General features: G+C 37.3%; 1 protein-coding gene and 2 long non-coding RNA genes across 6 annotated transcripts; 2 read left to right on the forward strand and 1 right to left on the reverse strand.

The window, feature by feature from the left end:
- Nucleotides 1-228,855: 228,855 nt before the first annotated feature.
- PCDH9 (protocadherin 9) lies at nt 228,856-950,142 on the forward strand. 3 transcript variants are annotated; one of them, XM_061367782.1, is made up of 4 exons: nt 228,856-229,441; nt 230,685-233,854; nt 699,426-699,627; nt 949,512-950,142. In XM_061367782.1, the coding sequence occupies exons 2-4, from the start codon at nt 230,819-230,821 to the stop codon at nt 949,883-949,885; spliced, it is 3,612 nt and encodes a 1,203-aa protein (XP_061223766.1). In that variant the 5' UTR covers nt 228,856-229,441; nt 230,685-230,818; the 3' UTR covers nt 949,886-950,142. The 3 variants fall into 3 exon arrangements, with proteins under 3 accessions (XP_061223766.1, XP_061223767.1, XP_061223768.1); XM_061367783.1 differs by having other exon boundaries at nt 699,558-699,627; XM_061367784.1 differs by lacking the exons at nt 699,426-699,627; nt 949,512-950,142 and adding an exon at nt 417,896-419,347.
- Nucleotides 244,331-249,971, forward strand: LOC133220031 (uncharacterized). Its single transcript, XR_009727628.1, has 2 exons — nt 244,331-246,848; nt 247,422-249,971. It is a non-coding gene; the product is annotated as an uncharacterized LOC133220031 (long non-coding RNA).
- On the reverse strand, nt 867,897-877,020 carry LOC133219992 (uncharacterized). 2 transcript variants are annotated; one of them, XR_009727614.1, is made up of 3 exons: nt 876,935-877,020; nt 870,513-870,592; nt 867,897-868,734 (listed from the first exon to the last, which is right to left on the reverse strand). It is a non-coding gene; the product is annotated as an uncharacterized LOC133219992 (long non-coding RNA). The 2 variants fall into 2 exon arrangements; XR_009727613.1 differs by lacking the exon at nt 876,935-877,020 and adding an exon at nt 871,161-871,259.
- Nucleotides 950,143-1,153,433: the final 203,291 nt, after the last annotated feature.

The following is a 1,153,433-nucleotide window of genomic DNA, read 5'->3' on the forward strand; positions in this document are numbered from 1 at the left end:
CTCCAAACATCAGTAATAGCAGTTTCAACGGAAAAATGGAAATCCTGTTCTGATCTTCATCAGAATGGTATGGTTTTGGTTAGTCTTTCTAACCCAGTTTATTTATCTGTGTGTGTATGTACCTATATATATGCATACATATAGAGATGCGTCTGTGTTTTCTAATTATAGAATCATAGAATAGAATCATAGAATAGTTAGGGTTGGAAAGGACCTTAAGATCATGAAGTTCCAACCCCCCTGCCATGGGCAGGGACACCTCCCACTAAACTATATCTCCCAATGCCTCATCCAACATGGCCTTGAACACTGCCAGGGATGGAGCATTCACAACCTCCCTGGGCAACCTATTCCAGTGCCTCACCACCCTAACAGGAAAGAATTTCCTCCTTATATCCAATCTAAAATTCCCCTGTTTAAGTTTTAACCCATGGTTCATTCTGTGCTTGTAAAGGAACATCTGAATCTCTCAGAAAGAAGACTCCCTTTCTTTTCTAATTATTACTGTGCTGTTCATGGGAAAATGAAAACCAACAACAAACAAAAAAAAACCAACCAACCAAAAACAAAACCCACAAAAACCCAAAACCCCAAAAAACCCCAAAGCAAGAAAGCAAACAAACAAACCAAACAACAAAAAAACCACCACAAACACACCAAACCAAACAAAACAAAACAAAACCTACCAACCAAACAAAAAAAAAAAGACACCTTTACACAGTGATATTTTCTACTTATTTCCTGAGGTATTTCAAACCACTTCAGAAACAGTGAAATCTACTGCCACTGAACCACACTGACCTCTGAAAGGCAGGGAACTGCCTTGAAATCCACACTTACTTGTTCAATGGTTGATTTTGGAAGATAAAATATTGTCCAGGACATTAAGAAATGACCGATAATGTCAAAGGGTCTGAAGTAAACATGTTGGGCAGATTATACATCTATTATAAACAACATGCTGAAAATAACCTGCAAAAAGATTTACCTGTTTGTACTTAAAAATGAAATTATAAGAAAATGTTTTAGAAGCTTGTTTGAATAAGGTTTAATGAAACAGAAAAACCTTAAACTATGAGCTAATCAAGTATCTATATCTGTTTAATAAAAAAGCTTCCTTGGCTTTCATTTTGTGGAATGAATAACACAAAAATTTGAGCAAAATTAGGCTTGACTATTCAGACTAATTTCCACTTTTCTGATATTTACTGTTTCATTGATTCAAACTAACTTTTATGAAAAGCAGCCCTCTGGTAGAAAGAAGTGAAAACTGAAAATTGCTCCAGTAAGAATAAATTGTTCTTGAAAGGCAAAGTTTGAAAACAATAAAACTGAGGTTATCTATTATTTTGTGTTGTTTTTCAGAGTTTGAGAGAGTCATTTTATGAAATAAAACAAAGAACTCAAGCAAGGAAAGAGATGAACAGAAAACTTTTGTGTTCAGCATTCTTTTTTTCAGGGAAAAAAAAAGTAAGAATTTTATCATTTTCTTTTACCAAACTTATCTCCTTTCTTGTCAGCTCTTCCATTAAGAACATGAATTGTCAACCTGGTGTTTTCTGCCTTTGTTCAAGAGTAAAATTTTGAGGAAGGAAACCTTGTGGCAAAAGGCCTCACTGGCTTCAAGCAGTACATTTGATTTCACTTCATAATCCTCACAAATATAAGGAACTTCAGCTAGTTTTTTTCACAGGACAAAGGTCAGAAGGGCTTAAGTTTTGACATGAAAATAATAAATTTAAGAGATTTGGAGTTTAAAAAGCAAGGTATTTGGAGAAATATAAAAGGAAAACCAAACCAGTCTTTAATTTCAAAGAACACAATAATTGCACTTTTTTTTGTTGAGCAGTGGGATGATGTTGGTAAGAGGGATATACTCAAGTAATATTATAATTCAACAGATAATGCAATGAACAATCATTGCTGTGCCATGCATACTGTTACATAGTGGCACCAAAACATGAGGTGTCTAGACCCATGAAAGAAAGTTCTGGGCTTGAAAATATTATCAAGGGTCCAGGCTTGACAGATACTGGTGGATGAGGAGTTTTGTAGTAAGCACTCTACTTTCTTTTCTACTGCTAGAAATTCAGTTAACTCCACAAGTTGTAAAAGACCCATGCACAATTTTACATTACAGTAATTTAGCTAGCATTGGACAAGAATGTTACAAGTAAATTTTTTCCTAGTGAAATTCAGCAGAAACTGAAATATAACTATATTAGCAGAAGCATCCTGACATTCAGAAACCTTTATAGAAATAATTTCCTCAATTTCTTTGCCACCACTAGCTACCCACCACACATACCTTGCCTTGCACATCTGTGCTGCAAATAACTGTGGTTTGCAGAACACTAATAAAACTCAGGATGAAGAGCAAATTCAATTCCAGAGTAGGACTAAAATAAGAAACACCTCAGCATCCTTCATTTTGCTTAGATCCAGCAGACATAGACAAATTCTAAGATCAGGGATTATACCAATACTTTAAGCCTCACACAACCAATGGAATATTATAGCAGAGCACCAGTTTCATTATAATTATGAGCAGGGAGGGCTTGCACTTTAAAAAATAAGTTAAATACTCTAAAAATCTGCATCCTTAGAGTATCTTGAAATTTGTTATGCATGTCAAGTCATGTTTGCTGTTTATATCTGGGGCAAATATAAATAAGAAGCAGTGAATTTATATCAAGACGGTTACTCATATACATAATACACACATAACTATATACATGCAGTTATCAAACTACATTACGTATATATATAATTTGTTATATATAGAAAGTTATGTATTAAATAAATACAGATATCAAAACTATGTAAAAGTTCATATAATCCTAATAAATTTCCCCAGTAAAACTCATTTTGTCAACATTTATTGTCACTAATATAACGCACCTGATCTCCACTTTGGGGTGTACTCCTGAAGAATGCAAGATCGCATGTAACAAACAGTCCTTTGCCAGAGAATTAAAGTAAATGCGTCTTATAAACCCTAATAGGGCTTAGTTAATAGGCAAGTTTCTCCTGCTTGTCACTGTTGACAAGCAAAAAGATCTCTCTGCATCACCATTCAAAATATGTAGTACTTACTCAAAAGATAACCCAGGTGGAACCCATATATTTAAATCCCCATGCTTAACAGAAGCTACAGAAAAGAAATTCTTTGGACTTTGTACTCTGACCATTGCTGTGGCCAGGGTGGAATGATACTGTGGAAATATGGAGACATTACAAGCTAACTGAATTACTTACTCAAGGCACCAGTGAGTACATACTACAAAATATTAAGCCTTCATATCAGTTCACATTTTGGGAAAATATTAGATGTTACATCTAGTTCACACAAAAAGAGATGTATCGAGCATATATGCCTTTAGAAACAAAATAACTGCTTTTTCCTAACAAAGAAAATCTGATTTTGAATTGCAAAAACCTAATCCAATCATTTAATTCCAAATGCTAACAAACAGCTTAAATTTCCACTGTGATAAAACACTGTTATGCCATAATGACACCTTGTACTCAATAAAGTGACATTATTAAAAATTACATAAGCAACTACTGAATTCAGTCCACATTAGTAAAGTGGTCCATATAGATAACAATAGAAGTATTTAAGAGCTTATGGACTAATGTTTCAGAGGTTTTTAATAAGTCATGGTTTAACCCCAGCCAGCAACTCAGTACCACGCAGCAGCACACTCATCCCCTCCCCGCTTCCCCCTCCCAGGCAGGATGGGGAGGAAAATCAAAAGAATGTAAACCCCATGATTTAAGAACAGTTTAACAACTAAAGTACAGTATAATACTACTTACTACTACTAATAATAAGGAAAATAATAAGGGGAGAGAATACAAAACTAAAAGGGGAAAGGAAAAAAAAGGTACATTACATTGCATAAACACAAGTAATGAACAACATAATTGCTCACCACCCGCTGACCGATATCCAGCCTGACTCAAGCAGAAATCAGTCCCTTCTAGGTAACTCCTCCCAGTTTCTATACTGGGCATGATGTGCTGTGGTACAGAATCCCCTTTGGTTAGTTTGGGTCAGGGGTCCTGTCTCTGCTCCCTCCTGGCCTCTTGTGCCCCTCCTCACTGATAGTGCATGAGAGACTGAGAAGTCCTTGATCAGAGTAAGTGCTACTTAGCAACAACTAAAACCTTGGTGTGTTATCAGCATTATTCTCAGACTAAAATTGAAAACATAAACTGCACCAGCTACTGGGTAGAATATTAACTCTATCCCAGCCAAAATCAGGACACCACGGGAAAATAATTAATTACTACTGCAGCAAAGTAACCCTAGGTCTTTGCCATCAGGAAAATCTGAAAGAAAAAAATCCTGAATCTGCGTTTGAATGGACAAATTCTTTTCATTAAAGATCTCCTAATTTAATTTAATTCTCACTAGCAGTTCTTAGCCTGCAAATTGCAATCACCCTACCTTGTAAAATTAAAAAATGGGCTAAGCATACATTCATGAAAAAGAAAATATAGATCAAGGGTTTGACTGTTTATTTTCCTTCCTGTTTTGCAGCATAAAGACAGTGAAACTTCTATGCAGAACTCTTTGGGTTTCTCTGGATTAAAACAGTGTGCAAAATGCACTTATCTGTAGCAAAAGCAGAAATTTATTTTCTGAACACATATCCAGTGGTGCAGAGGCCTCCAGGGCACCACCTAAACTGGAGAACTTGGCTGGTCCTTCTAGGCTTACCCCTCAAGACTGTTTCTCATCTCCCATATCAGATTTGACTGTGCACCATTCCTCTCCTCCCTGTAGGCTGACTTAATCTTCAGTTTATACAATGAAGAGACAAAGACAGAGAGCACACCACAAGTCATTTAGATATAGTTTTGTGTTTATTATGCAATCAAATTCTTCAATCATACTGAGACATTAATTAGTGTTTCGCTTAAGCAAGAGCAAACCAAGCATATTATTACAGCTAATGTAATAGTCTCAATATCTAATTTAATGTAGTACAGCGTACACCTGTCCGTAGGTAAATATAAGATCAGAGAGTGAGATCAAGGATTGGATCCCCAAGTAATTCTTATTGGCTAATTGCTAACTTGCTCTCTCAGCCTGTTTTGGATGACTCTAGCTAGGTCTCTACCATATATCTCTAAGTCAAAGTTCTGTGCTGAGATGACAGCAGGGCCTTTGCCTAAAGGTAACATACAAAAGACTGTAATACTCATTTCTTTTTTATTTAGCAGCTAAGACATAGCAAACGAATAATACTGTTCATATAGTATTATATATGATGGCTTGGCTTCGAGAGCGAAGATTTTGGAAGGGCTTTAATCACGCTTACTACAAGCACAATGATGTGGGATATGCAAATCTGGTTGGAAAAAAGGGTGCTTAGGCAATCAGGGAGTGTCTGACCAGGATTGTCATCTCCTGCGCTGTCTTGAGCTATCCATGCGCTGGTCCGCCCACACGCAAGGTTGGATCTGCAGCTTCCCATGCATCCTGGCGCCTACCGTTTCTACCCTTGCCTGTCCATTACAGACAAGTGAGAGTGAGCCCTTCCAGCCTGCACAGTGGATTTTTTAGGTGAGGCGCAGCTTGCTCAGAGCTGGCCCCACTCTTTACACCTGAGGTTTAACTGCCATGGTCTAGCTAGCTAGGACAGAGACAGCAAAGTCCACAGGTCGTAGGTTTTGTAAGAGTGTCCTTCTCTTCAAAGGAAGACCGTACAAGGCTAGACGAGCTCCATCAGTCCAGGTTTGAAGATAGGAGTTTTCCTTCTCCCATGTGGAAGGCCTGTCTTCACTAACGAAGATTCAGGAAGTTCTTTAACCCACGCATTCTGACCAAGACTGTCATTTCCTGGGTCAATCTCAAGCAACTGATGATGCAACAGCACAACATTGCTATGTCTAGGCGAGATTCTGACTTAGAGGTGCTCAGTCATAAGCCCGTAGATGGTAGCCTCGTGCCAGCAGCTCCTCAGCCAAGTGTATGCACCAAGGGCCTTCAATTCCTCTCGTACTGAACAGGATTACTATTGCAAGAACACATCATCAGTAGGGCTAAACTAACCTGTCTCATGATGGTCTAAGCCCAGTTCATGTTCCTTATTAGGGGGTGAACAATCCAACGCTTGGTGAATTCTGCTTCACAATGATAGGAAGGGAGTATATATTATACTCCATGCAGAGAGAATACATGTCTCTACATGGAGTAACCCTTAACAAATAAACAAAAATGGGTGTGTATCTGCCAAATATACAGGAGAAAAAGAGGGAAGAAGCGTGGGAGGAAGGAGGGAAGAGAAGGAAAAGAGGAAAGAAGGAAAGGAAAATGAAAGGGAATGAGAAGAGGAAAAGGAGAAGGAAAAATGAAAAAGAAAGAAAAAAAAAGTACTGAAGAAGAAAGGAAAAAAGGAATAAAATATAAAAACAAAAAATTAAGAAAGAAAAAGGAAAAAAGGAACAAGGAAAAAGAAAAAGGGAAAAGGAAAAAAACAAAGGATAAATAAGAATAAAAAGGGGAAAGAAATAGGGGGAAGGGAAAGGAGAAAAGGATATGGAAGATAAAATTGAAAGGGAAGGGGAAGAAGGAAAGAGAAGGAATATATAAATTAATAATTTAGTTCAAAATAAATTGAATTAAGGGGGTTTGTTGTTTGTTTTGTTTTGCTGGGTTTTTTTTCCAAAAAAACCCATCAAATTAATTTAAGGTATAGTTAACTTTTATTGCTTACAGTATCATTTTATACTCAATACAAATATTATAAACTGGAAATTAATAAAGCTCAGCATCAGAATTCAACTCAAATATTTTTACCCATAGAAAGCTCTTTCTTCAATAGTTCCTCCAGACTAAGTATTCATTACCATATTTATTGTGTTTGAACTTATTTTTATGTAATATATGCTTTCCAAAACTTTGCTTGTGATATGTAAACCAAAAAAATGATACAGCTCATAAAGAGAAATGGAAATGCTTCTTACCAATGAGCATTAAAGTGCAGTTGCAGATAATGAACTTTCCAGGGTAGTTTTTTTTTTGTTGTTGTTGGGTTTTATTTGTTGTGTGTTTAGGTTTTGTTTGTTTTGTTTTGTTTTAAACAAGGATTGTTTCTCTAGCAATTTTCTAAAATTACAATTAAAATATAAAATTAAAAAAACCTCAGATATCTATTATTATTTCAATTTAGATATGTTTTTAAATAAATCTTTATTAACAAGTATTCGAGCATCAGTTCTGGGAGCTTTAGGTGTCTAGACTCTTTGAAAATTCTCTGAAGTGTAGACACACATAAGATATGAATCTAAAATTCTTACACAATGAGTTGTAGTCACTGGAGCCTGTACAACTATCCTCATCTAAAATTGGACAAGTCTGACTAAATGCAGTTGGCCAAAACCAAGCATTACTGCCATTTTCAGCACCCTAGATTATATAAGATATCTACTCAGTGCTGTGAGATGTGGTGCAGAATCTCTGGAAGATTTACATTGTACTTAAGTGATGGCCAGCCTCCAGGCAAAGCAGCCAACATGACAAATCTCATATGACATTAGAAACCTATGCATTAACAAGTAATTACACCATGGTGTTTGGTCACTTATAGTTAAGTTTTGCAATCTGAAAAGGCATACCTGCTAGAGGCTCCCTTCACCTGCTTATTTACAAGCATCTCATCATTAACAAGACTGTCGGACTTCCAAGACATCTGAAGGTGCTGAGAGCTGCCACTCAGGACCTCTGGAATACCAAGCTACTTAAGGGTGGCAGCTCTGAATAATGCTCAAGCTAGTGCTGAGGTACTCAGGACGCTCTACATAGTCATGACCACATTGTTATAAGATGACCGTTCAAAAATTTAGACTTTAGACATGTAGCAGCAGCAGCTTCAAAAAGTAAAGCAGTTGACCCAAGTGCTGTGGTAACTACAGCTTAGTAGTTTACCTTCAGAATTTAGATTTTTTTGTTAGATGTTTCCCAGTTCCCAGAAATAAGAACTGGAAAACTTACATGCTGAAGTGTAGGATTCACAAGACTCTGTGTGGTGTACTGGGAGGTGAATGAAAGAAAGGGGACTCAAAGAAAAAGGCCAAATGGACTAAAACAGACTGTGTATCCCACTTAAATGCATGCAGGACACTGCCTTCAAGCACAGCCCGCCATAGACCAGGTGCTACTTTCAGCAGCACCCATATTCAGGAATCACACCAGACTAAGCACAGCCAGCCACATCCCCTCCTCCTCTTGGGCTGGCAGAGGCACAAGGTCAGTAATGCAGCTCACACACTACAGTCCCCAGTTTCATGTGCACATCCACGTTTGTGGATCCCCCAAGTACCAGCACAACCCCTCTGCTCCCCAGCATCACTGCCCACATCCCAGCCCCCCTTGCCTGACCCATAGGTCCCTTACTCTCCAGCTGGTCCAGCTGGGTGCTCACTGCACACATGCAGCACTCACACACTCATCCCAGAGGCAACTCACACTCACTGGTCCCCTCAGATACCAACACAGACCCTCCACCAGCCTGATAACCCTGCCCAAACCCAGAGCCTTCTACTTGCTGGCTGATGCAGCTTGGAGTTTGCCAGTGAATCCACATGCACACACACGCCGAGAGTTTGAGGAAGGCACAGGCACTGATTCTCAGCAGCCTGGCCACACAGACTGTCACCCATGGCTCCAATCCCTCACTCAACCTGTTCTCTCCAGCAGCTGTATTTTGGGACACTCACTGCTCCCGCCTCAATGGGTGGAGGTTAAAGACCACACTGGCTCCAGCAGTTGACACCACTGACTTATGGTAAGGCAACCCTAAGTGAATCTGTGTTCCTTGAAGAGCTAGTTGTCAAGAGATATTCTGGAGCATGCGACCTCATCCAGCAAGGAGTCCTAAAAGTATGTCTAATTTCCCAAGGTGTCAGCAATGACCAGTGACAGAGGCAGAGCCCTGAGCATGTCTTCAGCTAATGAAGGCTTAAGAGCATTGTCTAGTCTCTAGTCTCTCCCTCTCCTCCTCTACTCTCTCTGTTCCCGTTTCTCTGTCTCTAATGCCAATATTAGTGGGGTCCCCATCTAAAATTTCTTAAAAGCATTCTGTATAAAAAGCTTACTTCCTATAATACCATACAAATTTTCATCTGCAACTAAAATAAGTATGTCAGTGTATTAATCACTAAGCTATCCTTTTTCTTTTTTTTTTTTTTTGACATTACTAATCCAATGCCACTTATCCTAAGCAGGTGAATATTACTGGATTTTTCTCAAGAAATATCATCCCACCTAATAAAATGACCCAATAAAAAAAATTTAAGGGGGAAGGGAAGAGGAGGGAGATAGCTCCATCACTTCAAGAGAAAAAGAAAGTAAGTTCTGACAATTTTTAGGTTAATAGAGGTACAGTATACCATAATATAATAAAGATTTACAGGCAGACTCCACAGTTATATTTCTGTCAACAGTTTTATAAATGACTCAGCAGTCTTCAATTCCATTTCCAAACTACAATCCATATTTAGAGGTTTGAACTTGAAAGAATATGTTACAGAATTTTAATAATCACGGGATAGTTCTGTTAAAAAAATGCAAACAGATATTAGATAACAAATTGTATGAAAATAACACTGCACCACTGATGTTACTGTCATTATTCCTGTACTGAAATATATATATCTGCAACATACTTGTTAAATCCACAAAACTCACAGGGGAATGTGAAGAAAAAAAAAAAAAGTGCAGTTTGAAATCCCAGACTGATCTCAATTACATATGTGAATTAGTTTTCCCTTAAATGACTTCTAGCGCTAGTAGCTCCTATTGATAGATATATATGACTAGTTTTAGGAAATATACAATAGTCTCCTCTTCACACAAGTATTTATTTTTGTTCCTTTTTTTTTTTACCATGTTTATTTTTATCCATAACTTGACTAGAAACTGAGTTGAATATGGAAGCAGATAAAATAAAGATTACAGAAACTTGGATGAAATCAATACATTTGATCTATTGCAAGGGTAATTTATGTACAAACTGGGAAAAGTATCATATCTTTTTTGTTTCTTGGAATAAAATATTTATTCATATAAACCTAGAAACATTAAAGATGTATACAATAGGATGAAAACAGTACCAGATCAATAATACATTTGGGGGGGGAAGGAGGGAGTGAAACAAAGGGAGAAAAAGCCCCAAACAAAACCAAACTCAACAAATTTACAGTTTACAGTATTCGGAATTCTGTTGGTTTGAAAAAAAAATAAAGCAAATATATATGTATATTCTTACTCTGCACAGATTCTTCATTGAAGTAACTGAGAACAGCATTACTAAATAGAGCTACACCCAGGCATCCCAAAAAAATTTTTATATAACAGTTGAAAAAGAATCAAGCCCTGTCCTAGTTCAGAAGTGTAGGCAAGACTGGAGGTGTACCAGCTCATCAAATCCCACAGCTTTCCTGATGTTTGTATGGAGGAAGTTGCCTTCAGCACGTATGAGAGCTGTACAAAATGACATCTAGACTAAACTCCCCATAAGCACCACTTGCACTTAGACCACTGAGAATACACCTTAGTTCTCAAGAGTTGTGATCCCTCTATCTAAAGCACAAAATGTGCGCCATGCAAGAAGATGTGTCTCTGACTGATTTTGGAAAGCAGGATCAAACTGCAACCCTTCCTCATTGCATGTGGCATTTTTTGTTCTGAAAAGGCATCCATTTTCTAACATTGGTCTCCATGAATTCACTTAGGCAGCCTGAATTTAGAATCATATTTGAACTGGAAATGCAGAATTTTGCCCAAAGATTCCAGTAATGTTGCCACATATTTCTACAAGTGGTAAACAATTTTGAAACTGTGAGGCCTTCAGACAGGAAAGAAAAAAAGAAGTTTGTTAAAAGGGCTACATGGTGGGTGGAATTTGGCTGAAGATGAATAGATGGGGTTTTCAATACACGAAGGTACAATACAATTATATCAGAGTTCCATTTTGCATGTGGTGGAGCAGGAGTTTCCTACAGGGTGTCATATAGCCAATAAAATGTAATATGGTTGGCAATTTGTCATTGTTAATAACTCAGCTGCTTACCAGACCTTGGCAGTTTTGCTGACATTATTCTGTGTTTTCCAACAAGAAATCTGATAGCTTATATTCACATTTTCTTATTTTCATTTCTCTCTCATTTTTCTATATTAACTTAATTTTGAATAAAATATTGATTCATTGTGGCTTAATAATAATGATAATTGTGGCTTCCTGCTTGTATTTTCCAGTTTTTCTGCTTGAAGAGTCTAACTCCACCTGGGTTAAGAAAAGCTAAACACATACGCAATAGTAGCATCACAGAATCACAGAATGATGAAGGCTGGAAGTTGTTGCTGGAGATCTAGCAAGTTCAGCTAGATGAGGTTGCCCAGAGCCATGTCCAGTCAGGTTTTATATGTCTCCAAAGGTGGAGTCTCCACAACCTCTCTGAGCAACCAGTTCCAGTGTTTGACCACCCTTACATAAGAAAAAAGTAATTCCTGTGTTTTAACCCTGTTCACCTGTTTGTTTATTTATTTCTCGTGTTTCCTTTTCATGTTTAAGCTTAGTCAGAATGAATTTGTTTGCCCATCCAGGTATCTTCTTGTCTTTGTCTGAGTTTCTTCTCGTCAGGATGGATTCTTCCTGATCCAGCTGCCCCCACACCAAATTTTTCCTTGACATACCTGTAGGAATTCTTCCTAACAGGTTTCTGAACAAGCCAAAGTCTTACAACATCCAGGGCTGACAACCTATTTGCCTTGTTCCCTTCTCTATGGATTATGAAAATCTTCTCATGACAGGTACAGTCAAGGCTTCCAACTACTGTCATGTTTCCAACCTATTTTCTGACCTGTGTTTCCTTGTTAGTAAATACGAGGTCAAGTAGAATGACTCCCCTCATTGCCTTCTTGACCACCTGTGTCAGACAGTTGTCATCAGCGTGCCCCAGAAACCTTCTGTATTGCTTGTGTCCTGTTGGGTTGTCTCTCCAGCAGATACAAGGATTGTTGAAGCCCTTCATGACAGCTGGTGCTTATGAACAGGAGGTTTCTGGTCATATGAAGAAGGTCTTATCCACCTTTGCTTAGTGCTCAGATGCTCTGTAGCAGACACCAACAACAGCATGTGCTCTTGTCCCTAGACAGAGCCACTTGCATTCCTGAGATTTGCTATTTTTTGTATCCAGTCAGAATCTGCTGTCTTTTCCCAATCACATTCTTAATTTGATTTGCGATTGCCCCCAGAAGGATTAATTTCATAACTTTCCTAAGTACTGAAGGAAGATTGATGGGCCTATAGCTTCCCGGATCCTCCTATAAGCTCTTCTTGTAGATGGGTGACACTTGCCTTCTTTTAGTCTTCTGGGACATCCCCCAGTCTCCACATTTTCTCAAAGATTATGGAGAGTGGCCTCACAATAATGTCAGCTCTCTTCCCACTCTTGGGTGGATGTTGTCAGGACCTATCAAATTGTAGGGGTCAAGCTCCTGTAATAAGTCACATACCACCTCTTCCTTCATTGATGGTGGGTCTTTGTTTACATCAACATGTTTTTTTCTTCCCAAGGCCTGGCGTCCAACAGTGCTAGTAAAGACAGAGGTGAAGAAAGTATTGAGACCCTCTACCTTTTTAGTATTGTTGTTAATAAACGACAAATAACATGCTCTTGTCAGTTCTTCAGCATCCTTGAGGAGACGGTGATGCCTCAGAAATCTTTTTTTATTAGAAAAAGATTTTGTATTGACATACCTGTGGAGTTATCAATATCAGCTTCAAGAATGTGATTGCAATGTGTCACACATCTAAACAAAACTGCTGTCCAAAATGCATTATATGATACCACTACAAATAACTTTTAGGTTAACCCAACAAAGAAAATTCTTGGTGGGGTCAAAAAGATCTTGTTATTCTATACCATGCGAGCTGTCTTTGGAGCCTTTCTTCATTTTGGGGGTTTTGGTTCTTATTAGCCTCTGTGGGCTTTTGTCACAGTACTGAAGAGTACAAAAAGTGTAACACTGTAAAGCATTATAAACAATGTGAGGAGCGTGACAAATTTAGGTTAATAACTGTCAGCTTGTGAATAGTATCTTGGCTTTCTGGATATCCTGGTATATCTCAACGTCTATTTTGAATATAACTTTAGAGTAGCTAAATTAGTTCAGCATTCATTTTGAAAGTGGAAATGGGATTCATATGCAAAATCTTAAGTACCTGAAGTTAGAGGTCTAAATCTCAGGTAACCACCTCATCTCCAATTGCAGTCAATAAAAAGAAAAGAGAATATACAGATTGAGTGCATATAAACATAAATGAGCATATATGGTTTCTGTCTTATTCTGAAATTTGTGTCTAAATTGCTTAGAAAATCTTTTTTTTCAGGGGATATATTTAGCTGCTCAAGCATATTCATCTACTACCATATGAAATTTTGTATGCATCTAAGGCATCTATGACACTTGGAAAAACTCACATACAAGGTATAGGAAAGCTGCACCTTCTGGATCAGTAGCTAAAAGTCAGATAGAATAATCAATGGCAGCTAAATAATGCTGAAAATCAAGAAAAGTTGAAGCCCTCATTATAGGGGAATGATAGCCAGAGTGCAAAATCCTATTGCACCAACTAGGTGTCACACCTAACATCCAGAGCAAGGAAGAAAGCTTGGGAACATTTACTAGCATGGGGATTTTGACAGAAGAATAATTATTGAGAAAATAGGATTGAATCAGGTTGCAGAAACAGAAAAACTACAAAACCTTTCTAGACAGAAGTCACAGTTTATTTACCAGAAGCATCTGAATTTCTGTTATTTATTTTCAGAACAGCATCCTCGCCAGAGAAAATTTGTAAACAATAATCAGTCTTGGTACTGTATATGAATGGAAAATGTGGAAGCAACATCAGTGGTTAACTGGATTTACTAAAATAATTTTAGAAAACCAGATGCTTTTCTTATTAAATAAGCATTTTCTAGGGTGTTTTTTTTTTTTTTTTTAACCTTTTATGAAACTTTAGCAGGATTTAGTGATATGCAAAATTTGAAATTTTTCTAATATCACTCCTATGGCTAAATGTATCTTAGATATATAGAATTTTTGAATACCATTTTAAGTACCTGAAAGTTTAAAATATTTTCACCAGTTGCCTTCAAATATGAAACAAATTTAAAATATATAATACTTTTCTTGTGTAAAATTTTAATGAGACTGAACTTAATGCTCATTTTATAATAACAGCGTAGCATTAACTATTCATTTCTTAGATAATTAGTCTATTCTAAGCAAAATTGTAATGGACTATACACTTTGTCTTTATTCTTTTTTACAGGAGAAAATACAGATGAGCACTGCTTATGTTCATTTTCTAAAAACTAGCACAATTATTCTCATTAATGCTATAAAAAGTTCCTCAGTTGAGCTGTTCCCTTTGATTGTGGTTACGTAGGGACACTCAGGAAAATAAATTCAAACTAAGACTGTGGATGTAAAATCAACTACTTAGAGCATATTAAGCTCATATTGAAAGGAATTTAATTTACCTGAATTTATGAAGTGGCCTAAGTTATCTAGTATAAGAAAAAAATTACAAAATTATTGAGGGTGGTTTAATTAATTTACCTGAAAATTAATTTGTTTGGGATTTTTTTTCTGAAAGATCCCAAGTGCACAAGCCTTTAAAGTTTAAGAAAACCAATATTTGATACAAAATACTTCAGAAGTCTCAGGTACCTATGTCTGTCTGTGTAAATCTGCAGAGATACATGTCTGTGTTTAGATATGAAGTAGAAATCTAAGCATTTGTTTACAGTTATTAAATATTAAATACAAGATGGCAAACTACTAAACTGTGAAAGTTTTATTTGATTCTATTAAACACAAATCATTCTAAGGAACAGACACACAGTTCAGGCAATGACTAGTTAGCAATTTCTTCCCATGAACATTTATTTGCATTGTTTCTAAAACAGCAAGAAAACTACAGCACATCCTGCTGAACTATGTAACGTTTCATTTGTATCTTCTGTCACTCTAAAGATGTAAAGAAATTGCTTCAGGGTGCACTATAACACTGACAGCTTTTTGCGTAGCAAGCAAGTTTGAATATTTCAGTATACAAGAATAGCACTCACTGTATATTAGTAAATCAAAACGTAAGTACCACAATTTTATTACAGAAAACTATGTTTCAGGTTTCTTTGATTTTTATAGTCTTCCTTTTCACCCTTAGCATGTCAGCTGCACAAAAATCTTGTCTCCTAATCTCTTCTCAGTCCTGCATTCTGAAAAAAAGAGGATGACTTATCAGTTTCACTAGCAGAGACAGAGATGTGATCATTGCACTCAGCACTTGTCAGACCATACCTGGAGTACTGTGCCTACTTCTGGCCCCCCAGTTGTAAAAAAACACAACAGACTGGAGAATTTTCAAAGGAAGGCCACAAAGATAATCAAAGGACTGGCAAACCTGTCCTGTGAGGAAAGGTTGAAACAGTTAGGTCTCCTCCCTGAAGAAGAGAACCCTCAAGGGACCTCATCACAGTATTCCGGTCCTTAAAGGACAGTTGCAAAGATGGAGGCTGCCTTCACATGTAGTCACATGAAGGAGCAGTGAGTAAAAGTTGCTACAGGAGATGTTTAATCTTGAAATAAGAAAGAAATAATTTACAGTAAGAATAATAAGTCAATGGAACAACCTTCTCAGGGACATGGTAGAGATCCTAGCATTGGAAGTTTTCAAGATGCAATTGGACAGGGTGCTAGATAAACTCACTGAGGCTTTCTTTCCCACAAAAGGCTGAAGCAGATGATCTTTCAAGGTCCCTTCCAGACTGGGCTGTTCTGCGATTCTATGCTTCACTGTGATTTCAAAATTCTTCCTATGTTCTACATAGGAGACAGATTTTGAATTATGCATTATACTAATATATTTTGACACTTAAAGTGGATACCAACCAGGGCCACAAATATTTTAAATCTGTTTCTAAATATTGCATTTATTGTACATCTTTCTTCACTGTTCCTTAATATAGTTCCCACATATAGAAGTGGGAACAATTCCATTTAACCTACTTTCATTAGATAACACTAAATATTTTGTTGTTGATGCTGTTTGTTGTGAAACTGATGCCACTGTTCCTAAATGTATTTGTACTTTTCCTGTAAACATGCTAAAGAGATAATTGCACAACACCCATGATACACGGCATCTGAAAGAAGGCATCAAACCAAAATATTTTCCTATTATATTTATCTTCTATCTCAAATTTAATACATTCACAACATTGTTTTTAAATGATGTTACTGGAGTCTTCAGAATTCATTATCACTTTTTATTTCTCTGTATGTAGTCCTTTAAAGCAAATGTTGTTTGGGAGCTGAAATATATTTTAATTGCATATAATTAAATATACTAGTATTTTATTTATATTTAAAACTCTTTGTAATGTGTTTTAGATGTAGCATTTTCTCATTTTAAATAACTTGCTGATTTTAGCTCCAATTTTGAATGCAATTTGAACGTTATTTTCTTTAAACAGGCATTCCAGGCTTTGTTTTACTTCAGATTTTTAAGTTAAGTTTATTAGATGGAAATGCTGGGTCTCATCTGTCTTACTTAGAAAAACACTGACCCTGCAGTCTTAGTCTAAATTTCCTATTCCGCCTTTAGCAATTAGTCATTAATAGTACAGAAGATTTAACACATAATTTTTATGACTGAATACTCATAACACAGTATTCAAGTAATTTTCACAATTCTTAAAAAAAAATTGAATTGTTGATGATTATTTTCTGAAAATTGAAGATTTTAGCCAGCTTCAGTAAGTGTATATGTAAGTTTGTAAATATTTATGTGGTCTTATACCCAACAGTGCATACAGACATAGCAAAATCACAGTCTGACTTCCACTTCAAGGAGGGGTGCCAGGAAAGTTGTATCACTACATTTCTGTTGAGCAGAAGACACGTAGAGAGATCACAGAGATACAAAATCCGCCAGAATATTGCAGTCAGTATTCTGTGCAGGTTCATCCCATTAACATGGCTGCTATTATATAAGTTCAATGTCAGATAGAGGAAATGTAAAAAAATTAAACCACAGAATAAGTGCATCTGATCAGTGTGGCTATAGGATGCCTAAAACTTTTTAAAGAAATAGCAAAGGATAGAATTATAAAGACATATGTGTCTTAATATTTGAGAGCTTGCCTGATTTCCATCTGCTAGCCTAGAAAGATGTGGCTTTTCCAAAGTTAATGTGTCATAATTCTCATAATTTTATTAATGGTTAGGATGCTCCAGGAGTACATAGAGAGCTTATTATGTGGTACTGAAAAGTGACTCTATTAGGTATATGGACTGTATTTGGAATTTTGACTGAAATATACAATCCAGACAAATAATTTCATCCTTTCAATAGATAAAGGAGGCCTATAGGAAAGATGGAGATGATAGACTTTTTACCAAGGCCTGTAGTGACAGGACAAGGGGCAATGGTTTTGTACTGAAAGCACAACCCCTTGGGTGGCATTGTTTAGTGGGAGGTGTCCCTGCCCATGGGAGGGGGGTTGGAACTAGATGATCCTAAGGTCCTTTCCAAACCTAACTGTTCTATGATTCTATATCCTTAGCTGTATCACTCATCTCTTCAAAACTCCATTCCCTGTTTTCTCTACACTTAAATCAAGGTGCTTAGCCTCTAAATGTCTTGCCTCTTGCTCTGTTTGTGCTCTTAATCATTGTTATTACCTTGAATCCAGTCTACAACAGATCATTCTCAATTGCTTGCTATCAATTTTTTTAAGAAACATTCTCTTACGATTGAATTGAGAGATGCTCCCCAAATACTTCTGAAAAAATCTCTCTTTATTATTCCCTGATCTTCTGTAAAAAGTCTTGAAAACAGCTAGGCTGCAGGTTTGATTATATCACAGGCTGACTTAATACAGTCCCTCAAATTAACCTCTCTGTGTGAAACCAAGTGGTAAGATTCATCTTGGATTTTGATGAAGAAATCGTAAGACAATTAAGCATACTTTAGCTCTTGTTTGTACAGTATCTAGTCCACTGTGGGCTAAAATAATAAAGAAAAAGCAATACTAAAGAAAAAATATCACAACAAGAAGTACAGATTTCATATTCATATGAAATTCATATTACTATAAAAAAGTTGTAATTTTGGAAAGATGCTACCTTATAATTTGAATATTAGACTGCAGGATATTCCAGTTGCTTGGAATAAGGAACTGATTTAAATTTCAGTATCTCTCCTGCAAAATAGTATGCTTCTCACCAAATCTTATTATCGGATGTTTTGCCAAAATGAGTCAATACAGGGACGGAAAACAAACAAGGGTACATTTAATTGGCACTATAATTTATAAATATTTTTGACTATGGACATTGCAAGTTATGAAACTTCACAACTGAAAGCAGATTCACTTTTTTGCTGGGAAAGGTACAGAAAAGCATGATACTTACACCAGCAGAAAAGGCATCAAAAATACAGTATTCCAATTAATTCTCATAAACTAACAAAGCAAAATATTTAGCAAAATTTATTCATTGTGTTGACTTTACAAACAAGGGCAAATTTCTTCCAAGGAACAATATTCTGTTACAACTTCAGTTAAAGCTGAAGGTTTCTCAGTTTCTTAGTTACCTTTTCTTTTATTGCACTCAAGTGTCCCCAGACAAAATTAATGAAAATACTGAAAGGACAGCATTACTTACATGTTGCTGCTGAAAACTTGACAGGTAATAAGGAAGCCATCTAATATAATAAGAGGAATTTTTGTCTGTAATCTGTCCATCAATGGAGACAATAAACATCCTTTTAATCCATCTTTCCACATTTTCAATCATAAAACATTGCATTCTTTATTTAATTCTTTTTGTAGCATAACAGTATGTTAAATTTTGTTTTATCTTTGCTACTTACAAGTTCTATAGAATCTAGACTTCTTTTTAATTCAGCTTTCAAGACACAGCCAGAGACTCCAAGCTGTGAGAATGTCGAAGTCGTCTTTTGCAATTCTTTTCCTCACAGAACAAAAAAAAAAAAAAATGCTGTCATGGCAATTTTGTATTTATTCATGCTGCAATTTACATCTGAAACACTCAAAACAGTGCTCAAGAGAATTAGTTTGAAAATTATATCAAGTTATACCATGCAACAGCATAATGAGTGTGAATGAGATACAATGGTAAAGGATAAAAACAGGTTGTTGATTTTTTTGCACATTTTTGTGGTTTTTTTCTTTAATTTCAACTCATTCTTTTGAATCAGACAACAAAAATGAAACAGCAGACAGCTTTGCTTTTACAGAACTTATGACACACGTAGGTAAAATTTTATACTGACTATAAAAAAGACAATGCAATGTATTGTCTAACTTAGGAACATCCTACATGCAGTTTGAACACAAAATATTCGTACATCATTTATGTTTTGATTACACTCTAACTGCTGACAAGGTACTGCATTTATGAATAATGCAAAGAAACTGAAAGAACAGGCTTTTTATATTCCATTCTGAGCCTCTGTTTTTCACCCAAAGTGATTTAACAATGTAAAACACATGTCATTGATGGAATATGATTAGAAATACATTGTGTTCTTGACAGTTAATTATTCCTGTGTGCTTTACTGATGCAGTCATAGCAACTGTAAAGCTAAGTGTCAGGTATCTCTGAAAATACAGGACCACAATCATTTTAGTAACACCTAGTACTTCTAACTCTATCTGAATAATGTTTTGCTATTTAAAAAAATAATAAGACAAGAAAATTAAAATATAACTCTGTGGAATTTCTGTTGATCAATTTATTAAGCATTGGGGGGGGGGGGGGAAGCAATCACAGTAGAAAAACATTTAAAAGCACTGTTTTCCATACTCAATTAATTAGAAAACAAACAAAACTCCTTAAGAACCCATGTACCCCCACCTGCACAGTGAAGCTTAAAACTCTGAAAATTTGTTGCATTTTTAATTGAAATGCATTGCATGATTAAGCTTGATTTATGAAGAGTCTAATATCTGTTCTTTTTTCATTTCCTTTTGCTGAAAATATTCTTAATCATCTTTTTAACTAATACTAGAAAAAAAACAACCCTCACATTGTCACAGTTACAGTAGGATCCCAGAGAGCCTTGGTCCAGCGTAAGAAAAACTCTCCTACTGACAAATATTCCATATTGGGCTACAATTAGCCCCCTTCAATGAATAATATCTGGATGTTAAAGGATTATTTGTTTCAGGTTACTTAAGGAGTTACTATAAGTTATATATTTTATATATATATAACTTATATATAATGTTATATATATTATAATGTTATATACATTCACAAACGAGATAATCCTCATTAAGATTTAATGAGAATGTTGTTTAATTTAGTCACTAACTGTAAGGAGTATGGTTGTCAATGACTTTTTTTTTCCACCATTTAATTAGGGTAGAAGTCTATTCAGACCTTTATTCTATAACTCAAACACCACCAAGATGTGAGTATAATATTCAGAGTTGGTTATAGCTAGAAGAATTTCCTTTTTTAAAAAATTATACCAAAACCAGAAGCAATATGCCTTGTGTAAAATGGGAAAGTACTGTACACAGACTATACCAGCACACTAAGACTTAGGTACGTTGGTATGACACTAGACATTCAACTGAAAAAATGGTGATAGTTTACTTTATTTTTTTTTTACTTGATCAGTTTTTAAGAGTATGTTAAGATGAAACATACTCTGCAATGCATATGTCTTAGACTTTAGGAGAATTCTAGACCACATTTTCAAGTATAGATCTCTGCACTGTAGATTCGACATGATTCTGCTGATGACGTCTTCCCACAAATTATTTTATTACTTCCAGTATTCTTAAAGATGGAGACTGTGTGTTGCTGGTTTATTATGTTCATATACCATGGTGACATACTGAAATATTCAAATATTCAGATTCAAACTGCTTTATTTTAGATTTAGACTTGGCAGTGCGAGGCTAATGGTTGGACTTGATGATCTTAAATGTCTTTTCCAATCTAAATAATTCTGTGATTCTGCATACTTTTGAAGAGGTTCTCCCTCCTCCCTTTCTTCCTCCTTCTCCTCCCTAACCTCTGCCCTCACAATAACCAGCAAAAGAGGCTTAATTTCCTGTTTCTACATATTGCTTAAAATAGTTCCGAGTTGTTTGTTTGGGAATGAAGAAAATCAGACACAACTCATGGGAAAGCAGAGGAGTGTACTTTAGACCTTTATTACAGCTTGAAAAAAATCAGCTTTCAGTTGGACTGTGTCAACACTTTGAAAACTGTTCTTGACTCAAGAAGAACACAGAATACTTTGCAGCCAAGGTGCAAGGAAATCAGGAGGGAGGATGGGACTGTCAGTGATGGCTCTATGAAAAATGTTTCTCTTAAGAATTACATACATGTTATTTACCTTTTTCAAATGGCAAACAGAGGTCTTCTTGATCAAATTCACTGAGAGTCCCAGACTTTTTTCTTCTCTATAACCTCCCAAGTCTTGCTGCAAGGAGAATACCTACCTTGGAAAGATGTTTAAATAGATCTTGCTCTTCCCCAAAAAAGCAGGCAGGAAAATGCCTAACCTTATTTTGTGCCTTTTATAAACTTTGAGGTATATTGTAGCGGTGTCGTGGTTTAAGCCCAGCCGGTAACTCAGAACCACACAGCCATTCACTCACTCCCAGCCTTCTTCCCCTGCCTGCTCCCAGAGGGATGGGGAGGAGAATCGAAAGAATGTAACTCCCAGAGGTTGAGCAGTCCAGTAACTAAGTTATAACACAAAACCACTACTGCTACCACCAAAAAAATAATGATAAGGGAAATAATAAGGAGAGAGAATATGAAACTAAAAGGGGAAAGGAAAACAGTAAGCACAAGTGATGCACAACACAACCGCTCAGCACCCACCAACCTATACCCAGCCTGACCTGAGCAGCAATCTGGGTCTCTGGGTAACTCCCCCTAGTTTATATACTGGGAATGATGTGCTGTGGTATGGAATACTCTTTTGGGTAGTTTGGGTCAGGTTTCCTGTCTCTGTTTTCACCCAGCTTCCTGTGTCTCTCCTCACTGACAGAGCGTAAGAGACTGAAAAGTCCTTGGTCAGAGTAAGCATTTCTTAGAAACAAATAAAACATCGGTGTGTTATAAGTGTTGTTCTCAGACCAAAGTTGAAAACACAACACTGCACCAGCTACTAAGGAGAAAAATTACTGTTAGAGCTGAATCCAGGACAAGCGGTAACTTTTAAAAATATATTTTTAACTATTGTTTATTTTCTGTTTCAAACAGGATATTAGGTCTTGTCAGAAAATCTTTGACAATATACTACAGTGTGGAAAGTAGCCATCCAAAAAGAGTCTGCTGAATCTCAATAAAATTTACTTTCAAGCATGAAGGCTTTTTCTAATCTTATGCACCCATTACTGATAGAAATATAAAATCTACAAAATGAAGAGAAGGGAAAAGAAGCTAAGTTTTCTCTTATTTGAAAAATAAAAATTCAGTTCCCTGACAAAACAGGAACTTTGATACATGTACAGTATATGGAAATTGTTTTAACAAGTGTGGTTTTATCTCATGGGTAATCCTCTTTGAGACTATTCTAAACTGCTCTGGAATAACTTTTTTTTTTTTTTTTTTTTTTTTTATTTATTTAGTTTAGCTAAAGTCACACAATACAGCTGGTTACTGATCTCCAGTCAGGAGGACTTCTCCTGACCTATGATCACACCAATGTATTCCAGTTGAAAATGTTTAGAAAGCTGTTCTCAAGACTCAGCAAGGCTCAGTATCAGAATTTTCTACTTTTTTTAGACTATCAAATCTCTTGCAAGAATTGAATTTCATTTTCATGCAGTTCATCTTGTACATATTTTTTTCACTCAGCAGGGAAGACAGATGTATTTGAATAAGGGAGAGGTAAATACATGATTAAAATTATTTGGTTTCACATTTTTTAGATGTGAGTGCAGTTTATTTTACAGTTAGTTAGACTTCATGAAAACAGGTATTGTGTCTCTAAGATATGTCACATTGAAAAATCAGAAACAGATTACAGTAGTGGCATCCTCATCTGTTTTACTGTTCCTTTTGAGATTAAATGATCTGTCATTCTCATTTAGCATCCATCTGTTCCTTCAGAAGGGCAAGGACCTCACTTAGGTCCTGCTCTGTATATGATAGAGCCATGTGGATGGTTTGGACATCTTGTGGTGTCTCTAATGGCAGTAGATGCCTACATTTCAGCAACTGAAATGCAAATCAACCCCACAAGTAAGATTTAACTCAGAATGCAGACAGAAAACTAGTTTACTTGTCTAAACTGGTAGCCCAATTCTTTCCATATTAACATATTCCAGTCTTCAAAGAATCAATTATACTACTTGTCTTACACAGGAGTAATGGCTTCCTGGAATGAATACCTGAAATTTGTTGCAGAAAAAAAAAATACCTAATTAAGTTAGATAAATTAGGCACAAATAGGTTAAACTTCAGGAGATACAGGTGAGATGAGGCCAGTCATGTGTCTTTCTCTGCTGCTACAGCTTCTTTACCAGTGCACTTTTAGACAACAGAAGTGAATTTTGTTTATTTTTATACAATCATATATGTCATCAGATATTTATAACTTTTTAATATCTGTGATCAAAGTTTTTTTCCTCTTAGATTATCATCATTGGCATCAATTATCATACATTAAGACTTTAGATGACTTCTAGATTATATATGAGCTGTTTCAAACTCTTGACTTTGCTAAGGGACTGGAACTTCTACAGAAAGACTGATTTGGATGCTTAAATATCTTAGGTATTGTGTTTCCCAGTTCATTCTCTCACAGATACTGCATTTAGAAATAAATGTCTTCTTTGACATAGAGCCATGATGTTCCTCAATATTGGAATTATTGAATGTGAAGCAGTATTGGAATAATGCCATAGCAGAGAACGATTACATATCCCACTACTGAAAGATATGACTTGAATACAGAAAATTTCACTCACTTACTTATTTTATATATTGCAGTATGAGATAACAGAATAACTGTATTAAATTGTCTGAAAACAATCAAACAAAGAAAACAAACCAAACTAACCAATCAAACAAAAACAAACCGTTAAATTTTTTTAGTGCCCCAACTATGCAGCTCCTTCTGCAATATTACTTTTGGATTTTATTCTTCCTGAAAAAGAGTGACTGTAAATGATTCCTTTTCAAAGAGCTGTTTCTTCTACGTATCCATTTGCAAACTCGTGCAAACTCACGTATCTCAGCCTAGATACTGATTTTAGTAAGGGAAGAGGAACAGGGGAGGGAACTGACCTTAACATCTTTTTGGACTGAACAGACTCTTCAGGAAAGACACAGGAACAATGAGACTAGCAGAATACATGTCACTTTGGTTATAATCGAAACATGCGGTTGTACTAGTGATTCTCTGACCTTTCACTGTGGAAGGTCATTCTATGCCATATCATGAGAACTGGCAGAAGAAAGGACAGTTTCTTGTTTGAGAAGTGAATAAGTAGAATCTTCATCCACTGAAAAATAAAAGGAATCCCATAATGTAACATTTTTTTCAATCATTTTCTTTCACAACAGTAGAACCTTTTCTTCTGCATGAAGCTTTCAGAGAAAAACAGATTTTGTATATCATCTATTTCTGTTGAATTTAAATATGTTTAATGTTTTTGTTTTTTTTTAATTCTGATAGCTCTTTAACTAAAAGAAATAGGCCTTTTTCTTTGTTAAAGCCAAAAAGACCTTAAAAAAGGCCTTTTTGTCACAGGAAAATCATTAACCCACATATAATGTTTTACTTTCTCAGTCTAAAGCCAATTATACAATATATTTTCAATAGCAAACATAACACTGAAAGCAACGTAAATGGAAACCTGGTGTGATTTAAGAATGTTACTAGTAGGTCTGATCAGAAGTCCAGAAACTTGTTGAGCAACATTAATGTAGAAGATATTTAAGGGCAGATGTTAAGTATGAATAGAATTCTTGGTTTAAAAAAAAAAAAAAAAAGATTATAGATTTTCTGGAACAAAAGCTGAAGTCAGTTTCAGTTTGTTTAGGCAGGAGTAATGGAACAAGACTTTCTTTTGTGAACCTATTTATGCTTTGGGTCTCCACAGCATTCTGTGGTGTTTGGTTCCATGACTCAGCTGTGCTGTGAGGAAAAACATACTCTTTCTCCTTGTTTTAAACATAATGCTTGAGAATTTTATTTCATGTCTTCTCTTATCTTTCGGGGAAAATACTACACAATTTTATTTCTGAGCTTTTCAAACATCCTTTCTAGATCTCTATTTCTTCACAAATACTGTGTTCCAAATCCTAGCAGTTAGATTTCTCCCATACAGAAGTTATCATAAAGCTGACCTTCTTTTACCATTCTTTTTCTAGTTTTCTCTTTGAAGAGAGGATGACCAGAACTACACACATTTATGCTGCAGAGGTACCATGGATTCTTTGTACCATGATAATGGAGTTCAGAAAAAATAACACCTGTGTGGGAAAGATGGGGAGATTAAAGTTAATGAGTCCTCTTGATGAAGATCAAAGGATGGGTGCATGGAAAATGAAGCTAACAGAAAATGAACCCATAAAACAGTATGTTTCTCAAAAAAAAAAAAAAATTAAATTCCATTCTTTCATAAGATTTATAGGAAACATAAGGAAAAGACCACAAAAGGAATTATTTTTCCCTACTTTTCTGAAATTTCCTCAAGGAATCACAGCTGTTTGAGTTTAAAAAATTAAAGAAAATTTTAATGGTGAATAAATGGTATTTCACTTGGGGTGTGGGGGGGTGTTGTTTGTTTTTTTAGTTAATATGTATTACAGGTTTTTGCCTTCTTTTGAATTTTTAGTTAATGAAAGTCAAGATTGATTTAATGTTTTTGCACTATTTTTTCCATAGTTTTAACAAAGACTGTCTTCAACGATACAATACCTGTAAGAAATTTTACATTTCACTGCTTTCATAGTTATTGCTTTTACACTGTTGAGGAAATTTTTTATCTTAACTATATATGTCTTACCCTGATGTCTTACATGTTTGGTCAGACTTTCCAGGAACACTTGCTTTGGTCAGCCAGCTATATTATTGAAATTACGTTAATGAAGATTTAGATAAATTAAATAATATTTAAATGTGAAATTATGTAAGACCCATTCTTATCAAAATTATCCTTTGAGTAATGCATCATTGTCACAGGTCTTTGCTCTGATGAAATTAATCTGCAAAGCCACCTGTGTGACAGAATAATGATACATTAGTGTGATTCATCATTAGTGATTATCAACAACCAATGATGTATTAATATGCTGCTCCAAGGATGGCACTATCCAGAAAGAATGAACTTCTATAATTAAATTATGGCACAGAAGTCAATGACAAGGCCAAAGTACTAACCAGGCAATAGCAGATAGGAGCACCGGCACTAAATCAATTTCTCTAGGATTTTTGACTTGCTAGTGGCAGTTTTGCAACTTTGTTAATTGGGTCTCATTACCTTTGTGGAAAATTATATTTGTTCTGTTTTCTTCCCAAGGAGCATTTGACAGTATTCACGCTAATAAGTCTTCCAGTACATACAAGAGGTGAACATTCTTCACATAACAAAGTGCAAAGCCTCTTGCCAATAGCACTGCTATGCTTTTCTGTGAAGGTGTCAAACTAGGCATCTCTAAGAAATTCTGACAGTACCACATAAAATTAAGTTAATAGACACTTTCCAGCTTTGCCAGTTTTGGGTTTTTTTTTTAGTCCTTGTAATGGTCAGCAAAAATTAGAGAGCAGGAAGACAAAACATACTGGGTGAGTAGACTACTGAGACCAACCGATCATTTAAGCTTTAAGATTATGTCACAAAATTCAGTTCAGAATGACAGAATTATCACAACATAGAATTCCATTGTCCTCTACTTATATTAGAAAAAAGTCCTCTTGAAAACTGCTTCTACTACTCAACCACTTTCTTTTCATATTCCACTGACACAATAGACACCTGTATCCATTTTATAGAATCATAGAATCATAGAATAGTTAGGGTTGGAAAGGACCTTAAGATCATCAAGTTCCAACCCCCCTGCCATGGGCAGGGACACCTCGCACTAAACCATATCACCCAAGGCCTCGTCCAACCTGGCCTTGAACACTGCCAGGGATGGGGCATTCACAACCTCCTTGGGCAACCCATTCCAGTGCCTCACCAGCCTAACAGCAAAGAATTTCCTCCTTATATCCAATCTAAACTTCCTTTGTTTAAGTTTTAACCCATTACCCCTTGTCTTATCACTACAGTTCCTAAGAAGAGTCCCTCCTCAGCATCCCTATAGGCCCCCTTCAGATACTGGAAGGCTGCTATGAGGTCTGCATGCAGCCTTCTCTTCTCCAGGAAGCCTCCAGCCCCAACTTTCTCAGCCTATCTTCATACAGGAGGTGCTCCAGTCCCCTGATCATTCTTGTGGCCCTCCTCTGGACTTGTTCCAATAGTTCCATGTCCTTTTTATGTTGAGGACACCAGAACTCTACACAATACTCCAAGTGAGGTCTCACGAGAGCAGAGTAAAGGGGTAGGATCACCTCCTTCGACCTGCTGGTCACACTCCTTTTGATGCAGCCCAGGATATGGTTGGCTTTCTGGGCTGCAAACGCACACTGCCAGCTCACGTTCATTTGCTCATCAACCAGCACCCTCAAGTCCTTCTCCACAGAGCTGCTCTGAATCTCTTCTCTGCCCAGCCTGTAGCTGTGTCTGGGATTGCTCCAACCCAGGTGTAGGACCTTGCACTTGGCATGGTTAAACTTCATGAGGTTGGCATCCGCCCACCTCACAAGTGTGTCAAGGTCCCTCTGGATGGCATTCCTTCCCTCCAGTGTCCCTCAACCGAACCACACAGCTTGGTGTCATCAGCAAACTTGCTGAGAGTGCACTCAAACCCACTGTCCATGTCAGCGACGAAAATGTTAAACAAGACCGGTCCCAACACCAACCCCTGAGGGACACCACTCGTTACTGGTCTCCAGCTGGACGTTTAGCCATTGACCACAACTATTTGTGTGAGACCATCCAGCCAGTTCTTTATCCACGGAGTGGTCCGTCTATCGAATTGATGTCTCTCCAATATAGAGACAAGGATGTTGCGTAGAATCTTCCTTCCCATTTTAAGCTCTTCCTAATTCATATGTTTAGATCCTTGGATAGTGTCTGTAAAGAGGTGACAAGACAGATCCCTGGCACTGTTTTGCCCAAAAACATCATGTGCTTTGAGGACAGACCCACCACTCTTGGTGTCTAGCTTTTTTCTCTTTCAGCCCAGATGGATTAAAAGGTAAGGGCAGGACATGAAAGCATTTCCCAAGGCAACCCAAACTATAGAGTAAATATTTTGTAAATCTTCAGAATAGTAGTCTTCAGGTGGCCTTGGTTACTGACTGGAAGAGGAAGAGCCTGTTTCACTGTAGCAGTCAGCTCACAACCTGCAGAGACTTATGTACAGTACATTTAACTTAACCTGAAGTATGTTGGTCCATACTCCATGATTTCTCCTTAGTGAAGTCATGTTGGCTGCCACTAACAACCTCACTGGTTTTCATGTGCCTTAGCATGCCTTCCAGGAGAATCTGTTCCAAGATTTTGCCAGACACGGAGGTGAGACTGACTCGTCTGTAGTTCCCTGGGTCATCCATTTTCCCCTTCTTGAAAATGGGGGTTGTATTACTGTCTTGGTCTAAACCAAATCAGCCATAAATCAAGCAGTCGCTCTCTCACTCCTCCCCACCCCCCCCCCTCCCACCCCTTCTTGCCCTCCCCCTGCTCCCGGGGGAATGGGGAGGAGAATCAAAACAATGAAACTCTCATGGGTTGAGATAAGAACAGTTTAGTAACTAAGGTATAACACAAATCACTGCTGCTATCACCAATAATAAAAATGATAAGGGAAATAAGATAACAAGGGAAGAGAATACAATACCTTACCACCCGCCGATCAATAACTCCCCCCCACTCTGCCCGCCCAAACACCAACTGATACCAAGTCCAAACCCTCAGTCCCCTAGCCTTTCTGGGTAACTCTCAATTACATCCTGGCCATAACGTGCTGTGGGATGGAATACCTCTTTGGCTAGTTTGGGTCAGGTGTCCTGTCTCTGCTTCCTCCTGGCTTCTTCTCCTCCCTGGCAGAGCATGAGGCTCACAAAGTCCTTGGTCAGTCTAAACATTTGAGCACTAACTAAAAACATTGGTGTTATCAGCACTGTTCCCAGGCTGAAAGTCAAAAACGCAGTGCTGCACCAGCTACTAAGAAGGAGAAAAAATGACTGCTACTGCTGAACCCAGGACAATTACCCTTTTTCCAGTTGTCAGGAACTTCATCTGACTGCCATGATTTTTCAAACATGATGGATAGTGGCTTAGCAACTTCATTCACCAGCTCCTTCAGGACCTGCAGATGGATTTCATCAGGTCCCACGGACTTGTGCACGTCCAGATTCTTAAGATGGTCTCAAACCTAATGCTTTCCTGCTGTGGGCCTAAGGTCTTCATTATCACAGTTCCTGCATCTTCCTTCCAAGACCTGAGTGGCATGGGCAGAGCACCTGCCAGTGAAGACTGAGGCACAGAAGTCATTGAAAACCTCAGCCTTCTCCAAATTGAGGGTCCCCAATTCTCCTCTTTCCTTCAGTGGGAGCCCACATTCTCCCTAATCTGTCTTTTGTTTGCTATATGCCCATATAAGCCTTTCATGCTATCTTTGACATCCCTGACCAGACTCAATTCTAACTGGGTCTTAGCTTTCCTGAGATGGTCCCTAGCTTGCTGGACAATGTCCCTGTACTCTTCCCAGGCCACCTGCTCTCTCTTCCACCTTCTATAAGCTTCCTTTTTTTTGACTCCTTCAGATTCTGCTACCTTTATTTTTATTTTTTTGTTTGTTTTTGAGGCCTCATAAGCATAAGAAACTTTCTTGTTAGTCTTCTTCTTACTAAACCACCCCTACATCCAGCTACTGGATACCAAGAAGAAGAGATCCCTTTCAGCCCACTGTTCACACAGTTCTTCATCCAGCGCAGCATGTACCTCCTCATCCCACAGTTGAGCAGCTTGTCCAGAAGTCTACTGTGATGAACGGTATCAAAAGTCTTACTAAAATCCAGAAAAAAATCCACTTCTTGTCTGGTCATCAAACACCTTTCAATATCACTTGAATTATCAGAGTGCTCTGCTTCAAGTCCCTGATGGTTTTTTGAACCTCTGACCTCATCTTGACCTCTTTTCTTTTTTTCTTTTTTTTTTTTTTTTCCATTTATTTCGCTTGGATCTCACTTCCCTACCACCCTCATCTATGGAAGGCTTTGAATTTGACAATATTCTCAGGTGAAGCACTCTCCTTAGAAACTAAATAGAAACAATGGCCAGAGAAACAAGACAAGCCAACAAAACCCTCAAAATAAAATAAAATAAAATTAAAAAATGAAACAAATGCAATTGAGAGTTCTCTCAGCATTTAACTAGATCACCATGATTTTGGAACCACAACTTCTCCACACCATCAATATAACATTCACATTAATATGTCTAATATCATTTAATGAACTTATGTGTCATGAACATACAATGTTCAACACATAAGTTCATTTAATGAACATATGTGTTGCTTGAACCCCTTTAGGTTTTTAGGTTTTCTGGGGGGGGGGGATTATACCCATTTATATTTTTGGCCTCTACAACATTATGTGGTAATAAATTCAACAGTTTAATTATGTGTAGGGTGAAGAAGTACTTTTATTTTTTGAAACTTGCTGGTGTTTTAAAGTTCTCTGACCATCACATTGAAGGTGAACCATATTGTAGTCAGGAAGCGATGAGTCAGTGCTGAAATAAGTGCAAGATTAATGAAGACAGAAACGCATAGAGGAGTAAGTTGACTGGTTCCTCACAATTAACGGTTGGGTTTGGCAAAGGAAAACACCCTCACTCCTGGAATTTCTGCTAGAATTTATGAATTATTTTGGTAAAGAAATAATCCAAGAGCTGTAGCATCCAAAAGGGGAATACTGACTGATTTCACACACCTGCATCATTCAGATGGCATTTGACACTACAAAAGACACTACAAAAACTAAACCACTTTCTCAAATGTATGCAGTCTTCAGTTCTGTGTATTTATTTGGCTGAATATGGACATGTACAAGACAAACATCTACATCTGAACTAGTCACCTTCAGTTCTTTTTATAGTCAATGGAAAGTGAAAGAGAAACTTTTAGAGAGCCGTTGATTTCATCCTAGATTAGACATCCATATTTTATCAGATGAATCACATTCTAAAAGTGTCAGTTCTCCTACAGTCTCCTAAGACTTTTAGAGTCCTAGACAGACCACAAACTAAAGTACTAAAACTTTCTTAAAGCCAGCATTACTGTTGCTGAAAATGAAAGGTCATGTGGAGAATCTGCATTTACAGCCCTGATAAAATTTGTGATGAAAACTGACAAATATGGTCAGGATCAGGTTGATTGACACAGTACTCTTCCAACCACATAAGCTTGGAGGAATCAAAAAGCTGACGCTAGAGTACAACATTCATCAGATACATAATCAGGTGAATACCTATCTTGTGAAACACCTAATAAACAGAAAAGAGGATGAGTGATTAAACATTCTCATCTTCCAGGTAGAGACTAGCCTAAATAGGAAACCAGTTACCAAGGACATTCCAATTCTGAATGAAGTTGGTTTAATCTAGATGGATCACAGCTAATCTAGACGGATCACAGCTGTCAATGCAGACTCAAATTATAGAAAGATGACATTTTATACAAACTTATAACTTCTGCTTAGAAGCATGCCACTTCCTTTTTATGGAGAACCCTCCCTCTTGTTTTGCTGGCAAGATGAACATGGCAAGAGTGGATCAGAAAAAAGAAGTAGGAAGCCCGTTGAAAATTAATGAAAGTAAAAATGTTTATGGGAGTAGAAAGATACAAAATGAGAGAGAAAAATAGCATGGGCACAGGTTCTTGAATGTATGAGGGTTTTGTTAGTGGAAAATAGTTAAGTGTGCTATTGTACTTTCAGAGGAAAGGTGGAGAAAAAACAGACATGCAAGCAAGGGATAGTCAAAGAACATACATCCTTTGGTCTTTTCAGAGAGTTCTCTCTTAAGCCTATTATGTACCTTTTTTTTTTTTTTTTGGTGACAAGAAGCCTTGAGATGCCAGGAATTGCTTCCTTTCCTTCTTCCATGGAGAAATCCATTATTTCCAGATTACGTCAGACACACAGCAAGACTTACAGTCTGCATGATTGTTGTGGCTGAAAGGGATTCAAGAATGTCTTAAATTCCTCAGTCCATCCTGAGCAGATGAAAAATGTAAAGGTGTACTCATGTATACAGTCCTAAATCCTGATGTGGCCTTCAACTTTCTGCTAAGTATTAATCTGATCTTAAATATGCAGAGGCATTTACTTTCCCAAGTAAGATAGGAAGAGCTAAGCTCCTTCATTGTTCTTCCCAAAAGCTTTATGAGTTATTCTTTCTGCTTTGATTATGAAAGTACTTCTGTTGCATTATCTTGGCAGTGTAAATCACCATTCAAGGCACAATTTTTCAATAGTCTAAAAAAAAATAATTATACTATATGAATAAACCAGAAACAAAACAATAATGTCTACAGACTTCATATCTCACTTGTCCTGTCCTAATGAAGGAAACAAAATTAAAAGAACTATGAAATCTCATTGAGCTGGTCTGCTTTCCTCTAGGCTTTTTAAGATATTTCATCTTCAAAGGAATATAGAAGACACAAACAGCATGCACTTGAATTTAAATAGCAATGAATAATTCTTCATCTTCAGAGGGAATAATCCAAGTGATCCAGAATTTAAAGTCCAGATAAATGTATCAAATTAAATTAGAACAGAAACTCCTTAAAATATGGTTATTTTAGGTAAAATAATCTAAGCAGTGTAAACCAGATTATGACTTGGTTTTCAACAAAAAGGATCTAAACTGAAAAGGTAAAGATTGAAAGTGAAACTACAATATCTCAAGAACAAACTGACTTCTTTTTTTTTCAGGGACATATTCTGAGAGTCCAATTTTTCTTCATATAAAAGTTGGGACTTTGAAGGGAAATTGCATCTTTTCTCATTTATTTGAAATTGTCTTAGTTTTGAATATGATACCCTGTGAGAAAATTCATTGTGTTGATTCTTTTCCAATAGCAACTCTACTATTGACACATAATAAATGTAGAATAATATTTATTAAGTTTAGAACTGCCAAAACTATATTCATATTTATGTAAGATGAAAAATGGAGGAGAAATATCATAGGACTGATATTGTGAAAACTTTTTCAATACACAACTGTCATAGATGAAAAAGTGGGAAACAAACATCATAGTCATATTGTCACACTTTGTTAAGTACAGTTCATTCTTAATAGACTTAGCATCAGCAAACAGATTCCTGTTGAATGAAGTGTGACAAGATCAGCAGACCCTAGCAGAACAGATTCTGTTTTATTCCATGACATCTTGAACAGGCAAATTATAAAAAAGACCATTTAAAAATGGAAACTGTTGGAAAGAATACATGTGGTTAAGCTGTGGAGGTATCTGTGGAAGCTGAGGTTTGGAGTCTGAAGCATCTCAGCCAGCAGAATTCTACACATGAAGGGATACCAGTGAAAGAATTGAAGGGAAAGGCAAAATTGAGATATACTGTGCTCAAAAAGCAAAAAACAACAAAGATTTAGTGTTTGAGATTTAAACCTGTAAAGCCAGTATTGACAAGGTTAAATATAGGTGCTAATCCTTAAACTAGAATATTTGATTTTTTTAATATATTTCAATCTCTGTAGCCTCTGCAATATATAACAGTAGTCAAACAAATATTGGTATTCTCATCTAAATACCATGAAACTGAAAACTGTCCTCATGTTGATTCAAAGGGGAATCTTAATCTCCTTTAATACCCTACAGTAAATTTTGACCATACTTTATTATTACATCAGTAGATCAGTTTCATAGTGACAGGGGATGTTAAATATATAAACTGGAAATGTGAAGGATAAGAAATTTGTCTTTAAATATAACAACATTTCAAGCCAAAGTGCGTTCAAATTTACAATATGTTTTTATTTCTGTGTCTGTTGAAAGGACATGCGAACTGTGCAATTGTCATGGTTTTAGCCCATCCAGCAACCCAGAAACCACACAGCCATTCACTCACTCCCTCCCCTTCCTCCCCCCTCTCCCGGAGGGATGGGGGGCAGAATCGAAGGAAGGTAACTCCCACGGGTTCAGATAAGAACAGTCCAGTAACTAAGGTATAGCACAAACCACTACTGCTACCACCAATAATAGTAATGATAAGGGAAATAACAAGTGAAGAGAATACAACCGCTTACCACCCGCTGACCGATAGTCAGCCACACCGAGGAGTGATCTAACCCTTCTGGGTAACTGCCTCCAGTTTTTATAGTGGGCATGACGTGCTGTGGTATGGAATACCTCTTTGTCTAGTTTGGGTCATGTGTCCTGTCTCTGCTTCCTCCCGGCTTCCCCTCTTCCCTGACAGAGCATGAGACTCACAAAGTCCTTGGTCAGACTAAACATTACAGAGCAGCAATTAAAAACATTGTTGTTATCAGCGTGTTCCCAGGCTGAAAGTCAAAACAACAGCACTGCACCAGCTACTAAGAAGGAGAAAAATGACTGCTACTGCTGAACCCAGGACAGTATCCATCCCTTACTCCATACCATTCATGTCATGCTCAGATCACACATTTTCAATATACCATCAATCTTATCTCATATATATATATACACATACACACACACACATATGCGCAGATACCATTCCTTAGTGTATGGACCAATACTATAAAGCTTCTGAGTTCATCTGGTCCATGATGTCAGGCTCCACCTCTTGTAACAGTCTTTCAGAGCAGGAGAGGCTGTGTGCAGTGTTGTACCGTTGCCTGCTGATGATACCGCAGAACTCGGCTGGTTTCATCAAAGTTCATTCTTTGTTGGGATGATGGTCGGAGGGAAGTCAGGGTCAGTCGCTGGTGACCTGAAGACATCTAGTTGGTGGGCTATAAAAGTGCTACATAGCAGGCAACAGCATACAATTGAGTTCATTAGCTGGTTTCCCCAAAATCAATTCCCCTTGAGGCACACATTGGACTTCCCCATCTTCCCACGTTACCCACCAAGTATATCCAGGTCCCTGAGCAAAAACAATCCCACAAGTGGGTTTGCATTTACCTGAAGAAGGAATAACCCAGACTGTTTTCCCCAGCAAATTCTTTACATGCACCACAGGAACTTTTTCCCCTTCTACAGTATGTAAAAGTTCTGACTGTACTGGGCCAGCCCTGTTGGCAGATCCACTGGTGTTGACCAACCAGGTGGCTTTTGGTAAATGTGTATCCCAACATTTGGAAGTCCCACCACCCATTGCTCTCAGTGTAGTTTTTAACAGGCCGTTGTACTGTTGGATTTTCCCAGAGGCTGGTGCGTGGTAGGGGATGTGATATACCCACTTAATGCCGTGCTCTTTGGCCCAAATGTCTATAAGGTTGTTCCAGAAATGAGTCCCATTGTCTGACTCAATTCTCTTTGAGGTGCCGTGTTGCTACAAGGTTTTGTTTCTCAAGGCCCAGGATAGTGTTCCGGGCAGTGGTGTGGGGCCCGGTGTGTTTCCAGACATCCTATGGTTGCCTCCACTGTGATAAGCACATGGCGCTTGCCTTGGCAGGTTGGTGGGAGTGTGATATAGTCAGTCTGCCAGGCCTCCCCATATCAGCAGGCAGGTCTCAAGGGTACTCAAAAGCCATTCAAAACCTTCAGAACTCTCAAATGACGCTGTAAATGGTCTGGTGGGGGAGCTGGGAAGGTAAGGGAATGTCTCCTTCACAAGTTGACCACCCGAGAAAGATGAAAAAGATGTGTAATTGCTAAACACTTCTATTATATACCTCCCAAAGTATAGAGGTGGTGACCACACTGGGAACACAAGCCAGATCAGTTTCATGATCAATGATTCTATTGTATTACAAGTCATTACCATAAAGTACAATGAAACAAGAACCTTAGCCCAGTGTCCCCAGCCAATAAACACTATCACAGCAAATACTGGCTGTAAGTAAGGTATGACATGCTGAAACTGTGAGACCAAGAACAACAACATTGAGAGCCAATAAATCAGCATTATGAGTGACTATTAATCCAAAACAATGAATGCTTATCACAATTAGACATAGTACTGTCAGATTTGTCGTTATCTCAACCCTTTGTGCCCCATGTTGGGCACCAAAAAAGAACTGTCATGGTTTAAGACCAGCCGGCAACCCAGAAACCACACAGACATTCACTCACTCCCCCCCTTTCTTCCCCTACACTCCAGGAGGGATGGAGGGGAGAATTGAAAGAATGTAGCTCCCACGGGTTGAGATAAGAACAGTCCAGTATAATACAAACCACTGCTGTTACCACAAACAATAATAATGATGAGGGAAATAACAAGGGAAGAGAATACAACCGCTCACCACCAGCTGACCGCCAGCCAGCAGGACCCCTGCAGTGATCTAGCCCTTCTGGGTAACTGCCCCAGTTTTTATAGTGGGCATGACGTGCTGTCGTATGGAATACCTCTTTGTCTCGTTGGGTCAAGTGTCCTGTCTCTGCTTCTTCCCGGCTTACCCTCCTCCCTGGCAGAGCATGAGACTCACAAATCCTTGGTCAGACTAAACGTGACTTAGCAACAACTAAAACTATCGGTGTTATCAGCGCTGTTCCCAGGCTGAAAGTCAAAACAACAGCACTGCACCAGCTACTAAGAAGGAGAAAAATGATTGTTACTTCTGAACCCAGGACAGTAATGTAAAGAAAAGTGGAGAATGCTGTGGATATTTATGTTCTTTCAAAGCACACACTGTAACACAATTTTTACAATAAATTTATAATTTTCTGTAGTGTCAGTTCATACTTTCAATATCCCAAAGTTATCTCACCATAGTCTTTCTGGATCTCTTCCTAAATCTCCAGGCTAGTTAACAAGTCATCTGTCATTGTCTTCAATTATATGTATTGTACCTATCTAAAAAGGAGATGCAAGAAAGAAAGTTACTCTACCTTGATTTTGAATTTCATCTCAATTGACAGCAGTAAGTGAAAGCACAACCCAATAATCTCCAAACATTTTTGTCATTGTAAAAATACAATATCAGTAACAGTTAACAAATAGTTAATTGCAGTTAGACTGCAATTTCTGTGAATTTATCTTCAAAAGGCCTCTACTTACATAGGCTTTTACTGTGATGCTGGCTGTTCTCAGTTGCTTAGAGAGGTTGAGGTCAGCTCAAGTGGAAAGCTTCCAAGAAAAAGCTAGATGGTACAAGAAATAGTACTAGTGATTTAGTAGGCAATATTTTCTCCTCTGATTCAACACTGAAGCAGTGCCTCTGCTTTTAAGGGACACTCTGCAGTTGTAAAGCTGATATTTCAGATGAAAAATTAGTTATAAGAACTTGACTTCACTATTTCTGGTCAAATAAAGCACTACTGCAGATATTTATCTTGTCTTCCTTGCCAAGCTGTCTCCTGCAGAGTCACATTTTTGTTGCACACTCCTTTTTATATTTCATTTCAATAAGGGTGGAGGAGGTTTTGGGGATTTTTTGTTGTTGTTGTTTTTCACTTTATGACTTAAGCTGTTGAATATCAACTGGGTGAAGTTACTTTGCCCCTTGAAAGAGCTATCATGTTCGATATCCTTTTCAATGATGACATTTTTCTTATATAATTTTTACTGCTGTATGGGTATTGTAAAGCACTAGAACAATGTTCTTAGGGACAGTGTAGAATCTCTTTTATTGAAGGCTTTTCAGAACAAGTTAGACAGACTCTTGCCAGAGACAATATCAGTGCAACTGATCCCATTTCAGTACAGAATTGCACTGAATAGCGAGTGGTTTCTCATGTCCTTTCAAGACCTACATTTCTCTTATTCTCACTTTGAGAGTTGATTAGAAGTGCTTATTTAGTACTTTAAATAAAGTTGCCTCTATCCATGGGAAGTGTCAGGAATAGAACAAATAATACAAAATTAAAAATAAAAAAAAAATAAATTGAGGAGACTAGTCTTCAAGTGTTTCAAATGGTAAAAGCCTGAAATGAAAACAAGTATAATTGCAGAGGCTTTCAAGCAATTCCATACAGGTATGTCACTGAATTGATCTTTGAACCAGAAATACTGCTGACTTAAGAGGACAGTATAAATATATGGACCATCTACATGGTCAATTTTTTCCTGAGAAATAATTGTATTTTCTTCCTGCAATACTCCCTTAACATTTATCAAAACTCCAGAGGAAATAGGGAATAATACATCACAGCATCAGCCCTCAGGAATAAAGTTGATGCTGACAACAATAACCACATAAGCCACTGAAAATACACAAGAGTGCAATACTAATATTTCATTAACAAATAAAAGCAGTCAAATAGATTCCTAAGATAAATTCTGTACAAAGAACATTGGCCAATAAATTGTGTATTTTGCTCCAAAAACGAATGACACCAATGTAGTATAACATATATGCTTATATATGTGCAAAATATCCCCAATTTCTTATTTAATTTTGAGGTCAATATGTTTTTTGACAAGCTAAGTAGTGCCGCTTATTTCACCTCTTATTTTAAGTTTTGCAGTATTAGTTCATTTACTTAATAGTATTCCTAAATATATCTTACTAGTCCACTTAAAATGATTTATCTACTAAAAATTTATGTACAAGACAATATCTGGGGCAAGATCTAAAATGGACATAAATCAAAATTGTTTTATTAAATGACATGGCATGTGGCCAAATTCTGAGCTGGTGTGAAAGACCTCTGTTTCATGAAAATGAGCTCAACAAACCTGTGGAATGATTTGAAAAAGTTTCTCCAATATTTCAACAGACAGTAAAAGTGAATAAATCTTAGAGAAGCATGAGAATACAAGAACCTTGGAGAGGAATACAGATATATATATTTATTTAAAATATATCTAAAATATATACAGTGGGTCCATCTCGGATCTGGCTGGCTTTGGCTCTATCGGGCAGAGGGGAAGATTCTAGCAGCTTCTCACAGAAACTAACCCTGTAGTCACCCACACTACTAAAATCTTACTATGAAAACCAATACATACATATACATATCTCTCTCCAGTGACATGAGACAGAGAAATAAAAGGCAAAATTTAAACTGAAAGATAACTTACACAGGCTACCTTTGAGCATTATTGCTTGTAATGACAAAATCAAATTATTCAATAATTGTGAAATGGTAAGAATAGTCACAGTGGTCAAATTCTTTCAAATGGAATGGCTGCCTTCCTCCTTTTCAGCGCAAACAACAGAACACTTTGTATGTGTTTCAACTGATATTTTTTTTTTGTTTGTCTTCAAAGAGTATTCTGCAGAATAACTTTACATACAGAAAATGAATGGAAAAAACCCACCTGAATTCTGAGAGGAAATCAGTAAGTCAGTAACACAAACTGACCTTAACCTTAATGTCCAGTGAAAATTAACCCATGCATCTCAGTTTTATACACTGGAAAGCTATATAGCATATATAGAGAATAAGGAATACCTTTCCCCCCCCCAAAAAAAAAAAAGAAGCAAAACATAAAAAACCTGCTTATGATTAGAAGTGAGAGGCAGATTAAGTTAATTGAATGCTTTCCCTATCTGAAATTATTCACTGATCTATATAGGTGTTAAGACTTCTGGCAGCTGCCGCAAAATAAGGGTAGGATTAATCTGCCTTAGTTTCTAGTCATTCAGCTGTGCATGTATGTTTGAGATAGTCACTCCAGGCTTTTTCTTAGTCTGTGGAGAATGATCAGTATCTGCAGAGCCAAATCATCTCCCCTTAGGCATCTGAAAAAGTCCAAGTCACCCTTAGCTTGTTTCAATCTTCTATCTCTAAAAGGATAATCGATTGAGTTATAGACATAAGCTTTGTATACCTCGGCCTAGAACTGAAGAATAGCAAAACTAGTTGAAGACTAAGAAAAAAAAAAAAGACTGACTTAATTGCAAAGATTGTTGAGATTTGATGTTTTTTATAATAGCAAGCATGGGCACTATCAGAGTAAAAAAGCTTGCTCATAATTTCCTACCCCCTTACTTTTGCCCTTGGGCTGTAATCTGTCAAATGGATTTGCAGACAGTGTGACCCAAATGAAACATATCTGAAAATGCCACAATTTTATTTTAGGAAGAAAATAAATAAAAATATATTTTATATATTTTTCACTTTAAAAACATCATTAAGCTTTATTACATGCCAAAAATCTGCAGCTCCTAATTTAGCCTACAACCAGATAATATTTGCTTTTGAATTCAAGTATTTGGCAAAATATGTAGAGCCTTGAAAGGACACAATGAAAACTCCCAGACATTTTTAAAAATGAAATGTCTAGAACTAGCAGGGAGTTATCAATTTATGAGTTTTAAAGAAAAAAGGTAAGGGGAAAAAAGCCAACTTGTTTTAATTTACTTTGGGACTTTCTCCACAATCTCACAGTCAACACAAAGACATTAACTCACCTTCAGAATTTGTCTGGAAAAGATAAAGTCTTTGTGGTTTACCTGTAATATACCTTGCGTTCTTAGAACACTGCCTATTTGTCCTTCAGAAACGTAGAGCTTTGTTGATTGCTTCAAAAACATGAGATCTTGTGGTGCTACATATTTTTTATTGTTGTTTGAATCTGTAAATTCTTCCATTTAATTAGCAAACCTCAAGTATTTTTCAACTTTACATAGTTTTCTGATCATACTCTTACACCTCAGCTTTACTTTAAAAAATAAAAAAATAAGATCCATCCTCATCTTAGCCCTTGTTTCTAACTCTTCCTCCTCAAATGCTCTGTATACCCTTCTTGCCTTGCCATCTACTTTGTCTCTTCCAAATCCAAAAGTTCAGCCATATTTTACCCATTTTAGATGGCTAAAGCTTGGTTGCTGACTGCTCTTCAGGTGTGCTCACACATTTACTGTCTTTAATTTTCATTATTCTCATCATGAGGAAAGAAGTTTCTCTGATGTAGAAGTGGCAATACAAAGACAGGGATCCTGTAACACTCACAAGAGAAGTTTCACAGACTTTGATAACTTATGAATAAGTAATACTGAAGAGCTGGATTAACTTTCTCATTTAAAAAAAAATGTGTTAGCTTTTTTTTTTTTTTCTTACAAGAACTACATTGCACTGGCTCATGAAGCAATTTGGAACTAAACAGAAAAAATGTTGTCAATTTTTTTTTCAGTTAATACAGCTCTAATGGAAGATACTGCTTCCGGCACACTGCCTCCAAAATTCCATTAATGTGTTTGAAAAATCATTTTTCTTATTTTTTTCTCAGAACTAGTTTGATAGTGCTCTAGAAAGTAAAGTAAGCAAATAAATTGCCAAATCCTTTACATATGTCCTCATCTCTCAGATTATTTATTGCATTGTCTTGCATGTATCCTCTCTCTTTACCAGTCTGGCTTCTTTGGCAGCTGGAGAAGAAATTGTTACAGAAAGTACTATATATCAGCTTATATAAAGATGAAACCAAAATTTGATATTTTTTCTGAAGATGAAAAAATTAGCAACTGCTACAGAACATGTGAAAAAAAATAGTTTGCTATAATTAAAAATCAAGATGAAATTAATACAGATTTGAATAGGTGTAAAATACAAAATATAATGCAGCGATATGTTGTGGTTGGGCACTACAATAATTTGAGGAGCTCCACATGATAAGAGCCAAGAGGTGGGTAGAGGGGTGTTTATTGTTCCATTATTATTTCACTAAAATTACTTAGAGAATTGTTCAGTAGAAAATGTTTTACCTGGACATAGGGCACTCTAACTGTTGTCACCTTAAGCTATTTTGGGAAAATAATATGCTGTGAGGCAGTAGATTTATGGAATCCTGTTAGACATTTCTAATTGTCTTCAAGGTTGTTATAAAATTTTCAAACTAAATAAATGAAAGCCATCTAATTGAGCCACCATCCTGTTTTTAGTGATGTGTCTCAAGAGTCACAGTTCAATAGCTGAGGCCTAAATCCTTTACAGAAGAATTTTGCAAAATGGTATCAGACTTTGTTATTTTCATTAAGTTAAATTAAATTTGTTCCTTTCATTTAGACTACTACAAGTAGTCTAAGGAAATTCTAACGCAAAATTTGTACCAGGATTTATTATTTTCTTTGTCAAACTGCCCTATATTGACAAGTTATTAAAAAAGTGCAAATATTTTGAATGCTGCTAATTGAACCATATGATAAACTGGATGAATTATTATTTATTTGTTATGCATGTTCTGTAGAATGAATGGAATTTGAGGTTGTGGTAACACACTATCTGGGCTGTTACCTGATCAAATACCTACAAGGGAAATATGGGTATACTGGTTCTATCGAATGGTTCTTTACAGGACCTGCCCAGGAGCTGGCAGCTCAGCTGATGTGAGCAGCTGACTCACAGGGGTTGGAGCCAGGGGGAGAGGCACCAGCCCTGACTGGTTTAAAACCTGCCCCAGGGAGCGCAAGTGACCAGAGTGGGTAAAGGCAGTTTGTGCGGCAGTCCGAGCAGGATAGTGAGCACTCTCTGTATTACCAGGGCCTGGTCTGGAAGCTCTGCTCTGGCTGCCCTGGCAGTGGCCACCGTAGGCACACAGACAGAGCCGATGAGAAGGGAGGCTACAGTGCAGACTTCGGGGTGTAGAGAGTGCCTGCACTGGTCTGTGAGGAAAAGGTGCACAATGGGCAGGGCTGCACTCGGTGCTCCCTGGTGGAGGCTCTCCTGAAGCAGGTGGCTGAGCTGCAGGAACCTATTAATAGGCTACAAGATGTCAGGGTAGCTGAGAGGAAGCAGGAATGCTTGCTCCCTGCCCAAACTTTGCAGAGTCCTCAAGCTTCCCCTGTAGCTCATTGAGGAAAGAAGTGGGTCGTTAACCTGTGAAGCTGGGAATTCATGACAAAAAAAACCAACAACAAAGGGAGGAAAAGGACAATTAAAAACAAGGGACTTCCTCCTAAATCTGTTGTCCCCATGCAGAACCACTTTGCTCTCCTTCAGGGGGCTCATAAGGAAACGCACTTGTGCCAGAAACAGCCAGCTGATGCACTAATAAAGAAGATCTCTATTGGTGCTACTAGGAAAAAGCGGCGGGTCGTAGTAGTAGGGGATTCTACTTTGAAAGGGACGGAAGCACTTGTCTGTCAGCCTGACCCGGTCTCAAGGGAGGTGTGTTGCCTACTAGGGGCACGGATCAGGGATGTGGCAGAGAAGCTGCCTGCTCTAGTAAGCCCCACGGACTATTACCCACTTCTGGTGATACATGTGGCTGCTAGGGATATAGATAGTAGTAGCCTGGGGAACATAAAGAAGGACCACAGAGCCCTGGGAGAGGTGGTTAAGGGCTCTGGAGCTCAGATAGTCTTTTCGTCTATTCTCCAGGATACAGGGGAGGACCTAAAAAAACCTAGGAGGATTAGCCAGGTTAATAAATGGTTAAAAGGGTGGTGTCACAGTCAGGGGTTTGGGTGTCTTGAACATGGGACCCAAGTTTGTAAGCCAGGTGTAGGGGGGGCTGGTGGAGCTGGTCTTACAAGGGGAAGAGCAGTTTTGGTAGGAGGCTTGCCAGACTGGTCAAGGAGGCTTTAAACTAGATGTGTTGGGGGAAGGGGGCATCATTCCATCCCAACACACCCAGTCAGTTGACAGCACCTATAATAAATGCTCGGAGCAATGCAGAGATATTCCGGCTGCTCCAGCCAATGAGCCGGCTTCATTTGGAGCTCGGCTCAGATGCCTCTATGCAAATGCCCATAGCATGGGGAACACACAAGAAGAATTAGAGATGTGTGCACGTCTATGAGGGTATGATATAATAGGCATCACAGAAGCATGGTGGGATGGCTCCTATGACTGGAGTGTTGGAATGGAAGGTTACAGACTCTAGAAAAGACAGGCCTGGCAGGTGCGAAGGGGGAGTTGCCCTCTATGTTAGGGATAGGCTGGAGAGTATCGAGCTCTGTCTGCGGACGGGTGAGCAGTTAGCGGAGAGTTTGTGGGTCAGGGTTAAAGGGAAAACAGCGATGGGAGACATTACTGTGGGGATCTGTTACAGACCGCCTGATCAAGAGGAATCTGTGGATGAAGCACTCTATAGGCAGATAGGAAAAGCTTCATGCTCACAGACCCTCGTTCTCATGGGTGACTTCAACCACCCTGACATCTGTTGGAATGACGGTACGGCCCGGCACAAGCAATCCAGGAGGTTCCTCGATTGTGTGGAAGACAACTTCCTTCTGCAAGTAATAGAGGAACCGACAAGGAGAGGGGCCATGCTTGACCTCGTGCTCACCAACAGGGAAGGGCTCGTTGGAAATGTGGCACTGCAGGGCAGCCTTGGATGCAGCGACCACGAGATGGCTGAATTTGAGTTCCTTAGGACAGTGAGAAGAGAGTTCAGCAAGCTCACTGCCTTAGACTTCAAGGGAGCAGACTTTGGCCTCTTCAGGAACCTGCTTAGTAAGGTTCCATGGGATATAGCCGTAGAGGGCAGGGGGGCCCAGGTCTCTTGATTGGTCTTCAAGAATCACCTGCTGCAAGCTCAGGAGTGTTGCATCCCAACTAGAAGGAAGTGCAGCAGGAGAGCTAGGAGAGCTCCTTGGATGGATAAGGAGCTGGTGAGAAAAATTCAAATTTAAAAAGAGTCTTCTAGGAAGTGAAAGCAAGGACAGGCGGCCTGGGAAGAGTACAGGGATGTTGTCTGGGAAGCTAGGGACCAGGTTAGGAAAACTAAGGCCCAATTAGAATTAAACTTGGCTAGGGATATTAAGGATAACAGGAAGGGATTCTACAGGTATATAGCAAATAAAAAAACAGATTAGGGAGAACGTAGGACCCCTCAGGAAGCTCTCGGGTGAAATAGCTACCCAGGATTTGGAGAAGGCTGAGGTTCTGAATGACTTCTTTGCATCTGTCTTCTCTTGCAAAGGCTCTGACTGCACCACCCACATCTTGGGAGGCAGACGCAGGGAGTGTGGGAATGAAGACCTTGGGCCCACAGTAGGAGAAGAACTGGTTTGAGACCATCTTAAAAATCTGAACATGCACAAGTCCATGGGTCCTGATGAAATCCATCCGTGGGTCCTGAAGGAGCTGGCGAATGAAGTTGCTAAGCCGCTGTCCATCATATTTGAAAAATCATGGCAGTCAGGTGAGTTCCCAACGACTGGAAAAAGGGAAATATAAAAACCATTTTCAATAAGGGGAGAATGGATGACCCAGGGAATTACAGACCAGTCAGTCTCACCTCTTTGCCTGGCAAAAACTTGGATGAGATTCTCCTGGAAGGCATGCTAAGTCACATGAAAATCAGCAAGGTGCTTGGTGACAGCCACCGTGGCTTCACTAAGGGGAAATCCTGCCTGACCAATTTGGTGGCCTTTTATGATGGGGCTACAGAATTAATGGACAGGGGTAGAGCAGTTGATGTCATCTACCTGGATGTGTGTAAAGCATCTGACAGTCAAAACTCCAGTTAAACTCAGGGCTTCCAGTCCATCAGTCACTGTCATTTGAATGTATTCAACATATAGGTAAAGCTCTTGCTGTAGAGTCCATTTGAATGAGAATTGTGTACAAGGCCCAGTGAATCAGAACTGGTGTTTAGTATCAGACTAACTATGGGTTGGCATGACAAGAAAGAAAGAAAAATTACTATCTCGAGTTTCATAAAAGAGGAAAATCGATTAAGGCATAAGGTTTAGGTCACTAAGGATAAAGTAATCTGTTTTAAATCATGCAGAAGCAGAACTGTGAGAATGAAGAGTGGTTGAAGGTAGTGGCAAGCTAAAAGACTTGTGAGATAATTGCAGAATCACAGAATCATAGAATTCCAGAAAGGTTTGGGTTGGAATCGTGGAGATCACCTAATCCAATCCCCTCATGCCACCAGATCACAGGACCAGGCAACGGGGATGAGAGGCAACAGCATAAACTGAAACACAGGAAATTCCATGTGAACATAAGGAAGAACATTTTTACTGTGAGGGTGACTGAGCATTGGAATAGGTTGTCTGGAGAGGTTGTGAAGTCTCATTCCCTGAAGATATGCAAGAGCTGTCTGGACACAATCCTGAGTAATGTCTTGTAGGTGACCCAGCTTGAACAGAGAAAGTTGGGCTAGATCACCTCCAGTGGTCCCTTCCAAACTCTGTAACTTTGTGATTCAGTAAATACAAAAGAAGAGGGGAAAAAGAGAGGAGTGGAAAGTAAATTGCAATAATTCATAAAATTTTTGTTTTCTATGCAACAAATACAAAGGAAATCACTCTATAGCCAGTATTCCAGTAAACTCCGTTTTTGTTTTTCTTTTTCTCCTGCATTTACTTTTTCCTATCCAAAGTCAAATAAAACTTTCCAAAATGGCAAAAAAAAAAAAAAAAAAAATCAGTTATATCTGCAATAGTATGTTGACTAGATGTTTGACCCCATGTGGACAGTATTATTAATCACAGCAGTGAGAAACAGCATCACTGAGCTATTCAAAATTTTAATAAATTTCCCTGGAATTTATATACATTTGATTGATAGAAACTCTACAAGTCATGGCAGGAGTTACTGATGAAATCTCAAATAGGTTTTATTATCACATGCCCTTTTAGCTGCTGTTCTTGCATGCAAGGTAAGGAGATTAATACATTGGATTACAGGAATGTTTGAAAGCTGTTGATCACAAATTCTGCACTAAACTATATATTAGACAGGTTGACAGAAACCGTGTATTTTGCTACTGTTCTGGTAGAACTGTTTCTTACTCTCCTGTTCTAACCACTGTTCCACCCAGCACTGTTTACAATGTGTTCTGACATTGTCACATAAAACCCACAGTTATGCTCTCAGGCCTTAAGATCCAGTATGCATTTTCCTGCAATTTCAATGGGTTGCTTTGATTATGAAGTCAGGTGCAAAGTACTGGCCCAGTCTGTATGATTTCAGCCTCATATACTTGCGAGCATTAGAAACTGAGGGATGAAGAAAGTATGACCATAAGCCATGACCCCCAGGAAAACCGACAGAAAGGGTAAAAGCCTTTCATCAATTGCGTCCTTAGCCTCCACTTCAGTACTTCCTGAAGAATAAAAGCAAGGCAGCAGGAAACTTTTTTTTCCTATGCTTGTATAACACATAAAAGGGCGCCTATGCCTCAGAGATGCTATCTCAGTACTAGTAATGAATGATAAGAAAGGCAGAGAAACTGGGGCAGCATACTCCAGAGTCAAGAAAGCTAAGCATTATGTATTTTATCTAAAATCATGTCCTTCCTCTAATGAAATTACTCAAAAAGTCTCAGTATATAGCTCACAAAATGTGCACAGAAAGACCTAAAAGCCACTGAAATGGTGGGGGAAATCATAATTTTTCTGACGTATTTTACCCACTATGATCAGTAAGTCAGTGTTTTAAGAAACTATCTTTTCAGTAGGTATTAACCTTGTTTTGGCTAGTTCCATTTGTAAATGTAGTAGTGATCCCAAATACAGGTTATGGATATGAACCAAATACCCCAGTGCACTAAAAGCTTGACATATTAACTGATACAATCTGAATTTTTTATTAAAAATATAAAAATAATAAACTAAAATATATTAAATTCTATAGGTACGTAGCAAATAAAAAACAGACTAGGGACAGCGTAGGTCCCCTCTGGAAGCTATCGGGAGAATTGTCTACCCAGTATCTCAAGAAGGTTGAGGTTCTGAATGACTTCTTTGCTTCAGTCTTCACTGGCAAAGACTCTGACCACACCACCCAAGTCTTGGAAGACAGACACAGGGACTGTGAGAATGAAGACCGTAGGCCCACTGTAGGAAAGGATCTGGTTTGAGACCATCTTCAAAACCTGAACGTGCACAAGTCCATGGGTCCTGATGAAATCCATCCGTGGGTCTTGAAGGAGCTGGTGAATGAAGTTGCTAAGCCGCTGTCCATCATATTTGAAAAATCATGGCAGTCAGGTGAGTTCCCAAAGACTGGAAAAAGGGAAATATAAACACCATTTCCAAGAAGGGGAAATGGATGGCCCAGGGAACTACAGACCAGTCAGTCTCGCCTCTGTGCCTGGCAAAAACTTGGATGAGATTCTCCTGGAAGGCATGCTAAGTCACATTAAAATCAACAAGGTGCTTGGTGACAACCAGCATGGCTTCACTAAGGGGAAACCCTGCCTGGCCAATTTGGTGGCCTTCTGTGATGGGGCTACAGAATTAATGGACAGGGGCAGAGCTGTTGATGTCATCTACCTGGATTTGTGTAAGGTGTTCGACACTGTCCCACATAACCATACCAACTGCAAGGTCCTACACCTGACTTGGAGCAATCCCAGGCACAGCTACAGGTTGGGCAGAGAAGAGATTCAGAGCAGCCCTGCGGAGAAGAACCTGGGGGTGTTGGTTGATGAGAAAATGAACATGAGCCGGCATCAAAAGGAGCGTGACCACCACGTCAAAGAAGGTATCCCACCCCTCTACTGTGCTCTCGTGAGACCTCACTTGGAGCATTGTGTACAGTTCTGGTGTCCTTAACATAAAAAGGACATGGATCTGTTGGAACAAGTCCAGAGGTGGGCCAAAAGAATGATCAGGGGACTGGAGCACCTCCCATATAAAGACAGGCTGAGAAAGTTGGGGCTGTTCAGCCTGGAGAAGAGAAGGCTGAGTGGAGACCTCATAGCAGCCTTCCAGTATCTGAAGGGGGGTTATAAGGATGCTGGGGATGGACTCTTCATTAGGGACTGTAGTGACAGGAAAAGGGGTAATGGGTTCGAACTTAAACAGGGGAAGTTTAGATTGGATATGAGGATGAAATTCTTTGCTGTTAGGGTGGTGAGGCACTGAAATGGATTGCCCAGGGAGTCTGTGAATGCTCCATCACTAGCAGTGTTCAAGACCGGGTTGGACGAGGCCTTGGGTGACATGGTTTAGTGTGAGGTGTCCCTGCCCATGGCAGGGGGGTTAGAACAGATGATCTTAAGGTCCTTTCCAACCTTAACTGTTCTATGATTCGAAATCAACTAAAACACGAAGAAGAAAAAACTTAGCTTTTTTTATTTGGACTCTACTTTTGATAGACATTATTTCTCCACTACTTCTTTAAGAAAAAGATTTATGAGTATGCATCTCATATCTTTATATTGATGCTCAGAGGTAAATTTACAGTTTATTTAACCTCTTCTAGTTCTCATTGCTGCTAGAAAGGTCACTTCAAATACTTTTTGAATTGTGCCCATGTTGAAATTTTATTGAGGCTATAGTTTGTCAAAGCAATTCAGCATTTACACAGTGCAGAGGAAATGCAAGCTGTTTATTGTTTTTATTTTTATAATATGTAGGAGAACATGACTAAATCCATATCCATATGTCAAAACTATAAAAGTAATGTTGGAAAGACACCACGGGATGGAAAATATCTGGAAATATACCAAGGTAAATACAGGTAACTTATAATTAGCTGTGAAAATTAAAAACCATTCAGGAAACCTCATCCAAGAAGCCACTCTGATTCTTTGGAACACTCAAGATGTTATTTTGTCCCCTTTTGTTAACTTTTTTTCATTGAATCCAAGGAACTCACAGTTTCACTATTTCAAACACAGTTAAAAGCCCTTGGAATATTTCTTCCACAAAGTCATAAGAACTACACCCTTCTGATTAAAAACAAAATAAAAATAATGTATTGAATTCTGACAACCATGTAACTTTCAGTAGAAGTCACTGAAAGACCTATGTAATGCTGCAGATAGCTGCTGTATTCAGCTAAATAAATTTGTAATATCGCTTGGATAGGGGACAGAGGAAAGAAAGGAAGGTGAAAGAAAGACAAGCTTTGCATCCAGTAGATCTGGCTTTGCTGAAAGAAAGTTTCAAAGCTGTTTTTAAATCTGTATCTACATAAGTAGGTTTCTCTCGAGCATTTCCAAACCTTTATGTTGAAATGGGTTGAATATCATTATGCTGGAATAGCATTTGCAAAACATTTTCCTTGCTATCCTAGACCAAACAACTTTTCTGCATAAAAATGATCCTTTTTCATGAAAAGTGTAGATGCTTTTGCTTGATCATATCTTAGCATAATCAACCTTGATGTAAATCTAGTCTACCTCTCAAAGGAGAGTGTTATACCGAATAAAGAATGGCATAGACCCTGGTTTCCATTGCACAGTTTAAAAAATAATGGTAAAGAAAATTATACAGAACTGTGCTGTTTAGGCAGACTTTTAATGAATAGAAGTGATTGATAGGATTTTCTACAAACAAACAGCCACATAGAAGCAATAAAATGGAAAAGAGGATTCATAGAATAGCATTATGCTAATCCCAGGAAACTAATTCTAGTGATGTACTACAACAGCCGCTGTATACATTCCATTCACTCAAAAACAAGAAAATATACTGCAGAGGCCACTCAAAAGTTTAGTGTTGCCTTTTGTACCTGCAGTGCTATACAGCAAATCAATGTAATATGTGTTTCTAGTGCCAATATTAGGATTAAAAAGCTGTATAAGCTTTCCAGCACCACGGTTTAACCACAGCCAGAAACTGAGGTTGGGGGATGGGGGAGAAAAGCAGAAGAGTAAAAGTGAGAAAACTCATGGGTTGAGATAAAGACAGTTTAATAGGTAAAGCAAGCACAAGCAAACTAAAACAAGGAATTTACCACTTCCCATGTGAACACCACTCAGACAGGTGTTCAGCCATGTCCAGGAAAGCTCCATCAGATGTAATGGCTACTTGGGAAGAAAAAGTACCATCACTGTGAATGTGCCCTCCCTTTCTTCTTCTTCCCTCAACTTTACATACTGAGTACAGCATCATATATGGAATGTCCTTTTGGTCAATTGGAATCAGCTGTCCAAGCTGTGTGCCTTCCCAGCAACTTGTGCACCCCAGCCTGCTTGCTGATAGGGTAGGGTGAGAGGCAGAAAAAGCCTTGATGCTGCACAAGCACTGCTTAGTAGTTAAAACATGTGTTATCAACATTGTTTAGGTCACAATTTCAAAACATAGCCCCATACCAGCTGCCATGAAGAAAATTAAATCTATCCTAGCTAAAACCAATATAACTAATTCCAAGAAGAGGTGGGCAATCAGATTCTCTTAATTCATGGAGAGTAGTATGGCATGTGTCTTTCTTAATCTACAATTTTAAACCTAATGGAACTTTCTTTCAGCAGCATAGTATAAAACAATCCATAGTTGCAATACATAGTTCTATGTGAGCACAACTTCCTGCATCCTCCTCTATTTGTCTTTCCCCCAAATCTTACTTTTCCTCTCTCTTCCTTTTCCTCTACTACACATACTAAAAACTTTTGAGCTGTAGAAAATTTGCCACATTCCAATTTTAAAAACTATAAAAAGAAAAAAAGAATAGACAGAGTTTTCATTAAAAGTTTTGCAATATATGGCATTTGTACAAATCTCCATTATGTATGCAATTTTACTATAATGTACATCTTTGCCTTAAGCAGATCTATTCTGTTACAACAATTACACATTGTTTGATGTTATAGTGCAATAACATAATGTTTTAAATTGATTAGACAGTTTAACTATCACTCTCTGCTCTTGTCTAATGGCAATTGTTGTGGAGATGCATGATTGACACAACCGGTGGTGACATACCACAGCAGAGAACGTGGGCCTGGAGGGGGAGCAAACAAAAGCTGCTTGTCAAAAAACCCATGATCAAAGTAACCAGAGATTACAGGCACTTCTGTTAAAAGAAAAACAGGAAAAAAAAAGAAATGCACACACATAAAGAGGTCTGCAGTTAGAATTTGCATATGCAAAACATAGCAGAGAAAAAATTAGTTTTTAATGTCATGTTTCTCTACAGCCCTATGTGGTAGAGCAAACTCCTTGTGTGGTACTTATCTGTATAGTGCATGCAATTATGAAACTGAGTATCTTAATTATTAATGGGTTCTTATTCCTCCACATCTGTGAAACATCTGTCTTCTTATACGTCATGTGTGGCTAACACAAAGAGGCCAAGCAAATTCTTCAGATAATATTATCTTGTCAATAGCATATAAAGTGCCATTAAAATACTTAGTCTTTTATTAATAGCAGTAAAAAACTATGCAATGAAGGTCTTGTAAGTTGTGAGATGCTTCATAAACAAATAAACAAAAAAAAACAAAATAATTTTTAAGGTTTGAAAATCCGTCAGATTAGAAAGTACAGAAGGTACATGGACTGTTTGAAGGATCCAGGTACAGAAACAAATAAATAATATGTTAAGGAATAAAGGGATTATTCCCCAGCAGTGGCTGTGCAATAACTAATGCTAATTACATATTAACATATTTTAAAGTTAAAATGGACCTCTATCATCAACTGGCCTTGCATGCAATACCATTTACGCAGATCCTCATACTCTGAAATCTCCCCTCCAGCTGAGGATGGTTTAACTTTGGATGTTTACTGTTGTCAACAGCTATACATGAACGGGCAGTCTGGAATCATTTTGCAGCTAACAGAGAAAACAAGGGTCTCTAAAGGTCCAGTTCACCTGACCTTTGTGTTTTGCTAAAAATTCTTGTAATAAAAATCTGCTTAAATTTAGTGAAATTAGTCTTGTCCTTCATGTGTCTTTGTTTCAATCACATGGATGACCAGTATCTTGTAAAAATTCTTTACTGTTTTTTTGTCAGTATAAATGACAAAACTGTTACAGGCAATATATTTTTGACAAATATTAGATTTCAAAAGTGTTACTTGATCCTGAAAGAAATACTAAAAGGAATAAAATACAGAAAGTTTCTTTTGCAGTTTCATTGCACTTTTCTTACTTAATTTTTGTGTTGGATGTGTATTTTCCTGACTTTAACTTCTAGTCATGGAATCTTCTTTGGCTTTCTTGTGAGATTAATCTTCTTTCCTGGAGTTTATTTTTAATCCTCTTTACAGTACTGAACTATATCTTCATCACTATTCCTTGCTTTGTGGGCTTTGTTTTTTTTGTTTGGCTTGGGTTTGATTGGCTAGATGGTTTTGTTTGGTTTTTATTTGTGGCTCTTTTTTTTTTTTTTCAGAGCTTTTTGATATGGTTATCATAGGCTTTGCCTGTGCAGTTTTGTGGTGGAGAAAAGTTAGGTAGGCAGTTAAAATGTTTTGCTAATTTCTGTAGTCTATAATTTAAAGTCCTTTTGTTGAGATAATATTCTTTGGGAACATATTCAAACAGGTAGATCTGCAGGTGTCCTAAGGTGCCTACAATTTTTTTCTATAAGTTTGGAATCACAAATTTATTTATGGTGAATAAAGAGTTTCCAAAGCAATAGTAAGAATCAAGAGATGTTCAGGAAGGGAAATTTGGATTTTTGTTTCTCAGAAATATTATGTACTTTCCCTTAGATTATCATTGCCTAAAATACCAAGCACATATCTTGAATGGCAGATGAGATATCTTGTGTCCTTTTCCTGTCATCTGATGACCAGAAAAGGGTCCTAGGAAATGGAAGAGGTAGACAAACCCCTAAAATTCTCTCCCAGATAACTGGATTACTGTATAATGAAGTGGTGAATAATTATATTTTCATTAGAAATTTGTATTGATGCTCTGTTGTATACACTTGCCCTTGCATACCGACAATGGTCAGAGCCTACCATAAGGTCTTTGAGAAATCTAAAAAATCAAAATACTTACTCCAAGTTCCTCTTCACATTTAGGCACCACAACAGCAGTAAGCTACTCACCCTGATCAAGACCATTTAGAAGCAAACCTTGGGCCACCTAGTGAATTCTACTAGGGTTTTTTCAGTATGCTTTTGGGTTCTTTAGTATCTACATTACATTTAATTTCCAGGTTTTGTCTTTTTTTGTGGCACCTTAAAATATATGCACATCCACTTCCCAAAAGATTTTGAGAACTAGAATTGTAATAGTCTAACGCTAATCATGGTCTTTCTTTAAACCCATATAATGGTGATGGGAAACCAATTTGTGTCAGGCAAACTCTATTTCAAGCTCCACAAAGGCTGGATAGACAAAATGGTTTAATAATTTCTAGTTTCTAATGTCTTGTATTAAACTGAATTGCACTGGCAAAATATTCATATCAAAACACTTATGCTAATGAAAGAAATTAGTTCCAAGCCTTTAATTTTTATAGTATAATTGCTAAATGGCAAAGAATGGAGAATTTACATATCAGTCAGTTAAAGCATGAAGGACTCCATGTTCTTAAATTAAAGAATAATACCTTCATTTTTATAGTAACTTGAATATCAAGAGATGTAATAAATAGTAGTGATTCTTTCAAAATAATTCATGCAATAAAGTTGCAGATAAGACATCATTATACTGAAGTAAAAAATATCCAAAATCCTGGCATGGATGCAAATTGCAAATCAAATTAAGTAAATTAAGTTCCCCTGTTTTGTTTGGGGTTTTCTTGCTTGTTTGTGGGGTTGTTTTTTTTTTGTGGGTTTTTTTTTTTTTTTGAATAGTCATAAAATCATAGAATGGTTTGGGTTGGAAGAAATGTTAAAGATTATCAAGTTCCAACCACCCTGCCGTGGGCAGGGACACCTTCTACTAGAGGAGGTTGCTCAAAGCCCCATCCAACTTGGTCTTGAACACTTCCAGGGATTTGGCATCCACAGCTTCTCTGGGAAACCTGTTCCAATGTCTCACCACCCTCACAGTGAAGACCTTCTTCCTTTAACTTAATCTCCCCTCTTTCAGTAAAAGTCCTCACCCCCTGTCCAATCTCTACGGGCCCTTGTAAAAAGCCCCTCTCCAGACTTCTTGTAGGGCCCTTTTAGGTACTGGAAGGCTGCTATAAGGACTCCCCAGGAGACCTTGTTCTGATCATCTTTGTAGCCCTACTCTGGACTCACTTGACGAGGTCCATGTCCCTCTTATGTTGGGGGCCCCAGAGCTGGATGCAGAACTAAAGGTGTGATCTCATGAGAGCAGTGTAGAGGTGCTGAATTACCTCCCTCAGCCAGCTGGGCATGGTCCTTTTGATGCAGCCCAGGATATGGTTGGCTTTCTGGGCTGTGAGTGCACACTGTCAGCTGATGCTGAGCTTCTCATCAATCAACACATCCCAGTCTTTCACCTCAGGGATGCTCTCAATCCAGCCTCTTCACAACCTATAGCTGTGCTTCGGATTGCCCCAACCCAGGTGCAGGGCCTTGCACTTGGCCTTGTTTAACTTCATGAGGTTTGCATGGGCCCACTTCTCAAGCCTGTCAAGGTCCCTCTGATGGCATCCCTTCCCTCCAGTACGTTGACTGCATCACTCAGTTTGGTGTCATCGGCAAATTTGCTGAGGGCGCACTCAATCCCACTGTCCATGTCACTGAGAAAGATGTTGAACATCTCAATCCCTGCACCAACCCCTGAGGAGCAACACTTGACAAAAATCTCCACTTGGGGTTTGAGCCATTGACTACAACTCTCTACATGCATCCATGCACCCAATTCCTTATCTACCAAGTGGTCCATCCATCAAATCCATGCCTCTCCAATTTAGAAACAAGGATGTTACCCGTAACAGTGTCATATGCTTTGAACAAGTTCAGGTAAATGACATCAGTCACTCTTCCTTTATCTACCAACATTGTGGCCCCACCATAGAATGCCACAAAAGTTCTTAGGCACAGTTTGCCCTTACTAAAGCCATGTTGGCTGTCACCAGTCTTCCCCTTATTGTCCTCATGTGCTTTAGCATAGTTTCCAGGAGGATCTGCTCCATGACATTGCTGGCACAGAAGTGAGACTGACTGGCCTGTAATTTTCCCAGTCTTCCTTTTTCCCTTTTTTAAAAATGAGGCATATATTTCCCCTTTTCCAGTCAGCAGGAACTTCACCAGACTGCCATGACTTCTCAAGATAGATAACGGCTTGACAACTACATCCTCCAGTTTCCTCAGGACCTGTGGATGAATCTCATCAGGTCCCATGGATTTGTGCACTTTCAGCTCCCTTAAATGGTCTCAAAGCTGATCTTCTCCTCCAGCAGCTGGATCTTCATTTTTCCAGTCCTGCCTGTTGTGTTTTAAGCCCAGCTGCCAAGCAGCCCACTCACTCACTCCCCCACTACCTCCCCTCCCGCCACTCCCAGAGGGACAGGGAGGAGAATCAAAAGAATGTAACTCCCATGGGTTTAGATAAGAGCAGTCCAGCAACTAAGGTATAACACAAACCACTGCTGCTACCACCAATAATAATAATGATAAGGGAAATAACAAGGGAAAAGAATACAACTGTTCACCACGTGCCAACCGATACCCAGATCAACTCCTGCAATGATCTAGCCCTTCTGGGTAACTGCCTCCAGTTCTACATCCCGGGCATGACATACTGGGGTATGGAATACCTCTTTGGTTAGTTTGGGTCAGGTGTCCTGCCTCTGCTTCCTCCTGGCTTCCCCTCCTCCCTGGCAGAGCATGAGACTCAGAAAGTCCTTGGTCAGAGTAAACATTACTGAGCAACAACTAAAAACATTGGTGTTATCAGCGCTGTTCCCAGTTCGAAAGTCAAAAACACAGCATTGCACCAGCTACTAAGAAGGAGAAAAATGACTGCTACTGCTGAACCAAGGACACCTCATTTGCCTTCCGATTTGCCTTCTGCAGCTTGGGCAGTGCGGCTGAAGCTCTTGCCAGTGAAGACTGAGGAAAAGAAGTCGTTAAGTACTTTGGCCTTCTCCCTGTCCTGGGTGGCCAGTCTCCCATTTCCTTCCGGATGAGGCCCACATTTTCCCTTGCCTTCTTTTTATCCTCACTGTAGCTACAGAAGTTTTTTGATACCATAATGTCACTGCCCAGATTCAGTTCTATCAGGATTTCAGCTTTCCTAACCTGACACCTGCCTCTTCTGATAGTTTCTGTGTATTCTTCCCACGCTACCCACAGTTGCTTCCACCCTCTGTGGGCTTCCTTCTTGTGTCTAAGTTTGTTCAGGAGCTCTTTGTTCATCCATTCAGGCCTCCTGGCATTTTCACCTCATTTCCCCTGTCTTGGGATGCATCATTCCTCAGCTTGGAGGAGGTGACCCTTGAATATTAACCAGTTTCCTTGGGCCCCTCTTGCCTCCAGAGCTTTATCCCATGGCACTCCACCAAGCAGATCCCTCAAGTGACTGAAGCCAGCTCTTCTGAAGCCCAGGGTAGGGAGCTGCTTGCTGTACACTCCCCTTGGCTCCCTAAGAATCCCAAACTCTACCATATTTTTGATCACTGCTGCCAAGATGCCTTTGAGATTCACATTCGCCACCAGCGCCTCCCTGCTGGTGAGAACAAGATCTAGCATTCCAGGAACCTACTGAACTGATTGTGCCCTGCTGTGTTGTCCCTATAGCAGATATTGGATTGGTTATAATTAAAGATGTCATGAGCACCAGGGCTTGTAAAAGTGAGGTCACACCTCTCTGCCTATAGAGCTTATAAGAAATATCAACAGTGTCATTTATGTGATTTGGGCCATAGCAACATATAATACTGAGAATAAACTTTAAATGCAGATTGAATTTTCATCACCTACCAAGTACCTTCAGCCATATGCAGAATGATTATATTCTACAAGCACAAAGCTAGTTAGCTAGAAAATTCTCTTAACTAACTGAAAAAAAAATTTGTTACCCATTGCAGGTATTTAAATCTGAATAGATCTCATTTCAAAGATGAAATAACTCTATGGTTATGTCTCATTAGGATTGTCATGTATTATTCTTCTTTTTCATCCCTTTCCATTTACAAGCAAAATATTAGCAACTTCTACATATTTTCATATAGAGGAACCATATCAAGTTCACTTGCAACTGTTAAATGTCATCAGTGATCCCTTTGGAGGGAACAAAAGGGTAATTTGTATAAAGGGTAGTATCTCCCTGGATGTTGTTTTTATGACATGTCATGACCTTACAGAAAACCATAATTATCTTCAGGGAATAACTGTAATCTTTTGATTAATGCACTTTCACATTTTGGAACTGCTTGAGCGTTGGGCTCAGATTTAGATCTATTTTTCAGAAAAATAAATAATAAATAATTGTACTGAGTCTGAGGGATTAAAATCAGCTTAAATATAATATGCTAAGGATCAGAATAGAAGCTGCCTCTCCAGAAAATTTTAAATGGGCTTTTTTTCACTGAATTTCTTTGAATAGTAAGAAAAATCTTGCAAGAAAAGATATCTCTTATCATCACTTAAGATGACTGCAGAAACACTCAAGCGTATAAATTGAAGCATGAAAGTTTTTCGACAGATCTAAGAAATGGGCTGCATGTTGTCTCTTTGGTTAATGAAGTTATGTATGAAGGGAGTTGTTTTGGAATTTTTTGTTTTGGTGGGTTTTTTTTCTCAGGAAATGATCATTAGCAAATGCAGTCAATGTATTCTGTACCTCATCAATTCGTATGCAACATCACTAGCTGAAGTGAAAAAAAAGATAATGATTCTAGAAATCTCGAATTACTGTCATGCCACAGTCTTCTTATTCTCCTAGAAATGGAAACTTAATCAAACTCTAACGACAAGTTCCAGACACGGTAATAGAAGTAGTCTGAGTCATACTGGCAATGTGTTTTCTTCAAACAAAAATTTCAAAATCCTTTCTGCACAGCTTTCCTCCTGGAAATCCCCTGCTGTAATCAGCAGAAATATGCAGAGCCAGCTGTTAAAGCATGGTGTAGGCATCTCTTAATTACATCCTCTTTCTGTGGTTGCACACACTATTCTAGTAGGCTGTGAAATTCTTATATGCACACAGCTTCTATATTTACAAAATATAAGTAGCCACACATGAACATCAATGAGCATAGATTCTAATACTTAAAAATGTAACAAAATATAAATATTCATATATTGAATCACTTTTGCTTTTCAGATTGAAGAAATGGTATGTGGAATGAAGTCCTGGAAGGTGAAAGGATGGTCTTTTTGTAAAAAACATCCCTTTCTGTGTTCGTGTATTGTTTTAATTTTTAATTCTAATCCAGAGGTTTTCTTGTTGCAGGTTATAAATGTCTTCCTACAACACAGCCCTTGCCAAAATAGACAAATACAGTTCTATCAGTATGTAACAAGATAAACACTCATTTGCTAGAAAAATCTAAGAAATATAGTAATAAAATTATTTATTGCAGTTGTCTGGGTTTGTTTTGGGTTTTTTTTGGGTGGGGGGATGTTAGCTAAAATTCATGTCCTTCATGGAATTTCTGTAATTTCTGTACACCACAGAGACAGCTAATAAGAAGAATCAGAGTACATATTTTTATAATTTACAGGAACAATAAAGCTGAAATATCACACTGCAGCTGTACATTAGCAGACCATGTCTCCAAGACCTTTTGTTTTTCTTATTTATTATTTTTCTTTTTTATATCTCATTACACGATTAGCTTTTTTATGTAGTAAATTAAGATTCTATTACTTTTTTTAGTAGAACTATAACAACAGGTTTTCCCCAGCAAACTGAGAAACATTAGTCTTTAATAATGTCTATACAAATAAATAGGAAATGCCATAGGCCATTTTCTGACCCCCAAATGAGAACATAGCATTTTACCACACTTACTATATCATCAAAGTGTCTCCCTTTCCCCGAGAACCTATAATATGTAGGGATGTAGTTGGGTTTTATGCACAATTTTACATAATTGATTAGTGGTTAGAGCATGTGTTCAAGATGGAAAAACTAGATTCCATGTCCTCTTAAATGTAAATACTTCCTCTGGATTCAAATCTTTGTTTCTCCTTTCCCAAGAGAAGAACATAACCATCAGTCTGGAAAAGAAAGAACATTTATTGTCCACATTTGCTAAATCTGTATAGCCACACAAAGATTTGAAGGATTCTAAATCACACAGCGAAGGCAGAAGAGGGGACATGAACTGATAGCCAAAGAATTGGTCTGCTAATCTGGGAGCAAGAAAGTTCTTAAATCTGATTTCTGCTTTCACAACTGCTCTTACATATTTTCCATTTCATAAGACACAAATAAAATGAAAAAAAAAAAAAAAGGGCCACTTTCTCAGGTGAACAGTCCCATCAGTGTGTCAGTGGGTTAAATCAAGGAACTTTATATGCTTATGCTCTCTCATCCCATAAATCTTAAATTCTCAGCTGCAGTGTCAAAGCTCTATCAGAAAAGCGGGAGAAAGTTCCTTACCTTTCCACTGGTTAAAGTCACTCTCCTGGGAAAAGCAGGTTTGAGCTGCCTCAGGCTGAGGAAGCCGCAGAAATAGACCTGTTACATCTTGAGTGTCTGCTCTAGGCTATCATATGAAAGGTGGACGACACTGACACAGACATGCTTTAAAGGAGACAGTGGACAAAAAGAACCATTTCTCAACACAGAGGAAGGATGTCAACATAGAAGGAGAATTCTTCACCTGGTAATCCCCATCAAACTGCAAAGAGTGAAACACTGATGCTGTGTGGAAAGCACACAGACTATTTAGTGTGATTACTGTATTTATTACATTACTACAGTAATGAAGACATAATTTGATGGAGCCAAAATTATCCTAAATGCTGCTGAAGGCCTGTCTTTGCTCTGAAGAGTTTATTGTCTAATATTTTAAAAAAACCAAACATAAAAAGGATATGCTATTATACTTATTTCACTAGGAATGGGTCTAAGAAACTAAATATTCTTTTTCATGACAAGCAATTTCTGTTTCATAACCCTCAATGAAAACATTTTTTTTTTAAGTGATAAGCAAACTACATGAAAAGCCAAATCTTCTGAGTCCTGGGTTTGAAAGGCCTTCTTTATTCTCCAGTTATTATTCTCTAAATTGTTAGCATTATGAGTGTTGAAATTCTGCTTTTCATACTTCCATGAAATTGTTGAAGTACAAGCAAATGCATGACATGAACAAAATACGACCAACCTTCATGAGCAGGAACAGCAGTGATATTGCTATATCACTAAACAGTACTAAAAATGTGTGTGTAAAATGCTTATTTTACACTTGGCCCTGAACACTTACCATATGTAAGAAAAAATGTATCTCAAACCAAAGATTTTAAACATAGCTTATTACCCAAAGGAAATAAGCATACTAAAATCCTAATCTGATTGTGAAATTGCTTAGATTTTGTCAAACAGACCAACAATTCCTCTTAAATTTGGTATATCCATTTATGAAGGCCATAGCCATAAGTAACTGAAAAGGAAGCAACCATAATCAATATATGTGATTATGTATTTATATTCTAGACTGTAACAGTTTTAAATTCAAACAAATGTAAAGTTACAACTATGATGTTATTAAAGGCAGCCTGGCCAAATTATGAATGGTACAGTGTTTGTTAGCTTGTCTACACCTCCACCTCAGCATGAAACCTGGAAGTGCTGTGTGAGATGGCATACCTTATTTCATTTTGAAACTTCAAGAAAAAATTGTTGAAGAAATATTAAATATATAACTCTGATAAAAACATCTTCTGAACAGCAGGGGTTTTTAATATAAATCTGTCGTGGGTATTGAAGAAACTATTCAGTAGGCATCTTTCTCAGATAATTTCTTTTTACCCATTTCTGCACACCTTTATTCAAGCTCAGTATCTAACAATTGCTGAAGTTGACTTAGGAAGTAGAGTACTAGGTAAAGGCACCCCTCTATTCATGAAAATGAAAAAAAAAAAAAAGGAAAAGTGCAAAAGGCTGCAACTTCCACACAACTTAACATGATTTTTACGACAAGTATGAAGGTACAATGTAAAAATAAGGAAAAGGCTATGATTTTTGCAGGTCAGTTGGTTAATTTCAATGGATCACTAGCTGGAGATTGAGTTTTTGTAGACATGGTCAGCCAGTAAAGCAGACAGAACAAAAGACTACATGTCTGGCATGGTGATATCCCCTGGGCAGAAGCCATCAAACAAGAATAATGGCAATCATGAGTGCAGCAGGAGCTTAAATCAAACCCTAACAGCAATGTGTTAGGTGATCACCCCTATGGGATATTCCACAGATGTTTTCTGGCAAATCATCAGAGGTATCCTTCTTCTGAGGCCACTAATATCAGCTGGTCTTACACTCAGTTTGAAAAAGTCCAACTGACCAGCAGAAATTTGGTAGAGCTATAAGCAGTTAAATCGTGTCTTGCAAAAGTAGTAGGCAGCCTAAAAAACTGGCAGTACTACCATCCTCACATGTGACCTACATCTTCACAGGTATATATATATAAATGCAAATTCTTCTGTTTCATAAGAATTTAATGTTATATTTTTCTAAGAAATAAAAAAAAAATGGAAACCATAGATTTAATGTAATTTCTTTTATGTCTGCCATATTTGCTCAGTTCTGCACATGCATATGTAGAGGCAGTGAAGTATGTTGTCCAAAGTAAATGAGGCTTTTAATTAGAATCAGCTTCTCCTTTCCATTAATTTTGCTGATTCCAGGAGCAGACCTGTATCATTTCTAATACTCCAAATGAGTAATATAAACTGGGGAGGTACATCTTGTCTTCAGACAGCTACATTTTAGATGCTTGGGTTTTTTTTTAATGATTACATCTGAGTTCATGGTTTAGATTTCAGTTATGGTCATTGAAGAGAAAGATGCAGTTACAGTAGCATACTTAACTTTAATATAGGCTTATAAAATCACATCTCTTAACTGACCCCTGGAGAATTCTGTTTCTCTTCACAAATGATAAAGAGAGGTCAGTTCATTTGCGTTAATGACATTATCTGTATAGTAGATTTATATAATACTTTGTGATAAATTACACTCTAAATTGGGATAATTATATTTTCTCCTATTAGTAAGATAATGTTGTCCTTCATTCTAAAAACAGCCACTGCTATTCCTTCTTAGTTCAAAGTCTTTCCAAATATACTTCTCGTTGTTATTATTTTTAATAAAATACTACTCATTCATAAGGCACCATGTAATCTTTGTTCCCACCTTCATGTTCCAGGTAATATATCCCTAGTTTGTGCTTTTGTCTCTTAAGGGAGATCTTCTGCTCTTTTTTGCTTATCACTTCCACCCAGTACTTATTTGTGTCTTCAAATTCATTCTGAATTAACGATGAATTTACAGTCACATGATTATTCATCCAAATTCAGAAACTTAGCCAGCTGTTTGACAGCCAGTCACCCAGATCAGCTAATCTTAATTTAGTTATAGTTTCTAAACCTTATACACCTACTACTCTTTACCACAAAAAGCAGCCTATAAACAAATTAGTCAGAATTCAATGCTAATCTCTGCTTTCACAGAAAAAAAAAGAAATATCTTAGGATTTCATGACTATGATCTCCTTAGTTTCTTCCCTGCACAAAATAGCACTGCTACAGGGAAGGTAAAAGATGCTTTCTGTCTTTTCTCCACTGTACTGCTTTTAAGAACAGAGGGAGACAGATATCTGTCACAAAGAATTATTTGGTTGTTTGAAAATATCAGAGGCTCATGCTGTCAGTTTTCATATAGAGGAATCTGAAGTTTTAGGTATTTTAAAATGTGTATTAAGTTAGAAATGTGTCAGCACTTTGAGGTTCTTTATTCTAGTTTTGTTTTTCTGGAAGAGAAAAAAAAATCGTAATACTGCATCATCCACAAGTAGAGCATAAAACAGAAACAGCAGACTAGTTCTCCATTAAAGATTTAGCTGCGATTTCTGTAATTAATGATCAACAGGGTACTAAAAAATAATAATCAGAAATGCCAAATAAGTCTGCCTTATTTTTTTTAGTGTGATCTTAAGTAACTTGAGATTTAAAATGCTGATACCATTTATTTAAACAATCATGATGCTAGACATAAGTGGTCATGCTATTACAATTAAAAATACACATATAATTCATATACTGCATTTTAAATGTATTAAAGTTCCCTGACAGATAGACCTTAAAACATAACTAAATAGAAAATTATCATCAAATCAGCTGTTTCTACTGGACTGCTGTAGTAATCTGTGCTTTTCCCAGTGCTAGCCTACTTTTTATCAATTGTATTGAGAAAACATCAAAAATATTGCCAGAGACTTCTAAAATTGACAAAAGTAGTCAGAGTTGGAAGACTGTAAAATACAAATTACATAGGTAAACTGATAGAATCCTGCTTAGCTTTCCAAAGTTAGAAGATAGTGTCTTCCAAATCATCATACTGGATTGCAAATCATTAAACTGCCCATATCATTGTATTATCCTGTGTAGTCATTCTTGAATAGTCTTCTAATCTCTACCAGGCCAAAGAATACAACTTGACATTAATGGCCATCTCTTTCAAACCATCTGTATTATTTAATTTGTGATGTGTTCTCTTTTGATCACTACAGGAATCATTGTACCATTTCATTTCAAATGTTCCAAGTCTTTGGGTAATTGTTTCCTTAAAGTTTTTCACATTTGTTAAATAAAGACTCATAATATACACATCTGGAGTGATTTGACTGTGGGGCTTAGCAAATTTTTATATACATGTATTTTTATATGTGTGTGTGTGTGTGTGTGTGTATATATATATAAAACTTCCTTGGAAGTTACGAGGTAACAACTATGCCAGATGAATCCTGCTCATGAGTTTCTGAGATAAATCACTATGAAACATGAAATGCAACTTGATAAAACCTTTTCCCTTTAGCCCTTCACACTGTAATGAGAGCTTTCTTTGTCCTCAGAAGGTAACTAGAGATCTTCTGATTGGCCTATGCTTATTCCAGAATTCAGTATCCAGTATTTGACAGTAATGCTACTGGTAAGAGTTATATGATAATAGCCTGAACTTAATGATTACAAGTTAGAATTTCAGTTGTTTAAAACTGTGAAGATTTAGCAACTTGCACAACAGCAAAACAGAAATCAGTAGAGTTCACCATTATTTCCATAATGGATAATTTTGGAATCAAACCTCCGTATAAATTGTGAGCACCTAGTAAAACAGTTCTCTTAAAACAGTAAATGACTGAGTTTTTCTTGTTTGTCAAGGGAGAGGACAGGAGTGTTGAAAGGTTTACAGAAGAATATTGCATTCACCTAGCTTACAAATCTGAGTAAGGGATACTGATTCTCATTCTATATAATTATTTTAGTATATCAGAAGTCAAGATGTTACAGAAAATACTTCAGAAACTACACTGCATTACTGAATTTGGTTATTTTAAATTTAGAATGCTTTTTTTTTTGTTGTTGTTCCTTTGGACCTGCATCAAGATGTTTTTCATTATTTAATTTACATATTTTTAAAAATACTGCACGTTGGGGCAAAACTATAGAAGATTAAGCAAAATTATGAAACTTTAAAAATCAAAGTTCTTTTTAAGTAGCTGATCACGTATATAATTACCTGATACAATGCTTGTTTTTTTTTCATAAAAGAAAGCTTGTATTTTATTTGTGGATCATTTAGCAAAAGAGTATAAACCCATATATATATTTCAAGTGCATTATAAGTAGATAATGATTATTTCTACTGATCCACATTAGAAGAGTTTTATAATGGTCGCATTATAACTAGGAGAGAAATGACATTATATTTCTAGTTATTTAAATCATCTGAGTGTGGATAATTTTTAGGATGAAGTCTGAACAATTATATGAGTGGTATTTTTTCTCTGAGTTGTCTTAGTGTGAGGCTGTAGAATGTCCTTGGACAACCACCACTGAAATCACCAGCAGCGCCATTAAGTTAGGGAGACTATATAGCTTTGTTTGTAACATTAAAAGTAATGTTACCCATTAGCCATGTTGTATTCTATCGGGGGAAAATTGCTGAGAATGTGCCTCTAAAATCGCGCATTTTTCTCACATCCCCACAGAGTAAAAGCATATAAATTAACGTGGAGTTTTTTGGTTGTTATTTCACATACTAGATCATAGAATCATAGAATAGTTAGGGTTGGAAAGGACCTTAAGATCATCTAGTTCCAACCCACCTGACATGGACAGGGACACCACACACTAAACCATGCCACCTAAGGCTCCATCCAACCTGGCCTTGAACACTGTCAGGGATGTAGCATTCACAACCTCCTTGGGCAGCCCATTCTAGTGCTTTATCACCCTCACTGTAAAGAACTTCATCCTTATATCTAACCTGCTACAGTTTGAACACATTACCCCTTTCCCTATTACTACAGTCCCTACAGATGAAGTCCCGTATGAAGACAGGCTGAGAAAGTTGGGGTTGTTCAGCCTGGAGATGAGAAGGCTGCATGGAGACCTCATAGCAGCCTTCCAGTATCTGAAGGGGGCATATAAGGATGCTGGGGAGGGACTCTTCATCAGGGACTGTAGTGATAGGACAAGGGGTAACGGGTTAAAGCTTAAACAGGGGATGTTTAGATTTGGTATAAGGACGAAATTCTTTCCTGTTAGGGTGGTGACGCACTGGAATTAGTTGCTTAGGGAAGTTGTGAATGTTCCACCTCTGGCAGTGCTCAAGGCCAGGCTAGACAGAGCCTTGGGTGGCATGGTTTAGTGTCAGGTGTCCCTGCCCACGGCAGGGGGTTGGAACTAGATGTTCTTAAGGTCCGTTCCAACCCTGACTATTCTATGACTCTATGATTTTACAATTTTATATCTACAAAACGTATTTCTTATCCATATGTATACCTTGTATGGTTCTAACTCCTCCATTCTCCCTTAGTTTCTTTATGAAGATTGGGGAAGGCATAGGGAAAAACTACCTCAAAAATAATAGTGATGGAAATGAATTTAAAAAGGTGTTTCAAAATACTCTGAAAAGTTTTCATTGTGTGCAGCTATTCAAATGAATATCAGATCCAAGTGGTCTTTTGTGTTGGGTCTGAAATTTGGGCAAAATCTTTGTTTCTTCTTTTAATGCTAAAGTGAGGACATTAAAGCAAAGGAGTATAAGAAGCTGTTGACTATTGCTGCTTTGCTTCTTTCATTATTTACTATAGACTTTGTCATTAGCTTGTGTTCATTTACATGTCCACTAACAAATTTCTATATTTCTTTTTACCAGGCAAGGGATTATGTGTTTTGTCATCACCTCCTCAGACAGAAGAGTGCATAGTTTACTTGTTCCAGCTTTAGTTTACATTGAAATTAATGTTACACTTATAACAAAATGGTATGCTCTCCTACTGTGGAACACTGTAAGGCCAAGAGTGGCAAATTAGTTAGTATTAGCATATAGACCTTCTGTCAGGAAAAGAAGCATTTTAGTTGGATCTGGGCACTCAGCTGGGTCTGTCAACTTAAAGCTGCTGCTGGCCTCATTATCTCATTTGTCTTAGTTAGTCCAAATTGGCAGTTATGTCTTCATGGCAAATGTTTGTTTTTACAAATGAGCAATAGAGCAGTGATAGAAGACATAACATGAGGACTTCTTTTTCCTGAAATTGAATTGGAAAATGCTATAGCTGATGACTGTCTTCCCTGATTTTATTTCCAAGGCAGTTTTGAAAGCTATCCTCTTTTCTCACTTATACAATTGGATGTTGTATGTACAATTTATGGAAAGAGAGGTTATGAAGCTAGTGTTAAATACATTTCTCTCTCTTTCTGCTTTTTAAAAATAATGTCAAAATGTCTTGCAATGAAATATTTTGGAAACCATAACTTGACCAACAAAAAACATTGCCACGGTCATGATGATGTATGTACCCCCTATTTAACAGTGCCAACAAGAACAGGCAGGCAGGAAAGTTATACATCTTATTAAATAACATCACATTGCACTCTGGGCCACAAAATGACAATGATAGAATTTTCCAGTTAATCAGCATAGAAAGGCATTGCACAAAAGAGAGCTATAAAAGTTACATAATATGCTTTTTTTGCTTAGTGATATCTGGCACTGCAATCTCACTTCCAGTCATGTTCTGAAAATGATATTTCTAAAGCACATCTTAAATCCTAAGACCAATCTCCTGGCATAAGAAAAGTCCTTTCCCCTCTCTTTCAAATTTGCATCTCTCTTCAGAATGACAAGGTGCTTTAAAGAGGTTTTGACCCAACTTTCTGAACAATTATGCAAGAAAAATTAAAAATGATTATACAAATTAAAACTTATTTTAACTACATTTTTTCTGAAATAAATAATAATGTCAGGTTAGGTCTTTTTTCTTATGGTAAAAATTAATGTCATTGTATTGGCATTAGGGAAATAATTTATTTACCTTTTATAAAACACTTTTAATATTTTGTCATTTTTCACTTAAGAAATGCTCTGCTAAGAGCTAAATTGCACACTCCTGAATCAGCTTTAGTTCTGGTTTTCATCCAGGGAGTGTATAATATAAAATGCATATAGTGCTGTCTATACAGAGTTGTTCTTTCCAAGCAGAGTAGACTATGCTAATGAATTAGGCCATGTTCACACATTCCCATCATGGACCTATGAAATTCATTACTGCATAACTGAAAGATCTCAATGCAGGGAGGATCCTATTTCAGTTCAGCCTTCAGCCCATTGACAGTATAAGTTTTTGAAACTGAAGTGTTTACAACTGCCTTTCATGAAAGACTCAGTCTTATTGGGACTTACTGAGACATGCTGCCAGGTAATTTATACATCCACATCCTCCTTTAATGTGTATATAATGTGCCTAGTTTATAATAAAACTGAGGTTTAGGCTGAGCTAGATCCTTGGCTGTTCACAGGTGTCAGAAAGTTGGAATATCCTACCCTTTCCAATATCTCTTACTTCTCATACACTCGGATCACAACCTTATTTTCCTGACAGAAAGCAAACACTGAACTAGCATAAAAATTGGAATTTGTACCCTTGGAAAACATCGCATTGGAATATGTAAGCTCAAGTATTATAAGGATTTTGCTCATCAGAGCAGAAAAGCTAGCTGAAACAAAGGTTCTTACTGTAAAATTCAAAACCCAGGTCCTGCTACTTTTATTGCCCGTCCACTAATATTTTATTGGTCTTTACTTTAGACAAGTTCCAAGATTTTTATTTCTTTTATATTTCAATCTTTTCAGAACATTTCAGAATTTTGAGAGGTTTTTTCCTTCTTCATCAGCCTTTGAAATGTTTGTATCTTTATTGTTACTTTTTTTTTCCATTTATGCATCAAGAATGAGCTTCTTTTGATGTCACTGCACAGTGTTTGAAAAAGTAGTTTAAGGACTAATACTGAGTCATGCTCTGCCAACAGTCACTGATCTATGAGCTGTTAGCTCCTGAAGGCCTCTCCGGAGCCCCGTTCTTATTAAAGCAGTGTGGAAATGCTGTGTTTGCCATGGTCAGCGAATCCACACCCTCTCTTTGTTATAGCAATAATTTATTTACATTACTGCACAAAACAGTTGTTATAAATAAACCAATAATGTGTATGATTCACATGGCAATAAAGTATTGGATTCAAACTCCAAAAGTCATTTTCTTGAGTTCAGATATTAGATATGCTGGGTGGGGAGATTACTTTTTTCATTTTATTTTATGGTGCTGTGAGGTTCTATTTGTGCTTGCATGAACCAAAAATACTAATATGACACTATCCTTCAAATTTTATTTATTCACATTGTAGCCTTGTTATCAGGTAGGAGCTGACTGAGCTTCTCTCAGAAAGGAAGCTTTTGCGCTCCAAAAGCAAGTGAATGAAAGTAGTCACACAGAAAGTATTATTCCTATTATCTTCATCTTATGGTATATTATTTCAGTCACAAGAGAGAACAGCACTTCTAGACTATTAACAGATCTGCAAGTCTTCTATAAGTATTTACTTATCGTTGCTGAGATGGGACTTCAGTAAGAAACTAAAACTAAAAGCACAGCACAATATTTAAATTTAGCAGAATATTATCGCAGAATAAAATAGCAGATTTAAATTTCTACTTGTTCAGCATCCTGCCTAGTATGGACGTATCCAGTGCTCATTACTTCTTTAGGCAAATGCTTGAGCAATGAAGTGCACAATTCTTCTATACTTTGTTTCTAGTAATGTCTCTTTCTTAACTCTCTTACATGAGACCTGAAGTGTATGAGTTTACATTCTGTCTAAATTACTAGCTTCTAATTTTAATGGCACAGGTGTTCTTATCAGTGACAATTTCTGAATCTTGCCAAGCTCTTGGCTTTGGTGATACAATAATTCTTATCACATAAAGGTCCTTTCCTACGTAGTCAGCTCCAGTTCGAGTTGTTAGACTCTGTAGGTGTTCATATATGTATCTGTACATATTATTACTACTATTAATATTTTTGAAACATTGTTGGAAACAGAATGGAACCTTATGCTTTGTTTTAACCTTTCCCTAGGAGTCAACTATTGTAGTGCCTTGGCAATGGTACTTCAAAGCAAAACCACCTTCCCTCATTCCTGAAAGAAAGGCTTGCTTTTACACTCTCTGAACATATGTGTTGAAAGAGCAGCACAAATAAAGTAAATTAAAACAGTTATACAGATTCTGTTCAAGATGCCTCTGAAATAAAAATATTAACCTGTATGACTGAAATCTACTGTTCTTCATTGGACTGTTTTGAGAACTTTGGCAGCAAGTTCTGCAGGACAAAGGTTCATTTTGCAATACTTTTTAATTTTCAACTCTAATCTTTTACTTAACTTTTTAGTTAACTAAAATAGCCTTGAAGGCCTGAAACTTTTGTGTTCATGAAAACTTTTCTACACTAGTCACTTAACATCTACTAATTTGTCTCTATCTCAATAATCAATAAACTACAGCATCTGTAATTCATAAAATAGATTACAAAAATATTTTATCTGCTCATGAGCTGCAAGTTCTTATGGCAATCTCAAGACAAGAAGTATCTCACTTCTCCTCTGAGTCCAAGGAAATCAATGTAAATTTATATGAAATTAATTACTATTTGTGATAAAGATGTCAGAAAAATGTCTATGTGAAAATGATTGATCTCTCTGACTCTTAAGAAAGTGTTTCTTTTGCACATAATTTTGATGCACATAATTTTGTTGATCAGTTATGAAATGTTTTACAAATTAACCATCTGTGAAAGTGTTTGTCAGCACTTAAAACATAACAGTAAGCATTCTCACTCTTTAACATGGCTGGAAAAGTTTCAGTCTGGTTATTACATATGGTTTAAATTAGCTATGGAATAAAACATACATGAGACTCAAAACTGTCGTACGTGACATAACTGTGCTAACAGCATTTAAAGTTATGTTTTGGAAGAATAGAACTCCTTCAAAAGCTGTATTGAAGATACTTCTGATACAAAAATGTAACTTTAAAAAAAAACCTGGAGACTATCCAATATCAATAGTGAGTATTTTTACATTAGCAAACTCAAACTTCTGTAACTTTAAATTTTCCTAGTAGGAAAGGTCAGATATTCATGAATGTCTTCATACACCTATCCTTGAATATGTGAAAAACTCATACGAAAATCTGAGCCTGAATATCTAGTCCAATAGTGTCAGAGAAGCTTGCATATTCCTTTCTCATCAAAGGCAACAGTTGCCTTCTTGGTACTGCCATTAAACCCATCTATATCTGTTTCTGTACTGATTCTCCCTAAATTGTATCTTTTGACTCATATACCCTTATCGCTCTGAATATGTTCTTGGAATACTTCATCTAGATGGGGTCAGCTTGCTACTGCATTACTCAGAAAACTCAAAATCGATCCAGCAGTTTAATCTAACTACATATAGTACTGGTACACTTTTCCTCCTGAACTTTGCTTTTGGGGTGAGTTACCTAGATTCTCCTTTTCACAATCTGCTGGCTGCGTCTAGTCTTAATGGGATCTAGTATCTCAAAAGAAAAGAATCAGCAATTCCAGACCAGGGTAACCTTCTACAGTCTTCCTCTATCAAGTTCCAATTATGTGATAACTGTAACTATATAAATCTATTAAATGTAATTACCTGCAATATGAACAAGTTAGGTTTTTGCCATGATGATAGCACTTTTCATCCACCTCTAAATGGAAAGTAAAAAAACAGAGATAAAAATGAAATAATTAGTGGTGGTACCTCAGTACTTTGAGGTCAAAAATCTCTGGTTTCTAAAAAAGAAAACTCTTAAGATTTTTAGTTGTATCATTGACATGAACTGAATTAACAATGAATTAACAATGAAATAAAAATGCCTCAAGGAACAACCTTTTTTAAAAAAGTGTGCTGCTGTAGTCTTCGTCTTTAGTGTCTGACAATAGGGTCCTCAAGAAACAAACAGTCCTGAATACTAAACAACTGGCTAATGCTAAGTGTCCCTATGGTGATCATACGCACTGCTGCTGCTCTTGATGCTCATGGGCTTGTTCATGGCAATTAACTCCCTGCACTGAATGGGTACACATATTAGAAAAATTAGGAAGACAATATTCTTATCGTCTTCACGTGAATCCCTGTCTTTAAGCTACTGTATGACTCGTGGTCCGGTGGTTCAAGTCCTTGCACAGCTTTTACAATTCAATGAAACATTGACATTGGTTTAGGCTGTGTTTTTTATTTTAAGGCTGTATATCAGTTGTTTACTGTGCTTAGGCAACTTGGACAGGGAAAAAAGGGTGACGTTTTTAAACCCATGAAAATAGCTACATTGTAGGCATCTACATTTTTGCTACTCTTTATAATTGGTGGAGACAGCACTTCTAGATGTGAAAAATCTTTTCCAGTAATGGAGTTCTGAAAGAGGTCAGAGGAATAGGTTTTACACATGACTGTTTCTCTCTATTGTCTGTAAAGCAAGCATAGCCTGAGAGACAGGCTTCAGCACTTAAAAAATCAGGATTCTTCTGAAACATAGAGTTCAGGACAGAGTATTAGGCACTGCTAGGGCTGTAACCAGGGGACTGGCATATCTGCTTAAGGGTCTAAAGAGAGGTAATTGACATGATGAATTAATTGTAACAGCAGATCTGGAAAGCATAGAGTTAGAGGACTCAGCGAAGAGAAACCAGAGGCAGACGTCTCAAGCCTGTAAGTTTTTTGCCAATTATGAAGAATGCTTTATTCTTGGGCTGAGAATAAGAGTTCTCATCCTGTCTCTGCCACTAGTTTAATGGTTGGCAGTATCTGGTTTAGATATTGGTGCCACAGTTTCCTCAGATCAGAGCAGGGAAATTATAATGCTTTAAATAATTTTACAACTCATTGATGTGATAAAAAGAGTTACAAAAGTTTCTGGCTCTACAGACTGCTTTTTGTTCCACATTTGTCAGTAAAATTATGGAAGAGGCGACTCTGAACAGTACATATAAAATTACAGAAAATAAGTATCAGGATTGCTAAGGAGAGTAACAAGTAATAATAATATTAAAAAAACCCAAACCCACCAGTTACAGTAACTGACTAAGCCTGTTTTAAAATTATTTAAAATCCATTTTGGGGAAATAATCACACATAGACAGCCTGCTGTTTTGGCTTTTTAATCCCGTAGGTGTAAAATTGAAGTCCTTGCATTATTATGGCAGAACTATTTTAGGTAATTAGGGCAAAGCCTGTGTAAGATGTGCTAGACATAAAACATCCAGGATAAAGAATTAAACTGTGATCAAAATAGAATGTTATAAACTTTATAGAGTACAAGATGATTTTAAGTGGTGAACTACATTAGTTTTGAGCAGTTTTACGTTATGATTTATATGACTTTTCTCTAGCACTAATGCATCAGCATTTGTCGCCTTCAGTTTCTACTTTTTCCGCTTCCCTGTTCCTTATCCAACGCTATGAACACCATCAGCATTAATCCTCTGCACTGACTGTGAAGGCACTTTTGAATCTTGATTCACTCTTCAGATCTATCCAGAATCTAAACCTTGCTGTAGGTTATTGACAAGATTTCAAGCTGATATCTTCACTGTATACATTTAAATATTGCAAGGGTTGAATCCCATTCTTAAAAAGATTGTACTTGGGGGCTGGATTCAGCTTGTAAATTGTAATGTTGACTGTAGATAATTAAACTTAGTTGTCTCAGTATACAATTATAAATCTAGCTAGCTATTTATGTGAAGGGAGTTTAGAGAGCAATTCAATTCATTGGAAAATAGACAGTTATTTTTGTTAATCTGAAGTTTTCTAGTCTCTCTTTATTAACCCCCCCCCCCCCCCCAAATTACTCAATTCTGATATCTAAATATAGCTATACAGGATCTTCCTCTCCGGTACTCAGAAGCAGCTGTTTGTTTCATCTGTCTGTTAAAAAGTGTCAGGTATTTTTCTACAGAAGCTATATTGGCTGTCACCAGTCAGCCCCTTATTGTCCTTGTACACCTTAGCATAGTTTCCAGGAGGATCTGCTCCAAGATCTTGCCAGGCCCAGGGGTGAGACTGATGGGCCTGTAGTTTCCTGGCTCTTTCTTTTTTCCCCTGCCAAACATAGGGCTTGTATTTCCCCTTTTCCCATTAGTGGGAACTTCACCAGACTGCCATGACCTCTCAAATAAAATAGATATTGGCTTAGACATGTGAACCAACAGTTCCTTCAGGTTCCATGGACTTGTACAAATTCAGGTTCCTTAGATGGTCTCAAACCCGATCTTTTCCTATAGGGGGCAGTTTTTCACTATTCCAGTCTCTGTCTTTGCTTTCTGTGACTTGGGCAGTGTGGCTAGAGCACTTCTTGGTGAAAACCAGCTAAAATAAAAACATCGAGTACCTCAGACATCCCTTTATCCTGGGTAACCAGGTCTCCTGTGTCCTTCTGGAAGGGGCTCAAATTTTCCCTAATGTTTTTTTTTTTTACCCATAGAAGCTTTCTTATTCCTGGCCAGATTCAATTCTATAGAATCATAGAATCATAGAATAGTTAGGGTTGGAAAGGACCTTAAGATCACCTAGTTCCAACCCCCCTGCCATGAGCAGGGGCACCTCACACTAAATCACATCACCTAAGGTTCTGCCCAACCTGGTCTTAAACAGCACCAGGGATGAGGCATTCACAACTTCCCTGGGCAACCCATTCCAGTGCCTCACCACCCTAACAGTAAAGAACTTCAGGAATTCAGCTTTCTTAACTAGATACCTGGCTCCTCAGACAATTTCTCTGTATTCTTCCCAGGCTACCTGTGCTTTTTTCCATCATCTGTGGGCTTCCTTCTTGTGTCTAAATTTGTCCAGGAACTCCTTGTTCATCTATTCAGGCCTCCTGGCATTTTTGCCTCACTTCCCGTGTCTCGGGATGTATCACTCCTCAGCTTGGAGGAGGTGACCCTTGAATATTAACCAGTTTTCTTCGGCCCCTCTTGCCTCCAGAGCTTTATCCCATGGCACTCCACCAAGCAGATCCCTCAAGTGACTGAAGCCTGCTCTTCTGAAGCCCAGGGTAGGGAGCTGCTTGCTGTACACTCCACTTGGCTCCCTAAGAATCCCAAACTCTGCCATATTTTTGATCACTGCAGCCAAGATGCCTTTGAGATTCACATTCCCTACCAGCCCCTCCCTGTTGGTGAGAACAAGGTCTAGCATAGGCCCTCTCCTTGTTCATTATTCTATTGCTTGGAATAGGAATCAACTAATTCCAGGAACCTCCTGGACTACTTGTGCCCTGCTGTGCTGTCCCTCCAACTGTTATTGGCATGGTCCTCTATGAGTACCAGGACTTGTGAACATGAGGCCTGTCCTGCCTGTCTAGGGGCAGGAGGGCCTTATCCACTCGGTCTTCTTGGTCAGGTTACCTGTAGCAGATCCCCACTGAAATGTCACATGTCCTCTCTTCAATCCCATCCCCAGGTGGAGCTCCAGCCCAGTGAGGAGCCCCTCCAGCCACTCACTGCCAGAGGGTGTCACCACCTCCTCATCTCCTCTGCGTGTCCTTTCTGAAGGGTCTTGTATGCTTCCATTCCAATACTCCAGTCACAGAAGCTGTGGTAAAAATCCAGCCTCTTGTGGTTTAAATCAGCACCACACAGCCGCTCACCTTTCACCCTTCCTCCTCCCTGGGCAGGATGGGGAGGAGAATCAAAAGAATGTAAGTCCCACAGGTTGAGATAAGAACAGTCCAGTAACTAAAATATACTACTACTACTACTACTACTACTACTAATGTTAACGGAAATAACAAGGGGAGAGAATATAAAACAAAAAAGGGGAAGGGAAAAGAACAATAAACACAAGTGATGCAGTTGATCACCACCTGCCAACCAATACCCAGCCCAACCTGAGACTTCTGGGTGACTGCCCCCAGTTTATATGCTGGGCATGACATGCTGTGTTACAGAATACCGCTCTGGCTAGTTGGGGTCAGGTGTGCTGTCTCTGCTTCCTCCTGGTTTCTTGTGCCCCTCTTCACTGGCAGAGCATGAGACTGAAAAGTCCTTGATAGTGGTAACTGCTACCAAGCAACAACTAAATCATGGGTGTGTTATCAGCATTGTGCTCAAACTAAAGTCGAAACACATCACTGCACTAGCTACTACAAAGAAAATTAACTGCTACAGCTGAACACAGGACAGGAGCCATTCCAACAGTTTAGTACCAGACTTCAAAAAAGCTACGAGAGCTGATCTGAGGTTAGAGGTACATAACATCTCATTTGGCTCCTTACTCTCTCGGCCAAGGTATCTAGATGTCTGACTGAAGTAGACTGAATCTCCACTCATGTCGGTGCAGATTTTAAGCACTGGTTTTCTACACAATGAATAGAGCAAAATGGTTGCCTTACTGGAATAAATGATATCGTATGTTCCAGGATATCTAGCCAACTTCAATGACTGAATCATTAAACGTGTGTTGGGTTAAGATCAATGGCATCCTGGAATACCTATTTTATTTCTCTTGCTTATGAAAGGGCGCAAGATGAGTAATGAAAAGGCAGATACTGCAAAACAAATGTCTAAAGTTAGCTGATGTGCAATCTTCTTTGAGTTCCCATTTTTTCCTTTCTGCTCTTCACAGTGATTTGTATTACGTATTCACTAGCTTCTGACACAGTTCCTGCTTATTTTCTTTGATAAAGCTCCAAATCAGATATTTTCTTTCAAGTAATTTTTATGGAAATTTTCACATGATTTTGCTTTCCAATCACACTCCTAATTTATTTTGTAAATTTTCAAGTTATTCAGTGGTATTTTACAATGCAAACCCAGAAACTTTTTAATTAAAATATCTTTGCATGAAGGAGTTTAATCTTTTAAAGAGTGGATATACTTGTTGCTATCTCTTTGATCACTCTTACAATATGTGATGCTCATTCTGAATCAATAAGTATTTTTTGTGTCTTGTAAAGAATTATTACATTCATTTGAAAAGTTTTGGGATTTGTATTACACTAAATTATTTATTAGAGATCTAAAAGCTTGATGAAAATTATTTAATTCACTTAACTTATATAGACTTGATTACCTTATACAACACAATTTTGAATTATGGAAAAGGAAGAAGACTATTTCATACAATCCAGTTCCACCAGGGAATTATTTTTCATGAGTTAGAGGACAGGAAAGAAGGCAGATGTTGGCTTTGTGAGAAGATTCACTCTGGATTCTATCCTGAAAGACTACATACTTTTTTTCATCTCTGTGGTGGGTTGACCCTGACAGGACACCAGCTGCACTATCACTTCCCCTCCTCAACTGGACAGGGCAGAAAAACATGACAGAAGGCTCATAAGGTAAGGTAAGGACAGGAAGAGATTACTCAACAATTAGTGTCATGGGCAAAACAGACTCGGCATAAAATTAATTTGTTACCAGTCAAATCAGAGTAGAATAATGAGAAATAAAGCCAAATCTTTAAATCACCTTCTCTCCACCCCTCCCTTTTTCTTGGGCTTAAGTTCATTCCCAGTTTCTTTGGCCCTTTCCCCTGAGTGGCACAGGGGTGTGAGGGATGGGGAATTGGGACTGCGGTCAATTCATTGCATCTTTGCTGTTCCTTACTCCTTGCTCTCTTCCCCTGCTCCACTGTGGGGTTCCTCCCACAGCAGAAAGTCCTCCATGAACTGCTTCAATATGGGTCCTTCCCACAGGCTACAGTTTTTCATAAACTGCTCCAACATGTATCCCTTCTATGGGTGCAGTCCTTCAGGAACAGACTGCTCCAGTGCGATCCCCACAGGGCCACAAGTACTACCAGCAAACCTGTTCCAGCATGGGCTCCTCTGTCTTGACAGGACCACAGATTGGCTTCAATAAGAATGACACAGAGAGACATGACCCTTGCATACCAGATACTGTTCTGTTCAATCTCTGGCAGCAGTTCATAACAGAAGCTCCTAAAATTGTTCCTGAGGCAAAATAGTACATTTATAATCAGACAGTATGAAAACAAAGGAAGTGAAAACAGTCCTAACTTTCTGTGTTCTTCCTCTCTGCTGGAATGGTCATAGAGAATTAAGAGTAATCAACAGTTATCTTAGCATGGTAAGATAACTTCTATCTGAAGTTAGTAGAAGGAAACTCTAGCTCAGAGAAGAAACAGTCTGTGTCAGCATAGCTAAGTAAAAAATTCCTGCTTCTTTTTTCTCTCTTAATTTTTCCAATAAGAAGATATATTCTACTATTTTTTAAATAACATTGTATGTAACCTGTTTCATCCCTAATTTTATGACAGGACCTGTGAAACAAATACCCTGTTTCCTCGCAAATTATTCCACTGTATCCAGACAGACCTACTGAACCTCTACACAACCTGCAGCAAAGAATTAGAAAGGTAGAGTTGAGGAAAACATGGATTCTTTCAGTGTCCACTAGCAACCAGGCAGGAATCTTGACATGAAGAAAAGTTCTAAGGATCACACCAGGACACATGGAATACGTCATGTTCATCTTACCAGCTTTAGATGGGAGTTCCTTTTTATAGTAATGATAATATGAAGATATGCTGAGGGTATTTGTGATCTAAGGTTCTGAAAGCTAATGGAACTGATGCAAGACACAGTCATCTAAAACAAGAAATCAAATACCTTTAATTTATTTAAGAAAAACCTTTGCATTGTGCTCCAAAGTTAGGACCTATCATCTAGATTATCCAGATGCACCAAACACATTCTGTCACAATAGTATAGAGCTTGCCAAACACACATTCAGTAAATGGAAGTATTACAGTATTAATCCTTAGCATTTGCAGTTTTCACTTGTCAAGTTACATGAAGCTGTACATACCTTTCAGCTTAAAAAAAAAAATAAATAGGCTAATTAAATTTTCTGACTGCCGTTTATAAAATTTATGATGCCCTGGAGATCCTTCTATCCATAAATGAAGAAAGAACACACAGAATATTTGTAGCTGTGACTGATCCCCAAAATATGCCACATTATGAAAGATAAAATATTTTTCTGTTTCTAAACGTGAATATGTTAAACACCGTGACAAAATAATCAAGGTTAGAAGTGTAAGAAGCACATATACTATCCATACTATATGTATGACTTCAATGAAATATGGCATTAGAACATAACTATTTACAATGAATTGCACCCTAAATGAGGTTAGGTTGTAGGGACTTTCATAATGTCACCCTAAGTAAGGCAATAGGGACTGGATTTATCTCAAAGAAAGTGAGGTACCTTATTTTGGGTCATAATGAAGTTGGAAACCTAGTTCCTTCAGAACATAACTGACTTTACTGGGAGGGTGGTGAGGCACTGGAACAGGTTGTCCAAAAAAATGATAAATGGTCCATCCCTGGCAGTGTTCAAGGCAGGTTAGAACTAGACAATCTTAAGGTCCTTTCCAATCCTAACTATACTATGATTCTATGATCCCACGATTTTGTGATAAAATCACGAGGGTCTTATTCTAGACTCCGAACACAATTGACCAAATGGGATATCCATAGGAGTTAAGAGTAAATAAATACTGTAATTTACTGTCACTCAGTTTTGAAAGGGCAGTCTTCCAAAGCATCTCATATATATTTAGTATCAAGCTCTTAATTCACCCTTCTTTATGCATTTAGGATATTACCAATGATTACAGTCTTCTTTCATTGCAATAAAGTGCAAAAATCCCCACAGAAATGTCATGTGATCTATGAGTTCCTTTCAAAAACCTGATATCTGAATTAATGCTCACCCAGATTCAAGTACCACTTACTGAGTCAACAGCACGATTTCTTGTCAATATGCTAGCTTTTTTTATTGAGTTTTCCAAGAACATTCTAGTAGTGAGTAATTTTGATGTTAGCTAGCCTACATAACAGAAATGAAACAAGACAGAAGTGTTAAAGATGTGAGCCTTTAAAGCTGAGCACTGCTTCTTTGAAACCCTAACCAAAGTCTGAATTCCCATTTAGATGCTCTATTACAAAAAATATGTCCTGAACCAAACAGGAGACTGAATTAAAATCTGCACTGCTTAGGAGTCTAATGTTAATCCACAAAAAAAAATAAAATAATTTAAAAAGACCCCTAAAAAACCCACTGCTATTTATTCCAAGCCCATTTCTGTACCAGATCTGAGAAGTATAACTTCCCCCTCTTACAAACAAGTGGTTCTTCATGCAGCAGTTAGTTCCTGAGCTTCAGTGAAAGCTCTGAATTAGTAAAATGTTACCCTGTATGTACTGCTGGATCATGGCCAATCTTATCCACCACAGTCCACAGGTCCCAATATAAATGATATGACAATATTTCACATTAAAATAATCTCAAGTTTTGAGAAGGCACTGATTTTTTAGAAAATTTTTATCTGCATGAAGTATGAGCAGAGTTCTTCATTTTCATTTCAGTTGGAAACTAATAAATTCCACCAAGGAGCAGATGTCTTTCAGCCTGTGAGCATTTTCAATCCTAGAAAACTCATCAAATTCATGTATTTGAATATCACCAAGAGCGTAATCGGTCTGCTTTCCATCAGACATATCTGAACCTTTTGTTTTGACTAGTCAATAGGAATAAACAAGGAAATTTGGGTACAGAAGTCTCATCTATTGAAAATAACCATGAGGCAGACGTCTACTTAGGTACCTCTAAGCATCCCTTGCAAGTGAGGACAGAGTAAGTGGCAGCCCACCATGGGTATAGATCCTGAGGTTTATTTAAGAACCAAGCAGATTAGAGCTTTTACCCCACTTTTACTTACTCACACATTCACTCACTCCAGTGTTATGTTCAACAGGTCTTGATGTCACTTTGCTTCAGGGAGGTCACTGCTGGTCCAGGAAGGTTGGGCAGAAAGTCACGTTTGTTCTTGCCATGCTGCTGCTCAGTCACCAGCCTTGTGTATTACTGTCCAGCATCCCTGGCCATCGCCCAGCCTATGTCTTCACACAGCTCCCTGATCTCATCTTCCCCATCTTCCTAGATCTTTCTTTCAGCCAAGACCTTCACCCTCTGTCAGAGGCTGCTTCTTCCTAAATCTAATAGTCAGTGTGCAGAAGCACAGTATGTGATCAGCATGGTAATTCTATCTCATTTCATTGTCAACTGGAGGACTCACGACATGCCACTTCTGTTCGGTCCAAGGTCTAGCAAAATTTTCAAACACATGTACAGCCAATTATCTGCCATGTTAGCGTTCACATTTTAAGATGTTTTTTCACCTGTAGCAGGACCTTACAAGAAATATTAGGTGTTTCACTGTTTCAGATTATAATACACTATGAAAACTTGTAAAAGAAATGCAGTCTTCTGAGGTGATACCTCTATCTTCAGAATGGTTTTATTCTTATACATTTTTGCTCTGTCTCTGCAGTGTTGCCTCTGGCAGAACAGATATTATTTTCTAAAAACTGGATTTCATAATACAAGTATTTTCTGAGTGTTCATATTGTTTACCATCACTTTTTGCCTATGCCAGATGATGCAGCTATATACTTGTAACGAGACAATTTATCAAAGTGAAAACCATTAACTCATTTCAATATTTAATCACCAAATAAAAATTGACCAAGCAAAGCAGCAGTTAAAAAAAAAATAGTAAAAAAGTAAGTTACTTAGTTTCAATAAAATGCTTATATCTGGAAGCCAAGGCTGAGGCTGTAACTTGTACTGAACTGCTTAACCTTTTCATAAGAGCCCTGCAGGGCACTATTCTAACAATAATCATGAAGAATTGCAGTTACCAAGAGCTATAACTAAACCTGTGTGTTCAGGTTCAGGGGTTACACAGGAATGGTTTTATAATAAAACAAATGTCAGCTTAAGACCTATATATAAATTTAAATGCCATCATGACAAATTTACAAGATACTACAAAATACTTAATGACAGAGCAGCTGAATTTTACAAAATTCTATGTTACTAAAGCTAGAGTGTTCTGAATTCTAGACAAAAATCAGTACCATTTTGTCTCTTAATTTCTAGTTCATTTTGTCACATTCTAGCACCCCAAAGGTTCTGGATGCCAAGACACAAGTCATTATATGGCTGATTGCGCTAAGGGTGAAAAATTCTTCCTGCAGAAAACGCAGGTAATCCATGAAAGCAATACTGAAAACAAGGTTAGAGAAGGCTAACGGATGGTTAATTTATTTGATGAGGCTTAGTGCAGGTCAAATAGACTTGTGTATATTTGGTGATTATAATTTATCTGAAGCAGACAAGCATCTCTCTGATTGGGTTTTACCTTCTTAAGAAGAACTAATGGAGAATTTGTACTGTCCAGATTAGAATAAGATGTGCTTTCTGTATCCTGTGACCATGCACTGGAAATAAGTAGGATGATTTTAGTTGCAAGGTCACTTGAAACATCCAGCCAATACTAGGAAAGTTCAAGGAAACAGCTTTGCTTCTATGCTCTATACATTGCACAGCTACAGAATTCAGTATTCCTACTTCATTAGTCACATTTATAGACAAGGACACAACAAATATTTCTTCTTAAAACTGCCACATCCTTTCTTATTGAAAAAGAATCACAAATGATCAATCAACTTAACTGATATGTACACTAACAGCTGTGCTTGAATTCTTCCTCACTCCTGAGTTTTTGAAAACTTCCAGACTGGCCCTTCAAAAAAACAAAAATTAGTTTTAGTCACAGCTGTGTCATTTATTCCTTTTATACCTATATTTAGTGTTGATAATGCAGAGGGGTCTGGTAACCTTCAAGGGGTGGAGGAAAGCACATGTCTGATACTAGCAGTGTCTCTTCTTACAGAAAACTATAAAAATTGTGCCTTTTTATCATTTCTCTACAATTCAAATTACACTATTGAACAGGTAGTTTAGATGGCATAATTTTCAACTGAAATGGATTACCACTGTAAGCCAAACTGATTTTCACTTTGTAAACATATGTCACAAATATTTCACATTTTCAAGTGATGAGCATTTTTGGTGAATCATTTTAATGACAATTGATTATTACTAACATAAGCTGGACAAAATTAGTTTAGAAATGTTTAATGCAGGGCAATCAGAACTCTTAGTGTTATATTTTTTATACATCTTTTATTTTTCTAGTGTTATATTTTTATCTAGTAGTGTATAATTTATATTAGCTCCTGAATATATATATGGTGGTGGCACGAATGTTTACACCCTCTCTGCAAAACCCTCTTTTTTCCTCAAAGGAGTTTATTAGCCAACTGAGAAATTAAAGTCTACACTGTCAGCTGATAACGAGACAGAAACAGACCTTTGTGTTGAAGAAACAGATCTTTGTGCTGGACTATTCATTTGCTCTATTACATATATGCCTCATTCCTGTCTTGTTCATGCTATCAAGAGGTGTATTTTACATTTCAATTTTCAAGAGCTAATTGTTGGCAAAATATTTTAAAATCAATATTGTCTTGAGTGTTTCCACCTCTCTTCAATTCTTGGTGGCTTTGTTATTGTATTTTAAGAATTAGAAGGTGCAATACATTGGATGACACTGTCAGCCTTGTCAAATACATTCAGCTTTGAAGGGCATGCGTAACACTGCAGATTGAAATAGATTGAAACTCAATATTTTAGTATATAAGTGGATGGATTGGCTCAAATAAAGTAAGTGTTTCACACCTGAGACAAGCAAAATCTGTAAAAGGATTTTGTTCAACTGGGTCTTAATTTCATCCAATTTGATTTCTTAACACTTCCTTGGGAGAGGCATTTGTATGCGTCTCTTCACTTTCTGATGAATGGATATTGCATGGATAGAAACACCAAAAATACCCACAGAAAAAAAAACAAAAACAAAAACAGAAACAAAAAACAACACCCCCCCCCCCAAAAAAAACAAACCATAAGCACAGGCTTTATTAGACTGATTTCTGTGCAGTAACGTACAAAGAAAAACAGCAGCAGAAAACATTCTGTAGGTCTAAACTGACAACAGTGGTCAAAAAGCAGAATCACAAAATATCCCATACAAAAGCTGTGGCAAGCGTAAAAATGTATTCATATGGGGAAAAACAAAAAAGGAAAAAAAAAAAACGAAAAAGGAAACATTTCACAGCTCCACCCAGCAAAGTGATGATCAGTGTTTAAACCATGTTTAAATTCTAAATTAAGGACTTACATTAATGCTTAGTAAAATCCGATCTTTAAACCTTAGCTTCTTCTAAGCTCAAGTTCTTAAATGACACAAATTGTTTCATGTGAGAATTCTAATAACTGCAATTAAGAGTGAGCCTATTCACATGTAACCTCAAAAAAAAAAAAAAAAAGAACAAGAATAGTAAATCTAGAATCATAGACTCGGGTTGTAAAAGACCTTTAAGATCATCAAGTCCAATCATTATCCAGGACTGCAAACTCCACCACTAAACCATGTCACCAAGGGCCTTATGTACATGGTTTTTTGAACACTTTCAGGGATGGATTCCACCACTTCCCTGGGCAGTCTGTTCCAATGCCTGATCACCCTTTTGGTGTAGGAATTTTTCCTAATATTCACTCTAAACCTCCCCTGACACAGCTTGAGGCTGTTACCTCTTGTCTTATCACTTATTACTTGGAAGAAGAGACCAACCCTCATCTCACTATAACCTCTTTTCAGGTAATTGTAGAGAGCGATAAGGAGCCTTCTCTTCTCCAGACAAAATAATCCCAGTTGTCTCAGCCTTTTGTCATAAGACTTGCTCTCCAGACCCTTCCCCAGCTTTGCTGCCTTTCTTGGGACCCGCTCCAGCGCCTCAATGTCTCTCTTGTAGTGAGGGGCCCAGAACTGAACACAGGGTTCGAAGTGCAGCCTCACCAGTGCCAAGTACAGGGGATGATCACTGCCCTGGCCCTCCTGGACACATTATTGCTGATATAGGCAGGATGCCATTGGCCTTCTTGGCTGCCTGAGCACAGACTCATGTTCAGCTCCATCAACCAACACCCCCAGGTCCTTTTCCACTGAGCAGGTTTCCAGCCACTCTTCCCCAGGCCTGTAGCATTGAATGGGGTTGTTGTGGCCCAAATGCAGGACCCAGCACTTTGACTAGTTGAACTTTATATGACTGGCCGCAGCTTGTTGATCCAGCCTGTCCAGATTCACTTGCAGAGCTTTCCTGTCTTCCAGCAGATCAACACTCCCAGCCAACTTGGTGTCAACCACAAATTTACTGAGTGTGCACTCAATCCCTTCATCCTGATCATTAATGAAGATATTAAACACAGGCCCTAACACTGAGCCCTAAGGGATATCACTAGTGATTGGCTGCAAATTAAACGTGATACCATTTATCACCACATTTCGTGGTTAGCCATCCATCCAGTTTCCAACCCAGCAAAGAATACACCTACTCAGGCCACTGAGCTGCCAGTTTCTACAGGAGAACACCACGGAAGATAGTGTCAAATGCTTTACTAAACTCCAAATAGACAATGCCCACAGCCTTTCTCTCACAACCAGGTGGGTCACATCAGCCACCAGTCCACTGCTTGCAAACAGCAAACCTAGCCAGGCATTTCCCCTAGTTGGCTCACTCAGCAGCTGGGTTACAATTTTATCTTGCACACCTTCGAAGAACCTCCTGGATTGTTTCTTCTCTGCTGTGTTTTACTTCCAGCAGGCAGTTCTAGTCCCCCATGAGAGCAAAGGGCAAGTGATCATGAAATGTGTCCCAGTTGTTTGAGGAAAACTTCATCTGTAGCTTCATCCTGGCTGGGTGGTCTATAACAGATTTCCACCAGGATATCTGCTCAGTTGGCCTTCCCCCTGATCTTCACCCACAATCAGCCTTCTCACTTACAACACTGAGTTCAAGGCAGTTGATGTACTACTCCCTAACATGCAACACAACCCCACCACCTCTTTTTCTGTGCTTATCCCTTCTGAAGAGCCTGTAGCCATCCATTGCAGCACTCCAATCAGCTGAATCATTCAACCACATTTCTCTGATGGTGATTATGTCATGATTTCCCTGCTGCACAGTAGTTTCCAGCTCCTACTCATAATCACAGATTGTTCACTTTCTATGTAAAATTATTTTCATACTAGAATCATGTACCAATACATGATGTGAACTCACAATTTCATAAGTTTTCAATGAGCTGACAATGCCAGTGCTCTACCTTTGTTTCTACCAAACCAGAAAAGCTCTATATGAAAGAAATAGTTTTGCAAAAAGCCTCTTAAAATTAACCATGAGGGGAAAAATAACCCATTTTTGACATGGATTATGAATAGATTTTTCATTATTTATATTTCTATAAATTTGTTATTTTTAATTGTTTGATGGCCAATAAATGTGAACAGCTGCAGCCTGTGGATTGTTTCCCATAGCTACTCAAAATTTCCTGTATGTGATTAGTCACCACTGCTCTTGGTACAGTTGACTGTAAAAAGAACAGTAGAGAACAGCAAACAGCTAATAAAAAATACGTATGTCCATGTATAAATATCTTTTTTATATGAGTGCTTACAGGAAAAAAATGGTATTCTGAAGCATCCTTACAAGCAAAAATTTGTTTCTGTAAATATTTAGTTTGCAAATAAAAGCATCTTGAAAACAGTTAAAGCAAACACCCATCTGGAATGTAAACAAATACTTGTAAACATTGTTTTAATACAATACTTCCTATATGTTTGCATACATATCTTAGCATCTTATACTTTTTAAAATGCAGAGAAAAAAACCCAACCAAACAAACATATTAGCCATAGAGCTTTTAGACCAATTTTTATTTTTTTTTTTCCTTATTCAGTATATGTAATAGAACTAATGTTTCCTACAGGGGAGCCTTGATCTCTTGATCTGTTTTTTTTTTTTTTTCACTCATTATCCTCATGTTTTTAAAACCTGCATCAAATACATCATATCTCCCTGTGAATGTTATTGTTATATTCCCTGATTGTTGTCTTATGTAATATTGTAATACGTAATCAACTATCTTTTTTTTTTAATCGCAAAAGAAACCCTGTCATATATGCTGTAAGAAAGCAATTTCCTGAATGCATTGACCTTTCAACTGATATAACAGAATATAATCACTAGACATTCAAAATAGCAATGCGACTCAACATAGACAGGTAACAGTGAAATCTCAAGGGTTTCTTGCCTGAACAAGACCACAACGCTGTAGATAAAAGGGCAAATGTGCTTCATGTTTAGGGATGACCTTTAAGTCCCACAGCTGCCTATCGTACCTCTTGTTAATCAGCCCTATTTAATCTTTTTTTATGGGTGAAATTTGGGTTTCAGTCAGGTCCATCACCTCTGCGGCACAGGTCTTTTTGCTTTATTTTATCCTAATCCAGGCTCATAGTCACCTGCCTGATAAAAATGTTCAGGCTATGAAAAATACAATTTACTTTAAAAAAAGTTTCATATGAAATGTTAAAAAGAGGGAGAGTTTAATAATGTTTATTCTTTTGACTTTGTTTAATAGTAGGATTCATCCAACAGAATTTTAACTTCCTTAAGGTTCTAAGCATCTAACTAGCTGCTTGTGGACCAAATAGCCAACAGAGAACTGGCACTCCTAACTTATTCCAGACATTTTAGTACCTAACCAAAGATAAGGTAAAATAATGTCTCTCCCTTTTTGTACTGAGCATAGACAGCATCAGGCTCCCTCTCTCAAGAACTTAACAAGTAAGGAGAACTCTATAACAAGCCTTTAGCATGGGTCACTTTTGAGTGAAGAATTCAAGGTTTATAAAGTTTTGGTTTTAATACTGCCTCTTTTATTTGTAGTTAAAGTTTGTGTGTGGAAATTAAAGTCCAGCTGCATGATTTCCTTTGTCTGGACTGACAAAATTCAGTTTGTGAACCTTTGAAATCATATATACCTGTGTACAGACACTGAATGTACCTGGTAGGATCACGGTTCAGAATTAATCATGTCCCATAAAAACAGAGGAGATTGTTTAATGAAAAACAAAATTAAACCAAAACAAAGCAACTGATTGACTTAAGCAGTACTAAAGTCTATGAGGTTAAATTCCAAAACCATTGACCGGAAAAAATTTGGAAGCAGCCTAAGGAGGCTTGTTTGATGAAGGACTGGCGAATTTGATTCACTGGTGTCTGACATTGGTATCTGAAATGGGTTTGGGATTGTTTTCCAATCCTTAGCAGTCAAGTGTTCCCACCACTGAAAACCCTTGGCACTGACAAGAGAGGTGATGAGTGAATGCAAAAGGCAATTGAACAAACATTCTTATCCCATAAGTCAGCTCTTCTGGGCAATTCATAGATTTATTTTTTGCTCCAGTTGAATTTTTGATGTCATTCCTCCTTTTTACAGAATGAATTCTGGCAATCTAAATGAAACCTATTTACTCACTATTACCTACTGATTAGCTGACAAGCCCAACAAATTTGAGATGTACCGAAGTAATGTCCCACACCAGCTAAAAATACATGACACTTGCTAGCCTGAACAGCATTACCAAAATGTTCCTATTTGTAAAGAAACACAAGATAAGTGATGAAATTTGAGTTAGTTTCCCTTTTAATTGGGGGAAGATCTACAGTTTTGTGTATACAAATTACTCTTGTTAATCTACTTCTTTTTTCCCTCTCTGAAAAACTTTTCTAAAATAAGCAGTAATTTTCAGCATTTATAACATTCATTATCCCCTCTGCTTATCTTGTGTAGCAGGTTTGTGCTTTTTAAAAGGACATTTTTCTTCTTCGATTGCTGCTTACTTCTCACATGGTACCTTTACAGAGAAAATGTCATATTGTGAAGCCTCCAGGTAACCTCCACACACTGCTTTTTTTACCACAACTTTATTTTACAAAAGGGCTTTTTAACAGCAAACACAGTTCAAAACACTGAAGAGTTTGGAAACAAAAGTTCCACAGTAAAGAAAAATCAAACATTTCAAATAAATCAAGATTAAATCAAATCAAGCCAGCTTTAACAGCGGATTTTAAAGCCAGTGACTGGGCTTACCTGATAGCCAGCCACAGGTATGGCAGATCAAACGAATACAAAGCCGGTAGTGAACGGCAGAACCCTCTATACCTATAACAACCTATAACAACCAGATGTTATAAACAAAAAGATACTGACTCAGCTTCTGCCACCTTTATCCACCACTGTCAGCCACTTATTCCACAGGAGGTCTATCTTATTTCAGTGGCACTAAACTTAAAATAAGATGTAGATTTGGCAGAAATTGTTTTTTATCATGAATCAGATATATCACTTTTAGAAACTGTGGAGTACTGGAAGTTAATAAACTTATTCAAAATTCCAATTAAATATTAGAACAGCTAAATTGAAATCCAGTAAGCAGTTTCAAAATACACCAGCCTTAGCTACTTCCTTTTGCACAAAACACATGCTAGATAATCTTTAGAATACTATGTCTCATTCAACACTGTATTTATTCATGGGGAGAAAGGTTTCTAGCACAGTCATCAGGACAAGGAAAAAAAATTGATTTGAACTTGTACATTTGTTCTTATACTGTAAGTCATTTTGGCATTTATAAACTGATTCTTGTTCTCTAAATCTCAGCCAAAATGCCAAGCTAGTCATCAGCTAGCTATTTCCCTTTCATCCAAGTCTTCTGCCCACTGTTGAACCTGACACATTAGACAGTGTGGTGACATTCTACATACATACACAATCGTGGTTTATTGTTTTAGCTGCCAGCTAAGCATGGCTAGTTTTGCACAGAATAACACATCTGATTTATCAATTCAATCATAGCATATAAACTGTTCATCACAGCTGAAAGACATGAAGCTTCTTTTTAAGCTACCTCCACACCGTTGGCAGATAGCTGGCTCAAAATATTAAGTTCCATCTCTCTGATGCTAGTTTATAGTTTACAATCTCTCTTGGGTAGTCTAATGTTTTAAATTATCGTGATCAGGGTTTATATCACAAGAGAGAAGAGATAAGCCCACATTTCATTAATAAAATACTACTCAAATGTTCCCAGTGAATTCATCAGCCTCCCTAAAAGCTGTCAAACAATGAAAAATATCTAGAAATCTCTAGCCATACAAAAATTTAACACAGAACATGGGATTTTTCTTACTCAGCTTTATTAACATGAAAGTTAGGCATCTAACTTTGAGCTAGACATTCACTATTATGCTTGGTAATCTTCCATGCAAGTAAAAAAAGAGGGCTTAGAACTTAAACACCCAATTTTGCATATCAGAATGCACATAAGGATAAATATTTTCATCAGCTACTGATACCAATAGTTTTAGTAGGTATTGATGTCCATCTCACTGCAAGGTGATACCTCCAGTCTCATTTCAAAGTGCTGCTTCAGATTCTTCTCTGTGTCTTACAGGCGAAGCACATACACAAGTACTTTGTGGCATGATTTTTTAATTTTTTTCTCCCCAGCTAGGCACTGATATGTATAAAAGAAATTATTAAGTTCATTTTCAACTCATCTATATTCATTTATGTGTATGATTACTCCTCATACTCCCGCTCATCTGGTTAGTGCCCTAAAACAACAGAAGAATATATATGTCTTTACTGAGTATCAGGCACGATGGGTCTTTCCTTTCTGGTTTTGCTGTTCCTGTAATATTCTGAATCCTAACAAACCATTGTTTGTTCTTACTGACTTTTATAGTGACTTTATGATGGCTTGCTATGTGATTAGTGTAACTTCAGGAGAACAAAAATAATAAACTTCTTGCAGAAAATACTGTTAAATACCAGTATTTTTCCCAAAGCTTCTGCTCACTGGTGGCTCTTTTCAGTTCAATTTTCCAATGCAGATCATCTTCACAACAGCTGCACTAATAGCCAATGCTCCATGCCAGGTCTTATTTTCTGATCCACAGAACACATTAAATCATTTTTACTCACTAGTTTGCCAATTAGGTTTTTCCATTGGATGACTTTCTTCATCAATTAAAATTATTGGTGATCATCTAAAATCATTTCCCTAGTTCATTGCCACTATTTCTGTGCCACTATTAAAGCTGGCACATTATGCTTTTGCCAGCTGCCTTTAATCTGCCTATTGGTCTAAACAGACCAATGCTGATATTTAAGTTACAATGCTGGTCTCAGTCATGCACTCAGTAACATTTTGGAATCCACTCAAAATTTACCTTTTTGTTCCCTTTATTTCTTGTCCTTGTTGAGTCCTTGATTTCCCCACACCTTGGATCCTGTCTAGCATCTGCCACATTAACTAGATCAATCTCTTATCCCTTCTTGATTTTCACTGGCATGTTTTACTGTGTAATACAGAAACAAATCTAAAACTTCTTTCTTATAAATCTCACCTAGTCATTTCATAACATGAAAATCAGTATTACAAGTAAATACAAACAACCCAAAATCATTTCCCCTCATTTTTCTTTTTTTTATGAAGACAGTAATCAAAAAAAGATTGAGGCATAATCATAATGTTAGTTGAGTAAAACTGAAATGTATGTGACCAACCACTGAGAAATCTCTGTTAATGAATCATAGAATATGAATACATGGAAAGTGTTGCTCTAGCCCCATTGCTATGCATGTTTTTTGGTTGTTTTGGGGTTTGTTTTGGGGTTTTTTTCTGTTTTTTGTTGTTTTTTTTTGGGGGGGGGGCTTGTTTGTTTTTTTTTCTCAGTCACTTTCAATGTTTTTCCTATTTTAGCTTCCTTTTTTTTTTTTTTTCCTAATTCTTCTTTAGGATTGTTGTATTTTCTTTGTGCTTCAGGAATTTGCAGAAATCTTGTTCACTGCCTGAAATGCGAGAAAAGACAGAGGTATCATTAGGCTACTCAGCACTGAAAAAGCAATCAAGCAATGTTATTCATTACCCACTGCTTCTGAAATTCATGGTAAAACTATGCAAGAGTAAAAATTAAATGAGAGATTTAAAACTAACCTGATCCAAGTTGCTTTAAATTATTAAATAGTGATGATACCAAAGACACAGGATGGGTGTGCTTTGCAGTCTTGGGTCTGTTAAGTATGTGACCTGGAACCACCCCAGATGTGTGCCAGAAAGATACCTGTTTAGACGTTGTATCTCTGCACACTAAGTTTTCTTTTGGAAGGAAACTTGGGCATACAGAGAAAGAAACATGGTGTGTTCTAGTCTGGATGACTGGAAAAGCAGGGGCATGACAAGCCACATTTGCTCAGCAACCTAGACAGCAATTCTGAATGAAGAGCAAATAAATTTATCTAAACCCACTACCAAAGTTACAGGCATCTTTCTTTTACCTTGCCTGGGCTTCCAATCTTCTTTCCAAAAGAGAAGATAGTTAGCTCTGCCATTGAGCAAGATACCTTTTTCTAAAATATTACTATTTTCTAGACATGGATAGAAATATTCAGGGGTGTGAGTGGTGGTCTTTGGCTTCAGTGCAATTTATAGTTTCTTTACCCCACAGTTGAAACTGCTAACATTGCTTGCAAAGTGTGCAAGACCTGAAACTGATGATATTGCTTACAAAATCTATATGACTGAGCTGAAAGTATATTAAAACACAAATATTACTAGTATCAACTTTCATTTTCATTAGGAAAGCATTACTTTTAGTGTAGACTAGGAGTTGCTAATAGTAGCACCAATGAATAATCTGATTCAATTTAAAATATATATAAGAAGTCATTTATGAAAACCCTTATAATAAAATTTTTTAATGAAGTAGTTTAACTTCTCATGAAAGTGCTAACGTTTCTCTTTACTGCTTTCTACCATTTTTACATTTCAATGGCTTTGGGAAAAAAAGTAAAAATCAGGAATTTTTCCCCTTTTCCAATGACTACTTACTTCTCTGCTATTCCAAGTTTTGGAAAAGTACAGCATAAAAAGGGAAACATACTAAACAATATCAAAAATGAAAAACAAAAATCTACTATAGTAGTGGTACAACCAAGAATTTAGAATATTAAAAAAAAAAACAAACAACTAACAAAACAATCTATTTAAATCCTCTAAATAGCCATTTTTATTCACTGATTGAAAAAAATAATAATTTTTAAAGCGCTGTAGTCACAAACTTCTGTTACAGCCAAGAAACCAAGATGCAAAACTTTCTACATGTTTATAGGTCTAATTATAGGGGTTCATTGCCGCATTCTCAGATCTGGAAATTCATTTAGCAGTTTCAGTGAACCTTCCTCTATGACAATGACAAAGATCTTCCCCAAGTAAGACAGTTTTCTTTACTGGTGTCAAAGCAGGTTGGCTACATATTTTTCCAATTATTTTAATCAGAATCCTGTCAATTTCTGGTTCAACAAGACAGAGCTCACCATGAAACATATTTTATTTAAAAATAAGGTATATAAACAATACATCTCCTAAAGTAATGTCACTGTCTAGGGTAGCTGAAACTTCTTATTTTAAAAGAAACCTCGTAGTCAATTTTTGTGAACCCAATCATAAATTTAAGGTTAGACTGTAGTGGCTAACACGTATGTGCTAGACTGACCTTGGCTGGATGACAGGTACTCACCAAGCCACAATATTACACCCAATCCTCAACTGGAAAGCGAAAAAAAATACAACAAAAGGTTTGTAGGTTGAGATGGCAGGCAGAGATCACTCACCCATTACTGTCATTAACAGGACAGACTCAACTTGAAGAAATTACTTATTACTAATCACAAGTCTGAGTAGGGTAATGAAGATAAACCCAAACCTTAGAACATTGCACTTTCCAACACCTCCCTTCTTCCTGGGCTTAACTTCACTCCTAATTTCTCTACCTTCCCACCTTAGTGGCACAAGGGGATGTGGAATTCAGGCTGCAATCAGTTCATCACATATTGTCTCTGCAGCTCCTTCCTCCTCATTCACTTCCCTGCTCCAGTAGGGGGGGCCCTCCCACAGCAGACAGTACTCACTGAACTCCAACATGAGTCCTTCCCATGGGCTGCAGTTCTTCACCCTTCCATGGGGTGCAGTCCTTCAGGAACAGACTGCTCCAGTGTGGGGACCCCATGGGGTCACCCGTCCTGCCAGCAAACTTGATCTAGGGTGGGCTCCTCTTTCCATGGAGCCACAGGCCCTGCCAGGAGCCTCCTCCCATGGGGTCACAGCCAGAACTATTCTATTCTCCCCCCCAAAAAAATCTCCTTACTATGCTAAACAAAACACAACACATTACTTCAGAGCAGAAAAAAATTCATCCATGTTTCTACATAGAAAAATAAATGCCCTTATTTTTCACTGTAGCTGAACACCAGTAATGAAACATTACATCACTGGAAGCCTGGAGTGTGAGCTCTCAGACCATTGCCCAGGTATTGGACCCCCATTCAAAAAACTATATAAATGCTAAGTCATTCAACAATATAAGGCCTAAAAACAGTACTGCCTCAACAGTAACAAAATATGAAATATTGACTTATGTACTTCCTTTCAGTTTAGACTAAATGCAATGTAGAATTCACAGCAGCCATCCGGGTAATGCCCAATAGATCCCTAGGAAACAACAGTATATTCACAAAAAGAATTTGTCAGACTCCCCCTCCCCCCCGCAGCAGCTTTTACGGTTCAACAGAGCATACATTTTTTTATTACTCTCAGGGATTTAAAATTTCATGTTTCTTCAGGTGCTTGGGTGCTGAAGTGATGCTTTTAGACTTGGGTAAATGGATCACTGTTTCTCTTAATACAGTTCAGGATACACTCTTGCATCATACTTTCATGTTATACTCTTTGTAATGTCTGTATATCATTCTCTTAGCATTAGTTCAGTAAAATGTTTTGTGACCTTATACTCATTTTATGCTAGATTATTATTAGTTTTTCACAGATTCATAGAATCACATAATGGGTTGTGTTGGAAGGGACCTTCAAAGGTCATCTAGTCCCACTACCTGCAATGAGCAGGGACATCTTCAACTACATCAGATTGCTCACAGTCCTGTCCAGTCTGACCTCTAATGTTTCAGTGTTTTTGATATCTTCGATCCTATTTCTCCCCTCAGTGCCCTCATCTTCAGGTTAAACATTGTGCAAACAATGTGAAAGAAAGTAATAAGGTTCTCCATTATTGCTCACTTCAATTTTTCAACACATAAATAGGATTAATCTTTCCCAGGATGATAAAAACAGACCAGGAGTATCAATAATTCTAAAGAAGAAATAGAAATGAGAACTGGAGCAAGAACAGGAAAATTTTCACACCATGACAAAGCTATTGAGGTATTCTAAGAATAGTGAGAATTTATTCGGTTGCCTTGTCATGTTGCACTTTCTCAAAATGTAAGCATCATCAGCTGCCTGTTTAATTTTCTTGTAAATTTACTAAATTTGACTAGTTGATAATGTAGACAATACAGTTTCCAAGCATTTTTAAAATGGAAACTGGTTTAGAGATGATGTCTCAGAATATACTGTTAAGCTACTCTGGGAAAGGGGAGTCTGGTCCTAATATCACTGATCAATTCAAACACTGCATATACTTTTTAATGGCTCCCAAACCAAGATAAACCCTGACCTGTATCAATTGGGCAAACTTTATAAAATCAAAAATTCTGCTGTAAGTAGCTTAATAAGTGTGTGGCAATTTCACTTAGCAATCCCAGAATACTTAATAGTCACAGGCACAAATACTACCTGTTGCTACAATTTAGGATGTTCGGTCATTTTCTTTCCTATAGAACATACATAATGATAGAAGTTGACTGCAGGTCTAGATACCAGTAGTTTTAGTGTGAGAAAGGAAGTGATCTCGTTTATAAACCCATCTGTTCTGGTAGTAACAGAGCAAAAAAAAAAAAAAAAAGATGATAAACCAAGGTGGCTGATAGGGTGTTTAGGTCAGTGCAAAATAAACCCATGTATTTTCAAACCCAGAATATTTATTTATTTAAAAATACTAAAGGATATGTTTTGACTGTAGTCAATTAACACAAATAGAAACAAGTTGTCTGTTTGTGTGTGCGACTGACCAAGCAGATGATCTGCTATCTAGAATGCAAGCTCTGGGGCCTATTCTGGGAAAAAAGAGAACAAAAGAAAAAAGTTTAGATTTCATATTCTCTATCTTGGCAATGTGTTCATGGAGCAGATCCTCTTGGACACTATGCTAAGGTACATGGACGATTTGGGGTTGGCTGGAGACAGTCAACGTGGCTTCACTAAGGGCAAACATGGCTAAGAAATTTTGGTGGTCTTCTATGACAGGGTACACAGCCTTGGCGGATAGGGAAGAGCAACTGGCATCATCTACCTGGAATTGTCCAAGGCATTCGACACTGTCCCACATGACATCCCACTCTCTAAAATGGAAAGGCATGGCTTTTAGGATGGACCATTTAGAGGATAAGGATTTGGCTGGATGGACGCATGTAGAGAGTTGTAGTCAGTGGCTCAAGGTCTAAGTGGTGTTCCTCAGGGGGTGGTGTTGGGACTGCGTGGTTCAACATCTTTCTTGGCAACATGGACAGTGGGATTGAGTGTGCCCTCAGCAAGTTTGCCAATGACACCAAACTGTGCGTTGCAGTCAACACACTTAGGGGAAGGGATACCATCCAGAGGGACCTTGACAGGCTTGAAATGTGGGCCTATGAAAACCTCAATGAATTCAACAAGGCCAAGTGCAAGGTCCTACACATGGGTCAGGGAAATCCAAAGCACAGCTACAGACTGGGCAGAGAATGGGTTGACAACAAACCTGAAAAGAAGGACTTGGGAGACTTGGTTGATGAGAAACTGAAGTTTCTTGAGTTGCAAGGCTGGTTGCTTCTGACAGCTCTATTTCTGGAAGATGTGAATGATTTTCATGTTTTGATTAATTTAAGTGTGCACTTCTAGTAGACTGGAATAGTCAAGCACCCACACAACTACTCACCCTCTTTCTGGCCCCCACCCTGTCCAGCAGGAGAGGGAAAAAAGTATAAATAGGAAGAGCCAGAGAACTCACGGGTCAAAACAGAAATTACCCATTCTCCAGTTACTTTCATGGGCAAAAATTGATTTTTCTTGGGGAATTTAACTTTATTTGAGATGTCTAATTACTAGTTCGTATCTCAGGAAACAAAGACAAACGTTTAGACACTTAGGGAAAACACCTTTCTTCCCTTAACTTCAGTCCAAACACTCTGATGTCCCATTTGTAGCCTCTATTCTTGCTAACACCACAGATTACAACCTGTTTCTTAGGTAAGAAAACAGGCAGCTCAGGAGGTTGGGGTCAGGGCACAGCAGTTTCCTTCTGCTGCTCCTTGTTCCTTACTCTTTTTTTTCCCTTCCTCCTTCCCTTTTATTTATATTTTCTCTGCTCCAGCATGAGCTACCCAAGTGCTGTAACCACTCTAGGGGTGAACCTGCTTTGCCACAGATCACCACCTACTGCTCTCTCCTCTTGGTCCTCTCACTTGCCATTTTGTACTCTCTCTTGAATATGTTTTCACAGAAGGGCCATAACCCCTCCAGCTGATTCAGAGATACTGCCAACTTGACTGATGGGTTCACCTATGTCCTGTAGTGGGTCTGTTGTAGAGCCATCTGGAAACAGCTGTATCCAGAACGGGGCAGTACATGGCCTCTTCTCTCAGAAACCACCCTGACCCACCCTGGCTACCAAAATCTTGCCACAGACACCAAGTAATGCTTTATGGTAACCTTGTGTTAAACGACCTTGTGTATACACAATTAGATAAAATTATTTTTGCTTAGGCCATTAAAACCTCATGGCATGGAGTGATCATGATTTCTAGGGACAGAGAGAGAGGGTGAAAAAAGGAGAGGAGTGAATATCAGCTTTTGAGGAGGAAACTAAAGAGATAAAATTAACATTTCAATTCATTTATATAGGAAAATAAATCTTTTGATTACCTCAGTAATCTAATATTAAATCTTACTTTCTCAGGTCTATCTTTATTGTATCTTTTTCACAAATAAGAACACAGACCCACAAAAAAAAGCAACACAAACTGCTGGGATAAATCCAGATGTCCAAGTCCCGCCCTAGAAAACAAATCCCACAGATATCACCAAACAGTTCAGTCACATGATGCCTCTTAACAGTGAATAAAAAGAAAGGAACACTTTTTTTGAAGCAGATATTACCAACAATTTTAATGCCTGCCTTACAATGAAGTGAACCATGCCCTAGACTGCATTGACTATATCAATCAGAGTTTATTGACTGGGAAGTAACACCTGCATGAAAAGCTTGGATAGACACATCTAAATTATATACTTAGTGAGACAAATCCCACCTAAAGACTTAGAAATCATCAAGTAATGTATTAAATACTTTTTGGCTTCATTCCTCTTCTCTAAAAAAGTAAATTAAAGTAATTGTGAGAAGTGTCTTGTTTTCCTGATAGCTTTATATTACTGTACCTCCTAGTGCTTTTTCTTGAGTTTTTGGTTGTGTTTTGTTGTTGTGGGTTTTGTGGGGGATTTTTGGAGGGTTTTTTTGGTTTGGGTTTGTTGGTTTTTTTTTTCATTTTTACCAGGAGATTAGTAGCCTATGAAAAGCTAAAGCAAGGTATAGTATAGCAAGGCAATTTTTGATCTTTCAAGTAGAGTGACATATTTTTCACTGGAACCACTTATAAAAATCATTTTAGGTTGGTGTATATTTGCTAGATAGTTATAACAACAAATTAATTTGATTATTACTGCTGCTTACTCCTCTTTCTATATGCTTTGTTCCCCTTGTGGATTTCAATATATGCAAATGTCAGCCTATAATTTCTCTATGCACCATAAAACTAGTACCTTGTGATAGAATGCTAATTTAATTGAACTTACTTCAAAGTGGACGTTGAGTTGTCAGTCTAAACAAAGTTTCAATAAATCTTGTCTAAATCCTGTATACTTCCTTAAGAATAACCTTTGCAAGCTCAGAAACATCTCCATCAATTTATTTTTATAGGTTTAAACATCACAAGAGAACTCTTCGTACAAATACAAGTTGTCATGCTCCAACTCAACTATTATGTTCTTTGATTCAGTGTTTCCAAGAATATGGATGTTCTACAGTCAATGTGCATCTGCTACTGAGGTAGATGGCTAAAGAAAAGATTCTATTTCAAAACTAATTACTGTACCTGTTATTTGAACTGGGCCTCTACAAACCACTTATTTGAAAACAAAAAAAAATAGAGCACAAATTGGACTGTCATGTTGCAGGTTGACAGAAGAATAATTCCTCACTCTCCTGATATCATTTTCTAGGACTGATTGGCTGGCTTTATCATTAAAGTTTAACTGACTGACAGCACCAACTATTCAAGAGTCTTGGAAAGGTCAACCAGATGTATCAGGAATATGTATTTGCAATGGAACTTCTGCTTGAAAGGTGAATTAAAATAATGGAACTGTAAATAAGGAAGTGCAACAGAATATAAAGGAGAATTAAACTCTGAAAGACTCCTGAGAAGTTTCTTTAGTAGGACAGGAAAATTACTTGTATCTAAGATATCTGTACAAGGATTAATTTCCAGATTTTTCAAACTAAAACAAGCATCTGAAATATAGTGTTTATCTTTTCATTTTTCTGCCATACCAGCCATGAAATTTCCCTCCTATACTACACCAATAATTACAAGATTTTTCATGTTCAGTGCTATTGCCTAAAATAGAGAAACCTGTAAGAATGAGAGATTTCATTTCCAAACAATGAGACACAAATTCTCAGAATACATAGACTTCATAACTGAATGGGTACCATGCTGAAGCTGAAAGTTTCTACCTTAAAGAGCAGTACTTTCCACAGCATCCAGAAAGGCTGATATGAGAGGGACATTGGCAGCTTAGAGACACTTCAGAGATAAATAAACATCTCTGTATTTACAGTGACCCTCTAGCAACTAGATCAACATAAAATGAAATTAATAATTTTTTGGGGCTGTTTGGGTTTGTCCCCAGAGAAATACAGTGAAGATGAGCTGGAAGCAGATACCTGAGAAAGACTGAGCAATATAAAAGAGGAAATAATATTTAAGAAAAACACCCTAGGAAAGTGCATTAGTATCGCTATCACATAAAGTGATAAGTGATGAGTCAGCTCTGACAGGACTTGAATCTGTGATCAAAGGGGGCACATAAACAAAAATTATTAATGGCACAATTGAAGCAAGTACAAGTAAATCTAAGTATTTCCCCAAGGAGTTTACAAAAAAATAAAAACAAAAACCAACAACAGAATGTTAAATAACGAATATTCCAAAGCATCACAAAGACGCTATACTTGTGTACAAAATTTATTCTGTGAACACAAGACTGTTGATGGTTCAGACAGTAGTATCTTCATTGATTATTACTGTATCTTTGCACAGATATTTGAGGGTGACTGAAAAACAAATGAATATGTGAGTTCTAAAACCATGGTTATTATATGATATGATACGCAATCATATGCTATGCTATGCAATGGATATTACACTACATTATACTCACTATATTTGTTGTAGTTATTATATTATTTAACACCATGTATCTTTGTATGTGTGGCATTTTTACATCATATGTGGACCAATATGCAGAAAAGTTTTTTGCCTACCACTGCAAATTATTCTTGAAATCCTAAATATGTATATTGTTTCAATGCATCAAATACTGAAGACTAACAAAGCTACATTTAATTTCTACTAGGTTCTTATTAGATGACTGTAACCAAATGAAACTCTACTCAAGTCAATGCTTCAGGAGAGTGCAGTTTTGGATTACTTTAGTGGAAATCTGAATTTAATATGTTGATACACTTTTCATCAGTGCACTAAATATTGACACTACCTTACTCTGTCATAAACATCTAAACTTTTCTGGGTTATATATAGAGGTGACAGTCACATGTGACTGCAAAACAGAAATTTTTAGCTGTGTCTAACCAATGAAAACAAATGCTGTATCCCATTGACCCAGTGCCATCACTTTTCAGATGACTGCTCTCTTCTTGTCAGACTCTTTAGCCACCTTTCCAGTAATTCCAGGTCACTGCTATTTTTTTGTCTATTTATAGAAGTAAAATTAAAAATGTTACTTAATCAAAGTAATTAATATCACCTTAAGTAAAATTGCTGTGGGTGCTGCAATATACAGCTGCCTCATTATATAAAACAAGTAATATTTGTTTTAACTAAATACATTTCTGAGACTTCTTGGTGTGTATACCTGAAAGTTTTTAGCAAGTCCAAAGTTACTTTTCTCTTCTGATGATTTTTATTCATTGTAATGAATTATTAGACATTTTTCTTGACACCTACTCTTTTCCAGATTGTCTCCAACTGGTGCATAACTTTCTAGACTTTTTAGACATATGGTAACTAAAATGAGACAAAATACTAAATTGAAAACTTGCCAAGCCTGGGTATGTTAGCCAATTATTTCATCTATTTTATAGATCATGTTATTCATAGATCACAATATGATATTAAGAGAATTTTTGTTTTTTTTTTTTGCAAAAGCATAATTTTTTTCCCATGCACGTTCAGACTGTGATCCACAATAACTCCCTTATATTTTGTTGCAATATATGCCTTTTTTTTTCTATTAAATATCATTCCATGTTTTAGAGAAGAAATCACCAAGAATTAGATCTGCAGAGCTATGACACATACATACCACTAAAGTAACTAATAAAATTATTAAACTCTACCAGACCTAGGAGATACCATGCAGAATTCATTGTAAGAAGTCATCTGGTCCAACCCTCTGCTCAAGCAGGGACACCTACAGCAGAACCATGACCAGGCAGATTTTGAATATCTCCAAGGTGAGGGACTCGCAAGCTTTCTAGGCAACCTGTACCAGTGTTTGATCATGCTCACAGTTAAAAAGTGTTTGCCACCATTCAGAAGGAACCTCCTGTGTGTTTCAGGTTGTGCCCACTGTGTCTTTTTCTTCTGGTCCTGTAACTGGGCACCACTGAAATGACCTTGGCTCTGTCTTCTCCACATACTCCCTTCTGATACTTACATATATTAGTAATTCTCTTGAGGCTTCTCTTCTCTAGACTAGATAGTCCCAGCTCTTTCAGCCTTTCCTCACATGAGAGATGATTTATTTCATTAATTATCTGTGTGGCCCTTTGTTGCATTCTCCACAGCATGGCCATGTCTCTCTTGTACTCATGAGCCCAGAACTGGACACAGTATTCCAGATGTGACCTCACCAATGCTCAGCAGAGGGAAAGGATCATCTCCCTGAACCTCCAGGAACTACTTTGCCTAATGCTGCCCAGGACATTATTAACCTTCTTTGCTAGCACACTTCTGCCTCATGTTCAACTTGGGGTCTACCAGTCCTATTCTGCCAAGATGCTTTTCAGCTGGGTAGCCTCAGCATATATTGGTGCATAGGGTATTCCTCCTCATATGCAGAATTTTGTACTTCTTGTTGAACTTCATGACAGTCCCACAAGCCCGTTTCTCCAGCCTGTTGAAATCCCTCTGGATGGGAGCACGAGTCCCTGGTGTTTTCTTCACTCCTCCCAGTTTCATGTCATCAGCAAACTTGCTGAGGGTAGACTCTACCCGATCACCCAGATCATTAATGAAGATATTAAACAAGACTAGACCTAGCACTGATCCCTGAGGTACACTGCTAGCACCAACCTTCACACTGATCACTACACTCTGCGCCAATCCATTCAGCCAGTTTTCAATCGAGCTCACAATATGCTCACCAGCCCATACTTCAAGAGCTTCTTTATGAAGATCATGTGGAAGAAATTGTCAAAGGCCTTAATGCAGTCCAGGTAGAAAATAACCGATACTGTCAAATATATGGAAATTAAGGGGTTCTAAAAAAAGTGGTGGTTTACCTGTGTTAGATACTAAGTTATTACTTGTTCCATAAAAATACTGCATTCCACTGAATTTACAAATAAATTTTGGATTCTATTGGAAATCCTGCTTCATTTTCTATTTTTAAAGCCACTGGTATTTGTAGTGCTTTTGGGTTTTTAAACAGATGTCAAAGGAAAATGAAACACATTGCTGAATTAACAAAACTAACAGAAAAATATAATCTCAGATTGCATTTAAATGGTAAGCTAGCCATGCAGTGTACTTCATACAATTAAGAAAAAATAAGTACAAACTGTAATGGATTTGACCCTAAAATAGATACAAACGATTGCACAACAGGAGATAGTAATAGAGATCAAATATTTCAGAAAGTAACAGTTTTTGCATGTCTTATAAAATATATAAACGGTAGATCAACTAGGAAACAGCATTTGGACAGTATGTGCTTTGGTAGGGAAACAGTTGCAGCATATACATGTGATTCATTTACCAAAGGATTTCTGAATAACCTTGCAAATGGCAACACACAGTCCACTGAAAAATTATATCAGCTCTCCAGCTGTTTAATTTAGGATATGATAAATGGCATGCTGTTTGGATTTCTTTACAACTGGAAGGATTTAAAATCAAGCTGGTTATCTGTCTGCTCTTTCTGTAATTTCACAGGAAGGTTACCAGAGACTATTCAGTCTGGACTACTTGAAGAAAAGTTCATTGCTGTTGGAAATAAGTATCTGTGAAGTAATGTTTCATTTCAAACAGCAAGACAAATTGTTCTTTGTCATATACTTAAAATAATCACAGTAACACCTCTACAGAAAGGAGGTAATACGTGAGAATATGCAGTTAAGTGTGTTATGTGAAGTTATCCCTATGAAGCTTAGTGCATTCACGCATCAGGAACTACATGAAAGACATTTGAGAACTACGATGTCATTCTTCAACAACTGTTTTGCAATGGCAGGACTGATAAACAAATGGAGACTATAAGAAAATAAAGTCATGTCTTATAGTAAACAAAAGCATTTGTGCATTCTTGGGAATAGCAAACTGATTTTTTTTTCATAACTTTATAGCAATGTGCAGTAATCATGATTATATTTTACAAAAGCCTACAACATACAGTCTATCCATATCTCTAGTCAGTTAACACCAAGAAGGGCATAGACAACCTGAAAGCAGGATATCTTTGAAGAAATTATATATGGAAGAGAATCTGGATACACCATCTGTTAGAATGAGGGGAAGTTGCACATCCTAGATATCTATTTTAAACCAGAATGATATGAGGTTTTTCACATCGAGAAGTAAAACCATTTTGAAGGCGCTGGAGAATTCTCTTTCTACCTTTACTAAAAGCTTTGTTTAGAAGTGTCAATGTCTGTTTTCACACAATGACTGCACTTTAACCAAGCAAGAGCCAGCAGCTTGAATATTTATAGTCACCATCTAAAACAGAGTTAATGTTTAGTATCTTTTCATTACCAGCTGATAGATTCCAGATACTTTCACTCTCCACAGAGTTAGATGAGTCTATTTATGGGTATTGAGATGAATAACTGGGTGATATTTTATGCTATTTTCAGATCTATTTCAAAACATCTGAAATTCTTGCCAAACTAACAGAAAGGCACTTTCATAGGAATATGTCTCTGTTTGAAATGATTGATTCCTAGCACTAAACAAAAACACAGAGGAGGAAAAAATAATAGTGATCTATTATATGTCTACATTCTTTATATTTTTGTGATCCTTGTATAAGGAGTACAAGATAATTAATTCTTTGATCCTTGATGCTGACTGCAACAGAGCCCAAGAACTTAAGAAAGAGTTTCTACCAGAACTAACGATTATGACATAAAAAAAAGTGCAAAATTTCAGGAAAATTCTTATCTGCTCAATTAGAGCAGGTCATACTCTATTGCTGCAGGTGCTGCAAGAAGCATTACAGAACAGATCTGTTTCATATGCTCCAAAATCAGATGTCTTCATTGCTTAAATGTGACCAAGAAATAATAAAAACTGACTGCTAAGTGCAGTAGCAACCACAGCTGCATATCTGGATCTTACTCAAATCTCAGTCATACCTATGTAAATTAAAAACTTGTTCGAGGTTATCCCATTTAGAGTAATTCAAAACCAATGTAAGGTTAGAATTAGGCCAGTCATTAAAAAAAAAAAAAAAGGTAAAACTTATCTAGCAAGAGTATATCTTGCATAGACTTTTTTCTTTTCGTCTTGACTTGTTTCCTAAATATTAAAGATATGTTTGTGTAACATATATTAAATGCTGAATCTTTTGTTTGAAGCTCTCCAATCCTACAGCAGCCCCACCAGAACACATGCTTAGTTGCTCCTTTAAAACAGATTTGAGTATTCCACAGCACAAAATTATATGCATGGTCATTTAAGCTCAAAATGAGACTTGCAATGAAAAGACATTTTAGAGGTCAGATACAGACAAATACCTGAGCCAAATACCTGAGCCAGACAAAAAAAAAAAAAAAAAAAGTATTTCATTTCACCTGAAAAAGTATATTTATATTACACCTATGCTTCCACTCCTCCCTTGAACACCATGAAACAAAAAAACCTGCTCTTAATGAGCAGCATATGTTGGCAAATCTGCACCACTTCGCGTATCAATATAGCCCTTACAGTCATACCAGCTTCCAAAACATGTGGGAGAAATGATGCAGTGGTCTGTATTTCAAAGTATCCTTGCTCTATAATGATTTATATCAACTAAGCTCTGTGGTAATTGAAGACTCTTCTAATAAAAACATTGCGCAACTTCAGAGAGAGCATCAGCTCTCTTTGTAGCCATCATCCCCAAATTTCTGGGAGTCTTTTCAGGTGATATGTGCTGATTTAGTCATTCAACACATGCACACAGACAATATTCAAATGGAAAATAATTTTATCTCACCTCATTGACTCATTTGCTTAGCCCGTACCAGTCAAACAATCGATTGGTTTATTATTGAAGTGTACATATGGTAATAGTTGCAGTACAGTAGAATCTGAATTGTAGTAAGGTACCCTACAAAGGCTACAACTCATCCCTCAGGCTGGGGATTACAAGGATAGAGATTCTTATTATATGTAACAGTTCACAAATGATTCAGAACAGTGTTTAGAATTTGAGAAACAGAGAAAGTCACATCTTTTAAAAACATACAGATAGTATGCTTTTAGTTTACAGTTAGCATAGCTAGCTCCAGGAAGACAAATTCTGTTTTTCTAACATCAACTAAAGCTTAGCCATGTGCTTTCATTCAGGCTTCACCAACTGATTGCTATCTTTTCTGGAGTTAAAGCATTTGCTATAATTAATGCTGCCCCCAGGTAGTTGTAACTTTTACAACTAGCATTTACTCAGCATGTCATCATAGGTCTAACTGGCCATGACAGCAGCATGGGGTCACATTAATACAGATTAAATGGTCTTGAAAAAGTTCTTCAGTATTAAATTTCTCTCTCCAGCTATTTTCTCTTACAAATGTATCTGCTGTAGAATTAGGAAAAAATGAAAAGCACCACTAAGTGCAAATAATGTTTGTCATATTCCAACAGTTTTGAAATACCAAAGTGCTATTCATATTTATTCTTGTCTTTATTTCTTATGGATCAGACTTCATCTTTGAAGTCTTGTCAATTCATAATAAGGTTTTTTAATGTAGCATTTAAAGTGCCTGTGCTATACTACACCATATTTAAGTGGCTGCTCACACAGCCAAAACACCTGCTGAACTGTCTTATTTGTTTCAACAGTATGTACTTCATTATTCTTTCCAGTCCATCACATCTCATTTCAACCACAGCAATGTAAAATTAATAATGCTAACATTTTATTTGCAGTTTTTATTGTACCTAAATATACAAAGATGGGATAAAGCATCTTGTTTTCATCCCAGCTATTCCATGAAAACTGAAGAGATGGTGGGTATGTATACAGTTTTTGTGGCCTCCAAGAATAGCTGCAGAGGTTTGCACAAGCCAAAAAGAAAGACACAGTACAAATAGAGTACATCTGATCGAGACACAGCTGATGTCTATGAGTAGCTGTCACTATTGAAAGCTGTAATTTAAACCACACCCTAATTCTACTAATAATCTAATTTAGTATTCCTAAGCATCACTTTAAAAATTAGCAGCTAGAGTGCTTATTAAATAGTGATTTTTCATGGAAGTGGGATTTTACACTCTTACTAATCACTGCACCCCAGCACAAAATGGGACATTAAATCCACAGCAGTCATGTAGGCATCATTTCAGTAATGACTCATGCCATTGCTCTGGTGTTCTGACCTCACTGTGCCTTCCTAGATCAAGTCTGACATTATGACACCGATATCTTTAACACTAACAGCCCTCTTGAGACCAATTGAGCCAGCTTGAGATGATCTCAGAATATTCAGCGTCTTGAATAACTTCTGATTCATGAGGAGGGCACTTCCGACAGTCAAACACTCTCCTATTCAGGGAGCTCTAAGTCCCAGAGATGGTTAAAAAGTGAAAAAGGCAGTTAAATGCCAGAAAAGCTTCAGCCTTCCTTATATAACTCTTGGCCTGGTTAAGTTATGGTCCAATAGAGTATGTTATGGTCCAATAACATACTTGGTTAAGTTATGGTCCAAGTAAGTATGTTATGGTCCAATAGAGCAGTCACTCACAAATTCACAATGCTATGATTTTATGTTCTTTCCATGAGGTTAGGATAGCTTTGTTAGTTCAACTTAAAAAAAAGATAGGTGCCACTTAGGACATGCATTCATTGCATTGGTGGCCAGGCAGAAAATTCGAGTTTTGCAGCCTTCGTTGTATGTAACTTTAGGCCTTGACCAAAATGAAAGCTGCAGTGTACTTGCCCTTGTACTAATAATGAAGATATTACAACTGAAATATAGAAGTTAAAGCAGGGTAAAATAAAGAGGTTTTGGGTTTTGTTGTTTTTTTTTCTCCTTGCGGGCAGATAAAAAGGTACAAAGTAAATAGCAGAAGGTTGAAAAAGACTTTATCTCAGAGCCAGATACTCATTTTTACAAATCTTATACTAAATGAAACAAAAATGGGGCACAGGGGAGAATTCATCAGTACTCTGTTATAGAATATTCTTAGCTCATGGTGTTTAAAAGGGCCAAGAGGTTAGCACAGGCTTTTCCACTAGTTAGCTCTCTAGAACTTCAAATTATCGTATCACAATAATAAATTAAACCTCAGTTTTAAGTGCTCCTATGGGAATGGATGCTTGAAAGGATTATAATGAGTTTTGAAGACAGTGACCTCTTAGCCATCCATTTGAATCTAATTTGACTAAGTAATAGCAATAAACTGTTACAATCTGATGAATATTTAATGGCATAAATAAAATTACATGTGTATTGTTATTTTTGATTAATGATCTGATTCTCCTTGATTCTTGTAAAGAATTGTTATATATTCATATTACCATTTATATACAAATACATTTTAAAAGATAGGTCTGTTACATTCTAAATTAGACACAATATAGCACTGCCTCAGAAGACATATGAAGGCAAAGAGATGGTGATACACCAAAGAGAAATCTAGTTGTTTCTTCTATATACCAGTGTTTATAAGCAAGTGCTGTGTATGCTCTGCAACTGAGTAGTAAATTTGTAATCATTAACTCTTGCTTTTCCTTAAATTCTTTGAGTTAGCTACCTTCCTGGAATGTGAGAGAAGTAAAGAAAAAAATGAGACAGCTACTTATTCTCCCTTCACTTATTCATCGAACTGAAAACAAACCTTAAATTAAACCCAATGACTATGTTTACATTATGGACCATAATTAACTGTAGGTCCACTCTTGAAGAGGTTTCCTCTTGAGGATCAGAGGTTCCATCTGCTATATCACTGTCCTTTTTAAAAAGCATTTTTGCTTAGATGAGTTACTAAGCAAGCATTTAATCCATGTATTTATAGTTTTGACTGTGACAGTTAACAGAGACCTTCAAAGAATGGAAGTAATTATTGACCTACATCTTCTCACTATGAAATTTTAATACCAGTCACTGAGGTGATGAATAAAATCACAGGTCTATAAGGCTTATAAAAGTACTTCTGGGACCTGACTGGTGCTCCAAAAGATGTCTGCATAAGAAAACAAAGCAAATGAATGCTATTCCCAGAAATCTGAGTAGATGAAAGATTTCCAGATGCATCAAATCAGCTGAATCCTAAGGTCATGCCACGGCACTTTACAGAACCGTAGAATAATTAGTGTTAGAAAGGAGCTTAAGATCACCTAGTTCCAGCCCCCTTGCCATGGGCAGGGACACCTCACACTAGATCATGTCACCCACGGCCCTGTCCAACATGGCCTTGAACACTATCAGTAGTGGAGCATTTACCACTTCCCTGGGCAACCTATTCCAGTGCCTCACCACTTTCACAGTTATGAACTTCTTCCTTATATCTAATCTAAACTTGCCCGTTTAAGTTTTAACCCATTTAACCCTTGTCCTTTCTCTACACTCCCTGATGTGGAATCCCTCTCTGGCACCCTTGTAGGCCCCCTTCAGATACTGGAAGGCTGCTATGAGGTCTCCACGCAGCCTTCTCTTCTCTAAGCTGAACAGCCCCAACTTTCTCAGCCTATCTTAATGCAGGAGGTGCTCCAGTCCCCTGATCAAACTCGTGGCCCTTCCCTGGACTTGTTCCAACAGTTCCATGTCCTTTTTCTGTTGAGGACACCAGAACTGCAATACACCAAGTGAGGTCTCACGAGAGCAGAGTAAAGGGGCAGGATCACCTCCTTCGACCTGCTGGTCACACTCCTTTTGATGCACCCCAGGATATGGTTGGCTTTCTGGGCTGTGAGCGCACACTCCTGGCTCATTTTCAGTTTCTCATCAACCAACACCCCCAAGTCCTTCTCCGCAGGGCTGCTCTGAATCTCTTCTCTGCCTAACCTGTAGCTGTGCTTGGGATTGCTCCGACTCAGGTGCAAGACCTTGTACTTTGCCTTGTTGAACTTCATGAGGCTTGCACTGGCCCATCTTTCAAGCATGTCAAGCTCCCTCCGGATGGCATTCCATCCCTCCACTGTGTTGACCACAGCACATATCCAATTGTCATTGGCAAACTTGCTGAGGGTACACTCGATCTCACTGTCCCTTTTGATGATGAAGATGTTGAGCATGACTGGTCCCAACACCGACCCCTGGGGTACGCCACTCGCCACCAGTCTCCAGCTGGGCACTGAGCCATTGACTGCAACTCATACAGCCATACAGCCAGCTCTTTACCTACTGATTGGTCCATCCATCAAATTTATGTCCCTCCAGTTTAAACAAGGATGTCATATGGGACAGTGTCAAAAGCTTTGCACAGGTCCAGGTAGATGACATCAACTGCTCTGCGCCTGTCCATCAGTTCCGTAGCCCCATCATAGAAGACCACCAAATTAGTCAGGCAGGATTCCCCCTTAGTGAAGCCATGCTGGCTGTCAGCAAGCACCTTGTTTTTCATGTGCCTTCCAGGAGAATCTGCTCCAAGATTTTGCCAGGCACAGAGGTGAGATTGACTGGTCTGTACTTCCCCAGGTCTCCCATTTTCCCCTTCTTGAACATGGGGGTTCTTTAGTACTTTATTTACATAAACAGAAGAGTCTTAGGGATTTGCTCATACTTGTCACAAACAGAGAAAAAACATTAGTGCCTCGTTTTTCTGTATAGTATCTTTTTCAGAGATTAGAGCAGAATCATAGTACTTCACGTTCTACAGCATGCTAAGAATGAAATGTTGAACAGCAATGAATGAAACAGTATCTTGCACTGAGGTTTACTGTACTTCCAGTGCTATTGTACTCTGCCATATAACTTCATGTGTTTAAATATGTAACACTGAAAGAATGCTTAAAACTTTTTCATCTTTGCTACTGTCATTGTGTGCACCTTTAAAATGGGCATAAATATCCATGAGAATTATCACCGAATTTAGTGCAACACGAGAGACATCAGGAAACCTTATTTTTTTTCAGAAACTTCTAGATTTTACTTGAGCTCTGTTTGTATAGTTGATGATTTCTGCCTAATCTAATACCTTGACTTGCTCCTAAAGAACACGTTCCATTTTTTTTCAGTCAGTAAGATATAAAGGCGATTTGAAAAACAGTGTTAAAAAAATTATTAATAGTTAACATTTGAAGTGGAAGCTTAATAAGATTTTTATCTGCCTGTAACCAAAAGTCATGAAAAATAATGAAAGCACTGCACAAGATGTTTTCTAGTTGTTTCCAAAAGGTTATGTTACCACCCTTGTTTCAAAAATAGTGAAATATTGATCTAGAAAATCTGAATCTATCTTATCTTTACATTTAAGGTGGAAATATATGCATTTATAGTGGAAGATGTTTGCCAACCTAATTTAAAATCCAGTAATCCCAGAAATTGCCAGTAAGCAGCTTATGGTCAGTTTTAGCTGCCTACTTTTCTCTAGAATTAAAGTGAAGTTTTTCATACCTAACTTTAATAACAGATTTATCATCTTTATTTGAATATAATAGAACATAGTTGTTTAAATAATCCATGACATTTAGAACCAGCTATTATGAAACACTGGTTTTTAACATTTATGTATTACTGTAAGTTAAAGTATGACTGCAATGCAGTTGAAGCAAAAAGTCAGGTGCATGGTAAAAAAAATTCCCAAGCAGCTAACCTGCCATCATGGAACCTGCAAAGATGTATTTTTCATTACAGCAGACACACATCCTTAGTTTTCTGGTTATCACAACAGTTCTAAAGGGCTATGGTTCACTAACTTTTTTGAACAATTATGTAATGCTAAGCAGTACTATGAAAACACTTAAAAGAAGTAAGTAATAATTATTTCAATTTTTTAAATTCTTAGTTAGAACTTCTATCTCAGCTTTATTGGATAATTTTTCAGAGTAGCACTCTGAGGTTACTGATAGAAGCACAGAATTCCAGCATTAATTTTTACCATGAAGTATCCTTTCTTCTCTGCTATTGTAGGCATGCTGAGGATCAAAGCAGTTTTACTGTCATCATATACTTCCAATAACCAGAGCTTAATAATTTTTTGGTTTGTTTGTTTAGAATCAGCTAGGTTGGAAAAGACCTTTAAGATTATCAAGTACAACCATTACCCTAGGACTGACAAGTCCACCCCCAAGCCATGTCTACCACTAAGGGCCTTCTCTACACAGTTTTCAAACATTTCAGGGACAGCGATTTCACCACTGCTCTGGGAAGTCTGTTCCAATGCCTGATCACCCTCTTGGTGGAGAAATGTTTCCCAATACCCAGTCTAAACCTCCCCTGGCACAACTTGAGGCTGTTACCTCTTGTTACTTGGGAAAAGAGACCAGTCACCCACTTGTCCATCCTCCTTTCAGGTGTTTGTAGAGAGCGGTAAGATCCCCTCTGAGCCTTCTCTTCTCCAGACTAAACAACCCAGAAGCTGTGGCTTTCTCCAGGACTGCCTGGAGTCTCTGGTCATACTCTTTTACTTTCACTTCCCAGAACAAAACATCACCTGCACAGAAATTACCTGTCTTACGCAATAAAACAAACCTGTTGCATTTCACAGTGATATGCAACGAGTGCTGAACATCATGCAGTAGTCAGAGTAAATGGTACTTTTCAAGAAATTGTGCAGTGTGCATAAACAGGAGCTTCGTTCTTCTGTGGTGAAATGCTAAAACCTGGATGACAAACAAATTAGAAAATACCTGGCATCTGTCTTCTCTGAAAACATGTTTCCTTTTCTAGGTATTTGGTTGTTTTGAGACTACCTATAAGCATAAGTACATTACTATCTTTTTAATTTCTCCGTGATTTTGCATTTTTCCTACGGTTCAAAATCAGTAAAGAATATGAAGCAATTATACATTTTCTCTCCTATCTCTGATATCAAGATTAAAACAAAATGCTCTCTTTGAACTCTTATGGCATACTTTCCCACTATCTTCATCTGTGCTGTCTGCATTCTCAGTGGTGGTTTTGTTTTATTTCTGTTTATGTTGAAGTCAAGTGAGTGACCACAGGTAACCTAATTATTTGTGGTATAGTCTCTGGCAAAAATTAAAAATTACAGCTTCCGCTATACATTGGCCCATAAATTTATCTTACATACTTATATACATGGACAAAATAATCAGGTAAAAACCCAAATAATAGTCCTTCTTCATTTTTGTTACCTATAGATCTTTTTAACAGTCCTAATGTCATTATTTCTGTCACAACAGTGCCTTTTATGCCAATTTAAGTTAGTACAGTTCTCATGTATTTTTCAGCCATTCCTTCATTGCTGTAACATCTTATAATTCTTTTGAACCAATGATAATTTATCCACTTTGTCAATAATGCACCTTCTGTTTTGATACCTGCAGTCTCTTACTGTCAAGATCATTTCCTCTGTCTTTTCCCAAATGTTAAATGTTGACCTAGTCCTCTGCTGGATGAACTACAGTTTTGAATTTCCTGTCTCTTTCTGTTTTAATATCATTCTTCATAGCATATTCTCCAATAGTCTAAGAATCCTACCCATTCTCCACCACATTGGGTTTTGTTTGGGTGTCATGGTTTAAGCCCAGCCGGTAATTCTGTACCACGCAGTAGTTCACTCACTCCCCCTGCTTCTTCTGCCTCTCCTGGAGGGATGGGGAAGAGAATCAAAAGAATATAAATCCCATGGGTTGAGATAAGAAGCCCAGTAACTAAGGTATAGCAAAAACCACTACTGCTACCACCAATAATAATAATGATAAGGGAAATAACAAAGGAAGAGAATACAACCGCTCATCAGCCACCAACCGGTACCCAGACAGACTCGAGCAGTGATCTAACCCTTCTGGGTAACTGCCCCCAGTTTATATAGTGGGCATGACGTGCTGTGGTATGGAATACCCCTTTGGCTAGTTTGGGTAAGGTGTCCTGCCTCTGCTTCCTCCCAGCTTCCCCTCCTCCCTGGGAGAAGAGCATGAGACTCCAAAAGTCCTTGGTCAGCCTAAATATTTGAGCAGTAACTAAAAACATCGGTGTTATCAGCACTGTTCCCAGGCTGAATGTAAAAAACACAGCACTGCACCAGATACTAAGAAGGAGAAAAATTACTGCTAATGCTGAACCCAGGACAGTATTCACCCCTTATTCCATACCATTCCCGTCATGCTCTGATCCCTCTACTGGAGGGGCCCAGTAGACTAGGTACTTACCCATACTGTCCCACACACCCTGCCACTCATGGCTGTCCAGCCTCAAAGAAAATCTCTTGGTAGTCCTCCTATATCATTGTCTAATCCTAGACAAGACCCAAACACGACTCCACTTAACTTTCAAGATCAGACAAAATGGTTGTGGGAAAAACACACTCCATATGTGGGCCAGCATGGTGATCCCCATCACAATCTGTAGGCAGGTCTCAAGGGTAACCAAAGGCCATTCAAAACCTTCAGAACTCTCAAATGGGGCTGCTGTACTTGTCAATCGGGCTGGTGTAGCTGCTGTGCTTGAAGATGGAGTAGCTGCGCTGTCTAGTGTCGGAGTTTGAGTAGCTGCTATACTTGTCACTAGGGTGTGTGGGAATGTCTCCCTCATAGGCTGACCAACTGAGGAGGGGAAAAAAGATGTGTAATTGCTATACACTTCTATTACATACCTCCCAAAGTATAGAGGTGGTGACCACACAGGGAGCACAAGCCAGATCACTTTCATGATCAATGATTCTATTGCATTACAAGTTATTACCATAAAGTAAATGAAACAAGAACCGTAGCCCAAGGCCCCCAGCCAATGAACACTAACACAGCAAATACCGGCTGTAGGTAAAGTACGACATGTTGAAACTGTGAGATCAAGAGCAACAATTTTGAGAGCCAATAAATCAGCACTGTGACGAGTGGCTATTAATCCAAAACAATGAATGTTTATCACAAATATGATGTGACACACTCCAGTCAGATCTGTCGTTATCTCAGCCCTTCAGGCCCAACGTTGGGTGCCAGAAAGAACTGTCATGGTTTAAACCCAGCTGGTAATTCAGTACCACGCAGTAGTTCACTCACTCCCCCCCACTCCTGAAGGGATGGGGAGGAGAACCGAAAGAATATAAATCCCATGGGTTGAGACAAGAAGCCCAGTAACTAAGGTATAGCAAAAACCACTACTGCTATCAACAATAATGATAAGGGAAATAACAAGGGAAGAGAACACGACTGCTCACCAGCAGCCTACCAATACCCAGCCCAACCCAAGCAGTGAGCTAGCCCTTCCAGGTAATTGCCCCCAGTTTATATAGTAGGCATGACATGCTGTGGTATGGAATACCTCTTTGGTTAGTTTGGGTCAGGTGTCCTGTCTCTGCTTCCTTCCGGCTTCCCCTCCTCCCTGTCAGAGCATGAGACTCAGAAGGTACTTGATCAGAGTAAACATTACAGAGCAGCAACTAAAACCATTGGTGTTATCAGCACTGATCCCAGGCTGAAAGTCAAAAACACAGCACTACACCAGATACTAAGAAGGAGAAAAATGACTGCTACTGCTGAACCCAGGACATAGGGTAATTTCCTTTGCTTACCAAACCTGCTTATTTTGTTACCTACAGGGTTTTTTTGTCTTTTTTTTTTTTTTTTACTGTCTTTAAAAAAAAAAGTCATTGTATTTCTATTTTAGAATAGGGGATTCCAATTACTACCTCTAATTGCAAGATGAGATCCCATCCATAGATGCAGTACAAATTTCTCTCTGTTTTTATTTTAATAAACTCTGTTAAAAGAATCTTAGAATCTTTCTCTTTTACAGAAGCGCAGTACTTCTCATTTTTATAATAGTTACATAGTTAGCCTCCTCTGCTTGACTTAACTGAGCAGTACTAAAATTAGGTAATGCTTCAGAAATAGCTGCTTTAGAAATAAGACTGCCTCTAAATGTCTTCTTTTCTGCCATCACCCATTTATTACACATTTCATGTGAAGCTTAAATCTTCCACATTTCTAAATACTCTTGAGTCTAGTGAAATATTTCATGATTCCAGTCTTGTTTGGCAGTTCTCATTTAAAGTTTCTTTTTTCTTTTTTTTGGATGCTGTTCATTGTTCTGTAAACAGTGAAAAGTGAAGTGTCTGAGAGTGGTGGAGTAACCACTAGAGGGAAATCATAGGCAGTTACTATCTCAAGCTTCTTGGAACTCAGTTCATCTACCCTCTTCACTATAACCATGGGGAAAAGTACTTTTACCTAATAATCTACTAGTCTGAGCATGCACTCAGAGATTTTGTGAGGGGACTTAAGTCATTTCCATAAAGGCAAAGGTGGGTTGCAACCACTATTACACAGACCATTGTTCTTCTGTCATAATCATGTGGTATCATCTCTTCTGATGGTTATGAAACCAAGCATACAAGCACTGTAAGACCAGCTGGAGGAGTCTGATCAATAGTACATACAGCTGAGTGCAAAACAGACTGATCGTTTCTAATTTGCTCTCAGAACCTTTTTTGAGGACCTTCTAACTGTAGTTTGAAATGAAATTTTACAGTGGGACAAAAATTGTCTGTCTCAATAGGAAACAAATCTTAAATGCAAATTAATAAAGTCGTATTTTTCTGCCAATCAACCAACCAATTGACTGACTTAAACGTTCTCTTCATTTTGGAAGACTTGGAATACTTGGCTAACAGTATTGTCTCTCTCGCTTTTATTCATTAGTGTGACATCTGCTACATTTGACTATCTGCAAGTCATAACACTTTTCACCACTTCTGCATAATGTTTTTGGAACAATATGAAGCATCATTAGTGTATTTCAGTTCCCAACATTATTGTCTCATGTTGCTTTATTACCATAATAAACTTGTGAATCATAGTAACTAACACAGTAGGGCTCCCATAGTGAATTCATTTTCATAACCTCTTTTGGTATCATAAATGTAATCCAGAAAATTGTAAAGTCAGCAGTTCTATACAGCTTATTAATAAAGCACATTACAGGGATGCATTAAAGCCTCAACAGCTGTATTATAATGAAACACTCTACTTATAATTACAATTATGCTAACATTTAATAATAATTGGGCCTCTGTGTAGCTCATTTGCTCAATAGGAGATTGGGTCTTGTCAGAAGTAACCATTCCCTCAGCAGGCAACCTGGTTGCAAACATAACAGAGTTTAAACAGAGCAGGAAGTTAGTAATGGCATGAAAAGGGCAGATCTGCAGGTGGGGTTACCATCTGTGAGAAGGAAAATGTGAAATAATGAGATATATGGGTTTCTCTCTTCCTGGAGATCAACTATCCAAGGGCGAAAAGAGGAGAAATAAAGATAATGCATGACAGAAGGAACAAGGTAGAAAGGTGAAGAAATATCCCAACATGCACAGCTTGCTACCATTAACGATATATAGGACTACAATGTCAAGAGTAAACAACTAGTCACATATGTCCCCTTAATGCTACCATCTTTTTTTTCTGAGGTAGAAAATTAATTTGAGAAGACAAGGATTTTATTTTTTAATCCCAACTTTTAGTTCAAGGGTGCCAGCAGGGGTCTCGGAGACAGGCAGGCTATTGTCCATTACAGCTTCTTGGTCTCCAGCGAGAAAGACACAGCTACACTCTTATCTTATTCAAGAATTAAGCTACAAAGCTATTTTCACTGTCTAGAGTGTATATAGCTGTGTAGTCTGGAAACTCATGTTTCAGGTGGTAGCCGGTTATCCACAAGAAGCCAGCACTTCTTCAGTATGAAAAGGAGTGTTTTGCATCCAAGAATTTAAAGTAACAGAGAAAACTCAACTTTGTATGCCTCATTATTGCCATCCTTACAAAATTACCAGAAGCAGATGTAGTGCACAGTCTTCCATTGTGAGGTTAAGCTGCAGTTCCTATTGCTGTAGCAGCCCTTACCTAGATCAATGCTGCATCTGCTTTTGGACTCATGGTGGAAAGATGAAGAAGATTCCTGCTTCCAGCAGGGAGATCTTGACATGAGATTATCCTTTCCCCAGTATTATGAATAGGCTTGTTGCTTTTATTTTGTTCAGAAATATAAACAGTATTGTGAGCTCCTTCAGGCAATATGTGGAAATAGTGACTACACAAGCATACCCTCCTGTACTGCATTCTAAAATGACTGACCTGTTTAAGAAAGGTTTCTCATATCTTGTGGAAGAGTGACTGAGAGTCCCTGGAACATTATCAACTACTGGTCTACTGCTAATGGGACAAAAATATCCCTTCCACAGTTATTCTCCAAGGTATAGTAAATGTGGCCTGGTGAGAAGGTCTCATCTTCTCAGTGTGAGTGCATGGCATGGGAAGAGGAGTTTATCCCAAAACAGAATGTATCCGTTACAGAATCTTTCACTGCAGTTAAAGACATGTTGGCAAGGTGAAGTTAAAAAAAAAAAAAAAAAAAAAAAAAAGAAATAATTAAAATGGTGTTTTCTATTCCTAACTTTACCTTTTCTTCCTGCCAAATTTTCTTGGAAAGGAAGGTAAGAGAATGTAACTCTTGGAAGGGTCTGAAAGAGAATGAGGAATTAATGAGGGAGCTCAGAAGCTTTGAAGTACTTAATCTGAAGCATATAGAGGTTGGATCAGTGGAGCAGCATCAGGCATATAACTTGAAGTCAGGATTGTCCACCAGAGAAGCAAAAAGAAGAGCAATAATTTGCTTTAGCTTATGCATCTATTTTCAGCTAGAATGAATACTTGTTTGGAGGTATTTATTCCTCATCTTGGGGAGGTTTATAAACCTATCTTAGACTAATGCTCACCTGTCAAGGAGTACAAGAAATGAAACTCACTCCAGTCAAATTGTTGAAAAATGAAAAATGATAGAGGAAATAATCTCCAGGAAAGGAAAAAAATGCATGAAAAGTGATCTTCAGATACTGAAAAAGCAGAAATGGGACCATACACACCCAGTATTGATTCTTATATCAAACTTTCAATGAGATTGTGAATTAAATAATCTGAATGTCCTTATGTCAGTCCATGCCGGCCTAAAATAAGTGCCTTAACAACCTTAAGTGCCTTATCTATTTCTACTGGAATATTCAGAGCTAGAGAGATGTGGGGTCTTTATTTAGTGAACTGACTTAGGCACCTTTAAAAGATAAATCTATACTCCTACATGATGTTCCCACCTAGAACTAGAGTTGTGAAAACACAGTTGGTGGTTCCTCAGAATTACTCCCAAATGCTGTTCAATAAAACCCACAGTATGCCTTTCTTAGGGTATATGAATATCACGATTCAAAAAAGCATGCTGGTAATAGATTGCTTTGATGGAACTTTTGAGGCCATCAAAATATACTGTCAAGTATTTTAATTTCTATAAGAGGTGGATATAGTATAAGTGTCATACACCCATGTTGCTTTCAGTAGAAAATATTAACAATCAGTGTCATGCTAAGGAGTTCAGTAAACTGGCATACTTTGGATGAAATGAATGTTCACTGTACTTTTGTTTGCTTATAGGGAAATAAACTAAAAAAAAAAACCAAACAAACCCAAACCTTTTTCAGCTTTTCTCTAGAAAGAGGTATCTGGACTTATAAAATAGGAGAGAATAACTTATCTTCTATGGAGAAGTGAAGAATGGGGTTTGCTAATAGAGAAAAGCTTTCAAAATGTAATCCCTCTAAAATGCTGAATAGAACTGTATTTTTAGGTCTTACAAATGTGATCTTTGGTTTAACACTTAAGCATTCTTATCCTATCAGAGATACTTGTATTAAAAAAATAAGTATTAGGTTGATGTCAGGTTTTCTTTTACCATATAATATCTTCCTTCACAAACTGCCCTACCTAACTCTGTTAAGTGTGTCATATAGTATTCATAAAATCATAGTTTTTCTCATGTATCTTATGATGCACTAAAGTTGAACATATCCTGCTACTCAAGGCCTTGTACGGAGCTAAGCTCCTCATGAGAGATGCTCTCTAGACCTTTCCTCATTTTCATTGTGCTTCTAATTTGCAATTTCATCTGATTTAGGAAGACAATTAAAAACAAAACAAAACAAACAGAAATATTAAAATCAGATATTCTTTTCAAAAAGCATCAGAAAACACATTAGTAAAGCATACACATTAATATATATTTTAGTCAGTCAAATTATTTCTGTAACTAGTAGAATAATGTACATGTGATGTTACAGAATCATAGAATACCTCCAGTTCGAAGGGACCCATAAGGGTCCAACTCCCTGCTCCTCACAGTGTTATCTAAAAATAAACCATATGACTAAGAACATTGTCCAGATGATTCTTAAACTCTGATAAGGCTGGGTGCTGTGATCACTTCCCTTGGGATCCTGTTCCAGTGACTGACTACCCTCTCAGTGAAGAACTTTTTCCTAATGTCCTACCTGAACTTCCCCTGATGCAGCTTCATTTCATTTCCACATGTCCTGTTACTGGTCACCAGAGAGATAAGCACCTCGCCCTCTACTGCCCACCTTGAGGAAGCTGCAGACTGCAATGAGGTCACTCCTCAGCCTTCTTTTCTCCAAGCTGAACAAATGAAGTGATCTCAGTTGCACCTCCCAAGTCCTCAAGATCTTTGACCATCTTGGTTGTCCTCCTCTGGACAGACTTTAATAGTTTGATGACCTCTTACTGAGACACCTGAAAATGCACACAGTACTGCAGGTAGGGTGCAGGGTGCAGTGTGGGGTGGGACAATCAACTCCCTGAACTGGCTAGCTATGGTGTGCTTGATGCACCGCAAGAGAGATTGACCCTTTTGGCTGCCAGGGAACACTGTTGCCTTGCATTCAACTTGCCATCAACCCAAACACCCAGATATCTTTTCATACAGCTGGTCTTCAGTCTCTCATTCCCAAATTTGTAAGTATAACCAGGATTAACCCATCCTAAGTGGAGAATCTGTTGCTTGCTCTTCTTAAATTTCATATGGTTGGTGACTGCTTAGCTCTCTAGGCTATCCAGATCTCACTGTAAGGCTTCCCTGTCTTTCAGAAGTCCACAGCTCCTCCTAGTTTAGTATCAGCATGAAATTTACTTAATATACACTTGACTCCTGCATCCAGATAATGTATAAAAACATTATATATGTCTCTAAAACTGAGCCCTGGGGGGGCCACACTGGTGACTGACTGCCAGCCTGATGTAACTCCATTTACTATCACACTTTGAGCTGACCTGTCAGCCAATTGTTCACCCAATGTATCATGGATTTGCCTAGCTGGAGATTCTGCCCAGAAGGATACTGTGAGAGACAGTTTATATGAGAGACATCGATACATAGAATCATAGAATAGTTAGGGTTGGAAAGGACCTTAAGATCATCAAGTTCCAACCCCCCTGCCATGGGCAGGGACACCTCATACTAAACCATATCACCCAAGGCCTCGGCCAACCTGGCCTTGAACACTGCCAGGGATGGAGCATTCACAACCTCCATGGGCAACCCATTCCAGTGCCTCACCACCCTCACAGCAAAGAATTTCCTCCTTATATCCAATCTAAACTTCCCCTGTTTACGTTTTAACCCATTACCCCTTGTCCTACCACTGCAGTCCCTAATGAAGAGTCCATCCCCAGCATCCCTTTAGGCCCCATTCAGATACTGGAAGGCTACTATGAGGTCTCCATGCAGCCTTCTCTTCTCCAGGCTGAACAGCCCCAACTTTCTCAGCCGATTTTCATATGGGAAGCGCTCCAGTCCCCTGATCATTCTCGTGGCCGTCCTCTGGACTTGTTCCAACAGATCCATGTCCTTTTTATGTGGAGGACACCAGAACTGTACACAATACTCCAAGTGAGGTCTCACAAGAGCAGAGTAGAGGGGCAGGATCACCTCCTTTGACCTGCTAGTCACACGCCTTTTGATGCAGCCCAGGATACGGTTGGCTTTCTGGGCTGCAAGCACACACTGCCGGCTCATGTTCATTTTCTCATAGACCAACACCCCCAAGTCCTTCTCCACAGGGCTTCTCTGAATCTTGTCTGAATCTCTTCTCTGCCCAGCCTGTAGCTGTGTCTGGGATTGCTCCAACCCAGGTGTAGGACCTTGCACTTGGCATGGTTCAACTTCATGAGGTTGGCATCAGCCCACCTCACAAGCATGTCAAGGTCCCTCTGGATGGCATTCCTTTCCTCCAGCGTATCAACCGAACCACACAGTTTGGTGTCATCTGCAACCTTGCTGAGGGTGCACTCAATCCCACTGTCCATGTTAGCGACAAAGATGTTAAACAAGACTGGTCCCAACACTGATCTCTGAGGGACACCACTTGTTACTGGTCTCCAGCCGGATATTGAGCCATTCACGACAACTCTTTGTGTGCGGCCATCCAGCCAGTTCTTTATCCACTGAGTGGTCCATTCATCAAATTGATGTCTCTCAAATTTAGAGACAAGAATATCGTGTGGGACAATGTCAAACGCTTTTCACAAATCCAGGTAGATGACATCAACTGCTTTACCGCTGTCCATCAGTTCTGTAGCCCCATCATAGAAGGCCACCAAATTGGTCAGGCAGGATTTCCCCTCAGTGAAGCCATGCTGGCTGTCACCAAGCACCTTGTTGATTTTCATGTGCCTTAGCATGCCTTCCAGGAGAATCTGCTCCAAGATTTTGCCAGACACAGAGGTGAGACTGACTGGTCTGTAAGTCCCCAGGTCATCCATTTTCCTGTTCTTGAAAATGGGGGTTGTATTTCCCTTTTTCCAATCATCAGGAACTTCACCTGACTGCCATGATTTTTTGAATATGATGGCCAGCGGCTTAGCAACTTCATTTGCCAGCTTCTTCAGGACCCATGGATGGATTTCATCAGGACTCACGGACTTGTGCAAGTTCAGATTTTTAAGATGGTCTCGAACCAAGGTTCTTCATTCTCACAGTCCCTGCATCTGCCTTCCAAGACTTGGGTGGTGCGGTCAGAGCCTTTGCTAGAGAAGACCGAGGCAAATAAGTCATTCAGAACCTCAGCCTTCTCCATGAAATATACTATTGGATTACATGTTCTATATTCTCTTCATCTTGAGTATTTTCTCTAATGAATCAGTGAATGATGGGAATAGATCTGAGTAGGATTACATGAAACGGTATTTGGTGTAATTAAATTTAGTAAAGACAGGAAATATAGCTGTCGTACAAATGTCTTTCATCTGATAATAATCATTTATCTTCAGGTTTGAATGATTAAGCCTGATTTACCATAGCTGTAAGTGAGCTGTCATCTTTTGATTTTCAAGTATTAGGGAAATGCATTTGCAGATTTATATAACACTATGTGACTTTATTGATGGATTTATATATACTACAATGTTTAAATACATCCTTTAGCTTTCTAGACTTAAGCTGACTTGCTTTATATAAAACCCTTCTTTGAAATATGCCAGTGTTCAGTTTTGTTTGTTCACTCAGTAGATTTAGCATTCAAGAAAATATTTTCTTATTAGCTAGATTGCTTCACTTAGGGTGCTGTAATTCCATATCAGAAATCTCAATATTACTACATCACTGTTCACACTTTATTATTGATTATACAGTTTAGGGTCAGGATATGGCCCTTATGTTTTACATCTTCTTACTATGTTGCCAAGTATTTCACCGTTATGATTCACACATCTGCAATATGGTCAAATGCTTTTACTTGAGTCCATCAAAACTCAATATATTTTTATCCAGAACTGGTAATAGACTCCTCTGGCATTGCTTGAAGAAATGGAAAATTGTTAGCCAAATAAATAGCTTCTGGGTTATTTTATAGCTGAAAACAGCTGTCATCAAATTCTAAAAGGTTTCCTTTAATATTTCATAATCTCTTGGCAGTTCAACATATTGCAAAAAAAAAAAAAAGTAATACAAAGGGAAACAGTGTATGCATTCCACTACTCAGCTTTCATATTGAAAATTAAGCAAATTCTAGGAAAATTATCTACCAAATTATGCTGGATTTGAGGTTGTCATTCCATTGGATTTCAGGTTGTCATTCCATTACTTAAAACTCTGCAAGAACTGGTGTGCCCTCAGTGTCCTCACATTGCATAGAAACTTCACTCAATAGAAAGTTCACCCAGAGTAATTCAAACGCCTTCTGTTTAATTTTTGGAATAATGTAGTATTCAGTACATGTAAAGACATGAATGTTTAGGAAGGTAAAAAAATGAATATTATTTTAAATGTCTAGGTCACTAAATAATATATAAAACCAGTTTCTAGCTCGATTCTTTTTTCCTTTTTTTTAGTTCTTCATTTTTACAGAATATCTATGTTATTTCTATGTTACTAGAGACACCTGAATAACTGTTGATGAAATGGCTCTCACTTGTTTCTTCCTTTCACAGCTTGGAATGGAAATTGACTAATTAACCCTAGGTAACTTTGTAAATTAATATACATATTTTAAATTCAAAAAGCATATTACAGATACATTGCTGGAATATGTGCTAAATTAGTAGAAACTTTAGATTTGGGTTTTTTATATTGTACAGGAACTGTCACTATAGAAAATAAAAATTAAAAAAAAAAAGAATCAGGAAAAACTGTGAAGCACGTAAAGAGATATCATTTTCCTCCATATACCTTTTAATGCAAACAAGGTATAATGTGTAGGACTAGATTTTCATCACAAGGAGACTACCAATCGTGATATAGATCAGATGAAAGATGCACTAAATGTAATCAACACTTTGTGTAAAATAAGCTTCTAGTCAGTAGTATTTTATTACAGTTTGAAGGAATTCCACTGTTACAAATTAAAGGCTTTCAATAATAAAATCTTTCAATAGTATTTTTATCATAATTTTTGTGAATTTAAGTTGAAGGTTCATCTGCAATCTGAAAGTCACATTTTACAATATAGTGAACCACTATAATGATTCCTAACTGTCATTATTCCTGAATAGTAAAATACATTATTTTGAGATTATGAGTAGGAATAATTCATCAGTATATCAGTATTTTTTGGAAAAAAAACCCCATAAATATTATGTAAGGTTTGTTTTCATGAATTCTCTGTTAAAATAGTGTCTTCTAGAGAGAACATGGCTCTGTAAAAGAACTATGATTTCACTGGTCAACAGTTCCTGATAATGTATTTTTAACTTTCCTGTAATGTATTCAAAAGACTTCAACTAAATATATTTAACCATGCAACATTCCAATATCATTTATATACATTTTGCAAAATGCTCAGGATGACATTACATTTAGCAGGCTAAAGTATTAAAAATACATTAAGAACATCCCAAAATATAGAAAAAAAAAAGAGATTTCGTAATTTTAGGTGTTATACCTTTAGATAGCCAAAATTTTCCGCACAGTGTCTGAAAACAGAAACACCTAAATTTGATAGTTCTTTTGATCATTTAACAAAAGTATGCCTGTTTTTCAAGCATCGCAGGTTTCTCTTAAAATTCAGCAGAAGCATAGGTAAACTCATAACAGCATTGCATGATATGAATATATTACAATTATTATATTAACAGCCACTTTTGATTAAAAATTGAGGGTTTCCACTTCAGTGAGAATATGAATTCTCATAAAATATGCATACTTAAGTATGTAAGACCTAAAGAGCAATTTAACACTACAACAACACAGTCACCCTCTTACTTTTTGTGTTATGGAGATGTTCAAAAGACAAATTCAGAAATCTTTTAAGTAGATCTACTGTCATAATAAATGATCATGTTAATAGCAATTTTGTTTGGAATATGCTTTTTAAAGTTGCTTGTCTGCCTCACAGTACACTGTTCTCACAGCTTTTGAATTTTAATGTTTTATATTTAAAAAAGGTATTAAAAAGTAAATACACATAGATTGTTATTTATAGCAGTTTCATATTAATTCTTCTGCTTAATCAATGAGTATTAAAACTGGAAGTGGCAAAACAAGTTCACACTTCTTTCTTCTTCCAAAACACAAACAGTAAATCATAAACACACATAATTTCTGCTGTTATATATTGTAAAGGTTATGTTTATACTATGAGCTGTGAATTAGATTAATGAGTTTTCTCAGCACCATAAACCTCCTCCACCAAAACAGGAGCTAAATTGCAATAAATCACTGTTTATGCTCACGTATTTATGGGACAGCAAAGATTTAAAGTTCCTCTATAGGGAAAACTACCCCAACACAAAAAGAAAAAAAATTACAGCTTCTGCATTGTAAGGTGGATGAACAGGGGGAAAAGCATGAACATTGTTTTCTCTTCACTATAATAATGTAAATACTAATTTATTAAAAGCAATTTCTAGAGTAAAGCTTTTTTGCCAATGCTTCAGCCAAAGTGACAATATTCCAACCCCGTATGTTTCTTCTTTCTGTGCCAAAGTTAAATTATATAACCTTTTACATTATTCTTATAATATTTTTTTTGTCAAAAAATTATTTGTGATGGTATAAGTAAGCTGTATTCTTTATGATCTGCATACATTAAAATCTCCTTACATGAGCTTGAACAGTATTATTTACTTCTACACATTTACGTTAGTGCTTTCACATTACTGTGGCTGTGATTTCTAAATGTATTCTGCATAGAAAAGTGCTCAATTTTCTTCTTTTCTGCATTTTCTTATACCAGTCTTTCACTCCACATTTTCCTCAACTACCCAGAAAATTTTCTTCTATATGTCCAAAAGAACAGTCTTATTAAGCCTTCTTTAACTGTTTGGGGTTTTTTGTTTGGCTGGTTTTAATATGTAGTCTTAAAACAAAAACCCAAAGAAAACAATTGGAATTTTATGCAAATACACCTACTTTCAAATGTCTATAGCAAGTTTTTCTATTTATGGAGAAACACCTGAAATTACAACAAGAATGTTTTGTAGAGTTGCTATTTATTTCTTCCAACAGCTTCAAACAGAGGAGCAGTTCACTCCCCTGCCCAGGAATAAATCTTAGCCAGCACTTAAATGTAGTTAGCCACCACCCCTTTAGCATAAACACTTGCAGCTGGAAAACAACAATTCATACCATGAATTGTTAAACTGTGGAATCGATTTTTATAGAATACAGCAGATGGCAAAAATTTATAGAAAATACAAAAGTCATCTTATAAGTTAAAAAAAGATGTATGAAAAGGAAGCTTTGTTAAAGTGATATTTTGTGCTTCCTACATTAGAGCTTTCTGTTGCAACATTCTTCTCTAAAACATCCATTATTTGCTATCAGCAAAGTATGAAACTGCTCCTTAATTTACATAGTACCTTTTTTAATCATACAACGGTTCTTACAGCTCTTACCTTACATGCATATGCAGTTTTAATGTCTTCTTCATTTGCTAACCTTCAGTAAACAATCTGCTGCCACCTCAGATGAAAAACAGTAAAATGATGATAGTTACTGATTTTTTTTTATATAAGTGGGAAACTGAATGCAAGACCTTTACCTAGAAATAAGACTCCTAATTTTAAATTGATCAGCTAATAAAAAGTAAGGTTTGAAGGAAAAACTGTTTAGTTTGGATTTACATGCAGATGGTGGCACACAAAGGCATGATACTACAAAGGTGGATTTCATTTTCAAAACTTTGAGAACCACTGTGTTCATGGAAACATGTTGCTATGCTATAGATATTATCTTAGGTTTGTAGCTTCTGAGGGACTATCCATGTCTTTTACAGAAAATAAATTTCAAACCCTTAGAATCTATGCTTAATAAGAAGGAAATAATTTTATTGCCTAATGCAATACATTTCTGCTGCTCTTCTTTCATCCTTCAACTTCCTCAGCAAATTTACACATCACACTTATTTAAAAAGACTGGAAAACGGCACATTTTTAGTCAATGAAGAGATGTAAGACCTTCTGATCTCTCATGATGGTATACTTCAGGATGCTACAGTAATGATGTACAAGCCCCTATTCTTCACTCATGTAAAGGAAGTATTCACTCACTTTGTCACACATAGTTGTCTTCGCAGTGGGAGTCTACATGTAGTCAGGTGACTCCCACAGGAGGAACAGTAACTCTTTGATACAAAATGAAGAAACACAGGTGTTTCTTTTGACATATAGAGGGCTGAAATTAATTATGTCTATTCCAGAAGAAAAACGGCATGCTATGTAATCTCATTCAGTTCAAAATGAACAAATAAAGCAGAAAAAAAAAAAAAATCCCCAGTTAAATCACCATTCTCAAATGTTCTTACTCAGGTCACTAATTCAGACTAGTGTCTAGCACAGGTAGGTTTATGGCTATAGAGAAGGTCAGATAAAAGATTCTAGGGAGAGTTAGTTCCTTAGACACACTACAATAAGTCACTTAATTGCAATATTCATCACTCTTACTCAGGTAGGGGGAGGGGAACAGTTACTGCTAAGACCATGCATGTCAAAGAAAAAAAAAAAAAGGGGAACAGGGGAATATTTTCTGTTAAATAATTAATTATACTGTTGATGTGGTTCATCAGGATCATTATAAAAGGTTTATACTTCTTAACAGTTTTGAAATTAATTTTCTCCTTGGAGATAGCTGCCATACTAAAAGGCCATGTATGCAACTTGACATAAGAGTCAAATTTATGGGTCCCCATTTGTAGTGGGCAAATGACACTTCTTAAGCAGAGACCATCCTTATATTTTAAATCTATATAATATTGACAAAATGTTGCCACAGATGTCATATTTTCTATTCTACAGCTACCGTTCCCAGGTACATACAGCATGTGTTTGTTTCAGACTCAGTTTTCGTCAATGTTGCTGACAAACATCCATCTCCTCATTGCTTAATTAAGATACCTCTAAGTCATCTGTATATGCAATTATTCATCTCTGCAGTTTTTCTGTAAGAGTTAACCACCCAATATCTGGGCTTAGAATATGTCACAAAAAAGGGGGGGGGGGGGGGGGGGGTGGAAGGGAGAGATTTTCTTGACCCCTAGTGTTTGATCTGTTAAAACCGCTACTAAACTGTATCACTGAGGGCCTTGTCTACATGGTTTTTGAACACTTTCAGGGACGGTGACTCCACCACTTCCCTGGAAAGCCTGTTCCAATGCCTGAACAGCCTCTCACTGAAGAAATTTTTCCTAATACCCAATCTGAACCTCCCCTGGAGCAGGTTAAGGCCATTACTTCTTGTCCTATCACTTGTTACTTCGGAGAAGAGACCAACTCCCCACCTCACTACAACCTCCTTTCAGGCAGATTCCGTGCATGCCAACTGTCCTGAAAATGACAACTGCATTTAACCCTAAAAAAGTTTATATAATACTACAACTTCTGTTAGACCCCAGTGCTCTTTACTTTCTCCCCAGCTGATTTTCCCACAGCATCTAAAGGCTTGCAAATGCATCCATCTCATTGAAAACAAAATTTCAGGAACATTTATAGACTTAACAAATTTCCAAGCTGTGATTTTTTATTTTTTTTTATCCTGGGTTGAGCAATCAGTTATTGCATTTTCTGATACCAGAAGAAGCCTTAACTAAGGCTTCTACCAAAAGCTTTTCCAATTTTTTTTCCAGTTCTTAATTGTTTTGTGCACAAATGCTGACCTGATTCCTAATATTTTGGCTAAATAAAAAAAGAAGCATAAAATATAGTATAAATGTAACTGTACTGGCTGGTTTTGTGAAGATTTGTGTTCTTTCTCCAAGTAAAATACAAATTTAATTTTAATTAAATTGCTCAAAAAATGAGCAGTCTCTTCCATTATAAAGAAACCAAAGGAAAATACACTAATGGAGGGAAGAAAAACATAAAAGTTCTGTTTGTTGACTAAAATTTCATTAAGCTCCATGGTATTTTGCTTTACTTTGTTTGGTAATACTGCTGCTAAAGCTGCTATTAGTTGCATCAAGTAAAAACATGTTAGACTTTCTCCAGCATAACAAGACCTCATTTTACAGTTAAGGTCACATGCAGAAGTGTTAAAATAAAGAGTAATTTAATTTCCATGGTAACATATAGAGATCTATACTTGATATAACTTGTGTTATTTCAATGTAACTTAACATCATGACACTATTTTTCCTAGGTTTCTGCCCTTTAAAAATCATTACGCTCAGAAAATATCCTGCATCCATTTCTCATGAGGAAATAAATAATTTTACAAGACAAAAGTTTCTTCCCTTGTGCTTTTTTGTGTTTGCAAGTGTATCCCAGTTGCTATCTGGAGAAGTAGGTTGTTTCTCAGAGAATGGAAAACCACATACAATTTAAATGTCCAGATTGTCTCACCAGATAACTCAGCTATTACACTAAACCCTAGATGTTATCTGACATATTTTATTATGATTTATGGACAATGACTTGCAGCTTGGTATAATCTGAAATGTAATGTACTGATGTACTGATGGGTAAATAGGAGGAAGGATAAACAGTCACACGATGGCATTGCATATACAGAAGAGAAATTTCCCTCTAAATGATAGTGACTACTCCCTACATTATCCTTTAATACGTAAAAAAAATAAGGAACCTTGTAAAGTACTCTCTAGAGAATTGCAGTTGGCTCTGAAATCATTGATATCTTATTGGATGTCTAAAAAGGAAAGTTCCTCTTTTTTTGTCATTATAGTTATTTGCTATTTGGTGAATTAGTGCTATTAAGTCATGCATTAGCTTGAACTTGGTTATAAATCTCTTTCTGGTGCAAAATTTGTAAAAAGTTAAACAGTTACTGTAGTGAAACAATATGAAGCAGAGTCTGCCTAAATCATATTCAGTTCATGTACTAGAGGCTTTAATTACATAAAGTACGCTCAGAAGAAACATAACGTAGTGTTTACACCATAATCCTCTTTGTGAATGCTACGATAAGGAAGTGGTTTACAATGTGCATTGTATAAAAAGATAAGCAAGGCTGCTGCAGTGCTGCAGTCATCTTTGGCCAAGAGAGGAATTTTGTGACGTTGATTGTTACCAACAATGGCTTTTGAGTGGAATTGATTCCCTTAACTTATCATTTTCTTCTAGTGAAACTTCTGGAAATAGCAACACTTAGGACCTATGTAAGAAGCACTTTGATGGCATTAGATCGTCTTTCAGCTGGCATTTTTACTTTCACACCAGATATAATCTCTAGCTGATCACTATTTTGCTATTTTGAATTAACTGAGTCATCTAACTACTTGACAGAAAGATTTTTGACGTAAGTTCTGGAAGCTAGAGGATTTTATCTCTTTCAACATTTCTTCCTACAACTAAAACACTTTCTAGCTATGTCTTTCTGGATTGCCTGTTTTCCCATGGTGCACTTTCATCAGAGCTTTTTCAGGGCTTCTGTTGTGTTACTCACTTTATTTATCACACATTTATTCTGGAAAAGGAATTATTGAACAATTTGGCCTATGGTCAGACTACAAGAAGTATGATCAATTTATTGTAATGATTAACTTACTGTAGCCCCCTTAACTTAGAACTATCTGAAAGATTAGACTTTCCATCTAAGTTATTTAGCTCTCTCAGGAACCAGAGATAAACAAACATGAAAAGAAAGTTACTTATCCCCTTAATATAGGTGCCTAAATTGGATAATACATTATTGATGTGGCCCTATCTTCCCCCATTAACCAAATACATGGAAACAAATTAAACAATTTGGAGCTTTCTGTAGAGTGCACCTCAGCATCCTGTTCCAACAAGCTTCTTGTAAGTATAAAGCTGAACCAAAAGATGAACCAGATCTTGCTCTGAAACCAGACAAGAGGTAATAGCCTGAAGCTGCACCAGAGGAGGTTTAGACTGAATATTAGGAAAAAAATTTTCAGCGAGAGGGTGATCAGGCATTGGAACAGTCTGGCCAGGGCAGTGGTGGAATCACCATCTCTGAATTATTAAAAAAAACATGTAGATGAGGCCCTCAGTGACATGGTTTAGTGCTGGTCTTGGAGCCCTGGGGTAACGGTTGGACTTGATCTTAATAATCTTTTCCAACCTTATATTTTCATAGAGGTGACAAATGTCATAAATAATACAGATGGTAGATTTGGCATTTCAAGTATTCTGTTCCAGGCTTTTGTAAACTGTGGAATTCCTGCTGTTTTAAATAAGCACATAATGTAACAGAAAAATAAAATACAAAGAACATGAAATAATTGTACTAGCCTCCAGATTGAAGTTACAAATAACACTAAAGAGATAGAAAATACCTATGTATATCTATGAAAGGGGACTCTTAATTGTGACCTAGTTGTTTTTATTAGAGTTAATTAGGTCAGTGGAGCTGACCTAAATTTTTAATTAATAAATTGATTCCAAAGTAACACATGAAAATATTACCAGACTTCCATAAACCAGGCAGGATAATTACATTGCAGTACAAAACCAATTTGCAACCACTAACTTTTCATTTGAATAATTAGGTTCTTAGACAACAGTTTTAAACTACGCTGTAGCGTAACTACAGTGTAGATGGTACTGCTTTATGAAATGCTTATAAACATAAAACAGCAAGTATACTTTCTTTTTTCTCCCTCAAATTCTCTAGTCCAGACTATTTGGGAAAACATAACATATAAACACATAGGGGTTTTATACTGTTCCCATATATTACTAAATAGAAAACACAGATCATTTTATCAAGCAGAGGACATTACCAAAACTGTGGGTAAGTTTCCTAGATTTTTTTCTAATAATACCTTACAATTAGTATAGTTATTCTTTATACTTAATTTCTCTACTGTTATTTTAATTATTTTAATTATTTTAATTTTTATATTGCCTTAGAGAAGATGAGGTATTCCTAATAATTAGATGGCATTCTAATTGGCTTTGAATATTATAAATCAATCAGCAAGGTTCTTCCCTGGAAAAAAAAAAAAAAAGTAGACCTGATTAACTGTTTTATGTTCCCAAATGAATTCTGAACTCATTTAGGTTAAGTTACCACTAAGATAAAACAACTTTTTTTTATGCGTTATAATTTAAAAACTTGTTTTAAAGAAATTAACATAAGTAAAAAAATGTTTGCTAACATGAGTAAGAATGCTCATATTATACCATAACATCAGATCATTTTCTCTAGAGGAAAATTTTAAAATATGCAATGGCCGAGTAATCAGAAATCTCCTTTTATTAGCACTAGATCTGAAGCCAGATAATTCCCCGCTTCACCTACTCAGTCTCTGCTCCATCTAGTAAGGTCTACTGCAAGTTCTTACACAGTATGTAAAAGATAACACTTTATTATGTGATCTTTCTGCACAGGAGAAGCTATAGAATTCTGATTCTGCAATGCCTTATACAGGCTCATTATCTGGGAACTCCAAGTTCTCAAGTTTTTGAGCCTGATCTCTCAAATCCCATGACAGAAAACCTCTGCTGAAGTCCTGGAATTTTTAGAAGTACAGAATCTAATACTTAGATATGTATAAACTATCGCATTCATTTCAATACTACTTAGAAATATCTAATTTTTGTACCTCCTAAGATTTGCCCTGCACTATCTTCAGAAAGCTATAAGAGATGTTGCCTGCAATATTTTTGTAAGATAGAATCCAGAGATCAAGAACTCCAAATTCACAGACAAACTAACACGTACTCATCATCTTGTTTTGGTACAATAACTCTGCTAATAACTGAGATGTGTAATAAGATAGGAATTTATTTGGATAAATAATTATTTTTTACAGCAAGAAACAATGAATTCTGTATATGATATTCAATCAAATATATTCAATATGTGATATTCTATATCATGAAGCATGATACAGTTGATGAAGCAATAGGTTCTGAGTCAGGAGAGAAATGCTATGTCATAGGCTGGCTGTTACCATACATAAAACGTTGACGTCACTTCACTGCTCTGTGCCTTTCTTTCCTTGATTATAAACTGGAACTTGCTTGTGTGAACCACACTAAGGTATTTTGGTATCTTAATCATTTATAATGTCCATTAATACTTCCTGAGTTAGGGATATGGTTGTGTGTTAATTTGGGACCCTGGTCAAGAAAGAGCAACCATTTCTAGAATGAGGGCCTGCTCTAGCCTGCGCCCATCAATACCTTCCCACTTCTTCAGATTATCCTCCTGACACTCATAAATGTCACTGGTACAGTTAAAAGTTGTAATGCATAGTAATGCAGCAACAGGAATAACGATTTTTAGACATATGCTATGAGTGAAATCTACCCAAAGCTACTCAGACAAAATGAATCTTGAACTCCAGCTGACTAGTTTCAGCTCTTAAGATTGCTCCACCATCCACATGGGAAAAGAAACAAGCAATGACAGTTGTCATGGGCAAGCTTATCTGAGAGCACTAAGCTGGACTACACTGGCCCTGATTTAATGGTTTAGATCTGCACAGAAAGACATACAGAAACACATGAATAGTTAACAACACTACTTCCTTAAAGAGAGACTACAGTGTAATATCTATGTACAATTGCTTGCTTGGCTTAGCATATGGGGAAAGTGAAGGAGGTTGGCCTGAGGCTATGTGAAAGGCCATTGGGAGCTTATTCAAAACAGTAGTTACAGCATTAGTTCCTTGGAGGGAACTTGTTCATGGATGTCCAACATTACGCAGAAAGCTAAACGAGTGAGAAAAGCTGCATGTGGGGCCAGGTTGTCAGCCAGCCTCAAACCCCATCAAAAAGTCAGAGTGGGTGTCCTAGTCCACCAAATTTCTAGTGCCAGAGACAAAGGGACCAAAGGAGCGGGAGCCTTGGCTGGCATGAATGCATCTGCACATAGTGTATTCACTCTGTACAAATGTCCCAGGAATATTAGAAAATAAATTACTATACACCCACTATACCTATCCTGCTTAGTAAACAAATTTTAGATTTTATGTCTCTGAACAGTGTGGTTTGTCTTCATAGCCACACCACTCTGTTCCCATGTGATGGCATACTATTATGTGTTGCTGTGTACTTTAAGTAACACAACTGCACAGAAAGAAGCAACATGGAATTAAGTCCATATAACATATCAAAACTACAACCTCATGGAAACTCTCTGTAGAGGTAGACGAACACAATTTAGAGGCAGAGCAGAGTCTCCCAGTTCCCAAATAAAGGATATCTATCATCACTGAAACCAGGTCCTGGCATTGCTATCAGGAAGTTTGTCAGCACATATATTTATTACTTCTAAGTAAGCCCATAGTATAACTCCACTGTTGATGATAAGACCACAGGTTCTTTGTGGGATTTACTGAAATATACAGGCATAATGGGTTGACCCTGGCTAGACACCAGGTGCCCAGCAAAGACGCTCCATCATTCCTCATGCTAAGCTGGACAGGGGAGTCAAAATACAATGAAGGACATATGGGTCAAGATAAGGACGGGGAGAGATCATTCACCAAGTACCATCATGGGCAAACCGGACACAACTTGGGGAAAATTAATTTATTTCCAGTTGAATCAGGGTAGAATAATGAAAAATAAAGCCTAAATCTTAAAACACCTCCCTCCTATTCCTCCCTTCTTCCCAGCCATAACTTTACTCCTGATTTCTCTGCCTCCTCCCCTGAGCAGTTTAGGAGGACATGGAATGGGGGTTGCAGTCAATTCATCACACACTGTCTTTGCTGCTCCATCGTCCTCAGGAGGACAACTCCTTACACTCCTTCTCCAGTGTGGGGTCCCTCCACAGCAGACAGTCCTCACTGAACTTCTCCAACATGAGTCATTCCCATGGACTGCAGCTCTTCATGAACTACTCTAGCATCAGTCCCTTCCATGGGGTGCAGTCCTTCAGGAACAGACTGATACAGTGTGGGTCCCTGATGGGGTCACAAGTCCTGCAGCAAACCTGTTCCAGCATGGGCTCCTCTCTCCATGGAGCCATCGGTCCTGCCAAGAGCCTGCTCCAGTGCAAGGTTCCCTTGGGGTCACAGCCTCCTTTGGGCATCCTCTGCTATGGTGTGGGGTCCTCCAAGGGCTGCAGGAAGATATCTGCTCCACTCTGGCCCTCCATGGGCTGCACAGGGAGAGCCTGCCTCACTACAGGCTGCAGTGGAATATCTGCTCTGGCAACTGGAGTACGTCTCCCTCAATTTCTTCACTGACTCATGTGTCTGCAGAGCTCTTTTGCTCACATGTTCTCACTCATCTCTCCATCTGCAATTATGCAGCATGTTTTTCCCCTTCTTAACTATGTTATCCCAGAGCCATTACCACTGTCACTAACAGGCTCAGCCTTGGCCTGTGGTGGGTCCATCTTGGATCTGGCTGTTGTTGGCTCTATTGGACACAGTGGAAGCTTCTAGCAGCTTCTCACAGAAGCTACCCCTTCAACCCTCCACTACAAAAACCTTGCCATGAAAACATATGACAAAAGAACTATCATGATGTAGGCTTTTCCTTCAAATCTTGCCAACTTATTTTAATTGGGTTTCCTTAAGATAAGTATGTCCTTGGGGGAAGCAAACTTATGTGGTAGGATGCTTCCCTTCATAAATCTCACTATGCTTACTAGTATCATTTTCATACCTTCACCCTGACTTCTGACTACATTACTCCCCAGTTGCCTTTTTCAAGAACTTTAATTCATAACTCCTTAGTAACAGAAAACATCCCTAACCAACAACTAAATATGAAGTGGAGAATGAAATGTAAAAAGGTGAAAAGTAGAAGCAATGCTTTAAAAATCTAGCTGAATATATTATCTTTCTAGCAATGTTATCCTTCACTAGCTGTCCATCCTACTTCTGTAACAAGAAGTATAGTATTCAACAACTTTTCTTCTTTCCCATCCCTACATTGTCAACTACCATAGCTTTTTCTAAAAATTGTAATTTTAAAATTATTTTTATACCTTGTGCTCTCTTTACACTTTGGAGACAATAAAGTTGCAAATTTCTTTCTGCATGATGTATCAGCTCACACAGTATGAAAACACAAGGAATCATCTGCATTAATCTTGATGAAAACAAGAACTTCATCTTATCTGCCTGCACATACTAATTAAATCTATCAAAAATAAATGGAATAGAATGTAAATATGATGTGATAAGGTGCTATCATGGAGAATACTAACATGAAAACAAAGTGAGCGTTATTATAAGGGTAATAAAGGGCAATTTTGATGGGGAAAAATCTTACAAAATAGCTGAAGGTGTTCTTCCTAACCATGAACTACGTCTCTTGAGGCTTTAAGTAGCTGGCTCAGTATTAAGGTCAGTAAGTCATAGCACACATTGGAAAACAGACGTACAGAGCCTAGAGAAAGCAATCTTATTTCTACAGTTATGGGGTAAACTCTATGGGAAAAGTTTATAAATTATGGGAAAAGCAAGTAAATTGTGGACAATATTCATACAAGTTAAGCTTGCTTGCTTCTTCTTTTTCCTTTTTTTTTTTTTTTTTGCAGGAGTTTTTGCCATTCATAACCAACTCCTAACATTATTGTGAAAGAGCTCACAGATGCCAAGCTATGCTATGCCTTTCTTGGTAGTATGATCAGGAAATATGGGGTTCAGTGCAGAAATCCAGCCTACAAGATGTGGAGTGATATAGTGCCATCCAAAGAGGAATGAAGTGACAGAAAACCTTTCCCAAAAAGGACTTTAAAGGAACTGAATTACTTTGAAGTCGTAGCTGCTGTACAGGAACTGGGATATGCTAATGTTAATTTCCTTGCTAGTACCACCTCATTTGTCCCTGCAGTGTTGAACAGCAACTGCCAAAATCAATGCCCCTTTTCAGTCACTGACAAAAAGCTCTTTCTTGAGCCTGTTTGCAGAACAATGGACCAAGGAGGTCAGCAGCAATGAGAAGCTTAGAAACAACAGTGAGCTACTGAGTTTCTCCTTGTGTTGCCCTGAGACACTTTTCATGTCTCTCTGACATGATGGGCACATTTTAAAAATACATAGATAATTTAGAAATGATGCAAAGGATCCAGCTGACTTGGGTACCCATGTACTTTCCCTCAACAGTAAGAACCTGAGCCAACTGATTCACAGAACAATTCGCTATTGTCCTCTAACAAAAATATTTATTATCCCCAGTGACAATTTAAAACACATGCAAGTCTACATAAGAGTTCTAATTGCTGTGTTTGACAACAAATTTACAAAAAATAAGTCTTTATCTCAAGTATACAGGATCAAGCAAACAAAAACCCAAAACAACAAAAAATTTCAATACAAAACCACCACTGTTTTTAAAGAGAAACTTCAGCTTTTTTACATTATGCTTTACATACTATGGCATTATTTTGTACTTTGCAGAGTAAAAATTATTAAGGATTACCTTATCCATGGAACAATATATGCTACAAATGAAACATCAAAAGAATAGCCCTCTGTAGAAGATCATATTGTAATGCTTGCAAATACATTGCTGCAGCCTCAGATTTTTGCACCTATATCTTCATTTTACAGGCAAGGTTGATAATGACTGTGCATATAATATATTTTATTTGGATTTGTAGCAAGTCTTTGATCAAATTTTATGTGACAGGCCTCAGCTTAAAACTACAAGCTTCAGAGATTCAGATTAAGACAGAGAAAAGGATAAAGAACTAGTTAAAAAATAGACTAGTGATTATGTGGTGGAAAAAAATAACTTACTATGGTTTTATATGGGTCACATCTGAAAGTGTTAACATCTGCAGAATGTATGAGGTTAAGTAAGAACACCTAACTAACTGCCCATAAATGCAAGGATGACACAGAGTAAATTGAGAGGTGGGTGGCAGCTTCCCACAGGAGAGGTAGTATGAGGGGAGAAGGGGCACATAGGAAGCACAGTTGCCTCTTCTCAAGGTAATCTGGGTGGCACAGGTCCACTGTTGCCCTCAGGGGTGCTGGCAAGTACATTTGGCATCCTTAGTTTATGACTGGACAGCAGCTCATCAGTATGAAAAGCTGCTACCTCTGTATGTGCTTAAAACATTTGCTTTCCTGCTCACTTTCTCATGACATGCATCAATGGCATGGTCACTACTGCTGTCCCATGTGGTCTGCCACAAGGCAAGGAGGGAGATAAGGGTACGTTATGTCACTGAATTACCTCTTCTAGGTGAAAGTCCTTCAGGGAGCTGGATAAAGTCTGTGAATTTATGTTCCCAGTGCTCCCCAGGGGCTTCCTTTATATGGGGGGAAGGACTTGGCCACCACTGCTCCTGAACGCATGGAGGTCTCATCGGTCATTGTCACATGAGCTATGGTCTCTTGCTAGTTCTCTCTTGTCTCCTCCTGAGGTTTCCCTGGTTCAGGAAACTCCCCTGTGCACATCAGACTGCTGCACATGTACCATGCCGGCACTGGAGCTGTTCACCTCAGTGAGCTGGGTTTACTGCATTCAGAGAGCTTTGCATATATCAATTATTTTTTAAGAAAGCATGTTAACTTCATTTAAATTTTCCAGCACAACTACATAATAAATATAGGAATAAAGATGGACTACAGATCTTTGTAGGTGTCTACCAATTTGTCAGACTAAAATATGCCCATGCATGCTGCGTAGCTCAAGCACAGTCTCTCACCCAGCCAAGATGGTGTGCAATCTGCTACCTACAGATACTGTTCATTCACAGCAAACCTTCTGTGCCCTGAAAACCATTTACATGTGGTGGTGAGTAGGTCTTGGCCAGCTTCCAGACGCTCAGGCAGCTGCTCTTTCACTCCCCTCTCCTTAAAAGAACAGGTGGGAGAAAGGAAGATGAGAAAGCTCAAGAGTCAAAGGTAAAGACACAGAGATCACTTACCAATTACCATAATGGGCAAAACAGACTTGACTCAGGGAAGATTAATTTTTTAATGGGGCTGTTCAGCCTGGAGAAGAGAAGGTTGCATGGAGACCTCATAGCAGCCTTCCAGTATTTGAAGGGGGCCTACGAGGATGCTGGAGAGGGACTCTTCACTAGGGACTATAGTGATAGGACAAGGGTTAAATGGCTTAAAACTTAAACAGGGGAAGTTTAGATTGGATATAAGGAAGAAGTTCTTTACTATAAGTGTGGTGAGGCACTGGACTGGGTTGCCCAAGGAAGTTGTGAATGCTCCATCCCTGGCAGTGTTCAAGGCCAGGTTGGATGAGGCCTTGGGTAACATGGTTTAGTGTGAGTTGTCCCTGCCCATGGCAGGGGGATTGGAACTAGATGATCTTAAGGTCCTTTCCAACCTTAACCATTCTATGATTCTATGAATTTAAAGTATTGCCAACTACAGCAGAGTCCAGTGGTGAGAAACAAAGAGAAGTAAAAGTAAAACAGCACTGTCCCCCAGCTCTTTCTTCATAGGCTCAACTTCACAACTTCTCAACAAGGTGGGGTGGGGAATGGGAAATGGGAGTTGTGGTCAGTTCATGACACTTTGTCTGTGCTGCTCCTTACTCTTCATGCAGTTCCTCTGCTCCATTGTGGGGTCCCTCTCTCAGGATATAATTCTTTGCAAACTTCTCCACTGTTGGTGCTTCCCACTGCCTGCAATTCTCCATCATGAGTCCTTTCCATGGTGTGCAGTCCTTCAGGAACAGACTGCTCCCGTGTGGGTCCCATGAGGCCAAGGTTCCTGCCAGAAAACTTGCTACAGCAGGGACTCCTCTCCATGGGCTGCAACTTCTGCCAGGAGCCTCCTCTTGTGTGGTCTCACACAGGCTGCAATTTCCTTTAAGGTCACATCCACGTACTCCAGTGTGGGATTCTCCATGGCTGTAGGTAGATATCTGCTCCACTGTGAACTTCCATGGCTGAAGGTAGGTATCTGCTCCACTGCGAACCTCCATGGGCTACAGGCAGATATCCATTTCACCATGAACTGCGATGGGCTGGAGGGGCAAAGCCTGCCTCACCACAGGGTGCAGGGGAATCTCTGCTCCAGTGCTGTGGCAGGTGCATCTGGATGCATACTACTTTGTTCGTTCATCAAGGTTTAAATCTTGACACACTTTTAACCCTACCTGTTATGTGCCATTATTCATATAGTCCTTGTCTTAATCCAAATTATATCTAATAGTGAGATTTATTCACGAGCTACTATTCTTCTTCACACAAAGAAAAATTATTTTTATTGCTTTTTAGTCTCGTTGCTCATTAGTTCTTCCCTGTGAAAGCAGATGATACTTAAGAATTTAGCTTACTTTTCCTTTGTTGTTATCACGTGTTCCTCTTAATTAACTATCAGCCAAAACTGCACTGTCCCACTGTGCTTCTCAAATGTCTTTAGGTACATTTCTCTCTGCCTTACAATACTTGCACTTCCTGCAAACGATGTATTACAACTTCTCTTGGAGAACTATCCTCAGTTCTACTGAGGTTAATTAATTTATGTAAGTTTTCTCATAAACTGTTTCAGAATATATTCTTTCGGATTCCTTTTAATCATAGCGCAGATGCTTTCACCTCAGTTTCCATGTGATAAACATCATCAATGCTTTTAAAACTAAAGGAACAGCAATACACAGAGAACGAAAATTAGCACACTTAGGCCCAGTATCATAGAATCATAGAATAATTAGGGTTGGAAAGGACCTTAAGATCATCAAGTTCCAACCCCCGTGTCATGGGCAGGGACACCTCACTCTAAACCATATTACCCAAGGCCTCGTCCAACCTGGCCTTGAACACCGCCAAAGATGGAGCATTCACAACCTCCTTGGGCAACCTATTCCAGTGCCTCACGACCCTCACAGGAAAGAATTTCCTCCTACTATCTAACTGTTCTAGCACTGTCCATCAGTTCTGTAGCCCCATCATAGAAGGCCACCAAATTGATCATGCAGGATTTCCCCTTAGTGAAGCCATGCTGGCTGTCACCAAGCACCTTGTTGATTTTCATGTGCTTTAGCATGCCTTCCAGGAGAATCTGCTCCAAGATTTTGCCAGGCACAGAGGTGAGACTGACTGGTTTGTAATTCCCCAGGTCATCCATTTTCCTGTTTTTGAAAATGGGGGTTGTATTTCCCTTTTTCCAATCATCGGGAACTTCACCTGACTGCCATGATTTTTTGAATATGATGGCCAGTGGCTTAGCAACTTCATTTGCCAGCTCCTTCAGGACCCGTGGATGGATTTCATCAGGACCCATGGACTTGTGCACGTTCTATACTTATGTTATCGCACAGAAGCCTGAGACATTTTAATCAATCATATAATGGCTGACAGTGCCCATTCTGCTTTAAAAAATAGAAGAAACTGCAGAATGCTCAATAGCATAAGACACAGAGGAGTGTTGTATTTTTACAAATAACATAAATGGAGAAGGATCACAGTATCACAGTATGTCAGAGATTGGAAGGGACCTCAAAAGATCATCTAGTCCAATCCCCCTGCCGGAGCAGGAACACCTAGATAAGGTTACACAGGAACGTGTCCAGGCGGGTTTTGAATGTCTCCAGAGAAGGAGACTCCACAACCTCCCTGGGCAGCCTGTTCCAGTGTTCCGTCACCCTCACTGAGAAGAAGTTTCTTCTCAAGTTTAAGTGGAACCTCTTGTGTTCCAGTTTGTACCCATTTCCCCTTGTCCTATCATTGTTTGCCACTGAGAAGAGCCTGGCTCCATCCTCGTGACACTCCCCCTTTATATATTTATATACACTAATAAGGTCACCCCTCAATCTCCTCTTCTCCAAACTATAGAGACCCAGCTCCCTCAGTCTTTCCTCATAAGGGAGATGCTCCACTCCCTTAATCATCTTAGTTGCCCTGCGCTGGACTCTCTCCAGCAGGTCCCTGTCCTTCTTAAACTGAGGGGCCCAGAACTGGACACAATATTCCAGATGAGGTCTCACCAGGGCAGAGTAGAGGGGAAGGAGGACCTCTCTCGACCTACTAACCACCCCCCTTCTAATACACCCCAGGATGCCATTGGCCTTCTTGGCCACAAGGGCACAGTGTCGGCTCATGGTCACCCTGTCGTCCACCAGGACCCCCAGGTCCCTCTCCCCTACACTGCTCTCTAACAGGTCGTTCCCCAATCTATACTGGAACCTGGGGTTGTTCCTGCCCAGATGCAGGACTCTACACTTTCCCTTGTTATATTTCATCAAGTTATTCCCCGCCCAACTCTCCAGCCTGTCCAGGTCTCACTGGATGGCAGCGCAGCCTTCTGGCGTGTCGGCCACTCCTCCCAGCTTAGTGTCATCAGCAAACTTGCTGATAGTACACTCAATACCCTCATCTAAATCGTTGATGAATATATTAAATAATACTGGTCCCAGAACCGACCCTTGAGGCACTCCACTAGTTACAGGCCTCCAACTAGACTCCGCCCCATAGACTACAACTCTCTGGCTTCTCTCCTTCAGCCAGTTCACAGTCCACCTCACTACCCGATCATCCAGACCACACTTCCTCAATTTAGCCGCAAGGATGCTGTGGGAGACCGTGTCAAACGCTTTGGTGAAGTCAAGTTAGACCACATCCACCGCTCTGCCATCATCCATCCACCGTGTTATTTACTCATAAAAGGCTACGAGATTGGTCAAGCATGACTTCCCCTTGGTGAAGCCATCTTGACTGCCCCTCATAACCAACCCTCTTATCCTTGATATGCCTTAAGATGGCACCAAGGATAAGGTGTTCCATCACTTTCCCAGGAATGGAGGTGAGGCTAACCGGTCTATAGTTACCCGGGTCCTCCTTCTTGTCCTTTTTGAAGACAGGAGTGACATTTGCTTTCCTCCAGTCCTCAGGCACCTCTCTCATTTCCCAAGACTTGGTAAAGATGATGGAGAGCGGTCTAGCAATGACCTCCGCCAGTTCCCTCAGCACCCGCGGGTGCATCCCATCTGGACCCATGGATTTATGGATGTCCAGATTGCTCAACTGGTCTTTAACCCATTCCTCATCGACTAAGGCAGACCGCTCCGTTGACCTATCTTCATCCGAGGTCTCAGCGGTACAGGGCTCTTCAGGACTGCCTCCGGCAGAGTAGACAGAGACAAAGAAGGCATTCAGTAACTCTGCCATCTCTGTATCTTCTGTCACCAGGGCACCCGCCCCGTTCATCAGCGGGCCTACATTGCCTCTGGTGTTAGTTTTACCTGCCATGTATTTGAAAAAGCTCTTTCTGCTGTCCTTGACCCCTCTCGCCAGCTTTAATTCCAAGGATCTTCTTAATAAAACAATAATACTCTGAGAATATTGTTAGAGGTTTGATTAAACCTCTCCAACCCAGTAGGATAAATTGCATCCCTTATTAAAAATAGCAGAAATTATTATACATATTAGGGAAGCCTCCAAATTGAAACAAAATAATTGTAGTCACTTAGACACTTGAGATTTTTGGACAAAATACTTCTGGGATATAATCCTAAAATTACAGAGGTCAAAAAGAACTGGGAATGGTAAGATATCGAAAACAGTCAAAAATGGGGGGAGGAGAAGGAAAGAAGCAATCTCACCTTCAGATTAAGTGTGATTCTTTAAAAGGACTACAAAGATTTTAGGGAAAACGAATAAAGAAAGCATGTCTCAGTAAACCAGGAAACAGTAACTTGTAATTTCATTTCTCATATTATTCAGTAAGTCAATATTTTCAAAGGTTTTTAGAAATACCTTAAGAAAGCACTGGATGCTCTCAACATTTTCTCCTCTTAACTGCAATAACCTACAACGTCTCAAACCCTTTAGTGTCTCAAGTAAAAAGGGATAATATTAAAATTAAAAAAAAAATAAAAATCAGGTGATACAATTTCTTTTCCTGAACAGAATCCAAATGAGAATACTCTTGTAGCCTTTGCTTGGGTTTTCACTGGACTCCTTCCCTACCCATATTTACCAAAGTCAATGGAATGAGCACTAACAAGTTAAGGTTAACATTTATTTAGGGGCAGAAAAAAATGAGTTCTGAAGTATAGACACATATAAGCAGCACAGTGTGTTTTCATCCCAACAGAATCAGTAATAAGTGAGGGACAACTAAAACTTCAAACCAGAGCACAAGAACTTTTCAGAAATTTGTCCAGCAGTCCAAGCCTCTGCATGCGTCCTTCAGTCTTGCTCTCAGTCTAGAAAACATTCAGGTTCTCCATCACGCATAGCAGTTACTTCAGAAGACAAATGGCATCACTCTGAACACCCCTTCTTCTTTCTTCCCCAAGCTTTACAGGCTGAGCATGACACCACATCGTACGGGATATCCCTTTGGTCACTTGGGGTCAGCTGTCCTGGCTGTGTCCCCTCCCAGCTTCCTGTGCACACCCAGCCTACTTGTTGGTGGGGTGGTGTGAGAAGCAGAAAAGGCCTTGACTCTGTTTAATCACTGCTCAGCTACAACTGAAACATCACTTTGCTGTCAACACAGTTTTCAGCACAAATTCAAAATACAGCCCCATAACAGCTACTATGAAGAAAACTATCCCAGCCAAAATGAGCACACCAAGGAATCTGTGATCACCCATGTCTCTATTCCCACTTCTATTTTCAGACTGCAGCCTCAGTCACAGACAATAGCAATCACACACTTACTGTCTTACAATGTTACAGATTTGCAATAAAGGAATTTCTGATCCAATTACAAGTTAAGTAAAAATGTACTCGTCCACAAAAATAGTACAGTGCTTTGTCTCAAAGAGGAATATTGGATTGATAGTGACTAAATAACATATTTACACTTCCAATGTCAACATCTTTTTAATCTAGATGACTCTAGTAGCTCAGTAGTTTCTGACTAGAGATTTTAACTTGTTAATAGTGAATTAAAAGAACTTTTCTGAATAGTATCCAATGTAACTACCAAATAAACCTCCCAAAACTGAATGCTGTGTTTTATTTCCTGATAACAATTGTATTTTTAGAGATTTTATTTAGTTCCTTACAAGTGTAAATATCCTATGATAAATGTATTTACTTCAGTTTCTGAAATCTATAACCCTTGTTATGCTACCTCTTTTCGTTAGAGTTAATACCACTTTTATTGTCAATATTTAAATAGATGTGACTTTTTAAATGAAAAAATTATTTAGAAAACTTAAAATTCAGCAGATTGACAACAAACATGGTATGTTTTATTCAATACTTTTGTTTTATACCATCTTTATGCTAATGTCTTTTTATCGATCATGACTACTCTTCCAGATATAAAAGTAGTTACTGGCTAACCATGATCTTTTCCACTGAATTAATGAAGCTGGTCACACTACCTGCTGCGGTTAGACAATGACATTGAGCACCAGAGTGGCACTGTAAAGTGGCAAATTTTGTGTAAACAGAAGTTAATTTAAGAAGCTTCGAGATAAAATAATCCTTCATATTTTCCAGATCCCCAGCAAATACTATTTCAACAGCTCTACGCTATGCTTTCAAATATGGATGCACTTTCAGAGATATTTTTTTTTCCATGGTGATAAAGAAAATCTTAAAGATTACAATCCTTGGCTCAGAATATTAGAGAGCCTCTGAAATAAGAAAGTCAATGCTTATTAGAAAAAGTGCTGACAGAAGAGAGGAAAAGCAAGAAACTAAAGATAAGGGAAACAACAGGAGGTTGCTTGTTGAGCCTAGTGACCTTATTTGCTGCTCTTAATATGCTAGCAATTGTGCCAATCAAAGAAATAAAAGAAGAAAGAAGTTGTTTTAAATTCAATTTTTCAGCACAGTGGTTGGATATTGTTCGGTTTTTGTTTCCTGCATTGGTCTTCTGCACTTTCATTTTTTTCCCCTCAGGGTAATATTTTAAAATGCAACTTTTACACTGAAATGGAAAAAAAAAAAACAACCAAAACCAAAAATCCCACCGTGATTATACATCTCTAAGTTATTATTACTGACATATATGCAAACTGCTAACTAGTGCTGTGTGCCCTTCATTCAGCTTGCATTATTTCCTTGAGAAGCAGCACCAAAATTACTTGGGAAGAATGAAATACAGGCTTGAACTAGCCTCAGAGCTTATTAAATATTTAATAAATAATAAGAATCCATCAAAGGATGGACTTTACCTTACCTATGACGGCTGCAGGCAAGAACTGTTTTACAACTTGGCCTGAAAAGTGGTTCTCTATGAAAATGACATGAACATAAGAGGGAGGAAAGAGGAGAAACTATTCTATTGATAGCATTTAAATACAGAGTAATCTATGAATAGCTGACTTATTTGCTTTTACTTCTATTATGATGAGGCCCTAGGAGCTATGACTGCATAGTTATGTGCACTTATCTGTGAGTATGAGTTGAGTAATGGGGAAGGCTTTGATCCAGTTTCAGCTGAAATTTCATCCTTCCTGTTTGTGCTACCAACTGTACCAGTATCTGAAGAGTTTTAGTGTTGTTACTTCACATGTAAATAAGAAAGAATATGTAGTTCAGTTCTGCTTTTGGTGAAGCATACATATATTCAGCATTGAATATCATTACCTCTATCTTGAATAAGAAGCATAGAATTATGGAATGGTTTGGGTTGGAAGGGGCCTTTAAAGGTCATCTAGCCCAACCTCCCTGCAATATGCAGGAACATATTTAACCAGATCAGGTTGCTCAGAGCCCCATCTAACTTCACCTTGAGAATGTTTTCAGGGATGGGGCATCTACCACCTCTTTGGGGCAACCTGTTCCAGTGTTTCGCTACCCACATTGTAAAAAATTTCTTCCTTATTTCTATTCTGAATCCTCCCTCTTTTAGTTTAAAACATTACTCCTTGTCCTAGTGTAACAGGCCCTGCTAAAAAGTTTGTGTCCAAAAAAGCCTGGGTTTTGGTGAATATGCTAAACTTGGAGTTTCTTTCCCATAATTTCTGACCTTGTACAAATCTAGACTATCAATTAGAAGAGCCTCTTACCACTTTGGCAGCATTGGAAATGTTTCCTTTAAATATTTTTGTCTGGAGGGGGTAAAAATAAAAAAAGATATGAAAGTTTGCATCAAATTACCAACTTCAAAATAGCTTGAAGTAGTGGACAAAGTGAGTAAGAACTGTATCTTTGCTGGAAAAATCCTTGAAAATGAAGAAGATATCCAGGTGCATTAGTGCTTCACCCAGGGTCTCTGAGCAACAAGCACCAGTGAAGAAGAACACAAAAAAAGCAACCTTATGCTATACAATTACAGGTTCCATTGCATTTTTTCCCATTAAATCGAACAAAGTGTACTTTAATAAGGAAGACATTCTAGATTTCTGGCACTCTGCATATAATGCAGAAGACAGGGTATCAAACAGTGAAATTAAAAAAAAGATGTAATAAAATTTTTAATGTCGTAACTCTTTAAGAGGTGGAAGAAGTCATTTATTTCCTGTAAGAGCTAAGAAATCACCAAGTACTAGAAAGGGGTCTAAAAGATTCCTGAATTAAAATTAACCCTTAACAAAGTAGCCAAAAAATCATCAAGCAAATTAAAATATAATCAATAATTAAATCTATAGAAAGTATGGACATACTTTGACAAGACAGAAAATTCTAATTTAGTCCATGGAACGAGAAAAACTAAGTATCAGTGCATATCTATCATGCAAACCTCTCCAGTTGTTAGGCACTTCAGGATTAAAAAAAAAATTTCAGCCTGCTTCTGGTTTGAATCCAGAACCTTGGATAGACCACTGCTCAAAACAAAGACAGAATTCAGAAGACAAAATGCAAAACCAAGTTGCAGCCAGTGATAAACATTTACCTGAGAGGAGCTTGGTCTCTGTGACTAACTTTTAACAATTTTCTTAATTAGTCACCAGATAAAATGAGGTTTGATGATTTAAGTTGCCTAAAATAATTGGGGGGGGGGGACGAGAATTCAAATGCAAGAGCTGAAAAGCTGACAGTAACATCCAATAAGGGACAAAGAGTAGCCCTTTTTTACCATCACAGAGCTAGAAACGGTTGTAAACTTTTGGTGTGGGGAAGGACTGAGGGCAACCTAACCAGTTACACAAGCAGCAAAGTGTCTGTTAAGTACCCTGAGAGTTCATTAGCTATTGATCACTACATATGGCTCCCACTGGACCTGAATGCACTCTGAGACTTTCATAATGTGTGATATCCACTGGGGTGACTACAAAATAAGTTATATAAGCAGTTATGTTGCAGTTTTAGTGATATAGGTAACTTTCTAATGAAATAGGGAGTACTCAAATCTTTGGCAGAGTTTTCCAGATGTCTCTGCAGTATTTATATTGAAGGCAGAAAGATCCAGTATTCTCATGAACTTTTTCACCTTTTAAGTTGGAAAAGCGAATTTACATTTCTCCAAGGGTAAAAAGGCTTAAGCAGCTCCAGGTGAGAGAGAGTATACCATGGATCAGTTCAACTTGTCTTTACTAGACCTAGACTGTTCTCAGACAGATGCTGTCCATAATTGATTCCATTCTGATAGATAACTAGTTTAACAGGGTCCTAAGAGACCCAGAGGAATAAGGAATTCCTCAACAATGTTTAGAATTTTATGCTAAAAAATGTAACTGTCAATCTTGACAAGATGATGACAAAGTAAAATTATTGTGCTTTATCACAGGTTATGCCTTATACTGGTTTTATTTCTGCTAAAAATACATCATGGGTAGTGTTATGTTAAAAAGCAATGTACATTTTTCTGTGAGGTGCATTAATTAATGTATTTTTTGGTAAAGCAGTGAATTTAGTATGATGTCTGTTGTTTTCCTACCCAACAGCAAACAGCAAGTTAAACAGAAACTACTAACAACTGCAAGGTACTTAGCAGCGCTTTTGTGGGGTACAAAAAATGTTCTCTCAGCTATTCTACCTCAAATGCAGGAACTGACTCACTAAGCACAAATAATAGCTACAGAGACTGAGACCAAGAATATTAACACCTAGGCACATGATTTCGACTGATTTTCATGGGAGATATATACTTGAATGGTTCTTGGGACTGGGTCTGCTCAGCATACCCATAATTACATAAAAAACCCACATCAGTAGGTGGATATTTCACATCTGAAACTTGCATCCTAATAATTGATCCTGACCTCAAAATTATTTTTAAATCCCAGAAAACTAAATTAACCATTTATATTTAGACAAGTTTCTGCTGGAGAAACCAATATGCGAGACGGATTGGAACAGAACTATCCTTTGCAGCCTTCACTACATCCTGGGAAATTATACTCAGGTGACTATCATACTGAAAAAAAAAAAGAGATTACAATGAAGATCGAACATGCATTGTTTTAACCGGTTGCTCCTTCACTATGTTTCCCTGATAAAGCTGTTAGCAAAGACAGCCAGTAACATAAAGTCATATCCAGACAATTTTGGCAATCAGATTTAAAGGGAGAAAACAAAATAAAAACCAATAAAAATCAATGTTTAGTTTCTATTCCTTATACTAAATTTGGCAACAATTTCCAGCAACAAAGCAACAACATCTGAACAGATAATACATTTTGTATAAAAAGAGGATAACAGTAACAAAAAGATTCCAGTAAACGGAACATATATGTATTTCTAAAAACGTAAATGTAAGCAGTAAGGGCAGTACTGTCCCCTTCTATGCTATTTTTAGCTTTACAAAATAGCATCTCTCAAAGCCAAGAACAAAGATGTTTGCTGTTTTCCCTTTGTTTTAACCATACACCAAGGGCAGTCTTTGTTAGAGAAGCAGGAGTGGTGTAAAGAATAAATAATGAGTTTAGGAGGAAAGATTCACTGTGTACTTCCAGTAAAAGGAACTTATTCCGTCTTTCAGGACCTGATCCAAGACTTACTGAATTCAGTTTGATTCTTTACTCTCATTATTCAATACAGAATCAGCAGAGACAAAGTAAACAAGACACATCCTAGCAAGTTCCATTAAGAGCTACCATCTTGTCTAAGGAAATCAATGTAACTTCTGGATCTGTTTCTCTCCCATTGTAGCCACTGTGCAAAGAGTATTTTCTGCACCCCAGATTTAGACACTGAGAGCACTGATTTCATCTAGTCATCAGTGCACTAGTTCTCAAAATCCCTTCCTCCTGAGAAATCCCCAATACAGCTGAACTTCCCAACCTGCAGCCTTCCAACGTTTTCTGTACCTTTTTTTATCTGAGTTTCTGATCTCACAGAAAATGCAGAACTTCAGTGGACTCAGAAATATAACACCTAGATATGACAGTATCCAATTCCTTGGAATATGGCCCACTAAAACTTCTTACCTCATATTGCCCATTTATACCATGTTTGGCAACATCGTGTAAACAGGTAAGTAAATGCAGTGGGTTGACCATGGCCAGCAACCAAGCCCCCACCCAGTCATTCACTTAATTTCCCTTCAGTGGGATAAGCGAAAGAACCAGTATGGCAACAGTGAGAAAAACTCGAGACAAGAGGGAGAGCAAGAGGAAGAGGAGTGCTCACACCATCCGACTAATGGCAACTTGGCAAGACTATGCCCCGGTTTTACTGCTGAGCATGTCACATGGTATGGAATATCCTCTTGATCAGTTCAGGTCAGCTGCCATAGCTGTGTCCCATCCTTGCCTCTTGCCCATCCCTATTCTACATGCTGTGGGGGCAGAGTGAGAAACAGAGAAGGCCTTGATGGTGTGCAAGTACTGCTCAGCACTAGCTGGAAAACTGATGTCCTATCAACCACATGTTAACATAATCCTGTTTTATGTTTGAGAAAACATGTATCTAAGAAAACTATAGTCTGGTACTTTCAGATTCACCTGGAAGAGTTCTATTTCCCTTTCACAGGGCTATTTCTATATTTTAACATATAAAAAACTGAAACAATCTTATACTTGTCAACCTGTTTATTGATTATTGGACCTTGAATTCTATGTGCAAAATAGCATAGCTAAAGCACTGTTAGAAGGCACTGCTTCTACCTGCAGAAGCTGTATATCTGTTGTTTTAAGAATATGGTCATGGGGGATGCATGCTGATACTCAGACTGCACATTGTGGAAGTAATGTTTAACAGAAGAATCAAGAAAATTTGCTTTTAAGAGGCAAATCTATATAATCAAAGTCTACACGAACTGCAACTGGAACAGATATATCAGGTTTAATTTACTGCTGTATTTCAAGGTTAATCAAGTGTAGGGATCCATCTTTTCTTGTAATGAAGTAATCTGATAAAATATTTTGCTCATGAAGGCATAAGGGTCTTATCCTGAACTGAACTGTTGCTCAGAAGCAACAGAACTACAGCATGTTATTTTTTTTTCTTTCCCTTTGAGAATGTATGAAAGATCTGGGGACAGTCTAACTCTTAATTCTTGTCTAGGTAATGACCTCCTAAATAAGTTAATCAGCTTTCTTACCTACTAAAAGCATGCATGAGTAAAATGCAATTTTTGACACTAACACCTTGACATGAGGAATAATGTAAAGTGACTGATAGAACAACATATATAGCAATAAGCCACTAAGAAGATTCACTTTCTGGTTCTTGCAAATATGGGTTTAGATCATGTGCAGTTTCATTTCTTCAGCTACACTTTTTGGCACTATAAAAACTTCGGAAGTACAACTTCTACATCTTTGATAGCTAGTGATGCTGTTATGTTGTCTTTTGCTGCTAATTATCCAGCATAATTTTCCTGGTATATTGAAACTATTTACAACTTCCTATTAAACCCCTGCTTCCAGTTACTTGTTTTGTTATTTTTGGGTGCTGCATAACAGGAAAAACATTCAAAACGTTTACATACAGTAAACTTCATGAGTGGTTATCTGAAAGACTGTGTTCCTATCACAAAAGAGCTGACTGCTGCTGTGTTGAACCTTGACTGTACCTTGGCTTGGCTCTGAGGGGCACCACTAAGCTGCAGCTGGCACAGCTGGCAGCAGCACACCTGCTAAACTGAGCAGGCTAATGAGAAAATCTCACACCAGTATGCTTTTCTTTATGGTAGATATTACAGCTCTTCAGCAGGGGAAAAGTCCTTGTCCCTGTCTGGAAAATCCAAACTCTGTCTGTGGCTGCCACAAGCCTGTTCACTGCTTGCCCTGAAATGACAGCTGCAGTCAGCATGCAGCACTGCATACTGAAATCCTGAATGTATCTATCTGCCTTTCAAATACTCCTTTTTAATTATTTGTATATATTTTTCATAGAATTCTAAAATACAGGTGCGTAAACTAAAGCTAAAACTGTATGTCTCTCGCTACTCTACTTTCACAGGTACAAAATGAGTATTCCCCTCAGGTAGCAAGTATACAGCTGGTCACCACGGATTATGAAAACAGTCAGTCAATATTTGCTCACCTACATATGAGGAAGGGGAGAATGGTTAAAAACAAGATGACTCCAGCAGACTTTTCCATGCCAGTTGCTGATAGCTCTGAAGAGCCGTACACCAGCAAAGTCATACCATGTAAAGTGTCACAGACTCTGGAGAAAGTGGAGTTTTATAAAGAATCTGTATATTACGTATGAATATATTTAACAAAACAAGCACTTTATTAAATATGTATTGAATAAAATGTGTACTCATTTTTCATTTTCTGACAAACAACTACTAGTTAGTATTTTATTCTCATCAAGAATAGACTATGGATCTCTAAGATTTCAGTTAACAAATACTTGGGGTGTGATTATGTGATAAAAAGCTTCTCTGATGATTTTTTTCATATTAGGATACCCTAGGTATTAGCTATTTATGTAAGTTTTGCCTATGTTCCTCATTGTATATAATGATTTCTTATCATTAGTCCTGTATCTGGTATGTTATTAACTAACAAACTTTCCTCATATTGTCACAGAAAATTAACTAGCAGAACAATTTATGATCTTTACAGAAAATGAGACAACATAAGAACTTATGCATAGAAACTTTGAGTGATAGCTCTAGAAGAAAAGTAAATACGACTGTGTAAATAGAACAATCCAATATTTCCTTTCATGTAATTCAACCTAATAAAACAGGCTTTGTCTTTCTTTTATACTTTCCTATCATTAGAAAACTCTGAAGAGATAAGAATGTCTTACTGAAGGAAGTCAAAGTTTCACAGCCTCCAAGCTGCACTTTTTTTTTCCCCCAGATACTCTGTAAAGAGGTGAGGGAAAAGTACAGATTTAAAAGGTTCTTATTAAGATACATTAGCTGGCAATTATTGACTTCAGAATGTCATCCTCTAAAGCAATACTCTGAAATAACTTTGATGTCCTTCAACTTCTGTTTAAAATCTGAACAAGTGTTAAAAAGCTGATTATTAGTAATTCCGTAAAATAGATATTTATTTGAAAGTCATACTTTTCTTTCCACATCTCTTTGAACACTAACAAAACTTATTTAAAGTTAAAATATAGGTATTGGTAAGGCTTTTACCCCACAAAAAAAATTTCAGTTATAGTTTTAAACAAGAAGCCAGAAACTGGGTGACTTGTAAATAGTTACTCTAAACCTCTACCAAAAGAAAAAAAAAAAAAATCCCATGTATGTTGGAGTTCATGGAGTGCTCTGCTGCCTCAGACATTCTTCTTCCTAACCTTTTTAGGTATTTAAATACTAATAGTTTTGTGTCATATTTCAGGATATTTATTGCAAATGTAATAACCTGGACTGAAGAAGACATAGTTCTTGTATGTTTAGTATTCTCAAATTTGCTTTGAATCATTGTGAAAATCTCACTGTGGATGGAATGTAACTGTTCATAGACGTTCTCATACTTAGCAAGTTTTAGGACCTGACACCACCAACATGCAAATTGTACATCACTGTTTTTCACTAAACAGAAAGCTACCACAGCATTTTGTGTCTGCTTGAAAAGCTAAAGAGCAAACCAGCAATGATCATAGAATCATAGAATAATTAGGGTTGGAAAGGACCTTAAGATCATCAAGTTCCAACCCCCCTGCCATGGGCAGGGACACCTCGCTCTAAACCATATCACCCAAGGCCTCGGCCAACCTGGCCTTGAACACTGCCAAAGATGGAGCATTCACAACCTCCATGGGCAACCTATTCCAGTGCCTCACCACCCTTACAGGAAAGAATTTCCTCCTTATATCCAATCTAAACTTCCCCTGTTTAAGTTTGAACCCATTACCCCTCGTCCTATCACTACAGTCCCTAATGAAGAGTCCATCCCCAGCCTCCCTATAGGCCCCCTTCAGATACTGGAAGGCTGCTATGAGGTCTCCACGCAGCCTTCTCTTCTCCAGGCTGAACAGCCCCAACTTTCTCAGCCGATCTTCATATGGGAGGTGCTCCAGTCCCCTGATCATTCTCATGGCCCTCCTCTGGAATTGTTCCAACAGATCCATGTCCTTTTTATGTTGAGGACACCAAACTGCACGCAATACTCCAAGTGAGGTCTCACGAGAGCAGAATAAAGGGGCAGGATCACCTTTTTCGACCTTTATCATGTAAGCTGATAACCAAACAATGCCTACATCAAAGATCCAGGTTGGATGCAGACTGCAGGAGTTACCAAGTTAGATCAGTTATTTCAGTTACTTAATCAATTCGGTTCAACTACCCACGTAGTTAGAAAAAAATAAAACAAAACAAAGAAACAAACAATACAATACCACAAAACCCCCCAAAAATTAAATGATGTTTCAACCAAAGTTTTTACACATTTTTTTAATATATGGCACAGAACTGTCATTTTCTGACAAAGGTCACTACAAGCATATTGAGTTTATTGGTTTATTGAAACAGTGTCAGTGGCCATCTTAAGTGAGGGTCTTGGGAGAACTGCTCTGAACCTATGTCGTCTTGTACATATCTAGAGGAGGTCAACATTTTATGAACACCTTTGTTCACTCTCCTCTTTCATTTTCTGTAGCTTATACCTGAGGAGGACTGGGCACAAGTTAGGGAAGAACTTTATTGCTTACATTGCACCAGTACCTCCATCTGAATTCAGTCAGCATAATATAGTTACAAAACAAAGCAGAGAAAAAAAAAGAGTCATAACACAGTGATTCCTGAATCATCAAAAAGATGAAACTACTAATGGAAACATGCCAGCATTTTGAGAATACTAAAAGACTTCCAGGAAAGTTAAGTATTTTTAGAGCTGCTTTCCAAACTAGAAATAAACTTTGATCCTGAAAGGCTTGGGTGAAATAGATTAAGTTTTATTTGTAACTCAAGTTTTCCACCTCTCTGTAGGACAGCCTGAAAGGTTTGTTCCTACCTGAAACAGGACTTGTAAAGTTGTCTATGCTATGGTTAACTGAAGCTAAAAATAAGTATTTATTTCTTTTGTAAACGAGGGTTGGCCTTGCTCCAAGTGAACCAAAGTTTATTCAAAATTAAAATGGGCAATTAACAATGTCTTCTCCCTTATCCCATTATAGAAAACCTTTTATTTCCCAGAGAGAACAGAAGCTGCTTTGAAGAAAACACAGCATAGATGCAGTCATTTAATTGTAGGCTACGCACAATTGAAGCTGGAGCTAGTTCTGCTTACATTCATTCTCTAAGAGTGCGATGCAAGCTAAGAGAACAAATTTAAAGTGCTTCACCCAGGGTCACAAGGGAATAATAACAAAGCCACAGGTCAGGCTATTCAAGATACTGCTTTACAGCACTTGATATAAAAACCATATAAGAACAGAGAAGCTTAGTGCTTCAAAAGATGAGGCTGGTACTGGATACTCAGCTTTCAGCAGCTGTCTCGGAGAGGCTAAGTTTCATTGGGAACATGCCTATCACAGTGTGGTAATAACTCAGGATTGCTCCTGCTCATGAGCTTAAAAGCATACAGAAAGTGTTGAACAGCGATTGTCAGTGGGAGAAAATGAAAATCTAAATATTATTCTTCTGCATCGTAGTACATCCAGTAGGTGCATGTAATGCATCTGTATCTGCTATAACAGTACTTCAGGCTACTTCCCACTCAGCTATGCACTTTCCCATGAGAAGAGTGCAGCTTTGCTTTCTCTGTTGGTGACAGTACACACATTCCTTGCTATGTATGAGCCTATTAACAAATGGTGTCAGGAAAAATCTGGGCTGTATGGAAATCAATAACAAAGCTTTTCATTGATTACAGTGTAGCTGGATTTCACATTACAAACTAGAATTCTTACCCTTTAGCTTATTGCACGTCTTTTCATCGGTGTTCAGGAGCTGAAAGGATTGATCTCCTGACACCTTTTATTTTTTATTTATTTATGATGGAAAATCCTTTAATTAAAAGCCCTTCTTTGGCAAAGGAAGAATTGTGGAAACTTATTTATGAAATTAAATCTCTGTGTTTACTATTCATATACACCGTGGCTTACTGGAAGAGTACTTAGAACCTTTCTGAATGTATTAACATGTTAAATTAATTTCAAATCAGGCTGAGGACATGAAGCTACAAATACTTTCTTTGTCTTGCTTGCTTTAAGCATGTATAAAGAATATATGATGAACAGATAAAATTACAACCACCACTAAAATATATCTCTCCCTTTTACTGTGCAAAGTGTTTAATGCACAGAGGCCCAAACACTGCTTCATTCTTTAGAATAAAAGCCACAAATTTTCACATTTATTGTCGAACTGATGGTGTTAAAGTCACACACACAAAAAAATCTGGTTATTTAAACGCATTTTAAAACATCTGATCTGTTTGATAAAGAAGCAGTAGAACGCTACTGGACAACTAGTATTTAGGACTGTTTAGAAGCTGATTTGTTTCTTTCTTAGCATATTCTAATATTTCACTGAAGATGAAGTAATTCTAAATTTAAACAGAAATATAAACTTTTGATATGATCAGTCAAAAGAAGAGCCCAAATACATTCATCCTAGACCATCTAAAAGTGTTTCAAGTATTTTGATTTTTAAAAATCTTATTATTTCATGCTTTATTAACCAAAAAATACTTTTACCAAGAATAAAACTTTAAATTAAAATACATTCTACTCTGAAATCACAGGGTTTACGCCTTTATTGCTAGTGATAAGTCATTATGAAATATTTATATTCATAAATGCATTTAAAGTTAAGACTGCTCAATTTAAAATATTGGAGCCGAATATTTTTGAAAATTATTAGATAAGAAATTAAAAGGAGCCAGTCTTGATTACGGGCCTGATCCAAGACCAGGGTACTTCCACTGATTCAGCAGTAAGTGCCATCACACACTGGGATACCTTCTCAACTGATTCTGTCACCTACAACTTTAGATACCTGGTTTGGGTTGGCTACTCCAGACTGCCTTTGTAGTCAACTGACAGAAAAACAAAAATTAGGGTTTGATTTGTTTGACCACAGGTGATGTGATTTCTGCACAAATACCATAGGCCTTCAGTGCCTCATTAGAAAGGGCAATAGCCTTCACATCAGTGACCCACATGTGAAGGTGTGGACGGATGCACATTGGCAACAAATACCCTGCATTGAATACATGAGGCTCTGAAGACAGACAGATCTATTTTCTGAAATACTGAGGACAGACACCTAGGTTCTTAGAGCATTGCCTACCAACATATGATGCACTGAAGTGCAGAGCTGCACAAGGCATGCCTTCTATGCAGTGCTTCCCTCTGCTCCGAGATACACAAGGACAGAAAAGCCTGGCTGGTAGAGTACCATGGAATGAATACAGATCCCCAAAGGAGGTGACTCCTATTTGCAAACAGCCTGTTTTCATGTTTAATGTAATTTCTAGTTCATTACTAAGGTCTGGAGAAGAATTATGCAGATTTTGCTCACAGGTTGGTTTTTTTTGTTGTATTTTTTTGTTTGGACTTTTTTTTTTTTTTTTTTTAGGGGTAAGGGGGACATAGTACTTAGACCTGGTCAAAAATGAGATTGTTTTAAATGTACTAATAAGAAAGTAGGAAATTTGAGGGGATGGCAGAATTTCAGTGAGCTACACACACTTTCAGCCACATCAGTACAAAGATCTTAAATACATCATCTAATCTACCCAAAGATTTTATTATAGTTTTAACATTTACAGTAACAGGCACCTTTCACTCAAAACTTAAATAATCTTAGCCTTAATAGCTTTTCACTGCAACATGAATCATACTTTCCTTTACTCATCCCCAGCAATGGAAATGTGAATTTGAATTACTGGAATGAGAAAATTACAGGTAATTTCTATTTGTTGTAGCCCTTTTTCTACGATTTTGAGAGAAGATGGCCACAGTTTGTAGCCCTGGTAACCTGTTACAGGGCAGTGTAATACCCATTTGTTAAACCTTACCCAAGAAAATGCTTGTCCCTCTGGATTTTAGTTGGAGGGAAAAATAAAGAAAGAAAATGAGATTAACTCATCATTTGGGAATTTCCTTGTTGTTGTTGTTTAATTATTCAAGTAGCATTACAGAATGAAATATCATAAAGGGATTTCATTAATAACTGCTTCTGCTGGAGCTATTTTTAATTGACTCAATTGTAAAGAAAAAAAATGTTTCTGGAATTTTCACATGATAATGCATCTATCCATTTAAAAACACACTTGATTTCATCACATGCCTAATATTACCTATACAGGTTGTTATCTAGGAGCTGGTTAAACAGTTAGGGTTGTGGCAAATCCAGCCCAAACAGTGAGAATAACTGCATATGACCTGAAAAAAATACTTTCAATGACCCCTATTGTTTTATATGAAAGATCTGGATCATGAGTCTCTGTTCCCACTGTAGTAAACAGAAATCAAGTTCTTTAAAGCCTACAAGAGGTGCTTAGTAACTTCTAGCATCTTGTCCTTAATTAGCATCAGTTTACAGCTGAAACATTGGTCTGTTAACTTAAATTGATTTGATGTGATGGAACACACTGTGTTCTAAATGCTTTTTCCTAAATCACAGTCAATTAAATGAAAAGCTTGTGATGTGTTGGTGTGATATCAGTGCCCACAAGCTGTACGGTTTGTCTGTATCATATAAATGCTTTTTCATAAAGCAAAACATCAATCTCTGTACTCCTCTATGATATATCCTATGAATACCACTGTTGAAAGCATACCTATCCCCTCAAACATTCCCATTCTAATGACCACATTCTATTATCCACCTTTTTTCTCAAGCATGTTGTTCTGTCTGTGAATCTGGTGTACCTGTTACCCATTACCTCCCTGCATACATCCAATTTCACAGCCATTTTGCACAAAGTAGTGAATTTCATACTGAAAGTCCATTTACCACACATTTCTTCAGCTCTTAAATAAAACATTCTGTTGCCTAAGCAACTGTCACAACATTGAACTTTGCTAGGTAGAAGAAAATGCATGCACCTGCACAACACCATACTCGTTTTTCTTTCTCCAAGGTAGACAATCAAAACCAAAACCCCTTTGCAGATACACAGATTTGTCAAGACTATTTACTTCCACTCAGCCAGGTCTGGATTAAAATCACTGGATCCCATACATTTCTACATCTCCTAATCCTAGTTGCTGGCTGATCTTACATTCCAGAAAAATTTCCTGGATATACTTCTTCAATACAAAATCCAGTTAGATCCTCTTTATGTAATGGAACACCATATGGTCCTGCTGTTAACACTGTAAAACCTGTGTATCAGCCTCCTTGAGACATAGCTCTCTCTAAAAATCTGAGTTGGAAATTTTGGAGAAAAATTGCTGTGCTGCAGTATAGTCCAATTTCATAATAGCAATTTTCAGGGACAATGCACAGGAAAGGGAAGAACCACTGGCTCAGCTATGCAATTTCTCAAATATGCATTATATTTTCATATTTAAAAAAATAAAGCACAAGTCTATCTAAACCTAAACATCCCAGAAAGTATTTACCATTCCTGTTCTTTTAGCAACAAAGTGGATTCAAGATTCAGGCTGTATCTACGAGGTAAACAACACTATGGCCTACTTGAACTGCTCACCTGTCTATGGGAGAAGAAAATTTCCTGTTTGCACAGAGAACTTTCCCCTTCTAAAATAGCCCATGACTCCTTTTAATCCCCCGCACTTAGGCTGCAAATTTTCCAGCTCTAACATGAACATGCACCCTTTCAGCTTCCAAGCAGAGCTGTACAAAGCCAATGGCCCTGCTGCTAGGAAGCCCATTGATCCACTGGTGTAGAGCCATTAACAGTTGATGGCCCTTGATTGCTCTATCAAAACTTCTCAGCTATAGTCTTTTCACTATGTGTCAACCTCCTGCTTTAGAACGAATGCTCCAAGATGCCCTTAACGTTACCTTCAAAAAGAAGTACAAAACACAACAGGTATTCCTAAAAAAACAAATGGGAATTATATACTGACAGAGACATAACCTCAAACCCTCACCGCTTTTCTTGACAATTAAAAGAATGTCAATTAGTCCTTTCATCAATTAGAAGACTTTAAAATCTAACAAAGAGCAGAGCTTGAAATACTTCTACAAGTGTGAGAATGAAACAGAGCAGTACATCTCTGAGAAAATGCATTGATAATAGTGCTCTGACTTCACAGCAAAAAGAACGACCTCTTACTAGGGCTGATTTGAATGAAGGGCTATAAGAATCTTAAGCATTGCCAATCATGTGACTGAACTATCTTAAGGAGTCGAGTTCTATGTAAGAATCTTTAATGAGCTCAGCCGGACCCACTGTCTGGCACATTTCACATGATGATTTGCACACTAAATCGATGAGTAAATTCTTATAATAAATTACTGATTCATTTAATCCCATTTCACCCAGTCAGGCATATAATTACTCACAGTACTTTAAAAACACGGACTTGTTAAATTCCAAATAGGTATGTAATCATCGGTGCTTCTCAGATTAGTTTTAATCTCCTGACTAATAACATGTAGATTGATATTTCAACTCAAACAACCCCCTTCATTGAAAGTACGGAGCTATACTGAAACCACAAACGAATTTTATACTTTACCTTCTAAATAGATGCCAGATGCTCTGCTGGTGTCACCTGGTACAGCTCTATTAAAGGCAATGTCAATTTATACCAGCTGGTCCATGTGACTGCCTGTCTAGGTGAAAGTGAAATGTTGTTATTGTATAGAAAGTTCTTTCTTCTACTGATTTGATTCTTCTTTAGTGATTAGAGTCAGCTGCATATGTTGTTTTGGTTTAAAAATAAAATGTACAGTGTAATGTTGCCTTTATATTTGTCAAAAGAGCTACATTTCTAAACAATACCCAGAAAGGGACAGTTATTTCCCCCATGAGAAGGAGGGGCAGTTTTTCAACTGAGTTAAAAAGGCAAGTGAAAAAAAAAAACAACAAAACAACTGTGTGGGAGAGCGCAGGAAACTAGAAGGATTAAAACTCAAGAGCAGGAAAGCTCATGAAAAAAGAGCTTCAGTAACAGGAAAACTGCACTTACAGTGAGCTGCAATTTCAGATGTTTCCATACACATTTCTTTTCCCCCTCTGTGTTTTCAAGAATTACATGAGTATATACAATAGACCAGTCTATCCCAGTTCTACATATGAGGTTTGGTAGGTAGCTTCTTGTCATTGCTTTGCAGTTGTTATTTTCAAGCCTCTTTTATGTCTCTGATATGCAAATAACAGAGGCTCAAATGTTAAATTACCTACCAAATAACATGACAGTCTTTCTTCATTTTACCTTTCAAAACATTATTTTCTGGTCTTGCTTTCTTAAAGGCAAAAAAGCTCTTCCATTCAGTCAAGAAACAAGGCTCCAAACTAGGCAATGTAAAATAATGGGATGATCCTGAGATAAAACCAAGTCAAGAATTTAAACACATTTTTTAACAGCATTTTTATAAGCTGCAAGGTTTTCACAAAGCATAATTACAAATAGAAAAAAAATATATATATACAGCTAAATGATCTAAACAGTGGAATACTGCACTGAGACCAACCTTTCCTCAGACTCTAAAAGAGCTAAGTCTCCTTGGTAGAATTTTTCTTCCCTTTGCTTTTAAGATATTATTTACATACACATACTGAGATTTATGGTAATGCATTGTTAAGTGCTGTAGCCAGAAGAGTAAAATAAATGCATCTGTTACCTATTCATATAAAAAAATACCACAGGAGTGAATGCCAGCTAAGCAGAGAATCCCTATACCAGTGTGAGAAACCACTCCTGAAATAAGGACTGAATGCAAGGGAAAAAGCTTTCATAGTGTCAGCTGAAGGTGTGCTGGGACAACCTCTTGGAAAACACTCTCAGTAAGACTCTCAGTGGATAGTTCCACAAATGGAGGTAACAGAAATCACCAAGAACCGGTGGCACCACCACAGGCTGACATGCCTGTGGCTCCATATATTCCATATATATTCCATATATATAGTCACATATATATATACACACATGCACGCACTCCTGTGACTATATTCTGCACAAGAAATTCCTGAACAGTATATGCTGAAAAGTCATGTTCTCACAGGTGTTTTATACTGCTCTTTCTTTTTTTAAGTGAGCCCTGGACAACCCATTCTGCCCCAGAGAACTTTGTTTGGGTAACTAGGGAACAGAGACAGGCTAGTTAACAATTATCTCACAATTTGCCAGTAATTACTGCCTATGACATCAAGGTTTCCTTCTTGTCCTTGAGTAGTTCACATATCACAGCATGCTAGTAACTGGCAAATACTAAGGGCTTTCCTTTATAAATAGGGGAATGCAAACAAAGTCATAGGCAATATTAAATTGGAAATAATTAGCCATGGTGGAAAAACATAAACAAATCAAAACAAGTAAGGTCCAGCCACCTCTAAAAAAGATCATGAGACATACCTGAAGGCACTCAGCAAACCAACTGTCTGGACAGAAAAAGGAGACTAATACTTTATTCAGTTAAAAATAGCAGATGTACTTCAGGGGGCAGAAATCAACCACTTGATTTGGAATTTGGCTCAGCCACACCCTAGTTACATGACAGTAATATAGCTCTTCTGTGGCCACAAACAGGTGAACTTAAATCTTACAGCTCACAGATCTGTACTGGGATTACAGTATCTGCTTAAAATTTTTGTGGGTACTTTATAGTCTATTTCAGTGCTGAAATTGCAAAGCAACTTGAAGATCAGTACATTAAAATTTTATGAAAGTGGATCAAAAAGATTATATTAAAAGTTCTGGGAAATGCTTATTTGTACATTCAACATTACAATATAAATTACTGTAAGAGAGTTAAAAGATTCTAAACAAAGAGTATACTGAATGCCCAAAACCAATTAATTTCCCTATGTCATCACCTGTTCAGGAAGCATCTCCCCCTTGAGTTTTTATAAGTGTAGTTGACAACTAGTGAAATATTGCAGAACACAGGCCCACCTGTGCTCTTCCTCCTAAAATAATCAGACTTCAACTGAAGTTGCCAAATTTACATCCACACTGTCTAGAACAGGAACTGGACCTCAGATATCACAAAAGTTGTTAGAATTTTTTTTTTTTTTTTAAATAGTCTACTCTGAAGATCTGTAGATTTCTCAGTGGAGGAACTAAAAATCTACTGCTAGACAACTCTGACAAGTATATACAAGATGTTTTTCTGTTACCATGTATACCATGTATTGTACAATATAATGTAGTCCGTCATGCCTATGGCTCTCCTCAGCTTGCAATGGATAATGTTCTCTGTGGTCCTGATTATACAGCCTGCAGCCACTAACAGTTGCTGAACATGTTTTGGAAATTCAGTATTTGAGCCTTTCTTGCTCTCTGACAGACACTGAAAATGCTGTCTTTGGGGTGAGCTCATTTAATTAGAAGACTATGTAGATATATGTACCCAGTGGTACATATGTAGGTTTTCTTGAGGTTTTCTTAGAAACAGAGTATTTATTTCAGAAGAATCCATATGCACTTCTCAGCTGGAGGGACAGAGTGGCTCAAGCTTGGGGGATGATGAAATACTTGCAGAGAAGAGGCAGAGAGTTATGTTTTACAGATAGTTTGTTTTATGAAGTTTAACTGGGGGAACTATCTAACCTGACACTGTAAAATTTTGAAATGGGAGCATGTAATTAGGAAAATGATTCTACGATGCTATGAAACGTAATTAGATCTGCCTGATGTGAAAACTGCAGGAGTCACCATTTTCTGTAAGCAATTAGTGCACATATTGCTTCAAATATAAAGGAGTGCATACACTGTCTGCAATATACATTAATGATTATAATCTTCAAAATGGATGTCCAGACATTAATGGGGGAGTAAATAAAACTGTAACAGGTAGTTGTCATTGGTATGATGACTGAGGAGCTCCCATTTATGGGAGTGTTTTTTTAAATGTTATACTATACTAGAGTGCTTTTATTTTATACTGCTTCACCGAACTGAGGTGAAAATGATACATAGCTTTAAGGGATGGAGGTTATTTGTACCTGAGTGTGCAAACATTAAGGAAATCAGAATAAAAATAAAATACTTAATGAAGTATTTGTGCGAGAGCAGTTAGGTCTGCAAAGCAGTATTTTTGCTAGCATTAATAGGTCAACATTAATGATGTGTCCTCTGCTCCAGAATTAAGCTCTCTGCTGTGGGAATATATACTCCTCCCTGATAATGATTTTTTCCTCCTTGACTATAGATTGTGTTTTTTGGTCACTGCATAACAAATGCCTTTCGCCACTATAAATGTTATATGTCTACTTTAAGACATGCATGATGAGTGTGTTTTATAATATATATACATTTTTAAAGAGGAATATAATAAAAACAGTGATTGCTAATCAAGATAAGGGTAATTCATTTTTCAGCTCCTATTTATTAGTAAAAATATTGTGTCTCTTTTTAAAGCTCTTTTATGTACTTCAGAAAACTCAGAATACGTTTATTGCTTGAATTTTAAGTTATGATCAGAGTCATTTATTCTGAAGAACCCACATTTATATGAACTCTTCTACATGCATATTTTTGATGTAACTGCATGGGATTAAATTTTCATCTATGCATACTATTTATATAGAAACATTTATAAATATATTGAGAGAAATTCTGAATCTCTAAAAGCAAATAGATGAGAAAATAAATGACCTACAACTACCAGCCACCGAGTCGGTAATCAAATCTATAGCATCATGTCTTGAAAGAGAATCACAGGATAGCATATTAAATACTTCACATTATTTTATTTTCTCCCAGAGAGAATATGACTTTCCTGTGCAAAGCATTCAGACTGTAGTTTGTGTCCTGTGCTCTCAGCCCTTCAAATTGTTTAAGGCTTTAAAATTTAATCAAGGGATTTCTTAATGGAGGTGAAGGAAGACTAACATCAGAAATACATTTGACAAAAGGGTAACAAATTTCTACTTAATTATTTACAATGGCCCTATAGTGCTATGTAGAGACACAAAGTAGTCAGACTCCTGAGCTTCAAATCCAACAGTCTGGAAAGACAAGGGCATCAGTTCGTCCTCACATCATGCAAGCAGTTTTCAAGATTGAATCTTGTTGATCTTCATGAAATTACAAGTCTAGGATCTGATGCAGCATGCCAGTAATTTATGATCACAGGTCACTCCAAGCGGAATGTTTTCAGGGCACATCAAGCCTACTTGTCATTTGCATGCAACTCATTTTATCACTTAAGAGATATTTCTCATCAGACCACTGGGCAGACATTTGCAGTTCTGGCAGGCCTGCCTTTAAAAAAAAGATGACCTCTTTTCATCCCCACAACATTAAAACAAACATCAATGCAAGATGTAATATTAAAGCAATTAACCTATTATCTTCAGGTCAGGTGTTTTTTATTTTGCCATTTACAGAATGACAAACTCTTCCACTTGGCTGCTGCTGTTTGGACTGGGCCAGCTGTCTGTTCTTTCTAAATGCTGTTTCAGTTGATTGCGTTGACTATGAAGTGCCCTTCTTCCTGCCATTTGCGATTATTCCTAGTTAACTCTATAGCTGAGCAATTTCCCTACATTGCCTGCTCAAGGCAAAAAAAAAAAGAAAAAAAAAGGTAAATTATGTATCTATAATGTTGCACTGTTCTCACTTTGCAACTTTTTGGACAGGTTTTCTTTTCCAGAGGAATCTGTCATGTTCCTATGTACTAGGTGGAAAAAAAAAATAAATTCTTTGATATTGTTATTTCTGATGTTATACCACTCACAGGGATCACAGGGTTCCTATAAGAATAATAGCAATTTAGAAAAGAAAGGCAACATTTCTCAAGACATTTCAAAATTAAAAGCTAAATGATAGAGGCTCCATATAGACTTCATGGAGGAAGTTTAAATATTTGAATCATTCTGATTCTGGGGGGGGATGTGTGGAGAGGAATTTGCAACAGGAGTAGAATTTATTTGCACTTGCTTAGGCATCTTCAGTTTGTGTCTGTGCTAGTCATACTACGTTCCTTCATAAACAGTTCCAAAAGGGAATTTGTCCCACCCAATGATAGGCATATAAGTTACATCCGAGTAAGAGCCTCCTGAGGGTTCCCATTTCTGTCTAATGGGGGGAGAGAGGATGATTCACTCAGGTTCAGATATAGGATTGGTGGATCTCTGACATTATGACGGATGACTCCTGCATCACGTATATGTCTACTCTAGGTGCAGACTGCCAAGTGAGTAAAATCTTTGCTGTGGCTTTGTCTGGTTTACCTCATCAGCTTTCATGTTTCAGGTACTGTAATTAGACAAGTATCTCTCCCCACTTTCTGCTATTCCATGTAGTAAGGCAAACAGCTCAACCACACTTTCTGTCATGTCATCCTGTCATTAGTCTAAACAAAACAAGATGGGGAACAAAAAAATCTCCTTCCATACCACTACCGAAACCATCATACAGACATCATATATAATCCAGGTCATAGAATTTCCTCCAGAACATTTTCTGCAACATTCATAGGAGATGAAATGTGCAAAGACCATCCAAGGATGAATTGTCACTTATAGGAGTAATCCAAATTAGTCTTTCAAAAGCGTAAGGTTTGTTCACAGTTCATGTTTTTTGAGTGAAAGACCAGGTACACTTGGACAAAGAAGTTACTTCTAACCTCCAGCAAATGCAAATAGGTATTATAAGGAAACAATAAATAATCCTTGGTGTTATATTTTCCTAAAATATATGCGTATCAAGTTCTCAGCAACAGTACCAATTAGACTACTGCAAAATCGTGACATTTGATGTTGAAGCAGATAATAAGGGAACACAAGTGAAACCTTTTTAGGGGAGTGAGGAAACTGAACATGAGTCACAGCACCTGGAAGCATCCATTGACACTGTATGAGATTTGAATAAGAAACTGCATGAAGATTATAAAAATATAGTTTTTTAATGGATGCAGAAACTTGGGTGCTGCGGTGCCATACCTCTGTTTTACAGACTGTTAAATAATTTAGTAATGAATGTTAAAATTAGAACACGTTATGAAGGGCCATTAATATTGCATGAAGCATTGTTGAATTACATGGTATCAAAATTACATCTGTTACAGGGTGTTTCTTCAAGTAATGGTCAACTATGTTTATACACAGTCACTGCTTTTCTTAATTGTAAGTATTTTAGTGATGTTCTGGAGAGTGAAATCAACAGATGTTATATAGTATATAGCTCTCCAGATGGTGAACACTCCTGCTTTAATAGGCTAAATAAGCCCTTTTTATCATCAGTACCTAAACCATCAATAGAAAACTGTTGCTGGATTTTTTTTCCTTGCAACTATTAAGTTGGAAAAAACTTGTCATAATTTTTTCAGTGTGCCCTTATAAAGATGACAAATGCTGAAGTCTTAATCCTGTAAATTTCTACTTGATTATGGTACACATCTGATTTTTCTCTGAAGTTCCCCAGGAAAAGGTTTGGAGAGTGTGAAAACTATTGCTGTTGAAGAGATATAGGCCCTATTTCTTTCTGTACCTGACCAAGTGCCACCATATTTACCATTTAAACTATCATGCTTCTCTGTTCTCAGACAAAACCACAAGGCTTTGTGAAACAGCAGAGAATAAAACTATCCTCTTTGTTGTTAAGATACAGAAGAAAGATGTCTTAAACAGTAAATGACATTCTAGTAATATGATATACAGGATCATTCTATAAGGATGATACTGGCCAGCCTTTATTGCTACTACTTGATTGATTAAAATATTGATTAAAAGATCATTTTTCATATTCTTTTAGTGAATGCAGTCTTCATACAATGACATGAATTACTGAAACAGTATTTCAAGACACTAATAGACTCTTTAATTAGCATTTGGAAAGTAATAAAAGTTTTTGTATCTGACCCTTTTGGTTCAGAAAGGCACGACCCTTGGCACAGCACTGTTGCAAACAGCTACCACTAACTACTTTCCTTACTGAAGTCTAATTACAGAGATTCAGGTATCTGCCTTCCCAAATACAAGCCTATATTCATTTTGCTGCAATATTAATGTCAATCTCAGCACAGCCATGCAATATAACAACCCAGCTTGTTGTATTAATGAACTAAAGAGTTTAATGTTTAAAAATTTCTAAGAATTATATTCAAGCCCAGATATATTTTTGGTTGATATTTAGGTAACTTCAGTGTTTAGTCACTGCCTAACTACTTGGACCACCTTCTGCTTCTTTAAAGCTCACTGAATCAAGTTGACTTTGCAGGCTTCTAGCTAGTCAGTTAGCATGGATGCATACTGGTTTTTTTCTCCCACTCCTGCCTCAAAACACAAAGTCATATCTCCATTCTTCTGTCCCTTGATGGGTACTCTCCAGCCGAAATCTGTTATGTACCCATCTGTTTATTAACTAACAGCATTCTGCAAAAAGCATCTGTAAGCGAACCTAGATTTTTTAGAGACACCAACTAGCACTTTTGGAAAACAATTTCCATTTTCTGTGCCCCAGTCTCGACAGTGAATTCACTCTACCTTCTGCCTATTTTTACCTTCCTGACTGAGCAAATATTGATCTTTTCCTTTGCGCTTCTTGAGTGAATAGTGAATGTTCCTCTAATTTCATGTATTTTGTTTGTGCTCCAAAGTCTTTGCTGATACAATTATTGTGGTAATATATCGAAGACTTTCTAAAAGCTGTTTTGTTTCTCTTGTCTCTGACTGAATGCATACTGCGTATAAATCATTAAAGAATTGCAGTGCTAACAGCGGTCCAAATTTTGGAAACTAAACTGCCATCTTTGGGTTACTGCAAAGGTTCTTAACTGGTGCAAGAGGGGGTAAGGAAAAAACAGAATCACTTTTCTTTCTTTGTGATGCTACAATACTTGAGATTGACCCTGTCCCCATATTAAAAATTGAAGAGTTCCATAGTCCATTTCTTCTTGGTCTGATCTATGTGTGTGTACAAACATATACTAAGAGAAAAGCTGACTGCAGGCAACAAACAGAGTGTTCAGAGTTCAAATTCCTGCGCATGTTCCTTCAGTTGTTGCTGCCTGTCATTCTGCAGTTCGCAGTATGATGGTTCACAGTTACCGTCTTTAACTGGAAGGAGATATATACTATGCATTTTGGCAGCAGTAAAAGTTGGAGGGAGAAAAATGGTGGCCCTTTAGAGGTAGGGAGTGGAAACTTTCCAAGCATGATTCTGGTGCAGACAGGAGTTTTAGCAGTAACTTTCAAGAACATAAAAACAGGTGAAGAAAAGTACCAACACAGCTCATTTGCTATCAACTATATTGAGTCTTTTTGTCGGGTTTTTTTTTTTTTTTTTTAAACAGACCATTAAGAGTCACTGCATTCTTCAACAACCTGAAAGACTCAAACTTTAAGCGAGTGAGAAGGGGACAAACTTAAAAAATGTATTATTAATATTACAACCAGGTGTCCTGTTGATAAACAGGCATCTAAGACAGGTGGCTGCTGAAGATCAGCACTGTTTCTAACTTCAGGGATCAGACCATAAAAATAGCTGACTGTGGAAGAGTTAAATAGACAATAAGCTATAGTGAATACACTATGAGCTGTAGTTATATATAACGCAGCAAACTAATTACCATGGCAGGTAAATTACTGACAATCTCATGTCTTACACAAGTGTGTCAGAGTGTAGGTGAATTACCTGAAAAGGCCATTGAGGTATTGTAAGAGTCATTTTAGTTAAACCTTGCTGAAGGAGAGAGAAGATAGGCAGTGCATACTACAGATACTGACAAAACCCACTCTTACAGCTAAGCCACAATTCAGTGACATCCTGAGTGTGAAAACTTCCTCTACAGCATCTTAAAAGATCGTGTAGTCATATATCATATAGCTATCTATCATGCAGATTATACAATGATTATTATATTGCATTAAAAGCACCATAATCATGATACAAATAATCAAGCACTCCAATTTATTGTAACCCATACCAATATTCAGTGGTTCTAAATTGTAAGCCCCAAGAATAAGATATGATTTTCACACAGATTATTCACACAGCCAGGGTCCGGCATTTCCAAAGGAACCTCTTGTGGATGGGGTCTATGTAGTATAGAATATAACTGAAATAAAATATATGGGAGCTCCAAAGAGAAATAAAGATGTCTTAAACCATCTCTAGGCACAGGTATTTTTTACATGGAAAAAAAATGCAGTAAAGCTCCATCAAACACTGCATGGAATGGCCTTAATTTTAAGTCTTTTATGTTAAATTCTACATGGAAAATGCACCAGTAATGTGTGTACTCTTGTTTATTTAGAACAGGTCCATAGCATTCATTACCTTCCAAAGCATTATTTGCTGCTTTCTAGATTTGAATTAGTCTCTCAATCTTCCTCCAACAGAAATCTACCAGCTGTGACCGTCAGCAATTCCTCTTTTTAGTAATAACAAAACATGTAGTGCCATATCCAGAGCTAAATTAGTCTGGTGGGTTCAGAGATGGGAGTCAGCAAAATTAAAGAAGGAATAAATTACCTAAGAGCAGAATAACAAGGTTGACAACAAACCCACACTGAGAGTGCGTGGCACAGATAGCTGTACAGTGTAATCAGCATAAATCAAATAAATGCTGTACTTCTAGCTGAAGGGACTCCAAAATTTCTGTCTAAACAATATAAGTAAAAACTGCTTCTTAAAGTTTCTGAACTTTTTCTATTTTCTGACCAGTTATTAAGTAACAGTTATTATTAAAATTATCTCATATTTTAGAAAGCAGCTTATTCTTTTTGTTTCCATTAAGCTCAACTGATAAGTGCTTTGTATCCCTACAAGAAGAGATAACAGTTCATAAAAAATAAATGTGGTGTATTTAAGAGAGAATATGTTTTACACATCTCTCGCCACCTCAAAAAAGCTGTAGCTTCAGAGATGATGTCTTTACTGACAGAACTTACCTGAAAAACTATTTCTGTGACATGAAGACCTACTACTGACCACTGACTTGCAATTTCATAGACAGAAAGTTGATATATTGAGGACATTTGGTAGGAGACAGTAAAATGACAAACCTCACAAGTTGAGATACGGAGATCCCTTACTGATTACCACCGTAGGCAAAACAGACTTTGACTTGGAGAAAAATGATTTCATTTATTGCCAACTAAAATAGAGAAACAAAACAAAATTACACTAAAAACATATTAAGGATTTGATTTAAAACTGAGAAAGGAGCAGTGTGTCCATCGGTAACTCTGAGAGACACTGTGAGAAAGAGATGTTTTAAAAAACACACCCATGTTTCTCAGTTCCTTCAGCGGGATGGTAAATTTCTGTCGGTCTGATCCAGCAGCAAACAGCAATTCCCTTTACAAGACAGAGCTGTCTTGGACACTGCACTGAGGAGTAGAGTCAACACTTGGCTTCCTTCCTATTCATGCTTCACTTGATTCAGGAGGGCAGGCACACTGAAAAACATTTATCCCAGCTAGTTGTAGATACCTAACCAAATACTCTCCCCATCAGCTTTTCACAGTCAGTGGAGATATGAATCACAGCAGTTCTGGTCATTATTTAGCCACTTAAGTTAGGTGTCTACATTTAAATTAAATCAATTCAGGCCTGACAACCTGCATAAAAGTGGTCTCCCAAGGCCAAACTTCTGGCATAAAGTGTAGGACAAAAACTGTTTACTCCCATGGGCAATGTTTTTGTCTAAGACATTCAGATGTGTTACTAAACAAACGAGCGTGCATGTTATAAATATGGACCTGTCCCAGCTAAGAAAAGTGCTGGTGCCTCAGCCAAAAACTGAAAAATAACGCTCTTAATAGGTGACTTAAGGACAGATTCTTATTATACTTTGTCATGTTACGCAATTGAAAATACAGAATAACTCAGCTGGCTTTAGTAATCACAGCCCCAAAGTTCTTGACTTTCACTGATTTTCAACATAAATGTGGGCAATATTTAGTTCGTCGACATAATAGTGGCGTCTTTTACACAGTATCACAGTATCACAATATGTCAGAGATTGGAAGGGACCTCAAAAGATCATCTAGTCCGATCCCCCTGCCGGAGCAGGAACACCTAGATAAGGTTACACAGGAACGTGTCCAGGCAGGTTTTGAATGTCTCCAGAGAAGGAGACTCCACAACCTCCCTGGGCAGCCTGTTCCAGTGTTCTATCACCATCACTGAGTAGAAGTTTCTTCCCAAGTTTAAGTGGAACCTCTTGTGTTCCAGTTTGTACCCCTTGCCCCTTGTCCTATCATTGTTTGCCACTGAGAAGAGCCTGGCTCCATCCTCGTGACACTCCCCCTTTATATATTTATATACACTAATAAGGTCACCCCTCAATCTCCTCTTCTCCAAACTATAGAGACCCAGCTCCCTCAGTCTTTCCTCATAAGGGAGATGCTCCACTCCCTTAATCATCTTAGTTGCCCTGCGCTGGACTCTCTCCAGCAGGTCCCTGTCCTTCTTAAACTAGGACACAGAACTGGACACAATATTCCAGATGAGGTCTCACCAGGGCAGAGTAGAGGGGAAGGAGGACCTCTCTCAACCTACTAACCACCCCCCTTCCAATACACCCCAGGATACCATTGGCCTTCTTGGCCACAAGGGCACAGTGTCGGCTCATGGTCACCCTGTCATCCACTAAGACCCCCAGGGCCCTCTCCCCTACACTGTTCTCTAACAGGTTGTTCCCCAGCCTATACTGGAACCTGGGGTTGTTCCTGCCCAGATGCAGGACTCTACACTTTCCCTTGTTATATTTCATCAAGTTACTCCCTGCCCAACTCTCCAGCCTGTCCAGGTCTCACTGAATGGCAGCACAGCCTTCTGGCGTGTCGGCCACTCCTCCCAGCTTAGTGTCATCAGCAAACTTGCTGATAGTACACTCAATTCTTTTCTTGATAAACAGTAAGTGGCAATATCAGCATAGTGATAAACACAGACCTGCCTTGGCTAGTATTTTTGTCCCCATTTCTGAATACTCTTTCTGATTTTCTGAAATGGATGGTATTATGGAGTTGTGGTAGTCATTCCATGGCTAAGGTTGTAAGTACTTTCCATTATAAGCTCAATTTGGTCTTTACATCAATTTTAACATCAGACTGCTCTATTAGAAATTTCTTTTGTGTGGTGGTCTGAAAGATTTTTTCCCCCTAGAAATTTTGAGACTAATTGTACAAGGCATATTTGAGATTTGAGAAGATGTAAAATCAGTGGTAATTTGCATTTGTTACATTATCCTAATGTACTTCAGAAGAGCATATCTCCAAAACAGCATGTTGTAGAGACAGCAAATGTAGCTTACTCTCTTGTGTTCAGTGAGGAGTTTATGAGCTTTATGGGACTAGACAGAACTACCACGGCAGGGTTAGGGAAGAAGCAGAGCTTAAAAGGTTCACAGGAGCTGGGCTGCTGTCAGAGTTTTTTTTTAGGAGGTATTTGGCAAAAGCAGGCCTTCAGAACATCTTCCTGCCTAAGAACACTTTAAAAGATAGAATTAGGAATAAATCAAAATACGAGATTAAGATTTCTTTTACTAAAAATAACAAAATTCCCTTAAAAATCAGAGATGCCAATTTTCAGAGATGTCTCTCCGTTAGCTTAGAAAACACCTTATTAGAACATTCTGCAAGAAATGAGAAATGTGAAAGTCAGCAAAATCTAAAGATCAGAAACTTTACCTTTTTTATGTCAGGTACCAATACCTCGCTTACTTCTTTCTTCTACACTTGATCACCATCATGTAGCTTTCACATATAGTTTAAATACCATATATTGACCTAGATTTTTAGGTCATGATCACTTTACTAAGTAATAAAATAGAACTGCAAAAACATAATGTTAAAATAGAGGTACCATAAAGTACTGAAAAAAAAAAAATCACAAATTTAAGCAAAACCAAATCATACTTCTATGCTGTTCTATCCCCCTTTCTCTAGCTTATGAAGTACCCTCTGTAAAATTCTTAGAACACACACATATACATATAAATAAGAATTACATAAGATTAACTTTATAATCCCAGGTAATTGATATACGTTCTAATGTAAATCTCATTTTTCACATTTTGAGGTTAAGAAACATTGATTTAGAACAAGTGGCATTTTATAAGCCTGTAAACTGGGCAACAAAACATAGCCATTACAAGGTGAAGACCAAAGATGCCCTCCAACTTGCTTATAAATCAGAAGTTACAGTATTATACATACTGTTCTTCATATTAGTATTTTATATATCTTACTGCAGGTTTAATGCACTGTATTACATATAATTTTCAGTATCATTCATGGAACATATACTACAGAGCAGAGGCTAGTATGGAAGCTAATATGGTAGGCATGGAAAAGTAATTATTTCACCTAACTTCAGTCACCGTGTTCAAAGTAGTTGTCCCAAACTCCATCCCATGAAAACATGCAACATCTCCAGAAGGTAACTAATACCCTTTGAAGAGTCAAAGATGAAATTCAGTTACCTCAAAATAAGAATAATCTGTTTCAACTGTCCTAGGATACCTGAGACACCAAGATCTTGTTGGCAGACATGATCCCTTTGGAGACCACTTTGGAGCTATTGCTGAAAACAAAACTAAGCATATCAAGATATTTAAAATATTACTAGATTAAATGCTTGGGGAGTTGAATTCCATCCAGCTGTAATGTTTAAACTAAATAAAAAGCTTTCTTGGTGACTTAAATTAGCTAAGAGTATTGCCACCCACATGCAGAGACAGAAACACAAGCCTAATGGGTGGGTTTGCTAGTCATGCAACTTTTCTTTCTTTTAAATTGCATTACCTGGAGAGCAGTTACTACAGGTCTGACAATCTACACTGCAGATGCAGTACAGTTGTACTGTCACATAGATATAATGAAGGTATAATGGGTGACTTTTACACCAAGGAGAGCAAGCACAGAGTCCTTTGAGTCCTTAGCTTGTAAAAATACCATCATTTAACAAAATAACTAACTGCATTCTAAAAACATGCTTTTCAGTATCATTGACTTTAAGTATATGCTTGAACTTAGCAATTGACAAGCTTTTTCTGAATGAGAGTTTAAAAGATGAGGGATAAACAGAAGAGAGAGAAAAAGAGACCACTGGGAAAAAAATTAAGAAAGCTAAAAATATTTTCTCTTTCCTAGAGTAAAACATTTTATTGGAAATACATTATGATCTAAGTACAGTGATGCTCCTCTTACAATGAAAATTTATTCTTAAATGATTTAGCAATGGCAGTGTATGATGAATAAATTATACATGAAGATTACGTAAGGCAGCAGTACAGTGTCATTTCCACCTTTTCCTTTTTTTTTTTTAAGCGGAATTAAATGAGGGTTCTAACATTTGAAAAAGTTGTGAACAATCCAATAGCTCAAGTGCATAAATCCACTTTTATACAGTTAATTTAGCAGTTCTTTCCTATATCTATACTTGTGTTCTAATCAGAACTGGTACTGTTCTATGCATCATATGGATGGAGTCCTAAGAAGAATTTAAGATGCTACTTTTCTTGTGAAGATACAAATCTTGAGGTCTAGGAAGGCTCCTAGATTTTTTGCAGATTTTTGTGAAGTCTGAGGTGCTCTGAGTCAATTTTACCCATCTATTCTTCCTCTTCATGTGTAAATGATGCCATATCAATATTTGAATATAGTTACAGGAGTCTACACACTTAATGGACTACTGGAGCACTCAGTGCTAACCAGCTGATTTAGTTTACAAGTTTCTGGCACCATGAAAGAAATCTGTGCAGGGATTTGAAGTCCTATTTACAACTACCCTTCCAATTCAGTAATTCAGTAAACCATCTAACTCTTGTAGCTGAGTCATTTAAACACCAAATAAGTGATATGTAAGCTTCTTTGGTAGTCAGCTGATGACAACTGTGTTTTCAGTTAAGGGGATGCCCTGCATGCAAGTGTGAAAAATACATTTTTAAAAAATGCTTGTGTTCTTTAATGGTTGTCTAAATCAACATGGCAAATTTTGATCTGTAGCATCACTCACCTTTCTTCAAACAATTCTAATTATTATCTCCTACCAAAAGACTAACAAAGTGAACCCATCTCAGACCAATTTTTAATGACAGATCCTTTTAATGATTGCTATCCACAGTACACAGATTCTTTTTGTTAAGCTGACACAGAAAATTAGCTCTACCTTTCCTTCAAAAATCCTCTCCCACAAAGAAATGACACTGAATATCAGATAGGAGAATAGTAAATATATCCTCGGAAACTGTGATTCTTTCAAACAATGTGTATTTGATAGACATTAAAAACATTATTAAATCCTTCTCCTTTTGCTGTTTGTCATGACCAGATTAACATACTTAATTTTAGGTTTTGGTTTTGGTTTTGTTTTTTTTTTTTTTTGTCTGTGCACTAAATGAAACCAAAGAAAGGGAGAGTAGACGACTCTTTATTCAGAGACTAATAAGCTCAATAGGCCATAAGCCCTGTCTCAAATGAGCTATCATTTTTCACTTTTCTTAAACATCTGGGAGGCCTTAACAAATTTTTCCTGGGAAGGGAACTTGTTTCCCTATCCAAAGGAATTATATTATTTATATAATGTCTAAATAACAAGCCACTTGAAAAAAGAAAAAGTATAAACTGAGGAGCTTCTGTAATGTAAGTGCTACATGCAGGTTATACATGGTCATACAAAGCCCATGGTCAAAATTCTGCCTCTCCAATTTCCTCTGACTGCAGGAATCCTCGACATGGATAGAGATTCTGCTGCCGTTCTGAAGTACTGTATGGTTGAGAGTTCTGATCTTTTACTGTAAATCCTCACTTTGCAACATCATGCTAGAAAGTGGTCTGTTATATACAAGGTCATATAAAGCAGACATGCTGCAGACCCTGTACAGGACACTTATATACAGTTTGCAGGGTTTCTACTGAATTATTTCCAGGTCTTTTTCCATCCTATGACCCTATTGTTTGACCTACACATGACAGCATGTAAGATCAGTTCTAAAGGTTGTACATTTCATCTCTAATACCCAGAAAATAGCCTTTGTCCAAGTTTTCAGTCCTATCACTGCACCTGCACCATACTTCTGAAGAAGACAGTAAATTCAGAGGGCTGAAGGTTTGATGACTAGAGCTGAATCCGAGGAGAAAACCTGGCACTGACACCTAGGAATGTGAAATTCCATGTCTGAGAAGGGCAAGTTTCTAGAAAGCTGGCTATCCATGCTGATTAAAAAGCATTTTTACAATTAGACAAAGAACTCTGCTGCTCTACATTTCATTGCTATAGTCTGAACATTCACTTGGTTAAATAAAAAATAGTATTCCCATTTATTCCAGTGATTGTCAGACTAAGCTCCCAAGAGGACCCTTGTCCTACTCTTTAAAGACAGGGCAAACCCTCTCAGCAGCACACACTTCCAGTTACAGTTTTAAGAACACAATAGGCCTCATAGAAGTTACAAATCAAAGTTGTTTCCAGTTTGCCTTCTTCTGATATAGTTTAGTCTCAGAAATGATAATTGAGCCATATATAGCAGAGTGTTGATGAAAAGGAAATGCCACAGCAAGAATACAAAGGCTACCTGATACATGATGCCTCTCTGCCAAGGCACTTCTTGTGAAATACTGACTGGTACCTTGAGGAAATTAGTATGAATTATAGTCATGGGGAGCACAGAAAAAGAAAGACGTTAAACTTGTCATTCTTGCTTTAAAGGTTATTTCTAATCTTTCATTTAATCTCCCTAATGAGATGCTTGTTGTTACCCTAGACATACTTACCTGCTTCAACAGGTGACAAATTGAACCTCAAACTTCGATTAATAGAAGATAATAGCTAGAATCACAAAGAAGAAACCCAAGTGTTCAGAGAATTTAAAATGTTCAGGAGTGACCTATTCCCGAGTTTTAAATGTTAATTTTATTCAGTGGATTTTCAAAATAAAAGCATATATGCTCTAACATAAAGCATTACATGGATATTCAATAGCTTTACCAGTGAATATATGAGGATGTTAAGTTAGTCTATTTACAGTTTATGGGCTATGATTCATATTCAATACTAGTACTAAGTGTCAGATTGCAAACATCACTTTGAACCTGGGCCTTGCTCGTCTTCTGCTGACTTTCAGCTCAGCGCTGAGCTAAATCCCACAGGTGTTGTAATGAGAAGTACTTGCTTTTATCACAGAGCAGACAACAAGAGTCATTAAACTTTGATGACTTAAATGGGATAATGTTCAACAAAGAGATGCATGCAACCCAGAATATTTTTCTTTTAAGTTTGAGTGTGAAAGATAGCATTACTTGGTAACAAATTACTCTGCAAAGGCTTTGGTAACTTGTCTGAACTATGTGAAGTTGGTTGACAGTTATAGCAGAAAGGTTTACTGAGACACTCTTCTCTCCAGTATGGGTATGCTTCATAATAAACCTCAGAGTCCATGCTCACCAGTTATCCATAGGAAGGGACGTGATAAAAAAGAGCACAGGAGCTTTCTCTAGCCATCAACTTGACTTTCATCCACAACAACCAATGCATCAGTGATACAAGGCCATGCATCCAGGTCTCCTTCCATTATGTACATGAGAATGTCTTGTGGGTTAGTCATTTCACATATGGTCTTGTATGACTGGAGTGAAACAGACTGAAAAGAGAAAGGTCACCTGTTGAAATGCAAGGATATTTCATGTCCTGGAGGAAATACTCTGTGGCAGAAGAAAATCAAGAAGGGTTTTGGGCTCTTTTACAAACTTCTACCCAAAATCTAAGGATGCTCGCTAGTCATGATAAAACGCAGAGAAGCATGTGCAGGCATTTACTGGTTTACGTGATCTGGTACTTCATTAGCAGGGCATGACATGCTTCTATGTGTCTCTAAAGACTGACTATAAACCCAGAAGCTACTTGATGTCTTTTGTGGGAAAAGGTGTTTAAATTACACTGGAGTCTGAGCAGGAGTGATGACACCAAACAATGTTGCATCCTGCTTGTGAGAAGCAGTAATAGTGAGGGAGAGTGTGCCCTGAAAGGATGCCAGAGGCCACATCTACACTGCTAAATGCACCCACACCAAGGAGTGGACCCTGTCTGTGGACCAAGAGGTAGAGAATAGTGCTCTACACTGCTAAGCAACATATCATTAGATCAGACTGGCTATATCCACAATACATAGAAACCACTGCTGGACTGTCTCTGAGACTCATGTAGGTAAGATGTAAAAGACTTTTTTTCCCCCCTCCCTAGAAAAAATGAATAATGTGAGGATTCTACTGCAGCTCACCAAAGTGACCTTTTTACAGCATGAAAATGAGGCCATGTATTGCATGCATGCCCGGGGGTGTGTGGTTAGGGCATGTATGAAATGTTGGGATGATACCACGCGGAGGAAAAAAAGTGCTTCACTCTTGTCTACAATACCTTTAAAAAAAAAATAATCCTGGATATATTTGGGGGTCAGCTGCTCGATGCATTGTGAGCTTCAGCATGTATTACCATTCATGCAATCTGGAGTGGCAGGGGACCTACATGCTGGAGGGAACTTGGACCTGAAATTGATTAACACGAGAGACATACAGTGGGCAGTGAAGAAAAATACTCAAGCGAAGACAAGTTTAGGAGTGCATATTCCCCTGTGTATCTCAGGAAAATGTACCTGGGATAGGTAATAGCTAATTATCCTTTCAACATGTATCCTTTCAACATGTATCCTTTCCTTTGAATTCAGTCTTACTTAATACTAAGTGATTTTGTTTCCATGATGATATGAGGCAAAGTTTAATCCCACCATAGCAGGTACAAATCTTAAGAAGGGGAATAAGAATGCAAGGAAATGCTGATTAATAGCACTTAAAATGTTTTATACCGATGTACAAGAGCTTTCTGGATTTTTTTATTTTTTTTTAAACCTTGTAAAATTTCATGGCATAGTAATTATACTCTCTCCCCTTGCCTTGTCACCATATATTCAAACCCTCTCTCTTCAACTATCCATTAAGCACTTAGGTGGAAGATGACCTTCAAAATTAAAAATGTAGTTTGCTCTTTTTTAGTGTCTACACATTAGTACTGAATAGAGACATCCTCTTCTTACAGACATGCTCTGAACAATACAAAATTCCCATTGGTCAGCAGACACCCCTGATACTTCAATGCTTATCACTAAAATGAGATAATAAACCCCCTTCTTTTTTAAGGATGACACACTCCTCTGGCACTGTACCCTCTGTTGGTACCATATGATCAGATCAAAAGAAGTGTGAATTAGGGGAGTGTGGAAGAGCAAATGATTCACTGTGAATAATTTAATAACATTTAGCCTCTTTTCCATGTGTCAAGTGCCCACAAGTAGCTTAATACTTTCTCAACTACATTCATTACCTACAACTATTCACTAAGTATTTTCTCTCAGTAACATGGATTTAAAATTTTTCATTTGAACTGTTTATTCAAAGGCAGCTTGTTTTCCTTGATATACAAATTTTCTTTAGTGAATGGATAAATTCAAATGAAGTCAGGTATCTGGTGGAAAAATCTTAGGTTAAAAATCTGTAATTTGCTCTCTCAAATATTTGCTATGTGAGCAGTAAACATATTTCTAGTAGCAAGTTGTCACTAGAATGCCTGCAGGTATTGTAAGTACAACTAGAAGACATTTAATAGCTATACTCTGCTTCTTAAGTTAGTCTTGAATGGGAACCCAATTCTTCCCCCACCCCCTAGAAAACACCCCGAACCAAAGTAATAACAATATTAGAAGAAACAAGTCTGATATTAATTTCTCTCTTAAGCCAGTTTTCTTCTGTGTAGTCTTTTAAGGTTTTGGGACAAGTTGTGATGTCTCCTTATTTTCCCTTTCTTGAAAGTACTCAGACAGACACTGAGCAACCTTATCTATGAAAAACTATCTATAGCAGCATAGAGGTAAGCCTCACCCCTTGGCCAGGACATCTTGGAACAGTAGTTTTAGAAATGTAATCTGGCCTCTTTTTTACTAGCAAATGTGACAGCCCTTTGTCAGAGCTCTCATAAGCCCTCTCCCTTCTCATTCTGAAGTGCTTTATTTATTATAGATCTTATAGTTTTTCTCTAAAAGCTAGTTCAGCAGGTATGATCAAAACAGGTACTAAAGCAGTTCACCTGTTCTGTGCTCCTTGCAACATTTCATAATGGCAGTAAGGATTTCCATAGAAAGTTATTGAGATGTTACAGTGTTTACTAGTACCTACTGCTTTCCATCTTACTGTTTTTTTGCAACACGCAGAACCCATTGATTACTCATTTGCATTGTGCATGGACTCATTCAAGCATACACAAGGTTGAATTCCTCCAGCTGTTACTACTGTGCTTGACCATGAAGGAGAAACAGCTCATGCATGACCCTCCTTTCCACAACTGATGGCTGTGGCATGATTTTCCTTTAATATCATCTGCAAAGTGGACCCAAAGTTTATTTTACCCGAAGTGACAAATTCACTGTAGACCTAGATATGGATATCTGCAACTGATGGCCACAATGTTAGTAAAGGGGTAAGGGGTTTAGAGGGGTCGTTCCTTTAAAGCAACTGCTGCTGCCGCCTTATGCACTGACAAAGGCTCTGTTGCAGTTTCCTTTTTGTAGCTATATTAGCAACCTTTACATTGTTGAGACTTGGTCCCCTCTTTCTTTCATGCCTTTTATTTTATGATTAACATTTCAGTATCTTAAGAGATTTGCAGGCAGGTTATCACTGCAGCAGGACTCTCAATATGTTTTTATTCTTATATCCATACCCCTCAAAAACTGGAAATGCCTATCTTTAGACCAGCAGAACAGGCCTGGAAGTAACAACCAGGGTCAGCAAAAAGTCCAGGTCCCAAACAAGTCTGTAAGGACAAGAAACATTCAAGGTCAAGCTGGGAAGCCAGGGTCTGAATCAGATCTGGAGATGGAAAGAAGCATCAGACATAGACCAGCAATTTCTGGTCAGGTGTACAGGAAACAGGCAGGCCTGAGATCAGGCCAGAAAGTCTGTAGTATGCTGTATTTACTCTTTTATCACTAACGGTTTATTAGAGATTTACTCAAATGTTAATCATCAGGACGTATACTAGTGAAGTGGGAAATCCAAACAAATAGCTTGACCTCCAAGGACAATCTCTTTTTTTCTTATCATATGTCTAGCCATACTCTGTGGTAGCTACAATGAGAAAGAAAAGTGTGAACTTGCTCAACAACACATTTTTCATAACATATTCTTGTTCACAAGGCAAATACTGCAGGTCTTTTTCCCTGCTACCACCATGGTATTGCATTTTTTTCAGGTCTGTGTTTTGCCTGTTCCATAGTCATATTCTGTTATTTTTTTGCCTAAGTATCTTCAATATTATCCTGCTACTGACTATTCTGAAGCAAGGTCCCATCTTCCACTATCGCTGTAGTAAGGGGATATTACTCTGATTCTCATGCTGTCCCCAAAGTCATTTTTTATTGCAGTTACTGTGTTTTATAAACAACAGATGCTCCATGCCCCTTGTCCATCTTAAACAATTGCTGTCAAGATGTAGTATCAGAATAGGCCACCTTGGCAAAAAACAAACATAAAATCCCCCATTCCAAAGTCTGGACTATAGGTCACGCATTTCAGTGTTGACTGCTCTGGCTAGAGATGTGAAGACAACTCCAGCTCTTCTGCATTTTCTCTGGGTTTAAACAAACAGAGCTCCCAGAAGACTTGTAATTCTGGCAGAAGAATTCATTTAATTAATTATGCTTCAACTACACACAATCATGCATGTAGTCAGTAGGTAAGATTCATACCCATAGCAATGCAAAAGGACAGAAGAAAGCAAAATAAACCCTTATACTTTTGATCTTTCTTCCTTTAATTCATCCCAGAATTGTTTTGGCCATGAACTGAAATAAATAAATAAAAAATAAATAAAATAATAAAGCAAAATAAAATAAAAAGAATAAATCTCCAGCATTAAGAACAGCAGTTTTCTGTCTTTCACCATAGAAATTCAAGGGACTGTATTTGGTAATTACAGGTCAAGCTTTAAAAAGGGGTGCAAAGATAAATAAAGTTGCCTTACATCTAGTCTTAGTGACTTATCCTTAGATTCTGCTGGTACTGTGGAAATTGGTACCAGTTTAATTGTTAGTTTTTCCCAGACTTTGTTTTATGATTTTTATTCTCAGTGGAAATTTTAAAATATAATTGTTTTTCTGTTAAAAATCTATGCTCTGGTTATGTACTTTTCAGCACGTAGTTTGCAGACACTTGAAAATTCAAGAAAGTTAGCTAACAAAAGAAACCTGTTTTGTCAACAGTTTAATTCTGGACTTTGCATTTCCATTGTGAAAGTGTTCAATGGGCTGAAATTCATAAAGAATGATTGTCATTTTATTCCCGCAGTTCTATCTATTGCAGCTGAATCAAAAATTAGTTAAGAGTGCCATGGCCTCTGTTAAGTCTGGCAAATCTGATTAAGATAATCTTTTCTGGCTTCAGAAGGTATGAACCTATGAAATGACTTCTGTGTGGTATGTTGGGAAATTAGGACAGTTTAAACCTTGTGCCAGCAGAGTTTATTTTACATATAAACTCAACTTCCTATTTTTTTTTCTTCTTCTACTTCTTTTGTACAGATACATAGTTGTTAATTTCTTTTAAAGCATACAGGAGAAAGCCAATTTGCATGAGTTAGCATGCCAGGGACCCTGAGTACAATACAAGTCAAACAGGTCCAAAGTTACTTTAACTTACACCTTCTTCTGGCCTCCTGGCATAGTGACTGAACCAATTTACAGTCCTTTGCACATCAGCAGAATGAAAGCAAGTAGAAAAGATTCCAAGTGAGTTTAATGGGAAGGGCTCTAATTTAGAAGACCTTATGAATAATTTTTTTACTTTCCCCATATAAATTAATGGTGTGGAATGCCTATAATTCACCTATTCCATCCCCTACAGCACAGTAAATCTACCCTTGCCTTATGTGGGTCTGTCTTTGAGGAGGAAATAATGAAAAGTTGTCTTAGAAAGCACCTACTTGGTCAACAATTTGGGAGAAATTTCTGACTATGCAGGAGGGGACACATGTAACAGATTAATTTAGACATATAACTCAAAAGTAATTTGTTATTCAGGAATAAAATATACATAGCATTTAGAAACCCTTCTAATCTAATTTTGTTACACCATTCATAACAGAGATTGCACACAAAATTTATCCATGTCGAACCATTTCTAATTTTCTAACAACCAGGTGTCACAGTGAATTCACTTAGAAAATATTACTAAGATCTATTCACTTCTAAAATGTTTTACAATATGCTATTTTATAAAGCAAGAAGTGGTCATTGTGATCATCTATCCTCTGAAATGTCAGTCAGTTCTCTTACCATTATCTCTGTTATTCAAATGACCATTATTACGATCTAAGAAGAAGCTGAACTGTATAAGCTACTCCATGATTGCTGAGTGTACAGTGCAGTCCCAAAAACAACTCAACGATGTCCTGCTTCTGTATGCAATTCATACCAGTTCTTTCAGTTCAAGTGTGTTAACAGAAGCTTACACACAGCTGATGAACTCTCCAAATAACTGAATTAATTTTTCTCCAGTCACATAGCTCTGAATCCAATTTCTTATTTTCCAGTTTATCCAGTGTGCCCACAGTTTGGGCATACTAAAATAGAAGTTTGTTTGCTTGTTTCTAGTTTAGAAGCACCCACTTAACTTTCTAGCCAAAGTTATACAGATGGTTTATAGATTAGATCAGTCTTTCCATTATTTAATACTGTCAGTATTTATCAGTCATATTTTATTCCATATTGTAAAGGTAATGTCAGATAGATGCATGCAAAAAACAAAGACCTTATCTACACATGAGGTGGCTAGGTGCAGATCTCCATTCTCCAAGCCAAGATTAATGACAAGACTGCTTAAACATAGCCTCTCCTATAGCAGATTGGCTATATTCACATTCTGTGGTATCCCTCTGACCCCAAGGCATAACCACCACCACTACTTAAAGAAAACCAGATAAGTTATTTGAAGTAATGTGAAAAATGTTCTTCACAGTCACTTGAGACTTGTGGCTTAGTCAACAGCCACATCCAGTTTGGCCATCTTCTCCGTTCTTCCAAACATACTAGTCATCACTGGGCACTGTACTTTACTAATACAATGCAAAATATAAAAAAAAACCAAAACACTTTTATTTGCTGTGTAAGCAGGCTGGTACCTTCTTTTCAGTGAGTATCTATTAAGATCAAGATTATCATTGCAAGTATTTTTAACTGCAGCACAATCAGCAACTGCATCCATATGTTTCTTCTCATTCCAGTCTACAGCTACTGCTTATTACTAAAGAGATTTTAAAAACATTGACCATGTCTTCCAATGCTAAAAATTTACTGGAAGCTCTTAAAACTGTCAGGGTTTTTTTGCAGCACTTAAGTGTACTGCTCAGAGAAAGGTAAACAAAGGTAAACAAAACTACAAAGCTAAACATGTATTTGATATTAATTCAGTCTACACAACAGATGGCAACATGGATGCAAATAAAATGCTTGTCCTTTTATTATTATTATTAGTTAATATTTACATCACTGGAATGCCCAGATGCTTCAGTCAGGAGCAGAGGTCCATTATGCTAGACACTACACAAATACACACCGGAACATTTTGTTCCAGTATCGTCTTCCTCCTGATGCACACTAAACTCATTGATGACTCATTTGTATTGCCCAGAGAGTCATTCAAGCATACAGAGGGCTGATTTCCTCCAGCTGCTCTGAAAACTTTATAACCTAAGCAGCAAAGGAAGAAAACAAGCTTCCAATATGTAAAATTTCACATTTAAGTTTCAGCCTTGCATTTCTTCTAGCACAGATGTGTTGGAATACCCCTTCACTTTCTTGTTTCTCAGGTTCCCTCTTTCGTTTCCCACTGCTCCACTGTTCTACTCATTTTCTTAATCCCATCTCCTTCTCTTTGCTGCATTCTCCTTGCTTTTCCCCCACTGCTTTCAAGGCATATACTTTTCCCAGGACATCACCCTATATCCTCCAAGCGTGGTAAGACACTAGGAGCTATATAAAAATTACAAAGTGCATGGTGCATGGTATTCACTGGCTAACAAATACATCAGTAATTATTAGCTAAACTGGTGCATTTAATTTTAAAATTCAAAATGTTCCACTATTTTCAGTTAGTGTGATGTATTTTAGTTATGGCAATTAATATGCTGCCGTATTGTATATGATATAACTGATTATTATCATCAGTTCTCCAGAGAAAAGGCTGTTTGGCAGTAAGTTTTTATCTGAGGACTGATTCTACCAGGTAACAAGAACAAGTACCTGCAAATTCATCTTTGACCTCAGAAGGTGCATCATTCTGTCTCTCACAATTAAGTCCTAGAATAGTCTGAAACTAGATTTCAACAACTGCTCTCTGATTCTGTGGATGAGTATCAACTATATTGGTATACAAAATTTTTTCTCTCATATTTTTGTGCTTTCTCACCTCTTAGAAAAACTGACTTTTTTCAGAAGTCCACTATGTGTTTTGATGTTGAGGATCGATAAAGAAACCCACTAATTAGCTCACTTCAAATATAGTCGAAATCCAACTACCTGAAAATAATAGTTTCTAGGATTTTAAAATTCAAGTGGACCAACCTTTGTATGGAAATACGGTTGCAGCATAAACTACAATGTGCTGTAGTTTATGATGCAACAAATTTTTATTGTAAGTTAATCAGAAGTTTATGATATTATAAATAATGATTTTTAGGTTACAAAAATATTTTTAATACAAAAAATTATTCCTTTCCAAAATAAAAGCATTTAAAAATTCAATTAGTATTAAAGCAATATTATCAATATAATTCTGGTGTCTTACAAGAAAATTATGAACTGTGGAAAAAACTTAATTATCACTTAGATTTGGTGTTAAGAATCTGTACTTCCCAATGTAATGAAGTGTTTCTTACAAAATTTAAAATAAAATTAATCACATTTGCAGTCAGTCATCATTAGGATTCAGAGTTAACACCCATACTGCTACTTTATACCTCTTCAAAAATGTCACAGATGGTGATTTGTGCGTACAGTGTCCCAAAGCATTTATTTGATGAAATGTTAATTAGTTATATTGCTAGTAGCATCTTTCTTTAATAACTCTTGTGGCTAGAAGAAAAACTGATGACCAGTACAGCTTAGTGTATGCTTCTACTCCAAGATTAACTAAAAACCAGTATGTTTACGTTGAGTTTCTTTGGGAACTTTTGGCTAACATCAGGGGGCACTGAGGTCTACTAACTGTTATTACTGAGGTGACCCTTTGACTCCTACTTTTGTAGAGAATAAAAAACAATTTTAGTAATATCCAACCCAAGGATAACTAATTACGTACAATCCTCATGCACATACTCATGTGCAAGACTGGTAACACTGCCCCACTGTCCACAGTACTATTAATGTGCTGCACTATTACAGGAAATGAGAAGCACTACAATATTGCCACAAAGAAAACAAGAATATGCTGTTCTATACAAATACTTTGCTTTTACTGTTACTACATTTTGTCAGGGGCTACTGCTTTTAAAACAGTTCTGGTAGGATTATTTAGTTAGCTGCCTTTACCGCAAATCAAACTGAAATACTAAGCGAAGGTCTTGCCTGGCAAATTGGGGAGGGGTGTGTGTGGGGGGGATAAATGTATTAACTGCCTATGTTTCCTAAGTTGTAATTCCTAATTCTTTAGTAATAATTTTGATTTTTAAAAGTACAGGAAATAATGCAAAAATTAACCTAGAAGATAATGGGGGGGGGGGGAGGGGGGGGGAAGGCTGATCTACAATGGAGTGGCAAATAACAGAACAGTGTTATTTGTGAAAGTTGTCACCTCAGGTTGTTTCGATAACAAATACTGTCTCATGATTGTGAAGACATGTTGGTATTCAACTGTTATCCATCAGCTATCCTTCCTTGTATATACCACAGCTGATTGTCCAGTATTGGTAATACACATTTTGAACAAGACCATCTTTTGTCTTACACATGCTGTTCCAGAGAATCAAACAAAATTATTATTGCTCTGCTTGGCAAAGTTGCCTACGCGAAGTTTTTTGGCTTCAAATGAAGCACTTCCAACTTACCTGAATATCGGTTTATAATACCACCATCTTATTCAGGTCTAAAGTCATTATTATAGTATCAAGTTGGAGACTGTAAGTAGACACACAAGCAACACATGTCCTAATGAGCCAAACATTTCTCATTCGTTACAGAATAAAGCTCTGGATCAAACCACACCATGTAGCTCTAGTGGTACCAGTTACAGAGCAGGATTCTCTTGCCCAGTTCTTCAATTTACCTTCAAGTTTGATGCAAGCAACAATTCTTGAATACATTCCCAAGCCTTGATTTTTGTAATTAAATGTGAATGTGGTGGCCTGGTTGCACGAGAAATGTCTTAGAACTTGTGCTGTGAACTGCACATGTTCTCCAGAAGTCCGTAACACTAAAGAATTTTGGTAGCACAGTGAGAATGTTACAGTAATTGCAACTCTACAGTCAGGAGCCTATTATATATTTCAGAGCAATAATCTCACCTCTGTACAGCTGGCGTTTTTGGCAGTGGCACACGTCTCATCAGAAGCTCTTGCTCCCTAGCTCATGCCAACTGTGGTAATGCCATAACCCCTCACTGACAGCCTTGATGACTTTCCTTTATAGGCACTCCAATTGCACAAGGTAAAAAACAGGAATGACAAGAACACTGTGTAAGGTCACAAAAAAAAGATACTAGCAGTAAATCATAGGCTTCAAATGCCAATAAAACTAGAAATAATGAAAGCCACTGACAGCAGCTGTCAATATTAAAAAGTTATCTTTCATATTTTTTTTTAGAACTATTAAGTACGGTTTTAGAAAGTCAGACAAGCTTATTCTTGTGTTGCAGACAGTTGCAGCCTCTACAGCAAGGAGGTCAGGTTCTACTCTTGTTTATTCCAAGGACTCAAAACACTACTCCAGGTTGACATTGGAGGCAAAGAAGAAATAACATGACCCTTAAATGTTTGTATTAAAGACAGGACAATGAATTTCTTGTCAAAGACAGGACTTGCTTTCAACCTGTGTGTAGTTTAGCCTTATATTCTTATCATAGTTCCAGATGGTAGACATAAAAATATCACTCTTCTGAACTCCCCTATAATTTATTTTAACTTTATTACAAACCATGTGTAATTAACATTTATTTTACAGTACGGAAAAAGAACCTCAGACAATTTTCTCATGTATCTATCCTGTACTGAGCTTGATCTATAACACTGCTCTGTTTTTTTATTGACACCAATTCAAACAGATGAGTCACTACTACTTTAGCCTAATCTACATAAAAGAACAAAGTTTCCAACAGTATGAAAAAGTAGATGTAAGGCAGACTTATGTTGCTAGTATAGGTTAGAGTAATTTTCTTAGCTATTCTGGCACTCTTTTTGACAAAAAAAAAAAATGTTTTAATATATTTTGCTGCTGAAAAATGGAAGACACGATATAGACTGTTTTTGGTTACAGTAAGCCAAAATTTGCCATGTGTCACATTTGTCAAATAATGCTTATTAATCAAGTTAGTCTTGAGCTATTGGCTAATTCATCTGAAAATTCCTTAGCACCCACACATGATACAGCATTTTGTAAACTTGAGTCATTCGCTTAAACTCAGAAAATATTTATGGCAGTGTAAAACATTAAATAATTATCAGTCTAAGAAGATTCCAGGAATGAACGTTCAAACTCCTTGAATTTTAACAGATTACAAAAACATTAAGTCAAATAATTAACCTTCACATGACAAAAAAATGTCAGACAGAAGAACAACTCTTAAGTGTATCTGTTAAAGAGAATGAGCATGTAAAGCGAGCAAAAATGTAATCAGAAAAAAGAGGCACAGTTATTTCTATGCAGAAATATATTTTACATTGGATGTCATTTGGAGCACTTCTAGCCTTCAGTCTATGATTCACACTGCTTGGGCAGCATATGCCAATGTCACTGCAAATCCATTCCTTAGATTATAGTCTGAAATAAAACAGATTTTATATTATGGTCATAGCTTACTAACCCATGTTAAGCAATATGATGTAGTGACTCTGCACCGCCTTTCAGTTTGATGACTGGCTTGTCCTTCATTAAATAATGCCCTTGTAAAATTGCAAACCAAAAAATAAACTGTTTTAACCAAACAGATAGCCCTGTGATGTGAAACTACTGAAAAGATGTGATCTGGGGAAATCACAGTTCCTTGCTTAGTACATAATGCGCATGCCCTACAGCCTTCCCTAACTAGTACCTCCCAATTTCACTTAAATTGTAATGATTTCCTTTAAGGCCAATTACATTGCCTAAGAGCAATGCCTGCATAATAATGCTGCTTTGGCATGGTTCAGTGTAAAATGAGAGTAATAACTGTTTATTAATATGATAATTAACTGTTAATGCTTAGCAACCCAATTATATATGTTAAATAACTTACATTTTTGAGCCAAATTCCAGCAAAACGAATTCTACTAAAAATAATAAAAAACTATGACTATTATAGAAAAAGCACAGTTTCAGTTTGAAGTGCTAGATTTTGACTTCACTTACATTAACAAACTCTGAATTTCTACATACTGTGAACAAAAGCGGCTTTAAGGCCTTCCTTGTTTTAATAGGAAATGGTTCAGTGTTAGAATTTGGGGCTTATTTCAGGGGGTCCATGAATGAACTATGAGTACCATAAAAATCTATGTAAAAAAACTCTATAGGGTTATTTGAAAGAATTTAAAAAGGTAAGAACTCTTTTAGCAAGAGTCGTACGTTTCTTCAGTGCTGATCTTTGTAAATTTTATTATTACTTTTTCTTTCTTTGATGTAGCAAAAATAACTGCCTTGATAGTGAGTAAACATATGGAGAAATATAGCCCTGGCAAGGTCATGACTAGGAGCAATAAAATTTCAATGCCATTCTTCAAAAAGGTGGATTAAGAGATCCCATTAGGAGTCCTGCATACAATTCTCATGTCCCCAGCATAAGGAGGACACAGAATTGTTGAGGCCACGAGGATGATCAGGGGCTGGAGCATCTCCTATACAAAGACAGGCTGAAAAGGTTGGGCCTGTTCAGCCTGGAGAAGTGAAGGCTGTGTGGAGACCTCATAGCAGCCTTCCAGTATCTGAAGGGGGCCTATAAGGATACCGGAGAGGGACCCTTTATCAGGAACTGTAGTGACAGGACAAGGGGTAATGAGTTTAAACTTCAAGGGAGATTTAGGTTAGATATAAGGAAGAAATTCTTTACTGTGAGAGTGGTGAGGCACTGGAACAGGCTGCCCAAGGAATTTGTGAATGCCCCATCCCTGGAAGTGCTCAAGACCAGGTTGGGCAAGGCTATTTATTTATATATTATATATTTATATATAAGGCTATTTATTTATATATTATATATTTATATATATTTATTATGTTATTTGCCTAGACCTGCAACCTCTGCAACAAAAGCTGCATTTTCACCTCTGTGACTGGTAACTTTTTACAGTGTTCCTTCTCATTTCCTGACCATACAATGCTTAAAAATATTATAACTGCAACTTCCATTATCCCTGTTACATAGACTTCAGAACAAAAGCTCAGGAAATAATTCACCTTGGAATATCTACAAACGTGTAAGAATGAAGCTAGGCAACTCAAAGACAATGCCATATCATGGGATTCTGTTCTTTGGCAACCCTTCCAGAAAGCATTAGTTTTAGATGGAAGTGGACATTTTCCACCTTACTTTGTTTTCTACAGAATCTTCTTTTGCCCTATAGTTTTGAGGACTATTATTTTTTTTTTCCATGTTTGGTCTCACATTAAGACTCCATCCAGAATTTTTTATTAAACAATCTTTTTGCAACCCTGATAACCCCTAATAAAACTCAGTATGAATTTTCAAGTTGTTCCTTGCCCCAGCCCTTTCCTCTGCTCATCACTACTAAGTTTAATAAGAATATAATGTAAAAAAGTTTTATGTGATCCTTTTGATCGCCTTTGGATAGGACTTTCATGGTTCTGAAAATGGTATAACCTACCTCCTATCAGCTTCATTATCATAATCTGTAATTTCATTATTCAGGATAATACAGGTGGATTCAGTATTTCAAATAAGTTCTCCCTGTGCATTCAAATGTAAGTCATTGAAGGTTTTAGTAATTAACAACAAGCATTTGAATTTAAATTTGTTCCATAATGAAGACCAACTGTTATTTGCAGGATCGGGTCACACTAGCCAATACCACATAGGTGGCAGATAGACACTTGCTGAACCAGTACACTTTTTCTCTAGGAATCATTGGGATGCCAAGATGACGTAAACAGGGTGTCCTGGGTTTAGCAGTAGCAGTCATTTGTCTCTTTCTTGGTAGCTGGTGCAGCGCTGTGTTTTGACTTTCGGGCTGGGAACAGAGCTGATAACAATGATGTTTTGGTTTGGCCAAGGACTCTGTGAGCCTCATGCTCTGCCAGAGAGGAGGGGAAGCCAGGAGGAAGCAGAGACAGGACACCTGACCCAAACTGACCAAAGAGGTATTCCATACCACAGCACGTCATGCCCAGGGGGTTACCCAGAAGGACACGGGTTCTTCTGGGTGGGACTCGTTCTTTTTGGTGGGTGGTATCGTATTCTTTTCTGTTGTTATTTTCTCTTATCATTGTTGTCATTGGTGGTTGCGGTGGTGATTTGTGTTGTACATTGGTTGCTGGCCTGTTCTTATCTCAGCCCGTGGGAGTTTCATTCTTTCAATTCTCCTCCCCATCCCTCTGGGAGCGAGGAATGGGTGAGCCCCCGGGCGGGAGGGGGGAATGCGGGCCTCGACTGCTTCCAGCCCGGCACCACTCACTGGGAGTGAGTGCATGAGCTGTCTGGCTGGGTTTAAACCACGACACAGGGCATGATGAAGAATAACAGCAGTAGGTAATACAGGGGGTGATTCAGCATCCACTGTAGTGATCCAGAAGTTTTATACTAACTCAGCAGACACTAGACTGGACTTCACCATATAGACATTAATAATGCAAAAAATTAAAATAGATCGTAATAATGGTCATTTGAATCACAGAGATAATGGTAAGAGAACTGACTGACACAAAGTGTACTCTCAGATGTCTTATTAGTCCTACTCTTGAGAGTTTCATTTGTAAGAAATGAAAGATGCAAAGGACGAACACTGAAATTTGTGACCTTTCATCACAACTGGCATAAATCAACTGTAAAATGAAAGGGCATAACACTAGCACTCTGCATTCCCCACACTGAGAAGCCTCATTCATCTCCTGGAAGAGAAATGGATTATTGGCAAACTGAGGTGGCTGACAGTGTTCTGACTTGTTTGAGCCAGCTATTTCAGGGTGATTCATTAAGATCTATTAACACAAAATTTAAGATCCCTGACTTTTCACTTTTTATTTCAGAATTAGAAATTCTACTGCAGACAGGTCAATTAAACCCTGTATTATTACCAAGCTGAGAAAGTAAAAAAAAGACTTTTATTTTCCTTTAATTCATTTATGGATGGGGCAGGCCAATTATGCTAAGTACAAGTGTACTGCAATCAAAATTGGGAGATTCAGGAATCACTGGACTTAAGCGCATAGCTCTACAAAAAAATACATACACAGAATATATAGATGCATTAAATAATTCTGATTAGCATGTATCACAGTATGATTTGAATGTTTACCCCCTTCAGGGGATTTGTGCTTACATTCCTTCAGTTCTCTGTGACGAAAAGAGAGAAGATCATAGTTGCTTAGAGGAATCTAAAGCACTTAATGCAGCTCTGGTTGGTGCCTATACAACATGATGATCTGACTTGGCCCTAAGAGAGTTGCTCACAGACCCTAACTTAAGCATCTTCACAGACTGTTTTGCAGTTATTAGATATTATTAGATATAGCCTGAGAAAGATGATCTACAAAAGCGTTTTGCATTTGTTAAGGTGCTACATCAAGCTCGACAACAGAAAATATTCCACACGTGTTTCTGGATACAGACTTCCCTTCTCAGAGACAAAAAGCCTTTGCTGACCTCAAATCAGAGGCTAGGCCCCTTCCTATTAAGTTTGGGTGTGTAACTGAGGAGGCTTATATAATTTAGGAGTAAGTATCAGCAGTGCTCTCTGACTGCATATGCTACCTTAGTGGCTAAGTGCTCTCACCCAAACAGTGATGGACCTCTGCCAACTTTGCAACTTGCTCTGCAATTCACGTCTGCATTTTAGTCTGGGTGAATAAAACATTTGGCTTTCATATGTAGATAGATGACTATATCAAAAGGAATGAAGGACTCCTGGTGGCAGGTGGAGAAGAGGAGATGACTCAACAATCAGGTTTTGAATGTCCACTGCTTGGATATGGAGGAAATAGCCCTGCATTTCAGTGGACTGTCCATAGCTCTCCTCTCTGGGGATGTTCCATACACAGATGTGTTTTACGAATGCTGTGAACATGGCTGTGGTGCCAGGCTCACCCAAGCTGCCCATCTGCCACCAGCCTAGGTCATGATCAAGGCGAGTGCCAGTCACCTCACTCCCCAGGAGCCACTTCTGCTGAGCACATGTGGGCACCTATAAAACTTTACAGCTCAAAATTAAGACATCAAATTAGAGTAAACAAGTGATGAATTGTGTCCTTTTGGGACACATTTACACATATGGTGGAGTTTTTTTTCGGTGCTCACTCTTCCTCGTTTGCACCACATAAGTAGTTTCTTAATCTCTAGGAATAAAAACAAAACAAAACAAAACAAAACAAAACAAAAAAACCCAAACAACCACAAATGGATAAAAGTGGCTCTCCCATCCTTCAATCTCATTCTACCCAGTGGTCTAATGCTCTTTCTAGCAAAACCAAGAAAAGATTTGATTGTATTATTCACAGATCACTGGTCATGTAATGTTTTGTAACTTGTCTGTAAAGCACCACTGGAGCAATATAAATAAGGAGAAAGTAAAAATAAAAATCACTCAGTGGTTGATATAAACCTCTCACATTTTGTATTACTGAAAATCTTTTCTTGCTTCTTGGCTTTTTTTTTCCCCTAAAAAATAGTAAAAATGAAGAAAGGTTGGGATGTCGTATGTCAACCTCTCTAACAGATTTACTTGTTTAGCCAGTAATGCTGGACCCCACAACTATCCCAGACCATATTCTCTCTTGTTATTTACAGTGTTGCTGAAGCCTGTATACAGCAACTTGTAGAGTACAAAATGCAAGGCTGCTTGGCACTCCGCAGCTAAGTGAGACAAAAATATCATTGTATTCAGAAATTAATACTAAAACACACACACACACAAAAAGATATAGAACTCCCAGCTTAAAAAGAAAAAAATAAAATCACTGCTTTTATTTATTTTGCTCATAATGTTTTTCTGTCTTGGCAAGAGTTTTAGCACACAAAAATGCTGACATGATTAAAATCACTGACGGTTTAGAAAGTGTAAGAATACGAGCATTGTGAAGGAGAAGACTATAAGGCGACCTGGAGACATGGGGCAATAGGTTGCGGGAAAGGTATACAAAACCAAAAGGAAATACATGGAAATGGAAGGTAAAATTACTTAAAGGCTTACAAAGTACTAACCTTGCAAGAGATAAGTGTTTTTTTCCATAAATATACATCTACATTAACTCCATGTAAACAACAAAGATTAATACTGTGCCAATGTCCTTGTCTATTTCAGGCTGATGAAGGATTTTAGAACAATAAAAGCAGTCTGTTCCTCAGCTTTAGAAAGAAGAAGTGCAATGTACCTACTGAGGTAGAATAAAGAGAAGCCTACAGCACTAAAAAAAAAAAAAAAAAATCTTTTTTAGAGAAAATACTTCCAGTCTGCAAACTGGCAGAGCAGACTGTTAAACAAGTAAAAATCACTTTATAAATAAAAATATTCATGACAATGTGTGGCTATATTAAAAATTTTGAGATGTTAACAGTGTTCTCAACATCTGACTGCTGTTAATTTTGTGCCATCATTGTAAATCAGTTTTAAGCTCTTTCAAAAAAATAGATGCTATCATAGGTAACAGTGTGTGGAATAATTGTCTCTACACAGCTGAAATTGACTTTATCATCAATCACTGTCACATTTGAGCCGTAAATATTTGTACAATGTCACAGCAACACATTAGCATTATGTAACACTAAAGAGCTAAGGGTCACCAAACAGTTTTGAGACTTTATATTTAGAGCACAACTTTTTGATCACTTGGGGTCATTTGGTACTATTTTCTCCTTCTGATCCATCCATGAAAAACAGAAAATACATTTGATAGCTGCACCTGAATTAATCACACTTACTAGTCTTGCTTTAAAACCAGTGAAGAAACTTTCAGACCATCATTCACCTAATTTTAAAGTAAGCATGTAAAATAGGTCAGAAATATTGTCCCTTGAAAGGCTATATTTCTGTTCCTTGATTAGAAAAAGAGCCTGCAAAGGCTACATCACATACAGATGTTTCCACTGTAGTTTTCTAAAGCTAAGTGAGATTAATTCCACTAATACATTTTAAATCTTTATTTTTGTGTAAAAAGTTCTCATTACCTGTGTGCATAAGTAAAGGTAAAGCTTCTGTGAGCAGCAGGGTTCACTTTGCTTGTTTCATCAAATCTCCCAAGATTTTGCCAAAGCAGCACATAATATTCCAAATATATGTACACTGCATTGTATTTAACATTTTGGGTCTCAGTCAAAATGCTACTGTCTTCAAGGTAGTATTTTCAGCCAGGAATTAATTATTCATATCCTCAGAAAATGTTATAATAAGGAGGAACAGCTTATGTCACTTAACTTCAGACATCTAAAAGTTACAGATATAAGACTGAGCCAGTTAACCTAAGTTCCCTTGGTAGTCACTGGAAAGAAATTGGTACCTCCAAAGGGCAATCCATCTGACCTATCCTAGATACTGATATTAGGCTGAGATGAATCATTCCCTTGAGGTGCACATTGCTCTTCATTGACTATAAAAAAAGAATAGGGTGAGTTACTTTTTTTTTTTTTTTTTTTTTTTTAATGCGTAAACTAGGGCAGAAATGTTGGGCTACTTTGTACAGAAAGCTCCTAAGAATGTAATGGACCAAACTGAATTATGTTCAAAACAGTTTTTATAGGCTAAATTTACCTGCACTTTTAGAGTAATAAATTAATACTTCTGATACCGATGTCATACCCATAGAAAAGAGTAAAGTCAAACCCCTCCCCATATGTAGGAGACTTTCAATAAAGAGGCACAGGCTTAAAGCCAAATGCAGAACACAACCTACAGTGAATGCAGATTTGGAAGCTAGTCAGGGTTGGGTGGAGAGGAATGGTAGGTTTGGAAGAAACTGACTGGAATATAAGAGGAATAACAATTTTTTGCTCAATTAATTCACAAGAACTATCCTATACCAAATGTACACTTAGAATTTGTAATTGAAATTGTTCCTAAGATATGGAAATTGCTTTTAAAGTAGGAAAATGTATTTTGTCCTATCCTGAGTTTCCATTGCTTTAACTTGCCAAATTGGGCATGAAATGATTTAAAGCTTTTTGTCAGGGTTCTGTGGTCGTGTGGGATTTTTTCAATACTAACTTAAAATACAAACCTCTCATATTCATACTAAGTGCAAACAAAACAAAAGTGTTGTAAAACTTTTTTTGTTACCCCAGAAACAGAAAAAACAACTATCCTCATACGATAATATTTAAAAATCTATAATAAAGACTAATATATGGAGGGAAAAAAAGGAAGATTCCTTGCATTCTTCAGCTAGATACTATGTAAGGTCAGGTTGGAAGGGGCCCTGAGCAACCTCATCTAGCTGAAGGTGTCCCTGCTCATTGCAGGGGGGCTGGACTAGATGACCTTTCAATTTCCCTTCCAAACCATTCTATGATTTAATGATTTTGTAAGCTAGTATTTTCATATATGTGTATGACTTTCTGTAGAGCAAACGTATAGAATAGCTGTCCTGAAGTCAGTAGGAATATTTCCAAAGAAACTGGTTAGGGTCAGGCTTACAAATAGCTTTGCGTGTATCAAGGCTGTTTTGTACCCAGACTGTTGCACTATAGATGCTCTCTTCCCTCACTCGTTCTGTTCATGATAGTGACTCTTATTTACACAATGCAAATAGTGTATCTGACATTTTACTGGAGAAAGACAAAGCTTGCCTTGATCAGGTGTGGGCAGGAAAGAAGGGACATGCATGAGCACTGAGGAGTGGGAGAGCATTAGGATAAAAAAAAAAAAAGACCAGTCTGTGAGAAGTATCATCAACTGAAGTACAAGACTAGCATCATGAATACCTTGACATCTCAAAAACTTCATTATCACTGGTTTTAAAGCATATTTGACTACATTTAGAATCATGATATAACTGAGGTATCAACAACCCACACTGAAACATGTATTTATTTTTTTTTAATTCTGAGTTTATAAACAATTTCTCTGATGGAAAGTTACTACTCTTAAGTTGCTCTTGGAAACCTCATTAAATCATCTTTTTTAAACTGTATTATATAGGAACAACATCCTCACTTCTCTCCCAACAACCCACCCTAGCAAAGTAAGATACCAACAAATTTTTTATACTCTGTTGACCATAACTATGCTAGCAAAAGGTTACCCAGAGTAAGAGTATATGGTCTGATGCATTGATAAAAGACACTCAAGAAGACTTTAATCAAAACTTTGCATATAGAGACTACAGCAAAGACAGCATTATACTATAATTCTGAGAGCACCACAGGGACACTGAACTATGCATAATATGAAAGAGAGGATGCAAGACTCTATTTTTTCACTTTAGAGTTTATCAAACATTTTATCAATGCTAACTGAATGAGACTAGGAGTAAAATTTTCTATAGCAATAATCTTTTTTCATAATGGCTTTTCTAAAGTGTCCACAAGGGACACTAGAAGAAGGAGGCCAGGTCAGATAGCCACATGTCAGATTAGTTAATGGTGCAATAAGGAAGACAAAGATATGATCCAAAAGGTAGGAACTGAGCATAGAATTCCCATAGTTCAGACTGGTGCAGGAGCTCAACTTAGTAAGATAGAGAAAGCTGAAGGGAAAGAAGGATAAAGGTTATATTTGGAAAACATTGCAACGTTAGACAGTTTAGCATATAACTTTCAACATAGCATTGGTAAAGGCAAGTCCAGTCAGGAATATTTACCTAACTGAATGCATGCACATATATGCAGAATGTGCTTTTTTTCTTACACCAGATTTAATGAAAGAATTCATCAACAGCATTAGCACTTCCATTTTACAGATATCATTGCTTTTATGAATCTTTCTTTTACTTTTTACCTACGTACCATATTTACAGAACTGCCCATGGTCTCTCATACTGGATAAGCACACATGGGTCACAGACACAGGCTCCACACCTGGCTGAACTACTCAGCAGAAATGCAGCTGGACGTGGAAACCAATTCTGTTAAATTCAGCAGGTGTCCCCCAAAGTCAGTAGCTGGGAACTACTTACTTGATGCAGACCAGTTTCTGTAATTTCATCCTTCCTGTGCACCACTCATTCCAAGAAGCCTCACAAACAATCTCCTAAAATGGAGAAGGCTTAATGAGAAAATGAAGCCAATGTTCTGGATTAATGCCTTCCGAAGTCACAGGCTGTTAAGTAGATGCCCAGAACAATTTTCAGATATGCTCCCTGGTCATCAAAAGGTCCTTAGTACCTAAGAAATGACCTCAAGCATGATTATATTAATGCTTATTGTTAAATTACTGCTATTGCATCCAGCTTTTGAACAGAAAGTTGCCGCCAGTCAGCCTTAAAATAAGCTTAAAAATCCTCCTACCTATATGAATGTCAGTTAAAATGCTTATAATATTAGACGGCAAGTTTTGACTATGAAGTTAGAAAAACATTGGATGATGATGTACTGGTAAGCACAGGACATTATTATAATGATGGTATTTATTACCTAAAATGCTATGATATGCTATCAAACAGAAAAACTGAGGACAAGAGCTTAAGAAGGAAAGATTTGAAGTATATTCTTTTTTTAAATTATGTACTTTCTTAAATGTAATACATATTTCTCATGATCACTGTAGAGGAAGTTATTCTCTAAAGGAATCTGAATATGTAAGATCTGTTGGTTAGCAACTTGCTTACATTGGAGAAAATCTAAACATGAGGACTGGGTGGAAAAAAAGTAAGGAAAACAGTGTGAGAAGGGAATGAATTGGGTACGAAAGAGCAGAAAACTGGGGGCTATTAGTCTGGAACACTGCAGAGAGGCCACTGTTCCTGGCTAGGATATTTGCTGAGACTGCATATCACGTATTTATTTATTTCTGCTGATCTAGCCTTCTAAGTAATAAAGTGCTGCAAGGGCACAGACCAAGAACAGTAACTTAATAAATCTGAAATTAAGTCACAGCTACCATCTTACAGATAAATGGATAAAGAGTTACATATTCTACTGGCATAAATTAGGTGCAACATCATTGGAGTCAATGGAATTGTCTCATTTTACATCAGGAGAGAATTTGCTCTACAGCACAGCAATAGTTTTGGCAGTTACATCCCATTTTCAGCAATACCAAAGCTACAGAAAAATCCCATTTGCAGCTTATTGTTGATCTGTCTAGTAGTTCTGTCTAACAGCTGGAACGGTCCCCCAGGAATTAAAAAAGAAATCAATTTCCCTACTGGTGACATCTGAAGACAAAGGTATGGAATGAAATTCTGACACTATTTACACCTGGAAGTTTCACTGAGTTCAACAGCACAATTTAATGACATAGAAATTTGGTACATTGTTTCCTATAGTTGTCATTTATATGTCTCAATATCTGTGTAGTAATAAATACAGTAACTGCACAAATGTAGATTCTTTGACACCTTTAGCACCGACATTTCTAGCACATGAGCTACATCAATAAAGGAGTTACTACAACTTGTCCAGATTGAACATTTAAACAGGTTTATTCCTTAATGAAACTTCCATGTTGTTTTTTTCTTTAAGCATTTAGAAATTATGTTGCAACTTAGCAAGGATAATTTCACAAACTGCAGAATTTTACACCAACCCCAAAATGCTTCAAAAATTAATTTAAATACTTTTCTCTGCAGAGGCACTGCAATTCTTTCTTGCTCACATTTTGTTGTGTACTTTTTTCTTTCTTGTTATCATTTTTCCTTATTCATTCTGATGACTGGTCAAGTCTCTTATACTTGTCATCAGCATCACACAAAATGCTTTAATCCAGTAACTTAGTAGACTCCTATGACAGAGACTCTTAGAACTGAATCCTCACCTCTAACCTCAGCCTCCTTTGAGATGAGTACTCTATTACTACACTGAGAGTGGCTGGGACTTTTCTGTCGGCTTTCTTGTTCAGTTTTCGTTTGTCAGGTTTTGGGTAGCAGTGTGTAAAAGAGGTGTCTCAGGCTCTTACCTAAGAGAATTCTTGTGTCAGAGAAATAATGCCTTTTGAGGAAAGGGTTAAGGTCCTACCCTTCAGTATTTTCAGAAAGCCTATTTCATGTGAACCCTCTTCAGCTAGCAACTTTCTGTGACACCTCACTTTCCCCATGCACTGAAAAAGGAGAAAATATAGTTTGCCTGAAGAGCTCTCAGAAATTAGGTATTGCAGTACTTAAAATCTGTGGATCCCTATCAATCTCTGATGATCTGGGAAAGACAGAAATCATGCTGCATTTATATCCAGCACATCATGTGAATTCCAACACATTACTATAATTGCAGTTAGAGACACAGAGATGCAGATTCAGGATATCCATTTCTGATGTCCTCATATCCACATGGAGAGGTAATTGAAATCTCAGAGCTGTGCAGAATACACTTCCTCTTTATCAGTGACCAATATATGGTATTTTTAAGTATTAAAACATTTCATTTCCAGTCCTTCCCCAGTTAATGATGGTTTTCAAAGAACTTAATTCACCCTCTTTAAATGTGATAAAACCAGTGGAGTCTCACCAGGAATGTATTTGATTTGTTAAAAACAACAGCTTCTTTTATCTTTGTTTCATTCATATCAAAGAATTCAAACGCCTTTATAAACAAAGGAATGAGTTCAGATACTACTGAAACGCAATAATCCATAGGTGAAATGCAAATATCCTCTTAAAAAAAAAAAAAGAAAGAAAAAAGGAAAGAAAAGGAAAAAAAAAAAAAGAAAAAAGAAAAAAAAAAAGAAAAAAGAAAAAGAAAAGGAAAACCTCAGAATAAAACTATTCAGCACTGGTAGTAGAAAAAAATCTCTGAGGTGAGAGGAAGTGTCTTTAACTGAGGTTTTTCTGTTTGTTTTTCTAATTCCCCTGGACAGAGCAAACCAGCTTGTGTTTCAGGTTGAACTACAGCCAGAGTTTTAGAAAAGAGAAAAGCTGAATTAGGCCCTTAACACAAACAAATGTATGAGAAAGATGACCTACAAATCCACTGATCACTGTCTCAGCTAGTTGAGAGATGCTCTATGAGCCACTTATTTGGGTAGGGGCACGTACATATATGCAGGGAAAGAAAAGTCATCCTCACAATGGAAGGGTTTAAGTTATAAATAAAGCACATTTACAGCAGTAACATTAAACAGTTAACTGTAATTCACAGTTTTAAAAGCAGAAGTCATTTAGCTTGCTAATTACAATAACAACTGCAAAATTGAAGTATTCTTCAACTATTTATGAGGTACAAAAGACAAAGTGTGAAGATAAAGCATTAGAACATTTGAGATCTGACTATTTAGGGTTTTCTACTAAAACAGTCTCATCTGAGTCCAGTGGAGTCCCTCTGAAGGGACTTTAGAAGCACTTTTGGTCCTTCCTGCTTAGTCCTCATCTTGCATTACAATTTTAGATGCCGTTGAACCTTCATTTGATTGCTATAGCACATTGGCTGCGTGTTCAGCATATGAGAGGCGTCAACTGGATATTGCGAATTGAATTCTTACATACCTGCAGAAAGTTTGATTCAGTGAAGTAACAAGTCCTTCTGCAGGATGATAAGGTCACAAACCACAGATGTCTAAAATAATTCATCTGACCCCTTCTTTTCTGCAGGTATCACAATCATGAGAAAGTGAGCTGTGACTTATAACAGCTCCTGGTGAACCGTATCCAGGTCTGTTTCTTCATCCTTTCTTTTCTGAAATTCCCTGTTCCTCTTCCATTTTATCTACAGCTACGATTCTGTTTTCAATCAGAATATATTATACTATATAACCTAGCAGAAAAACTGCTGGTTCTGTGGTGGAATATATACATCTGGTCACACCCCTACAAATACACCAGGAATGATCCGCAACACAGTTTATGTTTATCAGGACTTTGAAAAATTCCTCGTATCTTTTGGCAGCAAGGGGGTTAAGGTTTCTTTCCAAGGAAACTTTAAAAGGGTCATTAATCTGTTTCAGAGGCGTATCCAGATAGGAAAAGCTAAGAAAGCTACCCTCTGTGTAAGGAAGCAGCAGTTAAATACACCAAGTAAAGGAACTTGAAGACACTTTTACATAAGGCTGATTTGAGTCGATCTCACAGGATTACAAGTTATATTAAAAAGCAGTGCAGGGAAATGAAAGTCAAGGCACAATGTCCATCAAAGTAGTGCAGCAACGTATACAAACAGCCCTTTGATAGCTATCAAGCATCGAATGACACTGTAATGGCACTGGCACTAAACATGATAAAATCCTGTAGTGGTCATCCACAGTCATATGTTAGGCAGTTTCATGCTAAGTGGCATTGTGCATGCTGTGCTATCCCTAGGAGAATGAAATTAACTCTGGAGGCTTGTTTTTGTTACTCCATGAAATATATTTTCAGGGGGAACATGTGATAAAAGCTACTCCTGCAACTAACTCTCTGGACAATACCCAAGAGTTGCTCTTCTGTGGAGCAAGTAAAGGACAGGAAAGAGTGAGATGGCAGATACTCCCTCTGTGTCTCCCAAGCTCTCAAGAGCACCTGGAAATCAGGTTTTGCACAATACATCTCCTGTTGCCTATCTGCTATCTTAGCATGTTTTTCTTAACAGCTGTTAGCTCTTGCGCCTCCAGAATAAAGACTATGATGAAATCTATCATAGGGAACAGTCCTTGTCCTTCCATTTTGCATCCTCATTGGTTAAACATTTTGGGTGGGAAGGGCTCCTCTGTTTGGAGTTCCTTTTCTGTTCTCTGTCCATCTCTTCTCTGCCCACCCCCCAGTATATCTACATGAATAAAATCCACATTAAATATGCAGTGGTGCTGCTAGCAGCCATATACTGGAGAACTTGCCACTAAATAATGTCATTTAGCTAATTAAGTTAGACTGCTAATAAAGCTAATGATAGAAACAATAGTTTTGGCAACAAGAGCCGGGAACTGTGGAGGAGAATGTGATTGCTGCTTGGATCATATTCACCTTTTAAAGTGCCATTTTGATGTAATAAAGCAAGCATTGCTTGGAGGGAAAAGAGAGTGCTTTCAGAGCTGCACAGATCAGTAATAAGTTCAGAATTGGCGGATTAAAAAGGCTGTTTAAGATTCTGGGTGCCTCTCATACCAAGCTCTGCATTCTTCAGAGTTCAGAAGCTTACAGCCAGCGTCTTCTGGAAATGTGTCACCTTTGGTTGCTATTGATCAGTAGCTACCTACTGTTGTGCTGGAGATTCAGCTCACCAGCAACAAAGTACTGCCATCGCCAAGGGTGCTACACAACAGTGCACACAGCCTTTTGATGACTAAAGTAAAGAAAAAGATATCTTTGAATAAGGTCAGAAATTACTCAGTGATAACATGTTTTCATGTTATATGTGAAATCATCACTGTGGCTCAATTGACAGGTGAGAGACTTCTCCAAAATACTCAGAAACAATCACATGGGCTATCTTGGGGTTTTAATACTTAAAAGAGGAGCTTCTTTCCCTTGTTTTAACTTTTACCAAACTGAACCCACACTATTTTACTTTGTTTTTATGCCCCAATCATTTGTGAAAAGTGACTTAATGTAGCAGCAAAATATTTTCAAAAGGCGGCCTTTTTAACGTAAAAAAGCAAATGTGCAGCAATTCTTATAAAAAAAAAAAAGAAATTATAACTATACAGTTAAATAGCTAAAGCCTGAGAAAAAAAAAAAAGAACTAAATTTATGATAGATGTGATGCACACAAATCTCCAAAGTCTACACCAGCACATCAACCCAGTTTACAGTTTACTCAAGCTGCGGACTTTCTGCCCAACTCCTTTCCTGGAAACCTGTGCACCACAAGCTCCAGAGCTGGGCTACAAGTGTTCAGCTGGTGGGGGAGATGATCTTCTACCGCATTGCGCGGTTTGTAGAGAAACTACAGGTCCTCCAAAGGTTGAAATGCGAAATAACCATTGCTTTTACTGTCCATTTCCCTAAAAGTGCGTCAGGAGGAGGAGGAATAAAAGTCTTGACAGGTTTTTCTAAAAGATAGGAAGGAAAAAAGAAAGCACAGACGTAGCTCACAATCCGCGGATCCAGCAACATCTTCTTGGTCAGCGGGGTGAAATCCTTTCAGTGGTTGCAGCCCTTTCAGTCCGGAAGCCCACCGTGCCGGACTCACACATCACAGCACAGCTGTCGTCCTCTTCATAGGGGCAGTGTCTCTCAAAGCCCTCCCGGAGGCACAGACTCATTCTCACGCCTGCACACCTGCCCTGAGCTTCCCTGGAATGTTCCAGGCAGGCCAGGGTCTGTGGTGAGCCCCAGGTGCTGTCACTCTGTGCCCCGAGGCACAGGGGGGTGCTGGCAGCCTCAGGATCAGTGCTGCTGTCTCCAGGGTTGGAAAGGACGTTAAGATCATCAAGTTCCAACCCCCCTGCCATGGGCAGGGACAACTAGCTCTAAACCATATCATCCAAGGCCTCGTCCAACCTGGCCTTGAACACTGCCAGGGATGGAGCATTCACAACCTTCTTGGGCAACCTATTCCAGTGCCTCACCACCCTAACAGGAAAGAACTTCCTCCTTATATCCAATCTAAACTTCCCCTGTTTAAGTTTGAACCCATTACCCCTTGTCCTATCACTACAGTCCCTAATGGGGAGTCCCTCCCCAGCACCCCTATAGGCCCCCTTCAGATACTGGAAGGCTGCTATGAGGTCTCCACGCAGTCTTCTCTTCTCCAGGCTGAACAGTCCCAACTTTCTCAGCCGATCTTCATATGGGAGGTGCTCCAGTCCCCTCATCATTCTTGTGGCCCTCCTCTGGACTTGTTCCAACAGATCCATGTCCTTTTTATGTTGAGGACACCAGAACTGCACACAATACTCCAAGTGAGGTCTCATGAGAGCAGAATAAAGGGGCAGGATCACCTCCTTCGACCTGCTAGTCACACTCCTTTTGATGCAGCCCAGGATACGGTTGGCTTTCTGGGCTGCAAGTGCACACTGCTGGCTCACGTTCATTTTCTCATTGACCAGTGCCCCCAAGTCTTTCTCCGCAGGGCTGCTCTGGATCTCTTCTCTGCCCAGCCTGTAGCTGTGCCTGGGATTGCTCCAACCCAGGTGTAGGACCTTGCACTTGGCATGGTTAAACTTCATGAGGTTGGCATCAGCCCACCTCACAAGCGTGTCAAGGTCCCTCTGGATGGCATTCCTTCCCTCCAGCGTATCAACTGAACCACAAAGCTTGGTGTCATCAGCGAACTTGCTGAGTGCTCACTCAATCCCACTGTCCATGTCAGAGACAAAGATGTTAAACAAGACCAGTTCCAACACCGATCCCCGAGGGACACCACTCGTTACTGGTCTCCAGCTGGACATTGAGCCATTGACCACAACTCTTTGTGTGCGGCCATCCAGCCAGTTCTTTATCCACCAAGTGGTCCATTCATCAAATTGATGTCTCTCCAATTTAGAGACAAGGATGTCATGTGGGACAGTGTCGAATGCTTTACACAAATCCAGGTAGATGACATCAGCTGCTCTACCGCTGTCCATCAGTTCTGTAGCCCCATCATAAAAGGCCACCAAATTGGTCAGGCAGGATTTTCCCTTAGTGAAGCCATGCTGGCTGTTACCAAGCACCTTGTTGTTTTTTATGTGCCTTAGCATGCCTTCCAGGAGAATCTGCTCCAAGATTTTGCCAGGCACAGAGGTGAGACTGACTGGTTTGTAATTCCCTAGGTCATCCATTTTCCCCTTCTTGAAAATGGTGTTTATATTTCCCTTTTTCCAGTCGTTGGGAACTGCACCTGACTGCCATGATTTTTCAAATATGATGGCCAGCGGCTTAGCAACTTCATTTGCCAGCTCCTTCAGGACCCATGGATGGATTTCATCAGGACCCATGGACTTGTGCACGTTCAGATTTTTAAGATGGTCTCGAACCAGTTCTTCTCCTACTGTGGGCCCAAGGTCTTCATTCTCACAGTCACTGCGTCTGCCTTCCAAGACCTGGGCGGTGCGGTCAGAGCCTTTGCTACAGAAGACGAAGGCAAAGAAGTCATTCAGAACCTCAGCCTTCTCCAAATCCTGTGTAGCTAGCTCACCCGAGAGCTTCCTGAGGGGGCCTACGTCCTCCCTAATCTTTTTTTTATTTATACCTGTAGAATCCCTTCCTGTTTTCTTTAATATCCCTAGCCAAGTTTAATTCTAACTGGGCCTTACCTTTCCTAACCTGGTCCCTAGCTTCCCGGACAACATCCCTGTACTCTTCCCAGGCCACCTGTCCTTGCTTCCACTTTCTATAAAGCTCTTTTTTCATTTGAATTTTCCTCAGGAGCTCCTTATCCATCCAAGGAGGTCTCCTGGCCCTCCTGCTGCACTTCCTTCTGGTTGGGATGCAACACTCCTGAGCTTGTAGCAGGTGATCCTTGAACACCAAGAGTCTTGAGCCCCCCTGCCCTCTACGGCTATATCCCATGGAACCTTACTAAGCAGGTTCCTGAAGAGTCCAAAGTCTGCTCTTTCGAAGTCCAGGGCAGTGAGCTTGCTGCACGCTCTTCTCACTGTTCTAAGGATCTCAAATTCAACCATCTCGTGGTCACTGCATCCAAGGCTGCCCTTCCCTGTTGGTGAGCACAAGGTCAAGCATGGTACCTCTCCTTGTTGGTTCCTCTATTACTTGCAGAAGGAAATTGTCTTCCACACAATTGAGGAACCTCCTGGATTGCTTGTGCCGGGCTGTACCGTCATTCCAACAGATGTCAGGGTGGTTGAAGTCACCCATGAAAACGAGGGCCTGAAGATCACGGCAAGAGTCTCTTCAGTCCTCTTGCAGGTGGTAGAAAGGTCCTTTTGAGACCATCAGTTACAATACTCAAGCAGAAGTTTCTCATGCTTTGAGTAAGCGTGACTTTTCTCCTTGAGGAGTCCCGTACAAACCTACCACAGGAGTGGTAAAGAGGGGTTGTAGAAAAAGCAATGGTGAAGTCACAAGAGAAGACACCACTACTACCAGATACACACACTAAAATGGTGTATAGATACTTTATCTCAGGCCAGAATTGCAATGGATTATCTTACCCATTGAATCATAGAATGACAGAATGGTTTGGGTTGGAAGGGACTTCAAAGCTCTTTTAATTCCAAGGCCCCTGCCACAGGAAGGGACACCTTCCACTGGACCAGATTATTGTGGGCTTTTCTGAAGGGTGTATCATCATGGACCTGATTCTCTTCTGTCTAAGTTTCTGCAGTTATTTCCCATGTGTTTTCCTCCAGCATTTACAAAAACCACATTCCATTTAGAATAATGTTAATTTAGTCACTATCTAACTGGTTATACTTTGGGAGGGGCAAAGTTACTGAAAGGCAGTATTTTTCTTTCCTATGAGCCTCATTTTTGTGATCACCGACTGAAAGTCTTCCTTTTACTTCTGTACGTTTTTCACTTTTATTCACTTTCCTAACTTTCCAATGACAATTAGGAATGGCTGGATAAAATCTATGTCATTGTCAAGCTATTAGTATATAATTAGTAAAGGTGTTTGTGCTTAAATCACACATCTGTGGAAGACCAGGGAGTTGGGGGTAAGGTTCTTAAAGTCTAAGTTCTGGTCTTAAACATATGCTGTGTATTTACTGAATTATTTACAAAACCTGGAAAGTTCTGCAGCCTGCTATTACAGGAGGCAATGTTTGGCAGGCTTAATAGAAAGATATGCCCTTCAGACTGCTCTCAGTTTGTCCTATCATGTCTTTTTCTATCTCCTGCCTTATAACATTCTCTATGCTGTGCAAACTGATACGAATTCATTCCTCAGTGGTCATACACAGAGGTTAATAAGCTCCCAGCAGCAGCTGACTTAGCACTAGAGAAGAAATACTCTCCCCTACCTCCAGTTCAGAAGCGTTACCTTCATATCCCCTTCCCTGCTTTGGGAAATGGTACTTACACTAAGTCTTTTTCCACACCAGTTCTTCTGGATATAGACTGACAATGCAGTAAGCTTTTCCTCTTGTCCTGTAACTGAGAGGCTGTGTGTTGTGCAAATTGCTGGTCAGTGTGACGTGACGCTGAGTCAGCCAGAGCCATTAGGTAAGGTGTACCAACATTGTTCTCTATGTAGAACCACAAAATAGGGCTTTCAGAGTTAAAAATAATCGTTCATTAGGTCAAAGTGTAGGACAAGCATGTTACAATAGAGAAAAAATAATATTCTGTAGGGGAAACAGCTTAATTTAAACTGCCTAAACACCACTCTCTGTCCGTCTTTCCTCGTGACCTTGTCCTCCGTTCAGCAGTTTTCACTTTGGATTGCAGCAGACTCCCCCTTACTATCTCAGAAAGTTTCCTTTTTGTCACTTCTGTGTCTGCGCTCTCTGCTTTCCCACAGTTCGCACGCCAGCTGCAGGCTCCCTGCCTGCTCCACCCTGTACTTGCCACAGGTTTTCCAGCAAAGCCTCAAAGCTCACTCTCAGAGATAACACCACCTCCCTCTCTATTCAAAGGGTGCAAAATCAGGACAAAACAAAGCAGCAGAGTTTGACCTTGCTGTCCAGCACAGCCTTTCAACAAAACACACTGTGCATGGAAACTGTGAACAAACAAATAACTCAGGCTGTGACAGGGTGGTGAACGGTAGGAAAGGCTGAAAGAATTTAAGAGATTATTGGAGGACAAGCAACTAATCCCCATATGTATTTCTCCCACATTTCTTACACTGTAAAATGTCATTCGCTTGTGTAGCCAGGAAGCAAGAGAACTTGCTTGTTTAAGAACAACAGATCAGGTAGGTACTGAGGATATTTATTACTCAGAAGGATTCCTTCTAAGGTGATAAAAGAACGTAGTTATCTGTACTGGCACAAACAGCAAGGTGTCTCTGCCTTGTAGTATTAGAGCCAAAATACGACACTTTCTGTGCCTGAAATTCATATTAATCTTTTTTTTTTTTTTTAATGCTCAGAAGACATGTACAAATCCCACCATAAAATAAATAGGGTTTTGCACTGAGTGCTGAGAATGTTAGAGGTTAAAAATGTTCTCTATCTCCTGCCTTATCCATGCCCTGCCATCTCTATATATTTTCATACATATGCAAGTTTATGCTATAAAATGTTCCTAGCAAGAGATTACTGTTAAAAGTGCTATGCATTATACCTGATAAAATGTTGAGATAAAATGGAATTACAAAAAGATGTGAAATACACTTTGGACAGTGTACAATGCTACGCTGGAAAATTTACCTCACAGGAAACTACGAAACCTGTAACCTAAAGCATGGCACCAATCAATCTATGAGGAAAACTAATATGCAGTATGCCTAGGTTTCATGCCTTCAGAAAGCATATTCACATGATAAGGCTTTTATAATTTCAATATACTGCACCAGAATGGAAAGAATAAAAAATAACTTGTCACCAGTTTGGAATGAGGTCTGTAGCAGTCTGCTGGAAAGGAAGCAGACCATAAATGGGGGAAAGGGAGCTCTCTAAATAGGCAAGGCTTTCTAAAAAAAAAAAACAAACACAAAACACACACACACACAAAAAAAAAAAAACACACAAAAAAAACCCAACAAACAAAAAAGAAAACAAAAAAGCCAAACAAAAAACCCAAACAGAACAACTGGAAGAATAAAGACAATTGCTATAGATTCTTTTTTTTCCCCTACATATTTTTTCAGTTATAATCCTCAAAAGTTTTGGAGACAGTGATTAATGTAAATGTTGAAATGTCCTCAATTTACCTTATTTTTATTTCCTTGCTCCTTGAAATTTGATAATATAAGCAATGTTGAAGATTTTTTTCCCACCTTTTCCATTCTTCCAGACCCTTTGGTTCCTTAAACAGTCATTGAAGCACCAAAAGAAATATTAAGCCCTGTAATCTTTGTAGTCTGCCACTCTTTCAACACTCAGTTTTTTTAAATTAAAGAATTCCTTCTTTCATTATTCTGAACTTTCATATGTGCAAAGTTAAGAATATAAAAATAAACCTTAACAGAAGTATAACTCAGCTGCTTTTAAAAATGTATATTTACATGTATATTTTGCTTGTGTCTTCTAGTTTGATCTTTACAGCACCGGAAGAACTGCAGTACACCATTTATTTATGGGTTTGGCTTTGTGCAAATGTTTCTCTGCTTTTCAATAAATTCTGCTCATACCATGTGAATACCTGTGGCCAAGACTATCCCCCTGGAGTGATACAGGATGCATTACTAAGCAACGTTTTTTGAGTTTGCTTTGGTTTTGTCTTTTTTGTTCTCTCCTGGAGTTCTTTTTGTTGTTTGCTGTTTACCATATGAATGCACAGAGAAGTTCCACCAGGGCTTTTCTGCACATAGCTATGCACACATCTATGTAAAGACTTCAGATTTCAGATAGCCCATGGAGAAGACCATGACATTTTTTAACTAACTTGGAGTCTAATGTCCAGAAGGAGAATCCCACCAGAAAGTGGGAGTAGAGATCTGAAGCATTTCTGCTCTCTATTACCATTACTCTTTAGGTGGATGGGTCTTCTACAGGCTTACTCCACAGCAGAAAATAATGAACATTTTTCCCTTAGTATGCACTTTGCATTTTTTGGAAAAGAAATCTGAGCACATAAACTAGATGAGAGCCAGGGAGCACTCCAGCAAGATCCCTTAACTAGGTGATCAGCTGTGAGGCCTTGAAGACACGCTAGATTATGCAGTCTTTGACCAACTGTTGCCACAACTTGTGGCTTGTCCGAATCACACCTAACTAAAGACAGAACACACATATAACAGAGCTCCTTGTATCACTGAAAAGCTAGTATGAACCTGAAGGTCTAAACGCGTATCTCTGTGCTTAAAATGATTGAAAACTATTAATGCACATATACGATCTAAAATTACCAACCCAAACAGCAGAAATGTAAACACTCTTATGTTCATAGATCCTGGTTGTACAAAGTGTTCCCAATACAGAATACTCTGACAAAAGCTAAAAAAACACAAAATCAAACCTTTTGTCATTTTCCTTAGAAAAGGAAGAAAAAAACAGAAAAAGAGAGTACAGACAACTTCTGAAGCCGCCGTTTGAGAATATGAAGCTACTCAGTTCCTTAAATCATATCATATCTTCCTGCCTTGCTCTTTTATTGAGACCCACATTTTTGTTGATGCCAGTATTGGGTATGACATGGCAGCAGTTTCAAATGGGTTTGCAGATGACCAGTACCAGTCAGAAAAGATAAGTTTCCAGATGTTTATGACAAAATGCATCTCTACAGACAAGGAAATCTTATATTGGTATGATACCAGCAGCTCCAAGGCAACCTTGACATAAATTTTCAGCAAAATATTCCTGTCATTGCTAGCTGTGCTATCCCATCAATTCAGTGTGATTATCTAGTCCAGTACCAGGAATCCACATTTAATAGATGGCTCCAGCAGCAATCCTCTGACACCATCAGCTAAAGCTTGTTCTCACAATCTTCTTTACCCTCATCTTTATTGCTGTCTGCAAGAGAGCTTCCCAGTTCCATGAATTAGCATGTAAGGGTAGGTATTTACTTCATAAACTCCTGCTGTTTCTCAGCTGTTTGTTGGTGTAATGTGGGATTTTCAATACACCATGTAATTAACATTACTAAGAAAGTAAAAACAGGAGCGAGAAGTGTTTGTTGTTGAAGTGTAGCAGAGAAAAATGTGATTTGTCAGGGTTGTTCTTTCTTACTGTTTTTAAATTGCACCATGTCTTTCCCAAAAATGCATTCATGAAAGACTATGGTATTTTTACTAGTCATCTCTACTCGTGAAAATGGAAATGCCTGGCTGCCCTCCAGAAAAATAAATTCCATGTGAACAGAAACCACCCCACAACACTCTTAACAGGGCAGCAGTGAAGATGATTACAAGACACGTATGCATGGGGATATAAACAGATATCCCTACATATTTTAATATAAACATTCATTTGTAATGAGCTAGCAAAACTAATCTGGGACAAAAGTCACATTCTGGGAAGCAATTAAAACAAGAATTTTGAGATTTCACACTCGGGGCAATTGTACCTGTGTGATTTTTTCCACTGAGCACAGAAACCATTTTTGCAAGCGCTAAAGCTGTTTGGTGGGGATGGTCTGAGACACTCTGGCAATGCCTTTCCCACTGAACTGTATTGTCCTCTAAGGGCACAGAGGTCAAGGCATTAAGCTACTGACAACTTGATGACTGTACAACTTCACTGTGATACTATGAAATAACAGCATGTATTACACGTAAATATTATATTGAGCTAGCAATTAAGCTTGAAAGTATGGTTGTATAACCACCAATTAAAAAATCCTGTTCTAATTATACCAAACTTACATAGATGCTGCTCTCTTTCTCTTTTTGTTTCCTAATTTATATTCTCTCACATGGTGTTGCTTTTGTTTCTGTTTCATTCTTGGCCTTCCTGACTACAGTCCTTTCCTGTCAGAATACTCCCACATCTTTTGCTGCTTAATGTTTCCTAAACGTCTATCATCTCTACAGCTAAACTGCATAAAGCATTACTTTTCTACCAAAAATATCTGCTGTGAGGGATCTCATTTTGCTATTTGATGCTTCTATGGACTGTTTCCATTTCCCCAGCTATCTTCAGATAGGGAGACCAGCTGTTTGTTTTTTTCGCTTCTTTCATTAGAGTTCACACTTTACCTCTAGAGATACCCTGCTAGAGCAACTGTCTTCCTACACCAAAACCCTCTGGAGATGTATAAACATTAGTGATCATGTTAGGAGTACTAACGTGCAGAAACTTGCCCATACTGCATGTGCTGCCTCTTGAGTTCTGCACAGGGAGCAGTCAGTCTTACAGTGTTCCTCCATCTGAAAATGAAAGAGTGGATGAAATAAGAAGGGTTCTGTGCAACTGCAGGAACATATTTGTTTTCTCTTTATAAACGCATTTACCAGGCAGACATCCAAATCCAGTGGAGTTCAGCCTGATGAAGCACTGGTCCCTGTGGAACCGTGGTTGCTGTCTCTTCAGGAAGAAGATCTGGATGCTGATGCACCCCCATCCATTTCTGCCCCTCCTAACTGGGTGCGTTGTCAGATCTGTGGTCTCTTCCTTACCTGCAAAAGTAAGGCATTTTGATGATGTGAATGGGTTAGAAATTGCATTTTTTTTGATATTTTATTTACTGTTCTTACTGTTTCTACTTTTACTTGATCACAATGAAGAGTGTTGTTACATCATCCTTGTCACCAAAGTTTATGAGAGACCCACTGAATAGAAGAAGCACCATCTGATGCTTTTCCTTTAGCTTCAACCCCGTGTTTCCAGCTTTTCTTGTCAGACAGTAATGTGCTGGATGCAGCAGTGTTTTTAATTACTTCAGTCACCATTCTAATACTATCATTACGCCCATAATATGCACCCATATAAATGCAAGCTTACTGTTGAACGCAAGTGATGCCAACCTTCAAAATGGATGGTCACTTTAATTATAACAGTGTTATAAAAGGAAAATTGCTTTTTAGCCAGTATTACCCTGTTAGAGATTTTATCTGTAACTAGTTAACTTGACAGCTTCATGGAAACTTCTGTATCATGTAACTGTCTTGTTTGATTTTATTTCCTATTACAGTTTGTAATTCATTTAATTAACATTATAGCCTTATTAAGCAATGGTATGTTTTTAATGCAACTCATTTGTAAAACAGGTATTAAGTTACATCGCAATGGACCCATTGCACTCAAGTTCTCTACAGATTGCACCCCTGCTTGACCCATGACTGAAATTAGATACAGCCTGAGATATTTAAATTCCTGCAAAATAATACGAAAAAACTGTGATAAGCAGGAGTGGATAACACTTGTAAGTCCTTCTTTGGCAAAGCAGGCATAGCAAAGAGTTGCGGGGTTTTTCTGTGGCCTAGTCAGATAAAAGTGCAACTTCCATTAAGGCAAACAGTAACACTTTTTCTAACAATTTGTTATTTACATACAGGTTTTTTTGTGGTTGGTTGATAACAGTTCTGGGGGGTTGGGGTTTTTTTTGGTTGGTTGGTTGCTGGCTTTTTTGGTTTTTTTTTTTTTTTTTTTTTTTTTTAGATTTTGGTGTTTTGGTTTTGTTTGGTTTGGTTTTGTTGTTCTTTTTTGTTTTAATAAAGATTTAAGCCCAGAAAGTGGTAGAGCTGAATTATAAAAGAAGTGACAGGAAGACCTGTATGACTCATCATCTGTTGATGGAATGAGGCTTTGTTAATTGTTGCCACTCACTGCATTTAAGGTTGGAAATAGAAGCCTCTTAGTAATGTCAAGTTGTCAATTTAAGATGACATTCAAAATGTTCCTCTCTTGAGTCCTTTCAAAGAGATTGTTTCCTACCATAGGTCCCATAGCATGGTTTGATGAGATAAAAATTGGTTGTTGGGTTTAGTTAGGTTTTAAAAGTATTGTTTATCAATTTCTTGGTGCAATTTTAATTACATTCTGTTAAGCACTAAAGGCATTTATTTAAATACGCACTGGTCAAAACTACATGATAGTACACATTATTCCCTTATTTTCTATTATGTTAATTTTGTATGATAGCTTGTTGCTTTAACTGAACTAAAACAAAGATTCCAGTAATAGTGCATGTTAGTTTAATTTTTTTACATGCCTGTGATTAAATAAACAGCCTCTAAGAATTCAAATATTTTGTTGTGACATTGTACTAGTCTTTCTGGTGTCCTGAAAACAGAGTGCTTTCAATAATACTTTTCTTTTTAATACAAAATTAGAACACAAAAAAAAAAAAAACCAAACAAAACACCAACCCCCCCCACAATTACTATCGCAACTGTCTAGCTTCATGATTTCAGTTTGTCAAAATCTTTGCAGTTGCAGATGACATGCAGTACTTAAAAATATCCTCTAGATGACACTGTTTACTGCATTTAGAAGATGTGCAGGCGTTTTCAAGAAATAGCTGTAAATTGAACGAAATACATTTAACAAGTACTTTTTAAGCCTAAGCCTGCTCTCTTGATGTCAGCGGCCAACATTTCAGTAGTTTCAGTGGAAACAAGAAGAGCTCCTATATTTATATATAAAACTAAACAAAAATCTTGTACTTTTCTTTCACAGAAAGGACTGATCTTTAAATACAGTTTTCATTGCATCCTAAGCTATAAAATGTAATATAGGAATGCTTCCTAATTACTGAAATGCCTTCTTACATACACACACACACTTAAGTATTCTAGATGGCTTTGTTTAAAACCGGCACTGTATAAATATTAATCCTTTTTTCCAACTATTCTTTGTTCCATAATCTACATTCATTGTAGCACAGTCAATTTGAGTTCATTAGATCAGTTACTGCTGTTTAGATGTAAATGTCTTCAAGAAGGATTAATTACTGCCTAATTCTGTTGGGGTTTTTTTTGTTTGTTTTTATAAAAAAAAAAAAGTCAGGATAATGAAGACATTTTCCGACATTTTTCTGATTAAAGCAAAACAAAACAAAACAACTCCTCATGTACCTCCATATAACACAGTTCACAGTAGATAAAATTTGGGAAAGCATCTGTATAAGTTTTGTGGTACTTGAGCTAGTAATTTAGGTTAGGTTGATGCCTAGGAAGCAATTTAGTGGTTGAAATGTCCATGCTCAAATAGTCTGTTCCCCACAGGGGCACCTTGGTGGCCTCTACAACAGGTGGGAAGAGTGAAACATTCCAGAGTGCTGTCCTTCAAGATGAATGAGGCCATTCTGTTCTTTAAACAAGTCAGAGAAGAAGGAACTGTGACTGACACATGTAGAGCACGTAGCTGTGCATGTTGCAGTAATATTTTGAAAAACTTTTCAATTCGCACGTCCTTACAGATTCTCTTAAAGAGTAAGAGAGCTTTGTTCAGAAAACTGAAAGTATCTGTTAGTAGGAATGCTTTTGAGCTACCTGTTATAGACCTCATAGAAGTGGTAAATGAACAGCCAAGAGCTCTTGAATCACAGGCTGGTAAACCCCGACAGTCCTTTAAGGAAGCAGGAGAGCCAAGAGCTTTTTCCTTCTGTCCTCTGTGATTTGAGCATGCACTGCCCTTCCATTAGCAGAGTATCTTAACCTGTAACTCACTGCTTATCTGTGGAGGGTCAGGCTTACTGACACTATACAGGGTTTTCTTAAATGATAGTTTCATGCAAGGAACACACACTTTTCATGGAGCAGGGAATGTGAGCCAAGACGCTCCCTCCAGTCTTACCAACTATGCTCCAGAGTCAGCACACACACACACAGCCTGTCCAACTAGGACTTTAACCATCTTACCAAAGAGCACACAGCACCATCAGGAGATGCAGCTGAGATATTCTTCCAGAAATTAGGAGCTGAGATACCAAGTCTGTAAACACAGTAAGTGATTGAATGCCTTCTGGGCTAAAGGAATATTAAAACCATTAAAACACAAATTTCATGGTTGTGCTTAAAAATAAGGTAGAATAAAATACATTATGCTTTACACAAAGCTTGATTTTGTAAGCATGCATGGCTTTATCCAGTAAGAAAAGAAAAAGTGTCTTATTTGTAGGTCCTGATAGGGCTTGATATATGTGTTGCTCAGACAGGCCAGGGCTAAAAGCCTTTTGAACAGTCACAAAAGTACAAGTTCAGCTTCTCAGAAATTTTAACTATGTAAATTGAGGCAAACTGTGGAGAAACTTCCTCCAGTTTGATGATATTTAAGTTCAGACTTTGAGGAATGTATTATGAGGCAGATGCCTATATTCTGTCCATAATATACTTTGGACAACTAAGATCTTTTTAAAACCGTTTTTTGAGTCTTTTTTTAACACCTATCTTCCTAGTAGTCTTAGAGTATTATGCAAGATTCGCTTCACATCAGAACAAGCAGTATCAGTGTTAATAAGGACAGAATTTGTGCCAGTACGCTTGAAATCAGAGCTGCTTTAGGCTATGTGGGAACACTGACATAATCATTTAAAATGAGTTCCAAGTGCCTTAAAACACATGTTCAAGCACAGCACATTTCTGATACAAGACCATTCCCCCCAACCTCCTGTTTACGGAGCCAAAACATATGAGCTTCTGAAACATAACCAGTTAGTTCAACTTCTGTATTGAAATTGAATACTCACATCCATTTAAAAAAATAATATGAAGAATTAAAGAGATTAATCTTTAGCCATAGAATGCTAAGTTTTGCTAAAAGCTTTTTTTTTTACCTTACAGCATTTTACAGTAGATGCTTCCAAGTGACAGGTAGGTGGTGCTTGCTGAAGAATACCTGGGTAGTTGTTCCATGGAGAAAGTGTGGGGCGGTAACCCACCACAGACCAAGGTAGGATAACAAACACTTCTATCAATGGAATGGGGATTTTCACACACAAAGACTCAGATTCAAGACCAAATACTTCATGGTCAAGAAAACTGAAGACTTACAACTCCACTGGTTCGTTCATAGTAGCATAGGTATGCGTACAGAGAAATATTCTTGCTATCCCATCTATAAAAAATGGGATCTCTAGGGCTAGCAGCGACAGTGTCTTCATTCACTTAAATGTAATCATGTTAATAAGAATTTCATAGTTTCCAGATCAAAAAAAAAAGTCTTATTTCTGGCAGTAATGAACGCATTTTATTGTGCTGAATACAACTGGCTACTTTCATTGTACATCCTGAAGTCCTCTGGCACTCACACTGTAAGAAAAAAAAATCCTCTTCAGTAAGACTCCCCACAATCTTCATTCAAGGATCAGCTGAACAATGTAAATCAAGCAACAGCTGAAGTTCACTTCTGAAATGACTGGTGTTCGGTATATGAAGCTCAATAAATTGTGCGGGTGTTTTGAGGGATTGACAGCAGTGCAGCAGTGGGAAAAAAAAAAAAAAAAGGCTTTGTAATTACTACTCCTCACTGGTTATGGTAATAGCATAGGCTATAGGTGGATCTGGTTTTACAGTGACTGCCATACTTTGTAATGCCTGAGAGTAAAGGAAATGAAATAAAATTACAATTTTTGTATTATAGCTTTGTGTATCTTCTTCCAGCATCACATGCATTTCATCTGAGCCTTAAATCCAAGAAAATCTGTAGGTTTCTTTTTTTTGCATAAACTTGCTGTCTTTGGTGATAAACAGTTACACAGATATGTATTGTACAGAAAAGAAGATTGTCTAAACAGGACTTTGAATAAACTTGAGTCACTGTTTTCCAAAATATTGTTTCTTGGAAAGAAGTATCCTCTCTTCATCACAGGCCTGAGGTTTGCAAGCATGGATATAAGATAATCAGCCAAAAGACCTTCAGTCTATCGAAGCTTTAAAAAGATAAAGGAAAAAGACAGAGATGTGAAAGGGAATCTAAACAGTGATCCCTGTAAATCCATCTGAAAACAACAACTTTCTGGCCTATGTCAGAACAAACTTTGCAAAGAAAAAATTGTCACTTCCAAGAGATTCCTAGTTTTGCATTTTTCCTATTCTAAGTCGTTCTCCCTCGGAGGGAGGATTTTCATTGTTTATGCAACCTGAACCTGCCCAGACCCAACTGCTGCACAGGGGGAGATGAGTGCCTTGTTAGGCTTTGCTCTGGACCACTGCGGCACCCTCCTGCCTCTGTTAGGTTTAAAAGAAATCTAATCTACCTGTCTAGACAAGGCTTTGCTCTAGTCTGATCCCTCTACTTGGTGTTGCTTGTGACATCCAGAAATTTGACAAGGAAAGCAATTATTGATCAGTCCGAGGTGTGTTTTGCTGTGATAGTTGTCTAAGCATGACTGAGTGATGCCCCGATAGATAGGTGCTTTCTTATTTCCTGAGGCATGTCATCCTCAAAGGAACAGAAACATTGATAAGGAAGAAGACAAAATTACTAACTTTGATGAAGTTTGTGTTGAAGTATCTGCTGCTTGTCAACACAGGAAGCAGAATCAGTGATTTATTAGTAATAAAAAAGAAAACCAGTGAAACTCTCTTACTCTTCTCCTAAACTGTTTTCTGACTATGAATGCCCAGTGACTTCTCATGAAGAGAAATTACTGCCCCATTATTTGTGTATTTTTACTTTGCTTAAGTTGTAACTTACCACATACATTATAACACATATATTGCTTTAAGACTTTGAGTAACTTCTGCCTGTTAAGGAACCTTGCCAGTAAAGTCACTGAATGGAGCAGTGAGTATTTATGGAGAAGTCAAATTGTGGTCATTTAGATTTTCTTTCTCTTGTTTAGAATCTAAGTATTTTTACAACATTGAAAAGAATGTAAATGAATGCAAAGATATTCGGTGACGTTTCCTATTCCCTGAACCCATACCAAACACAGACCTTTAATTTCTCCTGCAGAAAAGGACTTGGGGGTGCTGGTTGATGAGAAACTGAACTTAAGTCAGCAGTGTGTGCTCACAGTCCAGAGAGCCAACCATATCCAGGGCTGCATCAAAAGAAGCATGACCAGCAGGTTGAAGGATTTCCCCCCCCCCCCCCCACTCTTGTGAGACCTCATTTGGAGTATTGTGTACAGTTCTGGTGTCCTCAACATAAAAAGGACATGGAACTCTTGGAGCAAGTCCAGAGGAGGGCCACGAGGATGATGAGGGGACTGGAGCACCTCTCGTATGAAGACAGGCTGAGAAAGTTGGGACTGTTCAGCCTGGAGAAGTGAAGGCTGTGTGGAGACCTCATAGCAGCCCTCCAGTATCTGAAGGGGACCTACAAGGATACTGGAGAGGGCCTCTTCATCATGAACTGCAGTGACAGGACAAGGGGTAATGGGTTTAAACCTCAGGGGAGAATTAGGTTAGATATAAGGAAGAAGTTCTTCCCCTGGAATGGGTTGCCCAAGGCAGATGTGAATGCTCCATCCCTGACAGTGTTCAAGGCCAGATTGGATGGAGTCTTTGCTGACATGGTTTTGTGTGAGGCATCCCTGCCCATGGCAGGGGGGTTGAAACTAGATGATGTTAAGGTCCTTTCCAACCGTAACTATTCTGTGATTCCATAATTCTATGAATTTGCCCCCATTGTTTTAATGAGAGAAATTTCATTTGGATTAATCCTTTATTTCAGGCTCAGCTCTGTGTTGGCAGTCTGCAGAATTCTGACTTAGAATCATAGAATAGTTAGGATTGGAAAGGACCTTAAGATCATCAAGTTCCAATCCCCCTGCCATGGGCAGGGACACCTCACACTAAACCGTATCACCCAAGGCCTCGTCCAACCTGGCCTTGAACACTGCCATCGATGGAGCATTCACATCCTCCATGGGCAACCTATTCCAGTGCCTCACCACCCTAACAGGAAAGAATTTCCTCCTTATATCCAATCTAATCTTCCATATCAAGAGGAGCACTGAAAGGAATTAGCCTCCAGAAAGCCAAAATTACATCAAAGTACTTCCCTAGGACATGGTGGCATGTACAGCGTTGGGGTACTGCCACCCACAGGAAGAAGTCACATATCTTTTACTGCTTTTAACCTTGAAGAACAAAGCTTCTTTAGAATCACAGCCATGCTACTGGGGCATGCAAGAGCGATGCAATTCATGAATCTGTGATCTTCCCTTCAGTGCATATACATGGTAAATAGATGGGCATAATCTGATCAAGGAAAGGGTGTAGCTCTTGACATATTTCTACCATCAGAACACAGAATATACCAAACCCAAAATACAAAACCTCAAAACCATATATGCCTTGGTTTAACTGGAATTTTAAAAGTGAGTGTGTTAGAAATTAGAAGAACCTATCACAACAGCACAACACTTTCAGACATAAATTACTCATCTGTCTGCCTGCTTACCTGCAATTTAAAGAATGAAGCTATGTCTATGTCAAACAAGTATTCCCCCCCCCCCCCTCCCCCCCCGAGGACACAGAGTTTAATCAAGCTTCACTAATTTAGTAACCTTTTTGTAAATGGTGAGGCATAACTGACTTCAGAGTAGGACTGAAAAACAGAAGATATTTAGGTTCAAATCTGGATGTAAAGATGTCAATCTCACTAATGAAAGTTAGTATGAGTTTATATATTGATTTTAAATTGAGCATTTTCTATTTTCTGTGCAAGCAAGGAACAGGTCAGAAGTTGAAAGCAGAAAAGCAAAGTGAATGCCTGAAGGAGGTCTCATTCCATGCTTTAAGTCTCATTTTGATCCTGTCAACATTTCATCAGCATAACTCCATCAGTCAGATTTACATTACTGTTTTGATGGAAATGAAAATGATTTAGTAAAGCTTTCTTCAGACATTGTTTTGTCTGAAAACCTTTATACTTCCTTTATTTTCCTGTCTTTTTCCTTCTCCCATTTTTAAACAATAAAGCATCAATAAGACATCAGGTTATTTGCAGGTCTTGGAATATTTTCACTTTGCACGAAAGCACAGTGGTTGGAATCTGCCTCTATATTCTGATTCATCAGCTACTTTCATCATAATAAATAACATAAGGGTAGCAGAGAATGAAACATTTTTTTCTTTTTGTGCCACATGCAATTACATCTCTTTTAAGTGGTCTGATAATTGCATTTTAAATGGCACTTGTTTATTATTCTCTTTTTGCCATATCCAAATTGATTTTCATTGTTTTACTAAATACTAACTAAAGCCCTGTGAAGGAGAAAAAAGCCCCACACAGTTTCAAGCAAACAATTAAAGTCTGTAAGTTAATCTGTACCTTTACATAAACAGCAATAATTAATGGGAGTTCAGCACCTTGCTGTATTGTGCAGTGACAGGGATCAAACACTGGCACTGCAAAATGCCAGTTTTCAGCTTGTGCACTTACAGACCCTTCAGACCATGAACTGACATTTGCAATCTTTGTCAGACCACACAGGAAAAAAAAAAAAAAAAAAGTTAAATTTAGTTCTGCCATTCAAATGGAATGAAGGTCGTCACCTGCCCTGTTTGTGATTTGATTATCCAGGGACTGAGATTGTTTTCCTAAAGAAAGACACATTAAAAGGGCCTAATTCTGCAACTATTGCCCCATCTCAGCAGCTCAACTTGCTTAAATTATTCATCATTAACTGACTTAGCTATTGCTGTTTATTTAAGAGTGGAGATTAATATATAGTCCAGAACTGTTTGCTTAAGTGCTTTTCCTTTGCTAGAGCTCTCATAACCATTCTGAAAAACAAATATGTTTTGAAATTATGAGTATATTAAATAAATATAATTTATAATTCAATTACCTGGCTTTTTGAAATGCTGTAGTTATGTATGGTTTACATTACTCAAAATATTTTTATTGACTTCATTTAACTACTCATGTAAATAAAATTTCAGGTTCAATCCCTGTACCCAAGAGAAGAAGAAAACTCTGAAGCAAGCTCCTGAAATCCAAACTATTAGGTGTATAAAATCCAGACAAAAGCAGAATGCTTGTAAGGACAAACATGCTTGTAAGGATATACAGAAAACAAGCTCCATAATCCTCTTCATATGATGATCCCACCTTTGTGATGTTCTCGTCTCTTGTATTCATAGAATGCCTGAAGTTTTGGGGACTAAGAGGGTAATAAGCATATTTTTTTGTCCCAGTACTTCTTGTAAATGGATTTTTCTGAGGTTACCCTGAGACTGACTTGTGGCAGAAGCCTGAGTCAAGGACAGAGCAACGCCAGTGCTAGTCTGAGCAGAGCAAACATCTGTCCTGGGCTGGTGGACTACTTCATGCATTAAATACTATCCGTAACAGGGACAGTCCTCACTTCTTACCTGCCACACTGAACTCCAAAACTCTTCACGGGGACAGTAATATCAGGAACAACCTGAAGTATCTCAGCAGAACTGGCAACTTGGCCTTGAGTATTTCCTACAGATGGGACCAAGGCTGTATTTGCTAATGATTTAAGCAACATTTCAGACACAAGGCCTCCATGGATAATATTAAGGACTGCTAAATAGCTAGCATATAACCTGCTATTTGAACACACAAGGAAATGTTTATAAAGCATTTTTCACTATGCTGGACCAAAGGGTAGATGTGAGAGGTGCACCATAGGTCAGGTTCCAGCATTGCAGTGCGATGGCATGAAGAGCAAGCGCTCACTCATTAGCATATGAATCAGCTCTCCATAGAAAGTGGTAGAACTGCAGGAGAGGAAAAGCCATTTTGCTTTAATAATAACAGCCTGTAAGAGGCAATCCCAGGTACAAAATGATCAAGTGACCAGAGCCAGTTCAGTGAAGAATGACAGCATTTTATGCTCAACACTTCAAGATTAAAGTCTTTAGTTAGCTAAGCATAATGTGAATCAGTTTCATGTATAATGTATTGTGTGAGCCTGTACCCAGTATGATACAATGTAAGCAATTCCATTTAGTGCAATTTGACTATAGCTAGTACAGAATAATTGGAGTCGGTTTCTAGCATGCTAGAATTTGAATCAAATATGATATGGAAAAGAATTTGATACATAATAATATGGAGGCAAAGATAACAAGCAATGATGTGAATGGTTAGTATGCTGTAATACAGAAGTCCTTTCAATAGGTTATGATGTGATTAGGAGTCCAGTGTTCTTATATGCAGATGAAAGCCTAATACATCATGGTAAATAAAGGACTATTAAGGAACTGTATAAATAATAGTACATACCTGCATTTGAGGAAAGCACAACATCAAATACTGCAGTTTTCTCAAATGTAAAAGTGAGGGAGTAAACATTTACTGGAGAATTAAACATGGCTACTCAAGTGAATATGGGAAATGTTTCAGAGCAGTTCCTCGCATTTCAGGGGAGGGTAATGTGGCACTGGGTGATTCCAACTCCTCTTCAAAACCCCAGCCCTTTCTATTCATTTTCTCCCACTACTAGAAGCAGTTCTGACAGCTGTAGCCCCTTTGATACTCTGGGCCTCTATTTTACAATCTGCTGTGCAAATACTATGGTCTGAAGACCTACTCTTCCATAAGGTTAATAATGTATGATTAGTTAAAGAACTACAGCACTTTATAGCAAGTACATAAACATTAACATGGCAGATCCACACATAAACATCTTTGGCTTTGTAAATGTTAACATGGCAGATCCACACGTAAACATCTTCAGCTTTCTAAAACAACTTCAGAAAAATGCAAAAATATGCTACTGCTGTGACTGTGTTGGGTTTAAATCCAACAGCTGCTAGTTCACTAAAATCTCACTTTTCCCTCTTGCTAGCTTTTCATGAGGCTAACCCTGTGTACATGGGAAGGGCTCATTTATGAGCATGTGCTAATCAGTTCTGACTACAAGTTAAAGTCATCCCTGAGCAAACAGAAAACTATTCAGCTTAGTAATAAAGTTAAATAATTATTACCAGGGTATGTGATGTGACTACAATGTGACATTGAAATGACTATGGTGTGATTAGAATAAGAATGCTGTATGTCTGGGATGTTACTAGAATGAGGCTATAAAACGTCTGTGATGCCATACTGCTGTGATATGACTAGTGTCAGGAAAAATGTGTGCATTATTAACACATACATAAACATGCCATATTTCAGAAGCAGTCTGCATTACGCAGAATGCTAGTAGTTCTAATTATCTTCATTATTAATGGCTGTTCTGCTTTGGATTTTAAAAGACAAAAAGAATTGCATGCTTAATTCATTCACAGAATTCTTAAGTGGTTTGGTACTAAGGTTGCTTCTTCATGTCACTTGCTTGACTTTCAGTGCTGGGGTTCTAGCCATCCTTCCTGTATTACATAATGAACATTTTTCTTGAACTATTATTAGATTCAATTCCGTTTGCTACCATTACTTGATGTCATCAAAACCGGGATCAATTTTTCTGTGTGTGTCTGTAACAGGAGTCTTTTGGACACAAATACAAAGCACAGCAAAACTGAGAGTGTTTAATCTTTACACATCCTAGGATTACGGGATGTGTGAATTTTGCACATACACCATCTGCATCTGCTTGACGAGTGAGGATACGTACATTTATCACTGTGTACCTCACAATACCAAGCCATGCAAATTACTGACCTCTGACAGATAACTAGCAGCTTCCACCACAAGTGTGTCATATGTGCAGACGCATATGGGAGTCTGAAGGTAGAAACCTGCCTCTGAAAACATAAAATCTTGAAGGTAGAAACTCAGATCTTTTACTTGGCCAATGTGATTGGCTGAAAATGTGTATATTATCTGGATATAGCGCCGTGTACAGAAAAAGTCAAATGCCGACCTTATCTTTGTTTTTTGTATGCATGTATATTTGAAAGCAGCAACCAGCATGGCCATGTACCTGGACATACTGAATTGGGTAAGTACTGTGTCATGCAGCTCGGAAGTTCAAGCTGAGAAAAGCTAGCATTAAAAGCACAGTCAAACGAAAGTTCATTCATGCTTCAGATGATGTGAAAAAGGCACTACATATAATGCACTAGATATAATGCACTATAATCATCATCTTCTTGTCACACTTTTGAGGTCACTCATATTGCAATATATTGGCATTTTATTACACTGTCTTCCTGGTGTGTGATTCTTTGTGGCTAGCTGGGCAATTTACCTGTGTCATTTATGGGGAAGGCAAAACGATCACTTTTATTATTTATCAAACCGGAGGGAGAATGGTTTCCCCATTCAACGTTTAAGCAGACAAACCCCAAATCAGCAGAGCAGCTCCCCCCTCCTTCAGCGCGTATCTCGGCTGACCCTTCGGGAAGCAGAAGGAAGGTGTGCGGCCGTTAATGGGAGCCGAGACGGGGCTGGAGTCAGAGCCTTGTGAATTATAGATGAAAAGCCATGTATTAAACATAAGCTCGCACCGCGCGGAAGAGAGCCGGGACACGGTATTTCCTACGGCCCTGTGGGGCGCCGGGCGGCAGACCCGCGCCAGGTCGCGGAGGCTGCGCGGACAGCATAGCTCCGCTACGGCCCCGTTCTCCCGCGCAATGGGGACCCAGCAGGCTCCAGATCACACGCAGATCCCTCCAAAACCCCCACCACCAACCCCAACCTGCATCAAACCCTTACTTCCCGGGCCCCCCGGGGGTACTCGCAATCTCGACAACCCTTTGAGCCCACCGGGGTGGCAGCGGACCCTGGTGCGCTCCCCTTCCACGCTTCCCCCGTGGTCCGCGCGCTGCGGCCCTGACCGCGGAGCGCCCTCCCGCCAGATCGCCGCTACACCAACTCCACGTCCGCCTCCGCGTACACCCGCCCGCCTCTCCCCTGCCTCAGTTTCCGCGGCGCGGCGCCCCACGCTCCCCCGCACCCCTCCGCCGACCGCTGCGCCTCCGCGCCGCGCGCCAGCCCCCCACCGCCCGGCCGGCCCGGTGAGCGACGTCCCCGGCTGCCAATGGCAGGGCCGCGTTCCGCCCATGCCCCGCCTCTGGCAGTACGGGCCAGTGGGGTGCGGAGGGAGGGGCGTTCCGGTGTTGCTCACACCCTCCCTCTGGGCTTACTGAGAGTTATATCAAGAATTTCGGCTCAGAGAGAGGAGAGAGCGTGTGGCAGGGAGGGAGGGAGGGGGCGAGAGAGGCTGGGAGGGAGGAGGACGAGGAGGCGGCGGTGGGAGAGTGCCTCCCTTCCTCCCGTCACTAGAGCAACAACCTATTAGGATTTCATTTTTTTATATCTTTTTTTTTTTTTTCTTTCTAAATTCGTGGGCAACTGTCGCCCCAGAGATAAAGAGGGAGAAGAGAACCACCGCCAGACCAACTCTTGTCATTTCCAGTAAGAAGTTGCACGCTTCACGTAGCTGCCTCCTGCTCTGCTGAGAGGGGTATGGGAATTGCGTGCAGCGCAGAGTGGAAAATACCCCTGGTCTAAAGAAGTGCACCGGATTCTTTTTTTTTCTTTTTTTTTTTTTTTTTTTCCCCCTTTTTCCTCTCGCTGTTTGTTTGGGTTGTTGCGTGCGCGTCAAACACCCAAAGGATCGTCGTTTAACGGGAATAAAACGTGGGGAGGATGACTAACGACAGAACTGAGAATTCGTTCCCTGGAGTTGCTGCTTTGCCACCCCGAAGCAACACATAATCTCGAAGAGGAAGCTTTTGGCTGCTGCTGATTTCTCCAAAACTGGTGGTTTACCAGATGCATTGTGCCGTATCTGCTGGAACAGATCACTGCTTAGCCGCAGCAGAGCCTCAAAGGTAGACGACCAACGTAAGTGCGAAGTTACCCATACACTGAACTGCATTTCATTTAAAGAGAAAAAGCACCTCGCAGTATATTTATCTAGGGAAAGGATCGATGTTTCCTATTCAGTTGATGTTGGTGGCAAAATCTCACCTACTCGCTGTCTCTGCATCCCTACCTGCATCACGCTGCTGGAAGTAATCACAGGCATCAGCTACCGTGCAGCTTAATGCAGATAAGATTAGTGCTTAAGGGCTACCCGGTTCCTCCGAGCTGTAGGTGCTGGCAGCCTTGCACCCAGATAATTCGTGGTTAGCAGAGCATGCAAGCAGAAGTCTGTCTGTCGCTTTCTCTTTTTTTTTTTTTTTTTTTTTTAAATTTTATTTTTTTAATTTTTTCACGTGCATTATTAGTCTGCAGTATTTATGTGTGGCAGCTGCTAATAACATCCTGAAGGGAGATCAGTGTCAATGGGGAAAGGCTGCACCTTTTTCTTCCTCTCATCGTAAGAAAAGATAATCCCCCCCCACACACCCCCCCCCAACTGTAAGCATGCTGGCTGCTCCTAAGTTACATTTGGAATTTCCAGCCTCCTTATTTAGGCTGTGTTTAAAAGCAACCAGATAAAGTTTGAGGTTATTAAACAGAAAGAGAAGTATCCAACATCTGGAGGGGAAACACTGAGCTGAGAGTGTAAGAAACTGTAAGTCCTGTTATTGTCTCATCAGTTAACAGGGATATGAAGTAGCCAGTGACGACTGCTGCAGCAGCAGCATGTCCGGGTGGTTATTTCTCAGTACGATAGCTATAGAGAGGGATGTGAGGCACGAGAAGCAGAGAAAATCTGGTTAGTAAGAGCTAAAAAATACATGTGGAAGCAAACAACAAATTACATTTGGCAGCTGACATAGCAGTTAAAATCCAGAAGTATTGCGGGAAGATTTTTCACTTGCACCAAATGACTGGGTGGAGGAGGGTAGAGGGGAATGCACATTTATGGATTACACAGTGTGCTAAGAAATTATTCAGAAAGTACGTGTCAAAACAGTAGATACCCTCAAAACTGGAAGTAGTCATTTCCATCCTCGCTCTGTCCAAATGCAGCAGACGGGATATTGGTGCATTTGTCCAGGGGGATTGCTTGTAAAAGGGAGCAGTAGGAAAATGTACTGCTGCAAGTGTGCATTGCAAAAACAAGTATTACTTTGAGATTGTGGATTTATCACGCATAAAAAACCAATAATGCTGTTCTGTGTGGTTGTGTTGACAGTGCTGTCTCCAAATAAGAAATGAGATGTAATGCATCCTGCAGTCCATGCATGCCTCCTCTTGCAAATCGCGCATCATTCTTCTCTGGAAACCTTTAAGTCCTAAAATCCGGGCAAAGAGAATAAAAACATTATCATGGACCTGAGGGATTTTTACCTGTTGGCTGCTTTGATTGCCAGTTTGAGGCTGGATTCTGCTGTAGCTCAAGAACTTATTTACACTATTAGAGAGGAGCTGCCTGAAAACGTACCCATAGGGAACATACCAAAGGACCTGAACATTTCTCATATCAATGCTGCCACGGGGACCAGTGCCAGCCTTGTTTACAGACTGGTGTCTAAAGCAGGGGATGCGCCTCTGGTCAAAGTGTCCAGTAACACTGGGGAAATCTTTACGACATCTAACAGAATAGACAGAGAAAAACTTTGTGCTGGAGCTTCGTATGCAGAAGAAAATGAGTGTTTCTTTGAACTTGAAGTGGTGATTCTCCCCAATGACTTTTTTAGGCTGATCAAAATAAAAATCATTGTAAAGGATACAAATGACAATGCACCTATGTTTCCATCCCCTGTCATCAATATCTCCATCCCAGAAAACACTCTGATCAACAGTCGCTTTCCAATCCCATCAGCAACAGATCCTGACACAGGTTTCAACGGTGTGCAGCACTATGAGTTGTTAAATGGGCAGAGTGTGTTTGGGCTAGATATTGTAGAAACTCCAGAAGGAGAGAAATGGCCTCAGCTGATTGTGCAGCAGAACTTGGACAGAGAGCAAAAGGACACATACGTGATGAAAATCAAAGTGGAGGATGGAGGTACCCCTCAGAAATCCAGCACAGCCATCCTGCAAGTCACAGTAAGTGATGTCAATGATAACAGGCCGGTGTTTAAAGAGAGTCAAGTAGAGGTTCATATACCAGAGAATGCCCCTGTAGGCACCTCTGTAATTCAGCTTCATGCTACTGATGCAGATATAGGAAGCAATGCAGAAATCAGATACATTTTTGGTGCCCAAGTCGCCCCTGCAACCAAAAGATTTTTTGCTTTAAACAACACCACAGGGCTGATTACAGTTCAGAGGTCCTTAGATCGAGAAGAGACTGCTATTCACAAAGTGACAGTGCTGGCTAGTGATGGTAGCTCTACACCAGCTCGGGCCACTGTTACCATCAATGTCACTGATGTAAATGATAACCCTCCTAACATAGACCTCAGGTACATAATAAGTCCCATCAATGGCACAGTGTACTTATCTGAGAAAGATCCCATCAATACAAAGATTGCCCTAATTACAGTTTCAGATAAGGACACTGATGTGAATGGCAAAGTGATCTGTTTCATTGAGAGAGAGGTCCCCTTCCACTTGAAAGCCGTTTACGACAACCAGTACTTGTTAGAGACCTCTTCCTTGTTGGACTATGAGGGCACCAAAGAATTCAGCTTTAAAATTGTTGCTTCTGATTCTGGCAAGCCCAGTTTGAACCAGACTGCCCTGGTAAGAGTTAAACTGGAGGATGAAAATGACAATCCTCCGATTTTCAGCCAGCCTGTAATTGAGCTGTCAGTTTCTGAAAACAACCGGCGTGGTCTATACTTAACAACTATTAGTGCCACAGATGAAGACAGTGGGAAAAATGCAGACATTGTGTATCAGCTTGGCCCTAATGCCTCCTTTTTTGATCTGGATCGAAAGACAGGAGTTTTGACAGCCTCCAGAGTTTTTGACAGAGAAGAGCAGGAGCGTTTCATTTTCACTGTTACAGCCCGAGACAATGGCACCCCTCCTTTGCAGAGTCAAGCAGCTGTAATTGTTACTGTGTTGGACGAAAATGACAACAGTCCCAAATTCACTCATAACCACTTCCAGTTTTTTGTATCGGAGAACTTACCAAAGTACAGCACAGTGGGGGTGATCACAGTGACTGATGCAGATGCTGGGGAAAATAAAGCAGTGACCCTTTCCATCCTGAATGACAATGAAAACTTTGTGCTGGATCCATACTCTGGAGTTATAAAGTCCAATGTTTCATTTGATCGAGAACAACAGAGCTCCTACACTTTTGATGTTAAGGCAGTGGATGGAGGGCAACCTCCTCGCTCTTCTACGGCAAAAGTAACCATAAACGTGATGGATGTTAATGATAACAGCCCCGTTGTCATCTACCCACCTTCTAACACTTCTTTTAAGCTAGTGCCACTCTCAGCAATTCCAGGATCTGTGGTAGCCGAAGTCTTTGCTGTGGATATAGACACTGGCATGAACGCTGAGCTTAAATACACAATTGTAAGTGGAAATAACAAGGGTTTGTTTCGGATTGATCCAGTGACAGGTAATATCACTCTGGAAGAAAAACCGACTCCTAATGATGTGGGGCTGCATCGCTTAGTTGTCAACATAAGTGATTTGGGTTATCCCAAATCCCTGCATACTCTTGTGCTTGTGTTCTTGTACGTAAATGATACTGCTGGAAATGCCTCTTATATTTATGACTTGATACGCAGGACTATGGAAACACCTTTGGACCGTAATATTGGGGACAGTAGCCAACCCTACCAAAATGAGGACTATCTCACAATCATGATCGCCATTGTGGCGGGTGCCATGGTTGTCATAGTGGTGATATTTGTCACTGTTCTTGTTCGCTGTCGCCATGCATCCAGATTCAAAGCCGCCCAGAGGAGCAAGCAAGGTGCTGAGTGGATGTCTCCCAATCAGGAGAACAAGCAAAACAAGAAAAAGAAAAGGAAGAAAAGGAAATCTCCGAAGAGCTCTCTTCTGAACTTTGTGACCATTGAGGAGTCCAAACCTGATGATGCAGTACATGAACCTATCAATGGGACAATAAGCCTTCCAGCGGAGCTGGAGGAGCAAAGTATAGGAAGATTTGATTGGGGCACAGCACCACCAACAACCTTTAAGCCTAACAGTCCTGATCTTGCCAAGCATTACAAATCTGCCTCTCCGCAGTCTGCTTTTCATCTCAAACCTGACACTCCAGTTTCAGTGAAAAAGCACCATGTGATTCAGGAACTCCCGTTGGACAACACCTTTGTTGGTGGTTGTGACACCCTTTCCAAACGCTCTTCCACTAGTTCAGATCACTTCAGTGCCTCAGAGTGCAGTTCCCAAGGAGGCTTCAAGACAAAGGGCCCCTTACACACCAGACAGGTAAACGAGCACTTTTACTGGTCTATAAGTACTGCATACAAGTGCCCAATCAACCAGTATTAAAAGTGCCCCTGTGTTGTGGTTTGGTTTTTGTTTGTTTCAGTCTAATTTCACTTAGTTACATCATGGGGGGAACAAAAAAAGCCCAACAAAATAAAACCAACCAACAAAAAAAACCGACCGCTTTATCATTTACCTGGGGCTTAACCATGCATTTGTGCAATGCCTCTGATACTTTGAGTTTTGAAGAATGCTAATTGTAAAAGGACTATTATGCATGCGCACGTACATGTGCTTATGCAAAACTGAAAAATAAAAAAACTTTTTTTTTTCTCCCCAATATGTGACTTTCCAAATGTAAGAGCTATTAAAGAAGAAAAACTGTTTCCTTATATGCTAAATTTCAGTCAGAAAATCTGAGTGTTTCAAGATTGAAGGGATATGTACCTTCAGTTTCAAATTCCTAAGTGAGTTGGCTTGAGTTTCTTTTACAGTTCAAGCTGCTTTGGAATCTTGCTAAGTTAGTGTTACTAAAGGTGTTAAATATTTTTTCCCCCTAACAAAGACAGCCAAATCTCCAAGCTACTTCATCTATGAAGCACGTGGTTTGTTGGTAGGATATAACTAAGCCATACGGAAGTCTTCCTCTGTTTTGTGTTCAAAATGGTTTTGTTGTAATAGATGAAAGTTGGTATCTCATAGACAGTTTGTTGTATATTTTAAAAAATGGCCAAAGCATACTTTTGAAAGGAATGCATTCTCTGAATACATCTGAATTATGCAGGAAACAAAAAAAAAGCCCATTGTAAATATTTTCTCAGTAATGCGTAAACGATATGTCATACTTCATTTTAAACTGTGAAATACGCCATGTGAAGAGGGATTAGGAGTCTGAAAAACTCATATTTCAACTAAATCCAGCATTAGGTGTCTTTTTCTTTTTTTTCCCCTTCTCCTTAGGTCTAATAATTCCTTGCTAATAAAGATTTAAACGCGGTGCTGTCTAATTTATTTTGTTGGTGCTTGTCTCTTGGAGCTGGGTCGTAGTGCCGGCTCAGCCTGTAGATGGCGCTGAGGTACCACGTCGCCGGCGCTGGCCCGGTGCCAGCCCTGCAGTAGCTGGGGAATGGGGGATGGAAGGGGAAGGGAAAGGAAGGAGAAAGAAGGATCAAGCCAATATTACAGCCAAAGAGCCTTTTATTTAATGAGAGTTGCACTGGAGCGGCCAGTAGTTAAGTTTGTGTGTTTGCAAGGCAGCATCCTCAGAGCTTCGCTTTGGCTTCCACTGACTTTGTAGGTGTTAGGAGCCACGTTCATATTCCCCTGGTGCTGTATCCTCCAAGTGATGGTGATTTGTCTGAATTTATTAGGGATATGAATCCTAGCGAATCAAGTGAGATGCATTTAGGCTTGACTTTGCAAAAGGATTTTGACAGTATCCAAGCTTAGGGTAAAGTCATCCTCTTGCTGTTGCATTAGCCTTATCTGAGATGAATGTGACGTTCCCAGAACTGTGTCTTGACTTTGGGTTGTCTGTAAGGTGTCACACTAACAAGAAGCTAAGAATAAAACAAGCACTTTTAAGGCAGTTCTTCTAAAGTAACTGCTCTAAAACAACTTGTACTTACAGTGAGACATTGAAAACATTGCAGTAGATTCTCATGAAACCTTAACCTTTCTAAAGGTTTTAAGGGTAGAGTCCCAGAGCCATTTTCAGGCTGTTGCACAGCACCTTACACATACTGTCCGCATACGTTAAAAAAGAAGAACCAATTTAAAAAGAAAACCCAACAAATTTATAGAAGAGCTCTGCATAACCTGTGGATAATCAGATGAAGCTTTCTCCCCAGTTTTAGTTACAAAATGTTAACACCCACAACCCACACTTTCCTTTTCTGTTCTGAAAGCTTTAATTAGCTTTCCAAACTCTATTAGGAATCTCAAGCTTAATCCCCCACAACATTTACAGGCAGTTTAGACCCAAAAAATTATTTACCTGGAAGAATGTATACATTCCGCACAGTGTAATTGTATGGGGGGGTGGGGGTGGGGGATGGGGTGAAGAAGAGGGGAGGAAAGCTAAACAAAAAGTACTAATAGTATTCTCAGTTTTACCTGTGTTAATTACATTAACATGTCCATGGTTTCAGTTTAATAATAGTGTTAGTTATCTTACCTGTATATGGACCTGATTCAAATTCCACTGAAGTTTTACAGAATTCTTTTTGAAGTCAGCAGATACTCGTGATTTGTAACACTCCCTGCGAAAACTTGCATGTTACTGAAAATACAACTCTTTCTTAGGTAGACACTTATCTTGACTGAGCTTCTGTATTTTTATTCCATGGGGAAAGGAGATAGTGTCCTCCCCCACCCAGTGAGGAGAGTTACAGGACATAACGTTTTTCTTCCCTCTTGTCACTTTTGGCTGGAGGAGTATAGCCAGCAATGGTAATAGTCATTAACAGCCTTCTTATTATTCTGTCTATAACTCCTGAAATTAGGTTTCATTTTAGCTAATATTCAGTTATCACAGACTTAAAAATCTTACTGAATAGTAGTGTGTGCTAGTGCCATAGTGTCTGAAAAACATTTCTTAAAATTCCTTTAGGAAGAGATGCTTAGTTGTGTGCCACTATACTGTTTTCTTGAGATTTTGTGTAATTAATTTATCTGTATTTAATGTTAGAAGTTGAATTAAATTACCTGTATATTCAACAAGTTTTCTTTATGTGTTTAGCAAAGAGTGCGGGAATTGTGGAGGATGTTAAGATAGGGAAAGAAGAAACATAGGGTTAACATATATCTAAGAAATACTAGCATCCTCCATTTTTGCTTGCAGTTTCTTTCAGTCCAAGGTAAATACACATGCAATGTATCTTGCAGATACATTAATACTAATAGAGAGCTGAGACCTAAGTCAACACTTGGACTTCATTCAAGCAAAATCCTGTCACTTTTAGTGGGAGGTTGGCCCTAGAGAAATCTATTTAAGAACTGGGTCTTCAGTCAAAAAGCTTTTAGAATTCAGAAATAGATATTTCAATACAGATTTCCTAGTTGGGTGTTTTGGGGGGAATTTTTTTTTTTTTTTTTTTTGCTGGGCAATTTCTGTGCAATTGTCTATAAATTTAGTGGAAATTCTGTGGTTAAGTCTTCATATGTCACTTTCAATTGCACAGGCTGATGCTTCACAAGTACCCAGCATAAAAACCAAAGCCGCCTTCAAGTGCCTATCTTGCAGTAAACCTGGTGGATGCTCTGAAAAGAGCATTTTTGAATACTTGAACTTGGGATTGTTCTAAATGCTAATTCACATAATTAGGAGTATGGAAAGGATGTTGCACACCACCAGCTTGTATAGCTAAGCTTCCAAAATCAGTGTTATGACTCATAAAGAATACTGAAATCTATGCAGGCTTCTCAATCAGTGTTCTTTTCAGTATTTGATTGAACTTTAAGATGCATTTGAAATTAGTAAGTCACTACACTAAACAGCTACATAGAAATACAGTAGAAGACAACATGTTGTATTCTTCTGTGTGAAAGACCTTTTATAAAAAGCAAATAAACAGACAAAAATTCTGACTCAATGTCATTAGATTAACAATGGATTAAATGATAGAAGAAATTAGGCCCAATTTACTGTGGTTATCCCAGTGTTAAATTTTAACAACTTCATTTAATCAAATTCAAAGTACAGCAGTGAACAAGTAACACACACACACAGAGAAATATCAATGATTTATGAGCAAAACCTTCAGTCTTCATTCCTAATCAAATAGCATTTAGGCATGTGCTTATTAACTTTAGTTTTAAGTGATAGGACTGAAGCATATCCTTAAAGTCCAAATGACTTCAGATGTTGTCTTCAAGGAAGACAGTCATAAGCACACTCTTAAGCACTTTTCTGAATCAAGATGATAGCTTACAAATTTGGGAGATGTTCAGTAGATTCAGGAAAGCTAAATATATATTAACACTGTCCTCTTACTTCTGTGCTCTGATGTCAGAAATTAAGGATTTGGGGCTTGATTGACACATTAATTGCATTTCAGAGTAAGGTATATTTTTAATCATATAATCAATAACATAACCTCTGTGGAGCTTGCTTTACTCCTTTTTCAGTCAATGGACTTCTTGCCTGATCAAGGAATGAGTAGCCGGCTCCCAGTGATCAACGCACATCACTTAAGCTTCCTGTGGCAAACGTAACTGATGTTGTCCTACTGTGTAGTTTTTAAATTTATAACTTTGGGGTTTATGTAAGAGAAAAGACAAGCCGAAAACATTAATGTCTCTTAATTTGATAGAGTGGCAATTTCAAGGTGCATAAGTTGATGGAAATCTGCATTGGAACAGCAATGCAGAGCCTACGCCACCTGCAAATATTAAAATTCTGTAACCATAGCAGTCCGTAATTCCGTGTGTGGTATTATTTTTAGTGGCCTTGTTTTACCACTTAGTAGATTAAGAAAAAAAAAAGACTCTGTTGTTTCTTTTTTATGCTTAGTTTGTTTTATGTGTTAGCATGGATATTAGTTTTGGGTGAGAACTGGTCACCCAGAAAAACTTCTGCATGTGAAATCCAGCTGTTTTCTAGTTTTGTATATTTGTATATCTATACTAAAATATTAGCAATGGTGAAAATGTGCAGTGTGTTTTTCTATCCTTGTGTAACTGAAAAATAGGTTAGCATCTTTTGCTCAACTGTCTAAAGAAATTCATCTTTGAGCTGAGACCAAGCATGGAAAATTTCAGCTGAAAAGAAGAATTTTTCAGAAAGTTAAGAGCATGTGAAAACTGGGGGTTGTAATGGAAATCTGACTATAACCCTAAGCTATAATACTGCTTTCAGTTGTGACAGGAGAAATACTAAGCTAGAGCAAGGAATATTTTGTGTCTACAGAAAAAGATAGTAAAAGCTTAGCATGCTTCATTTCTCTTTAAATATTTCCCATGCAAAAGATTTTTATCAGAATCACATTCTATCCTGAATGTGCAAAGCCAGAGTTTCACAAAGGCTAGTAAATTTGTGCCCCACACAGGAGTGAGAACTGGATCTTGAGAGTTTAAGGCTATTTGAATTTTGTGATAATGTTTTTTTGTATATAGAAACAAGGGAGGATGTTTTTAGTTTCCATTTCAAATTTTCACTTCCAAAGAATCTATTCTTCTAACACAGCAAAACTGTATCAGGCACACTTTATTGACAGCAATTTTATTGTAGCTAGAGGCTTACAGTAAGCTGTTTATTGCTGTTCCCGAACTTGGTTGACAGCAATTGGGGAATTAATTTTCTTGCCCCTGATGTGCTTTCTTGGGTATAAACAGCAGATGTTAAAGGTACAAAAACTGTGACCCATTTACATTCAGCAGCTCTTTAATGGGCACACTCTACCTGTCTGAAATGCAGGTTTCAAGTCGTAAGTAAGAATGCTTCATCAGTTCTAGGATTCTTGGTTTTGCAGTAGAACTGCTCATTCATACATATTCTGTACAAGACAGATGCATAATACCTAATGGACCAATCCTCATCTAGGCAAATTCAGTTCAAGAATACCTGAGTTTAAGTCTCATTTATTTCAGGATATGCTGTATCTTCTTGCACTGCCATTTAATTGCACTGGACATACAGAATAAAATTGACAAAATGGACATACGATGTCGTGAAAGATCTAACAGGAACAACAGGTGATACCTGAATTTTGTTATCACTTCTCCCATGAAATATGGTTATCTCTAAAATCTATACTGGGAAGTTGTCTCAGTTGCTACTCAAGTACAGCCATCTCACATGCGTTCTATAATTTTCGAGTCTTTGCTGAAGGAAAACCAAACACAAACGAAGTCATGTGTTACTTTTTTCTTTTATTATTGCTTTGACTTTCCCGTCTGTGGTGAAAGGTATGTAAAGAGATTTATCTCAATAGACTGATGTGAACATTTAATCAGTTCATTTCTGGTTTACATAAGATGACATTCCATTGACTGAAAAAAGATTTCCCAAGCTGTACATAAGAAAGATCCTGCAATATTTTACTGAAGTATGGGGTGAAGGGGCTTCTGTTCATTTCCATTTGTGTCTTTTAGGAAGACATTTATAACATAAGGGGCTTTAGCTTCTTGCCTAACTGAGATTTTAAAGGCGTGTCTAGATGCAAAATATGTATCATCTTAACTGTTCTTTTATAACTAAACATTCATACAAAAGAAGTTCCTTCTAAAATGTTTGCAATAATTTTTTTTTGTAGTGGGTTGTGTTCTACTGAGCTATAAACACTCTCTGGAAACAGAGCTAGTCATATCTGACAAAATACACCTTAAATTCGTACTAGTGCGCTATTACATTGGTACTGCAATTCCGAAAACTTCAAATAAATAAATAAATGAGATGATTATTTTGCATAACAGCACTGTTGTAGCCATACAAAACCATTTGTAGATTAGTACTGAAGGATTCAGATAATTTTGATATTAAAGTCATATTGATCTTACTAAAAAAATCTGGACTTTCAAATCTTTGAAAGATTTGGCATGCATTATCAATTTAGTTTTCAGTTCTTGTGAGTATCATGAATCATGCATGATAATACAGAGAAAGTTGGTTAAATATCTGATTTGTAGACATACTACAGTGTCTAAATTGTACCAGTCCCAAAAGTTACCCATTTTTTGTTTTTTTCCTGTTTCTTTTGCAGCTAGTGAAGTGTAAGGAGATTTGTTTTAAAGTCTTGGCATGGGTTGTCCTGCATCTTCTGTTGCACAGAGGGAAAATTGTGTAATTCAGCGTTTGTCAGGATTTGTTGGTGTGTAGTGTCTGTAGTTTTCTATGAGCTGATGTGTAGTTTTGCCATTTCTTTTGTAAAATGCCACACTGATTTTTTTGTGCACAAATATTATTATTTGAAAGTTGTTCTGGAATATGCACACATTGCCACAAGAGAAATACAAGAAGCCCTTTTTTTAGAGTAGCATTTGAAGCTAAATCCAAAACCATGGTAAATCTGATTTACACCATACGCATCTCTTCCTGATGCTAACTTCTTCATAAGAGTAATAGGATAATGTTGAGATAGCATTTCCAAAATCTAAAAATATGTAAAATTAATTTGGAGTCAAGTGAATTAAAAATAATTTTATTCTGAGATGAATTTGATAAAATGCAGAGGATAAAATGCAGAGGATCAGCTGTCAGATTTTTCTTCTTTCATTTGTTTCTTCTCCCACATTTGCAGAAGCAAGATCTAGGTAGCATTTTAAAACAGCAACCTCTCCCCACTCCAAAAACATTAAATCAGATATTCTCATTGGCTGATACCTGAAAGAGAATTGCTATTGATATTGGCTTGTAAAGTACCTAGTAGCCTCAGACTGATTCTCATCCATTCCCCCTCATTCCTTCCAGACAAATTCTTACATACAACTACTTTTATTTGTAATTTTGTAGGATATTCTTAGTAACTCCTAGGCTTTCATGTGTTATTAGTAAAGAAACTCTGTGACTGCTTTTCTCAGTTGCTAAAAATCGTTAAATAACTGCCTGTACAATATTTTTAATCAAATGAGCTATTTTAGCCTATGCCTGCTATGGTCATATAGCCTTTAAAACATGGCGGGGGAATAAGAGGAAGACCATTCATTTGTGAATGATATTTGCCAACATTACATACAGCCTCTTGTAGATTGGTAGCTATCAGTAATCTCTCTCTTAAATGGCTAAACTCAATAAATGTAAATACCTGTCTCATAATCTATGCTCCTTCAAAATACATAAGGTTATGGAGGCAATTGTGTTTCTGGTATAAAGGCATCTATAGGATGCATGTGTTTCTATATGTGACCTGTGTATCAGGTTATTATAGGGATTATTCACTCATATTCCTTAAGAGAAATAAAGAATTTGCTATTGAACTTAATGACAAAATACTTTCAACACTGAGGTTTATGCGAGTCGCTACCTTCTCCTTACCAGTATTTTTTGGAAGAAAGTTTTAACAAGCTTGGTTTTACAGGAAGGGGTGCAGGAGCTCCAAAAGAGGGTGCAGACTCATGAATTTAAATTAAAGAAATTGCTTCCTTCCTGTGTAGAATAAGATTCAAAGCCTGAGAGGAACTGATATTTAACATCTGGTTTTAGTAGCTTTCCATTCAGTTGGGTAGGTATTAGCAGTACTGTTGTTATGCCAGTCCCTCTCTTTATAAGCACATAATGAATATATCTGAACGTTATGGTTCCTTCAGGTGCCCAACTTCTGACTGAGGATCCAGTCTAATTTCTGGAAATGATGTTCACAAAAACTATACCTGATTCTTCTTGACACTAGGGTGGGATTCATCTTGTCAGTTCTAATCTGCTTCCCTGGGTTCATGACTTACTGCACCCTAAAGAAAATATGCTGGTTTAAACTGATTACCAAAGCTGATGGATACAGTTGGGTGAGATGCATCCCACATCAGTGAAGAGTATGATCCAGTGTGATCCATAATCTTCACTTTACCAGTGAAAAGCATGATCCAGTCCAGTTTTCTTACTGAGGTCAAGAGAAGGGTTTTAAGAGTGTGTATTTCTTTAAGTAAAGGTGTTATTTGAGTAGTATATGTGCATACAAAAATGTATAATGTGCACAGTTGCCTTTGGGAAGGTCTTTTTTAGATTATGGCTCAAATTCAAAGGCTCCTGAATCAGCAGAAAGACTTACTGACTTTTTGATAAATCATTATCTGGCCATTTGTGCAGCTATTTTAGGAAGATGGTGCAATGAAATACCTTTTTTTTTTTTTTTTTTTTGCTTTGGTACTGTTCTGAGTATATCTGTTTTTCCTCGGTGCTGCATGCTCCTCTGTACCTCATTCTGTGAAAGTCAATAGGGAAAAAAGGAAGTTGTAAACTTCTGGTCTCTATCCTCCGTCATATCTAGCCATTCACATTATACTGTAAAAATGCTTCTTTTACCTCTCTGGTTTAGATATGTGTCTCTAGCAGCATGAATTTTCAGTCACTTGTCAGATTATTTTACTTTCACCATTTCAAAAATGCAGGTCAAAATATCAGTGAAGTGCTAGTGTTACCAGTAAGAGAATTTTAAATTGCCTTCAGCTTGTGACAACAGTACCCTGAAACACAAATCCCGCTGAAGTCTCTGGCATCCAGAGCAGCAGGAGGTAGACTCTGCACCAATAGCAAAGTCCTAGTCATTGCCCATATTTTTAACAGCTGCCAGATAAATAAGGAAAAGAAATCTGCATCTAAGGACAGTAAACCTTGCCTGATGAAATGTAATGTCTCCCCTGTACAGGACATGGGCTTTCCTATTTGAAATTTCATCAGTTTTGTTTCAGACAGCTGTAACATCTGTCAAACATTTCAGTTTGAAATGAATGCCTGATTATTTTTTTTTTGCCTTTGTATGCTACAAGAGCACCAGGTTGTCAATCAGGAGAAATACAAAATGAAACGAGCAAGATAGGTGATCTGCTACTGATTGGCATTTTATTTTTATTTTACAACCCTTTTTTTCTTCCTCAAACTGGAGTGACTTAAAAATGGCAATGCTTGTCTATACTGTGGAATTGGATGAGAAACATGGATATAGTGAAGGAAAGCTACCCTTGGTTCACTCCGATCCTGTTTGGTTCAACTTCTGATGACTATCCTTTTGAGAGTAATGGTACAATCCAGGTGGACAGTGAAGCTGTAGGTGACTAGTGGTATGAATTGTGTGAATGTCAATCTCATGTAAGTGATATGAAAATATATTGTATGAATGAGATTTAAATAAATGCACTTACTTTTGCTTTCTTCTTAGCTATGGAATTAATACATTGCAACAAACCTCATGCAGTTTGTAATACTTAACAGGTAGAGTGTGAACACTTCTGGGTGGGCTGTGTAGGCTTTCAGAGTGCCTCCAGGAAAAGGAGTGGTCCAGAAGCTTCAGCAAGTAATTTGTATTTCCTACTAATTTTGTGGCTTAATTTTTTTTTTTTTTTGCCTTTTTTTTTTTTTTTGTCCTTTTTAATCTGCTTCTCCTGATTACAAATCAGAACTTTTTTTCTTAATAAGGTTTTTCAAATTCTGGGCTAAGAAATTGTCAAATGGAAGGTGGTTTTCAAGATACTTAAGAAGCTGATACACTTCTGTGGTTTTGTGATGTGTCTATTGATAGCATACCTGCTGAATGTCCCTGGATTTCTCTATTACTCATATTTGCTCAAATCTAGGCTTTGGCCACCTTCTGTGCTTTAACAGTTGATTAAGAAATATTCTAATCCATCACAGGGTACCAAGAAACTAATGGCCTGTGGAGTATTTTAGTCTTCAGGCTTCCACTATAAATTATATAAAAAATCATAGTTACTTGGCTGATGCTTAAACATCTTTTTCTTTTATGAGGAGCTGTCACTGTCCTTTCTTATTTCTCTTTTTAATCTCATCTTTCATTCTCTGAGCACTTCTACACACATATTAGCTGAGATTTCCCCTCACAGGAATACTGCCACAGTAGAGAAGTGGCACATTTGTGTATGATCTGCTGTAGCACACCAAACTTATAACCACACACTCCTGTAGGTAAGGACTTCTAATGAACCAACAGGCTTCATTAAGATTCAAAGGTCTGAAGCATTTAGAAGTACGTCTGGATGGAAGCATAATACAGGAAGTAAACCACATCTAAACTAGATAGATACTTGCTTTGACTTATTCCAGCAGATTTTAAAGAATCAGAATAAATTATAGTTGTTAATACAAATCTGAGAAGATCCATTCCTGCAACATGAAACACACATTTTCCCTCTGTATCTCAGTGTTATACTACAATTGGGTTGCAAAACCAAGCTGAAAGTTTGGCAGGGGAGAAAATAGGGCCTACTTTCATCACTGTGGTTTTGCAGAGATGTTGGCTGGGACAGCTTCTTCTCGTTGTAACTAGAACTGAGGGAGTCAATATATCTGGCCCTAAGCAATACAAATATACAGAATGTCAGTGATCCTTGAGTCTGCTTTTTTAAAGCAGCATGCCTGAGCACTTTTCAGCAGAGTGGTTTCATAGATGGTGCAGATCAGTTGCAGACAAAGTACTTCTTGTTGCCATTTATGGTTTTTATCTGTCATAAATATGTCACAGAAGTAACTCCTGATTTCAGAACTTTCATTCTTTGGATTGGTGGTGACCACATTAAAAAACATTTTGTATTCACTAGCTTCCACTTGGTGTTTTTTAACATTTTCATGTCCTAGTGCTGAATACAAGCACGTATTCAGTGCTCTTGAAGTTCATTTTGGGAATCCTCTAGCTCCTGAAGAGTGTTATATCTTGCTTCCTTCTGTCCACAGTAAATACAGTTGAGGATCGGGAGAGCCCTTTGCAGTGTGTGCTACTTCTTGCTACAGCTCATAACATTTGGAGTCTGATAGAGATGCTGTGATAGCACCTTCAATTAAAAGCCACAAGCCACATAACAAAGAGAATCCTTAAGACTGCTTAGCATTAGGCCATTGCCTTGACTAGAATTACCAGAACAAGAATAAATTTGCTATGTTAGTTTAATTGTGATCTGTTGCCCATGAGACCTTAGACCTGGCAGAAAGCTTTAGGTAAAATATCAAGGGGCTTTTTCTGAGATTGCTTTAATATTATATGTCTGTTAGAAAACACTAACACAATTCTATTCCAGTTTAAAAGCCTTAAGCTTTTGCTACCTGTTTTGGGCTTTCATTACTTTTACATGTATACAGTTACACAGATAATGAGGAACTCGCAAAATCTGCATATCACTGCATGTAACATCGCTCTGCAACTATTTACCACCTCATTAGTTTTTTCAATAGCAGAGATAAGTTAGCATGCTGTCATGAAATCTGAACTGCTGTCACATCCAGATGAAGCTTATAAACCACGGCATAATAACTTTCACAAAGTGCATTAAATCTTGCACCAGAAGATGCAATCTTGCAAACGCAAGAAAAAAAAAGATGTATTACTTTTTCTATATGTGAAGCAAATTTGTATGGTATTTTCTCCTGTAAATTTGCTGCTCTTGGAAATCTTTTAAAACACAAAAGGAGAAATTTAGGTTTTGTATTATTCTGCACAACTCAAATCGACTGAGCTAGATGATCTCATTTACATTTGGACTGTGCTGTACACACCTAACTTTTTAAGAACGCATGTTTTCTCATTTTTGTTAAAGGTTCTGTCCTCACTAAAAAATAAAAAATAAAAAAAAAGAGGTTTGTTTTACATCAAGATTACTATGGCGAGGTATCTGTCTAAGTGTAAAATCCTTGTGGAGACAAGCAGCAGGTATTAGATACCTTGATGTAGCTGGTTGAGGTCAGCCCTAACAATACATCTGGGGTTCATCTCAGCTGGCTATGTACAGGTGAAACTACAATATCTTATCATTAGCAGGATTTTATACTGCACTACCGACTTCCGTGTAAAATCATGTTACACTGCCTTGCAATGTAAAGATGCCTTTGAGGATATGAATTACATGTGTACTTATTCTAGGTCCTTTGACACTTCTAAAGTGATGCAAAGTGAATCTCTGCCCTACTGGCTGGCAAAACCATACGATTTGGTCCCATAACTGAATTAAAGTCCTTGCTAGGCTTTCACATATATCCCTGGTGATACTAGCAGTGATACCCATAATAGTTCCTGCCAGGCTTGCGTTACTCTCTGGTATAGTTCCAATGCATTTTCATACCTTCTTCAATGTTGGTGCTTCTGTTTTGCAAACTATGCGTGATAGCATCAAAGACTGCAGCTGCATACAGTGGTTATAGCTGTCATCCCCCCAAAGTGGAGTAATATGAAGCATTAAAAATCAAACACTAATTCAACACAGGCCATGAAGTCATGGTAGTGATAGTACAGATGTGCCTATATTCAACTTTTGCTTCAGTAAACCACAGCATTGTGGAGAAAACATGATCAAAATAAAACATTTAATTCACACTCTACTCCATGTTGACAATAAAAGAGTAGAATAGTGTCATGGTTTAAACCCAGTCAGGCAGCTTGTTCACTCACTCTCCCCCTTCTTTCCCTCCCCCTATTCCTGGAGGGACGGAGAGGAGAATCAAAAAGAATGCAACTCCCACGGTTTGAGATAAGAACAGTTTAGTAACTAAGGTATAACACAAATCACTGCTGCTACCACCAATAATAACAATGATAAAGGAAATAACAAGGGAAGAGAATACAACACTGTAGCACCTGCCGACTGATAACTCGCCCCCCCAGCCCGAGCAAGCACTGACCCATACTTTGTCCAACCCCACAGTCCACTGAACTAGCCCTTCTGGGTAACTCTTCGTTACCTCCTGGGCATGATGTGCTGTGGTATGGAATACCTCTTTGGTCAGTTTGGGTCAGGTGTCCTGTCTCTGCTTCCTCCTGGCTTTCCCTCCTCCCTGGCAGAGCATGAGGCTCAGAAAGTTCTTGGTCAGACTAAAAGATCAGCGTTACCAGCTCTGTTCCCAGGCTGAAAGTCAAAACACAACGCTGCACCAGCTAATAAGAAGGAGAAAATTGACTGCTACTGCTGAACTCAGGACAAATAGGAACAAATACCACTTACTTTGCAAGCAAGGTGAGCAGTCCTGAGCATGACTTGCTTTCTTCATTTTCTTTTTGTGCTGTAATTTGAGTCTGCCCACTCTTGAGAACACACTTTTCAGTGTATGTGAGCCACCTTGATTAAAGCATCTCCTGGAATTATCCATTGGTGTGTCAACTGAAGGGTTACCATTCCTTTAAAGCCACATTTAAGATGTACTGTTTATTTTAGGTAAGCAATCTGGGTAAATGGTTGTTTTATACTTCTTGAAATGTTCCTCATATCCTGCAGAGATGCTTCACCCATCTAAGAATCCCATCATTTTCAATATTCTTTTTGTTTCTTCTTATTTTCCCCTACAAACTTACCTGCAAGACCACATATTTGATTCAGTCAGTAGTTACTCAGTGGGAGACATTTCCCGTTCACATGTGATACCTCCTGGCTGCTGCTTCCAATTATGCCATATGCTGGAAAGCGGAGCTGTTGAAGTATTGGAGTTAATGTTACAAACTAGTTAAGAGGGTAGCAGTGTGTCTCATGAAGGGTTCTGGACAATGTCTGATTTCTGCCATAAGCAAAACCTGACAAATCCTGCTTTGTTTTGCTGCTTTTTCAGGTGGTAAAGAGCTAGAAATACATTCATTATATTGTGAAATCACAACCTTCGAGATTTTGCTGAATCTGCCCTACAGCTATTTATCACATGATTGCAGGGAATGAAAATAACATTTTTCCTTCTACTTGGAATATGCTGCTAACCTTGAGGCAAGATAGTGCATAATTTTATGTGTGCCTAGTCTTGCTGTTATATATAGACTGTTTGGGGATGAAACAGTGTTATCATTTCCCAGAATTTAACACTCATGCTTTACCAGAGCCAAGATTTCATATACTTAGGTTCTTGGCTGTGACAGTGACCAGGGATCCCAAGTCTGAGTCACATTTACCCTAATAACCATTTTATAGCATGGAAAAAGGGCAGGAAGATGATAATTTCATTTACTCCCAAGTTAAATTTTTATTGTTGATGTTAGAGCTGCATGTAGTAACCTCTGAGTAAAGGCTATCTGAGCCCAATTCTGATTTCACATACCTTAATTTTGTATTTGTGAAATTGCAGCTATTTCACTGATATTTTTGCTTGTAATCAAGAGTTGAATCTGTCTCCTCCTGTCTGTGCGATAATCCCTCTTTTTCTCCTCCCACAACAACAGGCAGCAGGAGACTCAGAGATCTCTAAGACACTTTTTTTCCTTTCCTGAGGCACCAATCCTTCTCTTGCAGCTTCTTGAGTAATCTCTGTGTTTTTTTCAGTATGAAGCATTAATTCATTTTAAATAGCAAGAATTAGGGAAGCTGGATCTTAGTCCCTCTCCACAGTTGCCAGATTTAACCATCACATTAGCTGTCTGATGCTTTTATAAGCACAGCTCTACTGTCGCTGTATACCTAGTGCGTAGCTCTGACTTCTTGGTTTACTTTGTCCACAGGGTGACCTGCAGCAAGTAGTTTTAAGCACATTGAAATAATTTCTGTGTGGACACTTTCATGGCGTACTTTTGAGCAACTTATGCAGGTAGACAACATTTCATAGTATTATCTGAAGATCAACATTACTGGAATGCAATTTCCAAGCTTTATAAATTGTGTTTCAGTTTTTAATATCTGTGATTCTTCAACATCTTAAGAACAGCAGGGCATCATGAAATTTATAGAAAAAAAAAAAGAGGCATATGCTGAGGAAAACAGTTGAATATGCAAATCAGATGACATCCACAGTTTTAAGGAATATAATACTTCTGAGTGTAATTGTTAGGATTATCTGTGACCTTAACAGGAACTTGTACAGTTATAAAATAGATGTCATTATTTTCTGAGCACAGGGTACAAAAGAATCACATTTGTAGTTCATGGATCTGTATTTTTTTGAGGTAGCTTAACAGAACGGTGGGATTCATTATACATAATCCAAACCCACTGGAGCTTCAGATTATGCTGTTCCAACTTGCTGTCTGAGTTTTCTTAAGGGGATTTCTAGTTGATTAAAGCTTGATAAAAACAAACATCAGAAAGGGAGAAGTTTGTTTTTACTCTCTTCTGGATCGCGGTAGTTGTAAAAAAAAATAGGTATGAAAGCAGCAATCCTCTTTTGCAGGCTTAGCTGATGCAAAAAACTAACGATAAATTCTGCAGGACATACTTGGGCAAAACGCCCATTTGTTTTATTGAGAATTTTGCCTGATTAAGACCTGTTTTCCCCTTATCTCTGAGTTTCTTGGACAAACTGTGTTGACTCTGATCCAGTAAAGCAGAGCAAGCTTCTTAATCTGGCACATTAAATAAAAGCTCAGCTGGGAAAGGAATACAGTATTTAGTCTTTGCATTTCAATTGATTTGAAAATTCTCATTGTAAGCTTAGGCTGTGAGAATCACCTGCAAGCAATGTAACATCATTTACAAAGTCAGGTGATAGATGCTTGGATTGAATACAAGTGTATGATGGGACACCTCCTTCCTTTTAATAAACACAAAAATAAATAAATTCAGACTTCGTTATTCAGTTCTTTCAAGAAGCTCTGTTCTGACTTCAGCATCCCTGCTGTTTCAAGTCATGGACCTTTCTTTTAACATGGACAGAGTATTATGCTAATCTGCATGCTGGGCAAAAACCCAGTTGAGAGTAGCTGAAAGTCTAAAAGAAGTTTCACTTTTGACCGCATCCCTGTTTTGAACCAAGATTGCTAATGTAGAAAGCCTTGCTACCTCTAGAGGTGTGGAGAGGGTCTTGCACCTCTTTCTTAAAACTGCTGTCCTTTTTTCCTTTCATTTTACTTCCTTTTCTCTGGGGAAATTGCTCATAATCTTACCAGTGTAATAACAAAAAGAGTTGTACTGTTTATTTCTAAAGCAAACAAGCATTTTTTTCCCACTTGTACTGAGACTCTAATCTCTGATAAAAACCTGAAAAGAAATCACCAACTGTTCTGTAACTCTTCAAGAAATAACCATTGAATACACACACTATGGTTCAAAAGTCAGTAAGTACATAAAACTTCAGCAACAAAAATCTAGCTCAGTCATAAACAAGTAACTGATGCAAGTACTAACATAAGTATTTTTGATGTTAATACATAAATTACGAAATACACATACAGTGTCAGTAATCCCATGAGTGGTTTAGTGTATCGTCTTATCATATGGTGAATGAGGGGAGGCTGAATTTACACTGAATGCTTGTAACCTAATTTATCTCTCAGGAATACTGAAAATACGGAGTTTAATATGCAGAAGTACTTGTTAAGAAGCTCACCAAAACAATATGGTGGGCCTAGGCTAAGATTGTACCAGAAGGTCCGTCCTTCACTTCTCTAAATCGTTAAGAAGAAACAGATAGCAGCCTTCCAGTATCTGAAGGGGGCCTATAGGGATGCTGGGGAGGGACTCTTCATTAGGGACTGTAGTGATAGGAGAAGGGGTAATGGGTTAAAACTCAAACAGGGGAAGTTCAGATTGGATATAAGGAGGGAATTCTTTGCTGTTAGGGTGGTGAGGCATTGGAATAGGTTTCCCAGGGTGGTTGTGAATGCTCCATCCCTGGTGGTGTTCAAGGCCAGGCTGGACGAGGCCTTGGGTGATATGGTTTAGAGTGAGGTGTCCCTGCCCATGACACGGGGGTTGGAACTTGATAATCTTAAGGTCCTTTCCAACCCTAACTATTCTATGATTCTATGATTCTATAAATGGGAAGTGAGAAATAACATAATCTAACCAATCTGCACTTTGTCAGAGTCACTGTAGGTTACCTGAGGTTTCTTGCCTACAGTTTATGTAGGTATTTGACACAATACTGAAGAGCTGACCATTGTAATTGTGAATATGTTTTGCTGGAAAGCAGTAGTCTTAGTAGGTTCAGAGAAGTTTTTCTCATTGGGCTAGTTGCATAGTGCTTCTCAGGGTCAACCAGCAGGGTGAACCAGTTGGTTGCATCAGTACTGGCACCAACCCCCATTTGGAAACTGCAATAGTTCCCAGAGAGAGGAAGCAGGAAGAAATAGATACTTGCTTCCTTCACAGTTTTTACTGCATCCCCTGAAGCCCTCTGTTCATGATTCCTGTTGATCTTTGAAGTGCATGAAGTTTTCTTTTGGGGCTTGGGAGCTATCACTTTTTAGAACTTTGTTGACAAAAGTTTCTTAATTCCTGCTCTTTTTTTTTTTGCTGAGGCTGCAGGCTTAGATTTCCATCTCTTTAAGTCACTTTGGCTTCTTTTCCTGTTGGCTAACCAAAGGTAACAAGAGTATTCTTACTTTTTAATCTCTTTCTTGCTCTGACTGCAGGCTTACGGTTTTTCACCTTTGCTTTATTTCACAGGAGAATGAGCAGATACTCCCACAGAGTAACCATTATGAAGTGAATCATACATCCTTTGCATGTTATTGGCTTGTGGTGTTTTAGCAGCAGTTAGTATTAACTATGTAGGCTTAATTAATATATTTCATTTCAGAATCTTAAACTATAAAGCTTTCCTGTTTGCTAAAATAATCCCTTTAATTCTGTATGAATGCCAGCTATTTAAACAGAACAGGCCAGAATACTTACATGGCATATAGCGATGCATCGCTCCTAAAAAAAAAAAAAAAAAAAAAAATTTGCTTAAGGAAATGTAAATGTTTTAGGCTATAAAAATATCATTATTGCTATTTCAGTAGAGGGTAAACTAAAGTATAGAGAAACAACATCTTAAGAACATTGTTCTTAAAGCCAAGAATAGAACATAAGGACTACATTACATGCAGTGCCCCTTATTCAGAATAGTTGTTGAGTTAGATATAAAATTTTGATGTTTTCATGGAGGACAACGTACCAGTTTTAGAAAGCTGAGAATGCCAATACAACATCAGCAGTTATTTGCATAGTATTGTCAGGGACAACTATTCTGGAGACAATTCAGTGAATCAGAGCTGTTTGATTAATCAAATCAAGTCTCTGTTGTAGCAATGCAAAGAGGTTATGTCTGCTGGCAGTCTGATTTGAAATCAAATGTTTATGGATTAATGAACACAAGACAATTGCTCCTAAGCCTCTTTTTAAGCAAAATCTTAGGTCTTTAGAAATGTGGATAAGCAGGGAATGATTAGCTGGGTCTGACAGCACAAGTGAGAATCTATCCCCTGAAACATACACTTTTTACAATTAAAGAAAATCAAAGCAATTAAAAGCATCTAAAATTTAGCAAAGAACAAAATCTACAACTTGTGTTTGTTATTTTGTTAACATATGGTAATGTAAGCAAATTGTAATCATAGTTACATTGCATTCTAATTGAACAATAAATTTAACAGAGCTGTGTCATTTCATATCAACTAAGTGTATCCCGCAACTGCTTTCTAAAAGGCAGTCCAGGCTTCATCTTCAGATGGCCTTTGCACTTTAATGTGCTGAAAAAAAATTTAAATCATTCTTTCTTAGCAGTTGTTGTTCATTACATTATCTTTAAAAACTGTGAATAATGGGCATATTATAAAAGGCAATGTGTAATCCATTTGAGCACAAAAGAAAGTTCTTCTGCTTTTATAGGAATTGACTCAGAAATAATTCAGGTACGGTTTTGTGTTCCCTTTGGTCTTTTTCTTCATTGAGAAGGCTCTCTGCTTTGGTTTAATACTAAATTAGTTATATCAAATGCCACCTTTGTTTCTGCCCCCACTGAGCTTAACAGTTAATTTTCCAAGCTAGAATAAAGAAATCTTTGATTTCATATTTTATCCCATCCCCATGGTGCAAGTACACCAATAAGAAGCATATAGTTCTTACTCAGTTAAGAGAATAGGGGCACTTCTGAAGAAAATTTGCTGGCTTATATACACTGCATAAAAAAATCATCAATTAAAAATAGAAACAGCTGGAAATTAACATCTTCCTCTTGTTGAAGGTGAATATTAAACTGCTCCCTGATTTGACTTTCCCTTTATTTGCTTTAAGAAGACCATTACTGTTTGCAACAACCCTCTTACTTGCTAATGTAACAGCAGTAGCATTATCAGCTTGGGCTTGTTTTTGGAAACCTTGACTGAGCGTTAACGTTTGATCTGCAAGTAGCTGCACTTTTTCTGTGCACGAGGTAGTGTAATCCTAAAGTCATAGTGGGATGAAATTTTTATCAGAACTGTTTAGGTTTAGCAGAAGACTTGCATTAAAATCTGTAGGAATTTTACAATTGATACTAAGTGCTTTTGAGAAGCCTACCCGTTTGCCTCATGTTGAACTCGTAAGGTTCACCTAACTAAATCCTAAGGGTGTTTGCCTGATACTTCACCTGAAAGGTGATCTAATTTGGAGGTTAGAACATTTTAAATGGATGTGATGACAGTAGTTAATCTGAAAAAAAAAAAAAAAAAAAAAAAACAAGATATCAGCCACAGTGTCTTAAAAGTGTAACAAGTAGGTGCTGTTTTGTACAGGGGGAAACTCCATGAAGTGGCCACTTTACTCAAGTTTCATCGTACATCATGATCTCATGATTCTCTTAGTGTGTAATAGTGTTTTATATTTTTTAGGTGCTTATTTTAGTTCTATTAATTTTGCTTGTTTGTTTTTGTTACTTTAGTTAGTTTAGTTGCATTAATTTAGCAAGGATTAAAATAATTCAGTCAAGGAGAATATGATGTCAGTCATCAAGTTGCCTTGTCAGTATGAATGTGCATGCATAGGTATGTGTACAGATATACACGTGCTTGTTTGTGCAGGATTATATATACTTACTGAAATATACTGAGGATTCTACCTTAAAGACACGGTGCTAGCCAACGGTACATTATTCATGTTTCCTAAAGAACATGCACTGGTCTATAGTAAATAGCTAAAGACTCATAGGAAGGAAGTTCAAATTAGTTTTCAACACTTTAAGAAAGACCAGCATTACCTCTTTTATGACTAACCCAGAACTGCCTTACATTTTTTAATTGAGAAATGAACAGAGTCTTCAGGTAGCAGGGGAAAATCTCTTTGTTTATGAAAACACCTGAGGATCAAATTTAATGACCTGAAGATCTATTTTACAGGGTAAAACCAGATGCCAACCATTACAATGAACCATCTGAAAATCTAGTGCAATTGAATTCCAAATCCCTGTGAATCTTATCCTGGAAACCTATGGCGTATAAACATAAGAGATGGATATATTCTGCAGGAGTATCTTTAGACAAAAGCATGATAGAAGACAGAAGAAATGAACAGTTTGTAACTGCCAGGCTCCTCCTTAGCAAGCACTTCCATGACTGTATCCCTTCTGCTTACAGTCTGAATGAGAATTAATCCAGCTAGGGTTTCATTATGGCATCATCTAACGTGATAGGAAAAAGTTTTTAACTGCAAGAGATCACGAGGTAGCTCCATATAAATATTGCTTACTTCATTTGGGTTTACTTGCATTTTACTCTTTGTCCCTTGATGTGGAAGTCTTCAGGATTTCAACTGTATTGGTTCTGTAGGAGCTGGGCAGGTATTTTCGAAAATTCAGTCAGGGAAACACATGCTGGTACTGAGAGTGGGCTGTCAGCTCCCATGTGCAGGGGCGTGGCTCTGTTGCACTGTCCTAGAAGATAGGATTGTTGTCATCAGCATGGCTTCTGCAGTTGGTGGCACAGTTGGGTGCTGCCTGTGCTGGTAAGGCCTGTCCTGAACATCTCCTTCGGCAAAGTCTGTGTGTAAATGTAGTTTGGTCTAATGCTGAGCAGCAGTGCAGACTGGTGTGTCTTGTTTTGAAGTACATGGTAACTACTACTAGTGTGACCTTTAGAGAGCTGTTAGGGTCAGAATTAGACACCCAAAACTTCTTTTTTAGTTAGATTTCTCTATCAGATATTGAACGTATATCTTTGCTCAGCATACATTAAGATCTCTTAATCGAATTGCATTTAGCCTTTTATTTTCATGTAAGAAATTGCATTTTGCTAGGTGTTCTACCATAAGAGTATCCTGCTGTCTTGAACAGTGTTGCAAGGACACATGGCTGGTATTACTGGCAGATCATTTCTGTATCATATTTAATATTATAAATGTTGAAATTCAACAGTGAAATCTCAACTATTTTTAAAACTAGTCATATAAAATAATTCCAGTTAGCCTTTCAGTATAGAATGTGTGAAGTTTGGATTAGGCTTCCATAGTCCCATCAAGCTTAAGTATGATTCTTCTGCACATGTTTTCCCTGTGTTATACTCTGTATACATAAAAAAAAAAAAAACAAAACTAGCACAGTCACCTGCATCCATGGGTAAGTCAAGTATGATTCATATAACAGTATGATAAGAAATGTAAGTGGTGCGTGGCAAGTATGTAGATCATGTAATCATACTCACAACTGCTGGTCTATTAGATCTTGCTGGATTTCTGAAAGGTGAAATGGTAATACTTCCAAAAGACAAGTCAGATCTGAGAAATAAAATGTTACAACTTTTAATATCTGATATAACTAAGAAGATATTTATTTTAAAATTTCCTCTATTTTGTGGATGATTGTGAAGCTTTGGCTGTTTCATTTTGTTTGGGGATTATTTTTTTTTTATGTGATTTATTTGCATATTTATTTCCCTTTTTTTTCAGGATTAAAATATCTAAAGATTTAGTCAGCGCTTTTCTTAAAGTGTGGTTGGATATGTCACTGAATACAGACCTTAGCACAACTAATAAGTAAACAAGCTTTTTTGTAGAGGCCTCACTAGATAATCAATCACAAATCCTGACTGTGAGCTTGTAGTTGTTACTTTTTCAGGTCAGTAGAATTAAACCAAGTTTACAGGTTCAAATTAATCAAACTGATGAAAGACTGGGGTTTGTTTATTTGTTAGTTTTCAAAACAAACCCAAAAAGCTGAATTTGACTTCTGCCTCTATAGTGAAAAGAAAAAAGGGATACACATACTTGGGATAGAAACCATGATTGTGTGTGCATTTGTGCACTTTCATATGAAAGAGAGAGAAGATCCAGACAAACATTATTTTGCAGTGTAAAAATGTTGAATTAAAAAGATAAATGCTGGTGTTTATAGAGAATCTTGTATTTAACAAGAGCAGCCCTGAAAAGAAATGCTACCAGTAATCCCTCTTTAAGTGACTAAAGTGGAAGAAAGCCAAGTTGTTCAGTTGCACAATAGTTGCAATCATGTGGGAGAGTTCCCAGTTGGGAGTTGGAGACTGAAAACCTGACATGCATAAGTGAATGAAGCTCCCCTATGTGATGTGTTGATTTAAAATTTTTTCTTCCTCCTTAAAAATACAGCTGTGCTTCTGCCTTTGTCTGGGTACAGAGGAGGCGACACTGTAAGACACAAAATTAGTTTAAAATTGACATTTGGATGTCGGTGATAATTTCTCCTGATATTATGGCTACTGGTTGTGATTGTGACAAGCAGGCTTGATCCAAGCGGGCACTGTAAGAGCCAAATTTAATAGACTACCATTGTAATTTTCTGCCTTGCGGATGGCAGAGACTTCCCAATGTTCCTTCACCACAACAATCAGGGATTACTAAATAACAAGTCCACAGGACTGGGGGAGGATTGAAAGGATTAATGGAGTATGACAAAATTGCACCTGAGGGGGAAAATCTGTAGGGGTTTTTGTATGGTGATGTGGTACATCAGGCAAATTGGCAATTGCCACTGATCTTTACACATGCATGTCTTCAAATAAACTGTGTGAAAGTCAAGCAGATGCAACTATGTGGCTAAGGCTGTCATAAACATTTATATCATCAACTGCATAAATCATTTAATATTATCATTTTAAGTGTTTCAATTATCAACTATATTAAACATCAGTGGATTGTAGGCACTGTACTAAATCATTTTTTTACTCCACTTTAACCTCTTATCCTGCTAAACTAAATCCTAAAAAAAGATTAAAAATGGTGGTTAGTCCAACCGTTCTCTTCAAAGATAATTAAGGAATACAGTTCCTGTTTAGGAAGAGTGCTTCCAAGCTTTAGAAATTTTAAAAAAAAAAAAAAAAAGGTGTTTGTGTGTGTGTATCTATCTATCTATCTATCTATCTATCTATCTATCTATCTAAATAGGTTTGTAGTCTGCATTCTTGTGCTGACCTGATGTTAAAATAACCCCCTTCTATCCCTTTGGAAAATACCCTTTCAAAACAATAATAACAATCATAGCCCCAAGTTCCTATTAACCTGTTTTTAATAAACTGTTTGCCACTATGAAACATTAGCAGTTTGTTATCAGATACGTAGTTTCTTTTCACACTGGTCTTTATGTAGTTCTGCATAAGAGAGAGAAAGTTAAAGAGGAAAAATCACAAACACATTTATAAGTTGCTATCTGGGGTCATCTCTCATTTATTGTGAATTGTTTAAGGAAACGCTTCTTCAGCAGCATTGACTGAAGGTCATGTTGTTATTTAGACTTTTGACTACTGGAACAGCAAACGATTCATTAATTCCATTAACCATTCTTTCTGCACACTGGGAAAAGCAAATGTAATTGTCAACTATTCTGACTGTATACTTAAGCTGTCAAGGATCCTGGAAGGCTTCAGTTATCCTCTTTGAAGGTATCAAAGGAAGGGGTGGGCTATTTTGTGTCTTTAAAACAGAAATAGGGAAAAAATGTGCCACATAACATAAGCTAAAAGATTTCTTTTTAACCTAAAATGACACCCTAATACAGAAACACTGGGCAAGTTTCTGACTGGTAAAGCTTCTGGTTATCATTACTATTTTTTATTTTTTTTTTTAAGAAGTATTCAGATACAGCCTGTCAGCATGCCATTAGTGTTGTCTCTAAACCTGACTTGTCTGCAGGAGCCATGCCAGGGACTTCTCCTTTCCCTTCCCTTTTCATTCCCAAGGCAATCCGTAGGTATCACCCTGTATGATGTTGCATGTTGTGGACAGGAGAGTGTAGCATGACCGAAGTCAGTGGGAATGCTGCACTCTTCTTCCACAGACATTAGGCAAAATTGGGGTACATATTTTTATAGCTTTTTACCATGAATTTACCGGTGGGTTAGTGGACAGCAAAAATGAAAAACATCAGGTGGACTGGCAAAATTACTGGCATTTCTTCCTGCTGTTAACAGAGATGACAGCTGAAAGCTGAGTCTAGTACATTTAGCATGAAAAAGCAAAGAGTGTCCAGGATTAGTAGCTCAGCCAAAAGTAGATTGCATCTGAATTGGAGTGTCTGCCCTCTAAGTGGTCACTGCTGTTAGGTATTTTCAGAGAGACAGTAAAATTTTTCACCATAGAAGAGATGGCTATATTGAAAAGACAGTGGGTCTCTTTGTTCCAAGAGACTTCATTTTAACTATGGTGAAGAAGTCCGGCAAACATAGGCAAGCAAATCTATGTACAGGGGATTTAAGTCTACCCTACCTGTGTGAGTAAAAGAAATAGCATGCTCTGTTCCAGAGATCTTAATATCCCAGACATTCTTGGTGGTTACAAATCCACCATTGGTTATTACACACTTTAGAATATTCCTTTTATTTAGGCAATAATGAATGCAAAGTCGTCTTGTCCCTTGCAATGCTTTGAGCCGTTCAGATAACACATTGCGAAGTGGTTGGACACAAATCACATAACCCTACTGTGCTCTGTTTGAAAGGAAAGTACAAGTTTTAATTCATTATTGGCTAGCTAATTTTCTGGTATCCTTTTCCCACAGTTTTGAGTGACAGTCCCACACCCCTAATGCATGGTTTGTTTAATTGTGGTGCTGAAAACTTGACTTTCTTCTTAAAGATATAATTTTACATCCTGGTTGTAAAATAATTAATAGTTTGCTGCTTACTCTTTGATCCTGAAAAAGGAAGCACATTCTGCATACTTCGCAAGATATAACTTTGTCACTGTGTGATGATTTTTCTCTAAAATATAAAGAACTGTGGAAAAGGAGGTCCATCTGTTGGGAACAGTTTCGCTCTGTGTGTGATATAATGTAATGAGTGATCATAAATGTAAAACATTGATGTGACAGTTTCCTATATAATGATTATGCAGTAGTTAGTAGCCACAGTATACTATATTACTCCTGTTAATGTATTTTGGAGGTGGACGCTATGGATTCATAATATGGTTTAACCTGTATAAGTAGTATCACTCCATCTGAGGGATACTTTTCCCGTAGGGTGAGAGTTATGCATTTACAGTGTTGATTTTTTGAATCTTATGAGCCACTACAGAGTGGAAAATATTTAAGGATAGCAGTGTATGTACTTCTATATGTTACTGAGTGTTAAAATAAGCAATTGATTGTTACATAAACTAATATATATATAATGCATTATATTTATGCAAAGAAGAGCTGCAAAAATCAGGTGAAGTGTTTCACTTTTATTGTAGTAATAGGCACCATTGCTATGTATTTATCTATGCATAGTTTAGGAGAGAAGAAGATGCTGTCAATGATTCTGTAATATTTTCTTCATGTAGTGGCCATTGAGTTGAATAAGAATTCACTGGTATGTATAGTAATGAATCTTTAAAACTATCATTTCAAATCAGTGTTGGGCACTGCAAGCAAACAGGTGTCCTTTAAAAAATGGACCTTTGTACACTTTGAGTAAAGAACTACCTGAAAAGGATATAAAGTAGTTGTACATTCAAAATGTATTAAATTCCATTTTTCTTTGCTATATTTTGTAAAACATTTTTGTTGTAAACAGTATGCATCTTACACATGTCAAATCAAAACTCTTTATTTTAAAGATATATACCTAATGTAATTGGAAGCTTATTGCACTCTCATGCAATGTATATATTGTGACTTCAAAAAGTCTGTACTGAACTTTGCTTAAACTACTAGTATGTGGATTTCTTTCAAATTTATTTTTAATTAATGATATTAAGGATATGATCCTTTCTAAATGTACTTTAAAATTCACAATAAAGTTTCAGAAGTTGTTTTGTACAATGTTGAGGCTTTGTGTTGAATTTTCTTGTTGAAATCTTTTAAAACTGGTATCTTGAATAAGTTCCACATTCCTCAAGTACATGTAAATCTGTGTTTAACACCATCAAGATTTAAATCAGGTGTGCCATATCACAAAATACGGTTGTCCTTTTATTTAAGAGCCATTTTAGTTAAATTAGGGGTTGCTGCTCCATTGAACACAGTGTCTCCTGGCACTTCTGTAATTTCTTCTGGCAGTTCAGCCTAGGTTCAAGAAACTCTCTGTATTGGACTGGAAGAGTGAGATAATATATACTCTATTTTGTATGTCAGCTCAATCCAGGACACAGTACTGAATGAGTTGGATGAAACTGTGGGGTAAACGTAGAGAAGAACATGTTTATTTTAGAATATCTAAAAATCTGGTTTATAGCTCCCAGTCAAAACAAAAAATGACTGCGCCAATATTGGAGAAAGATGCAGTGGTACAACGTAGAGTCAAATCTATTGCAAGCTTTCATTTTTATTCTGTATGTCTTTTGGTTTTAATACTATTTTTTAATTAGGTGGTTCAGTGGTTACTGAGGTAAAAATGTTTGTGGCCTTAATGGGGAATTTGCCTAAGTAAATAGGCAATCAAGCTCTGTAGAGCTTAGAATAACAATTATTTTGCATGTCTGTCCTTCCCCATCTGGGAAAAAAGTGACAATTGTTTTGCCCAGAAATGGAAGTTTCTATTTAACTATACGTTTAGCAGTGACTGAAGAGGTTAAACAAGGGGATGGCGTAATTTTTCTTTTGAGGATAAAATAGTCTATTCCCCATGAAATTCACTACCACTTAGCTGTTTTTTAACCAAGAGAGGGTTAGGCTTTTAATGTTACAGAAGAAATTTTAAGAATTGAGCCTTGTCCCATTGCTGTCTCTATGAAAATTGCTGGTGGCACAGTTACAGCTCATTTGTATACACGTTTGACAACCCAATATGGCATACCTGTCTTACCATGAAATTGTATTTTTTCAAGATTTCTGTGTTTCATAGAAAACAGATATAGCTTGATAGTTCCCATTCAGAAATCCCAATATAGCTCCTTAACTATGGCTAGCTAGATTTTTGCACATTAAAAATGTCATTCTGATGTCAAGCAAACCTGATTTGAGAATGAGCTAGAAATCTGTATGTCTTTCAAAATCCCTTCTTTTACTTGTCTGTTTAAATAGATAAAACTCTTTGAGAAATTATTTCCCACTGAAGAGCTTCAGCTAAGGTCCAAGGCAAAATTAGACCTAATTATCTTAATGGCAGATAATACTCAGCTGAATACCTCAGAAATGTCTTAAATTTAATGGTGCTATTCCTACAGAAAAACAGATCTTTCTTTCTGAGTGACTCCTTCATAAAAGACTGAAGAACAGTTTTGAATTGTCTTCAAAAAGGAATCTGAAATTCAGGCTCTAAAGAGAACCCTCAGATCTCTAAAGAGATTAATAGTTTCACCATACTTTGCTAATCTTCTTTTAAGTCTTTAATAACGTTTATCTTATTAAAAATCTGCAGTAAGGCTAACTCAACACTCAATTACGGTGAAGCACTGATACTCCAAATGAGAGAACCATTTTCATTCTTAATTTTGGAAATGGGAATGGATGTTCAAGTATTCTCATGTGAGGAAACACTGATGACCAAAAAGAGTTAGGATCATGCACTATTCTTGCAAATATAGCCAGAGACCAGAAGGAGTACACCAACATGATTGCACATCAAAATAAACAAAACACTCATAGCCATCAGGAACGGAAGTAGGTGCATTGTCTGTTGCCTGGTTTGATGCTAGTAATTGCCTGCTTGGCTTGCTGGCATTTGAGACGCGTAATTGTCTCTTGACGTATGACTTTCTGTCTTTTTGCTAAGGATCACATCTTCACCTTCTCCATTATGAATTATGATTTTTTTCTTTTACTACAATACTAATGCCAAAGTTAAATGATTAGACTAAATTTATACCCCAATTGTGTAACCCAGGCTCATATTACCTGACAGCTAAATCTGCAAGTGCCCCTGTTAGTTTCAGTATTGCACAGTGTACTCTTGCACTATTTTGCTTGTTCAAAAATCCCCTCAGCATGCAAGGGGTTGTGTCACCCAGTGCTGAACAGGTGCATTACTCTGAGCAGAATCTGACTTTAGCCAAGGTTGGGGGTCCCTGCATTTTAAACCAATTTTAAAACAATTTTATATCTGTGACAGAAAAATTATTCCTGGTGCACATAAGCAGAAGTCCCATCCTGAGTTTCATTTTATATAGTTTTATAATACTGCAGTATCTTGGTAAAATGGTTGTAAAAACAAAGGTGTAGTCAGGGTATGCTAACTTTCCTCGGGTAGACTTTTTGTGTTTGGATTTTTCGTTAGAGCTATATGTAAGACTGATGAGCACCAGTTTCTAAGCCAGTTATTCGTACTGCATACCGTTACACCAACAGAAACATTGTCTAGCTTAATAAGATCCAGCTTCTGGCAAAAAAAAAAAAAAAAGAAAAAAAATATTGGAGCCATGTGTAGCAGGAAGTGGGGTAAGATGAACTAAAATCTTTTCACTGATAGCCATCATCAAAGGAAAAAAAGAAAAACATAGTTTATTATGAACCCAGGGGAACAATTTAATTTAGTTTTTGAACATAGATAAACTAAAAAACAATACCCTACAGAGAGAGCTCTAAATTAAATGTTATTTTGATTTTATGAACGTTACATTTTTTTTTAGTTGTTGCAGGTTTTCATTTATCAAGTGATATGATCAATCCATGAAGTTAGATGTTAAAAGGTGTTTAGCAGTCAGTCTCACCTAGTTATTTCTATACTCATGTATGTATTTCAATTTTGTTTTCTTAATAGTAGTAATCATTTTGATGATGAATTTGCAGGAAGTGATCCAGCATTTTTAATTTGCAGGTTTCTTGAAGAAAGCCAGTGTTGAAATACCTGATAAGAGCCTGCTTCATAAGAAATGGAATAAAATGTTCTTGTCTGAAAAAGGCTTCATCTCCATTTTTGATGGGGAGCAGATCTGCTGGAAGAACTTGTTCGATTTCCTTTTTGCATATTCACCTTGCATTGATACCAACCGTTTTCTTGCTTGCAACATGAAGCAGGGTCTTGTCACAGCACTGCAAAGGGAAAACACATAGTGGGCTTGGCATTCCCTGACAAAATGCTTTCATTAGAACTTTAAAATGTAAATATATGGAGAACGCATGTCATATCCCATCACACAACTTCACAGCTATTGTAATCATTGCCACTAGTATGTGGCAGAGTTCTTTTTATAGCTTGCTTCCCTTCCAAATATAACTATATACAGCAAGTTATATTTGGGAGTGAATGTTTTGCCAACCTTAGCTAATCAATAGGAATCTGAGCTCCAGCTCCATTAGATCATTAACAGTTCAAATTAGTAACGAATGGTTAACAGATTTTTAGCACCGCAATTTTTCTCCCCCCAAGTTCTTTCTCAAACTTCTTTGCAGTGCTATTTTCAGGTCACTTCTCAATGTCTTATCAAAAGGAGTGGGTGGATGAGAATTCAGATACATGAGAAATGTTAAATGGAAATTGTTCAGTACTGCTTTGACTATGGCCAGAAAAATATGTTAACTAAAAACAGCAGAGAACATAATCCTTTTCTGAATCCAAATGGCTATGACAGTTCCTACAGTTAGGAGGCATGGGACATGCTTTAACCAGTTACAAAGCTATTTAGATGCCTAGAAAATATAATGTAGAAATATTATACTAGTGAATCTAATTCCAAAAGTGTCACATCATTCCTCCTTTTGCTTGTAATTTCTTTTAATATTAAACACTTGAAATACGATCTATCATTTGGAACATATGTTAATTACAAAATAAGAGCTTATTTTTCTGTCAGAAACATTACTTTTTTTGTCTCCTAGTACAGAGCAATATGCTGAACAATGGCATTATCAGTGTTTTGGAAAGCTTATTTTGCTCCAGCTTCTTCAAACTAGCCTTTCCAAATGCATGTTCAGAGATCACAGAGACAAATCTTGTTTCATGCCAGAAAATCATACATTTCTTAGTAAGAGAGAGTGACCACAGGGGCCAGTAGCAGAACCTGTCTTTTAGGATATGTTTTTGTTGCAAACAGGAGTGTCACTGCTTTGTCCTTTGTGGGAGATAGGAGTGAAAGGAGCTGCAGTTATGTGTATTTCAATGACAGGGCTAGGAAGCATCAGTTTGCAGCCAGTACACTTGGTATTTATCTCCATGTGTACTCTTAAACCATGGTTCTAAACCAATTATTTTTGCAATTTCTGTGCTTCTTTTTATAGAAGTCTCTCATAGGAGACTTACGGCTCTATGGTGACATACTTGCATAACATAGGGATACAGCAAGAAAGCTTTGACAGGTAAAGTCTCCATGCTTCTTTGTGTTTTTATGCTTTATTTTGAAAAGTATTTTGACATGGCTTTTTTTTTTTTTTTTTGTGGGCTTGTTTTGTTGGTTTGGGATTTTTTTTTTTATTTTTTTTTTTAGTTTTTCTCTTCTCTTCTGCTAACCCAGTCTTTCCAGACTTGCAAAATTATTGGGCTTTTTTCCCTTACCAATTAATATTCTTATTCAGAGAGTCTCTTCTGCTGATACAGCTTTTTTTCAGGATGACACAGTGTTGTCTTGTTAGAGGCAAACCTAAAGACATACCTTTAAAAATGAAAATAGTATATTACTGTTCTGACCCTAACACTATACAAATACCATTGTAAACACCTTTGCTATAGACCATGACAAGAAATTAGGTACTCTGTCTTTGTAAGTGTGACCAGAATGTCAAGCTACAGTAGAAATAAATGGGAAATCAGCATTATTTAAAAGAAAAAATAACTGCTCTCATATCCAAAAATAGGTGTTGCCAAAAGCAAATATTCCACTTAAGGCTTCAAGCCTTCTTTAAACAGAACTATTTTTAGGATTTTAAGAAAAACAATAACAAAAATATTTAGAATTATCAATCAAAATACAAACTTCAATAAAAATACTTTTAAACCCCCCTTAAATATATATTTTTTTAAATAACTGGTGGCACAAAATTGGAATGGTTTCTGAGAAATAAATGCTGTCCGCTAGTATTATCACCTCCTTGCTTCTGTAATTATCTCGCCTTAAATTCCTCTGACTGAATGATTGAATCACCTAGACACACTTTATAGTTAGTGGAGAGAAACAAACAATTTGGGGTTTGATTGATCTCATTTCATCCTGAAGTAGGTGCCCCAAATCAGTCCTATGAATTTAGATGTTAAGTAGCTCACGTGTAGACATGGACCCTGTAGAGATTTAAAGCTAGATGAAGTCAGGTTTTTCAGACCTCTTATTTCTTTGAGTGTTGTGTCTAAGTATTTCCAACCTCAATATTTGTCCGTCCAAGGCTTATATAAAAAAAGTCATTACTTGAAACATGTAAGGAATAAAATTAAATGAAGCTGAATGTTTTCAGTGATGGCAGGCTGAAGTTTTGATAGTCATTGTGACTGCAGTATCGTAACAAAAGCATAAGTGATGATCCTAGAATTTCAGTTATTCTTTAACTATAAGGTAAAGTAATATTTTATGCCAGTTGACCACTTAATGACAAGTGATTTATATGATGGTCATTACTTTGAAGTGGGTGAAGGAGTTAATTCTTAGGCCATTTCTAAGACCAAGTCCTCTAACCATCAACTACTTCTTTGACCTAAGTTTTAGTTGGAGAAAAAAAAAGCTGAAAAGCATCTCTTTTACCTTTGTTACCTGCAGCCATTGTCTTGCAGTGTCTGACTCATGTTTAGCTTACTCTGTAAATTGGTATTTTTCTAATGGCCAGCCCAGAAAACAGATCTGAATGACAGGCTAGAATTCTTTATTTCTTATGCATCATCACCAATTATATATGAGTCAGACTAAATTGCTCAATCAGGTGTATGTGTTTTTTTTTATTCTCTGAGGAATTTGCACCTCTGTAGGGCTTTCCTCACAGATTTCATTTACTTTTTTTGAATGGGCAGGTTTTGCTTTGTCATTAAACCCTAGATACTGCGACTGGGATGGATGAAGCTGTATTGAAATAATTCTGGAGTTTTCTTCCAAATTTCACCTTACTGGCTCCACAGGGTATGGTTTTTTATCTGTGAACCACAGTGGCAGAACAGTCTTGCCCAATCCCCATCTCCGTAACATCTTAAGGCACCTAACACCTTAGGTCTAGCTGGATTTTGTCACGTGTCAGGGATGCCTGGGACAGGACTACCTTGGTTCTTTTATTGCTCTTAGTATTATAGCTTCAAATCCACTGCTTCCATTCTTTTTGTCTCCAGGGTGAAGAAGAGGATTTTAGCTTTCGATGGCAGCAATAACCATAATGCTAAAAGAAAAAAAGAAAGAAGAGAAAAACAATTTCAAGCATAAATTATGAGAGATCATCAAGCTTATGGATATTCATTTTCAAATACCTATAGATTTTCAATAAATGCACTAGCAAAATGTTTATTTCACAGTAGGATATGATCAACAGTCTGGAATTTATAAAAGACTCTGAGCTCTGAATCCATTCTATTTTTTTTCCAGCTGTTATGCCTTTGGGAGTAGTGGAGCAGTCTGGAAAAGACTGCAACAGATGAATCCAGAGACTCCTTTAGGAACATAGCAATGAGCAAAATATATCAGCATTTCTATACTGACAATATGCAGTAGGTGATATTTTTCAAAACTCGGTTACTCACACAGTATTAAAAAGACATACAAAAGCTTATTGTGCCCATGGGGCTTGGGAGTCAAATTATTTCTCTCAGTTAGTTCGCATCCATAAGTTAAGGACTGTATGCTGGATGTTAGCGTTGTTGGTATAATAAAGTCTCATAAAAGAGAAATATATAAAACTAGATCCATTACCATGGAAATAGTGAAAGGTCATTTCCATGGAAACCATGGGAAGCTCTCATACTATAATTTTGAAGAAGCCTGTCTTTGAAGCTGCAATGCATTTATACACTGAGCTTTGTTTTAAATTAAATCTATACATGTAAAGTGATAGACATTTTGAAAATTCTAACTTAGTACACCCATTTGCTGGAAAAGGAATGAATATAAAAGCCAGACATGTTATTCATTTTGGCTAAGGGGAAGCTGTTTGGTATGTTTTTGTTCTTGTGTTGTAAATACCTGAGCTTTCTTACTGAGAACAGTAACCTTTAAAGATTCAGGACTAAGGTTTCTGTTTTCCAAGGTTTCATTTTCTGTCTAAGCCTGATGACAAACTTCATCCTCAAGTGTATATATACATATGTACTTTCCAGTATATATGTATATATTTGTAATTTGAGAACTCATTTAGGCACAGTGATAAGGAAATTTGCAAGAACCTAACTTTATGAAGGTACTCTATAAATAGCACAAAGATCAGGGTTCTGTAGAAATGTCTGTGAAATACTCTACAAGCTAATTTACCCTATTTTTTTGTTTCTTATCATCCATTAGCACAATATGTTTAGATTTTTATTTATACAGTTCTGTAGGTAGTTATTTTCAGAGACTTTTGAATTGCATTTCTTAATAATTAAATAGACAATCAACCTATAGAGGTTGTAAAAAAAACTTTATATGAATAAGTAATCCAATAATTCTGTGATTTTTTTCATAATGAATGATAATTTACTGTTTCTCTAATGCAAGAATGGAAAGGTAGATGGAAAAAGAACACTAAGGTTCTTAAAGTGTTTTTTTTTATGATACTGAAACACACATATGCCTGCCTTCAGAGTGGATTTCCAAACAAATATGAAGTTTGTTTATAAAATCTTTAAAAGTTTGCTAAACTTGCTTTTTATTTTAAAAAGTAATTCAACTTCTGTATCCTTGAGCACTGGAGGTTAAGAATCTTTACTTAAAATAATTTACATAAAAACATAATGAAGGCTGGAGCCAGACTACTTTCTTTTTCTCTTATCTCATCAGAATCACTGAAGCAAAAGTCAGGGCATCTGCTTTTACATACCTGCTTTAGATTTGAGACAGCAGTATGCTTTCAGACATCCTACTCCCCTGAGTTGCCTATGAAGTAAATGGAAAGAGTGATATCTAATGTTAAGGTAGACTCTCCAGTACAGGTCCTGCCCACACAAATATTTAGGAGTCTATGCCCCATTAAAATCTTTGGAGCGCAGTCACTTAAATGTCTCCCCCAGTCAGATTATGCAGTTACTTGGTTACAGAGGAAACCTGGTACTGTAGCCTGCGTCTCCCTTTATCTTAGAAATAACAGTAGTTATAGGGCTGTGGCTGCACTTTTCTAGAAGACCCTCTGGGTGCTGTCTATATTTTTTTCTTGTCAGGATTTCACAATGCTCTCCAAACTTTAAACCTTTCATCTTTATATGTCTGAGGGAGTTAAGGATCAAAAGTATAAAGCTAGCATTTCTAAGTTTCCACTAATTTGATGAAGGTTTATTAGTACTCATTTTGAAAATGCTTGGGCCTGACTTCAGTCTAAGAGTCTAGGACAGGGTGTTCTTGCTCAAAATAGTGTCTGCTAGCATCTACATTAACTGAAAATCAATTTAAGTTGTTCATCAGAAGATTTTTACAATTTGCAAGTGGGAAAGAAGAGGTGATATATTTTGATGCACTGGCTGCTATGAATGACGTTTTCCTGATCTGACATCCTGACTTTCAAGGTGCTGGCAAACTGAAAGACATAAATGAAAACTCTGTGAGTTTTCTGCATTATCTGTCATGTCAAGGGGAGAGCCTCGGTTGACATCATCATGCAGTTTGTCACAAAATATAATACAGCCATGCACTTCAGACTTTGAAATTGGAGACTTTTCAATCAAAACATTTAAATTTTTTAAAAGTCATGTTCAGTCAGGCAATTGCAGTGCCAGGAACCAGCTGGTGCCATTAAATACTCCAAATGCATAGAACATTGATTTTTTTTGTTGTTGTTTTTTGTTGTTGTTGTTCGTTTTTGTCATTATATGCATGTATGTAACTCCATCTGGGAAAGCAAGTACTTGAACTCACTCAGAGCATGTGTTTCATTCATACAAATTTAGTTCAGTTATACTCTCCAGGGTACCTCATCTTTTCAGTCTGTCCCAGATTGGTCAGATGAAGAGGTGTGGGTGCTGTTACGTAGAAAATCCACTTTGCTCTTTGGCCTCACTGCTGCTAATCTCCTTTGCTTAGCAAAGATACAGATCTTGATAGCAGAAGATATTTTAGGCATGAGACCACCACAATGCCTCTGCTGAGTGATATTTAGGTTGGGAATTTTAACAAGTTCTACTCACATCTCATCTTTATTCACTTGTCTTAGTTTCGTGTATGATATAGAAGTCTCCTTTTATTTTTTAATTAGTTGAGTTGTCAGTGCAATATTATGGTATCTGTCAGAAACTGTCCTGCTCTACAAATTTTCTGGAAATCAAACCAAAATATTTTAAGAAGTAAGTCATCAGCAGGTAAAAATCAGTCTATCTTTTTGTACTGGCTTTGGCTGGGATAGTGTTAATTTTCTTCCTAGTAGCGAATACAGTGCTGTGTTTTCAAATTTAGCCTGAGGACAATGCTGATAACACACCAATGTTTTAGTTGTTGCTCAGTAGCACTTATCCTGTTCATGGACTCTTCAGTTTCCCATGCTCTGCCAGTGAGGAGGGGCACAAGAAGGCAGAAACAGAGACAGGACACCTGACCTAAACTAGCCAAAGGGATATTCATACCACAGCACATCATGCCCAGTATATAAACTGGGGGAGTTACCTGGAAGGGCAGATTGATGCTCAAGTCAGGCTGTATATTGGTCAGTGGGTGGTGAGCAATTGTATTGTGCATCGTGAGGGGTTTTTTGGGGTGGGCTTTATTCCTTCGTACCACTCTTTATTATTGTAATTGCTGTTGTTATTAGTATCATTGTCATCATGACTACCACCATCATCAGTCATATTTTACTTTTATTTCTGTGAATAAACTGTTCTTATTTCCACTCATGGGTTTTTACATTTTTTCTGATTCTCCTTCCCATCCCAGTGGGGAGTGGGGGTTAGTGAGTGAGCAATTGCATGATACTTAGTTGCCAGCTGGCAACCACAAGACTTTCCTATCCCAGATCTTTTGCCTTAAGTCTTGCTTCTCTAGTCGTTCCCACTGGGAAGTTATGTTCAAAGTTATAATTTTTTGGCAGGAAAGTTCCAAACTACATTTAACAAAAGCGCATGTATACTTTTTAATTTATTTAATTCATTTTACCATGTACTGTTGCCAAGGAACTCTAGTTACCTGGGATGTTTTCTTCACATTTGGCCAGATTCAGAATAAAGTCAAGGGAAGACTTGGAGAAGTTTCAGTGGGTTTTGGAAGAAACTTGTTTTATTAGTATACCACTAGAAATATCATAAAGTAGTATTTATAAGGGTTTCCACTGACATGTATCAGTCCTAAGGCAAATATTACAGTTAGAGCATTTCAGTTCGTATTTGTTGCCTGTGAAAATAGCTTTGAAGTAAATTGAAGAGTAGTAAGTAGGTGAGAAGAGACACACTAATGAGCATTTTTACAGGATTCCCTTTGTGTCCATGAACCAGCTTTTAAATATACAGATTTTGTTTATTTTTTCTTATTTTATGCAAATTATTATTATTGCTACATCACATTTGGCTACTTTCAACCTTCCCCGCTTCAACCTCCTACTTGTTTTTTTTTTTCCAATTAGCTTTTTAGAAGACTAAATTTAGTACAGTGAGTCATAAGCTAGCAATGGTCAGTTGGCCCAAACCTCCCCTGGCTTTTACCGTTTTGACTGCTGCAAAAGTAGTATTCTTCCATATTTCCCAGCCATTCAAATAAAGAATGAAACAGGACCTGATTCACTTTACTTCACTTGCTGAGCCTAATCCACATCTTCTGCAGATTTTCTCAGTGACAATATTAATACCATGATATGCTTTTCACCTTTTGTATTTGGAAGTACAAGATCTGTTCCTTTGTTTATTAATTTTTTAAAGGATATTATTAATAAATGCATAAAAATGGCTCTGTGTTTCTAAAATAGTAATTTGCAACAAAGGAAGTAGGATATGTCATTTGATATCATTATAACTGATGGTATTTAATTGACATTTTTGAGATTAAAAGAAAAGGAAAATAGTTTTAAATTATTAAAATGGGTCAAATGGTAATTTGGTGTCTTGAGCTGAAGAATAAGAACCAGAACAGTATTTCTTTGTGTATTTCCTATTCTTGATGATTTGAAAGTAGGAAATTGGAAAATATCAGTTTGATTTCTTTAGAGGATATTTATCTGCTGAAAGGTCAAAGAAAAGGTTATCCTGAGATGACATTTTTGAGTATTATATGAAAAGAGGGATGATAAAGATTGTAGAAGGAGATGCAAGGAATGAAAAAGCTTTATAAAAGCAGCAAAAGAGAAATTACCCACCATTTCAAATTTCCAGGAGAATATATGCTAAAATGTCAGAAGACGAAAATTTAATTATCAATTTATCAGTAAAAGAGCTGACATACACCATCACCCGTAATTATTATTGCCTGGTTTAGTATATTGGTTACAGACACTGTTTATGTAGACAATAACTTCAAGAGCATATTATCACAGTCAGATCCCATGTGCCCTGCTCTCTGCATTTGCAGAATATCTTACAACACTGAAGCCAATTCTACAGACAATCACTTTTAGCAAATTAAAGAAAGTTGTGTGTATATGTGTTCCAAGATCAATTCCCCAGTTGAGAAGTAACTCAGGAAACCAGAGACAGAATTTTGAGTATGTCAGGTGGTAAAAAAAAAATTGTAGGAAGACGCAGCTGGCAGAGAATTTTAAACTAAAAACTGCCCTCGGTCTGTTTTGTATCATATGAATGTCAGAAGTTCTATAATTAGAGTGGAGATCACAGAATATTGGCCTTGAAACACAGAAGTTTATCAGTGTTTTTGAGTGGAGGGCATAATGAAACCAACAAAACTGTGGTCATGCCAACAGGAATAAAATGTAGCTTCATCCATTCTCAATATAATTTATCAATTGTATTCATAATTTTTTCCTAATTATAATAAATATACATCAGGTGCATTTAAAGGCTAGCAGAAGTGAAAACCCATATTATATTCACAAAGAGCCAAAGAATCTCAAGCAATTTCCTCTATCTCAAAATGTGACACTGATATCCTGATAGGTGCAGGAGAAGGGCAGAAGTGAGAGCACCCAACAGTAGAGCCGCCGTTCATCCTGGGCACGTGAAAAGCAAAGTGACATGAATTTGAGCTGCCTACTATGCAGCTGAGTGAGCTGAGGTCAAGAAAAAGGGACCAGGAATTGTTTCTCATCACCTATAGTATCTTTGTAGGGCACAGGAAAGGATCAGAACCAAAGTGATTGTTTATTAGTGCATGTAGTTACTGTCGCTAGACAGACCAAAATTTATCTTTACACAGTTGTCTGACATACTCTACTGCCCAAGATCTGACTGAAGTATAAACATGTATGCAAAATAAAAATCTACCAGCATTTCAAAGTTACCTGTTAGTGGACAGTCATAACATTGTCTGTGAAGATACAGTTCTTGCTGCACTGCCGGCACTAAAGGAAGTATTATTAAGCATAAGACCATCATATCCTCAATAATAATACAAAGTATAAGACCAACTCCTTCCCTCACTGAAAAATCTGCTGAAGTTAATAAAACCATACCAAGGTAAATTTGGCTTCTCTTGTCCTTTCACAATATGTAAATATTGGATACGCAATGAGTTGTTACAGGATCCTAAGAATAAACTTCTGCCAATGACTACTTTCAGGTCTTTTACAAGTCACTAGCATTGCTGTGCTTGAATTATACAGTGCAGTATTTATTTTATTTAATGCTTGGTATAGTTTAGTGTCCTGGGTTCTGCTTGAATTACGACATTTAGTTCTTCCTTTAAATATAAAAAACAGAATAAGAACCATTTGAAAGTTTTACTTGTGGGGTATCCCCTAATCTTTATACCTATTTCCACTTTAAGGTTTTTTTTAAAGTCCTTTAAATTTTTATATTCTTGTAATAATCCATTTATTTACAAGGTTTTCCAGTTTTGGCATTACTGACAAAGTGGCTAAACATGGAGTAAATTAGCAAACCATACCTTATTTTTACATCATACATCCTTTTGTGTAATAACCTTATATATTATAACACCCTTTTAAAATCTGTGTGGGTGTGTGTGCAAGTATTTTATAATTTAAATAAGGTGATAAATCTGGTGTGGCTTTACATTTTCTCTATCCAGGTAAGTGATTTGCTTACCTTTTTGTTTCAAAAAGTTGTTAAATTGTTACATAGTTTTCTGTGACTTCATCCCATAAGGTTCCAGCTCATCTGAATAACCGTGCAGTTTTACTGTGCAGGCTTTATCTCTATTTTATAAATACTGAAGACTTTAAAGCCACTTTTTTTTTTCATTGTTTTTATTTGCAAAATAAAGCAACAACTGTTATGTTCCCACTTATAATAATAGGGATTTTGTAAATGATTGCTTTGGGATCTGGCATACTGGTGTAACACATTTATCTGCATCATGCAAATGGAATTCAGAATCCTCCCAGAGTTTGTTGGATCCATGTCCAATCCAAATTACACAGTGCTATCATATAGTTGTAACTAACTACACTGGAGTCACTAACTTTGTGAAGCACTGAGCTGATAACTGCACCAAGAGCTAACATATTTTTGTAAATAAGCATTAGAATTACTGTGTTGAGGACTTTTTACATCCTTCTTGATATTGGTTTTAATTTCCATCACTCCAAGTTGCACACAGATATTTTAGAGAGATGAGATTGCTGGTAATATGATCAGAAATATGACTCTGAAAAACCTGTGAAGTCCTGTACTTCCTCACAATGACTTTCCTGTCAGTGCAGGTAGGAAGTCAAAAAATGCTTTTCTAATTGCTAGCTCTGGGTATGTTATATCTGAAAATCCATGTTTCTGACTTTCATATTTAGCTTACTAATAAAAATTCTGCAGTTCAGATTTAGATAAATCGTTTTGCTGATGATGAATAAGGTAGAACAGAAAGCCAGCTCACTTGTAAATGACGTGTAATTTTGATAATGGTAAAAACTTGGTATTTATTGTTAAAGGAGACTTGCATGATTTTTAGAATAGCTGGGCAGATAGATCCTTCTGAGGGGGGGAGGTTAAGAATTTGTCAAACAGTGAAGTTCTTGGGTTTACTTTTGAATAGTCAATGTGAAAGACCTGAGCTTAAGTCTACTGGAAAGATCCTCTCTATTTTTAGCAGGCTTTGAGTGTTGGACTGATTACAGATTATAATTCACTTATTTCTCAGTTCTTGTAAATCCATTTATGAGAGTTTGTAAGGTTGTGCATGTACCATTGTTGGGGCTGTTCAGCCTGGAGAAGAGAGAGCTGCGCGGAGACCACATAGCAGCCTTCCAGTATCTGAATGGAATGCTGGGGAGGGACTCTTCATTAGGGACTGTAGTGACAGGACAAGGGGTAATGGGTTAAAACTTAAACAGGGGAAGTTTAAATTGGATATAAGGAAGAAATTCTTTACTGTGAGGGTGATGAGGCACTGGAATGGGTGCCCAGTGAAGCGGTGAATGCTCCATCCGTGGTGGTGTTCAAGGCCAGGTTGGACAGATCTTTAGGTGATATGGTTTAGTGTGAGATATCCATGCCCAGGGAAAGGGGGTTGAAACTAGATGATCTTAAGGTCCTTTGAACCCTAACTATTCTATGATTCTATGACCTTAATACGCTGCTGAGACCAGACATTTTGAGGCTTTCCTCCATCGTACTGATTCTGACTATGCAGATGTCAAGACCAGTTACCACCTGGCCTTGCCTTTTTCAGCTTTGGAAACATCTTTATCGTATTTTCAACTTAGTATTTTATTATTCTGTGAAAAAATGCTTTTTGAAATTAAATTTGCTAATTAAAGCACAAGATATTTTATGCCCTCAAGGAGAGGAACTTTGAATTGAGTGTACAAGGAAGGTATTGAAAGGCAAAATGCTCCTTATAAATAAATGTCTATGCTTCAAAAATAGTTTGATGGAATCAAACACTTCTTTGAAACAAAGCTCGAATATGCATTTGGTACAACAATTTCTAATGGTCAGAGTCCATGACACCAGGCCATGGGTGTCATGAGGCATCCCTTTACCCATTTCTTAGCAGTTTATAACAACTGGTACTGTGTAAGTCAAATCCATCAGAGAACACCTTTATCTGTCCTGCCATTGCAGAGCTCCCTAAGGTCTCTGGAGAGACACGAGGAGAGATGTTTATTATGGGCTTCATTTATTGAAGAAAACAGCTCTTGCATTTAGTGGGAGGATCACAGAGGCACAGTGAATCTCAGAGAAGTCCCTCAGCTCTAGGTTTTAAATCTCCCAAGCTTGCTTGTTCTTTTATTTGTCTGTCGTTGTGCACAGAACAGCATGACCAGTGTTTGCCTCCCGAGTCACAGCTGCCAGCAGGGGATAAGTGAGAGGCCCAGAACATCAGAGGGGAGGATTTTTATATAGGTCCAGCCTGCCTGAAGTTTATGCAGAAGGAACTTCTATTAGAGATGTATAAAAATGTTAAAAGGGAGGATAGCTTGTCATCTAACGCAGAATTGCCTTAACCTCTGCCTTGCTGTCTTTCTGCCTTGCAGAGCAAGGGATTCTCTGCCCTCCTCCAGCTTTGCTGAATTTTCTTTAAATGAAGCTGAGCTGATGGGGAATCTGGTTAAGTGTTAAAACAGGTCAGGTCTGTGTCCCAGTGGGCAGCTGAGGAGCTGAGGAGCTTTCTGCTCAGCATGGACAGTGAGGGCAGTTGCAGTCACAGTCCCAGCCCCTTCAGTAGTCTTGCCTCAGACTTGTTTCTCCATCTGTGTTCAGACTTCTCTGAAAATGCAACCCCCCCACTCCCTTATCCCCTCTGTATCTTGCCTTTCCTTCTTCACCAATGGTCACTACAGATTTTGCAGCAATTACCAGCATGCATCATTCGCACTACACACTTCAGTTTCTTGGGAGTGGCACACCTTTGAATGCATATCCCAGGAGGCTGGGGGGTACACAGTTCCAGTCTCCAGAAAGGTATAATTCACTTCTCCTTAGTCACTCAGTGACTGCAGTGGGCTCTTATCATCCCTCTTGGACACCCATCAGTGTAAATAAGCAGCAATCTCTTTGCTCCCCTACGATACCCTGATTACTGCCGTGGTGTGCAAGGAACAGAGAAAAGCCCTCATGCGATCTCATAAATACTTCAGATGCAGCTTAGCTTTTGCTTCTTCAAATAACCAAACATTATGTGTATAAAAATACGTTTGTATTTTTTCTCTAATATGCTAATTTATGTAAGCATGCAAAATTCAACTCAGAGATTGTATCACCTGTTTATTGCCCCACCATGTTCAGGGTGGGCTTCATCCCACCTAACCCCAATTGTTTACAACTTAGATACTGTATCTGAGCCCTGTATATATTTGTAGAGAAACAGAGAATACAGGGTCACAAGCCATTCGTTGTTTTAAACAGCACAAGATGACCTACAATTCCTTATTTTGCTCCACTGCCTAAGCATACTAATGCTGTAGCATACTAATATTTCTTGCAGGATCAGATTATTTGGATTTGATCTGTTTGATCAGAGAAGGAGCTGGTTCAGTGTAACATATGTATGTCATAACACATTCCCTGAGGGAATGTTAATTGCTTTTATAGAAACAAGTTTAAAGTTGGTTTGGTGTTTTTTTTAAAAAAGGTGTTTGTAATCTAGAGCAGCTATGTTGTATGGATACATTTTGCTTTATAGCATGCACGATGCTTAAAACTATGCTACTACAGTGTTTTTATAGCCAAGCACAAGCTTTTCCTCAAATTGAATCACTTTTTTGTATCTATTTATTTCATTTCAAGCGTGTTTATCTCTTTCATACCTGTGTGTTTTACTTGCCTATGGTTTCTTTCTCACTGTTTTATCTACCAGTCTAATCTGTCCAACCTATTTTAGGCATTTATAACAGGCTTATCACTACAGTATCTAGGTATTAAATGCTTCAGTGCATTTCTGAAGGCTTTCATTTTACTTAAATGCCTTTGAACACACTTATGAAGTGTTATTAATTAGAATCAGCAGCCCAGTACAACTTCAGGTACTAATTAGGCATTGCCCTTCCATAAATTTTTTATAACTTTCCTACACACAGAAGGTTTTAGCTAACTCAGTAATTTGGAGATGGAGAAAACGATTGTATGTGCTTTTGTCAATCTATACCATATACACAAAGGATATGACCTGATTAGGTTAGAGCTTTTCCATAGCAAGCAAACAGAAATCTTAAGAATAAAGTTCTGTGTTTCCAATTATGTATACTTAGGTAAATTCTGTCTTTGGATTCCTTCATGGAGGATTTAACGAAGACAGTGAACTTTAAAAGCAGTCATCCAATTACAATTTAATTCTAACATTTTGTTTTCTTTTATGTTTGGTAGGGTTTAAAGGGTTGGTTTGTTTGTTTATCTTTCTCTTTTACCTCATAGAATTAACATTTAATCAACATTTCCTTCTTCAAAACAGTATGACTGTATTTATACAAGTCCTGTAATTTTCAAGATGAAAACTCAATAGTGGATTGGTAAATATAATGTCCAGCCTTTATGTGAGTATGACAAATTGTTCCATGCTTCAGGTATTATGTCAGCATTCCTAACACAAAGCCCCATTAGCAAAAATTGAAATACTTTAAACATCTCAGAAAAGATCTTACTGGGTATTGAAAGTTAGGCTATTACTGGAAACTAACAGCTGTCCTTATGTCACTGAAAAGGGAAACTTCCTTTGAACTTCTGCAACAGCTAGAGCTGCAGAGCTTGGATGTGCCTTTTGCTACTCGTTGACCGTATGAGTTACTGGAAGCATAATGCTGTTGGGCAAGGTTGTCTTACCCTTAATCTTACCTCTTGAGCTATATCTGAATCCTTTCCCCAGAGGTTCAGTGTCAGGGTTGTTACTAGTGATCCACTAGCTGTAATCACACTTTCCTGGCTTTCGCACCAAGATAAAGAATGGATAATGGTTTCTCCTGGTTGTTTTTGGATACAAAAGGAAGTCAACTGTGAGAGACTTCAGTTACATACATAAATGCTTTCTTTGGCATTTTTTTAATGTGGTGGAAGTATTTGCAGGACACTTAAACAGATCATATGCAGTTAAGAAAATAAATTGACTGAATGTTATAAACTCAGTGGGGAAAAATACAATACATGCTAAATGTGATCTGCTTTAAGTCTGATTCCACACTAATGGGCTGGAAGAAAAATTCCTGTCTTCCGTGCTGTAAATTTTGAACTGCATTTTTTTAACTGAAATTGTTATGCTGGGAATGAAAATTGGATGTTAGGTAGAGTAAATGTGAGGCTATTTATGAGATGGGGCTAGAATAGATTTGCTTAACTTAAACAATAATCTTTTATTTGCACCGCATTAATCTTTACACCAAAACTCTATTTCTGCCTTGCTTATTTCTTTTCTAGTATGAGCACTCGATATTGTTTCTCCGAAATAAGTCTGTGAAAACCTGAACCAGCTTGCTACATTTGGGCAACATTCAGTTTCTTACAACCCATTTTATGACCATTTTTGTTTTTTGAAATAGGCCCTCTACTCCATGCACCTCATAAAATCAGACAAAAGTGAATTTATTCTATGATTAAAATTGCAGCTAGTATAGTTTAGCCTCTTGACAGAAGTTTAAAATGAACAAGTATTTAAAAATATTTTATTTTCCATTACTTAAGGTGCCTAAAAAGAACAAGTAGATGTGATCAGTTTATTCTCTTTCATGTATCAACATTACAGTGAAGGATATCCCAGCATTTAAGCTGAAGCAAAAAAATCCTTCGTAACAGTAACACTTACTGGTCTTGAAAATCAAAGGAGATTCTTACCGCTGTTTTCGACTAAGAGATCAAGAAATGAGCTTGCATGACATTTAAACTTTGCTTAGATTTTGGCTAGAAATTCAGCACCAGCATTTGTTAGGGATGGACCCACACTGTTTGCAGAGGCCAGATCAAATGACAGTCTTTGTTAAAACTATGCATAAAATTAATTTATGAATCTCTGAGGGAAGTGGTAGTGTACATGAACACAACTGCAGAGCAACATGCGAGTTATAAAGATGACTGTCTCCAGAAAGTTTTGTCTCAGCAGGCTGACTTCTTTACCTGAAAATAAAAGAATCATAGAAAGGCAGCACAGTGATTTATGAAATACAACAGGAACTGAATCTCAGATCTCAGAAATCTGCACATAACCTCTGCATGTCTACAGCTATCCCTGAAGTCATGATGCTGAATCCTAAAGAGCTAGGAAAGAAAGCAAGCTTTTGTCAGAAGTGGAGCCTTTGCAGTTCTTCAGGAAGGAAGCTTTTGTTCAGCTCAGTGCAGTGAGTTGCAGCTCAGCAGAACTTTTTGTACCTTTTTTTTTTGGCTGACATTGGACTTCAGCTGTGATAGATACCTTTTCAATGGATCTTTGCTGAACGAAATGAAAGGTTGAGACAGAGCAAATATTTTTATGAGGTCCTTGGGGAAGTGGAATCCCTGGAGCAAAAGAAGTGATGATCATAAATTCATGTATTAATCTGACATTCACAGTTCACCTGAAATCTGAACTTTAGAGGACATACAGGTTACATTTAGTACATGGAGTGTCATGACTACAGCATCTCCTCATTACTTCCAGTACAGCACACCATGTACACAGCAATCTAAGTGAATCACAGCTTCTTAGTGGGATTCCTATGAAATCCCCACTCTTCTCTTAAATCATATCAGAACGAATTCACCTGCCAGCAGACCACTGTCATTCATACACAGAGACTTACATGAAGTAGTGATCTGCAAGTCTGAACTGGGCATGTATCAGCCACTGTACAATGTACTGTGTGTGCTCCCAGTTGTGTTGTTTGACACCAAAGGACATATTACTGCTTCTGATGCTCAGAATACATACCAGTGTACAAAGAAATGCTGTTTGTGTCAATGTGTGCATTTAATGTATTTTGGTATGTATGTATGTATGGTATGTATTTTGGTTTGTATGCATACACTTCTGATAAAATTCAACATTGTTGCTATGCTTTAAGAGCAAATGTAAATTAGCTATAGAAAATGAAAAAATCATCACATTATGTAAACTGTAAACTTAGAAATACCAAACACATTTCCAGAAGAGTATAATTGTATGCGCTTTTTAAATATGCGGAAACTTCTCTCACTTTACTGAAAAGTAGTGTTGGTTGATGACAACAGGCATACAATACAATTTGAGGAAAATTAATTCTCTGGGGGTGAAAATTATATGTCTAATCAGTGAGAAAGTTTTCTTTCTTAAAACTGATTGCTTTATTTATTCAGTTTAGTAGAGCAAGCCTTTATTGTGCAAATTGCATGCAAGTTGTGTTATGCCTTTTTTTATTCCACACAGGTTTATCCTGTTTTTTTTTTTTTCAGAAAATAAATTTCCTAAAAAAAAAAAGAAAAATTATTCTCCATTTACTTTGTTCCACCATACTAGTAGTTTCTCTTGAGTTGACCTTTTAGTTTCAGTTGAAAGAATAAACCTTCTTTCATTTAAGAAAGCCATCTCAATTTTTAAGGTATCTAATGTGAAAAATAGTTTTGCAGCTCAATCGACATCCATCTAAGCATTGCAGGGTTGCTTTCCTTAAAGCGTGGATGAAATTCATTATGTGTTAATGGCAAATATGTTAGAAATATATGGGTTCAGTGTTCTGTGCTTTGTTAATGGGAAAGTTAGTTTTTTCCAGATCTCACCAGGGATCAGTGAGGGTAACATGGATAAGCATCCTATCTGAAACACACATTTTTATCCTCTCCATTCTGACTACTTTGCTCATCATAGCCCTTGTGAAAAGATGTTTGCAAAATTTGAAATGAACATGACTGAAAAAGATTCCTTTCCTTCTCTGTGTAGTAAATACCAGAAATTCATACCAACATAATTTTGTTTTATTCCCTGTAGGTCTAGCTGACCACTGATGTAATAGATACATTACTTAGGAAAAACCTTTCACCCTCTTTTGTGTTTTTTTTTCTTTAAAATTGATTAAAAACCAGGTTTTTGTTTGTGATTACAGGAAGAATACACATTTTTCAGAGTCTCACTGGAACTCTAAAACTTTCTGATGTCAATTGATTTAAAAAACTCCAGCCAGTTCTCTGTTTATCTTGTACAATATATAGAAGAAACAACTTATAATGCCATTCCTACTGTCATACTTTTACCCAGCCCACCATCCACATAACTCTAGCATGAGAATTTAATGACCAGAACTCCTGGATGAAAAGCAGTAGCAGTTAGACTCCTGTTATGTCTCTCAGACAACACCAAGATAATGTAGTATTTCTTGGTTGATATCATCCTAAAAATGTGCCTTGGATGGATATTTTTTTAAAGTTATATTTTCCTGTACAATCTGTTCCATCTAGTTCAGTACGAAGAAAGGTAATTTATCATTCTGCAGACTGATTTTATAAGATGGCATGGGTTGGCTCCTATGAAGTTAAAATTACTGCAGTGTCTGCAAATACTAGCACCTGGGAGTGATGGCCTTGCAGTGATCTCATGCCTAGTGAATCAGAATTTCTAGAATTCTCCAAAGAACACTCATCTTCCAGTCCTCTCCCCAGAAACCTGAGCCTCAAAAGGCAGTACCCTGCTGCCAAGGCAGTAGCTATGTTTGGACAACTGGTCCAAAACAGACCCAGAGGCATAGCGCCATTGCATCTTGATAGATAAAAGGTCACATCTGCTGTTCTGGACAATCACTGTGAGGTTTCCACTTCCTCAGACAGAAAGACTGTCCTACAAAATGCCCAGGTTCTCTCTGTCCCGTGTGCTGTCTAGAAAGGAGGGAGCATGACAGTGATAAAGCTGACTCTCTTAACGCCTGAAAAGATCTGTCATCCTCATTGTTTGGCAAAAGGAAGAGAATAAATGGTGTTATGTGATTAACGGTGGTTATGAAACATCTAAAAGATCCTTCTCCCTAGATTTTCCTGTTATCCAGTGGGAATTAGAAATGGTTGTTCACAGAGCTTTTCCTTTTATGGCAGTAAAACCATCACACATTTTGTTTCCGAACAATTTTGGCTTGTGTCGAATGTGAAGCTGGCTCAGAAACAGCCTGTGAAAGAGAGAAAAGTAAGACTCTTAGCTCCAGTAAGTGCCTGAACACTCTTTCTCATTAACTTGGCATGAGTATGATGGTATTTCAACTTGACATTGACAGGAAAATTTCAATGGCTGGACAGTAATCTCTCTGATAAAGCCATTGTCTTAATAGGGAACAAGGCTCTTTTACAGGGCAGCCTCTTTATAGCAATTACAGTAAAAATTAACCTTTTTGAAGTTAAGTTTCTGTTTGAGGGGCCAAAACAAGGACTGAAAGCAAGGATTAATTTCCCAGCAACAATCTAAAAGCTTTTCTTTTCAAATTAAAATTAAGCTCAGACAGAATTTTATTAGAGATATTTAAACGCACGTGAAAATACCAGTCTTTTAATTTTGCTGATTAGGCTCTGCTTCATATATGAACACAGAGTCTTACATGTGGAAACAACCCTTTCCAAACCTCTGGAAAATGAAAGGCAAAATAAAGAAGAAACTAATACAGAAAATAAGTCTTTTTAGACTGTGACAAGCTTGAATTTTGAGGAATAGACCTTGACAAGAGTTGCCTCATTATGCTTGGTATATTTTGGCTGGTAGTTTGAATATAACACTCTTTCTAAGTACACTGCATAAAAACACAGCTTTGTATGGGTTAGAATGTTTGTTCTGTGGTTCTCTGTATATTTCTTACTTTTGCATTAGTTACCATTTTTTTTTTCCAAAATATGCGTGCAAGTCCTTTCATCTGTTTCTGCTTCTTCCTGCTTTGCTTCCTTCACTTTGGTTGCAAGCATTTGACATCAGCCTTCGTGATCTATGTTACTATACTAAAGCAGTGCCATAATGTGCTATCATCTTGAAGTTGAGGCATTATATATTAAAATGACTCCTAAATCATATATTCCATGTTAAGAATAATCATGGGGAATAAAATTTCTGTCATAACTTGTAACTAATGTAACTAATGTGCAAAAGACTTGCCCAGTACTGTCAGACAGGAAGTGATATCCACAGTGAAAGTCCATCATATTCAGTTTATCAGTTTGCAGTCCTTTCAGCTATATTTTTTCATTTGAACATTTATTATAGTTGCTGTACATTCACCCACTTATTTAGGTTTCAATCTTCTCTGTGAATGTATGATCTTAAACCTTTTATTAACCTGAAGATAAATCCCCTTTTAAAGAGTGCTTCCCCCCCTCCCCCCCCATTAGCATCAGGGCTAATAGCCTTTTTTTTTGCTGTTTTAGATGAATGCAAATTGGTTTTGTTTGTACATGATGGCAAATTAGGACTTCTGCCAGTTCCCTTCATTGTTTGAGAAATTCCAGACAGCTAGAAAGTAGTAGTTCCTTAATGCATGTTTAGTATTGTAAGTCTCCTATTGATGGTGCATTAATAGTTGTCATCAGAAGTATCATCTAAAAATCTTGGTGTCAGCAATGTTATGCCAAATGGCTGTCTCCTTGTGAACAGATTACAGAGAGAGGTGAAGAAAGATAGATGATTGTTTTAGGCCCTTGTTCTTCATTTAAAGGAAAAGAGGAGTGAGACTGTCACTTTAAATAATAGTTTTCTACTTCAAGAGATAGTTCGTTAGTTGTCCTTTCTTCATATTATGCCGAAGTTGATTTTTGTGTACTGGAGATAATGAATGTAATGTGGGAGCCTGATACATATTCATAATTTTGCTCTAAGGCTAAAATGCTTTCCTTGTAAATTCATCTAGCTACAGATTTTGTGAGCACCAAAAGCAACTACTTCACCCCATCAGTTTGGTCTAAAAAAGAATAGCATTCAACTCCTTGTTCTATATTTATTGTTCTAACAGGGAACAAGAAGAACTTCTGCTGAGACACCAGTGCAAGAACCAAAATTAGGAGGCTTTTATTCAATTCTGTTTGACAAAGCTGGACACTTTTTTTTTTTTTCAATCTGCAATGTAGTAAATTCATGTACCTATCAGAAACAATTCATAGAGCTCTCCAGTGTTAAACTGTGGAAAAAATTAAATCTAGGCAAATTCAGAAAAAGAACAATATGATTTCCATTTGCAAAGACAGACATGAGACATAAGACTCAGGAAAGAAAGATGTTTTTTCAAGTTGGTGTTTCTATTACCTCTTTTATCACTATATAACACCTAGAGACAAGAATCCATTGATTGGGTTCTGTACAAAGATAAAAAAGATGTGCCCTGCCTCCAACACTTTATATATAACACAAAATTAGAATTTGTATAAAATCAAAGAGACAGTGGGAAATTAAAAAAAAAAAAAGAGGAGTTATTTCATAGTAAAGGACAAATACAAATTAATATATATATTTTTAAAAAGAATGGACTAGCTTTCTAAGTGAGTAGATAGGAGGCATTTCACAAGCTTGATACACATATAGAGAGGTATTTATTTGAAACTGAATCGAAGACAAACTGGGCTCAGGGGTGCATCAGAGACAGGTCAGACTCAATCTGGAAGAAAAAATTATATTAAGGAGGAAGCTCAGTTATAAAAGTTCTTGAACACTAAAAATAATAATTTCTATGACAAAGTAGACAACACAGAAGAGACAATCTTTAAAATAAATGCAAAATATGATGAAAGCATCTGGCCAAATCAATTATCATTTGCATAAGTATTTTTTAGGACTGCTAGTATGTCAAGATCGCAGTTGTTGAGGCAAGGGGGGACTATGAAAACGTGAGATGGGGAGAAGCTGTATGATAATTTTTTTCTATGTGCTTCGAAAGATATGATGTACAGATGTTGGACTGAAACTATCCTAATTCATGGAGCTGCGTACATTAATAACTTAGTGGTCACCGATTCACTACTCAACAGACAGAAGCACCTCCAAAGCATCACCAGGCAGGCAAAGTAAATGAGATGTTTCATTTTTTAGGGATTCATGGTTGGGTTGTTTGATTATGTTTTTTTTGTTTGTTTGTTGTGGTTGTTTTTTTTTTTTTTTGCTATACAAGGCAATTTAATGACTACCCCAAGTTATACACAACTTGCCATAACATGCAGAATGAATCTTACCAATAGTTGGACGGTAAATGTAGATTTTCACTGCAGTACTACCAAAAGGCTTCACACTATGTTAAAATCTTGTTGTGCAGTTGCTGTAAAATAGAGCACCTTGTACAAAGAGTCTGGTATCTTTCTGTGCATGCATCATGCATCTTACTTGGAGATCTCTGAAGCACGACTCTTATGGACCAGAGGAAGAAACTTTATGAACTGAACCTCAAAGATCTTTTGAAATGTTTTAAGATGGATGAATTGTGAGCAAAGATGTTTATAGACCTTCTTTCTTCTCCGTTTGATGCTATACATTTCAGGAACTGTTTTTCTGTTTGGGAATGTAGCTAATGTGAAGTGCAGCAAAACAATTTGCATTAAATATATTTGTATAACATATCAGATGAAATATATAATTAAAATTATATAATCGTAGAATCGTAAAATAGTTAGGGTTGGAAAGGACCTAAAGATCATCTAGTTCCAACCACCCTGCCATGGGCAGGGACACCTCACACTAAACCATGCCACACAAGGCTCTGTCCAGCCTGGTGTTGAACACTGCCAGGGATGGAGCATTCACAACTTCCTTGGGCAACCCATCCCAGTGCCTCACTACCTCACAGTAAAGAACTTCTTCCTTATATCCAACCTAAACTTCCCCTGTTTAAGTTTTAACCCATTACCCCTTCTCCTATCACTACAGTCCCTAATGAAGAGTCCATCCCCAGCATCCTTATAGGCCCTCTTCAGATACTAGATGGCTGCTATGAGGTCTCCATGCAGCCTTCTCTTCTCCAGGCTGAACAGCCCCAACTTTCTCAGCCTGTCTTCATACAGGAGATGCTCCAGACCCCTGATCATCCTTGTGGCCCTCCTCTGGGCTTGTTCCAACAGTTCCATGTCCTTTTTATGTTGAGGACACCAGAACCATACATAATGCTGAAAGTGAAGTCTCACGACAGCAGAGTAGAGAGGCAGGATCACCTCCTTTGACTTGCTGGTCAAGCTCCTCTTGATTCAACCCAGCATACAGTTGGTTTTCTGGGCTGTGAGCGCATACTGAATCCGGCTCATGTTCATTTTCTCATTGACCAAAACCCCCAAGTCCTTCTCCGCAGGGCTGCTCTGGATCTCTTCTCTGCCCAACCTGTAGCTGTGTCTGGGATTGCCCCAACCCAGGTATAGGACCTTGTACTTGTCATGGTTAAACTTCATAAGGTTGGCATAAGCCCACCTCAGAAGCCTGTGAAGGTCCCTCTGGATGACATTCCTTACCTCCAGCATATCAACCAAAACACACAGCTTGGTGCCATTGGCAAATTTGCTGAGGGATCACTCAATCCCACTGTCCATGTCACCAACAAAGATGTTGAACAAGACCGGTCCCAACACCGATCCCTGAGGGACACCACTCGTTACAGGTCTCCAGCTGGACATTGAGCCATTGACCACAACTCTTTGTGTGCGACCATCCAGCCAGTTCTTTATTCACCGAGTGGTCCACCTATCAAATTGATGTCTCTCCAATTTAGGGACAACATTGCATTTTTACATATTTACCACTGTCGTGGTTTAAACCTAGTCAGCCACACAGTTTCTACTATCCCCCCCCCTTTCTTTCCTTCCCCCCAGCCCCTCCTCACTCCTGGAGGGACGGGGGTGAGAATCGAAAGAATGTAACTCCCACCGGTTGAGATAAGAACAGTCCAGTAACTAAGGTATAACACAAACCACTACTGCTGCCACCAATAATAATAATGATAAGGGAAATAACAAGGGAAGAGAATACGATGCCATCCACCGAAACGAGTCCAACTGAGAAGAGAGTGCCCTTCTGGGTAACTCCCAGTTACCTCACCAGGCATGACGTGTGTGGTATGGAATACCTCTTTGGTCAGTTTGGGTCAGGTGTCCTGTCTCTGCTTCCTCCCGGCTTCCCCTCCTCCCTGGCAGAGCGTGAGACTCATGAAGTCCTATGGCCAGTCTAAACATTTGGGCAGTAACTAAAATCATCAGTGTTATCAGCACTGTTCCCAGGCCAAAAGTCAAAACACAGCACTGCACCAGCTACTAAGAAGGAAAAAAAAAGACTGCTACTGCTGAACCCATGACAACCGTGAAAAAATTATAGTGAGAAAATTGTTTTAAAAGTACTTTAACTGATTTTTCTTTTATTTAATGAGTGCTACCAGGCTAGAGCTGGTGCATGCAGACTTAATATCTTTATTTGTCTTTTTTTTTTTAATGTGTTCTAAACAGTTTTAGAGTGTCTAAGTACTTATAACTAAATAAGAATTTAATACATGTGGAAAGAACATATTTCTAAGTATATACAACGGCAAAACCCTGTTTTTACACAAATTTTTAATTTATTTTTTTTCCTGATTGAACACAAAAATATTTGCTATGGGGAATTCAAATTTTTATATTTAATTGTTTTACTGTTTTATTAAATTAAGCTCTGGACAAAGTAGTTTCCTATGCAGCATTGGACTTCTAAATTCGCTTACTGCTGTGTAAGAAAGAAATTGTATCACCTAGATCTGTATCTCAGGAAAGGACTCTCCAGGGGCAGAGCTACTATGTGATGTTGAAGAATGGATGTACCATCTCAGTGACATCAGAAATGTGGTTAGAAGCTGTTGTTGCCCTACCACTGTACTATCTCATTATGACAGCTTGAATTTAACTGTTGTTCCTACCTTTTGTGAAATGGGAAGTTGTCTTTTCCTCTGAGCTAGCAAGCTTGCTGGATTAAGTGTTTTGGCCAAAGTAGCCAAAGTAGAAATCTGTAGCTATAATAGAAGATAAACACATGCCTCCTTAAGTCTATTAAGTTTCCTATCAAATCAGATCATTAAAAAAACCCAACACATACATGATTTTTGCTTGGTTTTCATTAAGACAAGTGTCTCCGTGGTGCACATAGAAAAAATATTTTGACTCTGCTGAAGTTGGAGTTATATGTCTCATAATTCCTAGAACCTAGTAGCAGTAATACAATTTTGAGAGTGGTTAATTTACGAGGAACGTTTCTACTTGGTGTAATAACTATGAAAAGTAAGTCTTTCCTAACTATTAAGTAACTGGAAAGAGGAGCAGAGGGCCTCCTGTACTTCTGGAAACCCTTACAATTAATCTAAGAGGAAACAGACATACATCTTCATCTGTTTGTCATTCTTGTGGTTTGGGTTTTTTTGGTTTGATTTTGTTGGGTATTTTTTTTTTGTTGTTTGTTTTTGTCTTCTTTTTTTTTTTCTGTTTTTGCCATTTAAAGTTATCATCTGGTTTTCTATGTCAGTTTTAAAAACATTATTTCAATTCCTGGTTGGCTTCTCTGCTCTTAACAAACCTTCCCACCCAACACATTACCATCTCAACATACTTTCTGCCTGGACACCCATTGCAAGGTCTTCTCCTCATGGCAGGATGCATTGCAAATGATCTGTTCCCTCAAGTATCTTTGTGCACTAGGGCTTTTTTTCCTGCAAACACTTTTTGTTTTTTAAGCAAATTCTTGTTGGTATGAAGAGGATCTGCTTGTGCCAAGGTAGAAATTAGAATTGGATTTGACTTTGAGTGTCCATCTGAAGTAGGCAATTTGAAGCTTTGCTTCTATTCATCAGCTGTACTGGCCATCCATCAGTATTCAGAAAATATTGTAGACATTAACCTCTGTTGCTTTACTTACATCTATACTAATGAAAATTCCTGCAAAAATCACAGGAAAAACTATCACTGGTAAATTTGTGATAGGGGAGCTTTCAATTCAGTGCCTCTAATAAATCCAATAATATAAGAAATTAAAAAAAAAAAGTCTTTTCTGTGCAGATGCTGTAATGCAAATAGGATAGTTACCATGAGCTATTGCAGCCATTGTCAAAAGCCCTTTAAAAAAAGATTAGATCATTTCATTGTTGTACCATTTTCAGTTGGCAAATTACAACTTTATTTTATGAGGCCTATTTAATATACAAATCTTACTGGAACTTGAAGGAGTGAAGTAATAGTTGTGATGATTTAATATTGGAAGTGTTTGGATAAACAGATGGTAGTTGCAATGGATCTGAGTTGTCACCTGAGATTGTATAACATGATTTATCATTTCACTGAAGAAGTGAAAATAGAAGTTTACAATATATTTCCATATGTAGTTTTGTCATTGTTTTCTTCAGTAAATTATACTCCCCTATATAACAGAAACAAGAACTTTATTTTGTCCTAAGGACATATAAGATTTATGGAAAACAATTATTTTCTAGGTAGAAGAACTGATATTATTTGCTCATTCACTTTGATACAGGGAGGTACAGTTATGATCTTCATGTACTTATTTATATTTAATGCATTTTGTTGCTTCTTGGTGTTCTGGAATTGCCAGAGTAACTGCATTTGTGAAAACTTGCAGTAAATTTAATTTCCATTTGCAAGTTAATAAAACCACTCTAAGAAAATTGCTCTCTGCCAGCCTATTCTAACGATCATGGTGACTAGACAGGTCATGTCTCTTAGGTTCTGAAATCAGAGAGAGACAAGAAAGGATTCTGGTAGGAAAGTATAGTTTGTGCATAAGTGGTTTTGAATACATGGTTTTTGCATAGATTTCTCAGAGAACTTTTCCAAACTTTGTTATGAAAATTTAATGGCTTGTTTAGCAAAGATTTTCTGTTTCAGTGGTCATGAGTCAGATAGCTATTTTCTGTGCTCAAAGCAGCAGTTTGTCTGACATCGGGGATTTTTGTTTCCAGAATGCATGATCACAAAGAGTGCTGCAGACAAATGAACGCTCAGTCACTTTCCATCCTCCCGTACAGTGTGTGGAGCAGCACAAGGGCAAGGTTGCGCCTTATTTTCCTCATTCACTCAGGCCTGTAGCCTTTTTGTCAAGGGCACTGAAGTACATCCAATTTTTATTTTCTGATGCAGTTTCCTGCTGACTGAGATCTAGGTCAAAACCTTGTGACCTTACTCCACGTGCAGCCTTTCTGCTTCTCAGCAGCAGTGCTGTCTGATGATTGCACCAAGAGCTCGTAGATCAGCCACTGAGAGGCTAGTGGCACCAAATGGTTTTGGCTGTGCCTGAGACCATTGCTATAAACCTTTCTTATCCAAGAGCTCAAGAGTTAATTTGCTGTCTGTTTAAGCACATCATATTCCTCCATGAATGCTGAGGTATTTCAGCAGTGATCCAGCATTATCTCCTAGAAAAGGAAAATACCTTTCTGGGGTCACAGCAGAGGTCTTGCTTCTGGCAGTGGATGGCAGCAAGTGTCAAAGGAATGGTGTGACAGCGGGCAGATCACAGAGGTGACCTGAGGTAGGCGGTTATTTATTTCTTGCTGCTCCATTCACAGCAGTTAGCATTTAGTACAGGTAGGAATCAAACCTCCTTCGTTTGATAGCAGGAGAAGAGGGAGTTAACGCAAAGTAATGGGAAGTGGAACATGAATCAAGTAGGAGAAATATAGCTTGAGTATCAGAGAAACTACTTAGTGGTAAGCTGTATTACAGAATCAGGCAGCTTCCCAAGGAGAAATGACAGATTTGTATTGCTTGTGGCATTTAAAAGTGAGCTATGCACAGCACATGAAATGCGTTAAGAGGGATCTCACCATCTCTAGCAGAATGACAGATTAGATGAACTCCAGATACAAATGTGCTGCTACTCAGGAGAAGATTTAAATAATTTCCACAATAGCTTAAATAAACACAACAGAAATAAAATGAATTAACTTTTCTTTGAGACTGTAAAAAGTTTTGATTTTTGTTCCTGTTCTTCTTGAAGAAACTGCCTTCGTTCTGTGAACTACAGTTTTGCATATACAGTATTTGCGTGCACATAATAACACTTATTCAGTGTTATAAAGGTCATACAATAATCTGCATTGAATTACATACTGCAAGATGTACTTAAAATGCATATTTGTTTTTATAGCACTGGGTGACTGAAAATATCTTGCTTCCATTTTTTTAAACAAAACTAAATTAGTATGTACTGAATTCTAGCTAATGCAAACAAGATCTTATACCGACCCTAGCTCCATGGAGCTATCTTACTGTTCAGTCTAAATAACTATATCAGCCTGGGCTTTCATTTTAACCAGTTGAATGCATCTGCCTTGTGTCTTTTAATGAATACTTTGTCCAGAATGTCATGCACCCTCTCGTAAACTCAATTCTCCACAGTCTGAAGCATTTACTTTTAAAAATATTTAATATGCAGCTCCCAGCTAACATACATAGTGAATCTCTATGTGAAGGTATCAAGTGGAAATAAGGCACATAAAAACTTTGAGAGATAACAGAATTTTGACACTGAAGGCAGTTAAAAGCTCTAGGCACTTAGGTAACTAAATTTTTATATGAGGGAAGAAAGAGACTTAGGCATTCAGAAAATGAAGTCAGAGTGCTGTGCCAGGTGTTTCAGCTGTAGGAAAGCTTAAAGCATGGAAGGAGCAATGTAGCAGCAAAGCAGACCTGTTGAATAATTCATCACTGTCTTACATACTTCTCCTGCTGTACCATTATTTAGGAAAGAATATTATATTTTTATTGATTATAGCACTTGCTGACACATTTTATTTGCTGGGAGGTGTGTGTGCATGCTTTGTATTTCCGACACTTTCGCCACCACCAGAGAAACTTATGTATGAGCTCGATTAAAATTTAAGAGGCTGGATGTTATACATACACATGCATGCACACACATACTCAGCATTTATCCCTAAGACTCCTAGTTTGGTGAGGGAAAGCTTGTTTTATGTGTCAGAGGAACATCTTCCCACAGATAGTGTTTTCGAAGTGATGAAAAACATTTCTTAAGGGTGTACAAGCAGCTTTGCCTTTTTACCGTAACACCGCTGGGAAAACGGTTCGTTCATTATACCAACCTGCCACCCTGCAGCATCACAGGAGCATGTGGGAAAGGACCCAGAAGCATCCTCTGCTGCAAGAGCTGGCCCTGCTGTGCCGTGATCATGAACAGCCCCACTTACACAAACCAAACCCCAAGGGTGCCCTTTACTTAGGCTGCTGCAGTTGCTGATACAAATAAACTTTTGCCTGTAGTTGGGTAAAGGCCAGAGAAATTTGATGTCTGCTGCAGCTAGTACATGTTATTTGAACAATGGAATGAAATCCTGTTCCTTTCATGCTTGAAAACAAATATAGAGAGATATATATGCATGCATGTCTAGATATAGAGAGAATTGGATAGGTACATAGAATATGGATAGAAGCATATACAAATTATATATGTACACAACCCTGGAACTGTTCAAGGACAGGATGAAAGGGGCTTTAAGCAACCTGGTCTAGTGGAAGGTGTTCCTGCCACATCAGGGGGATTGGAACTAGATGATCTTTAAAGTCTTTTCCAATCTAAACCAATCTATGATTCTATAATAGATATAGGGCATCATTTATGCTTTCAGATTTATATTGGAGCATTGAGAGAATGAAGCATATTTTCCTCAGTTGAAGAAAGAGGAAGGGAAGAAACAAACAAAAATTGTTTTTCTGATTTGTTTTTTGTTTGTTTGTTTGTGGAAAATCTGGTATAGATGAAAAAGTTATAGTGGCAAAACCTGTATTTTCTATAAACAGCACTGAGAAGATCTCAAGTGGCTGTGGTGAGCTTTCTCTCAAATGTTGAGTTTGTAGGGGATCCCATCCCAAATTCTGAGCAGCTTTGAAGTCTCACAGAGAATAAATTGCTTGTGCACTAGAGGAAACCCTTTCCTTACCTCTTTTTTGCACGTCCAAATCCATAAATAGCAAACCAAACCCCCCCCCAAAAGCAAAATCACAAAAAAACACCCCAACCTAAAACCAATAGAAAACCACAAAACCCAACAAAACCCACTATCAACAACAAAAAAGAATCCCCAAAGCCCCACAAAGGCAAAAAAAAAAAAAAAAAACAAACAAAAACAAAACAAAAAAAAAACCCCAACAACTATAAGCAGAAGGCAAGGGACCCTGAATGCTTTACTAAACAAATAATAAGGTTCTTTCCCCATTTTGAAAACGAACTTGGTGGAAATGAAATTCAAAGTGTGATACTGATCTGTTGAAGCAAATGGCTGCCCTCTCAACAATTTTGAGAGTCAGGGCTCTTTCCTAATGACCAGTTTTCTCAGGTAACTGTGATTAGATTTCTAAGTATTTGTTCAATAAATGTTTGCATCTGCTCAGATTTTGGAAGAGGCAGTTCATATTTAGCAGGTCCAGAAGCTTGGCAGATTACATGAGCTCCCAACACATCAGTCATATACACACAGCATATACTTACTTGATGTATACAAACTAGTTTTTCAGATTTTGGATGGTTTTAGTTCTCTAAATACTAAATGAGGACTGCTCACTAAAATATTCAGTAATATGACTAGCAAGTATTACTTTCAGGCTTGTTTGCTTGTTTTAATCCCCTTCTCTCTCTCTTTCCTTTTTTGCCAAGAGGAGAATTAGACAGACAGGTAATATTTGGTTTTGTAGTTGTGTTATTTTACTCCTTAAAAGGCAAGACGGAAGGAAAGCAGTGTGCTTGGAAGGGAAGATTTTAAATAGATTTCTTGTGGTTTGTGTTTGTAGGTAGCTCTGTATGGATATTTGATCAATAGCTGAATAGAAATTTGTGAATATAATTTCACAAAACCATTCTTCAAAATGCTTTGCCTTTGCTATGGCAAGAATGGATGAATGCTGCAGATTTAGAAATATGTTCTTCAAGGCTCTGATTCTTCTGCATTAAAGACATCTCTTACTTCCACTATTCAGTTATTGTGCTTTACCTAGAAATCCATACATAGATTTAGTGTTTTGACTTGGCAGATTTAGTCAGTGTTTTGATTCTTGATAGCTAGTTAAAATAAAAAGCAGTAAATCTCTGAAACATAACAAGTATGTTAAAAGGTATGACTTAATTATTTATTGTCTATGGCTTTTGGTATGTCTGATTAATTTTCCTGATAAGTGCCAAAAAAATAGGAATGCAATGTATCTTTTACAAAATGTTCAGCAAAACTCACAATAATATGGTAGTGATTAGTGCAGAGCAATGCTTACAGCAGTCGTATAGTGCCAGTGATTATACTTCAGATCCCCTATGAAAACAAGCTGTTCCTGATGTGCTCCTCTAAAGCAGGACAAAATGTTCTCCATTAGTCTGTTGCTACTTATCATCTTTCTCTACGTCACGTCTTAATTTTTCTCCCATGCCATCTGCAGAAAAACATGTCTCTCAACCTTCTAGTTCCTGAGATGGCAATATTCAGAGCTGTAACAGGAATAAAGCCATGTGAAAAGAGAATCTTGTCATAGTGGTGTTGTAAAGGCTTTTATAAATATACAGATAAAAAACAAAGTTGTCAGCACTGTTTTCTTTTCCTCAATAAAAGTAATTGTACCGTTATTCATATATAAAGACAAATATAAATTTTCATATAAAATTAAAATATTAATCATATTCTGTGATTTCAATCTATTTTTGCTGCCAAACTCTACAAATGTTTACATCTTCAATCTTGGCCTTCTTCATTACGTTTTAGAGCAATGTGAGAACAGAATGCATTTTTGGGCCAGCTGAATGTATCTTTTACGTCTCTAGAAATTAAAGTATTTCATAAAGAATTACATATAAAAAGGTTCTCATTATGAAACGTGTTTTTGTGTGTGTATATGCTTTTTATATTTCGCAAAGAGGACTACTACTAGGTAGGGAGCACTGTGGACCAATCTGACAACCTGCTTGTGCTGCCTTGCCAGCACATACTCTGCAGAAGAATGCTGATGAGATAAGCCTGGATCTAGGTGTTCTGCTGGACTTACACCACATTGATGAACATCCCACCATTCCTGGCTGTCCTAGAGGCTGCCTTGCACATTTTCATCCGCTTTTATAGCAGGTGAAGAAAGAACAGGAGTGTGTTTCTGCGGTGTGGCAGTGCTGGAACCAGTGCTCTCAGGACTGGTTGGTGATGAATGGGGAGTGGGAGCAGTGCAGGAAGGACTTGAGTACTACACCTAAATTTTCAGAAAGAGGAGCACTTACGACTTAGTGACACAGTGAATGGTGGCAGTTTTCTATAGCATACGTTGCTTCCTGACATGATAATGCCATCTGTGCGCTAAAAACTAATGCTGCTCAGTTACACTGAACAACTTGGCTTAAGAAGCTCAAGGTATTATTCCATCTATGAGAAACAGGTCTGGTTTGAAAAAGATTAGAGGCCTTAGTGGAGCTCAAAACCGTACTCTGTAATATACTGACAAAGTTGAAGCTTCTCAGCGAGTTATAACTGTCATGACTGTAAGGAAGCACCTATGGACAGAGTCAAGGCAGATTGAAAACTCTGAATGTCTTTGCTGAGTTAAGAGAGTTCAAAAAATAATGGGAGATGCAACTAAGGGTCTTATGACAGGCTGAGACATGGTATGATGTGAACTTTTGTTGAAGTCAGTGACAATTGGTGCAGCTGAGCATTAAAGGAATTTCTTGCTCACCAGGCATCCATGTGGCATGTGGCAAATCCCTGAGACTTTTAACATGTATAGTGCTCTTCTTTGGCTCTTTTTCCTATTTCAGGCATGCTATCTTTCTCCTTCCCATGCACCTTTAGTTTTCTTTTTACAGTGAGTTTCTTCTTTTGCTTAAGAGTGAATATTTGATTAGCAGCTACTCAAACACTATCCAACTTCCACTCCAGGTAGCAAGAGTCTTTTCTTTCTTTTTTTTTTCTTTTCTTTTTGTGTGTCTTTCACACTGGCTTTTTATCCTGGGTGTTTTTATCAACGCTTCATTTTTGCAACTCTCACTGGCATCACCATTTTCTTTTTTCCTGTTCCAGTTTACTTTCTATTCTATATTTCATTCAGTACTGAGAAGGGAGATTGGCAGGTAATTTATTCCAAAAATTAAAGAATTGGAAACAAAGGGCTTTATAGAACTGGATAGAATTTCTTATTGCTGAAAGTGTGATCTTTTAAAATTAATTGAAATACCTGCAGTACTGCACTACCTGAAGAACCCCAAGTATCACAGGGGTTGTGAAATAGCTTATCCTAAAGCAGAATCACAAGTGACTTATAGCCAATTGGTGTTATAGCTGATTGGAATCTGTGACACTTCTGTGAAAAAGATGTCCCTCTCTCTGGGATTAACTAGCCTTAAATTACATTTACAGTGTGAATATAGCTGCTGTTGCAATACGATACTGCCTTTCATATTCTGCAAGGTACTATGTCATGTACTATATTATACATCTTGGGTTTAAAGATTTTTCTGTTTTCCATTTTACAGTTAAGAACTGAGGCACACACTGCTTCCATGGCTTGCTCAGGGTAACACATGGAAGTCTGTTTCAGAGCAAGGACTTGAATTTCAATCTTGTGAGTCAGTGCTTTAGCACTCAAACAGTTGCTACTCTGACACCTCTCTAGTAATCAAAGACCAAAAAGTGAAGGGTAAAACGTGTATGGTATATCAGTCTCTATGTTGAACAAGAAACTGAGAGAAAGAATTAACCTAAAAAAACCACACCCTTCTTAAATGTTCTTATTCTATTGAAACTGGGGCACTTGTGCACCCAGGGATTCAAGATTCATGGATTTAGGACAGCAAACACGAAGGTGCTTGGTTGTACATCGTAGTGGTGGAACAACTCCTTAAGGATAATGGAGTCTTAGAGATTTGCTCATTGCACTGTTCAGGCATTTTACATTAGAAAGTTGTTAAGTAAAGAAAAAGAAAAGAAGAATAATGGAAGTGAATTCCCCCTCCTCCCCTGAAATATGTTTAAGTTAAATTTTAGGGTAAATGTAAGATTTATTCTGCATTATTCTTGTGGAAACAAGATCCCTAAGACTGCTTAAATGAGAGGTTGCAGGTAGGCTCAGAACAAATACCTAAAACTTGTTGTGGTATACATTCACAGTACAGATGAGACTGATCAATTTAGACATCTTTCATTATTTATGCAAATATTTTATTCTACATTTGTTTTAATGTTATTTGTGTTTGCTGTACATAAACCAGGTAGAGTTGTGTATCTGAATAACAGCTCTCTGCAGTTTACCATGTAAGTGTGCCTCTGAACATGATGGATAATGAATGCATCAGAGAAAATATGGTTGGCAATAATACTGTCTAATTAATTTCACATCAGTACAAGTATACATGGAAACATATACATGGACATGTACCTTCACAGATATGATTCCCACACAAGAACAGTAGAACCATATAGGAAAAATGTTACAGCTTTAAATTCCACTCTCTTATAATAAAATAGACATGGCTAGACCCCTGGTATTAATCATGGATATCCAGAATGCAAGGTCTGTGGGTGCTGACTCAAATGCAGATCACATCCAAAAGGGACACTTGGTTATGCAGTAAAACAAGCATGACTGACCCTAGGATACCATGTGTGTTTGAAAAGTTTTGAGAAAAAGTGGCCATACCTGAAGAGTTAAAGTTAATATGCTTAATATTCACTGTCTGATAATTTTGCATGTATTGACAGGTCTAATTACAATAGTCAAATTATTTTTCTGTAGCCATGTATATACATGCAGCCTGGATGCATTAGCTTGGTAGCAGGCTTCAGTGAGTGAAAAACAGTGAATAGCATATACCTGTATATACTCTGTATATATGTGTTTAGTTTTGAAAGGGGAAAGTATTAGTCAATTTCAGACATTGAGATGTTTCCTGTAATCCTATTGTTTTGCGTAGTGGTATTTCTTTTTCAGAGGTATCCTCTATTTCTCTGTTTTCCTACCTATCTCATGTTATAAAAGGCACCAGTATTAGCAACATATATTGCTGAATATTTTCTATGTACTTATGGCTACTTGCAAATATTAATATCTATTAAAATCCTTATTAAAAACTTATTATTTGTGCATAAGTGCACATGCATGTTCATATAGAAACACAGTATATATCTTTCTCCTTCCTTTCTTTCTTCCTTCCTGCCTTCCTTTCTTCCTTTCTTTAGACATAACTGCCTGCAGATTGGTCTCCGGTCTTGCTGTTCAGCAGGGACATCAATCATTTTGAAGCTGAAGAGATTTTCAGGAAAATGCTTGGGTCTTTTCATATTGAAAGAAGCTTGATTTAATCAGAGATTTGAAAACTTCTTTTACCTGTCCATGGAATCTATGAATTTGACTGCCCTTATGTTGTCACTGTAAAATAAAAGCAGAAAAAGGTCTGTGAAAAAGGCACTCCTTCAGTTTTGCTTTTTTATTGATAAAGCAGCTTGAATGGCACAGCATGACTTCAGATACTAAGGGTACATAGCTCTAAGAAGTATATTGTTAATTTTATCATCTCAGACAGAGCTGGGCCTGGAATTCATTATTCTGTTTTGGCAGTGGAGCAGAGAATTAGGCTGCGGCTGGCCTCTGCATCTGCATTTAGCCCCGCAAAAACACTCAGGACTTCATATTTGAAGTTAGCTGAAGGATGATACTCTCAGCCTAAAGGAAGCAGAAGGTGTTTTTTACTTTTGTGAATTTGTTTTGCTCACTTTTCTTCTGAATGTGATAGAATCAAATGAGGCAATCTCAGGAGCTTTCTAAGTTCTGTGACATGGTTTATCTAAAGTTTATCTAAGAACATACTTAGGGAAACATACCTGGTTTTATCCAGCAAACATTAAATTCATGTGCTGTTTGAAAAGACAGAGGTTCTAACTAATTCTGTAGAGGTGACATGATATGACATCTGGCTGTACTTTTAAGTTGCCTAATTCAATGTTAATGTGTAGTTTTGAGAAATCCTTCTACTGTTGACTTCTACATGCCTTTCTTCTTTTCTGACTGAACTCTTCCTGAGTGAGATACTTTTCCAAACTAGCATAAAGTCCTTCAGAAAAATAGTTACGGAACCTTTAAAATGAAGTCAAAACAGGATCCTGTCCAGCTAAATAGTGTTTTTCCTGTTATTGTACATTATCGCATTCTTGTTCTGTTTCTGTTGTGTTTCCAGACTCAAAACTCCTGGGATGAAAAAGCTTGTTTTGCTGTTACTGCTTCTTAAAAGTAAAAAGAGAGAGGAGAGGAAAAAAATGTAGCTTACAGTGAGCAATGATGACTCATAATATTCACTGGTCTATTAAAAAAATCATCCCTCTGTGATTCCAGATTTGGGCAGACTGGTGCTATTAAGATTGAAATCTTACAATCATTTAATTTGTGGGATAACACAACATTTAATAGAAGTCTTATCCTTATTGCATTGAAGCCAGTTCACACTCTCAATGACTGCTGCGTGAACAGGATCAGCTTTTATGCAATCTACAACTCCTGCAGTGTTTGTGGCTTTTTTAAAAAAAAAAGAATGTTTACCTCTCTGATAAAACCAAAATGGAATTAATTCTCCTGCTTCTTTTCTGAGACAGTAGTGGCGATAAATCATGACTGTTACTGAAATTCTATTTAAAAGACAGTGACTACCAGCACTTTAATATTTCAGTTATCACAGAATTTCTGGGTTCATAAAAAAGCAAGTATACGTGCTGTGCTCCTTAAGTCAATGAGAACTTTGCACTGATTTTGAGGGAAGCAAGATGTAGGCCCAAGTGAGATAGCTTGGACTGTACATGATAGTCATCAATGATAAATATTGACTTCTTTCATGGCAAGTACTAAAGATTACTTTCCTTATTTTACAAGTGACAAAAATCAAAGCTGAGAAGTTAATCACCTTGTGTTCAGACACAGGTGAAGAACACGGAAGAACTCAGAGGGTCAGGGAGCTCTTGACAGTCAACTCTGAACTGAATCTTCCAGAACTTTGGAAGATACAGCAGGCAGCAGATGAGAAAGGAGGCATATACTGACTGAAGGTACAGGGAAGTGCATGGAGATTCTTAGTGTATCAAGTGAAGCATGGACTAAAAAAAGGCCAAGAATCATTTCCATGCATTCAAACTGCAGAATATGCTGTTCCTAATGAAAGTATGGAAGAGCCCTTTCAAAGTCAGGACTTTAAAGGTGTGGGACCCCTGGCTGGGGATCCTGATCTTCACATTCACTACTTGATGAAGTTTGACAAGGTCATGCTTTCTTGACTGGCACAGTGAGAAGTAAAATTGAAATGTGTACATACAGAAGCACCAAGTGAGCCTGCCTGTCTAGTATACTGTGTTCAGGGAGGCTGAGATTCTTAGCCAGGTTTCTCTAGGTGAGAAAGAGCTGAATGAGCAGGTTAGTGACCCTTTTAACCTTAGAACATAAAACCTTTTGTACTGATAAACTTTTCCAGAAGGCTTCCCAAGGAATAAGAGTATTTCTTTAGTATTAAATGGTAACTAGCAGGATGCACAGCCCAAGGGAGAGGACTTTGTTAGCCTGTTGCCTAGAACAATTTCACTGTCTTGAGTTTTTACAGAAGGGAAAAGAGGAAAGAAATAGTGGCTATAGGAGCTACAAGTTGTACAAGCTAAATTTATATGTTTCAGATTTCTGTTTTTCTTTCATGAAGATTCTAGCTTACAGTAAAAATTATCAAGTTAAAATGGGTGATAAAAGATTACTTACACAGAGCTAGAAAGAACAAGGTGTGTTTATGTTGTATTCCTCATGACACATGTATCATCCTGTTACCTAGGAGAGGAAGGCACGTATGTCAGGTATAGAAATTAGAAAGAGGTGGGAAATGTCTATAATTGGTCCCTAAGTGTCTGTGAAAAGAGGTGTTTCAAACAAGGAAAGTGATCTTGTTAGGCAGTGGTTTTGCCTCTTCGTTGATAAAGTAGAAAAAATACTGGGAGAAGTTACTATTCTTTTGCAAAAAAAAAAAAATATGTCTGAATGTACAGTCATACAGCCATAAAGGAGTGTGATATGCATTTCATATATATATATGCATCCATGCATAACTACTTATAAATTCTCAGTATCACTAAGAGCTACTGGGCTGCTGAGGACTTATGTTAAAAAGATAGACTGGCATTTAAATGCTGATCTCAACTTTCCACTAGGGACCACTAAAAAGTCTTTCAGTAGAAAAGGCTGGGATCAGCAAAACATGAAATCATTATAGCTGCAGACTTTCTAGACTTGCTTTGTATTAAGCTTTTGAAAGGGACATTTGTTTAAGGATAAGATAGTTTTATCTTGCCTTGATGCTTAGTCTTCTTCTATGGCAGAATCCCCATGTTTTCACAGCAAGGTCACTCAGCAAAGGACTGGGGCATATACCTCCAAACTGAGAACTGACATGTGCTACTACAATCTGACTCTTAAAGGATGTCTACACTAGGAAACCTGGAAGTCTGTGTCTTGATACTATTGTTGCGTACACCATAATTTATCAAAACAGACCTGTCTTAAAATGGATTTAACACAGGTGAGGGGAAGCCAAGTGAGAGTTTACCAGGGTAAGTGCCTTAGGGAATATGCCAGCTTTTTCATTCTTCACTACTACAGGTAAAGTCAAGTTAATATTGTCCACTGTTGTGGATTTGATATGACTTTTTTATCTTGTTAGGGTCTTTTTGAATTCCATTATAAATTGGGTCATACAATGATGTTATCAATTCTTTGTGGCAGCTAAGTGAGGTGCTAACATGAAGTGACCTGCAGCACCAGGGTGACCTTCTATGAAATACATGAGTACATAGCTCTAGAGAGGAAGAAATGTCTGCCCACCCTTAATTCAGTTATGGGAAAAATAAAGTACCCATGTTTGGGGTAGTTAGCTTTTTTATTTGTACAATATAAAATGTCATTGAAGAATTACATGGGAGCACAAAAGGGATCCCATACAAAGTACTCCTGTGGAAATTTGAATAACAAATTGTAGATTATTTGGGCTTTACCTGTGAGTTGTTTTATCCTCCAGCTGCAATCAGGTCATTGGGAAGATTTGCAGACCTTGGTGGTCCATATAGTCTGCAACATCTAGAAGACAGAGACAGTTGGTAAGGTGATCTAGGATTTGCAGACATAAAAGACATTCAGAAAAGCTATAGCATAAAAGTGAATACTGTTTAGACTAAGTTTCCCCCTTCCCACTCCTAGCGTGTATTTTTGGAGTTAAAAAAACTTCTTTGTCCTAACTTCTTGCTGCCCACCCTTTCACCTCTCAAGATATAACTCCTCATTTTCTCACTTCATTTCTTCATAGTTATTGAAGAGGTAGCACATTCCAACAAACTTTCTTTTTTTATATTTTTTTTATTTATTCATCCCTTCTATTAATCTCTACTATTTGTATTAGACATCAAGTTCTTTAAAACAGGGATTTTCTCTTGGTACCTTACTAGGAACAGGACTAGGAATTCAACATGTTGAGAGTGTAAGAGATGAGCTTAAATTTAGTTGCTGGTTTAATACCTGCATGTATTAAAAATAGCAGCATAGATGTTGATTGTTTAAGCTGTTCAGTGAGGCATGCCATATATCTGAGTCTATAATTTGGCATCTGGGTTATAGAAACTGTTCACACTAGAAGATTTTCTTATAATCCAAGGATAAATGACATAAGGAGTGTCTTTTCCTAGAAATGAAGGGTGGCCAAGGAAACAAGCTTTGAAATCCTTAATCTTTTCCCCTTTTTTATAATGAGTCCACTGAAGTATTCATATACCTGATGGATGCTGAACAGGAACACTGTAACAGAAAGTGCACTACTTGGTAATACAAATGCTTAGATGTAGATCACATCTCCTGAGACTCTGAATTTTAGCTGTGTGTAGGTGGAATGTAACAAAACAATGTCCATGTAGTTTGTGCACTAGTGTATAATTAGCCAAGCTTTCCTTTTTATTTTTGGTCTTTAACATGTGATAGGTAATGTTCTGTACATAAAAATGAGACAAAGTGCTTTCTACAATTCTTTCAGAGTATTTCCATTTATAGAGATGTCAGAAAGCTTTTTTGTTATAATTCTGAGGAACATGAATATCTGAGCCTCTGAACTGATTAACATCTCATGCATGCAAATCTAACACAAAAGAATCTATTTACAGCTTGACTTCACAGCAGATTGCTACCATATTAGCAAGCACCTTTAAGTAGTTTGAAAAAAGTGATGATTTGTTATTTCCTTTGGGCTGTGTATCTCTGACTTGCATATGACTGTTTTTTTCTTTTTAATGATGTCCTCATCATCACCACCACCGCGACCAAAAAAAAAATTAAATAAATTAATAGTTTCTCCCTATCTTGTTGATGGATAATATACACAAAAATCATTTAAAATGTGGCTTGGAAACTGATTACTTCAGTCTATCTGTGTTTGTCTTTAAGTTTTTACAGATGGCTGGAAGACAACCCATAGAATCTTAATTCAAATTAGAATTTCAATATGAATATGACTGAGTATGAATAGTATGTGTAACCAAATACATCAGAATAAATTACTAAAGAAAACTGTTTTTCAAAGATTTTTAAAACAAATTTCTATTTAGCTGTCTCTGCTGTACATTCAGTATCAGTTTAATACTGGATCAATTCTATTTCTGCTGTATAGGTAAAATGTATGTGCATTCATTAGCTTACAGACGAAATAAAAGGAAAGCTGAATGAGCATTGAGACTATTTTACAGTCTCACACCTAGGAATGGTTATTTTGGGTCAAGGATATTGTGAAGGAGAGAGCAAGCAAGGACAAATAAGAAAGCTTGCTCATTGCTTCTGTGTTGTGAGTGTTCTAAGTTTGTCTGTTTTCAAGGAATTCAATCCATGTCAAAAGCAGAGCTGAATGAATAAAAGCATGTCTGGGAAAAGGGTGCCAGTTCCTTAGATGATGTAAGGTATCATGTTTGCACGGACATCTATTAAGCTACTGGTTGCAATATACAGTGTTCTGGGAAACACACACAATTGTATATTATGCATACGTATATCTTTGTGCTAAGGTATTTATATTAATGGAGAGGAAGAGAAAGAGGGAATCAGATAAATGTTTGCATTCGTAATGGGCATGGAGAGGAAAACTACTCAAAAGCAACACAAAAATATTTTTATAGTTAAATATAGCCTTAGAAGTGGGAAAATAAAGACTACTAAATGTTTCATAATAAAGTTGTAATGTAGAAGAAATTTCACAGTGAAATAGAAGGAAGATTAGTTTTAAGTCTCCACTCTCAACTTTTATGAGCTGCTTCCAAGCTGTCCAAAACAATATGATGTGAGGAATTCTTTGGTGCAAGAGTACCTAAGCTAAAACCAATGCCGCTCTTGAAAAGTCTGCTTACTCTTACTGATATGAAAATGATACTACAAAGAAAAAAACAAAAAAATGGAAGGAAAATATGTATCACAAAACACGTATCATCATCATCCTTCAGATGGTCATCATCCTTCAGATGATGATGGATGTGTATGTCCTTGTGTATCACCATTATGCCACTGACACAGTTGTGGTTTGGTGGTTGGTGTTGAGAACACCCAAATGGCAAAGTAGAGGTTTGCAATGATGTAGTGGTATGGTGCTGTGAGCATAAGATGATGTATTACTAAAATAAATTAATACAGCACAAATGGTGCAATATTTAAGTTCTAGGACTGATTCCTAGTGTAACTAAATGGAATACAGTGACAGTGCATGGTTGGATATTTAACTTACTGTTTTATTGGTCTGCCACACCATATAGGAGCCTTAGTCTGGAGGTGGATGCAGTTGCATTAAATGTCATCCAAGCACTCTTAAGGCCACACCTGAAGTACTGTATCCAGTTTTGGGCTCCCCAGTACAAGAGAGGCATGAATATTGAGTCCAGGGGAAGGACTACTAAGATAATGAGGGTGACTGAGCGTCTCTACTGTAAAGAAAGGCTGAGAGAACTAGAACTTCTCAGTTTGGAGAAAACAAGTCTTGGGGGGATCATACTAATGTGAATAGTACCTGAGGGTGCAAAGAAGAGGGAGCCGGGATCTTTTCAGTGGTATCCAGTGACAGAAAAACAGGCAATAGGCAAAAACTGAAGCAGGAAGTTCCTCGTAAACATGATGAAACACTTTCACTGTGAGGGTGACAGAGCACTGACGCAGGCTGCCCAGGGAGGTTGGAGATATTCAAAAGCTGTCAGGACATGGTCCTGAGCAACCATCTCTAGGTATCCCTGCTTCAGCAGGGATGTTGGATTAAATGACCTCCAGACCTCCCTTCCAACCTCAGCCATTTTATGACTCTTGGCAGCTAACTGGTGAATTTTTGAAGGTTAAGAGTTTGCTTTATGGTGCTGGATTCTTGCCACAGCATAAAATGCAAGGGCTATGCTAGGTATCCATCTGAATTTATCTATTAGAGGACTTTTTAAAACTGAAGGCAAATAAATGATTGTTTAATGCTAACGTGAGAATTAGTCATAACACTTTATGCACAGTGGAAATTATACTTGTGCAAATAGAAGTTTAAAGGATATATCTGTGCTAACTAACATGTTTGTTCCTTTTATGATAGAAGAAATGAACCAGGTAAAAATGAAAGCTAAAATTGGAGGCTTCACTTGAAAGAAAAACGTTGCAAGACTGGGAGGGAGCCAGTGTTTCTAAGAAGGATGTGAAATAGCCAGAACTGAAACTGAAGCTAACCTGTGCTTGGATTTGACCTTGCCATTCCTCTTTACTTAAGAGGTCTATTTCCAGTAGATAATTCCACTGAGACCATTCTGTGATAATAAGAAAATATAAAAACATTGTGTCCTGGAAAATGGTCATGTGTGAGATTTTACTCCCCCCACTCCTCCCATACTTCTACCCTTGAAGTTCCTTAAATTACAAAGTATTAAGAGTAGGATGGAAAGAGCAATCAGAGGGAGCAAAGCTTGTGTGAGAGGCTGACATCACAGCTCTTTCAGGTATCTCTTGAAGAGACTGAATATGGAAGGGAAGAGCAGGTGTTCATTTGAAATAAGGTCACCAACGAATAGAATACCAGACAGTTTTACTAAAATTGGGTCTGACTCATTTTGGAACAGTATGAAACTTCTTTTTTTTTTTTTTTTTTTTTTCCCTCCCCTCAGAAGGACCAGTTCTCAAAAGGATTTTTCTCCAATGAGCTGGTTGGTCAATCCGCTTTTAGAACATCGTATGAAGGGACAAGGAGTTGGGAAGTGTTGTCATTAAACCATTCAAGTTTTCATCATAAAATCTTTGCTCTTATCATGAGAGTAGTAAAGGTTTGTTAGCATAACAAAATGGTGCTCAAATATTTTGTCTTTTCAGTTCTATTATATTCTGTTCTACCACACTTCAATCTATTGTATGCCTACAGAGCGCTATAAATGTATCAGAATATAGTTTGAGGTTTATCATTGTCAAAACATAATGTGGCTGTGATTAGTACAATAAATGATGAAAACACTGAAACCCAGTAAATATTACCAAATCCTTAACACAATTCCAAATTTAGATGTTCTAGTTGTTTACAAAATGAAACTGTGTGTTTATTGTCATATGCAAGAATGATGCTAAGCAATTTCTAACATGAACAGACCTTAATGATCTGAGATTTAACAAAGAAGGATATATTAGGCTGCCTTTTAAAAAATAATTTCTTCTCTGTGCCCATCTGAAAATTATAGCTATTAATCAGTCCGACATTTTGAGTAACCTAAACACTGAATTTAGTCAGGGAACTGAGAAAATACACTAGAGCATGGGAGGTAAAAGAATTTGGACACCTTGTGGTACAGACAAAATTGATTCGGAGAGTTTGGAGTTGTGAATAAGCAGTTTCCTGTGTGGTCCTACTTCTGAATTCTTATCACTCATATCTCCTGATTTAGTTTGCTGGCCTCTCATTCTTAATCCTTGTTCTCAGTAAAGTCCTTCAAGATGCTTAGAATAGGGTGTTTGTTTTGTTTTTTTTTGTTTGTTTACTCTAGCCTAGTAAAGCTCAAATAACTGTTTCTTATGTTGACCTGGCCCTTTATTTACCTCTTGTGCTCATAGTTTTTATTTTTTAGATGTGTCTTCTGTTTCAGAAAATTGACTAATGCTTATTTAGCAGAGCAACAGTTAATGAAGCATTTCAAAGCAATGTTGTTTTTTTTTAATTTTGGCAGTATCAGATGACATGTTAAACAGCTCTTTAAAAATCTTGGTGTCACCTTTACTGACATTACTTCTAGCTAGTCTTTTTTTATCACTTGTTTCAAAATGAAGAAAGACCTCCTTTGAAGAACTTCAGAATTGGAACAGTAGGGATAGTAGGGAATCCATGTCTCTGCATTATTCTGCAAATCCTAATTATAAAAAAGAAAATGCTAACTCCTTTGACATCTTGATGTTTTACATTAAGACCACTTTTACATATCAATTTTACAATGATTTACATTCCACCCTCAATTTTGATTTTTCTAAAGCATGTAAATTAGCTACTAATACAGTTATGCTATATCTATGAATATTTTCAGTTTTGTTGCTTCATATTCAGTTACTGATAAATTATAAAGGTGATCATCCTAAGTATGATGTCTTTTACTTCTGATTAGAAAATGCAGCTGTATGGTTCCACTCAGATGAGATTAATATCTATATATTGTGCTAAGGAATTTTCTTGCTAGCATGTAATGAGATCTGTTGAATTTAAAAGTAAGTCATTCATAAGGTTTCAATGAGATTTCTGATTATACCCATATTGAAGGTTAATTTGCCTTATACAAATACTAGACACTATTCTTATTAAAGATGAAATTCCATTTTTAGCTATTAAAATATCTCAAATGTTCCATCTTAATTTAAAATTTTTAAACTATTGCTACCTTAACTGATAATCAGTAATTCCATTACCTGTGTGAACCAACAAATGGCAAACCAGCATTTCATGACTTTTAATTTACAAAAATGCAAAAAAGTGGGATGATATAACATTTGACTCTATTTACGTTTGTCTTTGAGAAGGTTGACTCAGAAGATGAAAGTGGATTTGTCAAAAATCTTTTGTCTCTCGTGGAATTCACTTAGAGAATAAAAGAATTTAGCTTGAACCAAGGTAAAATCCTAAACTATTGCAATAAATTATGAGGGTGCCTTGGCTTTAGAGGTGACCATTAATTTATCCTGGTTGCCTACACAAAAAATTCCTGAGAACCATGAGTGTAATTCATTTACATTGTGATAACACCTTAATCAGAATTAATGTGTGGTTCGTATGGTTTTCTCCATATTTTATACTTTGACATTTCCCTTAAATCTCTTTGGTTTTATCAGTCAACCTATGTGGCTTGAGATATTTTCCTAACAGTGTCTAGTTTTGTTATGAATTTAGTCTAAAATTTCAAGCATGATTTATCATCTTTAATTCTTCTATTTGTCTTTGCTATTATATTTCAGTCAGTCATGTCCTCAGCTTGTCTGTCAGGTCTATGGACTTTGGTTTCTATAGGGAGGTATGGACTGTTTAGTTAGAAAAAACATTCAGCTGTATGCCAAAAGCTGCAGTTATTACTTAGAATTAACAATGTTGGAAGTGCAGTGGTTGGGGCTTTTTCAGTACTTATTTTGGTTCTGTTTGAAGGCACAGAGCCAAAATTGGAAACAATATGAAAAGCTATAGTTCTATTGATGTCAGTATATTCAGTCCTCTAACTCTGAGGCTACACTGGCCCATTGCCTATGCATTTTAACTTTCAGAGGATCTGATCCCAGAGCAATAGACATAGAAAGCATTTGCCTGTCAGTCTTTCAATTACTTTAGAGTCAGTATAGTATATTCTTCTATAGCTGTAATTAGGGTTCTCAAGGGATAGTCAAGACACAGAGCTTTCCTTTCAGACAATGCTTGTTGCCTCAGGGGGGAACAGTAAACATGCAGATATTCTTAGACAGCCACTGCCACTCACAATAGCTGTTCCTAGATGTATAGGATCATAATGCTGAGGAATTGTATGGTTTGTTGTAAGGATTTTTTTTATATAGATGCCAGCAGCCTCAAACTACAAACTAGTCCAAAGACTGTATTCATTTATTAAACTAGTATCAATAGCTCATTGAAATGGTAAAGAGAGTCTCAATAGGTTCACAAATGTGCATACATTGCAAAATTAATTTCAAAGTTAGCCTTATCTGCCTGGCATTTCTCTTTAAATAAACAGGTTTAGATTGGTAGCTCCAGACGGAAGGTAAGATGTGGATTCTGCTGAAGATTCGCTTCTCCTGGGTCAGAACTTGCCCACACACTGGACAAGCCACCAAAAAATGCCACCCAAAAACTGATGGCCCTATGGTGCTTTTCTACATTCTCCCCAAGGATCAGCCATGACTCACTAGGAACAAATGGTGGAACATCTTAGCACAAAGAATGGTGGGATGTGTCCTCATCAAATACAGCTGACAGCAGAAACAAAAGACTCAAATATTAATGGAATCACTTTGCTGTAGGATGCTCGCATGCAAGCAAGGTGGGCCTGGATGCTTGGTCTTGGGTGCCAGTCCTTCAGCTCGCTGGCTTCTGCAGATAAGACTTTGGTGCCAGAATGGGCTGCCCTCTCCATCTCCCTCTGCATGTGATAGTATGACCTAGCTACAGGAATCAGAGATAGAAATGTAAATGGTCTGTTGTTCCTTGTCATAGGCAACTGCTGTTCAGAAAGGAGAAAAGAGGGTTCTAAAGTGGAGGCAAAAGTGCATTCCTATTATAATGTCATTTGTTTAAATATCAGGATCACTGAAAGGGTATTTTATTCATTTTCTTGCTTTTGAAAAATTAAAGTAATATGCCTGAGAGTTTCACCTCAATGATTGCAGTATAGAAAGTGAGGAAAAAGACGTCAGCTGTTGGTTGTTGCTTTTCTCATTACATTATATATATGAAAATGAAGCTGTCTGTGATCAACAATTTGTGTTGTTTATTGCTTTCATCCAGTTTTGGAAAATCCATTTTTTTTTAAATTAGTGTTGAAACCCAAGAATCCTTGATTCTGTCAGAATGTAAGCAAATCAGAAGAATTCATAATGAAATTTTTATGACTCCTGGTTCTGAAGGTACCTTGAGTACTGCTGCTAAGGCATTCTTTCAGGCAGTATAATGGTTATTAGTGCAATAGATTCTTTATCCAGTACATTTTGTTTAAGGTCTTTGTTCTTTTAATAAAGATAAGAATCTGAGAGACTGATTACTTGCATAGTCTCGGGTGGAAATTGCTAAATGGAAGACAGTTTTCAGAGTTGTGTTTGAATGGGTTTGGACTCCTGTCACAGAAGTCTACACCTTTTCCATTCACAGAAATCCCACAGAAGCAGTGATCTCAGTAACTTAAACTCCTTAAAAATACTTGAATGACTCTGTTTTCAGGTTTGCCCTAAGATTTTACTGTGATCAACCAAGCCTCTGTGTGACTAGAGTGAAGGAAGAGTGGAAGGCCTCTTGCATCTTTTCTTCAAAGGAGTACATCTTCCTCTTCATGTGACTTTATGTGCATGTCTTTGTGTTCAGGCCAGATATGGTTTGAGGATGAATGCAAAGGAAAGAGGGATTGTCTGGAAGACCCATGTGGTCTACATTTATAAAAATGATGACAGAAATGAGGACAGATGTGAAAAAGGGCCCAGGTATTTTTAGGGATTCATAATTGTTCTACACATTCCTTCTGTATATATCTGTGAATGAATAAGTGGAGAATGAGGTTTTGAATATTCAGTTGCAATTCTTCCAGTGTAAACATGCATCTGTGATTTGTCCACTATTCTTCTGCAGAAGCAAAGGAAGTAAAGAAAGAAGAATAAGTTAAATGTTTGTTGTGAAAAATAATGAGCATAATACAGTTCTTTTCCAAATCTAGGTATGTAGTGCTGCATTCAACATCCTTGTTTGAAAGATGAACTTTGGAACAGGAGAAGTCATTGTGATCCAGAGCTGAAAGGCAAGGGAGATCAAATTAGGGACTCCTAAAAGAAATATAACTATCAGTTATCAAAATTTATCTGCATTGTTTAAGCCCAGAAGATAAAATTAACTCAGTCCTGACTGTTAGAAACATAGTGGATGGAATTAAGCTCAATTATTCTTATTTTCTGATATATTTTTAACCGCTGAGGACAGGTTTTTAGTTAATAAGCACTTCGCTCCCAAGACCTCTTCTCTACATCATGTAAGTCACTGGAGGATGGAAGTATGTGCTGTAGGAAAGAAACTAGGCTTATTACACTCATTGCTTATAAATTGTTTGGAGTATCTAGATGAATGTCTCATGCTCTTTAAAGCAAGGAAGGAGACTCCCAGTTGTAGGGTTTTTTTTTGTTATTTAACTGCTAAACAATTAAATAAATGAATTCTATATTTGTCTCTCAATTTTACTGTCAGACAGCACTCATCTGCCCCTGACAAAGAAGAAGTAGAGTGATTTTAAAGATTTCACTTCTGAAATAGGACTTAAACTATGTACAATCAATAGTGCGCCTGCAAAGTTCAGGAGCCTTATTGATTGCACATAGTTTAAGTCCCATTTCAGAAGTTTCTCAGAATTACTTTGTAAAGTATTTATGAACTCCTCTGGAACTAAAATACATAGAACTTGGACTAAATGTATCCTTTATTTTTGAATACCAATTTAAAGTACTTGGTTAAAAAAAATGAAAGAAAAAAATCTCTCATATCAAAAGAATTTTAATTTTTTAGTAGATGTTAGTTTTGATGATGAGTTTCTTCTGTTGTTTTTAATATGAAAATTAAGTGTTGAAATTATATCTTGAACGTATATAATTTAGATAACACCAGAACTTAAAGTAGTTAACCAGTCCCTTAGCTTTCAAGGAAAGTTTGGTTTTGGTGCATTGATTTGCCCCTCTCTTTCAGGCATTACTGAATGCTTCAGTGCTGTAAAGCTGTATTTTTCTCCACGTCTGTTCTCTCTAAACTGTGCTCTTGGGCCACTCATTGTGAGTGTGCATAACTAACTTCCTTCACTTTGGTACAAATAAACTACTTTGCTCCCCCAAGTCAATAGCTATGTAACTCCATGTCTTCTCCTCATATTTTTTCTGATTGATGATCAGAGGGCAGAAGCACTTCTTCTATGAAGACAGGCTGAGAGAGTTGGGCTTGTTCAGCCTGGAGAAGAAAAGGCTTCAGGGAGACCTTAGAGTAACCTTCCAATACCTAAAGGGGACCTACAGGACAGCTGGATTGGGACTTTTTACAAGGGCATGTAGTAATAGGACAAGGGGAAATGGCTTTAAACTGAAAAAGGGAGATTTAGATTAGATATTAGCAATAAATTATTTACTATGAGGGTGGTGAGACACTGGAATAGGTTGTCCAGAGGAGTTCTGGCTGCCCTATCTCCAGAAGTGCTCTAGGCCAGTCTGGATGGGGCTTTGAGCAGTCTGGACTAGTGGAGGGTGTCCCTGCCTATGGAAAGTGGGTGGAACTAGATGAACTTGTAGGTCCCTTCCAACCTGAACTATTCTATGGTTCTATGATGCTATGACTGCACATTTGTTTCACCCAGAAAATAACCATCTTTGTACACTTATCTTCTCACATATATTTTCGTTTTGTTTTCCTGAGTCTCAAGCCACATATATAATTTTTTTTTCTCAGAAACCATCTCCCAGACAGAACTAGTTTCTTTAACGGTTGCCCCTTTCAAGGTGACCCACTGCAGACAAAATCAGTGACTTTAATTTGTCTTTACCTTCCCCAGGCAAAGCAGAGATCACAATTCAGTAGTCTGCTGGCAGGAAAAACAAACAGTGACAACCTGAAGCACTTCAGAGAGCATTCAGTGTGTAAAAATAACCAAGTTCATATTTATTTTGTTTGCCTTTTGGTTTTAGAACGTTTTGAGTCCACCTGGGTGATATTTTTTCAAACTCTTCCCTGCAAATAGGGAGCTGCATGTATATTTTATTTACAAGCCACATGGCCTTCTTCCCTCAAAATGATCATGCATTCTTATGGCAAAAAGCCAAAAAGCCCAGAAAAAGCTACAAAATATATGATATATCCTGAAAGCTAATCCAAAGCAATTTTGAAATGAGTAACAGCCCTTGGCCTTAGTATTCTTTCCCTTTATTGAGAAGGGAATAAAAGAGAGGGGGCATATTTGCAGTCTTTTGTCATTTAATTCTCACTTCTGCTTCAACAAGGTGAGACAAAGGACAATTTATCACAACAAACAATCTGTTTCTAGAAAAGGAAGCTTTACTTAGTTCAATCAGTCTTCTATCCAAAACAGAAATAGAAGTTCCCCTGTGCAAATATCCTCATTGTATTACTCTTTTTTCTTTTTGTTACTTCAGAATTGAGCCTGAAATAAATGTGGTGTGAGAGAGCATAGAGTAACAGAGGACCACTATATGTTTACTGTAAATGGAAGAAAATTCTAGAGAAAAGACTCTCTACTTTCCTGTTGCAGGTAAAACTGAAGCTGAGAGTTGCAGTGTTTGCAGTGATGCTACCTCTGGCATTGCAGAATGGGGAATGGGAGGGAGTATGACATGACAGAGAAGCAAAATAATTTGAAATCCCTTTAGACAGCAGAAGCTATGAAAGCCAGCTTGCTTAACAGGATGGAACTATACAGACATTTCAAGTTGTGCAGCCCTCTAGTGTTTTAAGATCAAATATTGTGAATAGTAGAACAGTAGAACCTAACAGCTTTTCGCCAGCTAAGGGAGCTTTCTGCTGAGCCAAACAACTTTTGCATTTTCATTATTAGCTGAAGTGTAGCAATAAAGAGATCTGATTCAAGTAGATTACTTGCGTCATCTGTTTGCATGTATGTTACTTATTTGGAACAAGTTCCAAGTTCCAGCAGCTTTTATAATCAATGCAGCAGCTCACTGAAGAAGACACACTTTGTGCAGACAGATTTTGTCATTTATTCTGTCAGTCACACAGTTGCCAGATATGGTATATCACATAAGATCTCTTTCTATTATGGTGCTTTACTATAAACCTGAATTTCATTGCATTTTATTCAAAGCAATAGAATTGTGCTCTTTTACTTTAAATATGAATTTGATCCATTGGTCTAATTTGGTCCATTCTATTTCATCAGCCACTTCATGTACCAACTTTCTGACGCAAAATATTTCTATAAGGTGCCTGTATGCACGTTGTGGAAATTTAACAAAAGATAATACAACAATCTCACCACCACCACCACCAGAAAGCCCACAGAATGCAGAATTTTACCTACTTAAAAGCACACAATGGAAACAATAAAACAGTTAAGAAAACTGGCATGACAACGTTTTCTTTTTTGCCTCAGAATGGAAAGGACATATACTCAAGACAGAGCCTCTAGCTCTGAGTGCAATATTTAAAGCTCTGTGTATAGTTAGGGTATTGTGTGCTTTAAATAAATCTGAACTGAAAAATAAACAGAAGTATATTTATAGGTAACAAATTAAAAAGTTATAACTTAATGCAAATTCACAAGTAATGAAAAATTAGTGTAATTACCTAAATACACACACAGAGAGAGTAATTTCCTGTGTTTAAAAATTTCTTTGGAATCTTTGTCTTTGTAGAATAACTTTGAGTTCCTAAATTTGAAAGGTTTTTTTACGTAAACTATCTAAGTGTTGAATCCATAGCCACTGTTTTAGTCTCATATGGCACAGTAGCAAGTTATATATGAAAAAGATTGATAAACTAATCCACTAAGACTGCTTTGTTTCAAACATTTATTTGTAAAGCTGTGGTTGAAAAACATTTTATACATCATACTACTGTGAGTAAAAAAGAGATGCTGAAAGTGCTAAGGAGAGAAAAAACAAAGCAGCTTTGACTTTTCTCTAAGTTGAGCTAAGAAAACAGAACCTTCTCAAGCTCCACAGCCTGTCTGTGTGTGTTGGCTCTGTGCGTGAGGTGTTTTATCTGTGATGCTGGTAACCTAATAGCAAACATCACAAAAGCTGTACCAAAAAAATAGAAATAAAATTGTTCACAGGGCATACGTAATCACCCAGAGCAACAGAGGGGATTGTTCTAGGAGAATGACAAAGTTTCTTCTGGTATATACTGATTTGTCACATCCCTTGGGAAATAGATACATCAATGCATTTGCCACCTTATGTGCAATAAAATACCCTTCCAGCCAGAGAAACAAATAAATGCTTCCTTCCTCCTTCTCTCTGCAGATAATAAGCAAAACTGAAGTAAAACTCACTTTTCATCTCCCAGCAATCCCTCAAATAAGCAGCAGTGTCCTGTAATTTGATTTGATTAAAAACTACCCTCTATTCCTTTATGCAGAATGTCAACTCTAAGCTTATGGGATAAGGATTTTGAGTTAGGGTGTTTTTTTTACATGGGCAAGGTTTCTCCTGATTTTACACACAGCGCAATCTAAAACCAGGCACAGTGGATCTGAAGCTGTTGTGTGACCTGTGTATGTGGTTTTGCGCCTCTGCACAGTGTACACAGCACGCGCAGCCCATATTGCAGGGTGTAGTCACACACTAGCAAGCAGCATATTCATTTTTTATTCACTGCAGAGGGTACTCCTCAAGTGAGTGTCCAGCAGAGCTACAAATTCAACTTTATATTCCGACATAATCCTCTGTAGTGGAATCTGCTGTAGCTCTGGACAAACAGCACCCTTGTCTTGGTCTGGGCCATCTGTCTCTTGGACTTTATTACTCCTGGCATAGAGGAATTTGTGCAAAGTTTGTGAGTTTCTCAGCATTGCAACTGTTTTATTCTTATACAAGAGCACATGTCAGTGCTGTCTCAGTGAGTATAGGTAACTGAGTTCAGCCAGTTCTTTAGGTGTGCTTTACAGGAAGTGTCTAGCTGTGCTGAGGTTACCTCAGTTAGATCATTTCCATATTGCTCTGTTTAGAGAAACTTGGGGAATTTGGTGCATGCAACTTAAGCAAAAGACACTATTTTTTTATTATTATTTCATTTTTTTGGGCTTTTGCAGTCATTGGCAGTCCTAACAAAACATATGTAATATAGTCTGAAAAATTGTGTTCTCTATAAAACATTTGTTATGAAGGATCAATCTGAGCTTCGAAAGGTTCAAGTATTCCCTTGATCAGAAAAGTGTAAATAACAGCCATTTTGTTGTATGTCTAAATTAAAAAAAAATAAAAAACAAGAAGAACTGGAAGAGCTGGAAGAGAACTGTTCTGTTTGTTGCCAGTCATCTATTCTTATGTTCCCTTTTGTTTTGTTTTTTTGTTTTTTTTGTTTTTTTTTTTTTCACAAGTAACTTCTGTTTCTTTTTGGAAATGTAGTTCAGTTCATCTGTAAAGAGAGGGGGAAAAATCATAAATACCTCTTTTATTCAGGAGATAAATTTTGCTCTTCCTGCTATGACTTCTTATTTGACAGTGTCTTAGTTCAGAGTGTCACGTCTTGAAGGTTCTACAGTCATTTTGGACTTTTGAAATCTCTTCATGAATACTTAATTCTGCATTTGTAGAAGAGTCTGTGCTGGAGAGATCTGTAGTACTGTTCAATCTGTTGGCGCTAGTTCTCAGTGCAGGTTGTGCAAGGCTGCAGAATAAATTAGCATTATTTTGAAACATTGTTTGTCCATCAGAATGTCACCCCTTCAAATCCTTGCATGAAACACACAAAATAGCATCAGATGCAGACAGTGATGTGTGTTCCACTGTGGGTCTCCCAGTTATCGTCATGAAGCTCTCTTGCATGCATTGATGTTTGTGAGAAGAACAGTGCTGCTTCTGAATGCATGTGTGTGATCATGGCATTTATTTTCATTTCTTTGTTCCTCTAAAAAGAGAGTGACTGGGTAGGATAGAGGTAGCTTTGGTTTCTTTTGTAGGGTTGATCCGAGAGCATGTAGCATGAGGCAGCAGGAACCTGCAGCATGGACAGAATGCAGGGAGCTGGGGAAGAATGCAGAGAGCACATGTGCTGCAGAAGTTCATATGTAATGGAAAGTGAACTTTTGAGAGACCCAGAGGCTACTGCACCAAGTGTAATGCAACCCAGATTGAGTCATTTGGTCTGAAACAAAGCCTAGATAGAAGGAATTGCTTTCAAGCATATGATTTAGGATGCACTGGAGGGAACATTCTTTATAATCCTGATTTATTTCTGTTGGTTTACTTAGCTGATTTTGAGTTTTCTCCAGTAAAAAATATTTGGTCTAGTCTTAGATCATATACAAAATTGCTTTAATGATTAAAAACCTGTTGGAGTTTTCACAGTACTCCTTACAGAGAAAGGGACTACCATTTCAATGTAAGTAAAGGGAGTACATCAAAGGTCTGGCTGCCTTTGGCTCTTGTCACAACAGATTGAATTTTTCAGATCAGAAATGCATATTTGTTTTTTTTTTTTTGAAACAACCTTCCTGAATTGCTTGCTTAAAAAATGGGTTCTGTAATCATTGAGCTATCAGGGTTGGCCAGATGTAAATCAAGAATAGCATAACCTTTGCCATGGAATTTTTTTCCTTTTCTCCTCCCCTGTTTTGCTTTTAACTATTTAGAATTTTTCTAAAAGAAGAAGAAGAAAAAAAAAAACCCAAACCCAACAAACCAACAAAACAAAACAAAAAAGGACAAAAAAAAAAAAAACAAACAAACCCCAAACCACCCCAAAAAATCTAAACAAACACCAAAAACTAGTTAACATGCAAGGTACTGCTTTTTGTGTCTGTTAGAAGTTGTTCCTTGGAGACCCTAATCTACTTCTGGAAACTGTAAAACAAAAGCAGTAAAGAACAAAAAAAAAAAATTGTATTAAATTATTTCCTCTTTTTCATAACTTCCAACAGAATTAACTTGTTTGAGCTACACGTATATGGCATCCTTAATGTACTGAATGCCATGCTGTTCAGGCAAACCAGAACCCATAATAAAACAGTTCAATTAGACAAAACGCTTAACCACTTTACCCTTAAGTGTAAATTGATATGTGAACTGAACTCAGTGGAATTTTTCCACTGAGCTCAGTTGTGCTGGAATAGAGAAGATGTCACTGGTTTATGTCCATGTCTTAAAAGTGAGAGGATTTGGCACATGCTGCAGCAATTCTGGAAAACATTGCCTCTCACCCTCTTTTTTTACTTTTGAATTTCCTGAGGGTCCTAATTAGCAAAGTTAGTAAGAAAAGCAGTCACAGTCTATTGGTGTCCCTAATGTACTTTCAGTAGAAGGGAGGCGAACTTCTTGCCTGTTTCTGATACTCAGTATATAGGCTCCAATGCCTGGTTTGGATAAGAAACTTCTGTTTTCTTTCAATATTTCTGCAATAATAAATTCTTTGCCAGAAAACTTCATTTTCTAAATTTCATACTGAGTTATGATGTCTTTACAACAATGTCTTTCTTGGGAGGGTAAAAGTTAGGTGGCTTTGTGTTCACAAATATTCTCTTGGGTCTCAAGTAAACAACTAGGTTCTTAGCCAGAGCACCTGAGAGACACAGAAACCAATATATTTGCACAAAATGCTGGCTATGTATACCTATAAAATAACAGTTAATGAGCAGAGTTCAAATATAACCTTGGGGTTGGCTCTGTAAGAATGGCTTGTTTAAAATAATAATAAACAGTTCTTACTTTGGCATTTATTTGAGTAGATTTAAAAGCTTTTTAGAGGAGGTAACCTTGACTAACCATGTTTTACAGATGGGAAGAGAAGGATGCAGCTCTCCTAACTTTGCTGAACAAACCAATAGCAAAGTTACAATTAGAAATTCAGGGTTTCAGGCTGCCTGTCAGGGCCATCTATGGAAGGTCCCACTTATAGGCAATAATATAAAATGAAAGTTGTCTCAGTGCTTATTCTGGATGGACTATTATTAGTGTTGTGTATTTACAGAGGTTTGGGTCCTTTGAAATTTACACACAGGAGTTACAGTTTGCAATAGCTGCATAATGTAACACCAGCAACACTAAAACAAATGCAAATGGCTGGAAATTAATGGGGTTTATGCCAAAGGCACTTGGGTGGCAGACTTTGGCTTTTGTTTGTTTCATTAATCATTGAAAGAGACGGGGGGAAAGCCCAGCATGGAAGAAGGCAGAAAATTGGCAGTTATCAATAATATTGATATCAATATCAATAATAACGGATAAAGAGCAATTGGCAGAAATTCTGAAGGACTGTGAGCAGACCTCTAGGAGTGTGAGGGAAGAAGTCAAAGTCACAGACAGAGGGGAAGTACATTGACACAGCAGCATTATTTGAGTAACATGAGGGAGGAGGTCAGAATGGAACTGTGATGTGGACACTCTGGTTTTACTCAAACTAAGATTGAAAAGCTAAATGCAGCAACTAGAATTTTCCTAATAAATCTGTGTGGTATTCCTGGCTAATTTTTACATGAATGAGAGTAGATCCCATGGTCAATGTTTTCCATGCAATTTTTACCTAAATCAGTGATAAATTTAAGTTTAGTTATGATAATTTTTCTGTACAGAGCAAGAAGAGCACACATCAGGGCACCCCTGCCCCAAAACCAAACAGTGAGGAAGTGACCTCTAGCAGATTGGATAAAACAGTGATTCTAATTTTATAGTCAAACGGGGGGCTGAGTGTGAATCTAACGAGTCAGATTCAGAGTATTGGGTGCAACACAGTGTGCAGCCAATTGCTGGCAGCCCTCTGGGCTGCATCTCGTGAGGGGAAGATCAAGCACTCAGCAGTGGAAGAGATGATTTACTATGGAGGCTTAAAGCTGTATTCAGTTTAGGCTCCATTTAACCTTCAGGACCTTTGTGAAGACAAGAGACACAGAAAAGAAGGAGTGAATAAAGAGAGAAGGGAAGGGAAGGATAACTGAGTCAAAAGTGGATATAGGAGAAAATGAGTAGGACATTGGAGGATGAAGTGGGGAAGGATGGCAAAAGGAAGAGAGGGGGACCCTTTTGCACTAGGGGAGAAATGCAGAAGCTTCGTTTTAGAAGTTTTCCACCCAGCAATATCTCAGGCCCACAATAAAGATTTTGTTATTCATCCTGTTTCAGTAGTACTAAAGCCTGAGTATAGCGTCTGGGCTTGAGCCCACCCTGATGCACAGCGTCCATGTGGTGAGCAGCAGGTGAAGGTGGCTGCCCCTCCAGCACCTTTCCCTTCCTGGTGCAGGCAGTTTGCCCCAGGCTGCAGGCACAGGGAAGGGGGAATGTGAGCACAGGCATGATGAGGCTGTGAACCAAGGGGGGCTGGGGCTCAGAGTGGGTTCTGTGCTGGAGCAGCAGTGAGCCAGGGCTCTTGACCTGGTGGGATGCTGGAGCACTTCTTAGAGTTACCATTCAAAAGTGGAAAGGAAGCAGAAATGGCTACTAGTGAGTGACTCAGCGGAGCTCCGTCCTTTCTCCCAGCTCAGGAGCTGTCATATTTTTAGCTGTCTTCATTATTTTGCTGCTTTCCGCTAGATGGGCGTTTTCATTTTTTATTTGTTTTAATTCTGCTTTTTGAAACAAGGCGAGAACATGGGCTATTTGAGGTCACTGTATTTAAAGGCTTTATTTTCATTATTGTTCTCTCTTTTAGTACTTTGAATTCTTCAGGCCTTAATAATATTGTTTGGCTTTTTGACTTCTGTTGTACATGGAACAAATGGTTTTATTGAACTGTCTGAAATACTTTCCACATCTTTTTCTGAATGGGCACACTTAATTTAGAACCCATTTGTACACAAGGCCAATTCAAATTATTTCATGCAGTGTGTATTGCCTCTTGTATACGCTGAGTTTTATCTCTTGAGTTTCTTAAAATGCATAACTTTGTTCAGCTTTTCTGAAGTTCTCCCTGGCCTTCTCTAATCTTGAATAACCTGAGCCACTTTCAATGTGAGTTTTAAAAGTTCCATTAATACTTTAAATGGTTTTTAATTTTTTGTTTTGTTTTGGGATTGGCAAGGTAGTATCAGAGGTACATTGAGAATACCTTTGTTCAGCAAAGCTGCAGTAATTGCTTCTGTCTCTTGTAGTTTGAAGAAAATGAAATAAAGTGAAATACCCATTCATAACAAGAAAATGTAAAGTCAAATAGGCACAAAGTTTTTAATATTTAATTTTCCACATTATAAAGCAGGCTCTTCTTCTCCACTTTCCCATAAATGCAGAAATGGATAGGATTAATTAAATATTAAACCATTATTCTTCCTAAAATAAAAGTCCTTGTTGGTCACGTTTGATATAGTATATTCCCAAGGTGATCTTTCCCCCATCAGAAGTTCCCCATCAGTTGTTTTAAAAAATAATTAATAATAAAGAAGTAAATATTTTGTTATCATATTGCTCTGATCTTTTTACTGAAGGAGAAAGGAGTATTTTATGGTAAATCTTCCTTTCATTAAATAATTGACTGGAGGACTGATTCCATAATGGAAATGTGTGGCATTCAGTACAGGCACTGATTTAGAAATGAGACAGTGAATCTGTGGAAGTAAAAAGGTTTCCAGGTACTTAGGCTCTAAGGAAGAAGCATATTTACTTTATAGACTGCCTTCTAGAAAAAAGGAGGAGCAGGGAATGAAACTAACAGAATATAGCCACTAGCATTTTTAGCTAATGCTATGCAGTGTCAAGGAGGTGCTATTTTGTATCTGTGAGATATTGCTATGGGCTGACAGAATAAGAAAACAGAAACATATGAAGTAAACTGAAGAAAGCAAAAATATGCCATCCAGGAAAAAAAATAAACCAGAGAATTCCATGGTGTTTTTTTTTTTTTGTTTTTTTTTTTTTTTTGGGGGGGGGGTTGATTTTTTTTTTTTAATAAAAGTAAGTCATGCTTGCTTAAATTACTTAAGGATTGCATTTTGCTATTATGAGGGTATGAACGCAACTATTGCATTTTCTATGTCCTGTATTCTTTAATTTATTCCTATTACTAACTTTGTTATTTTGCAGAGTGTGCTTAGGCTAAATGGATAGCTCTGGTCCACATTTCAACCATAATAGCACTGAATAAAAATGATGGTTACCAACATGTTTACACAAATTAATGGGAAAAAATAAATAGTCTTTATAGACCTACAAAATTAGGGAATGGGTGGGGTGGTAAGAGAAGGAGATATGTCCATGTAATAATTTCCTGAGGCAATACTGGTAAATAATGTAGTGTCAGGAACTCTCTGGGTTTAGGGAGATATACAGTTTAAGACATAGTTAAATATTTACCTATTCCCTTTATTACTCCGTGGAAACTTGGAGGACTTCTGATCTTTTAACTGAGACTTTACCTACTCTCTTTTGAGCAGTAGTTATACAATCTGTAGTACTTTATTTTAATTTCCCAGTGGTATATTTACTACCTTAGATCATAGTTAACAGCACAGTGAGTCCCAGAGAAGGAAAAGGAAGGCCTACTATCACTCAGATGTATAAAACCTTCTCTCAGGTGACATTCACCAGTATCTTTCTAAAATTAAACTCAAAAGAGAGTGAACAAATGAGACAAACTTGGGGTGCAAATGTCAGTGGGAGAGGAAGTGAAAAGCAGAGAATGGACCAATCACTGCTGTGACTACAAGAATTGAACCTGAGGTAGGGTCTTTCTAGCTCCCAACTGCCATAACTTTGATTAACCTTGCAGTGTTTCAGCACAAGGTCACGCTATCCCGTTGACACTTTTCTTTTGAGATGTCAGTCACATTTCAATGACTTTCTGGTGTGGGCTTGTAAGTCCTGTCTCTACATTGACTTTGAATGAGGCAGGTTGCTTATGAATGCAGCTAGAAGTGTCACTCAGATATTCTTGCATTGTGTTATCTTTGATTGACTTGTCTGGAGTGGTGAAAAATTCAGAGTATCTAACTGCCCCTGTTTTGACAGTGAGAACACTCTGTATTTTTATATTTTTATTTTTATTTATTTTTATTTTATTTTTAAATTCCTGTGACTCTTTCACCCTTCTGATGATAATGAGATTTGGAACCGCTTCTTTCTTTACAATGTTAACAAGCACAGGAGAGTCCTATCCTGCAGGTGTAACATCTTAGCATTTCTGTCTGGAGTTTAGGTTCTCACCGCATGAAAAGCATAAGCTTCATTAATGGAAGATAATACGTTAATGATAGTAGAAAAAGCACCAGTTCAGGAAAGAGCATTAAAGAAATTCCTATTGGTTTAGTCTTCAAGATAGCTTTTACTTTATGTCTGGCTGGTGTAATTCCTAAGAGTTAGGCCTAAAGCCATTTAAAAAGGGCCAGCAGGAAGAAAGAAAAATCATTTCTAGTTTTTCAATGTTTATTATTAGCAACATAGACTGTAGCTGTTTTGTGCAAGTTTCGCTGTGTAGTAGAAGGCTGTGTCCCAGAACAGTGATTTTTCCAAGGCTGTGTTATTCAATAAACTGATTTATAACATATGACTCCAGTTATAATCCAAGAGTTTCTCCATTTATTTTAAACAGAATAAATATTTCTCTGCTGTAGCCACTTGAGGTTTATAATCTTGTTTTCAGGATTGCCCTGGCTCACATAAACAGACTTACCTCCTTCCAGTGCTAAAAGAAAATGCAGGATCTGTGGTGGAGGAGGAGAAAATTCTGTAATATAAAATAGTTCATATCTGTTTCATAGTGTTTTATAAATCTGGTTCCCAGGCAGTAGAGGAAAATGAATAAGAAGAAGTTTTGGTTTTTTTCAAGCTACTACTACTGCTTTTTTTCTCAGCTGAATGGAAAGAAGTGTATAAAAACAGCTAGTGCTAGAAACTAGATGTAAAACAATAGCAAACAAAAAACTCTTTAACAAGCATAATCTGTTGTCAGTGAAAGGCAAAGACATCATTAAATTCACAACAGTGCTTATTTATGTAATGTGAGTCATGGAGGAAGCAGTCATGCTGAGATGTGAGAAAGGAATCAGGGGCTGTATCCTGAACATTGCCATGCCAGTCTTGCATGCATGTCCACCTTCGAGGCCAAATCTTGGGTAGATCTGTGGCCACTCATGTAGTGCAGGAAGACTGCCATGTCTGGGATGGAATCCACAAAATCTACTTCGATGAGAAGAGAGCTATTTAAGCAAGTTTACAGCAGGGAGAATTCAGCATCTTATGAATCATGCATGGATTCAGGAGCAGGAATGAAAATACCCCACCGTAGCTCATACTCTGATGGTTATGGCACTTCGCTTGACTATAGAAGTTGGAATACTCTTGAAAGGCAATTGAACTTTATCCTCCCACATGTTACATCAGTGCTTGAACCACTGGAAAATTGGGACCAGTGGTCCTTCCTGCAGCTAAGCCTCATTTTTTAAGTGGTACTTACAGTGGAACTCTGTGTAGACCTTGATCTGCTACAGGTACATGAGAGTGCATGTAAGATTAAGCCTTCAGGAAAGAGGCAGAAGAACATAGAATCATAGAATGGTTTGTGTTGGAAGGGACCTGCAAGGTCATCTAGTTCCAACCCCTGTGCAATGGGTAGGGACAGATTCCACTAGACCAGGTTGCTCAAAGCCCTGTCCAAACTGGCCTTGAACACTTCCAGGGATGGGGCAGGCACACTTTCTGTGGACAACCTATTCCAGTGCCCCATCACCCTCATAATAAAGAATTTATTGCTAATATCTAATCTAAATCTACCTTTTTTTTCCGTTTAAAGTCCTTACCCCTTATCCTATCACTACTTGCTTTTATAAAAGGTCCCTCTCCAGATGTCCTGTAGACCCCCTTTAGGTACTGGAAGGTTGTTCAAAGGTCTTCCTGGAGCTTTCCCTTCTCCAGGCTGAATTCGCTCCAACATATATAGCTCTTTCTTATGTTGGGGGCACCAGAACTGAATGCAGGGGTCTAATGAGAGTGGGAGAGAGGGGACAATCACCTCCCTTGACTTGCTGGGAACTCTTGATGAAGCCCAGGATATGGTTAATTTTCTGGGGTGCAAGTGCATGTTGCTGTGTCACATTGAGCTTCTCATCTAACAATACCCCCAAGTCCTTCTTCTCAGGGTTGCTCTTAACCCATTCTCCACCCAGCCTGTATTTGTGCTTGGGTTTGCCCTTACCCATGTGTAGAACCTTGCAGCTGGCCTTGTTGAACTTCATGAGGTTGTCATTGGTCCACCTGTCAAGCATGTCAAGCATGTCCCTCTGGATGTCATCCCTTCCCTCCAACATGTCAACCACAGCACATAGCTTGGTGTTACTGGCAAATTTACTGAGGGTGCACTCAGTCGCATTGTCCATGTCACCAACAAAGATGCTAAAACAACGCCAGTAGCAATACCAGCTGTGGAGAATTGACACTTGTCACCAGTGTCCACTTGGATATCGAGCCGTTGATGGCAATTCTCTGCATGCAACCATCCAGCCAATTCCTTATCCACCAGGTGATCCATCTGTCAAACCAATGTCTCTCCTACTTAGAGACAAGGGTGTTGTAGGAGACAGTGTCAAATGCTTTGCACATGTCCAGATAGATATCAGTTGCTCTTCCCTAATCCACCAAGTCTGTAACCCCATCATAGAAGGTCATCAGATTTATCTGACATGATTTGCCCTTAGTGAAGCTGTATGCCTTATAATAGTTTGCAGGAGGATCTGCTCCAAGATCTTTCAATGTACAGAGGTGAAACTGATTAACCTGAAATTCCTCAGGTCTTTCTTTTTTTCTTTTTCAAAAATGAGGGATGTGTTCCGCTTTTCCTGTCAGTGAGAACTTCATTGGACTGCCACAACTTCTCAAATATGATTGATTGCTAGTGGCTTAGTGGCTTAGTGGCTTAGTGGCTTAGTAATGCTCCATGCCAGTTCCTTCAGGACCTGTGCATGCATCTCATCAGGTCCCAAGGACTTGTGCACCTTCAGGTTCCTTTGATGGTCTCAAACCTGATCTCTGCCTGGCATGGGGCATCCCTTGTCTCACTTCATAGAGGATGCCCCTGCAGCCCTCCAGTATCAAAGCTTTGGCACATACACCCAACACATCAACATATGGCACCTGAGAAAGGTAGGTAGTAAAAAATTAAGTAGTAGAAATGTTCACAGATACTGCAGAAACTGGGTTTTCATGATTGTTGTTTTTTTCTTAGCTACCTATAAGGAAATTATCCAAATTCTGTCTCAAGATCAGGGGAATACTAGCCTGAATTTGTAAGAAATAAGAAGACACTGTATTAATTAATGTGCCTTAAATTTACTTTAAAATACTGAGCTAATAATTCAAATTTTCTACCCAGAAGTTCCTCTTCCCTTTCTCTCTATATTTTCTCTAATATTTATTACAGGAAGCTCATGAATCTTAATTAATGCTTGAAACAGCTTTGAGAACTCTGGGAGAACCAGTAAGTTCAAATTTGTCCAAAACCTAGTATTTTGAGTGGAAATGCCACCTTCTTGTAAAACACATTGCAAGCAGATGTTATATTTTAGTATGTGTCGCTTAATGGTACCAAGCTTAACCTTAGCATCCTTTCCTTATGGCTTGCACACAGAGAAAAGACACTGATCTATGAAAATGTAATAGGTACATATGGACATTAGCCCATCGGCTGGCTTGGCATCATGGTTTTTAAATGAAAAAGCAGGTAGATGTATTCACAGATACCTAGATGCCCTTGCTAGCAATTATTTTTTATGATTATTCCATTTCCATGAAATTTCTTAATACTCTGATACCTCTTCAAACATTTGTGGAAATAATGTTAGCGTGTTTTCCTTGCAAGTACCTTATTTTGATTTTTGATTTTTTTTTTTTATATAACATACCGCATGTAACATTAGTGCAAAAAAAGTCTAGTCATGCGTATGTGTGCATTTGATGTGTGTAGTGTAACATGCATAATATAATGAAAGCATTCTTTCAACAGCAACATTATGGCCACCCCAGTGACAGGAGATAATATGCTCGAGAAGAGACCTTTTTAAACCATACTGAACCTTCATGCAATGCTGACTTCAATCTTCATTCACCTGTCTTGAAATGTAGCAGAGCAATGAGAAAAAAAAAAAAAAAGAAAAAAAATGTATTTCCCAATGAATAGCCATGAGCAAAAAGACAGAAAACTGTGATGCGACTTGAGATATCACACAGGGGCCTTTGTCTAACTGCTTAGGTCTGTGTATTATCACAATAAATGGCTGTGGAAATCCATTTAGTTATCTTTCTGAAAGAGGTGTTCAGGACCAATTTTCTAATGTCACCATCTAATTTGTGCTTTAATATTCGATAGCTACTCAACCTTATCTGCCTGTATTTTAATGCGGTCACTGAAGAGATTTAAGGTATGTAAGCAGGCAGAATCCCTCTGTAAGCCTGTGAAGGCACATAACTTCTCTTAATTGCTAAGTTAAGTTTCTCCTAAAAGCCACTTAACATTCTTTAAGATGTTGGATTTGTCAGATTCTCATGATGTAGGTGTACATAAGTTAGGCTGAGTGCTAAAGATTGCACTTCACTAGCATAGAATCATAGAATAGTTAGGGTTGGAAAGGACCTTAAGATCATCTATTTCCAACCCCGCTGCCATGGACAGGAACACCTCCCACTAAACCATCTCACCCAAGGCTTTGTCCAAGCTGGCCTTGAACACTGACAGGGATGGAGCGTTCACAACCTCTCTGGGCAACCCATTCCAGTGCCTCACCACCCTAACAGGAAAGAATTTCCTCCTTATATTCAAGTACATAGTAAAAACTATAGCATATTCAAGTACATAGTGAAGACTAAGTGGAGAAAAGAAATGAAAGGAGGGACTAGATTTTTATATTAGTCTTTGAGTGGCAACACAAGATTGCATTTTTATTTATTAGAAAGAATTTTGAAAGACTCCAACTTTTTAGAATTGTACAGGAGCTTTAGCTTATATCAGGATGAAAAGAAAGATACTAGAAGGCATCTGTTTATCCAGTATGTTTTGCTCTTTGCAGGTCCCCACTTTTTGGCAGTTTGACTAAGTGTCTGTGTTTAAGCCACTTGTGTCAGGATATCACCTTCAAGTCTGTCAGATTTGGTATCATTAGGATGTCTTCTCTAATATTTTGCCAGCAGGGCTTTATATCTGTAGCTATGGGACTTCACAACTGTACCACAAATAAACAGTTGCAAGGTGGTCTGCAATTCTGGGATAATGACAACAAATACTTTCTAATCACTTTGGAAATAAGTGAATTTTTTATTTTATTTTATTGGTTTAATGATTGTACCTGACAGTATGCAAGTGCCCTTTGACCACTGGCTGTCATCTCTGAGTTCATAACTCTGGAGCATTAGCCTGCTTTTCCAACCACCTCTTATTTGTCCCCTTTTTTGGATGCAGGAGTGATGTAGTAATGGAATAATACTATTAGGTTAAGCTTTTCTTAGTTTAATTCCACTTCACTGTATAGGTCCCATAACTTGTGGATGAAAATCTCTCTGGAATAGTAGGAAACACTCGTCATTTTGATTCCTATCACAAAAAATAGCTTCTGCCCAGTTCACAGTATGTGCCCTAACCTGTTAAATGAAACAGCAACAATTATTTGTGCACAGTACCAGATTTGGTAGGTGTGATCCAAGAGTGCTTACTACCCAAACTTATCTAGCGAGCCTCCTTAGTGAATCTGGGTGGACTAGAGAAAGAAGCATTCAGCCCTGAGAAGGCAAGGGGAATGGATTTCATGCCTAGATTTGACATGTGGCTGAATTATCGAAGCTTCATGGTCACCACACATCCTCTGCGCTTCAATTGCAGACTGTGTGAGTACTCAGCCAATGTTAACTGAAGTGTAATTAGACATGATCCGTTGATGCAGCTCAGATCATGTGTGTTATGTCTTTATACTAAGGTCACTTTACAGTGCAAGTAAGACAACTGAGATAAACAACAAATACGATTTGAAATAGAAGGCTTTTTAGATTAGATATTTAGGAACTCTTCAGTGGCAAAGATGATTAAACAGCAGAACTCTTTTGTTATATTGCTGTCACTGTGGAGCTGGAAGATATGAACATGTTAAACATAGTGAGAATTGTTTTCTTATGGGAAGAGGTTACTTCCAGTTCTAGGGCTAAGAGGCCCAGAAGAGAATCTGCTTGCCCTAACCCATTTAGAAGAAGTTATATGGTAAGCCTGGGGTGGAAGTGGGAGCCTAATTTTTTCCCTTTCATTTGAACAGAATCTTTTGTCTATAGGTTTTATTCACAATTTTTTAATTTTTTTTTTGCAACCTATCTGACAAGTATTAGTATTTCTATCCCATTACACATAATTATGTCTTATTTATATTGGTTACTTAGAGGTTATACATTCAGATTCTGAGCTAGGATGGTTTTGCTAGAATTGTGGTTGCCGGAAGAACAGTGAGACCAAGATATGTATCTTGTTTGAGCTCCTTCATTTAATCTTGAAGGGAAATAAAATTATTTGCCTCTGATTTAAAAAAAAAATGTTCAGTGCTTTGGGCAGCAGCTGTTGTTCCTACCTCTGTATGCACATGTGCCTCTGGAAAGAATATCTGTGGAGAAGTACCTTTTTCTAGAAGTCCTGGAGATGACTCTGGCTGGAGTTTCAGTGCTATAATCACTTGTGGATTAATTTTTGCAATGCATTTACCCTGGGGCAAATATGGTTTTAATTTCAACAGTATTTGCTTTTTATTAATTTCACTTCATTGTATATTTTCACTTTAATTTCATTTGGGCTTCTTTTCCTACAGAAAAGTTGTGCAGAAATTAGAAAAATAAATTAAAAAGAATCACTGACACACTAGGAGACACACAGCTCAATAACTCATTAAGTTTTAGATTTGCTTATTACATATATTCTCAATTTTTGCTCACAACGTGCAAAGTGCAAACTCCGTCTCTCTTTTGATATATTTTACCATTGGTAAAATGTATTACATATTTTCCTTGCGCAGGATATATTGTCTATTGAGATCTATGAAAATAAACACAATAAAAATTCCAATGAATTGTTACTGTGCATAGCAAGTGGTTGCTTTTAAAGTCTCACTGTTTTAGATGCATTAATTGTAAAAGCTACAGAGTTTAATATTTTTTGAGAAAAAAAAAGTTAGTAACTTGTTTGAATTATTCATGTTTTGAAAATGGCCTCTATGACAGCTATTTTCATAAGTCATTTTTACTGCAAGTTTAGCACATACCAAAACTCCCACTGAATTGAGAAATTAGGATAGTTATGATTTTATCTAAAGTATTTTCATCCTTTCTTTTAAAGAAATAGCTTCCTGTTTGTGTTTCATATAACATGAATGGGGAGCTACAGACCTATGAGATCATGTAATGCTTTTCCTAAATTCATCTGTAACATTTTCCCTTTCTTAGCATTAAGAGGATAGTTTTATAAGTAAAAGATTTTTGATCTCCTTTTCTCTCCAGTGCAGGGAAAACCTAGACCCCAAGTGAATGATATTTCCATAATACATGAGAAAACTACTAGGAAAAAGAGCAATATTAAACCTGAGATAATTGCTCTGATTTTGGTCTGTAGAAGGAGAGAGTGAGGAACTGAAAGCTGTCTCACTCTCCTGTCTCTCTTCTCCCTTCTTGAACCACGTGGCAATAATTAGGTAAAGAGTCTTGAGCACCTTGGGGTCAAAGAGGGAGAAAGAACTGAGGGGCAAGATTTATTCTCTTCTGAGACCCAAGTTACCTGATGCCTGCAGATTAGACTGGATCTTAGTTCATGCTTCTCACAGCCTGAATTGAAACACTTAAGTTAGCAGCTGGAACCCTAATATCTTCCTTGGAAGAATGACACTAGATCCATATTTATTCAGCACCTTTATAAGAATTTCATTTATGCAATCAAAAAGGATATCTTACTTACAGCTTGATGCTCTTGCAGCACCAATGTTTTTATCCCTGAGTACAGCCAAATTAATAATTTCTTGATATATGCCACTTTGTATTGCTCTTTCCTGACCAAATAAGCTGGCTTAAATATGTCGCTTGTACTACACTTGGATGCTGACCCTAGTAAATTGTGGTGACATCCAGAAAATTACTCATTAGGAAGAGGTATTTAGAATAAATAAGGTGTAGATTGAAGGAGCAAATGTGCTATAAACCTCATTTTTTAATGTGTTTGACTTAAATTACAGTGTAGGTTCTGGTCCATCTTCATTTTGATATTGCTTTCACATTAAAAGGAATTTGAACAAAATATACATCCACCTAGCAGGATATTGTGAATATAGGCTTGCCTTTGAGAGACCCCGGGCTTTAAAGAAAAGTAATAAAAACATGTTTGCCCTAATGAAAGGATTTTTTTTTTAACAAAAGAAAACCCTTAATTTCTAATGAAAAACTGCTAAACACACACACACATGAAAAAAAAAACAAAGAACAAAACAAGCCAGAAAAAGAAAATAATGTGCCATATGGCAATTATGCCAAAAAGATTGAATTTATTACCAAATTAAACTGTTGGCTTGTGCATTTCACAGTTTCCTCCATTCTCAACTAGTGTGTTTTTAGAGGCTTTCTGTAGGGTTAGTTGCCCAGACTTCTGCAAAAACAACAGTTTGTTCTTATTGCAGGAGGTGTTAGGAAATCAAATTCAATTGGAGCCCCAAATGAAATAACAGACTGGTTTTGTCCCAGCTGCATGACACATGCCAAGAGCTGATTTTTTTCAGTGCAGATATTTAAAGAAATGAATACAGAATGCTATTTGTTCTCCTGTTGAATGACTTATGCTTATTGTGTTTTTCATACTTCAATGTGTTATTTAATATTTCAGCAAAGTCACTGTTTGCTTTCACCTCAGTAAAAATGTTTTTACATGTCACATTTTCTTTTAATAAATGATCTTTTAAAGGAAAAAAAAAAAAAAAGAAGCAAGAATCTATCCAAAACTTGAGTTTGATCACTGAATAATGTTTGTGTGTGACAGACGTATTGTATCAGTGGTAGCCAGATGATAGCCATAATGGCTTATAACAGCTTCGGCTGTGACATGTTTCATTGTTACATGTTGTTTTATTGAATGACAAAAACCCCCCATCTATGGGATTTCAGAGTGATTCAGTCACTGGCATTACAGAAATTTCTTCTAATGTTCCCTGGTCTCTCAGAGCCTCGTAATGAATACTCGCATCCCAACATGCTTTTGAACCTTTAAAAATATGTGTTTAATATCTGAACTTCTCTGCCATCAACTTCCTTTATAATCTACAGTTTTAATTAGGTAACATTATGGAATGTATTTCCCTTCCCCCCCCCCCCCCCAACTGCAGCTGTTCAACTATGAAAGTGGACATTTGCATTAATACCTCAGATAAGATTTGCAGAACCCTGAAGTTGTAAGGTTGTGATGCAGTTAGCATGCATTTAGCATGCATATTTAGACAACATGCATATAGGCTGTGTTCAAATTACATGTAAACCGACATTTTTATTTTTTTTGTGCAGGCACCTGCTGGATGAATGTTCTTAGTGTGTTCAGCAGTGCTTACTGCTTTCAAATTCTATTGCCAAAAAGAGGGTGAAGGGATAAATTTGAAGACGTGAGATCCCCTCGCTTCCACTTGGGCATGCAATGTGACTGTCACAACTAAGTTGGCAGAGATCCTTGAGATATGAAAGGGAATTCTTCAGCAAGGACAATGGTTTTTTTATTTGGCAGTAGGAAAAGATGCAAGGGAGTACAATTAAGCTCCATACTCTCATGCTGAATGGCTTAATTCTGTTATGTTTGTTCACAAATATTTCACTCCTGTTCCTGTGACTAGCATGGGGAAGAATACAGCAAAATGAGTCTACAAAAGCTCTCTTCACGAGGACAACTTACTTATCTCTAACCTGACAAATCCACTAACAGCTGATGTTAGTGTATTCAGCCCTTTCTGAACACACTTGCACAGTTTGTTCATCAGGTTGGTTCTGTGAAAAGAACTCACCCTTGAATCTCTCCTGTCTCTCAAGACTCTCCTAATTTGCCGTCTTTGGCATTTAATGTCAAGGAAATAGTATAATGTGAATTTGTGAAATATATTTTCAGCAAGTTCATGCTGATATAGAATTTCCCTGAGAGGCAACATTAATAATGGCTTGGCACAACACATTTGCTGGAGTGGGTTTGATGCCTTGATTGAGTTTCTGTGGTGCGTTTGTTGTTGCTTTGGGGAACATGCGGATATTGGGTTCAACAGACCATAGAATTTTGAATTAACCTCTCTTTTTCTCTTCATGAATATAATGGCTTTGCAATCTGTTCTTACTTTGGCCTTTTATTTAAGGGAAAAAGAGAAGCTTTGATTTTTAAAAAATATGCCATTTTTGAGAGCATTGTGAGGAAAAATAACTATACATAAGGAAACATTGATTCATAAGAATATCTTAGGCTACTTTCCCACAAGACTTTCCTACACTGATTCTCTATAGAATATTCAGTTTAGCTCTAATGTGCAAAAGATGAAAACTATTAGCACTGAGTTCAAATATGGCAGCTCCAGTTAAATCCTTTGTTTAGGAAAAGCCTATGATGACTTTGAAGGGTCTTGTTAAACCCTGTCAGAGGTCTTATTTTAGGTTATTTCTTTTTTCCTGGGAGTTCTAATTGAATAATGCAGTTTCACAAGGTGAAGACTGAAAAAAAAAAAGGAGAAATTAAAAAGAAATGAAAATTAAAAAAATAGCTTGTGATATTATTGCCATTTAAGTTTTCAGTTTTATTTTCAGGTATACCTAATATGAACTGTTTTTCAAGTTTAGTAGTCCAACTCTACCTTAACAGCAAGCCAACAGTATATTCCTGAATGTTCGTTCCATCTCAGTGCTGGCCATGATTATGAAGAATTAATAAAGCTGTTTCATACTTTAGCAGTTTGTTTCCTGAGATCCTCATTCAAAGTTGTGTGGGTTTTAGAGAGTGAGTTAAATTAAGGAAAATTAAATTAACCTTTGGCACAATCTGTCTGGTATACCGTATTTGCAGTAAATAATTTGGGTGAAATTTATTTGCTCTAGGTATTAGCTGAAATGATGCTGACCATGTTTAGCTCTCAAGAAAGTGGTGTTTAAGACTTTTAACATGCCTTCTTTTTCTTCCTCTCCCCCAACAGAAGGGCTCTAAAGTGTCAGATTCCTCCTTTTGTTTATAAAACACTACAGAAAGCATAAAAAGGCTTTCAGTGGCTATTATAAGCACTACAATTTTTTCGAAATTTTTTACTTCACACTATTTTAGCTCCATTTTTGAGAAAAATGAGAGAGGAAAGCAAGAATTAGATAAATAGGTCTCTGCAACAAGACAAGCTCAAAGTAATGTAAGCATAAGATGAAGCTGGAGGAGTAGCGGTCACTGTTTTATTATCAACCGGCTTAACATTCCTGCTCTTCTTGCACTTGCTTTTGCCCCTACCAGCTCCATGTCTTAAAGTCAGAATTAATTGTTGACTGCACCTGATTTTCTGAATGGTCAGCACTTGTTACTCTAAGTAGGGTACAGACAACTTCGAATCTCAGCAATTCTGAAAAAAACTAAGAAACTTTTCTTAAACACTGCCTTTCCATTATTTTGCCCTCTACTGGGCTCAACTATATAGTGACAAAGGAAAACTTTAGGAAAAGTTGTCATGATAATGCCAATCCCACACAGCTGCACTCGATTTGGTAATCTAACATCTTGCACAACACAAAATGTGGGCAGTTTTGGTAACAGAAGATCATGTTGCTATTTTACACTGAAATAGAAGCACTTAGCTTGTCACCATATGGAGCAAAAGTAATTACTAAGGATGAAAGGAAAGGCAAGACAATTAGCACGCTTCTTGTTTGTCAAGAAGCAGCCTTCTACATCTCAGAATGGGGTAATTCAGGTTTCATGGTGAGGATTTTTTGGGAATGCACCAGAAGAAGTGATTTGAAAGATTTATTCATTTATTGCAATGACAAATGGAGTGGGAACCTGTTCGGAGGCTTGCTTTATACTCAATTGCTTCTTGTAACTGATTCATTTATCAGATATTTGACTAGGAGAAACTCAGTATAGTATTATATTGATGCATATCAGTGTAGAACAAAATATGTTGAATTTCATAGGCTTGCCGACACAACAGAGCTAATTATAAGCTCTATCTTAAATATCAGGTATTTTATTTTATAGGATTTGCCACCTATTGAACATGATTTTTATGTAGTAGTCTTATGGCATGGTAATTTATAATTTTAACTATAAGGAAGTTTATAGAAACAATGTAAAGATGTTGCTCCTAATTTCCTGTTTTCTCTCATGTTATTTCTGTCAAGGATACAAGATGGGCTATCCTTGCCTCAGCAGAATATTAAAAAGTGAATGTGCTCTAGAGCATATTTTTACATGTTCTCTCACCTAGATTCATCAAGACCAGTTCATCTACATAGGAGTATCCAAGTTTACAGTCACATTATTCCTTCACTTGTTTTCTTCTTCAGGGAAGATTCGGCTCTTAAAGTAATAAAGAAAATTATCTCAGCAAAAGTCCCAGCAGAAGAGTTTGTAACTGGCCTCACAGAGACAATAGGTTAGCTGCCTGAAGTCCTCATGGTGTATAATAGTTATTTTGATGCAACTCTAAGAATTAGGGTCTCTGTTAAACTCTTTGATACCACAGGTTCTTCAATCCTGAATGAAAAAGAAAAAAATCCTCAATGTGAAATGAAAGTCTTTTTTTAGTTGGGCTGAAGTCTACTCTTTTTGCCCCACTCAGGAAATGCCCTGGCATTTTCTCCATCCTCTCAGGTACATTGCTTCATTCTAGGAAGGAGTAGGGATAAAGAATCTGGGGATAATAAGAAATCAGGAATCCAGTGAATATCTTTACCTATTTCAGAAATTTCCACATCGCATTTGTAGGATTTATAGTTATATTTTTCTGAATAATACTTTCTAATTTTGAGGTAGTGAATAGTCAAGCCATGTGTTTAGACAACTATGCTATTTTACTTTGTTTCCCTTTTGTTACAGTCCTTTTTATTAAATGTAAGATTTGCATGGTATTCGCCTGTGAATGTTTCATATATGTAAAAACAATGAGGAAAATGAGACAGAAGTTAACTTTTCTGAGCCTTTCTTATCAGGCACAACATTTTAATAAATTTTATGGAGCACAGTTTTAAAATGTTATCTGCTAGTTATGAAATTATTGATATATTCTGAAAGCAGATGCTATACAGATATGTTAGAAATTAAGAATGTGATGATAACCTTTAATAAAAAATACAAAACTTGACTGGAAAAAGTCAGAAATGTTGTTGTATGCAATTTATGTTCTGAAATGGCTTGCTGTACCATCGTGTATCAATCCTGTTTAACCCATTTGTACGCCTGCATATGTGTACAGCTATTACTTATGCAGTTGTTATAATACTGGAGTTATGACAAGAAAATTAAGCCAGGGAGGATAGGCTAAACACACACACAAAAGGGTTATTTTGTAGACCTGGGTGATGTAACTGTTGGTATGCTAGTTGCCAGCAGAGCCACAGTATATTTTTTGTTTGACTTGCATGGGAATAGCGGCAACTTGTCCAAGGCTCGTGGGTTTTTTTTCCTTTGTATTTCAAAGATAGCAGTCCTAATTAAGATTTGTGTGATGACTTTAGCTGAATTTATTTCACTTAGTCAAAGCCTTTAAATTTCTTAATAGTGCTGTTTATAGTGTGCTAATTTGAGTTAATTTTACTGCACTAGATGATACACTGATTTAGAAATGCATGCAATAATCCAAGTTTGAGTGGAAGGAGACCTTTCTTGCTTTCTTCTTGTAAGCACGTATTGCCTGCTCTGACCTGCAATTCATGTAATAAATCATTTTTAATGCTGGTACAGGTGTCCTTTTGAGTTTAAGTATGCTTTCCGTTCATATTGCCTGCTATATTTTTTTTCTGATGTATGGCTCATTATCACATTATTCTGTGTGCAAGTATTTTTATAGCATCAGCTTTTGTAGCTGTTTGTAGTTTCATATCTGAATTTCCTATACTCGTTTTTGAGTTTTGTATTCAAACTGTATGTAGGAGATTTGAAGTACTGTACTTGAATCATTCTTGCAATTTTTCAGGGAAATTTGAATCTGTCTCAACCTGATTTATTCTCCAGTCTGAAAATAGATGGTCTGATCAAGTAATGGTTGAGAAAGTAGCAAAGAATTCCGGAGTTCTCTATAATTTCAGATATAGATAGCTACCTATGGCATTGCAGCAGTGAGGGCTTGACTCTGCAGAAAATGATTTATAGTAGTTCTTAAACATACAGGTAGTATTTCTGGCAGGCTGTTTGAAAAGAACTACAAGACTTTCTTTAAGAAAAAGAATATTTTTTTCTTCCAATTTGAACTGAAAAAAAAAAAAAATCACAAAAAATATTATGGTTAATGATCCTGTCCCTTCCGAGGCAAGATCAGCTATACCTAAGTCATTCATCGTGGATGTTTGTTTCTTTGACACCAAACTGTGGGAACGCCCAAGCTTACTTAGAAACCCCATTTTAGTGTTTCAGTAATCTTTCGTATTATTAGAAATTTTTTCAGCACCTTGCTAGAATCAAATTTCATTAATTCTTTATCATGGACAGACATTCTTCTTCAGAGCTACCTTTTATATATTAAACGATTGCTATCATCTTCATATTCAGCCTCCTCCTCTCTAGCTTTAACTATCTCAGTTGTTAAATCTCAGATCTTTCCATGCTTGTCATACTCTTGGTAGTTCTCCTTTGGACTTTTTCCTCTTGGTTCACCTCTCTTCAAACTTCCCAAAACAGGACGGAAACTATCTACCTCAGGTTTTTGCGAAACTGCAGCAAAGCAGATTTATCTTTTGTATCTTGTAGGTAGTTTTCAGTTTTATATATCCAAGGATATGTTTCTTGCAACAGGAAGACACTTCTGATTTATTTCCACATTGGATCTCCAGATCCTTCCCTGAGAAACCTCTACACACTCAGCTTTTCTATATCTTTCATTTGTACAGATTTGTTCCTGCATTTTAGAATTTTGTATTGTAATTGACCTTCAAACACACTGTCAGGCCCAATTACATGTCTTTTTTAAATGCATTAAGCACTCTCTCCATCAGTCACGTCATTATTAAAACTTTAAACAGTCCTGATAGAGGAAAAAAATAATAAAATAAATCAATTTTTAGCAATAGATTAGTCACGATTGCACTGTACGTACAGTTATCTAATCAGTTTTGCACCCACACTATATTAGTACCACTTACACAAGCTTTCCCTTTTTTTCTTTTTTATATGTTTGAGAATTCTCTGTAAGGAAAGAGATATATAGTAACCTTGCTTGCAACTCACCTCTCTACAAGGTCTGTTACCATTTTAGGGAGAGAATTAATTCTGTTGACATGATTTGTTCTTAAAGGATTGACTAATTCTTAACTAATCGATTTTACCTGTTCCTTACATCCTTTTCATATTTCCAGCTGCTTGCAAATTATGTTGTTCCTTTGTTCCAGTACTTTTCTGAGACTTAATATCTGATGGAAACATTTGTTGTTCTTAAGCTCCTGCTTCCTTATTTTTTTTAAAGATAGTTATTGTGTTTTCATTTTTTCTGTTTAATTGGTACCTCATGTGTCTTTCAAAGACTGCTTTTCTGATGGCAACATAGTTCTGAGATGGCTTTACCAGTTCTCTAAATGCCCTAGAGGGAATTTTGTCAGGTACATCTGTTCTGAAAACCAATTTACTTAAGTACTCTTTAACCTTTTCTGTCTGTATTTTTAATTGAAAACATTCCTTTGTTGTTTGCATTAATTATGATAGTCACCTCCTCATTGTTGACTTTTTTAATTAAAATGAATGCAAAAAAGGCATTAAATGCTTTGGCCTTCACTGTGTCATCTGTCAGTAACTTTTTTTCTCTATTGGATAGCAAAACACTTTTCTTTGTCCTTCTCCTAGTCTGAGTAGATTTGGTTTGATTAGTGAAGGAGATGAATATTTTAATTATGATGTTTTATCCTCCCAGTATGTCAGTCTAAATTTCCACAGAAGGGATTTTTGTTTTTCATTGACCTTCCTGTGTCCACGTTCATGCCAAAAGTCAAATTTCTGCTATTCCTGAAAAGTTTTAAACATATAAATGCAAATTATTAAAAAAAAAAAAGAAAATACAAAGTTCAAGCCAAAATCAGGAAAAGTGAAACTCCAGAGACATTTTTGTTTGCTGAGTGATACATTCAGCCCATCATTATTCACACACAATGAAAGTGAACACTTCAGCAACTGGAAATCACTATGGCATGATCAGTCAGAGGTTTTGATGGTGTTAACATTCCCAATTCTCTAGTTACTACAGAGGACTTTTGATATGCTGGAATTCATCTAGCAATTTTCAGTCATTACTGTTCTACCATGAGAGATGAGAATATCAGGAAACATGATATCAGCATGAAAGTATTAAAAAGAAACAATGATAAAAATACCACAATCTTATCTCTTTCAAAATTAACTTGAACTGATTCTCCTTCATTTGTTTAAATCTCGTGATTTGTTAGTATCATCCCTTTCCTGATATTGTTTAAAAAAATAAATGCTGAGCAGATATTTTTGTTTGTATCCAGTGACAAGACATGTGAGAACAATTCAAACCTGTGCCAGGGGAGGTTCAGATTGGACATCAGGAAGCATTTCTTCACTAGAAGGGTGATCAAACACTGGAACAGGCTTCCTACAGAGGTGGTTGATGCCTTAGGCCATCTGCAATTGAATTAATACAGATCTTACTAAACAGTATGTTACCGTAAATATGTTTCTTTTTCTCACATTGTCACTCTGTGGCAAGTTCTCAGAATTTACATTAAAATCTTACCAGTAGAATTAAAAATAAACAAAAATGGATTTAGTAATAGCTGTGACAACACTTGCAGCATCTGTTTGACCTTCTAGAAACAACTGTTCCTTATGGAACAGTAGCACCACTACAAGGTGGCTGAAGATGGTTTAAAGCAGTAGAGTGAGGACACTCAGGGAATATTCATGAAGAGAGTCCTTCAAAAATTTTTTTACCACCCCAAGCACAATGAGCTTTTAGTGTTGTATGTGCAATTTGCAGGCTGCCTATGAGCTGAAGAATGGGAAGGTTGACAACCAAGAGAATATGTTCCTGAATCCTTTTTACTCCAGATGAGATGAGAGTATTGAACATGGTGATACGGTCTCCGTAACTATTCATATTTACTATTAGTCACTGGAAGAGGAGCTTCCTGACTAGAGGGCTCTGAGATTTACAGTGCTGAAAATGCATTAAATCTGCCCTGGGAAACTTAAAGGAAGACTCCACAACTACAGGAGAGATTGGGTTTTCTGAGTGCATATAGGAGAGAAATTACTGAGGAAGAATATACATAAGAGTTAAGTTTAATCTTTCAGCTTACAATATATGTTCTTCAGGATGAATATATCAAGCCTTTTATTAGAAATATAAGTGAAAGGACATAGAGCATCAGACACCCATGTCAAATACTCTGTTATCAGGTCACAGGAGATTTCAGGATGTTTTTGTTGTAACTAGACAACTTCAAAGAAAACCTTGCCCTTTGTTATAATACAGATTGTCAGTGATGCCAGGGCTGCTAATGTACCATGAGCACTTAAAGACAATTTACTAAAGCTCTGATAACTAAATTTCATGCCAAAGATACCTAAATTATTTGTGAGATTTTAACAGCCTAAAATGTAGCTACAATATTTCCTAAGGAATTGAAAACGTGAGATTTTATTTTACAGTAACAATACATTTATTCTAAGAGGGGGGAAAAACTAATTCAGCAGTATCTAAATCGCAGAATGTTATTGCCACCAGGGTGGGGCTTTATTTTGTTTTATTTTGTTGGTTGAATCCTATTAACTGCTTGCTTTTGCTTGGTTAGGTATGTAAGATGCTAACTTGCTGTAGGCAGCACAGCAAGTGAAACAAGTGAAACACTGTTACAGCCTAGGGCACTGAACATCCATGCTGTTTACTAGCATCATCACACAAGTAATTTTGAGTGTAGGTGATATTAACTTATCATAGTCCCACATATCACAAAGATGAAATCAGTCTCCCCAAGCAAATCCTGAAAGAGTTGACAACATATGATAGAGTATGTGTGTTGTAGCTTTTATAATTATGTTCATCAAATGCCATTTTGAATAGCTTACAAAGCAAAAAAAAAAAAAAAAAAAAAAAAAAACCAAAAAAACCTAATAATAAAATAACCCTCAGTTTATTTCACTTTCTGGTTTATTTCAGAAAGCATACTGTATTAATCCTCCATTGTTGTCAGATTTACAACATTCTTTCATTATGTTCCAGAAAATTTCTAACTTTTCCACTAAATCTAAGACCTGAGTGGAGGCAACAGTCCCATCAGCCTCATGATTACTGAAGACAATCTACCCACCTAAACAAGGTCTCAGAGTTAATTGTTTATTTGGAGGCAATGTAGCATAAGAAGACATTTTGCAAATCCTTCACTCTTCTTAAAACTTGCTTGTCTCTACACTCCCAGGTCCTGTTCACCTAACATCCATCCCCAGAGCAGTTACATTACAACAGAATTTCTTAAATTTAACATAATTTGTTTCTTTTGCTGCTGGAGGCTTTTCGGTTTCATTAGTCTCTTTTTTATGTTGTAACTTTCCAAGTAATTCTGATTAAGAAATAAAATGAACCAAACTGCATGTACAATTACATTAGATATTGAACATGCTATGTGCTGAATTATCAGTGCATAGATCATCATCTTAAGAAGATTTTATTTTCATAGGCCAGAACTTAGAGAAGTAAACTACGACACTTTGAATGGTGAAGCAGTAGGATCTGCTACCCGTATTGAGAAAGCCTGCCTCTTACTGATTTTATTTTTCTTGGAGAAAAATAGTAAGAAAAATGGATTCTAGAATAAATTTAATTTACAGATGTTTCCTTTGCTGCATAAAAGCATCTATTTTTAACTGTTAAAAAGCTGGTCTTCTTATCCATATTACTAAAAGAGAACACTCTGCTGTTAAATTGCAGCTAAATCTCTGGTATAACTATTTTTATGGAGGTAAAAGACAGCTAGATGTATTGGAAATGAGAGAATATTTCTTTCTTTGTGTGTTGATACAAAGGACTCATTAAATCAGGCTTGCAGGCACTGCAGAAGGATAGACATTTCAGAGATCTTCAACCTCTTAGGAACTTTGGAAGTTAATGAGCCATCCCACAGTTATTATTTTGTGTTTTATCAGGGGTTTGCTCTGGGCTTTTATTTGATTTTCAGATTGTAGTGTGATCTCCTGTGTGTGAGTGCTGGATGACATCAGCTCCAGAAAAGCTGTGTTTTCCAGTAATGATGGGCTATACCAAGATCTTTTAATGCTATTTGAATCTTTTATGATCCTCCAAATATCCCAACACTGTTAAAAATTTCAGACAAGAATCAATAAGACTTTGTGGAGATCTTGAGTCATTTTGGCCATGGTGAATTTTGTAGCACTAGGATCTGCCAGGTGTACTGGGACCTCTAAATATTCTGGTATACAGCACTCAGGTGACCTCTGGTCCCATGCTTGTCTCAAAAGTCATACCTTTCTGAGTCATAATATCAGGATGAAGGGCAACCAGTTAATATGGAGAGGACATAACTGCCTCCACTTCCTCACCTTTGTCCCTGACAGTATCAAGAGGCTAGTGTGGTAGCACAGCTTCAAATCTGGAGAAGCAAATGAAGAACAGGAAGAAAGGGAAGAAAAGGGCACAACCTCTCCTGTATGGTGATATTACTAAATGATCACACTTGAATAATTTTTGTGTCATTTGGGGCCATTCATTGATGCTACTCTCTGTTTGTTTCTCCCTCTGAGATAGTCAGAAATACTTAAGAAGAAAAAAGAAACACCCAAAGAAACAAAAGAGACTTCTACTGAATGTCAGAAGACTACCAGAATAGTGTTCTAAAAAAAACCTTCTGTTAAAGAACTATGTCAGAAGGTATTTAAACATCTGACAAACAGGAACCCACTCCCTCTAAGGCTTAGTAAGGACACCACTACAGTCATTGGTGTTACACAATTAGTGTGGCTTGATTTATCCAAACTGCTTATGTAGACTTGTAAAGCACAGTGGTAGTATCACCATTAGAAATGATGATTTTCCTTGCTCATGTTATGTGTTTGAACTAGCAGGTCTACGTCAGAGAAAACTGAACTTCATTCCTGGATTAAATCAGATCCTTTAGACATAACACTTAGAAGTCACAATGAATCTTTTCATATCCTTCTGTGAGCTTTTGATCAGAAACTCAGAGTCGATTTTCTTCAGCTATAAGCATCCTTTTGGAGAATTTCAAACAAAACTCAAAAGTATTCCTCTTCACACATTCTTTCTACTACAGTGCAAAAGCCTGGCCTTTATTCAGAGACTTGTATTCAAATTTCTTGTTTGACTGGTTTTGATTACTTAAACAAAACCAGAAAAACAGAACAACCATGCTTTTTCTGAAAACATATTTCTCTTTCGAGGTAAAATGAGTACTGGAGTTCATTATCTTTTGAACCTAAGTAAGAAGCTAAAGAATGAGTCAGTTGAGTGAGCATTTTTATTTTTTTCTGGGGGCTGTTGGAGGCTGTGTAAGGAGGTGAGGAACTAAAAAGATGTTTGTTTTATAGCAATCAGGCCTTCTCATGCTGACATGCAGTGTTTTTCCACTCCAGTTGACATGGTTAGACATCCTCTGACATCCTGGGGGATATAAATCAGAGACTGAGAATTTTAGACTTTTTCCTCTCTGGAGATATGTTCCTGGTATTTTAATGATTATTTATCTTTCCCAACTGCATATTTGCTTACATGCATGTAGGTTTAAATATGTATAAATATATAACACCTCTCAAGTCTTCAGAAGACAACAAACTTTAGCCTCTATAGCTTGTTATCATTTTCCTATACATTTTCCAGAGGTGTACTAGGAACAGCCTGCTGTACAGCTGTTCTTCTCCAGCTGAACAGGTTCATAGAGAATGAAGAGCTTAAAGCAATTTGTAGGCAATGAAGCAAAAAAGAAAAATCCACAAAAAAGCAGCTGATGTTAGCAGCTTTTAAAGAGACTGAAAGAAAGCTGAAAGAATGGGGAGTCAAATGTAGAACAGAAAGAGAACATGATTTTTGAAGAAATCTGAATTACTATTTTTCAAAACCAAGGAGAAGCTACAGTGCTTACCTTATAAGCCACACTTTATCCTTTCATGCTTCTTACTGCTTGCTGAACAATATCTATGCTTAGAATATGCAGACATTAATCTAACTCTTTACCTGTGTTGCACGAATAGCTAGGAGCTGGAGACTGGCAGACAAAGTTTCGTGTTATAGCTGTGTCACTGACACACATCTAGGCTTCAGTCAGGGAAGTGGTTATAATGTGTTAAATTTTAAGTATATGGTTAAATCCCGCTACTTGCAGTAATATTTCTCTGGAATGAAACCTGCATATTAAACTCTGCAAACCAATCTTGCAATGCCTGTTTCCCTATTTGTAGTTGGGGAATAATCCCACCTAGTTCCTATATGTGTTTTGTAGAGTAATTCAGGGCATTTATACATCATGCTAAGCAAAACTCTTAACGTGAGAGAATTGTGGTTTATTACTATATTTCATTAGCATTAATAGGAATTGTTATGTGTGTGTATTTCAAAGAGATAAACCTCTAAATTTTCATGGCATTACACAATACTGAGAATTTTAAAGGGAAGACTGTCAGTATTAATTGCCATTAAATCAATATCGCAGAGTCTAGTTCAGCTCCTTAGCTCACATCAAATCACATGGACATTACTTCAAGAAATCCTTTAGTGGCTTATTTTTTTCTAGTTATTTACTTGAATGTAAAATGAGTGTGAGATAGTAACAATAAAAGCTATTTATTGATATAAAGTTTACTTTCCAGAGGGGCCTATGAACTAAGGAAAGCAAGGTTGAGATGGGAAAACCTATGGACAAGATGTAAAAGTACCTGTGAGAATGCTAGATATTTTTATTTAGATGTTTTCATACAGATATTGTTTAGAAAGAAAATAAATACTTCCTGCTGTACAGATAATCTGATAAATCATTGAAGAACAAAAAAAAAAGAAACAACCTGTGAGAGGAAGAATGAAAAAAAAACCACTTCAAAATGTTGTGGCTACTGCAATTTTTAAAACACACATCAGTGACTTTTAATTCCCCATAAGAGTATGTTAGATATTCGTGAGGTATGTAATAGATGTGATGCAGTGTCCTGGTACAGAGGGACCCATTATTATATTGCATTGGTTCCTTTATTACCTGAGGGTTAACAGAGGCAATTGAACAAGATGTCAAACTTACTTTTAACCTTTGGTCTTAGAAGAAGCTAAATGAAGGGTTTAAGTGTATTTTAAGTTATTATCCTCAGAATCACGTCTTGCTGTCTCTGTTTGCAACCGGTGAATGTGAAAGTTACCCAATTTGTAGTGTCAGCCTTTTATATTGCATTCCACTTGGACCTGTTGTTTTCACCACAGGTCCCTTCACGTTTTTTTCTCTGCTTTGTGTGACAAGCTATAGGTTGTGTCAGATAACTTTAACATGATTTCTGCTTAGGACAGAAAAAAATGTAAAAAAAAAGTTTCACTTTTGAATGATCGTAAAAAAGCACAAGACTGGCATATTTTTTTGAAACATACAAAGGTCATAGATCAGACAGAGTGCAGCAGCCATTGTTAGAATGAGGTATAGAGTGTTCTTAAATACTGGAGGAAAAAAAACCCTAGAGAAAATGGCAGAATATTCTTCTATTGCAGAAGTATTCTGGGTGTATGTTAGTATCTGCAATGTTGCTAAAGCTTGCTCCTAACTGAGCTTCAGATATAAACTGTGGAGGTCAGACACAGGGTAAACCAGTCTAAATCATGCCTCTGCTTTAAAGGCAGCACAAGTACTATGGGCCAGGAGAGCAGGAAAATTAATTTTACTATAAATTTGGAACGGAATCAAAACTATGTATTTTCTCCCACTTTCCCACCTGCATCCACTTCTTACAGTCTCCAGTCATCACATGTGAAAAGTAATGATGGAGGCTGATGGAGCAGGGACTACAGTGCTGATAGCTCTCTTCTCTGAGACATTTGTGTTTCACAGTAAGATATGAATGTGAGGATGTTAGTGTCCCTTAAAAACAAAAATAAGAGAGAATAATGTGGAGAAAAATAATGTGGAAGACATTTTTTTAGCAGCTTTAAGGTTTAAGGAGAAGCTTCAGAATCCATTATTATAAATCAAGGACACTTATTCTGTGTTGGGTAAAAAGAATACATAAGATCCTCCTATAACTTTGACATTAGAAAGCACTGAAGGTGGTCATAGCACTAACAAATAAATATTTCACTATTTCTAATTGCTTAATTCAAATTCATATTTCAGTGTTTAGATTCATTATTTTATTTTCCTTAGCTAATAGTTGGTTTGGAATGATGAAGGATGGAAAGTGCTGACCTCTCTCCACACTGATGGTCATTAATTGTCCTAGTGTTTACTCCATACACATAATTCTGCCTATAGTTTTGTTTAAGTAACGCCAGCTCAGCAACAAAGACAATTGTTTCGCGAGAACAGCTCTTTATTTTACTGCTGAGGGTTCTCTGTGTTTAGTGACTCCATCTTGGGAATCCACCTAATTTCTTGTCTGCAATGACCTTTATGCTTATAATGTTTCATCAGTTTCCAAGCAGTCAGTTGGAGGTGAATGCAGTAGTATTAATATATTTATCATCAATTCATGTAACCTGAACATAATTTGTTATCCCCTCCCAGTCCTTTTCTCTTTTAAGCTCCGCTGTAATGGATTTTGTTGAAATCTAGGGGAAGTATTAGGTTCATTGTTTTTCAGACAGATGTGAGGTTTTATGATTTTAGGCTTCTATTGTAAATGTATTAGTTTGCCCTTTCTATCTTTGTATGCTATTTTTTCCCCACTAGTAGTTTGAACTCATCTAATATCTGTTGATTGCATTAAGTCACTGTTTCATCCTTAATACTAAAATGGGTAATACAGTATTCTGTTTTTTCTTAATGTTTTTCATCTACAGATTACAGATTGCAGAGAGTACTTTACAAAGGAGTTCAACACTTTTAGCCACAGTTTACGTGCTGGGAAAGTGAGATACAGGAAGAGAAATGACTTGCCCCCATATTAAACTGAGAAAGCTAAGATAGAACTAGGGATAGAGGTCGCATTTCCTAACAGTCATTACTTTCTTCTCTTTACAAATTATTTATGTTAGCATGCTCCAATGCAGATAAAGAAAGAAGAACAGTTTAAACGATTCCCTTTCCTTAATTTTGTCTCTCAGTAGGATAGAGTATCCTTACTTATTTCTAAGGAAGTCAGCGGCAGGGTATTTTAAAAATAATATTATATTTGCATAGATTTCTCCAAATATTAATACACACTGGACAATAACCAGTGTTTTAACTTTGTTTTCATTTGGGTCTGTTTTTTTGCTTTTTAATGGGGTAAAGATGAACTGGAATAAGGCCTTTGCTATGCAGGCCTATCTGAGAATGTACCTTGTGTATTGTCTTAATAACATTTTACAGCACGAAAAAGAAAAATAAAAAGGACATTTTAAAATCAGCTACAAAAAAATAACACCTCTGTTGGATGTGGCAGCACCTCTGAAACATTATCTTATATAACTAAGCCTTTAAAAAAATATAATTTCAGTTTTTAAAAGCCAGTCATTTTACTATAGATATTTAAATGCATTAGTGCCATGTTGTCTCTGTGATATACGATGGTAGTCAAAGTTTAACAAGAGAATACATACCAAAACACAATTCGTGTTTGAAACAGAATAAGGTTTTGGTAATAATTTAGTGAAATTACATTTAGTTCACTAAAAGGTTATTTATATGGGGACTTACTGGAAAATTACTCTGTAAAAACAAATTTAAAGTGAATTAGTTAAACCTAATTAAGTCCCTGTATAGATGTTAATCCAGAATAAAAATTGCCTTGATTTGGTTTAACTTAACTCCCTTCCAAATGAATTACAACTACCAGAGATTTAATGTAGTTTAAATAATCTACTTTAAAAATTAAATGCAGAATAATTTTGCTGCATGTCTCTGTGTAGACAAGGTCTTCAGGAGAAATCTGTCTGTCTGAACCTTTCCCAGATGTTAACATAGATGTAGACATTAACTGCATTGTGAAGGTAGTCCAAAGTCTTGCAAAAGGTATTCAATCACTTTGAATTCAGAAATGATCTTTTAGAAAATGACAAGATACAGACAAATAAGCTGTTCAAATGTATGAACTTCTGATAGGAGGAAAGAAGTATCTTCTGATGATGCCTGCTTTCAGTAACCAGGGAAAGTCTAGACTTCAGCTTTAGGTTAATTTTCAGTGAGGTGAACATGACTTCCTCCCCTGAGAAAGAATAAATTGGATAGGGTCATCCTCTATAGGATGATAACAACTTAGAACTTGTTTGGTAGTTATCTGTCGTCTGTTTAGAACGATAGCTTCCTTATTGTGAGATGCCTATTTGGTACATCTTGGTAATAATCCTGGATAACTAATAAAGTATTTCTATGGTTCTTTGACTATGTGTTTTTTAAAAAGCTAGCATTTCTTTCAGAATTTTAGTGTGTCACCACATACCACAGTTTCTGAGTGACAAATTACTTATGCAGATGTAAGGCTAGATAGATTGCTAAAGAAAAATAACACCCATTTCTTCCGTAGCTGTGCAGTGCGTAAATAAGCATGGAAGCATAGAGAAACATAAAGGCATGGTCAAAATGAATTTTGAAAGAACTCTCCCATGAATGAGCTTCTTAGTGTTTAAAAATGAAGCTTCTTATGGGCAGGGAGACTTTCATAGATTTTGTGTAGATTATTTCATTAACTCTTTTAGAGCACTGTAGGTACCTTCTTCCTGTCATAGTTTTACTCTGCCAGTCGTGCAAGATGTTGCATGATTCCAATACATTCCCTGCGGTTGTAGTGGATTGTATTTTTTTTCACAAAGGACTTAGGAACCAGTATGATTTCAGGTTAAAATATATTGATCAGTGGTAGATTATCTCTGCTTACTTAAAGCAACAAAAAGAATGATGCTTTCTCTAAGACCTTAGCTTGACGAACTTCCCAGTACATTGGAGATGTTACAGTGTTATCAGAACCACTGTAAATTAAAAATATGAGGCGGGGGAGGGGAATTGCTAACAGAAGCAGTGGTAGTTCTGTGTATACAGTAACTACACAATGATTCCAGATACAGGTGATTTCATTTTCAAAACATCAGCAGTATTATTGTTCTTTTGAATTGATCTTCTCATGGTACAGTTTAAAAGCTGGATTTGTTTCTCTTCACTTGCTTAGTAATAAAATCAGCAGACAACAAACTTCCAATTGCTATAATGAGATGTGTCACAGAAATGTTCATTTCAACACTACTAACTTTACACACTGATTGTACTATTGGATTTTGAAAGAAGACGGAAAACCAAAATATGGTACAGTAATAGAAGGAGAAAACAGAATGATTTTGAGAACTGAGAACTACCTAGTAATAACCTTCACATTTCACCTTTATGTGAAATAAACCACAAAACTGTAATGAAAGCCATTACTGGTGCACAAATGTACTTCACACATATGGATCAACTCTTGAGTAACTGAAAAAAGTTATAATGGGAAAACTCAGAGTTAAACTGTGCAACTGCAGAAATGCAAACATAAAATTGACCCTTTCAGAAGGGGTCAGCCCCTGGCAGTATGAACCCCGCAAAACGTGCCCTGCAGAGGTACCTCCTCCATGACCCTCAGGCACAAGTCCCCATCCTCTGCTCAATCTGATTTTTGTGAGCTGTTGCTGTTTGAAACATCCACAGAAAACAAACCATACTGAAACAAAGTGAATAGTTTTTTTTAATGGCTGTGCAAGCTATATACGCTTTTCGGGGGTCAGATGAACACTGGTATTTGCAGATGAGCAGGAGTGGGAAAACCTGCCCTGAGTGAAGGCGGAAAGGCCATAGGGCAGTTTAAGCTGCCTTTGAGTATAATTAAACCTTGAGTTTTGGTACAAATGTGAAAACGTTTGTTGTTTGTATAGATAGGAATTTTTATTGTTCTTACATGATCATGCAATACATCTGAAGAGATATATGTACTTATTTCACACTTGTAACTTCAGAGTTGAAAAGATATCCCTTGGGGTTTGGGGTTTGTTTTGTTTTGTTTTAGTTTTTACTTTTGTTTTAGTTCAGCATCTACAGTAAATATCTCTTTGCTAAATATTTTCTGAAACCACTTAATTATTAAGGCATAAATTAGATTATTTAAGAGCAGAACATTGTTTATAAAAGTGCACTTGTCAGTGTCCAGTTTGTAAAAAGAAATAATCCTACCATAACAGTAGTCCCTTGAGAAGACCTTACCTTCCTGATACCATCCATGTTTCTTGTGGTTCAGAACACTTGTTAAGCTGAAGGGAAGAAAAGTGCATGACATTTAGACTTGTTGTAACATAAACTATTTCTTATCTCTCCCCTCAGTCCCTATCCTCTGCCTCCCTTCTGTCTTCATTTACAACCTCACTATCCCTCCTGCCTCCTGGGACCATAACCTTAGCATAATCTTTGTTCTTTTTGCTTCTGTCTGCATATCTAAGACAAACTGTTTCTACTTCTGTTTTCCTAAGTCACAAAAAATATCCACAGTTCCTCTCTGCTTCACAATTCCCATATTAGCCATCCCATGGGGCTAAACTCACAGGTGATACTACCAGTTCTACCTGGTAGTCCTAGTCTGGATGGGTTTTTTTCTGTCATAAAGTGGGTATTGTCCCATCTGGTTGTAGAACTGAATTCCTTTTTTTTCTTTTCTTTTTCCCAAAAGACAACCCAAGAGATATTTAATTATGCCAAAATGCACTGTCCTTCCAACCTGGACTGGTTTTATCAACATCTCAAATATTCACCAGCCATTCTCACACTTGTTAACATAATTCATTATTTTCATGTTAACTAGACATTTGTCGATACAGGTTTTAATTTTTCAAATACCCAAATGAGCAAAAAGTTCTTTGTCAGGATTTTCCCAGAAGTACTTCTATCTTGGAAGAGCAGTCCAACTTGCACTTGAGATTTTAGATTTACAAACTAAGCATTCTTGTACTAAATCCCATGGGGGTCCAGTCTGGATAGGTGCTCTGCAAGGGAGTTTAACACACACAGATGGCAGTGAGTTTAGCTGCAAGTAGTCATGACCACAGCCACTTTCACTGAAAATGCATTTAGAAAATAAAGCGGTGCTGTCTTTCTTTCAGAGAATTTGCCAAAAGTGGCAGACTTGGGAAGACCTGAATGATGCTAACTTCCTTTATGGGTTTCACCCTCAATTCTGTTGCTTCACTTCTTCAAAAGAATAAGAATCACAGAATCACAGAATCCCAAGGGTTGGAAGGGACCTCAAGAGATGATCTGGTCCAAGCCCCCTGCAAGAGCAGGGTAACCTAGAGTACATCACACAGGAACTTGTCCAGGCGGGCCTTGAATATCTCCAATGTGGGAGACTCCACAGCCCCCCTGGGCAAACTGTTCCAGTGCTCTGTCACTCTCACAGTAAAGAAGTTCTTCCTGATGTTAACGTGGAACCTTCTATGCTCCAGTTTACACCCACTGCCCCTTGTCCTATCACTGGATATCACTGAAAAAGAACAACAATATTTGCATATTTTGCAGAGTGTTTTAAGATCTTCTGTAAAGAGAACTGTTTAAAAAGATATATGGATTTTAAAAGAAGTTTTCGAGTGTCCATAATTTTGCATTAGTAGTTCTGTATTAATAGTTTTGAAGTTCAAATTAAAGCTGTTATAAATGGCACCACTTAGATATGCCTTGTATGTTCCTAACTTTGTAATCACCAAGCAAATGCAGTAGTTAGATATCTTATGGCAATTCTATGTGGGAGAACAACTAAAAGTATGAAGTTAATGCAGCTAAATTAAGGACCATTAAGCTTCTATATGGAAAATTTTATTGAGAAGTAGAGTGCTTAAGGGAGGATTAAACTACAAAAAATAAAGGCATTTTAATTCAGAATGAGAACATCTACATATAGTTTAATGTGTTTTAATTTCTCTGCATTAACTTCATAGTTTTAGTTGATTCATTTTAACCTTCCCAACTGCAGGCAGTCCCAAGTGATACTATTATTTCACAAAAGTACATCTTTGGAAATCTTCTCTTTAAAATTTTATACTCTTCTACCCCACTCCTTGCAACTAACTAGTGAAAATTCTTGATTAAAAAATAAAAAGAAAAATAATAGTATGCATTATGTCATCAACTGATTATGGCAGCAGACAGGATCATTGAAGTGAGAAACTTTATCATATTAAAAGAAATATATAAGCTAAAAATAAATATTTTACAAGTAGAGGTTGAAACCTTAAGCAGAAATCAAAAGTTCAAGAATGATGGACACAATGGAAAATCAGAGAACAGCAAAAGACCAAGATATTAAGAGGCATCACATACCTGCCTGCTGAAACTGAATGTTCATACCAGATGATTATGGCTGAAGTAAAAATACAGATGTTTGTGTGTGTTTGGCACAGCCCATGGAAAAGCAGCACATGAAGCTGTGCTAGGCCAAAGCTGGGATTCATCCTGTCACTCCATGCAACTTGTTCCCAAAGGAACATTTATCTTATTTCTATGGAATCTCCTCAAGCTTTACTAACTTTTAAGGAATTCAGCCTGGCTTCTTGGTTGTCATTTTATCATCTCTTAATCAGAAATATCAGCTCTATGTAAAGAAGTATGTAAAACTGACAAATAAAACATCCCATATCTTATATTCTGTAGTCAATATAAAGTTTTTCTCAGTCATTAACTTAAGAATTCTGCAACCTTTTCAGCCTTAATAAGGTTGCACCATGGACATGAGTATTAATAATTCTGTCCACTGGAATGAACACTGGGTTAGTATTTAAATAATTAAATTTTGGTCCTATTTTTAAGTGTCTTCCAAAGATTAGATTTCCAATTTATTCCCTTCCTCAGCATTACTTGTAAAAGTTTATGGAAATGAACAGAAGTGTGGTCATGTCTACTGGCACAGTAGGTAGTTCCAGTTACATTCTTTACTGACATTCATGTTATATTGATTATAAAACTCAATTAAATGGAAAAACAAACATAATGCTGGCAAAATACGAAGACATCAATATCTCACGTAGAAAGTAAGCAGAGTATTTTCTGACTATAAAAGTTGTCAAATCTGTGAATGACAAAAACCCTGCTGGTAGTTGTTGCTGGTTTTAGGTCTTAAAGGACCTTGCTAACATCATTTTAATGTATTGGAATGCTATTGATTTTTAAAAATAATAGCCTATACAGTTAAGAAGATTAGAAAAATCAAATCTTCTGTAGTTACTAGAGAAGTTTCTTATCACAAAGTATTGATATGGTTGATGCTAAGTAGATTTATTTATGTAACTTTTTCAATTTTTTAAATATTTAATTAGATATTAACAGAAGGCAGTAGGGATTAATATTTGACAGCAGCACAGCATTTCAGTTCAGCATCACATAATTAAACCTCTGTGAAGATCTTTAAAAAGGTGTTCTGCTACAAGGGGAGAAGCACAACAGTCTTCATATAGATATGCCAAATCCTGTGCATTTACTTTATCGTGAGTCACAGTGGATGGCCAGTCCCGGGGCTAGTGCTTTTTCTTGCTCATCAGTGCTTTTTGTTGTCAGAGTTTGTAGACCTGCTTTCTCCATTCAGACAAATCAATGCTTCGTTCCATCTCCCTTTCTTTTCCCTACTGTTGACCGTTTCTCTTGTTGGTTTGCTTTCGCCATTTCTGGGTGAGCAGCTTATGAGAAATAAACCACTGAGGCACATCAAACCTTATAAGAAGGCCAGGGCAGTAATTCAGTGGCTGAGTTTTTTCCAATCCATTCTCTTAAAGTGTCTTGTTTAAAAGTAAACAACAGAAATGAAACCTTACAATGCCTCTTGTTGGTATTTAACAAAACTATAGAAAGACCTTTTTCCTTAATAATGCCAGTGACATGCATTTTGTTTATCTTCCTAATTATTTATTTATAGTTGACATGAAAATGCTTCCCACTAGACATCACTAACTGCACAAAACCCAGTTGTGTATTGCTTTTGTGAGACTTTTGTTATTATAGCATGATTAAAATAGCACATTAATTATGCATCCTGCTATAAAAGTGGATATAGCAGAAGAAATAAATACATATTAATAATACATTAGTTGTTAATCTGTATATTTGTCATTTGAATGAGATGCAAACTACCACATCTTTAGTTCATGAAGACCACCACTCCTCTGTCTTTAGGTCCACTTACATCACATTACCATGAAGGGCAATTTTTTGTAAAAGGTCACTTTGTGCTATGAATCAGTAGTCCTAAGATTACAAAGCCAAAAAAGCTATATTACAAAGTGAAAATTTTACCTGACTGTGAGATATGGTGGCAGCATAATAACCAGGTCGTCCACTAGGCTGGACCATGTGCAGTCAACTTTTAATCATTGAAAGTGATAGAATTCATGGTCATTACAAAGGAAACATCCTTCTGAGCCAGTAAGAGTGATTCTGACTTTCTAATCATGGGCGTCCTTGTACTGCTGGAAAGGAAACTTATACTAAAGGAAAACCAGATAAAGTTTGTTGAATTGATGAAAAATGTTGTAGACATGGGTATTTAAAAACCAGGAGGTCTTCTGAAGTACATCAAGTGATTGGATTGCCTTAACACAAGACAGTAAGGCTGTGTGTGGATAGCTCAAATGTGAGGAAGTTGCACCTATTTAGCAGTAACGCAAGAGGTTCCTAAATCTTTGCACGTCAAGCTGTCACTTAGTTAAAGGACAAAACCAACAGATTAAGAAATAAAATTGAAGCCAATTAATTGCAGTAAAGTTTTATTAAAGGAAATAATTTGCTTTCTTTTTGGCTCAAGCTAGAATAAAAATTAGTTTATTTAATGTATGAGCTGCTTGGCAAAATTTGCACTAGGAAATTAAATGTGCCTGGGACTGTTCATGCCAGTGAGGTCAACTGTCATGGAGTGACCCATGTCCATACTATTAAAATTTGGTAGTCTACAAAAGAAGTGAGTGCAAGCAAATTGACTGTGGAGAATCCTGTTAACTCCTAAAGCTTGCCTAAAACGTATTTTGGGAGAGGCCTAGCTTGAGGAATTTTTGTGTAATTTAATAGGTGGTTGAGTTTCAATCCCTTGGTACATTTGCTAGCTCTGATTATTTTCCTGGTAGTGGTAGTGGTGTTGAGTGAATGCCCAGAATACAGAGCTGTTCAAAGATATATTTTCATTCAAGATCTTAGTTCCATCATTAAATGGCACATGTATGGTTTCTGTATTGCTAAGTGGTTTTAGATATATTTTAATTCTTGGGCTAATGCATGTGAAGGAGATAGATATTAGATACTTATGCTGAGGCTAAGTTAAAAATAAACATAAAATCTTACGTTTATTAAATAAAAATAAATATTAAACAAACATAAAACATTATGAATATGTTTTCAAATTGTCTTAATATTGAACAAACAGAAAACTTCACCATGGGTATGCAGTTTTAAAAGTTCTTTGATTAACTTTATGTAAAAGTTGAGTTAGCCAAGACAGATTAAATTAATTAATATTAATAATAGTAATAGCAATACAAGGACAACAATCATAATATGTAGCTCTTACTCGATATTTTCACTTATACAACTAGAAGTGCATGAAGAAAACATTGATTTGTGTACTGTGAAAGTGCAACACAGTCAAGTGGACTGTCATGACCAGAATCACCTTTAAGGTCATAAACAGTATCAGGAATAGAAGGAATAGAATGTAGGTCTCTCGAATCCCACACTAAAATGCTGTTCACTGTTGTGACACCTGTGGTTCAGGACATAGGTTTAAATTATTTCTAGTAAATTCTGAAGAAGGTACTGAGCAATGTTACATGGACAAAGCATCTTTAAGTGTAGATATTCGGAACAGTATGTGAGTTTTTATTACTTAAAAAAGGGCTTTCTCTATTCCTGCCTCTCCTTTCTTGTATTTTCATATCTGCTTAGTTATCTTTGATAGAAGACAGAAAAGATCATGCAGTCAAGAAAGCTGTCTGCCAAAAGACAGATTCACCTGTCTAGAAACCCTTCCTGATAAATATTTTATACAAGTTTTTGAAAAACTGCCAGTGGTAGAAAATAATGGTCTCTTTTTATGTAATGTTTTTAGTGTTTCATTATCCTTACTCTTGAAAAGTAGGTGTTAAATTTTTTTTTGTCTTAATGTTTAAGCAACATTTCCTTTGCTTTGAGTCCACATGATCTTCTTCATAATTGGCTCTCTGCCTTCCCTTTTATAACAACTCTTGATACATTTGGAAATTATTAGTGATCTTATGTATGGAAAAAACTGACTATTGAGTATAACAAAGAGTGGATCTGTTCCTTTTTTCACCATTATTTGCAAACCTTTCCATCACTTTCATTAGAATACTCAGGAAATATCTTAGTATTTTGAGTTGAAAATATTGTTATCTATCTTATTCCCTTCTAAAAACACTCTGGTCACTACAGTGTAGACCCCTGTAATAAGAGAGACGAAAACACATGAATACTGTTGAATACAAGCTCACAAACAAAACAAAAACAAGTTGAAAAACCCCATACATTGGTGTTGTAACCGTTTGGGTGTTTTACTGTTGAAGTTCCTTAATTTTAAAACAATGTTTCACAATTATATATTCACTGTTTGCTTTGTTTTTTAAAAACCCTACAGTGGTTTCTGTGAGAGGAAATGAAATGATCTGGCTGGCTGCTGAATGCTTGGCTGCTTTAGGGCACTTAGCTATTTGTATGAGGTTTTTCCCTTCTTTATTATTTTCTTTTCCTTTCCTTTCCTTTTTTTTTTTTTTTTAAAGGCAAATCATAAATAATTATACTCCAAAAACTTGATACCAGAGTATTTCTATAAGAATCATGTCCTGCTATTTGCTAACTTTATGTAACAACAGTTCATTCATTCAACTAGCTTAAAAGAGGTTCTTTGGCAGTGCTGTGTTTTTCATAAATGCGTACAAATCCTTCTGTTTAAAGCACTAGGTTTTCTTATCTTCTCCAAATCTAATGGTGGTGTAGCTGACAGAGCTTTAAAGAATCAAACAATATAAGAAGAGTTATCCCTTAATTCCCACATTGTTAGGGAGATGTTTTGCTTGTTTAACTCTTTACTTGTGTTTACTTTGGTTAATGTTTATATTTGTAATTAAAGCCCCTCCCACTTTTTCTGAAAGTTGTTGATTATGCTTCACTTATCCATCAAGATTGGTTAACTGTAGAGGGGAAAAAAGTTACACTCCTATTGGCGTAGGAGAGGAAGTTGAAGCCATTTCCCTGGGGCTTTATAGCACTCTTTTAGTTCCAAAAATCTGTAGATGTCCTTCAGTTAGACCATTTCTTTAGAGCTATCAACAAGAATTGCTCTCCGTATATACAGCCATTTTAAGATGTGGGCAAATGAGCAAAGGAAAACAATATGTGTCTCAAACAGACTTGAAACCTCTCTCTAATTTCAAATGGAAAGTGTTCCAGTAGTATCTCAAGACAGGGCAACTTTGGTAAATCTTTTCAAAATCCAGTTTGAGGGGAAGTTCTGTGGCACCTCTTTAAAATTTGCTCAGATGACTATGCTGAAAGCAGAAGTCTGCAAAAAAATCTGTAGGGCCTGGATAGACTAATTAAAAATTCTTTGTAAAGCTAGAGGAAGATGGACTGGAGTTTGACAGGCTTCCTGCCTTATGCATTGGTTTGAATTATATGATAATTGTTTTATAATTGAGACAAGGAGCAGCAACATAACCTTCAGGAGTTGAAGATTAGGTGGGGTCATATATGGGATATGAACTTAAGGAATATAATTTCCTGAGGATTTGGGGTGGTTGTTGGTCTTTCTCCTTGCTCTGCAGCAAATTAGATTTCTTTCTTGATAACATTTGTGGCTTCTAGGTTTTTTTGTGCCTGGTAAGGTCGTAGACATTTTTGGCTGGGCTTCATCATTACATGTACACATATATATGCAGACACACATGTGCACACTCTCAGTGCCTAGGAACCACAGAAAAGATGCCCAGTTGGTGTAGTGATAATATAAAAATGCTATATAAGTGAAAATACTGTTTTGTGGTTTCTTCATACTAATGCTTTGACCATATGCCAAAGCACTGCAAGTCAACCCTGAGATATAAACAAATTCTGGATGGAAAAAGGAAGGGGAAAAAACTGACAATGTAACACTGAAGTGAGATGAATTTTATTCTGAGAGGTGCTAGCATCCAAGAAAGGAAACAACAGTGCAATATTCCTCTTTCATTTTCCGTTCTTGCTTGTTATCTTTCTGCTTGCTTGGAATCCCTTTTTATGAGTGGGATATGCTCTGATAAAGGAAGCAATGATACGTGAAGTCATGCTGTGACAAAGCATCAATGCCCTCAGTTACCCTTACTGTACTTTCACACTGTTAATAGTTTAACTAAAAAGACTCACTCTTCAGAGCTCACCTTTGTGCTTTCTGCAGTAGTGCCATACTTGAAGAGTGAAAGCCCCTGGTAATGCACTGCAAAATATTTGGTAATTCTCATATCATCACTCTAAACAGATTCATCTTACTATTTCCTATTGTGTAGAAAGGTTAAATGACTTGTTTCAGCTCAAATAATAGGTAAGTTGGTGGGGATCAGGAATTCATATATTTATTTGGGTACTTAGCTTCCATGAAATGTCTTTATAACATTAGCAGACATAAAAAAATATCTCTGAATATTTGGCAATCGAGGCAAATTACCAGACTGTGAAAACTAGTTTATAATTTTTTATATAATCAATGCACTTATCTATATAAAAATGTTTATTTTCTTTATGCTAATACTGAGTTTTCTTTTTCTGTTTCCTTCTCTTCTTTCCCTTGGTCTGTTGTTTTGTTGTTGTTGGTTTTTTCCCCCTCAAAATTCTTTCATCCCTTTAGTGAGGATCTGCTCCTAAGTACTTTGCTTTCAACAAGAGACTGTCTTTCTGTAGCAGACGCCAGTTCCATTCAGTGGGAATGTAAACAGAAAGTACCTATGGCAAATGATTCATTCCCCACAGAGACCATACGCTGTACCTAAAAAATGTCTGCACTTAAAAGGGTGGATCCTATCCCCAGCTCAGGTTTGCAAATCAAAGTGCCAGAACGGGTGCCAGGAGCATGTTTTGTCTTGAACTTCATGAATAAGCTAAGGTGTGATGAGGAATGCAATGTCCATTGACATTACCTGTGTTCTGACTATTTACAGAACAGAGGAGCAAGCTTCAGTCCTCAGCGTAATCATTTCCCCCAATACCTGATTTAATATAGGACTCATTTCTACTTACACTATGTCTTCCTTCTGAGAAGTTCACACTCTACAAACATAAATTAATTAAGCTTTATACTCCCTATGTGCAGCATAGGTAGACTTAGGAATAGAGTAGTTTAACATTTTACTTCTGTGCCAGCTGGGAAATACCAGAAATCTAGTTTTCTTACTTTCCACGTGCCCTAGGGCACATTCAGTGAGTGCCTTAAATGCAAAGTTTTAAAAAGACAATGAGGAATGTGGTGTTGAGAGTGCCATTAGGCTTACAGTTTAAGACAAGGAGCCTTAACTGGAAGAGCCGGAGAGCATGTGGCAGTGAAGCAAAGGATGTTTCCTTGTGAAAAGGTGTATGCCTCGACATGCTTGTAAGGTGGGCTGATGCCAAACGCATGAAGTTTAACCATGATAAGTGCAAGGTTCTACACCTGGGTCAGAGCAATCCGAGGCACAGCTACAGGCTGGGCAGAGAAGAGATTCAGAGCAGCCCTGCAGAGAAGGACTTGAGGGTGCTGGTTAATGAGAAAATGAACATGAGCCGTCAGTGTGTGCTCACAGCCCAGAAAGCCGACCATATCCTGGGCTGCTTCAAAAGGAGCGTGACCAGCAGTTCAAAGGAGGTGATCCTGCCCCTCTACTCTGCTCTTGTGAGACCTCACTTGGAGTACTGTGTGCAATTCTGGTGCCCTCAACATAAAAAGGACATGGAACTGTTGGAACAAATCCAGAGGAGGGCCACGAGAATGATCAGGGGACTGGAGCACCTCCCATATGACGATAGGCTGGTAAAGTTGGGGCTGTTCAGCCTGGAGAAGAGAAGGCTGCGTGGAGACCTCATAGCGGCATTCCAGTATCTGAAGGGGGGCTATAAGGATGCTGGGGATGGGCTATTAATTAGCGACTGTAGTGACAGGACAAGGGGTAATGGGTTAAAACTTAAACAAGGGAAGTTTAGATCAGATATAAGGAAGAAATTCTTTCCTGTTAGGGTGGTGAGGCACTGGAATAGGTTGCCCAGGGAAGTTGTGAATGCTCCATCCCTAGCAGTGTTCAAGGCCAGGTTGGACGAAGCCTTAGGTGTTATAGTTTAGTATGAGGTGTCCCTGCCCATGGCAGGGGGGTTGGAACTAGGTGATCTTAAGGTCCTTTCCAACCCTAACTATTCTATGATTCTGTGATTCTAAATCCTGCTAAGGTAAACAACCTTTCCAGTGGTTCTTGAAGAGACTATCTGTTGTAGTGGCCTGTATGGTTCTACGTTGTTGCTTTCTCTCAACTCAAATCAAGTAAATTAGAGATGTATCTTCATTATGATGGTTTTCCTAAAATCAGGGTTGTGGCTGTGCGTAGTTATGGGTTTCCTGGTGGGGCTGAAATGGTGAGAGCGCTTCTATTTGACATCACCTGCTATGGCACATACTCCTGATGTATGTGACAGCCATAAACGACCTGGTCAGTCAGACTGGCACTGTGTATACCACCTGGTATGTGACATAGAACAGCCAGTTGAGCTTAGGAATCCTGTCTCCCAGTTCTGTTACTATAAAAATTGTCTAATAAATACTTTTTTTTTTCCCTTTGAAGCCCTGTATTTTTATGTGCAGCAACTTTTGGTTTTGTTTTCCAGAGTAGCAGCTCTGCACTGTATAAATTATTACCTCAGGCACTAGGACACTGTTGCTAAGAAAGCAAAAAGAGACTGTAAATGGGTGTGACAAAGAGAGGTTTTCTGCATTTTAAAAGTAATGGATAAAAGACAATTAAGGCCTAGCTTTTAAATCATAGGGCTAGGCCAATGTATATTGGGACTGCAAATTCGAATTGTTGCTTTATTTTTAAATGGCTGAATACCTATTGCAGCATCCATAACAACTGTTACTTTTCTAAAGCTGCATAACTTACTGCAGTGAAAAAAAATAGAATTTAATCTACCTAAAGAGAATATAGCTTGACATTTACCCACCATTAAGTATACATCCTAATCCCATGCTATCCATACATTTTGATTTACAAACAAATGACTCAATTAATGTCTCTTAAAGCCTTCTGGGAGGGAGAGCGGAGGACATGCACTGCTTGAGCAATGGTTGTTGGAGTCATTTTGATTAATTAAGCTTGGAATAGGCATAGTATTCCAGCGTGGGGGGTCCTTATGCCCTGGCAGTGCTTTCTCTTCTCCTTCTGGAAAGTGTTTGCTGCAGTAAGTCAGGCTGTTTACTAATCCCCAGGGGGAGGCTTTGGCGAAGCTACCGCCCAAGAAGTTAAAAGCTCCTCAGGTCACCCAATACCTAAGGGAACATGAGGTCCTTTCCTTCTTTTTGTGCCTACCCAGTATCCCCATACATACAGCTCTTTCCTCTAAAGTGCAAGGGGGCAGCAGAAGCTGGTTGGGTTTTTTTTGTTGGTTTGGTTTGGTTTGGTTTTTTTGGGTGTTTGTTTGTTTGTTTGTGGTTTTTTTCAATAAAACTGGGTAAAATCAAGTGATTTTATTGTTTTAGCCATTACAAGTCATCAGAGATTAAATTCCTAGGACTAGCATTGATCCTCATCTAGCATTTCAGAGCTAGAAACCACTGGTTTCTGAGTCAAAGAAATGGGCTCCAATCCTACTTTCTCTCACTTCCCAGGTGAAGCTGCCCATCTGCTTTTATGAGGCTTTTTAAAGCCTGACAAGCAGCAGAAAGTTGTTTGTTATTGTTTGCCAAAGTGTCTCCTCTACTGATGGCCAGTTTGATGCTCCAGTTGTCCAGTTATTTCTAAGTGATGTCTGTGTCTGTTCTCTTACTCCCTCCAGCTAGCAAAAGGAACATCCAGTGATGTGAAACCTGTCTTTAAAATCTCTAGTATGCATCTAGGACAGTTATCCAGGATTACAGAGTCCCATTGAATAGTACAGATCAGGTAATTATATCTAAATTGTTTTTGCAGTTCAGGTCTAGGCAGCACTTCGTGACAAGACTTTGAGGGAAAAAACTGAGTCACTCTACCATCAAATTCAGTTTACCCATCCAATATTACTATAAAAGCGATTGGACTTGTCAGCATGCTTTGTAGGGGTTCTGCCACTGGCATGGAGATCGCTGGCCTAAATCAGCATATGTAGAGTTTTAATATTAACTACTGCTTCTGTCACAGAATGAATCCTCCAAGGGAAGAAGGATTCGGAGAGGAAAGAAATACCTTTGAAGTCTTCTATTATCTATGTGAGCACTGGCAAACTCCTTGAACAACACAACAGGAATCTGTCTAGAATCCTTTGAGAATTCTAGTCATGGTTTTACTAAAACTATTTCTTTACACTTCCAGAGGTTCTGAGCAAGAGATTCCATGCAATACCTACCAGACAGCCTTCTAGTGCATGCAAACTCACTGACATAAATTGTTGTTAACTAAAAAGAAAAAAAAACAAACAAGAATATCACCTCCCATATGACGATAGGCTGAGAAAGTTGGGGCTGTTCAGCCTGGAGAAGAGAAGGCTGCGTGGAGACCTCATAGCAGCATTCCAGTATCTGAAGGGGTCATATAGGGATGCTGGGGATGGACTCTTCATTAGGGACTGTAGTGATAGGACGAGGGGTAATGGGTTCAAACTTAAACAGGGGAAGTTTAGATTGGATATAAGGAAGAAATTCTTTCCTGTTAGGGTGGTAAGGCACTGGAATAGGTTGCCCAGGGAGGTTGTGAATGCTCCATCCCTGGCAGTGTTCAAGGCCAGGTTGGACGAGGCCTTGGGTGATATAGAATCATAGAATAGTTAGGGTTGGAAAGGACCTTAAGATCATCAAGTTCCAACCCCCCTGCCATGGGCAGGGACACCTTGCTCTAAACCATATTACCCAAGGCCTTGTCCAACCTAGCCTTGAAGCGCAAGGTGTCCCTGCCCATGGCAGGGGGGTTGGAACTTGATGATCTTAAGGTCCTTTCCAACCCTAACTATTCTATTATTCTATGATCTTAGAGTTTGATTGCTTCAAGTTACTTCTGAGTTAAAGTTGCTGCAGTCTGGTCATCTCTGCTCAGTTTTCTGTTTTGGTAGGCGATAGTGTTAGGAGGAGATGCTTGCATTTGTCAGAAAGTAAATTTAGTGTTGTAACTATGCCATGCTGAGATGGACTCAAGCAGTACAAAATGAAAGGGTGAAACCAGGAAAACAAGACATTATGATGTCAAATTCCCAAACTGATTTTGAATTAGAAGCAGAAACTTGCTTTGTTTTATAACCATGATTCAATTGTACCACCCAGTCCCCACACCAAAGAAGATCATATTCATTCTGTTGAAATATGAAAAAATGGAAGTTCTTTTTGATTTTGTAAGAGGAAATAAAAGGACTGAAAGATTAATAATAGAATGTCACGGCATGCATGTAATCCAGATTTGAAGCTGAGGGCAGTCCTTTCAAGGACCTGAATGACATCTGTGTGTAATTTAATAAATTACTGTTATAACACAAGTGGAGAGGTTCTCAAACACATTGTTTTTGTGTTGATTGCTCAGTTCAATTACTGTAAACAAATAATGTAACATTATAATAGTCACTGAAATAAATCTAGCCTAAAAGGTTTGGAAAAAGGTTGGAAATATCAAAGCTACGTTCATCCATAATTCAATGATTTGATGCCTGACTCACCTAAAAATAAAAGGGCATCCTTCTATGAGTATATCAGTTACCAATTTCCAGAGCTTAATGACAACTTTTATCTGATGGTTCAAATAGATATTTTTTTCCAAAATAAAATTTAACATGCTACTATAGACATGTAAACACTTAGCAATAGGTAGAGATTAAATATATTAATTGGTAGGCTTTTCCTTCTATTTACAGGTACTTCCATAAACAGCAGGATTTAGAAAGGACAGATGAACTAAACTGTAATTTAAAACTAAACATTTTTGTTTGTTTGTTTTAATTTGAAATAACCAGGTGGTTCATTAGCTAATAAGCCAAGTTCCCCTGGAAAGTCGAAGTTCCACTTAACACAGTGCTCCAAAATAATCTTTTCCCATTCTTCTTTTCCCACAGACTAAAGCTGATGTTTGTTTTTAAAAGGTTTTATTTGCTCAGTAGATCTCCATGTGCCTGAATTTTCATGCTCTTTCACCCCAGAGTTTTCCTAAACCTCTTGCATAATTTGGTTACTTCATATCCCCAGCTTTTCCAGCAGCAGCAGCCGTCCATCATTCCCACAGGCTAGCTTTACCCAGAGCAATGCATTATGGCTGAGAGGACAGGATGCAGCTGCCTCTAAAAGCCTGTCAATGATGCTTCTTTTTAAGCCACTGAGAAATGCTAGCACAGCTGCATAGTGAGGTGGATTTACACTTTATACTTCCCCCCCCCCCCCCCCCCCCATATGAGGAATTTCTCAAGAGCTGTGTAGAATAATGAGTTAAACTGCTGATGCATGAAGGAAAATGAAGACACTGCCATATGCATAATGGACAGACCTGCATTTTTGATACAGTTTTTCTGCGTAGACATTGTCTAGGTCAGTTGCTGGGGTTATTCTTTACACGGAATTTGAGGAGATTCTTAACTTCAGATGTGACAGTCCTGGAATAGGAAGAAATTTAACTTTGTTAAATCTACAGCTTGTATCTTATTTTCTTTGAGCACTAAATTGCTTCAGTCTTGATGGCTCACACACTACCAGTAGACTGCAGCAAAGCAGTTAATTCTGGGCTCTAATTTATGAGTTATGATGCATTTTAACATCAGTGCAGAATTATTTTTATACAGAGCAGTAGCTGGTGGCCTTAGTGGCCAGTGTGCCCCCCCTTTCCCTGCACTCCTCTTTCCCCTGCAGGCTCCATTAGTTACTAGCTTCATCCAGACTGAGAAAAGCAAAAGGCAAAAGAGCAAGCCTGGCAAGGCTGCAAGCTGATGTTTCTTTGCCTGCTTGCTTCCACTTTTCCTTTTTCTGTTTATTAAAAGTGGTAGCTGTCATCCACATGGCAGCTGTGCCTGGCTGGAGGAGGCCAGCGAGGGCAGAGAAAGACCCAGGCAGTAATAGCAGCGAGAATGGATGCTGCAGGATGTTTGCTGCATTGTTTAAAAGTGCTGAATTAAAAACATATCTTAACATGCAAACAAAAACAAGTCTTTCTGTAATTTCCACATGGGCTGGTTACAAATGAATCAAATGTACCTTTGATGCCACAAAGGACGTCTGTCCAAATGACAGGAAAAGTAGGTGTATGATTTGGTACTGACTGACCTAATGAGTTGAACATTACCTGACTCAGATATGTAGAAGGAGGCTTAAGTTGCCCCTGCCCATATTTATTCAAAACTGAAGGCAGAGCTTCAAAACTGAATTCTGATCTTGAAAAAATAACAAATTACAGGCATGTGAGTGAGTTTTTTTTCAAGTAAATGCAAGCAAAAGATTGTTTTAAATTATCTTACTGCTACAACATTATTATTATATGGATTTCTGTTTATGAAGTTATGTTTAATACAATGTTTTTCAATATGCATAATGTTAATTTTTTTTGTGATTTGTGTTCTTGTGCTACTACTTGTGACTGAGAAAGTTGCCACCTTTAAATGGGATAACAATTTCATTAAAAAATCTCCTATTGCAGAGATCAAACCACTTGCCTTGTAAACAGGCTGGAGAAAACATTCTCAAGATGATTAAAAGGTCTTTGAAAACGTAATTCTAACAATCAAAACCAAATTAACTACCAGTTAACATGATTATGTGCATTAAAAAGTGACTATAAAGTGTGAAACCAGCAGCTTCATATGATGTAAGTTCATAAAAAGGAGACATCAAAGAAACCCACAACTATAAAATGTTGACAACATATTTGGAAAATTAACTTTAACGTTATACTGTAGGTGACTTGAATTAATTTAAAAATTATTTAAAAGAGTTGTTCTGACTTGATTTTAATGAAAACACTTGCTTTGGTGGCTTCAATAAACTGGGATTAGTTGGTAAGAAAACATGAAATGTCAGATGCTCCAGCATGATAGAAAATATCACCTTTCAAACACCCAGTGGAATTTCAGAGTAGCGACCAATCTGTTACTTTGCCAGTGCTGGGAAGTGATTGCTGCATTTCCAAATGTCATCAGAGTAGTTTGAGTCATGCCATGCACAAGGAAATTTCTGAATATTCTTATGAACTCTTTTAAACAACTGAGTTCCTCTGGCTTTGTCAATTCTCAAACCCTTTGTTTAAACACCCGTTAAAGTGAGCATTTTGGTCTAAAGGAGTTCAGTCACTTAAATCACAGATTATGTGGGTACCTACAGCACTTAGATGGGAATGGAATTCTGAAAACTCTTGATAGCTACAATTGTGTTGAAGTTTTTGTGTATCAAAATACCCACTGATAAAATCTCCAGCGCTGATGCATCAATATATGCAGCTGCTCTTGTACTGAAGCTTTTGGCTTGCCAAAAGCCCTGCCTTTTGCATGTGGTATTGGCTTCCTCTTTTCTTATCCTGATCCCCTTCCTATCAGCTGTCTTAGGTTAAGAAGACAGACTAAACCTCAACTCACCTGCCCAGACAGCATGCGACTAGAGCTGCTGAACAGGACACGGTGTGCATGCTTACATGGAGGGGGAGAAGCAGCAAGGACAGAAGACATTTCCCTTAACTTTGCTGAAGAATTAAAGACACGACTCCTACTCCTTTTGGAGCATTTGAATCCAGAAGGAGGAGGAAGTGTGCTAGGAGGCACTACAACCTCGTGTTAGGTGACATACTACCTGAGAGGTGGGATTTATTCATCCCTTTCCACTTCTGCATCTACTTGTTCAGGCTGCTAGCTTTTGCAGTGCTATTCTCAAGAACTTCAAGTGCAAGAAGAACCTGACAATGTAACAAAGATCTACCCAGTCCTTCAACTGGGGGCCAGATAGATATGTCACTTCTGAGTATTGAAAAGGCTTAGTCCTTCTTTTCTTTTATCCTGAGCTAACTGGCACTATGACTATGCAAGCCGTGACTCACTGCTGTTACTAGAGGTGGAGTTAGACCAGTATAATAAGAGAAAGCATATCCTTCACCCTTAAGCCTCATGTGAAAAAGGCAGATTTTACTTGCACGTGAGTGAAAAAAAACCAGTGTCCCTTTCATGGAACAGCTTTGCATGTTGTTCTGGCAATGTTATATCAGAGAGTGAACCTGCTAAGAAAGCACTGGATAGGATTTGTTGGGGCAGCTGACTTACAGAACTACCCGGCTTTAAGGGAAAAAGTTAAATTTCTCAGCTTTGTAACACATGATTCCCAGAAGCAGACAGTACTAGGAAAAAGGCTCAAGTTTCATATACAGCAGTATTAATTTTGGATTGCTCTTTTTATTAATAAATTAGGTGCTCAGTAGGGTGAAGGTTTTTCTTCTGTCAAGAAGCTGGCATATACTTTTGTTTGGAACAGATTAGAAATGTGATTTCACAGAGGAAATGTAATCTCATCTTAAATATTTACAGAATGCTAATTTTATGCTTATACATTGGCAGAAAAACAGAATAGCATTAATTAGTCTGAATTATTTTCCAACAGAAACATGTTCTCTCCCTTTGGCTAGGAGTATATTAGTAAAAAACCCAACATTAGAGCCCATTATTTGGCCCTCAGATAATGCAACACAGTTTGCATCCAAATGGTTAAATTCTTCACAGTTCTTCAACCCTACTCCAAAAGAGGATGGCCTGCTTTGTACTGCCAGGTGGAAATTGCTACTGCTTTCTCTGATTTCACATGAAACACTTAAGCACTACCTAAGAGATGCTATTTGGCATTACTAAAAGAGTACTGATAATGTGTGCCAATGTTTGACCCCTTGTGTTTTATATTATAACTATAGAGAGAACCTGTGGCAAATGCCTTAAAGCCAGCACACAGGGCTAATACTAAAGGAACAGCTAAATACTCTTGAACCCAGAACCTCCTTCACTGACTGCCTACATAAATATTAGACAAAATAGGGCATTATATCATACTTTTAACTTAAAAGACTCTCCAAGTATCGAGGTGGGTTACACAAGAGGCTGTGGAATGCCTACTTCTGCAAGTTTTAAAGTACAGGTTAGGCAGATATCTACCAGGCATCCTGCCTGATGTTAGGGAGATGGAGAAACTGATGTCCCGAGGTTCTAACAGCGGTAGCTTTCTTTAATGTTGTGAAGTTGGTATGCTTCTTTGCTGGAAGTAATGACATGTGTGGAAAAAAAAATTTGTAAGTCTCTCATGTACTGAGTAAGCAGTTCTTAGGGTTTTTGTGCTCAGTGGCATGGACTCACAAAATAGTGATTTTTGGTTTGATTTTTTTTTTTTTAATCTCAGAAATACTGCTGTTGCAAGAGATCCCTTCGTATATTCTGATACTGAGACTTGCTCTATATCTGTAGCCGTGAATACAGATTAATTTTTAAATAACGAAAAAGAAATTTAGAACTTCATGTGCACATTTTTCTTTGATGACTGAAGTCTGCCCCAAAAGAATACTTCTTATTCACATAAAATTCTTAAAAAGATAAAATGGTTGATGGATCCCTTAAAAGGAAAAGCCATATAAACATTTGAGCTCATGCATATTTGATATAAATGTTTCTGATCCATAAATTAAAATTTCTTAATCTCTTATTTCTTCCTACTTGCCCTCCCCTACACCCACACATAGGCTTTCACAGAGGATTGTCTCAGGATACACAATACTAGGAATCAAAATTGTTGCTCTCCCCTTCAAAACTATCAGTATTTTGGGGTATGGTTAATATGAAATAAGTTACATTTTTTGGTTAACCAACATGATTTATGTTTTCCTGTTTCAAGAAATATTTCTTTAAAACTCAGTTGTAGGTTCAGTGAAAAAAACATCCTCCTGGAATCCTAAGCACCAAAATCTTATCTAAAATCAGCATTAAAAGGGAACTTCAATTTTTGTGTTAGTTAAACATCTGATACATTTTATTGCAGTTTTTCTTTTGTGAGCATAAAATGTTAGAAGCTTCTCAGATGGTGTTTAGTGTTCATAATGCATTTGTCTGGGCAGATGTTCCTGTAAAATTACCAAATCATTCAAAGTTATAAATATAGTTCAAATAAAGCTTGTTTCATCTATGTGAAGAAGACCGATCCCTTCCTCTCCAGACTTCCTAGAACACAAACATTATTACCGCAGTTTAATGGATACCACTGTTGTATGTGGATTGCAACTGCTGGTTCTCCCTGCTTTTTTGTTCCTTGGTATGTTTATTTATAGAGGAGTTATGAGACTCTGATTTAAGTTAGAAAAGGCTGTCCCCTTGGGCTTTAAAAGTGACTGACCCCAATCAGCAGGTCTTCTTGTCAGTGATGCTGGAATCTCTTCATGAGTGAGTGGAAAGTAGTTTTCTGTCAAGTTGAGTTAGGATTGTTTTTTTTCTTTTCTTTTTTTTTTTTTTTTTCTCCAACATAGACAGTCTCTGGGTTTATGTACACTGTGATTCCTGTACTGCCTTAAAGATACAAAGAAGAAAACCTCTGCTTGAAATAGACTATTACAGCTAAATTTTGGTTCAATGGAGTTGTCACGTAAGAGCTTTCTATGCATCAAGAGATACATTTCTCTAACAGCGAGTCCTGTCAGGGACCCTTGAAAAGTAGAAACTTATGATTGAGTTTCTCATCACAGTCCAGTCTACTTTATCTTCTGCCTCTGCAGTTTGAAGCTAACCTTAATTGTGTCTTTGCACAATATGCTGTAGAGGTGATATGTAAGGCTACACAAGTAGAAAGCAGAGATGTGTCTGATGATGCTGTGGTTGGATAAAGGAGTAAAGAACATGCCTTTGAAGAGGGACATTTTCTTCATTTTTCAGTGAAGCAGCTGAAAAAAAAGGGCAAAAAAATCCAATAACCCACCACCCCCAAAAGAAGAAATAAAAAATCCCAAACAAATAAAAAACCCCTTCAGTTTCCTACACTGTAGAAACTGGAATTGTTTCCAATTAAGAAATGCAAATTTAAGGTTGTGGTTTTCTTTTTTTATTTATCTGTTAAATAATTTTTAAAAAACATGTATTTTAGTTGAGGGGCCTGGATCCATGCTTGACAAGTCATTATTATCTGTTTCTGAGAGTGTTTTATAATCTCCTTTCAGCATTCCTTCTGTAACAAAATCCATTTTCCATTGCAATATTTTTCTCAGTATGATGGTCTGGCATTGACCCTTCATATTTGGCAGAACCAAGCAGATACAGTTCTCAAGTAGCCATTTTATTTCTGGATGTTACTGGCTATTGTTCCTTTCATTGTTCCAGTTGTGAATGACTTAACTCCTGTCATTTTCCCACACTAGCTTCTGCTTTAGAAGGGAAAAAATAAAAGAAAAAAAAAGAGAGAGAGAGAGAGAAAAGGAAATGACTGAGGGAGAGTGATATTTTTAACACTTACTTTTGATGGTCAGATAATTTATTGAAATGCTGTTCTTGGCAACATGGTTTCAACTGCAGTTCAAGCCTGGCCTCATCCCTGAGTCAGAGACTGGATCTGATTAGAACAGAGGGGTTTTGCCTAAAACCTTCTCACAGTTCTGACTGCATCAGCTACAATCATAGTTTCCTTTTTCTGAAGTTTTTGAAGACTGTTGTCAGACTTGGCTGTTAGTCTCAAGTGCTCCAAGACGAATGGTGTTCTGTTGTAGAAGTGCCAAGTGTTATTAATTATTAGTAAAAGTATTTAATTAGGTACCACCTTGCTGGTAGCGATTATCTAAGGGGCAGTCTCTGAGGTGGTTGGTATGTAAGTGATTTGAAGCTTTTTTTTTCAGGGTTTTGGCCCGTTGTTACCAGGAATTTTGCTGCCGTATTGAAAAGCCAAAATGCTACAGTATGTCAGACATTTGCTTTTGTTTCCTGCACATCTCGAAGCAACTGCTTCTCTCTCCCTTTGTCTGCTACATTTTGACATGCTTACAGTGAAGTTTGATTGAATATCTGATTAACATCACATAAGAAGCATTTTTGCCCAGTTTTCTGACGAGATGCTGAACCAGTCCAAATCCCTTGAGTCTTATGCAGGAGGTAATCCCACGATCCAATGTCAGCATAATCCCCCCAAGACAGCTTAAATATTTGTAGTTCTTTCTTAAATCAAGAAATCCCTTGCGGTTTATACCAATCCCAATTTAAAAAATGACTTGACCTGAAAACCCTGGAGGGATGTTTGAATGAGGTTGTCTTGCCTCTGGTTTCTTGGCCAACTTGCTCCAATAAGATATGAATAAGATACACAAGTTCATAATTTATAACATGATATGAAAATTATGCATTCAGGGAAAGGCAAGGGGGAAAAATGAGGGATGGCAATGGTGGTAGAGACAGCATTTATTGTGATTACTAAAAAGGGGCCTTAGTGGGCTGGGATTATTGTACTTTAAGTGAAATTGATTTTGTTCATGATTTGATTTTAATCTAGTTTAGATGAATCAAATTCTACAAGGAGCAGATATTTAATTTAGTACATTAGGATGAAAAGGACATCAGTTCAGAGAAGTTTAATGCATATGATGTGATAAAAGCAGTATCTGATTATGAGAGGGTTTTTTATAGTAATTCCTTGTTATTTCATTACTTCTTGGATATTTTTTTTTCTCTCCACATAATATTTTTTATTAAATCGAGCCAAGATTCTAGTCTCCTTAATGATATTTAGGCCTATTGTCTGAGAAAAAAAATAATAATACTAAAAATTGGAAGAATACAGGGAGGCGGACAGAATTCCGGACTTATCACACTGATTTTTGCTAGAGATCTACTATTGGAACAAACAGAAGATACTCACTTGTCTCCAGGGCACATGCTGCAGGCGAGTTCCTTTGCACTTGGAGTCTTAGCTGTCTTCTTACAAACTGCAGTTGTAAACACAGAGCCTGTAGAAACCAATCTCCTGCAATTTTCCAGTCTACTGTTCTCTAATCTAGGGGAGGTGGAATGCTTTGCAATTTGGAAGAAGTTGGTTGCTGTTGAAGGGAGGTCTCCTGCACTTTAGCAGTTATGACCAGATGGATCTATTTTCTTAGGTTAACACCAGAGCTGGGAAAGCTATCCATGCTGAGAATGCAAAGTTCAGCTGATGTGTGTGTATATATGCATATGCGTATGTGTATATATATGTATATCTCTGGTTTTGCTTATAGAAAAATTAATGTGAAAATATGCCTATTACTTTCTTCCCTGACATCTAATTACTAGTGGCCTCTTCTTGCAAGAAGGAAATAATGTGGGTTCACTGGCTTCCTTGCAACTTTTTAGCACTGGTGAATCAGAGAATAAGTTTTCTCACTGAGGAGCGTTTTCTGTTTGGATGTTTCATGAACAAACACTTTATATGCTGGGAAAATATTTGCTCTGATGGAAGGGCCTTTCTATCACCATCTACATTTACAAAGATTGGCGTGGGTCACAGTAATCTACATGGGAATATAATGAAAATGAATAACAAAGGCGGATTCAATCACAGATGCAGAGCAGGAGTTGGCAGAAAAGCATTTTTAATACATCAGTCTGAGAATCCTTGGTTATATGTCACCTTGCTGTGCTTGCTTGTTTTAAAACAAATTAAGGGTACTTTGGCCATCTTTGTAAAAAATGTAATTAAGATTTTTCATTTGCTGAAATGTTTCTCAGAAAACAAAATGGAAGGATGAGGAAGAAGAAAAAAAGAAAAGGCTGTATGGGTATGACAGTCTGTGTCCAGAGGATGGGACCATCCCTTTCAATGCTTAAATTTAATCATGTATTTCAGGCAAAACTAGAATCCCCTTCAACTCCCCCTTCCATATAATAAGTTGTTCCAATTTAAAACCAATTTAGTTAAACTGGGACACTGGTAGATAATTGTCAGATGCCTCTTATTTGGAGGGAGAATTCACTCTAGAGACATCTCTGGAGATGGGTTTATAAATGAAATTAAGATTTTAAAAGAAGAGTGCACACTATCTGTAGAGAATGCATTGGGTTTCCCCCTTGTTATACTGTTTTAGTGTCTAATGCCCTAGTCCAAGAGCTGTGGTCATTGTGGTTCCCCATCAGAGACTGAGAGCCACCATATAAGCCATTTAAAGGACACGTGAAAAATGTGGTCTGGCATGAGAGAGAAACACTGTCTCCCTTTCTGGTTTGGAGGCTTGGCTCCTTCTCCAATATCCAGTAAATAACACTTTGTGAGAGCCTGAAAAATCAGCACACTAGATATTTTATGGTTTAGTATCCGTTACAGACACTGTGCCAATGAGTAAATGTATTATTTCTGTTCGTAAATACTTGTGTGTTGTAGGTAACAACTGTTCTAGCTTGTTTTAGCTTGTTGGTTTAAAGTATAATTTCTTTATTCATCTAGATTGTTTTCTGTTGTTGACTAATTGATATTAGCAAATAAGGCTATATTGTTTTGGCTTACCTGAGGTTTTAATGAAGTATTATTTTGTGGTTCACCTGAGGTTTGAATGAAGTAGGGTCAGACAAGGTAAGTGATAGAGCCCTGACTTTGCTCTGTGCCTAATCTGCAACAACTGTAGTTTCACTCCATCTCTTTCTTTTTCCTTGAGATGCTGGGAGTAATGAGAATTTTGTTGTCATTACTGACAATAAGTCCTGTACTGAGATTGCATCAGTTCATTTAGCAAGAGCTTTTCAGGGATCTCCTGGCAGGAACTGATTTCCTTTTTTTGGTCCTTCCATTTTGTGGATTCAATCCCCAGAAAAGCAGTCTTCAATGAAAGAGGTTCTACTTTTATATATATATTCAAAATTACTAGAACATGTTATGCTAGGGAATCCAAGTTTCTTTATAGAATCATAGGATCATAGAATAGTTAGGGTTGGAAAGGACCTTCAAACCATCTAGTTCCAACCCCCCTGCCATGGGCAGGGGCACCTCACACTAAACCATGTCACCCAAGGCTCTGTCTAACCTGGCCTTGAACTCTGCCAGGGATGGAGCATTCACAACTTCCCTGAGCAACCCATTCCAGTGCCTCACCACCCTAACAGGAAAGAATTTCTTCCTTATATCCAATCTAAACTTCCCCTGTTTAAGTTTGAACCCATTACCCCTTGTCCCATCACTACAGTCATGGGACACTAATGAAGAGTCCCTCCCCAGCATCCCTATAGGCCCCCTTCAGATGCTGGAAGGCTGCTATGAGGACTCCATGAAACTTTCTCTTCTCCAGGCTGAACAACCCCAACTTTCTCAGCCTGTCTTCATATGGGAGGTGCTGCAGTCCCCTGATCATGGTCATGGCCCTCGTCTGGACTTGTTCCAATAGTTCCATGTCCTTTTTATGTTGAGGACAGCAGAACTGTATAAAATACTCCAAGTGAGGTATTATATGTTATATGCAAGTGTATTTTAAATTTGCTGAATGCTTTGCACATTTTATTTCCCATTGCAATGCTGTATCTAGTATGTCTTTAGGAAGAAAATGGTAGAAAGGAGCAAAGTAAGCATGCAAATCTAGACATTGCATTGATGAGATAAAATAATCTGCCGTAATTGAAAGCCTGAGCATATTCTTATTTTTATAGTATCATATTTCCTAGCTCTTACTAGGCTTTAAACTGCCTGAAACCATGAAAGGCTATATTCAATGTCACAGATGTGTGCAGGAGAATGCAAACGGGTTGACATGTACTTGTCAGTGTCAGCTGAGAAAAGAGCTGGCAGGGATTGTTGGTGAAACAATGAAGGAGGTGGTGTCTCTGGGACAATAGCATTAGCTGGCAGAGCAGATGGACTGCTAGCTTGGGAGGTCTAACTAATCCTCTATCAGAACAAAGAACAAGAGTTTATGCTTTACTTGGCTAAACTCCACTGAAGTGAAACAGAAATGTGGATGTATCAGGAATCCTGAGTTAGGGCCATCAAGTGCAATCATTTTGCCTGTAAACAGCCTGTAAAATCTGTTTGAAATGTTGCAGAACGAGTGTATGTATCAGCACAGGAATTCATTACTGTTAAGGAAATCCAGAAATTTTTGCCATAAGAGCAAACTCTTATAGGTGAAATGGTAACATAATTTCTTGAATGAAGGGCCTTTCACTAGGAGACTGTCTTCAGTTCTTTATAACTTTGCCAAAATTCTCTGACATTTTCCCTTGCCAAGATCTGCATAGGCTCAGATTTTTTTTAATATCTAGAGGCAAAATATATGACTAAAATAAAATTAAAACACAAGGAACCCTCTTGTAACTATTTACTAGAGGAAATTCAGGCCCCCTCTACTTTTGAAAATGAACCTGGAAATGGTAAGAACGTATCTTTTGCTCTTTCTTTGGGAAAACCACACACGTTTAGTCCACTCATACACATTTAAAAATGTGTTGGTTTGCCCTGGCTCAGTAGCAACGTTAGCATTTGGCAGTTAAAGTCTGTGATTTGTGTCTGAATTGAGCTTGCTTTATCTCTCAGAAATCACTGGTGTGACCTGACTGCACATGAACCATCCCTAAATATCTATATCCATGTATATTAGGGTCAGCAGCTCTTTTTCTTTTTTTTCAGTATGGTGTTTGCAGAGGCCTTTTGGTCTCCACAGGGAGATTCTCTTCCATACTTTCAGTATTTGTCCACTTCATGTCCAAACGGAACTGGGAATTGCAGTCTGGCTTGGCTGCAGTGAGTTGAGGAGCAGACATGTAAAAGGTAATAGGGGACTTGGAAGGAAGAGATAACTTGCTGAGCAGGGAGATGGCAGGAGATGCTTGAGAGGCACAGGGTGGCCCATGGGTGCTGCTGACTGCAGCTGCAAGTAGGCAGGAATGTGAAAACTGGAGGTAAGAACAAAGGTGACAAATGATACTGGCTAGTTAAGCAGGGTTTATGAATCCAGGAGAGCAGTAGCAGAGACTGGACAGGAACACCACTGAAGAAAATATATGTAGACAGGGTGATGAGAAGCTCAGAGCTGGAAAAGAACTATGAATTAGAAGCTCAGAGTTAGAAAATATTAATGAGGGCTAATTGGAAGGCTAGAAGCTTACTTCTGTAGGATCACTTTGATGGTGAGAAAGCCAGCTAGGCTCCCTGTACCAGATATGCTGTTGCACTCCCCACTGTCTGGAAAGGAAATTTAGGAAAGAGAACTTTTTTTATGCCTGAAGTTGGCCTGGCGACACATGACTTAAATGAAGATTTCCTTGCTGTGCATTTCTTATTATCTGTGAGACAGCCTGCCATGCACTGACCGGTGTGCAAAATGTCTTGCACTTGCCCCAGCAGCTGAGGCTGAGGGGTATCTGTTCAGAGCACTTGCCCCAGCAGCTGAGGCTGAGGGGTATCTGTTCAGAGACTGTGGGTGGCTGTACAGTGCCAACCACTGGAAAAAGCAAGACCCTGCAGCTCTGAAAGTTATTTCACACCTCTCTGGTTTCAGCAGATGCACATGGGCTTTCCTTTGTGAAATATGCTCAGGAATGCTACCAAATATTGCACAGTGAAGTTGTGCAGCTAAATCTGTTGATATTTTAAAAGAACTAAAAAGCTATAGTGGGAGAATCAAGAACTCTTGAGGAAGTCAGTATTTTGATATCAAGTCATGTTTGAACAACATGCTGGAAAGGGTGTATGGTGTATTCACTAAATAGTGAGCATAAAATAAGCACAGATTAGCTGCTGTTTAACAAGCAGTGCCGCATCTGTGCATTCAGTGAGAAGAAACAGGAGATGTCATTTACAATATTTATGTACAGAGAGGGGAAAAGCAAACAAAGCAATTCTGGCATTCCCTAATTTCTGGCTACCTGATTTTGTGGTGTTAACAGTCTGATGTATTATTTCAGCAGTGCAGCGTTCACTAATGTTCAGGCTAGGCCTACCTACTCATTTTCCTTATTTCAGAAAGCTCTTTAAAATAACCCCATATACCTATCACAAAAATCCATGTATGCTGGGAAGGGGTTAAATAACACAACCCTTTTTTCTGTCTGCTTTGTTAATCTGGACACTGTGTTAGATTCACAATTGCCTATGAGGTCATCTACCTCATAGAAGCTCAGAAGAATTTTCAGTGATGCTCATTTGTAGTAATACCTGTTGGGGGAAAGAAAGAGTTTGTGCAATTACAGCTTCTCCTATAGCTATTGCTTATCTGAGTCTGCCTCCGAGTCAGGAAGCCTTTTCTGGATTGAGCAGTGCAGTGAAGAATGACTCTGCTGCCAACAGAATGGAAACTCAAAACAAGATTGAGTTTAAATCCACAGCTGGGACTTGAACACTTGGCACCAAGGATCATAAGGTCATTGCAGTAAGACAGGGGACATTCATGCGTGGTGTGTAAGAAACACACAGGCTTGCCAGTCCTCACTGCAGATTTTCACTCTCTGGTATATGTGTGCTGTACAGTAGATACCCATCTTTTCAACCTGAATAAAATTCCAAACCTCTGTATGAATTTTTTATTGTTTATGGCCAGACAAAAATATTTACTTGCACTTTATTTATTAGAGTTGTCACTTCCAGCACAATGGAAAATGGATTTTCATATTCTTTTTGACGAATAAAAGATATAAAATGTCCTATGAAATACAATTACATTGCTCAGGATATCAAAACTCACATAACTGAAAGCAGTCGTTCTTTCCTTTTTTGTGAAACATTGTTTGAGATTTTTTTATATCTATTAATGCCCTGCACATTCAAGATTACTTGGCCACTAAAGTTACTAATAATATTAAATTAAAAAAAAAAAACCCAAAACAACCCAGACAAACAAGGGTTGTTTGCAAAGGTAAAGCTATAGTAATGGATAGCTACAGTCTCATAGATTTTCTTTTTTGCTGTTTATTTCAGGTTAGGTGTGTTACTTTGCATAATTCTTGATAAACTCAAATGACCAAAAGAGAAAGTGCTTCTTTTTAAAGAGCCACTGTGACCTCTGAAACTAGAAGCGCATATTAATCTTACAGCCAATAATCCTGCCTGAAAAATACATAAAATGCATTTTAATAGAATCAGGGGTAATAATTTCTAGCTGTGAAGGAAAGGTGAAAGCTTTGCTGAGACAGAAGGCAGAAACCGGTCTGGCTTCAAGGACTTAGAGTACAGCTTGGTACAGTACAGGGAAACAGGCACAGGAGCAGATTTGGGAATTGGTAGAGGACTGAGTTTTCAGCAATAGAGTTGTCTGGTGAGAATTTATTAATGGAAAAAAACCCAAATATTTAGTTGACATGATTTAAAAGCTCTTTATAATTTTTGTAGTTACTAATGCACTAATCTTCTAGACACTGGACATATTTTATCTGTCTTCTGATAAGTACAACAAATTTGTCAGAGATTAGATGTAGGTACTTTATATGGTAGATAAACTGTACCTTTAGACATAACAATCCTCACAGAACTATTGAACTCCCTATGCTTTGAAAAACAGAGTTTGCGTGGAATAACTGAAATGCTGAACTACATATGCTATATAAAACCTAACTTTTGCTTTCAAATTATGATTGATAGTTTTTTATGGTAAATGAAGAATAGCTAGGAGCTAATAATCCAAATATTGCACACCAAAGATTGACTAAATGTATGAAGAAAACCATAAGCCCTAGAAAAGGAGGAGCTGAAACCTCTATCATTTTATTTAAATAGCCTCTAACACCCTTAAAGAAAGGAATCCAGATTTGGGAATCCTATGGTTTGAGAAAATCCTCAGTTTGAACTTAATGAAAAACAAACCGTTTCGCAATTCGCCTAACTAAGTAAATAAATAAATAAATAAATAAATGAATGAATGAATGAAAGAATGAATGAATAAATGAATAAATGTTTCAGGAGTGCTGGAACATAGAGTTTTGAATTTAAATAGGCTCCCTGAAGTTGCTCAGTGAAGCTGGCATTCTTGACAGACCATTTACTTCTGTTTAATGATCACCTACTTTGGGTTTTAGGATCTGTGACTCTGATAGGAATCGTGATACTTGAGGCTGCCCCCACTGCAGAATGAGAGATAAATACACTGAGATTTGGACTTCTCAGCGTTTTCAGTCTCCAGGCTCCTTCACAGAGGACCCTGGCATGACTAAATGCCCTGATGGGAGCCCTTAAAACTCTTTTGGTTTCATCAGCAGTTCATCTATTGCAGTAAACATAGGCCCAAATATTTTTTGAGATCAGTGAGTACACAGTCGGAGGAACCCCTCGGGGAAGCTGAATGGAACTTGCCCTAATAGGAAAAATGTCACATTTCAGTGACTTTTTTTTTCCTGTTTGCGGTAGTGTCTTCGTTACTTTCCTGGACAAAGCTTCCATCTAGTCCAAGACTATTCAAACTTTAATTTACACTGAAATGTTGTTGAATGACAAATCCAGAGTTTCTTTATTCGGATGAAGTTTTTCTGGCCATGCTATGGTCTCTCTTTTTTTTTCCTTTTTTTTTTTTTTGTTTTACTTTTCCCCTTGGCAGGACAGCTTTTCTGGCTGTGGCTTTTCTTGCTTGTCAAAATGGTGATTAAAGACTCACAACTCAAATACTGATTTACTGTTGAAAGGTCACACTCCCCTTTTTCAATTAAGTGGTTTAGCCATTCCTTATCACTGGATGTGATCATGTCTATGTAAGTTTCCCACCCTGCTTCCACTTAGATCTGTGTTGCATCACTCACTGACAACAAAGAACCCTCTAAATAAATAACTCAATTTAACCTTCACTTTGCACAGTGGTCTTACAAAATGTGCTTTGTTATTTTAAGGATTGCTCTGCCAAGTGAATAGCACCCCAAATTTTCATATGTAAGTCTTAAGGCTAGAAATATGGAGTCTTGTTTACTTGACACTACATTTACCTTGGCAAAATGAAGATCAGGTTCTTAAAATATGATAGGACAATAACCATTTAGCTCCAACCTTCTAACCTTTCATTCTGGCTTTCCACCTTTATGTATTAGCCACAGTGCTTTCTTTCATTCTGATTTATTTTTATTGTACTTTCCCAGCAGGCTTGCAATAACGCTGCTTTCTGTGGCTTCTGTGTGCAAAACACACACTCTTGCAGTAATCCAAAGTTTGTTTATTCCATTTGAGGAGCAAGCATATTTCAAGTGAAGTACCATGATGGCTAATTCTCTTCACAGTTTTATCTTACATCAGGTTGCAAATTGTCTTTCACCACTATTGGAAGCAGAAGTAAACTATGACAGAAGAGTATCAATATATGAAAGAATCCATTAACTGTTTGTGGCTGTGATTTTTCTCGTCTATGATGTGCACATTTCAATATATATTCTGCTGAACAAACCCATAGCTCATGCACACAAATCATTTTCAGATGGTTTCACTCATGCAGAATACTTTTGTCTGCTAAAACCATTGTGGAATTATGCTGCTGACATTTCAGCCATTGAAAGAGGCCTTTATTTGCTCTAATAAGGCAGCTGAGACTGTCAGCTTTTTCTATGGAGTGAAATTTCTACGGGATTTATGGTGGCTTCTCCTTCAAGAGGAACTAGGAGAGAAGAAAAGCTTGCCACTGTATGAACTGTTTGGGTTGTGTTTGAGACCATGAGGATTGGTGCTAAGGACACTGGCTCAGGGTGGATAGTTGGTGTGGCTTTGACCAGACAGTACAAGCAGGGTAGTTTCAAAAAATTTTCAAACATTGGCTTTATACATCCCAGGTTTGTCCTGTGAGTACAACAGTCTCAACAACATAGTTATACTATATATATATACACATATATATATACAGTATAACTGTTGTCTCAACAACAGGTATACTTCATTTGGCAGCGCTGTAGGGACTTTCATGACCATTGGCAGGATACACTCTCTAGATGGTATTTAGCCATTGTGTGGAATAGGCTTCTTTTTGGTGCTCTTCTGGGGTTTGAGGTAAAAGGCTCTTCACAGCCCCTTTCCCTTCTGGAGCAGTGCATCTGTACAGCACATGGCAGGATTTGCTAGGTCTCAAGCTCCTGGGTACTGTGAAAGTGCTGGATGGTACGAAGAAGGAAAGAAAGTATTACGGTGCTGAATTCCCCCAAATACCTAATCTCCTGTTTGCATCACTTTGAGTCAAGTTTTTACAGTTCTCAAAAGAACAAAGTCTGGTAAAGTTTTCAATTAAAATAGACAGCAAGGTAGTATACTAGCAGGAGTTGTGTTTTGTTGTGGTTTTTTTTTTTTTGTTACTGAGAAGGAAAATGCAAAAGTGATGTATATGAAAATCAGATCTCAGTGTATAGCGTATGTAGTACTGCAAGACTTACCATGTAATATGTGTTTCTACTTGTCAGAGACTGGATATTTAGGTGCAGATGATTTTATATTTAAAACGAGACAATCTGCCAAAGTCATTACTTTAGTATCTTTTAGTAGATACACTCCCTCTTCAAATCAATAAAATACCCATCCTCAGCTTTCACTAAGCATGAACCAAATGTCACCATTTCCAAGAACTCTGCTGCAAGATTGCAGTATGTAGCTGCCTTCTGCTTATGCACGAGTAAGCTTGTGATAAATTCACTTTAAACCATAGTTTCTTCTTCTTCCTTGGCTCCTCACCCTCCTTTCCTTTTTTTCCCCTTGCTTGTAAGGATTTAATTTTCACTAGCTTTTCAAAAGCATAGTTATACTTGCTGCATATAAATACTCAGTGGAGATCAGAAGAGAAGACAGAGAAAGTAATTTTTAGAATTCTAAAAAGAATTGGAAATGTAAACGGAAAGTGCCAACAGGCTTGGAAGTGTGTGGGTTGGATCACTGATTTCCACTAGGGTAGGTTTCATTCAAGGGGAAAATGTGGTTAAATTAGACACACTTAGGTAATGAATTACTTGCATATCTCTAATGAGCACGTCAGATTACCTACTATTAGAATTCTAGTGCACCCAACCTAAATTTGGATGGGGTACTGCCTACACAATGCTCAATTTCAGGAAAAGGAACTTCATTTACTTTTTAGTCTACAGGCATTTCATTTGACTTAAGATGTTGTGTGCCTTAATCTAAAAAGCTGTCAGCTTATGTAGGAATTAACTGTACATAAACACAGAAAATACAGCCTAGATTATGTGGAGAGTCCTTGCTGTTTGTGTTAAATTGTGATTCCCTGACTTCCCATGAGGCAACTTTAGGAGACTGAAATAGCAACATCCCCAGTAACTTTTAGCATGCTCTGCTTGCTGGTCTGTGTTTGGAAAAGAACAGAATAGTTCTATACATCAGTACATGCTGATTTTAAAGTTGTCAGGGCATTAATTTATGATTTTGTTTAACCTTTGGTAGAAGGTATGGAGTGTAGATTGGCAATGAAATCACAGATACAGAGTTTACATTATTTTAAGTTATGAAGATATTTTGACACAAGCTGTATTCCTGTTAGCATGGCTTAAACAAAAAGAAAATGCCTTTAGATCTTCAAGGTGAAATTCTTGCGATCTGATCACACATTCCCTGTAGTCGATGAAAAGACTCTTGTCTTGCAAACAGACTTCATATTGGACAGAAAACCTTCTCCTTCAAAGCTCTTCCCAGCTCTGCAGCCACATATTTTTATAGATTGATTTTTCTTCATTTCTCTCTCCTACAGTGTCTGTTACTGTTCTCTATTTTGTCCTAAAACCTTTCTCCTTCTGGGTTTTTCTTCTGGATCTCACTATTAACTTTGTAGACTTCTATTCAGATCACTGTCTTTTGTCTTCATTCAAATACTATTCAAAACTCATCCCTTTTATGGAGCCTTTAGGGAGAACGCACCGACTTAAAGAAATCTGAAATGCAAATAATATACTTGGCAAATATACAATATAGTTAATCACTTTCACTGGAAAACTATGGTTTTCCAGCATTTTTAAGAATATTCTTATTTCCCGTGTGTTTTTTCCATATGCCACTTTTTTTTTTCATTCCCCAGTAGTTTTATTGTTCATTTTTGTAAAAGAACTTCTGCATTTGGTTCACTATAAGTAACATTTTAAAATTTTTACACAAAGTTTCTGACCTTATTTCCTTATAATGTGTATGAGTCACACATGGCGCTAATATTTCTAAGTATATAGAAACACATTCGATCTTATGCTTAAAAATCCTCTGCTGCTGAGGTACTGTCATACTTTGTTTTTATCAAACCATCATATTTTAAAAACACATATGTAAATTTACATGAATGTCTGACCGAGGTCAGAAGTAAAATACATGTTAACATTGCAAACATTCATAAATTGTCCTGTAATATTTTCTGATTTTTGAACATTTGTTCTATGTTGCTCCATGAAAGCAAAATAAAAATTTTCCGTTACTTGCTAGGAATGTTGCTGAAGGGTTGATTAGAAGAGCACTGACAGGTGGATAGGAATGCATTTTAGACCTCTCTTAATATGCAAAAGATGAATAAACTAGTTGAAGATAAAATGTTTTTCTAGCCTTCTTGTATGCTTTAAAATATATGTCAACACTTCCCTGTCTGTGTCAGGTCATAAGTGACATTTGAACAGTAATTTTTGTTCGTATGTGGCATATCTAGGCTGTCTCTGGATTCCCCCCCCAAGCCTACAAACCCAGAACAGCTCTGCAATATGCCATTTCCAAAGCCCTTTGTGTTGCCACTAGAAGCGAATATACAAGAGATTCTTTGTTATATAGAATCACTATTGTGTCTTGTTTGCAAGAACTTTTGCATTTATATAATGATGATTTTATTAGAAACAAAGATTGCCATCATCCTTTTAATGCTAAAATGTTTCAAATATATTTTTTCTATTATCATCAGAATAATACCATCCCAGATTTTCAATGTTTTAACAAATCCTGTTATATGTTAGATATTGTTTTATACCTTGAGATATCACCACAAGAAAGAAATAGTTTCTAATTTGCACTAAGATCCTTTTTTGTTTATAATGCTTTAATATTAAGTAAGTCTTTTCCACTAATATATTGCAATCAAAGTTAAAAGTAATAAACATAAAAAAATCAAATCTAGAAATATTTGAAATGACAGACTCAGACCTTCTTCAGCTGGTTTAGAACTCAGTGTTAAATACAAAGGGGTAATTATGAATCTGCTTACTGATAACTATGATTATCACAAATGAAAAGAATAATTGTTATATTTGATTTGCATATGGGTCCTCACAAAACAGCTTGTTATCTCAGGACCCATGTGCAAAGCAAATATAACTGTGTAGTTATTCTAATAAGGCCTACTCCAGCAACTTTATTCATTATCAAATATGTGAAACCACTTACCTATGAAGAAAATATAATGAGATGAAAAAGTAGGGCTGTTTGGCGTAAGATAATATTAAATGCAAGACATTCACATGATGTTCTCTTCAAGATCAGAAACTTGGTTATTGGATACGTTTCAACAGGAGGTCTGTTTTTTTATTTTTGTCTTGAGAGATGTTTCTCTTTACAGTTGACATCAAGCTTTCACATCAAACCTTCACATGTATAAACAAGATCAAAAGTTTTGAAAAACTTTAAATTCCTCAGTCAGCATCTCTTTTTATGAGCTCAGTCATAATGTTACTGTACACAGCGTGGCATGCCTGTTTTCCCTCATTTCTTTTAGTTATTTTTCATAACCATGTGAAAACATTACTGGTGTTGCAACCTGAGAAATGCAACAGCAACGGAAAATGGGGTAAAAGAATAGTCTAGATCAAAACGCCTGTGTGTAAAGATATAACTTTCATGGATTGATAAGGAACAGACAAAATGATTGGAATTGTCATAACCTGCTGCTTTTCAGTTCTCAAAATGATGTGTTTTTTAAGTTAAAGAACAGTGATCATCATGTGTAAACCTGCATCTTCGATAATCTATGCAAAATCAAACCTTGAGGCAGGGGGATCAGCAGCAGGGGTGCTCCTGGGAGGAAAAGGAAGTGGGCTGTAAGGGATTGACATGAAAAATAGTAAGGAAGGGGAGTTTTCATGCTAAATTCTTCTTGCAAAATCACATATTGCTACTTTGCAGAATCCCTCATTACATTTTGGTTTACTTTTTTTATAGATAACCACAAGATCAGAAAATTTAAAAAATCAGTAAACTTTTACAAATTCTATGATGTTTTCTGAAAACAATGTGGTCTATTCTGTCATTGAAGAGCCATCTTTTTTGCTGGTGTTAGCCAGTATGGTTTCATCAACCTTATGGAGTCACTGGTAGCATCAGAAACAGTGGAATTCCACTGATTTACATCAACTAAAACTGGATTTCAAACTGAATTCCTTAGGTTTGTTTTCCTTCATCTTGCTTTAATCTGTACAGAGACTGTTTTAAGTACCCTTTCATATTCTTGCCTGTGACTGTCACATTTGTCTGACCTCAAATAGTTAAAGTTGACATCCAAATAGGAATTTCTTAGTGCACAAGGCATCGTGATATGCATGTAGGCATTGTCTGTTTTTGTTTTACTAACTTGCTGTATAGTTCATCTAATTTCTTCTAGTTGAGCTCAAAGTCTTGTATCGGGAGCTGTAGCTATCAGTGGAAGTAAATGAGTTGCCACTAGTTACAACACTTTTTTTTTGCCCCTTCAGCAGCAGTAGTCAGGAAGCCTGGGACACGATAAAAAAAAAAAAAATCAAAATAATTGGATGTAAGAAATCTGAAGGTACAGCAGAGACATTTTTTTTCTTTTTTTTTTTTTTTTGCAGGTAACTGTAGAATTTGAATAATTTAACCTTTAAAATGTTGTTTATTCTGTTGTGATCAAGAGGAAAAAATGTCACTCCTTTCTTTTGCTGATGCCATTTACAGGGTATGATTAGAGATGCATGGTGTAGGTGCTTGTATACAAGGAGCCTTCATCTCAGTAAGGAGCTTTGCTGTGTGAAACAAATCAACCAGAACAATTAAAAAAAGAAGAAAGGAAAATTGCACTTGGATTTACCTTGTGTCACTCCGGCAATTACAAGGTGAAGAGTTTAGCTTGTGAAACCAGATAAGAAAAATCTGGCATAACTAAGATGATCTTTTAAATTTATCACCAGAATCATGACCCTTTCTTTACTTTGTTAAATAGGTATTTGTGGTCAGCCCATCTCTTGTTCTCTGGAATTGATTGCTGCCTGGGCACTACATGGGACAGTGGCTCCCTCTGGGCTGGGGCTGGCAGCGGGGGATCTCTCCATGGGGTTGGCAGGGCAGGGCCCCCATTCCAAAGCCATGAGCCGGACAGGTAGGAGACAGCAGGGGCAGCCCCAGGCCTGGGTATTGGGCACCTCCCTGAGGGCTGCCTGAGGCAAGCTGGGAGTCAGTCCAAGGTCTGGGTTAGAGGGAGGAGAACTGGGTGCAGTCAGGACTCTTGATGTAAATCGCAATGATGAGTGGTGGCACCTGCTGTTCACAGCATGTTGTGCCCCATTTGTGCATCCTTCCCTGTGTGCGCAGTGATGCACGCCATTGAAATAGCAGTTGGAGGTGACTAAAAATATATTGGGATGACTGGTTCCACATGCTATAAATTAGTCTGGTTTACATTTTGCAGTCCTCTGAAGTTGAAAAGTCATTATTCTCTTGCCTTTTGCTTAAGGAGATGCACTTCAGACTATCGTCTGTCACACTGCAGTGGTATGTGCTGCCTGGTACTCATCATTGTGGGGCTGGGATAATCTTTACTACAAAGACCCCTTATTCATTGAGTTATACCCATATGTGCTTTGACAGCACTACTTCATCACTGGTGTGGAGATGGTGGTGTGGAGATGCTATTCTGAGAAAACCAGCAGAAATCTGTTCATGCAAGAGTGCAAATAAATCATGGAAGAACTTTGTATTAGAACTTGTGCACTTTAAAGCACCGCTGATAGGCTCTGAAAAAATGGCCTTCCAACGTGTTATCCTTGTGCCTTTCAGAAAAAAAATTATGTGTTTTCTGGAACATATTGCTTCACCATGTCTAAAATATATTTTGTTACATTCTATGCCACTGCAGATAGTCCATTGAAACTACTTTGCTTGCCTTATGAAGCATGGCCTGTAGCATGCCTCGGGGCATGGCACTTGTGGGGCTCAAGTGATAGCTAAGTTACTGTATATGTACTGTATAGTTGCTTAAACTTACTTCAACATAAAACAACACATTTACACATTAGACAAGCACAAAAGGGTCCATGTGGAACTACTTTCACTTGAGGCAAAGTGTCCTTGTAGAGGTTTGAAATGTGAGATGAATTTTATCATTTTAAATTGCACAAATAAGCAAAAAAAGTAAGCTAATCTGGCTTTTTGTGTTTGGGTGGGCTTTTGGGGTTTTTTGGGTTCTTTTTTTTTCCTGTTTCAAGGCAGTCAAGGGGAAGGTTTTCCCTTTTTTCTCAGATTATTTTTTGAGGGGGGGAACAGCAGGAGAGCTTAGCCAAATTATCTTTTCCTTAAGGGTGTAAGCCAATTTCCAAAGTAATATAAAATATAATAAAGAATGTGGGAGAGGAAGCCTCTCAAATCTGACTTAGTATGTGTGATGAGTAAACTTACTTTGTGCTTTATTATGTGGAGCTTTTCGTTTAGAGGAGCAGAAAGTGAGAAAAGAAATAATTGTGTTAAGTTTATGGTCTATCGGAAAATTCCTATGCATTTCTTTTTCCCCGGGAAAGCCCACTGGACATACCAGTTGTGTATATGAATGTATTTCCAGATGAATCTTACAGGCTTGTATCATTTGAATCCTACTTAAAGCACTGGCATATTCAGAGGGGTAGAGCAGTGTGGCATTTTAGCCCTTTACCTTACATTTTTTTGGGCAGGCTTGCTGTTTCTGGGAGTTTTTAGAGTCTTTTTCGCATTTTACGATCCAGTTATTTTCATTCAAAATTGTATTTTTCCCTGAGGAGCTTTCCAAGAGATGCTCACCAAAACATAGTAAACAATTTGAATTACGTGTATTTGGTGATTCAGGTGAAAGTGTCATCAATGTACACTGAAAGATCTGAGAAGACTGTGCTTCATGAACAGTAGCAGTAATTCAGAGACCAAAATCTGGTCCTTTGAACTTGCAACACACTATGACTTGCAGAGGAGTAAAACTGAAGTCTCTCCGTGGAAGGCATTGGAACTACATCTGAGAACAAAGCCACTACATCCCAGTAACCATACTATGCTGCATGTAAAATGCCTGCTGAAACAGCTGAGGATTCTTCTTTTCACTGTGTCTATGAAAGCTTTGGCAGTTGATTTTTCAGACCTACAGTGTCTGAGTTTCATGGAGAGCTCAGGACTGCTTAACAAGGGGTGGTCTCTACAGCTTCCTTGGCCTGAATAGACAGGGCAATCTGCAAATCAGCCTCTAGTATATAGTTCACTACATGTTAAGCCCCCATTTTAATTTACAGTTCATAATATAGTTTCTTTGGCAGGGATTCATAAATATCTATTTCATCTGTACGACTGCTGCATGATAATAGTTTTCTCTGGTGCTACCTCTATCTCCACAAAGCATGCCTCTTAGGACATGCAGAATTCAGCAGTAGGACTATCACCTAATGCCAGTCCTCACAGATGCCTAGCATTACTGAAAATATGCTGGTACCTTACATTGCTATGCAGGTCCATGGTCATTAAAATTTTATAAACCCTGCCATCTGCACCAAAGAGGAATTGAGAGCCTTAGCAGACGATGATCATGTATTTTATCAGAATCTTGTGAAAGGGAAAAAAACAGCAAGTTCAGAGCAGGAAGGAACCAGAATAACATTCCCTTTAATTTAAATATAATATAATGTCTAAACCCTTGAAATTCACATTTATCTACTGTGGTTCATTTTAACTTTTTCCCCATAGTGGCTCAGTGTCCCATGGTTGCGCATCAGTTCAAACCAGCTGCACATGATGTAATTTTCATGTTTCTCCTGCAAGGCAGATATTCATCAAAGCATGCAACAGACAGCTAATGCAAAAGGCATCAAGCTATAGATTATAACATTGATTTATCAGGGGTCAGACTGTCAGATTAGTAGGTTTAGAGGCTAGGCCACCTGTGCTTCCTAGCACTGATGAAGACAGAAGCTGGCAGGCAGATAATGAGGCAAAGTATTCTTCAGGTAAAACAATCAAGAACTTTAATTAAAAAAAGAATAATAATAAAAAGAATTAGCTAAGTTATTTATTGCCCAAGTTCTTTTGGTTTCTTGTTAGCAAAGGATCAAATGAAAGAAGTTTGGCCTGCTTGTGGTTTTACCAGGATTCTTTTTTATTATCATAGAATCATAGAATGGGTTAGGTGGGAAAGGACCTTGAGATTATCCATTTGCAATCCTCCTGCCATGAGCAGGACACCTTCCACAGGACCAAGTTGCTTAAAGGCCTGTTCTTAATATTTTGCTTGTGTATGTACAGTTTCATTTCCTCTTAAAAAGAGATTAGAGAAAGAACATTACAAAATTAATTAATTCTTAAATATATATGAAATATTTAGGAAATGCTTATTCTGGATTAACTAGGAACTAGAGGAACATTCTGAAATTCAGCAAAAGTAAGTGCAAAGTCCTGCATCTGGGGAGGAATAACCCCATGCACCACTACATGGCTGACCTCCCAGAAAGTTGCTCTGTGAAAACAGATCTGGGAGTTCTGATGGACAAGAACTGTACATGAACCAGCAATGTGTCCTTGTGGCCAAGAAAGCCAATGGTATCCTAGTGTGCATTAAGAACATTGCCAGCAGGCCAAGAGAGGTAATTCTACCTCTCTACTCAGCCCTGGTAAGGCCACACCATGAGTGCTGGGTCCAGTTCTGGGCTCCCCAGTACAAGGGAGACATGGAGATCCTGCAGCAAGCCCAGCAAAGGGCTATTAGAATGGTTAAGAGTATGGAGCATCTCTCATATGAGGAAAGGCTGAAGGAGCTGGGCCTGTTCAACCTAGACAAAAGAAGGCTTGGGGAGTCTGAACAATGTGTATAAGCATCTGAAAGGAAAACCTCAGAGAGGATGAGGACAGACTCTTAGCGGTGCCAGTTGACAGGACATGAACAGGCATAAACTGAAACCCAGGAAGTTCTCCCTGAACATAAGGAAGAACTTCTTTCCTGTGAGAATGACTGAGCATCAGAACAGGTTTCCCAGAGAGGTTGTGGAGTCTCCTTCCCTGGAGATATTCAAGAAGCATATGGATACAGTCCTGACTAATGTTCTCTAGGTGACTCCGCTTGAGCAGGTATGTTGGATAAGATGACCCCCAGTGATCCCTTCCAACCTCAACAATTCTGTGATTCTGTGAAATATATGAAAATGTTGAATGAGAGCTAATTTTTCCTAAGTGATAATCCTTTCTTTTCTTTTTTTTTCTTTTTTTTTTTTTTCATTCTGAATACATATGGGGTGACTAGTATACAGAAACTACACCTAGTTTCCATTGAAGACAAAACGACTCTAAGTTTCTCAACACATCTTGAATTAGTCTCTAGTTCCAGAGAACGAGTACTCAGAATGTTCTACTTTGAATTCACAGCCTGCTGGCAAACTTCACATTCACTGGTTTTCCCCTAGAGAGAGTTACGGTCCATAAATAGAAGTTTCTTGATGGTAATCTGTATTTAGGCAAATAAAATATTCTTCCTTATAAGGGAGAAAATACATATTCCTTTACAAGGGCCTTGTAGGGATAGGACAAGGCGGTTTGGCTTTAAACTAGAAAAGGGTAGACTTAGATTAGATATTAAGGAGAGGTTCTTTACTGTGTGGTTGGTGAGGCATTGGGATAGATTGCCCAAGAAGTTGTGGATGCCCCATCCCTGGAAGCGCTGAAAGCCAGGTTGAAGCTTTGAGCAACCTAATCTTAGTGGAAGGTGCTCCTGATCATGGCAGGGGGGTTGGAGGTACATGATCCTTAAGGTCCCTTCCAACCCAAACCATTGTATGATTTTATGAAAGACAGATACAGATCTACTGCACCTAAAAAGTGTTTCCATTCTCATATTTCATGCATACACGAGCTATTCCAGGGTTAGACGGACTTCAAAGATTAATTAATTCAGGAAAGACAAATCCCAATTTTCCTAGAAGACTGGCATCTAACTGTTCTTGCTTTAAAAGCTAAAGTGGGGACTTTTTTTCTGTAAAGCATTAGGACTAGTGCCAAACACTTCAAAGGTACTTAAAAGAAGCACAAGTGTTTTCATTCTTTAATGAAATTAAGGAGAAAAAAAAGTATTTTCTTAATGAGAAGTAATGTTTAGCCATAGAATTAACAACAGTAAGTATTGCATGAGTATTTTTTCAGGATTTCTTCATGCTCTGTAATATACTACTGGCTTTAGATCAGACGGCTAGCTAGCAAGTTCTTACCTTACCTTCATAAATGTACATATTATCACAGTGATTTTATTTCACTTATGAGTTAAAAGTGCTAGGGTTTTTTTCTAGGTCTTAGCTTATCTTTTCTCTCTTTTTTTTTTTTTTTTCTTTTTTTTGTTTTATAGATGAGTGCACCTCTGTTTATTTCTATGTCAGACTAGCTTTGTGTCCTGGTTTTGTCTGGCATAATTTTCTTCCTACTAGCTGGTGCAGTGCTGTGCTTTCGACTTTAGTTTGAAAACAATGCTGTTAGCACACCGATGTTATTGTTGCTATGTAATGCTAACCCTGATCAAGGACTTTTCAGTCTCTCATGCTCTGCCAGTGAGGAGGGGAACGGGAAGCCAGGGGAAAGCAGAGACAGAACACCTAACCCCTGGGAAGCCAGGGGAAAGCAGAGACAGAACACCTAACCCAAACAAGCCAAAGGGGTATTCCATACCACAGCACACCATTTCCACCATATAAACCGGGGAGCATCACCCAGAAAGGGTCTATTGGTGCTCCAGGATGGGCTGGACATCAGTCAGCACTTGGGAAGCAATGGTATTGTACATCACTTGTGTTTCTTAGTTTTATTTCTCTGTCTCTTTTTCCTTTTGTCATCATCATTATTACTATAATTATTGTTATTATAGTTTGCTTTATTTCAGTTATTGAACTGTTCTTTCCTCAACCCCTGACTTTTACCATTTTCAGGTAATTTTTCTCCTCCCTGTCCCACAAGGTGTGGGGGAAGTAAATAAGCATCTACTTGGTACTTAGTTGCTGGTTCAGGTTAAACCCCGACACTTTGTTAAACTGAACTACTTGTTTATATTGGCTTGCCCCAAGATATTTTAGTTAAGCAAAAATTTATGTCATGGAGGACATGGCACTACAGTGAGCAAATGCTGGGAAGCTACAGAGAAGCAAATACATGTTGATGTTCAAAAAACTATCTGTCCTATCAAAACAAGTTTCTATTCTGAGCTATGTGGTTTCTTCCTTTCCTAATGTTTTATAAGTGGGTGATTCTGTGTGCATGAGAGTTACTCACACTTTTACGATTCTCTCGAAGCTGTCGATAGAGAATGCAAATATCAAAAGGACGGTGGAGCCACCATCTGTGAAAAAGGGAACTGCTTCTTTCAGTGTGAAAATCTCCATAGCTTCATCTTTGTCCACCTTCTACAGCAAACACCCTCCAAGAAATGAGGGTGGCAGATAGAGCAAAGGCTTGAAAAGCTTTGGAGGAACTGGTAGGCTTCTATGAGGGTCTGCTTCTGGTATCATTATTGCAGACCACTGAAATAATCTGTATGAGTTCAAATGCATTAAAAATAAATAATCAAGGGATTCTGCATGAGAGATTTCTGTTTAATTTTCGTCTTTTACTGTACTTTGGATGATCTATCTTTTCATAGGGATAGTAATCATCTAGGTGAGTATTGAGTCACCTACTGAAAGTAAGAAGTTGCTCTTATCTGTTAAAAAAATATCTGCTCTCCTTCCTAAATATGAAAAAAATAGTTCTACCATATGCCTACTTTCTATAAAAATCAGCTAGATAATGATACCTCTGCTCTCTGGTTAGTATTTGTTGACAGAGTTGCTATCGAGTGATTTAAATCTAAAATTTGCAAATATTTTGTCACTGTCAAGGTTATTCTCCAAATATTTGGAACATTATTTTTCTTGCTTGTGCTTGTAGGAATGTTTTATATAGCCATAGCTGAGGTCTGCTTCCCTACCAAAAAAAAGATATGCCATATTTTTTGAACGCATATAACCTTTTGAAACTTTTAACTTGATGTAATCTGTTTGGACTTGCTTTCATGGATCTAGGAAAGGGGAGTTCTGTGATCTTGGTTCTCCTTTTTTCCTTAGTATCAGACTGTAGCTAAAGCCTTCATAAGGCTCTTCAAAGAAAGTACTAGAAGAATTTTTATTATGAGTATTAGCTAAATGACTTGGTTTTAATTTGTTTCATTTTCAAAACCAACAAAAAATATTTCTCTGGAATATTTTGTAAATCAAGCCAACACAAACGATCAATTAATAAAATCCCTGAGCCAGTCTGATTCAGATGACAGGCATAAGTTTGGTTTCATACACTAAAAGTTGCATTAAAGTGTAAGTAAATGAGACCACAGCTTTCTCTGTGTTCTAGGAAACTTGGCAACCTTCACTAGGGACATTTCTACCAGCTATAATAATCGTATTATTATTATTATTTCTTGCATTCCCTTAGCTGTGTGAAACGTGATGAGTAAGAACAGTCTCATAATGTATATTGAATGTCCAAGTATTAATCTACTCAAACAATATTTACCATTCACTTAGCACTTTTCATTTCTTTAAACATTAAAGCACTTTTAAAAGTCTGAGCAGGTCTGTATTTTTTCCAGTTTACTTATGGAGAAAACCACGCAGAGCATGGCAAAGTGGCTTTCCCGAGTCATGACTTCAGAATGGTGAAATGACTCGGGCACTCATGCTCCCAGGGTTGGAATAGGGGACAGTCTTGGCCAATTTCTCAAACCATGGTTGTGCCTGCTATTTCTGTGAAAGCACATTCTGTGTAAATGCCTCTCTAGATTTTTTTTTCTCTGAAAATAACAGCTTCTTCCAAGCTTGTTCTATCTCTCAGCTTTTTTGTCTCTACCCATCTTCGCGACTTTTCTGGGCCTGAAAAATACATGCAAACAAATCAACCATTGAAGATTTCTAGGGCTGAATACGAGGTTTTCTTGCTCATCCTCTTGACTGTGGCATACATTCAGTCTTAGGAAAAGGTGTTTGTGGGGAAGTCTAGTTCAGCACTTCAGCTTTACCAAGGTAGTACTTCATTTTTATCTCTTTCAGCCAGTACTGCAGCAGGAGTTTTCCAGGGGGCTGGGACAGTGTTTTGCACAAGATAAGATATTATAGTGCACACACACTGATTCTTAAAAAGTGTGCTTTCTAGCATACGATGTTGATAGCACAGCAAGTAAACAACAATAGCTACCTCTCTGGCATATGCTTCCACAGCTATTGCTAAGGGACACTGCCATCCAAAACCTTTTCTTTGCACATCTGGGCTTGGGCACTGTGATTTATGGTCCAGGACTGCAGTTTCAGCTAGTCTCCTTTGAACAAAATTTTGCTTTTAAAAAGACCAGTCTCTGCTTTGTTTATTGATATAAAAAAAAAAAAAAAACAACAAACGAGTTTTCCACTAGATTTGTAAAGTTCCAAATGCTTTTGTTTCAGTGACAAATACTTCTTCCACTGAGTCCTTTTACATGTCAGGGTGGAACCATCCCCAGGCTGATTTAAAGGCAAGAGACAGAAATGGGCCACTCCAGGCTTCCTGTAAACAGTTCAGAGGAGAACAATGTTCTAACAGTTCCATGCGGTTTTCAGAGATGGCTGATTTGCTGGATTGCTGAGTCATTGGCAAGCTGTCGCGTGAATGAGACAATAATTTCTTTCAATTAGAAACTCATAGGGCAGTAATATCCTTCAAATAAGAACAGTAAAGTGAAAATTTGGCTCCATTTTTGGAGGCAGATTCCTCTGCTGCAGTAAACAGCAGATGATGCAACTATGCATCTACCTGCAGACATCAAACTTCTTTCCTTCTTTTCTTTTTCTTTCTTCCTTTCAGCATTTCCTAACTATTTTTTCCAAATTCATTTTACTGTTGGCTGACTCTCACTGGTTACCATAGCAACAACCTCTGGTAGCAGCAAGTCTGGGATACCCTATGTGAGCATCTTCACATTTGAGCCTTGCCAAGGCTAGCTATTAATCCAGGGTTATATATTGGCTCAACACTGTAAGATTGCTCTATTTTTCCCTTTTAGTTGGCTGTCAGTATGCTTTTCCTGAGTTGGTTACTTCTCTTTCTTCATGTATCTGCTGGACAATCTGGTGTACATTTTCAATTTTTGATCTTTCCATGCTGGTTATTTTGAAGGACTGCTTGGCTTAAATATCTTTTAACAAGATAATGTGCAACAAGGTTGCATTAAAGAATCTTCTTATCAGTATGGTTTTTAATGAAAAATAATGATTTGAGGTAATATTGTTCTTTGGACAAATATCCACATTTTGTTAGAACAAATTTCACTTGCAAGCTGTTTAAATGCTTTGCATGGTGTAACAACTTTTAGTTTTTATTAGGGTAAGGGGAAAGAAATATATTTAATGGTAGAGTGTTTGGAGACAGGCAGTTATCATGGAGTAGATGTAAATGATGCAGTACTTAATATCAGGTGTAGAAGAGTATAACAGTCTTTAAAATTTTTTAAACCCCCATATTCTCACCATAAAACAACCCCTAATAGCAGTTGAAACCTTCCTGTAAAGCAGAAGTATCAAAGTGGTTAAAAGTACTTGGTTGGGAAATGAAAGTTGAAAGATAAATCTGCAGTGCAGTGATTGGTTTGATTTGCTGAATAAATTGCTATGTTCAAATTCAATTTGTATCAATAAGCAAAGCACTGTACACCTGCAGACCCTGTCACACCTGGTATCCAAAACTCAGTTATCTTAAACTATCTTTTTACTGTTGTCAATAGTTAAAGCAAAAAAAAAACAAACCCAAAACTGTAAACCACCCCACGAAAAAAAGCAACTACTAAACTTACAGTATTTTTCATTTTTATTCCATATACATGAAAAAAAAAAAAAAAAGAAAGAAAAAAAGTAATGTTTCTTTGGGGTATTTCCTTAAAGAAACACAATACTTCTTATAAATATATGGAATATTGCAGTATTCTCAATGGATTATTTTAAAAGTAGCCAAGGGGTACTGTTCATTCAGTAGAAGGATTTCTCTTTATTAAACCTGACTGAAAGCTAGAAGCATAATATGCTGTCTCCTTAATACAGTGGAAATTGCACTTTGGTAATTTGCAGCTATGATGTAAAATGGGTAAATGTGAAGGCTTTTACATTTGCACCCAGGCAATCGATGTTTATCACTGTCTGCAATCCCTGTAGCTTTTCAGGACTGAGAATAGGTGTTTTCTAGGGAGTGCTTTTCTAGTTTTTTGTTTTAGTTTATTTCATTGTTTTGGTCTTAAAACCCCTTTGCACATGTACTGAAATGAGCAATTCATTCAAAATATGAGCTTTCTATTTTTTTGTTTGGGTATTGGTTTTAGGTTTTTTAGGGTTTTTAGGGTTTTTTTTGTGTTTTGTTTGTTTGTTTTTGTTTGTTTTTTCTGTTTGCAAAAATCCCTGCAGCTTTCTTTAGAAGTTTGAGTTCAAACTGCTGTGATGGGAATTTTCAGGAGAAACAGGACTGAACTCTTATAAATGATTGATGTAGATTGATAAAGAAAGGGGAAGGATGGATCTTGAGAGGAAGTATAATGGCTCCAAGGTGTAAGGTTAGTAAATTTTCGGGGAATTCCTCAGGTATTTAGAAAGTTGCAAACCTGACTGAGAGGTGTATGAGCTTAATGTTTTCTATAAGGGAATTCCATTTATTTCTAGGAGAAGAGAAAGAGTGTAAAATAATTATTTGTTTGAGAGAGTAAGTAGGATGAGTTGATGCTCAACACCATTTGTCCTGACACTTTGTGCTGCTACACTCATACCTGATTCTAGTGGCAATCCTGCAGATTCTGTTTCTTATTGAAGACATACATCTTTTTGTGCAGCCCAGCACTAAACACAAGCTTTGAAATGCTGCTTATTAATTACAGTTCACATTTTTGAGCTTGGAGTCAGGCTACTTCTTAAAAAATGCCTGTTTGGCAAATCTCAAAAAGCATTTTTGGCAGTTGCAACCCAAAAAGACTTATGGACAGTTCTATAAACTTGTTTTCAGACTTCCTTAATGTTAGTTTAACACTCTAATATTTAATCAAAGTGTTTGATATTTAAATATTAAACATTGCCATGTTCTTCTGGACACTTAATATTAATATTAAACAAATATTAAAAGAGAGTGAACATAGTGAGCATCTTGTTTAATTATTGTTAATGGTCCAGGCAAATTCCAAGACTAAAATACCAGCAGTTATAACACATCAAAAGGAAGTGTGATTCTATTTATTCTTCGTGACAGGTATTTTCAACAGGTGAACTTAAAATGTCAGGATGAAAATGATGCTCATTTTTGATGACTGACAAAAAGAAGGTCTCCTTCCTAATATAGACAGGAGTGCCAGTCTGAATTCATAAGGATATTATCGATTTGGACTATATATCAGTGAGTATTCTAATTTTTAAGAAATTTTTAAAACATGTAGTTTTTACCCTGCACGTAATGGGTTGATAGTCTCAAAAATACCCAGAATATTATAGAATCATAGAATCATAGAATAGTTAGGGTTGGAAAGGACCTTAAGATCATCAAGTTCCAACCCCCCTGCCATGGGCAGGGACACCTCATACTAAACCATATCACCCAAGGCCTCGTCCAACCTGGCCTTGAACACTGCCAGGGATGGAGCATTCACAACCTCCTTGGGCAACCTATTCCAGTGCCTCACCACCCTAACAGGAAAGAATTTCCTCCTTATATCCAATTTAAACTTTCCCTGTTGAAGTTTTAACCCATTACCCCTTGTCCTATCACTACAGTCCCTAATGAAGAGTCCCTCCCCATCATCCCTATAGGCCCCCTTCAGATACTGGAATGCTGCTATGAGGTCTCCACGCAGCCTTCTCTTCTCCAGGCTGAACAGCCCCAACTTTACCAGCCTATCTTCATATGGGAGGTGCTCCAGTCCCCTGATCATCCTCATGGCCCTCCTCTGGACTTGTTCCAACAGTTCCATGTCCTTTTTATGTTGAGGACACCAGAACTGCACACAGTACTCCAAGTGAGGTCTCACGAGGGCAGAGTAGAGGGGCAGGATCACCTCCTTCGACCTGCTGGTCATGCTCCTTTTGATGCAGCCCAGGATATGGTTGGCTTACTGGGCTGCAAGTGCACACTGCCGGCTCATGTTCATTTTCTAATCAACCAGCACCCCCAAGTCCTCCGCAGGGCTGCTCTGAATCTCTTCTTTGCTCAACCTGTAGCTGTGCCTGGGATTGCTCCGACCCAGGTGTAGGACCTTGCACTTTTCATGGTTAAAATTCATGAGGTTGGCATCAGCCCACCTCACAAGTGTGGCAAGGTCCCTCTGGATGTAAAATTAGTCTTAGAAATTTGTACTTCCATGCAAAAAAAAAAAAATTTTAAAGGCCACATATAACTACTTTGATTTACTGGATCTTCCATGTTAGTGAGGGGGAAAGGAGTGAACAAAACAGATTGGTTTTCAGTTGTGAAAGAAATCTAGAAGGCAATCAAAAAAACAAAACAAAACAAAACAAAAAGGCAGAGGAAAGGCCTTTGAGGTGGGTCTGTCCAATCTGTTAAAATGGGTTAAATTAAGTTCTTTAACCTCAATCTCTAACTTTGTTCATAGACTTAGTTAAATTGGTGATTAGGCTAGCTCACCATATTTCCTCCAGACTACACAGAAGGCACAATTAAACACTCTTTTGTGTAGTCGCTGCTGGAAACTGTAGAATTGTGCCACAAAGTGGCTGCAGCAGAATATGTACCTATCCACCTGAGGAAAAATAAGGTATTTTTAAAATATAAGTTCAGAGGCCAGTGAATTTATTGGCTGCAGCTGTGAAGGTGAATGGCTAAAACCAGGAGCAGTGGACATGGCCATTTGGCTGTGAAGACAACAACAACAAAAAAAAAAAAAAAAAAAAAAAGGAAAGAAAAAAAAAGCAAAACTCTTTTAGTGTTCTAGGGATTTTTTATGCTGAGTTTGGTTTTTTTTTCTGGTAATGTTTATTTCTGAGCATGAAAGCTGTATTTTGTATCCAGTTTTTATACAAAGTCAGATGTCCTGACATTCACTGTAAGTAAACAGAATTGTGTAAAGGAAATATTTGGTGACTCCCTTGTTTCACCTAACAGAAATAACAAGCAAGTTCTCTAGTAATGGTAAAACATTAAAAATAAAATATGCATGACAATATTAATTGCTGCAGTATATTAAAACATAGATGGATAGCTGTATCTGTGTCATGCTTCAAAAGCATGATCTTCTTTTACATTGTTTCTAATACATGGTTTTGTTAGAAACACCATGGATATTCAGCACTTGCGGTATAAAGAGAAGTTTGCCTGAGTTCCTGTCAAATCTCTGTTCATTTATAGAAATCTTTAGGACACTTTAGCCAAAAGGAATTTGGTCTTACGGTGCCAGCATGTGCTGCCAGCTTTTATTGTTCTACTATACCTATGTTCTTCAGGGACAGGATGTTCTCTGTCTTCCTCTACTTTTAGGGGCCTTTGCCTGTTTCAGCTGAGTTAATGAAGGTGAGAAATCTCTTCCTACGCATCTTTATTGGCTCTCAGGCTTTGGAGTGAAGGAGTCCTGAGTTTTGATTTCTTGTTGTTTTTAGAGCAAGCAGACAAGAAGTATTGACTTATTGAACAAAAGATATCAGACTTAGATGATGATGCAAATGATGATTCAGAAGAGGGTTTAAATGAAATGCCAATAAATATGATCACAGGTCATACCTACTCAGCTGTTTCTTGATCAGTTGGCATAGCTCTGTATGCATTTAGTACCCAAATCCATTAAGCACTTTGTTTGCAATGAAGACAGCTAAACTGTAGAAGCCAAATGCCTGAACCAAATTTAGCATGCTAGTCATGCAAATATTCTTTGGTGTACAGAAACATCTTCCTAGGGCTGTGGCTTCTTGATAGGTAGGTAAAGAGCTACAAGTCAAGAAGAAATTGAGAGGATATTCAAGGATCTTTCTGTTTTTCTTGTTTGTGAGGGAAAGGATAAATAATGAATAACAGTAAAATAAGTCTAGCAATAAGAGGCGAGTGCCTTTTTTTTTTTTTTTTTTGCCAAGAGATGAACATTTGCTTCATTCACACATCATAAGTCTGCAGCTTGTTGTGTTTTCTAGTCTTCCAGTACAGGCCCCTCAAGCACACTCACACTACTTGTTCTTGGAAATATATTGAAATAATGACTGTAATTCAGGCAGAGGAGAGGGGAAAAGGGAGGAACTTCTAATTTGTACTGGCTAGGTAAGTACTGTTCATGAGCTTGCATTTGCTTGCTCTTTGCTAAGATTCTCTTTTTGCTGGTATTTCATTTTCCCAAGGTGCTACTGTGTGTGTGCTGCTTTTTATTTTAAACCAAATAGAGCCATGTCCATTCCAGGGAGTTTATGAGGAACAACTCTTGCAACCTGATTTGCTACTGTCTTTCTTAAACACTAACAGATAAAAATAGTAGTATTCACATTGCCAGGAAAAAAAAAATAATCAAAACCCCAAGCATTAATGTAAGAGTTTGCTCATTAACCCTCTTGGACAATAAAAGCTGCATCAGTTCTTGCAGAGACTGGGATATGTGGTGCTGGAGGGAGTTTACCTAAGATTTCAACATGTCTGGTCAGTGAATTGGTGAGCTTTCTGTGGTGGATGGCTTATAGTATGAGAGGAATGTATTTGCTTTCTCACAGCTTTTGGATTTGGGAATGGGTGCAGATGTTGGCCTTCCTCTAAATTCTGCTCCCCTAGAGAGCTCGTATTGCTGCTGTGCAAAACTCCACCTGCACTTTCTTTATCACAGGAATTTTGAGATGGAATCACCTGGTAATTCTCATTCACTTCCAAAGAGCTCATTTGCAACACACAGTCGTTTTAGGTACTTGACAATGATTTGATTGGTTATTATTTTGTTTCAATCACACCATATATTGCATGTTACAGCAAATTGAAAAGATTTTATAAACACCTGTTCCAAACTGTGGGCTTATGAGTTAAATTTAGATAAAATATGTTTTTAACCATGATTTTTTGTCACTTGTGGTCTTTTTTCTTCTTGCATCTTAACGGGATTTCCTCCTCCCCCCCCCCCCCCTTAATTTGCATTGTTGGGTTCTTTCACAATTCCTGTTAAATACATAGGATTTTAATAGAAATCATGAAATAGAGATGAATTAATTTTTTATGAGCATTAGAGATCTCAGGTGATGCCCACCTGATTTTTCTTTTACACTATGTTATTTTTAGTTTTAATTTTATTTAATTCTATTTCTTTAATTGCCAGATAACATTATTTCCAGTAAGTGATGAAGGCAGTGGGTCCCACTGGTGACCATTACATGCCACTTGTGCCTAGTCTGCATTCTAATCTATTACTAGCAAGTGATGTTTTAGGTTAATTTATATTAAAATGTAATTGTATTTTGAAATGTGTAGTCCAGTAAGATATGCCACTGTAGAGAATGTAGGGGCTTACAAAATCCCACGCTTCAAAAATAAAGGGAAAAGCTTTCCAAATTCTTTTCAAGCAACTCTTTGCAGAGTGTGAGTGAACTACGTACACATCAAGAAAGCGGCGTATGATAGACATCAAGGAAAACCTGGAACATTTCTGGGTTTTTTTCATCAGATAGTTTGAAAATGTCAGATAAAGGGTATGTTGTTCTTTTCATTTTAACTAGAAAATTCTCAGCAATACCTAGGTAGCAGGAGGAAAATATTCATGGGTTATGTTATAGTCACAGTTTCTTTCATTTCCCAAAATGCACAGCTGCTGTGCCATTTTAAGATTTAGAAGTCACTGCATTTACGTTTTAACGATCAATGGCAGCTGTTGATCTCAGTCATTAATGAGATTTTGACTGCATCTGCGTTTAAACCGTGTATATTCTGCAAGAGAGAGAGTATACTTGGAAAATGAGATTTCTGTCTTGGTAATAATGAAGAGTTTTACATGCTTGAGCTAAGAGGGTTCAATCCTCTGCTCTACCCTGTGGAAGGTTACACAGTACAAACTTTCTGTTAAATGAGAAGGGGCAGAAGAAGAACTCTTGTTGGGATTTCAAATAGAGCCCCTTTGTCTACAGGCATATAGAAAACGGCCCTTAAGTGAAGGTACCTGCCACTGCCATGGTAAGAGTAAAGTAGTAGGAAAGTCTCCTCAAAGTGAATTGTGATTTCATAGCTCACTTATTTAAATGCTATCTATTACTTCCTTTGAGGGCAGCAGAGTACCTTGATAATGACAGACTGAGTGCATACAGTGTCACTTGGGGGATGTTTAATATAATGTCATAGATATTTGGGTATAGTTAAACTTTTTAAAAATTGCAAATAATGACCTTCTCAAACATTGTCCAAATTGTAATTCTGTTCCATAAAAATCACTCCTTATAATCGAGTTTTCTTGTATTATTATTTTTAAGGTTGTGAAAATAATTTTCTGTATCAGTAATAACTTGCTTACAGGTTAGTAGAGAAAAATATAAATCTTTTTCAAGCTACAGAGTGAATTTCTAAAAGGGTTTGCCAGCTTCACACTGCCTTCTCTTATGTATGTGATGCGCGGATAGACTCTACAACTCATTAAAAGTTGTAAAGTAGGTATGCTTTTTATTCAGCACTGAGACGCATGGGGATAATTCCTCAAAGTCATGCGTGCCTCAGTGTTGTTTCCCTCTACATTATAAGGTTGCTCCATACGCCTATACATATCCTATCCCCTCTTCGTATTACAATGAGATAGAAGGTCCTTTGCGCCTGCGCAGTGCCCCCTCTTGTCATGGGCAGGGGTCTCAAGATGAAGTAAATGAGTCTTCCTCCTATGGGTAGGGGTCTTCAAGATGAAGCAAATGAGTCTTCCTCTTCTTGAACTTTTCACCTTTTAGTTCTCACGTATGGCCTTAGGGCTTGGTCCCAGCCATAAACCATCTGCTTCTCCCCCTTAACAGTAGATTCAGTCGTCTGCTTTTCCTTATCAATAGCTGCTTATCAGTAGAATCAGGCCTCTGCTTTTCCTTGTCAATAGAACCAGGTGTCTGCTTTTCCTTATCAATAGTTAGTGCCTTTGTTCTGCTTAGTAGGCATGATAGGTACAGACAATACGTTTGTTTAAGCAAGCAAATTCCTTTAACCCCCTGTACAACCCCCTTGTACAACCCCCCTGTACAACTCCCCTGTACAACCCCCCTGTACATTGGTCAACCCTCTGTATCATATGCATTTTATTAGCCTTTCTATCCTTTCAACTCAGAGACTTCTGTTTACTTCAAATGCTTGGAAATTCCTTTGGTTAATTTCTCCTTTCCAATAGACTAAATGAAATACCCCAAATTCCAAAATTACAAGTTGGGGAATATGTGCAAAATTAGAAGTTGGGGAATATGTGCAAAAAAAAACCAGAGTGAACCATGATAAGCTCTTGCAGAAGTGCTATGATGTTATATTTAGTCCTATTGAACAAGGAGTAGTTACAGAGGCTTCACTGGGTCCTTAGTATAAAGCTGTATCTTTTTCAGGCAGTTGGTAATTAGAGGCTAAACAGGCCAATTACTTTTGCAAAGCCTGAAGTACTATCCATTAGTACATGTGAGAAGTAGCTGGGAAGAGCTATAGGAAGATACTGACATGTAATTGTTTGCAGAACGCTGGAACCAGTCTACTATTTCAAATATCTCACTCTCATAAAGACTAAATCTGTAAATTTCTCCAAATATTAAGTAGAGAAGTAGCAACTCAGCAAAGTCCAAATCAACTAAATACTATCTTTCTTTCAGACAATATATACCTGCTACTGCTTCCTGGTAAGGCAGAGGCAGCCATAACCACCACTTTAGAAAAAAATTTGTTAAAACATACAAAGTCACAAATAATGGTTGCTTTATAGGTTATTAATAATTTGGAGTTAACTGTGTCAGAATTTGGCTGGCATGGACCTTTTAGGAACAGATACTATTCTAATTTGGGGAGAGAAATTAAGGACAATGAGAGATAATGTTAAGGTTGACAAGAGCAATAACATCTTTTTGCCATCTCTTTCAAAAATTATCCACTGCTGATTAAGATCATTTCTTCGTTCCATTTGTCCTATACAAATTTTCAATTTGGCCAAATGCCAGTTCTCAGTTCTTCAGCATCATCACCTCATTTGCAGTGGACAGCTTATACTTTGGCTCTTGACATTCTATGTTGCAATTGAAGTCTGTTGACACTAAATCTTGTCACTTGGGCACTACAGAACTTAATAACTAGTGAGAATTAAATAATTTCATACAAATAACTACAACTGTAGCAGACTCATTCCCTTGGAGAATTTATGACTATGTGATTGTGAGTCTCAGTCCATTACGAGATTGGGAAGAGGACAAAATATCCATAGCCCAAATGTACCTTACCTCAAAAATACAGATGTTGAAAAATTCAGACTGTAACATGTTTAAGACTTTTGCCATCTCTACTTCTTCATCCTATGTCAGAAGTTCATAGAATCATGCAGGTTGGAAAGGACATTTAAGATCAGGTAGTGTCATACCTACATGTCATCCAGGGATGGTGATACCACCACTTTCCTGGAAAGCCTGTTCCAATGCCTTTACCTTCTCTGTAAAGAATTTTTTTCTAATATCCAGCCTAAACCTTCCCTCGCACAACTTGAGGGCATTTCCTCTTGTCCTTTGGCTTGTAATTTAGGAGAAGAAACTGACACCCACCTTGCTACAACCTCGTTTCAAGTAGTTGTAGAGAGCGATAAAGTCTCCCTTGAGCCTCTTTTCCTCCAGGATAAACAACCCCAGTTGCCTCAGCTGCTTCTCGTAAGACTTGTGCTCTAAATGCTACACCAGCTTTGTTGCCCTTTTCTGGATCCGATCCAGCACCTCAATGTCTTTCTTGTAGTGAGGGACCCAGAACTGAACACAGTATCTGAGGTGCGGTCTCACCAGTGCTGAGTACAGGGGGATGATCACATTGCTAGCTCTGCTGGCCACACTATTTCTGATACAAGCCAGGATACTGTCCTGGGTTTGACTGTAACAGTTATTTTTCTCCTTCTTAGTAGCTAGTGCAGTGCTGTGCTTTCAACTTTAGTCTGAGAACAATGCTGATAATACACTGAAGTTTTTAGTTCTTGCTAAATAATGCTTACCCCAATCAAGGACTTTTCAGTCTCATGCTCTGCAAGTGAGGAGGGGCATAGGAGGCCAGGAAGAAGCAGAGGTAGGACACCTGATCCAAACTAGCCAAAGGGGTATGCCATACCACAGCACATCATGCCCTGTATATAAACTGGAGAAGTCACCCAGAAGGTCCAAACCACTGCTCAGGTCAGGCTGGGTATCAGCCAGCTGGTAGTGGAGCAATTGTATTGTGCATCACTTGTGCTAATTGTTTTCTTTTTTTACTTTCTCCTTTAGTTTTATATTCTCTCCCTTGTTATTTCCCTTATCATTATTATTATTAGTGGTAGTGGTAGTAATAGTGGTTTTATATTATACTTTAGTTAGTGGACTGTTCATATCTCCGCCCATGGGATTTACATTCTTTTGTTTCTCCTCTCCATTCCCTCCAGGAGCCGGGTGGAAGAAGGGAGGGGAGTGAGTGAGCAGCTGCATGGTTCTGAGTTACCAGCTATGCTTAAACCATGACAGTCCTGCTTGGCTGCCTGGGTACAAGCTGGCTCATATTAGTCATCTGTCAAACAACACTCACAGGTCCTTTTCGGCCAGGCAAGTTTCCATCTACTCTTCCCCAAGCCTGTAGCATTGCGTAGGGTTGTTATGACCCAAGTGCAGGACGCAGCACGTTGCCCTGTCGGACTTCATACCACTGGCCACAGCCCATCAATCCATCCTGTCCAAATTCTTCTGCAGAACCTTTATACCCTCAGGGAGGTGAACACTCCAGTCCAACTTTGTGTCTTCTGCAAATTTACTGAGAGTGCACTTGATCCCTTCATCCAGATCATTGGTAAAGACATCAAACAGATCTAAGCCCAATACTGAGTCCAGGGGAACAGCACTTGTGATCGTCAGCCAACAAGATTTAACTCTACTCACCAGCACTATTTGGGTCCAGCCATGCAGCCTTCTTTTACCCAGTAAAGCATATATCCTTTCAAGGGGTGATCAGCCTGATTTTCCAGGAGAATCCTGTGGGAAATGGTGTCAATGACTTCAGTCAAAGACTGAAATCCAGGTAGGCAACATCCACAGCCTTTCCCTAAGGTGACCACTAAGCAGGTCACTTTGTCATAGAAGGAGATAGGATGAATCAAGCAGAACCTGCTTTTCACAAGCCCATGATGACTGGGCTTGATCACCTGGTTGTGATGTACATGCCACATGGTGATACTCAATATGATCTGCTTCATAACCTTCCCTGGCACCAAGGTCAGACTGATAATAGTGTAATTCCCCAAATCCTCCTTCTGGTCATTCTTGTAGATGGATGTCATGTTTACTAACCTCCAGTCAACTGGTACCTCCTCAGTTAGCCGGACTGCTGATAAATGACTGCAAGTAGCTTGGCAAGCACTTCTGCCAGCTCCCTCAGTATCCTTGGGTGGACCCCATCTGGCCCTGTAGACTTGTCTGTGTCTAAGTGGTGTAGGAAGTTGCTGATCATATACCCTTGGATATGGGGGCTTTGTTCTTCTTCCCTTCCCTGTCTTCCAGCTCAGGAAGACAACTGGAAAGACTCAGGTAAAAAAGGCATTGAGTAACTCAGAAGTCGCACTTAAAAGTCACAGAAGCCTCTTGTAATAATGGTGTCCACTTGCATCCTCTTCTGGTAACATAATGGCTGCTTTGTACTTTGAGATCTTTTAGAAGAAATGAGTGAGCTAAAAAAAATGTTCTTATGTCTGAACACTGACAGTTTTGGAGATCAAGAGATTAGAGAAATGAAGAATAATAGTTCAAGAGATAGTTTTGGTTACCATGAACTGAAAATCCAATGAATTTAATCAACTAATTAAAAGAATGATCCAGAATGTCTATTTCAGCAGTGGTTCAACAAAGTCATATTGCCCCAAAGATTGTTTTGGTTTGGTTTTTTTTTTGTAATTCCTATTACTAGCAATGATAATATCAGGGGAAAGGAATAAGCAAGCAAGAAAACAAACATCCTATGTGGTAATTTTCCACTGCATAACATAAGATGACCACTCTGTAATGCCCCCTCTAAACTTAGAAAACTGACCTTCCTGGTTAAACAACTAATGGCTAAAAGCAAAATCATTATTTCAGATCTCATCTTACAAATGCCTTACACATGTCAGTAGTAAATATAATGAAATTAACTATATGGGTTGCACACCTGGGCCCTTGGACTCTTAGTACTCCTGAGTACAGGATGATTTTGAGACATGAGTAGTTTTGTGGAAGTCATTACAAATCTGATATTACCTACATTTTAATACTGGAAAATTTTGGTTTTCATTCTGTATCAGGCAGAAGATGTGTACAAAGGAAATAGTAATAGATCATATTTTATTACCCAGAATTAAATTTCTGCTGGGCCAGTAGAAGCAGAGGATTTGTTATTATCTTTGCTACTGCTGGGACCATATGGTTTATTTTAGAATTAAAAAAAAAATAAAAAAAATAAAAAAGGTTACATGAATAAACCATATATTTATATTAAGTATAAGTTCCATTTACAAGCACACTTGAATATTAGCTATGTTTAGACTTATATCAAGTATGGTTAAGCATTTCCAACTGTTAACCACTTTCATGGAAATGTATCTTATGTTCTGATGAAAACTGCAAAATAAAAAAGCTGTCCTTTAACATTAGTATCTTCCAATCACACCATTCTTGATTGAAATGTCTGAGAAAAAGGAGCTTTTCAGCCTTAGGAAAATCAATTCAGAACCATTAATTATAGCTTAATCTCCTGTACTGGGGGTGGGGGGGAAAATCAGTTTTGGATTGAGGATAAAGTGTAGCGTATATCAAATCCCAAACTATGTGTAGAGAAAGCTATGAGCAAAAGAAAGTGTTCTGCATAGAATTGAATATGATTGTGTATATTATATAGATGAAGCTGTAATAGACTGGAGAGCATAAAATTCAGTAGGCCTTTGTTTCAATATGCCTAAGTTTCACCTGTGCTACTTAAGCCTAACTTGTAATTGGGTGACATTTCCAGGTCTTCGAGGTTCACTTTTAAAAAGTGCTGAGTGAGGCCTTGCAACATTTCTCCCACTCACTTTTTTTGTAATTTAAAACAAGCATGAATTCCTGTTTCTGTTTTAAGAAGGCATTTGCCGTAATGGAAGCAGATGTGATATACTTCCCAAAATTCATTTCAAATATACAGTGACACCAAGCAAAACAGTGTGCCCTTCTTCCAGCTGAGATGCTAAAATCTATCCCATTCATATTTCATTCCACCACAATTCTACATAATCTAATTGGATCTGAACTTCTAATATGAGAAGAGGATTTTAATGTTAAGAGAAGTATATTTATTTGTCCATACCAGGCACAATAGGTAACAGAGTAACACATACCTGATATGAGGTATAGGAAAAAAAGCACAATACATTGTTTAGATTTAATATGCAAAACAAGAAGACAGTATGCATTTGTGTAACATGAATGAGGTAATGTGGGGAACCTAATTTTACATAGCCATAAAGGAATACTGTATCTTTTAATATTTGATTGACATTTATGCTGCTTTCCTAGGAAATGGAAACTAGTCGGAATAGTTTTCAGTAATTGTATAGATTTTTCATATTAAAGTAATATTTTAATTCAAGCCGTTCTTTCTAGCTGATGACAAAATTTGGAACAGAGGACTTGAAAAGGTAAGCAAGTGTCCTGGTTTAACCCCAGCTGGCAATTAAGCACCACACAGCTGCTTATTCTTTCTGTCTTGGTGGGATGGGGAGAAGAATTGGAAGAGAAAAAGTAAGAAAATTTGTGGGTTGAAATAAAGACAGTTTTACAGGTAAATCAAAAGTCATGCATGCAAGCAAAACAAAGAAAGGAATTAATTCACAATTTCTCATGGGGAGGCAGGTGTTCAGCCGTCTCCAGGAAAGCAGGGTTCTATCACGCATAACAATTACCTGAGAAGACAAACACCATCATTCCAAACATCCTTCTCCAATGTTCTTCTTACCCCAGCTTTATATGCTGGGCATGACACCATATGATATACGATATCCCTTTGGTCAACTGGGGTCAGCTGTCCCAGATGTGTCCTCTCCCAGCTTCTTGTGCACCCCCAGCCTACTTGCTGGTGGAATGGTGTGAGAAGCAGAAAAGGCCTTTTAAACACTGCTCAGCAGTAATCAAGACATACCTATGTTATCAGCAGTGTTTTCAACACAAATCCTGCCAAAACAAAGACAGCTGGCAGACTTGACAAGGTAACATGGGCATCTAGGTGAAAACTTTTTGTTGCAAACCACTGATCATTTAGCTAAATCTGCTCTTCCCAATTCTTTCACAATATGAAATATCGAGAAAGAAGCGAACTTTAAGTGGTTGTTAATAAAAAATTAAATGGCCAAAATATAGCTGTAATACAGTATTTATGCAGCATTAGGGTGTATTTTTTGTATTTGTGTAGTACTTAATAAAAATATTGTACACTCTTTTCCCAGTAGATGGCTTTAAAACTAAAGGTATTTCATTGTTTCATGATACTGGAATTGTTATCAATGCAAATTAAGTCTCAATAAAAATGTAAAAGGTGAAGAACAATACACATACCAATTATTTTGAGCTCATGTTTGTTAATACTCATAGGCTGGAAACACCTTTCACATTCCGCACAGTCTGAGGGGGATAAAGAAAGACTACAGGGTCTTGGGGCGGATGGTGAAAGACTCTGGGGCTCAAGTGATCTTCTCTTCACTCCTTCCATCTTCTATTGATGATGTGGAACTGAATGGGAAAATTCAGTCCATAAACGATTGGCTTCGAGGCTGGTGCTGCAGGCAGGGCTTTGGCTTCTTTGATAACGGCTGGTTTTATAGGGCACCAGTCTGGACATTGGCATGTGGGAAAGGTTTACGCACAGAGGCAAAAGGATGCTGGGGCACAAATTAGCAGGGCTCATTTGGAGAGCTTTAAACTAGATTCGAAGGGGGATGGGGTTGTAGCTGGGCTTGCCTCAGTGGGACAGCGCTCCAGAATTGATGAAGACTGGGAGGCCTCCTGTAATCCTAGGGTGAAATCGGTGTGCTCAGCTTGCTCCCTGAAATGTCTGTACACCAATGCGCGCAGCATGGGAAATAAGCAGGAGGAGCTAGAAACCTGTGTTAAATCAGGAGATTATGTCCTGGTGGCAATTACAGAGACATGGTGGGACAGCTCACATGACTGGAATATAGTCATGGAGGGCTATGCTCTTTTCAGGAAAGACAGGCCAGCCAGGCAGGGTGGTGGGGTTGCTCTTTATGTGCGAGAGCAGCTACAATGCGTTGAGTTCTGTCCGGGGACAGATGATGAGCGAGTCGAGAGTCTGTGGGTGAGAATTAAGGGGCAGGCTGGCAGGGGCGATGCTGTTGTGGGGGTCTGTTACAGGCCACCGGATCAGGGTGAGGAAGTTGACGAGGCCTTCTACAGGCAGCTGAGAGCGGCCTCACAGTCACAGGCCGTGGTCGTCGTGGGGGATTTTAACTTCCCTGATGTTTGCTGGAAGGACTACTCGGCAACCCAGCCGCAGTCCAGGAGGTTCCTCCAGTGTATGGATTATAACTTCCTCATGCAAATGGTGGATGAGCCAACCAGGAGAGGTGTGCTGCTGGATCTTATCCTCACTAACAAGGAGGGTCTGATCGAAGCAGTGAAGGTTGAGGGCTGCCTTGGTTGCAGCGACCAGGAGATGGTAGAATTCAGGATCTTGTGTGGTAGGGTCAGTAGAATAGCAAGTAGAATCGCAACCCTGGACTTTAGCAGGGCAAACTTTGGCCTCTTCAAGCAATTGCTAGGGGAAATCCCATGGGCTAGGCTGCTTGAAGGTAAAGGGGCCCAAGATAGTTGGTTGACGTTCAAGGACTGCTTTTTCCGAGCTAGAGATCAGAACATCCCGACACGTAGGAAGTCAAGGAAGAGGGTCAGGAGACCTGCGTGGCTAAATAGGGAATTGATGGGTATGCTCAAGTGGAAGAGAAGAGTTTACAGGTCATGGAAGGAAGGGCTGGCCACTTGGGAAGAATATAAGGCTGCTGCTAGAGGATGTAGGAAAGCTGCTAGGATGACTAAGGCCTCCTTGGAATTAAAGCTGGCGAGAGGGGTCAAGGACAACAGAAAGAGCTTTTTCAAATACATGGCAGATAAAACTAACACCAGAGGCAATGTAGGCCTGCTGATGAACGGGACGGGTGCCCTGGTGACAGAAGATACAGAGATGGCAGAGTTACTGAATGCCTTCTTTGTCTCTGTCTACTCTGCCGGAGGCAGTCCTGAAGAGCCCTGTACCGCTGAGACCTCAGATGAAGATAGGTCAACGGAGCGGTCTGCCTTAGTCGATGAGGAATGGGTTAAAGACCAGTTGAGCAATCTGGATATCCATAAATCCATGGGTCCAGATGGGATGCACCCGCGGGTGCTGAGGGAACTGGCTGAGGTCATTGCTAGACCGCTCTCCATCATCTTTACCAAGTCTTGGGAAACGGGAGAGGTGCCTGAGGACTGGAGGAAAGCAAATGTCACTCCTGTCTTCAAAAAGGGCAAGAAGGAGGACCCGGGTAACTATAGACCGGTCAGCCTCACCTCCATTCCTGGGAAAGTGATGGAACACCTTATCCTTGGTGCTATCTTAAGGCATATCAAGGATAAGAGGGTTATGAGGGGCAGTCAACATGGCTTCACCAAGGGGAAGTCATGCTTGACCAATCTCATAGCCTTTTATGAGGAAATAACACGGTGGATGGATGATGGCAGAGCAGTGGATGTGGTCTACCTTGACTTCAGCAAAGCGTTTGACACAGTCTCCCACAGCATCCTTGCAGCTAAATTGAGGAAGTGTGGTCTGGATGATCGGGTAGTGAGGTGGACTGTGAACTGGCTGAAGGAGAGAAGCCAGACAGTTGTAGCCTATGGGGCAGAGTCTAGTTGGAGGCCTGTATCTAGTGGAGTGCCTCAAGGGTCGGTACTGGGACCAGTATTATTTAATATATTCATCAATGATTTAGATGAGGGAATTGAGTGTACTATCAGCAAGTTTGCTGATGACACTAAGCTGGGAGGAGTGGCCGACACGCCAGAAGGCTGTGCTGCCATCCAGCGAGACCTGGACAGGCTGGAGAGTTGGGCAGGGAATAACTTGATGAAATATAACAAGGGAAAGTGTAGAGTCCTGCATCTGGGCAGGAACAACCCCAGGTTCCAGTATAGATTGGGGAATGACCTGTTAGAGAGCAGTGTAGGAGAGAGGGACCTGGGGGTCCTGGTGGACGACAGGGTGACCATGAGCCGACACTGTGCCCTTGTGGCCAAGAAAGCCAATGGCATCCTGGGTTGTATTGGAAGGGGGGTGGTTAGTAGGTTGAGGAGGTCCTCCTTCCCCTTTACTCAGCCCTGGTGAGACCTCATCTGGAATATTGTGTGAAGTTCTGGGCCCCTCAGTTTAAGAAGGACAGGGACCTGCTGGAGAGAGTCCAGCGCAGGGCAACTAAGATGATTAAGGGAGTGGAGCATCTCCCTTATGAGGAAAGACTGAGGGAGCTGGGTCTCTATAGTTTGGAGAAGAGGAGACTGAGGGGTGACCTTATTAGTGTATAGAAATATATAAAGGGGGAGTGTCACGAGGATGGAGCCAAGCTCTTCTCAGTGGCAAACAATGATAGGACAAGGGGCAATGGGTACAAACTGGAACACAAGAGGTTCCACTTAAACTTGAGAAGAAACTTCTTCTCAGTGAGGGTGACGGAACACTGGAACAGGCTGCCCAGGGAGGTTGTGGAGTCTCCTTCTCTGGAGACATTCAAAACCCACCTGGACACGTTCCTGTGTAACCTTATCTAGGTGTTCCTGCTCCGGCAGGGAGATTGGACTAGATGATCTTTTGAGGTCCCTTCCAATCTCTACCGTACTGTGATACTGTGATTCCTGTGAGACCAACAGTATTACAACTTTTTATTATCCCATGTAATATAGTATCCATTTCTTCTAGGTTTTTCAAATTAAATTCCTTGTTGTTGATAATCAGCTCCTCCTCTTTTATTATTGAATATTGTACTACAGTAGCATATTTATGCCAGAATGTGTTCAGTTCATGTTCTGTAGGCTGGATTCAGCCTAAAACCAGTCTTGCAGAATAACTGTAAACCGTCAGATAAATTTAAACCACATGGTGAGTGCAGTGCAGATACCTGAAAAGGCAGCACTGACAAGAATGTGTAATCCACATGGTGCTTTGTAGTGCTGTGCACGATACACCAGCTTAAGATGGCAAGGGTAGAACATATACTTTTTATGTTACTTTAATATTTCCTTTCCCAGAAAAACTGAGAAAATAATGATGGGACCATCTCTGATTAGTGAGATATGCATCTGACACTTGAGAAAAATAAACAGTTGGAAAGCAGAAGCAATTAATGGAATTACAGAACAGCCTAGGTTGGAAGGGACCTAAAAGGTTACCTGGGCCAATATTTTGTTGGGGAAAAAGGAGCCTTGATGAGATTGCCTAGTACTCTGTCCAACTGTATCTTGAAAACCTCTGGTGATAGAAGTTATTAGGGAAGGAGGAAGACAAAGCACACCACATCCTTCTTTGTAGTAGCTAGTCCCATCTTAACTAGAGTTGGGGCTGCCCATTTTGTCTCAAGCATTATCCCTGGGTCAGAAATCTTCACTGTCTCTCTACAGTGTCCATTTCATGAGCACTGTCTGAATTCAGCTTTTCTTCAGAGCAGTTACAGCCCTCCAGTGTTTTGTTCACCCAGCTATCCCTACAGAGGCAGATGATCTATGTGCCCACACCCTCAATATGTTCACTTACTTTCTAGTTGCGCTCAGACCCCTATAGAACTTACCAAGTTTTGTAGTGGGTAGGTGTCACATGAAAGCAATGGTAGGAGTTAATTGAACCTGTATAAAGGTAACAGTATGGCTTATCTCCCTGCTATCTGTTTTAATAGATTCTGTTGAATGAGGCTTCTGACAAGTGAGTTGAATCTGAATCTTTAAAAATTGTAGGTGATTTTAATGCTACATAATTAAATTGGCTTTTAGTATAATACCAATAATAATAAATACACTACTACCATTTTCCTGCAAAACCTCTACCAGATACTTAAAATACTTAAAAGTTTTCTTCTCCCCACCCCCTGGCTTTGAGAAAGTAATCAGATTAATTACAGTGGAAGGAAGAATTATTTGAGAATACTGTTCAAAATCAAAATCCTTATTCTATCAAGTATCTTTCACACTCTCTTTTTGATTCAGTTTTCAGCTAATGCACCTGACTCGAGGAGAAGGTTTTTCATGCATGTGCCTATAATTATTTACTTGCACTGAAAGTCTTTGTATAGGAAAGAGCTGGGCAAAGGAAAGCTAACGAATTAGAAAAGTTTAAGAACAAAAGGAGGAAGAAGAACGTCTTATCTCTCTGAGCAGCAAGACAGGCAAAAAGGGAAAAAATATGGTAAGAAAAGTGGAGAATAAGAAGAATAAGCTGCAAACTGTTTCATTTGGAGACACTGCATACGTTTTCCAGCTGCAGGATGTGAAGCAAGATGTCAATAGCATAGCTGAAGGTTAAGGTAGGGCTTGAAGAAAATTGGGACACATGGAATCAATTGCATAGCTGTCACAGCAAAAATATATTTGGTTCTGCACCTAGAAATATCACAGTTGCTCCAAACACATGCACAATGCTATATAGCTTACAGCAATGGTTATACTAATCGACAATCGGTGGCAAATCCAGTTGTTAACTATAATGGATTGGAGTGCAATACAGTAGAACATAGGACAACTATTCTGCAAAAGGGAAGACCAAAGTCCTAATACTAGGATTTCATAGAAGATACTAAGATGCTAGTGTAGTACTAAGATAATAGTAAATGGAACAAAATGGTGATTCATTATTACAGTCTCCCTCCAAGACTGCCCAGATGTCTGCAGAGAAAATGCAAACAAAATAAACAGGGCAAAGAACAAAATAATCAAATAGCCAGACATGGAAAAAAACATTTCCAGGGAACTTTTATCCAAATTCTTTCTTAAAGTATTGTCTCTTGAATCATGGAACATAGCACATAACCTCTCTTTCAAAACTTTTTGTTAGGCTGCGTAAGATTCCCAAGAATATAAAAAGTAGTATGTGCCAAGTCCTTCATTGAATCTTGGTGAGGTCTTGACATCAGTGATATCCTGTGGCATTGAGTTCTATAATCTAATTATGTGCTGCATTAGAAAGTATGTCCTTTTATCAGATTTGGAACTGATGCTTTCACTTAGTGTCTTTTTGTTCTTGAATTACAAGATGCAGGACTACAGAAGCTCCTGATCTATTTTCTCTTTGCCACTTGCCATTTTTATACTTTCATCATATCCCTCTTTATTCATCTTTTTTTCTAAGGTTAATAATTCTGGGGTTTTTTTTCAGTCTTTTCACATGAAGGCTTCTCTATGCACCTAATTATCACAATCGCTCTTCTCTGAATACCTTCTAATTCAGTAATATCCTTTTTGTGATGGGGTGACCAGTACTTCACACTGTTCCAGAGGAAGGAAAATTATCGATTCATAGAATGACATTATATTTTCTTTCTTATTCCGCAACTCATTTCTTATGCATGTTAACATTTTACTTGCTTTTTTTGACTGCAGCCGCAAATCAAGCAGGGCTTTTCATTGAGCTGTCTGCAGTGAGGCATTTTTTCCTAAGGTGTTTCCAGGTGTTTTTTCCTAAGTTGCACTTTTAATTGAGACCTGTGGTAAAGGGAATGATTTTTTTTTTACAGGCTAGTTTGGGGTGGTTTTTATTGTCATAGTTTTGGTTGGCTGGTTGGTTTGATTTGTTTCTTTGTTGGTCTGGTTTGGTTTGTTTCTTCCCTCAGCAATGTGCATTACTTTGCATTTAAATAAATGATTTTCACTTATTTTAAGATGGCACATCCATCCAGCTTGGTCACTTACCTCTTTCCTCTGAAGTTTCCCATCTTCTCCAGACTTGATGAACAGAATTTTTTTTTGACTGATCAGCAAATTTTGACACATTGCTGTTCACTTTGTTTTTTCACATTAATTAATATATTTTGAACACCTGGTCCTTGTATGGTGCCTTGAAGCACCCTGCTGTTATCTTTTCACTCTAATGAAATTTGACAATTTATTTGCATTTTGTTTATCTTCAAGAAGTTTTGTTTCATTTTGCATCCCATCCCAAAATTACTTAGTCTCTGACTGCAGTGAGGACTGAGTCAGTCTCTTGAGAGGAACCCTGCTCTTGCCACATTTATCCAGTTACTCTAACAAGGTTAAGGGCCAGATAACCTCACAATTAAATCTAAATCTTTGAGAGACAACTCTGCTCTTTGTGACCACAAGTATGGAAATTAAGAACAGATGATGGAAAAGCAAGTTAATTCATTCAGTATGTTGGACAGATGTCTTCAAAATTAAGATGGGAGCAAGCGTTCAGCATAGCAGTTCTCAACACTGTCTTGGTCATAATCCTAAAACCCAGGAATATAATCAGTCTAAATAGACAGGATTTTAAGAGTCTACTTCTCATAACTAAGATTTTCTGTGAAGATAAGGCTAAAAAGGAAACTAGTGGTAAAGTCTGGGCAGCTGTTAATTTTTCAGACTTCCTTTCAAAATCTGATATGAATCAAGGTATTTTAAGATTTAGAATTCCCAAAGTTCTTGTGGAAAAGGGGAAAGGCAAACTTATTTTGAGGCTTTGCATGTCCTGACATCCCCTAGGCCTGCTTATTTCCTGGTATCTCTCTTTCTTTCTCTCAAGTGTTCTCCATCCTCTCCCTGAGTCTATGTCTGCTTCAACCCTGACTGCCTACAGTATGCAACAGACTCCACCACCTTTCTTCACAAAGAAGACTGCTTGCACAGAAAAAGGCTCCTCCGACTGCTTGGGACACCTTGCACAGATGCATACCCCTGCCTTGAATTCAGAATGGACACTAAAAGAGATCCTGAATATATTGGTCGAAATGTGATCAGTCACCTGCAACTCAGACACTACCTGTTTGGTAAAGGAACTAAAAGGACAACTTGAACTTCTTGTGATCCTCACAAAGTTTTACCTGAAGGAAATACAGTATTTTCCATACCATAGTCCACCTAACCCTAAACCAAACTATTCTGGGTGGAATAGAGGTTGAAAACAGGTATCAAATCTTTCTTTTCTGAACGTGCCTATCAAAATGCTAGTAAATCCTCTACAACTAATACTGGAGCCTAATAAGACCTGAGGGCAGAACATGGAATATAACCTATGTCTATCTGTGGACCAATTATACATACATATATTTATGCACACATATATTTCTGTCTGTCTATATGACTATATACACTATATATATTCTTATTTCTTGAGCAAGCTATTTTGATATAGTCACATGGTGCTGAATTATGACAGTGAAACTTACCACAGTCACCTTTTTTTCACCCATATCAACACAAAAATTATCAGTATTATAATAATAGCACAATAAAAAATATAAGCAGAGTTTCTTATTTAAAGAAAGAATGGGAAGAAAACTTGGTGCTTTTCACTGAATTTTAGAAGGCTCTAAAATACCACATTGCTTGTGCAGCACAAGAAAGTGACAGGGATAAAACAGAAATTGTACAGTCCCACCTATTAATCAACATAATGTTATATTAATAAAACCTTTTCATCAAATATAAGAACAGAAACTGTACTGTGTTCTACTTAGTAAATTTAGAGGAGAAAAAACATGTATACCAAAAATATGAGCTCACTGCAGTGAACAATTCAAAGCCGAATGTTTTTCAAAATATATTTGCAAAGTAAGCAGCAACCTAATAAAACTTTATGTGTGTAGAGTTTGCCAGCCAAACCTAAGAAGATGACTTAGCATTAAGTGATTGTAGGCTGAGTTTTCCAGAAACAATGCATGTAGAAAACAGTAAGAATACTGTGCCTGCTGCTGGCTTCATACTGAAAATATCCATGCTTTGCATTTGCGGTGGGTCAATATACCTCTTGAATGTGTGTGTATTCAGATAGCATTAGAAGATAAATATATACCTTTTTAATGGTGCATTGCCATTTGGGAGAATATCACAGAATGCTTATCAACATCTCTAGGAGGTTCTCATTCATTAAATGGAACCTGTAGCCCACTTTATTTCATGTAAACCCACCATGATAAAATGTATCAGTAAATAAGAATTAAAATGCTGTCTGAAATAAATCTGTATCCTGATAATATTCGAGTGCAGAATTGGCATATTTTTTCACAAGATTTTTTTTTTTCTGTCATCTTCTCTAGAACCTATACAAAAGTTAATAGATTTATCAGTGCTTTACAGGTGGGCTTCTCGGTTCTCTGCTTCCCTTAAAACACTGTGCATCCACCTGTGTTTCCCAGACACATTGGAACCCATAAGAGATGCTTCATTTTTCAATGAAATGTTTTAATAACTTCCCTCCCTCCATCCTCTTAGTCTCTGTTAATGAATTCTTCTTGGGGAACAGTATCACTGGTTATAATTTTAATGTACAGGATAGTAAGAGAAGTAACACAGTCGAAATAAGATGTGAAGGGTTATATTGACTAATATACCTGTTTGTTTGGAACGTGCTGTTTCACATCCTTAAATCTGTGAAAAGAAGTCCATCATGAGAGTTTCTGTAACCACTGGGAGCAGGCTTGGGTGGTGTTTTAGTACCTCTGCATTTCATCAAAATCATAATGATTTTTTCTTTACACTAAGCAAACTAATAGGATTATAATGCAAAAATGGCAACCTTTCTGAATTTTAGCTGCTTTTCTTTTTTTGCCCCACTCCGTAAGGTTCACAGCTGTAAAGAAGCGTCTGTGTAAGAAAGAGTCTTACTCAGCTATCCTAACCTTAACCAAGAACTGGGACAATGTATCGTTGATACCCTTACTGTGGATTTTCCACATATATACAATCATAGAGATATAAACATGCAGTTGTTCTATTCAGTCCTTACAAATTCACTTGAAAGTAAAAATTGTACCAGTAAAAGTCAATAGGATTTTTCTTTTTACTTCAGTGGAACTCAGATTTCATCCAAATGTGACAGATAGATATAGTGGAAAAACTGTTTTTTATGAACACTCTCCTATCGCCTGTGATTTCACTTTTTTAGGTGTTTTTTTTTTTTTTTCTGATGGCACTCTATTTTTCAAATACATTGACTTTTTCCTGACACTTTTAATTATACTTGTCTGTGTAAGACAAACTGTGATCCTCAAACCATCCAGTGAAAATTCTCAAAGCAGAGTTATGTATGGTTCCCAGAAGGAAACAACTGAAAAAGCTAAAGTTAGATGGACAGATACATTCATTATTTTATTAACTTCAAATATTTTTTTTCCCTACCAATTCCACTTTCAGAAATGGAAAATCTATCAAATCAAGTATTTGACAGGTAATGTACAAAATATCATGCCATTTATCTGTCAGAGAAGAAAATACTCTCCTGACTGAATCTTACTTCTTTGTCTTCATACTTACACAGATTTCACAAGACGCTTAAGCCTTGACTATGCACAAGATATGCAATACTATTAATCCATATTATTATATTAGTGTATTGTTAGCAACATGTGAACATCAGCAGGTGTTAATGTTGTCCACTCCTAGAGTAGATTGCCTTTGTAAGCATAAATAACAGAGTGCTTCCTTTAAATTTTTCAAATTGATATGGACCCAGGGCTGAATTAGAGGAAATATTTAAGCTTTTCTTGTCAAAATTAAATATAGTGTTGCAAGTTCTTAGGATATATTCCCAAACTCTTATTGACCATTCATTGTGAAAGCATATCAAAAAAGAGTACATTAAAATTCAAGATGTTCTAGTTTGAAGTATTAAAAGTATTTATATTTTTAGTTTTGTAAGAAGGATGCTTCCCTACGAATACTATCTTTATTTTATAGATGAGTCTTTATTGTGTAACTTCACAGAAGTTAACTGCCTTTTTATTTAATAGCAATGGCAGTTGTCATCGCTTCACTCTCTAATTTGGTTTTCACTGTTCATCTTGTTTTTGTTGAATTTCAGATCTCACTCATTTTGAATAGTGAAATCAGATTGGCTTTTAACTTTTAGGTTCCCTTTCATATTCCATTGAGCAGGTGTAACACAGTGCCACTGTCATGGACAGCCACTCATGCAATAGTAAGTTAGGGCTACAGAAGCAGGGAGGGAGAGGTGAATAGCCCAAAACAGCAAATTAATGGAGTTCCACTGTCTTTTTCCTTAAAATATAAAAATATATTCATTCAATTAACATCTTTCATAATGTCAAATATTCAAGGTACTGGAAATTTTTGTCCCAGACTTAATTTAGCATATCAATTTAAAGATTTAGAGTACAGCCAGAAGTGTTGACAATAGTATCAATATTGCATCTTAGCTTGCTATTGTACAATATATATTTTTCTCACCAAAAGAAAAACAAACAAACAAACCCACAAGCCTGAAAAACTGTAGTACATAGTGCTACAGTACTTCAGTTACAAAGGGAATGACTGGTAAAGAAACATTTTAATCCTGTGCCTGTCAAAGAAGAATTTTAATGAAGCAGTAGATAGTTTGTGTGCAAACTTCTCTGAACTGCCTTGTAATTTTTAGTCAAATGTTTGAAGTTTGTCCATAACATAAGAAACGTGAGGTTTAAAATAGGGTGTGTTATATAAGTTCTTCCCACCTCCCAGGAAATGGTAAATCCAAGTAAGTAACTCTATTATAACTGTCAGACTGTATGCCTTTATGCAGATACAATTTAAAATACTTTTACTTAAATCCACTTGGTCAGATCTTGCATCTTTCCATACCCTTGCGGTTCTCTCTATATGGTCAATTCCTAGTAATTACAGTGGTAGACAGCAGATCTGATTAGGAAAGAAAAACAATTATGTGTTCAGTAAATCTAAGTCCACTAGTTTTAATTAAACTTCTGATAAATAGCATTAATAGCAATTGCTAGATGTATTTTTTTTTTGTAAGTTTAAAGACCCATGGCTAGAAATGCTTTATTTTTTTCAAAATCATTCTTTGTATGTCTGTTAACTAAATATCTTCCTGTACACTTTATATGGCATCATCTATGAGCTCACCAACATGTTTCCTTTTAATGAATGTTCTAATGTAATACCATAGTCTTTTCCCTACCACTAGTACACAGCACACTGGTTTTTTAGTCTGTGGACAGTCCATATTCAATTATACATTGTTTTCACCTTGCCTCTATAAGTTTTGTCTAAATTACATTGTCCTTATTTTGCAACTGAGGTAGAAAAGATTGTTTTTTTCCTATTCTGTCTCTCATCACCTTATTACATTTAACACTCTTTAACTAAATGAATTGATACGTATGTTGATCTCAAGCCTTTTTTTATGGCTTGGTTGAAGTGGAGGCTTTCAGAAGCTGGTCTTGAATACCTGGCTTGCTGCTCTCAATATGCTGAATTAGGATGCGTAATTTATGGCTGACTTAATTAGTTAACATATGTGGAAACAAATAGTTTTAACTTTAAAGCTTGATATAAAAGAATTTAGTAATTCTTAGATCCTTAATTTGTGTGGGAGATGATAAACTAAACAAGACAGAGGACGTACCAGGAAATCATTCGGCCATTTACAGTATAAACTTTTCTGCGTCCCAGAAGATTGAAAGAAAAGCATGAGTGGAGCACTTACTTGCATCTCATCTTGAGACAACAACAAAGTAGTTGTCTATGGAAGATTGTTTAGCCAATCAGCAATCCAGTGTTAACAAAATGTATGATCTTGTCCCCTTGGTAACTGTTGTGTTTAGCACAACAGAAAATGTGTTGCTCTAATCATTGCTCTAATTGGCACCTTTGTTGACAGTTTCAGAAGAAAGGTCAAGATGGTTAGGCATTGGACTATCTACTGCCTTACTCACAGCTGCAGCCTCCTTGGCTAAATGCTGCAATTTATTGAGCTGCCATGTGCTCTTAAAATTCTACTAATGTTTTAGCAAATTCCATGGGTAAATACCATATGCATTTAATCTTTTTATTTTCTTTTTTTCCTCTTATGCTTTTGTTCAGATAGTGTTCTTACTGTGTTAAATCTAGGTGAGAAAAAAAGGAAAGCGAGGTGCTATGTTAGTAAGAAAATATATGCAACCAAAACACTTCATAAAATCACTTACTGTTGACAAGCAGGGTTTTATACAGCGGAATATTAACACCACCTAGGCAAAGCTACTTTGGGTATTTGAAGAAAGTACATATTAGAACACCTAAGTTTAAAAATGTCTATTCCATATATAGTCATATTCTATGAGGCAGACACTCCTAAAGGGTGATTCAGAGCCCTAAATTAGTTGACTAAAGTTAGACAGTGTGAATACCTCCCACAGCAGCAATATGTTGCAGAGGGACAGAAAGGAGATGAGTGAAAGGAGAAAGGGAGGAACAGAGTGGTAAGGACTATAAATTAAGTAAGTCTATAGTGAACTTTGGAAACTGTTAGAAATGTATTTTTTTTTACAAAAGAGAGATCAGTTTGATTGGTATAGCACATACTCCAAACTGAGTAGCATCTTCACAGGTAACAGCAATAATAGTGTGTGACACCTTCAACTGTGTTTTTCCATACATACATTTATTATGTTTGTATTACAGTTGTTTCTGGAGTCCCCAATCAATAGTGGAAGACTAAAGTACATATATAAATATTTCCTGCTTCAAAGAGTTTATAAGAAAAATAGTATTCATGGGTGAAGAATAGGAAGGCAAAGGGGTGAAAGAAGAGTGAAATTACCTGCCAAAAGTCACCAAGGATAGTAATTCTTACTATAGCATGGACTGTAATCTATAATCCCCTTGATTCCTGTGTGTCAAAGCATTTATAATACACACAACTTTTGGGAATTTGTCTGTTCAAAAAATGCTTGCTTTGAGTAAAAGAGAAAGTTTTTATACTCCCACGTAATGGTACCAAACAGTATAATTTATGTTCATAAAAGTAGGGTGGAGCTCTTGAAAACACAGTATTTATGGCTTTTCTGGTTTTGATTAAAATAATTCATTTCAGTTGCAGGCACCTTTTTAAAGAGAAATCAAGAATTCTGCATTCATCTGTCTGTAAATTTATTAGCTCATTAGTCACTGTACAAGTGGATGGCAAATCTCAATTTTTCATCCTCAAAACCAAATTTTACTGAAGGGCAGACAACCTACACGTCACAAACTTTTGATCTTTCAATTTGTATTTAACATCATTTTAGAAGTCTTTTTGGCATTTAATGGGACTGCCAAAGAGCTTTCTACTCATGCATGGACATATATGCACACACATACTAATACTTTGTATCTATCCATTTGTGTATCTACCTATCCATCTCTTAAGTAAGTTGTGTAGGGTAAAAACATTTGACGTGTAATCATCTATTGAGAGCCATATATTGCTGAGAAATTTTCCATTAGACACCTTCATTATTATGCACAAGATAAAGTATTGTGGTTAGGGGTGAAATGGGAAGCAAATTCTTCTATTAAAATTGGTAAAGCCATTATTTCACTTGCTGTTCTCTTTGATGGACTTTCACTTTGCTGTTTCACCGTAAATTGGCTCAGTAGCTAAACTATTGACAGTTCATATCCTTAGTTTTGCTAAAACTAATGTGTGAGTCATAGGTCGCAGATTCACTGGTTCCATTTTTAAGTACTGATAGTGCAGACAGTCTGATATCAATCTGTATCTAGTGAATACCCTTTCAGAAGTACACTTTACTCGAGTAGAGCAATACATTCTTAACGGTATGTGGATTTCCTAAGTTGCATTGTATTTGAGATTTTGGTGTACATTTGGCCTTGACCAACTGTTGTAGAAATAATCGTACTATATATATTATACTGTGGATGTAATCAAGTATCCTATGCTTGGTGTTATAAGTCTGTTTGATCTTATTGGACAAAAGGCTTCACCTGGGTACTAACAGAGAAATTCAAATTTCAGCTTTCATTCTTTCATCTGGTAACAGAGAAGAAAAATTTAGGGAAGTTATCTTCTGCCTGAAAATATTGAAATGAATTTATATGGCCATTTATCCTTTTCAACAAGAATATTTGATCTTTTGGTTGGCCATAGAAAATGTGCAGACTGTATTTGATATCTGATAGCTATAGGTTTTTTAGACAGACTCATATTTTGCCTCAGTAGAGAGAAATTGAACTAACACATGTTATAGTGTTACATATTTAGCAATGTGAGCTTTATAACTACCGAATATTGAGATTTTTAAAGTTCTAGAAAAAGTGCTAAATGTTAAAGCACTAGAAAAAGATTAAGATGCACTTCTTATTGTAACTATCACTTTGTAGTCCTTCCCTTGCCTAACTTCCCATACTTTTTTGTCAGTTTAATAGAGTATTCAGATAAATTGAATTGAGAGTGTATCCTTGGGTAACAACTGCTGCAATCAGTCACTTTTTCTTTGTTCTGGACTAAAGAGATAAGCTCTTTCATTCCACCACTATCAAATTTCTCTTCACTCTGGAGCAGGAGCCAGACACTATGAATATATCTGTAGCATTGGACATATCAGTCCTGCAAATTTCCAAGTCAGGGAGCACATTCCCAACAGGATGCAAAGTTTATATTTTGGCAACAGGAGGGCATCTGCCATATCCCACTTCTCAGTGTCCTGATAAACCTGGAAGTTTCCAAATCAGCTTCTCTTCTTGGATCCAGTTCTGTAGACTTCAGAAAAGTCCACTAATGTCTAAGTTATCTTAGCAGAATGAAAGAGAAGAAAAGGACATTTCTGTTTCATACCTTTTCCTTCACATTTTGAATACCAAAATAAAATTTCCATATCAATATGCAGTTTCTGGTTTTGATGAATAAAGTCCTCCTAATTTCCATCAGCTATGGGACTCAGAAGTGGGATGGCAAGTGTCATGTAGTTAAATCAAGAGTATCATGTAGTTGGAACTTATAAAAACAATTGTGGGCTTTGTTTTGTTATCACTTTCCTTTTTATTGTTTACATGCTGGGAATTTGCTTCCTGGGTTTCTGGAAAAATACCAGGCTCAAAGGAAGTTCCTCTTCCTTTTTACCTTCTCGTTCAAATGCTCTTGTGCATTCAGCAGGAGGATGCCAGCTGCGTGAATTGAAAAAGCACAAACTGCAGAAGACATTTTCAGAATAACACCATGCTCTCTGTGGCTTTGCATGTTGCATATTGGAACCTGTTGTTCTTATGCTGGCTGACAGCATAACATGTGGCAATGTGAGATGGACAGCTACTGAATACCAATATTTTAAAGTCATGGGATGGGATAAAAAGCGTGCTAAGTATGTGGGGTTTTTTTATTATTATTCACAAGTGGGGGGAAGGGTATTTTTCTGGCAGGTCTAACAGTTGTTTACAATAAGTTTAGCATCTATAAATATATTGCACAGCTCAATCGTGCTGTGAAATCCTTTCATTGCTTTAGTGGTAGGGTTGAGCTGTCCTGCCTTACATAAGCCAAATGTTTTTGAAATGGAGATGCTTGCAGAAATCTTAGGATGTCTCTGGAGGGATGTGCCAGGGCAGAGGCACGCTGGTTTTGGCTAAAGAACTTGTAACCATTTTTCCTAGCCAAATTATATATTCCTAATGACAGCAGTTCTACAGGGAAATGCAAGTGAACGTGCTGTAGATAACTGCAGGGGAGGGAAAGAATATATCCTCGCCTTGCCTTTGTTTTCAAAGTCTAGCCTTAGAAAATTAAAGGGCAGGAGAAAAATAAATTATTAACACTACTTATGAAATTTTAAACATACAAACGTATCCTGAAATATAGTAGCAAGAGGGTGATAAACCCACACCCTTTCCATTTTTTTTCAACAGTGGACACGTTTGTGCAAGAGCACTCAAGAACAGCTTCTTACTGCAGGTGCTTTTCCCATTTTGGGAGTTCACTGCCCTTGTTTTGTTAGCCTCAGCATTTTGAAAGTGTTGGCTCACCCGCAGTGCTTGCAAATATATCACTGTCCATGCTGCCTTTGCTCTTTGTATTTACTGGTGTCTTATGCTTCAGGGTTTCAGATGCCCTTGAGAAGCTGTGACCATTTTTTACATCTGAAAGACTGCCAATTCATTTATTAAGACGGAGTGAGGCCTGGATAAATTTATTCTATCTAACATTTAATAAAACATTAAATTAAAAATGTGACTTACACTGTGACATACTCAGCACTATCCTTCCAAGGTTTATATTTGAGTGTTGCAGGGCCCCACTCTCCAGAAGGTAACATGCTATCAATCTAGCACTGAGGTGACAAGTGATGTTTTCCTGTGGTGGTTGTTTAATAATTAATTTTTCATTGCTAGTGTGTTCAATGAATAGATTGCAACATTTAAGACCAGTTTAATAGGTTTATAGGTTCCTTATAAATTCTGATAATGATAATAGTTAATAAGAAAATAATGAATTTGCGCACAAAGATCTCAATATCAATCAAGCAAATTAAATCTGGCCTATGCCTAAGCTGTGGCTGCTGGGGTGGATTTGGTCTTTTGTTTGTTTAGGGGTTTTTTAACTATAATATGTATCCTGTGTGGATAAGTCTATCTGGTGATTTGTTGAATTTCTTAATGTTTCACTTGTCATATTAATTTACGTTTTCAATCTGAGGACGTGGCAAGCATATGAAGTGGCACATTAAATCAATATTGTATCGCAGACAATGTCTCTGAAGACATTGCCATTTTGTAGTGGAATGCAGTAATAGGAATAATGAAATCGTGTTTTGATCTTTCTACATATGTTATTACAATGCTGTTTACTCATTTAAAAAACCACACATCTCTGCTTGTAAAGGTGATCCCTTGCACAGGGCTTTGTCACATACTCAAAATGTAAGTAAAAAAAATAAAAATAAGAGAGTCTAGATGGGGAAGTCTCACCAGTTACTACTAGGATTTGAGAACATCAGCCTTATGAAGAGGGAGTCTGTTTCTTAATGGGCATTTGCTTGTCATTTAGAATAGATAGTTGTTGGTCCCATTAGAGTCCCTCATAGAGATAACCTCATTAAAAAAGTTGATAAAGGAGGAAGGTACATTTGGTTTAACTACTTTCTTTATGTCTTATCCAGGACCTGATTTTCCACTTATTTTCAAACTTTTCTATATAATCACTTGAACTGGGGTGATTTTGTCATTTCACAGCCAACTCTAGAGCTCTTTGTTATTGAACACACAGTACACTCAAAAGGGATTCAAAGCACTGTTATTCATTCCTGGCTCTGCAGCTATCTTACTGAGCATCCATTCACTTCATTATCCATTTTCTACACCTGTAAATTATGAATCAAACTCACGACCTCAGCAAAATATTTGGATTAAAAATGCTGGATAAGAGCAGATTATGTGAGATACAAAACAGTAGGAAATTAGGGCGTTTATTTTTCCAGAACTTTAGGATCTGACTTGAGATGTTTTTTCAGCAGTTCTTTTTTTTTAAACGTAAGTCTGCTTAGACAGGTCCAAAATCTGTGGTAAAACCTGAAAAGCATGGGTGGAAAAAAAAAACCCAAAACAACCCAAACATGACAACCGCATCTATTAATATATAAGAAATAAACCTTAGGAAAACCTACATATCTAAACCAGCTCCTGGGAACCAATAATTTGTGTGACACATCAATGCATTTCTTTGGCCTTCCTCATTTTTGCCATAAACCAAGGCTACCATGTCTCAAGCTTGAAGGCAAGGAAAAAACAGTGAGGTTGCAAGCAATAATTGTCTGGGCAGGAGTTACTTGTGGCTGCTGCTCTAGTTTATCTGCTGAATAACTTTTAGAGAGCATAGTCTGGATACCCATATGTAAGTAAAGGAAAGAAGAAAAGAGCTTGGTAAATGCAGCTGTTGTGGTTATTGCAGATAAAAAGATATGCAGCTGGAAAATTATGTTGTACTACTGAAGAGCAGAATTAAGGTGGGAGGATGTTGTAGCAAAATGTAGGAAAAAACATGGGCATGGGGGTATCATAAGATGATAAAAAGAGTTGAAGGGCTGATAAACCTCCCTTGCTACAAAAGAGTTAATTATTTAAGCCTTGATTCATGGGGACTTCATGTATTTAGAACAAATACTACTTGTCATTGATTGGTAATAGCCTGTTTCCTGTTTTGGAAGTAGCTGATTAATACTAACTATCAATGGCAATATGTATCCTGACAAAAGTAGATATTTCACTACTGTGCTGCAAACTGGGTTTGCCATACTGCAATTCATCAGTGCCATGTACCATTATTACAGTATCTGCCATTTTCAAATTTGAACACACAATAACTACTTATCCTGTGGCAAGAGATCACTGCTGACCTATTTCTGCACACTGAAGTTGCTAGTCAGTTACTGGCAGTGACCTTTTTCTCCCAGTGGTGAATGGTCATCAGTGAGAAGCAATGGGCACTGATCAGTGGATGCAAATTGCACTTAACTGCCTAGCAGCTCACTAGCAGGGTATATTCTGTATAGAATATATTATCTGGGGGCAAGGAGCTGCAGAAAGTGGTTACTGGTTCCTGCCAGCTATAGGTCTCTAATTAGTTTCAGCAGTGACTTTGTGATTCACAGCAGATGATGAGCAGTGCTAGTTTACTAGTGGAGTATGTAGTGGGTTCAGATAAGAAGCCTGGGGCTGAGGAGATAGGAAATGTAGTAGGAAAATGGAATTATTGTGGCTAGAATGGAATCAGGTAGCAATTTTTCTTTTTTTCCTTTTTTTTTTTTTTTTAAGATGATGAAATAAACAGGCTAGTTAAGATTTTGAAATAGGAAAAGAAAGGAGGTAGGAAGAGGGATTACAGCATAGACATCTTAGGTTGAAATTTTAAGTGGCTCTCCCTTTCATTTTGCTCATGCACTCTCATTTAATTTAACATGTCTTGATATTGCTGTGGCTGAAATACACTTAACATTTATTCTCTGAAGACCCATGCAATTTCAGTGAAGTCATTGCTGAAACACAGTGGGAGATTCAAACTCAGTGCGTGTCTACAGAGCAGTCACTAAATCCCAAGAAATGCTATTTTCTAAAGAATGGAAGGAGCAGTGGTGAGTGGCCTGACTGAAGATAAGCATCCAGAATAGACATGATAATGAGATATCTCCTTGATGTACAATAAGTGCATAGAAAAAATGGCAACAGCAAACCTATGAAATTTGAACTATTTACGGGAAAATCAGAACTTTTAGCAACTATTCTCTCTCCCAGAAACTGCAAGAAACATTATTAAAAGAAGAATCTTCCTGATGGCTCCATATAGGCAAATGGGAGATCATAGTAATTTGTTTAGCATTTCTTTTTTGACTTCTATTTATGAGGTTAGCAATAACACTGCAGTGATGCAGAATATGTGCAAATGTTTTCATGAATTAGTAGCACTTTAAAATTTATCCTGATCCTACAGAAGACAGGCATTTATCACAGTATTCCTTATTACTGAAGAGAATTTTATTTGGTGAGTAAGATATCTTTTTTGTAGCCCCAAATAAATTTTGAAGAAGGGATGAGGAAACAGTTGTATTTCCTTACCTGTTAGAACTGAAATGAGGTAACTCAGAAGAAATCAGCAAGGTGTGAGTTTTATTTATATTGTACACTCAGTTTATTCCCGTTCCCTAGATATAGATTCATGGAATGGTTCAGGTTGGAAAGAACCTTAAGATCATCTAGTTCCAGCCCAGCTGCTATGGACAGGGATGCCTAACAATAGACCATGTCACCCAAAGCTCTGTCCAATCTGTCCTTGAACACTGCGAGGGATGGACCATTCACCACTTCTTTGGGCAACCTGTTCCAGTGCCTCAGCACCCTCACAGTAAAGAACTTCTTCCTCATATCTAACCTGAACATCCCCTGTTCAACTTTAAACCCATTCCCCTTCTTCTATCACTACAATATGTGCAATTAACATTAGCTGTTACAGTATGGTTGCCTTTAATTCTTATTCTCTTGGAGCTAGTTACTTTAGTGAATCTGGGAGTGACAAATCCCATTCCTTGCACTCTGCCCAACACTTAGATCTGTGCAGGAAACCTTTGCTGCTACTGACTGAGAGTCCTTCTTAGCCTATCCAAAGTACATCTTTCCCTTAATGCTCTCAGCCTCATATAATTTTACTTTCTCCAAGTTGATGTTAATATTCAGTCATTTAGGGCATGGAGTCTTATGTCTCCGTAAATGCCTCCTATGGTTAGACATGCTATTTAAAAGACTGGGCTTGTTGTTAGCAAAGTAGGGTATGTAATGTCTCCATTCTATTCTAGAGATTATGAAAAGTACCATTTCAGATATATAGCATTGTAACATTTGAAAAATGCTGACTTGTTAAAGATAACTTTGCACATTTTAGCAGAGAATGCTTTGAGGACATTTGCTTTAGAAAAACATCAGATTTTGGGCAGAATAAATAGTTCTTCTAGCTCCATCAAAATTATTACTTACATGCTAGCATCACTTTCAGAGGACTCTGAAGGTGTTTAAATGCCCACATAATAAAACTGATGTGTGTTATTGGTGCACCACTTTAAACTAGGGATCAACATAACACTTTCTTTTTCAACAATAAATTTGCAAATAAGATATAACAGTTAGTTAGGGTTTTTTTCACTGGCTGGATTCATTGATTTTCAGGCCATGCCACAGAGGATCAGAGTGGTATTCCATCAGTGTCCTTTTTTAACAGTAAACCATGTCAGGGGGAAATTAAGGGAACTACACAAAGCTCCAAAATGGAAATGTAGGAACATTTCCACTGAGCCTGTTTCTATCCCACATTTCTAGCAGCAGAATTATGCACTGCAATATGAGAGTTTATTTTCATACAAAAAGAAATATATACTGTCCAGTGTAGCAGTTGATGGTCTTGTTATAAATATCCACACCTCCTTTGAATCCTCCTTAGCTTCAGTGATTTGAAGGAATGTGATAAAACATGCTTCTGACACCAACTTCTCTTCTTTTGGGAATGAGCTACTCATTATCACGAGAAGGTGTTCACCATGGTCTGGCTCTGACAGACCTGATCAAGTACCTTTCTACCAGAAGTGGCTAGCCTCTTATTCGCTGGGATAGAAAAAAATGTGCTTCTCCCTCTTCACTCTATTAATAGTGTTTAGATACTAATGGATTGGTCATGTGAAATTGAATTCATACCTGCTGACAGCTACCCGGTCAGGCTTGATTCAGTCAGCCATATAGATCATTTATAGACCATGGACAGATTCAGGGAAATGCTCCTTCAAAAATAAGTAAGGAAGTATGGTATGAACTCTGTATATATCCACATCAGACTTATAACAGGTGGGTTGAAGTAAAAGTAATTTAGAAAAAAGATTGGTGTACATTGCAGGAATATGCAGATTGATGAACTAATAAGGACAGAAGGCCAGATCCTCAGGGTGCTGTAAATCATCATCACTTAGCTGAAGTTACTGAAGCTATGCTGATTTACAACACCTACAGAATTGATCCAGTAGCAAATTCTTAGTGATAATGTTGGTGTTTTCTCCTGGTAACAGAACTGCAGGCATGAGGGATGACAGTTGGTTTGTGGGGCAAGTTTAGAACAGAATATAGAGAAAAGACAACATGCATATTTACAGCATGTGGGGAACTTAAGGCTGGAGAAGACCTTCTGGAGTTTCTGTGTTCAGTTCCCTTTTTCTGTTGCAAGCAGTGACATCTTATCATCCCATTCAATTTTTTTTTTCTTAGAAAGGAAGTAGTTAGTCAAGGCAGAATGATATTTTAAGCACAGCTTTACTCTGAAAAACAGATTGAATAGAACTTTTATCACATGCTGCCCTCTGGTTTCTTTTATGATCACTTTGACATCTTTCATTTGAAGAAAAGAAAGAAATGTTATATTAGAAGTAGAATTGTGTTTTGTTTCAGATTTTTTATTCTTTGCTGTTGTGCTTTTTTGTTGTTGTGGGTTTTGGGGTTTTTTTTGTGTTTGTTTTTTCTCCTCCTTAATGCTATTGTTAGCCTTGTAAAGCTAGGGGAGTTGTGGAAAAACAAAGTGGGTGGTCTTCTATTTAATCCATTTTTCAGAATCTCAACAATGTTCTCTTTCAGAGCACATTTTTGTAAAGGCTGCAGAACCCATATACACTGCCTGTGTTGCTAGAACTGGTAGCCTTGAGGAACATGGTATGAATGTGCTAGAGATTTGATCCTGCTTTGTACTGCAGTATGGAGCTGCACTTAATTTACCCTCTGAATTATCTGTTAATCTGGGAACGTCCAGCCACCCCAGTCCACTGTGCTGTGTCTACGGAGTGAGGAATTTTGTCTGCCAGTTCTTTAATGCTGGCAGTAATATATGAAGCCAGAAGGACAACAGCTTGGCTTACAAGTAGCATGCTGAGTCTGCAAGGACTAGATGGATTGAAAGACTGTCCCTTGACTTGTAAATTAGAATATTTGCTAGTGAATCCTGTGGCATACTGAAAATGCAAAAGCTTTGTATGATGTTGTTAATGATTCTAATTTACAGAATAGGATTACACTTTAGGTGAACACAAGTTTTTTATTCAGAAGTTCTGAATAAACTGGTATTTTTTTACTAGCAATGAAGTACAACTTCAGCTCCAAAACCATTTGATATTGTGTGTTGCTATATTTACTTAGAGCTTTTTACTTGCTTGAGACAGTTACTACAGCACTGCATATGTAGTGATGTCATGTGGGGTAGGGGGGAGATGTGAGAGAAGAGAAAGGAGGACTTTTTTGTTTTCCAAAATGCAACTCCTGATGATAACTGATAGAGGATATAGCATGCATAAGCATTTGGTGTTCATTTCCTAAACTCAGTCTGGTTGATTTGATTTGATTTGATCAAAGTTTCCTTATCTCCAGAGAAGAATGAAAATTATCATTTTGCTGAGAAATCTTTTATGATATTTCTAGGTAGGTTTTTTGTTTGTTTGTTTTAGTTTGTTTGTTTGTTTGTTTCCTGGCTAGCTTTGAGAGCCTCTGGGGTATCTTTTCCTGACGTTTACCAAATTTAGTTAAGGTACTATTAAACCTCTTCAAAGAAACATATACAGAAATTGACTGCTATATGACACTAATAAAAGTTATCAAGCTTATCATCCTTCCAAAACCCTATGTTCTTATTTTCGTCATCAAGTACAGCATATTGTGAATGGGAGCTACTTTATTTATTCAAATTAAATTGTTTTGAAACAACAACAATAAGAAAATACTTCTGTGGAATACTTTACTGTAAAGCTATATTTACTCCATCTAGTTAAAAACTGGGTCTCCAGCAGAAGAGTAGTTATTGGCTGTTTAAGGTTTGGAGATAAAGTGTACTGACATTAAAGATAGCATCCCTGTGGTAAATAGGTTAAAATATCTTCATATTTAACTGCTGAGTTTGTTTGTTTGTTTGGTATTTTTTTTGAAGGGGAAGATGTTTTTGTTGTTAGTTTCTTGTTTTTTTTTGTGACAATAGGCTGAGGAAATGAGGTCATGAGGGTGTTCAGAGCAGTAACCGCTATATCAAGAGTTTTAGACAGGGCGCTGTGTAATATGCAGGAATAACAAAAATTCAGGTGATATTTTAAATATTGGTAGTAGTACACATGTTCATTGGCTCAGTATTCCTGAAGAGGGTGCACCAGAGCAGATAAACTAATCTATGTATTTGGGAAAGCGGCAATGTGAAGGAGCTTCAGAGGTATATGAGCTAATTTTATAAAGTGCTACTTCCATTATCAGACATTTGCATTCTTTACCAGAAAAAAGTTAGTTGAGGAATAAATTGGATAGTTTTTTAAAGAGATTGCATATATGAAAATACAATTTGAATCTAAATTTTGGAATCTGTTCACTAGCTGTACAGTTTAACTAATGGAAAATGGAATATGAAAATCGCCAGCAACAGAAACACCCAATAGTTATTTTAGGATACTGCCCAATAAGGGGCACTTTTTAGACTTATACTATGCAGTTAAAGTGGTTAATTGAACCAAATTGACTACACCAAGGCAAATGAAATTAAATTGGTAAACTTGACTATTGCATAGATATGTGAATAGACTCATTATTATACACTGAAACTCCCTTTTCATAGCACATTGCACTAATATTAAGCTGTCCTAGACTTCAGGGTGATGTACAAATTGTGTTCAAATCCTGTTTAGTACCCACCAGGGAGAGTTTGTCTGTGGAGGTGTCTCTGTCTGTGGCTTATACTGTGCAAGACAGCAGTGGAAATGGATCAGCTGTACTTCTGTATGATATAGAAGTTTTGATACTATAAATACCAACCGGTTTTTGGAACAACAAAATTCACATACATATGCAGAACCTTAGGTGCTTGTTCCAGTTATTCTGTGATTATCTTGATAAAAAAATAAAAATTTAATTAGCCGATATAAAACCAGTGCTACAAATGTGCTTAGAAACATTGAGAAAAATAGGCAAGTGGGTCAAAATCCCCAAAGAATTAAAGTCGGATAACAAAAAAAAAAAAAAAAAAAAAAATTCAGTTCATTGACTTTACATCTTACTAGAATATAATCTTGTAGATCTGTGAATTTAGTACCATGTTTAGTGGGAGATTTAAAACAAGTTATGTGATGGAGTCACTGTAGTAAATTATATTAAAAGCACTATAAAGATATAAAGAAAAATAAAAATCTGGAAGAGTCTTTAAATTAAATTTCCATTAAAAAGCCTTTATGATAATATTTCTGGGGTTTTATTTGTCTTTTTTTTTTTTTCTTTTTTTTTTTGCAATTCACCAAAGTATATTTCTTTGAAAAGGTAGCAAATAGGCACTCGAGATAAAGATTTGTCTTGCATTGGTCTGATTTTTGTACTTTTGTTCAGATGAGTATCTTTAAAGATGGTTTACCCCTTCACTGGGAGTAGCTGAACATTGAGTAGGAGGAGGGAAGGATGAGGAAAGTGAAAACGAAGAAAGAGATTTGCCACGCAACAGACACCTGGCGTCTGCTGGGTAGAGCAGGGAACAGAGGTGTGGCCAAGTTGTAGGAACGATGGAGGGAAAGGTTGCTCTGCTTTTTTCCTGTTTGTTTTCTTCTCTAAGGGTCAGTCACTTCTACAGAGATTTTTGCAATATGCCAAGCTCTTGCAAAATAGCTAACCTGAGAGGAAAGCATGAGGAAGAGACAGAGCAGGCAAGAGAGAGATTTGTCTGTGGCCTTTTTCTGTTATGTGTTTTTTCCAGTCAATGTATGTTTTTCCAATTGTTTTCTAACACAGCCCACTCTAGAGAAAATAAGGAAAAAAAAAAAAAAGAGAAAAAGAAAAAGAAGAAGCCTTATTTAGCATTTAGGTTCTGAATGACTTCTTTGCCTCGGTCTTCTCTAGCAAAGGCTTTGACCGCACCACCCATGTCTTGGAAGGCAGACGCGTGGACTGTGAGAATGGGGACCTTGGGCCCACTGTAGGAGAGGAATTGGTTCAAGACCATCTTAAAAATCTGAACGTGCACAAGTCCAAGGGTCCTGATGAAATCCATCCATGGGTCCTGAAGGAGCTGGCAAATTAAGTTGCTAAGCCGCTGACCATCATATTTGAAAAATCATGGCAGTCAGGTGAAGTTCCCAACGACTGGAAAAAGGGAAATATAACCCCCATTTTCAGGAAGGGGAAAATGGATGACCTAGGGAATTACAGACCAGTCAGTCTCACCTCTGTGCCTGGCAAAATCTTGGAGCAGATCCTCCTGGAAGGCATGCTAAGGCACATGAAAAACAACAAGGTGCTTGGTGACAGCCAGCATGGCTTCACTAAGGGGGAATCCTGCCTGAGCAATTTGGTGGCCTTCTATGATGGGGCTACAGAACTGATGGACAGCGGTAAAGCAGTTGATGTCATCTACCTGGACTTGTGTAAAGCGTTTGACACTGTCCCACACGACATTCTTGTCTTTAAATTGGAGAGACATCAATTTGATGAATGGACCACTTGGTGGATAAAGAACTGGCTGGATGGCCACACACAAAGAGTTGTGGTCATTGGCCCAATATCCAGCTGGAGATCAGTTATGAGTGGTGTCCCTCAGGGATCGGTGTTGGGACTGGTCTTGTTTAACATCTTCGTCACTGACGTGGACAGTGGGATTGAGTGGCCCTCAGCAAGTTTGCAGATGACACCAAGCTGTGTGGTTCGGTTGATACACTGGAGGGAAGGTATGCCATCCAGAGGGACCTTGACATGCTTGTGAGCCTTGACATGCTTGTGAGGTGGGCTGATGACAACCTCATGAAGTTTAACTATGCCAAGTGCAAGGTCCTACACCTGGGTCAGAGCAATCCCAGGCACAGCTACAGGCTGGGCAGAGAAGAGATTCAGAGCAGCCCTGCGGAGAAGGACTTGGGGGTGCTGGTCGATGAGAAAATGAACATAAGCCGGCTTCAGTGTGCGCTTGCAGCCCAGAAAGCCAACCGTATCCTGGGCTGCATGAAAAGGAGTGTGACCAGCAGGTCTAAGGAGGTGATTCTGCTCTCGTGAGACCTCACTTGGAGTATTGTGTACAGTTCTGGTGTTCTCAACATAAAAAGGACATGGATCTGTTGGAACAAGTCCAGAGGAGGGACACGAGAATGATCAGAGGACTGGAGCACCTCCCATATGAAGATCGGCTGAGAAAGTTGGGGCTGTTCAGCTTGGAGAAGGCTGCGTGGAGACCTCATGGCAGCCTTCCAGTATCTGAAGTGGGCATACAGGGATGCTGGGGGTGGACTCTTCATTAGGGACTATAGTGGTAGGACAAGGGGTAATGGGTTAAAACTTAAACAGGGGAAGTTTAGATTGGATATAAGGAGGAAAGTCTTTCCTGTTAGGGTGGTGAGGCACTGGAATAGGTTGCCCAGGGAGGTTGTGAATGCTTTATCCCTGGCAGTGTTCAAAGCTAGGTTGGACGGGGCCTTGGGTAATATGGTTTAGGGCAAGGTGTCCCTGCCCATGGCAGGGGTGTTGGAACTTGATGGTCTTAAGGTCCTTTCCAACCCTAACTATTCTATGATTCTATGACTGCATGTAGAGGTCACTTGAAGGAAAAGGAATGGGCAGGCTTAATTCCAAACTGTTAATGACCAAAGTCTAGTCATAGTAAAAAAACCCCTAGAAGACAAATGCAAAGAAAAATCCAGATGGCACAGCCTTGGGAACTTTTAGCCTGATTACAAACAGTATGGATAGATTACTTTGATAGTTACCAAGACATCAGCCACCACATTTGGTGACTTACTCTCTTCCTTACTCTCAAATGGGTTTATTGTAGATGTAGGTGGAGAAGGGGGCCAGATTTACTGCCACTGCCAGTGTTCTGGTGGATTGCATGTTTCCCCCAGGGAACTGACCACTTAAGGATTTCTTTTCTTTCCTAAATAGAGTTTCACCTGACACTTTGGGACGGTGGGTTGGGATGGTGTCAGGATATTATCCTGGAACTTCTCATCAAAATCCAAATCCTACGTTGGACAGTTTGGTGCTATGTACAGTGCATGGGTTAATTGGGAGCAACAGCCATGTTTGGTGACATAACCAAGCATGATAATTTGGAACATGTCTTCAGCATGTGGCGTTCAGTATTTTCACAGCATACATGCAGCAGTTTTGAAGTAACTGTGTAATGCACTTTGGAAAGAGTGACTGTATAGCCGCTCAGTAAGGAAATATTTAGGATAATGACAGCTACAGGTGAGTTACTGGGTCCAAAACTGCTTCTGATGAAACCTTAAGATATGGCAAAGTAAGGGTAGATGAATATCTTAAGTCTGTAAAGTCAGCATGCATATGGATGCCTGTCTTTCCGTCTTTCCATAAATGATGAATTTAGGGTAGTTTTCTCAGAGTTATTCCTTCACTGGAACTGTCCTTTTTAAGTCTGAAATAAAACAGAAAAATACCAAATTCTCTGTACCTTTCTATGCACTCCAGTCAGTTCATAAGGGCAGGCTACTCTTTGAGAGGGATTTGAAGTAACAACAGGGTTATTTATCTCAGGTATCTATCTACATGATTTCTAAAGCACTAAATTTAAAGTAGATTTTCTGAATTTTATTAGAAACGTAATTTTGTCTTCATTTAGATATAGATTTGTAATTAATGGGAATGAAAATGCAGGATAATTTTATATAATCTCCAGCTGGACAATGCAGGGAGTTGGGTAGGGGAGGACATATTCTTCATTTTTTGTGCAAAGTCCCGAATAGGTTCGTGGCTTGAAGCCTTTTCTTGGCATCTATGAACAACAATTTTCATTCCCTATGATTAGGACTGAATTTGATATGAGGTCAGCAGCTGATTCACTAACTTGTTTGACCTCCTTTCAGCATCTTATTTCAATACTGAATCCTGTCTTTTTTTTTATCTTTTGCACTATCAGATGAATTCACATCTCTGTTATGCTTAGAGGCTCTTCTGCTACTTTGTGGTTTCATTTAATCAACAGTACTCCGTTTTATATATGTCTGTAAATAAATATGTATATCTACAAAAAATAAAATTATTTCTCATGTGACATAATACTTTATGTATTAACTGGCATTTTGTCCCTAGAAGGTAAAGATAGTGTTTCCCATGGTAAAGCCAAGCTCAGGTCTCACAAATGTCTCTTATGGTGTGCCTGCATCTATGCTAAATTGCTTGATAGTTGCAAGGGATCCAGAACCTTTCTTGCAGTCTCTGTGCAGACTCAACCCTGTAAGAGAATTGTGACAAACTTGAAAGTTATGTCTTAAAGAAAATTTGTCACATTGACTTTGTATTTGAATTCTGGATAAGTAAGAGAGCATGTTTGTTTGCTTGCTTTTCTGCATTTTTTTTTTTAATATTTTTGGAAGATTGGAAAGAAATTTTTAAATGGTTGACAGCATCAAGAAAATATGGCACTTTACCAGTGAGCCTAGATTTCATACTTTTTTTTCCTGGATGTCATAAAATTTTTGACCAAAGCTACATGTAAATAAGTATTACAGGTCTTGTTCTTCCAGTTTACTTTCTTTAGTTTGTGATGCTTAGAAGTGTGATGCTATGCATATAAGGATTTTACTTTGGATATTCAAAGTCTTGATTGCCTGGGCAGATTTTTGCTCTGTAAAATGAGTCTTGCTGAAGTCAATAGGACTACTTGTATGAAGGCAATTGTCATGTTGTTTTTATTTTTTTTTAATTACAAATATATTATAGCATTAATGAATATAATTTAGGTTATTGAACCTGTTAATTCTTTGGGTGAGCTCAGAAAAAGGGCACATTGGGCTGAATGAAAAGTTGTAAAACTTTAAAATAATCAATAAACCAATTAATGTATCAACTGTATACAGCAGTGCAGTAATACTAATCATACAGCAGTCTTTAAGGTTTACTCTAGATGATTAATAAGATATTACTGTTCTTTTTTGTTTGTGCTGCTAATTCTTTATAAAATAAATTGACGTGAGAGTAGTGGAAGGTAAGCACAAGTTTCTTCGAATTGTTCTGCTTGAATAAATTGCTTCTTAATAGGTCCTAGCTTAAAAAACAACAACAAATATAAACACTGAAAATACTGTAATTTAAGAGATTGCTCCAGCTTCTTAAATCACAATTTGTTTAGGAAATTAAATGCCTATTATAATATTCTAAGTGCTATCAATGGAATTAAGTGAGGTTTTTATCTTCAGTAAATGACAAGCTGTGTAGCAGACTATGCCACACCCTGCAGTTTGTCTCCCCCTCTGTTTTAAGATTAAGAGCCTCAAGTATCATTAACAATCAAGGCAGGCTTTGCTACAGGAACAGTATCATTACAAATAAGTAACTTAACACTCTGTGCACGTTAATACACAGCACAAATCCTAGCACTGACTTGCTAGCACTAAAACCCATTAGAACACTGGCCCCGAAAGGGGCACATCACTGAAAATGTACTAATTATCAGTCAGGCTCTTCAGAAAGGTTTTGGGTCAATGCCAGGCATTATTAAGATTTTCAATAAGCTTAAGGCTGAGTTTTATGTTTGGTTCTCTGAAAGAAACTTGTAGGTAGAGAATTTGTTTGATGTGTGTGTAAATTGAAACCGCATAGAGTTATAGAAGTTTCTGTGTTAAAATAGAATCCCCATTTAGCGAGTTCCAATGTACTACTGGGATAAGAAGTGCTAGCATACTGTGGCATCTCTGAAACCTATATTCAGCCTGTGCTTGGGTCTTGAACCTGGCCCAGCTTATATCACCATTGTTACTTGCATGCCCTTTGTCAGAAAGCTGAAAAGCAGTCAGCATAAAATAATAAATAAGTAAATGTTTATACCAATGTCATGGCTGGCGCACTGCAGACTGTCTGGGGAGGGGAGCTTGTCGGTGAAAAATGGACAATGTGTGAATTTATGGTTCTGTCAAGGCATTTTCATGGCTAAGGGAATGAGTATAGTGGTTATTGACCAGCAGAGAATTTATATCTAGGATTGACTATCGTTGTTGAGTACAATGGATTGTTTCTCACGCGTCTCATAAATACTATGCAGCTTTTCATTCAAACTGATGAGTATACCAAAAAGTTGTATTTTGTGCTTTCCCTCTGCATGATGTTGAAACAGTGATGACATCTTGCCATCTTCTGCTGCTTTTACATGTATGAGGCCTGAGAGATAAAAGAAGATAAACAGCTGTAGAAGGGCCTACTAGTTTTTTTTTTTTTCTTCTTTTTAAAGCAGTCAGAAGCCATCTGTTATAGGATGTGTACTGACACTGTCTCTCATCTCTGGCTGAGTGAGTGGTGGGACTGAGTTCTCCACACTTTGGCATCTCAAGATGAAAATGTTCCAGTAAAGTGGTAGGAATTGAAGTTTCAACTAAGTAAATGGGACATTCATTGGCTTCAATGCAACTTAATTATTTTTACAGTGCAGGATAGCCTGACAGGGTCTTTAAAGCACATATTCCTTCAAATAAGCAGAGAAAAATTGGCCTATAACTTTTTAGTCATGTATGAACTGATAAAAGCAGCCACTTATGGTCAGGTAAACTCATGCTCCCTAACATGAATAATCCATCATTTACCCTTTCAGTTAGAGGACTGTAGTCCTCCACTACTGTTCCTTTTAGCTGTATTCATGGGAGCAGGTGAGAATAGAAAGAGACAGGGCATGCTTCAAATAGTCGTAAAAATTCAGTGTAGGCTTTTCCAGTCGACATTTTTAATTTGTGAGCATCTTACTACCTGGCGGAAAATGTGGACCACAAAAACTGTAGCTTTCATGGATTAGTGGTGAAATTATATGTCACTGCTAGATATCTGGAGCTTCTCCTGGTGTGACTGGCCCTCTGTCCTCTTAAAAGCCAGGGTAATATTAACTCCTTTTCTCTGCTAACATCCTCAGACCCAGATCTACCTTCCCACTTACTGCTTGTCTAACAGCTGCATACTGTGGTGGGCCATCTCCATGGAGATACACCAGCTTAAATAAACATTCCCAATTAGCTTGAAGTGAGTCAGCTTTACTAATGTTAGCAGCACAGCCATGAGCACCACAGTGGGAGCTATTTGCTGAAGTGCTTACTCAGCATCTGCTAGATGGGGCAGTCTTAAATGGACTGGCATAATAGATACACTGTTATGTAAAAATGTGAGTGGTATCAATTGTGGTATAGTTTATACCACAGTGGTAGTATGGCTTGTGGGAATTTGCACCTCAGAATGCACTGGAAGATGTGCAGAGATTTTGCAGGTGATTGGGTTTGGGTTTTTTTTTGTGGGTTTTGTTTGATTGGGGTTTCTTGGCTTTGTTTTCTTTGCTTTTCCCTTCAGCTTCATTCTCACTCAGAACAAAGACATACCCATTCTTAGTATGTAAAGCTGTATCCTGTTGTGTTTCTCTCAGGAACAAAATTCCTTTCTAACAATTTCTAATTCTTTGCCTGTATTACTGTACCAATGAAAGTACTGTGTATGTTTATGTTAGAAGGCATTCTTCTTGATAATAAAACCAAGTTTGATTAAAGAAGGCCTGAAGTGGATAAAGAAATAGGGCCTTTTTTTCTTAGTGCTTTCTTCTAATTTATTTTAGTATTCTTCAGGTGTATCTTAACTGCTGCATATTAATTTGGATTTTTTTTTTACATACTTCTTTTTGAAGGTAGTTTGTAGTTGCACTTGCAGTAGATCACCAATCAACACTAAAATGTTTTCCCTGAATTTTGAATTATTAATTTTGGGGCTAATAAATATTTGGATTTGCTTTGGTTTGAATTATTTTTTCCTGCTGTTTGAGGAAAATACAGTTAAGGTTGAAGCAAGATCTTTTTTGCTTAATAAAGGGAGAAGAGTGCATTCAATGTTTAGTCTCAGAGTCTCAGAAATGAATTCATTGAAAAGGAGACTAAACTAGTGTTTCAGTGATAAGGCATCATGCTTCCACATAGAAGACTTTTTTATATATTATTGTTTACTCAAATTTATGTCTTTTTCTTCATGTTTTGGGGTAGCTGTTACTAAGAACACATACTGTAATTTTGTCATGAGTGGTCATGCAATTTCCTTACAAGAGAAAAGCAACAATATATTGGTATAACAAAGTTCAATGGTAAATGCAACAGTGGTGTAACGAGATTTGATGCCAAGGTACATTCGATTATTTACTACATAAAGGATAGGGTCAGACAAAACTGTCACGGAGACCCTCGCACTGAGCCATGGGGTTCAGAAAGGACCCTTTTGCTTTCTAAACTCCTTAGTGCAGCTGGATCTACTCATAGTTCCAGCCTTGCTCAGCGGTTTATATCGAAGAGATTATATGTGCACAGTCAATCACTTTATATCACGTAGCTGCTGAAACCTATCCAGGAGTTCATGCACCAAGCACCTGCTGTCCCATGGCAAAGGATCATGCTAATAGAGATTCTGCAGAGGTGCAGGGTGAAACTATTTCTGAATGAATGTTCAATGTTGGCTGTGCAAGGCACTTTCATATTTGGATTTAGGATTTGGCTTTATTATATTTTCACTCAAAAAGAGAACTTAATTGTAGCTGAACCATAATACTTCACCAGGCTTTGCTTGCTATAGCCTGCCAAACACAGTTCCCTTGGGAACAGCAAACTTCTCTCAAATGCTTCTGAACAGATAAGGTTTCTTTTCCTTGACCTATGAATTTGATCCCAATTGACAGAGGGACACCAATGATACTCTTGCCCTTGATCCATCTGGAAGCAAATCCTGCCGCTATAAAACTGGTAGTCTTAGGCAATGTATACACACAGAAAGGCTCAAATAAAAGTCATCACTGACCTTGTTTGATTATTTTAGCATGATCTTTTGTCATCCATTATGAAACTGGTATCAAATGCAGAGTAGTGCTGAAAGCAAAACGTCTGTCATAGACAACCAAGGGGATGAGTGTCCAGTGATGATTATCAGTAAAAAAGCTTCATCTTGCTAATGTGATATGGAGTTAAATATGCCCAAGATTCCATATATCTGAGTGACAAGGAGGCTGTGCCATCCTTTATGAGCCTCATAGTTTATGAATTGGTATGCTTTGGCCCAGTGTAGTACTTCCTTGCTAGTGCAGTGTAAATTTTGTTTTTAATCCCCTGGATTCTATCCATGTGTCTAAAATACATCCCATAAGCTCTGTGAGACCTTACATCCAGTATTTTGAATAATCAAGTAGGATTTCTTGACTAATACTTCATTTGTAAGAGCATCCATGCATGGTTCTGTGGTCAGAATTGTGTTGATAGCATACAAATTTCTGAAGAGAAGAAAGATCATGTGTTCATGATTTGTACAGGAAAATGATTCTCCTGATATTTACCTGTTGATTGAATGTTTGTGTGTTTGTTTGTTGTTTGTTTCCCAATCGAATAGGTTGTCAATTTAGAGGAGGCTGCAAGTATGTGTATTTTTAAAAGTATAATATATCTGCTCAAACGTCTAGACGTTTGATGTTGTGCTGTTGCATCATCAGTCGCTCGAGATTGACCCAGGGGGGATGACAGTCTTGTTCAGAATGTGTGGGTTAAAGACCTTCCTGAATCTTCATTAGCGAAGACAAGCCATCCTCATAGGAGAAAGAAAACTCCTATCTTCAAACCCAGGCTGATGGAGCTCATCTAGCCTTGTATGGTCTTCCACCGAAGAGAAGGACACTCTTACAAAACCCTTGCTGTCACTGTCCTATCTCGCTAGGCCGTACCAGTTAAACCTCAGGTGTAAAGGGTGGGGCCAGTTCTGCACAAGCTGTGCCTCACCTAAAAAATCCACTGTGCAGGCTGGAAGGGCTCACTCTCACTTGTCTGTAATGGACAGGCGAGGGTTGAAACAGCAGGTGACAAGGTGCATAGGATGATGCAGATCCAGCCTTGCATGTGGGCGGACCAGTGCATGGGTAGCTCGAGATTGCCTCAGGAGATGACAGTCCTGGTTGGAAACTTCCTGACTGGCTAAGCAGCCTTTTTTTCAAACAGATTTGTCTACCCCACATGCCCTTGGTCATCATGCTTGTAGTAAGTGTGGGTAAAGCTCTTCTCAAATCTTCACTCATGAAGCCAAGCTAACAATCAATCAATAGATCTGATGTTGTGTCACTCATAAAAAGGATATGCTGAAAAAGCACTGGGCTGAGATCTGGTTTTCAGTCTCTAATTTCTTTAAAGATTTTTAATAACCCTTGGTAACTCACTTATCTCTGCAGTTAATTCCACATATGTGAAATAAAAGAGATTCTTTTTCTATTTTTTCTATTCCTTGCATATTTCACTATTAAGGTTTATGACAGAAATATTTTTTGAAACATGTTTCTATTGAACAAATTGAGCTAGCTGTATCTTATCTGGGTTTTTCAGTTAATCCTCTAACTTAGTCAAAGGAGGATATTAAAAATAAGAATTAGTCCCTTTTCACTGTTGTGAAACACAAAGGAAAAGTAGTCTTTTAAGACAAGTAGGAATTATTATAATTATTTTCTTTTTTATTTTCTTTTTTTTAAGGAAACCTTTATTCTTGCATCAGGATGAGAACAAATCTTATTCTTTTTTTTTTTTTTCTTGCCAAAATCAAACCCACTTTTCTATTTGTATCCATTGATCAGTTTGAGTTTTTTGCACATAAAAGAATATTGCTTACTAAGATTGTGTATCTGCATTATATAGAACAACATATACATTTTTAATGCCTTGCATTCAAATTCTAGCTTAGACTATTTTTATATCTCTACTTACTACGAAAATAATATGCCATATCATACAGTGGCTGATCCAGTCTCTGATGTCCGGTGAAGAAAGTTAACATCTAATGGCACAATCAACAACAATGTTGTATCTTTCAGAACGGCAATCTTATCCTTAGATCTAAAGTTTGTCTTCACAGGACTTGATATAAAATAGTGCACTGTATTTCAGTCCTGGACCATATTGTTACTAAAATGAGTATTTAGGCAGCTTAGTAATGACTAAGAGAAAAGCAAAGACCTAGCATGTTGTCCCAAATGTAGCAAGTAAGTCCCTAAATAATCAAATATTGTGGTAAGATCTGGGAATAACTAAAGATCTCTAAAATGAAGGTTCTGCCACAGCTATGTAACATGGACACTTTCAGGGTTAGACAGCATCTGGGAAGGTATTTTTTAAATTGTAGTTTTGTACACAGACACTTAACTTTTTGTATAAAAATGTACTTTCTTTACCTGTGAAGGTTTCAAAACCCACTTCAACTTCAAGAATAGTCTGCAAATAAGAATTTTAACTCCAACATACATTTTCTATTGCCTTTGAACATGCAGTGTGTCTGAGCAAAAATGCTTTTGGTGACTTTAACTGTTGGAATTAAGCCAAAGTAGGGTTTGGATTACTATATAATTTCTTGATATTAGTCTGATAGCCAAAAAAAAAATGCAAGACCCAAACTTTCTAAGATCTTTATTACATCCTATCTGGTAATAGCATACATATATATGTTTTAATTTCTAAATCTTGGTGCATGCAAAATTGGAATTTGATAATCTTGTATGACAAGCATCTATTCTGTATGCTCAGTGATCAACATTATTACTGCTGTGCCTGCAAAAATTATTATTTATGCTACTATTATTTTAAAATAAACATTATGGAACAGAATAGTTCAGTTGGAAGAGACTCACAACGATAATCTAGTTCAACTGCCTGCTGGACTCGGCTCTCTGATATAACTCATGCTGACATAGAGAGAACTGGGTAAATACTTAAAATAGGTAAAAATCTTTATTTAAAAGGTAACTATTAATACAGTTATAGAGATCATATATGTGTGGATGGTATTTCCAAATAATGAATTTCATACTAACTCAAAATTTAGAGCATCTCCAGATGCAAGGCCAAATTGCACAAACAACTTCAAGCTAATTGGAAAAGTCCCACAGCAAATTGTTTACCTTGCACAGATCACTTAGCTACTCAGCTAAAGGTAATGAAATACTTTTTGGCACATGCTGATATAAAGATTCCCTAAAGTTAGGCAAAGGTTTGAAAACTAGATCTAGACTTCTTTTTTTATGATTTTTTTTTTTTTTTTGGGTAATTGCCAGCATCTCAAGTTTTCTATTGTTTGTTACAGGAGATCAGTCTTTGGCTTGCAATTATTCTGATTTCATGTGTATTACAACCTCCCAACACATGTCGGAGACTGCAAGTTCAGTATCACCATCAGCAACATCAGAGCCCTTTTTACTTTCAATTTCTTTTTCTTATAGTAACTGCTATGTATCTGAATACTGAGTCTTTTATCTCTGGCAACATTTGAGATAACATAATATCGTGTCAAAAGGAAGTGGGAAATTTTAGAACAAGCTTCTAAGTCCTGGTTCACCAGGTGCCTAAGTCATTATCTGTCCACCGTAATGGAAAACGGAGTTGTGGACATGGAGGATAGACATGCTGGTGCATGCTGAAAAGCTGTAGAATCACAGAAGCTCTAGTTCCTGGTCCCTAGATGAGAAGTTACATGGCTTTATAACTATACAACTGCACTTTTTGGTTTGTGTCTTATTTCAATCTGATTTAAGAATCTGACATATATCAGAGATGTGATTTTTATTCAGCATCAATGGTCTCCCACACATGGCCAACCTTAAAGCAGCTATTACACTGGTTTGATGGACAGGAACACAATAGGAAAACTTAGGTTAGCTTGGAATTTGCAATTAAATAGTACATCAGCTAACTTTAAGGCCAGTGACATTAACCCAGTGCTGTATTAAGAGGAGTGACTTAAAAAAATATGTGATATCTTGTTTCAAATTGTTTCCCCAGTGTCCAAGATCATCTTCTCAGTGGGTAGAATTTGAGTCCCCAGACAGTTTGTCATTATTAAATCTCATGGAAACTATTGAAACTACTATTTTTTTTTTTTAAATACGTTATCCTGCAAAATTTAGCTGTGCTCTGTTTTATCATTACTATATTTTAGTTTGGTTTTGTTGGGGGTTTTTTTAGTTTTTTTGTTTTTTTTTTTTTTACTGATATACTCTATTGTTTTTCAGTTACTCTATAGATGATGGATTTCAAAACTTTTTTTTTTAATTAAAACTTAGTATTGTTCTTTGGAGTGTTAATTAATGCTTCAGTCCCTGTGTCCTCTCTACCATGTATAGTCTGAGATTTATATTTGAAATACAACAGTTGAAAGTATTGCTATGGGGCTCATACCATGCTGCCTGCTCCTCCTCTCTCTGTGGGAAGTCTGGGTTAGGCGTCAGGCTTGTCTCACACATGCACAAATTATCATTCAGAACAAGAACACAATGAGTTGCTGTTGCTCTTTTTTTTTAATTTTTTTTTTTTTTTTACCTTTGTTTCTTTGCTTTCCTTGATTCTTATAGTTAGCCTTTCAACAGCTTTTTTTAGGTATCTTAACTATTTTCTTTGAGTTTTAAGCCCTCACCTTAAAGACTGGTACTGCAAAACAGCATATTAGAAAGAATTCAAGACACAATTAGATATCGGAATGCTTGGAACAGAGATGAGGTATAGTTTTATTGACTTTAGTAGAATTTAATATTGCCAACAAAAGTAGCATGCAAACGTATTTTAGCACATAAAATTTTATTCCAAAAAAGGTGTGCTTTCACAATATGTATTGAGTAGTATGTAAAACTGTCAACTATTAGTGAATATTTTAAAGTTGTCATATATTTTGAATTTTCTACTGCTGATGAAATGAGATAATTGATGAGGCAATTTGTGGCACAGTGCAAATATATAGCATTCATCAGATAAAAATGGTTGCTGAGGAATTATACCATATTTAGTAGCATTAACTTTATTTGCCCTTTACATAATGGCATAAAAATGCTTCTGGAATGAAAATGGGTCTTTCCTTGAAATATATCCTCCATTAATACTGCTTGTAATTTCTGTTATGTATCACCAATTATACCCTGGCACTTTGCCTATCATAGTGGATATGCTGTTACAGTTGCAAAACTGTTTCATCTAGAAGACCTGGTGGCCTGGAACAGTGCATTATATTTACAGCACAGAGAGAGAATCTAGGGAGAAACGCAATTTTCCAGAAATTCTTGCTAATGGAGGTTGGATGCCTACCAGAAATGATGCTAAGGAGATCTGAGGTAAGAGAGACAGAGAGAGAGAGACCTTCTGCTCAGTTGCCACTCAAGCTGTAACCTGCTATGACAGTTGTCAACACTGCCCTTTCTGATTTCTCCCAGTTGTAATCCATCTATTATAAGCACTTCAAAAAGATGCCTGCTGGGGAATCCAGAGGAGAGTCACTGCAGGAGTCTGGTTAACAGATTCAGTCAAAAGTATCTTTGCCCCCTGCTATGAGCAATAATTTAACAAGCATTTCACAACAACAGTATCAAAATAGGTAAGCCACTTGCTTCCAGTATGGGGAACAGGTGAGAAGAGTGGGCTTCCAAATGCATCCTGTGTTTCTGCAGCTGGGATCTGGGCTGCTATCTTTTTGCCTTGTAACAGTGAGCAGAGAACAGAAGTTAAAAGTTTGACCTGCTTTACAGGATGCATAATGTTTGAAAGCAGGCAAACACTGCAAGGTTTTCTTACTGGCTCCCCCAAGGCAGCATATATACATATATATATATATGTATACACATATTTTCTCTTTGAAAGAGATGTGAAAAGGACTGTTTCTAAGCAGTTTTTGAAGGAAAGATGCATATTAATAAACCAATAGGCAAAGGGTAACATAAAAATATCAAAACTGTTTTGTGGAACATCAGATAAAAACGAGTGGAATAAACAGGTACAAGTCCTTTAGAGTGTGGGAGAGGTGTTTAAATAAAGTTAGCAGTTCTACTTACAGAATGGTTTAGTGTGAGGTGTCCCTGCCCTTGGCAGGGGTGTTGGAACTAGATAATCTTAAGGTCTTTTCCAACCCTAACTATTCTTTGATTCTATTCTATGATAGCTGAATGGCTTACTCTGGTTAAGGGAGAAGATCCATGTGCCCTCTTACCAGCACAACCTCTTGCAACTCCATTTTGTTACAGCTGAAAAAAATATATACACAAAGAATTACAAAACATTCTTCAGAAAAAAAGCAATTTCATGTCTGAGAACAGCTGAGTATGACTGTCTGTGGTACTTGTTTGGGGGAGCAATGTTGGTCCTTCATTTAAAAAGACACTTCTGAAAAGTACATTTTAACTTCAGTTGAAGCAGTGGAACTTTACAGAGCAGTAATTTTCCAAATATTGTGCGATAGTTGTACAAATTCAGGTAAAACAACTAAATTACTTCTAAAAGAAATTCACGAAATGCACATGCGCATCAGCAGAATCACCCAGTGGAGTACCAAGAAAATAGCATTGCCTGATGAAGGGCTTTGTCACTTTGCAGTGAGAAGTTATTTGCTTCCAGAAGTTGTTATTTATTTACACATTTAGTTAACTGTCTAAAATATGCACACATGTCAACTCCTGGCACACATTTCGCAGGCACAGACTTAATAATTTAACTTTTGAGCCACAAAATTATCCCTGTATTAACATCCTATATGCTCATTATAAACCAGTGCCTGTTCTTCCAGATTATTCACTAGAGTGTACAAAATCTGTTGTTCTATGATCCTAATGTAGTTTATTTTCAAAGAGAAACTCTAGGAGGACATCACCTCTTATCACTAGTATGTAGCAAGCTGTTACTGATATCAAATTAGAAGTCATTAAAACACAGTATTGGAGATACTAGTCCATTATTAAAGTCAGGTTATGCCAGTGCATTTCTGTCAATGAAGGAGGTGAATAGTTCACTCAGGATTACTAGTGCAGTTGTTCATAATTAGCCTACAGGATGTTGAAAGTCAGTTCGTTACATCTTCAGAGTATTTATGTCCCAGGGGCCTGAAAATTCAGTTTAACATAGCAAATAATGGACCTTCCTATTATATTCACCTTGTTTGTTTCCTGTTTTCTGTTTTTCTTCCAGTGAAGAATGAAATCTCTAGTTACTTAACAAAAAGCCTCTCTTAAGACAAAACAGCATTACTGAAATGAATTTGATCAATCTCATTTTCTCACTTTTTCTAGGCCCTACTATGACTTTTCAGCTTCACAGAGAACAGACAGCTGTCTTTGTAGCTTGCAGGAGTGTGGGTATCATTGAGGTCTAGATAACATTAATGTGACTGGGAGTTAATTTGCTTGTCTACGTGCTCTGCATTGTGGGGTGCATCTTTAGGTTCAACAGTGGTGCTGGAAAAGCTGTCTGCCTTCAGAGCTGGGTAGTATGAATAAGAGGAGATAAGAGGATTCACAGCCAGAGTAATTTCTAACTGATGCTGTTAAACCTTGATTTAGGATATTTCTGCACAGCTTGGCCCATGCTCACAAAATGAAACTGGTGGACTGTGCTGAGATCATAGGCAGTGATTAAATATTTATAGTTAACCATAGTATACTATGGTATTGCTGCTGCCCAGAGGCAAAGCATTGTAGTGCAGATTCAGTATAGCTGCTGCAAGAACTCTAAAACAAAAGGGGACCTAGAGTCTCTTCTGCAGTACTGGCTCCTGGCTGTTCTCAAAACTACATGTATTACTGCTCTATTCTTCTTTATTTTAGTCAAATTCCATTTTAGAATGGAAAAGTAAGTGGAAACTGCTAACAATGCTTCAAAACCGGCAGCTTCCATCCTTTGTCATCTGCTTAAAGTTTACTCTCATGTATGTTAGGTTACTCTGTTTTTGTAAACTGGTTCATGCCATTAAATTCTGTAACCGTAATGCAAGTATGTATCTGCATTCAATTGCTCAGTTGCAAGATAGGTAGATTAATTAGAATGACTGCTTGTGGAAGGCCACCATTTGTCAATGAAAGGGGTGTAGACATCTGGATTTTAAATGCATTCCTGTCATAGCTGTGATCCCTTCAGGTGTGCACATGACAATCATGTTTAATGGGGGGGGGTGTCTTTTTTGGTTTTTAAGTTATTATAAGAAATGATTTCTTGACTGCCAGCAGCAGCTGGTTTTATTCAAAAGTTCTATGTTTTGCTTTGTTTGTATTTATTTGCATACAAGAGACTACTGTTTGCATAATAAGACCACTTTTCATTTAAGTCCCTGTATGCCTGATCGCACACACATCGCAACGTGTTAGTTTTTTTATGCTATGTTGGGATCCAGTTCAGCTTTCTGTCTTGGAAAGTGTTGACTTGTATTCACTGTATCTGAAGAAAATAGTAGGGTCATAGCAACATGCTTTTGATGGTAAGTGTTGTAATTGTTATGCTGTGAATTTCCTGATGCTGGCAAGTTGGTGGTAGAGGGAGAGAGAAAGGGACTTAAAAGATGTAGATAATCACATCTCCATTATGCACATGTAGCAGTTCAGATAAACAAGTGCTAGCTTACTGCAGCAAAAGGCATTGAGGAAAGAAAAATGGTTGTCTGCTAAAGTCTCTTAGAGGTGGAAATTCTAAGACGAGTTCCTGTTTTAGTCTGCATTTACTGATACCACATTGGAATTATACTTTTAAAATCACTTGTAAGCATGTATACGATGTGCTTAAAGAAGAATTTTATGATGAAATTCCATAACCTGAGATATAATTAGCTAGTGCCATGCTTGGGCCTAATAATAGATGTGATTTTAAAAGAAGTACCTGCTGGGAAAGCAACTACTGGATGTGTAATTATGCATCAGTAAGTTCTTAATTCACATGCAGCCGAATATGTCTAAAAGCTGAGCCTGACCTTTTCTCTGAAAAGGATTGGGGATTTCAGATGGTTTCTTTTAGGAAAACATGGTCTGATTGGCCCCTATATCAGATGAATGGCACCATCTCATGAAAGAAGTACTGATGCTATCTTTTCTGGTATTTTTATTTTCTATGGAATTTAGTTGCCCTAAGAATTCCTTGAGTGGCAGTGATGTTTCACAAGCACCTGATTCAGATCAGCATTTGGAAAAGGGAAAAAGTACATAGGTGTTGGCAAAAAAATAAAAATAAAGGCAATTTAAGGCAGCATCTTGTTTTAATGCAGCGTTTTTAAAACAGACATGACCTTTAAAAGTTGTATTGTCTTTTTGTTAACTTATGACAGAATCTATAAAAGCCTGATTTGTCACAGCACAGTGTCATTCGTTGAGAATAACTGGAACTGCTTGGTGTTGCTTATCTTGCGCTTTTTTATCTTTCTTATTTCTTTCTGATAGTGTGTTTACCTTTTTGTTCAATATAAAGACACGTTAAGGTTTATCCACTGGGAGGAAAAGTGAAGAAGACATGTAAAACCACACCTATATGAACACAGCATGTCAGAAAAGCAGATGTTCATATGAGAAGAGGGTTAATGTCTCTTTTTTAGTACCTGAGGGATAGGAAAAAGAGAGATGGAGCAATGCATAGAAAAATAAATGAGGGCCTTTACTGATAATGCTGCTGCAAAACATGGGTGTGGCTCAAGTGTTAGGGCAGGGGATTGGGAATTAGGACTCTGGAGACTTATATAAGAGTTTCTTCAGTTCACTTATCGTTGACCTTAGGTGACTTTTTTGAAGCTTGAGTAGATAACATGGGATCGTTTGTTTTGTGGATGTGGAAGGAAATGATGGCTTGAAAAATGCTTTGAAATTGTCAGGTGGAGCCAAGTGACTCTTAGTGGAGGCGGTTGGCAACATTTTTATACTTGTGTTCTGCTGAGAAATGGCAAAGGGCAGGTAAAAAGTAACGTCTTTCAAACCTGACTTTCACTGCCTTGTAATGTGTGGAATCGTTTACTGTGGTGTAAAGTGAGTGTAAAAATGCTACTGAACTAGAAGAAAACAGCATTTTATGCTCATTTTATCCAGATACAGATCAGGACACGATGATCAAGACAGTAGAAAATCAGGCTTTCGTGGTAGATATAGAATAACCATTCTATATAGGGTATGCTGCTATGCCTGCAAATCCCCCTGAGAAACCTTCTATCTCCTCAAAGAAGGCATTTCTCATTGATAGTTTCTAAGCTATTGGATAACAACTTGTGCTCTTTCTGTACAGTCCACCTCAGTGATGGCTTGAGACCTCATCCTGAAGGTGGAGCAGGAGAATATGTCATAATTTAAGAGCTAACAGTTCCCAAATTAGCACAGGTTATGAATCTGACTTATTGCCTCCTCCTAGGTGTGCACTGTATCTGGTGGAAAGGCTAATCTGTTCATCTATGATGTGCTATGATGAACAGTAAACCTGTGCTTTCCATTTCTTGCAGAGCTCAAGACTCTCTTCTCCAGGCAAAATGACTATGAAAATATGGCCTGACAGAAGAGGCAGTGCTTTCATGCATCCCCTTCATTGCATAATGATGTGGGAATAAACTAGTTGCATTCTGTTATCAGATAGAATCTGTAAGTCAGTTTGGTCTCTATAACATGGCTGGAAACAGGCCCAGAGAAGTGAATGGATACAGAGTTAGCAGAGTCTAGAAAAGAAACCATTTTTTCAAATATTAGTCCAGGAAGGGAGGAGGCGAAAGGAGGTGTGGTCTGGTTGGTTGGTTGGTTTGGAGTGGTTCAGTCGGTTGGTTGGATGGTTATGCGGTTTGGTGGTGTTTTTTGTTCAGTTTGGTTTGATTTTGGTTTGTGGTGGTGTTTTTTTTCTTTTGTGATTGTAACATACTCTCTATGTGTAGTGATCTTCTATAAATTGGAAAGACATGGCTTCAAATATGTGGAAAATTGCCTATGGCATGAAGTTTTAATTGTCCAGTAGCATTATCAAATAGCATCTGAGATTTTGTAAGTTAAGTTGGGCGAATTCCCTTGAAACTCCTTCAGTATAAGAGGTTGTTAAAGACAAACTGTGTCTTAACCTAACGTCATAGTGCAGTCTTCAGATAATGCAAATTTCAAAAGCTTTCCAGGTGTATTTCAACCCAATAGTCAACATTTAGAGCAGATGCCTATTCTATAATTGATTGTGGTGGGTTTTGGTTTTTTGTTTTGTTTTGTTTTTTTTACATGACAAGTAGTAGAACTGTGTTGGGAGAAAGAAAGATGATGGACACTTGATCAAAGCACTGATATTTACATGAGTCTTCTCTGTGAAGGACTCTTTGAAGTTACTCTGTTTGCTAATTCATTCACTACTTTCCTTAGAAGACAGCTTTGAGAGTGGCAGTATTTTATTTCTTGGCGAACAATATTTTGTTGGGTTATGACTGGGTGTCAAACATGATAGTGTCCCAGCCCTGGAGGTCAGATTTCTTTGGCTGATAGCTGACTGTGGTTGACTGCTTTCTGCTGTGATTCTGTGAACCATATCAGTATTGATCAGAATAAAACTGCGTTCATGTCTGTGATCTCTGACTGTGCTGTAGAATAACTTTACTTCACCCAAATTGTGCTTGGGTGCTTTGCCAAAAAAGTTTTTCTGTTTTTTTTAAATCACACTTTTCATAGAATCATTGTAGAATCAGAATGGTTTGGATTGGAAGGGACCTTAAAGATCATCTGGCCCCAACCCCCCTGCCATTGGCAAGGACAACTTCCAATAGACCCAGTTTCTCAAGGCCCTATCCAGCCTGGCCTTGAACACTTGCAGGGATAAGGCATGATATCTGCATTGATATTTTGTATATGTATGATATTTTGTATGATAACTGGTGATATAGTCTATGTTATTTGCATAAATGGGCAGCATTTTCTCCTCACTAGTAGGCTGGGGGTGGGCAAGATCTTGGGAGGGTACACAGCCAGGACAGCTGACCCAAACTGACTGAAGGGATGTTCCATACTTCCATACTCTATGACATTGGCTCAGCAATAAAAACTTAGGGCAAAGAGGAGAGGGGAGGGGAATTTGTTATTATGACATTTGTCTTCCAGAGCAACCACTATGTATACTGAAGCCCTACTTCCTAGGAAGTGGCTGGACATCACCTGCTGATGGGAAGTAGAGAATAAGTCTTTTGGGTTTTTTTTTGCTTCCTCATGAAGCTTTTGCTTTGTTGAAATACCTTTATCTCGACCCATGAGGTTTCTTCCATCTTATGTTCTCCCCCCATGTGCTGCTGAGGATGGCGGTGACAGAGTGGCTTGGTGGGTAGCTGGTGTCCAGGTCAACACACTACAGTTATCAGTGGGTGCCCAGTTGTCCACACTCTGTAAGGATGTTTTGAAAAATTCTGTTGAAAGGAAACGATTGCACTTGCAGGCATGTGTTTTAGTGTCTTTGGAAAGATACATATGCCAAAATGACCTGTTCTGAGTATTGGCATGGAGAGAGTGGACAAAAATAATGTTAGTGAGTGTAAATCCCCACAGTACAATGCTTAGGGAGCACAAAGCAATGTTTAAGGAGATGTTTCAGGAGTCATCTCACTCTCTGGAGTAGCAGGTTAACCAGTGAAAGCTGGAGTCAGGTTTGCAGGTGATCAGTGAAGCTTTCTGGCTGTGAGTAAAAGGAGTTCATGGTGTCATATTTTCACTTACCGGAGTTCCAGTATTACTCCCTGGGCTGGAACTGCACAGCTTTTTAGTGTCAGATAGTGAGATGGCTTGAATATGAAAACGTGCTCCTGAGGAAATTGAAAATTTGGATAGTGAGATCTCCTCAGATGGAAAATCGTGGTCAGTAGCTACAAGGATGTTTAGAAATCACCTGTGCCATGTTTAATGAATCTCTCTGAGATCTCTGCCTGAGAAGAAGAGAGAATTACCCAAAATAGGAAGCAGAGGAGCCAGGGCAAACCTACTTTAGTTATTCAGATAAAGCTTTCTGACTAATTTATTTTATTTTTTCAACAGCTGTAAAGGAACAGTTTGGGGATCTACTAGACCAATTAAAATGCATGCGTGTACACATGTAATCTGTATTCTAATGGTGTATGGTTAGCTGTGTTATGAGCAAATTCTTTTTCTTTGATTTCTTTTTCTTTTTAAGAAAGTCTGGGAGATATGACCCAGATGAGCTTTACTTGTTTATTAAAAAAAGAAAAAAAAGAGAAGATACCTATTTAAAACAAGCATTATGATATATAAAAAATAACCAACTTAGGAAATGGGGTCAGTTATTTAAAGGTGAGATAATGTATAAATAGATACAGGACTTGATATAAAATTGCAAAGATAGACAAAACACTGTCCTTACTCAAGCATCATCAGTCTCTAAACAAATTATAAGTTTTTCTTGGTTCTCTATTGAAAAATGCTGTTCTTTGCTAAGCTGTGTGCTACATGGTTTACAGCTCACAGATAATAGCAGCATCCTTCTTGCTGTAGAGCAGAAATCTGTTTTTTACAGCCCCAAGTAAAGCAAAGGGCAATTATAGGCAGCAGTAAAACAGGCAAGAGTGGTCATTTTTTCCAACAAGAATGACTTTTTAACTTTATATTGGTAAAAAATACACTTTCATCTAATACTAATGCTTGAAGGTTGTGTTTGGTTGTTGTTGGTTTTGTTTTTTTTTTTTTGGCCAGTAGACAGAAGGGGATTATAAATGAATGTCAATGAAACTATTACAGGTCATTATTAACATCTCCATGACAATGTATTATTGTAACTGTACTGTATATACACTGGCTTTGTTTCAAAAGCTTTGCCTTTGTAGAGGTGTAATGATCTGTGCATGTTGCTAGTGGAGAATCTTATCCTTAGGTATGCAGTGCATTTAACAAGAAGTGAAATACTCAGTTATGCACGTGGACATGACACAAGTACATCTCTTTTTTTATATATGGGGTTCTTTAATGAGACGTACAAAATGTCACTGTTTTCTTTTCTGCTTTAAAAGTGATAGTGAGGGGATCTTGCCTCCCTGTATTTCTTCACTCTTTATTTATTTTGTTTTCTTCTAAGGGTAGTAAGCTAGGAGATGCATACTGCCTATCATGCTGTGTTTTCAGTTGTCACTTTGTCGTGATCTCTAGACAGTATGGTCAGATGAAGAGCGTATGCCAAATGAGCCAGACAGAAGGAAGCTGGTCGAATGAATTAAAAACAGAAGAAATAGATAAATATTCCACACTTGTAAAATGGTTGTCTTTACTCTCTCAACCTTCTTTATTGCTTTTCTTCTCCTCACATACATATTTCTTTTGAGCTAGCAGGTATACTACACAATATCAGTTTTCATTGTTATCTGTTAAGATTTTTTCCTAAATCTTAGAAATATCAGTATATTCATAACTTTATTATTTTACATGTTAAGATTTTTTTGAATATTTTTTCAATTTTAGCAAAAAAAATATTTCATTTGTGCTTTTTGTCACTTGAGTAAAAGATATGCTCAAAGATTCCTTAATTATTTAGTCTGAAAATCTCTCACTTTTTCAGAGAGGCATATGTATTCCTATCTAAACATTTTAGCTACATCATGCTAGGAAAAATGTATTATACATCAACAACAACAACAAAAAAATCTCTGACTCTGCATAGTACAGAAGCATGCATAGTAAAGCATAGTAAGGCATGTAAAGCATGTAAAGCATGTATAGAAGCATGGATAGTAAAGTATGTAAAGATGAAACTGAAATTTAAAATATAGCCACCCACATATATATTTTTCAATTATTTTTTTCCTTTCCTCAATAATTATGGTACCAAAGCACCTTCAACTTTTACTGAATTTACAAAATGACAGAATTTGATATCTGTCACCCAAGCCTTGCTGTGAATGCCACCTTATATGGTAGTGTGTATTTTGTTGCACAATTAGCATCCCTGGTCATTCTCTCAGATCCACAGGGCAACTTAAATGCACTTATGCCAATGCCCACAGCATTGGCAAAAACCAGAAGGAACTGGAAGCCATTGTGCAGCAAGGAAATCATGACATAATCACCATCATGGAAATGTGGTGGAATGATTTGCATGATTTGCAACAGCCATGTTGCAATGGATGGCTATAGGCTTTTCAGAGGGAATAAGCAAGTTAACAAAGGTGGTGGGGTTGCATTGCATGTCAGGAAGTACATCAGCTGACTTGAACTCAATGTTCTGAGTGAGAAGGCTGAATGTTTGTGGAAGGTAATCTGGTATTGAAACAGGCTTCCCAGGGGAAGTGGTGGAATCACCATCCCTGGAAATGTTCAAAAACTGTGTTGATGAGGTATTCAGTGGCATAGTTTAATGGTGATTTTGGCAGTCCTGGGGTAATGGTTGGACTTGATGATCTTAAAGATCTTTTCCAACCTAGCTGATTCTATGATTCTAGGTCATATATCTGAACACACTGACAGAATTTCTTCACAAGGAGTTAAATTAAGTATCTCAATTTTGAAAGTATACAATGATCAGCTTCCCATCAGAGAGAATAGCCTAATTATAATATTTTCACATAGTTTACATAAGTAAAACATTAACAGCAGGAGTATAACTCACAATCTGCACTCACTAAGGGTTAAACACATGTCCAGACAAGATTAAGGTTATCCCCAAATGCTCCTATTGCAAGTGGGCTTCTGCCTCTCATCCTCCATAGTCTGCTCCCCCTACTACAATGACTCCTTCTGCCATGATTAATATTTTAGTTTTAGTAAGTAGGTTATCTTAAGTGCTGGTTGTAAAGAAAATTGTATATTTTTAAGATAAGGTGTTTATAAAGTCTAAAACATTGCATAGTTCTAGCAGTTGTTTGTTGGGTTCTTTTTTCTTTCTTTAAATATAATTAATTTATTTCTCAGAGCATAAATTACATTCTGTACTATAGAAGTACAGAAGAAAACATATGATATATGTTGCTTACAATCCTTGCAAGTGTGATGCCACTATCTTGTCAAAGAGAAACCTTCCTTATAAACAGGATTTCATTCCTACTGCTTTCCTTCCTGAATTGTGGTTTGACATGTTTATTCTCCCTTCTGGATTAGAGTTAGATTTTACATAAAATGAAACAGATTTATATTTATAGGTTAAATGAAGATAGGCCTATCTGGAGTTTCAAATTTTAAGATTAGTCAGGATGAATAACCAGCAGAATCTGCTTCTGTTTTTATTTTAGCAGTACTACAAAGGAGAGTAACAATTCATTTTGAAACTACAGCACTAAAGTATCTTTAAAGTTCATATTTTATTTTATTTGACAAAAGTAGAAGACTGCTTTGCTTGTAAGCTCATGTCATCTTTTGTTTTCTCTTATAGAGCAGAAACCTAAGTGGTTAAACATCACTAGTTGCTACAGTTCATTGTTTTTTTATGAACAGTGGAATGAAACTTTTGCCTGCCTTGAATGTAGGACACTAAGACTCTGCACTGTAAATCTTAGACCAACAGCATTCAAACATCCTGTTATAAATTGAGCTGTATCATCATTAGAAGATGAGTCTAGCATCTATTTATGAGATTTATGGAGACACAGGAGTATGGCAGAAGTCCTAAAGTGCTCAGTTTCCTCAGGTGAGAGGAGGATGCGTTTCAAGCAGGCTGTCATCTCCCCACCAGTTAATGTAAATGCCATTTATTTTAGATTCCACTGCTACAATAATTGGTTCCTTTGTCATTATAATGTAGACACTTTTAAAGATAACAATTTTATCTGAAGAGGTTATCATTCAGGAAACTTTACTAATTTCTAAAATTTTTAAGAGATGCATGTTTCACTATGGAATTGAAGAAAATTGAGAAGTGTGTTCTGAGGAGTTCTTAGTAAAAACTGAGAAGTTTTTACTGGAATCTGCCACTTCATACAAAATCCACACATTGTGCTGTTCACAGTTATGTAAACGTGAGTGCCCAGAATGTGGTCTGGGGAATTCAGGAGTGTAGCAAAAATTATTTTCTCTCCAGTCATGTTTGCCTCAGTTTGACCTTTGTTGTTTCAGCAAGTTTTGAAATCACAGAAACTTAGTCTGAGGAAAAAGGAGAAGGTAGAAGAGCAAAAATTTGAGTGAGATAGGAGATAAATAAGTCACAAGAAATAAAAATAATAGAACATATTAAATATTTATAAGAATTTCTTAATTGTCATACATTCACTCTTTCACAGACTTCCCTGTAAACAGCTCTTGATGTGTTAAAAACTTGGAAATGTGCATTCATTAACTTGCTTGTCCTCATAATGGGACACAGGTGAAATTTCTCAAAGGCAAAAGTCATGAAGGTTTGAATAGTTTTTCAGGTGTTGCTGGTAGCAGAAACTCCGCTGAGGTAGAAAAATAGAAGTTATGACTGTTCCTACAGTATGACAAGGTGCTTGCACTTGCAATGTATACTTGTATTTATTCTTTACCAATTTATCTCTTCTTTAGAGCAGTCAGTTTTCAAACTTCTTTTCTTACTTATTAACTTAATTAATTTAACTACATTAAGTACATTTCAAAACACGGCTTTGAAGCTAGAGATGTTTTAGTTGTCTGTGGAAGTCAGAAGCTGAAGGAGTACTGAATATTAAATAGTCAATGTAGTGCTTTTCTGGCATACTGGAGCTAGAAGTGTTACTCTTGTCTTCCTTGTGAAATGTTAATAATCTACAATTAGTACATGACATCTTTTTGTCACTTTTTACTTTTTAAGTAAAGACAGAACTGGTCTGTGTGGGGATATCATTTTTCAGTGAAGGTTCATGTATGAGTGATGAGAACTTTCGAAACAGAAGTTTAAATAAAACAGTTTAAAACCTGAAATATGTATTCAGCTGATAGCCTATGCTGGTAAATAGACTTTTTTTTTTTTTTAAATATACTTAATTCATTTCTCAGAGGATAAACTAAATTCTCTACTATAGAAATATAGAAGAAAACTGGTGCTTTTAGATGGATTGCTAATTAATTTTTAACATGCAACTACCCATGCAGTATTATGGTTAAGGTTCCCCAGATAAACTGCCCAAGTTCCTTTTAAAGTGAAAGGTGGTATTTCATTTACTGTGATGTAATAAATAAATAAATAAGCAACCCTCCCACCTTTTTTTCCTTGTCTGGAATCCTGTTCCTGACATAAGAATCCAGTAACAATAAAAGGTGATATTTCAGTATTCATGTAAACTGTTTTACAGGGAAAGACTAGTATGAATACTTGGGAAAAGGAGTCCAAGCAACAGTGGATAGAAAAGCCATAAATTCTATAAAGAAAAAGTGAGGAAAGCTTTTATATTGCTGTGCTCTCTCATCTGTTACTCTCCACCCTTCTTAGGGCAGGATGTCAGAATGATTTATTTCTAGAAATTCATGGTTAGTAGATTGAGATTCTTCAAGATAAAGATAGATTCTTTTTGGAACAGTTACACTTAAATCTTCAACCGTAGGCTTGTAATCAAATTCACATCGATGGGAGCTGGAGAAAATACCTCTTCAGATAGTAATGCTTTTCACTGTTTCTAAAATAAAAAGAAAAAAAATCAGAAATGTTAACCTGTTCCATAACAAAACTGCATGCTCTGGTTCAGGAGCTTCAGTCACCTTGATTTCTTGAAGAGCACAAAGTATGTGACTGAGCTATTGCTGGGGTAGAGTCTTAGCTCCAGCTGCTTCAGGAGATGAACTGTATGTTCTTATGAATTTTTATCTAAAATATCTTTTTCCCTCTTTAGCTGTTAGCTACTTTCCAAGAAATACATCTGCTTTTTTACCACACTTAAAGCTTGTGAGGCTTCATTTGGTGTTAACCAGTAAGATCTCTTAGACAAATAACCAGCTTTTACTGTAGTAAATTCTATGAGAATAATTATTTTCGTTCTGGAAGGGGAAACAGTATCTTCAGTGTACATCATCTTTGTCTGTTAGTTGTAAAGAAACTGTTATACATTAGAAATTCATGACTGCAGGAATTTTCCACTTTTTTCTGCTGAAGATAATTAGAATTCATGTAACTAGACCTACAGTGAAAACAGCATAAAGTCTGAATAACGCAGGTTTTCTTTTACAATAACAACACTGTTGCATGTAAAAAAATTGATGTCTCATTTTAGCATTAGAAAGCAGAAAATAACTACCAAGTATTAATGTTCCCAAAGGCCTGTCAGTAATGGTTTCTAATAAAGCAAATGACCCTGTATATAGACCCATAATTTCACTTTGCATATTAGGCAGTGAATGGGAAGTGTTAGCTTGGAAGGATTTATTGCTCAGCAGTTCACATGTTAAGCACAGGTAAGGATTTGATTAAACTGCTTAAATCAATGTTTCCCAAAGCCAGTAACTTCTTTAGCTCTTCTGCATGGTTTTCTGGAAGTTTGGGCATTATAGTTGCAAAAAGATTGCTTCTGACATCAGTGTCCTTCATACTGGAGCACTGTCAAAACAGGTATATACATAAACACAAGAAAAAGCTGAAATATATCACTTCCTGAACATACTGTTGGGCATGCTCAATCTGGCTGTTCTGAGCAAAGCTCAGGGCAGTTATACAGCAGATGTAGTGAGTGTGGGAGGTGAATCTATACCATTTGAATTATTTATTTATTTTTGTTTTAAATAACTTTCAGTGGGGCTTGAAATATGTTGCTCAGATTTGCAGCAAGTAGGAGAAATTAATCTTATTCATATTAATTTACATTCAGCTTTCATATTTTGAAGAGCATTGTTGCTCTGTACATGCTAAATGATGGTGGAAGTGTAAAAAACAAAGAGGAAGTAGCCTTTGTTACATTCAATTTCTGAACTGATTTTGTAACTTTCCTGTGTCTTTGACTCACGTATTTACAGCATGGCTGCTTGAGGATTTACATTCATTATCATGCTGATTAGACAACAAAAAGGAAGGATTGAATTAGCATAATTGTCATATACCATCCACATATTTATTATCCCTGACTGAAGTGAGGATAGAAACCTGTTTTTCATCAATAATAGAGGAGGAACTTGTTTTAGATTTCTATCTGAACTGCTTCTGACTGTTCACACTCAACTGGGAAACTTTTTGTCGCACAGAACTTGACCTTGTCACTTGAGCATGTTGTCTTTAACGTCTGCTCCAGGAAAAACATCTTAACATTTTTATAGTCAGGTTTAATAGCCATCAGAGAGATAAAATTCTAAGACTAACTCATCTTGACAGAAACTTTTGAACATTTGCTAAACATATTTTGATTAGGAAGCCAGTTCTTTCCTCTCTAGAAGGGTAATAATAATTAACAATATATGTAGAGATTAAACGAACTTTGGCAGCATAAGCAGTGTCTCCAATCCCAATTTAAAACATCTCTAATAGGGAAATGCTTTAGTTTGCACCTGAGAAAGCCTAAGAAGTGTGGGTCCTTATCTCAGGCCTGTAGAGGTACATGTGGGAACACTAGACTTTTGGATTTCTGAATGCCAAAACACTCTTCTAATCTGTGCCTTGATCTTTTTGTGCCTCAGTTTACAGGTCTGTAGTATCAGTAGCAGTAACAGCTCTGGGTTGTTTTGAAGCATAGTTAAGGAGGCACAGAAAGGAAAGATGACTCATTACTAGACAGGATCTCTGTGCCCTACTTAACATGTAAAGAAACAACCTGTGTTCTGTCTTGGATTTGATGACTTGGGAACTGCAATGGCAAAAATAGCCTGCCTTAGGTGATTCTGTTCCTGACTCTCCAGTACAGACCCTTCTCTACTGCAGACCCTCACTTCCATTTCCCTTCCTACCTCAGTTGTATCCAGGCAAAAATAGTTGAGCCACCTGGTGGCATATCTGCAAGAATCAATTTTCATTTCCCACCAGCACATGAGCATCCGCTCGTAAGGTGAGTCAGTGAAACCAGCTGCTCTTCTGTTTGAAGCAGTGCATGAATTACAAAGCATTACTGCTGTGCTGTGAAATGGGGGGAGCGGGTTCATATAAGTATAAATAATGTCCATTTTGCAAGCAGTGCTACTGTAGTTAGCAAAAAGTCATATCAAAGTGCAATAGAGCTATCCGTATCACTGATTTTGCTGCCTATGAATTGTGCTTTACTCAGTAAGAATGGAGAGTATGCTACAGCCACCCGTCAGCAGCCTGCTACTGCACACAAGAGTAGCTGGCAGAGGTAGTATTCATCTGTGAAAACATCTGTGTAATTAAGCTCCATTGTGAAGAGACGAGAGTTCAGATGACAGCAGAAAGCTTCAAATATTCCCTTAGATACAGAGATTTGATAATCGCATGGTTTTCCCAGACTTGGCTACGTAACTCAGTAGGCATGATGAATTAATAGGTATGTATGCCAAATGCATTAAGAACTGTTATACTGAAGTTAAAATAGAGAGAGAAAAAAGTAATCTCTTTAACAGATACTTTCTTGAAAATATACATCATCCTTATCTTCTCTTGAAATTATGTTGAATTATGTTGAACTATATTGAATTATGTGGCTTTCTACTTTTTGTTCTGAGTTGCAATTAAAAAAGGAAATATATTATTTGTTGTATAAAATAAGGATTTCATTAAAATAATACCATTTAATCTTACAAATTAGTGTTCTCAAGTAAAAAAAAAATATTCCAGCTGCACTAATAACTTGTAGGTGGTGCATACTCTCACTATATCTGTATTAAGTGAAGTGTCAGTGTGGTGTGCATAAGATGAGAATACCAATGTGTATGATGTGTGATTTCAATATGTTGGGTTTTGCAGAATATAATTTCCTATAAAATGCCTACAGATGTTTTAAAAGAAACATGATTCTCAGAACACATGCTTTAATGAAGATTAAAAGTGCATACAGCTGTTTGATCTTGCTTTTACTTTTCCTTTTAAATAACATTTATATTTTAAGGAATCGTGAAAGTCATGCATTAAAGTTTAAGCTGAGCTTAATATTAACTGAGAGTTGTTGTTTTCTTTAAAAAGAAAACAAAACCAGAAACACACACAAAAAAACAACCCAAACCCAACCAACCCCCCAGATTTTTGTCTAAAATAATGAATTTTAACTCTCTTATAATGTATCATATTCAGCTGGGAAGTTAGTGAACAGATGTGAGATGAGTTTTGTGCTACTCTGAAGTTTTGCTGGGAACTTTCAATAGAAGCACATTTAGGAGAAAGGCTACATAATTATTCATTTTGTGCCTTTTTTTTTTTCCTAACATATTGCAATGATATTATTCATGTTACAATTCAATTTCTACTATTTACATTTTAACCTCAGAATATAGTCAATTTTGCTACTGAAAAGAGAACTGTGTAGTGTTCCAGTAACTCATCTGCTAGCATAGTTGCTTGATTTTGATGAATGGACCCAGTCTAAAGGATTCTCTACTATGATGTGTGATACCTCAAACAAACAGAAATGTGTTTTTCATCAGCAGATTGGAAGGAATCATTTATATTGTCACATATAAATGACTTGTTATTGAATGTTGTGTTTACTCTGTTACATTGAGCTGCTCATTTGAAGTATGTAGGGAGAACTTACTGGGTAAAAGCTGTTGTTCAGCTAGATAAGGATATCCCCAAATATGTAAAGCAGATCAATCCTGTGTGACTTTATAGTGTTTGTTGGTTGGTTTGTTTTGTTTGTTTTTTGTTTTTCTCTTTTTTATGGAAATGACAGTTCTGTTTCTACCAGCATTCTGAGTGGTGTTGAAAACTAAGAACAGTGGCCTGTCTTTTAACATTACATGTTAAGTCAGTATTGAAACTTAGATATTTTTACATGCACAACAGGCAAATACCTGTGGTTTCTACTTTATATAAACGTCAGAATAAATATCTGAACTCAGAGATATTTATAAATTAGCAATGTTGAGGATCATTTTTTTTTTTTTAATAAAGGCTTATCTTGACCCAGGAAATATCTTTATAATGTAAAAATGTTTGTGTCTGTATTTCTTTTGTCAGTGGAAGAAAAGCCTGATGTACGCAAACAGTATTCCTTGTGCAACTAATTAATTTCCTATTCTTTGTATGAGGTAGAATTTCTTAAAAACATGCACACACACTCATCTGATTTGCATTTCATTTTGATACTTGCATAAAGATTTTCTAGGCTTTCTGATCTTGTACATATTTCATTTTCCTCAGATTCTGAGAAGGTATTGTACTGAGGGAGTCAACTGTCACAATGCCCGCAATTAATGATAAAACTTCCCTTGTCATTCTTTCTCTGCATTGCTGCAGACATTTACGAGTAAAGTAGAACATAGTGTACTTGGGCTTCGGATGCAAAATCCGTCACTTCACTTTTTCTTCCAGGGAGAAGACATGTAGTTGAAGGGACAGAGCAGGACAACTGATGTCACTAAAAAAGTCACAGAAAACTTGTTTCTTTCTTTTTCTCTCTCATGTTAATTTATTTTTAGATGTGGTTTGGTTTTTTTTGTTTAGTTATTTGGTTGGTTTTTTTTAATTATAATATTTGCTCATAATTAGCAGAAGCGTTTGTATTATTGTAGTTTGAGACCACTTAGGTTTTTTTTTTTTTTAATGGGACAGTGTGAATGAGCCTTCACACACATCTAGATACTACAAACTGATGTCAACATAGCATCACAATACAGTTGGCTAAACAATGCTAAAAGCAGGCTCATAATGTTTGGGGAGGTTGTTAAATATTTGCTTGAAGATCCTGTACAGCAAGGCGGTGCATTTCCTCAACATTTCCTCGTATAAAAATGAAGAAATTTTTTAGGATTGATCTGATTGATGCTAGTGTGGTGTGTATGTTCTGCGCTTCACAGAAAAGCTCTGAACAACCCCTGTGCAGAGAACATTTTTTATTAATACAATGTTTAGAGCTCTCTGTAATGACTTTTGCACTGGTCATGTTGTCTCATACCAGTCTTAAAGTTCCACATCCAAAATCCAGTGAAGTTAGTAAAATACTTTCTTCTGCTTAAGGAAATTTTTTAATTAGTATACTCTGATTTTAATGCTGCTTCTAGGGTTAAAATTTAAGCCTCTAAACCAATACTTCAAAAATATCTAGAAAGCCTTTAAGGTGACAAGAGCTTTCTTAGATTCTAGCAGCTATCATGGCTTACAGTTAATTAGCACTGGCTTTCAGATTTGCAGTGAAGAAAATAAAATTAATCTTCTGATTCAAGGTAAAGAGTACATGGACACAGTATATTATAACTGTGCTGTATTCTGATTCTCTGCTGTAAATGATAACAATGGCCAGTAGAAGGACCTTTCCCAACAGTAGAGTATGTTTTTGGTACAACATGATTTTATTTAGAACTAATTCAGTAACATACAGTCCTCTATGAGGGAAGTTTTTTACCTTTAAAAAAGAGGGACTGTGTCTTAATGATTTTGCAATTGTGTGATGGTGCTGAGACCTATCACGACAAAAGGAAAGAACTGTTACTAGAAGCAGAGTATGACTTGGCAAAAGATTCATTTTTGGTAGATTTAACAGATTTCTTAACTGAAATCTTGACAAATGCTGGCTCTATGATATTACTAACGTAGCCTAATAGGTACCTGGGTGTGTTATACAGGCTGTGAGGTAAAAGAACTATGACAGAAGGATGCCTGTAAGCAAATAACACCACTGAGACATATATTTTCTGGGAAAAAAAAAATACTGTTCTGCAAAATACAGGTTGTGACATACACAGTGGCCAGCTTTCGCACATAACAATCACGTTCAGTATAAGTAGAGGACAAGGTGTTAATAGCTGATGAATCAGACTTCTCCACATTCCAACAGTTCAGGATACTAGGATATAACATTTTAAAATTGTTTATTTCTAAACATTTTATAACATTTTATAAAATCCAGAATATAACATACCACATTCAGATTGCATACTATAAGTCTAAATTTATATTGAATAAATATGTAGGGGCCATCATGGATGATGATCAGACTTGATCTGTTGAACTGACTATCTACTAGTGGAAATAATACCCAAGTACCAATACCTAGCATTTTCAGTGTATTGTCTAGCCATATAATCCTGTTAGAAAATTAAGCAGTTGCATTTAAAAGATGTTCCTACTTCATGGTTGTTTTGTGCATTTTTAGAAAAGCTTCTGTGGAACCCTGTTTTTATCTGCATTAAATTCTGTTGTATTTTTCCCACCAGAGCATTGTTTGCCAGTTGGTTACTACTGCAGATTTGGTAGAACTATCAATCAGAAACACTGTAAAAAGGGGAAATAAAAAGCAAACAACACAGCAGAACTGCATGTGTACAAAACCTATGGCCTTTTTTGTACTGTTGAAAGGATACCTATCAGAATGCCCTCATTTGTTTGGATGCAACTGAGCTTCAAAAGGGCAAGGCAAGCATGGTGTTTTCAGGAGTCTTAATTTATTGTGTGACACAGTTCAAAAACCAGCAGCTAAATGTGAAAACAGAATGCATTTTGGGGTCAGCTCAATGCATCTTTACTTTCTCTAGAAATGAAAATTTATTTATTTTTTTCATACTCTTAACCTTCCACACTTGAGATTCTGTGGCATCAGAGCAGAGTGGAGAGCCTTTTCTGACCGATGTGCCAGGATGCTTTCTGCTTGACTGCAGTAGCTCAGCACTTCAAAAACCTGGACAGATGGGGTGCCATCTCATGAGAGGTAGCGTGCTGTTGGGCTACAAAGGAGTTAAGAGTTGAAGGTGTATCCAGTTGACATACCAGTTGTGCTGCTAGCTTGTGTTACAGCAAATGAGAAGATGAGGGCACAAACAAGAAAACAACAACAACAACAAAAAAAAAAGGTATGCCTGTTTTGTTCTGTCTCTCAAATCTTTATACTGACAGTTTTAAGAGGTAGGAAAAGGTTTGAGTAGACCTTTACTTCTTCCATTGTCCTACTCTCTCTGTCTGGTCCTACACTTTCTGAGTGCAAATGTCCAAACTAATACAGAAAGAACTTTCTCAGTCCTGAATATCTGAGAATCTCTTCCATTTCTGTGTTTTCGTTACTATTCCTATAAAATTCTAATGTAGTTTCCTGTTTATGGGACCTTTAGTGAAACATAAGCTGTGTTTCCTATACTTGGTTCATTCTTTCTGTACTATTCACCAGCACAGCTTTTTCCTCTTTTTAAAGCATTCATATAGAAACTAATCGGCTGCATACAAATGGATCTGCAGTGATGTACCTTCTGCTTGCAAACAGCATAAGGCAACCAAACTTCTGAGAGAGATCAAAGAGTTAGGTTACACAGGTAACGGTGTGCACTGGAGACAGAGCAGCTGCTCCAGTCTTTTGAACTTTTATTTACCTCCTCCCCCTTCACAAGCATGGTATCATGGCAGCAGTTTTTCCCAGCCATTGGAGCCTGCATTCTTTCCCAAAATATTATCAGATCTCTGGTATAAGAGCTATGGCATATGCTTGTACTGAATAATTGCAGTTAAGCATGTTTAGAGCTTAAGCAGGTTAAAGTACTGAGGCTTGAGGTTAACTCCAAATGAAGTCCCTGGAAGTGGGTAGTGTTCCTGTATGCGGAAATGGCTCACTGTTCATTTGCTCAGCTAAAAAAAAATAAATCACTTCTTCCATTCATACCCTGGTATAATAGTTCTGAGTTGTCTGAAGGAAAAGTTATTAAAAAATACCACTTTTTATTATAAGAACTTCACTTTCTTGCCTTGCTTGCAATTTGGAAAAAAAACTGGGAAGCTGTTTGCTCTTTCCTGAGAGACTTGTACCTACAGCACAGTCCAGTGGCCCTCTTCTGATATTGGGCAGTGCACACAGCTGATTGTGACTGGAAATGAAGATGACTCTTTCTCTTCTGTCACGTTAAATTCTAGGACTGGCATTTAAAAAGCCCTTTTGAATGAGTAGCTTCAAATTGATCCAGTTTGTTGGAAAGCTTGAGGCCCACTGAATTGAAAAATAGCATTTGGATTGGAAAAAAAATGATAGATTTCAAGTCACCATGCAAGCTTTGTGAGACTGGATTTTGCATTACAGCAGTCATTTAGAATGTGCAACTTGCTTGCTTCAGCATTCTTTTAATTTAGCAACTTTTCCCCCACTAAACTTAGAAAAGTATTCCTCTATGCATGTATATATACATGTCTCTGTGTGTGCATGTGGATGTTCGTAACAGTTATGTGTAGAAATAGTAATTTGAAATGCCTCCTAATGCTGAAAAAGAGTTAAAAGCTATTCAGTGCATTTTCTGAGCATGTTGCGCTTGTGGATACTATGTATTATGGATGTTTTTGCAGTATGTGGTAAAAACCCATGGTTATAAACCAAAATGCTGAATTATTAGATTTGTAGATAATCGATTCCTGTGGATTACAAATGTATTAAGACATTATGAATTTATCAGCTGTTAATAAATACATAAATTATTAATAGTGTCATGTGGACACACAGTATGATAATTTCTTTTCTAACTTTACTATTTTCCCTTTCTGGAAATCTTGTGACTAGAATCTTGCAGATTTTTTCTAATTGTAACATCATGAATCAGCGATTAGCCTTCTGTTTGCAGAAAAACTTCAAGCTGTGCACTAAAAAATTAGATGTGGAAGTTTTTCAGTAAGGCTGCACAATGCATTTATTCTCTTTTTTGAAGAAAATGTCTAGGTATGACAAGGACAGTTAAAGCTTACTGCTTAAGCATTAATTTGAAGTCCATATTTCCATGTGTCGTCCATTTCTCTAGAGTTTGCTGGTTTTGATTAGAGGTTAACAAAAGGATTTGGAAAATTCCATTCTTCAAGTGTCCATAGTACTGATCACAGTCATACACCTAAATATTTGTTGTCCATCTTCCCTGTCTTTCTGTTCCTCCCCAGAAGAGGTTGCCTGCTGAGAAAGCAGTCTCAGGCCATAATGACAGCTTGAACTGCTTTAAGGGATTGTAAGAAGTTTTCACAGTTCAAACAGTGGACAGTTTACAAGCTAGTGAACGATTTGACTATGTGGATAGATATGTGCCAGAGTTCAAGGCTGTGACCTGCTGCTGTTCAGATTACTAGGATAAATGTAGCCACTGGGACCAGGATTAGCAATTTAATTAGAACACCGTGTAAAATTCATGTCATTTGCTGAACCTGTATCATTATACATCTGTTATATCACAATTAAAGGAAAAGGAAAGTCAAGTAGTATTTATGTAAACAATATAATTAGAATTCTATAGTTTTGTGGGTGTCACATCATAACCTTCAGGTTTTATAATTTGCATGTCTTGCCTGTGTTTAATCACAGCAACGTATTCCAGGATGAAATGCTCTTATGGAAAACAGTAACAATTTGGCACTGTCATGTATTACAGTTTTACATCATAAAAACTAAACAAACTCAGAAAATTTGCAGACATTTAGAGAAGAGCAAGGATATCAATCATCATAATACGTAATGCTAGCAAGAGTAATAGTGGGGATAAAAGTCCTTATTTCAAAGTTTAAGCTAACTCCTCACTATTAAAAATTAGAATAAAAATATGATAGAGGTGAGATGATCTAAAAGGTGCCTAATTGTGTACAACTGGCTTATTCTGCATGATACTGGTAACAGCTGGGAACAAGATACTGGATTTAAATGACGCATCCATTTGCCTGAAATTTTCTGGTAGTTTGTTAAATTCTAGACTGGAACTGTATTTTGTTTTCTGAGGTAGGCCCGTACATTTTATAGCCTACAGACTGCTGCTGTAGGTAACTGTTAAATACAAAGGCTATCCAGACTTCCAGCTGCTAATGACAGACAAAGATTTTGCCTGTCCTCAAACAGTACAGTGACACTTGGTCCACAGGGATCCTTGTACAGAAGGGAGACACATAGTAAGACCATGGGGAAGAAATAGTTGTGTCAAAGAAATAGTTTACTGCGGCTGCAGAAGTTGTATTCTTTCAAATATTTTAACTGTAATTGCTTTGCACTTTTTGCATTTATAGCTGCAATATGCCTGAGAAGCTGATCAAGGGAATGAGTTGGAATCTTGTGACATTTGTTGGCTATACTTAAATAGAATAATTTGCTCCTAGAGGAAAAGTGTCATACTTACAATTTGATATTTTTCTTTTCAAAATGAAAGAAGCCTTTGGCATAAAATTTATTCAGGGTCACATTTCACCCATAACCTTTTTCTTTTTTTTCTTTTTCAGACCTGTACCTAGTTACACTTTAATATTTGCAGTCTCTCTAGATTGTCAACATCACTGTATAATAACCAACTTATTATAGAAAGCAGCAAATGCCATGCTGCCAATCACTTGTCCATCACACTAACAGGTACACTGCCATTGTCAGTGTCAGGCTGAATGCTTGGGATCAGTTAGACAGGTGAAGTAATTTACTCATCTTGTAGTGGCAGAAGGGGACACCTTATCAAGGAAAAGAGAGAAGCATCTTCCCTTGGTGCATTTGTTATGTGGCTATATAACTTGGATTTATAGTCTCTGTGTAGAAACCGGTGCACAGACTGAATTTTACTCTAAAGGTGGGGGGAGTTCTTTTAGATATTGTGAAAGAATATTTGTTTTTCCTTTCTGTTCACTTTATCCACTGTCATTCTCACCCTCTCCCTCTACCCCATCTTGAACCCTTTACTATTATCAATTTAGCAGACTGCTAGACACTAAATCCTTAAAAGATCTGTCTGTCTGTTGGACTAAAAAGAAAACCAGACCCCAAACTTCACTGAGAATGGTCAATTCCGTGCACTTAAATATTTCCTACTGCCATTGTTTTTGCAGTGTTTGGAAGAGTCCAGAGCATGCTTTACTGTTTCATCTGAAGTAGAATGAAAGTCAGAGTTATTGTAGCACTACTGATGTCAGTCTTTACCCATCCTGGTCTCTGTAGTCATGACAGCTGCTGGTTAATACCTGAAAGTTTCTGGGGGCAGTGGGGAAAGAAGTTGCTTTATTTACTTGTCTTTCTCTTACTATCAGTGTGCTGCACAAATTTTCCAGTATCATCTGTGACCTCCTGACTTGAGCTTTAAACAGGAGAGCTAAGCCTGGTGTGTTTGTGCTTTTAGCTTCTGACTGAAACCATCCGTGGTCATGTACAATCAGTAATTGCTCAGGCCAGGGAATAGGGCTATTACTTATAACAGGGATCTATGAGTCTTCAAAGTAGGAGCAGTAGAGGCAGCCTCAGACTAAATAGTGAAAAGGAAGAACTCATGGCAACAGTTTTGAAACCTCACTTTTATTGCAGCACAGAGGGCAGTGTCTGGTTGATAGATAAGATAGACCAGAGGTTAATTTTAATTTATTCACAGAAGAATTGGCAGGAGTATATGTATGCTCGCACTAGAAAATCTGGGGTTTAAGCAAACTTTAGCTTGCTAAAGTGTCAATTTTCTTTAGGATACAGCTAATAATAGGCTTGACCTACGGTTGACAAGGGAGTTCATGATGCATTGACTCTCATAATCTGCAATTCCATCATCTAGATATGTAGTTCATCAATTCTTGTAAACATCACTGCTTTCCCTTCTCTTCTCTACCAAAATGTAATGGACAGTGCTAAAACTTCAGATGGCCTTGGGCACAGTATCACATTATACCTAATCTGATGTAATTACAGGCTGCTGCCAACAAGTATGCTCCCAGCCCTTATGTCCTTGTGCTTCCTGTTGCTTATCTTGTATCCCTTAAAAGGAAGAAAAAAAGCTGTTTTCCACTAATCGAAAGAACCAACTATCTTCTAGCTGCAGGAGTGCTGCGAAATGAAAGGGACTAGGATTATCTTTTTCAGTGGCAGGCAGCAATTAGGTGGAGGGTGAAACTGTACCTGTGCAATCCTTTCCAGCTCTGCATGCAACCCTATGGCTAGACACCCAGAACTTCCCTCTGTTTAATTTGCTGTTATTCCCTATAAAGTGATATAGGCCCATTACCATCATGTAGGATTCTTCTGAGGATTTTTGACAGCACTGTAATGTTATCTCTGTTTAAGTAGTAAGATGTTTTAAAAATATATATTTTTTTTATGTCATTTATAAAATTCAGAGTCATTGACAAGAGTAAAGGAGATGATCCAGAGTTTTTTTCTTTCAGGCTACTCTTTGAAATTCAAGTTGCTATACAGGAAAAAGGAGGCCATTTTGCATAGATGGAAAAATGAAACAAAAGCCAAAAAATGTTGAAAATAGCTCTTATAGTGGACACTTAAAGAAAATATTTGGTTTTCTCTTAAAACCATTTTGTATTTCAAGTTGATATTCTTGCACTGCATAAGAAACTGGGCTCAGAAACAGATCAAGGTCAGGCCCTGAAAATGAGTCTTAGGCTTTAGCTACGCAATGCCCCAAGGCTGGATGCATATATGGACTGGTCACATTCTGACTCTCCAACAAGAGCAACCTTCATACTCTAACATTTTCCTCTTTGTAATCCCTTTCTTCTGAGAGAAAGGACGCATCAGTGTGTACCCTGAGTGGATGCTTATCTGTATGATAATTTTGCAAAGGGGGGCCCTAAGGCATACTTAAAAGCATGCAGACATAAAATGCCTATCAGCGTTGGGACTTTTGTTTGTGCATCAAGAAAACCAGAAGCCAGGTGATCCCCAGCTCCAGGTGGTTTGTGCAACAGGGCTGTCAACATGGAACTGAAGTTCAGTTCTACTACACAAGGCTGAGAAACAGGAGAAACTTGGTTTTGTTTAAATGACATTTTGACAAAATAGATGTTTTAGCACTTCTGTTTGAGAAAGTATTTGAACTGAAGCACTAAGAATGCCCTCTAAAGGTTTAGCTCAGGAAAAAAATACTGCTATTTATTAGTAATAAAATGTTCTACAACAAAATTACTACAAATATTTTAATTAGATAAGGAACCTCTGCAATGGCAAAGACTGAAGATTTAGATTTGGAGTCTCCTGTACATATTTTCCTCAGTCATTTGAATGGATATTGTAAAGTTTAGTTCAGCTATCACAGCTATATTAACTTTCTTTTCATCTTCAGAGGTAGTTTTGAAGGTAAATTATGCTATTCACTGACAATAAGCATTCTAGTGTTCTTTGCTGCTTGCAGTTCTTTCTATAAATGAAAACTGTCTCTAAAGCTGGCAGTCCAGCTCTTTGCATGACAGCTAAATTCTCCTTTTCTCTCTCAAACTTACAGTTCAGTTTCGCAAAAGAACCCCACACCACACCATCTCTTTTTCAATGCCTTTTAAATATTTCTTCTATTTCTGCTATGTAGTACAATCTAGAAGGAGCACAGTCTTTCACCAGTTTCCCACCCAGTGATACAGTTTTGTCTGAACTGTAAAAAAAGCTTTCAGATCTGGTGTGTAAAGCTAAGTGTCTGCACCCATACTGAATTGAATAAAAATTGCAGTTAAATATACCCACATGGATTCAAGAGCTGAGCTGTTAAGTGTCAGGTCTGAAAATGTTGGTCTCTGTGCTCTGTATCAGTGAGGGGGAGAAGGAAAGGATAACATTAAGGAAAAATAGTGAGGATTTTTTTTCTTTTTCTATTTTTTTATCAGAATTCCTTATGATGCTGTCATCAAAGTGTGCATGTGGGCGAGTTTCTTTAGAAAAACTGAATTCCTTAACTACACGCTGCTGCTTCAGTAGCAAAGCTGCACTGTAAAATGCTAGGAAGTTCTTCTTCACCAGGTTGCTTTTATGTGTTCATAAAAGCTCTAGTAATAACTTTATTTTTTGAGCTCAGTACACATTGTGAGATTCAGGTGGTGCTTACCACAGTTCAGGGGAGCTGTATATATCTTGACATGTTCAGGGACTGTTTTAGTGTGTGGATTTTGTTTTATTTGTTTGATAGAGCAACGAATAGGGACACCAAATTTCAAAGGGTTCCTGTTTTAAAGAGTGAGTACCTTTTCCTACATGGAAATTTATACTCAGAAATATCTCTGGCATGATAGGGAAAGTAAAACACTTAGCATGTAAATGTTCTGATGCAGATATACCCTGAAAACTTAATATGGTGGTTAAAGTACAGAAGGCTGAAATTTTGCTTATATAGCTAAGATTGTTACAAAGTTGAAACTCCACAGGCCAAGTCCAGAGAGGATCATGTACTCACCTCATGTACATGTGGTGCTTCATTTTTGAACAAATTTTTCAATAACTTGCCATTTGAATGTTATCACATGAAGAAACACACAGGGGATTTCTCATTTTCTATTGGTAACTTGAGGTGCCATGCTGGGAACTGCATGTGGAAAAGCACTTGTTTCCTTTTTATTTGTTTATTTATTTATTTAAGAACTCAGCTCCCTGCTCTTAGAATATGTTTTAAAAGAGATGTCTCAGTTCCAGTTTTTTGGGGAATGCTTGTATTGCTGCCAGCTTACATGTCCCACTGGGAGCCACTGTGGAGCAGGGATTACCTTGAATAGGTTTTAGCAGATTAAACAAGCCACCAAAAAAGCTTGTCTTCATTTTTTAATTCCTCTCTCTACAACTAACACGGTAGACAGAAGGGGGCGAATTACAATTTAGTATGTCAGCCATAACCAGCCTGTATCTCAAGAGGTTTTCTTTTTTTCCAACTTTACCAACATATGAGTAAAGTATCATCTGAAACTCTTAAAGATAATAGCAAATATATATATGATACCAAGCCTGTAGGAACATTCAGATTTTGCTAAGTTCCTGCACTGTGGCTACATTGTAACTTTGCATTTCCATTCTCAGGCAAATGTTCTCTTCTGTTTTGCCTCTGCTTTCTGGGACAGAAAGGCATTTAAATTTTGAAGCTGTTTATACTGACACAAATCAGGTACACTAAACAAGATATTTGCTAAACAATGGATTTTACTTGCTTTCACACTGAAGTAAAAGTCCTTTGATTTCATTGGGAGCAAAAGAGTAAAGCTTATGCTGGCTGTGGTTCTGTAGATGCCATTGTGATTCCTGCTCATTTGTCTCCAAGGGCTGTTGAAGTCAGTTGATGTTTTTTCATTTGTTGATCAATGAGTTTCAAAACTGAGAAAATGTTGTGCATATGTACTTGAAGCACACCTTCACCTGGTGTAGAGAAATATAATCCATATTGTCTCTCATGGTGTACAGCCACAGATCATTGCTGAGTTTCTATCCATAATTGTTGCTCTGTGTGAATAAAGCAGAAGTGGCAGAGTGTCTTTGAAATGCTACTTGGAGAGTAAAAGTAAAATTTTATTTGAAAGATAGGCCACATGCAAAAGATTTTATCTTGTTAAATTGTTGTCTCACATCCTATCTGTATATAACTGCAGGCATTTTTACCACATAATAATATTACCTTCACTGTTCTAGCTGATTCCCTGTTAGAATCTGTAATCAGTTTCACATTTGTCTCCAACAGAAATCTCTTCTTCAGCAACTCCAGCTATTAAAGGGGAAGTGACGGATCTTGCTTCAGTGATGTGTGATTGCAAATTAATTATACGATACAAATTTGTATTGTTGAAGGCACCATAGGATTACTTGCATTTCCCCCCTAAGTTAACCAAGGATGGGTTTCTTCTGTTTCTTCCACAAGCTTTATGAACAGATTATTAATGAAAAAAAAAATCCTAAGCCTTTCAGAAAAAAATATTATTCAACTAATAAAAATATTTCCTGTTTCAGAAGAAGTAAAATGCTTAACGTGCATGGTTAAGGTCTAGTTAAAGATTCTCACAAATTTTTTTGCAAACAAAAAGCAATCATTTAATGCTTTCTAATCCTGAATTACTATAACAAGTGCCCAGCAAACAATATCAGTTTCTCTCAACCTTTGTATTTGTGCACTCCACATATTTTATAATAACATTCCTTATGCTGTTGTTAGTGATATATTTTAAGAAGAACAATGCTAAAGTATGATTGCTAGTTAAGCCTGAGCTTGGGAAAAGGAGAAAACCATTTAACTGCCCCCAAACCTTGGCCTAAGATTCTGAAAATTTTGCTTTAAAAAAAGTTCCTTCATCTTATTTGGAAATTAAATTACTCTCTACAGGAGTATAGTTTATTGTGGATGAATGATAATGGGGTTAATGCTCATATACAAAGCATGACACTGTAAATCACATAATTCTTGAAATGCAGTTACAGTCAAAAGGTAACTGTGAAAATGACAGTGTGAAGTTCCATATTTATTCTTTCTCGATGACTTTCCAATTAAATCTGTTGGGCTTGCAACTCAAAAAATATTTTTTCTAACTGCCAGCTGTTCAAACTGAGCAAAAGATCTTAAAGCTGTCTCTCATCTTTTACCCACAGAATAGAATTTACTTATTGAAACTTCCTTTTAGGTGATGGATGAGGCAGAATTGGACCTAGCTAGCTCTTCCATGTGGTAGCTGGAGTGACATTTCAAGTGAATTGCAATCAAGTATGAAAACTTTGCTACATGAGGAAACAGGCACAACTCTGTAAATACAAGCTGTTATGTGAACTGGAAATATGTCATTTTTCCATCTTACATTATGTCTGTACATACCAAAGCAAATGCAGGTATATTATCTTTCCCTTATAAGGAGAGAAAATACAAGGTAGGTAGGAAGTTGGGTTACCCAAAACCACAAAGACTTCACATAATCTAATATATATCACTTTAAGACTGATTTGCTTATCTCTATGGCTAGTGATAAGCAAATATTTTACCTTTCTGAGTAGCTGCCTTACAAGATAGAGCAGCTGTAAGTTGAAGGTTTGGCAAATGGTACTTGCTTGTCTGGGAAGTGTATCTTTAAACTCATTTTTATAAGCACTGGTGTCTTTTATATCACTTTCCCTTTCCAGTCCTTATTAGTTTTCCCCCCAAACCAAAACCATACCATATCAATTTCTTTCACCTTTTCTTTCCCAGAGTAGTCAAAGCCTCCAGGTCTGAGTATGACTAGAATTATGGAATTCTGTAGTCTTAACAAGCTGGTACAGTGTCCATCATGTCTTGTAGGCTCCTTTTCTCTCTGTCACTTATCTTCTTTTCCAGGTAGCACAACTGGACCAGTATTTGATTCAGTAAAACATAAAAATTTAAAATAAAACTTTAAGTCCATACTTTTCCTAAATATTTTCCTTGGCAGAAGCTTCATTACACAATAAATGAGTCTTTTGGAAACAGCCAACTGCTTCGTATGAACCAAGCTCCTGTTCCTTCATTGCTTTTGGGAAAGAACAATGAAAATTCACTGCTACTGGCCACATCAACCTGAATGAAAGCCAAATAGGAAAACTGAAAATGATTGTCAAGTTCATCATGTCTATTACAATAGAGGCAAATTAGAGTTATCTGCAGCAGCAGAAGTAGCAGCAGATTGCATTATAAATCATCATATCATTGACAGTCAATTACATTCAAAACTTTTCAAGCATGAGGCAGCGGCAATGTTTATCTACTAACAAACTTATTCAAGCCAGAAAAGAGAGTGTGGATGCATGAGGATAATTTCTTGGGGATCTGAAGTGTTGTGTTAAAAAAAAGGAATTTCAGCAAAAACGTATTTCATGAAGGATAGAAAGGATGAAGCCTGGTTTGTTGCAAAACTACATCTTTAAACCCATTCTGCCTTTCTTCTTCCACTGCAGTAAATCCACTTTTGCCTGTTGTCTGGAGGAGTCCTCCAGTAATGTCAACTTCTCTTCAGTCTTCTCTGCTTCTTTACCACTTCTGCTTTCACAGTACTTCCAGGTCCCTTCTGAGTTTCCAGCATTTGCCTCCTTCCCTTGTCCTTTTGTTTGTTTGGTTGTTTGTTTTTCAATTTAAAGTTCATTTCTAGTTTGTCTCCTTGTCCTGGGTTCAGCAGTAGCAGTCATTTTTCTCCTTCTTGGTAGCTGGTGCAGTGCTGTGTTTTGACTTTCAGCTGGGAACAGAGCTGAAAAACAATGATGTTTTGGTTTGGCCAAGGACTTTGTGGGCCTCATGCTCTGCCAGGGAGGAGGAAAGCCGGGAGGAAGCAGAGACAGGACACCTGACCCAAACTGACCAAAGAGGTATTCCATACCACAGCACGTCATGCCCTGGATGTAACTGGGAGAGTGACCCGGAAGGGAGAGAGAGGGGACTGCAGGGTTGGAGGAGGTATCGGTCAGTGCTTGGTCGGGCTGGGGGGGGCAAGTTATCGGTCACCAGGTGATGGGGTGTTGTATTCTCTTCCCTTGTTATTTCCTTTATCATTACTATTATTGGTGGTAGCAGTAGTGATTTGTGTTATACCTTAGTTACTAAACTGTTCTTATCTCAACCCGTGGGAGTTGCATTTCTTTTTGATTCTCCTCTCCATTCCCCCAGGAGTAGGGGGAGGGCAAGAAGGGGGGGAGTGGGTAACAAGCTGTCTGGCTGTGGGTTAAACCACGACACTCCTTCAGGAACAATGAACTTTCTGTAAGTGATTCAAAGTAAATAATCTTGCATTTTGAGGAATCAGTGACTCACGTAATGCATGATGTGATTTTAATTAAAATAAATTCTAATCAAATAGATTGCATAAAAATCGGTATTAGTTAAAAGAAAAGTCCTGACAGTATTTTACCAACCAGTGTAATATACAAACTCTGAGAATTGGACTGTAGTCTCAGAATTAAATGCATTTTTTTCTCTACTGGAAGTTGCAATGCTTATATTTTTTGTCTGTTTCTGTGGGCACCAGGAAAAGCACATTGCAGGAGCAAAAACTTCAGGCCCTGAGCGGGGGTCTGTGATTTTGCTGTAGTACAAAAGAAGGGGAGACGTTTTCAGCAAGCATAGAAAACCCTGAAGCAGTAACAGCATGTAATGCAGGTTTAGTATTGATCTTATATTCACATGCCTGTATGGGGTGGGAAAGGTTGCTGGGGTTTGGTAAGGTCTTCATGTTTATTTTTTGTAACTGAATCTGAATAAAACTCCAGAGGCTCTCTTACAATCAAGTCTCCATATTTTCGAAGTGATTTGAGAAAACTATCATGTAATAAAGCAATGAATTGCTCTAACATTAAACTGGGTAAAGAGTTGAGGTTTCTGTTGTTTTGCAGAATAAATATTTCATTTTTAATAAGAAATAAGAGACTTCAGGTCTGAGGTCTTCCTACAAGAGCTCTCCTTTGTGCTCTGAGTGCCCCTGTGTCCATCCCACTAGTCATCTGACTCCAATCATACTGCATGGAGACAAGCTGTGATTCATTCTCACTCCTAGTCGTAAAACACCAAGTAATTTTTATCATTAGACACCAAGCCCTTGGTGTACCTAAGAGGAGCATGAAGGTGAAGGAACAACAATTGCCACACACGTCTGCTCATTCTTAGTTTTGCCACACCTGAGAAATTATCTGTGGGTCTCTCTAAGTAGCTAGCTGAAGTGGTAAACTTAGCACTTCTTGTATCATTAAAAGAAAAATAGAGGTAACTACAGAAGGTGGTTTACATGTTAGGTGGATTAAATCATGCTGAGAATCTAAAACAAAAACTGAGTTAACGTAGTTAACATAGTTAGTTGCCTGAAGGATGAACCTGGGTCAGTTACTGAGATGAGTAGCTCGAGAGGATGCCTTCAACACCAGAGCTGGGGGAAGCTCAACGTCCAGGAGCCTCAACTTAGAGCAGTGAGAGCTACTGAGGAACCCACAAGTCCTCAACAGGACCTGCTCAGGAGCCAGCAGCTCAGCTGACTCGAGCAGCTGACTCACAGGGGACGGAGCCAGGAGGAGCGGCATCAGCCCTGACTGGTTAAAAACCTGCCCCAGAAAACGTGAGCTACCAGGAGTGAGGCGGATACAGCAGATTGAGGCAGTTTGCGTGGGCAAGTGAGTGGAATGGTGAGCTGTATTAACAGGGCCCAGTCTGGGAGCTCTGCTCTGGCTGCCCCGGCGGTGGCCAGCGTAGGCACCCAGACAGAGCCGATGAGAGGGGAGGCTGCAGTGCAGAGCTCGGAGTGTAGAGAGTGACTCCACTGCTCTGGTGAGGGAAAAGTGCACAATGGGCAGGGCTGCACTCGGTACTCCCTGGTGGAGGTCCTCCTGCAGCTGAGGAACTCTGTCAATAGGATAAAAGATCTCAGAGAAGCTGAGAGGAAGCAGGACTGCTTGTTCCAGGCCCAAACTGTGCAGGAGCCTCAAGCGTCTGCTGTACCTCATGGAGAGGAGAAGGAGGCTGCTAAGCCAGGAAGCTGGGAAATAGTAACAAACAAACAAAAAAAAAAAAAACAAAAAAAAACCCCACAACAAAAAAAGGAGTAAGAGGAAGATTAAAAACAAGGGACTTCCTCCTAAACCTGTTGTGCCTACCCAGAACTGCTTTGCTGTCCTGCATGGTCTAATGAAGAAACAACTTGCACCAGAAACAACCAGCTAGTGCAGTGGTAAAGATCTCTACTGGTGCTGCCAGGAAAAAGCAGTGGGTTGTAGCAGGAGGGGACTCTACTTTGAAAGCAACAGAGGCGCCCGTCTCTGGGTCTGACCCAGTCTCAAGGGAGGTGTGTTGCCTATCAGGGGCACGGATCAAGGATGTTGCACAGAGGCTGCCTGCTCTAGTAAGTTCTACGGACTATTACCCAATTCTAGTGATACATGTGAGTGCTAGATATAGATAACAGTAGTCCAGAGAACATAAAAAAGGGCTACAGAGCCCTGGGGGAGGTGGATAGGGGCTCTGGAGCTCAGACTGTCTTTTCATCAATTCTCCAGGATAAAGGGGAGGACCTTAAAAAGGCTAGGAGGATTGCCCAGCTTAATAAATGCTTAGAATGGTGGTGCCATAGTCACGAGTTTGGATGTCTTGAACATGGGACTCAATTTAGTAGGATAGGTCTACTTGGGGGTTGGTGGAGCTGGTCTAAGGGAGAAGATTTGTTTTGGTAGAAGGCTTGCCAGACTGGTCAAGGATAACTTAAACTAGATGTGTTGGGGTAGGGGAGAATCATTCCATCCCAACACACCCAGTCACTTGCCAGCACCTATAATAAATGCTCGGAGCAATGTAGAGATATTCCAGCTGCTCCAGCCAATGAGCCAGCATCATATAGGGCTCAGCTCAGATGCCTCTATGCAAATGCCCGTAGCATGGGGAACAAACAAGAGGAATTAGAGATGTGTGAATGTCTAAGGGGGTTAGATATAATAGGCATCAGATTGGTGGGATTCCTCCTATGACTGGAGTGTTGGAATGGAAGGTTACAGGCTCTTTAGAAAAGACAAGCCTTACAGACGGGGAGGGGGAGTTGCTATTTGTGTTAGGGAAAGGCTGGAGAGTATGGAACTCTGTCTGGGGACAGGTGAGCAGTTAACAGAGAGTTTGTGGATCAGGGTTAAAGGGAGAACAGCAATGGGAGACATTACTGTGAGGATCTGTTACAGTCCACCTGATCAAGAGGAATCTGTGGATGAAGCGCTCTATAGACAGATAGGACCAGCCTCATGCTCACAGGCCCTTGTTCTCATGGGGGACTTCAACCACCCTGATATCTGTTGGAGGGATGGCATGGACCGGCACCATCAATCCAGCAAGTTCCATGATTGTGTGGAAGACAACTTTCTTCTGCAAGTAACAGAGGAGCTGACAAGGAGAGGTGCCATGCTTGACCTTGTGCTCACCAACAGGGAAGGGCTGTTTGGAAATGTGATGCTGCAGGGCAACCTTGGTTGCAGCGATCATAAGATGGTCGAATTTGAGATCCTCAGGACAGTGAGAAGAGTGTGCAGCAAGCTTACTGCCCTGGACTTCAAGATATTGGCCTCCTCAGGAACCTGCTTAGTAAGGTTCCATGGGATATAGCCCTGGAGGGCAGGGGGGCCCAGGACTGTTGGCTGATATTCAAGGATGAGCTACTGCAAGCTCAGGAGTGTGGCACCCCAAGTAGAAGGAAGTGCAGCAGGAGGGCCTGGCAGCTCCTTGGATGGATAAAGAGCTGCTGAGAAAACTTTGAAGGAAGAAAGAGGCTTATAAAAGGTGGAGGCAAGGACAGGCAGCCTGTGAAGAATACCGGGATGTTGTCTGGGAAGCTAGGGACCAGGTTAGGAAAGCTAAGGCCCAGTTAGAATTAAACTTGGCTAGGGATGTTAAAGATAATAGGAAGGGATTCTATAGGTACGTAGTGAATAAAAGACAGACTAGGGACAATGGAGGCCCCCTCTTGAAGCTCTCAGGAGAACTGGCTACACAGGATTTGGAGAAGGCTGAGGTTCTTAATGAGTTCTTTGACTCAGTCTTCACTGGCAAATGCTGTGACCACACCACCGAAGTCTTGGGATGCAGACACAGGGACTGTGAGAATGAAGACCCTAGGCCCATTGTAGGAGAGGGTCTGGTTCCAGACCATCTTCAGAACCTAAACGTACACAAGTCCATGGGACCTGGTGAAATCCATCCGCAGGTCCTGAAGGAGCTGGCAAATTAATTTGCTAAGGCACTGGCCACCATATTTGAAAAATCATGGCAGTCAGGTAAAGTTCCTGATGACTGGAAAAAGGGAAATATAGCTCCCATTTTCAAGGAGAAAATGGATGACCCAGGGAAACTGAATGTGAGCAGGAGGTGTGCACTCGCAGCCCAGAAAGCCAGCCGTATCCTGGGCTGCATCAAAAGGAGTGTGACCAGCAGGTCGAAGGAGGTGATCCTGCCCCTTTGCTCTTGTGTGACCTCACTTGGAGTACAGGACATGGAACTGTTGGGACAATTCCAGAGGAGGGCCACGAGGATGATCAGGGGGCTGGAGCACCTCCCATATGAAGACAGGCTGAGAAAGTTGGGACTGTTCAGCCTGGAAAAAAGAAGGCTGTGTGGAGACCTCATAGCACCCTTCCAGTATCTGAAGCGGGGCTATAGGGATGCTGGAGATGGACTATTCATTAGGGACTGTAGTGACAGAACAAGGTGTAATGGGTTAAAACTTAAACAGGGGAAGTTTATATTGGATATAAGGAAGAAATTATTTCCTGTTAGGGTGGTGAGGCACACTGGAACAGGTTGCCCAGTGAAGTTGTGAATACTTCACCTCTTGTGGTGTTCAAGGCCAGGTTGGACAGAGCCTTGGGTGAGATGGTGTAGTGGGAGGTGTCCCTGCCCATGGCAGAGGGGTTGGAGCTAAATGATATTAAGGTCCTTTCCTACCCTAACTATTCTATGATTCTACTAAGGGTAAGGTGAGAATGAGCACAAATAGAAATAGTTATATCAGCATTATTTTAGAGCGCTAATACATTACCTGAAGAGGTATGGAAAGAAAGGCTTATGCATAACGGTGATATCAAGTGTGTGTGCGATTTTGCATGTCTGGAAATAGTAAAAAATTCTCCTAGCTGTTTGAGTATCAGGGAAGTAAGGAATAAAAATGCAGGTACTTTGGGTGGTATTCAGATGTCTCAACATAGTTGTGTCATGCAGTCTTGGATGCCCAAGCATGCCACGAGTATGATTCTTATGTAGAATGGTGTAGTTGACCTAGTAGTCCTGTGCTTTATCTGCTCTATGACACAGCAAATATATCATAATCTGCCATGTCAGGGTACCTCTCGGGCTTTTTATATGGCATTAGTTTGGTTCGGGTAACTGAATCTCACCAATCTTTGGATTGTTTCCACATTAATAAATGCCAACTAAAAATATAAAAAAAATATAAAAAATAAATTATGCAGTCAGTGTAGTTGTTTGCTTTTGTTTTAGTAGATGTTTCATTCAGTATGGCCTGAAACCTACATTTTTGTAGGTTGGAAAAGTTTAGCATATTTTCAAAGATTTTCAGTTTTAGTAAGTACTTCATACAAATCCAACTGTAAATCTTTATTTATCCATCTTCTCTGCCTCTTTTAGCTTTTTATGAAACACTCTTGCACCCACTACTGAAATACAGAGTACTAAATTTAGTATGTAAGTAGTTTTGAAGAGGATTATGTTCCATACTCTTACCATATTAAGAAACTTTGGTGTTTGGCTTGCTTGTTTGCTTTAAATGTTCTTGACAGCTGAGGTATGGAAAAAAAATCTTTTCTGTGTGCTTGTTCTGAAATTTTTTGGACTTACATTATCCACTAGCCATAAATAAGCCCTATTGAACCATGTTATTTTACATTTGCTTTCACAAATTTCACATACTGAGCTCTGCTGTGTGCTTTATTCCTAAGGAATAGGCCATGGTTATATCTCTGTAGGTAATATTCTGAGAATTATTTACACCAGAAGGACTTGATTATGTTTACAAACATATATTTCAGTAACCATCATGAATAAAATACTAGATTTCAAATTATGTTTTTGATTACTTGAAATTGAAAGTTATTACCATTTTGTTATCAGAAATACAAAAGCAAACTTGTGATAGGAACATTATTTAAGATCAAGAATAGTTATTTGAACTCAGCAGCATAAAAGTCTGTTCAAATCACAGTTTGTTGTGGTTTGGGTGTTTGTTTTTTTTCCTTTTAAATCCATTATTCAATTTCATTAATCTTTTGGGATATTTTTTCAGTGTTTTTCTTTTTAGCTCTGCTTAGAAAAAATAAATAACATCAAGTTTTTCACCTGTACTGAGCTACATGATCCTTCTAGTATTGACTGAAATTAGCAGGATACTTACCTTGCTTAATGCTGTGTGTGACCCCGTATTTTAAATACTAGAATTGCTTTTGGAAACCTAATTTTCTTCTTACTATTTTTAAATGTTTAGTTTGATTTAATGTTCCTAGCAGACACAGGCAGGGCTTTTACAAAGCAGTTCTGACATATTGTTAAGTAACATCTGAATTGTAGGAACTCATTTGATACTTCGTTCTTGCCCTTTTATTGCAGTGTATATACTTTGAACTTGGGATTGTGTTCAAACTCTTGAACATATCAAGCCCTGAAGCCCATCCCATTTCAAATTAATGCATCCTGAATTTCAGCCTTATCACAAGACTGAGTATTATAACAGTATCTTTCCTACAGTTGCAGACCCTCAATGTCCATCTTTACTAAATGCAGTATGATCCAATTCCTGTGTTTCCAAGGAAAAGTAAAAAAAAATAAAATCTTGTTTTGTAAAGTGATGCCATCTTTGTGGGTTCATTTTGGATTTCTTGGTGGATTGTTGTCATGGTGGGGTGGGGATAACTACTTGTCCTTATTTTTAACTGCTTCCCAGTGGGAAACATCTTATCTGTAAAAAGCCCAATTACAAGCTACAGGGATTGCATATATTCTCAGAAGTCTGTAGTGTACAGACAAGATGTGTAATTTCTGTAACACATTTTGGATCTACACCTTCTTTCTATTATTTCTTAGGAAGGAAATGCTGGACTGTCAAATCATGCTACATGTTTTAATTTTTGATAGGAAAAGCGAATGTGTTTATACAAGGTCACTCAGCTCCTGTAAGAAAGGTTATTAATGTGAGAAATTATTTGCTGAGGTAAACCACCTCTGTTAGACAGAAAAATTCATCATTTGAGTCTTGTTTAGGCATGTACAAAATACACTGTACCTGTTAAAAATTCAAGGGAATTAATGTTTTATCCAAAATATTTTCAGACTATCCTAATAGTAAGGCTGGAGATCCATGAGAACTGGTTGACACAAACAGTTCCCCCAACGTGATCCAAGGTTTAGGTTGCCAGATGTCAGCTACTGTATGCTGACACATAGTTGAGTGTGCAGTGACCCCACAGAATGTATTTACCCTCCTCCTGTTCACAAAGGAGTAAGACCAGGCTTGCAGTTAGTTAATGTGAAGTAGGTAACAAGAAATTGTACCTTATAAAACAAATTATTTGCCTTTTAATAATGCAAGATTTCCAGTATACTTATGACTTTTGTTTTTGTTTTCCTTTAAATAAATTTGCCTTTCATGTTGTGATTGCATTTTAAAACACTTTGTAGTTTGTCTGGTACCCAAGTCAGTCATCTAGAATCCCATTATATTAGTATTCGTCTTGTTACATATATTTGTTCTCTGTACTTTTAAGGAAAACAGTGTTGTTGGGTTTTTTTCCCCAGTTGCTAATAAGTATTAATACTGTGTTTCCCAGGACTCCTAAATTCAAATTGCAAGTGAAGCTTGTTCAGGAGGGTGGTCACAGAATAGGATGCCAGCTGTGTCTACTTATCAAACGTTTTTTCCTTTAGATAATACAGTACCAGTACTTATACTGATCATGTTTTTTGAATGCTCAGCCATTAAAATTGAAAGGGGAGAAGGTTATTCTGTGACACATGGGATTTCCTAAAAAAGTGGAAAATTTTTGCAAGTTAAAGAGACTGGTAAGATAGGCTGTGGGGTAACATTCTGATATTCTGAAGGCCTGAGTTTATTAGTATGAGCATGACAAATGTTTCTGACCCTTTCCAACTAAGACTCAGATTTTAAACATGTTTGAATAAACATATTTTGAATATATGTTGAAACCTGCCTTTCACTCTTCTTCCTCTCAGAAATGAAAATGCCTATCAGTAGAATGAGTACAATCGACTTCGACAAATTTAAAGAATAGATACATAGGCTCCTTGAGGAAGATCATTTGAGGTATATTGAGAACAGGGGACATAGACTCTGGTAGAAATACAGCTACAAGCTGTTCTAAGACAGCAAAAGGGACAGGAAACACAATATAATACCATTTTGACTGCACCAGAAGCTCTTTGATAACCTGAACCAGAAATAATAATATAAAAATGGAAGAAAGGTATAAATAACTAGACATAAGAATGGAAAAAACCCACTGGAAATAAAGATAAACTGTATTAGTGCAAAATGAAAGAAGATCTGAGAAGATCTAGCTAATCAGGTGTTAGTCAGAAATGAAACATGAATTTACAATGTGATCCTGTAAAATATATGAACATGATTCCTGTGTACAAGATGTGGAAAATAATTATTCAGGTCAGCGCTTCTTAGCCCATGTCTAATATGTTGTTTAGTCTTGGTCGTCATGTTTTAAGGAAGAGCTGAGCAAGATAAAGTCCAAAAAAATAAGATTGATGAGGGGTTTTTAAGACATAACCTGTAGAGAAATGTTGATAGAATTTGTTTTATTTAATCTAGATAAAAGAAGACTCAGAGAAAGTATGAGGTCTCCGCTATGCAAAAATTTGTTGTAAGCAGGACAATGATCAATTGCTTTTTCTTGGCTACTGGATGAAAGAAAAATAAATTGGGTTAATCTACGGATTAAGGTTAGAGCAAAAGACATAAAAGGTTATCAGGCCTGGAATCTACTGGAATAAATTAACCACAGATATTTTTTTCCTGGAGTTTTCAAGTTTGACAAATGTCTGACAAATGAGTCAAGTACACTGGCTTTTCTTCATTTTATTCAGTTGAAGTAGATGCTCTGTGAGATCTCATTTCCCATTACAAATAATAGTATGGATTTATAAAATTTATGTTTATTGTACAAGGTAGGATTTTTTTTATTTTTGTGTCTCAGTTTCTTATCTTTAAAATACAATAATAATTTTTTCTACATTTGGTAATATTAGTGGGAGTATATGTACATAAAATATGAGATTGCTCATGTACTCTGACAATGGAAGCCATATACATTTACACTGTAGAGTGATAGACAGCTACTCTATGAAGTCATTTTGAAAACTGACATCTTTTTGTCTCAGTTCCTTGCTCTCTGTTTCTGGGAGATTGGAAGATACAGTGGCTTCACGGAGTTGTAAAAGAAGTATCTAACCTCAATTGTGCCCCTTGGGACCCCTTGGACAATTTTTGGAGAAGTTTTATTTGCATATTTCAAATCAACTCTTTGGCAAGTATTGGAAAATTTCCCAGCTGCCAAATTTGACAGCCACAATTCTGGCAGCTGTTAGTCTTGAAGAGGAAAGAGGGAAAAAAGAAAAAAGAATAGCTTTGGTATTTTTGTAGATCTTGGGTGACATTTAATATTACCTGCTGAATATAATAAAAAAAAAAAAAAAAGCATGAATGAGAAGGAGAGAAAAGGGTTCCAACTCATAGAGCAGATAACAGTATTTTAGTATTTTAAAGCAACTCCATGACTATTTCATTTCTTCACAGTTCCACTTTCAGCTTGTTAAATTGGAAGTTGAAATAAGAAATTACAGGCTGAAGGAATGGGGTTAAAAATAAATCCTCAAGTGGGCTGGCAACTGCAACTTCTTGAGGAAAAGTAATTCAGCTAACGTCAGTTTTCTGTTCTAATTTTCGCAAGAAAATGTCTGGTGCTGTTAAGTATTTCCCCAAAGGGAAGTTACTTTAATATAAAGGTAATAATATATAATAATGATTATATAGAATAATTTTTTGTTGTTCTTTGAAGGACTTAGACACAAAACTTTATGAAAGAGACACTGGTTTGTATACTGTATGTCTATTTGCAGTATTTGATTATACTTCTAAATGATAAACCAGACTTAAAATTTTCAATTTACTGTAGTGTGGTTTTTAAAGAGAGATCATGATGTGGCTTGGCAGTGGTTTTTGTAAGAGGTGTATTTTCACTCTCTAGAAGACTACAGTCTTCTGAATACAAAACTGATGTTATAAGAAGTTTTGCTTGAGTAGAAACCGCGTAATTTGACCCTCAGGTCAAATTAGATTGTCTCTTGTATTGAAGTATCATGAATAGTATTAATCTGTATTTGTCTTTTGTTTTCTGCTATATGTTATCATGATGCATTACCATTATAATAACAAATAGCCTGTCAACACATTTACTGGACCGCAACCCTCTTGGGATAATCACCGAATTTGCATCAAGACTGCAATGATTAGTGTTTCTGATTATGATAATCAAATAACTAATTAGCTATCATGTTTCAGAAAAGACATAAAATTAAAAAAGTTTTCAGAATATGTAAAGACTGAAGGTTTTTTGTCTATTTCTGCTTGGTTTTGTTTTGGCTTTGTTGTTGTTTTTTTTTGTTGTTGTTGTTTTGTTGTGTTTTGTTTTGTTTTCCAGAAGGCTTAGAGCATGTAGAACGAAACAGAATTTGCTAATTTTTATTGAAAAAGGAGCTGAGTTGTTTCTCACTCTGTCCTGCTATATAAAGACCTGTATGCATGTTCCTTCCCAATATTTTTGAGCAGAGCTGATTAAAAAAATATGGTGAAACTACAACTGGACTGTGTAACAGAAGATAACACATTTTGTTTCTGGGGTTTGTATGTTTCTTTTCTCTTTCTTTTATGTTTTGTGCCTTTTTGTGGTTTTGTTTTGTTTGGGTTTTTTTTTTGTGAATTTTCAGAAGTGTTAAAGTCTGATTAGACGTCAGTGTAAAGGCAGAGAGAGATCTCATCTTCACAGATTGCCTCACAGCGGTGCTGCATTGTGGGGCTGAGATGGTGTTCTCACCTTTACGTGTGCTTTCTCTTTTTGTATTTGTACATGATGAAAGTTTTTTTCAGTTTTCTTTCAGGTTTCCTGCCTTCAGAAGTGAGAGTCTGACTAGATTTTCTGGGGTTTCTTTTTTCTGTTTTGTTTTGCTTAATGGTATAACAGAGAAAAAAGGCAACACAAGGAATGCTGGAGTTTGTTAAAGGATTCATTACATGCAGTTTGAGTTCCTTGCTCATTCTCAGAACTCTTGTTGTATCCAGATACTTGTAATTGCATTGTTTCCATGCTGTCCTTCATCTGCGCTCATTTTAAATGTCACAGAGAGAGCTGGTGACATTATGCTAATTTGTAATGGATTCCGGTGTTACATTGCCCCATTTTTTTGACCTCAGCAAAGAGCACTTGCTGAGAAGAACAGAGGATGATTACCTCCCCTCTGAGCATGAACTAGCTGCTATGGCTACATGACCTTGGATTTAAAGAGTAAACTCTAAAATAGCTGTGCAGAGGTTGTACAGGTTTTGTGCCTAAAACAAAGAAAGGATTTCAAAGAGAATTTTTTTTCCCTTCTGTGGCAGAATCTATAGATTCTTCCTTATACAATATATGTCTCATTCAGAAATTCCCGCATCGAAGCTTGTGAGATCAGTTTTCAATGGGTGTGAAAGGGTATGTGGCTCACATACATTTAGGATATACTGTTTAAGAGGTACCAACCTTTAATGGGGAATTAAATGAAAGATTAGATATTGCAGTTTATTATGAGTTTGTGGCTAGAGTTAGATTGTACCTGTATCAAGATAAAAATCTTGCCTGAAAGACTGCTGTGGTTTGATCCTCCTGCGGCCTAAATGCAGGAATTATTGAGCTCCCAACAACAAAAAGACTCTCAAAGCAGCCCCTGAAACTATATAAATTCTATACTGCTATAATATAAAAAAAAAATGGTGGCAGGATCAAAGGCATAGTTCAGCCATTACTCCTCCTTTTAAAAGAGAACTGAACAGGGTCATGTGAGAGGACCCTGTGAATGGTGGAATTGAAGGAAAATTTCAATCTCCCTTTGAAAATACACTGGCATTAATATGATTTTGAAGAGCATGAATAAGAAAGTATACAGTCAAAGCACTGCTGCAGGAGCAGGTTTTTGGCCTTTTTTATGTCAGCTACAATTATACTGGAGCTCCAAATAAGAGGTGAGTAAAGCCTGAGGACGTGATTCTGCATTCATTCCTCATTCAAAACTCCCCCTCACGCTCAGTAGGAGTATAAGGGGGAGTTTTGTGTTATGCGATACTGCTTCAGTACTTTATTCTGGTTCACAGTGAAAGATACATCCATTGTGCGACTTCCTTATTTCTCCTGAATCAAATAAATCAAAACTAAAAAGCAAAACCCAGCAAGCAGATTATAATTCCGTTTTGGAAAAATAATCTGGCTTTCTCCAGATGTGTCTGGTACTTTGATTTTAAAAGATTAGGTACTTCACACTTGGCGAAAGTCAAAAGCTATTGAAGTCTGTCCCAGGGATAACTCATATTTTAATGTAATAACTTTAATTTTGTGTCTTGACACTTGTTATTTTATTTCCTCTTGATGATTATCAGATTGTTAATGACTGTGTACTGAAATCTCTAAGACTATCAATGATGTGATGGATTAGATATTTTTTCTGTCAGCAGAATAGAAAAAGTAAAATTGTGCTGTGAACAGATGCAGAATGAATGTCACTTTAGGTTACTGTAGCATTTTTTCTTCCATCTTAAAGACAGATTTTATTTGTTCTTGAGCGGACAGACCTTAGCTCTCGTACCCCTTTGAGCTTCATAGATTTTAAAATTTCAGAGCAGTTTAGACTGTTCTGTGGATTGAAATGAGGGGAAAGAACCGTTATCTTAGCAAAAAGACCCAAGATTTTCTGTCACACTGAATGTCTTCCTGTCTTCATATTTAGTATCTTTTTTTCCACCCTTGTAATGCAAGCTTGCTTGTAACTGTTTGTTCTGCTAAATTTGCAGAGAAGAAAGCTTGACAGTAAAGAAAGATTATTTTAATGTTCATTACATTGTAATGTTATAGCCCAGGTTCATGAATCACCTTATTTCAAAACGCCATATTTATCCTGATCTTATCACACTCATATGTTCTAAGATCCAAATAAAGAATATGTTCTGTATCGAAAATCTAAAATGAACTCTTGTGTGGGTGTGCATATGTATTTGTGTAGGTAATGAACAGGGGAGTTGTTTTGTGTGCTCAGAACATCTCAATTTTAAGACCAGAATACATTATTAAAATCTACTAAAGTAAGTCATATTTCTGTTAGATTTTTTTTTCCCATAAATTTCTAAACTTATTTAAAGGAAAACTGTAGTTTAAATTTTTTGCTTACATGTGCAATAATATATATATAACAGCTGCTGAAATGCATCTGCTTTTGAGTGGGTAGTGGTGGGAGTTTAGAAAGGTATTTTCCTTTTAAATTGCTTTACAATTTTTATAATGAGAGGTAAGTTTGATCTCTGCGCTAAAATACAGCAGTTTCCATATTTAGACAGGCAATCACTTATTTTAATCAGATACCAGTATTACAATTTTGTACTTCACCTGTTTCAGAAATAAATTTCTGTTAAAATATACTGTACGGGAGGTTAGGGATTTTTTAGAACTGCAGTAAAGTCATATTTCATATTAAATACTTAAAAGGAGTTAATTCTGAAGTGTAAAGATAAATTCATAAAATTGTACAATATGAATGGTATGTTAACTATACTTACAACGCTTCACTACTTTAGTAGAGTCAGTCTACTTAGCACCAAATGGAATGAGTTCCTTTAGCTATTAATGAAAATATCTGGCGTATTCTTTCTAAGGAAGTCTTTGGACCAAAATGACATTTATATTCATCTGATTCTAAAGTTTCAAATGCCTACATTTCTTGTCTCAACTTATTTAAAACATAATGCTGAGGAAATTAGGGTGGCCTGTAATGCAAATCTGTAGATCCAGTACAGCATGTTATCTTATTGCAACTTGAAACCTTTCATTGTGTTTTCCTTCTATGGAATAATTTTTTTTTTGCAAGACTATAACTGTATGTGAAAAAAAGTAGCAAGCCAAATCCCATTACTGTTCAAGGTATATTTTGATGAGAATTTTTCTTAAATGCATATCCATAGAAACTTGGTCATAACAAGGGTATAATATTCAAATATAATGGTTGCGAACCCTTTATACCTGAGAAGCAGGCACAGGGCATCTGAAAAGTGTGATTCATACCAATGTTTCTGCTTTTCTTCTGTTCTGAGAATAATGATTTGAAATAGCATCTGTTTTTGATATAGTAAGAAGGAGAGATGGACAGTAATTGAATGTGAATAATTGCAGATGGACTTTGAAATGCAGGATTGGCTTTTCTAAGTGCAAGGTTTTGCTTACCATTCTCCAATCACTTGTTTTTCTGCATTTTTTTCCTTGGCACACTTAATGTTTTGTTGAATTTTAGCTGAACTATTATCACTTGTATATTACAGATCATTTACTAGGAACCTGCTGGGTTACTTTCAGAAAGGGTGCTGTTCTTTGGTTCTTAATTAAATCACCAACAATTCAATTGTAATTGTACATTTAATGTATTATTTGCAAAACCTCGCCGTATTATTTTCAATGGGTAACTAAAATAGTGGTTTATTTTATATTTCTGCAGTGTGATGGCTGTTACATGTACAACAAACACAGTTAAACTTGAGTCATTTCTAACTAAAGTATTACCTAATATACTACTGATTTTTTTTCTCTTTTCTCACTCACTAAAAAAATAATTAAAAGTAGCTCTGGTTTAAGAGTAATTTTTTCTAATATATTTAGGTGTGTTTAATTATGAACATATGCTGTGGAGCTAAATGTTTCAAATGTATTCTGATTGGAATACAAAATACAGTGGAAAAGCCAGTCAGTATTTGATATCCCTATGTCTCAATTCAATTTTACTATCACAGTTTCAAAGTTAAAGGAGCAGAATTATTTTTATCATGGCACATATCCCTGACTCAGTCCTCCTCTAGTGCTGGTTGTTGCTTTCCACTGTGAACACTGTCCCTCTTCCCAGAGGCCTGGAGGCCCTTGCTGGTGAAGAATTGGGCAAAGAAAGCAATGAGCACCTCAGCCTTGCTTGTGGCTGCTGTCAGTAAAAAACCTGCGCTATTCAGTAACAATCCCACATTTCCTTGTTCACCCTTTTGCTATCAGCATGGTAGGGCAATTCTTGTTGCCCTTTATGTCCATCACAGGTGTCAGGTTTAGATGGGCTTTTGCTCTCTCAACACCAGCCCCTTGTGCCCTAGAAGTGTTTCTAAATTGCCTCTTTTGTAACTCCTTCCTGCTTCCACCTCTTGTAAATTGCTTTCTTTTACACTGGAGGAATACAGTGCTGTACAACTGTATAAAGTTTTGCAATATTTAATAATACAAGTTTATGATAATAAATGTATTTATTTGGGATGGGGTTCTGCTGGTAAAATTGCTTTAGGCCAAAAAGTAAAAACAAACTTTGACTGACATTTGGTTGCTTGGCTTCACTTCACTTGGTGATAAATTCTTTCAGATCCCTTTCCAAACAAATAGACTACTTATTTTTAAATGTCCTTTAGTGATATGCAATTTAAAAACACCAGTTATTTTTGCATAATGGAACAAATAATTTTTCATGATAACAGGTACAGTTGCAAGTTTGACAGGTTTAATTGTAAGGAAAATGTATGCTATTCTGTGATTCATCCTATTTCTGTCAGTGTATCTTCTTTCTGAAGACTACCCTTCCAGCTTTAAGAAAACCTTGAATGCTGGTTTTAACACAGTGTTAAGCATCTTTCCAGAATGTGAAATAACGAACTTGCTAGTACAAAAAAAAAAAAAAAAAAAAAGGGAACTCACTGCCAGCAAACACTGAGTTTACTCCTGTACACCTAGCAATTCTTGAAACTGCAGTTTCTGTTGGTCGAGACATGCAGAGGAACATTCAGTAGACCCTCTGACAACTTCCTTAAATCATTGTGGCTTACATGATTGCAAGAAATTTTTTTTTCTTCCACCCAACAATAATTTCATAGCCTTAAGGATTTATAGATGTTTGTGCACAATTAATGCTCCTCTGAGTTCCAAGGCATCGATACAGTTCTTAATATGACAATATTCTACAGACCATATGTGCAGATATGTAACACTACTAGTATATGATGCTAAAAATAAATTACAGCTTTGAAAATATTCTGCCTCTTGGGCTATTATTATGCTCTGATATTGGCAACGATGTAAGTCAGAGCATGTTTACTTGTATTTGTTTATTTAGTGTTATGGTCCAATAGCCTTTTGTGGTATACTTCAATCTTTGTCTTAGTAACTGTGTGCTTACTGAGATTGGTTGGGATGTATTCCAAGTGTATTTAATATGAATCAAACTTTACTGAGTGTGCCTCAGGCATAGTGGATAAAAGTCTGTATCTTTCTACAGATAAACACATAACCTGAGAACTTCGTAAGAGTTGTTACTGAGAAAAGTTGTTGAATAACCAAAATGGAAATCACAGTCTTCCAACTTAAGGTTTCAGTCCTTCAAAAATGTAAAAGTCAGTTATGTGATTTGCAGGAGTAAGTTGGCTATTGATATTAGTATGATCATTTTCAGGTGTTAAACTATATAAATAACATGCTTACGGGCTGGTGTGTGTGCATGTGTATATTTATATGGAAAAAAAACATAAACAGTTGTTTGATTCACTTCCTATTCCCACGACAGAAAGCTCTATTTTGATCTCAATTTAATTTTGAAGAGATTTCCCACTTTGTTTTATAAGGAACTAGGGGTATATTCCTTACCTATTCACTTCACCCCGTGTTCTTGAAACTCTGTTTCTTCACGAAAGGAAGAAATACATTTCCTGCAGGGCTTTTAAATTTAGACCATGAAGGTCTTAATGAGTGAGTAGAAACCAGTGGTACTTGAAGAAAATAAATAAATAAAACATGGTTTAGTGAGGAATAACTGGTGCAGCTGAGAGAGTGCTGAGTCCTGATGCCAGTTGGTATTTTAATGCATCCTGCAGCATAAATATAAGACTCCTGCCTCCTCAATTATAATGAACACATTTTATAACGGTTCTACTGTTCTTTTGTGAGCAATGTTGATTTTGTAAGAAGGGTAGGTGGAGCAACTAACAATGTACACTGCTATTGCTTTCCAGCAGCATAGTGGCACTTTTCTTAACCAAAAAATGTTCAATTATTAGTGTAATTGATGTGGAATATGTTTTCAATATTCAAGTAAGTGAATATCATTCTCTGTTTCATGACTTGGACTGTTATTAGCTTCTACCATTCACAGGAAATTACATCCTAAAATCTCAATAGATAGCATGTAGATGCTGTAAAAGTTACTGAGATGAGTTAATGCTATGTGGGGAGTACAGATTGTCCCTGTTTGAATATAGATCAAATATAGTACAGATTGTCCCTGATTGAATACAGATCGAATATAGCATTTGGAAATTTTTTTGCCAATCATTGAAAATGGTCATTACATAATTAAAATTAAAGAAATGCCTTCCTGGATTAAATTACTTTTTTTTTTTTATAAGGAAACTAATTAGTGATCTTAAAATAACAATGAATTTCAAAGTTGAGTAAACCCTTGCAGAAAAGTGGTAGCAAGGATCATTAAGTACAATCAAATTTAAGCTCTTCTACTTTTCTTTCAATCATTATCAGCACCTTTTTCTCCCAAAAGTGCTTGGTTCTGGTACTGACAAGAAAATCTCTGAAATTGGTTAGAGAAATTGTTCTTTGTATTAAGCTATTTTTAATTACTTACTAGGTATAATAGTTAATCCTGAGATACAAAGCATAGAGCTCTGTAATTTTTTTTTTTTTTTTCTGGTTTTGCATATAATATTTTCTTATTTAAGGAGAGTTTGGAAACACAAGCTGACTGCATAAACTGTGTCAAATATCTCATTCCATGAGACAGACAAAATCTGTCTGACGTTACAAGGGGTAGTTTTGCATAATTCAATGAAATTGGAAATAGTATTTGATAATAAGAATAAAGGTCAAAAGCATGGGAGGGAAAAATGTCTTCCTTTTATAAACAAAAAGCAAAAGTACATTATGTGCCAAATATCATGCATCATTGGATAGGTGAATGAATTTTGTAGGATCTGACAAGTTCCCAGCACTATCTAATGGTATTTTAAAACCTCATATTTTATTGTGACTGTTCAGAAATACTGCTTGTTACAGTTTAGCAGCTCCTTCAGAGAAATTACATGGTCTTCAGGAAAATGAGCAGTTATAACAGGCAAGAATACTTGCTTGTGCTATTGAGGCCTCTGAATTCATTCTGTCTCTCATAAAATAGGAAAGCAGCATCATTTCAAAGTAAAACATTTAGTTTTACAATAATGCCGTAAAAGCACACTTTAGTCATGACAAAGGAGAACCTACCGGTCCTACTCAGTGACCTTTAATGCAAAGCAATACCCTACTGGAGCTGGTAAATCATTTTCAAGTGTATTTATCATTATGGTGTATTCTTACCTTACTGTAGCTATTCTTAAAAATTCTCTATCACAAGAAAAAAAATATGCTGCAAAACCCATGAAGACTGATAAAAAGTAGGTAGACTGGTGATCAAGATACCATTTTAGGAGAAATTTGATCTGTGTCTGGCACAGGCTTGTTTGTTCTAAATGAGAGGGGATTTTTACGGTGTCCTTTCTTTTGATCTCCAAAGTCTTTCCTGCAGTTTTTAACTGAGAATAAGAATTGTTTATAAATTTGCCACAAACTAGTGGGGAGGATATAAGTTCTAACTGTGTTCTCTTCAATGCTGAGTCACATTTCTGTTGATGCATGCTGAGTTCTGGTCTCCCAATAATTTGGACCACTGTAGGGTCAAAACTGTCATCTTGATCTTGTGTTCTGCCTGTTGTGACAGGCCATGACCCAACTATATATTATGTCTCATATTTTTGAGATTCATATTTTTTGTGGATTTAAAGATTGCTGCCATCTGAATAAAGTCAGTAATTGATGTAAATAGGTCATCAAATGTTGATAGGTTTTGGATGGAGAACAAAGCCTTGCCATTTCAGCAAGATAGAAATAGGAAGGAACAGAATAGGTGAGATGTTTAGGTTTATGTATTCACTCATTTTCTTGGGAATCAGGCAGTAACATTTTGTATTGGTGTAAGAATTGTAACATATAGCAGTGTATATAGTAAATAACAATAAGCTAGTTGGACTGTTTTAAAGACACATAATTTCCTAGTTACTTGGCATTGAAGAATTTATGTATGGTCGGTATATAGTAATTGTCGTGCTTTAAACCCAGCCAGACAGCTTGTGCAGTCAGTCAAAACACAGCACTGGACCAGCTACCAAGAAAGAGAAAAAATGACTGCTACTGCTAAACCCAGGACAGTAATACAGGACTAGGCAGAACTCTAACGGAGATCCATAGTTGAAGCTGAGTTTTTATGAACAATTCAGCTTTCTCATGTAAAATTATAGGGCTTTCTGACTTACAGATAAGTTCCGTGATTTCTGTGCCTTGCTTTGTTTGAGCACTTGATGTTATCTTTTTCTGCAGCGAAGCTTGTTATTGGTAATCACCTTGAGCTGTGAGTAGCTGACTAGTTTTTCACAATCATTTGGCAGTCAAATTCAGTGCAACTCACCCTAGGAAAGCTGACAGTATTTTTCTCGCAACTGTGCATAAAATCCCTATGTGATAATTTCTCACTTACAGAAGACTGGAAAAAGATATTATGAGATATTTTTCTAGGGAGTCTTCATGTTTGTGTCACTGACTTTCACCTTGATCACTTGGAGTGTTCTCTTTTATGTTGCTGTTTCCTCATTAAATTTGTTGCCATTTTCAGCTATCCGTTTTTTGTGTTTATTTTTTCTTTGTGTGTTTGGGATTGTTTTTTTATGATGTTTCTGTACGCTATTGATTTATTAATACTGGATACATAAAACTAAACAGGGGGAAAATATTTTACACTAATGCCATAGGTAAAAAAGTCCTGACAACATGCTGCAGAAATACTGCTTTTCAGTCAAACAGTTCAAAGTAGACATTAAATTAGATTTAGATTTATTAGATTCCATAGTTGGAAATTTCTTGCAGAGGTAGCTAGCTTAGTGCTTTTTTATTTTATTTCCATTTTATTGAGGTTTTAGGTTTTGTTGTTTTGTTTTTCTATTTAGCTCAGTAATCTGATTTCCTGAATGCTTTGACAAATGACCACTGAACATGTCCAGGTTAGCTCCACATTACATGATCATGATTACAGACACACTGGGCTCACAGAACTTGTCATTGAAAGAATGGGATAGTCTTCATTTAGGCAATAATTTTAAATGTTTACTTAGACTATACAGTTTATTGGCATGTGCAATATTGGTCTTTCATAACATCTCCCAACATTAGCAGATTTGCCAGCAGTAACAAAATCAGTCATCTCATAAGGATGCTGGGGAGGGACTCTTCATTAGGGACTGTAGTGATAGGACAAGGGGTAGTGGGTTCAAACTTAAACAGGGGAAGTTTAGATTGGATATAAGGAAGAAGTTCTTTAATGTGAGGGTGGTGAAGCACTGGAACGGGTTGCGCAAGGAAGTTTTGAATGCTCCATCCCTGGTGGTGTTCAAGGCCAGGTTGGACCGAGCCTTGGGTGACATGGTTTAGTGTGTGGTGTCCCTGCCCATTGCGGGGGGGTTGGAAGTAGATTATCTTAAGGTCCTTTACAACACTAACTATTCTATTATTCTATGATTCTATAAAATATTACTGTTACCTTTTCTTGGTGGTCTTATGTCATTTGATTAAAGACTTGTCCTTGAATTCTAAGTGCTTCCCAAATCTCAGTCAGTGGTTATTTATTTAACACAAGATAGGACAAAAGGGAATGGCTTTAAACTGAAAAAAAACCCCTGTTGATTTAGATTAGATATTAGGAAAAAACTTCTTCATTGTGAGGATACTAAGACAATAAAATAGGTTGACCAGAGAAGCTATGGCTTCCGCATCCCTGGAAGTATTCAAGCCAGGTTGGTTGGGATTTTTGAGCAACTTGGTCTCCTGGAAGGTGTCCCAGCCCATGGCAAGGGAGTGGAACTAGATTATATTTGCGATCCCTTACAAAGCAAAGCATTCTATATTTCTATGAAGATGGAGGCATCTTCATTTAGCTTTTTTTTTCTCATCAGAGAAACTACTAATGTAATGGGTTTACTTAATCTATAAAGGTGTCAGAGGAAGGCCATTCTTATCTATTATTTCCTCAACTTCAAATGTGTTGCAACAAACCCCTAAGTTTCAAATTTAGTGAGGCAATAGTGTAAAACACCATAATCCAACCATAAAGAGAACCTTTTTCAGCAGCCTTGGAATCTCAGGAGATATGGTTGAATTTAATTTCTCAGGTTTTTTCACTTACTTTAATCCAGTAGTTCAGCCTTAGTTTGTCATTTGGCATTTTCATTGTCTTACCACAAAAGGTTGTTGCTTTTATGCAGCTCTTTTGGTCCACAAAAGACATTCAAACAGGAAGGGCTGGAAACCTGGAGATACAAAATTGCAGCACAAACCTGAAAGTATGTCTTCTGAATCCCCTGGACTAATTTGAGCTTCTAGAGTTTGTCTATGCATACATGTCCAAAAGTAGTTTATCTCTGCAACCAGGATTTTTTAGAAATGCTTAACTGGGCATTACACAGATCATACAGATAGATCATTATGGTGACCTCAGCAATGGCAGCAAAGCAATGGGATGAGCAATACGTTATAGATTATTTTGGGGATTGGGTTTGTCACCATTGCAGTTACAGGATTATGAGGGGCACAGTTTGAGGATAGATTAACCTTCCCCCCTCCCTCCCATGTTGGAGGAAGAATAAATATATATAAGTAAATAACAGCCCATACACCAAGGGTGATATCTCAGGTTGATCTTATGCCTCAGTCCAACAATATGGTTTCAGCATATATATGCATGCCTGATCAAGTAGGCATTAGTTCAGCTATGGAAATGTTTGGTTCATTTTGAGCTGAACCCTCATCCTTTGGCAGCTTGGGTAGACCAGTCTAGAAGCTTGATTGATAGGAAACACAAAAGGACATCTTTTTGTGTGTATTTCGCATTTGATTTGTATGTGTGTTAAATGGTCACTGGTTTGGAATTTCTAGAAAAATTAAGGTCTGTTTCTGTTTACTCACAAGCCTGAAGTTCATTCTATGAAATACAGATTATAAACCACACATGCACATGCAAAAACTCCCTGAAAATTTGAAAAAAATTCCTCTGCCCTCAGAAGTTAGTCTTTTCTTGTATTTTCTCACGTTTGTACAACAATACATTAGTGCAGTTCTCTTATCCGCTACATTATTAAATATTAAATATTTATTACATTATTAAATATTCTTCTCAGCAAACCCTATTTGGCAACAGATTCTATTGCATGCTAAAATAAAAACCAGTATGGAGCAGCATATGAACACAATATATCTGTAAGTGTGAATTAGGAACCTTTAAACTGTGTTTGTTGCTTTGCCATTTATGGAAATATATATAGAGATCGTGTTTTAATTGATGACACTTCTTGCTTCTCTTACATGCTTATACAGTGAATAAAGTATATGAAAATGGATTTCTAAGGGGACCTGTCTTATAATAAAATACAATGTTTTACAATAATGTCCAATAAAAATATATGTTTCCTTTTTCATTTTCTTTCCAACTCAAAGTTATACAAGTCTATTTAATATACTTTTTGATCTTTTCTTGAGAAATAAAACTCCAAATATCCCAAATATGGGATATTTGCCTTTTCCTGGTATTTTTTCTAGGCAATAGTAATTACAGATTAAACGTTTAACTTCTTTAATATTGATTTCTTTTTAGTTTGCAGTTGGGTATATATCATTAAACACCATGCCTTAGAAAAAATGTGTGAATATTTATTATTATTGGTTTATTTTAAAATAATTACTTCCATGGAGGTTTTTCTTCTTCATTTTTTAAAGAAAACATTGTATTGATCTTCTGTTTTGTACAAACTTTTAACAAAATTAATTTTGTAGTAAAAGCAAACTTTAATTGTTATTTATCTCCACCAGATAAGCAAGGAGTCTGCTGATCAGGATAATCACCAGCTGGAGTTAAGAATTCATTTTGAATTCCATCTCCTTGAATCCCTGTACCGAAACATGACTTAGAGATTTTCTCGGGGGGAAATAAAGCTAATAAAAAAAAATCACCCTACTAGTATTTCCAGTGAAATAGATGACACTGTCTAAATTGATATACATGGGATACTTCCAGTTTGGAGAACATTTTACTGTATCTCATTTCTCTCAAATGACAGGACCTCAGTAGCTGCACATACAGTATTCCATGAGACCAGCACACATTTTACAGCCTCAATACAGTGAATCTTTCTGTGAGTGAAGATGACTTCTGTGTTTGAAGGTGGCTAAATCCGTTCCTTATGTTTGGAAGAAATAGGAGACATAGAGGAATTGAAACTAGATCATTATAAACACAGAGGGAACTCTATGTAAGTTTAAGCACTTATGTAAAGGTTTGCCATAATGGGGCATAATCAGGTGAGTCAAACAAAGTGTGGAGATTATAAAATTAAAAATACAACATCAAAAGAGTTCAGAATTCATCCTGTGAACTCCAGAAGTGCTTTAATTCTTTTTGTAATGTCAGGTGTTCTGCTGCTTATCTAAGAATGTACTTTTAATTAGGGATCACATCACTGTAGTAGCTGGGCAAATCACAAGTATTTGAAAATAGAAATCCTTGCAGATTTATAGAATAATGTTTATTTTCAGGAAGCTTAAAGGTATGTGAAAGCAGGTAGAAAATTAATGTAGTTCTGTTTACATCTCCAAACGGAATTTGAATGCAGTGTAAAACTGGTTGCAAAATGGGGAAAAAAATACTATTATACTCCCCTTGCACCCTTTAAATGGGATTCTTTATTTCCTTTAATGGATATTTCTAAAGCTTCCTCTTCTTCTCCTGTTCACAGATTACATTATATATTTATGCTCCTTGCTCCTGTTTTTGTCAGAACAATTGCATTTTTGGTTTTCCAGTACTTGTTCCTTGGTTCAGCCCATGTCCTCTGGCAGTTGCCACAACAATCTGTGTATTTTCAGAAGATTTAAAAACACAGTTGTGGTGTTTCTTCCATAACTGCTGCCTCATTCTACTGAATTTAAAAAAGGCACTTTAGAAATATGATGAGCAAATATTTTACTTTTCCCCATCACAACACATACTTTATCACTGAAGATATGAATGAATGCATGAAAACTTATGTTAACTAAAATAATTAATCTCAGTATCCGTCTCTTTTGATTAATCTATTAACATGTATAAGAATGGCAAGGCAGAACTGTGGCCAGTAGTTGATCTAGACTATTAGGTGGCCTTCAGTAATAAGAAAAAGAAACAAGCGGAACCCTGGAAGATCTAGAAGGTCAGGACAAACATATTATGTATGTATCACCTGTATTTGTTTACGTAGAGATTTTTGTTTCTCTGGGTTTTATTTAACCATTTAAATCTGTGGTTTAAGTGCCTGATGGATCAGGGGCTCTATTTTATTTTTGTATACTGTGGATCTTGGTGGACTTCCATTCTGCATTTACATGTGGAAAAAGATTTAATTTTCTTGTTTTGCTTTTCTGTGCATTTAGACGTACCAAGTCTTATGTTACATTTCACTGAATTCAGCTGACAGCTAAAATAAAATATTTTTTTCTTTGCTATTTCTGTATTTCTGAATTGTTAATTTTCATCTGGGAGGTAAAATGCATGCACTTCATTTGTTTTCTGAGGCACTTTTATGAATAACAACAGGGCAGTATATCCTGAGAGTATGTAACATCATATAATAAGGTGTTTGTTTTTTTTTTTTTTTTGACAAAGCTTTTACATTGGCTATTTGATAACTATTTTGAAATAGAAGACAAAATATAAAATAATTTTATACTGTCCATGTTAGGGAAACATTTTGAACTCAAAGTGTGTAACATTAGGTAAAATACTCCACATTCCCCAAAGGCAGTGATCTTAATTAAAATCCCACTGAAAGTCACATTAGGCTGTGTTTCAGTGGAAGTAGCTGTTCCTTGTCACTGTCTTTGATGCTTCAGGGAAAGTAATTTTACCAAGTCATCCACTGTGCAGTGTATGAGTGTCTCTGATAAGACTTCTTCCTTGTACGGATAAAATAAAAAAAATCCATGTCAGATGGAAATCAAAGTTTCCAAAGGATTGATGGAAAGAGATTTTAATGAGTGCAAATTTCAAGTTTTACCTTCTTAAATTTAGCAGAAAGGGCAAGCATGAAATCCCTGGGTGCAGATATCTGGGACAGATTTTTGGAAATAAAGAGATTTAAAAAATGTTTAAATGAAAATCATTTTGATGAAAGATAAAAATATTTTTTCCTATATTTTTATGTGGAAATGTTGAGGTAATTAAATATATGCTTGTACCTTCATGAAACTGGATGATAACCACATTCCAATTGCCTCTCAATAATAAGCATAAAACTTAATTGCTTCTATTCAAGTAGCTATTTCTTCTAATTTAAAACAAATAAAAAATCCCACCAACAAGAACAGGGTAACTGAAGACACTGCCAAGTTGACTGATTAAAGTCAGTTGACTGTTTAAAAGTAGAAAACCCAAACAAATGCAAAATATTTCTGGGAGATAAGGAAATTTAACCTACATTTCTTTTTTTTTTTTTTAGTATGAAATCACACAAGATATTCTGAAAGCAAATGTTAATTTTGTCAGTGATCAATTACAGGATCAATAAGGAAATAAACCCCTTTAATAGGTAGTTCTGCTGCATCCATGTTTTTTAATATAAAACACATCTTTTTACTAGTTCTATTTTGATATTTTCCTGTTCAACCCAGTCCAATTTTCTTTGCTAAAAATTGTGTACTTGTGTATACAAATGAAAATAAAGGTATCTGTTCTTTCTTCATGTAACTGTATCAAATGAAAAATGAGTAATAAAATCAAAGGAGAGAAATAAATGGGAAGCTTATTTATCACAGCAGTTGGGTTCCATAGCTGCCAATTCCAAACCTGAGATTTGCTGCTTTCAAGTATTTACTCTGAAATAAAAAAGTGATTAAGAAACAAATGGGGGAAAAGAGTTTAAAAAAAATTGCTGCAATGAGAAAACCTATTTGGAGCAGGGTATATGCTCTACTGAAGTAGAAGGTGGCTGTTTTTGATATTCTGGAATTATTTTTTTTTTTTTCCTGTAAGTATTGTGTAGAAAACACATAGGCTTAGCACAGTTTTCAGAAGTCAGCAATAAAGATGCCCCTTTCTTACATGAACTTGGGCAACAGCTATGCCTGTTTTGTGAATAAAGGACTTCATATATAGTGAGGGTTTGAAAAAACTCTACATGACACAGGCATATTCTTTTCCCAGGTGTGATTTGAAATAAGAGCCATTTTGTACTCAGCTGCACGAAGCTAAAACTGGCAATGGAGAATCTTCATCCTTGGAGAGTCCCAACACTTGACTAGACAAAACCCTGAGCAACCTGGTCTTGCTCTAAAGGTAGTCTCTGCTTTGACTGGTTAGAATATATGATTTCCTGAGTTCTAAATTATTTTACAGTTCTAAAATGTACGGTATTTCAGTATTTGTCATAAAGGCTGTGTTCAGATTGCATCTTCCTTATGTGACAGCACCAGGCCTGCACTAATGGCCATAGCTAAATATTGTGCTTTTGCTCTGGCAGTTCAGATGTCGAAAACCGATTGAAATTAAATAAGGCAGCTCTCCATGGATATCCCAGAACCTTCTTCTTTATGGTGACTTAATCAAAGATTTACTTTCATTTCTTGTTCCCCTCTACATTTTTATCTTCTTAAAAAAAAATTTCCTTCAGCCACAGCTTGTCATTTTGACTTGACTTTGGCTTCAGCTAATTACAAGTGCTTGTAGTCCTCAGTGTATACATAGTAAGCTTTGGTGGGGAAGTTAAGAAAAAATTTGTATGCACTTAGCTGTTATTTATTAGAAATATTATTGGGGGGGCGGGGTCGGGGAGAGAGAGATTTATACTCTTACAGGATAGTTTCCAAAAACTGTGATCACAAAAATAACGCCAATTACAGGTCTATTTGCCTCTCTTTCTACAAATAAATTAGTCTATCCCACCTTTGCATTTTGTGTCTTGTTTTGCTGACACAACTGTGAAATGTTAGCAAAGGAGCTAACTGGAAGAGACAAAGCACATGCATAGAAAGGGTGTTAGTAGGTATGAAACACTGGCAGAGCCTGACCTTCCACTTTCTACTACCCATACTGCACCATCTTTCCTTAGCCATAAAACGATGCTTTGCCAGCCGCCCAAATGAGGAACCAAACGTGACAGCTGAGTGGATGGTGTTGACATTGGCAGCAGACTTGATGGACGGCACCAAACCTTGCCGCGGCCTCTCTCCTGCTAATTAGCTGTTCGAAAGAACTCTGTGTGCCACAGGCACATTCTTATCAGAAAAGGACATCTTTGCTGTTCACCCTGACAGCTGTGATGCAGCTGTTCATGGAGTGAATTGAGCACGGAGGGGGAGGGTGATAGGTGAGGGGGAAGATTTAGAACAAGTGACAGCTCCAGTATCTTGCACTGAAGCCATCCTGAGCTATAACAAACACCCAGAATGGAGAAGTGGGAAGATGGGAATCAAAATTTATAAAATGGGAAGGTAGGTTAGGCATGAAATAAGAGGAGGAGTGAGAGGAAGAGAACACAACTGCCCCATGAGAGTTCTGTAATGCAACTGGAGCAGTATGCTCTTGTGATTAATGCAGGCTGGAGGATTTAACATACAAAAGTTTGCGATTTCTATACGTTTTGTGCATGTCTGTAGATAGTAATGGGGGTTGGTGCCATGAAGTCCCACAAGTGAACAAGATGGGGAGCAGCATGGGCTTGAATAATTTCTTGAGGTGCTATAGATCTGATGGCTTTAGAGACAGACTGAGGGGAAAAAAAAAAGTACTTGCTCTGAGTGATTATGGATGGGGAATAAGAAAGTCTGAGAAAGTGATCCTACTCTTTAAAAAAACACAACCTACCTGACACAGAAACTCTAAATGGTAAAATACATTGTTATAACTTTCTTATTCAAGCTTGTGAAATGTAGTCTATTGACACTTTTGAAGACATGTCAAACTTAGTTAAATGTTAACTTGATGGTACAGAATTAAAGGTATGGATTTAAGGATGTAGAAAATTAATTTGAAACAGTGACATTTTAACTGGTGTACTTTTGCTAGTTCCCATTAAGTTTTATCTTCTGGTAGTTTATTTTTTAAAGGAGAGAGTGAGACCAGACTTGAATCTTTTCAGACTTGAATCTTTTCAGACTTGAATCTTTTGGGATGATAAACTATCAGTTTTAAACTTACTTACTGTTTTATAATAGAACTTGAGAGGGCCAATAGGATGCATGCTTTGCAATTAATTTTTCCGTTTGAAATTAGTTTGCAATTTTTCAAAGAGTTGATCTCATTTAGAAGGTAAAAAATTAGTTTAGATTAAATAAGTGAAACAAGGTTGACAGCCACATTCCCTTCCCCAGAACTCATACTAAACACATTTTAATGCTGTGCATAAAAGAAAAAGTTATTACAACATCAGTTGATTTTCCTCTATGTTTTCTAGAAACAGAAAGATTAAGACAAATATTTTGCTTGCAATATATCTGTACAATGCAAAGGAGTGTTAGCTTGCCTGGGAAAACTTGCTTGTAAAAAGCTTCTGGTATAATTTTACAATTGAGTGGATTAGTTAGCGATAGCATTGAGATTTGGGATGTTCCTGCAAACTAATTCTTTGTAAGGTTTTCTCTTTTTACTGCTGATTACCTATGGGGTTTACTACAGGCAGCTTCTCTTTTCTCTACTGACATACAGACAAAATAGCTAACAGTATGCTGCTGTCAGTAGCCAAAAATGTCCCAACGCAAATGTTTCTATTGTTACAGCAAAGAAACCACACATACGCTTATACGCATCATCAGTGCTTTATTTTTACATTTACTACCATGCTTACTAGTACCTCTTATCATGCACATCTTTAGTTGGCCCAAAAAAAGTAACATATAAACTTAGATTATATATCAAAGATTATTTTGAGCATTTATACGTATATACAAAACCAAAACAAAATGCTTAGAGAAGAGAGAAGTTGAACATATACTTCAGGGATTTTGTTCATCAAAAAAATACGGGTTCTTGGTCTACCTTATAGCAAGACTGCTCCTGTAATTTTTATTTGTGTGTTTATAATGTATTCTGTACCATATTTACAGAGACATACAATGTCTTACAGTGACATTTTATTTTTGCTCCTGACTTGTAAGGTAATCCCAGTTATCATACTGAAAACTTTAGATAGTCTTCATAAATATTTGATGTGCCCCCATAACCTGAAGTTTATCTTTCAGATGTTATAGCAGTCTAATGACAAATGAGTAATACATTTTTAGTGAAAGTGATTATACTCAGTAAAAAAAATAAGTAATTTAGGTGTTTAAATAATTTGTCCATTATTTCTAGTATTTTGTTATGTTTTTTTTTTTTTATTCTTAAAGAATGCAGCTTGCTATTTACAAATGAGTGACTGTTCATATTTCTCCCACCAATACTTTTTAAAATTGTACAAGATCAGTGGTATTGAATGTTTAGGTTTTGGCATCTGTTCTGTGTAAATGATCACACCTTAATAGCTTTATTAGTAAAATTTATACCAATATCTGTTCACAATGGATTTAAGTGGTCATTGTGCAACTTGAGATTTGAAAAATGCTTAATTTTATGTATTTTCCAGATTTGGCAGTAAGATTTAGGGGTATGCATGTATTATCATGCTGCTACTACTTCTGGTGTTCTGAATTGTTGGAGTTTGCCATTGCACAGAAAATTGGTATTTTCATACAAGGATTTGTTTTGTAACTCTGTATTACTGGTCCAGTTCACTGAAATTGGAGAATTTTTGCATCTAATTATTTTTGCTATGGCTATTTTTTAATTTTTTTTTTCTGTGGGAAAAATTGTTTTATATTCATCTATTTTTCAGTTGGTGATATAATGCAAATTTGTGGCTTGTGCATGGATGGCCACAGCTGAACCTTTGCACACTGTACTGTATCAACAACATAAAATTAGATTTACTGTTTTTAATGGGTAGTTCTTGTACATGAGATAATAATACATTTCACTTTTATTTAGCTTATGAAGAAGCCAAGACAGTATTGGTAGGTTCTTCAGAGGTATACCTTCACATATCTTGTGAACTGTGGATGTGTTTGATATTGATCAAACTTAGAAGCTGGGAATGTTAACTAAATCAGATAAATAAATAAATAAATAAAACAAGCCAGCTTTAAGGTTTAGGTAGAGTTGGGCCCAGAAGGTGGATACAAACTTCGAGTCATAAAAAGATGATTTAGAACAATATTTAGGGTTAATGTGTTTAATAGTCTTGTTGCATGAGATCATGAGCTGTGTGGCAAAAATAGGAGGTTGGGAATTTTCAGCCTTGTTATACCATGTAAGTAATAAACCAGTGAGCTGAAAGGAGTATGACAGTTTCATTCTGTTTCTACTACCAAAATCTGTTGTTTCTTTACTGCTGATGTGATTGAAGGGCAGCAGAAAAACACCCTTCTAGATACTGGCTATTAGCCATATTTAGGAAGAACAAATACATCAGTACAAAACCCAGAAATCTGGTTTTTTTTATTTAACATTCTTATAGTATGAGGTTTTTTTTTAATCTTCCATCTTTTTATTGGAGGTATTATGATAATCCACAAACCACTGATGTCTACCACAGTCATACACTTTCAGATTTCTTGTCTCTCTGAAATTAAAATGGTGCCTCTGAATGCTGCAGATACAATCATTTTGATGGCATGTCTATGAGTTTCAGAGATGAACAGGAAGTTGTCCAGAGAAGCACAGATTTTCATCTAATATATCAGATAAAGTCAGTGTTCATTTCGAAGTCATATGTATTTTCAGTGTAGCTAATATATATATATTAGGAATGCAGTTCCCAGAAGCACTAAAATGCCTTTTTTTTTCTAAATAACTTTGTAAGAGGTAATAAGTTGCAGAGGGAAGTTTCTGTGTCTTTTTCAGGAAGGGACTTTCCATGTTTGGTTTCTCTTCATGTGTTTTCCTTTGTCTTCCTTGTGCTCTTATTTGCTCTCAGTCTCTCACGTCACTCTGCACTATTCCTGTCACACCTGTTGTGTGTGATGTTAGATGCTTACATGCTTGCTCACTCTCGCACTCCCTTAAGCACACTCACACAGACTTTCATGTACTGTCTTGCATGTGCTGTCACTCAGTGTGTTGCTTGCTCATTCTTGCACTCTCACTTTCTTGCTCACTTTCTCTGGCTTTCTCTTCCTCTCTCTCTCTCATGTGCATCCTTCCATCCACACTCTTACTTTCCCACTTTCTCTTGTGTGCACTCTTTGTCTTATGCTCATTCCCTATCTCCCTCATCCCTTTGTATTCTCATTCACTTTCTTGCTCCTGTGCACTGTCTCTCTCTCTGTTTCTTTTGTTCTCTGACTCCTCTCAAACTTATTGTATCTTATCTTTTCTACTGTAAATATGTCCTTTTGTTACCTAGCATGCGGTCAGGGATTAGCGGCACAAGATAGTTTGATCACCAGGGATAACTTAACTGAATTCACAAGCACGATTTTTTTCCCTTTAGGGTGTGTCATGTCGTCGTCCTGTCCCGTCGTTCCCTCCCGCCCCCCTTCCTTCCACCCCCTCCTTCTTTCAATCACATCATTGCTTGGAGGCAAGAGAGTATGGAGAGAGGGGAGAGAAGCTCATTTAGCAACCCTGGTAGACATAGGCATCACAGTACCAATCAATCAACACACATGCTTTCCCACTGAGACTCCCCTGTGACCTTGAGGAGTGTGACAAATGACTTAGAGGACAGAACAGACAGAAGGTTTGTGATAAACCAAAAAAATATGTTCTTCTGGGTGATAAAGAAAAATAAAAATGAAGAGTGAGGGTAGAGAGATATTTGGTTTGAACAGGACTTGATAAATTCTGTTACTACCTTTTCCTGTACTGGTTGTGGTTAGAAGAGTTTATTGTCACGGTAATCAAGACTTCTTCAATAAACCTCACTGCAGTGTTTACAGCACTTTTTTGTTCAGTACTGCAGTACTTTATGGCTCTGAGCCCTCAGCTGTGGCTGGAGGTTGTAGCAGTTACTGATAACAGATTCCAGAGGCAACGTATCAAATTCATGTTGAGGGAAAACAATTGGCAGAGTGAATCACTTAACCTGGATTGACTTGACTCATTCTGAAATCTGCAGCACGTTAACTCAGTCATAAGAAAGTTATTATTAATCACAACTGTTTGATACATTAATAAGTGTAGCAATTTACAGTCCGACTGTGGATACACTGTCAGCAGAATTAAAAAAAATAATTTTTACATACGTAGTAATTTTTTTATTTTTTTAATAGAGCAGTTGGTGTCAGCCATCTTTATATATCTATTATGTATCTAGTGTACTATGGGAGAAAGGGTGCATTTTCTTGCACCCATCAATGTGTCCTCAATTACAGATTCCTACCCCTCCTACTTTTCTCTAGCTCTAGTTTCTCTGACCCTTATCAACATGACTATCTGTATTCCTCCCACATCAAGAACCTAGAAATAACAATTGCTATTACATATTTCAGCCAGCCAAACCACTGATACTTGTGGTTCTATACTTAGATTTCTCTTCCTTGCAACTCAATTAAAAAAAAAAGTAGTGACCTTCTTGTTGAAAAACAGCCCGCCAGATATACATCAGAGGTCAGTAATGCTTGTTCACCACAACTGTCATTGTATTCAAATCCACATAGGACATAAACCTGTATTTCTAATCTCTTTATCAGAGTTTAGAAAACTATTTCCATTCTAACTTCCCTTACTTGTTCAGGGAAAAAGAAGTTTATTGTAAAAAGAATTTGAGACTATATTTTATGACAGGGTACACTTTCCAATGGAACAAAAGGTATTTTAGTTCATTAAGATCAGTTATCAGTCCTAGTAAACCAAAGGCTAAGTGAAAGGAGGTGGCATGTGTTAGGGGAAGCAGGCAGTAAAGTCTCATCATCCTTCTAATGATACTGAAGATGGTCAGATTTACTGGTAAAATGCACAGATCTCCCTTGTAGCAGCCATAACCCAGTATATGTCTGTTTTACAGTGCCAGATTTGCAAATCAGAAAAAACAACAGATTACTTTGTGGAGAGTTGAAATAATTTAGAGAAAGGTAATCCACTTTAAGGAGGAGTGAATGACAATCACTATAAAGTGACTAGAAAATTACAGGAGAAAGTAATCTGTTACTGTTTCAAAAAACTTGTGTTAAATTTACCAACAAGGGATGTTCTATCAGAGAGCAGCAGATACATATCAGGAAAAAAATTCAGGAAGCTGATTGTTCCTGGGTCTTTTAATGAGGTCAGTAACCCAGTCTTCTAGAAGAATTAATTTCTTCAGTGTCTTGCTGAATATAATTCTGTTTTGAAAGTGTTACGCTCTTGTCCATCAACAGATTTAGCCTTACTTTTCATTCAGGTAAAGACAAATTAGTACTGTGTAACTTTGTTGCTCATTCATCCTCCAGTTTGCTCTAATGAGGGCCTTCAGAGTGGATCTGACAGTGGAAAATGACAGACAAGTAGGATTACAGATTAGTCCAATTAAAAAAAAAAAAAAAAAAAAAGTAGAGACAGGTTTAGGCTGTAAGCCATTAATTATAAATTGTATTCAGTAGATGCTATGCTTTGTTAATATGAGTAACTCTTCAGAAATGTAGACATTAAGACTCTAGCTGTCTATCCAATAGAAGTTTCAAATTGAAGGTATTTTACCTGAAATTATTAAATGTCATTTAATAATAAAATAAAATAAAATAAATAAATAACTAAATAAATAAATAACATAAATAAATACAATAAAATAAAATAAAAGAGCTTCTGCTTTTCCAAGAAAGCTGGTTTTTGGGGGTTTCCTTGTATTTTTGTTTTGCCTTTTTTTTTTCATTTGTGGGTTTGTTTTCCACACTGGATATCATGTTGAAATGTTGTCCATTAATTTATTTTAGTTGGATCAAGTCTGTGTCTACCAAAAGTATTTAAAAAATAAAAAAAAATAAATTTTTGAAAGCATCTTCAAGGACAGGGAAACATGAGTGTCTGGGTATTTTTATTAGTTTGGGAACACAAGTCATGTAGCTATGTGTCTCAAGGAGATAAGGAAAATAGAACAGAGGCTTGGACCCAGGTCATTAAAGCCCTAAGATAACACTTTAATCACTGTACCTTTGGAAGAAGATTATTAATGCAAGTGTTTTCATCTTTTGCTTTTAAAAGTCAGTTTTCTCATAAAATAGCAATACACCTCAGTGGAGAATTTCTGCAGCTTCTGCCTGAATTTAATACAAATTAAATAATAGGTTCTTTGTGTTATCAATGCCAAAAGCTTTCAGACTGCCTTATGTTTTGGTTTATCCCTAAAAAGAAAGGTTAACACATTTGAGAACAGAGTACATATCTCCTTATAAAATTTGTATTTATATAGCAGAAATATAGATCCATTTGTCTCATTCAACTTACTGTTGAAGGAAGGAAATACTAGAGGCCAAATTTTGAGACACCTATATAGTCTATTTAATGTAAACACACCGTTTCAAAGGGTGAATGCAAAGTCTGCATTTGGCTTTAAAACTAACAGTAATTCTGGGAATTTTTAATTATGCTTTTAATTGAAAATAAACAGGTGGGTTTTTTTTTTTTCTTTTTAGTGAGGGGGTAAAACAGAAGTTGTGAGAGGAAAGCACAGGTAAACCAGTGCTTAATAGACTAATCCTGTTCTTAGTGCTGTTGAACAAAACTGCATGCAAATCCATTTGCACAGATAAACTTCACTGTAGCGAGATTTAGTTCATAAGAACATTATGAATCACAGTGATGCAATGTTTATTAGAGTGTGGTATTTTAGGTACAATCTAATTTTGTCTGTCAGTTATGCTTCTCAATAGCTTTAAAATTGTGAAAACCTGCTATATGTGGCAACATAGAACCAAAGCAAACAAAAACAGTCACGATTTCTGGTATCAGAAATCAGACTCTGTGTTTTTCTTTTTTCCCTCCAGTAAAAAGGTCCAGTGACAAGGGATTCTGTTTGGTGCTTACTAACATTTAAATTATTATTAAGCTAGAATTACAATGGCTAGGTAAGGGTAAACGGGCAAATAAGGAAGAACAGAGAAAGAATAAGCCAATGTATTACCCAGTCAATGCTGATATTGATTCTGAATAGAATTTATTAAAATAGGTGATCAGAAGGAAGGATGTACTGGTGTCAGTGCCAGTAAATTTAAATTTTAGATATCAGTTATCTTGTTAATAACAGATTAAAAAAAACAAACACAACAAACATAAAGGTTTGTGATCTGTACGTTCATGAGTCAAACCTATAAGAAAGAAAAGAAAGACTCTCAAACTGAATGACATTAATCTTATTTTGCAGGCACTGGGCCCATGCCGTATCATTTCATTACCAGGGTATGCTGAGCAGCCTGGAATCAGCAAGAACTACAGGCAGTGCAAGCTGATGACAAGCATTTTATCATGGCCCTAAACATATTAAATTTTTACCTATAAATTTTATCAACAGTATCTGCATGGTTGGATAGCAATACCCCCCTTCTTTCTTCACCCGCATCCCTGTTCTCTTTTGCTCTGCAAATACAACTTGTACTTGACTGTTCTGAAAACAAATTTTAAAAATCAATAAGTGAAAATACATCTACAGTTTAGAGCTTACTTGTCCAATAATTATCATTCATGCTACCTTCTGTATTTACTGAAAATGGGAAAAGAAAGCTACAGCATGAGAAGGGTAGCAATAGAAGAACCTCATTAGGTTTTGTGACAGTCTCCAGAAGATTTCTTCCTAAAACTAATGGCTTATCCCAGCCGAATAATTTTCAGTTGAAGACCTCGTTCCCAGATATTTTGCCTTTATAGAATACTGATAAAGAAATAAAAGGTATAAAGCTAAAGAAAAATAAAGCTGGCTCTTATGTTTAAAGGGCCAACACAGAAGTATACTGGAGTATACAATGAATTTTTTAATTAAATTCTCCTGAGGATAAAAACCAGGAGAAAACCTAATCCTCTGGATTACTAGGTGATATCCCAGTAATCAACACAGACAAAAAGGGAACATAAAACTGTGAAACAGAGGGAGCAGATGATCATTTTGGTTTAGTCTGGAAAAGGGCTGGACTTTCTGAGCAGTACTCTGACTAACTGTAGTAGCATTTTTAACTATAAGAGAAAGAAAGGTGGGTATTTGGGAACTCTCAAGGCATAACAACCCTGAGGCTGGTTAAAGGCTGATTAGTTTCAGAAGTGAAGACTGTAGAGTAGCTGAGGGAAATCCTAATTTTATTAATAATGAATTTTGTTCTTACATAGTTCTATAATACAGTTCATCATTGGAAATACGTTTTTAAACAAATACGATCAAGTTATGGCTGGTAGCAAATACCAACTGAGTGGTCTGCTGGGGAAGAAGACCACACTCACAGACATGTTGACTGCTAAAGCTATGATCTCCAATATCCTGATGTGACTCAGGAAAACCTGAAAACTCAGTACATTGCTCCTCCACTAAGCTGTATAAACTTGCTTTGAAGCTTGTAGTACAAGAATCCAGGGGTCAAGAAATAGGTAGGGATCATAATTATGGAAGGAACTCATTGGTCATGTAGACATTCAGAGATTAAGGAAGGAAAATGCTTCAAGATCCTAAAGAAGTTTTTAACAGGTGTGTACAGCTTCTCCTTTTTCTTGCTCTCATCCTTTATAAGGAATTAATCCTCTCCTCTACCTGGTATTTCTGGTTCCTATATTTACTGTTATAAAAAAATAACAAAACCTGCTTGCCTGTGAGGGAGTAAGGACTGATAAGCAGTGACAATTGGAAAAATTAGTAGGTACACTTGGAATTTGCTTAGGAAAATACCTTCTAGTTTGAGGAAAAGCTATTTTACAGTAGGCCTGGAAATATGGCTAAGACATCAGAAAGATAATACCTACACTATATTAATGTAATAATTTCTTACAGTCAGAAGTAAAAAAGTTGCATTGTTAATGGAAAAAAGAACCCCAAAAGAATATTAATATTTTTATTTAAATAACATATTTATTATCAATTTTGTTGGGTTTTTTTTGTGTGTAATATAATATAGCTTTTTTACTAAATTTTATGGGTACAGCTCATCCTGTGCATATTGCAAAGCCTGATGTAGGGGACATCTGTACAGGTTGTTTTGCAAAAACTTCAGGAAATAGCAGCTGCCATTACAAGTCTTACAAGTGAGCAAATTGTTTTTGAAGGAAAGTAGGGAACCTATCTACCTTCTAATATGGTTTTCATCATTGTGGTATCTGAGTTGTTTCATACAAGTAAAGATAACAGTAAAGGTTTTTCTCTTTCTTCCTTCACTTGTGGAAAAAATGCAGCAATTATGGGACACCTATCACAACAAATAATTCATTATTAAAGCAGTACCTGTTCAACGAGTTTGTCAGACATTGTATCAAGCCCAATGTGGCTTCATCACATTTGTCTCTATGCAGAAAGTTTAGCATGCAAAGGCTAGTGTAAATAGGGAAGGAATAATCTGTTCTCGGTGTCCAGGGTGGATACAAGAAGTAATTAGCTTAACTTGCAGCATTGAACACTCAGGTTAAAACATTCTTCCATAATAGTAGCGAAATATCATCATCTGAAAATAGATTATCTGGAGAGACAGAACACTTGTTATCACTGGAGGTTTATTAGGGGCAGAGTTGATAAATATCAGTTAAGAACACCACTGACAGTTTGTCATGTCCTGGAGCAGGAAACAAGGGGATGGTGTCCTGCGATTCATTCTACTCTTTTAATTTCAGCTTCATGGCCAAACTACCTCAGAAGAAGAGGCAGCAGAATTTAAAAGACTTTTTCTTTCATAAAAATGTTTTGTGTTTTCCTTTCACCTATGGCATATTGATAAATACCTGAGCTGTGTCCTTATCCTAATCTTCAAAGCATCAAGGAAAAATTTCTTTCATTAGAGCCCAAGACAAGCAAACTTTCTGAAAAAGTAGGTGAAAGTTTCAGGCAAATGGAAGGTGCTTTAACTGAGACAGTGGCCAGGGCAAAAGGAAAAATTATGTAATTCTATCTAATAATTTATTTGTTAGCCTTTTTTCAGAGCCAGGTAAGATCTTTATTCCATATGCCCTTTGATTTTGCTGGAATGCTTTTCTGTTGAAAAACAGATGCAGTCTCCTGTGTTCACCATCTTGTATTGAACTCGACATATATAAAACTGCAGTTAGTAATATAGAAAACAAATGAAAAAAAATATTTTAATAAGAAAACTCTTAAGAAAGTGAAACCAATTACTTGGTTAAAGACTATTTAAAAAAATAATGCATATGAGAAAATATTTTCACATTCTAAGGTGTGAAAAACCTAAGTCTACTTTAGGCTAGCCTGATCTTTGTCATTCATTCAACCTCTTCCTAAACTCATCTGTCCTTCCTTCTTTCTCGTTTCTTTATTAATATACTGGCCCAGCATTCATTTCTCCTTTCTGTTATTTCTGTAATTTTCAAAAGGCAAATTAAATCTGGTGCATGACAGCCTTATGTGACAGTTCAGTAGCTTCACAATTCGTACAAATATTCCAAGTCTATTGCTGTCATAAGTGATGCTCTTCTGTGTGACTTTCAGAGAGCAAAAGCTTTTTATAGGCAGCTGTGCTAGTTGTCCCAGTTTCAGTTCTTCAAGTGAGCACAGTGGAAGAATTCTGTTCCGGTATGCCAAAACTCCACAAGAAATCAACTCAGGCTCATCATGGATTTTACACCTCCTGATGTTGTGCAATCCAAAGTAACTTTTCAATTTCCACATGTTTCTGCTGTGCCTTTTGTCTCAGAACTTGTTTGATTTACAAAAAATTGGGGTTTGATGCCTTCAAAGCAAGGCATCTAAATGTGTCTGCAGTTGAATGAATTTCTCATTATTATCTCACATTTCCTTCTTTTTTCTTAGCAACAGCTTCTTTTTTTTCCCCTATGTTACTGACGTTAACATTCTAATAATTACATATTTTTAAATAAAATACTAGTGTTAGATTTTTGAGGACAATTTCAGTTTCCCCTGTTTTTATTGCTTTGTAGTGATACAATTATCTGTATGCCATTTTTAAATATACAAAGCTACCTGTCAAATATAATCTGTAATTTGTCGTGCTCATTGGTATTCTCATCAATGTCATTTGATGATCTATAAGGACGTATTATTTCATGGTATAATACAGCATTAAACATACGAAACTCTTTTTCCACTCTCCAAGTGCTGTTGTTTTCACTGCCAATGAAGCACTTTGAATTGTGGAAAGGAAAGATGAAGTTATGGAAACAAAGTACAAGAGATGGTGGCACACCAAATCATCATCTCGCAGGCTGTCAACCATCCATATTTTACCTGAAAATTCAGGAAATGTTGACTTCTCTCTCCCTCTCTGTGAAACTAATCTTTAGATTAAAATAATTATTTTTAGGTCATAAGTCCTAAACCACCTGTTATCAGACTTCGTTAATTTATTAATAATTCTGCTCCCCTTCTATACCACCCTGCCTTCAATATCCCCTTTCCCCAGAAAAATAAAACACAGAAGTGCAAATTACAGTATATGAACTACAAGCCTTCTGTCAGTATGATTATGTGGTATTTTCAGTTTAACTATCTATCTATCTAGCTAGCTAGCTAGATAAATTGCTACCTAGCTATCTATCATGTATCTATCCATCCTTATACATCCATATCCTGGAGTATCTAAAATAGTAGTATAAGATACTGACAGTGTTAGATGGTGAAAGATGCCATATAGACACAACAAGCACTTTTATTGGCCTTCAAACATGACTTAAAAGATGGTTACCATCTACCTGTCATACAGCAGTGACTGAATTTCTATTACCTATTTTTATCCTTTCTGAATTATACCTTTTTAAAAACCGTAGTGATAATAATATAAAAATATAATAATAATAAGTAGTAGTAGTACTAGTAGTAGTAATTAATAATAATAATATGCAGGAGTCTTGACATGACCTGTTGCAATCTCTGGAGTTTTTCAATATCCCTACTGATCCAATCTCAACAATCTTGAGAAAAGGAGAACAGTAACATGTAGCTATTGTGCTTCTAATGTATGCAGTTTGCCTTATTTACTATAAGATGCACATTCCACCTGACATCACCCACCAAATTCGAATTCTTTCTAGCAGGGTTGTTGTTCATCCAAACACTTTCCAGCCTGCATGGGGTTATTTCTTAGAGCTTTGTATTTTCCTCTGTTGAGTATCATAAGTTTTCTGTTGGTCCAGTCCTCAATTTTATCCAGGTTCTGCTGGATCAAGTCTCTTCCATTTGTCACATCAAACACTTGCCCAACATTAGTGCCATCTTCAAATTTGTTGAGGGTGTAATGTGTGGCATAGTCGAGTCCTTAAATAAAGTTTTTGAAAAACATGGGAACAGATAGCCAGCACTAGGGTAATCTGCTTGTGACCAGCTGTTAGCTAGATGTCCTGCCTTTTGTTTCACAGCAGTGCAACCAACTTTTGTCCCACCTACCAATCCTTTTTTCTAGGACATGCATCTTCAGCTTTCATTTGAAGAAAATGTGGGTTGCTAAATCTACAGGCTTACTAAAGTCAAGATAGGTTACATCCACTGTTCTTTGATACCATATATTTCATCGGAGGTATTAGATTGCTCAAGCATGGCTTACTATTGGAAAATCCATGTTGCACATTCCTGATTACTTTCTTTTCCTCATATGCTTCAAAAAGGATTCAAAGGAGACATATCCCATGATGTGTCTATATCCAGGGACCTAGCTGAAGCTCATATAATTATTCTCTGTGTCATTCTTCCTTGCCTTGGGTGAATGTAACGATAGCATTTTTACAGCCATCAGGGACCTCATCTAATTGCCATGCAAGTTATTGACAACAGACTATAGTCACATCAGCCAGCTCTTACAGAAATCTCAGGAGGATTGTGTCAGGTCTTATGGATTTGGATACATCCAACTTGTCAATATTGTCTATAAACTTTTATTAGGTTTTTTTTTTTTTTGCATGAGTAATACATCATTTCTTGCCTGTTAATTATGTCATAACTTCCCCTTCTTTTGAATTTGATAAAACTCATTTTTTTTCTGTTGTGAGGTAAATTGTTCTTAGCAATTCATTTTCACACTCAAACTGTTCTCTTGAATGCTATTGGAACTAATGTTCTGGATTCAAGGAACTGTCTCTACTACAGAGCATTGCATGAAAAAATTATGTCATACTTGTGATTTTTTTCATGTGTAGGGTCTCCTTCTGTTATATTATTGTTATGTCTTTCTTTCTTTCCCCCTCCCACCCAAAGACTGTTGTCTTTTGTCATCCTGCTTGTAGCACTGGAACTTCAACCTAGGCTGAGAACTCAAGGTTCTGCAGTAACCCAAACACTGTTAATAGATCATATTGGCTTGGATTATTAGGTCATTGTTCTCAAACCTTATATATTTTCTGAAAATTAAATGTTTATATTCTTCCACTATTTTCTTATTTTCGAAGTCAGTCAAACGACAGGCAGCGTTGGTTAGCCTGAAGTAGTCTGCAGCGTATTCTTTGCCCTGCTCCATTACAATTAATAATTTGCTAGGACACATGCTAGAAATTACTTCTTTTGCCTCATAGATATGCAAACATATGGTAGTGCATTTTAAAAAGTACACTTCTAATTCTGAAAATTTCTCAGAAAAACGTGGTTTGACACATTCACATCTGAACTTTGAACCCTTCCAGTGATGATTCCCAAAGTGTAGATTACCAAGTATTGCATTTCATATGTAAAATATGATTAACACAGTTGATATTTATAGTAAATTGTCTCATCAAATGCTTTGCAAAGTTTGTTACAGTTTGCAATGAGGAATTTTGTAAACACTTCCAAACCTCAGTTGCTTTTTTCCTCCTCTTACATTTCTGTTGAAGTATAGACTAGTACTTCATTTATAGTTAGATGGAATAAAGATACTTCTGCCATCAAGACTTTCACCATCTCATCTATGGTAGTTCCAACCCCCCTGCCTTGGGCAGGGACACCTCACACTAAACCATGTCACCCAAGGCTCTGTCCAACCTGTCCTTGAACACCACCAGGGATGGAACATTCACAGCTTCCCTGGGCAGCCCATTCCAGTGCCTCACCACCCTTACAGTAAAGAATTTCCTCCTTATATCCAATCTAAACTTCCCCTGTTTAAGCTTTAACCCATTACCCCTTGTCCTATCACTACAGTCCCTACTGAAAAGTCCCTCCCCAGCATCCTTACAGGTCCCCTTCAGATACTGAAAGGCTGCTATGAAGTCTATAAGCAGATTTCCTCGATGTCTGATGAGACAGAACATAATACAAAGAGAAATCGAAAACTGAGTAGGTTCGTTTCACTGGGACAAAAAGGGAATTCGTACAAGGGGGGCATGAAAAAAGTTAGAACCCAAACTTATTAGAATAAGTATAGTGCATACTAATATAAATAAAAAATCACCCAGAATATCTCATAATTTCATCCTTTCTTTACCACTCCCTCTACCCCCATATTCCTTATAGGAACCCTTGACAGCCATGGCAAAACTTTCATTCTGGCCAGCACTTGGACATTTTCAGTGTATTTCAGCATTGCTGGCATCTTTCCTAAAAGTGAAAATTGTGACATTTTTATAACAAGACAAAAATAAAAGAGGAAAAAAGTGTCCTATTCACCCATTTCTCTGTGTGGAGGTTTCAGATTTGTGGTTTTAATGCAATTAATCAAAGACCAAATGCATTTGTATTCTCTGAACAATTCAGGAATACTTTCATATATTCTCAGTGTAGCAGTGTGAAATGGTGCAGGATGCCAGTGGTAATAGTTCTGGGAAAGCTATCTTTCATGCTAGGACAGTTCTTACGGGTTTTGTTTTAGATGATGGATTGCAAGTTCTCAGCCATTTGCAAGCCACGGGCTTTACATGCGCTGTCGACATTATCGAATTTCTCACACAGTTTGAAAACTACAGCATTTTAATTGGGAGGAATGCCAGACCTTCCTGCCATGTCACTGTAGAAAGGTTATTAGACTCCGAAAAATAACCTTCCCACTTCAGAAAAATAAAAACATACCATGCAAATGTTTTTACCTTAGTAATCAATGAGGCTGAAAGGTGAGTTGGCACACATTCAAGTGCAAAATATCAAACAGTGAACCCTGTGCTACAAGGAACTCTTTTTAAATTCAGCGACTTGGAAGATACTGAATATCTGTGGGCTTAGTTAGTCTAACAACGGTGTCAGCCTCCCTAGAACTGCCATAGAAAATACTTTCTCCTTTGAGGCTAGTTTCAGCGTATGATGGAGATTACTGGTTTTGTTTCAGTAAGAGAAGGGAACAGAACAAGGGAACTGGCCCTTTGTACAGCAGAAACTCTAAGATTAGATTAGCGAAGTTCGTCAAAAGGCACAATAAAAAAAACCAGAACACCTCAGTAAGAAATAAATGCTTAATGGCCTTGACTCTGTGAAATGCCTTAAGATAGCAGCATGTAGGATTTCAAAATAAAATAGGGTCTCTATTTGCATTGACACTGCCTTTTCCAGTGTTGGAAAATATTGTCTTTTTCAGTGGTTGGACAGTTACTTTTAGAATGGCAATGTATACATATTTTATACAATGTTTAGGCATAACTACTGATTTACGCGTTTGTAGGTAATGAATTTAACTTCACAGGCTGCTGCTCATGTTCTAACTCCCCACTTCTAATCCCTGTTCTGAGGACATACCTTCAACAAGTTATTTTCACACCCACTTTTGGAAAAGCCAAAGCTTATTTTAGTTGAGCCAGAACATATGTGAGGGTCTCTGGAAATGTGAAATTAGTCTTTAAATGTTTGTTTTTAAGGTACATTTATTATTTGACTATAGATTAGTTTCTAGGGTATGTTCAGTATTTGTCAAACAAATGTTTATGGTGTTTATTAAGACGTCAGTTTAATAACTGTGTAGGTAATAAGGCTGACACTGAATTAGGGAGATTGAGTAAAAATGAGATTGAAGCACATCTGGAAAAGTTTCATGTTTTGCGTCTTCAGGTAAATAATACCTACTATTGTAAAATCTGGCCTTTTAATTAAAAAAATATTTAAAATAAATGTCTAAATCAGAAGCTTTGACAGCTGTTTTCAGGTGCAGTTTGAAGTTTTATAAGACTTACAGAAATGTACATACCCTGTAAGTTCAGCTGTAGGATTGTTTTGATACAAATTTCTGTAAAGAAAGACTATAGTATGCCTCCAACTCCATGCACTTACTTGAAGTGGTTACTGATCCTGTTCAGTAAATATTCAAGGCAAACAGTTTAAATCTGTGGTGTTTCAGTTAAGTAAATTTTCTAGAAGTACACTTCCAATAATCATCAGGGGTGGACCACTGAAAGAAAAAATAATGACTTTTTGTTCCTGAAGGTTCTTTGTCATGTTTTGCTTGAATCGGGATTAGTGTTAAAAGGTTCATCTATTGCTTTCATAGAGACATATTTTCATTTTAATTCTTTGTGATTTTTCTCAATTATGTGTCATCTGGTAGACCTGAAGAGAGAGCAGTTATAGTTTACTATGAACACTTTTTTTGGTTCTTTTCTTTAAATGCAATATAGGTACATTTTATGGTCTTTATTGTGGGAGATGTGTGATGAATCTTTAATAGATCCCAAAGGAACAGCAAAGAGAGTTCTTTGGCAGGTGCTCCTGACCAAATCTTCTGGTTCTGGGGCTACTTCCTTTTTTAAAGAGCTTGTTTTCCTAAGTTTTAAAAAGTCTAGATCCCCTTGTGGAATGGTAGCATAGCTTCCAATACTGTAAATCATCAGATAATTATTCCAGATAGTGAAAAAGTACTGGTGTTATCTGGGTGTATAATAAATCTAGTTCTAATGGGAATTCATGTTTGTCTCATGCTCTTCTAGTTCAGGAGAATACAGAATGAGATACAGGTCCTGTTATATAATATTCAAGCTTTCTCTTTGATCTTTTAACATCAGTTTTGACCACACTACTGCCAAAAAAGCAAGTCGTGTTCTTTTGCCTGTCTCCAGCTATCCCCGCCACCTCTCTTCTGTCAGCACTACTGACTGCTCACCTGTTCTGGGAAAAAAATAATAATTTGGGAAGGCAGGTCTAGTTTTTAGTCAGCTTAAAGGACTGACATAACTGGTGAGCTGTGTGGTTTAAGTATTGACGTAGCAAAGGATATATGCCTGGCAAAAGGGAAGAAGTTGAGGACTCTTTGGTGGCAGTGTGGGCTGAGATTACACAAATCTCAATGCAAGTTTGCAGAATGAAAAAACTTTCATAAAAAATCTTTGGGTGGAATTTGTGAGTGTTTGCTAAACTCCAGAGTTTAGCAAATGGCAACTGCTTAATTCTGTTGATATGTGCCACTTGTTACTTGTGTTTTCAATATTATTGTTATCTGAAGATTTCTATTAGAATAAGTCAGTTAAGCAGTCAGGCATGGTTTTCTCTATATATATCAAAGTATGCTGATTCAGTTCTTGATTCACTGGTATGTAGAAATTTGCAAGAGAAAACTAAGATTTTGCTTTAAGGTCTGAAAATGATGAAGCTCAATTTTTCTGGTGAAGTCAACAGAAGGAAGAATGGAAATTCTTTCTCATACTCTTGATACCTTCTGGTGGTTGTTGGCTTTCAGAGAAGCCTGGTTGTCATGGGAGACACAGTGGGAAATGTAGTGTTTTGAGCTAAGGATATTCTGTAGCATCTATCTGTTGAACTCTGTAATAGTGACATTATCACTGTATAACAGAATACTAAATATCAACTGGACTTCTTAAATCATTGTATGTTTGGTTTTTTTTTGTTACTAAATACTTAAAGATTAATACTAAAGAGTGAAATGTGCAGTTTGAGTCACTAAGTAGTAGCCATTATTAAGGACAGAATTAGAAACAGGCAAATAAAAAATACATACTCTTGAACCTCACAGTTTCCTGTATAAGCCAATTCAGCTTTAGCTGATTTTTTTCTACTCGTATGATCACTTTTATCAGTTGTTGCAGAAATTATCCTGCATAAGCATGAGATATTGAAAAAACCTGTGGGTTTCTAAACATCTATCAGACTGATTTTCATCAGACTGATTTTCAAATAATCAGAAGCTGGGAGAAAGCCTGAGGGATGCTTGCTTATCTGTTGCTTTTCATAGTGACAGCATGAATTGTTTGCTGTAAATTTGGGGTTTGGATCTGTTTTCTGAAATGAAGAACTGTCTGTTCTTTTTTTTCTATAGAAGAATAGCTATTGCTGCATAATGTATGCACACAAGAAGTTACACATTTATTTCAGACCTGTGAAGGAATAAATCTGCTGTAGATCCACATAACTGAGTGTTCTTGAGTTTGTACTCAAACCATTTCACAAAAGTCGCCAAGATGGTTGGAGACAAGATACTGAGTCAGGCATGAGTATGGCTGTGCCTTTGGAGGCTATCAGATCCAACAACCTGTCATGTGGAATATTTAAATATTTATAGCTATTGTGGGGTTTTCTTGTGTTGGTTGTTTTTGTTTGTTTATTTGTTTTTAACTTTCTTCTCTTTTGTTTTCCTTCTAGTTGGGCATACTGATGGAGAAACATGATGAGGTGGGGTTGTGTTAGTCATGGCACCCAGTTATGTTGCACATGCCTGAATCTTGAAGCTAGAGAGTTCTCCTAATTTCTGCAATTCTGAAAAAGCCTGTCAGACTCTGTTGTAATTAGGATCATAGTACTTACTATAGATTATGTAATTTCATGCTTAAGCAGTAAGTGATGTTGCCTTGAAAACCACACTAGAAAAATTTAAAAGTGAGAGGGTCATCATCTTTTGTACCTGAACTTCACAGAGGATTTAAAAAAATCAGGCAGCTTTAATGTGGATCATTAGCTCAAATTGTGAAGTCTTGCTTTCAACCATTGAGGCTTTCCTCCAATCACCAACATATTGGAGGGCAGGAATTTTATTTCCTCCTCCTACTTATCCAAGTACAGATGAATAAGTAATATATATATATATATAAAAGAGAGAAAACATAGGTTGACCTGCTTCATATAACACTTCAAATAAAAGCTATGTGGATGAAAAAAAAAAATCTTATATACTTGTTGATTAGAATTTTTTGGGAGTAAAACAATTAGTTGAGTTATCCATACAATTAATTGGAAAAACTGCAGCAAATGCTTTTTAGTAAAGCATGCTAGATAAAATTTATGCAATTAAAAAAGTTAATCTGTACACTTATTTTCCCTGTCTTTAATGTCTAACATGATTTTCACAGTTCCTTTCAGACCTCATCAAATTATTTTCTTTTAGCATGTTTGTATTTTAAGTTACAGATTTTAAAAAGAAACTGCTTTATTTTCCTAAATTCAGGATTTAGAAGAGTCTATGCAAGGAGACATAAGAGCTGTGTCATAACACTAACTGCAATCTACCTTTGCAAAATCTGACAGAAGTGATTATCATGGTAAAATGGATTCTAAATTCATTGGAGTGCTAATATTTTCTTAAGACAATATTGAATTTCATGAAAATAATAAAAAAGTTATGTTGGATTTCAGAGTTAATAAAATCGTCAAATATGTTGCTGTGTTATCAGCTGCTATATTACATCAGAGGATTCTGTATCACATAAGGGAATACTGGATTTGCAATAGGACACTAAATGTCAATGTAATATAAAATTTGCACAACTGGTTTTTTTTTAAGTTGTTAATATAATAGACTAATCAAGTGAATGATTTTTACATTTTGCCAGTGTCGTGGTTTAACCCTAGCCAGACAGCCTGTTCACCCACTCCTCACCCTCTTCTTGCCCTCCCCCTACTCCTGGAAGGACGGAGAGGAGAATCAGAAAGAATGCAACTCCCATGGGTTGAGATAAGAAAAGTTTAGTAACTAAGGTATAACACAAATCACTGCTGCTACCACCAATAATAGTAATGATAAAGGAAATATCAAGGGAAGAGAATACAACACCTCATCACCAGCCGACCACTAACTCACCCCCAGCCCAACCAAGCACCGACCCATACCTCCTCCAACCCTGCAGTCCACCTAGCCCTTCCGGGTAACCCCCAGTTGCATCCTGGGCATGACGCGCTGTGGTATGGATTACCTCTTTGGTCAGTTTCGGTCAGGTGTCCTGTCTTTGCTTCCTCCCGGCTTCCCTCCTCTCTGGCAGAGCATGAGGCTCACAAAGTCCTTGGCCAAACCAAAACATCATTTTTATCAGCTCTGTTCCCAGTCCTAAAGTCAAAACACAGCACTGCACCAGCTACCAAGAAAGAGAAAAATGACTGCTACTGCTAAACCCAGGACATTATCCACCGCTTATTCCATACCATTCAGGTCATGCTCAGATCTCACATTTTCAATATACCATCACTCTTAACTAAGTGCATTCTCATCGTAGTGCATGGGCCAGTCCCTATAAAGCTGCTGCGTCCATCTGGTCCATAATGTCAGAGTCCATCTCTTGTAACAGTCTTTCAGAGCACGAGATGCTGTGTGCAGTGTTCACACTTGTGAATAACCTGGGCAATAGCGTCCATTACGAAGTCCACCCCTCGATCATGAGTCCATCTCTATGTTGCATCTCTGCTCTGACAGCCTTAAGGGTCATGGGCCCATCAAGCTCAAAATAATTCACTTTTATGTTGCCAATCTAAGTCCATCTGAGCCACTTCAATCTTAGCAGCTTTATCCACTTGTTGGTTGTTCTGGTGTTCCTCAGTGGCCCGACTCTTGGGTACATGGGCATCTACATGACGTACCTTCACCACCAGGTTCTGCACCCGGGCAGCAATATCTTTCCACAGTGCAGCAGGACAGATAGGTTTACCTCTACGTTGCCAGTTACTCTGCTTCCATTGCTGCAACCACCCCCACAGGGCATTTGCCACCATCCATGAGTCAGTATAGAGATAAAGTACTGGCCGCTTTTCTCGTTCAGCAATGTTCAGGGCCAGCTGGATGGCTTTCACCTCGGCAAACTGACTCGATTCACCCTCTCCTTCAGCAGTTTCTGCAACTTGTCATCGAGGATTCCATACAGCTGCCTTCCATCTCCAATGTTTTCCCACAATACAGCAGGACCCATCAGTAAACAAGGCATACTGCTTTTCACTTTCTGACAGCTGATTATATGGTGGGGCCTCTTTAGCATGCATCACCTTCTCCTCTGGTGACATTCCGAAATCTTTGCCCTCTGGCCACTCCATGATGACTTCTAGAATGCCTGGACCACTGGGATTTCCTATTCGAGCTTGTTGTGTAATTACTGCAGCCCATTTACCCCATGTAGCATCAGTTGCATGATGCGTAGAGGAGACCCTGCCTTTGAACATCCAGCCCAGCACAGGCAACCGGGGTGCCAGGAGGAGCTGTGCTTCTGTGCCAATCACTTCCGAAGCAGCTCGAACCCCTTCATAGGCTGCCAGTATCTCTTTCTCAGTTGGGGTATAGCTTGCCTCAGATCCTTTGTATCCCCAACTCTAAAAACCAGGGGTCGACCTCGAGTCTCCCCTGGAACTTTCTGCCAGAGGCTCCAGGTAGGGCCATTCTCCCCATATTTATACTTCAGCCATCGTCCTCCATACCAAAGACTTTTTAACCGTTTGGCTTGTTTAATTGCAGCTTTTACCCACCACCATTTTGTCTGATCTCAAAAGTTAAGCAGAGTCAGGTTTGGGCCTTATCTGGGGTTAGACGACGATATGGGGAGGCCTGGCAGATTGACTATATCACACTGCCACCAACCCACCACGGTAAGCGCCATGTGCTTACCATGGTGGAAGCAACCACGGGATGGCTGGAAATGTATGCTGTGCCCCACACCACTGCCCAGAACACTATCCTGGGCCTTGAGAAACACATTTTGTGGTGACATGGCACCACAGCAGGGTGGGACGGACATGGCCGTGGACTGGTATCTGGCCGTCCGGCTGCTCCTCACCATCCTGGCCCTCGCCCTCGCCTCCATCTGCGTGAGTCTGGGAGTGTGGTGTGGCAGCTCAGTGGCTGCCTGGCCTGGGTCCTGCCCTGGTGTGGGGTGGTTAAAACTAGCTCATACTGTCCCACATGCCCTGCTACTCATGGCTGTCCAGCCTTGGGGGAAACCTCTTTGGTCAGTTTCGGTCAGGTGTCCTGTCTCTGCTTCCTCCTGGCTTCCCTCCTCTCTGGCAGAGCATGAGGCTCACAAAGTCCTTGGCCAAACCAAAGCATCATTTTTATCATCTCTGTTCCCAGTCCTAAAGTCAAAACACAGCACTGCACCAGCTACCAAGAAAGAGAAAAATGACTGCTACTGCTAAACCCAGGACATTATGTAGCTTAAGAATAATGAATTGGCTCATCTTGGCTGCTTAAATTGAAACTGAGGCACAGAACAGTTTCATCCTGGTCAGTCCTAGTTCTACATCATTGTCTTAAGCAAAGGAAGGGAAAGGAAGACTCATACATTATGTCTCTGTATTTTCATGTGGTATTTTCATACTATAGAAATGAAAGATGTAATAGATATCTGATTTTCACAGTCTAAGGAATCCTTAGATAGTGAGGATCCTGAAGGATTTTTTTTCTCCTTTCTAAGTGGAATACTTCACTATAGGAGGGATGACTTAATGATGGCCCTGAATTGAAGGACTAAAATTGTTGCTCATTTTATCATAGTATTACTAGCTGTTAAGCATCAGCCATTTAAAATGTAAAAATATTAAATGAAATCAAAACAAGACAAGCAGCAGTAAAATTTCAACTCAGCCCCCAAAGTGGAAACAGATGATTGATCCATCTAGGTAAGGGTAACAGAATGTTATTTGTCAAAGAAAGGATCTGTTTAGGATGGCTCACCCTTCTTTTCCATTCCCTTGGTTTACCAAGCAAGACATAAAATTTAAAACTCAGAAACTATGAGTTTTGTTTCTCAAGATTATGACTTCGGTAAAATGATAGTGAAGGTATTGGTAAGTGAGAACATATAAAATACTTAATACAGTCATGTAACATGAATTTTTCTTCAGAGGAACTGTGTAGATTACACCCATGAATGTAAACTTCAATTAATAATAGCCATAGCTAAGATTGTTTGTGCTTTTGAAGAAAATCCCAGAATCCACCATTACAACAACTATCCAGCACTGCCCCCCAAACCCACACTTTCATTATATACTTGCTTGAAGTAACCAAACTAAAACTTTGGACTGAAATATTCCACGAAAAATATTGACTACAGACATAAAGACATTTCAAGAACACCGAGTTTAAATGGTTCCACTGTTTCTAAAACAGGAGATTAGAAAAAAATCTGGTTTCCATCTCTATATAATTTAATCTGACGAAACAGACTTTAATCTAACCTCATATGTGTCATTCAACATGGTCTAGGGCAAGGCGTCCCTGCCAATGGCAGAGGAGTAGGAACAGGATGATCTTAAGGTCCATTCCAACCCTAACTATTCTATAATTCTATGATTCTATATCATAGTGTTAAGGATACCTATTGTCTTATTAAGCTAACAGTTCCATGCAAAATGGAAAGTGAATCAAATCAGCCAAATGACTGATGGTATGGAAAATGTCTTTGAAAAGTTATGATAAGATTCCTCTTGCTGGACTTGTCAACAGAAAATGATAGACACAGAAGTTCGAACACTTGCACTGGACTCCATCTATAAAAAAAGGAGTGGCATTTTCAGAGGGCAGATTAGTATAATGCAAATTGGGAGACATTATGGGAGACATTACTGTGGGGATCTGTTATAGACCACCTGATCAGGAGGAATCTGCGGATGAAGCACTCTATAGGCAGATAGGAAAAGCCTCACTCTCACAGGCCCTCGTTCTCATGGGTGACTTCAACCACCCTGACATCTGTTGGAATGACGGTACGGCCCGGCACAAGCAATCCAGGAGGTTCCTCGATTGTGTGGAAGACAACTTTCTTCTGCAAGTAATAGAGGAACCGACAAGGAATGGTGCCATGCTTGACCTTGTGCTCACCAACAGGGAAGGGCTTGTTGGAAATGTGGCACTGCAGGGCAGCCTTGGATGCAGCAACCACGAGTTGGTTGAATTTGAGATCCTTAGGACAGTGAGAAGAGTGTGCAGCAAGCTCACTGCCCTGGACTTCGAAAGAGCAGACTTTGGACTCTTCAGGAACCTGCTTAGTAAAGTTCCATGGGATATAGCCCTAGAGGGCAGGGGGGCTCAAGACTCTTGGTTGTTCTTCAAGGATCACCTGCTACAAGCTCAGGAGTATTGCATCCCAACCAGAAGGAAGTGCAGCAGGAGGGCCAGGAGACCTCCTTGGATGGATAAGGAGCTCCTGAGGAAAATTCAAATGAAAAAAGAGTTTTATAGAAAGGGGAAGCTTGGACAGGCGGCCTGGGAAGAGTACAAGGATGTTGTCCAGGAGTGCAGGGGCCGGGTTAGGAAAGCTAAGGCCCAGTTTGAAATAAACTTGGCTAGGGATATTAAGGATAACAGGAAGGGATTCTACAGGTACATAGCAAATAAAAAACAGATTAAGGAGAACGTGGGCCCCCCTCAGGAAGCTCTCGGGTGAACTAACTACACAGGATTTGGAGAAGTCTGAGGTTCTGAATGACTTCTTTGCCTCTGTCTTCTGTAGCAAAGGCTCTGACCTCACCACCCAACTCTTGGAAGGCAGACACAGGCACTGTGAGAATGAAGACCTTGGGCCCACTGTAGGAGAGGAATTGGTTCGAGACCATCTTAAAAATCTGAACATGGACAAGTCCATGGGTCCTGATGAAATCCATCCATGGGTCCTGAAGGAGCTGGCAAATTAAGTTGCTAAGCCGCTGGCCATCATATTTGAAAAATTGTGGCAGTCAGGTGAAGTTTCCGACGACTGGAAAAAGGGAAATATAACCCCCATTTTCAAGAAGGGGAAAATGGATGACCCAGGGAATTACAGACCAGTCAGTCTCACCTCTGTGCCTGGCAAAATCTTGGAGCAGATTCTCCTGGAAGGCATGCTAAGGCACATGAAAAACAACAAGGTGCTTGGTGACAGCCAGCATGGCTTCATTAGGGGGAAATCCTGCCTGACCAATCTGGTGGCCTTTTATGATAGGGCTACAGAACTGATGGACAGTGGTAAAGCAGTTGATGTCATCTACCTGGATTTGTGTAAAGCGTTTAACACTGTCCCACACAACATTCTTGTCTCTAAATTGGAGAAACATCAATTTGATGAATGGACCACTCTGTGGATAAAGAACTGGCTGGATGGCCGCACACAAAGAGTTGTGGTCAACGGTTCGATGTCCGGCTGGAGACCTCAGGGACACCTTCCTTTGAAAATAAAAAGTATTCACTGCACTGTTAGAAATCTTCTAAAGAAAAAGTTCATTTGATGCTGTGGTACCTACAACCCTAGCCCAGCCCATCAGTAAATAAATACTATTAAACGTGCATTCCTGGCTAGCAGACAGACTTCTTTAGCAGAGATTCTTTTATTCATGCACTCCCTTTGAGCTAATGGAATAGTGACAACATGTTTTCTAAAGAAAACTTGTGTATGAAAAAATTGCTTAGACATGCATAATCTGTTTTCAAGAAGCTGTCAAGGACTTGTATTGATTTTTGATGGTATGTTATTAACATGCTTACAAAAATAATCTAAAGGCAGTAGAGCAGGGCTGTTTATATTATTTGTGGTAATATTACCATTACTAATTACATTATATAGTAATACTCACTGATACAAATCAAGGGCTGGCAATGTCAGGATTAGTGGGGGATGGTATAACAAGCCAAGATTTCGGACCTTTGAGTTTAGTTTGGCATTCTCTTGGAGAAAAATGCTTTTTTAATCTTACTCATTAACATGAGTGGGATATGTTTGCTATACAAATTACTGCAAAGACAGCATTATTTTGGTAACTTCTTTTTTCCCTTTAGGCTTGGCTTTTGTAGAATTAAGAAATCGTAAAGATTGAAGACTATATTGTTTATTTAAAAAAAATAGTCATTTTTGTTTACCTATGAGAAGCACAACAGGAAGGTGTCACTCCTTTTCTTAATACGGAGATAATAGATGACAATGGGATCAATACAGATCAGTAAAGACATCTTAGGGTATGAATAGCTCAGGGAATATCTTAAGGTATGACATTTTAGAGAAAAAAGGAAAAACCTGGGGAACTGCAGGCCAGTTGGTCTCACCTCTGTGCCTGGCAAGGTCTTGGAGCAGATCCTCCTGGAAACTATGCTAAGGCATATTGAAAATAAGGGAGTGATTTGTGACAGCCAGCATGAATTCACTAAGGGTAAATCACGCTTGACACATTTGATGGCTTTTCACAACAGTATCACAGTATCACAGTATCACAGTATGTTAGAGATTGGAAGGGACCTCAAAAGATCATCTAGTCCAATCCCCCTGCCGGAGCAGGAACACCTAGATAAGGTTACACAGGAACGTGTCCAGGCGGGTTTTGAATGTCTCCAAAGAAGGAGATTCCACAACCTCCCTGGGCAGCCTGTTCCAGTGTTCCGTCACCCTCACTGAGAAGAAGTTTCTTCTCAGGTTTAAGTGGAACCTCTTGTGTTCCAGTTTGTACCCATTGCCCCTTGTCCTATCATTGTTTGCCACTGAGAAGAGCCTGGCTCCATCCTCGTGACACTCCCCCTTTATATATTTATATACACTAATAAGGTCACCCCTCAGTCTCCTCTTCTCCAAACTATAGAGACCCAGCTCCCTCAGTCTTTCCTCATAAGGGAGATGCTCCACTCCCTTAATCATCTTAGTTGCCCTGCGCTGAACTCTCTCCAGCAGGTCCCTGTCCTTCTTAAACTGAGGGCCCAGAACTGGACACAATATTCTAGATGAGGTCTCACCAGGGCAGAGTAGAGGGGAAGGAGGACCTCTCTCGACCTACTAACCACCCCCCTTCTAATACAACCCAGGATGCCATTGGCCTTCTTGGCCACAAGGGCACAGTGTCGGCTCATGGTCACCCTGTCGTCCACCAGGACCCCCAGGTCCCTCTCCCCTACACTGCTCTCTAACAGGTCGTTCCCCAGCCTATACTGGAACCTGGGGTTGTTCCTGCCCAGATGCAGGACTCTACACTTTCCCTTGTTATATTTCATCAAGTTATTCCCCGCCCAACTCTCCAGCCTGTCCACGTCTCTCTGGATGGCAGCACAGCCTTCTGGCGTGTCGGCCACCCCTCCCAGCTTAGTGTCATCAGCAAACTTGCTGATAGTACACTCAATTCCCTCATCTAAATCATTGATGAATATATTAAATAATACTGGTCCCAGTACCGACCCTTGAGGCACTCCACTAGATACAGGCCTCCAACTAGACTCCGCCCCATAGACTACAACTCTCTGGCTTCTCTCCTTCAGCCAGTTCACAGTCCACCTCACTACCCGATCATCCAGACCACACTTCCTCAATTTAGCCGCAAGGATGCTGTGGGAGACCGTGTCAAACGCTTTGCTGAAGTCGAGGTAGACCACATCCACCGCTCTACCATCATCCATCCACCGTGTTATTTCCTCATAAAAGGCTACGAGATTGGTCAAGCACGACTTCCCCTTGGTGAAGCCATGTTGACTGCCCCTCATAACCCTCTTATCCTTGATACGCCTTAAGATGGCACCAAGGATAAGGTGTTCCATCACTTTCCCAGGAATGGAGGTGAGGCTCACCGGTCTATAGTTACCCGGGTCCTCCTTCTTGCCCTTTTTGAAGACAGGAGTGACATTTGCTTTCCTCCAGTCCTCAGGCACCTCTCCTGTTTCCCAAGACTTGGTAAAGATGATGGAGAGCGGTCTAGCAATGACCTCCGCCAGTTCCCTCAGCACCCGCGGGTGCATCCCGTCTGGACCCATGGATTTATGGATATCCATATTGCTCAACTGGTCTTTAACCCATTCCTCATCTACTAAGGCAGACCGCTCCGTTGACCTATCTTCATCCGGGGTCTCAGCGGTACAGGGCTCTTCAGGACTGCCTCCAGCAGAGTAGACAGAGACAAAGAATGCATTCAGTAACTCTGCCATCTCTGTATCTTCTGTCACCAGGGCACCCGTCCCGTTCATCAGCGGGCCTACATTGCCTCTGGTGTTAGTTTTACCTGCCATGTATTTGAAAAAGCTCTTTCTGCTGTCCTTGACCCCTCTCGCCAGCTTTAATTCCAAGGAGGCCTTAGTCATCCTAGCAGCTTTCCTACATCCTCTAGCAGCAGCCTTATATTCTTCCCAAGTGGCCAGCCCTTCTTTCCATGACCTGTAAACTCTCCTCTTCCACTTGAGCATACCGAGCAATTCCCTATTTAGCCACGCAGGTCTCCTGACCCTCTTCCTCGACTTCCTACGTGTCGGGACGCTCCGATCTTGAGCTCGGAAAAAGCAGTCCTTGAACGTCAACCAACTGTCTTGGGCCCCTTTACCTTCAAGCAGCCTAGCCCACTGGATTTCCCCTAGCAATCGCTTGAAGAGGCCAAAGTTTGCCCTGCTAAAGTCCAGGGTTGCGATTCTACTTGCTATTCTACTGACCCTACCACACAAGATCCTGAATTCTACCATCTCGTGGTCGCTGCAACCAAGGCAGCCCTCAACCTTCACTCCTTCAACCAGACCCTCCTTGTTAGTGAGGATGAGATCCAGCAGCGCACCTCTCCTGGTTGGCTCATCCACCATTTGCATGAGGAAGTTATCATCCATACACTGGAGGAACCTCCTGGACTGCGGCTGGGTTGCCGAGTAGTCCTTCCAGCAAACATCAGGGAAGTTAAAATCCCCCACGACGACCACGGCCTGTGACCGTGAGGCCGCTCTCAGCTGCCTGTAGAAGGCCTCGTCAACTTCCTCACCCTGATCCGGTGGCCTGTAACAGACCCCCACAACAGTATCGCCCCTGCCAGCCTGCCCCTTAATTCTCACCCACAGACTCTCGACTCGCTCATCATCTGTCCCCGGACAGAACTCAACGCATTGTAGCTGCTCTCGCACATAAAGAGCAACCCCACCACCCCGCCTGGCTGGCCTGTCTTTTCTGAAAAGAACATAGCCCTCCATGACTATATTCCAGTCATGTGAGCTGTCCCACCACGTCTCTGTAATTGCCACCAGATCAACAGGGTTACAGCTTGTTGGGTAAGGGAAGAACAAGTGATGTCATCAACATGGACTTATGCAAATCCTTTCATACTGCCCTGTGCAACATCCTTGTCTCTAAATTGGAGAGACGTTGACTTCACAGATGGACCACTTGGTGGGTAAGGACTTGGCTGGATAGTCACACTCAAAGAGTTGTGGTCAACAGATTAATGTCCATGCGGAAACCAGTGAGTGATGAATAGTGTCCCTAAGGGGTTGGTATTGGGACTGGCATAGTTCAATATCTTTGTCGGTGACCCTCAGCAAGTTTGCTGACAATGCTGCACCAGTATGTGGTGCAATCAAAATGCTGGAGGGAAGGGATGCCATCCAGAGGGACCTCTACAGGATCTGAGGTGTACTCATGTGCACCTCATGAAGTTTTTCAAGGCCAAGGGCAAGGTCCTGCACCTGGCTTGGAGAAATCCCAAGCACAAATCCGGGGGGGGGTGGGGGGGGGAATATGTTGAGAGTTGCCCTGAGAAGGACTTGGGTGCATTTGTCGACAAGAAACTCAACATGACCCGGCAAAGTGCATTTGCAGTCCAGGAAGTGAACAGTAACCTCAGCTACATCAGAAGAAGCATGACCAGCTGGTCAAGGGATGTGATTCTTTCCCTCTGCTCCACTCTCGTTAGATCCCACCTGGAGTACTGCATTTAGCTCTGGGGACCCCAACATAAGAAGGACATGAGCTTGTTGGAACAAGTCCAGAGGAGTGCCACAAAAATTATTAGAGCTGGAACACCTTGCCTATGAAGACAGACTGAGAGAGTTGGGGCTGTTCAGCTTACAGAAGAGGAGGCTCAGGGGAGACCTTATAGCATCTTTCCAGTACCTAAAGGGGGCCTACAAGAAACCTGGAGAGGGACTTTTTATTAGGGTCTGTAGAGTTAAGACAAAGGGAAATGGCTTTAAACTGAAAGAGGGTAGGTTTAGATTAGTTAACAGAAGGACATTCGTTACCACAGGATTGGTCAGGCTCTGGAAGAGGTGGCCTCAACCTGTTGATTCCACATCCCTGAAAATGTTCAAGGCCAGGTTGGATGGGGCTTTGAACAACTTTGTCTAGTGGAAGGTGTCACTGCTTATAGCAGGGGGATTGGAACCAGATGATCTTTCAGGTCCTTTCCAACTCAAACCATTCTATGATTCTAATCAGCCTTTCACAGATGAGGCAGGCAGCTGTGTTAATTGTATTATTAAGTATGAAATGGGTTAAAACTCTCAGCAACCCCTTCCTGTCATAATATTAACATCAGTATAAGAACTGGGTTAAGATATGTAACTTTCAAACAGAAGAAAAAATAAGATTAGACTTACTAGAAAGTAGGTATATGAATAATCGAATAGGAATGTCTGTAACAACGTAGGTTCTTTATGTCAATCTTGACAATTATTACTTTTTTTTTTAATTTTGTGAAGGGAAAAGTTACTAGCTGGGCTCCGTCAATCATATCCTAGGCATTGTAATCAGGATTACTTCTAAAGTTTCTTTCAAGCATTGCTTTGTTTCTTTGATATCCTGATGGTCTTCATTAGTATTACTTTGTCACTATTATTTATGGTGAAAAAAATAAACTCATCACAATAAACTCTCTCTGATTTTCTTCTGATTATTGTCAGAAGTTTACGTTTATTTTTTTTTAAATGGCATGAATAATTAACTGTACCACTCTTCCTCAACCAGAGGCTGCTTCTCTCTTCATAGCTTGTTCACTTCCTAACAGAGAATTGCCCTGCTACCTGTGCAAATCATTACCAGAAAGTCTCAGTGTATGTTTATTCTCAGCATGGCTTTGAGCTTATACTATTCACAGGTTTTGAATCAAAGCATAAAATTGGGAAAAAAAGTAGTACGTTGAGTCATAGTGCCAATTTGAAAGCTGAATCACATCTACCTTTGGGATTTTAGTAAAATGTAGCTTTGTATGACTAACAGTCTTCCCACCAAGACTAAAGTCCCCTTCTGAGGTGCAAAGGTTTGTCCTTTGCAACATAATATGCTGCTTTTTCAAGAAGAGAAAATGCAAGGTCAATTTTATTGCTTTAGAGAGATTCTATCTCACTTTTTTCTTTTATTTTTTGTGGGTGTTTTTTTGTTTATAGGATGCTGTCACTTAGCATTTAGAAATATCTGAAGAGTAAAATAGCATTCTTTTAGTCAGTTGCATATAGTTTGCTAATGTAGTGCTGCAGCTGCTGAAAGAATCTGTCCCCTAGATATTATAGTCTTTTCATATAAGTAACCCTTCTGTAGTTTCACCTGAAGAGATTTTCAGTTGTAAGAGGTGATATATAGACCTTTATCATCCTTTTTTTTCTTAGTGTATCAACAGACTAGGTGCAGTGCAATGAACAAAAGTGTAAAGAGCCAGTCAACTGTTGGTCAGGTAGTGGTTTGAATCCTAGATCTTTTTGACCTGAGACTTACCAGTAAGTATTCTACTTGTGGATTTTTGATAGATAAATCACATCTACTTTGAGCTAGATTGAAACCACCAACTTATTTCATGTAGGAGTAATCCACGCAAGCCTAAAGAGTGGTTGTCAATTTCTCAGGAACCACACATTATTCTTTGTCTTAAAATCATAGAATAGTTAGGGTTGGAAAGGACGTTAAGAACATCAAGTTCCAACCACCCTGCCATGGGCAGGGACACCTCACACTAAACCCTATCAACCAAGGCTCTGTCAGACCTGGCCTGGAACACTGCCAGGGATGGAGCATTCACAGCTTTCCTGGGCAGTCCATTCCAGTGCCTCACCACATAGTAAAGAACTTCCTCCTTATCTAAGCTAAACTTCCCCTGTTTAAGCTTTAACCCATTACCCCTTGTCCTATCACTACAGTCCCTAATGAAGAGTCCATCCCCAGAATCCTTATAAGCCTCCTTCAGATACTGGAAGGCTGCTAGGAGGTCTCCATGCAGCCTTCTCTTCTCCAGGCTGAACAGCCCCAACTTTCTCAGCCTAGTGAGAAAGTCCCCTGATCATTCTCGTGGCCCTCCTCTGGACTTGTTCCAAAAGTTACATGTCCTTTTTATGTTGAGAACACCAGAACTGCACACAATACTCCAAGTGAGGTCTCACGAGAGCAGAGTAGAGGGGCAGGATCACTTCCTTCAACCTGCTGGTCATGCTCATTTTGATGCAGCCAAGTATATGGTTGGCTTTCTGGGCTGCAAGCGCACACTGCCGGCTCATATCAAGTTTTTCATCGACCAACACCCCCAAGTCCTTCTCTGCAGCCCTGCTCTGAATCTCTTCTCTGCCCAGCCTGTAGCTGTGCCTGGGATTGCTCCAATCCAGGTGTAGGACCTTGCACTTGTCATGGTTAAACTTCATGAGGCTGGCATCAGCCCTCCTCACAAGTGTGTCAAGGTCCCTCTGGATGGTATTCCTTCCTTCCAGCATATCAACTGAACCGCACAGCTTGGTGTCATTGACAAACTTGTTGAGGGTGCACTCAATCCCTGCCCACGTCAGCGACCAAGATGTTGAGCAAGAACAGACCCAACACCGATCCCTGAGGGACACCACTCGTTACTGGTCTCCAGCTGGACATTGAGCCATTGACCACAACTCTTTGCGTGTGACTTCCCGCCAGTTCTTTATCCACCGAGTGGTCCATCCATCAAATTAATGTCTCTTCAATTTAGAAACAACGATGTCATGAAGGACAGTGTTGAACACTTTGCACAAGTCCAGGTAGATGACATCAACTGCTTTGCCCCTGTCCATCAGTTCCATAGCCCCATCGTAGAAGGCCACCAAATTTGCCACACAGAATTTCCCCTTAGTGAAGCCATGCTGGCCATCACCAAGCACCTTGTTGTTTCTCATGTGCCTTAAGATGGTCTCAAACCTGATCCTCTCCTACAGTGGGCCTAAGGTCTTCATTCATGTAGTCCCTTTATCTGCCTTCCAAGACCCACAGGAGGACCTCCACCATGGAGCACCAAGTGCAGCCCTGCCCATTTTGCACCTTTCCCTGACAAGATCAGTGCAGGCACTCTCTACACTCCGAGCTCTGTGTTGCAGCCTCCCCTCTCATCGGTTCTGTCTGGGTGCCTACGCTGCCCACAACGGGGGCAGCCAGAGCAGAGCTCCCAGACCTAGCCCTGGTCATGAGGCAAGCGTTCTGGTTCCCGTTCTGGTTCCCATTCTTGTTCCCGTTCCCGATCCCGATCCTGACCGCCTGCTCCTCCATCCTGTGACTGTAGCTAGTGCTCCATGGAGCAGGTTTTTAACCACTCAGGGCTGGTGCTGCTCCTCCTGGCTCCACCCCCTGTGAGTCAGCTGCTCGAGTAAGCTGAGCTGCTGGCTCCTGGGCAGGTCCTGTCAAGGACTTGAGGGTCCCTGGGTGGCTCTTGTCGCTCTGAGTTGAGTCTCCTGGAGGCTGAGCTTCATTCTGCTCCATTGTTGTAGGCGTCCTCTCTCGAGCTACTCACCTCAGCAATTGACCCAATTTACATGTTCTTACATGACCATGTCTTTCCTTTGCCCTTGGGATGAGTGTGGAAGTCTTCGTCATTGGATTATGTTGTCATTTTTTGTGGATTGCAATTAGATATCTATGTTCAAACTATGGAAAGTCTTTTGTTGAAATTATATATTCAGTACCGTACATGTGATAAAGTTTTATACCTTTCAAATGGTCTCACATCAGGAGATCAGCATTAATTAGACATCACATGGACAATGAATAGACAAAAGCAAGGAAATCACTGTAGAATATGAAAGATTAACCTCATGCTATGTTTGCACTCTCTTTACATCTCATTTTAACAGTAACTAGTCAAATACAAGAGACATTTAATAAAGGAGTATAGGACAAACACAGGGAATATAGGTCTGTGAGGCAATGATAACTAAGAGACATAACTAACAGTAAAATTTTGATAACAGTGTATTATACTGCAAGTGCAGAGGTTGCATGGGGGAATGCACATTCTTTAAGAATAGAAGTTGAATTATGAAGAGTCTTTCTGCTTTCTTCTGATGGAGGAGAATTTCTCTGTGATCTCCAAGCCATTCTCCTTACTAGATTTTCTGTGTTCTGTATTCACTGCTATCACCAGTACAGATAAATTTTAAAGTACTTAGGAAAAAAAAATGCACTTGGTTTCTTTATCTAACAAAATATTCATTTGTCTTTTTAAAACATAGTTAATTGCTAATACAGGAAAATAATTGTATGTCTTGTGAACGTTTCAGTTCTAACACTGACATTATATTCTTACTTTCATTCTTTTTAATAAATTACAATTTGCCTTTCAAGGTTTTATTTCTTCCTTTAGAAAGTGACTGTGCCTCTGTGGAGTTTTTTTGCTGGTGTTGGTTTTGGAAACTAGCAAAATTACTTCTCTTTGTAACTGATGTAGTTGCTGCTTTTACTTTCTGACGGTTTTTCCTTCTTCCATGGTGAGCAACCTTCACCAGTAGGTATTGTTTATTTAATATTTTTCTGTGTTTTTAAGTCCTGTAAATTACAGTATTTAAAAATAAAGGCAAGCTGTAGGCAAAAGAATGCTGAAGCCAATTTAAACCATGCCAGCTGGAAAGAGGAGAACCCAATGAGCTGGCAAGGGCTTATCTGGTGCTGCTTCTTCAACTGAATGTTTATTGTGGAGGTATTTTGTGTGTGTATTAGTGTGTCAAAGTGTAAATCAGTTCATCATCTTTATTCATCCTTGTTTCTGTCCTCTGCTAGATCTTTAATTTTTTCACAGAAATTAAAAGATCAGTAGTTCATTATACTTGAATTCATCATAAATGAAGGCAGTGTTGCAAAATCTTTACAGATATTACAACATCTTCACAGGAAGGTATAATCCTATGTAAGAATCCTTACAGAACTGGATCATTTCTAGACTGGATGCAAGTACAGTACACTCACAGGCTCTCTAAATGACCAATTAAATTCTGTGCTCTGTCATTTCTCTCATATATATACACTACTTCGCTGTTGAAGTGTAAAAATGAACAAAAGAAATTATCCTTGCTAAGGTCTATTAATGATCAGCCATAAAGAAGTCTCATACTGTTTCTTAGGACACTGTTATTAGTACTACCTGATCTGACAGGTTACAGTTTCATTTCTGTGTAAGAGCTTCCTATACTAATTCAGTGGGAGAAAATTGAGAATTGTGGTGCAGTAATGATGCTACTGTTTTACAGACAATAAGACAGTAAATTCTTTTGAAGGTTTGGTAGGTTTTTGGAAGGTCTTGGTAGGTTTTGTTGTGGTGTTGTTGGGTTTTTTTTATAGCTCTATCAGAATTATCATTTTCCTGAAATGAGTAACCAACAGTCTGTAAATCAAAGTGATTTATTAAAACATACAAATAAGGATTTAATTTTATACCTTTTAGGCAATATCAGGAATATGTTGCAGGTTGTGTGAGTCTGTGTGTGAGAAATGGGCCTTGAACCTCAGTCACTGAATGCCTTAGTTGCTGGGAGTGAGAGATGAGGCTGTTCAGAGTCTCTTATATTTTTGTCTATTAATTTCAGAGAGGTTTGCCTGATTAGAAAGTTTACGTACACACATTTCAGTTGTGTAATTCAGACAGCTTAACTTCCACAGGCACTATGCAACACATCTTTATGAAAGAGGCCAAAATTAAGTAATAGGAGTCCAGGTAACCAAAGTTCTTCAGAATCGAGGTTTTATTTGTGAAATTAAGCTAAGCTTTTGAGGATGACAGAGTACAGAGGCTTTATTTCTCAGGCAGAGTTATGATTTCTGGTGTCTGTACTTTTTTAATATACTAACCTAGCAGGACAGGAGAGCAAAAAATGAAGGAGTTTGATTAATGGAAGAAGCTTACAAAGAGCTAAGTTTGAGGACTGATCTTATAGCTCTTAGGCTGGGAAAAACGTCCCATTAATTTTAGTGGGAGTTTTGACTGCACAAGGACTTTCAAGATCAAGTGCTTTCTTGTTCATTAAAGGATAGAAGGTAATTAGAAATAAAGCACAGAAAAGATTTTCTATAGTACTGCTTTTGTCAGCTGAAAAAAAATCCGTATTATTGTAGGAGTTTTAGGCTAATCTCTCTCCCTTTCTTGCATAAAATGATGACACAGTAGATTTTCATTACACTCAGACGTCTGTGGTTCTATCTGTTTATTTTATTGGGATAAAGCAATTGGCAAGTTTTTTTCTGTGCTATATTCCTTGCTATTGGATTGCACTGTCATCTACGATGCTGACTTTGTCATTTCCCTCCTCCATCCAAACTGTTTAGCTCTAGATATTCCCACATTTTTGTTTGTAAATGTTGGATGATAAATGAAATAAAAAGCCAGTGTGCTTTTGGTTGAAGGATTTTGCCGATGTCAGCTCATGAAATAGAAGAACGGTAGGAAAGAAAAAGATAAAACTGTGCTAAGTTTTGCAGAAACAAACCTTGCATGTTTTACGATACCTTAAATTAGGTTGACTTTTGAACACCTTTTGGGGAAGAAACTATAGATACTTTAAGACCTCTTGAATCCAACCCTGACTTAAATCTATGACAGTAATGAGCCATTTCAGGAATCATGAATTTAGGTCATCAACTCATCAGAGTCCTTTCTACACTGACCTCAGGGACATTATCTCCTGTTAAGACTTCAAACCATTCTTTGTAATACTTAAAAATACACTTCATGTTACCCATTCCTTACAGCTACTTTATTTTCTTCCTCTCCCTACCACCCTCATCAAAATCTTTTTTGCCTCAGCCTCTAGCTGTAATTATTTGGGTAAAGAATATGGTCCAAGTTTAATTCCAGATGAAATTGCCACTGGCTGTAAGATTTAGAGCAGGAGCCACATTCTTTGCAACTTTCTACCATGTGCTGTTGGGTATAGGAAAGCTATAGAAGGGTGGAGAGGCAGAGAAGCTATTGTGAAGCTGTTGCTTCCCTTGTTCTCCTTGCTTGCCTTGCAGTACATAATGCTCTTAACCATTTCCAGAAGCAAGGGAAAGTGGGAAAGACGATTTTCCCTTCTGATGTGGCAGTAGTCAGCTTTTTGAGAAAGAAGCTATGTAGAAAAAAAGCATTGCATTTAACGATGCCATGCATTTGTCTTTTCAATCTGCAACTGTTATATGAATATTATTTCTGCTCATTTTATTTCAACAGTCTCCCTAAGCTTTCAACTAACAAGTATGATGTGGGTAATATTCATTGTTTCTTGTTATTGAAACTGCTCTTGTGATTCCTTTCCAATTATTTTCAGGAAACAATACTTATTATTTCTTCAAAGGTGACTTATTTTTGCAAAGGTGACTTTCTAACAAATAAGAACGTATTTGGTAATATGGAGTCTGCCTTTAAAAACCCATCACTTTTTCAAAGTGGATAAAATTGTGTAGTATACATCCTAAAGAGATCTTGATCCACAGGGACTCCTTTGATTTTTACCAGTTTAACTCTATTGCCTTTGGGTGTATTGCTTGTCATTTGTACTCATGTAAATGAGGAAATCATGTAAAATATCAGAGGAGATACAGGCAAATTTTAAAATGAGCATTCTCAGTTAAGCTATACCTATTAATCTCCATGGATTTTTGAAGTGCCTTTTCATTTAGAGTGTAAGACCCAGTACTAGTGTAAAGCATTTTGGTTTTTGTTGTTGTATTTTTTTTTTTTTTTCCTTTTTTAAATGAATTTTAGATGACAAAGAAGGGACTTCCTAAAGTTAGTTGGAAATGTGACTTCAGATACCAGAGGAGAATATTTTTGGTATATAAAATACTTTAGATGACTTTTTGCTTTCAAGGGGATTTCTTGAAAAAGCTGTCAGAACTGTGAAATAATTCTCCAAGAATACAGAACTTGTGTGAGATATCTAAGGTACCAGCTGGGGGTATTTTGAAAGAAACATGTGTTTTCAATTGTAAGTAAAAGTACTCACATGTGATGTAAAGTTTTCTGAGGATTTTGCTCACTATGCAGTGGTAAAGGAGTGGATAAACCACTCCGTACAGTATACTAATGTCCTTTCTGGATATGGTGCACAGAGTGCTTGTTTGCAATTTGGGCATATTACTCTACAAAGAATGGATTTGAAATTATCTGACTTTCCAGAAACATTCCCCTTAATGTAATTTGCTGTCTCTGGGAAGCTTTCTTTTCTCAAATAAAATAGAACAGTACAAAGGCCTGGTTCTGGTTTGATACCTGAATTTCTGACTGTCCTTCCAAATGCACGTGTTGCTGGCTTAGATTGCTCAGAATTGTTGCAGTCCTATTCTGCTGTCTGGTTGGATAACAAATTCAGTTCCCCTAGGAATAGTCAGTTTTGAAGGTTCTGCAAACTTGGTAACCTACTGAACTTTCCCTCGATAGTACTCTTGCAATCACGTAAACACAGGGTCCTTATGGCTCGAGTCCTTGGAGAAATGGTATTTTGGGATATCTGAGTATTATACTTAGGAGGGAACTGGAAGTACATAGTGCTATTTATATTCAGCAGTTAGTAACAGAGCATAAATATCTATTAATGCTCCCACATTAAACACAGTTTTAATTGCAGTTTTAAAGATCTGCTGGTTTTGTTTTTTAGAGTCTCAGGGTTGATTAATAATACCTAAATAAAAAACTTAATACTGCATTAAACTAAAAAAACCCCAAAAGTTTATTGTTATGAGACAGCTATTTCACTGGTGGTTCCCTAAACACAGCAATAAAAACCCATCTGAAAATCTGTTGCCTGGCTTCAGCAAAATGTTGTACAATCAGCCTTCAGAAAACAAATTGATGTTTCATGTACCATTTTAAATGTTACCATGCATATGTTTGGTAACACTAGGCTATGGCCTCTGAAGTTTGTGAACCCTCTTAAAAAGTTATTTATCTTCAGCAAAAATTTGCTCACATTTTGCTTTCTATATTACCAATATCGGGCCACTGGGGAGGTGGGTTGTCTGAAGATCTCTAGTAAGAATTACACATCTTTTTTATTTAAATATTATTGCATTTTAGGCACTGAATTTTGGAGATATGCCGAAGTACTTGTGGGAGATTTGGGTACCTGCCAAACCATGGGTGGTAAGATACCAGATCCACTGAAATAAATAAAATAAACATGCAATATTAAGACACGCATTTGGGCCCTGCTTTTGTTGAATTCCGTGGGCAAAACTCCTGTGAGGCTCTTAAGAAGTGCATTACTACAAATTTATGCGAGTGTGTTTTCATTCTTTTCAATATTGTCACACTGGTGTGAAGTTGAAGTGATGCCTATAATGAACTAGATGTGCATGGTAGCATCTGACGGGGGAAGAGAGAACTGCTCAGCGGAAGGTTCTAATAAGACCTTTTCTCTTCGCTTTACTCAGAGAAACAAGTGGCTAGCTATTGTCCATCAGAGGAATTCATGGTTCCCTACTGGGCCTACTGAATAATACCTTTCTCCAGGTACCCTCTTCTTAGTCTTGTTTAGTGGTTGCTCTGGAGTCCAACACAGTAAGCCAAGGAAAATAACAATGTCCTTTTGAGGACCATGTGGACTTCTCAGAAAATTAACCTGGCAGATGCTGTCTGTCCTCCACTTTCAGAGGCAGTAGTCAGAGAAGAACTAGGGTTCAATATTTTGCTTTCTAAAGCTCTACAGTGAGGAGAACCCATCGTCTATTTAGATGCACAGCTTCTTCTCGGTGCAGGACTCTATCAGTATCAGTGCTTTATTTTTGGTGTGAAATAAAGGACTGTCCACTTTCTGTGCCTTTTGAATAGAGTCTTTCCACAATTAATAACAGAAAGCTTCATGTAGAAGTTCAAAACTTCCAACTCTTTTAAAGTTTAAAAGTAATAAATTCAATTTAAATTTAGATGCATCTTAGGATATCACAGTATCACAGTATTCTAGAGATTGGAAGGGACCTCAAAAGATCATCTAGTCCAATCCCCCTGCCGGAGCAGGAACGCCTAGATAAGGTTACAATTATTTAGTTACTTTTGTTCAACTATCCAAACTGCGAGACTACAGTAAAATGTTGTTACATTTATAAGTCTTTCCTCAAAACTAAGCACTCTGTGGTACTTGCTTTAAACTACATCAGAAGAAGCAAATTCCTGGAAACAGGAGTTTTCAGTATCAAACTTTACATTTAAAACTGTATTTCTTATCTACTTACTTGGTAGTCTATTCTACTTCCATTCCACTCTACTCTACTCTACCCTACTCGACTCTACTCTACTCTGTTCTGTTCCGTTCACTAGAAATTCAGGTGTCTATATGAGTTATTATTTAAAGTAATGGAGAATGGTTAGACCACACTGGATTCAGGCAGTGGAGTAGTGTATGAGCCTAAACATGGTCTTTGGCTTGTAGCTCGGTTTTGGGATCTCTTTTTTTGTATCAGTACTAGAATGTAATGTTTTAGCAGAAGCTGTCACATGTAATATTTCATTAGATATTAATTGCAAAATAAAGAGTTCTGATGCAGTTTTATTTAAAGCTCTAAGAACAATATATATGTAATGCTTCATGGTCATGTCTTTTTTTTTTTTTTTGAGGGAAAGTATATTATTCTATATCTTATGTTGTAAAAGCTAGTCTTTCAAGAGTTACATATGTTACGGAAATCTTTTCCATGGAAGTTTTATGGTAATTGCTAGAAAGCGATACCTAAAGTAACTAAGCAGGAAGAAAGTTGCAGACTTTTAAGTTACTTTCTAGAAGGTTTGATGGAACTCTCTTAGCCTTTCCCTAAGAACTGTTGCTCTTTGTCAGACAAATCTTTTCAGCTAGGTGCAGTACTTCAAGAGAACTAAACAAATGGGTAAAGGATTCCCCATACCTGTTTTAGGTTTTTAAAAAGATGAAGATTTATTCTCCTTTCTCTACAAGATGATACTGGGCGTAGAAAATTTTGGGCTTTTTTTCTAGCTGACAACAGCAGACTGGATAATCAGTTTAGTTAAAGCTTCTTTTCCATGCATGTGAATGTTAGGCTTTGAAAAAATCCTCTAACCCTTTACTTATGGAAGGCATTTTGAGTGTTTTATTTTTATCACTTTAATATTAATAGTGTGAGCAATAACTAAGTTATGTTGATGGTCTGTAGAATGAATGAAGACTACTGATTTTGCAATGTATTGTTGAGTGTGAATAAAGATGTATTGTTTTCTTGGTTTAAGAAAAAACAAAACAGTTTAATTACCTGTGAGTACTTTGCTTATCTAGATAGCAATTACAGTCTCTTTCTAAAGAGTTCTTGGCAAAGCAAATTTCCATTAACATGGTATGTAATAGAATCTAGAAAACTCTCCTAAAACAAGTTTCAGGCCTAATGGATTTTCTGTTTCTCACAGTTAAATTCTAGTCATCACTTTTTATGCTGATGGTAACTGGACCTAAAGATTAGATGCAGAAGTATTTATGTGTCTGGTGTACCTGATTAAGCAGCAGATCAGACAGCACGATTTTGTGGGGGAACTGGACTGGGGTGGGATGGATGGAGAAATGGAAACACGGCACTCAGTGATGAATAATCTGAAATGTATTTAGCGTGTGGGAGGGATGGCAGCACGTGAATAGCAATTTGTATTTTAAGAAACCTATTTTGCAACATTGAGGTTTCTATCACTGTGGTTTCCCAACGCAAATGTATTACAGAAGTATGAAGCCAGAAACAATTATATGGTGGAGTTCAGCTAGTGCAGCTTTGTTTTCCATCTCATACCAGGTTAATTTAGTTATTTGCATATGGGCAGATGTCATGGTCCCATTTATCTGAACAATGCTTTTGGTTAGACTCTCTTGTGATGTGTGATCAAAATGATCCATTCTAGGGCTATAATGGTGCTTTGGCATCAATAACATTAGCATCTGTTCCTCTGGGGTGGAAACACCCCCTCCCACCCTAACACATGAGCAAACAAATCTGGGAATATGCATATATAAGAGGGAGAAAAGCTGCCTGGAATAATCAAAAGCATGAGGCAGATCTGTGAAGGATATATTGTAAGAATGAAGCTTATGACCGAGCTTGTCCTAAAGGAACAGAATCCTTCTTCGAGGGAGGAGAGATGCAGAGCTGCAGGAAGTGGTCTAGGGTTAAATGGAAGAATCTGATACTACTCACCTATCTCATCTGAGTCTGTTCCATACAAATTACTTGGTTTTCTGTTGTAGGTTGATCCTGGCTGGATGCCAGGTGCTCACCAAGCCACTCTATCACTTCCCCTCCTAAACCGGACAAGGAAGAAAATATAACAAAAGGCTTGAGGGTTAAGATAAGTACAGGGAGATCACTAAGCAATTACCATCATAGGGACATTATTGGGGAAATTAGTTTAATTTATTACCAATCAAATCAGAGTAGGATAAGGAGAAATAAACCCAAATTTTAAAACTGCCTTCTCCCACCCTTCCCTTGTTCTTGAACCTAATTGGACCTAACTTTACTCCTGATATCTCTTCCTCCTCCCCAAAGCAGCAAAGGGGGATGAGGAGTGGGGATTGTTGCCAGTTCATCACATGCTGTCTGGGCTGCTGTTTCCTCCTCAGGGGAGGCCTCACACTCTTACCCTGACCCAGTGTGGGTCGCTTCCATGGATGCAGTCCCTTAGGAACAGGCTGGTCCAGTGTGAGTCCCCCATAGGTTCACAAGACCCACCAGCAAACCTGCTCCAGTGCAGGCTTCCCATAGGGTCACAGCCTCTTTCAGGCATCCTTTTGCAAAGGCCTGGGGTCCTCCTTGGGCTGCAGGTGGGTATCTGCTCCACCATGAAACTCCATGGGCTTCAGGGACACAGCTGCCTCACCACAGTCTGCACCACAGGCTGCAGGGGAATCTCTTCTCTGGCAACTGGAGCAGCTCCTGCCCTCCTTCTTCACTGACCCTGGTGTCTGCAGAGCTGTTTCCATCATGTTATCACTCTTTTCTCTGGGTTCAGTTGCTCCTGTGCAGTAAGTTTCTTTCTTTTCTTAAATGCCTTATCCCAGAGGTGGTACTACAATCGCTAATGGGCTCTGCCTTGGACAGTGGTGCAGTCCCTTTTGGATCTGGCTGGCATTGGCACTACCAGACCTCATGAAAGCTTCTAGCAGCTTCTTACAAAAGCCACTTCTGTAGCTCCCCTGCTACCAAAATCTTGCCATGCAAAGCCAATGGATTTTCAAACAGTAGATAATTCAGGAATATTTTTCTTGTGTAAAAAGAACAAAAAGAAAAAAAAAAGAAAAGGAAATAACTGCTTCAGTCAGGATTCTGGGAACAGGAAAGCTCTGTACATTTTAGGTTTTGGAGTCTGCATGTATAGATATTGTTATTAATCCTGGCAGAAGTTTTCACAATATGTATTTTGTGCTGATCATAATTCTCTGGGCCTATTAGCTGATAAATGAAGTCTCTTAACTTGGATGTAGTTCAGAGATGTTGGACAAACTCTGATCTTCTTAGTAATTAGATTTTATTGTGACTTGTTTTCAAAAGTAAGTCACTTTTTAGTTTAGAATCATCATTAAAATTATTTGTGAAGCAGTTCATTTTCAAATGAATAAAAATAGATGCTGGTCAATGAGGTACTGCTTTCTCATATGTAGTTGAAGTGAAACTGAGCAACTTCAGGTTTTTATGAAAATAAATGTTTGCAAATATATCTTGAATTCATTTTTCTCCCTAATTAGTAGCATGCAACGTACCATTCTGATTTTTGATTCACCCCCTTGGTGCCTGTGTCTCCCCTTAGGGATCCCAGCTGTTTTCCTCTCCTGCTGTAACTGAAATCAAACTTGTTCCAGCCTGTAATTGATAGCCAATATAACCATCTAATGTTTTCTATGAGACAGATGCACAGCAGAAGCACATGAAGCAGCATATGGAAAACCAAGTACTTTATCGGGGTGAAGACAGATCCACTCTTTGTTTTGCTGTACAACAGTCCAGTATTTTAATCAACTAGTTCACCTACTTTTTAGTAAGTTGAGTATGAAATTCAAAGTATATATATGCTGTATTAATTGAAATTATTAGGACAAGTCTCTCTGCCTTTATGAGGGACTCTGCCTCCAGACTGCTTTTACCTATTATCCTCTTTGCTTACTCTTTTCTCTTGAGGTGTAAAGAAAAAGTATTCTAGTCTCTGTCTGAGTGTTATGACAGGTCTAATGGCTCATATGGGATTGTGCGTCGATATTCTCTCTCGCCCTTGTTTTGGCATCAAGTGCAAATCATAATCTTGTGTAAAGAGTGCAACGTTTTGTCTCCAGATGAAGAAATTTGCTAAGAATCTGCCATTGGAAGCAGGATGCTACTGTCTGTCAGTACTTCAATATATTCCTGGTTTTCTCTCTCTCTTAAATCGTATAATGTTTCCATTCTTTGGGAATAAAAGAGAATGTTCCTCAATCCTGTAGCTCTCTGTCTCACCCTCTGTATGTACTATGTAAGAGAAAAGAGCACCAGTCATGAAATTTTATATTTAAGTAATATATTAATATTTTAAAAGTGGGGTTTTAGTAGTTTGGTCAGGTTTTTTGTGTTTTGGGTTATTTGTGGGGGTTTGTTTGTTTGTTTGTTTTGCTTTGGTTTTGGTATTTTTGGGTTTGTTTCTTTGGGTTGTTTTGTTGTTTTTTTTTTTTCTCTTTGTTTGGAATCTACCCTACTTCCTACACTAGAAGGGTTATATAGTTTTAATAGATTTTTTTCTGCCTTTTGCTGTTAACAAAATATTCAGTAATTAAATGTAGAACTAAAGAGAAGTCATAAGTTAATGATAGCTTTGATGGCTGCTGGATTTCTTAAGATATATTTGAGGCATATTTTCTTAGCAGAAATAATGTAATAGTCCCCTGTGTGGATTTCCTATCTAGTTTTGGAAGGAGCCTCATGTGTTTCTTGTAGTGCTACTGATAGGTTTTTATCAGTACATCTGAGTCAGTCAGACTTAGGCTTTGAGCCATTGCAACTGCAACTATATCTGAGACTCGGCTTAAATCAAAAATCACACTTATTCTGTGCTGTTCTTGACTCTAAATATGGTTGCCCTGTGTAAAGTTCAGCAGGATTTCTCCTGGGATAGCAAAGTTCCTTTAGGTATATCTAAATAAATATTAGCTTTCTGGTGAGTACTTATAAAGAGATTTGGAGGAAAGCTAGTTATTCTGTAACTCCTTAGATTATACCTGGTTTCTCAGGGACTTGAAAAAAAAAAAAGAGGAGAAATTAACTTTGCACTGTTCTAAGTCACAGTGGAGATTATTCTCATTAAATATTTATCCATCATGGAGGAGGAAAAGAGTAATCAAATGGTGCTAATTTAAATGTCATCACCACAATTAGCAAAAACCATCCTTGCAATCCTTGCAATCAAATTTTATTGTGGTTTCCCAATCTACGTTCTGAAAATATCCTTCACTCGAGAATTTCCACCGTGAAGGAAGAGAGTACAACATGGGTTTGACTCAAGTTTTCTGAACTTTTTCCTCTTTCTCAGAATTCTATACATTTTCTGTGTTTCAGCGATGCCTTTATAAGATGTGCTGGGTTAATATGGGGTTGTCAGTTGTTTCCTGCAAATAGATTTGCCTCTAACTTGATAACCATCTACTCTGAAAGAATAATCTGAAACCACTACTCATACTTTCTGTGTGACCTTATTGAAGCCAATACAAGAGAGAGCAGAGGAGAAGATGGTGTGTTTTTTTAATTGTTTGTCATCATTGTTGTTTGTTGTAGGTTTTCTTAAGATTTGTTTGTTTATTTTGTGGAAATTAAGCTCATATACCTAGGAGGAGGGGGTTTTTATGTTATTACAAAATCAACTAATTTTAGACTTTCTCTGTCAGATTATTTATCTGATGCTATTTCTAATAGCATCATCAGAACAGTTTAAATAGTTAAAAATAGTTCTAATATTAGAATGTGCAAGATATAAATAGATTAGCTTTGATGTATGATTAGCTTTTTTGTGTATTACACAGAAAAAATTGATTTATGATCCACTGAAATATTATATAAAAATGAGAAGTACTAAATCTATTAAGGTTAGGCATGTGATTATTCTCAATACTTTTGCTATATGCATGGAGAACTGTTCTATTAGCATGGAGTAATCAAAGTTGGAATGGACCTACACAGGCCATTTGATACGATGTCTTACACAAAAAGGGCTAATTTCAGATAATTTTTTTCAGAGCCGTGCCCAGTCAAGTTTTGAATATCTCCAAGGCTTGCCATGGCTTCAGTGGGCAGCCTGTTCTAGTATTTGATTATCCTTGTCATATGTATCATGTATCAAATTAGAATTTTCCTTGTTGCAACTTGCCTCTGTTGCTTCTCATCCTATCACTGTGCAAAAAAAGTCTGTCTCCGTATATCCAGAGCCTCCCATTGAGTGGCTAAAACTGCGATAACTTTTGCATGTTGAGGGTGAGCACATGCTCGCAGAGGTCTACTTGATACTCTCCAGCCTGTGAGGCTCTGTCCAGTCTTCTACTACTGTATGTGCCTAGATGTGACTTCCAGACAGATTTGCTGAGTAGTGAGGCTTGCTGGACTGGCCTGCAGTTCCTGCAATGATCCTCCTTCTTCTCTTCAGAAATGGGCAATTTTTCCAGTCATCAGAAACATAACTCAATCACTCAGACCTTTGTAAGACCATAGGCAGTGTCCTTGCAATGACATTGTCTGGCTTCCTCAGCACTGTTGGGGGCATCCCATCTTGTTCTATGTCCAATTTACTTAACTGGTTTCTACCTTGATCTTCTACTGTGGGTAATTCTTCAGTCTCCCAGATCCTGGCATAGGCTCAGAGGACCTGGGAGGCTTGAGGCAGTCCTTACCAGTAGAAGCTGAGGCAAAGAAGGCATCTAGTACCTCAGATTTTTCCATTTCCTTTGACACTAGGTTTCCTATCACTTTGAGTGGTGATACCACATTTTCCTTCTTCCTTTTGCTGACAGTGTAACTTTCTTTTTATGCTTCACAGTCCTCACTAGTATCAATTCCAAGAGAGTATTGGCTTTTGTACTTTGGCTGAGCTCAGTCAGGATTTCTCCATTATCATACTGAGCTTATGCTGCGGCTATTTGACTTCCTGTGCATCATACTGGACTTTTCCTGAACCTTAAAGAAGTTGTCGCTGATGGTCAATCGGTTCTCCTGAGCTCCTTTATCCGCCAGGGTAGTCTCCCATTAGACCCCACTAAGCAAATCTCTGAAAGAGTTTAAATTTGCCTTTCTTAAGTCCAGTTGTTTTGTGTTTGTTTTTTTTTTTTTTTTAATTATTATTGTAGTTTAATTTTATTGGGGGGTGGGAGGCAAATGGGTCCAACTGAGTATCTCCATTGGTCAGTTTGTCAGTCACCTGTACACCTTTATCAAATAAATTGGTTCTTGATGCTTCAGAGAAATCTCTTGCAATTCTCCTGCTCCACCATTTTGCCCTTCTAGAAGGTGTTTGGGTTGTTCATATCTCACTTGAGAAACACCCTTGTGACTCTGACGCTTTCCCTGGTTTTCTAAAGGCTTCATTTCCTCTTCTTGATCAATCAGTCTTTCTCAGACACTCATCGCTGCACCCACCCTGATCTTGCCCCATCTGCTCTGGACTGGTTGGTCACCTCTTCCAGTACAAAGCTCCATGAAATCAAACTGTCCTTTTCCATAGAACACAACCTCTTCTCCCCACTTGCACCCCCAGCTGTGCTATATTTGCAAGGGAAATTACCTGTGTGTCAAGCTTGCTCTTGGGAACTTTTTCACTTTCTTTTATCCCTCCTCTAAGTCTCAGATCTTTTGTCTACCATCTCCAGATGTTGAAAGCCCCTTTCACTAGATTAGCAAGCTTCTCTGCAAGGCTGGGTCTTGCCCCACTTTATTAAACATACAGTGACATAAAAATATTTTCATACATATGTTTAATATATGTTTAACATGTACGTGCAAAATATCTATGCTTGTATTTAGTGTGTGACTATGCTTAAATATTGTAATGAAGTTCATGAAGAGAACAAATGCTTTGTATATATTGCTATGAGCTTGTGCACAGCAAGAGAAAGAGAATGTAAGAAACTTCTAGAAGTACTGGATAATTATCTTTTTGTTTGGGAGTATTGTATTTAGCTTTTTATCTCCGACATGATTTATTGGCACTCTTTCAGTCTGATTTTTCAAATGCTATCATGTGTTTTTGTTTTGGGTTTTTTTTTTAAATATCACTGATTTGTGAAACAGAAAGCAGTCTTATATATGCCTGGCCAATTTGATAGTGATGGTTTCTTCTCCTTTGTAAAAATATATTGTAACATTTTGGAAAAGCTGGTCCTTTATAGGGATTCAAAACGCAGGAGTTAAAGAGATACAACAATTTTCATGCCCTTTTCTTCCAGAACTATAATCATACATAAAATAAATTTTAAGAATCATCAGCATTTTTTATTATAAACACATTTGAAACATAGTGCTGCATTATGCTATCAGAAAAGACATTTTAAATACTCCTACAGATTCATTTTATTTAAAAGCTGTTTTTCTTGGGAAAAAAAGGAAAATATCACCTTCATGTATCTGAGTATTTTAAGGAAGATATATCTACTATTTAATGTTACTAAGATGCCAGTTGTTTTTTATTAAGGAGGGTTCCACAGAGGTTATCCAAGTGATATGTTTTTTTTCTGATAGTATATTTATATGAGAAGTCTCTTGGACATTCCTGTTTGTATACCATTGCTTAGGCTATTTTTTTTTTCTTAAACCAATAATTATCATTGTAGGTGACAGAAGTGAGGAAGTATGCATGAGAACAGATTTTCACAAGTTTTCTTCGTCTGTCCTATGCCTATTAAAATACATTTGTGTTTCATACTGAAGGAAATGCTTTTAGTTGTGTTTTCCCTTGAAGAAGGAGAGAATTTAAAAGAATATTATGTTCCATAATTGAAAGTTTTTCTGATCTAGTGTTAAGTGCAAAGGTGAAGTAGGATAAAAAAAGATACAATTGTGATTCCTAACATTAATTTTACTCTGTTAGTTGTTTTTTGGGGGGGAGAGAGGTGCATTTCCTTTGGTTGAAAATTATAGTGTCACATTTTTTTTTTCTGTTTATATTTACCTGATACACTGTTTCTTAGGTATCCTATCTTATAGCTTCTAAATGGGTAGTTTACAGTATTAGAGAGGCTGCAGCATTCTTCGTAGTACTATAAATATTAGTAGACTCTATGTTTAGACAACTGAATAAAGTCTTAGTGCTTCACTGCCTCAACTGGAACTTAAACACCTATATTGTGGACACCTAACTCGGGGTGTCCAAGCCTAGAGTTGAAGCACCAGTCTTAAAATTCATCCTTTTTTTGGTCTTGGTTTGTGGGTGTTTTTTTTGTTTGTTTGATTGTTTGCATTTGTTGTTGTTGTTTTTTCCAAATTATATCCAGTGAAATTATTAAAGAAACTTGGTAAAACTCTGCTAGCATATATTGAAGTGCTGCATTTTTTGTCCATCTTTTTTGTGCCATGTGATATCAGACCATGTCCTCAGCAAGACCTATAAGAAAACAGTTCACATGATTGTCACTGAGGACAGAATTTGATAAGCTTTCAAATGCAGAAATTGAACGAGGACATGAAATGTCAAAATAGGCTCAGGGTGAGGAAGTTGACGAGGCCTTCTACAGGCAGCTGAGAGCGGCCTCACAGTCACAGGCCGTGGTTGTCGTGGGGGATTTTAACTTCCCTGATGTTTGCTGGAAGGACTACTCGGCAACCCAGCTGCAGTCCAGGAGGTTCCTCCAGTGTATAGATGATAACTTCCTCATGCAAATGGTGGGTGAGCCAACCAGGAGAGGTGCGCTGCTGGATCTCATCCTCACTAACAAGGAGGGTCTGGTTGAAGGAGTGAAGGTTGAGGGCTGCCTTGGTTGCAGCGACCACGAGATGGTAGAATTCAGGATCTTGTGTGGTAGGGTCAGTAGAATAGCAAGTAGAATCGCAACCCTGGACTTTAGCAGGGCAAACTTTGGCCTCTAAAAGCAATTGCTAGGGGAAATCCAGTGGGCTAGGCTGCTTGAAGGTAAAGGGGCCCAAGACAGTTGGTTGACGTTCAAGGGCTGCTTTTTCCGAGCTCAAGATCGGAGCATCCAGACACGTAGGAAGTCAAGGAAGAGGGTCAGGAGACCTGCGTGGCTAAATAGGGAATTGCTCGGTATGCTCAAGTGGAAGAGGAGAGTTTACAGGTCATGGAAGGAAGGGCTGGCCACTTAGGAAGAATATAAGGCTGCTGCTAGAGGATGTAGGAAAGCTGCTAGGATGACTAAGGCTTCCTTGGAATTAAAGCTGGCGAGAGGGGTCAAGGACAGCAGAAAGAGCTTTTTCAAATACGTGGCAGGTAAAACTAACACCAGAGGCAATGTAGGCCCGCTGATGAACGTGACGGGTGCCCTGGTGACAGAAGATACAGAGATGGCAGAGTTACTAAATGCCTTCTTTGTCTCTGTCTACTCTGCCGGAGGCAGTCCTGAAGAGCCCTGTACCGCTGAGACCTCGGATGAAGATAGGTCAACGGAGCGGTCTGCCTTAGTAGATGAGGAATGGGTTAAAGACCAGTTGAGCAATCTGGACATCCAGAAATCCATGGGTCCAGATGGGATGCACCCGCGGGTGCTGAGGGAACTGGCTGAGGTCATTGCTAGACCGCTCTCCATCATCTTTACCAAGTCTTGGGAAACAGGAGAGGTGCCTGAGGACTGGAGGAAAGCAAATGTCACTCCTATCTTCAAAAAGGGCAAGAAGGAGGACCCGGGTAACTATAGACCGGTGAGCCTCACCTCCATTCCTGGGAAAGTGATGGAACACCTTATCCTTGGTGACATTTTAAGGCGTATCAAGGATAAGAGGGTTATGAGGGGCAGTCAACATGGCTTCACCAGGGGGAAGTCATGCTTGACCAATCTCGTAGCCTTTTATGAGGAAATAACACGGTGGGTGGATGATGGTAGAGCGGTGGATGTGGTCTACCTTGACTTCAGCAAAGCGTTTGACACGGTCTCCCACAGCATCCTCGCAGCTAAATTGAGGAAGTATGGTCTGGATGATCAGGTAGTGAGGTGGACTGTGAACTGGCTGAAGGAGAGAAGCCAGAGAGTTGTAGTCTATGGGGCGGAGTCTAGTTGGAGGCCTGTATCTAGTGGAGTGCCTCAAGGGTCGGTACTGGGACCAGTATTATTTAATATATTCATCAACGATTTAGATGAGGGAATTGAGTGTACTATCAGCAAGTTTGCTGATGACACTAAGCTGGGAGGAGTGGCCGACACGCCAGAAGGCTGTGCTGCCATCCAGAGAGACCTGGACAGGCTGGAGAGTTGGGTGGGGAATAATTTGATGAAATATAACAAGGGAAAGTGTAGAGTCCTGCATCTGGGCAGGAACAACCCCAGGTTCCAGTATAGATTGGGGAACGACCTGTTAGAGAGCAGTGTAGGGGAGAAGGACCTGGGGGTCCTGGTGGACGACAGGGTGACCATGAGCCGACACTGTGCCCTTGTGGCCAAGAAGGCCAATGGCATCCTGGGTTGTATTAGAAGGGGGGTGGTTAGTAGGTCGAGAGAGGTCCTCCTTCCCCTCTACTCTGCCCTGGTGAGACCTCATCTGGAATATTGTGTCCAGTTCTGGGCCCCTCAGTTTAAAAAGGACAGGGACCTGCTGGAGAGAGTCCAGCGCAGGGCAACTAAAATGATTAAGGGAGTGGAGCATCTCCCTTATGAGGAAAGACTGAGGGAGCTGGGTCTCTATAGTTTGGAGAAGAGGAGACTGAGGGGTGACCTTATTAGTGTATATAAATATATAAAGGGGGAGTGTCACGAGGATGGAGCCAGGGTCTTCTCAGTGGCAAACAATGAAAGGACAAGGGGTAATGGGTACAAATTGGAGCACAAGAGGTTCCACTTAAACCTGAGAAGAAACTTCTTCTCAGTGAGGGTGACGGAACACTGGAACAGGCTGCCCAGGGAGGTTGTGGAATCTCCTTCTTTGGAGACATTCAAAACCCGCCTGGACACGTTCCTGTGTAACCTTATCTAGGTGTTCCTGCTCCAGCAGGGGGATTGGACTAGATGATCTTTTGAGGTCCCTTCCAATCTCTAACATACTGTGATACTGTGATACTGTGAGGATGGAGCCAGGCTCTTCTCAGTGGCAAACAATGATAGGACAAGAGGAAATGGGTACAAACGGGAACACAAGAGGTTCCACTTAAACTTGAGAAGAAACTTCTTCTCAGTGAGGGTGACGGAACACTGGAACAGGCTGCCCAGGGAGGTTGTGGAATCTCCTTCTTTGGAGACATTGAAAACCCTCCTGGACACGTTCCTGTTTAACCTTATCTAGGTGTTCCTGCTCCGTCAGGGGGATTGGACTAGATGATCTTTTGAGGTCCCTTCCAATCTCTAACATACTGTGATACTGTGATACTGTGAGTGTCTTGTTGGGATAAACAGAAATGATACATAAAATGTAATTCAGCCCCATCTTTGTCAATGACTGAAGAAACATCGATAAGTATATGTTTATCCTGATTAAAGTCAGCGGACATTTGCCATTGACCTTCATAATGCTTCTGTATTTTGCCCACTCTATCTGACTGAACTGAAAGTTGGCCAAGTATGGAAAGTATGGCCAGAAATCTAGTCTGTTCTGGGTAAAAGCTCTGTTACTGTTCCCTTCATCAGGGTGAGATTCACAGACATTGCATAATAGTTTTAAGAAAATGTCCTCGTTTGTGATGATTCACCTGATTTGAGCAGAGTAGGATCAAACATTTGTAGTGAATTTAGTGGCCTCTGAGGATCCAAAATATGAATAAGAAAGAGGTTTCAAATATTTTTGCATGCATGATGTATCAGATTAATTGTTTCTAGTTTAGAATTAATGAGGCTTCATGGATAGGGATAAGAGTGGGTAAGCAGTCAGTGATCTCTGAAGGAAAGCAATGGAAAGTTATTCTGAAATGTTTCAACAGTGCTGATTCTTTTAAATCAATTTTCTGGGTTTAATACAGTTCCATTTTGAGCTGTCATATTTCTTACATATTGCAACACTGTAAATGCTCACATCCTGGACCTTCCTTTAGAAGATTGGGTATATACGGTTGGGTACATCAATGTAGCAATGAGGAAACAGCACAAAGTGAAATGGTTGTTACTGCATGTTCTTCAGCGTGACAATGTACTGCAGATCACATGGATTTATTACATGAGGGTTTCTTTCGCTTTGTTTGGTTTTCTCCCCCTTTTTTTTTCTTTTTTTTTCTTCTTCAGATGATCTCCACTGTGCTGTTTTTCTTTTTTTTTTTCTTTTGTTATGCCATTCCATTGTCAGAAGAAGCAAATCCACTAATAACTATGCTTCATTCACTAAATACTTCCTTAATATAGAGTAAAATAAATCGTTACATTTTGGTTCGTACTCCTGTTTCCTCTCCTCCCAAAAAAAAAAAACCTAACTACAGCAAACTTCTGTTAAGTTCAGAATTGGAGGCTTTACAAAGATTAAAGCTGCCAAGTACGCTTGCTAGCAGTTCATTTGTACACTTTTCAATTTACAGAACAGGCCCTCAGTCTCAGTTTTTAATTTGGTGCTTTAGATGAAATCCTATTTGGGGAAATCAATGAGAGGTTAACCAAATCCTAGGCAGCTGCAGTGGTTAGAAGTCAACAGCTTTGATTACATGCCAAACTGACATCTCAGTTGAGTTTTTCTGTTTTATTTATTCCTCATTCTCCAGCCTTTTGCCATATCATATCACATTATTATATTAAGCTTTGCTACTGGGATAGGCTTAACAGAGCTTTGCTTGTTACCTTATACTATAATTTTACAAAGTCGGAAGTATCAAATGAAAAAAGAAATATACAGCAAAACTTGATAGTTAAGATGGAATTTCTGACAAGATTCCAGCCACTGCGCCTGTCTGACACCCTTCACTGCTGCTGATTTCAATGAGGTGATTAAATTATGTCATAAGTGAAAGGTAAAAGGCCAAAAATAAATTTATATAACACAAAATGATACGTACAAAAATACATTATTCATACTCATGGCAATGTCCAAATTAGTTTTGGACAGTTCAAGTTTCTCACAAAATTTCATTACCTCCTTTCTGTTAAAAAGAACAATTTTAAATGCTCTTGATTAATTAATACAGTAGGTAAACTGAATGTTAGCAATGCAATTAAGAAATTAATGTTGTGTGGCCTAAATTTTCCTCTGCCACCTTACTAACAGATTTAAGTGGGGCTAAAGAAAAAAACTAAAAAAAGGACAATTTTCAGTTGTAATGTTATCATATATATAGCAGTGTGTATAAGTTATTATATATAGCGGTGTGTATAAGTTATTATTATATATATTGTCATTCATGTAAAAGCTAGTATGCTGAGATCAGTTAAGAAAGTGAGCAAAGTGTCCCAGACATTCACTAATGGGCCTGATAACAGAACCCAGGTTTTCTGTAAGTTTCACAGTGCCCATACCTATTATACCATGTAATTCCAGCCTCCAGATGCTGGTGGTACAGAAAACCAGGCATTTGTATACAGCATGTAACAGAATAGCTTTTATCAGTGTTACAGTGACAGAAAGCAAAGGCTAGTGGGACAAAAATTAGGTACTGAGATGCTGGGAGAAGGTGGAAACAATGAGTGCCTGCTTGTAGCAAAGATACTTCACTACTTACATGCAGGCCCCTGACATGTGCAGCACAATACTCATTGAAGCTATGGGTTATGAAATACAGCTTTGTGTTGAAGACAAACACCTTTGATAACACTGTTCCATTATGGGTACAACTAACATTAAAGGCTCTTTCAGGGAACCTCTTACATCATGCTTTTATTTTATTCCAGTTGGCTGAATCTTTCCTGCTGAAAGTAGGTCTGAAGGAAGAGTAGGTGTTTGATCTTGCTCTGATTAAAGTCAATGCAAAATTGGTTTTGAGTTTAACAGCATGAGTTCAGTCTATAGAGAGAAAGCATTTAAGCCCTTCCAGCACATTTAGAATATTTCCAATGTGAAATGAGAACTCAAAAAGTGAGAGCTTATACCATTTTTTACCTAAAATTCTTTTTTGCTACTCATTCGTTAAGCAACCAGAGAGTGCTTTGATATGCTGTTATTCACTGTAAGTTTGGAGTTTAATGGAATGGATAGCCAGGAGCAGTAAATGCTGTATTTCACACTGTACTTTAAATACTACCTCACTATTAATGCCCTTTAACAGAAGACCATACTATGGTTTTCAAATGGTGGCCTATAAACTGGTGGTGGCCCACTGTTTCAAATGTATGCAAAGGATAAAAGACTAAGAGGTAATTATAGTAACATTGAAGTTATTTATCATTGTCTGTGATTACAGCTGTCTCTGTCTTTTTCATATTGTTGACAAAGAATTTAAGAACTGAAATTAAGTACAGTATTGGCAAGAAGTTTTTCTTTGGTTTTGGGGGGTGGGGTTTCTGTTGTTTTTATCCATGAACATAACAAATCTGAGGTAATTTCTCTTGTCTAAAAATCACCTAGTAATTTTAAGCTACCTTTCACCGTATTTGTGGTTTTGTTATGTTGTGTTTTGTTTTGTTCTGTTTTGTTTTGTTTTTAATGACAACAGAATGTACATTCATGCAAGCAGAGAACTGCTTCTATTCATCAAAGTAGCAAGTGCTTGGCATGCAAATTTCGCTTTCATCTAAGGTTGGAAGTACAACTTAAATTTGGAAAGACTATAGAAACAATGAGAGCGCAATCCCAGATGAAGAGTGGTGCTTAAAGAGGCTACCATCTAAGCTGTAGAAGGCAATTCAAAGGAAAACCAAAGCAAATTACTTTATAAATTCATTGCAGGAAAGCCCATAAGTATGTAAGGTTTTTCAGGTAAAGTTTCTGTATTTAAAAATCTGTCAGTATGGATGCGCAGAGGAAACACCCAAATTGGCTGAACTAAATATCTTTCTTGTCAAACCTGTGAATTCCAAATATGTTTAGGCACAAAGTGGTCACCCCCATGAATGATTCCTGTAAGAAGATGCATCACCTAGTAAGTGGATTTTAAGAATATGTAGCATGTGCTGACTGGACTGAGTACAGCATGAACCTGTACCAGACATCACCATTTTGCTTGGAGATAGGTGAAAGCAGAGCCCATGTGCAATAAAGTACTCCAGCATGGTGGTGTACAGCATTCTACTGGGACAGAGCAGAGCACTGTCCAGGGAGGACATGACCTGTTGCATGAAGATCATACTGCACATCGTTTTACTTTGTATGTGACGAATTGTAGTTTTGAACCTATTGTATTTATTCAGTGAAACTGTATTGGACAATCTATCACAGATGCTTAGTGGCTTTTCTTGAAGCTAATGCAGTTCCTGTATGACAGGGAACCCAAGATTTGTGGTGTAAGAAAAGAGGGAGGGCTCAAACAAAACCAAAAGGAATCATGGCTGAGTGGCAGATTTTCAGTCATTTTGGCACCTGCGTGCTCTTCATTTTCTGGGTTCAGTTCCAGTACTGTTACTCGCCCAAAGATTCTAATGCAAAAGGAATTTTAAAGGAGAGGCATAGAATCCAGGGCAAAAATTCAGATTGTTAACCTTTAACTTACCTCCCATATTAAAAAGAAAAAAGACCCAACCAATGAAACACACACAAAACACACACACACACAGAGAAAAAAACACCAGAAAAGAAAAAAATAAACCCCCAACCCCCCCCAAACCAAGCAAACAAAAACCAGCAGCAGAAAGAAAAAGACAGTATTTTGCCAACAAATACACAGAAATTAAAGAAGTTAATTAAGTTTTAAACAAGTTAATTAAGTTTTAAACTGTAGTGTCACAGAAATATTTAGCTTAAGATTGGAGGTATGATCAAGTCCAGGAGGGAAAGATGCATCTACTGGGTGTTTCCTATTGATCAGCGTAGCTCTTCTCCATGACTATCTGCCTGTCCCATCACACAGCTGCAAATTCCATTCCAAGAACTTTAATTTATTACAGAATTTATGTGTACAGCTTCTTCATGAAGTCTGCCTCAACAATTGGTACCTACACAGCTGATGTCCTTTACAGGTCTTTACTGAGATCTATGGTATATTTAGAAACACATTTCTCATTTGTCAGATTACAGATTTCTTTTTTAATGCTACTTAAAGGTGCAGAGGCATGGTATCAGGAAGCTTTTGAATAAAACAAACTAAAAAATGAGAGAGGAACGCATGTGTTTGGTTTTTTTTTTTTTATTTATTTATTATTAAAGAGCCTAAAATCTCTGCAATGAGGATACTTCCAAGTATTTAATTCTTATTAATAAGCAATACTGATTATGAAATAAATTTGATAAGCTGAAATAAAGCACTAATCATTCTGAAGATTGTTTTACACTTCTATTGCAGTGACTACACTGGCATTTACAACTGATAGAAAATTACAAAGCACATGATACTGCCCCAAATCTTTATCCTAATACCACAACATTCAGAGGGCCTGAAATGACTGTCTGCAAACTACGTGCAACTTCTATTAGGTCAATGGCAATTTTTTACACACTCTGTAATGACACTTAGGTGTACAACTTCACTTCTGCATATACTTTGTTATATTGTATTATGTGATATTTCATTATTCTTTCCCTTGGAACTAGCTGCTTTCTTATTGTATTTGTACCTGTTATGCTGTGTGATCCACAAAGATTCTTTTGTCTTTGCTTCTGTGAGAAAAATATTAATCAGTTTATTGTGAAACCAAAATACAGCTCTGAAGATGCATTCTGAATTACAGGTGTTAATGATGTTAAGTTTACAAACACTGGAAGACATGTTGAGAAAATGACTGCTTGGGCTCTCTGAAACTAGTCATTGAACCCCAGAATATTAGTATGAAAACCATGGAAGCTTTATCATGACTTCTGTAGAATGTCATATTATGCCTGAAGAAAGATGGACAGCTGTAACTCATAAGCACTATAGGAACAGATAAATTGCAGGGTCAAATTTCACTCAGATGATTTTTATCTTATTTTTACCTCCACCTAAAGATTAAAAAATAATGAAATTAGATTTTCAAGCTTATGTATGAGTGTCTGTGAAGTCTAAGGGCCTTCTCAAAAGTATCCTTTTTTTCTCAGCATTTCTAAGTATAGAGTCTTTGTGGGAATATAAATGAAGATGAGTTAGGAGAGTAAAACTTCTGGGAATGGTGAACACCTGTAATTTTAAAGGAAAGGAATTCATGACCAATTTTGTTGCAAATTTTCATATGCAAAATTTAAACTCATACATCAGTTGTACAGAATAAATTTACAACAGCTCTATCAGCCTGGTCCCTCTTGAAAAACAGTCTGTAAAAATTATACCAGCTGCACACCGAGTGTCATCACAAAAGAATTATATTATATTTAATCCCTTAATACAAGGATGAGTAATGAAATAAGTAATCACCATCTGATACTTCTGCAAGTTTACATTAAATGAACCGACCTCCGTTTAAGTCCCAGAAAATAATTATTTTTCATGCCATTTTGTTAATTTTGGCAACTTCTGGCACTGCAAATGAATAAATTAAGGAACTCAAATATTCCTCAGTCCTTCACATCCCATTTCAGGAATGCTGAATCTGGTGCTTGTTCCACCTGTTTGAGGCTTGGCACAGGATCTGGGTAAGGACAGCTTTTCAATTCACTTGATGTGTCTGTCAGCTGATCTTAAATTAAAAGCAATCAAAGGAATTGCTTTGCAACTGGGTGATGTCTGAGCATGAAAGGAAGTTGCTTGCCATTTCAGGTATTCTATTCTGTATTATTCACAGGCTTTCTATATAGTAGATGTAAAGTTTCAGGGAGTGTTTGTTTTCTTCTTTTGTAAGTTCTTGAAGATAACTGAAGTGTTCCAGGAATGTACTTGTTTCTGGCACAAAGTCCAGCTTTTGAATGTGTCAGGTCAGCTAAATCTCAGCCTGAAAAATTAACTTAAAACAATAAATGGTAAATTCAGAGTAGCTGATTTTAATCCAGAGTTGCTGCCTTTGTTTCTCACGAGTGAGAGCTAGGTGTGGAAGTAGCAGAAAAACTGAACCGAGTCAAATATTAGCTAATGTAAAAATAAACATATAGTTTCACAAGATGTACTCCTATAGATTGTATGATAGAATTCCTGGTGTCATAGATGTTATTTGAGGTTTCTAATTTGTTAGTCATAGAAGTATAGAATGGTTTGGGTTGTAATGAACCTTCAAAGGTCTTCTAGTCCAATTGCACCTTCAAGTAGATCTAGTTGCTCAGAGCCCCATTCAGCCTGACCTTGAATGTTTCCTGGTATGGATCTTCAAATACCTCTCTGGCAACCTGCTCCAGTGTTTTACCATCCTCATAGTAAAAAATTTCTTCCTTATATCTGTTCTGAATCTACCCTCTATTAGTTTAAAACCATTGCGCCTTGTCCTATCTCAACAGGCCCTGCTAAAAAGGCTATTTCTTTATTATAAGCCCCCTTCCATTACTGAAAGGCTGCAATAAGGTCTGAAACTAGGTTAGACAAAGTTCTCAATAATGTCCTGTGGGAAATAATTTCTTTTAGAAGAAGAAGAGTTAAATGACTACATTTATTTATATATTATTCTGTGGTGCTTAAAATTAAAAATCTGTGTCTTACAGTTGAATCTCAGGCAAGAAGTGAAACTGTTGTGAGAACTAAAAACCATATCACATTTCATTCCAGGTCAGAATATTAACTGTCCCTTAAATAACTGTTTAGTAAATCACTCATTTCATTTTTTATTGTTCTTTTGATATGTTGCTTTCCAAAGCACTGTGTGTTACATGCTCAAGACGTTAAATATCTGCATAACAAAAAACTCAGGATTTCTTCAATTTGTTGAATGTCGCTTGTTCTTTCACACTGGTAAATGTCATCATGTATGTCCTTTGCTTTCAGGTCTGTGTTTAGGTTAACTGTAGCACTCATTCATATGTCTGTAAGGCAAATTTACGTCTTAACGTTGTGTCTAAATCTACCTGACTGATTTTTTTTGAGTAATATTTAGGCTAGTATTCAGAGGAGTAGCTTTACTTTTGAAACTGTTGTTCTGGTGTCACTCTTTTCATAAAAACAAACTTTCTGAAGTTCCAGTTACCTCTGTAGAGCTTTTATATATTCTGGCTTTTCTGGCTGTGACTCAAGACCCAATTAATAAGATTTCTTCCAATCTCTATTGCTACATGTGGCACAGATAAAGAGGTATCTTCCAAGCAAGATAAAATCTAGGCTGTGAAGGTCATCAAACATTAAAATCAACAACTTCAATTATTCTTCACACTTGTTCAGAGTTAAGTGTAGTGTAATCCTTGTAACTACCTCCTCTTAACAAGTGAGTCACACACACATTTTGTATCCCATGAAAGCTATGAGCATTCTTAAGTGTAGCTGAGACTGAAGCTACAATATGTATTTAGTTCAGCTGGACATCACCAGCATGACTAGTTTTTATATTGAATTAGTGCATAAGAGTTTTGCATGATTTCAGGAAAAAAAAAAAATGTTTATTTAGTAAAAACAAAAATTAAATCACTTGGTTTGGTTTTCTTTCAGTTTAGAAGTATTCTTTTAACGTATTGACCATGCCTGTAGTGTTATTTAAGAGTGTACGTGGTTAGCTATCCAGTTTTGACACTGAGTGGTTCATGGCAACACCATTTATGCCTAAAGCCTTCTGTGGCAGATCTGCACATAAAGAGATTATTGCAACTGTTTAGAAGACATCCAAAATGTAATATATAAATGTGGTTGATTAAGGGTCTAGTTTTGGAGGCTGGTTTTATTTGTTATACAAACACATTGTTATGCAACATGATAAATGGTTATTACTTCTTGAATAACACCTATATTAGACTATATTTCAATAATTAATACATGAAAGATTAAACATTAAGCATTTGATAATTTGTATTTAGCAGTTCTTTTTTTTTTTTTTTTTTTTAACCTTGTTGTTAATACAGCACTTAACCCATGTACATTTCATTTCACTTACAAGTTCAGATTTCCAGAGGTACTTATGCCTGGCCATTGACTGGAAAGGAAATTAGTCAACTAGTCATATACATTAAGTAAGAAAGGCTGAATACAGAAATTAGTAATTTTGCTCTTTTCCTGTCAGAGCATTCTCCCGTCATCCAGACCCTTCTGTTATACAGGGAACTGTAACATTTCCTTGACAATAAAAAGAAAGTAATTTTTGCAGAAGCCACAAGTGGAATTACTCCCATGCAGTAATGTGTTCAGCATCTTATAAGAAAGCCTCATTCCAAGCACACTAATTACCAAACAGATCATGTAAACATATTTGTCTGATTCCCTCAGTATAGCTGCAAATGCTAGTCCTCTATCTAAGCAGCTAGTGCTGGCCTAATGTATTGGCAGATGGCATGCCGATCCTTTTTCAGTACAGTTTGCCAGCTCACATGGCTACCACCCACTCCCTTCTTCTTTCCCCCACCTTACACCTCCTGCATCTTTTTGGTACCCTTGCATCTTCCCAGAGCTCTTGGAAGGTGGTATATTTAAAGAAAGGACAATTTCATGTTCCAGAAGAATTTGAAACTGTAGCCAGCTATGTTGTAGCTGGCATGCTGAAGTTTGCAGGAGCTTCTGTCTATAAAATATTCTGACTCTACATCGTAGTGATCTCTGTTGGAGACTTTGAGGGAAAGCTTGCAGTTCTGGTTCTATCAACTAAAAAAAAATAAAAATGACAAAACAAAACCTAACTAAAAAAAAAAAAATCTTTAAAGTACTTGAAGCTTAATGGAAAAAATATTTTTCTGGTACCACAAAAGACAGCTGCAAAGCTACTACTCTATCTTCTTTCTCCTGCACACCATGATTTAATCTAAGAATTTGTGCCCTCAACAGAAAATTTGGAAGACTCTTTTCAGGATGAAGGCTCTGGGAATAAAGGCTGTTTAATATCTGAAGTAAGAGTAACACTTTATTGTCCAAAAGTGGATATATAAAAATCTACAAAGAAAACATGGGCAAATAATGGGTGTCAATAACTTTTGTTATTCTCAGTTAAAACCATTAAAAAATAGGCTATATTTTTAAGAATATTTACCAGCTATTAAAAAACCTTTTGGGCATCTCTATCAAATGTAATGACAATTTTTATAGGCACAATAGGTTTGGTGCTTTTATGTTTTAGGTTATGGCACTTCTAAACTTCATCCGCTATTTTCATGAAAAAATGTATCATTACATGAAGGTAATTAGGTATCTGTCATTGCCAGATGCTGTTCCCTTCTAAACATGGTGACATTTCAGCATTGCGTTATGACTGGATTTTGAAAAGGGACTTACAATAGACCTTCTGTACACTCCTGCCTTATCATTAAGAACACTGCACCTAAGTAATTGTAGTTTTCTTCATGCCATTTGCAAGGAGTGCTGCTTGGGGTGGAAAACGGGACTCAGAGTTTTTGAGGAAAGCTGCTACTTTAAAGCTGGCACAAATTAAAGCTTCAGTTATGACTGAAAGTTGGCAGAGATACTCTATGGAGTAGTTTGCTCCAGCATGTCTATCACTGCATGACTGGCTTCATTATCGGCCAGCAAAACAATAAATGCGGTGAATTACTAATCATAGCAATAACCTTATCTTCCTTTATTTAGAAGTTTTCAGTGAATAGATGCAATAAATCATATGAAAAATGCTATGATCAATGCTTTGGTGAATTCCTGTGTTTAAATATAGGTTGCCTGACCAGGTGGGGCTTTTCATAGAGAAGAGCTTCTAACTTATTGCACTTCAGTGAAGATCTTGTAAGCTTGTTATATTTTCTGTGTCTGTGGAAGCAGAGATCAAAGAAATATTCTTCTTCATCTCTATGCTCCATTTGAAAAGTTGATGAGCTATAAAATATGTTTTTGCTTTGATTGGTCTGCATGGCAGTGTCTTAGCTGGGTATTTGCTTCATGTGACATCAACAATTCCTGTAGGCAATGTTTTAAATCCCAAAGACATTCTTTGAAATAAGATACCCAAAATGAAGGTGTTGTGTTTGCTGTGCTGTTTTGTTTTTCTTTGCGGCATGTAACTGAATAAAACATGGCAAACAGAAGACGGATGAGTGAGTAATACATCTATTGTCTCAGTATTTCCAGTCTTCATATATTGAATCCAAAAGACACTTAGTTCTGCTTGTATCAAATTATGATGTATCTCTGTCATTTTCTGGCAATATCTCCACTGATGTAAAACTGTTAACAATGTGTAGGGTTTGCATAGTAATATCTTCAAGAATAATTAACGACTTTCAGTTCAGTTGCTGATATTTGCTTTTTAAGCCTGTTTCTTTTTTTGAATGACTGTGGTGTAGTACTGTATTTTCACAGGTGCATAGACAGTAAAGTTAAATACCTAAAGAGAAAAGTCCTGTAAACTATGTGTAGTTGCCTGCACTGTGCACTCTCACATCTTGTAGTCACTGCTAGCTCTATGGGTTTCTAACCACTTTCTAATTGGAGCTGCTTCCTGAACAGCTTTTTCTCTTCATGATGCAGGTGAAATTCAGGCCTTCACCAGAACTCCAAACTGTGTCTTTTTTAGGCTAGGTGTTGAATCCGAGAGATCTTTCTTGTATATCACTGCAGTTATAAAAGTTATGTTACCCTACTTACAGATTTTCAGGTACTGCTGAAAAAGGAGTTAATGCATGAATTTGCTTTTAGTTCTCTCTTAAAACAACAACCATAGAAAAGCATAGTGAGTGCAGAAGTTTCACCACATAGTTTCACCAGGTCTGTCACAGGATGTTAAGTAATTTTATTGTTTGACATATCTTTATTAAAATGCAAATGTTGGCATTTTCCCAACCTGGCAAATCCTTTCCACTCAACAGTGTGAAGCAATAAAACACATAGAACTGTATTCAGAGAGAATGTAATATTGCCAGGGCAGTTTGCTAAAACCAGTAAAAATTCAAACTTGGATAAAGAAAAATTATCAGAAGATTCTAAAGGGAAAGAAATTAAAACATTATCTGGTTTTCAGTGTTGTCATACTCCTACCTCTATTACTTGACAACCAGTATTTTCTCAGTATTTTTACTGTTCAGTATTGACCTGCATGTTTTGCAACTGTACTTCAGAACAAAATTACTCAAATAATGTCCTAAACATTTTTGGCAACAGCTTACCAGTGTTCTGGCTCATATATACTTGAATATGGGCTACATAAACTGAAATAAATTGTACAGTTACACTGTGAGTAGTACAACTGAAGAAAAAGGGAAAACGTGTTAGTAAAAAGGAATGGTGTTGGACTAATAGGGTGTGCACTGAGGTATTCAACATGCTATATTGAAGGGAGTGTAGGGCTCATTGAATTACATTCTCTTTAATCAATTAATATCTCTGTTGTCAAAACATTTTTATTTATTTATTTTTTAATTCAGCTGACAGAATTGGCTTAATAGCATCTAACAAGCAGTTTACTATTAAAGAAATTTACTATTATTAAATAACTACACAAGTCAGACTATGACAAAAATGTAAAAAGTTATACAAGTTAAAGAATATCTAGCTAGTCTTGAAGAAATTAGATTGTATTTAGCTTAAGTAGAGACAGAGGAATAGTAACTGGTCAGAAGGTCTCTAATTTATAAAGGGGTGAGAAAGAAATAGAGGAAAGTACTTAATGCTTCTGAACCTGTGCATGTGGAGTACAGTACCACAAATGAATAGGAAATCAGTCCTCAGTCCGAGCATTGTGTGCTACTATAAGATATAAAGTAGTGCTAATTAATTATAAGTACGACTGGGCTAAATTGGTTGGCATGCGCTGCTGCAATTCATACAGAGGAGTCAAAATATTATTATAAGGCTGGAATCTACCAAAGCTGTTAAAATCTTAATGACAGAAAGGAAACATTAGAGCTGTTTTGTAGGATACATTTGTTACAAGGCATGCTGGACTGTTGTTTAAAAGAGGTTATAGACACACTCTGGCTTTGTTACTGACTTGTTTTAGAACCAGATATTTGTGGGATTTGCAGTCGCCAATACGTGTACTGTTGGACTCTGGTAAACTATTCTGAAAATGGAGACTGAATGGAAGGACTACTTTTTCTCATTAAGACCAAAAGGATGAAATGAGTAGAGTGTTGGCTGTGTTTCTCTTGGCAAAGAGACAAATAGGGTTCTTAAAGAGTTAGGATGATGTATATAAAAAAAAAAAAAAAAGAAATAACATTTTAACTAAACATGTAATATGCAAAAAGGATTACCCTGTATCTCCAGTGACTGCTTTTACATTTTTACAGCCAGGAAAGACAGATAAAGAGGCTGGTTTGAGGACTTTCACTCAGAATAAATAAGATGTTCATTTCAGTGGAAGGGCTAAACTTTCATAAGCAACAGCTTAATATTGAGGGTGAAATAAATCACTGCACTTTTAATGATCAGAAACTGGCAAATTAATAGAACTGTTGCAGGCTTCACCTAATAAAGAGAAGAACACTCTAATCATATCCACATAGAGTCCAAAACATTTAACAAATATTAAAAGTCTCAGCTGATTAGATTCTTTTAAAATGAGTTGTATGAGTACTGGATACTATATTTCATGCTTATTCCCACCTTCAGGAAAACAGCACATGCCTTTGAATAAATGTGCTGTTAAAAATCTTAGAAAATGGAATAATTCAGCATTAAGTGTTTTGATGAAGCAGTCTGATGGCATGATAACATCATTTAATTTCCATTTTCAGGACAGTGGTCATCGATATAGTCTACAAATATATGCATTTAAAGTAATAGTTGATGAGGTTGGCTCAATGTTTCAAGATCTCTCAAATAGAAATTCTATACAGAAATCTAAGACATTTATATTGTGACACAAAGCCAAGTGGTATGACTGGCAAGTTAATCTTCATTGTCATGGAAGATTACACTTGGATTACATAATGACTGGATATCTATAATCAGAACAAAACACATCTAAAACCCCACCTGTGTAAAATGTATAGTCTGATCATCACATGATAAGTCTTTAAAACACAGGGACTAATCAGGTATAGAAAAGTTATTTTATTAGGAGAAAAAATAAGTGATTAACAAGAAAATGGCTAAGAGAACCTAAGGAAAATAAAACCAAGACAATTAATATCTAATTGGCATTATTGATATCAAATCCTAAGAAATTTTTAAGGTATTTAAAGTGGAATTATGAAGTCACTAACTAGAATTTCAAGTCTTTCTCTACGGAAAAATACAACTGAGAATTCTTTTTCTCTCACTTTTATCAAGACTTCAGATTTTGATATTCCAAGCTTCATGTTTCTAACATGCGTGCATCTTTCAGAAGTTGACAGAACAACAGAATTAATCAAGACTGGTGTGCCTTTCTTTCAGCTAGTTCCTTATAATCCATCAAAAATGTTTTTATAAAGAATGAATTAGTCTAGAAGGAGTTCTAAAAAGCCGCAAGTGATAAGGACCAGGTGCTTGAACTACCAAAGTTTAAAAAACTATGCATATATACATAAAAATATCTACTTTTTGGACATATCATACCTTTGGCAATTTTATTAAATCAGTTATAAATTTATTAATCTCTTATAGTTCTTTAAATTTATTGCAAAGTAGTGATCCTTTATATTTACTGTTTTAGGACATGAACAAAACAAACTTCTGGTTTGGGTGTTGTAGTTCTTTTTTGAAGTCCACACCCATCTTCCTTATTTCATCTCTTACTCAGTTCCATTTTCCTCTATACTACCATCTTAGATTATAACACAAGAAAAGAAGTTACTCCTCAATATTACAGTTTTAAGGACAAAAAAAACCACCCCAAAACCAAACCAAAACTAAAGTAAAATTGCATTCCTGAATTTAGCTGTTAATTAACTCATTAGTGCATGTGTACTAATCATGCTTCCTCTTAAAGAGCCATATATACAGTGATTTTATTTTGTTATTTCTACTGCTATGTATTCTGTACAGAATTATGTAATATCTATTATATCTATTTCTGTTATGTCTATTTTTCATTTATACTGTACAAAATGATATCAGTGGGAGATTCCAGTGGAAGTTTCTGTCGTTATTCATGTTTGCAATTCAGATTTTTTCTTCTTCCTCCTCTGTGGTCACCCAAATAGCTACTGCCTATTCCTGTGACCCTTTTCTTCCCTTATAACTTTTTCTTAGTTATATTTTATGATATTTTCCTTGAAATTATTTTTTAATTTTTAATTCACACAAGTTTCTTTTTGTTCATCTCAGAGATATTAAGGCTTGTGTCATGAATATGTCTTCCACAAGAACAGAAAAAAAGTTTATCATTTTCCATTCGACTCATTTATAAGGATATTTGCAGGTATTTTTTATGCCTCCCTTTCTATAACTGAGCAGAAAGTTTGTGGATTGTTATAATAAAGTATATATTAGTCTCAAGAAACTGAGAAAAGTCAGCAGGAAGTATGGAACATTTCAGTGTTTTAGTGTGGAACGTTTTATCTGTACAGGAAGGCAATGAGCATTATTATGAAGGTTAAACAAGAATAAAACCTTAAAAAGAAACCCTCTCTTAGTCAGTATTTTCCCAGATGATAAAAAGAAAGCCAAAGAGATGAAATTGACAAATGTAGCATATAATGGTCCTTCTTGGAGCAGTACTACAGGGGCCTCATTAGTAGACATTTTAGTACAATCATTTTTACCCCTGTGGCTGTCACTTCAGACTATTCAGAAAAGGTGGCTGTAGGAGCTAATCACAGCAACGCCTTCCTCAATTTTATTTTCCTTGTAAAAATGAGGCACAAGAGAGCTAGTAAGTCTAATTGAAATCAGAATTATCATTGCTATAGATGCATGCTGTGTCTGTAGGTTATGTTTGTGCCAGTGAAAATTTTCCCTTTTCCCCATAAAGTTTGTGGGCTTTAGACTTAAACATAAAGTTGTGATAAAGTCAGTATGAGCACACATTTATTCTGTTGTTTTCAACAACATTTCCTTCTTCCTGAGAAGGAGTACAGTTGTTCATTTACGTTTAACATTACTAACTGTAGTTGATAAGGGGAAGGGCAGACTTCAAGGAGGTGTGCCATTTACATTGCATTTTAAAGTTTAATGGGCTCTCTCTGGCATGTAATTCCTTTTCCTTCAAAATTCCTCTATTTCTCATACAAAAATGACTGCAGTTTAATTGCCGCCTTGATGGACACTGCAGAATCTCCATTGCTCAAAAAATTGTGTAAGGCCAAGCAAAGTATTGTAAGTTTTTTTAAAGTGGGGGGAAAATTCCATTTTATTCAGCTTCAGAGATGTATCGTCCTGTAATGGTCCATCATGCAGACACTAGGGGAAAAAAACCCAAACACAACACCCCCTAAAGTTCCTGAAATTCCATTTCTCCCACCATTGAGTTTAAATGATAGTGAATCAGTAAATATTTAAAAATATTCACCCCTTCTTCTCTTGGAAAATTGGAATGCATTAGAAAGCAAAACAGAGAAAGAAAAATTGGTTTAGAAATTTTTGAGCTCCATTAAAAATGTCTTTTAATCTCTGCTCATGTCCTAGAACTTTCTTGTTTTGGAGGACCTTCTAGTTTTGAGGCACTGACACATCTACATCCTAAAAGGAGGGGAAAAAGAAGAATCCCATCTTACTGTATAAGTAACCGAAGAAATGTAAAGAAAATGCTTAAGAGTTTCTCTCTGAAAGAGGGTGATACTACAGGTCAAAATGAGTCTCTATGAAAACACAGGTTAGATAAATGAAACCTTGCTTTGTTTTTAGTACAGTATTGATAATTGTGAAAATGGAGACAAAGACCTTTCCACCCAGCATTTTGTGTGTTTAATCCAGTTTAACCTGTCTTCTAATATCTGAAAATGTAATTTAGAATTTACTTGCTGTTATTCTTTCTGAAATGAATTGTTAAATGCTGTCATGAAACTAAACATCGAAAGGTAAATAAAACCACATGATTGTTCTTTAAGTCTTAGAAACCAGAAAACTTTCAGTAATTTAATGAACTCTGATTTTCTGATATAAGGGTAAAAAAAACACTGTGGCACATGTTGTTGTTTAAGTCCAGCCAATAACTCAGAACCATGCAGCCGCTTGCTCACTCCCTCCCTTCTTCCCCCCACCCCGCTCCCACTGGAATGGGGAGAACTGAAAGAATGTAACTCCCATGGGTGGAGACAAGAACAGTCCAGTAACTAAGGTATAACACAAAACCACTGCTTCTTCCACCAATGATAATAGTGATAAAGAAACTAACAAGGGGGGAAAATATAAAACTAAAAGAGGAAAAGGAACAGAAAACAATAAACACAAATGATGCACAATCCAATTGCTCACTACCTGCCAACCAATACCCAGCCTGACCCGAGCAGCCATCTGGGCCTTCCAGGTAACTCCCGCCAGTTTCCATACAGGGCATGATGTGCTGTGGTATGGAATGCTTCTTTGGCTAGTTTGAGTTAGATGTTCTGTCTCTGCTTCCTCCTGGCTTCCTATGCCCCTCCTTCCTGGCAGAGGATGAGAGGCTGAAAAGTCCTTGATTGGGGTAAGCGCTACCAAGCAACACCTAAATTTTTGGTGTGTTACCAGCATTGTTTTCAGACTAAAGTCGAAAACACAGCACTGCACCAGCTACTAGGAAGAAGAAAAATAACCATTAATACTGAACCCAGGGCAGCACTGCAGTGAAGTGTCATTGCTATCAAACAAAGCTTGTTTTAAAAATATGAAAAAAAATTAAGGACAGAAATTCTAACAGTAGCGCCATGAGCAAAATGGATATTCACTGCACGTGGCTCTTGCTGAGCCTGACAGTTGAAGAGAAAGGGTGAAGCTTTTAATTGGTGAAAGTTGCTATCAGAACTATAACTAAACATGGGCTTTTTAGACATCACCTAAAATTGTAGAATCACAGAACAGTTGGGATTGGAAAGGACCTTAAGATTGTCTAGTTCCAATTCCCCTGCCATGTGGCTACTTTATCCATGATCTCTCCATCTTTGGTCAAGAAAACAAAATTCTGTTATGGAGTAATAGCTATGGTAGAGCAGAGTTTTTCTGAATGCTTCTATTTATCCAGAGTGCTATTGAGGCAACAATAAGCAGTGTGAAAGCAACTAGCTATAGATGGAAACTGTTTTTCAGCTTTAACTGAAGCAGGTTGTATTACATGTTTTTTGTGATACTGACTTTTGTGGAAGTGACCAGGAGTGATTAACCAAAGAGGTTATACTGACAGAGGTGAAATTAAGGTCAAAATAGGTACAATAAATCTCTATGTTTCATAAATATCTGAGTCCAAGCAGAGATATTCTTAGTGGTTTTGTTTGTAAGAAGCAGAAATTTTTGTTGTTTGTTGGGTTTTTTGTTTTTTTTTTTTTGTTTTTTTTGGGTTTTTTTTTGGGGGGGTGGGGGAATATAGTAGTGGTGAGTTACTAATGTTTTACATGTTTGGGGGAGCTAGGAGAAGTAATTCTAAAGCTGATGTCTATACAGATAAACACAGCTTCCAAAGAACCTGCTGTAATTGAGACATAGTTATTTGTGTGCCTAATCATCGAATCATTTCAGTTGCAAAAGACCTTTAAGATCATCAAGTCCAACTACTAACTCATCATTGCCAAGTCCACCACTAAACCATGTCCCTAAGTGCACCACATTTATATATCTTTTAAATACTTCCAGGAATGGTGACTCACCCACTTCCCCAAACTGTTCCAGTGCTTGACAACCCTTTTGGGGAAGAAATTTTTCCTAACTGGACAAGAGAATTTAGCTAACAGGAAATCACATAAATTTATTTATGAATTGTAGACTTCTTAACCTATCTACTATATAAGTAGAAACATTCTGTTACAAAAACACTTGGATAATTGCCTAACTACTTACTATGACTGAAGATTTCTGTCCTGATTTTGGCTGGAAGAGAGTTAATTTTCTTCACCATAGCTGGTGCAGTGCTGCGGTTTTGACTTTAGTCTGAGAACAATGCTGATAACACACCGATGTTTTAGTTGTTGCTGAATAGCGCTTACCCTGATTGAGGACTTTCCAGTCTCTAGTGTTCTACCAGTGAGGAGGAGCACAAGAAGCTGGGAGAGAGTAGAGACAGGACACCTGACCCAAAGTAGCCAAAGGGGTATTCCATACCATAGCATGTCATGATCAGCATATAAATTGGGGAATTGGCTGAGAGCCACTGATTACTGCTTGTGATGGGGTGGGTATTTGTCAGTGGTTGATGAGATATATTACTGTTCATCACTTGGTTTTTTTTTTGTTTTTACTCCTGTCTCTTCCCTATTATTATTACATATCTAAAACAATATAATACATATTATATATAATGCAATATATTTTATCATATACCTATTATATGTAACTTCAGTTATTGAACTGGGGGGGATAAGCAAGTGGCTGTGTGGCACTTAGCTGCTGGTTAGGGTTAAACCATGGCAATTTCTCAAGAAGTATAAAGCCAGAACTGATTGCCTAAAACTGGTATAAAGGTCTGTTCATGGTGTCAACTATATATCAACAGAATTGTAGTAACAAAATATTAAGAATGAAAAATTCAGTTCTAAGGCATAGGAGGAACAAGTGGGAGGGCTTTTGTTACTATTAAACTTCAACGATTTTAATAATTTTAAGCAATGTTTAAGTCAGAGTTAGAAATAGGAAAAGGTACTGTAAGCAAGATAAGTTGGTACTTGAGGAATGAGAAATGACAGTCAGACTTCTTGATCTCTTTTCACGTTGATATGTGACAAGTATCAGAAAATGATCCAAAAGTTGTAGGAATAGTCTATGTGTTGAAGAAGCTTTAGAGGTCACAGAGGGAGCTGGAATGAAGAAATGAACGCAGAAGCCTTCTAATACTGTTTCACTTCGATATTATGGATGATGATATCAATGCTGAACTGACTTTCTAGTCAGTTGTCTGGGTTTTGTGTCTGAAAAACTACAGAGCATTCAGACGAATTCGGTTCATTTATCTGCCTAATCAACTGTCTGATTCCTTCACTCTGTGCAGGCAAAATACCGTTTGTATTTTTTTCCATTTGAGATCTAAGCCTTGTAGCATGGAACACTTATTATCCTTCCATTCCTAATTCTTCTATGAAGATGGAGGTGGTGAGAAAAGTATTTGAAGCAATTCTGTTATGGATAATAAATTACATTTCCCACTGCCTCCTTCCCCTAAATCCTGCTGTCCATGTGCTAACCTGAAAGCATGAAAAATTAAGAAGTACCGTAATGCTGGTAGGAATTGTTTACAAATGTTTTTATAAGAAGAACCTACATCATTTACAGATATAAATCTGGTTTTTATTAAGTTGTTGTTCTTTACAGAATAATAGAAAATGCTAAAATGTCACTAGCATTATATTTCTGTATTATTTTTTTTACAGAAAATTTTGTGTTGTCATGTGAAGTTGCATTTATGTGTAGCAGAGTCATGTTAAAGATATGGGGCACAGATACTATGAGCATTTCGTTGGAGGAGCCGAATAGATTCTTCCCACATTCTTGTTCCAAAGCTACATTCACTGTCTCTTTGTGTGCTCATAATAATTTCTTATTGGAGGAATGTTCATGGAGCAGTTTGGGAATATTCTTTATCCTAGAAGTAGATATTTCTTCCCTTTCTCTTTCTTTAGTTTTAAGGCAAATAATGTTAATAAATTATGATTGTATCACAGAGCCATGAATATCAGGAAGGGCTCGGTACTTCACAGCAATCCCAGTTTGTTTCAGAGACTATGTAAGTAAGTTTTAAGAGTCATTCCCCAGCCTTTGGATAAACAATCACAGCATGTAACGTGTATTATTAATGATGCTCTCGTACACTGTCTCTCTGGGACAAAAAAGGAAAATTCTCAGTTGTCAGAATCACATAAAAGTGAAGGAATGGGGGACAGCAAAGGACAAAGAGCTACACTCCACACTACAACTCTATATTCTGTTAATGCAGATGTTGTCATTCATCTTTCAAGTCAATTACCCTGCTTGTGGCTTATGGGGAGAGCACACATATTAATATTTCCAATAAACCTGATTGTAGTCAGATGAAATTTCAAACAGTTTTCAAGCAGGAAAAGAAAGAAGGTCAAGAGAAATCGCCACTGCAACTTAACAAGCCCACTGATAGCCTCACCATTAGCATCGCTATTTCCAATAACTGTTCCAATGATGTAGAGCTAAATATCAGACATTATTTCACTGACTGAATAAGGAGAAAACTTATCATTTATATCTAGTTTTTTTTTTCATTTCTTTTAATACACTGAAAAGTTTGCTGCTAGAGCAAGTGGAGTATAGATTTTTAAAATTATTAAGTATGGGGGGGGCATGTTTGTGTAGTTCCTTTGTTCTTCTTCTATGCTTTTCTATATGCTAAAGCATTTATTCTGTAAAGTATTAATTGCAGGCCTGTCTCACAGAAGTGCTACTGTGTAGTATCAGAGGTATCCAGAAAGGAGGGACAACTGGGGGTAGGGATGGGGGTGGGAGAAGGAAGCTTTAACTATGTATATATGAATCAATCTATTCTGTAAAATGATCACCTAATAACCATTTTATTTTAGAACAGGAGAGATGTGAGAATCATATTCTCTGTCACTCTTGCTCTATTACTAAAAAGCATTTATGTTTCTACAAAATAGATGTGTGTGTATGTGTGTGTGTGTGTGTGTGTGTGTAAACATATGTAGTGACTTCAAGATGCCACAAGTGGTTGTTCATAGAAGGAGAAGTCATTTCAGGTCTAGATAAAGAAATAAATCCTAATACTTCCCTTATCTGATGTACATATATACATGTGTATACTTATATAGGCCACAAAAATAGGCATTGTTACCTTTGCTTTTGTTACCTTTTTCATGTCTTTCCAAGGTTATTACTTTGGAATAATTTATACAGAAAAGTGAGGAAAAATGCTGCAAAACCATGGAGCTTCCTAAAGACATTACCCTGTAAGAAAATAGCAGTCAGATAGAAAACAGTATATGTTTAATGTTGCTTCTTGCTCTACTGTGATGAGCTGTTAAGTATATAGAAAATTTTGTAAAAGTCCTGTAAAAATTTAGGATGTAAACATAACATTGCAACTGAATATAGGTAGGTAGATGAATATATGCAAGGAAGTTAAGAGAGTTGTGTGATGGGAATGTGATGGAAAAAGATTTCAAATCCGGCCAGCTTCAAGTTTCAAAAGCACTCCTGACTGGATTGACTGGATTCATTAACAATGTACATTGTAAGTTCTTAGCTCCTAATCACTAACAATCATCCATAACAATCCTAAATTAGGTGCATGTGTACAATGCCACTGAAGTGGTGCAAGTTTAGTTCATACTGGTAGCTATAATTCGTCAGTCCAAACAACAATTTCGGAGGGAAAGCCAGAACAGAGTCTGTACCTTCATTCCTATCCTTCCTTCCCCATAAAACACCATTGATGTTCTCTGCTCCTTTGCCTCCTCCCCAGAAAAAAATTGGGTGATCTCAGCTTCTCCTGATATTTATTTTTGGGATGAGGACTTATTCTGGTTTTGCATATTCTGCAGGATTATTTTGGTTCTATCAGACACACTGCCTGCCTGCTCTGCAGGATTATTTTGGTTATACCAGACATCATTCTTGCCTACTCTGCATCCTCAGTTCCTATCTTGCAGAGTTTAATACTTGCACATTTTTTATACACCCTGATTGTGCCATTATGTCACAACTCTATCCACTCCTTTGCAATTTAGGCAATTATTTATATATTAAAGCTGAGCTTCATTGCAAGATGTTACATTTTTACAACGTTTAGCTATGCTTATATACTGTACCTGTTTATGCTGTTTTAGTGTGCTTATGTCTGTAATGTCAATAAATAATTTTCTTGCCTAGTAAGCATCTAATTATTGCATGCAACAGGCTTTATTTTAGCTACAGCATGCCATGGTTTAAACCCAGCCAGTAACTCAGAACCACGCAGCCACTCGCTCAGTCCTCTCCTTCTTCCCCTCCCAGCTCCCGGAGGGATGGGGAGAAGAATTGAAAGAATGTAACTCCCACGGGTCAAGATAAGAACAGTCCAGTAACTAAGGTGTACACAAAACCACTACTGCTACCACCAATAATAATAATGATAAGGGAATTAACAGGGGGAGATAATATAAAACTAAAAGGGGAAAGGAAAAAAAACACCCAACAATAAATACAACTGATGCACAATCCAATTGCCAACCGATACCCAGCCCAACCTGTGCAGCTATCTGGACCTTCCAGGTAACTCCCCCCCCAGTTTATATACTGGGCATGATGTGCTATGATATGCAATACCCCTTTGGCTAGTTTGGGTCAGGTGTCCTGTCCCTGCTTCCTCCTGGCTTCCCATGCCCCTCCTCACTGGCAGAGCATGAGAGACTGAGAAGTCCTTGAATGGGACAAGTGCTACTGAGCAACTACTAGAATATTTGCATGTTACAAGCATTGTTCTCAGACTAAAGTCGAAAACACAGCACTGCACCAGCTACTAGGAAGAAAAATAACCATTACAGCTGAACCCAGGAGACAGTAAAACCAAGTCACAGTTTGGAGGTAAGAATATTTTAATGTACATTGAAATTCAGTCCCATACATGTATTAAACAAAGGTTTAATCTCTAATAAAGTAGCCAGGGTAGCCAGTTTTCCTCTGCTTTCCTGAAGTCCAGGGCAGTGAGCTTCCTGCACGCTCTTCTCACTGTCCTGAGGATCTCAAATTCGACCATCTCATGATCCCTGCAACCAAGGCTGCCCTTAAGTGCCACATTTCCAATGAGCCCTTCCCTGTTGGTAAGCATGAGGTCAAGCATGGCACCTCTCCTTGTTGTCTCCTCTATTACTTACAGAAGGAAGTTGTCTTTCACACAATCAAGGACCCTTCTTGACTGATTGTGCCAGGCTCTATTGTCCCTCCAACAGATACCAGGGTGGTTGAAGTCCCCCATGAGGACAAGGGCCTGCGAGCATGAGGCCGTTCCTATCTGTCTATAGAGTGCTTCATCCACAGAGTCCTCTTGATCAGGCAGTCTGTAACAGGTCCCCACAGTAATGTCCCCCATCGCTGTTCTTCCTTTAACCCTGACTCACAAACTCTCTATTGACTGATCACCTGCCCCAGACAGAGTTCCATACTCTCCAGCCTATCTGTAACATAAACAACAACTCCCCCTCCCCGCCTGCCGGGCCTGTCTTTTCTAAAGAGTCTGTAACCTTCCATTCCAAACTCCAGTCACAGGAGCCATCCCACCATGTTTCTGTGATGCCTATTACATCATGTCCCTGTAGACGTGCACACATCTCTAATTTCTCTTGTTTGTTCCCCATATTATGGATGAGCTCCAAATGAAGCCAGCTCATTGGCTGGAGCTGCTGAAATATCTCTACATTGGTCCAAGCATTTATCATAGGTGCTGGCAACTGACTGTGTGTGTTGGGATGGAATGATGCCCCCCTCCCCCAATACATCTAGTTTCAAACTCTCTTGACCAGCCTGGCAAGTCTCCTACCAATATGATAGTTATATTTACCAATAAGTATAATTATGTAATCATAATAGTTATGTTCATAACTACGTATAATTTGATACACTATTATATAAAATATTAGTTATAATAAATATTTAATATTATTAAATATATTAATATATATCATATTGACTATATATACAGAATATATGGATATATATATTTTAGGTATAGTATTTATAATTATTATTATTGCATCACATTTATTCCTTGTATCATAGAGGTCTGTCATATATTGGACAACTGGATTCATTGGAATAAAGGTAACAAATTCAACCAATTTCAGTGAAACCAAGACTTTAGGAAAGATTCTCAGTGCCATGTTGTCAGTGAAATTTCAAGGAAAAAGAAATTCTTGCTGCCCCTGAATGCTTTGTTCGTTTCTTAGACCAACATGTTGCAATTGTACATGCTTTGAGCAAATCTCAGTGCTCTGCAAGGTATAACATGAAAAATGGAAAGACACAATAATGGAATAGAAACATTTAACTTGTGGATTTTTTTAGGCTTATTGGCATAGAATTTTCTCCAGAAAGTAATATTATTCTCCAGAATATTATATCCTTAATTTTCTCCAGAAGTAATTTCAGTTTTAGAGAGAATAAAGTTGATTGTTCTACTGTGCCATGAGTCTATCCAGAAAACATATTCCTAAAACACATTTCCATGATTAAAAGGTAGAGGAGATGTGAAAAATAACATTTTGAACACTGGTTTTGGGAGATGTTTTAAAGTTTTCTTTCACTTGCAATAAATTCTTTCAGCTAATTTGAAGAATGTCTATAATTACATGTGTGAGAGTTGACTTTTTTGTGGTATTTTTCCTAGAAAAATAAGGTCACATCAAGTAGGAAGGACTTGTGAAATTGCTGTAAAATCTTTCCAGTTCATATTCAAGATTGCACGTTTGAGGAATCACAATTTTTCTACTTTCTTTGAGCAAAACAATTTGATATCTGCATTGAAGTACATTTTCAGTTAGTCTTTGTCTGGAGGGCAGTGGAGTGCTGTGAACGTTAAACGTTTTTTGGGTAAAACACTGAGTACATACCAAAGCTATTCCTGCTGGGAAAAGCATACATACTCTGAAGTTAAAATAGTCAGAACAGGTCCCCTACTTGATAACAGCCAAGTGCTGTAGTCAAATACAGCTATTGCAGCAGGATTCTATTGATTTATACTGGACAAAACTGGTGCTTTTATCAAACAGTTTTGTGGTTACTCAGCAGTCTACGTCAAGCCATAGGCAAAGATTTTCAGGAACTTCCTGGCATCCAGTGAGACAGAGAAAACTGGTTATTATACCAGGCAAATCTCTCAAATCACTTATCAGCATGCCTACCTCAGTCAGATGGAAAGCACATTCGCATTATTTGGATTATACTACAAGCTAGCACAGAGGAAAGATTAGGCCTCATAATTTTCCAGGTAGTGTTTAAAATCTTCTCCCCAGCCAAAGGATATAGCTGACAGTTCACACTCCAGAGTCAAGTTAATCTGTAACATTATCCACTCATTTTGCACTGAGCTGTCCCCAAAGCAGTTTGTAATATGCATATGAACTGAACCATTGTTGTGATCAAATTTTAAATACCCTTGTGAAATGGGAAAAAAGGAAAGATAAAATGAAATCCTGCTGCTCTGGTACTGAAGATTGACAGCTAAAGGAGAAGTATCGCTTCATTGAGTGCATGGATCTGACTACAGTGGCTGCATTAAGTTTCTGGTGGGACTTCCAGTCCCTCCTCTAATGCATGGCTAATAGATCTGAATTAACTCTGTAGAGGTAGGAGATGAAGCTTCCCTATTTCAGAATATTATGAAATTGCACTGGTGTGAAATTAGAGTAATAGTTGTCATAAATTTGTTTTGCACAAGGGTACTTGGTTAATATAGCTCATGAATGTAGCTTTGTACACAGTAGGTGTTTCACAATAGCTCACTACTGCAGCAGCAACAGTGCAAAACAATAGGATTATGTATTACATTTTCTGAATTTTATAGCTTTTAAAATTATTTCTTGCTTTGGGGATCACACATCTGTTTGCAAGTGAGAGGAGGAATGGAGTACAAGGAAAAATCTGCCGTTATGGCAGAAGGTAGAAACCAACACATCCTTATTCTGTCTTCTGCTGGCATAATGCCCTTTCCTAAAGTGGTTGACACTATAATTAATTATATCTATTTGTTTTATATTAGTGAAATTCACTCCTGACTTTACTGTGTGCTCAGAATTGATCTCATTGGTAAAACTGTGTAATTCACTTTAATAACCTCAACACCATCAGTATGCCATGAGATTAGTAAAAGCTTCCATATTTTATGACTGTCTTGTTAAACAGCGCTCTGTTAGTGTATTCTCTACTATACAGGGCAAATTAAAATTAGTAATCTATGGAATTTGTATTTTTGCTTGCTGGTAATATTTTAGCTCCTTATCTGACTTTGTAGCAGTTTACTCCTAATCATTGCCTTTACTATGGCTTATTCTTGAAAAATAAAAGTTAGATGAGAATTCTTTTTCTCTCTTTGCATTACATAGGTTTAGCCAAACACAAGTATTTAATCCAGGTTTCCCCACTGAGCAACAGAGGAATCTAAGATGTGCTTCCTCCAACTTTCCTAAATTATATTTAAAAGATTATTATGAAAAATTATGTCTCTATTATTTGACAGACTGTGTTTTAGGAGCATGTTGAACAATTCTGAGTCTGCAATTCAAGCAGAGAATTGATACCTGATATTTCTTTTGTGGAACCAGTGCTGGTTATTCAGTGTTAAGGTGATTTTATAACAGTTTCTTTTTTTCCCAAGACTTCACTGGAAATACAAACGTATTCAACTTTTGGTCCCGCAGGCTGCTTGTATAAACATTACATAAACAATTAAAAAAACCTTTATAATTTCTAGAAAAAGGATGCAAGCAGTGGTGTAGCTTCATGTAATAGTTTATTACATGATCTTATGCCTGGTGATATAAAATGTATGCTAAAGTCAATAAAAATATTTAGTATCAGTTTGCTTTGAACTGATAAATTAGTATTATCTATGACATGACTAATATGAATTGTTGCAAATTCTGAACCAAATCCAGATGCAGTTTCTAGAGGTAAAATTCTAGGATACTACTGAGTTTTCGTAATCATTAGAAATTAGGCTGAAAAAATACTGTTATCTAGTTGTGCAAACCCATTACTTTAGGATTCTCTAGCATGTGCCTCAATTGATTTACTCAACATTGTGGCAGTATTTTTTATGTTAATATTCATGTATTTTAGCTGGAAATTAATGTAATTATAAATTCTGACACAAGTATTATTCGCATAGCAAGTGGTCACAAAGAGTAATTCATTAATATTCAATGAAGTGTTAATTTGTACAGAGCCTAGAGCAGTTGTAAACTTTGTTTTGCCTTTAGATGAAAATTTGTTAGAGTGCAAATATAACTGTGTATAATTGTATTAATCAGTCCCAAAGAGTATTTGAGGTGGAAACATATATTGTAATTTTGGGGTTTGACCTACAGTGGCATAATATGAAATTGTTATCATGTCAGAGGATCGGTTTTCTAATATTCTTAATGTCCTCCTCTACAAATACAGTTAGAAGCAACTGGGTTATTTTGTGAAGACTGTTTGTTATTTGTTATCTGAGTTATAAATTCAGAAGGATTTTTACTATTTCCTGTTTGAAATATGGGGGAAAAAAAGAGAGGGAGAAGGACATAAAGAAGTAACTTTTGAGAGAGAGAATTAACTTTTGAGAGATATATTTTCAGAGCACCATTTGATCACTCTGAATTTTGGGGGTCTTTATTTGACTGTGAATATAAAACTTATTTTGCTTTTAAACAGGGTAATTCTGTATGCATCTATACAGCTGATAATGAACAGAGTTGCATGTCATATATTTATATTAACATGTATTTATGTACATGGTTTTATATTAAGCTTAAACTAACACACTAAGTGAAAGTGGCCAAGTGAGTCCCTGAAACTCATGATAAAATGGATTTCTTGACTTTCCATAGCTTCAATGGGAAATGTACAGTGTGAAGGAATGGTAAGCTAACATAAACCAAGCATGATACTTGAAAGAGTTCTCCTAACAACCTACTAAGGACCTGTATTATATGATTACAAAATACACAAAGATAATGTTGAACATGCTATGTATTGAAGATGTGTTGAACTTTTCCACTGCAGCTAATATTTACCTTTGTCTCATATCTTATAATTGTAGAATCAGAGGATCACTTAGGTTGGAAAAGACCTATTTGAGTCCAACCATTAATCTAATGCTGCAAAGTCCACCACTAAACCTTGTCCCTAAATGCCACACTTACACATCTTTTAAATACTTCCAGGGACTGCGCCTCAACTACTTCCATAGGTTGACTTTTTTAATGCTTGATAAATGAATGAATATGAAGAATTTTTTCCTAATATCCAAACTAAACTTCCCCTGGTGCAACCTGAGACCATTTCCTCTTGTGCTATATTGTTTCTGGATTGTCACGAGAAAATGGCAAATTAAGAGAGAGCAAAAGGCACATACACTGCAGAAATGTGGGTATCACCAAAAACAATTTGGGAAATAGGCAAGTAGGGATACCTGTAGTTCTCAGCAGTTCTTCCTGGAAGATTACTATCTGCTGAGAAGAAGAAAAGCCTGTATTGCTGTAGGGGGACATCATGGAAGTAGGTCAAATGCCCACAGGTGACTGACCAATATGGATATGTTAATGCACAGATCATTCTCATACATTTTCTTTCTGTTTTTTTAAGGGTTTGGATTTCTGGGTTTTAGTTGTTCGGGTTTTTGGTGCTGGTTTTTTTTTTTTGTTTGTTTGTTTTGTTGTTGTTGTTGTTGATTGGTTGTTCGGTTGTTGTTTGTTTTGGGGTTTTTTTTTGTTTTTTTTTGTTTTTTTCCTAAGTATCTTAATAGTAGTCTCCATACAGCTTGCTAGCCATCTGTCATTTAGAAGTCTTGGTAACAGACTACTTGCAGTATGTAAATCCCTGCTTGTTATTCACTCCAAGTAATCTATTACTTGACTTTTAAGTAGTAAAAGCTACATGCAGCATTTTCACATGAAAGGATAAGCTAAAGAAGCCTTGCTTGAAAATGATATTTCATGCTAGACCACTTAGAATACCAGACTTGGCAAACTAGGATTATTGTTTTTTGAAGCCATAAGAAAATGATAGGTTCAAAGGTTATTTTTATTATGTCAAGATATCTTGCAAAGGTAATTTCAATCACTGAACTGTTACAAATGTAGTTCTTTAATAGCTTGTGTAAAATCCAGCACTCCGATTAACTGGAGCAGCTCATTTAGAGAGAACTGATCAAAAGAGTGTAGGATTTTTTTGATAGAATAAACAATAGAAGCAGTGACGGAGTTTATGTACACTCTGGTGTTTAACAGCCATAAGCCCTTGGTTTCACGTGGAAGAAACAAAACAGCAAAATAATTGCAGTACAATCACAGATAAGAATCATGTTCTCAGATCCAAAGTGTACAGATTCCATTAAGTTTTCACTGTTAGCTGGTTTCAAGCTTTTTGATTCTGTATTCAAGATGGTAAAAATGCAGTTCTTAACCATTATTTTGGACACTCAGAGGTTTGTAGTGTTTTTTAAACCTAAAGATCTCATGTTGATTTAACACATAGGAAAACTTTGATCTTGTCTGACCATATCTCAACACCAGTTGTTTAGGGGATCTTTTGTACAGATATAGCACCCAAATCTCTTTTTCTGTCAATAAATGAGATTCCATTTGTCATCAGTTAGGCTATGCCTATCTGTTTTCATAGACTATTTGCCCCACAAGGTTTATCATAGGCACTTCAGTTTTGCATTTCCTTTTGTCACTCAAGCTAGGAAATTCTTTATTCTGATGATTTGAATCGGATTTCACCTATGGAAGACAGAGCTGTTTTTTACAGCTAACCTTTCAAACCTCTTCTGATATGTCCAGTTGAAAAAAAAAGTAGCTCTCATAGCACTATTAGTTAATTCAAACCTATCCCACTGGATATAACTCCTCCAACTAACAAAAAAAAAAAAAAAAAAAGAAAAGAAAAAAAAGATAAAACAGGAGGAACTCTGTGAAGCGGCACTACAGAAGTTGCATCATATTAACACTGTCATCTGTGTATCATGAAGTTCTTATCCCTAATCTTTTCCAGTGCCATTTGCTTACCTGCAAATTAATTGCATAATATTTTCAAACAAGTGTATGTCCTTGTCCTCTTTTCTTTTTCACAGCCAGTGAGTGTGACTGGTGAACAGTAGGTTTCCCCAGTCTACTTTCCAAACGAGAGACAAGTTTGACTTGGCAATGCTGCCAACAGCTAGAGCAGGCTGGGGGCACAGCTTAACTGACTGTCACTAATTGAAGGGAGAAGACTAATGGCTACATGTAATATTTCCACAGTAATGAGACCACTGCACTGACACTGCTGTGTTTCTCTGTGAGAGTCTAAAATGTTTTACAAGGATGGCAAGGCAGAACCACTCTCAACCCCCTCCACCCACACAGCCTAAATGTCATAATGTAGTGAACAAGCTGGCTTGGCTGAGGAATTTCAGGCTGCTTCTTTTCCAATTCAGAATGGGAAGAAAATTGGGCCTAGTGGAAAAACAGTGGCCAGATACAGCTCAATGCCAGGAGCGCTGCTTAACCAACATCTAATGAGAACCCCAAAAAATGTCTCCACACAGACCACAGTAATTACGGAGTCCTAGTGATGCCATGTTAACAGGATTGCTTAAATTACTTTTGAAGGTATGCTACACCGGTGACAGAGGCATGGTTTCACCAAGAAGTAGCTAATGCAGTAAATTTAGTGTGAAGAGGAAGAAAGGAAAAACCTGCCCCTATAGGTTCAGTGAACAAGGTAAAGGCTGGACAGCATCCACCAGCTCCCATCAAAGAAATGAACAGGTTACATATTCAGGAAACTGAAACAAATCACTACAATGTAGCAGGTGGGAGGGGAAGGTGGAATGGGAGGGGAGCAGAATTGTCTCTTTAGACTCTCCAAAAGGTCCTGTTCAAAAGCTTCAGTCTACACTGAGATTTACTGTATTTTTTTCTCAATTGTACACTATACTTTGGCTTAGAAATTAATTTTGTCAACATGAGCATGTTTACTGTTGCTTTCGGACTCTCTACCTAACTGGCTTGGCAGACAGGCAGTTCAAGCTATTGAAAAATATGGGACAGCTGCTCAATCTGCCTGCCTGCTTTATAAAAAGAAAGGAGGAGACTTCATCTGAAACTTTATAGCTGCTCAGGGCATTCTCACTAATCATTGTCCACCCTTACACATGTCCTGTTCTAAGAAAAGTAATGAAGAGGATAATAAGGTGTGAACGGTATATTATGATGCATGAGTTGTTAGAAAAAAATGAGGAGGTTGTGTTATTCCAGGTAATTTGGACAGGGTTATACATTTAGATATCTATCAGGAAGATATTCAGCTAGCAGAAAATTTACCTTTGTAATCTGTTCTCATTGTGTTCTTTTAGACCTGAAGACATTAATCTTTTAAGAACCAAGACATTACCATTAGAAATCCCTTGCCAGGATTCTAACATAGAAAAGTATTTGTAGTATTCATTTGGCCCTGCCTGGTCATAGAACTGATTGAGTACTAATTTCAGAACAGGGAGAAGTTGTAGCTGACATAAATGTTCCTTAATTAATGCCTTAACAGCAGAGAAAGTATGAAACAATGTTTATGTACCAAAGAATTGTGAAGGTCATATTGTTTGTAGAACAATTTCGATATCAGATCCCATAAGAGTACTTTAATGATATTATCTTCTCCAGTTGGTCCTTCTGCAAGACTTGAACCTGCTTCATATTTTAGGATTACATAGGTCCTCAATTGAGGCAAACTTTTGAACATACTTTAAATGCTATTCTAAAGGAAAATATTTTTCTTTCTCCTACTCCAGCTTAAAGGCCACCAGTTTATACATTTTCACACATCACTATTAAGATGTCAACCCTACATCAAAATCGATTATCTCTTCTGACTTTGGTCCTGTATTCTGTAAAAATAACCTTAGTTGCACTGGTCCATAAAAGACATATAATGTGGTCTGTGGCACAATTTATTTATTTATCTGTTTGTTTGTTTGTTTTTATGAGAAGTAAGGATTAATAAAATGTACTTTCTTGGAAAAATATTTTTAAAAATCTTTAACCCCATTTTTGTTAACTAATAGATAAATGAAAAACCTGCATTTTGTACTGTATGTATTTGTTATTAATCTGTTTGCCGTATTATCTGACTAAAAGCTTTATCAATGAAATTGAGTGAAATTTAGTGATGATGTTAGTCCTGTCTCTTGAGATTAGAAGTAATCTGCCTGTAGGTTTGGACATGGTACAAGGGCTGATGTTTATATGCAGGCAGTTTTCACTCAGTATACAACATACATACATTTGTTTGACAATTTTACACTGTAACACTTTAAAGAAGTGGTAGGATGCTACTGACAAAAAAATTTGCATGATGGATAGTTACTGAATACACGTACGATGAGGTATTCTCAGATTTAAGTTTCAAGGACACCTAGAATGAGCTGGAAGTGATGGGATACCCCTAGCTGTTTTTCAGTGTTCAGTTTTTCAGTGTTAATTCTAAAGAACTGTTAGAACCTCTGGAGGGGCTGGATGATAGTGGTGATTGTTATCCTAAAAAACAGATGGCAAAATGAGTGACACCCATAAATGTGCAGGCTGTGTTACTTTGCTGACAAGATGCTAAGCCCTTCTGGCACTAAAGTAAAAAGACAGGTGTTTCTGGCACAAAAAAGTAGTATTGAAACTATGCCTCAAGCCATGTGGAGAGTCAGAGCCAATTTTTCAAGTAAAAGTAACTAAAAATCTAAATTGGGGTATACATGTAACAGTACGACAGCTTCAGACCTTTCCTGTCGATAAATTTTTGATGAATTCTAGTGCCTGTCTCGTGTCTGTCTCATGCCTGTAGAATTAGCCGATCACCTTTCAAATAAAACTTTAATTTTCAAGGTTTGAATAGATAGTAGCTTTGCTGTGGAAACCTTGTGCAGCTCATTTCTAAACGAGTGAAATGGCAAGCAGTATTTTTTGACTTCTGTGATAACACCCTTTAAGTTTGGTATTAGAATCCCTGAACTACCTTTATGTCTGCCTTAAATATAGTATGAAGTTAATTAAGTGTTCACATACCACATATTATAATTGTAGTTAAAAATGTCAGGTTTAGAGATTCATGTGACCAATAGGGAAATCACAATGGTGTAAAACCCTATGTAATGAATATATTTACTTCAAGATCCATTATCACTTGGTCAACAGATTACTTTGTTTAAAAAGGCATTAAAGTTAATAGCATTTATCTGCTTGCTTGAATGTAGTAGTATTTTTAAAAAACCAATGAAAATAAAGCTTCAGTAATCGAGCACTACCAGATGGTAAAATCTCCAGTGCAGTTCTGTCTCAGAGATATTAGGTTTTTATCTTCATTTCTGCTTTCAAATTTAAACCACCTATTTATGTTTGTGTATGACAGGAAGCTGTTAAGTAATAAAAACTGACTTAGGTATTCACCAAAATAAAATCCAGTGGAACACATTTAAAAAAAAAAGAAAAGGTGAATAAATAAATAAATGGAAATCTGCCTTCTGCTTCTTGCCATTAAGTGAAATTAGTTACATCCAGTAAAAAGTTAAAAAGCTTTCTTGCATTTGTATAACAAGGCTTTTATGTATCCCCTGGTCTGCTTCTTGTTTTCAACAAGTACAGTGTACAGTACAGCATATAATCAGTGCAGAATATCCTGTTCCACTTCCCTCTTGTCTGTTACCTTCATTTAGTCAGTGTAGTTGTCTTCTTGGCAAATGGTCTCCTTGCACATTTAGGTTTGCACCAGCTGTATAATTATTATCGTGGTTGTGGTGAAAACTGTGTGTCCAGTCTCTATGTGATACTGACAGCAGGGACACTTCGGCAATGTATTGTATTATGCTAAGAGAATTAAATTAAATTGTGATTAGAAGGTATTGCTATTTCAATGGCAGGTACAGAGCATGCAGTGAATGATATGCTGGTGACCATTTGCACATCAAAATAAATCTCATTTTCTCATCCAATGTCAATTTAATAGAAAAGTGATATTTAACACAAAAAAGATTTATGGGTCCAAAAGAAGACAACAGAAGAGGAAGTATGGCTCCATTGTCTTCTGTTGGTATTACTAACCTAAGAGGTTAGTAATTCAAGACTGGGCCGTTTGGTTTGTTTGTGTTTTTTTTTTTGTTGTTTTTTTTTTTTTTTTTGTTTAGCTTCTATTTGAACAGCACTGGATTAAAATCTGGGGAGTAGGGACTAGAGCCCCAACTAGAGCAATTCTGCATTGTTGATTTTATAAGAATTTTCTGTAAAAAGAGTAAAGAATACTTATATTCTAGCCTGGTGATCAGGATGTCCTCCAGGACTACAGTATAAGCTGGAAGGACCAAGTTTCCTGTTTCTTGACTAACTCTCATAACCACACAATTACCATGCTGAAGACATCAGAATCACCTCAATTTTCTCATAGCCATGTTAAAACAAAACAATACAAAACAACAGAAGACAAACAAAACTTGATTTTTGCTAGGAATGACTGTAATTTAGTGCATCTCATCTACTGAAATTCAAGTGAATGAGTGTTCCAAGACAGAGTTTTATTTCCACAGCCAGAAGTTTACATATGCTGAAACTAACCTCCTTTTACTGCCATTACTAATACCAGTAAGTCTCTTTCCTGATTTTTTTTTTACATCTTTTGTTTTACTATTTATGTGCTCCTGTTACCCATAATAATGTTTCTGTTGAGTGTTTGAAGCATTATATTCTACCCATCTCATCACAGATTATTGTTCAGTTTGAACATGTTTGTTTCATTTGCTTCTTCAAGGAGTGCATATCAAACATTGATATGTTTGACAGATCACTATCCTTCTAGCTCTCAGAAAGTTTGTTTCCTAATAGTCCCCCAGCCAGTAAGTGTCAAAAAGGTAGTATTCCTCACAAAAAAAAGTTATTTCCTTTTCTTGTCTTATCATTTTTTCCTAACAACTACATGGAACAAGAGACTTGTTTCTCAGCCATCATCTCTTGTAAGACTGAGATCTTCATATGGATATCTTTTGGATTAACGTCAAATTTGAAGTGTTCTGTGATGCTATTCCTTTTTTAGTAGTTACAGACTTTCATCTGTATTATCATTCATGGTATTCCAAGACTAACTGGAGGGGAATTCAGCTTTTCAAAATGTGAATTTTTAATTTGACCTGAAAGAACACTGGAATGCTTCTTTATCTGTCTTCTGTACTTCAACTAATTGGGCTTGGTAGACCCAGCTCTTAGTGAACGTACTAATTACCTGTATGTCAAGACTTTGGTGTGAAATTAAGTCCTTCACTGTGTGAAAAGTCACACTGTCTATAGTACTACAAGTTTCTAAGACTTCAACCGAGTGTGTAAACTTTAAAGTATAAAGTCTAAAATTGTCCCTGAATTTTATTCTGAACAGATCTGTCAGAGATATTCATAAGTAGCAGTCATAAAACCATAAAATATTTTAGATTGGGTTATCTGGAGGTCCAAAGCTCAGCTCAAACTGAAACTGGACATTGTTCAGGATAAGGCCTCACAAGTGCTGAAAAGGACAGAATCCTACCCTCTTCAAACTGATTAGATTTTTGATAATACAGCCCATTATGTGTTGCAAGGCCACGCTGCCAAGATACATTAAACATATTTTCCATGAACTCCCCTCAGTGTATTTTTTTGCCATGCCACTTTCTATTTGATTGACCCCTGCTTGTACTGCTGCATGGGGTTTTTCCTTTCAGGGGCATGTCGTGGTTTAAGCCCATTCAGCCATGCAGCCCTTGCTCACTCCCCACCTTCCTCCCCCCTGCTCCCGGAGGGATGGGGAGGGGAACCAAAAGAATGTAACTCCCATGGGTTGAGATAAGAACAGTTCAGTAAGTAAGGTATAACACAAACCACTACTGCTACCATCAATAATAATAATGATAAGGGAAATAACAAGGGAATACAACCACTCACCACCCACCAACAGATACCCAGCCCAACCCCTGCAGTGATCTAGCCCTTCTGGGTAACTGCCCCCAGTTGTACATCCTAGGCATGACGTGCTGTGATATGAAATACCTCTTTGGCTAGTCTGGATCAGGTGTCCTGTCTCTGCTTCCCTTCGGCTACCCCTTCTCCCAGGCAGAACATGAGACTCACAAAGCCCTTGGTCAGAGTAAACATGACTTAGCAACAACTAAAAACATTGGTGTTATCAGCACTGTTCCCAGGCCAAAAGTCAAAAACACAGCACTGCACCAGCTACTAAGGAGAAAAATGACTGCTACTGCTGAATCCAGGACAGTATCCAGCCCTTATTCCATACCATTCACGTCATGCTTAGATCCCACATTTTCAATATATCATCACTCTTATCTCATATATATATATATATATCTCCACACACACACAGACAAAGAGATTATTCCTTAGTGCAAGGACCAATCTCTATGAAGCTGCTGAGTTCCACCTGGTTCATGATGTCAGACTCCATCTCTTGTAACAGTCTTTCAGAGCAGGAGAGGCTGTGTGCAGTGTTGGATCGTTACCTGCTGATGATACTGCAGAATTCGTCTCTTTCTATCATTCTTTGTTAGCATGATGGTTGGAAGGAAGTCAGAGCCAGTAGCTAGTGACCTGAAGACATCTAGTTGGTGGGCTATAAAAGTGCTACATAGCAGGCAACGGCATCAAAGAGGCTTTAACTACAAAACCACTACAGTTACCACCAATAATAATAATGCTAAGAGAAATAACAAGGGAAGAGAATACAACCGCTCACCACCTGTCAACTGATACCCAGCCTGACCCCTGCAATGATCTAGCCCTTCTGGGTAACTGCCCCCTGTTCTACATCCTGGGCATGACGTGCTGTGGTATGGAATATCTCTTTGGCTAGTCTGGATCAGGTGTCCTGTCTCTGCTTCCTCCCAGCTTTCCCTCCTCCCTGGCAGAGCATGAGACTCAGAAAGTCCTTGGTCAGACTAAGCATGATTTAGCAACAACTAAAAACATTGGTGTTATCAGCGTTGTTCCCAGGCTGAAAGTCAAAACCACAGCACTGCACCAGTTACTAAGAAGGAGAAAAAATGACTGTTACTGCTGAACCCAGGGTAGGGCCGGATTCCATGTTTGACATTGCTGCACTTCTCAAGGTACCTGTTGCTCATTAATCTGGCCTGTCAAGCTCCTTCTGAATAAAGGCCCATCCTAGCATGCAGAGCACTTGCCCCCGGCTTGGTCTCATCTGCATATTTGCAGAGGTGCACTCTGCCTCAGCTTATTAAAGATATCAGATGCAAAAGCAGCATTGCCCGCATTATCCAACCCTATTAACCAGTTGCCTATTGGTCTGTACATGTCTGATCACAACCCTTTGAACCTGGCAGTCCAAGAAATTTTTCCAGGCACTTGATAGTTCATCAATCCAAACCTTTTCTGACCAATTTATCTGTAAGGATACTGTGAATAACATTGTCAAAAGCCTTGCTATCATCACTGTACACCTTTTTCACCAAGACAGCCATCTCGTCACAGAAGACAAACAGGTTGGTCAAGAACATTTTGTCATTGGTAAATGCATGTAGGCTATTTCAGTCTCTTCCTCCTATTGTGTACGCCTGCATATGGCTTCCAGGATGATTTGCCAAGTAGTGAGACTATGTTGACAGGCCTGTAGTTCCCCTGATGATCTTCTCCCTCCTTGAAAATGGGCAGGAGGTATGACTTTTTTTTTAGTCAAGAACCCTGTCGTGAGTAGACTGCATAAACTTACAGAGGATTCTTGTTTCTTGTAAAGATGTGTATGTTAAACCTGAAACCCCAGTTGACTTTTATGCTCTGAAATGTACATGGGATTTTTTTTAATTGACTAGTATTAAAAAGAAATAAAAAGGTAATTCATATGCAATTGTTTTTGTTTAGAAAAGAAAGGCATTTTTTGTCTAAAATTCAGCTTTGAAGCATCTATTTTTTTTTAATTGGAAAACAGAGTCTTGGATTCATCTCACAGTTATTTAAACTTCCTCTGTAGTTATGGTAATGATGCAAGTGGATCTCTGGATAAATTCAAACAGGTTAGGTGGTGGTTTACTTCTGCGGCTGTGTATTTTTTCTCCAAAGTCTAACTAAGGATATTAGCCAAGTAGTTTACACTAGGTGTCTTAAGTTGTGACATCTAAAAGTAGATTAAATAAAGACTGAAGTTTATTTCATTTCACTGACCTTAGACTTTCTCTATTCTAAAGATATAAACTGCATTTTCTAACGTTTCTGTAGGAAGCAGCTATGCTTCATTAAGGGTAGGAATTTTATGGAAATTAATATTATTTTATAAGTAATTCCCAACTGCTATGTCAATGGGCAGTCTATACAGTAATTGATTGTGTTGTCAGTTAAATTTAAGTTTGGGGATGTCTGAGTTGAGCAAAATATAATTACTCAAAATGAAGTTTGCAAAGGTCACCAAGTCTAACACTGATAGTACTTTTATATGGGGAAATATTTCATGAGATTGTAAGCAATCCCCAGTGATCTGCATCTTTATTTTCTTTCTTAGCTGAAAGATGGTATGTTAGCATTACACTCCACTGCCATCATTCATTACTGAGAGTGTTATCACCTTGCAACTTTCTTTTAGACAAAGAACTAGATACCAGTGAAATATAACTTACCTCCTGGATTGCCATTATTTCCACTGAGTCTTCCACCCTAGTATTTGCTGATCTGCATGGTGTATATTTTAACGTCTGACTCCCTATGCAGATAAAATATATTCTCTTTAAATGTGTTTTGAATCTGTTAGTGATAAGACTATTAACCTACCATTTGTATTCCTCAATAAAAAAATAATGTATTTTTATAAATGTATGTTAGAATTTCATTGTCTTTACACACTATAAATTATTCTCAAATAAGTTACGCTAAAATCAACTTCAGAAATGAAAAATTCTAGTTGCATTTCATTGGATTATTCTGAAGAGTAGAACGAAGGCATTGCATATATTGACTAAAATGTTACCTTCGATTTATTTAAACAATGGAATAACACCTGTGTATCACTATTACCTCTTAAGGGATATAGATCATGACGTGCACAGACATTGTGTAGACGTTTATCTATGTCAATATTTCACCAAATAAATATACTAAGATATTGGTGATAGGCTGTGTCAATGGGCAGTCTATAGAGTAACTGATAGTTCTGTCAGAGAAATACAAATTTGGGATGTCTGAGTTGAACAAATCTATGTTACATTATTTTCTTCCTATTCATGTCTGCCTTCCTTTTTGTGTCTACGTTACTCCAGATATGTATACCTTTACTTAGAATCAGTATCAACTTGACAGCTACAACCTGTTCTTTTTTTTTTTTTTATTATTTTTATTTTTTTATTAAAAAGCCCAAACTATTTGTGGAATATTTTTGCCTTTTTGCCTGTTTTGACTGTTCTACAATGCCAGTCACACCATGATTCTTTTAAATTTAATGTCTGCTTCTTAAAGATGTTTTCCCTACTGTTCTAAGTTACATTGTAAAATGAATACTACTGTCTTTCATGTTCATTGTATCTTTTGGGATCCAGTAAAACATTTTTTCCCTTATCTGAATCTGATCCACCATTTAAAGGCATCTACTGTCTATATGATGTTAATTATGCAATGAGTATGTGGTATGCTCATCACAAAACCGAGTTTTTAGCATGGAAGACAAACTAGAATTTTGGATAATTAACATCTCTTATTCATAGCAGAGAAAGATCATAGCTCTTCAGAAGAATATATTATGAATAAAATATTTAGCACAAAGCTCTGCATAAAATTATGGTGCGATTTGCAGTGCATTAGGCCAGTCTGTTCCTGATTCACCCAAACACAACTGTCCCCAAGTCAGTGTATATGAAGTGATTGCAGAGGCACTTATGATACCTTATTTCTTCCCTCAATGACCCCAAACTTATAATAATAAAGATGAAGAAAAGGTTAGTGCTCTTAGCATAAAGATCACATTGTCTCTACAGCTTTCCACTCTTGCAGACAAGAGCACAGAGATCTGTAATGATCAGTTATACATGACCTCTTTTATTATTGTGTCATTTCCAAAACACAGTTTAGAACATTTGGCATCATGATAGTAAATTGGCATAGTATTCCAGGAAGTGATGAATACTGTAACCTGTTCAGTCAAGTATGATAATTAGTTAACTTTTTTAGGCATAAAATGTGAATTTATAATAAAACTGCTCAAAAGCATAATACCATTAAGTGTGTATAAAGCTATTTTTCTCTACTGATAGTTGCAGGATTTTTTTTTTTTTTTAACTGCTGCTCAGGTTGCCATTGTGCACAAACTGCTGCTCCATTTGTTCTGCCTTTGGATGGTCAAAAGTGTTATGTCATGCTTTTGGCTGATTTCAGTGAGTATTGTATGAGGTATACCAATTGAGTTAGTTAGATATTTGTAAGACTGTGTGTATTCTTAAGGGATAGAAAACAGTTATCATAGCTAATCTGTGTTCCCCTCTGCAAACCATTTTCTGCACACCAGAGACAAAATTTATGTTCTGAACTAATGAGTCCTTAAGAGATAGAGTCCTAATTCTAATTTCCAGTGCTGCTTTTTTATTCCTTTGTAATCTCAGTAACAATTTTAACACCTTGTCAGGCATTCAGGAACTTCCATCTGTGCAGCATAGTACATTTGTGAAATAAACCCATCTGTACAGCTGATTAAATGTTGGATGTAGTCCATGTTTTGTCTTTATCCTGAAAGAGACAGTACTGCTGCAGCAGTTGTTGCAGGGCCTGCTTATAGAGTGGAATGCACAAGACTAATGGAGCAAAATAGCTTTTAGTGTTTTCATTTGTATTTAATAATTGTTTAAAATAAAATCAGAACAAATAAAGTGTGACAAGTAAGACCGATTAAAAAGGCTGCAGAGTTCAAGTCTGCAGTTAGATGCAGGAAGCAAGACTAGAATTACTGTCATTTCAAGTATGTGTTAAACAGCAGGGTGAATTCAAGCAGATTGCAACTTCGTGTACTCTTCTTAATCCCCTGCAAACAAACATCTTCTAGGGTTTATGTGTGGTTTTCATTGGTGTGGTAGACAGTTTTCAGTTGCAGGCTTTTAGAAAAGTGCACGATTCCTTATCTGCAAAATTAGGTCAGTAGAATAACTGCATCTGACTATTTGATTTGCATCTATAATTGGTAATCAAAGATGCCACTTTTCATATTCCTGTTAATCTTTATGCCACCGCTAAAAGTTTTATGGATGCAAAGTTGTACCTTCAAAAGGTGTTTATAAAACCAAAACGAAACAACAAAAAAGCACCCAGCCAAATAGGTTACAAAAAATTTCAGATGAGAAGACATGGGTAGGGAGCAAATTATCCTCTCACATGGACATATGGAAAAGAAAAAGGAAGAGAAGGAGAAAGGGAGGGTAGTTTAAGAGTCAGAATGAGAATTTTTGTCTTGTAGTTTTTCAGTATCCTCAGGGCAATAGTTATCACGCAACTTTCTCCTCTAGCATAGAAATGCACACTTGCTTTTGGATATCAGGAGAGGTATAACAGAAGGTACTAGTTCCACACTGAACTAGGATAAAAGTAGCATAATGACATAGGTTCTGATATATGGATCTGTGAACTAATATTAATGCAAGCAAATAAATCTGCATCAGATGGCATATCACCATGCAAATATACAAGGTCATATTTTACTGGTGCAATGCCAATGACCTCTTTCCTCAACACTGCATAAATGTGTCTATGTTATGTTGCTAATTATTCTAAAGGTATTTCAGACAATGCTAGCTCTAGGATATTTGTCATGTGTTTGCTTGTGCTGTATAGGCAAGCTCATCAGTACTCTCTAAATGACAGGAGGTATAATACAGTGGTAAAGTAGTATTCATCATTGGATGCTCAATGTACTGCAAGACCCTTTAATCCTATTGTACCAATAAAGAATATTGCATGGTCTTATATATGAAAACACATCTAAACTTCCTGAGTTATGAGTTGGTGTCTTGCCCTTTATTCCAACATAAGTATAGAGTTCATGTCCATTCTATCTATCTGCAAGGTCTTCCAAAGCCTGTAGACTGAGAATTTTTTTCTGGTTACACAAGTGTAATTAAAAATAGAACACAACATTAGACATTTAGGTAAGAAATATGGAGGATTTTAGCTAGCTAAAGATGCCAGCAATATTGCACAAAATGCCAGTACTCATAAACTGGAACGCTACAGTCTCTTATACTGCTAAAAAGGAAGAGATGAGTAAGGGCTTCTTGCTTTTTTTTTTTCTAGGCATTTATAGTAATCAACAGAGAAACATGACCTTAATTACCATGTAGATGCGATAATTGTGTTTAGTACCCGCGTCATATATATGCAAAAACCAAAACAAGAGAAACACCAAACTTCAAAATCCAGAGTTATGCTAGAAAGGAGGGAAAATCCAGATGTTCCAATGAAAGTATACTATAAGTGGGGTTTATTCAAAGAATCAAGGTAATGAAATAATGAAATAGTAATACGAATCTCTTTAGGTGTTTTGAGGGGTGAAAAAATGTGGGTTTGATGCTCAGTTGTTGTTGAAGTTGAAAAGTGAAAACACATTTAATCCTGGGGTGGGAAACAGCAACTATAATTATACACTGCAGAATTTCTGCCCACTGAGTACTGTTTTGTTGAATATAGTTCACTTTTTGTGATAATAACAAATACGTCATTTGGTGAATTGTGAATTCCCTCAAGGAATTTATGATACAACCCTGGAGCTCAACAAATCCCAAGTGCTGGTGTCTAACTTAAACTAGATAAATGCAGTTGCTTCGTATTTAGGACAAGTGTTGCTAAAATATTTAAAAAATACTGTGTTTAGAATTTCAGTTTCAAGTTGTCCAGTTAAATTGTCTTGAATGCACTTTAAACTTTATTCCATATTTTCTTTCCCCCCAAGGGTATAGTTTAGTAATCTGTAGGTGAAAAATGATAGACATGGTTTTCCCTTTTCAAGCACATTTTTTGATTTACACATTGCTGAGCCATCAGCTTCAGCTGTAACATCTTTAACTTCTCATAGGTGCAGAGGGCGACTCATTCAGGTATAATCTAATAATTACCATTATTTGAGGAAGTTTTCCTTAAAGTCAACATACATGAGTGATGACTCATATTCTGGTTCCTTTAATAGACTAATATACAGAAATCTTTTTCATTGTGAACTGAATGACTAAAGGTGCTCCAGGGAAGTACTTTACTGAATACAACAGAAAGAGGTAATTTAAGCAATGTCAAACATAAATCCCCATTGTCTTTTCACACCAGAATGTTAATTTTAGGGATACGTGAGCCCACTGGAGTTTGTGTCAGTCTCAGGCAGCATACTATAGAGGTATAGCACAACTGAGGGAATAACTTTTAAGTTTGAAGAATGCTGACTTCAATATAATAATGGCAAATTCACCAGTGGTTTACACTGATGTAACATAGGATATCATTAGGGTTATGGATTGTATAATAAAGAGAAGAACTTGTCCCCAAGTTTTTGCATGAAAGATAAGAAAGGTAGTTTTGTATACGGTGTAATTTATTCAGTTCAGTGTCAAATTAAGCTGAATGTAAAAAAAAACTTCTGGGCATCACGTTTGCAATCAACTAAATTTAAAGGGCTAAAACTTAACATTTATGTTTGACTTCTTCAGTATACTTCCTGAGCAGACATCTTTTCCGGACAAAGTATTTGAGCAGCTGATCCAAACTCATTAATGCAACAGTATTTCAGCAAAAGTCATGCTGATAGCTATTGGTTCATTAGTGCCTGAATCCAGAAGGCATATAGAAATAGAATCAACTGACAATCTTGGCTTCAAATGTGATGCACTCACTTATAAATAGCTTAATGATGTTTTGGAGATTTTTGTCTGTGTTTTGAGAGATCAAGATTATATGGTTTTTTAATAAAATTTCTAATAGATCTGCTTTGTTACTGCATATTTATTTCTCACACCAACTTACAAGTTAGTTGCTGCTTATTAATGATGTGTTTATTGTTATCTTACTAAGTCACGATATTATGCAAACTTTATCACACAATTCCATTGACTAAAACTGACATCAGTAGTTATGCCAATTAATATATTGCTCCATGGTGTAGTTATAAAATGAAACTGTCCTAATAAAATGAAACTGTAAACGTTTTTTTGGAGGTAGAAAAAATCATGAACAAGAAAAGTTACAAAGTGCGCCAATCCAAATGGCAAAGTGTGAACATAGTCAGAGGCAGGAAGAATCCACAGAGAACTGCAGAAACCAAGAAATCTGCTAGTCTGTATGACATGATGACGGGATGCCATTGGTCTGAATGATTTCTTCCATCCCTATTTGATATTCATCCTAGATTCCTGTTACTAGATGGAGTTTAAAATATAGAATCATAGAATAGATAGAGTTGGAAAGGACCTTCAGATCATCAAGTTCCAACCCCTCTGCCATAGGCAGGGACACCTAGCTCTAAACCATATTACCCAAGGCCTCGTCCAACCTGGCCTTGAACACTGCCAGGGATGGAGCATTCACAACCTCCCTGGGCAACCCATTCCAGTGCCTCACCACCCTAACATGAAAGAATTTCCTCCTTATATCCAATCTAAACTTCCCCTGTTTAAGTTTGAACCCATTACACCTTGTTCTGTCACTACAGTCCCTAATGAATAGTCCATCTCCAGCATCATTATATGCACCCTTCAGATAATGGAAGGCTGCTATGAGGTCTCCATGCAGCCTTCTCTTCTCCAGGCTGAACAGCCCCAACTTTCTCAGCCAATCTTCATATGGGAGGTGCTCCAGTCCCCTGATCATTCTCGTGGCCCTTCTCTGGACTTGTTCCAACAGATCCATGTCCTTTTATGATGAGGACACCAGAATTGTACACAATACTCCAAGTGAGTTCTCACGAGAGCAGAGTAGAGGGGCAGGATCACCTCCTTCGACCTGCTGGTCACACTCCTTTTGATGCAGCCCAGGATACGGTTGGCTTTCTGGGCTGTGAGCACACACTGAAGCTGGCTCATGCTAATTTTCTCATCGATCAGCACCCCCAAGTGCTTCTCTGCAGGGCTGCTCTGAATCACTTCTCTGCCCAGCCTGTAGCTGTGTCTGGGATTGCTCTGACCCAGGTGTCGGACTTGCACTTGGCATGGTTAAACTTCATGAGGTTGGCATCAGCCCACCTCACAAGCATGTCAAGGTCCCTCTGGATGGCATTCCTTCCCTCCAGCGTATCAACCGAACCACACAGCTTGGTGTCATAGGCAAACTTGCTGAGGGCGCACTCAATCCCACTGTCCATGTCAGCGACGAAGCTGTTAAACAAGACCGGTCCCAGCACCGATCCCTGAGGGACACCACTCGTTACTGGTCTCCAGCCGGACATTGAGCCATTGACCACAACTCTTTGTGTGCGGCCCTCCAGCCAGTTCTTTACCCACCGAGTGGTCTTGACAAAGACTGGGACAAGATAAAAGGAATGTGAATAAATTACATAAAAGTAATCTTAGGCTTTATTATTATTATTATTATTACTATTATCCTAGAGTGGCTGCCGACCTCCTGAAAATATTTTAGCAAATCAAATAAATGGCCAAAGACCATAACATGTGTACTCAGAGAAGCACCTTGTAACGTATTTATAACCCACTGAAATACATATCTCAGAAACCGTCTTAAAACTTTTCTAAGGTAGATTTTTAGAGGTGATTAATTACACTGATTATTCTCTGGATTGCTACAGATATATAACTTGTTTTACATCAAAATTATATCACAGTAAATCCCATCCCATGTATACTGCATGGTACTTGAAAACATTTACAGAATTCAACTTTCTCATCGATTATATATAATCTGAAAAATAAAGACGATGAGTTAGTATTGAAATCAGTTATTTTGCGTGAAAATGAAATTTGTAATTGAAAAGAAATTGTATTTATTTTTTATGTTATAATTTAGGAAAGAGCATATTGTGTTTCTCAAAAATACGTAATTTCTTGCATCTTCAGGTGTTTCCTCCCCTGAAAGGGGATTAAAGTGTGGACTTTGACTACCTTTCCTGTGGTATTAGTAAAGATTTCCTACTCTGCTTTCCAAGTTGTCTAATGGACAAACAATTCCTCAGCTGGATGCCAAAGTTTCTATGACACTTGTAATATGGCATTAAGTTGTTTCTGTTTCAAATGGTTTAACTAAAATTAGTCCTTGGAGCAATGCTGAGGAGCAGTTATTCCTTGCAGCAGTTTACCAGGTCTTTAGCTTTTTCTTTTTCCTTTCCTTTCCTTTCCTTTCCTTTCCTTTCCTTTCCTTTCCTTTCCTTTCCTTTCCTTTCCTTTCCTTTCCTTTCCTTTCCTTTCCTTTCCTTTCCTTTCCTTTCCTTTCCTTTCCTTTCCTTTCCTTTCCTTTCCTTTCCTTTCCTTTCCTTTCCTTTCCTTTCCTTTCCTTTCCTTTCCTTTCCTTTCCTTTCCTTTCCTTTCCTTTCCTTTCCTTTCCTTTCCTTTCCTTTCCTTTCCTCTTCTCTTCTCTTCTCTTCTCTTCTCTTCTCTTCTCTTCTCTTCTCTTCTCTTCTCTTCTCTTCTCTTCTCTTCTCTTCTCTTCTCTTCTCTTCTCTTTTCTCTTTGATTTAGTGTAGTATTCTCAGGGTAGATTTCTCTTGAAAGACATGGTTCTACTGCAGAAGCTATTGTGGTGTACGGATGTGTTAGAATAACAGCTCATTTAAACTGTAATTACAGAGGGTGAAACTGTATTTGAACTACTAATGTGCAGAGTAGCTACATGTGGTTTATAGGTCAAAGTATAATAGTGTGAGCATTTTTTGACTGGTACAGATTGTAACCACAGTTGTCAACTTGGCTCCAAGAATCCCAAGCACTTGGGGAAAAATAATAATGTGTTTTTTAACGATGCCAGAGTACTTCAGGATATTGCTTCACCAAATATTAATTCTTCTGTGCAAGGTCCACTTTCCTCTTAGTGCTGCCCCCAATTAAAGCTTTAAGCACTTAACCTGTAGTTGCAAAAAAAAAAAAAAGCAGTTTATGATGGGTGTAATCTTACTCCCAGAGGTCTAATTATCTCAGTTGGTTCCCAATTAATCCATGAAGTTGTTAGGTCTTCCTTTTAATTAGATCTGTTCTTCTTGAAGAACAGTTTTATTTTTCATATTTCATTTTAGTATTTTTTCACTGGAACCCTGCAGGGTGGGAATTCTACTTTGAAATGTTCTAATTTGTTGATTGCTGGTTGATGCTTAATGAAGATGATGTTCTTTACCCACAGCTTTCATTAAAGTTCAGTTTGGAGATTGGAATGCAAGTCCTTTAAGCATGAAAATTTGTAAATACATATCAATTGAGCAAGTGAATACTTCCTTTGTTCTAAAATGTTCTAAAGCCATTCCTTAAAGTCTTGTGTTGTGTTTTTTTTGTTGTTTTGTTTTTTGTTTTTTGTTTTTCTGTTAAGGCACAATTATCTTTGGTCAAATCTCATTAAATTGAAATTTTACTGAATTTTCTGCATTTCACTCTGGTTTTGTGTTGTGGATTGCTTTCTTTCTTTCTCTATTTGGCTTTGGTCTGGTTTTGTATTTCACTAATGAATATATGTAAGAACATGCATACAGAAGAAATTGGCTATAAAGCCATATTTTCCTTCTCACTTTCACCTGCAGGGATCTACAGGTAGGAAGAGAAGCTTCATTAAGTAGTGACAAAAACATCCAGTAAGTGGAATATTTTCTCAAGACTGATGGGAATTTCATTTACCCCTCCACTTCTGTGTCAGCTCTTGTCCTGGGTTCAGCAGTACCAGTCGTTTTTTCTCCTTCTCAGTAGCTGGTGCAGTTCTGTGTTTTTTTGACTTTTGGCCCAGGAACAGCGTTGGTAACATTGATGTTTTTAGTTGTTGCTCAGTAATGTTTATTCTGACCAGGGACTTTGTGAGTCTCATGCTCTGCCAGGGAGGAGGGGAAGCAGGGAGGAAGCAGGGACAGAACACCTGACCCAAACTAACCAAAGGGGTATCCCATACCACAGCATGTCATGCCCAGGATGTAACTGAGAGTTACCCAGAAGGGATAGTTCACTGCTCGGTCGGGCTGGGTATCTATGGGTGGTATTGTATTATCTTTCCTTGTTATTTCCCTTATCATTATTATTATTGGTGGTAGCAGCAGTGATTTGTGTTATACCTTAGTTACTGGACTGTTCTTATCTCACCCTGTGGGAGTTACATTCTTTTGATTCTCCTCTCCGTCCCTCAGGGACCAGGGGATGAAAGAAAGGGCGGGAGTGAATGAGGGGGTTGCATTGGTTTATCTGACAGTGTCTTGTCCTTTGTTGTGTCGCAGTGATATTTCCTTGCTGTATTTCATAAAAAAAATCAGTTTACCCTCTGGAACTGTGACTCACTTCTAAGGAAAAAATGATCATCTGTGATCTTAACTGTGGAATTTAGCCAGTCAATGAGACTCAATTTCATGTATGTGTTACGACTGAAACATTCTCTTACCATGATGCACAAGCTGTGTTCTAAAATCTGCATCAGTTTGGTAGGTGTTTATTTTTGCATGAGTTTTACAGATAGTGAAATAACTGTCCATTCAGAATTCACTATACCATTTAAACATTACTTAATAATCAATTAGCATTCTTTATGCAAAAATAGTAAAGTTCAAAGTTCAAAAATAGTAAAGTTCAAAGAAGAAATCAATATTCAGGAAGACAGGAATGAAAATAATAACCAAAATAGAATCATAATTGTTGTTCATAGATTACATTCACCTCCTCAGACATGCTTTTTAATGGACTTACATAGGCTACATAAATAAGAATAAGAAATAATTGTTATAGAGAGAAGATACATTTTTCTACAGTAATTGGTGGTAGTGTAGTGTAGTAGTGAAGTAGTCATCATTTTATGTTTTTAGGAGGAAAAATATAAAAAAATACTGGTTTACCTTGTGCCTGGTTTTTAGAAACAAACAAAAATGTCTTTTTCTTTAATCAGAAATTAAGAACTTGAAAATAATTTTTAACTCCCTCAGATTTCATTGTAACCTTTTACACCAAAGCCTTTGCAGAGACCATTTATCAGGTGTTGTCCATATAGAGAAAGCGATGGCATGTAAGTGACTAGAGAGAACAGCAAGGAAGAGCCAAGAAATGTACATTTTTTTTCTTCTGACCCCTGACAGTAGTTAAAGGGTGGAAATCTGAAATATTGTTTCTGCTCTTCATGTTTTGTGTAGGGCTGTAACAGCTTCTATGACTTCCACAGAAATGGCAGTCATTCTAACAATGCCTGGCTAAGTCCGTAAAAGAGAAAGTGATCATAATCCTGATTTGAACAATCACCATGAAACACTATTTAAAAAAGTAAATTAAAAATGAAGTCCAGTGACTACACTTAGTATAGATAATTTTCTGCTGATGTGATTTGCCTTTCTGCTTTTTGCAACAATTGCTTTGTTCTTAAAAAGAAACCAACCAAGTAACAAAACAAAACAAAAAAGACAAAGATAACAAAACATCCTAAGACCTATTCAGCTCCCCATTTTGTTTTGTTTTATTTTGCTTGCTAGGGTTGTGTGGGTTTTTTAGGAGCTCAGGTTTGCTCTTTCCACAAGTTTGTAGGCTACATCTAATGTTATCAAGTATGGTGACACAATAAATCACCTTAGAGAGAGCACCTTATGCTGAGGTATTAAAATCTAGAATTTAGCTAGGTCTGTCTCTTGTCTGATCCTGTGCTGGACACCTGGGTACAGGAGCACATTTTACTATTGGCTGAATTCACCAGAAAACCAGTCTGTACAGTTCCAAACCTCCACGCCCTGTAAACCAAGGTTCAGTCAGAGATCACAATATGGATGTCCATTTCTAAAACTCACTCCTGATTTAACCCAAAATGCTCACGTAGATGAGCACCTAGACATGTGCAAATTTCAACTGATCTAAGTGTAATGTGGATTTCTGGCAGTCCAGACACATTTAGTATGGTTGAACTAACAGTGCCACATCATTAATTTTATTGAAAGCTTTATGTTACCTGATTTTCATGCTAATGTGTAGTTAGTTGAACATGCAACTAAAGTAACTTCTTAGTTTGTAAGGTGAATTTTTTTTAATAAACATTAAAAATAAAGATAAAAAATAAGATTTATGGGCAGATGGAACTGTGGCAGAAAATTGAATATTGTTGTAGCTACATTTTGAGGAATAAAAACATGATATCACACAGTGCATTGCTGTGAAATTGTATCTAAATTTTTAAATGGAAAAGATTGTGAAATTCCGCAACATTTTTTCTTGTTGAATTTCACATATGCTAGTGGCTGAACATGTTAAAAAACAACCATTAATGTGCACAACAGAGTTGTATGAATATTCTGCTAAACTCCCCAGATGTTAAATTTAATGTAACAAGGAGAATGAAGGAAGCAGAAAGCTGGTGTTATCATAGAGACTGCTGATACTAGACCTTGCTAATACCTAACCCATGGTATTTTGACATTGTGGGGAGACCTTCCATCCTCTTCATCTACTCTAATATTAAACTTTCACCATGTTATCTCAGGTCTTCAGGCTAGCATTAATAGAAAAGTATTTTAGGTAGTGCCGTTGATGTAAGAAGCAGGTGGCACAGGGGATGAAATAGGACCAGCTGTTATGCTTTCTGTCTCTGTTAGAAAGAATATCTTTACTGATACCTATGCAATTGGAAATACTGGGAAAAAATAGTTTGAATAAGCTTTGGAGTCTTCTAAGACAAATCACTGGGATTTGTTTCACACAAGCCTGGATGTAAAACTTGCCAGTAGATGACATGACCCTGCCCTTATGTTATCAGTGCTCCCCAAGTAAATGAAATGAGAAATCAAGTTCAGCCCCAGACCGTTGATCCATGAAAGTTAAGTACACTTCGGGGACAATGTGATAAAGCTGAAGATGTGGCTGTTGGCAGGTAGATTAAAAGGGAATGAAGAAAATAGCAATTTTGTATAACTAGAAGAATTTATACAAATATTTAAAAAACCCCAGATAACTTAAAAATATAATTTTGTGATGTAGATGATTTCTATTATGTGTGAAATTTTTAGGTTGATTTTTATTAAAATGGGGTTCCTAATTGTGAAGTTGAACCTCTGAAATTGCTCTAACAGACCTTTCTTCATTAGGCAGTAATTAGAAAGGCACCATTAGCATCTATGCTGTGAACTTTTCAGTGTAGTTCAGGACACATGGTAGTATAGGCAATTAAAACAAAAACATTTAAGTGGGTAAGAAAACTATTAAAGCCAATTCATTAAACCTGCATATTTTGGGGTCAGTGGTACAGAACATGCACATCAAAGCAGAAAAAGCTTGAGTTGCTAATGTGCCCCAAAGCACTGAAGTGAGCAGCATTGCAGATTGTGAATTTGAGAGGTAGGGCAGCCTTAGGGTACTGATTACATTGATGAGGATATGGTAATGACTTAAGCAGCTGTCAAGAGTTACAGAGACCAAAATCCACAAGGATGTGTGACTAAGTAACAGATGCCTTTAAAACTGTCTGTTTTGTTACTGTTCAGTAACTTACAGCAAAACTTTAATGAGGTGACCTCCACAGCATTTTGCACATAGATTAGGGATTTTTTTTCAGTTTTAAGAAGCCAGGTTTCTTACAGCAGTGGGTGAGCTTGGACAGTTCTGCCATGGGTGCCTTGCTTTTTCTTTATATTATTTTTTTTTACAGGTCATGGAAAGAAGGGTTGGCCACTTGGGAAGAATATAAGGCTGCTGCTAGAGGATGTAGGAAAGCAGCTAGGATGGCTAAGGCCTCCTCGGAATTAAAGCTGGCGAGAGGGGTCAAGGACAGCAGAAAGAGCTTTTTCAAATACATGGCAGGTAAAACTAACACCAGAGGCAATGTAGGCCCGCTGATGAACGGGACGGGTGCCCTGGTGACAGAAGATACAGAGATGGCAGAGTTACTGAATGACTTCTTTGTCTCTGTCTACTCTGCTGGAGGCAGTCCTGAAGAGCCCTGTACCGCTGAGACCCCGGATGAAGATAGGTCAACGGAGCGGTCTGCCTTAGTCGATGAGGAATGGGTTAAAGACCAGTTGAGCAATCTGGATATCCATAAATCCATGGGTCCAGATGGGATGCACCCGCGGGTGCTGAGGGAACTGGCTGAGGTCATTGCTAGACCGCTCTCCATCATCTTTACCAAGTCTTGGGAAACGGGAGAGGTGCCTGAGGACTGGAGGAAAGCAAATGTCACTCCTGTCTTCAAAAAGGGCAAGAAGGAGGACCCGGGTAACTATAGACCGGTTAGCCTCACCTCCGTTCCTGGGAAAGTGATGGAACACCTTATCCTTGGTGCCATCTTAAGGCATATCAAGGATAAGAGGGTTATGAGGGGCAGTCAACATGGCTTCACCAAGGGGAAGTCGTGCTTGACCAATCTTGTAGCCTTTTATGAGGAAATAACACGGTGGATGGATGATGGTAGAGCGGTGGATGTGGTCTACCTCGACTTCAGCAAAGCGTTTGACACGGTCTCCCACAGCATCCTTGCGGCTAAATTGAGGAAGTGTGGTCTGGATGATCGGGTAGTGAGGTGGACTGTGAACTGGCTGAAGGAGAGAAGCCAGAGAGTTGTAGTCTATGGGGCGGAGTCTAGTTGGAGGCCTGTATCTAGTGGAGTGCCTCAAGGGTCGGTACTGGGACCAGTATTATTTAATATATTCATTAACGATTTAGATGAGGGAATTGAGTGTACTATCAGCAAGTTTGCTGATGACACTAAGCTGGGAGGGGTGGCCGACACGCCGGAAGGCTGTGCTGCCATCCAGAGGGACCTGGACAGGCTGGAGAGCTGGGCGGGGAATAACTTGATGAAATATAACAAGGGAAAGTGTAGAGTCCTGCATCTGGGCAGGAACAACCCCAGGTTCCAGTATAGGCTGGGGAACGACCTGTTAGAGAGCAGTGTAGGGGAGAGGGACCTGGGGGTCCTGGTGGACGACAGGGTGACCATGAGCCGACACTGTGCCCTTGTGGCCAAGAAGGCCAATGGCATCCTGGGGTGTATTAGAAGGGGGGTGGTTAGTAGGTCGAGAGAGGTCCTCCTTCCCCTCTACTCTGCCCTGGTGAGACCTCATCTGGAATATTGTGTCCAGTTCTGGGCCCCTCAGTTTAAAAAGGACAGGGACCTGCTGGAGAGAGTCCAGCGCAGGGCAACTAAGATGATTAAGGGAGTGGAGCATCTCCCTTATGAGGAAAGACTGAGGGAGCTGGGTCTCTACAGTTTGGAGAAGAGGAGATTGAGGGGTGACCTTATTAGTGTATATAAATATATAAAGGGGGAGTGTCACGAGGATGGAGCCAGGCTCTTCTCAGTGGCAAACAATGAAAGGACAAGGGGTAATGGATACAAATTGGAGCACAAGAGGTTCCACTTAAACCTGAGAAGAAACTTCTTCTCAGTGAGGGTGACGGAACACTGGAACAGGCTGCCCAGGGAGGTTGTGGAATCTCCTTCTTTGGAGACATTCAAGACCCGCCTGGACACGTTCCTGTGTAACCTTATCTAGGTGTTCCTGCTCCGGCAGGGGGATTGGACTAGATGATCTTTTGAGGTCCCTTCCAATCTCTAACCTACTGTGATACTGTGATACTGTGTGAAAAGCTACCAATGCTTACATCAGATCAGAGAGCAGAAACAGGGAAAGAAGGTGATCTGGAAGAATGCTGAATAGCAAGTTAATTCAATCGATACAGGGCTTTTTCAATGACTATACAAATCCGCTGAGAGAAGACACCAGTGATACTTGAAGGTCGCTTTTAAGACCCGTGTTATGCTGGACAATAGTGGTCAGGTTGGTCTAATGTCCAGTCATACTGTGGATACTTCTGATAATCAGATCAAAGCCTGCAGACCAAGAATCAGAGACAGAATTAGGTTGTTCAACAACTTAAAAGAATCTAGTGACTGAAATTGTAATTTGTTATCAGAGAAATTTTCTCTCAGAAAAATTAGTCTTGTAAAAGTTAGGTGCTAGGTCCAAACTAATCATCCTAGGGGTGTCTGTGGTCAGTGCAGAAAAACAAGTTTCTCGAGAGAGTGAATCATTCTGTTCAGGGTATCTAGTTTCTGATGATAGAATTATTCTCTGGAGGATCATTCTCTTTTGTCTACAGAGGAGGACTTGATGAGTAATTTAAATTGGATGCCTAGCTTTCGGAAGGCGGTGGAAAAGGAGTTAAATAATACTGTGCCTGTGACAAATTATCCAGTTAGTATAACTATATAACTATCTGCCCGTATCCTACCCATTTAGCCATATTCACATATTCCAGTACTTGCAGCCTACTTATTAAATATATAGTGCCAACTGTCTTCCACCCCCCACCCCACCCCCCACTGTAGTGCCTGCAAACGTTCCACCAATAAAACTGAATTGTGCTATTTGGACAGTTGGGTGCAAAGTGGTATTGGCCTCAGGAGACGTGTATTGAATCACTGACATCTGACCTAAGTTAAGCTTATACAAAGTGCTGAAAAAAACTCATGCTGGTTGTAATAATTCTTCAGGGATCACCATCCTTCCCTCCTGCAGTTCATGTGTAGCTCTTTTAATGAGCAGCTCAGTGTTCTTATCCACAGCGAGGACAGAAGTGAAGATAGTTGAGAATCAATCAGCAATGTGATTAATCACTGTTAACATAAGAGCAGGATACTGCCGACTGTTGGTATGCACTGTTTGGTTTGAATACATTTATCTGGGGAGCTAGAAGTCTCTCTTTTCTCTGACTATAGCGACCCTGCTGCTTCCAACAGCTGCTGAAATCAGGCATGTTTCATTGCTATTAATTCAACACAAGAAATCATTGTCATTGTGCTGAGGTGCTGGACACCTGTTATTCTTTCTTGTCTGAATTCTAAAGTAAAATTAATAAGATTCATATGCTCTCAGTTAATAAAATTTTATTAGGTAAATGGTTTTGTCCTGGTCAGAGTACCATCATTTTACCTGGCAAAATGATGCAGGAGGTATTCAAACTAGTAAGACTTAAGAGTAAATAAGTGTGTAGTTCTCTTTTATACCAGAGGTGAATAGCCCTCTATGCTGACATACTGTGTGATAAAAGTCAAGGATTTACACATCATTCTTGCATCTCAAAATTACACTGCCTTTTCCCTGCTATTTTTGACAGAACGTCATTAAGATTTTCGTGGTTTTTTTTCCTGCTTTGGTTCCTCATTGAAGATGATGGATTGTTACTTCCTTTTACTGTCAGCTAGCTAGTGAATAACTAGTTAAGAGGAGAATATAGTACCAAGCTCCTTTCTATTTCATAGAGTCTTAGATTTTTAACTGTGAAGGCAAGCATTAAATCTACCTTATTTACTGTAGGCTGCTGTCCATCACCCTGGTATATGATTGCTGTTTAAATTAAATGACAGTAAAGGTTCCATAGCTAAATGATAGCACTCTCCCTGTTTGAGATAATTAGAACCCCACGATGGTCACAGAATGCTCTTATTGTTTGTGGAATGTTTTGCTTTCCCCTACCCAGAATAATAAAAGCTAGATTTTCAGTATTAAATTCCATTTGTACAGTGAAAAGCTTTTCCAGACAATAAGTTTGTGGAGCTTTATTTTGAAGAATTTTATGAATTAAAGATATTCAAGCTTTTTATTTCTATATTGTTATGAGAACTTCTTTAATAGCCATCCAGTTTCTGAATGGTATTTTGGACTCATACCCACCATCATAATTTGAGTGTACCAATCACAAGCAAGAACTTACAACATCATTGTGTGTTTTCGTTTTGTGTGGGTTTCTTTTTATTTGTTTCTTGTCAAGAAATGATGAACTAAAATTAAAAGAAAATAAGTTTTGTGCTAATTCATGCAAATATTACTTTAGAACAAAACTGGAGAGTTTGCTATTTGCTAACTTTTTATTGCTATTTTGACTTGATTTTTTTTAATAACTTGGAAGCTTATACTTTTGTTCCTGAATAATTAAAATCAATAAGGTGGTTAATGTTACAATTGCTTTTATGATTACTATTATTATTGCTATTGTTCTTGTTTTTTTTCTTTAAAATAAATGCTGTTAATTTGAGTTATCATATAGGTGACAGCTGTACTCTCAACTGATTAAAGCATATTGCTGAGGTAACAGGTTTGTTTGCATAGTCAGATGAATATCATCAGGCTGCATGTAAAAACTTGTTCTGCCTTGTGCTTTTGATACTATGTAACAAAAAAGTACATTTGATTTATGCGGATATTTATGGTTTTTATTTATTATTTCAGTTCATGGATTCTTGTCTTTATACTTTTCCTTCATGTGGTAATAGCCACAGAATCCAGAAAATTTTGAGTGCTTCAGGTGGATGGTGTCTTTAAACAGTTATGGCTAGATTGAAAGGCGGGTTTCTATTATTTTATCCCCCCCCCCCCGACTGTTTACTAAAGAATGACACTGAGTAATCTATGCAAAAAAGTAGAATATAGAAAACATTATTTGCCAGTCTCACCTCTGTGCCTGGCAAAATCATGGAGCAGATTCTCCTGGAAGGCATGCTAAGGCACATGAAAAACAGCAAGGTGCTTGGTGAAAGCCAGCATGGCTTCACCAAGGGGAAATCCTGACTGACCAATTTGGTGGCCTTCTATGATGGGGCTATGGAACTGATGGACAGGGGCAGACAGGTTGATGTCATGTACCTGGACTTGTGAAAAGCCTTTGACATTGTCCCGCATGACATCCTTGTCTCTAAATTTGGGAGACGTCAATTGGATAGGTGGATCATTCTGTGGGTAAAAACTGGCTGGATGGCTGCACGTAAAGAGTTGTGGTCAATGGCTCAGTGTCCAGCTGTAGACCAGTAACGAGTGGTGTCCCTCAGGGATCGGTGTTGGGACCCGTCTTGTTCAACATCTTTATCGGTGACATGAAGAGTGGGATTGAGTGCGCTCTCAGAAACTTTGCCAATGACACCAAGCTGTGTGGTTCGGTTGATACACTGGAGGGAAGGAATGCCATCCAGAGGGACCTTGACATGCTTGTGAGGTGGGCTGATGCCAACCTCATGAAGTTTAACCATGACAAGTGCAAGGTCCTACACCTACACTTAGAGCAATCCCAGACACAGCTACAGGCTGGGCAGAGAAGAGATTCAGAGCAGCCCTGCAGAGAAGGACTTGGGGGTGTTGGTCTATGAGAAAATGAACATGAGCTGGCAGTGTGCGATTGCAGCCCAGAATGCCAACCATATCCTGGGCTGCATCAGAAGGAGTGTGATCAGCAGGTCAAAGGAGGTGATCCTGCCCCTCTACTTTGATCTTGTGAGACCTCACTTGGAGTATTGTGTAGAGTTCTGGTGTCCTCAACATAAAAAGGACATGTAACTGTTGGAAGAAGTCCAGAGGAGGGCCACAAGAATGATCAGGGGACTGGAGCACCTACTGTATGAAGACAGGCTGAGAAAGTTGGGACTGTTCAGCCTGGAGAAGACTGCGTGGAGACCTCCTCCATAGGCCTTCCAGTATCTATCTGAAGGGGGCTTATAAGGATGCTGGGGAGGGACCCTTCATTAGGGACTGTAGTGATAGGACAAGGGGTTATGGGATAAAACTTAAACAGGGGAAGTTTAGATTGAATGAAAGTTGGAAGTTCTTTACTGTGAGGGTGGTGAGGCACTGGAATTGGTTGTCCAAGGAAGTTGTGGATGCTCTGTCCCTGGAGGTTTTCAAGGCCAGGTTGGAGAGAACCTTGGTGACATAGTTTAGTGTGAGGTGTCCCTGCCCATGGCAGGGGGGTTGGAACTTGATGATCTTAAGGTCTTTTCCAACCCTAACTATTCTATGATTCTACTTTTATGGAAATATAAATTTATTTTTTACATTCTTAAAAAAGAAAGTTAAGCAGATCAGATATCCTGAATACCCTAAATAGAAAACTGAATATAAATATTCATCAATGTGTATCTGAAGTTTTATGTATATATGTTTTACCTGCAGTATTTACATGCCTGCAACACATACACATTGCTAGTATTTATTGCATGCGCCATGTCCATTTCCTACTGTATCTACAGCCATTTAAATTGTTTTATTTGCTGCTCTGGTAATTTATAGGAAAAAATAATAAGAAGTGTTAATAAAATAGATACATAGTAAGAATAATAGAATAACTCTTTGTACTCTGATTGACAGATCAGTATATGAAATAAGGGAAGTCACAGTCAATAAATTCACAGCCATTTGTCCGGCATAAGAAAAGACAAAGTATGAATGCTTCCAATATTTCTTCAAATACCAGTACCAGACTAGTAAGTGCCTTTTGAACAAAAATATGACATATAATGGAACATTGGCCTGCTAGCATGAAAACTCAAGCATGCTGCATTTATGGACTGCTTAAATAAACTGATTTATAAAATGAAGATTATAAATAGTAATTATATCAGGGGTTACTGGTATTATACATCCAGAGCATCAGGAACCAATACTAAGAACAGTTTGAAAGGAAGTTTTACATATTATAAGTGCAAATAACAGGTGTTGCAAGAGGTAACCAACTTGTTTTCATAAAACCTATGCTGCAATGTCTCTATTGTAACTCTGCTTAGAAGATGTGCTTAATTCAGATGGCTAAGTCAAAATTAGATGTCCAGGATAATATTTTTTAAGCATTAGGAAGTTAGATTTCATTTCTAAAGGTAAGCTTGGAGTCCTGGTCTTCTTTATTATGGTAGCATGTGATTAAGTCCAAAATGCTGTGAATCACCCTGTGTGACCTACCATAGTCAAGTCACAATACGCAATATTATATGGCACTTCAGATAGCTGATGAGCTTTGGCTGAAGTACGGCTAGAGTCCTTATTTAAGATTACATTACAAGAATAACGTTTAACATGTGGTAAAAATTAGATTCCCACATTTGAGTGTAGTTTTCAACTAATCTAATTTTTACCAGCTTTTGAAAATGTATTTCTTGGGGTTTAATTTTCAAAATTATGCTCAAAAAAAGGAGTTATTCGGTGTCTTTTAAACCAGGTGTTCTGTGTAATCATCTAAATCTGAATTTTACAGAATACTGAAAATGTTTGCTACCTGATCATGAAAAGGTTGTCCTTTCTTTTAATTTCATTTCACAAATTAGAAATTAAGAGGAGCCTGTTTCTGATTGAGTATATGCATTCCAAAATAATATTTGAAACAATTAACAGAAAAGCATTTGTATTTCTTTTTCTTTTTTTTTTTTTTTTTGTCCTTGTTTGGTATCACGGAAAACTTTTGAAAGCTGTAAACTTAGATGTGCAAGTCTTCCTAAATATTGTGGTGGGGTGGTTCTTCCTGATAATTTGAAATAGCCATATGATGACTCCTAAATTACTTGTATGCTTTAAATCAACCCATCCATTTCTCATTCTCTGTTACAAGTTCTCAGTTACAGTTCATGTTAAAGAGCTGATTGTTGGGATGTTATTAAAACACCCCTTCAGAAACTACTACTGTATTTAGCTTTGATTTGACAAATGATACCTCCTGACGTCTTGAAGTTTGTCAGTAACTCCTTGCATGCTGGAATGTACAACATGCTTAAGAACTGTGACTATTTAATGATGCTTCATTAATTTCAGTGGAATGCTGGAAGGCGTATTTTCAAAATGACATACCGATATCACTGTTCTGGGAATACATCATGTTTTGCAACAATTACAACATCCACAGGGCAATAAACGAGTTAACTATACTCCTCTAGGCCCAGAAAATGAGCTAAATTGCTGTTTCAGAAATAGCTTTTCCCAAGCTCATTTAAAATGAGGAGGGTTGTAAAGGAATCATTAGTACAGGAATAAATGAAAAGGTCAAGTGAGGTATATATAGGTACAATAGAATTGCATCATGGAGACTGTGAGCAGGATTTTTTTCTTTAACAGTATACAGCTAGAGATAATGACAAAAATGTGCTGTAAATAACATATAACTATGAAGAAAATGGAAATAAGAAAATAAAACAGATATTTATGTTCCCTGTATTTTAATCAAGATGATGGCTCTGCAATTTTCTTCCAGCTATAGGAAAGTAATAAAATAAAATACCCTAGTCAAAAATTCTTTTAAAGGTTTTGATCTCTGTGAAATACTGTAATGTTCCAAAACTAAAAAGAAGAATTGAGTAACAAGGAATATTAAAAAAAAATAGTCCTTGATTATTCAAACACACACACATGTGCATATATATATGATAGACATGTGTGTTTGCATATATATACTTTTATAGGGTTTTTTAATAGTTTTTCCCAAAACTTTCATTTAAATATGCTTAATGTAAAATTAATTGTGAGGTAGCTGAAAAAAAAAACAAACCAACAACCCATTTAAATAGGAAACATTGTAAGCTTAAAACAGCAATCTTTAGTGTGAGATAATGCATCATAATTATTATGTATCATAATTGTATTATAATTGTATTATAACAGTAATATAATATAAAAGTATTATAATGCATGTTAACACTGTTCTGCTTATGAATTTTCCGGCTTGTATTTATTCTGGTATATATATGTGTGTGTGCATATACATATTTATCTATATATGTACGTCTATGGATGAAAATATATATATAAACACACATAAATAGCTATCTATATATATAACTTGCTCAAGTTCATTAAGGCTGCATCTTGGAAAGTCATACTTTGATCACATTTGTGCATCCACACACAAATACAGAAGGTTCCTAAATTTTATTAACCTAAGGATAGGGAGTCTTGATAAGTAATTTAGTATCTCACAGGCAACAGAATTACATATAATATGCAGGACTGTGTCCATGCCCTGCTTCAGCTTTTATTATTAAGTAAGCAAAAAGCTGTGAAATTAAATAAGTTTCATAGGTGTAAAACCAAGATATCTCTACGATTGTCCATTGTATTTAAAATACAGGAAAATATTGGAGCATAAACAACTGCAAATAATATAAACAAAGTGCATATTTCCAGTTCAGTGAGCTGATAGTGGAACCTGGCAAATGTATATGCAAAAATATTGACAATTTGCTGCAGTTCTGGAGACTGGGTAAACTGCAAAGATTTCTTCTAAAATAAGACACAGAAACAGATGTGGAATGAGCAACAGCATCAACATTTCTTTGTTTAGTTGGACTGAAGCAAACTGTGAACATGACGGAATCTCCAAAGTACCCGTGTTTCCAAATTTGCAGTATTTATTGATACAATGATACTGTATTTACTGATACAATCAATTTTATCTCTATTTAGCTAATTTAGCTCTTGGGGAGGATGATTAAATGTTTCAATGAGTCTTTTTCATATGTGAAGCTGTTCCTAGAGCTGATAACTAGTCCCTGGAATTACTGATCCCTTTATGGGTATGTCAGGACTGCTGTCAAAGGGATGACTCCTGTGAAATGTTCAACCAAACTTTCAATTCATTCACTCACTAGTGGGTGTGATCTCAAATGTAAGCATGTATACATTAAAAAGTTGACATGAAAATTACAGATTTTTTTTCTCTCTTTTCCTAGCTATTCTGCCCCTTTCTTCATGTGAAATTAATTCATAATCTTAAATTAGCCTACCTGGCAAATATTATTAAAATTATACATATATAAAAGTACATGTGTTCTGTGATTGTCAGTTAATTTAAAAAAAAACATAAAATATCTTATTGTCTGTGAAAAAGTACATATTTTAGAGTCTCTTACTCATTGGTACATTTCAGTCATTATAAGTGTTGCTACTGTACTGTACTTAATGCAACCAAGACTTGAGTCGTTTTAGGACTTTGTGTCAATCTGCAATAACCCAGACTGAGGTACATGTAGAAGTGCATATTCTTCTTCTAATCTGGGAAATGCTGGCCATTATAAATTTTCTATACAGATTGGCTTGACAGAGCATTTATTTGAATTCTGATATTAGATAATTGAAAGGATGAGGCTCAATTGGTGACAATCCAGAGTAGAAAGACATGAACCAGTTGAAAAGAGCCCACTGCAGGTGAGCTGTGAGAATGATCATATGTCTAAATAAAAATATAATCCATGAGCAAAGTTGTAAAGAATAGCAGTTGTTCCATCTAAACAATACCAAACTTGTGTGGGCATAACAAATAAAGACTAAAATCAGCAAGGAACATTTAGATTAGACTTTAGGAAATGTCTTGTAACAGTAAGGATGCCTAAACACTGGGTTAGTTGTTCGAGGAAAGTTTTGAAAATTTCACTGATAAGAGTTTTTGAAATCAGACTGACACCAGCTAGGATAGAAACAAGGTTGAGATTTTTTTCTATAGAGGAGAAAAGGGATAAAAAATACGAACCTTTGGACTTTTTTTCTTGTGTGATTATATACTCTGCAACTCCTCAGGATTACTTTCAGTCCCCTGAATTTAATAAAATATAGAGGTTTTTCTTTGTTAGAGGGAGAGGAAAATATTTATTCAGTGCTTTTACAAATAAACTAATATTCTATATGTAGAATTGTCATCTTATGCGCCTATTGTTACCTCATTCACAAATGGGAGACTGGCCAAAATTATGACACTTAAAAAATTACTTTGAGTAAGTGTATCAACTAATTGGTTTGGTGCCATAATAATCAAATTTTCATTTTTAAAATAATTCTAATAAACAGGTAGCTTATTCTGCCTTCTGTTATCCTTTCCTTATAGCTAGGAGAGAGATGTTCTTTGATCTGGTTTATTTTATTTCTTTTATTAAACTGGTATTTTTATTTCTTCCTCTGGGTTCATGATAATGAAGTGTGCATGAAAATAAATGTTTGACATTTGAGGTGATTAACTATGAAAAAAATATTGAAGGCGTGACTAAAATTCTATTGGTACTTAAAAAAAAAATAAATTCAAAATAATGAGATTTTGCAGCAGAATTTCCTCAAAATTCCTCATGGACAGAGCTGACTTAATAGCGTTGGCTGTTCAGTTGAGTCTGAACTGTTGAACAATGTGGTACATCTAGGATGAGATGCATGAGCCGGCAGCAGGATAGGATTAGTCTGTATTTATTTAGGATTCTTTTATTTATGTATCTATTGATCATCTATCTATCTATCTATCTATCTATCTATCTATCTATCAATGTATCTATCTATCTATTTTTATTTATTTATTTAGTCTGTACTTATAAAGGGTGCTTTCCCATCCTTATAGTATTTCCTAGTCAAAATACTGCAGGAAGACATACGGTTTATATGCAGTGGGCAGTAGAACCAGCCTATGGCTGAATAAGAAAGAAATAAACAAACAAACAAGGAAGCTGAGAAAGAGTTTTCATGACCTGAGTTGGATACTGGGAGGTTAAAGGGCTAGAAATGGAAGGAAAGACTGTAAATACTGGTTTGACAATGGATTGACAGTAGTCTGCAGGCTAAAATTTTGGAATGAATAACTTACTGATTTTTTAAACGGGATTTTATGTTACACAGACATCCTTTCACTGATGTCTGCATTTTTCCTGGTCAAATAATATTCTGCATTAATGTGGCATGTTTGTTTTGATTTTGTTTTAAGGGAGCTATCCTAGGGATTTAAATCAAGCAGTGAAATTGCTCCTGCACTGTATGCAAGTTTGTAAGTGATTAATAAATAATATAAATACCTGTTTCTTTCAGTTAATTGACAGAGGTATAAGGTTATACAATTTCAGAGACAGAAAAAAACCTCAAGCAATCCAAATGTAGTAGGTAATTATTTTTCCAGAGAGGTAGCTTATGTCTGAACATCAAGAAAGTAGATAGAGGAGATTTATCAAGACACAGAGGAAAAACTGTCCCATGTGGCTAAATGATCACAGAAAGGAAATGCTCTACAAAAAAAATGAGATTGTGTGAAAGGACGGAGATGCACCTTAGTTGGTGGAAAAATGAGAGATAATCAGAAAATTTAATTTGGACCAAGTCATGAAGTTTTTATTTGTTGTTTGGTTTTACGGAATTATGTTTTAATTTCATCCTTTCTTCTTTACAAATAAATAAGACTGAGGTGTCTAATGCTTTTATGGTGTGCAAAGTTTTAACTTCTGCATTTAATAATTCTTCAGTTTATTTAAGTTAAACTGTATTTCTCCATCTTACAGAAAAGATTGGCCTATTAATAGTGTCCTTTTCAACATATGGTATTATATTCTGTCAGTACTTAAACAGGACATGGTTCTTTTTTTATCCTGAATCCCACTTGTACTTCTAAACTGATGATGTAGAGTTATCAGCATTAAATTTGTTACAGAAATCTTGCCAGATCTTTCTCATCGCCTGATTATCTGTTCTGTAGCTTGTATTCTATCAGTTTCCCAGAATTCAGTGTTCTTTTAACCTTATTGAGTGATTTATTTTTGCACTCAGCAGACTCTGAATATTCATTTTTTTAAATCACAGAAGTGAATTTTTACATGCATCCTTTTTTTTTTTCCTTTTTTTTTTAAGTAATAGAAAGATGTACAACCTCTTTTAGACAGTTTGCGGTTTTTACAGAAATCCTCCACATCCTCTCTGATTCCATCATAGGAAGGATGGAAAGTGTGTCTAAACAACTTGCAAACCATGGCTTTTATATCTATATGCCTTCTTTTAAATAAATACAAAAATAAGAACTTATAAAATTAAAAACCACAAATAAAAATAAAAAAGAAAATTAAAATAAAAAATAAAATTAAACTAAAACTAAACCAAAAATAAAATTAAAATAAATATTTCTTCTTTCTTAAGCTAATGGTATCTTTACAACATTTTAGAAATTATGCTTCCTCAAGAACATTCATCCCATTTCTGCATCACCACTATCTTGCTAGTATTGACTGTCAGGCCAATAAACTGTTAAGTTAAAGGCCTGTGTCTAATATTGCAAAATTCTGTTGAAGGTTTGTATAAAATGTGTAAGCATGCTGATGGGGAAAAAAAATCATATAGCTTACACAAGCAAATGATGATAAATTTATATTGAGCCAATTAAGGCACATACAGTAGTGTCTGTCCAATATGTGATGGATAAGGAATAAATACAGACTAATTCATTTACTTGTACATGGGTAAATAGAACAGCCTAGATATGGAGGGGTTTATATGGTCGGGTTTTCTTCTGTAAATCCAAAAACTTCTATGCAGATGATCAGGAACTAAGGTAGAGGACTTTTTAGAATATTTGACATAATAGGAAAAAAGAATTTTAGGATCTTCCATTATTTTTAAATAAATAAATTGATGAGTCCAAATAAAATTTCCGTATTGGAAGAATTTGAGGACTTGGTAATAGAACATTAAGAGTTTTGCTGGGAAAAGAATATTCGTAAAATAAGCAAGAAATGGATGATATGATAATGCCATTTCTTATAATTCAATTTGCCAGATATAAACTGTTTGGTGTTTCAAGGGAGATGCTGTTCATAACACAGAGCAACTGGTGTAAACTTTTAACATTATTATTGTTATAGACACTTAATTAAGTTTAACTGGAGTAATGAATAGCTAAAATTACTCAACCTAATGTGGCTGATAAAAGCTAAGGGAATCAAAACAAAAGTCATGCTTTTGATGCAGTATTATTATGACAAGTTTACCAATACAAGGTTATCAGTAGCTTTACTGCACTGCAGTGTTCATGTTTCTACTGAATAATCTTTATGCCAGGTTATGAGCACTGTGGCTCCTGATATGTGAGACTCAGAAGTGTAAATAGTGTAGGTTTTTTTGAGACTTGACCTATGCTTTTGGGAAGTAGAAATATATAGAAAACCTCAAAGGTGTGATTTTTGCAATTTATACAAATTCTGTCCCTGTGATTAAAATCTCTGTGGAACTTGCTCTAGTTTCTTCCTGAGGATGAGAAGTAATCTTACACCATCAAAATACTCTAAAATATTATTCACAGTGGAGGTAGGATATGAATTCATAATTATAGGAATCAGTAGTCATTTATAATAAATGTACCATTAGTATTTGGCACTTCCAGATATTAAAAAATCCTCCAAAACTCTTAATCCCAAACCAACTGAAAGCAAATGAAGAACTGCCATGACTTTAGTGAGCTTTACTTGCACCTCTAATACACCACATTACAAATTGTAATACTATTCTGTTGCATTTAAAAGCAGTTCAGTATCTTTGCTACAGCATGATGGAACATGTTTTTGTTCCTTAGAATTGAAAGGTATTTCCAAAGCCTTTTTGTCTTCTACAGCAGTTCACTTAAAAGTCGCGTGATTTCTTGTCTGTATCAAAAATATTAGATTTTTTTCTTACAGGCCCACTGGGATCTTGGTTACAAACTATCAGGATTATACAACTCTATCAAAGAACATAGGTGAGCACAAAACAAAAAGGAAAAATAGTAATACATATGAACATCAAAAACACTGGTGATTCAGGCTGCAAAGAATTCATGAAATAAAATCAGCCTTTACTTCTCCAAGACTCCAATGCACCTAATGTAATTACAGTATCTCTTTGCATTGGATGAGATGATCAAATTCTAATTTTGGTGATGTGAGTGAGGAATTGATTTGTATTAATCAATGAAGTACTCTCATCAGGGTGCTCTGTGGTAGGGATTAATGTATTTTTGTACAGAAAACAAGCAGTTTTCCTAACTTTTGCATAGCAGCCACTTTTCCTAACTTTACCTTTGCTCTGCTTTCATCTTTATTTTGCAACTTTAAGAACATTTCCAGATAAATTTAATATAACTCTGGAAGCATGATGAACCCACCTACAGTATTTATCACTCTCAGCCTTCAACTGTCAATACAGCTATGGGATTCAAACCTTTTCTGTCCTGAAGCATACTTTAAAATAGCTTGACTATTTGATATAGATAATGGCAAAATAAACAAAATTGAGTCCTGGAAATGCACAGAAGTTGGCATGAATCTATCAGTTGTTGACAGATCAGGATTAGGTGGCTGACTTTTAAAAGGCATTTGTTCTTCTTATCACAACTATTTCCATTTTTTTGGATTGTATTCCTGGTAGGTTACATTTCTGAGTGTCTCTGATGTTTCAAAAGCATGGAAAATAAAATCTTTACTATATATTTCGTATAATTTATTGTTGTCTTTTACCAGCTTGTAGTACAGAAAATATTCTGTTTATGGAGAAAAGCTATCTACCCCTATTTAATTTCATTTTGTCTGGTTGATTTTTGGGTTTGCCTGGGTATTTAACTGAATGTTTTCTGTTGGCTTCAGCTCCTCTGTGGAGTCTCAATAGCTCAAAATTATGTTTAGAACTATGACTTGCACAAAGTAATTGTAGAATTACCAATAAACACAAATAATTATCCTAAGCCTGTGGAATACAAGAAAGTTTTCATTTCTTCTGTTTGATATAAGTGAATTGTGTAAGCCTCTTATATTTTATGTAATTTAAATAGATACTCAGTTTTAAACATGCCAATTTTCTTTGGTGGACTAACGATCTTCCTTTTAGAATTAAAGATGTATGGAAAAGAGAAATACGTTATTTTAAGACCTGAGAGGAAATACATTATTGAAGACATAGAAAGAGAGAGAAACTAACTTAAACCAGAAATAAATTAAAACCAACTTGATAATTTGAATGCTTCTGTTTCTAGATACTGGAGAAGGTCTTTCACAACAATTTTAGGAGATTATACTTCCTTGGGCTGAAAATATCTTAAAAGTGTAGGTGGTTTGAGTTAGAGTGACAAATAGTGTTTTAAGGACAGTTTAATTTAAAAACCCACCCTAATAATTATTAAAATTCTCTGATTAAGAAGTGCATAAAAATCTTCTATTGTATTTTCCCCTTGCATCTTCATCATAATGACATTTAAAGCCTCATTATGTTTTTAAAGTGAAAAACTTTGTCTTAAGATGTATGAGCATGACAGAATGATGCTGTAAGATTTTCCTTAGGAGTTCTGAAAAAATTCTTCTCATCACATTATGTGACAATTTCTTAATGAGAAGATGTTGGTGGAGTGGAAGCTCAACGATTTTCTGTGTGCGTGGCAAGGGTTTCCTTTGAATTAAAAAGGACTGTGAAAGCAAACTGTAATGTTCATATTGATCTAGACACTATCTATAGATGTCTCTATTACATTTGCTTATTTTGCCATAATTTATTTACGACTAAATGACTTGGTGGAGTCTCAGGAAGACCAAAAAGGGATTTTTTTATTAAAAAAAAATCCAAAACAAACCACCAAGCCACAAACTAAGCTGCAAAATCCATCTCTAAAACTTATTTTAACTGTTAAAGGCTTTACTAATACAAAAGGAAATTCAAAGGGGTGAAAAAAGTGGCCATGAAAAATATAGTCTGTAAAAGACCTGCCTCATCATATGGCACAGTTAACAATTGGTTTACTTAGGAACAGATCATAAAATTTTATGTTGCTCAAATGAAGTCTTATCATTACTGAATTATTTAAACTTCAGTTTTAAAAGTAAATAAATACTAAGGGCTTCATATTATTTTCTTTCTTCTGAAAAAAGAAAAATAATCTCCTGCTATCATAATCTCTGAATCATGTATGAACTAGATTTCAGCCTGTTTTGTCTTAAAATAAATTATTTAATATATTTTATACATAATCTGGAGACCCATGCAGACAAATATGCAATCAGGTATTTACTATTTCACAGGAAAAAATGCAGTTTTATACTAAAAAGAAACCCCAACAACACCACCCCCCCCCAAAAAAAAAAAACCAAAACAAACAACAAAAAACCAAACAACAAAAACCCACCAAAAATCATTTGGGCCTAAGTTCTTCTCATTCAGTTTTGTGATAATTCTTAAAGACAGTATAGAGCTGCAGATCCTGGAGATGCAGTGCATCATGATTGGCAGATGTTTGATACTAGCACTTGATACACTATTGGGCCCTTCATGAACAAATACCAATTCCCTCTTCCGCAAAACCACACTATATTCACATGTGTTGACATGCTCTACCTAAGCAGCCTTCCTGCTAGGTTCTGGAGCTTGCCAGACTTTGTCTCTTTGATTACCGTTGGACTCTTCTTTGCTCTGCCAAGTTAGGCACACCTGTGCAAAGCAGCTGAGCTGAGCTCAGGAACACATCTGCTCACTGTAAATTGTCACAGTGCTATTGACTTCACAATAGCTGTGATAACAGTCCCTGCCTTGTTTGACTGCTGTCTTGTTTGAGAGGATAATCTAAATTAGAAGTGATTTACATTGTCTTTGCAGGAGTGTAAATGATTACTCAAGCTAAACCACCAGAGAGGGTCAAGTCTCACTTCTTGAGAAAGCTACATTGAAGAGATAGACTTTTTTTGATACACATAGTGGAATTTATTGCATAAACAAATGTCTCTCCAGTATACATGCTTTCCAATTAGTTTCTATCAGAGTTGTTGTTTTGTAAACAACTTTTTTCATGGTCACATATGACAAAATCATGCAACAAACAGGAGGAAAATTTTCACAGTGCAGTATCTTTTATGAAATATATACTTTCTTCCTCATTACATGAGGCTTCAATTTGCATTAATTAAAGCTACTTTCTGGGCGGTCAAAAACATAAGGTGAAAACTTCATTAGGATATCTTACACTATAGATAAACACCCTTGTATTTTATTGCTGATTTTCACATTTTCACTGCAGTTCCTCATTGCTTTGGTGAGCTGTGAAATTAGTCTTTATTACCATAAAATGAGGTCATTTTCTATAGCTGCCAAATGGGAGACATTTTTCTGAGTTCTGATTTCAAAGTTCAGTATTTATACTGTTTACATTTAAAAATAGTGTTATTTCTACTCTGCAACAAAAGAAACCAATAGATGTCATCATTCCACCACTTATGCCACTCTGGTTGAAATGCATTCCCTCTGGTGTCAACCTGGTTGAAGCAATGGATTAATCTAACCTGCTGTCTCAGATTGTGCCCATTAACCAGAAGATACCCTCTAAAGGTCTAAATCACAGAAACAAACAAACAAAAATGGAAGTCCAATAAGGTAAACTACAAAGTGTCTTGTTTCAGAGTTTTTGCACCACTACCTGCAGGCTAACAATTTTCTGCAAAGACTGGCTTTTAAAATCCTAGTAAACCTTCCAAACTCTGAGTCGGTGCTTAGTCGATGTCTTTTTCCTTTGGAAGACTGTAGAACTAGTTTTGTGATGTGGTTTAAATTGAAAGTTACTAAAGGGGACATTTTGAAAGGAAAGCAAAGGAAAGAAAAGCGAAGAAAAAAAGAAACCTAGCCAACACTATACAAAGTTGACTTTGTATATACAACAACATATAGCAATCCCAGGCACAGCTACAGGCTGGGCAGAGAAGAGATTCAGAGCAGCCCTCTGGAGAAGGACTTGGGGGTGCTGGTTGATGAGAAAATGAACATGAGCCGGCAGTGTGCACTTGCAGCCCAGAAAGCCAACCGTATCTTGGGTTGCATCAAAAGGAGCGTGACCAGCAGGTCGAAGGAGGTGATCCTGCCCCTTTACTCTGCCCTCGTGAGAGCTCACTTGGAGTATTGTGTGAAGTGCTGGTGTCCTCAACATAAAAAGGATATGGAACTGTTGGAACAAGTCCAGAGGAGGGCCACGAGAATGATCAGGGGACTGGAGCATCTCCCATATGAAGATAGGCTGAGAAAGTTGGGGCTGTTCAGCCTGGAGAAGAGAAGGCTGCGTGGAGACCTCATAGCAGCCTTCCAGTATCTGAAGGGGGCCTATAGGGATGCTGGGGAGGGACTCTTCGTTAGGGACTGTAGTGGTAGGACAAGGGGTAATGGGTTAAAACTTAAACAGGGGAAGTTTAGATTGGATATGAGGATGAAATTCTTTCCTGTTAGGGTGGTGAGGCACTGGAATAGGTTGCCCAAGGAGGTTGTGAATGCTCCATCCCTGGCAGTATTCAAGACCAGGTTGGACAAGGCCTTGGGTGATATGGTTTAGAGCGAGGTGTCCCTGCCCATGGCAGGGGGGTTGGAACTTGATGATCTTAAGGTCCTTTCCAAGCCTAACTATTCTATGATTCTATGATTCTATATGCAACAAACAATATATATATACAACACTATAAAAAGTTGACTTTGCATCAGTTTCCCTCTAGCAAAGAGGAGATATCATTTCTCTAGAAATTGGCTGCATCTGATTAGCCTGGGTAGGAATTATCTCATGTCAGTTGTCTAAGAATTGTTGTCAAACTGTAAACTGGAGATCTAGCTCCTCCTATGGTCAATAATTGACACCAAGTGATAAATACCCTTCAAAAATCAGGTCTATGAGAGTGATGGAAATTGTCTTCGGGCTAGATAAAAAAAAATAAAAAATAAAAAAATGGAGCCTTTATATGTAGGTAAGCCTTAGATGACTAATTTTAGATGGGTAAGGCTGAAATGCTTTTTTTGGCATTTAGACTTAATACATCCCTTGCTGCAAATACAGCATGTCATACTTAAGATATTTAGCAAGTACTTGGTATTAGAAGTCAGTATTATTTTGCAATTGGGCTGCAGGACTAATTCAGAAACCTATTTAAGAATACCTAATGGAGGAGGCATCAAGTATTCTTCCTTTCTTTCCTAAAGTATCCCTAAGAAGTTTGCCAGTATTTCTCGTTCAGAATTTCAAAGGAAATTTTGCCTTCTCCTTCCTGTCAATAGGGTATGGGTGTGTGTTTTGGTTTTGTTTGTTTTTTTTTGGGGGGGTGGGAGGAGGGTTGTGTTGTTTTGTTTTATCAGTATTTAGGATTTTTGGAAATCATATGCTTATATTGGGAATATCTGTTTTCAGGTTCAATTGGTCAGAGAGTGTTCATATCTTTCATATCAGTTTTCCGTATTAGAAATTATAAATAATGGATTCAAGTTCCTTTGCCACATAAATCTTTTAATATTGCCATGATAAAGATATTTACCATAGTATAAATTATTCCTATTTTTTGCTAAGGAATATTTGAAAAAACACAGGCTTGAAGGGGAAGGAAAGCTAGAGACACTGACTTCATAGAGGTAATATGCTGCTACACACTAAGTTAATTGAGAGCAGTTCTAGGGTATGATGAATTTTGCGATATAAAGCTACCTGATACAGCTGATAAAAATGAACAGTTTTTAGATACACAGATGTTTTCTCGATCCTATTATGTACAGTACCAATGCAGCTATTTGTGAAAACAATTAGCTGAAAGTAGAAACTTTCTGGAATTAATTTTGTGTTCAATTGCAGTTTTAAGTGTGCTTTATTTTTATAAATACACAAATTTTACCAACTTCATTCATTCTGCAAAAGTGAAACTTGCAACAAAATTAAAAATGTTGCTGAGGATGTAAGCCATATCTTGTTTTAGAAGAATTGCTATATTGTCATAGAAGTGATACACCTGTATTTCGTTTCACTTTTGTGGTGGAGAGCTTTGGCTAGGGGACAGACTCCACCCAGCCCCTCAGTCACTTGTCTTTCTTTGTGGAATGGGGAGAAAATAAACTAAGAAGGCTGGTAGATTGAGATGAGCACTGGGAGGTTGCTTACCAGTTACTGTCTTGGGGAAGATTAAAACTTTTGTCAATTAAAATACATTTGGGGAGTAATAAACAAAACCAAATATTAAACCAACACCTTCACTCCCCTTTTATTCACGTGCAACTTCACTCTTGGCTCCGCTACTTTTCCCCACTACCATGTGGCAAGCAATACAGGAGAATTAGAAATGGGGGTTGTGGTTGGTGCCTAACAGCTTCTCTCTGCTGCTCCTTCCTCACACTCTTTCTCCCCTCCACTTTGGTCTGTGTCATGGGCTGCCTTTCACCTGCTCCTGTATGGGCTTTTCTACTGTCTGCAGGGTAATGTCTGCTCAACTGCCAGAAGCATCTCCCTTCCCACCTTCTTCTCTCATTTTTTATATTCAGAGGGCTCTTTTTCACACTTCCCCCCCCCCCCCAACCCCCCACCCCACCAAAACTCTTGTGAAGTGTTTTGCCCTTTCTTAAACATTTTCCCCAAGGCACCACCAGGTCATCTGATGGGTTCAGCTATGTCCTGTGACATGTCCACTCAGAGGCAGCTGGAACAGGCTGTGTCTGGCACAGGGCAGCTTGCCACTACGGAAGCTTTGCCATTTGCAGCCTGTCCGTGGGAAAAATAATGCCATGCATAACTGCGTCAAGTATTGAGAAAGTTCTGAGTGAATATTTCCATGAGATACCCTTGTAGCAAATGGACCCCTCCTGGCATAAAAAAATAATTAAGAGTGAGGTTGAAACAAAGGCAGTATGCATTTCCCAGTGCATTTATAGTATGGATTTAGAATTCAGTCCTTTTAAATTCTCAGAGTAACAAATTACTCTTTCATCAAAAAGACATGAATTTAGGAGGGAGATAAGGCTGTGAAGTATTTTCAGGTTTTGCAATCATATGTGGGTTTGGTTTTTTTTCATTTTTTTTTTGTTTGTTTGTTCTGTTTTACATAGTTACCTCTGTGCATGCAAAGAATTAAAGTCTCTGATCCCTGTAAGTAATTTTTCACTCAATTACTAAAATAAATGTTGAAGTAATTGCAGTTTCAGTAATAGCATTGAGTATCTGTAATTGCAAGTTCTGTGACTACTCTGTAGAACCATATATTAGCCAATATATAAAACAACATTCATATTTGCCTGATCATATATTTAAGAAGTTGTGGAGACCCTCAGTCTCTTAATGACTCTGCAAAACCAGGCACAACTAACATATTCCCCATCTCCCCAATAATAAAAAAAAAAAAAAAAAACCGAACAGTAGTACTATGACTATATATATGGAACAAATAGCATAATTTACGTTTGTTAACCTGATTGGGGTTTGGCAGTTAATTGTAGCCCGCATAAAAGTTATCTTTTACAGTAATAAATGTTCAGTTTGTACATTTTGTAAGACTGTGTTACTGTGTTGCTGGGTATCATTTTTTCTTTCTCTTACACTTACATTATAAAAAATGTTCCATGATTCTATGTTAGAAAAAGATTGTGAATCTTATAGTCAAAGAAGAAGCCAATCTTTGTTATTCATCTCAGAGACAAAAGAAATCTCCTTTGCTCTTACCTGTCCCTCTTAAAGCAAGGCTAGACTAATCATGTATATTTAAGTTAGGTGACTCATGTGCAGTTGACATTTATAATGGTACACCTTAAAAGCACAAGTCTTTTCCAAACCGACTTAGTCAAAATGATGAAAGTAATAATATGATTAGACCTGATATTAACATCATTAACAATAACATCTTAGAAATGGTTTAATTGTTGATGATAATAGGAAATCTTTATCTAAATCTTAAAATATCTTGGTGTTGCAAAACTATGTAATTAAGGCAGTGACAAAACATAGTCCTATTTATGGGCATAAATTGTATTTAAATGCAGATCATTCTCCAAGTCTTGTGGAAAGGTGTTGTTTTGGGTTTTTTTTTTTCATTTGTACCAGTTGTTTTAGGTGGACAGCCAGATGAAGTGAAAAAAAAAAAGAGGGAGGGAGACATGGAAAACAACCAAGGTATTTTTCCTTTCCTAGGTAACCTTTCTAAAATCATGCTTGATCTTCAGAAACAAAATGAAAAGTGTTCTCTTCCATTAATATTGAGAAAATATTTCCCTTGGTATACAAGTAGCAGCAATAGATTTAAATAACATGGTGCATAGAAAAATTCTCTGTGGGAAGGTTTTATTTCTTCTTGGAAGTAGCTAGTATATTATCTCCTGAGTAAGTATAATAGCTAAGTAAGTAATCCGTACACATGCACAGCATTTTAAGAAGGTGTCAGCCAGTGCACTCACAGAACAGAAGGAACACACTTGAGGCCCAGATTCATGTCACTTAATATGAGGCACTTAACTGAGACAGATGAAACATGAGAGCAGGTGCTCCAAGTTTCAGTGGTCAGAGTGTGACTGAGAACTGAATTGACTTATCGAGATACCAACCTATCATTACTGACTAAACAGGAATCCAGGGATGAAAACTTTATTTTTAAAGGCTCTGATTTGATGTTTCCCATTCCAGTGATTTTTGGCTTTTGCTAACAATAACAGGAATAGAATGCACTATGATTTTGTTTTCCCCTAACCCTCTGATATTGCCGGCATAACAACAAAAGTAACAATAACTGTGTTTGAGTTAGTCTCAAGGAAGTGAGCCTGAGAGCTGTATCTCTAAAACCACTTTAGTTAAAGGTTAATGTTCATTAGTGTGGAGTCAACAGCACTCTGATAAACCACTTAGTTTAAACTAAATGACAGAATAAGAGCTAGTAGTACTCTAGTGAGCATTACAATAAAACATGATGCATTGCATTTATAAAAATAAAAACAACAGACTTTAGAAAGCTGGATAATGCTTCCATATGATATAGTACAAGTGTAGTTTTACTCATATTTCTTCTTGCAGTCTCATATGCAACATTTCTGTTGCTTAAATTATATAATAATCAAGAGCTGGTTTTCATTGTTTAAAATCAAAATATGTGGCCCAGGTATATAAAGGTCAGGAAATGAATCAGTTGGCTCACAACAGCCTGTGAAAGGGTGGTAGGTTTGGAGAGGGGGAAGAGACAGTGCGTGGTACATTTTCTCAGTTCTGTAGGAATACATGACTGACTTGCCAAGTGCAGGCTATTTGGTAGATCTGCTCCAGCAGTGATTTAAAGCAAAACAGGAACTAACCCAAGAACAAAGCAAATGTTCTCTACACAGAAAAAAAGTATTAATTTAAACTGAGGGTGAGCAGGGCCAATGTTCTTCAAATCTGCATGTGAGCATTTTTTCTAGACAGTTATTGGGATGTGAACCCCAGATCAAAAATAACTTTTAGACTGAAACTAACCAGCATTTACTATAGCTAGTCAACATGATAACATTTTCTTGAATTACTTTACTAAAAATCTAAAAGCACAGAAATCACTTTTGGAGGTTGAGCATAGGAATGAAAAACAAGTAAGACTCGGAGAAATAAGAATGGCCAAAGTCTGAACTTAAAATTAGTTCTGGATTTCCACTTAGGACAGCTCAAGTTTTATTCCTGTTTTAATACTTCAGAACTACAATTGGTTAAACAAAAAAGTTCTAACTCATAAGTGAGGTGATTTTTTTTTTTTTTTTTCCAATCATGACTCCTGTTCTGTAACTCATGAAGGAGATTATAATGAAAAACAGTTCTTTCATGAGATGGAGAGGGATCATGAGAAGTGGGAGCTAAGAAACAGGTACAAAGATAAAATAAAGCTGTTGCTTTGGTAGTTTGGATCAAATCTCACACATATCTAGCTAACCACAAGCAGAGGTTAAGTGCCTGTTCCAACTCCTGAAATAATCAATAAAAACAAATATTGCACTCAACTTTCTGTAACAGCTTCAGACATTTCAAACCAAAGGCACACATAACAAAACTCTAAGTATTTCTAAACACATTGCAAGTAAAATAGCATTTGTTGATTGTTTGTGTGCAGGTTTCCATAACTGCTGACAGTAGAAGGGACTTGAATAGTTCATTTAAACAGTACATTTATTTGAAATAGCAGTTTTAAATACTACAGTATTATTTTTTGATTGATAGTTGAAGCCCCTCAATGCGTTTTTGCTTGAAAACTTGAAGAGGTTGAAAATTTCATGAATCCTATTCAGCTTTTAAGGAACTCCCACAAAATGCTACTGTATTTTTACAGCTGATGACAGTAACAATTTAAGACTTTGGATTCCTTTCTCATTATAGATATGTAATCTCACCTTTTTACTCCTTGTTTAAACAAATTTGTAAAGCTGAAAACATGTGAAGGCCTACTTCCTCTCTTAATAGTGTACTAAATATTGTCTCACTTCCCTGTTTTAAGGGAATAAGCTAAACTGGTTCAAAATAGAACTCTAATAGAAGATTGGTTTTGGGGTGAGTTTGGTCTCTTTTAAGGTTTTTTGGTGGTTTTTCTTTTTTCTTTCTTTTTATTAGGAAATGTGTAGAACAGTATAAGAGGATGTCAACTAAGCTTCAGAAGTGAGGAGCATTGAAGTGTCAATATATGATAAGTATTTTGGTCCTGAGTTCCTTCAACAATGAGAATTAGCTCATCTTTCAATTGTTTTTTGTTTCCTTGTTGTAGTGGAACTGTAATTGGTTTTTGTGTGCCTCTCTTGAACTGCAACGTTGCCTGCACTTATAAAGGTGATATACCTATTAATATAAAAATAAATGTAAACACACTCAAAAAGTCTTCTTAGTAAGTACTTCCAATAAGTAGAGCCAAATGTTACATCATTCTTTCTCTGTATATCTCTGTATATCTCACAGCAACAGGAACTGGCAATCAACATCATTTTTATACAGTAAAACTGTCCTTAAAACTTAAGCTGTTCTTAAAACTGGATGATGTAAATAAAGACTCTCCTGACTAGAATAAGTTCATTTTAATTGGATCACCTAAGATCAATGGCTCACAATAGCATTTTATGAATTTGGAGATACTTGTTTTAAGTGTTTTATGATGTTATCCTCTGTAAATAACATCCGAAACACATTTCCCTCTGATGTTGACACATTTCACTTCCATGGGTATATAAGAGCATATTTGTGTACATATGCATATTCATGCATATAGGCGTTGATATTTATAGTTTTGTATAGCAATTGATTTTTTCAGTCAGTCAGTGGGAAAAAATAGATCCTATAAACATAATTTGTAGAATGTTCAAACTTGAATTGGTATGTTTTCCTTAAAATGAAATTTATCTTGTTAACTTGATGATTTGGGCAGTCTGAGAGTGCCCCTGTTTAACCAATGTAGTCTGGTTATGTTTTAATTTATTTCATTTTTGGTGTGTGTCTAATGCTGGAGAGTGCATGGCAAGTCAAGGTAATCAGACATTTGCAAATGGAAAAATCTAAGTATGTCATTCACACCACCTCCCGCTACTTATTTTGTATGTTCTGAGCTCTGCTGAAAACAGTTGTTCTTACACTAATCTTGCAAGATTCGTCCAGAAAAAAAAATTAATTGTCAGTGATTCATTTCCTGGTATTATTTTTCCTCAATAGTATTTACCTGCTGGTTCTACTAACTGCAGCATGTTACATTTGCATAATAATTTCGGTATTCCTTTTGCTTTAATGGTTTTAAATTCTATATACACTATAAGCACCTCTCAGTTCTCTGAGCTGTCTTTCAAGAAAAGGATGCTGAACATATAACTGAGCTACAGCTGTAGCACGCTAGAATAAAAGAAGATAATATTTTCTTTGTATTCCACAGTGCTTTTGTTACCAGAATCTAAGCAATAATTTAATATTCTATTACTATAAGGTCATCTGTGATTTTTGTTACCCACTTACAAGGATAGTACAAAATGTTATAAACCCCCATGCTGTTCTGAACAAGAGAATATATTGAGCTATTTTTACCCAAAGCTGTCCTTTCTTCAACTATACTTTTGTTGCTAACTCAGATGACACCAAAACATATTTATCTTCCAAATATAATTGTTTTCATATGTTTCCGCACAGGACCTTGCCTGTCCCACCTTCTGGTTTCTTGTCTCTTATTAAGCATTAGAGCAGCTCTACCGAAGAAGTATTAATAAGGACCACCTGCCACTGTGACTCATTTAAAATGTCTCTGCACAGTCTAAGATGAGAGACAACAAATATGTCCAGGCCACGGGGATCAGAGAGGAGCCATGAGACAGTACTGGTCAGCATGATGGGCAGTGGTCTCAGCATGAGAGCAACCTAACCTTATGCTCCATTATCCCTCAGTGTAAAGGCTCAGCAAATGTCACAATCCCATCCTTATGCTCTAAGCAGTTTGTGGCAGGTACCACATGCTGCTGTAGGTCTGCACATAGTCACTGCATTGTTAGCTTTTAACAAGTACTTTTTGATACCTCCCAAAACATTTCTGAGCAGTTGCCAAAGTACTTTTCACCAAAAAGGTCTTGGCACTTCTTTTGTATGTTTTCAATATAAGTTAGACTTGCTTTTATTCTTGGAGGAGAATGGATATGCCTCTCCCTGCTGTATTTTTGGAATATTTTTTCATTCAGTCATAATTCTAGCTCTAAGCATCCCTAGCTAAATTACTTAAGCTACTGTTCCTTCTATATGTTCAGCATTTTTTCTGGAAAGCTTTTCACAACATTTTTCTCTTTGATGATATTACATGTTACCACTTCAGTATACAAATTTTATTTACTTTAATCTAGCATGCAGATAAGGAAGACACAAGTAAGTGGATAAAGTTTTGTAAAATTTTTATGCACTGAAGGGCATGGCAAAGGCACTTTTTTTTTGCAGATGGAGAGCGTGTCTGTTTCTCAATGAAATTTCATTATGTATCCAAAAATTTATATAAAAACAAAAATAAAATAAAAACTATTGTTTAACAGTAATGAGCTAAAACCCCCAAACAAATAAAATTAAACAAACCAAATGCCCACCATAACTGGAAAAAACCCTGAGAAAAAAAAAAAAAAAGGAAAAAAAAGAGTGCTGCTGTAAAAGGAAATAAGGTTTATTCTTTTAATAAAATTCAGTAAATAATATGTAATATTTTCCTAAGTCTGAGATTTAACTTTCTAGCTGATTTTCTGGGGGTCTGATGTATGCCTTCTATTTATTGTAGTATATTTCTTCTGAAGTATTGTAAAGTCCCTTTCTAAATGCTCTTAGCATTAGAAACAAATTTGGAGAATAAAAATCTGAAATAAAGTAATATGATATCTTAATCAACCCTGAATTTATAAAACAGGCCACACAGCAAAGTCACTGCCTTTGAAAGGAATGGTTCTTAAGTTCAAAGCACTTATTACTTCTCCGTATCAACTTCCAGAGAACAAGGATTCAAAAAGGGCATCAAATTCAATCTTACACCATGGAATAAATTTGTGTGTGTGTGTGTGTGTGTGTGTGTGTGTGCAGTGTGAACATTACATTCTTGTAGAAATTCTGCCAACTTTCCTTAGGTGAAACACTAAATTGTCAATAGCTGCAAATTAAGTAGCTCGGTATGATATATATTAGTGAGACTGCTCATGCAGTATATAAAACTCTTCTCCCCAGTTTGAGTGCTAGGAATGCTATTAGTCTTAGAGGTATTATCTGTCCTTTGTGAAGTCTGTCTGACTGTAAAGCAGATGTTGGTTTTATTCTACTTTTCTCAGGCAATCATCTTCTACTTTCTATACCTCTTTCGTTAGGATGTCACTCATCATTTGGAAATGATCAGAAATATTCCTTGCTGCCAACCTAACCCAGCCTAAGACTTTTAGAACTTCCCTCTGTGCCTCTGGAGAGCTAGCAGATAATTTGGGTTATTCAAGTACACTGATTCAAGGACTAAGTGTGAGTGTTCATTCTCTTCATACTAATAAATGCAAAGATGGTGTTTACCCTTTGGGGAATAATGTCTTTGTCAAGTTGTTATATAAGACATTTCAGGTGAAATGCTATTTAACATCTTAGGCATTTCTGTTTCCAGCCTGTGGTAAAAGGGGCATGTTACCAGTAAGATATTTCATGTTTTTTTTTCTGACTTCATTAAGTATTAGTTAGGAAAGAAGGGAAGACAGTGGGGATTTTGTTTGTTTGCAGCTTCAGCTTGTCAGGGAAGTACAGTAGAAGTGAAGTGTAGCAAGGGTCTCATGTAGCAGAAAAAAGGTAGAAGAAAAGGATCTCAGAGCTATTCTATATGATAAGTGCCTGTGACTGAGATGCAGTTAAAGAATAATTGTATTGTTTCCAACCAGAACCTCTTAGAAGGGTTCTGTCACTGATCCATTGCTTCAAAATAAGCCTTCTTTTCCTGGAACGGTAGATAAGTTGTCAAATGCTATGATCAACTAGCTCATCCAGGCTTATCAAAAAATTAAAAAGCCCTGGGGATTTTCTTATGGCTAAGATATTCTGTCTCACTTGTGATCACATCACAGAATATACTGTGACCTCTTAAGCTGTGAAAAGACTGCTTCTATTTTGTCAGTTTGTGAAATTATGACAGACTTCTCAACCCAACCACCATAAATCTAGTTGGGGGCAAGTTTCAGTCTACAAGCTTAGTTTCACAGAAACATGTGGAGTCCTGCATGGTCTGGCAGGCAGATGCCAGAGTTTTAGCTGTAAGGTGAAGTTTTCTGTATTCAGGAGACTCCATCATTCCCACTTGGATGTGGTACCCTCAGCATAATTCTAGGTTAGTTATCCTAAGGTATTTTTAATTTTAACACACATTTTTCCATGCTGTCCTCTTGTGTATGAGTGTATTTTTTAGTACATACAATGTGTGTGTATATTAAGTTCATGAGCATGTGTCTACCCACAGATAAATTGCCACATAGGAAGCACTGTTTACTCTTCTTTCTCATCTTCTGAAGTTTCATTGCCAATAGAAGTGACTTAAAAATATCATGTTCACAAAAAATATCAAATAAAGTTGAAAACAGTTTAAATATTTGTCCATTAAAAGAAATGCTTCCACTGTATTTGCTTTCTATGAACATTAATCTCTTTGATTTCGTGTACTTACACTGTTTGACTCTCTTGCTATGCCAAATAAACACCTCTCAAAAAAGTCAAGGAGAACACAATTTGAAAAGGGCAAGGCACGTAGGCTGAGCAGAGCTGGTGTCAAAATGCTAAACAACTGTTCTTATGACACATCCAGTATGGTGAGACTACATTTTCTTTTGGTCTTAATATTAACATGATTCTCAGAGGTATCTAGTATATAGTCTTCACAGAAATCTGCCTCAGATGTGTCTTGGCTAAGTATTTTTATTTGGGTGAAGAATAATTCCTCCTCACAGATGAGCACAGAGACTATTTGAGACAACTGTTTATAGACAGCAACTTATGTTCCTCTGCCAGCTTTTAGTGGCTGCACATCCCTGTGTAATTGTAGTGTTTCATGAAGAGCCTATTAATCCCTATAGGTTGTGTAAAGTGATTCCCCATGGAAGATCTAATTGAAGCAATTAAGGTGGGATTATTATCACTGTCTAGTAAATGGACCCATAGCCTTCCTGTGGTATTCTCAGATTGAAAAAACATGCTGGCTAGAAAAGGTCATGGGTATTTCTTCTTTGCAAGTGTGAAGAAAATTCAATAGTATCAAAACTAAGCTGATAATCAGGTGGATGAGTAAGGGGTTAATTTGCAATTAGAAGGTTTTCAAACATATTTGCTAATTCTCCCTTAATTTAATTTCTGTTGAAGGTCAGATTTTGCCTTGATGTTCTCTTTATTTCATCTGTTAAAAAACAATGGGTCTGAAAAAAGGTTTTACTGAAATATAGAGCAGAGCACAGGAAAGACTTAAGGGAACATATCAGCATGTAGAGATGAGAGACTCACCTCCAAGGTGACAAATTTCATGAAGTGCTGTATATTCAGCAAAGTCAGTGATAACTAGGCCCATGCAGGTTAGGCATATAATGTATCAGAGCTGTAGTACTGTAGTAATGCCCCTGTTCTACTGCCTTAGAGGGACTGCTAACATAAAACTGGACACCTTGGTGCCACTTGCTCCTTTAAGCTTTACTGGTACTGGTTTGTTGTGTTAAATAACAGGTATATTGATATCAGAAGATCTGCTTTTTATCCAGTAAAAATATGCCTGTGATAATAGACAGTTCTTGTCTTAATATTTTCTCTTTCCCTTTTTAATTTAGATCTGCTCTCCACAAAAAAAAAAATGTATCAATAATATGTCAGTAAGAGTCAGTAGGAATAAGACTTCTTAATGTACTTTCCTCAGGCTTTTTGTCAAAATCAGGAGCCTAGGCTGTCACACAAAACTTTTGGGATATTTATACCTAATTACCTGCATATAATACTTAGTTAAATACAGTCATCAGCCTAATAGACCCAAAATGCTTTAGGTCGTTGAACTATTATGAAGGCCTTGCAATTTTTGGTAGGCTCTAATGCACTCTTCACTCTCTTTTTAATCTCAAAATGCTATTGAAAACAGTGCATTTATAGTGTGCTGAACTAACTGCAAAGCCACTTGGCCTGTGAATAGCCAAGAACTACTTATAAAAGCTTGACCCCTAAATAAGACACATCTGTATTCAGGATCATGTTTTCCAGCTTCTGTATTTCTTCAGGGACATGTTTTCAATTGGAAAAAAAACCCCAACCAAACAGTACAAAAGCTTTTAGTGTGTTGAACAAGTTCTGATTTTTTGAATTGCACTTAGCCTTGTACAGACTTTTTTTCTTCCAGCTTAATTGAAAGAAATTTTCATCCTATTTGCAGTTCTTACATAAACGTAAATCATGAATAGCTGCGCTACTGTCAGAAAAGTTATTCTATATTAACAGTTTATAGTCAAGAGACAGAATTTGGCCTCTAACTATTTTTTTTTCCACTCTTACAGACCTTCAAGCTACAGAGGAAATTGCTAGTCTGAAACAATTAAAATGGACACATCGCATTGATGTTTATAGTCAACATTTGTAGCATCAGTCCTCTCTTGAGAAAAAAACAAAGATCTTGAGTAGGGATTGTTAGAAAGGTGTGCAACTTTGTCTTTTAAGCTGAAAAAGTAGCCACAGCTGATATCATTTTCTTATATCTCTGTCTGAACCACCTTGGAATTACAATTAGGGGCAAAATCAGAATAAAAAAAAACCCTTTTACTATAAACCACTCCTACTCCTGTGGCTCTCTGAAACTGCAGGTGTGAAAGGAGGGGAAGAGTAAAATGCCCATAATTGTACTGTTTTCAGAAATGTAAGACTTTGGAAACCAGCCTGGCTGTAGCTGCTCCCAAAAGAGGTTTTGTGTGAACATCAGAGGGTGTGTGTGCTGGATGTCAAGCTTCACCTATGAGGAGTTTTCACTACCCTCACTCTTAGTGATGGCAGCAAGCCAGAGCTGTTTTCCTTATGGGTTTCTCTCACAGGTTTGCCCCTGCCCTGTTTGTCTGTCATACTAAGGGCAGTAAAAATTAAATTTCACTTGATATCCTGAGAAGCGTTTAGATTGCTCTTGTTAGATCCCAATGTTCAGCTGGTATGGTGCTGGGTCTATGTGAACTCATGTCAACAGGTGAAGATCTTCTCTTGTGTTTTGTGTAAGTACTGTCAGGCACTACACAAATGAGCACAAAATGTGCAATAGAGACCACCACTGCAGTTAAGAACTTTGCAGCAGCACTGAGGAAGAGATTTTTACCTTTACAGATAACTTTCCCTTCCATCCAAAGCCCCCCTACATTATCTCTGTTTTTACCAGGGAAGAAATAGTGAAATAACTAACAATGTCAAGCCTGCTATTATTTAATGCAGCTAAACCAGTGCATTCTGATGAAACTTATGAATACTATAAAAACAATTCTCTATGTGTTGCTTTTTTTAGATAAAGTGATGCTGAGCATTCATAACAATGTTGGAATAGAGAAACTTTGATGTCTTTTCTGTGAAGTATAATTCTAGAAACTTGATACAACATAGTCAAATCTATTGTTTTACAGCTATGAATCTGTTGCCCTAGCCAAACACTGTTTATCCAGGTTTCAGACTCTAGTCAGTTTTTGGTTCAATTTTGCTCGTAATATTGAATGACTATATACAGCTTCTGTGTGCTGATAATAGCTTCCATATGCTGTGCAGCTATTTCTGTGTTTGAAAGGCAGAGTTTCTAAATTAAAAGAAATAACACAACAAAATATTGTAGAATGTGAAGGTATAATACTGTAAAAGAATCAGAAGCAGAATAAGAGATTGTTTTGAAAATCTTCTTTGAACAATGGGATTAAGATACATCAGATAGTCTGTGTGAGATTTTGATGGCAAAGTTTAGGTTATACACAACCTGTGTGCAAATAATTTTTCAATAAGGTTGTGAATCCCTTAAAAGTTGCTCCTTTCTTACTTTCTTACTAGGTTTTCTTACCTGAACTTAGGCACCAAATGTGAGATAAATGACCCAAACCATGGAAAGAAGTAGGTGCCTACCAACCACAAATAATCTCATTTTTAAGATCAGTCAGTTAGATTGCAGGAATCATCATCCAGACACACCTGCAAAAGAGGACAATCTGGCTAACTTGCATTGAAATACACCTTCTAGACATTAAAGTTAGATGTATCAAAGTATTGCAAGAACGTAGGAACATATGAAATATGTATGAAATTTGTGTTTTAAAAACAGTGATTATTCAGTGGTCTTTATTGGTCTTTGCTGATCACGCTGAGTATCCTAAATTTTAAGGATATTTGATGGAATCAGTATGATGCACAGCTGAAAAAACAGAACCACAGGAAAAGATATCGTTTAATTAAATATACCTTCCAGGTTATACTTAAAAATCTTCTGCCACATGCTGCTACTTCTCAAGGCTACTGCTGTCATACTAGGCCTGTAATTCTCTGCATCATCATGTTAGAGTCATAAATACCTCATTTCATTTAGAATCATAGGTTAGAGTTGGAAAGGACCTTAAGATCATCTAGTTCCAATCCTACTGCCATGGGCAGGGGTGTCTCACTCTAGATGATGTTGCTCAAGGCACTGTCCAACCTGGCCTTGAACACTGACAAGGATGGAGCATTTACCACTTTGAGCAATCTCTTGCAGTGCCTCACCACCCTTACAGTGAAGAATTTCTTCCTTATATCTAACCTGAACTTCCCCTCTTGAAGTTTAAACCTGTTACCCCTTGTCCTGTCACTACAGTCCCTAATGAAGAGGCCCTCTCTAGCGTCCCTGTAGGCCCCCTTCAGATACTGGAAAGGTGCTATGAGGTCTCCACGCAGCCTTCTCTTCTCCAGGCTGAACAGCACCAACTTTCTCAGCCTGTCTTCATATGGGAGGTGCTCTAATTCCTTGTTAATGCTTTCTATGCAAATGCATGGTTTTGCCATGCAAAGACACACAAAAGTAATACGGATTAGCCATAGCCACCTGCCCAATTAGAGAAATTGTTGTTACAATTCAACCTAGTGAAACAAAGCTGCAGGTCAGGAAAGGTCAGACAGAGCTCATGTGATAAGCCACAGTTCAGAAGCCTTGCAGCTTTAGTACAAAGCTTACTTCTGTTGCCATCGATGTACAATACCGTATTACTGGGATACACAGTTAAATGTAAATGAGAGTGATTAAGTGAAATTATGGTAAATAAGAGAAAATAATGTGTAATTGACTGCAAAAGAGGATTCACCCCATTCATTTTGTTGCTTTACACAAATATTTGCTTACTACATTCCACCATTTGCAGAGAGATTTTTATTTTTATTTTATTTTTTTACATAATTTGATGTGTTTTCTTGACAGAAGTCTGTACAAAATCCACAAGGAATTGACTGTAACAAAGGCTCCTAAGCTTTTGTTATAACAAAGCATTAATTACGGGTCAAATGTCTTACCAAGGAAAATGGAGTTACTTATTTTTGGCTATTAAATCAGATTTTGTTCTTGCAATTTGAATGGTTCTAAAGGAAAAATATTTTTAAAAGCTTTACTGTTAATGTTGTTATTCTGCTACTCATTTCCTTTTTAGATGTCACAGTGATGACATTGGATGTGATTATTTTCTCACACAATTGTAATAATAATATCGATTTCAGTGGAATTATTATTCATTTGCCCAGTGCAGAGAATCAGATTAATTCAGAAAAATTATTTTCTAGTCATGTTATAGGAGCTTATTACTTTTCCCTGTCAGATATTATCATAATGGTTTTAGTAGGGAATAGGTTAAAATAATCTTCATCCAGTTGGGCAAATAGAGTCAGCCTGCTGCTGCGTTATATAGCCCGTCTGTTCTGCCAACTTATTTTTTATGATCTTCTTAGAAATAGTTGTTTTTATGCCAGTGACAGGGTAGGATTGGCTGTAATTATGCTTTTAGTAACACTGCAAGTATAAAGAAAGAAGGCAAAAAAAGAAGACATAGGTCTTTTATGGGACCTCTTGTAGGCTTCTGTCTCATTATGTTAACAATCTGCCCAGAGAATGGTGTCAGATTTTGAGAGCAGACGAGATTGATTTACTTTCCAGGCCCTTCTACCCAGCCTAATTATTGTGTTACAAATGGTGATTCTTTCACCCCTCTGAAGGAGCACTTTGATTAGTGTCTGCAATGCAGGTGCCAGGGCTTAATACGGTAAGTGCATGTCAACTAGTTTCTTTCATCACATAGTCAAACTGTATAAAACAGCCATTGCACAGTAGGAGCTGATACATGGTTTTACCATAGTTTGCATGAGCTTAAAATTGATAGAGATAGAACAACTATGAAATTTGCCATCTTGCTTTGTTTAATGGTTTCTTTTGTTATTCTGGTAAACACAAATGATGGGTAGATGTGAAAGAGAAATGAGTGTGAATAGATACTTTACCATTGTAGAATTTTATTTAAAATTCAGATCAGATTTCTCCCTTCTTCCTGCCTGATTGAATGGTTCTACTCATAAATTAAGGTATAGTTTCAATATTATAGGCTCTTTTCTCATGTTGTCAGTGTCTTGGCTTATTGCAATGGTTTTATTATTAAGAATGATGATATTTTTAGTTGTTTAAAGATTTGTTTATAAATAGCTTCTTTCTTTTTTCTTAGCAGTTGAAAATGACTAGATAAATATGGGCTTGGAAGTAAACAGAAACACAGGATTTTATAGTTAATTCTAATTACTTTAAGAATTAAGAACATTCATGCAAAATTCACAGGCTTCACATCAGACACTAGGCTTCCCATTGACTTATTATTGCAAGTTTCTCACTTGTTTGATATGTTACATTTGGCAGAGAAAGTTATAAATTTTTTTTTCACTTTCTGCATACTAAAAGAGAAAAATGTAGATGATAAGCAGTGTAAGCTTCTTTCCTAAATAATATTATGTAGGATAGTACTACAGATTGAAGGGAAATTGTAGGAATGCTGCTATTCTGAGTGGCAAACAGAGGTGAGGCTCTTGAGATCACTGAAGATAGTGTAACGTTTCTCAAACACCTGTGCATTTGAGTTTCTGGCTCAGAGAGCACCAGCTTCTTCCTCGGTGACTACATTCTCCTTGGATCCTTATTATGAATTCTTGTCAGTCCTCATCCCACATTTAACTAGGAATGCATGTTAATAGGTATCATTTACACCTCAAATGACTTCTCCATGTTCAATCTAATACATGTTCCTTTTGAATTATGTCTGGATATGTTCTGAATTATGCAAAAATTGTGGGTTCTGATTCTAAGCTATTCAATGTGCAATGTATTTAGTGTAATTATCAGGAAAGAGTAATCATTGCAATATTCATTACTCATGCAACAAATATATCCAATGCCCATTAATAATGCTTGATTATTAATTCTGCTATGGATCACCATGTGGCATGTACCTGGTAAAGCTAGTATATGTATTGTATCAGCAGAATTTTTCTGGTTTTAATAAAATAAATGGAAAATACAAATGTCAAAAGTTTAATTAAAAATGTACAACCTGTTGCCTTAGTAAATTGTCCAACAGTGCTAAGATCTCACACAATATATACCTGTATATTGTTGGCAGTCCAGTAATTGATTTTAATGTAGCCAATAAAAAATTGTGTTTTCCCAATTAAAGTAAAACAATAAGATTATATTTTCATATCTGAACTCACTGTAGTTACCTGTGTTAAATACAATATGTCGTAATGTGTATGTATAGTCATTGAAACCAGCATTACTGATAAGTAGGAATATAAGAATTTAAAAATGAGAGTAGAAGAGAGTTTTCTGCAGAAAAACATTAGTGCCCACCCATATTTTAAAATTAGCTTCCATGTTAATAGACTGAAAATTTATTTGCTTTCTCTCCATTATCTAGATATCATCAAATTTCATTTTTTAAATCTGTAGTATAGCTATTAGTCCTTCTGTAAGTCTTCTCCTTTAGTCTGTGAGGTTATTTACACTACTGCTATTTTTTTTTATTTTATTCTCTGTGTGTGTGTGCACAGTATTACTGTGCACAAGGTTTTTAAGCCATGAAAGCCTGACTTCATCCTCTTCAAATTCTTAATTTTTTCCCTGTATCAAGATCATTACCAAATCATGAGGCAACTTGCTTGTGGAACATTTTTTTCTAAGAGTTTTTCCCCTTTGTCTACACATTTGAAACATTTTACATGTTATCTCTGACCTCGTCTCTTAATCCAGTTTTAATCACCATGCTCCACTGGGCTGTGACATTCCATTTCATCCAGATGTGTAGCACGACCTGTTTGCACAATTAAATGGACAGCAGTGAACCTGAATCCTCAATCACTGCAAATAAGAGTGCACTAAATGATTTAGTTGGGATCTTCTGTAAAAACTTTATATGCTGTATGACTTAGCACCAATTGCATTATCACTAGTTATTTTTTCTGGTTTTCTGGTATTTTATTTTATTTTAAGTCTATGCACAACTAGATAATGCTGTGTCTTGACAGCTCTCAGTCTGTTTCTGTTCACTGTTTAAATATGGTCTAAGAACTCCAGAAGTGACAGGTGAATTTAAGACTCTATATTGCTAAATAAAAGAGAGAAATAGACAAATCATGGCCCAGAGGCTGAGTCAACATTTGAACTGTGTAAGGGTATTCCTTTTCTACTGCAGATTTCTCTTGGAGATCCAGTAAGTCTGGATTTTTCAAAAATAAGACACCAAATGATGCCTGTTTTGAATGTTTCTTGTAAAATCCTGGAAGGTGATTGCAAGGTACTTTGCAGAATTTCAGGGTTCTCTTTAACCGTTTCTCTTTTGTTATGTTCCAGAACTGCTTAAAATTTCACATTTTTTGTTTTGGATAAAAGTTATGGAAAACAACATAGTATCGGCTGAAAAAGTTGGGGCTGTTCAGCCTGGAGAAGAAGAGACTGCGTGGAGACCTCATAGCAGCATTCCAGTATCTGAAGGGGGCATATAGGGATGCTGGGGATGAACTCTTCATTAGGGACTATAGTGGTAGGACAAGGGGTAATGGGTTAAAACTTAAACAGGGAAAGTTTAGATTGGATATAAGGAGGAAATTCTTTCCTGTTAGGGTAGTGAGGCACTGGAATAGGTTGCCCAGGGAGGCTGTGAATGCTCCATCCCTGGCAGTGTTCAAGGCCAGGTTGGACGAGGCCTTGGGTAATATGGTTTAGAGAGAGGTGTACCTGCCCATGGCAGGGGTGTTGGAACTTGATGATCTTAAGGTCCCTTCCAACCCTAACTATTCTATGATTCTATGATTATAAAATAGCCTTTCATAAAGGAATTCAATACTTTGATAAGCATGAAGGAATTAAATCTTTCACAGACATATCAGAGGCTTTTAATGTACTTTGGCAAGCTTGAAACAGAAGCAGATTAATGTGATCTGAACACCAAATAGTTAAAGGGCTATTTAAATGCTAACAGTATATGGAGGTCAAAATTTGTCATCCAGCGTAAAAAAAAAAAGAAAGGAAAAGACAACAAACAAACCAAGAAAAACAGTAATATCGGAGACACAGAATAAATGCAAAGAAAGTGACAAAAAAATTAGTAAGCTGGATGGAGTCTTGGGTGACATGGTTTAGTGTGTGGTGTTCCTGCCCACATCAGGGAAGTTACATGTAGATGATCTTAAGGTCTGTTCCAACTCGAACTGTTCTATGATTCTATGATTCTATGTGTACTACTGAGTATTAACTCTCCTAAATTTTGCTAGTAAAATGTTAACTGTAACCTTATTCAAATCATAGAATCATAGAATAGTTAGGATTGGAAAGGACCTTAAGATCATCAAGTTCCAACCCCCCTGCCATGGGCAGGTACACTTCACACTAAACCATCTCACCCAAGGCCTCTTCCAACCTGGCTTTGAACACTTCCAGGTATGGAGCATTCACAGCCTCCCTGGACAGCCCATTCCAGTGCCTCACCACCCCAACAGGAAAGAATTTCCTCCTTATATCCAATCTAAACTTCCCCTGTTTAAGTTTTAACCCATTACCCCTTGTCCTACCACTACAGTCCCTAATGAAGAGTCCATCCCCAGCATTCGTATAGGCCCCTTTCAGATACTGGAAGGCTGCTATGAGGTCTCCACGCAGCCTTCTCTTCTCCAGGCTGAATAGCCCCAACTTTTTCAGCCTATCTTCATATGGGAGGTGCTCCAGTCCCTTGATCATTCTCGTGGCCCTCCTCTGGATTTGTTCCAACAGATCCATGTCCTTTTTATGTTGAGGACACCAGAACTGTACACAATACTCCAAGTGAGGTCTCACGAGAGCAGACTAAAGGGGCAGGATCACCTCCTTCGACCTGCTGGTCACACTCCTTTTGATGCAGCCCAGGATACAGTTGGCTTTCTGGGCTGCAAGTGCACACTGCCGGCTCATGTTCATTTTCATTATTTCATTATTCTTTTGCTACTTTTTACTATGCTGACTCACTAAGTCATATGCAGTCTATAATGTAGATAATTTTACTTTTGGGGGATGGTGTTTATGCTCAGAGTGTTTGCAGAATGTGTGCCATACACGCAAGTATAATTAAGAAAAAAACATGAAGGGGCAGTGCCATTCTGACGTTCATCTTGCAGCAGAATGAGTTTGAAATTTGATTTTATAATCCTTTAATGAAGTATTAGTCAGGAATTTTAATAGACTACACATTCTCACATACACTGAAGAAACCTCACAGTAACAGAGTATAATTTGACAGTGTGTTTTCAGTATTTTAACTAACAAAATAAGAAAATCCAGCTTAATTTCCAGACTTGTGAATTTTAATTCAAACCTTTGATTCAGATTAGGCAGTTGCTATCTGCTCAAATTAAAGTATGAGGAGTTTCAAAGCTATAGCAGCATATTATCACACTTGCAACACTAATTACAATGCAGCTTTTTTCAACAGCATGAGAACATGAAGATCATCTGTGTCATCATTCTTGCTTGATGCAAATTATGACCCAGTGCTTTAATTTGAATTGTCCAAAGGAAAGTTGAACTAGCTTCCTTGCTAGTAAATACAACAGCTGGGATTCTGTTAGCTCCCTCCAGAGATCTCCAGGCAATATTTATCAGAAATTTCAAGTGCAAAATAAACTGTTGTGCTACAGCAGTCAGTCTGCACAGTGGTATGTGTGCAGCTGTAATAAGTGGCAATATACAGTTAAACAGTGTGAATTTGATCCTGTTACACCTCTCCTATCAGTAATTCTTGCACATTTCAAGTGTTGTGATGCACAAACCTTTATCTCATAAATACAACTTTCATGGGAGTATGTAGCTGTAACTTTTTCCTACTGTGGAAACCAACTATGTATCATGAAGTTCTTTCCAAAAAAAGGACTTAATGCTGGTAACAGTAACATTGATGCTTTGTATATCTCTGTCTTCATTACATGATTTCTGATTTGCATTTTTATTCACCCATCTAGAGTTGTTAATTTGCTTTCATGTTCTTACCTTAAGTACATCTTGAAGGTTGGCCAGGGAGTCTTGCTCTGGCTTTCTAAGGTTAGGAGGTTTGAAACAGTACTCTTTTAGTTCTGCAGGGACACTTAAAAGTAATAACATTATTATTATTAATAATAAATTAATAATTACATAATAATAATAGCAATAATAACAACGATAGAAATAATAATAATTATGTAGCAGCGGAGCTGCAGAAGCGAGCTGCGGCTCTGTGACGCTCTGTGCCAGCCCAGCTCACCTCCAGTGAGTTGACTGTTTTGTCAACAGCTCCATCTGCAGCCCATGGGCAGTCGAGTGCCGCGCACTGCCATCCTGGGATGTGCTCGCTGAACACTGTTGTCTGTTAAAATTAGATTTGAAAGGCAACACCTTAAAACACCTTTTTTGCAGTTGAAATTTTGGCACTGTCAGGTTTTATGTGATTTCTGAGAGTATAGCCGTAGGCTCTGTCAACGGAAACTCGCTGGGAAAGAAGCAGGGAGGGAGCAAATGGAGAAATGAGCTATTGCTCTTGCTGAAGCCTCGCAGTCAGGCATAATAATCCCTCCAGTCAGCTGTTTAAATATGTGCACCAAAAATAATGGATATTATTGATATTATTTTTTTCCCTTTCATTTCTGTGAATATGCTTTTATTTGCAAAGGCCACTTCTAAGCTTTTGGCCACTTGGCACCATCTCCCTTGTGATATAAGAGTGAGAGCGGTATAACTCATTCTGCCAGAGCTGTGATCTCTGTTTTTCAAACAACTTGTGTGCCCAGCAGTGGCAAAAGTCAGCAGGGTTTCCTTCAGGGTGTGGGGCAGAAACTGGTGTTGCTTTGGTCTATTTTTAGCCAGGGTCTGTAGTCTGGCAACACTAGAGGGCTGTAGAAGTCTTTTCTAGTCACCTGCAGGTGACAGGTGGTTTGGTTTGGTTTAATTTGTTGTTGCTTGTGTTTTGGTTTGGTTTGGTTTGTTTTTTTGGGGGGGAATGTGGTGATGCTAATAGAAGTACTTGTGTAGGGCAGGAGACATAAATGCTAAACAAGTTTCGAACCAGCATTTGTTTTAATTTATCAGGATGAAAAATTAATTATCACTGCTATTATATCTTTTTGTGTCCTGACTTTCAATAATGTAGTAATTGTCAGTACTTTATAGAATCATTCAGCATAAAATTTGTTTCTTCCTTACTTTATTTTATACTTTAATTAATAACAAGTGAGCATGCGCTTGTGGTTTTTTTGGTTTTTTTTTTTTGAGGGGGAGGGAGTAGCTTTGCTATTATACAGTGAGCTATTTCTACTGCTACTGTCTTTTACATATAGTGTTAAAACTCTGCATGTTGTCTTCAGAACACCTTCAGATATCTTTTTTGACCTATTGGTGCTCCTGACAAATTAAAATGCCATTCACGATGGACAGGAACATTAATCAGTAGGCAACAGTAGTTCCCTGGCCACAGAAAACAGTACGCAGAAAACCTTCCCTTTTCCTTTTCACTTTTCATGACAGCAATCCTACCTACATGTCTGTATAGATAAATGGAGTTTTGGTATATTCTAAAGATTAACAAATTTATATCACTTCAGATAGGTGTGGAAGTGAATTTTGCAGTAAAAGAGCTCTCATATACTTTGTCACTGGTTCTCTGCCTTTCACTTAAAGGTGCTTTAGTGCTGTCAGTAATCTTAACACATGGGAAAGTGAGTCAGTCTCTCAAAGCAAGCTTCAAGCCATTTTGGGCTTTATAGGTCAAAACCAGCACTTCAAACTCCACTTGAAAAACAACAGGCAGCCAAAGCAGAATTAGAGAGCAGATGTCAAATGCTCATAAAGGGATACAAAGCATATCAAGCAGAACAGCACCTTCCTATAACACATTGCTTCCAGGTTGATTTAAGGTGCAACCCAATGTAGAGCTCATTTAAGTAACCAGATCAGTTACCTGCAAAAGACATGCTGGCAAATGCTATGTTATGATAGCATTTTATAACACAGAAAAATAATTATGGATTAAAAGAAAAGTTAATTCTCATACTTTTATGTCATGTAAGATTGCATTCAGAAGGGAGCAATACTCCTCATCATACTTCAATTTCACCCCAAAAAAGTGCCAAAACCACACCCAGTTGGCACTGTTATTGGCATTTTCTATTTGGGAAAGATTCAGGGATTGTAATATACTTCCTGGGAGACCTTGAATAAGACTGGAAGAAGTCAGAAGCAAAAAAAATAATTCCTACATGTTCTTCTGATCTTAAAGACTTCTGCAAGTATTTACAGAGTTGTAAATTTATGTCTATTATAAGGAGAACTGTTTTCTTCTGGGAACAATTCCTCTTACTTTCAAAGACATAGAACTTTTAAATATTCCATTTCAAACATTAGATTTTTGAGATCTCTTAATAACGTGCTATATGAACAGTACTGATGGATTCAGACTCTTTTCTCTAGATCAGTCCTTCATTTAAAATGAAAATTTATTTTTTTCCCTTTGTATCCCTTTGTTGTTGTAATAGGTTTCATTTAATTTTGTACATCCATGGAATTAGTGGAAACCGCAGCAGAGTGCTTGATTTGGTTAGATGATTAAGGACGTAGGAACCATGGACTTTTTTCGTAGTACCTTTCCTAAGAGGCCCTCATGTGTTTTATAAACTCAGTCAACCCATGCTTATATTATTTGTGATGCCATTTCACATCATGATGAAAGCCAGACATCCATCAAGAAGGGTGTCAGGTTTTAGGAATGCATATTGATGTTATGTGACAGATTAAAATAGGAAGGAAAGAATGAAGCATCCAGTCTGCAATTTGTCAGGTATGTCTTACTGTGGTCAGCTTGTGAACAATGTTGTTTGGGTTTTGGGTTTTTTTGTTTTTTTTGTTTGTTTTTTTTGTGTGTGGTTTAAAATCAAATGGATTTTGTTTTAAAGTAGCATATAATAGCAATGCTTTTGCTATTGTTTCCAACTGTCAAAATATAGTGCTAGGGCTTGTTATCCTCTATTGCTGCCCGATATTTTTTACAAGAAAGGAGAATAACAGGTGCTCAATCTGGGTAAAGGGGGAGAAAAAATAATCTTACAAAGCTGGTAACAGAAATCAGAGTTAGCATTATCCCAACAATTCTCTGTATTTTCTTCCTGTTAGGAAAATGCAGTAAAAAAATTCCATAAACAAGAAAGTTAGAAATGTATCGCAAATTCCCTCTGTCACTGCAGGTAAAAGGAAATTTGGGGAAAAATGAACCAAAAGGGCATTTGTGCTGCATGAGGGAAATTGGTTCTTGTTTCTTTGTTTGTTTGTATGTTGAGGAATTAAATTGTAAACTCAGTAATAATAGTTTTCTGGTGCCACATAAGGGTGGTAAGTGGTTGTTAATAAAGACATAAATGGCTAACTCTGATCAAACTTGTTAAACCAATATGAATTCCACTGTGAGCACCTTAAAATCCTAGGAAAATGGACCATATTTACAGATGGAAAACTACTGCTTCAGGAAAACAGTCAATTTCATAAAGTGAAAAGTTTGCAGAGCGAAATACTGGATAAACACAAAAGTGAAAGGGTTTTAGAGATGTGGCTATGCAAATATTGAGCAAGACCTAACAGGTTATATTGCCCCAGTTCTTGGCATTAGTATGGCTATTTCATGACTATTGTGTCCTAGTCTGGTGCCATCAGTTAGGAAACCAAAACACTAAATGTCAAAGAAGCACAAATAAATGATTGAACAGACTGGAATTGCATGTAAAAGCTGCTCTTAAATTAAAAAAAAAAAAAAAAAAAAGAGAAAAAATGCTATAAATAACTACATGGAGAAAAAATTTTTCTTAATGCTGGTCTATTAAGTCTGTAGGCAGGAAAATGTTAAAGTGTAATGGCTAAAAGCAGAACATTGACCAAATCAAACTAAAAATAAGCTGGATATTTTAACTAATCCTGGAAACTACTTTCTGGTGCAATTGATAGATTTTCTGTCACTGGAAATAAAAATCTGACCTTTATTCATTTTCTTCTCTTAAAGATATACTCAAAATCAAGCTTAAGTATTGAATTTGAAGCAGAAATAATTAAAGTGTAGTATCTATATACAGGAAGTCAAATAACCACAGTAGTAAATCCTGTCCTTAGAAGTGCATTAACCTAAAATAGAAAACATGCACACTTTCTGTTACTTTTAATTTCCTTTTTATATCCTAACTGTTCAACTATGTGCCAATTTGTTGTCTACTCCTGAAAATACTGTGTGTAGAGAGCTTCCATTTACGTCAGTAAGATTAGGGGATATAAGGGTCATACCCTTAATATAAAACATAATTTATTTGGATATTGGCTATCTTCCAGTTGACACCATAACAAATTCTACTTACCTGAAAGCATACAGTTTTTTATTTTTTCCCACTCAAGAATGTATAGCATTGCACAATTGACCAAGGGTAGTATGGGAGAAGTTCATCTTTCTATAGAGGATTAAGTACTACCTTTCCCCAGAGGCAGAATGCCAGATTGATTTGATGGACCAGTTTACCATAGCAAATTGCATATTCCAGAAGCACTTTCAACCAAGAGTTATGGTCTGTAGTGTACCATCTGTTAAAAGTCTGATATCTCTAAATTTAGATGATCAGTGCAGTCAATTTGGATAGTAAATTATTCATTAAAACATTGTAGTGGACACTTCACTGTTTCTGCTTCTTCTGAACTTAAGCCTGTTTCTGCTTCTTCTGAAATTTTAGTTACGTAGGATAGAAAACTGGTGGATAAAAGCAAATACATTTTTCAGCACTTTGAACCTATACAATTACTTACATCCATAGAAACCCGTGTATCAGTAGAATTGTAATTATAACATGAATACGCTAATTTGACACTCAGCACAGTAAGTTGAGTAATGAAGAATGAACTCAGGCAGTGCAAACTAATGGCACTGTGATTACATTACTTTGGGATGACAGTTTGTAGGATGCAACTTCACACTGTGTGTATCCTTTAAACTGTTCTATCTTGAGAGCAGGGGAAAACAACACAGAATGTGCAGCTGCAGATCTTTTCAGTTTTTCTTCCCTATTACCTATTTGTCCTTGTATCCGATGGGGTATCGTGTAACTCCTCTGAGAAAAATAAGTGGCGACAAGCCTGACTTGCTGGTTAAGCAGTGTAAATTGACAGTGTGTCTGGGCTAGACTGGTGCTAGACCAGTAGTTTGTGACTGCCCGTTGGGTGAAAAAATACAAATTGGATGTGTCTCATAGCCTTGCCATCAAAACTGAAGTTTTCTTGATTGTGGGATTTGCAGACAGCCCACTCCTGTACTGAAACATGTCCTAAACCAAGTTTAAATGACAGCTGCAGGCTGAGCTAACAAGTTAGCAGTTTCCACAGATATCAGGTATCATTGGTTTTGCTGGTAGCATTTTTCTATCATTTGGTTTCTAAATAGCTTATGCACCAACAAATTGGAGCACACCAGGAATAGTGAGTTGGGTGTTTTATTTCTTTTTTTTTTTTCTTCTACACTTCCTTTTGACAACTCTTGAGATGGAATGGACTGCACCCTCTTATATTCTGTGCTTCTCTCTCAGCATTTCAGGGTTTGCATTTTTCAGCTCTCCGCAATGGGCTTTGCTGGTACTGTGGAGACATACATAAAGCCTATCAGCACCTTCAAAGCCTTTGTAAGCCTCATGTCTAAGTAAAGGTGGCATTTCTAAGTAACTTTGAAAGGTAGAATTAAAACACATGTGGTACATTAGGAAATTCCTGTGCTGTTTCACGTATAATTCATGCTGGGGAATTGAGGAAGAATCTCAGAGCTGATGCTGTTTTTCAGTATCATTCACAGTGGTTGGCTTGTTACTCAGACATATGCATGAAAGCAGGATAGGCAATACTTTTAGTATTCTTGCTATTAACGACCGTGTTGCCTGTATGGTAGTACGATATATTGTTAGTACAGTTCGCTGAAGCTGAACTCTTGCTGAGAGAATTTTCAACTTAGGAGTGGTGATAGTTTTAAGCTAAAACTGTTGTTCTAGTGAGAGGTTTTGTTTGAAGAGATACGGTGAATACACTGGAATATGTGTTGCTGCTTTGGATATATGTGTCACTGACAGTTAATAAATCTGAAATTTTCCAAAGGTGCTAAGTAAAAATGTAAAGATGTATGGAGTTCAAGCAATCATAAAAGTCAGAATTCTGTGATGTTTAATTTGTGTGTGTGCTTTTCTGTTTTCTTTCATTCCAGATTAACAATGAAAAATATTGGTCTAATAAAATTCTTATTTAGATTCAAAATGAAAACAACTATATGTGGCTTGTTGGAGGGAGGTTGGGTATTTTTGGTTAGTTTACCTTTTTTGTTGTTGTTGTTGTTGTTTTTAAGTAGCTAAAGACCACACGTACATAATTATGAAACACTAATTACTTAAAGGTCACAGAAAGAGTTTCCTTTTTTTTTCATAGCCCATGGTTTCCTTTTTATAAAGCATAGTAATTAAATTCCCTACCAACCAATTTTACATAATGTTATTTCACTGCATTATTCTAAATGAAAATATGTAGAATTTATGCTGGTATAGGATTTCTTATTCTGCTATTTGCTCTTTTTACTGACTGACACATGTCTGGAAGACACCTTAAGAAACAATATAATTAGTCTATTTGCATTGCCTGGAATTAGGTGACCTTTGGTTTTGACAGTAATTAGACTATCCCTGCTGTTCACTGTTGCTTGCTGGTAGTCACTAACCAGGCATAAAAGGAGTCCAAGCAGCTCATTTAGTGAGCCACAAAAGCATTTCAAATGTCATTAAAATGAACAGGAAATTATAATTAATAGTGCAGTATCATTTTATGGAAGTGTCCCACAAAAAAAAAAAAAAAAAGGGAAAAAAGGAAAAAAAAAAACCAAAAACAAAAACCAACCAACCAACCAAGCCAAAAAAAAAAAAAAAAAAAAAACAAAAACAAAAACAAACAGCGTGTCTGGAAGCAGTTATGGGAAAAAAACCCAAACAACCTAAAACCTTAAAATAAACCAGTATTTTATTGGGTACAACTTCTGTGGCCTCTAATGCTACAATTCTCCAGTGCTACCAGAACCTGAGAGCACATGCATGTTCAGAATGCTTTCTTCTTTGTACGTATGTATGTAGGCGTACATACTGAGCCTAATTTAACCAAAGGTGTTTATAACTGATTCTCTAAGGCTCCTCAAAAATGTATGTAGCTGTGTATGCTATTTATGTAATCCAATGCTACATCTCTTTTATAATGTTTCAATGTCATTAAATTCTTTCAGACAAGACATTAAAAGGCAATGTTGTAAATTTCGGAATAATATGGTTTTACACTATTCACAAAGACTCAAAAAAATCACTAAGAACCAAATTTCCAGGTACTTAATCCTTGATCATATATGGAAGATAACTTCCTGTATGAATACAGCGCTGCAATAAGAAAATCTGGATTGCCATTACAAGAAATTGAAGGTTCATGCTTTCATTTCTAGCAGTTAATTGAGGCAGCCAAGTTGATAGCCTAGATTAAATAGACTCCTAGTTTAGGTCTCACTTCTCTGCTTGAAGCTGCATGGTAGAATGAATTGAAATTATAAGATTTCCATAATAAATGACTCACCAGAACTGAATTTTACACAGAATATCAGGGCTGTGTCAAAGATTTACCAGTAAGTAATGAATGCATTTTATCACCTGGTTAAAATAATTGATCTATGCATTTTTGTGATTGGCTTGTAGTACTGTAGAATTTGAAGACAGATGAGGCATATTGACAGAATAGCATTAAAAAACTTAAATTACCACAGTCAACTAACTTTCATGATATGCTCTCCCTTCATTGACCATAATGGATGTAAGTTAAAAGTCTTATAAATTCAGGAATGCTGAATACCAACAAAGAGGGGTTTGGACTGGGGTTTGGGTTTCTTTTCAGAGGATAATTGGAACTTCTTTTGGGGGGTTTTGAAAACATCAATCCTCAATTTTTTTTTTTTTTTAATACATTATATATTTTTATATACATGTCAAAAGTTATTCTATTAGCTTAATGCGCTGTAGTATACCATAGTTTTACATAGTTTTGCATTCAGTTTTAATGTTTGTTTTTATAAATATGCACTAGATGTTGAAAATGTCTTTTAAATTCAAAATAGTTAACATAATATAGAATTAGATGCATTTGAATTAAACAATTTTAAAATCTAAAGTAGTAGATAACTTTTTCACTGCTGCCACCACTGCTTCAAATCCTCAACCAGTGTGTGTTTTGGAAAGGTAGGCAAGGTGATTTTTCTTCTTAGGAAAAAAAAATAATAATCTACTTTCCTATAAACATTTAAGCTCTACACCTTAGAAGAGTCATCTTTGTATGGTCAGAGAAGATAAAATAGATGCACTGTTCTCTAGAGATGCCTATTCCTCTAAGCACTTTTGCCTCTGAATTAAAAACTTAGGGGTAAGTTATCCACGATGTGTAATTTCAATTTAAACATCTTATTCTTATATTTCAAGACTGAAATACATTGATCACATTGTTCTCTAAACTTTGACAGCTGTGTCTGAGTATCATCAAAGAACTCAGCTGAAAAAAAAAGTTTAATTCAGTACCTTGCATTACAGTTCTGTAGTTAAACCTCTCACTGAGTTCACTGAGGGAAGGTTAGATTCCCTTGTTACCATTCCACCCTTCTCTTTCACTTGTTTTGGGATATTCTTTTTTCCTGCCTTTTCAAGAAGCCGCTTTATTGGAAGTGTGGGCACACATGTTCTCGACTTGCTTGTCTGCAAGAGGTAAAACTTTACAGTGTCACAGCTAAGATTTCTGAGCACTCAGAGAACCTTAATCAGTTTTGATGGTAACAGTAGGTAGGTGGCCATAAAAAATTTATTTAGAACTTTTAGGATTTGCTTTTAAAAACAGAAGATTGACTGCTTGCAAACTTCTCAGGCTTGAAAAGAAAAATCTTATTCCTGACATTTCATAGTGTTATGAAACACTGGTTCAGTGAGATATCAAACTCATAAATGTGATTTTCAATACAAACTGTTTATTTTCACTTTTTTTCTGAGTTAGTAAATTTAATTTCTTAAAAATACTTATCACAGAAACATTCAGTTTTCAATAAAATTACATCATGTGGATGTGCACACAGAAAACTGTTGGCAGACAGCTAGCCTTTAATATATTGATGTCTGAAAAATTAGACACCTTGCGATTGTCTGATGAAGTAGAAAGATATAGGCACCTTCACAGCCTGCTTAATCTCACCCATTTTAGATATATTCGTATCTGAATACATCATAAGCTTTGCTAGTTTTAAATCAATTTTTTGTCAATGTATATCAGTTACATTGAATTCGTTTTAGACAATCAGCTGAGATCAGAGTCTTAATTTTAATACCTATTGTTAGCTGAGATTCATGTCACTCCAGAATTTTCACATTGTTTACCTGCCAGTGGTAAAATGTGTGAAATTTTGTCTCTCATTCAAAGTATAAGAATGGAAATCAGCCCTATACAATGTGATACATCCTAGAGACAGTGACATTTGGTTATAGCTTTTGATTAGTTAAAAAAATATATTCATCAATCTCTATACTGAAACAAACCTGAAATTCTTAACTGAGGACTCCTCTGAATGATCACCTCTGAGCAGATTTGGACAAACAGCTTTGGACAAACACTATTTGGCTGAAAAAAAAAAAAACCCACAGATTTTTTTTCTTTCATTTTAGTAAACTAATAACAAGTTAGAAACTTTCACTATCCAGCCACACTGTTCTAGTTTATAAATTGCCAAACATAATGATGGTGTTTCATTTTTTAGTACAAAGTTATGCAACTCAGAAGTGAAGGGCAGGGGAGTAAAACTAGGTTAACTGATTGAATGCCATGTCTTGTAACTTTTCATCATGAATGGATTTTTATGTTTGTCATCTCACATTTACTTAATCCTTCATTTTGTGAGCAAGGTAAATGATGTTGATTTGCCTACTTTAAAACAAAGTTATTAAAAAAATACTTAACAGAATATATTTGGCTAGCTGAATGTTCAAATACTACAAACTGTTATTCTTTTCTATCTATATTATTATTCTGGCAGTGTTCCATGTATCTGTGGATAAATGAAAAGAAACACCCACCCTATGGCCTCCCCATTTTACAGAAACCAAAACTGTCATTTCAGTACCATCCCTGGGTAATAATGTAAAATATTTGTGCACATTTCTCGAGTATAGTCTGTTTATCTACCTATCCATCCACATGTTTACAAAGACATTTAAATAAACAAATAATAAATAATAAATAAATAATAAACATGTGCTGTGCAGACACAGATATATTGGCTATGAAACTGAAGTATTTTTTAAGTGCATTTTTAAGTCAGATTTTTATGTGAAGTTGTGAATAAAAGCTATCTAGATGTAATTAGAATTTTTCATGTATATATATACAGTGAAACAAACTTTAAAAATTTTGAATTATTACATGTATAGTTAAGAAGGATTTGAAGGATACTTTTGGTTCTTTTTTTTGTCTAGTTTTACGGAAAGAGCATATTATCTATGAAGTACTTACTGGAATAATGTGTGATGTTGATGTCACAGTTATATTAATGCCACACCTGTTAAACCCATTAAGGTAACAGGTGCAGACGGGATCTGATGAGCACCAAGGTGTTTGCATTTTATGTGCACAGCATTTAAGTTCATAATTGCTTCTTGGATAAATCACAATTAACATTGAGTATTCAAATTCATAAAGAGCAAAAGATACTCTCTATTCACTACTTTCAGTTCAGAATGTTTCTAATTTATTTTCCTAATCAACATCTTAAGGTATAACCATCTTATAAATCAAGGTGAAATTGTCTCTAACTATAGCCCACAAAAGGTTCTGAATGTTAAACTTACTAGAAAGCTACACAAAGTCCTATCTACAGAGAATGGCCTTTTCAGTTTCTTTATATTTCAAAATTGTTACAGGAGAAACAGTAATGTGATATGCTTTTATATAGAACTCCTAGACATACAGCAAAGATGGTTGCAACACAAAAATTGGACTTTTTCTGTGCATAAGTAATGTGAAAATTTTTTCCCAAAGAAGGATAAAAAAAAGAAAATCTGGTTTCAATGATGCAATAAGTTCATCTTGCTTTAATCACACACACACACACACACACACACACACACACACACACACACAAATTAGTTTCAAAAGTAACATTAGTCAGTGGGAAGTGTGAAGGAAAGGTTTTTTGTTATGCCATGAGTTTTCTAGTACTCTAGAAATACCCATAAATGCATTCATGGGACTGTCTTTAGCTCAGAAGTGTTTGTAAATTATAAGCCTATGAAATTTGGAGTTTAGGAAAGAAAACACTTACTGGCCCTTAGCTACCAAGGTATCTAAATTCTTTATAAAATTCACTCCTAGCATTACAGGCTCAGAAACTGCTGAGACAACGATTATGGCTGTAGTTTGGCTCAAGATCAGTTTTTGAAGTAATGTGCTACCATTATCTGAAAGGTGTTGCAACTCCCCCACACCCTGCAAAACAAAACCAAATGTCAATATGGAACATAGTATTATCCTCAGATTTTATTATCTTTATTCCTAATAATAATAATGAGTGGAATTTTGCTCTGGCTCATGGATGCATACAAGCTATCAATTCTATTTTTATACCTAAATATTGTAATTGGAGTAACTCATATTATTCTGTGTTATTTGTAACAGATAATTTCAAGCTATTGGTTATTCTTTTAACCTGAACTAGTTTCAACTACCTAATAAAGGAAATGGAGATAGAGTACTTCATCTGCAAACATTTTTCCATTCTGTATTTCTCATTTCTCTATCAAGCAAGAAACAGAATACTTACTTAGAATTTCTTTGGGAGTTATTAAAACAAAGTGTCATCGACAGCGTAAGATGTTAAAATAGAAAGTTGTCACTGACATTTTATCTATGCAAAAAAGATTTCTAATCTGAAGATGTGGAGGTAAAAATGACAGATAAATGGTAAATAGAAGTACAGTATAAAGGTGTCACTTCTTTTTTGCATCTCCAGCTGCTTTCCTCCTCAGCCTTATTCAAATTTACTGCTGATTTTTTTCAAGGCTATAAAATCCTGAAGTGTAACACAACCTCACATAATGCTTCCCTCAACTTTTATAGCAGAGGTATGATTTACTATTGCAATAAAACTCTGCTATCAAGTATTTTCTAACTGCTTTTATCTCTTCTGTTGTTGAATAAAATGTAAAATGAGATTCCCATATGAATATATAATTGAAGACAAAGTTACTTATTGCAGACTACTTTGGGAAGCGAGATAGATTTAGGTGTGTTAGTTTAACACTGACACAAAAATGTCTCACAATGTATAATTCTTATCTTTGATACCCAGGATCCTCAGTATTTGTGCAGACTGGTAAATCCCACAAGACTTTGACTCTGGAATCACAGAGGTATACAGTAATTTCTGTGTTTGACTTCTGTATTCAACAATTGAGTCGTTACTGCTGTTCTGATAACAGAGTTCAAATCTGATCCAAAAGCAATATTACTCAAGCTGTTTCTGTATATTCCAGTTATGCTTCATTTTATTTTGATTAAGAATTACATTTCTAAATGCTAAAATTCTGAATTCTTTGCAAAGAAAAAAGATACAAAGCATTTTATTAATATAAAATACTGTCATGAGCCAACAAGCAAAATAAATTTTACACTTCCTTGGTTTCCTCTTAGTTCATTACTCATTAGCTTTTCAATACCTTTCCTGCACTAAGATAAAAATAGAATAATAAAATGAAGAAAGAATCAAAATAAAGAATAATACCTTACATTTCCTCCAGATGTGAATGCTTTAAATGCCACATCTTAGGTGTGTTGACATCCATCGAACATGCTGCCCCCTGTGGCTTAAAAGGAAGTTTGGTTGATCTTAAATTCAATGAGTTTTTTTCGCAGGCCTGTATGGCGGAGTTGCAGTTTAGCATGAAAGAACAGCATGTAGTTTAAACCGTGTGGCATGAAGAAACTGTCAGATACACAGCATGTACATAGAAAATGGTGTATGTTCTAACTTCTCTGTGCAGAGATTTCTCCATGGAACCATCCTAGGCACGAATAGAGGTGGTACCATACCACACTGAGTTGACTTTTGTGCTTTTATTCCAGTGTTTGTACTAGACTTACAAACTGTTTCTCTGCTAGTTTCTCTTCTCAGATGAACAGTGGAAACTGTGCTTACTGTTTGCTACCAATTCTTCTGTTTGCTACTCTGTCCGATTTATTTGAAAAACATTTTCTGAGCAGTGGAAAAAATGCTATAAGAAGGCTTCCATTTAAAAGAAGCATTTTTAATAGGTTCTTTTTTTTAGGCCTTTTTTTCAATAATGATCTCAAGTTTTTGAAATGTGTCTTCCTTCTGAATTTAAACTAAATCTGACAATTCATACAAATGAATTTTGAAAAAAGTATTTTCAGACTAATCACTTTTACTTTAATTCTATTTTGTACTGTAATACACAGAGTAATATAAATAGAAAATAGAACAGGATGACATTTTATGGCTGCCTGTGACAGCATGGTTTTGGATTTGCTAACCTAGTAGATCTCTTTCAATTCTATGAATAGTAATTTGAGAAGAAAATATTAAAGACAGTTGACATCATCAGCTTTTTGCTTCTTGGAAACAAAATTTCAGCAAAATTGCAACACTGCGAGCCATTTCCCTGTTCTAGTAGCAAATGCAGCCAACATTTTATCAAAATACACTAGATATCTAATATTGTTTTGAAAAGTTGCTCATAGAAGTAATTAGACTGCCATTTTGTAAGTAAGGTGTACGCCGAAGAGCACTTTTGGTTTCTGTTGGCTTTTTTCTTCAGGTGAATTTGTGTTTCTAAACTTGAATACTCTTATCATAACTCAGTAATCCTACCTGCATTTTTCTTCCCCTTCCTATAAGGTTTTATTTTAGGATGAATGAATGGGCCATCTCATTCTTGGTGTCATTTTTTTGACATTAGCAGACAGAAAAGGCAAACTGCAGAACCAGAAGAATGCTGTCTTGTGGCCCAGTGGACCTGGCATAGGAGAATAGAAAACAGCAATGCAATACTGAAGCACTGTGCCACTCATACTTTTCCTAAGCATTACTTAAAGACAAGAGGTTTTTACAAGTACTTAAGAAGTCGATCTCATGAGCAGTGTAATAATAACCTTTTAGAAAGGAAATTTTAATTATAACTATTTCAGAAATTAGAACCTGGGGCAAAAAGGAAGGTGCTTGTCTGAATCCAGCAACCAGAGCAGGGTATAAAATTCAAGTTTCCCAATTTTTAGCTACTACTGCAAATGCCTTCTTAACACCAGTGAAGGTGTGTATAAATCACTTATCTCACTTAATCAATCGTCAGCCATTGCAGAAGAGTTTGGATTGGTAGCATCTGTTTTTCTCATTTTCTCTCCGCCTTTGGCCAAAAGCTTAGTCTTCTGAGAACTGGAGTGATAACTAAAGTCTTTGGACTTAATATAAGAGCGTGTGGGTTAAGCTTAATGGCTTATGATATATGGGAGGTCAGAGCAGATGATCAAATAGTCCCCTCTCACCTTAAACCATATGAAACTATGTAGACTCCTGAAGTATGATAAAACTAGTGCCAGTGTCACAGATCACAGTGATAAATGATGAACTAAACCTTCTGCTTGGCTGCAGCCTGAGAACAAGACTGACTATGAGCATCCTCGTACTGTGAAGAGATTCAGCCTGCTGCTGTATGCCAGAGAAGAGCAGCAGTGAAAGAATCTGATATAGCTATACCTCATGTTATATCTGGCATTTTCTCTGAAAAAAAAAAAAAAAAAAGAAAAATGTTGGAAAGTAAACTCATAGTTGAAAGAAGTATGCTAAACAGTGCATTCGAGAGTGGCTCACCTAAATTAAAAGCTCACAGTTATTTGGTTTGGTTTGTCTTTTTTTTTTTTTTTTTTCCTCAGAAATGAGAACTGTTACATATGGAGGACATTAATTCTTTGTTTCAGAGTCTTTTGGTTTAGTTACATATGCTGTGAACAAGTTGTCTTGAAAGAGGTTATTACTGAGTTTCAAGTAAGGTTCTCAATCTGTTATGGCCTAAATCTGTTATGGCCTATGTGAGTGGGTTTCCAAAAGGATCTGAACCTGTTTTCATGCTACCCTGTACCCTATATATACCAGTGAAAAATGCTGCTTGAGAAAATTATTGCTTGTCCTTGCTGACAGGTTGAAGAGCGTTTCAGTCACAGCAGGCTGGAAGCTGGAGGGTTCATTGAAGAATGGTGAAAAACTGCTGTGGAATAAAAGCTGATTACAAAATGTCTCGGAGATCGGATAATTTTGGTTATGTGGAAATATACCTGCTTTCTGTATGCATATTCCAGACAGGAAAACAACTACCACTCTCAGAGGTGTAGAGGCAAAATAAAGAGAACTGAAAACCAGACCTAGCTCCTGAAATATGTACAGAGGCATCAGTATTGCATTTCACTCCAATTGTTGTCATCCTTTTCCACATGCCCTCTCCTTCAGTAAGCAGCATGACTGCTTTTGCTACTGCTTTGAAGATTTACTCAGCAGGTAGGTCTTGTGATATGGGATGCTGCACTGCTAGCTCTGCTGCCCTTGTGCAGTGAGAAAGGCCTAATACTTCATGAAGATAAACAGGTGTGCATTTAGGGGAGAAAAATTTTGTAGATAAGCTGTATTATTTTCTTCTTTTTTAATTCAAATCTCATTTATTGTCATTAAAACATAGGTAGGGATAATGAAGTTAGATATTTGTGATAGTATTCTGGATGAAAATGAATAGACCAGGACTTCATCTTATAAAGTATGAGGAAGAGATGTTGCTATAGTCAAGGTATAAGATGGAAAGATGGATAGGATTTTTTAGTTGCGCAGACATAGCTGAGAAATGTCTTTTAAAATCTGTCAGACAGAAGAGTCCTTGCATTTAGGCAGTATCTGGATGTAAAGACTCAGAGAAAGGAATCTAAAGAGAAACATTGCCCAGAATATCATTATTTTAAGTGACACAATAAAAATAAGGAAACAATCAGAAAACTGAAAAATAACAAGAAGGTAGCAAATTCTTTTTTTCCCATAGGTCAGTTCCTACATGCAAATGCAATTTTGAATGTACAGAATTCTTCATATGAAGATTATAATTTTCTTAAAAACTAGAGATTGAAAAGGAATATTGTCCTACCCCAAAAAAAAACCCTGAAAGACAAAAAACAAAACCCAAAAGTCGTTTAAGGAAAAAGAACCTGAAACAAAAAAACATTAGACATTTATGCAATGAAACACAGCTAAATATCTTTCAGGAACACAATACTTTCCCTAAACACCCATATTGACTGAGAGACTGTAGATGTCTCAGTTTCAGAAACCAACTAAAAATATAAAAGCAGCTTCATGGAATAAATTCTCAACTGGCAAAACTGGGATTTTGATGGACTTTCAACAACATATGCTCAGCTGACATAAATATATTCTATAGAATGTTTTTCTTCATCTTACTCAGAATTTGTGCCTAACGAGATCTTTAGTATCTTCTTGTCCAGCTTCTTCCTTTCCGTTCTCAGTGCAGATGAAAACCTGTGTCATCTGTAATCTCACTGTGAATCTGCAGGTCTGTTCAAATCTTCTTGGAGGTGCTAATGCACCTTCTGGCTATATTAGAAATGGGTACTTGAAACAGTAAAATGAAATTGGCTTGTATGGTACAAAACCACTCTCCTTTTTATCATATGGGTCTGTTAAAAGTATTTTATTTAAATGACAATGTTGTGAAAGGTGGGGATTTGGGGAGTCTTTGGGTTTGGAATTTTGGGAGTTTATTTGCTTGCTTGCTTTTTGCAGGCAATTCATCATTATTCCTATTTGTCACTATCCAAAAAGGAAGAAAAATATTTATATAAAATTGTGCATAAAAATTGAAGACTAAACCACATTCTTTTTAATCTTTACATTAAACCTACTGTTGACTTCTATTTATGTAAATGTGTAATGGAGTGCAGATAGAGAAATCTTATGCTTATATATAGAGAAACCTTATTCAGCTAAAGAGAATGAATATCACTGAAGGGCACAATAAAGCTCCTTTTGCTTTTTAGCGTTACTAAATATTAATCAGGGGTTTTAAGGGTTTCTCTAGCAATGTCACCCTAACTAAGGGAACCACATCCCTCCCTAAGCAAACATCATCGATACGATAAGTCTGTCTTGCCATGATTTGCGGAAGTTACTCAGCCCAAGACTCCCTCTTAGATTCCAGAGTGATTTCCCTGTCAGCTTTTCTGGTGATGAGAGTTTTTTTTCACTCTCTGTATTTAGAAGGCATCAGGCTGTGAAATAACTTCTTAAGTAGTTGGGATTCACTTCTTGTGTCAGCATTACGGCATTTCAGTATGTCTTCACTGACGAGGTTTTGGGGTGTATGTGACTTTTATATCCAATCCCACCTTACATTTATAAGAATTAAACCTCACTGAGGCATCCTATAAGTGTAAATCAGTTGTTATATAAATGATTTTTCCTGAAAAGTTTTCTCTTGCTTCCCAATAAACATGATTTTACATTTACTGATAACCCTTTGCAATTTTCTGCCCGGACAGCATATTAGATTTCCTTCTCATGATTGCTGACTGCAAAGAAATTTTTAACCCAATGTGAAGATACTGATTTCCAGCTATAGAAGTACAGTCTGAATCATGGAGTATAGCTTCTTTATTCACAGGAATATGTATTTGTAAACATGCATATACTGGTAATCACTGACTATGCATGTAAGTTACTGGGTTTTGGCTGAAATAGCACATGCTGGTAACTGAGCACTTTGAGGTTATGGTGGTCCTTCACTCAGAAGGGTATAACAAAAAACTTTATTAGATTTATTTCTGGATATGATAGAGACACTAATGATCTTGTGTTGATAACAAAAGACAACTCCTGTTTTATACAGTGTGTTGCATTTGCTTGGTGTCTCCTATGTTATTATTCAAGGGGTAGGGATGGAGTCTAACAGGGACAGATGGAGTTGTTCTGGAGATATTCCGCTTCTTCCTTGCTGGGATGAGATACCAGGTAGCAGAGAACAATTGCTCACCCTCCATGAAGGTCCTCTTGCACATGGATCGACTTCATTAACTTTCCTGCTTAAAATTTGAGGTGATGTAGTGAGTTGATTGAACAGGTGGTACCTCTTAACAGATGGATAGTGCATGCTATCTGTCTTTAAAGAACTGAAGTGATGATTTTGATTTGCTTATCTAGTATCTTGCTGTAACTGGGTTTTGAATGAGGTCATCCTAATTATGAGTCATTTCACAGCTGACTGACTTTATTCTACTATTAGTAAGAGTGATACTAGTCTTCTTTATTCTGTTACTGCCAACTGCCTTTTTCTCTTCCACTCCAATAGTTAAGGTCTTTCTAGCTGCTATTTGTTTCAGCACAGTAAACAGAATAAAACAGCCTCTGCCTACAGTGCGTGTGGGAGGAAGCAGAAAAGAGAGAAGGAGCTCTGTGTGCATAGGCGAATTTCAGCCTTAACCATGTGCATGCAACATATTCTTCCCAGTGCTAGATATTGGGAATTCAATGTAAATTGGTTGATACCTTTATTTCCCTGGTCTAAAGAGAGCATGGAGTAGCATACAGGGCAAATAATTGTGCTGTCTGACATAAGATTAGAAGTTTCTGAAAGGTGAGTATGATTTTACAGTTTACCATAAAATTCAATTGCATTTACTGGTAGGTAAAAATATTGCGAACTAATTTCACCAGTTCATTTCAGACGTTTTCATTTAAACTGACAGAAGCAAATTATGGTGCTATAGCTCATTCATCCATGATTTCACGCTCCTGCACTGTAGAAAACAACAGGCAAATCTCAATGGATTTTACCATGGTAAAACATTTTTAATTAGTAAATAATTCTGAAGCTACAGATTTAAAACAAACCCTCACTAAGCAAGCCATATTGTCACTTCCAATGATATCACTTTCAGATTTCTCAGTGACTGCATACGTAGGTTCACTTTTCACGGCATCTTTTTCTCCAGAGTCCTGAACACTGTTGCTGTTTCTTGCCAGTTAGACTAGCATACAAATTGAGCCAAGTATGCCTTTGTGGAAGCACTTCAGTCTGCAATCTATGAAATTTATAAATAGAAACTAACTAGTGAGTGTTGAAAAATGTGAGGGAATCTCAAACAAATATGCATTTGGCTTAATGCAAGTATGGTCAAAACCGCTGTTTTCCAGTGATGGCTTTAACTGGCAAAGTGAAAAATAGAAACTTGAATGTCTTTGTAATGTCAGTTTGGTTTTAATTCATAAAGAAGAGAAGCAGTTAAAACTCCTGGGTTAGGATAAAGAGGATATAAATAAAACAAACAGGGAAATACTGAGCTGTGTTTCCAAAAGATTTAAAAAGACCTGGAAAAGATGATTGAAGAAAAATTGTCAGAAACTTAGATTTTGTTTCCAATTACGTTGATCTTCTTAGCTCTAAAAGGGTTATGTCTCATACTATGTGGATGTCTTGGATGTCTCTCTACCTTGGATGTCTCTCTACCTGTTTGCAAGTTGCAGTGGTATATCCAGTAAGAACAAAGTATACTTAATCATCATTTTAATGTTGCAGATTCTAACTGACCTAGAAGCCAGTATTAATGTTGCTACTCGAAACTCCATTCAGCCCCCGATATGTAGGAACTAAAATACAGACTTGAATTACCTCATCATATGTCACTTATTATTTCCAAAGAATCTTGATCCTATTCAGTGTGCAAAATATTTGGTTCATGTTAATGAGCTAACCTCAGTATTTCCTTTCCTTCTTGTTTTTCACTATATGTTGTTATCTGTTGCAGTCTTCATTCTGTTTTAAAGAGAGAACTATTAGCTTTCTCATGGAATTTGCTATGACATTTATCATTACTGTATCTGAACGCTTTGCAAATATTAACATATTTATTCTTCAGTGCAAAATCAAAAGGGTATTAGAACCCTTTGAGGCTATGAAGAAGTAGAGCATAAGGCACTGTTGCATGCATGATCTCAATTCTCAGACCCTAAATTAAACAGGAAACAAAGAACGCAAACAAAAGATAAAATGACCTGACTTCAGTAACATTTCATCCTATTTACAGGAGGCCATGTAAACATTGTTTTTAGTAATGGAAAGTAAATAGCACTGATGGGAAGTGATTTAACCTGTCTCAAGGATGATGTCTAAAACACGGGATCCTTGGCAAATGCTCACTTCTCTCCTCTGACTTTGAAAAGAAAGCTATTCTTTTCACCCTAATTGGTCATTTGTAGAGAGGGTAACAACTTACCTAGCGCCCTATACACATTTTGAAGGGAGAGAGCAAGGTCAAAACCTAATTCAAAGTGGAATTAATCATATAGCTTTTCCAGGGAACATTTTTTAATTCTTTAGTCTCTATATTGTACCACAAAGATTTGAAACAAATTATCAATTTCTGATCACTATACTACTATTCACTACTAAATTTTGGTTTATTCCCAGGGGAGTTTTGTCCTATTGCACTCAGAGTGTTTTCCTTCAGACAATTTCTTTCGCAGTGGATTTTTCATGTTGCTTCCATCCATTTCCTAGTCCTACGTGTGCAGGCCAGCTAGAAGCTTTTCTCCCAGTTCTTTGTCTGCTTCCTTTCACCACCTTCCTCTACTCCCACTGGTAAATGAGAATTGATATCTATTCTTATTTTGTCCTTGGGTTGCCATAAAGCCTTGGTATTATCTACTATCTTTGTGTTGCCTTTCATTTCATTCTTCTTTCCTACTTAACAAGTTTCAAACTGCTTCCTTGACTCCTGTCCTCCTCTTTTGGTCCAGTTTCAGTTATCCTTTGTTAAATTTTTACTTCTAGGCTCAGCTTCCTTGCACTTTCCTGGTCACAGTGTACATGCCTTGCATCCTTTTACAGCGGTCTAGCTCATATCCCCATGACAGTCTAACTATTGCTTCTTACGTCTTGTTCCAAAAGACAAAAGGAAGTGTTTCTCCATAAATGACTGTATTCTGGAAAAATGTAATGCATCAAAAATGACATTCAGGGTTTTTTGGGAGGGTTTTTTGGAGGTATTTCCCCCACCCCTCCCCCCCACCCCTCCCATATTTTTACTGTTCAAATGAGAGAAATCAAGAAATTAAGAACAAAACAAAAGAACCAAAAGACACCAACCAAACAAAAAAAAAAAACCAAATACCACATTTAAAGACATTATGAGCTCTGGTTGAAAGGGTAGCTTTCTTGCTAACTCATCTTCCCCAAATCATACGTGCAGCAATTTACAAGAATAAAGACTTCCTATACTATTTACTTTCCTCAGGCTTCCATAGTCTAAACTGCTGCAAAGCAAAATTAACATCCTTCTTGTCAGTCTCCTACTGCTGAGAGAGTTTTGAATAACAGCAGGAAAATATGACAAAAGGCTCTTGTCAGTTTTAACTCTGCTGTAGCCTGTCAAATCTTTGGGTTACAGCAGTGGCACTCCAGCTGTCTGTCTGCTGATTTAGAAAGCAAGCACCACATTGCCTTCATTCAGTTCATAGTTTTGAGACCTTCTTTTCGGAATTTAAAAAAAAAAACCTTAGGTTCTGCAGAAGCTGATAAGGGCCTGTAAGGAATGAATATATTCACTAATAGCTCAGAGCAAATTTCCAGGTTGACGTTGACTCACCCATATAAGTGGACTCGAATTTAAATACTATGCTGAATTTTGATATCCTGATATTTCTTTATGATGAATATCTCACAGAGTGTAATGAAATTAACCCAAGTACTAGAAACATCACAAGAAAGTGATCCTGCTGTGTGTTCAACTGAATGAACATAGGTGCATGAATGGGCTCTTTTAACATCTGAGTATGTCTCAGAGGAGTTATGTAGGCGAGTATTGGCATGTAGGAAGCTAAAGCATTAGGCACTTCCAAAATATGCTGCTTCTAAGATTTCCAAAAGATTTTTTTTTCTGCCTGTACACAGTCATGGTTTGTATTATTGACATCACTTGGAGGATTGCATAAATGATGCTTCATGTGACTATCAGAATCCGTATATTGAAATCTTCTATTACCTGTAACTTTCCTGTCACTTCAAAACAAAATGGCAAGTGAAGGAAGATCTTTACCCTGTCAGGCTTCACTAAGGTATTGCAGCTCCTGTAGTGTTCTACTAAACTGTCAGAATGCTGTGCTGAATGTCAGCACCATTAAAAAAAAATAAATCAGCTAGTTCACTAACCCCCACATCTATCCTTTACTTTAAAGCATTTTAGAAATAAGTTGTTGAATTGCTTTGCCCAAGCCCTTTAAAGACAACAATTGCAAAGAAATCAAACTGCCCTCTCTCTCCTTGGCCTGGAAAGACCTGAATATTCTATCTGTCTCTGCAGCCAGCTCTGCTGGAATTTGAAGAATTTCTTCAAAGTTTGATTGTCGGTATCCCAACCCCTGTTAAACTCTGGACAATACTTAGGGAATGAGTTTCAGAGCAATATTTAGGGTCTAAAGGAGTATGTCTGTTTAATCTGGCAAAAGCCATCTCAGCAGTATTATTAAGCCACTAAGGGAATTTTCAAGTGCTGGTTTCTTTGTTCTTCTTTATTCTGGCATCTGTCCTGAATTGCTCCCAGATCAGAGAGATGTGAAAGTCCTTTATGATTAAGGGTCTTTTTGTGAGAGTGTATGAGTGGCCCTGTGCCAAACCACCGCCTTTCATTTTTGTAGAACCCTTCACCTACAGATGACAGATAGTACAGTGACTGAGTGGTAGTTGTTAGAAGGAAGGTGAAAGAGAGAAAGCCGTCACTGGAGAGTGCTGGAAGATTCACAAATATGTGGCTATTCTTCCATGCTTATCCCAAGGCAAGATAGTGTCCACTGAACTGGGTGTTGCTTTGCAAAATCACTGCCGTTTAGGCACTGGATTAGGCATTTCGGGTCATAAAGCCTTAGAAGCTATCCTTGCTGTTTTGCACTGCTGGTGCACAAGGTGCTGCAACTTGCTGTTTTCAAGTGCTGGTAAAAAAATTGAGAATAGATGATGCAATTGATTATAGCAAATAGGGCAATGATTGAAGCTTCTGATATTCTACCAGTTCCATATTCAGGCATCTGTACAAGAATTTGAAATGACACTATTGGATTCACAGATTTTCATGTGGGCATCTGTATACTGTGACTATATAATTAATACATCTTGCGTTTGGTAGAAGTTACTTGTCTGAAAAAAACAAAAAAGGAACAAAATAAAAAAACAGCAAGGTTTAGAACGTTTCAATACCCTTACTTTTAACATAGCGTATTAGTCTGGTTCTAAGTCATCATTGCCTTCCATTGCAAAGCATGGAAGCTGACATATTAGGCATTTTATTACCAACGTACAGTGAAAATGTAGAAAAATTATTTCTAGAGTTTACAGGGAAATTATTACTAGGCAAAAGGATTAGGATTTTGCAAAATATTTCTGGTCTAGAAAAGCACGGGTTTCAGCTCAATCATGTTTCTCATCAGCATTTTAAAAATTGTTATTTGTATAAGGTTTTCAAAGATATCTGTGAAATAAACCTTCCGGATCTCTTGCATTACATATTCTCTAGGTGGGGTTTTTATGAAAAAGGATGGTGCTTACTGGTTCATAAGTGAGAATTTTTCCTGCTTTGCATTTAAAAGGGTCAGACCTGTATTTTCAATACAGTTTCTAATCTAGAAGTTTTAGGGAATTTGATTAAGATCCTGGTGTGGAACTGCTGTATAAAGTTATAGAAACTACAGGTTTTGTATAAAACTGTGCCTAAATTGTTGAACTTAGGTACACAGATGATTTAGTTACAATTGTTGGTAAAAAATCCAAAAGAAAACAAACCACAGACCTCGGAGACAGTACACAAAAAAGCAAACATCAAATTTTCCTTGAGGGTAATCGTGAAAGTTTACTGTTGTAGTACTTTTTATGAACCAGGGAAGGGTATTTTTACTTGAAAAGTGATTTAAGCATGCAATTTTCATTTAGATTCTATTCTTGCAAGTGGATACACTTGGTTCTTTGACATAATTGTGATTCTATAGATGTGTGTGTGCGTAGTCATAGTTTTGATCACATTATTTGTAAGTGCACGCAGTGCTATGCTGTGTAAGTACTTTTGAATTCAGGACTATCTTCATCATGGAGAATAGACTTCTTAGGGGAAGGAAAAAAATATTTTTTATTAAGAGAAATAAAAATGAATCTAGTCGTTTCTCCAAAACAAAGCATAATTACTGAGAATAGTAAGTGTTCTAATTGTAATTCCAGAAACCTCTCATGGTATTTCTTATTTATTTATGTAGCAAAATGCATGTGAAAATTTCAACTCCCTGGTCTAATTAATTCTGCTCACTAAGATTCTGACTGGCAAGTCTTCTCTAGGCTGAGCTTTTGTGGTTTTGCTGTTCATATATTTCTTAATTATTTTGGCCAAAAAACTCTCTCTATGCTCATTTGCCTCAATTAATTTCACTCAGTTATGACTGGATCCCAAGAAAAAGTCTTTTAAGAAGAATTTTAAATTAGTTTTTGCTTTTTTACCCTCTAGACTCTTTCACTGGTTTTGCCAGCATGTCTGCTTTTTTGGCATACCTGCTTTTGCTGCCTAGATTGTGTTAGTTCTTCTCTCAGAATCAATAGTGAGCAGCTTGCAACCAGATGCCTGATTAAAAAGTTAGCAGACCTTGAGTGCAATTACTTCAGCTCTATGGCATTCATGCATTAAACCCAGTGTTAATTGTTTCCCATTTTTGTAACGATCCTTATAATAGGATAAAACCAGAAGAGATCATTTCTTGAAGTTAAACCAGCAGAAAATAAAGACATTTACTCTGATTAATCATCTCCATATAAAATTAAAAATAATCACAAGTAAACATACAGGGTCTTTGTGTTAGAAACCAGTGAAAATTGTCATTGGTACAGTTTGCAGTATTCATTCACCAAATTTATTATTTGTTATATTTGAAAGCAGGATTTAATAAAACAGTTTCTGAATTGTTGGTTTGAAGGGGTTTCACACCATTATTATACAAGCAATGTTTGGATATTATCATATATAAACATCCATATCATGTATTGTTTATAAATATTCATAATTTTTCCAGAAATAAATAGATTTATGGTTTCACTTGGACTACTCATGTACTGTATTGCATGATTCTAATAATGACTTTTATATATTTAAAGAAATCCTAGCTAAAAATATCTTTGAAGTGACAATAAAGGATAACCTGAAAACACAGTTAGCTGAGTGGTATCACAGTCTAATGACCTTTTTTAAGATTAAAGCAACCCCAGTAATTATTGGAAAACTTACATTTAGGTATTTTCATAACAATTTAATAGAAGTTTTTATGCAGAATATCCTGTTCTTGCCATTACTTTATAGTGGGTCTTCCAATGTTTATTTTCTCAAGCATGCCCTACCTGCTTTAGGTAAAACACCACCAGGTTTTACAAAGAAATGTTAAAAAGGGGGAGGAAAAAATGTAATTTCTATTTATGATTGTTTTAAAAATCAAAGCCTGAAAAGGCTTGCCATGAAAATACAAGTCTTTACCATAAAATTAAAATTAGGAGATTAAAGAAAAGAAGCCAAGCAAAATCTGCCACTTTTGGGGTCTTTTTTTTTTTTTTTTTTTAAGGGAAATCTATTCCCAGAAAGAACCAGAAAGCATAATGATTATGGTCCATCAAGCAGGACACAATCACCGACCATAGTACTCATATGGAGCTGTTACTGCTACCTTTGTTATTTCCCCATGGCTCTGTTGTTGTCTTTACTTCATCGAGTCTTCAATCAGATTGTAAATTTTCTGAGGGAACAGCATTCTTTCCTATGTTATTTGAGTGTTACTTGTCATAGTACCACTCATGCTTTTCCTTCCAGTCTTTCCTTGTTAAGTGTTAAGCTTTTTACAACCAACAACATTGAGATTATAAATTTATTTCTTTTATCTCAAATTATAAAATAATAAAATATTTATGTTTTGGATAGCGTTTCTATCTGAGCATCTTAAATTAATTTGCAAATATCATGTTAGCTTTCATGAGCATCATGTCTAACTGAAAAAAAAGGCAATGATCTTTCCCACTTACCAATAAGCAAAAATGTTGAGTGTTTCACATCACTGGCAGATGACAGAAGCTGGCTACTGTCAGGAGCTTCTCAGTACCTGGAGTATAGACCCCAGGTACCTGATTCTGAGTCTAATTGGAAACTTTAGATTGATTACAGAGACTTAAATCTGTCAGAGTCAGTCTTCTGATGCCATGTCCTGTACTTTAACCACATGATTACCTTCCATCCCCAGTGTGAGAATGACTACTTATATCCCCTCACAATAGCTTCTCTGTCATTTTCAGTTTTTCTTAGAAACTCAGTATCATGAATTCTTTAAGATGCTACTTGTCTGACCTGGCCCCTGATTTTGGTTGTTAAGATTCAGGCTAACATTCCATATGGTGCCCTCTACAAGGGCTACACAAACTGGACCTGGTTGGTGTTTTGCCATTTCTAAGGAGAGTGCCTGCTGTTAGTCATTGTGCTTGTTCCTGAATATCATTTGAGATGATACTAGTGGCAAAGTCCTAAAGGATATTTGGCATTACTGATCTGATGAATATCTGCAGCCAGTGTTATTGAGTAAACGGTTTCATCTACACATGAAATCTTATGAGGAAAAAAAAAAGACAAAAGAAAAAGAAATCAAGAAATTAGAGCACATCTGTCTTTCTTTTCCTTCCATCTGTCAAACCAGGGGATGTACCATATAATTTTTTTCCTACTGTAGAAAACATTTGGCTTCCTTGTTATGAAGTTAAGTACATACAATTTGGTGTTGGATTATTTTTGTTACTTTTACTGTTGTTGTTAGGACTGCTATTGAAAATATGCTATCCAGAGGGTTTCTACTTCCAATTCCACAGATTTTGGACTACGTATTTGCCTAAGACGTAATGAGAAGTAACCTTGCCTCTACAGAGGAAAGCCCATACCCTCTGGTCTTTTTCAGAGTGCACATAAGTCATTTCTCTAATATGTTATACATGCGTGTTTTAGGCCCTTGTTTGCATTAGATGCAGAATTGATTATTTAACCATTTTAATTGTATTCCTTTCAATAAAACAGATACTTACAATAAACATTATGAATATTCCTATGGAAAAAGGTAATTTTGCATTAAGCACTTACCCAAATGTAATTTTACCTGCTTTTTTCCCTAATTCTAGGAAATATTCCAGAGAAATGCCTGATACCAAAGACTGATCTAATTAGCTTACCTGCTGATTTTCTCCATTACATTATTATAGCTGTTGTCACTGCCTCAGTGCAATGTCTGTGCTGTTTTAAGGAGCAAAAGGAATACATCTCTGCCAAGCAGGATTTCTATGACTACTCTTTAAGCTGCATATATATGTGAGGAATGGTCTGACCAAATGTGATGAATGCTTGACACTTTAGTATTTTGGCCAGTCTGTCATTGTGTAATGGAAGTTTTAATTGAATAATTACCTGTCAGTAAAACCAGCAATCCTTACTGCAGTGCAAGGCCTCCATTACCTTCTGAATAACTGCAGGATTTAGCCTTTAATGAAACCTGCTGTCTTTTCGATCTCACTTTGACTGCCACATAATTTCTGACTATGTTTTTTTTGGCTGTCGTGTAACTCAGAATTTGAGGGCATGCTTCGTATGTAGTTAATTAATTACACATAAGAATTTGATCTCCATTTAGAAACTAGAAAGGTAAGACATTAAAAGACTATGTATTTCATTGATTCTAGGAAGTTCAAGCACAGGAACCTGCACATGCAAAGAAAACACTGACACACAAAACACTTCATGTCAAATCTAAGTGATAATTTAATATACTTAAAGCTTGTTTAAGCAGTCATAGTCAGATTTAAATTTTTATATCCAGAGAACACTTATTAGCATATACTGGAAAAGAAAATCCAGCACTACAAGGCAAAAAAAGTAGATTATGTATGATAAGTGTCTTCACTTACCGTACAAAAGATAGTATCTGTGAATAATGTGATTTAGATTAAACAGGCTGGTAAATTCAGAGACGTTCAGAACAGTGACTGTTAGATCACATGAAAAACTTGGAATTTTATTAGCTTTAATGTTAGTAAAAGTGTTAATAAGCAAATCCTAATCCATTGATATCAGAGGTAAACTTTCCAGTACCTTTACTAAATTCTAGGTTAGGCCCGTGTTTATTCCTTCTACAAATGAAATTCAAAGTTCTGTGAACAAGTATTGAAGTCTCTATTTCAGAAAATTTTCTCAGCCTTGAAGTTGTTTTGTCTGCTCTTTTCACTGCTTTTTTATATTACTAGTAACTGTAATGTAATAATGACAACTTCTTCCTCTGCTCATTCTCTCTAAAAATAACCAAACCAAAACAAACAAGGAAAACCAAAAAACAAACCAATCAGCCAAACACCCCCCCCCCAAAAAAAAAACTACCACAAAAAAACTCAAAACAAAACAACTTTCCCTTTCAGATTTTTGATAAAGTAGGTGTGGTTATCTACCATTTTTTACTAGTTATTGCCTTATTTGCAGTTCCTGTGGAAATACATCAGACTTCCCTGATCTGGCAACAACAGAAGTCAAACCAGGGGGTTTAGGTGCATTTTTTATATGCCTTGTCAACTCATGAAGACTGAGATAAGGTTGCTTCCACAGGCACTGAGCTCTGTTATGTATTCTACAGTTTGATAACACTTTAAATCTTCGAGTTCTACCATGCATTTTATTCCATCTGTCGTAGTAGCCCATGTCAGAAAAGATCCTGACTTACAGCTATATGAGAAATTGCTATTAAACCAATAATGTAACTCAGTTCAATTTGTGGATATAATTTATTTAATAATTGCTCTAATGCAGAAGCATGTCCTGTCTGTTCTGTAGATAGCTAGTAATGTAACCCAGAATGTATCATGACATAACAACAATACTCCTAAACCATTGGTTTAGGTTTAGATAAAACATCTTTGGGCTTCTTTTTTTATTATTCAATGAAAAACAAAGAAACACAGGCTATGTGCACATACAGTATTTTCGTGAAGTGCAATTTCATTCATTTGTGGCTTTGATTTTCCTGCTTTTATTTATACTAATATTGATGCATAAAATAAAACAGAAAGTGAAACATAAGGTTTGTGCTTGTCAGTTTGCCTACTGAAAAGCTAGCATTTGCAAAATAAATATAAAATACCAGTGAAATATTAGTAAATGTTGGGCCTAAAATTCAACAGTCTTTGTCCATCTGTATTAATAGAAGTGTTCATGTGCTCTAGGTGTAAAGTACACAATTAAGTCCATCAGTTTTAAAACTGAGAGCAAAAGTGATGACATACAACAAATTATGTGAAATAATACTTGTAATACTTGTAAACTTGCTTGTATGTACATTTGGAAAAAATATGGACTAATCACTAAATGGTTTACATTCAAAATAATTGTCTAGCATCCTGCTTTCTTCATTTTTTAAGCAGATAATGTTAGAGAAGTCACAGGCAAGATAATTTGACAGTCTGTAGTTTTGACTATTTGACTTGAATCTATTTCCAACAGAAGCTAAGCAGTAGATAATTATTACCACCAGTCAATGTAACTTGAAAGATTTCTGCTAAGTTATTCTTTTAGACCACAGAAAGAAAAAAGTTCACCAGTGTGAGTTCACTTTACTCATACTAAACTCAACTGGCACAAATTGAACTAGATCATCGATACCAAAACATGAAAATGGGCTATCAAAATTACCTTTTGGCATATTCTAATGGGACCCTGGGCATTGGCATTACTTTTTAAAACTATCCATATGATTGTCAGAGTTGTTTTCCCTGTAACTTTTAATGTGACAAGAGCATGCCATACGTAGTTTGTGGAAAATACTGAAAGTTGGATGAAGTCAAATAATAATAGTGATTCTTGTCAGCTATCATTTAGCTTCTACCTGAGGCCAGCAGAAATGATGTTTCTAAGTACTCTCACAGTAAAAAAAACTGTAAGAGTATCTGATGTTTTGATAGTACAGTAGTACCACTGTCTTCTCTGCCTAGCTGATTTCTACTAAGTCTTTATTTTTTTCCTCTTTCTTTTTTCATCGTTTGTTAATAAATGAGGCTTTAGCTTTATAACTGGCTAAGCCACTGAAGTATATTTTGTATTTTTTTCTAGAAGTCTCTGTGTGGAAACACCATAATATGCTTGTTTTTCATTATGCATCTGTAGCAGAGATTTAGTCCAACAGTCAACATGACACAGGAATGAAAGACCCATTAGCAAAACAAAAAAGCCTATTTAACAATGGAAAGTCCTAACACCCTCTATGGATTTAGTTTTTTGAGCTTTGACATCAGAAGGTATTACAAGACAGATGTTGTATGTAGTGGAAAAAGAATCTGCAGTTGGTATTTGTAATATGTGGTGCTCTCTGTAGAATCCTAAGTGAAAAGCTGGGGATTTGTTTTGTTGGTTTGGGTTTTTGGGGTGTTTTTCTTTTTTTCCTTTCTTTATCAGATATTTACACATGCAAAATGAGAACCCCAAGGCTTTGGGATTACAAATAACAAAACAAAAAATTAGATAACTGCTCTTAGGAAAGCAGTTTTTAAGGACATTCTGTTCAAGTAAAAAAACATAGGTAATACATTATTACCTAGTTCCTTTTCTAGCACAGATGCAGGTATTTTTTTAGCAGGGGTGTTTATTAACTTATAGCGTGTGCGGTTGTGATAATAATATTAGTTTCAAAATTAAAATATTATAGAAACTGCATCTTTCCCAGGATGCATCAACTTAACTGTATTATCCTTGACAATTGTGTCCACTTTCAGCTTTTCTAATGTGGATCCATTTATCTAATGTGACAGGTATAGTGCCCATTGTTTTAATAGATGTACAACGGCTTTCTAGACTCATAGCCTGTAAAAAGTCTTATCCTCAAAGGGCAGTGCTACTGCTGTTTCTGCTTTCCCTGCTTGTAGGAGAAGACATGACTGCTGACTCAGAATTAATTGTAACCAGTGAGCTGTCGGTGACAGATACCCATTGCACACACTAGTACTACTTCAGAAGGTGATATTTTAATGTACTAGTTACCCTATGGCAGCCCTACATTGAGAGCCTTCTTCCTTCCTTGCCTTCCTGCCATCCCCATGCTAATACAGGATATCATAATCTTTATAAGAATTTTTTTCCTGCATATTTTAATCCTTGGTTTATTGAGGAGCAATATGATCTTCTTAATTGAATTTCCTCTAATTCACATAAATAAATAAAGATTGACATCACAATGTTACTATGAGCACTTGTTATTTCAAGGTGTGATTATTAAACAGCTTCGATTTTTCCTTTTTTTTTTTTTTCTTTTTTTTTCTTTAAAAACACTGTTAATCTGACTACCTTTAAAGCCCTATGATACAGACCTTCCTAATGGACAGCTGGTTGCTCCTAAATGTGTGGATTTTGAAGTACAATTTTTTTCCTTTTATATGCACAGTTAAAACCAAGATATTCAAATCCTGAGGTTAGTTCTATTACAGAATGAAGGCTGCATCACCACATACAAAAAATTGTTACATTTACACAAAAACCATGGCCTGCTTGTTTCCCTATGTCACGTGCCATACTAAAGAAATGGAACAGAATACTAAAGTGATCTTTATACATCTTTCTTTTTCCTGAAGATCATTGGAAACTTTCCTGCTTCTTGGTACTCTGCATATCTGCTGTAGTGACTGACAGTGATGAAAGCATAAATATACAGCACTTCTGTAATGTAAGAATTATCAGCTTTGACAATAATATGCAGTATCAAGAATGATTATTGATGTGCTACCACATCTATCAGTTTACTCAATACAACTAAAAATTTTAGTAGATGTAATGGTTCTTTAAATCATTAAATATTGTAAAATTATTTATGTTAGCATTATAAATATAATTGCAAATATAACAGTCAGTATTTTCATAGATACAAGTAATAGGGTTATTTTTATAAACAGCCTCCAGATAATGGGTATTCCTCAGATGGAAAATATTCTAAATTGTTTTTTCTCATATTTAAGAATGTAACTTATTGTTAAAAGAAAGTCCCTGGAACTTTATTACGATGTTCACACTACTGAAGCCAGATGAGTTTTAGAGAATGTAAATCAGGACAAATTTATTATTATAATTAAACTTGTAAAATTTCAGCAACAGCTGTTTCTACATTTTAGTTGTTCATATACATTATTGATAAAAACATGCTTTTACTAATATAAAACTTCTCAGAGTGCAGGGAAGTTATGCTGGTTATTGTTATAATTGGTACAGTGCTTCTGCAATGTTTCTTCAATTGAGTGCACTTGTAATGTGCATTATCTGTATTGCTAGGAGGAGCTCATCACCAAAATCAAACTGAACAAATCAATTGCAGTTCACTGAAGTCTTTAAATTACTAAAGATCACATAAAATATAACTCTATTACAACTGAATTGTTTATATGTCAGCTTTTTTGCATGCTGTAATACAAATTAGTTCTTGTTATAAAATGTGCCAGAGCAACAGGTAAGTCAGTGTAGTATCTTTTTGACAGTTAGATCTGTTTCTTCAGCTTCTTGTATTCTAAATACTTAATGGCAGCTAAAATTTCAAGTGTTGAATGTCTAATGTTAGGTGCCTAAATAGTTAGAGGCAGAGTACAAGATCTACCTTTACTTACTGGTATGACTTTGGGCATTTAAAGTTTAAAACTCTGATTTTAATGTTTCTCTCTATTGTCAAGCAATATATCAACACAATTGTCAAAGAAATTAATGTCTTAAGTCTTCTAATATATGTTTACCTAGTCATCTGTAGTCAATGAGTAGAGACATCCCAAAACGGCATTTTACTGTTACTTTGAAATTACGTATTTTTAGGAAAACTATCCCACATATAACACTATTTTTTAATGGGTATCTACAAATAATTGCATTTTTAATTAATCCTTTTTCAGTGCTATTTTTGACAGAGTTTCTGCTAAGAAACATGCAATAAATATAGGAAACTACTGTTTACTAATGTCTAGCCATTTGGGTGAATAATGTTTCTGAACATTAGTTGCTTACTGGTAGCACAACTGGTTATTTTCTTTTATGTTTTATTGTGTACAGCATTTTCCATCTCTTCCCCCCACTTGCCTTTCCATGCATCTGAGGCAATAATTTGCATAACTGTAGGCATAGAACTAATTTCCTGAGTGTCAGACAATTAATTCATCAGAAGGGGGCTAAGACTCAAAATGTTGAGAATTTATTAGTCTTTTACCAGACTCTCATGTTGAATAAGGTAACACTCTGATTTTGACTAGATTAAATTGTAACACTGAGCTTTCCTGTTAGGTCACATTTACCTTGCAGTCAGGATGATCATACAGAGGTAACAATGATCATTAGAAAAATGAGTATTTGCCTTCTAAGTGGATATTAGGAAGGAAAAACTTAATACATATAATAGTCCTGTGTTTATTGTCTTTAGTTAGAGGTTTGTCAGTATTCAGAGTGTCCAATTAATAAAAAAAAAAAAGCCAAAAGCCAAACCAAAACCAAAACCACAACAAAACCGAAACTGAACCAAACAAAAACCCCTGAACACATAAAATCCAGTAAAACTCAGTAATACTTCATGGCACAAAGAGTACAGTTTTGTGAAATAAAATGAAGGAATATCACCACATAAACCAAAAAAGAAAGTGATATTACAGCAACAAAAATATTATTAAAACCATAGGGTTTGACTGCCAGTCTCTTCATTCACTTCATTCACTGTCTGTACAAAACTAAAACTAAAACAACACCCCAACCTGGCTGTTTGTTCTCCACATTTAAATGTACTTGGGACCAGAAGGCAGTCCCTTCTTCCCCAGTCAGTGGTTAGATTGTAATTTATAATGTTGAAATACTTGATTAAATTTATGCATCGTTTTAATATATTACAGAGTAATTTACCGATTTCTATGAAATTTTAGTATTGCAAAACTGAGCAGAAGAAATCAAATGATTGTCTGGTATAACAAATATTTATATTCTGAAATCAGTAAAAGAATTGTTACCTTAGGGGGAAAAAAAAGTTAAATACCTATCCACTCCAGCTATTTATATGGGTAGCATAGTATGAAGATGTACCATGAAGATGCAGTAGGAATTGCTTTTTCTTTTTTCGTTCTTAGTTTAGCCTGAGAGATTGATGGAAACCTTATCTATCTCCATTATCTTGGTTCTGTGGGGAAGATATCAAGATGGGCATGGAGAATGGATTATCCTTTGATGCAAGCAGGATCCTTGAAAAAGGACTGTCATGGGGACTGCATGAGGGAGTTAAGTTTCAATGTAGCCAAAAAACCCCCACCCCATTTCTCTTAGCAAATTGCAGGGACCTACAGCACAATTTGTAAATAACAGAGTTGAGCCAGGATTACTGGAAGGAGCGAGAGTGGCTTTTACAAAGAAGGAAGAACGATTTTTATCTTAGATTCATATTCTGTAAGCTTGAGTGAAACATGAAAGAAGAATATGTGTATAAGTGATCACTAAGCTACATTATGCAAAGCCCTGTTTAAGGTGCGTTGTGGCCTCCCTGCAAGATGCACTGCAACTACACATTTTGAAAGAAACTCACAGTCCAGAAGTACATTTTCATGAAACTTTCCAATTTGGAAAATAGAAGGTAGATTGTCAATTTTAGAGAGATTTCATTAAGTCAATCAGAACTGGAAAAAAATATACAACAAACTATTATTTATAAAACAAAATAATAAGCAAAAATATGTTGATACAAACACCTTGCCAGTTTTTTCTATGGTGCAAATAGATAGATATTTTCTGTGTAAGTTTCCTGTTGTATTTTACTTTAAAAAGAATCTCCTTATCCCAGATCACACTCTTGCCACATTGTGCTTCCAAAATACGTATTTAAGAGAAAAGTGTGGTTTTAACTTGTGAAAAAAAGAACAGTTTAAACTATAATGCATTTGGTGGTGGTTTAAACTATAATTTAAAGTTTCGTGGTAACTAGCATATCTTTTCTCTTCCCCTCTGAAACTGTTTCTAACTGTCATTTTTATGACTTCCATTTAAAATCTTGATCTCATTAAAAAAAAAAATAAAAAATGATTCATGTTTTAGTACATAGACCAAGAGACTTTGTTTTGATCCTGTGAGGAACAAACTTTATGAAACAGAATTCTTCCACAGAGGATCTCCAAAAAATCACTATTTTTCTTGTGTCCTTACAACAGTGTTTTATACTTTTGCACAAACATAATTTCAGGGTATTTGTCTACTGAGTTTTTTTAAATAAGTTTCTTCTCTGAAGAACTAAATGGGTTTTAAATTTCACTGAAGTTATTTCATGTGTAGAATCATAGAATCACAGAATAGTTAGGGTTGGAAAGGACCTTAAGATCATCAAGTTCCAACACCCCTGCCATGGGCAGGGACACCTCGCTGTAAACCATATTACCCAAGGCCTCGTCCAACCTGGCCTTGAACACTGCCAGGGATGGAGCATTCATAACCTCCCTGGACAACCTATTCCAGTGCCTCACCACCCTAACAGGAAAGAATTTCCTCCTTATATCTAACCTAAACTTCCCCTGTTTAAGTTTTAACCCATTACCCCTTGTCCTATCACTACAGTCCCTAATGAAGAGTCCCTCCCCAGCATCCTTATAGGCCCCCTTCAGATACTGGAAGGCTGCTATGAGGTCTCCATGCAGCCTTCTCTTCTCCAGGCTGAACAGCCCCAACTTTCTCAGCCAATCTTCATATGGGAGGCACTCCAGTCCCCTGATCATTCTCGTGTCCCTCCTCTGGACTTGTTCCAACAGATCCATGTCCTTTTTATGTTGAGGACACCAGAACTCTACACAATACTCCAAGTGAGGTCTCACGAGCTGAAAAGGCTAGATGGGGCATTTGGACTATTCACTCATAAGAAAAAATTAGAAGGGTTAATAGGATTAAAGGATGGGGAATGTTGCACATTAGAACGCTGGTGCCTGTGACAGGCATCTCTGATGAAAGCTAGGACAGTTTAAAACTACAGATCCTTTGCTGGTGGTGCAAGCTAAACATTTCCTAGTCAAACCTCTGCCGTAGCACAGTGCATAGAATTTCACACAAGGTTTCTTAAAGCAAGCCTGTATTTTCAAAGAGTCCAGTGATCTGTTTCCTTTGAAGTTTCTATTGGGTTTAATGACAAGGTTGTGGGAAGTGGTGTCTGCAGGTGATCCTTCTATGATAAGAGACCAGAGGCTGCCTCCATGTTAGAACCAGTCCTGCTGACTCCAGAAAAGACCCACTGCTGCCTGAAGATGCACAGCAGCTGGGAGAGAGGAGTAAGAAAAATGTGCTGCAAGCAGCAAGGTCAGTAAAGAAAGAGGGGGGAGATGGTACCTCAGGCAGTGGAGCCTGAACATCCTAACAGTAAGGAACTTCCTCCATATATCCAGTCAAAACTTACCTGTTTAAGTTTGAACCCGTTACCCCTTGTCCTATGACTACAGTCCCTAATGAAGAGTCCACCCCCAGCATCCCTATAGGCCCCCTTCAGATACTGGGAGGCTGCTGTGAGGTCTCCAAGCAGCCTTCTCTTCTCCAGGCTGAACAGCCCCAGCTTTCTCAGCCTGTTTTCATACGGGAGGTGCTCCAGTCCCCTGATCATCCTCGTGGCCCTCCTCTGGACTTGTTCCAACAGTTCCATACCCTTTTTATGTTGAGGACACCAGAACTGTATACAATACTCCAAGTGAGGTCTCACGAGAGCAGAGTAGAGAGGGGCAGGATCTGTCTTCCATAAAGATAAATTGTTTTCTCAAGTTTCTCTTTAAAGCCTCCTTTTCAGCACTTTCCACGAGGCAAATATTCCTTTGTTCGGGTTTTTTTTTGTGGGGTCCTTCATAATATTCCTTTGCCATCTTAACACAAAGTAATGGCATAGTTGTTCAGAAAGCAAAGGGAAACGATTTTTGTGGATGAAAAATCTCCCTATCTGAAATAAAGGGAGTGTCATGCTTAAATATGTATTCTGATATGCAAGAGCATGGCCCATTCTGTAAAGCTTAATTTGACTTTCTGTGAATTAGATGTTTTGGTGACTTCCGCTTCCTGTCTGGAAAATCAAGGTCAAAAATCAAGGCTCTTAACTTACAGCTATAACAAGTGGAGAAGAGGGCATTTTGTTTAAAGTACTGATTTGTAAACTCAGAAGCCAGCTCAGCTGATTAAAATTCAGCAAGTTCTATTTGCAACAACCCAGTGTAGAAATGTTTTTTTAATTATAGCTTGTTTTATAACAATGGATAGGATCTGTAGCGAAATCTATCCCAGTGAGACATTCAACAATGGAACAATAGTATAATTATTTTTTGCATCCCTGATTAGCAAAAACAATACAATAGTTGTACAAAGCTTGAAAGTCTGGTTTTCCGAGTAAAACAATCTCACCATGAAAAAGCTCCTCTTAATGCTGATCTCTCTAACTTGCTGTTTGATTCAAACCCATAATGGGAAGTAAAATACATTTTAGAAGCTAGCATACAATGGAAAGCACTGAAAAAATTTTGAAAACCTGTATTCATACTTCCCATGTTAAAGTTCTGTTTCCAACACAACTCGCAACTCTTCTGCTATAGGACATTTCAAACACTTGATATCACAGGGCATGATGTTTCCTCTACCTCAGATTTTCAGCACTCAGGACCACAACATAATTTGCTCTATTTACAGCCCACTTTTTGCCTGCGTATGAGGGTTTCTAGAAAATAAGGCAGCAAAAAGTTATTGCACGTCAGTGTCCAAACCTCGTTAGTATTTGTCCACCTTCTCTAGAAATCCATACCATGGTAAAATTCCTACTAATGATTTTGCTTAAGGATTTAATTGTTGTATCTTTAATGTCCTATGCCAATTTCAAAGAAATAGTTTTGTATTCAGTGAATTACAAATTCTGGTATCAGAATACATTTTGTACAACGATTGTCCAAAATAAAGTACCTAGGCAAAAAATTTGTTTTCAGCGCTCAAAAATTATGAAACTGCTTCAGATGTTTCTAGATTTTTTCTTTCATTTTCAATTAGAATTCACAGAATCACAGAATTACTGAATGGCTGAAGTTGGAAAGGACCTCTGGTGGCCATCTAGTCTAACCCCAGCTGATAGAGCAGGGACTGTTTTCCAGGGCCATGGCCAGATGGCTTTTAGACATCTTCAAGGAGGGAGTGTCCACAGCCTCTATGGACCACTTGTACCAGTGCTTAGTTACTCAGCAAAAAAGTGTTCCCCGATGTTCATAAGTTCCTGTGTTTCACTTTGGGTCCATTATTGCCTGTCCTGTCACTGTGCACCACTGTCCTTTATCACCATCTAAGATTCAGAATGAATTCTTCTCTATACCTCTTGTGGGTGTGAAATCGTGCTTCACCTGCCTAAGCCCTATGGAGTCTGCTGCAATAAGTGATTGAAAGAAGAGTGATTCCATGTAACTGGTACCAGTTGTGGTTCTGCTTTCTAAATGCAGGCCAGGTTCAAAAAAATACTGAGACAAATTGTTCTGAATTAGATATTGAAATTACTTTGACACAGGTTAAAGACCTATTATTTTGACTGAATTTTCCTTTCCATTTTTGGTTTCATGTAACAATGATATGATATTTCCTGATTAAAAATAAAGACTGAATGTTTTTCAGGACCTGAAGAAAACCCATATTTTTTCCCTCGCTAAATGACATTTTATGATTGACTATGACACCAAGCTGTGTGGTTCGGTTGATATGCTGGAGGGAAGGAATGCCATCCAGAGGGACCTTGACACGCTTGTCAGGTGGGCTGATGCCAACTTCATGAAGTTTAACCATGCCAAGTGAAAGGTCCTACACTTGGGTCAGAGCAATCCCAGGCACAGCTACAGGCTGGGCAGAGAAGAGATTCAGAGCAGCCCTGCGGAGAAGGACTTGGGGGTGCTGGTCGATGAGAAAATGAACATGAGCTGGTAGTGTGTGCTTGCACCCCAGAAAGCCAACCGTGTCCTGGGCTGCATCAAAAGGAGTGTGACCAGCAGGTCGAAGGAGGTGATTCTTCCCCTTTATTCTGCTCTCGTGAGACCTCACTTGAAGTATTGTGTAGAGTTCTGGTGTCCTCAACATAAAAAGGATATGGAACTGTTGGAACAAGTCCAGAGGAGGGCCACGAGAATGATCAGGGGACTGGAGCATCTCCCATATGAAGATAGGCTGAGAAAGTTGGGGCTGTTCAGCCTGGAGAAGAGAAGGCTGCGTGGAGACCTCATAGCAACCTTCCAGTATCTGAAGGGGGCCTATAGGGATGCTGGAGATGGACTCTTCATTAGGGACTGTAGTGGTAGGACAAGGGGTAATGGGTTAAAACTTAAACAGGGGAAGTTTAGATTGGATATAAGGAGGAAATTCTTTCCTGTTAGGTTGGTGAGGCACTGGAATAGGTTGTCCAGGGAGGTTGTGAATGCTCCATCCCTGGCAGTGTTCAAAGCCAGGTTGGAAGAGGCCTTGGGTGATATGGTTTAGGGCGAGGTGTCCCTGCCCATGGCAGGGGTGTTGGAACTTGACGATCTGAAGGTCCTTTCCAACCCTAACTATTCTATGATTCTATGTCAGAGATTTTAGACTTTAATTTTGGCCAATGCCGTAGACCTGAACCATAACTCCTGTCCTGGGTTTAGCAGTAACGGTCATTTTTCTCCTTCTTGGTAGCTGGTGCAGGGCTGTGTTTTGACTTTCAGGCTGGGAACAAAGCTGATAAAAATGATGTTTTGGTTTGGCCAAGGACTTTGTGAGCCTCATGCTCTGCCAGGGAGGAGGGGAAGCCGGGAGGAAGCAGAGACAGGACACCTGACCTAAACTGACCAAAGAAGTATTCCATACCTCAGCACGTCATGCCCAGGGTATAACTGGGGAGTTACCCAGAAGGGCTAGGTGAACTGCAGGGTTGGAGGAGGTATCGGTCGGTGCTTGGTCGGGCTGGGGGGGGCAAGTTATCAGTCGCCTGGTGATGAGGTGGTGTATTCTCTTCCCTTGCTATTTCCTTCATCATTACTATTATTAGTGGTAGCAGTAGTGATTTGTGTTATACCTTAGTTACTAAACTGTTCTTATCTCAACCCGTGGGAGTTGCATTCTTTCTGATTCTCCTCTCCGTCCCTCCAGGAGTAGGGGGAGGGTAAGGGGGGGGGGAAGGGAGTGGGTGAACAAGCTGTCTGGTTGGGGTTAAACCACAACACTCCGCCTCATGCTGTATATAAACCAGCATATGTTGTAGCATAATTAAGAATGCAATTACTTGTTATAATTAGTACCAGTATTGTACGAACTCATTACTCAGAATAACCTGATTCCATCTTTAGGTTAAAAAAAAAAAATAATTCAAAGCTGCATTTGGTTGCAAAAGGGAGAAGAGAAATAAAGCCATAGTCTACGCATGCTGTAGGATTCCCTTCTGAGACAAGAATCCCTGACACTATAGTAGAGACAAGAAATTCAATGTACAAGTGATGGGCTCAGCACTGGATCAGGACCATCAGTCACAGCCTGTGTGCTGAATGCCAGCTGTTGGGGGCGAGTGTCTGCACCCTCCCCAGACCATGCGTGCATGGTGTTTGAGTGTGGATTCACTGGCACACCCCAATCTGCACCAGCCAGCAAGTAGAATTCGCTGGGTTTGGGCAGGGTTATCAGGCTGGTGGAGGGTCTGTGCTGGTATCTGAGGGGACCTGTGAGTGTGAGGTGCCTCTGGGATGAGTGTGTGAGTGCTGCATGTGTGCAGTGAGCACCCAGCTGGACCAGCTGGAAAGTCAGGGACCTATGGGGCCAGTAAGGAGGGCCGGGATCTGGGCAGGGGTGCTGGACAGGGAGACAGATGGTGCTGATACCTGGGGAATCCACAAACGTGGATGTGCACATAAACCTGTGGAGTGTGGTGTGTGAGCTGCATTACTGACCTTGTGCCTCTGCCAGCCCAGGAGGAGGAGGAGGGGATGTGGCTGGCTGTGCTTAGTCTGGTGTGAGTCCTGAATATGGGTGCTGCTGAAAGCAGCACCTGGTCTGTGGCTGTCCGTGTGTGTGTTTTGTGTATGTTTCTGGGATCTGTGCTGTAGCAGACGTATCCCTCAGCCTAGGCAGAAACTTGGTTCCCTGGGTGTTGTGCTGGGCTCCAGTGGCCAGGCAGGAGCATATTGGACCAGACAGCCAGAGAAGGTGGCTGCATATCATATTAACACCATCGTAAGCTCTCAGTAGGTTGAGCGACAGTCTTCCACTGTAATTAATATGATATGCCTAAGCCTAAGTATTTGCTTCTAGCCTGTCTTTGTAGAAGGATTTTTCCCCTCATTGTTTTGATGGCACAGGTTAGTCTGCAGTTTCTTGACAGACTTGCTGTTTATTCATCATCTCTGGAACTGGATCACTGTTTACATGACCTTTAGGCTTATAGTTTGGATTTACAAATTTATAGCACTTTCAGCAAAGAAGTTGCCAGTATTGTTGTTAGGCCTCTGCCACTTTATTGGCTGACTGGTCTCTGTCAGTGTAGATTCAGAGCATTTTGACTAGTATGAGGATCTTTTGTTAGCCAAGACCATTATTTTTAATACATAACTCATGAAACTAGCCATTTTTGTAATTATGTATTTTTCTTTTTTTTAGGTGGTCAGTTAATTACAGGGGTTAATTATTTTGAAGAATCTTAAACTGAAATGTTCATGCCCTCCCTTACTTTTAGGATTTATTTCTGCAGTCGTTCATAATTTCTCAGAAAGTACTTTTAGTTAAAAAAGGAAAAGAAAATAATCTCCTTTTCCTGTGCCTCTTGCTGATTTTCCTAGTGATAGAAATCCTTACTTGGGAAAAACAGATCTCTAAATTTGGGTTACTGAAAATAAATGCAGAAAGAGAAGATTTTAAGCTCTGTAATTAGCTATATTTCTATTTTGTTCATATTAAAAGGAAAATGCCTGCTAGCAATTCCAATAAAATTGCTCAGGGTGGAAATTCTAGAATGAAAAAAGCTGTAAGAAGGTAAGAAAGCTAAAGTTTGCTTAGTTATAGTATATGAAGTGATAGTATATAAACTTAGGACTTCTGTTGATGTAAATGAAGACAACTCAGTGACTGAGAGTATCTATTTGGCTTTCCCACTGCTGGATTCCAATCCTAAAGCTAGTAAAAGAACTTAAAAGAAAAATGCTAATTATAAAACCACAGCCCAGAGCAAGTAATATTACATTTATTTCTATACTGAATTACACAGTAATCCAGAATTGACTTAATCAACTATCTATGTCCACCCAAGGGAGATGAATAAAAGGAAACCTGGTAGAGGATATTGATCATCATATAAAATGGTAGCAATTATCATTAACAAATAATTTTTAATAAGAAAACATACAGTTAGTACTATTAACTTGAGGTTTTCCTCATTAAAGAAAAAAAAAAGGAAAAAAAAGTCAGGGCCTGATGCTTTTTCCATTAATTTCAGGAAAACTTACTTTTAATTTTGGACAGCTACAAGACACCTGATTTTAATTTCTTTAAAAACACTAATTAGTGGAAGATACCTGTATCTTCCTAATGCTCCTTTATCTGCTGACTTTGTAGAAATCTGAATGTTTAGCTTAGATATAGCCCTTAACTTTCAGATGGCTACTATTAATGAGAAAGTAACCACTAAACTAAACAGCTATTAAGCTTAAGGCAAACTTTGTGAATCTCCTCTTCATTCTAAAACTAGCTAACCAGACCACTCAGGCTCCTTGCTGCTGAAGCTGATTTTTGTGGGAAGATGTGCTTAACTTAATTTGACTATGCTCTTGAGATACTCTTGAACTAGTTGTTTCTCCTGCTTCAAAGATGCAGTATTTTGATCCATGAAGACCTATAATATTCTTTTCATGAATCCCACAGTTGTGGTTGCTAAACAATTTGCAGCAGTGCTCTCGGCTCTGGAGCTCACAGGGAATCACTGTATCATTCTGTGGCTACAATTCACAAAGTCCGGTTATTTCTCTAGATGAGACAGGTTCAAATCAATACTGGTTAACTAATCCAAGTGTATACTGCACGGTTTGGGGTTTGCTTATTTTTTTATTTCTTTTTTTTTCTTGAGGTGACTGGGGGTTTTGTTTTGGCTTTTTTTTGTGTGTGATTTTTTTTTATTTGTAATTTTGTCTCTCATTCATAGTGTTTTTTGAACAAAGTATGCCCTGCTTATTTTTCTTTCTCTTAAGAGAGTGAAAATTGATCACACCATCATTGCATTCCATGATTCTTTGCTGATCATTGTGGTTGCACAGATATACTATCAATCCTAAATATTCATTTTAGTTTGATAATTTATATCAATTAATTTCCTTATAGATATGTACTTATATATCCTTCTATTCCTGCAAGATGACAATTTTTTTTATTGGTTTGTTTAACTTGGTGGATTTTTTTCCAGTGTGAACAGTGATAGTACAGGTTTTAACCTCAGAAATACAGTCTTACTGTATTTTCTGATGTAATTAGCTTTTCATAACATAGTTTACAACAGCTTCTGTTTCTCAGAGTTTTTATAGATCACACCTTTAAAATTATGAGAAATATACCTATCTATTGACCACCTTCTTATGAGAAGCTTACTTCACAGATGAGCGTGTGCAGACCTTTGAAATTTGGCTCTCCTGCCTGCCATCTTCCCTGAGTTGCTGTAAAAGCAAGTTAAAAGAAAAAATACAACATGCAAACATGATAATAATTGCCTCATATGCATTGCCAGGAATCTATTTGTATGTCAAAAGTTAAAAAAAAAAACAAAACAAAACAAACAAACAAAAAAAAACAACACCCGAAACAACAGAGAAAAAAAAAGTTAGGAGAACAGAAGAGCACTAATCAGTGTGTCCTGTGCTCTTCTTTGTAGTCCCAGCGCCGTGTTACATTTCACCTCCCTGATGGCTCCCAGGAAAGCTGCAGTGACAGTGGTCTGGGAGACCACGAGCCGGTGGGTGGTGGAACCCTGATCTCACACCCTCTCCCTCTGGTTCCGCCGCAGGACGAATTCTACGACCAGGCTTCACCGGACAAGAGGACTGAAGCTGATGGCAACTCTGATCCCAACTCGGGTGAGTCACCATCAGTGCTGTTTATCTAAGTTGCTTTAGTAGTAACTTGGTTGCTTTCTTTTTTATACCTTTGAGCTCTGCGATGGTAGAGATTTTTTTAAGCATGTGCACGAATATTTGGTCATGTTAGCTCATAATGATTGTTAGGAAATAATGTAGTTTGCTTGAAATGCCTCATGTAATTTCAATGTAGAAATCCACTGAAAAATAAACAACTCCATACTAATTGCACAGTAAGTGAGAACAGCTGGGCAAGGGCATCCTACAAGGTAGCAAGCTTTTCTTGATGAATGGAGCGCTGTTTCTATTTAGCATTGGACATTGTTTTAGGAAAGTCATTCTAGATACGAAAGAGCAAGGACACACAGGTGACACTATCTGTCAGACTAACATAGAAAACAGTAAATCACTGAAGCACTAAAAAATTTCAAGAATCCAAATTTTTATTACACACCCACAATTCCCCCTTCTAGCAAAAAGAAACATGGGGTTTCCTTGTTGGATTGGAATGGCATGATGTTCTGCTTTTCTGAAACTGTTGGATATGTATTTTCATACAAATATATGTCCAGTTTGTCTGATTTGGGAATTTCTGCCTTACTTCTTCTTTCCTTGTCCCTTATATACCTCCTATATAATACCTTTACATTATTCCAGTGCTTTTGTGGCAGTCAGTACTGAAGAATGGAGTGAGGTCTTAATACTGATACTTAATACTTAATATGACTAGAATTTCAGCAATAGTAAAGGGGCTGACTCTTGAGCAAGAATGTATGTCTACTTAAACAAGTGAGGAGCTTAAGTGGAATTATCCTGTTAATTCTCTGACCACGTATGAAACATGTGAAAGATTTAACAAGATCAGAGAGGAATTTTAAGGCAGCATGGCATATTGGCAGTGTCACATTGGCTTCACTGGCTCGGAGTTGCACATCTCTCCAAAATGTGATATAAAAGTCCTCCAGGAGTTAGGAAAAATGGACCAAGTAAATTTTATGCCACGTTATCAAAAATGTGGGTTTTAGAAAATTTGTCAAGTACATTGTACATAGTATATTAATCATGATTATCTATTCGTACCTGATACAGAGACTAACAGAAGATTAGTCAGTGACTAAGTGCTTTTAAAAGCTATATGAAAAGTTTTAATATTTCTGTGGGTAAACCTGGTTTAGCATTGGGAATGCTAAATTTATGGCAAATTTATGAAAATCTAACCATCAATCTGTACTGATGATCAGTGAATTATTGAATTATAGATTTCTCCACATTCATCAGACTGAATTAGGACAGGCATTGAAATAGTGCATTCCAGATCTCATCAAGTCTCACAAACTAAGAAGGGAATGATATAGTCATTACTGTAACAGAAATCATCCTAGGAAAGCCTAAGTCAGGAAGGGAGTGATGGTACCCATTAGATAAATTTGATTTTTATGTCTTACTGAGTATCAAGATATTGCCCAGGCATTGTGTCAAAAGTTATTTTGCTACTGGAGGCACAAATTTTTGGAAGAGATGTGAAACGGATTTTAAAGCAGTTTATAGTTATTGAAAACCCTGTGACAATTTTCAGAAGATAAAAATGCTAACTGGTTATTGGGAAAAATTACTTTGTGGATATTTACATATGTTCATGGTTAAAATAACTGATGTAGTACCATTTCAGCATTGTATTCTTTGAAACTTCTAAACTGAAGTTCTAGTTCTATTTCTGTGAAATGTTAATTGGGTATATGTAATGGTGGATGGAGTTTCATTTCAGTGGCTGTTTAAGGATTGCTGCTTATGAAAGTACTTGGGGCATGCTGAGGTAAAAAAAATACAGCTATAAAGTATGGAATAAGTCTTAATGGAGAGTCATAGTGTTACCATGTACATCTACTACTGCTAGTTTTGGATTATAAATGTGGCAAAAAAAAATTTATTTTTATTTTAAATGTTTTAACTGAAGGGAAAAAATGCTTATGGGAACATTTTCTAATGATCTTAAAAAAAAAAAAATCTACACTAAAAATAGAGATTTGTCCCACTGTATTTTTATGAAAGTTTATTCTAAGTACAAGTTTGTTTCAGCTTACAGGAATATGATATTAATCTTGATAGTAAAGTCTTTGCCTCATAGTGAGAGCAATTTTGGTTAATAGCTTTAATGCTCAGTGAATTGTGTGATTTATTATTGTACACTGTGAAGTTATATGAATAAAAATGCAGCCGTTGTATCTCAATATTAGTATGCTGCTATTTTAATTATATTTGAAGAGTAATCAAGGGCCAGGTCTTCAAAACCTGAAGCAGGAAAAGAAAAAAAAATCTAAGAATCTTGATAACTTATTACACAAAGGCATGAGAAACATTATTGCCGCATCTTCTTGCAATTGTTAGCTTATACAGAGACACAAGAGGTACAATTATATGGTTTAATGAAAGAAACGCACACAGTGAGAGTATATTCATCTAGCTAATCATAAAATAGTGAGATCTCTAACGAGGAAACTGAAATGAAGAGAGGTACCAATGACATTAGTATTGTCAGCCACACACCTTCACTGTGGTTTTGAAGGAAAGGTAGCAAGATAGAAATATTAAGTAAAAGATAACTTTTTTTATATGAACTTTTAGAATCACATGTGTAGTCCAAGTTTGGTTTGTATCACTCAAACCTGTCTTCACTGTCAGAGGACTGTGATGTTAACCTGCCAGTTGGTTATAACTGCCTAATATTCCACCTTTGTCTCATGTACACCCTGATACACTTTACAAAAATTCTTTTGTCAGTGAGCAACTATTCACTGTGTTCAAAAACAACATAGCATTACAGAGTGACACCAACACTGAGGTTTTGTTGTGCATTATTAAGTGATAACAACAACAAGTAATTCAAATTTACTCCAGAAAGTCTCATTATTCAAGAGTCATGGTTATGATGATTTAATTTTGCATACAATATTGATTTGTAGGGCAAGCCTTGTGACAACATCTTGTTGCATTTAAATGCAGTGATTAACAACCTTAGTCTTTTCTTGCTGACCATGACTTTGTTAGATGCATGGGTCAATAGGAAGGGAAAGCAGCATGACTTACTTGGCTACACTGTCACAATGATGACAAAAAGATAAATATTATAGTGTTGAGTGTAAATATTATAGTGTTGAGAGTCTGTAAAGAAACAAAACAAGGCACATGCTAAAAAGGAGATTCTATAATTTTCTGAAAACTAATGGCTTTGAAAAATCTGGACTGTGCTTTGGTGTGTGGACTGCTGACCTTATGTGTTCTCCAAAGGAACACCGTCTTTTGCATTTGAAAGGTGTGTATATAACACTTCCTATGAAAACTAAAGGAAGATATCAGCTGATTAAAGTTCTTTACCTTTTGTTGTATCAGATAAGAATGCAGAAAACATAAAGTTTCTTTAGGACTTAAAAAAAATAAAAGGTCGTGGTAAGATTGTATTTACTGGCATGACTTCATAGCCTGTCTTATTACCAAAATTCCTGCTTTTAAATGATTTTAAATGTGCATATTAGGAAGTGCACGTTTAACTCAAACATCTTTATCATCAGTTACAGTAGAAGTGTACAGCTGTCTGGTGAATTTTAATGTGGATTATTTCCTCAATAATTACATAAAACTGTGTTTTTCATTGCCAACAGTCAGGTGCAGAATGTTATTTTTCACTATTATATGTGTGGGTTTTGTCGACATAAAAAAACAACCCACCAAATTAGTGAGTTTTTCTTTAGCTGTGGCTTTAGTAAAGGTTGTCAGGGACTCAAATTTAAGTTGGAATTGTTAATGTATCTGAGGGTTTCATGCAGCAGAGCTGTGCAATAGAACTGTATGAAGGAAAAATGTGCCTCCTAGTGTAAAGACGGGGAAAAATGCAGTTTAATGAAAATGCTTGATAAATCACATTTTGATAGCTGCAAGCTGTGGATGTGATTCATTTTTCTTCAAAGAGAGTATATTTAGTGGAGTATTAGACCTGCTCTAGGGAGAAAGCCTACTATGCACTGTGAATGAAACTATGCAATAATTCCGATGGTTTAACACCAGAAAGGAATATAATATTTATGTCTTCTGTTGTTTATAAAACTAAGTAAACACTTGCCTAATTTCTACACCTCATTGATAAGTGCTAACAATATGTTACATAACAAAGTGATATCTTTATAAAAATAAGGAGCTGTAGAAATAAATGTAACAAAAGCACTTACTAAAAAGGATGACCTTAAAATTAAGCAGAATATTCTATTATGTCTTAAATTATTAATTAAAAATTACAAAGCAATTCCATATTCTTGGAAATAATTTTATAATGCAGTCTATCAATAATACTGTTTTGTGGATAGCTTTTTTTGTTTCCAGTACATTGAAAATTTTATGGATAAATGTGGCTGATAAATACCTGAGTTCCCACATTTTAATTAACCTAATACTATGGTAGTTTAGCCAACTGATGTCAGCTGTATTAAATCATACTATAATTCCAGTAATAAGTAGGAATATGTCTGTGGCAGTGGTTTAATTATGATTAAAATTCTGAGTAAAGGCAAGACTGTCTTGTATTACACTTGGTCGTATGATAGGGTCCCATGTGGAGAAGCTAAGCCTTTCATGCAAAGAGGTTTGGTTTTACAGTGTCACTAACATTGCACCCAGTGGATGATGATGGTTTAACCTTGCAGGAATACCCTTTGCTTAATCCTGCCTTTCATTTTAGTGTCTCAGAAGTTTCTTGTCTTACTTGGCAATATTGAAGTCCATAGCTGAACATCCTAAGGTATAGAAAGAAATATTACTCTGTTAATGCTTAGCTGCAGATAAATCACTGTCCGTAGTTATTCTTGTGTTTTTGTAATACGAGACTGTATGTGAACTAAAATAGGAACATTTGCCTTTGAGTCATTTCCTCCATTTCATTAAAAACAAGTTCATACCTCACACAGAATCTAACACTGTCACACTTAGCTACAGGCAAGTAGGAGTAAGAAAAACTGAAGTCAAGTTGTGAATTAGCCTGCTGAAGAGCTATAAAATAGTCTGAAGTCTGAACTCAATCTTAGCCCATGCACTTCTTTTTAAAAAAAAAAAAATAAAATCTGAAAGATATAAGAGAAAATTGCTATGTTTTTACTTGTCTTTGTTGCCTCATTACAGTGAGAAATTTAAAATTGTCTTAGTTTAGAAAAGCCACTGTGTTACATCTGTTCATGTTTGACACTCTTTTCCCCCATGCCCCAAAGCTAATAGGAGTGTAAATCAGGATGTCATAGCCATTGGATAGGTAAGAGAACTTGTCCCGTTGCTTCTCTACGATGTACACCTAATGCATCTGAACTTCCTGCTGCTGCTGCCATGCAAGATGAGATGGTCCTTAGATCCTCAGCAGTGAGCTGAAAAGGCTAGATGGGGCATTTGGACTATTCACTCATAAGAAAAAATTAGAAGGGTTAATAGGATTAAAGGATGGGGAATGTTGCACATTAGAACGCTGGTGCCTGTGACAGGCATCTCTGATGAAAGCTAGGACAGTTTAAAACTACAGATCCTTTGCTGGTGGTGCAAGCTAAACATTTCCTAGTCAAACCTCTGCCGTAGCACAGTGCATAGAATTTCACACAAGGTTTCTTAAAGCAAGCCTGTATTTTCAAAGAGTCCAGTGATCTGTTTCCTTTGAAGTTTCTATTGGGTTTAATGACAAGGTTGTGGGAAGTGGTGTCTGCAGGTGATCCTTCTATGATAAGAGACCAGAGGCTGCCTCCATGTTAGAACCAGTCCTGCTGACTCCAGAAAAGACCCACTGCTGCCTGAAGATGCACAGCAGCTGGGAGAGAGGAGTAAGAAAAATGTGCTGCAAGCAGCAAGGTCAGTAAAGAAAGAGGGGGGAGATGGTACCTCAGGCAGTGGAGCCTGAACATCCTAACAGTAAGGAACTTCCTCCATATATCCAGTCAAAACTTACCTGTTTAAGTTTGAACCCGTTACCCCTTGTCCTATGACTACAGTCCCTAATGAAGAGTCCACCCCCAGCATCCCTATAGGCCCCCTTCAGATACTGGGAGGCTGCTGTGAGGTCTCCAAGCAGCCTTCTCTTCTCCAGGCTGAACAGCCCCAGCTTTCTCAGCCTGTTTTCATACGGGAGGTGCTCCAGTCCCCTGATCATCCTCGTGGCCCTCCTCTGGACTTGTTCCAACAGTTCCATACCCTTTTTATGTTGAGGACACCAGAACTGTACACAATCCTCCAAGTGAGGTCTCACGAGAGCAGAGCAGAGAGGGGCAGGATCACCTCCTTCAAGCTGCTGGTCATGCTCCTTTTGATGCAGCCCAGGATACAGCTGGCTTTTTGGGCTGCGAGCGCACACTGCCGGATCATGTTGAGTTTCTTGTATACCAACACCCCTAAGTCCTTCTCTTCAGGGCTGCTCTTGGATCTCTTCTCTGCCCAACCTGTATCTGTGCCTGGGATTGCTCCGAGTGTAGGTGTAGGAACTTGCACTTAGTAGGGTTAAAATTCATAAGGTTGGCATCAGCCCACCCCACAAGCGTGTCAAGGTCCCTCTGGATGGCATTCCTTCCCTCCAGTGTATCAACCAAACCACACAGCTTGGTGTCTTCAGCAAATTTGGTGAGGGAGCAGTCAATCCCACTGTCCATGTCAGCGACAGATGTTGAACAAGATTGGTCCCAACACCTATCCCTGACGGACAACACTCATTACTGGTCCCCGGCTGGACATTGAGCCATTGACCACAACTCTTTGCATGTGGACATTCAGCCAGTTCTTCATCCACCAAGTGGTCCACCTATCAAATTGATGTCTCTCCAATTTAGAGACAAGAATGTCGTGTGGGGCACTGTCAAACAAGCTTTGCACAAGCCCAGGTCGATGACATCAACTGCTCTACCCCTGTCCGTCATTTCCATAGCCCAATCATAGAAGGCCACCAAACTAGTCAGGCAGGATTTCCCCTTAGTGAAGCCATACTGGCTGTCACCAAGCACCTCGTTGTTTTTCGTGTGCCTTAGCATGCCTTCCAGGAGAATCTGCTCCATGATTTTGCCAGTCAGAGGTGAGACTGACTGGTCTGTAGTTCCCTGGGTCATCCGTTTTCCCCTTCTTGAAAATGGGGGTTATATTTCCCTTTTTCCAGTTGTCGGGAACTTCACCTGACTGCCATGATTTTTCAATGATGGCCAGCTGCTTAGCAACTTCATTCACCAGCTCCTTCAGGACCTGTGGATGGATTTCATTAGGTCCCATGGACCTGTGCATGTTCAGGTTCTTAAGATAGTCTTGAACCATATCCTCTCCTACAGTGGGTCTAGGGTCTTCATTCTCACAGTCCCTGAATCTGCCTTCCAAGACTTGGTTGGTGTGGTCAGAGCCTTTGCCAGTGAAGACCAAGGCAAAGAAGTCATTCAGAGCCTCAGCCTTCTCCAAATCCAGGGTAGCCAGTTCTCCTGATAGGTTGCGGAGGGGCCCATGTTGTCCCTAGTCTGTTTTTTATTTGCTACGTACCTATAGAATCCCTTCCTGTTATCCTTAACATCCATAGCCAAGTTTAATTCTAAATAAACTTGATAAATAATGAGAAAGGAAATAACAAGGGAAGAGAATACAACACCTCACCACCCGCCAACCAATAACTTGCTCCACCCTGCCTGCCCGAGCACCGACCGATACCTAAGTCCAACCCTGCAGTCCCCTAGTCGTTCTGGGTAACTCTCAGTTACATCCCAGGCATGATGTGCTCTGGAGGGAGCGTAAATTGTCCCTACTCTGTCTTTTATTTGCTATGTACTTATAGAATCTCCTCCTGTTATCTTTAACATCCCTAGCCAAGTTTAATTCTAACTGGGCCTTAGCTTTCCTAACCTGGTCCCTAGCTTCCCAGACAACATGCCTGTACTCTTCCCAGGCTTCCTGTCCTTGCTTCCACCTTTCATAAGCCTCTTTCTTCCTTCAAATTTTCCTCAGCAGTTCCTTATCCATCCAAGGTTGTCTCCTGGCCCTCCTGCTGCACTTCCTTCTAGTTGGGATGTGACACTCCTGAGCTTGTACTAGGTGATCCTTGAATATCAACCAAGAGTCTTGGGCCCCCCTGCCCTCCAGGGCTATATCCCATGGAACCTCACTAAGCAGGTTCCTGAAGAGGCCAATGTCTGCTCTCTTGAAGTCCAGAGCAGTGAGCTTGCTGCAGGCTCTTCTCACTGTCCTGAGGATCTCGAATTCGACCATCGCTGCAACCAAGGCTGCCCTGAAGCATCACGTTTCCAACGAGCCCTTCCCTGTTGGTGAGCACGAGTTCAAGCATGGCATCTCTCCTTGTGGGCTCCTCTATTACTTGCAGAAGAAAGTCATCTTCCATGCAACTGGGGAACTTCCTGGATTGCTTGTGCCGAGCCATACCGTCCCTCCAGCAAATATCAGGGTGATTGAAGTCCCCCATGAGGACAAGGTCCTGTGAGCATGAGGCTGTTTCTATCTGTCTATAGAGCGCTTCATCCACAGAGTCCTCTCGATCATGCAGTCTGTAACAGATACCCACAATAATGTCTCCCATTGCAGTTCTCCCTTTAATCGTGACCACAAATTCTCTATTGACTGATCACCTGTCCCCAGACAGAGTTCCATACTCTCCAGCCTATCCCTAACATAAATAGCAGCTCCCCTTCCCCAACTGCCGTGCCTGTCTTTTCTAAAGTGCCTGTAACCTTCCATTCCAACACTCCAGTCATAGGAGCCATCCCACCATGTTTCTCTGATGCCTATTACATCATACCCCTGTAGACATGCACACATCTCTAATTCCTCTTGTTTTTGTCCCCCATGCTACGGGGAGGCATCTGAGCCAAGCTCCAAATGAAGCCAGCTTATTTGCTGGAGTGGCTGGAATATCTCTACATTGCTCTGAGGATTTATTATAGGTGCTGACAACAGACTGGATGTGTTGGGATGGAATCAAGCCCCCCCTCCCACAACACGTCTAGTTTAAAGCCTTCTTGACCAGCCTGGCAAGACCCCTACCAAAACATATCTTCCCCTTCATTGTAGACCAGCTCCACCAACCCCCAGTAGACCTAACCTACTAAATTGAGTCCCGTGTTCAAGACACCCAAAACTGTGACTATGGCACCACCATTCTAACCATTTATTAACCTGGCCAATCCTCCTAGCCTTTTTAAGGTCCTCCCCTTTATCCTGGAGAATTGATGAAAAGACAGTCTGAGCTCCAGAGCCCCTAAACACCTCTCCCAGTAATAGTCAGTGGGATTTGCTAGAGCAGGCAGCCTCTTTGCAACATCTGTGATCCATGCTCCTGGTTGGCAACATACCTCCCTTGAGAATGGCAGCAATATTTGTTTAAATTTTTTGAGGTTGCTTTTCCTGAAATTGAATGAAAGTTATTATTTCCAGCTATGATTTTTTGTTATATTGATACTAAGATTCATTTCCTGATGTTTCACATTCTGTTTCTAGTGGAGTCTTAGCAGTGCAACTCCTTTTCACAATGGCAAGCACTGAGTTATTTAAAAGAAAGGTTATAGTTGTGAGAATAAAGGTGTTAGGTATATCATGGAATTGTCAATTTCAGCGCTCAGGTAGTTGCAAATTCCAAGTAGAATTAGAATTGCCAATGGCTGCAATGAGAGAAATAACTCCATACAGGAGGAATAACTCCATTGCACCAGCACAGACTTGGACCAGACGAATTAGGAAGCAGGTCCTCAGTAAAAGAACTGAGAGCCCTGGTGGACAACAAACTGACCATGAGCCAGAAATGAATTTTTTTGAAGAAAAGGAAAAAAACTCCTGGACTACATTAGAAAGGGTATTGCCAGCAGATTTATAGAGATGATCCCTCCCCTCTGCTTAGTATTGGTGAGGTGCATTTGAAATGCCAAGTCAAGTGCTTGGCTTCCCATTATGGAAGGGAAATGGAAATATGGAGTGAGTCCAGCAAAGACCTACAAAGGTGATTAAAGTATTAGAGCATCTGTCACTTGAAGAGATGCTGAGAGAAACGGCACTGTTCATCCTGGAGTGGAGTAGGCTTAGAGAGGATCTCATTAAAGTGTAAAAATACATGATGGGGTGTGGGGAAGGAGAACAGGGATAGAGGAAGACTCTTCTAAGTGGTATACCAAATGAAAGAAGGGGTAATAGGGACAAACTGAAATACAAAGAAATTCTCTTTAAGCATAATGAAAAAAAAACCCAAACCACTCACACTTTCTTACTCTCGGGGCAATAGAACCCTGTACTAGGTTTCTCAGAACGATTGTAGAGTTCCCATGCTTTGATATTTTGAAAACTGGAGTGGACATGGCTCTGGTTGACCCTGATTTGAGCAGGGAGATTGTACTAAATTTGTAGATGTCCCTTACAGTCTCAAACATTCTGTGATTCTAAAATCATAGAATAGAGTCATAGAATCATAGAATGGTTAGGGTTGGAAAGGACCTTAAGATCATCAAGTTCCAACCCCTCTGCCATGGGCAGGCACACCTCCCACTGAACCATGCCACCCAAGGCACTGTCCAGGCTGGCCTTGAACACTGCCAGGCATGGAGCATTTACCACTTCTTAGGGCAACCTCTTCCAGTGCCTCACCACCCTCACAGTGAAGAACTTCCTTATATCTATCCTAAACTTCCTCTGTTTAAGTCTGAACCCATTGCTTCTTGTCCTATCACTACAGTCGCTGATAAAGAGTCCCTATCTGACACCCTTGTAGGCCCCCTTCAGATACTGGAAGGCTGCTATGAGGACTCCATGCAGTCTTCTCTTCTCCAGGCAGAACAGCCTCTACCTTCTCAGCCTGTCTTCATACAGGAGGTGCTTCAGCCTACTGACCATCCTTGTGCCCCACCTCTTGACTTAAATCTACAACTCCATGTCCTTTTTATGTTGAGGACACCAGAACTGTACAGAGTACTCCAAGTGAGGTCTCACGAGAGCAGAGTAGAGGGGCAGGACCACCTCCTTCGACCTGCTGGTCACGCTCCTTTTGATGCAGCCCAGCATACAGCTGGCTTTTTGGGCTGCAAGCGCACACTGCCGGCTCATGTTCATTTTCACATTGACCAACACTCCCAAGTCCTTCTCCACAGGACTGCTCAGAATCTCTTCTCTGCCCAACCTGTAGCTGTGCCTGCGATTGCCCTGACCCAGGTGTATGACTTTACACTTGGCTTCGTTGAACTTCATGAAGCTGGCATTGGCCACCTCTCAAGCATGTCAAGGTCCCTCTGGATGGCATTCCTTCCTTCCAGCATATCAACCGAACCACACAGCTTGGTGTTATCAGCAAACTTGCTGAAGGCACGCTCAATCACACTATGTCGCCAACAAAGATGTTGAACAGGATTGGTTCCAACACTGATCCCTGAGGAACACCTCTTGTTACTGGTCTCCATTTGGACACTGAGCCGTTGACTGCAACTCTCTGCATGTGGCCATCCAAGCAATGTAATACAGATATCAAGAAAGGTGGAAAGAAAAATCTATTCACTAAGCTACTGGTTTCTGGTGAGCTTGCCTAAACATACAGTGTAGTGCCATTTATAACATAGGGTGCGCATGCATCCAAATCTGACATACATGCCACAGGAACACACATATATATATATATATATATTCTATAGGAAACCAGGAAGCATAAGGAAAAGATATCAGAAATTACACAAAAAATAATTATAGTGCAACTATATTAAGACTCAATAACTACACTAGTTTGCCTAAACACTCTTTACATAGAAAAATATAGACCATGATATGCTTGGCAAGAACATGATAGAGGAATAAGACCAGTGACCTGTCTCACACCATACTTTGTGTGGGCAGTGGAAGAAATTATACATGCGAAGTACTTTTAGCTCCTAAGTTATCTATGTGAACTTCATCTAGCACATTTCATAAACAAGAGTTCCAGACGTTAATGATGGAACTCAGCTCCTTATCATAGTCTCCTGAATTTGGATGCTTACCTGTAAACATCTAAAACTTTATCTTAAGTGCCTAAGATCCCTTTTTAATTTCTTGATCAATAGAGCTTTAATGTCATCTTAAAGCTGGTTCCTAAAAAAAACGGTTGGCTAAATTTTCACTCTAGAGTCCATTTGCCGTATTTCTATTGTGGAATAGGAGTGTAATAGCAGCTGAAATACCAAATTTGTATACGGACATTTGAGATTAATTTAACCCCAGAATGTAGATGCTACTTAAAATACCCTGAGGTTACCTACCTGTTGTTAACTGCACTGCTTTCTTTCACATTTGGTATCCACATGCAAATATCCTAGGCACCCCAGGATATTTTTAAACTGGCCTTGCACACAAATTGTTAGGCAGAAGCAGTGAGGTTTAGGCTGAGATTCATTCAAGAAGAAGTTAGCAAGTTTAGTTAACTAAGTGCATGTGTTATATATGTAACCTCTCTATCTATCTATAACTCATTCAGATGTGAGTTAGGTAGTCTGAGCTCCAATTGTTGTCAGTGAAGATGTAACCAGTACCATAACTGAGTCTAGACACCCACTCAGTTGAGTGTCTAATTCAATGTGAGAGACAAAGTTGTCAAGACTGTATTGACTAGATTGTCATTGTGTATAGGGGAATCTTAGACACCTAAATTTAGCTGATTCCATCAAATCCAACTTTTTGTGAGATGAATCCCAGCTGTTCTTGTTGCTGAGGGAATACTCTTCTCTTTTGGGAGATTTAACAGTCTTTCTAACCTACCTGCACAAGACATTTTCAAAGGAAAATGATTTTTTTTTATTTTTTTTATTTTTTTTTTATTTCCTGCCTCATTTTTACAGTACTAATTAAATACAAATACTAATTTACATACTTTCCTTTTCCTCTTTTTTGGTATAACTTCAGCTAAAACATTGTATCTTTTAACACACAGTCCTAAAGAAAAATTTCTAATATTTTTGTTCTGTAATCAGTTTTTCTCCCACCAAACAACCACCAAATATTGTGTGATAAATAGTATAAGTCTCATGCCATTTTGAAAAAATAGGATGTCTTGAAGATTTTGAATATTGACTGTCCCTCTAAGAACGTCCTTATGGGACATTCCTGGAAACCAGTCACAGGATATAGAGTTCCTTCCTTAAAGCAAATGACTTGATAAGATTTTGCTTTCCAAGAAGGAAGTCTAGTCCTTCGGTAGAAAAAAATTTCTTAAGAAACATCATTAGATGTCAGTGTCTTCAGCTTTGACCTAGTCTTGTCCATAGACAAGGTATTCATTTTGTTTATTATGCTTATTTAATGGCTTTGCAATTTTGTTTTTATGAGATTTTATGTTTGATTCTTTGTTGTAAATCTAAGGAGAAGTCCATGTATAAGAAGGGAAGTTCCCTGAACAAGATCTGAAAGTTATTTGTTATATGGATAATGAATAATCTCTTTTCTTTCACATATTTACCTTCCCAAGGAATGCTTAATGTTTCTCTGCATAAACTTAATCTGTTTGTTTTAAACAAGAGAAGGAGTAGGAAAGATGAATTACGTAGATTGAAAACAAATAAGGGATGATATTTACAGTCTAAAACATATATAAGTAAACCTTCTGGAAATAACAGTTGAATCTTTTTGCTAAAGCTTTATTCCCTTTCATACTGATACAGGTAAATACATGTTAGAATAAGACAGGTAGGGAGAATGAAAATAGTAACAGAACACTTACTTTTTTCACCTGGCACAACATCTTACATTTTTTTATTCTTTGGTTGCAAGGTGAAGGCATGCCTTCCAGAGAAAAGTCATCCAGAAGTGATAACATCATAAACGAGCTAACTTAGGACACATTTACCTTTGGCAAGGAAAGGTGAAAGGGAAAAAAGAGAAAGCCTTGAACCCTGGGGGTTTTCCCATCTGCAATAAAATACATAAATAGAGACATAAATAATACTTTCACTCTCAGGAAGTTTAGAATATTTTGCAGGTTTAGGAAAAAGATTTTCAACCCATATTACATCACCACAAAAATTTAAAAAATGTTATTCTTTGCTTAGTAACATCTAGTTATCTTAGGGAAAAGTAGAAATAAATATTTTCTTGTTTATACCTCCATATTATTTTTATACCTTAGTAAGTGTGGCTATAGGTACATTAGCAACTAATATTCAGAACAGTAGGAACAGACCTGAGTGCAAAGCAGCTGGTGCTGAGATGTTTACTGTGTATACTCCTGTGGGGTTTACTCTGAATGCATGTGGTCCCATGGACTGAATGCCCATTAATTACTGAAGAATTCTGGTTCCATTTCATCCAAAAGGAATCCCATCCTTGTGTTCCAAAGGGGCTCCACAACACAAACCCACTTGTTTCAAGTAGAGATAACTGGGAGATTCTTGTCACATGTGCACTCCCAAAAGTCGACATAGCCATACTGTTTAGTAATGTGTTTCTTTCCTCATGGGCCTACACTCATATCATTTTAAAGAAATTTAGTTATAGAACTATCATCTAAATACTGCATGCTTAAATATTCTCAGCATATTTATAGTGATTTTAACGTTCTTCACCCTGAAAAATACCCCCAAATGTCATTTTCAAGATAAAACTTGAAATTAAATGTTATGTGCGTACAGTTTAGGAGAAGGATTCTTTTTGCTTTCTTGGTGATATGCCCAATTACTCTTTTAGATTAGATCTGTGTTGTCTTCAAGGTCTAAAGATCTTTTTTAAGTTCACTGAAAAAGATTGAACTTCTTCCTTTTACTTTAAACCTACTAAACAGCACTGAAGTATTTTATTGCATATCTGCATTTATGGAAAAATGTCATGGAGATAGCTATTGAAGGCATACTTTAATGTCAAGTAAACGCATCAGTTATAAATGATTCATCCATCTAAAGTAACTGGAAAAATATGAAAAACTTCTTAGCTTTATAATCATTGGATATTTTTAAATTCAAAAAACTCATGGTGTGCATGTTTATCATTTAGATGTCCTTTATTTTTGCTTATGTAAAATATATGCATGACTCACATTACAGTGTGATGGACTGATTGACCAGTTTTGATGTTCAGCTTTTACTGAATATTAACAAATCTTTTTCTGTTAAAGAGCAGTGTTCAATTACTGAATTTAAGGGAAAGCAATTTGGTAGTCACAGCACATAAGTTGTTGCCATTTAAAAAGTATTTTAAATATGCAAGCATATATTTCAATATTACTAAAGACTTATACTGTTACATAGCAAAGACATAAAGAATTGTTTTTATTTTCAGTAGACAAACCAATGCAATTTGGGTGTTTTGGTGTTTTTTTTTCTTTTTTTTTTTTTTTAATTGTATTTGGTTTAACCCGATAATTAAACCCAGCCATTTACTAGCTGTGAGTGTGTATGTGATCCGGCAAGCACAGCATAGTCATTAACTAAGGGATTGTAGCTATAGTTATTCAGTAAAAATGTGTAGGTGGTTAGTAGTACCATAGGGTTACTGACAATTTTAAAGTCATTTGTAGGTTAGATTGTGAAATTAAAAGTCTAATCAAAAATTTCCCTGCACTGCTGCCTTTTCCAGCTGATTTAACTGCAGATTCCTTGAATCATTCAGAAGAAGAACCAAATGACTCAAAAATAATCATCCATACCACAGTGGATTCATTGTTTGGAGGATAGTTTCACAGTTTATATATTTATTTTAATGAGAAATTAAAAGAGTAACATAAAGTAATTACTTTGTGCCATTACTCCAGGTCTACTTTTTTCTTTTTTTATATACTATAAACAAGTCCTTTATTATTGCTTCATTATTAACGGAAACAATACATTTTCAATTATAAATAGACAGTTAATAATATGAACTTTTATTTGGATGAGCAACTACACTGTTTAGAGCCACATGAAACCCATTTTTTTTCATAAGAGTGAAAATATCTAACATATGTTGCAGATGAATATAGGTCACTGTGCCAGCTGTAAAGGATAAATATAAGATAAATATATACATATATATGCATACTGATATGCATCATTTTAACACATTCAGATAGGGTAATGAGATGTTCAGATAATGTAGATGTTTACTAATGATACTGACCTCTAGTTACTCAACTTCCCTTCAGCATTTAAAGAGATATCATGACTCATCTTAAAGATGGATGTAGTTAAAATAATGTAATGCATCTTGATACACTTGGTACTCTGCGTGGTCTACTCAGACTCTCATGGTTACATTTTCAAGAAATTCTATGCAGGAGCCCAAGCTCACAAGCTCTGTTTATGGGTAAATGTACTGCTGTGTTAGGCCGTGTCTGTCCAGTTAATCTCTCAGAAACCTAAAAAAAATAGGTTTATGCATATTTAATTTTCCAGCCTATATGAGTCATGCCTCCCAACAGAACAAGATACTTTGGTGTTAAAAGAGTGTATTTAGTACTCACATTCTGTCCTGAAAGTAGAGACAGCGTTTTTGAGCTACTTTCTGAGTAAATGGCAGAAGAGGTCATGTCCAAAGAGGGAGACAAAATGAAAAAGACAACTTTAGAGAAACTTGTGCGTTTATCCATATTATTTTGCAAACAATGACAATGTTATTATGAAAAAATTATAGTTCAAAAAAACTCTGGTTAAACAAAATATAATAAAGATTCATAGAATTGCCAAATAGTAAGCTGTTTTGCATGCTTTATTAGCTTTTGGGCTTAAGAACAGAGCTGTTCCTCAAGAACATACTTGAATAAATAAATCTTTATGAAAATAAAATAATAGTTAAAGAAACATTTAAGAAATGAAAGTATGATTCATTGGAAGGTATCTTAGCACAAAAGAGACTCATGGGCTAGAGTCTTCCATTTTTTGAGAAACATTTTCTGTGACCTTTTATAAGTCTGCATCTCTCGCTTGCTTGTTTGATCAAAAGTATATTCTACTCTTCTATCTAATTTAGTTCAACTGCTGCGACTCTCCACACACTAAAAGACTAAATCCTGGGGGCACTGTATGTTGATATCTGTCTATATTTCATTTTTTTTCATTTAGAAATCAAGTACCAAATACAAGATAAAGTGTATTTGTCAATGTAACAAGTCCAGAAGTGACTGTTTGCCTACTCTATTGCACAAGTGCAGGGAAAGAAATAGAGATCAGACTAGGATTAGTGGAAAGGCAGAGAAAGGAATGTCTTGGAAGGTGATAGTAAGCTGTACGCATGGTATATGGAAAATGGAGTGCCGGAGAAATGACATTGGTACAGGTAGTTTTTCCACCTACATTGAAACATTTTACAACTGCTCTGTGCTGCTCAGAAAGCTGATCTATTTATGGCCAAAAAATGTCCATGAATCATTCTGTCAGCTGAAAAATCTTCAAGGGAAAAATGCTTGTCCTCAGAAGACTGCAAAATTCCAGAGCAAACTAGAAAACAAACCAAACTGAGAAAGAGAGCACTTATCTGGGGGAAAAGATGAGTCCCATGTTGCTTAATTCAGCCCCCTTCTTTTTCGATCTTGTTAAATGTTTTCTTATATCAGGATACCAACCTATTCAATGTTGTATTCAGTTACAAGGTATATGGCATCTCGTAAATATGGCAATTCACTGACAGCAGTGTTCTACTTTTCTATCTTGCCCATTAAAATCTATTTAATCAGGTTGAGGCAATTAGATCTGAGGAGCAGGTCTAAACTAGCCAATGGTGTTAGACTGTCATGGTGCCAGATGTAATGCTTAAGAGTAGATAGCACTGACCTCCAAAATATTGAGGAAATACTTGCACATTGTACATCTTTGGTAAGACTAACAGTAGTATAAGAACAGAGTTTTTATTGTATTTTGTGTTTTCTTTTTTTCCTTCATACATATGTGGTATTTGTCAAACATGTACAATTTCTATACATTATGTTCAGTGCATCCAAAATTAAAGCATAAAGCAAGTAAATATGTAACGTGGGAAGGATACAATGGTATATTCAGTCTCAGGAAAATATAGTAAAGATTCAAAAATACTGTTACCTTTTTTTTATAAATTTGGCATATATTACTTCTTATCCCAGATTAAATAATTGGATCATTTAAATTATCTTAAAGAATGAAAAACTCAAATCTCTTTTCCATTGGAAAAGATATTTGACTATAAACTGGAGCTTAATGTCTACTTAAGTCATTAAGAGTCTTTCTTTTTTGATGGAGTTTATTTCACAGCTTTGATCATTTGAATCAGCCAGTCACAATCAAAAAGGGTGGATTGGTGTAGCTAATGTATGTCCCTGGATGATACTGCAGTAAAATCCCATTTTAAAATGGTTGAGAGATGACCAATGTAAAAAAAAAAAAAAAAAAGGGGGGAAACAAAAATAAGTAATCAAAAATAATCTTGAGCTTCTTCCTGTAGTTGAGGGTCAGCTTTACTGGTAAGATAATCTGCCTTCTGAAAGGTTTGTCAGACTAGGCCATTGATCTGTTTATTAAAGGGCCAAACTGCAGGCAACTTGAAAATAGTGCTTTCTATTGTAATAGTTGGTTGTTCTCAATAATAGAAATTGGACATTTTTAATGGGGAGAGAAAAGCAGAGATTTTGTTAGAGATTTTGTTAGTTTGTTTTTTCAAGGTGCTGCCTGTTCAGGCAACACGTGTGAGAAAAGTTATCCTTATTTGTCATTGTAAGCACATTTGTTTGATGGTCAGGAATAAAAACTTAATTAGTGTAGTCATCTAGACTTCCAGCCATGTGTTCACAGACATACAGGGATTTTTTTCCTTCTGTAACAAATGCCATTTGAGGAAGCACCAGAATGATCAGCTAATTCTGAAGCACTATGTTTATTTCTAAATCTGTTTTGCATAGTATGCTCTTTGATACACTGTACTAATAATTTCTATTCAACCATACAAAGTGTAATAAAGAATTAGTACCTTATCTATTGCTGTCTCCCGTTTGTCAAACCTTTTCATAAAAGTCTCTTACAAAACTTCACCACTTACTGCCATTTCAGTTTCTCCCAAGTAACACTTTTATACCATAAGGGTAAAGACATACTAATTTTATCTTCATTAACATGTTATGCGATAAACAAATTTGGCATGCAATAGTTTCTCTGTGTTAAGATAAATACAATCATTAGACTAAATTTTGCTGCACTACAAATACACATTTCAAACTATTGAATTTATTACCTAACATCTGTGGGCAGTGATTAGCAGTTTTGCTCATTATTGGTCTGAACCATCTACATAAATCCTGGCCTCAAATTGTTTGTGTGATAGTTCCCTGAACTTTTTTTAACCTTTCTGTCTCAAGTGTTTCAACTAGATTTTAAAAAGATAAATATTTCATTTTTCATGTTTAAGCTTGACTGTAAATCAGAAAAATATATGAAAGATTCTCTACAACTGCATAATGTTTCTCATTACTCAGCCTGGCTTTATGTTATGAAACAAGTGTGTACATTTTATTTCACTAAATACTTGCACTTTTCAACCTCATTCACTTAATATTTTCTGCCCCTTCCTTTCCCCTCCACACCTCCTTCCTCCCTCTCCCCATTTTCTTTTAAATATATTGGATGTGGTTTCCAGGATTGTATGGAGATGTATTGGGTGCAGGTGCTCAAAAGCTGGCAGCGGTGGGGGCTGCTGTGTGACTGCTATGAGAAGAGGCTGGGGCTGCCCCATGCCAGATACAGACAGTTCCAGCCAGTTCCAACTGACTCACCGCAGGGCACAGCTGGGCCCCGCAGACAAAAGGGTGACACATCAGGGGAAGTATGTTTAAGAGAGGGTAAAAAATATTATCTGGTAATGAGAAGTAAGGTAAGATGTGAGAAGAGCATCTGTGCAAACATCACGGTGAGTGAAGAAGGAGGAAAAAAGGTACTCAAGGCACCGGCACAGAGAATTCCCTGCAGGCCCTGGAGAAGACCACACCACAGCAGATATGTCCACATATCAGGACCGAAGGAATGAAGTTGAGAAAAAAGGGGGGAGTGAGAAGAAGGTGTTATTTTTTTTTCCTCTCTCCATTTTTCTCACAACCCAGTCCTATTTTTGTTGCTAATAAATTAATTTTCCCCAAATCAAGCCTATTTTACCCATAGCAGTAATTGTTAAGCATTCTCTTCTTTATCTCAACCCACGAGCGTTTCTATCTTATTTTCTCTCCTATCTTGCTGAGGAGGGGGAGTGAGAGAGCGGCTGGGGAGGCATCTGGGAGCCTGGCAAGGTCAAGCCACCACAGGTGGTAGTTTATATTAGTTGCCTAGGAAAATGACCTCAGAGTTTAAAGAAAAGTATTATACATTTTTTTTTATATGAAAGAATTATGAGAAATACTCATCCTTGCCAGAGAAGATCCCAGCTAAAACATTATGATCATTTTTTAATCTATACCACGTTCTTTAAATGTCTAGCTTCCCACTGTCTCAGTTTCTGTTTTATTTTCCTGAGGATGCCCTAGTCCTCTAATCCATACTTGAATGTAACAAAAATTTTGCATATACTACCTCTGTGACATTACCGTACATATGAATATGTAAGGAATTTTGGCAGAAGATGTCACAGCTCCTCTTAATCACACATAGCGAAGTTTTGAGTAACTAATGTTTTTCAGAGAGGGATTTCAGAGAGGGATTCTGTCGTGTCACTGAGGCTACTCTCATAAGTATAAAATTTCAGAACAGGGCTTATGCTGAAAGAAATATTGTTCTCTCCTTGCTTCCACCTGAGGTTTTGTTCAAGCCTTTGCTTCCTCAACGAAATCTTTCCATGTGGAACATCAAGCTTTCCCTAAAATAGCTGTATTATTCTTTAAGTGTTTCCATCTAGGAAGACAAGTTTCCTTAGTGACATATGAGAATAGTATTGGAGTCATAAAGCCAAAGATAGTAATCTGTGTCTCACCTATGTTACGGTCAGTAGGAAGAGGTAGCAGCAAGAAATTAGAATCTATTAAGCACAGATTGTTTTCCTGAATTCTTACATGAAGAAGCTGTAACCATACCATCCAAAGAAAACACATCCACAGTATAAGGTTTTGCTTTCCATATAAGCAAAAGTGAGCCTGGGAAGAAAATCTATGCTATTTGCCAATCCAGTTCTGCTCAACAGATGCTCTTACAGATTCCAAATGACTGTGCTGGGCTGTCAGTGACCTCATTTACATTGTGTCCCAGAGATTCTGAAGACTGCTTTACAGAGTGATAGAATATAACAGTGCTTCATACTTTCGTATTATTTTTAAAGGGTATTTTTCTTTTCAGTTCTTACAAAACAACATCTATAAATAAAATAAATACATGGTCACCAAAGGGTATGTGAAACATTTAAAAGCGCTACTTTTTTGATTGACATCTAGCTTTATGTTAAACACACTACTGTAAGAATCTCATAGATCAGAGCAAAAATTCTGAGTTTTCATATTTGTGTGGGTTTTTTTGGAAACCAAGCAGGAGACACTGCAGACAATGCTTTGTATTGTATTCCATTTCCTTCCTTCCCCTCCCAAATACAATACATTGCCATTCTGAACATCTTATTCAGAAAATAGAAAAATGAATTCTGAATATTAAATTACATATACCTGAACTTGAAAAATGTGTTTTAGGAAACTCAAGGGTTAGTCTTTCAATTCACATTGCTCTCCCAGCAATACCATTATCATTTATTTCCAGGTGAGTATATTTGTACTGAATGTCTGTGTCTGGAAAAGCATTCATAACTTTTTATTTTTTTTTTCCCTAAAATTGCTGTCCTGACATACAACTGTGAACAGTTTAAAAGGAAAAAACTGTAAACAACTGTCACAGAATACGAGGATTCTTCACAAGGCTTTGCTTGCAACCAGTTTTTTCAAAGTACTCTGAGAGACTCCACTTATGTTTCCATTATAGAGAGACTCATTCTCTGCTAAATAGTGTGTGGCTCTTTTGTCCCTCGTGCTTTATAATTTCATCCTTTGGATTTATTTTTTGTTTGGTTGAATAGTCAACTATTTAACATGAATTCAGGTAACCTTTAAAAATGTTTTTTCCTGATGTTTGCTATGCAAGACCTGTTTTCTGAATGCAAGCAGTAGCACTCTTGAGATGGGTTTTGGTTTGGTTTATTTTGGCTTTCCCCGCCCCCCCCCCCCCCTTTTTTTTTCCTAATCTGACTACAAGGCATGTTTAGGAGTGTAAGCCCACAATTGCTTATATCACTTTCACCTTCTGTCTGTACAACTGGAAATCCAGATATAGAATGCAGTGAGCAGAATAAAGACATTAAAAAAAAGAAAAAAACACAACCAAACTAAAACAGAGAATAAGACGTAAATGGAGCAGTCTGATCAGGGTGCCAGGTTTCCTGATGCTAAGAGCGAGCCTTGACTCATTATGTTATAATACATCCTATGGGTCAGTGTTTCTATTTTTATGAAAACTCTCTTGGTACCTAGTCACCCATTGATCAGGAGTATCCTGTAAGCATATATATAGATGAAGTTGAACTCCATGACACTGTTTTTATTAATACCATAGTGTAGCTAACCTGCAAGATGGTTTCTGTCTCTCCAGAAAAAAATCTTCAGAGATAAATACCTAAATGTATAACCTTTCAGAAAGATTCTGTTTAGCTCTTTGAGCTTTCTAGGTAGCTTATGAACTCTCAAGATACCTCCTTTCCTATCAACTGAACCTATTCCTGTTGTTAAATAATATCTTATGATATAATAATGTAACTAAAAGTAATATTACAGCTTAAAAAATGCACTTGAAATTCTAATTTGCTTGTGCCTTCAGGGTTTGGTGAACTTGTTTCTTGGTTAGTATGTCAGTTCTGGTTTTACACAAGGTGTTTCTGTAGCCAAGGAGAGTTCTGCCATGCCGGCTGAACTTCCAGTAGAAGATTGACTCCACCTTTTGAACTTCATGTTATTCCCCAAAAAAAGATGAATTCTAAGTATCCTGGGTTCAGCAGTAGCAGTCATTTTTCTCCTTCTCAGTAGGTGGTGCATTGCTGTGTTTTTGACTTTCAGCCTGTGAACAGCGCTGATAACACAGATGTTTTTAGTTGCTGCTTAGTAATGTTTACTCTGACCAAGGACTTTGTGAGTCTCATGCTCTGCCAGGGAGGAGGGGAAGCCGGGAGAAAGCAGAGACAGGACATCTGAACCAAAATAGCCAAAGAGGTATTCCATATCACGGCATGTCATGCCCAGGATGTAAATAGAAGGGCTAGATCACTGCTCGGGTCTGGCTGGGTATCAGTCGGTAGGTGGTGAGCAGTTGTATTCTCTTCCCTTGTTATTTTCCTTATCATTAGTGTTGGTGGCAGCAGCAGTGGTTTGTGTTATACCTTAGTTACTGGACTGTTCTTATCTCAACCCGTGGTAGTTACATTCTTTCGATTCTCCTCTCCATCCCTCCAGGAGTGCCGGGGGAAGAAGGGGGCAGAGTGAGCGAGCGGCTCCATGTTTTCTGGGTTGCCAGCTGGGCTTAAACCATGACACTAAGCCATACAGGAAGAAGAGTTTCTGACTCGCAGCAAGCAGTTAAAATTGGATTATAGTTTACCTAGACGTCATACATGACAATGACCACATAATTCCCTAATTAGAATTGATAGTGTGTTGAGTTTAAATTAAGTTTAATATTCATTTCTGCTAAAAACACTATTAACATAGAATGTAGAAGTCACTAATTTGAAAATCGTGGTTCTTGAAACTAAGTTTTCTAAATTGTTCAGTTTATTGCTTCATCTGTTTGAAATTTAGATACAAAAGAGGGGCACTAGATTGTAAGTTACTTAGTAAGATATTTTTTTTCATGCCCTACTGCTTCTTCACAGAATTTTGTGAAGTACAGCAGTCTTCCTTGAGACCAGAAACATGCTAACCACTGAAGATAGATGATAGTGTCAGTTGAATTGTGGTGCATGAAAAGAAAAGCACTTCTTTAACCACTCAAAAGCACTATATAGAAACATAGTTCATGATGCTAAGAAACAGCATGATTGCCTTTGCGGTTTAAGTGCCAATGATCAAAACAAGAGTCTTGAAGATAATAAAGATACTATATCTATTACTACAAATTACGTGAAATTTCTTTATTTAGGATATGGTGAGGAGGATGTGTCATATGTTTTATTCCATTTCCTTCCCCCCACCCAACATTTTGTGTGTGTGTGTGTATGTATGTATTCCTGAGGTTCTCTCCTTTGAGTATAAAATAAAATAAAAAGTAATAACACTGAAAAGCCGATGGGCAAAAATTGATTCATAAATGAGAAGGTGGCATTCATCTCGGCACTCTTATTGGAAACCTAAATCTCAGTAAATCTGTAGCCTAAGGATACAATGGGCTTAAAGGATTTCTGTCTCTGAAGAAAAATTAGAACGCCTTTGAGGTAAGGTAAATGGAAAATGTTGTTTGGGCAAACGTGGAGCTCTAGCACTATTAAATGTTAAGCACCATCAAGGGGTATCTCAGTCATTAACAAGAGTGGCATGTTGAAGATTGTTTCAAGCAGGAGAAGAGTTATGGATGGCTATGTGTAGGTGGCGCAATGCCACAGGGAAATTATGTCAAGCAAAAAGATTTTTTTTTTAAACTTATTGTAGGGAAAAAGAAAGTACTGAAATAATGTCCTTTCTTTAGGTGCTTTAGAATCTTTTCCCAAAAATAATCCTGTTTTCTTTTAAATTAAGCGAATCTAACTTTAAATCCCATGTACAACCTTATGCATACTAGTCCTGCTTGATCTTTGGCATAATTTGTGTTCACCTGCCATGTAACTTAAGCACAACTTAATCCAAACATAAGCATGTACACTTCAAAGTATTTAGCAGTCTTGACTGACTTGGAAGTGTTTTATGGACCTTGTGTGTTAGTTTTGTATATAATTAAAAGGGATCTCAGGGGTTCTGGAGGCAGCCAGTAAGTTAAGCTATCTGGTGTGAGAATAATGTGTTGCTATCTAGGGAAGGAAAGATTTAGGACCCAAGCTAGGATCCCTGTTTTAAGCCAACAGAGCTTGAGAAGTGAGCAGACATGAAGTGTTATATCTCTAGGCAGTAGTTACCAGCTTTCTCATTACGCTAGAACATCCTCCTGGCTGCTCTGCAAAATGGCCCTGAGATTAGAAGCTCTGCAGGAAGCCAACTGTGTTCTCACAGTTGGAAATATGTTGTTAGGGTGACAGCAGTTACATGGAAAATGGGTATTAAGATAGTCTTCGGCATCAAGAGTATTTTGCTTTTCCAGTTTGCCTTAAGGTATTGCTTAGAGAGAATATCAGGTAGTGTGGCCTGTGTTGTAATCCTATTTGAGAGTAAGTAGTGAGAAATGCCATTTTAAGTTTATCTTCTAATGTGTAGTGTACAATAAATTTTACTGTGGGATAATAAATTGTACTGTGGGAGGACATTTTGCTCATAGAGTGATTTTTAGTTTAATACAGAAATACTCTTCCATATCTTCACCACTTCCTATATAATTTGATATCACATAATATCCTTGCAGCTACTTGTATTGGGCATATGTGGAAAGGTTTGCTATTTGGGGGGGCTGCAGGTGTGGCTTCTGTGAGAAGATGCCAGAGGCTGCCGCCATGTCAGGCAAAGCCAGTTCCAGCTGGAACCAAGAGGAATGCCACTGTCTAAGTCTGAGCCAGTCAGTGACACTGGTAGTGCTACTGTGTTAACGTTTAAGAAAAGGTAAAAAAAAAAGCTGTGCAAGAGCACCTGGAGAGAGGAGTGAGAACATGTGAGAGGAACAGCTCTTCAGACACCAAGGTCAGTGAAGGAGGAGGTAAGGGGGTGATTCAGATATTAGAGCAAAGATTCCCCTACAGCCTGTGGTGCAGACAATGCTGAGACAGGCTGTGCTCTGCAGCCCATGGACATCCACAGTGGAGCAGATACTCACCCACCTGTAGCCCGAGGAAGACCCCACATTGGAGCAAGTGTGTTTTACCTGAAGGAGCTGCAGCCTGTGGAGAACTCGTGCTGAAGCAGACTCCTTGCAGGACCTGTGACTCTGTGAGGGATTGTTCAGGTCCATTCCTGAAGGACTGAACTCTGTGGAAATGTCCCACGCTAGAGCAGCTTGTGAAGGACTGTATCCCGTGGGAGGGACCCCATGCTGGAAAAAGGGAAGAGTGTGAGGAGGAAAGAATGTCAGAGATAAAGCATGATGAACTGACTCATTCCCCATGTCACCTAGAGGTAGAGAAGTCCAGAGTGAAACTGAGCTTGGGAGGAAGAGACAGGTAGGAGGAAGGTGTTTTTAGTTTTCTTTGTATTTATTATTATCCTACTCTGCTTAATTGGCACTAAATTACATACATTTCCCTAAATTGAGTCTGTTTTTCTTGTGACGGTAATCAGTAATTAATTTCTCTGTCCTTATCATGATCCACGAGCTTTTCATTGTGTCCTGCTGAGGAGGGGAAATGATGGAGTAGCTTGATGGGCACCTGGTAGTCAGCCAAGGTCAACCCACCACACTTCTAAAGTCAAAGCTTGATTGTTTATAGAAGAGTTGACAACATGTGACCTTTCAGTTTCATTTGGACTGTCACTAACAGCTGAGCAGCCACATATTACAAGGTCTTGTTTATCTTTCTCTTACTGTACACTGGGATTTTAACTGTTTTTTTGTTGTGGTTTTTTTTCCATAATCCTTACTTTGTATCCTATTTAAAATATAGTTGTAATACCTTTTATAGTATTCTGGGATACGTTCAATTCTAGAGATATCATCAGTTCCCTTAGCTTTTGTCTACCATTCTCCACCACTTTTTATCTAAAACAAAATAGAAAACTCTTCCTACCTTTTTTTTTTTTGTCTGTGAACCGCTTGTACTTTACACATACTTTAGGCCAGATTATGGATACAGTTCTAGGTACAAATTCTGAGATTACTATTGTTTCTACAGTGCTAACACCGTTGGAAAAAAGAGAGCTGTTAATAGAAAAAAAAAATCACCTTGTTATGCCATCTGAAGTACAATCTATCATAAAGCACAGATGCAGCGGTTCCAGGTCTGCCAAACACTTAATTAGTGTCAAGAGCAGAAACATCAGCCCTGAAACAGGTTTTAGACAAAAGGTGAAAAGTGCTGGACTGTGACCCAGATTACCACATATTATCAATTTTTCAGATGAGGTGCAACTACATATATCTTGATACCTTCTCTACTAAGTAAGCACCTTATTAATGATAGTTGTTATTTGGAGATTTAATTCATGTAATTTTCATTGCCAACTAATGCTATGGAACTGAATGTAAAGTCATGTTGAGAAATGTGAATAAATTAATGAAAATAAATTATCATTATGTTTAATCTATATTGATACCTCAATTATATCATGATCTTTTTAATAGCATTAAGGAAGGAAAGAATCCTCTTGGGATACAAGTAGGAAAGAAACTCTAATTAACAACATTATTATTAAATGTTGCGCATGTTAAGAATATGTAAACACCTAGTGAGAGTAATGCATGAAGGGTTAATATGACTTGCAGTGTAGTAGCAAGATGCTGGATGGTTAAACAGGACTTCATTAATTCATTTTTCATCTAACCTTGTTCAGAAGAAATTCCATTTCAAGGAATGAACACAATCTCAGAAACTGATAACATAGCAAATATACATAATCATGCATATAGAAAACTAATGTGATACTTTACTGAATTTGCTAAGCTCTTTTTGGTGACAAAGTCACTCTACAATTCTTAACCAGCTTGTTCAGGGTATTTAATGTCTTTAAAACTCGTTATTCCTATTTCATATTTAATACAAGCCTTAGAGTTCAGATACTAAAAAGCTCTAGAAGAAAAAAATCAGTTTCAGACTAGCATGTTACTCCACTAATCTTGCAGAAAGAGATCCAGGTGATGTGAACTTTTGAACAATTTGCACTTAAATATCCATTTGGCAAGAGGAATTAAAGATAAAGAAATGCTTGTAAAGCCCTGAAGTGGTGGATTCATTCCTTAACTAGAAGTTTTAGCTCACAGATTTAATGCATAGCTTCTGAGAATGTTAACTATCGTACATATTAAGGCTACTTAATTCAGATTTAACAGTAGGAGTTTTGGAGGCCTGCCATGTACAAAGTAAAGTGAGAGAGGTAAGCACTCCCTGATGTTAGGAGGAGCCATCACTCAAAATCATTTCAGCCTAATTTAAAACCATAGATTTGCGCACTGAAATCTTATGGCAGATTTGTGTTTCAGTCAAAAGTTTTTATTAAACTCAGAATAAATTTTCCCAGTTACAGTACCTATGTATCAGCATGAGAGACTTTTGCTTTGTGTTTTCAGAGTTTGAATAAAAATATCTGGTAAAACCAATTGAGGCCATTGCTCCTTATGGGACTTTGTTAAACTGTGGTTATTGAATGTAAAGAATAACAGTATGAAGATGCTATTAATAACATAATATCTCTTTCTTCCAAGCAAGTAGGATATTAAATGACAATAAATAGGTGTAGAGCGAATTTTGAATTACGGTATTTATTATGAATATGACAAAATTAATTTTTAAGGGATATAGTTTGTATCATTTATATTATTGAAGTTCTCTGGAATTGGACGTACTCATTAATGGCAAAATGAAACTCTCAATTTAAAAGTTTCACATGATTCATGTTTTGAATAAAGACGTAATTCTTGTGAATAGAGTTTAAAACATAGATCATGTGTGCAGGAATCAGACACCACACCTTTGTGAACAGTTTCATAGAATCATCGAATCATAGAATGGTTAGGGTTGGAAAGGACGTTAAGATCATCAAGTTCCAACCCCCCTGCCATGAGCAGAGACGCCTCACTCTAAACCGTATCACCCAAGGCCTCATCCAACCTGGCCTTGAACACTGCCAGTGATGGAGCATTCACAACCTCCTTGGGCGACCTATTCCAGTGCCTCAGCACCCTAACACTGAGATCAGTCTTCAGGTAGTTGATCTAGGAATACGCAAGCAAAAAGGAGAATTTAGGCACGTATGTTTGATGGGAGGGTACATGATTAGGCCATTTACAGTTCAGTTTTCCCAGGTTTTGGTATAGACAGCAGTTCTATTACTGTCTCCTCTCTTGTATATCATAAATCCCTTTATGTGGCTAACCATTAGCTAACACAGCTGTTGCCCTGCTGAGAACTTAGGAAAGAGCTGAGACATACACCTGAGCCCAGGAAAATGAGTACCCAAAACTGTATCTCATACCAACAAAGAACACTATTCAAGAAGTTGGTATGCTAAGGGAAAATAATTCCAATATCATGAATAGTCAGAACAAAGTTTATGCATGTCACTAGACTTAATAATATACATTTATGATTCAGATTAAATTTGAGCCTGCAATTCACAATTGAAACTCCAGTTCTAAAGTTAAGTGTAAATAGCTTCTGTGGACTTGAACAACGACCTGAAGCATTAATAATGGTGAGGAAAGAAAGTAAGAAATTCTTGCTTTTCAGGCTTTTACAAATAATAGCTTGAAAGAAGTGGGATATTAGTCTTGTCCTAGTCCAGGAAACTGCCTCTGCCTTCTGTGGTCTTAGAAAGACCACTGAATAGATTAAAACCAGAAAGATATAATGTACAAAGAAAAGCTTTAAGAGAAGCACCCTCCTGTCCTTTTTCTGCTCCTGGAATATTTTCCTGCTTGAACGTTTATCACTAGATGTGGAAATCTGTAAAGCAGAGAGGAAGAATAATGGAAGGAACTGGCCATGCATAGTAGAGAGCAAATGCTTTCAACTACGTAAGTGGAGAGAACCAGTGCAATCTTCCCTGAGTGCAGAGAAGATGCAGCAATTGTAGAAAAAAAGGGATTTTTACGGTATACCTTCTTGGAACATATATTGGACAACCCACTGACAGCAGTTCCACAGATTTATGGCAAATGGATTATAAAGACCAGTTATTAGTCTTGGTCTGAATTCAGCCTGTAGACAGGTTTGGTGCACTAGGGAGAGTGATAAAGCAAAAATGACAGGAAGTAGTCAGTACAAAGAAGAAACCAAAAGCATAATTAATGATTAGGCTTGGCAACAAATTCCGGGGGTATATTAGCAAATTGTTGTGCACCAACCCAGAGGGACATAGCAAGACCTTAGTGATGTGCCAAATAATTTCAGTTTGACTAATCAAGAGAAACTGGACTAACAAATAGGCAGTATTGTCTTAGAACCTATGTGAAGTGCACAATTCAGGAGTGAAAACTAAAAAGGCAGGGTTGAATGAGAACCAAGATCTTAATAGATAGAAAATACAGCAGAAGGCAGTCTACAGCTTTTATGATGTGCTCACGCCTCAGTTGGAGGCATTCAACTGGTCATGAGGCGTAACAAGCATGAGTGAACCAGAATTTTTGTCCTGTGTGTATAGCATCTGGGTACTGCCTGGGAAATGATCGTCCCCTCTATCCTTCCATCTGAAGGCAGGCAATGTTGTCACACATTAAGCAGTTTGGATAAGCAGAATTGAAATGCTTCTTGGCTGTTTCAACTGTTTCAGTTCTAATCACACCAAATTCCTCTCTGGGCTTTAATACACTAAGAGGAACAGTGAGGATATTCACTATTCCCTTTGGAAATATAACTTTTAGGGTAAAAGAAAGGTTTGCAGTCCGTGCAGAAGCCTGGAGATCAGACATAGAGTTCAAAATAATCCATCACCCTAGTTTTGCTATTTATATCTGGGGAGAAGATGTAAGTGTTTAGTTGTCACTAAAATCTCATTAAGGAATAATTTGATAAAAATTCTGTGCAGAAAGCCTTAAGATTTTCATTAATCCAGTTGATTTTGCATAGCTTCCCTTGGGAAAGCTCAGGACTATTATGCCATCACCTTATAATTGTGTCATTTACTTCTCTTTTATTGGGGGGAGGGAAGTGGGATGATTTGTTCATTTGTTTGGTTGGTTTTGTTTGTTTGTTTTGGTTTGAGTTGGGTTTTCTGTTTGGTTTGGTTTTATTCTCCTCTTCTCTGGTCTAGATTCATGATCACTCTTCCTCTTTTCATGAAATTGCTTCCCTAAGGCTTATTAACTTAATATGCAATCATATAATCTTCTTTTGATTGTTTGCCCCTGAAACTGATACCTTACTAGGCATCAACAAAGAATGCTGAGTGTTATACATCTAAGTTTATAAGCAGTCAAAACTTTTACTCTGTAAACATTTTTTTTTTAAACCAGTAAGTCATCCAGTACTATGCAACTCAAGTGGAACACCCAATCTTAGTAAAATATGAAAGCAATCTTCTGTTGCTAGAACAGGCTGCTTCTATTTCGGTTGTTATGGAGCTTTATAAGTAATCAAAATGTAGACATGAGCTATAACACACCGCACCTCATGTGTTCCATCGGTAGAAACTGGGGACCCCAAGTCAGTGAAACATGCATACAGTGATATTAGATTCCCATATAGGCAAACCCTAATCTTCAAGCAAGTATGAAAGTTAACCTTAAAAAAAGTACTTGTATTGAATTTTCATACTATGGCCGATATACTTCCATGATTGTAAAATAAATTTAATACAAGTTCAGTAAAATCAGTTCCAACAGTGCTTAGTGTTTTTTACTTAGAGAGATTTAGTTACAGAAGATCAAATATTGCAGAAGAACAAATGATGCAAGCCTACATAATGATAAACTTTTATGTTATTCATACCATTAGGTGCAAATTTCCAAAGTTATTTCAGTGGTTCCTCATGTTCTTTATGTAACTGCCGTTTTTTTAACCAAGAAAGTTAAAGATTTTTCTTCACTTCTTAAGTACTAAGGTAGGTGTATATTTTTCGATTTTCTTTCTTCATTTAATCTGTTGTATTTTTAATTTTCTTTGACTTTTTTTGTTAGAAATTTAAGCAAAAAGATTCCAGGCATTTTGGTTTTTAAAGCATGTAAATGGTGTAACAGTTGATATTTACTACTTCTGTGTAGACATGTTCTTGAAATTAAACCAAAAATACTGGTTAAAAATTAAATGCAGTATAAACACATGGAAGGTATGCATAATTTGAAATCTAAAAATTGATTGGAAGAATGGTTTTACAGTATGTCAAGGTGGAATAATTTAGCTATTCTAACATGTGCAATATATTTATAAATGTACATCACATTTTAATTTTACCATTTTAAAGGAGCTTATAAGAAAAAAATCTTTGAATGATTTGAAAACATCCTGACTAATATTTTAGCAGTAGTAATTGTCTAGTAAATTAGATCTTTCTCTGAGGTTTTGGGTAAAGATTTGGAAACATAATCAGAAGTATTTAAGATGGTAAAAACCTAAACAAAGAAAAATAATTAAGAAGCGTGAGGAGACATTTTGTAGTAATAACATAATTTTAATTGAACGTTCCCTTAATAAAGTGTATCTATTTTTATTTTAATTATATGTAGCAATTCTTTCTGACATCCATGCTACACTTGCCTTGCATTTTTTATTTCTATAGTTCCTTTTCTCCAAGTATTTAATGCCACTCAACAAAGGAAAATTGAAAAGGAGTGAGGCTGTGGCAAAATAATTGATGTCCCTTTAGGTTTGCCCCATGAGGATGCTCACATAATAGCCCAAATCCCCTTGATTTAGGTCTCACAGTTTAACTTGTCAATATGTAATTATGGTTCCAAAACATAGCAGATTACTTCTCAGTTTTAAAACAAGAAACACACAAGTCTGGTAAAAGGGATTGTCCCTTTAGTAGTTTTTTGCATAATGACCCATGGGTACTGGGACTATACTTTTGTGCATCAGTTCAACTGTCTGAAACAAGAAACCTTTTCAGACCTTCTAATCAATCTCAAAGAACTGGAACTTTAATTTTCATTCCTACCAATGGATTTAAAAAGCAATGGTAAATTTTTGCATACTTATTGTTTATCTTTCTTTAACAGTTGTGGGAAATATCTTCTGAGGCAGACTAACTAAATAACTTAGTATAGATGACTTCTTTGTCACATCAGACCATTTCATTTTATAATGGCTTAACATTGGCATGGGTTATCAGTAGTAGTGCAATTCCCCTCACATAGCAAAGGGGATCACTTAGGGTAACATCTCTTCTATTAATATATTTTAAACAGCTCCACAAATATGGAAAATGCTCATGCTTTCTTAATTTTTATTGCTCCGTCTGCCGTTAATCCCTACCTCCAGTTTGGCAACTGGAGCTCTTTAGTCCCAGCAAACAGAAGTAGTTACTTATTAAAATGATTATACTTAGTGAAGTAGACAAGGGTACCTCTTTGCTGTACTTTACTTTGATAGATTACGTGAGTCTGTGGTCATTCTGTTAAACCAGTGTATTTTAAAAAGCAATAACCACAGCAGTGAAAGGAAACTAGATATACGCTTTTCTATGCAATATCAATGTAATCATTATAGGTTCATTTTAATCCATCTGAGGAGCTGGGTCTGGTTTGATCATCAGTGGGACTGTGTTCCCTTCACCAGTCTCTTCAGATGGAACCACAGCCTTCATGCTGAGGAATCCAAGTTTTTCTGATAGAAGGAAAATTCTTGCTCTTACTGACTGTATTCCCTCCTCCAGTTTCTTTCAGTGGAACCCAAACTTTTCATCCTGAGGAATCCATGAGCTTCTGATAGGGGGAAAGTTCCTGTTATTACCCCCTGCCTAATTTGAATGCCAATGACAAGCATCAGTCATACCCGTCAAAAATCAAGTATGTATGTCATTAACTTGCAATTGTGTCACTGGCATTGCTGAGATTGACTCATGAGTGGCTGTCTTCAGGCAGATTGACAAGCAACATCTTCACCTAGCAAATGGCTGATTAGCAGAATATGATCAAGAAAGTCTGTCAGAGCAGGTAGACTGTAAATGGAAATGTCAGGCATATCTAACTCTATTTTGACCAACCTTCGTTAAAAACAAGGAAACCATGACCTTCTAGTTACATAAATTCACTGACTAACTGCTCAAGTGTTTGTAGTTTAATTTTGACATTTTGTTTTACCTGAAAGTTTCACAGTTTTTACTACCCTAGAAATTCCCGTAATATTCAGATGAGCACAGGACAATTTCAAGCTTGCTGTCACTGATATTAAACAATAATAACGTATAAATCAACTAAAACATGCAAACATGCATTAAATAACAGATGCAAAACATCTGTGCTACGTTTTAATGGAACAACTTTTTAGACAGGTAAAAAAATATATATGGTGACTGCTTCCTTTTAAAAAAATATTTTTTATTTATGGGCTAGTTTGGTTTTATATGTAAGTACAGATATTAAAACCAGGACCAAGGGTTTTACTAACAGCTTTCTGCTAATTAAGAGAATCATACAAGCAATTCAATTTAACTGGATATCCCTGTGTTGTTTGCTTGAACAGAAATGCTTTCTGTATATTGATATTCCATAAGCACTTACTTTTTTTAGTCTCATATTGTGCTTAAGTTGTTGTATTTTTCCCTGTGCCTACAACTCACTAGTTTGCATTTGTACAAATATAATTATGTATACACTGAAGCCAGAATGATTTGGACAGTCAAAGAAAAATGAAGGATATTATCCTTTTTAAAATACAGGTCCCACAATAGGTTGATAAATGTGAGGGGGTTTTTAAGCAAATGCTTATGTTCAGTAGACAAAGTACTGTAAACACGATATTGTGTTTGGTTGCTTTGGTAACAGCTTTATGCCAGGACCATATCAAAACATGTAGTTCAGTTACTTGGTAGCTATGAAACTTGCTAGGAAGTGCATGATAGTAAATCTTCAGATACAAATTGTAAATGCACTTTAATAATACCTCCTTCCCAAGTTCTTTAAAATTATTGTATTTATGCTTATCCTGCATGCATTTGCCTTGAGTTCCCTGCCTCCACTTTCCTTGCTTTTTCAGAGATAACATATAATAATACATTATAAATGGTGTGGGTTTGTTGTTTGTTTTTTTTCTTCAGTTGGGAAGAAAAAGCTGCATTAAGAGAATTTGGAGAAAACCAGACAATTGGAATTAAGGCTTATTCCCTCCACTGTAATCAGCTCTAATATTTGGTAGTTTTTATAGTCTTTAAGCAAATTTACTGCATCTTGACAATGACATCAAATACAATGTTAATACTAATAAATTTTGAAATCTGATATTATGTGGACTAGAATCCTATCTCATGGAAATTCATATAGATTTCAGGAGATAATACAAGGGAAATTTCCAGAATCTGGGAAGAAGATGTTACTTAAGCAGTTTTATATGCAATTCTCAGTCTTTTCAAAGAGGGAATAAATATCACTAGTCAGCTAACAGTGTGATCACAATGTGGATATTTACTTTAAAAGTTATATAACCTTATATTTTCTTAGAAACGAGCCCATAAGAAGTATTTATTTAAATGGAATTCTGGTTTTGAATATGGTTTCTGGAGATACTATTGAAAGCATACATTATATGTCATTGGATTGGTTCACTTTAAAATTCTATAATTTTGACCAGAGCTATCAGACTTTTCTGATATGACTAGTGCTCTGTAAGCCATGCAGTTCTTATACTTCCATTATCCTCTGAGTCCTTCTCTTCTCAGGATTTTTACATAGTCTTGCTAGGGATCTACACCCATATCACCCCTCACAGAATGATCGTTTCTGGTATCACACTTTGTGTTTTTACATAGTTCCTCCTACTGCCTTCTCTCTAGAACAATGTAATCGGTAATGTAATTATGACACAAATGCATTTTTATTAAGTCACTGAATTTTAAGTATTCTGTGATTAATGTACCAGTGTACTCAAATAGTAATTTAGATCTTTGTGTTCTTGAGGTGTGGCAAAAATGCAAAGAATGTATGCACAATTGGTGAAATAAGTCCCAATAAGCTTTGATTTAATCCCCTCTTATTACTTTCTGTACAGTTCCTGTCTTGAGGCATCGATAGATATTAAATGCCTACTTTGTTCAAGAAATCTAGTAATGTCCACTGCAGTTAATTTATTTGTGAACAATTACTAACAGGGACTTAGAAGAGAGAATTCCTGTCCTCTTGCTGGGGGCACACAAGGGGAATGTGAGTGATGGCATGGTTAGTGGTGGTGAGAGGTTTCAGTCTGTTCTCCTGAGTAAGTGGCCCCCCCTTAAAACCCAGAGTGTGCAGAACAGGCACAGAGAAGCACAACTGCCAAGTAACTGGCCCTGTCAACGTCTATATAATAGAAATATCTCTAAAAAGCAACTTCAGTGAAGGTGATTTTAGAGTAATACACAAAATATCATAAAATTATAGTAATTCAAAGTGCTTTTGTTTGCACTTGACTTGTTGTTTTTTTTAAGGGAATACTTGACTTGTACCTTTGCAATTAAATGTCCGATATCATGTAGATGTTTTGTATACCTGGAACTGTCTTTTCTGTTTTCTGTAAGGCATTTAGAAGTCAAGGGTTTGAACCAGCCAGAAATTTGGTGCCTGTGAGAGTATGGAAATCTAGATTGTTTCTTTGAACAATATATAAGTTATTTTGTTTTCAATATTATAATTTACATGGGGACTTCTATATTAGATAATAAGTGTTGCTTTTCTGCAGCTTTTGGGTGGGTTTTGCATCATTTTGTTATTGACAGATTTCTTTGTAACACCTATCACAAAATTTAAATTAACCTGTAAACTGAAACAAGTGTTAAGTGCTCAATTCACCCCTTACAAACATTTTTTTCTCCTCCTCCTGTATAAGAACAGAAACATTCCTTTGTAAGTACTTTGGTGAAATTACAAAATTCTTCAACATTAGACTGTAAAGATAGGTTAGTTTAACTTGATATCTTCATAGCTAACTACTACCCTGATATTTAACTTTGTGGGAGAGAGAGGAGGAGACCTGTTGATTTGCAGCACTGAAACAAGCTTTTGCTTCTATAGTAGCTGCAATAGATAAAATTCTTAAATAAAAACAATATAATCTCTGCTGCTAGCCCATAATTTTTTTTAAATACAGCCTGAATTCTCCTAGAAATCTTCTCCCCTTGTAGGGAGATATCTTAAATCTATGCTGGTCCTGTTAGGTCCTCTGTGCTCCCTGAGTAACCTCTGTGTATCTGTATTGGCACTCTCTATATAAAGCCAGAATGAGAGAAACATCCAAGGAAACAAAAACAAGTGATTCAATACTGGACACTACTGTGAAAGCTCTGAAATTGAAGAGACAGACCTAGACTGCAGAAAGGTTCACAAAGATCAAATTGGGACAGGGTTTTTTCTGTTTTCCAAAGGAATAGTCTCTGAAGAGAATACAACCATTAGTGACATCCAAGCTTCATGAATTTGAAAGTGGTTGAGCAATTCAGCCCTAGCTAGCTTGCCATGTGGAAATGGTAATCTAGCATAAAGATGAAACACAGAAGTATAGATTATTTAAAATTCTTTTATTTTTCTAAGAAATTTGCTGTAATATGATAATACTTTGGCTAAAGATGCAAGCTGCAGTTCCTAAATTTTTCTTTTATTCACAAATAAAAAGTACCTTCCTGCCTTCTACCTTTTTTTATCAGAGTAAAACTGTGGTTTTTGAAGTTCTAATAAATATTCTCAAAATTGAGAAATATTTTTTTTCCCACAAATAATTAGAAGGAATAAGGTTTTCTTTCAATGCATATCACATGTTTGTTAGTGGGTGGCATATTCTACTTTTTATATAGAAACATGTATAGAATTAAGACCACTTATATTTTAGCAAATATTTGCTTTTAGGTCAATGACTGATTAAAAATGAATGAAACTTCTGACAGATCCAAGGCAGAACACCATTAATGAATAACTTTTTGTTGTTGTTTTCATTCAGATAATTAATTTGTGAATTATTAAACCATGTAACAATAGAGTAAATGCCTGAGTAAAACCACGCTTTTTATAGCATCCCTGAGAATTATCATTGTGTAATAATACATCTAATAATTTTCATGATTTAAAAGGATAGATTAAATTATAAGAAAATTACTGCATAATAAAATTCAGATGGAATGTTTTTGTATCATTGGAATTTTCTCCCATTCCTGCTATGCCGCCAAACCATTCTAGAAACTTCAGTTTGCAAAAGATGTTGACAGTAATATGTTGAACTTAATTCAGTAAACAACCTAAAAAAGACCTAATTTAATCCAGAGGAAAAAAGGCATTTCAATATTTTATGTTTTATTTGGCTTTAAGTTCAGAATATCAGTTGATTTTTTTGAATCTTAGGTAAAATACTTTTAAAAGCTATCTGCAGATTTCAAATACTCATTTTCCTAGTGTAAAATCCTACCAGATTTTTACGGTTTAGTGTGGCTTTTGTTATTATCCTCTCTTTTTCTTATTCAGACAGAAGTGTAATGGTATGCTGAACAGAACCAGTATTAGATCTTGCAAGAATTTTCACTGAGTTGCTTTTAATTTGTATCCAATTCAACCTCAAGTTTTAGATTAAGAACTTTTAGATCAAGAACTTTTAGATTAAGAACTTCAGCCTCAAGTTTTAGATTACGAACTTTCCCTTGGAAAAATAATCCTTGGTTTCTTCTTTCCGCTCTCTATTCCGCACTTCTCAGTATTCTTATAAATAAAGAAATAAATAATTCTTACTGTAAAGTACCTGCTAGTATTATAATATCAGTTTTTAAAAAGTGAAGTAATGATACTTTAGTTAGGGGACAGTAATATCAATAATTGAACTACATGCTGTGGAGGAAGAAGTTACAAAGGTTCATCATCACATCAAATTGAGCATAGGAGAAAAGGCTTTCTGTACCTGAAGGAAACTTCAGTTGATGAACTCTCTTACTATTAGAGTCCAAAGAAGGCTTTAAAGACAAACTGGTAACATCTGTTGCCAGCTGTAAGTGCTTTTGCATTCTCCAGTACAGGAATACATTATATTTTAAAATATATGGCATAATTTCTTTGTGTGGCATCAGAATTAAGACTGTATTTTACTAAAGCAATGGGTAACTACAATGATAAAAGCAAAGACAAAGGTGTTGTGCAGATTGGTTGGGCCTTTTTTACCTTTTTCTTTTTAAGGCATTATGATTTATGTTATTGTGTCTTGTTGCAGTGTATTAAGCAAGTGGTAAAAGGAAGTTACATCCTCTGTTTGCTATCATTATGATATTTTGTGTTTCAAAAAGCTATTCAAATTCCACATCCTTTGTTCTGTCTTCCTTCTAGTACAACCTGGAAAAAAAGCAGTGGACAAATATAAAACATTAAGAAAAAATAAATAAATAAAAGCTTTGAAAGTTTTATTAAAACCTAGTGAAATTCACCTCCTCATCAGTCCCTAATTTTGTCTTTGGCAAAGTATTCCTGTCAAACCAGTCCAGATTATATAGCTTCCACCATTAAAATATCATGCTCCTTAGGAAAACTTTCCTAGAACACCTGAAACAAAGTTTCATGTGGGTTCACTTCATTACAACCGCTTTGAAATGGCTTCGAAATGTACTTTGAATGTACTCTGTGAAGTATTATAGGAGCAGCTTCTCTATTTTGATCTTAAAAACTCATTATTTTTTTTCTTCTATCAAATTAAATTATTTTGTGTTCTAATTTATTTCAATTTGATGGTATATTGCACTGACTGAATATATACAAAGCTCTGCAGCTGTTCTGGGGAAAAGAAACATTTCATACATACTTACAGATAGATGGAGTGATATAGATAGATAGGCAGATAGACAGAAATAAATCATCAACTGAATCTTAGCAGAGATTTACATTTACTTCAGAAGAACCTAGATTTCCATTACCACGAAGATGGTGAGAATGTGAGGCAGAAATAAAGCTTTTAAATAGGCATTTTCCTGATACCTTTCATTTCCAGTATGGTTATTTTGTGTTGCCTTTATATTACCCATTTGAAAATAACTTGAACACTAATATTTAAGCCCTTTGATATATTTACATAATTCACTAATTCTACTGGATGCCTGCCTAGTTACAGAAGAAAAAAATAAAATAAACCTTGACCAATCTGTTTGGAAGTTTGGTCTGAAAAATTATTTCTAGTACGAAGCTCAACAAAAAAAAAAAAAGTATTTACATCAGTAATTATTTAAGCTGTTGCCATAAGAAATGTAGATGCATAAGGAATGTTGCACATAAAGTCATTTTGGGGTGTGGAGGGTTTTGGTTTTTCCTTTTTTTTTTTTGTTTTGTTTGTTTTGTTTTGTGGGGTTTTTTTTCCCCCAGTTTTGATAATGAAAGAAATTCTCTGTGTATGCATGCAAAATGAAAATATTTTAAATTAAATAACTTGGCAGTAAAATATCTGTTCTTGCGTGTATTTTAACTCATGATTGAGCTGATTGCAATCCCCCCCCCAAAAGTAACTAGTAAGAAAACCCAGCCTCTTTTATGAGTTTCATTAGGGTTTTTTGCTTATTTTGCCAAAGTTTCTGTGGGAAGACCCTTGTGACTGAAAGACACCCAAGGATAGGAGCCTTTCCCACCTCTCTCATTGTAAGGGTTAGTATGATAACAGGACACAATGTTTGATTTGCTTATTTAAATGATTAATTTTAAAACATGGCCTTAAACTGATGGACCAAAGTAATTTTTTTGTAATGACAGTGTTTGGATGTGGAAGCACTTTTGTTACAGGAATAATTTCTTTGCAGTGGATGAGCTGTTTTCTTCATCCATATAAAAAAAAAAAAAAATTCTCTCTTTATTCCAGGAGAAGGCACTCAAGGGGTTAACTAAACCTCGTTTCTATGGTGAGAAAAATAATTGGTATTGATTAGCAGTTGGTGCAAAATTGCTGGAAGGGTTATTAAAGCCCCAAAGTACAGTACAAAATGATACTGAAAGCATCATGTACTCCCTAGGCTGTCCTATACTAACTGTTCCTGTGTTTGAGATGTGTCCTTCTGACTTTGCTTATGATTCTCAGGAGCTTTGTTATACTTAGCGATTTCAAATTCTAAAGAACATTTAATTAGTTAAATGGGGGCTAGGGTGAAGGGGAATTACCCAGACGTAGAGGATGCTGTCTTTCTCCTCAAACAGAACTTGAGAGCTATTTCATTAAGAAAGAAAACATTAAAAAATTGGATCTTATAGCCATATCCTTTATGCAGCTACACTGTGATAGCAAAGTGGCAGCAAGGGACTGACAAGTACATGCTTCTTTCTTTCCTTGTGCAGCTATTTTATATTTTCAGTCATTTTACATTTTCAGTCTCCTCATAGTGAGCCAAGAATACACTAGACTTTGCCTAGATGATATCCCAGATAATTTACTCATATTTGTCACATTTTAAGAATGTTGCTTGTCAAGAAATTCTTTAAAAATTATTCTAAATATAAAAGTAGCTCAAGGAAAATGTGGTAAAATTAGAACAGAAGTTGCATATCATGAGTTTAAATTTCTTTTCACTTAGATTAATGCTAATACATTTTTTCTGTTTATCAAACTGAATATACTCATCATGACAGTTTCTGAGTGTTTCAACAAAAATAAGTGTAGTTCAGTGAAAATATCACGTGCAGTTAAGTATTTTAGGGCCTTGTTTAGAACTAGGTAGTGACTTAGAACAGTGTGGTTGGACTCTGTCTTGTGTTTGGGTCTGACTCAAGATACTTCTGCACTGCCAGGTGCATGTGACAGGTCAAGGAACAGCAGAGGGGGGAACTGAAACTGGCGGTTTTCTGAGAGTGATATTGCATGGCCCACGTGGAGGTCCCAAAGGAGGTTCTAGTCCCTATGGCTTCTACAGTTGGATTACCTTTATATAGAAGATTTGCAACTGCTGAAAGATAAACTGAAATTTCATTGAATGGTTTAGCGGTATTTTTGTAAGTTCTCTGGTAGTAAGCCACTGTAATCTCCTAGCAGTATAATTGTTCCAGCCACAGTAAATTTTTCTAGAGAAGCTGAGCAAGCAAGGAATTGCTGTGGCAAAGCTCCACATTTTAATTTTTTTTCTCATTAACTTCAGTGTACTATGTCACCCAGTCTGCATGAACAGGTTGGGATTAGAAAAATTTGGTCCAACATCTAGATTTGTACAAAGTAGATATAAATTTAGCAATAGAATGTGTACCCATGATATTTATGTCAGTATATGTACATTGTTACTATTATTAAAAATAGTATCTTTTTCTCACTAGTATAAAACTGCATATCTATTTTAAGTTATTAGAATTAGTAAAAGAATCTTAAATCTTAAATTTTGTTTTAAGGAAATAAAGTAGATCTATTGTAACAGCATTTTTGCTTAACATAAATGAAGAATAAAACTTGTATTGTTTAGGAGATACAGCGTAGAACACGAACTTCTCTAGATAAATGAATGTTACTCCATACTGCAGTACATCAAAGAATAGCTAAATAACTTAATTCCTTCTTGCCAGATATGTTGGGAGGCACTTTATGATTGCCTATAGTAACACACTCTGAACTACTCAAATTATCTAGTTCACCTGACAAAAATTTTAATGGAGTGAAAATCTGAAATAACAAATCAACAAAAGTTTGCATTATCTCAAATTAAAGCCTTCCAAGTTAGTCTTCCATCATGAAACAGGAAGCTTCACAAACACAGAGAGCTTAGTCTGTTGGTGATTTTGTGGGGTCACACCTGAGTTTTAGGTTACTGTAGAAAGGTAATACTTATTTGCAAAAGCCTATTCCAAAATAATACTTTGGTTTCTGATTCGATAAGTGAGGCAGAGCTCATCCTGTCCTTTCTAGTGATTACTATTGACTATTTAAAGTTTCTTTTTACAGACACTTCTACCTGGTGGCACACTGCAACATTTTCATTAACATTATGGTATTATCCTTCAATTTTAGGGTGCAACATGAAAAAATAAATACTATGATTGCTAGATATTCAAAGCCCATTGGGATTAATAAATGAATAATGCAAATCGGTATCTTCTGAAAATATTGTTTTACTCCTATTTTTCTCCTGCTTCCTCTCAACTGTACTGCCTAATATTCATTTATTGCAGCTCAATTCTCCAGGTATTCCCAGAGTTTCCTGTATTTTAAAAAGAAACCCAAACACTGTACTTTACAGACAATCTAAACTTGCATTCAGTGATGAAAGAAACTGCTGTACAGTGTTGAAAGTACTTAGCAGTAACTTGAACAACAGAGTTGCCCACTTCACATTATGTGGTGGCAAATTACTCTGAGTACTGAGATAAAGTACTTCAAAAACATCTGCTAAACAAAGACACAAGTAATGATAAACTAATCAAATGCATTTGTGGATGACTGTCATCCAGCTTTACCTAAGAACAGGCAAACTGTCAAATCAAGCTAGTCATTGTTATGAGCTCCTCAAGAAAGGCTGAAGAAAGCAGTTCATTTGAATCTGTTTCATGTAAAAATAATACCTTTTCTACCAATTATTTGATCTGAAAGCTGCATAAGTAGAAACACATTAATCCTGGAGTCACATATTTCATTGCCATGAAAATACTCCTGTAAAATTTCTTAAGAAAACGTCTGTATTCAGTCCCAATGTTGGACAGTTCACACAGAGCCTTTATTGTTACCTTTGGTGAGAGAAGAATCCACCATATTCGCTTGTTCATAAAGCTTCTTACTTGTGTCCATTCCTTAATGAATAATAGTTTTCAGGCCCATGCTTCCTGTGGTCTATTTGGAGTAATGTGAAAAGCAGAAGTTTATTTTGCATTACAGTAGAGACCTTAGAAAATACATGCAAATTGATATGCCTGTTCTGGTCAATATGATTATTAGGAAATTATACTGCCTAAACCTTAACTGATAGCAACAGTATATGTAGTGGCCTTACAAAAGAAGGTAAGTCACTGTCATGTCAGTATTCTGTCCCATGGGAAATGCCTTTGACCATTTAAATGTGAGAGGGTTAGGTGCACAACATAAAATCAGGAGGAAACACTGAAAATAAACTATCTCACTTTCTTGATTTGCATGAAATAAAGGAATTTATTACATTTGTCTTTGTAGTTATTTATACTTTTCCTTCTTGTAAAGTGAACTGCCCAAATAAAAAAATTGTGTTTATTACAGCTGCTCAGAGAATTTTGCAAGACTTAATAAAATCAGGAACATTTTGATACTTCATGGCTTCCCAGCACCTGGTTTCACTAGAACCTTAATGCTAAAAGAATAATAATAATTAAAAAAAGCAAATACAAACTCATTTCAAATAGCTTTATCTCTTAGTCTTCAAGTTTTTGTTGGAAGAGGTAAGATTATGTGTGGTGAAACTCTGCTGCTGCTCAGGAATATGTTGGATTATTGTGTGCTCTTTAGATTGGCTGCTCAAATGACTAAGTCCACAACTGTAATGGGGACATTCTTTATATACATGAAATCTTTCTATGGTGAATCTTTTTATCTTTGCAACTTATGACTTCTGAAAGATGTGAAATGATTTAATCAGATAGAAAGAAATTTAGGGGAAAACTGTGATAAGCATGAAATGCAATGTAAGATGTAATTTTCCACCAATTTGGTGTCTACCTTCAAACAGTATAGTTGGATAAAGTCTGAGGTTGGAAAAAAATAGTTTTGTTGTCTGTGTTTGCAGGGTGAATTGGAGCACAATCTGAACAATTGATATTTCTTGTAAAACCGTATTAAAGCAATACCTAGAAGAAAACTGTGGAAAAGCAAGACATTTTGCTATTGGTGCACAAGTCTTGGAAATTTACAGTTGAAAATACTACTGATATTTCATTAGTTTTAACTCCAGGAGATTAAGTCCTTTTTGAGTGAGAAATGAAATGGCAAATTATGCCTTCTTAAACCATATACTAATGAGATTTGTATAGCTTTCTGTAATTTCAGTTGTGTTTTATTATGTTTCCCCTAAGATCTGTAAGCCAGCTCCTAATCACTGTAAGATATCTGTGAAAAAAATGCGTAAGTTGCTACTAGTTCTTTTTATTGTTTTTTTTTAATAGGAAAACTGATCTTATGTAGTCTCTGGCTAGAGTCTCAGTGATGATAGTATAAGATAAATAAGAACACAGTGATATTACCAGGGCAATGGAGGGTGAAATTATATCCTTTAAGTAATGCAAACAAAAGCGATGAAAATAACTGATTTTTTTTATTTTTTTTTTTTAAGGATAGAATATTCCTCTCTGTTAATTTTCATCATTTCAGAAACATTTGCAGAACTCTTTTCACCCTTGGCCTTAGTCTTCTATATGAAAAAAAACCCCACTGTTTCATGTTAAAGAGATGAGTCTTAAATTAAAGTCAGCCTCCAAATACTGCTGGTCTGCCTCCTGCTGCTTCCCAAGTAAGGTAGATGTGAAGCACCACATGTGGTAGAGAATTTCTTCATTATGGCTGGATTGGAAGAGCAGCAGTGACAGGGACAGCACCAGGACATGGAGAATTACTATTGCTATTTTACTGTTTTACGTTTGTCTCTTCTGATGTTTGTCTAGTGCTGCAAGAAGATAGGAACAATTGAAGTGATGTGACCTATCACCTCGTGTACTGTGGTGGTTCTCTCTGTGCGCTATGAACCCAATCACTCCCTGGGTAGCATAACATCATTTCCATTGATTTTGGTGGGAGTTGAACAGAGGCAAGTAAGGGCAAAATTTGGTCTTTTGGCTGCTTGTGATTGTGTGCTTGAAGATTGCAAAGGCAAATAAAGGTCTGTGTGATTCCATTCCTAGTAAACTACTGCGTGAAAAAGACTGAAAAGCCATAAACTTGCTGCAATGTCATTATCAGTTTGAAGCCCCAGCTTGTGTCACAGTAAAAAAGAAGGGGAACATAAGCCAAGTTTTTGAAAATGTCAAGAATTATCTCTGCTTTGTCAGATTTGAGAGTGGCATCATGGGGCTTAATTAGACATCGTATAATAGGAAATGCAGGGGTGTTAGTCAGTAGTGAGTGCCTTTCACAGAGATATAAACATTCATGCTGCTACATTATTTGACATCTTTCCTGTGAGCTTATGAATTACCTAAAATATAAAGAAAGATTATTCTGCTATGAAATATCAGTCTGATGCTCATGTATAAATTCTTCCCTCTTTGTTTCTAAAAGGTTTCTCTAAATCTACTAAAGGGACCAAATATATTGGTCAGGACAGGATTTTAAAATATAAAATCTTGGAGTTTTCTACCTGGTATTTTGTTAAGGGAAGAAATTAAAAATCTACTGAGTAATTCTAGCAATATTATTTTACTTTTTTTTTTTTTTTGAGAGAGAGGTTTTTAATTTGTAGGAGGTTGAAACTATTGTATTCACAGGGATCAGCTCTGCTTTTCTGAAAGTCTATGTGCACGAGCCTCATAAAAAGTCCTGATACAGTTAGATACAAAAGTTTTGCTCTCCTTTCTTTTTTGGGCATACCTTTGAGTAATCTTAGCTTTAGGGACATATCATCTCTGACAATTACAAGAAATAATAAATTTAAAAATCAAGAAAATAATCCCCAGTACCACAGGTTTTTTTTCATTATTTCGGTGGGGAGTGGTGGGGTATTTTGGGTTGGTTGTTTTGGGTTTTTTTTTTCCACATCCAAGTTATTAGAGCCTTAGATAATACCAAAAGAATGAATTTGAAATAATTCCAGAGGGGATATGCAGAGCTAATTATATTGGGTTGTCTGGCTTTTAATAGAAGGTAACACTAGATGAACCTTTGCAAAATTCCGCCTAAGATTCATAGTTGAAATAATACATTTTCCCTACAGTGATGTTTGAATGGCTACTAAACTGTGATAGAAATTTACAACAGATTATTATAAGATGCATAATAAGTGGGCTTATTATCTTTTTTTGCAATAAACATAGAAGTAATAATTAATAAAATAAAAAGGTTCTCTCCCAAAGGTGGGATTGCATTGATGTAGAACCATGATGTGAAAGAAGCCCCTTTCACAGTACTTGAAAATCTGTTTCACTTACAGCTACATTGGTTTACAGAAGGGTTCTTTCTTCTGTATATCATTATCAGTTGCTATTTTCCTTCAGGAATTTCTTTTTTCATTTTTTTCAGATACTATTTTTTGAGAAATCTGAGATTACACTTGTTATTTAACAGGTAGCTGTAATAAAAACATCTTGAATTCTCAGTTATATCAAGGGACTAGAACAGCTTTTATACAATGTAGTGTTCAGCTGATTGATCAGAGAATAAAAAAAACATTCTGCATACGGCTACGCTTCATTTGATGTATGGAAATATAAATGATAGAAATACAAAAAACTATAATGATGAGCACCATTATAACTCTATGGAGCGCTGCATGACAGTGTCTGTTATGACATCTACTTCTGTGTTAAAAAAAGCCAACAAAACAAGTACATCTGAAAAATCTGGAAAAGTACAATTTATACCTGGTTTTATTAATTTTGATCAATGCAACAATTAATGCAGGCATACATTAGTCATGCAAGAGTTTTTACTGATACACCACTCTGTCACATTTCGCCATCACTGAAGTGGGCAAATACATATTTTTATATATATATATATACACAAATATGCACATGTAAATGTATGTATACATATATATATATGCATACATTTTGGTTATATATATTATCCTATTTGTGCTATTTTTTTCAGCTTTGAAGTGGAAAATTTCCTAAAACCTTTCTTCTGCTTTGTCACACTTACACAGATGAGATCTTCTGAAAGAGGATGAAGTCATGGTCTTCTGAATGTTCAGCAATTAGGTTTCCTATAGATACTTTTATCAATATTTACATTGAAATACAATGTTTCAGACAGTGTCTGTCGTGCTGAAAGATGTGATACATTTATTGATATTTGCATTGCCTTAAACTCAATGTTGTTGCCAATCCCATGACATATTATGGAAGAAAAGGAATCTAGGAATAATCTACCAAGGAGTATAGTGAAATTATGTTTTTCAATATATAATCTTAATACATAATACATATTTGAATATCTTTTTTTTTTTCCCTGATTTTTGTAGTACCCATGTTACTACAATATCAAAATACCTTGCCATAGTGGAAGAGCATCAAAGATGTAAGAATATAATGAAGAAGTTCCTGCTATTGGATTAATTTCCTAAATAATTCAGATCTAAGTCCTTCCATTGCTCTCCTTTCTCTCTGTGAAATTTCTAAGGATGAATCAGACTTCAGAGACTATTTCTGTGGCTGACTGAAACCTGTATATGAAGGCCTCTTTTTTCCCCCCTCCTCTGTTGTTTGAAGCCCAAATGGAGTGCAGTAAATTAAAAGACAGTAATAAAAGTAAAAACTACCAACTGTATATGCTTCTTAATGTCTGAGCAGGATTACTTCATCAATCCCTGTGAAATGTACTTGCAAGTTTTCTTTTTTGTTGTTGAAGCTGGTATTTAGCTCATAAAAATGAACAGTAGTCCCTAAAATAAAACCTCAAACCCTACAAAACCAAACAATGTAAAAGGCAAGATCTGTAGCTCTATCCATTCAAAGTAGTTGACTATAGGTTTTATTTATTTTTAGTCCTTATTTTTATTTCCTTATTTTTATAATTACAGAGATATGTTTCAGCCTAGCTGGAGTTTCTCTGTGAGAAAAATGGGCAAAGCACCATTACTGTAACATGCACAGGTTTTCCTTTTCCTGGCTCATTAGAGGGAATATCTGATTAGTGATCCCATCTCTAATTGTTTACACCTTTTATACATCTGCTGCATGTGGAGGAATCCCTAACTCTTACATTAAAAATGAATTATGCTTTTTAAAATAAAACCTGCCAGCTTCAGGTTTTCTTCTACAGAGGTTAAAAAAAACAACAAAATAAACAAAAAAAGAAAACCAATCTAAAAAGCCCACACAGACAAAAATAACCCAAAGCAAGTAAGCCAAAACAAGGAAAACACTACCAAACAGATAAAGGAACCTGAGACATCTTCAACAACCAATTTCATAACAACTGCCTTTCTCCCAATTTTCCAAATAAAGTGTTACATTGTAACCTGTCACATTAGATTATATCCATCATGTAGCACTATAGCACCTGATTTGACATAATGGGATGTGAAGGCAAGTATTAGATACGACGAGAAAGGCTTTATATATGTTGAGAATGCATTTGTGTGTTTGCATAACATCACTTATCTTAGTATCAATGCATAAAAGCCACATTTTACTCGCATTAAGGGTTTTGCTTCAACCCACTATACCAAAGTCATTTTGAGTGCAGAACAAAGCCATGTCCTTAGCTCACCCTGCCACACTACAACACATTAGTGTTTCTGTTATGTAACACTAGTCATTCTTTCAAAGTCTTGTCTGTTGACATCTGAGTGAATTAAAGGTACTTCAATTCTAGAAAGAAAAAAAAAAAAAGAAGAGTTGTGGAGAGGATTTTTTTTCTCCACTTTATATTTGGGCTTATTTTGTGTGTGTACTTATAAACGGTATGGTTTTTCAGCCCTAAGCAAAACTTGTGAGTCTTAAAAGTACTTTTCATTTATTTTCCTTCTCCATCATTTGTTATAAGTAGTAATAGTCTAACAGGGCAATGTGTGCTCAAAGGAACCTCTGGAGGTCATCTAGCCTAGCCTTTTCAAAGCAAGGCTAACTTCAGAGTTAGATCGGTAAAACAATCTTATGCTTTTTGATGTTTAAGCATTGTATTAACACAGTTGGTAGCTACCATACAGATCATGTAACAATATCCATATTTTTAACTTTATAATTGATCCTTTCTTTTTCTAACCTAGGGGCTTCTATTTGTGTCCTGGGTTCAGCAGTAGCAGTAATTTTTTCTCCTTCTTAGTAGCTGGTGCAGTGCTGTGTTTTTGACTTTTGGCCTGGGAACAGTGCTGATAGCACCAATGTTTTTAGCTACTGCTCAGATGTTTAGACTGATGAAGGACTTTGTGAGCCTCATGCTCTGCCAGGGAGGAGGGGAAGCTGGGAAGAAGCAGAGACAGGACACCTGACCCAAACTGACCAAAGAAGTATTCCATACCACAGCATATCATGCTCGGGATGTAACTGAGAGTTACGCGGAAGGGAGAGAGGACTGCAGGGTTGGACCACGTATCGGTAGGTGCTCGGGCAGGCGGGGTGGGGCAAGTTATTCATCGGCGGGTGGTGAGGTGTTGTATTCTCTTCCCTTGTTATTTCCTTTATCATTATTTATCAAGTTTATTTAGAATTAAACTTAGCTAGTGATGTTAAGGATAACAGGAAGGGATTCTGTAGGTACTTAGCAAATAAAAAACAGACCAGGGACAACGTGGGCCCCTCCAGAAGCTATCAGGAGAAAAATGGCTACCCTGGATTTGGAGAAGGCTGAGGCTCTGAATGACTTCTTTGACTTGGTCTCCACTGGCAAAGGCTCTGACCACACCACCCAAGACTTGGAAGGTAGATGGAGGGACTCTGAGAATGAAGACCTTGGGCCCACTGTAGGAGAGGATCTGGTTCGAGACCATCTTAAAAATCTGAACATGCACAAGTCCATGGGACCTGGTCAAATCCATCCACACGTCCTGAAGGAGCTGGCAAATGAAGTTGCTAAGCCACTGTTCATCATATTTGAAAAATTATGGCAGTCAGGTGAAGTTCCCGACAACTGGAAAAAGGGAAATATAACCCCCATTTTCAAGAAGGGGAAAATGGAAGACCCAGGGAATTACAGACCAGTCAGTCTCACCTCCGTGCCTGGCAAAATCATGGAGCAGATTCTCCTGGAAGGCATGCTAAGGCACATGAAAAACAGCAAGGTGCTTGGTGACAGCTGGAATGGCTTCACTAAAGGAAAATCCTGCCTGACCAATTTGGTGGCCTTATATGATGGGGCTACGGAACTGATGAACAGGGGTAGAGCAGCTGATATCATCTACCTGGACTTGTGCAAAGCGTTCAACACTGTCCCACACAACATTCTTTACTCTAAATTGGAGAGACATCAATTTGATAGGTGGCCCACTCAGTGGATAAAGAACTGGCTGGCTGGCCACATGCAAAGAGTTGTGGTCAATGGCTCAATGTCCAGCTGTAGACCAGTAATGAGTGGTGTCCCCCAGGGACTGGTGTTGGGGCCGGTCTTGTTTAGCAACTTCATTGCTGACATGGACAGTGGGATTGAGTGCACCCTCAGCAAGTTTGACGATGACACCAATCTGTGTGGTTCAGTTGATACACTGGAAGGAAGGAATGCCATCCAGAGGGACCTTGACACACTTGTGAGATGGGCTGATGCCAACCTCATGAATTTTAACCATGACAAGTTCAAGGTACTGCACCCGGGTCAGGGCAATCCCAGGCACAGCTACAGGTTGGGCAAAGAAGAGATTCAGAGCAGGCCTGCGGAGAAGGACTTGGAGTGTTGGTCAATGAGAAAATGAACATGAGCCAGCTTCAGTGTGCGCTTGCAGCCTAGAAAGCCAACCGTATCCTGGGCTGCATCAAAAGGAGTGTGACCAGCATGTCAAAGGAGGTGCTCCTCCCCCTTTATTCTGCTCTTGTGAGACCTCACTTGGAGTATTGTGTACAGTTCTGGTGTCCTAAACATAAAAGGGACATGGAACTGTTGGAACAAGTCTAGAGGAGGGCCATAAGGATGATCAGGGAACTGGAGCACCTCCCATATGAAGATCGGCTGAGAAAGTTGGGGCTGTTCAGCATGGAGAAGAGAAGGCTGTGTGGAGACCTCATAGCAGCCTTCCAGTATCTGAAGGGGGCCTATAGAGGTGCAGGGAAGGGACTCTTCATTAGCGACTGTAGTGACAGGACAAGGTTAAAACTTAAACAGGGAAGTTTAGATTGGATATAAGGATGAAATTCTTTCCTGTTAGGGTAGTGAGGCACTGGAATAGGTTGCCCAGGGAGGTTGTGAATGCTCTATCCCTGGCAGTGTTCAAGGCCAGGTTGGATGAAGCCTTGGGTGAGATGGTTTAGTGTGAGGTGTCCCTTCCCATGGCAGGGGGGCTGGAACTTGATGATCTTAAGGTCCTTTCTAACCCTAACTATTCTCTGATTCTATGATTCTGCGATTCTATGATTCATTATTGGTGGTAGCAGTAGTGATTTGGGCTCACCTTAGTTACTAAACTGTTCTTATCTTAATCCATGGGAGTTGCATTCTTTTGATTCTCCTCCCCATCCCTCTGGGAGCAGGGGGAGGGCAAGAAGGGGGTGAGTGAGAGAGCGACTGTATGATTTATGGCTGAGTGGGTTTAAACCACGACAATTTGTGTTTTGTGTAACATAAGCAAGACATTATGCTTAAGCAAATAAAGTATTAATGAAATGAAGTAATAAAATTATTAAGAAATTATACATTAAAATAATTTACTGTGTTATCAAAAAGGGACACTTTGTTTTATGTGCAATAACAAAAATATATCATCTTTGTCTTAATGGTGACATTGGGTCAAATCATGAATTGAACTTTTTTTTGTTTTCTTCCTTATATTTTGTCATTTAGAACTTCCTGAATGTTATTCCCAACCAGGTAAGGCTGAAGGAAAGTGCTTCAGAAAGCTAGCCGTGTACTGTCTTCCCTTAATAAGGAAGACACGCAGCTTTTATTTTAGCAGTGCAGGACATGATGTCCCTGCTTTACGTAAAACTCAGTCTACATGGCTAAGTCGTTTCAGCATCTTTCTATAGTACTTATTCCTACTTTTCTCTAGGACACATTACTCATATTTCTACCTGCAGGAGGATATGTATCTGCATTACAAAAATGCAGTTCAGAAGAGATCTCAGCAGGTTGTGCAGTTCAGCCTCCACAATGAAGTCAAGGAACAGGACTCTTGAATAGTGACTATATCAAGTTACATATGATTATCTATGCCTGAATCTTTAAGATCTCCAGAGTTGGAGATCACTTCTCTGCATGACCTGATCCAGTGGTGGACAAAAGCTTTTCATAAGGCCAAATGTAAACCTCCCAAGTCACAGCTTTATAGCGGTTGCACCTTGTTTTACAATTTGGCATTGCCCAGAGTTTGACAGTTAATGTCACAGATGTCCTTCAAGTAGTTGTAGGCTTATCCTCCTCTTAGCCATCCCTTCAACAGACTGAACAAACCCATCTATTTCTTCTGGCATTCAGGTAGCTCATTACCTTGATTGTGTCCCACTGAGTACTTCCCACTTTTCAACATCTTTCTTGAACTGAGACACAAAATTGGACACATCTTCCAAATGCAGCCTCACTGGGACTAAGTTGAAGAACATAGTAACTAACCTCTATCTGTTGACCACAGTTTGTCTATGTAGCCTTATATGTGGTTTGACTCACTTGCAATGAGACCACACAGTTCGATCCCACTTAGCCTGCTATTCTCTGTAGCAACCAGATCATTTTCAGATGGTCTAGTATTCAACCTGCTAAAACCAGACTGCTGTGTGGTCTGTATCAGCACATGGGTGCATTTTGTCCTAGGTACATACTACTGTACTTTTCTTTGCTGAACTTCGTGAGATTCCTGTTAGCTATATCCTCAGCTTTGCAGTCAATCATATAAACAAGCTCTTTTAATATCCTCCAGTGAATCCCATCCAGTCTCACATATTAGGCCTACATTTGTGAGCTCTTAGGATATATATAAAAAATCCAAGAACACAAAGTACAGGTTTGAGAGTGTGAGGAATACAGCAGCTTTTCTCACCAACAGGCAACAGCTTTTCTCTATACCCTTGCCCTCACACGTTCCTCCTGTGAGCTACCTGGGTGTCTGAGTTTTTCCACCCCTTTTTGTTTTTCTTTCTGATCAAAGCACAAGTGCTATGTGGACTTTCCCTGATTAAATTCTGAAGACAAAGTTTTTTCATTTTGACTAGTAAGTAATCCTAAAATATAGAAAAAGCAGAAATAGATCACTCTGGAAATTCTACCAGGTTTATTTATTTTTTAACCATAGTATGAAAGTTGAATCTGTAAAAATACTGTTGCTTCAGAAAAGGAAAATAAGTAAGCATAGTTTTCCATGAATAGGGGGGAGATTGGTGAAATCCTCTCTGATCTGTGTTTTTGGTGTGTATAGAAATAACAGTTGGTATCAGATTCTAAAATAGGTGATGTATTTTTCACTGTATAAGAGAAGTCAGAGTCTTAAATGGAGGATAAATTATTACAAATAATTAGTAAAAAATCTGTTAAAAACTATATAAGTAATGGTAAGTCAGGTGCTTATAACCACTTTCTAGTGATACCTGTCACGACATGAGCATCATAAACAATACACAATTGAATGTTATGGTAGTAGTACAGTGAATTCAACTTATTTGTTACTAAATAAACAAATCTGTATTTTTGATGTATCACAGATTATGTAGTTTCCTTCTTCAGTTATAATCACTGTTACTTTTCCTGTTTCATGTAATCTTTTCTTCTACCTGTAATGTTGACTGCATGCTTTGTGAGACTTTGTTTCCTTGATTAACATCAAATAACCACCAAAAAATTCAGGGGAAAAAAATAAAAATGACAACACCAAGCATATTGAAACTAAATTTTTACGTATGTTGCACTATTTTTATACCTCAGAAATTTGGCTTGGTGATGTTCTGTTAGCAAGACTGATACAAAATTTTACTGCCATATGTGATTAGAAATGTTGTGGGTTAATTAATTGTCATATAATATTTTGACAAATTCTGATGGACAAATTGTGTACAGTTTTCCCTTACTGCCTGATAACTTTAGTGATCCAGAGGAATGTGTCAGTGTTTCTACAATTTGATGTACAGCTGATTTCCCCATTCCCTCATGCCATACCCTTAGGAAAAGCATTATGTAAAATAAGAAAGCAGAAAGAAGAAAACCTTTTTTCCCTGAAAATTTGGTCATACATACTGCTTATATATACATATATATACATATATGCAAATATATTCCTTGACATAGAAAATTGACTCTTTCTATTGTTTATGTTCAGGAGTGTGTTCAAGGTAAGATATCAATACAACACCTAGGGAACTGATTGTTAAATAAAAATTAAATGCACCACCAAACACCTACTGACTTTTTTTCCTGTCTTTTACTACCTAAACCAGAAACCATTTCCAGTATCATGCTATTGTGACATTATCCTTGGACTATGCATTTTTTCTAATAGGTATTGAGGTAGCCATTTCTGAATTGCTTTAATTTTACTTCTACATGGTTTTCTATGTTTCTCAAATAGTGAAAACAACAAAAAAAAAGAGACCAATGGATTGTTAACAATTACTTGAAAGACATTCACTACTGAATTTCTTTGACAATGCAGGATTATAACTAAAGGAATATTCTGATAAGCCATCAAAAGTCCATTATCAATAAATTTGGTTTATTTTTAATGTTGCTAATATCCCTGTAGCACTGCAATTCTTACTTCTCTGACAGGTTATTAAAAGAAATATATAATTATACATAATTAAATATCGTCACGGCTCAAATATTTGATAAAATGGGATTCAAAGAAAAAAATATGCACTATTTTTATTTTATGGAAAATTCTACAATGCGGCTGATTTCATGTTCTCTATTTTGTCTTTTATTTTTTCAGCTCTAAGTATCCATATTAATAGCCTGAAAATACAGAGAGTAATGATGTAACTATATTTGCTGATGACATGTTTAACATCAAAGAGATGTTAATTCATGATCAGAGAAATCATAGGGAGATCCAAGGGAGCTGAAACAAATGGTAAATGAAATGCAATATAGTACATTCAAATTATGGGAAAAATAGTTAAATTCAATCACATTATTTATAGTCTTTTAAATTTTATATGGTGCAGTAAAAATAAAGTGTGGAAAAGTTGTGTTGAAAGAAACTGAAACTACTGCAAAAGAAAATAAGTAAATGAGTAATACAATAATAGTTTTTCTGATTTTTTTTCATATTTACACGTTAAATTTTACCTGCCTCTGAACAATACAAAAAGAGGACAGTAAATTAAAATGAAGCCTTGTGCAATTCCCAAAATGCTTATAGGTTTACTACTGTGTTTCATGCACATGTTAATGGATTACAGGTCTCATTAAGACAGGACATGGTTTAGATCAAATATCAAGGGCTTTTTTTTTAAAGAAAGAAATAATGACATTGGCAACATATTTAACTGCTTGTAGCAAATTGTAAGCCATTGCTTTTAAAAGAGCATTTCAATTTTAAGGTTAAAGTATTCTCTGTTTTTTAGAGTGAATAACCCTAGATCTGACTGTTGTAGGTTTCTTACATCTTTCTCTGTCAGAGACAGGATACTGAATTAAATAGATCTTGGAATCATTCCAAAGTATCAGTTCTCTCTTTATGCTCAGTGCACCATGTGTTTATAGTAAAGCTCTATTAATACCAAACTAAATGCAGGTTCTCTGTACTGAAGCACAGGTCTTATTTCAGAAATGAAGAAGGGAAAAAGACACAGGAATGAAGCCAAGGAAGTTTTTGATGAAGTGAAATAAGTGATAAAGGAAATTATATAGATGGTAGATATACAATATTTATCAGTATAAGGTCAGGCAGAGGAACAGTATGAGACATTCAAATTTAACTTGATCTGGTCTTCAGTTAAATACCTAATAATTAAAGCAAGACTATTCCAGCTTTGAATCATACTTGCATCCTTCGCCATAGAGAAGAGAGGGTACTAAGCCAGAGGCTCAGTCTGTAGCAGCTTTAGATGCAAAGCTAATTCCTAGCACCAAATTCACTTAGTTATACATGTCACAAGTATTTGGAGCTGTATTAAAAACATAGGTTGTTTGAACTCTTTTCCTAGTCTAAGTAGTTTTGACTCACTCAGTCCCCAAAGTCACATTGTTCCTCTGGTAGAATTTGTCATCCCTGAATAGAATAGAATCATAGAATAGTTAGAGTTGGAAAGGACCTTAAGATCATCAAGTTCGAACCCCCCTGCCATGGGCAGGGACACCTCGCTCTAAACCATCTCACCCAAGGCTTCGTCCAACCCGGCCTTGAACACTGCCAGGGATGGAGCATTCACAACCCCCCTGGACAACCTTTTCCAGTGTCTCACCACCTTAACAGGAAAGAATTTCCTCCTTATATCCAATCTAAACTTTCCCTGTTTAAGTTTTAACCCATTACCTCTTGTCCTATCACTACAGTCCCTGATGAAGAGTCCCTCCCCAGCATCCCTATAGGCCCCCTTCAGATACTGGAAGGCCGCTGTGAGGTCTCTACGCAGCCTTCTCCTCTCTAGGCTGAACAGCCCAAACTTTCTCAGCCGATCTTCATATGGGAGGTGCTCCAGTCCCCTGATCATTCTCCTATCAGATAGACCTCAGTTCAATTGCCACATTTTGAGAAGATACTGTCTTGGCAGCTTTATAGTTCAGATTGTTTCAGGCCTTTATTTTCAGTCTGGCATAAACTCACAGTCTGCAAAACTTACTTTCATAAACATTTCTGATCAGCCACTCTAATTGCCTTGCTAGTAGTTACCATTGGATTTGGTGTCCTCTGAATTTTAATTTTCAGATTTATTCTATTACAAGCCTTCTGGTCGTTAACAAGGTAAACAGGAGCTAATCTGCCTGATACTCAGCCATCAGTGAGTGCTGAAGAGGCACTAGCTTCATAACAAAAGAATGACTTCATCCTTCATGCATAGTTAAGAACTTGCAGCTGACTTGGCTCTGTTTGGGGCTCACTGGATTAAAGGGTCCATTTAATAATTAACTGTTAAGAGTCCATTAAATCATTAACTTTCTTTCTGGGTATAAGTTTTTTTAATAACATGATTACAGGGATCAATTGCCAAGAGCATCTGTCCTATTGTTGCTGTACCAATACTAAAACAAATCTATGCCAAAAGTTGCTGGATAGAGTATTCCTTACTCTTAGCAGGCCTTATACTAGAAAATGCATTCCCTCCTTTTTTTTTTTTTTGTTAGGACGTTTAGTTTTTTTGATCTGTCTCCAAAGTACTTTAACATAAAGGAAGTTTTCTTTTCATAATCAAAATGCTTGTTCTTTCCCAAGTGTTCATCCTGACAAAAAAAAAAAAAAAGTATGCCTGAAAGTAACACAGAAGTTACTGAATCAAAATAATTATGATAATTTCCATTATTTAAAAAAATGTTAGTTACCTGACCTTAGGGCTCTCATCATCTTCTCCCTGTTCTTCTCCCTGTCCCTGACCCTCATCCTTCAGCAAATCCTGACTGTAACTTTTATATGAACTGTGATTCCTAGTGTCCTTAAAGATTCTAAGTCAGTATCTACCAGGATACCGAGTAGTTTACCAGTATATCTGGCTAATTTGTTCACCATATATGCTGAAAATTTATTCTAATTTAGTCTATGAATTTCATGAAGTCTGATTTAAACCCTAGCTGCCTTAATTTTATTCTTAACCTTAGTTCTCTTCCCTAGTATTTGCCTTAAAAGCACTCTTAATTTACAGGAAAATTTTCATCCCAATTTTATTAGATTTTACCTTGAGAATGTCTGTGTGTTTTGGGGGGGCACTGAGGAAGAGAACCCTTTTTCGCTCTTTCTTTTCTTTTCTTTTTTTTTTTAACTTTTGAGTATTTTTTCAAGTTTTTCAAGGACAGAGTGCTTTTCTTTTCATCCTGGTATGGAAGACAGAGAATTTGAGAAGAAGACAAAAGAGAATCCCCAATTTCCCTATCTATGCTTAAATCATAAGCCTATTTCCCTTTTTCCCCCAATCCTTTTCTTCTTACAGGTATGCTATTTAATTATTACTTCTTTGATTAATTACCCCTCTAATTGAAAAAAGAGGGAAAAACACACAGCTTTGAGATTTCTTCATACTTGTGATCTACTTGAATATTAAGCAAATTTTAGAAAGTGCTAGGAGAATTGCATGAGCTACTCATTTTTATAGTTTTAAAGGGAAAAAAATATAAGCCTTTAAAACAGAAATAAATACTAAATTAAAAAAATTAATAAGAAAAAGTTTACTATTTGAAAAGCATATGAAGGTCTTGGTAATATATCTATCTATGATTATGGACTTATTTCAGTTTAGATAAAAACTGAGATTTAAATTAATTTTATCACAATAAGTACTTTCATGGTCAGGCTGAATATAGTATGTTAGAAAAAAAGTGAACAGAACACTAAGACTTGAAATATGTGGACATTGCCAGTATAGTACACCATGCCTAGTGAGAGCTATGAGTGTTGGTTTACAGATAATTTTACCAACGTAACTAATCTAATAGGCAGCTCAGAAATACTACCATCAAATTATGAGTTCATACATCCCACCAATTTCAGTAGAACCTTTAACGCTGATTTTGGAGAGGTAAATAAGATTATAACACTAAGTTCTTACACAAAATACCCCCTGGATTTATCCAGAATCTGATTGCTGAGATTGTGGGATTTACCTGCTAAGGGAAAGTTAAATAGCTGACCCTTTTACTTAATAAATGGTGCACAATAATCCCGTATGACAAAGACTCGTTAAGACAAGCTAATTAAATAAAAACAGTAAGCCAAATAACTAAGATGAAAGTCATGACCTGTAATAACCCGATGTCCTGTCTATGACACAGAATTATTAATCTTTAATCATGCCTAATGGCTGCTTGCATATTTAATGCCTCCTACAGTTCCTATCCTCCCCAGAGGGAATACTCAGTTTCTTTGCTTCTTTCAGCAGTTCTTTTGGGAATATGTGTTAATTGCTCTTACAGAAAAACAAAAGCAGTTTGAGTTTTCAGAGCTTTTCTTTAATCTAACATGTTTTTGAATAATGAGGATTTTGTTGCCGATCTTATTTTCATAGAATCATAGAATAGTTATGGTTGGAAAGGACCTTAGGATCATCAAGTTCCAACCCCCCTGCCATGGGCAGGGACACCTCGCCCTAACCATAGTACCCAAGGCCTCGTCCAACCTGGCCTTGAACACTGCCAGGGATGAAGCATTCACAACCTCCCTGGACAACCTATTCCAGTGCCTCACTACTCTAACAGGAAAGAATTTCCTCCTTATATCCAATCTAAACTTCCCCAGTTCAAGTTTTAACCCATTACCCCTTTTCCTATCACTACAATCCCTAACGAAGAGTCCAACCCCAGCATCCCTATATGCCCCCTTCAGATACTGGAAGGCTGCTATGAGGTCTCCACGCAGCCTTCTCTTCTCCAGGCTGAACAGCCCCAACTTTCTCAGCCTATCTTCATATGGGAGGTGCTCCAGTCCCCTGATCATCCTCGTGGCCCTCCTCTGGACTTGTTCCAACAGATCCATGTCCTTTTTATGTTGAGGACACCAGAACTGCACACAGTACTCCAGGTGAGGTCTCACAAGAGCAGAATAAAGGGGCAGGATCACCTCCTTCGACCTGCTGATCACGCTCCTTTTGATGCAGCCCAGGATACGGTTGGCTTTCTGGGCTGCAAGCGCACACTGCTGGCTCACGTTCATTTTCTCATCGACCAGCACCCCCAAGTCCTTCTCTGCAAGGCTGCTCTGAATCTCTTCTCTGCCCAGCCTGTAGCTGTGCCTGGGATTGCTCTGACCCAGGTGCAGGACCTTGCACTTGGCATGGTTAAACTTCATGAGGTTGGCATCAGCCCACCTCACAAGCGTGTTTGTCCTGTTCTGAATAGCAGGAGATTTTTATATATATATATTTAGCTCATTTTTCAATTATGTTTAGCTTGTTTTAAGAGTTGTAAATCCTTGTGAGGAAGAATATCCCCTATGAAGATTTTCATAGGCTCTCACACTGCCAATGGTGTTTCTAAATTCAAAGAATATTTCTCCCCATCACTGCTGCAGAGAAAAATAAGTGTCATGCATTTAGTTCAACTAGATTGCAGGCTTACTAGGGTAACATAAATTTAAATAAACTGTGATAAAGTTGTTCTTTCCTGCAGTCAGTTCCACCTGTTGAAGGGCTAATGTGTCCATGAAAAAAAGTTACAGGGAGCTAGGAAAAAGAGGTTATCTTCTTGTAAAACACAAACCTTTTTTAAAGGAGAATCTTCTATTCTGCTTCCAGTTATCAGAGAAAAAAAAAAAAAAAAACACTATTTCTGAGTGGCCATTACTAAGTGGCCATTACTATTCAGTTATGATAACTTGATAATCTATTGGATTTACTAATTCTTGACTGTGGAAGAGAAAGAGACTGACCAGGGGAACAGAAGACAGCTGTATCTCAGGGCTCAAAACCACCAGCAAAATATTAGATAATACCTTAAACCACTAAATTTTTTGTGTTATGTATATCTAGATAGCAGTTAGGAAGGCTTTTTTCCCTCTCAGTATGTTATGATCTTTTTGATGATGGGAAAGTTATAAAAGTTTATAAGTATATTTCTGCAGCCATTAACTTCGTTCTGCATCCTTCTGCTTATGTGATTTGCCATTCAGCCATTTCTCTTTAGCTCAGCCTCTAACAGAGCCATGAAATTTCCTTTGTCCACATGTCTAAAATCAGGTAATCATACTTTTGATCTAAGATTTTGCTTTTTCATTGACAAAGAGCATATGCTTAATCTTCTGTACCTTCTGGACTTCACATATCAGGTACTTAGGGAGTGTAAATTAACACAATTCCACTCACAATTGAAACCACTTTCAAAATGGTTTACACCAACTTCATAATTGGCATAGCTTCTGTATCAAGATCTGCAGGTGGTTGCTGAGGACACTTGAATTTATTACATATTATGAAGTGTCAGAGTCCAATAGTCTCTGAAAAAGTTCTTATAGATATTCCACACATGGAGGGTGTAATGTTTAATATCAAATCTACTTATATGAAGACGATGCTACACAGGATTTCTAATTTAGAGAGGTGATACAAAATATACTGAAAACACAATACTAATCTAAGTTGCACTCAAAAAAAAAATGAAACTCACAGAAAAACCATAGCAATTGCAATATATAGTTCAATCACAGTATCAATATGATTTCCATTAAGTGTCTCTAAAATATGCTCAGTGAAATGAGGTATGCATCCTGTATGAGCTCATTTTTAATTTTTTCCCATATTTTCCTATATCTTCAGATATAGGAAGGTGTGCTATTTGTGCCATTTGTACCTGTGAATCCAGCAATTCCATGTTTTCTCCCTGTTCACTAATTCTCCTGAGTCATGATATTAATGGTCATAAATTATTTAAATCTAGAAAGGAAGAAAAAGTCAAATTTTGTCAGAAACACTGGGATATGAGTCAGCCTATTACAGAAGTACTGAATAAGCATAGCACCAGCACAGAATGAAGCACAGCTAAGCATTATGAAGCTAAACTAGAAGAGATCTACACATCTATCTCTATACAGGAAGAGTTAAGATGTACAAAATACCACACATCATTATTTTATAGTGCTTGTTGTTTTATTTGCTTGACTTTCAGTCCACCCTCTTTTTGGGCGTTGTGGATAAATTGTCGATTGCACAAGCAGGCACCTGATGTGTATGAGGCAGATCAAATTGTTCAGAAATCCAGCAATTGTACTGTTACTTTGGGTGAATTCCTGAACTCATAATATATAAACATTTTCCTACATCTAGACTAGAAGATACCCTTCCAAAAGATAAGTAATCTTCTAATAGTAATGGTGAGATGTTCACAACACATGTGAGACCTCTTGCAAGTGCTTACTGTGGTTCTGTTATCCAGTGATTACTCACCCACACAGCTGGAAAAATAAAGATTTGTTTCAAGGTTGAATTTGCCTAAATTCAGATTCAAGCATTTTGATATCATTTTCAGTCTGGAAGACTGAAGCTTGCCACTATCAGAGCTCTCACTCCCAATACACAAGTACTTGCAAACAACGAACACTCACTTTTCTCACAGATGACATCTGAGCTGGCTCCCGTGTTTTGTTGCTGTTTACCTGGTTGAGTTTTTGTCATCTCAACCAGTGTTAAGTCTGCAAAGTTTAAAATATCTCCTTTACTTATAGTACTGAAAGCAATTATTTATATTGATTCCCACAAACTTGTTTGAGGTACTGAGTAGGCTCAGGGCTTCCTGAAGCCAGGAACAGTGGAGGTTTCCCCCTGAGGTCCATCAGGGCAGGACCTCACAGTCAGGATCTGTCCCACCCTCTAGCCAGGGGCAGGACAGCAGTGGGGAAGGGGGACTCTGGGGAAGACCTATCCCCAGGCACTGGGAACCTCACTGGGGACAGGTCAAGGCCAGGCTAAGCTGTGTGCTCGAGTGAGCCTGGCTCAGAGGGGCCCATAGCCAGACAGGGCAGGGGTGTGGGGAGCTGGAGACCAGCCTTAATGCAGTGTCACTCAGGCAGGGGCTGATGGCCCTGGGGGGGCTGAAATGAGGTCCTGCCATGGGGGCCAAGGGCAGGGTATGGGAAGGCCCTGGAGGGCCTGGGCAGGGACAGTGAGTCCTGTGAGTGGCCTTAGGGTCTTTACAATCCTTTTCCAAGCCACTGCTTTCTAAAGCTCCTAATTTTTAAGCAAATTTCGAATTGTTAATTCCCAGGTGCATTAGCTTTTCTTTGCTCTATTAAAATGCATTTTGTTCAGTGGGACCTTTAAGCTCAGTGATCTACATCCCTGTGTAAAAGTAATGTGTCCTTGGTATTTATTACTCCATCAGTTTTTGTGTCATCTGTAAACTTCACTAGTAAAAATGCTAAATTATCCAATAAAGAACTGGGAAAATGTAGAGAAGTCATGCTGGATTTACAAAACCTTTCTGAAGGACCACAGCAGGACTTGAGTCAGTAGGCCAGCAATGGCAACAAGGGAAGTAAGGGAAGAAAAGAAAACCCTTCTTCTTTTTGTGTTTCAAGAAAGATACTGTGTAGTGTTCACAGTGAGAGGAGTCGTCTGGCCACAGATTCCTCTGTCATCAGGTTTTGGGGCATTTAAGGACATACAAGCCATTGTGACAAGTGGAGGCTGAAAGGTGCTTAGTAGTTGTAGCATGGAGTGGTAACAATGCATGGCTGTGTTTTGTAGGAGTGCGTCAATGCCAGTGAACTTGTGGGAATGATAAAGTGATGACGATGATGATGAAGCAGTGTCAAGAAGGTCTCTCCACAGTTTTACAGTTCTGGATGACTGTCTGCAAGCTCAAAGTGTTGTATGCTTTTGCCATTCTGTATAATGATCTAGGATAAATTTCTTTTTTCATTATTAGCTAGAAGATTTTATTGTATTCTGTGAACTCCTCTGTCAGATGCCTAGCACCTGCTCACTGCAAGTCATTCTGTTGCCAGCACTCTGTAAAACCTATAGGGGTTTTAAAGGTTGATAGGCTTTCTTATTTTAGTTTTTTTAAAGCTATTAAAGCTTCTTCAAACTACTGGCCCTATTTGATAAGAAGTCCTGCTGTCACATGTTTTTGCTTTTTCTAATCAAATAGAACACAGAGATGAGCTGTACTTGGGGACTGAAAGAACAAACAGTTCATCTTGTGATCCTAAATATCTGCTATGAAAATATCAGCATCTTCAAGACACAATAAAATGCTAGCAGTAGTGGAACATTAAAATGTATGTGAGTTTATGTAACTGTTCACCTCTGTGTCTTCCTATTCTTGCTCTTTGAACGTAGACAGGAAATTAAACGCACAAAAGTAAGCTAAATTTATGAAAAGCATGAGCAGGACATTTGCATTGTCTACTCATGTGTCATTAGGATGGAAAGCTTTATTTAAGTGCACCTTTGTATCTTACCTGACAAGTAGAATAAATATAACAAGTGTGAGCGGCCATTGCTTGTATCTGTATAAGCCCTATTTGTGCCTTTTGTCAGGCAGAAAAATAATGATAAAAAGGAAAGAAGATTAGCATTTGACAGGGACAATGCTCTATAAGAGTCTTAACTGTCATTGATGGTGTTTAATGTATAACTGTACTGGATAACTTGTACCTTTACAATGAAACTGAAGAAACAAAAGCATTGGCTTAACAGGTTTTAGCTGTAGTTGGACATTATATGGTACAGAAATCCCAGCAGAGCCTGCTGTTCGAAGACTTCATTGTTATTCAGTTTGTTAACATGACAATGATCAAAGGTATCCAGGCTAAACCACTCATTTATTCCAATTAAGATAACTGTTCCGATCTGTTATACGTTTTATCCTTATAGTGTGTATATCTAGCAAAAGAGTAATTGGTAAACTTAAAATGCTACAGAGAAAGGCATAGTGCATTCCTTCTCCAGGGCACTGTAATTTGATGCTAAAGGACCAGAGTTTTTAAGAACAGTCCATTTTTACTTCATCACAGTTGTAATAAAAGCATTGGTCATTTATTGAGAGATAGGTTCCTGGCAGTCACCCAGGTAGCATGACACTTTATTTCACATTACAGTTGAAAATATGGCAATAAGAAATGGCACTAAGCAGGCTGATTTATGCCTAATTAATTTTTCTTTTGTTTCAAAAAAGCATGCAAAGGCAGGCTTTATGTGATAGTCCAATTGATTAATTTGAATCAGAAAAAAACCTCTGTGGTAGATTGATTCTTGGTACATTTTATTTGCCATATCCTGTAAATTATTTGTATTTAATTTAAATTACCTTAACTTTTAGAATTGTGAATAATTGTCTTCCTTACAGTGAGAGAGATGGGCTGGCACTGAACTGATCAGCTTGCTCAGCATTTTGAACATCATCAAAATATTCAACCAATTGCTTAAAAATAAAGAACTGATGAGTATGTATATTCTTTTCCATTTTATACCAGCTCTTACACCACTTTCATCTCAGAACCCACCTCAAGAGCTGTAATTAGGTTTGAGAAAGATAATTGATACCATCTGCCTTCTTTAGGTACCCAATTCAAGTTGTATGTTTAAAGTTATGTGCTGTTAAGTGTCCTGGTCTTAAATCTTTACCTTTGGTTAGGCAAGACTACTGAATTATTTGCTGTGTCCAAATGACAGTTACTGGACAGAGCAAGGACAGGTTAAGGTGGGGATTCTTTTAGTGGGGAAGCAGCAACCGAAACTACTATTACCATTGTAAACTTTTTCTAGTTTTCTTGTATCCACTCATCAGGAACCACCAGACCAACTGTCATCTAAGAGTCAATGCAATTCTCTCCATCTTGGAAAGAAAGCTGCACTAGTATAGTATTCATGAGCAGTTATCAGCACTGATATATATGGGTATACATCCCACCCATGTCTGTGCATGCATTACTTAGGAGGTGCAGCAGGGCACCAGACTCAGCTGGGAAACTGTATTTATACCTGTCTCCTCCAATGCATGAAGCAAAGCAGAAATACTTATATACTCAGGTTCTGGACTCAGCTGTGAAGCAGTAATTACAAGCTGTGATAGCTACAAGCAGATTTCCAACTGCTGTTGCCTGTAACCTGTCATTCTGTCTTCTTGATGTGTTGAACTCAGAAGTCTTTTCTTTAAGCCTAGTGAGTATCCAGAGATGAATTCTATAGTCTGGAATTAAAAAGTATGTTCAGTTTGTGAACTGGAGCACAGACTTGAGGCAAAAAAAAAAAAAAAAAAAAAGATGTTAGCTATGCCGTGGACTATTTCCTGTCCTTGGTGGCGTTGAGAACCAGTCATGAATAATCAGCAGAATTGCTATAGCTGTCTAAAATGCAAGTGTCACAGAAAATGATTTTGAAGACTGGGTTGTTTCATTGCCCTTTGTTAATGCTTTGTTGTTGTTGTTGTTAGGAAAGAGGTACTGATTTTTTTCTCTTCTTCAGGAAGGAAAGTCTAGTTGACATGTTACTACTCTGCTGAGGTTAGGTCTTTCTTCACAATAAATTGTTTAAATGCTAAACTACACTTCCATATTTAGAAAATCAAGGTCAAAGCAGCTGCTTGTTGTATTTGTAGTAATGAGTTTTGTAGGAGAAAAGTGTGTCTAACAATTTAACAGTGTAAACTTTCTATTTATTTCTAAAATCCTGTTTTTTTTCATATAACCAGTCCTTAACACCCTCCCCCTTCCCCCTACCCCCCCCCCCCCCACCCCCACATAATTTTATACTCATCCTAAGTGGGTATTTGGCTTTTCTTAAAGTACTGGGTTTTTCTTAAGACCAAAGTATAAATAATGATTTTATTACATATATGGAGTGCCTCTGAGGACAACTTGAGCACAGCCTAAAAAGATAGAACCTAGCAAGTTACTAGTAACTAGAACTTAGTAGTTACTTTGTAACTAGAACTTACTTCAATTGAGTCATAGCAGTGAAAAGTTGAATGCCTTATTTTTAGGTAAATATGTGAAGAAATGGAGATGTTCATTGTGACAAACATTTTTGTTCCTCAGACTTTATTTCTCTGTCCATATTCATGCATGGCACATAGCTGGAAAATAGTATTTGTGTTCAATTTTCTCCTGCAGTGGCATAGGTCTGTCTTGTAGTTTTATCACAACAGGTGGTGGGGATAAAAAGAAGACAAAAAGGTATACAAACACAAGAAAAGCTTCAAAACCTGAAAATAAACCAGAATAAAAAATATAGCAATATTATTTATTTTTACAGTATACTGTGATATAACAGACTAAGTATGAATGACAGGGATAGGAACTGTAAGTAAGGACAGGAACACTTTTAAAGCAGTGTTTCTTTCTGTCAGAAGCAAATCAGGCTTATCTTCCTGTCCTTTTAGACTTGCTTCTCTTCTTTCACTCCCTCACCACTTAAGCTTTCCACCGATCCGTTAGGCCAACAGCCAAATCAGCTGTTGATGGAGATATACATTAAGTGAGTGAATGAACCTAACAGTGAGCAGGAACTCAGCGGCTGGGCACAGAGATATAAGTAGATAGAAATAGAGTAGCAATCTCTTAAAATTATAATGAGAGATAAAGTATTGGTAAATCATTAAATTATCATTGGGAGGTGCTTATGATTTTATAGCTCCCATTGACAGCTTGGTGTTCAGCTCCTTACTTGGAATCTATCATGCCAGAGCATCTTGGAACTGTCCAGCCTGAGGTCCTTCCTAGCATTTTTTCTACTCGATTTTGCACTATTATTCCTAAAACATAAAATTAGCCACACAGCTGTCAAAGAGAAATGGTTAAGATAGTCACAGAAGAACATTAATTCTGTTTCCTCTATAATACTGACTTGCCCGTTCTGAATCTGGAGCTGTCTTGGGTTCAGAATCCAGAAGAGGGCCACAGAAATGATTAGAGGGCTTAAGCATCTCTCCTATGATGGCAGGCTGAGAGTTGGGTGTTTTCAGCCTGGAGAAGAGAAAGCTCTGGGCAGATCCTGTAACAGTCTCCCAATACCTGAAAGGGGCCTACAAGAAAGCTGGAGACTTCTTACAAGGGCATTGGGGGGGAAGTGCTAGGGCAAGGGGGAATGGTTTTAAACTTAAGAGGGTAGATTTAGATTAGATTTTAGGAAGAAAATCTTCACTGTGAGGGTGGTGAGATACTGGAACAGGTTGCTCAAGAAGCTGTAGATGCCCCATTATGGGAAGTGTTCAAGGCCAGGTTGGATGGGCATTTGAGCAACCAGGTCTACTGGAATGTATCCCTGCCCATGGCAGGTGAATTGGAACTAGATGGTCTTTAAAGTCCCTTTCAACCTTAACCATTTCATAGAGTTCTATCATCTGGAGATGCCTTATCTCTGTTAAGTATATGTGGAACTTAGGGTCCTATTTTTATTTTCTAACTAATAAGTAGTGTGGACCAGTACAAATAAACTGTCGAAGGGCCCAGTGTTCATACTGTGTACATTTCAGAGTTTTTATTCTGGCCTGTTTTATTTTCTTCTTTTAAATTAATTGTCTGTTAGTGATTAGAGAACATTTGAAATATCTCTATAATAGTAACTGGAATGGCCCAGTGGTATAAAATGTATAGAGTGAAAGGGGTAGTACTGGGGACTCTGCATCCTCACTGATATTTTAGGGTGTGTATGTGTACTTCTCAGGATAGCTCTAGTTTGATCCTGTGGGCTGAGTACCTATTACTGTTAAAGGTGGCAGCTAGAGTGTCTTTTGATTAGTAATTTCATCCAAGAATTGTCTGTGCTGTGAGATAAAAAGCAGTAAATGGAAAGTTAAAAAGATTCTCTTCAAAATTGCACTCCTGATCAAAACTAAAATGCTAGTGTAGCTCTTCCCTACTTAAAATACATAATTAGACTATATGAATAGATACTTAATAGTTAAATCTTGACTAATACTGAAAACTATTTAACTTAATAAATAGTCCCATTAAAATCAATAATGAGGCTGCTTCACAGTGATGTGCTACCCAATAACTAAGAACATTAAAATCTATCTTAAAGTAGTAATAACAGTGTTCAGGATCCATAATTCATGGACTCAATTGCAGAACAGAATTAATATACGAGCTTTTGTCTTACTGAGAGAAATTTACAATGTTTCAATGTATGCTTTATGGCTTTTATTCATAGATTTTCTGGAGTGTAATTGTTTACTTACCCATGGTTAATATAAACTTTAGTGAAAATAAGTCATTCCAGTATTAAACATTCATGGTAGTGGCTGGTTACTGACAGCAGTTAATATACTAGTGATTAAAGAACACTTAGAAGGTATGTTATCCAAAGCAGAATGTTTAGGACATTTAAGTTTAAAGGAAATAGCCAATGGCAAATAAAAGATTTAACTTATAACAAGATTTCTAAAGTCACTAGTCAATGCCAAGCAAGGTTGACAAGAATAATAATATATAATTCCTTTTTTAAAAGTAACCCCAAAACTCAGGTGTTTAATTATTGATCCAAGTAATATTTTCCTTTCAAGCTCATCCAGGGGCTAAGAGCCATTACTCAAAGCATCTGACAGAAACTATTCCTAAAGGATTAATGGAATGAACTCTTTAGAAGTTCGCAAAAAAGGATTTTTACGCTAGTAGATTAAAGAAAACAGACACGTAAAGCATACTGATTCACTGAGGAAGAATAATAATTACACTAAGGTTTCTTGCATTTCTCCTTTTCCTGTACACCACTTCTGAGTGATAAGTGGTGTGTTAGTGTAATCCAAATGCTAATTAATGTTGCATGTGAAAACAAAACAATTTTCAGGTGGAGTCTGCTACCCTTATTCATAATTTATTACTTCACCACCCAGTATGTCCATTATATAAATAAGATTTTATGATATGCAATTGCTCATTTTAAGGGAAGATAACATAATTACAGACCTGATTGTCACTGTCTTTCTATTCATGTGACTGTTACGATGTTTGTGAATTATGTGTACATAAATATTTTGCAGCGTTCAATGTCTTTAAGGCATGTGTAAGATACGAAGTTCTGTTATGGCCACCTTAGAAATCTGTATCTTTTCCCTCATTCTGTGAAGTCAGCACAGAAATTAGAGTTTAAGATACCTTAAATTCTTTTTGAAAAATCTAATCTGCTGCCTGTCTGTATTTCTTGAAGCCTAACACTTTTAACAATTGAGTTCAAAGTGACTTTGCCAAGACATTACTGGAAGAGAAGGGACTTTAACATGGATCCTAGGTTTATGCCCCAGCCCTTGAATCACTTCCTTACACTAGTTTGTTCAGTCTTTCTGCAGTCACAATTCTTATAAATGTCAGTAGGAGCAAAATTACTAATATTGGAGTTATGAGCCAAGAGGGGGGAAAAGCCTACTTAGATAAATTTTATTTTGCACTCTTGCAAGCCATTTTTCAATAATCTACTTTATGGTCCTCTACATCCTGTTGAATTGTGGGATAAAAAAGTACAGCTGACATAATTCACTGCTGAGCACTTAAAGGCAGATTCTCATTTTTAGAATAGTGAAGTAGTAAGACAAAAATTAAATTGGTTTACTTTAAGCCTCAGGAGCTTTAATGCTGCCCAATGCCATTTTACCTAAACAAATATTTTCAGTGTTTTGTGTAGAATCAAAAAGCATATGTTAGAATTCCTATATATTGTAAAATTAAATACACATTTTCACTTGGGTGTACACCAGGAGAGAAATTATGGCCCCATTCAATCTGATGGAAGTTTTTGCAATTGACTTCAGTGGGACTAAGACTTCACCCCAGGAGTGTACTTTTAGGCATGCTAACATCTTTTTTAATGTACCCCCTACATAGCCTATTAAATATTCTTGTCATTAAGGAATACAGAAGAGCCCATTTTCCAATTTGTCACGCTCTGACGAGCACTGTTTCATAGAGCTCCCCTCAACCCCTGTTGTTTCCTACTTACTAGTTAGAGCAAGAAAAAGCCAGTGGGTCAGAGGTTGCTTTCTCAGTCACCACATATACTTTATAGAAGCTAACGGGGTATGAAGGCTTTCTAACGGGCAACCTGAATTTAGTTACAGGTTTTTGACATACCTGGTCCATCTTTTATTTGAAGATTTTTATTATAGGCATGGTTTAGTAAAAAAAACATGATTTGAAACAGCTGGCCTATGGAAGTCATAGGGAGAGAAGGAGCCATGGGAAAGAACAGAAAAAAATAACTTCTGTGAGTCTCTTATATAACCACAAAAGAAAGAAAAATGATTCTGGATCTTAATGAATACATCTTTTGTCACTTCTTACAAAAAAGCCATTTTAAAATTTGTGCTGCATTTCAATAACTCTGAAAACAGATTACCTTGGTACATTTGTAGAAGCACCCTAGTGTCCATGAGTACTGATGTATGCTACCATCTCTGCAACAGTGTTGTGGCTATTGCTGTTCCACAATGCTGCCTGCAGCTAAATGGAGTGCAGACGTGAAGGAAAGACACATAAACCCAGTTATTTCCCCCCAGCAATGTTTACTAGGGGATGCAGGTGAGTTGGACTTTGTTACAATTTAATTTGAGAGGGTAAAAATACGACAACTGAAATAAACTTGAAACAGACTGCCGGTTTCCTTGTGAAGGATCTGAACTGCCTAGAACTCAAAGCAATTTGCCTTGGATTTGGTGGGTAAACTTGGAAGCCTCACCTCATGAAGTAAGTTTAACGAGTGTTTATCTTCTATTGAGTTATTTATATTTAAGAAATTATTCAATGTCTTTGTGTAAATAGAATAAAAATGAAAACCTTAATGACAAATTCAGGGTTGCTAAAAATCTGAAGTAACTACCTGTTTACTTTATTGTCATTGAGAAAATACGGGGCCCCCTATTCTTATCATGCAAAATACATCAAGACTATATAAATTAAGAAAAATAATAATGGATACACTCTCATGAGGACATGATTATTTGCTTCATTTTTAAAGACACATTTAGAAACCTTATCCCATGTTATAAAATACCAGGAATTAAATTAAATTCTCTAGCTTTCATTTCAATTATTTTAATGTTCAGAACAGATTTTCAGTTGTAAATAAAATATGTTTGAAGGAAGATAAATACAAAACAGTTGTGGGTTTAGATCTCAGATCTGTTATATTCTTTTTAATTTATTTCAAATATTTTTTTGTATTTGCTTTTTAGAACACTGTTAACAATATACTTCCACCATAGTGTTTTCTTCAAAATCATTCACAATATACTGCTCCAGATTTCCTCTGATACAAGTGCAGGCCTACACTTTATTTTACTGCTTATGTAGATTAAAAGCTCTGCTTAGGATTTATTGTCAAAGCATTCTACAAACAAAGCATTCTCCTAACTGTTGTCAAGTGTGCAATTGTTTTTAGAGCTTGAAATGATTCTTGCTTAATTTGAGAAGGTTTAGGGACTTTTTATGTATAATAGAGATGGTTAATATAAAACACTAATATGGTCCTGATCTAACAAAAGGATAAAAAATGCTCTATGTCCTGCATATCGAATGAACTCAACAGTTTTCAAGCTGATTTACTCAATATATTTTATTGTTGCTATGGTTACTCTACATCATGCTATCTCAGATATGGCCAATATATATGTAATGGTAAAGACCGCTACATCCTTACATCAGAGGATTTCATAGTTATTTTTGGGGATGTTCTAATTCACTGCTTGAAAACTTATTAATGTGTATGCACAGTATTCATGCAGAAAATTAGAGTCCTTTCTTTTCCTTATTTGTATTAAAGAAACAGAAGAAGCCTCAAATGCTATTGCAACCCTGCTGTGTGAGGGGCTATAAAAAAATACATAGAATCACAGAATATTTTGGGTTGGAAGGAACTTTAAAGTTCATCTAGTTCCAGCTCCCCTGCCATGGGCAGGGACACCTTCCACTAGACCAAGTTACTCAAAGCCTCATCCAATCTGTCCTTGAACACCCCAGGGATGGGAGTGTTCTCATCTTCGCTGGGTATCCTGTTCCTGTGCTTCACCACCCTCATGGTGAAGAACTTCTTTCTAATATCTAATCTAAATCTACCCTCTTTCAGTTTAAAGCCATTCCCTGCACTACCCTCTTTTGTAAGAAGTCTCTCTCTTATTTTCTTGTGGATCTTCTTTAGGTACTGGAATGATAGAGTAAACCTTTTTCCTAAACAGTAAAAAAAAAGAAAAAGAATCATAGGAGTGTTATATCCTCCTTTTACAGTCAAGGAATATGTTGGAGGACTTTGCCATTCAATGCAGTATCTTGTTAAAAATGTGTTGTCTTTTAACTGTTCACTTTTGTTCTCAGATATAGCTACCAGGAAAGTGGTCAAGTAAACTGGGTGTGTGATTGTTTAGGATTTTTACAATTTATTTGAATTCTAGACTCTTACCCACTATACTCTGTTGCACCTAATTTTATAATACAAATCAATCATGTATTTGTTTATGTTTTACCTTTAAAAATCAAAAGAAGAATAAGATCTGTCAGAATGTCTGAGAACAAGCTCTCAATCAGGTTCAGTCTGAGCACTTTTCATGAACCTTATTTTAGCAATATTGATCCCTTTTTTTTCATTATTTATCACATTTTGTATAAATGCAGATGGTGAGATAATTTGAAGATAACACCAGAGTGATTCTCCATTTAAAGAGCAGTAGTTAGACTCTTGAACTGAAATTGTTGGCAATGGTTGCAGGTCAGTCTTTGCCTGTATCATCTGTTTAATGTTTGTGTAGATATTTAACACTTTTTATCATAATTTAAAAGAAATAAGACTAATTGTATTGCTGGTTTTAAAGTAAAATAGAACTGGCCAGGTTGAATATACTGATGGGTGACTATTTCACAGTGATGAAAGCAAGATGGGACCAGAAAGGCACAGGGAAATATTTCTAAATCATGCAAACGTATCCTTTAGCACTCAGAGCTAAAAATGTGATTTGCCTCTCCAGTAGGCAGTCATCTTTCACCTTTTGCATAGATTTATTTGTACATATCCACATTCACAAGAGCTAATGTGACTGTACGGAGCTGGGTAGGAAAGAGAATGTAAGTAGTCTGTTCTTTGGATATGCAAATTGTACATAACTATAGATTTAAAAGGAACTTGAGTCATTTACAAAATCTTCTACTTATCTTTCGGTGCTACAGAAACAAATGTGCCATCAGAGCTTAACAGGTCTTAGTTGCACCACCTCTGTAGCAGTTCTCATTGGTTTAAATCAAATAAAATTATTTTCTTTACAACCCACTGAGCTAGTTTTATGCATCCTTTGGTTCACCAGTACCTTTAGTCCCAGCTTTTCAATATCGGTAACTAACTGGTAAAAGCATTAGTTAATAGGACAAAAACAATTAAGGAATCTTTTTTAAAAATCAGCGATCTCAGAGGGGCTTGGATATCAGCCTACTTAAAAACAACTTTAATGTGTATTCTTGAGAGATTTCTACTGGTGGTTTAAACTACAGCCAAGCAATTTCTCATTCTCACAGCATTTCTTGTATACCTTAAATGGACAAAAGGGAAGAACAAGAATTTTCCATCCATCCATAGCTCTTTTCAAAGCTAGATTACCTCTGTTGTCCTTTTAAAACCTCTATATTGCAATGAAAAAAATGGCAAGTAATGAAGCATGTGAACCACAAAGAGTAGGATACTGATCCTTTCCAGGGAGAAGTGCAACTCTCAGTCTGAGAAATTAGAATACACTTAAAGGCCTAGAAATATTTTTAGTAGGTTGTGGAACAATAAATGCAAAAGAATAATTGAATATTCTCACAGAGATTGTAGTAACTTTCTGCTTAATCAGAATAGTTCATCTACCCATTTAGCTCTCTAATACGTACGTTCAAATAATGCAAAGGGAACCGCATGGCTAGGTCTTGCATCATGCCAAATGAGGGATTTTTTTCTCATGTTTACTGGTATATTATGGGAAAAGAAATGTCACTTGTCATTGTCTTGTTTTCTCAGAGGTAAAATGACTATTAACAAAGAACTAGAGATCTGTGGATGGAAAGATAAGTAAGAATCATAATTATTAGAACTGTACATTTTTGTAATATCTTTGTTGCAAGCTGAAATTTAAAAATGTCACTGTTTTAAGAACAGGGTGATAACCTCATACATATAGCATTTAAAATTATTTTATTTTTTTACCCTTTCCATAATATTTATGGAAAATATTTAGCATTGCACTTGGACTAAATTCTGTGAGTTAAATATCACCAAAGCTATTTTTTTTATTATAACGATTTGCATGTCAGCAGCCAAATATCTAGCAGAGTTTCGAATTCTGAAAGTAGGACTGAAAAGAGACACCATTAAATGGATATTTCTAATTTTTTTCCCCATATCCAGGTGTACAGGAATATGTTAAGGAAGAAAAACCAATGTTTGCTGTCCTCACACATTAGGAATTAGTTTCAATTGTGTAAATATGCTGTATGATCTAATCCACCCCAAATATCATGTATTACTCTAGATATGTCATTAAAACATCTTTCAGCATCTGAGTATTAGCATTTGCCATCAACTTCCCAACCTCAACTCCCCTAAGGTTAATTGTCATCAATCCCCCAAAGGTTAGATACCTTTCTACCTGTGACTATGCTAGTATCTCCAACTATATCTATATTACGAGGTGAAGAGAGGGCTTCACTTCACAGACTCAGGGCACTCATTATTTCTGACCACATTGTTTTTCTATAGCACAGCTGTGGCAAAGTCTCAAAACACTCTTACAATATTTAGGAATTACTGTAAAGACTGGGTTGTTGTGTGCTTGGCTGTGGTCAGCACAATTATACAAATATGCTAACATGCTCACGATGGTTAGGAACTTAGTCTGTGTGCATATCTGAGCATACCCTTGAGGGTTTGTGATGTAAACGGAGGGAAAGTCTAGCCTTAAAATTTGGCATATATGCTCGTTTAACAACTGCAGTTGCCATATGCCCTATTTCCACTTTCTACAATGTGGTATGTTAAGGAAAGTAATTCAATACTTAGAATTGCAACAAAAATCATAGCTAGGCCATTCATGTTACTTTAACCTAAAACTGTGGGTGAAAAACTTTCTAGTTTATTTGCTTTGTCTAAGAAGTGATGTGGTCCAGACAAAGCATCTGCACTAGACAAGGACAGTGAGAGGAAGCGAAAGTGATAACCAAGGACATTCTATCTATGATGGTATTATACGGAACTGTCAGGAAAAATTAAATCAAAAGGTTGTCTGATCTCAGAGGAGAATTGTACAGAACTTTAGCTAACATTATATGGTATTCTGCCTTATTTTTACTTTTAGTCAACTCCCTTTTTCTTCTGTGCTTACGATTTTCAGTGTTATTCAGGACTGACAAATGGGCAAACATGACAAATATGCCATTTCAAAGAATGCAAGGCAGTCTAAAATCTGTTTAGAAGGGGACATTAGGCATCCTAATTTGCTCAGTTTAGGGTTTATGGCTAGATTTGAGAGAGAACATATATGTCTTGTCCAGGGAAGGGATGGCATTCAGTGGCATCCAGACAGACCTTGACAGGCTTGAGAGGTGGGCCAATGCAAATGTCCTGAAGTTCAACAAGGTCGAGTGCAAGGTCCTGCTCCTGGGTCAGGGCAATCCCAAGAACAAATACAGACTGGGTGGGGAATGGATAAAGAACAAACCTCGGGAGAAAGACCTGGGGGTTGGGTTAACAAGAAGCTTGATGTGACCCGGCAGTGTGCACTTACAGCCCAGAAAGCCAGCTGTATGCTTGACTGCAGCAAAAGGAACATGGTCAGCAGGTCAAGAGAGGTGATTTTTCCTCTCTCCTCCACTCTTGTGAGACACTATGTGGAGTGCTAGGCTCAGCTCTGGGGTCCCCAACACAAGAGGGATTGGACCTGCTTAAGCAAGTCCAGAGATGGGCCATGAAGATGATTAGAGGGCTCAAGCACCTCTCTTTGAAGTCAGGCTGAGAAAGCTGGGGTTGAGGAAACCTCATAGTAGCCTTCAAGTCCCTAAAGGGGGCCCACAAGAAAGCTGAAGAGGGACCTTTAACCAAGGCATGTAGTGATAAGGCAAGGGGGAATGCCTTTAAAAAGAAAGAGGATAGATTTAGGTTAGATATAAGAAAGAAAAAGTTTACTGTGAGAGTGGTGAGACATGTTGGCCAGAGAAGTTGAGGGTGCCCCATCCCTGGAAGTGTTCAAGGCCAGGCTGGATGGGGCTTTGAGCAACCAGGTCTAGTGGAATGTGTCCCTGCCCGTGGCAGGGGGTTAGAATTAGATGATCCTTAAAGTCCCTTCCAACGCAAACCATTCTATGAATCTGTGATTATTCTATGATACCACAACTGAACTATATTCACAGTGCTGTTATTATTAGTGAGGGAATGTTCCAGTACAAAATATTTGTATGAATTTTTAAAAGCTGTATTAATTCAGTAGAAAACTATAAAATGTACTTTGGAGAGTGTTAGGCATACAGATGGTATTTCAATAAAATATACCTAATAAACTTAACTGAGTCTTATCAATCATTGTCTTAGAACTTCAGAAAGTAAAAATTTGAGAAAGATTAAATATCTACCTAGGAAGTTTTCCAAAGTGCAGCTTTTCTAGTTTGAATAGTGTCAGCAAAGGTGCCTTCTTCAAAATCAGGAAACTTTAAATGGCTGTTTTAGGATGGAAGAGACAGTATTTGAAAACGCACATGGCTGCTTTCTGAACTTTGTGTGATCCTTCTGTGTTTGAACACTGCTGTATCTTCCCACTGATACTATCCTCATTCTGTATTCTCAGTAATGTTGCAGTATTATTTTGTACTTTGCTGATGTCCGATGGCAAACAACCATTGCTAATCGGCTTACTCCAGCTTCCATATATAACTTTTAAAGAGCTTATGAAGGTAACCCATTGAGATTAAGGAGGGATAAGCCCCATTGTTTTCAGGTACCTGACAGGGAGATGGAAACAAACCCACCTTTGCATACAGTGCAGCAAAACTACAGCAGCTTTATATCAGCAATTCTTATTTATCTTTAGTGCACCAGATTCAGTGCTTTATCATCAAACTCACTTCCTTATCACTGTCTAGTCTTGTATAAGGAATACACCAAGAATTGAGCTGCAGGAGGTTCAGAGGTTGAATATTTGGTTCAGTTCATAGCAGTGCATTTTTTTTTTCCACAGTGATGTAAGCTTGTCTTTACTGAGGTTTAAAGAAATATTTTAGAATAGCAACAAATATTTAGAAAACAAATGTGAAGTTAAAAACAACATTTCCTTTAGAGACGGTGTGGAAGTACTGAAGATAAGTGTGGAAAACACAACATCTTCTAAAAGCCTCCATACTGATTAAACAAATATTTCAAAAGAAAAAGTGATTAGCAAAGTATTTCAAAGTCATGTTTAATAGCTTCTACCCAATATATGTAAGTTCTTTCAGATTACAGTGCAAGAAAACAGCACTGAGATCATAGCATTTAACTGCTTAAAACATGCAACAGTTTTTTTCAAAGTTTTTAAATATAAAAAATTATACTGAAATGACACTTTGTACAACTTAAGACACATACACATTTTTTAAAACAGACATTTGTTACTTCTTTATCTTATTGCCAATTATGCATTTTCTCTGCAAAGTGTAGTGTGTAAGAAGCTAGTACATTTACTGCTCTCATTTGCATTTCCTTGATGGGAAGATGTTTTGCCAGAAAAATATTTCAAATATGTAAATATAAAACATGTTTAGGATTTAATATGACATTGCTGGGCTTTGATCTTGTAAATACATGTAATTGTGTAGATGTCCATCTTCAATATAATTAAGAGGAAATACTAGTTCTCAGAAATCTTAAATTGGTACATTTGGGCATAAAAATAAGCTATTTTGTACTGCATTAAAAATTTCATTTTTCTTAATGTCTTCAACAAAAATGAGAATTAAAAACATCTCTCTTCCCCCCCCCCCCCAAGCTTTTAAGTTAGTCTTTAAGTGACAATAATATGTTGCCTTTGACTCAATGTGTTTATTTCTGTGTCAGGCTTGTATATACATAATCAGGCTAACTGATGTGCTAGCCATGTTAACACAAAGCTTAGAGCAAACTAATTTACCACCTGCTTTTAGGTGCCCTTCCTCTGTCTAGCCAATCAACATCAGAGTAAAACATGAGGTATATGAATGCATCAAAGTAAGTTATTCGTTTTTCCTGTCCTCTCAAGTTATAGGTGCAGACAGTGACATTCAGATGCTCTGAAATGATGACAGAAATTTGGTTTTGAAAAACCAAAATAAATCAGAAATGTTTTGAAAAAGTCATTAAAAAGAGGTAAGAGTAATATAAAGATTCTAGTTTCTAGTGCGTGCACACACACAGACATATATAGTATAATATCCACTGAATGAGCCCATCTATCTGTTCACCTGTAGTACTGATTCAGGAACATTTTCAGTTTTCCATCTTTGCTGCAACAACTGTAATACTACCTGTATCATCTGTCATATCTGGGACGTGTCATTTTTTGTGCTATGTTGAAAAGAAAAAAACTGTTAGCTTTACGTAAGTGTGTACAGTAGACTAAGAAAATTAAACTTTTTAAGGAGGACTTATGGAAACTTAAATAGCAGGAACAAAGTTTTAATTTCTAAGTATCTCCAAGTCATCCCCGTGTGTTGATTAAGCCTAAAGAGATAATAAATCATGGCTGCATGAAAGTAATATTTTGATGTCTGATTGTTTCTAAGACATCATGAAAGGAAACATTTTTCCTCAGTGGATTTTTTTTTTCTATGTAAATAACTGCCTTCCTCTTTATCTGATCAAATCCAAGTACCTCAGATCTTCTGATGCGCGACAGCTTTTTGGTTTTGAATATTTCTCTGTATTAAAACATTATAACTTTGGGGCAAATGTCTCCTGTTTTCTGCTTTTAAAACATTTAGAATTTCCAGTGCTGAACTAAAAGCTTTAATCCAAACCTTCTGAGTCTAAATGTGGTTTATTTCAGGTAGCTAAAAAAACTCCAGGTCAGAGATTTCAGTCCTCCTTTTCCTTTCTTATGATATTAGCTTCCCTGATGTAACTAGTCTTGTAGCCCCTGCTGAGGAGTCTAAGCAATAAAGAGAAGAGAAGCAGTGGTATCCAAACTGAATTTCAAAAGTCACTGCAATTTTTTAAATGTCACATTTTTAAAGAACTAACTGAAATGTTTTTGATTTTGAGCTATTTCTTCCCCCCCCCCCCCCGATGCATAATCAGCTCATCAGCTGTGTACTGCTGATGGTGTCTTGAATTGCGGGGAAAACCTCAGCATTGCCCCCTATATATGTCAGATGACTGTAACTGCTATGGGAGAACCTAGGAAATAAGTGAAAATGTGTGTCTCATGCTAAATATATGAGTCTTGGCAGATTCTATAACTATTTAGGCTAAAACTTTCCGTGCTAGCTAGTTACCTCAGGACGACACACTGAAAAAATCCACCAAAATGGTTCAGCTGTTCTCAGCAGCTAGGCTGAAGAAAAATGTGTTGCTTTTCAAAGCTAGATGATTGTAAGTGACCTTGAAATTTGGCAGAGGAGTGGCGTTTGTGTCATGGATGTTTGTTATGCTATCCTGTGCCAATCCAAGCAAATTTAGCCAAATTGAAAAAGCACGTATGTTCAGTAGATACTAACCAGGACTTCACTACTATTACCTCTAAAAAAGCCACTGAGCATGTTTTGGTCTCTTGCAGCTCCTATTACTGCCCAGATGATGAAATGTTGTGCTCAAATATGACAAAATTACTTCATTCAGGTTAGAGTTGCAAGGGTAAAACTAATCACAGCTGATGTGATCTGCTTTGAGGAAAAGCTGGCTAGGAACTCAAATGGAAGCAAGGGAATTCATCTGGTTTTCCCAGTCCCTTTTCTCCTGTCCCTCTATAATGCAGCTGAAAAAGTCAGCTAACTCAGGTACATGGTGTTTAAGGAGCCAGAGAGATACACAGGTAATTGGAGTTTGGGGAGAGTTTGGCTGGATAAGGAACAATCAAGAGCAGATGGGAAAAGAGACAGCAAGTGAACTGAATTAAATTACATCAATGAGGAATTCTGGGACTCAGGAGTATACAGTTGCAGAGGAGGTGAGAAGTGAGGAGGGTGCGGAGGGTACAAAAAAGAAAGAGAAGGTTTAAAAAAATATGTAATAATGATACCTGACATAAGGAGCTGCAGTCCTGTCGTGGTTTAAGCCCTATGATATTTCTCTTCCAAAACTGGTTGCTTTAGGTACAGTGTTTCCTTAAAATTACCCATGTTGCTGCTGTAAAGGTAAAATATATAGCAGGAATTTTATGTTTTCCTTAAGTGGGGTATTGAGGTTTGTTTGTGAAGAAATGGTGCATTTCAGTCCCTCTCAGTCTGAGTTATTAACTTAGTTTCCTTTTTTTTCCTCTGCCTTTCGAAATCAGACATGGATTTATCCCACATCTCCCAGAGGCTTCTGTGTGCAATTAGCCATTGGATTCACTGAGTAATTACTTCATTTTTCATGTAAAATGTGCTTGATTTATTGTCTACTTGGGAGGGGATGGCAGAGATAGGTCAACAATAGTTAGAGAAGATTAACACAGAGATCCTCTGCTGCTGTGGTAGCAATCAATCCCTAGGGAAGCTGGCTGCATGGGAACAGTGCCGCTCAATCCTTGGCAATGGAGCACCATTTGACTTTGCCACTCCTCTGTGGAATTAATATGAGTGACTGCCAGGCAGATTTTAATCCCTACCTAGCTATAGAAGCCAGCGGATTGTGGAAATGATGGAGACTTTTGAAGAATGTGCTTGGAAAAAAAGCAGGCACTTTTTACTCAGTGGGAGCTGAGAGCTGTTTTAGAAGTAATCTGCCAAGCAGAGCAGCTAGAATGTACTGGGGGGAAAATGTAGACTGTCGTATCTTTTCAATCAGGTATTATTTGCACTTGCTGCTCTGGATTAATGTTTTTTTTAAATAGTGTTTTCAAAATAGTTATGCTATAAAAATGATATGGAATAATGAGACTTTTTTTTTTTTTTCCTCTCTGGAAAGCAAAATAGCATGGAGGGGGTTCTTAACAAGAAACATGAGCTCCTGAATATATATATGTGGTAGATTAAATTCTGATAAATCATATAATGAAAGTATAATGAACTCTACAAAAATTGCAGTTGTTCTGGAAGACCCCATATTTACTGTGCTTTACCAACCAGTATAATATCACTCCTTAAAATCTGTGAAAGGTTATAAAAATCATTTTTATTAAAAAATTATGTACTTTTACATATGGAAGTAAGCATGAAACATTGTAGGTGAATCTCTACTGCTTTTGTATATGAGATCAAATAAGTGACCAAAATACTACTATTCAGCTTTAAAATGAATGTACTTGGATGGTCTCATCTGCTAAGCTCGTGCTGTCAAGTCTGTCTTTCAGTATTCTTTTTATGAGAAACTAGTCAGAAATACTAGATTATGATGGTGGATGCTTATAAGTTCCTGAACATAATGTAGACAATTTATTATGATTTTATTTTGTCCTACTTTGGAACATACCTATTTTTAAAATTTAATTCTATCAACTTTATAATTTTAATCAATATCAGTGTATAAGAAGTTCATTGCACTGAGGAGGATTTTTGTGTATCACAAAAAAGCTCAGCATGTACATATAAACTTAATATTCCACAAAAGCTCAAAGTAAGGCTTAAGAAATGAGAAGTATATTTATAGCAATTTTAAAGATGCTCTATGATGATAAAACAGAAAACAGTTCAACACACTTCAAGTGTTTAACTAGTTCATACTCCAAAAACAAAGAGCAACTTACTGTCTCAAGGACCATCTCTCCTCCCCTCCCTGATCAATAACCAGTAATCACAGTGGCTTTCTTCCTTTTATGTAAGTAAAGAGGATAACCAACTAAATCTCTTGCTAACACTGACTTACAACAGTCTAGGAGTAATTACAACTTGTACAGGATTCCTAGAATTACATAACCAAAGTTTAAAGTAATCATATATGCCCTGAAAGTTTGCCAGTACTGTGAAGCGATTCTGTCAGAAAAGCTTTGTTGAAGATTAGAGGGTGTCAGTGCTGGCATGCAGGCATGAAGCAGTTCTGTTTTGGCCTGAGTAAATCCTATGCATATCTATAGTCAAATTGATGTATCTGGCATTTTCAATGCATAACTTTATTTTCTTTCTTCTCTCTTTTTTTTTTTTTTTTCTGTTGTTTTTCTTTAGTAATATTTTACAGTATTTTTTTCTTTTGAGGGTTTTGGCTTTATAATTGCTGTGATTTTATTTCCAATAAATCACAGAGTTAAAGCCCCTTTTTCCTTCTTCCTTTTATTATAATTTCAAACTTGAAAAAGGAAAAGGAAAAAAGTCTCATAATTGCTGTGACATAAAACGTATATAAGATTCCTAAGTGATGTCAGTAACTCTATGAGTATAATTTCTGATATGCTGGTGGGGTTTGAATGTCTGATTTATGTGCAGCAAATCCAGACAAGTGATTAAAGTGCAAATGTACCCTTTTCTTCTAATTTTGGAACTTTCAAATATTTCCCCTAGAACAGGAAGATGAAAACTGAATTCCCATTAGTAGTAAAAAACAGAAAAATATCTTCTAAATCTGAACTGTGAATCTCGTGTAGAACAGCTTGCTTGGATAGTGCTATTGTAAGATTTGAAAACAGTCCATCAGGAAAAAAAATGTTGTCAATTTTAAAGTTCACCACTAATCAATAATTGGTAACCATACCTTTGACACCACTTAGTTACAAGTTTTTCCCATGCAGTTGTAGTGGATCAATCTGTGGTATCATCATGGTAATGGTTAATAAATGTATTTTGCATGCCTTTGCTTTTATTCAGGAAACATACATGCGGTATGTGTGTGACTTATATGGTGAGAAGAGAGAAAGGAAAAAAAAAAAAAGTCCAACGTTTAAATTATAGTGATTATTGTAAACCTAATCTTTTTGTCAGATTTAAGTTAGCTTTGCTGGAGGTGCTCTGTCTTCAACTCCACCATTAACTTTAGCCAGGACGTCTTAAAATTGATGACAATTTTTAGCTACTCTGAGTTTTCCCAGTGTCCTGGGTTCAGCAGTAGCAGTCATTTTTCTCTTTCTTAGTAGCTGGTGCAGTGCTGTGTTTTTGACTTTCAGCCTGGGAACAGTGCTGATAACACCAATGTTTTCAGTTGCTGCTCAGTAATGTTTAGTCTGACCAAGGACTTCCTGAGTCTCTGCTCTGCCAGGGAGGAGGGGAAGCTGGGAGGAAGCAGAGACAGGACACCTGACCTAAACTAGCCAAAGGGATATATTACATACCACAGCACATCATGCCCAGTATATAAACTGGGGGCAGTTAACTGGAAGTGCTATAATCTCTGCTTGGGTTGAGCTGGGTACCGGTTGGCAGATGATAAGTTGTTGTATTCTCTTCCCTTGTTATTTCCCTTATCATTTTTATTATTGGTGGTAGCAGTAGTGGATTGTATTATACCTTAGTTACTGGACTGCTCTTATCTCAATTCTAGGGAGTTACATTCTTTTGATTCTCCTTCACATTCCTCTGGGAGCTGGGGGATGAAGGAGTGGGGGGGAGTGAGTGAACAGCTGCATGGTTCTGAGTTACCAGCTGGGCTTAAACCATGACACCCAGTTTGATCTAATACTACAGAAATCATCTAGATGCCTACATGCTCTATTTTATAACAAAAGACCGGATAGTGTTCCAGCAGCTGATATAAAATAATGATAGTAAATATGCATATCAGAGACAGGATTGGATATTTGTAACTAATATACAGGTTTTCTATTTCACCAGTTTTGAACTATGTGTTTCTAAGGTTCCCTAAGCAATTCAATAACTGGTAAAATAAAGTTAGCTTTAGCTACTTATTATTTTCTTGTAATATTTTTCAGAAATAAGAAGCTAATTAAAAGAATCCCGTCTCTGGGGGAGGGAGGAAACCACCCTCTTATTCATGAGGGAATTAAGAATCAAAGAAATAAACAAAAAACAACCCACCCCAACCCCTTTTCTACTCCCCCATTACTTTAGATGTTAGTTGTCTTCTGTATTTAATATTTCCCTAATTACATTACACTAGACTTAAGTGCCTTTTAGAAGGAATGTGAGATCCAGGGTATATTTGTTTTCCGTCCTTTGTGATCCTTGGCAGCCTTTGTGATAGGTAAGTGGCTATCCAGTATTTTTAGTGCACTTTGGAGAGGCGTCAAAGAACACCCAATGGCATTGATTGCAAGAGTGTACACGTCAGTTTGTGATCTTAATCTAGCTCTGTTCTTTCATGAGGAACCTACTGGAGCTACATTATTGGTGTAGTACCTGAAAATGGAGTAGCGAGCCGATGTGTTCTAATTAATCTTTTTCCACCACCAATCTATTTGCTGTAGGGTAACTGTAGAGCTGAATCTAAACTGTAAGCTGAATTTAAATCCTTTGCATTTTCTCAGATTGTCTTCTCTGGAGCTGAATGAGATTTTCCTCAATGATTATTATGTTCAGATTTTGTGTTTCCATTATCATGGTACTATTTGCAACTTTCAGGTAACATTTAATTATTATCTTTAGCTGCAATGGGTTCTGCGACTCCTTTTGCATGAAGCTTCAGGGGATAAACTTTTCAACAAGGAATAGAGAGAGAGATTCATTCTGTATTTGAGGAGCTTTAAATTACCATATTTTGTTTTTAAATACAGGTCCCTAAATACTAAAGTCTAAGGATTTTAGACTTGGATGTTATGCAGTACATCCTGCTGCAGAAATTCTGCTCAATATAAGAAGTTATTCAAACACTTATAAGACCCAAGAGTGAAAACGTTGCTATAGCCTGACGATTAGAGCATCCAGCCAGGAGATAGGTTAAACTTCAGCGTTCTGTTTATCTTCCTGTTATTATTTAATTGTTTATATAAAGCAGATTGACAGGACCTCCCAGAAATGTTTCTGACATACCCTTTTGTAAAGAAGAGGAATTTAAAAGACTCACATTGCTTCAGGCAAGCAAATAAATCTGTGTTCTTGTAAGACTGGGCTGTTTCTAACTGTTCCTCTTTCTCTTCTGTCAATTTTGAAAACTCTGTGACTTACTCCTTAATTTATTCTGGTTTTCTGTATATAAAATATTTAATTTTTACATTTTTTAAGATCTTATACCAAAGAATATGAAATACGTTACATGTTTCAGTAACACAGGCATAAATTGGTTTAGCCTGCTTTTTTGTTTCTTTCTTTCTTCTGTTGTCTACATATACTATTCTGACTTCTATAATCTTCTGTAAAATAACAGCATATCTACAATTACTAGAATAACCAACATCTTGATTTACACTTTTTTTAAGTAAGAACTTTACCAGATACTTTCAGGGTTGATTACTTGTTTTCAGCATTATTTTGAAGATTAATCTGTATAACAGAATCTTAGAATCATAGAATAGTTAGGGTTGGAAAGGACCTTAAGATCATCTATTTCCAACCCCCCTGCCATGGGCAGGGACACCTCACACTAAACCATCTCACCCAAGGCTTCATCCAACCTGGCCTTGAACACTGCCAGGGATAGAGCATTCACAACCTCCCTGGGCAACTTATTCCAGTGCCTCACCACCTTAACAGGAAAGAATTTCCTCCTTATATCCAATCTAAGCTTCCCCTGTTTAAGTTTTAACCCATTACCCCTTGTCCTACCACTACAGTCCCTAATGAAGAGTCCATCCCCAGCATCCCTATAGGCCCCCTTCAGATACTGGAAGGCTGCTATGAGGTCGCCACGCAGCCTTCTCTTCTCCAGGCTGAACAGCCCAGCTTTCTCAGCCGATCTTCATATGGGAGGTGCTCCAGTCCCCTGATCATCCTCATGGCCCTCCTCTGGACTTGTTCCAACAGATCCATTTCCTTTTTATGTTGAGGACACCAGAACTGCACACAGTACTCCAAGTGAGGTCTCACAAGTGCAGAATAAAGGGGCAGGATCACTTCCTTCGACCTGCTAGTCCCGCTCCTTTTGAGGGAGCCCAGGATACGGTTGGCTTTCTGGGCTGCAAGTGCACACTGCTGGCTCATGTTCATTTTCTCATCGACTAGCACCCCCAAGTCCTTCTCCGTAAGGCTGCTCTGAATTTCTTCTTTGCCCAACCTGTAGCTGTGCCTGGGATTGTTCCGACCTAGGTGTAGGACCACACACTTGGCATGGTTAAACTTCATGAGTTTGGCATCAGCCCACCTCACAAGTGTGTCAAGGTGCCTTTGGATGGCATTCCTTCCCTCCAGCATATCAACTGAACTACACAGCTTGGCGTCATTGGCAAACTTGCTGAGGGTGCACTCAATCCTACTGTGCATGTCACAGATGAAGATGTTAAACAAGACCGGTCCCAATACCGATGCCTGAGGGACACCACTCGTTACTGGTCTCCAACCGGACATTGAGCCGCTTACCGCAACTCTTTGCATGCAGCCATCCAGCCAGTTCTTTATCCACCAAGTGGGCCACCTATCAAATTGATGTCTCTCCAATTTAAAGGCAAGGATGTCATGTGGGACAGTGTTGAACAAGTTTTGCACAAGTCCACATAGATGACATCAACTGCTCTACCCCTGTCCATCAGCACCTTGCTGTTTTTCATGTGCCTTAGCATGTTTTCCAGGAGAATCTGCTCCAAGATTTTGCCATGCACAGAGGTGAGACTGACTGGTCTGTAATTCCCGGGTCATCCATTTTCCCTTTCTTGAAAAGGGGGGTTATATTTCCCTTTTTCCAGTCATCAGGAACTTCACCTGACTGCCACAATTTTTCAAATATGATGGCCAGTGGCTTATCAACTTAATTTGCCAGCTCCTTAGGACCCGTGGATGGAATTCATCAGGTCCCATGGGCTTGTGTCCATTCAGGGTTTTTTTTTAATACCTTCTGTATAGATTGCTTCTGATTTCCTAAATATAGTTTTTTGATTATCTTTTTCCTCAACTGATACCAAATCAATTAGACACTAATGCTCTAGTATGTTCCCAGACCCCTAGACTGTTTTAGTCAGAGAAACACAAGCTTTTCAAAAGCTTACATACGATTGTCTCCCTATTTATGGGTCCTGTTTCTTGTTTATATAACATAATAATGATGGATAAATAAATTGCTAACATTAGCTTATGATGGAAAAACTTAAGCTACCAGTAATGAACATTTCATATGGTGAGCTGTATGAAATATACCAAATTACTCACTTTCAGGAGGATTTGTGGTAGTCTTCCAGCATGTTTTCTGAGAAAGCACAAAAAAACCCTTACAAAAAACAAAACAAAACCAAACAACAAAGACTATTTTTCTCCTTTTGCAGCATGTGTGTTCTGAAACTAGACATGTAAAGAAAACCATGCAAGAAACTACAAGTGTAAAGGATAACAGCACATACAACATTAAGGTGTCAAGATACCAAGATTGCATCTCTTGGCTTATCTTTGATGATGGTTACAGAAAAGTCTTCTCACCTCCCCCCCCCTTTTTTTTTCGCCTCACCTGAAAGCATATATTATCTAGAAATAGCTGAGTTTGTTACAGAAACTCCTGAGCTGGCATATCTTGGGTCTAGAAGAATTAAAACTATTTTTGCACAGCTCTATGCATGATACCTCCTGCCAGGAAAACAAACACAGACATGAAGTTTCTGCATCCCAACTCTGCTGATAGAATGAACACAGATATAATATGCCAGCTCAGAGATCCAATGCCCGATGTATGCAATGTATGATCCAGGTTTGGATGCTTATATCAAATTAATAAAAAAAAAATTAGTTATGATAGATACTCTAATGAGGTTATTTAGCTAGCAACACCTAAACAAAAAAATCTCAGTTTTTTTAATTTCATTGAAATGTAATCTTTTTAGCTTGAATTTAAGAACAATTGCATTTTTTAAATTAAAAATATATATATGCAATAAATATATGTTTGCTTAAAGAAAATTAATGTCTATAGATTTTATATGAGTATATGGAAAGTATTAGGAAAAGCTAATCATATAATAATGATTTTCCCAAATAACAAAAAGGCAGTTCTAAAGGCTACTATATTTTGTATAACGTTAAGCACATTGTCAATACTAAATATATTAAATCAGTTCATGTATTTTCCACCAGCTTAGAAGTGTCTCCTCTTATCTATTTCACAAAGCTCAAGAGTGTGCTTTCAGATAACAGCTGAACTCCACAACAGATAGTGTATTTTATCTAACCACTATCACCTGGTTGACCCATAATAGCTGAATCGTAATGCAGTAGTGGTATGTTCTAATTTTCACAGGTGGGTTTTTTCATTGAATAAAATGCCTTTTGTTGGAAATGTCTTTAGATATACTAATATAAAACAAACAAACCTCTACATTTTACCATAAATTTCTTATGCAAAAGAAGGTACAAAAATTATAAGAATGATATAATCCTGCATTTTGGTTTTGGGGTTGTTTTTTTTTTCACATTTCATGTCATATTTTGTTGTTTGTTTTTTTAATTTGAAAACTAAATATGGGGATTTTTTTGTTTGAGATATGCTGGAAAATGAGAAGGAAAAATCTAGGTCTGAATGTCAGAGTAACACATGATGGGACTGCTATTCAGTATCAAAATAGCTACTATTAATGTGATAATTTATTTTCTGACTCTTACCAAACCACATTACATCTTATTCCTATTTATTCTGTGATTCATTGTACATTAATCAATCTCAACATATTTAGAATTTTAGCAGATTTAAACTTCAAAATAATAGCTTCTGTGATTTTGCTCTTCACCAATACAAAGAAAAAAGTAAAAAACCATATTTGGTGGTACATATCATCAATTTCTTACAGTAGATACATAGATGTGCAACAAGCTATGTACAAAATGAGACAAATTCACACTGGGAGGAGGAAGTTGCATAGCAAATTAAAATGTTCTGAAAGTTTTCTTACAGGGTAACTTTTGCAACTCTGATGCTTTTGGAAGTCTCTAAGGTGTCTTTAATTCCTGCTTCATGTTTTTTAGTCTGGAATTCAGGAAGGAGGGAGGGAAAGAGGGGGCAGTTAAGAAATTAGAACATCAGTGTGTAAGAAATTGATTTCTATTAGTTCTGCTATCTGTCTTAAAGCAGTCAGTTTAGAGTAGTATTCTTATCCTACAACACCTTTACTTAGTCTAATCTAAAAACTACTTTGGTGCCTGCAATGTTTAACTACTGTTGCATGCTTGTATGCATGTGCACCTGAAATCTAACTATCATTATTGTGCTCGTATCAATACTTAGAAGCTGAACTGGTACAGAGGTCGAGGTGCGGAATTACGGGGGCTGCATAGACACAAATAACTTGTTATTTACTGAGCTGCTGAAAAGCCCTCAACCACACTTTTTTTTTTATTGTTTACCCTTCTATTTGTTTCATACTACCTGAATGCTTTCTCAATAGTTGATACCCGAGTTCAGTATGAAAGTGGCATGTCAGAACAGTTGCGAGTCTCACAGTTCTAATACTTACGTTCCACTTTCAAAATGGGATTGTATAGTTTCTAGAAATGACTGACAGGAACCTTCTATTTATAGCCTCATACAGAGGCAGTAAACCTCATCACAGCCCATTTCCTTTCAAATTGCTTGGGAAAATAAAAGCTTAAAAATGTGAAGGAATTGCTAAAGAAATGATTTTTTTACTCTACAAATAATGTTTTACAACACACAATGACAAATACTGCATTTTATCTTTGTAAGTGTAACTGAAATTCAGACTTGTAAAGGGTGTGAGGGGAAAAAATATATAATCATGGGTCTTGGTTTAATTTAGAACTGATTGCTCATTAATTTTTAGAATAGTTGCCCAAGCTGTCTTCCAATTGCAGGGGAGGCAATTGGCTGCTATCATAAAACCCTGCTGTGCAGTATTCAGCTCTTCTCTGGTACAATATTTAGTCTTTTGTTCAATGTTTACATACAAAAAATTATTGAGAAAATATTGCTTAATGAGCTAGCATAGTTGGATCAAAGGAGTTAGGCATTCAGTGTCTGCAAGTGGGTAGCCAGTGTGAACTCACTTGAGTTGTCAGACGTAAAGCATAATAATTTCACACTTTTGATTTGGTGAGGCAGAAACCTCAAACTCCATGGAAATTGAGGGACTGCATGAGTTGCTGATTCAAAACCAGGGATAAGATATCTAAAGACTAGATTTAATTGTGAGTCACTATTTTGTGCCTCACTGAACCACAAGAATTTGATTTTTCTCTTCTACGGTATAAAGAAACAACACTTTGTAGCTCTGGACTGAAAGATTCTGTATTATGGTTAGGCCTGTTTTAGCTTTTGGCTTTTCTGGTGGCTATATCAGCTGGCAATGTGGACATGATGAACTCTGATGTGTCCTTTTAAGTAAGCAGGAATGGAATTGGCAAGAGTGATTTTCAATCCGGACATGCATTGTACGCTTGCTTGAGCAGGTGGGAACATTTTTTAGCTCGTTTGAAAAAGGCTATTTGGTGACACATATAATTCTTTCTGTGTTGACTGAGTTTATTCCTTAGTTTGAGTGACAAAGACTGAATTCTTTGAAGGTCACATAATGTGTTGAATGATGTAATGTTGGTCACATTAGAAACCAGACCATGTGACTGAGAGCAGAGCTGTTAACTGTCCAATTCCACTGGTGACCTTGGTTCAATATAATGGGTTTTGTAGCTTCAAAGTATCAAGGAACAGCCCGAGTTCATCAGCTTTTACTTTGACAGGGAAATAAAACTAACAGAAAAATGATAGTATAATGAGTTGAATGACAAAAAATCTATTTTTAGATGGGTGTCTGAGATGAAAGAGTAGGTCTGTGCACATGCAGAAATGTCAATAGGTAACTGTTGTTAATGAATTATCAAGCAGAATGGTGTTTATTTTTGAGAAATAAATGCATCTAAATGTTAGTATTATCATGATTAGAAAACAGCATGCTAGTAAAGCCTAAATAAAGAATACATATGGATTTCAGGACTGCTGTCCTCCAAGTAATTTCAAGGAGCTTGAGGACAAGGGCTTTTTATGTTCTGATCCTTTTTATATCCCTATTCTGGCAGCAAAGGACAAATTGAGTAATAGGAAACTCATGCCAGTCAAAACCACTTTATTTAGTGTAATCCCTTGTCAGGTTAATGTAAAAGCATATATCTTATTTTAATGGGACTGCCACTGATTTGTCAAATAAAAAAAGTTTTACTCTTAAACATGTTAGTTGCTCTGCCTTGAAAAGACACCTAAATGTGAGCTATGGCTGCTGTCTACAGCCATATCACTAAAGCATCTGACAATGGTCAGAGAAATTTAAACAGATGGCCTACCATGCAATCAAGTCAGAATTAAAAGAGTTTTACCTGTTGTGAGCCTTATTATTGTAGAACAACTAGTTTTAAAGGAAGGAATATTCCATAATGGTATAAAACAGAATAATCATAACAGGTACTTTCAACATATGTATGGAATTTTAGTTACTATTACATAAACATAGATCTATGAATTTTGTAGAGACATATTATAGTGCATTAGTTATCTATCTCATTTGGTATATAAGGCATACCATTTTGAGAAATAAATACCATATTTGTGTTTCACTAGTTAAATATTTAATCAAATTTTGAGCACCTGTAATGGATGGGAACCTAGCTGGGAGCTGATTCCCTGTCATGACTGAGAACCATAACAAAAGATGTTGTTTGTCACAGTGTATTAGGCAGACTATGTTTGTGTTCACTGTTACTGTTCATCTGAAAAAGGCAGGAAAACGTAGGTGTGCAGCTGTTCAATGACCTTCGTACGTGGCCGCACTGGGATTCCTGGCCTCAACACTCTCAGAGTGGACAACAGTGACATCATGAGAAACTGCACAGTCCCACAAGTAAGCAATTAGAGATCTGGCAGAAAGCCAGGTGTTTTAATAAGGGTATACAAGTGGGACCTTCTTGTGGCCATAGGAGAAGCCTCATCTATTGGTGACCACATAGGAATTTTCCCAATCTGAGACTACTGGCATCAGCTGCAACAGGGCTTCCCAGCTGGAAGCGTGGGCCTGGATTATGATTCAGTGGGAGTTGGTGATGTATTTCTTCTTAAACTCTATTCTCTTTATACAGTAATGATCTAATGCATTGCTAACTTTCTTTGGTACTTTACTAATATACCTATATATCTTATTTGCCTTATTGTACTTACTACATATAGAGACATTTACCTAATTCACATTAGTGTGCTTGCTTTTACTGGGTTTATTGGCTTTAGTGTACTTGTTTAATAAACTCTGTGTATTTTCCAACTAGCGTGTGGTCACTTTGTGGCATACCCTATCTATCAGCAGAACAGCACCTTATAAACAATAGAAACAGACAACCTCTTATCTATTTCATTCCAGTCACTTATTATCTTTAAGCCTTGTAATGTTCCTACCATATTTAGCATTTTACAGATTAATTCTTCTAATCTGAATGGCTAGTACCAATTCAGAAACAAAAATATTGATGTCTCGTATTTTATGTCTAAATAATGCTAGCAGAGCAGCAACATCCTTTTCAAAAATATACTGTTCCCAAAATATCGCTATTCTATTCTTTACCCCAAAGTATCGCTATTCTATTCTTTACCCATGGCTGTCAGAGTATATGCATGAACCTATGTTTACAGCTATTACTGATATATACGAAAACATGCTAAACCCTTGTTTTGAAGTACTGTAACTTTACCGCCCAAGAGAGGTAATGGGAATATTGGGATAGCCTTTAGAGATCACATATTTGGGTGTTTCTCCTGTCCTGTGAACACTGAGAAGTGACATGACAGCTTCACCCAGTGAATTATTTTAGTCTGCAGGTTTGTCCACATGATCTTACTCAGATATGAAACCTTTTGTGCAAAGAGTCATTTTAAATTAAAACATGAGTTCTCTTTCATGGCTTCAGACATTCCCAAACTAATAGCAAGAGGTCTTTGTATTATGTTTTGTTTTGTTTTGTTTTTTTTTAATTTGATTGTTTTACTGACCAGGCATAAAAGGGGGCATTCCGGATAGGACAGAAATAAAGGACATTTGTCAAAAGTGTCTTTGAAGATAAAATTACAACACTTAATGTGGAAAAGTTAGTGGGTCAAAGGCTTTAGTGTGGTGATTTAATGGCATGTTTAGGGAGACAAAGTAATAAATATAACCTATTGAATAATTAGGCCCACATTTTAAAATTTTACTGGGTTGTTGCTGATCAGAAGTGAATTTTTGAGTCTGATATTTGTGATTATCTCATATCCCAGGCAACCACTCTTTAATTGTCCTGACTGTTTCTCACAACCAGACACCAAAGCCTGACAAACTTATTTCATCCTTCATTTTCTACAATCAGTGCTTCAGCTGTCATTGCTTGGCTTCTGTCTGTGCTCCTTGTGTGACTGGCTGAGCCAGTGATCCCTGCTCTTCCTATGTGTTGCTGCTTAGATAGATAGAATATTTCATTGTTCATCCCACTGGAAAGGATAACACTCAGTGTTAACAAAGTCTGTGCTGACTGAAGATTAGTGTCAAACATCATTTCAGTGTAATGATTACAGGGAAAACTGTTCTACCACACTCCTCTGTGGAGAGCACTTCTCTACTGTACACAACATTTCAATATTTCTATAAATAAACAATGCATCATATATGGAAGCAACATTTTAACCTAAACCACAGGTTTTTTCTAATTTGGATTAATAGTCAAATACTGATGAGAATAAATAGGCGAAACTGTAGAACCAATGACAGTAAAGATAGTCTTTAGGTACCACAAAAGATCTGTCATACCAGTAACTTAGCAGATGGAATAAACAAGTAACATTTTGTAAAACATGAAATCAATGATAGAAATGTAGGCTAATCATGAATAAATGGCAAATGGAATAAGATGTCTGGTATTAACAAAATAGCACAGTCAGTGTGTCTGTTTTCTCATTAGTATCTTAGACAATAAAATGTAGAACAGCAGCTGAACATACCACTTTGGGAATTATCAATCGTTTTAATCATAGCAGATAAAGAAGTCCCTCAGCTTTGCCTCAGGGTCCATTATTTTCCTAAGCAGTACAAAGTGATGATAGAAATGCTTCTGTCTCAGGTCTTCTTACTAAATTGTAACCACTGTGTACCATATGTATTCTACTGTCTCCAGCTAGGTGTTAGTAATACAGGAGCTCCACATGTATTATCCATTGAATTGCACTTCTTCAGGGAAATAGAAATTAAATCATTACATACTTCCTAATTTTAGCAATAAATGAGAGAGAAAAGTGAAGTAATCTTTTTTGATACACTAATTCCTTTTAAAACAGGGGGATTCGAATCACATTGGGATGACATGGAAAGAATTTTTATAATAAAAAGATATTTTCCTAGCCAGAAGGGTCTGTTAATCTCTTTTAATACCATCCATTAATTTCTTTTAATACCATTCTGTTTTGCCATATATTATGTTCAGTTTAGCAGCAATAACCCCACGAAATCTTGGAGTAAAAAATTATAAGTTCTATAATCCACTAGATACACCTGGTTAACCAGGAAATCTTTTAAAAACAAACAAACAAACAAACAAACGAGTGCAAAAAGGTGCATTAAATGTCAATTTCTTTATTCACAGTATTGTGGATTTGGATTAGTGATGCTGTATTGGCACACTAAAAGCTTTCATGACAAAAGAGTTGCCTTGTGAGGTTAGATGTCTGTTAGTATTGGAAAGTGATAGGCTGCATCTTTGCCTAGAACTTGCATTTTTAATGTCTATATTTCATTTTAAGAAGGAGTCAAGTGTATTGGTTCCTCACTACAAGTTTTTTAACATGAAGTGCTGAACAGCCAGCCTGTGTTATGGACCAATTAATTTGCACAGAACTTTAGAGGACTTGCTTAGAGTAGGATTTTTCTTTTTACTGCAAATTTTGAAGATGCTGTACTCATACTAATCCAAAGGATGACTTCCAGAATTCATAAGATTATAACTTACATAGAAGCAGCCATTCAGATACAAGGCTGGCTAGATGCTCCATAAACTTGTAGTGCTCGTGCTTTTTGAAGGTCTTTTTCCTTCAAAACCTAAATGAGCTAAATCTGCTGCAAATGTACAGTACTTTATCTGCCTTGCAATAATGCAAAATTTTGATGAGTATACATATATAGAAAATATTGTTGTACGTATTTTATATACATTCTATGTACATATGCATTCAAACTAATGTATTTTATTACATATAGGTAGATGATAGATAGATAGATAGATAGATAAAAATATATTATTCTTGTTGATTAATCCTGATATTCAGGAGTGGGCTGATATGAACCTCATGAGCTTCAACAAAGCCAAGTGTAAGGTCCTGCAGCTGGGTCAGGACAACCCCCAGTATCAGTACAGACTGGGGAATGAATAAATTGAGTCCTTCACAGTCCTATTCCCTGCAGAGAAAGACTTGGTACTGGTGGATGGAAAAATTAGGTATGAGTCAACAATGTGTGCTTGCAGTCCAGAAAGTCAATTGTATCCTGGCCTGCACAGAAAAAACTGTTGTATGTTAAGTCCAGCTGGTAACTCAGAACCAAACAGCTGCCCACTGACTCCTCCCCTTTTTCACCCCTTCCTCTGGGCAGGATAGGGAGGAGACCTGAAAGAATGTAAGCCTCACAGGTTGAGGTAAGAACAGTCCAATAACTGAAGTATAATGTAAAGCTACTATTACTAATAATAATTATGATAATGATAAAGAAAATAATAAAAGGAGAGAGTACAAAAGTAAAAGGAGAAAAGGAAAAAAAATAAACACAAGTGATGCACAACAGAATTGCTCACCACCTGCCAATCAATACCCAGCCAAAGATGAGCAGTGATCTGGGCCTTCCAGGTAACTTCCCCCAGTTTGTGTAATGGGCATGACGTGCTGTGGTACGGAATACCACTTTGGCTGGTTTGAGTCAGGTGTCCTGTCTCTGCTTCCTCCCAGCTTCTTGTGCCCCTCCTCACTGGCAGAGCACAAGAGACTGAAAAGACCTTTGCAGGAGGAACTGTTCACTTTGCTGTACCTTAAACTCTTCAATAAAGTTAATAGCAACATCTGCCTTAAGCAACATACTCAGAAAAATTCTACACAGACTTTATAAGAGGGTTTTCCACCAAATAGCATTTGATGAGTTAAAATTGTGGATTTCACATATACTGGAAGCAAAGCTGTGCTGGGTGACCTGTACCTCTAGGTGTAGGAGCAAGGTGGTACAGAATTGACACCACCAAGTCAGGTTGAGATCTGACCTAACTCAGATTTGTAATATCACTGTCAGAACCTTTCAGGAGATATTGTCCCTTCTTGACTGTGAACCATTCCTGGAATTTCCCCTCTTTTCATATGTTTTGTGCTAATTATATTGCTTCAGTCACTGCTAAGAAGAATAATTTAATTTGTGATATCACAGAAAGGATCTTGCTCCTTTGAAAGATAGCATCCACAAATTGGTATTTCTCATTGCAATCAATGGCTATATATGTCTTTTTTAAAGGGTGGTATATAGTTCATCCAGCATGATCCCAGTTCACATACACATTATTTCAAAGAGCATACTTTGATCTGGATAAATTGGATCAGTTCTTGTAGTTTTGCCCTCTGCATAGTGTCTGAGTTTATTTTTAGAGATTCATCTCTGCCAGCAGTGCAAATATGTCCAAAGAGTCTGTATCCTCCTCCAAGTGTGAATCTGAGCAAATGCTCATGAGCCATGCCATATTAACATAGAAACTTTTCCAATTTTAGTAAATCAATAGCAAGGCATGACCCAGGTTTTGTTTACAGAATAGTACAGGTGCAATTAGCTGAGAGATGTTACTGCTGTTTTGCAGTGCTGCTTTAAACACATCATATTGGAGGGATACTTCTCTTTCAGTTCTACAGATAGAAGCTGGTTTTTCTTTCTTCTTTTTTTTTTTTTTTTCCTTCCCTTAGGACTTTGTATCTCTGTTGGGTTGTTTTTTTCTTTTTTTTTTTTTTTGGTTTTTTTTTTTTTTTTTTTCTACTGGGAGAAAATTGTTTCATGAGGGAGTAAATTAGATCCTTGCAAAAACTTAGAAAATACAATTTTCTAGCTATTTTGGGCTGTATGAGTGCAAAAGGACAGACAGAAATGAAGTGAAGCATCAGGTTCAGAATGTGAAAGCTGGAAAAATCCTCTTTATTAGCAAAGATTGAATGCCATATTCAGTTTTTTATATACACTTTAGGCTTGAAAGACTGAACAATGAGTTTAGGTTTTGCTAATGTTTTTCCAAATTTCTAAAATGTAAATGTGTTAAAACTTGTGGATGGAAATAAAAATTCTAATTCCATTAATAGAGGCCTTCTGATTTGCTTAAGGACATGCAGTAACAAAAGCCACTTAGGCAATTACAATTTGTTATGTACTGGATATAGGCAGCAGAGAAAGTCTTCTGTAGCACCAGGTTCTTTAAATTAAATCCTCAGTTTATTAAATTAAGTCCACATGTGATTAGATATTTTTATTGAATTATGGAGCTGTGAAAGAAACTTTTTCTTTGAGCTTTGTGGCCAGGAGGGTAAAAATCCTGGCTTCCACAATTTCAAGGACAAAGCAAAACATAATATTTTCATGCTAAGGATACTTTTAAGCTAAAGAGGGTCACATCATTTGTATGCTGACATCTTTCCTACTGTTTTCATTAAAGAAAGAAGAATGAGAGTCTGGAAATCTTGAGCTACACCTGATAAGAAATTTTTAAAAGATGACCCCAACCTGTGAAGAATGATTTATGAAATCATGGTTTTCATTATTAGACTTAGTGCTGACTCTGTTGTTTTTGATTGATATGCCTGGAGTTTATAGGCTTCATTTTTTGTCTAAAGCAAAGAGCAAGGACATTGGAATTTTAGTGTAGAACAAAGTTATGTAAAAGACATCCAGGTGCTGGAACAGGTATCACTGAATGTAAAAGGGATACAGACAAAAAAATACTCATACTTTTAAAATTACCATACAATGTATGTAAAGGTTAAATTTTAAACCAATCTTTAGGGATAACAATATTGAAAAAAAAATACTTTTTTTAAATAAATTTACTTTTTCGTATACAATCACTGAATGTAAGGTATTCCAGATAATTTGATTCCCATCTGTATGTCTGTCAATACAAGCAAAAAGATAACAAAAAAAAAAAAATCCCCTTAAAATCCAAGAAAAAATAAATCCAGCCGCAGAAACTGCAAGGAAAATTCGTCTAATAGCCATATTTACTCATACTGGAATATGTATGCTGCATAAACTGACAATATTATGTATACCTCTTCTACTGGGTTTACAGAACCATATGACTGCAGTTTAAGATACTGAAGATGTATAAATTGAGTTGAAAACAAAATATGTCCTACATTAAGATATAGTTTAAATTTCATAGATAGCTCACCCATCCCATTATCAATGTCCAGGTAAATGAAGCTGTAATTTTTCTCTCATTTTTAAAAGTCTAAATTGTCAGAGGAATAGTTTTCAGGCAGGGGGTGGGGGGCAGTGCCAAATCTAAACGAAAGAGAGAAGGTTATTTTGTTATGACCGCTAAGGGAGCAAAATGATTAATGCATTTTTATAAAATTAAATTATTGAGAATAAAACATAATTATGGAAAACAAGATAGGAACATGTACTCCAATAATATTTGCTATGGTTGATATTTTAGTCCTGTTTGCTGATAGTTCTTGTGCAAGTTAAATTATGGAGGAACATAACACTAAAGGAATGACAATACTGTAACTTACCTATCAGGGTCCACAATATATTATTAAAATTTTGTTTACTTGTGATACTTACGCTCACAAGTTCTGATATACATGTCACCTGTTACTAAGCGTCATAGTAGCAGAGGCAAACAACCTTGGAGTTTCAACCTCATCTACTTGCAGTAAAAAAACCCCACCACTTTACTGCACAACCTATTGGAAATGAGCAAGGAGGACAGTTAAGCTAGATGCAGAATGAAACTACTACTGCAGCCAGAACACATTATCATGCATCAGTTGCACTGCAGTAACTGACAACAAACTTTAAATGTATGAATACCTGCATTTGCTGTGGGCTAAGGACATGCAGATGGTAACTTAACCACACACTGCTTTGACTCACCAGTATTTGTAAAACCTTGCTTGCTTGATCATATGCCTTAGCCCTAAGTAAGACTCCTTGCACCAGTAGAAGTTAGGGTGCATATACCCACCCAAAAAAGAAAAGAAGGGGATGAGGGAGATGTGGAAAGATTAAGAAAGAAAAAGAGGTTCTTCTGATGAAAGGATTCTAATTCTCTTCTTTACTTATACCCTTTGTTCATATGTCTGAATACTATGTGCATAGTGGCTTTTAGACATCAAACCAGTAACAAATCTATTATTACCATCTACTGTGCAATGATAGCTTCATGCTGTAAGTTGAAACCTAATAAGCCACAATCTGAACTACTGAATTTTTGTAAAATCCTGTAGACATTAGTTTCAATCTACACTGCACATGTTCATAGAGTGTCACCCCTGTTACAGTAAATTTCAATATGAATAAAAGAATCCTAGTGTATTTTTAGTATGAGAAAATTTTATACTTTTGAGAAGTTCAGGTTTTGTTAAACTGGTATGAGGAAATTTCTACTCTAAAATGTCACTGATAATAATTAGACTTTTGCATAAATTGCTTTGTGCAGCCGTCTCTTTTTAGCACAGATTCCAAACAGTGCCCATAATTGCAGTGCTAAGCATAATAGAAAATAGTCATTATACAGTACTTGTGTGAGTGGGGAATTGATGAACTTCAAGAAACTGAAGATATGTTCTTGACATCTCAATTAAACACCAGGAATATTTTAGATCATTAGAATGATAAAATGCACAATTTTTCTAGTATCTATTTGGGGTTTATTGATTCAGTGGTTTGTGACAATTACTTAAAAATAAACAGACATATTCAGTTGTGTATTTTTGTTCTGTTCTGTTTATATGCCTGAATTTTCTTTTAGCAGATTAAGTATACAGTGCAGAAAACTTATTTCAATAAGGTTTTGGGGTTTTTCTGGTGGCTTATTTATTTATCTATCTATTTATTTATTTATTTATTTATTTATTTATTTATTTATTTTAATTAGAATGAGCTATACTGAACTGTATTCAATATTGGGTACTCCAGGTTTACACTTCATTGTAATCTACAGTTTGGTCAACTGAGAAAATATTCGGGGACCATAATAAGGTAGCTTGATTGATGGTGATCTGCTAATATAAAAATATCTCTGGACTTGAAAATCTCCTCCATTCCTTTCAAAGTAATTGCATATGCAATTTTGCTAATTCTTAAACAATAGCTCTCAAAAAATATTCCTTCTAATGCCAAAGTCACAACCCAAGGATTTTTACTGTCATGAAGGTTTGTACACAGCAATTTAGATGGATCCATTTATAAGATAACTTCTTTATTCTACAGAACAATTTACTTAGGCAAAAGATGTTTGATTAGCAGGGTTTAGGGAATTTGGCTGATTCATTAATCCCCATCTACTGTTTTTTTTTTTTTACATGAAGCAGACTCTTGCTTGTGTTTTCATTAGATATGAAAGTTCCACTGCATTACAAGAAAAGAAAAGTCTCTTTTAACAATTTCAATAACAGTTCTGTCAAGTCCATGTAGAAAAACGTGGTTTCAGAGATATGACAGTCACTTTTTTCCCAAGTTCTTGTATGAATTTTATTTTAATGCTAACAGAATTATAAAAAACAATACATAAAACCAAAGAGACCTTGTTTAGAGCAGTCAATATGATTCTAAGTCAAAGAATTGTTACGTGGCTTCTGTAAGTTCTCATGTAACTCTCATCTATGTAGATTTCATACCACTTTATACATACTTAGCTTTGCTCTTTTTTTAAATCCATAATACTAATTTCAGTAGTTTAACTGATTTCAGTGGTGTTCTTTTCTTAAGGTAAAACAGTGACATTTTTGTATAAATGGAAGAGATTGCACTACTTTTTCATTAGTTTTTCTAGTATTTCTAGTATTTCAGAAAATTGCATTACCTATATGACTCAATTGAAAAAGCTATACTTCTTTTGTCACACTTATAACATTTGGGAAAAAAAAAAAAAGTCATATTAGGAGAAATGTTTTATACATCCCGGGATAGTTTTGTCTACATTAATTTGTAATTCTTACATTTAGCTCTCACCCATAGAACAAGAGATGCAGGGATATTGGCATCATGAGTGTGATGCTTCTGATCTGTTAGATGACTAAGACATCTCTGTACTCTTCTCTGATTTTCCACATTGATCATAAAGGACACTGACATGACTACTACACACTTAAAAGTGTAAATTTTTAGATTTCTAAAGTTTAGTGTGTGGATTATCTCTTTATGTCCTAAATTATTACTTTAACTGATGCTTGGTAATTCACCTGGGAAAGCAGAGAATCCATTTGTTCATGAGTTTAATTTTTTATTTGTAGATCTGTAAAATAGCAGCACATGTATTAATTTTCCATCATGGGAAAAAAAAAAAAAAAGTATTTCTCAACTAATTCTAAACATGAAATATGCCAAGAGATAAAATAAACACATCCAAAAAGATATTATAATTATTTGTTCAAAGGTGATTGATTTTTTTTTTTTTTTTACATAATCTAGTTTATGGGTTTTTTAAGGAACTTTCTGGGACCTTCAAAATTTAGTTTAGAGCTGCAGAGTTGAGAAAGATATGGTCGTTATGCAAAACATACATAGGCAAATTGCGTGTCTTTACTATACCCCGTTAACCAGCTTCCTTCACCATTGGGTTGGAACATAGTATGCTCTGTTTCTTCTAAAAGATTGAAAATAGAAGATGGTTCCATAAGTCAAGGAAAGTGTGTCCATTATTAAAAAATATTTATGAATTTCAGAAACCCTGAATTACTTCATGTTTTATGAAATTGCAATTGTTAAAGTACAGTTCTGTGCAGAATCTGTTGGAGGAAAATTGTAAGTAATGACTTGATAAACAAATGATCTTTCATCTAAGTATTTATCTTGAGATACTTTAGGTATCTCAGGATACTTAGATACTGAGTCCCAGTCTGAGGGAATTAATTTGCCTGGCATGTGAAATAGATATTTAATAGCTAGATGTTGTTGTTTTTATTATTTCACCTTGGAGACTAAAAATCTATTGAGACTTCAGGTGCACACACAGCCTAAGAGAATGTACTAATGATTTAGGGACAAAGTCTTAGGCATTACTTGGGGTCAATTCATGATGACAGGGGATAAAATTTCAATCAAGTTCCTGATACTTGCATCATCTTCAAGTAGTTTCTTTTTCTTTAAGTAGGAATTTTGATCCATGAGGAACCCCAAGCAATATCTTTGTTCTTGTTATGAATATAAATTAAACAAGGAAAAAAAAAATCTCTAATGAAAGATAAGTTTTCATTGCTGAAAGGTTATATTTTTTTATATACTACTGGTAAACATAATAAAAGAATAATTAAATATTTCTAGTTGTGCTGTTCATCAAAAAGAAGTAGACATAAAATGTGTTTTCTTCAACTAGTAATTTGAGTTAGTCCTCTCATAATCTGGTTCTGACACCTGCTTAAGCAGAAGCCAAGTGTAATCTAGAAGTACTTTTCCTACACAGTCCTTTGCACTGTGAAGAAAAGCATGAGACCAAGACCTTCTTTCATATGGATGAGGAGCCTAGGGAGAGAAATACTGTTACGTCATACCAGGAAGATAAGCATGAATGTCACAGATTTAAACATAAGCCTATCTGGCATTTTAAAATGTTAGAAAAGCAGAATTGTATGTACAATATGGATCAAAGGCAAAGCAGGTTATTAATTTAACAGAAGTTAGAAATTCCTGAAAAATAGAAATGTAATCTAGAATTATCTGTCTGATTATGCTTTACTACTGGGATGGAATTCTACCTGCAAACTGAATGCTATGTAATCATACTGAGTCATTCAGTAAAAAAAGAAGTACAGACCCATACATGACAAGCTGAACCAAAGACTCTTAGACTAGGTTTTAGTACTTAGTCTTCTTGACCAAACCAGAGAAACTGAAACACCCCCCCCCCCCCCCATTTTAGGAGTAAACAGACACACAACAGACACACACAAGTATTAGGAGAAATCTCTCATTGCTTAAGTTCAAAGTTCCAAACCAAGGGTTAGAATCTGCATAGAATAGCTTGAATCAAGCTATTGGCTAATGTGTTCTTGACAGTTTTATACTTTTTTTAATTGAAAGTTGGGATTTTATTCTAGAGATAAAGGAAACAACTACACGTTATAGCAAGTGGTTCTCATATAAGTCCTGTACCAGGCTGAGCTTTGAATATGTGTCATTTATTTTGTTCATTTAAAAAAAATATATTTCCACTTTTATTGTCTTTCTACTGGCAATTATCTTATATACTGCTGTTGTGCTCTAAGCCCAGCTGCTAACTCAGAAACACGCAACCGCTCACTCATTCACCCCCACCCCTTCCTCCCCCAGCTCCCAGAAGAATGGGGAGGAGAACTGAAAGAATGTAACTCCCACGGGTTAAGAACAGTCCAGTAACTAAGGCATAACACAAACCCTCTACTGCTGCCACCAATAATAATAATGATAAGGGAAATAACAAGGGAAGAGAATACAACCGCTCACCACCTGCTGACCGATACCCAGCCTCACCTGAACAGTGACATAGCCCTTTCGGTTAACTCCCCCCAGTTTATATACTGGGCATGATGTGCTTTGGTATGGAATACCTCTTTGGCTTGCCTGGGTCAGGTGTCCCCTCTCTGTTTCCTCCCAGCTTCCCCTCCTCCCTGGCAGAGCATAAAGTCCTTGGTCAGACTAGACATTACTGAGCAACAATTAAAACCATCAGTGTTATCAACATTGTTCCCAGGCTGAAAGTAAAAAACACAGCACTGCACCAGTAAGGAGAAAATGACTTCTACTGCTGAACCCAGGACAACTGCATCAACCTTTACATCTTATCTGTGGTAAAGCAAGGAGGAACCCCATAAAGCATGTCCAGAAGTAGCTTAAATATACAATACAAAGTTATGTTGCACAGAGGGAAATAAATGCTATGCTGATGACTTTAAAAGGGAAAGCCCTTCTATATATAGGAAGTTGGATATCTGAGATGACTGTAAATCTCAGAAAAAAAATAATGTATAAATATTTGCACTTCTGTCTGCCTGTGTCCCATACTTCTTAATTTTTCTGCTTTCACAGTTCTTTATAACTCATATTTATTAGAATTTTGACTACATGATGTTAGTAGTGAAAGGAGGAAAGATAATGAATATTGCCATTTATACTTAGTGTCATTTGAGAGTGAACATGGGGGGACAACCGTGAAACAAGTAATCATTCTATCTTCCCTCTGTACTGCTGGGTTAGTCTTGGGTTGTCTGGAATTTACTATCTTACCAAGTCTCTTGACACCTCTTGACATCTTGGTTGGCATCTGCAGTATGTGGCTCACTTCTTTGCTGTGTGAGTATATATGGCTTTGGGACACAGGATATATAACCTTTGGAATCCAAAATATAATATAAGTCTGAGTATAATTTAGTAATATGGTCTCAAAAATTACCAAATCCTACACTAGGTTGCCTGTGTTAGAGCAAAAATACTGAGAATAAACCAAGAAACTTGAAATAGAATAGTGTTTCCCCATTGAGCTCTGTAAATGAACCAAATTTCAAGTCTGCACCATTTTCCATTAATTTGATTACAACTGCCCCCAAAAGGAATTTCCCTTGTGAGGAAGAATCCTTTTTTTTACTACATTCTGGATCAGTGAATATTTCCACTTTTTGTGTTCAGGGGAAATCTTGTCTAAGGGGGAATATAAGATTTTATAGTTATTTACTTAAACATTTTTGGTTCCAGAGTTGGTAAACCCTTAGGAGAATCTGCAAATTGCAAGCTAAGTCTCAAGACAATGCATGCATCTGAAGATTTAACTGGACTTTAGTCATTACTGTAGTCATTTATTTGCAAAAGTAATTTGCCTTAATTTCAAAGGTCTGCAGAAATGCTGACCATTGTAAGAAAGTTCAGGTAGTCCAAACTTAATCTCTTCCACAATTTATTTTCATTTTATCTGAAAAGCTACATGTTGAGGGGATCAGTCCAGATATTTGGTGTGCTAAAAGTAATCCATGTTGGAGAAGGAATTTACCTAGCCAAAATAATTAAAAACATGCTGCAAAGCAGGGAAAAGAATATCTGTGTAAAAAGAAAGGTTCTAGAAAAATTATTATTTGACTGTCCAGTCCTGATAAGTAGACATCCTGAATTTTTAAAACTGAAAAATACCTTCTATGACTTAAGTACATTTTGCCTCGAGGAACTTCAGTCAGTTAGAACCTGAAATGCAGTCTAGGGATGAATATTTAATTTCCCTTTCCCTATAAGTGAAGTTGAATCACTTCTACAAGTCTGTGGGTGACAAGTTTCAAATTTCAGCTCAGGCAGGCAATCATCAGAGAATAACATTACAGCAGGGCAAAATGTTGGTGACTCAGTAATGACATTTTAATATTACAGAGCAGTAGTAAAGAGATCTGCAGTCCCTTGTGAAAGCTTCTGTTGACTTACTAATCAATATCATCATAACAAGTAGCATATGTAAAATCGTACAAAGAGTCAGCGCCTGAGGATAATGGAGAAATGTATCCTTCACATTTTCCTGGGTTTGCAGTTTATGGCTTTTTTCTCTATAAATGATTCAGAGCAGTACTATTTCAAACTGCAGCCCAGATACAAGCACTGAAGGCCCTGCAACCCACTCTTGGGACTTTCACACTTGTGGTTTGTATTACTCACATTTATCTCAACCTCAAATTAGTTTTCTCTGGGGTATATCCTTACATTGTCTAGGGTTAGGGTCAGAACATGGTTGACCACCAAGTTGTTGCAATTAGTACAGTGGAACCTGCTAGCCAAGCACTGATCTTCACTGCTGTCTTCAAACTCTGAACCTTCACTAACCATGTCTGCGTTCTAGATCTAGAAAAGAGTGGTGAAAATAAAAGGGACCTGTGACTCTGGGCAAAAAAAGATAAATGAAAACAAATGAATTTGAACTGAAGCAGAGCAAGAACATAGAGTCATAAAGTCATAGAATCATAGAATCACTGAATGGTTTGTGTTGGAAGGGACCTTTAAAGGTCATCTTGTCCAATCCTCCTGCAATAAGCAGGGGCATCTTGAACTAGATAAGATTGCCTAGAGCTCTGTCCAACCCGACCTTGACTGTTTCCAGGGACAAGGCATCTACAATCACTTTGGGCAACCTGTTCCAGTGTTTCACAAATGTCATAGTAAAAGACTTCTTCCTTTCATTCTGTCATGGTTTTGGCTGGGATAAAGTTAATTTTCTTCCTAATAGCTGGTACGTGCTGTTCTAGGTGGAGTCTCATGAGAGTGGATTACAGGGGCAAAGTCACCTCTCAACCTGCTGCCTATGCTTCTTCTGCTGCAGCCCAAGAAATGGCTTTCTTGGCTGCAACTGCCCACTGCAGGCTTATGTTGAGCTTTCCATCCACCAGTGCCCTCAAGTTTTTCTCAGGGCTCCTCTCAACCCGTTATCTCCCGACCTATATTGATATCAGGCGTTGCCCTGACCCAGGTGCAGGACCTTGCACTTGTCCTTGTTGAACATCATGAGGTTTGCATGGGCCCACTTCATGAGCTTGTCCAGGTCCTTCTGGTCGGTACCCCAGGCTTTTGATGTGTCAACTGCACCACTCAGCTTGGTGTCATCTGCAAACTCGCTGAGAGTGCACTCAATCCCACTGCCTATGTCACTGATGAAGATACTGAACAGTACTGGTCCTACTACTGACCCCTGAGGGTCCTGATGGTGCAATATCATGGCATAAATCTAACAATGACAAGTTGTTATGGCAAAATAATGACATAATATCTTAGTTATTCAGCTGCAGTGTTGCAGTGCGTCTTTAACAATCACAAAAGCACATAAATAATTGTTCTTTGTGTTTAATAAAATAACAATGAACTTATACCTTATGAGTTGTTATAAAATAATATTTCTATCTAAACCAATGAAAACTCAATAAATTACATTTTTAAAATTTGGTTAGAAATGTATCTTTAAATAGTTTTAAATTGGTATCTCACTGCCAGCTTAGTTGCATTTAGTTTTATAAACAGTATCTTGTCTGAATACAGTTATTTGCATATATAGATCTGTATGTGTGTTCGGAGGTAAGCTTATGTGCAGTTTTCTTCAATATTTTCCAGGGGATAGTTTGCCCACTTTTCCCATAAGATTTCTAATAAAATGAATGACTTTACCATCTGGATTTCAGAAATTAGTAGGAGGAATTAAATAGAGGAATAAAAACCAGAAAGTAAAAAAAGGACAAACTAGTCTTTTAAAACAGTGAGACTCATACATTTTCATAACTGGTCATAATAATTTGCTTCCTATACTATGGAATAGAAATGAACATAACAGTAATGATTAGGCATACATACTTGGTAGCAGAGGCATCATCACTTTCACTACACAGAAGGGTAGTAAGATGTGTTTTTTGTTTTGTTTTTTTTTTCTCAGATTGATTCTAATAGATTTATTTCTGTATCTTAACTAAGATCAGTGGATGTCCTCATATATTCCGAAGCTAAATATTAAGTACTTTGCTGGATATGGTCCTAATCACTTAGCAGTCTCTGTAAAATTAAACTTTGATTGAAATCGGCAATCAGGCCTGAGTGAAAGCAAATAAAACAAACCCACTCCGATAATTTTCCTTGTGATTTTTAAACAATTTTTGATTTTTTTCCTTTTTTATTTGTTTTAACATAGAACTTTGAACTACTCATTCAGATAAAACTTCTATGTGTGGAGTTTCCTGGCTCACCCAATGTTAAGGTAGCTTCCTATTTAAGATACAAAATGTAGATGACTGCCAACACAATGGATCTTGGGTGCTTCACAATTAGGGAAAGTGCACATAACCCAAAAGGCAAACAGAGCAGAAACAAAATGCTGGTGTTAATTTTAATACTTTTTAGCAAATGTGGGATACAGCAGAACTCAGTATACAAAATCCTTTTGAGATTATAAAAGAAGTTTCAACATAGCATTAGTTTTAACTCTAACAGAAAGGTGAATACATAAGTAAATCTAGGGAGGCTTTTAAATATTATCATTGGTATGATTTATAATTCCTTTTGGTATTTCGTACTAAATCCTGTTGTTGAATTTTGTACTTAAAAGAAAAAGTTTTTCTATTAATAAGCATATTGAGATAATGGTCTGCATTACCTCTTTGAAGGGTAGGTACCTAAATAAAGAAAACAAAATGGAATATCATTTTTGCCAAAGGGATGAAAGAAGGCAGAGGCTCCTTGATGTGGTAATAATTAAACAGTCACTAAAGGGTGAATACTATTTGCACTGAAGTGAACATATTAAAATATTGGTAACATATCCTTGAAATACATACTGCAGGGACATTGGTAAAATATCATTTTAGAATTAATTAATAAGACAATTATTTAGACTTTTGATCTTTAGTGTGTTCCTAGACATTTTCTTCTACTGAGGCTAAGGGGAGGTTCAAAAAATATTCTGTACCTTCAAAACCCTTTTTGCTGTCAGGAAATTTGTATTAATATTGTCAGTTTCTGGGATTATGCTGTTGAAGCTGGAAAATCATCATTCCAGTCTCCTTTGTCTTCAGATTAAAAAGTATATGCTATTAGGATTTTTCTATTCTATTTCTTTCTCTTGTTTTACTTTGCCACTTCATTTTATTTTCTGGTTAGGTATCAGTCACTCATACTGTGTAAGTGTACTCAACAACATAGAAAATCTGTTGCATTTCCTCAGTTGTTGGATTGCTTAAAAATGGCTTTTTTGAGCTTCTGCCATAAAGTAGATGGGAATAAAATCCAAGTCATATACACCTTTACCATTTCAGAAGCTGTTGGTTTGTGTGTAACAGATGAACTGCTGTATGCAGTTTATTTAACCTAGTGTTTATGATAGTCTGTTCTTGAGTTTTTCAGCTTTCACTGGTAGAATGCTCTTGTGCTCCAATGAATACGATACATTTGTGTTGGGTTAGGAACTGCAATATCTAAGCGTATTTTAAAATAAAATTAAAAGTGCAAATATCATCCAGGTATTGATCCTGATCTCATTCCCCTAAAACTGTTGATTTAATTTTCACTGATTTCAGTTGAAGAATACTGACCAAGATTCTATTTTGTTCCATACTTTTGCACAAGAAAGGACGGGCTAGGGTAAAAAAGGCAAATCTTTCGCATAAATAAAAAAGGGCAGAAATAATTAGCTAATGTAAATGGGAGTATTGCCAGAAAACAGTATTCTGTTCCTAGCTAGTCTCTTTAATTGAATTCTATATTTCCATCCAAGATAATTGAATTAGTACATATTATATGTTTGCATTATATTACCATACATATATATATGTATCTATTTCAGCTATAAGTAATTTTTTTGTGCTTCTACCAAATCACTAAATGCATTCATGATTACCCTAATGTGGAGGGTACTGCTACCAAGTAGGATTTTGAAAAAAAAACAAACCCAACAAACAAAAACCCGTGGTGTAAAAATGATGTTACCATAAGTTCCTTGTAGTGCAGAAGTCTATAGCATGGAATATGAGTATCAGTGCCCAGAAAAAGACACTAAATTTGATTTTTATTTTTCTTCAAGCAAGGAATGTGCATTTCTTCACTAAAACTGGAAACAAGAAAAATCAGTAGCACATTATGCTAAATAAGGTTCTTAATTTTGCATGCATCTGTAGTCATGAAACTACTTGGATTAGAAATTATACGAAACAAATAATGATCTCAAAGTTAGGTAATGAATCTTGAGAATTTTGTGTGGCATTCCAAAAAGGTTCCTCAGTCCTTGCTATGTGTTAATTTAGCAGTTTTAGCCATAGTATCTTATCAGCAACAATATAGAGCATATGCAAAATTCAATAGATTTACATTTCTCATATGGAATGTCACTTATTTGTTGTCAGATTGATCAGAATGAGAAAGTTGTGTATCTGTCTCCCCTGCAAAACTGTGGATTATGTCTGTAAGACAGCTATAAAAAAAATCATAACAGCTCCTATCCCAGATTTGGTTGATTTAAAGGCAGTTCTGAAGTGCAAATTAACTGGTCTGGTCCTGTTGCCTTGAAGTTTTGCATTTTTGTAGGTGCCCAGACTTACTAAGGGTCCTGCAGCAAACAATTCTGTATCTGTAGTAACTATGTTTTGCTTTACGCCTGGCCAGTTATGTTGAGAAGAACAAAGGAAATGAAAACCTGTTGTGCACCACAGGAGGGGGACAGATCCTTTCCATAATCTCTTGACCTTCCAGTCTGATTTTGTGTTTTCAGCCTTTTTAGAGCAATTTATGTTTTAAAGGCATTTGCATAGCTGGCCTCCTGCAGGCCTCTATCCCTGGTTTCTGATCTGAATGTGTTCTGCTAGTTTGAGCACTAAACATTTTAAAATTTTGTAATTCTGACAAGCAGCTAGAAACACTATGATGGAAAGTATCTTTTTAAAGCTATTAAGTACTTACTGTGTACATATCTTATATTTCACTTATCATTTCACAGCAGAATAATTACAAAAGGAGCATTTAGTTTGGATTGAGGACACCATAAGCTAGAACAGCTGTGGGTGGGAAGAAAGACAGGCTTGATGGTTCATCCTTTGCAGTATGCCTAAATAAATAAATAAATTTATCATGCTGAGAGTATGCACAATGTAACAATGGTACTTTCTTGTTAAATCTTTATGCCTGACCTTTTAAAGCACTTGCTGTATGACAGGTTCCTGAGACTTGGGCAACTGAAAGCACCCTTTGGAGTACTAGTTGGAACATATATTATTCATTGACTATTGAATAGGCAGCATAGTAGCTGTATCCCACCCTAGCACCCTTAATTAACTTTCTAAAATTGGTGTTAGATGACTTATTCAAGCATGAGCTTAAGTATTTTGCTGGATCAGCAGCATAAATATTTCTCAATTATTTAATTATATTATATAATACAAATTTCACAGGTATTTATGTATAGTATTTCCTGCAGTCCTTCATTTAATAGCAGTTCGTGAATACATATGCTTGTTATATGGCCAGTTTTATTGGGGACTATACAAAGCAAAGAAAAACACTAACAGTCTTTTGAGTTGTCCAGAAAAGAAGATTCAGAAACCTCTATAAGCAGTCAACCCCAAGATTATTTTTAGCTTAAAAATTGTATTTTACACAAAATATTTCTCAATTCAAATGTTTTGAAATTACTATATCCTAAATATATGTGTTTGTCACCTAAATGTAAATTTCATTGTTTTGCGAGTTTTAGTGTCAAATGTAAACTCAAAAATATTGTTTCTTTTAATTTCAGGTTTGAATAGTTCAGCTCCTTTTAATGAGGTGGGCTATGTGCCTCATTAATGTAATTGCATTGCTATTCTGCATTATTATCTTCAGCACTAGGCTGTTTTCCAGCAACAATTGATATACAAGTCATACTAATTTGTACATTTTCACTGCCCTAATATTCCACTGAGATGCTACTTTAATTAAAACTTGACCTTATTATTCATAACTAATTGTGAAGCATAACCTTTTATCCTCAAGGAGTGTCATCAAAGGTTGTATCTTAGTTCTGCATCCGATCAATGACTGTCATGCAGGATGAAGCTCCTATCATCTGTGAATGGCACCCGATGGTAATTTATAACATTACCTGCCAACTCATCTATCTTTAGAGACACACTGCAGTAATTCTCAACCTGCCTCAGAAGCTTTCATTTAGTACCGCCTAACCATCACTCCACAATGACAGTCAGGAGACGATTCATAAAATCAGAGTGAATTACCATGTTTATATGTATCTGAGTGTGAAATGCAGTAAGCAAGTCTCTGAAGGCTGAAATAAGTTTTATATGCTCTACCATCAATTTGGTTTGTTATTGCACCCGGAGGGGAACCATGTTTGTTTTAAAAGGTGAGCAGTTCTGCTTCAGAGTTAGGAGACTCTGAACCAAAACTGAATGGTCAGATTTAAGAGGAAGAGTGAATGGAATGGCCTACAATAAAAATAGCCAACCTCAGGTCAGTATAAAAATTCATTGCCATGGTACTTTAATGTGCAGTAAGAAAAATAACAAATTGATTACATACTGTCATTTATGAATGCTAAGTAAGGATTTATTTTTTTTTCCAATAAAAGACACTTTTTCAAGAATTAAAGCTATTTGACTGGAAACCCCTACCTTTTCCATAGATGATATCACTCTCTGCATCACTGTACATGGTCCATTCAACAGGTAGTTCTGCTTTAAAAAAGGTCATTTTATGAAACTATTTTTTTTGCTTGTTTTGCTCATTGTTTAGTACCAATTGATTACTGTCATAGCATTTAATAGGACTAGGTCTAATCAAAAGGTCAACTGACAATTACTGTTACTCTCTGGTACTGTTTAACTCATAGGGCAGAACACATGCAGCTCTAGAGCTAAACATTTCAGTAACTTTTGCAGCTGTGAAGGCATTCTTATTTTTTTCCCAGTACTCACCATTTCTATGGGACCATCCAGAATGAGATGGTATTTTGCTTTTTTGTAGCACAATTAAATAATATTACAGAAACTTCAGCTTTATACACTTGTATGGCAATAAAGTTTTAATGTTGGAGGCTTAGTATAATTAGAGGAATCAGTAAATTGCATGTTGTAGAATATCTAAGCCAACTTTAAATTGACTGAAATTACAGAAAAAAACCACACAAACATGTGCTAATAAAAATAACAGATTTTTCTATTGCAAATTAAATTAATTTTCATAAAAATCCATTATTTTTAAAAGAAAATTTAAAAAATTGCAATGAAGAAACATTACAGTCTGAATAATTAAAAATAAGATTTTTACATTCCAAATAATTAAAAATAAGATCCATCTCAAAAAAAGGAAAATATTCTATTTCAATTCAGTGATTCACATAATATGCATTATACCAGCTATGCAAAAAGCTATTTCCAAATTTTCCAAAGTGTTTCTCTTTTCCCCCTTCTGCCTCTCCTTTTTGGAAGTTCAGTCATTGGCATTTCATTTTTTACACAGCCTCCCACTGTTGTAAAGCATGCAATGGTATTAGTATAGCATCACTCCCTAAGAAAAAAAGAAAAGGAAAATGAAAACAAAACCAAACCCCAAAAGCTCCGCATAGGTAGTTGTTAATAAAAAGGAGTAATGATATATTTAAGTAACTAGCATTTTTATTGTACAGCTTAGAAGTGATTTATTAAATTCTTTGTACTGGAGTTATAACAATTCTGCTGTGATAATGACCTATGAACTGGTATTATGCACCAAAACACTGCACTTTGTCATTACCTTTGCTTAGCTTTCTTTTAGTCTGCAAAGCATAACTTACCTGGAATGTTTCACATTCCTTTTATTGTATCTGTTTTAGAGTAGTTTGCTAGTTAAGAAGGAAAGTATTTTTTCTTTCTTCAAGGCAGAAGTTTTCTATATCTTAGGAGTATGTAATTTTGACAAAGAGAAAAATAGTTCTAAAGCATGTTCATGTCCTAAGAACTGGCTTTAAAAGTGCTGTGGCAAGTTCCATGGATTTTTTTTTCTTTTTTTGTCAACTCAGGAATTTTAGTTAATTTTTAAGTGAAAAATATGTATCTATTTCCTGGCTTATGACCTTCAATGATCAGTTTGAGCTTTAATTTTGGTGGTGAAGATGCCAGACATTAACCTAAGGTTCCATTCTTGACTGGTGACTATCAAGTGCAACAGTAAAGTAGTCAGAAACAATAACATATTTGCTAAAGGATGCTTAGTCTCCAGTCTGTCAGGATTTACAGGTCCTATTCAGCAGAGCTGCTACCAAGCCAGTCCACCTGTAATAGCACAGGGGGTTTTGCCTTTGTAGATGCAGGTCTATGTCATTTTTTTAATTTACTGACATTCTTGGAAGACCATTCTTCTAGCCTCTAGAAATCCTTCTAAATGAGTCACATCCTCCAACATATTGATTGCTCCTCCCAGTTTGGTGTTACCCACAAACTTGATGAGTTTGCACATCTTACTTGTTTGGACGTAGTTGTTTACCTGTGACACATATAATTAAGTCATACAATCACAGAATAGTTTGGGATGAAAGGGACCTTAGGATCATCCAGTTCCAACCCCTCTGCCATGGGCAGGGACACCCACCACTAGACCAGGTTGCTCAAAGCCCCGCCCAGCCTGGCTTTGACCACTGACAGGGATGGGGAAGCCACAGCTCTTCTTGACAACTTGTTCCAGTGTTTCACCACCCTGACAGTGAAGAATTTGTTATATCTAATCTAGATCTACCATTTTTCTGTTTAAAGCCATTCCCCTTCATCCTGTGACTACACACCCTGATAAAAAGTCCCTCTCCAGCTTTCCTGTAGGCCCTTTTTAGGGACTAAAAGGCTTCTCTAAGATCATAAAAAAAAAAAAAAAACAACCTTAAGAAGGGAAGGGGTGTGTGTGCCTGCTTATTTGTACATATTTTTAGAATTCCTTGGTGGTTTGAGGTTAACTAGCAAACATAGAACATTTAAGGGGCAAACTTTTTTTTTCCTCATTAATTTTTGGAAATTAAAGGATCATGAAACTTCCAACATATGCCATTCAGATTGCAGTTACACATTGCAATGCAGTTTTTCCACCTACACAGCAGAAATCAGTGCTTTACAGGTCAGCCATCATTTTTGCTAGATGAAATTGCTGGTCAATTACAGACTCAATACCTTGTCTAAGCTTTTTGTTCATTTGTTTGCTAGAGCATGAATCAATGAACATGTAATATGGGGAGGTTTTTTTTCTGAGTTTTCAGAGAAGTCGGGAGCTTTTTTGATATAAACTACCTTTCTTCTTTTTTGCTCACTAGATCCTGCCTAAATATAGTATATCACTGATGTTAACATTCTGCTCAGGCAAATCTTCCTACCAGGTCTCAGAAATACCGGCTACATCATAAAAGAGCACTTCCAATTCCAATTTCTCTTTTTTATTACCCAGGTTTCTAGCATTCATATATAGGCAACTAAAGCATTTCTGTTCAAGCTTCTTGGAACCTTGATTAATTTTATCCCTGACATCTTGATTTTGTGCTAAATGAGTGTTCATTTGTTTCTCCTTTACACCCTCCTTGGTAGTCGTTAGTTTAATGTCCTTTCACTGGCTGAGTCAGCTGATTCCCCAGAAGTTCTGTGAATTCAGATGTATAAATGGCACTTGTTTTGAAATGGATCACCACCAATAAATTCTTGTGCAGTCACTAGAAATACATAAATAATCTTGTATTTATGCTGTGGTTAATATTTATTTTAGTAATGTAAGTCGGGCCTCTGCTCTAAGCTGTTTTATAGGCTTTCTCTATAGTCAGTGGAGGAAGGTATCTCTATTTTCCAAATTTAGAGGCACTCTTAAAATGAAATGAGTAATGATTTCAAACCTCTATGCTGGTGGAGGAAACAGTCTGGATAAAGTCTCATTAACTGGAATACCATCTCTCATGTTCAGGGTTAGGACTCATTTAAAGATTAGATGACTCATTTGGAAATGGTTATTTCTTTTCATTCCCTAGACATTCTAACACATTGCTGACATTCCTAAGTAAAGACAGTTGAATCCCACCCAAAGAAGAAAAAGAAAAAAAAAACTAAAAAAAAAAACCCATCCTATTGTCTGTCAGTTAATGCAGGGTACTCTTCCTATCCTCAGTACTGAGTCCTTGAAGAAAATATTTTTACTTTTTTTCCAGCTCATTATGTTATTTCTGTTTGTTAGCAGCTATGGTTATCCTGCAAGACTAGCCAGGCAACTGGTTTCAGCTATTTTCTGTTCCTTCCCATGAAATAGAATTTGTTTCTTATAGGACACCCCACCACACATGGAGTTTTCCCTGGACCTCTAAACCTGTGTTTCTCTTGTCTTGTTCATTTTCCTGTCTCTTATCATCTAGAACATTTTGATGTCTTCTAACCTGTAAGGGTGAGTTGGTACCCTCTTCCTCTGTTTTCCACATTTTGTTCAGTATCAAGTGGGTATAATTCTTAAATGAGATTATCAAATTCTCCTTCTTTGCAGTGCTCTTTTTTTTTAGAAGATATATATTCTAACCCTAATCTCTGCAAACCACCCATTTTTTATTTTGCAACATAGCCACCTACTTTTACAAAGAAAGGTCCTTTTGACTTCAGAAAAGAACTAAAATAAAGCATGAAAACCTCTTCTAGGTCATACCCTGTGTTTCAGTGCTGACCAGTGTGGTAAGAAGTAAATGACCATATGTACAAAATGTATCTTCCTCTGTTGAACATTTTGTTTGCATTTTATTGATAAAAAGTGTACTGCATCTCAAATTTATTTCGCATCATTTCTGTAAACACTTAACAGCTTCACATCTTTAGTAAGATTACACACCCATGCTATTGTGCACCAGGGGTTATTCTGATTTTGCGCATAAATCACAAAACTGTTCTTATGGTCGCTACTGCTTTGAAATATTTCTTTCAGGCTTTGGAGGGCGGAGAGAAGAGAGCATGTACTGTGATTAAATTGAAGTTTATGATGTGATTAAAGAAGTGGTTATTACAGTCTAGTGTCATAGTGAAGAAAAATACCTGGGACTCCATTTCAGCAGTGGTTCTGGTTGATTTCATTGTGTCTTTGTTGAAAAATGTTTGTGGAACAAAAAGTCTTTAAATGCACTGGAACAAGACATTTAAAATAGATTCTTCTATTCTCTACCAGTACTTAGTCAGCTGACAACATACCGAGAAGAAACTGCTTTGAGTCAGCACTCGCTATGGGCTTTTGTAGCACTTCTATTTCAATTAAACAGTTGGGGCCTCCTGGAATAAAAAAAAAATATGAAGAAAGAAAACTTAATAACCTGTTTTGCAGACCCTGAAGTCCAACCTTTTAAGTTCTTTCAGTGCCTCAGTTTCTCCATCCATAAACCAAAGATAATTACCCCTCCATTTAAAATTTATTGAATAATGTTGTTAAGGGAATGCTATAGGTGAGCCAAGCATTATTATCATCTCTGTTACTGTTACATTTATAAACTGTAATCTGCATAGTGACTCATGATACAAAAGCAATTGCTTTGCATAGGGTCTTGTGACTGAAAGTACAATATGGTATTAAAGATAAACATGTACAATTATAGATTGCCAGAACACCAAAATAAGAAAAAAAAAAAAAAAGAAAGAAAGAAACCTAATCCACCGAACCATAGAAATGTCCTATCTTTGCAGATAATATATGACTCAAAGTTTGCATTTCCCCTGATAGCTCAGTGCTGGAGCTTTACCAGTCTCCAGGGGAAATGGAGATCTGCATTTAAATAAAGATATTAATAACCAGAGCTATGTTGTAAGGTACTTTGTATAAAAAAGCATATGAAATGAATACCAAATGATGTTGCAAATATTCTGAGGAGTTCATCTTTTGTCATTTATCACATCTTGTACAGTAAATTATAGGTTATCTTGTAAGAAGTCTAATAAATGCATTATTCAGGAGTTATTGGTGGAATTCTGTTAAAGCAACTGATACTTAACTTTAGTGTGTATTGATAGGACTGCTCATACAAAAAGAGGCAGCATATGTTCATTAAGGCTTGTTACTGTTATATAAGAGAGAAATAGAAAAAAATTCTCTTTTCCCCTCCCCTTCCCCACCACCCCAAAAAAAAAACCAAAACAAACCCCACAAAACAACCCAACAACAAACTGCAAAAAGCAAACACACCAAGACAATTTTATCGGAAGCATGCAGTTGTGTAATCTAGTCTTGGAATAAATGTTTAATGTGAAAAAAATTAACAGACTTCTGAAGGTTATGTAAAGGTTGGGTTAAAAAGACTTTGGGGCATTATGGAAACAAAAATCGCTTCCAGAATTTAGTGTGAGGGACAAGAAGCAAGAAGGGTTGCAGTGGTAGAGGGCTGTAGGGTGGTGAGCAGTGGTCAGATCCCTGTGCTATACATCCATAATTGTCTTTCTCAGTGGGTAATCCTCAGCAAGTGTGACATCTTTCTGAGTGTTGGTGGGATGCACTAAGTTACAGTTTCCATCTTTACATCTAAACTCTTTCCTTAATAGCGCAGGACATTGTGTTGCACTTGGTCCCTGTTGCAAGTTGCAAAGTAAAGAACCAAAGTCCTCTTCGCTCTTAACTGAATCTTGTTTCATGCTTCATTGCTGACAGTTTTGAACTTCTAGAACTGTAAGTCTTTTTTCTTTTTTTTTTAATAGTACTTGGAAATCATCATTTTTTTAAGGTGGCCATGAAAGATGTCATTTCTACTTTTAGACTGCATAAATCTTTTACGTCCAAAAAAAAAAAAAAAAGCACTGTTAGGGATTTAATTCTCAACAAGACACAGTCAGCATGTTTCCTGCTAATTTTTGCTTACAAATACTGTTTCCATCTGTGTGGACTGGGAAACTGAGAATGATCCAAAATCAAATTGTTTATATTCTGTCAACTTACTATGCCTTTTGATTTCTCATTGTTTAAACTATATAAATCTTTTCAAAGCTTTGCTGTTTAAGATTGGTTTCTCAAGACAATGTCCAGCAGTACAAGTACACTGAGGCAATTGTACTTCATGCTGTGTTTAATCTGCTTTAGATCATACAAAAAAAAAAAAAAAAAAAAGAGTGAAATAGCTGACTCAGCTGCTAAATTACCCTGGCTCTGGCTGGGCTGCCTTGGAGGGTCAGCAAGGGTCTGGTTTTAATGGGTTGAAATACCCTGCTGGTGTTTTCAGGTGAAGTAGTAAACAGATGATGGACTTTGTAAGTTTCCTCTTTCAGCTGCAGAGGCTGGTGCAGGAGCAGATGGCTCCTTTACTTCCCAGCACCACTCCTTGTTTCAGCTGTTTGAGCTCTCTAGGAGGAAGAGAATGGTGGATATTTTCCTGTATTTCAGTTTCAAATCCCTCCCATGCACAGTACCAGAAACATTATGGAAATATTGGGAAAAAATATAACATTTTAAAATTGAAATCAGGGATTTAGATCATGACACAGGAAATGCACTAAGAAACCTAGTATTTTAACCAAAGCAATAAAATTTTGAAGGATCTCCATCCCATCAGGACCTTAACTGGTGTTCCTTCCACAGAAGTAGACATGACATACGTGTAAACTAAGACAGATACGAGTACAGTTTAATCTGGTTTCAGCTGAGTTTTCTTATACACCTTTCATGTTTCTCAGGCAAATATTGCTCCAACAGATATTAATTGCAGTCACGATGCTTGCATAAGATGTCATTACATGCAGAATCAGGTCTTGTCTTTGGCCTGGCTTAGTCCCTGTGGAGCTGGCTCTAATGGAAAGTAACTGCAGATAGTAATTATTTTTTTTATTCTCTAACATTTTGCCACGACTAAAATTATGACAAAAATGAACTAAATACTGTCACTTTAATGGTTAAAGTAGTAGCTGAAAGTAGATGAATACTTACTCATTCACACATTAGGGGGAGGAATGGCTGAATGTATCTGAAGCTTTGTCTTTCTTAAGTAATGACCCTTCTCTTCTTTAGTGAACCTGTAAATAAAAGAGTACCATGCCCCAGCAACCTCTGTTGTATAACATCAATAAATAAAATGACAATAGAAAAAAATATTTGTCATATTTTTACTTTATATTATTGTGCTCTCAATAGTTTTTTCTGCAGCACTTTCATTGCGAGACAACATAATGTGCTTTTGTCAAAGCGCAATGTTTCTTTCTGCTGGAAAGAGGTATATTGCTGTCCTTGTTAAAATAAATTGTCAACCACAATTGAATATACCTAATTATTTAATTTGCTGGTTTTTTCTAAAGAGATGTGGTGAATGGGAAATGTTTATAAATATGAGTGAAATGGTTCTTTCCAGTCTTTCAGTAGCTGACAATGCAGAACCACCAGTGAGAAAGCAAAGATAAGGAAGGGGTAAGGGGAAGAAACAAGGAAGAGATTGAAAATTAGGGTGAAAGTGGTTAATAGAACAAAACATTTCAAAATTTAAATAATTAATATCTTGTAAGCAGGGATGAAATAAAAACTTACCATGTCTGTAATGATAAGCTATACTGGGACAAGCAGCTGACATCTGGTTCTGTGTGGTCAGCTGTCAAACCCGATGTTTTTTCTAGTATACAGGTGGAACTGCAGTAACTGATTTTTTTGAGAACGAGAGGGGTTTTGTTCGAATACAGAAATTAAGCAAAATCGTGGTTTGTTCAGAAACATACCAGTTCCTGTGAAGATTGTCCCAAAAAATATTTCCCCAATCTATCAATCATTTTCAGAAAGGAAATATCTACTCTGTATCATTCAATAACTGCCAATCACTGGAATGCAGAGAAAAGTTCATGCCCCTAGTTTGCTTCATTAGTGTAAAGGATTTGAACAGAGACCTCCTGGGGACACATGACTCTAGTCCCCACTGCTCTTTTCTCGCCTGTTTGTAATTCTGAAGTGGATGTAGCTCTCTCCCTGCTCTTGAGAAACTTTAAAGCACCTTTGTTCAACTGTGGTATGAGAAAGTTTATGAAAACTTACAAAGTAAATCTTGATGGGAAAATTATTTCCCAGGCAGCATTATTTGCTGTGGTCAAGTCTGGTTCGCTGCCAGAGTTACCAGTATGACCCTATCTCAGTCGGAGCTTGCTCCCAGTAATAAGCGAGCGATAATCGTTGGATTCTTCCTAGACAAAGTTTACAGTTTTGAACATAATATGAAAAATATTTATTTATCTCTCCTGTTACTTTGTGCAATTTTGTGATGTTCTGCTAAAAGCAAATTGCTCCTCATTACATTATTTTGGTGACTTGTTTTCTACAGTTCAGCCACATGATTATTTATAAACAAATTGCTATATATGATAGCAATTACAGTATCAGTAAGAATAGTAATCCAGCAAATCAAAAGCAATAATCATTGTGAAGAAGTATATAGGAAAGGCTAAATTAATACCCAAAAAGTGTAGTCACACTACAGTAAAAAAATACCCATTTTGGATACTGTGCTTATGACAAAGTCTCTAAAGCATTAATAACTACATGTTCACAACAGGAAAATTTGATAGCTGAAGGAAAGGAGTACTAAATACCTATTATTACAGCAATGCATATTATTAACGAACATAATAAAATATGTGTATTAATAATACAAGGGAGAATAGCATATGAAGAAAACTGAATTCTAATAGTCTTGCAGGGGAGGAGGTAGAAGCCCCGTTGCTTGAGTTATTTAAAATGGGAGAAGATGCACTATTTTAAAGAAATAGCCTGTGCTGCAAGTTTACTCACCAGATTCAATGCTATACTGATCTCTCTTCCTTTCCCTTCTCTTCCCCTCCCTTCCCTTACCTTCTAAATCTTGGTTGATTGACATAGCTTCTGTTGTTATGTGGGAATAACAGAATAAAATTGGTCATCAGATTGTGTGGGTTTATAACACACATTTTCCCTCCTTTCATGCAATAATATATTTGATACTGTTTCCCAGGGAAAAGTGGTATAGCATATTAATTTTTCACAGGTTCTCAGGGACTATAATGAATAGCATTAGATGAGGCTTGCATACTCAAATATATCCTTGTTTTGTAATATAGTCAATTTGTATTAAATTACTAGTTTTCAAAACAATTTTGTTTCAGCTTGAACTGACATTTTCAGAGTCAAAGCAATTTAAATTTACCAACTTGACTGCACTTCTTAATTCAAGTGCACATTTGAAAAGACTGAAAAAACTGTTACAATAGCTTAACTCTAGTTCAACAGTTTGAGAGCCAAGACTAATGGAGAGTTGAAGTCATTCGTCTCTCAGCACAGGCAGCTAAAATCTGAGGCTTAAATGTAGCAATTTGAAGACACACCAAAAATACAGGACTAATTAATTTTGCTGCCTGACTAATTCTTCAGTGGAACAACTGGACTTCCAGGCTCTTCCAGTAAAACATAAGGTCTTACTGCATTCACAAGAAAACTCTGGAAAGGCTTGTTTTGTTTGGTTAATTGGGCCTTTTTTTTTTAGCTTTATCAGGAGGAAGACCAAAAAACAGAGGAAAAAAACCCAAACCTTCCCTGTACCCCTTGTAACAATTGCCTGTTGTAATAATTACCTCTTGTAATAATATTCTGGACTGTCCTGATCACATTCACATGGGATTTTTGTGAAGGAAGCTGAGAAAAAAACAAACCAAAACCAAAACCCTATATTTGAAATTGCTGTAACTCTGTTTTGTAGCATCATTAGATGGCTACAGAGTTCCAGATGTAAAAAAAAACCCAAACATCTAGAAATGGGCTTGGTAGAATTCTAGACTCAGGAAAAGCCGGTCAGATTCTAGTTTGCATTTTGTGATGTGTTAGACAGTGCAATTTATGGTACACAGGGAAAATCTTGTCTTTACTGTAGCTCATGCTCACTGAATATTGATAAAATTAAGTGGGAAGCAAAAGAAAGAACATAGTATGCAGCAGAATCTTCTTACAGAAAATCATTGCCCACAGATCTACCAAGGTAGGGGACGATAGCTTTAGGACTGATTCACTTTCACACATTGAAAAGCCTACGTATATTTATTAATTATTTATTTTCTGATTTTAAATTTAAATTTAAATTCTATTCTTTATTTTCTGATTTCTCCATGTTTTTTTTTCCAAATTTACTGTTTGATGATTTTAAAAGTTCAGTTCAACCTAAATAAAGTATACTGATAAAAGAGCTGTGAGTACCTTCATAGTGAATTGTTGTTCATTGACATACGTGAATTAAGGCTTCCTTACTAGTTCTCAGAATTCTGGCTCTTGCATCAAGATCAAAGCAGACATAATAGAAACGATGCTAACAATGCTATAAAACAGAGAAAATTGCAAGATGGAGAGCCCAGTCCCTTCAGGTTGTAGCAGAACAAATCTTGAAAAATGAGTGCTTTCACAGCTACTTAAAAGTCAAATAGAGGAAGCTCTGTGGAATATTTTGACAGTCTGTTTATCAGAAATTCAGTGTGTCTAGGAGGAATTCAGGAAATCTATTTAAACTCCTGCTAACTGTAATATGCTAAAAATTTGAAATATATAAACATACGTGTAGTGGCAAGAAACTGCAGTTTAATAGTGGCTCACTTTATTTACTCTACAGATTTGTATTTTCTATCCATCATGAAAAAAAAAACAGAATCGGGGTTATTCTGGTCTGAAATACCTGTTTCTATGGACTTTTGTCCTTCTGCTTGAGAATCTCAGAAGTTTTAGTTAATTTACTTATCAAATCTGAATGAGCCAACGCTACTGATTCTTTCAGCAGGTATCATCTGTGGCATTAAAAGATTTGAGTCCATCTATTTTTTTTGGTGTAAATTGCAAGAAAGCCTATGATGTTTGCTCAAGGAAATATCTAGACTACCAGGAACAAGGGCCCAGATATTTTAACTCTCTCAGTAAGGAGAGATCTGTCTGTCTTTGGCTATTTCAAAGTTAAGATGCAAAGCAAGAGTGAATCCCATTTCATGGCTTAGGCTACATGCTCCAGTCATCTCCTGATTTTTTATAGGATGAATTCTGAGCTATTTGCTCCTGCTCCTTGATAAGTAGACCTGAGTTTCTACATTAAAAGAAACTGTGTTGCTTTCTTGTGTGTTTCCTGAGAGGAATGATTGGGAAACTAGGTGTATATATCAGTGTTTAAGTGCACCTGCCATGTAGAATATAATATCTGTATATCCTTCTTGACTTATGTGATTTTTTTTTCTTGTTGTTGGTAGAATATAAGATGAGAAATTCAACATTGTCGAACTTACTCTTCATTAAAAGACACTGAAGTATTTCATGGTATCTTTTGCTTTGATATTGTCATTGATTTGAGGTTAACTGCATTTGTGTGCCATCTGGAGACAGAAATTTCTCTACAAATCTATCAAAAGGCAGCAATTCCTTTGGGAAGTAAGTTAGGGTTAGAGAAAAATTAATGAGTAAGAGACTATGCTGTGGCAAGTCTCTGGACACTAAATCTTTCCCAAGATGCACATCAGAGGACAGAATTTGACCCTTAGCAACAAATCTGAATAAATACAGAGGATGTGAGAGTGTTGACTTACTTTCTTCTCATATTATGGCTGGGTTTGTTTAGATGAAGAACAGGGAGAATAAAAATCCGTTCCTAAATACTTAGGAGGGTCGTGATAACTACTTACTTAAAAAAAAAGAAAAAAAAAATTATCTCCACCTCTGTACAAAAGACGTTGACCTATTACTGTGGTCTCAGTTAATGAGAAGTATGCTGCTGGATTTCAGAACTGGGGTCATTGTTCAAGATTTTTCTGTGTCTTTCTTCTATGGTTTACTTTCACTGTAATATAAAAACAGTCACTGTTTCCTTGGTGTTATATAAAGACAGAAATCTTGTTTTGTTTGTACAAAAAAAAAAAAAAAAAAGCAGTGAAAACTTGCAAACAGAAAAATGCCCTTCAGTTAAAAATACATTTGCTCACTAAAAACTGTTACTTTTGAAAAATCTACAGCACTTACTTCCCTAAAATGCTTTCCCATATCATTCAATCCTATGTTTCCTCCTGCTCTGGATGGCATCTGTGTTTTTCACGGAGGTCTCTACGAATCTTCTGTGTTTTCAGTAATTACCTGAAGATAAGCTGGCTACACAGTGTCTTCATCCCTATGCAGAGTGACTGTGGACGGACGGATTTGAAGTTTGAAGAGGGAAATAGCAATGCAAGTTTATCTGAAGTTCCTAGCCAGTGTACAATAATCCTGAGGCCATGGCTATGCATGAGGCCACAGCTATGCATGGCTAAGCACTGAATGCTTGCTCATTCAGTGCTTGACACTACTGCTCAGACTGCCAAGAAATATCACAGTTCTTCTGGATGTTTTATAAGAAGGACAGGCTTAGCCACAAGGAGGTTAACTAAGACAACTTCATTTCCAGATGAGAGAAAAAAGAAGCGTCATGGAATTAACTTCAGTCCAATGGAGTGAACTATTGCTAAGCCAATAAAAAGCCCATCTTCTGCAACAGAATGGTTATTTTGGATGTGTGCATTCAAATTAGTTAAATGTTATTCTGTGTTTTGTAAGATGCCTGAGAAAAATCTTATAAAAACAAGTTGTTATTTCATCTGTCTTTATTCATAAAGAAACTTGTGGGAGTTCTTTCAACTGACTCGGTCTTGAAGAGGAGTAGCTAAGGCTTGTTTGTCTTTTAGGAAGAAATGTTGAATGTCAATTTTGTTTAACAAGTTCAAAATGAAGTATTCAATACAATTTCTATGAAAGTCTGGGTTTAGTTAATAAAAATATATGTAATTAAATTATTAAATTACAAATTATATGCAATTACATTTTATGTAATTAAAATATCATGCCGTATTTCTAATTCTGATTTATCTTTTTTTTTGTTTGTTTTGTTCTAACTTCAGGAAGTCCTTTTGCTGAAATAAAATACAAATAATGTGTTTTGATAAAAAAGGCTAAAATGAAAAAAAAAGTCCTTCAGAAGTGGAATGGAAACATGAAAGTGAGAGCCTGGAGTACAATCAACATGAATACAGAGTGTCAATAAATTTGTACTTTTTATCAGATTCAAAAGTATAGGAGTTAAGGTGTTTATTCACATCTCATTAATGAAGCAGAACTGGAACATTGCCCATCTTCCAGTTTCATGGAATTTAGATATTAGTAAAATGAACCCTGGATACTGGCTGTGTTAACCTCATAATCAGTCTTCCATATCTTTGTATGTGGTTAGATTTTATTTCAGAATCATTCAGTTTTACAAAAATTCAAAAAAAACGCCCAGGAAAGACTTTGTGTAGTCACCCCTTAGTTGTCTTAGGGGATCCATCCTGCATTTGCTGTTGAATAGAACACTTCCCCAAATTACCTCCTTGAAACTTCTCAGCAGCACAGTGTTCTGCTACGTACTAGCTTTTCTACCAATAAGCTAATACATATCAAATATGCAGAATGCCTAGTCATATTTATGATCACAAAATATGTCTAGTAATTTCAAAATTTATGCAAAATTGGGTCTGTGCTTCAAAATTCCCCCAGTCTTTACTTATATATATGAAATAACAGAAGTGGGCACATGTCCTGTTTTCGGCTGGGATAGAATTAATTTTCTTCCTAGTAGCTGGTGTGGTTCTGTGTTCTGTCTTTAGTCTGAGAACAATGCTGATAACACACAAATGTTTCTAGTTGTTGATCAGTAGCACTTACGCTGATTAAGGACTTCCCAGTTTCCTATTCTTTGCCAGTATGGAGAGGCACAGGAAGCCAGGAGGGAGAAGAGACAGGGCACCTGATCCAAACTAGCATCACTTATTTTTGTGAGGGGTTAACTTCTCTTTCTCTCTTCCATATTATTATTATTGGTGGTGGTAGTGGTTTTGTTGTTGTTATTATGATTATGATAATATTTTATTTTCTTTCAATATTGAACTGCTCTTATCTCAAACCATGGGTTTTAACTTTTCTGATTCTTCTCATCCCACCATGTGGGGTGGGGTGGGAGGTGAGCAAGCATCTGTGTGGTACTTACTTGCCAGCTGGAATTAAATTGTTAAAACTTGTTAAAACATGTTAAAACTTTAGTTTGGGCCACTACTGTTTACTGAGTAGATCATACCCTGCATATTTATTACCAGGACTTTAATTCATAGAATCATAGAATACGAAGTTGGAAAGGGCCTTAAGAATCATCTGGTCCGTCCTTTCTTGACAGACGAACCAAGACTTTTTGGAGATCTTCTAGTGGTCCATTTGAATAAGCATCTGTAGTGTTTATTTCTCTTGCTTAACATATTTCACATTAAAGATTTTTGTCCTCATTTACCCATGTTGGTGGTTAATTCACAGTAAGTGATATAGAATATACAGAAAATTGAGCTTATCACTTATGATTTCTTTCATAATCTTTTTCTGAATACATACAATCGGGAAATGAGTTGAAGTAATCACCTATTTTATGAACAAAAATGTACAAATCAAACCTGCGTACCATGGAAATCAATTAATTTTATTCTTTTTCATCTAAGCATGATGTAAGGTTGTTCTTCTTTATAAAGCTTGGAAGGCTGACCTCAGCCTTTCAAATCTGTTGTATTTGGTATGTGACTTTTTGACCGACATCACTCTTGAATGAAATTGCATGGATTTTATTCATTGCAGTAAACCACAGAACTATTGATGTGGACAATTGTTTTGTAAGTAATGATCATTTCTGATTTTTTTTTTTATGAGTGTAAGCTCTGTAGTTGGCTTACTTGAAGTACAATTTACAACTGTGTGGCTGTGAAGTGACTACGGTGAATACTGTCTCCCAATTATATATTAGTGAGTCTTGTTTACAGATTATTTTACTCTACATATAGTAAAATGACAGGAAAATAAAGTTTTTAATTTTGTTTAATTTTGCTTATTTCTTTGTTCTTGTCAGAGTCAATAATTATTAACAATGGAAGGGGGGGAATCCTTATTTTTCTTAATTTCCATTTTCTAAGTCTTTCTAGTTTTTTGATAGTCTTTCTAGTTAATCAGAGAAAGGTGAGTGATTTCATTGCATTATGAATGCACAGCTAGTACTTTATGTATTTCTTTTAATATTTAGTAACTCTTATTGGGTTTAGTACAAATCAAGTATACAGAGATGCATGCACTTTCCAACACTACACTGAAACATATGCTATTGGAAATATTAATAGTTATAAGGTTAGCTCTATGAAGAGACATTGGTTCACTTAAATAACACTTGTGCAAAGTGTTCGACACTGTCCCACATGACACCTTTGTCTCTAAACTGGAGAGACATCAATTTGATAGAGATCCCACCTGTGGATAAGGAATTGGTTGGATGGCCGCTTGCAGAGAGTTATAGTCAATGGCTCAGTGTTCAAGTAGACAATGGTAACTAGTGGTGTCCCTCAGGGATCAGTGTTTGGACCAGTTTTGTCCAACATCTTTGTCAGTTACGTGGACAGTGGGATTGAGTGCGCCCTCAGCAAGTTTGCCGATGACAACAAGCTGTGTGGTTCGGTTGATACGCTGGAGGGAAGGAATGCCATCCAGAGGGACCTTGACATGCTTGTGAGGTGGGCTGATGTCAGCCTCATGAATTTTAACCATACCAAGTGCAAGGTCCTACACCTGGGTTCCGTCCTGAGGCAGCTGGTGAATGAACTTGTTAAGCCACTGTCCATCATATTTGAAAAATCATGACAGTCAGGTGAAGTTACGACAACTGGAAAATGGGAAATATAACCGCTATTTTCAAGAAGGGGAAAATGGATGACCCAGGGAACTACAGACCAGTCAGTCTCACCTCTGTGCCTGGCAGGATCATGGTGCAGGTTCTCCTGGAAGGCATGCTAAAGCACATGAAAAACAGCAAGGTGCTTGGTGACAGCCAGCATGGCTTCACTAAGGGGAAATCCTGCCTGACCAATTTGGTGGCCTTCTATGATGGAGCTACAGAACTGATGGACAGGGGTAGAGCAGTTGACATCATCTGCCTGGACTTGTACAAAGCATTTGACACTGTCCCACACGACATCCTTGTCTCTAAATTGGAGAGACATCAATTTGATGGATGGACCACTCGGTGGATAAAGAACTGGCTGGATGGTCACACACAAAGAGTTGTGGTCAATGGCTCCATGTCCAGCTGTAGACCAGTAACGAGCGGTGTCCCTCAGGGATCGGTGTTGAGACTGGTCTTGTTCAACATCTTTGTCGCTGACATGGACAGTGGGATTGAGTGCACCCTCAGCAAGTTTGCCAATGACACCAAGCTGTGTGGTTTGGTTGATACGCTGGAGGGAAGGAATGCCATCCAGAGGGACCTTGACACGCTTGTGAGGTGGGCTGATGCCAACCTTATGCAGTTGAACCATGACAAGTGCAAGGTCCTACACACCTGGGTCAGAGCAATCCCAGGCACAGCTACAGGTTGGGCAGAGATTCAGAGCAGCCCTGCAGAGAAGGACTTGGGGATGCTGGTCAATGAGAAACTTAACATGAGCCAACAGTGTGCACCTGCAGCCCAGAAAGCCAATTGTGTCCTGGCCTGCATCAAAAGTAGTGTAACCAGCAGGTCGAAGGAGGTGATCCTGCCTCTTTACTCTGCTCTTGTGAGACCTCACTTGGAGTATTGTGTACAGTTCTGGTGTCCTCAACATAAAAAAAACCATGGAACTGTTGGAACGAGTCCAGAGAAGTGCCACAAGGATGATCAGGGGACTGGAGCACCTCCCGTATGAAGATAGGCTGAGAAAGTTGGGGCTGTTCAGCCTGAAGAAGAGAAGGCTGCATGGAGACCTCATAGCAGCCTTCTAGTATCTGAAGGGGGTTTACAAGGCCAGGGGAGAGGGACTCGTCCTCAGGGGGGAGTCCCTCAGGACCTATTGCCTCAGGACAAGAGGTGATGGGTTTAAAGACGTTCAGGTTAGATTATAAGGAAGAACTTCTTTACTGTAAGGGTGGTGAGGCACTGGAACAGGTTGCCCAAAGAACTGGTAAATGGTCCATCCCTGGAAGTGTTCAAGGACAGGCTGGACAGTCTTAGGTGACATGGTCTAGTGTGGTGTGTCCCTGCCCATGAAAGGGATTGGAACCAGATGATCTTCAGGTCCTTTCCAACCCTAACTATTCTATGATTCTATGATGACCTTTATTCCCCAAGTATCTAGATATTCTGTGTAGGTTTGGTGCCTTACTTATGCCCCAGAATGAAGAAGGTGTAGTTTTAAAGTGTGATTCACAAAACCTTCAAATATTAATGTTTGTATTTATTTCGTAGCTTATTGTCCACTTGGCCTTTTCTACTGAGTGAGTACACAGATTTACACAGGGGAAAAAGAGAGAAGAGCAACAAACACAGTGAATTCACAGGCTCTTAAATATAGATTGGGGTTGCATCAAGCACTGAGATGAATGTCCTACAAGCGTAACCTTTGCAAGAGTATTGTCTCACTGGATTCATAGGTAAATATGTCCTGAAAACAAGTATTCTAGCCAATCTCTTCACAGGAAACCCAGAATAATAAGGTTCTTAATTTCTTTTTTTTTTTCTAGTTTACTGATTAAAGGACTTTTTAAATGCATGGGCAACTTTAGGTCTTTTTAGTGCTTAATGAAGCTTGAATGCATGTTTCCTATGAGATTGCATCAAGTACTGGGCTATAGATATATGTATATAAAGAAATATGTATATATGGAAAAGTCTTCATTCCTTTTTTTTCTTTTTCTGTACGTTTATGACCTCTTTAAATATTTGTTGAAATAATTAAAAAAAAAAAAGCAGGATATTATTTCATAAACTGAAAGGGCTGAAGTCGAAGATGGCATATATGATTTATAATCTTTTTCTTTTTGGCATTGATGACATTTTTAGGCTTCGAGCATGAACTGCCGTGATTTCAAAGTGAAAGAGAGGCTTGAATCAACAGGACATATTCCCTGGCAGGGCCTCCTACTTCCGCACTTATTTACAATTACAGGCAGTTCCAAGGTCCGAAATGGAGGTGTTAATGTAGGTAGATACTTCCAGGATTAGACAGTAGAAGTCATTTTCAAATCCTTTCTTCAGCACCAAAATGGGAGGACAACATCTCTTCCCTGACACTTATTTTTGATCTAGTTTATTATTCTTTTATAGCTGATGGAAATATTCTCACTAGCTGAAGGTTTATATTAAGTATGCACTTAGTTTGCACCATTGCGTGCTACCACAATGAGCGTTCACCTAAGCATAGCATGTATTTAGTGCACTATGGCTCATGCTAAAATAGGGGGCCTGGCATTAGTTACTAATTATTAAATAATTGTAATAATAATTGCCTTCTAACCGTGAGTGTAATTGAGTGAAAGTGATGGCTGTACCTTTCCAGCTGCTGTGTTGTTTTGGGTTTGAACTTGATTAGTAAAGCAGATCCTAGTGCAGGAACAGTGCATTTGCAGGTTGCTCCCACATGCCTTGAGGGCTGCCAGTCAAGCAAATAGAATATTGAGGCTGGTAACACTGACAACAGAACAAGTTTTAAATGGGATGAAAATGACGACGTGAGAATAAAAGCTTCCAGGGGATATGTTGTGGTTGGAGTGCAGGAAGAAAAATAGGGATGAAGAACCAAATAATCTGGCTTTCCTTTCTAAGCAGCAGTTCAGATAACAAATGCGCTCTGAGAATTTCTCACTCTGAATCTCAACTATCATCATTGAAATTTTCTCTTTCCTGAACTTGTTTTCCTAACTCTGCCTGCCATCATATCTTACAATCACTACTTTAGAAGGGTACTTCTACCAATCAATCTGTGTTGGAAAATTATAGATAAGTCTTCTGTATGGCTTTCTTGAGTTATAATCACTTCAGGCAGGTAAACCCTTTCAGGTGTTCCTAGAAGTTAGGAAAAATTGCAATTCTATAACTGGATCCTACCATTAATTGTTATAACTATGTAGCAGTTCTCATTCCCATGTCACTTTCTGCATATTACATTAAGTTCCCTTAGGTAAGCTTATAGAAAACTTAGATTATTTTTGTTTGTTACTTAATCTAGTTTGATATTGCTTTTTTTGAGATGTGCATCTCCATTACAAATATTTGAAAAATAAACTTTAGAAATTTTTGTGTGATGACTGCAGTATATTTTTTACTAAGTCTCAAAAAATTTAGAATGCCATGCATAGTAAAAGGAAAAAAAGAACCCACAAAAAATGCAGTGATTTTGATTTAAGAATGCTAGAATATCTAATTTAATGGCAAAATTACTTTCCAGACTTACTGACTTGTAACATACATATATTGTAGCCAAGAGATTTTCAGAACAATTTAAAGTCAAATTCAGGATACAGCTGCATTACATGTCAAAAAAAAAAAAAAATCATCAGAAGATATACATTTATACCTTCTTCATTCCTTTTTCTTATCTTCACTGTGTTGTGCAAATTTTTATTATCTGCAGGTATCACACTTTGGCACTCTGTGATACTGAATTTAAATTGAAATGGAACAGGAAGATATTTATGAATTGCTGCAATACTAAATACAGGAATATCTGAAATAATTTTACACTAGATTATATTATTATAAAAAGAGAGGAACTCGTATTGAAACTGCTGAATAGTGACACAATAATTTTAAATGTTTAGATACACATCTATGTATCCATCTACCAATTCTGTTACTGTAAATGGTAGGCTGTTCTATAGGTTTATTTAACTAATTCCTGGATTTCATACTGAGGAGAGTAGTTGTCACAACTGTAACAATGGCTGAACAAAGACATCCTAGATTTTCTTGCCATTTTAAAAATTCAGGGCTTTTGATCATGTCAGAGTCTGTCAGTATGAACAGCTATAAAGGTATCACCAAAAAGCCATGTATTTTATCTTCAAGTCATACACAATACCATTAATTATTTTATTTGCCTTTTCATTTGTTCTCTGCTCTTATGTACTTGCTGACAGCTGTACTTAGTGGTGTGACACACAGCCTTCCCTGGAGCAGAGCCCTTTGAGCATGTGCATTATTGTGTTGCTCAGCTGGATGGAATCTGTTGCTCTAGGTCAGCCCATCCACATAGGCAGCCACTCAAAGGAGACTGATTCACTTCTTCTCAGGAGGTAGCAGGACCCTAAATTTGTGCTGGCAGCATTCTCAGTACAAAATAGAGAAAGCTCTGGCAAAAAAAAGTGTGAGCATCACAATGCTTTCCTACTACTCCTTACTTATTATTAGCTACAATAGAAGAATATTGCTTTAGTTTCACATACTGCATAAATAAAATGTCAAGGGCTTGACAATAGATGTTACAAGTCATTGTTGGAAGCGCAGACTATTTAGATATCGTTGGTAGTTTGAAGATTTCTTTTGGCAAAGATTTACATAAGATAGTGTATACTAAGTAAGTTCTTTGTTAAGCTGATCTAAGAAATGCAGTCCTAGTACATATAAGCCGTGTCACTGTTATGGGGAGGATATATTGGCTGATCATCTGCTGTACAAAATGGAATTGTACTTTGGCAAGCCATGATGTACTCTCTGCAAAAGGTCTTCAGATAATGTTCCAGGGTGAAGCTTTGCCAGTTTTTTCTGTTGATGCAGTTTTATTGTGTTCAACTGGCTTTTCATTTCAAATGAGATAAGTACTTACTCACTCATCTCTTACCTCTTGTTCAGCAGGAGGGTGGAAAGAAACAGCAAGATGGTGGCCAAACCAGAGAAACTAAGAGTATGTTTTCTACTGCAGTTCATAAACAAAGAAATTAGATTCTATCTAAAATGAGTAATCTTATTTTTATGCTCACATCTCTGCTTCAGAGGCGTGAAAGCAAGGTAATAGTGTCACGAGGATGGAGCCAGGCTCTTCTCAGTGGCAAACAACGAAAGGACAAGGGGAAATGGGTATAAATTGGAACACAAGAGGTTCCACTTAAACCTCAGAAGAAACTTCTTCTCAGTGAGGGTGACGGAACAATGGAACAGGCTGCCCAGGGAGGTTGTGGAATCTCCTTCTTTGGAGACATTCAAAGCCCACCTGGACACGTTCCTGTGTAACCTTATCTAGGTGTTCCTGCTCCGGCAGGGGGATTGGACTAGATGATCTTTTGAGGTCCCTTCCAATCTCTAACATACTGTGATACTGTAATAAGTAACGATGCCCTCTTTCTGTGACGTGATAGCTTAATTGTCTTGCTGCTTAGTGCTGCCATGAATAACATTTTGAATGAGTCACCATTAAGTCTGTTTTGGTTTCCATATGGTAATCTGTAAGAGGAGATCTCGTAATGCAGCAAGAAGTTAAAACCTGGTTATATGTCTCCAGCATCTGTTTTTTTTGAAGTCTCATTAGAATGGTCAGAAGATGACAGAGCTGAAATACTCATTCTATACTGTCTGCTCATTGCCGGGGGGGGGGGGGGGAAGGACTGTTTGGTTTCAGTATTCTTCAGATAGATACATATTTCCATCAAGAACAATCAATATTTCTGGAATTACTTCATCTTCTTCCGTGCCATAAAGAAACATGCCACAACAGAAGTCAAACACCACAACTTGGTCAAAAATTTGATAGAAAATGTATACTCTGACAACTGTACAAAATTAAGAGAAAATAGAAAACCTCCAAGAAGTTTCTGCTGAGTACTCTGTTGCCTTACAAGAAATTGTATTTTAAAATAGGTAAATGGCATAAAAATGTGTTTTCAGATTCCTGTGTCTCTGGCAGATGAGCACAAATTAATTTTTGCTATAAGCATGCAAGCATCTGAATCATTCACTGAATTTCACAAAGGGCAAATAACTGCTATCAAAGTATTTTCATGCTTCCATAGCTGTGCAACTAAACAGAACTCTTTTACAATATTAGCCAATGCAAATCAAAATTGTCAATATTCTGTAAGCACAAGGAAAAAGATATTGGTGTCCATGTTTGCATGAATCCATGTGTGATGAGATGTTGCAAAAGCATTTGATTTTCTTACTCAAGTGTGTGTTTTCTTTCAGTAAAGTAACTGATTCACTAATCTATATAATAATTGGAAATTTCAGAATGATCAATTTCTTTTCATATGCTTGGCTATTTAAATTAAGTTTATAGCTTCTTTATCAATAGGACAATAGACTTTACAGCTACTTCAATTTTCCTTAGCAGTCGTTTCTTCCTCTTAATCCTGCAGTCTTTACTGAAGCAAAACACCCATTCTCACTAAAATAAGGGTTACAGAGCCCTCTGTCCTTTGCCAACAGTTTTATCCAGTGGAAAGAACTGATTTCAGAATGTAAACCCATTAAACTATGGCTATGAAATCTTGAATTCTCTTAATAAATCTGCCACTGAATATTATAAGATTTTTAAAAGTTCATTTAACCTCTGCTTCTATCTGTCTTTCCATTCTTTGACCGTTTCGTGTATGTAGGTAATACTAGCCAACAGCTTGCCTCCTCATAAGGTTGTAAAAAGATCTTGGATATCTGTTCTCAGTCAAGAAGTTCAGAAAAATCCTATCATACAAAGAAATAATAAATCAAATCTACAGGAGGCTTGATAAATGACAATATTTTTATGGGTGTCAAATAAATTAGACATTTGGACAAATCTTCATCAAAATAAAAGAATTCTGCTTACCTTTAATTTCTGATCAAACTTTATTTTTAATATTTTTTTCTGTTTAATTAATGCAGTCTTTTTTATCCACACATTCCCACTCCTACTCTTTGCAATTACTCAGAGACTATGAAAAAGTTGCTTAATGCTGCGTTTAACTATCTTTCCAGTAGCACATATCCTTTAAAATCTGTGTGTCCTGACAACACAGTAAGCAAATGCTGTGAAGGTTAAGCAGAGAAGTTAAACAAAAGTAATCCTCCTACATGTTCTTCCAAGGGCACCACCAGCAGATTACTAGGATGGGAAGGTGGAAGTCTGACATTAAGTTAGCAAGTGTTCTGTGGTTCAGTCAAACTAAGAGGTACACAGGAAATATATATATATATGTATATGGGGGTCTTGTGGGTTTTTTTTTTCCCCCTTTCTTCACAAATATGACAATGCTTCCTACTGGCATTTTGCATACAGTAGTTATGTCTAATAAGCAATACCTACCATTTACTATTTTACAAAGAATAAAAATTGATGGAAGTATGCCTTAAGGCATACTATATTTACTTCAAAGAGGGAAAATAGCATTATCTTACATAAATTCATGATTTTGAAATACAGAGTGTTGGATTAATAAACCAGATGACCTATCAGTATTCAGTCTTTCATTTGCCAAATTCTTTAACAATATAGAATAAAGCCTCGTGCCAGTGGCTAGCGCGAGGCTACCATCTGCGGGCTTATGACTGAATGTCTCTAAGAACCCGCATAGAGGCTTGTTCTGCTATTGCGTCACTGTTGTTTGTGATTGACCCAGGAGATGACAGTCTTGTCCAAAATGCATAGCTAAAGGTCTTCCCGAATCTTCGTTAGCGAATTCAGACCTTCTTCATAGGAGAAGGAAAACTCCTATCTTCAAACCCGGACTGATGGAGCTTGTCTAGCCTTGCATGGTCTTCCATCAAAGAGAGGGACACTCTCACAAAACCTACGACCTGTGAACTTTGCTGTCACCGTTGTAGATAACTAGGCCGTGGCAGTTAAACCTCAGGTTTAAAGGGTGGGGCCAGCTCTGTGCAAGCTGCGCCTCACCTAAAAAATCCACTGTGCAGGCTGGAAGGGCTCACTCTCACTTGTCTGTATGGACGAGTGAGGGTCAAAACAGTATGTGACAAGGTGCATGGGAAGCTGCAAGATCCAATGTTGCATGCAGGGGGACTAGCGCACGGGTAGCTTGAGTTAGCTCAGGAGTTGAGAGTCCTGATTAGACAATTCCTGATTGCCTCAGCACCCTTTTGCCCGGATTTGCATATCCCACTTGCCCTTGGTCATTGGGCTTATAGTAAGCATGGTTAAAGCCCTTCCCAAATCTTTGCTTGCAAAGCCAAGCCATCAATAGAATAAAGCACTATTTCACAGTAAGGTCATGGTATGAAGGTTCAGTTACAGGATCTATTAATCTTGTATACTATTTTGAGGAAAACAAAAACCTTGTTTTCGTAGTTTGGCCCTAATTTGTTAAAATACTTAGGTCTAAATTAGTTTTATAAAAATAAAGAACTCTGTGTAAAACCCAGAAGAAGAATTGTAAAGGAAGAAATGTATGTTGTTATCCATTTCATTACTCGTATTTGTAGTGAATATTTGAAGCAAGATACCTGCTACCCTGAGGACACTTATGTAAAGTGCTTGTGTAAAAAAAGACTTGTTAACATACTTAGTCCTTATTAGTATATTTAGTTCTTCTAAGGACCACATTTCAAAAACAATAGGACCTTTAGTTGAAGTTATTCATAATAGCAAACAGACAAAATACTTCATCTGCTTCTAGGAAATTAATAAACAAGCTGTTGTTAACCAAGGAAGAGGAAATTATTTCGACAATTAGGGAAATTGTATCACTCCCCTACTAAATCCCAAAGGAATAAATCCAGATGCATTAGAAAAAGTCCTGCATTTTAAAGTCAGCTGTAGCAACATATGAAAACTCATTAACAAAAAAGGACAAAGCAACCCAATATCTTAATAATTATTTCATTACTAAATACTTTTTCTCATAAATTATTATTTACAAAGGCTGCCTTGATGCATTTTGAATCTCATTTCTTTGCACTAATCACGTGCATCTTAAGTTACTACCCAGGTCAGCCCAGTGCTTACATATGAAATTTAGGTTAAATCAAACTCCCTAGAAAAGTATAGCTTACAAATAATAGAATCGTAGAATGGTTACGATTGGATAGGACCTGAGCATTATCTAGTTCCAACCCCCCTGCCATGGGCAGGGGCAATTCACAATGCTTGCATTTATTTTTAAATGTTATTAAACTATTATCTTTTTAAAGAAAAAAGTCTTGGTATTAACATTGTGATGAATTAACGTTGTGATGAATTGCTGTGTAACTGATAATTAAAGATACCATGTAAGTGATAAGGAAACATGTTCGTTTTCACATCTATGACAATGAATTTGGTCTATCACTAATATTACTAAGTCTCAGAGTAGATGTTTATTTCTTTAAGAAAAGTCTAAACAAATGAACTGTGAGGAAGGAGGAAACAGAAAATAAATCCATCATCTTTTTTTTTTCTTTAATTAAAATTATATTGCTCTTGATTCAAACAATTGCTGTAGTGTTACTCAATAAACCTTTCCTCACTGGCAGTACTATTACATTTAAAAGGGGTTTCAGCTAGGCAACACATTTCTCAGTAATGTTATTTTGTATCATCACCATATCATCTCATGCAAGAGTGGATAATGGAAATTAATATTGTAGCGATACCCAGTGACACTAATTGGACTAGCTTACTTCACTATTATTTAGAGAAGATTGTCTAAAATTTGTTTAGAGGACTTGCAGGAGAAAGATCTACAATGCATTGTGTATGCATGTGTCTGAGTTACTAAGTATTTACTTGGATTTGCAGAACATTATTAAAATAACTAAGTATATGGTGCATAAAATTACATTTTGCATAAAATTGAAGAGAAACAAAAAGAGCCAAAGGAATAATGAGAAAGGCATGAAAGTGGAGGTGTACAAGATGAATGGATGATCACTACATGAGAAAAAACATCTGCATCAGCTTGAGTGGCACACACTTAAAAGAAGCTTTCCTCATTGTAATTGCCTCTTGAAAATGCTTTCCAATTTACAGATGATTTACTAGTTGTATTTGAATTTGTCTTTTTCATTTATCATAGTCAAGAAATAATCTTCCCTGGATACACCTAAAGGGATCACCTAATAAGGTACTAGATAGACCATTTCATTTGCTACTGATTTTATTGTCAGCTAAATCATGCCTGCAGATAATCCTGCTAAATTATAGTTTGTGTAAAGTAAACGTGTCTCTGGCCAGTGATATGGTCATTTAAGTGTGCTTATAGGACTTGAAACAACATTTAAGGTAATATACTTCTTTTAAATATATATGCACCTACTGTTTATTCAAGTTTAGTTTCAAGCTGTTAATAGGATATTTTATTTGTTCATAGTCTGCAGGAATGCATCTGCATTTGTTACAAGGCAGATGCTGGGAATACTTATATGTGTAGTAGCATATAGTTTTATTTTTTCATAAGGTGCAAGTGAAATAGCTCCAAGAATTTTTACCCAGAGGCTTTTTCTCAAGGTACAGGAGCTATTTAATTCCTCATTCAGATTACAGTAATGTTAATCAGGAGTGCGATACCCTCAACCTCCTATCCTCCCAAAGAATTGGTAGGTTCTTAAATCTGGTTCTTTTCAGCAGATATTTGGAATAAAGGCCGTACGCTGAGTTTTGGAATCCTAGAGGCTCACAATAGCCAAACTATGTCAATTTCAAAGTCACATAATGTTTAGGTTTAGTTTTCTTTGGGTTGATTCCTGCAGGAGCCCCCCCCCTTTTTTTTTTTTTTTGTTTGTTTGGTTGGATTTTTTGAATGACTTTGTAACTCTACCATCATTTTCCTGTAGTAACGGAGCTTTGCTAAAGCTAGGCTTTTATTTTGTTCTGCATTTATGCTTGAACTAAAGCGGATGGGAGCTTGTGCATGCATCTACTCCAGTGTGCAGCCCCTAGAAAACTTGCATAAAAGTAAAAACAGTGGAACATGGAGTAAATAAAAATCCAGAAAACCAGATTAACCTCCTGCAACTGCTGAGCCCTGGGGAACCAGGTCACAAAGAGGCAGAGCTATTATACTTGAAGTAACAGTGTTACATACCGTAAACATAGACCAGTGGGACTGTAAAAATGATTGTCTATTACAAATGCCCCCTGTACTGCAATTGTGAAGAGGTTAGATGTAGATTTTCCTTTTGGTATGATTGTGTGAATATATATACAGCATGATTGGAGTTGATCAAATTTAGCACAAAAGATTATTCATAGTTCGTAGTTCATGTATTTTGAAGTTTTTATGTGTGGAAAAAAAAGCTGCCATTTTCTAAGTGTTAAGCATAGAAGAAACGGGTGAACTGCACTGTTACTATATGTATTTCTGGTAGTATCTGGAAACAACTGCTTTGTGGTGTCTCTTGCAATAAGAACACCATGAGCCAGTCTCGCACTGCCAGAGCTCAGACTTTCACAATATATAGAGTTAAAAGAGCATGTCATGGCAGGAAGGATGATAGACACCAAAAAAAAATCACATGTACATTATCTCTTGAACTTACTGATTTCCTGTCAATGAATTCACACCTCATAGATTTGGAACTGCTTTTAGAATGAGTTCACTTGCTTATCAGAGTTGACAAAGTGACAGGGGAATGAAAAATAATTCCCTCCTGTTTCCTTGATTTGCTTTCCTGTCCCTTGCACTAAGATTTCATGGGATCAATGTGGAAATAGGACTCTCTTTGAGATTTCAAAGAAATCAACACACCAGTGAAAGAAAGGAAACTAATGTTTTCAGTAAAGTATTTGATTTCTTTTTAAAAAATTAAGTACTAAATGTACTTTTAATAGCAGTTTTAACATTATTTATATTCAGTAATTCTGCAGAAAATATACTCCTAACCTGCTAACCTATCAAGCATATCTTACTGAATCATAATTACTTGCTGCAAATATACTTGAGTATTACATGAATACTGCAAGTTTAATATTATAATTCAGTATAATAATTTCTTATTAATTAAATAATATCTAATGTCCCTAGATGCTAGGGACAAAGCCTTAGAAGACCACATTTAAGAATAGCATAACATTATCTATGTTTATAGAGCGAGTTTTGTCTTCTAAGGAGCAAAGGATTAGGTGGGAAAATATTCTAAAGTCTGCTTTAGTACCGATCCTTAGAATGACTTTCTAATGATTGTAAAACTTTACTGAAGTGTGGCTACTTTTACCATGTAAAGTAAAAGCAGAATGCACCATATACTGTTCTCATTTTGCAATGCTTTAGGTAAGTAGTGAATCAAGCTCTTCTTACTATACAAAATAAATGTCTTCTCCACTCCTGAGAGTAGTGTTAACAGAAAGTTATATAATCAGTTTTGGCCATCTATCTTGAGAGTAAAGAATTTTCCTCTGGAAATACACCAGTGTATATAGAGTGAGTCTGAGGCAGAAGTGTATAGTACATACACAGCTTTTAGGTGGATACATCTAAGGATGTGTCTCACTTTTGGTTTTCTCCCAGAAAAAGGCACAGAAACCGTTATATAAACAAAAAAATCCTTGCCTCTTCCTTTAGTATAAGCTAAGAGCTCACAAACATGAAATTCGACACACTTTGCTGGTAAGTGGTAACTCAAGCCAAGGTTACCTAGTTACACTTTGATTTTTCCCTTGTCTTTCCCTCCTTTCACTTTCTTCCCTTCTCAAACAAAGGTTGCTAAACCACATGCAAAAACATTAGCCCGAAGCAGTGAACTCAGAGGTGTTCAGCTATCAGACATGCATATCAGATAAGGTCCCTTAGGGACCTCAGGTGCGGGTCCATTTCTAACTTTAAAATGGGCTTCAGGTGAAAAACTCAGATTCTGAAATGCTCAGATTAAGCAAAGTAGGCTCTGGGGCAGCCCCTGTGTCTGAGCAATAGCAGAATTTGAGACATCTATAGGCTTTCCTGGAAAAACCTGTCAGTACCTGGATTAGTATCATATTTTCTTTCTCTTCTTGCTTAACGTAAATTCTATTTACACCAGACTTTGTTCACTATTTGTTTAGTCTGTATCTGCCTAAATTTTCTACTTCTGAAATATGAATTTTAATACTTTATTACTAAAAAAAAAAGATATCGCAGGGCTAAAGTTATTAAAAAGTTTAAATCAGGATCTATGGTGACAGAGTTCAGCTATTTATTAGCTTGTAGTACCTGGTTAAAAGAAAGCATTTATATTTTAATCTGTTGCCTTAGCTGCATGAAAGGAATAAAAAACTCTGCATGTGACCCTCAGGTACTCTCTATGAATTACATAACTGAAGGATACTGGTATGAGGGTTGGAGTATTTGCACAAACTGTTGCAAATACATTTTTATTGTTTCAGTACCTTTCCAATATTAAAAAAGTTATTTACTGAATTTCTGGGAGGAGTGAAGGGCAGTTCTTAATCATCTACTTTGCAGTTTATAATGTTATTTCAAAAAAAAGCAATGCTGTTCATATTTGTAAAGCTAGTGATTGTACTACTTTCTGCTACTACCACCACCAATAATAATAATGCTAAGGGAAATAACAAGGGGAGAGAATACAGTTGGTCACTACCAACCGACCAACACCCACCCTGACTCAAGCAGCGATCTGGGCCTTCTGGGTAACTCCCCAGTTTATACTGGGCATGACATACTGTGGTATGGAATACCCGTTTGGCAAGTTTGGGTCAGGTGTCCTGTCTCTGCTTCCCCCCGGCTTCTTGTGCGCCTCTTCACTGGCAGAGCATCAAAGACTGAAAAGTCCTTGATCGGAATAACTATTACCTAGCAACAACTAAAAACATGAGTGTTACCAGTGCCCTTCCTAGGCTGAAAGTCAAAAACACAGCGCTGCACCAGCTACTAAGAAGGAGAAAGTGATTGCTGCTGCTGAACTCAGGACATTTATATAATCCCAGCACCAAAGTTTTCTTCCTGTTATTCTTCCTTTCCTCTTATCCCATCCTCCTGATGCTTGGGGGAGAAGTCAGCTAACCTCTGTGTGGTGTTTGGCTGCCCACCAGGGTTTTCCAACAACAGAAGGGAATGGGAAAGGGAAGTGAAAAAAGCATACTAATTTCTGATGGTCATTATGCTAGCTTATATGGATATTTCATTTATAGCATATTAAAGTGTAAGTAAAAAAAAAAAGATAAAAGAGCAGTGAATTACACTGGTTATTAAGAAGTACTTCAAGATTACAATTTCAAGGAAGAAAAAAGTTTGGTTTTGAGAAGGCATAGCTTTTTACTCTGAGTTATACAAAACTATATTAATCTTGAAACTGTAAGCGTTCCATTGCATAAGGGTTTGAATTATGAAACTGCTATTACAATCATTACTATTTTCAGGTTCTTTTGACTACTTAATAGCACCACATAGCAGTTATAATTTTTTAAATTATTGAGCTCTGTGGCTATCCATGTAGTTGCTCTTAGGAAAGCAGATCGTATTCCTATTCAAATGCCTACTGTATCTTTTTGTACATAAACTAAACCTAGGAGGTTTCACTGAGAGGAACAGATACTCTTGCATTTTGTCCCTTATATATAAACACACCTTTCTTTCTGAACTTTATTAAAGATATTGTCTTCATGGTTTAATTTCTTTATATTAGGCTCCCTGACCTCAGACAGAAAGCTGGATTAATGACAGAAATTGAAAATAGGTTTGTATGATAGACTAAACAAGTGTGACTGACCTTCAGTGACAGCCTGCAAGACAAGATTTTTTAAATATTCTTCTTTAAACAGTATGACTTTACTTTTATATGAAATTTGTTAGCTTTTTTTGCAATGGACAGCTACTTTAAAACAAGATCACATAGGAACTAATCCTTTCTAATACCTCACTGCCTCCACAAATAGACATTGCTATGTATCTATCTGCTACTTACATAAATAACTTTTTTTTCATAGCCCTATTTCCAAACATTGATTTTCCTTTGGCTACCATAGTCCACTGGTTCCTTAAGTCTTGGTCAAGTTTATTTTTCTTCAGTCCCATTTATGCCTCTTTAACCATTTTCTTTGAAGTGCCCTTATCTGTACTAAATATGAATTTGTCTACATTGCTGAGAGCCAGCATATATAATTCTCCTTTTTAACTTTAAGGTTTCTAAACTGTCTGCATAACTATTTCCCTTTAACACAGTGACACACATCAGTAGGATTTTTTTCTTGCCATATTACTTCTGCTAGGTGTAATAAACAGTAGAAGCCTTCATGACTTTTTCTGCCTTCAGAAGCCGGAGAGTACTTCATCAGAGCAAGCTATATGCACAGGAAGCAAAACATTATTGGCTGGAAAGGAGATCCTCAGAATGACCCCTGCTCAGAGAAGATCCAATTAGAGAGACTTGCTCAGGGACACGTCCAGTAGCATTTTGAATGTTTTGATGTCCCTGTTGGACTAATGTCTTCTAGTGTTTGCCCATACCCGCAGTGTAGAAAAAAAAAAAAAAAACAAAAAAAAAACAACCCAACAAACAAATACATCCCCATTGGAGAATCTCCCATTCTCAAATGTGTGTCTATTGCCTCCAAACCAGTCACCATGTACTTCATGGCTCCATCTTCTCTGTGCCTTCCCACAAGGCACATGAAGACAACAATGAGGCCTCCCTTGACCTCTGTCCTCTAAACTCTGGAAAGTCCCTACAAACTCTCCTTGCACACGACATGCTCCAACTCCCTCCCTAGCTCAATGACCTTTCCTGGACCCACTCAGTATACCTGTGTCTTTCTTGTGCTGAAGAGTCTAAAACTGACTCAGCACTCAAGATGTAGTCTCACAGTTGCCAGCCGGAGAAGGATTGCTTTCCTGGACCTACTGACTACATTTCTGCTAGTGCATTCCAGGTTGTAGCTGTTTGCCTTTGCTGCGTGTGTTAGCGATTCATGTTCAGTTTGTCCATTAGATCTTTCAGATACTTTTCTGCCAAGCAGCTTTCCAGCCAGCCAGCCCACAGCCTGTTATATTGCAGGGGGTTATTCCCTCCCAGATGCAGGATTTTACACTTTGTTGAACTGCATGATGTTGTTGTCATCCCATTCCTCACACCTGCCCAGGTCCCTCTGAATAGCAGCCCTGCCCTCAAGCATATCATCTGTTCCTCCCCATTTTGTATCATCTGCAAATGTGCAGGGAATATCCTCTTTCCCATTCTCCAGGTTGTTAATAAACTCATTGAACAATATTTGCCCTGGTAACACTGCTAGTTGTCTTTTTAATTGCTGATCACCAACAGTCCATCCAGTTTTTCTCCCACTTTGTTGTACACTTACACAGTCCATAACTAATGAATTTGGCTATAAGAATACAATCAGAGAGACTGCCAGATGCATTGCTGAAATCAATGTATTCCACATCCACCATTCTTCTATCATGTACAGTTCTGTCATCATAGAAGTCCGTCAGGTTGGTCAGGATCAATCTGCCTGTAAGGGGAAATCAGTGATTATTGGCATGTTTCCTGTCGTGATGCAAATGGCTGATCTGAGGGTGGCTTTGTTGTAAGCTAAATTGTGGAAAAGAGCGTTATGCTCAAAAAGCAGAGGTGAAAGAGGCCTTTGGTTCCCAATATTTTCTTTGTGAACTTAATGACATAGAAAGATCGTTTGTCAAGTCTCAGTCCATGCTACATACGATACAGGTCATGACACAGGCTTATATTAATCTGAGTCTCCTGGCCCCATTCAAGGATCTTCAGTAGTGATCGATCAATGCTGTGAAAGACTGGTGCTCCTACGCTAAACCAGGTGATGTACTTTGCCTTTTTTTCCCTCCGGTTACATGTCTTGTGAGATTCAGCTCACCTAACTTTACCTTGTTACCTAGATTATCTCCTTATTGAAAAGAAGTAGGCTTTTCTAGGATATGAGTCAACTAATTTATTACAAACAGTTACCTGGTAATAAAATGAGACCATACTATAAAAAATACTAGTTCTTGTTACTGAATATAAGGTACTCTGTCTTAGTTGTAGAATTAATCAGATAAATCTCACATAGAATCATTTCATTTGAATTTTCCCAAGATACTTCTATGACAATTCGTTTGTTATTAAATGGATAGGAGAAAGTATAAATCTAGATTTTTCCTCACTTCTAAAATATTCCATTCCAGAGGTCCTTGAAGATTTTGTATAGCTTATGGTACATTGTATTTCACACTAATAAACTGAGTTTTCTTATGATGTTATTATCTGTGTTCTATTTGTGACATCAGAACAATCTGTTTCCTTTTGCTGCTGCTAGCCATTGTTTAAGTGTTTTGGAAACATGTCATTTTTTTTTTTAAGGGATCCAGTCTTGCCTGAGTGAAAAATAATGGAGTTTTGTTCTTGCCTTCAATAAATGCAGAATCAGGTCTTCAGTCTTCTTACTCTAATGTGATTCTAATTATGTTCTGCTTTTGTCCTTCTTCTGTGCTTTCCCTTGTAATGTTAAACTTAATTTGTTAATTACTTAACATTTGCAAATTAAGAGGCAAACCGGGAACTCGTTTTATTTCCTTTGCTGCTTTCTCTATATCTTTCCTCTTAAAAAAAAAAAAGAAAAAAGTAGTAAAAAATTGAGTGATAAGCATACGACTATGCTTTGCTAAACTCTGTGTCCTTTATTCAAGTGTGGTGTACAGTGGTCCCCTTTATAGTCTTGACAGCTTACCTTGTACAAATGACTGTACTCTAACTTTGCCCTGATTCAGAAAGAAACATAAGGTTACAACTATCTTCAGCTGTGTTAGGAATAATATTAGTTTTAATGAGTCTCCTCATGATGAAGATTGAGCCTGTCTGTAAATACTATTTGGTAGTAGGGCCTGCTTTCAGAAAAATCAACGCAAAAGATGAAAGCATTTATGAAATGTTTTAACTACTGGAATAACCATTTGCCTAATGCAAAAATGACACATCTAAAAAAGTAAGTTTTGAATAATGGAAGTTATTTAAATGCAGAATTCCATCTTTTAAATTTATTTCCTGAAATATTGCTGAGCACCATATTTCTATTGAGGAATGTACTATTGTCAGTCTGAGGTTAGCTACAAAGAATGTCTTCTGAGATTTTTCAAAAAGCCAACCAAACAAACTGTTTTCTGTAGGAAATCAAAATCTCTTTACAGGTTATCTCTACCTCTGTTCTATTTATGGTGCTCTTGATACTGTTAACAAGAATGTTAGCTGTAATGCAGATATCTGTCCAACAGGAATCAAACTGAGACTATAGGCTTAATTTTCAAAAGCAATTGAATAGCCATCAGTCAGTAATGATGTTTTGTTTAGATGTATTAATGAGCTGGATCACATACAAACTAACAGTCTGTTGGAAGATGGATGTCATAGTCCTTTTACAAGTTTTTATACCCTTTAGTACTCTGAAATGTTTGGGGTTTTTTTGCTTTTGTTTTGTTTTTTCTCTCACTTATTTTTATGATATTCCTTTTAAACTGTCTCCTAAGACTTGTATGAATGCATTATTTTTCAGATTATACTTTTTATTCCAGTTATATATTGTATCAGGCACATTTAGGCCCTGAAATCTGACAGGATCTCTTGGGGATTTAATTAGTAAAATTGATTGTATGTAACAACTTCATCTCCAGGCAAAATTATACCTAATAAATGGAAGTAGCAGTGCTCGCTTCTCCACAGTCGTCAGAACGGTCTTTTAACTACTCATAGCTTCCAAATGCACCATTTTGGATGTTCAGATCTCAGATCACATTTGGAAGATTTCCAGGCTTGGAATCTGTCTCTGCAGAAGGAGTTCTCTGATACTCCAAGAATCCTTACTGTAATTCCAATGCTGAGGAGCTTGACTTAAGCCAAGGATTTTGAGCTCCTTCTTCCACGAATAGAGACCAGTGAGGATCTGGTAGCCCTGCATCCATAGGTCTAGGACTTAAGAAATCCTGCTGCAGGGCCTTCCACTTGCCAGCATTTGCCTGCAGCCCCCCAGCTTAAACCTCTGGCCATCTCCTGGCTGCAGAGCATGCTCATTGTGTGTGTTCACTGACCAGTTATGCTCCATGAATGAGAATTATGTTTACATTTCCAGTAGTATTTTTAATAAACTGAATATATTATGCCCTGCTCAATCACTTCTGGCATGAATTTTAGTAATATAACTTTATATAATATCAAATCTGAAAAAAATATAGATCTCCAATATTTTAATGTCTTTCTTCTGTCCTTGGGGATTTCAACAGTCATGACTAGAATGAAATGTGTTATCATTGCCTTTTGTCATTTCCTGTTGTTGACTACATGACTTAATGTGAGGATCATTCTTTTGAAGATAAGTCTCTGATTTTGGGTATGTACAAATACAAACCCCATACATACTATAGGTATTCATTAAATAAAAATTATTGCAGTCAGATACGTACACAAGGCCTATAGGCTGAAAATTCAAGTTTGAGCTACAGCTGCAAAATGTGCTGCCCTACAGTCTCATCAAATATGAGTTCTTTCTCTCCATTCAGCCTTATCCCATGTCTTTGTCACCTGCAAAATAAACTCCATGTACTGAGCTCTTGGTTATTCTCTTCTCCCCCACTTCTCTCACGCCTGTCTATCTAGAGCGTCCAGAAACACTTACTGTAAATGTACCACCATCCTTTGAATTTAGCTATGCTGTGGCAAATGTAGGCATATATAGTAATTTTCAGTTGCCTTCTTTTCAACTTTAATTCATAGTCTAAACAAGCATCAACCAGCTCCTGAGTTTGTCAGTAAAAACAGGATTAAGTATTTGTTTGGCATGCTTATCATAAGCTGGCTACTGCTATGCCAGGGGAACCAGCTGGACTGTGGAATAAAAATCTCATATTGGATTTTCCCAAGGACTTTTTCTTTAAAGAAACAAATAGAAATAATCAGAGAAAAAAAACAAACAAAAAACAAAACAACACAACAATACAAATATTTACAGCATAGGTTGGAAATTGTGTTTGCTGCTAGAATCACCTATCTTCATATTTAAGCCTACTAATTTTGAAGATGTATGATTTATTCTGACATAAAATTCCTAAGACCTGCAGCAGTTTGAGTGGCTCCCATTAGTACATGAAACACTGACTAAACATCTTGGTGTTGTACAACAGGTGCATCTTAACTGTAGTTTTATTGTATTCCATTTTTTCATAAAAATTGTCAAATTCCTGACACTCTTACATCAAAAAAACCCAGCCAAACGAATAATGAAAAAAAGACACCCCAAAACACTCCCAAAAGCCCCAGCTATTAAGACTTCAATTTCTTTAATGTGGAAGCCCTCCAATAGTTAAAGCTGTCTTGTTTTTATGCCTCTGAGCTACAGTGTAAAAGTCAGTACTACTAAGATATAATTAGAAGTGTAGGATAATTCTAATGCTGTTTTACAACTGACAAAATCTGCTTCAGCTCTGTCTACCACCTGATTACCATGGAAACCATTGCTGGTCAACAGAGTAATGCTGATCAAAAGGAATTATTATTAATCTTCCCAGTCAAGGTTGGGTGGAGAGTTGGACAATGTATGTTAAAGTTTCTGATACAGGCCGAAAGGTTCAGTAAGGGTAAATATTAATTCTTAGTGTGCTAGAAAGCAAGAGTGTTTTGTTATGATTCAAGCACAACTGGCTCTCCAAAAATCAGATATTCCAAGATTGCCATATCAGCTGTAGAGCATCCAGGAAGTGAACATAAATAAAGATAATTTTCTGAATGGTAGGGAGCTATGAGAAAAGTTGACAAGAGAATATTAACTGTCTGTTTCAAGGATAGTCAAATGCTAGTTTAAAAAGTAGAGCTGGAAGGGAAAAGTAGTAAGAATGTTCTACACAGCTCAGTGTTTAGACAGGCAAATAACTGGTTTGCTCAAATATTCTCAGAAAAATTGCTTTAGTTTTCCTCTAAAAAAATAAAAAATAAGTTTGATATACAGAGACAATAACCATGGTTCATAATAAACATTGAGATCTAAATATTTTACAGAAGCTTGACAGAAAGTCATAGAAGCATATCAAACTTCTGCTATTTGAACAAAGAGCATTCTTTCTTTATAGTAAAACTGTCAATAGAGAAGTAAGGCTACCTTTTCCCAGTTATTCCTTATCTCTTGAAACAGGTGGTGCAAATTGATCAGCATTTCTTTTTAGTAGACTTGAGAAGTTTTTCAGTTCACAACTGATGTTTATACCAGACACCAACAACCACCAAAACATGATAGTTGTACATTAAAACTGCACATTTCCAATTTTCCTATGGTTCATATTCCAGAAAGGCTAAGAAGAAAAGAACCAAAATGCCAGCAGACATCACAGAATTGGAGTGAGAAAACAATCTATTAGGAATTTATATGGAAAAATAGTTCTAGCAGTTTTGTACTGTTTTATGTAGTACAAAAATATATTACCTTCTTATTACTAAACTGTTATTTTACCTATTTCCTCTCTCCATTAATGGAGGGAAGACAATTACGCACTTAGTTCCTGACAAACTCGGTTACATAGATACTTAGCAGTTAGTTGCCTCAGTCAAGCAATTCTTACAGGCTATTCCTGTAGACAAAGGAGATAGGTATCTTCAGACAGCAATTTAACTCCATCTTAAAATGGAGTTAAATTTTAAAGTGTCTTTTTATTTCCTTTAACTATAAAGGCAACATGGATGATATGTTCAACTTGCTTTTGGAAAACTAACCTAGATAAGTGAATCTTGCACTTAAAGATCTTCACAAATTACTAAGTAACTTGGTGGTTAACTGCTTGTTCTCTTTGACATAGCCCCAGCAACCTTTAAGAAAACACAGGCCACTTGTTTTAAGTATTCAATGGCTTATAGTTTTCTCTGTAGAACAGACTGGAAGATTAATACCAGGCTTGGATGGAAAGCTGTTAGGAATGACAGGGAATGGATCATTGTTAGCATAGCCACATACTAAAGCCATGCTAGCAGGGAGGTTGGTTTGGGGGTTGCTTTTTGCTTTATTGTGTGTTTGTATGTGACTGGATTAATATTGACTCCATGAACTTAGTTATTTTCCTGAATTTTGTACAAATAAAAAACAAAGAAGGAAACATTTTGCTTAATTTAATGATTTGGAAGAAAAGAAGTACTGATACACTGGAAGCCAAAATAGAGGGATTCAGAAATCACTGTTAGACTTTATAATATTAGACTCTGTTTCCCAATGGGAAATAAAAGGGTTTCTTTCTGTCTTCAGCCTTGGTGGCCAATTAAGAGCCTTTTTGGTTCCAGCTGAAGATTTGGCAGGTCTACTGTTTGGCCACAATGTGGTGAGGTGTAATGAAAGTTAAAGTTAAATTAGAGTTCAGCACCTGTGGCTAGCTTGGCTCTGTTCTCACATTTGACACTAAGCCAAGGCAGATCCAGAGTGAGAATATTCTAATGTTGTTTCTTGGCAGTCAAAGTCACCTTAAATATCAGTTAGTATATTTATCTTCTCTTATTTATATGGTTAGCTCCAATGTTTTGACTTCCATCTTGCTCAAAGGGACAAACTAGGACCTTGGTATGTTTCTGTTAACAGGTTTGGATGAAGGAGTTACACAGATTGAAGTAGAATTTACTTTCTAAATTGCAAAGGTGAAACTATAGTAGTTAACTTTATTGTGAGACGCACTTTTTTTATTAAAATTTTTTTTATCTCCTATTTGAATGGGTGTCATGTCTTAACCCCAGCTGACAACTAAGTACTACTCAGCCACTCACTCAGTCCTTCCAACAGCATAAGGGAGAGAATCAGAAGAGTAAAAGTGAGAAAACCCATGGGTTGAGATAAAGACATTTTAATAGGTAATTAAAAGCTGTGCATGCAAACAAAGGAAAATAAGGAATTTATTCATAGAATCATAGAATGGTTAGGGTTAGAAGATCATCTAGTTCCACCCCCCCACACTCCCCACCCCCCCCCACCATGGCCAGGGACACCTGCAGCTACCCCAGGTTGCTCAAGGCTCTGTGAAACCTGGCCTTGAACATTGCTGGAGACAGAGCATTCACAGCTTCTTTACGCAACCTGTTCCAAGACCTCACCACCCTCACAGTAAAGAAATTCTTTATATCTAGCCTAAATCTCCCCTGTTTAATTCTGAATCCATTACCCCTTGTTCTATCACTACAGTCCCTGAAGAAGAGACCACTACATTCCATTGTCAGGCAGGTGTTTGGCCATCCCCAGGAAAGAAGTGCTTCCTCACATGTAGTGGTCACTTGGGAAAACAAATCCCATCACTCTGAATGTCCTTCTCTTCCTTCTTTCCCCAGACTTATGTGCTGAGAATGATGCCATATGGTATGGGATATCCCTTTGGTCAGCTGGGATCAGCTGTCCTGGCTGTGTCCCCTCACAGCTTCTTGTGCACCCCTAGTCTACTTGCTATTGGGGTGGTGTGAGAAGCAGAAAAGGCCTTGACTCTGTGTAAGCACTGCTCAGCAATAACTAAAATATCACTGCTTCCAGCACAAATCCTAAACAGCCTCATACCTGCAACTGTTAAAAAATTAACTCAATGCCAGTCAAAACCATCAAAATGGGAAATTCTTCTTCTGTTTTGTGCATATGTTGTAACTTCTGTGATCTAATAAAACTAAGTTTTGAAACTTCAAGTAGAAAGACCTGCTTATCCCAGCATAGCCATTTTTCTGAGGACTATTGTACTTTCAGAGAATGAGTAATAATTTTTTTTTCAAAATTGTCATGAACGAGGCTAAGCAGACACTTGGAACTATCTTGAGTAAGTAAAACAAATCCATCTATCAACTCTTCTGACTTGGGTTTCTCTCACTGTGGATGTCCCTCTTTAAACTTTATATTAAATAGGCACCAGAACAGGATCTTTATTCTTTACCAGGAGCGAGTACTCTAAATCCTTCATTTTTTGCAAATCAATATGCCAAAAGAAAAAAAAAAAAAAGGCGGCACACTTAGAAAGTAAAAGGGATGGTCTTTACCTTACAGGCAGCACCTAGGTCTGGACTCTGATTAGAGAAGAAAAAGGCAGTTCTAGGCATAATTTGTCTCATCCTAAAGCAGATATCTAAGAGATAAAATAAATTTCATGCTAACAGCATCTGTTTCTCTCTATAGATTGTAAAGGAAATTAGACTGATTAGCTTTGTTGCCTAGGTTGTAGTTTTGTTTTAAGTAGATAAGGTTATTGTACCTGTGTTGTCTCACATTTTCAAAAAATGTTGTTTCATTTTAGATTTGTGTTAACCAAATTTGGAATTTTTTCTTACCTAAATGAATAAACCACAACTTTAAAGCCACATTTATATCCTTTGTCAGTGATTGTATCAGCTCCAACATACTCCTTAATTAATGTACAATGCCAATATGTTAGTTAACAGAGAGCAGTCAACCAGAAATACAGGAAAAGGACTGAGGACATCATGAGTCCTTTGTGCAGTAGTCATACATCAATGGATGCATTCCAGGAACCTGAGTTATTACAGTGGCTGCACTGTGAAGAGAAAACACTAAGACTGCCTTTCGTTTGACTGTTACAAGAAATGTAATAATCTTCATATTAATGATATGAAGGGAATATTGCCAGTGGAAATGCCTTCTGTGATCTACTGTAATAAAATACAAGCCTGTATCCTTAGGAAGTTACTTAAACAACAAGACCTTTATATCCTATCTTTGGCCTGCCTTTTGTCTAACTGATTTCGTTTAAACTAATATACTTGACAGTATATGATTTGAGTGCTCCACTGTGCTGGTGAAAAAGGAGGCAGCTAATCTCATGAAGGTTGTTAATAAGTCTTAAAGTATTATCAACGTTTAAACATATTATTCATTTTTGTATGCTATTAGGGAGAGGGGAGTTGGCTAATGTGATAAGAAACCAATTACTATGATACAGAAGCAAGTATATGATAATACCTTTGTTCATAATATTGCTGCCTTTGATAAAACTTCCCACACAGTCGTTCAACAGCTTCTTCAGCTGTGATAGTTCTTCTTAATGTCCACCACAGAAGAACATAGGGATTTGTTTGTTGCTCTTTTTACATCTTGTAGCATTATCAGCGATGAGGTAACAGTTTGCAAAACATTAGATTACCTCTTTTTTCCAAGAACATTTCAATTACTATCCCACAGCTAAAGCTCAGGGGTAACTGATTCTTTTTAATTGTATCTGAAATACTTAGCTCAAATATTATTCTTTCTATTATTTTTGTGTAATCATTTGAATATTACTATTATTATCCCCCTAATATACAAATATTTTATGATTTAACCTGGAGTAAAAGAAGTGTCTGATTGAATGCTTCTCTTATGAACCACATGATAATATTTTTTTGACAGATGAGGAGCTCAAGTGGTTCAAATAATATGCATATTTACAGGCATTGGTTGTGCTTAAGTAAAACATAAGCTTGAACACATACTTTAAATACAAATCTTTAAAAAAATTATGTACTACTAGATGTTCTTCTATTCATGTTCTATGCTCATAGAATCATAGAATAGTTAGGGTTGGAAAGAACCTTAAGATCATCTAGTTCCAACCCCCCTGCCATGGGCAGGGACACCTCACACTAAACCGTATCACCCAAGGCTTCGTCTAACCTGGCCTTAAACACTGCCAGGGTTGGAGCACTCACAGCCTCCCTGGGCAACTCATTCCAGTGCCTCGCCACCCTAACAGGAAAGAATTTCCTAATTATACTCAGTTCATGTTGAGCAGTCTATAGTTTTACAAACAGCTTTCCAATAAAGAACAAAAATTATCAAATATGTCCTTTTTATTGATGCTATATGCAGTATAGTGTTTCAGTGATTTCTCAGTATATGATTAATATTCCTATAGAGTGTAACAGCAATGAAATTTGAAAGGTTAGTTTGGTAGATTTTCCTTTATTTTTTTTATTCTCTTTCATGTGCTGCTATTTTACATTTTATGATACATAATGGTTAATATTTCCTAGCTACAGATGTTGGTTTCCTCACATATTGTTAAGTCATTTTGGAGTCTATGTCTTTGAAACATGCAATAAATCCTACTTTGAAGCAATGTTGTAAGTATTTTGACAAGAATTTGTCATTTTGGATTGTGATTTGTCTGGGATCTTCAGAAGTTTGTCATATTGTGTCACTATAAAACTATTGTATGTAAGACAATATATATTTCCATTTTTGATTTTTTTCACATTAAGGCAAGCCAGTTAAAGTCTGAGTTAAAAAAAAAAAAAGTGGGATATTAAAAAAAAATAAAAGGCAGTTAAAGAGCAATACAAGAGAAAGAAAAAAGATGAAACAAGCAGTGCAGAGCATGTGAATAGGAAATCTTGATTCTTTCAATCTCATAACACAGATAGGCAAGCCATTAAAAAGAAATGAACAGTGGAAAGTCTAAAGCTAATGAAAGAAAGCTAAAATTACTCCTATACACAAAGTGCATTTTACTTAATTTCTTTCTGATCATAAGTTTGGCACCCTGTGCTGGAAGAGAGTAGGTAGCAGATGCTGCCTTCTAAGGCATTTTCAAATATGTTCTCAGCTTGAATTCAGGAGACACAGCTGACTTGATTTTAAAACTGGGGGAAAAAGATTAATGCAAGATTTAAAACCTGGGTGCCAGCAGTTAAAGGAAGCTAATCATATTTTTAGTTCACAACTTTTTGAATTGATTGCTGAAAGGAAGTTGTTAAACACTCATTTGCTTTTTCAAAGTAAAGAATTAAAGCTTCCATCAATGTTTCTTTTCTTTCTTCACTCTCCCCACAAATGAGATGAAGTCGCCCTTTCTGAAATAGATGTTGAACTCAAAGAGCCTTGAGATTAAAGCATTGCTATGTGTGTTTTAATTCTATTTTAATTACACTATCTTAAATATTTTCTTTTAAATTGTTCTTTTGTGATTTGCTTTATCAGTTCACTAGGTTCTATCCTAAACATCACTGAGCTTGTAATTGTTTGAGGCACAAATAATAAAAGCTAATTTGTTGACATTCCCTGAAACATCAAGGAATCCAGCCGAGACTTAATGGATTTCTCTATCCCTTTCTTAAGAGGCAGTTTCAAGTTTAATTCCTTCTCTGGCAAAGTACGTTTCACTGATGCGTATATGCAGGAATCTAAAGGTTATGAATATATCTCTTTGCTGTCCTATTTTTTTCATCCAGGGTCATGAAAGCTCATCTGGAGACACTGATCTTTTTTTAATCTTCAAGACAAAAAGAGAGAATACAGTAAACAGAATGAATTAATTTCTCCGTGCAAATGCCAAATACATTCATTAGTATTATTTATAACTTTTAAAAATTTGAGATACTATGAGTAGGATGTCTCAAACAATCCAAATACTTGACTATTGTAATTTTAAATATACAAAATCTTAAAAGCTAAATGAAGCTCTTTCTCTGAATCTTCCAAAGAGCTGGATATTCCTGAGCTTCTATATTCATTTTTTTTTTTTTTTTAAGCTCTTTGATAAATTCATACATTATTTAGCTCACAAGCTGCTTAATAGTATTATTCAACAACATAATTGCTAGCTCTGATTGTTATATTTCCCCTGATCATCTCAAAGTCATTTACTTATTTTAGTTGCTGCATTTCATAAAGATTTAAGTTTCTAGGCACAAAGTCGATTTTTTTGTTTGTTTGTTTCAATGTATATAATGTGATTATTTGGGACTGATATAACTGTATGAGAAACCTGTAAGAAAAAATATTAATGTGTTATTGAATGATCTTTCAGTGTTTCGATCACTGTTACTGTAACTATCACTGAAGCTGTGATTCCTAGGAATTTTTTGATTTTTTACATAATTTTTTTTAATTATTATTTTTATCTGTGGTTAATGTTCCTCTGTCTTGTCTTCATGTAAAAAGTGATACTTAAAAACATTCTGGATGGAAATTAGGAGTTTATTGTTTCTAAGGGAACAAGCTTAATTTTATCTTTCTTAACCATATAATGACAAAGAGCAGGAGTGCTAAAATCAAGCCAGTAGTGGCAATGTCCCATACAATTCTCTATCCCATGTTGCTGCTCCCAGCTGAGCCCAGGAAAAAATTTTGAGGGGCAAACCCAAAGATTGCAATTCATAGGAAATAGAAACCTCTAAAAGTATGTATACATACATGAAAACCACCAAGTTCTTTAAATTGGGTGCCAACAACAGAGACAGGTGTGAAAGCTCCCATTATAGTCAGTGGAGATCTAGCCATAGTAAGTGAACTTGATTTATCTGCTCACACAAAGGTGCATGATATGACATATAATAGAAATCTTCATCGGTCAGACATCTAAGACAGGTGGATATGCCAGCTTTTTTGGGAACTTTCTTGATGAATTACACTTAAATATTTTTATTTTTAAACCACAATTTGTTAGTTTAGTCATTGCTTAATACTCGTCTACTTATTAATAATCAATTTCTACACTGGCATAAAGCCTTTGGCTTTCACTCCCATAATTTATCCTCTTGGGAGCTACATAAGTGCCCTGCAAACCTAAAAGTTCATTCATTGTTCTTTAATTGAATGCTAATTTCATGTAACTTCTACATGAACATTATTGAAAAGCAAGATAATTTGACCTATTCTTTTATAATTAAAGAACTACAAAAGAAAAAAAAAAAGAGCTGAAATTCTTTTTATATTACTGATTAAGCTTTTAATCAATGATTATATATTTAAATTTCCATTTAAAACTATGACAATTATAGGTTAGCTTTTTTATTTAGTTGATAATCTGGTAATTTTAATTTAATAAATGTATTAATTAAAATATATACTGCTTCATCTTTATTTCTGTGTGACAGCTATCAACCAAAGTTTGGTAATTTATGCAGTACAACACTAGAGAACATTCAGAATAAGTATTTCATTCTGTGTGTAATTTAGAGCCATCATAAAGGAAGGCTAGAAGACATGATTGCTAAGATTAAAATATTAAACTGTGCTTCTTTCAGTGATTTACTTCTCTGTAAAATTTAACTTAAAAATGCATTCAAGCTGCAGTTTGTCTGTGTCTACAGGGCTTTTCTTTGCCTTTCCACCTCCCAGCACACCACAAAAAGGATTGAACTTGAATCTGAATTCAGATACTTTAAAATCTGAAGGTCAATGAAAAATTTGTTAAATATAGCCTTCAAACTTAAAATGGAAGTTCTACTGATATTGAAGGGAAATACCCTATATTATGTTCTCCTTAAAAGTAATTTACATGTTATTAACTTTTAATATTATATATGCATACTGGGCCTGGCTATGATAGAGTTAATTTTATTCATAGAGCTCCTATGGTGCTGTGTTTTAGTTTTTTGACCAAAACAATACTGATAAGACACTAATATTCTGTCTTTTGTTGAATAGTGTTTGAATGCACCAAGGTTACCTTTGTTTCTCACTCTGCTCCCTCAGTGAATACACTTGGAGAGTACACAGTACTTTTGGAGTTGACACAACCATGCAGTTAACCTGAACTAGCCAAAGAGATACTCAATACCATATAATGTCATGCTCAGAAATAAGAGGGAAGAAAGGATTTTTTAAGAGGGTGGGAGGTGGCAAGTGATTGCCTTTACATTATATGCTTATTTCCCTCCCCTCCCCACCCCCTCCCCCCTTCCTTTCCCTTCCCTTCCATGTTGTGCAGTAGACACAACATGTCCCTTGAACTAAAAAATTCATGTGAAAACTGATGGAGTAAGGACTCTCTTGACTAATATCCTTGTGGGCTGTAATCTTTGCTGTACTTCTATCTATATTGCTGAATACTGTGAGTAATATTTTCAGTGATGCTTTTCTCCAGCAGCAGTAGGAGCTGTGAGCATATTGGTATAAGTATCAGGCAACACAAAGCAGGTAAAAGATGACAGAAGCCAATTTGAGCTCCTTATATTGAAAGCAAAAAGCTTGCTTTAGAATATCGACTGCATGAAATAGTGGGTTTTTCCTGGAAGCTGTACCTGAAAAAAAAAAAAACCACAACAAAACCCACATACTAAATTAGTCACCAGGTAGAATCACCAATCCTAATTCACTTTCTGAGTACTTACTCACTTTAAGATAAACCCCCTATGGGTGGAAAAAAGAACACTTAGTAAAGTTACTTTTTCATAGCATTTTTAATTTCTCAAAAATATCAGTCTATAGTCACAAGTCTAGCATATCCAGCATACATTACGCATTTTCAGTATCTAGGTGCCATACGGTTTTGTTAACTCATGCTAATACATTTCTAAAATATATTTAGGAAAACAGATTGTAACAAATGCTTCGCATGACACAAGGTTAATGTTTTATGCCTGTAATGAAGTATCTGGATCATATAAAGACACAAACATTTAAATCTGATTCATATAGTAGGACAACTGTTTGCAAAGAATATAAATTTTTCTTTAGTAAACAGTATTAATATAATTATATAATGACTACTAGAGCATAATGTTTGGGGACAATAATTTCCCAGATCTTCCTGTATTAGCTTGTTGTTGAGAAGTGATCATAATTTAATATTTGAGAAGAGTAAAATATTGGTTCTTGCTATATTCTAGACACTGCACAGTAAGAAATGTAGTAAAGAAAATATTGCTTTGAAGGCAGTGCAGGTCCACATGTTTAGTAGAAAGAAAGCAAACCTCATCTATCATGTTCGCAAAAATTCCCCAACCATGGTCTTCTTCAATGATCCTAGCTAGCCCAGACATACTGCAATATTGTACTGTTCGTTATTAGCTTCTGGTATCAGACTTTGTCTCTCTGGAGCCTGTAAATAAGCTTTGTTCTTGTACTAACACAACGCTGTTACACTGCAGGTATTTGTTACTTTTGCTGTTATGTGATAATGGTACGGCATATGGACATGTCCGTTTGATCCCTATTCCATATGATTTCCTATCATTGGAACCAAGAAAGTACATTTGACATTGCACCTTCTTTCTGCAAAAGGGCACAGAAATTAAATGTTGATTAGATCTCTTTAATAGCTTATCAGACATAATGGATTTAGGTGTTACTAGGAGCATAAATTCATACCATTGCACAATATAGTTTTGTTTACTTAATCCTACCATTTTAATCTGTACTAGTGGGAGCTGATATCCACAAAATTTAATGAAAACCTGATCTTGCTAGTGTCAAAGGAATTACGATTTTCTTTGAAATAAGGAATTTGCACAAGGTGTTCATGACCCCAGTGGATTCAGATTTCTCTTCTCTTTATTTAATTTAAAAATATTGTTTACACAATGCTCCATCTACTAATTTTTGTTCATGGGTGAAGAAAATGGCTTCATTTTTGATGTCTGCTCCTTAACAGTTTATACTTCTATGGTCATTCTTTGCCACACCTCTCAAAAGCATTAAAAAAAAAAAAAATTAAAAAAAAAATTAAATCTTGTCAAAGACAGTAACTTCATAATAAAAAGACATGCTCCAAAAAGTTACTTTTAAACAATAACATTTGTGGTTAACATCAGTCTAGCTAGTGATGACAAATATTTCAACTCTTGTGTGTAAAATTTTCATGTAAAATTAGTCTCAGCAATAATTAAATAAGATACTAAAGATATAGTTAATTATTGAGATGTGCAAAACACAAAAATCTGGATATTGAAATTAATAGTGTCTCTCCCATCTTGGTCTTTTTTAGACCTGTGTTACAGTGAAAATGTGAAACTTATGGACAAGTGAGTTGTATGCATGATATTATTTGTGCAATACTAATGCTAAAAGCCATCAGACTGGACAGCTGCTCAGCCCTTTGCAGAACCATGTCATCTCATTCCAACTAATGATTTATCTAGCTTCGCTGTAGCATCTGCAAAGACAGTGACTTGACCAAATGCCCTTGAGCTTATTTCTGCAACCATTCATCTTAAGACCTTTTTATTTACTGTCACCCCTTTCCTGTTCTTTGCTTTTGGCCAATGCACCCTGTCCTTAACACTTTCTCTATACTATATATGTGCCTTTATTCCTCTATTTATTATTACCCTGAAGGTATTTGAAGAGACTGACCATGCCCCTAGAGTTTCCAGTTTGGTAGTAAACAGTCATTTAGTGTACCTTCACATGGTTTATTTTCTGATTGCTGTGTTTCATTTTCGCTATCAAACATTGTATTCCTTTAGTTTGTTCTGTGTGACTCATTATCTGTGAGAAACAGCATTGCAGATACTGGAAAACAGACTTATGGTCAAGACACGCAGCAGTAAAAATGCTTTGGTTAATGCTCAATGTGGTCACTGTCCAGGGGGTACTGGTATCATAAAAGACTGATCCATGGGGTATGTGACAGTCCCTAATGAAGGGAGAGGCACAAAACCAAGTAACACTCCATTTAAGCTTTGGGAATTGTTTTGTGAGTTTTGCTATGGTCTAGACTGAGGAATGGAAGCTGTCCCATAGATGGCACAGGGTTGTCAAGGAATAGCAAGGGAAAGATTTACTCGTCATGCTCATACTACAAAACGACAGTCATTTTTTGTTTGCAGATTCAGACTGGTGCCAGACAGTCTGTAAGCTTTCATCTTCTTTTAAATTCTATTGTGATACTCTCCATTACAGTAAATTCTGTGTCTAATTGTATACATACCCTTAAAGAAAGTTAGGCTAATCATTTCTACTTGGGCTACTTATGGGGCTATAAATATGTGTCCCTTTGCAGCATGCCACATTTTGGCATTCCTTCAGTGATGAGACAGTCACTGCTCCTAAAAGTAAATGGGCCTGGAGAAATCAGATCTGGTATACTTCATGCCCCACCTCCCCCCCTCAGCTGATAGCTTTATAGGTGCCTTGAGGATGAGATTGCTAAATTTACATTGTCTCTGTGTTTGTAGGTGCTTACAGACATAGTCTTTTCACATACCACTGGGATGTAGACAATGATAAAATTACCTCCAGAATGTCTTATAAGTCCCAGATGCAGTGCAATGCAGTAGACCTTGGGGTTTATGTGCTTGTTTTGTCTTGTTATCTTTCTCTTGAGTTCATTCAGCTGAGGTACTGACTACAGTGATGTTGAGTACAACGTGAATATTTACATCTAAACAGAAAATCATCTCCAGAATTTCAAGGGAGATTTAAGATTTTCATGGTAGTATTACTAAGAGAGTAGATATCAGAACTATGGTATCAGCTGCCACACTTTCTAGTGCTGTTTTCACTTGGATTTGTTTTTAGGAGTTGACTGCACCTGCACCCATCCCAAGGGGCTGATCTCACACCAAATAATGCAGAAGGGATCATGTGCAGAGCATCACTCAGGGCTACCTGTCTCAGACCAGACTCACTGCATCCATGCTACAGAGCACACAGTCCTGGCTCTCTGTAATGCCTATCTCAGTGCAAGACAAAGCAATCTTGTGTGCTTTCTTAATTCAGGGTGTCTGAAATAGTACAAAAGGTACCCTGAAATCCTCAGTGTAAGAATTTCAAAGCACAAAAGAGGGTGTGAGGGTGGCCTCTCCTTTGATATGGCTTGAGGGAAGGTAGGAATGCATGTGAGAAGCATGTTAGAGGACTGTGGTAGGACAAAGAAAGCAAATGTGATATAGCTGTGTCCATAGGAATGGTCCCTGAAGCAAGCTATCATTGGAACTATACACAGGGCTTCTTTTGGAAAAAAAAAAAAAAAATTACACTAGGAATTTAGGAATGAATTGAGATTTGTGTAGCAGTGAAAATTAGGGAAGAAGGACATGGAAGTAAACTGGGCAACAAAGATATATAGCCTACATAATGTATTTGTTTTGTGTGGTTTAAGATGTTAGTTTTTCATTCCTTATCTCTCACAAAATTGTATTCCATAGTTTTGCCAGTTGTAGATTGGGTTGCTGAACATGGTTTCACATGTATGAAAACATTTTACCTTGCAGGTAAGGCAACAATGCATTTTGTCCTGGATATCTCTAAGCAGTGGTATTTAATGATCAGCCAGCCTTGTTCAAATGAAGTATCAATTACGTTAACAGCAGATACAAAATTCCAGAGGAAAAAAATAATATTTTAAACAAACAAATAACCTATGTGTGGGTGTGCCTCAGCCAACATTTATTATCCTTTATGGCTACTCAGGCAATTTAAAATATGCTGCTTCCTACCCCAGTGTGTCAGCTGGTTCTTCTGAATATCCCCTCTCTACAGAAAAATCACATATCGTTAATCTCACCATAGTTCTTCCATTTGTATATATTTTGCATGCCATTCCTGTGCAGATTTAAAAGCAGTTTTGGAGGTTGGCATTAGGAGGAATGAATTGAAGATTTCAACATTGTCCCTTAGCAAATCTTTAGCTGTTTATCAAACTATGGTATTTTTTCTTGAATAATTGTTTTCTCTCTAGTTGCAATCCATTTAACATAGCAGAACTGTAGTGTGACAGTTAAAATGTTATAATGATGCCTGTATATTATTTATTAATTGCAGTTTATTGCCTGCTAAAAGGAATATATGCTGAGATTTTGGAGTTCTTGTTGAGACTTTCTGTGGAGAATAGTATCTTAAATGTGTATTTTCTATATCATTATAAGAATCATACCAAGGACAAAGTGAATATTTTATTCTTATATTATTTCTAACTCTGTTTATTTGCACTATAAATACTCATCTCTCCTTCTCAGTGTCTAAAAATACTCTCTGTAACAAAAATTGGCAGGCATAATAAAAAAGTTGAAAATAAAAAAAGCTAAAAATGACCACAATCATTCCTATGGGAGACAGTTCTCCAAGCACCATAAGTTCTTCTAGTTCATAAAATGTACTTGAGGTAAAGCATCAAATTCCTGCATCTGTTGCTCTATCCAGTATCACTGCGGTACTGTAAGTCAGATGGACTGTAAGTCAGATGGACATCCAAAACTTCATGGATGAATCTAATGTCGGGCTGACTTCCAACCTGAGACTAGCAGTACAGTGTTGCACCCTCTTGTGAGGCTTTCTTTTGAAATAGATGCTGAGAACTTCATCTAATGATCAGTTGACTTTTTCATGTCTTCAAACCCTTTGCACCTAGCTGTCATGAATTTTGTTTCCTACCTCTTTGACCAGTACTACAAATATTAATTTTCCAGACCCATATATGTCAGTTCAGCCACAGTTTGTGAATTGGGTATATATTTAGGATGATGTAGAGATATATTCCTCAACAAAGAAAGGAGCAGTCAGTGATATCAGTTGAAGACTTGCTTAGACCACAGAGAAAGAATATGGCCTGGGATTTAATATATAACATATTTTATTTTTAGCATTTAAAATGGAAATGATTATTTATGTAAAATTACTAAAAATAATTAAGAGTTGTACCAAATTCTAGGAAATACTTTGGAAAGGTTGAAAAGAAAAATATTTTAAGGTTCAACACAGTGCATTAAAAATATACTGTCCTAAGAACTGTTACTGGATTTTTATTTTTTTTCTACACTCTTCCATTCTTTTTCTTCTCACTTAGAGACATCTTTTCTTCTTCCCCATACCAACATCTTGCTTTTACTTCCTGACACCAACACAAGTCAGAAGTAATGCTCACTTTCAACTTTTATATATTGGATTCAAGATCAACAGATCCAATAAATTAATGACTAGTATGGATCTCCTCTCTGACTTACAGCCTAAGGCCATCTTCAGACACAAAAAGAAAGGTTTTGCTTCTTAACTGGAAAGATTCTGTTAAAACCTAAAAGAGTAAAAAGATAAGTAATTCTGAAACTTCTAAGTAAATGGCAAAACTTTCAATTGACATCAGCAAAGGCCAGGTTCACCCTTCCTTTGTGAGGTTTCAACAAAATATGAAGAAAACAAACTACGGGAAAGAGGCCAGGTCTGCCTCCTTGCTTGCGTTTGTCACCCGTTCTCACATCTCAGTTGGAAAATTGCAACTATAGCTCCTATGCTTCCTTAGCCATAAAAATTCTGTAGTAGAAACACTGATTCAGCAGTGCTTTAACACTTGTGAGTGTGTCTTTCTCTCCCACTGATTTGAAATTTTTATAGGTTCCTCATTGTGACTTGGAATCTGAGCAGATGTACAGAAAGATGAACACATCATTGCTGAATTCTGAGGGATTTTTCACACCAGTGCATTCTAAGCTGCTTAACTAGTTGGCTTTTGATTCTTAAAAAAAAAAAGAAAAAAGAACATGAAGTGTAAGCATAGAAAGTCTGTCATATCTTTACTGATCTATCTATACTTTCAGCTCATAAAAACAGTTTTATATGTGCTTTCAAGGGAATTGTTGAAGTTCTACACCCAAGAGATAAGACAGTAGTGTAAGCTAAATAAAGCAGGGTGAAAGTCATTTCTGGACTAAGTATTCCGTGAACTCAGGAGAGTTACATCTGTTCTTATCACAAGGTTCAAACACCAAAGGAAATTATAATTACAGAACTGTAAATATACATAGTACTTTAGTCAAGTAAGTCAAGGTTACCTTCTCCAGTCAATTTTTAATGTATCGAGAGACCTAATTACAAAAGTCCCTGTTTCCCCTTCAGCTGACTGAAGGCAGCACAAAAATATCCACTTCCACTATTGATTCCTTGTCCTAATCTCCTTCACAGTCAACTCAACTTAGTGGAAGGAAGAATTCTGTGAAAGCTTTCAGATGTTTACAAGATAAAGTGTAGCACAAGATAAACGGAGAGACACTACATTTGTATATTTAGAATTGTCTCTATTTTTACATACTTTTATTTGCTTAATTTCAAGCAATGGTACTGCCCTCAGATTATTATCCATGATTGATTTTTTCGGTAGGCAGTGGTGGAGTTGCCACAAGAATTCTGAGGGCAATTAAGACAGACTGCACAGCTTTAGTATGACTGGTTAAGGGATCAGGAGCCCAAGCAGTGTTCTCCTCTATCCTTCCAGTGGCAGGAAATGATGAGGGAAGAAACAGGAAAAGCCAGCAGATCAATACCTTGCTCTGAGCCTGGTGTCACCAGCAGAATTTTGGCTTTTTGATCATGGTTCAGTTTACACAACAGACCTGCTGGCAACATACAGGGTATATTGCATATATATCTATTCTCCCTGTCTCAAGGGAGAATAGGATCTTTGCACAGGAGTTAGCAGGGTTCATTGAAAGAGATTTAAATCAGATTCGAATGGGGAAAAGGGATAAAACCAGGCTTGTTAGAGAAAAGCTTGGGAGGCTGCACACCAGTGTTTGAGGGACAATGTGATAGTGAGGTCCTTCAGCCTGCCATCTCAATGGAGGTAGGGGAGGGAGATTTATGCAGCAGCAAAGATGAAAGGTTTATTGATGTGTTAGAAACCATGGTCATGTACGAATTAGGACTTCTTCCCTCAAATTCTTCAGAAGGGATAGGCAAGGAAAGAGAGGCGGTGAGGTAGCACTGTATGTTAGGAAGTGTTTTGATTGTCTAGAGCTTAATGATGGTGACAACAGGTTTGAGTGTTTATGGGTAGGAATCAGGGGGACGAGCAACAAGGCAGGTGTCATGGAAGGAGTGTGTTATAGACCCCCAACCAGGATGAAGAGGCAGATTAAATATTCTATAAGCAGCTGGGGGAAGTCTAACAGTCATAGAATCATAGAATCAACTAGCTGTTTCTCAATGTTAATTGATTTTGAATAATTTACTGTCATACTATATATTGCTTATTATGACACATAAAATCTGAATTGAATAATGCAGAAATTACGTGATAATAATGGTAAACCTATCTTAATGAAGTAAAACTCAACTAAGACCTTTACTAACATTAGCATATATAATTAACTGTTTTGCAATGTAATTACTGGAGTTTTGTTGGCTTCTTTTTACTTGTTATTATACATGTTATTACACCTCTTCATAATATCACCTGTGAGGGGAATCACATTTACCAAAATCACGTAGTTCCAAGAATCTGCTTTCATTACTTTTCTGCTTGTTTTATGGAAAGCTGAAACACATTTCAATGTGCCTTGTGATTCATGGAATTTAAATTTACAAATGTTAGAATCTTAAAGTTCAGAGTAAATCTTGCTGGCTGTAATTGAGAAGTGCAGTAATCATAGCAATTGAATTAGGAGTGAATAGTGCCTAGGAAAAACTATATATTTGTTATAATGAGGCTATAAAACCAGAATGTAAAATCTATTTTCCTATAATATTTTCGATAAAACTATGAAGGGTATATTTTAAAGTGGTATAGACAAAAATGCCAAAACAGGAAAGCAATTTATAAAATATGTTTAATGTAGTGTCAAGTTTATAAACATGTTTGCAGAGATTTCCAGTGATTAACAGTGGTATATTCACTAATCTCTGCTATTTCAGGTCTATATTCTTTGTACATATCTGTCTGTAAGTGCATACTACTGTTTTAATCTGTCTGAAAAAATTTAACACTAAGGACCAAGATCTTGCATTAGACATACCTGGGAATCTCCCTTGAAGTCAATAAGAGTGAAAACATTTGAGTGCTGACCAAGTCTAAAGGCTCTTCCTTGAAATCCTCAAAGAAATTTAAGGTTAAAGTGATTTAACTCAATGAGGCTTCAGTAGTGTACAAAAATGTGATGATAGGCTTAACAACTATTTTTACTTAATCAGAAGCCCTGTAGTCAGCGTCTCACCCCTCATACTACAGGTGTTAGCCAGCTGTAAGCTTAAAACATGGGACTTAGTTGCCTCTTCTAGCAATAATAGGATAAATGTGAAAAACTAATCCCATGTGTCCTGAAGTACATGTCTTTGTACAGTTACTCTTGCAGGGGAAAAATTATTACACGGTTTTTACTTGATACCACAGCACTGTGACTGGGACAAATAACACGAATACAACTATTTCTACTTCTGTTTTCCACAACTGTACTTACTGCAGTTGTCATTCACATACACCCCCCTCATCACACCTGCAACCTATTTTATAATGATTTATCACTTAATCATTCATTTTTAAAATGGTTTAAGGCATGAGGTTTAATTTATCAGGTGTGTAAGATTCCTCTTCCTTTCTTCTTCTCTAAAGCAGGATTTGGTACTTCTTTGTGCAGTGATGTGAAGGTAAAAACCAAAGTATTGTTTTATGTATTTCCTTAGGCTCCCCTTTTACATCAAGACTTTATTTATTTATTTTAAAGGAGTAGAAACATAATCCTTTAAAATGTTCTATGGTGGAATACTCTCCTCTCTTTTCCTGTAGAAGCAAGCCAAATTGTGCATAATGATTAATTTCAGTTTTATTGATCTCAGAAGCACCTAAATGACTGTATTATAATTAATATTAAGTAAAGCATGTGAAGTAAGTGAAAAAGAGATATACAAGCTAAATATTATCTGAAAAATCAAACTCTTGTATATGTATATGCTCTGAACTTCTTGAGAGTTTTTGCTTGCTGAGTTTTTGAGTTTTATAGGTTGCAGGGAAAAAACAGTGTGGCAATACATGGGAATGAAGATACAACTTCTTTTCTTGAAGTTTCTCATAGGTTTCTTGCAAAAATAAGAAAAGAATGATTATTAGAAAAGTGTATAAAACAAAATCTTTAAAAGTTTTTATAGCATTTCATGAACTTTGTGCTGGTGTTCTTGCTTTCAATTTATCACCTAAACATATATTTTTTCTCATAGCCACCTGTTGAGAAAAAAGATCACAGTAGTTCACATAACCAGCTTATAAGTGTGTTTTATCTTTCCAGACTATCAACACCTCACTGTATTGTTCAGCATTTCAAACATAAATTTAGTCTTCCTCTGCTCTTCTGTTACATTTCTTCTCACACATTCACACTCACTTGCTCCCTCAAGCTTTCAGTTTGCTAGGATTCAGAAGCTTCTTACCTAAGTTTAGGCATTTAACTAGCAGACCATAATTTTCCTGAGGAAATATGGGGCTATGCCAGGCTCTTTCCACTGCTTAGAAAGGGTAACTCAAGGCTTCTTAATGTATTTGTCTGAAAGAAGAACCTAAAACTAAGCAGTAGTCCAGATTCACTTGGCCCCATTTTTTTGTGTTTCTAGTTCCTGTTTTATATTTTTTTGCTTTATCACTGAGTTATGTAGAAAATGTACTAGATAGTACTAATGTTTGTGAACAACTGGATTCACATATGAACACATATGTTCACATATGAACAAATACTTTATCTATATGCAAAAGTTGCTGCAGCATGGTTCATACCTGCATTATTTGTGACTGTGACACTGGAGCAGAATGGCTCTGCTCCACACAGCACCATCTGTAGGTTCCCTTAAAGCCCCATCTGATACTCCTGTATGAGGCATTAGTACCAGTTATGAGCATTTTGAACTGTTGTGAAGACTGTTTTGTAAACCATCAAAGCAATGCTTTTATAGCTTGAAGCAGAGGATGCATGTTATGCTTCAGGTCGGCCATGCATGAACATCAAAGTTTTTTTAGACTGACAGCATTAGCCTACTGGGACAGTGCTGATTGATAGAGAGCAGCACAGGGTGAAAGGATCAAAAACTGCTCTGGTTAAGTCCATACTGAATTTTAGGAAGGGTTTCTGACATGAACAGCCCTGTGAACTGTGCTGAGGATGAATCTTAGCGAGAACTGGTTAAAATGCTGCAAAGGTTTCTGCAGTTGTGGTGGCTAGTGCTCCAGTTTGCTTCCTAGTCTCACTTATTTATCAATATAGATAGAGTCTGTGTTTATTTCTTCTTATCTATGTATTCCTATAGCGCTACGGAACAGTTGCATCACTGTTGTTAAGGCTGATCCAATCTCGAGCATTTAACTGACTTTCTTCTATGTTCTACACAAAGATATATCTATATCTAATCTAATCTATATCTATAGCTATGTTATAGATGTATAGATGTTTGTGTATATATCTCTTTATAGCTATATCTATAGAGAAAGTCGTACATACACAAACAAACCCAGATAAAACTGTGTTTTCTCTGCTTTTGGATATCTTTCTATGAACTGAAAAAAATAACCTTTTACTTAGTGTTTAGAATTGTATCAGTATTTTTTTACTGTAGCTAGGGGTTTCTTTTCTTTAACATTCCTCCCACCAGCTTCAGAAATTTTTGAATTTTCCTAAGCTTCAAATATCTGTTTGTACTGTTTCATGATTTCATTCACCAGATTTAAAACAAAACATAAAGCAGATATTTTACAAACTATAAAACTGCAGTGCTGGGTTTATCTTAGTGAAAAGACCCTTTGTGCTCTAACAATTTTTCCTTCATAAGCAATGTCCTTACTGCACAGTGGGTGCCAAAAGCATCACTTGCTTCTTAATCTCTTTAGTAGGCCCTAAATTTTAGTTGTGATTTATAGTTTCTCAGTAACTAGTTTCTAGTTTCATACTCAGCAATATCACAGTCCTCAAGTTGCTGACCTGTTCAGCAAGCAGTTTAGTGGGAAAATTGTGGTACCTGGCTGTTTTCCAAGTGTGCCCAGACCTCCATTACTCTGGAACTCCAGTGTTCAATTATTTCAAACTAAAGCAACTTCTCTAGAAAACTGAAATGATAATTTAAGAAAATAAAATAAAATAATGAGCAAGTGAATTCATAAAAAAGAAAAGCAAAACAACAAAACCTAATTTGCTCTTAGTACATTGATCAGTATTTGGGGTACTGTCTAACAGGTCATCAATATGGTGTTTATGCCTTCTATGTATTGTGTCAGCCATGTCAAAGCTGGCTTCAAGAAAAATGCAACGTGAATTTATTTTTTTTTATAGCTAACTGTGTCTTTCAAGATTTTGACTTTTTTTTGTATAGGAATGTAATTTAGAAATAGAACTATGATTTTCAAATAGTAGGTTACATCTACATTACATGAAGAACAAAAACTAGGAAAAAAAAGGCTTTTCTTTAAGTACCTCTTTTTGATATTATTATTACTTTTTTTTTTTTTTATTACTGTCACTTCATCTGGGGCTATAATTGAAATCTAAAATTGATGGGGTGGATGTGCTCAGCTTAGACTCATTTTTCTTGAAAGAGAAATTACTTATGTAAAAGTACCTGTTCTTTACTGATTATCTTATTATTACTTCAATTTTTTAACATCTTTACCTAGCTGGCTTCAGGAAAACTGTTGTGCAGTGTATTAACACTGCACATGATTTTGTAGAAGATGTTAATACCGAGATGTCTGAGACAGATTTGTCCAAAATGTCAAGGAATCTCAGGCTCCTTTTTAATGCCAAAAATGTTAGGTAGATTCAGTGTTCGGTGCTGGCTTCTTCTGTGGTAGATCTTCACTGCTGCAAAAGATCTGTAATGAGTTTCATTTGAAGCATAGGTGTCCACCTGTAGTCACTCTCTGTATTGTCAGTGGAGATAAATAGGCACTTTTAAGGAACAATTCATGTGACTTGGTTTAGATATCCCTTTCAGTACAAGACGAATCACATCCAGGAATTTTCTGTTTCTCTGAAATGACTATAAAGGTGCCTAACTTGTCTTTAGATGTAGATACCTCTGTAATACAGTTATGTGAAGTTATTTGGTAGAAATACTACCCCTTCAGTCTGCTAAAACCTCAAATTTATTGATAAAAAAGTATTTTTAATGTGGGAAACAACACTGGTAAGAATTTAACATTCAAATAGCATTAAAAATCCCAGCAGAGAAACTGAAAGTGCCAAAGTTTGAACCTTATTTTAAAGATTTGTACATGTATTTTACTTATTTGATAGTAATCAACACATGATTAATATTTACTGCAAACAGTTGCAGCAACCTCATGGAAACTATATTTTTACTACCAAATCTAGAAATCTTAGTCACCTCGTATCAGAAAATTTTAAAGTTTTCCTTTTGGGAGTCTTTGCCCCTCAAAAGCCACAGTAGCTTTGTACAGACATTGCCTGCTTCTTGTGCTCTAGTTTACTCTTTATAACAGTACACCATCTTTCTAATAGGTAAATGAACTGTGTGAGTCTTGCCATTGAGGTGAATGCTCATCTTCTGCTTTCTTCTTGCTAGCCTCTCAATCTATTTGTTTGTTTGTTAACCCTTTTAATTAATCAGTTTCTCTCCATTACACAAAAGTACATACAGTCAAAGAATATTCACGTCAAGCCATGTATATAATTTAGGGGTCTTCTGTGAATGCTCACCCCAGGAATCAGAGACCACCAGAGCTGATAGGATTCGTAAGACTTGAAAGCTGGTGCATGAACAACCCTTTTATATTATAAAAAAGCAAAGCAAAACAAAACAAAACAAAAGCTACTTAAGAATCCATTCTTTTCAACTTTATTTGTCTGTAACTGTATTTGTTAGCTGACACTATGCTTGAAAGCATTTTTTAATGGGAGGATGGGGTTGATTCGTTGGGTGGGTGTTTTGGTCTTTGTTTTTTTTTTTTTCCCAAAGCATAAGAAAACATTGCTTACTGTCTGGCAAAATAATAATTTGAAATGTTTGCATGCAAACTGCAGCAAATGGTCAAGAGGTTCAGATAAGTAAATTTCTGTTCTGATAGCTGATAAAGGCAAACACTTTCAGCTTCTGTTTTACTTCTAAGAATCAGTGTGAATTTTGTTAGAAATTCAGTTGAAACTGCATGCAATGAGTAAAGCTAAATCTTTCATATAAGAGATCAGCTATGACTGTAGGAAGCTTATTTGATTATTTTGGAACCAGAAACAATGAAAATAAGCAGTTCTTTCTATAAAATCAATAAGTTAAAATCAAATGGATAAGGCTGTGATGTGTGGCAAAGTTCTGAATTATGTTTTCCCTAGATTGGGATTACATGTGAGGCAGCATCAGATTTCTCCGTGGCTGTTTGCGTTAGATGAAAACTGCTTGAGGGCATTGCAGTGGAATCGCCTTCCATTGCTTACACAGTTACATAATGTACTTGGAATGGAAAAAGAATGCTTCTCCATTAGGCAATCCAAAAAAGCTGTGTCCCTTACTGAACCCAGTGTTTAATATGCAGGGGAGAGCATTGAGAGGGGGAACAAAGAGGAACAGTTAGCTATAGCAGTGCTTTTACACAGCTTCATAGTGGTTTGGGTGTTTGTTGCTTTGTTGGGTTTTCTTCTTTCCCTGTGCTGTGCCTGAGCATACTAATTGCTTCTTTTCCTCTTCCTTGATAGTTCTGCAAGTGCTTCAAACACTGTACTGTGCATAATGCCTTATACTAGAGGTGAAAGTGTGAGGGTTGTCTGGTAATATGACACTGCTTAGCAGAAAGGTCTTACCCTCTAGTATTCTTTACACATGGTCTTTTCAGTTATAGCAGTACTGTGTATTTCATTTTTCACTTGAATCGATAGTCGGTTTCCAAGGGACATTTTTTCCTTTTGTTATTTTGTTGGGTGGTCCCTTTTTTTTTTCTAACTAGTGTAAATTTCATGAATTGTGGTCAAAAATATTTCCTTGGAAGCCTTGGCTTAAATTTCTTTGAATGAGGAGCCTAGGCAGTGTTCTGTAAGAATGCCTTTATGAAAGGTCTATTGCTGAAATTTCTGAACAGTGGAGAACATATTCGTGCAATACAGAGATATAAAGTTGCTGTAAAAATGATACTATGACACTATGTGTTTCCTCTTTCTCAGACAGACTCAATTATCTGTCAGAAAAATAAATAAATAAATAAATAAATAAATGAATCTTTCCCAAATGCCATATCAACAAAATCAGCCCAAAAATGAACAGCCAAGCTAACGTGTTTTCTGATCATACTCATTTGTGCTTATAACCTAATTACAACCTTTGTTGCTGTTTGAATTTGAAAAAAAAATTGTGTTCATTTCCTTGTATTTGATGACTGAGAGTGGCACACACTTTTCTACAGAAAAAAGGCTGTGGGAAATAGAAACATTAATGACTACTAATTAATAGCAGTCCTTAATAAGATCCAGGTTTACCCTTGTCATTGGTTTGACCTTTTATTCGCTTAAAGTTGATGTCCCTGGTGTGCCTTGTAAAAGAATCTTAATTCATAAGACATACAAAACCTGATGAGTATTAGGTATTGAAGAAGACCAAGCATTTTCACTTCTTATTCTGATCTATTAGCTGTCGGTGATATGCAGGTGTCTTGAATAGATACAGGTACATTCTTATAATAGTAGTTATAAAGAATGCCTATAAATGGTCTGCCTATAAATCACTTGCTGTACCATGGCTACATCAAAATGGCATGATCTTGAGGACACAAAACCATGAAGGCTTTGAAAACAAATGCAAATACGTACTTTTCAAAGCTAGTTTGTACTTAGTTTCTCCTGATTTGTTTCATTGATAGGATATTAACGTTGGTAAGTCTGAGATACATTGTCTTTCTCTTTGTTCTAAGTTTTGGTGTTCTAATGCTTTAAGTCCATTTTGTATAGAATCATAGACTGGTTAGGGTTGGAAAGGACCTTAAGGTCATCAAACATAATATGCATTTAAGGTGCTATGAATGAAGCATTTTAGCATAGGTGATCTTAACAGTACGGTTTTGACAGCATGTCATCATTAATAGGAACTCTAGTTTATAACAACATGAATAGTGACATCTGTGCACCATCCATTAAGAAGATTTAATAAATCAAGAAATTAGGTCAATCAACAACAATATTGCAAATAATTGTAACTTTCAAGTACTTAAATTAGGAGAATGAATATTAATGGTTAAATCAAATTACACTGGCATATACAATTTATCAGTACAAAGCACAGCAGAAAAATCTGCATTCGTTTATAAGATTCAAAATACTGGATTTTTAATTTTTTTTTAGCCTCAAAAGAAAGTTTTTGGCATACTTAGTATGAAGTAGCTGGACTGCTGAGTAGCTATTATAACTTTATTTGCCCTGAATTTTCAGTTCATGACTTTGCTTTTCAGGGCTAAAATTGCTCCTCTGATGGCACAGTTTTCCCATACGTAGTAAGCAAGAATGCGATTAATTTACTGTGTATGTCTGCTTCTAAACAGCTGAACAGCTGCTAATCTGGTATTAGAAATAGGGTGTCACAGACAACATCCTTTAATTGGTTTCTAGTTTTGCAGTATGTTAGCTCTCTGTTTTTATTTTCACCTAGCCGTCCTTGTGGCTACCTTTTCTTCCCCTTTGCTTAAAACATTTAGACTTATAACATGGCTTGTTTTGGCAACAGCTGGCATGTGTAACCAAATACTATCAACAGATGTGTAATCATATTTATGCTTTCTTTTATGTAGAAATATTTCTGTGTTAAAATTATACGAAGGCTATTTACTGGTTTTATATCAACATGATAATAATTGATTCATAAAACATATTCATATTTGTTAACACTGTGTTTGTATGCCAAAATATATCCCTCTGTACATCCACCTGGCTTTAATTAGCAATAGGTAAATTCTGTAGTTTTAATACAAAAGAAATAAATATGGCAGCTGTGTACTGCATAGTAGTACTGTATCCGTGTGCATTTCCCCACAGATTTCATGCACAGGGCTATACTCAATGTAAGAAATTTTATCTTTACTGACATTGAGTTTTATTAGCATAGTGCTAATATTTTTGATTGAGCTATACATTTATATATAGAGAAATTCTTAGACATATATATGTATGAATTAGCCAAAGATCATTCTTAGTAGCTATATTTATAGATATATGTGTATAGATACACATGCCTACACACACATACGCACTAAGCAACGTATATGTACAGTAATTCTAAGAATAATCTTCATACCCTAGAAACAAATTTTTTTTGTTATTTTGAAAAGCCTCCATTGTTAAAAAAAGTGAACATACCAACAGGAAGTAAAAAGAATACATTAAACAAGCAAAGGAGTTAGAATTGAGCCAGAGGGAGATGAGGTGAGCTGCCAGTGATTACAGAAGTAAAAGGAAAGTAAAAAAAAAAAAAAAAAAAGTAAAAGAAAGAAGTTAAAAAAAAAAAAAGTAAAAGAAGTAGAAGGAAAGTGATGATTTGTCTGAACTAGACCTTTATCTGGCCAGCTGGTAACAGCCAGCACCAGCTGCAGTGGGATGCATGACTGGGTCATCCAGCAACTCTGCCTCAGGTCACAGGAGAACGTGGACCCACTTGAAAAGTCAGAGCACAAAAAGCTACACCAAGCAGAAGCAAAGAAGGGTCTTGAAATAAAGTTATACAATAAGAAATAAGAAATAAAGTTATATCTCACATTTTCTGTAGTAATAGGCTGGGTTTGCATGTCAGAAAATAGAAACAAAACCACATGTCCACTTTCTGATATGACTTTCCGTGGGGTTCTTAAGTGTCTAATTATTTTTGAAGGTCTTGCAAATAAAATACTCAGTACTTTGTGGTTGAAATCAACTGACGGCAAATTATTATTCTAAAGAGCATTTGGTTTTGCCTCAATAGCTTTAATTCTTAAGCACATGCACCAGTTTCTCATCTGACAGAACAGTCAGTCACTAGAGAATATACAAAAAGCTTTTAATTATTTCACTTGCAGTGTCCTTACTATTCTACTTTGCTATGAGTTGTTCTTTTTCTGAATGGGTATTGAGTGGGTAGTGCCAGCATGACTAACATCAGTAAAATTATAGGATCCAATACAGGGTTTTTTTGTACAAGTTTGGTAGAACTTTTGGCTAATAAGGAACTTGTTTGACCATTTGGCAAGTGGCAAGTAAATTGAAAAATACTTATATTCATATAGAAACAGAATTAAGAATCTAAATGGTTCATAGAAATGAAATGTGCAAAGTGCTTTGTTCACACTTCAGAGTGGATATGCTTCACATCTTTTATGAAATTGTAATAATAAATATATATTTACATAAAGGGAATATCCCATCACAGAACCCCAAAATACACATTTGCACATGTGTAATGATTAAAGTAAATAAACCTACAATGTGTGACAGATAATTTTTCATTCAAATATTAAGAAATAGTAGGCATAAGTTTTTCCAAGCAACCTGAGTTTGATCTCTGTGTGGCTGGGATACCTTTTTGAAGTAAGTTTTGGTATCTGTGGAGCAAAAAATAATTCAAGTGCTGTGTTTTGAGGGGAGATAGAATTAGAATCCAAAACCAAATGAATCTTACATTTGTTTCTGCACCAAGTTGTGTGCTTTTCCAATATTTTTAGTGTAACATGGTTTGGTTTTTTTATATTAATGAAAGAATCAAGGCCTCATTGGTGTCCAATATATTTAAATCCTACCAGAATATTAACTGTATCTAGAATGCGATTTTTCACGGATGGATCCAATCCTTGGTTAGGCATCAAAGCCTTTAGTATAATTTGAGATTGGTATCATAGAATCATAGGATGGTTTGGATTGGAAGGGACCTTAAAGACCGTCCAGTTCCAACCCTCCCGCATTGGGAAGGGACACTTTCCACTAGACCAAATTGCTCAAAGAACCATCCAGCCTGGCCTTGGACACTTCCAAGGATGGGGCAGCCACAGCCCCTCTGGGCAACCTGTGCCAAGTGGTATCACCACCGTCATAATCAAGAACACCCCCAAGTTCTCCAGGCTGCTCTCAATCCAGTCTCCTCCCAGCCTGTAGTTGTGCTTGCGAAAATTATGTTTACATTCCTGAAGTTTTCAGTTGTTTGGATTCTAGGCTGCTTCTTGACATGTATCTTTTCTTGCTTTAGTGCTGTAGTTTTATCATAACTTTGGTTATATAGTTCAATTATCATTTTTCCAACTTATTTCAGCCAAGTCTATTTTTATAATATTTCAAGTCTGGTTTGAGTTCTAATCTTATTTTGGACATTTGCCTCAACATTTTCTCAACAAAAACATTTTTTAGGACTTTTTTTTTTTTCCCATTGTTGTTTGGGGTGATTTGAATTTTTTTAAGTAATACAATATGACACCCTTTAAAGTAAACAGCATTAACACAATATAGTGTTTCATGATAGTGTGCAAAAGAGTTATTCAAAGCTTGTTTACAAACAGTTCTTTGCATCATGTAGTCGGTGAATTAATAAATTACTTATTTGTACCTCTGCAATAAATTACAAACTTGTTAGTAATTTGTTACTAAATATATTTCTATTGTATCCTTTAAACAGAATGCGCTTCGTCTAGTAGGGTAGCTTCAGTGCTAAAAGAACTTACCACTTTTTTTAGTATCGGTTTCATTAATATTTTAATTAACTTTTTTCATCAACGTTATTATGCATTAATGAATTCTCGCTACTTTCTCTGAAACAAAACAATAAAAATGTGAAAAAACTTGGTCAAGGATTATGCAAGTGGAAAAAGTCTCTTCTATGTAGACATATAGATTTAATTATTTAAATACTTAAATAATAAATATGTACGTATGGATATTTAATAATAAATCATTTTTAAATATTAAATAAGGAATATATTGCTATTAGATTTTCATTCTGGATACTTTTTTAGTCTTCATTGCCACATTATCTAATCACTGTATTTAGCTGTAATATATTTTCCATGTATGGTTTCACCTGGGTAAAGCAATTAGTCTTATTTATCTAATGTTATAATTTACAATTTAATTTCCTCCCACTGAGATGTTATTATACATATATAATCATAGTGAATTACTGGCTTTCTGAGCTGTTGTTTTACCTGCTTCTTTACCTGTTCCTGAGAATAGAATTGTGTAATATTTCAGATCTAAAAAATGGTTGGCTGTTTTTTTGGTTTTTTTTTGTTTTTTTTTTTTTTTAATTAGTAGTGTTTTCTACTCTGTCTGAATATACTGATACGATTATCTATTATCCTGTCATTCCTGTTTGTCCATATGTCACACTGACATTACCTTTAGGGCATTTGTAAGCAACTATTTCATTATGAATTCTCCATATTTTTTTTTTAGCAGAATCTCTAACCAGGCTATCCTTACAGAATTTGTTTTAGCATTCATATAATCCTCTTCAGTAAGCTCCTGGCAAAAAAAAATAAATAAATAAATAAAAATTGCATGACCCTAATGGAAATAGAGGCACCAGAGCACACTTCTGTAGTTGTATGTCCTCACACACTCAGCAGTGGTCTTTGCTTCCTTTAATGCCCCAAGTCAAAATAACCCCATGTAGTAAGGAAGAAGATAGTAAACAAGAGATATGGCTGCTATGAAAGAAAGAAAAATACTTTGATCAAAAGGAGATCTGTTGCATAGAAATATGACTTGTATCTAGAAAGCTTAAGTGGCTCTCTAGTTCCCAGCTAATATAACAAATATGTTTTCTAAATGTCCAGAGTAGCTGTGTGCTCTCACAATTATGCAAATGCTATGGGACTTGAAGCAAGAATATTTGTATGCGTGCTGGTATTTTGTTGGCAAATCTGGACTCTTAATACTCATTTCTACACAACATATGATGAATTATTCCACAGATTAATTCTGTTGTTTATAGGTTGCTGTAGGCTACCCATGAAGTCATGAGCTGGTCATTCAAATGCAGAACACTTATAAATTTTAGCATCAAAGAATATAGATAAAGTTCTTGCCATGCAACACTAACTTGAAACACTCAACCTGAATATTAATATCTGTGACAGGTGTTCTGAAATAAGTTGTTTTTTTCCTATGAAAGCAATGAAACATGTGACTGTAACTGACAATTCTTGTTGATGCTGATGTGCTTGAAACATTTACTTTTTTCACATAACAAAAGAGAGATGACAGCAGTTTCTAGATCTGGGAAAATTATTAAAATAAACCATAGTGGTAGTTTAAAGAAATCACACATGTGGTGAAAATTATAGGCTCTTCTTGGGAAAGTCATTGAAATTTTGAACTGATCATATCTCCTTCCTTTAGTGCACTTAGATCTTTAAAATTTCTGAAGATTTTTTTTTTTTTGTCATTTTAAATACTATAAATATATCTTCCGTTCTTAAACACTAAGTGCTATATTTAGCCCAGGGTGATTCTTTACAAGTAATAACGCCCTGACTAGAATGGAAGTGCTGGCAATCCCTTTATTAAAATGTGGTGAAGATGATGGCTGTAATACAGGGTTTTATTTTAAGCAGAAGTCCTTCTTCATCTGACTGTGATGCTGCTAAGAGCAGTGAGATGCTGGGGTATCTTGTGACTGGTTAGGAGGGGTCTATGAATTTAAAAAGGACATGCTCCATGTAAGTGCAGCAAGTCAAGATGCAGTTTGAAACATGTTTATCAAAGCCTCTATGCTTGGATTTAGGCTTGAGCTGTAAATTAATTGTGAATTAAACTTTATTATAATGAGGGTAAAATGTTTTGTTCACTCATCTGGAGTGCAGTTATGATTTAAAATGTGTCTTTAACAAACTTTCAGTTCATTATTTCTAGCCTCTTCCTGAGTAGTCACATGTTTTCTACAGAACAAGGAAAACTTGCACAGTAAGAATAGAGATGGAAGCAAACAAACAGGCCATTCAGAAAGTACCTATGCTGCTCTCTCAACAGAATCTCAACAACAGCATTTGAATTCAGTGACTGAAGCAGTAGGATCTCCTAATAAGAAGCTTACATGCTCTTAGTGACTCCCTTTTAAAAATCCATTTGTAACAAATTATTTCATGGCATTCCTTTAATTTTTTATGATACCAAATGGTCATCCACCGTTTTGACTCATGGCTCGATCCACTTAGATAAGCAGAGCTATGTACTGAATGGCTTTTAAATGTGCTAAGCATTTTTACCTTACTCAAGCCTGGTTTAAAATGACATACAAACTGCAAGCAGAGGCCAAAACTAATTAGCTTGTTTAAAATCTAAGCCATAACTTAAGACTGCAGCATTAAAAGTATGCCTGTGCATGTGTATATATGTGTATTAAAGTAGCTATACTGCATTCACAATGTTTGTTTTAAATAAATTCATATTTTTTATACTCTTTCAATATTTTTTTTATTGCTCATTCTCCTTAAACATACTTGATTAAAATTCCATTCTATGATTAAAACATGAAGTAATACATTCATGATAAACTTACCTCTAGCATAACCAGAGAGGTTGCATTCAGATATTTATCTCCCTCCTGGGAATTAAGCTATGGAGAGCTACCAGGACAGTCTTCTGCAGCAGTTAAAAAAAAATAATCCAGTAACTGGTGTTCTATTTTGAAGAAATTGTTTGTTCAGAATGGAAATGGACCTGCTTGCAACGTTGGAGGGTATTCTGGGATATGCAGCTTTGAGGTGAAGAAACCTGATTTCTTTGTTATGTAGAAAACTAGCTAGTATCATTAGTCTTCAAATATGACATTGACAATTGAGATGAGCATCTGGTAGCATTTGATAATGGTCTACCACTGGAAATAAGGCAATATATTTCTCCATAATTGTTCCCTGCCAACAGTATTCATAAATGAGTGAAACAAGATGACCATTTATTTTCCCAGTTGGGCAATGTTGCAGATTTGTGTTCTGTTCCTTTTGGTGAAGACCTGAAATGGCTATTAAAGATATATCATTGCAAACTAAGTACATTGCTTTCAGATACTCTGTATGACAGTTCCTTGATGTAATTATGTTTTAATGTCAAACACTTTGCAGTTATATTCACGTAGGAATATATCTGAACATGCAGAACCCAGCTCTTTCCTTCTTACTACAAATACATTCTTTCTGCACTGAAAGGGTAAAAGCATAAATTTTCTGTTGTATACTGGAGGAAGGCTGTGAATTTTGCTCTTTTAACAATGTAAAAATCAGCTTAAAGCTGATTCATATGCAATTAAAGCAGAGCCTTTGTTTCTGACACCTCTGCAGTAGAAAATGCCACCAAATTTATCTGAGGGAATGTTGCTGAAGTATGCACATTTAGGAGCTAGTCTTAATTATTAATCCAGTGGGTTTTTTTTGTTCCAGTTTTATCAGTGGTGTGTTTCTGGGTGTATCAGGAATTAACAACTGTTTGGGTGAACATCTAATGTCACTAGGCCATGATCTGGTGCCTCTAGACTTCCTGTATAGATCCCAGAGAAAGCAGGCATGCTTCCACGCTGCAGAAGTAGCTGGGTTAGCTCTCAGCCTCCTTGTGTTGCCATAAGATTATGACAGCTTTGTTAAAAGCTTTCTTCTCTTGTCTCATTTTTAGCGTGTGAGAGAGGAGAAGACAAGTAATTTCAGTTCTCTATAAGAACATCTGTGTTGAAGTGCCAGCTAGGACCAAGACAGTGTGTCAATAAAGACTAGCAAGTAGCGACCATTTGTCATTGCAGTAGTCTGGATCTGATGATTCAGAAGATCACTTCTGCTGTGCTTTTCCTAGCTAAGGTACTGTGCAGAAGTCTCAAAGCTTTATATGATCACTGAGAGTGTAACATACTTTGCTGAACAAAGTAATAGTGTATGCTACTCCTGATTTTTCTGTTAAAAAGATTTTATTTTTTTTTTTAAGCATGTGTGTGTGTGTTTGGGGAGGGTGAAGGGTGAGGGACAGTAAGCTAGCTCATGATAAATGAACTGCTGCAGCAAAAGGCATTGTACTGCTTACTATGTCTATTTGTTGTTAAGGGGAAATACAGTTGTAACAGCATTTCAGTTTCTGCATTACATGTATTTAAGTGCCTGTCTACGAAGGACGCCTGCTTCCACTGATTCAAGACAGGAAAGCTGGCATATTATTCCCCAGTGCTCTAAACTCGATGTTGGCTTCTATTAAATGCTGCCAGACAGGCAGAACAATATTTGAAACAAGACTGTTTGAATTAAAATGTAATTGGACTCATTTAAAGTCTTATTACAATGAAATCTGACTTGCTCCTTGTAATTTGACTTGTAGAAAGCTCTCAAAAAACATTACCTTTTGCCACAGGCTGTAAATTTAAATTCTGCACTAGGTAAGTGTAATGAGAAAGGAAAGTTCTGACATGGCTGGAGATCATATCAGATCTGGCTTGATTAATTATTTCCACAAGATCAATCAGCACCTTATTTAGATAACTGGAGGCACTCACTACTTAATTTGTGAGAGTAGAACAATGAGGGCAAGCATTTATATGGTCAGTCAATACTCCAATTAGTGTTAGAAAGTCAAATGTGGGTTTGAAAATAGCTAGTAGAAGAAAACGAACTGAAATAACTGTTTCTTCTATTCTTAGATATATTCCTTTGTATGATTACATTGCAGTGATTTCACTTGCCCTCCTCATAAGTATTTGCCTAGACTTTGCAGTCATCCACTTCATGTAGGGAAAAAAAAAAAAAAAAAAGATTCTAGAAGTTTCTTTATACATTTAAAACTAGTTACAATAAATACTAATGCTGCATTCACATAACAATCAAATTTGCAGCTGTATATTTACTCACTCAGTTTCACCTTAACAGGACTTCCTTTCACCTGCAAGGCATTAGTTCTAGGAGGCAAAATCTAGGAGGGAAAACTGTGCTTCAAAACTGCAAACCTGTGCAAGACATAAGTTACAGAAAGGATTGGTTACTGCTCCATGTACTGCCTGGTGCAGGGATTAATTAGCCTGAAATATGTGATGGACAAGTCTGTAGCTTGACTTCAGCATTCAGAATAAACTCCCTGGCTACAGTGTCAGACACAGGGTGATAAACTGGCAGAGGTTTAGGACAAACATTACTCAAAATTACATTGTTGCTGTTCCCCTTAGCATCTAAGCCCTGGCAAATGCCTGTAGATGAGAAAAAGAGAAATAACCATTTTATATAGCATCATATTTCTCCACCTTCTGCTTCAGAAAGGAAAGAAGCCAAATTCAGAATCTGACATTTCAGCTAAACCATTTTTATCAACATCAGACTGATTTTGACAGAATCTCTTAGGGGGGAAATAAGTATAGAAAATTAACAAAACTTTTTTAAGAAAAAAAAAAACCCTGAAGTTTTGATATATTTAAATATGCATAACTTTATTATTGCTGGTGGGGTTTTTTGTTTTTTTTTTTTTTTTTCTTTATAATGTAATTTGAACCAACTCATTTGCCATAAAATTGTCTATGGAGAAACATTATTACATTTTTACTAGATACTAAGACAAAGTTTGGAAGGAGAATTTTGGTTATGAGATTGATGGAAGAAAAAGGCAAACTTTTTTCACACACGTATCTTAGGTTACAACAATAACACTATTCTTAGTTTTCTAGAAAATAGAATAGTAACATATTCTATTACTTTCATAATTAATATCACTATTTTAAAATTCTTGTCTTTGTAGCATCAAGAAGATGTTAATTGAGATGAGAAGCCATCATAAAAATCACGACCACAGTTGCAATTCATAAGTACTTGCACATAAATATAAGTACAAGAATCATACAGAGAAGAAAAAAAAAAAGAAAGAAATGAAGAAAAAAACTGTGTTGCCTCAAAAGCCCTCAATTAATCAATTCAAAATGAATTTGAGGACCCTCATTATAGACCATTGAATTACCATCCACAGCAATGAATTTTGCTGTTGTGTGTGTTCCTGGTATTGCCGATCTCTGAGGGAAAGCATTGCATCACTATATCATAAATAAGTTTATTTTTCTAAAAGTGTACACGTCAACATGTAAACAAAAAAATATTTGCGTACTTGAGTACTGTAAAAAAACCCTGAACTGTTTTATTGCTTTTTCAGTACTGCTGTCCAGTGGAAGTTCTCTGTTTCTTGGCAGATTTTTGAACCATTAGCTAAATAAATTTTTCAGATTTACTGTTCATGTTGATGGTCTAAGAGATAATCTAGTTCAGAAATCCTTAGTCTTCTGTGACACTGGGCAGGCAGGTGATAGGTGGGAATTAGTTAGATGTTTTTAACAGAGCTGTAGTTATTCTAATTGTAAATGTAAAAAATGTGGCAGGGAAGAACTTAGCTTATTTGGGTTAAACCAAATCAGGATCAGTGATTCATTGATTTTTTTTAACTGTATTTAATTAATTGGTGAACTATTCTTTGGGATCAGCAATACAATGGATAAAGCATAATACTGGACACCCACAAAACCTGAGTGTATCCCTACACATTTGTAGCTGCCCTCCGATACTCCCAGGAAGATCTAACCGCACAAACATACAACAACATGGTTATATGCACACCCTACCTCATCCCTGAGTGTGGGTTCCCCTGTTGATACACATCTCCCAGTAGGACTGCAAGTGTGCTGGCTTTGTGTGTGATCCACACCCATGCTGCTCCCTATAAGCTACTGCTGGTGCAAAAGGTCCATTGGGCTCATAGAGGTACTCTAAGGTGTGGGTCCCTGCATGGGAAGACCCCCATTAGGTCAAAACAGAGGTTAGGATGGACATGAGCTGACTTCTAGCAATGTCATCTTGGATGCTCCTCCGTTATCACTTTTGTGTTCCAAGGTATCTCCCTCATCACAAAATGCCCTGCTTCTTTATTCTGGTCAAACAGCCTCATTTTCTCAAAAGTCGTTTTGCAATTATGTTATTATTGTGTAGTTTAAATGATGTTAATTTCATGCAAAGTCTTGCCATTGGTAATTTCCTCTTTAGGGGTCTCTGGTTTGGGGCAACATCATCTCAGAATGTGATACTCCATTCACAAACACTGTTAAAACTCACTTTCCTATTCACTGTTATCAGACATTGTTAACCTGGTCATGTGTGTTAACAAGAGGAGGAATTGTGGGTTCTTTAGCAGCAACTCATCTAGCAATGGTTAAGGATAAGAGCTTCCAAGAAAAGTAGAGGAATCTCAGGTAATCTGTTAATACCTGGATTTGGACACACACCCTGATACCAAGTACCTTCAGTCTATTAGCATGGCTACACCTTGCTTGTGGATGAAGGATATAAAGTAGAATTTGGTTAAGCTTCCTCTGACAAAGGAAAAAAAAAATTATAAGATAAAAAGTAGCTGAAGGGGTATGAACAGCCAGAATAAGAAAGGGTTGTTATATCTTTTACCCTGTACCCTCTCCAGACATCCTTTTCCAGCAACTCCTGCAGAAACTGTTGAAGTGCTAATGTATGCCCTTTGCACATGGCTGTATGCCAAGCCATAGGATTTTGTTATAATTCTCCTTTCCTACACCTCTTACCATATTGAATTTGTCCTTGGAATGGATGGCATCATTAGGAGTGAAGATTTAATTATTGCCACTTAGAGACAACTTAAGAACTGTTGTTTAATTTACTGCAATTTTAAAGTGAAAGCTAGGTAGATGGTAGTTTGCAAATTCAGCAGTTTTAAAACATTGACACATAAGAGATGAAGTCAAAGGCTTGTGTAGCACAATTTCATTCTCAAGGAGAAGTGAAAGGAGTTAGGGCTCTCAGACTAATTTATTATTATTATTATTTTATTTTTTTGGTAAAGCACCAGTGGGTATACCTAAGGGTAATCTGAGCAAATCTTTTCACTGTATTTTTATGACTGATCTACTGGTGCCTTAGTCATTTGGCTAGGATTTATGTGCCTAGCTTTAGACATCTACAGTACACACATCTGCATCTTTTACATGTTATCCTTTACTTTTAAGATTTGCCTTTATATACAAAGAATAGAGCAACATAACACAATGTACTTGTACCTTAATACAGAGTAAGATTTTCAGACTGCTATTCGGCTACTATGTGTTTCGCCATTTGAAATCAGTGAATAATCACTCCTGTAGCAGTTTTAGGAGCATTGTCAATGCAACCAGATAAATTCAAACTCCAAAACATGCAGCATAGAGAAAAAAAAAAAAAAAAAAAAGAAAATTTAACAAAATCCCCGTGGCTTGGAAATGAAGAGTTCATTTTTAAGCTGTCATGCACCATGACTTCTTTAGGCAAAATCTGGCTGGTAAATGTGCTTCATTATGTCATGTTTCACATTATTTTCTTATTCAGTCATTTATTTTCACATAGAGAAATACATTTCTATCTAGAAGAAATGCTGTTCTACAGCTGACCTTACATTAGATTGTTGGTTTCTCTAAATGACTGGTATTGGCAGTTTTTGCACCAGTACAAATTTTGTTTACAGTTTCCCCTAGCAGCAAGCTAGCACAGAAATGGGCTTTCCAGCCTTCCACAAGGCTAAAAGCTTCTATGTGGGCATGTCAAAGTAAGATCAGACCCTGAAAACTATGAAGAAAAGGTTACAGTGTGAATGACAGAGGTTTTCTGGTTTGTTGGTTTGTTTCAGTATATTTTATACAACAGGATGCTGGACTATCTCTGAGTTACAAGGTTAAATTCAACCCAGAAATTAATAAGGTGGGGGAACATGGACCTCTTTCTATGCTTCGCTCAGATCAGTGGTGAGCCTAGTGCAGACGTGAAAGACAGGAAAGCACAATGAAAAACATTTTATGGCTTTGCACAGCATTTTACCTTCTGTATAGTTTTCTGTGGCTGGCATAGTGATGTCTTGAAATACTCGCTGGATCTGTGGAAGGGAAGTCAGAAGCACAAGAGAAAAGAGTTTTGTGCTGTGAGCATTTGCTTACTGTAGCTTGGGAGATGATCATGAATGGGAAACAAAATTCCCTTATCCTTCTTCAGTCTTGTCTTGCTGCCCCTGCCCTGCTTAGCATAATGTTGACATATTACTAGTAAGAATACTATATGGTTTAATTAAAGTTGCTAGGTTCTTCAAAAAGGTGTGTTTTGTTTTGTTTTTTTTAGTTTCTAGCAATGTATTCTTGATATGCTGGTGATACTTTTCAGACCATCTTTGCACTTGTTCTTTAATGATGCCTACAAGAAAGTATTAACTTGATACCTAATGTTATAATGAAAACTAAAATACTCCCTAACCATACCTCTTTCTACATTTTAAAATGTTGTATTATAGCCAATGAATCAATCTTCATTTTGGACCTTTCATATTGATAGCCATGGTTATGAATATATGTTTTATTTTAAGGGATACCAAAGAAAATTAGCATTTCCCTTACCACTGAATATTTTTCTTTTTTTTTTTTTTTACTTGCATATACATTTCCACAGCTCTCACAATTCTCACTGCTCTCAATTATTTTTAGCTTTGACTTAGTATTAACTGGTGTATATTATCAGTTTTAATGCATTTCAATATATTTTTGTTTTCTGAACTTCAGTTCATAACTTTTTATGCATATAATTGAAATTAATTTAAATCTCAGCCTTAGCAGAAATGATATCTAATGGGCTTCTATGATCTGCCCATCTGTTTATGTAAGAAAAATATTTTCCCATTTGATGTAAATTCAACAAGATTTAAAGTAATTAAAAAAGCTGGAATTTTAAGATAAAGCATTAGACTATTTCTAGTATTTTTTATCAAGATTTCTGAAGTATGGAAACACACAATCCAGTATTTTTGAACAACATGATATTCCATTTTCTTTGTTGACTTTTTTTTTTTGCCAAACTTTGCCATGCATGCAGAATCTACAAATCTTTGAAAGTTTCTTTTTTCATTTCTATTGTGGTTTTTTTTTCCAGAAAAATTAACTGAATCAGGATGTAATATTTTTATTTCCAGAAAGCAAGACTTGAAGCCAGTTAATTGAGTGTGATTGTCTTTGCAATTATTTCACAATTTTTTTCTGCTTTGCCTCAGGGTGGTTTTAGATAAAAGTTATGTTTATAACCAAATTAATTGACTTTGGTTATTTGTTGTCAGGCAATCTTCCAGTGATTCCAGAAACCTGAGCACATACACAATCAAATTTCTCTAATTTAGAAGCTGTATCATAAAAAGTTTTAGTACATGCTAAAATACTTGAAAGTAGTGCTTAGTTGCTGACAAGGTCTTTTTGTCACCTATAAAGAACTTAAAAGTTACAACTAAGCAGCAAACCTCTCTTTAAGAATAACTTTTAATAGGTAGAAAAGTTCAAACTTCCTTTTAAATGTAAGTTACAAAGAAGACTGGGATCCTACCTCAACATCCCTGTATATTTACGTCTGATATAAGTGAAATGTCTGCTTTTGTTCTTAAACTAATTTCGTAGATGAGAGTAAGTTGTTTTCTATTTTCATTACATAACCCTAAATAAGGCATGATGGCTTGCATGTAGTCACGTTTGCTGTATTATTTTGAGAGTTGACTAGTTATATAGAAACAAATTTTTACATTCTTCTGCTATTTATTGATAGAACTGGTGGTATCTCCTGAAAGTAACAGCACTAGCAGTTGAAGGTAATTGTACATTGGATCACTGAATGAATTATATTTACATATTTTCAAATATTCTGAATTTTCAGCAAGGGATTACTTGTTCTCGAACAGCTACTGTCTGGCTGCAAGTGGTGTCACACCCTACATTCATTTCATGTGGTATACACTTTGTGTGCATACTAGTGAGACTAGATTGACTGAACAAAGAGTTTAGAAAGATCTCTGTATATTTGGTAGTGAGTATATAGGGATAGAAGAAGAAACCTTTTCACCATGAAGAATGTCGTGTGCAGGAATAAGCTGCCTGGGGGTCTCTGCAGCCTCCATCCCTAGAGGTTCTTCAGACTGGGTAAAACCATCACGAATCTTTGCTAATCCTACAGCTGATGCTTCTGAGGATCAGCTATTCCTACAGCTGAGTACAAGGGTGGACTAGAGACCTCCTGAGATCCCTCCCGGCTTGAACTCTTTGACTGCTCAATTGTTCTGTGTGGCAGATGTTCTGTGCCCGAAACTTGCTTTCTACCAAAACTTGTACGTCCAGAATAGGTCTCTTTAGTAACAGGCAAAATAAGTATTATAAGCTGGTATTAACTGATCAAAAGGAGATATTTGCCAGCTCAATCAATTTGTCTGTGGGAAAACATCAAGGACTGCCTCTGTAGCTCTGGAAGTCATTGTGTTCATCCTCATGACCTCATTTCACTGCTTTCCAGCTAGCAGCTGCAGATTTGAGGGGGAAGCCTCAGGTAATATATTCACTTTGATTGAACATGTGCTGTCCCATTTATTTTCTGGAAGTTAAAAGAGGTCAAAACAGAATTTCTGCATGTCTAATAGCACAGCAATAAGAGGACAATGTGGCAAAGGACTTGTCAATTTTCCTCATTCTGTAAACAGAAGGTTACTTTCACATATTTTTATTCAAAATTCACATGATATTTTATTTTTTGAATAAATAATTTAAATACTTATATAAAGGTAGGCTTAGGTTATATTAGTTGTCAGATTTTTTTTCTTTGTTTTGTTTTGCTTTGTTTTGGAGAAAGTAGGAAAGAATAATGGGAGTTTCCAGATTTGTGCCTATTTGTCTGGAATTAAGAAGGCAAACCAATTTTCTTTTTATTAAATCCCCTGGTTATATCGCCATTCCACAAGTAATCAAGTTGACTTTTTTTTTTTTTTTAGCTTTGTGGTTTTATTATGTATATAGGGCCTCTTGATGGTATTTTACAATGTTGAATATTAATTTTATCAGATCCTTGTTCATGATTTTTCAACAACTTGGAAGGGTTTTATTAATAATTTGGTAAAATATCTATTTAATACATTTTATTTTGGACATAACTAAGAAGCCTGTAAACAAACCTAAACACATTTGGACATGCCTAAGACTACCCTGTAAGCACAGACATGTTGCTGTATTTGCTGTGTTTGGTAATACTGCTGTCAGTGTGTAACTTTATGCCTTAAAGTAATTGCCTCTGAAGCTACAGGCTTTTCTTGTTTGTTTCTAAAAACCATACAGCTTAGGATATCTTGAGTTCAGAAGTTATTGTTTTACAGGCACATTTCTAAAGTAAAGCTGAACATTTAAATTATGTAATCAATGCAATAAATGATAAATTCTCTAAGATGTTACTTTAAATGCTATGTCTTTCTCACTATATAACTTAATAAACATGGAAACCTTTATTTTGTGCATTTTGTACTAGTAGAGGCTTCAAGCACTTTCTCCTGATTGTATTCTATAAAGAGCTCTTGCTTCGTAAGTGAAATCTGTTCAATACTTTCCTAAGAGATCTGTCTTTTATATTAAGGGTTGATACTGTCATTCATAAATATGACATTGAAATATCTTCCACATAACTTTCCTATCAATAGCAAATCTCCAGTGCCAACTTGCTTATCCAATATTTATACAAACTAAAACAGCTCCAAGGAATGTTTTCAGTCACTGGAAATGGTTTTGTCCAAGCTGTTAAATTGTTAGACTTGTCCCTCATATGGTTCTGGCCCAGGCCAAATGAGAATTTTCCAAGCAGCTCCTAGACACAGTCCAGTAGTCAGAGCAGACCAGAGATCATTCTTAGAAGGTAGTTCAGATGTGCTTTGTCCTGACCCTAATGTTTCAGAGAGTAATAGAGTAAATAGCAGCAGCACAAGCTTTTCCATGCTGGTGATCTTAGTGCCAGAGAACAGCACCAGAATATTTAAGTCATAGCCTTAGAGGCTTATTGTCTCTCTTACTGTCTTCTATATCACATAGGTTCTAGCAAAGGTCTTTTATTCATTTAGTTATTTTTTGTTTGTAATATGATTTGACCATTATTTTGGAGGTCTTTCGAGGTTTCGATTTTAGCACTCTTAAGAGCTACCTGTAACTAACAGGGTCAAATGGATCCATTGAAATGGTATTGACAAAGGATTCTGCAGGAAGGTCTATATCAAAACTGGTGTTTTACACAACATGTGCTAGTTTTCTGCTTTTCCCAATCTCTTCTGGATCAAGTATTTTCTAAATATAAACCAGTCAACTTTTCCTCACCACTGTATCATAGAACCATAGAATATTTAGGGTTGGAAAGGACCTTAAGATCATCAAGTTCCAACCCCCCTGTCATGGGCAGGGACACCTCACACTAAATCATATCACCCAAAGCCTCATCCAACCTGGCCTTGAACACTGCCAGGGATGGAGCATTCACAACCTCCTTGGGCAACCTATTCCAGTGCCTCACCACCCTAACGGGAAAGAATTTCCTCCTTATATCCAATCTAAACTTCCCCTGTTTAAGTTTTAACCCATTACCCCTTGTCCTATCACTATAGTCCCTAATGAAGAGTCCCTCCCCACCATCCCAATAGGCCCCTTCAGATACTGGAAGGCTGCTATGACATCTCCATGCAGCCTTCTCTTCTCCAGGCTGAACAGTCCCAACTTTCTCAGCCGATCTTCATATGGGAGGTGCTCCAGTCCCCTGATCATCCTCATGGACCTCCTCTGGACTTACTCCAACAGTTCCAAGTCCTTTTTATGTTGAGGACACCAGAACTGCACACAATACTCCAAGTGAGGTCTCACGAGAAGAATAAAGGGGCAGGATCACCTCCTTCGACCTGCTGGTCACACTCCGTTTGATGAAGCCCAGGACATTGTTGGCTTTCTGGGCTGCAAGCGCACACTGAAGCCGGCTCACACTCATTTTCTCATCAACTAGCACCCCCAAGTCCTTCTTCGCAGGGCTGCTCTGAATCTCTTCTCTGCCTAGCCTTTAGCTGTGTCTGGAATTACTCCAACCCAGGTGTAGGACCTTGCACTTGGCATGGTTAAACTTCATGAGGTTGGCATCATCCCACCTCACAAGCGTGTCAGGGTCCCTCTGGATAGCATTCCTTCCCTCCAGCATATCAACTCAACCACACAGGTTGGTGTCATCGGCAAACCTGCTGAGGGCGCACTCAATCCCACTGTCCATGTCAGAGACGAAGATGTTAAACAAGACCGGTCCCAACACCGATCCCTGAGGGACACCACTCGTTACAGGTCTCCAGCCAGACACTGAGCCATTGACCACAACTCTTTGTGTGCGGCCATCCAGCCAGGTCTTTATCCACCGAGTGGTCCATTCATCAAATTGATGTCTCTCCAATTTAGAGACAAGAATACCATGTGGGACAGTGTCGAAGCTTTACACAAATCCAGGTAGATGACATCAACTGCTCTAGCGCTGTTCATCAGTTCTGTAGCCCCATCATAAAAGGCCACCAAATTGGTCAGGCAGGATTTCCCCTTACTGAAGCCATGCTGGCTGTCACCAAGCACCTTGTTGATTTTCATGTGCCTTAGCATGCCTTCCAGGAGAATCTGCTCCAAGATTTTGCCAGGCACAGAGGTGAGACTGACTGGTCTGTAATTCCCTGGGTCATCCATTTTCCCCTTCTTGAAAATGGGGGTTATATTTCCCTTTTTCCAGTCGTCAGGAACTTCACCTGACTGCCATGATTTTTCAAATATGATGGCCAGCGACAGCCAGCTCCTTCAGGACCCGCGGATGGATCTCATCAGGACCCATGGACTTGTGCACATTCAGATTTTTAAGATGGTCTCGAACCAGTTCCTCTCCTACAGTGGGCCCAAGGTCTTCATTCTCACAGTCCCTGCATCTGCCTTCCAAGACTTGGGTGGTGCGGTCAGAGCCTTTGCTAGAGAAGACCGAGGCAAAGAAGTCATTCAGAACCTCAGCCTTCTCCAAATCCTGTGTAGCTAGTTCACCTGAGAGCTTCCTGAGGGGGCCTACGTTCTCCCTAATCTGTTTTTTATTTGCTATGTACCTGTAGAATCCCTTCCTGTTATCCCTAATATCCCTAGCCAAGTTTAATTCTAACTGGGCCTTAGCTTTCCTAACCTGGTCCCTAGCTTCCCGGACAACATCCCTGTATTCTTCCCAGGCTGCCTGTCCTTGCTTCCCCTTTCTATAAAACTCTTTTTTCATTTGAATTTTCCTCAGGAGCTCCTTATCCATCCAAGGAGGTCTCCTGGCCCTCCTGCTGCACTTCCTTCTAGTTGGGATGCAACACTCCTGAGCTTGTAGCAGGTGATCCTTGAAGACCAACCAAGAGTCTTGAGCCCCCCTGCCCTCTAGGGCTATATCCCATGGAACCTTACTAAGCAGGTTCCTGAAGAGGCCAAAGTCTGCTCTCTTGAAGTCCAGGGCAGTGAGCTTGCTGCACGCTCTTCTCACTGTCCTGAGGATCTTGAATTAAACCATCTCATGATCGCTGCAACCAAGGCTGCCCTGGAGTGCCACATTTCCAACGAGCCCTTCCTTGTTGGTGAGCACAAGGTCGAGCATGGCACCTCTCCTTGTCGGTTCCTCTATTACTTGCAGAAGGAAGTTGTCTTCCACACAATCGAGGAACCTCCTGGATTGCTTGTGCCAGGCCATACCGTCATTCCAACAGATGTCAGAGTGGTTGAAGTCACCCATGAGAACAAGGGCCTGTGAGCGTGAGGCTTTTCCTATCTGCCTATAGAGTGCCACAGTAATGTCTCCCATTGCTGTTTCCCCTTTAACCCTAACCCACAAGCTCTCTGTTAACTGCTCACCAGTCCCCAGACAGAGTTTCATACTCTCCAGCCTATTCCTAACATAAAGGGCAACCCCCCCTCCACGCCTGCCAGGCCTTGTCTTTGCTAAAGAGTCTGTAACCTTCCATTCCAACATTCCAGTCATAGGAGCCATCCCACCATGTTTCTGTGATGCCTATAATATCATACCCCCATAGACGAGCACACATCTCTAATTCCTCTTGTTCGTTCCCCATGCTATGGGCATTTGTATAGAGGCATCTGAGCCGAGCTCCAAATGAAGCCGGCTCATTGCCTGGAGCAGCTGAAATATCTCTACATTGCTCCGAGCATTTATTATAGGTGCTGGCAACTGACTGGGAGTGCTGGGATGGAATGATGCCCCCCTCCCCCAACACATCTAGTTTAAAGCCTCCTTGACCAGCCTGGCAAGCCTCCTAGCAAAATTGCTCCGGACCAGCTCCACTAGCCCCCACTAGACCTGGCCTACAAACTTGGGTCCCATGTTCAAGACACCCAAACCCCTGACTGTGACACCACCCTTTTAACAATTTATTAACCTGGCTAATCCTCCTAGCTTTTTTTAGGTCCTCTGCTGTATCCGGGGGAATAAATGAAAAGACTGTCTGAGCTCCAGAGCCCTTAACCACCTCTCCCAGAGCTCTGTAGTCCTTCTTTATGCTCCCCAGGCTACTACTATCTACATCCCTAGCACCCACATGTATCACCAGAAGTGGGTAATAGTCCGTGGGGCTTACCAGAGCAGGCAGCCTCTCTGCCACAGCCCTCATCCGTGCCCCTGGTAGGCAACACACCTCCCTTGAGACCCTGTCAGGCCAACAGTTGAGTGCTTCTGTCCCTTTCAAAGTAGAATCCACTACTACTATGACCCGCCACTTTTTCCTGGCAGCACCAGTAGAAATCTTCTTTACTAGTCCATCGCCTCGCTGTTTCTGGCAAAAGTGCATTTCCTCATGAGCCCTCTGCAGGACAGCAAAGCGGTTCTGCGTGGGGGCAACAGGTTTAGGAGGAAGTGCCTTGCTTTTGTCCTTTTCCTCCTGTTTTTGTTGTTTTTTTCTGGTCACCAATTCCCAGCTTCAAGGGTTAACAATCTTCTTTTTTCCTCCATGAACTACAGGGGAAGCTTGAGGACTCTGCACAGTTTGGGCAGGGAGCAAGCATTCCTGCTTCCTCTCAGCTACCCTGACATCTTGTAGCCTATTAATAGCTTCCTGCAGCTCAGCCACCTGCTGCAGGAGAGCCTCCACCAGGACCCAGCGCAGCCGTGTCCATTGTGCACCTTTCCCTCACCAGACCAGTGCAGGCACTCTCTACACCCCGAAGCCTGCACTGCAGCCTCCCCTCTCATCGGCTCTGTCTGAATGCCTACAGTGGCCACTGCCGGGGCAGCCAGAGCACAGCTCCCAGACCGGGCCCTGATCATACAGCGAGTGCTCACCATCCCGCTCTGCTCCCCCACCCTCCCTGAGGCAGGTTTTTAACCAGTGAGGGCTAGCGCCGTTCCTCCTGGCTCCGCCCGCTGTGAGTCAGCTGCTCGCGTCAGCTGAGGTGCCGGCTCCTGGGCAGGTCCTGTCGAGGACTTGAGGCTCCCTCGGTGGCTCTCGCCGCTCTGAGTTGAGGCTCCTGGACGCTGATCTCTCCGGTGTTCAAGGCTTCCTCGCCTTAGATTGATTGCATCAGACACTTGAGTTGAGGTGAAGTTGCTACATGGGAAAAACAGAGATTTCATACTGATCATCTCTTAATGCTTGGTCTAACTATATTGTTTCTTGATGTCAGAAATAAGAGAGGAAACAAGCATAGTATACTTATATCTGAGATCTGTAAGCTAACAACTGTTATGTGAATCAGAGACAGATTATTCCTTTACTGGAGGATCTGTAAAACCTTTATAATATATTATTATATTACCAAAGCATTAAATGACAACAATTCCAATATTTCATGTTTAAATCCATTTTCATTTAAACACACAGTTTTGTGCTCTACTTTCTCCTTGGGGCTTTTCAGCAAAGTTATTTCCATAATAATTCCTATAAAGAGGACTAAAAAATGTAGCCCAGAAACACACTTTGAATGAGTAATTCTATATCTGTGTAACTCAGCTATCTTGGGAAGTATATTTTTAATATCTGACTGCTTTTGCTTATACAGAGAGAAAGAATGTAACACCATTTACATTTTTTTTCCCAGGAAGGTCCATTTTCAATATCCCTCCAGCAGCAATTACTCACAGAACTATTAATATTGCTTTGAAACAGCTTGTGAATCACTAGCAAGTGTCTGGAGAAAGATGGAGTTTCATATGACTTAACTCTTCTGAAAAACTGTAAGGTCCTGTTGCTACCAATTAGTTTAATTTGTTTTTTTTGGTGTAAATTTGCCCTAATGTGAAACTTGAGGAATGTAACATTGGATTGATGAAGACTATTTTCCAGATTATTTTTTCCCTAGTTTTTTTTTTTTTTTTTTAGAAAAACAACTAATTCTTTACAAATTATTATTCATAGATTCCTTATTAATAGATCCCTATTAATCTCCTAATTCCATGCTTTAGGACACCTCTAAGCGCAGTTTCCATACACTAGTTTCTAAATCTTGTTTTGAAATGTGATTTATTTGAGCTTTTCCTCTGTTATCTCATTAAACCTTACCAGTGCAAAGTAACTACTGCTTCTTAGACCTCTGAGCAGTCTACAATTTTTTTCATTGCTTTTCTTAGCTGCTGTTTAAGAAGTGTATGGTCCATGATAATCACGTGCATACTGGTGACATTTTACCTGTTGACGTATGAAGGAGAGTAACATAAAATATGAAGATGTTCATATAAATGTCCACATTATAGACTTTCAGAAGCCTAGTCATGTTTACTGTTTATTTCAGACACCTGCAACCTAAGGTATACTCTGGGAGATGGTGGGGGTTTTGGTTGTTTGCTTTTTATTTTCTTACATATGATACTCATACTCTGGTATTTTGGTTTTATTTGATTTTTTAAATGCTGTTCATTAGAAAAATGCATACTAAGCAATGGAAATTATGTGGTTATGTGTGATAATTTAAAGAACCACTTCCATAAACAGTCAAAAGATGTTATTGGAAATAGAGGTGCTCAGAGGTCTTGCTAAAATGAACATTCAGGCACACGGTTTCTGCCCAAAGCTGCTGCCTAATCTAAGACCAGATAGAATGTCTAAATGCGATGAACAAGGGCATGTGGAAGTATCATCATGCCAAAGCAAACAACACATGATGGATGTTACTTGAAGTGACTAGGACTTCACTGGGAGTGCTTATATATGACAGAGAAAGAGAAATTCTTATATTTTTGTAAGACTTAGAATATCCAGCTGCAGTAGCTGATTCAGAAAGAAGTTAGGAGAATGATTCAATGGGAAATTCATCAAAATATCTGCTACTAAATCCAGTGCTCTGCTCTCACTGATCTTACATTACAATAGATGCTAGAATCTATCTGTCATTGCAGGTAGTTGTATATTGTATGATCTTCCCAGTCATATATTGAAAATAGATTTTTACCTCATTTTTCTTTTTCAAAGTTGTGCAAAATGTTCTGATAACTTTTGGACAGGTTTTATTATTATATAAAAGCATTTTGAATTTTAAGTTCTTGTGAATCAGCAAGTACTGAGAAGTAGTTTTAAAAACACCAAGAAGCCTGAACAGTGCAAATCAGTGTGCCCAAAATTTTGTAAAAAAAAAAAAAAAAAAAACAAAACAAACAAACAAAAAAAACCCCACCTGCTGGACTCAAAGGTATGGATTATTTCTAACTAAATTTTCATATGTTGTAAATGCTTTGTGCAGCTTCAGCAGGGGACATTCTCCAGCATCGGAAAATGGAAGTTACTTTCTGTTACTTTTGAACTGTATTTTAAGCATCGGGATAAGATCTCTGTTTAAATAAAATTCCAGTGCTGAAGCAGATAAGCTACTGGAGGAAAATTTCTTCATTAGGTCACATATTTTGAGATCTCTGTGAAAAATGCTATTCACTGCCAGAGGAAGGAGAGCAAAAGGGTGAAAATAATCAGGAAATGAAGATTAGAAAGTACAGTTAGGAATATATGTGATGATGAATGCATTACAGTATTTTAGATGCGTTAATATCAGAGGAGACCTTCAGAAGGCAGTGAAAAGTGAACATGGTTAGTACTTCCCTAGAATTTTTTAGGAGTGAAAGTATGGTGATGGATGAAAAGGTTCTGTCATCTCCCTTTTAGTCATACTAGACCTAACTAGATCATACTAGATCCTTCTCCAAGCCATAGTTCAGTTTGGTTATAAATTTCTCAATTTGTGCACTTCATTTGCTTTTCATGTGTATGAGTAGACAGGATAGTAGCCAAGGTTCTCCTTTCTACTAGAAAGCTTAGCACATAGCATACTTCAGATTTTTGCTAATAAGGTGTTACAGAGACATATTTACTAGCCAATAATTTGTTATTTAAACAGTTTATTGGGCTGAATACCAACAGTTAACTGAATTTAAAACTAAACTAATTCAGAGTACTTTATGTGATGTTTTAGGCCATGTCTCTATTATGTGTAGGATCAATTTAAAAAGCCTACGAATCCTTGCTTTTCATTATGAAAATTTTGAACTATCATTTATAGAAAAGGAAAATTAAGTTTTTGTTTAGCTTATATTCAGAGAAGCCTCTTAGAGGAGATTAGAAGTTGTCTACAGATAGGATTGTTTATACAGTTAGGCTTAGATCCATCCTATTACTTGATGCATTGTCAGGTGCCTCACTAGAATTTTGTTCACTGATAGCTCAGAGGTTTATAACAGAAGGTACTGCCTGCAGAGGGTGATCCAGATTTAAGGTATGCAGAACTACCTAACAATGTGCTCATCTTTGACTGTACTTGCTCTTAGATGCATCAGTCACCTGATGTGTTGGTGTTGTTAAGTCTAATCTCATAACATAAATTTCTGCAAGTAAATGAGATTTCTAAGATATTTTAATCTGGAGAACATCTCTAGACAGAGGAGGTTTTGCTGTGATGTTTTAATCTGCCTTCCTACAGAAATATGCCATGTTCCTTGTTGAGTTCTAGTTCTAATTTAGCTATGATCTGCACTAAATTAATCAACTGACTGTGTACAATGGAAAAAGATCCAAAACAGATGGTTTTTCTAAGGTCCTTAAGCTACAGAAGTACGAGATTCATTTTATCTAGCTCTGGCCATGTAAATGTTTGTTACCTAAGTTTAACCTAGTCAGGATCCACCTATCGTCAAAAGAAATAGGCATTTTCAGGGGAAATTGATGCTGCCTGTCTTTGAGAATCATTTTGAAAAGGAAGGAACTGCCATTTGAAGGTAACAGTTGCTTGGAGGAGACTATGCACTAAGTGATATCACTGTTACACACATAAATTTTGGTGAGATGAATCCCATTGATATCTAAAATTCTAAATTACTGTACTCTTCTGCTGTTAGTCATGCCCTCTTGTATTAATCCACACAGAACACCTAGTGATCAGAATGTTCATGTTTGGCAGTTTAACTTTACGTACAATATTATTTCCAAGCATATTTTTTCTGTATTTATTTTTATTTTAATTTGGAATTTTAGATATGCTTCCTGACATTCAGACTGATCATCATTGCCATATATTTCAAAAGTGTTTTCTGGGAATTCTGCACAAAATTTATCATCTGAATTGCTCAGTTCACTCAGCAAAGCCATTACTATGTAGAAGTCTAATTTTTAATGGAGTTTGTTTCTATTTTGACTTTCACCATTACGATTAATATCACTGGTTCTTTGCATGTTTTTATTAAGCATTTTTTCCTCTTTTCTTTTGATTTACAATATTTGCATGTGTTTATAGATTTCATGATTTGTTTTAATAATTTTGCAAAAACTTTGATGCCTATTTTTTCTCTAATTTTAATTTCTTTTATCTTTGTCTTCTTTTTAAAAATCCTTTATTCTTTTTTCTTTTGTTTTCTTTTTTTCCTAAGAAAACTGGCTCAGTCTTCGCAGCTAACCTGTGATTCTGTTGGTGTTCAGTTTCCTACTTCAAATATATTTCCAGTGCCACTTTGGACAAATCATTTGTCTTGGCAGTTCATTTCCTTCTCTTGTTCAGACGATAAACACATTAACCTTCTGAAGCTCTCATACGCTACTTCAGTATGAGCCAGGGATAAATGCAGGATCTTCTGCTGTTCTCAATATCAACCCCAAAACAAAAATACTGGTCATGACTGGCTAGCCATGTCTTGCTAAAGTTTCTTTCCTATCTTTGCTGTTCTCACAGCCATTGGGCATTCTTTTCATAGTCCTCACCACCTTTCTTTTGTTTCAAGCTGACAACTTTTTTTTATTCCTGAGAGATGGAAAACTGTAGTAGGTCTTACAAGGAAGTAGACACTAGTTTTAACAGGTTCATTCTTTCCTGAGAGCTGTTAGAAAACCAAAGTGCAATCAGGTTCTTCAACATGGCAACAGAAGTGGGAGAATCATTTTATTCCTGCATATAATAACTGATGAATAAAATGAGACAGGAATCTGGAAACAGGAAAACACTTACTTAGGAATCTGAGGGACTTGGTTCTTAAAAGCAAAATCTTTACACTTTAATATGGCATAAATTCTGCTTTAGTAGCTGCTGTTTTCTATCCTGCTTTTTATGCATCAGCTACCAATACCATTTTAATGCTCCCTCTCATTTCTAAAAGTCCCTCAATTTGACCACTTACAGGTACAAGAAAAAGACACCTTTTCAGGGAAGCATCTCTATTCTACATTTAAAAGTTGCACCAGATGATCCTTGAGGTCCCTTTCAACCTGGTGTTCTATGATTCTATAATTCAATATAGAGCTTTAATTACATGATTACATTTTTTAAGCTTGTGTTTAAGTTTCACAGAAGTCAATTGCTCTTATAGCACATGCTTGAAGATAAGCATGTGCTAAAGAGCTTCTCTAAATGGATATAGATTTAAACATGTGCTTAAGTGCTTTCCCAACTAAGGGACCAAATTATAACCAGGTAGCTCTAGTGAGATTAATGCAGCATTCACAGCTTTTCATGTTAATTCATTCCTTATATCTTAGCTGCTGTTTCCTCTAGCATTTCCCGTTTGATACTTTAGTATTATCTATACTTTCAAAATTAAGTACCAATTTGCAATCCTTTTTTAAAAAATTAATCACAATTTGCTGAAATTATGGAATTATGGATCACAGCATGTTATCTCACTCTCTGATTTCTCATAACACTGTCACATAAAGCTGTCTTTAATTCCTACCCCCCATAATGTAAGCAAGATGTGCTAATAGAAACCGCTCTGGATCTTTATACCTTATTACAGAATAAAAAAGTCAGGTAACTAGTGTCTACTTTGGATATAGTAATAGGTGGAGAGAAGAATGGAGATGGTGAAGGAAAAGAAAAAAGCATTCTTTGATAAGTCTGCTTTAGTTACAACTTGTTTTGCATGTTTTAAAGAAAAAGAAAACAGGAAACAAGGTTTGAGGGCCTAGACATGAATAAATTCTCATTCATTCAAGATGAAACATGGACTAACTTCACTGCTATTCAGAGGAATACGACTTTAACTTTCACGGCTAATGCTAGTACTGGAGTCAAAGCATCATGGAATGCCCTATGCATTACACTTATTAAAAGTAATTCACCACATTCCCTCCTTCTGTCTGAATCCTGTATGCATAAGTCTGCTCCTTCCAATCTAATTTATTCACAAAACAGGCAATTTGCTAAAGGTACTGTTTCTTCAGATCTGGTTGGTGGCCAGTATGATATACTTTTCTGTCAAGAATGACTTGTATACGTGCCCACTCTTATAGAGCTGCACAGTCAAAATCATGTTGGAAAAAAGCTTTTGCGGTTTTGTTTATTTTTGTGCTGTAAGTGAAGCTACTTATATATTTAGAAAGTACCTCTGAAAACTCAAAGCTTACATGAGGCTTTTCACTCATATTCAGTGCCTCTGGCTTACAAGCGTCATATGGTTGCAATTAAAAGGATGTCACAAAAACTTCATTGTAAGTAGGGTAACATATGCTCTTAAGGGGTTTGTTTCAGTTTCCAGTGCTTTGAGTCTTGCTGGGGTTGGGAGTCACATATTTCACAGTTAGTCAGTCTTCCTGCTTCAGATATGTCAGCTGACAGGGTGCCAGTTAAAACATCTTCCGGAAATGTTGACAAGTATCTGAAAGGAGAAAGCCAAGTGCTTCAAATAAACAGACATGACTGAGGAATAGGAGTGGCAGTTTTGCTCCAGAGGTGGTACGTCTATAAATCACGGAGACTATGGGTGGCATTTGAGAAATGTTTCTTGTTGAGGGATAGGGGTGAGAAGGGTTTTCAGCAATTCTGCCTTTTGCTTTGGGAACTGCCATAGGCTTGCCAAACGTGAGTCAGAAACAGGGACAGCAAGTAATTAAAAAAAAACAACCAAACAAAAAACAAACAACCAAATGACACTGATAGCACAGAGATGAGAGAAATACAAGGGGATGTGTGACATTACTGCTTATCACAGAAGGCTAAAGATGCATAAATTCAGTCACGTTACAAGAACAAACTGAATTAGTGAGGGAGACGCATACTGCATGCCTATACTCTTAAAATGCATAGCTGCAAAATTAGTTGGATGTGTTTACAAAGAAATGGCTTGCAGAGCTATTTTCTCATTATGAATTTGTTAGAACAGGGGCAGGCATTTGACTCAAGTTCTCAATTCACTTTGGCACATGTACAATCAAATTTTCCTAGATTTCAGCATAATCTTTACATCTACTATGCAAAGAGAGCAGGGAAATCAATCTGCAAATTGCACGTTTGAAGGCTATAACAACATATTGCCATTTGGTTTCCCTTCATGCAAAATTTTCCCTGGCAGAGATTTTTTTTTCTCCTTTCATCTTAATCCTTTATTTGGCAACCGTGCTTTCCTTCCCATACAGCTCACGTCTCAGTGTACTCTGGTAATTCAGCTCTGGCTGTAAAAAAATTTAGCAATTTAATACACTGGGCAGAAAGTAGCTATTCTTAATTATTTTCCCATATAACCCAAATATATTCTTTCAGTTAAGAACATAAGGAAAAAAAAATTCCGCTGCAAATATCCTATTTCAGTCTGTTGTATGACTGAACTCATCATTACTTCCATAAAAGCCTTAAACACATATTTTCTTCACCATCTGTGTTAAAGTTCTTTCTTATAAGGCAGGAGGTGCTAAGATTCCGGTTGATGTTCATATCAACTAATACTTTAGCTTTGCTGCAAAAACTTGATTTGGTTACTTGTCAGTGATGAAGATTATTACTAGCTTAGGTTTATGACAGTGGTATCTCCACAACTTTTAGTAAAGTAAGATAAAAATACTTAGCAATTTATAGCAATGGGAAGAAAATATTTTTCTGAAACTAATGAACTTCTTCCCTAGTGAATTCTGCTTTTCTACAGGCGGAAGTCTGTTTAGAATACTGAAGTTTAATATTGCTTCTGCTTTACTGTCTGTCTTAAAGGGGACAGAGGGCATAATGTTGAAAGTTTTGAATATGCAAGTAAGATCAAGGGTATTTACAATTTCTGGCTGATGTGATTTTTTTTTCTGAATGTAGCTGAAAATTTCACAATTTTATTTTGTGTTGTTAATTGTTGTCAGTTAAATTGTTTGACTTCACTCTGCCTAAACCATACTCATTCTTTATGACTTGAAAATACCCTACAATTATTACATCCTGATACAGTTATACCAATCTGATTTTAAAAAAGCAAAACCAAAAATCCCCAGAAGAACAAAAAAGCCCACCACCCAAGCAACTCCCCCACCCCCACTGACATGAGGAGAACAAAACATATGTCTGAGGAAGACTTAGACTGGGAAAGTTCAGAAACTAACCATATGGACATGTTTTTTTGAAACACCTTTGACATTCATTAACAAAAGTGGTTTTGTCTTAATTGGGTGATTTTAAAATGGTAAGAGCAGAGGAATTTTAAATAGTGCAAAAGCAGTGTCAACATCTGGCTTGCAATGGCCTTAGTCAGAAGAAGGGTCCCTCTTCTCACTCAGTTTAATGACTTCCAGTACGTCGTAAGGGTATGACCACATCATATATTTGAAGCACGAGAGGAGATTTGGGACCAGTGTATATAATGTATGAGATTATGGGACAAGGACCTGCTCTGATTCAGGCCATGACATTAAGCCTGTTGTAATCTACTTTCTTTCTCAATAAAATCTGGCACTGCATTGCTACATTTATGTACCTTTAAATTCCTTGATCAAAAGATAAATGAGAATAATCCATCCAAAGAACATTTTGTGTTTATAACTCAGTCTCAGAAAACTATCTGTTAATTTGTGTTTTCCACTAGTAGCTCACCTCAAAATAAGCTTTATTTCTGAAGTCTTGGGATGCTTTCATACTATAAATGTACAACAGTAGAAATGGTCATAGCTAACAGATGTCTATATTTTGAAGCAATGTGTCATATTCACAGAACTAGAGAATATTTAAAAAAAAGGAATATAGTGTATTGCTCTTATGTTGGTTATGTTGAATTTTATTATTTCTCTTGATAAGACATCCTGATTAATCTCCTTGGGCTGGATATCTGCTCAGTAGCATGGAATGTGTAATACTACCACACAGAACCTTCAGCTTAAAAGTGGTTTCTGGTTACTGTCCTGTTGAGGTCATTATTATTGTTATTATTATTATTTTCACAGATAAAAAAACAGAGAATATTTAAAAAAAAGAAATATAGTGTATTGCTCTTATGTTGGTTATGTTGAATTTTATTATTTCTCTTGATAAGACATCCTGATTAATCTCCTTGGGCTGGATATCTGCTCAGTAGCATGGAATGTGTAATACTACCACACAGAACCTTCAGCTTAAAAGTGGTTTCTGGTTACGTCCTGTTGAGGTCATTATTATTGTTATTATTATTATTTTCACAGATAAAAAAACAAACACAGCAATTCTTATGAACAGATAATCTGCATTAGTATTTTGGTTTAGATCTGTTGCACTATTTCAAAGCAAATCCTCTGTTTTTCCTGGGATAAGGCATCTGAACTAAACACTGCACATCTGGGGAACTTTAAGTAACACAAATAGTAGGGATGTTCAGTCCAGGGAGCCAGATAGAATATATATCAAAACAAACATCCTCCCCCACTAAGAAGCTTTTGTACAGGCCTTACTACCAGCTGGTATGATTAACTAAACCATTCTTGTTGCTCCAAACTACTTGCCATTGTGGGCATAGCCAGCGGTAACAGACTGGACTTCAGAAGTTGAAAGGGAGATACACCATCCATTATGACAAAATAAGCCTGCTTATGAAAGGATGGAAATTTACAGTTTACTTCAGTGAAAATCCAGGATAAAAACCATTAAAACATCTATTGCAAATTTACAACTTTCTTCAAGAAGTACCTTTTCTGATGGAAGGGTCAGAACTATAAATTATTGATTCCAGTATTCTGAATCCTATCTGAGCACGTTTAGTAGCACAGGTGCAAAGGGTATATAAGTACTTACAAATCCCAAGTGGGCATTTTCTCAAATTTGGGGTTGTAAAGTGATATTTTTATTAACTAAAATGAAAGGCACATTCTATTACAGAAAAATCATCTGCACAATTCTCATTTATCTATTAAATTCAAATTATTGTTGTGTGGTATATTTCCATTTATGTAGAAGAAAGACTGGTTTGAAGTATGCACATTTACTATTAAAATGCAAAACTTGGAACAAATTGAAGACTCTAGGAGTGAAATTATGAGATTAGCACACAACTCTTCACATCAGTTGAGAAATTCATTGTGAGAGTGCAGGTTCTATCTGCTTAATACATGCTGGTTGTGCTTTTGTGTAGATTGAGATTTGTATTGATTCAGTAGAAACACACAGTGGGAGCGTGTTATTATGTAGATTATCTCATCAGTTAGCCAATATAGGAATATAGAAGAACTTCACTTGAGTATTTGAGAAAAAAGAGTGCTACCCCATTTGAATGAATTGTCTTCAGCGTGCTCTCAAAGGCTCTCTGATAAGAGATTGTACTATCAAAGAACTGGCCTACCTTGTGGGTGTGTTACAGATAAAGATTTTCAGTTTTAAGGAAAAAACCCTTTCATAGAGCTGGAATAATTTTTTGAGATGTCTGGATCAAGCTGGCTGATAATAGAAATACAACATCTGTGTCTGTAAGGTAAAATTAGAGAGGATGATGTCAGATTCTATAATTCATATTCACTTTTTACATGGGAAGAATCCAAGGTAATTTGAGTATTATTCAAGCACATGAGTTAATGCTGTTTACAGTATATTTTCAAGTCACCCAAGATTGTTAGTTTGAAATACGTATTTTAAATTTATGAAAAATTGTATTTTTCCTTATTCCTTTGTGATACAGATTTGTAAGTTCTGTATAAAATAATGCCAAAAGTGTGCTCTGTCAAGTACAATGACCAATACACCTGGTTTTGCAATCAACATTTCCTCAGTCTTTGCAAGTTCTACTGTATGGAACACATGCAGGTGATAACCCTTTATAAACACCACGCCCTGGGACTAATAAACACTCTCCTGGTTTCAGCATCTGGAGTGTGAGTTTCATTTTGCATAAGATGACCTTGGTTGAAGCAGCAAAAGTGTGTGTTACTGAATTTGTAACTTGTCATTAATACCAGCTACAAGGGAATAACACGCATCCCTGTTTTCTGCTTTCTTACTTTACTTTAGAGTGTTATTCATCCAGGAAATATATGAAAGAGCATCTTTACCTCTGTTGTTCTCAATGTTGTTCTTTCTAAGAAAAAACACTCTGAGTTCTGAGGTCAATGTTCTAGGTCCAAATGCAATAGCTGCTGATGTCAGCTGGAAGATACATACTGGATTCATTGAGGGCCTAGCCTTTATTAACCTTTAACAACCTTTAACCAACATAAGATAGATAGTCACCATAGGTAACCTATGGCAATAGACAGCTGGAAAGAAGCAACATACTAGTAGCTTCTCACTGTTGTATGTGTTGGGTTTCTGAATTCATATGCTTCCACCCTGGGTCTTCTGGCTGTTTCCTTTTCAATGCAATTCATCTTTATGAGTTCTGTACTGAGACAAGAACGTACTTAACAGTGTTATAGCCAGGAATATTTATACTGCTTTTCAGAAAAGACCCTTAGGGTGTGACTATTTTTTTTTTTTTAAGGAAACACTGTTTTCATGCTTATGAATGAGGAATTTGCTATACAAATGGAAAAATTTTAGCTGTCATATATTTTTCTAGGTTTCCCAAGTATTTGTATTTATTTAGCAGTGCCTTTCAAACTAACCTGGAGAAAGACAGGGGCACTATCCATTCTGTGTGTACAGTGTTTCTTAGCTGCTATTCATGAAATCTTTATAGTTGATGTAATAGATTCATGGTCCTTCAAAACTGGCTGACCTACACCAGTGTTAAGGGAATAATAAGCTATGGGAAACAACATTTTTTTTATACTTTTGGATTTCAGTTTTCTTTTTAATTCTTCTGAGGCAATAAGCAGTGTTAGAAATCCTATAAGGCAACATGTCGCCTAAGAGCCAAAGGTGGGAGGACTTTAGAATTTGCATCCTCATGGTAGAAGAATAATATTCTGACAAACCAGAATTGACCCTGGTTTATATGACATGATGGAGTTATACACACACAAAAAGAAATAATGAAAAAAAATAAATTCATTCTCAATGAAATAGTGATGAGCAAGAAAACAGCATGAGATGGATAGATGTTTTGAGATACAGTTGCTGATTATATCTCAGTGAAGGTTTTCTTCATATAGTTTGTAGCCAGTGAATGCATTCTGATTCATAACATGACTTAGAGATTCCCATCTGTTGAACTGAAGTGTTCCACATGGTAAGTTTAATAAAATAGCTGAGTAGCACACTTCAGAACCTAGTCACATAGTAAAGCTGCATAGCTGTGGATTTTCAGACCATCTGTATTGTGAATATAGCAACAAGTCATTCACATCGTTTACCATACAATAACAGTCAGGGAGCTATTTTAGGAGCAATGGTCCTTACATTGCAGACATCTAGCAAGGAACTACAAAATACAATTTATTTACTTCAGTGCTTCACAAAGATTAACTTTATCCTTGGGAGGCTAATAACCCTAGGGTCCCTTAATAGTCCATGGAAAAAATAAGCTCTTTCCCTTGATTCTGAGCAGAACCCTGACTTGGAAAATGCAGACCATTTGGAAAGAGTACAAAAGAGATCAAGAAGAGATTTCAAAACGATCTGCTTGTAAAGATTGGAGGAATTAGACTTGTCATGAAGGGGAGATGACGGGGGATATGAATATTTTAAAATACATAGCAGACTGGTGCAAAGTCTGTTCTCCATGTAGTCAGTAAATAAGACAAAGTAATAATGCAGCAAGGAAGATCTATTTTGAACAATAGGAAAAATCTTCCAGCAGTACAGATAGGAAGCACACAGAAAAAAGTTCTCTGAGTAGGTTACAAAGTCTTTGCTACTGGTAAGCAGTGTAGACATCTGTCAGGAATGCCATAATTGATTCTACCTGCAGAAAAGAGTAGACTAGATAGATGACCTCTGGAGATTTCTTAAAGTAATATAATATTTTGGCTTTCTGAAGAATGGGCCTATTTTATGGGAGGATTAGGGAGATTTGTTTTTAAATTAACTTTAACTTGTAACCATTCCTTGTTCAGTGTGCAAGAATATCCACTGTAAAGTTAGCAGGTTGCTGTGTTCCTTCCCAGGAGAGATCATTAGCCCATACATTCTTGATCATCATAATGCACTTCACACTATATCATCTTCTTTCAATACACACATGTATTAAAGAACTTGATTTTATTACCTTCAGTATTGGTGATTCTATTTTTACTATCATAATTCACTTTACTAATAAAGTGTTCTGAACTGTGAGTTAAATTTTGTACCCAGTTTTCATTCTAATACTTAGAGCTTTTCCAATCAGCTCTCCTTTACTACTCTTATCGAAAAACTACAGAAAAGGTACAGGCTTCAATGATATCTTCTCAATGCAATGAATTTAATGCTATCTTTGATACATTACTATACACATATATGTATACATGTATACATATATGTGTATAGTAGATAAGATATTGGATTTGTTTCTCTCTTCATTTATACCAATGAAGGGGAAAATAATTCTTATGAAATAAGATCATTTATTCTAGGCTTGATTCAGTACTGTTTCTCTCCCTGTGTTTGCTTGCAAACAGGTTTGTGGTTTTGGTTCTACAGGATATGCTAGTGTTTGCACACTTTAGGTGCAAACTATGATACATATTAAAAAAGTGAGAGATAAAAATTTCAGAAGACAAGGTATATAGCTATTTTCATATTTTAAACTGTTACAGATCATTTTCTTTAATTAGCTATTACTGAAAGTTCTTTAGTATTTCCACCAACTTGAAATTCTGAAGAAGCATTTAGAAATATGCTTTCTTTTTCTATGTTAAAATTAAACATAGAATTTTTACAATCAATTGAATAATTATGTATACATAAGATTTTGGGTTTTTTTATTGAACTATTCATCATGACAACACCAAGTGTATTGCTGTTTAACTATTTTTCAGTGCATGCAAACCAATGAATTTCTGTCCCACCTTCTGTTCTTTTGTTACGACATCTAAACTCTCCCAGGCATTTTAATTCAAGTATTTTATCAAAGCCTATCAATAAAGCACTGTAAGTGCTGACAAGTGTATTGTACTAGTGAACTATTAAATAGGGACATATGAAAACACTGACATACTTGCCCTCTGCTTGTAGATTTAACCCTACAATCACATATTCAAGTTATTAATATTGTATTTAAAGGAAAGTTCATACATTCACTAAAAGTGCACAAATGTGAATGCAATTGTATGTATTTAAAATTATATTATCTTCCTACAATAATAGTTTAAAATCATTCTAATCTTGCTTTGTTATACTTTAAATCATATTTGGCAAAGCTGTATATGTGTTAAGCAGCATGGCTTCCTATTTCTTTTAATTTAATTTAATTTCTTTCTGTAAGTGATGAAGAGCAGTTAATCTTCTTTCCCTCCACACCCCACCACCCCTCACAGCCCCTTACATGTAGCAGTACCATAGGTGCAATTTTAAAAGCCTCCTCATCCCCCAGCTCCACTGAGGTGTTATTCTGCTACTGGAAGTACACAACAATTATACATCATATAGCAGCTGAATAATAAGAATAAGAATTAGAATAAATACTCTGATAATTATGTGGTAAAGCCATTTACTAGGAAATCTGCTATATTTTCTTAATAGTAGTAGGGGGCCCAGCAAATGAGAATGGTAAATTATTCCCATGCAAAACACTAGCAGGTTGCATAATGTAAAATATCACAAAGGACATAAATTTGCAATAGCATGGGCAAGATAATATAAAATACCATAGTGAAGGAACTGCAGGCCGCCTTTATCATCGTTCTGCTCAGCAGTTCTCTGTTTTGTTCTGTGGGCATATTTTGCAATGAAAATTTAAATGATCTGAATTCAGGTCGCAGTATGTAAATCTGTATAATTTTGCAGAAATTTATATTTAAAAAAAACTAGTCTCTTGAAAATTCTTCTGTGAGCACGTTATTGCTGGGCATTTTGTATGGGAGAGGAGCAGTGCCAGTTCTTTAGGTTCATAGGCTTAGAAGCTTTTTTTCTTAAAAGTCCAGTACGATGAGAATATGTATGAGCATATTATCTCTTATTACAAAAATAAATAAATGGCTAGCAATTGTGATTTGAGGAAGAAACCTGGAAATGAAAAGTTAAACACTGAAGAAAGCAAAAAAACCCCACAACTGAACACCACAAAAGGTGTATCTAGCCAATCAAACATGTTTAGTTTGGTTTGGTTTGTTTTCGGTTTTGGTTGGTTTTTCTTTTTGTGTTTTTTTGTGGTGGTTTTTTTTTGGTTTGTTTTTTTTTTTGTTTTTTTGTTTTTTTTGTTTTTTTGTTTTTTTTTTGTAAGCTAGCATGAATTTTGATCCTGGACTCGGGTTTGAAATGTTTGAAGTTGGCAGTGCTTCATGTGCATAGTTTTCTTGGGAGAAATTTTCTTTCAACTAGCACATGAACCATGAAATTGCTGAAATCAAATAGAGTTTCAGGACTGCACAGGCAGTTTTTCTTTGTTTACAACAGTGGATAAAACGATGTGCCTGATGAGCTAAGCCAAGGAGAAGCATTTCTGCAAGTATAGGTTGGGGGTTTCTGTTTTGTTTATTTTATTCTTTTTTCTCTTGGATTGAATCAGTGAACCAAATTCTCTGCTGCTATAAATTGTTCCATATTACAGTTTTGTTAAAGGATTGCTAGTATGTAGTCTGTGCATCTCCCATTTACTTTCCTGCGCTTACTTTCCTATAATTCTAGCCAGGGTTCTCTCAGAATTTAATTTACCACTGATATATCTGATTTCCTCAACAAAACCAATTTTGGATTACTGAGGACTTCAGAACCGGGTTTGGACTACACAGTTTAGCAAAGGAAGAAAATTTCTTCTGCATGAAAAACCCCCAGACACAACAGGTTGGAATTGCTTTGGGATAGAATTAAGTATCTGATGGAAAAGTTAAGTTGTTGTCATTGGCAGAAAGAAATGGATAGCATTCTGAAGAATTAACTGATATTAAACTATGTCTCTAGCAGGAATAATTACATCTTGTAAATTATGATCTTCCTAATCCCCATAAACAATAACAATCCACAGGAGGTGCTGTAATGCTAATGATAATTAAGTAAAAAGTAAGTGATTAGAAACTGCAATTATTATAACTTTTTCTTTTTTAACAAGATGCTTTAGCATCTTGTTAAAAGTCCATAAGATCTAGGAAACTGATACTACAGCTTCAGAAGACCCCAAAAGAAGTAGTCCCATAAACTGGAGTGCATTTACTTGTACGTTCATTAACATTATAAATAATTATCAGGGGTAACGGGTTAAAACTTAAACAGGGGAAGTTTAGATTGAATATAAGGAAGAAATTCTACCTTGTTAGGGTGGTGAGGCACTGGAATGGGTTGCCCAGAGAGGTTGTGAATGCTCCATCCCTGGCAGCGTTCAAGGGCAGGTTGGACAAAGCCTTGGATGAGATGGTTTAGTGTGAGGTGTCCCTGCCCATGGCAGGGGAGTAGGAACTAGATGATCTTAAGGTACTTTCCAACCCTAAATATTCTATGATTTGCACATGTGCTAAAATTTTACACTTAGTAAGTAGTTTCATTGAGTTAAAAAGAAAAATAAAATGTGTTTAGTTCCATTTGCGAATCTTTTCAGAGCCAGCTTCTAACAGTAAGTGCTACAGTATAATCTTTAGTGTCCATATAGGAATGAAAGTAACATGGTGAAGAAAAAGAATATTATTTTTGCATTTGGCTTTCCTTTAAGGAAAACAAAACAAAACAAAACCACACAAGTTTTTGGCAGGTGCTTAGGGATTTCAAGCGTTCGGAGTGTTCCAATGGAATAGAATTTGTGAGACAAACACAGGTGAGGTGATGGATGGTAAATGCAATCTAATTTTATGCCTGTGGAGTTTATTGCACATGTCTCATCATAGCCGATTTAGCTGGAGTGCCTACTCGTATCTGACTTTATACTTGCTGTCCTATTTCTTGCAAATCATCCTTTATTGTCATATTTAAGGTTGCCAAAATGAACTATCACACTGCCATTTTCTTGGGCTTCAAACAAGCACAGTAAGAGGGTAACAGATAGTAGGACTTCAGCATAGCTGTTTATGTATGATGCTGCTCTGTGTCACCTGCTTAATAATTGCTGTAAAGCCTCTAACGTAAGACTGTAGTTTCAGTTGCATACAAGCTTTACTGATCCTAATTTCATTTTTCTCCTTTATATTATTTCCCATTAAGACAAAAAAGAGAAAAACAGTAAATAACAAAAGTCACTCAAGTTCTACACTCAGTTCAAATGATTCCTTGTGTGAAAGGAGGTGTTTGGAAGAATAAAAATTTTTGGGAAAAAAAATCCAAAACAAATATTTTCTAGCCAAGGGTCAAGTATCATAGAATCATAAAATAGTTAGGGTTGGAAAGGACCTTAAGATCATCTAGTTCCAACCTCCCTGCCATGGGCAGGGACACCTCACTCTAAACCATATCACCAAGACCTCGTCCAACCTGGCCTTGAACACTGCCAGGGATGGAGCGTTCACAAACTCCCTGGGCAACCTATTCCAGTGCTTCACTACCCTTACAGTAAAGAACTTCTTCCTTATATCCAATCTAAACTTCCTCTGTGAAAGTTTTAACCCATTACCCCTTGTCCTATCACTACAGTCCCTAATGAAGAGTCCATCCCCAGCATCCTTATAGGCCCCCTTCAGATACTGGAAGGCTGCTATGACGTCTCCATGCAGCCTTCTCTTCTCCAGGCTGAACAGTCCCAACTTTCTCAGCCGATCTTCATATGGGAGGTGCTCCAGTCCCGTGATTATCTTCATGGCCCTCCTCTGGATTTCTTCTAACAGTTCCATGTCCTTTTTATGTTGAGGACACCAGAACTGCACACAATACTCCAAGTGAGGTCTCACGAGAGCAGATCACCTTCTTCAACCTGCTGGTCGCACTACTTTTGATGCAGCCCAGGATACGGCTAGCTTTCTGGGCTGCAAGTGCACACTGCCGGCTCATGTTCATTTACTCATCGACCAGCACCCCAAAGTCCTTCTCCACAGGGCTGCTCTGAATCTCTTCTCTGCCTAGCCTTTAGCTGTGTCTGGAATTACTCCAACCCAGGTGTAGGACCTTGCACTTGGCGTGGTTAAACTTCATGAGGTTGGCATCATCCCACCTCACAAGCGTGTCAGGGTCCCTCTGGATAGCATTCCTTCCCTCCAGCGTATCAACTCAACCACACAGGTTGGTGTCATCGGCAAACCTGCTGAGGGCGCACTCAATCCCACTGTCTGTGTCTCCGACAAAAGTGTTGAACAAGTCTGGTCCTAACACCAATCCCTGAGGGACATCACTCATTACTGGTCTCCAGCTGGAGATGGAGCCATTGACCACAACTCTTTGTGTGCGGCCATCCAGCCAGGTCTTTATCCACCGAGTGGTCCATTCATCAAATTGATGTCTCTGCAATTCAGAGACAAGGATGTTGTGTGGGACAGTGTCAAACGCTTTGCACAAGTCCAGGCAGATGACGTCAACTGCTTTACCCCTGTCGATCAATTTCATAGCCCCCTCATAGAAGGCCACCAAATTGGTCAGGCAGGATTTCCCCTTAGTAAAGCCATGCTGGCTGTCACCAAGCACCTCATTGATTTTCATGTGCCTTAGCATGCCTTCCAGGAGGATCTGTTCCGAGATTTTGCCAGGCACAGAGGTGAGACTGACTGGTATGTAGTTCCCTGGGTCATCCCTTTTCCCCTTCTTGAAAATGGGTGTTTTATTTCCCTTTTCCCAGTTGTCAGGAACTTCACCTGACTGCCAATCTTAATTCATACGTATGGGCTGGTACCTCAAAACATCTACAATGCATATTCATTATTCTCCTTTCTGTAGTTTGACCTTCCTGAATTGATTTTTGTCTGCAGTAAACTTTCTTCCCTTTTAGAAATGGCAGGCAGGTACATCATGAAAACTTCTGTTTATTCTTGAAAGAAAAAAAAATACAGGAAATTTTCATTTACACCTAGCACGTCTGCTACAAAATTTATGCTTTTTTTTCATGCTAACTCAGGCAATTGATTTCCCACTTCAGTTTCTGTTTTACCTATAGAAAAGTCAGACACAAATACATAGGCAGGTAGGATGTGTATGCTGTAGGAACAGATGACATTAAAGGACACCAGCATATTTGACAAGGTATGGCACTTTACATTTTATGTCAAAGTATTATCTGTGATGGTCTATCTAGTCCTATAAAAAGTACCAGTTTCTCCTTAATAAAATCAGGACATAACTTTTCTTATTCTTCTTTTGCTATGAGTTGAGGAAAAAAGCAACAAAAACAATCATCCAAACAACCACCCAAACAAACAAACTAAAACAAACAGAAGAAACACCAAACAAAACCCAACAAAAAACAAAGAAGTAAGACGTCATCAGGTGAGTTATGACAGGTTGCATTAGTGAGACAAGAAAAAATAGGGAGAAATTGCTAAACACCATCAAAGCCATTAACTAAGATAATTATTTTGTTTCACTCTTAAATGTGAGTGTCAGATGCACTGTTGGATTTTCCATTTAACCAGTTGTTTCTCTTCATACTATTCAGCCACCTTGTGACTGATTTGTGCCAGGTGGTATTTCTCCAAATATGTGCTACTTCCATTTGTCTGTTTCCAGACTTTTAGAGACAGCCAAATAAAAAAACACCAGCATATCATTCTACCTGTGGATAGATAAGAATACATATGAGACTAAGACTAATTTAATAGCAGCCTAAAAATGTCATAGAAAGCAAGATTTTATTAATGATTTTAGTGTAAATTGAAATTGGTTTTAGAAAGCTAGAGAAGAGCTCTAAAATGTTAAATGTGTTTCAAAAAGGAAAATTTGCAAACCAGAAGGATGGCTTTATACGAAATACAAATTACTCTATTCTAAAGGCATGAAATAAATAACACTGTTAGCCCCCCTCATTATTAGGATTCTTAGCAGCTTATAGAGAATTTTAAATAATTACTTTGTTACAGTCAGCTGCTTGAAACAGAAGAAGGCACTAGATGGCTGTCAGATTGACAGATCTCTCTTGCTGATTTTGAATCGGAGAACCTAGAAGTTTGGTGTAGTATATGTTTAGTCCTTACCAGTTTGGAGCTTCAAAGACAAATCTCCCACACAGAACTGCAGAAAGGCAAAGAAATCAAGGCTTCCTGATTCCTTCTCTGTGCTGAAGACTCCCATTATTCAGAGTCTTGATGTAGGGCATATCTGGCCACTGTGAAACTTCATCAAAGGGACTTTGTGCTCAGAGAGAAAGAGTCTTATAAGAAAAAAGCTTGGAGGTGGTCTCCTTACCAACTGGGAAGGAATATTTTCATTCCCTTTTTTTAGTGGGTCTAAAATAGGAGTCACATGGAGATACTACAAGGGTTTTGAGAGGGAAGACTAAAGTTCTTAGCTACTTTGCAGACAAGATGTCCCAGAAGTGTATATAATTCATAAGAATTTGACTTTTATGTGAATTTGGCCAAGAACAAAAGGATTAGAAAAATTATGAACAGTCTTTTATTACAAATAGTTTTGTATCTGAGTAACTTTTGTAATACTAGATATTCCTGCTTTCCAAAATGTGAAAGCTTTCTCACTGAAGATTTTATAGTGGCAAAAGAACAAAGAACAAAAAAGTAGTACATAGCATACTTGACACGTAGTTGATATCTTGGACTTTTGTGTATACTACAACAGGACTAGACAGTAGCAGAACATTAGCATGTTCAAGGCACAGAAAGATACTCATTAACAGCACCTTACTCTTTCTGCTTATACTGTTTTAGGCTCCCTCTCCACTGTCTGTGGAGGAAGCCTAAAATTAACTTTTGTTAGTATTCCGCACTTACCAAAATACAGTTGTCCGTTTGTTTTTTTTTTAAAGGTTCATGGTATTGACAAACCCTGTTGTTTAAAAGCTGCAGAAATTAGACGATTAGTGGTTTTGAAAAAATACGTTTTCCTCTTTATTTTTCTGTCTCCAAGGTTTTGTAGCGTTATTGATCTTCAAGTCAATGCATCATTATGTTGTTCTGTGAGACCACTCATATCCTATTGCTATGTAAGTGCAGCCACTGAGAAATAAAACACAAACTGTATTTTTAAGGAAATAATACTTGAATTACAAGCAAAATCAAAAGAAGGAAAAGCCAGAAAAGGAATTTCACTTGAATCTACAATCAATAATATTTGACCTTATCCAGTGTTTAATTGGTTGGTTCTTCAAGTCTTTAAAATGGTGGATTACTTACACTGGTTAGTGAAGCTTTTTTACAGCAACTATATACCTTTTATATTGATCAGGCTAGGTCGTGATTGCACTGTAATGGATAGTTCAATTGGAAGAATTTACTTGAACACTGTTACCCTTTAAGAAGTCGCTACATGTTCACAGAGTGGTGCAAATCTTCAGTTCTATTCTAAAAGGGAAAGGTACTGAAGCAATAATATTATACAATTTATAAGGCACTGTTATCAAACTAGAAAGATTAAAATTGAAGTAGAAAGAGCTTGCAAGCTGTGAAATTTGACGAAGTTCAAGAAAGCTGTCAATACTTTTACTTAGCTTTGGTTTTCTGTTTAAATGTATTTATTGCTATATGGATGTTTACATGTATAGAAAGACATATTTATCTACACACGCGTGCCTGCACAACTTTGAATATGTCCTGTAAGTAGATTTATGATCAAACAATTATATGTATACATGTCCCTGTGCTTTGTGTTGTCTTTAATAATGAAGGAATACATTTTCCTTTCTTATTTAATTCTTATCGTAGTTATTATGCCAGTTTTAATTTTAACTTTGCTAAAATTTAGGACTTAGTTAAAGGTGGATGATTACCAGCTACTGACAACAGACATTTAACAGTTAGAGATACTTTGCCCAAAATAACTAAGATGCTTACTGTCTATTATATTATTAATTTCCTTTACTACATTAAATTTAAGTATATTCCTTTGGCTCTGTAAAATGTAATAATTTAATTTAAAAGCTCTTTTGCCTTCTCTTAAGTCAGTTTTACCTTCAGAGTATGTCTTTTTATTGTTGTCATTAATAAGAATTGCTCTACTTATTAAATCTCCAGCTTCAGGAGGATTCAGGTAGCATCACAGACAAGTATACAAATTATTAAAAAGAAGTCATTATCTAAATTTTGTGCCTTTATATCTTCATAAAAATCATTCAGAAAAACACTTCTGTTATCATTAAACAGCCGTTTGGCTCCTGTGGGCTGGTATGCAACCATGACTTCAGCTGAGGAGATATTTAATGTTGCAGTGCATAGAATAAACAGAACTGTTGACATGACATATTTAGGACAAAAGGAGCATATATACAATATTTAAAAGAAAAAACACATGCTGAATATTTCTGGTTTTGAGACACTACAATTTGTTCATACAAATCCTTCGCAGAGTTTCAGTTAGGAATTCAGACCTTAACCCTACAGCACATTCTCATGCAGGAACAACAAATTGAGGCAATTCTTGCTATTATTTATAGAATTTGCATTAACTTAAAATTCCTCATATTTCACAAGCAGTTTCTTTAGGATGGAGGAGCAGAACCTTGAGCTAGAATCTCCAGTTACAGAGAGTTATTCATTTAACCTTCCTACTTCTCAGCCTATGTAACAACACTGGTTTTATCTGAAAAAAAAAAAGTTTTTCCGAGCTGAAAGAGCGTGCTACAACTTTTAATGGAATTATTGTTCACTGCAAACATGGGACAGCAATTACAGCAAAGAACGGGTATAATGGTGTATGGATTGCGAAGCTTATGAGGCAAGAGTGGAGGGAGCTTTAAAGACAGCTGATTACTCGAGACTGTTTTTGTAGATTGTTGATTCATACCATAAGCAATGTTCACAGTGAAACTGAGTAGATTCATCTGGAAAAAAAAACATGTTTTCTCAAATAAAAAATTATTTACAACAAATAGCCTGATTATCTGCATGTACATATAGAATCATAGAATCATAGAATGGTTAGGGTTGGAAAGGACTTTAAGATCATCAAGTTCCAACCCCCCTGTCATGGGCAGGGACACATCTCTCTAAACCATATCACTCAAGGCCTCGCCCAACCTGGCCTTGAACGCTGCCAGGGATGGAGCATTCACAACCTCCTTGGGCAACCTATTCCAGTGCCTCACCACCCCAACAGGAAAGAATTTCCTCCTCATATCTAATCTAAACTTCCCCTGTTTAAGTTTTAGCCCATTACCCCTTCTCCTATCACTACAGTCCCTAATGAAGAGTCCATCCCCAGCATCCCTATATGCCCCCTTCAGATACTGGAAGGCTGCTATGAGGTCCCCATGCAGCCTTCTCTCCAGGCTGAACAGCCCCAACTTTCTCAGCCTCTCTTCATATGGGAGGTGCTCCAGTCCCCTGATCATTCTTGTGTCCCTTCTCTGGAATTGTTCCAACAGATCCATGTCCTTTTTATGTTGAGGACACCAGAATTGCACACAATACTCCAAGTGAGGTCTCACGAGAGCAGAATAAAGTGGCAAGATCACCTCCTTCGACCTTCTGGTCACACTCCTTTTGATGCAGCCCAGGATACGGTTGGCTTTCTGGGCTGCAAGTGCACACTGAAGCCGGCTCATGTTCATTTTCTCATCAACCAGCACCCCCAAGTCCTTCTTCTCAGGGCTGCTCTGAATCTCTTCTCTGCCCAGCCTGTAGCTGAAGGAAGCAATTAGGAAATTTGTATGTGTATATTTTTCACTGGAAAGACTGTGTTTTAACACTGAGATTTGAATATTTGAAAAGTGAAAAAAATTGATTTGCTTAATCTAAGTAATAAGTATTGCAAATTTTTTGTCCTACAAGTGTCATTTTCTTTACCAGACATACTTTTTTGATTTGGAGGACATTTTTCTTCTAGGTGACCTTTCAAACAATCATCTGTAAGCAGACAATGTAATGAATCATCTTCTATTTCCATTTTTCAGTTCCACTAGGTATTTCTGACAGGGTAGTTCATTACAGTCTTTTCTTTTGGAAGTTGCCTCAAACTTTTTTTCTAATGAAGGACTTCTTTCCCTTGCTTAAAAAAAAAAAATAAATAAAAAAAAATGCACAGGCCAGGATACTGTTTGTGGCAGTAACATTTAACGTAGGAAATACATTTACAGGTATATAGGTTTTCAAATGCAGAACAAAAGCTGCCCATAGTCCAAGTTTTTTAACTGAAAAAAAATTAATGGTTTTATGTTATTTATATTATTTTTAATTTTAATGGCTCACATATATGAGAAAAAACAAAAGTATCCTTTTGGTTTTATTCATGATAACTGAGCTCTAAAATGTAAATGCAAACAATTAAGTTAAAATTAACTAGATTATAATTTAGATTATTTTCACAAACTTAATTTGAACAAATCCCAAATTATACAGAATCTTACCTGCATTTTTGAAGACTATACTCTGAAAAGTAATATTAGAATCATAAGCTCTTTCCTTCAGTTTCTTTAGAAACACTTTATTTAATAGTTAATCTGCAAAACTATTACAATTTCTATTATTTTATTTAATTACCTTTTCTTACCATGTTCAATGAGGAGGGGGAGAAATACTTTATTTTGTGTGACTTTTGTCTCAGAATTCACAGTTGTAGTTTAATATAGCAACAAACATCAATTTCTTTGGGTTTATTTTTAAACCTGTAAATATTGGTTTATGGTTGATATTCTGGTATTGGTTTAAGTTGTGAAATAGTTTTAACAGCACTTTCAAGAGTACTTATGCATACCACGTAATTAAAAATCTGCATCAGAATTTTTAATATTTTTCTTTATAATGGATTCATGTCCTTAAGAAGTTATCTTTAAACAACATTCCTTCTTATTTAATATTTATCATCTGCTTTCTTTTTCTGAGTACCATGGATGCTAAGAGGCAAAACTGCAATAGAGGAAATTCTGTATGAAAATTTGAGCATGAAAATATCTTAAAAAACATGAATTTAGTCCAGTAATTAGTTTTAAAAATAGTTCAGAAATATCTTGCCTAGCAAACATTTCATTTGCTATATTTATTATTGGGGTTTACAGTCAAAAATATCATGACATTAAAAGCAAAAAATGTTCGCAGAAATATTAATTGGCAATTAAACCCAGGAATTGTGATAATAATCACAATCTGAACTTGAATAATGTTGGTGGAGCTCTTATCAGTTAGAGTTCAATATCACGTTATCAGTTAGAGTTCAATATCATGTTATGGGAACAGATGTAACTCAGATAAGCACCTGAGAACACCTTTCTTTAGAACACATCTTCATGAATGCTTCAGGGGAGACAAAGAAAGAAGGGGGCTAGCTGCAGCTTTCTTCAGATAGCAGAGACCAGGGAAAGTGCCATCCTCATTCTTTATTCATTATTTAACCCTTATTATTTCTTCAGTGTGTTTTCAAATGATCTGTGTTTGAAACCTTTTGAGTATAGATTGCCAGGAGTGTAGCTTTCCATGTGTCTACTTTACATATTTAATTTGGCCTCAGAAAATCTAAAGAGGCACCTCACAGGTCTTTTTGATTAGCATTTGATCAGCATGTTTCCAGTATGTGAAAATGTTATATTTTTTTTTCTTTTCTTCTTTGAACAGTAAAATCTCAACTGGATAAAAGAGCTTACTTAGGGACAGTGCAAATTTTCCAAGGAAATCCTGTGATCCAGCAAAACTTCTGTTCATACAAGAACTATATAAACCTGACCCTCATGACTACACTACCAATAATTTAAATCAAATCATATATAAACTGGCATTGAGACATAGCAAAAGATACAGCTGTTATTGCTGTGCAGTGATGGATGAACTGATATAATAATGTCAAAACCTCATATTGATTCATGAAATTTCTGCATCTTTCAAAATAACTGACCTTCACCTTGCCTTCAAAGCTAGGGGGAGAGGGAGTGTGGGGAATATTTTCCCTTTCCTTGTCTGGATAGATACTTCAAAAGCTCATTCTCTAACACTTCTTATATTCACAAACTATTTGTGCTAGCTGTTTGCATGATTTACAGCAGAAGGGATTCAGTTTACATGAGAAATCATTGTCTGGAATAAATAGTTCAGTGGTGGTATGCTCCACCACTTCTATGCTTCACAGCATAGAAGATAACCTGAGATGAGCAGTGGCCATGAGGGTGTAATACAACTTGAGTTACATATGCTTTATTTATAACTATTTTACATCCCTTTGTGATTTGTAAATGGCATGATGCACACTGTGAATGTTAAACATTTACATTTCTGTTCCAGCTTCGAGGAGGGAGAAATACTGTTCTGTATTAATTGGACATCTTTGGCTCAAGCTTTTAAGTGTAACAAATGGAGATGTGCCAAGTTGCCTGAAAGTAATTCAGGCTGTCAGTGAACCACAGTGGCTTTCAGTTTGCAGACAATTTCTAGTCTTCTTGGGTCTGTCACATCTCTTTCACACTTTCTATTTACCACCTGAATAGAAAGCTAGCACTCTGCGACATAAATAAATGTATTCATCTTTTATATGAGAGTATTTCTGTGAGGGAGTTTTGTTACACTGAACTACACATCATAAACCAAACTGAACTTCTGTGATGACACAAATGGCAGACAGGTCTCCTCAAGCAAGCAACAACTAAAGCGCTGCTGGGAACAAAAGAACATAATTAATAAGCAGGAGACTTTGAGGTTGCCACATAATTTTCTCATGTTGGAATGATGTTTGTGTTAGATTAGCTCACTCTCTCCAGGACACCTGAAAGTATATTTGTGATAGAACAAACAACCTATCCCTGCGGATGCAACAGCAGAAGGCTTTGTTGCTTTATGAGTCTGGTCCAAAGCTTCCTTATGCTCCTTAGTTTACAGGAAATCCAGGGTAAACCTTTTATTTACAAATACAGAACACTTGCCAGAACAGAATAAAAAAAAAAGCAGCTGAATAATAAGCATGCAGTTTTCATCTTGAAGGGCCTAGCTGCCTGGACCTTTTTAACATTTGGAAGATTAGCCGTGGTGAGAGAAATGTTGTGTGGAAATGGCTTTGATAGCTCTGTGATTAAGTCTATCATATTTCGGAAAGGGGATAGCACTGGGTTTGAACAAGTCTGCATGATAGAACAGAGAATGTTCACGGCTCGGGAAAAAAAATACCTTGTTATAGTTCTGTACTGCTGCCCTTTGAAGCAAAATGAGAGGAAAGCTTGCCTTGCAACTTCAGCTGATAAAATCTGCTTTCTGGAACATGACCAAGTCTCAACATATATCATCTACAAGAAACAAGGCAGACAAAGGATTGTATTCCCAAGTAGGCTTGGAATATCTTGGCAACTGCTAGGAAAACACAAATAAGATACAGTGCCCTGCTAGTTCAACCCATAAATTATGCAGCTGTTCATTACCAGAATTATATATCTCATGCTGCCCTTTGGAAAGAAGGCATAGTGCACAGAGCTGAAACAATTACTGAATTATAGTACAATAACAAAGACCTCCTGAAGTGTCACATGCATGTAGAGGAAGATAAGAAAGGCCAGCTTAAGTTCCTGGCATTTTAAAGAAGGCAATCAAGAAACCCTTTGAATTCCTTCGTTTTCTTTCTGTGCAGTTCATCTACATTTTTATGCAAGTCTGACAAAGCATCCCATTCATGTGTCAGCACTCCTGTCTCTGGATGCATTAGTGTTTATTACAGGCTGAATTTGCAGATGCTACCATTTGAAAACAGTAATAGAGCCAGTTGTGTGGCCTTAATATTTATATAATTAGCAGTGATTTCATGCTTCCCTCCCCAGTGCTTCTGAAATAAAAATGGCAACATTAGCATGGTCAAGCGTAACAGTACTCAATACAATCCTATAAGCCTAAATTGTTTTGCCATAAAAGGCTTTGAATTGCACTCTGAAATAAAATATGTTGTGTTAATCAGCTTGCCATTAATTAATGATATAAGTGACACATTTGGCATATTTTTGCACATTTAGCCACGATCTGATTTATTTTCTTTTTTAATCACACATAAAATGTATGCTCTGAAGAGTGTGCTGGAGTGTCTTGAATCTTTTTATTTGTTGATCTGAAAATAGTATGTTGTATTTTTCATCTCCCAAAAGCTTATCCAGCACTATGGTCTGGAAATGAATTTCTAGACCAGCACTATGGTCTGGAAAAGATTTTTTTTTTTTTGTAGTCCTTTTTGTAGTTTCAAATACAGTGTCTCTTCATGCATTTAGATTGTACTGAGAATATCTGTAATCATACCCATTCTTTTGATGAAGCAGGAGTAATGCAATATTTGTTGTTAAGATATTACTTATCCAGAAATCAAGCCTGTTCATAAAATGTAAGAATTGCACTCTCCCAGTATGTTCAGTGCTATGGTGTTCAATACATCTGTGTATTTGTCCTGGGTTCAGCAGTAGCAGTCATTTTTCTCCTTCTTAGCAGCTAGTGCAGTGCTGCGGTTTTGACTTTCAGTCTGGGAGCAGCACTGATAACACCAATGTTTTTAGTTGCTGCTCAGTAATGTTTACTCTGACCAAGGACTTTGTGAGTCTTATGCTCTGCCAGGGAGGAGGGGAAGCCGGGAGGAAGCAGAGACAGGACACCTGGCCCAAATTAGCCAAAGAGGTGTTCCGTACCACAGCACGCCATGCCCAGTATATAAAGTGGGGGCAGTTACCTGGAAGAGCTAGATCACTGCTTGGGTCGGGCTGCTTGTTGGTCGGCAGGTGGTGAGTGGTTGTGTTCTCTTCCCTTGTTATTTCCCTTATCATTATTATTGGTGGCAGCAGTAGTGGATTTGTGTTATACCTTAGTTACTGGACTGCTCTTATCTCAACCCATGGGAGTTACATTCTTTCAGTTCTCCTCCCCATCCCTCTGGGGATACTGGTTGGCTAGAAGAGCATTTAAGGATGCATGTTTTGCTCTTCATCTGTTGTTCTTTATTCTGTTACTTCATCCATCGGTTTAAAGGAGATGGGTTCAGTAAATCTCTGTAAATCAGAATCAAATGCTAAGTAAAAAAAGTACAAAGGAATTATTAAGGAAGATTAATGTTTTAGAATCTGTCCCTTTGTTGTGTAAATAGTAACATGACTTAAGAAAAAGTAACAGCAAAGCAAAACCTTTTGATTGTAAAGATGAAAAGGGGAATTACTTGCCCCTTAGAGGATCCAGCTTGCAGGGTCTATATGTCTGGAGTTTGGGAATAATGTGTGAATGTAGAGAAGCTGTGATAAGCTTACAGCACCACTATTCCTAACAAACAACATCCCTGAAATTATCAGAGCTGAAAGACACTTCTATTGATTTTACCTCAGATGCTCTGTAACCATGTTCACAGAGTAGCTTTACCAGAACTTCTAAGGTTCATGTCAGAGGGGTCTTGTGTCTTTTGTCTTATATTCCATTTACTTTGCCCTGCTGTAATCTAGTCATTAAAAGCTTGTGTCACTGTTAATTTCAATAAAATCTCGTATAGACTGGGCAGAAGTCACTTCTCCCTTTGCGGATTTCTCAGTGACCCAAGAATAGGACACGTGAGAGTACAAATAATTAACAAAGTCATTAATGCTTGTCACTAGCTACTTGAACAAGCACCTAATCACTGCTCAAGTAGTAAAGTGCTTACATTACAATGGAAGTTGTAACTGTCTTCTGCAAAGACAGCTCAAAAGTCTCTTAAAATATAAAAGACTTTTAATTAAGTCTTCAAGACATCTGTCCATCTTCTACTCAGTTTCCAAAACTTAATCAGAAGCAAACAAAGCCATATGAAAATCCACCATCAAGAGGATAACTGCAGTTCTCTCTTTGCCAAAACCACACTGTGGTGGAGAAGGCCTGCAGGGAGCTCATGTGCTTGCTTCTGTTCTCAGGGCCACACGCTCACCATGCAAGTGCCTGCACAGCTCCTGTTGGGTTTTGAGTGGACTTGTTATTTGTATAGCTGGGGATCTGGTTTAGGACTTCCGTGAGCTCTTCTGCCTCGAGAAGGAAAAAAAGAAAAAAAAACGTACATTCATTTTGTGATTCTTTATTCCTATGGAAATTGGAGACCAGTTTTCTATGAGATGAATTTCATCTCTCTTGTGGATGAATTTCAGGCACTATGGGAGAAAAAAGAGAGCATTCCTAAGTAGAGTGCTTTCAAGGCAGACACAGAAAACATGACACCCCCCCACAGGTCTGGCTTGCTAGAGGGGTTATTAGTCTGTCATCTCTAGCACAGTTATCTCAGTACTTCTTTTGAGCGACATAAGACTCAAATTTGGGCCTGTGAGCTGCAGATAGCTTTTCCTGAGATCAAACAAATAAAAGAATGTCTAGTTTGGCTTTAGACATTGGATTGTAATTATAGTGCTGTTGTTCTTATTATTGACAAGCACTTCTTTGTACCTATTTCTATGCATTCTTCAAATTCTATCATCAGCCATTCGCTCTGAACAACCTAACAGGAGATTTTTGTTATTCACAGTAACTTTAAATGCTTGTTTTCTCTTTATGGCTGCTGCTGCTGTTAAAATATTTATATCCTTGATTTTAAATAAATAAGGCCTCTATGTTTCTCTAAATCAATGTGATTAAAAAACCCTTTCTCCCGGGGAATTCTGAATGAATGCCAATTTAGCCTTACAATAAAAAAGGCACTTTTCTGCTGGAGAGTTGTAAGCAGTGGCTGAAATATGAGGATGATTCTGACAATGATTCTAGGGTAAATTAGGAGAAGTTCAGCTGGTAAATTGGTGTTGGTTTAGATGAGATAAAAATCAGCCCTTGCATATATGAAATAATCACATATCACAAGAGGCACAATATAAAACTAGAAATGTGTTGCAATGAATTTTTCACTAAAGATTTGAACCCTGGCAAACATTCCCCTGATAGCTGTTTTAAAAGAGGACAAATTCAAAAACATGTATCACGTATCAGTGGGCAATAAACACAAAGGATTCTTTTGTTGATGCAGCAATTGTTTACTTGAACCATGAGAGAAATAGAACAGCCTGTGACAAAAGAGAGGAACATATCCTGTGTGAATTTTCTTATTCAAGAGGGAGGGATACGCCTTCTTTCAAAACTGTCACTGTTATTGTTATGATTAATCATAGCGTACTTAACATGAACCCCATCCTTCAATGATGCTTTGCTTCAGGGAGTTGTCAAATGGGCCTTTGTGAAAAGAAATTAGTTTGGGAGTTTTACTGTCTGTTCATCTTGGTTTCCTCATTTAGCAGTCAAAAACAGGCATAAGTACTTATAGGGCACCCATTTCCATGGTATTAAGAGAGCCATGTAATCTACAGCCCACTGCATTGCCCTGTAAGGTATAGAAATTCTATTATCCCCATTTTATAGATGAGCAGTAAAGACACAGAGGAACTAAATGACATAGCTAGGGTCATACACATTTTCTTTGATTTAGTAGATATTTTGAAAGATCTGTCTTCTGTTGCTTCAGATGTAGAAGCTCAGGATCACACATACACATCTGATCTAGGTACTTGGGGTAATTTAGTAGTCAGCAGGGCACGATCCATCTCATTGTAAAGTAAAACCTAAAGGACTTCAGATGAATCACATTGTAAAAGAGCCCATTCAAAGAATCTAGCTGATTAGCTGAAAGGTGTTCTTCAATTACAAATGCCAATATTTAATCAGATCATACCTACTTCTAGTACCTTCCTTTACTAGATGAGATTTTTTTTTTGAGAGGATATTAATGCTGGACAGAGTTCATACTGAAAAAAATCCACCTTCTTGCTAGCATTTCTTATTCTTAATGGTGCATATTCTCTCTCTAAGGAATTATAAATCCTTTAATCTACCTTGTATTAGAAACAGTACATTGCGACTATAGTCTCTTAATACTTTATTACACTGCAAACTCCTACTGTACATCAGCTGCCATAACTATATGTCAGACATTAAGAAGTGAAATGTTAGAGTATAAACTTCCACTAAGATTCACAATAAAACTAAGTCCACCTTTTTTTCATGGGGAATTTTACTAATATAAGAATCTAAATATTGGGAAGTGGTCCAGTACTCTACTATCATAGACACCATGTCACCATATTTAGCCTCTTGGCAACACTATCTCTTAATTTGCAAAGTTGATTTACATCTCTAATTGTTTAGCATGCATTCTAGCTAAACTAAAATAATTTCTTATACAGAACTTTATCACATGCTTTACAGAATTCCAGAGAGATGAGTTTTACTCAATTTTCTTTGCTTCTAAAACTGAAGTAATTTACCATGGTAATCTCACATTATCTGCCACTCTTAAAATATATGTGGCAGGGCTTCCTGTTTATCAGTTGTCATGGTGTTTTATTTTTGCTTTTTAATTCTGTTTAATTCCTTCAGATCGATTCTTATAGATTTGTGGTAACTTGTGCTCTTTCCTCTAAGATTGGCTGCACACTTACAACATTCCTGTGAGGTGGTGCTCATCTTATACTTCCTAAATTGTATAATTTTTTTGTGTTGAATTTAGGTTTTTCCTTTAATTAATTGTGCCTGGTTTTGTGCAATAAATGCCTGCCCAGTAAACAGCAGGTATCAGACAAAAGAACATCAGCTATGGACAGAGAACCTTAGGTTACATGCAGCACAGTTAGCATGAAGTTAAAGCAAGTATTTCTAGTTGGTGCTGTGACTGCTGCAGGTCATGCTGAGGTGGGCTTTTGTGCAGCCAACTGTTGCAGTCTCACTTAATCAACCTTGTCAACAAGGAGACCTTACTAACCTCTATCTTATCTGTAAAATAGTAGCCTGAAGGTTTACTTAGGAAACTGACAGATCCAGAGAAAACACTGTCAATGCATAACCATTAGGACTGTTTTTAATGTTACTGCTTTCTGGAAAAAGAACACTGTGGAAGGGATATGCAAGCCAGCAGTGAACAAATTACCAAGATTTTATGTCATTCCCATGTTCTTTGACAATACACCTATAGAAACTGACAGAGCACAAATTTCCTTTGAAAGTCAGACTACTGAGAAGTTACAGAGTGATTACCTGGGACTGTGAAATAGGTTAATTAATAAATAAAAAAGAATGCAGTGCTTAATAAAAACTTTCATATACAAGGTGTTTGCCGGGTGTTTTCTGCTTTCAGTGCTATTTTTGTCCCCACAGCGGGGAACATTTTCTGTTTTAATCAGGAATACTGCTAGCACATAATGCTGGAATGGGGGTACAAATGCAACTTACAATGTAATCCATGTTTTCAAACTTTTTTGAAGGGTTTTGTCGTCTCACTTGCACTCAGAAAAGCTAATAACATTAGTTGAATTTTGCAGTTGTTTGGTTTTCAGTGTCATTGGTGTGGGCCGTTGTCCTACAGCTACAGCTTTGGTCCCTTAAACCTGCAGAAATCCATACTTTTATGGTAACAGAGATCGGAAATACTGTGAAAGTCAGTGCAGTTCCTGGTATTTCTATGAAATTCCATTGTATTTTTGTGCCACAGTGCAGAAAGAATAAATTTTTTTCTAGAGAAGTCGTATGAAACTTTTCAGCATGTGCTTTCAGACCATCTGAAAGCCTTGCTAAAGTAGGGGATCTGTCTGTACAGATGGAATCTACTCACAAATAACAGAGCTGAGGAAAAATTAATTTCTTCAATGGGCTTTATTTTCTAAGTAAAAAAGTCATTGGTTTGATATAGCAATTACTTCTAAAGAAATACTTAATTACATAAGAGAAAATTTCCTAATCTGTGTGCACACATTAGGAGATGAAAGTGATGAAGTGCTATGGCAAAGTGTCCTGGGTTCAGGAGTAGCAGTCAATTTTTCTCCTTCTTAGTAGCTGGTGCAGCGCTGCGTTTTTGACTTTTGGCCTGGGAACAGCACTGATAAAAACAATGTTTTTAGTTACTGCTCAAATGTTTAGTTTGACCAAGGGCTTTGTGAGTCTCATGCTCTGCCAGGAAGGAGAAGTGGGGAGGAAGCAGAGACAGTACACCTGACCCAAACTAGCCAAAGAGGTATTCCATACCACAGCATGTCATGCCCGGGACGTAACTGGGAGTTACCTGGAAGGGCACTGACTGCTCGGTCGGGCTCGGTCGGTGGGTGGTATCATATTCTCTTCCCTTGTTATTTCCCTTATCATTATTATTATTGGTGGTAGCAGTAGTGATTTATGTTCTACCTTAGTTACTGGACTGTTCTCAACCCATGGGAGTTACATTCTTTCGATTCTCCTCCCCATCCCTCTGGGAGCAGGGGGGAGAGAAGAAGGAGGGAGTGAGCAAGCAAGACTGCATGGCTGACAGATTTTGAACCATGACACATAGTCAAGGGTAGGACACAGCTCCAGATTCAAATGCTAAATTTAGCTATCTACAATGAAGGTGTGCAAATAATGGTTAGGTGCCTTAATTTCTCCTTGTGGTTAATGGACATCTAGTCAAAACAGTTAATACAGAGAGCTTTTCAGATTCACTTCTGTACATTGGGTTTGGTGAATTACTGTATTGCATTAACCAGACCAATAGGGTTGACAGGATCTCTGTTAATTAAAATGAGAGGCTAGAAAATATGTGTATTTCTGGTTCCCATGTAGATATGTAAATTGTAGATAGCTATATTTTGAACCTGAATCTGAATCTCAGTCCTATACTTGTCTCCTCTGTAGCATTTCATCACCTTGATCTTTAAAATTACAAATGTATTAGGTGAAACCTTCCCTGCATAATAAGCTCAGATGACTGTCTCTAGAGCTGAACTCTAGGGTGGAATGAATCCCACTTTACGACTCTGTATTTAAGTAATCTTAAATTTTATACCTAAATGAAGTGCAAAAAGAAGCCACTCACCCATGTTAAGTGAAATCTGGTAACTGAAATCAGTCTTATAAATGTGTAAGAGAAGAACTTGCCATCCAGGCAGCTGAGAAGGTGGTGGAAGGAAATATTTTTTTTTTGAGAAAAAAACAGAGGAATACTGGTGAGACCTGGGTTGAAAACATGTCAAAAAACAGTAAGCAGAACTATATATAGACAACTTGGAAAAAGTAAAGTCTTCAGCTGAAGAAATTGTAAAGGAAGAATTGGTGTAGTATATAGGGAAGCTAAATGCTAAACGAATGACTTTTAGTTCACAAGGGAATTGATCCGTTTCCTTCAGTGCATGCCTTCCTAAATCAGGCTTTCTGCTAAAATTAATTTGGTGATCTAGAGAAACAAAAGACCCAGTTTTACACTCAGTGAAGTTGCCTACTATGAAGTAGCAAAACTCCAACCTATTTCAAAGGAGAAGCTGTATGTGTCTAATGAATGTGTGGAGAAACAGCTTCCTGTCTCTGTTATCCCATCAAGTAAATTGGCCTAGAATACTTTTGTTTGTCTACTGAGAAAGTATTCTGACATCTCAGATAGGTCATTGTTCTCTTAAGTGTTTGGCATTGTTTCTAAATAACTTGCTGCCTCTGAAGTTACCATTTAATAAATTAATTCACTTGAGAGGTTAATAATCATCTTAAATGTGACTGTTAATTCCCTCATAGCTACAGTTTTATAGTTGTGAGCAGAAAAGATTAATTCTGTTACATGAGGCTCAGCAAGGCCAAGTCAGGTATGGTGATGCACTCTCTGAGCCTTTCCCAATAACCAGTGGTGTGAAACAAGGTTGCGTTGTCGCACCGCCCTTATTCACAATCTTATTCAGCGTGATGCTCCAAAGAGCTACGGCAGACCTTGATGAACAAGGTGGCATTTATGTTCGATACCATACCGATGGTAGCCTATTCAATTTAAGGCGACTGAAGGCCCACACTAAGACCCTAAATCACCTTGTCCGTGAACTGCTTTTTTGGTGATGATGCCGCCCTTGTTGCCCACACAGAAGCAGCTCTGCAGCATTTAACATCTTGCTTTGTGGAGGCGGCTGAGTCTTTTGGGCTGGAAATAAGCTTGAAGAAGACAGTAGTCCTCTACCAACCTGCACCACAAGAAGATTATCGCCATCCCCACATTACCATTTGTGAGTCAGAGCTCAAGACAGTTCAGCAGTTCAGCTATCTGGGAAGCATCATTTCCTCAGATCCCGCGATCAACAAAGAGATAGACAACAGAATAGCAAAGGCATATGGAGCCTTCAGAAAACTCCATAAAAGAGTCTGGTGCAATAAACACCTGAAGAAAAGTACAAAGATCAGTGTCTACAGAGCCATTGTATTGTCTACTCTTTTATATGGGTCTGAATCATGGGTCATCTACCGTCATCACCTGTGACTCCTTGAATGCTTTCATCAGCGCTGCCTCTGTACAATTCTAAACATCCATTGGACTGACTATATGTCTAATGTCACTGTCCTCGGACAGGCAGGGGTCATCAGCATCGAGGCCATATTGATGAAATTGCAGCTGCGCTGGGCAGGGCATGTCTGTAGGATGAAGGATCACCGCCTCCCCAGGATCGTGTTTTACGGTGAACTTGCCACCGGTAGCCGCAAGAGAGGTACCCCAAAGAAGAGATATAAGGACTCCCTGAAACAATACCTTAGCCTTGGCCATATTGACTACCATCAGTGGTCCATCTTGGCCTCCAATCGGGAGACTTGGAGGCACACCATACATAATGCCGTCGACTCCTTTGAGAGCTCACGAAAAACTAGTCTCGAGGAGAAAAGACAACACATAAAGAATCGCTCCCCACCTGTACCACCCAAGCAGACCTTCTGCTGTGCTTTTTGTAGCCGGATTTGCTTGTCCCACATTGGCCTTCTTAGTCATCAGCGCGCTTGTAGTAAGCGTGGGTAAAGCCCTTCCCAAATCTTCATTCGCGAAGTCAAGCCATGATGATGACAGTTTTATAGTAGTTCTTATTCTAAAGCTAAATTGTTGGCTCAAAGCCATGCATAGTTGGGCTTTGCAGGGAAAGACAGTGTGTCCTAACCAAGTGTCAGTGATCCTTTTCAGTGTTCTTCAGCTCAAATCAGTCATTGAAATCAAGCCTGGGACAAAGTCATTAACAGAACAGTAATTCTTAGGTGTTTTGACAAGGCATTCTATAAATGGTAATTAACATCTGCAGTGCAGTTCCTGCCAGGGAGGTGAAGCAGCGGAAATGTTATGTGAACTAAATCTGGCAACTGGAATTATTAATTTAATCTTTTGTATTTTGGTAAAGCAACTTTTTTTTTTTTTTTTTTAATACAGGAAGGAATATGTATTATTTCATACAGGTTTTTAATCTGAGTTCCTTCACAGTTTTTCAACTCTACAACACATTGAGTAAGCACAAAGCTGTTTATATTGCCCATTATTTTCAGAAGCTTGAATGTGACAAGCCTATGACATACCTCATTAAGTATGAGCCCAAAATTATATTATGCATTGATTTTTCTTTTTTTAATTATTATTATAAGATGGAAAATAAAACCAATACATTCAAATATATGAAATTACACTTTACCTTTATGTTTCAAGCTGGAACCTAAAACAAACTCCAGTGAACTACCAAGTCTTGGCAACTCTCATGTTATAGGAATTGTCAACTTCTTACAGGATTGGGCAAGGAATATAAGTTTCTAAAGAGGTAAACAGTCTTAAATCTTGTCTTTTGGTGTTATAAGAAAACTAGTTTTAGGAAAGTAAAACAACAGTTTTTCTTGGTATGCTCCTGCCCAAAAATTGCTTTCCATATAAATAAAATTTCCCAAACTTTCAAGGAGTGTTTTTTTGATTACTTGAGAAACCAGGCTAAATATAATCATAAATGAGAATGTAAAAAAGTTGCTACATTTGTAAGCGTTCATGATTGTGCTCATCAGAACAATTCTTCTTTTAGTATCTCTCTCAAGCCATTTTGATCCATTTAAATTTAAGTAATCTTTTTACTATTTGTTTGCTTAAAAAGTTCAGGCACCTGGAGATACCATCCAGGCTGTTCCTCTAAATGTCTTAATGGAGAGCTACCATATGTGTACTTTCAACACTCATTTCAGACAATCTTTTTACCATGTACTTAGATTTGGATGCAAATTAAAATGGCCTACTTCACATCTTCTTTTGCATGAATAAATATAACACAGTAAAAAATAAATGTAAGAAGTCTGGAAGGCTTGGTTTGCTGAGATGTTTCATTAAATAGAAAAAAAAAGAAAAAGACAAAGTTTTCAGCCTCCATTAAATGTGGATTCACTTTTCATGTGAGATATGGTTTGATTTCCTCTTTAAAATCACTAAGATTTTTTCAGTCTTTCAGGTAAGATTGGAAGCCCAGAAGTATAGCTCTTACCAAGGATTACAATAGACTAATTAAAAGTATTCAGAAAATAGTGTGTGCACACGTTGCTTCTATGTTAATTTTCAGGATATTGAATGTAATGACTAAATGCAACATAGTTTAAGTTTCAAGCATGTTTTAACAAAATTTAAGTGTTCTGACTCAGGAACATTTGTTTAATGGGAGTTTTACTGTAAACTATATAAGTTCATTAAGACACTTACGGATATGTCTTCTGAAAAACAAAATGTAGAAAAAAATAGTTTTTAAAGGAACTGTAGCATAGGTGTAGCTCAGAGATAATGAAGGAAAGCACTTTCTAGTATTCCGTGTGTAAAATGTCTGCAGTTCTGACAACTCAACTGGCACTGAGCTGAATTTTACAAAATGAACTAAATGAGATACCATTATACAAGCAGAATTAGGAAATGGTTCTTTCATGTTTAGATTAGTTTAATAGCATCTCTGACATCTGTGTCCTGTGAAATTTATCAAGCATACATTTCTGTTTAGAACGGAAGACAAAGTCATCAATATAATCAGCCTTTCTTGACACCTTATTTAAGCACTTTCTTCTGTTGTGCACTTCAGTTATTCAGATTCAGGTAGCCTAAAGTAGAAGTAGTTGCCAGATTTAGGTCCTAAATCTGCAACAAGAAGTGCACTTCAAAAAGTCTTTTCAAGTCAGTTAAATGACTTAGTTACATAATAGCACTTACACATAAGGCAGCTGCTGCAAATTTGCGACAAATTCAGTTTAACCTAAATTTAGTTTTGGCCTGAATTGTACTTAAGGAAAATAAGAAAACACAAAAGTGAAGAAGTGAAATGTACATACTAATAGGGCTTCATAAAAAAAAAGATGCATTTCAACTTAAATTTAATCTTTGATTATATAGCTGTAATGAAATAGTAGTATGTTTTTAAAAGCCATAATACATGTCTGCATTTTTATTTTACTCTTAGATGAATTGTTGTCTGGAGTATAAGATTTGTAACTTTTTGATATTTTCTTCTGTTTTTTTCCCCCCTATTTTTTATTTATTGATTAAAGTAGACAATTCCTATTTTATTTATTCAAAAATCATGGGGAATATGTTTACTTTGGCACTTGCTGCTGTACAAAGGTTAATCAAGTGCTAGGAAATAGTACTTAAAAAAAAAGGGCTAAATGTTCAAAAATACAACTAAGGGATAGAATTTGAAATGAAGCTACACTGATTGTTCCTGGTGACAGTTTTATGTTAAAAATTTTATAAAGGTCCTGGAATTAATAATGTGGTATTATTTTTCTCAAGATAAAATCCCAGACTTGTTACTTTTGGAGAGAAACAAGCCAACAATCCCTTCTAGGAATGCCTCAAAACTCTTGGTTTGTTGGACTTGAGAAAAAACGAAACTTACAGGAATGCAGAAATATACTGAAATTTGGGACCAAATTCCTGTAAGTCTGGAAAGGTAGTAAGACAGTGAAGTGAGTTGTACAGTTATGGTGAAATAATCTTTTCCATCAGTTATTTTTAATGAAGGATGCTACTCTTTGTGATTAAATAAGATAACTCTCGCTGTGGTCCCTATACTGTTTTCTTCTTTATACATTTCTGTGGTGAATAATAAGAGCAGTAAGGTTATGTTTTAGAAACTCTGCAGTCTTTTTCATCAAGTTCTGTTGAACACAGCCTATTGATATTTTTAGAACTTGCTTGAAAGAACAAAGTTTTGTGCAATCTTAAAATGTGATGTCCTTTTAAAAAAGCAAATATATTTTATTAGAACACATATTAAAAAAAAAAACAACCAAACAGCAACAAAAAAACCCTTGCAATGGAAATAAAGAAACCCTTTTTCTTAGGCTATCATGTATATATTAAACTAAAAGCAGAATATTAGTGGTGTTTTAAGACTACAGGAAAATTGGCAATGTTTCAGTCTTACAAGAGAACTGGAGATATTGGAGTGAATTACTGAATGACTCATCAAAGAAGATTAATATAAACTAACAGAACTACTAAACTTTAATAGATGGTTTGGGTTTCATAAACCCTAAGTATGGTCTGAGGAAACTGTGGAGATGAGTACAATAAATAAAAATATACGCATCTGTTTGAATATAAAGTTTTTCCCTAATTCAAAGCTCAAATAGTTTTGTGGTGCAGTACATAACTTACAAAGATACCTTTCTAAATCTGGCCCATAAATTTTACCATTTTCTTTTCTTTGCAGTTACATGTGTTCCAGGCTTTTAACTGTATGATTTGTCCTACTTTCAAGAGTTCAAGAAACTTCAACAATCACAGTTTTCTTCCTCTTATAAATAGCAGCATTTCAGGGTCTTCCACTTACTTCAGAGTGTGGAGAAGTAGAATAACCCCAAAGTATCCATTTTCTGAAAGATAACTTGATTATAGCAGGCTCCCTCCAATAAGACTTTTCCAGGCTTCACAGAATCTCCCTTTCTGAGCATACTTGAGATGAACTGCCATTTGGGTATTTTGGATAGTGTAGTCGTCTGTTGTTTTATTTTACTGGCTGTTGGAACCATTTTACTTGTAATGAAAAAACTTCATGCAAGTGCATTTTCAGGTATCAAAGTGAATTAATCTAAGACCTTCTGGAATGGTGGCAAAATGATCTGGACTCATTATTTTAAATACATAGAGCTAGATGTAACTGCCATCTGTTGATTTTTTTTTTTTTTTATGAATGGACAGAAACTCACACCTCCAAAACGTGAATCAGGTCTTCAGAGAGCTGAATCACTTCATGCAAATGCTTCTTTCTTCATTAATAACAGAAGGAGGTAAGGATGCTTGCATAGCTGACTTGAGCATGGAAATGAAGATGCTCACTTTGTGAGTGATTCCATTCACTTCAATGTGCATCACTTTATTAATTGCATTCTGTTATTAAATGAAGATAAAATATTTAGATGGTTAGATAGAATATATATAAAATACGTATAAAATAAAAAATATAGAAAGTGTATGATATATACACAAGTAAAACACACTATATATATAATTGTACAGATAGCACAGTTCATTGTATATACCTATATGATGGTGAATTGTGCTTTTATTCAGTTATGGATTAGGAAAGTTAATAGCCTCACTTGAATAAAATCACAAGGTATAATGCCTACCCTCAAGGCATTATCTGTATTTATCACAAGTCAGAAGGTCAGGCTTTTACTGTAAGTTAGAAGGTGATCAGGAGAAACAACTCTTTAATTTAGACTCCTTTTAAAAATCATAAAAATCAAATAAATTTCATTTTGACTGGTTTTATTTTTTTCTTTTCTATGTGAGTTGCTAGTCAGGAATTATCAGCTGCAAAAATGTTTATAAAATTGTACAGTGTTGAAATAAATATTGTTCAGCTTAGTTTCACAGCATTCTGTCAGTTTTTCTCCTTTCGAATAATGCCTTTTATTTCCACTTTGAATAGTCCTTTTTCTCACGTGCAATTTGTGGAATTTACTCACCATAATTTGATTTTATGATAAACAGTTAACAGAATCTTCCAAATAATTGTTACTTAAGTTATTTTTTTGACTGACACCAGCTTTAGGGCATATTAATAGATCAGAAAATGTGACCATGTCAAAAGTGGTGCTGTCTCAGCAGGTTGCCTGTAAATCAATTCAGCACAATATTTTGTTCAAGTACCATAAATATTTAGATATAAGAGAAAAAAGATTGTAAATGATTGTGACCACGGGGTGCTTTATAAATATTTTATTATCACCATCCATCATTACTTTTTGGGATGTTGTGGTGAATAAATAATTTTTTTTAGGCAGCATTATGAAGAGCTACATAACAAAAAAAGATTAATGCTGAAAATGAATAGTATTTCAAATATTTGAACACTCACTGTGCTTTGGTCTCAGTAAGTGATCCAATCAAATTTACAAAGTTCATTTGAATTCTCTATGGCATTTTGATTTGCTAGATTGTCCTGTTAAAACTAAGTGTACATAGTGAAAAAAAAAAGGGGGGGGGGAAGAAGCTTATTTTGAGAAAATAACATTAGATGAGGTAGCATTCTTCATAGGAGTAGCTTCAACAGATGAAAAGATGGATGAGTTCCATGTCATGCTAAAGATGGGTACAAATTTATAAAGATATGCTGTCTGCTCTTTGTGTGCCATAAAGTCTGTCTAAATAATAATATCCTCTCAGGGAGAGAATCTGCTGTTCTGGCTTCTCATGTATTATTGTATTTGGACTATCTCCATTTGCAAATGTTGACTTTTCATCTGTGACCGAAGAATGAAATCTGTATGAGAGATGTGTAAAGCATTTAATCTTTATTTATTTGTTAACAAAACAGGTTTTTGCCAAATCCTGTTTGCATTTCTTTTCTCCTGTTCTCCCTGGAAGGTGACTGTCTGCATTCACAATATGACACTTAAGCTGCGAATACAAATTGCAGGGGTTTGGGGGGGGGGGGTGGGGGGAGGGGGCTGGGGGGGGGTGGTGGGGGCGTTTGGTTGGTTGGTTTTTGTTTGTTTGGTTTGGTTTGGTTTTTTTATGACAGAGTGCGTTAAACCAGAATAACAATCCCATATATCATTTTGCATCTTCTGTAATTCTAAAGAGTATGCTACAGTTTGCTACATTTGTCAGGAAAAGTTTATACAGGATACAGTTTTATGTGAATATTTGTTGATAAATAGAATTTTAAGACCAGAAAGAATCATAGAATCATAGAATAGTAGATTATGTAGTGAACCTACAGTTTTTTACTCCAAGGTATATAGTTTCACCCAGTTAAATTCTGGGGGGGGAGTTGGAGGAGACAAGAATGGCATAGATATCTGAACATAGGCAATGTGCAGTCCATCCATGATAGGTAGCAGAGCTGGATTTTTGTCACCAGTGAAGTGCACTGAATTATCCAGGTTTGGGCTGTTCAGTGAGAGCTCAGACCATGACTGCTTTTGAAAGCCTCCTGTGGCATCTTCCTACGCCCTTGGCTGCATGGACCATGCCCTTGTGATTTCAGAGTGTAAATTTCCTGCATAATAGTCACTAGTCTAACGTTAGTCAATTCATCATTTCATAAAGACTAAACAAACTTGACCCGTTGTATCTCACAAGATCAGCAGTCACGTAAGGTGTATTCAGTATTGATCACAAAATGACTTGCTCACTATCTTCTATGGACAGCTGAGGGCTAGAATCTAGTTAAATCCCTGTGACTTTTCAAGCAACCATGAGGAACTGCCATTATGTTATGAAAATGTATTTCATACTCTGAGATGTCACGAAGCGTTAAGTCCTAAATAAATCCAGTACTAAATAATTTCTGTTATAAAACCCACAGAACTAAATCAGAAATGTAGTAACATACAGCTGAAGTAATTTCAGGGGAGTGTTTAGATGGCAGGAGCAGATGTAAATGTGGCCTGCCTATAGACTGAATTTTCTATTTCCAAACAAGCTGGTTTGGAAGACTTCATGGGATTATTAACAACTTTGAAACACTAAACACTGCTGAAATTCCTGATACTTCCTATATGTATTTGCTTACCCATGGCAACATGCAAACTTAGTCTTGTGGCACCTGCTCTGCAGCTAGCTAGAGTAGGTAAAGTACCTTAATTGTAAAGTACCATCTGCAGAAACAGGCCACAAAATTCCTTTAAAGGAATGTCTAGGTAAGCAGTTCTAGGGAAACCAACGGCTTTATTTATTCTCAAGGGCATTGTAAAATGAAGTTCATTTCTTGGAAGATGTCTTGCCTTAAAAAATGCAATGAACTGAAATTTTCTCTAGGCTGACAGTGCTTCAAAGACTTTGTGGTACATGGCTGCTTCCTGAACATGCACACATTGAAATGTATAGAGGTTTATATACATGTATATCAATGCAGAGAAAGTAACTGGAAGTAGGCACAGAATGTTAGGCCAGATAAAAATAACATATTGACAACAGAGACATTACTGATGGAGGTGTAACTTGTAAATGGTAATGGTATTAAATTTCTAGGAAGGATACCAGAAAAAAAGAAATTAAATATAACAACCTAAGTAACAAACACTTTCATTGTAACATTTGTAATGCAGCTATAAGAAATTCGAAACAAGAAATATAGAACACTTTCTATGTGATCATGGTATTAACAGCTACCTTTTCTGTAGATTAGTAATTTCAGCATTCCCTGGGTGTGTAAGAATTCCCCTCCTTTGCAGTGTATCATAATAATTTTTCATTTCTCAGAAGAGCACTTGTTACCAAGATCAAGGTTGGTTCTTGTACATCTATAAGAGGGAAGGACCAGAATATATCAGGAAGAAAAAGGAGCTGGAGCTGAGCCTTCTGGAAATGTTCTAACCACAGGTGGCCTCTGCACAATGTTTGAAACAAAAGGCAGATGCCCTATGTGTGATCAGCCTATGGGTATAAACCGGAGGAGAAAAAAACCCAGGCTACTGCACTGCTATACTGTTCAAAGCTACAACCTGTTGGCATTTAGTTGTACTCCTAAAATGCCAAACACATTTAGATGTTCAAGATATAAAAGGAAGTGAACACTTCTTTTACTCTGAAAAGATTTAGACATGACAGAATCTCTGAGGCAGTTCTGTGTAGAAACATCATTTCAAGCAGTTGAATAGTGTTGCATTTCAAAATGTCCATAGAGTCAAAATTTCATAGAATCATAGAATAGTTAGGGTTGGAAAGGACCTTAAGATCATCTAGTTCCAACCTCCCTGCCATGGGCAGGGACACCTCACTCTAAACCATATTACCCAAGACCTTGTCCAACCTGGCCTTGAACACTGCCAGGGATGGGGCATTCACAACCTCCTTGGGCAACCTATTCCAGTGCCTCACTACCCTTACAGTAAAGAACTTCTTCCTTATATCCAATCTAAACTTCCTCTGTGAAAGTTTTAACCCATTACCCCTTGTCCTATCACTACAGTCCCTAATGAAGAGTCCATCCCCGGCATCCTTATAGGCCCCCTTCAGATACTGGAAGGCTGCTATGACGTCTCCAGGCTGAACAGTCCCAACTTTCTCAGCTGATCTTCATATGGGAGGTGCTCCAGTCCTCTGATCATCCTCATGGACCTCCTCTGGACTTACTCCAACAGTTCCAAGCCCTTTTTATGTTGAGGACACCAGAACTGCACACAATACTCCAAGTGAGGTCTCACAAGAGAAGAATAAAGGGGCAGGATCACCTCCTTCGACCTGCTGGTCACACTCCTTTTGATGAAGCCCAGGACATTGTTGGCTTTCTGGGCTGCAAGCGCACACTGCTGGCTCGTGTTCATTTTCTCATCAACCAGCACCCTCAAGTCCTTCTTCGCAGGGCTGCTCTGAATCTCTTCTCTGCCCAGCCTGTAGCGGTGTCTGGGATTGCTCCGACCCAGGTGTAGGACCTTGCACTTGACATGGTTAAACTTCATGAGGTTGGCATCAGCCCACCTCACAAGTGTGTCAAGTTCCCTCTGGATGGCATTCCTTCCCTCCAGCGTATCAACCGAACCACACAGCTTGGTGTCATCGGCAAACTTGCTGAGGGCGCACTCAATCCCACTGTGTAATTTGTGAATTATAGTTTGGATCTTAAACACCTACATTTCTGTGGAACCCGTCTGGATCACTTAAGCACTTCAGAGAATTGTGTAGAAATTTTTTTCTTCCAGGTTTCCTTGTCTTTTCAGAAAATACTTTAGTTGCTGCATTTCTGTATTCTAAGCAGTACTTTGCACCCACTTTTACACCACTGCTTCCTGGCCTGCCTGTTATTGTGCTAATTAAGGGTTCTTGCAGCTTATCTCTCCTAAGTAATGCAGATATAAGCTAACCTTATCTTATTATTTAGTTCAGTGGTGATGAAAAAGAAGGTTGAGCCAAGACAGAGAACAGGAACTAGCAGGGGTTTCTTGAACTGTATGTGAGTACAGAGGATGCAGTTCCAGGAAGGGAAGAGAGAAGCAGCAGGTTGCAAGGTGATGGTGGCAAGTCTACCAAAACTGACAGCAGCAGTGGTAGGAATCCAGGGACCTTGGAACAAGGTGATTTGGGTACAGAATGTGATTTTATCAGCACTGACTGTGCCAGGTGGAATGACCATGGAAAGAGCCACTAAAAGTATATTTTTAGTAGTGACTGAATCTTGCAGTTAATTAATTATACCAAGAAAAGACATTCAACACAGCATGCATGTGGCTTTGTAGTTTTGGATTATATTTTTTCTACAGTTTAGAAATAAAGAACAGTCTCATTTATTTGTCTGATATGTAAAAGTAAAAAAAAAAAAAAAGTCAAAATAATTCTTTTTCATTATAAACTGTTTTCCAGGTTTATACTTATTAAACACAGGAATTGCAAAACCTCTGTGAAATGTAATGATGTCACTTCAGTTCCAATAGATGTGGGGAAGGCTGTAAAAAAATGTGGCCTCAGATAAGGTCATTTAGTAAAGCAGCCCTTGAAAGCCTAAAAACACCTTTTGTATTTGAGGTTAAGTAGAACTGAAAATGTTGCTATTGTTTTCTTTCTTCTTTTTAGGGTGCAATATGAAAAGTTAAATAAATATGATTGCCTGAAAGACAACTGTGTCAGTGTTCAAATCTACTATACTTAATGTTAGTATCCCTCAGGCAAAAAGTAGCTATTCTTTCTTTTTTTTTCTGTGACCAAAAAGTCTCACTGAGTGGAATTTATCCTGTGGTCTTGACTCTTTCAGAATTGAAAAATGAATTTTCTGGCTTAAAGAGAGAGAGTTTTGGAGAAGCAGGTTGAAAAGCATCTGGTCAACACACCAGAAGCTAGTTGCTAATTGCAGCAGTAAGTTAATCAATGAAATAGCAGTTCAGCTTCTGGGTATAATAAAAGAGATAAAAGACCACACAGAAATTCCGGCATTAGGGTATGACCGACTCTGTAGTGGCATACATTATTTTCCTTCTTACACCTGTTTGCTTTTGAGTAGGCAAGTCATACATCTGCTTGACAGCTATTAACAAAATAAGAACAAAAAAGTATTTTGGGGTAATATCTGATATAAATATTTACAAAGAAAATTTGAGGGAGTGTTATGCACTTTTGTGTTTGCTTTCAAAACATTTAGCTCCAGAGACAGATGGCTTGTACAGTTTTATCAGCACTTGTGTCATTATATATTCAAGCAGCCAATACTGATAACCAGCCTCACGGATTAGGGATTGCTCAGAGAACAAATACTTAAAAAAAAAAAAAAGAAAACAACACACATATTAATAAAGTACTTCAGAGTGGAAAAACTTGATACAGATATGTCAGTGACATTTTTATGAAGAGAAAAGAAAAAATTAACACAATTATAAAATTAAAGCAGCAGGAACAGTTTTTTTAAGTGGTGTCATTGTATGTGGTAATGGAACAACTTTTAGAAAATTGGGGGAAAACTATTTCTCAGCAATGGTGGAGAAGAGAGATAATTACCATTAAGGCAACATTACACTTTCTCAATACAAAACAGCAAATTCTTCAGTGCAAGCTACCTCGAGAAGGTCTCTCTCCCACCATACTGCTCATGATCTTTTCACTTTATGCTACTAAATAGCAACCTGAAAAAAAAGGAGTCTTTGAAAAAATAAACTGTCTATACTTGATAACATAATTACACAAAATTCTTTTTTTTTTTTTTGTAGGTGAGATCCTTTTCTCCCATATCTGTTTTTCATCTTTTTTCCAGTGTCTTACAGTAGGACATTTATAGATTCACTTAAATAATGATCACCATCATTATTAGCCTATAATATTTACAAAAACTTTATGCTTGTATCTGAAGGCCTTAACTGGAAAACAGGTGTGATAGGCAACATGTGCATTATGAATGAAGCTGCTTTCTTCCTGAATCATTAAGCATGATCATTCCTTGTGGCAACTCAACAGTAAAATATATTATTTTAATAATCTTCATTTCTAAAAAAAAAATAAAAATATTCTAAAACCAATAGTTGTTGATTATATATGAGATGAAGACTTGCAACGTATTTTGGCGGTTGGACTAGATGATCTCTTGAGGTCCCTTCCAACCCTTGGGATTCTGTGATTCTGTGATTCTGTAAATGTAAGCATTACAATATTTTAGTAAGGCAAATAATAGTCCCTTTTCTTGGATTGGAAAACATGAGTCAGAGCATTGGAAAATATGCACGCTCACTTGAGTAAGAGTCTGAACCTATTCTCAATTTTGGATATGCATTTTATTCACAGATCTTTTTCATATAAGCATATGTAGACTTACACTATTTGAACAGCTATTTGAACAGTTATGCAGCTAAAGGTCTCCTGCTGTCCTCTCCTTCTGCCTCACTCTGTCTATAACTGTCACTTGGTGTGACATACATCCATACAAAAATTGTAATTGGTCAGCCGCAGAGACTACCATGGTCTTGCTTTTGGCTGAAATCTTTCCATAGGGAAGGTTGACTGTAGGAGGACTTGCACACAGTAATTAATTTTTGAAGTCTTAATGGGACAGTGGTATTCTTGTTAAAGCAAAAAATCCCAAGGAGTAGTTCCTCCAGAACAGCTGACCATCTCAGCGTTATTACCCTATTCGTATGCAGAGTATGAATTGCTACCCTATTCTCACACAGGGACTGTGAGAATGAAGACCCTAGGCCCACTGTAGGAGAGGATCTGGTCAGAGACCGTCTTAAGAACCTGAATGTACACAAGTCCATGGGACCTAATGAAATCCATTGGTGGGTCCTGAAGGAGCTGGCAAATGAAGTTGCTAAGCTGCTGTACATCATATTTGAAAAATCATGGCAGTCAGATGGAGTTCCCGATGACTGGAAAAAGGGAAATATAACCCCCATTTTCAAGAAGGGGAAAATGGGTGACCCAGGGAATTACAGACCAGTCAGTCTCACCTCTGTGCCTGGCAAAATCTCGGAACAGATTCTCCTGGAAGGCATGCTAAGGCACATGAAAAACAACAAGGTGCTTGGTGACAGCCGGAATGGCTTCACTAAGGGGAAATCCTGCCTAACCAATTTGGTAGCCTTCTATGATGGGGCTGCGGGACTGATGGACGGGGTAGAGCAGCTGACGTCATCTAATTGTGCAAAGCGTTCGACACTGTCCCACATGACATTCTTGTCTCTGAATTGGAGAGACATCAATCTGATAGGTAAACCACTATGTGGATAAAGAACTGGCTGGATGGCAGCACACAAAGAGCTGTGGTCAATGGCTCAATGTCAAGCTGGAGAACAGTAATGAGTGATGTCTCTCAGGGATTGGTGTTGGCACTGATCTTGTTCAACATCTTTGTTGGTGGCATGGACAGTGGGATTGAAAGCACCCTCAGCAACTTTGCCGATGACACCAAGCTGTGTTCTTTGGTTGATTCGTGGGAGGGAAGGAATGCCATCCAGAGGGACCACGACACGACTGTGAGGTGGGCTGATGCCAACCTCATGAAGTTTAACTATGCCAAGTGCAAGGTCCTACACCTGGCTCAGAGCAATCCCAGGCAGAGCTACAGGTTGGGCAAAGAAGATTTAGAGCAGCCCTGCGGAGAAGGACTTGGGGGTGCTGGTTGATGAGAAAATGAACATGAGCTGGCTTCAGTGTGCACCTGCAGCCCAGAAAGCCAACCATATCCTGGGCTGCATCAAAAGAAGCATGACCAACAGCTCGAAGGAGGTGATCCTGCCCCTCTACTTTCCTCTCATGAGACCTCACTTGGAGTATTGTGTGCAGTTCTGGTGTCCTCAACATAAAAAGAGCATGGAACTGTTGGAACAAGTCCAGAGGAGGGCCACAAGGATCACCAGGCTACTGGAGCACCTCCTGTATGAAGAGAGGCTGAGAAAGTTGGGGCTGTTCAGCCTGAAGAAGAGAAAGCTGAGTGAAGACCTCATAGCAGCCTTCCAGTGTCTGAAGGGGGCTATAGGGTTGCTGGGGATGAGCTATTTATTAGGGACTGTAGTGATAGGGCAAGGGGTAACAGGTTAAAACTTAAACAGGGGAAGTTTAGATTGAATATAAGGAAGAAATTCTTTCCTGTTAGGGTGGTGAGGCACTGGAATGGGTTGCCCAGGGAAGTTGTGAATGCCCCATCCCTGGCAGTGTTCAAGCCTTGGGTGAGATGGTTTAGTGTGATGTGTCCCTGCCCATGGCAGGGGGGATTGGAACTAAATGATCTTAAGGTCCTTTCCAACCCTAACTGTTCTATGATGCTATGATTCTATTCCTGTCTTCTTCTTACAGTAAAAGATATCTAAATATTCCAGTGCTCTCCAGGAAGTTTGTCAACTTAAAGCAAAGGATGTTTAAAATCCGTTCTGAGTTTAACAGTATTAACTGCCTAGAACTGTTACTACAGGACACAAAACAGAGAAAGTAAATCTTCTGAAGAGTTTGACATGTAGCTTATACAGCCACATGCATATTTAGTCCAAAACAAAGCCATCTTATTACTCATTTAAATTTTTAAATGGAAATGAATGTCTTATCTCTTGAAATTTATTTAACTAAACAGAAAACGTAACTTACCCCCTTAGAACTAGCACTGAAGACTCTCCTGTTAACCTTTTTTTCCACTGTAGATTGGAAGCACAAAGTCCATGCACTGCATTTCTTGAAATGTGTCACTCTGTGGTGAAAGGTTTTCTTTGTGTTTTGAAAGTATTAATCCCGGTCATATCTGTTCTCCTTGGTCAGCAAGATAGCATTGTACTTGGAGAGTAGGCAAGTTGAAAATAGTTCTGCCACTTCCCATTTTCCCCTGAAAATGGGGAAAAACTAATCAAAATTAAATTTCTGTCATCAGGAAAAAAAAAATAAAAAACAACTTTTAATGTTAAGAATGTACCATGAGTACTTCCTTATTGTTGGGGTTTTTTTTTAGTAAGTACCTGCCTCAGGTTGGTTATAACTTCATACTAGAGGATTCAAATAAGGGCTTTATAGAAAAAAAGAATCTCTCTTTTCCAGGGAAATATCACAGTTTTCATTTTAGAATCAAGGTTCACTGAAATTTGTGCTAAACTCCTACTTTACAGTTGCTTTTTCTTTTGTTTTTCTAATGGTTCTGGTTTAATTATTTCACCTTTTTTGACCTGAATTGAAAGCAACACCGATTCTATACATTGTTCATGCCTTAGTTGTTAGCAATAGACTCCTTCTTATACAGGGAATGCAGAAGCAACTTTAATTACGGTTTATTATATTCTGTCACATCAACAGTGTACTGTATAGTCTCTAGATATTCAAAGAGGAGCTTCTCAGAGATAAGATTAGCTAATTGCATTGTAACATACAGAAATACACCTGATTGCATTTTCTATATGTGTGTATAAAAGCAGTGGGTTGATAATCTGTGGAATTTATAACGTGCCAGTTAAAAACAAAAACCAAAGCAAAAAGCAAACAAACAAAAGGAAACCCACAACAAACAACTAGGAAAGAAAAGCAAATTCCATAAAATTAATTGGGATAATTTCAGTATTCAGAAAAAAATCTAAGTGTAATCCATTCTATGTGCATGGAGTACAAGAGAGTGAAATATCCTTTGGCATCAGAACACAGGAATATTAGAGTGTCCTCACTTATCATTTTGAGTCTCAATTATATTATTATAAAGATATGGGGTTTTTTTGCTGATATACCACTGACATTTTCCTCTGATTAGTACTGCTTTTCAAAAATGCTTCGTATCTTCACTACTCATGTCTACCTGCTAACATTCTTTCTCAAAAATTAATCTATAATTTCCTCGCTGTCACTGGGCTGTTTAATCAAGGAAATATATCTCCTTAACTCTTCAAATATCTATAGTACTACCCAGCTGTTTTACTCTGAAGTCAAGAAAAAGAATCTCAAATTCTTGCTCAGAATTATAATACAATTAGTAGAGAATCATGACAAAGCATATTGCAGACATTGAGAAATATCTAACAGCACAAAACTAGACTTTCCTGCCTTTTTCCTTGTTTGTCCTTCCTCATACATCCAGTCTAATCAGATGAGCAAATTAAGCTATTTCAAAATGAAGTAAGACTGAGAGGAATTTAGTGCTGCTGAAGACATGGGTAACTTGTCTGCCTGATTGCAAGATGCCTGCAGCTGGCCAGCTGTGTCCTCAGTAGTGTGTGAAAAATGATGTGGATATTTAATATGCATTGTAATTCAGCAGATTTCGTTTCTGTCTCCTGTGGTCTCATAATCCTGAGTTGCAAAAAATTATGAGAACGGTTCTTTATCAAGCACAAGATTTACATAAGCCTTGTTTTTTTATTTATGCACTGATTTTTATGGTTGCACAGCAGCTATCTGAGATGTGTCTAATGGTCAGATGACTTACAGATTTTGTTCTCTTTCATGTTGCAATGTTTGAAGTGTTTCACGGTTTCATATTAAATCCATCAAAGTTAACTTCTCTCTTGCTTTTTGGGAGCGTGCATCAAGGGTTTTATCCACCGGGTAGATGTCTAGAACTATGCATCAACCCAAGTTTGTAAAACTAGTACTCACTAGAGTAATCCCACATAGAGAGCATTCCTTTGGGCAAGCCCGTTTTTGGGTAGTATAGATGTTTCTGTTTGCAGTAGGCTGTTAGTTCGCCAAGGCTCTGCAGCAGTCAAGTGAGTTGAAAACAGAAGGGAATACATCCAAACTGTGGGATTTAACAAGCAGCATTAATTCTCACACAGAATCTGCAAGGGTTTGTTTTCTTCCTCTGACATTTTCACCTACTTAGCTTTATTTTCTTAGTGTGACTGAGAGAGTTAAGTTTATTCACAGTAGGTTCTGAAACAGGTAAGTTAGGGCTAATTGAACTGTATTCCCACTTTTGGACACTGAGCATGACATATACTCCCTGTATATATTTCTGGTGGTGTATATAGCTGTGGGACATATACTCCTTGTATGTATTTATGGTGATGGATGAGAGGGAAAGGCATTCATTTGGAATCCTTGACCAAATTATTCATAGTCTGTCATTTAATGAGTGACCTTGATCTAAGCTGGAACATAGAGAGGAAATTCAACAGGAGCAAAATACAATACATATACTCCCTATATATGACATACAAAGCAACTTTCTAACAGAATTAAAAAGTATCTAGGATTTATCAGCACAATATTTTGTTGTGGAATCATCGTTTATTTTCTCATGAGGGGTATGTATAAATTTAATGCCAAATATCACAATCTAATATTATGTCTTTCTGTTTGTTTGGTTTTCCCTTTCTCCTTCTTTCTTCTTTCTGTTTCTTTTTTTTCTTTTTTTCTTTTTTTCTTTTTTTTATACTACAGATGGGCCTCTTGGGCCACGAGGATTGGCTGAAGCTACAGAGATGTGTACTCAAGAATGCCTGGTTTTGGGTCACTCAGACAACTGTTGGATGCCTCCCAGTTTGGGCCAATACCAACAGCCAAAGTCTCCTCTCTCCACCTTCACATCTCAGAAAGAATGGGTTAAGAAGGACAAACTAGTTAATGGACACACATTGACCAGGTCCTGGAAAGAAGATAGCAATAGAAACCAGTTCAGTGACAGAAAGCAGTATGGTTCCAGTGAGGGCCATTTCAACACTGGCAACCACATGACTGACATTCCTCTGGCCAACTTGAAGTCTTATAAACAGGCCCCAGGATCTGTCGAGAGTCCAAAGGAGCACCAGCTATAAGAAATGGTTACTTTGGACCAATGACTTTAGCCTATTTAGACTTGCTAATACTATGTGTGTCAGAGCTTTATTTACTGGGTAGACCTCTAGAACTATGCTTCACGTAGCAGAGATATGCGTATCTTTGTTAGCACCGTGGAAGGTATGATGTCCTGCAACATGAAAGAGTGTTTCTACTAGTTGTGTGCTTTTGTTAAATAGATTAAAATCTGCAGAAATCTCTCCAGTTTGCAAATACCCTTTTTTTCTGTTTTTGGTTTTTTGTTTTTTTGTGTTTTTTTTTGACCCTGGACTGCTGCTATGAACAGAAGATGCACTTGGAGAGTGAGAGAGCAAGAAAGTTCAGTGGATTGCAATGATTGAAAAGCATATCCAGTTAGAAAATTGTGCTTTTGTTGTCATTGATCTACGCCTGGGACCATTATACTTGAGAACATACTGCAAACAAAACAACTGAAACTGTAAACATTAAACCTATTGTGCTATTAACAATGTTAGTAGACACTTGTAAGCCGATCAGTGTTTAAATACTTGTAAATAGAAGCAATTATTACTTACAATTTTAGTGTACTTATAATGTTCACTTGAAAAGATACTGTAGCATATTTCTGTATTTCACAGTTGCTTTTTACTTCCTTTCATTTGCTTCCTGTCATTTTGCTTTTATTTTCAGTGATGGTGTTTCTGTGTTAGTAGTCTGTCTGACACACAATGTTCCAAGGAACTTAAAACACCTGTGTTAAAAGAGAAAAAAGGAGTGATGGGGTGGAAAGGAAGGCTGGTCATAGAAAGGAAAAAAGAAAATATATTTCATTCTATGTAGTAACAAATGGTGCCAGCATTCAGGTAGAATTTCTTCTTTTTCTTCTCTCTTTTTTTTTTTTTTTTACTATTAAGAAATGAAAGGACTTGTGTAAGAGCTTAAAAATGTAGCTTTTTTTTAGTTCCATTATGTTTCATAAAACAGGAAAACTGCAAAACAAAAGAAGATTTAAATTACAGTGGAGTGTAAGAGGGGAAGCTGTTTGTAATCCTTGATCAAATTAGCTGCAGTCTGTCATTTAATGAGTAGCAGGTGACCTTCATCTCAGCTGGAATATACAGAGGAAATTCTAAGGGAGCAAAATACTATGATCATGTTTTTTCCAGTTGGGCAGGTGTGTGTCTATACCTAAGACAGTTTGTATTGCTGAAACAGCAGCATTTGTGTTGATCTTCATCTGTGTTAAGGTTGTAGTAACACAAGTGTTTTTAGACCATAGCCACAGAATATTTAATGTGTTGTGCCTTCATGATGTAGCAGAGCATTCTCCTGGTAGGCTAGTTGGGGGAACTAAAGGGTTAAATCTCTACTTATTGCTGTTTAACTGTTTATTATCTTAGTTGGTCAATGCCTGGCAGGTACCAGTATCATGTCACCTCAGTCAAACCAGCAGAGTGACTCCTAATGTTAATAAGATCTAAGTTGCACGCAAAGCAAATCCAAACCCAACCATTTTAGGTGGTTTTTCTTAAGGCATGGCAGATGATCTACACAAATAAATAGCATGCAAAAAAAAAAAAAAAAAAAAAAAAGAAAAAAAGTCCTTACAGAGAAACAAAAAAGTTACTTATGCCACAGTGAAATATCAGTCTTAAAGTAACAAATTTAGCTAATCTGAAGGTGACTTTATTCTTACCAAAAACACAAGCTTTTTTTTCTTCTTTATTCCTTTGGTGTATAGTTGTTCACTTTTTATATATATATATATATATATTTTTTTTTTTTTACCTTTTTTTTTCTTCACAGTATAAAAGGCGTAAAAATGGGTTAGGGGTGCATTGCTTATTGCAGTACTTATGTCAGTTTGTGAGGGGTGTTTGATGACTTTGACAGAATATATATCTAACCAGTTATCCTTGTTAATGCTTTGCCAGTTCAACGTTATTTAGTTATTCAGCTCTTGCAATAAATGTTCTGAATTCCTTATTGTGTTGTGTTAGTTCTTGGGCAGATGCCTAAGGGATTTTATTCCTGTTAATTTCTCTCTCTTTCTGTTGTTGTTGGTTGGCTCATTTCTTTGTTTCATTCTGAATTTACAGTTATTTATCTAATCATATCATGGTCCATTTTGTTCATATAGATATGTATGAGAATGGAATATGCAACAAACAATGAATCTTGAGGGCTATATTCTGTCATTCTTACGGTAAGTAGGAATTTGCTCAAAATGAGTTATTTGAATTGGGTAAAGTTTTACTTACCCAGCACAAAAGTGACAGAATCTAGCCCAGATTTGTTCGACAACTTATGCACATGTAATAAGCATCCTTGCATGAGTTTTTGCAACAGTACAGTGGTAGCATATAGAAAAGTCAGCATTTGCCACACCTCAGCGTTTCTTTTGAGAGTAGAATAAAGTTATATTGAAATACAGTAAATGTGTTGTTACAAGGAAAATTTGTGTGGTTACATAATCACTTCTGTTGCAGCACAGTGAAAAAAAAAAAAAAAGAAAAAGAAAAAAAGAAAAAAAGAAAAAAGCCCTAAGCAACCTGGAAAAAGATGTATCAGTATAAGTAACCTGTTTTTTAACATGCTCAGTTTCAAAGCAGACATACCTTGAGTTCTATATTAAACCCAGAAATACAATAAATATCTGAAAACCCAAATCACACTATTTTAAATTATAAGTGCCTTTTAAACAGAACATATTTGAAAAGTCATCTGTCACAACATAAAGTAAATTATGTGACTGTTGCTACAGAAAGAGAACTATATTCTGTTCTAAACCGTTACTTTGTGCTGCCATCCCTGTGCAGGAGGAGCACAAATGTAAATGATTTAGATATCTAGCAGGTAGGATATTACTTTTTTGTGAGGAAGTAAGGAAGGAAGAAAGGAAGGATTATATCTTAATCCCATTTAAACCAAAGGAATATTTTCCAGATGTTTCCAAGGAATCTGGATTTGGCCCTAAACATGTAGTCAGTAAGTGCTCATTCACTAAGAGCCATTTGGTTTGCTCAGTCAGTAGTAATAGTACTGCTGTCTAAAACTTACAAATTTAAGTAAAAATAATAATAAAAAAAGATAAAAAAGAAAGAGAAAAAACTGACATGAATTCAGTGCTTATGCCAGATGAAAAGATATAAAGAAAAAATTAAAATCCCACTTCACATAATGAGAAGCCAGATGAATGTTGGAAACTATTCAAGTTTACTAGCTAGGAGGTTAAACATTACTTAAAATTATTGGTAAGCAGGGGTGATATGGATGCCTCTGTAATGCAAATTCTAGTGGTTTTTTTTTCTTCAGATAGGAAGATTGGGTGTCATTTATTTATTTCTTTACTAATGCACACATTTGAAGGACTGCTAAAAAGATAAACCAAAGGGTTTTTAGTAGTCCTTTATTTTTACTGTCACCGACCAAAGTCTTTTGTCCAAGTAGAAAATGGAAAACCTGCATAAATATAGTTATTTATCCCTACTTAACCCTATGCTGTGCCAGCTGTTACTAAATGTACAGCAGTCAGGACCCCCGTCCCAAGGAACTGTCTCGAGGCAGACAAAGAAATACATGGAGCAGAATTAAGGAGAATGCAGGAACACAAACCAATTCTGACAAATAGATAGGAAGAAAATTAAATTCACATTACTTGCTTAATATAGTTCTTGACTTTTAGGAAGGAATCATAATCAGAAAGAGTCTTAAGGACTTGAGTATGGAGTAAGCTAAACTCTAAGGGAGAAACTGAGGAAACTTTGGGTATATAAATGGCATAAAAGGCAGAGACATACATCTGTGAGAGGAAAAATCAAGAGAGGTAAAAACTGAAAACAAATACATAGGGAAAAGAGGATCACAACATTGATCAGAAGTGTAATCTTCAGATGTTTTCAACAAAGGGAAGCACTAATAGCTTTAACAAAAGACAATGAGAATCACAAGACATAGCAATAGGCGATGTCAGGAGATCCATGGGACTCAGGACATGACAAAAGGCATAGGAGTAAAGTCTAAGTAGCATCTGACAACTTAAAATGAGTTGCAAAAGCATTCCTACTGGCATGAGAGCTCATATGCAATTCAGGCAGAATAAGTAATCTGTGATGACTGATTTCAAGTGACCACAAGCTATTTATCTGATTCAGCTAGTAAAACTTCCTCATCGGGTGTATCCTTGCCACAAAGTAAAATAAGCAGGGAGAGTTCTCTAAAGCATGTGTGGTCACATGTGCCAATTCAGACAGTGAAGGCAACCAAGTACTCAGTGGCATTATCTCTGTTCAGTTCCTTCGTGCTTAATACACTTCTTCAGCAGAACTGCATTCCAAGTCTCGACTTTATTTAATGCATATGCTTTCATTCCTTGCAACTGTGATGAAAAGCACCGAAATGGAAACCAACTCTAGAGCAGAGCAAGATGTTTTAGTATACTGAAAATATGATAGAGTGTCACCCAGGGGTGTGAATCATCTCAGTGTATCATGTACAGTTAAGATCTAACTCAATTAATATTAGTTTTTTTCACTTTCACCACTAATCACCTCAGTGGACACATCCACCAAATATAATCTCTCCATAATCCAAAACCACCTCTGACTTTTTCTTCTTGTTCAAAAAAAAAACACTGGTAGATGCGTCCTTGTAAAATTATGAAATACCCTTTCTCACACATTACTTGAGTGGATTCTTTTTTCTTTTCCAGTTTGGCTTCTCTGAAATATGGTAGCTTATATAGCACAGCTTCTTGTATCATAAACTGCTCTTCTCACGAGATCCCATTCCATACTTTGTTTTCAGCCACTTGCACATAGTAAGTGCATAACACAGAGGGACAGAATGTGAGCCTTCAGGCTTCACTGAACCTCTTGCAAAGCAAAATATCAGGGTCTGTCCCATAATTAGTAACAGAAATAACAAGTCCTTTATGTACAGAGGACTAGCAAATGCTTGAAAATAAATAAATTTGTAATTTCCAGATTTTCAAAACACGATGTAATTTATTTATAAACTGAAAGTAATGCTAATAAATGCAAAATTAGGGAATATTTTTTGTTGGTTTTACATTGTTTGCTTAATTGATATAGACACATCACTTCACTGGAACTTACATGTTGATATGTATCCTCATCCTGCCAAATGTTGTGCAGCTCTTTTGAAACACTGACTGCACTTTATTTCTTTAGAACACTGCAGTAAGCATCCTCTTCTAGGAGCAGCTCCGTGTTTCACAAGACTAGGCCCATAATGAGGAGAATATCACAGACATACATTTCATATGCTAAGTTTTGAAGCAAGAATTGTTTAAATGCAGCATCTCATGGCTCGAGCTACAGCTTTAAGTTTATACTGCTACCTAAATTGTACAATAATGAAAGTATGTCTTTAAATACCAGAAAATATTCGAATTCTCACTGTGTGTTATGAAAAGAAAGAAATGAATATCCCTCATTTTCAAAAATAAGTTGTTTGTTTTTACCACAGCTATTCTTAAATCCACCTGTTGTGCCTAGGTATTGCAACACATTCTAATATTGCATGGCATGTAAATAGATATCTTAATTACTCATAATAATATGATTATATACACACATATACATATATAAATTATATATATACTTAAATATTATCAAACACGTAATTACTCAGTATTATTTAATGGAATTTTGGGACTGTGGGTTTTGTTGTTTGATGTACTTTAAACTGTATGAAGCAGCATATTCTTAAGACTACCCTCACCAATGCTTTTGATTATTTATTCATTAAATAAATTGTTTTCTTTTGCTTGTTATATCCTGTTTGTACAACCATGTGATAATGTTAAAATGGGTAAGTACTGTACGGGAATTATAACTGTTTCTTTCTTGTCTAAATATATACTTATAACAATATTTATTAGTGATGTGAGTTTTAAGAATGTGTCTTTTTGTGTGCTTACTACTTCCTTACACATGGTACAAATTTAAAGGAAAGCTGAGATAACACTTCTTCATGTAACTCTGAATGCCCCAATGGCTTTTAAATGTCTTTTTGCCTCTATTCACAAGTGAAATTATGACAAGAGCTGTACTTTAAATCAGCCATAAAATAAATACATAATACAGTACTTAGGGTTTACTTACTGTAGCTATCATAAGTGAACTTACACTTTACATTTCTCAGGTAAAGAAATATTAAGGCTTAGATGGGGGAGACAGAGACTCTGCACTCAGAAAATAATATTTAGAATAGCTGATTTAACAGAAGATGTGTCAGAAATCCTGTGCACTGGAGAGTGTGGTTTTTCCATGTTTCACAGTCAGCTTCCATCTTTGTCTAGGGTCAACTAGATTGTGTGCCTCTTTGAGGAGCTCTAATTTTTATTGTTGATAAAACTGAGAACTACTTTTTGTAACCCTTAGTTACATCAAAGCCAATGGGAATTTTCTTGATCAATTCAAAAAGCCAGTATTTCATTGACATTTAAATGTGTATCTGTTAGAAGGAAACATACCTTCTGCTTTTTTTTCAATCACTAGAATATTCCATAGAGAGATTCTTTCCTCCCCTGTCCTCCCATCCCCTTCCCTTTCACCCACATTATTGTCTGGGATTTTTTCTGGAGAGGTAAGTGCTGCAGTACCCTGAAATGGTAGACCAAACTTGAGGAAGTTGAGGGTTCCTAGTGCCTACCCAAATCAGACAGTTCAGTTAAGTTCCTTGGTTACGTTTTAGGCAATGCCAGATGGGTGCTATTTCCACCAGCCATTTCCTAAGGCTGTCTTTTAGAATTTGCTTTTCCTCACATCACTTGAGAACTCACCTGTACTCCTCAAAGATTTTGACATTAATCTGAATCTATTACTATGTTACATTTATCTGTACCACATCCTTCATAAGGTGTATAATTTTCAGTTTCTTTTCAGGTAGGGAATTGAAAATGTGCTCTGTGTGGTCCTGCAGCTATACAGACATTTTTGACATATGACATCTTGTCATATGGGTACTAATAGAAAAGAAGGCTGTTGACCTCGTTGCCTTCAGAATGGAAAACAGGAGAGAAAGTGCAGCAGAAAGACAGGAAAGGGAGTGGATAGCAGAAAGCTGCATGTGTTATGGAAGAACTAAACTACGATAGCAATGAAAAGAATACATTTTAATTTAATGAGAAAAAATCCTGTGTGTTCTAGGTCTTTGTATCTCTGTGACACCATAAAAACTGACCCCCTTCCCCATACAGGTTTCTATACACACAGCATATTTAACAGCATTTTCTTGTGAAAAAAGGGGTATGCAGAATTATGGCAAGGCTATACCATTCTTCTGCTTTATTTCCTCCATTTGATATTCACATTCCTTCCAAAAAAAAATCTGGTTTTGTGACATTACTCTTCTGCCTTCCAAATGAATATAGGGACCAGAAATGATACCACTCAGTGACTGAGCACTGAGTTTGACTAGTGAATTTTTTATATCAAATGCTTATAAAATCATTTACTACAGATAACTTGTAAATAAACCATAGGCCCACATGAATAAGGAATTCTCTGTTACCAATTGCAAAGAGAAAAAAAAAAAAAAAGACAGTGCACGAAGGATTATACTCCTAATAAGCTATTCAGACACTTTTGCCCCCTGAAAAGGGCACGGCTGATAAAGATACATGCTTAATGCTATAAGGAGATCAGTGGGTTTCTTTTCATGTGCATCATCCTGTACAAAGCTCTGGGTTGTGGAGATGTTTGTGTTTTCATCTGATACTTAATTAAAACTGAGATTAAATAACTTCAGTCACACAAAATGAAAAATACAATATCACATTAATAGAAAAAAATAATTAATTACCTTTTATGTTACAAGTCACTATTCAATCATTATGTTACAAGCACTATATCCTTCTTACTAGTGACTAAGGAGATTCTTTAAAGAGAGTATTCTACAGTTTTATATGTGTTATGTTTTATTTTTTTTTTTATTCAAGTTTACAAATTACTTTATTTTGGGAAGAGAAAGTCTGAATTCTGTTTATAGTGTTTGTACTTCTGCATTTTATTTTATTTTTGTTTATTTTTTTTAGAATATTTTCAGGAATATTATTACCATAGGGAACAGTATAAGCCTGTGCTTTTACTCTATGATCTTGTACTCCTAGGACACTTAAGCTATCCTCAATAGGAAGTTCTACTACATTATTGATAAAGGTCATGCATAATTACTGTCCACCATGTGGTGTTAAGCCGCCAAGAGAACAAAAAGTAAAGGAAGCAGCCTCATAAAGACAATTGTTTTATTCACATACACACACACACAACCCCCTGTACTGTGTTTATGAAAGCAAAATTAACACACCAGAGCTACCTAGTTACTAATGATGACTGACTCAGCAACACACTGTTTACTTCCTTAGGAACCACACCAAATGAAATTGTGAACAGTTATGCCTCATGGTGGGTCTAAACTTCATTTCAAACACAAAAAGCCTCTCAGTCTATGGATTCTGGGAGGGATGCAGTTTTAAGCAAGTCTCTAGCAGGTTTCTAGGTGCTTTGTGGAGCAACCTTTTAAAATTACCTCAGGTTCCCTAGCATATAAACAGCTATGTTTCAAGATGTCCAGAAAGAAACCTTTTACTCCCAAGTTTAGACACAGTAGCTCTCTGCTTTATGGAGAATCAGAGTGCAGAACCTATTCCAAACTTCGTCAGCTGTCAGCTGTAAAGTCTCTGGATACTCTAGCATGTAAAATCACCCATCACTAATATTGAAAATCTGAAAAACTGTAAGAAAAACAGTGAGAGATTGGAGCCAATATGTGCTTTTAACCCCTGGTTAAAAAGGAAAGCAAATTAATTTTATTGAAGGATGAGGGAAAGACACATTCAAGATTTTTAGATATGATTTTTTTGTGTGTGTGTGAAACTTGTAGCTGCAGGAAATTATATTGCTAATACTGCATTTTCTTTGGATGCCCTAATATGCATGGTTCAATTACCATGCTAAAGTCTAAAGTCAATAAACATGCAAGCAATAATTCTACACAAATACACATTCAGTTAATCTATGGTTCTTGTACGGGAAGTACAGAGAAATAGAGTTTCTCTGCATTTCTAGAATATCAAATGTATAATACTATTTATAATAAGCTTGCAGTCACAGACTCTGAAATTCTTTAGTCCTGAATAATTGCATAATTACTAATTCAACTACATTAGCATTGGGAGTAGACATGGATTATTTTAAAAGGGATACTACTGATTTAATGAGGCCTCAGTCTATGCATTTCTAAAATTACAGAAATTCTGTTTAACACCCATTGGGACTTTTAGGTATTTGAACCAATAAATCAACCAACTGCCAACCAAAAGTAGCAGTAAAAAATGAAAACAAGCAGAAACAAGAATGAAATTGCATTTTTTACGATACGCAGTGACCAAATATTTCCTGACTAGTTTCTAACAGTCTGGCTGCCTTTACTATGGACCCATAGCTGCTGAATCTATTGAATACCTAAAGCTGTAATTTCTGACAGTGGTTTTGTATTTTGAATGTTTATGGCATTGTGATTATGCTAGAATAAACATAACAATAGACCATGGACACAGAGGAGCTATTCTGAATTCATTGCCCTTCTCTTGCATTTGCCACCTCATTTTCTTTCTGTGATAGGCAGCAGCTGATCAGATCCTGAGGTTGTGGAGCTGGTATTTTGCCAGCAGTAAATAGTTCACAGTTCTGACTAGAGAAGAATTCGCAAAATTTTGTGAAATTTGCCTTTTTTTTTTTCTCCTTGTAGGGGTCTTTATGCAGCAAAGGTCCCTGTATTAAAAACTCCCTTTGATTTCAGTGGGAGATGGATTAGCTCAAGCAGTAGTTTTCATGTCAGTGGTCATTACACCATATAAGGATGAAAGGATATGTCAATCAGAGAAACTGCAAAATCCTTTAACTCATATGCCCCCAAGTAATCCCGCTGTGTAACCGACTATTACTTTACATAGAGAAGTAAAGGGGAACAAGGATCTTAACATAGAAAGATTTAGGTTGCCTAAATTACAGCACGTAGTTGCATATCTACCACACAGCACCCAACTGTAGATCCTCCCATTGGCACTAAAATTTATGCTTGACCTCCATCAGTTTTAATGGGGTTTTTTAGTGCTTACATAGTAGAGTCTGCACGTTTAAAAATTCCTCACACATCTCTATTCAAGAAGCTGACAATGGACTTAAGCAAATGCTGGCTTTATTAACACGCTCACTGGATAAAATCAGTTGGATTCTTATCCTCAAAACAGTACATTTGAGCCTGAGTTGCAACTGAATCAGGACATCTTCATCTCTTCCTTAGAAGGTGAGAATGGTCAGAGCTAAATTACATTTGCCTTCCAGCCCACAGACATTCTGAAGATCAGGCTGCGCACTATGTGCCCTCAGCTTGTTTTTTTAGCCTTGTCTAAGAACAAGCATAAGTACTACGGGTGGCAAGAACCACTTACGGCTTTCTTTAGCATTACACATAGGTGTTATGTTATATTAGTCCCCAAAACGGTATGCTTACAATAGGCTATTTGTTACATGAACTCCAACTGCAGAGGGCTGTCACGTAGTTGCAATGTGTCAGGGGCAATGTGGAAGGACCTCCCCTGACCTCTTCTAACCCATCTTTGATCATTAACACAGCTGTGCCAAAGGGACCTCTCTACAGTCCCACTACTGAGGGACCTCTCAGCACCTCCACTATTACTGGAGACAACTGACCCTTTTAGACATCCTGGGTGAGACCTACAATCAGTATCAAAGAGCTAGGATGAGCATAGAAGTGCAAACTGATGTCCTTTTCAAGCCAGAGCACTCTACTTCCATGAGGAGTGCATAATAGAAGTGTGAAATAAGCACATTTAATATTTTTATATGATCTTCCTGCTTGTTCCCAGTCTTATTCTGTTAGCATTTCATCCTTCTGGCTGCAATAAATGAATGTCAATGTTCTTGTGTAGTCTCACTGTTCCTACCTGTCTTTGCTCTACTCAAAATCTCCTAAGCTATACAGGGTGAGTGACATATTTTAGCAAATCATAAACCTTCTAATCCTGCAGGACCCTCTTTTCTCTGAAATTTTCTAACATTGGTAGAAATGCTATTCCTTTTCCTCCTTTAAACCCTCAGGCAATCCCAATTGTCCATCGCTTCAAAGTTTTGCGCAGTAAAGTATGCCCCAAAGGTGACTTTGACTTGCCTTAAAACTTGCTGTAGATCACCCTTGCAGGGTAAGCAGTAACTCCATATTTTGAAGGGAAATTCCTGCTTTTCAGGAGTGTAACAGGGTGTATACTTGTTTAATTATGCAGAACAGCTGCTTTCACTGAGTGTGAAGGTTTTTGAAATGAGCAAGAAGCCAGGATAGAATAGGATGAGTTTCACTGTCTGTAAAGAAAGGGAAAGAGGAAAGGGGAAGATGCTACACTTGATGTAGCCAGGAATGGCTGTCTTCTCAGAGAATGCGTCCTGTGATGTCTGAGGCTATTATGCGTGACACAGGAGACTCAGTGCCCTGGGATTAGCAGCAGCAGTCATTTTTTCTCTTTCTTGGTAGCTGGTGCAGTGCTGTGTTTTGACTTTCGGGCTGGGAACAAAGCTGATAAAAATGATGTTTTGGTTTGGCCAGGGACTTTGTGAGCCTCATGCTCTGCCAGGGAGGAGGGGAAGCTGGGAGGAAGCAGAGACAGGACACCTGATCTAAACTGACCAAAGAAGTATTCCATACCACAGCACATCATGCCCAGGAGGTAACTGGGGAGGAACCTGGAAGGGTCTAGAGTGGACTGCAGGGTTGGAGGAGGTATCGGTCGGTGCCTGGTCAGGCTGGGGGGGCAAGTTATTGGTCGCCTGGTGATGAGGTGTTGTATTCTCTTCCCTTGTTATTTCCTTTATCATTACTATTATTGGTGGTAGCAGTAGTGATCTGTGTTACACCTTAGTTACTAAACTGTTCTTATCTCAATCCGTGTGAGTTGCATTCTTTCTGATTCTCCTCTCCATCCCTCCAGGAGTAGGGGGAGGGCAAGAAGGGGGGGGGGAGCGAGTGGACAGGCTGTCTTGGCTTGGGTTAAACTACGACCGACATGCAGAAAGGCCTTGTAAGTGTTGATGCAGATGTTAATAGTCTTTCCCCAAAAATGTGGGGAAGAGTAGGGAAATAACTGCAAAGATGAAGAAATATGCAATCCAGTCCTGGGCTGTCAGACCTGTGAATCAGGTGGACTGCCATTTATACACTGTAAGTGAAGCTCTTCCACATAAATCTGAGAGGTTGCTTGGTGACCTTGCTGGAAAGAGCTAGAATTATCATGGTAGCTATAACTGAAGCTTAGAAGGAAGATGATATTATGCTGGGAGGCTTTCAGTTATAAAAGTATTTCTTAACTTCAGCACTGGTCTCAAAACTTGTGAGTTCCACTGAAGTCTGAGGAAGGTAGGATGCCCTGAGTTCAACTGTGCTCCAACACAACAACCACCAAACAGGGTGGTGGACATCCTGCTATACATGGGTCACAACTTTTCTAAGCTCTGAACTGCAACCTGCTCTCCTCATTTGCCCGTAAGCAGCACTTCCTCTTTTCCTTGTCCAAACTTTGCCCTGTCTGACCACAGATCCCCACACATGCTCCTGTCTAACTAATCACATTAGCCATGTGCTGTTAGACTCAGTCCTGAATTTTTGTTAAAGCCTGTCATTATCTGCAAGAAATCATTACATCTATCACTCTTCTGTGGCATCCAACTCCACTTTCTCCAAGCCCCATGTTCTGTTTGTTAAGGTACTTAAACTATCACTATAATTCAGATATCAAGATAGGCATGCATCAGAACTTAAGTGTTTCCCCAAAGGCTTTGGTTTGGACAGTCTTAATTGGTACTCACAGTCCAGGCAAAGCTGAAGTAATGAGTATGTAGCCAGTGGGAGTATATTATAAATACATCTAGAAATGGGATGTCAGTTGTAATGTATGTGGGAAGGCTGCACTGCAGGTGTTGATGTTTCCTAAATCTTGATGTCTAATTGAAGATCCCTTCTGACTATAGGCATATTTTGTGTGTGTGTGTGTGTGTGTGTGTGTGCAAGTGTGGGGAAGAAGCACTGATGAGTACTAGAACATCTACAGCCCTCAAGGACATTTACCGTCAGTCAGATGAGCCAAACCTACTGCGACCATTACTTTGACAGAAAAATAAGAAGTAGTTTTTAATATTTTTTAAAGCTTGTTTAGTCATAGAACTAATGATTTCTTATGTTTACCAATCTCTGGCAAATGATTTCACAAGAAGAATTTCAAAGCAAAGAGTATAAGTAATAAATAAAAAATAAATATAATACATTCATTCCTATATTGACTAATTTAAGTTTAATAGTCTTTAAATGCCATAGAAAATTTTTATCTTACTTACTAGATTGAAGACTTTAATGCAAATCCAGAATGCAGTTAAGAGCATACTTAATTCCAGGAATTCAGTGATATTGAAAGCCTGATCACAAATCTACTGAAGTTAATTAAACCTTTTCTATCATGACTTAGAAATCAAAATAATTTTGTGAACTAATGCATTAATTGATTCAAGAATAAAATTTGATACTTGTTTTATTAAAGTGAAGCTTTGAAATTAGTATCTACATATTTAATTTCTGTTGCCTCATTTGAAATTAAGGCAGATGCTTAAGACTGAATTTCTCACTGACATAATAGCAGGACAATGCTTACTAGGTGGTTCTCACAAAAGAATCTCTTCTCTGACATTTACCAAATTCTTTTTGTTACATTGTCCTTCATGAGTAAAGAGAATACCTCTCATGTATTGTCCTGAATCAATATAAAGGGGTGTCGTGGTTTAACCCCAGCCAGAAAACTTGTGCACTTACTCCCAGTGAGTGGTGCCAGGCTAGAAGCAATTGAGGCCCACGTTAGTCCTCCCCCCCTTCCCCAGGGGCTGCCCCCCCCTTCCCTGCTCCCAGAGGGATGGGGAGGAGAATCGAAAGAATGCAACTCCCACGGGCTGAGATAAGAACAGTCTAGCAACTAATGTACAATACGAATCACCACCGCTACGACCAACTACAACAATGATAAGAGGAAATAGCAAGGGAAAGGAGTACAATACCATGCGCCGAACAACAAGTCTGACCCGGCAGACCCCCTGTCCTTCTGGGTAACTCCCAGTTCCCCCCTGGGCATGACGTGCTGTGGTATGGAATACCTCTTTGGTCAGTTTGGGTCAGGTGTCCTGTCTCTGCTTCCTCCCGTCTTCCCCTCCTCCCTGGCAGAGCATGAGGCTCACAAAGTCCTTGGCCAAACCAAAACATCATTTTTATCAACTTTGTTCCCAGCCCGAAAGTCAAAACATAGCGCTGCACCAGCTACCAAGAAGGAGTAAAAAATGACTGCTACTGCTAAACCCAGGACATTATCCACCCCTTATTCCATACCATTCACGTCATGCTCAGATCCCACATTTTCAATATACCATCACTTTGATCTCAGTGCACTTCTATCTTAGTGCATGGGCCAGTCCCTATAAAGCTGCTAAGTCCATCTGGTCCATGATGTCAGGCTCCATCTCTTGTAACAGTCCTTCAGAAAAGGAGAGGCTGTGTGCAGTACTGGGTCGTGGGCTGCTGATGCTGATCATTCCCTTACTGTAGAACTTGCCTGGTTTTGTCAAAGTTCATTCTCTGTTGGGATGATGGTTGAAGGGAAGTCAGGGCTAGTCGCTGGTGGCCTGAAGACATCTGGTTGATGGGCTATTAAAGTATTACACAGCAGGCAACAACATACAATTAAGTTCATTGGCTGTTTTCCCCTAAAATTAAATCCCCTTGAGGTATACATCAGACTTTCCCATCATCCCGCATTACCCACCAAGTGTATCCAGGTCCCTGAGCAAAAGCAATCCCACGAGTGGGTTTGCCTTTACTTGAAGCAGGAATAACCCAGACTGTCTTCCCCAGTAAATTCTTCATATTCACCACAGGAACTTTGTCCCCCTCTACAATACGTAAAAGTTCTGATTGGGCTGGGCCAGCCCTGTTGGCAGATCCTCTGGTGTTGACCAACCAGGTGGCCTTTGGTAAGTGCGTATCCCAAAGCTTGAAAGTTCCCCCACCCATTGCTCTCAGTGTAGTTTTTAACAGCCCATTGTACCTTTCGATTTTCCCAGAGGCTGGTGCGTAGTAGGGGATGTGATATACCCACTCAATGCCATGCTCTTTGGCCCAAGTGTCTATAAGGTTATTCCGGAAATGAGTCCCATTGTCTGACTCAATTCTCTCTGGGGTGCCGTGTCGCCACAAAATGTGTTTCTCAAGGCCCAGGATAGTGTTCTGGGCAGTGGCGTGGGGCACAGCGTACGTTTCCAGCCATCCGGTGGTTGCTTCCACCATGGTAAGCACATGGCGCTTACCTTGGCGGGTTGGTGGCAGTGTGATATAGTCAATCTGCCAGGCCTCCCCATATTTATACTTCAGCCATCGTCCTCCATACCAAAGAGGCTTTAACCGTTTGGCTTGTTTAATTGCAGCACATGTTTCACACTCATGAATAACCTGGGCAATAGTGTCCATTGTTAAGTCCACCCCTCGATCACGGGCCCATCTATATGTTGCATCTCTGCCCTGATGGCCTGAAGTGTCATGGGCCCACAGGGCCAAAAATAATTCACTTTTATGTTGCCAATCTAAGTCCATCTGAGCCACTTCAATCTTAGCAGCTTTATTCGCTTGTTGGTTGTTCTGGTGTTCCTCAGTGGCCCGACTCTTGTATACATGAGCATCTACATGACGTACCTTCACCACCAGGTTCTGCACTCAGGCAGCAATATCTTTCCACAGTGCAGCAGCCCAGATAGGTTTACCTCTACGTTGCCAGTTGCTCTGCTTCCATTGCTGCAACCACCCCCACAGGGCATTTGCCACCATCCATGAGTCAGTATAAAGTACTGGCCACTTTTCTCGTTCAGCAATGTCCAGGGCCAGCTGGATAGCTTTCACCTCGGCAAACTGACTCAATTCACCCTCTCCTTCAGCAGTTTCTGAAACTTGTCGTCAAGGATTCCATACAGCTGCCTTCCATCTCCGATGTTTTCCCACAATACGGCAGGAGCCATCAGTAAACAAGGGATACTGCTTTTCACTTTCTGACAGCTGATTATATGGTGGGGCCTCTTCAGCACGCATCACCTCCTCCTCTGGTGACATTCCGAAATCTTTGCCCTCTAGCCAGTTCATGATGACTTCTAGAATGCCTGGACGACTGGGATTTCCTATTCAAGCTCATTGTGTAATTAGTGCAGCCCATTTACTCCATGTAGCATCAGTTGCAGGATGTGTAGAGGAGACCCTGCCTTTGAACATCCAGCCCAGCACAGGCAACAGGGATGCCAGGAGGAGCTGTGCTTCAGTGCCAGTCACTTCCGAAGCAGCTCAAACCCCTTCATAGGCTGCCAGTATCTCTTTTTCAGTTGGGGTATAGCTTGCCTCAGATCCTTTATCTCCCTGACTCCAAAACCCAAGGGGTCGACCTCAAGTCTCTCCTGGAGCTTTCTGCCAGAGGCTCCAGTTAGGGCCATTCTCCCCAGCTGCGGTGTACAATACATTTTTTACATCTGGCCCAGTCCGAACTGGTCCAAGGGCCACTGCATGAACTATCTCGCGTTTAATTTGCTCAAAGGCTTGTTGTTGCTCAGGTCCCCATTTAAAATCATTCTTCTTACGGGTCGCATAATAGAGAGGGCTTACAATCAAACTATAATTTGGGATGTGCAGTCTCCAGAACCCCACTGCACCCAAGAAAGCTTGTGTTTCTTTCTTATTAGTTGGTGGAGACATTGCTATTATCTTGTTGATTACATCTGTGGGGATCTGTCTACGTCCATCTTGCCATTTTATTCCCAAAAATTGAATCTCCTGTGCAGGTCCCTTGACCTTACTTCGTTTTATGGCAAAACCGACTTTCAGCAGGATTTGGATTATTTTCCTCACTTTCTCAAAGACTTCTTCCGCTGTCTTGCCCCACGTTGGGTGCCAAAAAAAAAAATGTCGTGGTTTAACCCCAGCCAGAAAACTTGTGCACTTACTCCCAGTGAGTGGAAGCAATCGAGGCCCACGTTAGTCCGTCCTCCCCCCCCCCGTTCCCCAGGGGCTGCCCCCCCTTCTCTGATCCCAGAGGGATGGGGAGGAGAATCGAAAGAATGCAACTCCCACGGGCTGAGATAAGAACAGTCTAGCAACTAATGTACAATACGAATCACCACCGCTACCACCAATGACAACAATGATAAGAGGAAATAGCAAGGGAAAGGAGTACAATACCACGCGCCAAACAACGAGTCCAACCCGGCAGACCCCCTGTCCTTCTGGGTAACTCCCAGTTCCCCCCTGGGCATGACGTGCTGTGGTATGGAATACCTCTTTGGTCAGTTTGGGTCAGGTGTCCTGTCTCTGCTTCCTCCCGTCTTCCCCTCCTCCCTGGCAGAGCATGAGGCTCACGAAGTCCTTGGCCAAACCAAAACATCATTTTTATCAACTTTGTTCCCAGCCCGAAAGTCAAAACACAGCACTGCACCAGCTACCAAGAAGGAGAAAAAAATGACTGCTACTGCTAAACCCAGGACAAGGGGTGAAAAAGATAAAAAAAAAACCCAACAAATCAATACAAAACAAACCCCTGAACCAAACACAATGCGTTACTGGGATGTGTTCTTCTCATTGGTTTCATATGTAATCCAAAGGGTTGCCGCTGATTTCTTTTTTTTTTCTTTGATGTGTTCTTTCTTTATTATGGATGTAATAATTAGGCTCAGATGTGCATCATCATGAGCATCAAAAAGGCCTCCCAGTTCCAAGTTCATATTTGCATTCTGCCTCCACAGAGGAACCAGATCAAGACATATGAGCCTCTCCCACCTGCACTCTGTAAGAAAACCAAACGTAGAGGTCAGCAGGCAACAATAATGAGCTCTTAACTGGAGATCTCTGTCCTTGACAATGTGTTAGGAAAACCATGGATGCTTCTGCTAGCACATTTACATTCAACTGAGTCTCCTCAACCTGAACTTTGATGTACCAATCCTACCCATCTGCTGTCTTAGAAATTTTTATTACTTGAAGCTATATTTCAGTGTATCCTTGAAGTAGTTCATCTGTCTGTCCTGGTTACATGCTGATTCTTCAAGAAATTTTTATTACTTGAAGTTATATTTCAGTGTATCCTTGAAGTAGTTCATCTGTCTGTCCTGGTTACATGCTGCTTCTTCAAGTCCGCAACACACCAGCTGCTGCAGGATACCAGTGTCTTCTATCCTAGATATGTGACCCACCCAGTGCAGCTGTTCTATGATGATCATGGCTACAGTTCCTGGAACATAGCACTGCTCTCAAACTTTCTTATTGAAAATTTTATCCTGCCATCTGATGCACAATATGGTCCACAGATGGTGCAGATGACATTTGTCTAGGAGTCATATATGTCATCACTAGTCCATGTCTTCAAACTATTCAGCAAATTGGATGACAGTGCTGTTTTACAGACTGTCAATGTGATCTACCATTTAATATTGACTTGTTATTTGACCTCAGAGTAGCTTGTATGCTGAACCTCCTTGTGCAGTAAAAAAAGTTGTATCTTTTTTGGACTTTTTGTAAGAAAAATAAAATAGTTGATGAATGTTTTCTTCTAAATATTATTGTTGTCTTATAAAGATTTTTTTTTAATGTTTTTTTTTAGTCTGTTTTCCATTGTTTAAAATAGGAAGTATTTTACTTACCTACTTCACCTACCTGTTAAGAGTCAGTACCTGACAGGTACAAAGCACTTCTGTTTCTTATTTATTGCTGTAAAGAGCTAGAGTGGCTCATGTAAGGGCTAGACTTTGATCACAGCAGGCAGCAGTGAGTTAAATGTCTTATGCATTTGAGTGTATAGATAAACAAGTAGGCTTATGCAGACAGAGGACACCTGCTTATATGTAACAAATGCTATGTATAACTAAGGTCACAGAGCTTACCTCTCATGTTCATACAGTTTGGAACAGTAACAATAAAAAAAAAATGAAAAAATAAAAAATAAACAAAAAATCCACCACATGCTAACTTACCAGATTTTCCCTCTTTTAGCTATGGAGAGAACATAAGAGGAGCATTCCATCTCAATGTCTGCCTTCCATTGCCTAGTCTGCAATGAAAGAGCAACCAATAAAAGTTCAAGACTGCTTCAAAACCTTTATTTCATTGTCACTGCCTGGCTTTAGGTTGCAGATGTGGTAAGCCCTTTTCCAGCCGGATGGATGAAGAACAGTTACTTCAGCAGTGAAAATCAATCCTGCAGTGAGCTTTTTTGTGGACCCACCACCCTGAAAAGAAAGGGAGCAAAAAGCCTGGAGACTCTGATCCTGCCTTTCTATAGCCTGCTGGAATGAAAAGTGAAGTATTATCTATGAATGATGGAATTTGATCTTTATCTATTTTAATGGGAAATCATGAAAGAGAGCTCCTAGCTTCCAATTATGCTATACAGATTCATTACTGGTAAAGAAGGTATCTTTTATTCCAGTCTATTACAAAATATACAGCTACAGGCTTTTAAATTTCCATACGGAAAATTCCTTCTGGGTAGCTGTGTTGCCTTCTTCTGGACTATTATTTTTAATTTTTTGTTTGTTTGTTTGTTTTGTTACAATCCATACAACTTAGGTGATAGCATTGTTAAATTACATACTGCTTCCATAGTACTTTTTCTTCTGCAATATTTCCTATTTTAAGAATTCTTTCTTAAAAAAAGAATAAAAATTAAAATTGAAAACTGAACATGTTTCCAGTCCACTTCCCAGGTGTTTAGCCTCAGTGACTACAGTTAAATTAGAACCCAGAAACATGTGAGTAATACAACTCCAATTATTCCTTGTGATGCGTTTTTCCTATAACATACCTTATCTTTTATTCACTGAATCTCCTCCTCATTTCTCTAAACTTATTAGCTCCTATTGAAGTTCTCATCTTTTATATTATTCTCTGAGGATGTAAGCTTACAACTCTATGTATTTTATAAAATTGATTTAACAAGTGTATGGGATCAATTAGGTTCCTACTGGTTTTCATACTTTGTTTTCCTTGAATATGACTATACCATAGTCTTAACGGTATGCATGTGTTCCTCAGATGTGGGCATCAGATTGTTTTCCATGTTGTCCAAACCATAATGCTAGTGCTAATAATGCTCAGGGTAAGCCACTTTCCAGTCTGACAATGGATCATTTTCACCCTCTGAGGTTTTACTTCCTAAACATAACATTATCCGCAATAGCCTTTAATCCTCGTCCTAATCATGTCTTCTTAAAGGCTTCATAGAATGTCCACAAAATAGTGTCTTGAAACCCTGAAGAAAGTATATGTACTAGTTTGTCTTTATTATTTTGTTGGCATGGCTAGAAACATTCAACTCACTTTGTACTCTCTGCAAAATTTAAAGTGAGTAGACAGAAAAAAAGAAGCAACAGAGTGCTTCCTAAAAAATCAAATAAATCTAACTGCTTACTCCAGTGGAGACTGCATTGACTTTCAGGCTTTGGCTCCTTTTGTGACTACACAAACAAAATTAAGTTATATCCATTAAGTTCTATCCTCTGCATTCCACTCTCCATTAAATATTGCTATTATACAGTGGTGAGTCTGTTTCTCCTAAGTAATGAATAAAAGTGTTTGTAAATAACATTTCCTTTCCTCTCCCATCCATTCTCCTAGGACCAAAACAAGCGGTGAGTGAAAGGACATCCAAATCCGATATTTCAAATTAATTGAAGTCATGCTTCTAAATATGCAACAAGTCCGGTTTTCTCCTTAAGGATTTATTAATTTTAATTTTCTTTGCATATTCTTGTTTGTTTCAAATTCTACATTATCATCAGAGGATGTGCCAGAAACGTACAGCACAAATAGAATGCGCTACAGGGGAGCTGCACTGTTAACTGCAGAGTATCACAGGTCATCTACATAGGTTTAACAAATACATTTCTGATGCTTGATCTGTGTCAAGAAAAAGCCAGAGCTGAATCACTTAATGGCATATCTGTGTAGATATAAGCAAAGGTCTAGCTGATACTGCTTTGGGGTATTTATGACTGACTCCAAAATTCCCTAAGTGCTTTTTATTTTATATCTGGTTTAGAGCAAGGTTTAAGTTTTTAGGGGTAAAATTAAGCACAGATATTCAAAAGTCACAGTCACCACAGTACTACTAACTCAGCCATGTAACACATTCCTATTTATTCTATTTATTTCTTCTTATCTCATGAACATTACATGTACTATTATTATAGATGGCTTGTGCATGTTTTTCAATTAATACAAACTTCAAATATCAAGTTCCATAGCTTATTTCTCCTCTGGAAACCAAGAAAATTGTACCTTGGAAAATTAAACAGTTCTTTCAGGAGGAAAGGAAGCACTGACGCCTAATCCTGCAGAGATTTGAATCTGTTTTTCCCTAAGCCTTCTTCTTCTATCCTCTATGACAGACCTATGGAGCAAAAGATAGCACATCTGGAACCGATTTATGTGCTGATGAGCTGTGTGATAGACTTGATAGACTGGCTAGTTTTAAGTGAAGGTGCATAATGAAGGGCTCTCTTTCAGAAGTACGTTTCAGTCTTCATGCTCTCTTTTCCTGTTCAGCAGGAATGGAGTTAAAACTAAAGCATGCGTTCAGTCTTACATTGCTGAAGAGGTGGAGGCCCAAGAGAGTGCCTTGATTGATGGTCAGATGCTTTTCTCTCTTCTTGCTGTTCCTTTTATGTATACATATAGATCAATAAGATGCCCCAACCCCAATATGCCTAACAGCTTTATACTTCAAAGTGTAATGCACTTTCTTGGGTGAAACTGAGACTTTGCTTCCAGGTACAAAACCAATGTATTCATTTCATGTCATAAAATGTTGCAATAGTCCTATAAGCCAGGATCTGAGCCATAAAATTTAGTGTGCACATGTAAGATATAGGTATTAAGTTTGATTCTTTCCTCAGTGGGTTATAACAAGGATTAAGACTCATTCAATTGAAACATATACTCCTGGTCTTTACTACAGAAAGACAAAGCAAAACCAATGAACCAACCAACCAACCAAACATAAAAATCCCTAACCAAACAGAAACACACCATCAAAAGAAAAAATGCTAAGAATGCCAATTTCTCTTCCACTAAGGACTTTGCAAGTGGCGAAGCTCCAGAAGCATTAGCAGACTACTCCAACACCCATAAGCCACCTTCAGTCGTAAGTTCCGTCTAAAAATTCTTCTGCTGAGAAAGGAAAGGGAAGCAGAGCTGTCAGTCAGTAAGGTCAAAATGCTCAGCCATTTAGGAGGATTGCTGAGGCCCCAACCAAACCCACTCTCCTTTTGTAAGCAGGCACCATCTTCTATAGGAGTTATTGCAAGAGCTGAAAAGGACGTGTGAGCTGCAGTGGCAAGAGAGTTTTGTCTCCTTCACTGGTATATAAAACCACCTCCCCATTACGCTTTTATTCAATTTCTCAGACAGAGCAACATTCATATTCTGGGAAGTGACAACTCTATATACACACTTTTATACACTGTGTACATCTGACGAAGTCTGCATATTCACATGCCTTCATCACGAAACTTTCTTCAGTATCTCTATTTTATATAGCCCCTAAAATATCATATAGCTGAGTTGCCTTAGGTTTGGGGGATTATTTTTCCCAACATGCTATTTTCTATGAATGGAAAATATTTTTCCTAGGGCTGGTTAAAAAGTGTTATTGGTAAACAGTGTTTGTGACCTAAACTGACACTCACAGCAGGAAATCACTGGAACAGAATAACTGTCTCAGTGGGACACATGGTCTGGGGGGCAAACAGCAATGTTGTATCACACTGTCGTAGCTGAATGAGACTGTAGAGAGGGTAAGGATATGTGGTAAATTTTTCTCTCTTCTGAGATTTCTTTTAAAAATTCTGTAACATAGAGTTGTGACCTAGCAGGGTAGAACATGGAGTTTAGAACAGCTTTTTTTTTTTAATAGGAAAGGGCTTTAATTTTAAATGAAGCAGCACTATGGTTTTCATTGGTAAGGCTAAAAGCAAGTATCAGCATTTCTACATTGCAGTAACCCTGACCATAACTTTGTTGGAAAAAGAAACTGTAAGACTGCTTGCAACGGCAATCATGCAGAGAGTCTCTGCAGGCAAACTTCTGGACTTACTCCAGTCATTGCACATTTGGAAAGAGCTTCACACAAAGGTATTTTGTGCATGAATAGTCCAGAGGAATAGGTTTCTGGACCAACTGGTGTGTAGCTAATTTTAAAAAGTCAGTTTACCATAACAATTATTTTATGGGCTGTAGAGCAGATCTCATTACAGTGGGGAGAGAATAACAAATTAAAGGAGAACCAAACATTAATATGTCTAATACTTCCTCTTCTTAACAGGAACATTACAAATGGTAATGAAAACACTGTTCATATTCATGGGGAATGGAAGCAAACATGGTAAAAGTAGCCAAGCTTTATCTTCTCACACACAATTTTCTGATTTTATTTCTTCTTTACTTTTGTCTAGAATACCACATAGCACATTTTTGTACTCAGAGACCCCTCCATTGTTATCATAATTATTTTCTTAGGTTATTTTCTTATTATCACATAGCTTTCTGCTTTTTAGAAATGCCTATGTGTAAGTTAACCATAGCATTTCATTTTCATTACTATCCATTCTCTCATCTATCTTGTATATTTGTTGGTTTGGTTTTTTTTTATTTTCCTGAAATTCTCAAAACATGCAGGCTCATCTAGTTGCATGTAACAAATATATGTGTGTTTATGCTGCTACACTCACAAGCTACTTAAGCTAATTGGATAAAAAGGCATTAAAAAACCAAAGTGACAGATATTTTTTTATATGAATTCAAATGCATACTTTTCTCCATAAAGGTCATAAAGTGGATCCAGTGTCCAGAAACACTACAATAACAGGTAAAAATTTGGAATTCACTCTAGGAACACAGTAAATCACTGTCTGCTTCAGCAAAATCCTTAAGCTTTAGTTTTACATCCTTGTTTTCATATGTAATATATTTTTTCGTATTTGTCTATATTAAAAAGGTTAGTTTTTTTTATTATTATGAAGTGTCTTTTCTCTTTATTTTCAAGTGCTAAATTTATTCATTCAAATTTTACTTGCCAAAAAAAAGCATTTTGTACACCAATTGCATATAAAAGACAGATCTTTTTCTAATGCTTTTCAACTTTTATTCCAACTTCAGCAGTAAGTATTAAAGAATCACAATACTAATCAGTGGGAGTTTTCCTATTGACTTCAATGAAATTATACTTAGATCTGAGTTGAGTAAGTTTGAAAAACTCACCCACTATTAAGCAACACTGAAAAACATCACAGGGGTGCTTACAAATCATCATTTGCCATACAAAAAGGAAAAAACTCTTCTCACCCCCTTTTAATAACGGTAATAATAACTATTTCTTTCATCCTGCTTTCTCAGTCAGGCTTGGATCTCTGTGCAGAGGAGGTTGTTTTCATACTTCCCACTTCATGGATAGAGAGATGGAGGTACAGTGAGGGAAGTGACTCATTCACCTCAGCATTTGTGCAGGTTTTCAATACTGATCTAAGACCCAAGGTGATTTAGCAGAAGAGTGGTGCTCAAACAAAAAAACAAATAAACAAAAAATCACTGTTTGGGAAAATAATCATAAGAATCATGAAACCTACTTGAAATGAGGTAAAATGATACCTTGGATTGATATAAGTGAAGCAGGTACTGTAATTAGAGTAAAATGACTTACAGTGTTGTGCTCCTGAGTGAGACTGGACCCTCAGTAACAAAGGGCTCCTCCACCCTGCCCTAGGTGATATAGGACCTTGCAGTAGTGACTGAGGTGAGCAATTGCGACTTTTCATGAAGTACTGATAAATAGAACAAAAGTGTTTAAGCAGACTTAGACTGGCTTTCCCATGAGTGCATGTCTTTGGTGCACTCTGGGATTATCCATGCCTAAAAAGTAGAAAATTTAAAAATAAATACGCCTCTTAAGTTACTATGAATCAACATCATCATTGTTAGATTGTTGCTTTGTAGTGATCCTGATGATAACTTTATCAAGAAACTGTAAACCAACATTTTTGATTTTTTTTTTTTTTGTGTGTGTGTGATCTTTCTCATCTTCACTGTATTTTTATCCTACCAGTAGGTGCTAGTGTGTTAACTGGTGTTTTATAGTATCTAGTACAAATTCTGGCAATGAAAATAAATATGAAATAAAAGCCGGACCTGTGCTTCAAACAGCCACATTTAGGTTTCTGTTTGTCTGTAGTATGCAGAATGAGTGTCAAAGCTTTTATTATTACCAGTAGAACCTCAAAAGAAATTCAGCACAGGGCTTGATTCAATTACCTAAACATAGATCTTTAGCACTAATTTAAGACTTCCAAAGATAATCAAGGCTGCATGGGTCTGCATATATGACAGAAGATCTAAAAGCCTGCACAACCCTGAAATATCAGATAGATGCTAGCCAGGGCATTCTTAAGCTCAAATGGCAATGGATAGACATACGTGGACAGCTGAAAATAATACAATTATTGAACATAATGCGAGCTTATAACTTCAATATGTAGATGTAGATACCTTTATTGAGGTTTACTGATTAAAAATGAAATTTTATCTCTTAGAGTGGATATATTACACAAGCTTGCAGAAGTCAGATTGATGGAGAAGGTCAAGTAATATTCTGTATTTAGTTTTTGTATTTAAAGAAAGATAAGAATAAATCCAACATATCTAATCTAGCCAGTTTACCTGAAAAGAATGCAGACAAGAATTCACAGAGCCATAGAGCCAATGAGCTAACAGAGCTCAGTTCACTTCAAGAGATCAGCAGCTAATGTCATGCAAGTTGCCATATGCAGCCTACTTGGACTTCTAATGTCTTTTCCAGAGAGTATAATACTCCTGCAGATGCTATGCTGTACTTTTTATCCCTGTAGGGGTATCTCAAGTAACTGAGAGTATTTCAAAAAACAGTAGATATTCTCTGTGTCTAGGCAGCTGAAATAAGCCCTTCACGTTCTAGCTGCAAGGGAAAATAAATAATATTGTCTGAGTTTCCTGAGAAATTATGCTAGAAGTAGCAGAAAAGGTAGCAGGCTACAGTAAGCGTAAGCATACATTCACCTAGACTTTTGCTAGAAAGTGTTACTAAAAAAAAAAACAACCAACAAAACAACAACAAAAAAACAGATATGACTATATTAACCAGGAGAATTGTGCCTGACCAAAGGACATAGTGCAAATTTCAACAAGTTGGCTCGTTGATGATTCATGAAGTACAGGCCAATTTATGTCTTATGTATGCTGGAATATTTTTAAGAAAAATAAAGACAAAGGCATCCATAAATGCTTAGGATCAGAATAATACTTTGGTGTAGAATTAATATAATCTTTTTGCATTCCTACAGCATAAACACCTAAATCTAAGCTAAAAACTTCAATCACAGTTTATTGTCAATGGAGAGAAACAGACACTTTCAGAAAGCCAATAAGCCAGTCTGTTTTAGACATCTGTACTAAGAAGAGATTAATCTTGCTTTAGAACTGTTTCTCTCCACTGATTAAACTGACAACCTTGCTCTTCTTATTTTCATGAGGAAAAGAAGGTCTCAGACAACATTGTCATTTGATATCCTTTATTACATAGAGCTTTCACTTACACAGTCCTGTAAAAACTACCTCTGTAGTATCTATTTTATATGTAGGAAAGAATCATTGAAAAACTTATGGCACTGTAAGTTTAAATGACATGAGCATCCTGAGCATTACCAGACACATATTTTTATTCTCTGAGATGTGGCTGCATCAATGACTATATATGTAAGAGTCTAAATGAGTGTCAGTAGAATGATCCTCAACTGAATAAAGCATAAATAATAACTACAAGAATAGGACGTCCGTTATGGTTTTTAGTAAAGAAAAGGTGCTGACTGGTGAAGTCAAGGAAAGAAGGAAGATCTACTTCATATACTTGCAACTTTTCCCCATTATCCTGTTGTACTAGTGTAAAACAATCACAGACACTACTCAATGAAAAGAGATACATCACTCAGAAAAAACATGTAAGTGACATCGTTCAGAAAAGCAGGGACCAGGAAAATTATTAATTGTTTCATTGGGGAATGTGGACACTACAATAATAAAATAGTATACTGTTTAGCTGACAGACAGGCAGGAAGAAGGTGAAACTGTTTTAGTATTAGCTCACAGGGACCAAAAAGGGGAGGACTGGATTTTGTTTCTGACTCCCTCACAGCTAAATATATTAGCAGACTGTGGTTTGATTAACATAAATAGGCTTATAAGAATCTGACCCTTAAACTGATTATTCTTAAAGGTCTATTCTGAGACTGACCTAACATGAAAAAACTACATGGTCTGAAAGCTAAATGAAAAGATATAACAGTTTCCAATGATAGAAAAAAAAAAAAGTCAATAATAGCTTACAAGCTATCTTCACATTTCTGAAAAGAAGATTTGATTTGAACTGAAACAAGACAAATTACATATGTAACCTAAAGATCTATAAGAAAAAAAAAGGGGGGGGGGGGGCGGTGCAACAATGCTGAGTCAATCTCTGCTTTCTCCTGATCAATCTTTAAAATAACCCCCCATCATTTAGTGATATTATTGAATTATTTTGCAAATTTGCCTGTCTTGTTTCTCTGGAGGAAGAATTATTTGGTTATAAAAGGCAAAATATGAGCTTAGTTACACAGATTAAGCCAGAACATAAAATTCACCTAATAAAAATACATAGTTATAGTCTGTTTTGTTGTAATGATGGATGCACAACATACAGCTGCCATTTCAAAATTGCACACTATCTTTCTTCAGTATTATTTCTTAAGACAAATTACTCTGAATAAATGTTATCACATGTTCAGTCTCAAAAAAGTGTCTAAATATTATTATATATTTTTTTCCTGTAGAGAAAATCTTATAATCCATATGGTAAAGGGTGAACTGGTTACAGATCTTACTGTAGCATGCCTCTTGAGCATTCACTTAAACTGCAAGAAGCAAATTACGCTGAACTTCCTTCCTCAATGTTGATTGTGTTTGCTGACCTCTGCTAAGGCCAGAAGGACTGCTGTGTGATGCTGTCACTTCCTTCACAGTTATAACCTGGCACTGTGGCTATCATCCCTTCAGCAGGGATCCCTTGATTTGGTGGAAAATCAGAAATCATCACCTGTGTCTGGCATATTTATAAACTAGCATATGCTGCTATGATTCTGAGCCTTGACTGTACAGGGAAATAGAAAGAAAAATGACAGAGATTATACATACCCACATGTATACTTGTTTGTCAAATAGCCCACAATCAATTCAAGTCTACTCCTTGATTCACTCATAACCCTTTGTTCAAAATCTTGTTCAAACTTGATTTAAACAAGTAGCTTGAAGAACTGGATTTAAATTTTATTTCTTGTCTCATACTTGTTCTGATTTACAAACAAAATCAACTGTTATATTTAATTTATGAGCAGGCATTTAATAAGAGCACAGTATTCACAATTGTCTTTCAATTTGCTTTTGTTTCATTTCATTGTATGTTTGCTCAACATATTTAAATATAACTTTTGCTACTTCTGTTGTGCATCATAATATATCTTCTTCAATACTTACAATATGGTAAGCATTACTTCTATTAGTAGGTGGGTGCTTGTACGTGTAAAAGTCAGTATACGGGCATCTCCTGGATTCAGCAGTAGCAGTCATTTTTTCTCCTTCTTAGTAGCTGGTGCAGTGATGTGGTTTTGACTTTTGGACTGGGAACAGTGCTGATAACACTGATGTTTTTAGTTGTTGCTAGGTAATGTTTACCCTGACCAAGGACTTTGTGAGCCTCATGCTCTGCCAGTAAGGAGGTGAAGATGGGAGGAAGCAGAGACAGGACACCTGACCCAAACTGATCAAAGAGGTATTCCATACCACAGCACGTCATGCCCGGGATGTAACTGGGAGTTACCCAGAAGGGCTGGCTCACTGCTCGGTAGAGACTGCATAGTCTCTTCCCTTGTTATTTCTCTTACCATTATTATTATTGGTGGTAGCAGTAGTGATTTGTGTTATACCTTAGTGTTGTAGTTTAAAAACAGCCAGCCAGCTCTTTCACTCACTTCCCCCCCTTTCCTCCCTCTTTCTTTCATTCCCACCCGTGTCCCCCCCCTTCCCCATTCCCAGAGGAATGGGAGAAGAATCAAAAGAATGTAACTACCACCGGCTGAGATAAGAACAGTACAGTAACTAATGTATAACACAAATCACTGCTGCTACCACCAATGATAATAATGATAAGAGAAAATAACAAGGGAAGAGAATACGATACCACCCGCCAAAACAAGTCAAACCCAGAAGACCCCCTGTCCTTCTGGGTAACTCCCAGTTACCTCTTTGGGCATGATGTGCTGCGGTATGGAATACCTCTTTGGTCAGCTTGGGCCAGGTGTCTTGTCTCTGCTGCCTCCTGACTTCCCCTCCTCCCTGGCAGAGCATGAGGCTCTCAAAGTCCTTGGTCAGGGTAAACATTACCTAGCAACAACTAAAAACATCACTGTTATCAGCACTGTTCCCAGGCTGAAAGTCAAAAACACAGCACTGCACCAGCTACCAAGAAGGAGAAAAATTGACTGCTACTGCTGAACCCAGGACACTTAGTTACTGGGCTGTTCTTATCTCAACCCATGGGAGTTACATTCTTTCCATTATCCTGCCCATCCCTCTGGGAGCAGTGGGGGTGGGGGGATGGAGAAAGAGGGGGGCGGGGGGGAGTGGACTGCGCGGCTAACTTGACCAAAAGGTTTAAACCACGACAGGGCAAAATTGCAAGATTAATGCTTCTGTAGTATTTTTGTTTGTTTTGCGTCAGAAATTGCAATTACATGTTAGATGCAATTTCATGATGGCAATATGATAGTCTGGAACACTATATCACTGTATTGTTGTCTTATTAGCACTTTCCTCATCAAAAGTATCCTAATGAAGCCAGAAAAAAAAAAAAAAAAGATAAATACATATGAGTCTAGATGCCTTCACCTTTACATCAAATCATGTTGGCTGAGACATTACTGTAACCAATAAGGTGACCACATACCTATTTTCACTTTTGCTTTGAAAAATGAAGGCTTGTTAGAAATATATACTATACTTTAAATTGTAGAATTGCTTTTTCTACGTTACTATTTCTGAATCCAAACTGCCAAAGATCAGCTCTACGAAGCTCTTTCAGCTTTTTTTTTTTTTCCTTTTTTCCCCCTTCATTTATAAATAAAAAAGGGTGTGGGAAAATGCATTTCTATTCAAATGAATCTATTCCTACATAATAAAACAAATGCTGCAATGTGATCCCTTTCAGGCAAACAGCTCAGGAAAGCAACTGCAAGCTTTTTCTTACTTCACTGTTACACTTTATTGCTGAAGTAAAACACTTCAGGGAAGTATTAAAAATGCATGCTATTCTTTTTTTCTAATTTTAATGTGAGAATTACCCTCAGAACTGTGTTTATACAGTATGCAGAATATAGCAGATCTGTGGCAGAGTTAAGAAACCCGTGAGGAGGTATCAAAGTTTATGCATCTTACTTCAAATTAAATCTCTGCATCAGCAGGGTGTTTTCCTCTTATCTTTTATAGAGGCAGAGATGGGTTGAGAAATGTGTTAGGTGCCTTGTGCTACATTGTCATTTTTATCCTTTACTTTCTAAAACTGAAGAGACCTGTTAAAACACTTCGTGAAAAGCTCTAAAATGTTATTTGGTATCATTTGTTTTTACAGTTCTGTGAGGTAGTATGCTTTTTTCTGAGAGTCCTGACTTGGGATAATTTTTAGTATCTGCATCAACAACAAAAAAAAATCACAAACAAAAAAAAATCATGCCTTAGAGAGTCACCTTTTGTGAATTTTGAAGCTTTTATTTTAACTAACATGTTCAGTCTGAAGTCCAATTTTCATAGAATCATAGAATAGTTAGGGTTCGAAAGGACCTTAAGATCATCAAGTTCCAACCCCCCTGCCATGGGCAGGGACACCTCGCTCTAAACCATATCACCCAAGGCCTCATCCAACATGGCCTTGAACACTGTCAGGGATGAAGCATTCACAATCTCCTTGGGCAACCTATTCCAGTGCCTCACCACCCTAACAAGAAAGAATTACCTCCTCATATCCAATCTAAACTTCCCCTGTTTAAGTTTTAACCCATTACCTTTTGTCCTACCACTGCAGTCCCTAATAAGGAGTCCATCCCCAGCATCCCTACATGCCCCCTTCAGATACTGGAAGGCTGCTATGAGGTCTCCACGCAGCCTTCTCTTCTCCAGGCTGATCAGCCCAAACTTTCTCAGCCTATCTTCGTATGGGAGGTGCTCCAGTCCCCTGATCATTCTCGTGGCCCTCCTCTGCACTTGTTCCAACAGATCCATGTCCTTTTTATGTTGAGGACACCAGAACTGCACACAATACTCCAAGTGAGGTCTCACGAGAGCAGAGTAGAGGGGCAGGATCACCTCCTTCGACCTTCTGGTCACACTCCTTGTGATGCAGCCCAGGATACGGTTGGCTTTCTGGGCTGCAAGCGCATACTGCCGGCTCATGTTCATTTTCTCATCGAACAGCACTCCCAAGTCCTTCTCCACAGGGCTGCTCTGAATCTCTTCTCTGCCCAGCCTGTAGTTGCGTCTGGGATTGCTCTGACCCAGGTGTGTAGGACCTTGCACTTGGCATGGTTCAACTTCATGAGGTTGGCATCAGCCCACCTCACAAGCATGTGAAGTTCCCTCTGGATGGCATTCCTTCCCTCCAGCGTATCAACCGAACCACACAGCTTGGTGTCATCGGCAAACTTGCTGAGGGCGCACTCAATCCCACTGTCCATGTTAGCAACAAAGATGTTAAACAAGACCGGTCCCAACACCAATCCCTGAGGGACACTACTCGTTACAGGTCTCCAGCCGGACATTGAGCCATTGACCACAACTCTTTGTGTGCTGCCATCCAGCCAGTTCTTTATCCACCAAGTGGTTCATTCATCAAATTGATGTATCTTCAATTTAGAGACAAGAATGTCGTGTGGGACAGTGTCTAACGCTTTACACAAATCCAGGTAGATGACATCAACTGGTCTACCACTGTCCATCAGTTCTGTAGCCCCATTTATGTTTTCCACATTTATGTAGCTCACATTTCTGTTTCATTAGGGCTTAATTCTTTTTGTGATGTTAATAATATATGTTAATTATATATTAACTATTTACATCTTTATTTGAAATTGGAACATGAAAGCAATGTAATCTTATACAAAAAAATATACTAAAAATGACACTTAATTAATGACTTAATCTAGGGAAGCATATAAGCACCTGCTTCGAATTGATTACTTAATTTGAGTATCATCAAAGTCAGTGAGAGTTAAGTACCTCCTTAAATTTAAGCAAGCATTAATATGCCTAGAAACAATGTCTGCAAATACATATTTGGAAGAATAGAGCATTAATTTGCTCATTAGATGACACTGCAGGACTGTAACCAAATGGGAACCAGTGAACTCCCTGTAACACAGCCCCAGTAGCTTATTAAGGAAACTTAACTAGGTTGTAGGATTCTGATGATCAAGCTCTCGGTTTTAGTCATAGGTAACCTTGAGAAAATAGATATTTAATTACTCAGGTATGTGCTCTGAACTGTTAGGGTTTTATGATAATTCAACAAGAGATACCTTCATGAATCACAGAGTGCCTCATTGGGGCTTAAGGTTCTGCTAACATCTGCATACATAAAAGCTAAATGATGAAATACCTAATGGTCATCCCTTCTTGAAGGTCTGATCTAAATTCTATTAGAAACACTGGAAAACTTCCCACTCATTTCAGTCACCACAGGAGTCTGCTTTTACAGCTTTCAATCAGACAATACTCCTAGGGAGCTCAGTGTGAGTCGTGCATGTGCGAGACCTAGATAAAAAGAAAGTAACTTGGGTAACAGAGTTAAAGCAATTGAATGTATTTCCTGTTTGTTACATTAACATATAGTCTTTCACAAGGTGAGATTCCATATACATGTCTTTTATCCAAACTGACAGCAAATCCATTTGAAAAAACTATTCTGTTCCATTCTGTCTCTTCATGGCATTGTGTAGAATCAAAGTTGGAATACGTGAGAGAGACTCAGTATGAAACAGCTTAATCAAATATGTCAGCATCATGTTTGCATTAGCAATGCGAATCTAACATGCTTTTAGCATATCTGCCATTATCAATTCACCGCTGGACACAGGACTCCCTGTGTCTTGCATCTTCTGCCATATCTGGTTAGTCTGTTTGCATGCTGTTCTCAATGACCTACCAGGTTCTGTCTCTCTGCAATTTTGTTTAGTCTCTTCTGCTGGGGTTACCAGGCTTTGGCAACCATTCTAGAACCACCGTTATCAGTCTACAATCTTTTCTTTTGATGAAAGTCTGGTACACCTCTGTTGTTATTCTGGATCTCCACATATGTCACTTCACATTACTATCCAATCCACTGCATTTGCTCCTTAAATATCACCATAATTCTTACCAATAATTTATTTAACTCTTTGTGGAGCAACATGTATTTTGTTTTGTTTTCCATTGTGGAAATAACTACATAGTGCATTATTAACAAGGGAATTGTACTAATTATATAAACTTTCATCTGGATGGATAAATGTATTTATGTGCATACAGTCAACACAAGACTATATACTATTTAGATCTCATTTACAGATTCAAAAAAAGGTTTTTAGTAAGGTTCTTACACTCTTTACTATAAGAATGAGATCCACATTCAAATCCTTGTCATGCAGAAGAGAATATTTTCCAAATCGAAATTCCAAATTACATAATGGTAGTCCTGGTTAATGGCTAGCATTACGTAACATGTTCATTCTTATTTGATCTTTTTATGTGTCTCCTTTTTGCTTGCTTTGGGTTTCAAGTATATTCAATGAATGCTTTCTTTATTTAAATACCAGAACTGTTTGAAAAAAGCAAATGCTTCAATGAAAAATACACAAATGTTACTGGATTTTTACTGAAACACTTTCTATTTCTCTATAGAAATGACAGACAAATAATCTGGTTTTGTAAACAGTGGTTGGAAGAGTGGACTCTTGAAAATTTGGGACTGGCAGTGGTATACAGAAAAAAAGTCATAAAAAGTGGGTTTTGTTCTCCACACCTTTGCAAAATATATAATCAATGCACAGCTATCAGCATAGCTCATTTAGCACCAATTACATGCCCATTATAAAAAAAGCAGTTGCTAGTTTAAAGTAATGATGCTTAAGTTTATGAGACTAAACGTAGTAGAACATTGGTGTCTGGTCTCACCCAGCAGGTGAGGGGCAACCTCTAGAAGAAATACATTGATGAACTCAAAAGAATGAAGCAACTAAAGTGGTCAGGGAATTAAAATGATTGGATTTAAGAAAAAAAAAAGATTAAAAGAATATTAGCATTCACAGATTTGTTGAGACAGCAAAAAAGCCCTCAAGATAATCCCCTAGCTATTGCTCAAAGATGTACATACCAAAGAGAGAAATGGAAAGGATCACAGAAAAATGTATATGTAACAGGAAAACTCTAAAATGAAATTAAAACAGCTAAAGCTGATATGAAGATCAGAAATTTCCACAACTGAGATCTCATGTATTAGACTATAATTGTAGTGGGAAAAATCTGTATCAGTGTATTTGTAAATCAAATTGGACAAAGTATAGTAATATCAGATATCTTTGTGCAGACAAGAAAGACAGCAAAAATAGCTATTTGAAAAGAAAGCACTTCTAATCTTTTGATTTCATGACATAGATGCTAGAGATGAAGGAAGAATGAATCCAGAATCAAGTCTATGTTAAGGCTGAACCAAGTAAGAAACTTAGGCTTAGATTGTCTTGCAATTCCAAATAAGATGGCAAGATTGCTCTTGCTATGGAGTTCAATCAACAATAATCCCCATTAACTGGAATCTAGTCACCTATAACTTTAGTGCCACACAGCATTTCAGTTTGCCGGTTCTCTTGGACTGCTTTACCCTGAAATTCATTACTTTTCTCCTTAGTCAGAACACTCACTTGCCAATGACAGTTAATTCGTCATGCCGCTCAAAAGTGCCTGTTTTGAGTGAACAGGTACTCTTTAGATTGGAACTCAGATATGACTCATGTGCGTGATCCATGTCCACTGAGAAACCCCAAAACATACATGTGATTTGCCACTGTCAAGTTGGTGTACAAACATCATGTCTCATTTGATAGCTGTGATGTAGCTTAAACATGAAGGAGAAATTTGTAAACTTGTTATTTTGACCCTGTCAGATGGAAAGGCTTTGAACTTGCATTTCCTAGGACACTGCTCTGACGACCAATCTGTGGAGTATCACCAGTAGGAAATCTTACAATCTTTTTGAAGCTGGACCATTGTGCTGTCACGAATGAGAGTGTAGTGGAGTTAGGAGGAATGCAAACTAATCTTACACAACAGTTAGGGCTCACATGTAGAGATAGGACTATATGTAGAGAGCTTATAAAAACCATACTAGGCTCAGATGCTATTTTCAACTTTTGTTTTGGTTTTGGTTTTCTTCTTTTTTTTTTTTTTATTAGACAGAAAAATCCCTACTTGATTAATTCTTATCCTCTGAAGGTGATGAGAAAAACTGATTTCAGTAGGTGAATGTGGTGTGTACAGCTGTCATTTCTTACCAGTTCTTGCGCAGAAATTAGAATCTGACTCCGTAGGGAAGTGATTACTCTTCATTTCACAGGCATCTAAACCTTTTGTTACAATAGTGGTTAAATTGTGTACCTAAATTAGAAGGTGTTCTACCTCCAATGTTATTTCATTAAGTGAAGGAACTGATGTAAATAAACATACACACATACTGGGTTAGTAAATATGTAATCATTTGCCTAAGCTGTAAGTGTATTAATACATGACATTCATTGAGATATTTTGACATGTATCAATACATGTCACTGAAGAAATTGGGAAAATGGCCAAAACTGGCTCATATTACAGTATGGAAGAACATTGCATATGAAATTTTTTAGAAAGTCAAAAAGCAAATAAATTCACCCTCCTGAAGTAGGGAATAAGAATTTTGACTGTGTTAATAAAAAGGTATGTTACAGATCAAAACAGAAGAGCAAAAATTATGGGATAAAAATAAATGCACTAGAGAAACAGAATAGAGTAGGTATCAAACATAGTAATAAACCCAAATACGACAAGTAGAAATGGTGAAGGTGGCAAAAAAACCAATGCTAACAAAATCACACTAGCATAGTTTTCTGTTTATTCTTTGCTCTTTAAGTTACCTAGTAGCCCTAACACTGTATTTGATAGAATATCACTCCTCTGAACTGCAGTGCATTTTGTCCTTGAATTCTTCTTCATACGTCTGTCATGTTAGATAAAGTATTGGAAGCTTCTTAGCAGGATGAATTCTTTATAAAAACACCTAACCTGTTTTGGAAAAGAGATGTGAGTTTTCTGGGGTAAGAATGACAGAAATAAATGGAATTATGTAGTATTAATGGTGAATATTAATTTATTACTTGAGAAATTAAAAGTTGAACAATAGTTTTGAAAAGGATTGCCTCATTTCAGCTTCCTAAATCTATATTTAGACCCTTGTAATTTAGTACTCAGCACCTGGTTGGTCCTACTACTTCATAAAACTTGTATAAAATCTGGAAGGTCATGCCAGTGACACAGTTTTGACTGGCCCCAAGCTGCTGATTATTTTGTAGGCTCTGTTTAATTCTCTCTTGTTTTCAAGAAAGCCATGTGTGCCTGCAAATGATGTCTAATGTTTGTTATTTCTGGATGAATGCACTTAATTATCTCTAAAAATCATTTAATCAACAGATGTCTCCTCCTCCTTCCTTTATTCTAATCATTCTCCATATTTGTGAACCTTTTTTTCTGAGTCCTTGTGTTCCTTTTTTTCTTATCTCTAAAGGATTTCTCCTCCAGGGCAAAGCTCTTTCTCAAAACCAAATATGTGTAGCTGTTTAAAGCACACCATAAAAGCTTTGCAAATATTCCCCAGTGCATGTTTGAATACATCCATGAGATCTGCCCAGACAGCTTAAAAGAAAAAAAGAGGGGGAAAAAAAAATAAGAGCACATAATTTTAGTAATTGCTGCAGTGTGTCATAACAACTAATGCTTCAAAATAGCCTGCAAAATATTAGTACTATGTTATCAGTAAGATATCAAAAATGTTGAGGCTTCAGAAGGCGTATAAAGAGGAAATTACTCTTAAAGGTTAATATCTCAATGAATAGAAGTTAAGTTTTCTAGTAAATCCTAATTACTATATGGGTAAAAAAAATACGTATTTCAAAGTGGGAAAGGAAACAAAGTATTGCTTTTGCAAGATAAATGCTGATACTGTGGAATCTACTTCAATTTTTTTATATAATCAACTTTTTAAGTGCTCATACTGCAATATTTAAATCTATTGTTATTATAGTAGCTGTGAAATTAATAGAAGTACTATTAATAAAAAAGGTGTGTTTTGTTTATATAGTGTGAAGCAAAACATTGTCAGCTAAAAATATGTCTTCTTTTATGCTTCAGAGAAGCACAGGGCTCTGACAAAATTACTTCTTTCATAAGAAATCCGGGAAAAAATATACCTAGGACTGCTTAAAAAGATATAATTTTCCAATTTAAGAGAATTATTTTCATGCTTTTGGCCAAATATAAAGCCAAAATGATGATCAAGTATGAAAGACAAAGCAATAACAGTTTTTAAAACTACATTTCTTTTTAGAATCTGTTTATACGCAGAATGTCCCATAGGCTTGTTGACATAGAAAACAGTCTAGTAAAGAAGTACAGAAATAATGTTACAGAAATAGCAGTCTTTGACAGAAAATCCTAGCAAGTACTTTTCTACCCCATGACCAAGAAAATTGTTCTACACTCTTTCTTTTCCCACAATATGTCATTTATCCATTTCTATAAATTCATATAACAACCATATCCACTCATACTAGTGAGAATTTCAGACAGCTTCTTACATAATTTATGGAGGCTTATTTTTCCTGGATCCTGCATCACAGCATATATTACAGAAGAGAATACTTTTCCATACCTATTCATTTTAGTATTAGTACTACTTATCACTGTACCATTATTAACCTTGGTGCTTGAAAACATTTGCCATGAATCAAGATTTTATTGGTTTTCACATGGTACACATACTGAGACAATTGTTCTTTCTTTACAGAGCTGATGTGAGTACAGAATATGGGATCATAATGAGGGCCCGATATGTAGAGGGCCCAATATGCAGAGTTGACCCTCATCATAGGGAAGCGTGTAGTCTGCCTGGAGCCCGGATCAGGGATATCACCAGGGCACTCCCCAACTTGGTGCACCTGACGGACTACTACCCACTGCTGGTCTTCCAGACAGGTGAGGGGGAAGCTGCTTCCTGCAGTCTGAGGGGGATGAAGAAAGACTACAGGGCCTTGGGGCGGATGGTGAAAGACTCTGGGGCTCAAGTGATCTTCTCCTCACTCCTTCCATCTTCCATTGATGATGTGGGATGGAATGGGAAAATTCAGTCCATAAATGATTGGCTTTGAGGCTGGTGCTGCAGGCAGGGCTTTGGATTCTTTGATAGTGGCTGGTTTTATAGGGCACCAGTCTGGACAATGGCATGTGGGAAAGGTTTATCTCATAGAGGCAAAAGGATGCTGGGGCACGAATTAGCAGGGCTCATTTGGAGAGCTTTAAACTAGATTCAAAGGGGGATGGGGTTGTAGCTGGGCTTGCCCCAGTGAGGCCTCACTCCAGAACTGATGAAGACTGGGAGGCCTCCTATAATCCTAGGGTGAAATGGGTGTGCTCAGCTTGCTCCCTAAAATGTTTGTACACCAATGCGCGCAGCATGGGAAATAAGCAGGAGGAGCTAGAAACCTGTTGTTAAGTCAGGAGATTATGACCTGGTGGCAATTACAGAGACGTGGTGGGACAGCTCACATGACTGGAATATAGTCATGGAGGGCTATGTCCTTTTCAGGAAACACAGGCCAGCCAGGCGGGGTGGTGGGGTTGATCTTTATGTGCGAGAGCAGCTACAATGCGCTGAGTTCTGTCCGGGGACAGATGACAAGCGAGTTGAGAGTCTGTGGGTGAGAATTAAGGGGCAGGCTGGCAGGGGCGATACTGTTGGGGGGGCCTGTTACAGGCCACCGGATCAGGGTGAGGAAGTTGACGAGGCCTTCTACAGGCAACTGAGAGAGGCTTCACAGTCACAGGCCATGGTCATCGTGGGGGATTTTAACTTCCCTGATGTTTGCTGGAAGGACTACTCAGCAACCCATCCGCAGTCCAGGACGTTCCTCCAGTGTATGGATGATAACTTCCTCATGCAAATGGTGGATGAGCCAACCAGGAGAGGTGCGCTGCTGGATCTCATCCTCACTAACAAGGAGGGTCTGATCGAAGCAGTGAACGTTGAGGGCTGCCTTGGTTGCAGCGCCCACGAGATGGTGGAATTCAGGGTCTTGTGTGGGAGGACCAGTAGAATATCAAGTAGAATTGCAACCCTGGACTTTAGCAGGGCAAATTTTGGCCTTTTCAAGCAATTGCTAGGGGAAATCCCATGGGCTAGGCTGCTTGAAGGTAAAGGGGCCCAAGATATTTGGTTGGTATTCAAGGACTGCTTTTTCCGAGCTCAAGATCAGAGCATCCCAACACGTAGGAAGTCAAGGAAGAGGGCCAGGAGAACTGAGTGGCTAAATAGGGAATTGCTGGGTATGCTAAAGTGGAAGAGGAGAGTTTACAGGTCATGGAAGGAAGGGCTGGCCACTTGGGAAGAATATAAGGCTGCTGCTAGAGGATGTAGGAAAGCTGCTAGGATGACTAAGGCCTCCGTGGAATTAAAGCTGGTGAGAGGCGTCAAGGACAGCAGAAAGGGCTTTTTCAAATACATGGCAGATAAAACTAACACCGGAGGCAATGTAGGCCCACTGATGAACGGGACGGGTGCCCTGGTGACAGAAGATACAGAGATGGCAGAGTTATTGAATGCCTTCTTTGTCTCTGTCTACTCTGCCGGAGGCAGTCCTGAAGAGCCCTGTACCTCTGAGACCTCAGAAGCAGTCAGGTTAATGGAGCGGTTTGCCTTAGTCGATGAGGAATGGGTTAGAGACCAGTTGAGCAATCTGGACATCCATAAATCCATGAGTCCAGATGGGATGCACCCGCGGGTGCTGAGGGAACTGGTGGAGGTCATTGCTAGACCACTCTCCATCATCTTTACCAAGTCTTGGGAAACGGGAGAGGTGCCTGAGGACTGGAGGAAAGCAAATGTCACTCCTGTCTTCAAAAAGGGCAAGAAGGAGGACCCGGGCAACTATAGACCAGACAGCCTCACCTCCATCCCTAGGAAAGTGATGCAACACCTTATCCTTGGTGCCATCTTAAGGCATATCAAGGATAAGAGGGTTATGAGGGGCAGTCAAAATGGCTTCACCAAGGGGAAGTCATGCTTGACCGATCTCGTAGCCTTTTATGAGGAAATAACACGGTGGATGGATGATGGCAGAGTGATGGATCTACCTTGACTTCAGCAAATCATTTGACACAGTCTCCCACAGCATCCTCACAGCTAAATTGAGGAAGCGTGGTCTGGATGATCGGGTAGTGAGGTGGACTGTGAACTGGCTGAAGGAGAGAAGCCAGAGAGTTGTAGTCTATGGGGCGGAGTCTAGTTGGAGGCCTGTATCTAGTGGAGTGCCTCAAGGGTCGGTACTGGGACCAGTATTATTTAATATATTCATCAATGATTTAGATGAGGGAATTGAGTGTACTATCAGCAAGTTTGCTGATGACACTAAGCTGGGAGGAGTGGCTGACACGCCAGAAGGCTGTGCTGCCATCCAGAGAGACCTGGACAGGCTGGAGAGTTGGGCGGGGAATAACTTGATGAAATATAACAAGGGAAAGTGTAGAGTCCTGCATCTGGGCAGGAACAACCCCAGGTTCCAGTATAGGTTGGGGAATGACCTGTTAGAGAGCAGTGTAGGGGAGAGGGACCTGGGGGTCCTAGTGGACGACAGGGTGACCATGAGCTGACACTGTGCCCTTGTGGCCAAGAAGGCCAATGGCATCCTGGGGTGTATTAGAAGGGGGGTGGTTAGTAGGTCGAGAGAGGTCCTCCTTCCCCTCTACTCTGCCCTGGTGAGACCTCATCTGGAATATTGTGTCCAGTTCTGGGCCCCTCAGTTTAAAAAGGACAGGGACCTGCTGGAGAGAGTCCAGCGCAGGGCAACTAAGATGATTAAGGGAGTGAAGCATCTCCCTTATGAGGAAAGACTGAGGGAACTGGGTCTCTATAGTTTGGAGAAGAGGAGATTGAGTGGTGACCATATTAGTGTATATAAATATATAAAGGGGGAGTGTCACGAGGATGAAGCCAGGCTCTTCTCAGTGGCAAACAATGATAGGACAAGGGGAAATGGGTACAAACTGGAACACAAGAGGTTCCACTTAAATTTGAGAAGAAACTTCTTCTCAGTGAGGGTGACAAAACACTGGAACAGGCTGCCCAGGGAGGCTGTGGAGTCTCCTCCTCTGGAGACATTCAAAACCCACCTAGACACATTCCTGTGTAACCTTATCTAGGTGTTCCTGCTCCAGCAGGGGGATTGGACTAGATGATCTTTTGAGGTCCCTTCCAATCTCTAGCATACTGTGATACTGTGATAAAGTTTGTTACACAGTATATACATCATATGCTGAAATATATTTGTACTCCAGTATAAGTGGCTTTGTGGAGTTAGTCTCCCATCATAGTCAGTGAAAAGAAATAGGTACTCTTAAATTGAAGATCTAATTTAAGATCTAAACCAAATAAAAGATATTACAACATATGCATGGCTATTTCCCTTCATTAAATATAAAAGGATGGCAGGGACATGAGCTCAGACAGAGACTTCTGCAGTGTAGACAGTGTTAAGTTACATAAAATAAATCCAAGTAATGGAAAGACTTAATGAGGGCAAAGAAAAAATAGCATTATTTAGCATTACATAGCGTAAATATTTTAATATTTTATATCATGATTTTAGTAGAAAATATCTGTACCATAATCTAAAGAGTAAATTCATTCCCAGACTACACAGTTAAAATTTTGTTAGCACGGCCATTTTGGAGCAAAATCACAGACCTGTTAGAACCAGATATTTTATTTGTTAAACTGATAATACGTGCGGAAACTGTGCAAACTTGCTGATAGAAAAAGTCTTTTTTGGCATATGGTTTTTGTACACATGGGTTCTGATAATATAGCTATGGTTTTATTATTATTATGGCAGTAGACAGGCTGTAGAACATTCAAGCTTCTCAGGGAAGCAGTTGCAGAAATCATTAAGGAAAACTAATTTGCATGGGTCCCAAGTTCCCTAAACACAGTCCCTCTGTTAAGAGTCCATTTGAAAGAGAGTCTAGTGCTAGTTAGCTTTAAATACAAATGTTATGCTTCATGGAAGAAAGGCTACTACCAGGGAACTGATCAGCATCTTTATTATGTATTGAAACATCAGTGTGATATGCTTATCTTCAAGACACAGAAAAAATAGCTTTCAGTGATGAGTTCTTTGTCTGGTAACACGCTTGGTAACAAAAATGCTACCTGGGGCAAAGTTTAAATTATTCTGTAGTAATAGGACTATTGCACATTTACCTGACTATTGAGACATTGGACAAATGATGTGATTATATGAGGTTTTTAGCCTTTTTATGGATCCTAGGGAGCATCACACATAGGAAACTACTTACTGAACTGATGAGCAACTATCCAACTATTAAAGACTGAGAACATTTGGTTAGATTCTTGTCATCATCCATCAGATTTTCACCATCTAAATATAATGTGTACAGCAATTTCATCTAATATTTTTCCACAGTCAACAGAGACATAATGGCATCTTTACAGAGTACAGATCACCAGAATGGGAAGAAAAGTAGATCATATATAAAGGAGAAAGCAGTAAACTTCTCATAGTTAGTCTCTTAAATACTGTATTTTGTAGTGATCTTATTGTTTCTCACAACGTGGGAAAGGTTTGGGGCCCTCCTCAACAGATTTACCTTTAAACTGACTGCAAGTCTTGTTCCTCAGGTACGTGGCTTGAATGTAAGGTCACTAACAATCCTGAAAAAAAAATATTTATCTGTCTCTTCTGTTGAGGTTGAGGCACCAGCTGGAAGAAATTAGGGAAAAAGCTAAGCAAGGAAGAGTCTAACTCTTGGGATAAAAACGTCGTTATGGAAGGAAGATAGCCTGAGATCAGATCATTAGCCATAAATGTTGTATCAATATGACTGGTCACTGTGAAAACTGGAGTGTCTTTTGACTTAGGAATATTGGTGGGTTTTTAGGTGTAACATTTGTATCACAAAACCTTTTCTTGAGAGAAAGGCCACACTGTGATTCAATTTAAGAGGGGTTTGGACCACTATTCATTTATTTGGTCATATTGTTCTTAGGGAAAGAAATACTGGTGCCATAACCCAGTCAGATTTGAAGTATATTGTTAGGAGAAGTTAAGAACAGGCCCAATGAGAGGGATTATTAATCAGTGACTGTAGTGATAGGACAAGAGGTAATGGGTTCAAACTGAAACAGGGGAGATTTTGAGTGAATATAAGGAAGAAATTCCTCACTGTGAGGGTGGTGAAACATCGGAACAGGCTACCCTAGGACTTTGTGAACGCTCTGTCCCTGGCAATGTTCAAGGTCAAGTTGGACCTAGATGATCCTGAGGTCCTTTCCAACCCTAACATTCTACGATGCCATAACATGGCTGTTGTTTTCCCCTTTACACTTGTGAAGATGCTGCAGTATCAAGACTAAGTGTGTATCCCAGACACACACACAAACACACAGAGAACACTGCCACAGCCAGGACTGCAGTTACACACACAGCCACAGACCAGGTGCTGTCTTCAGCAGTGCCCACATTCAATACTCACACCAGACTCGGCAGACGGACACATTCCCTTCTCCTCTTGGGCTGACAGAGGCAGGATGTCACTAGTCCAGCTCACACGCCACACTCTTCAGGTTCACAAGCATGCTCCCATTTGTGGATACCTTCAGCACTGGGACAGCACCCCTACCTGATTGACTTCTCTGTCTGGATCTGGCCCTTCTTACTCCTCCCATGACTGGTCCAGATTGGAGCTTGCCAGCTAATCAAGCAGACAAGCATATTGATGGGCCCCTTTTTGCACCTGATCAGCCTCTTTTATACTTTTTCCTGTCTGTTCCTGCTTTAGAATCATAAAATCATAGAATAGTTAGGGTTGGAAAGGACCTTAAGATGATCTGGTTCAAGCCTCCCTGCCCTGTGCAGGGACACCTTACGCTAAACCATGCCACCCAAGGCTCTGTCCAACCTGGACTTCAACACCACCAGGGATGGAGCGTTCACAACCTCCCTGGGCAGCCCATTTCAGTGCCTCACCACCATAACATTAAAGAACGTCTTCCTTATATTCAGTCTAAACTTCCCCATTACCCCTTGTCCTACCACTACAGTCCCTAATGAATAGTCCATCCCCAGCATCTTTGTAGGTCCCCTTCAGATACTGGAAGGCTGCTATGAGGTCTCCACACAGCCTTCTCTTCTCCAGGCTGAGCAGCCCCAACTTTCTCAACCTATCTTCATACGGCAGGTGCTCCAGTCCCCTGATCATCCTCGTGGCCCTCCTCTGGACTTATTCCAACAGTTCCATGTCCTTTTTATGTTGAGGACACCCGAACTGCACACAATACTTCAAGTGAGGTCTCACAAGAGCAGAGTAGAGGGGCAGGATCACCTCCTTTGACCTGCTGGTCATGCTCCTTTTGATGAAGCCCAGGACACTGTTGGCTTTCTGGGCTGCAAGCGCACACTGCTGGCTCATGTTCATTTTCCCATCGACCAGCACCCCCAAGTCCTTCTCCAGAGGGCTGCTCTGAATCTTTTCTTTGTTCCTCCCTTATCTCCCTCCCTTCACCAGCTGGTACAAGCTTACTGATGCACATACCCCCACCCCCAATATCCCAGACCCCCAGGTTTTCATCGTTATCAGCTGCAAAGTCTTGATTTGCCTGCGGTTTCTTGATGGCTCACCAATTACCATGACTGGCCAGATTTGTTTTTATCTTTGTCTCCATTATGTTTGGAGGTTTGTGCCTATATACACTTCTTTTTCTTTTTTTTTTTTTGCCTTCCTCATTTTCCCTAGCAAACCACTAAATAATGATAAAAAAATCTTAACGAAATAAACATTTTCCCAATCCCCCATGCCTTTATCAATTAGTTTGACTGATCAGGTTTTGTTCTGCTATGGACCCTCTTATTACTTGTCAGTGAGGTTTGTGCTTTATATGTTCTTATTTATGGCTTCCTTCTTTATTTATTATCCCAGATTGCATTGAAAAGGTTGTTGCCTACACACCCTTAAAAGAGTAGATGCTCCTTCCATATACATTTACCAACATAAGTATTACTCAGAGGAATATAACAAGGGCTTGGTGTATGAATAATTACACGAGGCTGTCTTTGGTTTATAAGAAGTGGATAGCCAAAAACTAAAGGGATGCTTACACGGGGAGTGAGGGGTGGTGCTGGGAAAGGCTATAGAAACTTATAGGAAAGGTAGAGAGAAATTTATTATCAAGACCTGTAGTGACAGGATAAGGGGCAATGGTTTTAGACTGCAAGAGTGTAGGTTGAGATAGGATATAAAGAAGGAATGTTTTATAATTAGGGTGGTGAGACACTGGAACAGGCTGCCCAGAGAAGCTGTGGATGCCCCATTCCTGGCAGTGTTCAAAGCCAGGCTGAACAGGGCTTTGAGTGACCTGGTCTGCTGGAAGGTGTCCCTTCCCAAGGCAGGGGGTTGGGTTAGATTATCTCTAGAGAACCCTTCCAACCTAAATCATTCTATGATTCCATGATTCTGTGAGTGCATGTCCTGGGTTCAGCAGTAGTAGTCATTTTTCTTCTTCTTAGCAGCTGGTGCAGTACTGTGTTTTCGACCTTAATCTGAGAACAATGCTGATAACACACCAAGGTTTCTAGTTGTTGCTAAGTAATGCTTACTCTCATCAAGGACTTTCTGAGTCCCATGCTCTGTCAGGGAGGAGAGGCACAAGAAGCCAGAAGGATGAAGAAACAGGACACCTGACCCAGACTAGCCAAAGGGATATTCCATACCACAGCATGCCATGCCCAGTATATAAACCAGGGGGAGTTACCTGGAAGGGTTAGATCACTGCTTGGGCCAGCCTGGGTATCGGTCAGTGGGTGGTGAGCGGTTGTATTGTCTTCCCTTGTTATTTCCCTTATTATTATTATTGGTGGTGGTAGCAGCAGTGGTTTGTGTTATACCTTAGTTACTGGACTGTTCTTATCCCAACCCGTGGAAGTTACATTATTTTGATTGTCCTCCCTATCCCTCCTGGAGTGGGGGATAAAGAAGCAGGGGAGTGAGCAAGGGGCCACGTGGTTCTGAGTTACTAGCTTGCCTTAAACCAGGACAACAGTATATTCCAAATGGAACATGTAAAGAACCAGCAGATACATGGAAAGGCTTCAGACCAGAAAATTCAAGTACTTTTTAAAAATCATCTATTTAGTTAATTTATGAAGATATATTAATTGCACAAAATTAGCTCTGAAGGTAACAACATCTTATTTAAACTCTATGAAACTTTTTATTGCTATCTATACTGTTAGCAGTTGTGGGTTTCAAGTGCTAGAAACTCTGTGTTTTGGGTTCATTCTTGCTTCTAAAATCCACAAATTTTCCCATGCAGTTATCATAGCACTGTTTTTATGGAAATGAAGTAATCTCTGAACACCAAATTTAGCTTCCTTTGCTAGCGTTTTGCTACTTTGAACCTCCGAGGACTCTGATCTGTTCACATTATCAAAGGACAGTAATTATTTAAATGTCTTTTTTATCTTAGTTTCTACTCACCTTGTACTTATTTAACAAAGGTAAAAATAATTACACTTGCTGAAAACTGATGGAGAATCTACCCCAGCTGCTTCCATTTACACCTACGTGATACAAGTACAACACACAGCGTGCAAGACAATTGAATAGAATGGAAAATGCTGGCCCGTCTTTCATAGAATTAATAATAAAGTGCCTTCTTCGTTATTTTCCTGTCTTCCAAAACTACACATATAAAGAGAAACGGAAGGAGGAATTTTATTCTGGGTTTTCTCTATTGTTACTGTAGGGGAAAAAGAGAAATATAGTCTATGTCAGGCATAAAAAAATACCAACGAAAATGAAGTAGGTCTAATTCTGATTCAAATTGTGTACTGTGTTGAAAGAGGTTTGGTCCTCAACCTGACTCTTTTGTGTTCATTTTTGGAATGGAGAGCATTATGCCCAGTTGTGCAATAGAAACAGTTTGTTCCAGAGTCCTTAGCCAATAGTGTTCCAGAAACAAGATAAATGACAAAACAATTCTCCTAACACGTTTATCAGAACAATGTGATACATGCCCAAGTGCAATAGTAGCAACAAAGCACTGATGATATTTCTAAAGCACGACTTAATTAAGTTGTTCATGCAGTAAATAAAACATCAGACTCCCAGGCATGTCCTACTGTGTTGAGGGACGTTAGAGTTACATAGCAGACACTGGAAACAAGGACATGCTTCTGGCATAATAAAGAAACCGGGGCAGGGGGGGACAGAAAAATCCAAGCAAATGAGGAAACAAAAGGAACCTGTGATAATGTGGTAAAACATATTGGATCAAAAGCTATTGTTGTTTCTTTATATGGAAATTAAATTTCTAAGGAAATTTTCTGCAATAGAAATAGGGTGGATTGAGGATTATAAACCAAGAAAAATACAGTGGCCAAGAAAAAAAAAAAAAGTGAATGAAACTAAACTAAACTAAACCAAACCAAACTAAACTAAACTCAAGTCAACTAAACTAAACTAAAACTTTCATTTCCCATGGTAAAGAAAAAATTTGTAGTTACAAGCAACTATTGGAATTAGAAAGGACTAAATAGCTTTACTTTCTTGGCTATTACCAAACTAGGTTATTTATAGACTATTTAAAAGGAAAAGGTATTCCAGACATTGCATTTACTACGCTTTTAAACTTATAAATCATAAATCCAGTTATATGAGAGAGATGGGGAAAAGTTAATTTGTTTGATATTAGCACTTAATAACTTGTGTCAAATCATGGTGCAAAATAGCACATAATGGAAATACTAATGAGAATTCTACTTAAGTCTTTATTGCTCTTTGAAGGACTAAGAATGGTTTACTGGAAGAAAAAGCCCACTGTATTTGCAAGGACATTTCTCAGCTTCCAGGCTTATCTGAGTATAAAAACTGTAGCAGTTCTTTCTGCAAAACTTTGAGAAAGTACTGGTATGTTTCACTGTTCTGCTACAGTGGTGCTATGGACTGACATATTCCTGATCATGATATTTAGGTAGAATATCCAGCATAGATATGCCTGTTTGTGCCTGCCTCTGCTTGATTTCATAGGTAAGGAGACTGTGGAAGAATATCTACCGTTAGTTTGGTCTTCTTCCAGCCTTTTTTTGCCTGAAGAAAATAAGAATCAGAAAAACTGGCTTTAGAAATCAGATCGTTTACATGTGCTGCCTGATAGTTTAAAGCATTTGATTGCCTGGAAATGTACCATCTAACAATTTCATGATTTATGTCCTTCATCTTACATTGTAATAGAAGTGATCAATGAACACCATAAATTTGTCATGTATCAAGTAGTGTTTTAGTAAATCTACATTCCAGTTTATAATTGAATGTTCTTAATGGCAGAATATTTTTTTTTAATCTGGGTATAGTTTTAGCTGTAAGCATAATTTGTGTTTTCTTGACCTATGCTTGAAATCACATCAGTCTGTTTCCTCCACTGGTAGCATTAAATTGTAAATTAAAACCTTTTCAGAGAACAGGATTAAGCATCACTGAGAATGCCCTGAAGAGGCACTGTATATAGAAGGACATTAATATTCCACTTACCTCAGTCCCTCTGGAAGTGCTGCTGATTTACTAATTGCTGCTAGGGGCTGAGAGTGGAACTGGATGGTAGTAGTAATGTGGGAAAGACCATAGAGTCACAGAATGCTTTGGGTCATAAGGGACCTTAAAGATCATCTAGCTCCAACGGCCCTGCATTGGGTAGGGGCAACTTCTACTAGACCAGGTTGCTGGAAGCTCCCTCCATTCTGACCTTAACGCTGCCAGGGATAGGGCAGCTACAATTTTGCTGAGAAACTTGTTCAAATGTCTCACCACCCTCACGGTAAATAGTTTCTTCCTAATATCTAATCTAAATCTAACCTCTTTCAGTTTAAAGCCATTCCTCCTTGTCCTACCCTTTGCCCTTGTAAAAAGCCCCTCTCCAGATCTTTTGTAGGCCCCCTGTAGGGACTGAAAGGCTTCTAAGGTCTCCCTGGAGCCTTCTTTTCTCCAGGCTAAACAACCCCAACGCCCTCAGCCTGTCTTCATGGCCTTCCTCTGAACTCGCTCAAGCAGGTCCACATCCTTCTAACGTTGGGGGTCTCAGAACTGAACAAAGTACTCCAGGCGGGGACTCATGAGAGCAGAATAGAGGAGGAGAACCACTTCCCTCAACCTGCTGGTCATGCTTTTTTTAAATTCATGCTTGTTGGCTTTCTGGGCAGCAAATGCACACTGCAAGCTTATGTTGAGCTTATCATCAACCAGCATTCCCAAATCTTTCTCCTCAGGGCTGCTCAGGCTGAGTTTTTCTTTTGAGATAAACCCTATATTTTGATAATCAAATTGCCGCAGTGTTTCCAGAAGTAATGAGTATACTGTATTGCTAAAGCACCAAATGGAATCTTGTATTTTAAAATTATTTTGTTTTGTAGCATTACTTTAGCGAGTAGACCCATGAGCCCTATAACTAGCAAATACAATTATCCTATGCATCTAGAACACTGACCAAAGCATTTCCTTAGAATGAAATATTTATAATATTACATTCAAAGCCTTTTAGGTACAGACCTCGTTGAAGATGGACACACACAAAGACAGCTGAATATATAGTATCTGCACACAAGTTACACGAGCTTAATTATGATTTGGTAAGTTTCACTATCCTAAAGATCCACCTGAAGAAAAAAATATCAGATTCCCTGATACGACAGTCTTTACCAAATGCTTAGAAAATGATTATATATTTTCAGGTTGTGCAATTTGGATATTGAACAGTTAAACTTTGAAACTTCCTTAAAAAAATTGTATTTGAACGTTTAAATCTTGAAAGTTCACCTTTAAATTACATTGTCTATTCAGAGATATAAGTGGTTTGTACTATTTTGGGGGTTTGTATATGTACTACGCCTTACCATACAGGCATATCATGGAAAGGCACCATTTTGGAAATAGTATTATCCTAAATCTCCCAGTCTTTGTAATATATTTAACAACATCGATATATGAAAGCTTAACAAACAGCATTTCTAAGCACAACACAATCTTTTATAACCATATTGTTTTACACACTGCTTTGTGTCTGTTTGCATTAATTTTTAGCACATTTACCAGTCTTGTGTTTTCTATGACTAATTTAATCTCTCAATGGTGAACTCTTAGGCAACTACTTTTCTGACAAACTGCAGTGACTTTTCATCTGATAAGTTATATAGTAACTCCAGATAAAAACGTAATGCTATACTTACACTTCTTTATAGCTCCTATCTTCTGTAGGAAGTCTGGAGCAGCTTCATGGAGATCTCTGCAGGATGATTCCAGTTTTTGCTTTGAGGAATTTCAAAGTTGTTTTCTTTCAAATAAGAAATTTCTGTATTTCTGTGAGCCTTTTACCATGAGAGCAATGTGCCACAGTCACACATGACAGAGAGCACTATAATATGCTTATGCATGAGATATTATATTGCTACTATTGGGGTTAATCCTTTGGTATTTACAGATAGCACTTAAAATATTTGACTGAAGAACTTGTTTGTGTTTCTTTTTACCTAGTGCTTCCAAATAAACCTTCAAGGTCTGCATTAGTCTGAAATAGACCTAAAATCACCTTTTAGATATAGAAAAAAAAAAATGTTAGGTTTCATTTGTGCCAGATTTTTTTTCAGTAATTCATTTTATAACTACTTTTCTCCAAATATTTAGAACTACAAAATAGGTAAATTAATACCTGACTAGACAAATTCTCAAGATCAAGCTTTCAAGTGCTACACATCAAAATGAACCTACTTTTTTTAGCAAGCTTTTGAAATGTGTAATTAATTGAATCACTAGCAGTTTCAAGTACATTTGCAAATGAAATTGCATCCCAGTAAATAGCATATTTTGTTTCCAATAAAAGGCAGTACTTGTTGTACTGACTTGATGCTCAAAACTCTTATGACCCAGTCTTGGCTGAGCTAGTTTTATCTTGTTGTGACGATTCCTTAGTGGTAAGAGAATCTATGATTCACTTTTTCGCAATACAGACATGGTCTACCAGACAGGCTACAGGGAGTTGAGAGAAATGTCTGACATGCAGGGGAGATAGCGCCTGAACCTCATGGCAGGCTATGGATAGTGAGGGGAGCAAGGCAAGATGGTGCTCAGCTCAGAACTAAAGCAGGGACATTCTAGCTTTTTAAGTAAGAAGGATTGTTGTTCTAAAACATAAGATGATTTGGCAGAAAATAGACCCCTTTGCATTCCAGCTGGTCCTCAGATATTAGAGGAGCTGGGTGTGACTGGGCTTAGATTCTGAGTGGTGCCCAGTTTACCACTATCAGTCCTGTCACCTTTGAAATAGTGAACAATCACACTTCTGGGTACACTAATAGTGCACTGCACCTTCAGCCTAATCATGCTTATGAACTAACACAACCACACTGAAGGATTTGGTCACATTCAATGAGAAAAATGTTACAGTTAGCTACTTAAACAGTGCAGTTTATTGATGCAACAGATACAGGTTCTTATGGACTGCTGATGATAAATACACTGTCTGCAAAAGCACATGCAATGATAGGTTATACAAAAACATAAAAGCGATAATGAAAAGTAACTCTATGCAGAGATTCCCAATTTTCCCAGGAAATCACTTGATACAGTGCAAGTCTTACCCAAACACATCCCTATGGGGTGTAAGAAAGGTCCAGCCCATTTACTAGTCCCAGGAGTCAAGGGTAATCTGCTGATGGTATCTTCCTCAGTTCATTCACGATGATGTCTTCCCTAATATTCCCCCTTCCTTGGGCCATTTTATATTGTTTTTCACTTTCAAAGTGGAGCTTGAGTGACTCTAGTCATACATGCCTTCATTATTATTGGCATAAACATTATCTCGCTTTGCTTTTAAAGGTATATACCACAAAGAATTCAAAGATCATGCTCAAAGAGGGGTGATCTCACTTTGGAGGTGGGTAGCATTAGAGATGGAGGTGTGGTTTTGTGTTTATAATGTCTTAAAATGCATTATAATGAAGCAAAGTTCGTACAAAGGACGGCACTTTGTCAAAAAATGACAGACTGTTGGCTCAGGGTAGCAATTATACAACTTATCAGTTTCTAGTACCACCCAGTTCCCATCTCTGCTGGTGTCAGGACAGAGCATGGCCACAGAATCTCCACTCTGCTCCATCCTCCACCAGTGCTGCCATGGGAACAGCAGTGGAGTGCACATTCCTGGCATACCAGGTGTAGCTGCATCTTCCCCTGAAAGTCCATTTTTCCTTTATGTATGAACAATGCTACATTTTAAATATAAGTTTAACTTCTAATTATTCCACAGGGATGGTAAGGGAGGAGTGGCTCAAATGGTAACAGGATGAAACCAGGCTGAAGTAAGGACAGAAACAATATACAAGTGGAAATTCTTTCCATAAGGAGAAAAAGAGTTCAGTCAAGGCACAAAATAAGATCCCAGGTTTGCTAGTCCTATAAATTCTCTTATAACAAGCAATATTAAACCAGTAAGATGATAAACCTCCTATAAAAAGCTTGGGTTTTTTTTCTGAGGATTTTGGTTTTGATAACTGCAAAGAATGATGAAGTGTGATACTGAAGTTGCATATGACGAATTTGTTAATGCATAAATTCAATGACAGTAATATGAAACTTGATCAATTCCAGATTGGATTGGAAACAGGTGTATATAACCAAGATGTAGAACATCCTTTCCTGAAAATTTCTCAGCTTTCTGGAAATGGGACTACTCAACTCCAAAGCAACAAGCCGTAGTATACATGCAGCATCTTCTAACAAATAGTTGAACACTTTCTTAGAATAAATAAAGATGGAGCTCACAAAGGATGAAAGAGAAGCTGAGACTTGTATGTGCTTCAGTAAAAGCCTACTTTAGAGTTTTAAATGTCTACATTTACAGATAAATAACTTAATTAAGCCAGATGGCACCTTTAAGTTTTGATGTAATATGTTCAGTGCTCCTTTAAAAATTTGAAGACATGATGAGGCATACACAGCAGACCAAGTTGATATAACGGACTAACTACATAGGTAGGAGCAATAGAGATGCATTTAAATTTCTTGGGATAGCAACAGTAATGACACATTTACAGGTTACTTTGTGGGGTCACTACAGGGGTAGACACTAAGAGAAAACTGGTGGCATGAAAAAAGTCTTTCATAACATCACAGTTTGAAAATTAACCTTCCAGTGGAAACTAGTTATTCAGATTCCTATTATATTCTGGGGTGCAAATTATACTTTTAAATATAATCTTTTGGTAATAGACTTATCCTACTGGCTTAATACTTCCTGATATAAAGCAAACAGCAAACAAAATCCCAAAACAAGCAGCACAGAACCACAAAAAATACCTCAAAACAACCCCTCCCTCCACCCATCCCCACCCCCCCAAAAAAAATATAAAATATCAGCAATGAGACATACAAAAAACCTACAAAAGAAACCAGAAACCCACCTGAATCTCTGTCTGGAGATGCTTATTTCTGTCCACCAAGAACAGGCAGAGTCTGGATAACAGCTTTTGACCACAGGACTCACAATGAAGATAAGGTTTTTTTACATTAATTCTACCTGTATTTGTACACTGAAAAGATTATATAAATTTGAGTAACCATATAGAATTGTTCTAAACAGAAGGGCAGGATTAATACTCGCAGAGGAACAATTGATTCCCCCATATCGACAGATATACAAAAGGTTGATTGCACCAGTGATTTATTGCCATAAAGTCAAGTTTCATCTGTTAAAGGTTCATGCACTAGATCAGATCTTTCATTGAGGCTGATGTGGAGAAGGACACGTCAGTTGGCATGGGTTTTTCGTGTGGTACATGTAGGTACTTCAATATTTACCAAACACAGGAAATTTACAGTGGTATGTGTTTGCCTAGCTTGGAGAGAAGAATGGCAGACTCATGAGAGTTATCTGCTGCCAAGTTTTTCCAGATTCAATCACAATGTAAACCTACAGAAGATAAAAGAGGTGTTGTACTGGATCTGGCTGGAAAAGAGTTCATTTTCTTCATCACAGCTCATATGGTGCTGTATTTTGGAATTTTGACTAAAAAGGTGTTGATAACACATCAGTGTTTTGGCTGTTGCTGAACAATGCTTGCACAGCATCAAGGTTTGTTTTTTTTCCACAATGCCCCACACTACCAGTGGGGTGTAGTGAATAAATTACTTCTGCTTGCATATGCGGCTTTTGCTCCACTTATTAAACTGTCATAGTCTCAATCCATAATGCTTCATACCTTCTCCTTTTTCCCCATCCTACAGCAAAGGGGAATAAGCAAGCAACTGTGTGTGTGCTTAGCTGCCAGTCGGGATACAACCCTGACCAGGTGCATGTATCGAAAATGAGATAATAAAACAGATCTAATACTTTTTCAGTGTGAGTCTTCTTCACTTCCATGATTATTTTCATAAACATATGCTTGTTTTATTCTTGATGATATTGCAGTCACGCTTGCTCTCCATATGTTTGGTAAATGGAAACCTGTCTTTAGCTCAAACTGAGTTACACATTGAATGGGCCAGGAGAAGATAGAAGTGTAAAACTAGCATGAGAGACAAGAGGTAGCTTAAAAGTATGTGCAGTTCAAGGTAGCAAACAAGAACAAGCATTTTGTAATGTAGAATTCTTCTATCCCAAACAATGTAAAACAGTCCCTGCTGACAATAAACCCTAAGGGAGAAGCAAGAGATGTTACCTGAAAAATCCTGCTAAAAAACTGGGAGGAAAATATGACACTACTTTTTTTTCTTACAACAAAAAGATTATTTAAGCAGAGATTTTTAGTGAATGAAGAAATGAAGTTCTAGCAGTTACAAATTCCTAAGTGGTTTTTCTTTTTGATGCACTCTTTAGGCATACTAGTTTGTGCCAATTACTTTCATGAACACATTATGCCAAATAAGTCAAGTTGCAGTCTAGTACTTGGCCACTATTTTACTATGATCTGTCCCAAAATACAACTTCTTACATATTTTTCCTCCTTTTCCTTTGAGAAATTCTAGCATTTATATTAAGGTTATTTTCAAGTAGTATTAATCATAAAACTAAATAATAAAACAACTGTGAAAAAATGAAAATGCAGAAAACGTTTGTGTGCAATCACTAAGCCAAGACAATAGTCTTGTGTAGACGTAGTCTTTCATTCTACTCAGAATTTGCAGCTCCGTCTGGTTAGGTTAGTTTTCAGTTATTAAATGACCAAGGAAGTTCTCACAGGGAAAAGTAAATTTTTTGCAGTCTTTGCACCTTTGGGATTTCACTCACAGGTATTCTGCTATAAACTTCCTTCCAGTAGATTTACCAGTATCCCATTACTTTTGTCCACACATCCTCTCCTTGTAACAAAAGACATAGAAGGCACCCACAGATTTTTTTACCATCTACTGCATACTCTGTGGCCATTTTTTCCATTATCTGGAAAAACACATCTCTGGTGCAATGGAGGAGCTCCAGTTCTGTAGCTGGGACAGCAACTTTTAGGAGCCTTAGATTTTTTCCTTGCATCAGGCTTTTCTCTTTTCCTTTGATTTAGAAGGTAAACGCAGGTTTCTGAAAGCATAAATTCTAATCTGACTCACCTCTACCTGTTACTCATTATTAAGCTTAAACTTTAAAAGGTGCCATGATCTGAGAACAGAACCTTTATCTATTATTTCAGCTCCATTCAGCTAAATACAGGAATCTTATAAAGTGCAGCACACTGGAAAATTTGGTGTTCTTTAAGTATTTATTAGGAGTAAGAGCTCAAATTTTATTTGAGTCATTTTATTAATGAAAAATATTACTGATGGTATAAAGAGCTAGCAAAACAAACTCAAAAGACTTTTCAGATATCCAGTCTTCAGAGAGTTATATGACATATAAAGTACATGGATGCCTTTCTCCACAATCTGTTTCCTGAATTCTTTTTCTGTATCTCAGTGTCTGCTTCAGAGTGTCATGGAAATCATCATCTTACAGTTTTAAATAGCTTACCTATCTTCCAGTTATAATTTGAAAAAGAATCCCTTTTGTCCACAAAAACCAGAAGTCATTTTGAACTGGTGTGTCAATTATCAGAGTGCTGACAGCAGCATGAAAAATAATATAGCAAAAAAAGTTCCACTTTCACCTGTTCCCTCTTGAGATGATCAGCAAGAACTCATTAGTGGAACTTTTCACATTATGTGGTAAATGTGTTGTCCCAATAGACTATGCTGAGGTTTTAAGAGGACTTTCATCTAAAAAGGAAAAGAAAAAGATGCTTGAGAGATTAATAGAATAAGTTCGTGTTTTATTCAGTGTAACCATGTTATAATGCAAGGTTTATGTGCCATACAGAGTTAGAAACTGTGAGTTCTTTAATATAACGAAAGTATGATATTATAGTTTTGCTGAAGGGATGAAAATATGTTTCATGGATATGGACAAAATACCATAGCCAGATGGTGCGTACTTCACTACAGTGAGTGGCATTACTAAACGCTTATTTAAAATCTTTGGGAATTTTAAACAAATATGGTTACAACACATAACTGAGATGAGCCGGCCATGTCAAAAGATGGGTCAATAAGATGATGTAGAAGCAGTTTTGGTTTAATTTATAGCTTGGATTCAAGGCCAGATCAAGTATAGAGTGTAAATGCTCCAAAGTTTTAGGAATTGTCACATAGCTTAGCCATAGTGTCCAGAAACTTTAAAAGAATTTCTCTTGTCTTGAAGCTACCAATATCCTGGATTAAAATTTTGTTATTATAAATATTGGCACTCTGACTTTTACCTTTGTGGAAACAGAAGCTGAAGAGATACTCCAGTCAGCTTTGGACCTCATCCCAAATCATAAATTGAAGAAGGAGTTTCAAATGGGAATTTTATTTTGTAAGTTTCAACTTATGTTCTTGAAATTTTTATTTCAGTTAACTCCTTTAGAATGAAGCTATCTGGTTCAACAATGGAACAGAACTAACATTTTTATATCTGACTTACAGACTGTTAGCTCTTTTAAAACACTTTTCTTAAAGAACGCAACTCTAAAAAGAAAAGCATTTTGTAATCCAAATTTAAGGAAAGTCTTGTGCTTGTTCTTAAAAATTTATAATGACTTCTCAAACAGGGCAGAATTTATGTGGTATGTCCATACATGACTAGGACTGATCAAAATACTCGCAATACACATTTAAAGATCTGTATGTGTTTAAACCATAGCTACATTAGCTTGCTCAAATGAAATACTGATATAACTAGTCAGTGCACTGCAATAAAACCATCTGTGCCACTGAAACTGCAAAGCCACGTTTTTAAGTGGTAAGTTTATCAGTAGTGTGTGTAGAAGAACAGTCATTTTCTATTAAGCTAAATTTGGTTAGCACAGTGCTGTGCAATTTCTTCCAGCATTATTGGTGGTTCATTGATTTATTACATTAAGAGAAATAAAGATTCAAAGATTTTCAGTTACTGAGATAGATACGTCAAGAAGCCACTCAAAAATCTTTGCAAGTACAGCCTTTAAGAAGAACTTTCCATTTTTAGGTATGATTCACTACACTATTTAGGTATATTTAGAGAGCAGACTTCAGCATCTTCAGGAACCTGCTTAGTAAGGTTCCATGTGATACAGCTCTAGAGGGCAGGAGGGCTCAAGACTCTTGGCTGATATTCAAGGATCACCTACTACAAGTTAAGGAGTGCTGCATTCCAACTAGAAGGAAGTGCAGCAGGAAGGCCAGGAGACCTGTGTGGATGGATAAGGAGCTGCCGAGTAAACTTTGAAGGAAAAAAGACGCTTATAAAAGGTGGAAGCAAGGACAGGTGGCCTGGGAAGAATACAGGGATGTTGTCTGGGAAAATAGGGACCAGATTAGGAAAGATAAAGCCCAGTTAGAATTGAACTTGGCTAGGGATGCGAAAGATAACAGGAAGGGATTCTATAGGTACGTAGTGAATAAAAGACAGACTAGGGACAGCGTAGGCTCCCTCCAGAAGCTATCAGGAAAAATGGCTACCCTGGACTTGGAGAAGGTTGATGTTCTGAATAACTTCTTTGCCTCGGTCTTCACTGGCAAAGGCTCTGACCACACCACCCAAGTCTTGGAAGGCAGCCACAGGGACTGTGAGAATTAAGACCTTGGGCCCACTGTAGGGGAGGATCAGGTTTGAGACCATCTTAAGAAACTGAACATGCACAAGGCCATGGGACCTGATGAAATCCATCCGTGGGTCCTTTAGAAGCAGGCAAATGAAGTTGTTAAGCCACTGTCCATCATATTTGAAAAATCATGGCACTCAGGTGAAGTTCCCAACAACTGGAAAAAGGGAAATATAACCCCCATTTTCAAGAAGGGGAAAATGGATGACGCAGGGAATTACAGACCAGTCAGTCTCACCTCTGTGCCTGGCAAAATCTTGGAGCAGATTCTCCTGGAAGGCATGCTAAGGCACATGAAAAACAACAAGGTGCTTGGTGACTGCTGGAATGGCTTCACTAAGGGGAAATCCTGCCTCACCAATTTTGTGGCCTTCTATGATGGGGCTACAGAACTGATGAACGTGGGTAGAGCAGCTGATATCATCTACCTGGACTTGTGCAAAGCGTTCGACATTGTCTCACATGACATCCTTGTCTCTAAATTGGAGAGTCATCAATCTGATAGATGGACCACTCTGTGGATAAAGACCTGGCTGGATGGCAGCATGCAAGGAATTGTAGTCAATGGCTCAATTTCCAGTGGACGTGGACATGGACAGTGGGATTGAGTGTGCCCTCAGTAAGTTTGCCAATGACACCAGCTGTGTCATTCAGTTGATACGCTGGAGGGAAGGAATGCCAACCAGAGCGACCGTGACACGCTTGTGAGGTGGGCTGATGCCAACCTCATGAAGTTTAACCATGCGAAGTGCAAGGTCCTACACCTGGGTCGGAGCAATCCCAGGAACAGCTACAGGCTGAGCAGAGAAGAGATTCAGAGCAGCCCTGTGGAGAAGGACTTGGGGGTGTTTGTTGATGAGGAAATGAACATGGGCCGTCTTTAGTGTTAGCTTGCAGCCCAGAAAGCCAACCATATATCGGGCTGCATCAAAAGGAGCAGACCAGCAGGTCGAAGGAGGTGATCCTGCCCCTCTACTCTGCTCTTGTGATACCTCACTTGAAGTATTGTGTTCAGTTCTGGTGTCCTCAACATAAAAGGGGCATGGAACTGTTGGAACAAGTCCAGAGGAGGGCTACAAGGATGACCAGGGGACTGGAGCACCTCCCATATGAAGACAGGATGAGAAAGTTGGGGCTGTTCAGCCTGGAGAAGAGAAGGCTGTGTGAAGACCTCATAGCAGCCTTCCAGTATCCGAAGAGGGCCTACAAGGATGCTGGGGATGGACTCTTCATTAGGGACTGTAGTGGTAGGACAAAAGGTAATGGGTTAAAACTTAAACAGGGGAAGTTTAGGTTGAATATAAGGAAGAAGTTCTTTAATGTTATGGTGGTGAGGCACTGGAATGGGCTGCCCAGGGAGGCTGTGAATGCTCCATCCCTGGTGGTGTTGAAGTCCAGGTTGGACAGAGCCTCGGGTGACATGGTTTAATGTGAGGTGTCCCTGCCCATGGCGGAGCAGTTGGAACTAGGTGAACTTAAGGTCTTTTCCAACCCTAAGTAATCTAAGATTCTATGATTCTATGATGTGTAACTGCATTCTCCAACACAAACTTCTGAAAACTGCACATTAGACATACTCAAGTTATGGGTAACTGCATGAAATTTTATACTGTACAGAAGGTTAAAGTAGATATTCTAATGGTCCTTTCTGGTATGATAATCAGCTAATAGGTAAAACTTCTCTGAGATTTGTATTTCACTCCCCATTGCAAATCTACAGTCTGGGAAGGCTCTGAAAAAACACTGATATGAGTAAATAACATATATAATTTTTAAGAAAACCTTTAGAACAGTATTCCTTACTTGTTAATTAAGGATATTTGTATGCTTTTGGCTAAACGATTCAAGGCTTTTTGCACATTTTAAAGAAAATTACTCTTTTCTTTTTTCTCCCAAGAGAATTTTATATCCATTCTCCAAATCTGGTTGGCATTTTTAGCAAGTGCATGAGAGTGTAAGCTCCTTAATGATGATGGAATTTGTGGTGTGATCTTTGAAAGACAAACATTAACAGTAGAATGTGATGAATATTACATAGCAATTATTCTGTGTGCTTTGACAGACAGATTTAGGCAAACAGACTGGTATTCAACTTGGGTAATAATAGCAGATAGTTATATAATTAAGATGTTAGCTGCTCAGATCCCATAATCTAGTTAGAAAATGTCACTAATATGTGGGAATTATACATGGGAGCTAAAATGTTCAAATGTGTGAGTTACGAACTTCTGTGATCCTGATGAAGCTGGTGGGTGTTTCAGGTTTGTGGCTAATTGTGATCTTTGTTTTTCACTTCTTCTTTTATCCAACTTGCCAGCCATATGAGAACAACAGAACAATCTGACTGTGAAAATACAGTATGTAGATAGGTCTTCCATGTACCTATTTAAATATAATGGCCATTGACTTCCTTTATGAGAATCTCTGTGGTTTTTTATACTACATGTAAGGTGCATTGTCAATTCTGTAGTTATTTACAGCCCTGTGCCAAAACTACAGACCATCCTGAATAGATTGCTGCCTCAATACCTTGTCAAAACGGCACTTAGAGCAGGAAAATTTAGCTGATTGGGATCTTACTTGTACAACCCTATGAGTCCAAGACAAGCAGAAAGCCATTCTTAACGACAACTGTTCTCTGTTGACATATTCAGCAAAACCAATAAAGCAAGTCCTCAGTGCCTACAGAATGCTATCAGGGTTACATTTCCCTTCCCCCATATTTTTCCCCTTTTTCTTTAGTCATAACGGAGGTTGAGCTGCAAAGACAAATTTAGCATCTTTCTGAAACACACTAGCCTATTAAATATATAAATAATAAATAAATAAATAAATAAATGTGTGTGAAGGGAAGTACCTTTTCTCTAAATGGGAAAGGCATGGATTTGACAGATGGAGCACTCAGTGGATAAGGAATTGTCTGGATGGTCTCAAGGTCCCACTCCTGGGCCAGGACATTCTCAAGACAAATACACACTGAGGAGAGACTGAATAGATAGCATCCCTGAGGAGAATTAATTTGGGGGTGCTAGCTAATGAGAAGCTCAACATGAGCTGACAATGTATACCTGCAGCCCAGAAAGTCAACTGTATCCTGGGCTACATCAAAAGAAGTGTGATCAGCAGGTGAAGGGAGGTAATTCTTCCACTCCACTCTCGTGAGACTCCATCTGGAGTACTTTGTTCAGCTCTGGTGCTCCCAACATAAGAAGGATGTGGACCTGTTGGAGTGAGTCCAGAGGAGGGCCATGAAGATGACCAGACAGCTCAAGCACAGAGGACATGATAAGAGAACCTGGAGAAGAGAAGATTCCAGGGAGACCTTAGAGCTGCCTTCCAGTCCCTACAGGGGGCTACAAGAAACCTGGAGAGGAACATTTAAAAAGGCCATGAAGGGATAGGACAAGAAGGAATGTCTTTAAACTGGAATACCATAGATTTAGATTAGATATAAGGAGGAAATTCTTTACTGTGATGGTGGTGAGGCACTGGAACAGGTTGCCCACATCTCTGGAAGTATTCAAGCTCTTTCTGGATGGGACTTTGAGCAGCCTGGTCTAGTGGAAGGTGTCCCTGCCCATAGGGTTGAACTAGATTATCTTTAAGGTCACTTCCAACCTAAACCATTCCATGATTCTATGACTGGAGCAATATCAATGAAAGAAACAGTTGCTAGACTGAGTCCAAATGCAGAAAAATCTCAAATTATTGCATGATATAGTAAGCAAATAATCTTGTTTATAAACTTATTTGTCTACAACTTAGACAGCTGACACTGTAAAATGAACTGCATTTGAATTTCTTAATACAATCCATATATCACACTACAAGCCAGTGGACTTCTAAAAGTGAATTACAGACCTAGGTTTTTTGCTTTTTTTCTCTTAGGAAACTAGTTTATTGCAGTCTGGAAACAAGTATGCTTTATTTTCAAAATTTTTCTTATTAAATTTTTCTCTTGACCTAATGGAGATATGAAAACTGACATAGGGATGCTGGGGATGGCTGCAAAACCAGAGCTTATTTCTCTGTGGGGAACCAGAAAGGGACCTTGGCCACTTTTAACAATCCTTTTATTCTCCAAATTGGTTATTATGATAACTACTTAAATCAGTGATGCCACCTGTCTCATAATTCTGAACTTTTTGTTGTTTGTAATATAAAAATAGTTTACTAAAGTAACATTTTAAAAATCTAACGCATTAAAAAAAGAACAACAAAATATTGGTGGTTATGTCTTTGGCTATTTGCATTTATAAAGCTTTGGTCTTTTACTCCTTCCAAATAGTTGAAAACCATTTCTGAAGCATATTTTCTTTATATTTTGCTGCAGTCATACAGGTACATGGCAAAAGACTAGGAACAAGGCAAACCTCTGTACAGGTTTGATTTCAAAGAAGTGGTGTAGGTTTTAAGTCACACTACGTGTTGATCACTGCAGACCTCCATGGTGAGAATGCAGAGATACAGTTTTGCTCTCTAATCTATAGTCATCAGGCTAGATTTTCCTTCTATGATCAGAATGTCCAATCACACTAGTAGAAGAAGTTGGTGCAAGGAAACTAAGTCACAATTCATAACTCAGCTTAGCTTTTCTCAAGGCAATGACAATGTGTGAGGATGCTTCAGTCACTATCTTTTGATAGTGATTCCTATTGAACTGTCCAGAATAGAAGGTTACTTGGGAGACAGGAACCTCCATTCTTTACTCCTAATGATGATTTCCAGTGAGGACCCCTAAATTAGGGGCCACACTTGCCTATTCCAACAGCCTATGTATTCCTAAGCATCAAGGCAACTCCAATCTGGGGATTTATAAGACTGAAGAAATAAATTTATTACAATACAATAAAAATTATAAGAAAGGTAGATGGCATGTGGGAGCTAGTAAAATATATGGCAGAAAGCTTGGTGTTACCAGAGTATTTTTTGCAGAGCAGATACGTATAAGTGCCACAAAAGGTTTTATGATATGTAACTTCATTTCTTATTACAGAATACCAATTCCCTTTCCTAAGTCTCTCACTATTTTGCATGTAAGCTGTATTCTTAGAACTGAAACTTAATCTTGGTTACTTATGGCATATTTCCAGCAACATCCTGTACATTCACTAACAGTACCCGACTTGGCCTTCTGTGCCACTAGAGTAAATATCTCAAATACATAAAATGTGAATGCATTTTAAGATTAATGCTGCAGATTTGGATGACTTTGCTGAATTAAATGTAATAGACATTGACATCATCCATATTAACAGTTCCTCTGGAGCAGGTTTTTTTGTAAAACGTCAGTGTGGATTAAGAATAATGTGGTTTGTACATGGAGCCTACTGAAAGCAATGCTACATTGCCAGAATAGTACACACATAATACAATTACTTATGAAAAAGTTATGTAAACTCACAACAGCTATATTTTAATATTAAAATTAAAGTGCACACATATTCATCAGAATATGCAATATATTCTAAGTTTAAGCCAGGAAGCCTTTTAGATGCTTTTCACTCTTCAGCTGATATTGACATCCTTAGTGTCACCACCGAAACGCTGTACAGACTGGTCAGTATCTACAACCTTCATTATCAAGTTGATATCTACCCTAACACATATTTGTTACTGTCAGGTGTCAGGTGTGCTGCCTGGCTTTAATCAAATCATGGCCATCAGACACCGCACTAATTCACTATTCACGTCACACCAGATCCCAATCCATATAGTTTGTATTGAGAAACATTCTCATACTATTTGGTTACTCTCTTCAAAACAACATTGAAATTCTCAGTGATGCATGCATAGTTCAAATTGATTCCAATTATATGTTACCACATCCAAAACTTTTGAATGCTGGATAATTATGCTGTTTAAAGATGAAAGTCATCCTTAGAAGTCATCCTTGTCTTTCTCAAGACACATTGAAAGAAGTAAAATATTTATGACAAAATCTTAAACTTATTATGTGCAGCCAGGTAGCATATATAGAAATAAATTTTAAAATACACATAGTCTTCTCCAAATAAGATGTAATTCTAAAGGTTTCTCTTCCCTTCTTTGTACGCAACTGATGGATTGTGGTTGCTTACCCAAATACATTACGCAAACTCCCCTGGGTTGCAATTACAGACATTTAGTAAACTGGACTTCTGTGCTGCAACCTTTTATTGAGGTTCTATTGATATCTTCCTCTTAAAAGAAAAAAAAAAAAAAGTATTTTACTTATTTAGTACCTTCGATACCACCTCAGGTTATGTACTGTCCTAACCACTAGAAATTCTAAGAGAACTTTGGTAGACTGTCATATCTTAAATTAGGAGATCATTATCCATTGAAAGATAAACACTTTGCTGTCTGGAGAAGCAACGAGATACCCTTGTTGCAAAGACTTTTAGTATACAGAATTCTGTGGGAATATGTGAATTGACAATCAAATTAAATGGGGAAATGGATTTAATGCATGCTACTGATGCTAACTCCTGACCAAGCCCAGAGAAAAAGGCTTTGTTTACTCTTCAAAATGAAAGGGAGTCAGGGAGCAATGTGTCTCTCAGTGTTCATGTAGAAATTACTGACTTTCATCAACAATGCTTAGAGCATATTGTCACAGAGCTAAGACAAACTGGATGCATTAGAGCTTATTTGATTCAGTCTGGGTCTCCTTTGGATCCTAGCTGAAGCTCACACATCCATAAGACACTATTATGTGCATAGCTTTTTATGTAAACTATAATACCACAGTTCAATAAAGTGGTATTTTTATGATATGAAACTGAACTTATATGCTGCATGCAAAGCCTCCTGAGATAATTTGGAAGAGTGTGTCCCACTAAGGGAGGCAAACCCTATTCCCACTCCTTGAAAATGATCCCTTGCAGTTGATATCTTCTGATCAGAACTTTGGCTGTGTTTCTGGGAGCTCTTGTTGACAGGAGCAAACTTGTGCTCTGCAATTAACCCAGATAACATTGGCTGAGTACAGTGGATTATCAGTGCTTGAACTTGCACCATAACCTTCTCTAAAGTATAGGTGTAGCACATAACCGTAGATCATTTCTGGTTTATTATGAGTTTGCAGAAATCAACTTTGAGGGATATCAAATAGTGAGGATTTTAAAACAATGGAGTCCCACCTATCTTTGCAGATGAACATGACTCCTTAGACAATAACATCTTCAGAACAAATTTATGTCAGATGTAGCTTCCTAATTTATGTAAATGTAGCAGTGCAATACAGTCAGATGAGTTCCAGTATTGACTATCTTAGGAATGCGTGAGTGTTTAAACATTTCACTCTCCGGAGTCATTTACTGGGGAAAGCATTCACTTACAGTTGAGTGTTTTTAACCATGAAGCACTCCACTGAGTGCTCTGTAATAATTGTCTCTTATTGAATGTTATTTGAAGTATGATACATTAAAAACATAATTAAATATCAACAGAGTAGATTGTCTGTATTCTGGGGCTGTCTTTTCCCCCATTTTAGGTTAGTGCCATAGCCACTGAGCTATAAAATGAAAGTGGGAATCAGTCCATGTAATATTATCTGCATTGGGACATCCATGTCTAGGTTTGTCTAGCTTTGTAGTCATCTGAAGGACATCTAACCTATATTAAGAAAGATTAGACTGAGTCATCCTTTGGTGGCCAAACCTCAATATGCATGTAATGAAAAGAGGTAAGCAGCTGAATAAAATGTCCTGGATTTTACTTTGGGGGTCTACAAAATGCACATGCCTTATTGAAAACTTAAGAGACTTACTCTAGGTGGTCTGGATTGCCTTGCTGCCAAATTAGGTGCACTAGATTTCACTGTCATTATCTTGACTCTAATGCTTCATTCTGATTGGAATCAAAATATAAAAGCAGTCTCGCCTTCTGCAAAATGACCATGAACTGACCCTTAATACTGAATTTAAATGTGCTAACCTTATTCACAATCATTTTAAATAACAAAATGGTACAAAAAAAGCAATTATCATAAATTAAAACATAAATTTTAAACAGCTAGCTCTTAAAAAAATTCTAATCAGACATCTACTGACTCAAGATCTAATTCTGCTGACAATGAAGTCAGGTCATATTTTAATTTCTTCTAGCTAGCTTGCTAGTTACTAGTTCTTATAATAGCATATATCACCGCAGCATCTAAGTGTCACTGAGGAAATAGTAACTGCTGCTATAACAACTGGCCAGTAATCCATTTTTTCCCCTCTACTTGTCTCACGGCAGTTAGACCTAGGAATATATTTTTATGTATTGTGCTTTAAACCATGCGTTATCTCTTTCTTTTGGTCTTTTATTTTAACTTCTCTTCCACTCCTCAGTGTTTCCACCTTCAGTGACATTTGGAGAAATTTATATTCTAATTGAAAGGTGTTAAATTTAAGTTTATTTTAATCTGGTCAGATAAAGCTTTGGTCCTGTTGCTAAGAAAGTGCTGTACTACTGTGCTTTTTTTTTATTTATTTCCCACTGTAGCAACACTGACAGTTCTTACAGAAAACAACTATGTGCAAGTCATCATTGTGAAGATAGTCATACCCTATAAGAGATCTCGGCATTAGAGATCAACAGAGATTAATTCTGAAGGTAGATGATACGGGATGACTGCTTCAGGAGTCATCACATTAAACAATATTCTGGTGATTATTCTTTTTTTTTTCTTTCTTTCTTTTAATAAGGAAATACCCACATTCTGAAATTGTCTAATTTTGTATTATTATTATACTGATACCACAAAGCCAAATCTTAACAAGATTCCACAATGACAAAACATGATGATCTATGACTGCTACAATGGAATGAAAAGGTATCTATTTTTACTTAGCCACTACTGAAAAGAATTATTAATTCTCAGTAAAGACTCATCTGGCATTCTTGCCTGAAATAAAATGAAAGAAAACCGGTAGCTCACTTGAAATCCACAAATTTAAGACATTTTATTAACAGTTTAAACAGGATGTAATAGTTGGAAGATGGCACCAGAAACCTATACCAAAAGAAGGTGCAAAGAGGTACAAACAAAAACCCCCCAAACTTTTAGCTTATTTTAAGGATAATAAAACAAATAGGTTGCTCAACCATGATAAATACATACTGTATGCCCTAATTAAGACCAGTGACACCTTGAGTCTCCTGTTTATGTACATTGCATTATGCACAGTACAATTTAGTTTCTCACAGCTGTTGCCAAAAGTCAGTCTTAGTCCATTACGCTAATTAATCCATGCTTATTATCAGGATGGCAGTATTTCTGTGAACAGAAAGTCAAAGGAGAAGATGTATCATTAGTGAACATTTTAGAGTAATTTACAGTAAACTGAGACATTAAATATTTTCTACCCCAAGTGCAGTTCTTTGATCTGTAACAATAACAATGACATCTCTAAATACAACCTTGAAATAAATACCTGAGGGCTTGCAAATCTGGTGCATAACAGAAAATGTCATTCACACTAATCAGCTGCTTTCTTGCTTCTTAAAAAATTAAGGGGTGTTACCTAGAACATATGGCTTTATGACGATCAAAATATTCTTACAAGACTATGAAAAAATACCTTGTTAGAAAAGAAATATGTAATTACAGCAACTTATTAAAAAAACAACAAACAAAAAAACAACAAAGCAAGTGGGGAAAAGAAGTAGATATACAGGTATGGTCTGAAATGAATGCATTCTGTTGAAAAAAACCTGCAAAACCTACTTGATGTAGGGTCTACAGTTGTATTTCTTTCCCTTTCTCTCCCTCTTCCTCTCTCAGTGTATATTGTATAGATGCATAAGATATATAGCATGAAAATATATGCTGTGTTTAACTCTATTTTCTTATGGTGAATATATGTTATTTACCGGTATTCTACCAAAAAATTAAGTACCTAAATGAAAACCACATTAAATCAGAATTAAAACTAGAAATGTTAGATAAAACCAAGGAGAACTTGTAACAAGAACATTTAGCAATCATAAACATATATATTACAACTCCAGAAAATAAATTCTAAATGCTATACTTGAAAAAAGCCACACCAAAATCTGTAAACCTGTGCATACTCCCCAGAACAAATGATGAATGCATCTCTCCAATAACTAAAAAGTTCTGAAAATTACACACCAAAATATTTATATTACCTGCCAGTTAAGAAAGGACAATGAAAAGCAAATCAAAGAGGTCAGCACAAAGAATTACAAAAATCCAAGGTAAGAGGATGTAAAAGTTATGATTTTGGTTTTGTTTTTCTTTCCTTTTTTTTTTTTTTTTTTTTTTTGAACAGAAAAGGAAATGAAGCCCTCACCAACTCATTTATTCCCTATCTGCAGAACATCCTTTAAGAAGTACTAATTTCTGTCCCAAATATGTCAATAATATGTACCTGCCACCCCTATGCCTAAAGTATTTCTAAGTTTTTCTCTCAGTGATCACATGATAAAAGTTTAAAAATGGACTAGAAAGAATGCAATTAGAATCTGGTCTATTTAAACTCAAATTGTTATGGCAGAAGAGCTTAATACTGCTCTCTTTAGGATTCTTTCTTGGGTTGAATTAAGTGATATGTTGACTGTCTTCTTATATTTAATACATCTTTTGGTCTAGAAGGGTGAGTATTGCAATTGTAACAAAACCAGTCAATAATAATCTTCAAAAGGAGTTAGCCATGTATTTTACTGGGTAATACTGTGGAAACAAAGCTAAAGTAGATACCTAAGAAGTAACCAATATTTTTAAGAATTGGAGCAACTGATGTATATCAATCTGTTTTATATTAATAATAGCTATATTAAGCATTATTATGAAATGTGTGTAGTCATTTTATGAAATATGTATAGACTGTTAGAGAGGGGTCAGATAGACACTTATGAAAAATAATGCTGCTATGAATTATGCTGTAAAGATGTCACATACATGGAAAAAAGTCACATACATGAAAAAAAAAAAAAAGAAAACTAAAAGGAAAGAATTGAGTTATGGAAAGGTTTCCATAAAAGACAAAATTTTAAAAGTTACAGCAAAGACTGTTAGCATTGGATTCTGACGACGGACACATCAGGTTGTGTGCCCACTATCAGGTCATTAAAGTGACCAGATTTTTAACTGCCACACAACATTTGAAGTCTCCAACATTCATCACATTTTCAAAACAACTTGGTTTCATAGTATGCTGCTTGAAGAGTAATGCATAATTCAAATGCTCTTGCTGACTTGGTCACTGCTCAGGTCACAGATTTTTATAGTTGAGGACATAAATAGTAGGACATCCCACTAAATATAATTTTGCCTCCAGTAATGGAAGGTCAGAGACTTTGCACTGACTCAACTGCAGGGTCTCAGCACTTGTCTGAGCTTGTCCTATCCTAGCTGGTTTTAGCTCATCAGTACAGCCAGTAGACTTCAGAGAGCAAACAATTTCACCCTAAAGTAGTCATTTACATTTGACCAGCTGACTCTTGGTTGCTTTAATTGTATTATTACAGATTTACCCCAGATACTGTAGATGTGTCCCACTGCTCTTTCTGATTTGGCAGCTTGCCTGTGCCAATTGTCCTTGTGACAGCGTAACACTGGGAGATAGAGACCGTCTAAATCCTTCCTAGGCAGACCTTGATGTTTCCTGACCAAAGAATGGGGAGAAATTATAGATAGCATGAACCTAGTCTGAGCTCAATCTACCCAGAAGGACAATGTATACGCGTTGAGCCAGGTCTGGCAAACCTCAGCTTTTAGGCTCTCAGGATTTGTCAATTCAGATAAGTGCAGATATGACTAGTGACACCTCCCAGAGCATAGAGCTTTAATGTGTCTTTAAAAATACCTTTGAGATATGCTATAATCTTGCTATTAATATGTGTCTTTCCAGTCTTGTGGTCTACAAAAACTTATGTTCTGGAATATAAAAGAATAATTTGTACTTTAATGTCTTTAAGTTTGTAATCACAAAAAAGGAGAAAATAAAAATATTAAAGCAAGAGAATCTATAAAAACTCAAAAAGAAGCATTGATTATAAAACTCAAAATCAGCTATTTAGTGGGTACATATTTTGTAGACATATGTTTAGAAATTTATACACAAATTTTATATGTAAAGGTAACACTGCTGGATGAACCCCTAACAGTCCTGCACATTCAGGTATTTGCTTGTTATGCTTGTTACAGTTGTCTTTTTTATAAGGTATAATCCTGAGTTCACTAAAAATGAAGGATCAGATATTAATAAAGTCAATTATACACATGTACATGATTATTAATAAAATGAATGATCTTAATTTTACACAGCTAAGAAATGAACGTATGGAGTAAGTCCATTAAACATTTTCAAAGATATAGTTTTACTGAATAAGAAGGTTCTCTGCATACATACATCTATGGGTCAGATCCTATAATTTTTCATAGCTCCACTAAAGTCAGTGGAAGAATATTTTTCACTGAATGAAAATTAAATTTAAAATATTTTTATTCTCCGTTATCATATTCTTTGCTTGTTGTCGCAATCTTACCTAAAATTTTCTGTCTTATTTCTAATTATATAGAATTGTTTTGTGTGTGGTCTGAATTTTGTCAAACTATTTGCCATATGCTAAATTTCAGCAGCAGCTATGCTTTTAAATCTACCCAGTATGTTTTACCTGAGTTTCATTAAAGTCAATGGGAAATGTGCTACTGAAATTCTTGTTTGCCACTTTGAAAATTTATGAGCAAGAAAGAAAAAAAAATTCAATGGCTAGAAAAAGAGCCTTTGTCTGCTGTTAAACTTGTTCAGTATTCAGTGGCTCAGCCTGCTGAGCTGCAACCTGCATGCTTCACTGGACACTGTAGTTTCATAACTGGCACTGCTGGTTACTTCTAAAACCATCATCCACCAATTCATGGGTCCTGTGACAATATGGAATGGGCCTCAATGTGCACAGTTGCTTTCAAATTAGGAAGGAAAATAAAAAGAAAGAGAAGGATACATCATCAAAAACACCTCAAGAAAAAAGGGAGAAAGAAAGAAACCTTCATTTGTGTTCTGAACATTGTTTTTGATCTCTAGTCAAAAAACAAGTCTAAGGCTACTTTGTAGCATACAATGCATTTTTGTTTACTTGTCTGGAATCCAAGGAATGAGAAATACAAAATAATGAAAAAAAAACCCCAAAACAAATGAACAAACAAAACCAAAACCAAGTAAAAAACCTTTTTATATTTTTTCTTGAAGTATATAATCACCAAAAGAGACAGCATGCTTGTACTAGGCACCATATGAAAGCATTGATTGGCAAAAAAAGTATTCAGCAAAGGGTGCTCTCTGCTTTATAACAATAAGACATGAAAACAAAAGAATGTAAAGCTTGAAGCCTTTACAAAAGTTAAGTTAGAAGCATTAGACTACATAACACTCATATTATTATCTTAGCTGTGGCATCTGATTACTTTTTAATTTTCCTTTCCCCTGAAATTAAAATTTTATTTGCTGATCACTAAATGGAAGAATAACTCTAAACCAAAACAAAAACCAAAATAAAACAAAAAAAAAAAAAAAACCACCAAAACCAAAACAGAAACAAACACAAAAACCCCACCAAAATCCGAACATTTCTGAATACAGACTGTTTTGAGAAAATAAAATCTCAGTCATTAAACAAATACTTTACTATTTTGGAGTAATCTCTGGAGTGTGCTTGTACTTCAGAGGTCTAACTTGTGTACATCACATGCTTAGGGTCTTAATTTTGGTATAGTGTGTCAAAACGTATTTGGGAGCTGAATACGTAAGGAAGAAGTGTGAAGAGACAGAAGGGAGAAGGCAGGCATGTGTGGTAACCTGCGCATTTACAGCAAGAAGGAGAGATATAGGAGTGAGACTTAGACAATATAATATCTACTTTGAGACATTACCATATTCGTGCTCTCTTCATGGTTTACATTCACCTTGTGGGTTGTAGTAAATAGCTTTCTTGGCCACCTGTCTGTTTGGCACTTGTGAGCAATGACAACACTTCTGTTTTGAGGTGTAAAAGAAAGTATGCTGGAAAGTCTGCTGATTTTCAGTTTTCATCCATCAACACTTGGCCCACCAACAAGTGTCTTGCTATTTCATTGACACTACCCTTTTTCTGTTAGTTTGCATTTTTAGTTAGGTAATTTTGTCAATACGCTGGTGTTGGTTTACTTAATGTTAGCTGAACATTGAAATCTTATTCATTTTGGCAAGGTAGCCCTAGGTCCATGATACTGACAGGGCACTGACAGGCTTCACTGCCCCTGCCCACCCTCCCCTTGCCCAGGATCCCATTTCAACCCCAGGGGCTGTCAGTCCCTGCCCTGGTGATGCTACATCAGGGCCAGTTTCCAGCTGCTCACAGCCCTGTCCCAGCTGGCCATGGGCTCCATGAGCTGACCCAGCCATGGCCTGTTGCCATCCCTAGGGATGTGCCCACTGCCTGGCATATGGGGCTGACCCTGAGGCTCCCTGCCTGCCGTGCTCTTGTCAACCCAGCTCACAGGGAAGAGCTGGCCAGTGCAGATTCCTGGCAATAGTCAGCTTGAAATTGCCCAGGGTCATATATGGATTATCCTGGGATACTATCCAGCAGTGAACCACCCACAGTTTTAAAATATTTCATTTCATTTAAGAACATACCCTGGCATGAATCTTCCTCTAGGTGCACCTATGTAGACTAGCAAGGCTCTTAGCCAAAGTGGGTCAGTTATTAAGATGTTGTCAGAAAATTTTTTCTTGTTTTCTTTGAAACCCTTATGGACATTGAAACTGTGCTAAATATAGCTATTGCTTATATTATTAGGTGGGATCTCAGTATCTGTATATCACACACAGACTACCTCACAGAACACTTACAGCTCCTCAGGCGTTGAAGTACATAAAAATGAACAAAAATTGTCAAGGAATGAAGTTAAAGTCAAGAGAGTTTCCAATGGCACATATTTGCAGCAATAAATCACTCTTGCTCACCGGCTTCTCCAAAGTCTTCAAGCTTGCAAGCAGTTAGAAGTAAAAATCATGTGCCACATGGCAACAAGAACTGAACAGAGTGAAATCCTAATGATTGCCACTGTCTTGGCTTCTTGTTCAGTGGTACCAACTTCCTTGGAAAGTTCTTTGAACACAAATACATTTCTGTTGTTTGGTAGTTCAGAAATATTCCACTTTTTCTTTTCTGAGTGTAAAATATGCAGTGATTCAGGGATGCTATGCAGTGCCAATACCACACAGCACATGTTCAAGGTGCCTGTTTCTGTACTTTCAGCATCTCACATAAAACAGACAATAAAAAACCTCAGCTATATCTATGAGATAATGTGAATAAACTCAATAGGCAGCACTTAGTAAAAATATATCCTTGGAAATATAATGCGATATCCTACAGTAACTGCATAAATGTGAGTCACCTAATACAACTATAATTTTATAACATACCATTTCAGAGGCAAAAAGTCTTCATGCATGATTAAATAACAAACTTTGTCTCAGCATGCTGAGGATTTTTAAAATTGCATCACTCCTTTTATTTCAGTTTTGTCTTCAGATGTAAGATGAGCTTTATATAGCCTTATCTTCAGTTTTTAATTTTCCAGATAGTGTTAACATTCCCTCTCAAGCAAGAGATGAAACAGAACTGAGAACACTAATGCATAGAAATCTCTTTCCTTCTTCTTCAAAGACTATGAATAGTACACTTTTCGGTTTAGTGATGTAGCTTTCACTAACATAATTCCTCATTATTCATGACATTTTGTCCATTATAACATAAGATTCCTTGTAAGATAGAAATAATCATCCCAAAGTAGAGTCTAGCTAATTATCTATTGTCTGAGAAATTGAGTTGGCATAATAGATGGAACATCAGCTACAGCAATTGGTGGTGTCTACTGACAGAAGAAATGTATCTTTCAAATTACAGTAACAGAAAAATCAGAAAATTTCTGCCTTCTTTACCTGCTTTCTCCACACAGAAAGAAAAGCTTGTTTGCAACAGAAATATATATATGTGTGCATATAAATATGTGTATATGTACAGATATATACATACATATATAGAAATATGTATACACCCATATTAAAAAAATTAATGCCTAAGAAGTAATTACGGGACATTACATAAAATTTACTTTTGTAGAATGTACAAGCAATTGCCTTATTTCTTATTGCTTTCACAAAGTAATTAGTGACACTAAGAGCTTAGGAAATACAATATTTGCACTAAGATATATGTCTTTTAAATTCCACTTTGGTTCATTTTTTTATACTTAAAAAATTGGTTTCCCTTTGTCTGTTTAAATACACAAAATACTTCAACTGTATTCCGTTGTAACCTATGATAGCCTTATGACTGCTTAGCAAATTTTTAAGTCCTAGGGCAGCTAAAAGTATTGATAATTAAAATTAACAAGCAATTAATAGGGAAATTTAGACAACTGTGATTCCACAAAGAGGATCTCTGACATTTAATTAGGGACTTCTGGGACAGCTGGAAAAAACAAAGGAGAAGAAAACAGTCTAGGAAGTCAAGGAACAGATGAAACCATGTCCTGAAAGGGAACTACAGGGATGCTGGAGATGGACTATTCATTAGGGACTGTAGTGATAGGACAAAGGGTAACAGGTTAAAACTTAAACAGGGGAAGTTTAGATTGGATATAAGGAAGAAGTTATTTACTATAAGGGTGGTGAGGCACTGGAATGGGTTGCCCAGGGAAGTTGTGAATGCTCCATTCCTAGTGGTGTTGAAGTCCAGGTTGGACAGAGCCTTGGGTAACATGGTTTAGAGTGAGATGTCCCTGCCCATGACAAGTGGTTTGAACTGGATGATCCTAAGGTCCTTTCCAACCCTAACTATTCTATGATTCTATGTACACGGACATTAGAAATGGACAATGAAAATAACAGAATTAGATATAGAGAAGTGCCAGAGTCAGAGCATTCATGTGAAAAGATAGAAGACAAGGCAATATATAAAACAACTGATTTTGATAGCATTTGATAAATAAGACCTGAGGAGAAAGGGCCATGTCCTACATTAAATGTGAATAAATTCTACTCTGAGAAATTTAGACCTGAGTTCTGTTTTGAGATGATCTACAGAGAGAGATGTGTATATATATATATATATATATTTATATATATGTGTGTATATAACATAGAGGCAGGATTTGGCCCTTCTTTATAATTTTAAAATGCTTGAAAATAAAAAGAGGTCAGAATAAAAGAAGATAGCTGTAGGATTATAGGCATAGTTTCTTTTCTCTATAGTCTGTTCTTATTTCCTTTAATCCATTTTTATTTCTGCTTCATTTGCTGTATCTGGAAAGGGTACAAGCTGACATTCTCATGGGAACTAAACTCTGTTCTCAGAGCTGGAAAGGAAAGGGAGATGAGGGCTTAGATGAGTACTAATCAAAGGTATAGTTACAGTAGTAGTTTTCTGATGGAATGGTGCCAAAGGATATGTGAACTGAATCAGTTTTCTGTGTGCCGGTCTTACATAAAATCATGGTGGAGGTCAAAACTGGTTAATTTCTTTTTTTGTTCAAAACAATATTTCACTAGAATTTTTTGTAAAACTGGCTTTTCTGTTTGCAAGTATTATCAACATATGGAAAAAAATAAAAGAAAACTAAGCAATTTATATAAAAAATTAAAGTATTATATCTGAAAGTCTTTTTTGTTTTCAGAGTGTTCAAGGGACTTGTATTTGTCAGTTTCTGTGGGTTTAGACATTTGCTTGGTTCATTCGTTGGAGACTACTTTTATGCAAAATTATCTCCTTTTCCCTAAAACAAAAGAATTGAATTACTGCAATACTTACATTCTGAACAGCAAGTGAGAGCATGAAGATTCTGCAACCAAATAGCAGTTTCTATAAGAAATAAAAGCATGTATTTAAATCTAATCTAAAACCAAAACATCTTCTCATAAAATTTAGAAAAATATGGCATAAATATAGACTAGGGACAACGTGGGCCCTCTCCGGAAGCTATCAGGAGAACTGGCTGCCCCGGATTTGGAGGAGGCTAAGGTTCTGAATGACTTCTTTGCCTCAGTCTTCACTGGTAAATGGTCTGACCACACCACCCAAGACTTGGAAGGCAGACACAGGGACCATGAGAATGAAGACCTTGGGGCCACTGTAGGAGAGGAATTGGTTCAAGATCATCTTAAAAATCTGAACGTGGGCAAGTCCATGGGACCTGGTGAAATCCATCTGTGGGTCCTAAAGGAGCTGGCAAATGAAGTTGCGAAGCCACTGTTCATCATATTTGAAAAATCATGGCACTAAGGTGAAGTTCCTGACAACTGGAAAAAGGGAAATATAACCCCCATTTTCAAGAAGGGGAAAATAGATGACCAGGGAATTACAGACCAGTCAGTCTCACCTCTGTGCCTGGCAAAATCTTGGAGCAGATCCTCCTGGAAGGCATGCTAAGGCACATGAAAAACAACAAGGTGCTTGGTGACAGCCGGAATGGATTCACTAAGGGGAAATCCTGCCTGACCAATTTTGTGGCCTTCTATGATGGGGCTACGGAACTGATGGACAGGGGTAGAGCAGTTGATATCATCTACCTGGACTTGTGCAAAGCGTTCAACGCTGTCCCACATGACAACCTTGTCTCTAAATTGGAGAGTCATCAATCTGATAGATGGACCACTCTGTGGATAAAGACCAGGCTGGATGACAACATGCAAAGAGTTGTGGTCAATGGCTTGGTTTCCAGCTGGACACCAGTAACAAGTGGTGTCCCTCAGAGATCGGTGTTGGGACTGGTCTTGTTCAGAACCCTTGTTGCTGACATGAACAGTGGGTTTGATTGTGCTATCAGCAAGCTTGCCTATGACACAAAGCTGTGTGGTTCGGTTGATATGCTGGAGGGAAGGAATGCCATCCAGAGGGACCTCGACACGACTGTGAGGTGGGCTGATGCCAAACTCGTGGATTTTAACCATAACAAGTGCAAGGTCCTACAGCTGGATCGGAGCAATCCCAGGCACAGCTACAGCTTGGGCAAAGAAGAGATCCAGAGCAGCCCTGCGGAGAAGGACTTGGGGGTGTTGGTCAATGAGAAAATGAACATAAGCTGGTGGTGTGTGCTCACAGCCCAGAAAGCCAGCCATATCTCAGGCTGCATCAAAAGAAGAAGACCAGCAGGTCAAAGGAGGTGATCCTGCCCATCTACTCTGCTCTTGTGAGACCTCCCTTGAAGTATTGTGTTCAGTTCTGGTGTCCTCAACATAAAAAGGAAGTGGAACTGTTGGAACAAGCCCAGAGGAGGGCCATGAGAATGATTACAGGACTGGAGCACCTACCGTTTGAGAGAGGCTGAGAAAGTTGGGGCTGTTCAGTCTGGAGAAGAGAAGGCAGTGTGGAGACCTCATAGCAGCCTTCCAGTATCTGAAGGGGGCCTATAAGGATGATGGGGATGGATTCTTCATTAGGGACTGTAGTGATAGGACAAGGGGTAGAACTTGTAATGGGTTAGAACTTAAACAGGGGAAGTTTAGATTGGATATAAGGAAGAAATCATTTACTGTAAAGGTGGTGAGGCACTGGAATGGGTTGCCCGGGGAAGTTGTGAATGCTCCATCCCTGGCAGCGTTCAAGGCCATGTTGGACAGAGCCTTCGATGGCATGTTTTAGTTGGAGGTGTCCCTGCTCATGGCAGGGGGGCTGGAACCTGATGTTCCTAATGTCCATTCCAACCCTAACTATTCTATGATTCTATGATATCTTAAGTCTGTTATAGAGTCAAGATCATTTAGGGAAAACTGTCTATATCTCACCTAATCACCTAATACTCTTTAGAATGTTCTCTACTAGCAGAGTTTCACAGGAAAGATTGGTTTTGCTCAGATTTTATTGTACTATTACAAGTTAAGAAAAATGAAGCACATAAAGAAATGAATTCAGAAAATAAGGTAGCCTATACATAAAAGTATTGAAGTGGTAATAAGACAGGTGCACCTGTCGTGGTTTAACCCCAGCCAGACAGCTTGTCCACTCACTTCCCTCCCCTTCTTGCCCTCCCCTATTTTCGGAGGGATGGAGAGGAGAATCAAAAAGAATGCAACTCCCATGGGTTGAGACAAAAACAGTTTAGTAACTAAGGTATAACACAAATCACTACTGAGCGCCACCAATAATCGTAATGATAAAGGAAATAACGAGGGAAGAGAATACAACACCCCATCACCAGGCGATCGATAACTTGCCCCCCCAGCCCGACCAAGCACCGACCGATACCTCCTCCAACCCTGCTGTCCACTCTAGCCCCTTCTGGGTCACTCCCCAGTTACATCCTGGGCATGACGTGCTGTGGTATGGAATACTTCTTTGGTCAGTTTGGGTCAGGTGTCCTGTCTCTGCTTCCTCCCAGCTTCCCTCCTCCCTGGCAGAGCATGAGGCTCACAAAGTCCTTGGCCAAACGAAAAAATAATTTTTATCAGCTCTGTTCCCAGCCCAAAAGTCAAAACACAGCACTGCACCAGCTACCAAGAAAGAGAAAAATGACTGCTACTGCTAAACCCAGGACAGCACCCTAAAATGAACCCCTAAGGACTGGTGAAAGAAACAGAAATGAAAACTTTTATGAAGAAATAAGAAGGGCAAGTTAGGTCAACAAGATTGTGCTTATGGACGATTTGATATCAACCTGTTTCAACCTCCCTGGTATTAATTAGGAAATCTGTGAGGCATGCTGTAGAAGATAAAAAGTTGAAAGATTTAGGATTTAGTAAATAATTCCTTTCCTAAACCACTGTTTTAAAAGCTCAATATGGAATAATTTGTGCCTAATCTAGGTTGAATTTTAGCCAATGACTAAAGCAACAGTGGTAGATTATTGCAAGAATAGAAGACAACAAATTCATCTGTTTACTGTACACTTACTGTGTTGAAATTTTTAAACAGTGTTATTGTATATAGAAGGAGCAGGTACACAAGAAGTTTTAAGAATGGGATATGAAGGCAACTGTAAATAGCAAGTGGAGGAGCAATAGATGCTATGACCAAAGTAAATTATAATATAATATGGATTGCTTGTTAATATGTTGAAACAAATAAAATATGAACATGACATTTTGTCCATCAGAGCATTAGATTCTTTGGAAGACAGAAATAATCATCCAAAAGTAGAGTCTAGCTAATTATCTATTGACTGAGAAATTGAGTTGGCATAATGGATGAAACATCAGTTACAGCAATTGCTGGTGTCTACTGACAGAAGAAATGCATCTTTCAAATTACAGTGCCTGAAATCTTGGAAATCTTCAGTCTTCCTTACTTGCATTCTCTAGATAGGAACAAAAGGTTGTTTAAAATTTTATATATATACATACGCATATAAAAATATCTACCTATAGTCCATTGATTTAGAAGGGCTGTGACATATACAGAATTCTAAAATGTATTTGGCATACATGAAGTCTTACACGGCGTAGACAATATCAACCTTTAGTCTACCATGCACAATAGTACAAGGAGGTACAAATGGATATGAAAGGAAATGAGACTGGACCATTGTTATCTACAAGAAATGGTTGGACATGATGTACTATTTGCACAATATGCTTCACATACTTCAGTATCTTTAACTGACACATACTATTGTAGAAAAATAACCCCAGAACCTAAAAAAGCCCCCAAACAACCCAGTACCCAACAACAACCAAACAAAACACAAATAAACCCTTACTATATAGCTTTAGAACTGGTTTATGATCTTTCTAAAAATAGTAAAAGAACACTGAATCTTTAAAATCTTTACTGGGTCATGTTTAGATAGGCTGAGAAAGTTGGGCTGTTCAGCCTGAAGAAGAGAAGGCAGTGTGGAGACCTCATAGCAGCCTCCCATTATCTGAAGGGGGCATATAGGGATGCTGGGGAGGGACTCTTCATTAGGGACTGTAGTGATAGGACAAGGGGTAATGGGTTAAAACTTAAACAGGGGAAGTTTAGATTGGATATAAGGAGGAAATTCTTTCCTGTTAGGGTGGTGAGGCACTGGAATGGGTTGCCCAGGGCGGCTGAGAATGCTCCATCCCTGGCAGTGTTCAAGGCCAGGTTGGACGAGGCCTTGGGTAATATGGTTTAGTGTGAGGTGTCCCTGCCCATGGCAGGGGGGTTGGAACTTGATGATCTTAAGGTCCTTTCCAACCCTAACTATTCTACGATTCTATGATTCTATGACTGAAGAAAGTAAAATTGTAAAATTCTGCAAATTAATGAGCGTTGATATAAGGAATGTTCATCTATGTTTGCTGAAAATTTTACAGATACTTTGTTACTCAAGAAACACAGTTCCTTGCAGAAGACCAAATTAATGACTTGTTTGAGATACAATTCTATACATGAAAATTTGTTATTCTGTAGTTATGGCCCCTAGAGTCCTTTTCCTAACTGAGGTTTCACTGTGTAAGTCTTAAGGAGGCGAAGTTAAAATATTTGTAAGATTGAAAAGAAAAAGCAATAGCTTTGAACAATTAGTAATATTTACAGAGAGATTTTAGTACAAGAACTAAACCCTTCTATTGGCATTGGATAGTAGTAATACATTTGCTACACGTATGAGATGATTAGGGAGGAAAAAAAAACAACACAGCATTTTTATTATAAATACAAATGTCTCCCCCCCTCCAAAAAAAAAAAAAAATGGTTCTATATTTCTGGTATACACATACATTATTCCAAAAGAAGGGTGGTCTTACAGTCAAAGTGCTCTGATCTTTAAGATCCTTGGACTCAGTTCATGGCAGACACCACTTAACATAATTTAATGACTCTGCTTTATTTCTTTAACTACAAATAAGATAATACTGTTTCTCTATTCTTTACCTACATTCTTTGTAAAAGTTAAGTTCTTCTGATTGAGATATTTCTCATAACTGTATCTATAGTTGTAACACAGTGAGAGCCTGAGTTTGGTAATCATCTCTGAATGCTACTATATCTAAAAATAACACAAAATATGTCTTTCAGAAAATCACGTATATAGAACATCAACCTAAACACTTTCTTTGATAAGGTAAAAAATTAATACTTCATATAATTCACTGGACAGTCATTAGAACAGAGACTAAAACTTGTCAAGCAGCAGCAACAGAAGGAGAGCTGCTCTGCAAAGACAAACCAGGAAGTGGGTGGTGACCTCAGAGTATAAAGAAGTAGTGACATCACTGATGAGGGCACATTCCCAAACTAACTGAGGGGTTATCAGCAAATTTAAGGTTACAGTTTTCCTGTAACTTAAGGCTATGATATGGAAAAGTGTGCTGGATTTAATGTTTTACAAGCCAGTTTAAGACAGTGCTGTGGTTTAATCCCAGCCAGCAACCCAGAGAACCACACAGATGTTCACTCGCTCCCCCACCTTCCTCCCCCTCTCCTGAAGGGATGGGGAAGAGAATTGAAAGAATGTAACTCCCACGGGTTGAAATAAAAACAGTCCAGTAACTAAGGTATAACACAAACCACTACTGCTGCCACCAATAATAATAATGATAAGGGAAATAACAAGGGAAGAGAATACAACCACTCACCACCTGCCGACCAAAACCCAGCCTGATCCAAGTAGTGATCTGGCCCTTCCGTGTAACTGCCCCCAGTTTATATACTGGGCACAATGTGCTGTGGTATGTAATACATCTTTGGCTAGTTTGGGTCAGGTGCCCTGTCTCTGCTTCCTCCCAACTTGCCCTCCTCCCTGGGAGAGCACAAGACTGAGAAACTCCTTGGCCAGAGTAAGCATTACTGTGCAGCAACTAAAAAACTTTGGTGTTACCAGAGCTGCTCCCAGACTGAAAGGCAAAACCACAGCACTGCACCAGCTACTCAGGAGAAAATGACTGCTACTGCTGAAGCCAGAGCAGATAGTAAAGAAACAGAATTTAGCAACTAGGTAGATTAAAACAAAATAGGGTCAGCGTTTTGGCACTCATGCTCATACAGGGCCATTTATTGCCAGGAGCTCCAGTAGACCTTCCACAGAATTTATAACACAAAAATACGTTTTATCTGTCACTGGTGTAACTGTTTTAATACCAAGGCATCTGAATTGTGAATATTTTCAGGAGTATTCTAATGTGCATTTCAGTAAGAAAAAGAGCAGATGTATTTTTTTTTATCTTGTATCTTTTTCGATTAAAAATCTTCTGAGAACTGTAATATATGCAAGATAGAATACCTTCTCAAAACTGTAGATAAAGAATGGAACCAAGCTTGTTCAAGAGCAACATCCCCATCCAATAATGATAAATAGCAATCATACTAACAACAATAAGAACTGCCTGAGAAATTTTTGCCATCAAAAACAAATCGAGGTGCCTCCCACTGTTCCAGAGAGGCCAATGGAAGGCACCTAGATTTAGGTACAGTGGGGTCTTTCATCTGTTTCACATCCCAAGTTAGAATTCTAACCAGAAGTGTGTAAGGAGATCTTCCAAAGTATGTAGACTTCTAAGAAAGTGAAAGCATACTTTTCTTGTAAAACCTACTAATTCCTGTGTAGCTCTGCTCTGTTCTTACTCTGGTGAATGTAAATTATTCAGCCTTAAAAGAAATGTCAAAACTAGACTGTGTCAACCCAGTCTCTAACTGATTGGAAATGTATTTGTGCTGACATTGCCTTTTAAAAGTATGAAAAGGAATTCATCTTTTAAATAGCATGTAGGACCTGCTATTGCTAAGTAATAAACTAAAAAAAGGATTGAATGTTGATATAGAATGTCTTTTTGGTATTGATACTTTGTCTTACTAGGTAGACATTTGCCTAAAATAAAAAAAAAAACAAAACCCAAACAAACAAAACCCCCACATCTGATCCCATTTATCAATTGTTTATAGGTTAACATTTCCTAAAAAATAATGTACAGAAATGAGTGTTAATTATGACCTCTGATACAATTTGCTTCAAAACATTGCTTTCAGGTACATTTATTTTTTCAGTGTTACTAACTGAAAAAAAAAAGAAGTAGAAAATACGGTCAGGTAGTATAAGGCATTTTTCCTTGTAACATAAATGTTACCCCGATGTTTCCTATTCCTGTAACTTCAAGGTTACTTTCTATCTCTTTATGTCTGTGGATATTTATATTATATTTAATTATGCAAAGTTTTAAACTTCATATCATACATTTATTAACTTATTTTAAAAGGAAGACTACATGACTTTCAATGATTTTATAGAATAAGAATCATTGAATCATAGAATGGCTAGGGTTGGAAAGGACCTTAAGATCATCTAGTTCCAACCTCCCTGCCATGGGCAGGGACACCTCGCTGTAAACCATATCACCCAAGGCCTCGTCTAACCTGGCCTTGAATACTGCCAGGGATGGAGCATTCACAATCTCCTTGGACAACCTATTTCAGGGCCTCACCACCCTAACAGGAAAGAATTTTTTCCTTATATCCAATCTAAACTTCCCCTGTTTAGGTTTTAACTCATTACCCCTTGTCCTATCACTACAGTCCCTAATGAAGAGTCCCTCCCCAGCATCCCTATAGGCCCCCTTCAGATACTGGAAGGCTGCTATGCGGTCTCCAAGCAGCCTTCCCTTCTCCATGCTGAACAGCCCAAACTTTCTCAGCCGATCTTCATATGGGAGGTGCTCCAGTTCCCTGATCATTCTCGTGGCCCTCCTCCGGACTTGTTCCAACAGATCCATGTCCTTTTTATGTTGAGGACACCAGAACTGTGCACAATACTCCAAGTGAGGTCCCATGAGAGCAGAATAAAGGGGCAAGATCACCTCCTTCGACCTGCTGGTCACACTCCTTTTGATGCAGCCCAGGATACGGCTGGCTTTCTGGGCTGCAAGCTCACACTGCTGGCTCATGTTCATTTTCTCATCGACCAGCACCCCCAAGTTCTTCTCCACAGGGCTGCTCTGAATCTCTTCTTGGCCCAGCCTGTAGCTGTGTCTGGGATTGCTCCGACCCAGGTGTAGGACCTTGCACTTGGCATGGTTAAACTTCATGAGGTTGATATCAGCCCAGCTCACAAGCGTGTCAAGGCCCCTCTGGATGGAATTCCTTCCCTCCAGTGTATCAACCGAACCACACAGCTTGGTGTCATCAGCAAACTTGCTGAGGGCGCACTCAATCCCACTGTCCATGTCAGCAACAAAGATGTTAAACAAGACCGGTCCCAACACCGATCTCTGAGGGACACCACTCATTACAGGTCTCCAGCCGAACATTGAGCCATTGGCAGTTCCTTATGTGTGCGGCCACCCAGCCAGGTCTTTATCCACCGAGTAGTCCATTCATCAAATTGATGTCTCTCCAATTTAGAGACAAGAATGTCGTGTGGGACAGTGTCGAACGCTTTACACAAATCCAGGTAGATGACATCGACTGCTCTACCCCTGTCCATCAGTTCTGTAACCCCATCATAAAAGGCCACCAAATTGCTCAGGCAGGATTTCCCCTCAGTGAAGCCATGCTGGCTGTCACCAAGCACCTTGTTGTTTTTCATGCACCTTAGCATGCCTTCTAGGAGAATCTGCTCAAAGATTTTGCCAGGCATAGAGGTGAGACTGACTGGTCTGTAATTCCCCGGGTCATCCATTTTCCCCTTCTTGAAAATGGGGGTTATATTTCCCTTTTTCCAGTTGTCAGGAACTTCACCTGACTGACATGATTTTTCAAAGATGATGGCCAGCGGCTTAGCAACTTCATTTACCAGCTCCTTCAGGACCCAGAGATGGATTTCATCAGGACCCATGGACTTGTGCACGTTCAGATTTTTAAGATGGTCTTGAACCAATTCCTCTCCTACAGTGGCCCCAAGGTCTTCATTCTCACGATCCCTGTGTCTGCTTTCCAAGACTTGGGTGGTGAGGTCACAGCCTTTGCTAGAGAAGACTGAGGCAAAGAAGTCATTCAGAACCTCAGCCTTCTTCCAAATCCTGTGTAGCTACTTCACTGGAGATCTTCCTGAGGGGGCCTACGTTCTCCTTAATCTGTTTTTATTTGCTACGTACCTGTAGAATCCCTTCCTGTTATCCCTAATATCCCTAGCCAAGTTTAATTCTAACTGGGCCTTAGCTTTCCTAACCTGGTCTCTAGCTTCCCGGACAACATCCCTGTACTCTTCCCAGGCTGCCTGTCCTTGCTTCCACTTTCTATAAAACTCTTTTTTCATTTGAATTTTCCTCAGGAGCTCCTTATCCATCCAAGGAGGTCTCCTGGCCCTCCTGCTGCACTTCCTTCTAGTTGGGATGCAACACTCCTGAGCTTGTAGCAGGCGCTCCTTGAACACCAACCAAGTCTTCAGCCCCCCTGTCCTCTAGGGCTATATCCCATGGAACCTTACTAAGCAGGCTCCTGAAGAGGCCAAAGTCTGCTCTTTTGAAGTCTAGGGCAGTGAGCTTGCTGCACGCTCTTCTCACTGTCCTAAGGATCTCAAATTCATCCATCTCGTGGTTGCTGCATCCAAGACTGCCCTGGAGCTCCACATTTCCAATGAGCCCTTCCCTGTTGGTGAGCACAAGGTCAAGCATGGCACCTCTCCTTGTCGGTTTCTCTATTACTTGCTGAAGGAAGTTGTCTTCCACACAATCGAGGAACCTCCTGGATTGCTTGTGCTGGGCCGTACCGTCAATCCAACAGATGTCAGGGTGGTTGAAGTCACCCATGAGAAGAAGGGCCTGTGAGCATGAGGCTTTTCCTATTTGCCTACAGAGTGCTTTATCTGCAGATTCCTCTTGATCAGGAGGTCTATAACAGATCCCCACAGTAATGTCTCCCATCCCTGTTTTCCCTTTAACCCTGACCCACAAACTCTCTGTTAACTGCTCACCAGTCCCCAGACAGAGTTCCATACTCCCCAGCCTATCCCTAACATAAAGGGCAACTCCCCTTCCACACCTGCCATGCCTGTCTTTTCTAGTGTCTGTAACCTTCCATTCCAACACTCCAGTCATAGGAGCCATCCCACCATGTTTCTGTGATGCCTATTATATCATAGTCCCGTAGACAAGCACACCTCTCTAATTCGTCTTGTTTGTTCCCCATGCTACGGGCGTTTGTATAGAGGCATCTGAGCTGAGCTCCAAATAAAGCTGGAGGATGACTAATCCTCCTAGCTTTTTTTAGGTCCTCTCCTGTATCCTGGAGAATAGATGAAAAGAGCTCCAGATCCCTTAACCACCTCTCCCAGGGCTCTGTAGTCCTTCTTTATGTTCCCCAGGCTACTACTATCTATATCCCTAGCACCCACATGTATCACCAGAAGTGGGTAATAGTCTGTGGGTCTTACCAGAGCAGGCAGCCTCTCTGCCACATCCCTGATCCGTGCCCCTGGTAAGCAACACACGTCCCTTGAGACCGTGTCAGGCCGACAGATGAGTGCTTCTGTCCCTTTCAAAGTAGAAACCCCTATCTTTATGAAACGTTCCTTTTCCCTGTATACATGTGAGTTTTAAGAATAAAAAAATCTTTAAAAGAGAGAAATCAATCTGATGACTCACAATATATTTTTGCCAGATTAAATAATTGCCAAAGCATGTGATGCAAAAAAAGATTCTAAACCACCAATTCTCATATATTGTGGCAATTAAAATTTCTGATACAGAAACAAATGGTTATGTCTGTGTTAAATGTAATGAAATTATCTGTTGTTATTATTCATTAATGTTCTAACCATTTTCCCCTAAGAAATATTTAGTAATCTAAGAAGGAGCATATGTTTGTCCAAATTATATTCTCCCTTATGATTTTGTAAGAAGCTCATGATAATAAGCAATTATATGGTATTTCTTTAGCTTAAACTTTTAGATTGATCACAGAAAGGTTTTGTACATAACCTGATTGCCAAGAACATGGTTTAATATGACAGGTTTACCCTCATTTAGGTTTTGCTAGAATCGTCTTTGTACTATTATGCATGTTTTGGTTTAGTACAAAGATAGTGTATTTTCTGTACAGATATATTAATCCAAAATATATTCTGTTCAGCATACAGCTTTCAGAGAATAATTAATTTGTTAAAACTATTTTTTTTTTCTGGTTGGTTTCAGCTTAGCTTTTGATGATCAAGATGGCAAGATATACAATAACATCATGCAAACACTGTAATCAACAGGTAAGCCCTGTGCTGCACATTGAAGAAATCTACCTTTTGTAATTTTATCTTATTGCTTGTAGATGTCAGCTAAACCCTATTTAATGTCTTTTCTCACAAATAATTTGCATGTTTGAATGGTTCTATGCCTTTAGGTTGAGAGAGGGAAAAAAAAAGTCTAACTACAAATTCCAGTCTTCTCCACTTTTATTTGACATTATCAAAATGTACCACAGAGGCAATATGTCATGTTATGTTATAATATAAAATGACAAACCCTGTACAAATACATGAACAGCAAATCTTTTATCTGGTATTAGTTAAATAAGTAGCAAAGGTGTAAAGGTCTTAATTTACAAAAGGACTAGATGCTGTAGCTAAAGACAAGTGAAACCTTTTAAAAATAATCGTTGAAATAACTATGCTCATAAGGTAACAAGGGAGAATTAGAATATGAATGTTCTTTACAATAAAACAGACAGTGTCACCATTTAAGCAGTTGCTTTTTCTTTGTAGGTTCCTTCACGTTGACTAAACATTTCCACTTGAGTAAGTGGCACAAAACAAAGGAGATTTCTGGAGTGCCTGGAGCACAAAAGAAAGCTTTCCAGTGGCAGGGTGTACTTTACCAGATCCCTATGAGAATATACTTACCACTGCAAGCTTATCACTGGTGAATTCTCAAGAGAACACTGATAGTTGTGAACAAGCTTTTCCAGCTGTCTTCTGAAGATAGATGTATTCTGTGGCAATTTTTGCAATATAAAGAAATGGCGTATTACAGTACAGAAAGCAGTGGGATATGACCTGTGTTCTCATAGAGGCTGAAGTAAGAATAGGAAGGGTTGCAGTAACAGAGGTACCACTTGGAAATGAAGATATTGCCCAGGATAAGGCAGTACAGGAACTCAGAGAAAGGAGATCTTCATCCAGGAAATTTTCCACAGATAGTTACAAATCTGGTGCTGAAGTATCAATGCCAGTAACAATACAGAACAGTCAGTGAAGGAAAAATGGAGTGTTTAGTCACTTGATATACCGTTATAATGATCATTGTGATCAGGTATGACCAAGGGTCAACATGAGTCGTGCAGTAATATTCTAAGACTTTGACATAGCTTGATCAATCTCTTCTAAAACACTCCATCTGGGCCAATTAGCCACACTTTATATTCTGGCATGGCTTCTTTTTATCAGTGCTTTTGCACTACTGCATTATTATTTATTTGGTTGTTTTGTTTGTTTTTCACAGAGCCTCAGGTATTCATGACATTAACTAAAGTGACAACTATATTAGCTTTCTTTACAAAGCTAGTGTGTCAAATGAACTTTCCAGTGGTGGTGTGTGGCTAAGAGACAAAGTCTGAATATGAGTTACAGAATTTATTACAGTGTGGTAGCACTATTTACCAAATTCAAATTTGACACTAAAAGACTGAACTAAACTTGGATGACAAATATTATATCCAAAAAAGTGTGTTGAAAGTTATCCAAAGGAAATGTCTGCAAGTCCTTTTAAGGCTATGAAAAAATTAGGATTCTTTTTTTTTTTAAGTGCTCTTCCTGCTCTGAGCAGAAACTAGAACGGAAAATCTCTATGAAAACTCTGTCATTAGATTAATGCATATTTTAGACTGAAGAGACAAATGTATAGCTTTTAAATTCTTTTAATAACGCTAAGAATAGCTCAAGTGTTCTGCATATTATTTTTTTCTGATTGTATTAAGAAGTTCCTGATTATAAATACTGATATTAAATTTGGGGGTTTGAGTGTTGATTCATTGTTATGTTGCTGTCAGAAGAAGACACTGATACACTCTTTTAGACCATGGTGCTTTTTCATCCTTTTCATTTTGCACACTACTATTCTTCATTTTATCCTGTGCAGGCAGATGCTATATGGGTAGATATTAAACTTAAACTGACATAGTAGCATATACTTCAAATGTTATGTGAGCTTAAGCTGAAGCTGTAAACAAGAAAGATTTTCTGTTTTTTATGTCATTATACTGTAATTTGAACTGATATCAGGTAATGTTCCAAATTTGGCAGTAAACAAAGGTTACATAGTGTAGCAGTAAAACTCATTTCTTACTGTGCTTTGAGAACCTAACTATAACATAAAAGAATTAGGGTCAAGTTTTTTTCTCCAGGCTTTGCTAATACACTCAAATTTCTTACTTGTGCAAGCTCAGTACATATGAGAACTACTCCTTTTCTAAAGATTCTTTCTACTTCTCTGATACCTGCTCAGGGTTCAGTACCACCTGCTAATAGCAAAAAGAAGCTTAAAGGCAAAGAATGTCAAAAAGTTAAAATACTTTACAATGTAATTTTCAATTTTACATTTCAAACTACTGTAATTTTAAATAAGTTATCCTCAGTTTTATACTTGAAGTTTTCATGTTATTGAATTAAGATGAATACTGTTTGAATATTATGCATTCATATGTAATTAAAAAAAAAATACAACACAAAAAACCACAAAGAAACCAAACTCTCAAAACATTCCTTAAGTTGAGGGGGACAGTGGAGTTAGAAGTCCAAGTCTTAAAACTACTAACTAAAGTTAATAACTATTCAAAATGAAATCAATGCTTTGGATCTTGTCATGAAACCTTTATTGTAACCAGGTTGATATTATTCCTTTTTTAGAAGCCTCTATGAGAAATAAAGGAAAATGCATTAACCCCTAGAGGCCAAGTCATTTGCCTGCAGCATTAGCTGAAGTATTCAAGTAATACTAAAAGTGGATAATTAAAAATCCCATAATTATCATCAATTGTAAAGGATCACACCCTATTCTATTATGAATAAAGACTGAAATAGACAAAATTCAGATCTGGATGAATCTAAATAAAAAACTACATGACACCCAATAAATTGGTTAAAGTTGATTTCTAAATAAGCTTAATAAATCAGATTTTTTTTTCATGTGTCCCATCTTAGCTCCCTCTTTCTGATGGCTTAGACGGCTTATTACATAAATTTACAGAATTGTCAGAATAAAGCAAAAATCCTCTTATAGCAGAGAAGTAAGAGAATTTACAGCTGGACTGATTTGTTCTTCAGATTGCCTATCACCCATACCAGAAATATATTGGCATAGGTCTCTACACAGCAATGTATTTTATTCAGTGTTTTACTTGCAAACAATGCTATCCTGTGTGATTGTCAGCAGTCAGGATTTTTAGCAGGTCCTCCACTGATATATAAGGGAGAATAGTCATCTTCTGAATGTCTGTCTTTTCCATCTGCTGTTTGGTCCTCTAGAATGCAAATCAAAAGAGCAGATGTGAAATTTGGGAATGTCTAATGTACTAAATATTGAGTATGTTCTGTTTTGGCACAGTTTATGTAGAAACCTACAGTTTTCCTGGCCTCTGATTCTCATTTGCCAGTTACATGGCTTCCCCTTGTGCAAACAGACATTTTATTATGTGCATGCTCTTTCAAGTGAGCCAAATGGCAAAATCTGGAAATAAAATTTATAGAAAGCAAAGTATATTATTAATATAACCTGAAAAAGGCCATAGAGAAAACAAAACAGACCCTGTAAACTGCCTTCTGTGCTTGGCACTAAAGGCAAGAAAGAGCTGAGGAAAACTGCTGCAGGAAGCACAGACACTGCTTCCATCTTCTGCTGTTGACTTGTACCACTGAAAAAGAGTTTGGAACAAAAAGACCTTAAAAAAAAAAAATCCTTTCTGTAAGAAATGAGCAGTTTTGTCTACCCAGAATTTGCCAGGTTTTGGAAAGAGGAGGATCTTGTATTACAGCAATCTTAAGGTATAAGAAAATTTCACTCCAGGATTGTAAGCAATACAGAGCAGAGGTGAAGGCTTGAGGCAAAAAACATTTTAAGTGGGACATACAAAGAGCAAACAAATGTGTAGAACTGAATGTCAGAAAACAAAATTGCAAGAACAATGCATTGATTTTGGTACTTGTGTGGAAAATACTAGACAAAGGACTGAGCTTCTTAGGGAAAAGATGGTGTGAAGACAGAACTTCCACTTTTTTTATCTCTTCAAACACTGCTGATACATAATCATTTCCTGAGCATAGCAGCAGACTAAATTTGTCTTATATATTATACTATTTGTGTGTGTGTGTGTGTGTGTGTGTTGATAGCACCTTTCCAGACTTTTTCCTTTCTTCTGAATAATACTGACACTGATTCTGCTTTGAGAATTTAAAAGTACTTGTTCCTAAAATCTGCAATAATTTACCTAAAAAGTTTGAATTAATAGAAGAGATAGTACTTTAAGGAAAGAGAAAAGGAAGAGGGAGATTAACATAACATATTGAGATAAATACAAACTTCTTATTTCCATTTTTTTTTACAAATCTATGCAACTATTTAATCCCATGTTATTAATTTGCTGTTTCTATCCTAAAAGCTAAATCAAATGGCAACACTCATTTTCAATAGTTTCATTGAGCACAGATTCTACAGCTGCTTTGCCAAGTAGCTTTTTTGTAGACAGTCTTAATAAAGTGTGAGTTGCAAAGCCTCAAAGATATTCTGTGTTTACTAAATGCATGACATGAATTCTGTTTGCCAAGCCTTAGCAAGCTTTGTGATTAATTTGGTGGTAAAGGTAAATAACTTTCTGTTGTTCATCTTTTTGAGAGTGCATCCAGAAAACAGGTGGAGAAGTAGTCAGGATTCTGAGGTGGAGATGGAAATTAAGATACAGTAGAGATGTTGAAATGTTCAAAGGTAATGTAGCTGGATAAAAGCATCAGCTGGACCTCAGTGCTTAGGGTACGTAAGTGAGTGCAAAGAAGATCCTGAGTTGAAAGGAGCAAAAGGAGAGGCAATACTAGGACAGCAGGAGTAGAGGTTACTTGAGAACTCTAGAAAACCTGAGACTCATTGAAAGGAAAGGAAGCAATTGAAAAGAAGAGGCATTTCAACTGCCATGACTGACTAAGGTGGAAACTCTACGGCTTGCCACATATGCTTGTTGAATGGTAGAGCTCCAGCGTTAAGATGATTTGGAAATCCATGAGTATCACTTCCTTTACTATTATCAAGACATCAGAGAGATGGGCTACAAATTAAACGGAATCTTCATTACCTGGTCTGCTTCTTGTTTGTATCAGCTATTTAGCCATTGAGCTGCTTTGCTTAGTGTCATTTTTCTTTCCCAACTCAATGGTATTTGCTTGTAAAATGACATTTACTTATAAAGTGACACTCTTCTTCACCCTCAAGTGACATTTCTATGGCACACTGTGCAAATGTTTGGCAAAGATTTGCTGGATCGATTAGAAGAAACAAAGGAAAAACACACAACAGATGTTGATTTTCTTGTTGCTGTGACTATTTTTTTAAAAGACCGACACAGAATTTTTAAGCTTTTCTGTCTTCTTGGCAGCAGTATCAAAAAGCTTACCCAACTGCAGCACACATACCTTCACCTTCATTAAACTGTCTTTACAGGCTTCTAATGAAGGAAGCTGCATGTCATCTTTCACAGGATGAGCTGTTCTGAAAACAGAAACCACTACAGGACAGTCACTCACTAGCCATGGAATTGGGTGTATGTATACATGCAGCTTGCATGTATAAAGCTGACCTTACAGCTGTCTTTTCTCTGTCATCATAGTGGTGAAAAAGCCATTTCCCCAATTGGTTCCTTTATTTAAGTACTGCATTCATTTATAAGAAAAAATAGATTTGAGGCACCTCCTGGAACTGGTGGAATACTCTCATTTTGAAGTATCACTTTTCAATTCCTCTGGTAGTGAAAATTTTATGAAGAAATGGATACATTAATGAAGAAGTGTGTTTATTACATCAGGTGACCTTCAGGAACTGTGCGACACATGTTCTTTAGGTTTGTGCATTTTCTGATTAATTAAAGAAACAAGAAAGATTTCAGGTGGTCTTGGCAAAAAATCAGTCATGGAAGACACTGTGCTTTGGGCTGAATCTTTAGTTTAATAAATTTGGCACCCCTAGGTCTATTTTTTAAGCTCAATTTTAAAGAAAACAGAGTAGAAAAGTACCAAGTTTCCTCAAATTTTTAAATAAAATTAAAAATCCATGGGAACAAAAGTGCCTAGATAATTTATCTAAACAAAGGAAACTGTCACCCAAAATGAGAGATTCCATTTAACTGTCTAACCACAGTCATCTAGAGTCATTTTACATGCCTAAAAATATCAGGACACCTGCACAGGATTTACAAGACAAATCACAGACCCTTGTGAGATGCCCAAAGGCTTCCAGAGCAGCAATTGGATGCCAAAAGGAATACTTTAAGGTATCTCAAATGGCACTGAATTCTTTAAGTCCAAGATGCTTGATTTCCTTTTTCCCTTGGGATTTTTTTCTTTTATTTGTGAGAGTGAAGTTAATTTCCTAGTTTTCTGCTTCAGACCAAATATAGGATCAGTTTCACAGCTGCACTGAGAGTTTTTTCCTCAGTTTTCCCAGTTTCTCCTTTGTAATGAAGAACTACTAATCAGATCCTTTAAGCGTTCAAAAATCACTACTTAGGCAAAAAATCATTACTTAGGCCCCTCAGAAAGGATAAGCCAAGTAGATGCTAAACTATGCAGGCAGATTTAAATTAGTCAGGCCCCAAATTTACCCCACCTAATTAAATTCAGTTAGTGCCTTACTTCAGAGGTTAACTGATCCACAGTTTTGAGTTTAACCCTAATTTAGTTTGGGACTGTCTAGTGTCTCATGTGACATAGAAGTGTATGTCATGGTAGTGCTCAGTCTAAAGACATACAAATAAAAATCTCAAGAAAGGAAAAAAATCACTAAGATCTGCCTTGTCTCTTGAAAGGAAATCAGTCTTCCCTTACTTTAAACAGAGCTTTCAGGATGTATAATTCTTAGTTCACTGTACGGAGATGGAATGAATCTGGCTTTTACTGTAGTTTTCAGAGCACTGCTTTCATACACCCTTAAGTAGAGACTACATTCAACAGATAAGCTGTTGCACGTGGCTTATTTCATTTTCTTATGGTCAGTTACGGTCAGGGTTTGGTCAGGCCCTTCTATCAGACATAATGATAATTAAATTGGAGAAAAAACAACCTCTCATACATAAGGCGAAGAAGAGTTGACTGATTGTTACTGAAGGATGGCTATTCACCAGCAGCTGTCAGTCTGGGGAAAACCTTAAATGAGAGCACCAGTCATGAGAGCAGACATACTCACTCATTCAAAGATGATAACATAAATTCTGAAAATATTTCCAGGTGGTTTCCCCTGCTCACCAGTATCATGTCAGTTTGGTCTGAGCTGTGTTTCAGGCAGATTTCTTTCATTCATGGACTGGTCTTGATTAAATGACATTTCAGATACTGAATCATGTTATAAAATATCCTTGTATTCTGTTATTACCAAATCTTTATGCAATACATGCCTTCTTATGAAACTTTATGTAATATATGAAATACACTAAATTCTTTAGTAAACTGGTTCTTGTCATATGGTTTATTCAAGTTTCCTGAGTCTCTCAAATTGTGATTATGGGTATGGGTGCTTGATTTTTTTTTTCTTTCACATACTTGGATGGATGCCTTCATTTTAGATTTTATGAAGTGCGGTTCCTTCTTGTCTTAACCTCATAAAGGCATTGAAAAAGCTTTTTACTGATGCAAAAATAAGTAAGAGGATGAAATTACAACTAAGACTGATTGCTGAATTGCTAGGGTCCTGCAAGTATGATTACCTCTGAATTATTTTCTATGTTGACTATGTATTCATGAAATGCAAAGCAGAAGTGAACAAACAATTTACATTATCAAAATGTTAAGATTTTGAAACTAAACACAGCAGGCTGGACAATGCTGAATAGATTTGAAAAGGAATTGCTGCCCACACTCTAACATACATTCACATTCCTATCAGCATCAAATTATGCTCTATATTATTTTTACCCTATGTGTTTTATATATATATACATATATATATAAATATTTTTATAGTAAGTGAATGCACAGATTTTCCATGCTCATTTATCTTAATGGTATGAATATTTTTAATATGTTAAAGCCACATGTTGACTGTATATATCAACTAGATTTCCTCTGAGGAACTGTGTGCATTATTAAAATATTATTTAATTAGGTCTACCTTTAAAAAATATCATGTAAGTGTTTCATCTTTCACTGCCATTGAATTCCCTAAATGTATTGTATGTATTTGTACAAGTGGCAATAATGTCTGTACGATCTTTCATGAAACTACTTTAGCTAAAAATAAATTGCATTGCATTTTAAATCTATTTATGGGGATAATATATATATTATTTAAAGTTATATTAAATATCAAAGGGTGGTAGTTATAATAATGAAATACAGAAATAGGACACCATATGTTCTGTTAGAGTGAGAAATGAGTGTAATCTAAAACAAATAAAGAAAGAAACACTCAGAAGTGGAAACTCTCTCTTTTCCAGTCCTTAGCTTCCCAAAAAGCTTATAAGACAGAAATAGTGAACAGAGGCTTCAGTTAGTTGGAGAATTATATTCCTTAAACTGGTATGGAAAAATAAACCATTTATTAAAAGCCTATAATGATAAGAATTGCAAACAGTAATGACTGTCCTTGGAAAAAAAATAAAAATCCCTGAGTAATAAAAATTCAAATATATATTGGGGGGGGGCGGGGAGGGGGAGGTGTTGGGGGGTGAGAGGAAGAAAACTAATGAAAATAGTGAAAATGCTTTTGCAGTATGAAAAAATGGAACAACCTAATCAAGGTGGAAAGTACAAATTCCTGTTAAAATAGAAGGGAAAGAAGCTTTAGTGAATCTTACATTGTGTATGCAGATGCTAATGATATAATAGCTTCTAATGCAGTGAATCTTGTTTCATTTTGTCCTGGGTTCAGCAGTAGCAGCCATTTTTCTCCTTCTGAGTAGCTGGTGCAGTGCTGTGCTTTTGACTTTCAGACTGGGAACAGCTCTGATAACACTGAAGTTTTTTAGTTGCTGCTCAGTAACGTTTACTCTGACCAAGGACTTTCTCAGTCTTGTGGTCTGCCAGGGAGGAGGGGAAGCTGGGAGGAAGGAGAGACAGGACACCTGACCCAAACTAGCCAAAGAGGTATTCCATACCACAGCACATTGTGCCCAGGATGTAGAACTGGGGGCAGTTACCCAGAAGGGATAGATCACTACTTGGATCAGGCTGGGTATCGGTCAGCGGGTAGTGAGTGGTTGTATTCTCTTCCCTTATTATTTCCCTTATCACCATTATTACTGGTGGCAGCAGTAGTGGTTTGTGTTATACCTTAGTTACTGGACTGTTTTTATTTCAACCCATGGGAGTTACATTCTTTCAATTCTCCTCCCCATCCCTTGGGCAGCAGAGGGGAGGAAAGGTGGGGGGGAGCAAGTGAACAGCTGCGTGATTTTCTGAGTTACCAGCTGGGCTTAAACCATGACACATTCTCAGTTTTGTACCAAGGTTTAATATGATGACAAACCTACTCAGATTTAATATCCTTGCATGGTGGCATGTTTGACCACACGAGGTTTCATATATATATAATACAGAACACTGTGTGATTATTCAATTCAGTTGTGCTATGAGAGTTCCAGTCCATTCCTTTCATTTTTTTCTTTTTTTTTTATCACTTTCATCTTTTCTCTGAGCACTGTTGAGAATTGCTACCAGTGGATGTTGCAGTACTAGTGTTAACTGCAGTCTGTTAACAGGTGTTTGTTTAGTTATACCTTGAAGTAAAATATTTCTCCTAAGACTAGAGGTTGAAGGAGCTCATTTGCTAGATAATTTCTTACAATAGCGTATGTTTAATTTTATTAATTCTAGTAGAATCTAATGACTTTGAGTTAGATAAAACTCAGGCAAAGACTCAGACTGAGATAACTATACTACTTATATAAAGATACTGTCAACCACAAACAGTCATAGCTAAACAGTCTCTGGTCAGTCACACACACACCACCGGCTGGAAAAGCATAAAAATATGTTTGTTTGGCCAAGGACTTGTGATCTCATGCTCTGCCAGGGAGGAGGGGAGGGAGGAAGCAGAGACAGACACCTGACCCAAACTACCAAAGAGGATCCATACCACAGCACGGGGAACACCCGGAAGAAGGCGGTCATGGGGTTGGCGCGTGGAGTACTCCTTTCCTTTGCTTTTTCTCATCATTGTTGTCGTTGGTGGTAGCGTGGTGATTCATTACATGTTCTAGACTGTTCTATCTCAGCCCGTGGGAGTTGCATTCCTTCGATTCTCCTCCCCACCCCTCTGGGAGCGGGGAAAGGGGCGGCAGCCCCTGGGGAAGGGGGCGGACTAACGCCTGGCACCACTCACTGGGAGAAGTGAACAAGCTGTTTGGTTGGGTTAAACCACACAGCTTCCCCCCCAAAAAAAAACACCCAGGCGAGATAAACAGTCTAGCAACTATACAATCAATCACCACGCACCACAACACAACAATGATAAGAGAAAAAGCAAAGGAAAGGAGACAAACCACCCCACCACACCACCCCACCCCCCCCCCCCCACCCCCCCAACCAAAACCCCACACCCCCCCCCCCCCCCCCCCCAACAACCACAAACCCCAAACCAAAACACACCCCACCCAAACAAAACACACACCACCACACCAATCAGTGCTCAAAGTCATGTGATTAAATTCTGGACTTTTCTGTTAGACAGGGATTGATTTAGAGGTTGAAGAGTGAACATTGCACTTATTTTTTTCTAATATAACCCCAAGATGGCTTTTTCCTTCTGTGAGCTGGAGGGTTGGCCTTGTTTCTCCTTTTTTTTAATCCTTTTACCCTGATACTTGAAACCCCTCAAGTATTCAGGTAATTGGCAAGGATACAGGGTGAATTTCTAATAAACCTGCATCTTTGAAGGCTTGTAGGAAGACAAAAGAAAAGATGAAGGGATAAAAGGCAGATGAGACAACACATTAGTGAGAAATTGTTGCATATACGAATCATTGGAAAGTAACACCAAAGTTGCTTTTCCACGCCAGATAACATAAACCAGTTGGTACTAAAGATTTCCTTGGAATTCTCTTCCTCTTTCAATCATTACATATTTTTCTATTTATTGCAGTTTGGTTCTGGATCCCAACACACCTTACCAAAAGCAAATGTCCCAGGTTGTTGATGTATTTAGAAACAAGGTAGGAAAAAAGATTCGGCACAAATATTGCAGAAGTTAAAGATTAGATTCTTATCTGTAGAAAAGAGCTAGTTGGAAGGCTATTTTTGAAAATGTGGGACACCACCACTTCTTATTTTGGTAGCATTTTGGGAAGGAACAAACTGAGTGCTGTCCTTTTCATGGCTCCATGTTTGGCTCCATTTTTTTTTTTTTAATTCCAAATTAACTACTTTTTGGAGCACTTGCCTCTGGGCATGAATAACAGCTGTGTGCTCTAGAACTGAAGTTTCTGAAGGAGGAGTTGTAATGATCAGGGATGGTGCTACTGAGATTACGTTAAACATCAGTAAGAAACAGTTTAACTAATTTGCTTCCATTTTAATGACAAGTCTCTGGTAAGTGTAGAATATTTAAGACTCCCAAAGTAAGGTTTCTTTGGAATGGAATGGAACTATAAAGAACATCACCACCCAGATCCTACAGTGGTACAGTAGCAATTAAATTTTATTTCCAAGAATTGTGAGTAGCAAAATGTCTTTTAACTGAGAGTAGACGGAAAGTGTATTTATATCTATCCGTTGCTCATTTAAATTACAGACATTTCTCAGGCTTGCCTATTCTGTAATGATGGTTTTGACCTATGACTCTTTTTCTTTTCCTCAAGTGTATGATATTGCATCCATACTGTTCAGGGGAAATAATTAATAGGGTTTTTTTACTGTGATTTCAAAAAGCAACTTTAAAGGGAAGCCCCAAAGTATGCAAGATCTGAATGTGCCCTGGAGATGGACCTTCTCAGACCTTGCAGAACTACTGGAGTCTGACATGGGTCATTATACTGAAAGAATAATTATTAAATGGATTTAGTCTTTAAAAAATATTCAGGTTTTCTTTTTATGTTTGCTGTGAATTTAACACCAAAATTTCTCTCTCGTATTACAGACATTCACAGAAAATATGCAGATTATATATTGTATGTATATATATACATGTACATATACACAAAGGCATTAGAGAAATTAACTTGTAAAATTATGAACCATTGATGCAAAAGTTGCAATGAGAAATAAGAGTTAAATTTGAAAGTATTAGTTTGCTGTACTAATCTAGCGAATTTTTATTTCATTTTGTCATGTTAAAAACACCAGTAAGTCTGTGTGAATGAAAGATCTGAAAAATGCCCAAGCTAGTATTTCTGAATGAAAAGAACCTTTTAAAAAATAAATGTAATTGAAGATAAGTTTTTTAAAGACAAACCATCTCTAGGCTTGCCTGTCATATGCTAGTCACTTTAAGCAGCATACTTGCATATGAAACTGATTTTCAGACTGCAATGCACTTGTTTGTGATTTTCATAAACTACATTTAAACTGTTTTATGGGAAGAATATAAAAAAAACCCAGACTCCCTGCATGCTTACAACTACACCCATGCATGACACTGGAGTGAACCACTGCTCACCTTGCCTTCATTTACACCAAGAGCAATCTTGATTTTGGCATTACACATGCTACAGAATAGTGGCAGGTGTCCCCTGCTCAACACCAGCAGATTGAAAGGGCATTCACCATTTACCAAAGGGACTAGCTCTCCAGGCAACACCCAGTGGGTTCACCAGTCAGTGCTTACAAGGAACTGAGAAAAGCCATCCTCACACTGAGAGTGAATAGCTACAGCAGGCTATCTATTGTAAGACTCCAAAGCAAATGACACACCATAACACCAGCCAACTAATATGGAACTATGCTAACTACACATCTCATCTATTATAAATGCTCAAAGCTTATTTTTGATTGCCTTTTTTCTTAGAGTTGTTAGGTCAAGGCCTTCCTTCTTCTATTTTCTTCACCATTCTCTTGTCTTTGATCTTTATCCTTAATAGGCTGCTACTTATCACGCAAAACCAATTTCATTTGTACAGTCAGGGGTCTTGTCCTGCCTGCCTCAGTACTGATCCTTATTTCTCCTGTCTTATGGTTTTGACATCTGTCACCTCACCTGCTCTTTCTTTCTGCCCTTTTTTTTTTTCCTATTTTTTTTTTTTTTTTTATCTTTGAACGGGCTTACTTTGGTGTATACTAGCACTGTGTTAGCTGAATACCAATCACAATTATTATAGGGACAGCTATTCTTCCTAGGAATTTCTTTGGCCTCTTTCCATCAGGTTATTTTGGGGTCTACGCGAAGGCAAACCAGATGTTGCAGTGCGAACCAGTATGCTTCCTACCGTGGAGTACAGTGAGAATGAAATAGCAGAAGTTGCAGGAAAATGTCTGCATGACATTTAGAGAACATCTGTAAGAAACAAGTGATTGGATAGCTGGACAGGCAGGTAGCCCGTGAAAAAAACCTTCTGTTGTGAAATGGTCAATGAAACTGAAAGGAGGAAAAACATCATTGAAATAAATTGTATGTTCCAACTATTTCCCACCTACACTGGGAGACCACTTCAGATTCACAAGTGTAAATTGCTACAGTGCAGGGGCCCTTATAAAAAAATCAGTGTCTAACCTCCCACTTTAATCAGCCAATACAGCTGTCCTGGGTTCAGCAGCAGCAGTCATTTTTCTCCTTCTTAGCTGGTGCAGAGCTGTGGTTTTGACTTTCGGCCTGGGAACAACAGTGATAACACTGATGGTTTTGGTTACTGTTCAAATATTTAGTCTGGCCAAGGACTTTGTGAGTCTCATGCTCTGCCAGGGAGGAGGGGAAGCTGGGAGGAAGCAGAGACAGGACACCTGACCCAAACTGACCAAAGAAGTATTCCATACCACAGCATGTCATGCCCAGGATGTAACTGGGATTTACCCAGAAGGGCTAGTTAACTGCTGGGTGGGGTGAGTTGTTGGTCAGCACATGGTGAGCAGTTGTATTCTCTTCCCTTGTTATTTTCTTTATCATTATTATTATTGGTGGTAGCAGTAGTGATTTGTGTTACACCTTAGTTACTGTACTGTTCTTATCTCAACCTGTGGGAGTTACATTCTTTTGATTCTCCTCCCCATCCCTCCGGGAGTGGGGGGAAAAAGGAGGGGAGTAAGTGAACTGCATGACTGGGTTTAAACCATGACAAGCCAAGAGAGATTAAAAAGAAATTTCATCTAAATGCAGACACCAAAGGTTCCATTCATTTGTTTTAATTTCCTTGTCTACCACCCATTGAGAAGTCCTAGGGTATTTCTGTGTGTCTTTAGTTACTGGTTCATGAGGGTGCAGCTCTTCTGCATGTCCTGTGTCAAATATAATAACCCTGTATGACTATTTTGCTACTTTAGTATGTCTCAAAGAGCACTCCATGCTCATGTTTAGACATCTGAATCAATCTGTATGTCCAAATATTTTATATAGTTTAAATGTAGTGTCATAAAAATACAAAATTATAAAGACAGGTGTGATGGTCAGGAGACTCTTTTTGTGTGTGTCTCACAAGAAAGAATTTGAGGGAGGCTGAGCACCTGTAGGTGGTGAGCAGCGTCTTGTTGGTCAGGAGCAGAGCAGGTATGGGCTTCACAAAGGTTAGGGAAGGTTTTCCTGTAGTGTCTGCCCTGAGGCCGCGAAGATCAAAGGCCCCGGCAACAAACAGCCAGAGACAGCAGCACATACACCACGCCCAGCCTTAGGGCAGAGTCCCACTGGGCCTGGGGCTCATCACAGACCCTGCCCTTCCTAGAAAGTTCCAGAGCAGCTCATGGCGCATGTGCAGGAATGGGCATGAGTCTTCGCCTGCAGCAGTGTTCTGAGAGACCCTGACCCAATGAAAAGGGTGACAGCCGTGCTGCACTTGGGTCATAGGAGTTTGGCATGTTGGATTTTGTCTGGCTACAAAAAGAAGGGGTGCAGGAATGACTGCTGACTCAGAAGACGCCGCTGGATCCACGGGGTGGTGAGCCTGTTTTTTTGTTTTTGTTCCTTCATTTTTCCCCTTTTGCTTTTTAAACTTCCTATCTTCTATGAGAATACAATAAAATTATGATTGTTTTGTGTTTCAGTCCCTGAAGGGCCTGTAGTGTTTCCTGCGAACCATGCAGTGTGGTAAAAGATCAGGTCCCCCTCACCTGCGGGGATGGGATGAAAGACTTCTGTGCCGTTGTCATTACTGTAGTAAAATTGTTACAGAGATTCTCAAGTCTGACCAGGGATCTTTTTGTTTATCTAAGAGTAGATAAATTCAAACGGGGTTTGTAATCCAGGTGATATACTTGAGTAAAGAGAAGTGAAAAAAGTGCTCCAACAGACTGAGTACTTGATAAGCACAATGGCCCACAGTCAGCGTACCGCATATGAACCTGGCATACACTTAAGCATTTTACTGTTTGAAGAGTAAACAGAGCCTTGCAAGAAAACTGATTGCTTTCCATGTAAGAATGAATATCAGTGTGTCTATGGCACAGCTCTGATGGCCTTCTTTTACCAAAATAACTGTGTATTTAGAAACTGAAAGGACTTGTCAGAATAAGAGGTATTTGGAAAAAGATAGTGTCACTAGCAAATCTGATTGATTTTTAGTGTTATGAGGCTGTTAGAATTGAGAAAAGGGGACATTTGTTTTAAAATTCAACACAACTTTATATAAGTTATTATCAACAGAACAGGCCAAGTTTTTTCAACTTTGAAAAACATTCCTGGAGATATTCAAGGACAGGTTGGATGTGGTTCTGGGCAACCAGATCTAGTTGAAGTCTGTGCTCATTGCAGGGGGGTTGGACTAGATGACCTTTGCAGGTCCCTTCAAGCCCAGACTGTTCGCTGGTTCGGATTTCAGATGTCCATAGTCAATAGTAGGATGCTTCTGCAAAGGCAATTACAATCAGTTAACGGGTGGTAAGCCGCTGAGCCTGCTTTTATCCTTTACTCCTTCATAGGTTTTTAAATGTAGCTAAGGGTTAAAGCTAAACTGAGTCACAAAGTATGTATACTACAATATTCTGAACATTTTTTTATGTTTTGGGTTGTATCTCTTTCCATTGCCACAGTTAAAACTTAACTATGGAGCTTTATAAGATTTATCTTTGTTATCCCTTTCTTCCACCCAGCTTCCATCATTTCTAAATAGCATAAAGATGCCAGCATGTACCATCTTTGACAAGTCAGAATGATTATTTCTAGAGTACTGTCAGGTTAGATAAGCTTTCCATCCTGTGTTAAAGCCTGAGTTGGAGTATTTTAATTCTAGCACAACCTTCCAGAATCTGACAGCATGACACTAAGAATCTACTGGTACCTGGAGGAAGGACATCTGGAAATTGAATGATTAATTGAACTTTTTGAGTATGCCTTCCTCAGCAATTTTCAAAATTTATAACACAATTAATGTTACATGAGAGTATGAAGTTTCATAGCATTAAAACTTCTTCATGTACATAATATAATACATATGTATGTGTGTGTATATATATTTATATACGCATAAGCATACCATAGCTAGGGAGTGAATCATATGAAAACTCAAAAGAACATGAGACAAAAAGCAAGCCAGTTAGTGCTTTCTAGATTTGAGTGCAGTGATAAGTGAAACACCAAGTTTTCTTCGTTTTGTGTTTGGTCGTAAATTTTTGTGAAACAAGACAAAAACTAAAACCTATTTAGAAACAAAAACAAAAACAAAAACAAAAACAAAACCCAGTTGATTTCACCCATCTATCTCTCTTGCCAGAAAATAGATTGGAATGGAGTTTTTGCATATTGGTAAAATGATGCATGCATATATGTAACATTGAAAGAAAGCACTGCCTACCTATTGGAATTCTTTATGCTTAAACCATTAAAAAATAAGTCCTCCCTTCCTTCTTCCATAGCCACCCATCTATTGTACCTGCCTTTGCAAATTCCTCATTCCTTGATGCGCAGTTAGATATACCTTGGCACATTTCCATCTAGTAGTGTGCAATGGAAAATTCTGTATGGCTCTGATGTCTAATCAATTGCTGTGTCAGGCAGATGTTTCAATTAATGAGATTGCCTTTATACAGGTAAAGGTGACCAGTCTAGGAATACAGGACAGAATTCTCACATTGAATGAGGTTGAAATCCCAGAAGTTGTTTTGTTTTTCCAAGTATAGTGACTTTCTTGCAGTTCCTAGTTTCTTGCAGTCCAGGACTGCTTTATAAATGTTACTGGTAAAATGCAAAGCTGCATCTAGCAGTTATTTTGCAAGTGCAACATTTCTGCTGGTGAATACCCAGATATGAGAACAGGGAATCACATATGCTGCTAAAATATTTTAAATATTTTCTTCCAATGTCATCCAGTTTCTCCTGCTCTTTTTAGTTTGAAACCCAGTATATGTTGTTATTGTATTTTACATAGATTCATAGAATAGTTAGGGTTGGAAAGGACCCCAAGATCATCTAGTTCCAACACCATGTTAGAAACCTTCTACTAAACTGGAGGATAAAACCTGTAATTTTAAAAAGGTCCACAAAATTTTCTTGTTCCCTTGTCATAGAATATTAATGGTGGTTCTATAAAGATTTTTAAAAGAAATTCTTCATGACTGATACTGCAAACTACAGCATTTATTACATGGGAATTGTCCTAGCAGTTAGTTATTTTTCATTAAAATTAGTATATATTAATTACTGTTGTGGTTTAACCCAACCAAACAGCTTGTTAGTTCACTCCCCCCCCTTCTTGCCCTCCCCCTACTCTCGGAGGGACGGAGAGGAGAATCAAAAAGAATGCAACTCCCACGGGTTGAGATAAGAACAGTTTAGTAACTAAGGTAAAACACAAATCACTACTGCTACCACCAATAATAGTAATGATAAGGGAAATAACAAGGGAAGAGAATACAACACCTCATTACCAGACGACCGATAACTCGCCCCCCCAGCCCGACCAAGCACCGACCGATACCTCCTCCAACCCTGCAGTCCACCAAGCCCTTCCGGCTAACTCCCAGTTATACCCTGGACATGACATGCTGTGGTATGGAATACTTCTTTGGTCAGTTTGGGTCAGGTGTCCTGTCTCTGCTTCCTCCCGGCTTCCCTCCTCCCCGGCAGAGCATGAGGCCCACAAAGTCCTTGGCCAAACCAAAATATCATTTTTATCAGCTCTGTTCCCAGCTGAAAGTCAAAACACAGCACTGCACCAGCTACCAAGGAGAAAAATGACTGCTACTGCTAAACCCAGGACACTTACACTCCTGGGTAATAAATAGAGCAAATGAGTATGTCTTCAAGTAAAGATCAATGGCTTTACCTAATAAGGATGTGAGGATTTGGACAATTGGCTCCTGAAGTATGCAACTCTGTTCTGTGCAGGACTTTCATCTCTGATTTAGGTGCCTAAAAACCTACACAGAATGCAAGGACAGCCAAGTACCATAAGGTGGGATCAGGAAAATAACATTCAGGAAAGAAAAGATGGAGGCAGAGGTGTATCTCTTGTTAAGCTGTGGCCAATAGGATTGTCACTTGGAATTGACAGTCTGGAGCTGTTTTGGTGAAAGCAGACCAAAAGGCAATTCTGTCTCTCAGAGAATATAACCTCTATTAAATTATGCTCCCTGTGAAAATATCCTAACTTGACTATAACATGCATTGAAATAATCTTTTGGTTCAATCTTGCTGTGTAATTTTTAAGCTCTGTATGACACTTGACTTTGATCTATTCAGACTTGTAAGTCTGAGATGTATAGAGAGGTGCAGCTTTAATAATGAGGTGAGCATCACTGGTGACAGGAAAGTACTAATACGAGTTAAACGACTTTGAGTTGAGAGGACAGATGCTCAGGAACTCACAAGGTTAGCCTGTGATGTCTAAATTCTGAAGTCCCACTCCTAGGATCAGTAGTTGCTTGTTGGCTCTAACATATATTTTTATGCCTGTTATGGATACCACTGTCACAGAAAATTACAGTTCAAGAAAAATAATAAAATAAAAATGTATTTTAAAGTCCTGTGTACATTAGAAACTAATTGCATCTCTTCAGGATATCACTAACCACAGTAATTACCATTGCAGGATGTAGATTGCCAGTTTGCTGTTTGCATAATAAAGTGTAGTCTCCTTGAATTCCATTTGTCTGTAACCATGATTTGGTATTTGTAGTATTTTAAGATAACCTTTTTCATGGTGTTCAAATTCTTAGCAGGAAAACCCATTAGACCTCAATATCGTCAATTTTGAGACTAGTTTCTGATGAGAGTTTTTCAGTTTGAGCCTTTAGGACCCTTTATGTTCATAATCTCATCTGTGACCTTCAAATATTCTGGAAGGAGATACTGAGGTGATACCATTTCTACTTTTAACATTGTTTTATATACATTGCTTGCTTCTCTAAATGGAAGTAAGGAGGGCAAGAAGGGATCGGTTCCAATAGAGTATTTGTTACTCTTATCAGATACCTTCCCTCCTCTCCCCGGCAAGAACTGTTTCTAAAGGACCATTTTTTTCTAATCTGTGTTTCATATCCTTCATATGGGTGTGATTTCATGATGATCTTGTCAGAGAAGAAGATTAGAAAGGATGGGCAAACCAAAATGATAAGCAACAATGACCTTTCAGTAGTGATTGCCATACAGAGCTGGATTTAACCAGACACTGACAAGACTGGGCTGCAGGAAGTTCTGCAGGTTATTGCAGCTCATGTTCACCAATGGCTATTGCATTAGCTGTGAACATTAATTAGGTTAAGCAAATACTAGAAAGACTGCAAGAAAAGCATGGATAGAATGATTGTGGGTAACTTTTAAAGCAAACAAATTGTAGAATTATAGAATGGTTAGGATTGGAAAGGGCCTTAAGATCATGTAGTCCCAACCCCCCTGCCATGGGCAGGGGCACCTCACCCCAGATCATGTTGCCCAAGGCTCTGTCCAATCTGGCCTTGAACACTGACAAGGATGGAGCATTTGCCACCTTTTTGGGCAACCTGCTCTAGAACCTCACCACTCTCACAGTAAAGAACTTCTTCCTTATATCTAACCTGAACTTTACCTGTTTAAGTTTGAACCTATTACCCCTTGTCCTATTGTTCCAGTCTCTGAAGAAGAGACCCTCTCCAACGTCCTTATAGGCCCTCTTCAGATATTGGAAATGCTAATCCTTAGCTATGAAACAGGAGATCAGGAAATAAAAGAAAAATTTCTCTGGAAATTGATCAATATCCGCTGCTTTCGTTTTGTCTGGTAAAGGTGTGAGCGTGAATGCCTTATACCATGTTGGTATAGCATACACTTATTACCATAGACCTTAGACCTAAGATGCCTGTCCAGCTGATATTCTGTAAATTCACTCACATCAAAGATATGAAATAGTTTTGATATGGTGGGGAAAAAAAAGCATTGAACTCAGTGTGATTCTTGAGAACAGCAAGACCTTGTTCCTTAAAGGACCATGCTGGTAAAGAGTTGAGAGTATCAACTGCCTTATCTCTGGGCATATAAATACACTCCTTCAGGCAAATATCTGTACATATAAGAAAGATCAGTACCCTGTATTTTTGAGTATCTTTGTAATTTATGAAACAAGTCTGGCATGAACTATGTATTCAAGGTGAGAAACAAACATTCTGATTACTGATGACTTTACTGGTCTGGTCACAGTAAAATTTATGCTTTTCAAAAAATGACATACTGGATATATGTTTATTGCCTCCAACATCAAAAATATCAGTAAGCAAACTTTGAAAATTAATTGCTGACTTAATTGTTATATGATTTGACCTTGGATGTTAAGGAAATAGAAGTAACTAATTCCTTAATTCCAGATTTTTTTGAATAAAGAAATAAACTGACTAGTGGCAGTAACACCTCTTCTAGATGTAAGTGTTGTCTTGTTCTCAGTAAAACAGATTGGAAATACAATGGCTGCATCTTCATTATGTTCAGTAATGAAAGACAAATCAATTGTATTTATTGACTGAAAGTTCTTCAAAAACTTCAAATATTCATGGAATTTAGAATGAGTCAGAAGGGTTTCAGTTTTGCTATTTAAATGATTAAGTTCATATCCTTGATTAGGCAGAAGCATTAGTGCTGAAAGTCTGAAGATCCATTCTGTTAGATAGTAAGCAGCTCCTATAAGATGTTTGAGTAATATCTTTATCTCTCAAATTTGAAAAGTTGCCATCTGGAACTATATTCCCACTTTTTGCTGAGTAGCACTCTCTTGGCTGAGAAGCAAAATCATATGTTCTTCCTGGGATAGCTTATTTATCTACTCCTGAGCTTCCGCTCACCAAGCAATTTTCACTGCTAGTCAATCTTCCAGGAATGGCGATTTGCAGAGGCATATTTCCACAGAAATTGGGAGGCTTTTCATGTAGAATGGTCTGGGTGTATACCTTTACATAGAAACTTAATCTGCCATCTTTTCTTTTTCAGAGTTTTTGATTGTTATTTCATATATACTGATAGGAAAAATAAGCTGAAGGAAATGGGAACCATGATCCATTGTGGAAACTGGTGTAATGCAGTGGGATTTGAGACAGACTGCACATGCAGCACAGGCAGTCACTGCATTCTAGTTGTCTGTGTGCGTGACATTGCTGAAATACATACTTGAAAAACAAAACAACAACAAAACAACAAATGATTTTCCAGAGGCAACATACTGGCAAAACACTAATTTTTCAGGCCAACAGAGATAGTATATGAATAGCAAATCTGAGAAGCACAGCATGGCAGATCTAATTAGCATTAACTATTATAGTGCAGTCCAAGATAAAGCACTAAACTATCTTTAATCTCAGAAGGTTTGGAGTTTATATTGTGTTTGTGGTTTTCATCTTACTTTTTTAAATCAGGCCATACATTTTTTTTTGTTGCATATAATTAAGTCTGGAAATAAGAAAATCATTGCTGTATTCCTGGCATTAGTAAAGTTAGATACATCTGGCAATATGGAGTAGTAGATATTTTTGAAACAAAAAAGAATCTTTGCTGTGTTTCTGACAGAAAAAATATTTAGCCTACAGCTGTTTCATAGCAGTATTAGTGTCCAAGATCTGAGAACAGTGGAATACATCTTGCTTGCTTCTGGACTTTTGTTGTTGGTTTTGCATGGAAAAATCAGCAAAAAGGAAGTCTGTAGAGTCCTTCTGTCCAAACATTCATGGCATTTTAGGAATAATACCAAGCATAATCTATTGTACAATACTACAGATACATGCTTTTAAACTTACTTTCCACCACCACTCTTCTTTTGTTTGGCCTCTTTTTCTCTAAGTAGCAGTGATGCAGTGGAATCCAAAGGAGCACAAGCTCAACTGATATCTATCTCAATTGATTAACTGTCTGAAAGATTTGATTTTCAGAATAGATACTCAAGAGAGCTCCAATTCATTAGTGGTTGTCCACATGTGATTAGAAACTGTGGGAGGGATAACCCCCTCTTTTAATTGATCCAATTTCATATTCCTTGTGGTCATTAAGTATGTTAATGGTAACTTAACACCTGCATTAGGGAACAGACTTAACAACATCCTATAAATGATTTTAAGTCAGCAGGTGCCAGATTTACAGGAAAAAAAATGACATGATTGCTGCTTTAATGTTACTGCAGCAGGGATATGAAGTAATAAAATGTTGCAGTTGTTTAATCCATCACAATCAAGCAGTCATCATTTGACGATAACATGATTGTTATATTATTACAGTCCTTTGCTACTGATTGCCCCTTCTTCACTCAAGGGTATCATTCCTGTTTTATCTTAATAACTACACTTTCATTTATACTACTTTGTAAGGAAGTGAGACTTCCCACTTCTCTTCGCTGTAATGAGATTGCAGATAGCAGGCTGTTTTAGTTATAGGTTTGTCAGAAACGCTCTCCGATTTTCTTACTCTTATGCTATGTTTATATGGACATTTTGCTTGAGCAATATTTCTGTAAATTATATGAAAGGAAGCTCTCACTCTGACATGATAGTTCTGGTGTTTTCTGGCTCCAGCAAGATTGGCAGTACTTAAAAATAAATGCTGAATGCTGCACAACATAGATATTTTTTTTTTTTGGAGGGATTATACTGAATTTTTCATTGTTATGTTGAGTTTAGAAAGATTATGCAGAATTTTCTCCCTACTTCCCCCCAGTATGCAGGTGCAAGATGACTGCTACCTAAATTTTGGGCATGGCTAAGTTCCATAAATACAAATTCTAGAATTGTACCTCTTCACATGCATCCACATGCCTAAACCCTGCTGTTTTCCAAAAATGAACCAGAGGAATACCTGTGCTCCCTGAAGGGTTCAATCTGTGAAGCGTTTTGTGCATGCATTTAGCATGCACCTATTGGACTAGGTTGTCATACAAAATGGAGTTACTCTAGGCTTTGTTACTACACAGCAGAGTAATCGGGAATGGTCTGTTTTAAACTGGATACCCCATGCAGTTAAGAAAGAAGGGAGTGCTAGGATGAGACCTATTCCTTGGAACTGGTTAGTGCTTAAAAGAATTTAAGTAGGAGAATGTGAGATACAGGTAAAGGGAAAAAAGCAATAGAGAAGGTGAAAAGAACAGAGAAGGGTTTAGGGTGAATGACTGGCTGGATAACAAGCGTCTTCCTCTCAGAAAAACGATGAATGTTACAGAAGATCAGCCACATTGGCTTCTGGGCATAGCCATAATATACAAATAAAGTAAGAACTTGTAAACAAGTGCTCTTCAGAAAAGAAAAGAAGGAATGATTTGAAACAAAGATGTACAAGTACAGAAATATATTTCTTCTTTTCATTAGCAAGTTAAAATTTTAACAATTGCACACTGCACATATGTTGTGCCACTAACTGTAAAATGCTAGACCTTAGATAATATCCTAGGTGGTTCCTTAAAACACTGGAACAGATAGGGTCCAAAAGGATCCATTGTAATGTACAGGAACAAAAGCATATGTGAGAAAACTATTGGGATGCCTGGTTGCTATCATTTGCTATTTTCTAAATGAATATGTAGCTCTACTGACAGTGCAACTCTTTTCTTCCTTTCCTGGAAAGCAGCAAACACTTCTTTTGGTTGTGACTTTTTTACCCTGCTGGAATGGCAGAGAAGAGGTGCTCTTTTCCTACAGCTGAGCTCTGTGCTTATCTGAAAAGTGCCATCTGGGATGTAGTGTTACTGACACTTAAAGGAGACCAGGGCTGTCTCCCTCAGAGGAAGTGAACTCTTTTGGTGTTGAGCTCAATCCGGAAGCTCCTTGTTCGTTATAGGAATCATCTTTCCTGTGACACATTGTTTTGGTTTAAAACGAGTCAGGCAGCTCATTCACTCACTCCCCCCCCCCCCCCCCATCTTGCCCTTCCCCTACTCCCAGAGGGATGGAAATTAGAGTCAAAAAGAATGCAGCTCCCACGGGTTGAGATAAGAACAGTTTAGTAACTAAGATATAACACAAATCACTACTGCTACCACCAATAATAACAATGATAAAGGAAATAACAAGGGAAGAGAATACAACAACTCACCACATGCTGACCGATAACTCCCCCCCAGCATGACCAAGCACCAACCCATACCTTATCCAACCCTGCAGTCCTTGCCCTTCTGGGTAACTCTCAGTTACATCCTGGGCATGGTGTGCTGTGGTATGGAATACCTCTTTGGTCAGTTTGGTGCAGGTGTCCTGTCTCTGCTTCCTCCCGGCTTCCCCTCCTCCGTGGCAGAGCATGAGACTCACAAAGTCCTTGGTCAGACTAAACCATCGATGTTATCAGCTCTGTTCCCAGGCTGAAAGCCAAAACACAATGCTGCACCAGCTAATAAGAGAAAAATCACTGCTACTGTTGAACCCAGGACACACATCCTTTTCTTACTAATTTTTCAGCACTCAGAATTCTTTAGGTAATTGGCTTTAAAAAGAATAATTAATAAAATTTGAGTCTCATAAATATTTACATGTATGTTTATATATACATGCTTATATAATGACATTAAATTTGTTTTATTAGTTCAGCTGAACTAACAGATTGTCATGACTGACATAATGGTGTGTAATCAGCAAATTGTTGTGTCAAAGCCCAGAGTTCAAATTTAATATGCAAGGGAAATGTAGCACTCTATGCTTACGTTTGATGCCACACTATTTTTCTCTTGGGAACTGACAATATGAATATAGTTGGTTCAGGATGGTGTAAAATATGATTCTATTAATATCATCTCACACAGGAAGTTTATATAATCCTTATATTCCCATCTGTGTCACATCTTCATGCAGAACAGAAATGTTGCAAGATATTCTTCAATTATGTAGTTAAAGGAAAAAGCATTGGAGCCATCTGTAAAATCGCACTGTAAAGAAGTTCTGTGTTTTGTGTGATTCTGCTTTTTTACAAAATCCAAGAAATGGCAACCATAACTCTAGAGAAAATACAACAAACAATCTGAGGAGAAGAATAAGATCACAAATTTTGGTCACAATGATTGGGCCAATAGGCAGGCATTTGCTTCAGTCTAGTAATGGGAGAGGAAAGAGGATGATACACGTACAGGCCTAAAACATTCGTAAGACTCAGAGAACAGCTAAATAAAACCCCCAAAAATGTGTTGGCTTGTTTTTTTGTTTGTTTGCTTGTTTTTTATTTCTTGTGTGTGTTTGTTTGCTTGTTTGTTTTTCCCTCTGGCTTCCTTTTCCAATTTTCTGATTGTTGTGCAAATTTACAGAGGCTGAATGGTAGAAATAATTAATAATTATCTTGCCCTAGCCTTTAGGAAAACATAAATCTGTTGAAACTTTTCATTAGTGTTTCCCTGCTTGTCTCTTCAGTACTTGATGAGTTTCCCATGGGAGGAAAAAATCATTATTAACTGACTAATGAATATGTGGGTCATAAATATAAATTATGAAGATTCTGTAGACAACTATTAGGTACAAAGTGAAGCATTTAATTCTTCATTAACTCCTTAGAGTGAACATTCCATTATCTTGCCAAGTGTTGGTTTTATTAGTAAATTTAATGCTTATAGTAGAATATCAAAACATATTAAAACAGTCACATAAAAGCCTGTGTAAATATTTCTTAGAGAATTCCAGCCAGATTCTCAGTTAGTGTAAACTGATTTTCCTCTAACAGAGTCATTGATAAAATGCCTGTTTATAGCAGTTGAGGGCTTGGCTTTTGATATCATAGAGGCTGTATCAGTTTTGAGGTCCTACTTGACATTGACTTTGCAAATTGCTACAAACCTGGTGCACTGATATCCTGCTGTGAACAATTCAGGCTGGGATTTTTTTATTTGAGTGCAAAATAGGAAATGTACTCTACAGTGAGAGAGCCTAGAAACGCACGACTGTAATTAGAGCTATACGATGGGTGAATAATTGGGAATGTATAGTGACTTCAGCTGACGTAGAAAACCACATTCTGACTGTCTTTCCTTCAAAAAACATTGCTTTATTCTAAGCAATGGAAAATTCCTGATGCATGAAAACTGATGAAGACAACTGTCTTTGTACTGTATACTTATGATAAACTTCCATAGGTCACCTTTTAAATATCTACATAGTCAATAATTCATCAAATATTTATCATGAGCAGTGGAGAAAGCAGGGAATTTTTTTATTTTACCTGGTTGCAGGACTTTGACTCAGCTGAAATGCTCCACAGGAGAGAGAAGAGCGCTCTGGAGCTCTGGGTAGCGCAAGCAGTGGTTGGGAAGTACAGCATAAGCATGTATGCATTTGTAAAAACATATGGAGACACCAAAATTCAGGCATTCTATAGGAGCAGAATACAGTAGAAGACTAATTTGGCAAACCCCCCCCCTCCCCCCCCCCGCAGAAGAGCTTGCTTGGCTGGCTTCCGGACTCAGACAGGATTCTGAAATCAAGTGAACTCCAGGTTCCCTGAAGGACTCAGTCTCAGGGGTTGAGTGATTTGTCTGAATTCTGTTTGAGTTAGCCTGTTTTGTTAAAAACTTCTTATTTAGGCAACATTTGTAGGAGTGATCAAAAAATTTATTTTTTTTTTCTTGCATTCATATGGAAGCAGTTCCACTATGAGTAAGTACTTAAGTGCTGGGTGGTTCCTCAGTAGGATTCTGTGCCAAGCTAGCAAAGCAGGGTCAGCTAATGGGGCAGTTCAGTTTCCTCAGGGCTTTGTGCAGCAGGGACTTGGAAACCCCCACAGGTTCTCTGGAAAAACAACTACATTGGTTGACTGCTCACCTTGTTATGAAGAAGTTCTTGCTTCTAGCAAATCCAGTCCTTTCTTGATTTAGCCTGTGTCCACTGCATTTTGCATTGTGGTTATATGGTGTGCATATGTTTGGAGCAGTTTTCTTTTAAGTAATTTCACATTTTAGAGTGTCAAACAGGTAATGGAATTGTTAGACCTGAAAGGTAGCACCAGTTTCCTTATCAGAGCACAAAGCAATAATGAGTTTCTTATGCTGGCTCAGTCATAGTCTTCTAATAAATGCAAGTGCACACAGACATCTCAGTGCCTTTACAATAGCCATTCCTAATGGCTGCCTTTAGATATCATGTTACCTTTTTTGTGCCCCCATCATTTTTCAGCAGAACACCAGACTCCTTTTGTTAAAACCTTTATTTATTTTTTTAACTATTTTCATACAGGGTTTTGCATTCTCTGGCTATATAATTATTTTCCTACTCTAACCTGTTAGGAATTTAATAAAGTACAGGAGACTCCTTTCCTCAAGCTTTTACATTCACGGTAGAATATACAGATTGGAAAGCATAAACTACAAATAAGCATCAGTGCCCTGAAAGTTAAAATGAAATTCTAGTTTCCATCCTTTCTCCAGACTTGCTATGCCAGAAGTTGAGATTCTTGTTACACCAAATAAACCTCTACTTCTGCAGATGCAGCTCTGCAATGTTACTTGATTGTGCTATGTCTGTTAGTGGTCTGCTTACCTGAAAAAATTTTTTTCTTTGCTTTTTTTTTTTGTTTGTTTGTTTGTTTGTTTTTTTGTTTTAATATATTTCAACTTTTTCTGTTGTCTTGATATGTACAATTTAGTGGGACTTCTAACTGAAGTGAAAGACACTTGTTTGCGCTTAAAAACAGCTTTTAGTGAATTTGTCGTGTACTGGTTGTAGTAGAACCATCTTTTAGTTATTAGCGCTGTGGAATAAACCTACAGTTAATACCTTATTTACACAAACTGAAGACTTCTGTATCTATGCTTGGCGACCTTGAAACTCCATTGTGTTCAGTGCCCTTTTTATAACCTTAATTACCAGAGAATACAGAGCTTTAAAGAAAGACTAACATTTCACCTTAACATCCACAGTAATCTATTATAAAGCCAGCTAAGCTAGTCCCCAAATACAAAGAAATATTATTACATGAGCAGCTAGCTGTCAAGGGGCCATGAGTCAGTGGCTTACAGTTATCAAAAGTAAAAAGGTTGTTCAGAATTTCCTCCAACAAAGCCAGCCAGCTTATGAAGGGATTAAGCTCTCTTCGATTAGAACAACTGGAACACATCCTGCCCTTTTAATTAGCATTTCCTTTTGCTTGGTTTAAGCTGGTAATTTTGACACTCTTAGTAGCCAGTGCAAGATCTGACTTTCATTTTAGGCCTATCCATGACTATTGTAACAGTATATTATTAGAGTGCACTAGCTAAAATGTGAGCCATCTTGGAGATCACTTTCAAAAACTTGAAAATCCCAAGGACATGGCATTAGCAGACACAGTGTAATAATATATGAATTCTGTGTGTGACAGCAGACTCCATGAGCCATAGGCACAGTATATTGCCCTGAGGCATAATCTTTCTACCTTCTATCCTAGACAACCAAAAAGGCTTTATGTCAGCTTTATTGGTATTTTAGAGGTTTACATTTTAATTTCGAACTTTAAGGTAACTCAGTCATAGCTACCTCTGTTTGCACTGGTGAGGAAATGAGTGGAAAAACATGTTCAAAAAATGAAGTGTTGATATGAAGACAGCTTGGTGCGGAAACTTGTCATGTTGAAAAGAAAGAGAAAAGGGCATTTTATTGGAACACAAGTGCTGGTCTCTTAATTTTGTCCTCACCTTTTCCCTGTTCCCCCTCTCACTGCCCTGATACCTGGTTTGCTTGGTATTTGATAAAGTGTAAGGAAACTACAGGTGATCAGTGTGCTCTCCAAACTTCAGTTAGTTATGTGAAAGTCTGAGTACAGTTACACTGAATAATTGCAGAGTGAAATGTTTGTTAGTATTTTGCAAGATACCTACTTTCTCTGCTAACTTCTATTGACATGGATTTAAAACCCACTGTATGTTGCTGCTCTTTGCCTCAGATAAACTGCTTAAAGTTGTACCTGAGAATATCCTGCTCCCCCCACATCCTGTCCTTCCCTCCTTTCTTCTGTCCTTCCTTCTATACAATATTAAGTGGAAAAAAAAAATAAACCAGTTTGGTGGTGGTGTTGACAGTCTAGCTGAGGCTGTCTTCTGTTTCAAGAACAGCTGCTCATCTCCTACTCTCCACCCACCAGACATTACCCCACCTTCAGATCTGCACTGTGATCTGCTTGTGTAATCACTCCCTAACTCAGTTAAATCAAAATTATCTTTTAGAGAAGTTCTAACTTTTAGAGAGCTTGAGCCAGCCAAACTCCTGAAATAAAGCAGTCAACATTACATAAACCTACTAAAGCAATTTATTTTGAAAAAGGGGTAATAAAATTGAATAAAATATTCGAACTTAATTTTTTATTTTCTGTATTTATTCTTAAAAGTAGAAAAGTAGCATAGGATCTGATTTATTATGTAATCTCCTGCTAGAGCATGAAAAACAAATTTGAAAATATGGAACTTCTTAAAAAAACAATACTTGAAACATCTGCTTTCTGTAGATTAACAGGTATTGGGTTTAATGTATTGATTCCTAAAGATATTACTATGTCTCCTGTCAACTCTTTGTTGTCCTGCAGTGGAGGACTGAACTAGAAAATACAAGCCATATTTGTATAGATATTTAGACCTTCACTTTTAACTCACCAAGATTTTGGGCTCTCTAGAAATGCATGAGGAGACTTGCTTACAACCCCTCTCAAATTCTATAAATTGGTACTGTTTTGTACGGGCAGCAGATCTGATTATTTGATATCTCATGCCAGTATTAGATTTAACAGACCGCTAGGGATGACATAGAGCAGCCAGGGTTTTGTCCATTGCCCTTTTACTCTGTTTCTATTAGGTAATTAGACTTCCTACAGGCAGTAAGCAGTATAAAGTACTGTAAAAATCAGTAGCTGAAACAGCTCTTCTCTTAGTGCAGCTCTTGCCTGTTCCCACGGTCCACATTTTTGTGTGCCCCAGACCATTCTGCCCGACAGAAATATTCAAAGTTTGGTTGCTTGAAGTTTGGTTTTCAGACTTCTACAGTGTCGTAAACCATTTTATAAGCTAAACTGTCCATACTTCAGTCTATATTCTAACAGACAAATCCAGTCCATTTTCAGGGCTAAAAAAAAAAAAAAAAAATTCAATGTGGAGAATATTTCTGGAGATGAAAATGCCCTTTGAATTAATAACCTTCAGAGAGCTGATCAGCGTAGTTTTTTGATTTAAGAATTTCTGTTTACATGAAAGATTTTTTTTCAGATTGCCTGTCAAAAGTAAGATTCCTTACAATGATGTATGAAATACCTACACAAAGATTTTTCTCCTGGATGTGTATTTTTAAGGTATGACAGGCATTTTTTGGTTTGAGCATACTAATTTAAGTAATGTACAGCATTGTGATCTTTATGTAACTTGACTTCCTCTTTTGTTTCCAGGGTTACTTTTGTTTTTTTTAATGTATCTTGGGATGTAAAAATTTAAAAATGATAAGCCACTCTATTGCAGGTAAGACTTTTTCAAAAAGCTTTCTTGAAAGGCAAGACATAATGAAGTTAAGTGAAGGATTTTTTTTTTTTTTTATAGAGACTGTTAAGACATTTAATGTTCTATGAAATAATATTTTTTCTATTGTGGTTCTCTACTATACTCATAGCAGAACTAAAGTAATTCAGTGGAAGACATAATATTCTTTAAACAAGATGGCTACTTTATATAGAAACAATGTGGCTAAGTTGTAGTATTAAATATAAAACTAATAATAGATTACATAATTTTGAAACTACTAAAAAGTCAAACAAAACCCACTCATAGATATCTCCTCCAGAATGTGAGGAGAGGTGAAAAAGACAGCATATGAATGTGTTTTGTGCAGTTTCTTAGACATTTAGGTTCTTTCACACAACAGGATTTTGCACATTGAAATACTGTGAAAAATATTGTTTTATTTCTCTTATGTGTGCCATGAACACCTAATGAAGAACTAATTACATGAAAAAGGAGGGTGCACTTATAATTTTCTGATAAGATGAGAATAATGGTTTAATTTCACCTATAAATAGTACAAATCAGAGTAGAAAAAAAAAAAAAGGTGAAGTAGCATCTAGTAAACGAATTACCTGGGAACAATAACAATTCAGTTGCTAGGATGTTTTGCTTCTGTCCCATACAACCAGATGCACATGTACAGGCACAGACCATGTTTGCACAAACACACATACATATTTGTGTTTGTGATGACACACACAGTGAAAAATATAAGGACACTTTTCACTACAGGTGGAAATTTTTGTGTAACTTGCCAGATATCTGCTTGTGCTCAGCTGGTTTTAGAAACATACATTACGAAACTCTGGAGTATGTGCATATGATGGAAATGGAGGGATATAAAAGAAAAGGGATGGCATTAGAGCCATGTGTACTGACTGCTAAATGAAGGAGAAGGGAAAGCCATTTAAAGACAAAACAATATATCTCTGTTTAAGCACAATTAATACAAATAGCACCTTTTTCTTTTTTAGCGCAGTTCCTAACATGATTAATTTTTAATGTACTTATTCATTGATGTACTCATTTATGGTACATTGCATGTATAATAAATAATGCTAATTATGCCTGATCAAATTAACTTCATCTGGGAGGGAGGGAACTGCAATTACTTTCTTGGAAATGCTATAAAAGCTGTTCAGAACAAAAAAAAAAAAAAACAAGCCAAAACAAAAGAAACGAACCAAATAAATCAAAACCCCCAAAGAGTCCTTTCTCTGTTTTTTATTTAGGCAGGATAGAGAAGGGCTTCCCTATTACTAAGCTCAACACCAAGTTTATCACAGAAGATAATTCCTTGTAATTGTTTTAGAAGGTATTGGTACTGATACAGGACGTGAATAAGAAATCAATACTTCAAAGGAATGCCTCATCACAAAATAGTCTGGAAATAACTTTAATAATATAGATGCAAACTGGGAAATGCATACTACAATAATGAGACTATTGAAGGGCCCTGGAAGTTACTGAGAATTCCAGCTATGGTTAGCTTGGTATGAATATTTAAAGATCTACAAATATGCTTGGATTACATTACAAAGTGTTTTTATTAGCCTGTCATCAAACAAGGCCTTCTTCATGAAAATAGATACAATTGTTTCTTTACAGTGTCTTCCTTTATTTTATACTTATCTTGCTGGTATTCCATAGGTGCTAAGATGAGCTGTTGTATCTACCATATTGTAAATTGTAACTTTCACAGTTTGTGTTTCAGTATGCCAATGAATAAAAAACAAACGAACAAAACCAAAACAAACAAAACCTAAGAAATGTAGACTATTTTTAAGTACCTAGAAAAGACATCTGAGCATAACAGCAGACTTTTCGTGATAATTGTTCACCACAAAATTTAGAGATCTAATTTTTGCTGACTCCAGTCAGTTCAAATAATTCTGCTGTAGATGAGGTAAATTCAGTCATCTAATGATTACATTATTCTTCCTGTTACTCAGTTTTAGTGGTAAGTTGTGTAGGAAGCTGTGGAATAGGTTGCCCAGGGAGTTTGTGAACGCTCCATCCCTGGCAGTGTTCAAGGCCAGGTTGGACGAGGCCTGGGGTGATACAGTTTAGTGCGAGGTGTCCCTGCCCATGGCAGGGGAGTTGGAACTTGATGATCTTAAGGTCCTTTCCAACCCTAACTATTCTATGATTCTATATGTTTTGTCTGCCACTGACTGCAGATACATTATACAGATCTGGAAAATTTGGCCCAGCAGGTAGTTGTATTTGGATGAGATTCTTACAAATCTGTATTTTTTAACACTTACCTAAACTGAAAATTCTCTCTATATCATTAGTTGTTGTATTACTTAGATGCCATTTTTTAATTATTGTTATTTTCCATCAAGCAACTGATGACACCAGTTGGATTCTTTCTAGCCTTTTGTGTATTTGCATGTTGTACTTAAGGCCCCTAATTCTTGTGGTGCCTCTGGCTAGACTCTTACTAACACCTGCTAGTTTGTTGTTCGATCTTTGCTGCAACAGCACACTTCCCCCATGTTCTACTTAGTGTCCACCAGAATGTGCAAATTTGCTTTCTAGCCAGATGGTGCCTGACTTGCATTGTTTCATCAAGTTATTCCATCCTACGTACAGGACTCTGTATTTCTTGAGCTTCATAAGGTTTCTTTTTGCATTCTTTTCACAATATCTTCAACCTGTTGAGTTCCCTCTGATTATCAGCCTTAATCTCTAGGATATTAACAGTTAGCAATGTGGTATCATTTGTGTAATCAGATGGGATTTTTTTTGGGGGGGGGTTGGGAGGCTTAATAGTTATGACACAAGACCTTTAGGAAAGTATGTGCCCACTGGCACCAGTAGAAGTGCATCAGAGCGAGTCCCCTGTGTCACCCAGACACTTGGGTATAAGCACCTGTGAGTAACTATAATAAAGTATTCCCATTCACATGTTTATATGAGCTGCCTAGGCTGGCAGTGTAGTCTGTGGGGATCTGGAAATTTGTTCACTTGCCACATACAGGAGTTTAGTGTCAGATGAGATCTTTAATGATGTCCAAGGTGTCTGTGTGGAGCTAGCAGATAAAACAGCAGATACAACCTTCATGCAATAACTGTGTAGTCCTGTACTGGCACTTGAGGTCTAACACGACAGGATAAAGCACTTCAAATGGATTGTGTGCCTGTTTTGGAAAAAGGAATTGAGTCTGTATTAAACTGGAGATGAGGAATTCTAAGGAATTACTCAATTCAACCTTTAGGAGACAGATAAATTTAGTCAGCTGAACAGCTTTCTAGCCTGCACAGGCTTAATTCAATTGCCTAAATATAGGCTCCTGGTACCATTTGAGATATGCTAGGATATCCAAGGCATACACAGAGAAGTGACATATGGGACATAAAGCAGACCTATATCTTCTTGTAGTGGCAGCTGGAGGATTTGCAAATGGCATGAGATGAACACATCTAAACAAATTGTTTGAGTCTGTGACTGTATTAACTGTAAATTTAACCAGTTGACTTAAATGTAGGCACCTACTGCAATTTCCGTTGCCCTAGAGTATACAAGCCATCTCACAGGTATTGTACTTAGGCCACAATGCTTTCAGAAAACCTGTATAGTTTTGAAACAGAAACTGAAGGACAGACAAAAAAAAGTCCAGCACTGAAAATGGCACTGGCATGCTTTGTTTAGGCACCTGAACTAAGCCCTGCTTTATGTGTATGAAACTGAGTTCCACCTCCACATACACTAATGAAGTATACAGGAAAGAAAAGATTAATTAGAGAACAACCCAAGTGAATGCATATTGAAGAGTTTTTTTCGCTAATAAATACATAATTATGCATTGTGAGCCTTATATAATGCAGAAGAAACATTGCTTTATATTTAGCAGTATCAGGCAAGAAAAATAGAGAAAAAAGATTAACCATTTAAAAGTCTACAGTATAGCAGTATTTGAGCAAACTTTTTTTTCCCCACATAAAAATTGTGAGCAATAAGAAGCAAATAATTTTTTCACCTAGCTTACTATGCACTAAAATGTTAAAATCTCCAAGACTTTTCTGAAATTATATCTGTACCCGAGATACCAGGTGTGGTTTACAAGAGCATAAATCTTCCATCTGCTACATATAAGAACATCTCTGCCTTCGCATTTCTGCTGAAAATGATCCCAAACTCTTATGAAAACAGCTAAGATTATGGGTTAGATACACTGCGATATGAAAAAAAATGTTCCCTTTACAGATAAATGCTGTTAAAAGTTCATAACTTGAATGTGTGTACCTTCAAGGGTCACTGCTGAAATCAGGGGACATGTTAAAAGGTGGTGTAAAATAACCTAGTTCTGAATTTATGCATTATCGTAAGTACTGTAATGCTGCACTCATAACTCACCTGTAAATAACTCTGCAACAATTTAATAATAATAGAAAATAAATAATTATGGTATTAAATAATTGTATGTATGTCCAGAACCACAGAAGAATTGTTAATTATCAGATCTGAAATTAAATTTAGTCACCTACAAGCAACATTCTAGAGAACTTGCCCCCTGTCTTATAACTTAATTAAAGGTTTGTTGCCATTACTCTTTTTGTCTGTGTAGTGCCAACTGATTTTACTTGTACGTCTGTAATTCTTGAACTTTTTCATACTTTAATTTTCTCATGCTCACAGAAGAAAGAGTTTGTATTATTGAGTAAAAATAAAAATAAAATTACTTTCTGATTTTATGTCCTTCTTCTTGAAAGTGTACCTTCAGATTTATTGCCCTCTCATCAGAGCTGAGAATAATCCTGATTGCAAGCGAAGGTTGTGATACACTAATGTGATGTTCTAACATCATATATAAATCATAACTTAAATTTATTCTCTGGCTAGATGGTTGTATTTCTTACCATTATTTCTCCCATCCAAGCATACATTCTTATTTGGTATTTTCATAATCCATGTTCATCAGGCTCATTGCTTTCACATATTTGTTGTCGTCCAGTTTACTAACAGTAAAACACTGTCCTATTTCTTTGGTTAGGAATGATAAGGAAATAGCTTTGACTTGCAAATGTTGCTGTGCCTTTGTTTTTTTTTTGGGGGGGGGGTTGTTTTTTTTTTTTTAATAAGAAAGGGGACAGTAAGAACTTTAGGAAAAAAAGACCAGGTTTTCAGGTATCGTGTTTAAATAATACATCAAAAATAATGGAGAGGATGTGTGACAGAAAGAAACCGTGATGGTTCATTAATCTTGTATATGACACAGTCTTGTATATGACACAATCTTGTATATGACACAATCTTGTATATGACACAACGAAGGAACAAGATGCTCAATAATTCTGAAAGAAAAGATAATTTTAAGTTTTACTTTTTGAGGTAGTTGTGTTTAGATAGAGTTGAGCAGCAAAAGAAAGTACAGCTTAGCTTGCTGATTTATATTTCTGCATGTTTGTGTATCTGACATTGTGGTCCTAAATTGACATCTCTGAGGCTGTTTTAAGGAGGTACACTTTAAAGATATGTAGGGGTAGGTTTTATTTTAATTGACTATTCAGAGACTTGAGTGAAGGTCAAAGTTAAAAGCTAATGGAATTCTGAGAAAATTTTATCACAGAAGAGAACTTTTGAGAACATTATTCCTATATTTTCTAGCAAATGTGGTCTGTGAAATAAGGTTAGCACTGAAAATTACCATTCTGTAAGCTTGCATTCAGTCATCCGGACATCATCTGTATCTCAGATTTATTATGTAATACAAGTATGTGGTTCAAAGGGCTGCCACAGTATCCTCTAGCTTTTGATGTACTTCATACTCCCAGCCCAATATTTTAACTTGTATATCTTTCTTTGAGGGATGTTTCCGGTAGCATTTCCCACAGACCCTTACCCATCCCTTGTTTTCTTTTCCCCAAGCAGAACAATAAGGCTTTTTTCTAGATTCGCATAGGGTCCAAATACATCTTACAAGGTAGCATCCTGTTTTACTTTATTTACCCTTGTCCTGCTAGCTGCCTGTTCAAAGGGAATTTGTATTTCTGCCTACATAGCTTGTCCTATGTTTTTCTACAGGGAAGATGATAGGATTACTATACCATAATTTGGTGTATAAAGTCTCGATAAGCTGTAAATGTGAGTGCAGCCTAGGAATCAAATTAAAAAATTGCATTGATCTTTTGATGATTTAAAGTCTGATGGGTGTAATCCATTGAAGACCAGCCACCACAAGACAAGCACTCAATAAGGTCTAATTGACATATAAAAGCCAGTGCATGCATAAATACGACATGTAATTATAACACGAAGTTCAATACATATATCCATGAGATGCAATGCTACAGTTCAAAGAAGTCAAAATATAATGATGATCTATTGTTGATATCAGAATTCTTTATATAAATTAATCTGAAATACTTGAGGAGAAATTCAGGGGGAAGGACAATTCAGTCCATCTCCCTAGAATATTCCATCAGTTCACAGTTACATTTCAAGGCATAGTAAACCAAGAATGGGTTTGGAAGATAACATTGTAAACTTCATAAATTCCTGCATTTCAGAGATTTTCATAAATTGCTCAGTTTTGAACCTTCATATATTTCTCCTGTGAATACCTCCTAGTATTTTATTATCCTGAAGAAAGATTAATACTGTGCTTTTGTGTTACCCATCTGTCTATGGGACAACCTGTCTGAAAGCGGAACGAATTAATTCTAAGGAATACTGAAAATTCACTGAGCATATATTAACTGGAGTCAATAGGATATTCTTTATTATGCTGGAAAAATAGTGAGATGGGTTCACGCTCATTTAGATAAGTAGGACTTCTAGGCTTTGTACAGAAACATTTACAGACCTGTGTGAGAGTCATCACTTATTTTTATTTAATTTCAGTGGATAATTATTCTATTTGTTTTTTATAAATGATAAACACCGGCTGTGATTGTAGTTTAAAAATAGGTGCCTCAGTATCTATAATTTCAACATGCCAGTGATGTCTGCAACAAAAAGTGTGTTTCCAAATTCCTGTTTAACACAGGACATTGTGACACAGGACATTGTGACACGTTTGTCCAATAATGTAGGACTTTTCCTTTGTTATCTAGGAAAATGTCATGTTTTCCTTTCAAACTGGGTGTAATAATCTGATACCCAAGTTCAGGGACTGCACTTTCAAACCATCGTATTTTAGTGTGAGCTACTGACAAGCTGAAATACGAAAAACGTGAAAGCCACTATGAACAAAAAGTGAATCCAAAGGACCTTTAAAAATAACCTTAAACTGAGTAACTGATTGTAAGCTTATGCTATTGGAACTCCTCAGAGCTATCCCTTAACAGATGTCTTTAGGCTTCACGTACATTTCATAACAGCCTAAGTAAAGCAGTCTAACCCAATTTTTGCAGTATCAGACTTGCCAAGGCACCCAGATGATCTGTGCAATCACATGGATTTATGATCTAGGAAAAGTAGAAATTCTATGAGGGAAAAGTAATAAAGAGAGAAGCACTGAAAGAACTAGTTTCACACAGAAAATAAGAATCAGCTTGTGATAAGTACTTTCAGTTCAGATATGTTCATACTTTCAGAACTGTTTCTTTTATACTGAGCATCTTATTATGCTTTCGAAACCAGTTATAAAATAGGTGCTTTTCCCCATTAGATGGCAAGATCAGCCTAATGGGAGGATTTTTATCCTGGCTTTTAGCGACTTACGGATATTGTGGCAGTTTGCGTCAGTTCACCATGCAGTGTAAATTCACTGGCTAAACAGCACACCAAAGATGTACAGTATGTTCAAAATGCTGTGAGCTGCAATCTGACTTCCAGGGACATGAAAGGAAAAGGAAGGAAAAAGCAAAGGAATAAGGAATGGCACAAATTAGTTAAGGTTATAGCATAGCGGAGAAGTTCATTGACATAATGGAAAAAGAAACCAACAAAGCCATACTATAACTCTCCAGTAGGAGTTTACATTCCCATGGGAGAAAAATAAACTGCAACATTGGTATTGGAGAGGCCAGATCATGAAGGAACTTTGGTTAGAACACTTTCCTGGAAGATGGGACTATCTGGTATAAATACTTTTCCTGAATCTGCAAGCCCACTGATAACGAACTTAAGAACACCCAGGCAAAAATTTTAGCAGGTGACTGCTGTAACAACCAAGCTACAGAATACTTTACAGTTTGCGATAAAGAAGCTTGTTCTTTTTCAGTGTGGGCATTTTAAGACATGAAATTATGGTTTTCACAAACAAATTTAACAGTCTAAACTTTTTAGTTTTACACTAGTTGTATTGGTCATTCTTTTCCAGGTAGTAAAAAGGTGGCCATTTTGCAGGTGTGATGGGTAAAACTATCTTGTAATGCTGTCTATTTTTAAAGTGATTATTTTTGTCTGGGCTCTTCAGTTTTACATGGCTGGAGTCAGATTTGAATTTCAGCCTGAAGGATTATTTAAAATTCTTAGTTTCAGGAAGGGGGGGGGCCCCCCCCCCAAGTCTAAATGTATGATTTTATGATTCAATTCAAAACAGTTTTATTTTCTTGGTTTTCATAGTTTAAATACAAAATCTTGTGGGTTACAAGGGAGTGTTCATGTGCTAGAAGGCTGCAAAAATGTGCTACTGTTTAAGAGTAGTGACCCCATGATGATGATGATGATGATGATGGCAGTAGTGATGCTAATTTTTAACTTGGGTGGCATGGTTTAGTGTGAGGTGCCCCTGTCCATGGCAGAGGGGTTGGAACCAGATGATCTCAAGGTCCCTTCCAACCCTAACTATTCTATGATTCTATTCTATAACCTTTCTTTCCCAGAGTATTTAAAATTCTGTGACCCAGAAGAATGTGTTGAGAAACTGTATATACTCTAGGACAGTGAGCCAGCTGGCATTTTGTAGCTTTTTATGGTCTGATGAAAACTTCTATTACTCTGCAGAATTACTGTAGGGCTTCAGCAATACCAACAATTTGGAGTTAAACTGCTGGGTGCTGGTGTGGAATCTCTTAATGGAATTGTTACAGCTAATGTCACATGCTGGAATCTAGTATGCCCCAAATCTTGGTATACAATAAAAATGTTCAGTTTAAAAAAAATCATATGGGAATAAACTGCGTACCAAGGCAAAAAAATGAAAGCATATTTCTAGCTTGCAGGTATATTGAAACTGAAACTTAATAACTTCAAGTAAAATCTAGAACATTTTACAGGAATTAAAAGTAAAACATGCATAATTGAGTTGTGTCCCCCAGGGAGCCATTCACCTCAAAGTTAGTACTTGAAAAGATGAAATAATTGCCACAAAATTATGGTAACACTGTTGACACCACTAAACTTAGGAATAAAAGAAAATAAATTAAAAGACAAAGAGGAAAGGAAAAGAAAAAATCAAAAATGGAAATGAAAATAAAGGAAAACAAGAGAAAGGAAGCAAAAACCCCTGAGTCTCTGTAAAAAGTTTAAGACTCATTTGATAAAAGAAACCTGTTATTTTGCTGGGGAAATCCAGTCTTTAAATTAATTTAGGTAAATTTGTTTCGGTCTGGATGTTTTCTTCCCTATACAGGTCCAACCATCTTGAAACTGCAAAACTGCAAAGCTTGCAGACATTGTTATCTAAAAAAAATGAAATAATAAAAAAAAAAGCATGAAATCGGTTTATTCGCACGTCCCTGCTTCCAGCAGATACCTGCGGTACCAGCATTATTATCTGGTTATGTTCATTTTTTGTTTCAAATTATGACAAAGCTTCAGGATGGACTGAGGCACTATATTCCTGTGTTAGGCAGTCAGTCCATCATAGCTCTTTATTTCCCTTTGCTTGATTTATTTAAATGATAGTATGGTGTCTCAGGGTACAGAATGCATGCTGGTGATCTGTATCAGAACAGTCAAAAACAGGAAGGATGTTAATGACATTATTGGGAGTCCATGACAAGGTGCTGGCAGAGGGAGCTGCAGAGTGACCTCTGTGAGGAGAGGCTGGGGCTGCCCTGTGCTGGACAGACGGTTCCAGGCAGCTCCAGTTGACCCACCGCAGGGGATGGCCGAGTCCCGCAGGCAAGGAGGTAGCACTTCAGGGAAAACATAGTTAAGGGAAATCAGAAATACTGCACAGGCAGGAAGAATTGAGGAAAAAAGTGAGAAACAATCTTGCAGACACTAAGGTGAGAGAAGAAAGAGTGCGTGAGGGGGAGTAGGTGCTCTAGGCAGCAGAGCCGAGGTTTCCCTGCAGCCTATGAGGGCCATGGTGGAGCAGACACCTATGCTGTATCCCATGAGGGGCCCTGTGGTGCAGCAGATGAATATGTCCTGAAAAAAAAGCTGCAGCCCATGGGAAAGACCCATGCTGAAGCAGGAAAAAAGTATGAGGAGGAAGAAACAGCAGAGAGCAACTGTAATGCATAACCTTCTGCCCACCCGCTGCCTTGTGCCCCTCAGAGCGAGACAGAGGATTCAGGAATAAGGAGTGAATCTGAACCTGGGAAGGTGTGCATGTGGGAGAAGGTGTTCTACTTTTTGTCTTTGTCTGTCACCATCCTACTCAGTTTTAAATTAGCAATAAATTAAATTAATATTCCCAAAATCAGGTCTGTTTTGCCTGTTACAGTAACTGGCAAGCAGCCTCATTTTTTATCTCAACCTATGAGCTTTTTCTTCTTATTTTGTCCCCTTGCCATGTTGAGAAGTTAGTGAGTGAGGGAGCAGCTGGATGGGCATCTGGTAAGCTGGTCACCATCACCCCACCACCACAATGAAGCAGGGTGGCTGATCAGTAGTCCAGAATACGAATTCTCATGCTGCCCTTCTTTAAAGTAACGGTATAATCAAAGATAGAAGGTAGAAGAACATGTCAATTGCTTTCTGAATGTCTGAAGAGAAAAGCTGTCAGTACGAACTCAAAGCTAACTTGTAGAATAGTTTTTTTGGTGGTTTTTTTTTGAAGCTACAGTTGTATTCTGTAAAAAGGAACAAAACCTCTTTTTGTAGATTCAGAATATTTATGGTCATTTAGTCTGACCTCTTGCATAGCATAGGCCTTAGGGTCTCATTCTGTGATTTCTGCAATTAGTCTTTAGCCTGATTCATGTCCACTATTAACCATTAGTGTTTACAGGGTAACTTGTATTTTAATTAGAAATAAATACTGGCTGGTGAGTTTTAAAACCTCTGGGAATTGGTACTTGAAGCTTCACTTACCATCCCTTTTTATTATTCTTAGATGTTTAGTTCTTTGATGCCACAGAGATACCTGTCTCTGTGTTGCTACTGACCTTTCTTGTAGTCCCTTGGTAATGTTATTTCGTTCCCACCAGTTAAGATACTGGTGCCTGATACAGCCTACCATTTAAAATGCCTGCATATAAAAATGCCAGCACTGACTATATTATTGTGGGATTTGAAAGACTGGAGTAATATTTAGCTACTAAAACTTATTATTTTAAAAGAGTATCTCATATAATAGAGTATGGTAAGAGTGGGTAACATTTTCTAATAGACCAAATATGTAAGACTGCAGATCCACTGCTGTTGGAAGAAAATTTGCCCAAGTTACTGAATACACTAAATTGCTGATCCTATGAAGATAAACTGTCTGCAGCTGCAGGGTGCGTAAGTCTTCATGTAATAAAAGCAGAAGCACATTGTTCTTATACAATTCTAGAATTCCTAATCTTGGCATATTGTGTTTTTCTTCGTTGTGTAAAGAACTTTTAATGGACAGATCAGGAGAGTAAAAGGATAAGCAAATGAAAACATGATCTGTAGGCTTAATGGCAGAACTTGAGCAGCCATGAAAGATGCCCTATGCATGCCCATATACACACAGAGAAGGTAGTGGGTGGCAAATTCATTACAAAAAACAGCTAAAAATAAAACTCAGCCCCTTTGGTTAGTTGCTCATATTGCCTGCTTTCACAGTTGGCATTTTCTCAAATGAAAATTATGTACTCTTTTCCAATGTAGACTTTTAAGACAGTAAAAATCTTCAGCTGTTTACAAACCTAATAAACCATTTCCAGAAATGTGATAACTAGACTGTCCTTAACTTTTAGGTGTAACATAGGAGAACGGCAGTAACAGTCACCATCAGTTTTAAAATGTTAGGTAAATGTATAAATTTTAACAAAGTTAACGAGGATCAGTGTCTCTGTACAGTGACACGTACAAGGTGCAGAATAAAGTTACTATATGATATGATGAAACCCCTAAATTGCTCTACTGCTCTCCACTGAGCAATCTACAGTTATTTATTCAGTGAAGAGTTATTTCACACATTCTGTAATGAGAGCAGCTGTAGTTCTTTTAAGACAAAATTGGTGAGTAGACCAAAACTCAAACCAAAACTGTTTCCTCAATTAATTAGCCTGATTGGTGAGTAACAGCAGCCCTCACATGGTATGCAGCTGGTGAATAATGTATTCCAAGTGCTTTTTTTTTTTTTCTCCACTGACTAATTCAATCTTTGAATGGCACAGTCAGATTTCTTAGTCTGTATTGTTGATTTCAACAGCTGGATAAGATGAATCCCCTGGCCATACTGATCCACAAATTCTTGGAAGTTTTTAATAACAATTTGGTTGTACAGAAGGTATAGAAAACAGCTTGAAAATGTGATAGTAATTAATAGATTTTATTCTAATTAATAGAGAAGAAGTGATTGGGAATATCAATCCCAATAGGAGGTGGGCTTTAGCTAGGAAACTATGAAATAGCTACATAAATAGCCTTCAGAATAGGAAAGACAAAAAGCAATAGAATTGAAACAGGAAGGTAGACTGAAGAGAAATAGAAATCTGTGTAAAAATTCCTCAGAAGTTACATCACTTTGTGGAGGATAATTTAAAGTGTTATGGATAACAAACATGGATGAAATGCACGCTTTGTACTGGTCTTGAACAAAAGAAAAAAGCATTTAGAAAATGGAACATGTCTTGTTGATACAAAAATAAACAAAAATGTAGAAATGAAATGAGAGACTAACTGCTAACTATAGTGAGGTAGCAACTGTTCTCTGGTTTCCACTAACCAGCCAAAAGGAGCATTATGCTCTGGATCTAATATGGACTCTGTTGCAGTAGAAAATTGAGGGTGTATATACACCAGCAGAGTAAAACTGGGCAGAAACATGTCCTGACAATGATGCCAGTTAACACCACACAGTTTATGTGTATCTTGCAAACTGAACTTCCAAAGCTGTGGCTGCAGGCAAATTCTTTACCAGAGGGGGCCCTAGCAAAGTTTTAACTCCCCAGCTGTGATCAGGAACAACCGATGCTAGCTGGAATATGCCACATCCCTGCTTAGGAGACTCTCTGGCAGTTTGTAGGTGCAGAGAATTGTGTACCTGTGCTTGAGACTGGTCCTATGAATCTATAGACTGAATATGTACACTGTCGGCTGCAGTGTAAGGCATGAAGGTATGTAGTGTATATGAACAGTGTAAAGTTGCTGCACTAGTTTTGCAACAGAGGGGTTGCGACACTTTAGTGTCATAACTGATACCCCCTTAGTTTGCAAACCAAGTCTGATACAGTCCCGTGCAGATTATTAAATTTTGCCTTTGTATTGCATTGCTCAGTAGGAGTTTTAGCAAGCCAAACCAGTGCCAAACTGCATGTAAACAATTACCAGTATGAACAATAGGTGTTCCATGCCATTTAGTACCAAAGACATGGCTGGAATGTTGTAGACGCTGCTGTTAATTAAAAAAAAAAAAAAAAAAGAAAAAAAAGTAATCTGTCAAGTGGTTAATGTAGTTTTTCAATAATGTCAGCATAAGATCAGATCTCATTGAATGAGAAAGAATAAGAGAAGGTTTTACCAAATTAGAGGTTTTCAGATTGTCTGAGACTGATGAGTATATACTATCTGGAGGAAAGTGGTCTAAACTTCAAAAGTGGAAAGTAGCCAATTATAGATCTGCCACCTTAACTTTGACATGCAAAACGAATAAATATTTGAAGTTGCCTATACGAAACCAAGGAAATAAATTACAGCCGATATGGATTTACTAGGAATCAGTTAGTTTCTGTTTATAAAATGATGACAGGATTATAATCAGAAGACCAAAAAAGGGTAACGTGTATCTTGATTTTAGTAAAGCCTTAGTGAAATGGGGCAAGACCATAACAAAAAAAAAAAAACAAAACGCAAGCATAATAGGCAGATGTAACCAGGAATTAAAACCTGGAAGATAGGAAATAATATATCTACTCTGTTCAGTGCTTTACAATCTCAGTAGAACTCCTACTTCCAGTTTTGGGCTTCATATTTCTAGAAATACATGGGCAACTGTGAATAGCTGGGAGAGACTTAAAAAAACCCCTTCACATTAGAATGTTTGTTTTACATGATCAAATGAGGAAATCTCAATAAATTAGTATGTGCAGTTCAAAAAGAGAGAAGGAAGAATGAGGAATGAATGCAGTAAACAGCTGTATATGCCGAAAGAGGCATCTTTAAGAGAGAACACAATAATTTTCCATTCTTTATTCCACGCAACATAGGCCAAGACAGTAAAATTTAGTAGCACCAGGAAAACCCGGACAGCAGGAAAAATGACAAATCTGAATGAGCACACAGAAGATGAAGTGAGGACAGATAGGTTACTGAGGTAAGCAAGAAATCTTCATAGGCCTTGAAAAAGTACACATCTAGGATCAAATAATGGCTTACAAACACATATATTCAGGAATGTGTAGCCTTTTTGACAAAGTATGTACAATTGATAGATTTGTGATTTTTTTGAAAGATCCCTGCTCATCACTTCTTTGCTTGTCAAAACAGCTCTTGCATTTTTCAACTTTTCCAGTTTTCTAACGAAAACCTTTTTTTTCCTTTAATGTAGGAATCTTTTCTTTTCCCTGGATTTATCTTACTACAGGAAAAGGAACAGGCTACCTCACTTTTGATTAATTCTGCATAAATCAAAGACCTTGCAATATATTTGGTGGAATATACTTTTGAAGCAGAAATACTTAGCAGAAAGCTGATGGTTTCAGTCAAAACCAGGAATATTCCACTTTACTTTGCAAGATACTAGGCAGTAATGATGAAAACGAACATTACATCTGTACTCTGCATGACTCAAAATTGACCTGGGATGGTGAAAACATATCTAAATGATAGTGCAAGGAGTTGAGCTCCCTTGTGTAGACTGAGGGAGACTCAGGTAGATGTTTTATAACATGGTATGTTATTTGGATAATACTGAATATTGATGCTAAAATTCTGAATTTTTGCACACTTTATAACAAAACAATTTTGGTTTGGTATTTTGTTTTTGTGTGCTTTTTTTTCCTTTAGGTAGGGGGTGGTGGTGGCGGTTTTGTTAGCTTGTTTTTTTCTCAGCATGTGATTAACCAAATATTTTTAATAAAATGGAGTTGACATTTTCTAGTCAGCACTACTTTCCGATGCTATTTTTAAAGTAACTTCCAACTCTTGATTTTCTTTTTTTTTTTGTTTTTTTCCTTAAAAGGCACATTGTAAGTTGTTTTGAATACCTACGCTCCCAAATTGTTTTCCACCATATTTAGGTCTTTATATATATCTGCCAACTCATGAGCTTATGACAGCAAGTTATCTTTTGCTGTAGCTGTTAAAACCAGAAATAAAGCTTTCGTGACAGGATTTCTCATAAAAAAAAAAGTGAAATGTGGCTATCTTCCGACTCAGTAAACTTCTTTATCCCATGTTGTCTTCAGTCTTCACAGTTCTTTGGCCTCTGGCCCCAGTGTAGTTTCACTGCCTACACATCTGATAGCTATACAACATTTCATGCCAGAGAAGAAATGAAAAGAAAAAAGCTTTCTGCCCTACTTTTATGTTTTACTACTGTCACTAACTTACAAAACAGGTCTTGTAAAGGAAAAAAATGAGTTAACTTTTAAATATTGTAGGTAGTTGCTGCCTTTTGCTCCAGTGACACATGCTGAAGGAAACTTCCTTACAAACTGTTCTTGAAAGTTGCACAAGAAAATGTATCTCTTAAAAAGCCAAAATAAAGATGTACAAATACTGGAAACAGTCTATTCTTGAAAATATTATGAAATCTTTTGCACAGATGGACTGAGAGTTTAATTACAGCAACCTCTGAGTGTTATAGACATCACTGTTCTCTCAGAGTTGGAGACACAGCAACAAAAAAAATATCCATCAGGGGCTAGTTTGACAGATCTGTATCAGTTATGATTGCAACCAGATGCTATTTCATTTGTCACCCAAACATCCAAAAATGTTGCAATATCCTTATTACTATAGGGATATCTAAGTTTAGATACCTAATGGGACATTTCAAATACAGCAGCAAAAAAAAAGTTAATATACAAAGCCCTAATTAATGATGTAGTTAGCTACAATGATACTCTGAATACTTGCTTTTTGGCACATATGTGGAAACATACACACCACTGAATTCTCATTTGAGAATCCTCACTGTTGAAATGCTGCATCTCAACTGAAGGGCTCTTCCACAGTACTGTTCTAGTTAATAGCCTATGGTCACGTATACAGAGCTGCAGTATATTGCCACTTTTTTTCTGATGAAGGGCCAAGTGCTCTGTCAAAAGTGGAATAAATCTTCTTATGGTGAATATGAATATAAATGAGGTAAAATTCCTTTTTATTTTTTCCTATCACATACAAAACTGTATGCTATTAAAAAAAAAAAGACAATATAAAATAATGGATACTAATGACATTGTTCATAATGGGAAATATATTTCTGAAAACCAGAGGTGGTGAATAATAACCTAAGTAGGCAGTACTGTGCCACAGTGGAGCAAAATAACTGTTGTGAGAAAAGCACTCAGTAAAGTAAATACCATTTGTCGTGGTTTAAACCCATCCAGACAGCTTGTTAACTCACTCCCCCCCCCTTCTTGCCCTCCCCCTACTCTCGGAGGGATGGAGAGGAGAATCAAAAAGAATGCAACTCCCACAGGTTGAGATAAGAACAGTTTAGTAACTAAGGTATAACAGAAATCACTACTGCTGCCACCAATAATAGTAATGATAAAGGAAATAACGAGGGAAGAGAATACAACACCCCATCACCAGGCGACCGATAACTCACCCCCCCCAGCCCGGCCAAGCACCAACCGATACCTCCTCCAACCCTGCTGTCCACTCTAGCCCGTCTGGGTAACTCCCAGTTACCTCCTGGGCATGACGTGCTGTGGTATGGAATACCTCTTTGGTCAGTTTGGGGCAGGTGTCCTGTCTCTGCTTCCTCCCGGCTTCCCCTCCTCCCTGGCAGTGCATGAGACTCACAAAGTCCTTGGCCAAACCAAAACATCATTTTTATCAGCTTTGTTCCCAGCCCGAAAGTCAAAACACAGCACTGCACCAGCTACCAAGAAAGAGAAAAATGACTGCTACTGCTAAACCCAGGACACCATTCTACTGAGTTCATGTAATAGTACACATGTAATATCACAGCAGGTGGCATTTTAATTATCCTCAAAATAATATGCAGCACACTATCTTTTGGTTTAATCATATGACAGTACTTATTTGTAGGTCCTGCTTATAAATATGTGGGTCCTACTTGTATTACAAGAATCAGTGGTGATTTGTACCTCCCTTCAGTTTCTACTGTATCTTGCAATAATTAGGAAATGTTTAAATGGTTGAATGCAGACATGCTGAATTTATTCTGTTAGTGCTTAGAGGTGTCTGGATGTGAGACAGCTATAGTGTAGGAGCCAGTCATTTTGATACGGCACTGTGCATGAGCTAGCATACCCTATGTACAGTATAACAGAAATGTTGACCCGTCATAGGCATTTATTCACAGGGTTACTTAGAATTGAGATGAAATGCTCAGTTTCTGAGGAAAATATGAAGGCAGTTGTGTTTCCAGAATGCTGTTGAAAGTTCAAATTACATTGGTTAGTTTTTGCTATTCATAACAACATAAACTGAGCAGAAGGAAGACAAACTTCCTAGTGTAGATTCTATTTTGACTCTTGGCAAATTACTTAATCTAGAAAAAACACTGAAATTTGCGTGTAAATTCTTGACAATATGAGAAAAACAAGTTTGATTGAGTTACTGAACAGAAGTGGGGATGAATAAGTGCTTCATGTTCAGCATGTAAGCTTGCACAAGGACCCTTTCCTGCACTTCTCAGACACTTTATTTTTAAATGTAGATGTTCTGTACAGTTTGTGATTTTTAGGCTTTGGTATTTTCATTTTTCTGTCCCATTGAAAAGAATACTAGTGGAATGATTTGACATAATTAATACATCTCCCTTGTGTTTTATGGAGAGGACTTATATAGCCAGGTGCTTCTTGCAACCACTTTAATCATTCATTTCTAAAAAGGCAATTATAAATTCCCTATCCATGGTAAACATTTAACCTCTCATGTCAGCGGGGCCTATCTTGTTTTCCTAAAGAGATTTTAGTTGTGAAGTGCAGATGGATTGAATTAAGTGTTTCAGCTCCCTGGAAATTATATGAGCATTCTACCAACATCAGTCTAATCAGAACCCTATTTCCACCCTTCTGCCTTAAATAGCTTCAGTCCAGGATGTATATAGGGATGGGAAGAATTGATTTAATAGATTTCACTACCAACTGTTCCTCAAATGTTACAGAGTGACATTGCTAGTGAATAGAAGGTGCTGACTATTATCTGTGGTTAATAACATCTCTTACTAGCATCCATTCAGCTGCCAGTTAGCACAAAGCCATATCTACATGACTTTTAAAGGGTCTGCATTAATACACCCAGCCAATCAATGATTTCTGTTTCTTCCACAAGGACACTGGTCTGTTGCCATAGCTAGATGCTGTCAACAGAAAATGACACAGGAGTCACAAAAGGTAAAATGGTGTCAATTTAATCAGAGAGCAGACAAAAGGCAGACAATGCTGTGCTGGAAAGGAGTATAGCAAGGAGACTCAGAGGTTGGCATAAACCACTCTAGGCAGGTCCCAGTGAAACCAGATTGAAATTCAGTGATACAAAATCCAGCAATGTGACACAGAGGATGAGAGCTGTTGTTTCTATTCAATTAAAATCAGTGACTGCTGCTGGCGTAAAATAAATTTGACAAAATACCAAGAGAATCTGTATTGTAGGTCAAACTGTTTTCCTTCTAAACTGAAAAAAATAACAGTGATCAATGAGTTAGTGAAACTGTTGTCTAAATTACACAAAATAATGATAAAAAAGCCTTCCTGCAATTTTCTGCTCACTGTGAAGTTAAAAAAACTCTACTAATTGAGATGATTAAGCTGTAAAAATTAAGCAATTTAAAATGTTTACATACCTATGAAAATGGGCTGTAAGAAGTTTAAGATTCTTCCTTTTGGAATTCATACTGTATTCTGCACGTAATTTCTCAAAAACTTGTTTATTTTCAAGGATTTATAGGAAAGCAATGTTATATCAGTTCATGTTTGTGTAGAAAATTGAATATAAGGGTCGTTATCTGGCCACATAAGGCTCTGCATCCTGTCTAGTTATGCATTTGTCTAATGTGGGTGTCCTATACCATCAGGATACTGTAACCTGACTACATGTCAACTCAAAGTATGCAGCTTTCTTCTTCCTCTTTGTGATCGTTCTTGTAAGGAAGTCTTGGTTCTTAGTCAGGAATGGATTCAAATAGTGTCTGATCTGGTTTGCCTGGGTTAGGAGACTAAATCTCATATGTCAAGAAAATGAATCTCACATGTCCTGTAGCCTAGATGCGGGTTTACAAACATAGGCTCAAGGGCTTTGTGTCTAATGCTGAATACCAAGAAGGAATTCTTACATTTATTTTCTAGCTGATCTAAATCCAAAGGGCTATTTGATCTTCTGAACCTGTGGACTAATTAGAGATGCTGTGTGTCTTTCCACTGAGCCTACACGAGAAATTGAAAGTTTAGTTTTCTGGTAGTAGGTGGGATAACTTTGGTCCTTCATGTGTGTACACAAAAAACAACCCTGTGACCAATTATAATTGTTAGGGTTCAGGAAACACCCCAGATTCTTCTGAGTTCTATGTAAAGTAAAATAATGAGAAGAGATTAGAAAAAAAATAATCTTTATTTGGTTGTAAATATACACTTTAAAAATTAAGGTTGCAAGCTACTAAAGTTGATATAAAAATTCATGGTGAGGTGAGCAAGCTATTTATCAACTATTGGCAATATATGAAAGCTTGTATTAATGAACTGACTAATCTCTCTGTTAGACTTTCCTGATCTCTTTCACTCTTTATTTGTTGAGGTATAGCAAGGATTTTTTAGCATTTGTGAAGTTTTATCTATGTAGTTTTTCTTGACCTACATAATATGACTAGAATGGCATTGTGTATTCTGAAGACCTTTCTGGTCATCTGCTTATTATTTCTGCATGTAAGCTACTTCAAAATAAATGAAATCAGCTGTAATCAAAATGGCTTTGTAAGATGGAAAGTGACGAGGGCAGGTGTTCATCTGATACTAGCTCTGCAGTAATAAGGTGTCCTACTGTGAAAAACAGCTGGACTGTGATTTATGAATGAGGATTCGTTAAAAAAAACATTAGTATAAACTTGCATGGGCAGTTAATCTGGTGAGAAGCCACCTAAACTTGGTTATAGTGTAAGGCAGACTGCTGCTTTTCTGAAAGAGCATGGTTACTCTCCTTGATGAGGGGGTAATGTGTGTGTAGGCAGATACAAGTATAGAGTAACAGAAGTTGAAGATATAACTGCCTAAGCCTAACGAGTTGTCAAAAACAGGTCACTTGCTTTGGCACTATCTATCCTAACATCAGGTACATGAAGTTACCATAAACTAGGTGTCCATTCATCCTATAAAACAGATGGCAAAAAAAAATCTCTAGGAGGATAAACGCACTCCATACTAAAAGTTTGGATGGGATCATTTGTGCCTTGAAAGCACTTGTTTTTTTTTACTGACAGACATTTTGTTTTTTAGCTTAAGCTCCTTATTTTCAGGAGCTTTAAAGTTAGATAACGTGAAGTGGAAGCCTAATTTAATTATCTTAATTTCGGAACATCATCAAGGTTTATCGGAAGGTGTGCTTTTTAAGAAGCAGTGATCTTTAACATTGTAACATGCCAGAAAATACATTTGGAAATTAGAGTCATGGTTATGAAAACATTACTGAGGGTAAGAAAAAGAAAATTTGTAGAAAGATTTTCCATCTTCCAGTGTACAATCATTTGATTTCATGTGTGACAGAATTTTTACGTTACCTATTTTAAGCAGTATCTTTTCTATGGAGCATGATTCAAATTGATTTGGGTAATATTACTTTCACTGGATCTGAGAAGCAAGAAAAAAATCTTCCATATTGATTTTTAATGCAAATTGATTTATATAAATAGGGAATTAATTTTACTACGTAATACCATGCATGATAAACAAATGCATTGTGGTTTTAGTGGCTTATATATAACATATGAAATAAAAAATTTTGCACCCTATTTTAGTCTTTCTGACCAGTAATTGTCTTTCAATATATCTCTGCCTGTAGGTTATTCTCAGAGAAGGAAATAAGATTTTGCATGACATTTGACGTTGCAGTACACTTACTGGCCTAGAATGTTTAATGCAGAGTTAGGCTTTTGCATTTGCTTGTTTCATTCTTTTTACATTACACTGTACAAACAGCAACTACTAATGAAGTATAAATTTACATTATATGATTTATATTTATTTTTATGTTCTCTGTATTTTTATATCTAATATAAATTTTTATTATAATGGGCAAAAAGAGCTAGAGTAGACATGACACATTTCCTTACTAGAATACATGATTTCCAATATATCTGACTTTTTATTGAACTATGTCTAGTGATTATTTTTAAATAGACAATTGATATTTAATTTTTAAATCACACAATAACAAGTTGATATTAATATGGATATACCACTGGAACAGGAGATGCCGAATAAATTTATGAACCTCCAGGGCACTGCTCAGCCATGTAACCCATGTTATAGATCCCTTTTTATAGGGAATGATGGGAAGTGTTCTGTTTTTCTGAAGGAAAGCATTACTGGGGTATAGACAGACATTTCTTCCAAAGTAAATGCAGTGAAGCCATCTAAACAACTTAGGGCACACTTCTTATTGTGCCTGAGAAATAGCAACTAGACCCCTCTGGAAAAAAAGCACAGTGCTAATAGTTTCAGTATAATAAAAATGTTGAAGTTAGAGTTACAAGAAATGAGCTTCCAAAGCCTAAGTAATTTCCTGAATTCGGGAATGAGTGGAGTCACTGAAAATGTGATACAACGACCACCAGATTCAAAGCTTGAGTCAATCAGATTTCTATTTATCTATATTACAAAGTGACTAGCACTGGAATTTTTTAAATGTGTGAGACATTTTATTCATAACTCTGCAAGCAGAATTCTTTAACATGAAGAGGGTAAAATAGAAAAAAGTCACAAATATTAAAAAAAAAAACAATTTCAGTTTGAATGGCAGTTATATACAAAGCATTAAACATCTTAAAAAATGCACAAATCTCCCTCTAACTATTTTGTGTTGGCTTTTATTGGGTTTTTGTTGGGAGTGGGTTGTGTGTGTCTCTGTGTGTGTATGTGTGTGTGTGTGTGTATGTATGTATGTGTGAATGGATCTCAAATGTATCCACTGGGAGCACTGTTATGGTTTTGTCATGAGTCTGGATTCAAGACTTTGTTCAGACAGCATTTTTTCTGCTCTTTTGTTAGAAGTTAATGATACGTTGAGTATACCCTGAAAATTCATACTTCTCTGCTTGAATTTTTAGGGGAGTCTAGATGATTAGTTTGTATAGGTATCTACCTAGCAGTTATTTAAGGTTATTGAGGTTAATGCCATCCTATGCTTACGTTTGAGAAGTTACTCTTGGTTTCAATGTGTATGTCAGCAAAATCTTGCATATGGAGCTCCAGTAAAGAGCCACAGAAATTCTGTGATTGACTTATAGACTTCTTTATAGTATATTATTCTTGTTTCATTTGAGCTATGTTGAAATCCATAGGATGACATTTGTTACACTTTTAGAGTAAAGCATTAACTATGTTATTTTTTAATATAGATTGGACATTCAACACCTTAAGAGAAAGCATTCTGATCTAGTTACTGATATGATCCTTTCATAGAATTTTTGTTGACTCTAGGATTTTTGACCAGAAAAGCGTATTGATATGTCAGAAAAAGACATTTCAGAACTAATAATAGATGACATATTTTGACTATTTTCAGAAGAAAATCTGACCATTATTGATGTAGTAAAAGGTTTTCACTTTCAATGGATTTGTTTCTCAGCTTCACTGACACCATACAGGGAAACAGAATAATATGCAGGCATGCTTAAGTGATAAAGCACCAAACTTTAAAATGCAAGATGACTGGGACAACCCAGCCACTTACTGCAAACCACTTATCTATGACTGTGCTACATAGTTTGTGCTCATTCATGAATCTGCAGAACTAGAGACAAACAAGAGTTCAGGAGATGTTTCTGACAGTTATATAGCTCAGATACACTGTGCTAGTATCCCTAGTTGCATCTAAGCCTATTTTATAGCTATTCTGTAATTCTAGTATTAAACTTTATAAATTACAATTTTCTGTAACTTCATTCAGTGAAAAATGTCATTTAACTAGACACAGTTGTAAGTAACTTTCTATCTGATCAAAAAGGGGTGTAATTTAGTACAGGAGTGAAACTGAATATCCAGGCTGGATAAAAACCTGAGTAATTAATCAATCTCATAGCTGACCCTGTTTTCAGCCAGAGACTCTTGAGGTCCTTCCAGCATGAACTATCATGCAATCCTATTGACTTCTGATAATCGCAGTACATTTTTATTCCTCCTTGTTCCAAGATTTACATAGGATTTCTAGAGTTCATTGTACACTTTTTCAATAAGACACATATACCCTATTCTTCCTCTGCAATGTAAACTTTATCAGACATATAAATAGAATCATCAGTGAAACATACAAATCTGCAATTCTGAACTATATTTTCTACATGACAAACAATCAGGTATTTTCTTTCTCAGGAAACTATCCTGTATTCTGTTGTTGCATTTATTTTTCCACACCTTTGAGAACTCTTGTACATTAGTTGCCTCAGGGAAGGTAAGAGTTTGAGAATGTTATAGCAAAACTGAAGAACAATTACAGAGAACTGTAAGTTAAGAATTATTCCACAATATACCTTGAAATCTTTACAAGAATGAAAATGTAAGAATTCAAGGAAATAAAAAAGGTCAGGCTGAGAGATTCTTTACCTGTACAAGGGAGAAACAGGTCCTGAAACAATGTGGAGGACAACAGCAGTGTTTTAAAGAGACAAAAAGAATATTGTTGAAGACAACATAAGCATCTCTAATTCTAGAGAATCTCTGTGTGGAAAGAGGAGCTGAGCTGAACCCTGAGAGACAGAAGGGCATAACTCATTTTGGACGGAAGAAAAGAGCTAATTAAACCACATAATTTTATGTTGACTTTAAAAATATTTTTTTTGTTGTTTCTGCTGTGTTGCTATTCTCTCTATTTGTGATTATAATGTCTAAAAAGAGGAAAAGAAGTTTGAAACCGGTGGCAATGTGTTCAATGCAAAAGAAACAATTCTGCCAATTAAGGGGTTTTCAGATACCAGTGCTGGTTTTGGGCCATTCATTTCTTTGAGTGGATTGCCTGCATACCCTCCACTTGTACTGCTGATCCAAAGTCAGTGAATTAATTTTTCTTTAGTAGATGCAGCAGGCACCTCTTTATACTGGCTCCTTGATACTGCAGAATATTGCATTTTGCCACTGGATTTTTCCCCACTGGCATCAGGGTGATACCATTTTTAAATTGTTGACTGACATCTAATGCATTTTATGAGAAGCAGTTGACTTCTGTTCTTTGGCGATGTACAAAACTACTTGAGTCAGGATCTAGTACTTCCATATATCCACACCCTTCTCCTTGAAGATGACAGAAAAATCAGGTGATTTTTACACCCAGGTTTTGTTTTACAGGAATACTGTAATTAGCTTCTATTTTTCCAAGTGCAAGAAGGAACAGATTATCTCTCTAAAACAAAGATTAACAGCATCTCAGACTTGAAAGACATTATCAGGTCATTTGATCACATATAGCTAGGACCTCCCATCAAGCTATCTTACATTTTACAGGCACACAAAGGGGAAAAATGACACTTTCCCCAGGATGCTTACTCTGGTGTCAGCTACCAGATACAAAGAAAGAGGTTTTAGATTCTGTGTATGTTTTAAGACTGTGGTCATCCAAAGCTATTTATACAGTCATTGAAAAACTGTAACATATTCTTACAAGAGATATAGGCCACCACTGACCATCATTTCTGACAGACTTTTCCTTTCTCAGTGGGCAAAAACATGACTTAGGTTCTAATTTGAAGTATTTCTCCAGTTACATAGAAGGAATCCGGATACAAACATGAAGTATGTTCTTCAAAAGCCAGCTATCAACAAAGAAGAAGTATTAAAGAGCAAATTTTGGCTTACTTCTTCTAAATTCCTCTTATATAATCATTAGAATGGTTTATAATTTAATGGCCTCTTTGTCCTGAAATATTCCTGTAAACAGGTTGCAACTTCTGTCAAAGCTTGTTGCTTTGTCCTAAATTTGCGTAAGTAAATGTAATTTAGAAGCACATTCAGAGACAGAACATTACCACCTTCAGATTCCCTGAGAAACGTTTCTGTCTTTGATACTATCAAACTGTGGATTCATGCTATTCTCTCCATGTTCCCCTGCCAGGTCCCTCTCCCAGTTTCCCTATACTTTTGATCTAGAAGTGCAGATGTAGATTAGTTTATGGGCTTGTCCTGAACTCTGTCTTCAAATGAAGATGTATTGGATTTGCATGGCAAGTTTTGGTAGCTGGAGGGGCTACAAGGATGAGTTTTGTAAGAAGCTTCCAGAAGCTTTCCCTTTATCTGCCAGAGCCAAGGCTAGATGACTCCAAACAGACCCACCACTGGGCAAGACCAAGTCCAAGTCCGTCAGCAACTCTAGTAGTACCTCTGCAGTAATGTATTTAAGAAGGGGAAAAGGTTACTGCACAGGAACAACTGCAGCCAGAGAGAGGAGGGAAAATATGTGAGAGACAGCTTTGCAGACACCAGGGTCATTGAAGGAGAAGATGCTATAGGTGCCAGAACAGATTCTTCTGCAGCCCGTGGTGCCAGCCATGGTGAGGCAGCTGTGCCCCTGCAGCCCAAGGAGGTTCACGGGGCAGCAAACACCTGCCTGCAGCCCATGGAGGACCTCGCACTAGAGCAGAGGATGCCCGAAGGAGTCTGTGACCCTGTGGGAAGCACCTGGCAGGACCTGTGGCTCGATGGAGAGAGGAACTCACGCTGGAGTGAGTTTGCTGCAGAACTTGTGACCCCACAGGGGACCCACACTGGAGCAGTCTTTTCCTGAGGGACTGTACCCACGGAGGGGACCCACGCTGAAAGAGTTCATGAAGAACTGCAGCCCGTAGGAAGGACTCATGTTGGAGAGGTTCATGGAGGACTGCTTCCTGTTGGAGGGACCACACACTGGAGAAGAGGAAGGAGTGGCAGAATAACTATTTCCTTAAACTTTCTCCTACCTTCCATTTTTTATCTGTAATGTACTAAGTGGCATGAAACTCTTGCTGTATGGTGGAAATTGTTATTTGTGAGGAAGCCACTCTTGGATAGATGGACAAACAGCACAGACTCATTAAGAAAATGCTTTGAAGAATCGTACCTACTGTAGGGGAAGCATTTTTTAGCCCTGTTGAAGAAAGCACTGTTTTGTGCTTAAGGTCGTTGTATATTGAATGAAGCATTGAAGAACTCTGAAAGATCTTTCTCATTTCCCACTACCATGCATACATGGTCAAAATCAGTCAAGCTAAGAAAATACAGGGATAATGAGAAACTAAGCATCTGTTTACATTCCCAAGTGGCTGTATTTGTTCAGATGTGATAGTTCCTCTGTATCTTCAGAGGTTAAAACAGGATTTCTCCTGATGTCCTGGTTGGAGGATTGTTGATCCAGAGGAAAGGAAAAATAAGAAAGACACCAAAATAAACTTCCTTCCAGAGAGACAAAAAGTATAAAATTGGATTTTATTTTTTTTTTCTAAAGCTCTCCATTCATAAAAGGAAAAAACCCAACAAACCAAGAACAACAACAATAGCAACAAAACAAAACAAAAACCCCCAAACCCCTAAACAAATGTCAAAGCCTAACAAAGAACAAAACAAAAAAGAAAAACAAAACAAACAAAAACCTGGTATATGTAAGAAGAAGTTGTCAGTACATAAGATAGATCCTGTCCTGTCTATGTACATTTTTTTTTCTGGACAGATAAAGAAACTGACAGGTACTTATAAACTTCTGTGTGCATAGATAAAACAAGAGCTTGCTATTCTAAAGGAATAAAGGGGTTGGAGCTTTTTCAGGGCTAGGGAGTATCTTATTTCTATTTTAAAGATAGAAGCATTCTTAAAAAAAAAAACCAAACCCAAACAAACACCAAAAAAAGCTAAACCAGATCAGAATTTATTGATTATTCTTTTTTTAAACAAAAGTGTAATCAGAATATCCTGGTAGGTTATTTAAATGCTCTTACAATCACAGTCAATTCCTCCAACTACTAATCAAACATATGGAGAACTAGCACCTGAACTTGAATGAATAGAATTATATATTTTAAATAAATACCTAAATGCCTCCTGTATTTATTCTAGTATGTGTTATTTGTTGTGAACTTTCTAAATGCTGAGGTAAAAGTTTCTGCTGCTTTTGTTGCTTTTAGAAAGCTGTTTGTTAACCACTTCATGTCATATCAGTGATTATCATTGAAGACTATGCTGAAACTTATTGACATAATTTGTGAAAAAGAGTAGAGAAGTGAGAAGAATTTGTACTTGTTCTTATCTAATGTCAGCATTAGGTGGAGGTGGGCAAACGAAATTTATATATTAGAACATAATACTCAGAACACCTAAGTTGGCCATAACTGCTTCAGTTAGATAACAGAGATGTACATACTATGTCAGGCACATAGTACAGAGGGACAGTTTTTATTCTTTCACTGGCCAGTCATCTCCTGCTGTTTAGTCCAGATCAATGCCTTGCTTGGCTTTTAGAAGAACTGAACTCCTCAGTTTTGAGAAGTCTTTAATTTCTTTTTTTTTTTTTTTTTTTTTTACTTACCGAGAAAAGTGGATGGTGACATATATTATTCCATACAGGTGTACAGGAGCTATTACAGTATGCATTTGCTATAGAGTGTTGCTAATCGAAGCATAAAGGGCAGATAACGTCAAAAGCACCTGTCCAGTGACTAAATTAATCCATGTAATTCAGAGTACAAACACACTGCTAGTGGTTCCTTTAAGAAATCTTGCTTTCTAGTTCAGTTAAACATCACACACCCCTACACACTCAAAGTGCCTTCATAATAAACAAAATATGCCACTCAATTTCACATGTTCTGCATGTTATGGAAACTTCCTGTAAACTCTTCGGTGATGCCTCGTGGAAGACTGAAAAATTTTGCAAATAATATCAAGTATTTATTTTCCTTTCTTATTGTGAGATGCGTTAGCATAGAATCATAGAATAGTTAGGGTTGGAAAGGACCTTAAGATCATCAAGTTCCAACCCCCCTGCCATGGGCAGGGACACCTCGCTCTAAACCATATTACACAAGGCCTCGTCCAACCTGGCCTTGAACACTGCCAGGGATGGAGCACTCACAACGTCTCTGGGCAACCTATTCCAGTGCCTCACCACCCTAACAGGAAAGAATTTCCTCCTTATATCCAATCTAAACTTCCCGTTTAAGTTTTAACCCATTACCTCTTGTCCTACCACTACAGTCCCTAATGAAGAGTGCCTCCCCAGCATCCTTATATGCCCCCTTCAGATACTGGAACGCTGCTATGGGGTCTCCACGCAGCCTTCTCTTCTCCAGGCTGAACAGCCCAAACTTTCTCAGCCTATCTTCATATGGGAGGTGCTCAGTTCCCTGATCATGCTCGTGGCCCTCCTCTGGACTTGTTCCAACAGATCCATGTCCTTTTTATGTTGAGGACACCAGAACTGTACACAGTACTCCAAGTGAGGTCTCACAAGAGCAGAATAAAGGGGCAGGATCACCTCCTTCGACCTGCTGGTCACGCTCCTTTTGATGCAGCCCAGGATACGGTTGGCTTTCTAGGCTGCAAGCGCACACTGAGCCGGCTCATGTTCATTTTCTCATTGACCAGCACTCCCAAGTCCTTCTCTGCAGTGCTGCTCTGAATCTCTTCTCTGCCCAGCCTGTGGCTGTGTCTGGGATTGCTCCGACCTAGGTGTAGGACCTTGCACTTGGCATGGTTAAACTTCATGAGGTTGGCATCAGCCCACCTCACAAGCATGTCAAGGTCCCTCTGAATGGCATTCCTTCCCTCCAGCGTATCAACAGAAACACACAGCTTGGTGTCATTGGCAAAGTTGCTGAGGGCGCACTCAATCCCACTGTCCATGTCAGTGACAAAGATTTTAAACAAGACCGGTCCCAACACCAATCCTTGAGGGACACCACTCGTTACACGTCTCCAGCCAGACATTAAGCCATTGACCACAACCCTTTGTGTGCGGCCCTCCAGCCAGTTCTTTATCCACCGAGTGGTCCATTCATCAAATTGATGTCTCTCCAATTTAGAGACAAGAATGTCGTGTAGGACAGTGTCGAACGCTTTACACAAATCCAGGTAGGTGACATCAACTGCTTTACCGCTGTCCATCAGTTCTGTAGCCCCATCATAGAAGGCCACCAAATTGGTCAGGCAGGATTTCCCCTTGGTGAAGCCATGCTGGCTGTCACCAAGCACCTTGTTGTTTTTCATGTACCTTAGCATGCCTTCCAGGAGAATCTGTTCGAAGATTTTGCCAGGCACAGAGGTGAGACTGACTGGTCTGTAATTCCCTGGGTCATCCATTTTGCCATCTAAGACAACAGCTGTTGCATCTCATTATGAGTGTCTCTCTAAAGGTAATAACCCTTTAGTTATGCATGATACCTATTATGAGTCATGATATATACCACTGTTCCTTCTGTTACTTAGGGTCAAGAAGGGTGTATTAATGACAGCATTTCCCTTCTTATTACTGTAGTTCTGAAAGTCCTTGTGTTCAGGTTTTTGGCTGGGATAGAGTTTAATTTTCTTTCTAGAAGCTGATGCAGTGCTGTGTTTTGGCTTCAGTCTTCCAACAGTGCTGATAACACACTGATGTTTTAGTTGTTCTCAGTAGCACTTACTCTGATCAAGGACTTTTCAGTCTCTCCTGTTCTGCCAGTGACGAAGGGCACAAGAAGCTGGGAGAAAGCAGAGAAAGGACACGTAACCCAAACTAGTCAAAGGGGTATTCCATGCCACAGCACATCATGCCCAGCACAGAAACTGGGGGGAGTTTGTTGGGAGCCACTGAACACTGTTCAGGAACAACGCTGGGCATCAGTTGTTGAGTTGTAAACAATTGTATTGTGCATCAGTTGTGTTTCTTGAGTTTTATTTCTCTCACTTTTTCCCTGTAATTGTTATTTCTACTATGCTTTACTTTATTTCAGTTATTAAACTGTTCTTATCTCAACTCGTGGGTTTTAACCTCATTCTAGTTCTCCTCTCCATCCCATCAGGGAGGAGGGAGTAAGTGGCTGTATGGCACTTAGCAGGCAGCTGGGGTTCAACCACAACAAGCACATAATTTTGTTCAGAGTTAAATTCTTTCCAGTCATATTTAAACAGCCCACTCCCACAGGCCTTCACCCTTTCTTTTCATCAGTTAACTGTCATCTAAGAGAAGTGCAATTAACAGAGAGATATGAAGACAAGATACAGCACGGAGAATAAAATGCTCAAGCATAAACAGGAATTGCGCCACATCTGATATTTAGCCCCCATATATACAGATTGTATTACTGGATTAGCTGTACTGTAGAATGATAAACTTATTTCATAACATGGGGTGAGTGGGATAAGAAAATATTGTTGTAGTCCTCTAGGGATGCCTTAGACTAGGTAAGTTGCTTTAGGACTGGTAGGGTTTTGTGGTTTAACCCCAGTCAGCAACAAAGTACCCTGCTGCCACTCATTCACTCCCCCCTCCCCCAGTGGGATGAAAGGAAGGGAAAAGAGAATTTAAAATAAAAACAATATTTTTTTATTTGTAGCCAGAAAAGGAGAGCATTCAGTTAAAACAGAATTCTATATGTTTTCTGTTTCTTTTTCTCTAAGCATCCTTTACTGGATACTATCAGAAGTAAAATTTGGGCTGGACTGCAATTTACAGCTGCAGTGTGGATGCTCATGATTTCTTATCTGTGTTTGTTTAGACAGGAGAATACCTGGTCCTATGGAAGATTTTATGTGGAATCTAGGTACAATAATATGATGTTTGTGAAATGCAAATAAACTACATACCTGGTTTTTGGTCTCTTCCACTCCTCCCCTGTGCCCATTCCCAACCAGTGAAAAAAAGGAAGTAAAGAGAGCAGAAGGGCATTGACAGTGGCTTCATGGTTAAGGCCAATTTTGAACTTAAAGCAGAAACTTAACTGTTATGTTTGAAGTACACCATATACTCCCCTAAATTACACTGTTTACAATCAGCATTTACTATTTGAGATTTTGAGTATGGATAGAATTTTCTTAAAATTAATGAATAAATGTTTCTTAGTTTATGAAGTAATTTGAAAGTAATTTTTAAATTTTTGTACTTTCTAACATAATTTTTCACAGATCTTCTAAATAATCGTTCCTCAGACCTGCTGCTTATCAAAATCTCATTGCACGTTGGTACACAGGCAAGACCTGTTATCTGAATACTTTCTTAAGGATTTTTTCATCCCTAGTTTTAGACATAAATGATATCGGTGACATGGAAGATTTTTTTTTTTTTTTTTTTTTAGATGGCACTTACTTTTATTTTTGGAAGCTAGAACAGTGCTATTTCTGAGGAGATGAGTAGGCATAATCTTATTTGCTTTAAAATTGTTACTGAGTATGCTACTTCCTACTCTCTTCTTTCAGATACCTTCCCTGATTCTACTTTTTTGATATATTGGAGAACTCTACTTAGTACCTCTTTTTTCTGTCCTTAAAGCAGAAGAGCAAGTATTATATACCCCCAGATTTTAATTTAACTACCTTAGATGTTCATTATTCAGGACTTGGAAGGCTAGAACCTTTATCCTATTGATTTCAAAGATTCCAGAATTTCAACAACTTCCAGCTTCTGCATAAATAAGTAAAAATATGAGAATTCACTTCCAGTCAGCAGTTTAAAGGTAACTGATTTGGTTTTATAGAGCAACAAAACTAGCAATGTCAGTCCATGAGCTCATTTCAAGTTTCTTCTGACAAAAGCACCAAGGTTAACGATGTAGAATTTTTCAGTAGAACTGTTCACCTAATTAATTGATTTCTTGGTTCAGGTTACTGTAGATAATACAGTGGACCATGCAACCATTTTCATGTGAGTTTTCAGAGTACTGTAGTTAGAAACATTAGCTCTTTTATCTGCGGTTATCAGTGGCCATGTTCTGTTTGGTTCTGTATAGAGTAACTCTGTTGAGAGATACTGCAGAGTAGCTTTCTAGAATCAATAAGGATGCCTGGTGTTATTCCCATTTTTGACTGTAGATACACTCTTTAGGTCTTTGTCATACTGAGAATTTAGTAAACTTAAAAAAAAGTGTTATTTGGAAGTCTTGTGGGATGTCATTTCCATATATCATTAGGTTTTAAACATGTTTTCAACACTGTTATCATCTGTGATGCTGATGCTACTCATTTTCATATCAAAAGTATTCATTAAAATTATAACAACACTTGGTGGGAAGGTTTAATATTATAAAATGTTATAAATAATTTCTTCATTACATCTAAAACAATCTCAGATAGATTACTCATCCTTTTCTCCTTGTATGTCTACAAATTTTTCAAATTAGTACATTCATAAAAAGCTTTCAATTAAATGTTCTAGTAAAATTATTGAGTTATACTTTTTTTTTGTAATTTGACAAAACTGGAGGTATATGTTAATGATGCTTATATATGATCATTTTTATTTCTAGCTTTGCATAAGTTTTCTACATCTATCTGGTTTGGATATGCTTTGTAATAGGCTGGAAATCCTCAATAGTTAATGGCAATACTATTTTAGGTAATCTAGTTAATATTGATAGCTATAATGAATTAAGCAAGTCTCCTGGAGAAAAGATTGGTAGAATTAAAGAGCAAGGAATCTCCTTCAGCAGTGTGAAGCCTGGTTAAAATACAGGCATTTCTGTAACACTTAAAAGACACTACCAGATCTAACCTTCATCTAGAAACTGTGGAAAATCGCTGTCTACCTAAAGTATAAATATGCACATTTATGTGCATGTGTGTCATGCACATAGTTTTCACTTGTAAGCATAGTGCCCATATAAAACAAGAAAAAAAAAAACAACAACAAAAAACAAACCACAAACTCTGTAACAGGAAATGGAGCAGGGAATAATGCACTGAATCTTGAAAATCCAAAATTAATAAACAAAGCCAATATGTGTGTACCTGTCTGTATATGTTTTCAAGTGAGAGTCATCTTTAGCACTTTCCATAGCACAGTCAGGTTCCATGCAGAGAGTGAGAATGCAGTGATGCAAATTTCTTTTCATAGACAGTTTTGACTTTGTCCTTCAGTTGTTTGTTCATTGTACAGAAAACATAGGAAAGCGTAGAGCTTAGAAGACTTTTTTAGACGTCCAGCAGAAGTATTGCTTTTATTTCATGGGAACATTGCCACCTAACTCAATTAAGGGGGTTTTATCTTTTAGTGCTTACTAAATTTTCTCAGCAGGTTGTTACATTCTCCAGGCTCAGCAACAGCCAGATCTTTACTTCCATAAAACAACAAAGGACCCATTGTCCATAGAATCCTAAATACAGTCGTTACACAGAGGAAGCACTCTCATCACACACTGCCTGATAGGAACATGATAGGAACATCATCTGTTCCTCTGGCAGAGGTGGTTCGTATCTTTAGCATAGTCCTATAGAACTGTGAAAATTGAGGTATCCCAGCGTGGTCACAGTCGGTGTTGTTCTTCTGCAGTTTGTTAGTCAGTGGGAATAATACAGCAGCATTGCACCAAAAGTCAAATTGTAACATAATGAATGGAATTATCACTCAGGAAATGTGTTTGATGGTTTGTTCATCTACTTATTTCTTCTTGCTTGCTAGTAATCTTTGTCAGATTTATGTCACCTTCCTTCTAGCCTTTTTCCACTTTAGCTTGTTAAGACTTTTTTCTTTTTTTTTACAAAATTCACTGGTTTGTGGAGGTCAGAAGTTTCATGGAAAGTACTAGTCATGATAAAACTTTCTAGGCTTCAGACTGAAATTATTAATTAGAGAAGACCACTCCACAGAATAGCCACAGACATAGAGTTTTAGTTAATCATCTCAATGGTGAGACAATTTAAATCTCTATGCTGTCATTTAAAATGAGAATTAAGTTTTGCTCTTCCCGAAGTCAAGCAAGTACCCTACATACCTCCATGTCTCTGAGGAAACGTTTGCTTTATGATTGATTTCTGTTTAATGTTTGTAGAAAATGAAAATAAATTTAAACCACTTGGCATTATATATGTGAAACAGAATTCTTTTTTTACCAGACACTGATAAAATTTCCTTATTTACTTCCCACAGCCAGAACCTGTTGTTATCTTATGGCATTCTGACAGCTCGAAACCTTACATGTTCTTCTTTACCCTACAATAATTCAAATAATATTGTTCTGGTATTGAAATCTAGTGCAGTCCATAGTTCTTTTCGGTTTATATAAATATTCACAAAGACTCATTTTCTTTGAATCTAGATAAAAAGTGATATCCACAGCATTCTCACAGTACAACAGAAAAAACAGAAATGAAAATACTTGACTCAAGAACATGAAATACCAGATTCTGTCTAAACATATCTAGACATAAACCCTATGGTTCAGCTGATAGTTATATTTCATCCTCCTTTACCCCAAATGAAAGGAAACTGTACAGGTGGGGCAAGTAGGAGAGAAATGAGGTTAATTTTCTTTTTCAGAAATGTACTACCATTGTGCAGACAGTATCCCTGATAGTCACTGGCTACTACTCCACAGGTCTCCCATGGCTTGTGTATTATATCTGCCAGCTTCTTATACCTTGGTTATGTCAGAGGATCTCAAACGATGCTTTAAGCTTCTGTTCAGGCTACTGACTTCAGTTTTGTATATTCATTTCTTTTTGACCAAGGATGACATATAAATACAAGCATGGAATATAATTCTTTACTACCACAGGTAACTAGATTGTGTAAATTTTTCATGTACCCCTCAAAAAAGTGATTTTGTTCTGAAAATGTTACCATCATGTACAGTTACATTAATCAGAGGCTGGTTATTGCATATTTCCGTTATTTTTTAAGTGCAGTTAATAATTCTACTGGTAATTATGTAATGTTATTGTCACAATAACATACTTTGAAACTACCTTTCATATTTACATGTAAATTTTTAAAATCAGTAATTGAAACCAAAATTATTAGTTAGCATTTGAAAGTTAAGTAAACAGGCATGATTTCATATTTAAATAATAGTAGCAATTTCCATGGCATCTGAGCATTCAGGAAGACTTCAGTTCTTAAAATGAGTTCCCAGCGCCAAAAGGAAAGTGTAATTTATAGCTGCTGCAATATAAAACATCTGCTATGTTCTTTTTCCCTATTAGTTCTTTCTTTCTATCATACAAAAACAGGGTTTTAAACATCATTCTTGCTTAGCTTTGTGATTCAGGAAACTATACTTAGGAATTGCTTAGTTTTGTCTTTCTCTTGCTTTACAAAGAGGAATCCACAGAATTTCTTTTTTGAAATATCTCTTAAGCCACAGAATATAAATATCCTGTGTTGCCTGGGAAACAGCTTTAGGTAAACCAGAAAGCTACACTTAGTTTGGTATAAATATGTTGACATGGAGAGTTACACTTGTGTAAGTTCATAGTTTTAAGAATGCTGGCATTCGTTATGCTGATGCAGCTGGTAAAATTTCTGCAGGCATGGACTGTTATTGTTCATAATGGGCATCTCTGTATTATGAAGCTTTCTGGTAGGCCTTTCACCAGAAGAACATGGAATGACAGTATGGACTCAGTGGATAGTTGCCAAGGATATTTTTTAGAGAGTTTATGAACTGATAATGGATCCTTCATAGGCTACAGACAAGTTCAAAGAGATCATTACTTAGAGGGGAACTGGGGCAAATGCTTCAAGTATCTGTCTTTAAAAAAGCATCAAGATCAAATGAATCATAGATTCATCAGTTAACACAGCTCCAGACAGAACACTGTGAATCTAGTATGTGCCACCGAATCATAGAATGGTTAGGAGTGGAAAAGACCCTAGTTCCTGGCCTAGACCAGGTTGCTTAAAGCTCTGTCCACCCTGGCCTTGAACACTGCCAGGGATGGAGCATTCACAACTTCCTTGGGCAGCCTGTTCCTCAGTGCCTCACCACTCTCACAGTATAAAATGTCTTTATCTAACCTTAATCTCCTCTGTTTAAGTTTAAACCCATTACTCCTTGTCATGTCACTACAGTCTCTAATGAAGTGTCCTTCTCTGACATCTTTGTAAGCCCCCATCAGAATTTTTTGGGTTTACAATCTCAGGTGCTTTTCTCAGTATGCACTTTACTTGCTGTATTGTTAGCATCCAGTGTCCTTTAAAATGCTCTGATGCATACCTCCTGTAACCCACTGTATTATTTGCTGATCCTCTCCGGATGTCCTAATTATTCTACGGCTTTTCATGCTTGATTCCAGGAGAGGATTAAGACTGGTGAAATACGGCAACCTCTACCTACCAGTAGTAAAGTAAAGGTGGGCATAATTTCACATACATCATGGTTGTCACTCTTACCTGCTGTGCGAGTTACATCTGAAAGCACTATTTTATGGAAATGTGCAGATAGGTGCAAGTTTCTCTACTCTTTGATGAGTCTGTATGCTGGGCTGTTGTGGCTATAGGCCTTCTAAAGTAAGCCGGTTCCTAGCCAGCTGGGGTGGAGCATATGTAGAGCAAGTGTACCTACACTCTCTGAACTTTTATAAATAGGAGAGTTCTAATTATGAGTTCAACTATTCAGGAAAAAAAATGAGATTTGTAAAGAAAGCATGATCTGAAACATTCTCAGCAAGTTCTTTTAAAAATGGAGAACAGAGAATAAAAGGGATAATGCCAAATCCCTTTAAACATGTGCTTTAATTGATGTAGACGGCATCAAAAACTTTAGGAGGAAATAAACATTAAACATACTAAGAGTTATTAGTTTTACTTAATCTTTTTGATGGCTGCATCACATCAAATGATTTGTCTCTGCTGTTTCAGGATACGTTCATGATACTAAATAATAAAAAAAAAATCTTCTACAAAACATTAAAATACTATAAAAGTATTTAAAGCCACTAATGGTTGCCTTGTTCTGTTTGGGATTTTTTTTCAATTTTTTTAAAAATTTGTATATTCAGTCATTAGTTTCAATATGATTTTTTTTACTCTCCTTGTAAAGCAGTCTGTGTTGGAGTGTGTGTAGTATGTCTTTGTGTGTCAGAAAGAAACTAGAGGAAAGGAATACAAATAACATTTAAACACATTACTTTTGTGAAAATTAGCAAAATAATGCTTTTTTTTTTGTGACCAAGCTGACAGCTGGATGTTAAATTCTCTCATAATTTTTTGTGTTCTATTTTTTTAGTATATTAGAATCATAAAGTCCAGAACTAGCTATCTTATATGTTATTAATTATGCCCATAAAGACCCCTATGGTAGAGTCAACCCTGACTAAGTATTTTCTGCACTGTTATCTGTAATAAATCTAATATACAATTGAATTAAGTATTATTTTTATATATGCAATTATAGGCTTGGAGTTTTGAAAAAATTGTTATTTTTTTTTCGGTTAAGTATAAATAGCACTGTGCACTTTATGGTGAACTTGAAAGATACCCGGAAATTCTGTAAACTTACTTTTATCATAGCTGCCAAGATGTTGTCCTGGTATACATAGGTTAGGGACAAACTATAAAAGTTTTTAAAACCACTAATGGTTGCCGTGTACTGGATTTATTTTTCAAAATATCACAAATAATATTTGGGGCAAGGATAAGTTTCCATTCCACTACCAAGAACAAATTGAGTCTTTCATCAATATTTTATTGAATGAATTAATTGACAGATAGTAACAGTGTTGTCAGAGAAGGAAACTAGGAAAAATCTTTGGTTATATAGCAATTGTACTGCAATACAACTGCAGTGTCTAGAAGGGTATAGCTAAACTAGGTGTCCTGGCTTCAGCTGTAACAGTTATTTTCCTCCTTCCTAGTAGCTGGTGCAGTGCTGTGTTTTGGCTTCATTCTGAAAACAGGCTGATAACATACCCATGTTTTAGTTGTTGCTAAGTAACACCCACCCCAGTCATGCTCTGCCAGTGAGGAGGGGCACGAGAAGCCCGGAGAAAGAAGAGAAAGGACACCTAACCCAAACTAGCCAAAGGGGTATTCCATACCACAACACATTATGCCCAGTATGTAAACTCGGGGGAGTTACCTGTAAGGCCCAGATCACTGCTCGGGTTGAGCTGGGTTTCGGTCAGTGGGTGGTTATCAGTTGTATTGTGCATCACTTGTTTTTATTGTTTTTTGCTTGTTTGTTTGTTGGTTGTTTTTTTTTCCCCTTTCCCCTTTTATATATTCTCCCATTGTTATTTCCTTTATCATTATTATTATTAGTGGTAGTAATAGTAGTTTTGCATTGTATTTTAGTCTTGGACTGTTCTTATCTCACCCCGTGGGATTTGCATTCTTCTGATTCTCCTCCCCATCCCACCCAGAGGAAGTTGGGAATGGGGGAGTGAGCAAGCGGCTGTGTGATTCTGAATTCCCGGCTAGGCTTAAGCTGCAACATTAGATCAGAGTTAAATTCAGAGCTCTTTACAAAGTAATAATAGACAATTTCTATAGAGGTTTCAGTCTAGATTGCTCCATAGCACTCTTTTACATAGCAAGGCATACCAGGTTAATAGTTTCTTTCTCCATACAGACCAAAGTGTATGATGTGCTTGCCAATATATATGCATAAGTATATAAACATTAGAAGAAACTGGAAAACCTATAAGAAATATTTTTATGGTTAGTGGAGGCTTTCATCTAAATAAAAGTACATGTTTCTGGAATTTCTTGAGGCCTGATTCACCCTTTGGAGATATATGTCTGTTTAAATAGACTAAATAAGGTGATTTCAATTATACATATTTGTTACCTAAGATTAGCCGAGATAGTTAAGGTCAACAAGTAAAACTGATGATACACAGTGCATATGTACAACTGGAATGAACCTTGTCTTCATGGGTTTTTTAAAAAAAACTTACTTTAAAATACATAAGTTATTTGTTCTTGTTTTGTGAAAGTTAACACTCCTCAGCTTTCACGAGAGTTGCCCTGTGTTTTTGTTTGCAGCAGTTTGCTTTGTGTTTTGTTTAGCTTAAGTAACTTGGACAGCTCAGAATGTTTCTTTCTTTGTAAAGCATAGCAATGAGGCAGTTTTATATAAGATTGTTAGTAAAAATTATATGGCTGTATTTTCTATTAGCATTAATATTTACCAAGGGTGAAACGCTTTCCCTGTCCCTTATAGAGTCTGAGTGACGGGCTTTTGTATAAAACACATGATGAGAGTATACATAAATATGACATATTATTAATAGATAATTCAGATATTTTGAATTTTGCTGAGAATAAATCAAAGTAATACATTTACCTTCATTAATGTCTAATCCTAGTGCTCCGGGAGGTTCAGCGTTCTTAGGGAATTAGGTTGTTTATTCTCTAGTACAGCATTAGAGTGTCAGGAAGAACTATTGTCCTTGGTTGTCCCATCAGTCTTGAAAGTTCATAGCTGCGAACACAGATGAGAAGGCTGAGTGTGTACAAGGGCATAAAGACTTGTTACAAAAAGCGACATATAAATAAATTGGTAACAGAAACATGACAGTCCTTGAGGACAGTAGAGAAATCGTAGCAGGAATAGTGTTGTACTTAATATTTGTTTCCCATGCCTTGGGCAGAATAATTTTGCTGTTGATGTGCTCAATGAGAGGCACAGTATGATCTTTTGAAGATCTTTCACTTGTAATATAAGGCTTCTGGTGATTTTCCAACCAAAATTACCCAAATACAGCAAATAATAATACAGTAATAATTTCATTTAAAAATTAATAATCTGCCTGTTTTCATGGAAGGACAATGTAAACTGTTAATGTGCATCTGTTGTCTTGTTTTTAACTATCGGGGCTTTTTAAAAAATGCTTTGGAAGCAGTCTGTAATACATATTTGACCTGAGCAACTATTCAAAGTTCAGGACTCACAACATTGTTTCCAGAAGAAGAAATTTATTAAATTGAATCATGAGTTTCTCATGCAATTTTGATTGTTTATAAAAGAGATGTAAAAGTTTTTTTTATCCCTGAACACGAAATGACTCAAACAACAAAGGACTTAACTTCTGTTTCCTGTATCTTTTCTACAGATCAATATTGAGTCCTGCAAAAGCCTCCCTTTGCCTCAAATTTGACTGCAACTGCCTGGTTTCTGCACTTATCCATTATTTTTTTCTCATTCCATCATTGTGTCTTTACTAGTACTTATACTTACGCACTTTCAGATAAACTCAGGGATGCTCTCATTCTGTTTTGGTCATACTTTTAAGAAGATTTCAGGTACCTTTGATGACCACAGATTTTTGCCTGCTGTGGACACTTGAGGTTCAGAAAAGTTATTGTTTCTATAGTATTAAATGAAGGACATTGATTATAACCACTAGTTTTAACAGTATTTTCTTCGTCACAAAGACAGCTTTCTTCACATTTCTACAACTGAATTACCTACTACAGCTGGGCTTACTAGCGTGTGACTGGGACTGATAATAAAGGGGGCTACATAAAGCAGACTCAAAGCATTAGCTCAAACATTATAAAGCTTCTGGGAAGAAAAGGCCTGTTTCATTTAGCACTTTTCCAAAATACACCTCGGCACGGTTCCTAGGAGTGCCTTTCAGGTACTTTTAATACTGAAAATATGTGGATGTGGTTACTCACTATAAGGGGCAAATGGAAGGAGAGCCAAACCTGATCATGCAATCTGGACCATGTCACTTAGTGAAAAATTATCTCTGTTCTGCTTTGTCTTATTTAGACATGAAAGTGTGAATATATAGTTATATATAGCTCTTATAAATAACTCAGAACTGATCACAGTATTGTGGAGTTTGGGATCCGTCTGAGCACGCAGAAGGTTAGTACTGAAAAAAGTTTTTAGATTTTAGAACAGTGAACTTCAGCTTTCTCAGAGCTCCATGAGAAGGATCCCATGGGAAGCTTCTGTAGAGGATAAAGGAGCTAATGAGTGCTGAGACATTTTCAAGAGTGCTGTCCTGGAAGCACAAAACCTGTTCATCCCCTTTAAAGGTAAGGGAATTAGGCAGAGCAAGAGACCTCCTTGAGTTAACTGCAAGCTTCTGAGTCTGCTCAAAATCAAAAGAGGAGATGGAAAAGTGTACAAATGCCTATTGAGAACTACCAAGGGCATTGCCAGGGTGTGCAGAGACACTGTCAGAGAAGCAAAAGCTCAGCTTGAATTGATGTTGGCCAGAGATGTCAAACACTACAAGCATGGGATCTTCAAGTATGTAAACAACAAGCAGACACAGAAGGAAAATACTGTTCCACTGTTAAGCAGGACAGGGGAATTAGTTACCAACACCACTGAAAAAGGAGAAGTTCTCAGCACTTTCTTCACCTCTGTCTTTTACCAGCACTGTTGAGCCTCAGGCCTGGTCCATCTTGTCCAGACTCTGCTTTTCCCAAGCAAGTTTAGACCAGATGATCCCTGAGGCCCCTTCCAACCTTGTATTCTGTGACTCTGTGACTAAAAATGGCAGTCTGTATCTGTAAGATATAGTGCTGTTCACAGCTTCTTTTCTGTTGGTTTACCTACAGAAAGTGAAAACTCACCTCTGTTCTCTGTATCTTTTCTACCCCACATGAAACTGGTACTTAGAGTTGTTCTAAGTGGTATGAAGCTGGTGAAAGTAGGAGAGTCAGTTGGCTATGTCTGAAATGCCTTTTGAACTGAAACCTGTCATCCTGTGTATTGTTCATTCCAATACTCAGATTTAGCCCTTATGGGACTGTGGGACAACCTAGCACAAACATTTCATATGATGATCCTCTTTATCACAGTCCCTGTTACAGCCCTGTCTCTACTGTGAGCACTAAGATTAGCTAATTGGTCACAGCATACTTTGATGTGTCTGAAGTGGCCAATCACAAGTTGACTAGCTAGATGTCTGTGGGGTCATCCCTCTACAGCATAATTCTCTACATGGCAAACAGCATTTTAGGTAGGCTCAGTCTGGGCTATCAATGTGAAAATGTAAATACCCCCTGCTTAGCTGCAGATGTACTGTGAAGGCAACAGGGATATGAATTTCTGGTTTGGACCCTTTCTTATGTCTGTGACATGGCAATGCTGATGTAACTAGTGCTTCATTTCCTCCTAGTCTATCTGCACAACATATGGTCCCATTACTTACTTTCCACCCTTTACTTTGTGCTTGGTGGCATCAATCACCTAATCAAACAAAATTGATTATACTTAATTGAAATGTCATTGTGACATGTCTTGTGAAAAGATTTGTAGAAGTATAATAGAGAAAAGGACCTTCTGTAATGAGAAATTAGACACCTCATATTTAGACATTTCAGTGCCGAGTTCAGGTCCTCAAACTAGGCATCTGTTGCCATTCAAGATGTATCTCTTCTGTTCCTTAGACATAGAAAATAGGTTTTCGGATGGTAATGTTTTGTGTCTAGCAGCTCCATGAAGATGTCTAAGACATCCTTGGGTACTGTAAATGTACAAAAATAATTTACTAGAGTTCCTAAATTTAGATGAAGTGAGTGTTACTCATGATTATTTTTAACTGCCCATTGATTTAGATTGGTTTGGTTTGGTTTTAAATAAATGATCTCCCCAAGACTTCCTTTGTTCTCTTTTTTAATGCTGCTTGTTTATGGATTGTCATTGATGTCTGCATATTTTCTTAAGCTAAATAAACAATAAAGGTATTTTATAAAATAGTGTAAATAGCAGGCATTTGTGAAAACTAGAAATGTACTGGTATGTTAATTAGCAGACAACTAGATAAATATAGCAAATGTATGTCCAGTAAATTGCATGAGCTCCTAATTCAACTTTAAAGGAATCTGTGCTGACTGCAAAGAAATTCTGTCATAGAAAGGATCAGCAAGTGAAGGATCAGCAAGGTATGCCTGATCCAGAATATGTAACTAACACAAGTTTACCACTTATCAGTATGCTAAATTCTGAAGCTTAATGCTAGGTGAACTTGCCTTGTTCTGTGCATGCTTCTACAAATACAGTAAATGACAGGGAACAAACATATCTTCTTCTTTTTTCTTAGGTTAGTTGCATTCTCTTGTGATTCTGTGGAGTGATAGAAGTTTCATATAAAGATCAATGACACCGAAAACTGGTTTATAACTCAGTTTGACAGCTAGTATGGTCTCTGAATTGCTCTGCTGTAATCTATCCTGTCTTCCTTGGTTAGCAAACACTATCCCAATTACACCTATGCCAAATACAAGCAGAACAGATGCTTCTCATAGCCAACAACTATTTTCCAACAGCAGATTTATAAATATGAAAACACGGATTGCCAATTCATAGTGCATCATATCAATGGTTAAAAGAGAAAAGAGAAATATGTTTGTTAGACTGAGAAGAATATAACATTCTATGTAGATTCTTTTAACAGTTTACTTTTCGATATGATATTGGTATGGCCACAAACACTCTAGATAGAGGCTGTTCAAGGTTCCTGTTCTGAATTAGAAAAGTGAATGTTTCTTTGTTAGCTGAAGCAATTATAAAAAGACTATAAACCCATAAAGGTTTAATGAGAAAAAGGAAGTGCCAATATGCCAAATTTATTACAGATAACAACAATGAAGTTTTTATTTCTATGGGAATTGGCTGCATTTTTCTTTGGTCTCCCAGACAGCCTGTATGTATGGGGCTAAGTATCAAACAAGTGTGTAGTAGCTCAGCCATTCCAGGGTGGCAGCAGTCTGGCCATTCATGGCAGCAGCATGTTACGCATCTTGAGAATTTTCCTAGGTCAATCTTATGTGCTAGAAATCTCAGGATTACTGAGGAGTATAGATTTGAACTTTGGTACTTGCCTTACTCCTAAGTGCCACATTTGCTGTCCAGGAGGCTCACATCCATGAATCAAGACTTAGATTAGAATTTTTGTCTGCTTTCATGTCTGTTAACTTCAGGTTTCTCCTTTTATAATTTTTAGTTGCAGATACTTTGGAAATGTAGAATTTTCAGAGACTATTGCATAACTGTTCTTTATGACAAATATATTCTTATTTGCTTCCATTTACATTTCTTCCTAAATGGTTCAGACAAAGGATATTTTCAGGAATAAAGTTACTGATGGGGCAGTTAATACAAGGTCCCAAGTCTGGATTAATGAAATTTATCTCTTTGAAGTTTTAGAGCCAGGGGGAATAACATTTTATCCTTTACAATAATCAGGAAGATTGATAACACAAAGAACCTGAAAAGGCATTAAGAGGCATCATTGACTTGTGAACAGGAGAGATCACACTTAATTCAATAAATTATGCAGGGCTCTCACCAAGACAACTAACTGTGTTAGCCCTATCTATACTGATTGGCTAAAACTAAATTTATAATGTAGATAATGTTTACTGTGTACAGAGTGCTTGGTGTAAGTCTTCACAAATCAAGCACCGTGATGATTGTAACTTTAAGTTATTTATAGATTCTGACACTCAAATCAGTATCCGTTGGTTGAGAGTTATACAATCTGTTCATTAATTAGTATTTCACCCCTTATTGGTTAAAAGATCCCTCTTGCCTTTCATGCTAACCAGACATGCATGCCCAGTCTTTCTTTTCCTTTGAGTCAGTGGGTTTCTTTGCGTCCATAGACCATGAATCGCACTGCCCCCTGCCAGAATTACCTTTTACTAACCATTTTCTTTTGGGTAGTCATCCAAGGGTTGGGGCCTGAAATGATACATAAATATGAAATGTTATTAAGAGATAATTAATATTATCTATTATTATAGATATCAGGTGTCAGTTGTGACTCACCAACCAGAAAAGCACAATGGATGCTTTGCTTAGGGAAGTCTTCATATGTTATCTATCTTGGTTATCTAGCAGAACTACTGATTGGATTAGCATTGTTTCATAGGATGCTGCAAGCATCAGTATAAATGTTTAAATTCAGTTTTGTTGTTACTGTTCGTTACATTAAATTCTGTTTACATTAAATTGACACAGATTCACTTGAACCTTTTCCACGATTTCATTTGTACTGATTTCAATAACAATAGTGTAAAAGCACAGATAGAAAGGACAATTTCATCTCAGATGATGAAATGTAATATTTTAAAGATTTCAATCAGGGTTATATATGGTCCTCTGATCATTTTTTCTGCTCCTGCATGGGGAAATGATCTTAGTTTTTGTGTTATCTCATCTTAAATTATTTATGTGTTACCTAGCATAAGAAAATGCAGCAGTCAGATTGGAGTACTGGGTTTTATTGCAGTACACAAGTAATTGCAGCATTTAGAAGTGAAATTGAAAAATTCCTTTTACTGGTTTGCCTGATGTTCTGGGGCAATAATGAGCCATACCACAGTAGAGAATTTTACAGTTGCTGAATTGCCAGAGCTGTGCATCTCTGTAGTGACAGTTAAATGGTGAGTATGACCACTTGGGATCATTCAAGGTCTGAAATGTGGAAATGCTAACTACAATACGCTGAATTTCAGCTTGAACAGATAATTCAACGTGCCCTGTGTTAAACCATGATCTCCACTAAGGAGATCATGTGAGAATAATTAGCTGATATAAAGGTGAAATGATCTCTTCTGTACCGTAGTGCCAGTATCTTCCAACAGGGATCCTTCTAGAGGTTAACAGAACAAAGAGAAGCTAAGAATGCAAGGCAGATTCCTACCCTAACAAAACAGATTGCTGAGGGATAAAGCTGCACAAAGACGATTGTGAGGACATACTCAATGGTTGTTCTATATAATCCTGTGCTTCTGTGGAAATCAGTTCTTCATTTCCCTATTTATGTGCTGCTTCTCCTGTTGCTGGGTTTTTTTGTTTATTTGTTTGTTGGGAGTTCTCTCTCTCTGTTTGTTTTGTTTTGTTTTTTTTTTCCTGAATAGTGAAATGTTGCTTAGCAGTTCAGCCTCTTTTGGCTGTATAAGGAATTTCACACAGATCCCCCACTCATAGTGATAGGATGATTCCTGGGAAATGGGGCTTAGTGGATATTTCAACAAACTCTAAAGAAAAGCTTCATTTCAATTTTCCCTTCTTTCCTGAATTCAACTATAAACAATTGGTTAAGGGGGTGCAGTTTTGTGAATTAGTATGACAAATTTTTTGTTTCATACTCTTCTGTAATTGAACCTTTTGAAAACCGTTCATGGATCTTTCTTTGAAAATTCACTGCACAGAGACTTTAACACACTTTTCATCTTTGGTTCCCTAAGGCCTGTTAAGGATTCCGTATCTTATCATTATACTAACCCTGATATACCCATGTTTTGCTTAGCATAACAACAGCAGATTTCTATTTGTTTATTTTTATGAGCTTACTGGTTATTTTTGTAATGTTTGTAATGGTGGGAGACCTGTAGGAGTGTGTTCGGCTGGTAGAAATAATCCAAATGTTTTCTTAGGTTGTACTTAGTACTACATATCTCTGGCTGTCCTGCCTGAAGGATGGCCAAGATCTTCCCCTGCTTGCCTTCTTTTCAGTTACAGTAGGTGAAGACCTGGTGGAAATCAGGATCTGCTTTAGAAATCTGGAGTCACACAGAGATTAGCACTGTTATTTTTTTCCCAAGCAAAACAGGCAAACCTTTTAATGTGCCAGTTCTAACAGCTTCTGCCATACAAGATGCAATGTACTGATCATAACCATATAAATGTACCCTGGGAAATGTCATTCTGTTAGGAAAACAGTCACATTTTTCCCATTACAGCCAACATGCACACTTACAGGCTTTTAAGATAAAAAGAGAGGCACAATATAATTCCATAATACCATACTGAATTCTTTTCACTAGGATGGCTGAATAGTTCAAAACAGCAGTTACCTTGAAAATAAATGACTGTGCTGAAAGGAGAATTAATTAATTCAGATAAACTAAATAAACTGCAAACTGACTAATGTAGCAGAAATTACTGAATGCTGATACTGCTGTTTTATTTATTAAGTCCACATTAATTAATTTCAAAGCTACCTTTTCTGACCAACATTCAGAGTATAAAAGATGGCAAGAGCCAAATTTTGCTTAGTAGAACTTTTGCAAAGGCTGGAACTGAGGCTTCATACAACCAGATGTGATGAACGTTAAAAGAAAGTGACAGTTTCAGTTAACAATATAGGGTCCAAATAACTGAGTGGTACTTGCTTGACCACAAACTCAGAAACAGAATTTGGTTTTGGAAACCTGTTTTTTTTCACAGAAGGAGCTAGGCTTTTTGTTAATTGTCAGTATGGTTCTGAATATAAAGGAAATTTAATGTCTCTTTGACAGCTGCAGTAGAATGAGTGATTGTGGCTACTCATGACTTTGCACAGCTACTGGACACAATGAGATTCAGCCATGATCCACTGTGAGATCTGAACCTCATTGAGCCTGAGCTTTGCATGCCCTGTGCTTCATATTCCTCAGCATGTCCATTTTGCTGGTAGTGGATTTTTTAAACTATTGTTTTACTTTTAAAACATTAAAAGATTCTGGATTTCATCCAAAATTATTTCTCAATAGGTAGATTTTGCAGTCCTTTTATTATGTCTGTCAAAACAGTTACTTATAGTCCCAAATGACTACCAATGAATGGATACCTACCAACATTATGTGTTCAAGTTACATTCAGTAGTTAGCATTGATAGTTCTTGTACATCAGGACATAAGTAGCAGAAAATTTATTTCTACCATATTTTATTCCTTAACACTTACCATGTGTGAAGGACTGTTTCAGATATTGCAATGATTGAAGTATGTATTATATACTCCTGTTTGGGAATATTCAGAAGGGATTTTACTATCTATGCATTACTCTAAAAGACAGAAAAGAAATTATTGTATATTTCAGCCTGTCATAGTGATCAGTTCCATAAATTGCTAAACCCAGCAAATGTACATCTACTGCATCACACAGCAGACAGCAGTAACATCAGTACAGTAACTAAAAGATACAGTCCCACAGGGATTTTGTTCTCTAATCCATCATCATTTTGTTTCATTCTTAAAACGGGAACACCTGTAGCAATAATTTCTCCTGACAAGCTGAAAAGCAACAAAGAGGGAACAAGTTTAATGAAACACTTTAATTACCATCTTTAGTGTAGCTTCCCCGTACACCAACTCCTCTTACTAGCATCTTAATCAAACTTGTTTTTTCTTGTTTTCACTTGAATAAAATTTAAAATTTTTTTGAGAACTCTACATGCAACTTCAAGGACCAGGAAAGATTGTCTTTGAGAAAATGACAGACAAAACAGCCATAATGAAAACTCTTACCAACTCTTAATAACATGTAGTTGAACTAGGAACATTGAAGGGCAGAACTAAGTTTAACAGAAACTTTTGTAAGCAAGCTTTTCTGCAGTGAGTTTCCTTTATCAGGCTATTCCTTCTGAGACTGTCTACTACAAAATTTCCATGTAGTCCAAATCCCTGCTTAATTATAAACCAAAAAAAACCCAAACAAACAAGCAAACAAACTTTACCATATTAAAAGCAATTTCTCATTAAAAAAACCCAGATAAATAAATGACATCCTTAATACCATTACTTGCCTCACAAGTATTTAAAAATACCACTGTGTATGTTGAAAGAAAAAGTTACCCTTTCTGCAGTGTCTCCTAGTGATCAGTTTGGCAGTTTTCTGCTCAGCGTGCTGCCAGCTGGGATCCTTTTTAAGAGTGTTATATATTTTCACTGTATTGTACTGGGAGCACAGGGATGTTGCTCCAGCGGGTGGATTCTCCCCTGGGAGAGAGGCATTGCAGAGCTCAGTGTTACAGTACTCATGTCATTTTGCAGGTCTAGCACTATGATCTTGCTTGAGAAATTAATATTAGTAGTCACACTACAAGAGCCTCACACATTAGCATTGCCATTACAGCCTAAGAACTGTACGCTTAGTTTCAGCTCAGAAAGAATGTTTAATGCCATGCTATTTTAATCCTCTGAATGTACAGGTTTTACAGTGGGAATGTTGGCACACTCTTAATCATGACAGTGCAGGCATCCTGCTGCATGAGCTACCGAGGCTGATGGAGGAAGCAATTTAGAAGTCTGCATATTGCCTGGTATTTCCCAAATGCAGCAGTGTGGGTTTACCTCAGCTGGCTGCCAGATGCCCACCCAGCTGCTCTCTCAATCCGCCTCCTCAACAGAGGAAGGGGGAAAAATAAGACAAAAAGTCATGATTGAGATAGAGGCAGGGAGATTGCTTACCAGTTACCATCACAGGCAAAACAGACTTGACTTGGGGAAAATAATTTAATTTATTCCCAGTTAATAGGATTGTGGGAAACAAAGGCAAAATATCCAAGTCCAAAACATTAAAACACTTCCTCCACCCCTCCTCCCAGACTAAACTTCACTCCTTTATTCTAGAATCCTTTACTTCCCTTCCATGAGTGATGTGAGGTAATGGGGGGTTGTGGCCAATCCATAACTATTTCAGTCTGACATGCTTTCTTCCTCACACTATTTCCCCTCACCAGCATGTGTCTTCCCCATTGTCCGGCAGTGTGCACTTTGGTGCTACCATAGTCACTCCATGGGCTGTAGGGGAAACGTTTTCATTGTAAAGGACCTTTAAAGATCAGCCAGTTCCAACACTTTCGCTGTGAGCAGAGACATCTTTCTCTAGATAAGGTTGCTGAATGCTCCCCCAGTCTGACCTGAACACTTCCAGGGATGATTCATCCACAGTTCCACTGGGCAGCCTGTTGCAGTGTTTCACCCCCTTCCTGGGGGTCACATTGACTCACTTCACAGGCCTGTCAAGGTCCCTCTGAATTGGCATCCATTCCCTCAAGCCTCTCAACTGCACCACTCAGCTTGGTGTCATCCATGAAATTCTGAAGGAGGCACTCAATCCCACTGTTTATGTCATTATAAAGATACTGAGGACATTATAAAGATACTAAAGGACACCACTTGTTACTAGTCTTCATTTGGATGTAGAGCCATTGACTGCAACTCTTTGGATGCGACCACCCAGCCAATTTCTTATCCATCAAATGGTCTGTCCATCAAACTCATAACTCACCAACTTTGCCAGAAGGATTTTGCTTAGGACCTTATCAAATGTCTTACAGAACTCCAGGTAGATGACATCAATTGCTCTTCCTTTATTCACCAGTACAGTCACGCTATTATAGGAAGCCATAAAGATTAGAGATTAGTCAGACACAGTTTGCCCTTTGTGAAGCCATGTTGGCTGTCTCAGACTTTTGTTCAATGCTTTCTGCCTTTTCTTAACTGTTTTCCAGAAGCCAAATCATCTTAGCTGAAGAGCTCACCTCTGTCCATTGGAGACATCTCCAACTCACTGTATCCAGCAGTGGGGAGCTCCTGCCTTTCCTCACAGAGGCCACCCCTGTAGCACTCTGCTACTAGCACCCAGGCACAGACACCCAATACAGTGATATTCCTGATTGTTTTAGAGTATGCAAGTATGACAAATAAGTCAATCATAAATCTACTAAAGATGTTTTATGATCATTTGTATTATTTCTCTGATTTTCCCATTTCAAGTACTTACTTTGTTTTTCATTTTGATATAATGAGTGTCAGGTGGTGTTTTTTTCCCCCTTCTTCCACCTGTGGTTTTGCTGTCCTCCTGAAAGAGTTTCTTCCATTATGCCTTATTGTCATATAAATGTTTAAAATTATAATGTTAGAATTTTAAACATAGATTTTAAAGTAAAATTGCTCTTTTGGAGAAGATTAAATTTTAGTTGTGAAAATAATTTATTTTAGAAAGATGCTGTCATAAAAAAATCTATGTTGCTACTAAAAATACCCTATTTTTTTTCTTTAATTCTAGCAAAACATTTAGTTTAACTAGGAAAATTCTGTTTCTATAATAACAAAATCAAATTATAACAAACTTTAAAAAACAAAAAGTGTAAAAAGTTTCTTTTTGAAAATTTTGTCATAGTGTATTTTGGCAACATAAATTAAAAAAACCCCATAGTTACATTTCTGCTGGGAGTCATATTTTTTAATGCCAAAAAATGCATTTAAAATAAATCTGTTGTGTATCACTGTTCTAAGCTTTAGACGAACTTTTCTGTCCTTTAAAGACTAGCTCTTAAAATGTAGGAGCTACCTTGTGACTTTAATAAATGTCCCTCATCTAAAAAGCTTGGAGGCACGTGAATCCAGAAGAAATACGAACCTGACCCTAAGAAATGTTTCCTGGAATTCCCCAGTACCATATGGATATAGCTGTTGTCCTCATTTCCAAGGGTGCAGCATGTGTTCTAACCCACAGAGCTCTAGCTTAGAAAAAGTGTCATAGGCAGCTTATCTGCTACTTGATTTTTCTCCTGATTAGCCTTCAGTATTAGTGCAGTGGAAATGAGAGAATTTGCACTTCTAAAATTATTTCTCCTTCCTATATGTTTTAATCTATACTTGACTGTATACAGGAATAGGCTCCTTTTCTAGGTACTAGAATATAGCAGCTTGCAATTTCCCAGAAGGAAATTCTGAACAGCTGAGTTTCTGCTGTTTGCTTCCTGGTACAAGAAAAGGCATTTGTAGATCAAGCAAGCAGCAGATGGAGAACAATTGGAGTATATAATTATTCAGCCTGTGCTCCTTTTAAATGAGTAGGCTGAACTCTATCTGTTTGGCTGGGGAGACAGAGGAATAGAGTGACACATGGTAGATAAACTATCCAAAGAATTCTTTAAAATAAATCTAGGCAAATATGTGAATAACTTCATCAGTTATAAGGGTCTCTTTTTCTGTGAACTCCAAAATCTGGCAAGTCACTGTCAGTCTATTTTTCAAGGTTGAGATCAATACACAGCCTACCCAAACACTTCTGTATTAATAAACTACATTGATTTCAGTATGTTACCTGAGGACTCCATCTGGTGATTCTCCTTTATTTTGCCAGATTTTGAAAAGCTGCAGCGTTACTGTGATCTATTGCCAAAATATAAAATCCACCATAGCAAAGTATTAACACTGTGAGTCTTGCTCCGCGGAAGTGAATAATTGAATTGTGTGACTTTTTGAAACTGTCCTCATAGGAGTATTACATTTTGTAAGCTGACAGCTAACAGTAAGATTGCATGCCAAAAATCAGTGTCTAGAGAGCTATGGTATTTTCATTAATTATTCAAGATTAAATGGACATATGAAGGAAAATGCATAGGACATCGAAACAGGAGTAATAAAGTATTCTGAGAAAAAGAAGCCAATCAGAAGAATTCGAATACCAATAAAATGTGACTCAGAAACAAATAGAGAACAGTAAAATATGCCAGAAGGCAAGTGGGAAGCATCGTACCTTCTTAACATCACTAAATTGCTCTCTGAAACTATGTATTCAAATCATAAATTACTCATATTTTCCCTAAAAAAGGTTTCATAGCAAAGAAATAGTAATAGGACAGAGAAATATAGATGAAGCATTTATTTCTGCTAAGAAAAATAGAAATTAGAATTCCAGCTACATGTAATAAAATTTGCTTCAATTTAGAAAATTGATGCTGAAAACTGAAATTAATGACTGAAGAAAATGTTAGGACTTATTGAAGTTTCTGTTGTGCTAAAATCCAGGAAAAATTGGGACTAAAAGTAGCTACTTGAACTGAGAGAAACTAGGAATATTGAGAGTGATTTAGCAGGAATGAAACTGTGTTTGAAATGCTACATATTTTGTCCTTTTTTTTTCAGTTTCTGTATTCCACCTTGTCTGAAGTTCTAAAAGTTCATTCTTTGCTATGAAACTGTGACAAGAAAAATCTTAAACCTTACTGCTTCCCTAACTCAAGTTACTCACATGTTTAAAAACTTCTGTGGATCTCAGAATTCCAATTAAAAATATTACATGCAAGAAAAAAATGTATGCAAGGTAAACATGTGCAGTTAAACATTTTATGTTTTCATTTCGTGACTAAAATAATGTTGATAAAAACTATTTTAGCATATGCAACATTGCAGTCATATGCAAGAGTGCCAGAGGTATACTGGTTTTCAAAGTAATTCAGGATATTTAAATCAAGTTGCATCTTACACATGCATTCTAGAAAAAGTGTCACTGTAACCATTTAGAATGACTAAGCAGAATTAGATTAGTAACTCCTAAATTATGAGTCAAATATACTTAAAAATTATGTTTATTCAGCATAATATGTACTCATTTGACAACATTCTTAGGATCTTACTATTTGTACACATCACCATTTTTAAGGATGAAGAATAGATTTCATACCCACAATTTATTTAAAACCTGTGACTTTTAGATAGCAAAAGTCTATTTTTTAAAAATCTTTCCTGAAAAGTGAATCTCTTTTTGTGGTGTTCGGAGTTCACATACACCAGGAGGTGGGCTATAACTGCAGTGAATTAATCTTTTTTCACTTTTGAACTTCATTTTAGAGATCCTATTTTACACAGTTAAATTATAGGATCATAGAGCAGTTAAGTTTTTAAGGGAATTTTAGATCATCTACTTTGAAAGCCCCTGCTGTGGGCAGAGACACCTCACACTAAGCTATGTCAGCCAAGGCTCTGTCCAGCCTGGCCTTGAGCACTGCCCGCAGGAAAGGAGCATTTAACACTTCTTTGGTGAATCTGTTCCCAGGACCTCACCACCCTTATAGTAAAGTACTTCTTCCTTATATCTAACCTGAACTTCCCCTGTTTAAATTTTAACCCATTACCCCTTGTCCTACCACTACAGTCCCTAATGAAGAGTCCCTTCCCAGCATCCTTATAGGCCCCCTTCAGATACTGGAAGGCTGCTATGAGGTCTCCAAGCAGCCTTTTCTCCAGGCTGAGCAGCCCCAACTTCCTCAGCATGTCTTCAGCTTCAACTCAAAAACTAAACAAGAATGCACATGCAAATAGCAGATCTGTGTTTCATTGAAAGGCAGAAAAACTGTGATCTAGGTTATTTTGTATTTTCTTTCTATAAGGAGGAATGGATATTATTTTGTTTCAGCCAAGTTGACATGGGTACATATACACACCATTGCACACAGGCGTTTTCACACATACACAACTGCACATGCAGACACTCATTGGGGCAAGCTCTGAACAAGAATAGCAGGCATTAATACACTATCCTTCTAAGTCAAAATGCTGGCATTTTTAAGTAGCCTGAGCAAAGTGATTACATGTCGTATATAGTTAATAGTCTTTACTACCATCAGCACTGCTAGGATTTGTATCGTATGTTCATTAATCACTGTTACTGGTGTGTAAGAATTGTTCCACAAGAATTAAAATTGAATTAACAGGATTTTATATGTTAAATACACTGTGGAGTATGTAGAATATATACAGCAGAAATACATTATTTTTAGAATATGTAGTAGACAAAGGGACAGAAGCTTGTAAGTTACTGTAGTTGTACTAACAGGAGGATGCAATTCTTTCAGCCTGCCACAGAGTGCACTTTCTTAGTTTTTACCATGACAATGTTATGACTAGTTTTGCATATGACAGTGACTGCGCTGTGCCCAGTGTCATCCTCTGCTGTTTTGCTGCTTTCATTATTTTATTGTTTTGGGGGGTTGGGTTTTGGTTTTTTGTTTTTTGTTTTTTTTTTTCAAGGGGAAGAGGAAGGGGCTGGTGGTGTATGATTTTTTTTGTATGCTTATAATTCAGAAAAGTACGCTACATCATTGAAAGAAACAGCAAACTGAAGTCATCTTAAATTTTGTGCTACTAATGTCAGAGATAAAACTAACTCACAGGGAGCAGAAGAAACAGAATTTAGAGGAGAGCTATTACATGCCAGTCAAATATGTAGAGAAGGAAAATGTGGTGATTAATGTTAGGCATGAATCTGGCTGATGACTGTTACTCAAACATTCTGTTAAAAATGGTCTCTATAAAAGAAGCAGTAGCTAGTCTGAAGTGGATGCGCTAATCACTTCCCATGCACTTAAAAACACTCTTCCACATTTTTACACACACCTTGTGTCTATACCTGTTATTATCACAATAAAAAGTTAATATGAACAAAGTCATTTTATGTGATCAGTATTTGTAGACGAAAATGAGATGTATCTAATGACTATCGTTACTGGTTCTTCAGCTGATGGGACTCGTGGATCTACATCCTGTGCTGTGGAGATGAAAGAGTGCTGTTGTTTGACTGTACCATAGCATGTTTATTCTGTTTTTAAATCATTGACATACCGGTCATCCCCTACTTCAACTATACTAATAACCTGAAATTGGGAAATGAAGGAGTTTAAAATTAATAGCAAAACAGAGAAGTAACACTGCCATATTTCCTCTTGTTTCTATGGTTATAGCTAAAGAAGGCAACACTTTGATGTCTGTTCACTGTGGAGGTTAAAACCGTAAAAGACTAGCAGAATCGGATGATTTGTCACACTAGGTAAAAATGAACAGAGATTCCTCTGTCAGCCAGAGAGTTCTTGCTTTTATTTATACAGTTTTGGAATGTGGTTTTCTCTTGCAGAATCTCTCTATATATACAGATAATCTAAAAGCTTTAGGACAAGGAAAAAGTTGTTTTGCTTGAAGATGCCTGAAGGTAACTTTACAGGTCTACTAGTTAAGAAAACAAGCGATTGCTATTTATTTTTACTAGGGATCATCCTCTTTAATGATAGAACTATCCAAACACACTTTTTCCTGCAGCACAGTCCATTTATAGGCTTGCTCTGATTCTTATTCTGTGTATTTTTTTTCCCCACTGATATTCTTCATTTGTATACCACAGTTTTCTTTTGCTGTTCCATGCACCGCTCTTGAGAGGACTGCTTCAATACTCTGAAGATGCCATACTGGAGCTTTCGTATGAATAGCTTGGATGATGGCATAGAGAATATTTACATATAATACCATGCTCAGGAGAGAATATAAGTGTCTTGGAGGACAGTAATAGAATTCAAAATACTCTTGACAGATTGGAAGTAGGTTTGAAATAATAGCATGTGATTCAATAGGGACAACTGCAAGACGCTTAGGCAGAAATAATACATTTCATACATACAAATTAGGGAACAACTGTCTAAGTAAAAGTTCTGCAGGTCTGCAAGTTAGAGAGCACCCCAAGATAAGCATGAATTAACAATATCACAGTAGTAAAAAAAAAAAAAAGAAGAAAAGGATTATTATGCTAAAACATTCCTTGTGGCCTACAAGATGCATGCAGTCATCCTTTTATTCAATTCAGCATTCATGAATAGACTTGCATAGTATGTGAAGTTTTTTTCCTACCAGACTTTATAGTGAGCAAGCACCAAGTGGTGACAGTGCCAGCTGGAGTGGAAATCCTGATTGAAGATCTTGAGATTATAAACTGCAGGAAACACTCGAATAAAGAAAATATTTAGAAAGTACATATAGTAGATTTCAGGAAAATAAAAAGAGAATTTCAAAGAAAGGGATAATAGGTTCTCTGTATCAGAAAGGAGGCAGTGGGCTTCAATTGCAAGAAAAAATAATTCATTGTCTAGTATAAGTTGATACTAGAAAATACTCTTGGATGGAATGTAAAGAACTGCAGTTTCCCAATAAACCTGTCAACCTTCTCTCATCAAAGGTACTTTCAAGCATATGAGAATATGAGACAAAGGTCTGTCAAGAATGCATTAGCATTCCAAAATCATTTTCATACTTAGTATAAGGAATTTGAACTGACTTAAAATGAAACCACTTTATTCTTCATTCTTCTCTACATGTTTTTCTCTTTCCAGTCTTTGATATTTTTGAGATATTTCTTGTTATTATTTTTTAATACCTGACAATATTTCAGCACTAAGAACACATAAATTGAGGTTATATTCTTACTCTCCTTTCTATATATATATGTATATATATATAAAGTATTTTATTTTTCTTGTTTTGTTGTGGTTTTTCTTTGTTCTTCTTTCCAGAACACAGTGTAGTGCCCTACATAGCTGGGGCCATATTGCATTTACACTCACTGTCATATCAGTGCGGATTCTAAAGCTGTACAGTACTAAACTTCTGTGAACTTTACTTCTCACCTCACCAGGTGTTATCTTCAGCCTTCTCTGTGTTTCTCCACAGTACTCAGAAAAGAGAAATTATATCTGTAATACAGCTCAAAAGTTATCCTGGACAAAACAGAGAGCATCTGAATATCTCCAAGGATGGTGGTGCTACCTCTCTAGTCAACCTGCACCAATCCTTAGCCACTGTAGGGAGCTGGAATTAGATGATCTTAAGGTTCCTTCCAAACCAAACTATTCTATGATTCTACAATTGTATAGCCTTGTCTAATACTCACATTCACACTCTTCATATATCCTCTTATTCACCTACCTACTACTATATTTTGTATCACCTCCATTTGTTGTAATCATTGTGCATACTGAGATTTGTATGAACTGATATAATTAAATTATACTGTGAATTCATAAAGTGCTGCAGCAAGTTTATATTTGCTGGAATTGTGTAGAACTGACAAACAGAAATGAAACAGGAAACAAAACATGCAAATGGTAATGAATTATGTTTCAAACCAGATTTGTAACACAACTAAAACTGGTAAACTCTGGTTCTCTCCCTTTTATTTTTGTTTGTTTTTCTCAAGAAAAATAAAATCAACCAACTTTACCTTTTTCATAGGATAAATATTAAGCACAATCTTTGTTGTGGTTTAAAACCAGTGAGACAGCTCGCTCACTCACTCTCTCCCCCACCCTTCTTGCCCTCTCCCTACTCCCGGAGGGATGGAGAGGAGAATTAAAAAGAATGCGACTCCCACAGGTTGAGATAGGAACAGTCCAGTAACTAAGGTATAACACAGATCACCACTGATACCACCAGTAATAACAATGATAAAGGAAATAACAAGGGAAGAGAATACAACACCTCACCACATGCTGACCAATAACGCGCCCCCCCAGCCCTACCAAGCACCGACCCATGCCTCATCCAACCCCGCAGTCCTAGCCCTTCCGGGTAACTCAGTTACATCCTGGGCATGACGTGCTGTGGTATGGAATACCTCTTTGGTCAGTTTGGGTCAGGTGTCCTGTCTCTGCTTCCTCCTCAAAGCATGAGGTTCAGAAAGTCCTTGGTCAGACTAAACATCAGTATTATCAGAACTGCTCCCAGGCTGAAAGTCAAACCACAGCGCTGCACCAGCTACTAAGAAGGAGAAAAATGACTGCTACTGCTGAACCCAGGACAATCCTGTAAGCAAAATTTTTTAATAGCAAAAAGGACAACTTTTTGCATTTAAATGGAAAGTATAAATGCAAGTTAAAATATATTCCTGACTCCATGTCTAATTTACATCATAAACATAGTGTTTAAAGTTGGATTTGTAAATCAACAGAAGGAGAAAGGAAAACACCTGCAGTTTGTTGATCTTCTGTGTATTCTGTAAAACACATCAGTCTGATAATACTTCTGGTGATGGCTCAATGTGTGAAGTCTGGATATATGCTATCTATTTTGTTACCAGCTGATGCACTAATTTCTATAACAGAAGTAGGTGGTTGGTTAATATTTGTGATAGTAGATTTAATAGCTTTTCACGTGAGAAAAGATCTGCTGAAAAAGTAGAAATAACTTTGTAATAAATCATTTCTGCTTCTATGAAGTTTTTAAAAATATATAAATATATTGATAAAGAAGAATATTGCAGAAGAGTTTTAGCAGCTTATCTGCAGGGAAGTGTGCATGTTCATGAATGTGTGCAGTCTTGTTAATGGAAGTGAAGCAAAAATAATCAGGTAAACAGGTTATGGTTCATTAATAATTGTCAGGTAAAGTAGAAAAAAGAAAAAGAAAAAAAAGAAGTCAGACACTTCCGCTACAGAATTCGCCCTGATCTCTGAAATAAAACAGCTCACAGAATCTCAGAATGGTTGAGGTTTGAAGAGTCCTCTGGAGATAACCCTCAGCTCAACCGGGAACACCTAGAGCCGGTTGCCCAGGGCCATGTCTAGATAGCATCTGAGTAACCCCAAGGATGGTGATGGCATAATTTTTCTAGGCAACATGTACAAATGCTTGATCACTATCACCATGAAAAAGTTTCTTCCTGTTCAGAATGAACCTCCATGTTTTGATTTATGCTCACTGCTTTAGGTCCTGTCACTGGATTTTATTATAAGTTCTTTCAACATGGGGATGAACCAGATTAAAATTGATGCCTTTTTTTAGTAAAAGATAGGCAGATTTTAATTTTCATGGGAAGTATTGGAGTATCGGTTCTAGACATTTTTGATTAAAGGCTACCAACCTTGTAAACTATTTTGTTAGCAAAATAAGTGGAGGGATACTGGCATTACTTCGGGGTCCCATTCATAACAAAAGTTACATAAGTAATTGTTCTGAGATTAGGTTTTCCTGCTTTGATGTCACAACTGTTTTTTAGAGGAAATTTTAGAGTTGAGTGGGGTGGAGATTTTTTCTATTGTTTTTCTTCTAGTATAAATAAACTTGTCAGATCTTTTACACAGCTATAAGATGACAGCATCTAATTTTAGTACATACATCTTCAAGCTAGCACCAAATGAGAATATATTCCAAATTATATATCTATAGACATAAATACAGATATGTTTTTGGCAGCTACAAAGTGTACCCTCCCCACCCCCCGGTATGATACAGAAGGTGCAACTTATCTGGATATACACATTGATTCGGAGAAAACTCCAGGAACAAACTTGCCAACAAAGTTTTCAAGCTGACAAGCAGGTATTCTTTATTGTGGCGCCGGGAGACATGGGGGATAGCTTCACCTAACAGGTGTCCCTGTATTGCTATACAAGCCATCCTTATATAGTCCCTGGGCATACATACATATTCATGAGGCTAAATACGGAATACATCATTTTCCAGAGAGTTCCCCGCATGCATACAGAATTGTGGTGGTGGTCTCTGAGGGTCGTTTACTTCTTCCAACAATCTTCATCACTTCTGGCAGCCTCTGAAGCACACACAGCAGATGCTCATACCAGTTTAATTAGTTCGTTAGCACCAGAGACATAATAATCCTCCTATCCTCCTACTTATCAGTTAGTTTAACTGTAGCCCATCCTGGACACCTGCGGTTCCCAAATACTCCTTATCCCTGTGTCCTGTTCTTCTAGACTGTTTTTTTTAAAAGTATGCCAACGATTTATCTTGTGAGAATTCTCAGTATGTTCTCTAGCTGTACTCTATTTTTTTTTTCTATGTATCATGCACCTCAATAATTTTCCACTGTTACTGTTACAAAGCCATCAAACTTAATATTACTTAAAACTGATTCTAAAGGTTTTTATATATTCCATTTTGTGCCCCCTTGTCTCAACATCCAAAAACTAAGCCAGACACCTCTTCCCAAACAGATATCATTCAGTACATAATGGATTTCTTTCCTGAAGCAGTTCAGTTTTTGCGATGAAGCAGGAGAGATTTTTTACAGGATCCATGGCTGAAGGGGAAAGAGGACTGAAAAGATACTAGCATAGACTGCCTATATGCTTCTTTCAGAATCTCCAGTGGTCAGGCTTGACCAAAGACTTTCTGCACACAGGTAGAAACTGCTCGTAAATAGCAAATACCTGAGAACAGGTTTATTTATTTATTTACGTTTACATATTATGCATTTTGCTTGTTTATATTTCTTAAAAAGCCAGCTACATTTTCATTAAGCTGCATAGAACAGACATTTAGAATGACTGAACGTGTGAACTGATCCGGTTCTGGACATGTTTTTCACAGTGAAAAATGAGCTCTGTTTCAGTTTCACAATTTGGGTGAGTTTGTGCATTACAGTTGTAGTCTTCCTTGGAGATAAATCCACTGAGAAGCACTCCACAGAGAATACAGAAGGTACATCTGCAGTGGGGTCCTTGTAGAGAGGAGAAAACACAGAGCTCTATGTACTTCCTTCCTGCATCTGTGATGCATCTGGTTAAGGTCATAAATCAGTTTGAGCACTTGCATAAACTGAATTAAGAGCCCTTACCCTGATGTCCTCAGAAAAGAGCAGGTACGGATTTTAAGAGTCAAAACAAAACTAATACCCTTTTTGAGCATTGCTGCTCACTGAAATGTCTTCTATTCAAATAGTAAAAGTGAAGTACATCCAGTGTGGAGATAAAATCTTTGCCCTGTTTTCCCAGAATGAAAATAAAATAAAAAAATGTGAAGAAACCAACAATAAAATCAGATAAATATAAATAAAAAGAGGATCTGCTCTGTGCTTTCATTAATTAAAACCTTATGGCCCATCAAAAGTACACTGAAATCAGAGCATATCAGCACAGTCCATTTGTGTCAATAAAGCGGTCTGAATATTCATGCTATCTGAGAAGCATTTTAAATTAATTCATTTAGTTTTGAAAGATTTATTCAAAAAGTCAATTAACAGCTAGTGAAGAATGACTTGGAACCCTTTCTGTTCTCAGTGTCTCCATCCATTGATGTGTGAATATACTTTCACACAATGCCAGGATTGCCTGATGATTAGGCCATACATTGGAGATATGGACACAGTTCTCTTAGGAGACCTGTTTGCCACAAACTGGTATAAAACTATAGTACTTGTAGTGAAGCTGGTGATGTCTTCCTCTTACAACTCTGCAACCTCATGGCATAGATAACAATTAGTACACATGTGAACTAGTAATGGTTAGCTCAAAATAATAATGGAATTGTATCCATGTATCCAATTGTGACCATATCCATGTATCCAGTAATTACTGATCTGAGTCTTCTTTATGTATTTCATGCAGTACAAAGCATCATTATCAGACTGAACTGAATAAGCAAGAGAGATGAACAAACACCTAATTTTTGGATCATGATGAAATTTGAGAGATAAGCTACTTACCATTTTGCAAATATTTCACAAACATTTCAGGCATGCCCGCATGCCATTCATTGCAAATAACTGCATAGCAACATTGTCGAGTTTTTTAGGATTTCAGTTTGGGTTTTCTGTTCTTGTAGTGTGTCATTTAAACAACAGATGTGAGCTAAATCCCTTCTCTTGTCCTGGCTGTTGAACTTTATTGAGAAAGAAAAACAGAAGTTGCAAATTTAGAAGGACAGAGGCTAATTCTGGTGGGCGTAAACTGCAAATGCATGTCAGTTGTTACGCTGTGAATGATACTTTGCTCTTCAAGCTAATTATAAAGTGAGCAACTAAAGATGAGATTTTCTCAACCTTTATGCTAATGTATCTGAACATTTCTAGTCCTTTTGTGCTGCACCAGAACTCTGACCTCTCTGTGCCTTCAGTTAGTTTTACAAGCAACTGATGAGATGTCAGTCTTTGTGAACCCTGAAATAAGCTGGTTCTTGACATTGGGATTTTCTCATTGATTAAATTGTCATGGTGTATTCACAGCCTAAATGCTGCCTTCTGGTCACTGTCCTTTTCTTGTGTGGAAAATGACCTTTGTGAATAATTACATGCCCCAGATGTGTCAAAATGAAGAGGAAGCAGCAATCCAAAGCAATAACACTGTAGGAACTATTTGTCCCTTGACTCTTGTAAGCTCTATGGGGGAGAAAAAAAAAAAAAAAGTAAAAAACCCAAAGTACCTGAAATGTTTTTACCAGTGTATCACTGGAAGGTAATTTAAGGCTCATTTAGGAAATTTTTCTTGTACTTTGTATTCCGCTTTAGAATATTTTAAATTATTGACTTGTATTGCTTGTAAAGGTAAGTCTAGATAATCTTTTAAGCCAGAGGTCCAGTCACTGAAAGAGTAGGTCTGGTTTTTAACTACCTTTAAGCAATTTTAGCACTACTATATTTTCTATCAATATGGAAACATCCCTAAAAGTCATTATGAAGGGTGGGAATTTGTGGAGTGCAGTGTATTCTGGCTGCAGTCTAGCGTACTCCAGTTTATCAGATGTGCCGTACAACTTAAATGGGATGCCACTAAAATGTTACAAAAGTTCTTCCTCTACCTTGCTGAATTGTCCAAAGACAGAACTGAGCAAAACTTTACAGTTAATAATATTTCTCTGAAAATGGTTCATATGATTCAGCTAAAGGCTTTCCTTGCAACTTTGTTGACTTAACAGAAACTTATCAAAAACAAAGCAGATGGGTGGGTTGGAAGGCTTGCATGAATGCCTGCTTTTCCTGTCAACTTGCATACCAGTCAGATAACTGACACGTGGCTACCCTGGCTCCCTTAAATCCCACCTGTTTGGGTGTGGGCTGCCCAAGTACCTGGAAGCTCTGGCTAACTTACAGTACAACTGGTAGGATACAGGAATGCTATGGCTCTATGGATAGCCTAGGCTTCATGGTTTCCTGGTAAGACCGTTTCTTGGCTGACTTGTCTATTTCTCTGGATCTCTGCCCAGAAAACAGGTATGGTCCCAGTTCCCCAGGCAAGTTGGGCAGACCTAAATTGCTGGCCTGTGAATGATAGTAAATATGCACTTTGCCTTCTCTGAAACAAGTTTTTCTCAAAATGGTGTATTTGCTGTAAATCCACCCTTTTTATTCTTCATTCTGATTCATAATTAAAAAATACCCCAAATTCTAAAATGTCTTCAGGATGAAAACTCCAATTCCATATTCAAATGACATTTCAAAGAATAAAGTAATTGACTGAAAGAGGCAAAAGCTAGAATCAAACAAGTAACCAAATACAGTTGAAAATTGAAGACATTTTTATTGAGGGATGTAGATCACAATCCTACATATGTGAAAGAAAAAGAGAGGTAAAGTAAGCGCAGAGTCCCATGATAACTGTATACGGACAGTTCACAAATTTTACATGTAACGGTTTCTTCAGAAGATATGACCACTCCTCATAATCATTCTCAGAATTTTTTGTGCAGCTGTGAAGCAGAAATACATTAACTAGATATGAGCTCCATTTCCTGAAGTCTATATCACTTCTTTTCTCGTATGTTTTTCCTTGTCTTACAACCAAGAGATCCAGTTGTGAGATCCAGTTGCCTCAGCCTAATGCTGCATCACTGTATTGGGGGTTCTGCAGTTGTCTTGTACACTTGTACTTTGCTCTTCCTGTCTTTCAATGGATAGCAGGTTCTTACTTATAAATATTTCTAAGATCCTGTTAAAAGAATATTGTTCACAACAGTTCAAATAGAATTTTAAGCCATCACCTATGCATGTATAGAAAAAGATTTTTTTTCATCTTTTGTGTAGAAGAGACCACTACCTCCTCAAATTTTTATGGCTCTACATGGACATGGATACTGGTTTGTGTATGTAAACATAGCGCTAAATAAAGTAATACATATTACGTTAACAGAAGCAGACTGATAAGTTTTTAAAATATCTATGGACAATTTCTTCATATGCACATCATGCCTTTGGTTGTACATACCACAGACACACATACACATGCCACTGTCATAAGGATCAAACACCAATAAAGTAATATTTTCTCTTCTTTCATAATCTTAGGCCAGTCTCAATATTTACTTCTCAGAGAACAATGTAGGTCACAGAACATCTTAAGAATTTACCTCATTCAGAATCCAAGACAGAAAGCAACCCTCCAGCTTATTTTGGAGTAATATCTGCTTGAAAGATACATGGCAAAACTAACAACAGTGTGCAGAATGTGTCCCTAAACCATAATACTTGAATAATTTAAAAGAAAAGAAGGAATATGCCATGAAAAAATTGAATGACAAAAGGTATTACAATATGTCTTTATTTTTTAATCAGATCTTCTGATTGCTAGCTAAATTTGTAAATTAATGTGCCTCTCATAAATACATGTTCTGGGGATAAAAACCCAAAACAATTAAAGTTGAGGTATTTTCTCATTGAAATTTCAGTGCATGATCCACTGAATGAGGAAATGTGTTCAGTCAGTAAATCACAAATAACATGTATTCTACAAACAACATTTAAGACAAACTTCAAATTTTACTAAGGTCTTAGATATTCTGTATTATCTGTCTGGCATATAGATTAATTCATGCAGTTTTCATCGTGTGAAATGGAGTTACATTGATGAGGTAACAGTCTGATGGACAGAGCGTCTTAGACCTCTTCACAGGCATGCAGTTTTCTGATCCATACCTGGCTCCCAAGGACAACAACGCAGAACACACTGTTTCTAGACTTGACTTGCTGCTCACACACATTCCCTTCTAACCTTAACAAATACTCAGGGTAGAGGAGGGGAGCGGGACTCAGCATCATTCTAGGCTGATAAAGTTGGGGCTGTTCAGCCTGGAGAATAGAAGGCTGCAAGGAGACCTCATAGCAGCCTTCCAGTATCTGAAGGGGGGCTATAGGGATGCTGGTGATAGACTCTTCATTAGGGACTGTAGTGATAGGACAAGGGGTAACCAGTTAAAACTTAAATGGGGAAGTTTAAATTGGCTATAAGGAATAAGTTCTTTCCAGTGAGGGTGGTGAGGCATTGGAATGGGTTGCCCAGGGAATTTGTGAATGCTCCATCCCTGGCAGTGCTCAAGTCCAGGTTGGACAGAGCCTTGGGTGGCATGATTTAGTGTGAGGTGTCCCTGTCCATGGCAGGGTGGTTGGAACTATATGATCTTAAGGTCCTTTCCAATCCTAACTCTTCTATGATTCTATGATTCTGTCATCTGTTCCAAGGCTGCCATCAGCTTAAGGCCTCAGACTCTGCTGGATGGATAAAGGTAGTGAAAAGTTTTTCTTGACTAGCTTGTATCAGGGACTGAAACTCAGAGGTTAGTTGAACTGGAGGACAGAACAGTGAAACACTAGTTTTGGAAACAAATGCATCAGGATTATCAACAAAGAGGAGGGGGCAGGACTGTGAGCCAGTAGATGAAATTACTGTCTGTATCCTCAAGTACCTGAAGACTTTGAGTTGCCTGCCTCCACATTAAGCACCCCTAAGGACAAGCATGATCTGTCTGTGTATACTACTTAGGTTACCAAAAGCACAGTAAGTATCAGTAATTTATTTGTAAGCTACATACATTTCTTGGAAGTTTTGGTTTAGTCTTAAAAACCTGTTTTTATGGTGAAAGTTCTATGTTCTTTCCCATCTTTCTGAGTATTGTTGGTTTGGCCACAGTTTTCCTGAGGGGCCAACATCTCTGTGTGGTAATGGGTAGAATGCTGTAGAAGAAGAATGCTAGATACATTATTCCAGTCATCACTGGAATATGGATCTAAATGAACAATGTGTAGGTGAAATAAATTGAGAGGCAATTCTAGAATGTCTTTAGCCATGGAAAAGTACCAGCACTGAGTAGGTAGCCTTCATGAAAATAAATGATTGCCTCTGTCAGTTATGTCTGAGCCCACAACATGAAAGATAACAGTCTTCGTCATTTAGTGGCCTGTGGTGGGCAAGCAGAAAAGGGTGCTACATCTGTAAGGATAAAGTAATCATGGATGTGCATACAGATCTAGATGGTTTAATTTTATGTATGTGATGTTGTGATAGAGAAGTCTGATCCAGACCCGGCTCCCAAAGTCTGGATCAAGCACAGTTACCTTATTTGAGATTGTCTGACTCACTCCCATAAAGGGTTTATTTTGTGGTCCTTTCCAGTCTAAACCTATAGTAATAATAGCAAAGAGCAATCATTGCTCTGCAGTGATTGCAATATGAATACTGAATGGATCAAGGCATGCCTTTCAGGAAACAGGCAAATCCAAGAAAGATTTGTGGTGCTGAAGCATACAGACTGATGTGATGATGTCCGTGCAGTAATGGCAGTCTGTCCAATGCGCAGAATGGACACAGCTACCCAATCCAAAAGGTCTCAACACTCTGGAGTATTGGATGAACGTATGCTTTGTTGAAGTGAGTGTTTGTCCAAGAAACTGTGCATTTAGCACAACTGCCTGAGATGGTAAAGATGTAGCCAAAGTAAGTTAGGAAAAATGTCAAAAGAAGGGCCACAGAATCATAGAATGTTTTGGGTTGGAAGGGATCTTAAACATCATCCAGTTCTAACCCCCCTGCAATGGGCAGGGATGCCTTCCACCAGATCAGGTTGCTCAAAACACCATTCAGTCTGGCCTTTAGCACTACCAGGGATGGGACATCCACAGCTTCTCTAAGCAGAGTTCTCTGATAGCAGGATGTCCAGCAAGGCTAACTTAGGTGACCTGTCCACTCAGGCCATTCTATTCATGATGATCTAGTTCGACCAACTTTCTCCTGAGAACAGTGCAGTCATGATGTTGATAAATCTGCACAAAGTAGCATTGGTATTACAGTAATTCCGTACTCCTGACATGATGTGACATTCACAAGAAATGTAAAATTATTAAATTCTGTTGCTGAACCCTCAGAAAATTAAATGGAACTTTCATAAAAGTCATTTGTTCCTACAAGTCATTTATGGGAGTCTTAAAAGACTAAAAGCTTTTCTTATTGATTATGTGCATATGCTGCAAATAAATGATTTACACATGAAACACTTCAGATACATTTGACGGTCCTCTACTAGAAAAAAAATATGTGTATTGGAATACTGTGACTGCGGAAGACAAAAATACTTGTGTTCTCATTTGTACTGCTGCAATTTGGCAGCAGCTCTAGTACTCATACTTTAAAAATTACATGCAAGTAATTCATTGCCTCCTCTTCCTGTGCATTTTAATATATTCCAAAGGTTCTAATTCATCTACATGCCTATCAATAAATACTTCACTAAATGTAAGTGCTGCATTATCATGTATGTGTTTTTACTACATCTGTACTTCAAGCATAGAAGAGCTGAACTGTTTGGGTGACATCCAGGTACAACAATCTACAGATTCTGTAGGTTACTGTATTTCATAGAGGCTGAGAACAATAGTCTTTGTTTTCAAAGGAGATTTAGTCTTCCTTTAGTATCTTAACTGGTATTTATTTTATTATTACATCATTCCCTAAATGCCACTATTTTCCTCCATTCCTTCCCATATCCCTGAATCCTGTCATAAATAAAACATGACATATTCCTTAGAAATTACCTTTATAGAAATATGCTTTTGTGCTGGAATATTTCAAGAGCAGTGCTTCTTTTTTTGATTCTTATTTGTGTTGTACCTTAACCAGTTAAAAATCTCATCTTTATCAAGATTGAGAGATATCTTGTTTATAATATTTTGCTTCATAATTCGTTTTCCTTCTCAGAAGGTCATAAACAAGCTGGAGGTAAGAAACTCACATTTCATGGCTACTTCCTAGAGGCATAATGAACTGATTGTAATATCTCTTGTCATACCAATGTAAGAGAGAAAACAAAATAAGAGAGAAAACAAAACTGAAAAAAAGCAGTTTCATAATGGAGAAGGGAGTAGATAGAGTACATAGATGAGAAACTGTTTTTTATTCTGAGGGTCAAATTTGACTTCAAAATACATTTGTTGGTGTACATAATAATAAATAACACTAAACCAAGCTACCAACCAATCAAAAAATCCCAAGTGAAGCAACAGTAACAACTGTAATAAATATAATCCAAAATCTTAAAGATATAAATTTAACACTTGAGTTGCTAATGTGATTAAATTCATCAAGCTTTTAGACTGCATTTAGGATACGGAATACAAGTTGCCAAATAGATCACTAGATTTCCTCATGAGAAAGTCTGTCTTGACTTATGGATCTTCTGCTTTGTAATTACTATTGTTCCTGGAGGAAGTTCAGCATATACTGTGGATTTTTTTTGTTTCCTTCACAGAGGACACTGTTCCCCTGTGAGCAACGACAGTTTTTAAAATCACCCTCATAATGGGAAAACTTTGAGAGTTAGGAGGATTGTGATTTGGTGGTGTGGTAGACTTCAGATGACAAGTTTAGTCACAACAAATGACTGAAGTCCCTTCCTTGCATTATCTTTTATGTTTCATGCACATGGGACTATGCCATATGAGTATTCTCACTTTGCTATGTGCATTCCCTGTTCTTATCAACATGCTGACAGTTATTATTGCTGAAAGTCATGTAGGGCAGTATCTGTGAATACGAAACTAGCTGACATTATATTAACCAAAGAACAGAAAGTGTTCTCTCACTACAAAGGAAAAGCAGAAGCATTTAGCTGAATTGACAGCTACAGTTTGTATCCAACTTTTACTACTTGAAGAGACTCTTTTCAATCATGTATTTTTAATAAAGTATATTAAGAAATTCAGATAAATATTGAAAAGCCATATGGGTAGAGAAAGCAACTGTTCACAAATGAGCAGAATGAAGACATTCGAAAAATAAGAAAAATTAGTACTATCTGATATTAAAAATGTGAATGCCATGTTTTATTCACAGTTTCAAAGACAGTGGAAATCTTCAGTGGCTTAACAGTGAGCCCCTCTGGCTTCTAGCTGTGCCAGTTAAAACAGAAGCAGCAAGCATCCTTTTATTACTAGTAGGTATTGGCACAAAAAGTAAAACCAGCTGATTTAAGGCTCTGCTGGATATTCAACAACGCACATCATAACTGCAAGGATATATAACATCTTAGAGGCAAGATGTTCAGAACAACTTAGTGCAAGTCATAAAACATAAATGGATAGCATATCTGGAAGGCATGCTCCTGTAAAATGCAATGCAGGAGGATATTTATTGATCCCTAATTTGGTTTGGCCACCATAATTATTTCAGTGTTGTATTACCCTATTTCATTTTTGGTGAACATGCTATAGCCTGAATCTTATTTTCGCTAAGGTCCTGTTATTCTGCTGTATCCATAAGAATGGACCTTCAAGTGAGTGTGGATGTGATTCACTGTGAAAGAGCATTACAACCCCAAATGCAGAAACATAGAGCAGTAGTGATGTCATTCCTTTTTTTTTTTTTTTTCAAGACAAGCATACTGACACATAAAAAAAGAGATTGAATTTGTCTGCTCGTTACCAGAGAAGATAAATCATACTGAAAGGGACTATTACTATTTTTATTCACAGCTGACAAATGATTTGGAGTTTCAGTGCCTGATAAACAAGAGTAACTGATCTTAAGCTGTCTAACATTTCTCACAATGTATCATTTGGTTCATTCATGGCCATCATATTTTGTACTGTTTCTGAACTAAAAACATTTATATAACTTTAGGTTGATATTCAGGGTATCCACTGTAACATCTTAAAATATCCAGAAAAAGTAAATACCTCATTTCTATCATAACATGCATCAAAACAATGTAATTAATGTTGTCATTCAATACTTAATAAAAGCACGATATTTGAAGGATGATTCATGGGAATAGCAGACTTATTAAACTTCCATTCTGGCTCATCAAGGATGGCAGTTAATGCCTATTTTTATAGGACAAGATTAGTAAAAAACCACCCAAATTAAAGGTTTTTAAAAAAAGTCTGGTTAACAAACCCATTAGATTAAACAATGAGAGAACAATTTTGAAACATAGAATTGAAAATAGTCAGCAAAACTAATTTTGTCTGTACAGTACTTTCACCCTTGATTTTAAAATCAGTAAAAATCTTCCACTTATGACACAGTTTGTTGAAATTATGCCTCTGAATTTTGAATGTAAAGTGAAAGTACACTATTGTAAAATGTTTGTAATGTAATATTATCAAATGTTGTTCAGTATTTCTCTACCTTGCTGTCTTTCTTTATTGTTCTCATGAATATCTGAGAATTCAGAAGTTATCATTTGCAAATTTTGGACACTGCAATTCAGTATCACACCTGAGCATTAACCTCAGGAATGTTAAAAAAGTTACATATTCGAAAGTGTGTGTATCTCAGAAAAGCTTGTATATTCAAAAGTGCATACTTTCAAAGATGATTTGAGCTTTGCTATTTATATCTTTACAAGTTAATTCTTAGAAGACACATGAAAAATGTTCCTGGTTATGTCAAGTTGGGCTAATACTGCAAACACTCTACAGGACTGCAAGGGCCTGAGGCTATCTAAAACTAAAGCAGAACATCTAAATAATAAATAAAATATCAAAATAGTCAAAATGTTCTTCTCTAGCATGATGGTAGATAGTGGATGGAAAGGTTACTGAATTGATAAGATAAAGAATGAAATTAATATAAATTAACTTAATGATGATAAAAAGCAGCTTGATTACTAAGATTCTGTTCAGAAGCTATGTAACAAAGATTAATAAAAGGCAAAGGTTTGAGTCCAGCTAAAAAGTTTGAAACTGAAAGCAACATTTGACAGCCGAATAATTAAAACAAAATAAATTTATTCGTGCCAAGAAAAAAAAATGCATTTAATATTTTGTTTCATTATCATTTAAGAATTGTTTTATGTCTATTATTACAATGATGGATATTTTTTGCAAGGCTTACAAGTATGAGAAATGACATGAAGTCCAGCTGTCCCCTTTCTTTTGTGCCTTTTGTTTCTGCGATGATTTTGGCTAATAGGGATCTGCAGGAAAATTGTTACTGCTTTGTACAGTGACTAGAGCTCTTTTTCTTTCTGATACCTCTGTTTTAGATGCGTTGGTTATCTGAAGTATGTGTGTTTACTTGGAGTATGCAAAGAATACTGTTAATGTAGGCATGGGTAGTTCACATAACCTGTGGACATAAAACTGAAGGCTTCTGATGATACAGTTAAAGTGCATGTGCTTGCTATTAAACAGAAGGAGCTAGCTTAAAATGTCAAGGTTTTGGCAGACTGGCAGCAAATGTATCTTTATATTGTGATGCCTTTTAAAATAGCTAGAGGGTGAGAGAAACTGTTCAAGTGACTTTGATTGAAACTCAGGAGAATGAATTAGGGCAATTTTTGCTCTCATTTGCACCAACATAAATCTGGAATGACTCCACTGAAACAGATAGCTAACCCTGAGCATACTAACACATAATTTATTCCTTTTATTATTATCATTAGACAATAAGTAATAATAATTGTTGTAAGTTATAATTTTGTGCCTAATGAATTTTGCTCAGGGCTTCTCTTTGGATTAGAATTTATTGATAATCTGCATTTAGCTATTTTAACAGATGATGTGCCCTTTTAAATTCCTTTATTTCATCTGGTCACTTTTCTTTCAGCCCTACAGCTAATTATTCTGTGATCTCAAGTAGGGTTTTATTGTTAGAGAGTGACACTGAGGCACCAGCTAACATATCCCCTTCTCCCAGAGTGGACTACAAGGCCATCTCTGTAAATAAGGCTTTATGTGTATCTGACTTAAGGATATGATGCAGCCCCATGTTGTTGTTTTTCAGGTTATACAATGTTCACTATCCAGTTTACACAATGCCTAAGAGACGTGACACCTGCCCCAAGCAGTATACAATCTAAAATTAGGTATGCTACAATGAGTAACAAGTAAAGATTTTTGTTGCAGTGTAAGAGCTGATGGGCTTGTAAAAGAAAAAAAAAGGGGAAAAAGAAGTTATTAGAATAAGTTGCATGAATTTTCAACTTCCAGTACAATGGTAGTTATCGGCATTGTATTAGGTAGTCAAAAGTCTTCCAATAACATAATTTATCTGGACTAGAGATTGTGCGTGCAAATTAAAGAACATAAGAGGATACCAGAGCAAGAAATACAACATATCAGCACTATTAGATCATTTTAATTACTGTAGAGGACATGATACAGTTTTAACTGTCTTAGCTGCATAGCATTGGATGATGACTAATTTAGGAAGTCAGTGAAATATCTGGAAAGACCTTCTAAGGCAGTACCCTGCAATAAACAAGATACAATTAAAAGCTGGGGTCAGTAGTAATTTTTCATTTGATGCTTTGTAAAAAAATACTCTCTAACATGTTCCAAATTTGTTGCATTGAGATGTCAAGTGGCTTGTTAGAGACAGAATATCAGAGGAAGACAGATGGAAGATCTGCACTTTTAGTGCTTCCTTTGAAATTGAAACGTCTTCATTGCTGACATGGACAGTGGGTTTGAGTGCGACCTCAAAAAGTTTGCGGATGACACCAAGCTGTATGGTTCAGCTGATGTGCTGGAAGGAAGGATTGCCATCCAGAGGCACCTTGACACACTTGTGAGGTGGGCTGATGCCAACCTCATGAAGTTTAACCATGCCAAGTGCAAGGTCCTACACCTGGGTCAGAGCAATCCCAGGCACAGCTACAGGTTGGGCAAAGAGATTCAGAGCAGCCCTGCAGAGAAGGACTTGGGGGTATTGGTCAATGAGAAAATGAACATGAGCTGGCAGTGTGTGCTCAGAGCCCAGAAAGCCAACTACATCCTGGGCTGCATCAAAAGAAGCGTGACCAGCAGCTCAAAGGAGGTGATCCTGCCCCTCTATTCTGCTTTTGTGAGACCTCACCTGGAGTATTGTGTGCAATTCTGGTGTTATTAACATAAAAATACACAGAGCTGTTGGAAGAAGTCCAGAGGAGGGCCACGAGAATGATCAGGGGGTTGGAGCACCTCCTGTATGAAGACAGGCTGAGAAAGTTGGGGCTGTTCAGCCTGGGGAAGAGAAGGTTGTGTGGAGACCTCATAGCAGCCTTCCAGTATCTGAAGGGGGCCTATAAGGATGCAGGGAAGGGACTCTTCATTAGGGACTTTAGTGATAGGACAAGGGGTAATGGGCTCAGACTTAAACAGGTGAAGTTTTAGATTGGATATAAAGAAGAAGTTCTTTCCTGTGAGGGTGTTGAGGCACTGGAATGGCTTGCCCAGGGAGGTTGTGAATGCTCCATCCAAGGCAGTGTTCAAGGACCAGATTGGACGAGGCCTTGGGTTAGATGGTATAGCGAGGTGTGCAGGGGGGTTGGAACTAGGTGATCTTAAGGTCCTTTCCAATCCTAACTATTCTATGATTTGAATAATTACATTGATGTTAGGAATAAGGGTAACTGGCTGGTATTTGAAGAATGTTTTGGAAATGTGAGCAGTGGTGTGTTTGTACACAAGGAATTATTATTATCATGTGCTCCCTTCAACAAGGATCCACTTGGTTCTTCAGAGTTACGAGAATTCTAAAAAAGGGATGCAAACAGTATCTCTTAAGTGACCCATGTGGTATACTCATCTTAGTTCTGGTTGGCTTCTATGTCAACTTCTGCATGTCAGATAACATGAAGTCTGTTCAGTTCATGTGCCAACAAACTGAACATGTGAAAGGACTGAAAATCATCACAGCAGGAGGATAAATTGGTAGCATGCTTCTTCCTCCACTTCAGATTTTCCAACAGCCTATCCTATCTGTTACGATGACTCTGCTGTGGAAGTTTACTTGTGTCCTGAGGCCAAACTGTAAATGCCAAGTTTAATTCAGTTTCAGGGTATTTTGTAACAGTGGAAAGCAACACAATGTTCTGGTAAACCCGGACTAGTACTGTTTACTCAGTTTATCAAAATAAATATTTTAGAAGCCTGACTTCTGTATTTTTATTAATTTGTTTATTGACTTTTCAGGAATTATTCTTTCCCTATAGCCCTTAAAATTTAGATAGTAATCAAAGGGACTTTATAACATTCAAATTAAACTCTTTTTTTTTTTTTTTTAACAGGACTAGAGTTATGTAAAGGTAATAACCTCCCTCTCTCTAGGCAGTGGGGGTACTACAGAAATTCATGGCACAGTAGAGCCAGTGGGTGAAGTAAGTACTGGTAAAAAATGACTGAAAGGCTTTGAGACATGAGGAGATACAATTTTATCTTCTAAATAATTTCTAGGTTCTTCTGGAGCAGACATGCCAATCTCTCTGCTTCCTTGCCACTGTTTCTCCAATTAGCGACTGCATGTGTAACTTGGACATAAGTCTAATTTAATCTCATAAAAACTTCATCTTCTGAAGTCTCTGATCTTATTTGAGTTTTAGGTAGTACATAAATAGCCTTAACCAGCCTCTCTTCAGCTGTACAGCTACTTACTTATTTATTACTTTTTTCATTTCTGTTGCACTGCTTTTTGTAAGATTTGATTTTAAACTACTAACTAGAACAAACAATTATGCAAATGAAAAATTAGATCCTTCAACACTTCAGAGATCTGCTACACATTTAATTGCTACAAGGAACCAAAAAGAATAAGTTAATTCCAGAATAATTCAACATCTGCTAACAAATTTAAAGAAGATACTTAATTTATTGTAGATCTGTAAATACTGTGTAAGTTGGCAGGTGGTATTTTTATGGAGCAGAGAATAAAATGAAAAAAAAAAAACCCAAAGCAGCAAAGATTAACCTAATCTTCTTGGGTAAGGGACACTGCTGTAGCATATATATATATATATATATATATATACACAAAATACTATAACCTTTTACGCTTGGGAAAATTTTTTTCATGGCTGTTGATACCCTTTTTGAAGTTTTTATTACAACTTTGGAGCTTATTTCATTTGGTGTTACATATTGGAATTGTCTGTGCTAAATTTGCTATCTCAGTGATTCAGGTATCACATTTCTGACATATTGCAGAAAACATCAGGCAGTTTATTTCCATGGGACATTTTAAAGGGTGTTACAGTCACAGCAGAGCCTGAGGAAAGAGATCTCATGGAAGGCTGCTGATCTCTAAAAGTTCAGTTTTTGTAGCAAAGAATGACATGTGAAACCTTTGCGTGGAAGTGTCATCTGAGCTGGCACAATTGTCAGATGACAGGAAGCTGCATATTGTGTGCAAGTAGCTGAGAGACATAACTGCAAGGCAGGATCACTTGGGATCACAGATGGCAATTCCTGAAACAGTTCATTTATAAGGATGAGATTTTTAACTTTAGATTCTCAGTTTGCTATCATCTTAAGGCTATAAGGCCTGAGCCAAATAGTCTTTGAAGTCTGAAATCAAAATTAAAAGCTTTCAAGTATTAAAAACCGTATTTAAAATATTTTAATCGCTGATCAAGTAAAATATTGAAAATGTGATTACTTTTTTAAAACATGTTGAGGCTGAATTGTTTTTCATAGAATCATACAATAGTTAGGGTTGGAAAGGACCTTAAGATCATCTAGTTCCACCCACCCTGCCATGGGCAAGGACACCTCACTCTAAACCCATTGCAACCATTGCGTTTTCGCAGTAAAAGGATATAGCTTGTGACCATAGACAGATGTCTTCCATTTTTCTATGAATATAAATGATTTTCTAATGTTATACCTGTGTATGCAAATGGATATCATTGACTCATAGACAAAATAGACTTTAAAAATAGGCAAAGAAATCAGTGGTCTATGGCAGAAAACAAAAAAAATGGGTAAAGGGTGCCTATGATCATGTTACTCATTTGCCTTTTCCTGAATTTGTTTGCATTACACAAAAGAAGGAGGATGAAGACACAGTGGCTGAGAACAGTTGCTGGCAGCTTGCATCCCTTTATTAACCTCAGGAGGACTCAGTGAAGCACCAGTGGGGAACCAGAAGGAGCAGTGAGATATAAAGAAAATAGCAGCTTAAATTTATGAATTGCTGGGGATTTTTGGTCCATTTAACTTTCTCTCATACTCTTGGTGTCACCTACAAAAACATAATTTGAAAACAAATCTCTATGGTAATCTTACTGAATCAAAGTACAGATTAATCCTTAGGGAAGTCTTCAAAATGAAAAACTATTGAAAAAACACTGAGCATTTTAGCTTAAAGCCAGTTTTTGTTAATGTTTGACAATGATGAAGACTTTCATATACTCCTATATGGTCAGGAACATGTAAAAGATTGATTTAATCACATACCAAAATTGGATTTTTTCTTTTTTTTTAATTATTTGCCAGCTAGCTAAATAAATATTAGCCAGCTCTTCGGCTATACCCCGTTAGAATGCAAGACTAATCAGGTTGTATGCAGTACAGTTTTTGAAATATTAACTTCTTTAACTATGCTTCTGTTCATTTTAATTCAATTTTCTCATTATGCACAGGAAACATATTCCTGTGGCACTCTGAAGTCTCTCAAAAACTAATTTTGAACAAAGGTGCTGTCTTTTCAGTGTAAGACAGAAATTCCCAAGTGATATTCCCTTTATTCTTTGAAATACGTTGTATCTTTTTAGAAAAGAACTCTGCTTATACCTGTTTACTAAAATGTGAGATGATGAGATATTTTCCAGTTTGTATATCAAAATGCACTGACAAAAAGTTCTATAGTGTGCAAACGCTGATTGTCTTTGGAGTTAGGTTCTGAACGGAAAAATTCCATTGAGGATAGCACATATCTTGCAGGAAATACTGAACTTCATCCATTTATTACTATCAACATTGTAGTTTAGAATAATCAGTGTCCCACCAAGATGTGAGAAGAAATTCCATACTTCTTGTTGCTAAATATTTAAGTTTTAAATTTATAATGAAAATAGTTCTGGTTAAACAAAACAAAGTGACCATCCAAGTTAAAGACGTGTCCAGCTGAGTAGTGGTGTTTCGGCTTAAATATTATGCAAATGATACCACTAATGATCCATTGTGGGTGGAAGAGTATCAGAGGCAGTTTATTTGTATTGACTTTCTAGCAGTCTATGCCGATGACGAGTTAGTTCTCTGAATAAGCACAATTCTAATGGTAAAGCTCTACTGTGGACATATATTGCTACAGGTATAAGCATTTATGTATGATTATACTGCAACAGCAGTTTAAATAGGGAAAGCAAGCAGTCCAGTTAGTTACGGCTTTTTTTTATATGAGCTGCTCTGTCCTCATACCTCTGATGGAAACAGCAATGCTGGCAGAAAACTGACATGACTCTTCAGTTATATTTATCTAACTTACAGCTTTTGTCACATAGAAGGGTAGACTAATGCTGATGCATTTAGTTTTTACAGAAGTTTGGTGGTATATTGTAAGACTGCAACATTTTGAAACTAATCTCATGTGTAATTCCAGTTGACATCCCTCACCACTACAGGATTCTTTCTGTCACAAGGGAAAATGGTTAGCAACATTTAACCTCGGTGCTAACTTGTGCAACCATACTGAATGTGCAGAATCAAAATGTGAAGCTTTTCACTGGCATTTATTGTGCACAGTGATTTAAACATAAATCACCCATACCAGACTCGTAATATAGAAGACACATCTACAACATAGATTTTCATAAAAATGCCTGAATAGCCATACACATATATACAGGTAAGCATGTTTCTAGAGCAGCTTGTCTTTGCAAAGCAAATCTGATGTAAAAAGCAGAAATCTTTTGAGAGAGTCAAAGTATACTATGGAATTGTCAGATTAGACCAGTGTAAGGAATTTATTTTTCCCTATATTTAAATACATTTCAAGTTCATAATCTTTGTAGATTATTAAGCATAGTTTTAAATTGCATAATGAACCTTACTGCAAAATTATTGTGAATTTCTTCAAATGCTATTCTTATAGAAGACTTGGATTTGCAGATAATAACATGTAAAACTATGCTTATGAATGTGTGAGGTGATCTGGTATATATTTAATTATTATGGTCACTAAAAAAATGCATGGCCAAATCGATTCATTTTAGTCATTATAGTGTTATTTTCATGCTGTGGTACTTTGGTATTTGAAAAAAAGTCACAAGCTTTCCATTATTTAGCTGTATTTAGCTACGTTAACAAAAATGAAAGTCGAAGCTTGTAGCATAGCAGCTTTTATCTAACAATTTTATATCTGGAAAACTTTTCTGTGAAACAATAACAATAAACCTTTTATACATTGACTAAAGAACATTTTTTATCATTACTAACTTCAATTCTACTGAGGATCACCAAACTTCTAAAAAATACTATATTAAGTTTTTTTACACATTTTTTCTGAATACTTCTTGCTACAAAAGATGGTAAAACATTCATCTTATAACCTGGTTAAGAATAATTTCCTAAACTGAAAAAACATACTCATATTTAAGCTATGATAAACATATTTAAGTACATGATAACAGCAAAAAAAATCTACAGTGATTTTTACCTCCTTATAGTTTATAACTTGAGCATATAACCTATCTTTTTTAAAAAACTTAAAATATTGTTTAAAATTACTTTCTATAAAATCTACTATTATGTATAATCTTAAGATCTGTAAAAACTTTCACATAATTTATGTTGGAGGCTATAGTCTGATGAAAAGAGATAGAATTTGTCTCTTATCATACTTTTATATGAACACTGAATTAGGATAAAACCACAAATAACCCCTGGCAATACAGGGTGCCATTGCAGATTCCCATTGTATCACAAACATGTGGGTTATGTTTTGCATAAATATTACTTGAGGCCTTTTTCTCATCTGGAAATCAAAATCTCATTATGTTAGTACAGTGGTCATACATAGCCAATGTCAAGCTTTCTGGGCCTTTTTTTGTTTCCCTCAGAATAAATTTTGTCCTGTGACTGTGGATGTAAATCGCAAATAGCATATTTCAGATCTTGTGTATTTACTGATAATACTGTAGAGCCTTCTTTCTCTCAGACTTAGCAGACTCGACATGCTTTGACATGATCTCGAGCAAGAGTAAAACATCAGCTGGGTCTTAGAAGACAGACAGTTGAAAGTAAGTGTGACATTGTTCCAGGTGTTATGTCCTCTCCTCCTCCTCCTCTTCTTTTCTTAGCTAAACACCTCTCATAGTCTTAAAGTGACTGACTGGCGGTGAGCTTACAGGACCCCTGTCACATTAGGGAAGAGGGAATGATGTTTCTGTGGCTGTTGGTCCTGTGGCTGTATAGGGACAGTGAGGGTGAAGTGGTGCTACTCTGTGTTCTCTTTTATCTGCTCCCTGCTCTCCAAGCTGTTTGCTAGAGCTCTTGCAATGACAAGGCCAAGACAGACTTCCAGTTTCAGGTGAGGATTTTTTTTTTTTTTTCATACAGCAAAATTGCTAAATGTATGTTGTCTTTTTAGGTGAGTTGGGGTAGATCTAATTAACACTGAAGTACTTATTTTTTTTTTTCCCAGTTCATTTACAATTCCTGGGCTTGCAAGTTTGGGAAAAAATTGCCTTGAAGCCTCTATGAACCACTAACTTCCAACCATCCAAGTTAAAGACCTGTCAAGCTGAGGACTATTGTTTGGACTTCAGTCTTATGCAAATAATGTTATCACTAATGATCCATTGTGCGTGGAATAGTATCATTAAAAAAATAAATAAAAATCAAGACCATCTATCTAGTTCATCTATACATCCTTAAAAAGTCTATATTCAGAAAAGATGTCTCTCCTGACTCGGGGAGAGATGTTGTTATTCAGATAGCCGTTTTTTCTTAGCTTCTAATTTTTTTCAGACTTCTGAAGATAATGGATTTAGAGGAAAAATAAGATATTTCAGCTGCTGCTTTGTGTTTTTTTGGGGTTTGATATGCTCTGTTTTGTTTGTTTCATTTGCTTTTATTTCCATGCAGTTATCCATAATGGTAAAGGAAGCTTTCAATCATTTTGTTTCCATGGTCTAATGTTTTAAATGGTCTGTATTGGCCAATGCTTTATAATACGTACTCTGTGTCTTACACTTGGAAGAGTTGAGCAACTTGGCAGTGGGGTAGTTCCCCTTGGACAGTATTAACTGAAGGAGCAGATGCACTGGAATAGTCAGAATTTCCTTGAGACTGAAGATTCTGTCCTAGCCCTCCAGACATGTTCTGCAAGAAAAAGAAGAAAAGGAGCTCAGGGATGAAATGGCCCCTCTACTGAATGTGGCTTATAACCTCTTCTTACAGGCAACTTTGTCCCAATGCCTAAAAGTTAGATAATATGACTGATGAATGTTACACAGTGCGTTCGTAGAGAGATCTTAGAAACACAAATGTGGACTGTGGAGAGCTGTATCCAATGAATTAGCAGAAAGAAAAATAAAAGATAAAATCAGTAGATGGGTGGATAATTACGATATATTGAGGGAAAAAAAGAAAACAAAACAACAAACCCACAACTTAGTTATAGAGAAATCATGACATATAATTTTAGAATTCTTTGAGACAATCATGCAGGTAAAGATATGGGTTGGTATAATCATAGATTCCATTTCACACAGAGATTGAACATAGATTCTTACCAAATGCCCTTCTAGAAGCTAAGCAAGTAGCAAACAAAAGATGTGGTGATGGTAAGGGGACCTCCTATGTGTGTGTGTCACAAGTCAAAGGAGAGAAGTATCTGAGAGAGGCTGATCACCTGTGGGTGGTGAGCAGCCTGTTGTTGGTCAGGGGCAGAAGAGGGAACGGCTGCACGAAGGTGGGGGGATGGTTTTCCTGTGGTGTCTGCCCTGAGGCCATGAATATCAATGGCCACGGCAACTACTGCCTCGGGAACAGCGGGCCTGGAGACAGCTACACAGACCCTGCAACTGCCAGCACCATGCTATGCCTCAGTGCAGAATGACTGGGCCTAGGGCAAACCAAAGACTCTATCCTGCCTGGAACGTTCCAGAGCAGCACACAGCACGTGTGCAGAGGTGGGAATAAGTCTGAGCCTGCGTGAGGTGAGGGCTCCAAGAGTCTGACCCTATGGAGAGGGCAATGGCTGCCCTGCAGCTACGTGATGGGAGCTTGGTGTGGTGGGACTGAAGGAAAGGGCTGCAACCACTGAAAGGGTTTCAGCTTTCCTGCCAAGAAAATGTCATTGGATCCGTGGAGTGGTGAACTATGTCTGTGTTTTCTTTCCTCCTTCTATTTTGGACTTAGTTTCTCCTGACACAGTTTTATGGATGTTTGCAATAAAATTAATATTTGTTTGGTGTTTCAGCCTCTGGAGTGCCTGTGGTGTTTCCAGCGAACAGCTCAGTGTGGTAGAAATTCAGATCCCGCCTTATATGCTGGGGCAGATGTGTTCTTGAGTGGAAAAGGCAAAGAGATTCAGAGCTGTCCTGCGGAGGACTTGGGGGTGTTGGCTGATGAGAAAATGAACATGAGCTGGCAGTGTACACTTGCAGCCCAGAAAGCCAACCAGCTGCATCAAAAGGAGCATGACCAGCAGGTCGAAGGAGGTGATCCTGCCCCTCTACTCTGCTCTTGTGAGACCTCACCTGGAGTATTGTGTGCAATTCTGGTGTCCTCAACATAAAAAGACATGGAAATGTCGGAACAAGTCCAGAGGAGGGCCACGAGGATATCAGGGGACTGGGGCACCTCCTGTATGAAGACAGGCTGAGAAAGTTGGGGCTGTTCAGCCTGGAGAAGAGAAGGCTGCGTGGAGACCTTATAGCAGCCTTCCAGTATCTGAAGGGGGCCTATAGGGATGCTGGGGAGGCACTCTTCATTAGGGACTGTAGTGATAGGACAAGGGGTAATGGGTTAAAAGTTAAACAGGGGAAGTTTAGATTGGATATAAGGAGGAAATTCTTTGCTGTGAGGGTGGTGAGGCACTGGAATAGGTTGCCCAAGGAGGTTGTGAATGCTCCATCCAAGGCAGTGTTCAAGGCCAGGTTGGACAAGGCCTTGGGTGATATGGTTTAGTGTGAGGTGTCCCTGCCTATGGCAGGGGGGTTGGAACTTGGTGATTTTAAGGTCCTTTCCAACCCTAACTATTCTAAGAAAAGGAAGGTGGGAAAGAAAAAGAAAAGGGAGGCAGCGCAAGGCAACTTCCATTTAGTTTGGGGGTTGACTCTGAGAGAATGTTTCAGATGTTTTGCTGGATGAAGTGTTCCTGTGCATATTCTTATAAAGTATGAAAAACTGCAGGGGTAGTGAGGTGTTCAGAGCTGCTTACATCACTGAGTTAGTGCATTAAAGAGGAAGGCTGGCTGTGGAAAACTGTACAAGGCTGAGTTACAGGGCAGTGGAATTTGTGTAGTTAAGGGCAAAATCACGAGCACAGGAAGTCTTCATACTTACTCATGGATTTTGAGGTGATTATAAGTACCTAGGATGAGAGGTTTCGTTTATTTTAGGTAACTACATGGAAATAGGTTATCTGAAGTGACTAGTGATATGGGAGGGGGAAAGTAAATGCTAGACATTATTAAAAAAAGCAAAACCAACAACATAATAGCAAATGACCTTCCCTGAAAACACAGTCAAAAACCATTAAGCCAGACCCTTGAGAATCATACCACTTCACAATTCCATCTTAGGCTTGCATGTTGAATACTGTGTGCAGTCCCGGTATCTTGAAAAGGATATAGTACAACAGGAAAAAGTTCAGAGAAGACAACAAATTGTTGGAGTCTGGGAAAGAGTTGTCTTTTGTATTTTAACTATGATTTTTTTAGCTGTATTTAGAGACAGGTATAGACAGATGGATCTTTGGCCTCCTTTACTCTGTTTATTCTCAAATGATTATGGAAGTATGGATAGTGACAATTTATCAGTGTTACTGTCGCTGTTTTCTAATGTTTTCCAGCATTTTGTTTTCTCTTCCCTTATGATACTTACCCTGCAGTGCCTCCTGGAAAACTTTGGTTTACTTGATGTTTTAAAAAAAGTGGTCAAGTTTAGGATGAAATCTCAAAAGAAGTTACAATAGGAGTGTTGGAATCAAAGAAGATATAAGTGCAAGAATCCTAATAATGATAAGTAGGTAGAAAAACATAGAACAAAGTATTGATTAAATATTGTAAGATATCTACAGAACAATTTTGTGTTGGGAAAAAAAAAGTTTATTGAAGGTTATACTCAATTATGAAAATCCAGATGGTATAGCTAAGGTGTTGTTTTTGCTTATCGCAGACTGTCTAATGAATTACTTAGTTTCACTTGGATCACAGTAAACTCTGGTATCATCAAATCAGTTCTTATTAGCTGCCTCAAAATAAACAGGACTTGTTAACTGCTATGTCCAGGAGGGACATGAATAAATGAATGCCTGAAGTTTCTGAGGACAGTTTCACTGCACAGATTGAATGAAGCAAAAGGATCATCCACAGTAAAATGGAACTGTAGTAAAAATGAGTAAAAATCCATCACCCCATAATGTAGTCTTCCTACATTATGTTAAAAACATCAATTAATGGGAATATTTAAAGAGGCCATTAATAATAAATGTTTTTAAGAGAAACTGCTGATATTTACAATAAAAAATGTGTTGAAGTTTATAGAGTATGTATTTTAATTTTATTTTTTTATAACCCACATAAATTTTAGTAAACAAAATAATCCAGATTCTTCAAAGTAACATCAGGATGCCATCAGGCTATTAAAATGGTAACTCACCAACTCCATACTTTTCCCTTTTCTGCATATAATACTCCAATTATTTAAATTTCTTATAGATGATAGCTTTAGTAGTTTTGTGCAATTGATGATCACTGCTAGCTTCAAGATATCCATTAATTATCTAAGCAGTTTCAATGGGTAACTGACCTGTTTTAAACAGCTGAACTGTGGTATTTTGTGTTTTTACAAACACATCTGAGGGGTTTTGGTGATATCATCTAAGATTAACAGCAATCTGAAATTACAAAATATGAAATACTGATTATTTATCCTCCCATATAAGCAGTGTATGAATGGTTCCTCAAACTGAGTAAAAGTAGAGTATGCATTTATTATTGCTCAAGACTTTGTTTTCTTCTGGCTGACATATGGCCATCTTCCAGTTCTCTTAATTTTCAATGCTGGTGGGACGTAGTCACTGAAGGTGACATGTGGCA

This window comes from Neopsephotus bourkii, unplaced genomic scaffold (assembly GCF_033783945.1).
Source record: "Neopsephotus bourkii isolate Nb327-2 ecotype Australia unplaced genomic scaffold, CSIRO-AGI_Nbou_v1 NB_1394, whole genome shotgun sequence".
Lineage (NCBI taxonomy): Eukaryota > Metazoa > Chordata > Aves > Psittaciformes > Psittacidae > Neopsephotus > Neopsephotus bourkii.

Bases quoted from the DNA above. Each gene is read 5' to 3' on its own strand.
- PCDH9 (XM_061367782.1), top strand. From the start codon at position 230,819: ATGGACCTGAGGGATTTTTACCTGTTGGCTGCTTTGATTGCCAGTTTG. The intron at 233,855-699,425 runs GTAAACGAGCAC...TCTTCTTTGTAG, and splicing joins GCCCCTTACACACCAGACAG to TCCCAGCGCCGTGTTACATT. The intron at 699,628-949,511 runs GTGAGTCACCAT...TTTATACTACAG, and splicing joins CAACTCTGATCCCAACTCGG to ATGGGCCTCTTGGGCCACGA.